At 47.7% G+C, this 1,121,452-nt stretch overlaps 11 protein-coding genes, 1 long non-coding RNA gene and 1 pseudogene across 15 annotated transcripts; 5 read left to right on the top strand and 8 right to left on the bottom strand.

Annotated features, from left to right (window-relative positions):
• Positions 1-135,080: 135,080 nt before the first annotated feature.
• On the bottom strand, positions 135,081-135,199 carry LOC134984243 (5S ribosomal RNA; annotated as a pseudogene).
• Positions 135,200-141,676: 6,477 nt separating this feature from the next.
• Positions 141,677-157,778, bottom strand: LOC134984237 (gastrula zinc finger protein XlCGF17.1-like). Its single transcript, XM_063949862.1, has 2 exons — positions 157,649-157,778; positions 141,677-142,597 (listed from the first exon to the last, which is right to left on the bottom strand). The coding sequence occupies exons 1-2, from the start codon at positions 157,776-157,778 to the stop codon at positions 141,708-141,710; spliced, it is 1,020 nt and encodes a 339-aa protein (XP_063805932.1). The 3' UTR covers positions 141,677-141,707.
• A 5,826-nt stretch (positions 157,779-163,604) lies between these two features.
• LOC134984235 (uncharacterized) lies at positions 163,605-543,266 on the bottom strand. The gene is made up of 3 exons (XR_010191721.1): positions 543,140-543,266; positions 163,819-163,897; positions 163,605-163,700 (listed from the first exon to the last, which is right to left on the bottom strand). It is a non-coding gene; the product is annotated as an uncharacterized LOC134984235 (long non-coding RNA).
• Positions 237,901-368,693, bottom strand: LOC134984229 (oocyte zinc finger protein XlCOF22-like). The gene is made up of 4 exons (XM_063949856.1): positions 368,609-368,693; positions 367,824-368,448; positions 279,848-280,813; positions 237,901-238,689 (listed from the first exon to the last, which is right to left on the bottom strand). Exons 2-4 carry the CDS (start codon positions 368,251-368,253, stop codon positions 237,986-237,988), a joined length of 2,100 nt encoding a protein of 699 aa, XP_063805926.1. The 5' UTR covers positions 368,254-368,448; positions 368,609-368,693; the 3' UTR covers positions 237,901-237,985.
• Positions 301,917-302,859, top strand: LOC134984234 (gastrula zinc finger protein XlCGF17.1-like; the record flags this gene model as incomplete). The annotated part of the gene is made up of 1 exon (XM_063949860.1): positions 301,917-302,859. A coding segment is annotated over one exon (909 nt), but the record flags the coding sequence as incomplete, so codon positions are not given.
• On the bottom strand, positions 349,105-350,586 carry LOC134984231 (gastrula zinc finger protein XlCGF17.1-like; the record flags this gene model as incomplete). The annotated part of the gene is made up of 1 exon (XM_063949858.1): positions 349,105-350,586. A coding segment is annotated over one exon (1,122 nt), but the record flags the coding sequence as incomplete, so codon positions are not given.
• On the top strand, positions 381,498-430,964 carry LOC134984230 (oocyte zinc finger protein XlCOF22-like). Its single transcript, XM_063949857.1, has 6 exons — positions 381,498-381,593; positions 385,249-385,438; positions 385,761-385,839; positions 385,959-386,056; positions 386,199-386,790; positions 429,817-430,964. The coding sequence occupies exons 3-6, from the start codon at positions 385,806-385,808 to the stop codon at positions 430,962-430,964; spliced, it is 1,872 nt and encodes a 623-aa protein (XP_063805927.1). The 5' UTR covers positions 381,498-381,593; positions 385,249-385,438; positions 385,761-385,805.
• LOC134984233 (gastrula zinc finger protein XlCGF71.1-like) lies at positions 430,965-431,576 on the top strand. Its single transcript, XM_063949859.1, has one exon. It carries the CDS (start codon positions 430,965-430,967, stop codon positions 431,355-431,357), a length of 393 nt encoding a protein of 130 aa, XP_063805929.1. The 3' UTR covers positions 431,358-431,576.
• A 4,919-nt stretch (positions 543,267-548,185) lies between the features above and the next one.
• Positions 548,186-684,258, top strand: LOC134984238 (zinc finger protein 260-like). Of its 2 annotated transcripts, none has more exons than XM_063949863.1 (6): positions 548,186-548,267; positions 549,834-549,865; positions 552,114-552,192; positions 552,307-552,408; positions 552,566-553,057; positions 578,048-580,992. In XM_063949863.1, exons 3-6 carry the CDS (start codon positions 552,159-552,161, stop codon positions 579,598-579,600), a joined length of 2,181 nt encoding a protein of 726 aa, XP_063805933.1. In that variant the 5' UTR covers positions 548,186-548,267; positions 549,834-549,865; positions 552,114-552,158; the 3' UTR covers positions 579,601-580,992. The 2 variants fall into 2 exon arrangements, with proteins under 2 accessions (XP_063805933.1, XP_063805934.1); XM_063949864.1 differs by lacking the exon at positions 548,186-548,267 and adding an exon at positions 683,310-684,258 and having other exon boundaries at positions 549,477-549,865; positions 578,048-579,596.
• LOC134984241 (oocyte zinc finger protein XlCOF29-like) lies at positions 596,487-1,056,920 on the bottom strand. Of its 3 annotated transcripts, XM_063949868.1 has the most exons (6): positions 1,056,832-1,056,920; positions 1,053,563-1,053,641; positions 1,048,670-1,048,861; positions 1,048,101-1,048,218; positions 1,047,923-1,048,020; positions 1,047,627-1,047,825 (listed from the first exon to the last, which is right to left on the bottom strand). In XM_063949868.1, exons 2-6 carry the CDS (start codon positions 1,053,638-1,053,640, stop codon positions 1,047,631-1,047,633), a joined length of 681 nt encoding a protein of 226 aa, XP_063805938.1. In that variant the 5' UTR covers position 1,053,641; positions 1,056,832-1,056,920; the 3' UTR covers positions 1,047,627-1,047,630. The 3 variants fall into 3 exon arrangements, with proteins under 3 accessions (XP_063805937.1, XP_063805938.1, XP_063805936.1); XM_063949867.1 differs by lacking the exons at positions 1,047,627-1,047,825; positions 1,056,832-1,056,920 and adding an exon at positions 596,487-596,669 and having other exon boundaries at positions 1,053,563-1,054,023; XM_063949866.1 differs by lacking the exon at positions 1,056,832-1,056,920 and having other exon boundaries at positions 1,053,563-1,054,020.
• Positions 781,351-1,006,981, top strand: LOC134984242 (zinc finger protein 585A-like). The gene is made up of 5 exons (XM_063949869.1): positions 781,351-781,399; positions 781,518-781,619; positions 781,778-782,317; positions 846,048-847,625; positions 1,006,107-1,006,981. The coding sequence occupies exons 1-5, from the start codon at positions 781,366-781,368 to the stop codon at positions 1,006,937-1,006,939; spliced, it is 3,087 nt and encodes a 1,028-aa protein (XP_063805939.1). The 5' UTR covers positions 781,351-781,365; the 3' UTR covers positions 1,006,940-1,006,981.
• Positions 918,422-922,055, bottom strand: LOC134984240 (oocyte zinc finger protein XlCOF7.1-like). The gene has a single exon (XM_063949865.1). The coding sequence runs from the start codon at positions 922,015-922,017 to the stop codon at positions 920,137-920,139; it is 1,881 nt and encodes a 626-aa protein (XP_063805935.1). The 5' UTR covers positions 922,018-922,055; the 3' UTR covers positions 918,422-920,136.
• On the bottom strand, positions 1,042,240-1,047,627 carry LOC134984236 (zinc finger protein OZF-like). Its single transcript, XM_063949861.1, has 2 exons — positions 1,047,186-1,047,627; positions 1,042,240-1,043,570 (listed from the first exon to the last, which is right to left on the bottom strand). Exons 1-2 carry the CDS (start codon positions 1,047,466-1,047,468, stop codon positions 1,042,240-1,042,242), a joined length of 1,614 nt encoding a protein of 537 aa, XP_063805931.1. The 5' UTR covers positions 1,047,469-1,047,627.
• Positions 1,056,921-1,121,452: the final 64,532 nt, after the last annotated feature.

The following is a 1,121,452-nucleotide window of genomic DNA, read 5'->3' as shown; positions in this document are numbered from 1 at the left end:
GCTGGCTGGAATTCTGTCCTAGTACTGCCGGATTCATGAGGACAGAATTTCAAGGACACCCTGGTTTGAGTATCAGATTTAGTTTGTTTTTTGTTTGGTTTTTGGGCCGGTGATAATGTTACGTTCTCTGTGCTCTGAACGTAAGATTCTGAGTGGGTAAGTCCCAGGCACAGGAACGTGATGCTGTACTAAGAGGGAAGTTCAACAGCAACCCCTAGGACCCTAACTCCGTTGTTCCACCCGTGTGGTCAGTCTACGCATGTGAGACTATGTTTTCTTGGGCCCGCGGCAGCCGTGTTTGAAGGGCGGATTAAGTCTGCCCACCTCCGATGCCCCCCGGTCTTAAGGTCTTAATTGGAGACAAGGTGTAAACTGAGAAGGGGTGAGAACAAGGGGACCTCTAACTAAATAAAACACAGAGCTAGGGGCTACTACAGAACTCAAACATAATGTATGTGTGGCACGGCCGCCAATGGAAAAAGAGAACAAAGGTAACTCTGTCCACACCCTACACGGCACCTTCGTGTACCGGGGAGGACAGCTAGGGCGGAAAACATCCGCAAAAGCACCTGCAACAAGCATAACGTAAATACTACGGCCGCTACTCTCAACACCGGGGGGAACTACCGCAGGTGCACGAGAACCCCAACATCACAGACACTGGTTTCTACTGACTGGAGGACTGGAAGGACTCCAACGACAGACTTCTGAACACCAGGACACAGGACCACTGGAACCAGGTAGACCAGATCACAGAACACCGAATAGGGAATTCTCCAGAGCAGGAACAGCTCACAGGAAGCTATCACCAGCGTCTGTATAAGGCACTGAGGGAGAATATAACAGGTATCTGCACCAATCACTGCAGAGAACCTAATTTGATAATGTCGTGCAGCTGCCCTGCTGCACAACCACACGCTGACAGGTGATAATTAATTATATGGCAACGGGGAATGCGGCCCGCCTGTGGCATCCCCATTGCCAAGGGCCCAGCAGCTTAGTGCGCACAGCGTCCTGGCATTGCCAAGCGCCGTGCGGGGAGCAGGAGCTGCCGCGCCTAACACTGTGGTGTACCTATGCTGTGTTAAGAGTGCTGTCCTGGCTGTCACTGGTGTTTCATGTGCTGCAGCTGTACATGGCTGTTGCTGTCCTGGCTGTCACTGTGTTGTACAGGGTATAAGGGCACTGTCCTCCTGTATGCTGGAAAATATAGGGGTGCTGCTGTTCAAATAACATTACACTGGCCCTGTATGCTATAAAATTAAGCGGTACAGTTGTTAAAAATTAAAATCACACTGCTGTATGCTGTAAAATATAGGGGAGCTGCTGGCTATGTATGTTGTTAAACCTCAGGGGTGCAGTTGTTAAAAATTAAAAGCCCACTGCTGTATGCTGTAAAATATAGGGGTGTTGCTGTTCAAATAACAATACACCGGTCCTGTATGTTGTAAAAATTCAGGGGTGTAGTTAAAAATTAAAAGCACACTGCTCCTGTATAATGTAAAATGTAGGGGTGTTGATGTTCAAATAACATTACACTGGTCCTGTATGTCATAAAAATTCAGGGGTGCAGTTGGTAAAATTAAAAGCCCACTTTTGTATGCTGTAAAATATAGGGGTGTTGCTGGTCAAATAACATTACACTGCCTTTCTATGCTGTAAGTATACAGGGGTGCTGTGAAAATAAAGGGGCACTGTTCTGTGTGCTGTAATAATAAAGGGTGCTGTCCTGTGAAATGGAGAACAATTTGGAGTAAAAAATTGTGCAAGATCAGAAACCACTTCCAGTTCCTAATACTAGTGCTGAAGCTGCTGCTGCCACCAGTCATGACATTGCCGATTTAATTCCATCAACTTCATCTGCTAAGGTAGATGCCCAATGTTATAGATGGCGTGTAAAATCCAAGAAGCAAAAATTAATGGCCCTCATTCCGAGTTGTTCGCTCGGTATTTTTCATCGCATCGCAGTGAGAATTCTCTTATTGCGCATGCGTAATGTTCGCACTGCGCATGCGCCAAGTAACTTTACTAAGAAGAAAGTATTTTTACTCACGGCTTTTTCGTCGCTCCGGCGATCGCATTGTGATTGACAGGAAATGGGTGTTACTGGGCGGATGTACGGCGTTTTAGGGGCGTGTGGATGAAAACGCTACCGTTTCCGGAAAAAACGCTGGCGTGTCCGGAGAAACGGTGGGAGTGCTTGGGCGAACGCTGGGTGTGTTTATGACGTCAGCCGGGACCGAAAAGCACTGAACTGATCGCACAGGCAGAGTAAGTCTGGAGTTACTCTAAAACTGCTAACTCGTTAGTGATCGCAATAATGCGCATACATCGGTCGCACATTTAAGATGTTTAGATTCACTCCCAGTAGGCGGCGGCTTAGCGTGTGTAACTCTGCTAAAAACGCCTTGCGAGCGATCAACTCGGAATGAGGGCCAATAATCGGAAGAATAAAAAAAATTATCTGACGAGAAACGTAAAATTGGCAAAATGGGGCGTGGCCTGGCTGGTGTGCTGTGAAGAAGCATTTCTTGTGAGCTCCTGCAGCCCCACATATAAAGTATCTTTCTGCAGGGTTTTGCTGTACCCCACGGGCACACAGACACAGATCCCTGTGCCCTTTACCACCCAGGACGAGGGGCATCGGTTGCGGAGCCGGGGAGCCCTTTTAAGGGTTCCTGCGGGTTGCGGCCTTCCCCTCCAGCAGAAGCCGGGGGCTGGAGTACGGCTTCCCCTCCCCTACTCAGCACGGCCCTGCGGCCTACGGACGGCGTTGCCCGGGAGGCGGCTACTGCTTACCTCGTCGAAGAACACCAGCGGACGGAGAGAGATACCCTCTGAACCGGAGCTCCCTGGGGCCCTCGGCAGGTGGGACGGGAGGACGGAGCTCGGAGCGGCGGACGGAGGCGGCCTCGTACGGCGGGTGAGTCACACGCCGGTATCTCCCGGCATCTCACCGCTGCGATCTCTCCCCGCTGCCCTAACAAACGGGAGAAAGTTGCCCACGGGTCATCACATCGCCGGCCCTTAGGGAGCCTATGTCCTGCCCTGCTCACATCCCCAGCCTGCTAGACGAGACGGAGGGAGCAGCGGCAGCCATTTTGGCAGAGGCATAGCTTAGCAATAGGTTCCCTGGTAGCGCCGCAGGTGCCCTCGCTCAGGACCACACTCTGGGGCCAGTGGGCATAGACACACAACAGAGTCCCACATCGCAGCTGGGGTCAGAGGAGCACGCAGCCCGGAACCTGTGTAACTGTGTGTCCCTTCACCTGCTCTCCCCAGACTCGCAGTACTACACCAAGTCTGAGCTCCATCAGAATAGACCTTTATGGTCCAAGCTCACCCCACAGTCGCCATCCCCCCATCTGGCTGCACTGCCTCCCTCGCACAGACGACGGGGTGCCGCTGCGCTCAGCACCAAAGGGGACACACTGCCCGACGCCTGCTCTCCCCCTCTTATTCATTCGCCACTGCTGGCTGACATACAAGCGGGGGCCCACGAATACGGACGCCCTCAGGGCACCATCTCTTACGCCCATATAGACGACCGACGCGGCCCTTTGGGCGATCCCAGCGGTACCCCCGGGAGATCTTAAACAGGGGGCTTAAGAGTGGACCCCCCCACCACAACATACACGACCGGGCTCTGCGGGTCATCCTCCCGTGAACCGCTCACCATGTGATCTTGTCATACTGCGCTCCAGGTCCCGTGTGCGACCCTAATGCCCTAGGAGCTCCCCCCATACCTGCCTAGGTGTTGACTACCAATTCTTCTCACCCCTCACCACCACGATGCCTAAAGGGGGGAAAAAGACGAACGCCCATAACCTGGTGGGCTACTTCAAGAATTCTACCCCATCCTCCACCCGGAAAATTGCCTCACCCCCACCCACCTCTGACCGGGACTCAGATGATGACTCTTCCTCCACACCCGCCACGAAAGCGGACGTCGCCCTTCTCCTGTCCGAAATGCGCAACATTAAGAAATCAATCCGCGCGGAGGTACAGGAGGCGATATCGGGCCTGAAAAGCGACGTGGATAATCTGGGCTCCAGAGTCGACGCCATCGAGAGAAAACAAGAAGAGCTAATAGCCTTCCAACAAGAATCGGAACAGGAGTTGACCCAAATGCGGACCGACGTTATGCTGATGGCAGATAAACAAGAAGATTTAGACAACAGAGGCCGTCGGAACAATCTTCGAATTCGTAACGTTCCCGAAACGGTGGAGCAATCCCACCTCATGGATTACCTGTCCCGCCTCTTCCGCACTCTCGCCCCCTCCGTCCCAGACGACATGTTACTACTAGATAGAGCTCACAGAGCCCTGCGTCCTAGATCCCAAGATGCAACAACACCGAGAGATGTGATCCTACGATTTCACTACTTTACGACCAAAGACCAAGTCTTCGCCAAAGCTCGGAGGTCTCCGGTTACCTCTTTCGAAGGCTCAGATCTTTTAATCTTCCAGGACCTATCGCCAGTCACGCTGAATAGGAGGCGGGAATTAAAGGACATAACCAAAGCCCTGAGAGACAACAACATCAGATATAGATGGGGCTTCCCCTTTGCCCTCCAGGTCAGGGCGGATGGTAAATTCCTCTCTGCCAGATCACCGGACGAAGCCCTACAACTACTCCGCCAGCTGAACATCTCCGCCCCCCCGGCCGATCCTCAACGACCTCTACCAGTCAACACCTCCCCTTCCCTCACGGCCCCATCTCCAGAATGGAACACAGTTGGTCTGACAACACGTACCTCTTTAGATACATGAGACGTTATGTGTTAGGGGCCTTTCGGGGCCGTGATGCCCAGACGGGCCCTCAGAGTGCCACGGAAGTTCCCGGTGCGCCTCGCTGAGGCTCGCATGGGGTACAGGGCCCTCTATATAACAATTATTCACTGTTCATGTCACTGCTGTATATTTGGCGGGTGGGCCTTCTCGGGCCCCCGGGGCAGGAGCTCCCCGCGGCTGGCCGCGGGGGCTTCTGTCCCGGGCGGCCCGACTGGGCCGCCGCCTCTCTCTTATTACATCATACTACTCTAAGTGTTGTTATTGTTGCTATGCATTTGCCATGCCGTGCTTACCCTTGGTCCCTTTCTGCTCCCCTTCCTCCCTCCCCCGCCCCCCCCTCGCCTCCACTCATCCCCCATTCAATGGCGCGGAGCCCGCTAGATAACTGCTGTTGACCGCTTGTTGCCTTGGTGAATGTGTTTTGGGTGGGCCTCCCCGGGCCCTTGGGACGGGGTCCCGCGCGCCTGGCCGCGCGGGCTCCTGCCGCGGGCGACCGGGGGGGGCCGATCCTCCTTTTCTTAATTCAAACTGATCCCAATACTACTACTGTTGCTTCGTAACAGACATATCGCAAGTACCTTTGGTCTCCGCGAACTTGCTTTTTCTCCCCCCCCCTGTGAGCTTCTTCTGCCTACCAACCGCAATATGCGACTCACCCCCTTCCTCTCCCCACTCCCCTCCCTCCCCCGTTAGCTCCTTTGGCCTATAAGCCGCAATACATATATTTAAATTGAGTTTGTACACACACGGGACCCGGTTCTCTCTTCAACCAACCGGGTTCATCCACCCCCCACTCGACCTCCGAGGTCGACGTCGGACGAACTGGACCTGCGGGTCTCCTTCTTCCTTGGGTCCGACTAGGGAGAATGGAATTTCTCTGTTATCAAGTTATGGATACTAATTTTTGCCTAAGCTCCTTCTGTTCTCTTACTCTTTCTCCCCCTCTTTCTCTGATCTCCTCCCCTTTTCTTTCCCCTCTCTCCCCAGGGGTCCCGCTGATGCGCTCCCATTCGAAATGTGCTCCACCTCAACACCATGGTTCTTAGAATAATAACCCTGAACACGAAGGGATTAAACAGCCCATGTAAACGCTCTTTTTTGTTCCAGTCCCTTAAACAACTCAGTGGTGACATCGTATTCCTACAGGAGACCCACTTCTCGGGTAAGTCGCACCCCGAACTTAGATCAAAATCATTTCCACAATCTTTCCATGCTTGCGACCCCATGCGCAAGAAGAAAGGGGTCTCTATACTATTTGCTAGCCACCTAGACTTTACCCCATCTGAAATACTGCGGGACCCAGAAGGCAGATACTTGCTATTAGTAGGGTGGTTAAACGGTTCCCCCTATACGTTCTTGAACGTATATGCTCCAAACCAGCTTCAGGCCCCTTTCTTTCGCTCCCTGAATAGCCTCTTAGCCTTGCACAGAAACGGCAGTGTGGTGTTGGGGGGTGACTTTAACATAACTCTGGATAGCGACCTGGACAGATCAAAACCCTTGCCCAGTTCCATGCGCTCCTTACACTCGCGCAACGCAGCCGCTTTAAACCACCTGCTATCACAACACCTCCTCTTCGACACCTGGAGAACGAAGGAGTCAAATGCTAGGGATTACACATATTATTCCCCCATTTTCGATGTCTACACAAGATTGGACATGATTTTTTTAAGTGCGGAACCAGCCCAATGCATTCTGGACGCCTCCATCCACCCGAGCACGTGGTCAGACCACGGCCCGGTTTCTGTGGACGTCCCTGGCCCGCACCCCCCCGTTCGGCACCCTGCTTGGAGGCTGAACGACAGACTCCTCCTGAACCCTCAAACAAAAACTCGCATAGCCGCCGAAATTTCACACTACTTTGATGCAAATGTATCCCCATCTATTTCCCCTATGCTATTATGGGACGCCCACAAAGCAGTAATACGCGGAAGCCTGATTAGTGCCTCATCTCATAACAAGAGGACCAGATCCAAACGCATACGGGAGCTCTCGGACTTAGTGACGTCCCTCTCACAAAAACACAAACAAACTGGCTCCGAGGCAGATCGTTCGTCCTTGGCCGCGGCCAGGGGAGAATTAAATATGCTTCTGACGGCGAAGGCAGAGACTAGCCTGAAATGGCTTAATCAGTCCTTTTACGAAAAAGGGGATAAAGCTGACCGACTACTAGCTTCTAGACTTAGGGCTAAACTTGCTAGGAACAATGTCCTATCTATCCAGTCCTCCTCTGGCAAGAAAACAGCTGACCCTAAAGGTATTACTGAAGCTTTCTCTCGCTTCTACGAAAAATTATACAACGCCCATGGGCCCACTCAATCGAAACCGGACTTTCATGAGGCCATCCGCGCCTTCCTGTCCCAATGCCGGCTGCCTTGTCTGAGCCCATCGGACGCCGCAGGATTAAACTCAAAGATTTCCAATGAAGAAATCGCCACCGTGATTAAAGCCCTAAAACTTACCAAGGCGCCGGGCCCAGACGGCTTTACGGCCGCCTATTACAAGACTTTTCTTCCCCAACTTGCACCCCACCTCTCATCCCTCTTCAATGCAGTTTTACAGGGTGCTCCTTTCTCCAAATCGACTCTGGAGGCTAAAATTATAGTTATCCACAAGGACGGCAAAGACGCTTCTAATTGCGCTAACTATAGACCCATTTCGCTACTTAATTCGGATATCAAGATATACGCAAAAATTTTAGCCCTACGATTGAATAGTGTATTACCACACCTCGTCCATAATGATCAGGTAGGATTTATTCCCGGTCGCCAAGCCCGAGACAACACAAGACGCATTATTAGCCTTGCTCACCACATCAACCTCACGCACACTCCTGCTCTTTTGCTTTCTCTGGACGCAGAGAAGGCGTTTGACAGGATAGGGTGGCCCTTTCTATTCGAAACACTCGCCCACTTCGGCTTTCACGGGGAGTTTCTCACAGGAATTCAGGCCTTGTACTCGTGCCCCTCCGCCAGAGTATCTGTGAACGGAGTGCAGGCGGACCCTCTAGTTATCTCCAACGGCACCAGACAGGGCTGCCCACTCTCGCCTCTGATCTTTGCCCTAGTTATAGAGCCTCTAGCAGCCCGCATCCGAGCCTCGCCTGACATCGGGGGACTGAAGGTGGGGGGCTCCACTTACAAAATTTCTCTGTTTGCAGATGATGTTCTCCTTTCGCTTTCCTCGCCACACACTTCCTTACCGAACCTCTTTGACCTCCTCCTTGAATATGGCCAAGTCTCGGGGTACAAAGTAAACTGGTCCAAAACGGAGGCTCTCCCCTTCCACATCCCCCCTCCCCGACTATCCCACATGCAAAGCAACTTTAAATTCACTTGGTGCGCTTCTAAAATCCGTTATCTGGGGATCTTTATTACACGCTGCTACGGAGACCTATATAAGGAAAACTTTTCGCCACTGTTCAAAAACCTCAAAGCCGACCTCCATAAATGGCAATCACTAATTATCTCCTGGCTGGGCCGCATTGTAGCTTTGAAAATGAACATTATTCCCCGTCTACTTTACCTGTTTCAGACACTACCAGTGAAGGTTCCGGAATCTGTTTTAGCGCAAGTCCACTCATGGTTGCTTCGATTTGTATGGAGAAACAAGGTGCCCAGAATAGGCTTCTCAACCTTGCGCAAACCAGTGCAGGAAGGAGGGAGAGGTTTCCCAGACATCCGCCTATACTATTTAGCCTCCCACCTCAGCCAGGCGGTAACCTGGTTCGCCCCTACACAGACCCTGCGCTGGCTCCAGCTGGAGTCGGCACTTAGCCACATCCCATCTTTGTCATCCCTACTCCTATCCCCCCCTAGATCCAGATCTCCCCACCTACAATTGCACCCGGTGCTAGAGTTCACTTGCCAGATATGGGACTATAGCACACGCCGCTTTCACTTACTGTCATCTCCCTCGGCGCTTACCCCCTTATGGGACAACCCCTCATTTGCACCAGGTCAGTCATTGACCCGCTCGGGTCCATGGGTGGAACGGAACATACGCTTTGTTCTGGACATGCTCACCGACGGAAATTGCGCCCCTCTATCGGACATCATGACGAAATTTGACTTCCCGGAGGCAAATCCTTTCACCTATTTCCAGCTGAGACATTTCATCACCTCTTTATCAAACATGTCCCCATTCCAACCTCTCACCACGCTGGAGTCCTACTGCTATCACAAACCACTCGAGCGAGGAATCATCTCTCTGCTATATTCCCTTCTCCAGAATCGGGATCAGAAGACGCCTCCGGCCTTCGTGCTCCAGTGGGAACGGGACCTAGGGCCGGTGCCTGATGACTACGATTGGTCGGACATCTTCGCTGCGGTAGCGAAGTCCTCTATCTCAACCCTGGTAAAAGAGAACGCATACAAAATCTTATACAGGTGGTATCTTGTCCCCTCAAGACTCCACAAAATGTTTCCATCCTCATCACCCATGTGCTGGAGAGAATGCGGGGAGCATGGCTCTTTCCTCCATATTTGGTGGACGTGCCCTAAAATCGCAAAATTTTGGGATGCAATCGCACGCCTGCTGAGTACAGTACTCCAGACTCAAGTACAAAAAACCCCTTGGTCCTTCCTACTAGGACTCCCCATTGCTAACGCACCCCCAAACTCTGGTAAACTACTGACACAGATCCTAAACGCAGCTAGATGCTCAATTGCCCTTCAATGGAAACAGAGGGAGCCCCCCCCTATTAGACAGGTCATCAACAAGATATGGTATCTCGCAAGCATGGAAAAAATCACTGCATATCTCCATAACAGATCTTTCCAGTTTCTTCTGAGCTGGGAACTTTGGTTCGATTCGCAGGCTCCCATAAGTGGATTGCGTTCACCCGGTAGCTCGTTGGCTCTCCTGCTCTGAGTTCGGTGTTCACCTATCCTGACAAGTAGTTACAAACCCGCCCCCAAATGGGACCTCTTCGTGTTCCCCAGGTAACATTTTTACCTTCTTAGACTAACGCCCTACCCATGGTCAGCGGATAGAGGAGACGCACTAGCGGCCCCCCCCCAAACCCGGACCTCCCCCCCCTCCCCCATCTTATTCCCTTCCCGTTTTATCCCGCTCCCTCTTCTCTCTCTTCTCGCTCTCTCTTTCTTTCCCTAGAATTCATCTTTCTAATGCTATATGCTAAGTGCGTAACATCTGGTTCCCACCCGACAGTAGGGTCTTTTCTTTACTCTCACCCAGAGGTATATTCCACAACTGTTTTTCTTTTCAACAAATGTATGATTAACGATTCACATGGTATCCTATTCCTCTCTTTTTACCTCCTTTCTTTCATGTTATAAGATGGGAATCGCATGATTTATGTCCTAGAGCTATATCTCTGTTTTTGGTTGTAATTGTTACATGTTGACAGCTCACCCCACGTGTGGTGGGGAGCTGTAGTGTTATTCATAACCTAAAAATTAAAATAAACAATTTAAAAAAAAAAAAAAAAAAATTGGCAAAATTTGCAATATGCCATTCACGACACAAAGTGGCAAGGTAAGGCTAAGGCCTTGGCCTATGTTCATGACTGGTGGCTCAGCTTCTCATGAGGATGAAAGCCCTCCAGCCTCTCGAATAAAATTAAGCTTGTTAAAGCACAGGAAAACACATCTGTGAGTTCAGAGATATCGCAAATACCCAAGGAGAGTCCAAGTGTGTCCGCGGTTGCGATATCTAGGCCTGACCTTCCCAAGACTGTATGGAAATAGGATACTACCATCATTTGCACGCCCCCTGCAAGTGCTGGGAGGAGCACCACCAGTCCAGTTGCTGATATTGAGATTGAGGATGTCACTGTAGATGTACACCAGGATGAGCAGGATATTGGTGTAGCTGGCACTGAGGAGGAAGTTTATTATAAGGATTCTGATGGAGATGTGGTTGGTTTGAATAAGGCACCAGTGGAGACAGTTGTTGTCCATGGGATGAGAAAGCACATTGACATGCCTGGGAAAAAAACAAGAAAGCCACCTCTTCGGTGTCAAATTATTTCTCCACAAATGTGGACAACAGGTGTCAAGCCATATGTTGCCTTTGTCAATCTGTAATAAGTCGGGGTAAGGATGTTCACCACCTAGGAACATCCTCCCTAATACGTCACCTGCTGCGCATTCATCCGAAGTCATTGTCAAGTTCAGAAACTTTCTGTAATAGCGTAAGCAGTCCACTGACACCTAAATCCCTTCTTCCTGTTGTACCCAAGCTCCTGCAAGTCACACCACCAACTCCCTCAATGTCAATTTCCTCCTCAGTCAGGAACATCAGTAGTCCTGCAGGCCATGTCACTGGCATGACTGACGAGTCCTCTCCTATCTGGTGGTACGCCTACTGCTGCTGCCGCCGCAGCTGTTGTTGCTTTTGGGAGCCGATCGTCAGAAGACCACTTGTACTACTTCAACTAAGCAATTGACTGTCCAACAGTCCTTTGCGAGGAAGATGAAATATGACAGCAGTCACCCTGTTGCAAAGCGGATAACTGAGGCCATAACAACTATGCTGGTGTTAGACGTGCGTCCGGTATCCGCCATTAGTGCAGTGGGATTTAGACAGCTGATGGACATTCTGTGTCCCCGATACCAAATTCCGTCTAGATTCCACTTCACTAGGCAAGCGATTCCCGGACTGTACAGGGACATTAAGAAAAGTGTCCTCAGTGTCCTGAAAAATGAGGTTGTACCCAGTGTCCACTTAACCATGGCCATGTGGACTAGGGCAGACTAAGAACAACATGACTGACAGCCCACTGGGTAGATTTATTGCATACTGCAGCAACAACAGCGGCGGCACCACTAGCAGCATCTCACAAACGCCAACTCGTTCCTAGGCAGGCTATGCTATGTATCACCGACAACCTCTTACGGAAACAGAGGGACATCATCACACAATGGCTTACACCACTTAGAATCTCCTGGGGATTTGTGATATCTGACAACGCCGCCAGTATTGTGCGTGCATTACATCTGGGCAAATACCAGCACATCCCATGTTTTGCACATACAATTAATTTGGTGGTGCAGAATTTTTTTAAAACGACAGGGGCGTGTAGGAGATGCTGTCGGTGGCCCGAAAAATTGCGGGCCACTTTCGACATTCAGCCACTGTGTGCCAAAGACTGGAGCGCCAGCAAACACTGATGCAAGAGGTGGTAAAGAGGGAGAATTCAACACTCTATATGCTTCAGAAGATGGAGGAGCAGCAAAAGGCCATTCAAGCCTATATGTCCACCTACGATACAGGCAAAGGAGAGGGAATACACCTGACTCAAGCGCAATGGAGAATGATTTCCGTATTTTGCAAGTTTCTCAAACCCTTCAAACTTGCCACACGTGAAGCCAGTTCAGACTCTGCCAGCCTAAGTCAGGTCATTCCCCTCATCAGGCTTTTGCAGAAGCAGCTGGAGAAATTGAAGGAGGAGCTAAGATGGAGCGATTCCATTAAGTATGTGGGACTTATGGATGGAGGGTTTATATCTAAAGAAGCCTTAATGTGTGGCACACTCTTTTTTGTTTCATGAATAAATGAAAACCTAACTTTTATTATTTTAATTTAAGATAGATTTTTCAATAGGCATGACATAAGGCAATTGATTGTCAGCCGGGAAAGACAAATTAATGAAAGATATAAAATAATTTATATACCAGCACTACCTATGGGTAAATGGGTAGAGCAATAATTGATATAAGCAAGTGAAATATAAAAGGGATTTAAACACAGGTTTTATTTATCAAATTTATGAGATCCTTTCACAACGGGATTGTGATCTCAGAAAAAAACTCTTTTAAAGCTGCTCCCTGCAGAGCGTTACTACTGCATACAACCTAAGTGCTCCCTGCAGAGCATTACTACTGTATACAACCTAAGTGCTCCCTGCAGAGCGTTACTACTGCATACAACCTAAGTGCTTCCTGCAGAGGGTTACTACTGCATACAACCTAAGTGCTCCCTGCAGAGCGTTACTACTGCATACAACCTAAGTGCTCCCTACAGAGCATTACTACTGCATACAACCTAAGTGCTCCCTGCAGAGCATTACTACTGTATACAACCTAAGTGCTACCTGCAGAGCGTTACTACTGCATACAACCTAAGTGCTTCCTGCAGAGGGTTACTACTGCATACAACCTAAGTGCTCCCTGCAGAGCGTTACTACTGCATACAACCTAAGTGCTCCCTGCAGAGCGGTACTACTGCATACAACCTAAGTGCTCCCTGCAGAGCGTTACTACTGCATACAACCTAAGTGCTCCCTGCAGAGCGTTACTACTGCATACAACCTAAGTGCTCCAGTTGTAAAAGGATCTCATAAATTTGATAATTAAAACCTGTGTTTAAATCCCTTTTATATTTCACTTGCTTATATCAGTTATTGCTCTACCCATATACCCATACATAGGTAGTGTTGGTATATAAATTATTTTATATCTTTCATTAATTTTTTGTCTTTCCAGGCTGACAATCAATTGCCTTATGTCATGTCTATTGAAAAATCTTTCTTAAATAAAAATAAAGTTGTTTTAATTTATTCATGAAACATAAAGAAAAAAGAGTGCGCCACACATTAAGGCTTCTTTAGATATAAGCCTATAAGTTTTTTTCTAAACCCCCTAACCAGTCATTGCAATTTGCTTAATGGCGCACCTCCAACCAGATTAGCTAATCTTTGGTATTAACACTTTCGGATTATTCCCTCTATCGGTTGGTTCATACATAGAAGGATCATAAACAATTATCATTTGGGCATGTGCATAGTCCCTCGGACTTAACGTCTTCCCTGGAAATACTTGTGGATGGAGCCCTTCATTCGCTTTGCCAGGATTCAAGGGTGTTCAATCTGTTCAAATCAGAGCACTACATTTTGGCCACCGTGCTCAATCCTAGGTTTAAAGCCTACGTTGTATCTCTCTTTCCGGACACAAGTCTGCAGAGGTGGAAAGACCTGCTGGTGAGAAAATTGTCTACTCAAGCGGAACGTGACCAGTCAACAGCTCCTCCTTCATTTTCTCCAGCAACTGGGGCTGCGAGGAAAAGGATAACATTTCCGAGCCCACTCGCTAGACACAAAAGTAACACTACAAGTGACACATTAACAGGAAATTGTTTCTGTCACCATAGCGACAATTATCTGGAAATAAGATAATACACAGACACATAAAAAGACTAAAAGGAAATCTTTTGTTTTTAAACAACTTTATTTCATATGTTTAATACACAGATTTTTCTCTATTTTTTAAACTTAAAAAATACTTTACTCTGCACAACATGGATAAAATATCCTTAAAGCACAGAAACAATTCAAGTTACATTGTAGTATTGCAAGTAAGTAAAACAGATGTATATCAGGAGAGCCAAAGGTCTATGCGGGTCATTGAGACCCAGCAACAATAGCGGCCCGCAGCAGTTTGCTGGTGGTGACAAAATTCACATGCGCAGTGGCCGCACAGACACACACATTGCGGTCGCATCCCTGAGGGGTGAATGTGGGTGGGCCGAGACCATTTTCCAGGGGCTGCGTGATGTCACATCTGCGTTCACCTCTGATTATTAACCCCCTATAAGCTTTCAGAGTGCACCTCATATCTCATCTTTTCCAAGTTACTACAAATGATATGAGATCGGTAGCAGCACTACTTTCAGGATTATTACACAGAACACACATAAAGGCTGACACAGCAAATAACAGTAACACATACAAGGGATTCATTAGAAATAAGGAAGTATAATCATCATTAAGTCTAATTATCAACTAGTTCTGTGCGGCACCCATACACCTCTTTACTGCCTCCAGCAGCCCCTGGTACTGCACTGCGGCCATCAGCCTTGTCCCCCCCCCCCCCCTACTGCCACACCTGTCTACTTCCACTACGGCCACCGCCCTGTCTCCCCCCACTACTGACACAACCGTCTCCCCACACAAATGCCACCCTCCCCGTCTCCCCCAACTACAATCACCACCCTGTCTCCTCCCCACTACTGTCACCGTCTCTCCTCACTATTGCCACCATCTCCCCCACTATTGCCACCACCTTATCTCCCCCACTACTGCCACCGCGCCATCTCCAACTAGCCCCCACCTCCTCCCACTACTGCCCCCCACTACTGCCACTACCCAGTCTCCCCCAACTGCATCTGCTGTCTCCCCCCACTACTGCCACCACCGTTTCCCCCAATACTGCCACTGACATGTCTCTCCCCCACAACAGCATCTGCCCTGTCTCCCCCCACTACTCCCACCACTGTCTCCTTCCACTACTGCCACCGCCCTGTCTCCCCTACTACTGCCACCCACCCTGCCTCCACCCACTACTGCCTTGTCTCCCCACTGACACCTCAGCACTACTTGGGGACAATATTACCCACAGACAGCGCCTCCGGCAGCCCCCTCTACAGCAATAGTGCCACCACCCTGTCTCCACCTCTGACATCTCAGCACTGCTTGGGGATTCTTGGTACTGCTGGTAACAATCCATCTGCAGGTGGAAGAAAGCAGGGCAGTAAGGAGGCAGAAGCTGCTTCTGGTACCATGGACTCTGGTCATGTAGGGCTGGGAGAGTCAGTAAGATTATGTAATAGAGTCACCATCTTACAGGCAGCCGGTGAAGGGAGTAGAGAATGGGTGTTATGTGGAAGGAACGGGCTGGTTAGGTAACAGCCTGGCTGCTGCATTCTGTACAAGCTATAAGCGGTGCAATTCTTTTGCTGGGAGACCCAGGTAGAGGACATTGCAGTAGTCTATGCGTGATGATACAAGTGCATGTATGACTGCAGGTAGATCTTCTGAGGGAAATAAGTGCTGGAGTCTGGCTATGTTCCTCAGATGAGGATCCAATTGTGGCAGATACCTGATGTCTAAGTTCCACTCCACCATCCATGACACCAAGATTCCACACAGGATCAGCATTTTGTAACTCTGACCCCCAAGCGTAAGTCTGGTTGGTTTGCAAAGCTGAGCTGTAGCCCTGCCCTTTGTTGGTGAGCTTCTACCATAAGGACCTGTTTCACCAGGACTGAATCACAGCTAACTGGCATCACCCAAACCTGGAGCTCAGCTACACAACTATTTAGGATTGGTATTGGGTTCTCAGTACCCAGAGCGAAAGACAGGTCATCTGCACAGCAGTGGTAGATGATGGCATAACATCTGATTATTTCACCCTGCGGTAGTATGTATATTGCAAAAAGCAACGGAGATAGGATAAGAACCTTGAAGAACACAGGGCAATGATAAGTATACTCCAGAAGATTAAAATGGTTCCTCACCTGAGTGATGTCTATTGTGTGTAACAAGAGCTGATTTATTTCTCAGAGTATAGAAATGGCTTCTCACCTGTGTGGCTTCGCTGATGTCTAACAAGATGTGATTTTTGTGTAAAACATTTCCCGCACACAGAGCAAGAAAACTGCTTCTCACCTGTGTGACTTCTGTGATGTATAACAAGATGTGATTTACTTACACAACATTTCCCACACTCAGAGCAAGAAAATAGCTTCTCACCTGTTTGACTTCTCTGATGTATAACAAGATCTGATTTGTGTGCAAAACATTTCCCACACTCAGAACATGGAAATTCCTTCTCACCTGTGTGACTTCTCTGATGTGTAACAAGTTGTGATTTCTGTGTAAAACATTTCCCGCACTCAGAACATGGAAATGGCTTCTCACCTGTGTGACTTCTGTGATGTCTAACAAGATCTGATTTCAGTGCAAAACATTTCCCGCACTCAGAGCAAGAAAATAGCTTCTCACCTGTGTGACTTCTGTTATGTCTACCAAGAACTGATTTGTGTGCAAAACATTTCCCACACTCAGAACATGGAAATGCCTTCTCACCTGTGTGACTTCTCTGATGTATAACAAGTTGTGATATCTGTGTAAAACATTTCCCACACTCAGAACATGGAAATGGCTTCTCACCTGTGTGACTTCTCTGATGTGTAACAAGTTGTGATTTCCATGTAAAACATTTCCCACACTCAGAGCAAGAAAATGGCTTCTCACCTGTGTGACTTCTGTGATGTATAACAAGATGTGATTTTTCTGCAAAATATTTTCCACACTCAGAACATGGAAATGGTTTCTCACCTGTGTGACTTCTGTTATGTCTGACAAGAACTGATTTGTGTGCAAAACATTTCCCACACTCAGAACATGGAAATGCCTTTTCACTTGTGTGACTTCTCTGATGTGTAACAAGTTGTGATTTCTGTGTAAAACATTTCCCACACTCAGAACATGAAAATGCCTTCTCACCTGTGTGACTTCCCTGATGTGTAACAAGTTGTGATTTCTGTGTAAAATATTTCCCACTCAGAGCAAGAAAATGGCTTCTCACCTGTGTGACTTCTGTTATGTATAACAAGATGTGATTTGTGTGCAAAATATTTTCCACACTCAGAACATGGAAATGGCTTCTCACCTGTGTGACTTCTGTTATGTCTAACAAGAACTGATTTGTGTGCAAAACATTTCCCACGCTTAGAACATGGAAATGGCTTCTCACCTGTGTGACTTCTCTGATATGTAACAAGTTGTGATTTCTGTGTAAAACATTTCCCACACTCAGAACATATCAGTGGCCTTTCACTTAACTTACCTGTGTGTGGGTTAATAGGCTTTGTGTCCTGTGTAAAACATTTGGCATCTATAGAACAGGGAAACACTGGCCCTCATTCCGAGTTGGTCGCTAAGTTTTTCGTTCGCACAACCTATTCGCAAAGTTGCGTTAATGTAGTAAATTAGCGAACATCCGCCCCCAACGTATTTTTGCTCATTCGTACGCAGTATTACACAAAGTGGGCGTACGCCAAATGACATCGCAGCAATGCGAAAACATCGCAGCAATACGAAACCATCGCATTAACACATACTTCATCGTAAAAATACTAAGTTGTAGTAGATTTACACATTCATAATTAAAAGTGCTCACTTTTGCGGCCAAACGCACCACAATGGGTTTTTTTTACTATTAAGTGGAATAACACCTTCCAATTAAAAGTCCACAAGGCCGCCTCAATTACAAATCCAATTAGTGTAATGAATTGTAATGTTCATGATCAATTAAGTCTTTTTAAAATACCTGAAGAACACTTTGTAGCCATAATTGTACCTAAACTTTTTTGAAATTTAAATATAAATAAAGTTGTTTGCAATGTGCTTGGTATAATTTGTTTTATTTTATTTTTTAAGTAGAGTTTTAGTATGTGAATGAAGGTGTTTGCATGTTTATTTAGACAATAACAACATATGTTTTTTTTACATTTTAAACAAACTTACGTTAGATGTATGAAATGTTTTAGGTAATAATTGTCTGTTCGTCAATCTGCTGTTCCTTTATTGCATTAATAAATAATAAACACCCGCTTAACTTTAAAAAAAAAATGTATTATTGTTTTTTTTTAAAAACTTTAAAATATAAACAGTTTTTTTTTGGGGTTAGAAACACAAATTACAACATCGATTGCATTTTGTCAACAAGACCCAGCAAGGCCTGGAGATGTATTCGCATGCTCCCAATAATGGCCGCAAAAGATGTGGGATCTCCAACGGCAACATCTGAAATTAAGAGATAACATAAACATTAATAACTTACTCACATTACTTATTATACAAGCAAGGCACAAAGCACACTTTAATGCAGGCATGTCCAAACTGCATCCCTCAAGCTGGTGTGAAACTACATATACCAGCATGCCTTGACACAATTTTGGGGCCAGGGAATGGCAAAGCTGTATCAGGGCATGCTGGGATGTGTAGTTTCTCAACAGTTGTAGGTCCGCAGTTTGGACAGGCCTGCTTAATGGCAAAGTTACAACATCATGGCTGTTTTATGGTACAATCATTAGCAGAACAACACACAAGCCTGCTCAGCCTTTTTGTTTTTGAAAAAAGTGTACCAGACCATGGGGTACATTTACTACTATGTGAGTTCTATTTAAGATGGAGCGTTGCCCATAGCAATCAAGCAAAAATAGTAATATTATCTTGTAGAAGTGGTTAAACAATTGTAAAGTATATTCTTATTGGTTGCTATGGGCAACATCCCATGTTAAAGATAACTACCATCTTCGTCAATGTTACACCATGTTGGCATTCATTTACATCTGTGTTTTTTACTGTTAAATTTTTATGGGTTTGGTCCTGCCTCATCACACTGCATATCAACATCTTCAGAAGGACAACATATCCTAGCATGCCCACAATCCCTGAAAGCTGCCCTTACTAAATAAGGTCAAACAGGTTTGAATGTATCCAAACATCATTTTCAGAGTGTAACTTTCACACCACAAATCATTGTGTCATTAGGCTGCCTAACAAAGTGAAGCATGTGATTTGTAAGTGCAAATATGAAGACTACACAGGCACAAGTGTAAAAGACCAACAACATACTAAACTCCACTCAGGTCTAACTGTTTCCCTGAAAACCTAACACATATAAACCCTGTTGTCCTGGCAACCCTGTCGACCTAATGAGTGTCGACCTACAGTGGACACACAAAACATTGGCCACATAAACACTGTACATATAATTACACTTTCAAAAATGTAAATGCAACATGTAGACGATGAATAATCACACAAATAGTTGTCCTTGGTACAACAATTCCAACAGTACAACACTGCATGTTTTGTCATTGTAAGTGTAAGTAGGTTTTGTGTTTTTTTTTAACATGTTAAAACACTTACTTTCCTCTGCAACATGATGGTTTGCAGGAAACACATCAGGGGCTTCTTGTGCCCACTCACTGGGTGGGGAAGGCGGCTGGATGGGGGAAGGCGGGTGGATGGGGGAAGGAGGAGGGATTGGGGAAGGAGGAGGGATGGGGGAAGGAGGCTGGATGGGGGAAGGAGGCTGGATTGGGGATATAATTTCAGAGGGTGGGTCTGATTGAGAGGGCGAGGGGTGTGGAGAGAAAGTTAAGCCAATAGAGGGTGAGGGGGGCTGAGAAGGGGATTTTGAAGTTGAAGGAGAAGGGGTATGGGAAGGAGGAGAAGGGGTCACAGAAAGAGACGGAGAGGTGGGGTGAGAAGGGGAGTGGAAAGTGGAGTGGGCCTGGGAAGCTGAGGGGGCGTGGGAAGCTGAGGGGGAGTGGGAAGCTGAGGGGGACTGGGAAGCTGAGGGGGACTGGGAAGCTGAGGGGGACTGGGAAGTTGAGGGGGACTGGGAAGCTGAGGGGGCGTGGGAAGCTGATGTGGCCTGGGAAGGGGAGGGGGATTGAGAAGGGGAGGGGGACTGGGAAGGGGAGGGGGATTGAGAAGGGGAGGGGGACTGGGAAGGGGAAGGGGGCTGCGAGCTCTGCCGTTGTTGTCATCCTATAATGTAAAATAATAAAAAATTTAGTTATCATGTTAAATTACATAGTAAACATTTTGAAATTTCACTGTTCTGTTCCATGTAAAAGACTAATTTTTTTTTTTGGTTCAAAAAATAACATTGTAAAAACCTCTTCATGTTGCCCACATCAAACTAAATGAGTCCAAAGTATTATTTTGAAGCTCATTTCTTAATCTATTCCATTGAGTCATATTGACTGGTCTAGGCAACCTCACCAGATCACTATTCCAGGCACCTTATTATATAGACAGCACTGATATAGATTTTGGGTACAGTTACCTTCCTGGTTATTAATTCTGTAAAACATGCACTTGTTTGGTGGCACTTTGCTACAGTCAGTACTGTTTGCCCTAACCACACACACTGTCCTATTTTCAAAAAATGGACACTCAAGGTTGCAATTAGCCTACCACTTAGTGTAAATTGTGGGTAATTCCAAGGGGATTACAGCAGGAATTTAGTTCGCAATTGGCCAAAACCATGTGCACTGCAGGGGAGGCAGATATAACATGTGCAGATAGAGTTAGATTTGGGTGGGTTATTTTATTCTGTGCAGGGTAAATACTGGCTGCTTTATTTTTACAATGCAAATTAGATTGCAGATTGAACACACCCCACCCAAATCTAACTCTCTCTGCACATGTTAAATATGCATCCCCTGCAGTGCACATGGTTTTTCCCAATTGTTAACTAAATTCCTTCTGCGAGCAACTTGGACTTACCCCCATTAGCACAATTTATGCTAATAATCTTATGTAATGTAACTTACTTCGTGTATGCATAGAACGTATTTGCTGGCGGATCTCCGCCAACAGATCGGGAGTCCTCCTGCGGAGATCACTCCACCTCCTCTCTAGTTGGATGATTGTCCGCCTGCTGCGGACGCGAGTCCGCAGCAGGCGGCGGACCTCCGCGTAGGCCTCGCGCTTAACCCGATTGGGGATGAAGCGCCCAACGCGGCCTACACGGCGGTCCATCACCGCAACCAGGACGCGGAGCTCCCGCCTGGTGAACGGTGCAGCACGCATCATGGCAATGGCGTTTTCCTTATTTGGGCATATATTTATAGTGTCTGTTAGCATGTGATTGGTCCAAAATCTATGTTGTCATTTCTAATAACTTTATTGATCTTTGCAATGCTGTGAAGAGCAGAGTGTTATTTCGCACGAGCGGAAATACGCATTAGCAGAAGCAAATATTTTTTAAAAACAAAATAAAAAAAACCACAAACACAGACACAGAGACACACAGTTTTGTAAAAATTACTATACATATCTGTGTACTCACCACAGTTTGTGTGATCATTCAGCTGGACAGTCACAAAGTGGGCAACATTCAGTATCATTTGTTTGTGTGTTTGTTTACATAATCAGGATTTGAGGATATAAAACAAATAAGGACACTATTTAGCAACATTACAGTATTTTTATTTCTAACTAAACATTGTAAGCTTAACGTGTTTGCGGATTTTGACGATAAGAAATATTACAAATTCCAACACAACAAAAGCATTACACAATCACTTTACAATATCAGACAAAATGTCAACATTTAAAAAAAAAAATAAGCATACTGTGCTTTTAAATATTTAAAAAAAGAAAATATCCAAACACTATACCTGAAATATTCGGCAACAATGCTTGCCCTGACTTGGCTACCCCTCCGTGTAACACTCCCCCCACCGAAGTGTCGAACAACCCCTGGCTCCTCATCAGGCAATTCCTCTGCCTGAGGAAGCTCTACACTACTCCTTACCGCGATATTATGTAGTATTGCGCACAGGACCACTATTTTACTTGCCATCTCCGGCGAATACATGATGTCGCCACCAGTGCGGTGGAGCCCACGAAACCGCCCTTTAAGGACACCAATTGTGCGCTCCACCAGCTGCCTAGTGGCAGTAAGCGCGGTGTTAAATGCCATCTGTGGTCCTGGCCTGGGATTACGGTAAGGAGTCATGAGCCAGGGGGTGCAAGGATATCCACGGTCTCCTGTTGGATGAAAATCCAAAAATTAGAAATAGTATATTTGTAAATTTATTTATTTTTGTAAACCAAAAATTTGCACCAACTCACCCAATAACCACATGTCTGCTCGTTGACTTGATCTTAATCTCTGCCATATCCCTGATTGTCTAATGACATATGCATCATGTGAACTTCCAGTAAACTTGGCATTCAGGGAAAGGATCTGGAGGGATGGCCCACAAACAACCATTACATTCAGAGAATGAAACAGTTTCCTGTTTCTATAAATTTCTTCATTATGTCTTGGTGGCTGAATAGCAACATGTGTGCCATCCACAACCCCAATAACATGTGGGAAGCGACTACCACCTTCCTCAAATTGCCGCTTCACCACATCTAGGGCACCAACATCCAAAGGCATATCAATGAATTGCTTCACCCGCTTTAGGAAAGCCTGGCAGACACGCCGCAGGACCTTACTGAACTGGCCCTGCGACATGCCAACCAGGTCTCCCACAACATGCTGATATGAGGCTGTAGCCAAAAAATGTAACACAGCAAGGAATTGTGTCAATGGTGGTATTGCTGTAGGATACCGAATTTCTGACTCCAGATCACTCTCTATTATGGAGAGAGTGTCTAGGATTAGATGTGGTGGCAGCCTGTATCTACGCACCACCACATCATCTGGCATCCCAAAAAGTAGGACACGGGTTCGGAAAATTGGTGGCCTAGCACGCCTCCGTTGCCTTGGTTGATGAGGAGCCGGTTGTGGTTGTGGGGCTGGCGGTTGGGGTGGGAGTGCTGGCGTGGGTTGGGGAGGTAGGGCTTCGGCTGCGATAAATATAGACATAACACACTTTTTTGAAAAAAAAAAGATAAAATGTTGAATAATACAAAAACAAAGTTTGAAAAATATACAAACAATAAATGTTAAAAAAAAGGTGGTGTCAACTTACTGCAGGAGCGTACGACATTTTTTCTGGGTTCAATTCAGGAACAATATGAAAAATAAAATTTTAGAAACATAATATATTAATAATTGTCTAAAAACTACATATGTTCATTTGTGAAATACAAAAAATGTAAGTTTCAAAATTTCTGAGCATCAAACACATCACAAACACCATAAAAAAAATTTAAAATTTTTTTTTTTAAAGAAATCAAATTACAAAAAAAAACATTTAGTAGCTAGTCCAGGAAAGAAAAACACTACTTTGCAGATCAATCCTGGTAACAAAAAATACATTTATTTTCAAAATGGAAAAAAAACATAATCACAACACTTTGAACAAACACAAACAGGCACCAACACAGGCCAAGGGCACTTACCTGATCCAAAATCAATAAAGAAAGTATTTGTGTTATCTAGCACACAAATAAATCCAAAGATACAAGGGTTACGTCACCCAAAAAAAAACTCCTACAAGAGAACAAAAATGACAGTCAAAAACAACATACAGACCATTAAAACAAACAAGCACCAACACAGGCCAAGGGCACTTGCCTGATCCAAAAACAATAAAGGAAGTCTTTGTGTTATCTAGCACACAAATAAATCCAAAGATACAAGGGTTACGTCACTCAAAAAAAAACTCCTACAAGAGAACAAAAATGACAGTCAAAAACAACATACAGACCATTAAAACAAACAAGCACCAACACAGGCCAAGGGCACTTACCTGATCCAAAAACAATAAAGGAAGTCTTTGTGTTATCTAGCACACAAATAAATCCAAAGATACAAGGGTTACGTCACCCAAAAAAAAAATACTACAAGAGAACAAAAATGACAGTCAAAAACAACATACAGACCATTAAAACAAACAAGCACCAACACAGGCCAAGGGCACTTACCTGATCCAAAATCAATAAAGGAAGTCTTTGTGTTATCTAGCACACAAATAAATCCAAAGATACAAGGGTTACGTCACCCAAAAAAAAAATACTACAAGAGAACAAAAATGACAGTCAAAAACAACATACAGACCATTAAAACAAACAAGCACCAACACAGGCCAAGGGCACTTACCTGATCCAAAAACAATAAAGGAAGTCTTTGTGTTATCTAGCACACAAATAAATCCAAAGATACAAGGGTTACGTCACCCAAAAAAAAAATACTACAAGAGAACAAAAATGACAGTCAAAAACAACATACAGACCATTAAAACAAACAAGCACCAACACAGGCCAAGGGCACTTACCTGATCCAAAAACAATAAAGGAAGTCTTTGTGTTATCTAGCACACAAATAAATCCAAAGATACAAGGGTTACGTCACCCAAAAAAAAACTCCTACAAGAGAACAAAAATGACAGTAAAAGCAATGAAGCACAGGTTTTTTTGCAAAAATGGACTTTCAAAATATATATCTGTATTAAAAAATAACAAACAATCAACATAAAATAAACACTTTTAAAATAAAAAATTAACAAGACGATTTCCAGAATACTCACAAACGAAAAAACGCAAAAAAAATGCTACACTGTCTATATTCTAAACGCAAACGAAGGACAAATGTATGCTTGACAATTACTCACTCTGAAAATTCCTATAGCACCTTCACGCACAAGCCAACAAACTCAAGTGAAAGAAAATCCAAACTACCTACACTCACAGCGTGCAAAGTAGGCCCTTAAATAAGCAGTGCAATCATTAACCAGATTAAGTGTACACCTGTGTGAATTAACGCTACGCACGTAGGTATATAAGCGCACACACCTCGGCGTACACACGTCATCACAAACATGGCTTCTCGTGAGCAAATCGCAGCAGAGATGGACCGCATTGCAGAGCATCAGATGGCATTGCAGCAAAAACGCCTAGAGTGCCAAAGGCGCATGTTGGAATACGCCTCTGCGGATGTTGAGGCAGGACCTAGTACTCTGCAAATGTCTGCTTCTGAACCACAACAATTGAGTGGGGATACCCTGCCACACACACAGAGTGACCAAACTGAGGGAGAATTGGCTTTAGCCACACAAACACAACAGACAGAAGCTGCTAGTGAGGAGGAAGATGGTGATGACCAACAAGAAGAAACCTCACAGGCTACCTCCAGACGGAAAAAAAGACAGCCTGCATTCACTAAGAGGGAGTTGCGTGTCTTGGTCACGCAGGCCATGTCCAAAATACATAGAGGCCCAAAAAACATGGGGGCTGCTTCAAAAGAACGCATCTGGAGAGACATCACAAAATCTGTGAATGAAGTTGGCTCTGTCGTCAGAACATCGCAGGAAGTGAGACGACGGTAAGTGCATCTTGACAATCCTTTTTCTGTGCTAAGTTGACAAAAAAAATGTAGTTACATGTGATGTTATGTCTAGCAAACACAAGCAGAACATGTGTGCTATATATTTACTTCGACCAATAATAATACTCAACTTTGTCCCTCTTTCACAATACATATGTAGGTGGGCCGACTTCAAATCCCGCCTGAAGGCAAAGAGGGCTGCGGAGTGGAATGCCTCAAGGGCTACAGGGGGGGGACCACCTGTCGCTGTGGAGTTTACTGACTTGGAGGAGATGGCGATGGCCTGTGTCAGTTATGAGGAGGGCCAAGGGGTGTCTCATATGGACACGGACCTGCCTGAGATTCTGACGGGACATGACTTGGAAGGTAAGTTTAAACATTTATTTGTCTGTAATTTGAACTGTATTTATAATCTTAAACTAATTTTGTATCCAACTTTTTCCCCACACATTCTTCTATTTGCTTGCCACTAAACACAGCACAGGGGGGTGATCAGTTTGAGTCACAGGACGGTTATGTGGTTGAGGCTGAGGTGGTGGGACCTAGTGGGTCTGGCAGTGTGGGCCAACAAATCCCACCTCTGCAGGTTCCTACTGGCCCCCCCACCCAACCCTCTGCTATCCCGGAGATCCTGCTTGAAATCGCTAGGTATGGTGAGAGCCTAAATACGTTTCAAGACGGGGTCATCCGGGAGGTAAGCCAGATATCTGTCCGGCTCACTGAGCTCCGAACCTGTGTTGAGCAAGGTGTTGCTCAACTCTGCCAAAGTCTGGCAGAGATCAGGCAGGGACAAGAACAACTTGCCACCTCAAACCAAAGCCTTGCAAATACATCTTGCAAGGGCTCCAGGCCATCGCTGTCTCCCTTGCCCACAGTGGCAGAGAGCCAACCACATCGGCTCCCTCCCCTGCCCCTGCCCAGGAAGAACAGCCCACTGGGCAGGCCCAACGAAGGTCACTCCGCAGACCAAGCAAAGAAGATCAGCCTCAGGCGGGAAGAAAAAGAAGAAAGTGATGTCTCTCCAGATGGGCAGCACCCATGTTTTTGATGTTGCCTCTATGTTATTTTGGAGTTGGCTTGTGTGGCCAGAATGGAACACTCCCTCTTAGTGAAATGTCTTCTTTCTGTTTGGAGGAATTGTAGCCTGTGAGTTTTTATTTATAAACACCAGAGCCATCTTCCTCTTACTAGTGTGCTATGTATTGTTGTGTTTGTGTGGTGGATCCTAATTCTTTCTCATTTGGTATAAAATTTTTGTGTGGCAGGGTGTGTAATATATTTAATTTATGCTTTTAAAATATACTTTTGACAGAAGCAGAAATTTGCAGAGTACTGAGTTCTGCTATATAATTATTGTCAGTGCCATCTGCTTGCTGCTTGGTCCATCTCTGCCTGTGAGACTCACGTGGAGCCATGTTGTTTAAATGTTGCGTAATATTATTACAGTAATAAAAAATATCTATACAAAATTCGTGCAATTTCTTCAAGGTAATGCATTAGGTAAATCTTAGTTCCAGAAAGATTAGGTCAGCATATAGACACTTGTAGACCAATCTGCAATTTCTCCTTAAAAATATAATTTAAAAAAAAAACAGGTATGCTTTGCACCACACTTTAATGTCCATAATAAGTAAACAGACACGACAAGTTTATTAAATATCTATGGTCAACAGGACATCATTTAAAACATTGACAGATATTATTAACATATATTATTGTGACTTTTAAGACTAAATAATAGTGTATGCTGCATTATGTGGGTGTTGGTTAATTTTTAACAATGTAGCAGATTTCAATAACTTTAACAAATAATTTCACTTGTTTGTATTTAGTAGTCTAACACACATTAAAACATTTAAAAAAAATGCTTACACACCAACGTGAACCAAAATAACAACCTTATTTGACAGTGTGTGAGATTAATATGTGAGTAGAATAAACATGTAATGTGTGTTCAGACAATTGCTGGTTGGTAACTTTCATCTGCTCATTAATTAACAAGTAATTGGACATCAGATGAATGTGCTCTCCAATTAACTGCTAATTACTGCATACACACTTGTACCAGTACTTCGCAAATGTAGAGTAACTGCAGACCTACTCGGCTGCTGCGTGAATGTTGCTACGGTTTCCTATGTTAGTTTTAACAGCGACAATGTTTATTTGCGAAAAACACGCCCATTGCAAGTTGCATACTCCCACACTGTACGCCCACTTTCACGCCCATGTCGGAGCATTGCGAAGTCTCGCCTCCGCCACGCCCACGCCACTCCTCGTTTTCGTTTGCCAGTTACGGCTTTTTTTTTTCTGAGTAATTTTGCACAGTTGTCGTACGTATGTACTCGCGCATGCGTAATCACGCATTTGCGCATGCGCATATACTTACATTTCGTACATTTGCGTTGCGATGACTCTTAGCGATCAACTCGGAATGAGGGCCAATGGGTATTACGGTGTGTAATAATGTGTAATGGGCATTACAGTGTGTAATAATGTGTAATGGGAATTACGGTGTGTAATAATGTGTAATGAGCATTACGGTGTGTAATAATGTGTAATGGGCATTACGGTGTGTAATAATGTGTAATGGGCATTACGGTGTGTAATAATGTGTAATGGGCATTACAGTGTGTAATAATGTGTAATGGGCATTACGGTGTGTAATAATGTGTAATGGGCATTACGGTGTGTAATAATGTGTAATGGGCATTACGGTGTGTAATAATGTGTAATGGGCATAACAGTGTGTAATAATGTGTAATGGGCATTACGCTGTGTAATTATGAGTAATGGGCATTACGGATGTGTAATAATGTGTAATGGGCATTGCGGATGTGTAATAATGTGTAATGGGCATTACGGTGTGCAATAATGTGTAATGGGCATTACGGATTTGTAATAATGTATAATGGGCATTACGGTGTGTAATAATGTGTAATGGGCATTATGGTGTGTAATAATGTGTAATGGGCATTATGGTGTGTAAGAATGTGTAATGGTCATTACGGTGTGTAATAATGTGTAATGGGCATTACAGTGTATAATAAAGTGTAATGGGCATTACGGTGTGTAATAATGTGTAATGGGCATTACGGTGTGTAATAATGTGTAATGGGCATTACGGTGTGTAATAGTGTGTAATGGGCATTACAGTGTGTAATAATGTGTAATGGGCATTACGGTGTGTAATAATGTGTAATGGGCATTACGGTGTGTAATAATGTGTAATGGGCATTACGGTGTGTAATAATGTGTAATGGGCATAACAGTGTGTAATAATGTGTAATGGGCATTACGCTGTGTAATTATGTGTAATGGGCATTACGGATGTGTAATAATGTGTAATGGGCATTGCGGATGTGTAATAATGTGTAATGGGCATTATGGTGTGTAATAATGTGTAATGGGCATTACGGATTTGTAAGAATGTGTAATGGTCATTACGGTGTGTAATAATGTATAATGGGCATAACAGTGTGTAATAAAGGTGGTCATTCCGAGTTGTTCGCTCGTTATTTTTCTTTCGCAACGGAGCGATTAGTCGCTAATGCGCATGCACAATGTCCGCAGTGCGACTGCGCCAAGTAAATTTGCTATACAGTTAGGTATTTTACTCACGGCATTACCAGGTTTTTTTTCGTTCTGGTGATCGTAATTTGATTGACAGGAAGTGGGTTGGGTTCCCTGAGAGCTGGAACCCCCGAACTTCACGCTCTGAGCCCGGATCCGAGTCTGGCTCATGAATTCCAGCCAGGCTCGGAAACCAGAACAAGGCAAAACGTCATCATCCCACTGTCAGATTCTCGTGGGATTTGGATTCCATATAAACAGCCACGCATCTCCACCATTTTCACTCCAGACTTGGAGAGTGAGGGAGACAGACATCTGTCTCTCTCTGTGGGTGGTGGCGTTGGGTGGGGTTAGCGTGTGCTCTGTAGTGGTGCTGCTGCAGTCACTGTGAGTTACGTTCTCTGTGCTCTGAACGTAAGATACTGAGTGGGTAAGTCCCGAGCACAGGAAAGTGACGCTGTAATAAGAGGGAAGTTCAGCAGCAACCCCTAGGACCCTAACTCCGTTGTTCAACCCGCGTGGTCCGTCTACGCCTGCAAGTCTATGTTTTCTTGGGCCCATGGTAGCTGCATTTAAAGGGCGGATTAAGTCTGCCCAACTCCGATGCCCCCCGGTCTTAATTAGAGACGGGGCGAGAACACCGGGACCTCTAACTAAATAAAACACAGAGCTAGGGGCTACTACAGAACTCAAACAAAATGTATGTGTGGCACGGCCGCCAATGGAAAAAGAGAACAAAGGTAATGCTGTCCACACCCTACACGGCACCGTCGTGTACTGGGAAGGACAGCTAGGGCGGAAAACCTCAGCAAAAGCACCAGCAACAAGTATAACGAGAACCGCAGGTGCACGAGAACCCCGACATCACAGACACTGGTTTCTACCGACTGGAGGACTGGAAGGACTCCAACGACAGACTTCTGAACACCAGGACACAGGACCACTGGAACCAAGTAAACCAGATCACAGAACACCAAACATGGAATTCTCCAGAGCAGGAACAGCTCACAGGAAGCTATCACCAGCGTCTGTGTAAGGCACTGAGGGAGAATATAACAGGTATCTGCACCAATTGCTGCAGTGAACCTAATTTGATAATGTCGTGCAGCTGCCCTGCTGCACAACCACACGTTGACAGGTGATAATTAATTATATGGCAACGGGGAACGCGATCCGTCTGTGGCATCCCCGTTGCCAAGGGCCCGGCGGATCAGTGCGCACAGCGTCCTGGCAGCAGGAGGAGGCATGGCGGACGTGACGTGCCGGCACCGTTGCTTAGCAATGGTCGGGCGCTGGCGAGAGCCGCCGCGCCTAACACTGTGGTGTACCTGTGCTGTGTTAGGAGTGCTGTCCTGGCTGTCACTGGTGTTTCATGTGCTGCAGCTGTACATGGGTGTTGCTGTCCTGGCTGTCACTGCGTTGTAAAGGGTGCAGAGGCACTCTACTCCTGTATGCTGGAAAATATAGGGGTGCTGCTGTTCAAATAACATTACACTGGCCCTGTATGCTATAAAAATTAAGGGGTACAGTTGTTAAAAATTAAAATCACACTGCTGTATGCTGTAAAATATAGGGGTGCTGCTGGCTATGTATGTTGTTAAACTTCAGGGGTGCAGTTGTTAAAATTTAAAGCACACTGCTGTATGCTGTAAAATATAGGGGTGTTGCTGTTCAAATAACAATACACTAGCCCTGTATGTTGTAAAAATTAAGGGGTGTAGTTAAAAATTAAAAGCACACTGCTCCTGTATAATGTAAAATGTAGGGGTGTTGATGTTCAAATAACATTACACTGGTCCTGTATGTCATAAAAATTCAGGGGTGCAGTTGGTAAAATTAAAAGCACACTTCTGTATGCTGTAAATTATAGGGGTGTTGCTGGTCAAATAACATTACACTGCCTTTCTGTGCTGTGAAAATAAAGGGGCACTGTTCTGTGTGCTGTAATAATAAAGGGGTGCTATCCTGTGAAATGGAGAGCAATTTGGAGGGAAAAAATGTGCAAGATCAGGAACCACTTGCAGTTCCTAGTGCTGAAGCTGCTGCTGCCACCAGTCATGACATTGCCGATTTAATTCCATCAACTTCATCTGCTAAGGCCGATGCCCAATGTTATAGATGGTGTGTAAAATCCAAGAAGCAAAAATTAATAATCAGAAGAATAAAAAAATGATCTGACGAGAAACGTAAAATTGGCAAAATTGGCAATATGCTATTCACGACACGAAGTGGCAAGGTAAGGCTAAGGCCTTGGCCTATGTTCATGACTGGTGGCTCAGCTTCTCATGAGGATGGAAGCCCTCCAGTCTCTCAAATTAAATTAAGCTTGTTAAAGCACAGGAAAAAACATCTGTGCGTTCAGAGATATCGCAAATACCCAAGGAGAGTCCAAGTGTGTCCGCGGTTGCGATGTCTAGGCCTGACCTTCCCAAGACTGTATGGAAAGAGGATACTACCACCATTTGCACGCCTCCTGCAAGTGCTGGGAGGAGCACCACCAGTCCAGTTGCTGATATTGAGATTGAGGATGTCACTGTAGAAGTACACCGGGATGAGCAGGATATTGGTGTAGCTGGCACTGAGGAGGAAGTTTATGATGAGGATTCTGATGGAGATGTGGTTGGTTTGAATAAGGCACCAGTGGAGACAGTTGTTGTCCATGGGATGAGAAAGCACATTGACATGCCTGGGAAAAATACAAGAAAGCCACCTCTTCGGTGTCAAATTATTTCTCCACAAATGTGGACAACAGGTGTCAAGCCATGTGTTGCCTTTGTCAATCTGTAATAAGTAGGAGTAAGGACGTTAACCACCTAGGAACATCCTCCCGTATACGTTACCTGCAACACATTCATCAGAAGTCATTGTCAAGTTCAGAAACTTTGGGTTATAGCGTAAGCAGTCCACTGACACCTAAATCCCTTCTTCCTGTTGTACCCAAGCTCCTGCAAGCCACACCACCAACTCCCTCAATGGCAATTTCCTCCTCAGTCAGGAACGTCAGTAGTCCTGCAGGCCATGTCACTGGCATGACTGACGAGTCCTCTCCAATTTTCTCTGGAGGACCCTTCAGTGGTATGCCTACTGCTGCTGCTGCCGCTGCTGTTGTTGCTGCTGGAGTCGATCGTCATCCCAGAGGGGAAGTCAGAAGACCACTTGTACTACTTCAACTAAGCAATTGACTGTCTAACAGTCCTTTGCGAGGAAGATGAAATATGACAGCAGTCACCCTGCTGCAAAGCGGATAACTGAGGCCATAACAACTATGCTGGTGGTAAACGTGTGTACGGTATCCTCCATTAGTGCAGTGGAATTTAGACAGTTGATAGAAACTCTGTGTCCCCGGTACCGAATCCCATCTAGATTCCACTTCACTAGGAAAGCGATTCCCGGACTGTACAGGGACATTAAGAAAAGTGTCTTCAGTGTATTATTATTAGTACCTGGGGTGGGTCGGGGGTGCGGTTCCCCCTGGATTGGTGGGGCTGGGCTGCTCTGGGGTAGCACACTGCGAGATTTTATTTAGCACCCCCTTAACACATTTATTAATCCTTCTGGTCTTTTAATTACACTCTCACTAGCAGGGCCGGATTGGCCATAGAAGTCACCGGGAGTTTCCCCGGGGGGCCGATTGGGCCGTGGGGCCGCCTGTCCTACGCGGACCCGCCCCCTCTGCGTCACCATGCACAATACCTGCATAATGTAATACTGTCTGCGGCCGCTGTCAGGAGAGCCGGCCCCGCAAATCACCATCTTATGCTGGCCCCCCCCCTTCCCCTCAACAGTTTATGCCTGTGTGCAGCCACCCCCCCCCCCGCACGTCACCAGTCAATGCTGAACCCGCCCCGCCAGCAGCTTATTTGTATGTGTGGCCGCGGGCCGCTAGCGAGAGCTGTGTCTGCTGGGCCGCCCCGACCCCCCCGCACGTCATGCTGCCAGACGAGAGCTGTCAGAAGTGCTGGGCCGCCCCGAGACGCCGCTGCCCCGCCCCCCCCCCCCCGCGCGCGCACGTCACCACTTCATGCTGCCAGCTTATTTCTGGGTGTTCTGTGTGCGCGCCCGCGGGCCGCTATCAGGAGAATTGTCAGAAGTGCCTGGCCGGACCCCCGCACGTCACCACTTCATGCTATCACACTCCACCCCCCCTTCCCTCGTCAGCAGCTTATTCCTGTGCGATATCAAGAGAGATGGGCCGCCCCCCCCTCTGCACGTCACCAGTTCATTTTGCCACCCCCACCCACCTGACCTGAAGAGGAGGTCCGCGCGCCAAACGTCTCAGACGTCATCAGCGCGGACCGTGCGGGAAGGGAAGGTGCGGCCGCAGTGGGTTCACATTCTGGAGTAAGAGAGGTGAGGCTTCATGTACTGCAGAAGAGTGATTCCCTAAATGCATGTTCCTCTCATGAGGTGAGGTGCCTCATGTCATGGGGGGGTGAGGTGCACTTTTATGTCTGGGGGGGTGTGAGGTGCACTTTTATGTCTGGGGGGGGTGTGAGGTGCAATTTTATGTTTGGAGGGGTGCGAGGTGTACTTTTATGTTGGGTGTGAGCTGCAATTTTATGTCTGGGGGGAGGTGTAATATTATGTCGAGGGGTGGGGTGTGAGGTGCAAATTTACGTCTGGGGGATGTGTAATTCAATGTCGGCGGGGGGGGTGTGAGGTGTAATTTTATGTCGGGGGGGGGGGGGGGTGTGAGGTATTATTTTATGCCGGGGGTGTGTGAGGTCTAGTTTTATGTCTGGGGGGTGTAAGGTGTACTTTTATGTCTGGGGAGGGGTGTGAGGTGTCATTTTATGTCTCGGGGGCGGGGGGGGAGGCATCATGTTATGTCTGGGGATGGGTGTGAGGTGTAATTTTATGGGTGTGTGGTGTATTTTTATGTCGGGGGGGTGTGAGGTGCAATTTTATGTATGGGGGGGTGTGAGGTGTAATTTTATGTCGTGGGTGGGGTTGGTGTGAGCTGTAATTTAATGTCTGGAGGGAGGTGTAATTTTGTTGGGTGGGGTGTGAGGTGCAATTTTTACGTCTGGGAGAGGTGTAATTTTATGTCTGGGGGTGTGAGGTGTAATTTTATGTCTGGGGACGGGTGTGAGGTGTAATTTTATGTCTGGGGGAGAGGTGTAATTTTATGTTTCGGGGAGAGGCATCATTTTATGTAATTTTTTGGCTGAGGGCGTGGTGTGAGGTGTAATTTTATGTTGAGGGGGTGTTGGGTGTAATTTTATGTCGGGGGGGGGGTGTGAGGTGTAATTTTATGTCGGGGGTGAGGTGTCATTTTATATCGGGGGTGTGTGAGGTGTAATTTTATGTCTGGGGGGTGTGAGGTTTAATTTTATGTCTGGGGAGGGGTGTGAGGTGTCATTTTATGTCTGGGGAGAGGTGTAATTTTATGTTTCGGGGGGGAGGCGTCATTTTATGTCTGGGGGTGTGAGGTGTAATTTTGTGTGAGGTGTAATTTTATGGGTGGGGTGTGAGGGGTAATTTTGTTGTTGTTTTTTGTTGGTGTAACTCAGGCATGTCCAAACTGCGGCCCTCCAGCTGTTGAGAAACTACACATCCCAGCATGCCTTGACACAGCTTTAGCATTCTCTGACAGCAAAACTGTGTCAGGGAATGCTGGGATATGTAGTTTCACAACAGCTGGAGGGCCACAGTTTGGACATGCCTGGACTGTAACTCCATGTACGTTATATTTTGATGTATTAATCCCGCCTACTTTGGTATTGGCTCCACCTACAGTTCATTTGGTGCCGCCCACATGAGGCCACTTTTGGAAATTTTTCCAGGGCCACTTTTGTTTCCCAATCCGCCCCTGCTCACTAGTATATTAATTTTTGTATATAGATTATGTTTTTCTTTTATTAACACCTACTAACACTTTACCTTCTCGCGTTGTGCTGCCCTGGGGTAGCTGGCCTTTGCTGGTTTCGGGGGTCCTGCACCCCGGGCCCAGACCTAGAGTTAGGGACCACCAGCATCAGAGGAGCCTTGTCGGGGCCTGGTGGCTTATCATACATTTGCAAACTGTATGTAACTAAGACCTCTGGATTTCTATTATATGTATATATATATATATATATATATATATATATATATACAGGGCCGTAATTACGTTTGTGCCAAGTGGGCTTGGCACAGAGCGCAGTTGCCCTGAGGGCGCACGGCCAGCGGCATATAATGAGTCAAATTGACTCATTACATGCCTCGGGTGATGTCTGCGCCGTGCGCTGCGCTGTGGAGGAAGAAGTCAGCAGTGCCGGGCAGTAGAGGAGGAGGAGGGAGGGGACCGGAGCCGCAGCAGCGCTATTTTATTGGTAGTAAGCGCCGCTGCAGCAGCCCCCTCTCCTTCCGTATAGGCTGCCCGGCGCTGCTGTGGAAGCTGGTATGCGGTTCCTCCATCCCAGCATCCACAGCAGCACCGGGCAGCCTATACGGAAGGAGATGGGGATGCTGCAGCAGCGCTTACTACCAATGAAATAGCGCTGCTGCGGCTCCAGTCCCCTCCCTCCTCCTCCTTCTCACCTCACTGCCTGCACCGAGGGAGATGCCAGCACGAGGAGCCTGTCAGCGTGGAGAAGGTAAGTATATCCCTCTCTCTCGTTCTCTCTCTCTATCTTTCTTTCTCTCTCTCTCTCTGGGGGACACCGTCTGCCATAATGTGGAAAAAGGGGTCCTGGCTGCTGCAATGTGTAAAAAGGGGGACTGCCTGCCGCAATGTGTAAAAAGGGGTCCTGGCTGCCGCAATGTGTAAAATGGGGTCCTGGCTGCCGCAATGTGTAAAAAGGGGTCCTGGCTGCTGCAATGTGTAAAAAGGGGGACTGCCTGCCGCAATGTGTAAAATGGGGTCCTGGCTGCCGCAATGTGTAAAAAGGGGGACTGGCTGCCGCAATGTGTAAAATGGGGGACTGGCTGCCGCAATGTGTAAAAAGGGGTCCTGGCTGCTGCAATGTGTAAAATGGGGTCCTGGCTGCCGCAATGTATAAAAAGGGGTCCTGGCTGCCGCAATGTGTAAAAAGGGGTCCTGGCTGCCGCATTGTGTAAAATGGGGTCCTGGCTGCTGCAATGTGTAAAAAGGAGGACTGGCTGCCGCAATGTGTAAAAAGGGGGACTGGCTGCCATAATGTGTAAAATGGGGTCCTGGCTGCCGCAATGTGTAAAAAGGGGTCCTGGCTGCCGCATTGTGTAAAATGGGGTCCTGGCTGCTGCAATGTGTAAAAAGGAGGACTGGCTGCCGCAATGTGTAAAAAGGGGGACTGGCTGCCGCAATGTGTAAAATGGGGGACTGGCTGCCGCAATGTGTAAAATGGGGGACTGGCTGCCGCATTGTGTAAAATGGGGTCCTGGCTGCTGCAATGTGTAAAAAGGGGGACTGGCTGCCGCAATGTGTAAAAAGGGTGACTGGCCGCCATAATGTGCAAAATGGGGTCCTGACTGCCGCAATGTGTAAAAAGGGGGACTGGCTGCCGCAATGTGTAAAATGGGGGACTGGCTGCCGCATTGTGTAAAATGGGGTCCTGGCTGCCACAATGTGTAAAATGGGGGACTGGCTGCCGCAATGTGTATAAAAAGGGGTCCCGGCTGCCGCAATGTGTAAAAAGGGGGACTGGCTGCCATAATGTGTAAAATGGGGTCCTGGCTGCCGCAATGTGTAAAAAGGGGGACTGGCTGCCGCAATGTGTAAAATGGGGGACTGGCTGCCGCATTGTGTAAAATGGGGTCCTGGCTGCCACAATGTGTAAAATGGGGGACTGGCTGCCGCAATGTGTATAAAAAGGGGTCCCGGCTGCCGCAATGTGTAAAAAGGGGGACTGGCTGCCATAATGTGTAAAATGGGGTCCTGGCTGCCGCAATGTGTAAAAAGGGGGACTGGCTGCCGCAATGTGTAAAATGGGGGACTGGCTGCCGCAATGTGTAAAAAGGGGGACTGGCTGCCGCAATGTGTAAAAAGGGGGACTGGCTGCCATAATGTGCAAAATGGGGTCCTGGCTGCCGCAATGTGTAAAAAGGGGGACTGGCTGCCGCAATGTGTAAAATGGGGGACTGGCTGCCGCATTGTGTAAAATGGGGTCCTGGCTGCCGCAATGTGTAAAATGGGGGACTGGCTGCCGCAATGTGTATAAAAAGGGGTCCCGGCTGCCGCAATGTGTAAAATGGGGGACTGGCTGCCGCAATGTGTAAAAAGGGGTCCTGGCTGCCGCAATGTGTAAAAAGGGGGACTGGCTGCCGCAATGTGTAAAAAGGGGTCCTGGCTGCCGCAATGTGTAAAAAGGGGGACTGCCTGCCGCAATGTGTAAAAAGGGGTCCTGGCTGCCGCAATGTGTAAAAAGGGGTCCTAGGCTGCCGCAATGTGTAAAATGGGGGACTGCCTGCCGCAATGTGTAAAATGGGGTCCTGGCTGCCGCAATGTGTAAAATGGGGTCCTGGCTGCCGCAATGTGTAAAAAGGGGTCCTGGCTGCCGCAATGTGTAAAATGGGGTCCTGGCTGCCGCAATGTGTAAAAAGGGGGACTGGCTGCCGCAATGTGTAAAAAGGGGGACTGGCTGCCGCAATGTGTAAAAAGGGGTCCTGGCTGCCGCAATGTGTAAAAAGGGGGACTGGCTGCCGCAATGTGTAAAAAGGTGGACTGGCTGCCGCAATGTGTAAAATGGGGGACTGGCTGCCGCAATGTTTAAAATGGGGGACTGGCTGCCGCAATGTGTAAAAAGGGGTCCTGGCTGCCGCAATGTGTAAAAAGGGGTCCTGGCTGCCGCAATGTGTAAAATGGGGGACTGGCTGCCGCAATGTGTAAAAAGGGGTCCTGGCTGCTGCAATGTGTAAAATGGGGTCCTGGTTGCCGCAATGTGTAAAAAGGGGTCCTGGCTGCTGCAATGTGTGAAAAGGGGATCTGGCTGCCGCAATGTGTGAAAAGGGGTCCTGGCTGCCGCAATGTGTAAAATAAGGGACTGGCTGCCGCAATGTGTAAAATGGGGGACTGGCTGCTGCAATGTGTAAAATGGGGGACTGGCTGCCGCAATGTGTAAAAAGGGGTCCTGGCTGCCGCAATGTGTAAAATGGGGGACTGGCTGCCGCAATGTGTAAAAAGGGGTCCTGGCTGCTGCAATGTGTAAAAAGGGGTCCTGGTTGCCGCAATGTGTAAAAAGGGGTCCTGGCTGCTGCAATGTGTGAAAAGGGGATCTGGCTGCCGCAATGTGTAAAAAGGGATCCTGGCTGCCGCAATGTGTAAAAATGGGTCCTGGCTGCCGCAATGTGTAAAAAGGGGTCCTGGCTGCTGCAATGTGTGAAAAGGGGATCTGGCTGCCGCAATGTGTAAAAAGGGGTCCTGGCTGCCGCAATGTGTAAAATGGGGGACTGGCTGCCGCAATGTGTAAAATGGGGGACTGGCTGCTGCAATGTGTAAAATGGGGGACTGGCTGCCGCAATGTGTAAAAAGGGGTCCTGGCTGCCGCAATGTGTAAAAAGGGGGACTGGCTGCCATAATGTTTAAAATGGGGTCCTGGCTGCCGCAATGTGTAAAAAGGGGGACTGGCTGCCGCATTGTGTAAAATGGGGTCCTGGCTGCTGCAATGTGTAAAATGGGGGACTGGCTGCCGCAATGTGTATAAAAAGGGGTCCTGGCTGCCGCAATGTGTAAAATGGGGGACTGGCTGCCGCAATGTGTAAAAAGGGGTCCTGGCTGCCGCAATGTGTAAAAAGGGGGACTGGCTGCCGCAATGTGTAAAAAGGGGTCCTGGCTGCCGCAATGTGTAAAAAGGGGGACTGCCTGCCGCAATGTGTAAAAAGAGGTCCTGGCTGCCGCAATGTGTAAAAAGGGGTCCTGGCTGCCGCAATGTGTAAAAAGGGGGACTGCCTGCCGCAATGTGTAAAAATGGGGTCCTGGCTGCCGCAATGTGTAAAATGGGGTCCTGGCTGCCGCAATGTGTAAAAAGGGGTCCTGGCTGCCGCAATGTGTAAAATGGGGTCCTGGCTGCCGCAATGTGTAAAAAGGGGTCCTGGCTGCCGCAATGTGTAAAAAGGGGTCCTGGCTGCCGCAATGTGTAAAATGGGGGACTTGCTGCCGCATTGTGTAAAATGGGGTCCTGGCTGCCGCAATGTGTAAAATGGGGGACTGGCTGCCGCAATGTGTATAAAAAGGGGTCCTGGCTGCCGCAATGTGTAAAATGGGGGACTGGCTGCCGCAATGTGTAAAAAGGGGCCCTGGCTGCCGCAATGTGTAAAAAGGGGGACTGGCTGCCGCAATGTGTAAAAAGGGGTCCTGGCTGCCGCAATGTGTAAAAAGGGGGACTGCCTGCCGCAATGTGTAAAAAGGGGTCCTGGCTGCCGCAATGTGTAAAAAGGGGTCATGGCTGCCGCAATATGTAAAAAGGGGGACTGCCTGCCGCAATGTGTAAAATGGGGTCCTGGCTGCCGCAATGTGTAAAAAGGGGTCATGGCTGCCGCAATGTGTAAAATGGGGTCCTGGCTGCCGCAATGTGTAAAAAGGGGGATTGGCTGCCGCAATGTGTAAAATGGGGTCCTGGCTGCCGCAATGTGTAAAAAGGGGGACTGGCTGCCGCAATGTGTAAAAAGGGGGACTGGCTGCCACAATGTGTAAAAAGGGGTCCTGGCTGCCGCAATGTGTAAAAAGGGGGACTGGCTGCCGCAATGTGTAAAAAGGGGTCCTGGCTGCCGCAATGTGTAAAAAGGGGTCCTGGCTGCCGCAATGTGTAAAATGGGGGACTGGCTGCCGCAATGTGTAAAAAGGGGACCTGGCTGCCGCAATGTGTAAAAAGGGGTCCTGGCTGCCGCAATGTGTAAAATGGGGTCCTGGCTGCCGCAATGTGTAAAAAGGGGGACTGGCTGCCGCAATGTGTAAAAAGGGGGACTGGCTGCCGCAATGTGTAAAAAGGGGTCCTGGCTGCCGCAATGTGTAAAAAGGGGGACTGGCTGCTGCAATGTGTAAAAAGGGGGACTGGCTGCCGCAATGTGTAAAATGGGGGACTGGCTGCCGCAATGTGTAAAATGGGGGACTGGCTGCCGCAATGTGTAAAAAGGGGTCCTGGCTGCCGCAATGTGTAAAAAGTGGTCCTGGCTGCCGCAATGTGTAAAATGGGGGACTGGCTGCCGCAATGTGTAAAAAGGGGTCCTGGCTGCCGCAATGTGTAAAAAGGGGTCCTGGCTGCCGCAATGTGTAAAAAGGGGTCCTGGCTGCTGCAATGTGTGAAAAGGGGATCTGGCTGCCGCAATGTGTGAAAAGGGGTCCTGGCTGCCGCAATGTGTAAAATGGGGGACTGGCTGCCGCAATGTGTAAAATGGGGGACTGGCTGCTGCAATGTGTAAAATGGGGGACTTGCTGCCGCAATGTGTAAAAAGGGGTCCTGGCTGCCGCAATGTGTAAAAAAGGGTCCTGGCTGCCGCAATGTGTAAAAAGGGGTCCTGGCTGCCGCAATGTGTAAAAAGGGGTCCTGGCTGCTGCAATGTGTGAAAAGGGGATCTGGCTGCCGCAATGATTAAAAAGGGGTCCTGGCTGCCGCAATGTGTAAAATGGGGGACTGGCTGCCGCAATGTGTAAAATGGGGGACTGGCTGCTGCAATGTGTAAAATGGGGGACTGGCTGCCGCAATGTGTAAAAAGGGGTCCTGGCTGCCGCAATGTGTAAAAAGGGGACTGGCTGCTGCAATGTGTAAAAAGGGGAGAAGGTAAGTATATCCCTCTCTCTCGTTCTCTCTCTCTCTCTCTCTTTCTTTCTGTCTCTCTTTCTCTCTCTCTCTCTAGGGGACACCGTCTGCCATAATAACTGGCTGCCGCAATGTGTAAAAAGGGGTCCTGGCTGCCGCAATGTGTAAAATGGGGTCCTGGCTGCCGCAATGTGTAGAAAGGGGTCCTGGCTGCTGCAATGTGTAAAAAGGGGTCCTGGCTGCTGCAATGTGTAAAAAGGGGTCCTGGCTGCCGCAATGTGTAAAATGGGGTCCTGGCTGCCGCAATGTGTAAAAAGGGGTCCTGGCTGCCGCAATGTGTAAAAAGGGGGCTTGGCTGCCGCAATGTGTAAAAAGGGGGCCTGGCTGCCGCAATGTGTAAAATGGGGTCCTGGCTGCCGCAATGTGTAAAAAGGGGTCCTGGCTGCCGCAATGTGTAAAAAGGGGGACTGGCTGCCGCAATGTGTAAAAAGGGGTCCTGGCTGCCGCAATGTGTAAAAAGGGGTCCTGGCTGCCGCAATGTGTAAAATGGGGTCCTGGCTGCCGCAATGTGTAAAAAGGGGTCCTGGCTGCCGCAATGTGTAAAAAGGGGGACTGGCTGCCTCAATGTGTAAAAAGGGGTCCTGGCTGCTGCAATGTGTAAAAAGGGGGACTGGCTGCCGCAATGTGTAAAAAGGGGTCCTGGCTGAGGCAATGTGTAAAAAGGGGGACCGGCTGCCGCAATGTGTAAAAAGGGGGCCTGGCTGCCGCAATGTGTAAAAAGGGGGACTGGCTGCCGCAGTGTGTAAAAAGGGGGACTGGCTGCCGCAGTGTGTAAAAAGGGGGACCGGCTGCCGCAGTGTGTAACAAGGGGAACTGGCTGCCGCAATGTGTAAAAAGGAGGACTAGCTGCCGCAATGTGTAAAAAGGGGTCCTGGCTGCCGCAATGTGTAAAAAGGGGGACTGGCTGCCGCAATGTGTAAAAAGGGAGACTGGCTGCCGCAATGTGTAAAAAGGGGGACTGGCTGCCGCAATGTGTAAAAAGGGGGACTGGCTGCCGCAATGTGTAAAAAGGGGTCCTGGCTGCCGCAATGTGTAAAAAGTGAGCCTGGCTGCCGCAATGTGTAAAAAGGGAGCCTGGCTGCCGCAATGTGTAAAAAGGGGTCCTGGCTGCCGCAATGTGTAAAAAGGGGTCCTGGCTGCCGCAATGTGTAAAAAGGGGTCCTGGCTGCCGCAATGTGTAAAATGGGGTCCTGGCTGCCGCAATGTGTAGAAAGGGGTCCTGGCTGCTGCAATGTGTAAAAAGGGGTCCTGGCTGCTGCAATGTGTAAAAAGGGGTCCTGGCTGCCGCAATGTGTAAAATGGGGTCCTGGCTGCCGCAATGTGTAAAAAGGGGTCCTGGCTGCCGCAATGTGTAAAAAGGGGGCTTGGCTGCCGCAATGTGTAAAAAGGGGGCCTGGCTGCCGCAATGTGTAAAAAGGGGTCCTGGCTGCCGCAATGTGTAAAAAGGGGTCCTGGCTGCCGCAATGTGTAAAAAGGGGTCCTGGCTGCCGCAATGTGTAAAATGGGGTCCTGGCTGCCGCAATGTGTAGAAAGGGGTCCTGGCTGCTGCAATGTGTAAAAAGGGGTCCTGGCTGCTGCAATGTGTAAAAAGGGGTCCTGGCTGCCGCAATGTGTAAAATGGGGTCCTGGCTGCCGCAATGTGTAAAAAGGGGTCCTGGCTGCCGCAATGTGTAAAAAGGGGGCTTGGCTGCCGCAATGTGTAAAAAGGGGGCCTGGCTGCCGCAATGTGTAAAATGGGGTCCTGGCTGCCGCAATGTGTAAAAAGGGGTCCTGGCTGCCGCAATGTGTAAAAAGGGGGACTGGCTGCCGCAATGTGTAAAAAGGGGTCCTGGCTGCCGCAATGTGTAAAAAGGGGTCCTGGCTGCCGCAATGTGTAAAATGGGGTCCTGGCTGCCGCAATGTGTAAAAAGGGGTCCTGGCTGCCGCAATGTGTAAAAAGGGGGACTGGCTGCCTCAATGTGTAAAAAGGGGTCCTGGCTGCTGCAATGTGTAAAAAGGGGGACTGGCTGCCGCAATGTGTAAAAAGGGGTCCTGGCTGAGGCAATGTGTAAAAAGGGGGACTGGCTGCCGCAATGTGTAAAAAGGGGGCCTGGCTGCCGCAATGTGTAAAAAGGGGGACTGGCTGCCGCAGTGTGTAAAAAGGGGGACTGGCTGCCGCAGTGTGTAAAAAGGGGGACCGGCTGCCGCAGTGTGTAACAAGGGGAACTGGCTGCCGCAATGTGTAAAAAGGAGGACTAGCTGCCGCAATGTGTAAAAAGGGGTCCTGGCTGCCGCAATGTGTAAAAAGGGGGACTGGCTGCCGCAATGTGTAAAAAGGGAGACTGGCTGCCGCAATGTGTAAAAAGGGGGACTGGCTGCCGCAATGTGTAAAAAGGGGGACTGGCTGCCGCAATGTGTAAAAAGGGGTCCTGGCTGCCGCAATGTGTAAAAAGTGAGCCTGGCTGCCGCAATGTGTAAAAAGGGAGCCTGGCTGCCGCAATGTGTAAAAAGGGGTCCTGGCTGCCGCAATGTGTAAAAAGGGGTCCTGGCTGCCGCAATGTGTAAAATGGGGGACTGGCTGCCGCAATGTGTATAAAAAGGGGTCCCGGCTGCCGCAATGTGTAAAAAGGGGGACTGGCTGCCATAATGTGTAAAATGGGGTCCTGGCTGCCGCAATGTGTAAAAAGGGGGACTGGCTGCCGCAATATGTAAAAAGGGGGCCTGGCTGCCGCAATGTGTAAAAAGGGGGACTGTCTGCTGTAATGTGCAAAAAGGGGGACGCTGTCTGCTGTAATGTATAAAAGGGGCTCTACCTGGTGTAGTTGCGCTACTGTGCAGCGTAATTTGAATCATGGAGACTACTGTGCACCGTAGTATGAATTGCTATTATTTTGTGGCCATGCCCCTTCCCCATGCAGCCACACCCCTATATATTTTCCACGCGCCTGCGCCGCGCACTGCCCCTATCTTGCATGGGGGGGGGGGCGCCAATGTCGTTTCTTGCACACAGCGCTAAAATGTCTAGTTACGGCACTGTATATATAGTCTTTCATGTCTTGGTACAGGTACAGCTCGGTGTGCTGGGGGACACCAGGGGTTTATCTACAATGTATTTCTAGCCAGACTACCCCCTCCCTTTCATGCACCTGAATTGTACTTCCTAATTGATTTGAGCAACTTACATTTTGTTCTGATTTATATTTATATCAGTCGTCACTCAGTGATTGGCAATAGTATTGTGTAGATACATGTTGGGACAACTTAGCAGGCCTTTGGAATGAAACAGGCAGAAAGCTGTATATTATCTATGCACTAACCCTGGGATAATATAATGTATACCTCGCTCTGTGACAGGGTTTCATATTGTATACCTTGTTACAGGGGATATCCCTTCTCAATAACAATATTGTCACAGAAGTGATACAAATGTGTAGAATTGGATATGCATGCCTTAGAGAACTGTGCTGTGTTACAGGGTTACACATGATATGCTCAGTCACAGGAGAACATCTTTTATTACCAACAATATTGTTTTATTCCATGTGCATATCTTTGTGATGTGGTCAGTTATCAATTTATATATGTACTGAATGGGTAACACATGTGATTGAGGATTCTGATCTCGTACAGGGTTTTACAATGATATACTTGTTATAGGAAAACATTTCCTCTCAATACCAATATTATTACATATGTGCTGAATTGTACATATATGTTTCTTTGTGCCTGTGAGAACGATCCCACTGTTATACATTATAGGGAGTAACACTGTCTTAACGTGTGATATGCTACGGGTAGTAACAAAGTGGTCATTGTAAGACATAGTGGTTACCAGAAAAGGCCACTTAGGTTGTATGCAGTAGTAACGCTCTGCAGGGAGCACTTAGGTTGTATGCAGTAACGCTCTGCAGGGAGCACTTAGGTTGTATGCAGTAACGCTCTGCAGGGAGCACTAAGGCTGTATGCAGTAGTAATGCTCTGCAGGGAGCACTTAGGTTGTATGCAGTAGTAACGCTCTGCAGGGAGCACTTAGGTTGTATGCAGTAGTAACGCTCTGCAGGGAGCACTTAGGTTGTATGCAGTAGTAACGCTCTGCAGGGCGCAGCAGTAAAACTGTTTTTTTCTGAGATCACAATCCTGTTGTGAAAGGATCTCATAAATTTGATTACAAAAACCTGTTTTTTAAATTCCTTTTATATTTCACTTGCTTATATCAATTATTTCTCTACCCATACATAGGTAGTGCTGGTATATAAATTATTTTATATCTTTAATTTTTTTGTCTTTCCAGGCTGACAATCAATTGCCTTATGTCATGTCTATTGAAAAATCTATATTAAATAAAAATAATAAATGTTATGTTTTAATTTATTAATGAAATATAAAGAAAAGAGTGCACAACACATTAAGGCTTCTTTAGATATAAGCCCACTAGCGTTTTTTCTAAACCCCCTAACCAGTCATTGCAATTTGCTTAATGGCGCACCTCCAACCAGATTAGCTAATCTTTGGTATGAACACTTTCGGATTATTCCTTCTATCGGTTGGTTCATACATAGAAGGATCATAAAACAATTATCATTTGGGCCTTTGCATAGTCCCTCAGACTTAACGTCTTCCCTGGAAATACTTGTGGATGGAGCTCTTCATTCGCTTTGCCAGGATTCAAGGGTGGTCAATCTGTTGAAATCAGAGCACTACATTTTGGCCACCGTGCTCAGTTCTAGGTTTAAAGCCTACGTTGTATCTCTCTTTCCGGACACAAGTCTGCAGAGGTGGAAAGATCTGCTGGTGAGAAAATTGTCAGCTCAAGCGTAACGTGACCCGTCACCAGCTCCTCCTTCATTTTCTCCAGCAACTGGGGCTGCGAGGAAAAGATAACATTTCCGAGCCCTCCCACTGGACACAAAAGTAACACTACAAGTGACACATTAACAGGAAATTGTTTCTGTCACCATAGCGATAATTATCTGGAAATAAGATAATACACATAAAAAGACTCAACGGAAATCTTTTGTTTTTTAACAACTTTATTTCATATCTTTAATACACAGATTTTTCTCTATATTTTAAACTTCAAAAATACTTTACTCTGCACAACATGGATAAAATATCCTTTAAAGCACAGAAACAATTCAAGTTACATTATGGTATTGCAGGTAAGTAAAACAGATCAGGAGTCAAAAACCTATGGGGGTCATTCAGACCCAGACGCAATAGCAGCCCGCAGCAGTTTGCTGGTGGTGGCAAAATGCACGTGCGCATCGGCCGCACAGACACACACATTGCGGCCGCATCCCTGAGGGGTGAACACGGGCGGGCCAGGACCATTCTCCGGGGGCTGCGTGATGTCACATCTGCGTTCACCTCTGAGTAACCCCCTATAAGCTTCCAGAGTGCACCTCATATCTCATCTTTTCCAAGTTACTACAAATGATATGAGATCGGTAGCAGCACTACTTTCAGGATTATTACACAGAACACACATAAAGGCTGACACAGCAAATAACATTAACACATACAAGGGATTAATTAAAAATAAGGAAGCATAATCACCATTAAGTCAAATCATCAACTGGTTCTGTTGCGGGACCAATACACCTCGTTACTGCCTCCAGCAGACCCTGGTACTGCACTGCAGCCATCCACCTGTCTCCCCTCCCCCCCCACTACTGCCACCGCCCTGTCTCTCCACACTACTGCTACCGACTTATCTCCCCCCACTATTGCCTCCGCCACATCTCCCCCAACTAGCCCCTCCTACTACTGCCACCCACCCTGCCTCCCACTGCCCTGTCTCCCCCCACTACTGCCACGGCCCTGTCTCCCCCCACTACTGCCACGGCCCTGTCTCCTCCCACTACTGCCATCACCATGTCTACTTCCACTACTGCCACTGCCCTGTCTCCTCCCCGCTACTGTTACCCACCCCACCTCCCCCCACTATTGCCACTCAGGGACGTGCAGTGATCTAAATGGCTCAGGAGGTACTGGCTAGAGCCAGATTTACACACAACATATGAGCCAAAGTGTACATGTGGGCATTATACAGGTGCAGCAGTATATACATCTGGACATTATACACAGGTGCAGCAGTATATACATCTGGACATTATACACAGGTGCAGCAGTATAAACTCCTGGAAATTTGGTGACTTTTGAAAAGAGATGTGCGGAAAAGATACACAGGTGAGGCACTGCCTCCCCTGCCATAGACTTTTTACTCCGGAGTTTTGGTTATAAACATGAATAGAATAATGCAAAGAAGATATTTATAACAGTCTTTGTATTTTTCGTATACAGTAAAAACTCTTGCACAAACATTAGTATAACAGGAAAGGCTCTGCCTCACCTCACTGCACTGCTGCCACTACCCTGTCTCCCCCCACTACTGCCACTGCTCTGTCCCCCCCCCCACAACTGCACTTGCCCTGTCTCCCTCTGACACCTCAGCGCTGCTTGGGGACAATATTTCCCATAGACAGTGCCTCAGGCAGCTCCTGCTACAGCACTAGTGCCACCACCCTGTCAGCCCCTCTGACATTTCAGCACTGCTTGGGGATTCTTGGTACTGCTGGTAACAGTCCTTCATCTCCAGATGGAAGTAAGAAACCAGGGCAGTAAGGAGGCAGAAGCTGCTTCTGGTACCATGGACCCTGGTCATGTACAGCTGGGAGAGTCAGTAAGATTATGTAAGAGTCACCATTTTACAGGCAGCTGGTGAAGGGAGAAGAGAATGGGTGTTATGTGGCAGGAACGGGCTGGTTAGGTAACAAGCTACAAGCGGTGCAATTCTTTTGCTGGGAGACCCAGGTAGAGGACATTGCAGTAGTCTATGTGTGATGATAAAAGTGCATGTATGACTGTAGGTAGATCTTCTGAGGGAAGAAAGTGCTGGAGTCTGGCTATGTTCCTCAGATGAGGATCTGATTGTGGCTGATACCTGATGTGTGTCACTCCACCATCCATGACACCAAGATTCCGCACATGATCAGCATTTTGTAACTCTGAACCCCCAAGTGTAAGTCTGGTTGGTTTACAAAGCTGAGCTGTAGCCCTGCCCTTTGTTGGTGAGCTCCTATCATAAGGACATGTTTCACCAGTCACAGCCAACTGGCATCACCCACACCTGGAGCTCAGCTAGACAACCATTTAGGATTGGTACTGGGTTCTCAGTACCTGGAGAAAAAGACAGGTCATCTGTATAGCAGTGGTAGATGAGGGCATGACATCTGATTATTATACCCAGTGGTAGCATGTATATTGCAAAAAGCATAGGAGATAGGATAAGAACCTTGAAGAACAATGCATGGCAATGATGAGTATACTCCAGAAGATTAAAATGGTTCCTCACCTGAGTGATGTCTAATTTGTGCAACAAGAGCTGATTTATTTCTCAGAGTATATAAATGGCCTCTCACCTGTGTGAGTTCGCTGATGTCTAAGAAGATGTGATTTCCGTGTAAAACATTTCCCGCACTCAGAACATGGAAATGTCTTCTCATCTGTGTGACTTCTGTTATGTCTAACAAGAACTGATTTGTGTGCAAAACATTTCCCACACTTAGTGCAAGAAAATGGCTTCTTGTCTGTGTGACTTCTGTGATGTAAAACAAGATCTGTTTTGTGTGCAAAACATTTCCCACACTCAGAACATGGAAATGCCTTCTCACCTGTGTGACTTCTGTAATGTGTAACAAGATTTGATTTCCGTGTAAAACATTTCCCACACTTAGTGCAAGAAAATGGCTTCTCACTTGTGTGACTTCTCTGATGTATAACAAAGTGGGATTTCCAGGTAAAACTTTTCGTGCACTCAGAGCAAGAAAATACCTTCTCACGTGTGTGACTTCTCTCATGTGTAACAAGATGTGTTTTCCGTGTAACACACTTTCCGCACTCAGAGCAAGAAAATGGCTTCTCACCTGTGTGACTTCTGTGATGTATAACAAGATCTGATTTCCGTGCAAAACATTTCCCAAACTCAGAACATGGAAATGCCTTCTCACCTGTGTGACTTTTGTTATGTATAACAAGATGTGATTTAGTTAAATAAGATTTCCCACACTCAGAGCAAGAAAACGGCTTCTCACCTTTGTGACTTTGCTGATGTGTAACAAGATGTGATTTCCGTGTAAAACATTTCCCACACTCAGAGCAAGAAAATGGTTTCTTACCTGTGTGACTTCTGTGATGTCTAACAAGATGTAATTTTTGTGCAAAACATTTCCCACACTCAGAACATGGAAATGGCTTCTCACCTGTGTGACTTTTCTGATGTGTAACAAGATGTGATTTTTGTGTAAAACATTTCCCGCACTCAGAGCAAGAAAATGGCTTCTCACCTGTGTGACTTCTGTGATGTCTAACAAGATGTGATTTACTTGCACAACATTTCCCGCATTCAGAGCAAGAAAACAGCTTCTCACCTGTGTGACTTCTGTGATGTATAACAAGATCTGATTTGTGTGCAAAACATTTCCCACATTCAGAACATGGAAATGGCTTCTCACCTGTGTGACTTCTGTTATGTTTAACAAGAGCTGATTTGTATGCAAAACATTTCCCACACTCAGAACATGAATATGGCTTCTCACCTGTGTGACTTCTGTTATGTTTAACAAGAACTGATTTATGTGCAAAACATTTCCCACACTCAGAACATGGAAATGGCTTCTCACCTGTGTGACTTCTCTGATGTGCAACAAGTTGTGAATTCTGTGTAAAACATTTCCCACACTCAGAACATGGAAATGGCTTCTCACCTGTGTGACTTCTCTGATGTATAACAAGATCTGATTTGTATGTAAAACATTTCTCACACTCCGGACATACTGGCCTTTCACCTGCCTTACCTGTGTGTGGGTTAATACACTTTGTGTTCTGTGTAAAACATTTGGTATCTATAGAACATGGAAACACTGTATCTGTCAGAGCTATAACAGATGCACCAATATCAGAGTGATTAGGAGAACATTTCCCAGGATCAGAGGGATCAGCTGATAGAGCTGGATGTATAATTGGAGTAATGGGCTTATCTCCTGGAGATTCCTGTCTACTGTCAATATCTCTTATTTCACAATCCGGGGATAACATTACATGTCCTTCTGAGATATTCCTGCTTGTGTGTCCATCTGCTGGAAATAAAATACATTGTGGAAATGTGACATTATCTGTAACAATATTAATCTTGTAAACAATAGGAGAAGACGACTCTCTGGGACACTTAATTGTAAATGTGTGTGTATAATAAAACATAACTTTTACTGAAGGCTTTATAATATTGTGTCTCAGACTATCATTGTGTCCACCCTCCTGAGAACACTCACAATAACAAATGTAATGTTATAATAAGACTTAGATATATCTCTCTCTTGTACTGGCAACTAACCATGAAGTATAAATGGAGATGTAGTCACTCGCCAAGTCCTATGTCAGCACCAATGTAAAACAATGGATGGGGAACATATCATATGAATTGGAGATTCTAGATGAACAATAACATCAGTCATATGAGCTGATGGATCAGAGAAATGTCTCCTAACGTTACTCCTGGAAGCATTGGTAAGGTAGCATTCCTTTATGTCTGTGCTCATACGCTGGTAAGCCTGTACATGTGTTACTCACCCTTATATAAGGTATATTGCTACAGCAGAGTAGGTGTGGAACAAAGTACTTTACATGCAATATACCATATGATACCCTGTAATCATCATCATCTGCTGGGTTATAATCCACTTTCTCTTATGTCCTAGAGGATACTGGGGTCCATTTAGTACCATGGGGTATAGATGGGTCCTTTGGGAGCCACTGGCACTTTAAGAGTTTAATAGTGTGGGCTGGCCCCTCCCTCTATGACTACCAGACTCAGTTTAGAAAATGTGCACGGAGGATCCGGTCACAGCTAGGGGAGCTCCTAGGAGTTTTCTTAGTTTTTTTTTTATTTTCTGGAGTTAGACAGATTACAGGAAGGCTGCTGGCAACAGTCTCCCTGCTTCGTGGGACTTGGGGGGGGGGTTGAGAATAAGAACCAACTTATGAGAGTTAATGGTTCTCTACTCCGCTGACAGGACACTGAGCAGTGTGAGGGTGCTGATCGCAAGCCCACTGCTCACTCCCACAACACGGCCACCACCCCCTAACAAAGACAGAAGAAAGAAAAGTGGTGAGTACAGCGCCGGCATCCCAGTTAGCGGCAGGGTATGGCGGCACAAGGGTGGGAGCGCAGCTCTGACAGGCTGTGCTCCAGGAAGGCTCAGCAACACACAGTGTAGGCGCTTTGAGGGGCGTCCTGAGCCAGCGCGGATAAACCCTACACTGGTCATGCAGATAACAGGGGCTAATCCCCCTGTTATCACGGAAATCCTCAGGCCAGTATAAACAATTAGTGCGGGAAGCCGCTCGACATTACAAGGGGCGGGGCTTCCTCTCAGAGCGGATCCAGCACTCACCAGCGCCATTTTCACCCTGCAGATCATAGGAACTAGGACACTGACAGGGAGCGCTGCCCTCCCTATTAAGGTTAGTTAGTCAGCACCGGGCTTTTATCATAATAACTGTCTACAGGGGCGCTGTGTGGCTGGCTCCTTATACTCTGTGACTCTCTGAAGGTACTCTGGGGAAAACTGTGTCTGACATTTTCCTGTGTGTGTGTGTGTGTGTGTGTGTGTGTGTGTATATCCACATTACCATGTCTAAGGACTCTGTGTCCTATGCTGCAGAGTGTGTATCTTCTCCTGAGGAGTCTATTCCATGTACTCAGGACTGCAATGTGCTGTCTCAGCCTTCTGAATCCGATTCCGCATGGGTGGATTCTTTAAGTGGAATTATATCCCAGATTTCAACAAGGATGTCACATACAGAGAAAGAGACGCAGGTTTTGAGACAATCTGTAGTGGGTTTGAAGTATTCAGCTCCCACTACTTCATCTAAAACCCCACCTACATACCCCAAAAACGTACACTTGCCCAGATAATGCAAGCTGACACTGATACCGACTCTGATACAGGGGACGGTGATGGGGATATGCAGGGGGAGGTGCATCCCTTGCTAAAGGGGTGCAACTAATGATTGAAGCCATTAGGGATGTTTTGCATATTTCTGAGAAAGTTCCAGAACAAGTAGAGGAATCTTATTTTACAATAAATAAGAAGTCCTTGCTTACCTTCCCTGCTTCTAAGGAGTAAAACTCCTTGTTTGAAAAATCCTGGGAAAAAAATTCAAGATCCCTAAAAGAATTCTCATTGCTTTCCCTTTCCCTGAAGAGGATAGGAAGAAGTGGGAAAACCCACCTATAGTAGATGCTTCTGTATCTAGGCTGTCTAAAAAGGTGGTTTTACCTGTGGCTGGTTCAACCGCCTTAAAGGAGCCAGCTGATTGCAAGATTGAAACTACGCTCAAATCACTATACACAGCTACAGGCGTGGCTTTAAGGCCCACTATTGCTTGTGCGTGGATTTCTGAAGCCATAGTAAAGTGGTCAGGCACCTTACTAGAGGACTGAGATACTATGGATAGGAGTGACATTGACTTGTTTTTACGTCACGTACAGGATTCTGCAGGTTTCATAGAGGAGGCCATGAAGGACATTGGCCTGCCCCTTCCATGGCTGTCTCAGCATGCAGAGGACTCTGGCTACACCAATGGACTGCGGATGCAGTATCCAAGAAAAGTGTGGAGAACCTGCCATTCACATGTCAGGCACTATTTGGGGACGCATTGGATGCGTGAATTTCCACGGCAACTGCGGGTAATTCGACCTTTCTTCCCTCCGCAGCAGCCCCAGCTAGGAAATCTTATCCTACACCTACACTGCAGTCCTTTTGGACCGCAAAATTTTAAAAATCCAAACCCCCTCCCACCTTCTTTAGAGGTGGTCGGGGAAGATCTAAAAAAACCTCACCAACAGGTTCCCAGGAATAGAAACCAGGTTCTGCTTCCTCTAAATACTCAAAATGACGGTGGACCTCTTAGCCTGGAGATCAGGCAGGTGGGAGCGAGACTAAAAGATTTCAGTCACGTCTGGGCGTCATCATGCCTAGACCCCTGGGTGAAGGATATTGTTAACCAGGGGTACAGACTGGAGTTTCAGGAACTCCCACCTCACAGATTCTTCAAATCAGGCTTACCAGCTTCGCTGACAGAAAGTGCTATCCTACAGGAAGCCATTCAAAAACTGGTACAAACAAATGTCATTGTTCCAGTTCCACCTCACCCAAAAACCAAGGGTGATTACGCAAACCTGTTTGTGGTACCAAAACCGGACGGTTCGGTAACGCCTATATTGAACCTGAAGTCATTGAACCCCTAACTTGAGGGTTTTCCAATTCAAGATGGAGTCTCAGAGAGCGGTGATCTCAGGTCTGGAGGAGGGGGAAATCCTAGTATCCCTGGATATCAAGACTGCATACCTTCACATTCTGATCTGGCCGCCTCACCAGGCCTATCTACGGTTTGCACTACAGGACTGTCACTATCAGTTCCAGACATTGCCATTTGGCCTCTCCACAGCACCGAGGGTGTTCACCAAGGTCATGGTGGAGATCATGCTCCTCCTTCGCAAACAGGGAGTGAACATAATTCCATATCTGGATTATCTGCTGATAGAGGCATCTTCTAAGGAGAAGCTGGTGCAGAGTATTGCGCTCTCAACTCAACTACTCTGGGATCATGGGTGGATCCTGAACCTTCCAATGTCCTATTTGGAATCGACAAGGAGACTGCCCTTCCTGGGGATGATATATGTACAAAAAAGAAAATAAGATTGCCTAATATTGGTGCACACTACAGTCAATAAAATATAACTTTTAATTCTTATTATTAAAAAACCTTTGCGAAATATTAAATAAAATATAGAAATGAAAAATAGAGAAAGTGTTTAAAACAAATGACTTCCTGCACACGGGTGTCCGCTATGTTGTAAATTCTATGTGTCTCTACGATACCCGACTATCTGTATATAGAGGTTATAGTTATCAGTAAATGTTCTACACTTCTCAGTAAATGTTCGTATCTTATTCCTTATTGTCCTATATACATATTTCGCAAAGGTTTTTTAATAATAAGAATTAAAAGTTATATTTTATTGACAGTAGTGTGCACCAATATTAGGCAATCTTGTTTTCTTTTTTGTACATATATCATCTCATCTTGCCTATGGTAGCACCCCCCAATAAAGAACAGTTATTTAACTAAAATAGATGGTACTCGAGGGGGTCGATTCTAAAAAATAAGCGATTGGTGCGACCTCCTCTTCCTTTTGTTTGAATGCACTTCCTGGGGATGATGCTTGACACAGAAGTGCAGAGGGTGTTTCTACCGGTGGAGAAAGCGTTGGTGATCCAATCAATGGTCAGGGATGTCTTGAAACCTCCCAGGGTATCTGTTCAGTGCCGTCTTTTCGTATGGGCTCAATGGGCTCTTGCCCAAGGGCCCCAGGAGTAAAAGGGCCCTGGGCTGATAGCTGAGGGTCCCCTCTTTCCAAGGTTACCAGATTTTTGAAAATCGGCCCTGGGGAACCGGAGAGATCCAACTTTAAAACAGTGGTCCCCATCCAAGCCATTTAATTGTCCTTCCCAGCCAGATATCTCGGGTTCTGTCTAACTTAGAGTTTTCCTGAGGGTATACGCAAAAAGCTGGGACTCTCCCCTTTTGGTGAACACTGGCAGCTTGTCTCTACTATGCCCAGAACCAGAGATATCAGCCTTCAAGCAGCTTGTCTCTGCTCCAGCTCCACACGCCTGGTATGCAGTTTTATATTTTTGATGGTGGATTGCTCTGGCACCTGAACTCTGATCCCCAAGTCCCCATTACCTCCTGGGACTCTAGTTTTTTGCATCCCATTAAAGTTAAGAAATCTATTTCCAGGAACTGGAGATATCTGCAGTCAAGCAAGCTGCCCTCCGGGCAGAAAATTATTAATATTAAGCCCACTCCACTATCAACCCCTCCCCTACGTATTAAACATTCCCTACCAACCTGAAAGTTATGTACCAGGGCCCCGTCATTCAGCCCAATGTCCCCTTCTACAGTTTAGTGTTCTCCTTCCTGCCCCATCTGTGCAGGAAAGGAGTAATTAGCAGACATTATTTCTCCAGGTCCTGCATGCTGAGCGAAAAATAGAACACCCCCTACCGCCCGCGGGACATCAAAGCTGCCGCTGACAGCACCCCCACCCCTACTGCTGGAGGATGGGTAGGGGCCCCACTGCATTGCTGTGCCGAGGGGTCTACACTGCTGTTAGGATGGCTCTGTATCTGTTCATCAGTGCATTCACCTGGGGAAGATGGTAGCCTCCTACGAGGCTCTACAATATGGAAGATTCCATGCACGGTTCTTCCAGCTGGATCTCCTGGACAAGTGGTCAGGATCGCATCTTCACATGCACCAGCAGATATGCCTGTCGCCGAAAGCCAGAATTTCACTACTCTGGTGACTGCAAACTTCTCACCTGCTCGAGGGCCGCAGGTTCTGGATTCAGAATTGGATTCTTCTAACCACGGATGCAAGCCTCAAAGGTTGGGGAGTAGTCACCCAGGGGAGAAAATTTCCAAGGAAAGTGGTCAAGCCAGGAATCTGTCCTTCCAATAAACATTCTGGAACTAAGGGCCATATACAATGGCCTTCTACAAGTGACTCGTCTTCTGCAAGATCGAGCCATTCAGGTTTAGTCGGACATCACAGCGGTGTCCTACATACACAGGCAGGGTGGAACAAAGAGCAGGGCTGCAATGTCAGAGGTAACAAGAATCCTCCTCTGGGCAGAAAGACACGTGATGGCACTGTTGCGATCTTCATTCCGGGAGTGGACAACTGGGAAGTGGACTTCCTCAGCAGACACGATCTCCGTCCAGTAGAATGGGGCCTCCACCCAGAGGTATTCTCAGAGGTAACACGCCGATGGGGTGTACCTCAGATAGACATGATGGCCTCTCCTCTCAACAAGAAGCTTCGGAGGTACTGTTCCAGGTCACGAGACCCACAGGCAGTGGTGGTGGTCGCCTTGGTGACTCTGTGGGTGTTCCAGTCAGTGTATGTGTTCCGTCCACTTCCACTGATCCCAAGGATTCTCAAACTAATAAAAAGAGCAAGAGTTCCGGCGATCCTCATTGCTCTGGACTGCAGGGGCCGTTTGCCTATCAAGACTTACCGCGGCTACGTTTGACGGCATGGAGGTTGAACGCCATATCTTAGCTCGGAAGGGCATTCCAAAAATGGTTATTCCTACTCTGATCCAAGCTAGGAAGGGAGTAACATCTAATCATTACCATCAGATTTGGAAAAAGTATGTGTCTTGGTGTGAATCCAAGAAGTTTCCTATGGTGGAGTTTCAACTGGGACATTTTCTCTTCTTTCTGCAAGCAGGTGTGGATGTTGGCCTACGCTTAGGCTCCATCAAGGTCCAGATTTCAGCCTTGTCTATTTTCTTCCAGAAACAATTGGCTGCTATCCCTGAGGTTCAGACTTTCTTGAAAGGGGTTCTGCACATCCAACCACCCTTTGTGCCTCCTAGAACACCTTGGGATCTTAATGTGGTGCTGCAGTTCCTGCAATTGGATTGGTTCGAACCTTTACAGGAGGTGGATGTAAAGTTTCTTACTTGGAAGGCGGTCACATTGTTGGCCTTGGCTTCTGCCAGACGTGTGTCAGAATTGGAGGCATTATTGCACAAGAGCCCCTACTTGATTTTCCATGAGGATAGAGCGGAGCTCAGAACGTGTCAGCAATTTCTCCCTAAGGTTGTGTCGGCTTTTCATATCAACCAACCTATTGTGGTGCCAGTGGCTACTGACAACTCAATTACCTCAAAGTCCTTGGATGTCGTGCGGGCTTTGAAAATCTATGTGAAGAGAACTACTCATCACAGGAAGTCGGATGCACTATTTGTCCTTTATGATCCCAACAAGATTGGGTGTCCTGCTTCTAAGAAGCCAATTTCACGCTGGATCAGGCTTACTATCCAGCATGCTTATTCCATGGCAGGATTGCCAATTCCAAAATTTGTTCAGGCCCACTCTACCCGTAAAGTGGGTTCTTCCTGGGCAGCTGCCCGGGGTGTCTCGGCTATTCAGCTTTGCCGAGCAGCTACTTGGTCAGGGTTGAACACGTTTGCTAAGTTTTACAAATTCTATACTTTGGCCTCTGAGGACTTCACCCATTCAGGCTCGTGGTGTGCCGGTAGCGCCACCACATTACATCTCTGTGTCCCCATAATGGCTTCCTCAGGGGAAGAGCTCCCTGCCTCAGACATGCCACACACGTGTACACCACACCATAGACACTCCGGGGCTTATAGGGGACAGACCCACAGTAAAATCTGTCAGAGGGATACAGAAGGAATTGCCAGCTCACAACTCAGCGCCAGTAATAAATTGTCTGTGAAACACAAAATGTCTACAGAGCTGCAGCGCTTTTATAATTACACAATGTACATAGCACCAAATTTCACTGCGCCCCACCTGTTTTGCACCCTGATACTTGTTTCAGCAGTGGAGGAGTACCAGCGGTCTTCTCTGCAGCTTGGAGTGAGAGAAAATGACGCTGAGCAGTGTGCTGGCTGTCTGAGGAAGAAGCCCGGCCCCCGTAATGGCGCGCTTTCACTCAGACTTAGAGAGACTCATGTTTATACTGGCGGGGGTAGGACTGTGCCGCAGCAACTTATGCCCCTAATCTGCCAGTCCTATAAGGGTTCATGCTGCCCAGGGCGCCCCCCCCCCCCCCCCGCGCCCTGCAGTGCCTGTGTGTGTGGGAGCATGGCGCGCAGCATTCCCGCCCGCTGCGCGGTACCTTTCTAGTCGTCCCGATGTTGAAGAGTCTTTTCCTCTTACACTCACCTGTCTTCTGACTTCTGGCGCTGTAAGGGGGGTGACAGCAGGCTGTGGGAGCGAGCACATAGCCGCAGCTAGCGTTCAGTACCCCTCAGGAGCTAACGGTGTCGTGTCAGCTTAGAAACAGAGCCATGAAACTCACAGAAGTTGGTTCTTACTTTTGCCCCCTAGGTCCCACGAAGCAGGGAGACTGTTACCAGCAGACTCCCTGAAAATAAAAAACCTAACAGAAGTCTTTTCAGAGAAACTCAGTAGAGCTCTCCTGGAGTGCATCCAGTCTGCCTGGGCACAGTTCCTATACTGAGGTCTGGAGGAGGGGCATAGAGGGAGGAGCCAGTTCACACTCTGGAAAAGTCTTAAAGTGCCCATGTCTCCTGCGGATCCGTCTATACCCCATGGTTCTGAAGTGACCCCAGCATCCTCTAGGACGTATGAGAAATAAGAAAACTTATGGCTGCTAAAAAACAGCAGCCCTCTGACCATGGTCTGGCTCCTGCCGCACCAAACAAAAAACTGACGTGCACATGCGTGTAGATGGTGACACTAAAGTTACTGGATGATCATTGTGGATGCCTGAGGTATTGATACAATGCAAATTTGTTGAGATATTGTTTCTCTTTCAGATGGAACCATGGGTCATGAACGTGATGCGACTGGCAAAAGGGAGACATTGGTTTTGGCCGAGACCGGCATTTGTTTGTTGGTGATCCCTTGTAGACAGTGAGTAGTATCCATCTACAGTGGAAGAAGCATGGACACCAAGAATCTCAGCGGCGGAACAGTGGGCGAAAGCAGATCATGACAAATCGGGACCACAGGCATTTAGGGCGCCTAGCAACCACCAATCGTTCCAAACGCATCAGGAACTGCTCCAACAGTACAATGCCGGACCCAGCCAAGCAGTCCCACAGTCCCAGATATGGTGAATTGGAGGGCCACGTGATATGTGGTGACACGTCAGACTGGTGCTTGAAAACCAATCCAAGCCTTTCGGCCACTGTTCCGCCGCTGAGAGCATACCTAAAGTTTAACACTAATGCGATAGCTGTTTGTATGGTAATTATTTTGGGCAATAGAGTAGGACCTGCAGTATAGTGGGGTCCCTTGTCAGGAGCTGCAGGCTTAAATGCACTGAGCAATACATGAACTAAAACTCCACTGTTTATTATTGTTAGTTAAAATAGTAATGCAAGACACATTTATGTATGTAGTAAGGCTACTGGGAGACCTTAGATTGAGCAATATTGGATCTGGCCATTACATTCCCTAAAGTCATAACCTCAGAACTGCATAGAGCAGGAACTATTATTCACAAGTAATTAGGAATGTGTTCATCATGAACAAGTCCACAATTACCGTCTGAAGGTTACACAATTATTTCAAGTCTACACAACTGATATTTGAGAATAAAGCCTTTAACAGAAAACTCCCCTGAAGAAGTCACTATTGACGAAACGCGTTGGAAGACACGCAATTTGGATTTAGAGTGAATGTAGTGGATAAGAACAAGCCCGCCCATGCAAGGGTGACAACAAGTGCAAAACGCTTGTCTTATTGTTATGCACACCAGTGTCTGCAGGAATGTACTGGTGTTTGAACTGTTATGCAAAACAAATGGACTCACAGACAAACTGGGGAATATGACATAATGTACACAGAAGGTGATAGGGTAACAAAATACACACAAGGTGAACAGGGAAGCCCAGAGGCTAAGGAACTGGGTATCTCCCTTGTATTAGAACTGCTCAGATGTAAAAAGCAAGATGTTGTGTTTTAATACGTAGAGAACCCGAAATGCTGTTGCTAAGGGCAACAGCAAAACCCTAAAGGGTTACCAACGGGTGTGGCAGTAAACTCCTTGGTCAGAGATGGAATGATAGACACAAGGAGAGTCTCCACAATCCTATTTCTCACTTGCAGTGCACAGGTTTTAGCTTACTGCCACTAAACTGACCCCTGACACCTAGCACAGTGAGACAGGATTAGGACAGGCAAGTCTTAGAATACAGCCGCAAACTTGCTAGGTTCACAGAGTAGTAACAGAACCCCAGCCAGCTAAACGACTGACTCCAGTCTTACTGCTAGGTCTGGATTGGCAGAGTGTAATCCCTCTGGAGCTAATGGTGTCCAGTAGCCTTAGAAGCACAAGCTAGCTGCAAGCAGGTAGGTTTGCATCTCTCCCCTCAATCCCTCGTAGCAGTGAGTCTGTTGCCAGCAGATCTCACTGAAAATAAAAACCCTAACAAATACTTTCTTTTCTAGGAGCTCAGGAGAGCCCACTAGGAGCACCCAGCTCTGGCCGGGCACAGATTCTAACTGAGGTCTGGAGGAGGGGCATAGAGAGAGGAGCCAGTGCACACCAGATAGTACCTAATCTTTCTTTAGAGTGTACAGTCTCCTGCGGAGCCCGTCTATTCCCCATGGTCCTTACGGAGTTCCCAGCATCCACTAGGACGTCAGAGAAATGCATATAAATTAGCACTCCACAAAAAACAATACTAATTATATTATATACATACATACATACATACATATATACACATTTATATATAATCACTAATAATAAACTTCTGCTTGTTATTTTTAATAACATTATACTGTTGTGTGTAATATCTACATGTGATATTTGTCATGGATAGCCTTGTGTTAGAAACACCCAACTGAGAACAGGGCTGATGGCGGAGGAGGGTGTAGTATAAGAGATTGCTGTAGTGACTGAGCAAGGAGAATATGTGACTTCTGTAATAAGTGTTTATTACTCACCTGTGCTGATATCTGTAGGGATCTCCTCCTCCTTACACTGCTGATCACCCCTCACATACATGTCTTCTTCTCCCTCTGTATCTTCTGCCTTTATATCAGTCACACATGTCTCTTCTTCTCCCTCTGTATCTTCTGCCTTTATATCAGTCACATACATCTCTTCTTCTCCCTCTGTATATTCTGCCTTCATATCAGTCACATACCTCTCTTCTTCTCCCTCTATATCTTCTGCCTTTATAACAGTCACATACGTCTCTTCTTCTCCCTCTGTATCTTCTGCCTTTATATCAGTCACATACGTCTCTTCTTCTCCCTCTGTATCTTCTGCCTTTATATCAGTCACATACATCTCTTCTTCTCCCTCTATATCTTCTGCCTTCATATCAGTCACATACGTCTCTTCTTCTCCCTCTATATCTTCTGCCTTTATATCAGTCACATACGTCTCTTCTTCTCCCTCTATATCTTCTGCCTTTATATCAGTCACATACGTCTCTTCTTCTCCCTCTATATCTTCTGCCTTTATATCAGTCACATACGTCTCTTCTTGTCCCTCTATATCTTCTGCTTTTATATCAGTCACATACATCTCTTCTTCTCCCTCTATATCTTCTGCCTTTATATCAGTCACATACGTCTCTTCTTCTCCCTCTATATCTTCTGCCTTTATATCAGTCACATACGTCTCTTCTTCTCCCTCTATATCTTCTGCCTTTATATCAGTCACATACGTCTCTTCTTCTCCCTCTATATCTTCTGCCTTCATATCAGTCACATACGTCTCTTCTTCTCCCTCTATATCTTCTGCCTTTATATCAGTCACATACGTCTCTTCTTCTCCCTCTGTATCGTCTGTTTTAATATCAGACAGATGTTCTTCCTAAATAACCAAAAAATAATACAACGGCATTTGCATAGTGTTAGATTAAACTGAGCTGAAACAGTATAATATCAGTGTATAAGACACACACAGCTCCTCTACAGATCATATAGTGACAGTCACTTTGGAATATTGGTGAGACCCTAAATCCCACCTACCTGATCCTCCTGTGGGATCCTGGGATTCTCTTCTGTACAATCCTGGGAATACCGAGGACGGGAACATCTCTCTGGGGTATCTCTTTTACTGGGCCCATCTGTAGGAGACACGCAGTGACTGAGTACAGTGTATATATGTGATTATCAGATGATGTGTGTATATAGGGGGCCCCCATACCTGCTCTCCCCTGTACAATACATGACAGTCTCCTCTTTCCCAGTGATGTGAGGGGCCGGTGATTCTCCATCATCACGTCCTTGTACAGACCCCTGTGTTCCTCTATATACTCCCCCTCCTGCATGGAGACATAGACAGTGACATCCTGACACCTTATAGGAACCTGACACACACAGTGATACAGTCATCACCCAGACACATCCCCCGGTGTTACTGTATAATGTCCCATTCCCAGCAGTCACCTCTCCAGTCATCACCCAGACACGTCCCCTGGTGTTACTGTATAATGCCCCATTCCCAGCAGTCACCTCTCCAGTCATCACCCGGACACATCCCCCTGTGTTACTGTATAATGCCCCATTCCCAGCAGTCACATCTCCAGTCATCACCCAGACACGTCCCCTGGTGCTACTGTATAATGCCCCATTTCCAGAAGTCACCTCTACAGTCATCATCCAGACACGTCCCCTGGTGTTACTGTATAATGTCCCATTCCCAGCAGCCACCTCTCCAGTCATCACCCAGACACGTCCCCCGGTGTTACTGTATAATGTCCCATTCCCAGCAGTCACCTCTCCAGTCATCACCCAGACACGTCCCCTGGTGTTACTGTATAATGCCCCATTCCCAGCAATCACCTCTCCAGTCATCACCCAGACACGTCCCCTGGTGTTACTGTATAATGTCCCATTCCAGCAGTCACCTCTCCAGTCATCACCCAGACAAGTCCCCCGGTGTCACTGTGTAATGTCAAGGCGTCAGCTTGCTGGGGGTAGCTTGCGTGGAATTTAATAAGTGTGGAATTAAGAAGTGTGTTATCCGAACAGTTAAAAAAACAGTTGAACAAACATTGAGCACTATCAAGGAAAGGTAACTTACTTAAACAACTTATTCCTACACCACTTAACCCAAAATTATCTCACAAACGACCAAAGCATGTTCATCAAACTATTGTTTCTTATTTCAATTCATGGAATTCTCACCAAATTGAACACATTCTACACTCACCCTAAAACTCACCCCTCTGTGCACATTACAGCTTCTATTCTCCACTCCCCTCTTCTAACCACTCATGAGCTTTATACTTACTTCTCTGCAAGTACTTTGACAACCACAATTGGCCACCGGAATAAACACTTGCAAACATCCACCAATATTTATCTCACTCTTCTGTTTTTATTAGCTGGTGCCATATCACCATATCACCAAATCCAGGCCCCAACCACCTGTCCCTCTCACACTCAGCCATCTCAAAACAACATATAAATCCATCTAACCTCATAAGTATCACGTGTCTCCCATTCCCCTCCAAGTCACTAAAATGTGGCTTATGGAACGCACGCTCTGTTTGTAACAAATTACCATCCATCCATGACCTCTTCATATCTAGCAAGCCTCCTCTAACCCGCAGAAATACTAACAATATACATTTTCACCAACTTTCCACTTCTCTGCAACAACTGTTCTCACCAATCTCTACATTTACAACACTGGACACTGTTGTATCCCACCTGCACAAGACCCTAGAGAGTGCCCTTGATGAAGTGGCTCCAGCTACCCATCACACCAACCATGGCACTCCAAATCAACAAGATACCTTCAAAAACTGTCACATAAAGCAGAACGTCAGTGGCTTAAATCTCAGAATCCAAGTGACTTCCTCACATATAAGACCACCTACCACTCCTATCATCAGGCCCTGGACACTGCCAAACAAACATATTTCCAATCTCTCATCTCTTCTCATGCCACCAACCCCAAGTGACTTATTAATACATTGAAATCACTTCTTTACCCTCCCTCACCTCTCCCACTAGCTACTATCAGTGCACAAAAACTTGCCTCCTACTTCAAGGATAAGATTGATAAAATCCGAGATTAAATGGTATGCTCTTCCTCAGCCAGTGACCTGCTCAATTCCCTACCTGAACCCTCTGGCACATTCTCTTCATTTGATCCCACAAGTGAAGATGAAGTATCAACACTCTTTCCATCCTCCTACTACACTACCTCTCCTCTTGATCCTATACCCTCACAGGTCAGTAAAACTTTGTCTCCTGTGCTTATCCCAACCTTAACTAAAATCTGTAATCTCTCTCACTACTGGTATCTTTCCTTCTCTGTTTAAGCATGCAGTGATTACTCCCATTCTGAAAAAACACAACTCTGACCCAAACACACTCTCTAACTACCGTCCCATTTCTCAGCTACCATGTCCCTCCAAGCTACTTGAGAGACTTGCCTACACTCGCCTCACACACTTTCTTAACTCCCACAATTTATTGGACCCACTTCAGTCAGGCTTTCATGCCCAACACTCCACGGAGACGGCACTGACCAAAGTAGTGAATGATCTAGTCACTGCTAGATCAAAAGGCCATTACACACTACTTATTCTTCTAGATCTCTCTGCTGCTTATGACACTGTTGACCACTCTCTTCTTATACAAACACTAAAATCTCTAGGTCTTCAGGACACGACCCTCTCCTGGTTCTCATCCTACCTATCTAATCGCTCTTTCAGTGTTCACTTCTCTGATTCTATCTCTTCTTCTCTACCTTTATCAGTTGGAGTACCACAAGGCTCAGTCTTGGGTCCTCTGCTGTTCTCAATCTATACCTCATCTCATCGCTTGGTGATCATATCATACAACCCATTAAGAACCTAGCAAGCTGGTGGACCATTATGCAACAGGTAGCATCTATCCTTGTGTATCAATGCCTATTTTCTCATAGATTGTAAGCATGCGAGCAGGGCCTTCCTGCCTCTATGTCTGTCTGTTTTTACACAGTTTTGTTCTATTACTGTTGTTCTAATTGTAAAGCGTAACAGAATATGCTGCGCTATATAAAAAACTGCTAATAAATAATAAATACAACACAGGCCGCTCCCCCTGTATACTATGACAGCACAGGAAGCTACCCCTGTATATTATGACAACACATGCCGCTCCCCCTGTATACTATGACAGCCCAGGAAGCTACCCCTGTATATTATGACAACACAGGATGCTGCCCCTGTATATTATGACAGCACAGAAAGCTATCCCTGTATATTATGACAACACAGGCCACTCCTCCTGTATATTATGACAATACAGGCCGCTCCCTCTATATATTATGACAGCAAAGGAAGCTACCCCTGTATACTATGACAATACAGGCCGCTCCCCCTATATACTATGACAGCACAGGAAGCTACCCCTGTATATTATGACAACACAGGAAGCTACCCCTGTATATTATGACAGCACAGGAAGCTACCCCTGTATATTATGACAACACAGGAAGCTACCCCTGTATATTATGACAACACAGGCCGCTCCCCCTGTATACTATGACAGCACAGGTTGTTACCCCTGTATATTATGACAACACAGGCCACTCCTTCTGTATAGAAAGCAAATACATTCCGATCACCCTATATAATAATAGTAATGAGACACCACAGGCCACTTACCCTGTATAAAAGGGCAACACAGGCCACTCCTTCTGTATAGAAAGCAAATACATTCCGATCACCCTATATAATAATAGTAATGAGACACCACAGGCCCCTCTGCTTGTATATTATGACAACACAGGCCACCCCCCCTGTATACTATGACAGTACAAGATGCTACCCCTGTATTATGACAACACAGGTCACTCCTCCTGTATAGAAAAACAATACATGTCGTTCACCCTATATAATAAAAGTAACAAGACACCACAGGCCACTTCCCCTGTATAAAAAGGCAATACAGGCTGCTCCCCCTGAATAGTAGGATGTCATAATCCACTACCCCTGTATAGGAGGATGCCCCAGGTCGCTCCCCCTGAAGAGTAGGACAACACCTGCCACTCCCCTGTATATTAATACAGCTCCCCTGTATTTTAATACAGCTCTTCTGAATATTAATACAACATATGCCGCTCCATCTGTATAGTACAATGCCACAGGACACAACACCTGTAATGTCCCGTTTTTAGAATTTAAGTAACGGCGGGGTCTGCGCTACTTGTATTACGGTAACGGCGGAATGTGCGCCACCTGTATTACGTTAACGGCGGGGTCTGTGCCACCTGTATTATGGTAACGGCGGGGTCTGTGCCACCTGTATTACGTTAACGGCGGGGTCTGTGCCACCTGTATTATGGTAACGGCGGGTTCTGTGTCACCTGTATCGCGGTAACGGCGGGTTCTGTGTCACCTGTATCGCGGTAACGGCGGAGATTGCGCCACCTGTATTACGGTAACGGCGGAGTCTGCACCACCTGTATTATGGTAGCGGCGGGACTGCACCACCTGTATCATGGTAACGGCGGGGGCTTCTCCACTTATATTACGGTAATGGCGGGTTTTCCACCACATTTATTACGGTAATGGCGGGGTCTGTGCCCTCTGTATTATGGTAACGGTGGAGTCTGCGCCCAATGTATTACGGTAACGGCGGGGTCTGCACCACCTGCGTTATGGTAACAGCGGGATCTGCGCCACCTGTATTACGGTAACGGCGGGGTCTGCTCCACCTGTATTATGGTAACGGCGGGATTTGCGCCACCTGTATCACGGTAACGGTGGGGTCTGCGCAACCTGTATTACGGTAACGGCGGGGTGTGCGCCACCTGTATTACGGTAACGGCGGGGTCTGCGCCCCCTGTATTACGGTAACGGCAGGGTCTACGCCACCTGTATCACAGTTACGGCGGGATTTGCGCCACCCGTGTCACCGTCATGGCGGGGTCTGAGCCACATGTATTACGGTAACGGCGGGGTCTGGGTCACCTGTATTATGGTAACAGCGGGGTCTGCGCCACCTGTATTACGGTAACGGCGGGGTCTGCTCCACCTGTATCACAGTAACGGCGGGATTTGCGCCACTTGTGTCACCGTAGCGGCGGGGTCTGAGCCACATGTATTACGGTAACGGCGGGGTCTGCGCCTCCTGTATTACGGTAATAGGACACTAGAGTGTCAGCCACCTGTACAGGGATAATGCAGCACCAGAGGCTGCTCCAGCTGCACTATAACAAGGCACCAGAGGCTGCTCCCCCTGTAGTACAGAACCTGACACCAGAGCTGCTCAGCCTATAGAATAATAATAATAATATCATTACCTGCTGCCAGACACAGCAATGGCTGCTCTCTGCTCCTGCTGCCTTGTGGGAATGATAGAAGGAAGGCGGAGCTCCTGACGTCACTACACGGCCAGGGATCCTATTGCTGCTGCCGGACTGGTCTACAAGAAAATGGCTGCCGGCCTCCTGCACTGAGGACTTTTATGGTTTTAGTATTTACTGGGGGCGGAGCTGCGGGCGGGGTGTAGGAGGGGAGGGGCCAGTAACCAGAAAGCAGCCTTTGCCAATCATGCCCTACTTTCTGCCTGTGCGTTCCACCTTACTTCCGGACTGTGCGTTCCACATACAGGAAAAGAGTTTTCATCGACTGCTGCAGCCTCGCAGTGTCCGTGGAGATCAGGTAATGGCGTCTTACTATACAGGGGGAGCAGCCTGTAGTGTCCTGTTATTATTATTATACAGGAGGAGTAGCCTGTGGTGTCCTGTTATTAGTACTATACAGGGGGAGCAGCCTGTGGTGTCCTGTTATTAATATTATACAGGAGGAGTAGCCTGTGGTGTCCTGATATTATTATTATACAGGGGGAGCAGCCTGTGGTGTCCTGTTATTATTATTATACAGGGGGAGCAGCCTGTGGTGTCCTGTTATTATTAATATTATACAGGGGGAGCAGCCTGTGGTGTCCTCTTATTATTAATATTATACAGGGGGAGCAGCCTGTGGTGTCCTGTTATTGTTATTATTATTATTGTTATTATACAGGGGGAGCAGTCTGTGGTGTCCTGTTAATAATAATAATAATAATAATAATAATAATAATAATATTATTATACAGGGGGAGCAGCCAGTGGTGTCTTGTTATTATTAATATACAGTGGGAGCAGCCTGTGGTGTCCTGTTATTATTATACCGGTGGAGCAGCCTGTGGTGTCCTCTTATTATTAATATTATACAGGGGGAGCAGCCTGTGGTGTCCTGTTATTGTTGTTGTTATTATTATTATTATTATTATTGTTATTATACAGGGGGAGCAATCTGTGGTGTCCTGTTAATAATAATAATAATAATATTATACAGGGGGAGCAGCCAGTGGTGTCTTGTTATTATTAATATACAGTGGGAGCAGCCTGTGGTGTCCTGTTATTATTATACCGGTGGAGCAGCCTGTGGTGTCCTCTTATTATTAATATTATACAGGGGGAGCAGCCTGTGGTGTCCTGTTGTTGTTGTTGTTGTTATTATTATTATTATTATTATTATTATGTCAGCTGCAGAGCATTACTACACCACTGGCAGTGTGACAGCTGCAGAGCATTACTACACCACTGGCAGTGTGACAGCTGCAGAGCATTACTACACCACTGGCAGTGTGACAGCTGCAGAGCATTACTACACCACTGGCAGTGTGACTGCTGCAGGCTGAGCCCCCTCATTGCCGTCCCCCCCAGCAGTCACGTCACTATAATGGTGCAACATGTGAAATGCCCGCTAGGAGGGCGCCACACGTATAACGACGGTCATCTGCTGTAGAGACACCGGGTTGTATTATATAATGCCAGTATCAGAAGAGACTGACGTCACGTATGTAACAAGAGTTTCTGCAGCAGCTGTGCCTGGCGTTTACTATTATTCTATAGGGAACCTATTATTTTGTATACGTGCCGGCAGCCGGGCTGTTACTCTGCCCCATGCTGTGTGCAAATGTGGGGAATACCAGGTAGCGCTCTATCCAAATGATGCAACCAAAACATAAAAACAATATAAACCGTAATATAGACCAACACATATACTAATGGGTGTTACCCTGAGGTATATGATATCTCTGGTATACATGATATACACAATGAGTATACACAAAGGTATCACTGATAAAATCAATGTAAAAGGAAAACGCTGATCCTTCTACATAGGAGACTCTCAGAGGATTTGTCAGTCTCTTATAGTAAATTAGCAGCGCACAGTGTGAGTGAGAAGAAATCCTCCAGCTCTTGAAAAAGCTGCCCGGTGTGCGGAGAAACGCGTTGAGGGCACAGAGAGAGGGATCGCTGATACTTGTAGTGCCCACAGAAGAAGATACGACCTCCAATAGCTGATGGCTCACCAATTGCCGGCAAATGTGAAATGAACATCGTGGAGAGACTGCACCATGTGTTCCTCCCTATTCCGGGTAAGTCCAGACACTGTGCTGCTGATACAAACCTTACCCGTGCTGGGAGTACGAGACAGCGGCTCTGCGCATCCACATTGCACCGCACGACAGGGAACAGCTTATAGCAGACCGCGCCGCCCACAGCTTCTTCACCCGGGCAAAGGGTGATACGGAGCGGGTCTGCAGTATCAACTTTGTGCCGCAAGCATAGGCGTGCGCAGGGGGGGTTCCTGGTGCGCACAGGCACCCCCTAATGTTCAGCACCCCGATCTCACATGCCTGATGCAGCGATCACCGAGCAGGCTGATTACTGTCCCCTCTGCGCTGCACCCTGTCAGGACTGCATTACTGACCGGACGCCTGGGTTAATCAAGGGTGCCACTGCCACCGGCTTTCAAACTCCCGGCTCCACCTCCATGTACCATACCCTCCAACATTTTACACATAAAAATTGGTACAAATTAGAAAAGGGGACGTGGCTACAGCCCTTTTCCTATACTTTCAATGGAAGTTTGGAGAGCCAAAAATTGGTACAGACCTTTAAAAAAAGCTACTGTACCTATTAAAAAGGTCCACCTGGAGGGTATGATGTACAAAAACAGTGTGATGTGACGTGATGACGTCATGCTGCTTGCAAGCCCACCCATCACACGCCCACCTCTCTCCTTCTATTCTATGCCAACACCAGCCACTGATGAGCAGCATGCAGCCAGTGTTCAATACTGGCAGGTGGTTGGCAGCAGCATTAACACGTCACACGTTTTTTCCAGCAGCAGCAGTACTAGTGTGCGACTGTCAGTGTCAGCTTGCAGGGGAAAGCGAGGGGGAGCCAGACCAGGCTGAGGAGGAGCATTGTAATTGCAGTGAGTGCCATCAGGGGTGTTTGTTTGGTGCACATCACAACATCTGACAATGTATCTGCATTATTAGGATTGGTACAAGGGTGGATATTTTATATTGCGTTGACCGTCAATAGATGATGCTAGACACGCACAAAAGGCGGTGCTAGACACACCCCTCCAACAGTGCACCCCCTAATAAAATGTGCTGTGCACGCCTATGGTCGCAAGGACTACCAACACTGGTGCAGTGACTACTGACCACCATCACATCTATACACATGTAACTCACTTTGTTGTTACACCGGAACTAAGAGGATGGACAATTACCATATAAAGGTCATTCTGGTTCAGGACACATTCCTTTATGAACCATATCAGCTGGAGGATTTCTTCTCACTCACACTGTGCGCTGCTAATTTACTATAAGAGACTGACAAAACCTCTGAGAGTCTCCTATGTAGAAGGATCAGCGTTTTCCTTTTACATTGATTTTATCAGTGATACCTTTGTGTATACTCATTGTGTATATTATATATACCAGAGATATCATATACCTCATGGTAACACCCATTAGTATATGTTTTGGTCTATATTACGGTTTATATTGTTTTTATTTTCTTGTGTGTAATAAACAGTGGTTTAATTATTTTTTGTTGCATCATTTGGATAGAGCGCCTACCTGGTATTCCCCACATTTGTCTCTGTTTGAGGAGGCCGGCTACCCCTCTCCAGGTGGCTGCTAATCCTAAGGTGTATTCCATCACAGACCTGCCCAGCACCAACAAACCTTGTGTTTTCATGCTGTGTGCGCTGCCAACATCTGCACCCATGCAGCAAGTAGGGGAGGGCAGCATCTAGAAACAGGCACAGAGAGAGCGGCACTTACTCCTCCAGGCGGCTTCCTCGCTCACCCGCCTCAGGGGGCTCCCAGCAGCTCATTCTTCCTCGGCTGCAGAGGGTGTGGGTAGGAGGCAGGGGGCTGCGGGTCTAGCATGGCAGGAGCCTCTGGTATGGGAGGGCCGGGTTATAGCTTGTAGGCAGCTGGCACTGTACCCCGCTCGTGGCTGCTGCTGCTGACCCCGTCCGAGCCCCATCTCATGTTACTCCATGCAGCTGCTCCTCTGTCTGTCTCCTGCCGCCTTTCCCCTGCCTGTCTCCTGCCGCCTTTCCCCTGCCTGTCTCCTGCCGCCTTTCCCCTGCCTGTCTCCTGCCGCCTTTCCCCTGCCTGTCTCCTGCCGCCTTTCCCCTGCCTGTCTCCAGCCTCCTTCCCCTGCCTGTCTCCTGCCGCCTTTCCCCTGCCTGTCTCCTGCCGCCTTTCCCCTGTCTGTCTCCTGCCGCCTTTCCCCTGCCTGTCTCCTGCCGCCTTTCCCCTGCCTGTCTCCTGCCGCCTTTCCCCTGCCTGTCTCTAGCCTCCTTTCCCTGTCTGTCTCCAGCTGCCTTTCCCCTGTCTGTCTCCTGCCGCCTTTCCCCTGCCTGTCTCCAGCCACCTTTCCCCTGCCTGTCTCCAGCCGCCTTTCCCCTGCCTGTCTCTGGCCGCCTTTCCCCTGCCTGTCTCCAGCCACCTTTCCCCTGTATGTCTCTGCCACCTTTCCCCTGTCTGTCTCCTGTCACCTTTCCCCTGCCTGTCTCCAGCCTCCTTTCCCTGTCTGTCTCCAGCCGCCTTTCCCCTGTCTGTCTCCTGCCGCCTTTCCCCTGTCTGTCTCCTGCCGCCTTTCCCGTGCCTGTCTCCAGCCACCTTTCCCCTGCCTGTCTCTGGCCGCCTTTCCCCTGCCTGTCTCCTGCCGCCTTTCCCCTGCCTGTCTCCTGCCGCCTTTGCCCTGTCTGTCTCCTGCCGCCTTTCCCCTGCCTGTCTCCAGCCCCCTTTCCCCTGTCTGTCTCCTGCCGCCTTTGCCCTGCCTGTCTCCTGCCGCCTTTCCCCTGCCTGTCTCCTGCCGCCTTTCCCCTGCCTGTCTCCTGCCGCCTTTCCCCTGTCTGTCTCCTGCCGCCTTTCCCCTGTCTGTCTCCTGCCGCCTTTCCCCTGTCTGTCTCCTGCCGCCTTTCCCCTGCCTGTCTCCTGCCCCCTTTCCCCTGTCTGTCTCCTGCCGCCTTTGCCCTGCCTGTCTCCTGCCGCCTGTCTCCTGCCGCCTTTCCCCTGCCTGTCTCCTGCCGCCTTTCCCCTGTCTGTCTCCTGCCGCCTTTCCCCTGCCTGTCTCCTGCCGCCTTTCCCCTGTCTGTCTCCTGCTGCCTTTCCCCTGTCTGTCTCCTGCTGTCTTTCCCTTGCCTGTCTCCTACCGCCTTTCCCCTGTCTGTCTCCTGCCGCCTTTCCCCTGTCTGTCTCCTGCTGCCTTTCCCCTGTCTGTCTCCAGCCGCCTTTCCCCTGTCTGTCTCCAGCCGCCTTTCCCCTGTCTGTCTCCTGCTGCCTTTCCCTTGCCTGTCTCCTGCCGCCTTTCCCCTGTCTGTCTCCTGCCGCCTTTGCCCTGCCTGTCTCCTGCCGCCTTTCCCCTGCCTGTCTCCTGCCGCCTTTCCCCTGCCTGTCTCCAGCCCCCTTTCCCCTGCCTGTCTCCTGCCGCCTTTCCCCTGCCTGTCTCCTGCCGCCTTTCCCCTGCCTGTCTCCTGCCGCCTTTCCCCTGCCTGTCTCCAGCCCCCTTTCCCCTGCCTGTCTCCTGCCGCCTTTCCCTTGCCTGTCTCCTGCCGCCTTTCCCCTGTCTGTCTCCTGCCGCCTTTCCCCTGTCTGTCTCCTGCCGCCTTTCCCCTGCCTGTCTCCTGCCGCCTTTCCCCTGCCTGTCTCCTGCCGCCTTTCCCCTGTCTGTCTCCAGCCGCCTTTCCCCTGCCTGTCTCCAGCCGCCTTTCCCCTGCCTGTCTCCAGCCGCCTTTCCCCTGCCTGTCTCCTGCCGCCTTTGCCCTGCCTGTCTCCTGCCGCCTTTCCCCTGCCTGTCTCCTGCCGCCTTTCCCCTGCCTGTCTCCTGCCGCCTTTCCCCTGCCTGTCTCCAGCCCCCTTTCCCCTGCCTGTCTGCAGCCCCCTTTCCCCTGCCTGTCTCCTGCCGCCTTTCCCCTGCCTGTCTCCTGCCGCCTTTCCCCTGTCTGTCTCCAGCCGCCTTTCCCCTGTCTGTCTCCAGCCGCCTTTCCCCTGTCTGTCTCCTGCCGCCTTTCCCCTGCCTGTCTCCTGCCGCCTTTGCCCTGTCTGTCTCCTGCCGCCTTTGCCCTGCCTGTCTCCTGCCGCCTTTGCCCTGCCTGTCTCCTGCCGCCTTTGCCCTGCCTGTCTCCTGCCGCCTTTGCCCTGCCTGTCTCCAGCCCCCTTTCCCCTGCCTGTCTCCTGCCGCCTTTCCCCTGCCTGTCTCCTGCCGCCTTTCCCCTGCCTGTCTCCTGCCGCCTTTCCCCTGTCTGTCTCCTGCTGCCTTTCCCCTGTCTGTCTCCAGCCGCCTTTCCCCTGTCTGTCTCCTGCTGCCTTTCCCCTGCCTGTCTCCTGCCGCCTTTCCCCTGTCTGTCTCCTGCCGCCTTTCCCCTGTCTGTCTCCTGCCGCCTTTCCCCTGTCTGTCTCCTGCTGCCTTTCCCCTGCCTGTCTCCAGCCGCCTTTCCCCTGCCTGTCTCCAGCCGCCTTTCCCCTGCCTGTCTCCTGCCGCCTTTCCCCTGCCTGTCTCCTGCCACCCCCTGCCTGTCTCCTGCCACCACCCACCCTACAGCCTCATGCCAGCTCCATGAATAAGGCCATGAAATTTCCCTCAGGAGACCCTGTCCCTTCACAACCAATTCTCACCCTTACACCACTTCATGGCTGCAGCCATACTCGTCTGACAAATCAGGACACATAGCGCACATGCTCCGTATGGGTCGTGCACATGAGCGGTGTACCGAACATCAGCTCATTGTGACTCCACCCACAATAGCGCTACAGTCTAGATCAGGCCCACTATGCAGTACAGCCTTATGGGGCTGGGTCACAGGAACCTCGGAGACACTGACCAGGACTCTATGGCTGTGGAGAAATAGGAGACTTAATGGCCACTCTATTCCACATTTACTATGTTACATGTGCAATATGTTTTATGTGTTATATTTATTCCAAGGAACTCCAGCTGTGGGGAACGGAGTCTTGATTACACATCACACATTCTGTATTCTCCCTGATTCACCGAGGATGGACATGGACAGGAGTCACAGGACTGAGAGGATAATAAATATCACCCTGGAGATCATCTACCTACTGACTGGGGAGGTGAGTGGATCTGGGAGCATCACAGTGACCTTATATCTATAGTAATAATACAAATCCAACAAAGAACGGCACTCAGAGACAAAGCTTCAGCAAAATTGTATTCCAAATCATCAACGTTTCGGGGAGACAATCCCCGTCGTCAGGACAAATACACAGCACATTAACAAACAAAGACGTTCACTTACCCTCCTAAATACCCAAGCATTGTTCGTTACCGCCAATCACTCCATGCACGCCCGCAGCTCACATTGCTTCCGCCGGCGTCTCTAACCCTTCACTTCCGGAAGCCGCCGTTTCCATGGGAGCCACAGCTTGCGGTTCACCACATCCCCGGCTGCGTTCCAGCAGCGGAGGGGGAGACGCAGAGCATGTAAACAGAGGAGGCAGAGCTGTAACAGGGGAGAGGCGGACACTAAGTGAAACACTAAACATTGATACTGTGTATTGTTTTATTTTTTATGTTTAGTGTTTCACTTAGTGTCCGCCTCTCCCCTGTTACAGCTCTGCCTCCTCTGTTTACATGCTCTGCGTCTCCCCCTCCGCTGCTGGAACGCAGCCGGGGATGTGGTGACCCGCAAACTGTGGCTCCCATGGAAACGGCGGCTTCCGGAAGTGAAGGGTTAGAGACGCCGGCGGAAGCAATGTGAGCTGCGGGCGTGCATGGAGTGATTGGCGGTAACGAACAATGCTTGGGTATTTAGGAGGGTAAGTGAACGTCTTTGTTTGTTAATGTGCTGTGTATTTGTCCTGACGACGGGGATTGTCTCCCCGAAACGTTGATGATTTGGAATACAATTTTGCTGAAGCTTTGTCTCTGAGTGCCGTTCTTTGTTGGATTTGTACGTATACCTTGTTCTGGCACCTGAGCACCAGTGACTTTATTATTGGAGTGCCGGCTGCTGCTGGATTTGTATAGTAATAATACAGGGATATGACTGGGGAGGTGAGGGGATCTGGGAGGATCACTGTGACATCACTTATATCTATAGTAATAATACAGCGACATGACTGGGGAGGTGAGAGGATCTGGGAGCATCACTGTGACCTTATATTTCTAGTAATAATACCGGGACATGACTGTGTAGGTGAGAGGATCTGGGAGCATCATTGTGACCTTATATCTATAGTCATAATACAGGGACATGACTGGGGAGGTGAGGGGATCTGGGAGCATCACTGTGACATCACTTATCTATAGTAATAAAACAGGGACATGACTGGGGGACGTGAGAGGTACTGGGAGTGTCACATTGACATCACTTATATCTATAGTAATAATACAGGGACATGACTGTGGAGGAGAGTGAATCTGAGAGCGCCACTGTGACCTTATATCTATATTAATAATACGTATATGACTGGAGAGGTGAGGGGATCTGGGAGTGTCACACTGACATTACATATATCGCTAGTAATAATACAGGGACATGACTGGGGAGATGAAAGGATCTGGGAGCGTCACAGTGACATCACTAATATCTATAGTCATAATAGAGGGACATGACATGGTAGGTGAGGGAATCTGGGAGGGTCACAGTGACCTAACTTATATTTATAGTAATAATACAGAGACGTGACTGGGGAGGTGATGGAATCTGGGAGCGTCACAGTAACCTAACATATCTATAATAATACGGGGAGGTGAGGGGATATGGAAGCGTCATTGTGATGTCACATATATCTATAGTAATAATTCAGGGACATGACTGGGGAGGTGAGGGAGTCTGGGAGTGTTACAGTGACATCACATATCTATAGTAATAATACAGGGACATGACTGGGGAGGTGAGGGGTTCTGGGAGCACTACAGTTACTTCACTTATATCTATTTTAATAATAATAATAATAATACAGGGACATGACTGGGGAGGTGAGGGGTTCTGGGAGCACTACAGTTACTTCACTTATATCTATAATAATACAGGGACATGACCGGGGAGGTGAAGGGATCTGGGAGCATCACAGTGACTTCTCTTATATCTATAATAATAATACAGGGACATGACCGGGGAGGTGATGGGATCTGGGAGCATCACAGTGACTTCTCTTATATCTATAATAATAATAATAATAATAATAATGCAGGGACATGACTGGGGAGGTGAGAGGATCTGGGAGCATCACAGTGCCTTCACTTGTATCTATAATAATAATACAGGGACATGACTGGGGAGGTGAGGGGATCTCGGAGTGTCACAGTGACATTACTTATATCTGTAGTAATAATACAGGAACATGAATGGGGAGGTGAGGGAATATGGTAGCGTAACTGTAACATCACTTATTTTTAGTAATAATACAGGGACATGACTGGGCAGGGTGAGGGGATCTGGGAGTGTCACAGTGACATCACTTATATCTATTGTAATAATACGAGAACATGACTGGGGAGGTGAGGGGATCTGGGAGAGGTGCAATGATGTCACATATCTATAGTAATAATACAAGGACATGACTGGGGAGGTGAGGGGATCTGGGAGCATCACAATGACCTCACTTATATCTGTAGCGATAATACAGAGACATGACTGGGTGGGGTGAGGGGATCTGGGAGCGTCACAGTTATGTCACTTTTATCTATAGTAATAATACAGGGATATGAATGGGGAGGTGAGGGAATCTGGGAGTGTCACAGTGACATCACTTATATCAATAGTAATAATACAGGGACATGACTGGGGAGGTGAGGGGATCTGGGAGCGTCACAGTGACATCACATATCTATAGTAATAATACAGGGACATGACTGGGGAGGTGAGATGATTTAGAAGCGTCACTGTGAAGTCACTTATATCTATAGTAATAATAAAGTGACATGACTGGGGAGGTGAGGGGGGATCTGGGAGTGTATATATTGATATTTGATGTCTCCTCCATTACTCAGGATTACACAGTAGTGAAGAAGACATCCAATGAGCGTGAGATACTCAACAGCCATCCCCGTGTGTCAGGAGGAATGAGTAGAACCCAGAGCCCCATCCCAGTGCCTCCACCTCTCTCACTAATACATGAGAGACACAATGACCAAAAGATCCTGGAACTCACCAACAAGATCATTCAGCTGCTGACTGGAGAGGTGACTGCTGTGAATGGGGCATTATACAGTAACACCAGGGGATGTGTACAGGTGATGACTAGAGAGGTGACTGCTGGGAATGGGGCATTATACAGTAACACCAGGAGACGTGTCTGGGTGATGACTGGAGAGATGATTGCTGGGAATGGGACATTATACAGTAACACCAGGGGATGTGTCTGGTGATGACTGGAGAGGTGACTGCCGGGAATGGGACATTATACAGTAACACCGGGGTATGTGTCTGGGTGATGACTGGAGAGGTGACTGCCGGGAATGGGGCATTATACAGTAACACCGGGGTATGTGTCTCAGTGATGACTGGAGAGGTGACTGCTGGGAATGGGACGTTATACAGTAACACCAGGTGACGTGTCTGGGTGATGACTGGAGAGGTGACTGCTGGGAATGGGACATTATACAGTAACACCAAGGGTTGTGTCTGGGTGATGACTGGAGAGGTGACTGCTGGGATTGGGGCATTATACAGTAACACCAGGGGATGTGTCTGGGTGATGACTGGAGAGGTGACTGCTGGGAATGGGGCATTATACAGTAACACCAGAGGAAGTGTCTGGGTGGTGACTGGAGAGATGACTGCTGGGAATGGGGCATTATACAGTAACACCAGGGAACGTGTCTGGGTGATGACTGGAGAGGTGACTGCTGGGAATGGGACATTATACAGTAACACCGGGGGATGTGTCTGGTGATGACTGGAGAGGTGACTGCTGGGAATGGGAAGTTATACAGTAACACCAGGAAATGTATCTGGGTGATGACTGGAGAGGTGGCTGCTGGGAATGGGGCATTATACAGTAACACCAGGGGATGTGTCTGGGCGATGACTGGAGAGGTGACTGCTGGGAATAGGACATTATACAGTAACACCAAGGGTTGTGTCTGGGTGATGACTGGAGAGGTGACTGCTGGGAATGGGACGTTATACAGTAACACCAGGAAATGTATCTGGGTGATGACTGGAGTGGTGACTGCTGGAAATGGGGCATTATACAGTAACACCAGGGGATGTGTCTGGGTGATGACTGGAGAGGTGGCTGCTGGGAATGGGGCATTATACAGTAACACCAGAGGAAGTGTCTGGGTGGTGACTGGAGAGATGACTGCTGGGAATGGGAGATTATACAGTAACACCAGGGGATGTGTCTGGGTGATGATTGGAGAGGTGACTGCTGGGAATGGGGCAGTATACAGTAACACCAGTGGATATGTATGGGTGATGACTGCATCACTCTGTGTCAGGTTCCTATAAGGTGTCATGATGTCACTGTCTATGTCTCCATGCAGGAGGTGGAGTGTATAGAGGAACACATGGGTCTGTACAAGGACGTGATGATGGAGAATCACCGGACCCTCATATCGCTGGGTAAGAGGAGACTGTCATGTATTGTACAGGGGAGAGCAGGTATGGGGGCCACCTATATACACACATCATCTGATAATCACATATATACACTGTACTAAGTCACTATGTCTCTCCTACAGATAGACCCAGTAACAGAGATACCCCAGAGAGATGTCCCCGTCCTCTGTATACCCAGGACTGTTCAGAGGAGTATCACAGGATCCCACAGGAGGATCAGGTAGGTGGGCTATAGGGTCTCCCCAATAAACCAAAGTGTCTATCACTATATGTTGTGTAGAGGAGCTGTGTGTCATTATATTTGTCTTGTTTACATAGGGTGAAGCCCAATTAAATAATATTAAAATCAAAGATACAGAGGGAGAAGAAGAGACGTGTGTGACTGATAAGAAGGCAGAAGATACAGAGGGAGAAGAAGAGACGTATGTGAATGATATAAAGGCAGAAGATATAGAGGTTGAAGAAGAGACGTATGTGACTGATATAAAGGCAGAAGATATAGAGGGAGAAGAAGAGACGTATGTGACTGATATGAAGGCAGAAGATATAGAGGGAGAAGAAGAGACGTATGTGAGGGGTGATCAGCAGTGTAAGGAGGAGGAGATCCCTACAGATATCAGCACAGGTGAGTAATAAACATTTATTGCAGAAAAGAGTCCCATATTCTCCTTCCTCAGTCACTACAGCAATCTCTTATCCTACACCCTCCTCTGTCAGTACAAACTAATGAGGAATTTGTTTTTTCCCAGTGTGGAGTCTGGAGCCATCACCTCTATTATACTCCTGCTCTCACCCTCACATCATGTCACTGTGTGTTTCCAGCCCAGAGATCTCCTCCCCACACTCTCTGGTGTATCTCATACATCAGGAGCCATCAGCCCCTATTATACTCCTGCTCTCCTCCTCACATCATGTCACTGTGTTACCAGCCCAGAGATCTGACCAGTCTCCTCCCCACACTCTCTGGTGTATCTCGTACATCAGGAGCCATCAGCCCATATTAATCCCATAGTCTTCTTATCATGTCACTGAGGTCAGGCAGGATTTGTTTTCTGTAACTAATATGGTGTTGAGTCTCAGCAATAAGAGGGCAAGCTGAGAACTGAGCTCTCTGCCCTAGAACGCCAGTCTCCTTTTTCGAGTAGGCCGTGACATTGGTCTTCAGCACACGGATGAGTAATACATAATAGGAGGTCACGGGATTCAGTGGACCATGCTTTAATTAAGAATTGGAACCTCTTAATAGTTCTTATTTTCTAAAGCAGAGTAATGGGAAGTGTATGTGACAGGAAGGTCTTCATTCCTTAATATAGGTACTTCATTCCTAGTATGTCTGCAAGTAGAGACCTCATAGATAGAAATGTTCATACTTCATGAGCAAACAGATTGATTATGGGGAGTGATATTCTGTACAGATGTCCTGGAGAAGGTATCTAGACAATCCCTGTTATACAGAGTGGAGATCATGTAAAGAGGGATAGACACCTGGGTCTGGTTACGCCTCTGGGCTAGAGGATCGGTCTGGTTACCTGCCTTGGCTAGGGGATCGATCTGGTTACGCCCCTTGGCTAGAGGATCGGTCTGGTTACGCCCCTTGGCTAGAGGATTGGTCTGGTTACGCCCCTTGGCTAGAGGATCGGTCTGGTTACGCCCCTTGGCTAGAGGATCGGTCTGGTTACGCCCCTTGGCTAGAGGATTGGTCTGGTTACGCCCCTTGGCTAGAGGATTGGTCTGGTTACGCCCCTTGGCTAGAGGATCGGTCCGGTTTTGCCCCTGGGCTAGAGGATCGGTCCGGTATTGCCCCTGCGCTAGAGGATCGGTCCGGTTTTGCCCCTGCGCTAGAGGATCGGTCCGGTTTTGCCCCTGTGCTAGAGGATTGGTCCGGTGTTGCCCCTGGCTAGAGGAACAGTCCGGTTTTGCCCCTGGCTAGAGGAACGATCCGGTCAGGCCCCTGGGCAGCAGGTGATCACTAAAAAAGCCTAGTTATTCTCCCATTTATAGCGGATCTTTCTTCTGGAGAAAAATGAAATGATACTAAAATTCTCAGGTGAAAATTACTGTGTATTCTCATTATCTCTAATGTCCGCAATTTAAAGACCTAAGAAACTGTAGGTTAGTAAGACAGTACAACAGGAGACTACGTAGAAAGCCCTTTCAAATGTGTTCTTCTAGCACCACACAACTGCACAGTACGCAGACATTTGGCCGCTTTATCAGAAATCAGTGAGAAATGGATAAAGTATTGAATTCCATCAGTATTCAAAGGGAAAAGTCTTTGGTGGTCATTCCGAGTTGTTCGCTCGTTATTTTTCTTTCGCAATGGAGCGATTAGTCGCCAATGCGCATGCGCAATGTCCGCAGTGCGACTGCGCCAAGTAAATTTGCTATGCAGTTAGGTATTTTACTCTCAGCATTACGAGGATTTTTCTTCGTTCTGGTGATCGTAATGTGATTGACAGGAAGTGGGTGTTTCTGGGCGGAAACTGGTCGTTTTATGGGTGTGTGCGAAAAAACGCTACCGTTCCTGGGAAAAACGCGGGAGTGGCTGGAGAAACGGAGGAGTGTCTGGGCGAACGCTGGGTGTGTTTGTGACGTCAAACCAGTAACGACAGTCACTGAACTGATCGCACTGGCAGAGTAAGTCTGGAGCTACTCAGAAACTGCTGAGAAGTGTCTATTCGCAATTTTGCTAATCTTTCATTCACAATTTTACTATGATAAGATTCACTCCCAGTAGGCGGCGGCTTAGCGTGTGCAAAGCTGCTAAAAGCAGCTAGCGAGCGAACAACTCGGAATGGGGGCCTTTATACTGGACGCCATCAATCCTAGATTAGCGTTAAAGTCTATGCACGGTTGTCGACTGAATAAGTCTTCTCTACATCCTACAGATCAGAAAGGCTGAGGCTTTTACTATAGAATATTCTTCTTCCAAAAAATACTCTTTCTCTAGCATCCATAAGAGATATTGGGGAAATAGTATGATGGGGTATAGATGGGGTCCAAAGGAGCCGGTGCACTGTACATTTCTTCAAGTGGGTGTGCTGGCTCCTCCCCTCTATGCCCCGGTATCCGTTCACATGGTCGACCATGTTATAGTCGACAGTCATTAGGTCGACCACTATTGGTCGACATTGACATGGTCGACATGGACACATGGTTGACACATGGAAATGGTCGACACATGAAAGGACGACACATGAAAAGGTCGACATGAGTTTTGTAACTTTTTTTTCTTTTAGGGAACTTTTCCATACTTTACGATCCACGTGGACTACGATTGGAACGGTAATCTGTGCCGAGCGAAGCGGTAGCGGAGCGAAGGCACCATGCCCGAAGCATGGCGAGCGAAGCGAGCCATGCGAGGGGACGCGGTGCACTAATTGGGGTTCCCAGTCACTTTACGCAAAAAACGACACCCAAAAAAGTTTAAAAACTCATGTCGACCTTTCATGTGTCGACTATTTTCATGTGTCCATGTCGACCATGTCAATGTCGACCAACAGTGGTCGACCTAATGACTGTCGACCATAACATGGTCGACCATTCATACCGGAACCCTATGCCCCCTCCTACATGCAGTATAGGTAAAACAGTGCCCGAAGGAGAATGGACATACTTGATAGAAGGAACATAACAATGAGTGGTGAGATTCACACACCAGCACACCATCAACATAAAATGACCGGCAATGGCTGGAAACAAAAACATATCAAAGCTATGGTTAATGTGTGAGATAATTTTCGATATGCGAGGTGCCTCCGCTCTTCTTCAGTATTGAGCCAGAGCAGCTCTTGTGGCTATAAATATATGTCCTATAATATATTTGTTTGATTGAGTTTTGATGTATCACGTTGAACATGAGAAAGGTGCAGACTATCCTAGCCTCAAGCAAAGCTGAATAAATAACAGTATCTTTAGGACGTTTCTTATGGTTGGGCCTCTAATTCCACAACCACTTGAACCTCCTGATCAGTTTGTCTAATCCGTGCCACCGCATGTATAGCATCATCTCTGATAAATACCTCAAGGGGACACCAATGGTTCATAATGGAAGTATCTTCAGGAGCGTTCACCTCTAAGAGAAAGTGACTCTTACAAAATTCTGGTGCCTTCAGCATCCAATAATATGTAATCCTACAATCTCTAAATGAGGAGTGGCTGGAAAAGGCGATCAGGGGGGTTGTGATCAGACCATGTGTTTATCAGTAGTGGTGGATTTATCATGATGAGGACGGGAGCAAGAGTAACATCTCCCATAAGGATAAGTGCAATTTCTTGTAGCTTTTGAAAAAAATATAAAAGAAAATGGGGCTGTCTGGCATTAGGGGCATAGAGAGAAGTGAGGGGGACATATTTATAATGAATTTTCCCAACTAGAATCCAATATCTACCATTGCATTCCACCCACTTGCTTTCCAGGTGAAAGGGGCAGGATCTATTAGAAAGGATGGCTACACCACAGGAGATAGAGCATGCTGGGTAGTTATTGGTAAACTGAGGGGGAGAGTGCAATGGAACATGTGATTCCTGAATGGCTACCACCGCCGCCTTCTGGTCAGCTAAATATGTTAATGCAAGACGTCTCTTACGGGGAGAATTAAGACCTTTTACATTAAGACTTAAAAATGTCACCATGATAGAGAGAGATCAGATCATGGTATGAAACATCTAGGATCATCTGTGTAAAGTCCAATAGAGTCTGTAGGGCGTGTGCATACTTCAAACTATCAAATAACAGAAAAAATAAAATAGGGAACAAAAATGGGAGACAAACAGAAATAGCGTCCATAAAGGAGCTAGAGATTCTGTTACTAGGGAACCGTGACAGAAAGGTGGAAAAAGGTGGCGGTCGGGCCTAAAAGGGAAACCCACCGACTACCCCAAGTAGCCATACGAGAGGGCAAAATCTAGTCATCATAGTAACAATTGTACAAAGAAATATCAAATCTCAATGTAACCAATGTATCCAAAGGAGGTAAAGGCCAGGAACATGGCCTGATATTCAATGTAGGTTCTACCAACACAGTTATAAGGGAAACAGGGTGTTACATGAATCAGTCATGCTTTACCTGAACACCCAAACATTCTAGAAAGGTATTATGAAACGTAACAGTGGAAAGAATATCAGACCATATAGCAATTACATAGCACAGGAAATAAAGATAAAAATATACATTTTATACCCGTAACAAGAGCAAATAAATCTGGCCCAAAAATAGATCCATGCCCAGTAACTTAGTCCCAGTTGGCACATGTTACAGCAGGAAACAAACTCTGAGTGTCTCTAACAGTCTTACTCCTTTAGCATATTACTTAAAGACGGAAGACAACTCCTCCGGGATTGGTTTAGGTAAAGTGTCATGAAGGACTGTCAACAGGAATGTCCCACTTTTTCAGAATAGTAGGGCCATCCTCGGGTGAAGGTATCACTGTGAAGGTGCCGTTTCGCTTAGTAGGAAAGCCCCATTTGTATTGCACATTTCTCTAATGTCCTAGTGGATGCTGGGTACTCCGTAAGGACCATGGCGAATAGACGGGCTCCGCAGGAGACTGGGCACTCTAAGAAAGAATTAGGACTACTGGTGTGCACTGGCTCCTCCCTGTATGCCCCTCCTCCAGACCTCAGTTAGAATCTGTGCCCGGACGGAGCTGGGTGCATTTTAGTGGGCTCTCCTGAGCTTGCTATTAAGAAAGTATTTTAGTTAGGTTTTTTTTATTTTCAGAGAGCTTCTGCTGGCAACAGACTCTCTGCTACGTGGGACTGAGGGGAAAGAAGCAAACCTACTAACTGCGGCTAGGTTGCGCTTCTTAGGCTACTGGACACCATTAGCTCCAGAGGGATCGAACACAGGAACCTAACCTTCGTCGTCCGTTCCCGGAGCCGCGCCGCCTTCCCCCTCGCAGAGCCAGAAGACAGAAGCCGGCGGGTTGAAGCAAGAAGACGTCAAAATCGGCGTCAGAAGACTCCTGTCTTCATATGAGGTAGCGCACAGCATTGCAGCTGTGCACCATTGCTCCCACACTAACCCACACACTCCGGTCACTGTAGGGTGCAGGTCGCAGGGGGGGGCGCCCTGGGCAGCAATTGAGTACCTCCTGGCAAAAAGCAGCATATATACAGCTGGGCACTGTAATATGCATGAGCCCCCGCCATTATTTTTACACAAAATCACGGGACAGAAGCCCGCCGCTGAGGGGGTGGGGCTTCTTCCTCAGCACTCTTAGAGGAACTCCCCAGGCTCTCCCCTGCAGAAGAAGAGGGTGAAAACAGAGGGGGGGGCACATAAATTGGCGTTAAAACAATATATACAGCAGCTACTGGGTTAACACTACGTTACTGTGTGTTTCCTGGGTCATATAGCACTGGGGTGTGCTGGCATACTCTCTCTCTGTCTCTCCAATGGGCCTTGTGGGGGAACTGTCTTCAAATAGAGCATCCCCTGTGTGTGTGGTGTGTCGGTACGTGTGTGTCGACATGTCTGAGGTAAAAGGCTCCCCTAAGGAGGAGATAGAGCAAATATATGTGTGTGAGGGTGTCTCCGTCGACAACGCAGACACCTGTTGGATATGTGTAATTAAGTGCTAAGGTGAATTTATTGCACAAAAGATTAGAGAACAGACAGGGAATCTACCCAGGTCTGTCACTCTGTCGCAGAGACCTTCAGTGTCTCTCAATGCTCACTATCCAAAATAATAAACACTGATGTCGACACGGAGATTGACTCCAGTGTCGACTACGATAATGCAAAGTTACAGCCAAAATGGCAGGAAAGTATTCAATATATGATTGTTGTAATAAAAGATGATTTGCATATCACTGATGACTCATCTGTCCCTGACACGAGGGTACACATGTTAAGGGGAAGAAAGCTGAGGTAAATTTCCCTCCTCATGAGGAAAAAGAGCGGGAATCTCCAGACAAAAGACTGCAGTTTCCCACAAAGAATTCTCAAGGAGTATCCTTTCCCCACTAGGGCCAGGATACGATGGGAATCTTCCCCTAGGGTGTCACGTTTGCCCAAAAGGTAACCTGTCGTAACAGCTGTTCTCAGGGATCCTGCAGATAGCGTGCACATTCTGGTACACTACTCAGACCGGCGATTGTGTCGACATGGGTTTAGAGCGCTGGGGCAGCGTGGACAGTTACCTTATCAGCAGAAATTGAGACCCTAGTATGTAGATATTATAAGGGCACGGTCGTGCCCTTATATTAAGGCTGAATCGAACAAACGGAATTCTCCCATAGGGAACTTCTGAGATGGGGGCATGGTGTTTGAGGGGCTACACCTCAAATCTGATTGGACGTACTGAGCTGAAATTTGGCATGGGCGCGTAGAATCGTCACCCTGTGCTGCATGCCAAATTTCAGGGCAAAATAATAAAAAATGAGGAATTGGGAGTAACCTAAAGTTCCAACTGTCAGTTTTTTTCTGTGACTTCCTTTGTGGCTTTTTGACACCGTTTTCCTATAGAGTGAATGAGGATTTTTTTGGGAAGGCATAACTCAGGACAGAGGACGAATTAAGACTTCGGGTTTGTTTTACTAGATAGAGTATGGCCCAGTGTAGTGCCTTTTGGGGTTGTGGTCTTTCAGAAAGTTATAGGGTTTTTTTAATTAAGAGAAATATGCCCCATTATAGAGATAGGGCTTTTCAATTTGTTGCGGCTGCGCAGTGGCCGCCAGGAGAGCGAGAGTGAGGGAAGGGGTCTCGTGCAGGCTGAGGTTATAAAAGTAACTGCTGGCTGCGGGAGGAGTACAGCGGCTCCTGGGTGTGTGTGCGCGCTGCGGTCCGTTACAGACTGCAGCGACCCATTAGGATTGTGGAGGAGCGGGGTAGCGGCATAGCAGCCGCAGGCATACCGAAAGTGCTCACTACTGAGCAATATTGTCCCCTTACCCGAAGTGGGAGCCGCAGCGGGAGGAATAGCTGGAGCTGCGACGCAGGAGAAAGGAGACATCCGGAGGAGACATCCGGCGCAGCGCTGACTCCTCACTGACAGCGCTTGTCTACTGAGCGATGTGTTACCCCCACACCTGAAGCGGGTGCGGGAGTGGCAGCCGGAGAAGACAGCTGTGCTGCACGGAAGAAGTCAGGCAGCAGCGGCAGCACCAGCGGGCTGAGGTGGGGAGGATTAGTATGGTCCCTTACGTGCGGCTCACATTCAGATCCATCCGGCTCCCTTCCCCTCCTCCCCTGCACCCTTAGTAGCCTGCCCCCACATCTCATTCACCCACCGCCGCAGACTCCTCCCCCACACGGTTATTATAATAAGGCCACCCCCCCCAAACCTGCTGTGTGTCCAGCCCCCCCCCCCTCACCTGCTGTGTGTCCAGCCACCCCCCACCTCACCTGCTGTGTGTCCAGCCACCCCACCCCCCCCCTCACCTGCTGTGTGTCCAGCCTACCCCCCCTCCCCTCCCCTGCTGTTTGTCCGGCCACCCTCCCCTCCCCTGCTGTGTGTCCAGCCCCCCCCTCCCCTGCTGTGTGTCCGGCCTAGCCCCCCCTGCTGTGTGTCCGGCCTACCCCCCCCCCTGCTGTGTGTCCAGCCCCCCCTCACCTGCTGTGTGTCCGGCATACCCCCCCCTCCCTGCTGTGTGTCCAGCCCCCCCCTCACCTGCTGTGTGTCCAGCCCCCCCCTCACCTGCTGTGTGTCCAGCCCCCCCCTCACCTGCTGTGTGTCCGGCCTACCCCCCCCCCTCCCCCTCCCTGCTGTGTGTCCGGCCTACCCCCCCTCCCTGCTGTTTGTCCGGCCACCCTCCCCTCCCCTGCTGTGTGTCCGCCCCCCCCCTCTCTGCTGTGTGTCCAGCCACCCCCCCTCTCTGCTGTGTGTCCGGCCACCCCCCCCCCAGCTGCGCCTGACACACACAGACATGCAACGCCTGACACACGTATACGCATATGCAGCGCCTGACACACACGCACACACACAGCACCTGACACACACACACACACACACACAGCACCTGACACTCACACACACACACAGCACCTGACACTCACACTGACCTGACACACACGCACACACTCACACGCAGCACCTGACACACGCACACGCATATGCAGCGCCTAACACACGCACACACGCAGCACCTGACACGCACACACACAGACGCAGTACCTGACATTCACACGGATCTGACACACACGCACACACTCACACGCAGCGCCTGACACACACAGACACGCAGCGCCTGACACACACAGACACGCAGCGCCTGACACACACAGACACGCAGCGCCTGACACACACAGACACGCAGCGCCTGACACACACAGACACGCAGCGCCTGACACACACACGCACAGGCAGCGCCTGACACACACACGCACAGGCAGCGCCTGACACACACGCAGCGCCTGACACACGCAGCACCTGACACACACACGCACCTGACACTCACACGCACCTGACACACGCACTCACACGCAGCACCTGACATACTCACACGCAGCACCTGACACACACGCAGCATCTGACACACACACACACACGCAGACATGCAGCACCTGGCACACACGCAGCGCCTGACACACACGCAGACACGCAGCACCTGACACACACGCAGACACGCAGCACCTGACACACACGCAGACACGCAGCACCTGACACACACACAGACACGCAGCACCTGACACACACGGACACGCAGCACCTGACACACACACAGACACGCAGCACCTGACACACACGCAGACGCGCAGCACCTGACACACACGCAGACGCGCAACACCTGACACACACGCAGACACGCGGCACCTGACACACACGCGGCACCTGACACACACACGCGGCACCTGACACACACACGCAGCACCTGACACACACACGCAGCACCTGACACACACACGCAGCACCTGACACACACACACGCAGCACCTGACACACACACACACAGCACCTGACACACACACATAGCACCTGACACAGATATGCAGCGCCTGATACACACACAGACACGCTGACATGCAGCACCTGACACACCCACACACACAGACATGCAGCACCTGACACACCCACACACACATACAGACATGCAGTACCTGACATACACACACGCAGCACCTGACACACATATATACATGTGGCATTTAACGCACACACGCACAGCACCTGACACACAATCATATACACTCAGAGCACCTAACACACACATACACTCGCAGCACCTCACACACACTCGTATACACACGCAGCACCTGCCACTCCCACATATATACACATGCAGCACCTGCCACTCACACATACATGAACAGCACCTAACACACACATATATACATGCAGCACCTGACACACACATACACGCTCAACACCTGACACCCACGTGGCAGCTGACGCATACAAATGCAGCACCTGAAATACACACATATACACGTGCAGCACCTGAGACATACACATACACGTACAGCACCTGACATACACACACACACACACACATGTATGTACACGCGCTGCTCCAGGCACACACATACGTACGTACACACGCGGCACTTGACACACACACACGTACACGCGCTGCACCTGACACACACGCACGCACGTATGTACGTACGTACGTACGTACACGTGTGGCACCTGACACACACACGTATGCACACGCGTGGCTCCTGACACACACGCGCGTTGCTCCTGACACACACACATGTACGTACACGCTCGGCTCCTGACACACACACATATGTATGTATACGTGCGGCACCTGACACCTACACGTATGTACGTATACGCGTGGCTCCTGACACCCTCACGCATGTACACGCGCTGCTCCTGGCACACACGCACACACACGTACACGCGCGGCACCTGACACATACACGCGTGTACGTACACACATGCACAGCACCTGACATACACACATGTAGGTACGCGCCACCTGACACACACACACGTGCACGCACGACACCTGACACACACGTACGTACGTGCACGGCACCTGACACACACGTACATGCATGCACGGCACCTGACGCACACGTACATACTAGTGATGAGTGGGTTCGGTTCGTCGGAATCCGGACCCTCCGGACTTCACTCATTTTACATGGGTCCGAGGCAGGTTCGAACCTTCCCGCCTTGCTCGGCTAACCCGAGCGCGCCCGAACGTCATCATCCCACTGTCTGATTCCCGCGAGATTCGGATGTCTGCATTCGTGGAAATGGGTCCCATGTGTAAACATGGGACCCCTTTCAGTCCGTCTGGTCCGGGTGTTCGGTTTGTTGTTTTGCCAAGTACGTGGATTTAATCTGGAACCTGGATCAGGTGAGTATAATTATCTTTTATTTTCAGGTACCCGTGGATTCTTCTTGGAGAAGAGGACCGACTGCTTCGTGTCAACATAGGTAAGTATGTGTGTGTCGGCAGGTGTGAAATAAAGTTATACTTTCACGGTGTCTGTGTCCTGTTTTTATTTGGGTATTTTTTTCCCAGTAGAACTACAGGTACCAGCGGGCCCGTTTTTCTCCCGCATGCTGGTACTTGTGGTTCTCAAAGTACCAGCTTGCGGGGGAGGCTTGCTGGGACTTGTAGTGCTACTGGAAAAAAACAACATTCTTTCAATTTTCTCAAGGCTATCAGCCTCCCATCCGCAGCCCTTGGATGGGGGGGACAGCCTCGGGCTTCACCCCTGGCCCTTGGGTGGCTGGGGGGGGGACCCCCTTGATTGAAGGGGTCCCCACTCCCCCAGGGTACCCCGGCCAGGGGTGACTAGTTGGATATTTAATGCCACGGCCACAGGGCACTGTATAAAAGTGACCCCCGGCTGTGGCATTATCTGTCCAGCTAGTGGAGCCCGATGCTGGTGTAAAAAATATGGGGGACCCTACTCTTTTTGTCCCCCGTATTTTTTGCACCAGCACCAGGCGCAGAGCCCGGCGCTGGTTTTAAAAATACGGGGATCCCCTGTCCGTTTTTCCCCCGGATTTTTAGAACCAGGATCGGCTCGAAGAGCCCGAGGCTGGTTATGCTTTGGAGGGGGGACCCCACTCAATTTTTTTTTCCGGGTTTTTCACATTCCATTAAAAAAAAACCCCCAAATAATAATCTTTTAAAAAATATATAAATAATACTTGTGCCTCCAAAAAAGACAAACCAAGTACCTAATCCCTTCTAATATAAATAGATATGCTATTACCCCCCAAAAAACAGCAAAAAAAACATGTTTTAATTTTTTTTATTAGATTCCGCCAGCAAAGTGTGGCGGATTGAAAATGATGAATTTACTGTTTAAAAGCACTGTTGTCGAATTTACAAACTTCAATTGAATATATTTTTGTCGAATTGGCGCATTTGTACCATTGCAGAAAAGTCGAATTTGTCAAATGTCGAATTTTAAAAAGTCGAATTTTGAGAGCCTGTAAGAATAGGCCCCTCCCCCTTCTTCACATCAGCCGTCCTCTTCTACCCCTGTACCTTGCTCTCTCCTGTCTGTGCTCTCTCCCGTCTGTAGGACTAGGCCCCGCCCCCTTCTTACGCTCCAGTGACTGCTCTCTCCTGACAAGTGGACCAGGCCTGCCCCCTACACGCTGCTGGTGTCTTCATTGTTACTTGGTCTGGAGCTCCGTTGGGGAGAGAACTCACGTGAGCTCATTAAGAATGAGGAATTGGGATGTTTTAATTTTATTGTGAGTAGTGTAGTGTGGTGATGTAGTATGTTGTATGGGGGGTATAGTGTAACTATGAAGTGCAGCATATGGGAAGGCTATAGCATAGTGATGTAGTGTGGCATATGGGGGGTGGTAGCGCATAGGCGTGCGTACAGGGGGTGCCTGGTGCGCACAGGCACTCCCTAATGTCCAGCACCGCTGCACGCCACGCTTGCTGTAGCACAGTGATCGCTGAGTGTGTGATCAGTGGAGCCTAGCCTGCAGCTCATTTCTGTACCTCCCACCACCGCTGCACCCGCCCCCCCCCCCCCCCCCCTCTGCCTGCTGCTAATACTATGCTGAGTGCATTCGTTGGCGGCCTCGCTGGCAGTGTTCCTCTAGGGGGGACTGGGAGCCGCCGGCAGACACATTCTGCTGAGACCTACTTGTCAGTGCGGGTTCCGGACAGCAGGCGGCGGGTGGGAGGGCAGACGGGGAGCAGGTGTCACAAGGAGTGTGTGGGTAACTAATTCACAATACTTCCGCTCAACGTGGCACTGCTGGTCCTTCATCTCCCATGTCTCTTCACCAGGTGGCGGGCGGCCCGGAAATTAAGTGATGTGTTGTGCAGCAGTCAGTGTGAAGTGACTGTGAGTAACACTGGTGGTGCTGATGCTGCTGCTGCAGAATCGGGAAGCAATTAATTCATAAATATAATGTACTCTATCAGTGTATTATACATACATAAACATGTACATACGTGTATTTGTGTATACATGTATATGCATGTATATACATGAGTGTGTGTGCATATATATATATACAGCCAGTTCCCAGGAACAAGAGTCCTCCACCGCTTCCGCTAAGTCCACAGCATGACGCTGGGGCTCCACTGGTGAAGCCAGGTGCGGTGGGGGCCCGTCTCAAGTGCTTCAGTGGTCAGTGGGCTTGCTCACAGGTGGATCCCTGAATTCTACAAGTAGTGTCTCAGGGATACAAGCTGGAATTCGAGACGTCTCCCCCTCGCCGTTTCCTAAAATCTGCCTTGCCAACATCTCCCTTGGACAGGGAGGCTGTGATAGAGGCAAATTCACAAGCTGTATTCGCAGCAGGTGATAGTCAAGGTACCCCTCCTTCAACAAGGAAGGGGTTACTATTCCACAATGTTTGTGGTACCGAAACCGGACGGTTCGGTGAGACCCATTTTAAATTTAAAATCTTTGAACACGTATATAAAACGGTTTAAGTTCAAGATGGAATCGCTCAGGGCGGTTATCTCAAGCCTGGAGGAAGGAGATTACATGGTATCACTGGACATCAAGGATGCTTACCTGCATGTCCCCATTTACACTCCTCACCAGGAGTACCTCAGATTTGTGGTACAGGACTGTCATTACCAATTCCAGGCGCTGCCGTTTGGTCTGTCCACGGCACTGAGGGTGTTTACCAAGGTAATGTCCGAGATGATGATGATACTCCTGCGAAAAAAAAGTTATAATTATCTCGTACTTGGACAATCTCCTGATAAAGGCGAGGTCCAAGGAACAGTTGTTGATCGGAGTAGCTCTTGCTCTAGGCTGGTGCTACAACAGCACGGCTGGATCCTGAATATTCCAAAGTCGCAGCTGGTTCCTGCAACACGTCTATTGTTCCTGGGGATGGTTCTGGACACAGAACAGAAAAGGGTGTTTCTCCCGGAGGAGAAGGCCAATGAGTTGTCATCGCTAGTCAGAGACCTCCTAAGACCAAAACAGGTGTCGGTGCACTACTGCACACGAGTCCTGGGAAAGATGGCAGCTTCTTACGAAGCAATTCCGTTCGGAAGGTTCCATGCACGGATCTTTCAGTGGGATCTGTTGGACAAGGGGTCCGGATCGCATCTTCAGATGCATCAGAGGTTAACCCTGTCTGCAAGGACCAGGGTGTCTCTACTTTGGTGGCTGCAGAGTGCTCATCTTCTGGAGGGCTGCAGATTCGGCATACAGGACTGGGTCCTGGTAACCACGGACGCCAGCCTTCGAAGCTGGGGAGCAGTCACACAGGGAAGAAATTTCCAGGGATTATGGTCAAGCCAGGAAATGTCCCTACACATAAATATTCTGGAACTAAGAGCCATTTACAATGCCCTAAGTCAGGCAAGACCCCTGCTTCAAAGTCAGCTAGTACTGATTCACTCAGACAACATCACGGCGGTCGCCCATGTAAACCGACAGGGCGGCACGAGAAGCAGGATGGCGATGGCAAGAGCCATGAAGATTCTCCGATGGGCGGAAAATCACGTGTTAGCACTGTCTTCAGTGTTTATTCCGGGAGTGGACAACTGGGAAGCAGCTTCCTCAGCAGACACGACCGAATGGGAATGGCCACAGGTGGACATGATGGCGTCCCGCCTCAACAAAAAGCTAGAAAACTATTGCGCCAGGTCAAGGGACCCTCAGGCGATATCGGTGGATGCTCTAGTGACACCGTGGGTGTACCGGTCGGTTAATGTGTTTCCTCCTCTTCCCCTCATACCAAGGGTGCTGAGGATAATAAGAAGGAGAAGAGTAAGAACTATAACCATTGTTCCGGATTGGCCAAGAAGAGCTTGGTACCCAGAACTTCAAGAAATGATCTCAGAGGACCCATGGCCTCTACTGCTCAGACAAGACCTGCTGCAGCAGGGGCCTTCTCTGTTCCAAGACTTACCGCGGGTGCGTTTGACGGCATGGCGGTTGAACACCGGATCCTGAAGTAAAAGGGCATTCCGGAGGAAGTAATTCCTACGCTGATCAAATCCAGGAAGGACGTGACCGCAAAACATTATCACCGCATATGGCGAAAATATGTTGCTTGGTGTGAGGACAGGAAGGCCCCAATGGAGGAATTTCAACTGGGTTGATTCCTGCACTTCCTACAGTCAGGGGTGACTATGGGCCTCAAATTGGGGTCCATTAAGGTCCAGATTTCGGCTCTGTCGATTTTCTTCCAAAAAGAACTGGCTTCCCTGCCGGAAGTTCAGACTTTTGTTAAAGGAGTGCTGCATATTCAGCCTCCTTTTGTGCCTCCAGTGGCACCTTGGGAACTCAACGTGGTGTTGGATTTCCTTAAATCACATTGGTTTGAGCCACTTAAAACCGTGGAGTTAAAATATCTCACGTGGAAAGTGGTCATGCTATTGGCCCTGGCTTCGGCCAGGCGTGTGTCAGAGTTGGCGGCTTTGTCATGTAAAAGCCCTTTTTTCCATATGGATAGGGCGGAATTGAGGACTCGTCCCCAATTTCTGCCTAAGGTGGTTTCAGCGTTTCATTTGAACCAACCTATTGTGGTGCCTGCGGCTACTCGGAACTTGGAGGATTCCAAGTTGCTGGATGTAGTCAGGGCCCTGAAAATTTGCTTCCAGAATGGCTGGAGTCAGGAAAACTGACTCGCTGTTTATCCTCTACGCACCAAACAAGATGGGTGCTCCTGCTTCAAAGCAGACTATTGCTCGCTGGATATGTAGCACAATTCAGCTTGCACATTCTGCGGTGGGACTTCCGCATTCTAGATCAGTAAAAGCCCATTCCACGAGGAAGGTGGGCTCTTCTTGGGCGGCTGCTCGAGGGGTCTCTGCTTTACAACTTTGCCGAGCTGCTACTTGGTCGGGGTCAAACACATTTGCAAGATTTTACAAGTTTGACACCCTGACTGAGGAGGACCTGGAGTTCGCTCATTCGGTGCTGCAGAGTCATCCGCACTCTCCCGCCTGTTTGGGAGCTTTGATATAATCCCCATGGTCCTTACGGAGTCCCAGCATCCACTTAGGACGTCAGAGAAAATAAGATTTTACTCACCGGTAAATCTATTTCTCGTAGTCCGTAGTGGATGCTGGGCACCCATCCCAAGTGCGGATTGTCTGCAATACTTGTACATAGTTATTGTTAACAAAAGGGTTATTGTTGAGAGCCATCTGTGCAGAGGCTCCGTTGTTGTCATACTGTTAACTGGGTATAGTAACACGAGTTGTACAGTGTGATTGGTGTGGCTGGTATGAGTCTTACCCGGGATTCAAAATCCTTGCTTAGTGTCAGCTCTTCCGGGCACAGTATCCTAACTGAGGTCTGGAGGAGGGTCATAGGGGGAGGAGCCAGTGCACACCAGGTAGTCCTAAAGCTCTCTTTAGTTTGCCCAGTCTCCTGCGGAGCCGCTATTCCCCATGGTCCTTACGGAGTCCCAGCATCCACTACGGACTACGTGAAATAGATTTACCGGTGAGTAAAATCTTATTATATATATATATATATATATATATATATATATATATATATATATGAGACTTGGGGTTTGTTTTATTAGATAAAGCATGTCCCTGTGAAGTGCCTTTTGGGGTTGAGGTTTTTCAGAAAGTTACAGGTTTTTTTTAATGAAGAGAAATATGCCCCATTATAGAGATAGGGCATTTCAATTTGTTGCGCCTGCGCAGTGGCCGCCAGCAGGGGGTGTACTAGAGTGCCTTCTCTTGAGAGCCGCAATATGGCCGCCTTCTCCCCGGTTATTCTGTAAATAGGAAAATAACCTCACAGGTTCACATAGGGCAGAGTTGCCACCACTAGTGCAGGGCTTTAACGTACAGTACTAAGGAAAAGCCATATACTAAAGCGGCACGGTGACCTCACCCCTCTCAGAGACACCAGGGCGCAGCACACTGTACGGGGTACACTTGGTACACACACCTGTTAGCTCAGGGCAGCACTATAGGACCCTCCTGTAATGCTGTGCTGGCGGCGTGTAGTGATCAGGGCACTGGGAGACTGGCTGGCTGGTCTCCGTCTCTGCTGCCTATAGAACTTCCACCTCTGTTATATATCAGGGCTGCTCTCCTGTTGTTATGATTCCAATACTCTGGTCTGGGGATATCTTATAGCAAGGACCTGAGTACTGGAACATAATGCTGGGAAGGAGAGTGGGAATGGGAATAGCCCCTGGCGCCCTATCTCCGTTGTCTCGCCCGTGCTGTCAGAAATCTCTTGCGAGACTATGGTTGCTTGGACCCATGGCAGCCACGTTTGAAGGGCGGATTACGTCTGCCCAACTCCGATGGCCCCTCAGGTCTTAATGGGAGACAAAGAGAAATCCGAGACAGGGTGATAACAAGGGGCCCTCTACTAAACAACAAAGCCAGGGGCTCAAAACTAACTTTAAACTAGGGTATGTGCGGAAAACCGCCAGGGAAAAGGACAACTAAAATACCCACTTGTCCACTCTCCTACCCGGCACCGGCGAGTTCCGGAGAGGACTGTGGGAGCGGAAACCTCCGCAAATGCACCAACACAAAATACAAAATAAAGCGGCCTAGGCCGCAGCACGCGGCAGAGCCGCCACTCATGAAAACCACACGAGATCCTCTAGCGACTGTTGCGGGTAAATGAGGACTGGAAGACTCCTTGGGAAGAGATGACAACACCAAGATTCAGGAACTCTGAGGACAGGAATGACCGGACACAGCAGAACTGGAACAGACGTCGGCAAACCAAAGCAGCATGCAGGAAGCTGTTACCGGCGTCTGTGTGAAGCACTGAGAAGGTATTTAGCAGGGAGTCCTCCAATCAGAAGTTCAGAGCCTGATTAGCACAATGCCGTGCAGCTGCCTTGCTGCACGACCAGAAGACAAGTGTGTGTGTAGTTCACTTGATTGACCCTGCAACGGGGAGCGCAGTCCGTCCGTGGCGTCCCCATTGCTAGGGTCCAGGCGGCTCAGCGCGCCCGGCGTCCTAGCGTTGCTAGGGAGCCTGCGGCTAGGACATCACGGACCACGGCGCCTAACACCTGTGTGTTCTCTTCCTCTCCTACCTCACACTGGAACTGGCCGCCCAGAGAACGAGAGGGCAGCGGCTGACATCAGAGAGGGTGCAGCAATCTGTGTGGGCAGAGCCCCTCACAGCAAGGTGTCCTTATGCTGTGCCCCGTGTAATCACTGTGATCCATACAGACTCGCACCCTGGTATGCTCTCTATTTATTATTTATTTTTTTACACTGCGGCATGCTCGAGGGAAGGGAGCAGGCACCACCCCACCGCCACTACTCCTCCGCCAGCATCACTGCCGAGCCTGTCAGTGTTCCGGCGGCAATGAGCAGTAGGCAGCCACCAGCAACAACAGTCAGGAAGCTGTTACTCCCGGCAGCAGTAGCGTCAAGCTGCAATTCAGCCAGCGGCACGATGATCCGGGAGACAGTGGCAGCACAGGGAAGCAGTACCCCCTCCAATCGCAGCACCAACCAGGAGACTGAGGCAGCAGCCCGCCCCCAGCAGCAGCACCACCCTGATGATAGGTAAGATGCATTTTGGTGTCACAAGAAGGTGGCCGGAGTAGTGGCTGGCTGTGGTCACACCCCGGGCAAAAGTGATAGTGATTTCAGTGTTCCCTTGCGCGGGGATTTGATGTGTAGCTGTATGGAGGCTATGTATGTATAGATGTGAGCGGCAGTGTGCGGATGTATGGGGGCGGCAGTGTGCGGATGTATGAGAGCGGCAGTGTGCGGATGTATGAGAGCGGCAGTGTGCGGATGTATGAGAGCGGCAGTGTGCGGATATATGAGAGCGGCAGTGTGCGGATGTATGAGAGCGGCAGTGTGCGGATGGATGAGAGCAGCAATGTACGGCTGTATAACCGCATCGGTGTGCGGCTGTATGAGTGCGATGGTGTGCGTCTGTAAGAGTGCGGCAGTGTGCGTCTGTAAGAGTGCGGCAGTGTGCGTCTGTAAGAGTGCGGGGTTGTACGGATGTATAAGAGCGGTGTGTGGATGTATGAGAGCGGCAGTGTGCGGATATATGACAGCGGCAGTGTGCGGATGTATGAGAGCGGCAGTGTGCGGATATATGAGAGCGGCAGTGTGCGGATGTATGAGAGCGGCAGTGTGCGGATATATGAGAGCGGCAGTGTGCGGATGTATGAGAGCGGCAGTGTGCGGATGTATGAGAGCGGCAGTGTACGGATATATGAGAGCGGCAGTGTATGGATGTATGAGAGCGGCAGTGTGCGGATATATGAGAGCGGCAGTGTATGGATGTATGAGAGCGGCAGTGTGCGGATGGATGAGAGCAGCAATGTACGGCTGTATAACTGCATCGGTGTGCGGCTGTATGAGTGTGATGGTGTGCGTCTGTAAGAGTGCGGCAGTGTGCGTCTGTAAGAGTGCGGCAGTGTGCGTCTGTAAGAGTGCGGCAGTGTGCGTCTGTAAGAGTGCGGGGTTGTACGGATGTATAAGAGCGGTGTGTGGATGTATGAGAGCGGCAGTGTGCGGATATATGACAGCGGCAGTGTGCGGATGTATGAGAGCGGCAGTGTGCGGATATATGAGAGCGGCAGTGTACGGATGTATGAGAGCAGCAGTGTGCGGATGTATGAGAGCGGCAGTGTGCGGATATATGAGAGCGGCAGTGTGCGGATGTATGAGAGCGGCAGTGTGCGGATATATGAGAGCGGCAGTGTGCGGATGTATGAGAGCGGCAGTGTGCGGATATATGAGAGCGGCAGTGTGCGGATGTATGAGAGCGGCAGTGTGCGGATGTATGAGAGCGGCAGTGTGCAGATGTATGAGAGCGGGGTTGTACGGATGTATGAGAGCGGCAGTGTGCGGATGTATGAGAGCGGCAGTGTGCGGATATATGACAGCGGCAGTGTGCGGATGTATGAGAGCGGCAGTGTGCGGATATATGAGAGCGGCAGTGTGCGGATGTATGAGAGCGGCAGTGTGCGGATGGATGAGAGCAGCAATGTACGGCTGTATAACTGCATCGGTGTGCGGCTGTATGAGTGCGATGGTGTGCGTCTGTAAGAGTGCGGCAGTGTGCGTCTGTAAGAGTGCGGGGTTGTACGGATGTATAAGAGCGGTGTGTGGATGTATAAGAGCGGGGTTGTACGGATGTATGAGAGCGGCAGTGTGCGGATGTATGAGAGCGGCAGTGTATGGATGTATGAGAGCGGCAGTGTGCGGATGTATGAGAGCGGGGTTGTACGGATGTATGAGAGCGGCAGTGTGCGGATGTATGAGAGCGGCAGTGTATGGATGTATGAGAGCGGCAGTGTACGGATGTATGAGAGCGGCAGTGTACAGTTGTGTGAGAGCGGCAGTGTGCGGATGTATGAGAGTGGCAGTGTATGGATGTATGAGAGCGGCAGTGTGCGGATGTATGAGAGCGGCAGTGTATGGATGTATGAGAGCGGCAGTGTGCGGATGTATGAGAGCGGCAGTGTATGGATGTATGAGAGCGGCAGTGTGCGGATGTATGAGAGCGGGGTTGTACGGATGTATGAGAGCGGCAGTGTGCGGATGTATGAGAGCGGCAGTGTGCGGATGTATGAGAGCGGCAGTGTACGGATGTATGAGAGCGGCAGTGTACAGTTGTGTGAGAGCGGCAGTGTGCGGATGTATGAGAGTGGCAGTGTATGGATGTATGAGAGCGGCAGTGTGCGGATGTATGAGAGCGGCAGTGTATGGATGTATGAGAGCGGCAGTGTGCGGATGTATGAGAGCGGCAGTGTATGGATGTATGAGAGCGGCAGTGTGCGGATGTATGAGAGCGGGGTTGTACGGATGTATGAGAGCGGCAGTGTGCGGATGTATGAGAGCGGCAGTGTATGGATGTATGAGAGCGGCAGTGTACGGATGTATGAGAGCGGCAGTGTACAGTTGTGTGAGAGCGGCAGTGTGCGGATGTATGAGAGTGGCAGTGTATGGATGTATGAGAGCGGCAGTGTGCGGATGTATGAGAGCGGCAGTGTGTGGATGTATGAGAGCGGCAGTGTGCGGATGTATGAGAGTGGCGGTGTACGGATGTATGAGAGCGGCGGTGTACGGATGTATGAGAGTGGCAGTGTATGGATGGCAGCGTCATAGGGAGGGATGTCGGAATGCTGTTATAGGGTTCCTAATACAAAATGGAATCCGTATAGTGGGCGGGGCTGGCACCATGGCACCACGTTGGGCTTGATGGGCAGGTAGTGTGGCAAGCACAACCAAATTGGCATCTGACGTCGCCCGCAGTCCACACTGTTGTGAGGAGTCAGTTAATTTTGACTGTGTAGTGCACTCACAGAGGACCTACCGCCCATCCCCTCCTCGCATCTGAGCAGCAGGTCAGGCTCTTATTTTCTTTTTAATCAGGAGAGGCCGAGTGAACTGTGAGCAGGGGGGCAGAGCTACATGGGACCCAGAGGGGCTGCTGTGCTGTCAGAGAGGGAGAGAGAGATGAAGCTACTGCAGATCCCCAGCTGATTGTGAGGTGCCGGGTTGAATGGTGATGTGATCACCCTTCTCCCTCGCTGCCGCTGGGGACCACATCTAGGCTTCCTCCATCGAGGGCATGCGGCGCAGCAGTGGGCGGCGTGTAATGAGTTTGTCTGACTCATTATACTGCTGCCTGTTGTGGACACCTCCGTCCGTACGGACTGGTGTACATGCCCAGCACAGAGGTGACAGTGTTGGTAGAAGTGCTGCCCAGCTCTGACCCTGCAGGCCTCCCTGATCTGGCTGCGGTTGCTGCTGCTGCAGCCCGAAACCCCTGCCGGTCCCCTCCATAGACTTCTGCCCGTCCAGCGCTGAGGTGATAGGGGTAGCCCAGCTGCAGGAAGGGTATGTCTCTGGCTTTCTCTCCGGCAGGGGAAGGTGACAGCGGCGGAGGAAGTGCTGCCCACCTCAGACACTGCAGGCCTCCCGGATCCAGCTGCGGCCACAGCTGATGCTGCCAGAACCCCCTGCTGCATACTTGCCGATATTCTGGCTGCTCTCTGCGGGAGAGAGCAGCCAGGTCGGCTCAGCAGGGGGGCAGGGGCAGGCTCTGGCGTGGGGAGGAGGTGGACCGTAGGCGGGGCGGGCCAGGAGCGGAGTTACATGTCACATAGTTTAAGCCACGCCCCCGCTCTGTAATGCCGCGATCCCCGGCATTACACTGCAGGGGGCGTGGCTATGACAAGAATCTTGTCTTCAACTGCCCGGACCACCCACTTTACACAGTAAGTGGGCGGACGGGCAGGGTGACAGCTCGTTCCGGGAGACTTGCCTGCTCTTCCGTGGGGCCGGGAGGGTCACCTGATTTTTGGGAGCCTCCCGGCCATTCCGGGAGAGTAGGCAAGTATGCCCTGCTGGTCTCCTTTGTTGACTGCCACATGGCCAGTGCTGAAGTACTGGGGGTAGGCCAGCTACGGGAAGAGTGTCTCTGCCTCGGGCTCTCTCTCTCTGGCAGGGGAAGGAAGGGCTGATTCTCTGGCACATCAGGGAGGGCTAGGCTGCAGGAACACAGCACTGGAAGAAACAGAAGGCCGAACTCATGACCAAAAAGTGAGCAGTGCAGTGATCAGCCCCCTGGTCTTTCCCTCTCTCTGGGTGCAGAGCTGTATTCTACAGAGAGAGCTGGGATGGGAAGAAGGGGAACGGCACCTGACATACACATACACGCGCAACACCTGACACACACACATATACATGTGCGACACCTGACACACACACGTAGCATCAGACACAATAAAATAAACATGCAGCACCTGACACATGCATATACACACAGCACCTGACACATGCATATACACGCAGCACCTGACACATGCATATACACGCAGCACCTGACACATACATATACACGCAGCACCTGACACATGCATATACACGCAGCACCTGACACATGCATATACACGCAGCACCTGACACATACATATACACGCAGCACCTGACACATGCATATACACGCAGCACCTGACACATACATATACACGCAGCACCTGACACATACATATACACGCAGCACCTGACACATGCATATACACGCAGCACCTGACACATGCATATACACGCAGCACCTGACACATACATATACACGCAGCACCTGACACATGCATATACACGCAGCACCTGACACATGCATATACACGCAGCACCTGACACATGCATATACACGCAGCACCTGACACATGCATATACACGCAGCACCTTACTCACACACACATGTACACGCGCAGCACCTGACGCACACTCATGTACACACGCAGCACCTGACGCACACTCATGTACAAGTGCAGCATCTAATGCACACTCATGTACACACGCAGCACCTGATGCACACTCATGTACACACGCAGCACCTGACGCACACTCATGTACACACGCAGCACCTGACGCACACTCATGTACACGTGCAGCATCTAATGCACACTCATGTACACACGCAGCACCTGATGCACACTCATGTACACACGCAGCACCTGACGCACACTCATGTACACGCGCAGCACCTAATGCACACTCATGTTCACACGCAGCACCTGACGCACACTCATGTACACGCGCGTCACCTAATGCGCACTCATGTACACGCGCAGCACCTAATGCACACTCATGTTCACACGCAGCACCTGACGCACACTCATGTACATGCGCAGCACCTGACGCACACTCATGTACACGCGCAGTACCTGACGCACACTCATGTACACGCGCAGTACCTGACACAGACATACGTATTCATGCACAGCACCAGACATACACTTGTACACACGCGGAGCACCTGATACTCTCACACACATATACACCCGCAACACCTGACACACACACACGTGCGGCAGCTGACGCATACACACGCACCATCAGACACACTCATATATACACGCAGCACCTGACACACACACATATACACGCGCAGCACCTGACACCACGCACTCACACGTACAAGCAATGCATTTCACGCCTACCTCCAGCCTCAGTCACAGGCTGCTGCCGCCTACCCCCCTCCCTGCATCAGCTGCAAATGCAGCAAAATATTTTGACCAAAGTCTAAAGGCCCATACACATTAAACGATGTCGCTCTGTGGGCGACATCGTCTAATGTTTCCCCTCCTGGGCCGGCCGGCGGCCGACTGTACACACTGAGCGATATTACCGCTCATATCGCTCAGTGACGTCACGCCCCCGCCAGCCCTGCATGAAGGTCATGGACGACAGTCCACATCCTTCTTGCATGCACTACCGACAGCGACGATTGTTGCCGACCCGCGGGGCCGCGAATCGTTTGTCGCTGGCTGCATACACACTTAACGATAAAACGAGCGACGTCGCTCAAGGAGGGGGAAAATGAGCGACGTCGCTCATTAAATCGTTAAGTGTGTACGGACCTTAAACAATTTGGTTTGGTTAATAAAATTATTTTGCACAGAACAGTGATGTTATACGAACATTTTCATTAAACATTTAAAAAATCAAATGTTTATTCTTACAGTGAAATTTTACATTTCTGAATAAAAAAAATAAATTTAAAAAAAAACGATGAAATTCCATAGACAAAAAACCTTACGGTTTCACATGTCCCATTAAGGCTTCTTAGACATGATCGAAATTTCAGAAACCTGTTGTAACTCTTCCACTCAAACTCCAAAAAGCAATGAAAAAAGCCTTAATGGACGTGTTCCTTGCGCAATACAGATATGGTATGCCATCACAGCCTGTGGTTAAGTGCAGATTCAGCACTCTCACAGAGTGAGATTGCTGTCACTCACACAATGGTGGAGCTGCTAATTCACAGATAAATAAATCATTATCCCGCTCAACAAAGAGGCTAAAATACAACGAATTGGTATATAGCAGCAGAAAAAGTAATAATGAATATGGAGGAGAGATCCTGTGGCCCCAATGGGCACTTACTGAACCGATATGTTCCCTGTGTGGGGGTGGGCTGCGCAGTCCCACCAACCCACTAACCAAACGGCCCGTTTCACCGATGTAGGCTTGTTCACTGGGATAAGCGGGATAATGATGAGCGGGATAATGATTTATTTATCTTTGTGCTGATACTTAATATCAACACTATAATTGTATCAGAGTGATGTAATGCCAATCTTGTAAAAACCCATACAAAGATATAATCTGACTTAGCAAGTGCCCTTTCGGGCCGCAGCATATTATACTTTATTATATTTTCCTATATACAATAATTTATTTTCCTCTCCTGTTTATCTCTGACTATATATTAATTCTCTTTGCACTACCTCTTTTTTTTTCTTGATTGTACCATTCATTTAATTCATATGTTTTGATTTATGAATTTATGTATAATACCAGCATCACATTACAGTGCTATAATGGTAATCATGTGAACACATTATTTCTGCTAGCTGAAACTTTGTTTTCACTGTAATAGAGACAAATATATTAATGTTATTAGTTTAATATTTGCTATCCACATCAGCAAAAAATATTTACTAGCAGTACTATCAGGGGACTATTAGCATCTATTTAAAAGTGTGCTACTAACCAGATATCAGCCCTATCTTATAAGGGAAAATCGATTCTACTTTATATATATTTTTGGTATAAGCACTTGCACTTTGTATATCTTCAATGCTCTCTCATCCACTAATCTGGACAGCAGAAGCATCTTGGTAGTCATACTCTCTCATTCAGCAGATTACGGCCATACTCCACAGGATACGCCTGATCTCGTCTGATCTTGGAAGCTAATCTGTGGCAGGCCTGGTCAGTAACTGCCTGGGGGACCAGCAGCGAATACCAGGTGCAGTAAACAACCCAGCTGAACAGCAGAAGTAAGACACCCTTCTCTTTACTCCATTTTTTCTCTCTTTTTATTCATAAATTAACGTTACATCAAGTGTTAACCTTGTAGATAAACCAATATATACTCACATTTGACAGTAATTTTGTACTCTCAGTCCTTCTTTGCCTGTTGCAATAAGGCCAAAGACATAACAATCAGTGCAACAAAAGCCTTTTGGTGAACACCACTGCCTCAATCTAGAGCAGTAGGTGCTGAAGGACCTATATAGGCAACATTTCTTGATCATATTACATCTCTTTCGTTTTGGAGCAGCAATATCGCGGAGAAATCCAACCGAAATATTATCCCTCTGGGACTCAAATATAACCTATCTTATAATTCAGATAGGATTCCCAGTTTATGTATAAATTACAAATAATTTTTCACCAAGGCGTTCGTTCCTATATATTAGATCACTATATTTTGAGTCACTATATTTTAATATGCTTATTAAAAGTTAAGTTTTAGTGTCTAATTTTCAAATAAGAGTGCCCCAACATAGAGTCTTTCTTCTCTTTCGTTTTGATGTATAATATTTCCAAGAAAATTCCAAAAGCGAATGGTACTCATAAAAACAAATAGTTCTTTAATCCATTCCAACAAAACAAAAGATTTTTCAAATAGAGTTGAAAAGTCTAAGCAACATACATAAAAAATGTGAAAAAATGATTTCCTGTTAAAAAAATTTTTGTTGGCCGTTAAAAGTACAAATTAAAAAAATGTGGAATCTTGCTACTCACAGTCCAGATAATGTCGACGCGTTTCGGTCGTGTGACCTTTGTCAAGACATATCTGGACTGTGAGGAGACTAGGTATTTATGAGGCCACTAGCCTATCTGTGAGTAGCAGGAAGTGGAACGGTCAATTAGCCCACTTCTTGTTCCTTAATAATCCCGATTACAATAATGTATTCAAAATCCAAAATAAATACATAATGCACTATGATACATACAATGTTGTTAACACAGCATTCATAAAATTCACATATTATATGTAGAACATCCGTTCCCGATCGATCGCGCTGAACGGCGCTTAGCCTTATGGGAATCGTAGTTCTCCTACTCCAATATGCAGTCCATATATGGTGTTTCCGCCGGAAGCGGAAATGACGTATCGGCCGCTCGGACCAGCGGAGATTCCCAAAGGCTTCTGGTAGTTGTAGTTTAATACTCCGGATTCGGTCATGAACTGTATTTCTTAACGATAAACAGAATGAATTTAGCAAGGAGGGCAAAGATCGTACATTGTGATACAGCACCACTCAAATTACTGTGCCATAATAAAGTGCCCTACAATGATACAAGGGTTTTTTTTAAGCGATGGTAACGTCAGTCAGAATGTACATAACAATAACAAAACTAATTGCAATGACCCGTGGAAGCCCCTCCCCTCCGTGATCCTCACTAGTCCCCTTGGTAAACATGAGGTTTTACCTGCCATATGGGACCAGTTAATTCTATTGTTTAAAATAGATACTGATGTACCCATATTCCTGATCACTTAATAGCAATACCAATAAGCAATATAATGATGAGCCTAACCATATGCATACATTGTTTCTGTAATCCTGACTAAGACTACATAGTATCTAAATCAGAGATATTATAATGTATTGGCAAAAAATCAAAGGAACCATTTTAGCTCGAAATCACTGTTGAGCCTAGTTGGAATGAGAGTATTATATGTAAAAATCGCCTTCATTTCAGCTTTTGCAAGTTGGGACATTGTGTCCCTATACCGAATATTATTTTTAATATGTTTAATTCCATAAAAGCCCACAATGTCAGAAACTGCACAATTGTGGACCTTTTTGAAATGTAATGAAAGACAATGGGTCTCCAGACCTTTTTTAATATTTCTTATAAGTAAGGAATCGCCTTCCAAGTAAGAAACTTTACGTCCACCTCCTGTAAAGGTTCGAAGAAATCCGATTGCAGGAACTACAGCACCACATTAAGATCCCAAGGTGCCATAGGAGGCACAAAGGGTGGTTGGATGTGCAGAACTCCTTCAAGAAAGTCTGAACCACAGGGATAGCAGCCAATTGTTTCTGGAAGAAAATAGACAAGGCCAAAATCTGTACCTTGATGGAGCCCAAGCGTAGGCCAACACCTGCTTGCAGAAAGAGGAGAAAATGTCCCAGTTGAAACTCCACCGTAGGAAACTTTTTGGATTCACACCAAGACACTTACTTTTTCCAAATTCGATGGTAATGCTTAGACATTACCCCGTTCCTAGCTTGGATCAGAGTAGGAATAACCTTATTCGGAATGCCCTTCTGAGCTAAGATCTGGCGTTCAACCTCCATGCCGTCAAACGTAGCCGCGGTAAGTCTTGATAGGCAAATGGCCCCTGCAGTAAAAGGTCCTCGCGAAGATGAAGAGGCCTCAGATCCTCCAGCAGTAATGCCAGAAGATCCGCGTACCAAGCCCGCCTTGGCCAGTCCAGAGCAATGAGGATCGCCGGAACTCTTGATCTTTTTATTAGTTTGAGAATCCTTGGGATGAGTGGAAGTGGAGGGAACACATACACTGACTGGAACACCCATGGAGTCACCAGGGTGTCCACCGCCACTGCCTGTAGGTCTCGTGAGCTGGAACAGTACCTCTGAAGCTGCTTGTTGAGGCGAGAGGCCATCATGTCTATCTGAGGTATACCCCATCGGCGTGTTACCTCTGTGAATACTTCCGGGTGGAGGCCCCATTCTCCTGGATGGAGATCATGTCTGCTGAGGAAGTCTGCTTTCCAGTTGTCCTCTCCCGGAATGAAGATCGCCGACAGTGCCAGTGTGTGTCTTTCTGCCCAGAGGAGGATTCTTGTTACCTCTGACATTGCAGCCCTGCTCTTCGCTCCACCCTGCCTGTTTATGTAGTACACCGCTGTGACGTTGTCTGACTAAACCTGAATGTCTCGATCTTGCAGAAGATGAGCCGCTTGTAGAAGGCCATTGTATATGGCCCTTAGTTACAGAATGTATATTGGAAGGACCGATTCCTGGCATGACCACTTTCCTTGGAAGTTTTCCCCTTGGGTGACTACTCCCCAACCTTTGAGGCTTGCATCCGTGGTTAGAAGAATCCAATTCTGAATCCCGAACCTGCGGCCCTTCAGCAGGTGAGAAGTTTGCAGCCACCAGAGTAGTGAAATTCTGGCTTTCGGCAACAGGCATATCAGCTGGTGCATGTGAAGATGCGATCCCGACCACTTGTCCAGGAGATCCAGCTAGAAGAACCGTGCATGGAATCTCCGTATTGTAGAGCCTCGTAGGAGGATACCATCTTCCCCAGAAAGTGAATGCATCAATGAACCCATACCCGGGGAGGTTTCAAGACATCCCGGACCATTGATTGGATCACCAATGCTTTCTCCACCGGTAGAAACACCCTCTGCATTTCTGTGTCGAGTATCATCCCCAGGAAGGGCAGTCTCCCTGTCAGTTCCAAATGTGACTTTGGAAAGTTCAGGATCCACCCATGATCCCAGAGTAGTTGAGTTGAGATGCCTCTATCAGCCTATCATCCAGATATGGAATTATGTTCACTCCCAAATTGCAAAGGAGGAGCATCATCTCCACCATGACCTTAGTGAACACCCTCACTGCTGTGGAGAGGCCAAATGGTAACGTCTGGAACTGATAGTGACAGTCCTGTAGTGCAAATCGTAGATAGGCCTGGTGAGGTGGGATCAGATTGGAATGTGAAGGTACGCATCCTTGATATCAAGGGATACTAGGATTTCTCCCTCCTCCAGACCTGAGATCACCGCTCTCAGAGACTCCATCTTGATTTGGAAAACCCTCAAGTAGGGGTTCAACAACTTCAGGTTCAATATAGGCCTTACCGAACCGTCCGGTTTTGGTACCACAAACAGGTTTGAGTAATAACCCTTGGTTTTTGGGTGAGGTGGAACTGGAACAATAACATTTGTTCGTACCAATTTTTGAATGGCTTCCTGTAGAATAGCACTTTCTGTCAGCGAAGCTGGTAAGCCTGATTTGAAGAAACTGTGAGGTAGGAGTTCCTGAAACTCCAGTCTGTACCCCTTGGTAACAATATCCGTCACCCTGAGGTCTAGGCATGATGACGCCCAGATGTGACTGGAATCTTTTAGTCTCGCTCCCACCTGCCTGATCTCCAGACTGAGAGGTCCACCGTCATTCTGAGTATTTGGAGGAAGCAGAACCTGGTTTCTGTTCCTGGGAACCTGTTGGTGCAGGTTTTTTGGATCTTCCCCGACCTCCTCTAAAGAAGGTGGGAGGGGGTTTGGATTTTTTAAACTTTGCGGTCTGAAAGGACTGCAGTGTGGAAGAAGGATAAGATTTCTTAACTAGGGCTGCTGCGGACGGATGAAATGTCGACTTACCCGCAGTTGCAGTGGAAATCCACGCATCCAATGCGTCCCCAGATAGTGCCTGACCTGTGACTGGCATGTTCTCCACACTTTTCTTGGATTCTGCATCCGCAGTCCATTGGCGTAGCCAGAGTCCTCTGCGTGCCGAGATAGCCATGGAAGTAGCAGGCCAATGTCCTTCATGGCCTCCACCATGAAACCTGCTGAATCTTGTATGTGGCGTAAAAACAAGTCAATGTCACTCCTATCCATAGTATCTAAGTCCTCTAGAAAGGTCTCTGACCACTTTACTATGACTTTAGAAATCCACGTACAAGCAATAGTGGACCTTAAAGCCACGTCTGTAGTAGTGTATAGTGATTTGAGTGTAGTCTCAATCTTGCGGTCAGCCGGCTCCTTTAAAGCGATTGAACCAGGGACAGGTAAAACCACCTTTTTAGAAAGCCTAGATACAGAAGTGTCTACTATAGGTGGGTTTTCCCAATTCTTCCTATCCTATTCAGGGAAAGGGAAAGCAAAGAGAATTCTTTTAGGGATCTGGAATTTTTTTCTCTGGGTTTTCCCAGGATTTTTCAAACAAGGAGTTTAACTCCTTTAGAAGCAGGGAAGGTAAGCGAGGACTTCTTATTTACTGTAAAATAAGATTCCTCTACTTGTTCCGGAACCTTCTCAGAAATATGCAAAACATCCCTATTGGCTTAAGTCATTAGCTGCACCCCTTTAGCAAGGGATGCATCCCCCCCCCCTGCATATCCCCATCACCGTCCCCTGTATCAGAGTCGGTATCAGTGTCAGCTTGCATTATCTGGGCAAGTGTACGTTTTTTGGGGTATGTAGGTGGGGTTTTAGATGAAGTAGTGGGAGCTGAATAACTCATACCCACTACAGATTGTCTCAAAACCTGCGTCTCTTTCTCAGTATGTGACATGCTTGTTGAAATCTGGGATATCATTCCCCTTAAAGAATCCACCCATGGGGGTTCAGATTCAGAAGGCTGAGACAGCACATTGCAGTCCTGAGTACATGGAATAGACTCCTCAGGAGAAGATACACACTCTCCATCACAGGACACAGAGTCCTTAGACATGGTAATGTGGATATACACACTTACACACACACACACACACACACACAGGTAAATGTCAGACACAGTTTCCCCCAGAGTACCTTCAGAGAGTCATAGAGTATAAGGAGCCAGCCACACAGCGCCCCTGTAAGCAGTTATTATGATAAATGCCTGGCGCCGACTAACTAACCTTAATAGGGTAATCACTACTATAATCACATCCCCCCCCCCCTGGTACCGCAGAGGTATGCTGCAGTTATGTGGAGGGCAGCGCTCCCTGTCAGCGTCTCTTCCTATGATCTGCAGGGAGAAAATGGCGCTGGTGAGTGCTCTGAAAAGCCCCGCCCCCTGTAATGGCACGGCTTCCCGCACTGATTGTTTATACTGGCCTGAGGATTTTAGTGGTAACAGCGGGATTAGCCCCTGTTACCTGCGTGACCAGTGTAGGGTTTATCAGCGCTGGCTCAGGACGCCCCTCAAAGCGCCTACACTGTGTGTTGCTGAGCCTTCCTGGAGCGCAGCCTGTCAGAGCTGCGCTCCCACCCTTGTGCCGCCATACCCGCTGGTGACCCGTTAACTGGGCCACCGGCGCTATAATAACCACTCTTCTTTCTTCTGGCTCTGTTAGGGGGTGGCGGCCATGCTGCGGGAGTAAAAGCGGACATCAAAACTTGCGATCAGCACCCTCAGGAGCTCAGTGTCCTGTCAGCGGAGTAGAGAACCATTACCTCTTCAGGAAGTTGGTTCCTATTCACGACCCCCCCTAAGTCCCACGAAGCAGGGAGGCTGTTGCCAGCAGCCTTCCTGTAACCTAACTAACTCTAGAAGATAAACTAAGAAAACTCCTAGGAATTCCCCTAGCTGTGACCGGCTCCTCTGGGCACATTTTCTAAACTGATTCTGGTAGGAGGGGCATAGAGGGAGGGGCCAGCCCACACTATTAAACTCTTAACGTGCCAGTGGCTCCCAAAGGACCCATCTATACCCCATGGTACTAAACGGACCCCAGCATCCTCTAGTACATAAGAGAAAGTAGAGTATAACCTAGCAGATGATGATGATGATGATTACAGGGTATTATATGGTATATTGCATGTAAAGTACCTTGTTCCACACCTACTCTGCTGTAGCAATATACCTTATATAAGGGTGAGTAACACATGTACAGGCTTACCCGCGTATAAGCACACACATAAAGGAATGCTACCTTACCAATGCTTCCAGGAGTAACGTTAGGAGACATTTCTCTGATCCATCAGCTCATATGACTGATGTTATTGTTCATCTAGAATCTCCAATTCATACGATATGTTCCCCATCCATTGTTTTACATTGGTGCTGACATAGGACTTGGTGAGTGACTACATCTCCATTTATACTTCATGGATAGTTACCAGTACAAGAGAGAGATATATCTAAGTCTTATTATAATATTACATTTTGTTATTGTGAGTGTTCTCAGGAGGGTGGACACAATGATAGTCTGAGACACAATATTATAAAGCCTTCATTAGAAGTTATGTTTTATTATACACACACATTTATAATTAAGTGTCCCAGAGAGTCGTCTTCTCCTATTGTTTACAAGATTAATATTGTTACAGAAAATGTCACATTTCCATAATGTATTTTATTTCCAGCAGATGGACACACAAGCAGGAATATCTCAGAAGGACATCTAATGGTATCCCAGGATTATGAAATAACAGATAATGACAGTAGACAGGATTCTCCAGGAGATAACCCCATTACCCCAATTATACATCCAGCTCTATCAGCTGATCCCCCTGATCCTGGGAAATATTCTCCTGATCACTCTGATATTGGTGCATCTGTTACAGCTCTGACAGTAGATACAGTGTTTCCGTGTTCTATAGATGCCAAATGTTTTACACAGAGCACAAAGCATATTAATCCACAGACAGGTAAGGCAGGTGAGAGGCCACTGATATGTTCTGAGTGTGGGAAATGTTTTGCACGCAAATCAGTTCTTGTTAGACATAACAGAAGTCACACAGGTGAGAAGCTGTTTTCTTGCTCTGAGTGTGGAAAATGTTGTGTAAGTAAATCACAACTTGTTATACATCACAGAAGTCACACAGGTGAGAAGCCATTTCCATGTTCTGAGTGTGGGAGATGTTGTGTAAGTAAATCACAACTTGTTATACATCTGCGCATTCACACAGGTGAGAAGCCTTTTCCATGTTCTGAGTGTGGGAAATGTTTTGCATGGAAATCACGTCTTGTTATACATCAGAGAAGTCACACAGGTGAGAAGCCATTTCCATGTTCTGAGTGTGGGAAATGTTTCACACGTAAATCATATCTTGTTACACATCAGAGAATACACACAGGTGATCAGCCATTTTCTTGCTCTGAGTGCGGGAAATGTTTTACACAAAAATCACAACTTGTTACCCATCAGCAAAGTCACACAGGTGAGAATGTATTCACATGTTCTGAGTGTGGGAAAAGTTTTGCACACAAATCAGCTCTTGTTATACATCACAGAAGTCACACAGGTGAGAAGCCATTTCCATGTTCTGAGTGTGGGAAATGTTTTGCACACAAATCAGGTCTTGTTATACATCACAGAAGTCACACAGGTGAGAAGCCATTTCCATGTTCTGAGTGTGGGAAATGTTTTGTACGGAAATCACAACTTGTTACACATCACAGAAGTCACACAGGTGAGAAGCCATTTTCTTGCTCTGAGTGCGGGAAATGTTTTACACACAAATCACAACTTGTTACCCATCAGCAAAGTCACACAGATGAGAAGCCATTTCCATACTCTGAGAAGTAAATCAGCTCTTGTTGCACACAATAGACATCACTCAGGTGAGGAACCATTTTAATCTTCTGGAGTATACTTATCATTGCCATGCGTTGTTCTTCAAGGTTCTTATCCTATCTCCTATGCTCTTTGCAATATACATGCTACCGCAGGGTGAAATAATCAGATATCATGCCCTCATCTACTACTGCTGTACAGATGGCCTGTCTTTTGCTCCAGGTACTGAGAACCCAGTACCAATCCTAAATGGTTGTCTAGCTGAGCTCCAGGTGTGGGTGATGCCAGTTGATTAATTAATTAATTAAGTTTAAAATATAGAGAAAAATCTGTGTATTAAAGATATGAAATAAAGCTGTTTAAAAACAAAAGATTTCCGTTGAGTCTTTTTATGTGTCTGTGTATTATCTTATTTCCAGATAATTGTCGCTATGGTGACAGAAACAATTTCCTGTTAATGTGTCATTGTATTGTTCCTTTTGTGTCCAGTAGGTGGGCTCGGAAATGTTATCCTTGCAGCCCCAGTTGCTGGAGAAAATGAAGGAGGAGCTGTTGACGGGTCACGTTCCGCTTGAGCTGACAATTTTCTCACCAGCAGGTCTTTCCTCCTCTGCAGACTTGTGTCCGGAAAGAGAGATACAACGTAGGCTTTATACCTAGGATCGAGCACGGTGGCCAAAATGTAGTGCTCTGATTTCAACAGATTGACCACCCTTGAATCCTGGCAAAGCGAATGAAGGACTCCATCCACCAGTATTTCCAGGGAAGATGTTAAGTCTGAGGGACTATGCACAGGCCCAAATGATAATTGTTTTATGATCCTTCTATGTATGAACCAACCGATAGAGGGAATAATCCGAAAGTGTTAATACCAAAGATTAGCTAATCTGGTTGGAGGTGCGCCATTAAGCAAATTGCAATGACTGGTTAGGGGGTTTAGAATAAACAGCTAGTGGGCTTATATCTAAAGAAGCCTTAATGTGTGGCGCACTCTTTTTTTCTTTATGTTTCATGAATAAATTAAAACATAACTTTTATTATTTTTATTTAAGATAGATTTTTCAATAGGCATGACATAAGGCAATTGATTGTCAGACTGGAAAGACAAAAAAATTAATGAAAGATATAAAATAATTTATATACCAGCACTAACTATGTATGGGTATATGGGTAGAGCAATAACTGATATAAGCAAGAGAAATATAAAAGAGATTTAAACACAGGTTTTATTTATCACATTTATGAGATCCTTTCACAACGGGATTGTGATCTCAGAAAAATACTGATTTACAGCTGCTCCCTGCAGAGTATTACTACTGCATACAGCCTAAGTGCTCCCTGCAGAGCGTCACTACTGCATACAACCTAAGTACTCCCTGCAAAGTGCTACTACTGCATACAACCCAAGTGCTCCCTGCAGAGCGTTACTACTGCATACAACCCAAGTGCTCCCGGCAGAGCGTTACTACTGCATACAACCCAAGTGCTCCCGGCAGAGCGTTACTACTGCATACAACCTAAGTGCTCCCTGCAGAGCGTTACTACTGCATACAACCCAAGTGCTCCCTGCAGAGCGTTACTACTGCATACAACCCAAGTGCTCCCGGCAGAGCGTTACTACTGCATACAACCCAAGTGCTCCCGGCAGAGCGTTACTACTGCATACAACCCAAGTGCTCCCTGCAGAGCATTACTACTGCATATAACCTAAGTGCTCCCTGCAGAGCATCACTACTCCATACAACCTAAGTGCTCCCTGCAGAGCATTATTACTGCATACAACCTAAGTGCTCCCTGCAGAGCGTTACTACTGCATACAACCTAAGTGCTCCCTGCAGAGCGTTACTACTGCATACAACCTAAGTGGGCTTTTCTGGTAACCACTATGTTTTACAATGACCACTTTGTTACTACCCGTAGCGTATCACACGATAAGACAGTGTTACTACCTATAATGTATTACAGTGGGATCGTTCTCAAAGGCACAAAGAAACATATATGTACAATTCAGCACATATGTAATAATATTGGTATTGAGAGGGAAATGTTTTCCTATAACCAAGTATATCATTTATATATCATTCCCCCTCTTTTGCCTATATCGTTGGTGGATGTGTAGGCTTGAATGGCCTTTTGCTGCTGCTCCATCCTCTAAATTAGTGGTTCTCAAACTCGGTACACAGTGCATGTTCTGCAGGTAACCCAGCAGGTGTACTCATTACTCACTGACACATTTTAAAAGGTCCACAGGTGGAGATAATTATCTTGTGATTCTGTGAGGAGACCTGGAAAACATGCACTGTGTGGGGTCCTGAGGACCGAGTTTGAGAACCTGTGCTCTAAATCATATAGAGCGTATGATTCGAAGAGTGGTTCGCTGTAAGAGAACCCACTCCAGAGATAATTGGTCAACCAATTAACTCTGGAATGGGATCTCTTAGAGCAGGGCTGGCCAAACCGGTCCTCGAGATCTACCAACAGTTCATGTTTTCCAGGCCTCCTGGAGATCTGTAGAATTGTCAGATAGGAATGAATGCAGAACATTAATTAGTAATGACTACACCTGTGCACCAGCTAGGTGGCCTGGAAAATGTGCACTGTTGGTAGATCTCGAGGACCGGTTTGGCCAGCCCTGTCTTAGAGCGAACCTCTCTTCTTTTGTGGATGCTCATTTACAGAAATATGTTATCTCTTTACCTTCACACATTAAAGACACAACTCACTTTTTACTAGAGATGTGCACCGGAAATTTTTCGGGTTTTGGATTCGGTTCTGCGGACGTGTTTTGGATTCAGACGCATTTTGACAAAACCTTCCTGAAAATTTTTTGTCGGATTCGGGTGTATTTTGGATTTGGGTGTTTTTTTTTTACAAACAACCGTCAAAAACCGCTTAAATCATAGAATTTGGGGGTCATTTTGATCCCATAGTATTATTAACCTCAATAACCATAATTTCCACTCATTTCCAGTCTATTCTGAACACCTCACACCTCACAATATTATTTTTAGTCCTAAAATTTGCACCGAGGTCGCTGGATGGGTAAGCTAAGCGACCCAAGTGGCCGACACAAACACCTGGCCCATCTAGGAGTGGCACTACAGTGTCAGACAGGATGGCACTTCAAAAAAATAGCCCCCAAACAGCACATGATGCAAAGAAAAAAAGGCGCAATGAGGTAGCTGTGTGACTAAGCTAAGCGACCCAAGTGGCCTACACAAACACCTGGTCCATCTAGGAGTGGCACTGCAGTGTCAGACAGGATGGCAGATTTAAAAAATAGTCCCCAAACAGCACATGATGCAAAGAAAAATGAAAGAAAAAAGAGGTGCAAGATGGAATTGTCCTTGGGCCCTCCCACCCACCCTTATGTTGTATAAACAGGACATGCACACTTTAACAAACCCATCATTTCAGCCACAGGGTCTGCCACATGACTGTGACTGAAATGACGGGTTGGTTTGGGCCCCCACCAAAAAAGAAGCAATCTATCTCTCCTTGCACAAACTGGGAAGATGTCCACCTTCTCCTCATCCTCCGATTCCTCACCCACTTTTACTATGTACATCCCCCTCCTCACAGATTATTAATTCGTCCCCACTGGAATCCACCATCTCAGGTCCCTGTGTACATTCTGGAGGCAATTGCTGGTGAATATATCTACGGAGGAATTGATTATAATTCATTTTGATGAACATCATCTCCACATTTTCTGGAAGTAATCTCGTTGCTGACAAGGTGAGCGGCTGCACTAAACACTCTTTCGGAGTACACACTGGAGGGGGGGCAACTTAGGCAAAATAAAGCCAGTTTCTGCAAGGGCCTCCAAATTGCCTCTTTTTCCTGCCAGTATATGTACGGACTATCTGACGTGCCTACTTGGATGTGGTCACTCATATAATCCTCCACCATTCTTTCAATGGTGACAGAATCATATGCAGTGACAGTAGACGACATGTCAGTAATCGTTGGCAGGTCCTTCAGTCCGGCCCAGATGTCAGCACTCGCTCCAGACTGCCCTGCATCACCGCCAGCGGGTGGGCTCAGAATTCTTAGCCTTTTCCTCACAGCCTCAGTTGCAGGAGAATGTGAAGGAGGAGCTGTTGACGGGTCACGTTCCGCTTGACTTGACAATTTTCTCACCAGCAAGTCTTTGAACCTCTGCAGACTTGTGTCTGCCGGAAAGAGAGATACAACGTAGGTTTTAAATCTAGGATCGAGCACGGTGGCCAAAATGTAGTGCTCTGATTTCAACAGATTGACCACCCGTGAATCCTGGTTAAGTGAATTAATGGCTCCATCCACAAGTCCCACATGCCTAGCGGAATCGCTCTGTTTTAGCTCCTCCTTCAATCTCTCCAGCTTCTTCTGCAAAAGCCTGATGAGGGGAATGACTTGACTCAGGCTGGCAGTGTCTGAACTGACTTCACGTGTGGCAAGTTCAAAGGGTTGCAGAACCTTGCAAAATGTTGAAATCATTCTCCACTGCGCTTGAGTCAGGTGCATTCCCCCTCCTTTGCCTATATCACAGTTAGCTGTATAGGCTTGAATGGCCTTTTGCTGCTCCTCCATCCTCTGAAGCATATAGAGGGTTCAATTCCACCTCGTTACCACCTCTTGCTTCAGATGATGGCAGGGCAGGTTCGGGAGTGTTTGCTGGTGCTCCAGTCTTCGACACGCGGTGGCTGAATGCCGAAAGTGGCCCGCAATTCTTCGGGACACCGACAGCATCTCTTGCACGCCCCTGTCATTTTTTTAAATGTCTGCACCACCAAATTCAATGTATGTGCAAAACATGGGACGTGCTGGAATTTGCCCACATGTAATGCACGCACAATATTGGTGGCTTTGTCCGATGTCACAAATCCCCAGGAGAGTCCAATTGGGGTAAGCCATTCTACAATGATGTTCCTCAGTTTCCGTAAGAGGTTGTCAGCTGTGTGCCTCTTCTGGAAAGCGGTGATACAAAGCGTAGCCTGCCTAGGAACGAGTTGGCATTTCCAATATGCTGCTACTGGTGCCGCCGCTGCTGTTCTTGCTGCGGGAGGCAATATATCTACCCAGTGGGCTGTCACAGTCATATAGTCCTTAGTCTGCCCTGCTCCACTTGTCCACATGGCCGAGGTTAAGTGGACATTGGGTACAACTAAATTTTTTAGGACACTGGTGACTCTTTTTCTGAGGTCTGTGTACATTCTCGGTATCGCCTGCCTAGAGAAATGGAACCTAGATGGTATTTGGTACCGAGGACCCAGTACCTCAAGCAAGTCTCTAGTTTCCTGTGAATTAACGGTGGATACCGGAAACACGTTTGACACCACCCAGGCTGCCAAGGCCTGAGTTATCCGCTTTGCAGCAGGATGACTGCTGTGATATTTCATCTTCCTCGCAAAGGACTGTTGGACAGTCAATTGCTTACTGGAAGTAGTACAAGTGGTCTTCCGACTTCCCCTCTGGGAGGATGATCGACTCCCAGCAGCAACAACAGCAGCGCCAGCAGCAGTAGGCATTACACTCAAGGATGCATCGGAGGAATCCCAGGCAGGAGAGGACTCGTCAGACTTGACAGTGACATGGCCTGCAGGACTATTGGCTTTCCTGTGTAAGGAGGAAATTGACACTGAGGTAGTTGGTGGTGTGGTTTGCAGGAGCTTGGTTACAAGAGGAAGGGATTTAGTTGTCAGTGGACTACTTCCACTGTCACCTAAAGTTTTTGAACTTGTCAATGACTTCTGATAAATGCGCTCCAGGTGACGTATAAGGGAGGATGTTCCGAGGTGGTTAACGTCCTTACCACTACTTATTACAGCTTGACAAAGAAGAAACACGGCTTGACACCTGTTGTCCGCATTTGTGTTAAAATAATTCCACACCGAAGAGGTGATTGTTTTTGTAATTTGACCAGGCATGTCAATGGCCATATTCGTCCCACGGACAACAGATGTCTCCCCGGGTGCCTGACTTAAACAAACCACCTCACCATCAGAATCCTCCTTGTCAATTTCCTCCTCAGCGCCAGCAACACCCATATCCTCATCCTGGTGTACTTCAACAGTGACATCTTCAATTTGACTATCAGGAACTGGACTGCAAGTGCTCCTTCCAGCACTTGCAGGGGGCGTGCAAATGGTGGAAGGCGCCACCTCTTCCCGTCCAGTGTTGGGAAGGTCAGGCATCGCAGCCGACACAATTGGACTCTGCTTGGGGATTTGTGATTTAGAAGAACGCATAGTTCTTTTCTGTGCTTTTGCCAGCTTAAGTCTTTTCATTTTTCTAGTGAGAGGATGAGTGCTTCCATCCTCATGTGAAGCTTAACCACTAGCCATAAACATAGGCCAAGGCCTCAGCCATTCCTTGCCACTCCGTGTAGTAAATGGCATATTGGCAAGTTTACGCTTCTACTCAGACGCTTTTAATTTTGATTTTTGGGTCATTTTACTGAACTTTTGTTTTTTGGATTTTACATGCTCTCTACTAAGACATTGGGCATCGGCCTTGGCAGACTACGTTGATGGTATTTCATCATCTCGGCCATGACTAGTGGCAGCAGCTTCAGCACGAGGTGGAAGTGGATTTTGATCTTTCCCTATTTTATCCTCCACATTTTTGTTCTCCATTTTTTAATGTGTGGAATATATGCCAGTATCAATAGCAATGGCCTACTATTATATATACTGTGCACAACTGAAATGCACCACAGGTATGGATGGATAGTATACTTGACGACACAGAGGTAGGTAGAGCAGTGGCCTACTGTACCGTACTGCTATATATTATATACTGGTGGTCAGCAAACTGTGCAAAACTGAAATGCACCACAGATATGGATGGATAGTATACTTGATGACACAGAGGTGGGTAGAGCAGTGACCTTCTGTACCGTACTGCTATATATTATATACTGGTGGTCAGCAAACTGTGCAAAACTGAAATGCACCACAGGTATGGATGGATAGTATACTTGACGACACAGAGGTAGGTAGAGCAGTGGCTTACTGTACAGTACTGCTATATATTATATACTGGTGGTCAGCAAACTGTGCAAAACTGAAATGCACCACAGGTATGGATGGATAGTATACTTGACGACACAGAGGTAGGTAAAGCAGTGGCCTTCTGTACCGTACTGCTATATATTATATACTGGTGGTCAGCAAACTGTGCAAAACTGAAATGCACCACAGTTATGGATGGATAGTATACTTGACGACACAGAGGTAGGTAAAGCAGTGGCCTTCTGTACTGTACTGCTATATATTATATAATAGTGGTCAGCAAAATTATGCACTGTACTCCTACTATATATACTACAATGCAGCACAGATAAGGAGCGTTTTTCAGGTAGAGAACGTATAATACTGGTGGCACTGGTCAGCAAAACTCTGCACTGTCCTCCTACTATATAATACTGCTGGTCCCCAGTCCCCACAATAAAGCAGTGTGAGCACAGATATTGGAATGTGAGAGAGAAGAGACAGAAGGAAGTCTGTATTGTTGACGCACTGAAGAGATATGAATTTATTCTAAAATATAACCTTTATTTGATATGCATTAAAATAAAGTTGATTATCGTCCTGAACAACAGTGAAACATAAGAGTTAAAATGACAATACTAACAAATATGTGAAAAGACTGGAAAATTGTGAATAAAGAGTTAAAAATGTGTCCACATGTGTTTCACGTCTGATTCTTAGGAGTTGCTGAAATGACTTATGTATCAACGGTCTTTATCCAATATCACAAGCTAGGATGTTGGAACCCGCTATATTACATCAATGGTCTAGATATTTACTCATTCATGTGTGTGTCTTCTTCACTCCATGAAGATTACCATCTGACAGGTACTCCCCCTTGTCCAGTAGAGATATGTGGACTGTGGGTTCAAATAGATGCACATATATCACCCAATTCTAAATAAGGTAGTCTTTGAGTATATGTAGTTGCTTTAGTCTTAATTTTTTCTATTATTGTAGGTATAATTCTCTGCTGAAATACAGATCTCCAAGCATCAGGAGTCCTACGCACTAACTATACCTTCAAAAGATCTATTGTATGTGTGGGTAGCTTCGGAGGTTATAATAAAACCCCACTTTAACAGAAAACGGCCTACGTGTATATTACACACCGGCTTTGTTTGTCCGGAGTATGACTATAAATTGCTTATATTAGGGGTATAGCAGCCCCAAATGTTCTTAGAAAGCAATCCACCTGTAGACGCAATTCATTTCCTGTGCTTCTATAATGTATTGACACTGAGGATTATTATGTGTGTCCTCAAATAGTTAATGTATTTCTCATTTACATACTGATTTCCCATTGTTCAATGTAAGTCACTGTTGTACCATTAAAGGAATAGACCTTATTTGATTGGTTGATAGTAACAGTGAAGTTAATAGTGGGGTATAACAATCCAAGCTTTAATATAGAGTGACCCACACATATGTTGGTTATGGTAGCCTTAAGGAATAGTTCCTATTTTTTGGCTACCAAAATGTATAGAATAATAACTGATAGGTATAGTGCTTGGTGTCACTTAATTATTCTTAAATTGTCTCAGATATAGGGAAATATATTTATTATTTATGTAGGTTTTATTGCATTCATCAGAAAACCTTAATTTATAAAGCAACTACTAATGGGGAGTCCTGTTATAATTTTAAATCAGTGGTAGTCCTAAAATAAAATTGTGTATCAGTATTGCGGGTATCTCAACAGGTGTGTGTCATGATGTCATATGTCCTAGCTGTCATTTATGCCACAGTCACAGAGATATAACTTTTATTAATGAGAATCACAGTTTTAACATAGATTCTGTTTGCTGGTAGCTACTTCAATAATGTCTTTAGGACACGTAACTGCCCTCTGGCTCCTATATATTGCCAGTTCAGTAACTGCAGTATGTTATATTCTGTGTATAGAATTGAAACATGCAGCTGCTACTGGCTTCTCAATGTTGCCAGTTTATTCCTATGTAACAATATGATGGTATTGCTGTCTCAGATATCTGAATATGTTACAATTATACACGGTTGTACCTGTTTTGTTGCAGCACTGCTGATGTCTATAGCTAGCAGCACAGTATCAAGAATTTGTTACACTCTACTAGCAGTCATTAAATATATCCATTTGAATAGCTGGTGTAAACTTAGCTGCAGCTTAGACAGTCTCCCTCTTCCTAAAGACTGTTAGTGAGGGCTATTGATTGTCACCATATTTGAATATATAGATTTTTAGAGATTTGGCAATCAGTGTCCCTTCATCTAATATGTGTATTCAGCCCTTTATGCTAAGATCCTTGTCATTCACGGCTGACAGCTAGTTTCCTATATCCAAAGAGAGATGTTCTGGATATTCCAACTGAAAACTAGACTCCCCATGGGCTTCAATGAGGGATATGAGATCGCCCCATTCTTATAAGAGAAGTACCCCCTCCAAAACTCTTCTGATTGCAGACAAGCTACTTCTTCCTTTTCCAAGCACGATTCACCTGATCGGATTTATTCTATTCCGATTATCACTATATGTAAAACACTGTATATAGTTGCTAATGATCCTAATAAAAATCTTTAATAGTATGTGCCTGACTAATTTCACTATATGGTACAGTCATACCGCACTGGTCTTACGCCCAATCCTGCCCGATCTTGGAAACTAAGCAGCGTTGGGCCCAACCAGTACCAAGTGGGTAACCACTTGTGAAGATTGGGTACTGTATAAGAGCGAGCCTTGTCAGGCTCCGAATAATATTAATATATGTATACACGTTTAAATCGTCACTGCACAGTAGTTTATTATAATTGTAATTAATTAAGTATATAATCAATCTTCACTATCAGTCATACACAGATGCACTTTCTATATATGTCACTAAGAATTAGTATATGACTGATTAGTCTCACCATTTCACCAGTTTTAATCCTCCTCTATATAATTCCACACTATTTAGCACATATGCACATAACTAATGTCGGATGTCATTTTAAACCTATATATCTTCACCGACTATCACCACTTTTATAACTATCCTCATTTTTATGCCTATATGACGGGTACATTATTTTTTCGCTATACCCTAAACCCAAAATAGGTTTAAAATATTCTGATATATGCTACAAAGCGACTAGTATAAATATAATATTATATGGATTAACTCCACAATTAACCTATATCCTCCACCTCGATATATAAGTAGAAACACCCTGTTTCCGCAGTAATTCCCATCTATATTATTACCAGGCTACCCCAATATAAAGTATTAGACTACAGTATAATAATTAAAAATCCTTTAATAAAATAGACACTAACGTATGCATTTCTTTATTTCTACTTTTATATATGTGCGCTGTTTCCAATACGGAATTCTGCACTGTTATATGCCCTGGATGTTAAAGACTTCAATAAGATGGCCGCCGCAATGATTGATAAACCTGCCTCAATATAAACACAGATGATAATTCCAGCTGTCAAAGAGTGAAATCCAGCACTGCTACACGTCCTAGATATTAAAGACTTCTATAAAATGGCCGCCGCGATGATTGACAAGCCGCCCAGCCTATACACGCTACAGACGAGGATCCTGTCCGTGACCGGAAGTGACGCGACGGCAAGAGCGGAAGCGGTGCAGAGAAATATAAACACATTGATCCGCTGACCGGAAGCGTGACGCTAACGCGCACGCGCAATAAGAAGACTCCTACACAGGAAGTGAGGCGGAAGTGACGTTGAGCCCGTCCCCGGACTGTTTTCACATATATTATACATTCTGAACCTCGTTTTTTTTTTAATAAGTCCTCTGAGGTTGTTATTTATACCGCATTTAGATCGCAAATGCCGGATCCTATCCGGTAAGGGAAACGTGTCCTTACCGGGTGGGATCCGGCATTTGCGCTCTATTGCAGGCTTTCCGACCCGGCAATATACCGGGTCGGTTGCCATAGCAACGGAGCTCAGCAGCAGCAGCAGGGGCGGGGTGGAGGCGGTGTCGGGAGATGAGCTCATCTCCTGCGCCGCCTCTTCCTATCTTGTGAATGGGAACCATGTCGCATCGACACGGCTCCCATTCACACCGCACCTGACCCGGTAATCAACCCGGGTAAAACCCTTCTTTTTTACCGGGTTGATTTACCTTGTCAGGCGACCTGCTAAATCGGCCAGTGTGCTTTCACATCGCACACTGACCCGGGTCGACACGGCAATATGCCGTGTCGATACCGGGTTATTTGTGCGATGTGAAAGGGGTATTAGTGTACTACCACATGCTTATGCCTATGTTAAAAAACTTACATGGAGTAATAGTATCAGTCCTTACAGGAAGTGATGTCACAATTATCCATTCCTAATTACATGTGCTATAAATAAGAGTGCCTGTCCAGTGGTCCCATACCCCTTGATGAAGTCTGAGTGACGAAACGCGTTGGGTGTACCTCCATTGACTCTCCACTTTTTAAAAAGATAAGCAGCACTCTCTTATCCGATATTTTATTATTTATTGCCTTTTATTATATGTAATTTATCGATTTTTTAGCTATCCTTTTACCTGTTATTAGTTAATAGCATACGCCCTCCGGCTTTTAAACCACCCTGATATTAATTATAGTTGGTTTTATATTATATATTTTTTTTTATATTGCATAAATAAATGTATTGTTATTTTACACGTATCCAGTAAGTTTTCTCATATATATCATATTCTACCAGACACCGTTGGTCACTGAAACCCTTATCCCCCCTTTTTTGCATTCTTTAATTAAGGCAGTTTATCCCTGCCTAATACTTAAGGGTTAGCTGACGCCTTGAATCACTTTAGGAGTGTCTGATCTTGTTGCATTTTTTTATTTTCATTATTCTATTTCACACACACCTGTGGCGCCATACTTCCTCTACCCAATATATATATATATATATATATATATATATATATATATATATATATATATGCACTTTAGGTATTATCTGAGAAATAATAATTATATGGATTTTGTTGTATTATGTATATATATTTCTCTATATGTGAGATGAGGATTCCTTATTGCTCTTAGTTTGGTCTATTAAGTGGATGTGAGTAAAATACTACAGCTGCTTGTAATAATTAATCATCCTTCTCCGCTGTTTGTATTAAGTCATTATCCTGGATCCTTAAATATAGCTGGACACAGACTTCACTTTATTCTACCTTTCTCTGATGAAACGACCAGTGCCAAGGTCGAGAAACGCGTTAGTTATGGCTACTTGAGTGACCTTCCATCACAGAGCATCTACCTATTATCCCTGGATGACTTCTTTAAAGGCTGCCCTAGCCGCCAGCAGCCTGATACAAATACCCGTGCACTATCTGAGCCCACAACGGATTCTCCAGCTGCACTGCCTGGGAAGCCCAGACAGTACAAAACACGGCGTCTCACAGCGGCACAGCTTCCGGCAGCGCCTGTATCCAGACGGCGGGCTCATCAGCTCCTGGTGCCCAGACAGTGCAACACACGGCGGCTCACAGCGGCACAGCTTCCGGCAGCACCTGCATCCAGACAGCGGCTCATCAGCTCCTGGTGCCCAGACCGCGGAACATACGACGGTTCATAGTGGCACAGCGTCTGGCAGCGCCTGCATCCAGACGGCGGCTTTTCAACTCTTGGTGCCCTCAGATTATACAATGGTTCAGCCTTGTGGCGAGACCCTGACCTTACAGGACCCTCTAGTCTCACGGCGGGAGACTTACTTACGGGACCCCGCAGTTCTGCAGCACGGCTACTAGTTCCCCTTTGAACATAACAGGTACTTTAATCGGTCCATTTATGACCATTTATTTCCACTGGCTGCTGGATATTAATACATCTTTGGAAACAGAGTGAGTTCAACAGCTTTAAATATCAAATAGGCTGGCCAGCCTGAAAATTGTACTTAATATCAATCAAGTTTCTGTAATATGAAACAACAAATATTTGACATTCTTTTATACAAAGTATCATATCAAGCTACTCTATAGGAGTGTGACACAATCTCTGTTTATCATTCGAGCCTCTTGAAATGAGGTATCGATATGGACATTGGTAGATGTATATTTTAATTGATTGTTCCATTTAATGTTAAACAAAATGTGGTCATTCTGAGGATGTGTTTTATGTTTATTAATTGAAGTATTAAACCTTTTAATTTATATTTAATTTATAGTCATCCTTTTTGCGCACTTATTGGTAATTGTCCAGTTGTTTGTATCTTTATTGAAGGGTTGGCAATTTCCCCTCTTTTCCAATATATGCCGCATTAGGGAATTCCCCAGGATTTAAAGGTACTGGCGCCTTTTTCTTCTTCTCAGGAAGAAATTGTCCAAGGTGAGATGTTCATTGGAAAGGGGGATCGATAGTCTGTTTCTCCCCCTACACAAATTCCAGTAAATAGAAACCAGTTGCTGATAGGGTCCTCATTAGGTACATGGTGGTCACGGAGTGAGTCGTGGTACGTCAGCGGAGAAGGAGTGGGTGTAAGCGCTCGGAGAACTTACACCGTCTGTTCATTGTGCCGTTGAGTATTGTGTTTAAAAAGTCTGCAATGGGATCCAATTGCACAAGCGGAAGACATACAACAGTCAGGGTTCAGGCTGAAGAGGTGCAGCCGAAAGGGTCAGCAAGGTTGATAATGTGTGGGAAATATGGGCCCTCATTCCGAGTTGTTCGCTCGCAAGGCGAATTCAGCAGAGTTACACACGCTAAGCCGCCGCCTACTGGGAGTGAATCTAAACTTCTTAAATGTGCGACCGATGTATGCGCAATATTGCGATCACAAACGAGTTAGCAGTTTCTGAGTAACTCCAGACTTACTCTGCCTGTGCGATCAATTCAGTGCTTTTCGGTCCCGGCTGACGTCATAAACACACCCAGCGTTCGCCCAAGCACTCCCACCGTTTCTCCAGACACGCCTGCGTTTTTTCCGGAAACGGTAGCGTTTTCAGTCACACGCCCCTAAAACGCCGTGTTTCCGCCCAGTAACACCCATTTCCTGTCAATCACAATGCGATCGCCGGAGCGATGAAAAAGCCGTGAGTAAAATTACTTTCTTCATAGTAAAGTTACTTGGCGCGGGGGGCGTGGTTTGGCTGGCAAAGAAGGTGGCTGTGTTTTACTTCAGCTCCTCTGGGAAACACACAAACAGAGCCTTTAAAAATCCCCTACCTAGCCCATACACGGCCGAGAGGCAACCCAGCAAACCCCTTTACCCGGCTGCCACAATCTGGGGAGTCCCGCGGAGTCGGGAAGTGCTTTTAAGCACTTCTGCGGATTGCGGCCTTCTCCCCGGATAGAAGCCGGGGCCTAAAGTTGAAGGAGAGCCCGGATCGCTTCACCCGTTAGTAGACCGCCGCTGCGTGAGGGCGCCCGGCGGTTCCCACCACACCACCTGTACTCACCAAGCCTCGGCTGAGGAACAAAGGACGGGTCCGGCATCAGAGGGTAAGTCCGCTCCACGCACGGAGCTCGGGCTGTGACTGAAGCGACGGTCCTTGACGGCCGCAACCCACGTGACCCCGCTGGTCTATCCACGGCCCTGCAGCGCAGCACTGTGCGCTCTGCTACGCGGACCGCCCGGCGACCCAGTTAGCGGCTGACAGCACCCGCTCCCCCCTACATTCTACAGGCGCTGGAGCTCTCCCCTCGGCCTTGGGCTGCGTCGCCCCGGGAGACCTCTCCCTGCTACACGAGGCGGAGGCCCTGGTGGGGCTGACATCATCTATACGCCAGCTGCTTCCCTCAGCGCCCACTCACGCCCTACTGCCGCATACAGGTACGGCCTATCCCTCCATAGGAGGCCGGGGACAAAAGTGGGGACTCCCCCCTGGAGCAGTGTCGACACTCGGCCGAGTGACACACTCCTGCTTGGGGACCCAGAGACGAAGCCTGCATTTGCCCACAGCGAAAGACAGAGGCAAGAGTAGAGGGAGACCGCGGGACGTGAGGACGCAGGCCCCTCTGATCCTCGCAATAGAGGTGCGACGGCGGTGACGGAGGTCCAGGATACCCGCAGGCCAGACGGAGACGACGGCTGGTAGGTTCTTTACTGGCCTGCCAGTCCCTAGTCCCCCGGCGGCTCAGCGGCATTCATTGTGCCTCCCCCGCCCGCTATATTCACGCCAAAGAGGCGCCCAACTAGAGCTCGTCACCCGAGGCCTCCACTCCCCGCATCCATAGGCAGGGGACTGAAGTTTGGAGGAAGCCCGGCCGCGAGTTCCGGGACCGGAACGAAGACACGGCGGGTCCCCCAAAATATTCGCCTTCAATCACCTTCCGCAGCCGTAGGATCCCTCTCCACCTGTGGCAGACCTAATACCTGATAAATATCAGCAATCAGTATAAATGATATTGTACTTATTGAAGATCAGTGGGCTCAGGGCCTAATTCCCAGAGACAGTGCCTTCTGAGATCCATATCTTGAGCTGGAGCACCCTCTAGTGGCCGATTCATATACAGAGTTATACATAAGTCATTTAAATCCCTTTTACACTTCACTGATAGAGTCTTTAAGGGAAGTGGGTCGCTCCCTGGGAGTCGACAGTGCAGATGCCTTATGTCTACCTCTACATTACCGAAGAAAAGGGATGTGAGGCCCACCATGTGCCTGCTACCGTAACAACGATCACCAACTAATGACGTGCTAGTGCCATTCCATTGGGAGTCATCATACTATAGGCACTTCATAGCGCAACAAGCAATTCTAAATCTATACTCATGACATCTTCTGCAATCAAGTATACATCCAATCATTTATAAGCATGGTGAGATCCGGGAAAAAGAAAGGCAACACCGCACAACCTAAAGAGACCGCGACCCAACCGGGAATGAGATCGTTTCTACAATCTACACCTGCAAGGCTATCTGAAAACCTTTCTCCCTCCAGCCCCTCATCCTGTCATTCTGCTTCCTCTGCTTCCCCGTCAATGATGGAACAACCCACCTCACACACACACAGCGACACCGCTCTTCAAGATATCCTGCAATATATGAAAACACTCCCTACTAAGAAGGATATCCAAGATACCATACGAAAAGAGCTGGCATCAATCAAACAAGATATCTCCCAGCTTTCTGATAGAGTAGACTCCCTGGAGGATCACAGAGCCTCCACTGTTAACTACCTGGGGTCCTTAACAGACGCTATCAAATCCCAATCAGATGAGATCAGATCGCTACGATCCCGTGTATTGGATTTGGATAACAGAGGGAGGAGGAATAACATTCGGGTGAGAGGCATCCCAGAGGAAGTTCCCCAGACGGGCATAGTGGATGCTTTGACGACAATCTTTAACACGATTCTGGGCAAAGATCCAGCTGCCACCATAACATTTGACAGAGCCCATCGCGCTCTAAAACCAAGGGGGCTTCCCTCAGATCGACCCCGAGACATCATATGTCGCCTGCATTACTATTCCCAAAAGGAAGAAATCATGAATAAAGCGCGACATATTGACGACTTGAAACACAACGGTGACCCTATCTCCGTCTTTCAAGATCTCTCCTGGCACACTCTGCAACAAAGGAAGATTCTTCGCCCCCTGACGGAGGAACTCCGCAAGCGACAGCTGAAATACAGATGGGGTTTCCCTTTCAGCTTACAGGTATCCTCCTCAGGCAAGATATATTCACTCCACACTACATCCGACCTTCCCACTTTCTGCTCAGGACTCGGTCTCCCACCCTTAAAGGTCCCAGATTGGGACTTTACCTTCCCGGATCTACAACCACCACAGCCTTCGAGAGGGGGAGAGTCATGGCAAGTGGTCACCAGTCCTCAAAAGAAACCCTCAAAACCACTTTCTGCACACCAGGATCATCCCCCCACCTGAAGAATCCGATTTCCAACACCTTGCTGAGTGATCCTTGCTGTTTTCTCTAGGTGGACTGAATACCCTGACTGTGAGATACCGGGTGAGACACGTTACACGCGGCCTAGGGCCAACTTATCCTCGTTTTACTATGTCCCCCTTTCCTTCTCGCCCCCCCCGGTTTCATTTTCGGTCCCGGAATTCAGCAATGGGACATTGGCAGAAGATAGTTACTTGTTTCTACCGATTTACACTGTTAGTCATTATAAGTTTTACTAAGTTAAAATTGCACTATTACAACATTTAAGCTAAAAATAAGTGCCTGTAAGGGTGACTCCCTTACCCCGATCCCGCACACGGCCATTGTGCCACATGGGGATGCTGGTTAACAAACCTACCTGCTTCTCCATTGCGGATGTTATTATGTTTACGATGTTTCTATTATTTGTAACTTGCTCTTTTCATCACTCTTTTTCTTCTTATAGTTTTTCTATTTCTTTGGGTGAACTGTCCGAGTGCTACGCCTCACTGTGCTATGATACAACGTGATGTCTTTTTCAGGGGTAATCAAACTCACCTCGATTAATGCAAAGGGTCTTAACACCCCCGAGAAAAGATCCCATTTACTTCGGACACTACGATCCGACAAAGTGGATGTGGCTCTAATCCAGGAGACACATTTTAAGATCTCTGCTCGAGGCCCCTCATTGGTGAATCCAAAATATCCCCTGGCTTTCTACTCTAACAACCCTGAAGGTAAATCTAAGGGGGTTGCTATAATTTTCTCCAAGGCCCTCCAGGTATCTAATGTCTCGGTCCATAAACTTATCCCTGGGAGGTTACTGGTAGTCCAATGTAATATATTTTCCCAGACATACACCCTCATATCCCTTTACGCTCCAAATCAAGGACAAATCCCCTTTTTTCGATCTTTTCTTCCCCGGCTTGAAGCCCTAGCGATGGGTATAGTGGTTTTAGGTGGCGACCTCAACTGGTCCATGGACCCCTCCATCGACACCTCTCCCCCAGCCCCTAGATTTTCCGAACACAAGCATCGACAGGTCAGGAAGATTTTCCACGAACTTCAACTTGCTGACACCTGGCGGGTCACACATCCCACTGATAGAGATTTCTCTTTTTTCTCACACCCACATCAGGTTTATTCACGCCTTGACTACATGTTCTTAAGCCATAGACACCTCCCCCTAATCGTAGATGCCTCTATTGGCTCCATCACGTGGTCGGACCATGCCCCAGTATCCTTGTCCCTATCGGCTCCATCTCGTGCCCTCGGCCCTTGGACCTGGCGCCTTAATGAATCGCTCCTATATGATGCATATTGTAAATCAGAATTGGATAGGACATTGTCCGACTACTTTGATATTAATGACACAGGAGAAGTATCCGAAATTACGATTTGGGAAGCACACAAATGTGTTATACGAGGTAAACTGATCCAACTAGGTTCGTTTGTGAAGAAAAACAGTCAGGCCTTGATCACTACATTACTACACAAAATTCACACCTTAGAAACCCGCCACAAATCCTCCCTGACCCCATCGGATTTGATGGAGCTGTCTGCGGCCCGAACACAACTCCGAATAACCCTCAATAACAAAACCCAAGCCTCCCTGCGTAGATGTAATAGTAAATATTATAAGTGGGGAAATAAACCAGGCAGACTCTTAGCCCAGGCACTTAGAACCCAGAGATTGGCCTCCTTCATCCCATCAATGAAAAACAACACGGGCTCCACATACTTTAAATCCCCAGAGATTGCAGCATGCTTTAAAAGCTATTATAATACTCTATATAACCTGGGTAACCCTTCCCAGACCCATGATCCTCTCTCCAATATGTTAAGAGCCAGGAAATATCTAGCCGATGTGGCATTTCCTCAACTATCAAAGTCTGCCCAGAAATCTTTAGAAGCACCTTTTACTTTGGCCGAGATGGACCATGTTATCTCTATCGCTCCCCTACGTAAAAGCCCGGGCCCAGATGGCTTCACAGCCACCTACTATAAGATGTTTAAAGAAATGCTGGCTCCCAAATTACTGCGGGCCTTTAACTCCATATCCGCCGAGACCCACTTCTCTAGACAATCACTTGAGGCCCATATTACAGTGATCCCTAAACAAGGAAAGGACCCCTCAGTATGCTCCAGCTACAGGCCAATCTCCTTGCTTAATTTAGACCTCAAATTCTTCGCGAAGCTAATGGCTCTTAGACTGAATGAATTTCTCCCGTCGCTCATCCACAACGACCAAGTGGGTTTCGTACCCGGTCGGGAAGCGAAGGATAACACGACTAAACTCCTCAGTCTAATCCATTTGGCCTCCAGCAGTAAGATATCTACTGTATTACTGTCCACAGATGCCGAAAAGGCCTTTGACAGGGTAAATTGGGATTTCATGAGAGCGGTGCTGGAGCATATTGGGTTGGGCCCACGAGCTCTCCATAGAATATTATCTTTGTATACACAACCATCAGCTAAGGTACGGGTTAATGGGACTCTCTCTGATAACTTTCTAATTGGTAATGGAACGAGACAGGGCTGCCCCTTATCCCCCCTGATCTTTGTCCTCTGTATTGAAGCCCTAGCCAGAGCAATTAGAGCTAATGACAAGATTAAGGGACTACAAGTAGGGGATATAGATTATAAACTTGCTCTATTTGCAGATGATCTGCTGACGACGGTCACAGACCCCGCACACTCGCTCCCCAACCTGATGAGCGAATTAGACATTTTCAGTTCACTATCAGGTTTTAAAATCAACACATCCAAATCCTATGCCCTTCATATCTCAACCCCCCAGTCGGTGCTAATTGGCTTGAAAGCTATGTTCCCTTTCCAGTGGAGGGACTCCCACATTACATACCTGGGAGTTCAACTATCCAGCGACTCCTCACGTCTACTGTCCTTGAATTTCCACCCCATTCTCCAAGCCATTAGAAACGACTATTGCAGATGGCAATATCATAATCTTTCTTGGCTTGGTAGAATCAATGTTGTAAAGATGAATACACTACCCAAACTGCTTTATCTCCTTCAGACCTTACCGATTCAGATCCCTGACTCCTGGTTCCGGACCGTGAGATCTTTGATCCAGCAATTTATATGGCGTCGTAAGAGACCCAGAATCAAAAGGTCAATCCTGACTCGACCTCCCCAGAAAGGGGGCTTTCTATTACCAGATATTGAAATCTACTACCAAGCAATCCTCCTGAGCAGAGTCTTGGACTGGACCAGGAGCCGGGAGATTAAACAATGGGTGGTCTTGGAAGGTTCATACCTGCAGCTGTTCCCAGAAATCTTCCCATGGCTCCCGACCTTGCCCAAATTAATACGACCTCACCCGACCATTTCTCCTACACTTTCTTTTTGGAAGGGGACACGAAGAAGATCGTGCATCTCTTCTGTTTTTGGCCCCCTAACCTCTTTTCTGAGTAATCAGACCTTCCCACCTGGCCTCTCACTAGGATATTATCAAAACTGGGCATTGGAGGGACTCTTTAGAGTGGGGCAGTTGGTCCACCCATCCGGAGTTAAACAGTTCTCGGAGATACGAGAGAAATGGGAGATTCCACAAAGAGATTTCTGGAAATTCCTACAGATCCGTCACTTCCTACATACAAATAATGCATACCGTGAAGCATCAAGGGAGCTGACCGCGTTTGAAAAAATGTGTGTGGCCCCTATGAATCCAATACACACTATCTCCACCCTGTACAAGCTTCTATGTGCATCTAACTCCCTGATGCCTCCCCATTTTATTCAAAAGTGGGAGAGAGATCTAAACATCTCACTCTCGGATAAGGAATGGGACTCTATCTTTCTTAAAACACATAAGAGCTCCATATGTATCCAAGTCAGAGAAACACAATATAAGATCCTAATGAGGTGGTACAGACACCCCACTCTCTTACACGTCATTTCCCCATCCATCTCACCTACCTGCTGGAGATGTCATAGAGACCTAGGCTCTCTACTACACATCTGGTGGACCTGTCCCCTTATTAAAAATTACTGGGATGATGTAATCTCAACCTCCAAAGCCATTTTACATACCTCCGTCCCGTCTGACCCAGCCTTTTGGCTACTAAATCATTCCACTACCCCAATCTCTACCTACAAGTCATCATTAATACGACACCTGGGCAACGCCGCACGAGCAGTGATCCCCACAATGTGGAAATCTGTCAACCCCCCCACAAGGAATACCTGGTTTTCCAGATTAGATTATTATATGAACATGGAAGATGTATTAATGAGCGCAGGGGACAGGCGTTCCGAATTTACTGCTATATGGTGGCCTTGGATAGATTACAAGACATCCGAACCATATACGACTTACATTTCCTCTACAAAATAGAGTAAAGGACGGGAACTGGCTTTTGACTCAATTGGTAATGGGATCTTAGATGAAAAAGCCTAATGCCTGAATCACTGCACATGTCTTACTCTCCTTGCTTATCATACTCGGTTTAGTCACCCCAATCTTCTGATGTTTTCTTTCCCTTTTTCTTCTTCTTGTTACATATCTATCCATTATTAGTTTCCCTTAAACCAAAATGTTGATGTGGACTACAACTATCCAGAATATGCGATTATCGATCTATATACGCTCATGTTGTCATACCATTTTGCCTTTGATTGATACCCAGATATGTTTGCAATTTGTTGTAAGTCTATATTATTACAATAAAAACAGATTATACAAAAAAAAAAGTTACTTGGCGCATGCGCTGTGCGAACATTACGCATGCGCACTAAGAGAATTCTCACTGCGATGCGATGAAAAATACCGAGCGAACAACTCGGAATGAGGGCCATGGTTCACACGCAGAGGCTTTTTGCAATGAATGGATACGTATGACTGCTGAAGAAAGGGCATCATTCCCTAAGATGGGTACTTTTGAACCAGAGATACTGCTGAGCATAAGAATTAGAATATGTCTGATCAAATCTAGAAAACAGGATCAGACATACCGACTGTTTAAATCTGTGGCAGCAAGAGGGGGAGGTGCAAAGGGAAATGGCTCACACGGCGAGTTCCAAACCTAGCGGGAAAGCGATTGCGAGCGCACCACCACCGCCATATGTCGATGGGGAGAAATTGGCTACAACCAATGGTGCATCGGTAAAGGATAGCAAAATGATGAATCAATGTGTTAACCCTAACCCATGCCAGTTGTAAATAAGGAGAAAAAAAGAAAGACTCTGTGCTGGGGCAGTCTTTATGAAAAAATGAGACAATTAAAATTAACCTTTATTTAGGATCATATAAGATATAGTGTGACAATCAAGATCAAGTATTTTAAATAAAAATATAAATACCAGAATTGTATAAGATTAATTAACAGTAAATACTGCCAAGGTGAAAATGTATTATATATAGTCACAGGAGTGGCTTAACATATGTCCACTGACAATGAGTGGATAGTCAAAGTCTCCTAAAGTGATATCCCGTGAGTTAATCTGAGCACCAATAGATTGAAAGGTTTGTTGCCTAATGTGGTGTGGATCCACCTTCTGTATAGATGTCTAACAGTGGTGTCACCATAGGCATTTTAATGCAGCGGATTAGACAAGAGTGTACAATCTGCTGAATTGATAGGAAATTAGTGATGACCAACATATAGTGGTTTAAGTCATGAAGAGGTGGTGTTGAGACACAGCACGTTTGTGGGAAAGTACACCTGTAAAGCTTGGGAGGGTCGTTCTGTTAGTTCTAATGAAAGAAGAAAAAAGGGAAATAAGGTTGAAGATTAAGGTAATGTTCCTTCTGCTTTCCAACCAAGTTTACTGCACCTGGTGTTCCTTGGCAGTCTCCCAAACAAGTACTGACCAGGCCTTCCAGAGCTTAGCTTCCAAGATCAGACAAGATTAGGCGTCTCCTGTGGAGTATGGCCGTAAACAGGTGGATGAGTGAGTACTTATTCCTAGTAAGCAGAGATGTGCTTCTGCTGTCCATAGCTGGGGCTTCCACAGAAATTGGTCACCACCACCGTGGTGAGAAGAACTGGAGAGCGCACATGGGCACAGATGTGCAGGAGTGTAAGGAAAGAAAATAATAGCAATAAATGCCAATATGGCATGAATTGGGCATATAAGAAAAAGAACGGAGAAGAATGATTGCTTTATAAATCTGTGCACATAGGACAAATACAGCTGATAGGAATCAGTCAAGTACAATTAAGGAGAGAGGAGACAAATGTGTCAAAACCACCTATTATGTCAGGTGTTAATTGTTTATTTGTAGAAATTCAGGCTAAATAGAGTGTCTCAGTTTGTCCTAAGAGCAACTCATCTGTTCAAACACAGTATAGGCATACTTTGCAGTATGACTAGTGTGTCCTTTTTTTGATTATAAATCTTGCTAATAATTGATTATATTTGACTGATTCCTATTAGCTGTATTTGTGGCCTACGTGCACAGATTTATAAAGCAATCATGTACTGTGAAAACCACTCTGGCATTTGACCTGCTCATGAAAAGGCCTCTTAGGCCGCACCCATCTTCTTCATCAATGCAAATCTGATCCGACTCCGGATCCTCAGACCTCTTTCCACAGGAACACACAGAACTTCAACCACTCAGTATCTACTCTGATACCCACCTCCGACATCTGCGTTGTTGGGAATAACAGCCTTCCCCTGTGTTGAAAAACAGTCAGAGAGAAACAACGATTTGCACCACTTGTCTCTTGACCTCGCCTTAAACAGGAGAGCGTCTCAGTACAGAATAACAATGGCTCTTACTATTGAAAGAAACCCATCATACTGCCATCACTCCGGTGAAATGGCAAAGACAATCCTGGACATCAACCCAGGTAAGCCGAATGCGGAGAAAAACGCATTTAACCCCTTTTCTACCTTTACGTGCTGGAGCTCCCTTCGTAAGTAGAAATCTTTTCTTTTTTTCTTCTTTTTTTTAGGGACAGCAGGACAATGTCCTGAACCTGACGCAACTCTGGTATGGTGTCGCGTACTACCTCCCTTTCCAGAGGGGAATCGGTAAGATCTATTCAAAAAATCAGTGAGGGGAATCATCTGTAACTCCAGCATGACCCCCTTTAGAATCCATTATTAACTCACAGGTCCAAGGCCATTCTCAGACTGACTGAAGAGTAGTAGACGAGTTCCACAGGAGTGGCCTCCAGCCAGACAGACCCAGCGACATGCGGTGGATGTGGTAGAAACAGAAAACGACATCTGCTTCTGCGAACCTGACAAGGCTGCAGAACTCTTACCTTTTCACCTTCCACAATCTGCACCGAAAGGGAAAAAAGAACGGTATCAAAACATCCCACAACAGAATGCGTCACCAACCGTTGTGAGGGAATCTAACTCACGAAGTTAGACCCACCAGTGGTATCCACTGAGATTGACTGGACTGAGGCCTCCCCACACAGTGGTACACCGTCCCAGGGAAACACTCCAGTAACTCTCGGAGTCAGCCTCAGCATTTCTTGTGCAGTCACAAGAAACATCCCCTCTCTCTATTTAGGGTAATACTATCGGATGCCTTTCCAAAAATACACACTCCCCCATGTGCATGTAATGCAAATAACCGCTGAGCATAGAAAATAAAATATCACTCAGCTTCCTGTGTCCGATCCTGTGTGACAGAGCCCCGTGTCGACCAGGAGTTGACTTTCACAGTATTCAATCCGCAGCGGGAAAAGAATAAACATTCGGACTCCTTTCAGCTTGTCACGGCCGACCTAGAGCTTTATCAACAGAGTGACCAGCACATGAGAAATAATACTTTTACCTCAGCACTCATTATAAATCATAACGTAATACACAACTACACACACATCCTATATTTTATATATATATATATATATATATATATATATATATATATATATATATCATACATATAAGCGGATTGTCCGGAACCATAGGGTCCCTAGTGACATTAATGTGTTCTGAATGTGTATGATCATGTACTGAAAACCCAGTTGTGGATCTGACAGGACAACGTATGGTCAACAGAAAAACTAATAATCGTTGACAGCAGGGAGTATTAACCAGGCAAAATAACATTCTGGTGATCCCGAGAGGTCCGTGGGAAGTATACATATATAACACTCCCCCACACATACTACCATATCTGTGCTCCAGCTACAGGCCCAAGGAACCATACGATACATATACATATAAATATATATATATAGGTATAAGGCAGTTACAGTATGTTAATTTACACCCAGTAATAAGAGTTGGTGCCGACAGGGTCACCTACATACCACTGTGTCTCCCCTACAGTGATTACTTTTGCAAAGCAAACAACTACCGACCTGCTGACACTGCATCTACTGCAACAAGCAACAACAGGCGTCAGCGACGCCGACAGCGATCCCCTAACTTTGTGACAGAGTACTCATGCCTGTCGACATATGTCGACTAAAAAGCTATAGTGGGAATGTCTGACCAGGGAACACACAGGGATACATTCACAACACACAGTATTACAAGCCCATTTATCTAACAAAGTGTTATATTGTCAATATAGCACTAAACACTGTGCCCCCCCCCACATTTGTACTGTTTTCACTGTTATGGCGGGGACATGGAGAAAAATGGTGCTGAAAGTGTTATGAGGGCTAAGCTTCAGCCCGCTAGTAATACAGCGTTTTTTATGCCAGCAGGGGTCCCTATACAGTGTCCACACACTGTATATCGTGTAGCCACCCTTAAAAAAAGGTATAAACCGCTGCCCAGGGTGCCCCCCCTGCGCCCTGCACCCATGTACAAGCCGTCGGCGTGGGAGTAATGGCGCGCAGTGCGCTGCTTCATACCGGCGGGGGTCTGGGATCCGGCGCCCAGGTATCGAATAAGCTTTTTTATGCCAGATTTAGAACATCAGTAACCTGCTGCCCAGGGTGCTCCCCCCCAGCGCCCTGCACCCTGTGAGTGCCGTTGGTGTGTGGGAGCATGGAGCGCAGCGCTACCGCCGCGCTGTACCTCCGTTACTGAAGTCTTCTGCCGTCACTGAAGTCTTCTGTATACTCACCTGGCTTCTTTCTTCTGGCTTCTGTGAGGGGGATGACGGCGCGGCTCCGGGAACAAGCAGCTAGGCGCACCAAGTGATCGAACCCTCTGGAGCTAATGGTGTCCAGTAGCCTAAGAAGCAGAGCCCTTAACTAAGAAGAAGTAGGTCTGACTTCTCTCCCCTCACTCCCACGATGCAGGGAGCCTGTAGCCAGCAGGTCTCCCTGAAAATAAAAAAGCCTAACATAAAGTCTTTCCAGAGAAACTCAGTAGAGCTCCCGTAGTGTGTGTCCAGTCTCTCCTGGGCACAGAATCTAACTGAGGTCTGGAGGAGGGGCATAGAGGGAGGAGCCAGTTCACACCCAGTAAAAGTCTTATAGTGTGCCCATGTCTCCTGCGGATCCCGTCTATACCCCATGGTCCTTACGGAGTCCCAAGCATCCTCTAGGACGTTTGAGAAATATTGTGGCTACATTTTATCTGGTTATTATTGGCATAACTGTTTTTATTGTGTTGAACTCTAATAAATATTAGAAATATTTTTATTTATATACCATCAGCGCTCTTTTATGTCTCTATTGAAACTTAAACAATCTATATCGTCTAAGGCATCAAGTTGCCGCAAGTTGCCGCATAGGAGCTGCTATCAAATAATCAATATATTTGGTGCTCATTTAATACATGTAACATTGCATTAGTGCCTGATTTAGCTAGGTGATTATATCTTGCATTTTGTCACCTCACTGACGTGACAGGCTCAGCTGTCAGTCATGCAGCCCCACTGCTCCCACTCTCTCCGTACTCATACATACATGCCTTTCTGGGAGTGTCTCATCCTGGTTGTCAGTGAGACAGTGTCTCTGGCACAGCTGTGTAATCATGATGTGAGTGTGTGTGCTGAGTAGTGAGTACTGCTAGCAGCAAGCCTCACAGCTTAACTTCAGTGTAGCAGTGTGGTGGGGGTGGAGGGGAGAAGGGGGTTGCTACACCAATGAGTCAAGGAATGGAGTAGTTGGATGGGACTCACACAGCAGGTGGTGAAAAGCTTAAAAAGGAGGAGTGGTTGGAAGGGGAAGGAACTGGTAGGTTCAGAAGGGATTAGTGAGGGTAAGGACACTCAAGGGAAATTGGAGTGGGATCCCACAGGTTCCAAACTGGGTAAAGAGCAGCTTTTAGGAAGGAAATTGGTGAGCCAGTCCCTGTGGTTGTCCCTTCTTTACCCCATGCGGGGTGGATCCTTGGACTCTCCAGTTCCTCAGGAGGCTGTGGATTCTTCTTGCCCACTACCTGGTGGTTCTGTGGCTATCTCAGGCCACCAACCTCCCAGATTCCTGGCCTCCAGATTAACATGAAATGGTCATGGAGGTGGTCCTGGGCTCTGTGAAGGAGGAGGTGGAACAAGCAAAGGAAAGTTGTGTCCCTTCTGAAGGGGCAATGGTGGACATTGTGAATGGTGAAGGGAAGGTTTTTGTGGGGGTGAAGAGGGAGTTATGCCATATATACCAGAAGTATGGGTCCTCGGCCTATATGATGTGCCACCATTAATGTGGCTTCTGTCTTGTCCGGCCAAGCTTGATTTATGGGCTTTGTAATTTTTATAAGCAGGATAAAGGCTGAGTTTTTTATTTCTGCAGTGGACTGGAATAAGCCCAGACAGTCCACTTCCATTATACCACCGGAATGTGACGGTCACTGACCACCATGCCATCACTTACCTGTATGCTTACACGTAACAGAATGATGGAACACTTACAAGGTTTCTTTACAGATTCTGGGGTCCACTCCGAGATTAGACATTATGGTGTAATTACTCAGACGGGAATATAAAACAGAATAAAAAATAAAAGCTATAATGCAATAATTAGATGCAAACAAAAGCTTTTATTATGAAATACAGGGAAGTATCCGCGCCATATATGTTGTATGTTACATACAACAAACCACCGCAGATGAAACCCGGGTGACTCTAATGCACATGATAATGTACAGGGTATATATGGACAGGATCTTGTATCAGAAAACACTCTGGCACTCCTTATCAAGATGAGTGTATGTAACAAGTTAGGCAAACTAGAAGTGAAAACACGTTCCAATGGCCGCCATATTGTCGTGCAGCAATACATATTGTGGAAACTGGTATTAGACATTCACATTTACACAAAGCACAAGATACAAAATAAACAGCAGAAAAAAGACCTAAGCATTTGGGATATATTATTTAGGAAGTAAATAGAGATACATTAATGAAAAGCGTGAGTAACAGTCATCAGTCTGCTTGTGAAGGTCTCTAGAGTGGAGGCCTCTTGGACTGTGCAAGGCAGTGAGTTCCATGGTCAAAGCTAAACGTTCAACCCATAAATGAATGACAGGAGATTCTTGGTACTGCTGGTAACAGTCCATCTGTAGAAGCAAGCAAGCAGGGCAGTAAGGAGGCAGAAGCTGCTTCTAGTACCTTGGACCATGTAATGTTGGGCTGGGAAGGTCAGTTAGCCAATTATGAAATAGATTTGTCATCTTACAGGCAGCCGGTGAAGGGAGCAGAGAATGGGTGTTATGTGGCAGGAACGGGCAGGTTAGGTAACAGCTTGGCTGCTGCATTCTGTACTAGCTGCAAGCTCTGTCATTCTTTTGCTGGGAGACCCAGGTAGATGGCATTGCAGTAGTCTATGAACTTCTAAGGGAATCAAGTGCCTGATTCTGGCTATGGTCCACAGATGGAAGAACGAGGATTTGTATGTGGCGGATACCTGATGTCTGTGTCAGCCACATACCAGGACAACACAAAGATTCAGCACATGTTCAGTATTTTGCAATTCTGAACACCAAAACATAAATCCAGATGGTTGGTAAAGCTGTAGTCTTGTCCTTTGTTGGTGAGCTTCTATTATGTTTCACAAAGACTGAGTCACAGCTAACTGGCATCATCCACCCCTGGCGCTCAGCTAGACAACCATTTAGGATTGGTATTAGGTTCTCAGTACATGGAGCAAAAAGCAGGTCATCTGCATAGCTGTGGTAGACCAGGCCATGACGTCTGATTATATCACCCAGTGGTAGCATGTATATTTTATAAAGCATAGGAGATAGGATTCCCCCTTGAGGAACATTGCACGACAGTGATAATTATACTCCAGAAGATTTAAATGGTTACGTACTTGGGTAATGTCTAATATGTTCAACAAGAGCGGTTACATTTCTCTCACAGCATGAAAATGCCTTCTCACCTGTGTGACTTTTCTGATGTGTAACAAGATTTGATTTCAGTGCAAAACATTTCCCACACTCAGAACAGGAATATGGCTTCTCACCTGTGTGACTTCTCTGATGTGTAACAAGAGCTGATTTCTGTGCGAAACATTTCCCACACTCAGAACAGGAATATGGCTACTCACCTGTGTGACTTCTCTCATGTCTATCAAGAGTTTATTTCCCACACCCAGAACAGGAATATGGCTTCTCACCTGTGTGACTTTTCTGATGTGTAACAAGATCTGATTTCCGTACAAAACATTTCCCACACGCAGAACAGGAAAATGGCTTCTCACCTGTGTGACTTCTTCTCTGATGTATAACAAGATGTGATTTGTGTGCAAAACATTTCCCACACTCAGAACAGGAATACGGCTTCTCACCTGTGTGACTTCTCTGATGTACAACAAGATGTGATTTCCGTGCAAAACATTTCCGACACTCAGAACAGGAATATGGCTTCTCACCTGTGTGACTTCTCTGATGACTAACAAGATCTGGTTTCGATGAAAAACATTTCCCACACTCAGAACAGGAATACGGCTTCTCACCTGTGTGACTTCTCTGATGTGTAACAAAATGTGATTTGTGTGCAAAACATTTCCCACACTCAGAACAGGAATACGGCTTCTCATCTGTGTGACTTCTCTGATGTATAACAAGAGCTGATTTCCGTGCAAAACATTTCCGACACTCAGAACAGGAATATGGCTTCTCGCCTGTGTGACTTCTCTGATGTGTAACAAGAGCTGATTTCTGTGTGTAACATTTCCCACACTCAGAACAGGAAAATGGCATCTCACCTATGTGACTTCTCTGATGTGTAACAAGAACTGATTTACATGCAAAACATTTCCTACACTCAGAACAGGAATATGGCCTCTCACCTGTGTGACTTCTCTCATGTCTAACAAGATAAGATTTATATGTAAAACATTTCCCACACTCAGAACATGCAAATGGCCTCTCATCTGCTTTAGCTGGCTGATTAGTAATAAGGTTTGTGTTCTGTGTAAAACATATGGCATCTATAGAACAGGGAAACTCTGTATCTACTGTCAGAGCTGTAATAGATGCACCAATATCAGAGTGATCAGGAGAACATTTCCCAGGATCAGAGGGATCAGCTGATAGAGCTGGATGAATAATTTGGGTAATGGGGTTATCTCCTGGAGAATCCTGTCTACTATCAGTATCTGTTATTTCAGAATCCAGAGATAACATTAGATATCCTTCTGAGATATTCCTGCTTGTGTGCCCATCTGCTGGAAATAAAATACATTAATAAATATAATGAGTAGAGTGGACCCAGGGTGTTACAGGATACATTATATAATTCTATAACAGACATTTTTACCAGTAATCATTAATTTTATGTTTATTAAAAAACAAAAAAAGTTAGGATGCTTAGACTGGAGCTTGATCAACACTGAACGCTCATGTGGGATTACTAGAGGTGACATGGACGCTCATGTGGGATTACTAGAGGTGACATGGACGCTCATGTGGGGTTACTAGAGGTGACACGGACGCTCATGTGGGATTACTAGAGGTGACACGGATGCTCATTTGGGATTACTAGAGGAGACATGGACGCTCATGTGGGATTAGTAGAGTTGACATGGACGCTCATGTGGGATTAGTAGAGCTGACATGGACGCTCATGTGGGATTAGTAGAGCTGACATGGACGCTCATGTGGGATTACTAGAGGTGACATGGATGCTCATGTGGGAGTACTAGAGGTGACATGGACGCTCATGTGGGATTAGTAGAGGTGACATGGACGCTCATGTGGGATTACTAGAGGTGACATGGACGCTCATGTGGGATTACTAGAGGCGACATGGACGCTCATGTGGGATTAGTAGAGGTGACATGGACGCTCATGTGGGATTACTAGAGGAGACATGGATGCTCATGTGGGATTACTAGAGGTGACAAGTACGCTCATGTGGGATTACTAGAGGTGACATGGACGCTCATGTGGGATTACTAGGAGGTGACATGGACGCTCATGTGGGATTACTAGAGGTGACACGGACGCTCATGTGGGATTACTAGAGGTGACACGGACGCTCATGTGGGAGTACTAGAGGTGACACGGGCGCTTATGTGGGATTACTGGAGGTGACACGGATGCTCATGTGGGATTACTAGAGGTGACATGGACGCTCATGTGGGATTACTAGAGGTGACATGGACGCTCATGTGGGATTACTAGAGGTGACATGGACGCTCATGTGGGATTACTAGGAGGTGACATGGACGCTCATGTGGGATTACTAGAGGTGACACGGACGCTCATGTGGGATTACTAGAGGTAACACGGACGCTCATGTGGGAGTACTGGAGGTGACACGGGCGCTCATGTGGGATTACTGGAGGTGACATGGGCGCTCATGTGGGATTACTAGAGGTGACACGGACGCTCATGTGGGATTACTAGAGGTGACATGGACGCTCATGTGGGATTACTAGAGGTGACACAGACGCTCATGTGGGATTACTAGAGGTGACACGGACGTTCATGTGGGATTACTAGAGGTGACATGGACGCTCATGTGGGATTACTAGAGGTGACATGGACGCTCATGTGGGATTACTGGAGGTGACACGGACGCTCATGTGGGATTACTGGAGGTGACATGGACGCTCACGTGGGATTACTAGAGGTGACATGGACGCTCATGTGGGATTACTAGAGGTGACATGGATGCTCATGTGGGATTACTAGAGGTGACACGGACGCTCATGTGGGATTACTAGAGGTGACATGGGCACTCATGTGGGATTACTAGAGGTGACATGGGCTTTGCAATAATAAAACACCAAAGAAGAGAAAGTGCTGTCCTGTTTGTGCACTAATAAATAATATATAACCTTTATTAAGTACAGTAAAGTATGTAAGATAAATCAGTGATATATTAAACACAAAGGTAAATGTATAAAGGTGAATAATGTAATAAACAAACAAGTCTATTTGTTGTTAAACATCGGCATGTATATTATATTGGGTGATAACTGATTCAGTGCTAGTAATCCTGTTCAGTAAGAATATATTTATATATTTCACCCATACGAGGACGGGCTAAATTACATTCAATTATATTGTGGCAGAGTTTCCTCCAGCGGTAATCTCAATGTAACATCATACTGTATGTATAAACATTTTATGGGGGGGATTCAGTTCATCGCAAAAACTCCCTATCCAATTAGCCGCAAAAAGTTATTGGTGATAATTCTCCATAGGTTTTTTATTTTGCGCACAAATGTCTGCGCACTGAGCAGTTGTGCGGTGTTAGGAGGAACTCATTTAAAAAGGCTTTTTAGATGTTCCCTACTGTATTGTCTTACTGACCTATAGTTTCCTATCGTATTGTCTTACTGACCTATAGTTTCTTACTTTATTGTCTTACTGACCTTTAGTTTCTGTTAGGCGCCGAGGGTCCGCTCGTCAGTGCGGCCCGGCGCCTAGCAACTAGGGACGCCGCATGCGGACAGCCGCCGGCTCCCTAGCAACGCTGGACGCCGGGCGCACGGAGCCGCACAGACCTTAGCAACGGGGACGCCACTGTCGGACCGCGTTCCCCGTTGCTGGGTCTAAATTAATCACCTCACTGGTTCCTGGCCGTGCAGCATGCAGCTGCACGGCATGTTGTAATTAGCCCTGTCTGGCACCTGATTGGAGGGCTTCCATTTAAAAGCACTCTCAGGACTTCTCACAGACGCCGGTGTTAGCTTCCTGTTTGCTGTGTCAGTTGCAGAGAGTTTTCCAGTCCTGTTCTATCCGGTCGTTCCTGTCCTCAGTGGTCCAGCACTCAGAAGTTTTCATCTTTTCCTGGAGTCCAGACCGAGCACCTTTAACATCCTGTGGTGTTCGTGAGTCGCGGCTTAGCCGTGTGTTGCGGCTTACTTATTATCATTTGGTTATTTTATGTTTCGGAGCTTTTGCGGAGGATTCCGCTCCCACAAATCCACTCTGGTATCCAGCGGTGCTGGATAGGAGTTACGGATCAGTGGATTTTTGGTTGTCCTTTTCCCTGGCGGTTTGTCCGCACATACTTCTGGTTTAAGTTAGTTAGCTTGTAGCCCCTGGCCTGGTTGCTTAGTCAGAGGGCCCCTTGTTATCACCCTGTCTCGGATTTCCCTTTGTCTCCCATTAAGACCTGAGGGGGCATCGGAGTTGGGCAGACGTAATCCGCCCTTCAAACGCGGCTGCCATGGGCTCAAGCAACCATAGTCTCGCAGGGGATTTCTGATAACACGGGCGAGACAACGGAGTTAGGGCGCCAGGGGTTACTAGGCTTTCCTGCTCCCGTAACCAGCATTCCCTTCCAGTACTCTGGCCTTTGTCATAAGATCTCCTCAGGTCAGAAGTACTGGAATCATAACATTATAACCGGCCAGACCAAAACTTAAAATTAAACAGGGTTTGATTTTTTCCTTTATTCAGTTTAGAAGGTTTGTCGGCCTCATGAATCCCACTGGTTTAGGGCCAAATCCTGGCCAGCTTCTAGTTAGCCAGATTCAAGAACTTACTCAGATGGTTCAGGATCTTTCCCTTCGGGTGAGGTCACAGGAAGATCTCTTACGGACTTCCCCGAGGGTCGTTCCTGAACCGAAAATGCATTTGCCTGACCGTTTTTCTGGTGATAGGAAGCAGTTTTTTAATTTTAAAGAGTCTTGTAAACTTTATTTTCGTTTAAGACCAGTCTCCTCAGGTACGGAATCTCAGCGGGTCGGAATTATTATTTCCTTACTTCAGGGGGGTTCCCCAGACCTGGGCTTTTGGTTTAAAAACAGAGGATCCGGCTTTGTTGTCTGTAGACGCCTTTCTGGGGTCTTTAGGGCTATTGTATGATGACCCTGATAGAGAGGCATCCGCCGAGAGTCAGTTACGTGCTCTCAGACAGGGTAGGAATCCCGCAGAGATTTATTGTACGGAGTTTCGCCGTTGGTCGAACGACTGTGGATGGAATGACCCAGCCCTGCGCAGTCAGTTTCGCCTCGGCTTATCTGAGTCTATAAAAGACAGTCTCCTTCAGTATCCCGCTCCTGAGACTCTCGATAAACTCATGGAGCTTTCTATTAAGATTGATCGTCGTCTCAGAGAGCGGAGGGCTGAAAAAGGAGCACCTGTCGGGTCTACCCCTTGTGTTTTTTCCATTCCTATGGACATAGAGGAGCCCATGCAGATGGGTCTCTCCAAGCTGTCTCCTGAAGAAAGAACCAGAAGGCAAAATTCTGGTCTTTGTTTGTACTGTGGGGGTAAAGGACATTTTGCCCGTAATTGTCCGAACAAGTCGGGAAACGCCTCGACCAAGTGAATTGTGAGGGGGTTCACTTTGGTCTGCAGCTTATCTCCTCGAATAATTCCCTGTTAGTCCCAGCTAAAGTTTCCTTTGGCGGCCTCTGTTCTTCGGTGTCGGCTTTCGTTGACAGTGGAGCTGCAGGGAACTTTATGGACTTAACGTGGGCCAAGGCCTTAGGTATTCCTCAGTTAACCTTGGGTAGGCATATCACAATGCATGGTTTGGATGGAAGTCCCTTATCCAATGGGGTTATTTCCCTCTGTACACCCCCTGTTCTACTTTCGGTAGGAGCTCTTCATTCCGAAAAAATTGAATTTTTCCTTACCCATTGCCCAGCAGTTCTAGTGGTTCTGGGTCACCCTTGGCTGGCCTTTCATAATCCCATCATTGATTGGCAGTCGGGGGAGATCTCACAATGGGGTACCATCTGTAATAAGGAATGTATTACGCTTCCCCTCAGAATTGCTGCTGTCATTCCCGCACCCATTCCTGTGGAATACCAGGATTTTGTTGATGTATTTTCCAAGGGCAATGCGGACATTTTGCCTCCCCATCGGCCTTATGATTGTGCTATTGAGCTAATTCCTGGTGCCACATTGCAAAAGGGAAGGTTATATGCATTGTCCGGACCAGAAACTGTGGCCATGAATGAGTATGTTAAAGAGAGCTTAGGGAAAGGATTTATCAGGCCATCTAAATCCCCTTTAAGTGCAGGCTTCTTCTTTGTGGAGAAGAAAGATGGATCACTCAGACCCTGCATTGACTTTAGAGCCTTGAATAAGATCTCAGTAAAGAATACTTACCCTTTGCCGCTGATTTCTGTCCTCTTTGATCAGCTACGTTCGGCTGTGATTTTTTCTAAGATTGACCTGAGAGGAGCGTATAACCTCATCCGAATCAAGTCAGGAGATGAGTGGAAAACGGCATTCAGTACTCAATCGGGTCACTACGAGTATCTGGTTATGCCATTCGGCCTGTCTAACGCTCCGGCAGTTTTCCAGGATCTCATTAACGATGTGCTCCGTGATTTTCTTGGAAGATTCGTAGTCGTCTACTTAGACGATATCTTGATCTATTCTGACTCTATTGAACAACATGTTACCCAGGTGCGTCAGGTTCTTCAAAAATTACGTGAAAATCACCTATATGCCAAGCTGGAGAAGTGTGAATTTCATGTCACGGAGGTATCCTTTTTAGGGTACATTATTTCCCCTCGGGGATTCTGTATGGAACCAAAGAAGCTCCAAGCCATCCTTAGTTGGGCGCAACCCACCGACTTAAAAGCAATTCAGCGCTTTTTAGGGTTTGCGAATTATTATAGAAGGTTTATTCATTCTTTTTCCGACCTGGTTGCTCCCATTGTGGCACTGACTAAGAAGGGAGCGGATCCAACCAACTGGTCACGTGAAGCTGAAGTATCTTTTCAGGCCTTGAAACAAGCCTTCATCTCAGCCCCAGTCCTCAGACATCCCAACCCAGAATTGCCTTTCATTGTTGAGGTTGATGCCTCGGAGGTTGGAGTAGGGGCTATCCTGTCTCAGAAGGATCCGGACTCTCTAGAATTACATCCTTGTGCCTTTATGTCCAGGAAATTCTCTTCTGCTGAAACCAACTACGATGTTGGTAACCGGGAATTACTGGCTATTAAATGGGCTTCCGAGGAGTGGAGGCATTGGCCTGAGGGAGCAACACATACCATTTCAGTTTTGACTGATCACAAAAATCTTCAGTACATCGAATCTGCTAAACGGCTGAATGCCCGGCAGGCTCGTTGGGCTTTATTTTTTACTCGTTTCAAGTTTTTTATCACCTTCAGGCCTGGTTCCAAGAATACCAAGGCGGATGCCCTGTCACGCAGTTTTCTTTCAGTTCATGATAACAGTCCTGTTACTCCCATACTTCCGTCTTCAGTCATTCAGGCAGGTCTCACACAAGATTTATTCACCCAGTTAAAGCAGCTTCAACATCAAGCTCCTGGAAATACTCCTGCTGGTCGTCTTTATGTCCCTGAGTTTTTGAGAGCAACTGTTTTGACTGAGTTTCATGATAGCAAAGTTGCCGGGCATCCAGGGATCTCTAAGACTCTGGAATTAGTCTCCCGCTCAGTATGGTGGCCTGGTCTTTCCAAAGACATTAAGGAGTTTGTTTTTTCTTGTCAAGTCTGTGCACAGCATAAAGTTCCTCGTTCCTTGCCTATCGGTCAACTTATGCCCTTGAATGTTCCTCTCAGGCCATGGTCTCATATTTCCATGGATTTTGTGGTAGACCTCCCTCTGTCAGCCGGATGCCGAGTCATATGGGTAGTAGTGGACCGTTTTAGCAAGATGGCCCATTTCATTGCTCTTCCCCGACTGCCATCTGCCCAGGGATTGGCAGTTTTGTTCCTCCGCCATGTTTTCAGACTCCATGGATTACCCACTGATATTGTTTCTGATCGGGGTCCACAATTCATTGCACAATTTTGGAAGTCTTTTTGTGCCTCATTAAAGATGAAATTGTCATTAACGTCCAGCTACCATCCCCAATCCAACGGGCAGACTGAGCGAGTTAATCAATCATTAAAGCAGTATTTGCGTTTGTACTCGGCCAAACTCCAAAATGATTGGTCCGAGTTTCTTCCTTTGGCGGAGTTTGCTTACAACAATGCCTGTCATTCCTCCACCAATGTGTCTCCATTTTTTACAGTTTTCGGTTTTCACCCCAGGGCTAATTCCTTTTTTCAACATTCCTCTGTCTCCTCGCTGACCTTGACCTCTCATCTCAGACTCATTTGGAGAAAAGTGCACCTTGCTCTCAGAAAAGCGGCATTTCGGGAGAAAAAAATTTCTGACAGGCTCCGGCGGCCTTGCACTTTTAAAGTAGGAGATAGGGTGTGGTTGTCGACTCGCAACATTAAACTTCGACAGATTGGGCCCCAAATTTATTGGACCATTTCATATTATAAAAAAAATCAATCCAGTTGCTTTCCGGTTACGTTTACCAAGAAATCTCCGGATCGGAAATACGTTCCATTGCTCCTTGTTGAAACCATACGTTTCTTCCAGTAGATTTCCTCGAAAGGTCTCTCAGGGGAAATCACCAGTAGATGTACAAGGTCAGCAGGAGTTCTTGGTGGAGAAGGTTCTCGATTCCAAGTTGTCCCGGGGTCGGCTTTATTTTCTGGTACATTGGAGAGGTTATGGTCCAGAAGAAAGGTCTTGGGTCCTGGATAAGGATCTCCATGCCCCGAGGCTCAAGAGGGCATTTTTTCGAGAATTTCCTCAGAAACCTGGCCTTAGGGGTTCCTTGACCCCTCCTCAAGGGGGGGGGGGTACTGTTAGGCGCCGAGGGTCCGCTCGTCAGTGCGGCCCGGCGCCTAGCAACTAGGGACGCCGCATGCGGACAGCCGCCGGCTCCCTAGCAACGCTGGACGCCGGGCGCACGGAGCCGCACAGACCTTAGCAACGGGGACGCCACTGTCGGACCGCGTTCCCCGTTGCTGGGTCTAAATTAATCACCTCACTGGTTCCTGGCCGTGCAGCATGCAGCTGCACGGCATGTTGTAATTAGCCCTGTCTGGCACCTGATTGGAGGGCTTCCATTTAAAAGCACTCTCAGGACTTCTCACAGACGCCGGTTATAGCTTCCTGTTTGCTGTGTCAGTTGCAGAGAGTTTTCCAGTCCTGTTCTATCCGGTCGTTCCTGTCCTCAGTGGTCCAGTACTCGGAAGTTTTCATCTTTTCCTGGAGTCCAGACCGAGCACCTTTAACATCCTGTGGTGTTCGTGAGTCGCGGCTTAGCCGTGTGTTGCGGCTTGACCGCTTACTTATTATCATTTGGTTATTTTATGTTTCGGTGCTTTTGCGGAGGATTCCGCTCCCACAAATCCACTCTGGTATCCAGCGGTGCTGGATAGGAGTTACGGATCAGTGGATTTTTGGTTGTCCTTTTCCCTGGCGGTTTGTCCGCACATACTTCTGGTTTAAGTTAGTTAGCTTGTAGCCCCTGGCCTGGTTGCTTAGTCAGAGGGCCCCTTGTTATCACCCTGTCTCGGATTTCCCTTTGTCTCCCATTAAGACCTGAGGGGGCATCGGAGTTGGGCAGACGTAATCCGCCCTTCAAACGCGGCTGCCATGGGCTCAAGCAACCATAGTCTCGCAGGGGATTTCTGATAACACGGGCGAGACAACGGAGTTAGGGCGCCAGGGGTTACTAGGCTTTCCTGCTCCCGTAACCAGCATTCCCTTCCAGTACTCTGGCCTTTGTCATAAGATCTCCTCAGGTCAGAAGTACTGGAATCATAACAGTTTCCTACTGTATTGTCTTACTGACCTATAGTTTCTTACTCTATTGTCTTACTGACCTATAGTTTCCTAGAGTATTGTCTTACTGACCTATAGTTTACTGTATTGGCTAACTGATCTATAGTTTCTTATTGTATTGTCTTACTGACCTATAGTTTCTTACTGACCTATGGTGTCTTATGCTGCTTTCAGATCGCAAATGCCGGATCCTACCCGGTAAGAGAAACGTGTACTTACCGGGTGGGATCCAGCATTTGCACTCCGTTGCTGGCTTTCCGACCTGGCAATATACCGGGTCGGTTGCCATAGCAGCGGAGGGTGCAACAGCAGCAGGGGCGGAGGTGAATGCGGTGCCGGGAGATGAGCTCATCTCCTGCGCCGCCTATGCTGTGAATGGGAGCCGTGTCGCATCGGAACGGCTCTCATTCATATTGCACCTGACCCGGTAATCAACCCGGTAATAACCCTTCTTTTTTACCGGGTTGAATTATCGGGTCAGGCGATCCGCTAATTCAGAAAAGGACCTTTCACATCACACACTGACCCGATTGGACACGGCAATATGCTGTGTCGATACCGGGTTTTTAGTGCGATGTGAAAGGGGTATTAATGTATTGTTTTACTGACCTAGTTTCCCACTGTATTGTCTTACTGACCTACAGTTTCCTTTTGTATTGTCTTAATGATCTACAGTTTTCTACTGTATTGTCTTACTGACATATAGATTCCTTTTGTATTGTCTTAATGACCTATAGTTTCCCACTATATTGTCTTACTGGCCTACAGTTTTCTACTGTATTGTCTTACTGACCTATAGTTTCCTACTGTATTGTCTTACTGACCTACAGTTTTCTACTGTATTGTCTTACTGACCTGCAGTTTCCTACTGTATTGTCTTACTGACCTATAGTATCTTACTGTATTGTCTAACTGACCTATAGTTTCCTACTGTATTGTCTAACTGACCTACTGTTTCCTATTGTATTGTCTTACTGACCTATAGTTTCCTATTGTATTGTCTTACTGACCTATAGTTTCCCACTATATTGTCTTACTGACCTACACTTTGCCACTGTATTGCCTCAATGACCTACAGTTTTCTACTGTATTGCCTTACTGACCTACTGTTTCCTACTGTATTGTCTTACTGACCTATAGTTTCCTACTGTATTGTCTTACTGACCTATAGTTTCCTTCTGTATTACATAGCAACATAGTATCTAAGGTTTAAAAAATAGGATTTTAATTACCTACCGGTAAATCATTTTCTCGTAGTCCGTAGAGGATGCTGGTCCATATTAGTACCATGGGGGTATAGACGGGTCCACTAGCAGCCATGAGCACTTTAAGAGTTTAATAGTGTGGGCTGGCTCCTCCCTCTATGCCCCTCCTACCAGACTCTAGAAACTGTTCCCGAGGAGACAACATACTTCGAGAGAAGGAAATACACAGATAGTGGCGAGATTCATACCAGACTCACCCAACAGGCAAATCCGGCCAACATGCCGGAAATCTCAGCAACAGCTGAAACAGTAAATAACGCAGAACTTACCTAGGAACCAGGCAGTACTGAACTATAAAACCAAAGCAGGAAAACAAAGCGTTGGCGGGCGCCCAGCATCCTCTACGGATTACGAGAAAAGGATTTACGGGTAGGTAATTAAAATCCTATTTTCTCTTAGAGGATACTGGGGTCCATATAAGTACCATGGGGATGTACCAAAGCTCCCAGAACAGCAGGGAGAGCGCGAAGGCTCCTGCAAAACTGCTTGACCAAACTTGAGGACATCAGAGGCCAAGGTATCGAACTTGTAAAACTTTGCAAACGTGTCCGACCCAGACCAAGTAGCTGCTCAGCAAAGCTATATAGCCGATACACCCCGGGCAGCCACCCAGGAAGAGTCCACCTTACGAGTAGAGTGGACCTTTACAGATTTTGGACACGGCAGTCCTGCCGTAGAATATGCATGCTGGATGGTGAACCTGATCCAGCATGAAATCGACTGCTTAGAAGCAGGACACCCAATTTTCTTGAGATCATAGAAGACAAACAGAGAGTCAGTTTTCCTATGACGAGCCGTACTCTTCACATAAATCTTCAAAGCCCTCACAACATCCAAGGCCTTTGAAGCAATTGAGGTGTCAGTAGCCACTGGCACCACAATAGGTTGGTTGATATGAAAAGCTGATACAACCTTAGGCAGGAACTGCGGACGAGTCCTGAGTTCCGCCCTATCTTCATGGAAGATCAGATAGGGACTTTTAGAGGAGAAAGCCCCAATTCCGACACGCATTGAGCAGAAGCTAAGGCCAACAAAGTGACCGCCTTCCACGTGAGAAACTTGATTTCAGCCTCCTGTAGAGGCGCAAACCAATCCGATTGCAGGAACTGTAATACCACATCAAGATCCCAGGGTGCCATTGGCTCCACAAAGGGAGGATGGATGTGCAGAACCCCTTTCAAAAAGGTCTGAACCTCAGGAAGGACAGCCAATTGCTTCTGGAAGAAAATGGATAAAGCTGAGATCTGAACCTTGATGGAGCCCATTTTCAGGCCCATATCCACACCCGTTTGCAGGAAAAGGAGCAAACGTCCAAGCTGAAACTCCACCACAGTACATTCTTGGAAACACCCCAAGACACACATTTTTTCCAAATTCAATGGTAATATTTAGACGTTACCCCCTTCCTAGCCTGTATCAGGGTAGGAATCACCTCGCTTGGGATACCCTTCCGAGCTATGCCATCAAACGTAGCTGTGGTAAATCTTGATAAGCGAACGGCCCCTGCAGCAGCAGATCCTCCCGAAGAGGTAAGGGCTGTGGATATTGCAGAAGATCCAGCAAATCTGTGTACCAAGCCCTCCTTGGCCAGTCCGGAGCAATGAGGATTGCCAGAACCTTTGTTCTTCTTACAAGTTGAAGAACTCTTGGAATCAGAGTAAGTGGAGGGAACACATACACTGACGTGAACCAGTGCGTCCACCGCCACTGCCTGCGTGTCTCTCGACCTGGAACAGTACCTCCGCAGCTTCTTGTTGAGACTGGAGGCCATCGTGTCTATGTGAGGAACCACCCCACCAACCAGTTACCTCCTCGAACATCTCCTGGTGGAGGCCCCACTCTCCTGGATGGCGATAGTGTCTGCTGAAGAAGTCTGCTTCCCAGCTTTCTAATCCCAGAATGAAGATTGCTGACATCGCCACTGCGTGCCTTTGTGCCCAGAGGATTCTTGACACCTCCGACATTGCAGCCCTGCTCTTCGTTCTGCCTTGTTGATTTATGTAGGCCACTGTGGTCACGTTGTCCGACTGCACCTGAACAGCTCAATCCTGTAGAAGGTGTGCTGCTTGAAGAAGGCGGTTGTACACGGCCCTTAGCTCCAGTACTTGTGGGTACCAGATGCAGGCTTCTGGTCTTGGGAACCTGCGGGAGCAGGCTTTTTTCCGTTAGCACGACCACCTCTGAAGGTGTGAGAAGGCTTGTTCTTTCTAGGCCTCGCGGGCCGAAAGAACTGCGACGTGGCTGGTGTAAAAGGCTTCTTCGTAGCCAGTGCAGCTGAGGGGAGAAAAGGAGACTTACCCGTAGTAGCCGTGGAAATCCACGCATCCAGCGCCTCCCCAAATAAAGAACCTGTGTAGGGTAGGCCCTCAACGCTTTTCCTGGATTCCGCGTCCGCCATCCATTAACGCAGCCAGAGACCCCTTCGAGCCGAGACGGACATGGAGGAGATCCCCGCAGCCATGGAACCCAGGTCCTTCATGGAATCTACCCTGAACCCTGCAGAATCCTGAATGTTACGTAAGAATAAATCAACGTCACCTTTATCCATCGTAGTCAAGTCCTCCTGCAGAGTGATTGACCATCTGGCTATAGCTTTAGAAATCCATGCACAGGCAGTAGTAGACCGCAGTATAGCCCCTGAAGCCGTATATATGGATTTGAGCGTAGCATCCACCTTGCGATCAGCCGGGTCCTTCAACGCGGTAGTTCCCGGGACTGGTAAAACAAGTTATTTTGACAGCCTGGAAAAAGAGATGTCCACTATAGGTGGAGACTCCCATTTAATTTTTTCATCCTCTGGGAATGGAAAAGCAACCAAGACCCTTCTTAGGGATCTATAGATGTAAGACTAACTGGTCTATAATAACCCGGTTCAGCTTTACTTCCCTTTTAGAATATTGGCACTACTTCCGCTATACGCCAGTCTTTGGGAACCATACCTGATATAACTGAATCTTTAAAGATCAAAAATAGCGGTCTTGCAAGTTCAGAGTGAAGCTCCATAAGAACCCTCGGGTGAATTCCATCGGGACTCGGTGACTTATTAATCTTTACATTTATTAATCGGTCACAGACTACATCCTCATTTAAATAAGCACTTAGCAGTGGGGCATTATCTTTGGTGACATTGTGTGTTAGTCCCTGCATTTGGTCTTCTCTTGTACATACAGTTGGAAAAAAACTACATTTAGTTTGTCCGCTATGTCATTATCATTTTTGATTAAGACTCCCAATTTGTCTTTTAAAGGGTCTATATCAGGCATTCCCAAACGCGGTCCTCAAGGCACACCAACAGTGCAGGTTTTAGTGATATCCAGGCATCAGCACACATGGTTAAATCAAAATAACTGAAGTACTAATTAAGTCACCTGTGTTCAAGTCTGGATGTCACTAAAACCAGGACTGTTAGTGTGCCTTGAGGGGGTGGTATTCATGTGACCGCCGGTCAGCTGACCGACAGTCACATGACCTCCTCTAGCAGCCCGACGGGTCATTAAACCGATGGTTGGCATGCTGACCAACAGGGACTATTTCCACTCGGGGGGTGTCCACGGCACCCATAGAGTGGGAATAGAACCCGTGGCGACCGCAGGTCGCCACCGAGCCGCAGCGTGGTGAGCGCAGCGAGCCCGCAAGGGGCTTGTTGCACTCGCTCCTCCCCGCCGGGATCCCGGCGTCGGTAAGCTGACCGACGGTCAGGAGACCACCGGTCAGCCGTACTACACCCCTTTGAGGACCGTGGTTGGGAAGCACTGGTCTATACTCTCCTTTAATCTCTTGCTGTTGATATATATATATTTTTTAAAAACAGGATTTTAATACCTATAATACCGGTAAATCCTTTTCTCGTAGTCCGTAGAGGATGCTGGAGTCCAATTTAGTAACATGGGGTATAGACGGTTCCGCAGGAGCCTTCGGCACTTTAAGACTTTTTAACTAGAGTGAGCTGGCTCCTCCCTCTATGCACCTCCTCCAGACCTCAGTATAGGAACTGTGCCCGAGGAGACGGACAACTTCGAGAGAAAAGTAATATTAAACTAGGGCGAGATTCATACCAGCCCACACTCTACAGATATGCCGCCAAACATTGCCATAACACAACCCATGCCAACGTGCATGTACAACGTAACAGCCAACCGCTGTAACCAATCAAAACACATGAGAACTATGTAAAGAATTATAATAATAATAATACGAGTATGCAGGGTAAAATAGCACAGGGTGGGTGCCCAGCATCCTCTACGGACTATGAGAAAAGGATTTACCAGTAGGTATTAAAATCCTGTTTTCTCTTATGTCCTAGACCTAGAAGATGCTGGGGTCCAATTCAGTACCATGGGGATGTACCAAAGCTCCCAGTACGGGCGGGAGAGTGCTAATGTTCATGCAACACTGACTGACCAAACTGAAGGTCGTCAGACGCCAAGGTGTCAAACTTGTAAAATTTAGCAAACGTGTTTGAACCTGACCAAGTAGCCGCTCGGCAAATCTGCAAAGCCGAGACACCCCGGGCAGCCGCCCAGGACGAACCCACTTTCCTCGTAGAGTGGGCCTTTACCGAAGTCGGTATTGGCAAGCCTGCCTTTGAATGAGCGTACTGAATCGTACCTCTGATCCAGCGAGCAACAGTCTGCTTAGAAGCAGGACACTCAATCTTGTTGGGGTCATAAAGAACAAACAAAGCCTCCGTTTTCCTAAACGGAACTGTCTGTGATACACAAATCCTGAGAGCCCTGACGACATCTAAGGATTTGGAAATGGCTGAAGTGCCAGAAGCCACTGGCACTACCACAGGTTGGTTAATATGGAAAGAAGACACAACCTTAGGAAGAAATTGCTGACGCGTGCGTAGCTCAGCTCTATCCTCATGAAAAACGAGATAAGGGATCTTGTGAGGCAGAGCCGCTAATTCAGACACACGTCTGCCTGATGCCAAGGCCAGCAGCATAACCACTTTCCAAGTGAGAAACTTCAACTGCACCTCTTGTAGAGGCTCAAACCAGTCCGATTTAAGGAACTGCAACACCACATTAAGATCCCAAGGTGCCGCAGGAGGCACAAAAGGAGGTTGGATGCGCAGAACCGGATGGAGATCGTGTCTGCTGAGGAAGTCTGCTTCCCAGTTGTCCCCTCCCAGAATGAAGATTGCTGACAGAGCTTTGGCATGTCTTTCTGCCCAGAGGAGGATTCTGGTCACCTCTGCCATTGCTGCTCTGCTTTTTGTTCCTCCCTGACGGTTTATGTGAGCCACTGTTGTCACATTGTCCGACTGGATCTGTATGAGCAGGTCCTGAAGAAGCTGCGTTGCTTGTTGAAGGCAGTTGTACACGGCTCGTAACTCCAGAATGTTTATGTGAAGAACCATTTCTTGACTTGACCATCTTCCTTGGAAGCTGTGTCCTTGCGTGACTGCTCCCCACCCGCGGAGATTTGCATCCGTGGTCACAAGGACCCAGTTTTGGATCCCGAACCTGCGTCCTTCTAATAGGTGAGATGTTTGCAGCCACCACAGGAGTGAGATCCTGGTCTTTGCTGACAAGATTATCGTCTGATGCATGTGCAGATGCGATCTGGACCACTGGTCCAAAAGGTCCCACTGGAACACTCTGGCATGGAACTGGCCAAATTGAAGAGCCTCGTAGGCCGCCACCATGTTTCCCAGCAGGCGAATACATTGATGAACCGTCACCCGTGTTGGTTTCAGGATTAGTCTCACCATCGCCTGTATCTCCTGAGCTTTTTCCACAAGAAGAAAAACTCTCTGTACTTCTATGTCCAGTATCATTCACAAAAATAATAACCTCCTTGTCGGTTCCAATTGGGATTTCGGAAGGTTTAAAATCCATCCGTGTTGTTGAAGCATCGAAAGGGACAGAGCAATGTCCTGTATTAACTTCTCCCTGGATTTTGCTTTTATAAGGAGATCGTCCAGGTTAGGAATTATCTTGACACCCCTCCTGCGAAGGAGTACCATCATTTCTGCCATCACTTTGGTGAACACCCTCGAGGCCGTGGAGAGCCCGAAGGGTAATGTCTGGAACTGGTAATGGCAGTCCTGCACTGCAAACCTCAGATATGGTTGATGCGGAGGATAAATGGGAACATGCAGGTAAGCATCCTTGATGTCCACCGACACCAGAAACTCTCCTCCCTCCAAGCTGGAGATCATCGCTCTGAGGGATTCCATCTTGAACTTGAATCGTTTTAAGTACATATTCAGGGACTTTAGGTTCAGAATTGGTCTTACCGAGCCATCCTGCTTCGGTACCACAAAGAGGCTGGAATAAAACCCTTTTCCTCTTTGTACTTCCGGAACCAAAGAAATTACCTTGTCGTGACATAATTTTTGTATTGCGGTCAACACTTTTGTCCTGACTGGGACAGAAGCTGGTAAGGCTGATTTGAAAAATCGGCAGGGGGGGAGATCTTGAAATTCCAACCTGTACCTGTCATGCTGGGGATTTTGCAGCGGCAGCTGCTGGTTTTTATTCCTGGGAACTAGCAGGGGTAGCAGGCCTCCTGCCTCTACCTCGACCCCTTCCAGCAAAGAAGGGGTTACCTTTTGTTTTTCTGTACTTGTTGGGCCGAAAGCACTGCATGGTGTGAGAATGATACGGCTTCATAGGGGGGACGTATGCGGAAGGCAAAAATGCAGATTTTCCTGTAGTAGTAGTGGAAATCATAGCATCTAACTTGTCTCCAAAAAAGGCTTCCCCGTTATAAGGGAGAGTCTCAACATTCCTTTTTGATTCCGCATCAGCATTCCAGTGGTGGACCCATAAAGCCCTGCGACCTGAAATGGCCATAGCTGTGGCTCTGGAACCGAGCAGCCCCACATCCTTCATGGCTTCTACCAAATAACCAGCCGCATCCTTGATGTGGCCGAGGGTAATGAGTACCTCGTCCCTATCCACAGTATCAATGTTAACCATTCAATTGTGTGCCCATTTTTCTACCGCGTTACCCACCCACGCCCCTGCGATGGCGGGCCTGAGCAATGTACCATTAGCGGTATAAATCGATTTAAGAGTGGTCTCTAACTTTCGGTCAGCCAGATCTTTTAATGAAGCTGACCCTGGAGCAGGCAAAGTCATTTACTTAGACAGTCTAGAAACTGAGGTGTCTACCACTGGGGACGTCTCCCACTTACGTCTGTCGTCCTCAGGAAAAGGGTACGCAACCCGTAACCTCTTAGGAATAGTAACATTTCTTCTCAGGGTTAGCCCAGGCGCCCTCCAAGAAATTGTTCAGATCCTTAGACGGAGGAAAAGTCATCTCTTGTTACTTATTTATTCTAAAATAATCCTTTTCCTCAGGTGTGGGTACAGTCAGGAAATTCCAACACCTCTGTTATAGCAACAATCACACATTGTATGCTTCTGGCTAATTTGGGGTCTACCCCTCTCAAGTCCCCAGTGTCAGCGTCCGTGTCAGAATCAGTGTCAGTGTCCCCCTTCATAATTTGTGAAAGGGACCTTTTCTGGGAATCGGAGGGGACCCTCGTAGAGGCCCCGAAGGCATCAGTAAATAAAGCATCCGCCACAGACTGTCTCCAATACACAGTCTGTTTCTCTGAGTCTGAGAACATAGTGCCAACATGGAAATATTACATTGCAACTTTCTCACCCACTCAGGCTCCCTCTGTGATGGAAGAGCCATTACACCCCCCTCAGGTGCATCCATTATAGGTTCCTCCGGAGAGGACTCCTCCCCCCTTTCTGACATGTTACACAAGTGTACACCCGCACACACACAGACCCCCTTACACACGGGATCTATAGGGGACAGACCTATAGGGAAGCTGACATGAGAGAGTGTGGGGAGGAGACTGGTCAGAACTCTGGGCTGGTAACACATAGTGACATGATGTGAGGGGGGGAGCAGGAATATAATAGGGGCTGATGGCTCGTGAGGTATGAGATACACCAGAGAGTGTGGGGAAGAGACTGGTCAGATATCTGGGCTGGTAACACACAGTGACATGATGTGAGGGGAGAGCAGAAGTATAATAGGGGCTGATGGCTCCTGATGTATGAGATACACCAGAGAGTGTGGGGAGGAGACTGGTCAGGTCTCTGGGCTGGTAACACACAGTGACATGATGTGAGGGGGAGGCAGGAGTATAATAGGGGCTGATGGCTCCTGATGTATGATATACACCAGAGAGTGTGGGGAGGAGACTGGTCAGATCTCTGGGATGGTAACACACAGTGACATGATGTGAGGGGAGAGCAGGAGTATAATAGGAGCTGATGGCTCCTGATGTATGAGATACACCAGAGAGAGTGGGGAGAAGACTGGTCAGATCTCTGGGCTGGTAATACACAGTGACATGATGTGAGGGGGAGAGCAGGAGTATAATAGGGGCTGATAGCTCCTGATGTATGAGATACACCAGAGAGAGTGGGAGGAGACTGGTCATATCTCAGGGCTGGTAACACACAGTGACATGATGTGAGGGGGAAAGCAGGAGTATAATAGGGGCTGATGGCTCCTAATGTATGAGATACACCAGAGAGTGTGGGGAGGAGACTGGTCAGATCTCTGGGCTGGTAACACACAGTGACATGATGTGAAGGGGAAAGCAGGAATATAATAGGGGCTGATGGCTGCTGATGTATGAGATACACCAGAGAGTGTGGGGAGGAGACTGGTCAGATCTCTGGGCTGGTAACACACAGTGACATGATGTGAGGGGGAAAGCAGGAATATAATAGGGGCTGATGGCTCCTGATGTATGAGATACACCAGAGAGTGTGGGGAAGAGACTGGTCAGATCTCTGGGCTGGTAACACACAGTGACATGATGTGAGGGGAGAGCAGAAGTATAATAGGGGCTGATGGCTCCTGATGTATGAGATACACCAGAGAGTGTGGGGAGGAGACTGGTCAGGTGTCTGGGCTGGTAACACACAGTGACATGATGTGAGGGGGAGAGCAGGAGTATAATAGGGGCTGATGGCTCCTGATGTATGAGATACACCAGAGAGTGTGGGGAGGAGACTGGTCAGATCTGTGGGCTGGTAACACACAGTAACATGATGTGAGGGGTAGAGCAGGAGTATAATAGGGGCTGATGGCTCCTGATGTATGAGATACACCAGAGAGTGTGGGGAGGAGACTGGTCAGATCTCTGGGCTGGTAACACACAGTGACATGATGTGAGTGGGAGAGCAGGAGTATAATAGGAGATGATGGCTCCTGATGTATGAGATACACCAGAGAGTGTGGGGAGGAGACCGGTCAGATATCTGGGCTGGTAACACACAGTGACATGATGTGAGGGAGGAGCAGGAGAATAATAGGTGCTGATGGCTCCTGATGTATGAGATACACTAGAGAGTGTGGGGAGGAGACTGGTCAGAACTATGGTCTGGTAACACATAGTGACATGATGTGAGGGGGGGAGCAGGCATATAATAGGGGCTGATGGCTCCTGATGTATGAGATACACCAGAGAGTGTGGGGAGGAGACTGGTCAGATCTCTGGGATGGTAACACACAGTGACATGATGTGAGGGAGGAGCAGGAGTATAATAGGTGCTGATGGCTCCTGATGTATGAGATACACTAGAGAGTGTGGGGAGGAGACTGGTCAGATCTCTGGGCTGGTAACACACAGTGACATGATGTGAGGGGGAGAGCAGGCATATAATAGGGGCTGATGGATCCTGATGTATGAGATACACCAGAGAGTGTGGGGAGGAGACTGGTCAGATCTCTGGGCTGGTAACACACAGTGACATGATGTGAGGGGGAGAGCAGGAGTATAATAGGGGCTGATGGCTACTGATGTATGAGATACACCAGACAGTGTGGGGAGGAGACTGGGCAGATCTCTGGGCTGGTGACACACAGTGACATGATGTGAGGGGGGAGAGCAGGAGTATAATAGGGGCTGATGTCTCCTGATGTATGAGATACACCAGAGAGTGTGGGGAGGAGACTGGTCAGATCTCTGGGCTGGTAACACAGTGACATGATGTGAGGGGGAGAGCAGGAGTATTATAGGGGCTGATGGCTCCTGAATCCACACTGGGCAAATAAAGTTCCCTAATTTGTACTGACAGAGGAGGGTGTAGTATAAGAGATTGCTGTAGGGACTGAGAAAGGAGAATATGTGACTCTTTTCTGTAATAAGTGTTTATTACTCACCTGTGCTGATATCTGTAGGGATCTCCTCCTCCTTACACTGCTGATCACCCCTCACATACGTCTCTTCTTCTCCCTCTATATCTTCTGCCTTTATATCAGTAACATACATCTCTTCTTCTCCCTCTATAATTTATGCCTTTATATCAGTCACATACGTCTCTTCTTCTCCCTCTATATCTTCTCCCTTCATATCAGTCACATACGTCTCTTCTTCTCCCTCTATATCTTCTGCCTTTATATCAGTAACATACATCTCTTCTTCTCCCTCTATATCTTCTGCCTTTATATCAGTCACATACATCTCTTCTTCTCCCTCTGTATCTTCTGCCTTTATATCAGTCACATACGTCTCTTCTTCTCCCTCTATATCTTCTGCCTTTATATCAGTCACATAAGTCTCTTCTTCTCCCTCTATATCTTCTGCCTTTATATCAGTAACATACATCTCTTCTTCTCCCTCTATATCTTCTGCCTTTATATCAATCACATACGTCTCTTCTTCTCCCTCTATATCTTCTGCCTTTATATCAGTCACATACATATCTTCTTCTCCCTCTATATCTTCTGCCTTTATATCAGTAACATACATCTCTTCTTCTCCCTCTGTATCTTCTGCCTTTATATCAGTCACATACGTCTCTTCTTCTCCCTCTATATCTTCTGCCTTTATATCAGTCACATACGTATCTTCTTCTCCCTCTATATCTTCTCCCTTCATATCAGTCACATACGTCTCTTCTTCTCCCTCTATATCTTCTGCCTTTATATCAGTCACATACGTCTCTTCTTCTCCCTCTGTATCTTCTGCCTTTATATCAGTCACATACGTCTCTTCTTCTCCCTCTGTAGCTTTGACTTTAACATTATTTATTTGGGCTTCACCCTATGTAAACCATCAATAAAAGAAGACTGTAATAATTGTTGATTTCAGTAATAGATTAAACAATACAAATTTATTGACACACACAGCTGCTCTACACATTATATAGTGACAGTCACTTTGGTATATTGGTGAGACCCTAAATCCCACCTACCTGATCCTCCTGTGGGGTCCTGTGATTCTCCTCTGTACAATCCTGGGAATACAGAGGACGGGGACATCTCTCTGGGGTATCTCTGTTACTGGGTCCATCTGTAGGAGACACACAGTGACTGAGTACAGTGTATATATGTGATTATCAGATGATGTGTGTATATAGGGGCCCCCATACCTGCTCTCCCCTGTACAATACATGACAGTCTCCTCTTACCCAGTGATGTGAGGGGCCGGTGATTCTCCATCATCACGTCCTTGTACAGACCCCTGTGTTCCTCTATATACTCCCCCTCCTGTATGGAGACATAGACAGTGACATCCTGACACCTTATAGGAACCTGACACACACAGTGATACAGTCATCACCCAGACACTTCCCCTGGTGTTACTGTATAATGCCCCATTCCCAGCAGTCACCTCTCCAGTCATCACCCAGACACAACCCCTTGTGTTACTGTATAATGTCCCATTCCCAGCAGTCACCTCTCCAGTCATCATCCAGACACATCCCCTGGTGTTACTGTATAATACCCCATTCCCAGCAGTCACCTCTTCAGTCATCACCCAGACACATCCCACGGTGTTACTGTATAATGCCCCATTCCCAGCAGTCACCTCTCCAGTCATCACCCAGACACATCCCCTGGTGTTACTGTATAATGTCCCATTCCCAGCAGTCACCTCTCCAGTCAGCAACTGAATGATTTTGTTGGTGAGTTTCAGGATCTTCTGGTCATTGTGTCTTTCATGTGTCAGTGAGTGAGGTGGAGGCACCGTGATGGGGCTCTGGGTTCTACTCAGTCCTCCAGATACACAGGGATGGCTGCTGGTTATCTCACACTCATTGGATGTCTTCTTCACTATTGTGTAATCCTGTGTAATGGTGGAGACATCAAATATCAATATATACACTCCCAGATCCCCTCACCTCCCCAGTCATGTCCCTGTATTATTACTATAGATATAAATGACATAACAGTGACGCTCCAAGATCTCCTCACCTCCACAGTCATGTCCCTGTATTATTACTATAGATATAAGTGACGTCACTGTGACTTTTCCAGACTCCTTCAACTCCCCAGTCACGTCCCTGTATTATTGATATAGATATAATTGACGTCACTGTGCCGCTTCCAGATCCCCTCCCCAGTCATGTCCCTGTATTATTACTATAGATATAAGCGATTTCACGGTGAAGCTCCCAGATCCCATCACCTCCCCAGTCATGTCCCTGTATTATTACTATAGATATAAGTTATGTCACTGTGACACTCCCAGATCCCCTTACCTCTCCAATCATGTCCCTGTATTATTACTATAGATATAAGTGATGTCACAGTGATGCTCCCAGATCCCCTCACCTCCCCAGTCATGTCCCTGTATAATTACTATAGATATAAGGTCACAGTGATGCTCCCAGATCCCCTCCCCTCCCCAGTCATGTCCCTGTATTATTACTATAGATATAAGATCACTTTGATGCTCTCAGATCCACTCATCTCCCCAGTCATTTCCCTGTATTATTACTATAGATATAAGGTCACTGTGACGCTCCCAGATCCACTCACCTCCCCAGTCATGTCCCTGTATTATTACTATAGATATAAGGTCACTGAGACGCTCCCCGATCCACTCACCTCCCCAGTCAGTAGGTAGATGATCTCCAGGGTGATATTTATTATCTTTTCAGTCCTGTGACTCCTGTCCTTGTCCATCCTTTGTGAATCAGAGAGAATACAGAACGTGTGATGTGTAATAAAGACTCCGTTCCCCACAGCTGGAGTTACTTGGAATAAATATAATACATAAAACATATTGCACATGTAACATAGTAAATATAAAATAGAGTGGTCATTAAGTCTCCTATTTGCTCACAGCCACAGAGTCCTGGTCAGTGTCTCCAAGGTTCCTGTGACCCAGCCCCATAAGGCTGTACTGCATAATGGGACTTATCTAGAATGTAGCGCTATTGTGGGTGGAGTCACAATGAACTGATGTTCGGTACACCGCTCATGTGCAAAACCCGTACGGAGCATGTGCTCTATGTGTCCTGAGTTGTCAGACGAGTATGGCTGCAGCCATGAAGTGGTGTAAGGGTGAGAATTGGTTGTGAAGGGACAGGGTCTCCTGAGGGAAATTTAATTGCCTCATTCATGGAGATGCGGCGTACAGTCTCCGTGACCTCAGGATTCACACATCCAGCCGATGGTGTAGCAAAGGTGGCAGAAGACAGGCAAGAAGGTGGCAGAAGACAGGCAGTGGAAAGGCGGCAGGAGACAGGCAGGGGAAAGGTTGCAGGAGACAGGCAAGGGAAAGGTGGCAGGAGACAGGCAAGGGAAAGGTTGCAGGAGACAGGCAGGGGAAAGGTTGCAGGAGACAGGCAGGGGAAAGGCGGCAGGAGACAGGCAGGGGAAAGGTGGCAGGAGACAGGCAGGGGAAAGGTTGCAGGAGACAGGCAAGGAGGTGGCAGGAGACAGGGAGGGGGTGGCAGGAGACAGGGGAAAGGCGGCAGGAGACCGGCCAGGGGGAGCAGGAGACAGGGAAAAGGCGACAGGCAGGGAAAAGGCGGCAGACGACAGGCAGGGAAAAGGCGGCAGGAGACAGGCAGGTGGGGAGCAGGGTGGGGGTGGCAGGAGACAGGCAGGGGAAAGGCGGCAGGAGACAGGCAGGGGAAAGGCGGCAGGAGACATTATTTGTTCTCAGGAGATTGAATAATTTCTTAATCATTTGTAATAAAAGTTATGTTTTACTCTTTGAGAATATCTAATTATTTCTTCACAAGAGTGCGCCCACAAAGAAGTCTACTTTCTTTCTCTTGTCACTGTGACACTCCCAGGTCCCCCTCACCTCCCCAGTCATGTCCCTGTATTACTATAGATATGTGATGTCACTGTGACGCTCCCAGATCCCCTCACCTCCCCAGTCATGTCCCTGTATTATTACTATAGATATAAGTGACATCACTGTGACACTCCCAGATCCCCTCACCTCCCCAGTCATGTCCCTGTATTATTACTATAGATATAAGTGACATCACTGTGACACTCCCAGATCCCCTTACCTCCCCAGTCATGTACCTTTATTACTATAGATCTAAATGATGTCACTGTGACACTTCCAGGAGTGTGATATACATTTGCTTCATACTGCTTCAATTATCATCTGTTACACATGCCAGGGATATTACGGTCTCTGCTTTAATATATCCGAGAATTTGAGCAATATTTTCAATCCCTACAATTTCATATAATAAAATGAATAATAATAATAACAACGACATTAAAGGCTGCACCCCAGCATAAACATAATAACATATGTCTTTATTAACAGGACACCACAGGTTGCTCCTCCAGTATAATAATAATAAAAGGACACCACAGGCTGCTCCCACTGTATAATAATAATAATAATAATAATAATAAAAATAGGACACCACAGGCTGCTCATCCTGTATAATAATAACAGGACACCACAGGCTGCTCCTCCTGTATAATAATAATAATAATAATAATAATAATAATATCAGGACACCATAGGCTGCTCCCCCTGTATAGTAATAATAACAGGACACCACAGGCTGCTCCCCCTGTATAGTAAGACGCCATTACCTGATGGTTGGTTCTATATCGGAGGGGCTGAAGGGACCTTGTGACGTATTGAGGGGAGGAGCTACGTCACCAGGGGGAGGAGCTACGGGCAAACAGGGTACCCGAAAAGTACCCTCGCGGGCTCGCTTCGCTCGCCACCTAATTACTAAAGGTAATAATTGGTGGCGTGGATAGTAGAGGAACTATCCCGCTGGCCTAGCTCCTCCCCCTTGCGTCGTAACTCCTCCCCCTTACGGAAAAGGTCCCTTAGCCCACTTGATTCTAGCATCTACCATTACCTGATCTCAACGGACACTGGGAGGCTGCAGCAGTCGATGAAAACTCACTTCCTGCATGTGGACCGCACAGTCCGGAAGTCAGGTGGAACGCACAGGCAGGAAGTAGGGCATGATTGGCAAAGGCTGCTTACTGGTTACTGGGTCCTCCCCTACTACACCCCGCCCACAGCCCAGGCCTATGTAATGAATGTTAACACACATGTCCTCAGTTCAGGAGGCCGGCGGCCATCTTCTTGTAGACCAGTCCGGCAGCAGCAATAGCTTCCCTGGCCGTGTAGTGACGGTAGATGCTAGAATCAAGTGGGCTAAGGGACCTTTTCCGTAAGGGGGAGGGGTTACGACGCAAGGGGGAGGAGCTAGGCCAGCGGGATAGTTCCTCTACTATCCACGCCACCAACTATTACCTTTAGTAATTAGGTGGTGAGCGAAGCGGAGCGGAGCGAGCCACCGTGCCCGAAGCGTGGCGAGCGAAGCGAGCCCGCGAGGGTACTTTTCGGGTACCCTGTTCGCCCGTAGCTCCTCCCCCTGGTGACGTAGCTCCTCCCTCAATACGTCACAAGGTCCCTTCAGCCCCTCCGATATAGAACCAACCGTGTAGTGACGTCGGGAGCGGCGGCCATTTTCCCCTGGTCTGAGCTCCGCCTTCCTTCTATCATTCCCACAAGGCAGCAGGAGCAGAGAGCAGCCATTGCTGTGTCTGGCAGCAGGTAATGATATTATTATTATTATTCTATAGGCTGAGCAGCTCTGGTGTCAGGTTCTGTACTACAGGGGGAGCAGCCTCTGGTGCCTTGTTATAGTGCAGCTGGAGCAGCCTCTGGTGCTGCATTATTCCTGTACAGGTGGCTGACACTCTAGTGTCCTATTACTGCAGGCACGTCCAAACTGCTGCCCTCCAGCTATTGTGTAACTACATATCCCAGCATGCCCTGACACAGTTTTGCTGTCAAAGAATGCTAAAGCTGTGTCAGGGCACGCTGGGATGTGTAGTTTCACAACAGCTGGAGGGCAGCAGTTTGGACATGCCTGTATTACCGTAATACAGGTGACGCTGACCCCGCCGTTACCGTTATACAGGGGTCGCAGACCCCGCCGTTACCGTAATTCTATACACGGGACATTACAGGTGTTGTGGCATTGTGCTGTACAGGGGTAGCATCCTGTGTTGTCATAGTATACAGGAGGAGCAGCCTGTGTTGTCATAATATACAGGGGTAACAACTTGTGTTGTCATAGTATACAGGAGGAGCAGCCTGTGTTGCAATAATGTACAGGGGTAGCATCCTGTGTTGTCATAATAGACAGGAGGAGCAGCCTGTGGTGTCCTGTTGTTGTTGTTGTTGTTGTTGTTGTTATTATAATACGGGAGGATCAGCCTGTGGTGTCCTGTTAGTATTATACAGGAGGAGCAGCCTGTGGTGTGCTATTATTAAACAGGCCATTGGTGTCCTATTATTATTATTATGATTATTATTATACAGGGGGAGCAGCCTGTGGTGTCTTGTTATTATACAGTAGGAGCAGCCTGTAGTGTCCTGGTATTATACAGGAGGAGCAGCCTGTGGTGTCCTGTTATTATTATACAGTGGCAGCATTATTATTATTATTATTTTCTCATACGTCCTAGAGGATGCTGGGGTCACCATTAGTACCATGGGGTATAGACGGGATCCACAGGAGACATGGGCACTTTAAGACTTTGAAAGGGTGTGAACTGGCTCCTCCCTCTATGCCCCTCCTCCAGACTCCAGTTTTAGAATTGTGCCCAGTGAGACTGGACGCACTACAGGGAGCTCTACTGAGTTTCCCGGAAAAACTTATGTTAGGTTTTTTATTTTCAGGGAGGACTGCTGGCAATAGTCTCCCTGCATCGTGGGACTGAGGTGAGAGAAGCAGGACCTACTTCTGTGAGTTCAATGGCTCTGCTTCTGGCTGACAGGACGCCATTAGCTCCTGAGGGTCTGATCGCTAGGTACGCCTAGATGCTCGTTCCCAAAGCCGGCCGTCACCCCATTTACAGAGCCAGAAGTCAGAAGACAGGTGAGAAGAAGAAGATCAAGAAGACCTCTGTGACTGCTTCTGAGGTACCGCACAGCGATCGCACGCTGCGCGCCATGCTCCCACACACAGCGACACTACAGGGTGCAGGGGGGAGGGGGGGGGGCAGGGAGTGCGATGGGCAGCAGAAAAGCCTCAAAATAAACTAGCAAAAGGGGACATAAGTGCCTAGGTACTGTCCTAACCCCCGCCAGTATAAATATATATTTAAAAAAAGCGGGACTGAACCGCGTCATTAAGGGGTGGAGCTTCGTCCTCACAGCTCGCTCAGCGCCATTTTCCTCTACACGGGCTGCAGAGACGCTGGTCCTTCCTCACACTTCTGAATAAGTATCAGGGTGCAAAACGGAGGGGGGGCACAGAAATATTGGTGCAATATATGTATATATATCTATTTAATATAAAGCGCTGCAGGTCTGGGGCATTCTTTAGTGTTTCAGAACCGGTGATTTGGCGCTGGGTTGTGAGCTGGCAAATCTCTGTGTCTCTCTGACAGACTCTACTGTGGGTCTGTCCCCTCTATGTCCGGTGTGTCTGAGGGTGTTTGGTGCACGTGCGTCGACATGTCTGAGGCTGAAGGCTCTTCCCTGGAGGAGGCTGTATTAGGGACACAAACGGCTGCGTGGGTGACCCTGTCGGCACCGCCGACTCCTGATTGGGTAAATGTGTTCCTCTTATTAGTAAGAGGCTAGATAAGTCTGAGTCTCAGACCCAGGCATGGAAGAAATCTGTGGGGGATATGTTATTCCAAAGTCCGGTCCCCTCAGGGTCACAAAAAAACCTACGTTGGCCCAGTTGGCAGACACTGATACCGACACGGACACTGATTCCAGTGTTGAGTATAGCGATTCCAGGTTAGACCCAAAATTGGCAAAAAGCATTCAGTACATGATTGTGGTGGTTAAAGATGTATTACATATCACGGAGGACCCGGCTGTCCCTGATAAAAGGGTCTGTATGTATAAACAAAGAAAACCTGAGATATCGTTTCATCCCTCTCATGAACTGAACACGATATTTGAAAAAGTTTGGGAAGGTCCTGACAAAAAGTTTCAGATTCCCAAAAGAATTATGGCAGCTTATCCGTTTCCCTCGACGGATAGGGAAAAGTGGGAGTCACCCCCCCACTGTGGACAATGCCTTGTCTCATTTGTCTGAAAAGGTGGCTCTCCCGTCACCTGACACGGCATCCCTTAAGGATCCTGCGGATCGTAAACAAGAAACTACATTTAAGTCCATTTATGTGACCACAGGTACACTACTCAGACCTGTCATTGAGTCTGCGTGGGTAAGTAGTGCTATCGAAAAGTGGGCAGATAATTTGTCATCTGATATAGATACCCTAGATAGGGATAGTATCCTCTTGACACTGGGTTATATCAAGGACGCTGCAGCATACCTTAAGGAAGCTGCGAGAGTTATTGGTCTTTTGGGATCAAAGGCCAATGCCATGGCTGTCTCAGCTAGGCGTGCGTTGTGGATTCACCAATGGAATGCTGATGCTGACTCAGAGAAAAGTACGGAATCTCTACCATATAAAAAGTAAGGCCTTATTTGGAGACGACCTTGATGATTTGGAGTCTAGGCTACCGCGGGTAATTCATTTACCTTATGTTCCTCCACAACAAAAGAAAACGTACCATTATCAGATGCAATCCTTTCGGCCCAATAAATTCAGAAATGGCCGAGGTTCTTCCTTCCTTGCTACTAGAGGAAGGGGAAGAGGTAAACGATCTCCAGCCTTGTCAGGCTCCCAGGAGCAGAAGTCCTCCCAGGCTTCTGCCAATTCCACCGCATGACGTCGGGGCTCCTATGCGGGAGTCCGCACTGGTGGGGGCCCGTCTCAAATTTTTAAGTCAGTTTTGGGTTCGTTCGAACCTAGACCCTTGGATTTTACAAATAGTATCCCAAGGGTACTAGCTGGAGTTTCAAGATGTCCCCCCTCGCCGTTTTTTCAAATCGGCCTTACCAGCTTTTCTTCCGGACAGGGAGGTAATTTGTGACGCAATACAAAAATTGTGTCAAAATCAAGTTATCATTAAGGTTCCCCAGTCACAACAGGGAGAAGGTTTTTATTCGAGCCTGTTTGTGGTCCCGAAGCCGGACGTCTCGGTCAGACCAATCCTATAACATGAAATCTCTGAATTTCTACCTAATGAGAATCAAATTCAAGATGTCTCACCGAGCAGTGATCACCGAGCAGTGATCTCCAGCCTGGAGGAAGGGGATTTTATGGTGTCGGTGGACATAAAAGATGCCTACTTACATGTTCCCATTTATCCTCCACACCAGGCTTACCTGAGATTTGCAATTCAGGAGTGTCATTACCAATTTCAAACGTTGCCGTTTGGTCCATCCACGGCTCCGAGGATTTTCACCAAATTAATGACGGAGATGATTGTTCTCCTTCGCAAGCAAGGAGTCACAATTATCCCATACTTGAACGATCTCCTGATAAAGGCGAGATCCAGGGACCAGTTGGTCCGGAACGTTGCACTCTCCATGACAGTTCTTCAACAACATGGTTGGCTCCTAAACTTGCCAAAATCACAGTTGATTCCGACGATGCGGTTGTCATTTTTGGGTATGATATTGGACACAGAACTACAGAGAGTCTTTCTTCCTGTGGAAAAGGCTCTGGAACTTCAGAGTCTGGTCAAACAAATTCTGAAACCACCAAGAGTGTCAATCCATCAATGCATTCGGTTGCTGGGGAAGAGGGTTGTGGCCTACGAGGCCATTCAGTTTGGCAGGTTACATGCTAGAGTGTTCCAGCGCGACCTCTTGAACAAGTGGTCCGGGTCCCATCTACACATGCACCAGAAGATAATCCTGTCATCCAAGACGAGGGTATCACTCCTGTGGTGGCTGCACAGCTCTCACCTCCTAGAGAGGCACTGGTTCGGGATACAGGACTGGATCCTAGTGACCACGGATGCAAGCCTCCGAGGCTGGGGGGCAGTCACCATGGGAGAAAACTTCCAAGGAAGATGGTCAAGTCAGGAGACTTGTCTCCACATAAATGTTCTGGAGCTAAGGGAAATTTACAACGGCCTCCTACAAGTGGAACATCTTCTTCGAGATCTACGTGTACTGATCCAGTCAGACAATGTAACAGCAGTAGCGTACATAAACCGTCAGAGCGGAACGAAACGCAGAGCGGCGATGGCAGAAGCCACAAGGATTTTTCGCTGGGCGGAAAAGCATACAAGCGCTCTGTCAGCAATCTTCATTCCAGGAGTGGACATCTGGGAAGCAGACTTCCTCAGCAGACACGATCTCCATCCAGGAGAGTGGGGCCTCCACCAAGAAGTCTTCGCAGAGGTGACAGGTCATTGGGGAACTCCTCAAGTAGACATGATGGCTTCTCGTCTCAACAAGAAGCTTCAGAGATATTGTTCCATGTCAAGGGACCCTCAAGCGATTGCAGTGGATGCTCTCGTGACACCGTGGGTGTTTCAGTCGGTGTATGTATTGCCTTCACTTCCTCTCATTCCAAAAGTTCTAAAGATCATAAGAAGAACAAAGATCCGAGCGATCCTCATAGTTCCAGACTGGCCAAGGAGGGCTTGGTATCCAGATCTTCAGGACTTACTCATCGGAGATCCCTGGCCTCTGTGCGTGTATTAGGACTTACCGCGGCTACGTTTGACGGCGTGGCAGTTGAACGCAAAATCCTAGCACGTAAGGTTATTCTCAGTGAAGTCATTCCCACACTTATTCAGGCCAGAAAAGGGGTAACGTCTATACATTACCACCATATTTGGAGAAAATATGTGTCTTGGTGTGAATCCAAGAAGGCTCCTACGGAAGAGTTTCAGCTAGGAAGGTTTCCCCATTTTCTACAAGCAGGTGTGGGTGCGGGCCTAAAATTGGGCTCAATCAAGGTTCAGATTTCAGCCTTATCGATTTTCTTTCAGAAACAATTGGCCTCCCTTCCAGAAGTTCAGACTTTCCTGAAGGGCGTATTGCACATCCAACCTCCATTGGCACCATGGGATCTTAATGTGGTGTTGCAGTTCCTTCAATCACATTGGTTTGAACCTTTATGGAAGGTAGTGTTGAAATTCCTCACTTGGAAAGTGGTCATCCTGTTGGCCTTGGCATCTGCAAGGTGGGTGTCTGAGTTGGCGGACTTGTCTCACAAGAGCCCTTATTTGATCTTCCATGAAGATAGAGCTGAATTGAGGACACGTCAGCAATTTTTCCCAAAGGTGGTTTCCTCTTTCCACATAACCAACCTATCGTGGTACCTGTGGCTACTGACGCCTTCGCTGAGTCAAAATCTCTGGATGTGGTCAGAGCTTTAAAGATTTATGTCACCAGAACGGCTCACTTCAGAAAAACAGAAGCTCTATTTGTCCTGTATGCTCCCAACAAGGTTGGGTGTCCTGCTTTCAAGCAGACCATTGCGCGCTGTATCTGTAACACGATTCAGCTGGCCCATTCCACTGCTGGATTGCCATAACCGGAATCAGTGAAGGCCCATTCCACTAGGAAGGTGGGCTCATCCTGGGTGGCTACCCGGGGGGTCTCGGCATTGCAACTTTGCCGAGCAGCTACTTGGTCGGGGCCAAACACTTTTGCACAGTTCTATAAGTTTGACACCTTGGCCGATGGAGACCTTAAGTTTGGTCAATCGGTGCTGCAGAGTCGTCCGCACTCTCCCATCCGTTCTAGAGCTTTGGTATAATCCCATGGTTCTAATGGTGACCCCAGCATCCTCTAGGACGTATGAGAAAATAGGATTTTAATACTTACCGGTAAATCCTTTCCTCTTAGTCCGTGGAGGATGCTTGGCGCCCGTCCCAGTGCGTACTGTATCTGCAGTTAATAGTTATGGTTACACATATGCTGTGTTACGTTTCTTAAGGGGGGAACCTGGATTGCACATCCTATTACTAAAGATATCAAGAGGTGCTATCATGCTGAGGCTTCTACTACTATGCTGGGGGAAGAGAGATGCAGATGCACACTCTTAGCACTAAGAACACTGATAATAAAAATAATTTAAATAAACCCTTACAATTAACATGGGTGGTCATTCCGAGTTGTTCGCTCACAAGCTGCTTTTAGCAACTTTGCACAAGCTAAGCCGCCGCCTACTAGGAGTGAATCTTAGCATAGTAGAATTGTGAACGAAAGATTCTCAAAATTGCGAATAGACACTTTTCAGCAGTTTCTGAGTAGCTCCAGACTTACTCGGCATCTGCGATCAGTTCAGTGCTTGTCGTTCCTGGTTTGACGTCACAAACACACCCAGCGTTCGCCCAGACACTTCTCCGTTTCTCCAGCCACTCCCGCGTTTTTCCCAGAAACGGTAGCGTTTTTCCGCACACACCCATAAAACGGCCTGTTTCCGCCCAGAAACACCCACTCACACTCCAATCACCAGAACGAAGAATATACCTCGTAATACCGTGAGTAAAATACCAAACTTCTTAGCAAATTTACTTTTCGCAGTCGCAGTGCTGACATTGCGCATGCGCACTAAGCGGAAAATCGCTGCGATGCGAAGAAATTTACAGAGCGAACAACTCGGAATGACCACCATGGAGTATAATTGAAGTTCTTAGCACACATTTGCGCAAATATGCGGGCCCATGTACCGCGGCCAGGTGACTTCATCACATGGGTCCCTAACATCCCTAATATTATCACATTCTATAAATTTATACAGGACTTACCTCTAAATAGGGCCTTATCAATGTGTGATCTGAGATGCAGGAACCCAGCCAATTAAAACACCTGAGGGTGAATGGGAGGAGTGCCAATCCAGAGGAAGGAAGCCGGCCTTCCAGTGTACAATATATACACAAATATAGTGGAAAAAAGGGGGGAACCTGGATTGCACATCCTATCAATAAAGTGTGCATCTGCACCTCTCTTCCCCCAGCATAGTGTTACGTTTCTTGTCAGCCTGTTGCTGCAATTGTTCATGCCGTTGGCCTGTGTTCTGTTGAATGCCATGTTCTGCGGTATGGTTGAGGTGTGAGCTGGTATGGATCTCACCTTAGTTTAACAATAAATCCTTTCTTCGAAATGTCAGTCTCCCTGGGCACAGTTCCTATAATGGGAGTCTGGAGGAGGGGCACAGAGGGAGGAGCCAGTTCACACCCTTTCAAAGTCTTAAAGTGCCCATATCTCCTGCGGATCCCGTCTATACCCCATGGTTCTAATGATGACCCCAGCATCCTCTACGGACTAAGAGAAAAGGATTTACCTGTAGGTATTAAAATCCTATTATACAGGGGGAGTAGCCTGTGGTGTGCAGTTGTTGTTATTATTTTTAGACAGGGGATCAGCCTGTGGCATGCTGTTCTTATTATTCTTATTATTATTATTATACAGGAGGAGCAGCCTATGTTGTCCTATTATTAATATTATAAAGAAGGAGTAGCTAGTGGTGTCCACTTATTATTATTATTATTATTATTATTATTATTATTATTATTATTATTATTATGCAGGAGCAGCAGCCTGTGGTGTCCTGTCATTATTATTATACAGGGGAAGCAGGCTGTGGTGTCCTGTTCTTATTATTATACAGAAGGTAGTAGCCTGTTGTGTTCTATTATTATTATTTTTTTGCAGAGGGAGCAGCCTGTGGTGTAATTTTATTATAACTATAAATGGAGAGCTGAATGGGGTGTCCTGTTGTTATTATTATAATACGAGGGGAGCAGGTTTTTGTGTATGGTTATTATTATACAGCAGCTTGTGGTGTCTTAATAATAATAATAATAATAATAATAATAGTATTATACATTTGGAGTGGTGGTGATGTCACAGTGATGTCACTTATATCTATAGTAATAATACAGGGACATGACTGGGGAGGTGAGGGGGATCTGGGAGCGTCTCAGTGACATCACTTATATCTATAGTAATAATACAGGAATATGACTGGGAGGTGAGGGGATCTGAGAATGTCACAGTGACATCAATTACATCTATAGTAATAATACAGGGACATGACTGGGGGTGAGGCTGATCTGGGAGCATCACATTTACATCACTTTTAACTATAGTGATAATACAGGGATGTGACTGGGGAGGTGAGGGGATATGGGAGCTTCACAGTGACGCCACTTATATCTATAGTAATAATACAGGGACATGACTGCGGAGGTGAGGGGATATTGGAATGTCACTATGACATTACTTATATCTATAATAATAATACAGGGACATGACTGGAGAGTTGAGGAGATCTGGGAGTATTTACAGTGATATTGATGTCTCCCCCATTTAGCAGGATTACACCATAGTGAAGAAGACATTCGGTGAGCATGAGAACCCCAGCAACCATCCTCGTGTTGCAGGTGGACTAAGCAGGACCTAGAGCCCCATCACGGTGCCTCCACCTCACTTACTGACTCACTGATACATAAGAGACACAATGACCAGAAGATCCTGGAACTCACCAACAAGATCATTCAGCTGCTGACTGTAGAGGTGACTGCTGGGAATGGGGCATTATACAGTAACACCAGGGGACGTGTCTGGGTGATGACTGGAGAGGTGACTGCTGGGAATGGGGCATTATACAGTAACACCAGGGGACGTGTCTGGGTGATGACTGGAGAGGTGACTGCTGGGAATGGGACATTATACAGTAACACCAGGGAATGTGTCTGGGTGATGACCGGAGAGGTGACTGCTGGGAATGGGACATTATACAGTAACACCAGGGGGACGTGTCTGGGTGATGACTGGAGAGGTGACTGCTGGGAATGGGACATTATACAGTAACACCAGGGGAAGTGTCTGGGTGATGACTGGAGAGGTGACTGCTGGGAATGGGACATTATACAGTAACACCAGGGAATGTGTCTGGGTGATGACCGGAGAGGTGACTGCTGGGAATGGGACATTATACAGTAACACCAGGGGGACGTGTCTGGGTGATGACTGGAGAGGTGACTGCTGGGAATGGGACATTATACAGTAACACCAGGGGATGTGTCTAGTTGATGACTGGAGAGGTGACTGCTGGGAATGGGACATTATACAGTAACACCAGGGGACGTGTCTGGGTGATGACTGTAGAGGTGACTGCTGGGAATGGGGCATTATACAGTAACACCAGGGGACGTGTCTGGGTGATGACTGGAGAGGTGACTGCTGGGAATGGGACATTATACAGTAACACCAGGGAATGTGTCTGGGTGATGACTGGAGAGGTGACTGCTGGGAATGGGACATTATACAGTAACACCAGGGGATGTGTCTAGTTGATGACTGGAGAGGTGACTGCTGGGAATGGGACATTATACAGTAACAGCAGGGGGACGTGTCTGGGTGATGACTGGAGAGGTGACTGCTGGGAATGGGACATTATACAGTAACACCAGGGGAAGTGTCTGGGTGATGACTGGAGAGGTGACTGCTGGGAATGGGACATTATACAGTAACACCAGGGGGACGTGTCTGGGTGATGACTGGAGAGGTGACTGCTGGGAATGGGACATTATACAGTAACACCAGGGGATGTGTCTAGTTGATGACTGGAGAGGTGACTGCCGTGAATGGGACATTATACAGTAACACCAGGGGATGTGTCTGGGTGATGACTGGAGAGGTGACTGCTGGGAATGGGGCATTATACAGTAACACCAGGGGGCGTGTCTGGATGATGACTGGAGAGGTTACTGCTGGGAATGGGGCATTATACAGTAACACCAGGGGGCGTGTCTGGGTGATGACTGGAGAGGTGACTGCTGGGAATGGGGCATTATACAGTAACACAGGGGGATGTGTCTGGGTGATGACTGTATCACTGTGTGTGTCAGGTTCCTATAAGGTGTCAGGATGCCACTGTCTATGTCTCCATGCAGGAGGGGGAGTATATAGAGGAACACAGGGGTCTGTACAAGGACGTGATGATGGAGAATCACCAGCCCCTAACATCACTTGGTAAGATGAGACTGTCATGTATTGTACAGGGGAGAGCAGGTATGGGGGCCCCTATATACTCACATCACCTGATAATCACATATATACACTGTACTCAGTCACTGTGTGTCTCCTACAGATGGGCCCAGTAACAGAGATACCCCAGAGAGATGTCCCCGTCCTCTGTATTCCCAGGATTGTACAGAGGAGAATCACAGGATCCCACAGGAGGATCAGGTAAGTGGGATTTAGGGTCTCACCAATATACCAAAGTGACTGTCACTATATGATCTGTAGAGGAGCTGTGTGTCTTATACACTGATATTATACTGTTTCACCTCAGTTTAATCTGTTTGCAAATGTCATTATAGTACATGACTGATATGAAGACAGAAGAAATAGAGGGAGAAGAAGAGACGTATGTGACTGATATAAAGGCAGAAGATATAAAGGGAGAAGAAGAGACGTATGTGACTGATATGAAGGCAGAAGATACAGAGGGAGAAGAAGAGACGTATGTGACTGATATAAAGGCAGAAGATACAGAGGGAGAAGAAGAGACGTATGTGACTGATATAAAGGCAGAAGATATAGCGGGAGAAGAAGAGACGTATGTGACTGATATGAAGGCAGAAGATACAGAGGGAGAAGAAGAGACGTATGTGACTGATATAAAGGCAGAAGATATAGAGGGAGAAGAAGAGACGTATGTGAGGGGTGATCAGCAGTGTAAGGAGGAGGAGATCCCTACAGATATCAGCACAGGTGAGTAATAAACACTTATTACAGAAAAGAGTCACATATTCTCCTTGCTCAATCACTACAGCAATCTCTTATCCTACAGCCTCCTCTGTCAGTACAAACTAATGAGAAAAATGTATTTTCCCAGTGGTGGAGTCAGGAGCCATCAGCCCATATTATACTCCTGCTCTCCCCCTCACATCATGTCACTGTGTGTTACCAGCCCAGAGATCTGACCAGTCTCCTCCCCACACTCTGGTGTATCTCATACATCAGGAGCCATCAGCCCCTATTATACTCCTGCTCTCCACCTCACATCATGTCACTGTGTGTTACCAGCCCAGAGTTCTGACCAGTCTCCTCCCCACACTCTCTGGTGTATCTCATACATCAGGAGCCATCAGCCCCTATTATACTCCTGCTCTCCCCCTCACATCATGTCACTGTGTGTTACCAGCCCAGAGATCTGATCAGTCTCCACCCCACACTCTCTGGTGTATCTCATACATCAGGAGACATCAGCCTCTATTATCCTCCTGCTCTCCCCCTCACATCATGTCACTGTGTGTTACCAGCCCAGTGATCTGACCAGTCTCCTCCCCACACTCTCTGGTGTATCTCATACATCAGGAGCCATCAACCCCTATTATACTCCTGCTCTCCCCCTCACATCATTTCACTGTGTGTTACCAGCCCAGAGATCTGACCAGTCTCCTCCCCACTCTCTCTGGTGTATCTCATACATCAGGATTCATCAGCCCCTATTATACTCCTGCTCCCCCCCTCACATCATGTCACTGTGTGTTACCAGCCCAGAGATCTGACCAGTCTCCTCCCCACACTCAGGTGTATCTCATACATCAGGAGCCATCAGCCCCTATTATACTCCTGCTGTCACCCTCACATCAAGTCACTGTGTGTTACCAGCCCAGAGATTTGAGCAGTCTCCTCCCCACACTCTCTGGTGTATCTCATACATCAGGAGCCATCAGCCCCTATTATACTCCTGCTCTCCCCTCACATCATGCCACTGACCAGCCCAGAGATCTGACCAGTCTCCTCCCCACACTCTCTGGTATATCTCATACATCAGGCGCCATCAGCCCCTATTATACTGCTGCTCTTCCCCTCACATCATGTCACTGTGTTACCAGCCCAGAGATCTGACCAGTCTCCTTCCCACACTCTCTGGTGTATCTCATACATCAGGAGCCATCAGCCCCTATTATACTCCTGCTCTCCCCCTCACATCATGTCACTGTGTCACAAGCCGAGAGATCTGACCAGTCTCCTCCCCACACTCTCTGGTGTATCTCATACATCAGGAGCCATCAGCCCCTATTATACTCCTGCTCTCCCCCTCACATCATGTCACTGTGTGTTACCAGCCCTGAGATCTGACCAGTTTCCTCCCCACACTCTCTGGTGTATCTCATACATCAGGATCCATCAGCCCCTATTATACTCCTGCTCTCCCCCTCACATCATGTCACTGTGTGTTACCAGCCCAGAGATCTGACCAGTCTCCTCCCCACACTCTCTGGTGTATCTCATACATCAGGAGCCATCAGCCCCTATTATACTCCTGCTGTCACCCTCACATCATGTCACTGTGTGTTACCAGCCCAGAGATTTGAGCAGTCTCCTCCCCACACTCTCTGGTGTATCTCATACATCAGGAGCCATCAACCCCTATTATACTCCTGCTCTCCCCTCACATCATGCCACTGACCAGCCCAGAGATCTGACCAGTCTCCTCCCCACACTCTCTGGTATATCTCATACATCAGGAGCCATCAGGCCCTATTATACTTCTGCTCTCCCCCTCACATCATGTCACTGTGTGTTACCAGCCCAGAGATCTGACCAGTCTACTCCCCACACTCTCTGGTGTATCTCATACATCAGGAGCCATCAACCCCTATTATACTCCTGCTCTCCCCCTCACATCATGTCACTGTGTGTTACCAGCCCAGAGATCTGACCAGTCTCCTCCCCACACTCTCTGGTGTATCTCATACATCAGGAGCCATCAGCGCCTATTATACTCCTGCTCTCCCCCTCACATCATGTCACTGTGTGTTACCAGCCCAGAGATTTATTTTTCTCTGACGTCCTAGTGGATGCTGGGACTCCGTAAGGACCATGGGGATATAGCGGCTCTGCAGGAGACAGGGCACAATAATAAAAGCTTTAGGATCAGGTGGGATCTGCTGGGAAAATGGTCTGGATCGCATCTTCAGATGCATCAGCGGATAACCCTGTCTCCAAGGACAAGGGTGTTTCTTCTGCGGTGGCTGCAGAGTGCTCATCTATGAAAGGAGACAGGGCACAAAAAGTAAAAGCTTTAGGACTAGCTGGTGTGCACTGGCTCCTCCCCCTATGACCCTCCTCCAAGCCTCAGTTAGATTTTTGTGCCCGGCCGTGAAGGGTGCAATCTAGGTGGCTCTCCTGAGCTGCTTAGAATAAAAGTTTAAGTTAGGTTTTTTTTATTTTCAGTGAGACCTGCTGGCAACAGGCTCACTGCATCGAGGGACTAAGGGGAGAAGAAGTAAACTCACCTGCTTCTTAGGCTACTGGACACCATTATCTCCAGAGGGATCGAACACAGGCCCAGCCATGGAGTCCGGTCCCGGAGCCGCGCCGCCGACCCCCCTTACAGATGCCGAAGTTGAAGAGGTCCAGAAACAGGCGGCAGAAGACTTTCAGTCTTCATAAGGTAGCGCACAGCACTGCAGCTGTGCGCCATTGTTGTCAGCACACTTCATACCAGCGGTCACTGAGGGTGCAGGGCGCTGGGGGGGGCGCCCTGGGCAGCAATGTATTATACCTTTTTTTATGGCTAAAATACATCACATATAGCCCTTGAGGCTATATGGATGTATTTAACCCCTGCCAGATCTCACAAACTCCGGGAGAAGAGCCCGCCGTTTTAGGGGGCGGGGCCTATTCTCCTCAGCACACGGCGCCATTTTCCTGCTCAGCTCTGCTGTGAGGAAGGCTCCCAGGCTCTCCCCTGCACTGCACTACAGAAACAGGGTTAAAACAGAGAGGGGGGGGGCACTTATTTGGCGATATGATTACATATGTGAAAATGCTATAAGGGAAAACACTTGTATAAGGGGTTGTCCCTGTATAATTATAGCGTTTTTGGTGTGTGCTGGCAAACTCTCCCTCTGTCTCCCCAAAGGGCTAGTGGGGTCCTGTCCTCTATCAGAGCATTCCCTGTGTGTGTGCTGTGTGTCGGTACGTGTGTGTCGACATGTAGGAGGACGATGTTGGTGAGGAGGCGGAGCAAATTGCCTGTATTGGTGATGTCACTCTCTAGGGAGTCGACACCGGAATGGATGGCTTATTTAGGAATTACGTGATAATGTCAACACGCTGCAAGGTCGGTTGACGACATGAGACGGCCGGCAAACAAATTAGTACCTGTCCAGGCGTCTCAGACACCGTCAGGGGCTTGTAAAAACGCCCATTTACCTCAGTTGGTTGACACAGACACAGACACGGACACTGACTCCAGTGTCGACGGTGAAGAAACAAACGTATTTTCCTTTAGGGCCACACGTTACATGTTAAGGGCAATGAAGGAGGTGTTACAAATTTCTGATACTACAAGTACCACAAATAAGGGTATTATGTAGGGTGGGAATAAACTACTTGTAGTTTTTCCGGAATCAGATAAATTAAAGTGTGTGATGATACGTGGGTTTCCTCCGATAGAAAATTATTGGCGGTATACCTTTTCCCGCCAGAAGTGAGGGCGAGTTGGGAAACACACCTTAGGGTGGATAAGGCGCTCACACGCTTATAAAAACAAGTGGCGTTACCGTCTCCAGATACGGCCGCCCTCAAGGAGCCAGCTGATAGGAAGCTGAAAAATATCCTAAAAAGTATATACACATACTGGTGTTATACTACGACCAGCGATCGCCTCAGCCTGGATGTGCAGCGCTGGGGGGGCTTGGTCGGATTTCCTGACTGAAAATATTGATACCCTTGACAGGGACAAGATTTTATTTACTATAGAGCATTTTAAGGATGCATTTCTATATATGCGAGATGCGCAGAGGGATATTTGCATTCTGGCATCAAGAGTAAATGTGATGTCCATATCTGCCAGACGATGTTTATAGACACGACAGTGGTCAGGTGATGCAGATTCCAGACGGCACATGGAAGTATTGCCGTATAAAGGGGCAGTCCATCGGACCTGGTGGCCATGGCAACAAATCCACTTTTGTTACCCCAAGTCACATCTCAGCAGAAAAGGACACAGTCTTTTCAGTCTCAGTCCTTTCGTCCCCATAAAGGCAGGCGGGCAAAAGGCCAGTCATATCTGCCCAGGGGTAGAGGAAAGGGAAGAAGACTGCAGCAGGCAGCCCATTCCCAGGAACAGAAGCCCTCCACAGCTTCTGCCAAGTTCGCAGCATGACGCTGGGGCCATACAAGCGGACTCAGGTGCGGTGGGGGGTCATCTCAAGAGTTTCAGCACGCAGTGGGCTCACTCGCAAGTGGACTCCTGGATCCTACACGTAGTATCCCAGGTGTACATTGGAAATTCGAGACGTCTCCCCCTCACAAGTTCCTGAAGTCTGCTTTACCAACGTCTCCCTCCGACAGGGAGGCAGTATTGGAAAAAATTCACAGGCTGTATTCCCAGCAGGTGATAATCAAAGTACCCCTCCTACAACAAGGGAAGGGGTATTATTCCACACTATATTGTGGCACTGAAGCCAGACGGCTCGGTGAGATCTGAAAGATTTGAACACTTACATACAAGGGTTCAAATCAAGATGGAGTCACTCAGAGTAGTGATAGCGAACCAGGACGATATGGTGTCACTGGATATCAGGGACGCTTACCTACATGTCCAAATTTTGCCCTTCTCACCAAGGGTATCTCAGGTTCGTGGTACAGAACTGTCACTATCAGTTCAGACGCTGCCGTTTGGATTGTCCACGGCACCCCGGGTCTTTACCAAGGTAATGGCCGAAATGATGATTCTTCTTAAAAGAAATATGGACGCTTTCCTGATAAGGGCAAGGTCCAGAGAACAGTTGGCGGTCGGAGTAGCACTATCTCAAGTAGTTCTACGACAGCACGAGTGGATTCTAAATATTCCAAAATCGCAGCTTTTTCCGACGACACGTCTAATGTTCCTAGGGATGATTCTGGACACAGTCCAGAAAAGGATGTTTTCTCCCGGAGAAGAAAGCCAGGGAGTTATCCGAGCTAGTCAGGAACCTCCTAAAACCAGGAAAAGTATCAGTGCATCATTGCACAATGGTCCTGTGAAAAATGGTGGTTTCTTACAAAGCGATCCCATTCGGTAGATTTCACGCAAGAACCTTTCAGTGGGATCTGCTGGGAAAATGGTCTGGATCGCATCTTCAGATGCATCAGCGGATAACCCTGTCTCCAAGGACAAGGGTGTTTCTTCTGCGGTGGCTGCAGAGTGCTCATCTATGAAAGGAGACAGGGCACAAAAAGTAAAAGCTTTAGGACTAGCTGGTGTGCACTGGCTCCTCCCCCTATGACCCTCCTCCAAGCCTCAGTTAGATTTTTGTGCCCGGCCGAGAAGGGTTCAATCTAGGTAGCTCTCCTGAGCTGCTTAGAGTAAAAGTTTAGACTTAGGTTTTTTTTATTTTCAGTGAGTCCTGCTGGCAACAGGCTCACTGCATCGAGGGACTAAGGTGAGAAGAAGCGTACTCACCTGCGTGCAGAGTGGATTTGGCTTCTTAGGCTACTGGACATTAGCTCCAGAGGGATCGATCACAGGCCCAGCCATGGATGGGTCCCGGAGCCGCGCCGCCGGCCCCCTTACAGAGCCAGAAAACAGAAGAGGTCCAGAAATCGGCGGCAGAAGACGTCCTGTCTTCAGTAAAGGTAGCGCACAGCACTGCAGCTGTGCGCCATTGCTCTCAGCACACTTCACATTCCGGTCACTGAGGGTGCAGGGCGCTGGGGGGGGGGGGCGCCCTGAGACGCAATATAAACACTTTTTTTGGCAAAATATACATCACATATAGCTCCGGGGCTATTTAACTCCTGCCAGTTTTTCTGTAAAAAGCGGGAGAAAAGGCCGCCGAGAAGGGGGCGGAGCCTATATCCTCAGCACACAAGCGCCATTTTCCCTCACAGCTCCGCTGGAAGGACGTCTCCCTGACTCTCCCCTGCAGTCCTGCACTACAGACACAGGGTAAAAAAGAGAGGGGGGGGGGGGCACTAATTTGGCATATATAAACTACATAGCAGCTATAAGGGAGAAACACTTATATAAGGTTGTCCCTATACATATTATAGCGCTCTGGTGTGTGCTGGCAAACTCTCCCTCTGTCTCCCCAAAGGGCTAGTGGGGTCCTGTCCTCTATCAGAGCATTCCCTGTGTGTGTGCTGTGTGTCGGTACGTGTGTGTCGACATGTATGAGGAGGAAAATGGTGTGGAGGCGGAGCAATTGCCGGCAATAGTGATGTCACCCCTTAGGGAGTCGACACCTGACTGAATGGTCTTATTTAAGGAATTACGTGATAGCGTCAGCACTTTACAAAAGACTGTTGACGACATGAGACAGCTGGCAAATCAATTAGTGCCTGTTCAGGCGTCTCAAACACCGTCAGGGGCTCTAAAGCGCCCTTTACCTCAGTCGGTCGACACAGACACGAACACTGACTCCAGTGTCGACGGTGAAGAAACAAACGTATTTTCCAGTAGGGCCACACGTTACATGATCACGGCAATGAAGGAGGCGTTGAACATTTCTGATACTACAAGTACCACAAGAAAGGTTATTATGTGGGGTGTGAAAAAACTACATGTAGTTTTTCCTGAATCAGATGAATTAAATGAGGTGTGTGATGAAGCGTGGGTTTCCCCCGATAAAAAACTGCTAATTTCAAAAAAATTATTGGCATTATACCCTTTCCCGCCAGAGGTTAGGGCGCGCTGGGAAACACCCCCTAGGGTAGATAAAGCGCTCACATGCTTATCAAAACAAGTGGCGTTACCGTCTCCTGATACGGCCGGCCTCAAGGAACCAGCTGATAGGAAGCTGGAAAATATCCTGAAAAGTATATACACACATACTGGTGTTATACTGCGACCAGCAATCGCCTCAGCCTGGATGTGCAGTGCGGGGGTAGCTTGGTCGGAGTCCCTGACTGAAAATATTGATACCCTGGACAGGGACAATATATTATTGACTATAGAGCATTTAAAAGATGCATTTCTATATATGCGAGATGCACAGAGGGATATTTACAATCTGGCATCAAGAGTAAGTGCGATGTACATTTCTGCCAGAAGAAGTTTATGGACACGACAGTGGTCAGGTGATGCGGATTCCAAACGGCACATGGAAGTATTGCCGTATAAAGGAGAGGAGTTATTTGGGGTCGGTCTATCGGACCTGGTGGCCACGGCAACAGCTGGGAAATCCACCTTTTTACCCCAGGTCACCTCTCAGCAGAAAAAGACACCGTCTTTTCAACCTCAGTCCTTTCGTCCCCATAAGGGCAAGCGGGCAAAAGGCCACTCATATCTGCCCCGGGATAGAGGAAGGGGGAAAAGACTGCAGCAGGCAGCCTCTTCCCAGGAACAGAAGCCCTCCACAGCTTCTGCCAAGTCCTCAGCATGACGCTGGGGCCTTACAAGCGGACTCAGGTACGGTGGGGGGTCGTCTCAAGAGTTTCAGCGCGCAGTGGGCTCACTCGCAAGTGGACCCCTGGATCCTGCAGGTAGTATCTCAGGGGTACAGATTGGAATTCGAGACATCTCCCCCTCGCCGGTTCCTGAAGTCTGCTTTACCAACGTCTCCCTCCGACAGGGAGGCGGTATTGGAAGCCATTCACAAGCTGTATTCCCAGCAGGTGATAATCAAAGTACCCCTTATACAACAGGGAAAGGGGTATTATTCCACACTGTTTGTGGTACCGAAGCCGGACGGCTCGGTGAGACCTATTCTAAATCTAAAGTCCTTGAACACTTACATACAAAGGTTCAAATTCAAAATGGAGTCACTCAGAGCAGTGATAGCGAACCTGGAAGAAGGGGACTATATGGTGTCTCTGGACATCAAGGATGCTTACCTTCATGTCCCAATTTGCCCTTCTCAAAAATCATGTGATAGCACTGTCAGCAGTGTTCATTCCGGGAGTGGACAACTAGGAAGCAGACTTCCTCAGCAGGCACGACCTCCACCCGGGAGAGTGGGGACTTCATCCGGAAGTCTTCCACATGATTGTGAACCGTTGGGAAAAACCAAAGGTGGACATGATGGCGTCCCGCCTCAACAAAAAACTAGACAGGTATTGCGCCATGTCAAGGGACCCTCAGGCAATAGCTGTGGACGCTCTGGTAACACCTTGAGTGTTCCAGTCAGTGTATGTGTTCCCTCCTCTGCCTCTCATACCCAAGGTACTGAGAATTATAAGACGGAGAGGAGTAAGAACTATTCTCGTGGCTCCGGATTGGCCAAGAAGGACTTGGTACCCGGAACTTCAAGAGATGCTCACAGAGGACCCATGGCCTCTGCCGCTAAGAAGGGACCTGCTTCAGCAAGGACCCTGTCTGTTCCAAGACTTACCGCGGCTGCGTTTGACGGCATGGCGGTTGAAAATCGGCCTTGCCAGCTTCCCCCTCCGAAAGGGGGGTAGTGCTGGCAGCAATTCACAAGCTATACCTCCAGCAGGTGATTGTAAAGGTTCCCATCCTTCAACAAGGAAAGGGTTACTATTCCACGATGTTTGTGGTTCCAAAACCGGACGGTTCGGTCAGGCCCATTCTGAATTTGAAGTCCCTGAACATTTACCTGAGGAAATTCAAGTTCAAAATGGAATCGCTCAGAGCAGTCATTGCAAGCCTGGAGGAGCGGGATTTTATAGTGTCTCTGGACATCAAGGACGCTTACTTGCATGTCCCCATTTACCATCCTCATCAGGAGTACCTCAGGTTTGTGGTACAGGACTGTCATTACCAGTTCCAGACGCTACCGTTTGGCCTATCTACGGCACCGAGAATATTTACCAAGTAATGGCGGAGATGATGGTGCTCCTTCGGAAGCATGGAGTTACAGTTATCCCGTACTTGGACGATCTACTGATAAAGGCGAGGTCCAAGGAGCAGTTACTGCTCAACATAGCACACTCTCAAGAAGTGTTGCGTCAGCACTGCTGGATTCTGAATATCCCAAAGTCGCAGCTGAATCCTACGACGCGTCTGCCCTTCCTAGGCATGATTCTGGACACAGACCAGAAAAAGGTGTTTCTCCCGGAGGAGAAGGCTCAGGAGCTCATGATTCTGGTCAGAGCACTCCTAAAACTAAAACAGGTATCGGTGCATCACTGCATGCAAGTACTGGGAAAAATGGTGGCGTCATACGAAGCCATTCCCTTCGGCAGGTTCCATGCGAGAGTTTTTCAGTGGGATCTGCTGGACAAGTGGTCCGGATCGCATCTTCAGATGCATCAGCTGATCACCCTGTCCCCCAGGGCCAGGGTGTCTCTTCTGTGGTGGCTGCAGAGTGCTCACCTCCTAGAGGGCCGAAGGTTCGGCATACAGGACTGGGTCCTAGTGACCACGGATGCAAGCCTCCGAGGGTGGGGGGCAGTCACTCAGGGAAGAAACTTCCAAGGACTGTGGTCAAGTCAGGAGACTTGTCTGCACATCAATATCCTGGAACTAAGGGCAATATACAACGCCCTGAGTCAAGCGGAGCCTTTGCTCCAAGACCAACCAGTGCTGATCCAGTCAGACAACATCACTGCGGTCGCCCATGTAAACCGCCAGGGCGGCTGTTATGCACACCAGTGCCTGCAGGAATGTACTGGTGTCAGAACTGTTATGCACTCCAGTGCCTGCAGGAATGTACTGGTGTTTGAGCTGTTATGCACACCAGTGCCTGCAGGAATGTACTGGTGTCTGAACGGATAGGTATGCAAAACAAATGAACTCACAGACAGACTGGGGAATATGACATTACGTACACAGAAGGTGATAGGGTAACAAAATACACACAAAGTGAACAGAGAAGCCCAGAGGCTAAGGAACTGGGTGTCTCCCTAGTATTAGTAATGCTCAGATGGGAAAAGCAAGATGTTGTGTTTTAATACGTAGAGAACCCGAAATGCTGTTGCTAAGGGCAACAGCAAAACCCTAAAGGGTTACCAACGGGTGTGGCAGTAAACTCCTTGGTCAGAGATGGAATGATAGACACAAGGAGAGTCTCCACAATCCTAATTCTCACTTGCAGTGCACAGGTTCAGCTTACTGCCACTAAGCTGACACCTGAACACCTTGCACAGTGAGACAGGATTTAAGCAGGCAAGTCTTAGAATACAGCCGCAAACTTGCTAAGTTCACAGAGTAGTAAAAGAACCCCAGCAAGCTAAACGACTGACTCCAGTCTTACTGCTAGGTCTGGATTGGCAGAGTGTAGTACCAAATCCCCAGGCCTATTTGCAGTAAGCAACAACAAATACAAAGCTACACAGTACTGGCTAACTTTCAGGAACTGACTAACCAACAAAGATTCAGCAGCATCTGCTTAACCTGAGAAGAGGCCTTATAAAGCAGGTGCTGTCCACGCCCCACTCAGACCTCACAGACTGTGAGCACAAAAACCAGCACCGGATCCCCTGCCGTGCACAGAGCCTGTAACCACTGCACAGCAAAAGACCCGAACCGGAGTATCAGCTGCGCTCAGGTTACTCTGCTAGCACTTGTCTCCCGGTTGCCATGACGACGTGGCAGCACAGGGCAGGAGACCCTAACAGCGGCACAAGAAGCAGGGTGGCAATGGCGGAAGCCACCAGGATTCTTCGTTGGGCGGAGAATCATGTACAAGCACTGTCAGCAGTGTTCATTCCGGGAGTGGACAACTGGGAAGCAGACTTCCTCAGCAAACACGACCTACACCCGGGAGAGTGGGGTCTTCATCAAGAAGTCTTCTCGCAGATTGTAAATCGATGGGAACTGCCACAGGTGGACATGATGGCGTCCGGTCTCAACAAAAAGCTAAAAAGGTATTGCGCCAGCTCAAGGGACCCTCAGGCAATAGCTGTGGACGCTCTGGTAATGCCGTGGGTGTTCCAGTCGGTCTATGTGTTTCCTCCTCTGCTTCTCATAATCAAGGTTTTGAGAATCGTAAGAAAAAGAGAAGTGAGAACAATACTCATTGTTCCGGATTGGCCAAGAAGAACTTGGTACCCGGAACTGCAAGAGATGCTCACAGAGGACCCATGGCCTCTACCTCTCAGATAGGACCTGTTGCAACAGGGGCCCTGTCTGTTCCAAGACTTACCGCGGCTGCGTTTGACGGCATGGTGGTTGAACGCCGGATCCCAGCAGAAAAGGGCATTCTGGAAGAAGTTATTCCTACGCTAATAAAGGCTAGGAAGGACGTGACAGCAAAGCATTATCACCGGATATGGCGAAAATATGTTGCTTGGTGTGAGGCCACGAAGGCCCCTACAGAGGAATTCCAGCTTGGGCGATTCCTACACTTCCTGCAGTCAGGTGTGACTATGGGCCTAAAATTAGGGCCCATAAAGGTCCAGATTTTGGCCCTATCCATTTTCTTTCAAAAGGAACTGGCTTCACTGCCTGAGGTTCAGACACTGATTTTGTTAAAGGAGTGCTACATATTCAGCCCCCTTTTGTGCCACCAGTGGCACCTTGGGATCTTAACGTTGTGTTGGATTTTCTGAAATCCCACTGGTTTGAGCCACTGAAGACAGTGGAGCTCAAATATCTCACTTGGAAAGTGGTCATGTTGTTGGCCTTGGCTTCGGCTAGGCGTGTGTCAGAATTGGCGGCTTTATCATGTAAAAGCCACTATCTGATTTTCCATGTAGACGGGGCAGAACTGCGGACCCGTCCGCAATTTCTGCCAAAGGTGGTGTCATCTTTTCATCTGAACCAACCTATTGTGGTGCCTGCAGCTACTCGGGACTTGTAGGACTCCAAGTTACTGGACGTAGTCCGGCCTTTGAAGATTTATGTTTCTAGAACGGCTGGAGTCAGAAAGACTGACTCGCTGTTTATACTGTATGCACCCAACAAGCTGGGTGCACTTGCTTCAAAACAAACTATTGCTCGCTGGATCTGTAACACGATTCAGCAGGCTCATTCTGTGGCAGGATTGCCGCATCCAAGATCAGTAAAAGCCCATTCCACAAGGAAGGTGGGCTCTTCTTGGGCGGCTGCCCGAGGGGTCTCGGCGTTACAACTTTGCCGAGCAGCTACTTGGTCGGGTTCAAACACTTTTGCTAAGTTCTACAAGTTTGATACCCTGGCTAAGGAGGACCTTGAATTTGCTCATTCGTTGCTTCAGAGTCATCCGCACTCTCCCGCCCGTTTGGGAGCTTTGATATAATCCCCATGGTCCTAACGGAGTCCCCAGCATCCACTAGGACGTTAGAGAAAATAATTTACTCACCGGTAATTCTATTTCTCGTAGTCCGTAGTGGATGCTGGGCGCCCGTCCCAAGTGCGGACTTTCTGCAATACGTGTATATAGTTATTGCGTAATAAAGGTTTTTTTGTTATGGGCCATCCGTTGAGTGAGGCTCAGTTTATGTTCATACTGTTAACTGGGTAAGTTTATCACAGGTTATATGGTATGATTAGTGTGGCTGGTATGAGTCTTACCCTGGGTTCCAAATCTTTTCCTTGTAATGTCAGCTCTTCCGGGCACAGTTTCCTTAACTAAGGTCTGGAGGAGGGGCATAGAGGGAGGAGCCAGTGCACACCAGATATAGTACCTAATCTTTCTTTAAGAGTGCCCAGTCTCCTGCGGTGCCCGTCTATTCCCCATGGTCCTTACGGAGTCCCCAGCATCCAATACAGACTACGAGAAATAGAATTACCGGTGAGTAAATTCTTATTTATACTCCTGCTCTCCCCCTCACATCATGTCACTGTGTATTAACAGCCCAGAGATATGAGCAGTCTCCTCCCCACACTCTCTGGTGTATCTCATACATCAGGAGCCATCAGCCCCTATTATACTCCTGCTCTCCCCCTCACATCATGTCACTGTGTGTTACCAGCCCAGAGATCTGACCAGTCTTCTCCCCACACTCTCTGGTGTATCTCATACATCAGGAGCCATCAGCCCCTATTATACTCCTGCTCTCCCCCTCACATCATGTCACTGTGTGTTACCAGCCCAGAGATCTGACCAGTCTTCTCCCCACACTCTCTGGTGTTTCTCATACATCAGGAGCCATCAGCCCCTATTATACTCCTGCTCTCCCCCTCACATCATGTCACTGTGTCACAAGCCCAGAGATCTGACCAGTCTCCTCCCCACACTATCTGGTGTATCTCATACATCATGAGCCATCAGCCCCTATTATACTCCTGCTCTCCCCCTCACATCATGTCACTGTGTGTTACCAGCCCAGAGATCTGACCAGTCTCCTCCCCACACTCTCTGGTGTATTTCATACATCAGGAGCCATCAGCCCCTATTATACTCCTGCTCTCCCTCTCACATCATGTCACTGTGTGTTACCAGCCCAGATATCTGACCAGTCTCCTCCCCACACTCTCTGGTGTGTCTCATACATCAGGAGGCATCAGCCCCTATTATACTCCTGCTCTCCTCCTCACATCATGTCACTGTGTGTTACCAGCCCATAGATCTGACCAGTCTCCTCCCCACACTCTCTGGTGTATCTCATACATCAGGAGCCATCAGCCCCTATTATACTTGTGTTTCCCCTCACATCATGTCACTGTGTGTTACCAGCCCAGAGATCTGACCAGTCTACTCCCCACACTCTCTGGTGTATCTCATACATCAGGAGCCATCAGCCCCTATTATACTCCTGCTCTCCCCCCTCACATCATGTCACTGTGTGCTATCAGCACAGATATCTGACCAGTCTCCTCCCCACACTCTCTGGTGTATCTCATTCATCAGGAGCCATCAGCCCCTATTATACTCCTGCTCTCCCCCCTCACATCATGTCACTGTGTGCTATCAGCACAGATATCTGACCAGTCTCCTCCCCACACTCTCTGGTGTATCTCATACATCAGGAGCCATCAGCCTCTATTATACTCCTGCTCTCCACCTCACATCATGTCACTGTGTGTTACCAGCCCAGAGATCTGACCAGACTCCTCCCCACACTCTGGTGTATCTCATACATCAGGAGCCATCAGCCCCTATTATACTCCTGCTCTCCCCCTCACATCATGTCACTGTGTGTTACCAGCCCAGAGATCTGACCAGTCTCCTCCACACTCTCTGGTGTATCTCATACATCAGGAGCCTTCAACTCCTATTATACTCCTACTTTCCCCTTCACATAATGTCACTGTGTGTTACCAGCCCAGAGATCTGACCAGTCTCCTCCCCACACTCTCTGGTGTATCTCATACATCAGGAGCCATCAGCCCCTAATATACTCCTGCTCTCCACCTCACATCAAGTCACTGTGTGTTACCAGCCCAGAGATCTGACCAGTCTCCTCCCCACACTCTCTGGTGTATCTCATACATCAGGAGCCATCAGCCCCTATTATATTCCTGCTCTCCCCTCACATCATGTCACTGTGTGTCACCAGCAGCCATACTGTGTGCTAGCAGTACATCTGTCTATAGTATAACATGCCAGGTATTCAATGAGAGTGTCTCTATTAGCACATGCCGGTCTATATATGAACCACTCCTTTTTCTCTAACATCCATAAGGGATACTGGGGACTTTGTACGATGGGGTATAGATGGTGTCCAAAGGAGCCGGTGCACTTTACATTTCTTCCACTGGGTGTGCTGGCTCCTCCCTTCTATGCCCCCTCCTACATCCAGTTTAGTAAAATGTGCCCTCAGGAGAGGATGCCACTCTGGAGCTCCAGAAGATTTTCTTCAGTTTATTTTAAACGTTGTTGTTGTCGGTATGCTGTTTGGGAGACAGTATAACAGTATACCTGCACTGAGGGAGTTAGGGGGGATGGTCACCGGTCTCTTCAGGCGTCAGAGCCGCTTCCCCGCTGCAGGACCACCGTCCTGAGAGGTTGTTGATACCGCAGGGCATTGTGCCTTACCAAACGCAATCGCAGCACGCCGCACTCCCCTAACAATGCCGGGAGGTGAGAAGAGTGGTGAGTACAAACCAGGGGACCCACAAGGGTGCGATCGCAGGGGCGGCATACGGACGCTCTACGGAGGGATCCGCTATAACCCCCTGTGTACACTGGCAGCGGTGGTGGAAACAGGCATTCATGTTACTTTTTACACCTGTTGGAGACATTGCCAGTAAAAATATCTGTAGAGCTTCAGCGCCATTACAGGGGGCGGAGCTTCCTCAGAGCGGGACCATTGGCGTTTTGGCTCTTTCCTCTGCTTACAGCTGCAGCAGCAAGGACACACAGCTCCTCAAGACACTCAGGATACACAGGAAACTGGTACAGGGGTGTAAATAAGGGGAGAGCCGCTATTATACACACTATAGTGTCCTGAAAAGGACAAGACTCCGGTGTTATACCGTGATACGACATCCTGCAGTCTCACTGAGTCTGCTGGACCTGGGTGTGCTGTTCCTCTCTCTGTGTCTCCTCACATACCAGTGTGGGCAGGCTTGCTATTTAATATACTTGTCTGTTTGTGTGGTTGATTGTTGTCTACTGTAAACATGGTAAAACACCAATTATGCAGTGTATGTCACGCCAGATTCTCTCCCTCTGCGGCTGGTTCCCTCTCATGTGAACAATGCAGCCAATCCTCCCAAGTTAGTTAGACTGGAGGGGGAGGGTCAGGAGCCATCCTGGCTCAGTGCCATAAAACCATGATGATAGACATGTCATCCCAGCTCACTGCTAATAAGCAAAAGACACAACAACTGCAGCAGGCTGTAGCAGACCTAGCTGCAAGGGCAGATGATAAACAGCCCCTTCTCCCTAGTTCAGGGCCACATAAGTGTGGGCTGCCTGATTTACTCTCAGAATCTGAGGCTTTCAGTACACACTGAGGTGTGATCGCGCTGCGGGGCGAGCTGATAGTCACATTACCCAGGACACTGGCAGATACAGCCTTACAAGATTCTTACCCATCGTGTAAGCATAAAAAGTACCTCAGGTCAGTATAAAATGCGGGAAGACCGTGCGCCATTAAGGGGGCGGGGCCTTCACCATGAGCGGATCCAGCAGCTCACCAGCGCCATTTTCTCTCTACAGCTCACACAGAAAACGCTGGCAGGGAAGCGCTGCCTCTCCACATCAACTCCAGACTACCTCAGCGGTACCAGGGGGTTATAGAGGGGGGGGGGGGGGGCAGCAGTAGTTATATCCTTACTAATACCCTACTAAGGGTATTTAGTCTGCACCTGGCTAAGTTATTTGTTAGCTACAGGGGCTCTATGTGGCTGGTGTCCTCATTCCTCTGTGTCTCTCTAAAGGGCTCTGTGTGGAATTGTGCTTACTGCATATTCTCGTGTGTGTGTGTGTGTGTGTGTGTGTGTGTGTCTACCTCACATCACAATGTCCAAGGAGAATGTTTTTCCTCCCCAGGGGGATCCCTACAGTGTACTCAGGACAGTACACATTCTCAGGCTACTGGGTCTGAACCGCCTTGGTTGGACTCCATAAGGAGGATGATTACTAATATTTCTAATAAACTATTGCATACTGAGAAGGAGACGCAGTATTTGAGAGAGTCTGTGGCTGACCTGATGAATAAAGATTCAGCCCCCACACCTGCGCCTCTAACCCCTCCCATTTATCCACAGAAGCGTACACTGGCCCAGATATTGCAGGCTGACACTGATGACGATGCTCAGATACAGGGGACAGTGAGGTGGATCTGGAGGGGGGGGGTGCAGCTCTTGCTCAAGGGGTGCAGGCTCTGACAGAGGCCATTAGGGATGTATTGAAGATTTCAGAAAAAGTAACAGTAGAAGAGGAAGAATCTTATTTTAATGTAAAAAAGATCCTCAGTTACTTTCCCTGTGTCAAAAGAGTTAAGTTCTCTTTTTGCAGAAACTTGGGTAAATCCAGAGAAAACGTTTCAAATCCCTAAAAGATTGCTCACCTCATTTCCTTTCCCTCAGGATGATAGGAAGAAATGGGAAAATCCACCGATAGTGGACGCCTCTGTATCTAGATTGTCACGTAAAATTATTTACCTGTCCCAGGCACAGCCTCCTTAAAGGATACAATAAAACAAAGAAAAAACGGCTGCGCTGTGTGTCAGGAGATGATGTATATGAAGAGAGCCAACATGTAAACAATTATCAATATTTAATACAATTCATATGATTATAAAACCAATAAATAGACTTGTGTGAATCAATCACATAGAATTAAAACACAACTCAAAAACTCAGGGATAAAGTAACTCTGTAAGAGCGTTTATATGCAGACTTAGGACCCGATTTTTTCAAGTGTCCATTATCCATGGGCTAAGTAGCCATATCACAAGTTAGTTGCCAATAAATGGGCACAGAGAGTTCCAGATATACTGTGTGCTTGCAGAAGTTAGGAGTAATCGGTATAAGGTTTTTACCTCTCCAGTGGACTGGGTGAAAGTCTGGCGTCCCCGACTATCCGTCCTGCAGTGCCCACATCCACACGGCGGCGGGGAGGAATAGAGATCTCTGGAAGGAATAATTGGCTGTAGAGACACGATATCCAGCGGTCGGTCTCAGAGTGTTTTGCAGCCAAAACAAGATGCGTTCCTAGTCCGTGCAATCAACACCTGTGGGACGCCCGACTTTCACCCATAGCCCATGGATAATGGACACTTGAAAAAATCGGGTCCTAAGTCTGCATATAAACGCTCTTACAGAGTTACTTTATCCCTGAGTCTTTGAGTTGTGTTTTAATTCTATGTGATTGATTCACACAAGTCTATTTATTGGTTTTATAATCATATGAATTGTATTAAATATTGATAATTGTTTACATGTTGGCTCTCTTCATATACATCATCTCCTGACACACAGCGCAGCCGTTTTTTCTTTGTTTTATTGTTCCTCTTGCACACTCCACATAGTGTTCTCGGCGTGCGCAGTTTCTCAGGAGGTGTACCTAATTAGGAATGTTTTAACTATTCATCTGCCATATCCTATAGGCGCTGTTTAGCAGTTAAGTGTGTTGTTTTGTGGTCCTTAAAGGATACGACTGACCGCGGAATTGAGACCACACTCAAATCTCTGTACACAGCTGCTGGGGTGGCCCAAAGACCCACTATTGCTTGTGCGTGGATATCTAGGGCCACTGCAAAATGGTCAGGTAACCTAATTGATGATTTAGATTCTCTGCATAGGAGTGATATTAAATTACTCTTGCATCACATTCAGGACTCTGCAAACGTTATGGTGGAGGCCATGAAGGAAATTGGCCTGCTCAACGCACGTGTCAGTGTCCGCACGCAGAGGCTTATGGCTACGCTAATAGACTGCGGATTCCAGGAGAAGCGTGGAGAGCCTGCCCTTCACAGGTGAGGCCTTGTTCGGAGATGAACTGGATACCTGGATATTCAAGGCGACTGCGGGTAGGTCGACACATCTTCTTTCCGCAGCAACCCCAGCTAGAAAATCATATTCTGCCCCTACGTTGCAGTCCTTTCGGGCAGCAAAATTTAAAAACATATCCAAAGGTTCCCCCACTGCCTTTAGAGGTGGTCGAGGAAAATCCAGAAAACCTGCAACTACAGGTTCTCAAGAACAGAGCTCAGGTTCTGCTTCCTGAAAGTCTTCAGCATGACGGTGGACCACACTGCCTGAAGAACAGGCAGGTGGGAGAACGTTTAAAGGATTTCAGTCATATCTGGGCAACATCATGCTTAAATCCCTGGGTCAAAGATCTTATTGCCCATGATTACAGACTGAAGTTTCAAGAACTCCCACCTCACAGAATTTTTCAAATCAGGATTACCAGCTCTCAGGAAGCAAGTACAATCCTGCAACAGGCAATTCAAAAGTTGGTACAGACACAGGTCATTGTCCCAGTTCCACCTCAGCTATAGAACAAGGGTTATTTCTCTTACGTCCTAGAGGATGCTGGGGACTCCGTAAGGGCCATAGGGTTTAGACGGGCTCCGCAGGCGATAGGGCACCTAAAAGAACTTTGACTATGGGTGTGCACTGGCTCCTCCCTCTATGCCCCTCCTCCAGACCTCAGTTAGATTCTGTGCCCAGAGGAGAAAGGGTACAATGCAGAGAGCTCTCCTGAGTTTTCTGTTTTGAAGAATTTGTTAGGTTTTTTATTTTCAGGGAGTCCTGTTGGCAACAGGCTCCCTGCATCGTGGGACTGAGGGGAGAGAAGCAGAGCTGGCTTTACGGTTGGGCTCTGTTTCTAGGCTACTGGACACCATAAGCTCCAGAGGGAGTCGGAACACAGGTCTCACCTGGGATTCGTCCCGGAGCCGCGCCGCCGTCCTCCTCACAGATGCCGAAGTTAGAAGCTGGGTGAGTATGAGAAGGCAAAGAAGACATCAGGCGGCAGAAGACATCAGATCTTCATGAGGCGCGCCATTGCTCCCAGTACACACACACAAGCAGGCACTGAAGGGTGCAGAGCGCAGGGGGGGGCGCCCTGGGCAGCAAGTTTCCTCATTTTTTGGCAATATAAAGCAGGATTAGGCTGTGGGACAGTAAATTCTAAAATCCCCCGACATTTTTTATATAGAATTACTGGGACCGAAGCCCGCTGTCGGGTGGGCGGGGCTTGATCCTCAGCACTAACCAGCGCCATTTTCTCCACAGAAACTGCATGAGATACACTGGCTCCCTGATCTCTCCCCTGCTGAACTTCACAGGCTGGAAAAGAGAGGAGGGGGGCACATTGGCGACGCAGTGAGTGGGAATTAAGGTTATATATATCAAAAGCGCTATCTGGTCATATATATTCCAGTGTTTTTTAGCGCTGGGTGTGTGCTGGCATACTCTCTCTCTGTCTCTCCTAAGGGCCTGGTTGGGGTTTTGTCCCCTTATAGGTTAATCCCTGTGTGTGTGGGGTGTCGGTACGTGTGTGTCGACATGTCTGAGGCGGAAGGCTTCTCCAAGAAGGAGGTGGAGTAAATGAGTGGTGTCCCCCCGTCGGTTGTGCTGACTCAGAAATTGGATGGACATGTGGCATATGTTGAATGCAAGTGTGGCATCTTTACATAAAAGGCTTGATAAGGCTGAATTAGGGCGGACAATCCTCGGATTGGACCGACTCACAAGGCCCGTCGGGGTCTCAAAAGCGTCCCTTAACACAAGACACTACTACCGACACGGATTCTGATTCCAGTGGTGACTATGACGAAGTAAAATTGCACCCTAGGGTGACTAAAACCATTCAGTGTATGATTGTGGCAATAACGGATGTGTTGCATATTGAGGATGAACCTTCGGTCCCCGACACAAGGGTGCACATGTTTAAGGAAAAGAAACAGATTATACATTTTCCCACATCTCATGAATTAAATGATTTATTTGGGAAAGCTTGGGAGACTCCGGAAAAGAGACCGCAGATCCCCAAAAGAATTTATATGGCATACCCCTTCCTAAACAGGACAGGGAGATTTGGGAATCACCCCCCACTGTGGACAAGGCCCTGACGCGCTTGTCCAAGAAAGTGGCGCTATCGTCTCCTGACACAGCGGCCCTTAAGGACCCTGCAGATCGCAGGCAAGAAACTACCTTAAAGTGTATTTATTCTCATACGGGTGCTGTGCCAAGACCGACAATTGCGTCGGCTTGGGTGTGTAGCGCAATTGCAGCTTGGACAGATGAGCTGACAGATCACTTTGATAATATGGATAAGAATACTATATTCTTAACTCTAGCCCATATAAAAGACGCAGTCTTATTTATGAGGGATGCTCAAAGGGACATTGGATTGCTAGCTTCTAGGGCCAATGCCATGTCTATCTCTGCGAGAAGATCCTTATGGACTCGCCAATGGACGGGTGATGCAGATTCCAAAAAACATATGGAAGTACTACCCTATAAGGGAGATGTATTGTTTGGGGATGGGCTGACGGACCTGGTTTCCACAGCTACAGCAGATAAATCAAATTTTTTACCATATATTCCCCAACAGCAAAAGAAAGTACAACCCTATCAGATGAAGTCCTTTCGGTCGCACAAGTCCAGAAGAGGTCGGGGATCCTCTTTCCTTGCCAGAGGTAAGGGTAGAGGCAAAAGAGCACCTGCTTCGGCAGGTGCCCAGGAACAAAAGTCCTTCCCGGCTGCTCCAAAACCCACAGCATGACGCTGGGGCTCTCCTGAGGGAGTCCGCACTGGTGGGGGCACGTCTTCGACTTTTCAGTCAGGCCTGGGTCAGATCAGACCAGAATCCCTGGGTGTTGGAAATAGTTTCCCAGGGTTACAAACTGGAATTCGAGGAGGTGCCCCCGCGCCGATTTTTCAAATCGACCCTACCAGCTTCCACATCGGAAAGGGATGTAGTGTTAGCTGCAATTCAAACGCTGTGTATACAGCAAGTGATAATCAAGGTTCCCCTGCACCTGCAGGGAAGAGGTTACTACTCAACCCTATTTGTGGTCCCGAAACCGGACGGTTCAGTCAGACCTATTTTGAATCTGAAATCCCTAAACCTGTACATAAAAAGATTCAAATTCAAAATGGAATCACTCAGAGCGATAATAGCCAACATGGAGGAGGGGGAGTTTATGGTGTCTCTGGAAATAAAGGATGCGTACCTTCATGTCCCCATATATGCCCCCCATCAGGAATACCTGAGATTCGCTGTACAGGATTGTCATTACCAATTTCAGACGTTGCCGTTTGGACTTTCCACGGCCCCGAGGATTTTCACCAAGATAATGGAGGAAATGATGGTGGTCCTGCGCAAGCATGGAGTCACAATTATCCCATACTTGGACGATCTCCTGATAAAAGCGAGATCAAGGGACAAATTGCTGAGCAGTGTGGCGCTCTCTCTGAGAGTGCTCCAGCAGATTCTAAATCTACCGAAGTCGCAGTTGATTCCGACAACTCGACTACCGTTCCTAAGTATGATACTGGATACGGAACAAATTAAAGTCTTCCTTCCAATAGAGAAAGCCCAGGACATCCAGAACATGGTCAGAGAGCTGCTAAAACCAAAAAGGGTGTCAGTTCACCAATGCACTCGAGTTCTGGGAAAAATGGTGGCGGCCTACGAGGCCATTCCCTTCGGAAGGTTCCATGCAAGGACTTTTCAATGGGACCTTCTGGACAAGTGGTCCAGGTCCCATCTGCACTTACATCGGAAAATAACTCTGTCCCCAGGAGCCAGAGTGTCTCTCCTGTGGTGGTTGCAAAGTGCTCACCTGCTGGAGGGTCGCAGGTTCGGAATTCAGGATTGGATCCTGGTTACCACGGACGCGAGCCTCCGAGGATGGGGAGCGGTCACACAAGGAAAACATTTTCAGGGACTTTGGTCAGACCAGGAGTCCTGTCTACACATCAATGTGTTGGAACTCAGGGCCCTTTACAACGGCCGTCGACAAGCGGAGAGTCTTCTTCAAAACCTACCGGTTCTGATTCAATCAGACAATGTCACAGCAGTGGCTCATGTGAACTGCCAAGGCGGGACAAGAAGCAGAGTAGCGATGGTGGAAACCACCAGGATTCTTCGCTGGGCGGAAAATCATTTAAGCGGCTGTCTTCATTCCGGAAGTGGACAACAGGGAAGCAGACTTCCTCAGCAGACACGATCTCCAGCCAGGAGAGTGGGGACTTCATCAAGAAGTCTTTGCAGATATAACACGTCTTTGGGGAACTCCTCAAATAGACATGATGGCGTCACGCCTCAACAAAAAACTTCGGAGGTATTGTGCCAGGTCTTGGGACCGTCAGGCATTGGCTGTAGGCGCTCTAATAACACCGTGGGTGTTCAAATCGGTCTACGTGTTTCCTCTTCCTCTCATCACAAAAGTGTTGAGGATCATAAGGCAAAGAAGAGTACAGACGATACTCGTTGTCCCGGACTGGCCTCGAATTTGACGGCGGTGTCGTACATAAACCGGCAGGGTGGAACAAAGAGCAGAGCTGCAATGTTAGAGGTAACAAGAATTCTCCTCTGGGCAGAAAAACACGCTGTGGCATTGTCGGCAATCTTCATTCTGGGAGTAGATAACTGGAAAGCAGACTTCCTCAGCAGAAGTGACCTCCACCAAGGACGGTGGGGCCTCCACCCAGAGGTGTTCGGTGACGTGACAAGTCGGTGGGGAATTCCTCAGATCGACATGATGGCCTCTCATCTCAGCAAGAAGCTCAGGTGGTATTGTTCCAGGTCGAGAGACCCACAAGCAGTGTCGGTGGACGCGCTGGTGACTCCGTGGGTTTACCAGACAGTGTATGTGTTCCCTCCACTTCTGCTCTTCCCAAAAATTCTCAAAATAATCAAAAAGACATGGATTCAGGAGTTGCTGCTAGAGGATCCGTGGCCTCTTTGCGAGGACCTTCTGCAACAGGGGCCGTTCATCTACCAAGACTTACCACGCACTTTTTTTACCTTACTTCCGGGGAGGGATTCCCCCGTTTTTTAACAATTGTTCAATAAAGTTTTTTATAAATAACAAGATAGGCTAAACCAGTGATATCCTCGATAAAGGGCGTGCAGCCCGAAACGCGTTGGAAGCATTCACACGGTCCGTGCACTCTCAGCCACACAGAGCGCACATAAGAAGACATCCTCCGTCCGTCCCTACAAGCCGGGATCCCGAGCGTCTGCAGCCGCACAGCTCGGCACACAGGAGACGCGGCTAAAACAAACAGCTGTTTGCGGAGAAATAACAGCCAGCCGCCAGGAGTGAAGATCCCGTCTTACCTCCGCCAAGTACAAGGTGGGTAGTATAGGGACAGATAGGGTTTTTCTTGCCATCCTACACAGAGACATTAACGGAGCTACGAGCCGGTAATACAGAAATCCGGCAGGACCAATAAAAAATACAAAAGGGGCTGTAAACATTTACTAATCCTTTTTTTATTACAGGTATTGCACTGCAGTATTGCAACAATTATTTGTTGCAATACACTTTATACACTGTTACAAGCGCCTTGTTCTTAAACACATTACCATTTTCACTCTGCTGTAAACATCTTGCTCTATTGGTGTTGCCACTAGCAATAGGGAACAGTCTTTTTTTAAGACTGGGTGAATAAACATCTGCCTCAAGATGACAGCTTCATGTTGTGATCTGCAGAGCTATGCCAAACATAGTTCCGTTTTCCGGCTGTCCAGGGTGCACTCAGTGTCTCCAAGCTTCGCCTCCCGCCAGCTACTGTGCAGAGGCCTAGTCCAGCGACTAGTGGTGGTTCGTCGACACCACACAGGTGTGGTAAGATAGCGTGTAGACACATACAGAGCAGTACCATGATTACAGACTCCATAGCGACAAGGAGTCTGGTGGTGGCAGTGTAGTACCCGCCCACTATGCAGTGGGTGGAGTCAGTAATAGGCGTTTACTGATGGTAATTGGGAATCCCCTGATTGACCAGATCCCGTGTGACCTAAACATCCATTTTGTGACTGGGGCGGGACGCAAGGCAGGGTGAGGGCTTTCGTGCAGAACCGTCCGGTTCAGCGGCGGCTGAGAGCTATCAGGTAGGGTAGATAAGAAGCCACTTAGTGAGGAGAGCTCCAGAAAGCACGTCTGGATGGACCACTCCCCGCTTATTTATTATTTTATATGCTAGCAGGGGTGACAGGTGTGGTACATCCCTGCAAAGGCAGATCCAATCTCTTTCTCATCAGACTCTGCTGTCTTCCCTGCATTCTCACTCAGATGTTCACTGCTGCCAGTAGCACACGTATGAGAAGCAGAAGTATGGCGGCAGCTGTATAGATTCTGAAATGTAATTCTCTTTATCGTACTTACCATACACACATCATCCTTATTACTATTGAGAATATAGAGGTAAGACACTGATGATGGGGGGTGTAGCAGTGCATTATAAACTAGCAGATGATGATGATGATTGCAGTGTATTATATGGTGTATTGCATGTAAAGTACCTTGTTCCACACCTACTCTGCTGTAGCAATATACCTTATATAAGGGTGATTAACACATGTACAGGCTTACCAGCGTATGAGCACACACATAAAGGAATGCTACCTTACCAATGCTTCCAGGAGTAACGTTAGGAGACATTTCTCTGATCCATCAGCTCATATGACTGATGTTATTGTTCATCTAGAATCTCCAATTCATACGATATGTTCCCCATTCATTGTTTTACATTGGTGCTGACATAGGAGTTGGCGAGTGACTACATCTCCATTTATACTTCATGGTTAGTTACCAGTACAAGAGAGAGAGATATCTAAGTCTTATTATAATATTACATTTGTTAATGTGTGTTCTCATTTTTGTATTTCTATAATGTATTTTATTTCCAGCAGGTGGACACACAAGCATGAATATCTCAGCAGGACATCTAATGTTATCCCCAGATTGTGACATAAAAGATAATGACAGTAGACAGGATTCCCCAGGAGATAACCCCATTACCCCAATTATACATCCAGCTCTATCAGCTGGTCCCTCTGATCCTGGGAAATGTTCTCCTGATCACTCTGATATTGGAGCATCTGTTACAGCTCTGAGAGTAGATACAGTGTTTCCATGTTCTATAGATGCCAAATGTATTACACAGAACACAAAGCCTATTACCCATCAGACAGGTAAGGCAGGTGAGAGGCCATTTCCATGTTCTGAGTGTAGAAAATGTTTTACATACAAATCAGCTCTTGTTACACATCAGGGAAGACACACAGGTGAGAGGCCATTTTCTTGCTCTGCGTGTGGGAAATGTTTTACCCGGAACTCACAACTTGTTACACATCAGCGAAGTCACACAGGTGAGAATCCATTTCCATGTTCTGAGTGCGGGAACTATTTTACATACAAATCACTTCTAATATATAAGAGATTGCATACATGTGAGAAACCATATTCCTGTTCTGAGTGTGGGAAATGTTTTACATACAAATCAACTCTTGATGCACATAAGAGTAGTCACACAGGTACATCACCATTTCCATGTTCTGAGTGTGGGAAACATTTTGCACATAAATCACAACTTGCTAGACATCAGAGAAGTCACACAGGTGAGAGGCCATTTCCATGTTCTGAGTGTGGGAAATGTTTTATCTGGAAATCACAACTTGTTAGACATCAGCTAAGTCACACAGGTGAGAAGCCATTTCCATGTTCTGAGTGTGGGAAATGTTTTGCCCGGAAATCACAACTTGTTAGACATCAGCTAAGTCAGACAGGTGAGAAGCCATTTCCATGTTCTGAGTGTGGGAAATGTTTTGCAGACAAAATAGAGCTTGTTAGACATCAGAGAAGTCACACAGGTGAGAAGCCATTTTCTTGCTCTGAGTGTGAGAAATGTTTTTCACGGAAATCACAACTTGTTAGACATCAGCTAAGTCACACAGGTGAGAGGCCATTTCCATGTTCTGAATGTGGGAAATGTTTTGACCGGAAATCAGATCTTGTTAAACATCAGAGAAGTCACACAGGTGAGAAGCCATTTTCTTGCTCTGAGTGTGGGAAATGTTTTACACAGAAATCATATCTTGTTATACATCACAGAAGTCACACAGGTGAGAAGCCATTTCCATGTTCTGAGTGTGGGAAATATTTTGCAGACAAACCAGATCTTGTTAGACATCAGAGAAGTCACACAGGTGAGAAGCCATTTTCTTGCTCTGAGTGTGGGAAATGTTTTGCCCGGAAATCACAACTTGTTAGACATCAGCTAAGTCACACAGGTGAGAAGCCATTTCCATGTTCTGAGTGTGGGAAATGTTTTGCCCGGAAATCAGATCTTGTTAAACATCAGAGAAGTCACACAGGTGAGAAGCCATATTCTTGCTCTGAGTGTGGGAAATGGTTTACACAGAAATCATATCTTGTTATACATCACAGAAGTCACACAGGTGAGAAGCCATTTCCATGTTCTGAGTGTGGGAAATGTTTTACACGGAAATCATATCTTGTTACACACCAGAGAAGTCACACAGGTGAGAAGCCATTTTAATCTTCTGGAGTATACTTATCATTGCCATGCGTTCTTCAAGGTTCTTATTCTTATCCTATGTCCTGTGCTTTTTGCAATATACATGCTACCACTGGGTGAAATAATCAGATGTCATGCCCTCATCTACCACTGCTATGCAGATCTGTCTTTTGCTCTGGGTACTGAGAACCCAGTACCAATGCTAAATGTCTCACTGAGCTCCAGGTGTGGGTGATGCCAGTTGGCTGTGAACAATCCTGGTGAAACAGGTCCTTATGCTAGTTCGCCAACAAAGGACAGGGCTACAGCTCAGCTTTGTTACCAACCAGACTTACACTTGGGGGTTCAGGTTTACAAAATGCTGGTCATGTGCAGAATCTTAGTGTCCTGGATGGTGGAGGTATCTGCCACAATCAGATCCTCATCTGGGGAACATAGCCAGACTCCAGCACTTTATGCCCTCAGAATATCTACCTACAGTCATACATGCACTTGTACCATCACACATAGACTACTGCAATGTCCTCTACCTGGGTCTCCCAGCAATAGAATTGCACCGCTTGTAGCTTGTACAGAATTCAGCAGCCAGGCTGTTACCTAACCAGCCCGTTCCTGCCACATAACACCCATTCTCTACCTCCTCCGGCTGCCTGTAAGATGGTGACTCTGGGCCTAATTCAGGTTGGACTACAGTGTGTGATCCAAATGGAATTATTGAGAAAAAGTTGCGGACGCATGTGCAGCGCCCGTCCTGCGTATGCACCTTCATTCTCTACGGGGGGCTGTAGGAAATGTGATTGCTTCTTGTTAATCAGGCAGAGGCGGTCACGGGGTGGGGGGTAAAGCTCCGTTTCCAGTGAGAAGATGGAGCGTTGCAAGTGCTGTGTTGCGAGAAAGGGAGGCGGACAAACGGCATGTTCACTGTGGCTGCATGACATCACACGCAGCCATCGCAATCTAGAAGAACGTGGTGGGGATCCTGCGGGTGCAGCTAAGCTGGCAGGATGCTTCACTAGTTTCTAAGATGAAGCAGAAATTGTGGAGCGATCGCAATTTCTGCTTCATATAGGGGGGAGGCGCCGGTCAGCATACTAGGCTGCCTCGCCCTGCGATGGGCGGCCCCCAGCACGCTAGAAAAAGGATTGCTAATTAGCAGCATCTGCCTCCTTACGGACTTACTGTAGGCCCCTATTACAGAATCTTACTGACTCTCCCAGCCCTACATGACCAGGGTCCATGTACCAGAAGCAGCTTCTGCCTCCTTACTGACTTACTGTAGGCCCCTATTACATAATCTTACTGACTCTCCTAGCCCTACATGACCAGGGTCCATGTACCAGAAGCAGCTTCTGCCTCCTTACTGACTTACTGTAGGCCCCTATTACACAATCTTACTGACTCTCCCAGCCCTACATGACCAGGGTCCATGTACCAGAAGCAGCTTCTGCCTCCTTACTGACTTACTGTAGGCCCCTATTACATAATCTTACTGACTCCCAGCCCTACATGACCAGGGTCCATGTACCAGAAGCAGCTTCTGCCTCCTTACTGACTTACTGTAGGCCCCTATTACATAATCTTACTGACTCTCCCAGCCCTACATGACCAGGATCCATGTACTAGAAGCAGCTTCTGCCTCCTTACTGACTTACTGTAGTCACCTATTACATAATCTTACTGACTCTCCCAGCCCTACATGACCAGGGTCCATGTACCAGAAGCAGCTTCTGCCTCCTTACTGACTTACTGTAGTCACCTATTGCATAATCTTACTGACTCTCCCAGCCCTACATGACCTGGGTCCATGTACCAGAAGCAGTTTCTTCCTCCTTACTGACTTACTGTAGGCCCCTATTACATAATCTTACTGACTCTCCCAGCCCTACATGACCAGGGTCCATGTACCAGAAGCAGCTTCTGCCTCCTTACTGACTTACTGTAGGCCCCTATTACATAATCTTACTGACTCCCAGCCCTACATGACCAGGGTCCATGTACCAGAAGCATTGTCTGCCTCCTTACTGACTTACTGTAGGCCCCTATTACACAATCTTACTGACTCTCCCAGCCCTACATGACCAGGGTCCATGTACCAGAAGCAGCTTCTGCCTCCTTACTGACTTAATGTAGGCCCCTATTACACAATCTTACTGACTCTCCCAGCCCTACATGACCAGGGTCCATGTACCAGAAGCAGCTTCTGCCTCCTTACTGACTTAATGTAGGCCCCTATTACACAATCTTACTGACTCTCCCAGCCCTACATGACCAGGGTCCATGTACCAGAAGCAGCTTCTGCCTCCTTACTGACTTACTGTAGGCCCCTATTACAGAATCTTACTGACTCTCCCAGCCCTACATGACCAGGGTACATGTACCAGAAGCAGCTTCTGCCTCCTTACTGACTTACTATAGGCCCCTATTACATAATCTTACTGACTCTCCCAGCCCTACATGACCAGGGTCCATGTACCAGAAGCAGCTTCTGCCTCCTTACTGACTTACTGTAGTTCCCTATTACATAATCTTACTGACTCCCAGCCCTACATGACCAGGGTCCATGTACCAGAAGCATCGTCTGCCTCCTTACTGACTTACTGTAGGCCCCTATTACACAATCTTACTGACTCTCCCAGCCCTACATGACCAGGGTCCATGTACCAGAAGCAGCTTCTGCCTCCTTACTGACTTAATGTAGGCCCCTATTACACAATCTTACTGACTCTCCCAGCCCTACATGACCAGGGTCCATGTACCAGAAGCAGCTTCTGCCTCCTTACTGACTTACTGTAGGCCCCTATTACATAATCTTACTGACTCTCCCAGCCCTACATGACCAGGGTCCATGTACCAGAAGCAGCTTCTGCCTCCTTACTGACTTACTGTAGGCACCTATTACAGAATCTTACTGACTCTCCCAGCCCTACATGACCAGGGTCCATGTACCAGAAGCAGCTTCTGCCTCCTTACTGACTTACTGTAGTCACCTATTACATAATCTTACTGACTCTCCCAGCCCTACATGACCTGGGTCCATGTACCAGAAGCAGTTTCTTCCTCCTTACTGACTTACTGTAGGCCCCTATTACATAATCTTACTGACTCTCCCAGCCCTACATGACCAGGGTCCATGTACCAAAAGCATCGTCTGCCTCCTTACTGACTTACTGTAGGCCCCTATTACACAATCTTACTGACTCTCCCAGCCCTACATGACCAGGGTCCATGTACCAGAAGCAGCTTCTGCCTCCTTACTGACTTAATGTAGGCCCCTATTACACAATCTTACTGACTCTCCCAGCCCTACATGACCAGGGTCCATGTACCAGAAGCAGCTTCTGCCTCCTTACTGACTTAATGTAGGCCCCTATTACATAATCTTACTGACTCTCCCAGCCCTACATGACCAGGGTCCATGTACCAGAAGCAGCTTCTGCCTCCTTACTGACTTACTGTAGGCCCCTATTACAGAATCTTACTGACTCTCCCAGCCCTACATGACCAGGGTCCATGTACCAGAAGCAGCTTCTGCCTCCTTACTGACTTACTGTAGGCCCCTATTACATAATCTTACTGACTCTCCCAGCCCTACATGACCAGGGTCCATGTACCAGAAGCAGCTTCTGCCTCCTTACTGACTTACTGTAGGCACCCTATTACATAATCTTACTGACTCTCCTAGCCCTACATGACCAGGGTCCATGTACCAGAAGCAGCTTCTGCCTCCTTACTGACTTACTGTAGGCCCCTATTACACAATCTTACTGACTCTCCCAGCCCTACGTGACCAGGGTCCATGTACCAGAAGCAGCTTCTGCCTCCTTACTGACTTACTGTAGGCCCCTATTACACAATCTTACTGACTCTCCCAGCCCTACATGACCAGGGTCCATGTACCAGAAGCAGCTTCTGCCTCCTTACTGACTTACTGTAGGCCCCTATTACATAATCTTACTGACTCTCCCAGCCCTACATGACCAGGGTCCATGTACCAGAAGCAGCTTCTGCCTCCTTACTGACTTACTGTAGGCCCCTATTACATAATCTTACTGACTCTCCCAGCCCTACATGACCAGGGTCCATGTACCAGAAGCAGCTTCTGCCTCCTTACTGATTTACTGTAGGCCCCTATTACATAATCTTACTGACTCTCCCAGCCCTACATGACCAGGGTACATGTACCAGAAGCAGCTTCTGCCTCCTTACTGACTTACTGTAGGCCCCTATTACATAATCTTACTGACTCTCCCAGCCCTACATGACCAGGGTCCATGTACCAGAAGCAGCTTCTGCCTCCTTACTGACTTACTGTAGGCACCTATTACACAATCTTACTGACTCTCCCAGCCCTACATGACCAGGGTCCATGTACCAGAAGCAGCTTCTGCCTCCTTATTGACTTACTGTAGGCCCCTATTACACAATCTTACTGACTCTCCCAGCCCTACATGACCAGGGCCCATGTACCAGAAGCAGCTTCTGCCTCCTTACTGACTTACTGTAGGCCCCTATTACAGAATCTTACTGACTTTCCCAGCCCTACATGACCAGGGTCCATGTACCAGAAGCAGCATCTGCTATCCTTACTGACTTACTGTAGGCACCCTATTACATAATCTTACAGACTCTCCCAGCTCTACATGACCAGGGTCCATGTACCAGAAGCAGCTTCTGCCTCCTCACTGATTTACTGTAGGCCCCTATTACATAATCTTACTGACTCTCCCAGCCCTACATGACCAGGGTCCATGTACCAGAAGCAGCTTCTGCCTCCTTACTGATTTACTGTAGGCCCCTATTACATAATCTTACTGACTCTCCCAGCCCTACATGACCAGGATCCATGTACCAGAAGCAGCTTCTTCCTCCTTACTGACTTACTGTAGGCCCCTATTACACAATCTTACTGACTCTCCCAGCCCTACATGGCCAGGGTACATGTACCAGAAGCAGCTTCTGCTTCCTTACTGACTTAATGTAGGCCCCTATTACACAATCTTACTGACTCTCCCAGCCCTACATGACCAGAGTCCATGTACCAGAAGCAGCTTCTGCCTCCTTACTGACTTACTGTAGGCCCCTATTACACAATCTTACTGACTCCCAGCCCTACATGACCAGGGCCCATGTACCAGATGCAGCTTCTGCTTCCTTACTGCCCTGGTTACTTCCTTCTGTTGATGAAGGACTGTTAGTACCATAAATCCCCAACTAGTGCTTGGATGTCAGGGAGACAGGTGGGTGGTAGTGGGGAGAGTCAGGGCGGGTGGCAGTAGTGGGGGAGAGATAGTGGGTGGCAGTAGTGGAATGAGACAGGGTGGTGGCAGTAGTGCGAAGAGACAGGGCGGGTGGCAGTAGTGGAAGGAGATGGTGGGTGGCAGCAGGGGGGGACAGGTATGTGGCAGTTGTGGAAGGAGACAGGATGGGTGGCAGTAGTGGGGGGGTGACAGTAGTGGGGGGAGACAGGCCGAGTTGCAGTAGTGGAAGGAGACAGGGTGGGTGTCAGCAGTGGGGGGGAGACAAAGCAGGTGACAGTAGTGGGGGAGACAGGGTGGGTGGCAACAATGAAGGGAGATGGGGCAGGTGGCAGTAGTGGAGGGAGACAGGGTGGGTGGCAGTAGTGGCGGGGAGATGGTGGATGTCAGTAGGGGGGGCAGGGTGGGTGGCAGTAATGGGGGAGATGGTGGTGGGTGGCAGTTGTGTGGGGAGACAGGTCATTGGCCGTAGGGGGGGGAGACAGGGATGATGGTCACAGTGCAGTACCAGGGGCTGATGGAGGCAGTAAAAAGATGAATGGGTCCTGCACAGAATCAGTTGATAATTTAGACTCAATGATTATTATGCTTCCTTATTTCTAATTAATCCCTTGTATGTGTTACTGTTATTTGCTGTGTCAGCCTTTATGTGTGTTCTGTGTAATAATCCTGAAAGTAGTGCTGCTACCGATCTCATATCATTTGTAGTAACTTGGAAAAGATGAGATATGAGGTGCACTCTGGAAGCTTATAGGGGGTTAATCAGAGATGATCGCAGATGTGACACCACGCAGCCCCTGGAAAATGGTCCCGGCCCGCCCGCGTTCGCCCCTCAGGGATGCCGCCACAATGTGTGTCCACGCGGCCGCTGCGCATGTGCATTCTGCCACCACCAGCAAACTGCTGAGTAAAGTATTTTTTACGTTTAAAATATAGATAGACAAAAATATGTGTATTAAAGATATGAAATAAAGTAGTTTAAAATCAAAAGATTTCCGGTGTGATTTTGGCTATGTCCAATTTTGACAAATTTGAATAGTGGGATGATATTACGGGAGGGAAGGGGGGGTCTCTTTCTGTGTAAAGAAATAGTTTTATTTGTTGGTTTTAAATAAATTATGTCTGTTCAAATGTTGTTTTTTTATTTGTAGGTGAATTAGGGTTGTTGTATTTGGAAAAATAAACTTACCTGACCCTTGCCTGGAGATGTCCATGTATGAAGGTATGGGAGATACATGCTGCAGTCCCTTCTACTTACATTTGGGAGGTCCGGTTGTTTTGGGGGAATTAGCAGCAAATATTAAATGATACATTGGCTCCATCCATAATGTCTCGCTGACCCTCTGATTTTTACAAAAATATGTTACACAAAATGACATTTGCATTAACAACCATTAATTAAACAAGAAAAACACTTTTTTCAAAAAACTTTATATATATATAAAAAATAGAAGAAAATCGCCAATTCTGGTCTGGACTCATTGACTCTATCATGAGAACAAGTGTCTTTTTAGCAAGGACTATGCCAACAGTAACCAGTAGAGGAATCAGACTTATCCCACAGAATATCAGCGCTACCACCATACATTGGGGAGAGAAGATAAAGGGCAGATTTCTGAACAGTGCTTTTAGAAGGAACTTAAGTGCATAGATCACAATGATCAGAAGTCCAGGACAATGAGGTCAAGAAACCAACGCTGTGGTACTAATGACATATTTACATATTCATCACAGATAACGAAATACACACTAACACGTTCAACAAACCAGTGGACGTCCGTAGCTTCATGCTAACCTCCAGCTGCCACCACCCAAACTGGTTGAACAGTATCCCAGTAGGACAATTCAAAAGACTCAGGAGGAACTGCTCCCGAGTCAGCGATTATGAGACACAAGGACAAGAACTAAGGCCCTCATTCCGAGTTGTTCGCTCGGAGATTTTCATCGCATCGCAGTGAGAATTCTCTTAGTGCGCATGCGCAATGTTCGCACTGCGACTGCGCCAAGTAACTTTACTATGAAGAAAGTAAGTTTACTCACGGCTTTTTCATCGCTCCGACGTTCGCATTGTGATTGACAGGAAATGGGTGTTACTGGGCGGATGCACGGCGTTTTAGGGGCGTGTGGCTGGAAACGCTACCGTTTCCGGAGAAAACGCAGGAGTGGCCGGGGAAACGGTGGGTGTGCCTGGGCGAACGCTGGGTGTGTTTATGACGTCAGCCAGGACCGAAAAGCACTGAACTGATCGCACAGGCAGAGTAAGTCTGAAGCTACTCAAAAACTGCTAACTCGTTTGTAATCGCAATATTGCGCATACATCGGTCGCACATTTAAGAAGCTAAGATTCACTCCCAGTAGGCGGCGGCTTAGCGTGTGTAACTCTGCTACATTCGCCTTGCGACCGATCAACTCGGAATGAGGGCCTAAGTTTAAAATTTAGAGAGAAACAGTACGATACAGAAAAGGTACAGATGGCATATACCATGGTTAAGGGAAATGATAGGCCTCCCCTCCTACAATACAAAAAGAGACCAGAACATAAAACAAAGAAGAGATCCCTTTCATTACACAAAACAAGCAAATCAGATTAAAAAGGTCATAAACATTGGCCGATACTTCAAGATGACACACTAGCAGATATCATACCTCCAAAACTAAAAGTAGTGTTCCTGAAAGCACCAGACATTAAGAAGAAGCCGGTACACAGCCACATACCACCAAAAAACAACACAAACTACTATAGATGGAACACCTAAAAAGTGGGCTTCTACCACTAAGGGACCTGCATGGGCTGCAAGATAACAAAAGCTAGAAGCACCACACCTACCCAAACAGTAATGTCTGTTTCACATTCCACAACATGTAACACACAGGATAACTTACCATGCCACAGCAAGGTCACCATATATATGTTAGAATGTCCCTGTCCGCAACAATACATAGGAAGGACTATACGACCACTCAAAATGAGAATAAATGAACACATACGGAATATAAAAAAAAGGTTCAGAAGAACATCCACTTTCCTTACATTACAAAGAACATCATGAATCAGATCCCACACTACTCAAGGTCACAGGGCTGAAGAAGGTTAAGAAAACCTGGAGAGGGGGTGACTACATACACACCATCAACAGGGAGGAACTGCGTATGATAATCCACATGGTGACCCGAACACCCAAAGGCCTCAACCTCATCCATTATTTGTATATGAAGATAATATATTTACATCCTGGGATCAAACACTCTCTATAAGCCCACTAGTATCCAAGTAACTATATATATAACACCCAGGTAACACCTTTCTGATAGGAATAATACATTTATACAGAATACAGGCACAAGATGAGACTATTTTATTCCATTCACACTTATTGGAGGAACATAATATAGTCTTCTGTTACGTAGTCAATGCAATGTTCAACCCAGACTGCAAGAGCACCGGGGATATATGTATAAAATGTGACATCTAGTAGCAAACAGTATAAGTCATTTACTTGTATCAAGAAATTTTACTTTTATCAAGAAATCTACAACATTAGACACCGAGGGGCGATAGCGCAGGGAGGATAATAAACCAACCTTATCCCAAGTGTTATCTCACGCACCTCAACAAGAGATTTGTCATTTGTGAATGAGGTAGCATCAAGAACCAGACGCTTGTAGATCTTCATCCTCCTTCATCAGTCACATTTCCACCACGATGTAATTGCCAAACGATTGCTCCAAGTCCGGGGGCCTGTTAAGAACCTCCTCGGCGAGAGTAAAAAACTGTTGTGAGCTGGGCGGGGCAGAAGTGGGTTTCCGGATGACCTCCGCTGTTTCGGGGGTCATGGCTGTGGGGTTGGGTCGTCCACTTCAGTTGTCTCGCTCATGGAAGGCTTTACTTCCAGCTCCGGTGTAATATCCAGCAATATAAAGCAAAAATTAACTCCATGTAAAAATGTGTGGGTACAATACAATACAAATGTGGATGCACTTACCAGATCCAGAATCTCCGATGCCTCCTCAACAAGAGTGGGAGAATCCGGATCCAGATTACACTGTGACCTTATCCTTGTCTCTTGCTCCAAAGTGGTTTTCATGAGGTCATTGGCTTGTAAACCTCATCCGTCTCCTGAACGTTGTGAATACATGTACTTCTTGTAATCCTACAAAAACACTGTTAGATGTTCCTGACTCTACTGTATCTGATCATCTGGTCATATGCCCGATTCCTCTGTGTCCTCTTGGCATAGTCCACGCTTATTACACACCACAGGCACTCGTTCTCGTGATACAATTCAATTAATCCAGACTAGAATTTGCGATATTTCTCTGCTGATATATTTGTGGGAAAAATATTACACACAAGTTAACTACAAAGTACTAGTGTAATGTACACACCTGTGTCATACAACCTGTATAGTAACGCACTGTTAGGATCTCCTGCTCTGTGCTGCCACGTCGCCATGGCAACCGGGAGGCAAGTGTTAGCAAAGTAACCTGAGCGCAGCTGATACTCCGGTCCGGGTTTTTACTGTGCAGTGGTTACAGGCTCCGTGCACGGCAGGGAATCCGGCGCTGGTTTTGTGCTCACAGTCTGTGAGGTCTGAGTGGGGCGTGGACAGCACCTGCTATATAAACCATCTTCTCAGGCTAGGCAGGTGCTGCTGAATCTTTGTTTGTTAGTCAGTTCCAGAGAGTTCGCTAGTGCTGTGTTACTTTGTATTTACTTGTTGCTTACTACAAATAGGCCTTGGGATTCGGTACATCATTCTGCCAATCCGGACCTAGCAGTAAGACTGGAGTCAGTTGTTTAACCTGCTGGGGTTCTTTTGCTATTCTGTGAACCCAGCAGATTTGCGGCTGTACTCTCACACCTGCCTGCCTCTCTCACTGTGCAGGGCATCTAGGTGTCAGTTTAGTGGCAGTAAGCTGAACCTGTGCCCTGCAAGTGGGGGTTAGGATTGTGGATACTGTCCTTGTGTCTATACTTCTATCTCTGACCAAGGAGTTTATTTCCACACCCGTTGGTAACCCTTTAGGGTTCCTTCTGTTGCTCTTAGCAACATCATTTCGGGTGCTCCACATGTTAAATCACTACATCTCGCCTCATTGTCCGCTCTATTCCATCTGAGCATTCCTGACACTAGGGAGACACCCAATTCCTGAGCCTTCAAGCTTCTTTGTTCACTTTGTGTTTATTAGTTATTCCATCACCTTCTGTGTATGTTATGTTATACTCCCATGTCTGTCTGTGAGTTCGTTTGCTTTGCATCCCTCTCTGTTCATACACCGGTATACTCCTGTCAGCACTGGTGTGCTTAACACGCACAAACAGCAACTTGAATTATGAGCTTCCAGCTGAAAAATAGAAACTTATCTCCAGCACCGTTACACATTATTACACATCATAATGCCCAATATACATTATTACACACCGTTATGCACATTACACATTATAACACACTGTTATGCCCATTACACATTATTACACACATAATGCCCATTACACATTATTACACACATAATGCCCATTACACATTATTACACACTGTTATGCCCATTACACATTATTACACATCATAATGCCCAATATACATTATTACACACCGTTATGCACATTACACATTATTACACACTGTTATGCCCATTTCACATTATTACACACATAATGCCCATTACACATTATTACACACTGTTATGCCCATTACACATTATTACACACCGTAATGACCATTACACATTATTACACACAATAATGCACATTACATATTATTACACACCGTAATGACATTACACATTATTACACACTGTAATGACCATTACACATTATTACAAACTGTAATGCTCATTACACACTATTACACACTGTAATGCCCATTGGGGGTAATTCCAAGTTGATCGCAGCAGGAAATTTTTTAGCAGTTGGGCAAAACCATGTGCACTGCAGGGGGGGGCAGATATCACATTTGCAGAGAGAGTTAGATTTGGGTGGGTTATTTTGTTTCTGTGCAGGGTAAATACTGGCTGCTATCTTTTTACACTGCAATTTAGATTGCAGATTGAACTCACCCCACCCAAATCTAACTCTCTCTGCACATGTTATATCTGCCCCCCCTGCAGAGCACATGGTTTTGCCCAACTGCTAAAAAATTTCCTGCTGCGATCAACTTGGAATTACCCCCATTATACATTATTACACACCATAATGCTCATTACACATTATTACACACGTAACGCCCATTAAACATTATTACACACTTAATGCCCATTACACATTATTACACACCATAATGCTCATTACTCATTATTACACACGTAATGCCCATTACACATTATTACACACCATAATGCCCATTACACAATATTACACACCGTAATGCCCATTACACATTATTACACACCGTTATGTCCATTACACATTATTACACACTGTATTGCCCATTACACATTATTACACACCGTAATGCCCATTACACATTATTACACACCGTTATGCCCTTTACACATTATTACACACCGTTATGCCCATTACACATTATTACACACTGTATTGCCCATTACACATTATTACACACTGTAATGCCCATTACACATTATTGCACACTGTAATGTCCATTACACATTATTACACATCTGTTATGCCCATTACACATTATTACACACTGTAATGCCCATTACACAATATTACACACCGTAATGCCCATTACACATTATTACACACCGTAATGCTTATTACACCTTATTACACACCGTAATGCCCATTACACATTATTACACAGCGTGATGCCCATTACACATTATTGCACACCGTAATGCCCATTACACATTATTACACAGCGTAATGTTTATTACACATTATTATTAGATATAAGCGGGTTCGGTTCCCTGAGAACTGAACCCCCCGAACTTCACGCTCTGAGCCTGGATCCGAGTCTGGCTCGGGACTTCCAGCCAGACTTGGAAACCAGAATGAGGCAAAACATCATCATCCCACTGTCAGATTCTAGCGGGATTTGGATTCCATATAAACATCCACATGTCTCTGCCATTTTCACTCCAGACTTGGAGAGTGAGGGAGACAGACCTCTGTCTCTCTCTGTGGGTGGTGGCATTGGGTGGGGTTAGTGTGTGCTCTGTAGGGGTGCTGCTGCAGTCACTGTGGTGTACCTGTGCTATGTTAGGGGTGCTGTCCTGGCTGTCACTGGTGTTTCATGTGCTGCAGCTGTACATGGGTGTTGCTGTCCTGGCTGTCACTGTGTTGTACAGGGTGCAGGGGCACTGTCCTCCTGTATGCTGGAAAATATAGGGGCGCTGCTGGCCCAGTATAATATTACACCGGCTCTCTATACTGTAAGTATACAGGGGTGCTATAAAAATAAAGGGGCACTGTTCTGTGTGCTGTAATAATAAAGGTGTGCTGTCCTGTGAAATGGAGAACAATTTGGAGGAAAAAATAGTGGAAGATCAGGAACCACTTCCAGTTCCTAGTAATAGTGCTGAAGCTGCTGCTACCATCAGTCATGACATTGACGATTTAATTCCATCAACGTCGTCTGCTAAGGCTGATGCCCAATGTCATAGAGGGTGTGTAAAATCCAAGAAGCAAAAATTAATCAGAAAAAAAAAGAAATTATCTGACGAGAAACATAAAATTGGCAATATGCCAATCACGACACGAAGTGGCAAGGAAAGGCTAAGGCCCTGGCCTATGTTCATGACTGGTGGCTCATCTTCTCATGAGGATGGAAGCCCTCCTCTCTCTTGAAAAATGTAAAAAATTAAGCTTGTTAAAGCACAGGAAAAAACATTTGTGCGTTCAGAGATATCACAAATCCCCAAGGAGAGTCCAAGTGTGTCCGCGGTTGTGATGTCTAGGACTGAACTTCCCAAGACTATATGGAAAGAGGAGGCTCCTACGACCATTTGCACACCCCCTGCAAGTGCTGGTAGGAGCACTGCCAGTCCAGTTGCTGATATTGAGATTGAGGATAACACTGTAGACGTACACCAGGATGAGGAGGATGTAGGTGTAGCTGGCTCTGAAGAGGACCTAGACCAACCGAAGGTGTAGGTGCTGGAGTAAGGTGAAAACAGGGAGGACGATGAAAGTTCAGTTTCATATATTTATTTCAGGAGAATAATTCCAATAATGAGTTAAATGACAATCATGAGCCACCGAATGTAAACTGACGTACTGCAATGAATGGTATAATAATAAGTAGGAACAGTATTATAGATGCATAGAAGAAATGTTCATACAACTGAATTCAAACAGGCTTGAGAATGAATGAAGAATTGTCCAAATGAAGCAATGATTGGTCCCAAACTGTAAGGAGTGTTAACTGGATATTGTAGACATAAATGAATAACTGTAGAGACTTGTACTGAAGCTTAAAGGTTAAACTGGAAGGCTGTGAAGAATTGTCCTTGAATGAAGCAACAATGATGATACAATACTGAAAAGAATACTTGCAGGCTGTGAAGATAATACTTGAAGCACTGTGAAGCTGCAGCAGACGACAATGGTGAAGAATGAGTTAAACTGGATGATGAGAGAACTAGGATCAGGATTAGGTAGAAACTTCCACAGACTGTATGAGTGATGCAGGCAGTCACGGAACAAACAGGGAAACTTCTCACAGGACTCCGGGGATCCACTTGTTGCCACTTGGAGATCGATTTACTGACAGCACAGCAGGGAGCTGGTGGATCTCTTGTGGTGAAGGCTGCAGGCAGACCCCTGGGAGCGGAGGCGATATCAGGACCACTGGTACCACACAGGATATCACAGAGAGAGCACAGAGCTAGGGCATAGAGTACATACAACAAAGCACTGGCTCAGAGTAACATAATCCCAGCCTACTTAAAGGCAGCACAAGCACAGGATTGGCTAACACTTACCCACAGGTGTTTCACAAGTGCTCATAGGTACTCATTTGGTCTCCAACATGGCCACCTCCTATACTGCAGACACACAGTGGAGCATTCGGTCCCCGCACTCCCAGCTCCCAGAACCTGCATCAGCTCTGCTGCTGACCACACCGCATCCCCACACAGCCACACAGCACTGGGAGCAACCGTGCTGGCAACGGACAGACCCCAGAACCCACAGTGGTGAATGATCGGTTCGTGACAGGAGGAAGTTGACGATGAGGATTATGAGGGTGATGTGGTTTGTTTGAATAAGGCACCAGTGGAAACAGTTGTTGTCCGTGGGATGAGAAAACCCATTATCATACCTGGGCAAAATACCAAAAAAGCCACTTCTTCGGTGTGGAATAATTTCTCCACAAATACGGAAAACAGGTGTCATGCCAAGTGTTGCCTTTGTCAATCCGTAATAAGTAGGGGCAAGTATTTTAACCACCTAGGAACACCCGTATACATCACCTGCAGCACATTCATCAGAAGTCATTGTCAAGTTCAGAAACTTTGGGTAAGAGCATAAGTAGTCCACTGACCCCTAAATCCCTTCTTCCTGTTGTACCCAAGCTCCTGCAAGCCACACCACCAACTCACTCAATGTCAATTTCCTCCTTAGTCAGGAACGTCAGTGTTTCTGCAGGCCATGTCATTGGGATGACTGACGAGTCCTCTCCTAATCGGGATTCTTACAGAGGATCCTTGGGTGGTACGCCTACTGCTGCCGCTGCTGCTGGGAGTCGATCGTCATCCCAGAGGGGAAGTCGAAGGACCACTTGTACTGCTTCAACTAAGCAATTGACTGTCCAACAGTCCTTTGCAAGGAAGATTAAATATGACAGCAATCACCCTGTTATAAAGCAGATAACTGAGGTCATAACAACTATGCTGGTGGTAGACATGCATCCAGTATCTGCCATTAGTGAAGTGGGATTTAGACAGTTGATGGACATTCTGTGTCCCCTGTACCAAATCCCGTCTAGATTCCACTTCTCTAGGCAAGCGATTCCCGGACTGTACAGGGACATTAAGAAAAGTGTCCTCAGTGTCCTTAAAAATGAGGTTGCATGGTGGCTTGTGGCCTGAACTGAAAGGAAGTGTCCCAGGGGAGCTCCTGCTGAAAAAGCCCTCTTGGACCCCTTTACGTTGAAGCCGGGGCCTAAATTTGGGAGCCCTCCGCCCGCCCTCCGACGACTGCCATTCGCCGCACAACGCTTTTCGACCTACCCCACTGCAGACATCCTACCTGGGAGCCTTTACTGAGCAAACGAGGTGGCGGTGGGAGCCCCTGGAGCCGTGGTGTGCTGGCTGAGCCGGGCCGAGCCGCGGGGAGCCATTTTGGTTGTGGCGAAGTGTGAAGTGCGGGCGCCGCGCTCGTACGAGCGGCCCGTTAGTGGCCTGTGCTTGCCGGAGGGACCTTGCTGGAGTCGGTGGGGGCATGGGCTGGCCTCTGATCCTGCTGATCGTTGACAGAGGTAGACGGTGCAGGGACTCCGGGAGCTGACGGCGGCCATCTTGGAGGTGGCAGGGCAGGCTCCTTTGAATTGTGCTGCTCCTGAGGTGCTTGCTGGACAGCAGGCTCTATATTACAGTGAGACACTGCATCATCCCTTGAGCTCTCTGCAGATAACCACCTGCAAGCACTGCACTGAGGCTTCCTACCCCATATTTCTCTCTTTTTGCATGTACAGTGCATTCTCTCAGATTTAACCCTCAAAGCCCCCTGCTGTTAACTCTTATATTGCACCTCACCTACTCCCGACACGGTGTGTAGTGATTCAGGACGCTCTCCTGTGGATTCCTTTCTTAGTTTTAACGAAATGTTGGGACCTAGGTCCTTTCGAATGATGTGAAAACACAAATGCCTGACCACCCCCCTACCCAATTCAACTGATGAGCACATAACACCCTGGCAGACCTTTATTGTAATCTATCCCTAAGCTGGCACTTCTATTTCACCAGATATTATGAGCAGAGCGAACACCCTAGCAAAGAAAACAGGAGCCTCGCAAGATATTTCACACTTTTTGCGCCAGGAAAAAAACGGCTGAAAATTTGTCTCTGTCTTCGCTATTGTCCTCCCCTAACATGGATCCGAAAGATTCACCCTCAACCAAAGAGGATATTCAATCCCTTCAGAGTATGATATTGGACCTTAAAAATTCCTTCACCATCGCTCTCCAATCAGCGATCGGTGAGCTGAAGACCGACTTGGCGGCCTTGGACTCTCGCACCAGCTCACTGGAATCACGGGTAGAAAACCAACGGGAATTCCACAAACAAGTGGGCGAGGACATGAGCTACCTATCTGGCGAGTTGGAATTCCTTAAAGATAAAGTTGAGGATAGCGAAAATCGCGAGAGGCGGAATAACTTACGCATTCGCAATGTCCCTGAATCCATTTCGGCCTCCGAACTGGAACCATACCTCAAACGATTGTTTCTGTATTTAGTCCCATCGCTCTCGGAATCTGCCCACCGCGCCCTGCGGCCTAAACCAAGGGACTCTGATCCTCCCCGTGATGTTATTCTTCGGTTTTTGTCATTCAAGACTAAGAACAGCATTACCACGGCATGCAGGAATTCGACTTCAACTCTATTCGAAGAATCACGGATCCAGATTTACCAGGATTTGTCGCCAGTGACTATTGCTAAACGGCGTGACCTACGTTCTGTTACCTCTACACTGCGCGACAACGGTTACAAGTATCGTTGGGGTTTTCCTTTTCGTCTGATTGTGGAGATTGATGGCAAAGCTCATATCGTCCGCTCCCCTGAAGACGGAGACAAACTACAACTGTCTCCTACTACTACTTCTCAGAAGTGAAGACCCTTCTGTTTCAATTTATGTTTACATTTGAGTTTTGATACCGTATAGTTTAACTAATCTTTTTCATATTCTTACTCAAGTGTTGTGCTGCCTCCATTTCAGATGCTGTTTCAGATATGACTGCTCCTTTACTTAACTTCTGCACAGTTCTTATTGGCTGGATATATGTACTTCTTGTGTTGTTGTACTTTTATCTTGCAGTCCTGACCGGTGGACCGGATACACTGCCCTATAAATGGGCCTTAAGATTGATCCCTGCCCCGATACCCAGGGACCCATCTCTAGTTACCGGTCAGCTCAGCGACAATGCCATTGCTCTGATATTATTACTACTTTGAGACTGTCTTATGTCTAATATCTGGTTATCTTTTTTTTTCATCTGGTTCTCTCTGTATTGGACTGTCCTGCCTCTACTATAGGTTCCTCTATGGTGCTGGACGGCCCATTCTCTCTATTTACGATTAGTTTTGGGTGGGGGGTGTCAGTGCCTTGGCTTGACACTTCCTCCCCCAGTCTCTAGGGATTAGAGCTATACCTAAGAATATAGGGCTAATACCCTCCTCTATTTCATTGCATTTGTATCCCACCAGTGAGCTCTTTCCTTTTTTTTTAGAGCTCAATCTTAGTAGTCGGGTATCCTGCCTTTGGGATACTACGTCTACTTTTTTGTCTTTTCTTTCTCGCCTCCTTATCTAGGTTCTTGTTATAGTTCGTATGTACAATGATATACCTGCATTTATAGATAGTTAGATCTATGGCCCTCATTCCGAGTTGTTCGCTCTGTGTTTTTCTTCGCATCGCAGTGAGAATCCGCTTAGTGCGCATGCGCAATGTTCGCACTGCGACTGCGCCAAGTAACTTTGCTATGAAGAAAGTAAGTTTACTCACGGCTTTTTCATCGCTCCGACGTTCGCATTGTGATTGACAGGAAATGGGTGTTACTGGGCGGAAACACAGCGTTTTATGGGCGTGTGGCTGAAAACGCTACCGTTTCCGGAAAAAACGCAGGAGTGGCCGGAGAAACGGTGGGAGTGCCTGGGCGAACGCTGGGTGTGTTTGTGACGTCAGCCAGGAACGAAAAGCACAGAACTGATCGCACAGGCAGAGTAAGTCTGAAGCTACTCAGAAACTGCTAAGTCGTTTGTAATCGCAATATTGCGAATACATCGGTCGCACATTTAAGAAGCTAAGATACACTCCCAGTAGGCGTAGGCTTAGCGTGTGTAACTCTGCTACATTCGCCTTGCGAGCGAACAACTCGGAATGAGGGCCTATATATCTTATATAGTTGTTTGTGTATAGGATTAAACACTTCTATTATTTTTTTCTTTTTCTTCTCTCTTTTTTTTCTTTTTTCTTCTCTCTCTCACCTATTTTAGCAGAGTTCGGGGCCCCATCAGTTTCCTGTGGATTGCCCCCTTCTCTCTCTTTAGCCATGCCGCTAACATGTCTGTCCATCAATGTAAAGGGGCTGAATACACCCCAGAAACATTTTCATCTCCACAGATCTCTCAAAACTTTGAAAGGTGACGTGATTTTTCTACAGGAGACACATTTGAAATCAGCCTCCCATCCCTCACTGATGTCTAAATGATTTCCCATGGCCTGGTACTCCAATAATGCAGCGAAAAGAAATGGGGTTGCTATTTTAATCAGAGGATCCGTTACTTTCCAGTTCCTAGACTGTAAATACAACACTGAAGGCCGTTATGTAATGGTGAGAGGTAAAATTGGACACCAGGAGGTTACATTGGCTAATCTATACTCTCCAAATACGGCCCAATCCAAATTTTTTCGCAAGTTCTTCCAAGACCTCTACTCATATAGACGGGGTAAGACACTTGTTGGTGGAGATTTCAATATGGCTCTCACATATATGGATAATTCCGGCCCCTTGCGCAGTGGACGAACCCCACACTCTTCTGTACTACACAGAGGCATGGCCGAGGCTGGTCTGTTTGATGTCTGGCGCTTTCTTAATCCGACCACTAGGGACTACACTTTTTGCTCCAATCTGCATGTTGAGTATTCTCACATTGATATGTTCCTAAGCTGTGCACCTCTCTCCCAGACGGCACGCGCTTCCTCGATAGTCCCGCTTACTTGGACTGACCACGCGGCTTTGGCTGCGACTTTTGATATATTTGATATCCCTGACGGTAGACCGACATGGAGACTTAACAAAACCCTATTGAAGATCCCTAAATTTCAGGACTTAATTAAAACTAGGATTCAGGAATATTTCGATGTCAATGTAGAGGGCGAATGCGGTTTAGCCACAATATGGGAGGCCCATAAGGCGGTGATTAGAGGATCCATAATCCAATTTGCGTCCCGCCGTAGGAGAAATCAGGAAACGCAAATTGCTTTATTAACCGACACCATTGCAAAACTAGATAGGTAACACAAACGCACACATTCTAAGAAAATACTAGCCGACCTTTCTAAGACCTGTGATGACCTACAATCTCTTTTGGCTGGGAACATTGAGCGCTCACTTCGCTGGGCTAATCAATCATCTTACGACAAAAGCAACAAGGCTCATACTTTGTTGGCTAAACGCCTACGTGCCAAAAAGCTAATCAAGCCATTCATACTATTAGAGAACCCTCGGGTAGCGCTACCTACGACCCTAAGAAAATAATGGTATTTTCTCTGATTATTACAGAGCACTCTATAATCTTGACCCCTTGACCGACCCCTCGGCACTCGCCGATCAGGTTCAACAATATCTAGATTCATGCGCCCTTCCTCGGTTAGATGATGCAGCTAACTCTGCTCCCAATGCTGATATTTCTGCTGAGGAGATTGAAGCGGCACTGAAAACCCAAAAACCTTCTAAGGCTCATGGCCCAGACGGCTAACCGATGGTGCATTACAAAACTTCCGCTCCTCAGCTTATCCCTCATATGGTCTCTTTATTTAATAAGATAATGCAGGGCACCCTTTTTCACACTGATTCCACGACCTCTCGTATTATAGTTATTCCGAAACCCGGTAAGGACCCCTCATATTGCTCAAATTATAGACCCATCTCTTTGATAAATACCGAGCTCAAGCTTTTTGCCAAAGTACTGGCATCTCGCCTGAATACTGTGTTGACGTCATTAATAGACCCTGATCAAGTGGGATTTATTCCCGGCCGCCAGGCCTCAGATAACACCAGATGTATTGTTAACTTAATTCACCAAATTAACGCAACGAAAACACCAGCGATTGCTCTGGCGCTTGACGCCGAGAAGGCGTTTGATCGCATCTCTTGGCCTTTTTGGTTTTCTACATTATCTACGTATGGTCTTCATGGTCATTTCATCACTGCAGTAGCGATCCTTTATTCTAACCCCTCATCTGTGGTCCTGACTAATGGATTAAGCTCACCCCGCTTTAGTTTAAAGAACGAAACCCGCCAGGGATGCCCTCTCTCACCCCTACTTTTCGCTTTATGTATTGAACTTCTTGCAGCCCGTATTAGACTCAATGCTGACATTAAGAGTATTACTGAGGGGCAGAGCTCGTATAAAATATCTGTTTGCAGATGACGTGCTCGTGACTCTTTCTAACCCTTTGATTTCTCTTCCTAACCTACAGAAAGAACTACTTTTGTACGGTTCCCTCTCTGGTTATAAAATAAATCATACCAAATCAGAGGCCCTCGCGTTTAACGTTTCTTCTCATACTAGCTTGACCTTGACCTCTTCTTTCCCTTTTCTCTGGAGGCCCTCGGCTATCAAATACCTTGGCATATGTATCACTAAATCCTATACTAGCCTCTATCAGGCTAATTATGTTCCTATAATGAAAACACTCACACAAGACCTAGATAAATGGGATCGGCTATACATCTCATGGATTGGACGGATTAACACCCTAAAAATGAATTTCCTTCCCCGTATCCTTTATCTGTTCCAAACCGTTCTGACAATGGTGTACCGAGTGACTTTGGCTTCCCTGCAAACACTGTGCCACAAATTCATTTGGGCTTATCGTAAATCTCGATTAAGACGAACCATATTGACCAAGAGTGCAACCTCAGGCGGTTTGGGATATCCTAATCTTCAGGCTTATTTTAATGCCTGTCAACTTAACCACGTAGTGTCCTGGCATTCCCCCTGAGGGATCAGAAAATGGGTCGATATTGAGAACTCAATATATCAGGGTATCCCCCTTGACTCCCTTCTGTGGCTCCCCAGGTCCTGCAGACCAGCCTCGGCCTATTCAGTCCCCACGATTAAATTCACCCTCGGATTGTGGGACAAACTCCACACCACTTATAATCTTTCCTCATACCCCTCACCTCTGTCACCTATCTGGGGGTCACCCCGCCTTCCCCCCAGGCAGTGAACGACATATGGCAGCCCCATGGCAATCTCAAGGGGTTACGAGATTTATCCACGTTAAGGGCCATTCTGCACCGACCTCTTTTGGAGATTTTCAAGAACGCCTCGGTATTCCATCCTCGTGTCATTACCATTATATTCAAATTCTTAACTTCCTTAAATCACAACTTAAAACTACTCCTTTGAGATCACCCACCGCCTTTGAACATATGTGTCTGCTTTCAATTGGCAAAAAGGGGAATATTTCCACAATTTATAACTCTGTTTTGGCTCCAGATCCGCCTCCCTATGAACCCCATGAATTAGCCTGGGAATCAGATCTCTCCTATCCGTTGGATGACGATCAATGGGGAGACATTAGATTGCGCATTGCTAAAGCTTCTATTAGTGTGGCACTTAGGGAGACATGTTATAAAGTTTATACCAGATGGTATCTAGTCCCCTCCAGACTTCATTCCATTTTCCCTGTGACCTCGAATTTATGCTGGAGACTTTGTGGAGAGGCGCGGGCACTTTTTTCCACGTCTGGTGGACCAGCTCCTCTGTCTGCCCCTTCTGGAACACAGTTGGAGCGCTCATCGCTCAAACTTGCGGACATAACAGATCTCTCTCCTGAAATTGCTTTACTTCATGCCCCCATACCGTCACTGCCCAAATCCCATGATAAGCTTGTTATGCAATTCTGCATGGCGGCTAAATCCCTGATTGCTAAATGCTGGAAGGATCACAAACCCCCCTCCAAGGCATTACTGATGACTAAAATTAATTATATAACCAATGTGGAATATATCACTAGCCTGCGGAATAACACTGTGGCCCAATTCCACAACATTTGGTCCCCGTGGTACCTCGCACATTCTCTATTAATACCCGGACTCTGCTATTTCCTCTTCTGTTATCTTTGTTTGGACTTACAGCCAACCTCCCGTTTCCTTATCTGTAACTTTCCCCTTTTTGTTTTTACATTTCCTCTTTCTCTTTCCTTATTTGTTTATTTTTTTTAATTTTACTTCTAACAAGTTTTTTCTCAGTTTTGGTATAGGATCTATATTATAAATGAAAAATAAAAAGATTGATCACGTACACGTTTCAATCTACCAGGTTGTATGCTGCTATCATTTCATAGCCTATATTTTCATGGAACTGTATATTTCACTCTAACATTGTTTGAACACTTTTTTATGTTGTAATTCTATGACACTATGCGGACAAGTCTTTTATCTGCATGTTCCGCATCTTTACCTGGATTTGTACGACATTGTTTTGGTTATTGATCACTCTCAATAAAAACTTTAACTTTAAAAAAAAAAAGATTAATGGGCAGAAAAATACTAAGACATGGGCTGTCTGTAACAAGGGCTATGTCCTGATTTTTCATCGCATTACTGTACCAAGGATAATGAGACTGATTTCATCATCTGACTATAATTCCTTTATTCGATTCCGGGATAATGAATGGGTAACTGTCTATTTATTAGCGATATGATCCCCTAACAGTACAGCCAATGCGCTCTCTGCATCAGCTCTAAATACCATCCTTACCCTGACAGCGTCACTGATGTGACCAAGCTAATGCGAAACGTACGTCATCAGCGGGAGCGAGGACGCGTATGACATCCGGAGGTGCAGGAGTAACACCCGGCCCAGCGTCCAGCACCCCAGCGGCTCCCGGCAATATACGGAGACCCTCCAGTGTTATCTCACCAGCACACCGGAGACTGCAACACAATAGGTATTCAGAGCCTCGCGGCTGAAGCCCCCCCTGCAATGTGCACACACAACAGGGGAGAGGGGATGTGCAGCGGGGACAGCAGAAGCTGCTCGCACTGTTTCTTCTGTCCCGAGGTGGACGGTAATTCCCCTCTCTCATTGTTTCCATTCACCGCCTAGGTTTTAACCCCGGCACACGGAACAGCAGCCGAAGGAGAGGCCGTCGTTTCACACCGGGACCCTTTTCCTATCTATAGAAACAAATCATTCCAAATCATTAACGATATATGTGTGCGTGCTATACAATCTGGTATAGATGATCATATGTGTGCTATACAATCTGGGGTAGATGATCATATGTGTGCGCTATACAATCTGGGGTAGATGATCATATGTGTGCTATACAATCTGTTATAGATGATCATATGTGTGCTATACAATCTGGGGTAGATGATCATATGTGTGCGCTATACAATCTGGGGTAGATGATCATATGTGTGCGCCATACAATCTGGGATAGATGATCATATGTGTGCGCTATACAATCTGGGATAGATGATCATATGTGTGCGCCATACAATCTGGGATAGATGATCATATGTGTGCGCCATACAATCTGGGATAGATGATCATATGTGTGCTATACAATCTGGGATAGATGATCATATGTGTGTGCCATACAATCTGGGATAGATGATCATATGTGTGTGCCATACAATCTGGGATAGATGATCAAATGTGTGCGCCATACAATCTGGGATAGATGATAATATGTGTGCGCCATACAATCTGGGATAGATGATCATATGTGCGCGCCATACAATCTGGGATAGATGATCATATGTGTGCGCCATACAATCTGGGATAGATGATCATATGTGTGCGCCATACAATCTGGGATAGATGATCATATATGTGCGCAATACAATCTGGGATAGATGATCACATGTGTGCGCCATACAATCTGGGATAGATGATCATATGTGTGCGCCATACAATCTGGGATAGATGATCATATGTGTGCGCCATACAATCTGGGATAGATGATCATATGTGTGCGCCATACAATCTGGGATAGATGATCATATGTGTGCGCCATACAATCTGGGATAGATGATCATATATGTGCGCCATACAATCTGTGATAGATGATCATATGTGTGCGCCATGCAATCTGGGACAGATGATCATATGTGTGCGACATACAATCTGGGGTAGATGATCATATGTGTGCGCCATACAATCTGGGACAGATGATCATATGTGTGCGCCATACAATCTGGGATAGATGATCATATGTGTGCGCCATACAATCTGGGATAGATGATCATATGTGTGCACCATACAATCTGGGATAGATGATCATATGTGTGCTATACAATCTGGGATAGATGATCATATGTGTGCGCCATACAATCTGGGATAGATGATCATATGTATGCGCCATACAATCTGGGATAGATGATCATATGTGTGCGCCATACAATCTGGGACAGATGATCATATGTGTGCGCCATACAATCTGGGGTAGATGATCATATGTGTGCGCCATACAATGTGGGATAGATGATCATATGTGTGCGCCATACAATCTGGGATAGATGATCATATGTGTGCGCCATGCAATCTGGGATAGATGATCATATGTGTGCGCCATGCAATCTGGGATAGATGATCATATGTGTGCGCCATGCAATCTGGGATAGATGATCATATGTGTGGCCATGCAATCTGGGATAGATGATCATATGTGTGCTATACAATCTGGGATAGATGATCATATGTGTGCGCCATACAATCTGGGATAGATGATCATATGTGTGCTATACAATCCTGGGTAGATGATCATATGTGTGCGCCATACAATCTGGGATAGATGATCATATGTGTGCGCCATACAATGTGGGATAGATGATCATATGTGTGCGCCATACAATCTGGTATAGATGATCATATGTGTGTGCCATACAATGTGGGATAGATGATCATATGTGTGCGCCATACAATGTGGGATAGATGATCATATGTGTGCGCCATACAATCTGGTATAGATGATCATATGTGTGTGCCATACAATCTGGGATAGATGATCATATGTGTGCGCCATACAATCTGGGATAGATGATCATATGTGTGCGCCATACAATCTGGGATAGATGATCATATGTGTGCACCATACAATCTGGGATAGATGATCATATGTGCGCCATACAATCTGGGATAGATGATCATATGTGTGCGCCATACAATCTGGGATAGATGATCATATGTGTGCGCCATACAATCTGGGATAGATGATCATATGTGTGCGCCATACAATCTGGGATAGATGATCATATGTGTGCGCCATACAATCTGGGGTAGATGATCATATGTGTGTGCCATACAATCTGGGATAGATGATCATATGTGTGCTATACAATCTGGGATAGATGATCATATGTGTGCGCCATACAATCTGGGGTAGATGATCATATGTGTGCGCCATACAATCTGGGGTAGATGATCATATGTGTGTGCCATACAATCTGGGATAGATGATCATATGTGTGCTATACAATCTGGGATAGATGATCATATGTGTGCGCCATACAATCTGGGATAGATGATCATATGTGTGCGCCATACAATCTGGGATAGATGATCATATGTGTGCTATACAATCTGGGATAGATGATCATATGTGTGCCATACAATCTGGGATAGATGATCATATGTGTGTGCCATACAATCTGGGGTATATGATCATATGTGTGCACCATACAATCTGGGGTAGATGATCATATGTGTGTGCCATACAATCTGGGATAGATGATCATATGTGTGCTATACAATCTGGGATAGATGATCATATGTGTGCGCCATACAATCTGGGATAGATGATCATATGTGTGCGCCATACAATCTGGGATAGATGATCATATGTGTGCGCCATACAATCTGGGATAGATGATCATATGTGTGCGCCATACAATCTGGGATAGATGATCATATGTGTGCGCCATACAATCTGGGATAGATGATCATATGTGTGCTATACATTCTGGGATAGATGATCATATGTGTGCGCCATACAATCTGGGATAGATGATCATATGTGTGCTATACAATCTGGGATAGATGATCATATGTGTGCTATACAATCTGGGATAGATGATCATATGTGTGCTATACAATCTGGGATAGATGATCATATGTGTGCGCTATACAATCTGGGGTAGATGATCATCTGTGTGCGCCATACAATCTGGGATAGATGATCATATGTGTGCGCCATACAATCTGGGATAGATGATCATCTGTGTGCTATACAATCTGGGATAGATGATCATATGTGTGCGCCATACAATCTGGGATAGATGATCATCTGTGTGCTATACAATCTGGGATAGATGATCATATGTGTGCTATACATTCTGGGATAGATGATCATATGTGTGCGCCATACAATCTGGGATAGATGATCATATGTGTGCTATACAATCTGGGGTAGATGATCATCTGTGTGCTATACAATCTGGGATAGATGATCATATGTGTGCGCCATACAATCTGGGATAGATGATCATCTGTGTGCTATACAATCTGGGATAGATGATCATATGTGTGCTATACATTCTGGGATAGATGATCATATGTGTGCGCCATACAATCTGGGATAGATGATCATATGTGTGCTATACAATCTGGGATAGATGATCATATGTGTGCTATACAATCTGGGATAGATGATCATATGTGTGCGCTATACAATCTGGGGTAGATGATCATCTGTGTGCTATACAATCTGGGATAGATGATCATATGTGTGCGCCATACAATCTGGGATAGATGATCATATGTGTGCGCCATACAATCTGGGATAGATGATCATATGTGTGCGCCATACAATGTGGGATAGATGATCATATGTGTGCGCCATATAATTTGGGGTAGATGATCATATGTGTGCGCCATACAATCTGGGGTAGATGATCATATGTGTGCGCCATACAATCTGGGATAGATGATCATATGTGTGTGCCATACAATCTGGGATAGATGATCATATGTGTGCGCCATACAATCTGGGATAGATGTTTAGATGATCATATGAACATGGAATATAACTAAGGGTCTTATTGTGCCGCTAACAGTGTTCATATTATAATAGGTGAATCCTATTTTTTCTCAGAATATTATACCACTATCTGCATGTGGTTTTGGATAAATAACAATTGCAGTCTGATTTAAATTGTTGATTAATGATTAACTGATTATTTCTGCATACAACAAAGGAAAAGTGCATGTCCGAGCTTCTGACACACTTCATTGTGCAACTTTTTTCCTTGGAAGGGAGAAACATATTGTTAGGTGCCGCGGTCCACGGCGCCGCTCGGTCTGTTTCCGAGCAACGCTCACGACCACCGCACCTCCTTCCCTGACCGCCCGGTGCCTAGCAACTAGGGGACGCCGTGCGCGCTGAGCCGCCGGGTCCCTAGCAACGCTAGGACTCCGTGCGCGCTGAGCCGCCAGGTCCCTAGCAACGCTAGGATGCCGTGCGTGCTGAGCCGCCGGGCCCTTAGCAACGGGGACGCCTCTGTCTAACCGCGTTCCCCGTTGCTTCCTGTCTATCATCACACCTGTTAGCTCTGGTCGTGCAGCAGGGCAGCTGCACGACATTACTAATCAAGCTTCACTGCAGCTATTGGAGGGTTCCCTGTTATATCCTCCCTCACTACCTGGCACAGACGCCGGTGATAGCTTCCTGCATGCTGTTCCTGCCTGGTAACGTCTGTTCCTGGTTTAGCTGTATCTGGTCGATCCTGCTCCCTGTGCTCCCGTGTCCTGGAGTTCTGAAGCCGGTCCTGGGAATCCTTCCTGTCCAAAACGAACCTGTTACAGTCATCCGAGGGTTCTCATTACTTGGGGTTCTCTCCCGGTTTCGTGAGTAGCGGCTTCTGCCGTGAGTTGCGGCCTAGGCCGCTCAAACTTTGTATTACTTTTGTGTTGGTGGTTATTGCGCAGGTTTCCGCCTTTTACTGTCCTCCCCGGAACTCGGCGGTGCCGTGTGGGGGAACGGACAGTGGTATCTTTTGTTGTTCTTTTTCCTTGGCAGCGTGCCACACATACCTTTAGTTTTAGGGTAGTTAGTAGCCCCTAGCTTCTGTTTGTTTTAGTTAGAGGTCCCCTTGTTATTACCCTGTCTCGTTTCACGCTTTGTCTCTATCTAAGACAAGGGGGCATCGGAGTTGGGCAGACCTAATCCGCCCTTCAAACGCGGCTGCCGTGGGCCCAAGAAACCATAGTCATTCAGGTGTGAGTCGACCACACGGGTAAGACACGGGAGGTAGGGTGCTCGGGGCTATTCCTGTACCTCTCCTTAGTTCAGCGTCACGTTCTGGTGCTCTGAACTCGCATCACTACATCTCTCCAGTTCTGAGAATCAGGAACGTAACATATATATCTGTGAATGTGTTATAAGGAGTGATTTCTGAGAGGATACAGTATCTCTTATTACATGTACTCTTATATCTGATTGATTGTACTTTCCTCTGTATTAGACACTGTATATCTATCACATTCATTTCTTGTAAACAGGCTTCTAGTAATACACTGTCTCCATGATGTATTATATTGTATCTAATAGCTGACTGCACAGGTTTATATAGCTCTGATTAATAGACTGGTAAAAGGATACAGTATACATTTGGACACTGAAGCCCTCAGTGGCATGGGAGAATTTTTTTTTCCAATGTTTATATTTTCAATTAATGTCAACCCTACTATCACTGATTATTATTTCATCATACGCTGGAGGTGATACTCTACATGGAGCAGCTAATATCAGACTCTTATAAGAGACCACTAATTAAATTGAAGAAGGTTCTCATATATTGACAAATCAGAGCTGATACGATAGAATTCTAACAAAGTTATTAGGCTTAACACAGTTGAAATTGCCCCAACTTAATTGAGGAGTTTGATTCAAACTGATATTATTCCATTTTAGGGCAACACATCACGATTCATATACTCTCAGGCTAGGAAAAGGGTACCATGCCCGATTAAGAGATTTATTTTCAGATATTAGTAAAAGTACATTTTTTACTTTGTCATTAACAAAATCATTACAAAAGAGTGCGCCACACACTAAGCTCTCTTTTTAGTGATAAACCCACTAGTGGTTTACGCTAATAACTCCCAAAGAAATGCTTTTGTCAGTAGTCACATTATCAATAAATACAAGGGAACCAGTTCCATTGGCAGCCATACATGCCCACGCCATGACACTACCACCACCATGCTTCACTGATGAGGTGGTATGTTTTGGATCATGAGCAGTTCCTTTCCTTCTGCATGCTCTTCTCTTCCCATCACTCTGGTACAAGTTGATCTTTGTCTCATCTGTCCATAGGATGTTGTTCTAGAACTGTAAAAGGCTTTATTAGATGTTGTATGGCAATCTCTAATCTGGACTTCCTGTTTTTGTGGTGAACCCTCTATAGTCACTCTTGTGAAGTCTTCTCTTGATTGTGGACACATATACACCTACCTCCTGTGGGGTTTATTTACTAAAGTCCCGATGTTGTCAGTTTTTTTTCTAAGTGGCAACACGGGAATTTACTAATCACAAATCGCGGCAGTGTTGGGGCTATTCATAATGGGTGACCCCAATTAACTTTGCTGTTAACCGCAGACCACAAAGTTCCCATCACTGGTTACAATGGAGCTCCGCACCGCTACATTGTAACCAGTGCGCTCCTCCTGATTAACAGTGCAGGAGCGCACAGCCAATCAGGAGAGTGCCATGACGTGGTGCTCCCTGATTGGCTGGCGGGACCTTCACTGACAGAGTCACGGGGGGTCCCGCCAGTCGAGGAAAGGGGTTCCATTGTATACATGGGACCCCATTCAGTTGGTGGTTCGGGTTGTTCGTTTTGTTATTTTAACAAGTACGTGGATTACAAAGATAAAGAAGAGGACCGATCTACACAGGATTGTTTGTAAGTATATTTTTTATTTACAGGTACCCCGTGGATTTTACTGGGGAAGAGGTCCGAGGGGCTCTGTGTCAACATAGGTAAGTATGTATGTGTGTAAGTGTGCATGTATGTAAATTAAAGTTGTACTTTCATGGTGTGTGTCTTGTGTATTTTTTGGGGTATTTTTTGGTAGAACTACACATACCAGCGGGCCCATTATTTTCCAGCATGCTGGTACTTGTGGTACTCCAAGTACCAGCTTGCAGGGAGGCTTGCTGGGACTTGTAGTTCTAAAAAAAATTATTCTTTTATTTTAAACTATGGCTATCAGCCTCCCATCCACCGATCACGGATGGGTGGACAGTCTCAGGCTTCACCCCTGGCCCTTGGGTGGCTGGAGAGGGAGAACCCTTTATTTAAGGGGTCCCCACTCCTCCAGGGTACCCCGGCCAGGGTTGACTAGTTGGGGGTGATGCCATGGCTGCAGGGACTAGTATAACAGTGTCCCCCGGCTGTGGCATTATCTCACTGGCTAGTGGAGCCCGGTGCTGGTTTAAAAAATATGGGGGACCCCTATGTCTTTTGTCCCCTGTATTTTTTTGAACCAGGACCAGGCGCAGAGCCCAGTGCTGGTTTTTTAAATATGGGGGAACCCTACACATTTTTCCCCCTGTATTTTTACAAACAGGACCGGCTCAAAGAGCCCGAGGCTGGTTATGCATAGGAGGGGGGGACCCCACGCAATTTTTTAAATCTAATTTTAACCCTTTCATCACTTCTCAGAACGTACACAATGAAGCCCTGCACGGATCTCACAGATCCGGCCGGGATTCATTGTGTTATGTCAGGCAGTGTTTTACTAATCACTCCCGTAACACACTGCCCGACAATACGAATCACATCGACATCGGAAAATACGAAACTAGAAAACTCGGCAGCTTAGTAAATTACCGTATATTGATTCAAAAAGTTGCAGTAAATTAAGTCCGATAAAATTTGAGCTCAAACTCCCATAAAAATGGCACAAACACGAATATTAGTAAATAAACCGCCTGGAGAGTGTTCTTGATCTGGGCAACTGTTGTGAAGGGGTTTTTCTTCACCAGGGAAATAATTCTTCTTTCATCCACCACAGTTGTTTTCCGTGGTCTTCCGGGTCTTTTGGTGTTGCCGAGCTCTCCGGTGCGTTCTTTCTTTTTAAGAATGTTCCAAACAGTTGATTTGGCCACACCTAATGTTTTTGCTATCTCTCTGATGGGTTTGTTTTGATTTTTCAGCCTAAGGATGACTTGCTTCACTGATAGTGGCAGCTCTTTGGATCTCATATTGAGAGTCGACAGCAACAGATTTCAAATGCAAATGTCACATCTGGAATCTACTCGACCTTTTACCTGCTTAATTGATGATGAAATAACGAGGGAATAGCCCACTCCTGTCCATGAAATACCTTTTGAGTCGATTGTCCCATTACTTTTGGTCCCTTAAAAATTGGGAGGCATGTATAGAAATCATTGTAATTCCTACACCGTTCACCTGATTTGGATGTAAATACACTCAAACTAAAGCGGAAAGTCTGCAGTTAAAGCACATCTTGTTTGTTTCATCTCAAATCCATTGTGGTGGTGTATAGCGCCCAAAATACGAGACTTGTATCGATGTTTCAATATTTATGGACCTAACTGTATACTGCAAAAAGTATAGGAGATAGGATAAGAACCTTGAAGAACAACGCATGGCAATGATGAGTATACTCCAGAATATTAAAATGGTTCCTCACCTGAGTGATGTCTATTTTGTGCAACAAGATATTTATTTCTCAGAGTATGGAAATGGCCTCTCACCTGTGTGACTTCTCTGATGTATAACAAGATCTGATTTCTGTGTAAAACATTTCCCACACTCAGAGCAAGAAAATGGCTTCTCACCTGTGTGACTTCTCTGATGTCTAGGAACATCTGATTTCTGTGTAAAACATTTCCCACACTCACAGCAAGAAAATGGCTTCTCACCTGTGTGACTTCTCTGATGTCTAAGAACATCTGATTTGTGTGCAAAACATTTCCCACACTCAGAACATAAAAATGGCTTCTCACCTGTGTGACTTCTTTGATGTCTAAGAAGATTTGATTTGTTTGCAAAACATTTCTCACACTCAGAACATGGAAATGGCTTCTCACCTGTGTGACTTTGCTGATGTGTAACAAGATCTGATTTGTATGCAAAACATTTCTCACACTCAGAACATGGAAATGGCTTCTCACCTGTGTGACTTTGCTGATGTGTAAGAAGATGTGATTTCAGGGAAAAACATTTCCCACACTCAGAGCAAGAAAATGGCTTCTCACCTGTGTGATATCTCTGATGTCTAAGAAGATCTGATTTGAGTGCAAAACATTTCCCACACTCAGAACATGGAAATGGCTTCTCACCTGTGTGACTTCTGTAATGTTTAACAAGATCTGATTTCTGCGCAAAACATTTCCCACACTCAGAACATGGAAATGGCTTCTCATCTGTGTGACTTCTTTGGTGTGTAGCAAGTTGTGATTTCCGGGAAAAATATTTCCCGCACTCAGAGCAAGAAAACGGCTTCTCACCTGTGTGACTTCTCTGATGTTCAACAAGATCTGATTTCCGTGCAAAACATTTCCCACACTCAGCACATGGAAATGGCTTCTCACCTGTGTGACTTCTGTAATGTTTAACAAAATCTGATTTATGCGCAAAACATTTCCCACACTCAGAACATGGAAATGGCTTCTCGCCTGTGTGACTTCTTTGGTGTGTAGCAAGTTGTGATTTCCGGGTAAAACATTTCCTGCACTCATAGCAAGAAAATGGATTTTCACCTGTGTGACTTTTCTGATGTATAACAAGAAGTGATTTCTGTGCAAAACATTTCCCACACTCATAACATGGAAATGGCTTCTCACCTGTGTGACTTTGCTGATGTCTAACAAGATCTGATTTCTGTGCAAAACATTTCCCACACTCAGAACATGGAAATGGCCTCTCACCTGTGTGACTTCTCTGATGTCTATGAAGAAACGATTTGTATTTAAAACATTTCCCACAATCAGAGCATGGAAATGGCCTCTCACCTGCCTTACCTGTGTGTGGGTTAATAAGCTTTGTGTTCTGTGTAAAACATTTGGCATCTATAGAACATGGAAACACTGTATCTTCTGTCAGAGCTGTAACAGATGCACCAATATCAGAGTGATCAGGAGAACATTTCCCAGGATCAGGGGGATCAGCTGATAGAGCTGGATGTATAATTGGGGTAATGGGATTATCTCCTGGAGAATCCTGTATACTGTCATTATATCTTATTTCACAATCCGGGGATAACTTTAGATGTCCTTTTGTGATATTCCTGCTTTTGTGTCCATCTGCTGGAAATAAAATACATTATGGAAATGTGACATTTTCTGTAACAATATTAATCTTGTAAACAGTAGAAGACGACTCTCTGGGACACTTAATTGTAAATGTGTGTATAATAAAACATAACTTTTAATGAAGGCTTTATAATATTGTGTCTCAGACTATCATTGTGTCCACCTTCCTGAGAACACTCACAATAACAAATGTAATATAATAAGACTTAGATATATCTCTCTCTTGTACTGGTAACTAACCATGAAGTATAAATGGAGATGTAGTCACTCGCCAAGTCCTATGTCAGCACCAATGTAAAACAATGGATGGGGAACATATCGTATGAATTGGAGATTCTAGATGAACAATAACATCAGTCATATGAGCTGATGGATCAGAGAAATGTCTCCTAACGTTACTCCTGGAAGCATTGGTAAGGTAGCATTCCTTTATGTGTGTGCTCATACGCTGGTAAGCCTGTACATGTGTTACTCACCCTTATATAAGGTATATTGCTACAGCAGAGTAGGTGTGGAACAAGGTACTTTACATGCAATACACCATATAATACCCTGCAATCATCATCATCTGCTAGGTTACAATCCACTCTTACACCCCCATCATCAGTGTCTTACCTCTATTCTCTCAATAGTAATAAGGATGATGTGTGTACGGTAAATATGATACAGAGAATTACATATCAGAATCTATACAGCTGCCGCCATACTTCTGCTTCTCATACGTGTGCTACTGGCTGCAGTGAACATCTGAGTGAGAGTGCAGGGAAGACAGCAGAGTCTGATGAGAAAGAGATTGGATCTGCATTTGCAGGGCTGTACCACACCTGTCATCCGTTATTATATAAAATAATAAATAAGTGGGGCGAGGTCCATCCAGACGTGCTTCCTGGAGCTCTCCTCACTAAGTGGCTTCTTATCTACCCTACCTGATAGCTCTCAGCCGCCACTGGGACCAAGACCCAATCTATTAAGTCCCCCGCTCCTCCTGCCCTAAAGTCACTCGCTCCGCTCACTCTGGGCACCATTCACTGCTGCAGCCTAGTGACGCCTATGAAGCCATGGGCTGTATTCTGGGGCTAAGTGCGCCCAGTCTTTCCTGCACACTCTGGCCACCTGACTTGGAGGCGCTTTTGCCTCAGGTGGATGCACTTGCTCTTCCTCCACTGATGGGGACAGAACGGGCTGCCAACAGTCACCGGAGCCCGGTGGTGATATTAAGAAGTGAGCTGGCTGCGATCTTGGATCCTGGTACCCGGCCATCGCATGCTTTGCGTTCAATAGGTGTAAAATTGATATAAGCTGCTAAATAAGTGTCCTGACGGCTGGATCGGGGTCACTACACTACATTGAGGTATTTGCCTGGAGGTGAAATTACCTTCTATTCATATGGTACCACTATCATCTACTTCCTCTCAGTCTACATGCAGAGCCCAGTATCAAGTATCGTCTGAGTACAGCTCATTACACTCTGATTACAACCTCACAGTATATTATTTTGTGGATTTATCCACTGAATATATTTTGCCATTTGTGTCTCTCTGTGCTGAGTACTTCACATCTGTGATCACGCTGACCTCTAGTAGAATTTCTCGGTCATTACTGTGTTATTTGAGTTGCATTACATCATGTTTACTTGAAATTTTGGCCCGGATACCCCTGTCACCCCGACTGAGAATGTCATTTTGAATGGAGTCATCTTGATGTAACCTCCCGACAGCGTTCTACTGCTCCTTTTTTTTTTTTTTTTAATTCGACAATTTTTATTATAGATTTTTGTTTAGGTTACAATACAAAAAGAAAACACAAACTAAAACTAAAAGCATTATGGACGACAACAATATCAAACCACATATAGCCCACCGTACAGTAGTAAATAAACATAATCGGGTGTTATCTGTGAATAGACCTATAAGACACACCACTGTAATCCTATAGATATATACAACGACTTCCAATGGCATTATGTGGTCCTGTCGTCATTCACAAAACTGTTGTATACATTCATATCAGATATAGAAAGTAGTAACTTGGGTGAGAAACATAGGAAATAATAAGATTTTAAACCTACCGGTAAATCTTTTTCTCCTAGTCCGTAGAGGATGCTGGGGACTCCGTAAGGACCATGGGGTATAGATGGCTCCGCAGGAGACATGGGCACTGTAAAGCTTTAGAATGGGTGTGCACTGGCTCCTCCCTCTATGCTCCTCCTCCAGACCTCAGTTAGGACTGTGCCCAGAGGAGACTGACAGTACGAGGAAAAGGATTTTGTTATCCAAGGGCGAGATACATACCAGCCCACACCATACATATATAATAAACCAGTTAACAGCATAAACAAAAACAGTAACAGTCAGAGACTGAACTCAACTGTAACATAACCCTTATGTATGCAACAACTATATACAAGCCTTGCCGAAAGTAGTCCGCACTGGGACGGACGCCCAGCATCCTCTACGGACTAGGAGAAAAAGATTTACCGGTAGGTTTAAAATCTTATTTTCTCTTACGTCCTAGAGGATGCTGGGGACTCCGTAAGGACTATGGGGTTTATACCAAAGCTCCAGACCAGGCGGGAGAGTGTGGATGACTCTGCAGCACCGACTGAGCAAACACGAGGTCCTCATCAGCCAGGGAATCAAACTTGTAGAACTTGGCAAAAGTGTTTGACCCCGACCAAGTAGCTGCACGGTAAAGCTGTAATGCCGAGACGCCTCGGGCAGCCGCCCAAGAAGAGCCCACCTTCCTAGTGGAATGGGCCTTTGCTGAAATTGGTACTGGCAATCCAGCCGTAGAATGAGCCTGCTGAATCATGTTACAGATCCAGCGAGCAATAGTCTGCTTAGATGCAGGAGGGCCAACCCTGGTGGCTGCATATAGGATAAACAGTGCATCTGTTTTCCGAACCCTAGCCGTTCTGGCTAAATAATTCTTTAAGGCCCTGACTACATCAAGGGACTTGGACTCCTCCAAGGCCCCCGTAGCCACAGGCACCACAATAGTCTGGTTCATATGAAATGACGAAACCACCTTAGACAGAAATTGAGGACGAGTTCTCAACTCTGCTCGATCCGCATGGAAAATCAGATAGGGGCCAATTCGGACACCCGCCTAGCAGATGCCAAGGCCAATAACATGATGACTTTCCAAGTAAGAAACTTCAATTCAACCGTCTGAAGCGGTTCAAACCAGTGTGATTTAAGGAACTGTAACACCACGTTAAGGTCCCAAGGTGGGAGGCACAAAAGGAGGTTGGATGTGCAACACACCTTTTACAAAAGTCTGGACTTCTGGAAGAAAGGCCAATTCCTTCTGAAAGAATATGGATAAGGCAGAAATCTGCACCTTAATGGAGCCTAACTTAAGGCCCATATCCACGCGATCCGCCGCCCAGCCAGCCGAAGCCACGCCTCTCCTGTCTGCCGCCCTGCCTCCTTGGCTTGAGGAGCATCCTTGGCTTCACACCAAGACACATATTTTCTCCAGAGACGGTGATAGTGTCTCGTCGTAACAGCCTTCCTAGCTTTAATAAGAGTAGGGATGACCTCCTCAGGAATACCCTTCTTAGCTAGGATTTGGTGTTCAACCGCCATGCCGTCAAACGTAACCGCGGTAAGTCTTGGAACATGCAGGGCCCCTGTAGGAGCAGGTCCTCCCTGACAGGAAGGGGCCACGGATCTTCTGAGAGCAATCCCTGAAGATCTGCATACCAGGCCCTTCGAGGCCAATCTGGAACAATGAGTATTGTCTGCACACTTGTTCATCTTATGATTCTCAGTATTTTTGAGATGAGAGGAAGTGGAGGGAACATATAGACCGACTGAAACACCCACGGTGTCACCAGGGCGTCCACCGCCGCTGCCTGAGGGTCCCTCGACCTGGAACAATACGTCCGAAGCTTCCTGTTGAGGCGTGACGTCATCATGTCTATTTGAGGAAGTCCCCAACAACTTGTCACCTCTGCAAAGACTTCTTGATGAAGTCCCCACTCTCCCGGGTGGAGATCGTGTCTGCTGAGGAAGTCTGCTTCCCAGTTGTCTACTCCCGGAATGAAGACCGCTGACAGAGCGCTTACATGATTTTCCGCCCAGCGAAGAATCCTGGTGGCTTCTGCCATTGCTGCTCTGCTTTTTGTCCCACCCTGGCGGTTTACATGCGCCACGGCTGTGACGTTGTGTGATTGTATCAGAACCGGTAGGTTTTGAAGAAGATTCTCCGCCTGTCGGAGGCCGTTGTATATGGCCCTTAATTCCAGCACATTGATGGGTAGACAAGCCTCCTGGCTTGACCATATTCCCTGAAAATTGTTTCCCTGTGTGACTGCTGCCCACCCTCGGAGGCTCGCGTCCGTGGTCACAAGAACCCAATCTTGAATGCCGAATCTGCGACCATCTAGAAGGTGAGTACTCTGGAGCCACCACAGGAGAATGACCCTGGCCCTGGGGGACAAGCTTATCTTCCGATGCATGTGCAGATGGGAGCCTGACCACTTGTCCAGGAGATCCCACTGAAAAGTCCTTGCATGGAACCTGCCGAATGGAATGGCCTCGTAGGCCGCCACCATCTTTCCTAATACACGAGTGCACTGATGAACTGACACTCTTCCTGGTTTTAACAGGTCTCTGACCATGTTCTGGAGTTCTTGGGCTTTTTCCGTTGGGAGAAAAACCCTCTTCTTTTCTGTGTCCAAAATCATGCCCAAAAATGACAGCCGAGTCGTTGGAATCAACTGCGACTTTGGTAGCTGGCAAGGCTGATTTGAAAAATCGTCGAGGAGGCACATGTTCGAATTCCAGTTTGTAGCCCTGGGACACAATTTCTACCGCCCAAGGATCCAAGTCCGACTGAACCCAGACTTGGCTGAAGAGTCGAAGACGTGCCCCCACCGGCGCGTACTCCCTCAGCGGAGCCCCAGCGTCATGCGGTGGATTTTGTAGAGGCTGGGGAGGAGTTTTGCTCCTGGGAACTAGTTGTAGCAGGCGCTCTTTTCCCTATACCTCTGGTGAGGAAGGCAGAGCCCCGACCCTTTCTGAACTTATGCGACCGAAAGGACTGCATCTGATATTGAGGTGTTTTCTTTTGCTGTGGGGGAACATAAGGCAAAAAAGATTTACCCTCAGTAGCTGTGGTAACCAGGTCCGCGAGGCCCTCCCCAAATAAAACTTCACCTTTGTAAGGCAAAGTCTCCATATGTCTTTTTGAATCAGCATCACCTGTCCATTGGCGGGTCCACAGGGACAGTCTAGCAGAAATTGCCATGGCATTGGCTTTTGAACTCAACAGCCCAATATCTCTCACAGCTTCCCTCATATATAATGCTGCGTCTTTAATGTGACCCAAGGTCAACAAAATGGTATCTTTATCTAGGGTGTCAATGTCAGACGACAAGGAATCTGCCCACGCTGCAATTGCGCTACCCACCCATGCCGACGCTACCGCCGGTCTTAGTAGGGCACCCGTATGTGTATAAATTGATTTTAAGGTAGTTTCCTGCCTGCAATCAGCAGGATCCTTGAGGGCTGCCGTATCAGGGGACGGTAGGTCCACCATTTGGACAAGTGCGTTAAAGCCTTGTCCACCGTGGGCGAGGATTCCCATCGTAACCTGTCCTGTGAGGGGAAAGGATACGCCATAATAATTCTCTTGGGAATTTGCAGTTTCTTATCTGTAGTTTCCCAAGCTTTTTCAAATAACTCGTTCAGTTCATGAGATGGAGGAAACGTTACCTCAGGTTTCTTTCCCTTAAACATGCAGACTCTCGTGTCGGGGACAGAGGGGTCCTCTGTGATATGCAAAACATCTTTTATTGCAACAATCATATATTGAATACTCTTGGCCACCCTTGGGTGCAGCCTAGCATCCTCATAGTCGACACTGGAGTCGGAATCCGTGTCAGTATCAGTATCTACCACCTGGGAAAAGAGATGTTTTTGAGACCCCGAAGGGTCCTGTGACACAGTCAAAGCCATGGAATGACTCCCTGCTTTCTCCCTGGACTCTGCTTTGTCCAATCTTTTATGTAATAAAGTCACATTAGCATTTAAAACATTCCACATATCCTTCCAATCAGGTGTCGGCGGCGCCGACAGAGACACCACAATCATCTGCTCTGCCTTCTTTCTAGATGAGCCTTCCACTTCAGACATGCCGACACACGTACTGACGCCCCCACACACACTGTGATATATATTATTATGGGGACTGACCCACAATAAGGCCCTTTGGACAGACAGAGAGAGATTATGCCAGCACACACCCAGCGCCAACTGACGCTGGAACAAAGTCCCAGCCTGTCAGCGCTTTTTATATATATATATATGTGTGTATACACCAATATTGTGCCAATTAAATGTGCCCCCCCCCCCTCATTTTTGCCCCCTGTTACTGTGTTCAGCAGGGGAGAGTCCGGGAGCAGCTTCTCTGCAGCATGCTGTGGAGAAAATGGCGCTGGTTAGTGCTGGAGGATCAAGCCCCGCCCCCTCGATGGCGGGCTGCGGTCCCGCTCTATTTATTTATACTGGTGGGGAATTTGAAAATATACTGCCTCTGCAGTATCTGTACTCTGCCAGCTCTATTTGAGGTATTATAATGCTGCCCAGGGCGCCCCCCCTGCGCCCTGCACCCTTACTGTGGCGCCTGTGTGTGTGATCGTGGGAGCAATGGCGCACAGCGTTACCGCTGCGCGCTTACCTCAGGGAAGTCTTCTTTCTTCTTATACTCACCCGGCTTCTATCTTCCGGCTCTGTGAGGAGGCGCGGCTCCGAGACGAACAGCGAGGACACCTGTGTTCCGACTCCCTCTGGAGCTAATGGTGTTCAGTAGCCTAAGAAGGAGAGCCCATCAGTTAAGTAGGTCTGTTTCTCTCCCCTCAGTTCCACGATGCGGGGAGCCTGTTGCCAGCAGTGCTCCCTGAAAATAATAAACCTAACACAAGTCTTTTCAGAGAAACTCAGGAGAGCTCCCCTGCAGTGCACCCAGTCTCCTCTGGGCACAGGATCTAACTGAGGTCTGGAGGAGGGGCATAGAGGGAGGAGCCAGTGTACACCCATCTAAAGTCTTTAGAGTGCCCATGTCTCCTGCGGAGCCGTCTATACCCCATGGTCCTTACGGAGTCCCCAGCATCCTTTAGGACAGGGATGGCCAAACAGTCGATCGCGATCGACTGCCACCCAGACACCCGAAGCCGCGCCACTCCTGCCTGCCGCCCTGCCTCCTCAGTCTGGTATCCAGCAGTGACGGTGGAGTGTATAGCTCAAATCAGGTGCCGGTTCGTTAGCCAATGAGAGCTAGCGGACCGGCGCCAGATTTGAGATATACACGCTGCAGTCACCGCCGGAGATCAGACTAAGAAGCAGGGCGGCAGGCAGGAGAAGCGCGCGCTGTGCTCTCCACTCCGGTGAGCTCTACTATGGGGGCATATCTGGCATTGTGGGGACATGGCTCAGTGGGGCATATCTGGCAATGTGGGGCATATCTGGCAATGTGGGGGCACATCTGGCTTTCCGGGCACATGGCACTGTGGGGGCATATCTGGCACTGTGGGAGCATATCTGGCACTGTGGGCACATGGCACTGTGGGGGCATATCTGTAATCTGGCACTGTGGTGGTATATCTAGCACTGTGGGCACATGGCACTGTGGGGGCATATCTGTATCTGGCACTGTGGGCACATGGCACTGTGGGGGCATATCTGTATCTGGCACTGTGGGGGCATATCTGTATCTGGCACTGTGGGCACATGGCACTGTGGGGGCATAGCTGTATATGGCACTGTGGGGACATATCTGGCACTGTGGGCACATGGCACTGTGGGGGCATATCTGTATCTGGCACTGTGGGGGCATATCTGTATCTGGCACTGTGGGCACATGGCACTGTGGGGGCATATCTGTATATGGCACTGTGGGGACATATCTGGCACTGTGGGCACATGGCACTGTGGGGGCATATCTGTATCTGGCACTGTGGGGGCATATCTGTATCTGGCACTGTGCGGGCATATCTGTATATGGCACTGTGAGGACATATCTGGCACTGTGGGCACATGGCACTGTGGGGGAATATCTGTATCTGGCAGTGTGGGGGCATATCTGGCACTGTGGGCACATGGCACTGTGGGGGCATATCTGTATCTGGCACTGTGGGGTCATGTCTGGCACTGTGGGGGCATGTCTGGCACTGTGGGCACATGGCACTGGGGGGGCATATCTGTAATCTAGCACTGTGGGCACATGGCACTGGAGGGGCATATCTGTATCTGGCACTGTGGGGGCATATCTGTATCTGGCAGTGTGGGGGCATATCTGGCAGTGTGGGGGCATATCTGTAATCTGGCACTGTGGGGGCATATCTGTATCTGGCAGTGTGGGGGCATATCTGGCACTGTGGAGGCATATCTATAATCTGGCACTGTGGGGGCATATCTGGCACTGTGGGCACATGGCACTGTGGGGGCATATCTGTATCTGGCACTGTGAGGGCATATGTGTTTGAGGTTTTTACCTGTGGGGGCCAATGTGTTATTTCATGTGAGGGAGTCATTACACTCTGTGCAGCAAGGCTACGTCACTTTTTTTGTTATACCACGCCCACTTTTTGTTATACCATGCCCACTTTTTGGTTATGCCACGCCTCTTTTTGAGTGTGCACCTGCGGCGCACGCTATTATTCCTCCTAGGTAGATCACAAAAGCTTTTTAGCTTTCAAAGTAGATCGCCGACTCCAAGTCTGGCCACCTCTGCTCTAGGACCTAAGAGAAAACAATATGGTGCAAACAGTACAATTTCCCAGCCTCTACAGGTAGCATCGGGAGATATTATGCTGAAGCTAATCTCTCATCTGCAGATGTAGCAATGTGAGCACCCCTAACATATGGCGATGCCAGCCACCTATCCCATATCGCATAGTATTTAGTAATGACTTTCCTGGACATGTAGACACATTTTTCATGTGCCACCGTAGTATTCACTGGGGCAATCCAGGAATCAATATCTGGACCAGTAGGTGCCATCCACGACCGGGCTATAGAAACCTGTGCAAGAGCACACAGGCTGATAACATAACGTCTGGAGGGGGCATCCAGCAACTCCCCATCCACCACCGCCAGTATACACACAGGAGGGGTCAGCACATCAGCAGGTATACCAGTGGAAACCATAATCTTAAGTACTTCCTGCCAGAAGGTCTGAACCATCCTACATGACCAAATCATGTGCCAGAAAGTGCCCCCATCCAGAGTACATTTGGGACATCTAGAATCCATTCTTCCTCCAAATCTCATTAACCTCTCAGGAGTAATATAGACTCTGTGTAAAACAAAAAGATGCACCTGTTGGTAACGGACCGCTGTGGTCGCCACCCTAGAGGCACCCAGTGCATCCTCCCAGGTATCATTAGATATGGGCCCTAGATCACATTCCCATCTAGATGTAAGAGAGAGAAGGGCCTCACCATGATAAGAACATAGTAGAGCCGAGTAAAATATGGAAATGGTGCAATTTTGGAGATGAACAAATAGTTCCCGAACTGGCGTGTCCCGGAGCACCAGGGGAGTGTCCGCAAATTGAGTTTGACTCGCATGGCGGAGTTGTAGATATCGATAAAAATAGAAGGTAGGAATATTATACTCCTCCTGTAATATTTGGAAACAGCTCGTTAAGAGTATGTGCGTAAGCCAGAGGCGTTTCCGGGTCCCAACCCTCTCCCTGGAGCAATCTCCATACCATAATTGCTTGTTTGACAACGGGGAGATTAAGTAGCGATACATGGTCACTCAACAGTAGTCGTAGTGGGGGGCAATTCTGATCAGTTACATAGAGAATTCGGGAGATCAATTCATCTCTAGCAGGATCATGTGACCACTTACTGATATGTACCATTTGTGCCGCTAGATAATATAAACTGAATTTAGGGAGGGCTAGGCCCCCAGAATCACGTGGGCGTGTAAGGGTGTCTAATTTTATTCTCACCCGGCGGTTAGACCACACGATAGAGGACAGAAGACCATCTATTTTCCGAAAGGTTTTTAATGGGAGATAAACAGGGGAGTGCTGTAGCGCATACAGCAACTTAGGCAGGGCCACCATTTTCACTAAATTAATTCTACCCGTTATAGTTAGAGGTAGAGTCCCCCACACCGCAATACGGGAGTGCAAATAATCCATATGAGGTTTTATATTCAAGGAAAAGTATTGAGAAGGATTATTTGTGACCCAGATTCCCAAGTACTTAAATGAGTCCACCCAGCGAAGAGGGAGGGCCACGGGCGGGACACCAGGACAAGTACCACGGAAGGGCAGTATGCAGGACTTATACCAGTTAATGGATAAACCAGAGTACCCGCCATAGGTGTCAATAACACGCAGCACGTGTGGCATGGTATTGCAGTAGTCTGATATAAACAGCAGAATATCATCCGCGTATAGAGCTATTTTGTCCATCATGGGGCACACCCGGAACCCCCCCCCCCCCACCCGGAACCCCCCCACCCGAGAGTCAGAACGCACCAGACACGCTAAGGGCTCCACCGCCAGAGCAAAAAGAATAGGGGACATTGAGCAGCCCTGCCTTGTACATCTGGCTAGAGGAAATGCAGATGAGATGAATCCATTTATCGAGACCCTGGCTAATGGTGTGGAGTATAATAGCTTGACCCACCGTATAAAGCGTGGTCCAATGCCGAAGCGGGCCATAGACCCCCACAAGAACACCCAATCCACTGAATCAAAAGCTTTAGCAGCATCAAGGAACACCATAACAGAAGCGTCGGTGTCCTCGCGAGGGCCCTGTAAGTGTGTGAACAAACGCCTAAGGTTAGTTAGAGTGGACCACCCCGGCACGAAACCAGTCTGATCTGTGTGAATAATTTAGGTAATAACAGAGTTTAGTCTAAGTGCCAGGATCTTTGCTAGGACTTTGACTTTGCTGTCATAGAATCTGGCAGTGAACCGAATTCATTGAACAGAGTAAGCAATTTAGGGCCATAAAAGTCAATATTCTTCTTATAGAGCTCAACAGGAATTCTATCTAGCCCTTACTACTGCTCCTTTTATTTATAGATCATTTGTATTTTCCTATCTCTGAGAGGTCAGTCTCTTTGTAGCCGGCTTACCATGCCTCCAAAAAGGTTAAAAGGTACCAAATCGGCCCCACCTGTCCATCTCTTTAGTATCTCAAATTCAGCATCTGAGACTGCTACAACATCATCTGCTTCTTCTTGTCAGACGCACAACCCAGCTGCAATGGCTGAAGACATCTTAAGACACTCTAGATGGTCCTGTTACTCAGATGTGACCATGCCTGCAAGTGCTCTATCTGACCTGGGAGCACAGGATGCGACCAGTCAGACAAACTGTATTAGCAGCGGCAGAGAAGAGAAACTTCCCTCTGCTGCTTCTGTCAGAGGGGCCGGAAGGTCTCTCTGCCTCTCTGCACTCTCCCCTACTGATTGCCGTGCTGCCGACTGGATCCCCCCAATCTAGCGGCTGCAGACAATGGCAGCCGTTGGGGAGTGTATATTAACCCTCCCAAGCCACCCCCAGACCTCCCCTGTATAACTGGAGGCTGTGATGGTCACGATGTTTCCGATGGTCATGTTCCCGATCAATGTTTCGATGTTTGAACAATATATTTTTTTGAAAATTCAACAACAAAAAAAACAAATATATATATATATATATATATATATATATATTTATTTATTTTTTACTAAAATCATTTTGGATAGGGTTAAATTCATGTTTCTCACCTAATTCACTCATAAAAAACCCGACAATTTCGGAGCAGTTTTTTGCAAAATAAATCGTCAGTTAAGTGGTTAAGGACTGAAATAACCTCAGAACTTAACTCTAATATTCAAGCTTTGAGGTCCGGTATCAGTGAGATTGGCATTCGTACAGACTAAGATGAAAGAGATTGTTGCGTCTCACAAAGATCTGATTTCAGCACATGACACTCTTCAGGAAGACATAGGGCCCTCATTCCGAGTTGTTCGCTCGCAAGCTGCTTTTAGCAGCTTTGCACACGCTAAGCCGCCGCCTACTGGGAGTGAATCTTAGCATAGTAAAATTGCGAACGAAAGATTAGCAAAATTGCGAATAGACACTTCTTAGCAGTTTCTGAGTAGCTCCACACTTACTCGGCATCTGCGATCAGTTCAGTGCTTGTCGTTCCTGGTTTGACGTCACAAACACACCCAGCGTTCGCTTAGACACTCCCCCGTTTCTCCAGCCACTCCCGCGTTTTTCCCAGGAACGGCAGCATTTTTTCGCACACACCCATAAAACGGCCAGTTTCCGCCCAGAAATACCCACTTCCTGTCAATCACATTACAATCACCAGAACGAAGAATAAACCTCATAATGCCGTGAGTAAAATACCTAACTGCATAGCAAATTTACTTGGCGCAGTCGCACTGCGGACATTGCGCATGCGCATTAGCGACTAATCGCTCCGTTGCGAAAGAAAAATAACGAGCGAACAACTCGGAATGACCACCATGGTCTCTATTCGTGATAAAGTCATTGATTTAGAAGACAGGTCTCGGAGAAATAATATCAGAATAATGGGCGTTCTGGATTCTGTTACAAATGCTGAGCTTTATGATTATGCCACAGTTCTCTTTTCAGAAACTTCCACAGAAGGCTTCTGCCGCGGACCTTCTTATTGATAGGATCCATAGACTCCCAAAGTCCAACCAGGCCCTATCCAAGCACCGAGGGACACTCTGCTCAGGGTCCACTTTTTTCATATTAAATAACGCATTCTACAGGCTGCTTTGTATTCCTCGTCCACAACTGATTGCCTGGATAATCTGCAGATATTTCCAGATATTTCTCCTGTGACGCTGGCCAAAAGGCATCTATTCCACCCAAAAAAATAATGTACAATACAAATGGGTATTTCCTACTAAGCTTATTGTAACGTGAAACAGCGCCTTCACAGTGATACCTTCACCCGAGGATGGCCCTGCTATTCTGAAAAAATAGGATTTTAATACCTACCGGAAAATCCTTTTCTCGTAGTCCGTAGGGGATACTGGGATGGTTTTAGTATCATGGGGTATAGATGGAGTCCATTGGATCCTGGCACTTCTTCAGAGTGTACTGGCTCCTCCACTCTATGCCCCTCCTGCAGACTCAGTCTAGGAAAACTGTACCCGAGAAGATGGACATACTTTGAGAGGAGGAAGAGAGACAAGAAAGTGGTGAGAGAACGAACCAGCACACAACATAACAAGATGATAGTAACACTAACCACAACTTGAAAATAGGGACAGCAAAAGCAGACCCAAACTACAACACACAAGAACAACTCTCGCAGGAAAATATCGAAGCAGAGGCGGACACCCAGCATCCCCTATGGACTACGAGATTTACCGTAAGGTATTAAAATCCTATAAACTCTAAATTCCTAGGGGATACTGGGATGGTCTTAGTACCATGGGGAAGTTCCAAAACTCCCAGACCAGGTGGGAGAGTGCTGAGACCCCTGCAAAACTGACTGACCAAACTGAAGGTCCTCAGTAGCCAAGGTGTGGAACCTTTAAAACAGGCCTGGCCAACCTGTGGCTCTCCAGCTGTTGTAAAACAACAGGTCCCATCATGCCTTGCAACAGTTCTGCGATTAGGAAATGCTAAAAACTGTGGCAGGGCATGTGTAGTTTCACAACATTTGGAGAGCCACAGGTTGGACAGGCCTGATTTAAAACTTAATGTGCTCGAACCCGACCAAGTAGCTGCCCGGCATAACTGCAAAGCCGGGACACCCTGGGCAGCTGCCTAGGAAGAACCAAATTGACCATGTGGAGTGGGCCTGAACAGACCTCGGCAGCGGCAAAGCCGTCGAAGAGTGAGCCTGTTGGATCATAAGCCTGATCCAACATGCAATAGACTGCTTCGGAGCAGGACAACCAATCTTTGAAGCATCATAGAGAACAAAAAGCAAGTCTGATTTTCTGAGACGAGCCGGCCTCTTGACATAAATCTCCAAAGCCCGAACCACATCCAAGGACATTGTTGTAACAGACGTGCCAGTGACAACCGGAACCACCACTGACCAATTGATATGAAATGCTGACACCACCTTAGGCAAGAATTTCTAGTGAGTTCTGAGCACCGCTCTATCCTCATGAAACACCAGAGAAGGACTCTTACAGGATAAGGGCCCTAATTCCAAAACATGCCTCCCTGAGGCCAAGGCCAACAACATGATATCCTGCCACGTCAAATACTCCATGTCCACCTTGTGGAAAGGTTCAATCAAACAGATTGGAGAAAGGCCAGAACCAAATAGAGAACTCACGGTGCTGTGGGAGGCACAAAGGGTGGTCGAATATGAAGAACACCCATCAAGAACATCTGGACCACTGGGAGAACAGCCAATTGTTCCCTGGAAGAAAAAGACAAGGCTGAGATTTGAACATTTATGGAACCTAAACGTTGTCCCACATCCACAACAGCCTGCAGGAAGTGCAAGAAACGTCCCAGATGAAAATCCACAGCAGAATACTGTTGACCCTCACATCAAGAGACACATTTCTTCCATATGCGAGGGTAATGTTTCGATACGACCATCTGCCCTGCTTGGAGCATAGTCGAGATAACACGGCCGGGAATCTCTTTCCTGGCAAAAATCCTCACAATCTACTTCCATTGCATCAAACGTAGCCGTGGTAAGTCGGATATACGAACGGCCCTTGTGTAAGATGATCATCCTGAATTGGCAGAGGCCAGGGGTCTTAGAGTAATAAGGCTAGAATGTCTGCATACCAAGCCCAGCGGGGACAGTCTGGGGCAATCAGAACTGCCTGAACCCTATCCCTTTAAGTCCTTTGAGAGCTCTGGGAATTAGAGGAAATGGAGGAAACAAGTACACCAACCGGTAAATCCACGGTGTCGCCAGAGCATCCACTGCTGCGACCTGTAGATCCCTCGTCCCAGAACAGAAACGCAGAAGCTTCTTGGTGAGCCGAGAAGCCAACAAGTCGATTTGCGGGTAGCCCCACCGGTGAAATATTTGCTGAAACACTTGCGGGTAGAGGAGCTATTGCCCCAAGTGCAGATCGTGTCTGCTGAGGAAGTCTGCTCCCCAATTGTCTACTCCCAGAATTAATATGGCGGAAATGGCCTTGGGATTCTGCTCCACCCAGAGGAGTATCTGGGACACCTCCCTTATTGCAGCTCTGCTGTTTGGGCCTTCTTGTCGGTTTATGTACGCCACAGTTGGTGCGTTTTCCAACCATACCTGTATGGCCTGATACTGAAGGATATAAAAGAGGTCAGCAGAAGGACATTGTAAATTGCCCTGAGTTCCATAACATTTATCGGAAGGGAAGCCTCTTGATCAGACCACCTTCAATGGAAATGAGCGCCTAGGGTCACTGCACCCCAACCATGGAGGCTTGCATCCGTTGTCAACAGAATCCAATTCTGAATTTCGAAGTGTTGACCCTCCAGGAGGGAGATCAGCAACCACCATAAGAGGGAAATCCTGGCGTTTGGTGAAAGGCATATCATCTGGCGCATGTGCAGATGTGACTCAGACCATTTGTCCATCAGATCCAGCTGGAATGGTCGTGCATGGAATCTTCCATACCGAATTGCATCGTAGGAGGCCATCATCTTTCCCAGTAAGCGTATGCAAAGATGTACCGAGATTTTGTTCAGCTTCAAAATGGAATGTACCATCGTATGAATTGTCTTTGCCTTGTCCATAGGAAGGAACACCTTCTGAGACACCATGTCCAGTATCATTACCAGTAACTGAAGCCTCTGTGTAGGTTCAAGGCGGGATTGCTGCAGATTGAGAATCTACCCATGATCCGTGAGTAGTCGTGTTGAAAGGCTGATCTTTTCCATCAACTGTGCTCTGAATATATCCATTATGAGGAGATCGGCCAAGTATGGAACAATGTTCACTTCCTGCTTGCGGAGTTGTAGCAACATCTCTGTCATCACCCCTGATTACACCCTCAGTGCCGTTGATAGACCGAAAGTCAAGGCCTGGACCTGGTAGTGACTGTCCTGCAGTGCAAACCTGAGGTAAGCCTGAAGAGGCGGCCATATTGGGATGTGAAGATATGCATCTTTACTATTCAGAGATACCAGGAATTCCCCTTCTTCCATGTCACGCTTGGCTTGAGTTGGGGATCTGATGACTGATAATTGACTGAGGGAGCAGCTATCGGCAAAGGAAGGAAATGAGGTGGCTGAATGTAGTTCTTACTCATGGATTGAAGCCTTAGGCCCGAAGATGTAGAGGGGTAGGCAATGAGGACAATGACCGAGAATGATACACTGACAAAAGATTAATTCTGTTTTAATGAGACCACAATCATACACAACGACTAGGAAAGAAGTCTGAGTGAATTCTGAAAGACGAAAGGTTCATGACTTGTAAACGATGCTGAAGAATACTGAATGAAGTGACTTGTGATTTGTAAACGATGCTGAAGAACACTGAATGAAGATATGACTTGTGATTTGTAAATTACACTGAAGAACACGGAATGAAGAGAAGGCTTGTGATTTTTAAACAATGCTGAAGAGAGGATCGCTATGAGCACCATCAGCAAACGGAGACCTTCTACCTGATAGAGGACCCAGCGGTTAAACCGCAAGAGCAGGTGGACTAGGAGCAAAGGACTGCAATAACAGAACTGACCACCGGGCGGCCACAACAGAACCAGCATACCAGGGGTTAACCCGGCAGCGCAGAGCTTGAGCACCTTACAGCAGCAAGTAACTTGTAGCACTGGCACCATAGCTAAGCATCAACCCCTTTTAATAAGGAAAGACTGCATCGGATTGGCTGGACGTGAACTGGGATACCTATTGGCTTGGCTTGGTCTCCAACATGGTGGCTCCCTGCACAGAGGACACATGTGGAACCAGCACACAGCCACTACCGCTGGCCTCAGCCACCAAGATGCTGCACTCTATCAACAGGACACTTGGAACCAGACACCTCCGGATGCCATTCTCCGCTCCCCAGGACCCGGACCCCAGTCTCCAGATGCCCGGCAGCCACACCGGAGGATCTTGCTGCTGTAGCTCCTATCCATCACAGTGACACCAGCCAACTAACAGGAAGGCCACAGGGAACAAAACCAGATGTAGGACTCCAGATGCTGACAGTATCCCCCTTTTTAGTATGGTCTCCGAACACCCACGCTGCTTAGTGGGATTCTTGGCATGAAAGGCACAAATCAGTCTTGGAGCATGAACATCCTCTGCAGCCACCCAAGATCTTTCCTCCGGACCATATCCTCTCCACTCTATGAGATACTGGAGACGACCATACCTCTTGCGGAAGTCAAGAATCTTATGAACCTCGAATTCCTCATTTTGAGTAGCTTGCACCTTGGGAGGTTTAGGGAAAGCTGCTCGAAAATGATTTAGTACAAGAGGCTTTAGCAGAGACATGTGAAAGGTATTGGAAATTTTCAAATAGGGAAGCAGTTTCACATTGTAAGTAACAGGATTCAACACTCTTTTAATAGGATACAGACCGATGAATCTTGGAGCAAACTTTTTGGTAGGAACGTTGAGTCTGAGGTTTCTGGTGGATACCCAAACACGATCTCCCACTTTGAGACTAGGAACAGCCCTCCGTTTCCGATTGGCGTAGTTTGTTTATTCCTGGGAAGTCTTAAGTAGCGACTTATGAATTTTTCCCCACATCTTAGTGAACTGACGAAGAGCGGATTCAGCAGCAGGAACCTCAAGAGCTGGGAGAGATTCGAAGGAAGGAACTTGTGGATGAAAACCATAGTTAATGAAGAAAGGAGTGGAATTGGTAGAAGAATGATATGGGTTATTGTGGGAAAACTCAGCAAATGGGAGGCAATCCATCCAGTCATCCTGAGCAGGGGACATGAACATCCGTAAGAAAGTTTCCAGATCTTTTTAGGACAGAGCTGAGAGCTTTCCAGAATTTGGCGATGAATTGAGGACCCTGATCAGAAACTATTTCCTGTGGAAGGCCATGCAAATGAAAATTGTATGAGAAAAACAATTTGGATAGCTGAGGAGCAGAGGAAAGACCGGTGAGGGGTATGAAGTGAGCCATCTTCGAAAATCATTCCACAATGACCTAAATGGTGTTGTGCCCTCTGGAGACTGGCAAATCGGTTATGAAATCCATAGAGGTGTGAGTCCAAGGCTTTTCAGGTGTTGGAAGTGGATGAAGATGACCTGAGGGAGATGTTCGTGGACTTTTATGTTGAGCACACTAGGAAAAGGCTGCTACAAATTCAAAGACATCCGTTTTAAGATGAGGCCACCAGTAGAATCGCTGAATGAACTTGAGAGTCTTAAGACCGCCGGCATGACCCATGAAATATGAAGAATGAGCAATTTCCTGCGAAGTTTTGGTGCTACAAAAGTTCTCCCCGAAGGAGGAAGAGGAACAGTATGAGTTGAAGCAAATGAAGCCGGATTCAGAATAAATTGTTTCAGAGGAGTTGAGTGAATCGTCTGTTTGAAAAGAATGAGAAAGTGCATCTGCTCTTCGATATAAGGTTCCTGGGTGGTTAAAGAGTTTGAAGGAGAACCAAGAGAAGAAGAGAGCCCACCTGGCTAGCCATGGGTTTAAACAACGAGCTGTCTGGAGGTACAGAAGATTCTTGTGATTCGTGATAACAGAGATAGGGTGTTGAGCTATCGCTAATAAATATTGCCACTCTTCAATTTTATGGCCAACAGTTCTTGTTCCCCAATAGGATAATTTTGCTCTGCTTGGGAGAATCTATGAGAAAAATATGCACAAGGATGACTTTTCTTATCTTCAAAGAGCTGAGAAAGAACCGCCCCGACTTCCACTGAAAAAGCATCTACTTCCACCTGAAAGGGGCGACTGAGAGCAGGTTGGCAAAGAATTAAAGCGGACATGAAGGCCTCTTTTAAGAACGTGAAGGCTTTCAGAGCCTCGGGTGGCCAGATCGAAGGATTGACTCCTTTCCTGGTTAACATGGTAATTGGGGCGATGATAGTAGAGTAGTTCTTGATACATTATCTGTAAAAGTTGGCAAAGCCAATAAATCGTTGGATCCCTTTTAGAGTGGTAGGAAGAGTCCAATCATGAATTGCTTGGACCTTGGTTGAATCCATCTGTAGCTCCTGGGTAATATTTGAAAAGAAAATAGTATTAAAACCCCCTTTTCAGAGGGGCGTAGCCTGGATGCTGCTCTGAGTGGATGTGCTGACACAGAGCTCTGTCCACCACGGGGTTAATATCACCAATTGCTACCTGCCCCGGTGTCTCTGTCTACCAGCTCAGCCTTACCCACTGCTGGGGATGTTGCCCTGTGCTCGGGGCTGCCGCCGGGTGCTTTTTACAGCTGTTCACTGCCTGAGGCCTACTTTTTGCTGTGAAGCCGGGGCCTCGAGTTTAGAGCCTGCCCAGAAACGAGCTCCAGGACTGGATTGCAGCCAAAACGGGACCTGCAGCTGCTCCCCCTCCTGCCTGAACTCACCCACACTGAGTCTTCTGCCTACGTAAGACCCTCAGGTACCTTTGGAAGTGGGGAAGCACCCTCCCTGTCTGCTGTGGCTGTAGTTAGTGAATGAAATCCCCTGCCTGTGCTCCCGGCGGCGTCCATCTTGGTACACCCTGGTGCAGTGCTCCTGAGGCTCTCTAGATGTCACTGTCACTGTCACACGCTGCAAGTCACACTCTCCCTTCTGCTGCCTGGACCTGCTATCATATCCACCTCACCTGCAGCATCTTCTACAGGGGGTCTCTGTGTTTAACCCTTGGGAAATTGACACAACAACTCTTGCCTGCTGCTCCCCCCTGATGTGAATTACTCACCGCATGTCTGCCTCACCTACTCCTTCTATGCTATGACATGACACTTTGCCTTCCACGTGGAGCCCTCTCTGTTTGATTTCTTGGATATCTCTCTAGCACGTACCGTTTTATTCCGCATAGTACCCGTCATGCCTCCTAAACGCAATAAAGGGGACAAGGCGGTCTCCCAGATAGCGTTTTTCAGACAGTCTCCTATGGCTTCTAAATCCAAGGACGAAAAAAGCAAGGCCCCCAAGGATACCAGCCTCATATCTTCGCCACCTTTACAGCCACCCCCTCCTGCTGCAACCGGCAGCCCGGCCGGCTCCCTCGGGGACACTGTCTCTCTTACGGTGGATGTGTTGAAAAGTGTACTGGCGCAGTTTAAAGACGAAATGGCTGCAGAATTTAGGGCCACTATGAGAGAATGCCAGAAGTCGATAGATGATATTGGGGGGCGCACTGACACCCTGGAAACAAAAATGAGCTGTTACAGGCCGAAGTTTCTGCCCTTAAAGATAAAATCTCTGAAGCAGAAGACAGATCGAGACGGAACAATTTGAAACTACGCGGTGTTCCGGAGAATGTCTCCAACAGTGCTTTGAATGATTTTGCAGTGTCACTTTTCGGCAAGCTTCTCCCATTATACAAACAGGCAGACTTCCTTATCGACCGTATTCATAGACTCCCCAAGGCAAGGAACGCTCCGGACGGAGCTTCCCGAGACGTGCTCATGAGGATGCACTATTACCACGTGAAGGAGGCCCTCTTAAAGGCTGCCAGGCCCTCGGAAGATTCTTCAGAAGTCCTAGGAGAGTTACAGCTGTTTGGAGACCTGTCCCGTGACACTTTGGCTAAAAGACGCTCTCTACACCCCATTACTTCCATTCTACGTAAAGAGAACATTATGTATCGATGGGGCTTCCCTACAAAATTGCTGATTTCCCGAGAGGGCTCCACTGTGGCAATTACGAATGTCGAGGATGGTAAAAGGATCCTCGCGAAATGGAACATTGCAAGCCTTCCCCCACAAGCATCTTCTGACGGTGGCCTCCAGCGGGACTGGGCCTAGTCGGTGGCGATTGTTTGAGTATACTTTCTATCTCCTGTTTGCACTGTTCTTGTTCATGTTTACCTTAGTCATGTCTTACTAGTAGCTCTACAATGTTGGATGTACTTATTGTGGGATCTCATTTTGTTTCAGCACCGGGCTCCAATAATGTTTAGGAAGTTTTGAGGTCCTCATGGGTGTCCTCTAGGTGTCTCTCCTGCCCATCCTGGGTGCCCTCAGTCCCATCTCTCTGTTTCACTCGATCCTCATGTGGAGGGTACCTTGACTGGGAGCGGGGGAGGCCCGAGGGTACGGATATGGAATATGGTAGAGCTACGTCTTAAAATGTTTGTTTCTTTAAAGGTGAGGGCAGTTAGGCCACTAACCCCCCAGTCTAGTTTAGAGACGCCATGGTTAGGCGTCCAAATGTTCCCCCGAGAGGGGCGAATTTTTCTTTCCTTCTGTTTTGTCTACTCTTTCTTCTCTTCTGTCGCCCCCCTCTGTTAGATAGTCCCCCCGGGTTCTCGAGTCATACTGTCAAAGTTGTAATGATTGGTCTGGTTGCATACGTCTTTATTTTATCTTTTGTAATACTACAATAGTTAACATAGTATCTATGAATTTGAAGGGGCTTAACTCCCCCCATAAAAGGAAGTTGGCCCTCAATTACTTTCACAAACTTAAAGCGCACATAGTTGCCCTCCAAGAGACACATTTTATTAAGTCTGCACCCCCGCAGTTCTCTAATACGCGATTCCCACACTGTTACTTCGCGAATGGCCCGGCAAGAAGGCCGGGGTTGCAATTCTGTTTTCTAAGCACTGTCCGTTCTCTTTCACCTCGCAATATAGTGACCCCGAAAGGAGATATCTAATTGTGTCAGGTCAACTTGAAAATAAGGAGGTGACTTTAGTGTCCTGCTACGCCCCTAATACTAAACAGCTGACGTTTTGTAGAAAACTCTGCGCCAAGGTACGACAACTGTCCAAAGGCGCGTTGCTCCTGCTAGGCGACTTTAACCTCACTGCTGACCCTGAAATTGACAACTCCCGCAGACAGTCTCCGTGTCCCGGTCAGCTTCGTAGAAATGCGCAGGGATTCTGCCAACTGCTGGCGGAACATGACTTGCTGGACGTCTGGCGCGTTAAACACCCGACCGTCCGAAATTACACATACTATTCACATGTACACTCCACCTACTCCAGAATTGATTTTGCTTTAGCAGACAAATGGACCTCCCAGTCCATTAGCGCCATATCTATTCTCCCCATGTCATGGTCCGATCACTCCCCATTGTTTATTAAGTGGCACATAGCCAATAGACTCGTCTCTCCTGGTCCCTGGCGCTTGGGTAAACAAAGTCTTCTCAACCCAGAAACTAAGCAGGCTATCCAATCTACTATAACCCATTATCTCTCTGAGAACTGCCCTCGAGACACATCAGTCTTTAACTTTTGGTGCGCCCTTAAGGCAGTGCTTCGGGGTACTGCAATACAAATAGCGGCGAGACTCAAACGGGAATACCGAAAAAACCTTGCCTCTGCTGTACGCAAAGTTTCCTCTTTGGAAGTCTCCCATAAAAGAGGCCCGCATAAGCGGACTCTCTTGAAACAGCTGCAGACTGCTAGAGATGTGGTAAACTCCTTCTATTTGGCGGAGGTCCACCGTAACATACACAGGTTAAATCAAAAGTTCTATGTACATGGGAACCGAGCCAGTAGACTACTGGCAAGCAAACTACGAGGTAGAAAGGCTAGGGGTAAGATACATACTATTTACTCGGATAAGGGTGCTAGAGTCCATGATCCGGACGAAATTGCGACAGTGTTTGCGACTTACTACTCTAAACTTTACAATTTAAAAGACGACAGTTCTACCTTTCAGCCCACTAGGGGTGCCATCCGGGACTTTCTTGATAGTCTCGAGCTCCCCTCGTTGTCCCCAGAAATGTGTAGAGATATTGGTTCCCCCTGGACCTTAACCGAGATAGAAGTAGCTATAGATTCTCTACCTAAAGATAAGACACCGGGCCCGGATGGCTATCCCTCAGCTTTTTATAAATCCTTCAGAGACTGTCTGGCCCCGGTTTTGCTTTCAGTGTTCAATGAGGCCTCAGAGAGGGGTAGTTTCCCCAAAGAAATGTTGGAAGCTCAAATTGTAGCCATCCCTAAACCAGGGAAGTCCCATACCTCTGTACAAAACTTCAGACCAATTGCTCTGCTGAACTCAGATCTTAAGATATACACCAAAATGGTTGCTAATCGTATTAGTCCTCTTCTCCCTTCCCTAATTCACCCTGACCAGGTTGGCTTTGTGCCGAACCGCCAAGCCCCGGACAATACACGGAAGGTAATAGACATCATTGAGCACTGCTCAGCAAAACGGGAACCTCTTCTAGTTCTCTCATTGGACGCCGAGAAGGCGTTCGATAGACTAAATTCGGATTTCATGCAGCTGACACTGGAGAAGATTGGCTTCGCCGGACGGATCATGGACTCTATCCTAGCATTATACTCCTTGCCCTCGGCAAGGGTTTATGCGAACGGATGCACCTCTCCGAGTTTTGATATTACTAACAGCACCCGACAGGGGTGCCCTCTATCCCCTCTTATTTTTATTTTGGCAGTTGAACCCCTGGCTACTAGGATCAGATCTCACGATTCGATTAAGGGACCAATTATAGGAGGTGTAGCGCATAAAGTCAGCCTATTTGCAGACGATGTCTTACTATGCTTAACAGATCCCGAAGACTCCCTCCTGACCCTACACTCTGTCCTTCAACAATACTCAGACGTTTCATATTATAGACTCAACACCTCTAAAACGGAAGCCCTTCCATTCCACATTTCTTTAAACGCGATCTCTAGAATGAAAGACCTATACAGATATGCCTGGCAGACCCATTCCTTGAAGTACTTAGGGATTCATTTGGCTGGAGAGGAGGAGCGGATTAATCGTAATTTTGACCTTTTATTAAAAGCTTTTGCGGAGCTGACTGGGGAATGGATGATGCATGAGGTCTCTTGGCTAGGTTGGATTGCCGCGGCTAAAATGGTGCTCCTCCCCAAACTTATGTACTTGTTTCGTGCCATACCGAGGCTCCTCCCCAAGCTGTTATATATTAAATTTAATCAAATCATAACCAAGTATGTGTGGAGAGGCTCCCGGCCAAGAGTTGCTAAAAAGACCCTGGTTTTGCCCAAAAGTGCGGGTGGCGTTGCTTTTCCAGATTTGGAACTATACCATATGGCCTGTATCTTGAACCAAACTAGGGATTGGTTCACCGTCGAGAATCCGAAATCATGGGTGATGGTGGAGGCCACTTGCATGCACCCGGTTGCTCTCCCTGATCTCTTGTGGATGCCTCCTTCCGCTGCGAAAGCCAAGGGAAGGTCCTGTAAGTCAGTTGAAACTACTCTGGGTGCGTGGCACAAGTTGGTATTGTCTTCAGATGAGATTACTTTGCCATGCTCCCTTCTATCACTAGACTCCTTCTCTACCATGATTTTTAATATAGACCTCAGCGACTGGAGGAGGAAAGACCTCTCCTTCCTAAGTGACTTGTATGTGGCAGACTCCCTTCTCTCCTTCTCCCGACTACAGGAGCTATATGGCATACGGTCTCAAGATTTTTTTAAATACCTACAGCTGAGCAGTTGGATACACTCCTTCCCTAATCTTGCTGGCTCTAGACCCTCTCTCCCGGCATATATTAAGCTCCATTTGATGTCACCGAGGTATAGGGGCGGGATCTCCTGGTGGTATAAACTCCAATTAGCAAACTCCACACATACCAAATTGAGGGCCCAGACTCTATGGGAGAGGGACTTAAACAGAGCCCTCTCGAATGAGGACTGGGACGGAATATTTAGATCCTGTTTCACAATTTCAAAATGCATAAATCACTCTGAAATGTTCTTTAAGCTCATACAGAGGGCTTACTTTACCCCAGAAAAGCAACACAGAATCTGGCCCTCACAATCCAAATTCTGCTGGAGAAACTGCGGATATACAGGAGACATCTTTCATGTCTTCTGGAAATGCCCTTTACTCAACCGCCTATGGAGTGATGTGTTCCAACTGATTAATACGGTTTTGGGCTCCTCTATCCCTATGTATGGACCCCGCTTTAGCGCTCTTCCACCTTCATACAGACCACCTCCCTCCAGGCGACAGATACGTCTTGGGCCAGATCTTAGTTGCCACTAAAGCTGCTATAGCTCAATTATGGAAAACAGATAATGTCCCGTCCCTGGTAGTTATACAACAAAAAGTCCATAGGCATTTTGTTTACGAAACAGCTGAAGCCAGATACTTGCCCTCTTCTTCCTTTATTCTCATGAAATGGTCCAAATGGTCTACATATAATACCGAACTAGATTCTTCATTTGTAGTTGCCCCGCTATTTGCTGTGACAGAGTTAAATGAGCTCAATGTCCCCTGACCGCCTATTTCTCTCTGTATCCTGTGCATTAGCCTATTTATGCATATGTGCCTATCGTAGATCTTTACAGTATATTTTTGTACACTTCACCAAAAGTATGTAACCATGTATTGTAGTGTATTTCACTTTATGTCTGACTCTGAACCCTCCCCCAATGTTTTCCCTACTTCTTTTTTTTCTGTTCCCCTGACTTATTTGTACAAAAAAGAGAGAGGAGGATTCCTTTTTTTCTTCCCTCTCACCTTTCAATAAAAATGTAATGTTTAAAAAAAAAAAAAATCCCTTTTCAGCGTCAGCGCCAGTGTGGGCTTGCATAGAGGGAACCCAGCAGCACTTAAGCTGTGTGCCCTCTGTCCTAACGCTGCCATCTGTACCGGGGACCCCGGTAGTGTACTCACCACTCAATGAGGGGGGGTGGCATGTTGTGAGGAAGAGCGCACACCGCTGTGGGTGAGCGAAACAACCCCCTTCAGGAGCTATGCCCTGTCAGCGGGGACCCGAAATATTAACCCTTCAAGAGGTTGGTACCGGTCCCCCCCTAAGTCTCACGATGCAGGCAGACTGGTGCCAACCCGTACTGCCTGAAAACATCAAACTAAAATACATTCTGAAGAAAACTCTCTGGAGCTCCAGAGAATGCACTAAACTGAGTCTGCAGGAGGGACACAGAGGGGAGGAGCCAGTACACACTAATGATTTCTTAAAGTGCTAGGCTCCAATAGACCCGATCCATACCCCATAGTACTAAGACCATCCCAGTATCCCCTAGGATGTTAGAGAAAGTGGGACATCCCTATTGACAATCCTTCATGACACTTTACCTAAACCAATCCCGGAGGAGTTGACTTCCGTCTCGAAATAATAAGATTTTAAACCTACCGGTAAATCTATTTCTCCTAGTCCGTAGAGGATGCTGGGGACTCCATAAGGACCATGGGGTATAGACGGACTCCGCAGGAGACATTGGCACCTATAAAGAACTTATAGTATGGGTGTGCACTGGCTCCTCCCTCTATGCCCCTCCTCCAGACCTGTTAGAGAACTGTGCCCAGAGGAGATGGACAATACGAGGAAAGGATTTTGTAAATCTAAGGGCAAGATTCATACCAGAATTACAAAAATTAAAACCGAGGTTTTAATAGGAAGCGCTGTCCAGTCATATCAAATTAAACATATATATATTTATTATTTAAAAAAGAAGCATATATGGCCATATATTACACATAAATAACCAAAAAATATGATATAATTAACAGTATAATAATCAGTATTAAAATAGCATAAAAAGTCCGATTTGTTAATCAGTTAGTAAGGGCATGCAATCTTGTTATAGTCATCCATTAGTATTTATCATGTTAGTCCATTTAGTAATTGGATCCAATCTATTCAATTGTTAGTTTTGCAGAAAATCACTGGTAAGTTTAACTCCTACCTCCCGTGTATAGCAATTTTCGGGGGCTGTTGCAAATTAGAGACCAATGTTCAAATTAATGCAAAATGGATCCAATAGGACTTACAAGCCGGGGGAGCGCTCCCTCTCTCTCTTTTCAGCAGTGTGGGTACGCAAGTAATACACTTGTTTCCAGCGTGAGATACGGCTTCTAGGAGCGGCAGTTCACAGCTCACACAGAGATTGCAGCCCGATCACGTGACGCGTTTCTCCGCCTCTCCACTTCCAGGTACTCGGCGGCTTCCTCAGATGTGTGATACACGTCTGAGGAAGCCGCCGAGTACCCGGAAGTGGAGAGGCGGAGAAACGCGTCACGTGATTGGGCTGCAATCTCTGTGTGAGCTGTGAACTCTAATTTGCAACAGCCCCCAAAAATTGCTATACACGGGAGGTAGGAGTTAAACTTACCAGTGATTTTCTGCAAAACTAACAATTGAATAGATTGGATCCAATTACTAAATGGACTAACATGATAAATACTAATGGATGACTATAACAAGATTGCATGCCCTTACTAACTGATTAACAAATCTGACTTTTTATGCTATTTTAATACTGATTATTATACTGTTAATTATATCATATTTTTTGGTTATTTATGTGTAATGTATGGCCATATATGCTTCTTTTTAAATAATAAATATATATATATATATGTTTAATTTGATGTGACTGGACAGCGCTTCCTATTAAAACCTCGGTTTTAATTTTTGTGATTCTGCTTGCTGAAGGGGTCTATGCAATAAGCCCTTATTAGGAAGCTGCATCCCAGTCCCAGATCTACGTCTGCCAACGAAAGAAGGATCAGGCGCCGAGTATATTTTGTGTTGTGTTAAGATTCATACCAGCTCACACCAATCATACCATATAACCTGGAATACACATAACCAGTTAACAGTATGAACAAACAACAGTAACGGTCCAAGACCGATTTCAACTGTAACATAACCCTTATGTAAGCAACAACTATATACAAGTCTTGCAGAGTTTCCGCACTGAGACGGGCGCCCAGCATCCTCTACGGACTAGGAGAAATAGATTTACCGGTAGGTTTAAAATCTTATTTTCTCTTACGTCCTAGAGGATGCTGGGAACTCCGTAAGGACCATGGGGTTTATACCAAAGCTCCCAATCGGGCGGGAGAGTGCGGATGACTCTGCAACACTGATTGAGCAAACGCTAGGTCCTCATCAGCCAGGGTATCAAACTTGTAGAATTTAGCAAAAGTGTTTGAACCCGACCAAGTCGCTGCTCGGCAAAGCTGTAAAGCTGAGATGCCCCGGGCAGCCGCCCAAGAAGAGCTCACCTTCCTAGTGGAATGGGCCTTTACTGAATTTGGTACCGGCAATCCAGCCATAACATAAGCCTGCTGAATCGTGTTACAGATCCAGCGAGCAATAGTCTGCTTCGAAGAAGGCGCGCCAAGCTTGTTGGCTGCATACAGGACAAACAGTGCTTCTGTTTTCCTAATTCTAGCCGTCCTGGCTACATAAATCTTTAAGGCCCTGACTACATCCAGGGACATAGAATTCTCCAAGTCACTCGTAGCCACAGGCACCACTATAGGTTGGTTCATATGAAATGAAGACACCACCTTAGGTAAAAATTGAGGACGAGGCCTCAATTCCACTCTATCAACATGAAAAATCAAGTAGGGGCTCTTGTGAGACAAGGCCACCAATTCTGACACACGCCTTGCAGATGCCAAGGCCAATAACATGACCACCTTCCAGGTGAGAAATTTCAACTCAACCGTTTTAAGGGGTTCAAACCAGTGTGATTTTAGGAACTGCAACACCACGTTAAGGTCCCATGGTGCCACTGGGGGCACAAAAGGAGGCTGGATGTGCAGCACTCCCTTTACAATAGTCTGGACTTCTAGAAGAGAAGCTAATTCCTTCTGAAGAATATTGACAGGGCCGAAATTTGTACTTTAACAGAGCCTAACTTTAGGCCAATATCCACTCCTGTCTGTAGGAAGTGGAGAATACGACCCAGATGGAAATCTTCCATAGGGGCATTCTTGGTTTCACACCAAGAGACATATTTCCGCCAGATACGGTGATAATGTTTCGCCGTCACCTCCTTCCTAGCCTTTATTAGAGTAGGTATGACCTCCTCCGGAATACCCTTCTCAGCTAGGATCTGGCGTTCAACCGCCATGCCGTCAAACGTAACCGCGGTAAGTCTTGGAACATGCAGGGCCCCTGCTGTAACAGGTCCTCCCTTAGAGGAAGAGGCCAAGGAAGAGGCCATCTTCAGGAGATGCTTCTGTGAGCATCTCCTGAAGATCTGAGTACCAGGCCCTTTGAGGCCAGTCTGGAACAATGAGTATTGTCTGTACTCTTTTTTGCCTTATTATCCTCAACACCTTTGTGATGAGAGGAAGAGGAGAAAACACGTAGACCGATTGTAACACCCATGGCGTTACCAGAGCGTCTACTGCTATTGCCTGAGGGTCCCGGGACCTGGCACAATACCTCCGAAGCTTCTTGTTGAGGCGTGACGCCATCATGTCTATTTGAGGAACTCCCCAAAGACCCGTTATCTCTGCAAAGACTTCTTGATGAAGTTTCCACTCTCCTGGATGGAGATCGTGTCTGCTGAGGAAGTCTGCTTCTCACTTGTCCACACCCGGAAAGAAGACAGCTGACAGAGCGCTTACGTGATTTTCCGCCCAGCGAAGAATCCTGGTGGTTTCTGCCATCGCGACTCTGCTCCTTGTCCCGCCTTGGCGGTTCACATGAGCCACTGCTGTGACATTGTCTGATTGAATCAGCACCGGTAGGTTGCGAAGAAGACTCTCCGCTTGTCGAAGGCCATTGTATATGGCCCTTAATTCCAACACGTTGATGTGCAGGCAGGACTCCTGGCTCGACCATAGTCCTTGAAAATTTCTTCCTTGGGTGACTGCTCCCCATCCTCGGAGGCTAGCATCCGTGGTTACCAGAACCCAGTCCTGAAAGCCGAATCTGTGACCCTCTAGAAGGTGAGCACTTTACAGCCACCATAGAAGAGACCCCCTGGCCTTGGGGGACAGTATTATCTTTTGAAGTAATTGTAGATGGGACCCGGACCATTTGTCCAGAAGGTCCCATTGAAACGTCCTCGCATGGAACTTGCCGAAGGGAATGGCCTCGTAGGCTGCCACCATTTTTCCCAGAACACGAGTGCATTGATGAACTGAAACTCTTTTTGGCCTTAGCAGGTCTCTGACCATGTTTTGGAGGTCCTGGGCTTTCTCCAAGGGGAGAAAAACCTTCATTTGTTCCGTGTCCAGTATCATACCGAGGAAGGCTAGTCGATTTGTTGGAACCAACTGCGACTTTGGTAAATTGAGAATCCAACCGTGTTGCTGGAGCACTCTCAGAGAGAGTGACACGTTTTTCAGTAATTGATCTATTGATCTCGCCTTTATCAGGAGATCGTACAAGTATGGGATAATTGTGACTCCTTGCTTGCGCAGGTCCACCATCATTTCCACCATTATCTTTGTGAAAATCCTCGGGGCCGTGGAAAGCCCAAACAGCAACGTCTGAAACTGGTAATGACAATCCTGTACAGCGAATCTCAGGTACTCCTGATGAGAGGGATATATGGGGACATGAAGGTAAGCATCCTTTATGTCCAGTGACACCATAAAATCCCCCCCCCCCCTCCAGGCTGGCTATCATCGCTCGGAGTGATTCCATCTTGAATTTGAATCTTTTCAAGTACAGGTTTAGGGATTTTAGATTTAAAATGGGCCTGACCGAACCATCCGGCTTCGGGACCACAAAGAGGGTCGAATAGTACCCTTTTCCCTGTTGGTTCAGGGGAACCCTGATAATTACCTGCTGTTGACACAGAGTTTGAATTGCAGCTAACACTACATCCAGCTCTGGGGTGGAAGCTGGTAAGGCCGACTTGAAAAATCAACGTGGGGCACCTTTTCGAATTCCAGCTTGTAGCCTTGGGAAACTATTTCCAACGCCCAAGGGTCCACGTCTGACTGAACCCAGACTTGGCTAAAGATTTGAAGGCGTGCCCCACCGGTGCGGACTCCCGCAGGGGTGCCCCAGCGTCATGCAGTGGACTTAGCGGAAGCCGGGGAGGACTTCTGCTCTTGGGAACTAGCCGAAGCAGGTGTTCTCTTGCCTCTACCCTTACCTCTGGCGAGAAAAGAGGAGCCCCGAACTCTTCTGGACTTATGCGACCGAAAGGACTGCATCTGATATTGTGGAGGTTTCTTTTGCTGTTGGGGAACAAAAGATAAAAAGGTAGACTTACCCGCGGTAGCTGTGGAATCCAGGTCCGCGAGACCATCCCCAAACAATACATCACCCTTGTAAGGTAAAACCTCCACATGCTTTTTTGAGTCCGCATCACCCGTCCATTGGCGGATCCATAAGGCTCTTCTCGCCGCAATAGCCATAGCATTGGCTCTTGAAACCCAGTAATCCAATGTCTCTTTAAGCGTCCCTCATATATAAGACTGCGTCCTTAATATGAGCTAATGTTAACAAAATGGTATCCCTATCTAGGGTATCAAGGTCAGCTGACAGGGTAGCTGTCCAAGCTGCGACTGCACTACATACCCACACCGATGCAATTGCCGGTCTAAGTAAAGTACCAGTATGTGTGTAAATAGACTTTAATGTAGTCTCCTGCCTGCGGTCCGCAGGATCCTTGAGGGTCGCCGTATCAGGAGACGGCAGCGCCACCTTCTTGGACAGGCGTGTTAAAGCCTTGTCCACTCTGGGAGGGGATTCCCAACGCACCCTGTCCTTTGTAGGGAAAGGGTATGCCATAAGAATCCTTTTGAGAATCTGCAGCTTCTTATCTGAAGTCTCCCAAGCTTTTTCACATAACTCATTAAGTTCATGAAATGGGGGAAAGTTTACTACCTGTTTCTTCTCCTTAAACATGTGCACCCTCGTGTCGGGCACCGAGGGCTCATCAGTGATATGCAAAACATCTTTTATTGTAATAATCATGTACTGAATACTTTTTGTCACCCTAGGGTGCAATCTCGCTTCATCATAGTCGACACTGGAATCAGAGTCCGTGTCGGTATCTGTGTCCCCCATTTGAGAAGGGACGTTCTGCGACCCCAACGGGCCCTGTGTGTCGGTGCAATCCGTAGATTGACCTCCTGTCGACACCCTGGACTCTGCTTTGTCCAGCCTCTTACGTAGTGAAGCTACACTTGCATTTAACATATGCCACATATCCATCCAATCCTGAGTCGGCACCGCCGACTGGGACACACCACCTCCTCTTTGGATAAGCCTTCCGCTTCAGACATGCCGACACACACGTTCCAACACCCCACACACACCGGGATATAACTATAAGGGGACAATTCCCTAAAGCAGGCCCTTTGGAGAGACAGAGAGAGAGTATGCCAGCACACACCCAGCGCCAAACTGACACTTTCTGTTGAAATCAGAGCACTACATTTTGGCCACCGTGCTGGATTCTAGGTTTAAAGCCTAGGTTGTATCCCTCTTTCCGGACACAAGTCTGCAGAGGTGGAAAGACCTGCTGGTGAGAAAATTGTCAACTCAAGTGGAACGTGACCCATCAACAGCTCCTCCTTCATTTTCTCCAGCAACTGGGGCTGCGAGGAAAAGGATAACATTTCTGAGCCCACCTACTGGACACAAAGGTAACAATACAAGTGACACATTAACAGGAAATTGTTTCAGTCATCATAGCGACAATTATCTGGAAATAAGATAATACACAGACACATAAAAAGACTCAATGGAAATATTTTTGTTTTAAACAACTTTATTTAATATCTTTAATACACATATTTTTCTCTATAAACTTAAAAAATAAGAATTTACTTACCGATAATTCTATTTCTCGTAGTCCGTAGTGGATGCTGGGGACTCCGTCAGGACCATGGGGAATAGCGGGCTCCGCAGGAGACAGGGCACATCTAAAAAAGCTTTAAGGTCACATGGTGCGTACTGGCTCCTCCCCCTATGACCCTCCTCCAAGCCTCAGTTAGGTACTGTGCCCGGACGAGCGTACACAATAAGGAAGGATCTTGAATCCCGGGTAAGACTCATACCAGCCACACCAATCACACCGTACAACTTGTGATCTGAACCCAGTTAACAGTATGATAACAAAACGAAGTAGCCTCTGAAAAGATGGCTCACAACAAGAATAACCCGATTTTTGTAACAATAACTATGTACAAGCATTGCAGACAATCCGCACTTGGGATGGGCGCCCAGCATCCACTACGGACTACGAGAAATAGAATTATCGGTAAGTAAATTCTTATTTTCTCTAACGTCCTAGTGGATGCTGGGGACTCCGTCAGGACCATGGGGATTATACCAAAGCTCCCAAACGGGCGGGAGAGTGCGGATGACTCTGCAGCACCGAATGAGAGAACTCCAGGTCCTCCTTAGCCAGAGTATCAAATTTGTAAAATTTTACAAACGTGTTCTCCCCTGACCACGTAGCTGCTCGGCAAAGTTGTAATGCCGAGACCCCTCGGGCAGCCGCCCAAGATGCGCCCACTTTCCTAGTGGAGTGGGCCTTTACAGATTTAGGCTGTGGCACGCCTGCCACAGAATGTGCAAGTTGGATTGTGCTACAGATCCAACGTGCAATCGTCTGTTTAGACGCAGGAGCACCCATCTTGTTGGGTGCATACAATATAAACAGCAAGTCAGACTTTCTGACTCCAGCCGTCCTAAACTATATATATATATATATATATATATATTTTTAGGATCCTGACAACGTCTAGTAACTTGGAGTCCCCCAAGTCCCTAGTAGCCGCAGGCACCATAATAGGTTGTTTCAGGTGAAAACCTGACACCCCCTTAGGAAGAAAAACTGGAGACGAGTCCCAGTTCTGCCCTGTCCGAATGGAAAATTAAATCTGGGCTTTTGTAAGACAAAGCCGCCCATTCTGACAATCGCCTGGCCGAGGCCAGGACCAACAGCATGGTCACTGTCCATGTGAGATATTGGTCAACAGCATGTTCACTTTCCATGTGAGATATTTCAAATCCACAGATTTGAGCGGTTCAAACCAATATGATTTTAAGGAATCCCAACACTATGTTGAGATCCCACGGTGCCACTAGAGGCACAAAAAGGGGTGTATATGCAATACTCCCTTGACAATCTGGACTTCAGGAACTGAAGTCAATTCTTTCCGGAAGAAATTCTACAGGGCCGAAACTTAAACCTTAAAGAACCCCAATTTTAGGCTCAAAACACTCCTGTTTTCAGGAAGTGTAGAAATCGACCTAGTTGAATTTTCTTCGTGGGGCCTTCCTGGTCTCACCCACGCAACATATTTTCACCACATGTGGTGATGACGTTGTGCGGTCACCTCCTTCCTGGCTTTGACCAGGGTAGGTATGACCTCTTATGGAATGCCTTTTTCCTTCAGGATCCGGCATTCAACCGCCATGCCGTCAAACGCAGCCGCGGTAAGTCTTGGAATAGACATGGTACCTGCTGAAGCATGTCCCTTCTTAGCTCCCCAGGCCCTTAGTCCTCTGTGAGCATCTCTTGAAGTTCCGGGTACCAAGTCCCTCTTGGCCAATCCGGAGTCACGAGTATAGTTCATACTCCTCTATTCTTATAATTCTCAATACCTTGGTTATGAGAAGCAGAGGAGGGAACACATACACCGACTGTTACACCCACGGTGTTACCAGGACCTCCACAGCTATCGCCTGAAGGTCTCATGACCTGGCGCAATACCTGTCCCGTTTTTTATTCGGGCGGGACGCCATCATTTCCACCTTTGGTCTTTTCCAATGGTTCACAATCATGCGGAAAAACTTCCCTATGAAGTTCCCACTCTCCCAGGTGGAGGTCATGCCTGCTGAGGAAGTCTGCTTCCCAGTCGTCCACTCCCGGAGAGAACACTGCTGACAGTGCTATCACATGATTTTCCGCCTAGCGAAAAATCCTTGCAGTTTTTTTCACTGCCCTCCAGCTTCTTGTGTCGCCCTTTCTGTTTACGTGGGCGACTGCCGTGATGTTATCCCACTGGATCAATACCTGGCTGACCTTGAAGCAGAGGTCTTGCTAAGTTTAGAGCATTATAATTTTGCTCTTAGCTCCATCTATGTGGAGAGAATTCTCCAGACTTGATCACACTTTCCTGGAAATTTTTTCCCTGTGTGACTGCTCCCCAGCCTCTCAGGCTGGCCTCCGTGGTCACCAGCATCCACTCCTGAATGCTGAATCTGTGGCCCTCTAGAAGATGAGTACTCTGTAATCACCACAGGAGAGACACCCTTGTCCTTGGATATAGGGTTATCCGCTGATGCATCTGAAGATGCGATCCGGACCATTTGTCCAGCAGATCCCACTGAAGAGTTCTTGCGTGAAATCTGCCGAATGGAATTGCTTCGTAATAAGCCACCATTTTTACCAGGACTCTTGTGCAATGATGCACTGACACTTTTCCTGGTTTTAGGAGGATCCCGATTAGCTCGGATAACTCCCTGGCTTTCTCCTCCGGGAGAAACACCTTTTTCTGGACTGTGTCCAGAATCATCCCTAGGAACAGTAGACGTGTCCTCGGAAAAGCTGCGATTTTGGAATATTTAGAATCCACTCGTGCTGTCGTAGAACTATTAAAGATAGTGCTACTCCGACCTCCAACTGTTCTCTGGACCTTGCCCTTATCAGGAAAGCGTCCAAGTTTCTTTTAAGAAGAATCATCATTTCGGCCATTACCTTGGTAAAGACCCGGGGCGCCGTGGACAATCCAAACGGCAGCGTCTGAACTGATAGTGACAGTTCTGTACCACGAACCTGAGGTACCCTTGGTGAGAAGGGCAAATTTGGACCTGTAGGTAAGTGTCCCTGATATCCAGTGACACCATATCGTCCCCTTCTTCCTGGTTCGCTATCACTGCTCTGAGTGACTCCATCTTGATTTGAACGCTTGTATGTAAGTGTTCAAATATTTCAGATCTCACCGAGCCGTTTGGCTTCAGTACCACAATATAGTGTGGAATAATACCCCCTCCCTTGTTGTAGGAGGGGTACTTTGATTATCACCTGCTGGGAATACAGCCTGTGAATTGTTTCCAATACTGCCTCCCTGTCGGAGGTAGACGTTGGTAAAACAGACTTCCGGAACTTGTGAGGAGGAGACGTCTCGAATTTCCAATGTACACCTGGGATACTACATGTAGGATCCAGGAGTCCCCTTGCGAGTGAGCCCACTGCGTGCTGAAACTCTTGAGATGACCCCCTACCGCACCTGAGTCCGCTTGTACTGCCCCAGCGTCATGCTGCGGACTTGGCAGAAGCTGTGAAGAGCTTCTGTTCCTGGGAATGGGCTGCTTGCTGCAGTCTTCTTCCCTTTCCTCTACCCCTGGGCAGATATGACTGGCCTTTGCCCGCCTGCCCGTATGGGGACGAAAGGACTGAGACTGAAAAGACTGTGTCCTTTTCTGCTGAGATGTGACTCGGGGTAACAAAAGGTGGATTTTTCAGCTGTTGCCATGGCCACCAGGTCCGATGGACCGCCCCTTTATACGGCAATACTTCCATGTGCCGTCTGGAATCTGCCTCACCTGACCCCTGTCGTGTCTTCGTCTGGCAGATATGGACATCACATTTACTCTTGATGCCAGAATGCAAATATCCCTCTGCGCATCACGCATATATAGAAATGCATCCTTAAAATGCTCTATAGACAATAAAATCTTGTCCCTGTCAAGGGTATCAAAATTTTCAGTCAGGAAATCCGACCAAGCCCCCTCAGCGCTGCACATCCAGTCTGAGGCGATTGCTGGTCGTAGTATAACACCAGTATGTGTGTATATACTTCTTAGGCTATTTTTCAGCTTCCTATCAGCTGGCTCCTTGAGGGCGGCCGTATCTGGAGACGGTAACGCCACTTGTTTTTATAAGCGTGTGAGCGCCTTATCCACCCTAAGGTGTGTTTCCTTACTTCTGGCGGGAAAGGGTATACCGCCATAACTTTCTATCGGAGGAACCCCACGTATCATCACACACTTCATTTAATTTATCTGATTCAGGCAAAACTACAAGTAGTTTATTCACACCCTACAAAATACCCTTATTTGTGGTACTTGTAGTATCAGAAATATGTAACACCTCCTTCATGCCCTTAACATGTAACGTGTGGCCCTAAAGGAAAATACGTTTGTTTCTTCACCGTCGACACTGGAGTCAGTGTCCGTGAGGTAAATGGGCGTTTTTACAAGCCCCTGACGGTGTCTGAGACGCCTGGACAGGTACTAATTTGTTTGCCTGTCGTCTCATGTCGTCAACCGGCTTGCAGCGTGTTGACATGATCACGTACTTCCACAAGTAAGCCATCCATTCCGGTGTCGACTCCCTAGAGAGTGACATCACCATTACAGGCAATTTGCTCCGCCTCCTCACCAAAATTTTCCTCATACATGTCGACACACACGTACCGACATACAGCACACACACAGGGAATGCTCTGATAGAGGACAGGACCCACTAGCCCTTTGGGGAGACAGAGGGAGAGTTTGCCAGCACACACCAAAATGCTATAATTATACAGGGACAACCTTTATATAAGTGTTCCTCCCTTATAGCATTTAATATATATTTATATCGCCAAATCAGTGCCCCCCCTCTCTGTTTTAACCCTGTTTCTGTAGTGCAGTGCAGGGGAGAGCATGGGAGCCTTCCCCTCAGCCTTTCTGTGAGGGAAAATGGCGCTGTGTGCTGAGGAGAATAAGCTCCGCCCCCTTTTCAGCGGGCTTTTTCTCCCGGTTTTTAAGAACTGGCCTGGGTTAAAATACATACATATAGCCTTAATGGCTATATGTGATGTATTTATTTTGCCAATAAGGTACTTATATTGCTGCCCAGGGCGCCCCCAGCAGCGCCCTGCACCCTCCGTGACCAGGTCAGTGAGCCGTGTGACAACAATGGCGCACAGCTGCAGTGCTGTGCGCTACCTTCATGAAGACTGTGAAGTCTTCTGCCGCCTGTTTCCGGACCTCCGTTCTGCCGTCTTCTTCAGCGTCTGTAAGGGGGATCGGCGGCGCGGCTCCGGGACGAACCCCAGGCTGACCTGTGTTCCGACTCCCTCTGGAGCTCAGTGTCCAGTAGCCTAAGATCCCAATCCATCCTGCACGCAGGTGAGTTGGAGATCTCTCCCCTAAGTCCCTCGTTGCAGTGATCCTGTTGCCAGCAGGAATCACTGAATGAAACCTAAAAAAAAAAACTTTTCTAAACAGCTCTTTAAGAGAGCCATCCAGATTGCACCCTTCTCGGACGGGCACAAAAACCTAACTGAGGCTTGGAGGAGGGTCATAGGGGGAGGAGCCAGTACGCACCATGTGACCTTAAAGCTTTTTTAGATGTGCCCTGTCTCCTGCGGAGCCCGCTATTCCCCATGGTCCTGACGGAGTCCCCAGCATCCACTAGGACGTTAGAGAAAATACTTTACTCTGCACAACATGGATAAAATATCCTTTAAAGCACAGAAACAATTCAAGTTACATTATAGTATTGCAGGTAAGTAAAACAGATGCATATCAGGAAAGCCAAAACCCTATGGGGGTCATTCAGAACCAGCTGCAATAGCGGCCCGCAGAAGTTTGCTGGTGGTGACAAAATGCACATGCGCAGCGGCCGCGCAGACACACTCATTGTTGCCGCATCCCTGAGGGGTGAACGCAGGCGGGCCAGGACCATTTTCCAGGAGCTGCATGATGTCACATCTGCGTTCATCTCTGATTAACCACCTATAAGCTTCCAGAGTGCACCTCATATCTCATCTTTTCCAAGTTACTACAATTGATATGAGATCGGTAGCAGCACTACTTTCAGGATTATTACACAGAACACACATAAAGGCTGACACAGCAAATAACAGTAACACATACAAGGGATTAATTAGAAATAAGGAAGCATGATCATCATTAAGTCTAATTATCAACTGGTTCTGTGCGGGACCCATACACCTCTTTACTTCCTCCAGCAGCCCTTGGTACTGTACTGCGGCCATCCACCCTATCTCCCACCACCCTGTCTCCCCCACTACTGCCACCTACCTTATCTCCCCCACTACCACCGCCCTGTCTCCCCAACTACTGCCACCCACTCTGTCTCCCCCCACTACTGCCACCCACCCTGTATACCCCCACTACTTTCACTCGCCCTGTCTCCTTCCACTACTGCTACCACCCTGTCTCCCCACACAACTGCCACCCGCCCCGTCTCCCCCACTTCTACCACCCTGTCTCCCCCCCACTACTGCCACCCACCCTATCTCCTCCCCACTACTGTCACCACCATGTCTCTCCCCACTATTGCCACATATCCCCAACTAGCCCCCACCCCCTCCTGCCACTCGCCCTGTCTCCTTCCACTACTGCTACCACCGTCTCCCCACACAACTGCCACCCGCCCCGTCTCCCCCCACTACTGCCACCCACCCTGTCTCCTCCCCACTACTGTCAACACCCTGTCTCTCCCCACTACTGCCACCGCCTTAACTCCCCCCACTACTGCCACATCTCCAACTAGTGTCTAAGTGTCACTCCACCATCCAGGACACCAAGATTCCGCACAGGATCAGTATTTTGTAACTCTGAACCCCCAAACTGTCTGGTTGGTTTGTAAAGCTGAGCTGTAGCCCTGCCCTTTGTTGGTGAGCTTCTATCATAAGGAACTGTTTCGCCAGGACTGACACACAGTCACAGCCAACTGGCATCACCCACACCTGGAGCTCAGCTAGACAACCATTTAGGATTGGTACTGGGTTATCAGGACTTGTAGCAAAAGACAGGTCATCTGCATAGCAGTGGTAGATGATGGCATGACATCTGATTATTTCACCCAGTGGTAACATGTATATTGCAAAAAGCATAGGAGATAGGATAAGAACGCATGGCAATGATGAGTATACTCCAGAAGATTAAAATGGTTCCTCACCTGAGTGATGTCTATTGTGTGCAGCAAGCGCTGATTTTTTTCCCAGAGTATAGAAATGGCTTCTCACCTGTGTGAGTTCACTGATGTTTAACAAGAGGTGATTTTTGTATAAAACATTTTCCACACTCAGAACATGGAAATAGCTTCTCACCTGTGTGAATTCTATTAGGTCCAACAAGAACCTGTGTGATTTCAGTGATGTATACCAAGATGTGATTTACTTAAACAACATTTCCCACACTCAGCAAGAAAACAGCTACTGACCTGTGTGACTTCTGTGATGTATAACAAGATCTGATTTGTGTGCAAAACATTTCCCACACTCAGAACATGGAAATGACTTCTCATCTGTGTGACTTTGCTGATGTCTAACAAGATTTGATTTCCGTGTAAAACATTTTCCACACTCAGAACACGGAAATGACTTCTCACCTGTGTGACTTTGCTGATGTCTAACAAGATGTGATTTCTGTGTAAACCATTTCCCACACTCAGAACATGGAAATGCCTTCTTACCTGTGTGACTTCTCTGATGTATAACAAGGTGGGATTTCAAGGTAAAACTTTTCCCGCACTCAGAGCAAGAAAATAGCTTCTCACGTGTGTGAATTCTCTGATGTGTAACAAGATCTGATTTCTTTGTAAAACATTTCCCACACTCAGAACATGGAAATGGCCTCTCACCTGTGTGACTTCTGTGGTGCATAACAAGATCTGATTTCCATGTAAAACATTTCCCACACTCAGAACATGAAAATGGCTTCTCACCTGTGTGACTTCTCTGATGTTTAACAAGATCTGATTTCCGTGCAAAACATTTCCCACACTCAGAACATCGAAATGGCTTCTCACCTGTGTGACTTTGCTGATGTCTAACAAAATGTGATTTCCGTGTAAAGCATTTCCCACACTCAGAGCAAGAAAACAGCTTCTCACCTGTGTGACTTCTGTGATGTATAACAAGATCTGATTTGTTTGCAAAACATTTCCCACACTCAGAACATGGAAATGGCTTCTCACCTGTGTGACTTTGTTGATGTGTAACAAGTTGTGATTTTTGTGCAAAACATTTCCCACACTCAGAACATGGAAATGGCTTCTCACCGGTGTGACTTTGTTGATGTGTAACAAGTTGTGATTTTTGTGTAAAACATTTCCCGCACTCACAGCAAGAGAATGGCTTCTCACCTGTGTGACTTCTCTGATGTCTAACAAGATGCGATTTGTATGTAAAACATTTCCCACACTCAGAACATATCAGTGGCCTCTCACCTACCTTACCTGTATGTGGGTTATTAGGTTTTGAGTTCTGTGTAAAACATTTGGCATCTATAGAACGTAGAAACACTGTGTCTACAGTCAGAGCTGTAACAGATGCACCAATATCAGAGTGATCAGGAGAACATTTCCCAGGATTAGAGGGATCAGCTGATAGAGCTGGATGTATAATTGGGGTAATGGGGTTAGCTCCTGGAGAATCCGGTCTACTGTCATTTTCTTTTATTTCACAATCTGGGGATAACATTAGATGTCCTTCTGAGATATTCCTGCTTGTGTGTCCATCTGCTGGAAATAAAATACATTATGGAAATGTGACATTTTCTGTAACAATATTAATCTTGCAAAAAATAGGAGAAAACGATTTTCTAATTGTAAATGTGTGTATATATTTTTTATGAAGGCTTTATAATATTGTGTCTCAGACTATCGTTGTGTCCACCCTCCTGAGAACACTCACAATAACAAATGTAATATTATAATAAGACTTAAATATATCTCTCTCTTGTACTGGTAACTAACCATGAAGTATATATGGAGATGTAGTCACTCACCAAGTCCTATGTCAGCACCAATGTAAAACAATGGATGGGGAACATATCGTATGAATTGGAGATTCTAGATGAACAATAACATCAGTCATATGAGCTGATGGATCAGAGAAATGTCTCCTAACGTTACTCCTGGAAGCATTGGTAAGGTAGCATTCCTTTATGTGTGTGCTCATACGCTGGTAAGCCTATACATGTGTTACTCACCCTTATATAAGGTATATTGCTACAGCAGAGTAGGTATGGAACAAAGTACTTTACATGCAATACACCATATGATACCCTGTAATCATCATCATCATCTGCTAGGTTATAATCTACTTTCTCTTACGTACTAGAGGATGCTGGTATCCATTTAGTACCATGGGGTATAGACGGGTCCTTTTAAAGTGCCAGTGACTCCCAGAGTTTAATAGTGTGGGCTGCCACCTCCCCCTATGCCCCTCTTACCAGACTCAGTTTAGAAAATGTGCCCGGAGGAGCCGGTCACAGCTAGGAGTTTTCTTAGTTTTTTATTTTCTAGAGTTAGTTAGGTTACAGGAAGGCTGCTGGCAACAGCCTCCCTGCTTTGTGGGACTTAGGGGGGGAGAAGGAACCAACTTCCAGAAGAGTTAATGGTTCTCTACTCCGCTGACAGGACACTGAGCTCCCAAGGGTGCTGATCGCAAGCCCACAAGGCGACTGCTCACTCACGCAGCACAGCTGCCACCCCCTAACAGAGCCAGAAGAAAGAAAAGTGGTGAGTACAGCGTCGGTGGCCCGGTTAGCGGGTCGCCGGCGGGTATGGCGGCACAAAGGTGGAAGCGCAGCTCTGACTGGCTGCCCTCCAGGAAGGCTCAGCAACACACAGTGTAGGCGCTTTGAGGGGCGTCCTGAGCCAGCGCGGATAAACCCTCCACAGGTCACGTAGCTAACAGGGGCTAATCCCCCTGTTATCACTAAAACCCTCAGGCCAGTATAAACAATTAGTACGGGAAGCCGGGCGCCATTACAAGGGGCGGTGCTTCCTCTCAGAGCGGATCCAGCACTCACCAGCGCCATTTTCTCCCTGCAGATCATAGGAACTAGGACACTGACAGGGAGCGCTGCCCTCCCTATTAAGGTCAGTCAGTCAGCGCCGGGCTTTTATCATAATAACTGCCTACAGGGGCGCTGTGTGGCTGGCTCCTTATACTCTGTGACTCTCTGAAGGTACTCTGGGGGAAACTGTGTCTGACATTTTCCTGTGTGTGTGTGTAAGTGTGTGTGTGTGTGTATATCCACATTACCATGTCTAAGGACTCTATGTTCTGTGCTGCAGAGTGTGTATCTTCTCCTGTGGAGTCTATTCCATGTACTCAGGACTGCAATGTGCTGTCTCAGCCTTCTGAATCCGAACCCCCATGGGTGGATTCTTTAAGGGGAATGATATCCCAGATTTCAACAAGGATGTCACATACTGAGAAAGAGACAGTTTTTGAGACAATCTGTAGTGGGTTTGAAGTATTCAGCTCTCACTACTTCATCTAAAACCCCACCTACATACCCCCAAAAATGTACACTTGCCCAGATAATGCAAGCTGACACTGATACCGACTCTGATACAGGGGACGGTGATGGCGATATGCAGGGGGGGATGCATCCATTGCTAAAGAGGTGCAGCTAATGATTGAAGCCATTAGGGATGTTTTGCATATTTCTGAGAAGGTTCCGGAACAAGTAGAGGAATCTTATTTTACAGTAAATAAGAAGTCCTCGTTTACCTTCCCTGATTCTAAGGAGTTAAACTCCTTGTTTGAAAAATCCTGGGAAAACCCAGAGAAAAAAATCCAGATCCCTAAAATAATTCTCATTGCTTTCCCTTTCCCTGAAGAGAATAGGAAGAAGTGGGAAAACTCACCTATAGTAGACGCTTCTGTATCTAGGCTGTCTACAAAGGTGGTTTTACCTGTCCCTGGTTCAACTGCCTTAATGGAGCCAGCTGATCGCAAGATTGAGACTACGCTCAAATCACTATATACTGCTACAGGCGTGGCTTTAAGGCCCAGTATTGCTTGTGCGTGGATTTCTAAAGCCATAGTAAAGTGGTCAGGCCCCTTACTAGAGGGCTTAGATACTATGGATAGGAGTGACATTGACTTGTTTTTACGTCACATACAGGATTCTGCAGGTTTCATGGTGGAGGCCATGAAGGACATTGGCCTGCTACTTCCATGGCTGTCTCGGCATGCAGAGGACTGCGGATGCAGAATCCAAGAAAACTGTGGAGAACCTGCCAATCACAGGTTAGGCACTATTTGGGGACGCATTGGATGCGTGGATTTCCACGGTGACTGCGGGTAAGTCAACATTTCTTACCTCCGCAGCAGCCCCGGCTAGGAAATCTTATCCTACACCTACACTGCAGTCCTTTCGAACCGCAAAATCTAAAAAATACAAACCCCCTCCCACCTTCTTTAGAGGAGGTCGGGGAAGATCTAAAAAACCTGCACCAACAGGTTCCCAGGAACAAACCAGGTACTGCTTCCTCCAAATATTCAGCATGATGGTGGACCTCTCAGCCTGGAGAGCACGCAGGTGGGAGCGAGACTAAAAGATTTCAGTCACGTCTGGGTGTCATCATGCCTAGACCCCTGGGTGACGCATATTGTTATCCAGGGGTACAGACTGGAGTTTAAGGAACTCCCACCTCACAGATTCTTCAAATCAGGCATACCAGCTTCGCAGACAGAAAGTGCTATTCTAGAGGAAGCCATTCAAAAATTGGTACGAACAAATGTCATTGTTCCAGTTCCACCTCACCCAAAAACCAAGGGTTATTGCTCAAACCTGTTTGTGGTACCGAAACCAGACAGTTCGGTAAGGCCTATATTGAACCTGAAGTCGTTGAACTCCTACTTCAGGGTTTTCCAATTCAAGATGGAGTCTCTGAGAGCGGTGATCTCAGGTCTGGAGAAGGGGGTATTCCTAGTATCCCTGGATATCAATGATGCATACCTTCACATTCCGATCTGGCCGCCTCACCAGGCCTATCTACGGTTTGCACTACAGGACTGTCACTATCCGTTCCAGACGTTGCCATTTGGCCTCTCCACAGCACCGAGGGTGTTCACCAAGGTCATGGCGGTGATGATGCTCCTCCTACGCAAACAGGGAGTGAACATAATTCCATATCTGGATGATCTGCTGATAAAGGCATCTTCCAAGGAGAAGCTGATGCAGAGTATTGCGCTCTCAACTCAACTACTTTGGGATCATGGGTGGATCCTGAACCTTCCAAAGTCACATTTGGAACAGACAAGGAGACTGCCCTTCCTGGGGATGATACTCGACATGGAAGTGCAGAGGGTGTTTATACCAGTGTAGAAAGCGTTGGTGATCCAATCAATGGTCCAGGATGTCTTGAAACCTCCCCGGGTATCGGTTCATCGGTGCATTTGCCTTCTGGGGAAGATGGTAGCCTCCTACGAGGCTCTACAATACAGAAGATTCCATGCACGGTTCTTCCAGCTGGATCTCATGGACAAGTGGTCGGGATCGCATCTTCACATGCACCAGCGGATATGCCTGTCGCCGAAAGCCAGAATTTCACTACTCTGGTGGCTGCAAACTTCTCACCTGCTCGAGGGTTGCAGGTTCCGGATTCAGAATTGGATTCTTCTAACCACGGATGCAAGCCTCAAAGGTTGGGGAGTAGTCACCCAGGGGGAAAACTTCCAGGGAAAGTGGTCAAGCCGGGAATCTGTCCTTCCAATAAACATTCTGGAACTAAGGGCCATATACAATGGCCTTCTACAAGCGGCTCATCTTCTGCAAGATCGAGCCTTCAGGTTGTCGGACAACGTCACAGCGGTGTCCTACATAAATAGGCAGGGTGGAACGAAGAGTAGAGCTGCAATGTCAGAGGTAACAATAATCCTCCTCTGGGCAGAAAGACACATGCTGGCGCTGTCGGCGATCTTCATTCTGGGAGTGGACAACTGGGAAGTGGACTTCCTCAGCAGACAAGATCTCCATCCAGGAGAATGGGGCCTCCACCCAGAGGTATTCGCAGAGGTAACACACCGATGGGGTGTACCTCAGATACACATGATGGCCTCTCGCCTCAACAAGAAGCTTCGGAGGTACTGTTCCAGGTCACTAGACCCACAGGCAGTGGCGGTGTACGCCCTGGTGACTCCGTGGGTGTTCCAGTCAGTGTATGTGTTCCCTTCACTTCCACTCATCCCAAGGATTCTAAAACTAATAAAAAGATCAAGAGTTCCGGCGATCCTCATTGCTCTGGACTGGCCAAGGCTGGCTTGGTACGTGGATCTTCTGGCTTTACTGCTGGAGGATCCGAGGCCACTTCCTCTTTGCGAGGACCTTCAACTGCAGGGGCCGTTCGCCTATCAAGATTTACCGCGGCTACGTTTGACGGCATGGAAGTTGAACGCCAGATCTTACCTCGGAAGGGCACTCTGAATAAGGTTATTCCTACTCTGATCCAAGCTAGGAAGGGGGTAACGTCTAAGCATTACCATCGGATTTGGAAAAAGTATGTGTCTTGGTGTGAATACAAGAAGTTTCCACCGGTGGAGTTTCAACTGGGATATTTTCTCCTCTTTCTGCAAGCAGGTGTGGATGTTGGCCTACGCTTGGGCTCCATCAAGGTCCAGATTTCGGCCTATTTTCTTCCAGAAACAATTGGCTGCTATCCCTGAGGTTCAGACTTTCTTGAAAAGAGTTCTGCACATCCAACCACTCTTTGTGCCTCCTATGGCACCTTGGGATCTTAATGTGGTGCTGCAGTTCCTGCAATCGGATTGGTTCGAACCTTTACAGGAGGTGGACGTAAAGTTTCTTACTTGGAAGGTGGTCATGTTGTTGACCTTGGCTTCTGCCAGATGTGTGTCAGAATTGGGAGCATTGTCGCACAAGAGCCCCTACTTGATTTTTCTATGAGGATAGAGCTGAGCTCAGAATGGTCAGCAATTTCTCCCTAAGGTTGTGTCGGCTTTTCATATCAACCAACCTATTGTGGTGCCAGTGGCTAGTGACACCTCAATTACCTCAAAGTCCTTGGATGTTGTGCGGGCTGAGAAAATCTATGTGAAGAGAACTACTCGTCACAGAAAGTCAGACGCACTATTTGTCCTTTATAATCCCAACAAGATTGGGTGTCCTGCTTCTAAACAAACAATTTCACGCTGGATCAGGCTTACTATCCAGCATGCTTATTCCATGGCAGGATTGCCAATTCCAAAATCTGTTTAGGCCCACTGTACATGTAAAGTGTGTTCTTCCTGGGCAGCTGCCCGGAGTGTGTTGGTCTATTCAGCTTTGCCGAGCAGCTACTTGGTCAGGGTCGAACACGTTTGCTAAGTTTTACATGTTCGATACTTTGACCAAACTTGAGGTCCTCAGAGGCCAATCAGTTCTGCAGGAACCTCAGCACTCTCCCTCCCGTACTGAGAGCTTTGCTACATCCCCATGGTACTAAATGGAACCCCAGCATCCTCTAGGACGAAAGAGAAAATAGGATTTTAATTACCTACCGGTAAATCCTTTTCTCGTAGTCCGTAGAGGATGCTGGGTGCCCGCCCTGTGCTTTGTATTACTGCATTGTTACTTGGTTCAGTATTGTTGGTTTAGCCGTTGCTGAATTGTTCCAGGTTGGTTGGTTTGGCTTTCCTTTTTCTTATGTGTGAGCTGGTGTGAATCTCACCACTATCTGTGTATTTCCTTCTCTCGAAGTATGTCCATCTCCTTGGGCACAGTTTCTAGACTGAGTCTGGTAGGAGGGACATAGAGGGAAGGGTCATCCTACACTATTAAACTCTTAAAGTGCCAGTGGCTCCCAAAGGACCAATCTATACCCCATGGTACTAATTGGACCCCCTACATCCTCTACACACTACGAGAAAAGGATTTACCAGTAGGTAATTAAAATCCCATTTTTACATCCCCATCATCAGTGTCTTACATCTATACCCTCAATAGTAATAAGGAAGATGTGTGTATGGTATGATATACAGAATTACATATCAGAATCTATACAGCTGCCGCCATACTTCTGCTTCTCATACGTGTGCTACTGGCAGCAGTGAACATCTGAGTGAGAGTGCAGGGAAGACAGCAGAGTCTGATGAGAAAGAGACTGGATCTGCCTTTGCAGGGATGTACCACACCTGTCACCCCTGGGAGTATATAAAATAATAAATAAGAGGAGCGTGGTCCATCCAGACGTACTTTCTGGAGATCTCCTCACTAAGTGGCTTCTTATCTACCTGATAGCTCGCAGCCGCCGCTGGGACCAAGACACAATCTATTAAGTCCCCCACTCCTCCTGCCTTATAGCCGCTCGCTCTGCTCACTCCGGGCACTGTTCCCTGCCGCAGCCAAGTGACACCGCTGAAGCCATGGGCTGTATTCTCCGGACACCTGACTTGGAGGCGCTTTTGGCTCAGTCGGGATCACTTGTTCTCCCATTCACATGGGTGCACAGCTTCCACTACTGATGGGGACAGAACGGGCAGCCCACAGTCACCGGAGCCCGGCGGTGGTATTGGGAAGTGAGATGGCTGCCATTTTGGATCCTGGTACTCGGCCATCACATGCTTTGCCTTCAATAAGGTGTAAAATTGATATAAGCTACTAAATAAGTGTCCTGATGGCTGGATTGGGGTCACTGCACTAAATTGAAGCATTTGCCTGGAGGTGAAACTACCCTCTATTTATATGGTACCACTATCATCTACTTCCTCTCAGTCTACATGCAGAGCCCAGTATCAAGTATCGTCTGAGTACAGCTCATTACACTCTGATTACAACCTCACAGTATATTATTTTGTGGATTTATCCACTGAATATATTTTGCCATTTGTGTCTCTCTGTGCTGAGTACCTCACATCTGTGATCACGCTGACCTCTAGTGGAATTTCTCGGTCATTAATGTGTTATTTGAGTTGCATTACATCATGTTTACTTGAAATTTTGGCTCAGATACCCCTGTCACCCCGACTAAGAATGTCATTTTGAATGGAGTCATCTTGATGTAACCTCCTGACAGCGTTCTACTGCTACTTTTATTTATAGATTGTTTGTATTTTCCTATCTCTGAGAGGTCAGTCTCTTTGTAGCCGGTATACCATGCCTCCAAAAAAGGTTAAAAGGTACCAAATTGGCCCCGCCTGTCCATCTCTTTAGTACCTCGAATTCAGGTGGTCCTTCTGAGACCACTACAATATCAGCTGCTTCTTCTTGTCAGACGCACAGCCCAGCTGTAACGGCTGAAGACGTCTTAAGACTCTCTAGATGATCCTGTTACTCTACGATCTATACATTCTATGTTATCTGCATTTAAGGACTGAAATAACCTCAGAACTTAACTCTAATATTCAAGCTTTGAGGTCAGATATCAGTGAGATTGGCACTCGTACAGACTAAGATGAGATTGTTGCGTCTCACAAAGGTCTGATTTCAGCACGACACCCTTCAGGAAGACATGGGGGTACATTTACTAAGATTCGTATTTTCCAGAATCATGTCCAAGTTCAATCACGAATGACATCGACAGTGTAAAATTGCAACTTTTTGAATTGATTACGACTAATTTACTAAGCTGTCGTATTCGGGTTTTTCTTTTCTTCCGATGTCGATGTCATTCGTGTTTTTTTTTTAGTTTTTTACGGCAGTGATTAGCAAAACACTGCCGACTTTTTTTACAATCAATCTCGGCCGGATCTGTGTGATCCGTGCTGGGGTTCATTTTTTTTTTTTTTTATTAAACACTGTAAAATAAAAAAAAATAAAAAAATGCGTGGGGTCCCCCCTCCTAAGCATAACCAGCCTCGGGCTCTTTGAGCCGATCCTGGTTGCAAAAATATGGGGGGAAAAATGACAGGGGTTCCCCCATATTTAAGCAACCAGCATCGGGCTCTGCGCCTGGTCCTGGTCCCAAAAATACGGGGGACAAAAAGAGTAGGGGTCCCCCGTATTTTTAAAACCAGCACCGGGCTCCACTAGCTGGACAGATAATGCCACAGCCGGGGGTCACTTTTATATAGTGCCCTGCGGCCGTGGCATCAAAAATCCAACTAGTCACCCCTGGCCGGGGTACCCTGGGGGAGTGGGGACCCCTTCAATCAAGGGGTCCCCCCCCCCCCAGCAACCCAAGGGCCAGGGGTGAAGCCCGAGGCTGTCCCCCCCATCCAATGCGCTGCGGATGGGGGGGCTGATAGCCTTTGTTGTCAAAGAAAAGATATTGTTTTTAGTAGCAGTACTACAAGTCCCAGCAAGCCTCCCCCGCATGCTGGTACTTGGAGAACCACAAGTACCAGCATGCGGCGGAAAAACTGGCCCGCTGGTACCTGTAGTACTACTACTAAAAAAATACCCAAAAAAACACAAGACACACACACCGTGAAAGTATAATTTTATTACATACATACACACATACATACATACTTACCTTATGTTCCCACGCAGGTCGGTCCTCTTCTCCAGTAGAATCCAAGGGGTACCTGTTGAAGAAATTATACTCACGAGATCCAGGGGTCCAGGCTCCTCGGGAAATCCAGGGTTAATCCACGTACTTGACAAAAATAACAAAACGGTGTCCCGACCACGAACTGAAAGGGGACCCATGTTTGCACATGGGTCACCTTTCCACGAATGCCAGAAACCCACTTTGACTTCTGTCTAAGTGGGTTTCTTCAGCCAATCAGGGAGCGCCACGTTGTAGCACTCTCCTGATCAGCTGTGTGCTGCTGTCCTCACTGACAGGCGGCACACGGCAGTGTTACAATGTAGCGCCTATGCGCTACATTGTAACCAATGATGGGAACTTTCTGCCCTGCGGTTGACCTAAAGTGACGTCACCGCTGAGCAGAAAGTTCCCTGTGTGTGTGGGTATTTTTTTAGTAGTAGTACTACAGGTACCAGCAGGCCCGTTTTTCCGCCGTATGCTGGTACTTGTGGTTCTCCAAGTACCAGCATGCGGGGGAGGCTTGCTGGGACTTGTAGTACTGCTACTAAAAACAATATCTTTTCTTTTACAACAAAGGCTATCAGCCCCCCCATCCGCAGCCCATTGGATGGGGGGGACAGCCTCGGGCTTCACCCCTGGCCCTTGGGTGGCTGGGGGGGGGGACCCCTTGATTGAAGGGGTCCCCACTCCCCCAGGGTACCCCGGCCAGGGGTGACTAGTTGGATTTTTGATGCCACGGCCGCAGGGCACTATATAAAAGTGACCCCCGGCTGTGGCATTATCTGTCCAGCTAGTGGAGCCCGGTGCTGGTTTTAAAAATACGGGGGACCCCTACTCTTTTGTCCCCCGTATTTTTGGGACCAGGACCAGGCGCAGAGCCCGATGCTGGTTGCTTAAATATGGGGGAACCCCTGTAATTTTTTTCCCCATATTTTTGCAACCAGGATCGGCTCAAAGAGCCCGAGGCTGGTTATGCTTAGGAGGGGGGACCCCACGCAATTTTTTTTGAGAAAATAAGCACTTTCCCACCCCTTCCCATTGATATACATGCACGGATCTCATGGATCCGTGCATGCCTATCTAATCACGGGGGGAAAAAAAAGGTCTGTTTTTTTTTAGCACTTTTTTACGAGTTGTAATTTTTCACGGCAGTGTTTGTTCTTTTTTTGCTTTGCACTTCTTAGTAAATGACCGAGATTCATACTTAAACAGCCGCGTTTTGACCGATGGTGTATTCATTCGTAATTTTTTACTTGGACTTGCAAAAAATTACGAATGCCCTCATCACTGCCGTGATTAGTGCTTAGTAAATTACCGAGATGACACTTTGATGAAAAAACGGCATCTCGGACAAAATCGGGAGCTTAGTAAATTTCCCCCATGGTCTCTATTCATGATAAAGTCATTGATTTAGAAGACAGGTCTCAGAGAAATAATATCAATAATGGGCATTCTGGATTCTTTTACAAATGCTGAGCTTTAAGTTTATGCCATGGTCCTCTTTCAGAAACTTCCACCGAAGGCTTCTGCCGCGGACTTTCTTATTACTGACAGGATCCATAGACTCCCAAAGTCCAAACAGACCCCTATCCAAGCACCGAGGGACACTCTGCTCAGGGTGCACTTTTTCACCTTAAAGAACGCATTCTATGAGCCACTGTCTTCCTGATCCACAGCTGAGTGCCTGGATAATCTGCGCTATTTCCAGAAACTTCTCCTGCGACGCTGGGCAAAAGGCATCTGTTCCACCCAAGGAAATGTGCAATACAAATGGGGCTTTCCTACTATGGTTATTGTAATGAGAAATGGTGCCTTCACAGTGATACCTTCACCTGAGGATGGCCCTGCTATTCTGAAAAAGTGGGACATTCCTGTTGACAGTCCTTCATGACACTTTACCTAAACCAATCCCGGAGGCGTTGTTTTCCGTCTTCAAGTAATATGATAAAGGAGTAAGACTGTTAGAGACACTCAGAGTTTGTTTCCTACTGTAACATGTGCCAACTGGGACTAAGTTACTGGGCATGGATCTATTTTTGGGCCAGATTTATTTGTTCTTGTTATGTGCTATTTAATTGGTATATGGTCTGATATTCTTTCTACTCTTACGTTTCGTTATACCTTTCTAGAATGTTTGGGTGTTCAGGTAAAGCATGACTGATTCATGTAACATCCTGTTGCCCTTATAACTGTGTTGGTAGAACCTAAATTGGATAACAGGCCATGTTCCTGGCCTTTACCTCCTTTGGATACATTGGTTACATTGAGATTTGATATTTCTTTTTACAATTGTTACTATGATGACTAGATTTTGCCCTCTCGTATGGCTACTTGGGGTAGTCGGTGGGTTTCCCTTTTAGGTCCGACCGCCACCTTTTTCTACCTTTCTGTCACGGTACCCTAGTGACGGATTCTATAGCTCCTTTATGGACGCTATTTCTGTTTGTCTCCCATATTTGTTCCCTATTTTATATTTTCTGTGATTTGATAGTTTGAAGTATGCACACGCCCTACAGACTCTGTTGGACTTTGCACAGATGATCCTAGATGTTTCATACCATGATCTGATCTCTATCACGGTGAAGTTTTTAAGTCTTAATGTAAAAGGTCTCAATTCTCCCCGTAAGGGAGGCCTTGCATTAAAATATTTCACTGACCAGAAGGTGGCGGTGGTAGCCATTCAGGAATCTCATGTTCCATTGCACTCTCCCCCTCAGTTTACCAATAACTACCCAACCTGCTCTATCTCCTGTGGTGTAGCCATCCTTTCCCATAGATCCTGCCCATTTCACCTGGAAAGCAAGTGAGTGGAATGCAGTGGTAGATTTTGGATTCTAGTTGGGAAAATTCATTATAAATATGTCCCCCTCACTTCTCTCTATGCCCCTCATGCCAGACAGCCCCAATTTATTAAATATTTTTTTTTTCAAAAGCTACAACTAATTGCACTTCTACTTATGGGAGATGTTACTCTTCTCCAGACCCTCATCTTGATAGATCCTCCACTACTGATGAACAGACCAGTAATGCCGCCCGTTCCTCAGCTTCCTCATGCCCCCATTTATTAGCTGAATCTGACCTCTATAACACTTGGAGAATTAGACATCAGGTGTGCGTGATTATACTTATTACTCTGCTGTACACAGGTCATATTAGAGAATAGACCTTCTAGGTCGTTACAATTGATCCCTTACATTGATATATTTCTGTATGGGGTGATATTTGTAACTACTTTTTAGATGCCATTTTGTTCATGTATAACTCCATTTTGTATATGTATGACCTCATTGCTCTATATATGTACATTTTATTAGGATTAATGCTTTAGACACTAGTTAGAAATATAGATCCACAGCTGTCTCTTACCTTTGACCTAGTGTGAAGGACATAGTGAGTGGGAAGCTTTTAGGCTGGCTGATTATAATAGATATATGTTCCTGTTATCAGCATCTCAGATGGAAACTGTCTAGTAAGATGTTTGGGGTATTGTTTTCATAAGTAGGTGAAAGGGGACAGTTGTCCAGGATAAGATACATTATGTTATACTGAATGACTACTGCACCCAGCATCACAGACCTGAATGTAATATCTGGTAAGACAATGTTAGCGTATCCTTGCAGGGTATAAAGCCTAGAGACTTACACATAGCAGGTTAGTTCTGATTGAAGCTAGTTCTGTCTGCAGCGGATATAGACTTCTATAAACCCACCTCAGTTTAATACATTCAGACAGAGTTATTAAAGAGGGATCCTGAGGGCGACTGAGCTATATTGTTTAAACTACTTAATGGATGACCATCATCTGGGACAGATCATGAAACATCTGAGATAAGAGCTGAGTATTCTAATTTGTTCCTGCTATTACTGTAACTGAGTGTGGCCGGAGAGACCAACCAGCCACACGTGTAATGGCGGCTGCGGCACTGAAGGTGTTAATCCTCGTGCCCGGCGCCATATTAAGGGACAATGGGCGCTTGGCGCCACTTTAAAACTGTGCACTGGTGCTAAGCACCATCTTTAAATGTAGTGTGGGTGCTAGGCACCGGGTATTTAAAAATATATTTAATACTGTGTTTTCACCAATGTTATATTTAAGGCAATAGGCACAGTTGTAAGACTGCACATTTACATTGCAGCAAATGCCAGCACTTAGAAGGAATGTGTAAGCTGTGTTGGTTTTAAAATGCATTTACGTTTGTGGACAAATGGCTTGGAAGCTTCTCACCTAGGAATTGAGATGCTGATGACCCTGGCACCTGGAAAGGGGTGTATGGACAAGCCATTTGTTTGAGATTGAGATGCGTCTGTGTAACTTTATAGACACATGCAGGTGAAAGGATTTGTTGCTGTCTTCTCTGAATATTGTGTGAACTGGGTTTGCATGGAGATGTTAGAGGAGACAGGAACATGTTGATCAGATTGTTTTACAAATGCAAACTAGTGGGTTTTGTGTAACAACAGTTTGATGTAAGATTTCTTAGGCTGCATTATGTGTGATGCAGATTATGTTTAATTTACAGTATAAGAACGTTGTCTATGTGTGAGAGGGTGAATGCAATTGAAATGCAAGTTACATTTACATTTGTGAAAGAGACAGGAACATGATAATCAGATTGTGTTTGGGAAAGCCACTGGTTTGGTTATATATGAAGAGGAGCAGGAATGTGCTTTATCTAAGTCTTAACTTTTGAAATGTAAACTTGTATTTCTTTATATTTTCTGCGATAACCTGATTGGTTGGAGAAGACAGGGAGGGCTTACCCCCCTGTGGTACTGTGTGTAGAACTGAGATAAAAAGAGGATGCCTGTGAGCCTCCAGGGTATTGTAACATCTTCTTCTGCTGAAAACATCTTGATTGTATGCTGTTGCCCCTAGCAATAGGGAGGAGCCTTTTTAAAGGTTATTTGAGCAAATAAACATCTTTGCCTCAAGAAGACTGCTTCATCTTGTGACCTACAGGGTTAGGACAAACCTAGCCCCGTTCTCCGGCTGTCCAGGGAAGCACCTGACGTCTCCAAGCTCCGCCTTCCGCCAGCTACCGGTAGAGGCCTAGCAAGTGGCTAGTGGGGATTCGTCGACACCACACAGGTGTGGTAAAGCAGTGCGCGGCACATACAGAGCAGAACCGTGGTTCCAAACGCCACGGCAGGTTAGGAGTTTGGTGGTGGCAGCAAGAACCCGCCCACAACGCAGTGGGTGGAGTCAGTAACAGGCGGTTACTGACGGTAAGCGGGAATCCCCTATGTGGTCAGGCCTCGTGCGGCTTGACCTTCCATTCTGTGCGCAGTCGACGGGACGCGGCAAGCGGCGAGTGCTTCCGTACGGTATCGTCCTGTCACACATGCGGATGCTTGTCCGCATGTCAATCTGTGTAAAGTCAGTGGCGCCACTGCGAGGCGCCCTCTTCAGGTCAGGAGCCCGGCGGCAGCCGACTCCGCTGCCTCCCGGAGTTCCGCCTCTGCAGAAAGCTACCCCTGTATACTATGACGGCACAGGATGCTACCCCTGTATATTATGACAATACAGGCTGCTCCCCCTGTATACTATGACAGTACAGGATGCTACCCCTGTATATTATGACAACACAGGCCACTCCTTCTGTATAGAAAGAAAATACATTCCGATCACCCTATATAATAATAATAACAAGACACCAAAGGCCCCTTCCGCCTGTATATTATGACAACACAGGCCACTCCCCCTGTATACTATGACAGTACAGGATGATACCCCTGTATTATGACAACATAGGCCACTCCTCCTGTATAGAAAGACAATACATGTCGTTCACCCTATATAATAATAGTAACAAGACACCACAGGCCACTTTCCCTGTATAAAAAGGAAACACCGGCTGCTGCCCCTGTATAGTAGGATGTCATAATCCACTACCTGTTAGGCGCCGAGGGTCCGCTCGTCAGTGCGGCCGGCGCCTAGCAACGGGGACGCCACTGTCGGATCGTGTTCCCCGTTGCTGGGTCTAAGTTTATATCATCACTGGTTTCCTGGCTGTGTAGCATGCAGCTGCACGGTATGTTGTAATTATCACTCATCTGTTTCCCTGGCCATGCAGCTTGTCAGCTGCATGGCATTTAATCCAATCAGCCTCCAAACAGCTGATTGGAAGACTCTCTGTTAAAAGCACTCCCAGGACTCCTCACAGACGCCGGTGATAGCTTCCTGTTTGCCTGTGTCTGCTGCAGAGAGAGTTCCCAGTCCCGGTCTATTCGAGTGTTCCTGTTCTCAGTGATCCTGTACTCGGAAGTTACCATCTGTTCCTGGAGTCTGACCGAGCACCTTAACATCTGGTGGCGTTCGTGAGTCGCGGCGCAGCCGTGTGTTGCGGCTTGTCCGCTACTGTTTATTATTTTGCTTTATTTTATTCTGGAGCTTTTGCGGAGGATTCCGCTTCCATAAGATCCACTCTGGTGTCCGGCGGTGCTGGATAGGAGTGTCGGATCAGTGGATCTTTGGTTGTCCTTTTCCCTGGCGGCTTGTCCGCACATACCTTTTGAATTTGTTAGTTAGCTTGTAACCCCTGGCCTGGTTGTTTAGTCAGAGGGCCCCTTGTTATCACCCTGTCTCGGACTTCCCCTTGTCTCCCATTAAGACCTGCGGGGGCATCGGGGTTGGGCAGACATAATCCGCCCTTCGAACGCGGCTGCCATGGGCTCAAGCAACCATAGTCTCGCAGGGGATTTCTGATAACACGGGCGAGACAACGGAGTTAGGGCGCCAGGGGTTACTAGGCTCTCCAGCTCCCACAACCAGTATATTGTTCCTGTACTCAGATCCCTGTCATAAGATCTTCTCCGGTCTGGAGTACAGGAATCATAACATTATCACCGGCCTGACAAAAGAAAAAATTTTAACAAGAGTTAATTTTTTCACTTATTCAGTTGGGAGAATTTTGTCGGCCTCATGAATCCCACCGGTGTTGGGCCAAATCCTGGCCAGTTTCTAGTTAGTCAGATTCAAGAACTTACTCAGATGGTTCAGGATCTGTCCCTCCGGGTGAGCTCACAGGAAGATCTGTTACGGACTTCCTCGAGGGTCATCCCTGAACCAAAAATGCATCTGCCTGACCGTTTTTTTGGGGATAGAAAACAGTTTTTTAATTTTAAAGAGTCTTGTAAACTTTATTTTCGGTTAAGACCAGTCTCCTCAGGTACGGAGGCTCAGCGGGTTGGAATTGTAATTTCTCTGCTTCAGGGGGATCCTCAGACCTGGGCTTTTGGTTTAAAGACAGACGATCCGGCCTTATCGTCTGTAGACGCCTTTTTGGGATCTTTAGGGCTATTGTATGACGACCCTGATAGAGAGGCGTCCGCAGAAAGTCAGTTGCGTGCTCTTAGACAGGGTGGGAGTCCTGCAGAGAATTATTGTACGGAGTTTCGCCGTTGGTCGAACGACTGTGGCTGGAATGACCCTGCCCTGCGCAGTCAGTTTCGCCTCGGCTTATCTGAATCTATAAAAGACAGTCTCCTTCAGTATCCCGCTCCTGAGACCCTTGATAAACTCATGGAACTCTCTATTAAAATAGATCGTCGGCTAAGAGAGCGGAGGGCTGAAAAAGGGGCATCTGTAGTTTCTTTTCCCTGTGTTCCTTCCGTTCCTGTAGACATGGAGGAGCCTATGCAGATTGGTCTCTCCAAATTGTCTCCGGAAGAAAGAACCAGGAGGCAAAATTCTGGTCTGTGTTTATACTGCGGAGGTAAGGGACATTTTGCCCGTAGTTGTCCAAACAAGTCGGGAAACTTCCTGACCAAGTGAATTGTGAGGGGGTTCACTTTGGTCTACAGCTCATCTCCTCAAATAATTCACTGTTGGTTCCTGCTAAAGTTTCTTATGACAGCCTCTGTTCCTCGGTCTCTGCTTTTGTGGACAGTGGAGCTGCAGGAAACTTTATGGACTTAACATGGGCCAAGGCCTTAGGTATTCCTCAGCTAACCTTAGGTAGGTGTATCACCATGCATGGTTTAGATGGGAGTCCCTTATCCAATGGGGTTATTTCTCTATGTACACCTCCTGTTTTGCTCTCGGTGGGAGCTCTGCATTCTGAAAAGATTGAGTTTTTTCTTACCCATTGTCCAGCAGTTCCTGTGGTTCTGGGTCACCCTTGGCTGGCCTTTCATAATCCCATCATAGATTGGCAGTCTGGGGAGATCCTACAATGGGGTACCATCTGTGATAAAGAATGTATTACGCTTCCTATCCGAGTAGCTGCTGCCGGGTCCGCACATATTCCTGGAGAATACCAGGATTTTTTGGATGTGTTTTCCAAGGGCAATGCGGATATTTTGCCTCCCCATAGGCCTTATGATTGTACCATAGAGTTAATTCCTGGTGCCACGTTGCCTAAAGGAAGGTTATATGCATTGTCTGGTCCTGAAACTGTGGCCATGAATGAGTATGTGAAAGAAAGTCTTGAGAAAGGGTTTATCAGGCCATCTAAATCCCCTTTAAGTGCAGGTTTCTTCTTCGTAGAGAAGAAGGATGGTTCCCTCAGACCCTGCATTGACTTTAGAGCGCTGAATAAGATCTCAGTAAAGAATACTTACCCCCTGCCGCTGATCTCTGTCCTCTTTGATCAGCTACGTTCGGCTGTTATTTTTTCTAAGATTGACCTGAGAGGAGCATATAACCTCATTAGAATCAGGTCAGGGGATGAGTGGAAAACGGCATTCAGTACTCAGTCAGGCCACTATGAGTATCTGGTCATGCCATTCGGCCTATCTAACGCTCCGGCAGTTTTTCAGGATCTCATTAATGATGTGCTCCGTGAGTTTCTGGGAAGATTCGTCGTGGTCTATTTAGACGACATTTTGATATATTCTGACTCTGTAGAACAACATGTTACCCAGGTGCGTCAGGTGCTAAAGAAATTACGTGAAAATCACTTATATGCCAAGCTGGAGAAATGTGAATTTCATGTCACGGAGGTATCCTTTTTAGGGTACATTATTTCCCCTCGGGGATTCCGAATGGAACCAAAGAAGCTCCAAGCCATCCTTAGTTGGGCGCAACCCACCAACTTAAAAGCAATTCAGCGCTTTTTAGGGTTTGCAAACTACTATAGAAGGTTTATTCACTCTTTCTCTGACCTAGTTGCTCCCATTGTGGCACTTACTAAGAAGGGAGCAGATCCTACCAATTGGTCATGTGAAGCTAAAGTATCTTTTCAGGCCTTGAAACAAGCCTTTGTCTCAGCACCTGTCCTTAGACATCCCAACCCAGAATTGCCTTTCATTGTTGAGGTTGATGCCTCGGAGGTTGGAGTAGGGGCTATCCTTTCTCAGAAGGATCCAGATTCCCTTGAGTTACATCCTTGTGCCTTTATGTCCAGGAAATTCTCATCTGCAGAATCCAACTACGATGTTGGTAACCGGGAGTTGCTGGCTATTAAATGGGCTTTTGAGGAGTGGAGACATTGGCTTGAAGGAGCGACCCATACCATTTCAGTTTTGACTGATCACAAAAATCTTCAATACATTGAATCAGCTAAGCGACTGAATGCCCGACAGGCTCGTTGGGCTTTATTTTTTACTCGTTTCAAATTCATTATCACCTTCAGACCTGGTTCCAAGAATACCAAGGCTGATGCCCTCTCACGCAGTTTTCTTCCCGTTCAAGACAACAGTCCTGTTACTCCCATACTTCCGCCTTCATTCATTCAGGCAGGTCTCACACAGGATGTTTTTTCCCAATTGAAGCTGCTTCAACATCAAGCTCCGGGAAATACTCCTGCTGGTCGTCTTTTTGTTCCTGAGTTTTTGAGAGCAACTGTTTTGGAGGAATTTCATGATAGCAAAGTTGCAGGGCATCTGGGAGTCGCTAAAACTTTGGAATTGGTATCCCGCTCAGTGTGGTGGCCTGGTCTTTCTAAAGACATTAAAGAGTTTGTTTTTTCGTGTCAGGTCTGTGCACAGCATAAAGTTCCCCGTTCTTTGCCTATTGGTCAACTTATGCCCTTGAATGTTCCTCTTAGGCCATGGTCGCATATCTCCATGGATTTTGTGGTGGATCTCCCTCTGTCAGCTGGATGCCGAGTCATATGGGTGGTAGTGGACCGTTTTAGTAAGATGGCCCATTTTATTGCTCTTCCCCGATTGCCATCTGCCCAGGGATTGGCAGTCTTGTTCCTCCGTCATGTTTTCAGACTCCATGGGTTACCCACTGATATTGTTTCTGACAGGGGTCCACAATTCATTGCACAATTTTGGAAGTCTTTTTGTGCTTCGTTAAAAATGAAATTGTCATTAACCTCCGGTTATCATCCGCAATCCAATGGACAGACTGAGCGAGTGAACCAATCCCTAAAACAATATTTGCGTTTGTACTCGGCCAAACTCCAAAATGACTGGTCTGAGTTTCTTCCATTGGCGGAGTTTGCTTATAATAATGCCTGTCATTCCTCCACCAATGTGTCCCCATTTTTTGCAGTTTTTGGTTTCCACCCCAGAGCTAATTCATTTTTTCAACATTCCTCTGTCTCCTCTCTGGCCCTGACCTCTCATCTTAAACTTATTTGGAAAAAAGTGCACCTGGCTCTCAGAAAAGCAGCTTTCAGGGAAAAAAAAATTTCTGACAGGCTCCGGCGGCCGTGCACTTTTAAAGTAGGAGACAGGGTGTGGTTGTCGACTCGCAATATCAAACTTCGACAAACCTCAGCCAGATTGGGTCCTAGATTTATTGGACCATTTCTCATTATCAAAAAAGTCAATCCAGTTGCTTTCCGGTTACAGTTACCAAAAACTTTACGGATCGGAAATACCTTCCATTGCTCTTTGCTCAAACCATATGTTTCTTCTAGCAGATTTCCTCGTAAAAAATCTCAGGGGAGATCACCAGTTAATGTACAGGGTCAGCAGGAGTTCTTGGTTGAGAAGGTTCTCGATTCCAAGTTATCCCGGGGTCGGCTTTATTTTTTGGTGCATTGGAGAGGTTATGGTCCTGAGGAAAGGTCGTGGGTCCTAGATGAGGACCTTCATGCCCCAAGGCTCAAAAGGGCATTTTTTCAAGAATTTCCTCAGAAACCCGGATTTAGGGGTTCCTTGACCCCTCCTCAAGGGGGGGGTACTGTTAGGCGCCGAGGGTCCGCTCGTCAGTGCGGCCGGCGCCTAGCAACGGGGACGCCACTGTCGGATCGTGTTCCCCGTTGCTGGGTCTAAGTTTATATCATCACTGGTTTCCTGGCTGTGTAGGTAGGTAAGAAGCCACTTAGTGAGGAGAGCTCCAGAAAGTACGTCTGGATGGACCACGCCCCTCTTATTTATTAATTTATATACTAACAGGGGTGACAGGTGTGGTACAGCCCTGCAAAGGCAGATCCAATCTCTTTCTCATCAGACTCTGCTGTCTTCCCTGCACTCTCTCTCAGATGTTCACTGCTGCCAGTAGCTTGCGGATGAGAAGCAAAAGTATGGCGGCCGCAGTATAGATTCTGATATGTAATTCTCTATATCATACTTACCGTACACACATCATCCTTATTACTATTGAGACTATAGAGGTAAGACACTGATGATGGGGGTGTAAGAGTGGATTATAGCCTAGTAGATGATGATGATTACAGGGTATCATATGGTGTATTGCATGTAAAGTACCTTGTTCCACACCTACTCTGCTGTAGCAATATACCTTATATAAGGGTGAGTAACACATGTACAGGCTTACCAGCGTATGAGCACATACATAAAGGAATGCTACCTTACCAATGCTTCCAGGAGTAACGTTAGGAGACATTTCTCTGATCCATCAGCTCATATGACTGATGTTATTGTTCATCTAGAATCTCCAATTCATACGATATGTTCCCCATCCATTGTTTTACATTGGTGCTGACATAGGACTTGGCGAGTGACTACATCTCTCCATTTATACTTCATGGTTAGTTACCAGTACAAGAGAGAGATATATCTAAGTCTTATTATAATATTACATATGTTATTGTGAGTGTTCTCAGGAGGGTGGACACAATGATAGTCTGAGACACAATATTGTAAAGCCTTCATTAAAAGTTATGTCTTATTATACACACACATTTACAATTAAGTGTCCCAGAGAGTCGTCTTCTCCTATTGTTTACAAGATTAATATTGTTACAGAAAATGTCACATTTCCATAATGTATTTTATTTCCAGCAGATGGACACACAAGCAGGAATATCACAGAAGGACATCTAATGTTATCCCCGGATTGTGACATAAAAGATAATGACAGTAGACAGGATATAACCCCAGGAGATAACCCCATTACCCCAATTATACATCCAGCTCTATCAGCTAATCCCCCTGATCCTGGGAAATGTTCTTCTGATCACTCTGATATTGGTGCATCTGTTACAGCTCTGAGCGTAGATACAGAGTTTCCATGTTCTATAGATGCCAAATGTTTTACACAGAACACAAAGCGTATTAACCCACACACAGGTAAGGAAGGTGAGAGGCCACTGATATGTTCAGAGTATGGGAAATCTTTTGCACATAAATCAGATCTTGTTATACATCAGAAAAGTCACACAGGTGAGAAGCCATTTCCATGTTCTGAGTGTGGGAAATGTTTTGCACGGAAATCGCATCTTGTTATACATCAGAGAAGTCACACAGGTGAGAAGCCGTTTTCTTGCTCTGAGTGTGGGAAATGTTTTTCCCAGAAATCACATCTTGTTCTACATCAGAGAAGTCACACAGGTGAGAGGCCGTTTTCTTGCTCTGAGTGTGGGATATGTTTTTCCCAGAAATCACATCTTGTTCTACATCAGAGAAGTCACACAGGTGAGAAGCCATTTTCTTGCTCTGAGTGCGGGAAATGTTTTTCCCAGAAATCACCACTTGTTACACATCAGCGAAGTCACACAGGTGAGAAGCCATTTTCTTGCTCTGAGTGTGGAAAATGTGTTAGATGGAAATCACAACTTCTTACTCATTACAGAAGTCACACAGGTGAGAATATATTTCCATGTTCTGAGTGTGGGAAATGTTTTTCCCAGAAATCACATCTTGTTCTACATCAGAGAAGTCACACAGGTGAGAGGCCGTTTTCTTGCTCTGAGTGTGGGAAATGTTTTTCCCAGAAATCACATCTTGTTCTACATCAGAGAAGTCACACAGGTGAGAAGCCATTTTCTTGCTCTGAGTGTGGGAAATGTGTTAGATGGAAATCACAACTTGTTACTCATTACAGAAGTCACACAGGTGAGAATATATTTCCATGTTCTGAGTGTGGGAAATGTTCTGCACACAAATCAGATCTTAGAAACCATGAGAGAAGTCACACAGGTGAGAAGCCATTTCTCTAACGTCCTAAGTGGATGCTGGGGAGTCCGTAAGGACCATGGGGAATAGGCGGGCTCCGCAGGAGATAGGGCACTGTAGAAAAGAATTAGGACTACTGGTGTGCACTGGCTCCTCCCTCTATGTCCCTCCTCCAGACCTCAGTTAGCATCTGTGCCAGAACGAGAAGGGTGCAACTTAGTGGGCTCTCCTGAGCTTGCTGAGAAGAAAAGTATTTTGTTAGGTTTTATTATTTTCAGAGAGCATTCTGCTGGCAACAGACTCTCTGCTACGTGGGACTGAGGGGAGATAAACAAACCTTACCAACTGCTGGATAGATTGCGCTTCTTAGGCTACTGGACACCATTAGCTCCAGAGGGATCGAACACAGGTACTGACCATTGGCGGTCCGATCCCGGAGCCGCGCCGCCGCCCCCCTCGCAGAGCCAGAAGCAAGAAGCACGGCGTGGAGTTGAAATCGGTGGCAGAAGACTCCTGTCTTCAGATAAGGTAGCGCACAGCACTGCAGCTGTGCGCCATTGCTCCCACAGCACACCACACACTCCGGTCACTGTAGGGTGCAGGGCGCAGGGGGGGCGCCCTGGGCAGCAATAAGGTACCTTTGAAAATAGTTTTGTAGACATACAGGTAGGCACTGTATGTCTGCATGAGCCCCCGCCATTTTTTACACACAAAAACGCGGGACAGAAAGCCGCCAGAAAGTGGCGGGGCTTCTTCCTCAGTACTCACCAGCGCCATTTTCTCTTCAAAGCTCCGCTGGAAGGAAGCTCTCCAGACTCTCCCCTGTAGAATCACGGTAGAGGGGTGAAAAAGAGGGGGGGGGGCACACAAATTTAGGCGCAAAACAGATATTACAGCAGCTACTGGGTAAACACTGAGGTACTGTGTTTGTTCCTGGGTTATATAGCGCTGGGGTGTGTACTGGCAAACTCTCTCTCTGTTTCCCCAAAGGGCCTGGTGGGGGAATTGTCTTCAAAAGAGCTTTCCCTGTGTGTATGGTGTGTCGGTACGCGTGTGTCGACATGTTTGACGAGGAAGGCTATGTGGAGGCGGAGCAAGAGGAAACGAGTGTGGTGTTGCCGACACCGGATTGGATGGATATGTGGAAGGTTTTAAATGAGAATGTTAATTCCTTACACAAAAGGCTGGATAAAGCAGAAGCCTTGGGACAGTCTGGGTCTCAGCCCTTGCCTGATCCTACTACGCAGGGGCCGTCAGGGTCTCAAAAGCATCCACTATCCCAGGTTGTTGACACAGATATCGACACGGAGTCCGACTCCAGCGTCGATGATGAGGAGGCCAGGTTACAACCTAAAATGGCCAAAGCTATACGTTATATGATTATAGCTATGAAGGAGGTGTTACACATCTCCGAGGAGAGCCCTGTCCCTGACAAGAGGGTTAATATGTTTGGGGAAAAGAGACAAGTGGTGACCTTTCCCCCGTCTCATGAATTAAATGAGCTACGTGAGAGAGCTTGGGAATCACCAGATAAGAAACTGCTGATCCCTAAAAGGATGCTAATGGCGTACCCCTTCCCGCCAACGGACAGGTTACGCTGGGAATCCGCCCCAAGGGTAGACAAAGCGCTGACATGCTTGTCAAAAAAGGTGGCCCTACTGTCACAGGATACGGCAGCCTTAAAAGATGCTGCAGATAGAAAGCAGGAAGCTATCCTTAGGTCCATATACACACATTCTGGTACCGTTCTTAGACCGGCCATTGCGTTGGCATGGATGTGTAGTGCAGTAGCAGCATGGGCTGACATGTTATCCGAAGAAATGGATACACTGGACAAGGATACTATAATACTGACATTGGGGCATATCAAAGACACTGTCCTGTATATGAGAGATGCTCAGAGGAATATTGCCATGCTGAGCTCTAGAATAAATGCTATGTCGATTTCAGCCAGAAGGGGCCTATGGACTCGACAGTGGACAGGTGATGCCGACTCTAAGCGGCACATGGAGGTTTTACCTTACAAGGGTGTGGAATTATTTGGGGAAGGTCTGTCGGACCTAGTGGCCACAGCTACGGCTGGGAAGTCAAATTTTTTAACATTTATTCCATCACAACATAAGAAAGCACCGTATTATCAGATGCAGTCCTTTCGTTCACAGAAGGGTAAGAAAGTCCGAGGTGCATCCTTTCTTGCCAGAAGCAAGGGTAGAGGAAGGAAGCTGCATAACACAGCTAGTTCCCAGGAACAGAAGTCCTCCCCGGCTTCAACTAAGTCCCCCGCATGACGCTGGGGCTCCACAGGTGGAGCCAGGGTCGGTTGGGGCGCGTCTCCGAAATTTCAGCCACCAGTGGGTTTGCTCACAAGCAGATCCCTGGGTTTTACAGATAGTATCTCAGGGGTACAGGCTGGAATTCGAGGAGACGCCTCCTCGCCGCTTCCTAACATCGGCTCTGCCGACATCCCCCATAGAAAGGGAGTTGGTACTAGCGGCGATCCAGAAATTGTACATCCAGCAGGTGGTGGTGGAGGTCCCCCCCCCCTGCAACGGGGGAGAGGGTATTATTCCACGTTATTTGTGGTACCGAAGCCAGACGGATCGGTCAGGCCCATTCTGAACTTAAAATCCCTGAACGTTTACCTGAAACGGTTCAAGTTCAAGGTGGAATCGATAAGAGCGGTCATTGCGAGCCTGGAAGAAGGGGATTTTATGGTGTAGCTGGACATAAAGGATGCTTACCTGCATGTCCCGATTTATCCACCTCATCAAGAGTACCTCAGATTTGTGGTACAAGATTGTCACTACCAATTCCAGACGCTGCTGTTTGGTCTCTCGACGGCACCGAGGATATTTACCAAGGTAATGGCAAAAATGATGGTGATCCTGCGGAAGCAGGGAATCACAATTATCCCATACTTGGACGATCTCCTTATAAAGGCGAGGTCCAGGGAACAGTTGCTGATCAGTGTAGCACGCTCTCAGGAAGTGTTGCAGCAACACGGCTGGGTTCTAAATCTCCCAAAGTCGCAGTTGATCCCTATGACTTGTCTGCCTTTCCTGGGCATGATTCTGGACACAGACCAGAAGAGGGTGTATCTCCCGACGGAGAAGGCACAGGAACTCATGACCCTGGTCAGAGAATTATTGAAGCCAAGACAGGTGTCTGTGCATCAGTGCACGCGAGTCCTAGGAAAGATGGTGGCGTCATACGAGGCCATTCCCTTTGGAAGGTTCCATGCAAGGACCTTTCAATGGGATCTGTTGGACAAGTGGTCCGGATCACATCTACAGATGCATCGGTTGATCACCCTATCCCCAAGGGCAAGGGTGTCTCTTCTGTGGTGGCTGCAGAGTGCTCACCTTCTCGAGGGCCGAAGATTCGGCATTCAGGACTGGTTCCTGGTGACCACCGATGCAAGCCTCCGAGGGTGGGGAGCAGTCACACAGGGAAGAAATTTCCAAGGCCCGTGGTCAAGTCAGGAGACTTGTCTGCACATAAACATTCTGGAAATAAGGGCCATATACAACGCCCTAAGTCAGGCAGTAAACCTGCTTCAAGACAAATCGGTGCTGATTCAATCAGACAACATCACCGCAGTGGCTCATATAAACCGTCAAGATGCGGCACAAGGAGCAGGGTGGCGATGACAGAAGCCACCAGGATTCTTCGTTGGGCGGAGGATCGCGTAAAAGCACTATCAGCAGTGTTCATCCCGGGAGTGGACAACTGGGAGGCAGACTTCCTCAGCAGACACGACCTCCACCCGGGAGAATGGGGACTTCATCCAGAAGTCTTCACACAGGTCATAGACCGGTGGGAACTGCCACAAGTGGACATGATGGCGTCCCGACTGAACAAAAAAACGACAGCGGTACTGCGCCAGGTCAAGAGACCCTCAGGCGATTGCTGTGGACGCACTAGTAACACCGTGGGTGTTCCAGTCGGTTTATGTATTTCCCCCTCTTCCTCTCATACCCAAGGTATTGAGAATCATAAGAAAAAGAGGAGTGAGAACAATTCTCATTGTTCCGGATTGGCCAAGAAGGGTTTGGTATCCGGATCTGCAAGAAATGCTCACAGAGGACCCATGGCCTCTGCCCTTAAGACAGGATCTGTTACAACAGGGGCCCTGTTTGTTCCAAGACTTACCGAGGCTGCGTTTGACGGCATGGCGGTTGAACGCCGGATCCTAGCAGAAAAGGGGATTCCGGATGAGGTTATTCCTACGCTTATTAAGGCTAGGAAGGATGTAACATCTAAGCATTATCACCGTATATGGCGAAAATATGTTGCTTGGTGTGAAGCCCGGAAGGCTCCTACAGAGGAATTCCAGCTGGGCCGATTCCTTCACTTCCTACAATCGGGAGTGTCTTTGGGCCTAAAATTGGGATCCATTAAGGTCCAGATTTCAGCCCTATCCATTTTCTTTCAAAAAGAACTGGCAGCTCTTCCTGAAGTTCAGACCTTTGTGAAGGGAGTGCTTGCATATACAGCCCCCGTTTGTGCCTCCAGTGGCACCTTGGGATCTTAACGTGGTGTTGAGTTTCCTAAAATCACACTGGTTTGAACCACTAAGAACAGTGGAGTTAAAATATCTCACGTGGAAGGTGGTTATGCTGCTAGCTCTGGCTTCAGCCAGGCGTGTATCGGAATTGGCTGCTTTGTCACATAAAAGCCCCTATCTGGTTTTTCATATGGACAGGGCAGAATTGCGGACGCGTCCACAATTTCTGCCCAAGGTGGTGTCATCTTTTCATATGAACCTACCCATTGTGGTGCCTGTGGCTACAAGGGACTTGGAGAATTCCGAGTTACTAGATGTAGTGCGGGCTTTGAAGATTTATGTGGCCAGAACGGCTAAGGTCAGGAAAACGGAGTCGCTGTTTGTCCTGTATGCATCCAACAAGTTGGGTGCTCCTGCTTCAAAGCAGACTATTGCTCGCTGGATCTGTAACACGATTCAGCTGGCTCATTCTGCGGCTGGATTGCCGCTGCCAAAATCAGTAAAGGCCAATTCCACAAGGAAGGTGGGCTCTTCTTGGGCGGCTGCCCGAGGTGTCTCTGCATTACAACTTTGCTGAGCAGCTACTTGGTCGGGATCAAACACATTTGCAAAGTTCTACAGGTTTGATACCCTGGCTGAGGGGACCTTGAGTTGGCTCACTCGGTGCTGCAGAGTCATCCGCACTCTCCCGCCCGTTTGGGTGCTTTGGTATAATCCCCATGGTCCTTATGGAGTCCCCAGCATCCACTTAGGACGTTAGAGAAAATAAGATTTTACTCACCGGTAAATCTATTTCTCCTAGTCAGCAGTGGATGCTGGGCGCCCGTCCCAAGTGCGGACTTCTTCTGCAATACTTGTATATAGTTATTGCTTAATAAAGGGTTATGTTATGTTACATCTGGTTGTCTGATGGTTGTAATTGTTTCATACTGTTAACTGGGTTTGCGTATCACGAGTTATACGGTGTGATTGGTGTGGCTGGTATGAGTCTTATCCTGGGTTCCAAATCCTTTCCTTATAATGTCAGCTCTTCCGGGCACAGTTTCCTTAACTGAGGTCTGGAGGAGGGGCATAGAGGGAGGAGCCAGTGCACACCAGTAGTCCTAATTCTTTTCTAGAATGCCCTATCTCCTGCGGAGCTCGTCTATTCCCCATGGTCCTTACGGAGTCCCCAGCATCCACTACGGACTACGAGAAATAGATTTACTGGTGAGTAAAATCTTATTTTTCTTGCTCACAGTGCGGGAAATGTTTTACACAGAAATCACAACTTATTACACATCACACAAGTCACACAGGTGAGAAGCCATTTCCATACTCTGAGAAATAAATCAGCGCTTGTTGCACACAATAGACATCACTCAGGTGAGGAACCATTTTAATCTTCTGGAGTATACTTCTCATTGCCATGCGTTGTTCTTCAAGGTTCTTATCCTATCTCCTATGCTTTTTGCAATATACATGCAACCGCAGGGTGAAATAATCAGATGTCATGCCATCATCTACCACTGCTGTGCAGATGACCTGTCTTTTACTGCGGGTACTGAGAAGCCAGTACCAATCCTAAATGGTTGTCTAGCTGAGCTCCAGGTATGGGTGATGCCAGTTGGCTGTGACTCAGTCCTGGTGAAACAGGTCCTTATGATAGAAGCTCACCAATAAACGGCAGGGCTACAACTCAGCTTTACTACCAACCAGACGCCACATAACACCCATTCTCTGTTCCCTCCACCGGCTGCCTGTAAGATGGTGACTCCATTACATAATCTGACTGACTCTCCCAGCCCTACATGACCAGGGTCCATGGTACCAGAAGCAGCTTCTGCCTCCTTACTGTCCTACTTGCTTCCATCTGCAGATGGACTGTTACCAGCAATACCAAGAAACCCCAAGCAGTGCTGAGATGTCAGAGGGGAGACAGGGTGGGTGGCACTATTGCTGTATCGGTGGCACTGTCTGGGTAATATTATCCCCAAGCAGAGCTGAGGGGGTACTCAGGGTGGCTGGCAGTAGTGGGGACTGCAGGAGGCAGTGTCTGTGTGAGAATCTTTTCCTCAAGCAGAGTTAAGGTGTCAGAGGGGGAGACAAGGTGGTGGAAGTAGTGGAAAGGAGACAGGGCGGGTGGCAGTAGTGGGGAGGGGACGGGGTGGGTGGCAGTAGTGGGGGTGAGGCAGGGTGAGTGGCATTAGTGGAGGGAGGCAGGGCGGTGGCAGTAGTGTGGGGGGAGACAGGGTGGGTAGCAGTAGTGGGGGGAGACAGGGCAAATGGAATTAGTGGAGGGAGACAGGGCGGTGGCATTTGTGGAGGGTGGCAGTAGTGGGGATAGACAGGGTGGGTGGCAGTAGTGGGGGGAGACAGGGTAGGTGGCAGTAGTGGGGGGAGCCAGGGTGGTTGACAGCAGTGGGGATAGACAGGACGGGTGACAGTAGTGGGGGGAGACAGGGCGGTGACAGTAGTGGGGGGAGACAGGGTGGGTGGCCGCAGTGCAGTACCAGGGGCTGCTGGAGGCAGTAACGAGGTGTATGGGTCCCGCACAGAACCAGTTGATAATTAGACATAATGATGATTATGCTTCCTTATTTCTAATTAATCCCTTGTGTGTGTTACTGTTATTTGCTGTGTCAGCCTTTATGTGTTTTCTGTGTAATAATCCTGAAAGTAGTGCTGCTACCAATCTCATATCATTTGTAGTAACTTGGAAAAGATGAGATATGAGGTGCACTCTGGAAGCTTATAGGGGGTTAATCAGAGATGAATGCAGATGTGACATCACGCAGCCCCCACAAAATGGTTCCGGCCCACCCGCGTTCACCCCTCAGGGATGCAACCGCAATGTGTGTGTCTGCGTGGCCGCTGGGCATGCATATTTTTCCATCACCAGCAAACTGCTGCGGGCCACTATTGCGGTTGGGTCTGAATGACCCCCATAGGCTGTTGTGCAGAGTAAAGTATATTTTAAGTTTAAAATATAGAGAAAAATCTGTGTATTAAAGATATGAAATAAAGTCATGTAAAAAGAAGATTTCCGTTGAGTCTTTTTATGTGTCTGTGTATTATATTATTATCAGATAATTGTCGCTATGGTGATGGATATAATTTCCTGTTAATGTGTCACTTGTAGTGTTACTTTTGTGTCCACATAATATCCGTGTTGCTGTGTATAAATATCCCGTCTGGTGTGTACACACGCTGTAATTTTGGCTATGTCCAATGTGACAGCTCATGTGAATAGTGGGTGATATTACGGGGGGGGGGGGGGGTCTCTTTCTGTGTAAATAAATAGTGGCAGACGTTTTATATCAGTGCGTTTCTGTGGAATGGGGGCAGTGGCCTGGCAGGAAGCTGCAATTACATCATGTGACTTCCTCTTATTTCTTAATTCGTGTGTGTATATTTTTTTTAATTATTATTTATGTCTGTTCAAATGTTTTTTTAGTTTTTTTATTGTAGGGGAATTAGGGTTGTTGTATTTTTTTTTTTTAAATAAAGTATTTTTATTTCAAAGGAGAGTAGTTTGCATACAGACATTGCATAACAGGAACACATTAAACACGTAATGACATGTCCTCATCGGGGAACAGCATTCACTTTCGACTTATTTTCAAACTGTAATTTGCTCATAGGCGCATAGGAATGTACAGTTATATATACCATTATTTTGCATAATCCGTACACTCTAGTATTCATGAAATCACATTATACTTTATTTTGTCCCCCCCCCCCCCCCCCCCCCTCAAATATAACACTTACGGACAACCCGTCCGAGTAAAACCCTTTAAAAAAGAAGAAAACAATCAGAAACCAAACACAGAGAACCCCAGAAATAAAAATATAAAAAAACAAAGAGACAAAAAACATTATGGGGAAGAGGACGCATTGGGGGATACTAGCACTCTAACTCCTACCCTGTCCAGCTGGGCACAGAGCCACTCTCTCATTCACAACCCATTGGGTGAGAAGGAAGCCTATGGCCCTAGAAGATCATAACTTGGCAAATCCAGGACCTGTTAGTAACCCTATCACCATTAAGTTGTAGGGTCTGGGACGGAGTATATGGATTCCAGCCATGGAGACCAAATTCTTTCAAATTTAGCGGAGGCATTATGTTTCATATAAATGTAACGTTCCTTAAAAACAGTGTTGTTTATTCGTGCCTTAAGAGCGGGGAGTGTAGGGCCCTTAGGGGCCATCCATAGCCTCGCAATGCTCACCTTCGCCAATGCACATATGTTGCGAGAATATAGGCCCTCTGGACTAGACACAAAGTCAGAACCACCCATTCCCAGGATGCAAAATTGCGGAGTAAGCATGGCCTCGTCCACCCCTGTGTTCCCCAGAATGGATCCGACCCCCGCCCAGAAAGCCCGCAACACCGGACAATCCCAAATGAGGTGCCAAAAAGTACCTGCAGTCATCCCACACTTAGGGCAGTCACCCACACGACCCGTCCCGAATTTGGCCAGTCTGGCCGGGGTCATATATATTCTATGCAAAAGGAAGTAATGTATCTGTTGATACCTGATGGATTTGGTAACCGTGCACGGAGTTTCCAAAGCAAGGGCCCAGTTCTCTTCATCTATGGGGCCCAGATCCTGCTCCCATTTGACACGGAGACGTGTCAAAGGATCTATATGGAGTTTGGCGAGTAGATAACCATAAGCACGGGAAATCATCTTAACTCGACCCAGCATACTTACAAAGGTCTTAATGGGAAATTGTATAATTTTAGGGGGGGAATTGGCGAATTGGGACTGCAAGGCATGTCTGAGCTGGAGGTATCTAAAAAAATAGGAATTAGGCAAATGAAACTCATCTTTTAGTTGTTGGAAGGATTTGAGCGTATTATCCGTATAAAGGTGATTTATGGAAATCACTGATTTAGGGGCTCAAACTTCCCTCCCCTCGAGCGCATACAGTTCAGGGAGCCATTTAGAATACCAGAGGGGGGTGTCCGGGTCCAATCCATCAAATTTCAAAATTATTTTTAGTGCCTGCCACACCTTCATGGCTTGGTAGATAAGAGGAGGGAGGAACCGGGCCAAGCTCCCACTCAGCAACACCTGCAGGGGGGATAAGTCGGGGAAGTAGCATTGTATAAATACCCAGTGTAGAGAAGTGACGCCAGTATCCTGCACCCATGCACTAATATGAGACAGCTGAGCGGCATAGTAGTACATCTGAAAGTTTGGCAAGGCCAGACCTCCGTCGCTGCGCAGCCTGGTGAGAGTGTTCAGCTGTATTCTAGGACGTTTGTTAGCCCATATTAAAGAAGACAGGACACTATTCAATTTTCTAAAGAAGGCTAGATGAATATATACAGGGGATTGCAGAACCACATATAGAATCTTAGGTAGTATTATCATTTTTACGAGGCTGACCCTGCCAGATACAGTCAATTGAAGCTTACACCAAGTCTTGGATTTACGAGTAATTTGTTGCATGATCGGATCAAGGTTCAAAGGTGTAAAGTCAGAGGGGTCATTGGTTATCTGAATCCCAAGATATTTAAATTTCGCCGTCCAACATAGCGGTAGGGAGATTTTAGGAGCAGCGGGGGGGAGCCAATCACAGGCATAATAGAGGACTTAGACCAGTTAATATGAAGGCCTGAATATACACCGAACTCCTCAATCAATTGCAACACTGTAGGCATAGACCTGGTGTAATCCTGCAGAAACAACAGCATGTCGTCAGCGTAAAGGGCAATCCTATCCTCACGAGGGCCAGTATGAATGCCCACCACGCCTGGGTGGGACCTTATTAGACAGGCCAAGGGTTCGATGGCCAGGGCAAACAAGGTTGGGGACAGAGGACATCCCTGCCTGGTCCCGCGAAACAGGCGGAACGAGGGAGAGATATAGCCATTCACTAAGATTCTGGCAGTCGGGTGCTGATAAAGCAATTTAATCCATTTTATAAAATTAGGCCCGAAACCCATAGCTGTCATGACCTCCCATAGATAGGACCACTCGATACTGTCAAATGCCTTGGCGTCATCCAGCGAGACCACTACCGAGTCAGAGGGGAAGTCATATGGGATTTGTAAGATGGTATATAATCTACGTAGGTTAATAGAAGTGGACATCCCTGGCATAAAGCCGGTCTGGTCGGAGTGGATAATGGAAGTAATTACGGTGTTGAGTCGAACTGCTAAAATCTTTGCCAGGATCTTAGCATCAGTGGGAATCAATGATATCGGTCTATAGGATTCTGGGGATCTAGGGTCTTTTCCGGGCTTCGGGATAACTATAATAATCGCCTCCGCCATAGAGGGGGGAAGTTGATCAGTAACAAAAATATCAGAATACAGGGCGTGAAGCCTAGGACCGAAGAAATCAATGTGGGTCTTGTATACCTCTGAGGGGATGCCGTCATAGCCCGGTGCCTTGCCGCTGGGAGACAAGCCAATAGCCGCTGTTACCTCTTCCAGAGTTAAGGGTGCCTCCAGCATCTCAGAGGCCTCCGGTGGGAGTGTGGGTAGGGGAATATTACTTAAGTAAGCGGAGAGGTCTGATGTCGAGTCTACCAGTTGTGAACTGTAGACCTCAGCATAGTAGGAGCGGAATAGCTGCGCAATTTCCAGCGTGGTGTTCACAAGGGCGCCATCGCTACCGGTCATCTGAGCAATTTTAGAACCTGGGCGGTCACTGTGCACCAATCGAGCCAACAGGCCACCTGGCCTATCGCCCTGCATGTAAATATTAGTAGCCTGAAATAGAAGTGAGCGCAAGTTTTTATCAGACAGATGAGCCACCCATGCCGACTGGGCCGCCAGCCAGCGTACCTTCAGCGCAGGGGTGCCATCCACCAAGTACCTAGATTCCAAATCCCTGGCGTCACTCTCAAGGGCTCTCTCTCCCCCTGCAGGACATTTTGAGGGCAGAAATACGTCTAATATACGTTCCCCTTAAGAATGCCTTAAATGAATCCCAAACCACTGTTCCGGGGGCCGAGCCTACATTGTCAGTAAAGTATCCCTCCCACTGAGTCACCTGGTCAGAGCAGTCACCTATTTGCAGCAGCCAGGATGGATGCAGTTTCCAATAAGATTGACCCCTCTGGCTCACCATAGCGAGAGTCAACACCATAGGGGAGGGATCAGATATACCCCGGGCCTCGTACTGGACGTCAACCACCCTAGGGAGAAGAACGGGGGAGAGTAGGGTCAGATCGATCCTGGAGAACGAACCATGCGTGCCAGAGAAGCATGAAAACTGTCTAGTCGTAGGGTGCCGAGCTCTCCACACATCCACCCACTGCAAATTATTCAGAAAATCAGCAAATTTAGTAGGACTAGAGCGGACCCCAGCAGCCTGCGGAGAGCGCCATCTGTCTAAAGCTAAATTCATGACATTGTTAAAGTCACCCAAGCAGATTACCGGGGTGTCCGGAGAGGAGGCTATGAATGAAGCGGCTTGCTGTAGTATATCGTACGAGAATGGGGGGGGGGGGGATATAAACCGCCAGTATGTAGTAGGGTTGGGAACTTAGTCTACATTCAAGGAACACAAATCGACCGTAGTTATCAGTCTTGACCGATACCAGCTCAAATTGGACCGATTTCTTTATCAGGATTGACACACCCCTGGAGGAAGAGGAGTGAGAAGCGTGATAGGCCCAGCCCACCCAGGGTCTTCTAAGTGACAGTAACCTATTCCCCTCCAAGTGAGTCTCGCAGAGACATGCAACATCCGGGCCATATTTCCGAAGTGTAGTTAATACTAAGGAACGCTTTATCTTATTTAAACCTCGAACATTCCATGTCAGAAATTTCAAATTAGCCATAGATCTGGTAATATTCTATGTAGTAACCTAAAGATACAGTCCAGCGAATATTCCTGGAAATTGTTAGTGAGGGTAATAACAGTGTTATACTACTCAATCCCTGATTCTTAATCGACAGTATCCAATGCATCAGACATACTTCCCACATCAAAATGAATGTACTCCAAAACAAATTTAAGCATGAGAAAAATAAACTATAGAAAGAAAAAAACTTGTGTAAGGCACAACAACAAGCTGTTCGCTGAACTCTCCCCCCCTCCCCGTATACCACCCCTAACTTCGGCATACTTAAATCCCAAACTACCGTTTCTATCTCCCAAGGGCTAAATACTAAACAAAACCCTTAACCAAAGTCAAGCGATCAAGAGAAAGAAAAGTCCTGAGCCACCAACGCCAAGGGGGGGCTCCCTGGACAATGGGTAGATGCCTCTGGTGGTCCCAACCGATCATTAGACAGTGTAGGGCCTCAATCCAGGGCCATTGGGCCGCCTCTCTGGGGGAATTGAAGAATTTGGTTTCCCCGTCCGCTACCACCCGGAGTCGGGAGGGGAAGAGCATAGAATAGGAGAGATTCAGGTCTCTGAGGCGCCTCTTGATAGGCATAAACTGGGCTCGATCCTTCTGGACGTCCACGGCAAAATCAGGAAAAGCAGACATGGTAACCCCGTTCCTGGTAAGGGGGCCTTTTGTGCGTCCCAACCGGAGGACCGAGTCACGGTCCTTATAATGCAGAAATTTGGCGAAGGTGCGCGGAGGGGCACCAGGAGGTAGAGGACGAGATGGTATCCGGTGTGCACGCTCCACTGTAAACTGTGCCGTGAAGGATTCAGCGCCATACAGTTCCTTAAGCCATGACTCCAGGAAGACCTTAGGCTGGGAGCCCTCCTCCTTCTCCGGCAGGCCCACAAATCGCATATTATTTCTACGCAGCCGACCCTCCATGTCTAGTAATTTGGATTGAAGGGATGTTACTTGCTGGGTTACCGTGGAAATAGATTGTTTCATAGGACCGCACATATCCTCCAGATTCGAGACACGGGTTTCTGCCTCTCCCACTCTCTCTCGTATGCGCTGGACGTCCTGCCGAAGCAGTGAAAGATCACACTGCACTTTCTCCATCTTATCTGAAAGACGCTGTTCCGATCCAGCTATTGCCTCCAGCACTTGTTGAAGGGATGGAGCTGCGGGTGTGTTAGGGTATTCAGCAGCTGTTGCAGATGGGGAGTAGGAGTGGGACGGAGAGGCCCCCTGCGAAGCGGCCTGCGAGGCCCGTTGGTTTAGTGGGTTAGGTTGTCTGGCAAATTTCTCCAGCTTCGCCGCAGCCGTGCGCTGGCCGTCCCGAACCATGACGGACAATAGGTAGTAACAGACACTCCGGTATAATCTCAGGTCAAAAGCGTAGAAGGAGACTTCAGCAATGAGTGAATTTTAGGGTTGTAATAAGCAGAAACACATCCGCAGCTGGTCTCCAAAGTAGTAGGCAAATGTAAAAGAAAGTATTGGCAGCGTCCCAGAATATAGGTAAGAGCAGGAGCGATGCAGTTATTTAGTATGTAAAATAAGACAGCAACTGAAGTCAAAGTGTAATTTGATCCCAGGAGGTAGAAGTCACTCACCAGTTACATACCAGGCAGCCTTTAAGTGAGAGTGTTCCCTCTATGACTGGAAGCAGCAGTCCAGAGCAGTGGGGCCGTACATGCAGCTATCCACGAAATGGCCGCCACACACAGTGCCCTTTTCATCCCTCCAGGATTTGCTGGGTACGTTCCGAAGGGTCAGGGCTCCGATCTGCAGCCCACAGGTAGGAGGGTGACCAGCCGTCGTCCCCACACTGCCCCGCGGCGTCCAGCAGCGACATCGGCCCGTCTCTGAGGCCCCGTGCACAGCGCGGCCGGGAATCTCCAAAATTGAGGCCGGGGATCCGGAGGAGGTATAGGCCTCAATTCCGGAAGTATGTCTCCTCGGCTGTACAGACCCCGGGGAGAGCGGGGAAATTGCCTGCCGGTGCCCTGCAGCGTAGGGAAGAAAAGCAGGGTATTCAGGCACACCAAAGGGGCCAGGTTATTACAGGAGGATGTTTAATCCAGGGAGCTCCCGGGATCTGCTTCCTACTCCTGGGCTGCCGTGGCCACGCCCCCAGGGTTGTTGTATTTTAAATAAACATACCTGACCCTTTCCTGGAAATGTCCATGTATGAAGGTATGGGAGATACCTACTGCAGTCCCTTCTACTTACATTTGGGAGGTCCAGTTGTATTGGGGGAATTAGCAGCAAATATTATATAATACATTGGCTCCATAACGTCTCTCTGACCCTCTGATTCTTACAAAAATACACTCCTATAAGCGCTCTTATTAAATAAGATGATATACATTCCTTATCTATTGAGCAGTAATGTCCTTCATCTCCGGACTTTCCTTGTATTCACACAAAGTTTCAGAGATGGACTCCCAGTTTCATTATGTATGGAAAAAAATAGGATTTTAATTACCTACCGTTAAATCCTTTTCTCGTAGTCTCTAGAGGATGCTGGGGTCCATTTAGTACCATGGGGCATAGGCGGGTTCGCTAGGAGCCACTGGCACTTTAAGAGTTTGGGCTGGCCCCTCCCTCTATGCCCCTCCTACCAGACTCAGTCTAGAAACTGTGCCCAAGGAGACGGACATACTTTGAGAGTAGGAAATACACAGATAGTGGTGAGATTCACACCAGCTCACACAGAATAAAAGGAAAGCCAAACTAACCAACTTGAAATGATTCAGCAACCAACAATACATTACCAAGTAACAAAGCAGGAATACGAAGCACTGGGCGGGCACCCAGCATCCTCTACGGACTACGAGAAAAGGATTTACCGGTAGGTAATTAAAATCCTATTTTCTGCTGCGGGTACACTGGGTTCCACAGGGAATAACATTGGGTGTAGAGTGGGATCTTGATTCGAGGCACCAACAGGCTAAAAGCTGTGACTGTTCCCAGAATGCATAGCGCCGCTTCCTCTATAACCCCGCCTCTGTGCACAGGAGCTCAGTTTTGTAGTTGGTGCCATGCAGTGCAGTCATACAACAGGAAGGGGGGCTGCTCCAGCAGCCATCACAAGAGCTTTCTTAAGTGAAATTTGAAGACATCAACGGCTGCAGCAGAAACACTGAGTGTCAGATGTCAGTTAGTCTCCTGCTGCAGCTCCATCACCTCCTCCAGCGGCGCTGTATACTGCCGTGCTCCCTGGTCGCTGGGTACTTACAGCGGAGGCTCTGGTTTGCTTCAGTCACACACCCCACCGCAGCTCTCCAGGATCGCGTGACCGCACTTAGGGAGGAGGTAAGAGGGTCCCCCAGGCGGGACCCGCTGGAAACCGCGATCTCGCGCAGCCGGTGGGAAGTGGGCCACATGAGCTGGCATGGACACTGTGGTAGTACAGGGCCCCCACTAGACCACCAGGGCAAGGGCACAGGTCGGTTTTACAAAAAAAACATTTGATGCATGGCCTGCAGTACCCGGTGGTGAAGTCCAGCAAGGGGGATAAGACTTTGACCTGTAGCCCCTCCCTCAGCCCAAGGGCACCATTTAGATAAAATGTTCCCACCCTGGAGCTGCATCTCTCTCTCTCCCTCACCCCCTGTCAGCGTCTGGGCGCCATTTCCACGTGCTATGCTGATCCTGGGACTGTTTGGGCAAATCCTCCTCTGTAAAGCCGCCTGCATGTCAGCACTGTGCATTTTACAGGCCATCATTTAAGTGTTCTACATGTTTGCTGACAGTGTTAGTTAAGAAACAGTTAGTCGGGGTTATTTAGCACAATTACCATGTGATATACATCCAGTATTTACTGAGCATTGATATATCTATTGATTGTATAGCTGTACTTAGTATTACTTTGTATTGCTGGTCCAGTGCAGTTTTATTGCATGTCATAAATTCTGCATTGTACATATGACTGTGTGTGCATATAGCTGCTGTGTGGTACCTACTCTGTGTATCTCACTCATACTGCTATCCCTATATTCTGTGTCCTGAGGGGGCTAAGTGCGTCAGGGTTATTGTTTAATATAGGTGTTTCACAGAATATACTCATTGTGGGTTTTTTCTCTGATTTTCAGTCACCATATACCTCTTGAGTTCTCTGTTGGTGTTAATGCACTGCACAGGGGGTTCTTGTTAAGGTATTAGATTGCTGATATTGTACTAGGTTGCCCGTAAATTGAGCTTTCAGATATGTCACCTACACAGGGTGACGGAGCTGGGGCTGATCACACATTGCGTGGTGGTGATGCTGCAGACACATTGGTGGAAAATATAGCAGCAGAGGGTTCAGGTTCTTCTTAGTTACAGCAATTGAACCACTCATTGACTAAACAAAAATCTACCTCTTGCCCGCCTAAGACCAAGGGGTCCTCTAAGCAGGCCATTACTTCCTCGCAATCCACCCAGGTCCCAGACACCTCGTTGGATCAGGATGGCGTGTATACTGACCCCACAGACACTGATCCAGATAATTCTGATGGGGAATCTGTCTCACAGGTGGATGTTCCTGACTTATTGGATGCTATCAGACTAATTCTTCAAGTTACTGATGACCCAGAGCCTGACGCTGCCTCTAAGAAACCGGACAGATTTAAACGTCAGAAGGTTGTTACATAAGTTTTACCTTACTCTGACCATTTAGTTGACATACGTCAGGAATCCTGGGAAAATTTGAGTAAGCAGTTAACACCTCACAAGAAAATGCTGGCTCGCTATCCCCTCGCTGCTGAGCGAAGTAAAAATTAGGCATCACCCCCGCCGGTGGATTCGCAGGTGGCACGGATAGTGGTATCCTCAGTTCTGCCTGTAACTACCGTCACTTCTCTAAAAGAGCCGATGGATAGCGTGTGGAGGGTTGCTTAAAGGCAATTTACACCCTAGCAGGAGCTGTGCATTTGGCCCACTATTGCAGCGACATGGGCATCTGAAGCTATTGAAGCGTGGGCTCAGGAGGTGGAAGCGGAGCTGCCTTCCAACTTTTCTGATAATACTAGACAATGTATATCGTATATTGTCACAGCTTCTCATTACATTAATGAGGCGGCTTCTGATGCCGGTATTTTGGTGGCCAAGGCTTCTACTACGTCCATTTTGGCTCGCCGGATTCTCTGGTTACAGTCCTGGTCTGTGGATCTGGATTCAAAGAAAACCCTGGAGTAGCTCCCTTTTAAGGGAGATATTCTTTTTGGAGAGGACCTCAACAAGATAGTGGCTGACTTAGCTTCTGCTAAAACAGTGTGTCTACCAAGTACTGCCCCTTCGGTGCCGAAGGTTAAGAGTACTTCCTTTCGTCCTTCAGGTAAAGCAAAAGGTCAGGCATACCCAAAACAGGTCCGCACTTTCAAAACCCCTAAGCCCAAACCTAAACATGCCTGGGCTGCCCGTCAGCCTGCTTCCAAAACCGACAAGCCTGCCGCATGACGGGACGGGCCTCCCTCTGGGGGGATCCCAGGGTGGGAGGCCGACATCTAGGGTTTACCCAGGAATGGTTGGAGACCACTTCCGATGCCTGGGTATGGGAAGTCGTCACTCACTGTTATGCCATATCCTTCAAGAATTGTCCCCCTCATCGATTTTGCCTGACAGACGTTCGTTTGGATCAGGTGAAGGCAAAAACTCTGCATTCCGTGGTATAGTCCCTCCTGGACACATGACTGGTGGTACAGATGCTTCTGGCTCAGAGAGGCAAGGGGTACTATTCACCGCTGTTCCTAGTCCTGAAACCGAATGGGTCCTCTCAGCTCATTCTCAACCTCAAGTCCTTAAACAAATTTGTGAGAGTCTCTAAGTTTCGTATGGAAACTCTTCGCTCTATTGTTCTGGCCTTGGATCCCGGGGATTATATGGTCTCCCTGGGCATACAGGATGGTTACCTGCTTATTACTATTGCAATGTCACATCAACAATACCTGAGGTTTGCTTTAGGCAACCTCCATTATCAATTTCGGGCTTTACCTTTTGGTTTGACCACGGCTCCGCGAGTCTTCACAAAGGTCATGGCGGTAATGACGGCTGTACTCCACCATCAAGGGGTCAGGATCCTCCCGTATCTGGATGACTTATTGATCCTGGCAAATTCCCCAGATGTTCTCCTTCGTCATCTGGACTTGACGCTCCAGTTTACGCAAGCCTGTTATGATTCCTGTACTCCAGACCGGAGAAGATCTTATGACAGGGATCTGAGTACAGGAACAATATACTGGTTGTGGGAGCTGGAGAGCCTAGTAACCCCTGGCGCCCTAACTCCGTTGTCTCGCCCGTGTTATCAGAAATCCCCTGCGAGACTATGGTTGCTTGAGCCCATGGCAGCCGCGTTCGAAGGGCGGATTATGTCTGCCCAACCCCGATGCCCCCGCAGGTCTTAATGGGAGACAAGGGGAAGTCCGAGACAGGGTGATAACAAGGGGCCCTCTGACTAAACAACCAGGCCAGGGGTTACAAGCTAACTAACAAATTCAAAAGGTATGTGCGGACAAGCCGCCAGGGAAAAGGACAACCAAAGATCCACTGATCCGACACTCCTATCCAGCACCGCCGGACACCAGAGTGGATCTTGTGGAAGCGGAATCCTCCGCAAAAGCTCCAGAACAAAATAAAGCAAAATAATAAACAGTAGCGGACAAGCCGCAACACACGGCTGCGCCGCGACTCACGAACGCCACCAGATGTTAAGGTGCTCGGTCAGACTCCAGGAACAGATGGTAACTTCCGAGTACAGGATCACTGAGAACAGGAACACTCGAATAGACCGGGACTGGGAACTCTCTCTGCAGCTGACACAGGCAAACAGGAAGCTATCACCGGCGTCTGTGAGGAGTCCTGGGAGTGCTTTTAACAGAGAGTCTTCCAATCAGCTGTTTGGAGGCTGATTGGATTAAATGCCATGCAGCTGACAAGCTGCATGGCCAGGGAAACAGATGAGTGATAATTACAACATGCCGTGCAGCTGCATGCTACACAGCCAGGAAACCAGTGATGATATAAACTTAGACCCGGCAACGGGGAACACGATCCGACAGTGGCGTCCCCGTTGCTAGGCGCCGGCCGCACTGACGAGCGGACCCTCGGCGCCTAACAAAGCCCACGGGTGTCTCATGAACTGGAAGAAATCTAGCCTGGTCCCTGCTCAGAGCATGGTGTATCTGGGGGAATTGTTGGACACTCACAACCAGCGGTTGTTCTTGTCTCAGGAAAAGGTCCTGAAACTTCAGGACAGGATTCGATGCTTCCTATCTTTTCCACAAGTGTCGATACACTCGGCAATGCAAGTGCTAGGTCTCATGGTGTCGGCTTTCATTTAATTCCATTCTCGCCCTCTGCAGAAACTGATTCTTGCCAAATGGGATGGCCTGCCTCACTGGATCAGGTCTCACATGATCTTGTCGTCGGAGGTCCGTTTGTCACTATGTTGGTGGCTGCAGGACCAACGTTTGAGCAGGGGTCATCCCTTCTGGATCTCCAATTGGGCCCTTCTGACGACGGATGCCAGTCTGCGAGGTTGGGGCGCAGTGTTGAAGCAACACTCCCTTCAGGGTCGGTGGACCAGGGAGGAGTCTCTCCTCCCGATAAACATTCTGGAACTTCGGGCGGTGTTCAATGCACTGAATTTGGCCCAGCATTTAGTACTGAACAGACCTGTTCAAGTATAGTTGTACAACGCCACCACAGTGGCGTACATAAATCATCAAGGCGGCACTCGAAGTTGCATGGCAATGAGGGGAATATCAAGGATTCTTCAGTGGGCGGAACGCCATCTACCAGCCATATCGGCAGTGTTCATTCCGGGGGTCCTAAACTGGGAAGCGGAATTCCTCAGTCATCAGGACGTATGTGCCGGAGAGTGGAGCCCCTAGTGGACAAGTGGGGCCTACCAGATGTGGATCTGATGGCATCTCGACACAGTCACAAGGTTCTGGTATTCAGAGGGGTCCTCAAGCAGCATTCGTAGATGCACTGGCAATTCCATGGAACTTTTGGCTGCCATACGTGTTCCCTCCGGTGTCACTCCTGCCCAGAGTAATAAGGAAGTTCAAGCAAGAAGGAGGAATCCTCCTTATGATCGCTCCAGCGTGGCCCAGACGGCATTGGTTCTCCGGTCTTCACGGTCTCTCAATAGAGCGTCCCCTTCTACTTCTGCAGTGCCCAGATCTCCTCGTTCAGGGCCCCTGTGTGTATCAGTATTTGGCCTAGTTGGCTTTGACGGCGTGGCTCTTGAAGCTTCGGTTCTGAGGGCCAAAGGATTTTCTGAGGCGGCCATTCAAACCATGTTGAAGGTGCGTAAACCGGCTTCTGCTCGGATTTATCATAGGGTCTGGATTTCTTACTCTGCTTGGTGCGCCACTAACAATCATGACACTTACAAGTTTAGTACGGCCAAACTTTTGGTTTTTCTACAACAGGACCTGGACTTTCATCTGGCCTCCCTCAAGGTTCAAATTTCTGCCTTCTTGGTTTGGTTTCAGAGAAAAATTGCGACTCTTCCTGATGTTCATACCTTCACTCAGGGTGTGTTGCAGATTCAACCTCCTTACATCCCGCCTGTGGCTCCTTGGGATTTATCGGTGGTTCTGGAGGCATTACAGGAGTCTCCATTTGAGCCTCTTGAATCTGCTAACCTTAAGTGGCTTTCTCTTAAGGTGTTGTTTCTACTGGCTATTGCCTCTGCTAGACAGGTGTCGAATTTGGGTGCCTTGTCATGTAGGTCCCCCTATCTGATTATTCACAGTGACCGGGCGGGTCTTAGAACACGTCCCGGGTACCTACCTAAGGTGGTTTCTTCTTTCCACCTTAATCAGGAGATTGTGGTTCCGGCCTTTGTCTCTCCTGAATTGTTTTCCAAAGAGCGGTCTTTGGATGTGGTACGGGCTCTCCATGTGAAGAGGACAGCTCCCATCAGGAATACTGATTCTCTCTTTGTACTGTTTGGTTTTCGCAAATGTGGCTGGCCTGCTCATAAGCAGACCCTGGCCAGATGGATTAGAATGGTTATTGCACATGTTTATGTACAGGCTGGTCGTCCAGCTCCTGCAACTATCAAGGCCCATTCTACTCGGTCTGTTGGACCTTCTTGGGTGGCCCGCTGTGGTGCCACCCTTGAACAATTGTGCAAGGCAGCTACGTGGTACTCAGTGAACACGTTCATAAGGTTCTATGCCTTTGATACATCCGCCTCCCAGGATGCTTCCTTTGGACGCCGGGTTCTTGTGCCTGCTACAGTGCATCCCCTCCCATGCTTTAGGACATCCCCAATGTTTTACCCTGTGGATCCCAGTGTACCCCGCAGCAGAAAACGAGATTTATGGTAAGAACTTACCATTGTTAAATCTCTTTCTGTGAGGTACACTGGGTTCCACAGGGCATCCACCCTGACGCACTTAGCTTCTTTGGGTTGGTATGGCATTAGCTGCTGACACCTTCTCCTGTCTTGAGAATGTGGTGTATGTGGCTTCTAACGGTTGTTGTCTCTTTTACCTGCTACTGCATTGTACTGGTTAACAAAACTGAGCTCCTGTGCATGGAGGCAGGGTTATAGAGGAGGCGGTGCTATGCATTCTGGGAACAGTCAAAGCTTTTAGCCTGTTGGTGCCTCAGATCAAGATCCTACTCTACACCCGATGTTATTCCCTGTGGAACCCAGTGTACCTCGCAGAAAGAGATATAACGGTAAGTTCTTACCATAAATCTTGATTTCTCTTACGTCCTAGACGATGTTGGGGTCCAATTTAGTACAATGTGGATGTACCAAAGCTCCCAGTACAGGAGAGTGAGTGCTGAGGTTCCTGCAGAACTGATTGACCATACTTGAGGTCCTCAGAGGCCAAAGTATTGAACGTGTAGAACTTAGCAATCGTGTTTGACCCTGACCAAGTAGCTGCTCGGCAAAGCTGAAGAGCCGAGACACCCCGGGCAGCCGCCCAGGAAAAACCCACTTTACGGGTAGAGTGGGCCTGAACAGATTTTGGAATCGACAATCCCGCCGTAGAATAAGCATGCTGGATAGTAAGTCTGATCCAGCGTGAAATGGTCTGCTTAGAAGCAGGACACCCAATCTTGTTGGGATCGTAAAAGGACAAATAATGCGTCTGACTTCCTGTGACGAGCAGTTTGTTTCACATACATTATCAAAGCCCGTACAACATCCAAGGACTTTGAGATAATCGAGTTGTCAGTAGCCACTGGCACCATAATAGATTGGTTGATATGAAAAGCCAACACAACCTTTGAAAGAAACTGCTGACACGTTCTGAGCACAGCTCTACCCTCATGGAAAATCAAGTAGGGGCTCTTGTGCAACAATGCCCCCGATTCTGACACCCCTTGTGCAGATGCCAATGCCAACAGAGTGACTGCCTTCCAAGTAAGAAACTTTAAGCCTACTTCCTATAAAGGTTCGAACCAATCCGAATGCAGGAACTGCAGCACCACATTAAGATCCCAAGGTGCGGTAGGAGGCACAAAGAGTGGTTGAAAGTGGAGAACTCCTTTCAAGAATGTCTGAACCTCAGGAAGAGCAGTCAATTGTTTCTGGAAGAAAATGGACAAGGCCAAAATCTGGACCTTAATGGTTCCCAAGTGTAGGCCCACATCCACACCTGCTTGCAAAAAGAGGAGAAAACATCCTAGTTGAAACTCCACTGTTGGAAACTTCCTGGATTCACATCAAGGCACATATATTTTTTACAAATCCGATGGTAATGCTTAGACGTTACCCCCTTCCTAGCTTGGATCAGAGTAGGAATGACCTTGTTCGGAATGCCCTTCCAAGCTAATATCTGGCGTTCAACCTCCATGCCGTCAAATGTAGCACCGGTAAGTCTTGATAGGTTAACAGCCCCTGTTGTATAAGGTCCTCGCAAAGAGGAAGAGGCCTTGGGTCCTCCAGCAGTAATTCCAGAAGATCTGCATACCAAACCCGCCTTGGCCAGTCCGGAGCAATGAGGATTGCCTTTACTCTTGTTCTTTTTATCAGTCTGAGAATCCTTGGGATGAGTGGAAGTGGAGGGAACACAAACACTGTTACCAGGGTGTCTACCGCCACTGCTTGTGGGTCTCTTGACCTGGAACAGTACCTCTGAAGCTTCTTGTTTAGGCGAGAGACCATCATGTCTATGTGAGGTACACCCCGCCGGCTTGTTACCTCTGCGAATACCTCCGGGTGGGGGCCCCATTCTCCTGGATGGAGATTGTGTCTGCCAAGGAAATATGCTTCCCAGTTGTCCACTCCCGGAATGAAGACCGCCGACAGTGCCACTGCATGCCTTTCCGCCCAGAGGAGGATTCTTGTTACCTCTGACATTGCGGCTCTGCTCTCCGTTCCGCCCTGCCTGTTTATGTAGGATACTGCTGTGATGTTGTCTGACTGAACCTGAAGGGCAAATCTTGCAGAAGATGTGCCGCTTGTAGAAGGCCGTTTATATGGCCCTTAGTTCCAGAAAGTTTATCGGAAGGACAGATTCCTGAATTGACCAGCTTCCTTGGAAGTTTTCCCCCGGGTGACTGCTCCCCAACCTCTGAGGCTTGCATCTGTGGTTAGAAGAATCCAGTTCTGAATCCTGAACTTGCAGCCCTCAAGCAGGTGAGAAGTTTGCAGCCACCATAGGAGTGAAATCCTGGCTTTCGGTGACAGGCATATCCGCTGGCGCATGTGAAGATGTAATCCCGACCACTTGTCCAGGTGATCCAGCTGGAAGAACTGTGCATGGAATCTTCCGTACTGTAGAGCCTCGTAGGAGGCCACCATTTTTCCCAGAAGGCGAATGCACTGATGAACTGATACCCGGGTTGGCTTCAGGACATCCCAGACCATTGATTGTATCACCAATGCTTTCTCCACTGGCAGAAACACCCTCTGCACTTCCGTGTCAAATGTCATCCCTAGGAAGGGCAGTTTCCTTGTCACCTCCAAATGTGACTTTGGAAGGTTCAGGATCCACCCATGATCCCGGAGTAGTTGAGTTGAGAGAGAAATACTCTGCAACAGCTTCACCCTGGAAGATGCCTTTATCAGCAGATTGTCCAGATATGGAATTATGTTCACTCCCTGATTGCGGAGAAGGAGCATCATCTCTGCCATGACCTTGATAAACACCCTTGGTGCTGTTGAGAGGACAAATGGTAATGTCTGGAACTGATAGTGACAGTCCTGTAGTGCAAACCGTAGATAGGCCTGGTGAGGCGGCCAGATAGGAATGTGAAGGTACGCATCCTTGATATCCAGGGATACTAGGAATTCCCCCTCTTCCAGACCTGAGATCACCGCTCTCAGAGACTCCATCTTGAATTGGGAGACCCTTAAGTAGGGGTTCCATGACTTCAGGTTCAGTACAGGCCTCACCGAACCAGCCGGTTTTGGTACCACAAACAGGTTTGAGTAATGACCCTTGTTTTTTTGGTGAGGTGGAACTGGAACAATGACATTTGTTCATACCAATTTTTGAATGGCTTCCTGTAGGACAGCACTTTCTGTCAGCGAAGCTGGTAAGCCTGATTTGAAGAATCTGTGAGGTGGGAGTTCCTGAAACTCCAGTCTGTACCCCTGGGCAACAATATCTGTCACATAGGGGTCCAGGCACAATGACGCCCAGATGTGACTGAAATCTTTTAGTCTCGTTCCCACCTGCCCGATCTCCAGGTTGGGAGGTCCACCGTAATGCTGAAGATTTGAAGGAAGCAGAGCCTGACTTCTGTTCCTGGGAACCTGTTGGTGTAGGTTTACTGGATTTCCTCTTCTAAAGGTGGGGTCGGTTTGGATTTTTTAAATTTTGCAGTGTAGGCGTAGGATAAGATTTCCTAGCCTGTGTTGGTGCAGAGTGAAGAAATGACGACTTCCCCGCAGTCGCTGTGGAAATCCAAGCATCCAATGCGTCCCCAAATAGTGCCTGACCTGTGAAGGGCAGGTTCTCCACACTTTTCTTGGATTTTGCATCCACAGACCATTGGCATAGCCAGAGTCCACTGCGCGCGGACACTGCCATGGAAGTAGCCCTTGCATTAAGCAGGCCAATGTCCTTCATGGCCTCCACCATGAAATTTGCAGAATCCTGTTTGTGACGTAAAAACAAGTCATAGTATCTAAGTCCTCTAGTAAGGTGCCTGACCACTTTACTATGGCTTTAGAAATCCATGTACAAGCAATAGTGGGCCTTGATGGTGTAGGAGCTTCCTTTAAATGGCAAATATATATTGATTCAAGCTTTTTCACATTAACTAAGATATTTACTGCTCCTCACAAATTTAGGTTCGTGTTTCCTTAAAAGCTTCACAGATATATTATAAGCAACATTGTATTTCAAAGCATGAATTACTCATTGTTATAACGCCAGATGTATCCAAGGCCAGTCAAGCATATCGCCAAAAGTTCTGAACATCGAGGAGGATTTTGACCTGTCCTGACCTCCAGAAAGGATGTTCCGGGAAAGCTGATAATCGCAAAGCAATAAATATATTTTAATTGCAAATTATTATCTTGTTTGACAAATGACGTGTTTCAGTTTTCCAGACATACATGGTGTATTCTGATTGGCTAATTGTATTGGCACACATGAATCCTTTGTTCTTTCACTATAAAATAAAGCTTATATGGCCCCTAAGACAGATCAACTATGAACTGCTTAGGTTACACAATGATCCTGTGTCACCTATTCATTCACTCATCTCCAACCGGTTGCTAAGGGGAACAGCATTCTGACTGATGACTGAAGAGAGTTTATAATCAGACCTGAATAGGTTAACATACCCTATCATTTTGGGATCTCGTCCGGGATATTCCAGCATCTCCTCCACTGGCAATAAATCCTCTGATCTTTCAGGAACCGCTGATAACAAAAAAAAAAACGGTAAGTGAGATTTATTGTGTAGATTTCTACCTGCTCACTTGAACTCAGCGCTTCCTGTGTAAATCAAGGGGAAGTCCAGTCGGGAAGGTCAGAGAATATTTTAAAGAGCCCAGTGTCAGTCAGAAGACATTTTTTTAAGGTACCATACATGTATGTTATATTGTTGAATTATGTTATATTGTTGAATTGTGGGTAAATAATTTCAGATAATTTGTCACAAGTGCACAGGGGGAATTAATCAAGTATGCAGAAAACTTTTAAATTGTGCAAGTACTAATGCATGTTTGTTAAGAAAATAGAGCCGTTTTATAAAGGTGGCGCATGGCCAAGATATGTTCTAATGCTGATAACCAGTTTGAATTGATAAATAACCAAAGAGGTGTATGCAAATCTTGTACCTGTGTTGTTGTGTTAAGAAAATATAAAGGGTCTGTAGCACCAAGATTGCTGGCAATTACAGGCACTGAAGTCTCATTTGGTTATGTGGAAAATGATGATGAATTTTATTGTACAAAAGGTTGTCAATTTAAAAAGAGAATTGTTGGAACATTACATTAAGAATGATTGATTTAACATCATAACCTATTGGCCTAGGAACCACATAATCCCAGGTCTAAGACCCATGTGCCCGTGCAGCCTCAAACAGCTGCGTGCACGCAGATAACGGATATAGGATTTACTGTCATCCTTGTTTTTGTATCCTTGCACTGTTATATGTACTCTGTCAAAATGCTTTTGAAAAGGTGGGGGGGAGTCGGGTTGTCTGCTGAATAATGAAACCAGTGTAACTAGATTTTGCTGCACACATTGTACTGTATATATTGTATGTCCCTATGCAAGACAGTTAAGGGGTAGAATTGGGTCAGTAATATAGAACAGCTACTGTCTGAAAGAGACACATGGTGAACATATTCCAAGTATAGTGGGGAGTTTACCAAGAACACAAGGTACAAACAGGAGTCTATATAGGCAGGGGGATAGACCCTTGGAGTAACTTAACAATAATATTAGGGACGCATCTCAGTGATCCAGAAGAAATAATCTATTATGCAGGTCTCACTTGGGGAGCAGTACTAACAGATTTTCCACAAAAGCAGGGAGGAAGGGGCAACACTACAATCCCAGTCGTTTGTCCACAGACGGATTTAAGAAGCTCTTTAGGTACAAGGATAGAAGAGATTCTTCAGAGTCAGCGTCTCACAAGGAGATTTTAATTCCCTCGTAAGGAGTTACTAAAATACCACATCAGGATGGGTTCAAACCCGTGGATATTGTTAATAACAAGGAGGGAAGAAAAGCTTTAAAAGGAGATTTTAAGTCCCTCATAAGGAGTTATTAAAATACCACATCAGGAGGGGTTCAAACCCGTGGATAGAGTTAGTAACAAGGAGGGAAGAAAAGCTTTGAAAGGAGATTTTAAGTCCCTCAAAAGGAGTTATTAAAATACCACATCAGGAGGGGTTCCGCGCACGTTCACCCAGGCATGGGAGCGCGGTCTGTAAAGATGTCAGGGCCCGACAAACCCGTGGATATTGTTAATGACAGGGAGGGTAATAAATCTCTGAAAGGAATTTCAAAAGAGCAGGCTTCCCGTCAGAAGGGACACTTGACCTAGAGAAATGGGAAAAATTTGCCTCCTGTAACAAAAGTTGGATAATTAAGCATAATAGTAGAGATCAAGCATCCATCTGGATCACTGTAGCAAAAGAATTAGGAGCAGAGAATAGAAGAAGAGATGAGGAAAATTATTTCCCCATTGTACCAGAGTACTCAATAGCACCACAACCAGCGTTAAACTCACTGCCTGTAATTGCAGCAACAGCACCTGCACACTATACCCCACCCCTATACCCAGACATGCATGCACACCAAGGTACCCATAGTATGAACAGAATGAAATCATCTGCAAGCTCACTAACAGTAAAAATTGAAAAAAAAAAAAGATGAAGAAAGGAAAAGAGTGACGAATAATCAGCCCTATCTTAGAAGGATCTGTGGTTGAAAATCCGAATGATTTACCTGAGCTATGTGTACAGAGTATGCCCCAGTGTCCTGATACTTTATCACAAGAAACCCCAACAAGACCAACCAAAGAAACTACCCACCTAATGCTTCCCTCATGTTTAAACGAGTGGTAGACACCTGGAATCAAGCTGAGTCCAGTAAACAATTGTCCACAATCAGGAACTATAGGCGAAAGGGTGCAAATCAGGTGAAGAGGAGAAGCAAGGGGTCAAGACACAGCCTCTACAGCTTTTCATGCCCAGGTGCATAATGTACATAATAAACTGACATATTTTCCAGAAAGATTGTGTCCGGTATGTCAGTTTTGCGTTCCAGAAGGATATGAACATTGCCCAAATTGTGGAAACTGGATTTCACACCATGAACCACCATGCCAAGATATCTATGCGACTAGAAATACTGAAAGACGGTCATCATTGCCTGTTTCTCTGTATCCAGCATAAGTACAGAGAATACGCAACCCAGATAATGCAGCCAGGACGAACGAACCATACATCGTACAGAGCCAACACCACAAACCATGGTATGGCAATGACCTCGCAAATATAGTTGCAGAGTCCCCAGATCCTAGAAAAAAACAAAACACCCCAACAGCAGTTTATGCCTATATGGAAAGAATTCAAACCATATGGACACCGGCATGGGTCGACTACCACCAGTTGTGTGAGGCTATACTAGGACCAGCAACTGCCCAAACAGTAAGCACCATGTTAAAAGCAGATGCAGTAGATGATTGCCCAGCCATAACGGATGTTCCGACAGAGAAAAATAGAACAACGTTTGAAAGTGGAAAGATGTACATGACAAGACTTAAGAGATGGTGTCATGCACAGACACTCAGGGCACCAGCAGCCCCAGATTTGAAACAGGAAAAGACTGAGTCCATCAGAATTTACTATGATAAAGTCACTATACGACACACAAGATGATAGAATATGAAAGTGCGCAACTCCTGTGTCGGCAACAGTGTACTCAGTCACCACTGGCAGTTCGATAAAAGTGACTTAACCCACAGGAGACCCAAGGGTTTCAAGAGCTGTTTTTATGCACAACCAGATTCCTCTACGTTTACTTACAGATCAAGCCATTGCAACGACTGGATTGGGAGGTTAAGCCCTACCCTTGCAAGAAAGCAAAGATGTAACCTGAAATACAAACTGCTATACAAGACTATCTCTCACAGGAAAAGTAAGACAAAGAGGAACAACAACTCCCAGCATAAACATCATTATGTTAAACACCAGCCTGGGTGGACTTGGACTAAGAAAATGACATGCCAGCAGCAGTGAGAAAGAATATGCAAGTGAAGAAAGGACAAAGTATGAAGAATAATGAATGAATCATAAAGAGAGGTGATTGGAAAAAGAAAAGTTGAGAAACAATATGAAGGTTGCATGAAAGTTTGGAGACTAAAGGAAGTCTGCTTTAAGAAGGACAAAGAAAGACATCTGACAAGTGGTCAGTACTACCTGGCAAGATTACAGAGATAATGCCATGATTTAAAGCAACAGAAGCTCCGGGGTTTAAAGCAAATAATAAGGAACAAGACAGAAAATGTTCCAGAAAACAAATGAATGATGCTTCTTCTGCCAATATGAAGTACAAGCTTCTTCAGGTACTCCCCAGTGAACATAATGTCTCCAGAAGAAACAGCAGAAGGTATGATTACAGTCACCTTGCCCACTGGAGAAATACGTTTGTGCCTAATGAATGCTGGAGCCGGCACACGCAGAAGACAGCAGAGGGAGATACCACAAGAACTGGTGATATCAGAAATTCTTAAGGGGACAGGAGATGAGAGAAATGCAGTCACCAATACCAGCCCAATTCTTGACCTTGGAGTACATGTCCAGTGACTTTGCTGAAGCACAATGTACTAAAGCTTATCCAAGGAGAATACAGTACACACCAGCAGAAGTTTAACTTTCCAGCAACTTATCAAAGGAAAGAACAAAAAGCCATTTAGAAGCAAGTTAAAACAGAAGTTCAGTATTGGCTCATTCCCGCAGTACCAGTTGTAGAAGAAAGGAAGCAATACTACTGGACCAGGATAGCTTTGTGGAGGGGCTATATCACCAAGTGATTTATCCACAAAACACACAGCTAAATACAGGATGTGAATGAACTGTTGATTGCCACCACCACCAAAAGAAGTACCAAGAAGGGGCAGTGTCCTTAGTGAAGTTTCTGGAAGAACAAGACTGCAGAGCCTCAGAAGGAGAAATTGCAGCTAGTCAAGCAAGAGTTAATCTTCCTAGGACACTCAAGGTACCAGACATCTAACAAAAGTGAAAAGGAAAAGATTCAGACTGCAAGCTAAGATGCCAACTAGTGTCAAGCAAGTCAGATGATCATTCCTGGGCCTAGTAGGACACTACAGAACACGGATACCTCTAGCACCAGTCTACATGCAAGCATTGTATGACAACACTGAAAGGGAGGAGGGTCCGCATCCTACATACAGCAACAGATGAATTAGGCCATTGAACAGTTGGAAACAGCAGTTGCCTCATCTCAAGCCCTAGAACTACCTGACTATTAAAGAAGGAGGCCATATATAGAAGTCCTTATGCAAAATCATGGACTGAGGTGAAGACCAGTGGCCTACAACTTAAGCAAACTTGACAGCGGTAATCAAAGAGCACCTACCGGCATCAGAGCAGTAATAGCAGCAACAGTCCTAGAAGAGGACAAGAGCACAGGCATAGTGCTGAATCATGAACTTATCATCCAGGGTCCACATGCAGGTACAGAGAAGCTTCAACAAGCAAGAACCAAACACCTGTCAGTGGCAAGGCTGACCATGTATGAAGTAGCACTGCCAAAGTGCGACAAGTAACCATCAGAAGATGTATTACCCTCAACGCAGCAACCCTTTTCCAACATTAATCAATAAAGGTGTTGAATCTCAAGATTCAAAAGCAGGGAAACACAGATTATTTACTGATTGATGGGAAAGCCAGAAGTTTCTAATATTCACTCACGAAGGTAAACAATATGGTTGGACACGATTACCCCAAGGGGGAGCCACCAGTCCATCAGATTTCTCAGAGGCAATGGCATTAATCCTGCAGAAATGGAGACCACACTTTACAGACACCCAGTTAGTTCAATATGTCGATGATCTGCTTATTGCTGCACAGACAGAAGAGAAGTGCAAAAAGGAAACAGTATCACTACTCATCTTTTTGGCAGAAGAAGATTGCAGAGTGTCAAAAGACAAGCTTCAGCTAGTACAGAAAAAAGTTGTCTTCTTAGGACACTGCATATCTCAAGGAACAAGGCATCTTACTGATGAAAGAACAAAAGCAATAACTCAAGAAAAAACCCCAAGAACATTAAAAGAAATCAGAGCTTTCCTGGGCCTTATTGGTTATTGCAGAGAATGGATACCCTCAGCCTCATTACTGATGCAACCCCTATATGAATTAATAAAAAAGGAGGCGTCAGCAGAAAACAGGGACACCATTGAAGAAGCAGTAAGACAACTAAAGCAAACCAGAATAACAGCCCCAGCATTGGGATTGCCTGATTACACTGTGTATACAAGTACCTCACGCTGTAACAGAAATATTAAGTCAAGAAAATAGCAAGCATCTTTCTGCAGCCAGACTTACCAAATATGAAGTGATTGCCTAGCCTTCATGGAATTAGAGACTTTACCTCTTCCTAATGTCCAAGATACACCATTGGACAATCCAGACATGAACCTGTTCGTCGATGGATCAAGATATTATGATAATGGATCCCCAAAGACAGGATATGCAGTAACAACTGAAACTGAAGTCATAGACTCTGGAGCATTGCTACCAAGTATGTCAGCACAAGAAGCAGAACTCATAGCAATGACCAAAGCCTGCATACATGCTGAGAATATGACAGCCAACATCTATACGGATTCACGCTATGCTTGGGGGGTGTCCCAAGATTACGCTGTTATTTGGAAAAGTAGGGACTTCAAAGGTGCAAATGGAAAACCCATCAAACAGGCCAGTTTGATTATGGAACTCTTCAGAGCATTGGAACTACCTAAAAGAATTGGAATAATCAAGGTACAAACACATACTAAGAGCCAAACCATGGAAGCTAAAGGAAATGCATTTGCAGATGCAGAAGCCAAGAGAATTGCCTTACAATCAAAAGAACTTGAGCAAGTCTTCGTAGCTCAAGATGTGAAGCAAATGCCTAGTGAACAGGAGCTGATCAAAATTCAACAACAAGCATCACAAGGAGAAAAAGAAAAATGGACACGACTGGGGGCAGAAGAAGATGAACATGGACTTTGGAAGTCAAGAGAATTGAAGTACTGTCTACCAGCAGCTCTATTTCCACCTATGTTACAAGTAGCTCATGGACAAGTACACCATTCAAAGGAAGCCATGGTGAATAGAGTACAAGAGCATTGGATAGCTCCAGGCTTCAATAAAGCTGCAACAAACTTTGTAGCAGGATGCTGGATCTGTGGAATCAGCAATCCACGACAAAGAACCAAGACACCTCTAGGAACTATACCCAAAGCCTTTTACCCATTTGAAAGACTACAAATTGACTATATACAGTGGCCACGAAGCAGTCCATATGAATATGTACTAGTAGCAACGGACATGTTTAGTCACTGGGCCGAAGCCTGGCCAGTAAGCAAAGCCACAGCAAAAACCACTGCAAAGAAACTGATAGCAGAAGTAGTATGTAGATTTGGGATACCTGCGGTTATAGAATCAGATAGAGGTACACATTTCACAGGAGAAGTCATGCAGCATATAATGAAAGATTTGGGGGTACAGCAGGCCTTCCATGTGCCTTACCAGCCCCAGGCGAGTGGGAGGGGGGACATCTGAACTTTGACCTTAAGCTAAAACTACAGAAAATGACAGAAACCAAAAGAACTTGTCCAGAATGCCTACCTATAGTCTTGTTTAATATTAGGACCACACCCATGAAACCTAGTAAACTGACTCCATATGAAATATTGTTTGGGTCAGCTCTAAGAACAGGTTGTTATTATCCACAACAATTACAACATAATCATGGTGATTTAACAGGTTATGTACAGGAGGTCTGTAAAACGTTGACTAACCTCCATTGCCAAGTGTTGTCTTCCATTCCAGACCCAGAGGGATCAGCTACGCATAAGCTACATCCAGGAGATTGGGTCTATTTAAAGAGACATGTGAGAAAGACCTTTGAACCAAGATATGATAGTCCATATCAAGTGCTGCTAACCATGTCTACCTTAAATTAAGGTGAAAGGTCGTGACATTTGGATACACGCCTCGCACTCAAAGAAGTTGACAGTGACTCTCCAGCCAGAAGAATGAAGTCGCTTATCCTTTGATTGTTGTTAGGGGTAATCCCCAAGGTTTGGACTATAAGTCCAGGGGACTGGTTTACTGAAAGAGAATAGTTCAGGCCTAGATAGTGTAGGTAAAATAGGGAGAAAAAGTGGAATCAAAAAGAGGGAAAATGATGGTGTAGGAGCTTCCTTTAAATGGCAAATATATATTGATTCAAGCTTTTTCACATTAACTAAGATATTTACTGCTCCTCACAAATTTAGGTTCGTGTTTCCTTAAAAGCTTCACAGATATATTATAAGCAACATTGTATTTCAAAGCATGAATTACTCATTGTTATAACGCCAGATGTATCCAAGGCCAGTCAAGCATATCGCCAAAAGTTCTGAACATCGAGGAGGATTTTGACCTGTCCTGACCTCCAGAAAGGATGTTCCGGGAAAGCTGATAATCGCAAAGCAATAAATATATTTTAATTGCAAATTATTATCTTGTTTGACAAATGACGTGTTTCAGTTTTCCAGACATACATGGTGTATTCTGATTGGCTAACTGTATTGGCACACATGAATCCTTTGTTCTTTCACTATAAAATAAAGCTTATATGGCCCCTAAGACAGATCAACTATGAACTGCTTAGGTTACACAATGATCCTGTGTCACCTATTCATTCACTGATCTCCAACCGGTTGCTAAGGGGAACAGCATTCTGACTGATGACTGAAGAGAGTTTATAATCAGACCTGAATAGGTTAACATACCCTATCAGCCTTAAAGCCACGCCTGTAGCAGGGTATAGTGATTTGAGCGTAGTTTCAATCTTGCGGTCAGCCAGCTCCTTTAAGGCGGTTCAACCAGGGACAGGTAAAACCACCTTTTTAGACAGACTAGATACAGAAGCGTCTACTACAGGTGGGTTTTCCCACTTCTTTCTATCCTCTTCAGGGAAAGGGCAAGCAATGAGAATTCTTTTAGGGAACTGGAATTTTTTCTCTGGGTTTTCCCAGGATTTTTCAAACAAGGAGTTTAACTCCTTAGAAGCAGGGAAGGTAAGCAAGGATTTCTTATTTACTGTAAAATAAGATTCCTCTACTTGTTCTGGAACCTTCTCAGAAATATGCAAAACATCCCTAATGGCTTCAGTCATTAGCTGCACCCCTTTAGCAGGGGATGCATCCCCCTTCCTCCCCGCATATCCCCATCACCGTCCCCTGTATCAGAGTCGGTGTCAGTGTCAGCTTGCATTATCTGGACAAGTGTACATTTTTGGGGTATGTAGGTGGGGTTTTAGATGAAGTAGTGGGAGCTGAATACTTCAAACCCACTACAGATTGTCTCAAAACCTGCGTCTCTTTCTCAGTATGTGACATCCTTGTTGAAATCTGGGATATCATTCCCCTTAAAGAATCCACCCATGGGGGTTTGGATTCAGAAGGCTGAGACAGCACATTGCAGTCCTGAGTACATAGAATAGACTCCTCAGGAGAAGATACACACTCTGCAGCACAGGACACAGAGTCCTTAGACATGGTAATGTGGATACACACACTTACACACACCGGAAAATGTCAGACACAGTTTCCCCCAGAGTACCTTCAGAGAGACACAGAGTATAAGGAGCCAGCCACACAGCGCCCCTGTAGGCAGTTATTATGATAAAAGCCCGGCGCTGACTAACTAAATAGGGTAACTAGTACTATAATCATACTCCCCCTCCCCCCTGTCTATAACACCCTAGTACCGTAGAGGATATCTGGAGTTAAGTGGAGGGCAGCGCTCCCCATCAGAATTATGTTCCTATGATCTGCAGGGAGAAAATGACGCTGGTGAGTGCTGGATCCGCTCTGAGGAAGCCCCGCCCCCTGTAATGGCGCACGGCTTCCCGCACTTATTGTTTATACTGGCCTGAGGATTTGTGTGTGTTAACAGTGGGATTAGGCCCTGTTAACTATGTGACCAGTGTAGGGTTAACGTGCTGGCTCAGGAGCCTTCCAGGAGCACAGCTTTGTCAGAGCTGCACTCTAACCCTTGTGCCGCCATACCCGCCTGCGACCCACTAACCGGGACACCGGCACTATAATCACCACTCTTCTTTCTTCTGGCTCTGTTAGGGGGTGGCGGACGTGCTGCGGGAGTGAGCGGTCACCTCGTGGGCTTGTGATCAGCACCCTCAGGAGCTCAGTGTCCTGTCAGCGGAGTGGAGAACCATTATCTCTCCATTAAGTTGGTTCCTACTCCCCCACTAGGTCCCACGAAGCAGCGAGGCTGTTGCCAGCAGCCTTCCTGTAAAACAACAAACTCTAAACTTTAATAAAAGAATAAAACTAAGAACACTCGTAGGAGCTCCCCTAGCTGTGACCGGCTCCTCCAGGCACATTTTCTAAACTGAGTCTGCCAGTGGCTCCTTGTGGACCCGTCTATACCCCATGGTAAAAAATTGGACCCCAGCATCCGCTAGGATGTAAGAGAAAAATGAAACAAACAATGTGTAGAATTGTCTGCAAGTAGATGGTCTTGGCTCAGCCCACTGAATCCCCAGAAGGAGAAGGATGGTGTGTGTAAAAAACAGCGTACCCCAGCTCACAGATAAGTCACACCAGCTGTGTGCATAAAGGTATCTTTGTCTTCATTAACCACTTAACTGACGATTTATTTCGCCGAAAACCGCTCTGAAATTGTCGGGTTTTTTATGAGTGAATTAGGTGAAGAACATGAATTTAACCATATTCCAAAAGATTTTAGTAAAATAAAAAAAAAAAAAAGGAAATAAAATATTTATTTTTACATTTTTTTCCAAACATCGAAACATTGATCGGGAACATCACGACCATCGGAACATTGCGGCTTTCATTTTGAAAGTCGGTACAGCCTGCAGGTATACAGGGTGGGTCTGGGGGTGGTTTTGGGGGGGGGGGGGGGGAGGGGTAATTTCGACTCCCAGCGGCTGCCGTTGTCTGCAGCCACTGGAGGGGGAGATCCTGCCATGCTGACCAATCACTAGTGATCGGCAGCATGGTAGACACAGGGGGAGAGTGCAGGAAGGCAGAGGGACCTTCCGGTACCTCTGACTGTTACATTCTTGGTGCTCTGAACAAAGAGGTGTAGTGTAGCAACTCCAAAGCACCAGAACATGACGCTGAAATAATGGCCAGGTGTGATGGTAACCCCTAGCAACCTACCTCCGTTGTTTCACCCACGTGGTCAGTTTACGCCTGTGAGACTGTGGTTTCTTGGGCCTACGGCAGCCTCGTTTGGAGGGCGGATTAGGTCAGCCCAACTCCGATGCCCCCAGGTCTTAATGTGAGACAAGTCGTGAACCGAGACGGGATGATAACAAGGGGACCTCTAACTAAAGCAAACAGAAGCCTAGGGGCTACTAAGAAACCTAAAACTAAATATATGTGCAGCACGCCACCAAAGAAGAAGAACAACAAAGGTTCCACTGTCCACACCCTACACGGCACCGTCATGTACCGGGAGGAAAGTGAGAGCGGAAACCTCCACAAAAACACCAGTAACAAATGAACACAAGGACTCAGCGACCAAGGCCGCAAGACGCGTCAGAAGCCGCTACTCACGAAGCCGGGAGAGAACCCCGCGATGACTGTTACAGGTACACTCAACTAGAGAACTGGAAAGATTCCCACGACCGGCTTCTGAACTCCTGGACTCAGGACCACAGGGAGCTGGATCAACCAGATAACAGCACGCTGGACAATGAACTCTGCAGGGCAGGAACAGCATACAGGAAGCTATCACCGGCGAGGCTGCAATGTGCTGGTTCCAATAAAAAGGCCCTGCTGACCAATAACAGAAGAGCCAGCAAGACCAGCCCCCAGACCCTAATTGATAGTTGTCGTGCAGCTGCCCTGCTGCACGAACAACTAATCAGGTACAATCAGTATCTGGCAACGGGGAACGCGGTCCGCCAGCGGCGTCCCCGTTGCCATGGTCCCGGCGGCTGTGGACGCCTGGCGTCCTAGCGTTTCCAGGGAACCGGTGGCTACAGCACGCACGGCGCCCTGGCATTGCTAGGTGCCAGTCGGGCGAAGAGGGAGGTGCGGCGGCCGTGACCATCGCTCGGCAACCGTCGGAGGGGCGCCACGGACCGCCGCGCCTAACAAGATGTACACCAGGATGGGCAGGATATTGGTGTAGCTGGCGCTGAGGAGGAAGTTGACCATGAGGATTCTGATGATGATGTGTTGGTTTGAATAAGGCACCAGTGGAGACAGTTGTTGTCCATGGGATGAGAAAGCCCATTGACATGCCTGGGCAAAATACAAAAAAGCCACCTCTTCGGTTTGGAATTTTTTCTCCACAAATCTGTAAAACAGGTGTCAAGCCGTGTGTTGCCTTTGTCAATCTGTAATAAGTAGGGGTAAGGATGTTAACCACCTAGGAACATCCTCCCTTAAATGTCACCTGCAGCTCTTTCATCAGAAGTCATTGTCAAGTTCAGAAACTTTGGGTGAGAGCGTAAGCAGTCCACTGACACCTAAATCCCTTCTTCCTGTTGTACCCAAGCTTCTGCAAGCCACACCACCAACTCCCTCAACGTCAATTTCCTACTCAGTCAGGAACGTCAGTAGTCCTGCAGGCCATGTCACTGGCATGACTGACGAGTCCTCTCCAAACCGGGATTCCTCTGGAGGATCCTTCAGTGGTATGCCTACTGCTGCTGCTTCCACTGCTGTTGTTGCTGCTGGGAGTCGATCGTCTTCCCAGGGGCGAAGTTAGAAGACCACTTGTACTTCTTAAACTTAGCAATTGACTGTCCAGCAGTCATTTGTGAGGAAAATGAAATATGACAGAAGTCACCTGTTGCAAAGCAGATAACTGAGGCCATAACAACTATGCTGGTGGTAGACGTGCGTCCGGTATCTGCCATTAGGGCACTGTGATTTCAGACAGTTGATGGACATTCTGTGTCCCCGTACCAAATCCCGTCTAGATTCCACTTCACTAGGCAAGCGATTCCCAGACTGTACAGGGACATTTATAAAAGTTGTCCTCCGTGTCCTTAAAAATGCGGATGTACCCAATGTCCACTTAACCACGGACAAACTAAGGACTACATGACTGTGACAGCCCACTGGGTAGATTTTTTGCCTCCCCCAGCAAAAACAGCAGCGGCACCAGTAGCAGCATCTTGCAAATGCCAACTCATTCATAGGCAGGCTACGCTGTGTATCACCAGTTTCCGTTAGAGGCACACCTCTGACAACCTCTTACGGAAACTGAGGAACATCATCGCACAACGGCTTACCCCACTTTCCTACGACTCCCCTGGGGATTTGTGATATCGGACAACGCCGCCAATTTTGTGCATGCATTACATCTTGGCAAATTCCAGCACATCCCATGTTTTGCACATACAATTAATTTGGTGGTGCAGAATTTTTTTAAAAATGACAGGGGCGTGTTGGAGATGCTGTCGATGGCCCGAAAAATTGCATGCCACTTTTGACATTCAGCCACTGTGTGCCAAAGACTGGAGTGCCAGCAAACACTCCTGAACCTGCCCTGCCATCACCTGAAACAAGAGGTGGCAACGAGGGGGAATTCAACCCTCTATATGCTTCAGAGGATGGAGGAGCAGCAAAAGGCCATTATAGCCTATACGTCCACCTACGATACAGGCAGTGGCGTAACTAGAATTATTTTCCCCCCAAACCAAAATATTCTCTGGCACCCCTTCCCCCACCCCCCATAATTGGCTCTAGCAAAGACGCGCACCACAAAAAGGGGCATGGCTTTGCATAAAGGGGTGTGTCATTGCAGGAAAAGACTACCTTATACCCCAGTTTTGCAACCTGCACGCCCAGACATTGACTACCACAGGAAAACATTACTCCTGATTCATGCCCCTTACATTATTTGCCATTTTTCCTCCATATAGTAATGCCCAGGATACATTATGCCACATACTGCAATGGCCCTTAGACATTATGCCACACACAATAATGCCCATGACACAATATGCCACATACCATAATGCCCCCGACACATTATGCCACACACCGTAATGCCTGTGACACATTATGACAGGCATCGCAATGCCCGTTATACATTATGCTACACACTGCAATGCCCCTGATACATTATGCCACACACTGCAATGTCCATGATACATTATGCCACACACTGCAATGACTCCGAGACATTATACCACAATGCCCATGATATAGTATACCACACACCGTAATTCCTGTGACACATACCGCATGCCCATTATACCCTATGCCACACACCGCAATGCCCATTATACATTATGCCACACTCTGCAATGCCCCTGAGAAATTATACCACAGTGCCCGTGATATAGTATGCCACACACCGTAATGCCTGTTGACACATTATGACACACACCGCAATGTCCGTGATACATTATGCCACACACCGTAATGCCCATTACACATTAAGTCATAAAGTAAGGCTTCTAATTACTTTTAAATTACCTGCTCATTGCCAGGGGTTTCATGCTCAGGGTCTCATGCTCGTTGCCAGGGATTTCATGCGGTAGGTGTTATGTTTGTTGCCAGATGTATCATATGCTGGGTTTCAAGCTTTTTGCCAGGTAATAATATTTGTTGCAAGGGGTTTCATGCACTGGGTGTCATGCTCGTTGCTAGGGGGTAATGTTTGTTGCCTGGGATTTAACGAGCTGGGTGTTGTGCTTGTAACCAGGGGGTAATGATTTTTGCTAGGGCTGTGCTTCCAGTGCCACATATGCCTCCAGTGCCAGATATTCCCCCACAGTGCCAGGTACACATATACCCCCGCTGCCAAATATGCCCACCCCAGTGCTAGGTACACATATACCACCAGTGCCAAATATGCTCCCCCAAGTGCCAAATATGCCCCCTAGTGACAAATATGCTCCCCCCGTGCCATGGACCCCCTTATCCCCTCTGGCCTACCCCGCTGCCGTGCTGTGAGTTTTGGGAAGGAGGACACAGAGGGCACAGCCGCGCCTCTCCTGAGTCCTTCCTGCGTTTTCGGCGGCAGTGGTGTGTCTGTCAAATGAAGTGCTAGTTTGTAAGCCAATCAGAGCTCACAAATAGGCACTTCATTAAACATACACGCCGCTGCCGCCGGAGATCCAGGAGGAACACAGGAAAGACACGCACTGTGCCCTCCATGTCCTTCCCAGCAAAAATGAGTGGTGGGAGCTAGGGCGCCCAGCAGCCCTGCGCACTTCCAAGCGATCGCAGTGGCTGTGGACCCCTAGTTACGCCACTGGATACAGGCAAAGGAGGAAGAATACACCTGACTCAAGCGCAATGGAGAATGATTCCCGTGTTTTGCAAAGTTCTCAAACCCTTCAAACTTGTCACACGTGAAGTCAATTCAGACACTGCCAGCTTGAGTCAGGTCATTCCCCTCATCAGGATTTTGCAGAAGCAGCTGGAGAAATTGAAGGAGTATCTAAGACAGAGCAATTCCGGTAAGTATGTGGGACTTGTTGATGGAGAGTTTATATCTAAAGAAGCCTTAATGTGTGGCGCACTCTTTTTTGTTTGTTTCATGAATAAATGAAGACATAACTTTTATTATTTTTATTTAAGATAGATTTTTCAATAGGCATGACATAAGGCAATTCATTGTCACCCTGGAAAGACAAAAAATTAATGAAAGATATAAAATAATTTATATACCAGCACTACCTGTGTATGGGTATATGGGTAGAGCAATAATTGATATAAGCAAGTGAAATATAAAAGGAATTTAAACACAGGTTTTATTTATCAAATTTAACAGGATTGTGACCTCAGAAAAAAAACTCTTACAGCTGCGCCCTGCAGAGCATTACTACTGCATACAACCTCAGTGCTCCCTGCAGAGTGTTACTACTGCATGCAACCTAAGTTACCCTTTTTGGTAACCACAATGTTTTACAATGACCACTTTGTTACTACCCGTAGCGTATCACACGTTAAGACAGTGTTACTCCCTATAATGTATAACAGTGGGATCGTTCTCAGGGGCACAAAGAAACATATATGTACAATTCAGCACATATGTAATAATATTGGTATTGAGAGGAAATGTTTTCCTATAACAAGTATATCATTGTAAAACCCAGGCACCGATGTGATCAAGCAAACATGAAACGTACGTCATCGGAAGCTCAGACGTACACTGTCTCCGGGTGTGTGGCTTTCAAACCAGACCCGGCGTCTGTGCTCTCGAGCGGCTCCCAGCGCAGCATTACAGGTCTCCTAGCGGTACTGACACCGCTCTCTTCACAGCGCTACAGATTTCCCAGCGGCATTGACACTGCAGCCACCATTTCAGGCAGGTACTCAGAGCGCCTCTCTCATTCCCGGGACACCGCTCACCTCCTCTGCAATGTGTACCCGCAACAGGGGAGGAAGCGACTGATCCCGGGGACAGCAGAAGCTGCTGCACTTTATCTTTCCTTCTGCTCTGGTGCTGGTGCTTTCCCTGCTCATTGTTCCCAGTCACTGCCCCACGGCACATGGGATAAAAGTAGAAGGGGGATTCAGCCTATATACACCAGAGCTTCTTTATATCTATCAGAGGAAGGATCTCTACCAGAAGAATGGTTATAGCACTGTTTATATAACAGCATATATTATCATTATTACAGGCTGCTACTCTCTCCCCAGCCTCATTCATTCTTCAGATGTTATATTTCTGTAGCGGGTGCTGGAGATACAGAAAGGTGGTTCTCCTGATTTGTGGAGTCATTGCATACAGACGTCATTACTAGTCACTGGTTACTACTCGTTATCTGACTGATTTATATTTATATCAGGCGTCACTCAGTGATTGGCAATAGTATTGTGTAGATGCATGTTGGGACAACTTAGCAGGCCTTTGGAATGAAACAGGCAGAAAGCTGTATATTATCTATGTACTAACCTTGGGATAATATCATGTATACCTCGCTCTGTGACAGGATTTCATAGTGTATACCTTGTTACAGGGAATATCCCTTCTCAATAACAATATTGTCACAGAATTGATACAAATGTGTAGAATTGGATATGCATGCCTTAGAGAACTGTGCTCTGTTACAGGGTTACACATGATATGCTCAGTCACAGGAGAACATCTTTTATTACCAACAATCTTGTTTTATTCCATGAGCATATCTTTGTGATGTGGTCAGTTATCAATTTATATATGTACTGAATGGGTAACACACGTGATTGAGGATTCTGATCTGGTACAGGGTTTTACAATGATATACTTGTTATAGGAAAACATTTCCTCTCAATACCAATATTATTACATATGTGCTGAATTGTACATATATGTTTCTTTGTGCCTGTGAGAACGATCCCACTGTTATACATTATAGGGAGTAACACTGTCTTATCGTGTGATACGCTACGGGTAGTAACAAAGTGGTCATTGTAAGACATAGCGGTTACCAGAAAAGGCCACTTAGGTTGTATGCAGTAGTAACGCTCTGCAGGGAACACTTAGGTTGTATGCAGTAGTAACGCTCTGCAGGGAGCACTTAGGTTGTGTGCAGTAGTAATGCTCTGCAGGGAGCACTTAGGTTGTATGCAGTAGTAACGCTCTGCAGGGAGCACTTAGGTTGTATGCAGTAGTAACGCTCTGCAGGGAGCGCTAAGGTTGTATGCAGTAGTAATGCTCTGCAGGGAGCACTTAGATTGTATGCAGTAGTAACGCTCTGCAGGGAGCACTTAGGTTGTATGCAGTAGTAACGCTCTGCAGGGAGCACTTAGGTTGTATGCAGTAGTAACGCTCTGCAGGGAGCACTTAGGTTGTATGTAGTAGTGATGCTCTGCAGGGAGCACTTAGGTTGTATGCAGCAGTGATGCTCTGCAGGGAGCACTTAGGTTGTATGCAGTAGTAATGCTCTGCAGGGAGCACTTAGGTTGTATGCAGTAGTAACGCTCTGCAGGGAGCACTAAGGTTGTATGCAGTAGTAACGCTCTGTAGGGAGCACTTAGGTTGTATGCAGTAGTAACGCTCTGCAGGGAGCACTTAGGTTGTATGCAGTAGTAACACTCTGCAGGTCGCTTGCTGTAAAACATTTTTCTGAGATCACAATCCCATTGTGAGAGGATTCAATAAATTTGATAAATAAAACCTGTGTTTAAATCCGTTTTATATTTCACTTGCTTATATCAGTTATTGCTCTACCCATATACCCATACATAGGTAGTGTTGGTATATAAATTATTTTATATCTTTCATTCATTTTTTGTCTCTCCAGGCTGACAATCAATTGCCTTATGTCATGCCTATTGAAAATTCTATCTTAAATAAAAATAATAAAAGTTATGTTTTAATTTATTCATGAAACATAAAGAAAAAAGTGTGCCACACATTAAGGCTTCTTTAGATATAAGCCCACTAGCGTTTTTTTCTAAACCCCCTAACCAGTCATTGCAATTTGCTTAATGACGCACCTCCAACCAGATTAGCTAATCTTTGGTATTAACACTATAGGATTATTCCATCTATCGGTTGGTTCATACATAGAAGGATCATAAAACAATTATCACTTGGGCCTGTGCATAGTCCTTCAGACTTAACGTCTTCCCTGGAAATACTTGTGGATGGAGCCCTTCATTCGCTTTGCCAGGATTCAAGGGTGGTCAATCTGTTGAAATCAGAGCACTACATTTTGGCCACTGTGCTCGATCCTAGGTTTAAAGCCTACGTTGTATCTCTCTTTCCGGACACAAGTCTGCAGAGGTGGAAAGACCTGCTGGTGAGAAAATTGTCAACTCAAGCGGAACGTGACCCGTCAACAGCTCCTCCTTCATTTTCTCCAGCAACTGGGGCTGCGAGGAAAAGGATAACATTTCCGAGCCCACCCGCTGGACACAAAAGTAACAATACAAGTGACACATTAACAGGAAATTGTTTCTGTCACCATAGCGACAATTATCTGGAAATAAGATAATACACAGACACATAAAAAGACCCAACGGAAATCTTTTGTTTTTAAACAACTTTATTTCATATCTTTGATACACAGATTTTTCTCTATATTTTACACTTAAAAAATACTTTACTCTGCACAACATGGATAAAATGTCCTTTAAATCACAGAAACAATTCCAGTTACATTATAGTATTGCAGGTAAGTAAAACAGATACATATCAGGAGAGACAAAACTCTATGGGGGTTATTCAGCCCCAGCTGCAATAGCGGCCCGCAGCAGTTTGCTGGTGGTGACAAAATGCACGTGCGCAGCGGCCGCGCAGACACACATTGTGGCCGCATCCCTGAGGGGTGAACGCGGGCAGGTGAGGACCATTTTCCAGGGGCTGCGTGATGTCACATCTGCGTTCATCTCTGATTAACCCCCTATAAGCTTCCAGAGTGCACCTCATATCTCATCTTTTCCAAGTTACTACAAATGATATGAGATCGGTAGCAGCACTACTTTCAGGATTATTACACAGAACACACATAAAGGCTGACACAGCAAATAACCGTAACACATACAAGGGATTAATTAGAAATAAGGAAGAATATTTATTAAGTCTAATTATCAACTGGTTCTGTGCGGAACACATACACCTCTTTACTGCCTCCAGCAGCCCCTGGTACTGCACTGCGGCCATCTGCCCTGTCTCCCACTACTGCCACCCACCCTGTCTCCCCCCCCACTACTGCCATCCACCCCGTCTCCTCCCAGTACTGACACCACCCTGTCTCCCCCCACTACTGTCACTGCCGTCTCCCCCACTACTGCCACCGCCCCATCTCCCTCCCCAAATGCCACCCACCCTGTCCTCCCCCACTACTGCCAGTGCCCTGTCTCCCCCCACTACTGCCACCCACCCTGTCCTTCCCCACTACTACCACTGCCCTGTCTCCCCTCTGACACCTTAGCGCTGCTTGGGGATAATATTACCCATAGACAGTGCCTCTGGCAGCCCCCGCTACAGCACTAGTGCCACCACCCTGTCTTCCCCGTGACATCTCAGAACTTCTTGGGGATTCTTGGTACTGCTGGTAAGAGTCCTTCATCTGCAGGTGGAAGTAAGCAGGTGGACCCTGGTCATGTAGGGCTGGGAGAGTCAGTAAGATTATGTAATAGAGTCACCATCTTACAGGCAGCCGGTGAATGGAGCAGAGAATGGGTGTTATGTGGCAGGAACGGGCTGGTTAGGTAACAGCCTGGCTGCTGCATTCTGTACAAGCTACAAGCGGTGCAATTATTTTGCTGGGAGACCCAGGTAGAGGACATTGCAGTAGTCTATGGGGTATATGCAATTCCGGGCGAATTGCGGCACATTTTCACCCATTTTTAAATTCGACACAATTCGACCGTCATATTCAATAAAAAATGAATTTGACAGTCCCGCTGTCAAAAAACGGGCGATTTGACGGATTTTGATTAGATTTTTAAAAATGTTTAAAAAACGGGGAAAAACCCGGTAAAAAATTGCGTGGGGTCCCCCCTCCTAAGCATAACCAGCTTTGGGCTCTTTGGGCCGGTCCTGGTTGCCAAAATACGGTGAAAAAAATGACAGGGGATCCCCCGTATTTTAACAACCAGCACCGGGCTCTGCGCCTGGTCCTGGTGCAAAAAATACAGGTCACACGTATTTTTTGTACCAGCACCGGGCTCCACTAGCTGGACAGATAATGCCACAGCCGGGGGTCACTTTTATACAGCGCCCTGTGGCCGTGGCATTGTATGTATGACTGTAGGTAGATCTTCTGAGAGAAATAAGTGCTGGAGTCTGGCTATGTTCCTCAGATGAGGATCTGATTGTGGCTGATACCTGATGTCTAAGTGTCACTCCACCATCCAGGACACCAAGATTCCGCACATGATCAGCATTTTGTAAATCTGAACCCCCAAGCGTAAGTCTGGTTAGTTTGCAAAGCTGAGCTGTAGCCCTGCTCTTTGTTGGTGAGCTTTTACCATATAGACCTGTTTCACCAGGACTGAGTCACAGCCAACTGGCATCACCCACACCTGGAGCTCAGCTAGACAACCATTTAGGATTGGTACTGGGTTCTCAGTACCTGGAGCAAAAGACAGGTCATCTGTATAGCAGTGGTAGATGAGGACATGACATCTGATTTTTTCACCCAGTGGTAACATGTATATTGCAAAAAGCATAGGAGATAGGATAAGAACCTTGAAGAACAACGCATGGCAATGATGAGTATACTCCAGAAGATTAAAATGGTTCCTCAACTGAGTGATGTCTATTGTGTGCAACAAGAGCTGATTTATTTCTCAGAGTATGGAAATGGTTTCTCACCTGTGTGAGTTCGCTGATGTCTAACAAGATGTGATTTTTGTGTATAACATTTCCCACACTCAGAGCAAGAAAATGGCTTCTCACCTGTGTGACTTCTCTGGTGTTTAACAAGATGTGATTTGTGTGCAAAACCTTTCCCACACTCAGAACATGGAAATGGGTTCTCACCTGTGTGAGTTCGCTGATGTGTAACAAGATATGATTTCTGTGTAAAACATTTCCCACACTCAGAACATGGAAATGGGTTCTCACCTGTGTGACTTCTGTGATGTATAACAAGATGTGATTTTTGTGTATAACATTTCCCACACTCAGAGCAAGAAAATGGCTTCTCACCTGTGTGACTTCTCTGGTGTTTAACAAGATGTGATTTGTGTGCAAAACCTTTCCCACACTCAGAACATGGAAATGGGTTCTCACCTGTGTGAGTTCGCTGATGTGTAACAAGATATGATTTCTGTGTAAAACATTTCCCACACTCAGAACATGGAAATGGGTTCTCACCTGTGTGACTTCTGTGATGTATAACAAGATGTGGTTTTTGTGTAAAACATTTCCCACACTCAGAGCAAGAAAACAGCTTCTCACCTGTGTGACTTCTGTGATGTATAACAAGATTTGATTTGTTTGCAAAACATTTCCCACACTCAGAGCATAGAAATGGCTTCTCACCTGTGTGAGTTTGCTGGTGTGTACCAAGATATGATTTCCGTGTAAAACATTTCCCACACTCAGAACATGGAAATGGCTTCTCACCTGTGTGACTTCTCTGATGTTTAACAAGATCTGATTTGTTTGCAAAACCTTTCCCACACTCAGAGCAAAGAAATGGCTTCTCACCTGTGTGAGTTCGCTGATGTGTAACAAGATATGATTTCCGTGTAAAACATTTCCCACACTCAGAACATGAAAATGGCTTCTCACCTGTATGACTTCTCTGATGTTTAATAAGATCTGATTTGCTTGCAAAACATTTTCCACACTCAGAACATGGAAATGGCTTCTCACCTGTGTGACTTCTCTGATGTATAACAAGATCTGATTTGTATGTAAAACATTTCCCACACTCAGAACATATCAGTGGCCTTCCACCTGCCTTACCTGTGTGTGGGTTAATAGGCTTTGTGTTCTGTGTAAAACATTTTGCATCTATAGAACAGGGAAACTCTATATCTACTGTCAGAGCTGGAACAGATGCACCAATATCAGAGTGATCAGGAGAACATTTCCCAGGATCAGAGGGATCAGCTGATAGAGCTGGATGTATAATTGGGGTGATGGGATTAGCTCCTGGAGAATCCTGTCTACTGTCATTATCTTTTATGTCACAATCCGGGGATAACATTAGATGTCCTTCTGAGATATTCCTGCTTGTGTGTCCATCTGCTGGAAATAAAATACATTATGGAAATGTGACATTTTCTGTAACAATATTAATCTTGTAAACAATAGGAGAAGACAACTCGCTGGGACACTTAATTGTAAATGTGTGTGTATAAAACATAACTTTTAATGAAGGCTTTATAATACTGTGTCTAAGACTATCATTGTGTCCACCCTCCTGAGAACACTCACAATAACAAATGTAATATTATAATAAGACTTAGATATATCTCTCTCTTGTACTGGTAACTAACCATGAAGTATAAATGGAGATGTAGTCACTCGCCAAGTCCTATCTCAGCACCAATGTAAAACAATGGATGGGGAACATATCGTATGAATTGGAGATTCTAGATGAACAATAACATCAGTCATATGAGCTGATGGATCAGAGAAATGTCTCCTAACGTTACTCCTGGAAGCATTGGTAAGGTAGCATTCCTTTATGTGTGTGCTCATACGCTGGTAAGCCTGTATATGTGTTACTCACCCTTATATAAGGTATATTGCTACAGCAGAGTAGGTGTGGAACAAGGTACTTTACATGCAATACACCATATGATACCTTGCAATTATCATCATCTGCTAGGTAATAATCTACTTTCTCTTACGTCCTAGGGGATGCTGGGGTCCATTTAATACCATGGGGTATAGACGGGTCCTTTGGGAGCCACTGGCACTTTAAGAGTTTAATAGTGTGGGCTGGCCCCTCCCTCTATGACCCTCCTACCAGACTCAGTTTAGAAAATGTGCCCGGAGGAGCCGGACACAGCTAGGGGAACTCCTAGGAGTTGTTTATTTTCTAGAGTTAGTTAGGTTTCAGGAAGGCTGCTGGCAACAGCCTCCCTGCTTCGTGGGAGTAGGAACCAACTTTCTGAAGAGTTAATGGTTCTCTAGTGGTTCTCTAGTCTGCTGACAGGACACTGAGCTCCTGAGGGTGCTGATCGCAAGCCCACGAGGTGACTGCTCACTCCCGCAGCATGGCCGCCACCCCCTAACAAAGCCAGAGTGGTGAGTACAGCGCCAGCATCCCGGTTAGCGGGTCACCGGTGGGTAAACAGGCCCCGATCCAAGCACCGAGGGACACTCTGCTCAGGGTCCACTTTTTTTCATATTAAAGAACGCATTCTACAGGCTGCTTTGTATTCCTCATCCACAGGTGAGTGCCTGGATAATCTGTAGAAATTTCTCCTGTGACACTGGCCAAAAGGCGTCTATTCCACCCAAGGAAATGTACAATACAAATGGGTATTTCCTACTAAGGTTATTGTAATGTGAAACGGCGTCTTTGCAGTGATACCTTCACCCGAGGATGGCCCTGCTATTCTGAAAACATAGGATTTTAATACCTGCCGGTAAATCCCTTTCTCGTAGTTAATAGGGGATACTGGGATGGTCTTAGTACCATGGGGTATAGATGGGGTCCATTGGAGCCTGGCACTTTAAAACTTCTTCAGAGTGTGATGGCTCCTCCCCTCTATGTCCCTCCTGCAGACTCAGTCTAGGAAAACTGTGCCCGAGGAGACGGACATACTTTGAAAGGCGGAAAAGAGACAGGAAAGTGGTGAGAGAACGAACTAGCACACAACATAACAAGAGGATAGCAACACTAACCACAACTTGAAAATAGGGACAGCAAAACCACAAAACTACAACCCACAAGAACAACTCTTGCTGGAAAATATGAAAGCACAGAGACGGGCGCCCAGTATCCTCTATGGACTATGAGAAAAGGATTTACAGGTAGATATTAAAATCCTGTTTTCTCTAATGTCCAAGGGGATACTGGGTTGGTCTTAGTACCATGGGGAAGTTCCAAAACTCCAAACTGGGTGGGAGAGTGCTGAGACCCCATCAAAACTGATTGACCAAACTGAAGGCCCTCAGTAGCCAAGGTGTTGAACCTTTAAAACTTTACAGCATGTTCGAACCCAACCAAGTAGCTGCCCAGCATAACTACAAAGCCGAAACACCCCGGGCAGCCACCTAGGAAGAACCCACTGTCCGTGTGGAGTGGGCCTGAACAGACCTTGGCAGCTGCAAAGCCGCCGAAGAGTGAGCCTGTTGGATCGTAAGCCTGATCCAACACGCAATAGACTGCTTCGAAGCAGGACAACCAATCTTTGAAGCATCATAGAGAACAAAGAGCGAGTCTGATTTTCTGAGAATAGCTGACCTCTTGGCATAAATCTCCAAAGCCCGAACCACGTCCAAGGACATTGGTGTAACAGACGTGCCAGTGACAACCAGAACCACCACCGGCCAATTGATATGAAATGCTGGCACCACCTTAGGTAAGAATGTCTAGCGAGTTTTAAGCACCGCTCTATCCTCATGAAACACCAGAGAAGGACTCTTACAGGATAAGGTCCCTAATTCCAAAACACACCTCACTGAGGCCAAGGCTAACAACATGATAGCCTGCCATGTCAAATACTCCATGTCCACCTTGTGGAAAGGTTCAATCAAACCGATTGGAGAAAGGCCAGAACCAAATTGAGAACTCACGGTGCTGTGGGAGGCACAAAGGGTGGTCGAATATGAAGGACCACTGGGGGAACGGCCAATTGTTCCCTGGAAGAAAAAGACAAGGCTGAGATTTTTCACTTTTATGGAGCCTAAACGTAGGCCCACATCCACAACAGCCTGCAGGAAGTGCAAGAAATGTACCAGATGAAAATCCACAGCAGAATACGGTTGACCTTCACACCAAGAGACACATTTCTTCCATATGCGATGGTAATATTTCGATGCGACTTTCAGCATAGTCGAGATAACCTTGCTCGGAATCTCTTTACCTGGAAAAATCCTCCCAATATATTTCCATTGCATCAAACGTAGCCGTGGTAAGTCTGGATAGACGAATGGCCCTTGTGTAAGATGATCATCCTGAATTGGCAGAGGCCAGAGGCCTACGAGTAATAAGGCTAAAATGTGTACATACCAGGCCCTGTGGGGCTAAGTCTGGGGCAATCAGAATTGCCTTTTGAGAACTCTTGGAATTAGAGGAACTGGAGGCAACAAGTACACCAACCAGTAAATCCACGGTTTCGCCAAAGCGTCCACTGCTGTGGCCTGTGGATCCCTCATCCCAGAACAGTAATGCAGAAGCTTCTTGGTGAGCTGAGAAACCAACAAGTTGATTTGCGGGTAGCCCCACCGATGAAATATCTGCTGAAACACTTGCGGGTAGAGGCCCCATTCCCCCAGGTGCAGATCATGTCTACTGAGGAAGTCTGCTCCCCAATTGTCTACTCCCGGAATTAATATGTCAGAAATGGCCTTGGGATTCCGCTCCACCCAGAGGAATATCTGTGACACCTCCCTCATTGCAGCTCTGCTGTTTGGACCTCCTTGTTAGTTTATGTACGCCACAGTTGGTGTGTTTTCTGACCATACCTGTATGGCCTGATACTGAAGGATATAAAGAGGTCAGCAGAAAGGCACTGTAAATCGCCCTGAGTTCCAAAACATTTATCAGAAGGGAAGCTTCTTGATCAGACCACCTTCATTGGAACCGAGCCCCTAGGGTCACTGCACCCCAATTATGGAGGCTTGCATCCTTTGTCAGCAGAATCCAATGATGAATTCCGAAGTGTTAACCCTCTGAAAGGGAGATCAGCAACCACCATAAGAGGGAAATCCTGGCGTTTCGTGTAAGGCATATCATCTGGCGTATGTGCAGATGTGACCCAGACCATTTGTCCAGCAGATCCAGCTGGAATGGTCATGCATGAAATCTTCTGTACCGAATTGCATCGTTGGAGGCCATCATCTTTCCCAGTAAGCGTATGCAAAGATGTACCGAGATTTTGTTCCGCTTCAAAATGGAACATACCATCGTCTGAATTATCTTTGCCTTGTCCATAGGAAGGAACACCTTCTGAGACACTGTGTCCAGTATCATTATCAGGAACTGAAGCCTCTGCGAAGGTTCTAGGTGGGATTTCTGCAGATTGAGAATCCACCCATGATCCGTGAGTAGTCGTGTTGGAAGGCTGATCTTTTCCATCAACTGTGCTCTGAATATAGCCATTATGAGGAGATCATCCAAGTATAGAACGATGTTCACGTCCTGCTTGCGGAGTTGTAGCAACATCTCTGCCATCACCCCTGATAACACCCTCAGTGCCGTTGATAGGCCGAAAGGCAAGGCCTGGACCTGGTAGTGACTGTCCTGCAGTGCAAACCTGAGGTAAGCCTGAAGAGGCGGCCATATTGGGATACGCATCCTTAATATCCAGAGAAACCAGGAATTCCCCTTCTTCCACGTCACGCTTGGCTTGAGTTGGGGATCTGACGACTGATAATTGACTGAGGGAGCAGCTAATCGGCAAAGGAAGGAAACAAGGTGGCTGAATGCAGTTCTTACTCATGGATTGAAGACTTAGGCCCGAAGATGTAGAGCGGTAGGCAATGAGGACAATGACCCGGAATGATACACTGAAGAAAGAGGAATTCAGTTTTAATGAGACCTCAATCATACACAACGACTAGGAGAGAAGTCTGAGTGAATTCTGAAAGACGAAAGGTTAGTGATTTGTAAACGATGCTGAAGAATACTAAATGAAGAAGTGACTTGTGATTTGTAAACGATGCTGAAGAGAGGATCGCTGTGAGCACCATCAGCAAATGGAGACCCTCTTCCAGATAGAGGGCCCAGTGGTTAAACCACAAGAGCAGGTGGACTGGGAGCAAAGGACTGCAATAACAAAACTGACCACCAGGTGGAAACAACAGAACCAGGATACCGGGGGTTAACCTGGGAGCACAGAGTTCAGGGCACCTTACAGCAGCAAGTAACTTGAAGTACTGGCAACATAGCTAAGCATCAACCCTTTTTTATAAGTGAAGGCTGTACCAGATTGGCTGGACGTGAACTGGGATACCTATTGTCTTGGATTGGTCTTCAACATGGTGGCTCCCCGCACAGAGGACACATGTGGAACCAGCACACTGCCACTACCTCTGGCCTGAGCCTCCCAGATGCTGCACTCCAGCAACAGGACACTCGGAAACAGACACCTCCGGCTGCCATGCTCCGCTCCCCAGGACCCGGACCTCCAGACACCCGGCAGCCGCACCGGAGGACCTTCCTATCCATCGCAGCGACACAAGCCAGCTAAGAGGAAGGCCGCAGGGACCATAACCGGTGGTAAGACTCCAGATGCTGACAGTACCCCCCTTTTTAGGGTGGTCTCCGAACACCCACGCTGCTTAGTGGGATTCTTGGCATAACTCAGTCTTGGACCATGAACATTCTCTGCAGCCACCCAAGATCTTTCCTCCCGACCATATCCCCTCCAATCTATGAGACACTGGAGATAACCATACCTCTTGCGGAAGTCAAGAAACTTATGAACCTCGAATTCCTCATTTTGAGCAGCTTGAACCTTCGGAGGTTAAGGGAAAGCTGCCCAAAAATGATTTAGTACAGGAGACTTTAGCAGAGAAATGTGAAAGGCATTGGGAATTTTCAAATAGGGAGGCAGTTTCACCCTGTAAGAAACAGGATTCAACACTCTTAATAGGATACGGACCGATGAATCTTGGAGCAAACTTTTTGTAGGAACTTTGAGTCTGAGGTTTCTGGTGGATATCCAAACACGATCTCCCACTTTGAGACTAGGAACAGCCCTATGTTTCCGATCAGTGCAGGTCTTTTATTTCTGGGAAGTCTTAAGTAGCGCCTTATGAATTTGTCTCCAAATCTTAGTGAACTGACGAAGAGCGGATTCACCAGCAGGAACCTCAAGAGGTGTTTGAGATTAGAAGGAAGGAACTCATGGATGAAAACTATAGTTAATGAAGAAATGAGTGGAATTGGTAGAAGAATGATATAGGTTATAGTATGCAAACTCAGCAAATGGGAGGTAATCCATCCAGTCTTCCTGAGCAGGGGACATGAACATCCGTAAGAAAGTTTCCAGATCTTGGTTGACTCTTTCAGTCTGTCTGTCAGTCTGGGGATGGTAGGCTGAAGAGAAGTTCAACTTGATTCCTAGGACAGAACTGAGAGCTTGGCGACGAATTAAGGACCCTAATCAGAAACTATTTCCTGTGGAAGGCCATGCAAATGAAAATCTATGAGAAAAACAATTTGGATAGCTGAGGAGCAGAGGGAAGACCGGTGAGGGGTATGAAGTGAGCCATCTTCGAACACCATTCCACAATGACCCAAATGGTGGTATGCCCTCTGGAGACCGGCAAATCGGTTATGAAATCCATAGAGATGCGAGTCCAAGGCTTTTGAGGTGTTGGAAGTGGATGAAGAAGACCTGAGGGAGATGCTTGTGGACTTTTATGTTGAACACATTTAGAAAAGGCTGCTACAAATTCAAAGACATCCGTTTTAAGATGATGCCACCAGTAGAATCGCTGAATGAACTGGAGAGTCTTAAGACCACCGGCATGACCCATGAAAGATGAAGAATGAGCCCACGTAAGCTATTTCCTGCAAAATTTTGGTGCTACAAAAGTTCTCCCTGGCGGAGGTAGAGGAACAGTACGAGTTGAAGCAAATGAAGCCGGAATCAGAATAAACTGTTTCTCAGAGGAGTTGAGTGAATCATCTGTTTGAAAAGAATGAGAAAGTGGATCTACTCTTCAATTTAAGGTTCCTGGGCGGTTAAAGAGTTTGAAGGAGAGCCGAGAGAAGAAGAAAGCCCACCTGGCTTGCCATGGGTTTAAACAACGAGTTTAAACAATGGGTTTAAGCCATCATGGAAGGACTTGGAGGAGAAGACAGAATGGGAGAAGATTCTGAATGATCAGGACTGGGGCTCAATGTTAGCTGATTAGGAAGAAGAAAAGGTCTCAAGTCAGTTTGAGAGGTTTCCTGTTGAGGACGAGGTTTAGCTTTCTTATGAGATGATTTTCCAGTTCTGCCCATTCTTCAGCATAACATTACGGAGATTAGAGAACAAGGTCAGGAGGCCAGTAGCGAAATAGCAGAAGTATTGAAGTGTGGAAATAGGGAGACATCAGTGAGCATAGACCCTCAGTGGCCATCTGTTACAGAAACATTGTGAGGTCAGTTGTTTATGGGTAATAGCAAGAAGATGCCATCCTTGAGCGGTAAAGTAATTTATAGGAGCCAGCAACTGGAGCCTGCTACTGTCTTGGACACATGGACTGTTGCGCCGTAGCTATACTGAAGCCCCAAGAGCTCTAATTGGATCTTACGGTGATTGAGGGGAGCAGGAGGAAAAAAAACCCCAGCAGCAAACAGTACGGAGGATGTAGTCAGCACAGTCTGCCACCAGAGGGAGTCGACATAGCAGGAGTGGAGGCCAGGCAATAATAATAATAATAAAAGCAGTTCAGGCGACCACTTACTGCCCAGGTAGGGCCGCAGCGGCAGAAGTCCCTGCCGGAAATCACCGAGACTGTAGTGAAGGGCACTGATCATGGGCTGTCAGTGTCTGTAGCTCCCAGGGAAGCGGCTGGTTTCAGGAGGGCATGTGGCTATATTGCCAGTTTTCAAGATGACCACTTCTGGCAGGGAAGTCCAAATAAAAAAAAACTGGGTGGGTGAACCAGGTCAGTAATAAGGCAGGAGAGGGTACTAGGATGCAGTGGCACAGGGTAGTGTATCTGGCTGCACAGGAACCCCACGTGTATGTCCTCTATAATTCACAGCTCTGCCAGATTCCCCCGTAGCACCATGGGTTAGGAGGAGAGGAGGGAGATGCCGGAACACTGCTGGAGAGATGACAGGCAATCGCTGCGTGTATTCCCCGCTGCCACGACTCAGGGCTTCAACGGCCAGACAGTAGGAGAAGGCAGGCTGCAGGCGGGTGAGCTGACTAACGTGTCCCTGCTGAGGCCACCAATCCCCGTAGTATGTGCCGCATCAGATGCCGGGAAAGCAGCTCCGCTCAGTGTCTCCCGCCGCGGTCACCGCTGATTCCCAGTCAGCCTCTCCACACGACTCCAACAGCACGGCTAGGCACAAAAGTGGACAGGGCGCACAACCCATGGTGAGTAGCAGTGCTACCTCGCTGAGGTCCAGTCTGTGGTGGGATCACTGCACAACTTCAGTCCGCAGCTTCGGATCCGGGTGTAGGCCGCAACCTGCAAAAGCCAAATGAATGGCTCCCCGGTGCCGCAACCTACACACCGGGGTGTCAAAACACACAGAGGGGCAAGAAAGGGCCTGGAAGAACCCGTATGACAGCTGTAAAAGGCAGAAAGGACCTATATAAGCAGGTGCTCCTTTATCCTGCTTTCTGCTGCTTTTCCAGTCAGACCACACCCCCCGTGACATCTTTTATTGATGTTGAAAACAAAAGTAATGTAGATTTTCGGACCAATCTAAGACATGCGAATCTACTTTGGAAGCCACCTCCCTTTTTTTTTTTTAAAGAGTGCCCAACTGGACGAGGATAATTGGAATTCCATTTCTTGGAATTCTAACTTCCTACTGGGCGTAACCCAAAATTTCCATCAGCTGTTTTGGGATGTTTAAACACAGTTGTCTTAGTTTTTATAGTTTTTAACACAGGCTCCGCTGCCTTTTCTAAAGATGGAATGGCTTACATAGAACTAATTAGCTCAGGTATGTCAGGTATGTCCAGACCTTCTGAAGTGCAATGAGTCCTCATCCTCCAACGAATCCTCATCTAAAACATGTGTAGACTGTGAAGATGTTGTATCATGTCTATGTGATTTACTTACCACCAGCCTTTCAGCCTGCTGTTTTGAGAGGCTGACAATTCCCTAGGTGTATAAACCTCAGAATGAATGTTGCATGTATGGGTTAATAGGGAATAGCTACATTGGATAATGTCTGTGCAAAGTAGCCCATGAAGGTTTACCAGAACCTGTGCCTGCCTCACTTGTACACGTGGGTAAGCGTTGTCGCGATCCGGCGAGGAGTTGTTGGAGCGACTCTATGGTGCGTATAAGATGCTTTTTTAGAAAGATCACTCAAAAAAATTAGTAATACTATAAAAATAAAATAAGAAAACTTATGGCTCCTGCCGCACCAAACAAAATAGACGTTATGCTAAGAACTTACCGTTGATAAAGTGATTTCTCCTATGTCCACAGGTATCCACAGGATAACATTGGGATATGCCGAAGCGACAGCGGAAATAGCACCAAACAGTCACAAGCTTTCTGGCCTCCCAGGATGCATTGGGGCTCTTGCATATAATCCCGCCCACTGACTCAGTCAAATAAGTTGTTTCCACAGCAATTTAGGCAGGAACATCATGTAGAACCCTGTTCATGCGATAAGAACACACATGCACACCCTTCCATACAAGATGGAAGAGGTTTAGTGATTGTAAAGATCCTCAAATCAGGTGCTTCAGGGTGGGATTCCTGTGGACATAGGAGAAATCACGTTATCAACGGTAAGTTCTTACCATAACGTCTACTTCTCCGGCTGGGTCCACAGGTTATGCACAGGATAACAGTGGGATTCCCAAAGCCATTTTTAGTGGTGGGTACGCTCCTGATTAGACAGGAGAACCTATCGTCCGAATTTAGCGTCATGAGAGGCAAAAGTATCCAAGGCGTAATGTCTAATGAAAGTGTTAATGGAAGACCATGTGGTTGCCTTACAAATCTGTTCTGCTGAAGCACCATGTTGTGCCGCCCAAGAAGGACCTACCTTATGTGTAGTGTGCAGAGACATTGGCCGGAACAGGGAGATCAGCACGAGAATAAGCTTCTGAAATTACCATTCGGAGCCATCTTGCCAGCGTCTGTTTACTAGCAGGCCATCCTCTTCTGTGAAATCCGTAGAGAATGAAGAGAGAATCTGTCTTTCTGATGGCACTAGTACGATCCACGTAGATTCTTAACGCACGGACCACGTCCAGCGACGCTTCTCCCGCAGAAAGTCTCGATACCTGAAAAGCCGGGACTACAATCTCTTCGCTAAGGTTCAATTTTGAGACCACCTTCGGAAGATAACCAGATCTATTTCTGAGAACTGCTTTATCTGGAAAAAAGATCAGAAAAGGAGACCTACACAATAGTGCTCCTAAATCTGACACTCTTCTAGCTGACCCATTGTCAGTAGAAAGAGAACTTTAGCCGTCAACCATTTAAGATCTGCTCTCTTAAGAGATCCTCAAACGGAGGTCCCTGTAAGAATTTTAAGAACCAGATTCAAATCCCAGGGAACTGCAGGAGGAACAAAAGGTGGTTGAATGTGTATCACTCCCTGAAAAGAAAGTACGCACATCCTGTAAGTCAGCAATCTTTTTCTGAAACCATAAAGTTAATGCTGATACCTGAACTCTCAAGGAAGCCATCCAAAATCCTGGATACTTTAAAAGATCTTGGATCCAAACTTCTTTCGCTACATCAATGAGTATAGGCTTGCCATATTCGATGATAAATACGAGCTGAAAAAGGTTTTCTTGCTCTAAGCATAGTTTAAATTACTTGTTTTGAAAATCCTCTTGCTTCTAATATAGAGGTCTCAACAGCCATGCCGTCAAAGACAGACAATCCAGATGACTGTGATAACAAGGACCCTGCATTAGTAGATCTGGACGTTGAGGGAGCAGTATTGGAGCTTCCACGGACATCCTTAGCAGATCTGTGTACCAATGCCTTCTGGGCCAAGCTATTACAATTATGGCTCCCTTTGCTTGCTTTATTTTCCTCACTACCCTGGGTAACAGGGAGACTGGAGGAAACAGATATGCAAAACAAAACTCCCAATTCACTGACAGTGCGTCTACAAGGATTGCTCCGGGATCCTTTGTTTTTGATCCGTATATCGGAACTTTGTTGTTCAGATGGGATGCCATGAGATCTATCTCTGGCAACCCCCATCTGTTTACTATGGTCTGAAACACTTCTGGGTATAATGCCCATTCGGTTTCCTGAATGGTTGTCGACTGAGAAAATCCGCTTCCCAGTTCAGCACTCCTGGAACAAACACTGCTGACAATGCTGGGAGATGGAGCTCTGCCCACCTTAGTATGTGAGTTACTTCCTCCATCAATCTTTTGCTGTGAGTTCCTCCCTGATGATTGAGGTACGCTACCGCTGTAGCATTGTCTGAACGGATCTGGACTGGTCTTCCTTGCAGACTGTCCTTTGCCTGAACTAGAGCCATGTATATGGCCCTTATTTCCAACAGATTTATTGGCAGGCGACTTTCCCTTATGGTCCATTTTCCCTGGAACCAGAGGCTTTCGAACATCGCTCCCCAGCCCTGAAGACTGGCATCTGTTGTCAGGATTTGCCAATCTGTTACCCAAAAAAGGTCTCCCCTTGCTTAGATGGTCTGTCTGTAGCCACCAAGCTAGAGACCTTCTTACGTCTACTGGAATATTAATCATCTGTCTTTTTATTGTCTGATGTCTTCCGTTCCATCGGGTCAGAATGAGATGCTGTAGAGGTCTGGAGTGGAATTGTGCATATTCCACCATGTCGAAGGTAGACACCATCAGACTCATCAGTCACATTGCTGCATGGACTGATATAGTCTGACTGCAGCAACTCCAGAGTCATTACTTGCACCTTCGATATCTTTTTCCATGGTAACAAAATTCTCTCTAGACCTGAATCCAATATGGCCCCCAAATGAACCATCCGTTGTGACGGACTCAGACGACTTTTCCCAGTTTATGAGCCACCCGTGTCTTTGTAGACAAACTATTGTCTGTTGAAGATGGCTCAAAAGTAATTCCTGAGATTGTGCTAGGATTAAAAGATTGTCAAGGTATGGAAATATTCTTATCCCCTGCTTGAGGAGATAAGCTGCCATAACCACCATAATTTTGGTTAACACCCTGGGGGCTGTTGCTAGCCCGAAGGGCAAAGCCTGGAACTGAAAATGTTGCTGGAGGATGGCAAACCGGAGGTAACACTGATGAGACTGTGCTATAGGCACATGTAGGTAAGCATCCTGTATATCCAGAGATACCATGTAATCTCCCGGTTCCATGGCCAAAACTATGGAGCATAATGTCTCCATGTGGAACCTTGGAAACCAAATGTATTTGTTTAACATTTTGAGATTGAGAATGGGTCGGAATGACCCATTTGGCTTCTGCATCAAAAATAGATTGGAGTAAAACCCCTGTCCCCATTGTGTCGGGGGTACTGGGATAATTACACCAGACTGAAGCAATTTCTGAACCGCTTCCTGCAGGGCACTGCCTTCGAATCTATTCGAGACGGACTGGTGCAAAAAAACCTTTGAGGAGGCTGCCTCTTGAAGGGGAAACCATAACCGAGAGATACCACCTTCTGCACCCAAGCATCTGTCGTCGACTGCTGCCATATATGTGCAAATTGAAGGAGTCGGCCCCCAACCCTGGAATCCTCCAGCTGGAGGCCAGTACCCTCAGACTGATGGCTTCTGTTCTGGCTTGGAAACCGGCCGTCTATTGGCCCACTGCTTCCTACCCCTAGTTGACTTATTGAACTGGGGCTGCTTAGGTTCCTCTTTCCCTTTTGCTCTGCCTTGTCATCGAAATGGCAGAAATTTCAAACCCCTAGTCTTAGGGTTATAATAACTAACCGGAAGTCTGACCTTCTTGGATTCAGCTTCCGATTCTAGAATATCTGTCAATTGTTTTCCAAACAGAATATCACCAGCGAAAGGCAGAGCTTCCAGAACCTTCTTGGATTCTGCATCCGCTTTCCAAGTACGTAGCCAAACTGCTCTGCGAGCAGCTACTGTCAAGGCTGATGCGTTAGAAGCAATTGTACCCATATCAAGTGCTGCTTCTTCCAAATATTGCGCAGCTTGTTTTATACGGCCTAAAAGAGATTCCGCCTCCCCTGTGGAAGGGGAGAGGCCTTTTTCTAGTTTCTCCACCCATTCTACCATCGCTCTCGTCATCCAGGCTGAAGCCATAGCTGGCCTTACTACAGCCCCCGAGAGAGAAAAAAATATTTTTCAATAAACCATCTATTCTTCTATCTGTAACATCAGTCAGTGAAGTAGACGGCAATGGTAAAACAGATTTACGCACAAGTCGCACAACATGTGCATCTACTTTAGGAGGAACTTCTCTTTTTGAACAATCCGCAGCTGTAAAAGGATAATAAGAATCCCATTTTTTCGGAATCTTATATTTTTTACCAGGTGTAGCCCAAGGTTCTTCCATCATTTCCGTCAGATCTTCTGATACTGGAAATTCAGTCCTAACTGTCTTTGTTTGTTTAAACACAGGTGCTTTAGATTTTGACACTGTCTTGGCTGATTCCTCCAAAGAGAGAATAGCCTTCATTGCATCAATAAGCTCAGCTATATCCTCTGAGCTAAAACTCTCCGACTGATCATCATATGGGGTATTAGAATACACTGTATCCTCATCTGTTGTATCATCTTGTGTAGTCTGCAACATGGATGTATCTACCCTGGTCCTAACAGCCTGGCTACTTGTAGAAGCTACTGGAACCAAACCATAAGGAGGGAGCTGCATGTATGGGTTAATAGTGTAACCTATTCCCTGGGGTGGAACTGCAGGAGTTAATCTGTCCAATATTGCAGACAAGGTCTGCGCGAACATACTCCATGATGGCTCTACTGGTTGTTGAACCGGAGCCTGCTTTTTACTTTGCCGATGTGCATAACAGTTTGTACATAACCCATCATAAGTAATAAACTGTTCCATTCCTTCTAAAATCCCCGTTTTACAAGATAAACATGTTAAGGATGTAGGAGTGCCTGATAAATTATCCTCGTCACTTTTGCCGCTCACAGACAGTCAATTTTTCAGCGTTTACCAACTACACAATTTGTGACTGAGAATCACACACACACACACACACACACACACACACACACACACACAAATATATATAAGTGAAATCAATCTGACCACAACCGTGCACCTGAATTGAGGTTCAGAATAAAACTGACAACATATAAAAAGTCAGCAATCATACTAGCAGTCAGTCACATGTTAAATATTAAACTTTGTCATATGAGAATATAATCAACCACAAACAATTACTTTACAAGTAAGTAGGAGTACAATTAGTGTATTTATGTTTTAACAGCTCTTATAACAAGTTTTTCAGACATTTTAGTAGAAAACAACAGTACTGTACAGGCCTCATATGCAATATGTACCAAAATGAACAATTCATACTAACAAGTAGATAGAATCTTATTACTGTATAACCCTTACTCAGTAGAGTGGGATACAGGGAGACACACCCCACTTCCATGATCTATCAATACGCTCGAAAGACGCTGAGTAGATTCAGACGCTACTAGTGTACACTACCGCTCCGGTAACTGATGAGAGACACAGACGCTCAATAACGGACACAGACGCTCAGTGAACGATACGTATATGCAGACGATCCTGTCTGCGATCCGGTCTAGGCGGAAACTCTAGTGTACACCATCGCAGCGGCCCAAGCTGCGACCGAGTACCCTCGTTGTAGCGTCTGAGAGGGAAGTGAGGTCATCAGTTCATGGACGGGAGATGCACGGAAACTGGTCATGAACTGGTGGGAGGGGCAACCAGGAGAGCGTCTGACTCCCCTTGTTGACATAAACTCTAGGGATCGCAGCCTCAACCTAGTCCTGGCGCCTATGGTCCCTAAAGCGTAGCGCTGTTGCACTTAAGAGTGGCGGCGCATCAACCACTGTTTGTAGTCTCCTCCAATATGTCCGGAAACCCCTAGTAAAAGGAAACCGATGCCTTACCTTCTCCCCATGCTCCGGCCACAGCCTGGTTACGTCTGCTGGACCTGCTAGAACATCCGTCACAGACGCCCGCCAAGACAGCACTGTACCGCAAAGGTAAGCATTGTTGCGACCCGGTGGAGAGTTGTTGGAGCGACTCTTTCTAGCATGCGTTTAAGATGCTGTTAAGAAAGATCACTCAAAACATAGTAAGACTATAAAAATAAAATAATAAAAGCTTAGGGCTGCCCTAACAGCAGCCCTGTGACCATGGTCCGGCTCTTGCCGCACCAAACAAAAAACTGATTTGACTGAGTCAGTGGGCGGGATTATATGGAAGAGCCCCGATGCATCATGGGAGGCCAGAAAGCTCGTGACTGTTTGGTGCTATTTCCGCTGTCCCCCCGGCATATCCCAATGTTATCCTGTGGATAACCTGTGGAACCAGCCGGAGAAAAACTGATTTGCCTGAGCCAGGAGGCAGAGATATATGGACAGGCCCGTTGCATACTGGGAGGCTGAAAGCTTTGACCGTTTGTTGCAAATCCGCTGTCACGTCATCATATCCCAATGTTATCCTGTGGATAACCTGTGGATCCTGCCACAGGAACATATATATATATATCTAAGAGGATAGAATTTGACCGGTGTTACACTGTTTTGTTGGCAGGTTACTTGATACTTTTGTCCCCATTGATTACTATAGGTCACGTGGACGAGGTTCTCTCCGTGTCCCCGGATGTAGCGTGTGTCAGATGACGTCACTTTGATGTACTGGAGTGAGCGACGGATGGCGACATGGGCGGTTCCACCGGGTATATTAATGACACGGGACGTGCACAAGCGTGTAGATGGTGACACTAAAACTACTGGATGCTCATTGTGAATGCCAGAGGTATTGATACAATGCAAATTTGTTGAGACATTGTTTCATTTTCAGATGGAACCATGGGTCGTGCACGTGTTGCAACTGGCAAAAGGGAGCCATTGATTGTGGCCGAGACCGGCATTTGTTTGTTGGTGATCCCTTGTAGACAGTGAGTAGTATCCATCTACAGTGGAAGAAGCCTGGACACCAAGAATCTCAGCGGCGGAACAGTGGGCGAAAGTAGATCATGACAAATCGGGACCACAGGCATTTAGGGCGCCTAGCAACCACCAATCATTCCAAACGCATCAGGAACTGCAGCAACAGTACAATGCCGGACCCAGCCAAGCAGTCCCAGATCTGGTGAATTGGAGGGCCACGTGAGTTGTGGTGGCACGTCAGACTGGTGCTCTGAAAATCTATCCAAGCCTTTCAGCCACTGTTCCGCCGCTGAGAGCAAACCTAAAGTTTAACACTAATGTGATAGCTGTTTTTATGGTAATTATTTTGAGCAATAGAGTAGCACCTGCTGTATAGTGAGGTCCCTTGTCAGGCGCTGCAGGCTTAAATGCACTGAGCAATACATGAACTAAAACTCCACTGTTTATTATTGTTAGTTATTATAGTGAGTGCAAGACACATTTATGTATGTAGTAAGGCTACTGGGAGACCTTAGATTGAGCAATACTGTATCTGGCCATTACATTCCCTAAAGTCATAACCTCAGAACTGCACAGAGCAGGAACTATTATTCACAAGTAATTAGGAATGTGTTCATCATGAACAAGTCCACAATTACCGTCTGAAGGTTACACAATTATTTAAAATCTACACAATTGATATTTGAGGATAAAGCCTTTAACAGAAAACACCCCTGAAGAAGTCACTATTGACAAAACGCGTTGGTGTACGCAATTTGTATTTAGAGTGAATTGGCAGTGGATAAGAACAAGTCCGCCCATGCAAGGGTGACAAACAAGTGCAAAATGCTTGTCTTATGATTATACAGATATGTACTTGTGATAAGCTCTTAATCTGTTTTACTTGAAGTTCTAGATTCAAATTTAATTTTATTTCTGAATCTTATACGAATTGTATTTGGTGATCTCAGGTCTACTGTATAGCAGAAAATGTTTCATACCTGCATCATCTAACAAAATGCATATAAATTAGACACTCCACAAAAAACAATACTAATTATATTATATACATACATATATACACATTTATATATAATCACTAATAATAAACTTCTGCTTGTTACTTTTAATAACATTATAGTGTTGTATGTAATAACTCTCTACATGTGATGTTTGTCATTGATAGCCTTGTGTTATAAACACCTAACTGAGAACAGGGCTGATGGCGGAGGAGGGTGTAGAATAAGAGATTGCTGTAGTGACTGAGCAATGAGAATATGTGACTTCTGTAATAAGTGTTTATTACTCACCTGTGCTGATATCTGTAGGGATCTCCTCCTCCTTACACTGCTGATCACCCCTCACATACGTCTCTTCTTCTCCCTCTATATCTTCTGCCTTTATATCAGTCACATACGTCTCTTCTTCTCCCTCTGTATCTTCTGCCTTTATATCAGTCACATACGTCTCTTCTTCTCCCTCTATATCTTCTGCCTTTATATCAGTCACATACGTCTCTTCTTCTCCATCTATATCTTCTGCCTTCATATCAGTCACATACGTCTCTTCTTCTCCCTTCATATCAGTCACATACGTCTCTTCTTCTCCCTCTATATCTTCTGCCTTTATATCAGTCACATACGTCTCTTCTTCTCCCTCTATATCTTCTGCCTTTATATCAGTCACATACGTCTCTTCTTCTCCCTCTATATCTTCTGCCTTTATATCAGTCACATACATCTCTTCTTCTCCCTCTATATCTTCTGCCTTTATATCAGTCACATACGTCTCTTCTTCTCCCTCTATATCTTCTGCCTTTATATCAGTCACATACGTCTCTTCTTCTCCCTCTATATCTTCTGCCTTTATATCAGTCACATACGTCTCTTCTTCTCCCTCTATATCTTCTGTTTTAATATCAGACAGACGTTGTACCTTAAAAAAAAACCAAGAAACACTATAATGACATTTGCATACAGTCAGATTAGACTGAGGTGAAATAGTATAATATCAGTGTATAAAACACACAGCTTCTCTACATATCATATAGTGACAGTCACTTTGGTATATTGGGGAGACCCTAAATCCCACCTACCTGATCCTCCTGTGGGATCCTGTGATTCTCCTCTGTACAATCCTGGGAATACAGAGGACGGGGACACCTCTCTGGGGTATCTCTGTTACTGGGCCCATCTGTAGGAGACACACAGTGACTGAGTACAGTGTATATATGCGATTATCAGATGATGTGTGTATATAGGGGGCCCCCATACCTGCTCTCCCCTGTACATTACATGACAGTCTACTCTTACCCAGTGATGTGGGCCGGTGATTCTCCATTATCACGTCGTTGTACAGACCCATGTGTTCCTCTATATACTCCCCCTCCTGCATGGAGACATAGACAGTGACATCATGACACCTTATAGGAACCTGACACACACAGTGATACAGTCATCACCCAGACACATCCCCTGGTGTTACTGTATAATGCCCCATTCCCAGCAGTCACCTCTCCAGTCATCACCCAGACACATCCCCTGGTGTTACTGTATAATGTCCCATTCCCAGCAGTCACCTCTCTAGTCATCACCCAGACACATCCCCGATGTTACTGTATAATGCCCCATTCCCAGCAGTCACCTCTCCGGTCATCACCCAGACACGTCCCTTGGTGTTACTGTAAAATGTCCCATTCCCAACAGTCAACTCTCCAGTCATCACCCACACACGTCACCTGGTGTTACTGTATAATTTCCCATTCCCAGCAGTCACCTCTCCAGTCATCACCCAGACACATCCCCTGGTGTTACTGTATAATGCCCCTTTCCCAGCAGTCACCTCTCCAGTCATCACCCAGACACGTCCCCCTGGTGTTACTGTATAATGCTCCATTCCCAGCAGTCACCTCTCCAGTCATCACCCAGACACATCCCCTGGTGTTACTGTATAATGTCTCATTCCCAGCAGTTACCTCTCCAGTCAGCAGCTGAATGATCTTGTTGGTGAGTTCCAGGATCTTCTTGTCACTGTGTCTCTCATCAGTGAGTGAGATGGAGGCACCGTAATGGGGCTCTGTGTCCTTCTCAGTCCTACTAACACACAGGGACGGCTGCTGGGTGTCTCACACTCACTGGATGTCTTCCTTACTACTGTGTAAGCCTGCGAAATGGGGGAGACATCAATATCACTGAAAATACTCCCAGATCCCCTCACCTCCCCAGTCATGTCCCTGTACTATGACTATAGATATGTGATGTCATTGTGACACTCCCAGATCCCCTCACCTCCCCAGTTATGTCCCTGGACTATGACTATAGATATACGTGATGCCACTGTGACACACCCAGATCCCCTCACCTTCCCAGTCATGTCCCTATATTATTATTATAGATATAAGTGACTTCACAGTGACACTCCCAGGAGTGTGATATACATTTGCTTCATTCTGCTCCAATTATCATCTGTTACACATGCCATGGATATTTTGGTCTCTGCTTTAATATATCCTAGAATTTGAGCAATATTTTCAATCCCCACAACTACATATAATAAAATTAATAATAGTAATAATGGGATTTTAATTACCTACCGGTAAATCCTTTTCTCTTAGTCCGTAGAGGATGCCGGGGTCCACATTAGTACCATGGGGTATAGACGGGTCCCTTGGGAGCCATGGACACTTTAAGAGTTTATTGGTGTGGGCTGGCTCCTTCCTCTAGGCCCCTCCTACCAGATCCAGTCTAGAAACTGTGCCCGAGGAGACGGACATACTTTGAGAAAAGGAAATATATATAGTAGTGGCAGTGGTGAGATTCACACCAGCTCACACATAACAACAGAAAAACCAAGCTAACCAGCTTAAAACAAGCCAGCAACGGCTGAACCAACAATACTGAACCAATACGAAGCACAGGATCCTCTACAGACTACGAGAAAAGGATTTACCGGTAGGTAATTAAAATCCTATTTTCTCTTACGTCCTAGAAGATGCTGGGGTCCACATTAGTACCATGGGGATGTACCAAAGCTCCCAGTACAGGAGGGAGAGGGCTGAGGTTCCTCCAGAACCGCTTGACCAAACTTTAGTTCCCCAGAGGCCAAAGTATCGAAACTGTAGAACTTAGTAAACGTGTTCGACCCAGAACAAGTAGCTGCTCTGCAAAGTTGTTAAGCCGAGACACCCCGGGCAGCCGCCCAGGAAGAACCCACTTTACGAGTAGAGTGGGACTTAACAGATTTTGGACACTGTAAGCCTGCCATAGAATAAGCATACTGGATAGTAAACCTGATCCAGCGAGAAATCGTCTGCTTAGAAGCAGGACACTCAATCTTGTTGGGATCATACAGGACAAACAGAGCGTCCGACTTTCTGTGACGAGAAGTTCTCTTCACATAAATCTTCAAAGCCCTCACAACATCCAAGGATTTTGAAGTAATTGAGGAGTCAGTAGCCACTGGCACCACAATAGGTTGGTTGATATGAAAAGCCGACACAACCTTCGGCAGAAATTGCTGACGCATCCTGAGCTCAGCTCTATCTTCCTGAAAAATCAAGTAGGCGCTCTTGCAGGACAATGCCCCCAATTCCGACACACGTCTAGCAGATGCCAATGCCAAAAGTGTGACTGCCTTCCAAGTGAGAAATTTGACTTCAACCTCCTGTAAAGGTTCGAACCAATCCGACTGGAGGAACTGCAACACCACATTAAGATCCCAAGGTGCCGTAGGAGGCACAAAGGGAGGCTGGATGAGCAGAACCCCTTTTAAGAAAGTCTGAACCTCAGGGAGGACAGCCAATTGTTTATGGAAGAAAATGGACAAAGCCGAAATCTGGACTTTAATGTAGCCCAAACGCAGGCCCACATCCACACCTGCTTGCAGAAAGAGGAGAAAACGCCCTAGTTGAAACTCCACCGTAGGAAACTACTTGGATTCACACCAAGACATGTACTTTTTGCAAATTCGATGGTAATGTTTAGACGTTACTCTTTTCCTAGCCTGTTTCAGGGTAGGAATAACCTTGTTCGGAATGCCCTTCCGAGCTAAGATCTGGCGTTCAATTTCTATGCCGTCAAACGTAGCCGCGGTAAGTCTTGATAAGCGAACCGCCCCTGTTGTAGAAGGTCCTCTCAAAGAGGAAGAGGCCTTGGATCTTCCAGCAGTAACTCCAGAAGATCCACGTACCAAGCCCTTCTTGGCCAGTCCAGAGCAATGAGGATTGCCTGAACTCTTGTTCTTTTTATTAGTTTGAGAATCCTTCGGTTGAGTGGAAGTGGAGGGAACACATACACTGACTGGAACACCCACGGAGTTACCAGGGCGTCCACTGCCACTGCTTGTGGGTCTCTCGACCCGGAACAGTACCTCCCTAGCTTCTTATTGAGGCGGGAGGCCATTTTGTCTATTTGAGGTATGCCTCAAAGACTTGTCACCTCTGCGAACACCTCTGGGTGGAGGCCCCACTCTCCTGGATGAAGATCGCTGACAGCGCCACTTCGTGCTTTTCCGCACAGAGGATGATTCTTGTTACCTCTGACATTGCAGCTCTGCTCTTCGTTCCGCCTTGTTGGTTTATGTAGGCCACAGTCGTTACATTGTCCGACTGAACCTGAATGGCCTGATCTTTCAGAAGATGTGCCGCTTGTAGAAGACCGTTGTACACAGCCCTTAGTTCCAGAATGTTTATTGGGAGGATGGATTCCAGACTTGACCACTTTCCTTGGAAGTTTTCCCCTTGGGTGACTGCTCCCCAACCTCTGAGACTTGCATCCGTGGTTAGGAGGATCCAATTCTGAATCCCGAACCTGCGGCCCTCTAGTAGGTGAGCGGTCTGCAGCCACCCTGGGCACAGTTCCTATAACTGAGGTCTGGAGGAGGGATATAGAGGGAGGAGCCAGTTCACGCCCCTTAAAAGTCTTAAAGTGCCCATGTCTCCTGCGGATCCCGTCTATACCCCATGGTTCTATGGTTCTTTGAATGTCCCCAGCATCCTCTACGGACTAAGAGAAAAGGATTTACCGGTAGGTATTAAAATCCTATTTTTTCCTTGAAACAGATTTCCCATTCAATGTCCCTCAATGCTTCCTTCATCATGTCAAAGTTGGCTTTGCTGAAGTTTAGAGTCCTAGTTGAGCCAGTACAGGACATGAGGTGGAACCGGATAACGACATTTGTTTGTAAAATGTTTGAATATCTACCAGCAATATCGTACCCTTCGCCTGAGAAGCTAGTAATCCCGAAGAATCCGTGAGGCGGGAAAACTAGAAACTCTAGTCCACTCCCTTGGCAACCTAACTCATTCTAGCGGCCTAGGCATGATATCACCGGGATGTTTGAGTGAAACCATTTCCCCCACCTGCCTGATCCCCAGGGCAGCGAGGTCCACCATCAAACCGAAGGCTTTGAGAAGGCAGAACCCGAATCTGTCCCTGGGAACCTGGCGGTGCAGGTTTTCTGGATTTTCCCCAATGTCCTCTAAAGGAAGTGGAGGAACCCTTGGATTTATGTGTAACCCTTGCGGTTCAAATGTGTTGCAGTGTATGCGGAGGATACAATATTCTGGTTAGTACTGAAGGAAGACATGTCGACTTACCCACAGTCGGCTGGGATAGTTAGGTATACAGCACGTCCCCACCAGGGTCTCACCTGTGAAGGACAGACTCGCCATACCTTACTCTGTATCCGCAGTCCATTGGTGTCGCCACCGTCCCCTGCATGTCTAAGCCGCCAGGACAGAAGACCCTGCGTCATGCAGGCCAAACTCCATCACGGCCACCAGCCGAGAAGTCTGTAGAATCCTGTATGTGACATAGAAACAAGGAAATGTCACAGTCATACCTAGAACCTAAATCATCAAGTAAGGAGCCTGACCAAGTTACTGAGTTACACCTGTATGTACAGTATTAGAGTGTAGTCTCAATCTGCGATCAGCCCAATCCCTTATGGAGGTTGTACCTTATGGATAGGTAACACAACCCTCTTTGACAATTTAGACACTCTTTAGGGATATGAAATATGGGTGTATTCAATTGGTGTCGAATCCTTCGTATTGTCGAAACCGGGGCTCTTTCGACGAAAAAACATTGTTAAATTGGATTCGACAATTCAACACGTTTTCGACAAAAAAACGTTGGATCCGTTTCGACATTTGACAATTCGACAGTCAAATTATTTTTAATAAGATTCCTCATCCCTAATAGCCTCAATCTTATGTTACACCCCTCATATGCATTATTTGGGCAAGGCTACGCTTTCTAGGGTACAGAGTTGGGGTGAGAGGCACAGCTGTGGCTCCTTCCCAGTATGGGATATATGTGTATAAAAATACGGTATAGTACACCTTGCTGAGGCCACCCCTGGGGGTTCTGCCCCAGAAGCCTGATCAGTACAGTTTTGAGGATAGTATAGACTATAGACTCCCCGGTAGAAGATACACACTCTGCAGCACAAGACTCAGAGTCCCTAGATATGATTATGTGAGATATACATATTTACACACAGAGACAGAGAGTCACAGAGTATAAGGAGCCAGCCACACAGCGCCCCTGTAGGTAGTTATTATGATAAAGGCCCGGGGCTGACTAACTGCCCTTAATAGGGTACTCAGTACTATAATCACCCCCCCCCCCCCCTTCCCTGTCTATAACACCCTGGTACCGCAGAGGTATGCTGGATTTATGTGGAGGGCAGCGTTCTGTTCCTATGATCTGCAGGGAGAAAATGGCGCTGGTGAGTGCTGGATCCGCTATGAGGAGAAGCTCCGCCCCCTGTAATGGCGCGTCTTCCCGCACTTAGAAATTATACTGGTCTGAGATATTTCTGCAGCAAACAGTGGATTAGACCTTGAAAGTTATTTTGACCAGTGTAGGGTATATGGCTGGCCCAGGACGCCCCTCACTGCGCCTAACACCGTGTGTCCGCTGAGCCTTCCGGAGAACAGCCTGTCAGAGCTGTGCTCCCACCCTTGTGCCGCCATTCTCACGGCGACCCGTTTCCCGGGGCACCGGCGTTATAATCACCACTCTTCTTTCTTCTGGCTCTGTTAGGGGGTGGCGGCCGTGCTGCGGGAGAGAGCGGTCACCTCGTGGGCTTGCGATCAGCACCCTCAGGAGCTCAGTGTCCTGTCAGCGGAGATAGAGAACCATTAACTTCTAGAGTTGGTTCCTACCCCCCCTCCTAAGTCCCACGAAGCAGAGAGACTGTTGTCAGCAGCCTGCCTGTACCTAACAAACTCTTAGAAAATACTAAAACTAGAAAAACTCCTAGGAGCTCCCCTAGCTGTGACCGGCTCCTCCGGGCACATTTTCTAAACTGAGTCTGGTAGGAGGGGCATAGAGGGAGGGGCCAGTACACACTATTAAACTCTTAAAGTGCCAGTGGCTCCCAAAGGACCCGTCTATACCCCATGGTACTAAATGGACCCCAGCATCCTCTAGGACGTAAGAGAAACATAATATAAATACCTGTTTCCACTACTGCTTGCCAGTGTACACAGGCGGCTATAGTGGGTCTGCCCCAGGAGGGTCCCATATGACACCCCTGCGTGTTTGCAGCACCATGAACCGGGAGACCCCCCTAGTGGGGCCGCGGTTTGTAATCACCACATTCGTCACATTCAGGCTACTATTAGGGGTGTGCGGCGATTGTGACCGCTAAGGCGCAGTGCCTCCTGTACAACAACCTCTCAGGATGGTGGTCCTGCAGCGGGGAAGCGACTCTGACACCTCGCAAGGCCGGTGACCACTCCCCCCCTCCTAACTCCCACGGTTCAGGTATACTGTTACCCATCTCCGGTATACAGTATACAGAAAATAACAAAGATTGAAAAGAAACTAAAGAAAACTCTCTGGATCCCCAGAGTGGCATCCTCTCCTGAGGGCACATTTTCTACACTGCCTGTGGGAGGGGCATAGAGGGGAGGAGCCAGCACACCCAGTGGAAGAAATTTAAAGTGTACTGGCTCCTTTGGATCCCATCTATACCCCATCGTACTAGATTACCCCAATATCCCTTATGGATGCTAGAGAAACAATAATAATAGTACACCACAGGCTGCTCCCCCTGTATAATAATAATAACAGGACACCACAGGCTGCTCCCCCTGTATAATAATAATAATAATAATAATAATAACAGGAAACCACAAGCCGCTCCATCTGTATAATAACAACATTACACTACAGGCCGCTCCCCCTGTATAAAAATAACAACAGGACACCACAGGATACTTCTCCTGTATAATAAAAATAATAATAATAATAATAATAAATAATAACTGGACACCACAGGCTGCTCCTCCTGTAGAATAATAATAATTGGACACCACAAGTCGCTCCCCCTGTATAATAAAAATAACTGGATGCCACAGGCTGCTCCTCTTGTATAACAATAATAACAGGACACCACAGGCTGCTCCTCCTGTATAATAATAATAATAACAACAGGATGCCACAGGCTGCTCCTCCTGTATAATAATAACAGCACACCACAGGCTGATCACCCTGTATAATAATAATAATAACAGGACGTAAGAGAAACATAATATAAATACCTGTTTCCACTACTGCTTGCCAGTGTACACAGGCGGCTATAGTGGGTCTGCCCCAGGAGGGTCCCATATGACACCCCTGCGTGTTTGCAGCACCATGAACCGGGAGACCCCCCTAGCGGGGCCGCGGTTTGTAATCACCACATTCGTCACCTTCAGGCTACTATTAGGGGTGTGCGGCGATTGTGACCGCTAAGGCGCAGTGCCTCCTGTACAACAACCTCTCAGGATGGTGGTCCTGCAGCGGGGAAGCGGCCCTGACACCTCGCAAGGCCGGTGACCGCACCCGCCCCCCTCCTAACTCCCACGGTGCAGGTATACTGTTACCCATCTCCGGTATACAGTATACAGAAAATAACAAAGATTGAAAAGAAACTAAAGAAAACTCTCTGGATCCCCAGAGTGGCATCCTCTCCTGAGGGCACATTTTCTACACTGCCTGTGGGAGGGGCATAGAGGGGAGGAGCCAGCACACCCAGTGGAAAAAATTTAAAGTGTACTGGCTCCTTTGGATCCCATCTATACCCCATCGTACTAGATTACCCCAATATCCCTTATGGATGCTAGAGAAACAATAATAATAGTACACCACAGGCTGCTCCCCCTGTATAATAATAATAACAGGACACCACAGGCTGCTCCCCCTGTATAATAATAATAATAATAATAATAATAACAGGAAACCACAAGCCGCTCCATCTGTATAATAACAACATGACACTACAGGCCGCTCCCCCTGTATAAAAATAACAACAGGACACCACAGGATACTTCTCCTGTATAATAAAAATAATAATAATAATAATAATAATAATAATAACTGGACACCACAGGCTGCTCCTCCTGTAGAATAATAATAATTGGACACCACAAGTCGCTCCCCCTGTATAATAAAAATAACTGGATGCCACAGGCTGCTCCTCTTGTATAACAATAATAACAGGACACCACAGGCTGCTCCTCCTGTATAATAATAATAATAATATCAACAGGATGCCACAGGCTGCTCCTCCTGTATAATAATAACAGCACACCACAGGCTGATCACCCTGTATAATAATAATAATAACAGGACACCACAGGCTGCTCCCTCTGTATATTATGACAGCACAGGATGCTACCCCTGTATATTATGACAACACAGGCCGCTCCACCTGTATACTATGACAGCACAGGATGATACCCCTGTATATTATGACACCACAGGATGCTACAACTGTATATTATGACAACACAGGCCGCCCCACCTGTACACTATGACAGCACAAGATTCTACCCCTGTATATTATGACAAAACAGGCCGCTCCTCCTGTATACCATGACAGCACAGGATGCTACAACTGTATATTATGACAACACAGGCTGCTCCTCCTGTATACTATAATAGCACAGGATGCTACCCCTGTATTACGGTAACACCGGGGTCTGCACCACCTGTATTACAGTAACGACGGGGTCTGCGCCACCTGTATTACGGTAACAGCGGGGTCTACACCACCTGTATTACAGTAACGGCGGGGTCTGCTCCCCCTGTATTACGGTAATGGCGGGGTCTGCGCCACCTGTATCATGGTAACGGCGGGGTCTGCTTCACCTGCATTACGGTATCGGCGGGGTCTGCGCCACCTGTATTACGGTAACGGTGGGGTCTGCACCACCTGCGTTACGGTCAGTGGCGTAACTAGAAAATTTTTCTCCCCCAAGCCAAAAAATTCTTTGGCGCCCCCCCCCCCAACTCGCCGCATAATTGGGAGCAAGAAAGGGATAAATATGCGCGCGCCGAAGGCGTCCGCTGCAAAAAAGGGGCGTGGTTTTGTTGGAATGGGCGTGGTTTCTCATAAAGGGGCGTGGTATTGCAGGAAAAGACTACCTTATACCCCAGTTTTGCATCCTGCATGCCCAGACATTAGCCACCACAGGAAAGAAAAATAATCCTGATTCATGCCCCTTACATTATTTGTCATTTTTCCTCATTATAGTAATGCCCAGTATACATTATGCCACATACTGCAATGGCCCTTAGACATTATTCCACACACAATAATGCACATGACACATTATGCCACACACCATAATGCCCCCGACACATTATGCCACACACCGTAATGCCTGTGACACATTATGCCACACACCGTAATGCCTGTGACACATTATGCCACACACCGTAATGCCCCCGACACATTATGACAGGAATCGCAATGCCCGTTATACATTATGCTACACACTGCAATGCCCCTGATACATTATAGCACATACAATGCCTGTGACACATTATGACACACACCGCAATGACCTTGAGACATTATACCACAATGCCCGTGATATAGTATACCATACACCGTAATGCCTGTGACACATACCGCAATGCCCTGCCCGTTATACCCTATGCCACACACCGCAATGCCCGTTATGTATTATGCCACACTGCAATGACCCTGAGACATTATACCACATACCACAATGCCCGTGATATAGTATACCACACACCGTAATGCCTGACACATTATGACACACACCGCAATGTCCGTGATACATTATGCCACACACTGCAATGACCCTGAGACATTATACCACATATCACAATGCCCGTGATATAGTATACCATACACCGTAATGCCTGTGACACATTATGACACACACCGCAATGTCCGTGATACATTATGCCACACACCGTAATGCCCATTACACATTAAGTCCTACAGTAAGGCTTCTAATTACTTTTCAATTACCTTCTCGTTGTCAGGGGTTTCATGCTCGTTGCCAGGTGTTTCATGCACTGGGTGTCATGCTCGTTGTCAGGTGTTTCATGCACTGGGTGTCATGCTCGTTGCTAGGAGGTAGTCCTTGTTGCTAGGGCTGTGCTCCCAGTGCCACATATGTCCCCAGTGCCAGATATTCCCCCACGGTGCCAGGTACTCACATGCCCCCGATGCCAAATATAGCCCCCCCCATGTGCCAGGTACACATATACCCCCCCCCCAGTGCCACATATGCCCCCAGTGCCAGATATTCCCCCCAGTGCCACATATGCCCCCAGTGCCAGATATTCCCCCCGTGCCAGATATGCCGCCAGTGCCATATATTCCCCCCCAGTGCCAGATATTCCCCCAGTGCCAGATATTCCCCGTGCCAGATATTCCCCCAGTGCCAGATATCCCCCCTAGTGCCAGACATCCCCCCCCAGTGCCAGACATCCCCCCCCAGTGCCATATATGCCCCAGTGCCAGACACCCCCCCCCAGTGCCAGATATCCCCCCCAGTGCCAGACATCCCCCCCCAGTGCCATATATGCCCCAGTGCCAGACATCCCCCCCCAGTGCCATATATGCCCCAGTGCCAGACATCCCCCCCCAGTGCCAGATATCCCCCCCAGTGCCAGACATCCCCCCCCCAGTGCCAGATATCCCCCCCCCAGTGCCATATATGCCCCAGTGCCAGATATCCCCCCTAGTGCCAGACATCTCCCCCCCAGTGCCATATATGCCACAGTGCCAGACATCCCCCCCCCAGTGCCAGATATCCCCCCCAGTGCCAGACATCCCCCCCAGTGCCATATATGCCCCAGTGCCAGATATCCCCCCTAGTGCCAGACATCTCCCCCCCAGTGCCATATATGCCACAGTGCCAGACATCCCCCCCAGTGCCAGATATCCCCCCCAGTGCCAGACATCCCCCCCAGTGCCAGATACCCCCCCCCCAGTGCCATATATGCCCCAGTGCCAGATATCCCCCCTAGTGCCAGACATCTCCCCCCCAGTGCCATATATGCCCCAGTGCCAGACATCCCCCCCCAGTGCCAGATATCCCCCCCAGTGCCAGATATCCCCCCCCCAGTGCCATATATGCCCCAGTGCCAGATATCCCCCCTAGTGCCAGACATCTCCCCCCCAGTGCCATATATGCCACAGTGCCAGACATCCCCCCCCCAGTGCCAGATATCCCCCCCAGTGCCAGACATCCCCCCCCAGTGCCAGATATCCCCCCCCAGTGCCATATATGCCCCAGTGCCAGATATCCCCCCTAGTGCCAGACATCTCCCCCAGTGCCATATATGCCACAGTGCCAGACACCCCCCCCCCCAGTGCCAGATATCCCCCCCAGTGCCAGACATCCCCCCCAGTGCCATATATGCCCCAGTGCCAGATATCCCCCCTAGTGCCAGACATCTCCCCCCCAGTGCCATATATGCCCCAGTGCCAGACATCCCCCCCCCAGTGCCAGATATCCCCCCCAGTGCCAGACATCCCCCCCCAGTGCCATATATGCCCCAGTGCCAGATATCCCCCCTAGTGCCAGACATCTCCCCCCCAGTGCCATATATGCCCCAGTGCCAGACATCCCCCCCCCCAGTGCCAGATATCCCCCCCCCCAGTGCCATATATGCCCCAGTGCCAGATATCCCCCCAGTGCCATATATGCCCCAGTGCCAGACATCCCCCCCCCCAGTGCCAGATATTCCCCCCAGTGCCGCCGCCGCTTTTTGGAGGGACACGGAGGGCACAGCTCGCCTCTCCTGTGTCCCTCCTGCTGCATCATCTCCGGCGGCCGCGGGTCTAATAGGGGGAAGTGCCGTCCGTGAGCCAATTAGAGCTCACGGACGGCACTTCCCCCTATTAGACCCGCGGCCGCCGGAGATGATGCAGGAGGGACACAGGGAGGCACACGCTGTGCCGTCCGTGTCCCTCCAACAAGCGGCGGCGGGAAGCAGAAAGCAGACTGACATGCGGGCGCTCGTCCGCATGTCAGTCTGCTGTAATCAGTGGCGCCCCCGCAGCCCCTCGCCCCCAAGCCACCGCGAGGACTGCGGGGGCAGTAGTTACGCCACTGGTTACGGTAACAGTGGGGTCTGCGTCACATGTATTACGGTAACAGTGGAGTCTGCGCCACCTGTATTACGGTAACGGCGGGGTCTGCGTCACCTGTATTACGGTAACGGCGGGGTCTGAGCCACCTGTATTACAGTAATAGGACACTAGAGTGTCAGCCACCTGTACAGGGATAATGCAGCACCAGAGGCTGCTCCAGCTGCACTATAACAAGGCACCAGAGGCTGCTCCCCCTGTAGTACAGAACCTGACACCAGAGCTGCTCAGCCTATAGAATAATAATAATAATAACATCATTACCTGCTGCCAGACACAGCAATGGCTGCTCTCTGCTCCTGCTGCCTTGTGGGAATGATAGAAGGAAGGCGGAGCTCAGACCAGGGGAAAATGGCCGCCGCTCCTGACGTCACTACACGGCCAGGGAACCTATAGTTGCTGCTGAAGCTGACGCAGGCCTTGTCTACAAGAAAATGGCCGCCGGCCTCCTGTACTGAGGACATGTACGGTAATAGTGATTACATAGGGCGGAGTTGAGGGCGGGGCATGGGATGGGAGGGCCAAACGCTAGGAAGCAGCCTGTGCCAATCATTCCCTACTTCCGGCCTGTGCGGTCCACCTTACTTCCGGTCACTGCATTCCGTTCCACACACAGGAAGATCAGGTGATGGTTGGTTCTAAATCGCGGTTCTAGCAGCTACCATCAGGTAATGGCGTCAGAGGGAGCAGCCTGTGGTGTCCTGTTATTATTATAATACAGGTGGAGCAGCCTGTGGCGTCCAGTTGTTATTATTATACAGGAGTAGTTGCCTGTGGTGTCCTGTTGTTGTTATTAGTATACAGGACGAGCAGCCTGTAGTGTCCCTTTGTTGTTATTGTTATTATTATTATTATTATTATTATTATTATTATTATTATTATACAGGGGGAGCAGCCTATGGTGTCCTGTTATTATTGTTATAAAGGGGGAGTGGCCTGTGGTGTACCTGTTGTTGTTGTTGTTGTTATTATGATTCAGGGATAGCGACCTGTGGTATCTTATTATTATTGTTATTATAATACAGAGGGAGTGGTCTGTGAGGTCCTGCTATTATTGTTATACAGGAGGAGCAGCCAGTGGTGTCCTATTATTATTATTATAATACAGGAGGAGCAGCCTGTGGTGCCCTGTTGTTATTGTTATACAGGGGGAGCAGCCTGTGGTGTCCTATTATACAGCGGGAGCAGTCTATGTTGTCCTGTTGTTGTTGTTGTTGTTGTTGTTATACAGGAGGAGCAGCCTGTGGTGGCCTTTTAATATTGTTATACAGGGAGAGCGGCCTGTGGTGTCCTGTTGTTATTATTCTACAAAAGGAGCGTCCTGTGGTGTCCTGTTGTTATTATTATTATATAGGGGGAGCAGCCTTTGGTGTCATGTCATTATTAATATACAGGAGGAGCGGCCTGTGGTTTCCTGTTTTATTGTTTTACAGGGCAGCGGTCTGTGGTGTCCTGTTGTTATTATTATTTAAGAGGAGCAGCCTGTGGTGTCCTGTTGTTGTTGTTGTTATTATACAGGAGGAGGAGCCTGTGGTGTCCAGTTATTATTATTTTTATACAGCAGGAGCAGCCTGTAGTGTCCTGTTGTTATTATTATACAGGAATAGTGGCCTGTGGTGTCCTGGTATTATTATTATACAAGAGGAGCAGCCTGTGGTGTCCTGTTGTTGTTGTTGTTATTATTATACAAGGGGAGCGGCCTGTGGTGTCTTTAATATTATTATTATTATTATAATAATAATACAGGAATAGCGGCGTGTGGTGTCTTGTTGTTATTATATAGGAGGAGCAACCTGTGGTGTCCTATTATTATTATTATAACGGATGAGCAGCCTGTGGTGGTTATTATAATGAGGGAGCAGCCTGTGGTGTCCTGTTGTTGTTGTTGTTGTTATATAGGAGGAGCAACCTGTGGTGTCCTATTATTATTATAACGGATGAGCAGCCTGTGGTGTTTATTATACTGAGGGAGCAGCCTGTGGTGTCCTGTAGTTGTTGTTGTTGTTGTTATTATTATATAGGAGGAGCAGCCTGTGGTGTCCTATTATTATTATAACGGATGAGCAGCCTGTGGTGGTTATTATACTGAGGGAGCAGCCTGTGGTGTCCTGTTGTTGTTGTTGTTATTATTATACAGGGGGAGCCGCCTGCGGTGTCCTGTTATTGTTATTATTATTATACATGAGGAGCAGCCTGTGGTGTCCTGGTATTATTTTTATACAGGAGGAATAGCCTGTGATGTTCTGTTAATATTATTATACATGGGGAGTAGCCTGTGGTGTCCTGTTATTATTTTACAGGGGTAGCAGCCTGTTGTGTCCTGTTACTATTGTTGTACAGGGGGAGCAGCCTGTAGTCTGTTAATATTATTGTACAGGGGGAGCAGCCTGTTGTCTGTTAATATTATTGTACAGGGGGAGCAACCTGTGGTGTCCTGTTATTATTGTTATACAGGGGGGGGGGGGGGGGCTGTGGTGTCCTGTTGTTGTTGTTGTTGTTGTTGTTGTTGTTATTATTATTATACAAAAGTAGCGGCCTGTGATGTCTTGTTGTTATTATTATTGTACAGGAGGAGCAGCCTGTGGTGTCCTGTTATTATACAGGGGAGCAGCCTGTGGTGCACTGTTGTTGTTATTATACAGGGGGAGCAGCCTGTGGTGTCCTGTTATTATTATTATTATTATTATTATTATTATACAGGGGGAGCAGCCTGTGGTGTCCTATTATTATTATACAGGGGAAGTGGCCTGTGTTCTCTTGTTGTTGTTATTATTACTATTATTATTATTATACAAGTGGAGCAGCCTGTGGTGTCCTATTATTATTATACAGGGGAAGTGGCCTGTGGTCTCCTTTTGTTGTTGTTGTTATTATACAGCGGGATCAGCCTATGGTGTCCTCTTATTATTGTTATACAAGAGGAGCAGCCTGTGGTGTCCTGTTATTTTCATTATACAGGGGGAGCTACCTGTGGTGTCCTGTTGTTGTTGTTGTTGTTATACAGCGGGAGCAGTCTATGTTGTCCTGTTATTATTATTATACAGGAGGAGCAGTCTGGGGTTTCCTGTTATTGTTTTACAGGTGGAGCGGCCTGTACTGTACTGTACTGTTGTTGTTATAATTATACAGGGATAGTGGCCAGTGGTGTACTGTTATTATACAGACGGAGCTGCCTGTGGTGTCCCGTTACTATTATTATACAGTGTGAGCTATCTGTTGTGTCCTGTTATTATTATACAGGGGGAGCTGCCTGTTGTTGTTGTTATTATTATTATTTAGGAGCAACAGCCTTTGGTGTCCTGTTATTATTATACAGTATGAGCAGACTGTGATGTCCTGTAATTATTATACAGGAAGAGCAGCCTTAAGTATCGTGTTATTATACAAAGGGAGCGGCCTGTGGTGTCCTGTTGTTGTTGTTATTATTATACAAGGGGAGCAGCCTGCAGTGTCTTGTTGTTGTTGTTGTTGTTGTTGTTGTTGTTGTTGTTGTTGTTGTTGTTGTTATTATTATTATTATTATTATTATTATTATTATACAGAGGGAGCGGCCTGTAGTGTCCTGTTGTTATTATTATACAGGGGGAGCATCCTGTAATGTCATTTTATTATTACTATAAAGGAGAGCAGAATGGGGAGTCCTGTCGTTATTAGTGCTGTACAGGGGGAGCAGTTTTTTTTTGTACGGTTATTATACAGGGACAGCAGCTTGTGGAGTCCTGGTATTATTATTATACATTGGGACTGGTGGTAATGTCCTACAATACAGGAGGAATGGTCTGAGGTGTCCTGCTTTTAAAGACACGTTATTATTTGTATACTGGGTGCAGCCATTAGTGTCACTATTATTATTAATTTATTATGTAATTGTAGGGATTGAAAATATTGCTAAAATTCTAGATTATATTAAAGCAGAGACCATAATATCCCTGGCATGTGTAACAGATGATAATTGGAGCAGCATGAAGCAAATGTATATCACACTCCTGGGAGTGTCACTGTGACGTCATTTATATCTATAGTAATAATACAGGGACATGACTGGGGAGGGTGAGGGGAGTCTGGGAGTGTCACAGCGACGTCACTTATATCTATAGTAATAATACAGGGATATGACTAGGAAGGTGAGGGGATCTGGGAGTGTCACAGCGACGTCACTTATATCTATAGTAATAATACAGGGATATGACTAGGAAGGTGAGGGGATCTGGGAGTGTCACAGTGACATTACTAATATCTACAGTAATATTACAGGGACATGACTGGGGAGGTGAGGGATCTCGGAGCATTTACATTAATATTCATGTCTCCTCCATTTTGCAGGTTAACACAGTAGTGAAGAAGACTTCCGGTGAGTGTGAGACACCCAGCAGCCATCACATTGTGTGTAGGACTGAGCAGGACCCAGAGCCCCATCACGGTGCCTCCATCTCAGTCACTGACACATGAGAGACACAATGATCAGAAGATCCTGGAACTCACCAACAAGATCATTCAGCTGCTGACTGGAGAGGTGACTGCCGGGAATGGGGCATTATACAGTTACACCAGGGGACGTGTCTGGGTGATTACTGGAAAGGTGACTGCTGGGAATGGGACATTATACAGTAACACCAGGGAATGTGTCTGGGTGATGACTGGAGAGGTGACTGACGGGAATGGGGCATTATACAGTAACACCAGGGGATGTGTCTGGGTGATGACTGCAGAGGTGACTGCTGGGAATGGGGCATTATACAGTAACACCAGGGGACGTGTCTGGGTGATGACTGTATCACTGTGTGTGTCAGGTGCCTATAAGGTGTCAGGATGTCACTGTCTATGTCTCCATGCAGGAGGAGGAGTATACAGAGGAACACAGGGGTCTGTACAAGGACGTGATGATGGAGAATCACCGGCCCCTCACATCACTGGGTAAGAGGAGACTGTCATGTATTGTACAGGGGAGAGCAGGTATGGGGGCCCCCTATATACACACATCAACTGATAATCACATATATACACTGTACTCAGTCACTATGTGTCTCCTACAGATGGGCCCAGTAACAGAGATACCCCAGAGAGATGTCCCCGTCCTCTGTATTCCCTGGACTGTACAGAAGAGAATCACAGGACCCCACAGGAGGATCAGGTAGGTGGGATCTAGGGTCTCCCCAATATACCAAAGTGACTGTCACAATATGATCTGTAGAGAAGCTGTGTGTTTTATACACTGATATTACACTATCTGAAATCAGATATTATTAATGGATATTGTTTTGTGGGCTATTTAGGATGACTGCCTGACTGATATAAAGGCAGAAGATATAGAGGGAGAAGAAGAGACGTATGTGACTGATATAAAGGCAGAAGATATAGAGGGAGAAGAAGAGACGTATGTGACTGATATAAAGGCAGAAGATATAGAGGGAGAAGAAGAGACGTATGTGACTGATATGAAGGCAGAAGATATAGAGGGAGAAGAAGAGACGTATGTGACTGATAAAAAGGCAGAAGATATAGAGGGAGAAGAAGAGACGTATGTGACTGATATAAAGGCAGAAGATATAGAGGGAGAAGAAGAGACGTATGTGACTGATATAAAGGCAGAAGATATAGAGGGAGAAGAAGAAACGTATGTGACTGATATAAAGGCAGAAGATATAGAGGGAGAAGAAGCGACGTATGTGACTGATATAAAGGCAGAAGATATAGAGGGAGAAGAAGAGACGTATGTGACTGATATAAAGGCAGAAGATACAGAGGGAGAAGAAGAGACGTATGTGACTGATATAAAGGCAGAAGATATAGAGGAAGAAGAAGAGACGTATGTGAGGGGTGATCAGCAGTGTAAGGAGGAGGAGATCCCTACAGATATCAGCACAGGTGAGTAATAAACACTTATTACAGAAGTCACATATTCTCATTGCTCAGTCACTACAGCAATCTCTTATCCTACACCCTCCTCTCTTATTACAGACTAATGATGGAAATGTATCTGCCCAGTGATGTAGTCTAGGACCATCAGCCCTGTTCTCAGTTGGGTGTTTATAACACAAGGGGCGATATTCAATTGTAATATCGCGCCCGATCTCCCGTCTACAGTGACAGGAGTTTTCGGGGCAATATTCAATTGTCCCCCATTTTTGGTCATATCGTGCCCATAGCAGTCTGGATTAGCTTTGTAAAGCTACTTAACCCAACTAACATCATGGGCGCAATCACAAAATGTTTTGCGCATTTCAGCTCGCCTCCCCCGGGGGTGGTGATCTGAAATGCTGATATTGCGCCCGTCAGCAGCAACATTTGTATCGGGTGTTTTCTGTTAAAGGCGTTTTCTTCTTTAGGGTCCATAGTGATCCACAGTCCTTACATCGGGGTGTAGGTGGTAGGAGACGACCGGGCATCACACAGTTAAGCTTTTATTTCCCAGGATGCTCCGGACCTCCTCCCCATGTACCCCGCCCCTGGCCAGTGGGCAGTTTTAGTGTTGGTGCTGGCAGAAGCCGGAGCACCGGTCACACAGCGGAGAGGAATGAATGAGCAGCGCTGGGAGTCTCTCTGAGCGCCACCGCTGCTGCTCCAACAATCCCCCGCTGGTGCCGCAACGTCAGTGAGGCTAAGAGACTGATGATTCCGGCGTGGTTACTTCCTGATCGCCGCGCTAGTACAGCGTCCAGGGCCCCGGACTGCAGCCGGAGGACAGGTAAGGCATTCTCCGGCTCGTGAGACTCACAATACATGTAGTCCGTGCTTCCGCAGGCTCTGATGTGATCCCTGGCTGCTGCTACGGGTTACACTAGACCACCAGGGCATGCATATAATACATATATAGGATAATGGAGGCCAGGGTACCTGGTGGGTGATGTCAGCCAGGGGAGGTAGGTCCTCTCCCAGAGCCAGATTCCACAGCTGGGATTCCCTCTCGGCTGCCCCTCCCCCACATGCTTCCCTTATAAGAGTCTCTGAGTGACATTCCAATGGGAATGAGTGTGATGCCGGGCTCTGGGAATCCTGGGTTCTGTCTCCAGAAGTGGCCAGGTTATACATGCACTAGTCCTACCTACCACTGTGGTGTGAGGAGATGACGTCAGTGCCCATTGTAATTGTTATGTACTTGTATTGTGTGTGACTGGTGCTAGCTCTGTGTGTGACTGCATTGTATCTATCCCTTACATGTGAGTGCGGGTGTTCCGGTCTGTGTGACTGCATTGTATCTGTCCCTTACATGTGAGTGCAGGTGTTCCGGGCTGTGTGACTGCATTGTATCTATCCCTTACATGTGACTGCAGGTGTTCCGGGATGTGTGACTGCATTGTATCTATCCCTTACATGTGAGTGCGGGTGTTCCGGGCTGTGTGACTGCATTGTATCTATCCCTTACATGTGAGTGCAGGTGTTCCGGGCTGTGTGACTGCATTGTATCTATCCCTTACATGTAAGTGCAGGTGTTCCGGGCTGTGTGACTGCATTGTATCAGTCCCTTACATGTGAGTACAGGTGTTCCGGGCTGTGTGACTGCATTGTATCTATCCCTTACATGTGAGTGCAGGTGTTCCGGGCTGTGTGACTGCATTGTATCTATCCCTTACATGTGAGTACAGGTGTTCCGGGCTGTGTGACTGCATTGTATCTATCTCTTACATGTGAGTGCAGGTGTTCCGGGCTGTGTGACTGCATTGTATCTGTCCCTTACATGTGAGTGCAGGTGTTCCGGGCTGTGTGACTGCATTGTATCTATCCCTTACATGTGAGTACAGGTGTTCCGGGCTGTGTGACTGCATTGTATCTATCCCTTACATGTAAGTGCAGGTGTTCCGGGCTGTGTGACTGCATTGTATCTATCCCTTACATGTGAGTGCAGGTGTTCCGGGCTGTGTGACTGCATTGTATCTATCCCTTACATGTGAGTGCAGGTGTTCCGGGCTGTGTGACTGCATTGTATCTGTCCCTTACATGTGAGTAAAGGTGTTCCGGGCTGTGTGACTGCATTGTATCTATCCCTTACATGTGAGTAAAGGTGTTCCGGGCTGTGTGACTGCATTGTATCTATCCCTTACATGTGAGTGCAGGTGTTCCGGGCTGTGTGACTGCATTGTATCTATCCCTTACATGTGAGTGCAGGTGTTCCGGGCTGTGGTACTTCACAATGACTTTGTGGTTTGTGAAGGCCGTCACATTTGCAATTGCTTAAGCTGGACATTGTGTGTGCTTAGCTTCTGGTCTTCCAAAGTGTAAGAAATAGGATATAGCACCTGTGCTGGTTCCATGTAAGGCCTGTGCGGCAGCATTATCTTCACAGGACCTTGTGCAGGAACATTTGTGATAAATGCTATGTGCCAAACCTACAACGGCTGCTCCAACCAGTCCCTGTGCAGGAACCACCCTGGGTGGCTTCTTTTGCACAGGTGGAGCGATTGGTGCCTCCTGCTTTGCTGCCTAATGTGGGGTTTCTGCAGCAATTGCCCCATGCATTGCATTACCCGGGGTATCCTCCATGGATGAACTTATTGACCTACTCACACCACACATCGGCCACCTCTCAGCAGTTGCTGCAGCAGACCGTCCTCAGATGAGTGTGGCACATAAGCGCTCTCTGTTATCCTTACAGTCTAGACAGTGGTCAGACTCTGGAGTCCTCAGAGGAAGAGTTGGACACCTCTCTCTCTCTCTCTCTCTCTCTCTCTCTCTCTCTCTCTCTCTCTGTTATCCTTACAGTCTACACAGTGGTCAGACTCTGGAGTCCTCAGAGGAAGAGTTGGACACCTCTCTCTCTCTGGCTCTTTGTCGGGTGAGGAGGATCATCTTTAAGCGTCAGAAGGTGGTTAAGGCTGAGTTCCCTCACTGAGTATCATGCTGAACTCCTTCAGGAAGCTTGGAATGCTCCTAGTAAGAAGGTCCTGGTGCCTAAGAGCATCTCGTTACCCTTTACCACAAGGAGAGTGTGCTAAATGGGAAATTCCCCCTCGTGTGGATGTTCACGTGGCACGCCTGGTGCACTCCTCCACATTAATTGGGCTGAGGCACTAGAGGACAGTCTGAAGTTAGATGGTTCCATAGACCACCTGTCTCTTATTGCTAACCTCAAGCAATCAGCCCGATATATAGAAGAGGCATCCTGGGATACGAGTCTGTTGGCTTCCAGGGCCTCGACTACTTCAGTGGTAGCTCGCTGTGTACTCTGGCAACACTCCTGGATGGCGGATTCAGAGTCTGAAAGGGCGTTGGAAGTTCTGCCTTTCGCTGGAAACATTCTGTTTGGTGCAGAATTGGATAATATTGTGTCTACACTGTCAGCTTCTAAATCTGCTTTTTTGCCGTCAGCATCTAACCCGAAGACTGGGAAGTCTTTCTTTTGGAATTTTCGGTTTCAAGGCAAAGTGAAAGGGCAGGCTTTTCCATGGTAGGTTGTCTCCAGCAAGGCAGCTAAGTCGCAGACTAAGTAAACCTGGATGGCCAGATTCCCCGAACCCCAAGCAGAGGGATAAGCCCTCCACCTGACAAGGCGGGCCTACTCCTGTGTGACCCCAGGGTGGCAGGCAGACTTCTGCGATTCGCAGTCTCATAGCTCCAGTCAACTATAGACACCTGGGTGCGAGAAGTGGCCTCACGGGTATCCCCTCTCATTTGTGAGTCCGCCACCCCAGCAGTTTTTTTGCACGACTCCTCCATTGGATCAAGGCATAGCCATGGCGCTCCAAGGAGCTGTTAATTTTTTACTGAACATAGGGGTTATTATCCCTGTTTCTCAAGAACAACAGAGGAAGGGTTTTCACTACCCCCTTTTCCTGATTCAGTAACCCAATGGGACCTATCGGCCTATCCTCAATCTGAAATCTCTTAACAAGCTTTTACGGGTGCCCAGATTCTGTATTTAAACAATACGGTCTATTGCTCTGATGTCAGAGCCAGGGGACTTTATGGTATCCCTGGATACTCAGGATGCCTACCTACATGTTCCTATAGAACCTACTCATCAGAGATTCCTCCGCTTTGCTGTTCTGCCACAGTATTACCAGTTTCAGGCACTACCCTTTGGGCTGGCTACGGCTCCATGGGTATTTACCAAGCTGATGGCGGTGATTGGTGCTCAGCTGCGTCGTCAAGGGATCAGTGTGCTCCCATATTTGGACGAATTGCTGCTCCTGGCACAATCTGAGGAAGTTTTGCACTGCTATCTTCAAATAACCATTGCCTTTCTACAGACCCACGGGTGGCTGATCAATTGGCAAAAGCCCTTCCTTGTCCCTTCACAACAGATGTTGCATCTAGGGGCTCTCCTGGATTTGTGGGAACAGAGGCTCTTCTTGCCAGTGGACAAAGTTACCAAACTGCAGTCAATGGTCCACAACTTACTGCACAATCTCCGGGTGTCCATACATTCCGCAATGCAGGTTCTGGGGTCCTTGGTCTCCACCTTCGATATGGTGGAGTATGCTCAGTTTCACTCCAGGCTCCTACAACATATGATCCTTTCCAGGTGGAACAGGCAGTATCGTTGGATCAGGGCTGAGAAGATGGTACTATCTCTGGAGGTACATCTGTCTCTCACCTGGTGGCTAGAGATGTCACACTTGGACAAAGGATGTCCTTTTATGGATTCTAAATTGGGTGGTCCTCACGTCTTTCCGGGTCGGTGGTCTCCAGACGAAAGTTGCTTGCCAATCAATGTCCTGGAACTTCGGGCAGTCTACAGAGCTTTCGTTCAGGCTCAGGATTTCCTCCAAGGCAGGCCTGTTCAGATTTAGTCCGACAATGCCACTGCAGTTGCCTATCTAAACCACCAAGGGGGCACTCACAGCCATCTGGCTATGGCAGTGGTGGAGCGCATGCTCCAGTGGGCCGAAACTCGCCTTCCGGCCATCTCAGCTGTGTTTCTGCCAGGAATCCTCAACTGGGGAGCAGACTTCCTCAGTCGGCAGGATGTCCACAGCGGCGAATGGTCTCTGCACCCTGAAGTGTTCCAGAACCTGGTAAACAGATGGGGTCTGCCGGATGTAGACCTGATGGACTCGCGTCACAATCACAAGGTCCAAATCTATAGATCCAGGACCAAAGATCCGCAGGCAGCTTTCGTGGACATTTTAGCAGTACGGTGGACCTTCCTTCAGAGATACCTGTTTTCTCCAGTATCTCTGTTACCCAGATTTCTTCGCAAGTTTAAACAGGAAGGAGGCCCCATTATACTGATTACTCTGTATGGCCCAGGCACCATTGGTTCGCCGATCTCCAAAATCTATCCATAGACATGCCATTCCTACTGCCACAGCGAGCAGACTTGTTGTCTCTGGGTCCCTGTCTGCATTGGAACCTGGCTCCACTGTCTTTGACGGCTTTGCTCTTGAGTCATCAGTTTTTAGAGCGAAGGGGTTCTCGGATGCAGTGATATAGAAAATCTGTGTCTTCAACCCACATCTATTACCAGATTTGGCACGCTGATTTTCAGAGGTGTGCGCCTAGGCGCTATGTCCCTCCTACCTTCTTAGGGTCTCCAGGGTACTGGCCTTTCTACAAGCAGGGTTAGACCTTGGTCTTTGCCTAGCATTCCTGAAAGTACACGTTTCTGCACGATCAGTGTGGTTTCAATGACAGATCGCTCCACTACAAGATGGGCGTACCTTTTTTCAATGAATACTCCATATCCAGCCTCCCTTTGTACATCCAGTGGCTCCTGGGATATATCCCTAGTCCTGCAAGCTCTTAAGACTTCCCCATTTGAGCCTTTAGAGTCAGTGGACCTTAAGTGGCTGGCTGTAAAGGTGTTATTTCTCCTGGCTATTACCTCTGCGAGAAGAGTGTCTGATTTAGGAGTGCTTTCCTGTCCTCCTTCGTTTCTGACCTTCCATCAAGATAGGGCAGTTCTCCGGACCAAGGTGGGTCACCTTCCTAAGATGGTGTCCAAGTTTCATCTAAATACAGAGATATTGGTTCCAGCCTTTTAGTCCTGTTATTGGTGAGGCCTTATTGGATGAGGTTCGTGCACTAAGGATTTTTGTGGAAAGTACCAGAGTGATCAGGAAAACGGATTCTCTATCTGTCCTGTATGGATTCTATAAGCAAGGCTGGCCAGCTAGTAAACAAACGCTGTCCAGGTGGCTTTGCATGACTATTGCAGAGGCTTACATTCAAGCTGATCTTCCTGTTCTGGTCTCTGCTCATTCGATACGTTCAGCAGGTCCCTCATGGGTGGCTCTCTGAGGTGCTACTGCTGAACAACTCTGCAAGGCAGCTACGTTGTCTTCTATTAACACGTTCCTGAGGTTTTTATGCCTTTTGATACCTTTACCTCTCGGGAAGCTTCCTTAGGACGTTGGATTCTCCTTTCTACTCAGGAGCGTCCCCACCCTTAGGGGAAACTGCTTTAGGACATCCCCTATGTAAGGACTGTGGATCACCATGGATCTTGATGAAGAAAATAATTATGTTAGACTTATCATGGTGAACTCTTTTTCTTTAAGGTCCATAGGATCTAGAGGGTGCCCACCAAGACACACCTGTCTTGGGGAAATACTTTTCTCTTACGTCCTAGAGGATGCTGGGGTCCACATTAGTACCATGGGGGTATAGATGGGTCCACTAGGAGCCATGGGCATTTTAAGAAACTAATAGTGTGGGCTGGCTCCTCCCTCTATGCCCCTCCTACCGGACTCAGTTTAGAAAATGTGCCTGGAGGAGCCGGTCACGCTTTGGAGAGCTCCTGAAGAGATTTCCATTTTTTTTATTTAATGTTTATTTTCAGTCAGGTCTGTTTAGGCAGCAGACTGACTTCTTCGTGGCACTTAGGGGGGAGAACGGCCCAAATTCCTAGAGAGTTAATGGTCCCGTTTCTCAGCTGTCAGGACACTGAGCTCCCGAGGGAGCCATTCGCAAGCCCCACCACGGCACAGCGTACCCTCCCGCAGCATTCCGCCACGCCCTAACAGAGCCTGAAGACAGAAGAGTGGTGAGTACAGCGCCGGCGTCCCGGTTAGTTGGTCGCCGGTAGGAATGGCGGCACAAGGGTAGGAGCGCAGCTCTTCATGCAGGCTGTGCTCCAGGGAGGCTCAGAAGGACGCACGCTGCAGCGGGTCCCACTGAGAGGGGCGCACTGAGACTCCTATAATGGCCACACTGTGCTAACAGGGATTTGAATCACTTGGTTAGACATTTAGTTCCTTAGGCCAGTATAAAAAATGCGGGAAGCTGTCGCCATTACAGGGGGCGGGGCTTCACCCAGAGCGGATCCTACAGCTCTCCAGCACCATTTTCCCTCTGCAGCTCATACAGGAAGCATTCACAGGGAAGCGCTGCTCCTCCACAAGGACTCCAGGTCCCCTCAGTGGTACCAGGGGGTCTTAGTGAAAGGGAAGGGGGGTGTAAATTTATAAAGCTCTACTAAAGTGCTTGTTATTGCGACCCAGCTCAGTTTAACTTTGCTAAAGGGGCACTGTGTGGCTGGCTCTGATTTCTGAGGACCCTGCCTACATATAGTGTGTGTGTGTGTGTGTGTGTGTGTGTGTGTGTCCCCCTTTCACAATCATGTCCATGGACTGTATCTCTTGTACTGCAGAATGTCTCTAATCCCCTGGGGACTCACTACCCTGCACCCAAGATAGTGCTCCCTCTCCAGCTAGTGGGGCTGAACCCGCGTGGTTGGCTTCCATTAAAGGGATGATTTCTAATATTTGCACTAAGCTATCTCATAATGAAAGGGAGACACAATTCTTAAGGCAGTCTATGGATGACCTGATCAACAAAGATTCAGCTCCTATACCTGTGTCTCAATCCCTCGCCATTTGCCCACAAAAGCGTACTCTGGCCCAACTCATGCAGGGTGACACTGATCCGGATCCGGATGATATGGATGCCAGTGGGGGGTGTGTGCTGTCCTGGCACAGAGTATCCAGGCCCACATAGGGGCGGTTAGAACTGTCTTACATATTCCTGTCAGGGCAGAGGAAGTAATTGAGGAATCTTACTTTAATACAAAAAAGAAATCCTCAGCTACTTTTCCGGCTTCAAATGAGTTAAATGTCCTCTTTGAAGAAGCTTGGGTGAACCCTGACCAAAAATGTCAGATCCCAAAAAGGTTAATTTCTTCCTTCCCCTTTACTTTGGAGGATAGTAAAAAATGGGAAAACCCGCCGATAGTGGACGCATCTGTGTCCAGGATGTCACGTAAGATAGTCTTACCGGTTCCCGGGGCGGTGTCCTTAAAGGACGCGGCTGACTGTAAGAGTGAGACCACTCTCAAATCTATGTACTTGTCGGCTGGGCTAGCCCAGAGACCCAATATTGCTTGTGCATGGATCACTAGGGCAATTGCAAGATTGTCTGATAATCTAATTGAAGATTTAGATTCACTAACCAGGGATGACATTAACTCCTACAGCACCTCCAAGATGCTGCTAACTTTATGGTGGAGGCCATAAAAGAAATTGGTTTACTCAACGCATGCACCACTGCCATGGTAGTGTCAGCACGCAGGGGCTTGTGGCTACACTAGTGGACTGCGGATGCAGATTCCAGAAAAGGCGTGGAGAGCCTACCATTCACGGGCGCGGCTCTGTTTGGAGATTAACTAGATACTTGGATATCTAAGGTCACTGCGTGTAAGTCTACATACCTTCCTTCTGCAGCGACCCTCTGCTCTGACTTTGCAGTCCTTTCGGACAGCTAAATTTAAAAACAAGTCCAAGGATTCTTCTATAGCATTCAGAGGCGGTAAAGGTAAACCCAGAATAGCCGTAGCTGCAGGTTCTCAGGAACAGACCTCTGGTTCTGCTTCCTCAAAGCCTTCAGCATCACAGTGGACCACACTGCCTAGAAGAGAGGCAGGTGGGAGCCCGGATACGTTATTTCATTCACATCTGGGCAACGTCATGCCTAGATACCTAGGTGAAATATCTTATCGCACAGGGATAAAGACTGGAATTTCAAGAACTCCCACCTCCCAGATTCTTCAAATCCGGTTTACCAGCTTCTGCAGAAGCAACCTTGACTTTACAGGCAGCAATTCAACAACTGGTACAGGCTCAGGCCATTGTTCCAGTTCCACCTCACCTACAAAATAAGGGTTATGATTCCAAACTGTTTGTAGTGCCGAAACCGGACGGTTTGGTATGACCTATTTTAAACCTCAAGTCTCTGAACCCATATTTAAAGGTGTTTAAATTGAAGATGGAGTCTCTAAGAGCGGTGATCTCAGGTCTGGAGGATGGGGATTTCCGGATGTCTCTGGACATCAAGGATGCGTACCTTCATGTCCCGACTTGGCCGCCTCATCAGGCTTATCTCAGGTTTGCGTTACAGGAATGCCACTACCAGTTCCAGGCACTGCCATTTGGACTCTCCACGGGTGTTAACCAAGGTAATAGCAGAGTTGATGTTGCTCCTCCGCTTGCGGGGAGTGAACATAATACCGTACCTTGATGACCTACTAATCAAAGCACCGTCCAGGGAGAAGTTGTTACACAGCATTGCCCTCTCAACGATGTTACTCCAGGATCACGGGTGGATTCTAAGCCTGCCTAAATCTCACCTGGAACCAACACGGAGGCTTTCGTTCCTGGGAATGATACTGGATACGGAGGCGCGGAGTGTATTCCTCCCAATGGAAAAGGCATTGGTGATCCAGTTGATGGTACGGGATGTTCTAAAGCCGACCCGAATTTGGGTGCACCTGTGCATTCGCCTCTTGGGGAAAATGGTGGCCTCTTACTGATCTCTGCAATATGGAATGTTTCATGCAAGGCCCTTCCAGCTGGATCTGTTGGACAAATGGTCCGGATCGCATCTCCACATGCACCAGAGGATACGTCTGTCGCCAAGAGCCAGGATTTCTCTTCTGTGGTGGCTTCAGACTTCTCACCTAACCGAAGGCCGAAGGTTCGGGATTCAAAATTGGATTCTGCTACCCACAGACGCAAGCCTCAGTTGGGTAGCAGTCACCCAAGGGGAACAGTTCCAAGGAAAATGGTCAAGTCAAGAATCTATTCTTCCGATCAACATTCTGGAACTCAGAGCCATATACAACGCCCTTCTACAGGCATCCCATCTTCTTCAAGATCAGGCCATACAAGTTCAGTCGGACAATGTGACGGCAGTAGCGTACATAACCCGACAAGGCGGAACGAAAAGCAGAGCGGCAATTTTGGAGGTAAAAAGGATTCTCCTCTGGGCATAAAGACATGCGGTGGCGTTGTTGGCAATCTTCATTCCGGAAGTGGACAACTGGGAAGCGAACTCCCTCGGCAGACACAACGTCCATCCAGGAGAGTGGGACCTTCACCCACAGGTGTTTGAGTCCCTGGCACGTCGGGACTTCCCCAAATCGACATGAGGGCCTCTCGTCTCAACAAGAAGCTCAAGCCATATTGTTCCAGGTCGAGAGACCCGCAAGCAGTGGAGGCGGACTCTCTGGTGACTCCGTGGGTCTACCAGATGGTCTACGTGTTTTCACCACTTCCGTTAATCCCAAGGATTCTCAGAAGAATAAAAAGGGAAAAGGTTCAAGCATTTCTCATTGCTCTGGACTGGCTAAGAAGGGCCTGATACGCGGATCTACTGGAGTTGCTCCTGGAGGACCTGTGGCCTCTTCCTCTTCGAGAGGATCTTCTGCAACAGGGGCCGTTCGTCTATCAAGACTTACCTCGGCTAAGTTTGACGGCATGGAGGTTGAACGTCAAATTCTAGCCCAGAAAGGGATTCCGGATAAGGTTATTTCAACCTTGATCCAAGCCAGAAAGGGGGTAACGTCTAAACATTACCGCCGTATTTGGAAGCAATAAGTCTCTTAGTGTGAGAACAGGAAAATTTCTGCGACGGAATTTAAGCTGGGACAGTTTCTCCTTTTTCTGCAGGCAGGAGTGGATGTGGGCCTCCGTTTGGGCTCCTTGAAAGTCCAGATTTCGGCCTTGTCCATTTTCCTCCAGAAGCAATTGGCGTTTCTTCCTGAGGTTCATACTTTTTTGAAGGGTGTTCTGCACATCCAACTGCCCTTTGGGCCTCCTATGGCACCTTGGGATCTCAACGTGGTGTTGCAGTTCTTCCAATCGGATTGGTTTGAGCATTTACAGGCAGTGGACGTAAAGTTTCTTATGTGGCAGACATTTACACTGTTGGCCCTGGCTTCAGCCAGGCGCGTGTCGGAACTGGGGGGCATTGTCTCACAAGAGCCCCTACTTGATTTTTCATGAGGATCACGCTGAGCTCAGAACTCGTCAGCAGTTTCTTCCTAAGGCGGTGTCTGCATTTCACATCAACCAACCTATTGTGGTTCCGGTGATTACCGACACCTCTGCTTCTTCAAAGTCCTCAGATGTTGTGAGGGCTTTGAAAATGTATGTGAAGCGGACGGCTTGTCACAGAAAATCTGACTCGCTGTTTGTTTTCTATGATCCCAATAAAATTGGGTGCCCGGCTTCAAAGCAGTCTATTGCTCGCTGGATCAGGCTTACTATCCAGCATGCTTATTCTACGGCAGGCTTGCCGGTTCCAAAATCGGTTCAGGCCCACTCTACTCGGTTAGTGGTTTCTTCCTGGGCAGCTGCCCGGGGTGTCTCGGCTTTACAGCTTTGACGAGCGGCTACTTGGTCAGGGTCGAACACGTTTGCTAAGTTCTACAAGTTCGATACTTTGGCCGCTGAGGACCTTCAGTTTGATCAATCAGTTCTGCAGGAACCTCCGCACTCTCCCACCCGTTTTGGGAGCTTTGGTGCATCCCCATGGTACTAAATGGACCCCAGTATCCTCTATGATGTAAGAGAAAATAGGATTTTAATTACCTACCAGTAAATCCTTTTCTCGTAGTGCGTAGAGGATGCTGGGCACCCGCCCGGTGCTTCATTTTTCTGCACTGTTACTTGGTTAAGTATTTTTATAGTTGGTTCAGCCATTCCTGTTCGTTTTCAAGTTTGGTCAGCATGGCTTTCCTCTTGGTTGTGTGTGCTGGTTCGAATCTCACTACTGTTCAGTTAAATCCTTCTCTTGAAGTATGTCCGTCTCCTCGGGCACAGTTTCTAGACTGAGTCTGGTAGACTGAGCATAGAGGGAGGAGCCAGCCCACATTATTAATTTCTTAAAGTGCCCATGGCTCCTAGTGGACCCGTCTATACCCTATGGAACTAATGTGGACCCAAGTATCCTCTACGGACTACGAGAAAGGGATTTACCGGCAGTTAATTAAATTCCAATTTTTTCCCCCCTTTGATTTTTTCTACTCTGCAGGATAGTGTGTCTTGTATGTTCAAGTCTTCCTTTTCTCCTGAAATCCAGCTCCTGCCTTTTGACTTGTTAACAAAACTAGCTTCCCTAGGCCGGAGGCGGGGTATATGAGAAGGAGGTCTGGTGCATCATGGGAGCTAAAATCTTAACTGTGTGGTCCTCGGTTAACTCCTACCACCTACACCCCAATACAAGGACTGTGGATCCTGTGGACCTCAAAGAAAAAGATGTCCTTCTATATATATTTTCACATCATTTGGATATCCATCATTGATATTACATTGTTTGTACATCATTCACTGTATCATTTATGTATTGTGGCCCTCATTCCGAGTTGATCGCTCGCAAGGCGAATTTAGCAGAGTTGCTCACGCTAAGCCGCCGCCTACTGGGAGTGTATCTTAGCTTCTTAAAATTGCGAACGAAGTATTCGCAATATTGCGATTTCAAACTACTTAGCAGTTTCAGAGTAGCTCCACACTTACTCGGCATCTGCGATCAGTTCAGTGCTTGTCGTTCCTGGTTTGACGTCACAAACACACCCAGCGTTCGCCCAGACACTCCCCCGTTTCTCCGGCCACTCCTGCGTTTTTTCCGGAAACGGTAGCGTTTTTATCCACACGCCCATAAAACGCCGTGTTTCCGCCCAGTAACACCCATTTCCTGTCAATCACACTACGATCGCCGGAGCGATGAAAAAGCCGTGAGTAAAAAACCTATCTTCATAGCAAAATTACTTGGCGCAGTCGCAGTGCGAACATTGCGCATGCGTACTAAGCAGAAAAACGCTGCGATGCGAAGAAATTTACCGAGCGATCAACTCGGAATGAGGGCCTGTATTGGATAGCGCGTATAGGTGGTAGTACCTTTTTTCTCAAAGAAAAAGAGTTAACCCTGGTAAGTCGACCATAAGTCTTGTTATCTTCAAATATCAATTGTGTAGACTTGAAATGATTGTGTAACCTTCAGACGGTAATTGTGGACTTGTTCATGATGAACACATTCCTAATTACTTGTGAATAATAGTTACTGCTCTGTGCAGATCTGAGGTTATGACTTTAGAGAATGTAATGGCCAGATCCAATATTGCTCAATTCAAGGTCTCCCAGTAGCCTTACCACATACATAAATGTCTATCTCCTGGTGTGTGCAGATCTACAGGTTACATAGGAGAATGAATATATATATATATATATATATATATATATATATATATATATATATTCTTTTTGTTTATTAGATTAGTTTTTCATTAATCTTTTTGTGGTCACCTTCTCTCATGCACTCTGATTTAAGTTAAGTATAGATTGTGTCCGCTGTTCTCCTGGGTGCTTTACATTAGGTGTGTAGGTATTTGTCTCACCTATATAAGGTAAGTATAGATTGTGTCTGCTGTTCTCCTGGGTGCTTTACATTAGGTGTGTAGGTAACGGTCTCACCTATATAAGGTAAGTATAGATTGTGTCTGCTGTTCTCCTGGGTGCTTTACATTAGGTGTGTAGGTAACGGTCTCACCTATATAAGGTAAGTTGATGTGAGCTTTACACCAGGTAGCAGCATACCTAAAGTGTAACACTAATGTGATAGCTGTTTTTCTGGTAATTATTTTGAGCAATAGAGCAGAGCCTGCAGTATAGTGGGGTCCCTTGTCGGGGGCTGCAGGCTTAAATGCATTGGTCAGTAGGTGAACTAAATCTCCCCTGTTTATTATTGTTAGTTATTATAGTGAGTGCAGAGCCCAAGTGAGATAGATATAGGGCCATATGCAATTGCGGTCGAATTGCCGCAAATGTCGAAAAACTGGGCATTTTCGACAAATCTGATTCAACATTGCAATACAGTACTTTTCGACAAAAAAACGTCCGTTTCAGATTCGACTTTTTGCAATTCGACATGTCTGCAATGGTTAAATTGCGGCTTTTCGACAAAAGTATATTCAAATTTTAAAAACATTTTTTTTTTGGTGTTTTTTTTTTATTGGTAATAGCATATCTATTTATATTAGAAGGGATTATCTACTTGGTTTGTCTATTTAGGAGCCACAAGTATTATTTAATATATTTTTTTAAATATTTTTAGTTTTTAAACTGACTAAAATATTATGGAGAGATCTGAGCATGTTTTTCTGTTGGAATGGGTTAGTCCTGGTGCCAAAAATATGGGGGACAAAAGACGTAGGTCCCCCGTATTTCTCTAACGTCCTAGTGGATGCTGGGGACTCCGTAAAGAAGACAGGGCACTTTAAGAAAGAATTTGGATACTAGTGTGCTCTGGCTCCTCCCTCTATGTCCCTCCTCCAGACCTCAGTTTGAATCTGTGCCCAGACGAGCTGGGTGCTGTTTAGTGAGTTCTCCTGAGCTTGCTATAAGAAAGTATTTTGTTAGGTTTTTTTTATTTTCAGAGAGATCTGCTGGCAACAGACTCTCTGCATCGTGGGACTGAGAGGAGAGAAGCAGCCCTACTCACTGAAGATAGGTCCTGCTTCTTAGGCTACTGGACACCATTAGCTCCAGAGGGATCGTACACAGGATCTCACCCTTTGTCGTCCGATCCCGAAGCCGTGCCGACGTCCCCTTCGCAGAGCCGGAAGACAGAAGCCGGGTGAAAGAAGCAAGAAGACTTCAAAATCGGCGGCAGAAGACTCCAGTCTTCAAACTGAGGTAGCGCACAGCACTGCAGCTGTGCGCCATTGCTCCCACACTACACCCACATACTCCGGTCATTGTAGGGTGCAGGGGAGGGGCGCCCTGGGTAGCAATTAGGACCTCTTGGCAAAAGTTGGGCATATATACAGTTGGGCACTGTGTATATGCATGAGCCCCCGCCATAATTGTGTACAGAAACGCGGGACAGAAGCCCGCCGCTGAGGGGGCGGGGCTTCTTCCTCAGCACTCACCAGCGCCATTTTCTCTCCACAGCTCCGCTGAGAGGAAGCTCCCCAGGCTCTGCCCTGCAGTATCCAGGTAGAAAAAGGGTAAAAAGAGAGGGGGGGCACATAAATTAGGCGCAAAAACATATTATACAGCAGCTACTGGGTTAACACTAAGTTACTGTGTGATTCCTGGGACATATAGCGCTGGGGTGTGTGCTGGCATACTCTCTCTCTGTCTCTCCAAAAGGCCTTGTGGGGGAACTGTCTTCAAAAAGAGCATCCCCTGTGTATGTGGTGTCGGTACGCTTGTGTCGACATGTTTGACGAAGGCTATGTGGAAGCAGAGCAGGAGCAAATGAATGTGGGGTCGCCGCCGACGGCGCCGACACCTGATTGGATGGATATGTGGAAGGTTTTAAATGATAATGTTAATTCCTTGCATAAAATGTTAGATAAAGCTGAAACCTTAGGACAGTCGGGGTCTCAGCCCATGCCTGATCCTATGTCGCAGAGGCCGTCAGGGTCTCAGAAGCGCCCACTATCCCAAATTGTTGACACAGATACCGACATGGATTCGGACTCCAGTGTTGATTGCGATGATGCAAAGTTACAGCCTAAATTGGCTAAAGCCATCCGTTATATGATTATAGCAATGAAGGATGTGTTGCACATCACAGAGGAAACCCCAGTCCCTGACAAGAGGGTTCATATGTATGGGGAAAAAAGGCAGGTGGTGACCTTTCCCCCTTCACATGAACTAAAAGAGTTATGTGAAAAGGCTTTGGAATTTCCAGATAAAAAACTGCAGATTTCCAAACAGATGCTTATGGCGTATCCTTTCCCGCCAACGGACAGGTTACGCTGGGAATCCTCTCCTAGGGTGGACAAAGCTCTAACACGCTTATCCAAGAGGGTAGCCCTGCCGTCACAGGATACGGCCACCCTAAAAGATGCTGCGGATAGAAAACAAGAGGGTACCCTGAAGTCCATTTATACACATTCAGGTACCTTACTAAGGCCTGCAATTGCGTCGGCCTGTGTGTGTAGTGCTGTAGCAGCATGGACGGATACCTTATCTGAGGAACTTGATACCTTGGACAAGGATACTATATTAATGACCCTGGGGCATATAAAAGACGCTGTCCTATATACGAGAGATGCTCAAAGAGACATTAGCCTTCTGGGCTCTAGAATAAATGCAATGTCGATTTCTGCCAGAAGGGTCCTGTGGACTCGGCAATGGACAGGCGATGCTGACTCAAAAAGGCACATGGAGGTTTTACCTTACAAGGGTGATGAGTTGTTTGGGGAGGGTCTCTCAGACCTGGTCTCCACAGCTACTGCTGGAAAGTCAAACTTTTTGCCATATGTTCCCTCACAACCTAAGAAAGCACCGTATTACCAAATGCAGTCCTTTCGATCACAAAAACACAAGAAAGTCCGAGGTGCGTCCTTTCTTGCCAGAGGCAAGGGCAGAGGAAAGAAGCTGCACAACACAGCTAGTTCCCAGGAACAGAAGTCCTCCCCGGCTTCCACTAAATCCACCGCATGACGCTGGGGCTCCACAGGCGGAGCTAGGCCCGGTGGGGGTGCATCTCCGAAATTTCAGCCACAAGTGGGTTTACTCCCAGGTGGATCCATGGGCAATAGAGATTGTGTCTCAGGGATACAAGCTGGAATTCGAAGAGAGGCCCCCTCATCGATACCTCATCGGCCCTGCCAGCTTCCCCCTTAGAGAGGGAAATAGTGTTAGCTGCAATTCACAAATTGTATCTTCAGCAGGTGGTGGTCAAGGTTCCCCTCCTTCAACAAGGGAAGGGTTATTATTCGACCATGTTTGTGGTACCGAAACCGGACGGTTCGGTCAGACCCATATTGAATTTAAAATCCCTGAACATATACCTAAAAAGGTTCAAGTTCAAAATGGAATCGCTCAGAGCGGTCATCGCAAGCCTGGAAGGGGGGGATTTTATGGTGTCTCTGGACATAAAGGATGCATACCTTCATGTCCCCATTTATCCACCTCATCAGGCGTACCTCAGATTTTGGGTACAGGATTGTCATTACCAATTCCAGACGTTGCCGTTTGGTCTCTCCACGGCACCGAGAATATTTACCAAGGTGATGTCGGAAATGGTGGTGCTCCTGCGAAAGCAAGGGGTCACAATTATCCCATACTTGGACGATCTCCTTATAAAGGCGAGGTCCAGAGAGCAGTTGCTGATCAGCGTAGCATGCTCTCGGGAAGTGTTACAACAGCACGGCTGGATTCTAAATATTCCAAAGTCGCAGTTGATTCCTACGACTCGTCTGCCCTTCCTGGGCATGATTCTGGACACAGACCAGAAGAGGGTTTATCTCCCGATGGAGAAGGCTCAGGAGCTCATGACACTGGTCAGAGACCTATTAAAACCAAAACAGGTGTCTGTGCATCACTGCACGCGAGTCCTGGGAAAGATGGTGGCATCATATGAGGCCATTCCCTTTGGCAGGTTCCATGCGAGGACCTTTCAATGGGATCTGTTGGACAAGTGGTCCGGATCACATCTACAGATGCATCGGCTGATCACCCTATCCCCCAGGGCCAGGGTGTCTCTCCTGTGGTGGCTGCAGAGTGCTCACCTTCTCGAGGGCCGCAGATTCGGCATTCAGGACTGGGTCCTGGTGACCACCGATGCAAGCCTCCGAGGGTGGGGGCCAGTCACACAGGGAAGAAATTTCCAAGGTCTGTGGTCAAGTCAGGAGACTTGCCTTCACATCAATATCCTGGAACTAAGGGCCATATACAACGCCCTACGTCAAGCGGAGACTCTGCTTCGCGACCAATCGTGCTGATTCAGTCGGACAACATCACCGCAGTGGCTCATGTAAACCGCCAAGGTGGCACAAGGCGCAGGGTGGCAATGGCGGAAGCCACCAGAATTCTTCGCTGGGCAGAGAATCACGTAAGAGCACTGTCAGCAGTGTTCATTCCGGGGGTGGACAACTGGGAAGCAGACTTCCTCAGCAGGCACGACCTCCACCCGGGAGAGTGGGGACTTCATCAAGAAGTCTTCACGCAGATTGCAAGTCGGTGGGAACTGCCACAGGTGGACATGATGGCATTCCGCCTCAACAAAAAGCTACAAAGGTATTGCACCAGGTCAAGAGACCCTCAGGCAATAGCTGTAGACGCACTAGTGACACCGTGGGTGTTCCAGTTGGTTTATGTATTCCCTCCTCTTCCTCTCATACCCAAGGTGCTGAGAATCATAAGAAAAAGAGGAGTGAGAACAATACTCATTGTTCCGGATTGGCCAAGATGGACTTGGTATCCAGACCTGCAAGAAATGCTCTCAGAGGACCCATGGCCTCTGCCTCTAAGACAGGACTTGTTGCAACAGGGGCCCTGTCTGTTCCAAGACTTGCCGCGGCTGCGTTTGACGGCATGGCGGTTGAACGCTGGATCCTAGCAGAAAAAGGCATTCCGGATGAGGTCATTCCTACGTTGATAAAGGCTAGGAAGGACGTGACGGCTAAACATTATCACCGTATATGGCGAAAATATGTTGCTTGGTGTGAGGCCAGGAATGCCCCCATGGAGGAATTCCAGCTGGGCCGTTTCCTTCACTTCCTACAGGAGGGACTAAAATTGGGTTCCATTAAGGTCCAGATTTTGGCCCTGTCTCTATTTTCTTTCAAAAAGAACTGGCTTCTCTGCCTGAAGTTCAGACGTTTGTAAAGGGAGTGCTGCATATTCAGCCCCCTTTTGTGCCTCCATTGGCACCTTGGGATCTTAACGTGGTGTTGAGTTTCCTGAAGTCACACTGGTTTGAGCCACTTAAAACCGTGGAGTAAAAATTTCTCACGTGGAAGGTGGTCATGCTATTAGCCTTAGCTTCAGCTAGGCGTGTGTCAGAATTAGCGGCCTTGTCATAAAAGCCCCTATCTGGTTTTCCATATGGACAGGGCAGAATTGCGGACCCGTCCACAATTTCTGCCAAAAGTGGTGTCATCTTTCCATATAAACCAACCTATTGTGGTGCCTGTGGCTACTCGTGACTTGGAGGATTCCGAGTTACTAGGTGTGGTCAGGGCTTTGAAGATTTGGGCACTGCTTCTAAGGCTACTGGACACCATTAGCTCCAGAGGGAGTCGGAACACAGGTCTCACCTGGGGTTCGTCCCGGAGCCGCCCCGCCGTCCTCCTCACAGATGCCGAAGATAGAAGCCGGGTGAGTATTGAGGAAAATACTTTAGGCGACAGAAGACATCAGATCTTCATGAGGTAAGCGCGCAGCGGTAAGCTGCGCGCCATTGCTCCCAGTCACACACACACACACAAGAGGCACTGTAGGGTGCAGGGGGGGGGGGGGGGCGCGCCCTGGGCAGCAATAAACCTCAATTTGGGCATAAATATGTTGGATTAGGCTGTGGGACAGTAAATCCACAGACCCCTTCCATTTTCTTACAATATCATGAGGGGACCAAAGCCCGCCGCCGGCACTAATCAGCGCCATTTTCTCCGCAGAGGCTGCATGAGAAAACGCTGGCTCCCTGTTCTCTCCCCTGCTGAGCTTCACAGGCTGGAAAAAAGAGGAGGGGGCACATTGGCGACGCAGTGAGTGGAGATTAACATTATAAATATATAAAAGCGCTGTCTGGTCATATATTCCAGTGTTTGGGCGCTGGGTGTGTGCTGGCATTCTCTCTCTCTGTCTCCCGTAAGGGCCTGGTTGGGGATTTATACCCTTATAGGTAACCCCCTGTGTGTGTGGGGTGTCGGTAAGTGTGTCGACATGTCTGAAGCGGTAGGCTTCTCCAAGGAGGAGGTGGAGCAAATGAGTGGTGTGTCCCCATCGCTGGTGCCGACTCAGGATTGGATGAGCATGTGGCATAGGTTAAATGCAAGTGTGACATCTTTACATGAAAGGCTTGATAAGGCTGAATTAAGGGGAACATCAGGGGGTCAATCCTCGGATTGGACCGATTCACAGGGCCTGTCGGGGTCTCAAAAACGTCCCTTAACACGACACTACTACCGACACGGGCTCTGATTCCAGTGTCGACTATGACGAAGTAAAATTGCACCCTAGGGTGACTAAAACCATTCAGTGTATGATTGTGGCTATTAGGGATGTCTTGCATATTGAGGATGAACCCTCGGTCCCCGACACAAGGGTACACATGTTTAAGAAAAAGAAACAGATTATTCATTTTCCCACATCTCATGAATTACATGAATTCTTTATAAAAGCTTGGGAGACTCCGTAGAAGTGGCTGCAGATCCCCAAAAGAATTTATATGGCATACCCCTTCCCTAAACAGGACAGGGAGATTTGGGAATCACCTCCCACTGTGGACAAGTCCCTGGCGTGCTTGTCCAAGAAGGTGGCGCTACCGTCTCGTGACACAGCTGCCCTTAAGGACCCTGCAGATCGCAGGCAAGAAACTACCTTTAAAGTGTATTTATTCTCATATGGGTGCTGTACTACGACCGACGATTGCGTCGGCATGGGTGTGTAGCGCAATTGCAGCTTGGACAGATGAGCTGACAGATAATTTTGAAAATATGGATAAGGATACTATATTCTTAACTCTAGCCCATATAAAAGATGCAGTCTTATTTATGAGGGATGCTCAAAGGGACATTGGATTGCTGGCTTCTAAGGCCAATGCCATGTCGATCTCAGCGAGACGATCCTTATGGACTCGCCAATGGACGGGTGATGCGGATTCCAAAAAGCATATGGAAGTACTACCCTATAAGGGTGATATATTGTTTGGGGATGGGCTGACGGACCTGGTTTCCACAGCTACAGCAGGTAAATCAAATTTTTTACCATATATTCCCCAACAGCAAAAGAAAATGCCACCCTATCAGATGCAGTCCTTTCGGTCGCACAAGTCCAGAAGAGGTCGGGGATCCTCCTTCCTTGCCAGAGGTAAGGGCAGAGGCAAAAGAGCACCTGCTTCGGCAGGGGCCCAGGAACAAAAGTCCTCCCCGGCTACTCCAAAACCCACAGCATGACGCCGGGACTCCCCTGAGGGAGTTCGCGCCGGTGGGCGCATGTCTTCAACTTTTCAGCCAGGTCTGGGTCAGCTCAGGCCTGAATCCCTGGGTGTTAGAAATAGTTTCCCAGAGTTACAAACTGGAATTCAAAGAGGTGCCCCCGCGCCGATTTTTCAAGTCGGTTCTACCAGTTTCCACGTCGGAACGGGATGTAGTGTTAGCTGCAATTCAAACGCTGTGTATACAGCAAGTGATAATCGGGGTTCCCATGAACCAGCAGGGAAGAGGTTACTACTCAACCCTCTTTGTGGTCTCGAAACCAGAAGGTTCGGTCAGACCTATATTGAATCTGAAATCCCTAAACCTGTACATAAAAAGATTAAAATTCAAAATGGAATCGCTCAGTGCGATAATAGCCAACATGGAGGAGGGGGAGTTTATGGTGTCTCTGGACATAAAGGATGCGTACCTTCATGTCCCCATATATGCCCCCCATCAAGAATTCCTGAGATTTGCTGTACAGGATTGTCATTATCAGTTTCAGACGTTGTCGTTTGGACTTCCATGGCCCGAGGATTTTCACCAAGATAATGGCGGAAATGATGGTGGTCCTGCGCAAGCATGGAGTCACAATTATCCCATACTTGGACGATCTCCTGATAAAAGCGAGATCAAGAGACAAATTGCTGAGCAGTGTGGCGCTCTCTCTGAGAGTGCTCCCAGCAACACGGTTGGATTCTAAATCTACCGAAGTCACAGTTGATTCCGACAACTCGACTACCGTTCCTAGGTGTGATACTGGATACGGAACAAATGAAGGTCTTCCTTCCAATGGAGAAAGCCCAGGACATCCAGAACATGGTCAGAGACCTGCTGAAACCGAAAAGGGTATCTGTTCACCAGTGCACTCGAGTTCTGGGAAAAATGGTGGCGGCCAACGAGGCCATTCCATTCGGAAGGTTCCATGCAAGGACTTTTCAATGGGACCTTCTGGACAAGTGATCCGGGTCTCATCTACACTTACATCGAAAAATTATTCTGTCACCATGGGCCAGGGTGTCTCTCCTGTGGTGGTTGCAAAGTGCTCATCTACTGGAGGGTCGCAGATTCGGAATTCAGGATTGGATCCTGGTTACCACGGACGCGAGCCTCCGAGGATGGGGAGCAGTCACACAAGGAAGAAATTTTCAGGGACTTTGGTCAGACCAGGAGTCATGTCTACACATCAATGTGTTGGAACTCAGGGCCATATACAACGGCCTTCGACAAGCGGAGAGTCTTCTTCAAAACCTACCGGTTATGATTCCGTCAGACAATCCCACCACAGTGGCTCATGTGAACTGCCAAGGCGCGACAAGAAGCAGAGTCGCGATGGCGGAAGCCACCAGGATTCTTCGCTGGGCGGAAAATCACGTGAGCGCTCTGTCGGCTGTCTTCATTCCGGGAGTGGACAACTGGGAAGCAGATTTCCTCAGCAGACACGATCTCCATCCAGGAGAGTGGGGACTTCATCAAGAAGTCTTTGCAGACATAATACATCTTTGGGGAACTCCTCAATTAGACATGATGGCGTCACGCCTCAACAAAAAACTTCGGAGGTATTGTGCCAGGTCTCGGGACCCTCAGGCAGTAGCAGTAGACGCTCTGTTAACACCGTGGGTGCTCAAATTGGTCTACGTGTTTCCTCCTCTTCCTCTCATCACAAAAGTGTTGAGGATCATAAGACAAAGAAGAGTACAGACGATACTCGTTGTCCCAGACTGGCCACGAATGGCCTGGTACTCAGATCTACAAGAGATGCTCACAGGAGATCCCTGGCCTCTTCTGCTGAGGGAAGACCTGTTGCAACAGGGGCCCTGTCTATTTCAAGACTCACCGCGGTTACGTTTGATGGCATGGCGGTTGAACGCCGAATCCTAGCAAAAAAGGGGATTCCGGAAGAGGTCATCCATACTTTAATAAAGGCTAGGAAGGAGGTGACGGTAAAACATTATCACCGTATCTGGCGAAAGTATGTGTCTTGGTGTGAGACCAAGAATGCACCTACGGAAGATTTTCATCTGGGTCATTTTCTCCACATTCTACAAACAGGAGTGGATATGGGCCGGAAATTAGGCTCTGTTAAGGTTCAGATTTCGGCCCTCTCGATTTTCTTTCAGAAGGAATTGGCTTCTCTTCCAGATGTTTGTAAAGGGAGTGCTGCACATCCAGCCCCCTTTTGTGCCTCCACCATGGGACCTCAACGTAGTGTTGCAGTTCCTAAAATCACACTGGTTTGAACCGCTAAACAAGGTTGAGTTGAAATTTCTTACTTGGAAGGTGGTCATGTTGTTGGCCTTGGCATCAGCAAGGCGAGTATCAGAATTGGCGGCTTTGTCACACAAAAGCCCCTACTTGATTTTTCATGTGGATCGAGCTGAATTGAGGACACGACCGCAATTTTTGCCTAAGGTGGTTTTTTCATTCCATGTGAATCAACCTATTGTGGTGCCTGTGGCTACAAGTGACCTGGAGGATTCCAGATCCCTGGACGTAGTCAGGGCCTTAAAGATTTATGTAGCCAGGGCGGTTAGTATTAGGAAAACAGAGGCCCTGTTTGTCCTGTATGTGGCCAATAAGATTGGCACACCTGCTTCGAAGCAGACTATTGCTCGCTGGATCTGTGACACGATTCAGCAGGCTCACTCTACGGCTGGATTGCCGGTACCAAATTCGGTTAAGGCCCATTCCACTAGGAAGGTGGGCTCTTCTTGGGCGGCTGCCCGAGGCGTCTCGGCATTACAACTTTGCCGAGCGGCGACTTGGTCGGGGTCAAACACTTTTGCTAAATTCTACAAGTTTGATACCCTGGCTGATGAGGACCTAGCGTTTGCTCAGCCGGTGCTGCAGAGTCATACGCACTCTCCCGCCCGATTGGATGCTTTGGTATAATCCCCATGGTCCTTACAGAGTCCCTCTAGGATGTAAGAGAAAATAAGATTTTAAACCTACCGGTAAATCTATTTCTTGTCAAAGTCGAAAAATATTGTGATTCACAATGCCTTGTACTAACCCCAATGCACATGCCCGCTGCTCGTGCACCCACTCCCCCGTGCGTACGCATCCCCTCAGGTTGCGTAGGGGACGCTCCTACGTCTCCTGCACATTGAGATGTGTATTTACGGTGGAGTTTGTGAGCGTCTAGCGAGCGACTTGATCGCTACATATTTAACCAATATAGTGTGTTTTGTAGATAATATTCCCCTAAATAATGTCTGCGAGTATGTATAGTGTAAATGGTTCGTGGACATGGGGATTCCTCTTTGCATGATACGAAGGGTCAGACAAAGGTTGAACTATGGTGTTTAGTATCAATCTGCAGAGTATTTTATTAGAAACATTCCGCTGTTGGTTAGGAAGAGATTGTTCGCTGCTGCGTATAGTTATGTATAAAAGTAGTTTACAGACATTTACTGTATGTGCAGTTCATTATCCATGCGGCGGGAAGCCTGAGGATACCTCCCACCTGAGCAGTTTGTAATAGTCACAGCCCACCTGTTCGAATCCACCTATGACCTTTTGTTATAATGCAAGACACATTCCTGTGTCCAATGGACAATGAGATTGTAGGGACCATTGTATTGTACTGTAGGGTGTGTATATAAAGGCCACTGTTCCCTGACCGGCCAGTACTCTCTCTCATCAACGATCATCTGCTTGATATCGGAGGTCTGGGTCCAGGTTGCGCATGCGAGTATTCCCACGTATGGTATGTTCTCTGTAGCCACTTTGTTACCTTTTGTGTATGCCATTCATTCTCACTCTGTGTACTTGTGTTTACGATCGTTCGCTATTGTTTATATTTGTTTCATGTTGTTCTGTTTTTCTCTGACGTCCTAGTGGATGCTGGGAACTTTGAAAGGACCATGGGGAATAGCGGCTCCGCAGGAGACTGGGCACAACTAAAAGAAAGCTTTTAGACTACCTGGTGTGCACTGGCTCCTCCCACTATGACCCTCCTCCAAGCCTCAGTTAGATTTTTGTGCCCGGCCGAGCTGGATGCACACTAGGGGCTCTCCTGAGCTCCTAGAAAGAAAGTATATTTTAGGTTTTTTATTTTACAGTGAGACCTGCTGGCAACAGGCTCACTGCAACGAGGGACTAAGGGGAGAAGAAGCGAACCTACCTGCTTGCAGCTAGCTTGGGCTTCTTAGGCTACTGGACACCATTAGCTCCAGAGGGATCGACCGCAGGACCCGTCCTTGATGTTCGGTCCCGGAACCGCGCCGCCGTCCTCCTTACAGAGCCAGAAGCAAGAAGAGGTCCGGAAAATCGGCGGCAGAAGACTTCAGTCTTCACCAAGGTAGCCAAAGTAGCCATTGCTCCTCATGCACACCTCACACTCCGGTCACTGGTGGGTGCAGGGCGCTGGGGGGGGGGGGGGGGGCGCCCTGAGCAGCAATAAAAACACCTTGGCTGGCTAAATAATCACAATATATAGCCCCAGAGGCTATATATGTGATAATTACCCCTGCCATAATCCATAAAAAAGCGGGAGAAAAGTCTGCCGAAAAAGGGGCGGAGCTATCTCCCTCAGCACACTGGCGCCATTTCTCCCTCACAGCTCCGCTGGAAGGAAGCTCCCTGGCTCTCCCCTGCAGTCTGCACTACAGAAGGGTAAAAAAGAGAGGGGGGGCACTAAATTTAGGCGCAGTATAAAGATTATAGCAGCTATAGGGGATATAATTCAGTTAGTCCCTGTATTATATAGCGCTCTGGTGTGTGCTGGCATACTCTCTCTCTGTCTCCCCAAAGGGCTTTGTGAGGTCCTGTCCTCTGTTAGAGCATTCCCTGTGTGTGTACGGTGTGTCGGTACGGCTGTGTCGACATGTTTGATGAGGAACATGTGGAGGCGGAGCAGTTGCCTATAAATGTGATGTCACCCCCTGCGGGGCAGACACCTGAGTGGATGGACTTATGGAAGGAATTACGTGCAAGTGTAGACTCCTTACATAAAAAATTTGACGACATGCCAAATGCGGGACAGCCGGCTTCTCAGCTCGTGCCTGCCCAGGCGTCTCAAAGGCCATCAGGGGCTCTAAAGCGCCCGCTACCTCAGATGGCAGACACAGATGTCAACACGGATACTGATACCAGTGTCGACGATGAGGAGTCAAATTTAATGTCCACTAGGGCCATTCATTGCATGATTGAGGCAATGAAAGAGGTATTACACATTTCTGATATAAACCCAGGTACCACAAAAAAGGGTATTATGTTTCGGGAGAAAAAACTACCAATAGTTTTTCCCCCATCTGAAGAATTAAATGAAGTGTAAAGAAGCGTGGGCTTCCCCCGATAAAAAATTGGTAATTTCTAAAAAGTTACTAATGGCGTACCCTTTCCCGCCAGAGGATAGGTCACATTGGGAAACACCCCCTAGGGTGGATAAAGCGCTCACACGTTTGTCAAAAAAGGTGGCACTACCGTCCCAGGATACGGCCACCCTGAAGGAGCCTGCTGATAGAAAGCAGGAGGCGATCCTGAAGTCTGTATATACACACTCAGGCATTATACTTAGACCAGCTATTGCTTCGGCATGGATGTGCAGCGCTGCAGCTGCGTGGTCAGATTCCCTGTCGGAAAATATTGACACCCTAGACAGGGACACTATTCTGCTAACCATAGAGCATATAAAAGACTTAGTCTTATACATGAGAGATGCACAGAGGGAGATCTGCCGGCTGGCATCTAAGATAAGTGCATTGTGCATTGTCCATTTCTGCTAGGAGAGACTTATGGACTCGGCAGTGGACAGGGGATGCAGATTCGAAAAGGCACATAGAAGTTTTTCCTTATAAGGGTGAGGAGTTATTCGGGGATGGTCTCTCAGACCTAGTTTCCACAGCAACAGCTGGGAAGTCAGCTTTTTTGCCCCATGTTCCCTCACAGCCTAAGAAAGCGCCGTTTTATCAGGTACAGTCCTTTCGACCCCAGAAAAACTGGCGGGGAAAAGGCGGGTAGGGGAAAAAGGCTGCAACAAACAGCAGGTTCCCTGGAACAAAAGTCCTCCCCCGCTTCTACCAAGTCCGCCGCATGACGGTGGGGCTTCACAGGCGGAGCCAGGTACGGTGGGGGGCCGCCTCAAAAATTTCAGCGATCAGTGGGCTCGCTCACAGGTGGATCCCTGGATCCTCCAAGTAGTATCTCAGGGGTACAAGCTGGAATTCGAGGCGCCTCCCCCCTGCCGTTTCCACAAATCTGCCTTGCCGATTACTCCCTCAGGCAGGGAGGCTGTGCTAGCGGCAATTCACAAGCTGTATTCCCAGCAGGTGATAGTCAAGGTGCCCCTACTTCAACAAGGACGGGGTTACTATTCCACACTGTTTGTGGTACCGAAACCGGACGGTTCGGTGAGACCCATTTTAAATTTGAAATCCTTGAACACATACATAAAAAAAATTCAAGTTCAAGATGGAATCGCTCAGGGCGGTTATTGCAAGCCTGGACGTGGGGGATTACATGGTATCTCTGGACATCAAGGATGCTTACCTGCATGTCCCCATTTACCATCCTCCACCAGGAGTACCTCAGATTTGTGGTACAGGATTGCCATTACCAATTCCAGACGCTGCTGTTTGGACTGTCCATGGCACCGAGGGTGTTTACCAAGGTAATGGCAGAAATGATGATACTCCTTCGAAAAAAGGGAGTTTTAATTATCCCGTACTTGGACGATATCCTTATAAAGGCGAGGTCCAAGGAGCAGTTGTTGGTCAGGGTAGCACTACCTCGGGAAGTGCTATAACAGCACGGATGGATTCTAAACATTCCAAAGTCACAGCTGGTTCCTACCACACGCCTACTGTTCTTGGGGATGGTTCTGGACACAGAACAGAAAAAAGTGTTTCTCCCGATGGAGAAGGACAAGGAGCTGTCATCTCTAGTCAAAGTCCTCCTGAAACCAAAACAGGTATCGGTGCATCACTGCACACGAGTCCTGGGAAAAATGGTAGCTTCCTACGAAGCAATTCCATTCGGCAGGTTCCATGCAAGAACCTTTCAGTGGGACCTCTTGGACCAGTGATCAGGATCGCATCTTCAGATGCATCGGCTGATAACCCTGTCTCCAAGGACTAGGGTATCTCTGCTGTGGTGGCTGCAGACGGCTCATCTTATAGAGGGCCGCAGATTCGGCATACAGGACTGGGTCCTGGTGACCACGGATGCCAGCCTACGAGGCTGGGGGCCAGTCACACAGGGAAGAAATTTCCAAGGACTTTGGTCAAGTCAGGAGTCGTCCCTACACATAAATATTCTGGAACTGAGGGCCATTTATAATGCCCTAAGTCAGGCAAGGCCCCTGCTTCAAAACCAGCCGGTTCTGTTCCAATCAGACAACATCACGGCAGTCGCCCATGTAAACCGACAGGGCGGCACAAGAAGCAGGATGGCGATGGCAGAAGCCACAAAGATTCTCAGATGGGCGGAAAATCACGTCTTAGCACTGTCAGCAGTGTTCATTCTGGGAGTGGACAGATGGGAAGCAGACTTTCTCAGCAGACACGACCTACACCCGGGAGAGTGGGGACTTCATCCAGAAGTCTTCCAACTGATGGTAAACCGTTGGGAAAGGCCACAGGTGGACATGATGACGTCTCGCCTAAACAAAAAACTAGAGAGATATTGCGCAATGTCAAGGAACCCTCAGGCGATAGCTGTGGACGCCCTAGGTACACCGTGGGTGTACCAGTCGGTTTATGTGTTCCCTCCTCTGCCTCTCATACCAAAGGTACTGAGAATAATAAGAAGACGAGGAGTAAGAACGATACTCGTGGTTCCGGATTGGCCAAGAAGAGCTTGGTACCCAGAACTTCAAGAAATGATATCAGAGGACCCATGGCCTCTACCGCTCAGACAGGATCTGCTACAGCAGGGGCCCTGTCTGTTCCAAGACTTACCGCGGCTGCGTTTGACGGCATGGCGGTTGAATACCGGATCCTAAAGGAAAAGGGCATTCCGGATGAAGTCATTCCTACGCTGATAAAAGCCAGGAAAGAAGTAACTGCAAACAATTATCACCGTATTTGGCGAAAATATGTTGCGTGGTGTAAGGCCAGGAAGGCCCCAACAGAGGAATTTCACCTGGGTCGATTTCTGCACTTCCTAAGTAAGCTAAGCAGATCCAAAGCCCCTTCTATACCTACTGGGAACATCCCTGCCAGAACCGCGGAATCGGGGAGCACCTCCCGGAGCTCCCGCGGATTGCGGCCTGCAGGCACCCATTAGACCGGGGCCTCAATTTACACCTCAGGCCTTCCGGGACCGGAGTGGCTGTGCCGCGGATCGCCCCACTGTCTCTGAGAGACGGAACAGACGCTGGAACTGACCTGAGGTGGACACTGAAGAGCGGCGGCTGTGCTCGCGATCCGGCCGGCCAGGGCCGTCGGCGGTGGACCGGAACTGTGCGGCGCCCGGCAGACATACGGGAGGAGAGCCTCGCTCCAGGCTTGGAGCTTAGACCCGCACTCACCTTGACGACGCACGCTGCCCGCGGACCTACGGAGGCGGATCGCACACATCGTGCAGAATTACACCACCGGGCAGGGGGTCAGCGTGTCGGAGCTGCTTCTCTGGGAAGCTCACCCCGGTAAGATTGTGCAAGAGCGTTGCTTCAGCACCCTAGTACCCACACGGGTCTGGGACTCAGGGTCGACACACTTTAGGTCGACACCAATTGGTCGACACACATTAGGTCGACAGGGTCAAAAGGTCGATAGGGTCAAAAGGTCGACAAGAACAAGGTCGACATGGAAAAAGGTCGACATGAGTTTTTTATGTTTTTTTGGTGTCGTTTTCTTCGTAGAGTGACCGGGAACCCGAATTAGTGCACCGCGTCCCCTCGCATGGCTCGCTTCGCTCGCCATGCTTCGGGCATGGTGCCTTCGCTCGGCACACTTTACCGTTCCAATCGTAGTCCACGTGGATCGTTAAGTATGAAAAGGTTCAAAAAAAGAAAAAAATCGTGAAAAAACTCATGTCGACCTTTTTCCATGCCAACCTTGTTCCTGTCGACATTTTGACCCTGTCGACCCTTTGACCCTGTCGACCTAATGTGTGTCGACCAATTGGCGTCGACCTAAAGTGTGTCAACCTTTGTGCTGTCGACCTGGAGTCCGGATACCTACCCACACATAGCTACTGGCCCCAGCGGACCCTGGTGACTCACGGGCTCCTAAATATAAAACGTATTTACGGGACTGCAATACTTCACCCAGCTCCGGGTGCTGTTAATCAACCCCCCAGCTGCTTCCGACTAGAGCCGGCCATCTTGTTGACATAACCTATACCTCCCCTCGAGAGGCCGCTGCACTCATAAGTCGCAACTCCACGCATAAATATGTGAAACCTCAGATAGTTGCTCGGCTGATGTGACTGCTGGCCTGATGTTTCCTTAGAGCCATGTGGGGGGGCTACTGCACGGCGACGGCCCAAATAATTCTACATCACCTGGGATAAGTAAATGTGACACATCATACCACCTTTCTTTCTAATCCGATGTCATGGTGAGAGGCAAGAAGAAAAATAAGGCGAAGACCAGGCCAGATGAGACTCCAAACTCGACGGCCCGCCGTTCCTCAGATCTACGTCAATTCTTGACTACACCCATAACAAGCCCGACCTCTACCCACGCCCTCCCGGACTCTCCAATCATTAATACGCAAACGGAAGTCATGTCGACTCCTTCGACCCCACAACCGCCACTGTCCGCATCCTTGACAACTGATATTGGTGAGATACTTTCACATGTTAAGTCACTTCCTACGAAACAGGATTTCTCAGCTTTAGAGACCCGTTTACTGTCTACCATCAAACGGGAAGTGACCGCGCTGCAACAAGATATGTCGCAGATAGCGACCCGTGTCGATGTCTTGGAACGCCATGAGACAGCTAGCTTATCCTCTTTAATTGGTTTTCAGGAGGTGATTTCCCAACAGAGGAGAGATATAGCCTTCCTTAAGTCAAGAGTCGAAGATTTGGATAATCGTGGGAGGCGGAAAAATATCAGGGTTAGGGGGCTCTCGGAAAGTATCCAACAGGCTGATCTGGCGAATGCGCTGACAAAGATATTTGGAGAGCTTATCGACTTGGATTTGAGTGAGGACATTATGATTGACAGAGCGCACCGGGCTCTCCGACCTCGGAGTATACCATCGGACAGGCCCAGAGATGTGATTTGTAGGCTCCATTACTATGCGCAAAAGGAAGAGATAATGAGAAAGGCCCGTCAACTGGATAACATAGATTTCCAAGGCGATAAGGTTCAGTTGTTCCCAGACCTGGCGTGGTCAACACTACAACAACGCAGAACCCTGAAACCCCTTACAGATTCCCTTCGGAAACTTCAGCTAAAGTACAGATGGGTTTTCCCTTTTTCTCTTCAGGTCTCCCACAATGGCAAGATAGCAATGCTCTCCAAACCACCTGATCTACCGGCCTTTTTCGCAACTCTGGGCGTCCCACCAATCCAATTACCTGAGTGGGACTCTTACCATCACCAGCCCACTATACCAATCATGACTCCTCCAGATGACGCGTGGCAACAAGTACGATCCCAGCGTGGACGGGAGACTCCGCCTACAAGTTCACGTTCTTCAAAGCCTCCATGAGTAGGACACCTTACCTGCATTGAGATGATAGTTCCTATATCTACTGACACATATGTCGTTCTTTAAATACGTGATATACCATGTTTCTAAAATGCGCGGCCTGAAATGTTTAATGTTTAAAGTTCCTTCAGTTAGGTGGTTTCTTTCTTTTCACCATTGCTACTGCAATGGAAACGTGTTCAGATTACTTCTTATAGGTTCTTTGTCACGTTTTCTCGCAACATTTAGCTCTCACGGTTTAGTGTTTTGAATGATGCTTGTAATTTTCCCTAGGTGATTATTATTATTGTCTATTCGTATTTGTGTTTCTCTTTTTTTCTTCCTTAAAGAATACATTTGTGATTCAAGGGCGGTCGCTGCCCTTGGCCCCCCCGTAAGACCCCCACCATGCTGCATCCCCTTTTCTCCAGGGTTGGGAGTCGGCGGTCTACCGCTTCCACCCCATTTGCAGCATTTTTCATTTTCATGATGTTACTCACAATGTTTAATACTAATGCATCTCGCAATGTATCTTTCCACATTGCTTCTCTTTTCTCCACTTTTCACGGTTTCCTTTCCAAACTAACAAACGTTCTTAATACCCTTACCTATTCCCTCTGTATCCCTGTGGTAGGAAGGTTTATTGTCAATGTGATACAACTTCAATCACAATGGGTCCAGACACAATACGGGTAACTACCCTTAATGTAAAGGGCCTGAATATTCCTGAAAAAAGATCTAAACTCCTTAAGTGGCTCAGAGACGAGAGATTGGATGTTGCCCTGCTGCAAGAAACACACTTTAGGATTGGTTGCGTCCCATCACTTAAAAGTCACTATTACCCCCATGTTTTCATGGCTAACAATCCCAATGGGAAGACGTTGGGTGTAGCTATTCTCTTGGCCCGTCACTTACCTGTCCTAAATGTTTCCTCCCATAGACTGGTAGAGGGTAGGGGTTTGTTGGTTAAGTGTGAAATTCATGGCCAACGCTTTTCCTTTTTAAATGTTTACGCTCCCAACTCTAAACAACCCTCTTTCTTGACTTCGGTGTTGGAAACTGCTGAGCCTCTTCTTGAGGGAGTGGTGGTGATGGGAGGAGATTTAAATTGGACGCTTGATCCCCTTCATGACACCTCTAGGAAGATTGCCCTCCGACCAGAGAAGGAGTATAGGAGAGTGCGACGTGCCCTGCTCGACCACCAGCTGATTGACTCATGGAGACTGACACATCCCTCTGAGGTAGATTTTTCTTTTTATTCACATCCCCATCAAACATTCCAGAATCGACTATCTATTTCTAAGTCATCGCCACCTACATTTGATTTCAGAATCCTCGATAGGACAAATTGTCTGGTCAGACCATGCCCCGGTTAATCTTACTATTCGTCTCCCATCATATACGAGACGTCAATGGTTATGGCGTTTTAATGATACTCTGTTGCAAGACGTAGTATGTCGTTCGCAACTGGAATTGGCCCTAGACTCCTATATTGACACTAACGACATGGAGGATATCTCTAAAATCTCAGTATGGGAGGCACAAAAATGTGTCCTGCGGGGGGGGTGTATCCAACTAGGCTCAGTACGTAAAAAACAGAGGGAAAAACTTCGAGAAGACTTGCTATCCAAGATAAAATCTCTAGAACTCCTTCATAAAAAATCTCAAACTCCCCAACACTACTATGACCTTGAGGTCGCCCGAGCCGACTTGAATAAATTGCTCTCTGACAGGGTTAAATTTTCCTATAGGAAGTGCCGCAGCAGATATTACCAATGGGGCAATAAACCGGGGAAATTGTTAGCTAAGGCCCTCCGCGAGCAACGTGCACTCACCTTTATTCACCTAATTAAGGATAACAAGGGTCGCCCCCAACATGAGACTATTAAAATTGCTAAAGCCTTTCAGGAATACTATTCCACATTATATAACCTTTCGGGGCCATCTGGGCGGGCAGATAAGATATCCCATCAGGCAGCCATATCTTCTTATTTGAGATCCCTAGACTTCCCGACATTGTCCAAGGCAGATGCCGATGACCTGGACGTGCCCTTTTCGGCAGAGGAGGTCATGAAAGCTATTGATTCCTCGCCCAATGGTAAAAGCCCAGGCCCAGATGGATTTACTATTGCCTATTACAAGGCTTTCAGGGAGAGGCTAGTGCCTCTCCTTGTGAGAGCCTTCAACACTATCTCTGATACGTCCCATTTCTCCTCTCAGTCCCTCGAAGCACACATTACAGTGCTACCCAAAGAGGGCAAAGATCCCAGTCTTTGTGCTAGTTACCGACCGATTTCGCTGCTGAATATTGATATAAAACTTTTTGCTAAATTAGTAGCTAACCGTCTTAAGCATCTGTTGCCGGCGTTGATTCATGGAGACCAGACGGGTTTTGTTTTGGGCCGTGAAGCCAGGGATAACACATCCAAAGTACTAAATATGATACACTACGCTAACCAGTCCGCGTCCCCCTCGATCCTGTTATCCACTGATGCAGAAAAGGCATTTGATAGGGTGGGCTGGGATTTTTTGTTTGGTATTTTGAAACACCTGGGGCTGGGCAACGCATGTCTTCATAGGATCCTATCACTATACACTACCCCATCTGCTAGAATAAAGATCAATGGCTCCTTATCAGATTCCTTCACTATCTCGAATGGCACAAGACAGGGCTGTCCACTATCCCCATTACTTTTTGTTTTGTGCATGGAAGCTTTAGCTAGAAGTATACGGGCAAACCAAAATATTTCTGGTCTGCTGGTGAGAGGGAGGGAATATAAATTGGCCCTCTATGCAGATGATTTATTAGCTTTGATTTCGAACCCGGTTACCTCGCTCCCTAACCTGATGATGGAATTTGATAGGTTCGGAGCCCTTTCTAATTTCAAGATTAATTACTCCAAATCTATAGCACTACATTTGACTACCTCCCCTACTGTGGTAACGGGCTTGAAGTGCTCGTTCCCCTTCACTTGGCATGACCATAAGTTGAAATACTTAGGGGTTATATTATCTAATGACATGTCCAAATGTTTTTCCCTAAATTTTGACCCCTTGTTGAAAAAACTCTGCATAGATTTTCAAAAATGGAGGAAATTGCGACTATCCTGGTTTGGTAGAATTTAACGTAGTTAAAATGAATGCCTTACCTAGGATATTGTTTTTTCTCCAAACCCTCCCCATATACATTCCCCCCCAATGGTTTAGGGACATCCAAGGTCTTATTCGAGCTTTTGTCTGGGGTAGCAATACACCTAGATTTAAGCACGATATATTATTTCGGAGAAAACATCAGGGAGGACAACAACTTCCACACGTCCCCAGTTATTATCATGCAATACACCTGAATAGAGTCCTGGAATGGACACGGGCAAAAGACTGTAGACAATGGGTGCTCCTAGAGGAAGGCTGCCTCCCACACTATATAGAAATCACGCCATGGCTACCAGTCCTCCCAAAGGTGTCCCATCCCACAGTATCCCCCACACTTAAAGTGTGGAGCTCACTTAGGTTGAGAGGTCACATATCTTCCAAATGGTCACCATTGACTTCTTTCATCTCTAATTCTGAGTTTACTCCGGGTCTCCAAGGAACGGCCTTCGCCTCATGGGCAGAGAAGGGGCTTTTCAGGGTCGGTCAGCTGGTGAGTTCGAGTAGGGTACGTTCGTTTTCAGATATTCAATCCCTCTGGACAATAACGAAATCTGATTTTTGGAAATTCTCCAGGTTCATCACTTTGTAACATCCTCCAAACATCTCTCTGATATGACCAGAGAACTCACCGCTTTTGAAAAGATGTGCGTTTCCCCTCAAGCTCCCACACACACCATTTCCCAGATTTATGTGATCATTATAGAGGACCTCTTTCCTCAACCCCCTACTTTCATGAGTGCCTGGGAGAAAGTAATGCCGATGCTGGCTTCACAATCTAATTGGGAATTGATATTTCGCAACACCCAGGCAAGTGCGCTATGTTTGTCGACAATGGAAACTCTTTATAAACTGATTTATAGGTGGTACAGGACTCCTTTGGCGCTTAATAAGATGTTTCCGACCCTTTCAGGCCTTTGCTGGCGATGTAGAGGAGCCCCAGGAAGCTTTCTGCATATATGGTGGGAATGTCCTCTCATAATGCACTTTTGGAGGGAAGTTTTTAAATGCTCAGAATTGATACTAGGAGGTACCGTCCCCAGAGACCCGGAGTTTTGGCTCCTCAACCTCACTCCCAGAGGTTCATATTCCTATAAGGGTTCACTATTACGCCATCTTAATAATGCAGCCAAAGCCGTCATACCAATCCTATGGAGATCATCCTCATCTTCTTCAATTAAACAATGGTTCAATAAGATTGATTATTTTCTAGACATGGAGGATCTAGTTTCCTTCTCATTGGGAAGATCAGTAGACTTCACAGCCACTTGGTTCCCATGGTATGAGTTTAAGGAATCATCCGTATATAGGACATACATATCAACCTAAACTATATACTTAAAGGAGTGATCCCGAAATCCTCCCGTCTCATCTCTCATCTCAGGCCCCTAGACGATTACGCTCCTTGCCTTTCTTATTCTAGGACTCATTTATGTTTTTTACGTTTTTAAACAATTACCTCTATTCTAAACATACGACTTGCTACCTTCTTTCCCCCTCCCCCCCTCTCTCTCCACCTCTTCCTTCTTTTCCCCCCCTTTTTTTTTCTTACATTAACCTCTTATGCTACGCTGTTTTACCATATCCTTATTTCTATGTTTGTTTGAGACTAAAAATAGACAATGTTTTCATGTATGTTAGAGGACTTAATTGTGATTGATTGCTGTTTGATTGGCAAGGATTTTGTCTTCTAAGGTCATTCTTTTGTTGTTTAACCTGTATAACCATTGTCGCAATAAAAAACAGTTTACGTAAAAAAAAAAAAAGAGAGGGGGGGCACTAAATTTAGGCGCAGTATACATAATGTAAGCAGCTATAAGGGAAAAAACACTCAGTTATAGTGGGATCCCTATGTTATATAGCACTCTGGTGTGTGCTGGCATACTCTCTCTCTGTCTCCCCAAAGGGCTTTGTGGGGTCCTGTCCTCAGTCAGAGCATTCCCTGTGTGTGTGCGGTGTGTCGATACGGCTGTGTCGACATGTTTGATGAGGAGGCTTATGTGGAGGCGGAGCAGATGCCGATAAATGTGATGTCACCCCCTGCGGGGCCGACACCTGAGTGGATGGACTTGTGGAAGGAATTACGTGAAAGTGTTAACTCCTTACATAAAAGGTTTGACGACATACCAAATATGGGACAGCCGGCTTCTCAGCTCGTGCCTGCCCAGCCGTCTCAAAGGCCATCAGGGGCTCTGAAACGCCCGCTACCTCAGATGGCAGACACAGATGTCGACACGGATACTGATACCAGTGTCGACGATGAGGAGAATGTAATGTCCAATAGGGCCACTCGTTACATGATTGAGGCAATGAAAAATGTGTTGCACATTTCTGATCTTACCCCGGGTACCACAAAAAGGGGTATTATGTTTGGGGAGAAAAACTACCAGTAGTTTTTCCCCCAGCTGAGTAATTAAATGAAGTGTGTGAAGAAGCATGGGCTTCCCCCGATAAGAAACTGGTAATTTCTAAAAGGTTACTAATGACGTACCCTTTCCCGCCAGAGGATAGGTCACGTTGGGAAACACCCCCTAGGGTGGATAAAGCGCTCACACGCTTGTCAAAAAAGGTGGTATTACCGTCTCCGGATACGGCCGCCCTAAAGGAACCTGCTGATAGAAAGCAGGAGGCTATCCTGAAGTTTGTGTATACACACTCAGGCATTATACTGAGACCAGCTATTGCTTCAGCATGGATGTGCAGTGCTGCAGCTGCATGGTCAGATTCCCTGTCGGGAAATATTGATACCCTAGACAGGGACACTATATTGCTAACCATAGAGCATATTAAAGACGCAGTCTTATACATGAGAGATGCACAGAGGGATATTTGCCGGCTGGCATCTAAAATAAGTGCAATGTCCATTTCTGCCAGGAGAGGGTTATGGACTCGGCAGTGGACAGGGGATGCAGATTCTAAAAGGCACATGGAAGTTTTGCCTTATAAGGGTGAGGAGTTGTTCGGGGATGGTCTCTCAGACCTCGTTTCCACAGCAACAGCTGGGAAGTCAACGTTTTTGCTCCATGTTCCCTCACAGCCAAAGAAAGCACCGTATTATCAGGTACAGAAAAGGTGCGTCCTTTCTGCCCAGAGGCAGAGGTAGGGGAAAAAAGCTGCAGCATACAGCCAGTTCCCAGGAGCAAAAGTCCTCCCCCGCTTCCTCCAAGTCCACCGCATGACGGTGGGGCTCCACAGGCGGAGCCAGGTACGGTGGGGGGCTGACTCAAAAATTTCAGCGATCTGCGGGCTCGCTCACAGGTGGATCCCCCCCGCCGTTTCCTCAAATCTGCCTTGCCGACAACTCCCTCAGGCAGGGAGGCTGTGCTAGAGGCAATTCACAAGCTGTATTCTCAGCAGGTGATAATCAAGGTACCCCTACTTCAACAAGGATGGGGTTACTATTCCACACTGTTTGTGGTACCGAAACCGGACGGTTCGGTGAGACCCATTTTAAATTTAAAATCCTTGGGCACATATATAAAAAAATTCAAGTTCAAGATGGAATCGCTCAGGGCGGTTATTGCAAGCCTGGATGTGGGGGATTACATGGTATCTCTGGACATCAAGGATGCTTACCTGCATGTCCCCATTTACCATCCTCACCAGGAGTACCTCAGATTTGTGGTACAGGACTGTCATTACCAATTCCAGACGCTGCCGTTCGGTCTCTCCACAGCACCGAGGGTATTTACCAAGGTAATGGCCGAAATTATGATACTCCTTCGAAAAAAGGGAGTTTTAATTATCCCGTACTTGGACGATCTCCTGATAAATCGAGGTCCAAGGTGCAGTTGTTGGTCGGGGTAGCACTACCTCGGGAAGTGCTACAACAGCACGGTTGGATTCTAAACATTCCAAAGTCACAGCTGGTTCCTACCACACGCCTACTGTTCTTGGGGATAGTTCTGGACACAGACCAGAAAAAAGTGTTTCTCCCGGAGGAGAAAGCCAAGGAGCTGTCATCTCTAGTCAGAGGCCTCCTAAAACCAAAACAGGTGTCGGTGCATCACTGCACGCGAGTCCTGGGAAAAATGGTAGCTTCATACGAAGCAATTCCATTCGGCAGGTTCCATGCAAGAACGTTTCAGTGGGACCTGTTGGACAAGTGGTCCGGATCGCATCTTCAGATGCATCGGCTGATAACCCTGTCTCCGAGGACCAGGGTGTCTCTATTATGTTGGCTGCAGAGTGCTCATCTTCAAGAGGGCCGCAGATTCGGCATACAGGACTGGGTCCTGGTGACCACGGATGCCAGCCTTCGAGGCTGGGGGGCAGTCACACAGGGAAGAAACTTCCAGGGACTATGGTCAAACCAGGAGATCTCCCTACACATAAATGTTCTGGAGCTGAGGGCCATTTGCAATGCCCTAAGTCAAGCAAGACCACTGCTTCAAAACCAGCCGGTACTGATTCAGTCAGACAACATCACGGCGGTCACCCATGTAAACCGACAGGGCGGCACAAGAAGCAGGATGGCGATGGCAGAAGCCACAAAGATTCTCAGATGAGCGGAAAATCACGTGTTAGCACTGTCAGCAGTGTTCATTCCGGGAGTGGACAACTGGGAAGCAGACTTCCTCAGCAGGCACGACCTCCACCCGGGAGAGTGGGGACTTCATCCAGAAGTTTTCCAAATGATTGTAAACCGTTGGGAAAGGCCACAGGTAGACATGATGGCGTCCCGCCTAAACAAAAAGCTAAAAAGATATTGCGCCAGGTCAAGGGACCCTCAGGCGATAGCTGTGGACGCTCTAGTGACACCGTGAGTGTACCAGTCGGTTTATGTGTTCCCTCCTCTACCTCTCATACCCAGGGTACTGAGAATAATAAGAAGACGAGGAGTAAGGACTATACTTGTGGTTCCGGATTGGCCAAGAAGAGCTTGGTATCCGAAACTTCAAGAAATGATCTCAGAGGACCCATGGCCTCTGCCGCTCAGACAGGACCTGCTGCAGCAGGGGCCCTGTCTGTTCCAAGACTTACCGCGTCTGCGTTTGACGGCATGGCGGTTGAACACCGGATCCTAAAAGAAAAGGGCATTACGGAGGAAGTCATTCCTACGCTGATTAAAGCCAGGAAAGATGTCACTGCAAAACATTATCACCGCATATGGTGGAAATATGTTGCTTGGTGTGAGGCCAGGAAGGCCCCAACAGAGGAATTTCAGCTGGGTCGATTTCTGCACTTTCTACAGTCAGGAGTGACTATGGGCCTAAAATGGGTTTCATTAAGGTCCAGATCTCGGCTCTGTCGATTTTCTTTCAGAAAGAACTGGCTTCACTGCCTGAAGTTCAGTCATTTGTTAAAGGAGTGCTGCGTATTCAGCCCCCTTTTGTGCCTCCAGTGGCACCTTGGGATCTCAACGTGGTGTTGGGTTTCCTAAAGTCACATTGGTTTGAGCCACTAAAAACCGTGGATTTGAAATATCTCACGTGGAAAGTGGTCATGCTGTTGGCCTTGGCTTCGGCCAGGCGTGTGTCAGAATTGGCGGCTTTGTCATGTAGAAGCCCTTATCTGATTTTCCATATGGATAGGGCAGAATTGAGGACTCGTCCTCAGTTTCTCCCTAAGGTGATATCTGCTTTTCATTTGAACCAACCTAATGTGGTGCCTGCGGCTACTAGGGACTTGGAGTATTCCAAGTTACTGGACGTAGTCAGGGCCTTGAAAATCTATGTTTCCAGGACGGCTGGAGTCAGGAAAACTGACTCGCTGTTTATTCTGTATGCACCCAACAAGCTGGGTACTCCTGCTTCAAAACAGACTATTGCTCGCTGGATCTGTAGCACAATTCAGCTTGCGCATTCTGCGGCTGGACTGCCGCATCCTAAATCTGTAAAAGCCCATTCCACGAGGAAGGTGGGCTCTTCTTGGGCGGCTGCCCGAGGGGTCTCGGCTTTACAACTTTGCCGAGCTGCTACTTGGTCAGGGTCTAACACTTTTGCAAAATTCTACAAATTTGATACCCTGGCTAAGGAGGACCTTGAGTTCTCTCATTCGGTGCTGTAGTGTCATCCGCACTCTCCCGCCCGTTTGGGAGCTTTGGTATAATCATGGTCCTTACGAAGTCCCAGCATCCACTTAGGACGTCAGAGAAAATAAGATTTTACTCACCGGTAAATCTATTTCTCGTAGTCCGTAGTGGATGCTGGGCGCCCATCCCAAGTGCGGATTGTCTGCAATACTTGTATATAGTTATTGTTAACTAAAGGGTTATTGTTGAGCCATCTGTTACGAGGCTCCGTTAATATTTCATACTGTTAACTGGGTATAATATAACGAATTATACGGTGTGATTGGTGTGGCTGATATGAGTCTTACCCGGGATTCAAAATCCTTCCTTATTGTGTCAGCTCTTCAGGGCACAGTATCCTAACTGAGGTCTGGAGGAGGGTCATAGTGGAAGGAGCCAGTGCACACCAGGTAGTCCTAAAGCTTTCTTTAGATGTGCCCAGTCTCCTGCGGAGCCGCTATACCCCATGGTCCTTACGGAGTCCCAGCATCCACTACGGACTACGAGAAATAGATTTATCGGTGAGTAAAATCTTATATTTATTACTTTATTCAGCTCTTTATACACTTAACTTTGTGTTTAATATTTCAACGATTTATCTTACATACTTTACTGTACTTAATAAAGGTTATATATTATTTATTAGTGCGCAAACAGGACAGCACTTTCTCTTCTTTGGTGTTTTTTTATAGCAATGTCCATGTCACCTCTAGTAATCCCACATGAGCATCCATGTCACCTCTAGTAATCTCACATGAGCGCCCGTGTCACCTCTAATAATCCCACATGAGCGCCCGTGTCACCTCTAGTAATCCCACATGAGCGCCCGTGTCACCTCTAGTAATCCCACATGAGCGCCCACGTCACCTCCTAGTAATCCCACATGAGCGCCCACGTCACCTCTAGCAATCCCACATGAGCGCCCACGTCACCTCTAGTAATCCCACATGAGCGCCCATGTCACCTCTAGTAATCCCAAATGAGCGTCCATGTCACCTCTAATAATCCCCCATGAGCGTCCATGTCACCTCCTAGTAATCCCCCAAGAGCATCCATGTCACCTCTAGTAATCCCACATGAGCGCCCGTGTCACCTCTAGTAATCCCACATGAGCGTCCGTGTCACCTCTAGTAATCCCACATGAGCGTCCGTGTCACCTCTAGTAATCCCACATGAGCGTCCATGTCACCTACTAGTAATCCCACATGAGCGTCCATGTCACTTCTAATAATCCCCTATGAGCGTCCATGTCACCTCTAGTAATCCCACATGAGCGTCCGTGTCACCTCTAGTAATCCCACATGAGTGCCTGTGTCACCTCTAGTAATCCCACATGAGCGCCCATGTCACCTAGTAATCCCACATGAGCGTCCATGTCACCTCCTAGTAATCCCACATGAGCGTCCATGTCACCTCTAATAATCCCACATGAGTGCCCATGTCACCTAGTAATCCCACATGAGCGTCCATGTCACCTCTAATAATCCCCATGAGCATCCATGTCACCTCTAGTAATCCCACATGAGTCCCTGTGTCACCTCTAATAATCCCACATGAGCGCCAATGTCTCCTCTAGTAATCCCAAATGATCGTCCATCTCACCTCTAATAATCCCCCATGAGTGTCCATGTCACCACCTAGTAATCCCACATGAGCGTCCATGTCACCTCTAATAATCCCACATGAGCGTCCATGTCACCTCTAGTTATCCCACATGAGCGCCCACGTCACCTCTAGTAATCCCACATGAGCGCCCACGTCACCTCTAGTAATCCCACATGAGCGTCCGTGTCACCTCTAGTAATCCCATATGAGCGTCTGTGTCACCTCTAGTAATCCCACTTGAGCGTCCAGGTCACCTCTAGTAATCCCACTTGAGCCTTCCATGTTGATCAAGATCCAGTCTAAGCATCCTAGCTTTTTTGTTTTTTTAATAAACATAAAAGCAACGATTACAGGTAAAAGAAAATGGCAGTTATAGAATTATATATTGTATCCTGTAACATCCTGGGTCTTGTCTGCTCATTTTATATATTAATGTATTTTATTTCCAGCAGATGGACCCACAAGCAGGAATATCTCAGAAGTACATCTAATGTTATCCCTGGATTGTGAAATAACAGATAATGACAGTAGACAGGATTCTCCAGGAGATAATACCATTACCCCAATTATACATCAAGCTCTATCAGCTGATCCCCCTGATCCTGGGAAATGTTCTCCTGATCACTCTATTACAGCTCTGAGATTAGATACAGAGTTTCCCTGTTCTACAGATGCCAAATGTTTTACACAGAACACAAACCGTATTACTCATCAGCCAGCTAAGGCAGGTGAGAGGCCATTTCCATGTTCTGAGTGTGGGAAATGTTTTACATATAATTCAGATCTTGTTAGACATCAGAGAAGTCACACTGGTGAGAAGCCATTTCCATGTTCTGAGTGTGGGAAATTTTTTACAAATAAATCAAATCTTGTTACACATCAGAGAAGTCACACAGGTGAGAAGCCGTATTCCTGTTCTGAGTGTGGGAAATGTTTTGCACAGAAATCGGATCTTTTTATACATCAGAGAAGTCACACAGGTGAGAAGCCGTATTCCTGTTCTGAGTGTGGGAAATGTTTTGCATCGAAATCATATCTTGTTACACATCAGAGAAGTCACACAGGTGAGAAGCCGTATTCCTGTTCTGAGTGTATGAAATGTTTTCCACAGAAATCAGATCTTGTTACACATCAGAGAAGTCACACTGGTGAGGAGCCATTTCCATGTTCTGAGTGTGGGAAATTTTTTACAAAAAAATCAAATCTTGTTACACATCAAAGAAGTCACACAGGTGAGAAGCCGTATTCCTGTTCTGAGTGTGGGAAATGTTTTGCATCGAAATCAAATCTTGTTACACATCAGAGAAGTCACACAGGTGAGAAGCCGTATTCCTGTTCTGAGTGTGGGAAATGTTTTACATATAAATCAGATCTTGTTAGACATCAGAGAAGTCACACTGGTGAGAAGCCATTTCCATGTTCTGAGTGTGGGAAATTTTTTACAAATAAATCAAATCTTGTTACACATCAGAGAAGTCACACAGGTGAGAAGCCGTATTCCTGTTCTGAGTGTGGGAAATGTTTTGCATCGAAATCATATCTTGTTACACATCAGAGAAGTCACACAGGTGAGAAGCCGTATTCCTGTTCTGAGTGAATGAAATGTTTTCCACAGAAATCAGATCTTGTTACACATCAGAGAAGTCACACTGGTGAGGAGCCATTTCCATGTTCTGAGTGTGGGAAATGTTTTGCATCGAAATCAAATCTTGTTACACATCAGAGAAGTCACACAGGTGAGAAGCCGTATTCCTGTTCTAACTGTTGGAAATGTTTTAGACAGAAATCAGATCTTGTTACACATCAGAGAAGTCACACAGGTGAGAAGCCGTATTCCTGTTCTGAGTGTATGAAATGTTTTCCACAGAAATCAGATCTTGTTACACATCAGAGAAGTCACACTGGTGAGGAGCCATTTCCATGTTCTGAGTGTGTGAAATGTTTTAGACAGAAATCAGGTCTTGTTACACATCAGCGGTTTCACAGGTGAGAAGCCGTTTTCATGCTGTGAGAGAAATAAATCCGCTCTTGTTGAACATATTAGACATTACCCAAGCACGGAACCATTTAAATCTTCTGGAGTATAATTATCACTGTCATGCAATGTTCCTCAAGGGTCAATCCTATCTCCTATGCTTCATGCAATATACAGTCTGGTCCATATATATTGGGACATCAACACAATTCTCATATTTTGGGCTCTATACACCACCACAATGGATTTGAAATGAAACAAACAAGATGTGCTTTAACTGCAGACTTTCCGCTTTAATTTGAGGGTATATACATCAAAATCAGGTGAATGGTGTAGGAATTAAAAGGTTTTTATATGTGCCTCCCACTTTTTAAGGGACCAAAAGTAATGGTACAAACTAAACAATCCTAAATCAAATATTGTAAATCAGTAGATCAGTGCGCTCGTCCAGTTCAACAAAAAGTACTTTACTACTTAATGTGGTCGCAGCCCGGATCAGTGTTTCGTGAATTGGAGCTTTGACATATTTTCCAAGGGCGATCTGATTACCATCTCCTAGATGAAGACCTGGATACAATATCCATACTGATATGCAAATATTTATTTATCTGGTACGCATATAAATTTTGTGTGATAACTGAATTTAATCCCAGATACGGAAATATACTACGCTATATAGCGATTCTTTGTGTCTCCTAGCAGCATTTAGATCCCAGTAGTAACCTGGACTAAAGAATGGGGGACTGATATGCCATGTGTCAAGCCGTAATCCGTACGCTATAATATTCTTGCGTGTGACAAAACTAGTGATGAGCGGATTCGGTTTTACTCTGTTCTCAAAACGGCATCTTATTGGCTTACAGATGTCATGTGTTTTGGATAGCCAATAAGATTCTGTTTTGAGATCTGAGTAAAACCGAATCCGCTCATCACTAGACAAAACTGATTGAAAAATACTACACCATAGTCGCTCTCTTGTTTCTTCCTTTGTTTCCAGAATCCTTAATTAAACTTTTACTTTTTAATACTTTGTTGCAAATCCTTTTGTCAGTTACAGCCTGAAGTCTGGAAAGCATAGACATCACCAGATGCTGGGTTTCATCCCTGGTGATGCTATGCCAGGCCTCTACTGCAAATGTCTTCAGTTTCTGCTTATTCTTGTGGCATTTTCTCTTCCGTTTTGTCTTCATGAAGTGAAATGCATGCTCAATCGGATTCAGGTCAGGTGATTGACTTGGCCATTGCATAACATTCCACTTATTTGCCTTAAAAAACCGCTTTGGTTGCTTTCGCAGTATGCGTCGGGTCATTGTCCATCTGCACTGTGAAGCACCTTCCAGTGAGTTCCGAAGCATTTGACTGAATATGAGCAGATAAAATTGCCCAAAACACTTCAGCATTCATCCTGCTGCTTTTATCAGCAGTCACATTATCAATAAATACAAGGGAACCAGTTCCATTGGCATCCATACATGCCCAGGCCATGACACTACCACCACCATGCTTCACTGATGAGCTGGTAGGTTTTGGATCATGAGCAGTTCCTTTCCTTCTCCATACTCTTTTCTTCCCATCACTCTGGTACAAGTTGATATTTGTCTCATCTGTCCACAGGATGTTGTTCCAGAACTGTAAAGGCTTTTTTAGATGTTGTTTGCAAACTCTAATCTGGTCTTCCTGTTTTATTGCTCACCAATGGTTTACATCTTGTGGTGAACCCTCTATATTCACTCTTGTGAAGTCTTCTCTTGATTGTTTACTTTGACACATATACACCTATCTCCTGGAGAGTGTTCTTGATCTGGGCAACTGTTGTGATGGGTTTCGTGCTATTTAGTACACTAGTAGTGTACTAAATAGCACGAACAGCTTGTAACGTAGAGTGGCAAGTTTAATCTTTCTATGTATAATGGAGAGAAATAAAAGCTCCTCCCTAAGTTCCTGGATGCCAAATCACTGTCCTTAGTATCTCTGTACAGTTTTTTCTATTAGAGTACTAATTAGCAGGAACAGCTTATAATGTACAACACAGATTCTCTAACGCCGACGATCTACAGTACTGTGTTGCTCGAACAGTTAGTTGCGTCAGAATACACTAATTTATATTTACTGGTATGCCTATACGTGCTCATTACCGCTGTGTATTTTAGATAGTGAATGAGTCACTCCTGCAGATTTACCCCGATTTGTGTGAAACCTGTGTGTACCCTTCTGTTGAATGTTTTACAATGGATTACACAGAAAAAATAATAAAGTAAATGTCACTGGAACACAAAAAAAATTGACACTTTGGGAATCGAACCCGGTACTCAGCGTGGCAGACCGGAGCCTTCATCGCTAGCCCACAGCACTGCATGGAAGATTCTCAAGTTCATGTGTAAAAGTACTGCCAAGAGCGATTCCTCCCCATTGGTGTTTGTTTATGCCGTTAGGGGACTCGGACGCTCATTTTGTGCACTGTACATACTGTAAAGTCAATGAGCTACATTATTCCTTTCACACATTAGTTGTGTCTGCATACACAAGTGTTTTAACACTTTCATTTGCATCTGTATAAACTATACACACAGGGATTTGGCATCCAGAAACTTAGGGAGGAGCTTTTATCTCTCCCCATTATACTTAATACTACGGAATTTGGACACTCGCATATCCCTAACATCAATAGACCATACTGTATCTGTAACACGTTAATTTGCATCTGTATATGCTGTACTATTTGCACCTGTACTGTATATACTGTCATAGACTTTGACATACTGTAGCATAATGTAGAGTAATGAGATGCACCAGTAAAGTAGTTCTTACGCTGTAGTTTAGTATTGTATTTTAATGGAGACCACACGCTTGGGCATTGGTGATTTATAAAAGCGACATCTGGTGGATGATCTTAGGTATTACACTCAAAGGTAACGCCAAACGCTCTGTGTGCCTTCCTACGACTAGGTGCGCCTCCTTGCGCCCAGGTACGCTGCGTATGCCTGATCGCGACTAATGCCTCAGCCAGCCAAGATAACGGAGGACCCGTCTGTATATTTACTTCCTAAATAATACATCCCAAATGCTTAGGTCTTTTTTCTGCTGTTTATTTTGTATCTTGTGCTTTGTGTAAATGTGAATGTCTAATACCAGTTTGCACAATCTGTATTGCTGCACGACAATATGGCGGCCATAGGAATGTGTTTTCACTTCTAGTTTGCCTAACTTGTTGCAGACACTCATCTTGATCAGGAGTGCCGAGTGTTTTCTGATACAAGATCCTGTCCATATATACCCTGTACATTACCATGTGCATTAGAGTCACCCGGGTTCCATCTGCGGTGGTTTGTTGTATGTTACATCTATATGGTGCGGATACTCCCCTGTATTTCATAATAAAAGCTTTTGTTTGCATCTACTTATTACATTAAAGCTTTTATTTTTTATTCTGTTTTATATTCCCGTCTGAGTAATTACACCATAATAAAAAGGATGGATAGGAATAAGATACCACCGGGTGCCACAAATTTAATAAATAGAATAAGATGGGTATACAATACGTCCCTTATGTAGCTGGATTCAATTTCAGATGACCAGACTTGTCTCCTCATTTATTAATATATTCACATGTGAAATATAAAACAGAAAATACCATCCTGTGCAGACAGTATAAAATTTAATAAACATCATGCAAGATGTAAACATGTAATAAGAATAAAAAACGGATGACAGCTACAGTGGAAACACGAAATAATTACCAGATGGTCTGAGAACCCAATAGAAGTTCTCAGACAAGCTCTTAAATCACCAACGACCACCCGGATCAGGAAGCTGGGAACAGGAATCTGGTCCTTATTAAGCAGGATCGACTGGCTGGTGAGATGTGCAGAGGTTATTCTCAGACCATCTGGTAATTATTTCGTGTTTCCACTGTAGCTGTCATCCGTTTTTTATTCTTATTACATGTTTACATCTTGCATGATGTTATTAAATTTTATACTGTCTGCACATGATGGTATTTTCTGTTTTATATTTCACATGTGAATATATTAATAAATGAGGAGACAAGTCTGGTCATCTGAAATTGAATCCAGCTATATAAGGGACGTATTGTATACCCATCTTATTCTGTTTATCAAATTTGTGGCGCCTGGTGGTATCTTATTCCTATCCATCCTTTTTATTTGTAACTTTGGTGTCTGGGGAGAGGCATCTACATTGGTGTAATTGACCCTAGGGCCGCCCTCCATTGTCTGCTTGTTGCGCTGGGTGTGGTGCACAGAAATTATCTTTTTCCAATTACGCCATAATGTCTAATCTCGGAGTGGACCCCAGAAGATGTAAAGAAACCTTGTAACTGTTCCATCATTCTGTTTTGTGTAAGCATACAGGTAAGTGATGGCACGGTGGTCCCTGACTGTCACATTCAGGTGGTATAATGGAAGTGGACTATCTGGGCTTATTCTAGTCTACTGCAGAAATAAAAAAAACTCAGCCTTTATCCTGCTTAAAAAAATGACAAAGCCCATAAATCAAGCTTGGTCGGACAAGACAGTGTCCACATTAATGGTGGCACATCATATAGGCTGAGGACCCATGCTTCTGCTATATATGGCATAACCCTCTTTGTCGACAAAAACCTTCCCTTCACCATTCACAATGTCCACCATTGCCCTTTCAGAAGGGACACAACTTTGCTTGTTCCACCTACTTCACAGAGCCCAGGCCCATCTCCATGACCATGTCATGTTTATCTGGGAGGTTCATGGCCTGAGATGACCACAGAACCACCAGGTAGTTGCCAAGGAGAGAGAGGGGCAGCGCTGTCAATAGCAGCTGGTAAGAGGGGTGGTAAATCCCCTGGTGGATAAATATACAGCAAAAGAAAAGAATTACCAGCGCTGGCTGATCATGTATGATTAATAGGTACTATACATCCGAAAGGCTTATTGAATTAAAAACCACAGTTATTCCACATGTAAAAACACACACACAAAAAAAAAAAAAAATAACATTGAGAAATAAATTATTAAAAATTAGAACATGCCACAATATGCCTGTGTTGATGATTTAGATGTCCACATGAACTGCTAGTGATGGACATTTCCAGTGACATTGGTCCTCTGAGTGTCATTAGCCGTTGATGTGGACATCTAAATCATCAACTCAGGCATATTGTGGCATATTCTAACTTTTAATAATTTATTTCCCAATTTTTTTAATTTTTTTTAATGTGTTTTTACATGTGGAATAAATGTGGTTTTTAATTCACTAAGCCTTTCGGATGTATAGTACCTATTAATCATACATAATCAGCCAGCGCTGGTAATTCTTTTCTTTTGCAGTGGCCAAGAAGAACCCAGACTCCCCAGGAAGTGGAGAGTCCAAAGATCCACCCCGCATGAGGTAAAGAAGGGACAACCACAGGGTCTGGCTCACCTATTTCCTTCCTAAAAGCTGCTCTTTACCCAGTTTGGTACCTGTGGGATCCCACTCCAATTTCCCTTGAGAGTCCTTACCCTCACTAATCCCTTCTGAACCTACCAGTTCCTTCCCCTTCCAACCACTCCTCATTTTTAAGCTTTTCACCACCTGCTGTGTGAGTCCCATCCAACTACTCCATTCCTTGACTCATTGGTGTAGCAACCCCCTTCTCCCCACCACCACCACACTGCTACACTGCAGTTAAGCTGTGAGACTTGCTGCTAGCAGTACTCACTATTCAGCACACACACTCACATCATGATTACACAGCTGTGCCAGAGACTCTGTCTCACTGACAACCAGGACGAGACACTCCCAGAAAGGCATGTATGTATGAGTACGGAGAGAGTGGGCGCAGTGGGGCTGCATGACTGACAGCTGAGCCTGTCACATCAGTGAGGTGGATGGGGCATCCCATTCCCAGCTGGAACAGCACACTATTTGTAAGAGCCGGAGCGGAGCAGGGCTACTGGCTGACAGCCTAGCATCTCGGTGCAGCGGCAGAAGTCTGTAAATGATGGGAAATAACATCTGGCCCATGGCTACTGTGAGGAAATAAGAGGTCTGTGACAATATAGCTCTGCCTCATTTCTTATGTCAGATATGTACTTTTTATCCCCATATCCCTATACATTCATCTGTTTCCTCATTCTCCATAACATGTCCATTACTGCTCACCCAATATTGTGTTTAAATCAACCTTAATATTGTTAATATATGCAATTGTGTTATGTAATCTGTTACCCTTTAGATAATGTATTCAAGTTAGACCTAGTTTTCTATTGTTTACTACCACCACAGTGGACACTCAAAGGGTGAGTCATATAAGGTACCATTGTCCCTTCTTATTTACTCCCTATTGTCCAACAGTGAGCTGACCAGACATGGTTGCTCTCTGGCTGATGTAATCACCTTGATTAGAATATGTATTGTATTCCAATGCTGTAAGATCCTTAGACAAAGAAGTCACACACACTCCATGTAATATGAAGCTTCTGGGGGTATAAGTAGAGCTAACCAGAGAGCTGAACGAGATTCTATGCTCCTTGACTAAGAAATTATATTGTGTCAGGAGTTTGTGGTGGGAATTGTCATGTAGAATTGGATTACAGAGGTGTGCTGAGCGGTTTATAGCCCATTCTGTTCAATAAACCACTGTTGGTTTTTCATCTACCACTGTGCTTGAGTGATTTGGAACCCAGTATCTTCACAGCTACTATCGATGGCGGATAACTACCTGGCTCTCTGCCTTTGATGGTAAAACTAGTTATCATCAGATATGAACCATCAATGATTCCTGATCATGAATAGTTGATGGCCAATCCTAGACCAGACCCTGAGAGACCACAGCCACCACCAGATCCCCAATGTGTACCTAGAAGCTTCCACATCTGGCACTTGTTCACCCACCATCAGATCTACCTTCTCCTAGAGAGCCACCTCCACAGCTTTCCACATCTAAGCTGCAGCTGCTGTATAGTTCCTGTGATATCCTCGAGCTCATTAACCAGCTGCACCAGCTCCTCATTTCATGTAACTCTCCCAGCTGCTGTAACAGTTTTTTCTCCTGCAGGGTCCACAGGTTATCCACAGGATAACATTGGGATATGATGATGCGACAGTGGATTTGCACCAAATGGTCAAAGCTTTTGGCCTCCCAGCATGCAGTGGGCCCGTCCACCTCCTGGCTCAGGCAAATCAGTTTTTGTTTGGTGTGGCAGGAGCCAGTCCATGGTCAAGAGGGCTTCTAGTTTTTAGCAGCTATAAGCTTTCTTATTTTTTTTTTTATAGTCTTTTTCTTGAGTGATCTTTCTAAAAAGCGTCTTACACCTACCTTAGAGAGAGTAGCTCCAACAATGCCCCGCCGAGTCATGACAACGCTTACCCACATGTACAGTGCTGTTTTGGCGGGAGTCTGCATCGGATATACTAGCAAGTCCAGCAGAAGTTACTTGGCTGTGACCGGAGCATGGGGAGAAGGTAAGACATCGGTTCTGCTTAGAGGGGGAACACGGACACAGCCGCACTGTTTTGGAGGAGACTACCAGTCACTGATGCTGCTGCCACCTAGGGTGCACCGTGCTAGGCTCCAGAGGTAGTATGAGGCCACCATCCCTGGGATTGATGTCAGCTGTGGGGAGTCAGACGCTCCCCTGCTCACCCCTCCCATGAACCATTTTCGGCTTCCATCTGAGACACTGTGTATCTAAAAGGACCCAGGCGCAGCATAGGCAGCTGTGTGACTTGTGCAGCTTTGTTCACTTGGGCATCTGTGTTCACTGTAGGTTCACGGGGCGAGTGTGTACACTATTAGTGTCTGGATCCACTCAGCGGTCGCTAACGTATTGATCGGTCCTGGAAGTGAGGTGAGTCTCGTCGTATCCCACTCTCCTGAGCTGGGTAATACAGCACTAAGAATCTAACTACCTTTTGAGTATGAATAGTTGGATATGTGCCTAATGCATACGAGTCTAATAATTATTACTGTTGTTTCTTTTGCTATGCGTCTGAATACGGCTAAACTCCTATATAAGGTAATAGTCACATAGTTACATAATTAGTGAGGTTGAAAAGAGGCAAAATGCCCATCGGGTTCAACCTGTATTCTGTGATCATATTATAATGTACCTGCTGATGTAATGCTTAGTACCAATTGACAACAATGACTCTTACCACTCCCAGATTAATGTCACTGTGTTAAATGCTATAACCCTGGATACTCTTTCCAGTTAGAAATTTGTCTAATCGGTTTTCAAATGCATTTACAGAGTCTGCCATTACTATCTTCTCCGGCAGGAAGTTCCAAATTTTTATTGCCCTTACCGTGAAGAACCCTTCCCTACGCTGTATACGGAAGCCTTTCCTCGTACTCCAGTGTCTCTAACCATTTAATCAGTTTAGTAGCCCGCCTTTGAACCCTTTCTAGTTCTCCTATATCTGTTTTATAATATGGTGCCCAGAACTGAACACAATATGCCAGATACAGACGTACCAATGATTTGTACAGTGGCAGGATTACATCCTTGTCCTTGGTCTCAATGCCCCGTTTTATGCATGCGAGCACTTTACTTGCCTTTTTTGCAGCATTTTGACATTGTGTACTGTAAGCCTATTATCCATGAGCACCCCCAAATCTTTTTCCACCACAGTCACCCCTATTTCTCTAACGTCCATGGGGAATAGACGAGACTGGGCACATCTAAAGAAAGATTTAGGACTACCTGGTGTGCACTGGCTCCTCCCTCTATTCCCTTCCTCCAGACCGCAGTTAGAATCTGTGCTCGGCCGAGCTGGATGCACACTAGGGGCTCTCCTGAGCTCCTAGAAAGAAAGTATATATAGGTTTTTTATTTTACAGTGAGATCTGCTGGCAACAGGCTCACTGCACCGAGGGACTAAGGGGAGAAGAAGCGAACCTACCTGCTTGCAGCTAGCTTGGGCTTCTTAGGCTACTGGACACCATTAGCTCCAGAGGGATCGCACACAGGACCCGACCTCGTCGTTCGTTCTCGGAGCTGCGCCGCCGTCCCCCTTACAGAGCCAGAAGCAAGAAGGTCCGGAAAATCGGCGGCTGAAGGCTTCTGTCTTCTCCAAGGTAGCGCACAGCACTGCAGCTGTGCACCATTGCTCCTCATGCACACCACACACTCCGGTCACTGATGGGTGCAGGGCGCTGGGGGTGGCGCCCTGAGCAGCAATATTAACACCTTGGCTGGCAAACTTACACCATATATAACCCCAGAGGCTATATAGGTGTATATTAACCCCTGCCAGATATATTAAAATAGCGGGAGAAAGCCCGCCAAAAAAGGGGCGGAGCCATCTCCCTCAGCACACTGACACCATTTTCCCTCACAGCTCCGCTGGAAGGATTGCTCCCTGGCTCTCCCCTGCAGTCCTGCACTACAGAAAGGGTAAAAAACAGAGGGGGGGGGGGGGGGCACAAATTTAGGCGCAGTATTATATATATATGCAGCTATAAGGGGAAAACACTCTTTATAGGTGATATCCCTGTGGTATATAGCGCTCTGGTGTGTGCTAGCATACTCTCCCTCTGTCTCCCCAAAGGGCTTTGTGGGGTCCTGTCCTCTGTCAGAGCATTCCCTGCGTGTCTGCTGTGTGTCGGTACGGCTGTGTCGACATGTATGAAGAGGAAAATGATGTGGAGGCGGAGCAAATGCCTGTGAATGTGATGTCACCCCCTGCGGGGTCGACACCTGTGTGGATGGACTTATGGAAGGAATTACGTGACAGTGTCAACTCCTTACACAAAAGGTTTGACGACATAGGACAGCCGGCTACTCAGCTTGTGCCTGTTCCAGCGTCTCAAATGTCATCAGGGGCTTTAAAACGCCCGCTACCTCAGGTGACAGACACAGATGTCGACATGGATACTGACTCCAGTGTCGACGACGATGAGACTAGTGTACCCTCCAATAGGTCCACCCGTTACATGATTGAGGCAATGAAAAATGTATTACACATTTCTGATAATACCCCAGGTACCACAAAAAAAAAAGGTTATTATGTTTGGTGAGAAAAAACTACCTGTAGTTTTTCCTGCATCTGAGGAATTAAATGAGGTGTGTGAGGAAGCGTGGACTTCCCCCAATAAGAAATTAATAATTTCTAAACGGTTATTGGCAGCGTACCCTTTCCCGCCAGAGGATAGGTCACGTTGGGAAATACCCCCTAGGGTAGATAAAGCGCTGACACGCTTATCAAAAAAGGTGGCACTACCGTCTCCGGATACGGCCGCCCTAAAGGAACCTGCTGATAGAAAGCAGGAAACTACCCTTAAAGCTATATACACACACACAGGCATTATATTACGACCAGCGATTGCATCAGCTTGGATGTGCAGTGCTGCTGCTGCGTGGTCAGATTCCCTGTTGGATAATATTGATACTATAAATATAGGGACAATATTTTGCTGACAATAGAGCATATAAAAGATGCTGTCTTATACATGCGTGATGCACAGAGGGATATTTGCCGGCTGGCATCAAAAATAAGCGCTATGTCCATTGCCGCCAGAAGGGGGTTATGGACTCGGCAATGGTCAGGCGATGCCGACTCGAAACGGCACATGGAAGTTTTGCCCTATAAGGGGGTATAACTGTTTGGGGAGGGTCTTTCGGACCTTGTGTCCACAGCTACTGCTGGGAAATCGACCTTTTTGCCACAGGCTACCCCACAGCAAAAGAAAGCACCGTATTATCAGGTACAGTCCTTTCGGCCCCAGAAAAGCAAGAGGGCTAGAGGCTCATCCTTTCTGCCGAGAGGCAAAGGTAGAGGGAAAAAGCTGCAGCACACAGCCAGTTCCCAAGAGCAGAAGTCCTCCCCCGCGTCCGGTAAGTCCACAGCATGACGCTGGGGCTTCACAGGCGGACCCGGGTACGGTGGGGGCCCGTCTCAGGAATTTCAGCGCACAGTGGGCTCTCTCACAGGTGGATCCCTGGGTCCTTCAAGTAGTATCTCAGGGATACAGGCTGGAATTCGAGACGTCTCCCCCCTGCCGTTTCCTAAAATCTGCCTTACCGGCAACTCCCTCTGCCAGGGAGGCGGTGTTGGTGGCTATTCAAAAACTGCATTCACAGCAAGTGATTGTCAAGGTACTCCTCCTTCAGCAAGGAAAGGGTTACTATTCCACAATGTTTGTGGTACCGAAACCGGACGCTTCGGTGAGACCCATCTTAAATTTAAAATCCTTGAACACTTATATCAAAAGGTTCAAGTTCAAGATGGAATCGCTCAGGGCGATTATCGCGAGCCTGGACGAGGGGGATTACATGGTCTCCCTGGACATCAAGGATGCGTACCTACATGTCCCCATTTACCCTCCTCACCAGGAGTACCTCAGATTTGTGGTACAGGACTGTCACTATCAGTTCCAGACGCTGCCGTTTGGGTTATCCATGGCACCGAGGGTCTTTACCAAGGTAATGGCCGAAATGATGATACTCCTTCGCAAGAAGGGAGTTTTAATTATCCCGTACTTGGACGATCTCCTGATAAAGGCGAGGTCCAAGGAACAGTTGGTAGTGGGGGCAGCACTTTCTCAGGAAGTGCTGCAACAGCACGGCTGGATTCTCAATATTCCAAAATCACAGCTGGTCCCGACGACACGTCTTCTGTTCCTGGGAATGATTCTGGACACAGACCAGAAAAAAGTGTTTCTTCCAGTGGAAAAAGCCGAGGAGTTGTCATCTCTAGTCAGAAACCTCCTAAAACCGGGACAGGTGTCGGTCCATCAATGCACTCGAGTCCTGGGAAAAATGGTAGCTTCCTACGAAGCAATTCCATTCGGAATGTTCCACGCAAGGACTTTCCAGTGGGACCTGTTGGACAAGTGGTCCGGGTCCCATCTCCAGATGCAACAGCGGATAACCCTGTCGGCAAGAACCAGGGTGTCGCTGCTGTGGTGGCTGCAGACGGCTCATTACTAGAGGGCCGCAGATTCAGAATACAGGACTGGGTCCTGGTGACCACGGATGCCAGCCTTCGGGGCTGGGGGGCAGTAACACAGGGAAGAAATTTCCAAGGGCTGTGGTCAAATCAGGAGATTTCGCTTCACATAAATATTCTGGAGCTAAGGGCCATTTACAATGCCCTAAGCCAAGCAAGGCCCCTGCTTCAGAACCAGCCGGTACTGATCCAATCAGACAACATCACGGCGGTCGCCCATGTAAACAGACAGGGCGGCACAAGAAGCAGGAGGGCAATGGCAGAAGCCACAAAGATTCTCCGTTGGGCAGAGAATCATGTGTTAGCACTGACAGCAGTGTTCATTCCGGGAGTGGATAACTGGGAAGCAGACTTCCTCAGCAGGCACGACCTCCACCCGGGTGAAGGGGGACTTCATCCAGAAGTCTTCCACATGCTGGTAAACCGTTGGGAAAGACCACAGGTGGACTTGATGGCGTCCCGCCTCAACAAAAAGCTATAAAGATATTGCACCAGGTCAAGAGACCCTCAGGCGATCGCTGTGGACGCTCTAGTAACACCGTGGGTGTACCAGTCGGTTTATGTGTTTCCTCCTCTGCCTCTCATTCCCAAGGTACTGAGAATAATAAGGCGAGGAGTGAAAACTATTCTCGTGGTTTCCGGATTGGCCAAGAAGAGCTTGGTACCCGGAACTTCAAGATATGCTTGCAGAGGACCCTTGGCCTCTGCCGCTCAGACAAGACCTGCTGCAGTAGGGACCCTGTCTGTTCCAAGACTTACCGCGGCTGCGTTTGACGGCATGGCGGTTGAACGCGGGATCCTAAAGGAAAAGGGCATTCCGGAAGAAGTCATCCCTACCCTGATCAAAGCCAGGAAGGATGTCACCGCAAAACATTATCACCGCATTTGGCGAAAATATGTTGCTTGGTGTGAGGCCAAGAAGGCCCCAACGAAGGAATTTCAACTGGGTCGATTCCTACATTTCCTGCAAGCAGGAGTGAAGTTGGGCTTCAAATTGGGGTCCATTAAGGTCCAGATTTCGGCCCTGTCGATTTTCTTCCAGAAAGACCTGGCTTCACTGCCTGAAGTTCAGACATTTGTCAAAGGAGTTCTGCATATTCAGCCCCCTTTTGTGCCCCCAGTGGCACCTTTGGATCTCAATGTGGTTTTGGTGTTCCTGAAATCACATTGGTTTGAGCCACTTAAGACTGTGGATTTGAAATATCTCACGTGGAAAGTGGTTATGCTGTTTGCTCTGGCTTCGGCCAGGCGCGTGTCAGAATTGGCGGCTTTGTCCTGTAAAAGCCCTTATCTGATTTTCCATATGGATAGGGCAGAGTTGAGGACTCGTCCTCAGTTTCTCCCGAAGGTGGTATCAGCTTTTCACTTGAACCAACCTATTGTGGTGCCTGCGGCTACTAGGGATTTGGAGGATTCCAAGTTACTGGACATAGTCAGGGCCCTGAAAATGTATATTTCCAGGACGGCTGGAGTCAGGAAAACCGACTCTCTATTTATTCTATATGCACCCAACAAGCTGGGTGCACCTGCTTCTAAGCAAACTATCGCGCGCTGGATTTGTAGCACTATTTAGCTGGCGCATTCTGCGGTGGGACTACCGCAGCCTAAATCTGTAAAAGCCCATTCCACAAGGAAGGTGGACTCATCTTGGGCGGCTGCCCGAGGAGTCTCGGCTTTACAACTTTGCCGAGCTGCTACTTGGTCAGGGGCAAACACGTTTGCAAAATTTTATAAATTTGATACCCTGGCTGAGGAGGACCTGGAGTTCTCTCATTCGGTGCTGCAGAGTCATCCGCACTCTCCCGCCCGTTTGGGAGCTTTGGTATAATCCCCATGGTCCTTACGGAGTCCCCAGCATCCACTAGGACGTTAGAGAAAATAAGAATTTACTCACTGGTAATTCTATTTCTCGTAGTCCGTAGTGGATGCTGGGCACCCATCCCAAGTGCGAATTGTCTGCAATACTCGTAAATAGTTATTGTTACACAAATCGGGTTGTTATTGCGAACCATCTATTCAGAGGTTCCTCTGTTATCATACTGTTAACCGGGGTTCCTATCACGAGTTATATGGTGTGATTGGTGTGGCTGGTATGAGTCTTACCCGGGATTCAAAATCCTTCCTTATTGTGTCAGCTCTTCCGGGCACAGTGTCCTAACTGAGGCTTGGAGGAGGGTCATAGGGGGAGGAGCCAGTGCACACCAGATAGTCCTAAAGCTTTCTTTAGATGTGCCCAGTCTCCTGCGGAGCCGTCTATTCCCCATGGTCCTTACGGAGTCCCCAGCATCCACTACGGACTACGAGAAATAGAATTACCGGTGAGTATATTCTTATTTATTTCCCCATTTTGAGTGTACGCTGCTTGTGTGTTTTTTTTGTCCCAAAATGCATAAGTTTGCATTTTTCTATATTGAACCTCATTCCCCATTTAGACACCCAGGCTTCAAGTTTAAATAAGTCATTTTGTAGAGACTCCAAATCGCTATCTGAATTACCTTACACATCTTAGTATCCTCCACAAAGATTGACACTGTGCTTTCCAAGCGTATTCCTAGATCGTTGATAAATATATTGAACAGTTGCACGCCAAGTACGGACCCTTGTGGTATTCCACTAACTACTGGTGCCCAGCTGGAGAACATCCTGTTGACCATTTCTCGTTGTACTCTGTTATCCAGCCAATTACTTATCCATGTACAAATAGTATATCCTAGACCAAGATCCATTAATTTGATGATCAGTCTCCTGTGAGGCACTGTATCGAAGGCTTTTGCAAAATCTAAATACACCACATCCACTGCTTTTCCCTGATCAAGATTCTCGCTCACTTCCTCGTAGAAGCTAATTAAGTTAGTTTGACATGATCTGTCCCTTACAAACCCATGCTGACTTTTGCTAATAATCTTATTAACCTGCAGATAATCCTTTATGCTATCCCTCAAGAAACTTTCCAATATTTTGCCCACTATAGAGGTTAAGCTAACTGGTCTATAGTTACAAGGATTATTTTTAGTTTCCTTTTTTAATAATGGCACTACCTCCACTATGCACCAATCCTTAGGTACTTTGCCTGTTTGAACTGTGGATTATCAAGTATAGGGATTTTGCTAGCTATGACCTAAGCTCCGTAATAACCCTCTGATGAAAACCATCTGGGCCTGGTGATTTATTAATCTTTATTTTGCTTAGTCTCTCAAGGACAACAAGTATTCAGCCAAGAGTCATTACCATCACTATCTTTATGCACTACTTTCTCCGACTGATCCTCCCTGGTGAATACTGAGGAAAAAAATTGTTCAGTATTTCCGCTTTTATTTTATTGTCGTTTATCAAAGCTCCCAATTCATCTTTTAACGGGCCTACATTCTCCTTCTTTAACCTTTTACTGTTTATGTATTTATAAAACTGTTTAGGATTGCTTTTACTCTCTATAGCGATTTGCTTTTCGTTTACAACTTTTGCTGCGATTATTACTTTATTGCATTTTTTTTGCATTCCTTGTAATGCTGGAATGACTCCTCCCCTCCATTAGATTTAAATGTTTTGAAAGCACGCCTCTTTTTAGCCATTGCTTCTTTGACCTCCGTATTAAGCCATATTGGTTTGTTTTTAGTACTCCTGCGTTTACTGTTCATAGGAATTAATTTGTGAATATTGCTATCAAGCAACCCTTTTAAAGCATCCCACATTTCCGTTGTGTCTTTACCATGAAACAAAACTTCCCAATCAATCTCGTTTAGTGCCTGTCTCAGCATATTGAAGTTAGCTTTTCTAAAGTTAAATGTTTTAGTTGTTCCCTTATAGCTGTTTCTTGAAACTGATGTCAAATGTGTTCATATAGTGATCACTGTTTCCCAAAGTCTCCCCAACTTTAGTGTTTGATATAATGTCCACAATATTGGTAATAACTAGGTCCAGAATAGTTTTACCTCTAGTTGGGTCCTAGACTAATTGAGTTAAGTATTGATCCTTTAATGTATTTAAGAACCTGCTGCTCCTAGTTTTTACACATGAATCGTTACTCCAATTCATATCAGGATAGTTAAAATCCCCTAACACTAGGATGTCCCCCATTCCCGCAGCTTTTTCAATTTGGTGTAAGAGTTGTTCCTCATCATGTACACTAATATCTGGTTGCTTGTAGCACGTGCCAATGACTAGTTTCTTTGCCTCTGTGCCCCCACTTGTGATCTCAACCCATAGTGACTCCACGTTATCTCCAGCCTCCCTGAAAATACCCTCTATTAAGTTTGGTTTTAGAGATGGTGTAACAAAGAGACATACCCCTCCTCCCCTTTTGGTAGCCCTATCCCTCCTGAAAAGAGAATATCCCTCCAAATTCACAACCCAGTCATGAGAGTCGTCCCACCATGTTTCCGTAATACCTATAATATCATACTGAGACTTTGATACAAGCCATTCCAATTCCCCCATTTTACCCGATAGGCTTCTTGTGTTCACAAGCATACATCTTAGCTTAGCCTCTCCATTGCCCGTTTGTTTTAGTGGTATCTTATCTATATTTACAAGAGCCTTTCTAGACTTACCCTTACTGACTGTTATTCTTCTCCATCCCTTTCCACCCCATCATGCTTAATACAGCCTTCCTCACTACTATCTCTATCTGACCTATAAGACTTTGTAAACCCCCTCCCTGATGTTAGTATCCTCCCTTATGCTAAGCACATTACTTTCTATATACCGTATTGCTGAGCCATATCCGTCATTAGGTAATAAATTGGGAATATTTTGGGCAATACCTGTGTCAGTATTTCCGGTGTCAATACCCATGCAAATATCCTTGCATCTGATCTTACGCTCCCCCCTTCTCCACACCCAAATTGTTCACTACCCCTATCCTTACTGCTCTCACTAATTAACCCGCAGATTCTAGCTAAACCCTCCCCCCTGGCTCCTAGTTTAAAAGCTCCTCCAACCTTCTAATCCATCATGACAAAGATGCCGCCTGACTGAGAAGTCCACCCAGGGTTCCAGGAACACAAACCCCTCCTTCCTACACCAGTCTCTAAGCCACACATTTACCTCCCTGATCTCCCTCTGCCTCCCTGGGCTAGTGCATGGCACTGGTAATATTTCGGAGAATATTACCCTAGATATCCTTGCCTTAAGTTTCTTGCCTAAGTCCCTATAGTCTTTCTTAAGGACTTCCAACCTACCACTAACTTTGTCATTGGTGCCAACATGCACCAAGATCTCCGGGTCTTTACCAGCCCCTCCCAACAATCTACCCTGTCCGCGATGTACTGTACCCGAGCACCCGGAAGACAACAGACTATGACGATCATGGTCCCTGTAGCAGATTGCCCTGTCGTCCTGATAATAGAATCCCCTACCACCACAATCTGACTAGATACCCATCTTTTTTCCTCCGGTTACATCATTTCCTCACTGCCATCCTCAGAACCTTCATCAAATTGGGCAAATTTATTGGGGTTTGGGGGATCGGAGATGTCCTATCTTCCCCTCCCCCTCTTCTTCCTTCTAACCATGACCCAGCTGTCTACCTGATCTTCCTCATCTACCAATGATCCCCTCTGCAACTCCTCCACCATTCTATCTAAACTTTGCTTGAGATTGTGAATGCTCCTTAGTCTCGTAACGGTCCGTTCTAGATCAGTTACCTGGGCTTCCAGGGCGGCCGTACGCTCACATTGCGCACAGATGTACCCGCAATCAGACTGTTGTGTCAGGTGCGCATACATCATGCACGACATGCATTGAATGAGATTCCCAATCTCAGCCACCCCGATTTTTTAATTTGTGCTAACTCCCTGCTACCTTCAGAAAATCAAAAAGAGGGGGACAATCAATATACAAGGAATATATAAGGAACAATAAACAAATAAAATAAAGGAATAAGGGACAATAAATAAATAAAAATATATATAAATAAAGGGATAGGATAAGTATACATTTAGTACAAAGACAGGGACTCAACAATAAAATGCAGTAATGGACAAAGGAAGACAATCAGTTATACAACACAGTGGGAAAAGCTAATAGGGAAAGTTACTACTCATCTGCTCCACTGATCTGTGCACAGAAGTTGTAAAGAAAAGTTTTTCAAACCAGCAGTGCTGCAACGTCCGCTGAAGTGGTCACCGCCACTTCCAAAAAACCACCAAACAATGCACAAGATGCAGATGTGCGCACCCACCGGGGTAATACGGGATTAATGCTTGAATATTAACTCCGTAGGAAATAGTCAATTACTTTAATCCTTCCTTAAAAATTAGAACAGAATTCCTCTTTTTTCCCTCAAAAGAACAGAAAATGAAGGAATATATAGTGAAGTACAGTTTTATTAAAAAAAACTGCCTACAATTTAAAATAGTATTAAAAACAATTCCACCAACATTTGATGGGGTAAATGTGCATACCAGAATAAGTGGGGTCCCCAGTGATGGTTACCCTATAACGATTGTGAGATAGTGAATAAGTACCTCCCAGGAACTCAGCACTGTTCCTCCTCTGGCTATGGCAGTCCTGGGTACCTTCACAGATTCTTTATTCTGCTGCAGTCTGTCCCACAATACCAGCGCGTTTCTGCTCACAAGGAGCCTTTATCAAGGTATGGTGGAATAGAGAAATGGGGATATTTAAACCCAGTGCTGTGGTGTGATTGGTTTAGACTGCGCAGTGCAAGAAAACATCTCCCTCTATATGTTACCTCATAGGGCTTATTTTAGAGGGTCTTATGTAGATATTTCACAACCCCTTTGGTGGTAAATTCATCAAATAATTATTTTTAAATGCTTGAAAATATTAAAAAGAACTGTAATTGGGTGTGCTTTCCAACTTGTGGAACGCACACCTGACTTCCGCTTTCGTCCGCTACTCGTTCCTATTTGTGGCGCGAGCTTCTCAGTTTGTGTTACTCCTCCCGCGGTCTGGAACGCACACGATTTCCGTTTCCACGCGGACCCTGTGCTATTGGCCGCGGTGATGTAGTGTACCTGCATCTAGGATTTCCATTCACGGAGGCCCTGATCGTGGAACGCATTTGGTTATTATGCGTTCCACAGACCTGCATTTAGGACGTAATACAAACAAACTTGCTAAAAAGATATAAAATGTCCCCTTATAGCAATATAATCATGAGTAGTATGAAAAAAATTTTTAGGTACAAAAAAAGGTTATATGAAAATAACACCATAAATAGTGCCGGAAAGTATTTTTGAGAATGTCTTCGTAACCCCATGCTTATTGATAATATGTGTACAAATACAGCATTATGAAGGCAGGGGTGGAAATGAAAAGTAACCTTAAAGGAACATATAATTAGATTTTCATAAAATATATATATATATATATATATATATATCAATAAATTATTATAAAAACCATTTGAGTCCAAAGTCCAGGTGTAGTCCTTTTGGAGCTAGAGTGCCCATATTATAAACCCACCTCATTTCAGTCTGTGCAAGATTCTCCTCCGGCCACTGGCTCTCCCCGACCGCTGGCTTCCCCCTTGCTGCCGGCTTCTGGCTCTAGCACCTTGCCGCTCCATCCTTGTGTGCGCCTTCATGTGTGCGCGCCCAATGTCACTTCTGGTTCCGGTCACTCGATGCTCTGTCTCAGTAATAGGTTTCTCCTACATACTTGAAATGTATTTGTAGTTGATTATGTGCTCATATTGCTTATTATACTAATGTATAACCTGTGACTGAGGAATTTATAATAATTCTATCAGTTTTTTTCTGTCTATTCCGATCTTCAATGCTGGTGCAAAGCAGGGTAGGGTCGGCTTTTATGTCACTTTAACAAAATTTTAAGTGATTACAGTCACAAATTGTGTAGTACACTGTGCAAGTGTCTGATTATTTATCATGTCTAAGGGGGTAATTCCAAGTTGATCGCAGCAGGAAAATTTTTAGCAGTTGGGCAAAACCATGTGCACTGCAGGGGAGGCAGATTTAACATGTGCAGAGAGAGTTAGATTTGGGTGGGGTGTGTTAAATCTGCAATCTCTTTTGCAGTGTAAAAATAAAGCAGCCAGTATTTTCCCTGCACAGAAACAAAATAACCCAACCAAATCTAACTCTTTCTGCACATGTTATATCTGCCTCCCCTGCAGTACACATGGTTTTGCCCAACTGTTAACAAAATTCCTGCTGCAATTAACTTGGAATTACCCCCTAAGAGCGACAAGGGTGAGGAAAAAACACTCAAAGCAGCACTAACACTCATATCCTGTTAGTCAAAGCTGAGCTAACCTCTCAGGATCTGGTTCAGAAAAATTGTTTTAGCTTTCACCAAAGTCTCTTGAAAAATCCAAGGAGGACACAGGAGCAAGTCGAACCCCCATGGGCTACCTTTGTACAGACATTATCCAGTATAGCTCAGTGGATAATTCCAACTTCTGTACCAGGGATAGGTTACACTATTAACCCTTACATGCAGCATTCCTCCTGAGGTTTATCAGCAGGGGAAGCAGCAACCTCTCAACAAAAACAGGCTGAAAGGCTAGTGGTAAGTAAAGCACATAGACATGAAAAAACATCTTTACAGTCTACACATGCTTCAGATGAGGATTCGTTGGAGAATGAAGACTCATTACACTCTGGTTCTGCATATGAAGATGAGGCGGAAGGTCTTAGCTCAGTGGACATATCTGAGTAAATTAATGTGATAAAAGCCATTCCATCCTTAGAAGAATCAGCAGAGCCTGTGTTAAAATCCAAGACATCTGTGTTTAAATGTCCCAAAACAGGACTGTGTTTTCTGGGTCAGAACAGCTGAAGGAAATTATGAAAGAGGCTTGGGTTACACCCAGTAAGAAATTAAGAATTCCAGTGAAATGGAATTCCAATTATCCTCTTCCAGCTGAGGACTTTAAAGAGGGAGGTGTCCCCTAAAGTACATACGCATGTCATTCGATTAGTGGGAATATCTATATTACCTCTGCCTTCAACATCATTAAATGTCATGGATAGGAGAGTGGATGGTTTTTTCCCTGTCTGGGGCAATCGTAAGACCAGTCATGGCTTCAGCCTGGCTGGCAAAAGCAGTGGCAACCTGGGCTGATGCATTGGAAGGGGATCTTTCAATTGAATCTAGAGAGCAAAACTCTCATGTAGCACATATCAAACAGGCTGCAATGTTTATGGAAGAAGCAGCCTTGAATATGGGTACTATTGCCTCTCAGGCATCAGCTTCAGCAGTAGCCGCTCGCAGAGTGGTTTGGCTTTGTACATGGAAAGCTGATTCAGAATCCAAAAAGGTTTTGGAGTCTTTACCTTTTACTGGAGATATTCTTTTTGGTAAAGAATTAATCAGTATCTTGGAGTCAGAAGCAGACTCCAAAAATGTGAAGTTTCCTTCCACATACAAATTCAAGCCTAAAATTCCAGCTTTTCAGCCCTTCTGTCTCAAGGGAAAACAAAAGGAAAAGGAGATGGCAAACAGTCCCAATACAACAAGTATGGTGTTAAAGATGAATTATAAAAATAATTGAGAGTTCTCCGTTGTGATGATATTCAGCATATGGAATTTATTATCAAAGAGGGAACCGCTCCCAATATTCTGCGCAGAGGAGCGTGGACCAAGACGGAATTCATCAATGAGCTAGTGTCTTTAGAACACTGACTGTACATTATTTATACCATAACATTATACAATTATTCAGAGCTTATTTACAAACAAGGCGTACATATAGATTAAATCATGGAGATATATTGGTTGATGAACAATTAGGGGAAATGCCAAATATGGTCATATTAGCTAATTAAAGAGAGTGGTTTTATCCATAAGATGGCAGACTTGTCCATGAATCTTGAATCTCCTATATATAACAATTAGGTTCTCTGATAGGCTTCGTTGTCATAAAGGTCATTTTTGTTCATAATAACGTGTTGTCTAAAGTGAAGGTCCATCAGATATTCCATGATATGTTCTTGTTCTGCCACAAAGTCTCATACAATATCATTGAGCACTCGTTATCTACACAAAGGCCTTGCTACTAGCCACATAAACACCTAATCAAATGATGCTCAAGGGTTGAGGGAGAATATTACTCTGTGCATATTAACTCTATACTAAAAGAAGACACTGTTTAAGGGAACATTAGAATACCAAGAATCATAGCACAATTAATGAGACAATACAGGATATTTGATTGAACTTCAACATTCCACCGTTTTGTTTAATCTCTAAACAACTATCATATAATAAATCAAATACTCACCATGTGTAAATGATTTGTCTGGTGATGAGTGGAGTAGTGTGAGATGTGAGATAGAATAAGGAAAACCCGTTCTCTGGATACAATCGCTGGCACTAGTCCACTGAGTATCGATGCGAAAAGCCTCAATCCTCCCGAAAACTTGGATAGATAAGAGAAATGGAAGAGGTAGCGACAGAACATGTGGTTTCTTTACCCTGGCTATAGGTTGAGGTTCTTCTTGCTATGTGTGTGTATGAAGCAAAAGCATGTAAGCACCTATTAAGTGTATATTTCTGTTAGTGTGATCATGTGTGGGCTACCGCAGTGTAGGTAACCGGGGTCATCACCATAAGATTAGTTTTTGGCTTTCTTTGGGTTGTTAGTATTTTGCCACACTGTCGACCAAGGGCCGGCAGACATTTGATGCTTACATAGATTATGAGAATTATAAGAATTATCATCATGACATAATGTAACACTTGATATAGCCACTTAGAAATACTAGCTCCCATCCATCCAAAAAGATCCCAATCAGCCGATTGGTTCATGTGTTCCTGTAAATCTTGTAGTAATTTAAGCTTCTGTTCAATGGGATTGTAATTATCTGAGATATTAAAACACATTCCTTAAATTGTTCCTATCCGCTACCTTCTCTGAGCAGTAACTAATCGATGTCTACTCGATTTTGAATCACACCTTCTCTAATGTCTCTCATTTCTTCATTAATGAGTCCCATAGAGGTGCTTGTAGCCTTTATATTTTTAGCTAGTACATAAAAGTAAAACTTCCTAGGTCTATCACAAGTCTATATAGTAAGCCAAAAGGCATATCAGTAAGGGAATTTTTTATAGTAAATTAATTGTAAATCATAGTATTTTAGCTCTATAACCACGAGATATAAATAGATACTTTTGGTAAGCGTGTCTCAATTGATAAGTGATATATTTCTTCTTCTGCTCAAGTACATATTCATCAGTATCTTATCAAAACATCATTTTGTACATATTCCTAGTGTCATTATATCTTCCTATGCCATGGACAGTGTGGGGAACATACTATATGTTTATGTTATTTTCCTTAAGCCATTATGGCTCATGGTGTAGGGAAAGGTAAGAAAGAGAAGATTGTCTCTGTGTTGGCGCACTAAGATAGAGAGAAAATTATTAATTTGTATAAAATATAACTTTTAATGTTAATCATCCCCAATCGTAGTATATCAACTATCTCAGGTAATACCACCTATACAATTCTAGGTCCAACACATTACTGTGGGATAGATCACAATATTGAGCAAGTTATTCGGATCCCACAATATGTCCTAAATCCCTTACAGTATGTCTGTAATCATTGTTATAAACCTCTAGTCGTATTAATGTACTGTAAGTCCAAACCCCTTGAGTAATGATCCCACAATCCCACACTTAATATATGAATTGACACAAGTAGAACCACCTATGCAGTTCTATGTTCAATAGAATATTGTGGGATGTGTCACAATATTACATTTACTGTTATATCTCTTCCCTTAGTATTGGATTATAATATATCATTAGTCCCTTGTGGTATACCTGTGGTCATTGTTTTATATATACCAAGGGGTGACAGTCACATTCATGTATGGTGTTTTACAGTATTGAGTGATTAATCCAGCCAAGGAGTTATCTATAATCTCTTAATATTGGGGTATATTACCATTTCTCATTATGGGGTTCTCGACCTAATTGGTTGTCTGAACTGTTTAAATAAACAGCTCATAAGTCATTCTTAACATATCATTTAATTTGTGGATGACTCAAATCGTGAGATAGTGTAAATATAAATGAAGTGGACTTCCGGTTCCGGGACGCATGGAGTAGGAAGCTCACCGCAGGAGCTCCGTCCCCGCCGCCCGCTTTTAAACACCGTTTCAAGGCTATTATAGCCTCTACACCGCCCGTGACACCCCGCCGGCATTCGCGATCACAATGGACCGCTTTGTGACAGCCGTGACAGCAGCCCCACAGGCTCCCGTAGCCGCGCCGAACAGGCAGGAGAAGCGCCGCGCGACAAGTGTCATGGCGCCGGACCTGAGGTGATTTCCCCAGCTTCCAAAAAAGCTGCAGCAGAGGGTGCAGACAACACAGGCTCCCAGGTATGCCGTGACCCCACAGCCCCTGTCACATACAGAGATGTAGTGGCTGCAATCACTGCTACAATGGCACCTCTCCTGTCCCAAGCAGTAAGTGACATATCCAAACAATTGCAGCACCTGACACAGAGGGTTACCCGCACTGAAACACAACTTCAAGCAGCTACCCATGACATAGAAGGGCTTCACCATTCAGTAAAAAAATCTCACTACAGAAAATTACCAAATATGGAATAAATTAGACGATATTGAAAATCGTTCGAGAAGAAACAATATAAGATTAGTGGGACAGCCAGAATCTATTACAGGCACGGCACTGGCACATTTTGTATGCACTACTCTTCCCTCTCTATTGGGAATTGATCGGGACTGTAGTGATCTCGTGATCGAGAGAGTCCACCGAGTAGGACCAGTTCCCACCCCCAACAGACCGCACCACCCTTCGTGTGACTTTGTTCCGATGTCTGAACTACCTTCATAAAATAATATTTTGGTCTGCTTCCCGTAAAGTGAAAGATTTACAATGGGAGGGTAACAAGCTTTACATATTTCAGGATTACTCAGTGGAACTGACCCGGGCCCGCAAGGCTTTTTCACCAATTTGCACGCAACTCGTGTCTGAGGGATGCAAGTTTGGTCTGCTCTACCCCGCACGCTTGCGCATTTATGAGGGTACCTCCCACAAGGACTTTTTGTCACCCGCTGATGCAGCAGCATATCTACGCAATGTTGCAAAAGAGGATAGCGTGGACATCACAGATCGCCCTTCACCGGCATTGTAATCTCATGATCTCACTCGGATACTCTCAAGCACCCCCCTCATGGGTAGTGCTCTCTTGACCCTGTCTGCAGACCGTTCAGTGACTGCCACTGCTGAACTCTGATCATACATATTCTCAGTTATATGCACCCATTTCTCTGTATTTTCTTCACACGATTGCATCTAGGAATATAGATAACTCAGCTCACTTAGATATGAGATTATCTCATACAGAGTGATGTACAATTTAGCTGGACATATTTCTAGTCTGCAGCGATAGCTGAAGTTATCTTTTGGTAATCCCCACTCCCTGATTGCCACTCATGACATATTGCTCCTCACAGATTAGTTTATATATGGGGACTCTTCACTTTTCTTCTCGGGCGGGCATAGATACTTATGAGCGGACGGTGGGGGGGAAATCCTACCTCACTATTGCTTTCATGTCCTCTAACGCTCATACACGTGGCCACTGTTATTGGTCCTTGTATATGACCGTTAGCCGGAGGTCGCTGGTCAATGCTAAAATGGTTATTAGTACAGTAATGTTTATCATATTGTACGACCTGTTGTTTACTTTTTTCTTTTCTAATGCTTCTCCCCCCCTTATATTGTCTCTATCCTCCCCCCTCTCACCTACCCCCCTCCCAGGATGTGACTGTCATTATCTGGATAAAGCTGATAGTGGTTGGTGCATATGTTTAATCTTTGACACGACAACATGCCTGACTTAGTAGTGGGAACTTGGAATGTAGGGGGATTTAACTCCCCAGCGAAGAGACGGAAAATACTCCTTTATCTCAACAAACAACGGATAGATCTGGCTTTCCTGCAGGAAACGCACCTCACACAGGAGGAGACGGTGAAATTGAACACCTTAAACTGGCAGGTACTGGGTTTAAGCTCATATAATTCTAAATCTAGGGGTGTTGTCGTATTGGTAAAAAGTCATATTCTCACGGAGGTGGTTTCCACTTTAACTGACCCAGATGGTCGTTATGTTATATTATCTGCAAAGATTAATGGTAAAATGTACACTATATGCAACGTTTACGCTCCTAATGTTTATAACAAGATGTTTTTTCAGTCTCTACTAGCTAAATTTACCCCCTTTTTAACAGAACCTTTGCTCCTAGGTGGTGATTTTAACCTTATCTCTTCCTCCTATCTATATAGGTCTCATCTTCCCGCGAGACATCTCACACTGCCTAAACTTGGAGTTCCCTTTTTAGCAGAAAGATTGCAAGCAGTAGATATCTGGAGGGCTCTGCACCCCACGGAAAAAGAATACACATGCCTCTCCGCTGCACATCACACACTATCCAGGATAGATTACATTTTATTATCCCATTCTTTACTTCCTCATGTGTCTGACTCCAAAATTGAGACCATAGCCCTCTCGGATCATGCCCTGGTAACTGCGACCCTTTCCAAATGTCTCCTCCCCATCTCCTAAATTATGGCGGTTCCCGTCATATCTCGCAAACTCCCTAAAATTCCAACAGAAATTGGAATCCTCCTGGGAATCTTTTCTGACTAATAATGTATCCCATCTAGAAGAAGATCCTATATTGTTCTGGATGACTGCGAAATCAGTTCTCCGGGGTGATATCATATCATACGTCTCAGCTAATATCAGGATTTTGGTACTTACCGATAAATCCCTTTCTCCGATTCCACAGGGGCCACTGGAGCGTAGTTACAATGGGGAAATAGTAGGCAGTAATTGGGAGCTGGCACTTTAAAAATTCTCACACTGTGGCTATTTCCTCCCCTACTATCTCCCCTCCAAGCCAGTCTACGTAAAACTGTGCCCGAGGAGAGCTGGAAAAAACAAACCGTAAGGTAGAGGAGGTTAATGAGGCCCTGTAAACCAGGATAACCCAGACCACACCTGGAACAGAACCTGACAAAAACCAGGCTAGCCTGAACTCAACAAGCAGTCATATGGTGATCTGCAAACCGTTAAGCAAAAAACAAGGAGGAACAGCGCTGGGCGGGCGTCCAGTGGCCCCTGTGGATTCGGAGAAAGGGATTTATCGGTAAGTACCAAAATCCTGATTTCTCCTTCATCCACTAGGGGCCACTGGAGCGTAGTTACAATGGGGACGTCCCAGAGCTCCCAAATCGGGTGGGAGAGCGCTGAGAGTCCTGTAAAGCCGCTCGGCCAAACTGTGATGCAGAGGCCGCAAAAGTGTCAAACTTGTAGAATTTGGTCCGACCAAGTAGCCGCCCGACATAAAGTCTTCATGGCGACCCCACGGGCAGCTGCCCACGAAGGTCCCACAACGCGCGTAAAGTGCGCTGAAATGGAAAACGGAGGCTCCTGAGCAATCGCTGGGACCCCGGCTATTTAGTACAGGAGCATCGTACAGAACAAAGAAGAAAAACCCTTTGTTGAATAGCCTAAGACCGCTGTAGAGAGAGTCGGTGAGCCCTGACAACAGTCAAAGAGGACTGAAAAACACTAGTGTCAAATTTATATGAAAAACGGACATCCCCTTTGGAAGAAACGACCGCTGAGGCCGAAGCTCAGCCGGGGGAGTTGCCAATAGAGAACTCCCTGAAGGAGAGCCCGAACTTACAGCCGCCAGGCTAATCTCTTTTGGAAGAGTACCGAAAAAGGCAGAGACCTAAAATTTAGGTCCCTGTGGTTTGAAGCGCAGCGGAGCAAAACCTCCCAGAGAAACCAAGGATGACGGCTGAATGGTAACTGAAAGAAGGGGAAAAACCCCTTTTATCCTTAGTATGTCCCATACAGTTTTCCAAAAGTGGCAAAAGTGAGAAGAGGTAACAGACTTCTGAAATCGGGGCCCAGTAGGCCTAACCGAACTAGGGAACTCCTCTTCTGAGGTCTCGTGAACAGTCACACGGTTAAATGAAACCAGTGTAGGATTGAACAAAGAAAAGGACCCTGTTGAAGTAGACAGTCCAGTCGAGATAGGAGCCAAGGCTCCTCTACTGACAACAGGTGTAGCCGTATCTTCAAGTCATGGGTGGCCCAACCCGAGCCACCGAGAGGACTAGCACGCATATTCCCCTCCTTTGTTACCGAAAGTAAGGTAGAAATAGAAAAGGAGGCAGGATAGAATAACCAGAAAATCCCAGGAGCCCTGAGGGCATCCTCGGCTACTGCCGCCAGAGCGCACGTCCGAGAGTAGTAAAGGGTTAAAGAGTCAGTCAGAACGCCCTGAGGTCGATTCGAAATCTCCACCCACAGCAGACCAGCTGACAAAACTCCGGGGAATGTTCCTTCACCCAGGAGTCTGACCTGGTGGCTTGTGGAAAGAAGATTGTTGTCTCCCGCTCAGAGGGGAACTTAGGCGACCACTCATTGCGTCGCAACTTGTGAAGAAATAAAGTACCTGGTGCCGAGGGAGGAAAAATCCTCTGACGGACCGAGTTGAGAAAACATCTATGAGGAGCATAAATTGGATCTGTGTCGAACCAGAAGCTCCTGGATCCTTTGGATAATTAGAAGCCACCCAATGTACAGAGTGGGATAGTAGCAGAAGTTTGTCCCATTAGGGAACCAACGTCACCTCCTGCCCCTGAAAAATAGTTATTCTGTGATCTTCCTGAACCCTGTGGGAGCGGAAGAGAGACCGAAAGGAAAGGACCGACAGTGAAAATGAGAATCCTGTAATGCGAATCTGAGAAAAACCCGATGAGGAAACCCAACGGAAATGAGTAAACAGGCATCCCTGAAGACAAGGGACGCGTAAAACTCCCTTTCTTGTTAAAACTAGCAATCACAGACCGAAAGGATTCTAAGGCCAGAATAGGCCTGGCCGAGTCAACTGGCTTCGGAACGTGAAAAGAAACAAAGGCCTGAGAACTGTCCCGATTCAAATGATATGTGAAACAGGGATCAACCCCCCTTTGCGGTTAGAAGCATATGGAGCGCCGCCTGCAGTATGACTCTCTTTTCATAGTAAATCGTCCGACCCCTGCCGAGGGACTCCCGAGACGGTTGTACTCCAAAATCTAGTCTGTAATCGCCCAAGCCTTCTCCCACCGACCTGCGCCTACCCTGGGACCCTCCAGGTGGTAGGAAAGTCTGACCTGTAGTGTGAGTATAGGATGATATAAAATCAGCCTGGACCGAGGAGGATGAACCTCTGCTTCAGCTTTTTTTTTTTTTTTTAAATCCCCTGGCGACGGAGATATCGCCCGTGTTGGGTCGAAAGCTTGAAAGGGCAGGGAAAAAAAACTAAAGGAAAGACCGGTAAAGGTCTGTTTTGGAGCTTGGGCAGTAGTAGGAGAAAGCAAAGTGGACTTACCTCCAATGGTTCAAGAAATCCTGCAGAAAGTTCCTTCACCTGAACCATCTGTCCTGTAGGATTTCATGTTCACCTGTCACTGTCGCAGCCTCAGAGGTAGTCAGGTTAAGACAGCCCAAGCGAAAATGCAGGTTCGGAGTCTGCAGACGTGAAGACCTCCAAAAAACATAAAGCAGAATCGTGATTCTGACCTGTACCAAAGTATCAATTGATCCTGATGCAAAACATCCTGTAACCTATAAGACAATTGTTCCACAACCTACCTGCTCCGGACAAGGTAGAACCCCGCTGCCGTATATGTGCGTTCGATGGTTCCCTGAGCAAGGTTGCCTCAGGAAAAAAAACTGCAGCTTGTTGGACCGGCGATACATCGAGGGGTATACCCTGGAGAGGTACTTATACTATTTCCTGCCGTCTGCGGGAAAAGGATAGGAAAATAAACATTGTTTGATACCTGAAATTATGTATTCGGGTGTCTACCGGAGCCTGCCCAGCTCATTCGATGCTGGACCAGTCGCTGTCATTCCGTCATTGGCGTCGAACCCTGATGGACTTGACGTGTCCGCCTCCTTTACCTGCAGTCTCAGACGAACTGCTGTATAATGCACCTGGATATTCTGAGACCTTGGTTCAGACTCCACAGAAAACAGACATCATCAGTATTGTAACATGGAAGGTTAGCAAGGATCCTTTAGAAACCTTGGAGAGGTGAAATGACCTATAAGGTCTCTGGTTACCAGTGACATTACCTGCATAATCTGAGCTGTTCAAACAGGAGCGTCCTGCAGGTGCGTGGAGGGTTAAGCAGATGGCTCCACCGCATACGTCACACCTAAGAGGGAATTCTTTGACTATCCCAGGTGAGACAAACGAAAGGAGAAAAAGTGGTTAAATAAACACAGCCCTATGCAAGGTCTGCACTATAATGTGTGACCGACACGATTCAAATAAACTTTCTGGAGCAGCGGAGACCTGAACCAGTAGTGCTGCGCTGTGGGACAGGAGTCTTAGCCCTAGGCTATAGGAGGTCCCCTTAAAGTTTTTTTTTTTTTTTTTTGATTTAAACCTCTGTTCAGATACCCGTTACTAGTATACAGAGCCACAGTGCTATTTGTCGGATGCCTTAGACACATTCCCCAATTACAAATAGCATTAGTAACTAGTGACACCAAGGAATAATAAAGGGAAGGCAACACCCCGCCCTGCGTTGAGGGCTGAAGAGATGGCTGCCCCGCTCAATCCCCACCTAACGGGCATTTCTCTGACTGTCCAGGTGATATGAACGAATTAAAGATGCGTAGCCCTATGTAATGTCTGCAGTATAACCTGCAGTGACAGAATAGGAGCTTTAAAGTAGGTTTTTGTTGGGGTCCCAACCTTGGTCCCTGTGTTCAGATGTACCCGCTACTCGTGTACTTGTCTGATGCTACACACATTCCCCATTACAAGTGAAATAAAGGAATAATAAAAGGAAAACCCGGATGGTCACCCAAAATGGCAGTTAGCCAGTGATAAAAGCTGGGGAGAAATGTTATGTGGCAAGGCGGAGAATGGCCGCCAGATTGAAACTCCCCTGTCTATATAGTGCTGAGCCACTGTGACTGCATAGTGTATATTAACTCTTATAACTGAACATCCAATATACATGGGACTTTATCTATTTGTGTATGCAAGATTAGCCCCCTATGGAAACACTGCAAATATGAAGCCAGGTCTGTACCTGGATATGGCAGAGGTTTCCCCTGCAGGGAGGATTAAACTCTCACCAGCACCACCTGTCTGAGTTGTGCATTAAACTCAGATAAATGGCCACTACACTATAACAGTGGCCGGGGAGCGGAGAGCGCTGAGCCCGCTGTACAGAGCGGGAGTTAGCTCCGCCCCCCGGTTATGGCGCCTTATTGAAAACCTATAGCTACCGAAGCGGGAAGCGGAGGGCTGGACCTGCGAGTCACCGCGGGGAGCGGGGAGCGTTGAGCCCGCTATACAGAGGTAGTAGAGCCCTGTATCTGCGAGCCGCTGCCGGGGAGTGTTGCGCTGTACAGAGCGCGAGTCGCCGCCGGGGAGCCGGGAGCGCTGAGCCCGCTCTACAGAGCTGGACTTAGCTCCGCCCCCTCCGTTCAAGGCGCCAAATTTAAAAATTGCTTTGCGCTCCAGCGGGATCCCTGTGCCGGCTCTGTGAGTCGCGCTGAGCGGGGATCCGTGCGGGGGGAGCGGGGAGGTGTAATGAGGTTCACTACAGATTAGAACCTGTGATCTCAGTTCCATAAAACTCCTCTCTGGCGGAGGGGGGGGGGGGGGGGGCCGCAGCAACTTACATGTATAATCATCTACACAGCCTCCCCCATACATCCTGTCTGTTTCTCCCTGAGGAGGAACAGGTAAGGATACATGAAACACCCAGTACATTACAGCCCCAGAGAGCCCTTCTGGAGTGGGTTGTACAACACTAAACAGTGCATTGTTCTAAAAACATAAATAGCCACCACAAATAAAGTACAGCTCACTCACCACTGCTGCTGTTCTTGGTGGAGCGGCCCCGACACGCGCCGCACGCAGCGGTGTCCGGCCGTATATACTTACTCCAGCTGCCGGAATCTTCTGCCGGATGGAGCGGCCCCGACACGCGCCGCACGCAGCGGTGTCCGGCCATTTTTGATACTCACCGCTGCCATGCTGCCGGAATCTTCTGCTGGATGGAGTGGCCCCGACACACGCAGCGGTGTCCGCCAGCTCAGGAGAGCTCAGTGTCTCCCTCAGCCGGGGCCCATCCCGAGCCGCACGCAGCTGCGATGGGACCCCGCCGGCAGCTCCCACGGTGCAGACTGGCAGTGGCAGAGCTGCCAGTCTGTGCATGTGTGTAAAGAAAAATAAAATAATAAAGAAAAAATTCTTCAGCTAAACCCAAGTGAACCAGCTCACCTCGGGCACTAACTAAGACTGGCTTGGAGGGAAGATAGTAGGGGAGGAGCTAGCCACAGTGTGAGAATTTTTAAAGTGCCAGCTCCCAATTACTGCCTACTATTTCCCCATTGTAACTACGCTCCAGTGGCCCCTAGTGGATGAAGGAGAAAATAAAAAATATGCCACTCAATATTTAGAGTTTCAGAGGCCCCTGTCAACAGCCTACCAGCAATACAAATCCTCCCCTACCCCACAAAACCGCCTCATTTATCTTAACGCTAAAACTCATTTTGACGAATTCATGTCATCTATGGGCAGTAGATTCTCCTTTTCGGTAAATTATAAATTCTTTAAATTTGGCAATAGAACTGGAAAATTATTGACGACTTTACTAAATGGTTCACGCACCCACTTCGCACATCCACTGGTGCGCTAACCACTACTAACCAAGAAATCTCTGACATTTTGAGATCCTTTTATGAAGGCCTATACTCCCCAACTCCACCTCCTTTGCCCGAATCTCCCCCTACAGTCTCCCCATGGCCCTCTACCTTTTGGGACACACTTCCTGTTCCACGATTACTCCCCAATATGGTTCAATCATTGCTAGATCCCATCACACTTGAAGAAGTCAGAAATGTCATTTTGGTGAGACTTTGGTGTCGGTCCTGAATGTGGTTTTGACCACTGACACTCTTCCCAGACATTTTAATACAGCGATTCTCAAGGTTCTTCCTAAACCCGGGAAGGACCTCTCTCAGCCGGGATCATACCGCCCAATCTCTTTACTGAATCTCGATTACAAGTTACTTACCAAAATATTAGCGGATCGGATTAAACATTTACTCCCTCATATTATACATAAGGACCAAACAGGATTTATTTGGCGAAGACACTCTGAGGTCAACGTACGACGGGTCCTGTCAGCTATCTATGCTTCCTCCTCCTCTTTTTCTCTCGCCACTCACCCAGTTATCCTATCTCTTGACGCAGAAAAAGCGTTCGATCTGGGTGACTGGGATCACCTTTTCTCTTCTCTTTCACTTTTTGGCTTTCCTGCCCCTTTTGTAAATCTCCTGAAACTCCTTTACACTACTCCTCGGACGCAGGTCTGGTGTAATGGAGTTCTATCCCCAGCTTTTGAGATACATAGAGGAACCAGACAGGGATGCCCCCTGTCACCCTTACTCTTCGCCATAGCGCTGGAGCCTCTGGCGATAGCCTTACGACAATCCCCAAGATTTAAAGGAATCATAATAGGGGACGTGGATCTCCGCCTGGCCCTTTTTGCCGATGACATTGTCTCAGACCCAGTGACCTCCATCCCAGAGCTCCTGGACCTGATTCAGATATTTGGAAATAGGGCAGGATATAGGATTAATGTAGCTGAATCAGACATGTTACTCTTAGGCCCCACTACAAATGTCCTATCAGATCTCCTTTCATCGCTTTCTTTCAAAATTGCCCCCACAAAAATCACATACCTAGGGATCCAAATCCCGGCGATCGGTCTAGATTGTACGAGGAGAATTACTCCCCTAGCCTGGCACGAGTAACAAGACTTTTGGATAGTTGGAAATGACTTCCCTTGTCACTGTTGGGGAGGATAGCAGTGTTACAAAACATCATCTTCCCCAAACTGTTTTACCTTATGCAAATGCTCCCAATCCGACTTAATAATCGAGACATCCAATACCTACGGAAAATGATGTCAAAATTCTTGTGGAAAGGAAAAAAATCATTCATAGCTTTAGACAAGCTGATGGCTCCTAAGTTGGAGGGTGGGTTCGGGGTCCCTGATTACGTGTCTTATTCAATGGCTTCGCTGTTTCGTTTCGCTGCTGACTGGCTGTTTGATAGGGAACTCTTCACTGACTCCGCACTGGATGAGGCCTTGTTCGCTCCTTATTCCCCGGGAGCTCTGATACTTTGAAACATAGAAACATAGAATTTGTCGGCAGATAAGAACCACTTGGCCCATCTAGTCTGCCCCTTATTTTTATTTTTTTTATATTATTTTTTATCACTAACCTTATTTGATCCTTATTTCTTTGTAAGGATATCCTTATGTCTATCCCATGCATGTTTAAATTGCTCTACTGTCTTAGCCTCTACCATCTCTGATGGGAGGCTATTCCACTTGTCCACTACCCTTTCTGTAAAATAATTTTTCCGCAAATTTCCCCTGAACCTCCCCCCCTCCAGTCTCAGTGCATGTCCTCGTGTCCTATTGCTTCTCTTCATTTGGAGAATGTTTCCCTCCTGGACTTTGTTAATACCCTTCATATATTTGAAAATTTCTATCATGTCCCCCCTTTCCCTTCTCTGCTCCAAACTATACATATTGAGATTTCTTAGTCTTTCTGGGTAAGTTGTGTGATGTAGGCCATGCACCATTTTAGTTGCCCTCCTTTGTACAGTTTCTAATGTATTAATAACCTTTTGAAGATATGGCCTCCAGAACTGAATACAGTATTCTAGATGAGGCCGTACCAATGACCTATACAGTGGCATTACTTCTTTCTTTTTGCTGCTGATTCCTCTCCCAATGCAGCCAAGCATCTGACTAGCCTTCCTCATTGCCTTGTTACATTGCTTACCTGCTTTTATGTCATCTGAAATAGTGACTCCTAGATCCCTTTCCTCCTCAGTAGTTTCCAGTATAGTGCCATTAATACTGTATTTAGCTTTAGGATTTTTGAGACCCAAGTGCATGATTTTGCATTTTTTGGCATTAAACTGTAACTGCCAGACTCTTGACCATTCCTCTAGTCTACCTAGATCCTCAATCATTTGTTTTACCCCACCTGGTGTGTCTACCTTACCTTACTTTGTAAACCTTCTTTGATCCCCTCATCGATTCGCAATAATCCCCTTTTCCATGATATCTATTATAACTGGCGCTCCCTACACAAAAAATTCAGGAGTAATCCAGAAATCTCACCATGCATCCCACTATGGGGCAACCCTGCATTTCCACCATCTCTTATTAATCCTAATTACCGACTCTGGAAAGAGAAGGGTCTCTCTAACTCCTCCGGGTCTTTGATCCGGGAGGCTCAATGCGGTCTTTTTCCTTCCTCCAAGAGAAGTTCAACCTACCTCACACCCACTTTTACATGTACCTACAAGTCAGACACTATTTAAACCCCACAAATCCCAAACATAACCACCCCCAAGACAACTCTTCTCTTTCCACCCCACTGTCACTTTCACTTGCTGCACACAGAGTTGGACCCACACGCATCAGACAGATATATAACATCCTGACTTCTAGATCAACAGAACACAGATGGAATAGATTATTAGACCAATGGCGAAAAGATATACCCAGTCTAACTTCCCATCAGCAACTCAGTGAGCACTATATCTCCTCTCTGAAAGCCTTAGCCTCCCCGTACTTACAGGAGGTACATCTTCGCACCCTACAGAGGGCATATATTTCCCCCACACAACATGCCCGATTTAATCCCACGGAATCTGGGGAATGTCCCAAATGTCATGTCAGTGTAGCCTCGTTTTATCACATGTTTTGGGAGTGTGGTCTGATCCGCTGCTTCTGGCATAAAGTAATGGCCTTTATTAACCAGCTATTACACATCCATGTGGAAGCGACGCCGCTATCTTGCCTGTGTGCAAACTTCTCAGAATGGGACTTAGGACCAGGGAGACAGAAAATACAACCATTTCTAACCATCCTAGTAACGGTATCAAAAAAAATTATCCTGTCTCACTGGCTCTTGTCCACATCCCCGACTCTGACGGAGGTGCACAGTAAACTTTTGCAGATCTTATACTATGACAGAAAATCGGCCCAAATTAATATCGAATCAGGGATTAAAACCTTTTATAAAAAATGGGGTCTATATATTGATTCACGGGATCAGACCACACAGACTCAAACATTTAAGGTTTTTGAACACACAAAATGGTTCTTGCATAGGAAATTATTGGAAGACACCTTGCCGTGACACTCCACACTAATATCTACTAGTACCTTTGGGACAAGAACACCATGTTTCCTATAATTGTGCTACTGCATCAATTGCGATTCTTCTCACTATATATTTCTAGATAGGACATCCTTATATTCCCCAATCATTCACCCTCATGTGTTACCCTCCTCTTCCCCTTCCCTCCCCTCCCCTTTTGAGCACTCACTTTTTACTTCTCTTTCTTTTCTCTTTCCTCTGTTTAGTGTTATATATATGTCAGGATACCGAATTCCAAAAGAATCGAACCTCATTATTATGTTTATTGTTATTTACGAAAAGGTAATCTGGTTATAGAGGTGTATACACCTTTCTTTATGATTCTGATGATAAAGCGTTGATGGAGACCCCTACGGTTTTGACCCCACAGTTTTGATGTACAAGACAGATTCGCATAAACACTATATCCCTTGGTTAATGTTAGTTCAATAATCTTGTGACAAAATACGGATTATGGTTTGGAGTCCACAAGTCTAGATTCTACGGATCTGAACTTTCCCCCTCTTAACAGACTATAATGTATTTGTCAACTTTAGCCTTAACTTCATAATCTCCATTGTCTGCTACTTCGTTGTTTCATATTGAATTTATATTATGTGAAAATCCTAATAAACAGATTAAAAAAAAAATATATATATAAATGAAGTAGTAGAAGCACATATCATGTAAAAGCCTGTTATTGAAAGGTGGATTGAAAAGAACCTCACTCTAGAAGATTTCTTTATACATTGGTGCTTATCCAATTGCTACCTACTGTGACATTGATTGTAGCTGATACGGCTTAAATCCTTCCCTTCACAGGGAGAGCAGGCTGCGGTGTAACACATTTGTTACAGTGTTGCTATGCAGTTCTCCTGCTGGCAGTACTGTAATGATGGGGTATATGTAATTGCGGTCGAATTGCCGCAAATGTCGAAAAACGGGGCATTTTAAATTCGACATTGCAATACAGTACTTTTCGACAAAGAAACGGACGTTTCAGATTCGACTTTTGGAAATTTGACAGTTGTTAAATTCGACATGTCTGCAGTGGTAAAAATGTGGCTTTTCGACAAAAGTATATTCAATTGAAGAAAGTCGATTCGACAACAGTCCTTTTCAACAGTAATTTTGTCAATTTCATTCCGCCTCACTTTGCTGGTGGAATCTAATAAAAAATGTAAAAACATGTTTTTTTTGTGTTTTTTTTTTATTGCTAATAGCATATCTATTTATATTAGAATGGATTATGTACCTGGTTTGTCTATTAGGAGCCACAAGTATTATTTATATATTTTTTTAACTGACTAAACTAGAGAGAGCATGGTTTTCAGTGGGAAGGGGTGGGAATGGGTTAAAACCAAGAAAAAAAATGTGTGGGGTCCCCCCTCCTAAGCATAACCAGCCTCGGGCTCTTTTAGTTGGTCCTGGTTGTAAAAATACGGGGGGGGAAATTGACAGGGGATCCCCCGTATTTTTAGAACCAGCACCGGGCTCTGCGTCCGGTCCTGGTGCAAAAAATACAGGGGACAAAAGATGTAGGGGCCCCCCGTATTTTTAACACCAGCACCGGGCTCCACTAGCTGGAGAGATAATGCCACAGCCAGGGGACACTTTTATATAGGTCCCTGCGGCCGTGGCATTAAATCCCCAACTAGTCACCCCTGGCTGGGGTACCCTGGAGGGTAAATCAAAGGTTCCCCCCTCCACCCGAGGGCCAGGGGTAGCCTGAGGCTGTTCCCCCCATCCATGGGCTGTGGATGGGAGGCTGATAGCCAACTGACACAAAGAAAGAATATTGGTTTTTGTAGTAGAACTACAAGTCCTGGCAAGCCTCCCCCGCAAGCTGGTACTTGGAGAACCACAAGTACCAGCATGCGGGGGGGGGGGGGGGGGATGGGCCCGCTGGTACCGGTAGTTCTACTACAAAAAAAATACCCAAATAAAACAGTACACTCACACCGTTAAAGTAAAACTTTATTACATACATGCTGACACACACATATACTTACCTATGTTCACACGAGGCTCGGTCCACTTCTCCAAGTAGAATCCTCGGTGTACCTGAAAATAAAATTATATTCACCAAAATTCAGTGTAGCATCTCTCCTCTTCTTTTTTGTAATCCACATACTTGGCAAAAAAACAAACCACATTTACCCGGACCACGCACTGAAAGGGGTCCCATGTTTACACATGGGACCCCTTTCCCCGAATTCTGAGACCCGCTCCATTATCCTCAATGGTGGGAACTTTGCGGTCAGCAGTGAGGTTACTCGCGCCTTCGATACAGTGCCTCACAGGAGACTGATCAAATTAATGGATCTTGGTCTAGGATATACTATTTGTACATGGATAAGTAATTGGCTGGATAACAGAGTACAACGAGTAATGGTGAACGGGATGTTCTCCAGCTGGGCACCAGTAGTCAGCGGAATACCACAAGGGTCCGTACTTGGCCCACTACTGTTCAATATATTTATCAACGATCTAGGAATAGTCCTGGAAAGCACAGTGTCAATCTTTGTGGATGATACTAAACTGTGTAAGGTAATTCAGATAGCGATGTGGAGTCTCTACAGAATGACTTATTTAAACTTGAAGCCTGGGCGTCTAAATGGGGAATGAGGTTCAATATAGAAAAATGCAAAATTGTGCATTTTGGAACAAAAAACACACGAGCATCGTACACTCTAAATGGGGAAATTATAGGGGTAACTGTGGTGGAAAAAGATTTGGGGTTGCTCATGGATAATAGGCTTACAGTACACAATGTCAAAATGCTGCAAAAAGGCAAGTAAAGTGCTCGCATGCATAAAACGGGGCATTGAGACAAGGGACGAGGATGTAATCCTGCCACTGTACAAATCATTGGTGTGTCCGCACCTGGAATATTGTGTTCAGTTCTGGGCACCATATTATAAAACAGATATAGGAGAACTAGAAAGGGTTCAAAGGCGGGCTACTAAACTGATTAACGGGTTAGAGACACTGGAGTACAAGGAAAGGCTTGCTAAGTTACATATGTATACACTAGAAAAGCGGAGACTTAGAGGAGACATTATTAATATCTTCAAATATGTAAAGGGTCATTAGAAGGAGCTAGCAGCGGATTTATTTATTAAAATAACCCTGTATGGGACACGTGGGCTCTCGCTGAGGCTAGAGGAGATAAAATTCCATATACAACGTAGGAAAGGGTTATTCACGGTAAGAGCATTAAAAATTTGGAACTCCCTGCTGAAGCAGGTAGTAATGGCAGACTCTGTAAATGTATTTAAAAACTGATTAGACAAATTTCTAACTAGAAAGGGTATCCAGGGTTATAGCATTTAACACAGTGACATTAAACTGAGAGTGGTAAGAATCATTGTTGTCAATTGGTACTAAACCATTACATCAGCAGGTACATTATAATATGATCAGCTGATCACAGAATACAGGTTGAACCCGATGGGCATATTGCCTCTTTTCAACCTCACTAATTATGTAACTATTACCTTATATAGGAGTTTAACCGTATTCAGACGCATAGCAAAAGAAACAACAGTAATAATTATTAGACTCGTATGCATCCGGCACTTATCCAACTATTCATACTCAAAAGGTAGATAGAGACTTAGTACTGTGTTACCTGGCTCAATAGAGTGGGATACAGGGAGACTCACCCCGCTTCCAGGACCGATAAATACGTTAGCAAATGCTGAGTGGATCCAGACGCTAATAGTGTAAACACTCGCCCCATGAACCTGCAGTGATCAGACTGCTGCGACTGGGTCCTTTTAGATACACAGCGTCTCAGACAGAAGCGGGAACACGGTTCATGGTGGGAGACTTGGAAGAAACTGGTCATGAATCAGGGGGAGGGGCGGCCAGGGGCGCCTCTGACTCCCCACTACCGATACCAATCCCAGGGATTGTGGCCTCATACTACTTCTGGAGCCTATGATCCCTAAGGCCTTGCGCTGGTGCACCCTAGGTGGCAGCCGCGTCAGTGACTGGTAGTCTCCTCCAAAACAGTGCGGCTGTGTCAGTGTTCCCCCGCTAAGAAGAACCCATGCCTTACCTTCTCCTCGTGCTCCGGCCACAGCCTGGTAACTTCTGCTGGACTTGCTAGTATATTCGACACAGACGCTCCCCAACAGTGCTGTAACTAGACATTTTAGTGCTGTGTGCAAGAAACGGCATCGGCACCCCACCCCTTAATGCAAACCAGCGGCAGTGTGTGTCGTAGGCATGCGCAAAAAATATAGGGGCTGGGCTTCACGGGAAAGGGGTGTGGCCACAAAATACCACCAATTCATACACTGGTCTCCATTATTCAAATGACGCTGCACAGTAGTGCCCCTTTTTCACATTACGGCAGACAGATTCCCCTTTTTACACAATACGGCAGACAGCGTCCCCTTTTTTTTTTACACATTACGGCAGACAGCGTCCCCTTTTTAGCACATTACGGCAGACAGCGTCCCCTTTTTTACACATTACGGCAGCCAGCGTCCTCTTTTTTTAAACATTACGGCAGACAGCGTCCCCCTCTTTTACACATTGCGGCAGACAGTGTCCCCTTTTTCACATTACAGCAGACAGCGCCCCCTTTTTTACACAGTACGGCAGACAGCGTCCTCCTTTTTACACACTATGGCAGCCAGTCCCCCTTTTTACACATTACGGCAGACAGCGTCCACCTTTTTAACACATTACGGCAACCAGTCCCCCTTTTTACACATTACGGCAGAAAGGATAGAGAAAGAAAGAGAGAGATACTTACCATCTCCCCGCTGGCAGTCAGGCTCCTCGTGCTGGCAGCTTCCTCGGTGCAGGCAGGGGAGAAGGAGGAGGAGGGAGGGGGACTGGAGCCGCAGCAGCGCTATGTAATTGGTAGTAGCGCCGCTGCAGCACCCCCCTCTCCTTCTGTAATTGCTGCCCAGCGCCGCTTTGAATGCTGGGATGGAGGAACCGCATCCCAGCATTCACAGCAGCGCCAGGCAGCCAATACGGAAGGAGAGGGGGCTGCTGCAGCGGCACAACTACCAATTACATAGCGCTGCTGCGGCTCCAGTCCCCCTCCCTCCTCCTCCTTCTCCACTGCCCGACGCTGCTCTCTCCTCTCCAGTGCGGCGTACGGCACACAGCAGAGGCGGCATGTAATGAGTCAATTTGACTCATTACATGCCGCTGAGCCCTCAGGCAACTGCGCTGTGTGCCAGGCACACCTGGCACACACGTAATTACACTCCTGCTCCCCAAAACAGCGCTGTACATGTGGGTAAGCGTTGTCACAACCCGGCAGGGAATTGTTGGAGCTACTCTTTCTAAGGTGCGTATAAGATGCTTTTTAGAAAGATCACTCAAGAAAAATGGTCTATAAAAATAAAATAAGAACGCTTATAGCTGCTAAAAACCAGCAGCCCTCCTCACATGGACTGGCTCCTGCCACACACCAAACAAAAAACTGATTTGCGTGAGCCAGGAGGTGGGGCTATAGGGACGGGCCCACTGCATGCTGGGAGGCCAAAAGCTTTGACCGTTTGGTGCAAATCCGCTGTCGGGTCATCATATCCCAATGTTATCCTGTGGATAACCTGTGGACCCTGCAGGAGAATAAACTGTTGCAGCAGCTGGGAGAGTTGCATGAAATGAGGAGCTGGTGCAGCTGGTTAATAAGCTGGAGGAAATCACAGGAACTATACAGCAGCTGCAGCAAATAGAGAGTCAAAACTTATCATAATGCTGATTCCATGGACCTGTGTGTGGCTGGCCGGGATGCTGATGCAAAGGAGATCAAAGCTGGTGGTGAAGGAAACCTGCAGAATTCCAGCTTAGATGTGGAAAGCTGTGGAGGTGGCTCTCTAGAAGGTAGATCTGATGGCGGGTAACAAAGTGCCAGATGTGGCAGCTTCTAGGTACACATTGTGGATCTGGTGATGGCTGTGGTCTCTCAGGGTCTGGTCTAGGATTGGCCATCAACCATTGATGACCAGGAATCTTTGATGGTCTATACCTGATGATAACTAGATTTACCATCAAAGGAAGAGAGCCAGGTAGTTACCCACCATCGATAGTAGCTGTGAAGATACTGGGTTCCAAATCACTCAGGCACAGTGGTAGATGAAAAACCAACAGTGGTTTATTGAACAGAATGTATTATAAACAGCTCAGCACACCTCTGTAATCCAATTCCACATGACAATTCCCACCACAAACTCCTGACAGAACATCACTTCTTAGTCAAGGAGCACAGAATCTCTTTCAGCTCTCTGGTTAGGTCTACTTATACCCCCAGAAGCTTCATATTACCTATGAGTGTGTGTGACTTCTTTGTCTAAGGATCTTACAGCATTGGAATACAATACATATTCTAATCAAGGTGATTACATCAGCCAGAGAGCAACCATGGCCCTCATTCCGAGTTGTTCGCTCCTAAGCTGCTTTTAGCAGCTTTGCACAAGCTAAGCTGCCGCCTACTGGGAGTGAATCTTAGCTTCTTAGATTTGCGAACGACGGATTCGCAATATTGCGATTAGCACACTTCTTAGGAGTTTCTGAGTAGCTCGAGACTTACTCTGCCATTGCGATCAGTTCAGTCAGTATCGTTCCTGTTTGACGTCACAAATACGCCCAGCGTTCGCCCAGGCACTCCCCCGTTTCTCCAGCCACTCCCGCATTTTTCCAAAATACGTCAGCGTTTTTTCACACACCCATAAAACGCTCAGTTTCCGCCCAGTAACACCCACTTCCTGTCAATCACATTCTGATCACCAGAACGAAGAAAAACCCTCGCAATGCCGTGAGTAAAATACCTAACTGCATAGCAAATTTACTTGGCGCAGTCGCACTGCGGACATTGTGCATGCGCAGTAAGCGGTAAATCGCAAAATAACGAAAATCGGCAACGAGCGAACAACTCGGAATGACCACCCATGTCTGGTCAGCTCACTGTTGGACAATAGGGAGTAAACAAAAATGGGCAATGGTACCTTATATGACTCAACCTTTGAGTGTCCACTGTGGTGGTAGTAAACAATAGAAAACTAGGTCTAACATGAATACATTATCCAGAGGGTAACAGATAACGTAACACAATTGCATATATTAACAATAATAAGGTTGATTTAAACACAATATTGGGTGAGCAGTAATGGACATGTTATGGAGAATGAGGAAACAGATGAATGTATAGGGATATGGGGATAAAAAGTACATATCTGACATGAGAAATGAGGCATAGCTATATTGTCACAGACCTCTCATTTCCTCACAGTAGCCATGGGCCAGATGTTATTTCCCATCATTTACAGACTTCTCCCGCTGCACCGAGATGCTAGGCTGTCAGCCAGTAGCCCTGCACCGCTCCGGCTCTTACAAATAGTGTGCTGTTCCTGCGGGGAATGGGATGCCCCATCCACCTCACCGACGATCATAATTCTTATCATATAGAACTAAAGAATACTTCGATATAGTGGGCAATATAAACTGCCAGACAACATTTGTGGTTTATGTAATCTCCTGCATTTGCGGTTGCCAATATGTCGGTAGAACAATACGCTCTCTAGGGTTTTAGAACATAGAAGATTCATTCTTAAAAAGTCAACTAAACACAGTGTACCTAGACATGTTTGCTCACTCCATGGAGGTGATTGTGGGGTTCTGTCCATACAGGGAGTTGAACATATAAAACAGACATTCCCAGGTGGGGATAGATATAACCTCCTCTGTAAGAGGGAAGCATACTGGATTTGTATGATAGATACTTTGTTCCCTCTAGGTCTCAACGAAAACATTGAGCTGAATAATATATGAATCAATATCTGTATGTTATTCTATTTTATCCCATAGCTTCCTTTTTTTCCCTGGCTGTTTTCTTATCCTTCTGTTAAGAAACTTAGGGGCAGATTTATTAAGCTTGGTGAAGTGATAAAGTGGAAGGTGATAAAGAACCAGCCAATCAGATCCTAGCTGTCATGTCACAGGCTGGCTTTTATTATTGGCATAACTGTTTTTATTGTGTTGAACTTTAATAAATATTAGAAATATTTTTATTTATATACCATCAGCGCTCTTTTATGTCTCTATTGAAACTTAAATCATTTATATCGTCTAAGGCATCCAGTTGCCGCATAGGAGCTGCTATCTAATAATCAATATATTTGCTGCTCATTTAATACATGTAACATTGCATTAGTGCCTGATTTAGCTAGGTGATTATGGGCCAGATGTACTAAGCCTTGAAAAGTGATAAATATCACGGTTATAAAGTACCAGCCAATCGACTCCTAACTGTCATTTTTCAAACACAGCCAGTGACATGGTAGTTAGGAGCTGATTGGCTGGTAGTTTATCACTGTGAAATTTATCACTTTTCAGGCTTAGTACATTTCCCCCTATATCTTGCATTTAGTCACCTCACTGATGTGACAGGCTCAGCTGTCAGTCATGCAGCCCCACTGCTCCCACTCTCTCCGTACTCATACATACATGCCTTTCTGGGAGTGTCTCGTCCTGGGTGTCAGTCATGCAGCCCCACTGCGCCCACTCTCTCCGTACTCATACATACATGTCTTTCTGGGAGTGTCTCATCCTGGTTGTCAGTGATGCAGCCCCACTGCTCTCACTCTCTCTGTACTCATACATACATGCCTTTCTGGGAGTGTCTCGTCCTGGCTGTCAGTCATGCAGCCCCACTGCTCCCACTCTCTCCGTACTCATACATACATGTCTTTCTGGGAGTGTCTCGTCCTGGTTGTCAGTCATGCAGCCCCACTGCGCCCACTCTCTCCGTACTCATACATACATGCCTTTCTGGGAGTGTCTCGTCCTGGGTGTCAGTCATGCAGCCTCACTGCTCCCACTCTCTCCGTACTCATACATACATGTCTTTCTGGGAGTGTCTAGTCCTGGTTGTCAGTGATGCAGCCCCACTGCTCCCAGTCTCTCAGTACTCATACATACATGCCTTTCTGGGAGTGTCTCGTCCTGGCTGTCAGTGATGCAGCCCCACTGCGCCCACTCTCTCCGTACTCATACATACATGCCTTTCTGGGAGTGTCTCGTCCTGGTCAGTGATGCAGCCCCACTGCTCCCACTCTCTCCGTACTCATACATACATGCCTTTCTGGGAGTGTCTCGTCCTGGCTGTCAGTGATGCAGCCCCACTGCTCCCACTCTCTCCGTACTCATACATACATGCCTTTCTGGGAGTGTCTCGTCCTGGCTGTCAGTGATGCAGCCCCACTGCGCCCACTCTCTCCGTACTCATACATACATGCCTTTCTGGGAGTGTCTCGTCCTGGTTGTCAGTGATGCAGCCCCACTGCTCCCAGTCTCTCCGTACTCATACATACATGCCTTTCTGGGAGTGTCTCGTCCTGGTCAGTGATGCAGCCCCACTGCACCCACTCTCTCCGTACTCATACATACATGCCTTTCTGGGAGTGTCTCGTCCTGGTTGTCAGTGATGCAGCCCCACTGCGCCCACTCTCTCCGTACTCATACATACATGCCTTTCTGGGAGTGTCTCGTCCTGGCTGTCAGTGATGCAGCCCCACTGCTCCCACTCTCTCTGTACTCATACATACATGTCTTTCTGGGAGTGTCTCATCCTGGTTGTCAGTGATGCAGCCCCACTGCTCCCAGTCTCTCCGTACTCATACATACATGCCTTTCTGGGAGTGTCTCGTCCTGGTCAGTGATGCAGCCCCACTGCGCCCACTCTCTCCGTACTCATACATACATGTCTTTCTGGGAGTGTCTCGTCCTGGGTGTCAGTGATGCAGCCCCACTGCGCCCACTCTCTCCGTACTCATACATACATGTCTTTCTGGGAGTGTCTCGTCCTGGTTGTCAGTGATGCAGCCCCACTGCGCCCACTCTCTCCGTACTCATACATACATGCCTTTCTGGGAGTGTCTCGTCCTGGTCAGTGATGCAGCCCCACTGCGCCCACTCTCTCCGTACTCATACATACATGCCTTTCTGGGAGTGTCTCATCCTGGTTGTCAGTGATGCAGCCCCACTGCTCCCAGTCTCTCCGTACTCATACATACATGCCTTTCTGGGAGTGTCTCGTCCTGGCTGTCAGTGATGCAGCCCCACTGCGCCCACTCTCTCCGTACTCATACATACATGCCTTTCTGGGAGTGTCTCGTCCTGGTTGTCAGTGATGCAGCCCCACTGCTCCCAGTCTCTCCGTACTCATACATACATGCCTTTCTGGGAGTGTCTCGTCCTGGTCAGTGATGCAGCCCCACTGCACCCACTCTCTCCGTACTCATACATACATGCCTTTCTGGGAGTGTCTCGTCCTGGTTGTCAGTGATGCAGCCCCACTGCGCCCACTCTCTCCGTACTCATACATACATGTCTTTCTGGGAGTGTCTCATCCTGGTTGTCAGTGATGCAGCCCCACTGCTCCCAGTCTCTCCGTACTCATACATACATGCCTTTCTGGGAGTGTCTCGTCCTGGTCAGTGATGCAGCCCCACTGCGCCCACTCTCTCCGTACTCATACATACATGTCTTTCTGGGAGTGTCTCGTCCTGGGTGTCAGTGATGCAGCCCCACTGCGCCCACTCTCTCCGTACTCATACATACATGTCTTTCTGGGAGTGTCTCGTCCTGGTTGTCAGTGATGCAGCCCCACTGCGCCCACTCTCTCCGTACTCATACATACATGCCTTTCTGGGAGTGTCTCGTCCTGGTCAGTGATGCAGCCCCACTGCGCCCACTCTCTCCGTACTCATACATACATGCCTTTCTGGGAGTGTCTCATCCTGGTTGTCAGTGATGCAGCCCCACTGCTCCCACTCTCTCCGTACTCATACATACATGTCTTTCTGGGAGTGTCTCGTCCTGGCTGTCAGTGATGCAGCCCCACTGCTCTCACTCTCTCCGTACTCATACATACATGCCTTTCTGGGAGTGTCTCATCCTGGTTGTCAGTCATGCAGCCCCACTGCTCCCACTCTCTCCGTACTCATACATACATGTCTTTCTGGGAGTGTCTCGTCCTGGCTGTCAGTGATGCAGCCCCACTGCTCTCACTCTCTCCGTACTCATACATACATGCCTTTCTGGGAGTGTCTCATCCTGGTTGTCAGTCATGCAGCCCCACTGCGCCCACTCTCTCTGTACTCATACATACATGCCTTTCTGGGAGTGTCTCATCCTGGGTGTCAGTCATGCAGCCCCACTGCGCCCACTCTCTCCGTACTCATACATACATGTCTTTCTGGGAGTGTCTCGTCCTGGCTGTCAGTGATGCAGCCCCACTGCGCCCACTCTCTCCGTACTCATACATACATGCCTTTCTGGGAGTGTCTCATCCTGGTTGTCAGTCATGCAGCCCCACTGCGCCCACTCTCTCCATACTCATACATACATGCCTTTCTGGGAGTGTCTCGTCCTGGCTGTCAGTGATGCAGCCCCACTGCGCCCACTCTCTCCGTACTCATACATACATGTCTTTCTGGGAGTGTCTCATCCTGGTTGTCAGTGATGCAGCCCCACTGCTCCCAGTCTCTCCGTACTCATACATACATGCCTTTCTGGGAGTGTCTCGTCCTGGTCAGTGATGCAGCCCCACTGCGCCCACTCTCTCCGTACTCATACATACATGCCTTTCTGGGAGTGTCTCGTCCTGGTTGTCAGTGATGCAGCCCCACTGCGCCCACTCTCTCCGTACTCATACATACATGTCTTTCTGGGAGTGTCTCATCCTGGTTGTCAGTGATGCAGCCCCACTGCTCCCAGTCTCTCCGTACTCATACATACATGCCTTTCTGGGAGTGTCTCGTCCTGGTCAGTGATGCAGCCCCACTGCGCCCACTCTCTCCGTACTCATACATACATGTCTTTCTGGGAGTGTCTCGTCCTGGGTATCAGTGATGCAGCCCCACTGCGCCCACTCTCTCCGTACTCATACATACATACATGTCTTTCTGGGAGTGTCTCGTCCTGGTTGTCAGTGATGCAGCCCCACTGCGCCCACTCTCTCCGTACTCATACATACATGCCTTTCTGGGAGTGTCTCGTCCTGGTTGTCAGTGAGACAGTATCTCTGGCACAGCTGTGTAATCATGATGTGAGTGTGTGTGCTGAGTAGTGAGTACTGCTAGCAGCAAGTCTCACAGCTTGACTGCAGTGTAGCAGTGTGGTGGGGGTGGGGAGAAGGGGGTTGCTACACCAATGAGACAAGGAGAGGAGGAGTGGTTGGATGGGACTCACACAGCAGGTGGTGAAAAGCTTAAAAAGGAGGAGTGGTTGGAAGGGGAAGGAACTGGTAGGTGTAGAAGGGATTAGTGAGGGTAAGGACTCTCAAGGGAAATTGGAGTGGGAGCCCACAGGTACCAAACTGGGTAAAGAGCAGCTTTTAGGAAGGAAATTGGTGAGCCAGACCCTGTGGTTGACCCTTCTTTGCCTCATGTGGGGTGGATCCTTGGACTCTCCAGTTCCTGGGGAGTCTGTGGATTCTTCTTGCCCACTACCTGGTGGTTCTGTGGACATCTCAGGCCATGAACCTCCCAGATGCCTGGCCTCCAGATAAACATGTAATGGTCATGGAGGTGGTCCTGGGCTCTGTACAGGAGGAGGTAGAAAAAGCAAAGGAAAGTTGTGTCCCTTCTGAAGGGGCAATGGTGGACATTGTGAATGGTGAAGGGAAGGTTTTTGTGGGTGAAGAGAGAGTTATGCCATATATACCAGAAGCATGGGTCCTCAGCCTATATGATGTGCCACCATTAATGTGGCTTCTGTCTTGTCCAACCAAGCTTGATTTATGGGCTTTGTCATTTTTTTAAGCAGGATAAAGGCTGAGTTTTTTATTTCTGCAGTAGACTAGAATAAGCCCAGACAGTCAACTTCCATTATACCACCGGAATGTGACGGTCAGTGACCACCGTGCCATCACTTACCTGTATGCTTACACGTAACAGAATGATGGAACACTTACACGGTTTCTTTACATCTTCTGGGGTCCACTCCGAGATTAGACATTATGGCGTAATTACTCAGACGGGAATATAAAACAGAATAAAAATAAAAGATTTAATGCAATAATTAGATGCAAACAAAAGCTTTTATTATGAGATCATACAGGGGAGTATCCGCACCCTATAGATGTAACATACAACAAACCACCGCAGATGGAACCTGGGTGACTCTAATGCACATGATAATGTACAGGGTATATATGGATAGGATCTTGTATCAGAAAACACTCAGCACTCCTGATCAAGATGAGTGTCTGCAACAAGTTAGGCAAACTAGAAGTGAAAACACGTTCCAATGGCCGCCATACTGTCGTGCAGCAATACAGATTGTGGAAACTGGTATTAGACATTCACATTTACACAAAGCACAAGATACAAAATAAACAGCAGAAAAAAGACCTAAGCATTTGGGATGTATTATTTAGGAAGTAAAATAGGATTTTGGTACCTACCGGTAAATCCTTTTCTCTTAGTCCGTAGAGGATGCTGGGGATTCCAAAAGGACCATGGGGTATAGACGGATTCGCAGGAGCTTGGGCACACTGTAAAGACTTAAACTGGGTGTGAACTGGCTCCTCCCTCTATGCCCCTCCTCCAGACCTCAGTTAGAAAACTGTGCCCAGGAGAGATGGACAATTTCGAGGAAAGAATTTATTGTTATAAACACGGTGAGTGTCATACCAGCTCACACCTCAAACACACCGTAGAACGTGGCACTCAGTAGAATACCAGTCAACGGCATGAACAAAACCCTGAGAGAATATGTAACACAACCCGTGTGTCCACAGAAACAAAAATAGGACCCTGCATGCTATGTCATGAACAACGGTAGCAACCACCAGATAGAAAAGACACACCACCAGGGTGTAACCAAAAAGCAATAACTGTAGACACAGTACACACTGGGACGGGCGCCCAGCATCCTCTACGGACCAAGAGAAAAGGATTTACCAGTAGGTACCAAAATCCTATTTTCTCATACGTCCTGGAGGATGCTGGGGATTCCAAAAGGACCATGGGGTTTATACCAAAGCTCCAAAACGGGCGGGAGAGTGCGGACGACTCTGCAGCACCGAATGAGCAAACATAAGGTCCTCAACAATCCGGGTATCAAACTTGTAAAGCATGGCAAAAACTTTTGACCCCGACCAAGAATCCGCTCGGCAAAGTTAAACCGCCGAGACTCCTCGGGCATTCGCCCAAGAAAATCCCATCTTCCCAAAAGAAGGAACCTCCACCGACTTCGGTGACGGCAAAGCAGCCGTAGAACAAACATGCCAGACCGCATCACAGATTCAGCATGTAACAAACTGCATAACACAGTCTCCCAAAGTAAGCTGGGAACATACCACATAAACAGGGTCTCTGTTACTCCAAACTAAGCCAAATAGATGACTTGCATACTCAAAACCCTGGCTAGAGCAAGGGGGTTTGAACTAGCTAATGCCTAAGTAACCCCCGGCATCAACAAAAGCCTGATTTCTGCGAAACCCCTCTTGGTAGAACTATCAACCGAGTACTCAATTCCTCTCTATCCACCTGAAAGATCAAACAAGGCTCTTGTGGGACAAGACCACCACTTCCGACACCCGCCTTGCGGACGTCGAAGTAACAAACCTGACCACTTTCCAAACGAGAATTTCCGCAAAGAAACTTAATATAGTCTTGCCTTCACATCGGCTTGTAACGTATGGATAAGCAGGACCTAGCTGAAAGTCCTCCATAGGAGCCTTCCTGGATACACACCGAGACACATAATTACTCCAACAACGGTTGTAACGCTGTGCCGTGAGTTCTTTCCAAGCCGGAAGAATTGAAGAAACGACTTCACTGGGAACACCCATTGAGCTTAGGATACGACCTTCAACCGCCCCACCATTAGACGCAGCCGCGGTAAGTCCTGATACACGCCCTGATCCTGTTGTAACATTACCTCACGTAAAGGAAGAGGGCAGTAATTTTCTATGAGTAAACCATGAAAACTGGATAGCCAACCCTCTCTGGTTAGACCGGAGTTCAGAGGATCATCGATCATCTTACGCTTACCACTGCCAAAAATGTGAAAGCGAAGAGGCCACCTCGACCGACTAAAAACACCCACGGTGTCACAGGGATGTCCGTTGCTATATCCCGAGTGTCTCTTAACCTGGAACCCTCTCCTCGAGGTCTCACGTTGAGGCAAAACGCCAACATGTCCAATTGCGACACTCCACAAAGACTTGGCACGTCTGGGAAAGCTTCTCAATAATGACAGTATTTTTCCCGGCTGAATATCATGTCGCAAAGGAAATCTATGTCTCCGTCGTTTACCTCCGGAATGAAGACTGCTAACATAGCGTTTACCAGACTTCCCCCTCAACTGCAAACAGCGCATCTTCTGCCATTTTCATTTTTTTTTTTGTCCCGCCCTAGCGGCTTACTTACGCCATTTCTGACAAGGCTTCTGGCAGAATTAACACGGCAGAGCATGAAGAACACGTTCGTCTAAAATAGCTCTTAATTCCAAAACTTACAGCAGACAAGTTTCCCAACCTGACCTCATCCTCTGGAAATACGTCCCTTGCAAAGGACTGCTCCCCAGCTTCGGAGATTTATATGCACGGACACCAAGATCTAAACCTGGATCCCTAACCTTTATTCCTCTAGAAGGAAAAAATCGAGCAGACACCACAGGAGCGATGTCCTGGCCGTTTTGATTATATTCCGGTGGATGCGCAGGTGTGACCCGGACCACATTTCCAACTGGTCCCATGAAAATCACTCTGGTATTAGACCTGCTCTCCGAAAAAAAAACTCTCATGCAGCATCTTCTTAATGGAACCTATTGATGAGGTGTCACCTCAAAGTCGATCCAACTCTGGAACCTCAGAACTCTTTCCACAGGAAAACACCAAACCATAACCGGTCAGTATCCACTCTGAAAACCACTTCTGACATCTGCGTCGTTGGGAACAACAGGCCCATTTCTGCGCCGAAGAACCGTCAGAGATAAACAAGGATATGCACCTTTTTACAGGGACAACCAGACAATGTCCTGAACGTGACGCACCTCTGTAAGGCGTTGCGTGTTACCTCCCCTTCCATAGGGGAGAGGCAAAATCTATTAGAAAAAACAGTAAGGGGAAACAACCGTAACTCAGAATGTTCCCCTTTGGCTTCTATAAATAACTCACATGTCGTAGTCTATTCCTAGACTAACTGAAAATTAGTGGACAAGTGGTCACCGAAGTGGGGACCAGCCAGATAGACTCAGCGACAAGTGGTGTATGTAGTGGAAACAGAAACTACGTCCACTTCTGCGAACCTAACAAGGCTGCAGAACACTTACCTTTTCACCTTCCACTGTCTACACAGAAAAGGAAAAAGAAAAAGAACGGTCTCGAACCGGTTATAGACTGCATCCCACAAAAGAATGCGTCATCCACCGTTGTGAAGGAGGTTAACTCTCGAATTCAGCCTTATCAGTGGATACCGCCGAGATTAACTGAAGAGAGGCCACACCAAACAGCTGTATACCTCCCACCAGCATCTCCCGGAGACTTCCTCCGCATTTTTCTGGTCACACCACCTACTGTCACGTGGCAGCCTGCTGTAATGTTATAAGGAAAAATAAACATAGGCAAGCCCTACCCACTCTGAGTAGGATAATTCTATCGGATGCTTACCCGACTACCACACTCCCTCAAGTGCATACATTGCAAATAAGGTCAAAGTATAGAAATAAAATTTCACTTAGCTGCCTGTGTATGATCCTTTGCGACCGGGCTCTGCGTCGACCAGGAGTTGACTGTCATAGATTTCTCTCCGCGTTGTGAAGAGATTAATATTCGGACTCCTTGAGAGCATCGAAACCAACTCGTCCCGGCCAATCTAGAGCTTAATCAACAGAGCGACCAGCCCATGAGAAGAATACCATTATTTCAGCGTTCATGTATATACATCATGTAATACACAATATAACACATATATCGTAATCATGCATATATAAAGTCATATCTACACATAAATACATATAGACATAACCTATACGCAAGTGGATTGTCCAGACCCGTCAGGTCCCTAGTGACAGTAATGTGTATGACCATGTACTGACATGCCCCCGATGTGGATCTACCAGGAACTTTACAGCCGACAGAAACTGAGGAAATGTCGACAGCCCGGAATAGTAAGCGGCAGAATAATCACAATCTTGGAAACCCCAAGGGGTCTGAGGGAAGCATACCTCTACAATTGTAATAACACTCCCCCTACTTATATATAAACAAAATATATAAATACCAATACAGGCACCAGGCAATAACAACTTGTTAATTCTTTTAGCCAGGCATTACCGTTGATGCCGACAGGGCATCGACCGACCGCCGTGTCTCCCCTAGTGTGTTTACTTGTTTTTTTAAGCACACAAAAGTAACCTGTCAATACTTAGTTGTTTGAATCAAGTACCGGCAAGCGTCGGCGAAACCGACAGTTATCCCCACAGGCGCCTTTGACAAAGCCCTCACACCTGTCGACACACGTCGACTAACCAATAGTGGGTAAATAAAACAGGGAAACAGTGTATTTATGTATTACAACAAGGATTCTGAGTCCATTTATCAATCCTAATGCTGTATGACACCCATACAGCATTAAAACACTCTGTGTCCCCCTTCCTTCTTAGTATACAGCAAGTCCCGGTGGGGAACTTTGGAAAATGGCGCTGACCCCTCTGTGAGGTCTAAGCTCCGCCCCTTCCCGGCGCACTTAAGCCCGCTCGACAAAAAATAATAATAATAATAATAATATATATATATATATATATATATATAACCCTATATTGAGCCGGGGACCCTATACACAGGGAGATTACACCTCTGGGAGGGCAACACAGTCCAAACATTGCGTTCCCCACTGTTGGTTCTTGGCGGGGACAGCAGGGAAAAATGGCGCTGACTCAGTGTGTGAGGCTAAGCTCCGCCCCTCTCGGCACGCTATAGCCCCCCTGGATCTGAAAACCAAATAGGCCGAGTACTAAATATAGGGTATATATATATATATACTCAGCACCATGCTGCTCAGGGCGCCCCCCTGCGCGCCGTGCACCCCAGACAACGTTTGGGAAGCGGGAGTTCCGGCGCATCGCGCACCTGCCGCTCTCAGGTGGGTCCCCTTATGCGGCGCCCGGGAGCTCTAACTATCTATGCTGCCCCGGGCGCCACCACATCCCGGCGCCCTGTACCCCATGGCGGCCGACGGGGTCTGTATATGGAGCCCCCGGCAGCGAGAGTAAGAACTGTTAAAACTGACTCGCTGCCCAGGGCGCTCCCCCCCGCGCGCCCTGCACCCGTATAAGTGGTGGCGGGGAAATAATTAAAGTATACTGGCGGGGGGATGAAACACGGCACCTAAATGCTTTTTTTTTTTGCCAGTTGTTCACATTAAGCAGACCAGTAACATGCGCCCAGGGCGCTCCCCCCCCCCCCTCACCAGCGCCCTGCACCCTGTGAGTGCCGTTGGTGTGTGGGAGCATGAAGAGCAGCACTACCACTGTACCTCCGTTACTGAAGTCTTCTGCCGTCTGAAGTCTTCTTTTCTTCCAATACTCACCCGACTTCTTTCTTCTGGCTTCTGTGAGGGGATTGACGCCGTGGCTCCGGGAACAAGAAGCTAGGCGCATCAAGTGATCGAACCCTCTGGAGCTAATGGTGTCCAGTAGCCGAGAAGCAGAGCCTTGAAACTCACAGAAGTAGGTCCTGCTTCTCTCCCCTCAGTCCCACGCTGCAGGAGCCTGTAGCCAGCAGGTCTCCCTGAAAATAAAAAACCTAACATAAAGTCTTTCAGAGAAACTCAGTAGAGCTCCCCTAGTGTGTGACCCATCACTCCTGGGCACAAAGGCTAACTGAGGTCTGGAGGAGGGGCATAGAGGGAGGAGCCAGTTCACACCCAGTTTAAGTCTTTACAGTGTGCCCAAGCTCCTGCGGATGCGTCTATACCCCATGGTCCTTTTGGAATCCCCAGCATCCTCTAGGACGTATGAGAAATAGAGGTACATTAATGAAAAGCGTGAGTAACAGTCACCAGTCTGCTTGTGAAGGTCTCTAGAGTGCAGGCCTCTTGGACTGTGCAAGGCAGTGAGTTCCATGGTCAGGGCTACAAAGCTAAACATTCAACCCATAAATGAATGACAGGAGATTCTTGGTACTGTCGGTAACAGTCCTTCATCTGTAGAAGCCAGCAAGCAGGGCAGTAAGGAGGCAGAAGCTGCTTCTAGTACCTTGGACCATGTAATGTTGAGCTGGGAAAGTCAGTTAGCCAATTATGAAATAGATTTGTCATCTTACAGGCAGCCAGTGAAGGGACTAGAGAATGGGTGTTATGAGGCAGGAACGGGCTGGTTAGGTAACAGCTTTGCTGCTGCATTCTGTACTAGCTGCAAGCTCTGTAATTCTTTTGCTGGGAGACCCAGGTAGATGGCATTGCAGTAGTCTATGAACTTCTGAGGGAATCAAGTGCTTGATTCTGGCTATGGTCCACAGATGGAAGAATGAGGATTTGTATGTGGCAGATACCTGATGTCTGTGTCAGCCACATACCAGGACAACACAAAGATTCAGCACATGTTCAGTATTTTAAATTCTGTACACCAAAGCATAAATCCAGATGGTTGGTAAAGTCTTGTCCTTTGTTGGTGAGCTTCTATTATGTTTCACAAAGACTGAGTCACAGCCAACTGGCATCATCCACCCATGGCGCTCAGCTAGACAACCATTTAGGATTGGTATTAGGTTCTCAGTACATGGAGCAAAAAGCAGGTCATCTGCATAGCAGTGGTAGACCAGGCCAAGACGTCTGATTATATCACCCAGTGGTAGCATTTATATTGCATAAAGCATAGGAGATAAGGTTGACCCTTGAGGAACATTGCATGACAGTGATAATTATACTCCAGAAGATGTAAATGGTTCCGTATTTGGGTAATGTCTAATATGTTCAACAAGAGCGGATTTATTTCTCTCACAGCATGAAAATGGCTTTTCACCTGTGTGACTCCTCTGATGTGTAACAAGATTTGATTTACATGCAAAACATTTCCCACACACAGAACAGGAATACGGCTTCTCACCTGTATGACTTCTCTGATGTAGAACAAGATGTGATTTCCGTGCAAAACATTTCCCACACTCAGAACAGAAGTATGGCTTCTCACCTGTGTGACTTCTCTGATGTCTAACAAGAGCTGATTTATGTGTAAAACATTTCCCACACTCATAACATGGAAATGGCCTCTCACCTGTGTGACTTCTCTGATGTGCAACAAGCTCTGATTTCCGTGCAAAACATTTCCTACACTCAGAACAGGAAAATGGCTTCTCACCTGTGTGACTACTCTGATGTGTAACAAGAACTGATTTCTGTGTAAAACATTTCCCACACTCAGAACAGGAATACGGCTTCTCACCTGTGTGACTTCTCTGATGTTTAACAAGATCTGATTTCCCTGCAAAACATTTCCCACACTCAGAACATGGAAATGGCTTCTCACCTGTGTGAGTATGCTGATGAATAACAAAATGTGATTTGAATGCAAAACATTTCCCACACTCAGAACAGGAAAACGGCTTCTCACCTGTGTGACTTCTCTGATGTGTAACAAGATCTGATTTCCGTGCAAAACATTTCCTACACTCAGAACAGGAAAATGGCTTCTCACCTGTGTGACTACTCTGATGTGTAACAAGAACTGATTTCTGTGTAAAACATTTCCCACACTCAGAACAGGAATACGGCTTCTCACCTGTGTGACTTCTCTGATGTTTAACAAGATCTGATTTCCCTGCAAAACATTTCCCACACTCAGAACATGGAAATGGCTTCTCACCTGTGTGAGTATGCTGATGAATAACAAAATGTGATTTGAATGCAAAACATTTCCCACACTCAGAACAGGAAAACGGCTTCTCACCTGTGTGACTTCTCTGATGTGTAACAAGATCTGATTTCCGTGCAAAACATTTCCTACTCTCAGAACAGGAAAACGGCTTCTCACCTGTGTGACTTCTCTGATGTGTAACAAGATCTGATTTCCGTGCAAAACATTTCCTACACTCAGAACAGGAATACAGCTTCTCATCTGTGTGAGTATGCTGATGAATATCAAAATGTGATTTGAATGCAAAACATTTCCCACACTCAGAACAGGAATACGGCTTCTCACCTGTGTGACTTCTCTGATGTCTAACAAGAACTGATTTAAATGCGAAACATTTCCCACACTCAGTACAGGAAAACGGCTTCTCACCTGTGTGACTTCTCTGATGTGTAACAAGATCTGATTTCCGTGCAAAACATTTCCTACACTCAGAACAGGAAAACGGCTTCTCACCTGTGTGACTTCTCTGATGTGTAACAAGATCTGATTTCCGTGCAAAACATTTCCTACACTCAGAACAGGAAAACGGCTTCTCACCTGTGTGACTACTCTGATGTGTAACAAGAGCTGATTTCTGTGTAAAACATTTCCCACACTCAGAACAGGAAAACGGCCTCTCACCTGTGTGACTTCTCTGATGTGTAACAAGAACTGATTTAAATGTAAAACATTTCCCACACTCAGAACATGGAAATGACCTCTCACCTGCCTTAGCTGGATGATGGGTAATAAGCTTTGTGTTCTGTGTAAAACATTTGGCATCTACAGAACAGGGAAACACTGTATCTACTCTCAGAGCTGTAACAGATGCACCAATATCAGAGTGATCAGGAGAACATTTCCCAGGATCAGGGGGACCAGCTGATAGAGCTGGATGTATAATTGGGGTAATGGGGTTATCTCCTGGAGAATCCTGTCTACTGTCATTATCTTTTATGTCACAATCCGGGGATAACATTAGATGTCCTTCTGAGATGTTCCTGCTTGTGTGTCCATCTGCTGGAAATAAAATACATTATGGAAATATAAAATGAGTAGACAAGACCCAGGGTGTTACAGGATAAAATATATAATTCTATAACTGACATGTTTTACCTGTAATCATTGCTTTTATGTGTATTAAAAAAAAAAGAAGATAGGATGCTTAGACTGGAGCTTGATCAACACTGAACGCTCATGTGGGATTCCTAGAGGTGACATGGACGCTCATGTGGGATTACTAGAGGTGACATGGACGCTCATGTGGGATTACTAGAGGCGGCATGGACGCTCATGTGGGATTACTGGAGGTGACATGGACGCTCATGTGGGATTACTAGAGGTGACACTGATGCTCATGTGGGATTACTAGAGGTGACAAGGACGCTCGTGTGGGATTACTGGAGGAGACATGGCCGCTCATGTGGGATTAGTAGAGGTGACATGGACGCTCGTGTGGGATTACTGGAGGAGACATGGACGCTCGTGTGGGATTACTAGAGGTGACATGGACGCTCGTGTGGGATTACTGGAGGAGACATGGACGCTCATGTGGGATTACTGGAAGAGACATGGACGCTCATGTGGGATTACTAGAGGTGACATGGACGCTCATGTGGGATTACTAGAGGTGACATGGACGCTCGTGTGGGATTACTGGAGGAGACATGGACTCTCGTGTGGGATTACTGGAGGAGACATGGACGCTCGTGTGGGATTACTAGAGGAGACATGGAAGCTCGTGTGGGATTACTAGAGGTGACATGGTTGTAATAATAAAACACCAAAGAAGAGAAAATGCTGTCCTGCTTGCGCACTAATAAATAATAGGATTTTAATACCTACCAGTAAATCCTTTTCTCTGAGTCCGTAGAGGATGCTGGGGTCATCAATAGAACCATGGGGTATAGACAGGATCCGTAGGAGAAATGGGCACTTTAAGACTTTAATAAGGGCGTGAACTGGCTCCTCCCTCTATGCCCCTCCTCCAGACCTCAGTTATAGGAACTGTGCCGAGGGAGACGGACATTAGGTTGGTTTATATGAAAAGAAGAAACCACCTTCGGCAGAAACTGTTGACGAGTTCTCAACTCTGCTCTATCTTCATGGAAGATCAAATAAGGGCTCTTGTGAGACTAGGCCGCCAATTCGGACACCCGCCGTGCAGATGCCAAGGCCAATAAAATGACCACTTTCCAAGTGAGGAATTTGAAATCCACCTTTTGAAAAAGGTTCAAACCAGTGAGATTGAAGGAACTGTAACATCACGTTAAGGTCCCAAGGTGCCACAGAAGGCACAAAAGGAGGTTGGATGTGTAACACCCCTTTTGCAAACGTTTGCACCTCAGGAAGTGAGGCCAATTGTTTCTGAAAGAAAACTGACAATGCAGAAATCTGTACTTAAATGGATCCTAATTTAAGGCCCGCATCCACTCCAGCTTGTAAAAAGTGGAGAAAACGTCCAAGTTAAAAAATATCCGCAGGAGCCTTCTTGGACTCGCACCAGGAAATATATTTCCTCCAAATGTGGTGATAGTGTTTTGCCGTAACATCCTTTCTAGCCTGAATAAGAGTGGGAATGACTTCACTGGGAATTCCCTTCTGGGCTAGAATCTGGCGTTCAACCGCCATGCCGTCAAACGTAGCCGCAGTAAATCTTGTAGGTAGGCATCCTTTATGTCTAAGGAGACCATAAAGTCCCCTTCCTCCAGACTGGAGATCACTGCTCTAAGAGACTCCATCTTGAATTTGAATTTCTGCAGAAAGAAATTTAGGTCTTTAAGGTTGAGGATCGGTCTGACCGAGCCGTCCGGCTTCGGAACCACGAATAAGCTGGAATAAAAGCCTTGTCCCTGTTGCGCAGGGGAACCGTGATAATGACCTGGTTCTGACACAATTTTTGTATTGTGTCGCACACTACCTCTCTGCCGGTCAGAGAAGCTGGCAAGGCTGATTTTAAAAATCGGCGAGGGGGAACGTCTTAAAATTCTAGTTTGTACCCTTCTGACACAATTTTTAAAATCCAAGGTTCCAGGCCCGAGCAAACCCAGACCTGGCTGAAGAGCTTGAGACGTGCCCCAACCGGCGAGGACTCCCGCAGGGAAACCCCAGCGTCATGCGGTGGACTTGGCAGAAGCCGGGGAGGACTTCTGTTCTTGGGAGGCAGAGAAGCCTGGGTTTCTTTTACCTCTTTGCCTGCCTCTAGCAGCAAGGAAGGCAGAGCATCTTCCTCTTCGGTATCTATTGGGCCGAAAGGACTGCATTTGATGATGCGTTTTCTTATGTTTTGGGGGAACATAAGGTAAAAATGACGATTTTCCAGCAGTAGCTGTAGAGACTGAGTCTGTAACCGGTAGGTATTAAAAATAAGATTTTACTCACCGGTAAATCTATTTCTCGTAGTCCGTAGTGGATGCTGGGACTCCGTAAGGACCATGGGGATTAGCGGCTCCGCAGGAGACTGGGCACAAACTAAAGAAAGCTTTAGGACTAACTGGTGTGCACTGGCTCCTCCCACTATGACCCTCCTCCAGACCCCAGTTAGGATACTGTGCCCGGAAGAGCTGACACAATTTAGGAAGGATTTTGAATCCCGGGTAAGACTCATACTAGCCACACCAATCACACCATACAACTCGTGATACTATACCCAGTTAACAGTATGAAAACAACGAAGCCTCTCAACAGATGGCTTCTCAACAATAACCCGTTAGTTTAACAATAACTATAAACAAGTATTGCAGACAATCCGCACTTGGGATGGGCGCCCAGTATCCACTACGGACTACGAGAAAATAGGATTTTGGTACTTACCAGGTAAATCCTTTTCTTTGAATCCATAGGGGGCACTGGAGTACTCTTGGGATATGGACGGCTTCCACCGGAAGAAGGCACTGAATAAATTAATTTTGAGACTACTCCTCCCCTCCATATCCTGCAGCACTTCAGTGTTTTTTACTGAGCCGAACAGGATCGATAGAGAGATTGACAAAAGGAGAATTACATATAGTCTCACAGACAACAATAAAGTTGACACAACGTAACAGACAACTAAACAGTTGACACCATAACTGATTAACCCTTGTTAAATTTAAACCAGTCGTGAAAGTGTGTTACCATAAGAACCACTGAACTCCTAAAACAGGTAAACTGCTCTGGGTGGGCGTCCAGTGCCCCCTATGGATTCAAAGAAAAGGATTTACCTGGTAAGTACCAAAATCCTATTTTCTTTTTCATCCACTAGGGGTCACTGGAGTACTCTTGGGATGTACCAAAGTCTCCTCCGTGGCGGGAGAGCTGTTTGGCACTTGTAACACTAAACGGCCAAAGCTAGATGCTGATGCCGCGAACGTATCAAACTTGTAAAAGCGCACAAACGTGTGCACTGACGACCAAGTAGCCGCACGGCAAAGCTGTGTCGTAGAAGCCCCACGACTCGCTGCCCATGACGTCCCCACAGAACGTGTGGAATGAGCTGTTACTGAAGTAGGTGGTTGTAACCTACCATGAAGGTAAGCCTGACGTATAGTCAGTTTGATCCATCTGGATAAGGTCTGCTTAGAGGCTGGCCAACCCCTCTTAGCTGCGTCATAGAGAACAAACAACGTATCTGTCTTACGCACAGTAGACGTTCGGGAAACATAGATGCGCAATGCGCGAACCACATCCAACGTTCCAGAATCTCCTGTTAACACAGGAACTACTATTGGTTGATTGATGTGAAAAGACGACACTACCTTTGGTAGAAAAACGGGATTCGTCCGAAGTTCCGCTCTGTCATCATGAAAAATTAAATACGGTGACTTGCATGACAAGGCACCCAAATCTGAAACACGCTTAGCCGAAGCTAAGGCTAAAAGAAAAATCGTTTTCCAAGTGAGAAATTTAATATCCACTTGTTGTAAGGGTTCAAAGTAATCGGACTGTAAGAAATCTAAAACCAGATTCAAGTCCCATGGTGCTGTAGGTGGAATGAAAGGAGGCTGTATCCTCTTTACACCCTGTAGAAACGTATGTATTGACTGCAACGAGGCCAATTTCCTTTGAAAATAAATTGACAACGCAGATACCTGCACCTTTAGTGTGGAAAGACGTAGTCCTCCATCTAACCCCATTTGTAAAAATAACAAAAGACGGGATAATTTAAAAGACGATGTCGGAAATTTCCGAGCTTCACACCAACCTATATAAGTACGCCAAATTCTATAATAATGAGCTGCCGTAACCGGCTTCCTAGCTCGTACCATGGTTGGTATAACAGACTCAGGAATGCCCTCTTTCCTTAAGATGGCCTTTTCAACAGCCACCCCGTCAAACGCAGCCGCGCTAAATCGGGGTAAAGGAACGGACCCTGTTGTAATAGGTCCGGACGTAGTGGGAGTGGCCACGGATCGTCTGCGAGTAACCCGAGGAGATCCGAGAACCAAGCCCTCCGAGGCCAATGAGGCGCTATTAGAATGACTGTGACGAACCCTCTTTTGATCCGTTTTAGCACCAGCGGGAGCAGCGGAAACGGTGGAAACAGATACACAAGGCTGTATGGCCACGTGGCTGTGAGAGCATCCACCGCCACTGCCCTTGGATCTCTTGTTCTGGACACATATCTTGACACCTGATGATTGTGGCGGGATGCCATTAGATCCACCTGAGGGTAACCCCACTTCTGGATCAACATCTGAAATACTTCTGGATTTAATGCCCACTCTCCTGGATGAAAATCCCGACGACTGAGAAAATCTGCCTCCCAGTTGTCCACTCCAGGAATGAACACTGCCGATAATATCACCTGGTGATATTCGGCCCATCTGAGGATCCGAGCTACTTCCCGCATAGCCATGCGGCTTCTCGTTCCTCCTTGTTTGTTTATGTATGCGACTGCCGTCGCATTGTCTGACTGCACCTGAACAGTCTGAAACCGAAACATGTACACCGCTTGTCTTAGAGCATTGTAAATCGCCCTGAGTTCCAGAACATTTATGGATAGCGATCTTTCGTGATCCGCCCAGAGGCCCTGGAGCCGATACTCTGAACTACAGCTCCCCAACCTCTGAGACTTGCGTCTGTTGTCAGAATTATCCAATTCGCGACGCCGAATCGTCTCCCTGCAGATAGATTGTGTATTTTTAACCACCAGAGAAGAGACACCCTGACTTGTGGTGACAACCTCACCCTGTGGTGCAGCTGCAGATGTGATCCCGACCACTGTGCTAACACCTCCAGTTGAAACGGACGTGAGTGAAATCTTCCGAACTGAAGTGCTTCGAAAGCCGCCACCATTGTGCCTAAAAGGCGAATGCACAAATGTACTGAGACTGTGCGTGGCTTGAGCACTAATTGCACCAGATGACGAATGCCCTGTACTTTCTGTTGTGGCAGGTAAACCCTTTGTTTTACTGTATCGAGAATCATCCCTAGGAATTGAAGTCGTTGACACGGAATTAGATGAGATTTCTTTAAACTGACTATCCAACCGTGCTGAACTAGTACATTGTACGTTAGCAAGGCATGTTGGAGAAGCAATTGTTGAGACGGAGCTTTTATGAGTAGATCGTCTAAATACGGAACAATTATTACCCCTAGGGACCTGAGATGAGCTGTCATCACGGACATTACCTTGGTGAATACCCGAGGCGCTGATGAGAGGCCAAACGGTAGAGCCTGAAATTGGTAATGGTCTCGCCTTATCGCAAACCTTAAAAACCTCTGGTGAGGTGGCCAAATCGGAATGTGCAAATACGCATCCTTGAGATCTAGTGCAATCATGAATTCCTGTGGCTCTAACCCTGCAATTACTGACCTGAGAGATTCCATCTTGAATCTGTGGTAAGTGACGTAATGATTGAGACCTTTTAGGTTCAATATTGGCCTGACTGAGCCATCTGGTTTTGGTACCAGAAACAGACTGGAATAATAGCCCAGCCCCTGTTCCTGCACAGGGACCGGAATTATCACTGCAGCATTCAGCAGAGACTGAATGGCAACCTGCAGAACTGCTTTCTTGTCGTCCGACACAGGCAGTCCTGTCGTGAAAAATCTTCCTGTCGGAAGATAATCGAACTCTATTTTGTAACCCTCTAATACTAAATTGCGGATCCACCCATCTGTGGACGTTTGCAGCCACGCCCCCTGAAAGCTCTGAAGGCGTGCTCCCACAATTGGAGATCCGAGATGGGCTGGGAGCCCGTCATGCCACTGGTTTGTTAGTGGTCTTGGTGTCTTGACGACGTGCATTGGATTGTCGGGCACTACGTCCCCGACCTCTTCTGCCCGGCGCGACTGCTCCTCCCTGCCCACGAAAGGGCTGAGTTCTAAAGGATTTGAACGCCGGACCAGAATATTTCCGTTTAGGTATAGTTGTAGGCGATGGAAGAAAAACAGACTTCCCTCCAGTAGCCTCAGAAATCCATTTGTCCAATTCAGGACCAAAAAGTTTCTCGCCATCATAAGGCAATGCCTCTATACCTTTTTTAACCTCCGTCTCTGCCTGCCACGAACGCAGCCAAAGTGCTCGTCGTACTATGACTAGCGATGAGGAAAGGCGAGAAGTAAGCTGACAGACGTCAGTAGAAGCTGTACATAGATATTCAGCAGCTTCCCAGATTTGATCCGCGAGAAGTATAAGATGATCATCTTGCAGAGCCGATTTGAGTTCTTTTATCCATACCATTAAAGCTTTAGTAACCCAAATGCCAACCAACCCAGGTCTTAACAGCACTCCAGTTGCTGTATACATGGACCTTAGCATAGCCTCTATTTTACGATCTGCAGGGTCTTTAAGCGTAGTAGCAGTTGGTACTGGTATGGTTAACTTCCTCGTAAGTTTAGATACGGATGAATCCACCAATGGTGGGTTCTCCCATGTAGCTGTCATGGCCTCTGGAAACGGGTAACTCGATTTAAATCTACGAGGAATAGAAAACCGTTTGTCCGGATTTTTCCGTGACTCCAGTAACATTTTATTAAGAGATTCCGAGATAGGGAAACACATCGGAGATCTCTGTCGTTTAGTAAAGACTACTTCATCATTCGTCAGTGGCTCCTCAGTTTCTGTAAACTCCAGCGACTGACGAACTGCTCTGATGAGATTGTCAATACCTGGGCTGTCAAAGTCGTCACCTTCTGACTGTTGTTCTATTTCGCCCTCCTCATACTCCTGTTCAGTGAGATCTAGTATCCCAGGGACAGGAAAATTAGTAGGAAAAGGAAACTTATCTTTTCCACTCAAGGTGTACTTAGGACCAGTTTGAGACTCCCCAGGTAACTCAAATGGTCTCATTTTAAACTCAGATCTTGCCGCCTCTCTTTCTTCACGAGAGGCGGCCAGCTCTGATTGTAAACCAACTAATACATCTGCAAGTAAAGCCCATGGAGGGTCCTGAGATGCTGGCTTTACTTCTGGAATGGAAATCGTATTTATGGCTGTATTAACAACACATGCTGTACATGTGGTGGATCCATCAGGCAACACACTCTTACAGACATGACATGACAAATGTTTCTTAGATTTTGCTGGTGTCTTACTCATTATGACAGACAATACAAACTCCACACAGACAGACTGCACGACTCAGTAATAACACCAAAGTTCCTGGTATATATCTAGGCAAGTGCAGTGCCTGCCAATACGAAAACTGACCCCAAAATTCCCCTAGTACCACTCTTAGCCGAGATGTAAAATAGGAAACCTGGAACAGATAGGAGAACATTAACATACTAAGCACCAAGTGTTTTCTTAAAGCTTGACACTGCCATACTGTTAAAGTCTCCCCTCCCCCACTCCCACGACCTCCGTGTACAGCACCGGGTCTGGGCCTGTGGAAGTTTTGCAAAGGGCCGTGTGAGCGGCCTGTCCTGTAGGCCCCGGACAACGGAACTCCTCGGCTGCTGCGGGCGGATGGCGGAAGCAGAGAGCGTGCTGCATAGAGCCGTGGAGCGGCCTATGCACACGTGCTCCCGCCCGCCACACACAGCATGGCGGCGTGTCTGTGTAGCCAAGCAGCGCTGCTGCTGCGCAGGGAGCAGCGGTCTCCTAGGATGCTGGGAGCCGGAGAGTGAGAGCGCGCCGCATGGACCGTGAAGCGGCCCCTGTACACGCGCTCCGGGCAGCGGTGAGTACCCAACAATCCCCAACAGTGGAGCGGCAGCAAACGCTGACCGCCCCAACCCAACATACCTGGACCGTGACAGAAGTCTATGACGGGGCTTTCATCCAAGCTCCGTCCAGCTTTCCTGCAGGCAGCCTGCAAGTGGAGTGAGGGAGCTCTTTACAGAGAGGTCCGACACTCACGGCTACTCAGCCGCATCCACTGTCCCTGACCCACGCCTGTTAGAAGGGGGGAAAGGACGTGGAAATTGAAGAAAAAAAAAAAAAAACTTAGAAAAAATTCCAATACTTTGTGGACGAGCTCCACTATGCCTTCTAACTGTGTCGAGCACAGAAAAAACACTGAAGTGCTGCAGGATATGGAGGGGAGGAGTAGTCTCAAAATTAATTTATTCAGTGCCTTCTTCCGGTGGAAGCCGTCCATATCCCAAGAGTACTCCAGTGACCCCTAGTGGATGAAAAATAAATAGATTTACCGGTGAGTAAAATCTTATTTTCTCTGACGTCCTAAGTGGATGCTGGGACTCCGTAAGGACCATGGGGATTATACCAAAGCTCCCAAACGGGCGGGAGAGTGCGGATGACTCTGCAGCACCGAATGAGCGAACTCTAGGTCCTCCTCAGCCAGGGTGTCAAACTTGTAGAATCTTGCAAACGTATTTGACCCCAACCAAGTAGCTGCTCCGCAAAGTTGCAAAGCCGAGACCCCTCGGGCAGCCGCCCAAGAAGAGCCCACCTTCCTCGTGGAATGGGCTTTCACAGATTTAGGATGCGGCAGTCCAGCCGCAGAATGCGCAAGCTGAATTGTGTTACATATCCAGCGAGCAATAGTCTGCTTCGAAGCAGGAGCACCCAGCTTGTTGGGTGCATACAGGATAAATAGCGAGTCAGTTTTCCTGACTCCAGCCGTCCTGGAAACATATATTTTCAAGACCCTGACTACGTCCAGTAACTTGGAGTCCTCCAAGTCCCTAGTAGCCGCAGGCACCACAATAGGTTGGTTCATGTGAAACGCAGATACCACCTTAGGGAGAAACTGGGGACGAGTCCTCAATTCTTCCCTATCCATATGGAAAATCAGATAAGGGCTTTTACACGACAAAGCCGCCAATTCTGACACACGCCTGGCCGAGGCAAGGCCAACAGCATGACCACTTTCCACGTGACTCGAACCAATGTGACTTCAGAAAACTCAACACCACGTTGAGATCCCAAGGTGCCACAGGGGGCACAAAAGGGGGCTGAATATGCAGCACTCCCTTAACAAAAGTCTGAACTTCAGGCAGTGAAGCCAGTTCTTTCTGGAAGAAAATCGACAGAGCCGAAATTTGGACCTTAATGGAACCCAATTTTAGGCCCATAGTCACCCCTGACTAAGAAGTGCAGCAATCGACCCAGGTGAAATTCCTCCGTTGGGGCCTTCCTGGCCTCACACCAAGCCACATATTTTCGCCATATGCGGTGATAATGTTTTACTGTAACATCCTTCCTAGCTTTAATCAGCGTAGGAATGACTTCCTCCGGAATGCCTTCCTCCGGAATGCCCTTTTTCCTTTAGGATCCGGTGTTCAAACGCCATGCCGTCAAACGCAGCCGCGGTAAGTCTTGGAACAGACAGGGCCCCTGCTGCAGCAGGTCCTGTCTGAGCGGCAGAGGCCAAGGGTCCTCTGATATCATCTCTTGCAGTTCTGGGTACCAAGCTCTTCTTGGCCAATCCGGAACCACGAGTATAGTTCTTACTCCTCTCCTTCGTATTATTCTCAGTACCTTGGGTATGAGGGGGAGAGGAAGGAACACATAAACCGACTGGTACACCCACGGTGTCACTAGAGCGTCCACAGCTATCGCCTGAGGGTCCCTTGACCTGGCGCAATATCTTTTTAGCTTTTTGTTGAGGCGGGACGCCATCATGTCCACCTGTGGCCGTTTTCAACGGTTCACAATCAGCTGGAAGACTTCTGGATGAAGCCCCCACTCTCCCGGGTGGAGGTCGTGCCTGCTGAGGAAGTCTGCTTCCCAGTTGTCCACTCCTGGAATGAACACTGCTGACAGTGCTATCACGTGATTCTCCGCCCATCGAAGAATCCTTGTGGCTTCTGCCATTGCCACCCTGCTTCTTGTGCCGCCCTGGCGGTTTACATGGGCGACCGCTGTGATGTTGTCTGACTGAATCAGAACCGGTTGATTTTGAAGCAGGGGTTCTGCTTGACTCAGGGTGTTGGAAACGGCACTTAGTTCCAGAATATTTATGTGTAGGGAAGTTTCCTGACTCAACCATTGTCCTTGGAAGTTTCTTCCCTGGGTGACTGCCCCCCCAACCTCGGAGGCTTGCATCCGTGGTCACCAGGACCAAGTCCTGTATGCCGAATCTGCGGCCTTCGAGCAGAGGAGCACTCTGCAGCCACCACAGCAGAGACACCCTGGCCCTCGGGAACAGGGTGATTAACCCATGCATCTGGAGATGCGATCCGGACCACTTGTCCAACAGATCCCACTGGAAGATCCTTGCATGGAATCTGCCGAAGGGAATTGCTTCGTAAGAAGCTACCATCTTTCCCAGGACTCGCGTGCAGTGATGCACCGACACCTGCTTTGGTTTCAGGAGGTCCCTGACCAGAGATGATAATTCCTGGGCCTTCTCCACCAGGAGAAATATCTTCTTCTGTTCTGTGTCCAGAATCATGCCCAAGAACAGCAGACGCATCGCAGGAATCAGCTGCGACTTTGGGATATTCAGAATCCAGCCGTGCTGATGTAGCACTTCCTGAGATAGGTCTACGCTGACTAGCAACTGCTCTTTGGACCTCGCCTTTATAAGGAGATCGTCCAAGTACGGAATAATCATGACTCCCTTCTTTCGGAGGAGCATCATCATTTCGGCCATTACCTTGGTAAATACCCTCGGTGCCTTGGACATACCAAACGGCAGCGTCTGGAATTGGTAATGACATTCCTGTACCACAAACCTGAGGTACTCCTGGTGGGGTGGATAATTGGGGACATGCAGGTAAGCATCCTTGATGTCCAATGACACCATAAAATCCCCCTCTTCCAGGCTTGCAATAACCGCTCTGAGCGATTCCATCTTGAACTTGAACTTTTTTATATAAATGTTCAAGGATTTTAAATTTAGAAAGAGTCTCACCGAACCCTCTGGTTTCGGTACCACAAACATTGTGGCATAGTAACCCCGTCCCTGTTGAAGGAGGGGTACCTTGATTATCACCTGCTGAAGATACAGCTTGTGAATTGCCGCCAGTACTACCTCCCTTTCTCCGAGGGCAGCAGGTAAGGCTGATTTGAGGTAACGGTGAGAGGGAGTCGCCTCGAACTCCAGCTTGTATCCCTGTGATACTACTTGCAGAACCCAGGGATCCACCTCTTCCCTTGCCTCTGTGCAGAAAGGAAGCGCCTTTGACCCGCTTGCTTTTCTGTGGCCAAAAAGACTGTTTCTGATAATACGGTGCTTTCTTAGGCTGTGAGGGAACTGAGGTAAAACTTTTTACTTCCCAGCTGTTGCTGTGGATACGAGGTCCGAGAGACCATCCCCAAACAATTCCTCACCCTTATAAGGCAGAATCTCCATGTGCCTTTTAGAATCAGCATCACCTGTCCACTGCCGGGTCCCTAATACCCTCCTGGCAGAAATGGACATTGCATTAAATCTGGATGCCAGCCGGCAAATATCCCTCTGTGCATCTCTCATATATAAGACGACGTCTTTAATATGCTCTATGGTTAGCAAAATAATATCCCTGTCGAGGGTAACAATATTATCTTACAGGGTATCAGACCACCCATACTGAGGCAATTGCAGGTCTCAGTATAGTACCTGAGTATGTATATACAGACTTCAGGATAGCCTCCTGCTTTCTATCAGCAGGCTCCTTCAAGGTGGCCGTATCCCGAGACGGCAGTGCCACCTTTTTTGACAAACGTGTGAGCGCCTTATCCACCCTAGGGATATCTCCCAACGTGACCTATCCTCTGGCGGGAAAGGGTACTCCATCAGTAACTTTTTAGAAATTACCAGTTTCTTATCGGGGGAACCCCACGCTTCTTCACACACTCCATTCAACTCATCTGATGGGGGAACAAAACACTGGCTGCTTTTTCTCCCCAAACATAAAACCCCTTTTTAGTGGTACTTGGGTTAATGTCAGAAATGTGTAACACATTTTTCATTGCCGAAATCATGCAACGGATGCCCCTAGTGGATTGTGTATATGTCTCAACCTCGTCGACACTGGAGTCAGACTCCGTGTCGACATCTGTGTCTGCCATCTGAGGTAGCGGGCGTTTTTGAGCCCCTGATGGCCTTTGAGACGCCTGGGCAGGCGCGGGCTGAGAAGCCGGCTGTCCCACGGCTGTTACGTCATCCAGCCTTTTATGTAAGGAGTTGACACTGTCGGTTAATACCTTCCACATATACACCCACTCTGGTGTCGGCCCTGCAGGGGGTGACATCACATTTATCGGCACCTGCTCCGCCTCCACATAAGTCTCCTCATCAAACAAGTCGACACAGCCGTACCGACACACCGCACACACACAGGGAATGCTCTGACTGAGGACAGGACCCCACAAAGTCCTTTGGGGAGACAAAGAGAGAGTATGCCAGCACACACCACAGCGCTATTTAATCAGGGAGTTACACTAACAGAAGGTGATTTATCCCTATAGCTGCTTTTTATATAGTTTGCGCATAAATTTAGTGCCCCCCCTCTCTTTTTAACCCTTTGAGCCTGGAAGCTGCAGGGGAGAGCCTGGAGAGCTGTCTTCCAGCTGCACTGTAAAGAGAAAATGGCGCCAGTGTGCTGAGGGAGATAGGCCCGCCCCTTTTTCGGCTGACTTCTCCCGCTCTTATAAGTGTATTATGGCAGGGGATTTTTACACATATATAGCTTATTAGGCTATATTATGTGTTGTTTGCCAAAGTCAAAGTACTCTAATTGCAGCCCAGGGCGGCCCCCCCCCCCCCCCCAGCGCCCTGCACCCATCAGTGACCGGAGTATGTGGTGTGCATAGGGAGCAATGGCGCACAGCTGCAGTGCTGTGCGCTACCTTAATGAAGACTGGAGTCTTTAGCCGCCGATTTCCAGGACGTTCTTCTTGCTTCTGGCTCTGCAAGGGGGACGGCGGCGCGGCTCCGGGACCGGACGACCGAGGCTGGGCCTGTGTTCGATCCCTCTGGAGCTAATGGTGTCCAGTAGCCTAGAAGCCCAAGCTAGCTGCAAGCAGGTAGGTTCGCTTCTCTCCCCTAAGTCCCTCGTAGCAGTAAGTCTGTTGTCAGCAAATCTCACTGAAAATAAAAAAACCTAATAAATACTTTCTTTACTAGAAGCTCAGGAGAGCCCCTAGTGTGCAACCAGCTCGAGCCGGGCACAGATTCTAACTGAGGTCTGGAGGAGGGTCATAGGGGGAGGAGCCAGTGCACACCAGATAGTACCTAATCTTTCTTTTAGAGTGCCCAGTCTCCTGCGGAGTCCGCTATTCCCCATGGTCCTTACGGAGTTCCCAGCATCCACTAGGACGTTAGAGAAAATAAGAATTTACTTACCGATAATTCTATTTCTCGTAGTCCATAGTGGATGCTGGGATTCCGTAAGGACCAAGGGAATAGCGGCTCCGCAGGAGACAGGGCACAAAAAGTAAAAGCTTTAAGACTAGCTGGTGTGCACTGGCTCCTCCCCCTATGACCCTCCTCCAAGCCTCAGTTAGGATACTGTGCCCGGACGAGCGTACACAATAAGGAAGGATTTTGAATCCCAGGTAAGACTCATACCAGCCACACCAATCACACTGTTCAACCTGTGATCTGAACCCAGTTAACAGCATGATAACAGAGGAGCCTCTGCAAAGATGGCTCTCAACAATACAAAACCCGATTTTTGTAACAATAACTATGTACAAGTATTGCAGACAATCCGCACTTGGGATGGGCGCCCAGCATCCACTACGGACTACGAGAAATACAATTATCGGTAAGTAAATTCTTATTTTCTCTGACGTCCTAAGTGGATGCTGGGACTCCGTAAGGACCATGGGGATTATACCAAAGCTCCCAAACGGGCGGGAGAGTGCGGATGACTCTGCAGCACCGAATGAGAGAACTCCAGGTCCTCCTCAGCCAGGGTATCAAATTTGTAGAATTTTGCAAACGTGTTTGCCCTTGACCAAGTAGCTGCTCGGCAAAGTTGTAAAGCCGAGACCCCTCGGGCAGCCGCCCAAGATGAGCCCCCCTTCCTTGTGGAGTGGGCATTTACAGATTTTGGCTGTGGCAGGCCTGCCACAGAATGTGCAAGCTGAATTGTACTACAAATCCAACGAGCAATCGTCTGCTTAGAAGCAGGAGCACCCAGCTTGTTGGGTGCATACAGTATAAACAGCGAGTCAGACTTTGACTCCAGCCGTCCTTGAATATATATTTTTAGGGCTCTGACAACGTCTAGCAACTTGGAGTCCTCCAAGTCCCTAGTAGCCGCAGGCACCACAATAGGTTGGTTCAGGTGAAACGCTGACACCACCTTAGGGAGAAACTGGGGACGGGTCCGCAGTTCTGCCCTGTCCGAATGGAAAATCAGATATGGGCTTTTGTAAGATAAAGCCGCCAATTCTGACACTCGCCTGGCCGAGGCCAGGGCCAGCAGCATGGTCACTTTCCATGTGAGATATTTTAAATACACAGATTTGAGCGGTTCAAACCAATGTGATTTGAGGAATCCCAGAACTACATTGAGATCCCACGTTGCCACTGGAGGCACAAAGGGGGGCTGTATATGCAGTACTCCCTTGACAAATGTCTGGACTTCAGGAACTGAAGCCAATTCTTTCTGGAAGAAAATTGACAGGGCCGAAAGTTGAACCTTAATGGACCCCAATTTGAGGCCCATAGATACTCCTGTTTGCAGGAATCGACCCAGTTGAAATTCCTCCGTCGGGGCCCTCCTGGCCTCACACCAAGCAACATATTTTTGCCAAATACGGTGATAATGTTGTGCGGTCACCTCCTTCCTGGCTTTGATCAGGGTAGGGATGACTTCCTCCGGAATGCCTTTTTCCTTCAGGATCCGGCGTTCAACCGCCATGCCGTCAAACGCAGCCGCGGTAAGTCTTGGAACAGACAGGGTCCTTGCTGAAGCAGGTCCCTTCTTAGTGGCAGAGGCCATGGGTCCTCTGTGAGCATCTCTTGAAGTTCCGGGTACCAAGTCCTTCTTGGCCAATCCGGAGCCACGAGTATAGTTCTTACTCCTCTCCGTCTTATAATTCTCAGTACCTTGGGTATGAGAGGCAGAGGAGGGAACACATACACTGACTGGAACACCCAAGGTGTTACCAGAGCGTCCACAGCTATTGCCTGAGGGACCCTTGACCTGGCGCAATACCTGTCTAGTTTTTTGTTGAGGCGGGACGCCATCATGTCCACCTTTGGTTTTTCCCAACGGTTCACAAACATGTGGAAGACTTCCGGATGAAGTCCCCACTCTCCCGGGTGGAGGTCGTGCCTGCTGAGGAAGTCTGCTTCCCACTTGTCCACTCCCGGAATGAACACTGCTGACAGTGCCATCACATGATTTTCCGCCCAGCGAAGAATCCTTGCAGCTTCCGCCATTGCCCTCCTGCTTCTTGTGCCACCCTGTCTGTTTATGTGGGCGACTGCCGTGATGTTGTCCGACTGGATCAACACCGGCTGACCTTGAAGCAGAGGACTTGCTAGGCTTAGAGCATTGTAAATTGCCCTTAGCTCCAGTATATTTATGTGAAATGAAGTCTCTAGGCTTGACCACACTCCCTGGAAATTTCTTCCCTGTGTGACTGCTCCCCAGCCTCGAAGGCTGGCATCCGTGGTCACCAGGACCCAGTCCTGAATGCCAAATCTGCGGCCCTCTAGAAGATGAGCACTCTACAACCACCACAGAAGAGACACCCTTGTCCTTGGAGACAGGGTTATCCGCTGATGCATCTGAAGATGCGATCCGGACCATTTGTCCAGCAGATCCCACTGAAAAGTTCTTGCGTGGAATCTGCCGAATGGAATCGCTTCGTAAGAAGCCACCATTTTTCCCAGTACCCTTGTGCATTGATGCACTGACACTTGGCCTGGTTTTAGGAGGTTCCCGACTAGCTCGGATAACTCCCTGGCTTTTTCCTCCGGGAGAAACACTTTTTTCTGGACTGTGTCCAGAATCATCCCTAGGAACAGCAGACGTGTCGTCAGACTCAGCTGCGATTTTGGAATATTTAGAATCCACCCGTGCGGTCGTAGTACTACTTGAGATAGTGCTACTCCGACCTCTAACTGTTCTCTGGACCTTGCCCTTATCAGGAGATCGTCCAAGTAAGGGATAATTAAGACGCCTTTTCTTCGAAGAAGAATCACCATTTCGGCCATTACCTTGGTAAAGACCCGGGGTGCCGTGGACAATCCAAACGGCAGCGTTTGAAACTGATAGTGACAGTTCTGTACCACGAACCTGAGGTACCCTTGGTGAGAAGGGCAAATTGGGACATGGAGGTAAGCATCCTTGATGTCCAGAGACACCATATAGTCCCCTTCTTCCAGGTTCGCTATCACTGCTCTGAGTGACTCCATTTTGAATTTGAACCTTTGTATGTAAGTGTTCAAGGACTTTAGATTTAGAATAGGTCACACCGAGCCGTCCGGCTTCGGTACCACAAACAGTGTGGAATAATACCCCTTTCCCTGTTGTAGGAGGGGTACTTTGATTATCACCTGCTGGGAATACAGCTTGTGAATGGCTTCCAATACCGCCTCCCTGTCGGAGGGAGACGTTGGTAAAGCAGACTTCAGGAACCAGCGAGGGGGAGATGTCTCTAATTCCAATCTGTACCCCTGAGATACTACCTGCAGGATCCAGGGGTCCACTTGCGAGTGAGCCCACTGCGCGCTGAAACTCTTGAGACGACCCCCCACCGTGCCTGAGTCCGCTTGTAAGGCCCCAGCGTCATGCTGAGGACTTGGCAGAAGCGGGGGAGGGCTTCTATTCCTGGGAAGAGGCTGCCTGCTGCAGTCTTTTCCCCCTTCCTCTACCCCGGGGCAGATATGAGTGGCCTTTTACCCGCTTGCCCTTATGGGGACTAAAGGACTGAGGTTGAAAAGACGGTGTCTTTTTCTGCTGAGAGGTGACCTGGGGTAAAAAGGTGGATTTCCCAGCTGTTGCCGTGGCCACCAGGTCCGATAGACCGACCCCAAATAACTCCTCTCCTTTATACGGCAATACTTCCATGTGCCGTTTGGAATCCGCATCACCTGACCACTGTCGTGTCCATAAACTACTTCTGGCAGAAATGGACAGCGCACTTACTCTTGATGCCAGAGTGCAAATATCCCTCTGTGCATCACGCATATATAGAAATGCATCTTTTAAATGCTCTATAGTCAATAATATATTGTCCCTGTCCAGGGTATCAATATTTTCAGTCAGGGACTCCGACCAAGCTACCCCCGCACTGCACATCCAGGCTGAGGCGATTGCTGGTCGCAGTATAACACCAGTATGTGTGTATATACTTTTCAGGATATTTTCCAGCTTTCTATCAGCTGGTTCCTTGAGGGCGGCCGTATCAGGAGACGGTAACGCCACTTGTTTTGATAAGCGTGTGAGCGCTTTATCTACCCTAGGGGGCGTTTCCCAGCGCGCCCTAACCTCTGGCGGGAAAGGGTATAATGCCAATAATTTTTTAGAAATTAGCAGTTTTTTATCGGGGGAAACCCACGCTTCATCACACACCTCATTTAATTCATCTGATTCAGGAAAAACTACAGGTAGTTTTTTCACACCCCACAAAATACCCCTTTTTGTGGTACTTATAGTATCAGAAATATGCAAAACCTCCTTCATTGCCGTGATCATGTAACGTGTGGCCCTACTGGAAAATACGTTTGTTTCTTCACCGTCGACACTGGAGTCAGTGTCCGTGTCTGTGTCGACCGACTGAGGTAACGGGCGCTTTAGAGCCCCTGACGGTGTTTGAGACGCCTGAACAGGCACTAATTGATTTGCCGGCTGTCTCATGTCGTCAACAGTCTTTTGCAAAGTGCTGACGCTATCACGTAATTCCTTAAATAAGACCATCCAGTCAGGTGTCGACTCCCTAAGGGGTGACATCACTATTACCGGCAATTGCTCCGCCTCCACACCATTTTCCGCCTCATACATGTCGACACACACGTACCGACACACAGCACACACACAGGGAATGCTCTGATAGAGGACAGGACCCCACTAGCCCTTTGGGGAGACAGAGGGAGAGTTTGCCAGCACACACCAGAGCGCTATAATATGTATAGGGACAACCTTATATAAGTGTTTCTCCCTTATAGCTGCTATGTAGTTTATATATGCCAAATTAGTGCCCCCCCCCCCCTCTCTTTTTTACCCTGTTTCTGTAGTGCAGGACTGCAGGGGAGAGTCAGGGAGACGTCCTTCCAGCGGAGCTGTGAGGGAAAATGGCGCTTGTGTGCTGAGGAGATAGGCTCCGCCCCCTTCTCGGCGGCCTTTTCTCCCGCTTTTTACAGAAAAACTGGCAGGAGTTAAATACATCCATATAGCCCAGGAGCTATATGTGATGTATATTTTGCCAAAAAAAGTGTTTATATTGCGTCTCAGGGCGCCCCCCCCCCCAGCGCCCTGCACCCTCAGTGACCGGAGTGTGAAGTGTGCTGAGAGCAATGGCGCACAGCTGCAGTGCTGTGCGCTACCTTTACTGAAGACAGGACGTCTTCTGCCGCCGATTTATGGACCTCTTCTGTCTTCTGGCTCTGTAAGGGGGCCGGCGGCGCGGCTCCGGGACCCATCCATGGCTGGGCCTGTGATCGATCCTTCTGGAGCTGATGTCCAGTAGCCTAAGAAGCCCAATCAACTCTGCACGCAGGTGAGTTCGCTTCTTCTCCCCTTAGTCCCTCGATGCAGTGAGCCTGTTGCCAGCAGGACTCACTGAAAATAAAAAACCTAAGTCTAAACTTTTACTCTAAGCAGCTCAGGAGAGCCACCTAGTGTGCACCCTTCTCGGCCGGGCACAAAATTCTAACTGAGGCTTGGAGGAGGGTCATAGGGGGAGGAGCCAGTGCACACCAGCTAGTCTTAAAGCTTTTACTTTTTGTGCCGTGTCTCCTGCGGAGCCGCTATTCCCCATGGTCCTTACGGAGTCCCAGCATCCACTTAGGACGTCAGAGAAAAGTGTTTATTACTCACCTGTGCTGATATCTGTAGGAATCTCCTCCTCCTTACACTGCTGATCACCGCTCACATACGTCTCTTCTTCTCCCTCTATATCTTCTGCCTTCATATCAGTCACATACGTCTCTTCTTCTCCCTCTATATCTTCTGCCTTTATATCAGTCACATACGTCTCTTCTTCTTCCTCTATATCTTCTGCCTTTATATCAGTCACATACGTATCTTCTTCTCCCTCTATATCTTCTGCATTCATATCAGTCACATACGTCTCTTCTTCTCCCTCTATATCTTCTGCCTTTATATCAGTCACATACATCTCTTCTTCTCCCTCTATATCTTCTGCCTTTATATCAGTCACATATGTCTCTTCTTCTCCCTCTATATCTTCTGCCTTTATATCAGTCACATACGTCTCTTCTTCTCCCTCTATATCTTCTGCCTTTATATCAGTCACATACGTCTCTTCTTCTGCCTCTATATCTTCTGCCTTTATATCAGTCACATACGTCTCTTCTTCTCCCTCTATATCTTCTGCCTTTATATCAGTCACATATGTCTCTTCTTCTCCCTCTATATCTTCTGCCTTTATATCAGTCACATACGTCTTTTCTTCTCCCTCTATATCTTCTGCCTTTATATCAGTCACATACGTCTCTTCTTCTTCCTCTATATCTTCTGCATTTATATCAGTCACATACGTCTCTTCTTCTCCCTCTGTATCTTCTATTTTAATATCAGATAGACGTTGTGCCTAAAAAGCAAACAAACAAACACTCTAATGACATTTGCATACAGTCAGATTAAACTGAGGTGAAACAGTATAATATCAGTGTATAAGACACACATCTCCTCTACAGATCATATAGTGACAGTCACTTTGGTATATTGGTGAGACCCTAAATCCCACCTACCTGATCCTCCTGTGGGATCCTGTGATTCTCCTCTGTACAATCCTGGGAATACAGAGGACGGGGACATCTCTCTGGGATATCTCTGTTACTGGGCCCATCTGTAGGAGACACACAGTGACTGAGTATAGTGTATATATGTGATTATCAGGTGATGTGTGTATATAGGGGGCCCCCATACCTGCTCTCCCCTGTACAATACATGACAGTCTTCTCTTACCCAGTGATGTGAGGGGCAGGTGATTCTCCATCATCACGTCCTTGTACAGACCCCTGTGTTCCTTTATATACTCCCCCTCCTGCATAGAGACATAGACAGTGACATCCTGACACCTTATAGGAACCTGACACACACACAGTGATACAGTCATCACCCAGACACATCCCCTGGTGTTACTGTATAATGTCCCATTCCCAGCAGTCACCTCTCCAGTCATCACCCAGACACGTCCCCTGGTGTTACTGTATAATGCCCCATTCCCAGCAGTCACGTCTCCAGTCATCACACAGACACATCCCACAGTGTTACTGTATAATGTCCCATTCCCAGCAGCCACCTCTCCAGTCATCACCCAGACACATCCCCTGGTGTTACTGTATAATGACCCATTCCCAGCAGTCACCTCTCCAGTCATCACCCAGACACATCCCCTGGTGTTACTGTATAATGACCCATTCCCAGCAGTCACCTCTACAGTCATCACCCAGACACATCCCCTGGTGTTACTGTATAATGTCCCATTCCCAGCAGTCACCTCTCCAGTCATCACCCAGACACATCCCCTGGTGTTACTGTATAATGCCCCATTCCCAGCAGTCACCTCTCCAGTCATCACCCAGACACATCCCCTGGTGTTACTGTATAATGCCCCATTCCCAGCAGTCACCTCTCCAGTCATCACCCAGACACATCCCTTGGTGTTTCTGTATAATGTGCAATTCCCAACAGGCACCTCTCCAGTTATCACCCAGACACATTCCCCGATGTTACTGTATAATGTCCCATTCCCAGCAGTCACGTCTCCAGTCAACGCCCAGACATGTCCCCTGGTGTTACTGTATAATATCCAATTCCAAGAAGTCACCTCTCCAGTCATCAACCAGACACGTCCCCTGGTGTTACTGTATAATGCCCCATTCCCAGCAGTCACCTCTCCAGTCATCACCCAGACACGTCCCCTGGTGTTACTGTATAATGCCCCATTCCCAGCAGTCACGTCTCCAGTCATCACACAGACACATCCCACAGTGTTACTGTATAATGTCCCATTCCCAGCAGCCACCTCTCCAGTCATCACCCAGACACATCCCCTGGTGTTACTGTATAATGACCCATTCCCAGCAGTCACCTCTCCAGTCATCACCCAGACACATCCCCTGGTGTTACTGTATAATGTTCCATACCCAGCAGTCACCTCTCCAGTCATCACCCAGACACATGCCCTGGCGTTACTGTGTAATGCCCCATTCCCGGCAGTCACCTCTCTAGTCATCACCCAGACACATGCCCTGGTGTTACTGTATAATGTCCCATTCCCAGAATTCACCTCTCCAGTCAGCAGCTGAATGATCTTGTTGGTGAGTTCCAGGATCTTCTGGTCACTGTGTCTCTCATGTATCAGTGAGTGAGGTGGAGGCACCGTAATGGGGCTCTGGGTTCTGCTTAGTCCTTCTGACAAACAGGGACGGCTGCTGGGTGTCTCACACTCATTGGATGTCTTCTTCACTACTGTGCAATCCTGCAAAATTGGGAAGGCATCAATATCACTATAAATACTGCCAGATCCCCTCACCTCCCCAGTCATGTCCCTGTATTATCACTATAGATATAAGTGATGTCACAGTGACACTCCCAGATCCCCTCACCTCCCCAGTCATGTACCTGTATTATCACTATAGATATAAGTGATGTCACTGTGATGCTCCCGCATCCCCTCACCTCCCCAGTCATGTCCCTGTATTACTATAGATATAAGTGATGTCACTGTGACGCTCCCAGATCCCCTCACCGCCCCAGTCATGTCCCCGTATTACTATAGATATAAGTGATGTCACTGTGACACTCCCAGATCCCCTCACCTCCCCAGTCATGTCCCTGTATTATTACTATAGCTATAAGTGTAGCTCCCTAGTATGATGCTATGATTTGTATGAGTGTAAATAAATGAAATTTATATGGTAGTTATATGCCCTTGAGGGTGATCCTATTTCAATGCACCCTGTACTATGGGATCAGCGGGACAGTGGGACTAGATGGGCATGAGGGGACTGGAGAAAATTCTTCTAGAAGCCCCCGCGCCAGGACAAAGTGGTGTTCGCGTGCTGGTGGAGGAAGATACAGCGTCCGAGGAGAGAGACCATTACCTGGAAAAAGGACTGACCGGTAAACGGAGTTTAGAGGCTGTGTGGTGCAGAGAGCGGAGAACGGGTGGTAGCGGGTGAGGTCCTGAGTCCCTGAGCCTGGCCTGAACTGGTGGTGTGACGGCGGCCTGACTACGAGCAGGGGCAGCTCAGCAGAAGAAACGGGGAGTGACCTGACCATGGAGACAGGAGATTTGGTCGTGCTGCACCGACCGAGCGTACCAGCGTACCGCTAGTTAGCGACAGAAAGTGACGGCTCCTCTAGGGTCACTGGGTGTCCCATTATACATAAGCAGCGGTGGCGGACAGTGAAAGACGTGCCCATCAGGTGGGTGGTCCTACGCAGTACAAGAGGAAAGAGTCGCAGCCTACGAAACGGGAGATGTGATACAGGAGGCGGCCAGCGTTGCTCAGTAAGGAGGAGACAGAAGATATAGGGGGAGTAACGGGTGGACATCCAATTCGCATGAGTCGTAAGTGAAATTCCACCCCAGCACTCCGTACATGCCCAAGGAATGTTAATGGGATTTGGAGCAGCCCTAGGTGTAATATAGGGACGAACGCTGTGCACACACCCCTTACTCCCGCTGCTGCGGAACCCGTAGTGAGACTGCTATTCATATACAGATAGGCCGGCACCATCTACGGTATCTGCGGAACCCGTAGTGAGACTGCTATTCATATACAGATAGGCCGACACCATCTATGGTATCTGCGGAACCCGTAGTGAGACTGCTATCCATATACAGATAGGCCGGCACCAACTAAGGACACACTTGTGCGCGCGGGGGCAGGACACAGTTGTGCACACGCGCGTGGGGGCAGGACACAGTTATATACACACGCACGCGGGGGCAGGACACAGTTATATACACACGCACGCGGGGGCAGGACACAGTTATATACACACGCACGCGGGGGCAGGACACAGTTATATACACACGCACGCGGGGGCAGGTCACAGTCATATACACATGCGGGGGCAGGACACAGTCATATACACACGCGGGGGCAGGACACAGTTATATACACACGCGGGGGCAGGACACAGTTATATACACACGCGGGGGCAGGACACAGTTATATACACACGCGGGGGCAGGACACAGTTATATACACACGCGGGGGCAGGGGGCAGTTATATAAACACACGGGGCAGGACACGGATATATACACACGCGGGGGCAGGACACGCGGGGGCAGGACACTGATATATACACACGCAGGGGCAGGACACTGTTATATACACACGCGGGGGCAGGACACTGTTATATACACACGCGGGGGCAGGACACTGTTATATACACACGCGGGGCAGGACACAGTTATACACAGGCGGGGCAGGACACAGTTATACACACGCGGGGCAGGACACAGTTATATATACACGCGGGGCAGGACACAGTTATACACACACGCGGGGCAGGACACAGTTATACACATGCGGGGCAGGACACAGTTATATACACACGCGGGGCAGGACACTTATATACACACGCGGGGGCAGGACACTGTTATATACACACGCGGGGGCAGGACACTGTTATATACACACGCGAGGGCAGGACACTGTTATATACACACGCGGGGGCAGGACACTGTTACAAGCACACGCGGGGGCAGGACACTTACATACACACGCGGGGGCAGGACACTGTTACATACACACGAGGGGGCAGGACACTGTTATATACGGTATCCGGACTCCAGGTCGACAGCACAAATGTCGACACACTTTAGGTCGACACCAATTGGTCGACACACATTAGGTCGACAGGGTCAAAAGGTCGACAGGGTCAAAAGGTCGACAGGAACAAGGTCGACATGGAAAAAGGTCGACATGAGTTTTTCATGATTTTTTTCTTTTTTTGAACCTTTTCATACTTAACGATCCACGTGGAGTACGATAGGAACGGTAAAGTGTGCCGAGCGAAGCGGTAGCGGAGCGAAGGCACCATGCCCGAAGCATGGCGAGCGAAGCGAGCCATGCGAGGGGACGCGGTGCACTAATTCGGGTTCCCGGTCACTCTACGAAGAAAACGACACCAAAAAAACATAAAAAACTCATGTCGACCTTTTTCCATGTCGACCTTGTTCCTGTCGACCTTTTGACCCTGTCGACCTATTGACCCTGTCGACCTAATGTGTGTCGACCAATTGGGTCGACCTAAAGTGTGTCGACCTTTGTGCTGTCGACCCTGAGTCCCAGACCCGTTATATACACATGCGAGGGCAGGACACTGTTATATACACACGCGAGGGCATGACACTGTTACATACACACGCAGGGGCAGGACACTGTTACAAACACACGCGGGGGCAGGACACTTACATACACACGCGGGGGCAGGACACTGTTACATACACACGCGGGGGCAGGACACTGTTACATACACACGCGGGGGCAGGACACTGTTACATACACACGCGGGGGCAGGATACTGTTACATACACATGCGGGGGCAGGACACTGTTAAATACACACGCGGGGGCAACACACGCGGGGGCAGGACACTGTTACATACACACGCAGGGGCAGGACACTGTTACATACACACGCGGGGGCAGGACACTGTTACATACACACGCGGGGGCAGGACACTGTTACATACACACGCGGGGGCAGGGCACGGTTACATACACACACGGGGGCAGGACACTGTTACATACACACGCAGGGGCAGGACACTGTTACATACACACGCAGGGGCAGGACACTGTTACATACACACGCAGGGGCAGGACACTGTTACATACACACGCAGGGGCAGGACACTGTTACATACACACGCGGGGGCAGGACACTGTTACATACACAAGCGGGGCAGGACACAGTTAAATATACACGCGAGGCAGGACACAGTTATACACACGTGGGGCAGGACACAGTTATATACACGCGGGGCAGGCCACAGTTATACACACGCGGGGCAGGACACAGTTATATATACACGTGGGGCAGGACACCGTTATACACACGCGTGGCAGGACACAGTTATATACACACGCTGGGGCAGGACAAAGTTATATACACACGCAGGGGCAGGACACAGTTATACACAGGCGGGACAGGACACAGTTATACACACGCGGGGCAGGACACAGTTATATACACACGCGGGGCAGGACACAGTTATATACACACGCGGGACAGGACACAGTTATACACACACGCGGGGCAGGACACAGTTATACACATGCGGGGCAGGACACAGTTATATACACACGCGGGGCAGGACACAGTTATATACACACGCGGGGCAGGACACAGTTATATACACACGCGGGGCAGGACACAGTTATTTATACACGCGGGGCAGGACACAGTTATATATACACGCGGGGCAGGACACAGTTATATATACACGCGGGGCAGGACACAGTTATATATACACGCGGGGCAGGACACAGTTATATACACGCGGGAAGGACACAGTTATATACACGCGGGAAGGACACAGTTATATACACGCGGGAAGGACAGTTATATATACACGCGGGGCAGGACACAGTTATACACACGCGGGGCAGGACACAGTTATACACACGCAGGGGCAGGACACAGTTATATACACACGCGGGGCAGGACACAGTTATACACACGCAGGGGCAGGACACAGTTATATACACACGCGGGGGCAGGACACAGTTATATACACACGCGGGGGCAGGACACCGTTATATACACACGCGGGCAGGACACAGTCATATACACACGCGGGGAGGACACAGTTATATACACACGCGGGGCAGGACACAGTTATATACACACGCGGGGGCAGGACACAGTTATATACACGCGGGTAGGAAACAGTTATATACACACGCGGGCAGGAAACAGTTATATACACATGCGGGGGCAGGACACAGTTATATACACACGCGGGGGCAGGACACAGTTATACACACACGCGGGGCAGGACACAGTTATATATACACGCGGGGCAGGACACAGTTATATACACGCGGGAAGGACACAGTTATATACACACGCGGGGGCAGGACACAGTTATATACACACGCGGGGGCAGGACACAGTTATATATACACTCGGGGCAGGACAGTTATATATACACGCGGGGCAGGACACAGTTATACACAGGCGGGGCAGGACACAGTTATATACACACGCGGGGCAGGACACAGTTATATACACACGCGGGGGCAGGACACGGTTATATACACACGCGGGGGCAGGACACCGTTATACACACACGCGGGCAGGACACAGTCATATACACACGCGGGCAGGACACAGTCATATACACACGCGGGCAGGACACAGTTATATACACACGCGGGGCAGGACACAGTTATATACACGCGGGCAGGAAACAGTTATATACACACGCGGGGCAGGAAACAGTTATATACACATGCGGGGGCAGGACAGTTATATACACACGCGGGGGCAGGACACAGTTATATACACAAGCGGGGGCAGGACACAGTTATACACAGGGGGGCGGCAGGACACAGTTATACACAGGCGGGGCAGGACACAGTTATATACACACGCGGGGCAGGGGGCAGTTATATAAACACACGGGGGCAGGACACGGATATAGAAACACGCGGGGGCAGGACACTGATATATACAAACGCGGGGGCAGGACACGCGGGGGCAGGACACTGATATATACACACGCAGGGGCAGGACACTGTTATATACACACGCGGGGGCAGGACACTGTTATATACACACGCGGGGGCAGGACACTGTTATATACACACGCGGGGGCAGGACACTTATATACACACGCGGGGGCAGGACACTTATATACACACGCGGGGCAGGACACAGGTACACACACGCGGGGCAGGACACAGTTATATATACACGCGGGGCAGGACACCGTTATACACACGGGGGGTAGGACAAAGTTATACACACGCGGGGGCAGGACACAGTTATATACACACGCGGGGGCAGGACACCGTTATATACACACGCGGGCAGGACACAGTCATATACACACGCGGGCAGGACACAGTTATATACACACGCGGGGCAGGACACAGTTATATACACACGCGGGGGCAGGACACAGTTATATACACGCGGGCAGGAAACAGTTATATACACACGCGGGGGCAGGAAACAGTTATATACACACGCGGGGGCAGGACACAGTTATATACACACGCGGGGGCAGGACACAGTTATATACACAAGCGGGGGCAGGACACAGTTATACACAGGGGGGGGCAGGACACAGTTATACACAGGGGGGGGCAGGACACAGTTATACACAGGCGGGGCAGGACACAGTTATATACACACGCGGGGCAGGACACAGTTATATACACACGCGGGGCAGGACACAGTTATATATACACGCAGGGCAGGACACAGTTATATATACAAGTGGGGCAGGACACAGTTATATATACACGCGGGGCAGGACACAGTTATATATACACGCGGGGCAGGACACAGTTATATACACACGGGCAGGACACAGTTACATACACACGCGGGGGCAGGACACAGTTATATACACGCGAGAAGGACACAGTCATATACACGCGGGAAGGACACAGTTATATACACGCGGGAAGGACACAGTTATATACACACGTGGGGGCAGGACACAGTTATATACACACGCGGAGACAGGACACAGTTATATATACACTCGGGGCAGGACAGTTATATATACACGCGGGGCAGGACACATGTTATATACACACGCGGGGGCAGGACACAGATATATACACACGCGGGGGCAGGACACTGTTATATACACACGCGGGGGCAGGACACTGTTATATACACACGCGGGGGCAGGACACTGTTATATACACACGCGAGGGCAGGACACTGTTATATACACACGCGAGGGCAGGACACTTATATACACACGCGGGGGCAGGACACTGTTACAAACACACGCGGGGGCAGGACACTGTTACATACACACGCGGGGGCAGGACACTGTTACATACACACGCGCGGCCAGGACACTGTTACATACACACGCGGGGGCAGGACACTGTTACATACACACGCGGGGCAGGACACTGTTACATACACATGCGGGGGCAGGACACTTACATACACACGCGGGGGCAGGACACTGTTACATACACACGCAGGGGCAGGACACTGTTACATACACACGCGGGGGCAACACACGCGGGGGCAGGACACTGTTACATACACACGCAGGGGCAGGACACCGTTATATACACACGCGGGGGCAGGACACTGTTATATACACACGCGGGGGCAGGACACTGTTATATACACACGCGAGGGCAGAACACTGTTATATACACACGCGAGGGCAGGACACTATTATATACACACGCGGGGGCAGGACACTGTTATATACACACGCGGGGGCAGGACACTGTTATATACACACGCGGGGGCAGGACACTGTTACAAACACACGCGGGGGCAGGACACTGTTACATACACACGCGGGGGCAGGACACTGTTACATACACACGCGGGGGCAGGACACTGTTACATACACACGCGGGGGCAGGACACTGTTACATACACACGCGGGGGCAGGACACTGTTACATACACACGCGGGGGCAGGACACTGTTACATACACACGCGGGGCAGGACACTGTTACATACACACGCGGGGCAGGACACTGTTACATACACACGCGGGGCAGGACACAGTTATATATACACGCGGGGCAGGACACAGTTATATATACACGCGGAGCAGGACACAGTTATATATACACGCGGGGCAGGACACAGTTATATATACACGCGGGGCAGGACACAGTTACACACACGTGGAGCAGGACACAGTTATACACACGCGGGGCAGGACACAGTTATATATACACGCGGGGCAGGACACAGTTATATATACACGGGGGGGCAGGACACAGTTATACACACGCGGGGCAGGACAGTTATATACACACGCGGGGGCAGGACACAGTTATATACACACGCGGGGGCAGGACACAGTTATATACACACGCGGGGGCAGGACACAGTTATATACACACGCGGGGCAGGACACAGTTATATACACACGCGGGGCAGGACACAGTTATATACACACGCGGGGCAGGACACAGTTATATACACACGCGGGGCAGGACACAGTTATATACACACGCGGGGCAGGACACAGTTACATATACACGCGGGGCAGGACACAGTTATATACACACGGGGGGCAGGACACAGTTATACACACGCGGGCAGGACACAGTTATATAAACACGCGGGGGCAGGACACAGTTATATACACACGCGGGGGCAGAACACAGTTATATTCACGCGGGTAGGACACAGTTATATACACACGCGGGGGCAGGACACAGTTATATACCCACGCAAGTAGGACACAGTTATATACACACGCGGGGGCAGGACACAGTTATATACAAACGCGGGGGCAGGACACAGTTATATACACACGCAGGGGCAGGACACTTATATACACACGCGGGGGCAGGACACTGTTATATATACACGCGGGGCAGGACACGGTTATACACACGGGGGGCAGGACACAGTTATATACACACGCACGCGGGGGCAGGACACAGTTATATACACACGCACGCGGGGGCAGGACACAGTTATATACACACGCACGAGGGGCAGGACACAGTTATATACACACGCACGCGGGGGCAGGACACAGTTATATACACACGCACGCGGGGGCAGGACACAGTTATATACACACGCACGCGGGGGCAGGACACAGTTATATACACACGCACGCGGGGCAGGACACAGTTATATATAAACGCGGGGCAGGACACAGTTATACACACAGGGGGCAGGACACTGTTATATATACACGTGGGGCAGGACACAGTTATATATAAACGCGGGGCAGGACACAGTTATACACACAGGGGGCAGGACACAGTTATATATACACGCGGGGCAGGACACAGTTATATTTATACACGCGGGGCAAGACACAGTTATACACATGGGGGGCAGGACACAGTTATACACACGCGGGGCAGGACACAGTTATACACACGCAGGGCAGGACACAGTTATACACAAGCGGGGCAGGACACAGTTATACACACGGGGGGCAGGACACAGTTATACACACGGGGGGCAGGACACAGTTATATATACACGCGGGCAGGACACAGTTATACACACGCAGGGCAGGACACAGTTATACACACGGGGGGCAGGACACAGTTATACACACGGGGGGCAGGACACAGTTATATACACACGCGGGGGCAGGACACAGTTATACACACACGCGGGGCAGGACACAGTTATATATACACGCGGGGCAGGACACAGTTATATACACGCGGGGCAGGACACAGTTATATACACACGCGGGGGCAGGACACAGTTATATACACACGCGGGGGCAGGACACAGTTATATATACACTCGGGGCAGGACAGTTATATATACACGCGGGGCAGGACACAGTTATACACAGGCGGGGCAGGACACAGTTATATACACACGCGGGGCAGGACACAGTTATATACACACGCGGGGGCAGGACACAGTTATATACACACGCGGGGGCAGGACACCGTTATATACACACGCGGGCAGGACACAGTCATATACACACGCGGGCAGGACACAGTCATATACACACGCGGGCAGGACACAGTTATATACACACGCGGGGCAGGACACAGTTATATACACACGCGGGGGCAGGACACAGTTATATACACGCGGGCAGGAAACAGTTATATACACACGCGGGGCAGGAAACAGTTATATACACATGCGGGGGCAGGACAGTTATATACACACGCGGGGGCAGGACACAGTTATATACACAAGCGGGGGCAGGACACAGTTATACACAGGGGGGCGGCAGGACACAGTTATACACAGGCGGGGCAGGACACAGTTATATACACACGCGGGGTAGGGGGCAGTTATATAAACACACGGGGGCAGGACACGGATATAGAAACACGCGGGGGCAGGACACTGATATATACAAACGCGGGGGCAGGACACTGATATATACACACGCAGGGGCAGGACACTGTTATATACACACGCGGGGGCAGGACACTGTTATATACACACGCGGGGGCAGGACACTTATATACACACGCGGGGGCAGGACACTTATATACACACGCGGGGCAGGACACAGGTACACACACGCGGGGCAGGACACAGTTATATATACACGCGGGGCAGGACACCGTTATACACACGGGGGGTAGGACAAAGTTATACACACGCGGGGGCAGGACACAGTTATATACACACGCGGGGGCAGGACACCGTTATATACACACGCGGGCAGGACACAGTCATATACACACGCGGGCAGGACACAGTTATATACACACGCGGGGCAGGACACAGTTATATACACACGCGGGGGCAGGACACAGTTATATACACGCGGGCAGGAAACAGTTATATACACACGCGGGGGCAGGAAACAGTTATATACACACGCGGGGGCAGGACACAGTTATATACACACGCGGGGGCAGGACACAGTTATATACACAAGCGGGGGCAGGACACAGTTATACACAGGGGGGGGCAGGACACAGTTATACACAGGCGGGGCAGGACACAGTTATATACACACGCGGGGCAGGACACAGTTATATACACACGCGGGGCAGGACACAGTTATATATACACGCAGGGCAGGACACAGTTATATATACAAGTGGGGCAGGACACAGTTATATATACACGCGGGGCAGGACACAGTTATATATACACGCGGGGCAGGACACAGTTATATACACACGGGCAGGACACAGTTACATACACACGCGGGGGCAGGACACAGTTATATACACGCGAGAAGGACACAGTCATATACACGCGGGAAGGACACAGTTATATACACGCGGGAAGGACACAGTTATATACACACGTGGGGGCAGGACACAGTTATATACACACGCGGAGACAGGACACAGTTATATATACACTCGGGGCAGGACAGTTATATATACACGCGGGGCAGGACACATGTTATATACACACGCGGGGGCAGGACACAGATATATACACACGCGGGGGCAGGACACTGTTATATACACACGCGGGGGCAGGACACTGTTATATACACACGCGGGGGCAGGACACTGTTATATACACACGCGGGGGCAGGACACTGTTATATACACACGCGAGGGCAGGACACTGTTATATACACACGCGAGGGCAGGACACTTATATACACACGCGGGGGCAGGACACTGTTACAAACACACGCGGGGGCAGGACACTGTTACATACACACGCGGGGGCAGGACACTGTTACATACACACGCGCGGCCAGGACACTGTTACATACACACGCGGGGGCAGGACACTGTTACATACACACGCGGGGCAGGACACTGTTACATACACACGCGGGGGCAGGACACTTACATACACACGCGGGGGCAGGACACTGTTACATACACACGCAGGGGCAGGACACTGTTACATACACACGCGGGGGCAGGACACTGTTACATACACACGCGGGGGCAGGACACTGTTACATACACACGCAGGGGCAGGACACTGTTACATACACACGCAGGGGCAGGACACCGTTATATACACACGCGGGGGCAGGACACCGTTATATACACACGCGGGGGCAGGACACTGTTATATACACACGCGGGGGCAGGACACTGTTACATACACACGCGGGGGCAGGACACTGTTACATACACACGCGGGGCAGGACACTGTTACATACACACGCGGGGCAGGACACTGTTACATACACACGCGGGGCAGGACACTGTTACATACACACGCGGGGCAGGACACAGTTATATATACACGCGGGGCAGGACACAGTTATATATACACGCGGAGCAGGACACAGTTATATATACACGCGGGGCAGGACACAGTTATATATACACGCGGGGCAGGACACAGTTACACACACGTGGAGCAGGACACAGTTATACACACGCGGGGCAGGACACAGTTATATATACACGCGGGGCAGGACACAGTTATATATACACGGGGGGGCAGGACACAGTTGTACACACGCGGGGCAGGACAGTTATATACACACGCGGGGGCAGGACACAGTTATATACACACGCGGGGGCAGGACACAGTTATATACACACGCGGGGGCAGGACACAGTTATATACACACGCGGGGCAGGACACAGTTATATACACACGCGGGGCAGGACACAGTTATATACACACGCGGGGCAGGACACAGTTATATACACACGCGGGGCAGGACACAGTTATATACACACGCGGGGCAGGACACAGTTATATACACACGCGGGGCAGGACACAGTTACATATACACGCGGGGCAGGACACAGTTATATACACACGGGGGGCAGGACACAGTTATACACACGCGGGCAGGACACAGTTATATAAACACGCGGGGGCAGGACACAGTTATATACACACGCGGGGGCAGAACACAGTTATATACACGCGGGCAGGACACAGTTATATACACACGCGGGGGCAGGACACAGTTATATACCCACGCAAGTAGGACACAGTTATATACACACGCGGGGGCAGGACACAGTTATATACAAACGCGGGGGCAGGACACAGTTATATACACACGCAGGGGCAGGACACTTTTATACACACGCGGGGGCAGGACACTGTTATATATACACGTGGGGCAGGACACGGTTATATATACACGCGGGGCAGGACACGGTTATACACACGGGGGGCAGGACACAGTTATATACACACGCACGCGGGGGCAGGACACAGTTATATACACACGCACGCGGGGGCAGGACACAGTTATATACACACGCACGAGGGGCAGGACACAGTTATATACACACGCACGCGGGGGCAGGACACAGTTATATACACACGCACGCGGGGGCAGGACACAGTTATATACACACGCACGCGGGGGCAGGACACAGTTATATACACACGCACGCGGGGCAGGACACAGTTATATATAAACGCGGGGCAGGACACAGTTATACACACAGGGGGCAGGACACTGTTATATATACACGTGGGGCAGGACACAGTTATATATAAACGCGGGGCAGGACACAGTTATACACACAGGGGGCAGGACACAGTTATATATACACGCGGGGCAGGACACAGTTATATATACACGCGGGGCAAGACACAGTTATACACATGGGGGGCAGGACACAGTTATACACACGCGGGGCAGGACACAGTTATACACACGCAGGGCAGGACACAGTTATACACACGGGGGGCAGGACACAGTTATACACACGGGGGGCAGGACACAGTTATATATACACGCGGGCAGGACACAGTTATACACACGCAGGGCAGGACACAGTTATACACACGGGGGGCAGGACACAGTTATACACACGGGGGGCAGGACACAGTTATACACACGGGGGGCAGGACACAGTTATACACACGGGGGGCAGGACACAGTTATGTACACACGTGGGTGCAGGACACAGTTATATACACGCGGGAAGGACACAGTTATATACACACGCGGGGGCAGGACACAGTTATATACACACGCGGGGGCAGGACACAGTTATATACACATGCAGGGGCAGGACACAGTTATATACACGCGGGGCAAGACACAGTTATATATACACGCGGGGCAGGACACAGTTATACACACGCGGGGCAGGACACAGTTATATACACACGCGGGGCAGGACACAGTTATATACACACGCGGGGCAGGACACAGTTATACACACACGCGGGGCAGGACACAGTTATATACACACGCGGGGCAAGACACAGTTATATACACACGCGGGGCAGGACACAGTTATATACACACGCGGGGCAGGACACAGTTATATACACACGCGGGGGCAGGACACAGTTATATACACACGCGGGGGCAGGACACAGTTACATATACACGGGGGGCAGGACACAGTTATATACACGGGGGGCAGGACACAGTTATATACACACGCGGGGGAAGGACACAGTTATATACACACGCGGGGGCAGGACACAGTTATATACACACGCGGGGGCAGGACACAGTTATATACACACGCGGGGGCAGGACACAGTTATATACACACGCGGGGGCAGGACACAGTTATATACACACGCGGGGGCAGGACACAGTTATATACACACGCGGGGGCAGGACACAGTTATATACACACGCGGGGGCAGGACACAGTTATATACACACGCGGGGGCAGGACACAGTTATATACACACGCGGGGGCAGGACACAGTTATATACACACGCGGGGGCAGGACACAGTTATATACACACGCGGGGGCAGGACACAGTTATATACACACGCGGGGGCAGGACACAGTTATATACACACGCGAGGCAGGACACAGTTATATACACACGTGGGGCAGGACACAGTTATATACACACGTGGGGCAGGACACAGTTATATACACACGCGGGGCAGGACACAGTTATATACACACGCGGGGCAGGACACAGTTACATATACACGGGAGGCAGGACACAGTTATACACACGGGGGGCAGGACACAGTTATACACACGCGGGCAGGACACAGTTATATAAACACGCGGGGGCAGGACACAGTTATATAAACACGCGGGGGCAGGACACAGTTATATACACACGCGGGGGCAGGACACAGTTATATACCCACGCAAGTAGGACACAGTTATATACACACGCGGGGGCAGGACACAGTTATATACAAAAGCGGGGGCAGGACACAGTTATATACACACGCGGGGGCAGGACACTGTTATATACACACGCGGGGGCAGGACACTGTTATATACACACGCGGGGGCAGGACACTGTTATATATACACGTGGGGCAGGACACAGTTATATATACATGCGGGGCAGGACACGGTTATACACACGGGGGCAGGACACAGTTATATACCCACGCGGGGGCAGGACACCGTTATATACACACGCACGCGGGGGCAGGACACAGTTATATACACACGCACGCGGGGGCAGGACACAGTTATATACACACGCACGCGGGGGCAGGACACAGTTATATACACACGCACGCGGGGGCAGGACACAGTTATATACACACGCACGCGGGGGCAGGACACAGTTATATACACACGCACGCGGGGGCAGGACACAGTTATATACGCACGCGGGGCAGGACACAGTTATATAAACACGCGGGGCAGGACACAGTTATATACACACGCGGGGCAGGACACAGTTATATACACACGCGGGGCAGGACACAGTTATATACACACGCGGGGCAGGACACAGTTACATATACACGGGGGGCAGGACACAGTTATATACACACGCGGGGGCAGGACACAGTTATATACACACGCGGGGGCAGGACACAGTTATATACACGCGGGCAGGACACAGTTATATACACACGCGGGGGCAGGACACAGTTATATACCCACGCAAGTAGGACACAGTTATATATACATGCGGGGCAGGACACAGTTATACACACGGGGGGCAGGACACAGTTATATACGCACGCGGGGGCAGGACACAGTTATATACACACGCACGCGGGGGCAGGACACAGTTATAAACACACGCACGCGGGGGCAGGACACAGTTATAAACACACGCACGCGGGGGCAGGACACCGTTATATACACACGCACGCGGGGGCAGGACACAGTTATATACACATGCACGCGGGGGCAGGACACAGTTATATACACACGCACGCGGGGGCAGGACACAGTTATATACACATGCACGCGGGGCAGGACACAGTTATATACACACGCACGCGGGGGCAGGACACAGTTGTATACACACGCGGGGGCAGGACACAGTTATATACACACGCGGGGGCAGGACATAGTTATATACACACGCGGGGGCAGGACACAGTTATATACACACGCAGGGCAGGACACAGTTATATACACACGCGGGGCAGGACACAGTTATATACACACGCGGGGCAGGACACAGTTATATATACACGCAGGGCAGGACACAGTTATATACACACGCGGGGCAGGACACAGTTATATACACATAGGCAGGACACAGTTATAAAAACACACGGGGGTTAGGACACAGTTATATACACGCTGGCAGGACACAGTTATATATACACGCGGGGCAGGACACAGTTATATACACACGCGGGGGCAGGACACAGTTATATATACACGCGGGGGCAGGACACAGTTATATATACACGCGGGGCAGGACACAGTTATATACACACGCGGGGCAGGACACAGTTATATACACACGCGGGGGCAGGACACGCAGGGAAGGACACAGTTATACACACGCGGGGCAGGACACAGTTATACACACGCGGGGCAGGACACAGTTATACACACGCGGGGCAGGACACAGTTATACACACGCGGGCAGGACACAGTTATACACACGCGGGCAGGACACAGTTATACACACGCGGGGCAGGACACAGTTATATATACACGCGGGGCAGGACACAGTTATATACACACGCGGGGCAGGACACAGTTATATACACACGCGGGGCAGGACACAGTTATATACACACGCGGGGCAGGACACAGTTATATACACACGCGGGGCAGGACACAGTTATATACATGTGGGGCAGGACACAGTTATATATAAACGCGGGGCAGGACACAGTTATACACACAGGGGGCAGGACACAGTTATATATACACGCGGGGCAGGACACAGTTATATATACACGCGGGGCAGGACACAGTTATACACATGAGGGGCAGGACACAGTTATACACACGCGGGGCAGGACACAGTTATATATAAACGCGGGGCAGGACACAGTTATATATACACGCGGGCAGGACACAGTTATACACACGCAGGGCAGGACACAGTTATACACACGCGGGGCAGGACACAGTTATATATACACGCGGGCAGGACACAGTTATACACACGCAGGGCAGGACACAGTTATACACACGCGGGGCAGGACACAGTTATATACACACGCGGGGGAGGACATAGTTATACATACGCGGGGTAGGACACAGTTATATATACACGCGGGGCAGGACACAGTTATATACACACGCGGGGGCAGGACAGTTATATACACGTGGGGCAGGACACAGTTATATATAAACGCGGGGCAGGACACAGTTATACACACGGGGGGCAGGACACAGTTATACACACGGGGGGCAGGACACAGTTATACACACGGGGGGCAGGACACAGTTATACACACGGGGGGCAGGACACAGTTATATACACACACGGGTGCAGGACACAGTTATATACACGCGGGAAGGACACAGTTATATACACACGCGGGGGCAGGACACAGTTATATACACACGCACGCGGGGGCAGGACACAGTTATATATACACGCGGGGCAGGACACAGTTATATACACACGCGGGGCAGGACACAGTTATATACACACGCGGGGCAGGACACAGTTATATACACACGCGGGGCAGGACACAGTTATATACACGTGGGGCAGGACACAGTTATACACACAGGGGGCAGGACACAGTTATATATACACGCGGGGCAGGACACAGTTATATATACACGCGGGGCAGGACACAGTTATACACATGGGGGGCAGGACACAGTCATACACACGCGGGGCAGGACACAGTTATACACATGCGGGGCAGGACACAGTTATATATACACGCGGGGCAGGACACAGTTATACACACGCTGGGGCAGGACACAGTTATACACACGCGGGGCAGGACACAGTTATATATACACACGCGGGGGCAGGACACAGTTATATATACACACGCGGGGGCAGGACACAGTTATATATACACACGCGGGGCAGGACACAGTTATATATACACACGCGGGGCAGGACACAGTTATATATACACACGCGGGGGCAGGACACAGTTATATATACACACGCGGGGCAGGACACAGTTATACACACGCGGGGCAGGACACAGTTATATATACACACGCGGGGGCAGGACACAGTTATATATACACACGCGGGGCAGGACACAGTTATATATACACACGCGGGGCAGGACACAGTTATATATACACACGCGGGGGCAGGACACAGTTATATATACACACGCGGGGGCAGGACACAGTTATATACACACGCGGGGCAGGACACAGTTATACACACGCGGGGCAGGACACAGTTATATACACACGCGGGGGAGGACATAGTTATACATACGCGGGGTAGGACACAGTTATATATACACGCGGGGCAGGACACAGTTATACACACGGGGGGCAGGACACAGTTATACACACGGGGGCAGGACACAGTTATACACACGGGGGGCAGGACACAGTTATATACACAGGCGGGTGCAGGACACAGTTATATACACGCGGGAAGGACACAGTTATATACACACGCGGGGGCAGGACACAGTTATATACACACGCGGGGGCAGGACACAGTTATATACACACGCGGGGGCAGGACACAGTTATATACACGCGGGGCAAGACACAGTTATATATACACGCAGGGCAGGACACAGTTATACACACGGGGGACAGGACATAGTTATACACGCGGGGCAGAACACAAGTTATATATAAACGCGGGGCAGGACACAGTTATACACACGCGGGGCAGGACACAGTTATACACACGCGGGGCAGGACACAGTTATATATACACGCGGGGTAGGACACAGTTATATACACACGGGGCAGGACACAGTTATACACACGCGGGGCAGGACACAGTTATATATCCACGCGGGGCAGGACACAGTTATATATACACGCGGGGCAGGACACAGTTATATATACACGCGGGGCAGGACACAGTTATATATACACGCGGGGCAGGACACAGTTATATATACACGCGGGGCAGGACACAGTTATATACACATGGGCAGGACACAGTTATACACACGCGGGCAGGACACAGTTATATATACACGCGGGGCAGGACACAGTTATATATACACGGGGGCAGGACAGTTATACACACGCGGGGCAGGACACAGTTATACACACGCGGGGCAGGACACAGTTATATACACACGCGGGGCAAGACACAGTTATATACACACGCGGGGCAGGACACAGTTATATACACACGCACGCGGGGGCAGGACACAATTATATACACACGCACGCGGGGGCAGGACAATTATATACACACGCACGCGGGGGCAGGACACAGTTATATACACACGCACGCGGGGGCAGGACACAGTTATATACACACGCACGCGGGGGCAGGACACAGTTATAAACACACGCACGCGGGGGCAGGACACAGTTATACACACACGCACGCGGGGGCAGGACACCGTTATATACACACGCGGGGGCAGGACACAGTTATATACACACGCGGGGGCAGGACACAGTTATATACACACGCGGGGCAGGACACAGTTATATACACACGTGGGGCAGGACACAGTTATATATACACGCGGGGGCAGGACACAGTTATATACACACGCGGGGGCAGGACACAGTTATATACACACGCGGGGGCAGGACACAGTTATATACACACGCGGGGGCAGGACACAGTTATATACACACGCGGGGGAAGGACACAGTTATATACACACGCAGGGCAGGACACAGTTATATACACACGCGGGGCAGGTCACAGTTATATACACATAGGCAGGACACAGTTATATACACATAGGCAGGACACAGTTATATACACATAGGCAGGACACAGTTATAAAAACACGCGGGGGCAGGACACAGTTATATACACACGGGTGGGCAGGACACAGTTATACACACGTGGGGGCAGGACACAGTTATACACACACGGGGCAGGACACAGTTATATATACACGCGGGGCAGGACACAGTTATATATACACGCGGGGCAGGACACAGTTATATACACATGGGCAGGACACAGTTATATACACACGCGGGGGCAGGACACAGTTATATACACACGCGGGGGCAGGACACGCGGGGCAGGACACAGTTATACACATGAGGGGCAGGACACAGTTATACACACGCGGGCAGGACACAGTTATACACACGCGGGCAGGACACAGTTATACACACGCGGGGCAGGACACAGTTATATATACACACGCGGGGGCAGGACACCGTTACATACACACGCGGGGCAGGACACAGTTATACACACGCGGGGCAGGACACAGTTATATACACACGCGGGGCAGGACACAGTTATATACACACGCGGGGCAGGACACAGTTATATACACACGCGGGGCAGGACACAGTTATATACACACGCGGGGCAGGACACAGTTATATACACACGCGGGGCAGGACACAGTTATATACACACGCGGGGCAGGACACAGTTATATACACACGCGGGGCAGGACACAGTTATATACACACGCGGGGCAGGACACAGTTATATACACACGCGGGGGCAGGACACAGTTATATACACACGCGGGGGCAGGACACGCGGGGCAGGACACAGTTATACATATGAGGGGCAGGACACAGTTATATACACACGCGGGGCAGGACACAGTTATATACTCGTGGGGCAGGACACAGTTATATATAAACGCGGGGCAGGACACAGTTATACACACAGGGGGCAGGACACAGTTATACACACAGGTGGCAGGACACAGTTATATATACACGCGGGGCAGGACACAGTTATACACATGGGGGGCAGGACACAGTTATACACACGCGGGGCAGGACACAGTTATACACACGCGTGGGCAGGACATAGTTATATATACACGCGGGCAGGACACAGTTATATATACACACGGGCAGGACACAGTTATACACACGCAGGGCAGGACACAGTTATACACACGCGGGGCAGGACACAGTTATATACACACGCGGGGGAGGACATAGTTATACATACGCGGGGCAGGACACAGTTATACACACGGGGGGCAGGACACAGTTATACACACGGGGGGCAGGACACAGTTATACACACGGGCAGGACACATTTATATACACACGCGGGGCAGGACACAGTTATATACACACGCGGGGGCAGGACACATTTATATACACACGCGGGGGCAGGACACATTTATATACACGCGGGGCAGGACACAGTTATATATAAACGCGGGGCAGGACACAGTTATATATACACGCAGGGCAGGACACAGTTATACACACGGGGGGCAGGACACAGTTATACACACGCGGGGGCAGGACACGCGGGGCAGGACACAGTTATACACATGAGGGGCAGGACACAGTTATACACACGCGGGCAGGACACAGTTATACACACGCGGGCAGGACACAGTTATACACACGCGGGCAGGACACAGTTATACACACGCGGGCAGGACACAGTTATACACACGCGGGCAGGACACAGTTATATATACACGCGGGGCAGGACACAGTTATATATACACGCGGGGCAGGACACAGTTATATATACACGCGGGGCAGGACACAGTTATATATACACGCGGGGCAGGACACAGTTATATATACACGCGGGGCAGGACACAGTTATATATACACGCGGGGCAGAACACAGTTATACACACGCGGGGCAGGACACATTTATATACACACGCGGGGCAGGACACATTTATATACACACGCGGGGCAGGACACAGTTATATACACACGCGGGGCAGGACACAGTTATATACACACGCAGGGCAGGACACAGTTATATACACACGCGGGGCAGGACACAGTTATATACACGTGGGGCAGGACACAGTTATATATACACGCGGGGCAGGACACAGTTATATACACACGCGGGGCAGGACACAGTTATATATACACGCGGGGCAGGACACAGTTATATATACACGCGGGGCAGGACACAGTTATATATACACGCGGGGCAGGACACAGTTATATATACACGCGGGGCAGGACACAGTTATACACACGCGGGGCAGAACACAGTTATACACACGTGGGGCAGGACACATTTATATACACACACGCGGGGCAGGACACAGTTATATACACACGCGGGGCAGGACACAGTTATATACACACGCAGGGCAGGACACAGTTATATACACATGCGGGGCAGGACACAGTTATATACACACGCGGGGCAGGACACAGTTATATACACGTGGGGCAGGACACAGTTATATATAAACGCGGGGCAGGACACAGTTATACACAGGGGGCAGGACACAGTTATATATACACGCGGGGCAGGACACAGTTATATACACACGCGGGGCAGGACACAGTTATATACACACGCGGGGCAGGACACAGTTATATACACACGCGGGGCAGGACACAGTTATACACACACTCGGGGCAGGACACAGTTATATACACGTGGGGCAGGACACAGTTATACACACAGGGGGCAGGACACAGTTATATATACACGCGGGGCAGGACACAGTTATATATACACGCGGGGCAGGACACAGTTATACACATGGGGGGCAGGACACAGTTATACACACGCGGGGCAGGACACAGTTATACACATGCGGGGCAGGACACAGTTATATATACACGCGGGGCAGGACACAGTTATACACACGCTGGGGCAGGACACAGTTATACACACGCGGGGCAGGACACAGTTATATATACACACGCGGGGGCAGGACACAGTTATATATACACACGCGGGGGCAGGACACAGTTATATATATACACACGCGGGGCAGGACACAGTTATATATACACACGCGGGGCAGGACACAGTTATATATACACACGCGGGGGCAGGACACAGTTATATATACACACGCGGGGCAGGACACAGTTATACACACGCGGGGCAGGACACAGTTATATATACACACGTGGGGGCAGGACACAGTTATATATACACACGCGGGGCAGGACACAGTTATATATACACACGCGGGGCAGGACACAGTTATATATACACACGCGGGGCAGGACACAGTTATATATACACACGCGGGGGCAGGACACAGTTATATATACACACGCGGGGGCAGGACACAGTTATATACACACGCGGGGCAGGACACAGTTATACACACGCGGGGCAGGACACAGTTATATACACACGCGGGGGAGGACACAGTTATATATACACGCGGGGCAGGACACAGTTATACACACGGGGGGCAGGACACAGTTATACACACGGGGGCAGGACACAGTTATACACACGGGGGGCAGGACACAGTTATATACACAGGCGGGTGCAGGACACAGTTATATACACGCGGGAAGGACACAGTTATATACACACGCGGGGGCAGGACACAGTTATATACACACGCGGGGGCAGGACACAGTTATATACACACGCGGGGGCAGGACACAGTTATATACACGCGGGGCAAGACACAGTTATATATACACGCAGGGCAGGACACAGTTATACACACGGGGGACAGGACATAGTTATACACGCGGGGCAGAACACAAGTTATATATAAACGCGGGGCAGGACACAGTTATACACACGCGGGGCAGGACACAGTTATACACACGCGGGGCAGGACACAGTTATATATACACGCGGGGTAGGACACAGTTATATACACACGGGGCAGGACACAGTTATACACACGCGGGGCAGGACACAGTTATATATCCACGCGGGGCAGGACACAGTTATATATACACGCGGGGCAGGACACAGTTATATATACACGCGGGGCAGGACACAGTTATATATACACGCGGGGCAGGACACAGTTATATATACACGCGGGGCAGGACACAGTTATATATACACGCGGGGCAGGACACAGTTATACACACATGGGCAGGACACAGTTATACACACATGGGCAGGACACAGTTATACACACGCGGGCAGGACCCAGTTTTACACACGCGGGCAGGACACAGTTATACACACGCGGGCAGGACACAGTTATATATACACGCGGGGCAGGACACAGTTATATATACACGGGGGCAGGACAGTTATACACACGCGGGGCAGGACACAGTTATACACACGCGGGGCAGGACACATTTATATACACACGCGGGGCAAGACACAGTTATATACACACGCGGGGCAGGACACAGTTATATACACACGCACGCGGGGGCAGGACACAATTATATACACACGCACGCGGGGGCAGGACACAATTATATACACACGCACGCGGGGGCAGGACACAGTTATATACACACGCACGCGGGGGCAGGACACAGTTATATACACACGCACGCGGGGGCAGGACACAGTTATATACACACGCGGGGGCAGGACACAGTTATATACACACGCGGGGGCAGGACACAGTTATATACACACGCGGGGCAGGACACAGTTATATACACACGTGGGGCAGGACACAGTTATATATACACGCGGGGGCAGGACACAGTTATATACACACGCGGGGGCAGGACACAGTTATATACACACGCGGGGGCAGGACACAGTTATATACACACGCGGGGGCAGGACACAGTTATATACACACGCGGGGGAAGGACACAGTTATATACACACGCAGGGCAGGACACAGTTATATACACACGCGGGGCAGGACACAGTTATATACACATAGGCAGGACACAGTTATATACACATAGGCAGGACACAGTTATATACACATAGGCAGGACACAGTTATAAAAACACGCGGGGGCAGGACACAGTTATATACACACGGGTGGGCAGGACACAGTTATACACACGTGGGGGCAGGACACAGTTATACACACACGGGGCAGGACACAGTTATATATACACGCGGGGCAGGACACAGTTATATATACACGCGGGGCAGGACACAGTTATATACACATGGGCAGGACACAGTTATATACACACGCGGGGGCAGGACACAGTTATATACACACGCGGGGGCAGGACACGCGGGGCAGGACACAGTTATACACATGAGGGGCAGGACACAGTTATACACACGCGGGCAGGACACAGTTATACACACGCGGGCAGGACACAGTTATACACACGCGGGGCAGGACACAGTTATATATACACACGCGGGGGCAGGACACCGTTACATACACACGCGGGGCAGGACACAGTTATACACACGCGGGGCAGGACACAGTTATACACACACGCGGGGCAGGACACAGTTATATACACACGCGGGGCAGGACACAGTTATATACACACGCGGGGCAGGACACAGTTATATACACACGCGGGGCAGGACACAGTTATATACACACGCGGGGCAGGACACAGTTATATACACACGCGGGGCAGGACACAGTTATATACACACGCGGGGGCAGGACACAGTTATATACACACGCGGGGGCAGGACACGCGGGGCAGGACACAGTTATACATATGAGGGGCAGGACACAGTTATATACACACGCGGGGCAGGACACAGTTATATACTCGTGGGGCAGGACACAGTTATATATAAACGCGGGGCAGGACACAGTTATACACACAGGGGGCAGGACACAGTTATACACACAGGTGGCAGGACACAGTTATATATACACGCGGGGCAGGACACAGTTATACACATGGGGGGCAGGACACAGTTATACACACGCGGGGCAGGACACAGTTATACACACGCGTGGGCAGGACATAGTTATATATACACGCGGGCAGGACACAGTTATATATACACACGGGCAGGACACAGTTATACACACGCAGGGCAGGACACAGTTATACACACGCGGGGCAGGACACAGTTATATACACACGCGGGGGAGGACATAGTTATACATACGCGGGGCAGGACACAGTTATACACACGGGGGGCAGGACACAGTTATACACACGGGGGGCAGGACACAGTTATACACACGGGCAGGACACATTTATATACACACGCGGGGCAGGACACAGTTATATACACACGCGGGGGCAGGACACATTTATATACACACGCGGGGGCAGGACACATTTATATACACGCGGGGCAGGACACAGTTATATATAAACGCGGGGCAGGACACAGTTATATATACACGCAGGGCAGGACACAGTTATACACACGGGGGGCAGGACACAGTTATACACACGCGGGGGCAGGACACAGTTATACACACGCGGGCAGGACACAGTTATACACACGCGGGCAGGACACAGTTATACACACGCGGGCAGGACACAGTTATATATACACGCGGGGCAGGACACAGTTATATATACACGCGGGGCAGGACACAGTTATATATACACGCGGGGCAGGACACAGTTATATATACACGCGGGGCAGGACACAGTTATATATACACGCGGGGCAGAACACAGTTATACACACGCGGGGCAGGACACATTTATATACACACGCGGGGCAGGACACATTTATATACACACGCGGGGCAGGACACAGTTATATACACACGCGGGGCAGGACACAGTTATATACACACGCAGGGCAGGACACAGTTATATACACACGCGGGGCAGGACACAGTTATATACACGTGGGGCAGGACACAGTTATATATACACGCGGGGCAGGACACAGTTATATACACACGCGGGGCAGGACACAGTTATATATACACGCGGGGCAGGACACAGTTATATATACACGCGGGGCAGGACACAGTTATATATACACGCGGGGCAGGACACAGTTATATATACACGCGGGGCAGGACACAGTTATACACACGCGGGGCAGAACACAGTTATACACACGCGGGGCAGGACACATTTATATACACACACGCGGGGCAGGACACAGTTATATACACACGCGGGGCAGGACACAGTTATATACACACGCAGGGCAGGACACAGTTATATACACATGCGGGGCAGGACACAGTTATATACACACGCGGGGCAGGACACAGTTATATACACGTGGGGCAGGACACAGTTATATATAAACGCGGGGCAGGACACAGTTATACACAGGGGGCAGGACACAGTTATATATACACGCGGGGCAGGACACAGTTATATATACACGCGGGGCAGGACACAGTTATACACCCGGGGGGCAGGACACAGTTATACACACGGGGGGCAGGACACAGTTATATATAAACGCGGGGCAGGACACAGTTATATATACACGCAGGGCAGGACACAGTTATATACACACGGGCAGGACACAGTTATATACACACGCGGGGGCAGGACACAGTTATATACACACGCGGGGGCAGGACACAGTTATATACACACGCGGGGCAAGACACAGGTACACACACGCGCGGGGCAGGACACAGTTATACACATGGGCAGGACACAGTTATACACACGCGGGGCAGGACACAGTTATACACATGGGCAGGACACAGTTATACACACGCAGGGCAGGACACAGTTATACACACGCGGGGCAGGACACAGTTATATACACACGCGGGGGAGGACATAGTTATACATACGCGGGGTAGGACACAGTTATATATACACGCGGGGCAGGACACAGTTATACACACGGGGGGCAGGGGCAGGACACAGTTATACACACGGGCAGGACACACTAGGAGATATCTCCCAGCGTAACTTATCCTCTGGCGGGAAAGGGTACGCCATCAGTAACTTTTTAGAAATTACCAGTTTCTTATCGGGGGAACCCACGCTTTTTCACACTTCATTCACTCATTTGATGGGGGAACAAAACACTGCCTGCTTTTTCTCCCCAAACAAAAAACCCTTTTTTTTTTGTGGTACTTGGGTTAATGTCAGAAATGTGTAACACATTTTTTATTGCCGGGATCATGTAACGGATGTTCCTAGTGGATTGTGTATATGTCTCAACCTCGCCGACACTGGAGTCAGACTCCGTGTCGACATCTGTGTCTGCCATCTGAGGGAGCGGGCGTTTTTGAGCCCATGATGGCCTTTGAGACGCCTGGACAGGCACAAGCTGAGTAGCCGGCTGTCCCACAGCTGTTATGTCATCCAGCCTTTTATGTAAGGAGTTGACACTGTCGGTTTATACCTTCCACCTATCCATCCACTCTGGTGTCGGCCCCACAGGGGGCGACATCACATTTATCAGCATCTGCTCTGCCATCACATAAGCCTCCTCATCAAACGTGTCGACACAGCCGTACCGACACACACACACAGGGAATGCTCTGACTGAGGACAGGACTCCAAACAGCCCTTTGGGGAGACAGAGAGAGAGTATGCCAGCACACACCAGAGCGCTATATAATTTTGGGATTAACACTATATTGAGCGAATTTTTCCCAATAGCTGCTTGTATATACAATATTGCGCATACATTTTGTGCCCCCCCTCTCTTTTTAACCCTTTGAGCCTGAAAACTACAGGGGAGAGCCTGGGGAGCTGTCTTCCAGCTGCACTGTGAAGAGAAAATGGCGCCAGTGTGCTGAGGGAGATAGCTCCGCCCCTTTTTCGCAGACTTTTCTGCCGCTTTTTTATGGAATCTGGCAGGGGTATTTATCACATATATAGCCTCTAGGACTATATGTGATGTATTTTTGCCAGCCAAGGTGTTAATATTGCTGCTCAGGGCACCCCCCTACCCAGCGCCCTGCACCCTCAGTGACCGGAGTGTGAAGTGTGCATGAGGAGCAATGGCGCACAGCTGCAGTGCTGTGCGCTACCTTGGTGAAGATCTAAGTCTTCTGCCGCCGATTTTCCGGACCCTCTTCATGCTTCTGGCTCTGTAAGGGGGACGGCGGCGCGGCTCCGGGAACGAACACCAAGGCCAGTTCCATGCGGTCGATCCCTCTGGAGCTAATGGCATCCAGTAGCCTAAGAAGCCCAAGCTAAATGCAAGCAGGTAGGTTCGCTTCTTCTCCCCTTAGTCCCTCGATGCAGTGAGTTTGTTGCCAGCAGATCTCACTGTAAAATAAAAAACCTAAACTATACTTTCTTTCTAGGAGCTCAGGAGAACCCCTAGTGTGCATCCAGCTCGGCCGGGCACAGAAATCTAACTGAGGTCTGGAGGAGGGTCATAGTGGGAGGAGCCAGTGCACACCAGGTGACCTAAAGCTTTCTTTTAGAGTGCCCAGTCTCCTGCGGAGCCCGTCTATTCCCCATGGTCCTTACGGAGTACCCAGCATCCACTAAGACGTCAGAGAAATGCGGGGGCAGGGCACAGTTACACGCGCGGGGGCAGGACACAGTTACATACGCACGCGCGGGGGCAGGACAGTTATATATACACGCGGGGCAGGACAGTTATATATACACGCGGGGCAGGACAGTTATATATACACGCGGGGCAGGACAGTTATATATACACGCGGGGCAGGACAGTTATATATACACGCGGGGCAGGACACAGTTATATATACACGCGGGGCAGGACACAGTTATATATACACGCGGGGCAGGACACAGTTATATATACATGCGGGGCAGGACACAGTTATATATACACGCGGGGCAGCACACAGTTATATATACACGCGGGGCAGGACACAGTTATATATACACGCGGGGCAGGACACAGTTATATATACACGCGGGGCAGGACACAGTTATATATACACGCGGGGCAGGACACAGTTATATATACACGCGGGGCAGGACACAGTTATATATACACGCGGGGCAGGACACAGTTATATATACACGCGGGGCAGGACACAGTAATATATACACGCGGGGCAGGACACAGTTATATATACACGCGGGGCAGGACACAGTTATATATACACGCGGGGCAGGACACAGTTATATATACACGCGGGGCAGGACACAGTTATATACACACGCGGGGCAGGACACAGTTATATATACACGCGGGGCAGGACACAGTTATATATACATGCGGGGCAGGACACAGTTATATATACACACGCGGGGGCAGGACACAGTTATATACACACGCGGGGCAGGACACAGTTATATATACACGCGGGGCAGGACACAGTTATATATACACGCGGGGCAGGACACAGTTATATATACACGCGGGGCAGGACACAGTTATATATACACGCGGGGCAGGACACAGTTATATATACACGCGGGGCAGGACACAGTTATATATACACGCGGGGCAGGACACAGTTATATATACACGCGGGCAGGACACAGTTATATATACACGCGGGGCAGGACACAGTTATATATACACGCGGGGCAGGACACAGTTATATACACACGCGGGGCAGGACACAGTTATATACACACGCGGGGCAGGACACAGTTATATACACACGCGGGGCAGGACACAGTTATATACACACGCGGGGCAGGACACTGTTATATACACACGCGGGGGCAGGACACAGTTATATATACACGCGGGGCAGGACACTGTTATATACACACGCGGGGGCAGGACACAGTTATATATACACGCGGGGCAGGACACAGTTATATACACACGCGGGGCAGGACACAGTTATATACACACGCGGGGCAGGACACAGTTATATACACACGCGGGGCAGGACACTGTTATATACACACGCGGGGGCAGGACACAGTTATATACACACGCGGGGCAGGACACAGTTATATACACACGCGGGGCAGGACACAGTTATATATACACGCGGGGCAGGACACAGTTATATACACACGCGGGGCAGGACACAGTTATACACACACGCGGGGCAGGACACAGTTATATATACACGCGGGGCAGGACACAGTTATATACACACGCGGGGCAGGACACAGTTATATACACACGCGGGGCAGGACACAGTTATATATACACGCGGGGGGCAGGACACAGTTATATACACACGCGGGGCAGGACACAGTTATATATACACGCGGGGCAGGACACAGTTATATACACACGCGGGGCAGGACACAGTTATATACACACGCGGGGCAGGACACAGTTATATATACACGCGGGGGGCAGGACACAGTTATATATACACACGCGGGGCAGGACACAGTTATATACACACGCGGGGCAGGACACAGTTATATACACACGCGGGGCAGGACACAGTTATATATACACACGAGGGGGCAGGACACAGTTATATACACACGAGGGGGCAGGACACAGTTATACACACGCGGGGCAGGACACAGTTATATACACACGCGGGGCAGGACACAGTTATATACACACGCGGGGCAGGACACAGTTATATACACACGCGGGGCAGGACACTGTTATATACACACGCGGGGGCAGGACACAGTTATATACACACGCGGGGCAGGACACAGTTATATACACACGCGGGGCAGGACACAGTTATATATACACGCGGGGCAGGACACAGTTATATACACACGCGGGGCAGGACACAGTTATACACACACGCGGGGCAGGACACAGTTATATATACACGCGGGGCAGGACACAGTTATATATACACACGCGGGGCAGGACACAGTTATATACACACGCGGGGGCAGGACACAGTTATATATACACACGAGGGGGCAGGACACAGTTATATACACACGAGGGGGCAGGACACAGTTATACACACGCGGGGCAGGACACAGTTATATACACACGCGGGGCAGGACACAGTTATATACACACGCGGGGCAGGACACAGTTATATACACACGCGGGGCAGGACACTGTTATATACACACGCGGGGGCAGGACACAGTTATATACACACGCGGGGCAGGACACAGTTATATACACACGCGGGGCAGGACACAGTTATATATACACGCGGGGCAGGACACAGTTATATACACACGCGGGGCAGGACACAGTTATACACACACGCGGGGCAGGACACAGTTATATATACACGCGGGGCAGGACACAGTTATATACACACGCGGGGCAGGACACAGTTATATACACACGCGGGGCAGGACACAGTTATATATACACGCGGGGGGCAGGACACAGTTATATATACACGCGGGGCAGGACACAGTTATATACACACGCGGGGCAGGACACAGTTATATACACACGCGGGGCAGGACACAGTTATATATACACGCGGGGGGCAGGACACAGTTATATATACACACGCGGGGCAGGACACAGTTATATACACACGCGGGGCAGGACACAGTTATATACACACGCGGGGCAGGACACAGTTATATACACACGCGGGGCAGGACACAGTTATATACACACGCGGGGCAGGACACAGTTATATATACACACGAGGGGGCAGGACACAGTTATATACACACGAGGGGGCAGGACACATTCTGGTGCTCGCAGATTTTGGTAAAATAGTAAAATCTGCGACAAACTCTGAATAATCTCCTCACCCTGCAGAACAGCGCTCCATCACTATCATCATCTCACTGTCACGTCACAGCGACACAATGTAACACCCCAATTATTCTATTCATCCGCAGCTTCTCACCCGTGTCTGATGGGCGGTGCCAGTAATAACATTAAAAAAATAAAAAATATAAAAAAAGCCCAAAAACAAGCAACCACCAAAGAGAAATAATATAAATGTATATATAGATATAGATATAGATATATATATAAATATAAATAAAGCAACTTGGGAAAAACTATGTTACTGACCTGTATATACTGGAGGGGAGCGCATGGGATTATGGGTAGGCACAGCCGCAGTCACTAAGCAACCAGTAGCTCTCCCGCTCATAGGCCGTAGTAACCCGTCACTCATCTTCTGGCCCCGCCCACTCCTTATTTCATACACCAAGGAGTCCATCATACAGCCCCACCCCCTCTACTCGCCATTGGTCGGACTGTCCCGTCACTCATCGTGACATGTGTAAGAGGGAGAGGGGGCGGGGCTGGCACAGAAAGGTGACTGAGTGACTGGTCCCTGTGACCAATAGCTAGAGACAGGGGCGGGGCTGGCTGAGTGACGGGTTGCTACAGCCTATGAGAGAGTGGGCGGGGCTGGTGGCTGATCCCATGCTCTATACGGTGACCCGGAAACAGTTTCCCGCCCCTTCCTGTACACAGAGCTCCGCCCCCGGTCTCCTCCAGGTAATGGCCGCCGCCCCCTCTCCTGCCGGACAGGGTGTATGTGCTGCAGTGTGTGGTGCATGGAGTGTATATTACCAGTGTCATACACACACAGCACTGCACACACTGATCTCACTGGTGATACAAGGTTGTTACACATAGGGGGCGCTATACACACATAGGGGGGAGTTATACACACATAGGGGGCGGTATATACACATGGGGTATAAACACATTGGGGCAGTATACACACATACATAGGGGGCGGTATACACACATAGGGGGCAGTATACACACATAGGTGGCAGTATACACACAGAGGACAGTATACACACAGAGGATGGTATACGCACATAGGGGGTGGTATACACACATAGGGGGTGGTATACACACATAGGGGGTGGTATACACACATAGGGGGTGGTATACACACATAGGGGGGAGTTATACACACATAGGGGGCGGTATATACACATGGGGTATAAACACATTGGGGCAGTATACATACATACATAGGGGGCGGTATACACACATAGGGGGCAGTATACACACATAGGTGGCAGTATACACACAGAGGACAGTATACACACATAGAGGATGGTATACGCACATAGGGGGTGGTATACACACATAGGGGGTGGTATACACACATAGGGGGTGGTATACACACATAGGGGGCGGTATATACACATAAGGGGCCGGAATATACACATATGGGGGCGGTATATACACATAGGGGGCGGTATATACACACAGGGGGCACTATACACACATAGGGGGTGGTAAACACAGAGGGCAGTGTACACACAGAGGGCAGTATACACACAGAGGGCAGTATACACACAGAGGGCGGTGTGCACACAGAGGGCGGTGTGCACACAGAGGGCGGTGTGCACACAGAGGGCGGTATGCACACAGAGGGCGGTATGCACACAGAGGGGGCGGTATACACACATGGAGGGCGGTATACACACATAGGGGGACGGTATACACACATAGGGGGACGGTATACACACATAGGGGGACGGTATACACACATAGGGGGACGGTATACACACATGGAGGGCGGTATACACACATAGGGGGACGGTATACACACAGGGCAGTATGTACACAGAGGGGGCGGTATACACACATTGGGGGGAAGTATACACACATAGGGGGACGGTATACACACATGGAGGTCGGTATACACACATAGGGGGACGGTATACACACACAGGGGGGCGGTATACACACACAGGGGGGCGGTATACACACACAGGGGGGCGGTATACACACACAGGGAGGCAGTATACACACACAGGGAGGCAGTATACACACATAGGGTGACGGTATACACATGGGGCAATATAATCACACGGGTGGGGTGATATACACACCGGAACGCAGAAGTTAGCCGCAGCCTGGCGAGGGGACGTCGTCCGGCACGGCTTTTCAGCCTACGCAGTCAATACGGAGACTTATCTTCCGATGTATCTGTGGGGGTTGGTGCCGACTTCCTGCTCATTCAGTGTGCTATAATGTGAATTTCGGCTCATTCAGTGTGCTATAATGTGAATTTTGGCTCAGTGTGCTACAATGTGTCTGCTTATTCAGTGTGCTACAATGTGAATTTCGGCTCATTCAGTGTGCTACAATGTGAATGTCGGCTCATTCAGTGTGCTATAATGTGAATTGCGGCTCATTCAGTGTGCTATAATGTGAATTTCGGCTCATTCAGTGTGCTACAATGTGAATTTCGGCTCATTCAGTGTGCTACAATGTGAATTTCGGCTCATTCAGTGTGCTATAATGTGAATTTCGGCTCATTCAGTGTGCTACAAGGTGAATTTCGGCTCATTCAGTGTGCTATAATGTGAATTTCGGCTCATTCAGTGTGCTACAATGTGAATTTCGGCTCATTCAGTGTGCTACAATGTGAATTTCGGCTCATTCAGTGTGCTACAATGTGAATTTCGGCTCATTCAGTGTGCTACAATGTGAGTTTCGGCTCATTCAGTGTGCTACAATGTGAATTTCGGCTCATTCAGTGTGCTACAATGTGAATTTCGGCTCATTCGGTGTGCTACAATGTGAGTTTCGGCTCATTCAGTGTGCTACAATGTGAATTTCGTCTCATTCAGTATGCTACAATGTGAATTTCGGATCGGATCGGATTTAAGTGATCACGCCCCCTTTTCTGGAGCACACGCGCATGATTGAGTCCTTGACTTTTGCTTACCCCCACTTTAAAATTTCCACTTCGACCACTGATGCTACCCCTGTATATTATGACAACACAGGCCACTCCTACTGTACACTATAACAGCACAGGATGCTACATTTGTATTTTATGACAACACAGGCCGCTCCTCCTGTATATTATGACAACACAGGCTGCTCCCCCTGTATACTATGACAACACAGGTCACTCCCCCTGTAAACTATGACAACACAGGCCACTCCCCCTGTATACTATGACAACACAGGCCACTCCCCCTGTATATTATGACAAAACGGGATGCTACCCCTGTATATTATGACACCACAGGCCGCTCCTCATGTATACTATAACAGCACAGGATGCTACCCCTGTATACTATAACAGCACAGGATGCTACCCCTGTATACTATATCAGCACAGGATGCTACCCCCTGTATTTTATGACAACACAGGCTGCTCCCCCGGTATAGTATGACAACACAGGCAGCTCCCCCTGTATACTATGACAACATAGGATGCTACCCCTTTATATTATGACAACACAGGCCGCTCCTCCCGTATACTATGACAGCACAGGATGCTACCGCTGTATTGTATACTATGACAACACAGGCTGCTCCCCCTGTATACTATGACAACACAGGCCGCTCCCCCTGTATACTATGACAACACAGGCCGCTCCTCCCGTATACTATGACAGCACAGGATGCTACCGCTGTATTTTATGACAACACAGGCTGCTCCCCCTGTATACTATGACAACACAGGCTGCTCCCCCTGTATACTATGACAACACAGGCTGCTCCCCCTGTATACTATGACAACACAGGATGCTCCTCCAGTATACTATGACAACACAGGATGCTACCCCTGTATATTATGACAACATGGGCTGCTCCTGTCGGGTTCACTACGATCTGCCGGTGACCAGCATACGGGTGCCGGGAGGCCGCCCGCCGGCTTGCCAACAGTGTGGCGAGCGCAAATGAGCCCCTTGCGGGCTCGCTGCGCTCGCCACGCTACGGGCACGGTGGCACGCTACGCGCGCCACACTATTTTATTCTCCCTCCAGGGGGGTCGTGGATCCCCACGAGGGAGAATAAGTGTCGGTATGCTGGCTATTGGGCTCCCGGCGCTGGTATGCTGGTCGCCGGGAGCCCGACCGCCGGCATACTGAAGACCACCCCTCCTGTCTATCATAACAACACAGGCCACTTCCCCTGTATACTTTGACAGCACAGGATGCTACCACTGTATATTATGACAACACAGGCCGCTCTACCTGTATATTATGACAACACAGGCTGCTCCTCCTGTATACTATGACAGCACAGGTGGTTACCACTGTATATTATGACAACACAGGCTGCTCCTCCTGTATACTATGACAGCACAGGATGCTACCCCTGTATATTATGACAACACAGGCCACTCCCCCTGTATACTATGACAGCACAGGATGCTACCCCTGTATATTATGACAACACATGCCACTCCTTCTGTATAGGAAGACAATACATGCCGCTTACCCTATATAATAATAGTAACACGACACCACAGGCACCTCCCCCTGTATAAAAGGGAAACACAGGTTGCTCCCCCTGTAGAGTAGGACAACACATAGTGCTCCCCTGTATAGTACAATGCCATTATATGTACAGAATAGCGGTAACGGCGGGGTCTGCGCCACCTGTATTACGGTAACGGCGGGGTCTGCACCACCTGTATTACGGTAACGGCGGGGTCTGCGCCACCTGTATTACGGTAACGGCGGGGTCTGCGCCACCTGTATTTAGATAACGGCAGGGTCTGCTTCACCTGTATTACGGTAACGGCGGGGTCTGCGCCACCTGTATTACGGTACCGGCAGGGTCTGCGCCTCCTGTATTACGGTAACGGCGGGGTGTGCGCCCTCTGTATTACGATACCTGCGGGGTCTGCGCCCCCTGTATTACAGTAATAGGACACTAGAGTGTCAGCCACCTGTACAGGGATAATGCAGCACCAGAGGCTGCTCCAGCTGCACTATAACAAGGCACCAGAGGCTGCTCCCCCTGTAGTACAGAACCTGACACCAGAGCTGCTCAGCCTATAGAATAATAATAATAATAATATCATTACCTGCTGCCAGACACAGCAATGGCTGCTCTCTGCTCCTGCTGCCTTGTGGGAATGATAGAAGGAAGGCGGAGCTCAGACCAGGGGAAAATGGCCGCCGCTCCTGACGTCACAACACGGCCAGGGAACCTATTGCTGCTGCCGGACTGGTCTACAAGAAAATGGCCGCCGGCCTCCTGCACTGAGGACATATATGACAATAGTATTTACAGAGGGCGGGGCTGTTGGCAGGGTGAAGGAGGGGAGGGGCCAGTAACCAGTAAGCAGCCTTTGCCAATCATGCCCTACTTCCTGTCTGTGCGTTCCACCTTATTTCCGGACTCTGCGTTCCACATACAGGAAGTGAGTTTTCGTCGACTGCTGCAGCCTCGCATTGTCCGTGGAGATCAGGTAATGGCGTCTTACTATACAGGGGGAGCAGCCTGTGGTGTCCTGTTATTATTATTATACAGGGGGAGCAGCCTGTGGTGTCGTTATTATTATTATACAGGGGGAGCAGCCTGTGGTGTCTCATTTTTAAAACTATACAGGGGGAGCAGCCTGTGGTGTCCTGTTATTAATACTATACAAGGGGAGCAGCCTATGTTGTCTTGTTGTTACATACAGGGGGAGCAGCCTATGGTGTCCAGTTATTATTATACAGGGGGAGCGGCCTGTGGTGTCCAGTTATTATTATTGTTATTATACAGGGGGAGCGGTCTGTGGTGTCCTGTTATTATTATTATTACTATACAGGGGGAGCAGCCTGTGGTGTCCTGTTATTATTATTATTATACAGGGGGAGCAGCCTGTGGTGTCCTGTTATTATTATAATACAGGGGGAGCAGCCTGTGGTGTCTCATTTTTAAAACTATACAGGGGGAGCAGCCTGTGGTGTCCTGTTATTAATACTATACTGGGGGAGCAGCCTGTGTTGTCCTGTTTATACAGGGGGAGCAGCCTATGGTGTCCAGTTATTATTATACAGAGGGAGCGGCCTGTGGTGTCCTGTTGTTATTATTATTATACAGGGGGAGCGGCCTGTGGTGTCCAGTATACAGGTTGAGCGGTCTGTGGTGTCCTGTAATTATTATTATTGTTTTTATTATTATTATTATTATTATACAGGTGGAGCAGCTTGTGGTGTCCTGGTATTATTATTATTATACATTGGGAGTGGTGGTGATGTCCTACAATACTGGAGGAATGGTCTGAGGTGTCCTGCTTTTAAAGACATCTGTTATTATTTTTATACTGGGGTGCAGCCTTTTGTGTCTTTATTATTATTATTTTTATTATTATTGTTATTATTATAAATTTTATTATATGTAATTGTTGGGATTGAATATATTGCTCAGTATGAAGCAAATGTATATCACACACCTGGGAGTGTCACTGTGACATCACTTATATCTATAGTAATAAAACAGGGACATGACTGGGGAGGTGAGGGGATCTGAGAGCGTCACAGTGGCATCACTTATATCTCTAGTAATAATTCAGGGACATGACTGGTGAGGTGAGGGGAACTGGGAGTGTCACAGTGAGATCACTTATATATATATATATATATATATATAGTAATAATACAGGGACATGACTGGGGAGGTGATGGGAGCTGGGAATGTCACAGTGACATCACATATCTATAGTAATAATACAGTGATATGACTGGGGAGGTGAGGGGAGCTGGGAGTGTCACAGTGACATGACATATCTATAGTAATATTACAGGGACATGACTGGGGAGGTGAGGGGATCTGGGAGTGTCACAGTGACATCACATATCTATAGTAATGTAACCCCTCTTTTTCCTGGGGGTACAGTGTATATGTGCAATGTGCCTCCACCCAAGCTATTTAGAGCCCAATACTCTAATCGCTTAAGAAATACCCTACCCCTGTAGTGGTCGGTATGTGATGTAACCAGATAGGACTATGCACATTTACCTATCGTACCTTTCCTTTGTGATTTCAGGCTCTTCCACAGATACGGAGACAGTTCCACCGGTAAATATACTAGTTTTAATATGCAAGAAGTTATAGGCCACCTTATACAGTTATATCATATAATACTCAAACCATGAACCGTTCTACTAATACCCCACCTATACATAATAATCTACCCCACCTATACATAATAATATACCCCACCTATACATAATAATATACCCCACCTATACATAATAATATACCCCACCTATACATAATAATATACCCCACCTATACATAATAATATACCTCACCTATACATAATAATATACCCCACCTATACATAATAATATACCCCACCTATACATAATAATATACCCACCTATATATAAGGTAATGCATACAATACATAAAATATGATTCCCACCCGGGTTCTCTTACTATAATCGTGCACGGTTGGGGCCCTTTCGTGTCTGTGTATAAGAAGTACTCTTGGTTATATGGGTATCCACTTGGAGCAATTGTCCTCATGATTGTTGAGCAATCCCTACTTCACGGCAATGAATAGCATGGTTTCCATGGAAGATCTAATTGTAGCGCTCCTAGACAACCTGAAACAGGAAGGTAGTACGTGGAGCTCTACACCCTGGAATCCCTGACACCCGTGGTCTACTCGTTACATATAGTGGGGTGATGATCTGTGTTACCTGTCCCAGTATAAGCATAGCCCCACTGTAGATCCATGGGGGTGGCTCCAGAATATACAGAAGTCCCGGTTATTGGCACCTGTCTCTGATAGGCGAGGGGTGCTTAGTCTCCCTATTGTATAATTTCCAAGTTTAGGCGACCCTGCGCCCTCCGCACTCTTTATGACTGCTACCCGGCTGGTCATTATCTAATGGATATAGAGTCTCTAGAGGTGCTATTTGTACTCCTCAGATCCACCGATGCTGCTGGTCCCTGTGTTACTGTGCTGGGGGCTGGTACTTTAATAGTTAAAGGCTGATAGGGGAGTATGCAGATTAGCAGGATTTATATGGGGGCATCCTGCACTTACAATGATAGTGTGCCCGGTCTGGACCTCCCCCCGACTCCGCCTCCACCAACAACCGGGCTCTCCCTGCGGGTTGTATGGGATGAGGGACACAGCTCTGCCTCGGGGATAAACTGTCTGCTACTGCTGGACTCCTGGTAGCTGCTGCCCGAACTGCTGTCTCCTTCCATGTACTAGCCTGCCCCGCCAGCGCTCCGCCTCCCAGCACTCTCCATGACAACCAGCCACCGGGACGTCCCTGCTCGGCGTCCACCAGGGGAAATTAACACAGCGCTTCTCACCCGCAGCGGAAGACATCCAATTCCTTTCCCCCACAGGGGCTCTCTCACTCGCAGGGAACCGCCTTCCTGTAAGCTCCCTTGTCTCAGCCGCCAGCCTTTTTCTCTCCCCTTAGTCACCCCACCAACAAAACCGCCACTACACGCGCCCAGCCACCTCTCTCAGCACACGGGACCTCTGGAAGCTTCTCCGTGATCTCCCCCGCACGCTGCACGCTTACCAGAGTCCCCTCACCTTCAGCAGGCACAGAATAATAACATGCATAAACACACTATACATTATTGGATCACTAGAAAGATCCAAGTTATTATCACATATATGGTATATATCAGTTGGCAGCATCTCTATTACCTTATAGAGCTACACATTTATTAATTGATTTGCCCCCTCATAGTGTCCCAAGGCCTTCAGATCACTAAAGTACTACAGTAATAATACAGGGACATGACTGGGGAGGTGAGGGGATCTGGGAGCGTCACAATAACGTCACTTCTATCTATAGTAATAATACAGGGACATAACTGGGGAGGTGAGGGGATCTGGGAGCGTCACAATAACGTCACTTCTATCTATAGTAATAATACAGGGACATGACTGGGGACGTGAGGGGATCTGGAAGTGTCACAATAACGTCACTTATATCTATAGTAATAATACAGGGACATGACTGGGGAGATGAGGGGATCGGGAGTGTCACAGTGACATCACTTATATCTATAGTAATAATACAGGGACATGACTGGGGTCTGAGGAGACTTGGGAGTACAGTAACACCGGGGGATGTGTCTGGGTGATGACTGGAGAGGTGACTGCTGGGAATGGGACATTATACAGTAGCACCGGGGGATTTGTCTGGGTGATGACTGGAGAGGTGACTGCTGGGAATGGGACATTATACAGTAACACCAGGGGACGTGTCTGGGTGATGACTGTATCACTGTGTGTCAGGTGTCTATAAGGTGTCAGGATGTCACTGTCTATGTCTCCATGCAGGAGGGGGAGTATATAGAAGAGCACAGGGGTCTGTACAAGGACGTGATGATGGAGAATCACCGCCCCCTCACATCACTGGGTAAGACTGTCATGTATTGTACAAGGGAGAGCAGGTATGGGGGCCCCCTATATACACACATCATCTGATAATCACATATAAACACTGTACTCAGTCACTGTGTGTCTCCTACAGATGGGCACAGTAACAGAGATACACCAGAGAGATGTCCCCATCCTCTGTATTCCCAGGACTGTACAGAGGAGAATCACAGGACCCCACAGGAGGATCAGGTAGGTGGGATTTAGGGTCTCATCCAATACACCAAAGTGACTGTCACTATATGATGTTCAGAGAAGCTGTGTGCGTATAGTACAGTAATATTATACTGTTTCACCTCAATTTAATCAAACAATATGCAAATGCCATTGTATTTTTTGGGTTATTTAGGTAGAACATCTTTCTCGTATAAAGGCAGAAGCTATAAGGAGAAAAGAAGAGACGGATGTGAGAGATATGAAGGCAGAAGATACAGAAGGAGAAGAAGAGACGGATGTGAGAGATATGAAGGCAGAAGATCTAGAGGGAGAAGAAGAGACGTATGTGACTGATATAAAGGCAGAATATATAGATGGAGAAGAAGAGACATATGTGACTGATATAAAGGCAGAAGATATAGAGGGAGAAGAAGAGACGTATGTGATTGATATGAAGGTAGAAGATACAGAGGGAGAAGAAGAGACGTATGTGACTGATATGAAGGCAGAAGATATAGAGGGAGAAGAAGAGACGTATGTGACTGATATGAAGGCAGAATATACAGAGGGAGAAGAAGAGACATATGTGACTGATATGAAGGAAGAAGATACAGAGGGAGAAGAAGACACGTATGTGAGGGGTGATCAGCAGTGTAAGGAGGAGGAGATCCCTACAGATATCAGCACAGGTGAGTAATAAACACTTATTACAGAAGTCACATATTCTCATTGCTCAGTCACTACAGCAATCTTTTATTCTACGCCCTCCTCCGCCATCAGCCCTGTTCTCAGTTGGGTGTTTTTAACACAAGGCTATCCATGACAAACATCAGATGAAGAGAGTTATTACACACATCACTATAGTGTTATTAAAAGTAACAAGCAGAAGTTTATTTTTAGGGATCATATATAAGTAGTATTGTGTTTTTTGTGTAGCGTCTAATTTGTATGGGATCTAAATTTCTCAGTTTAGCAACCTTTTATTAAATAACCTTCATTTTGTTAGATGATGCACGTATTAAATAACTCCTTGTATATAGTAGACCTATTTGGCCATTTGTGGTCAGGTTTACTATATCTTTACATTTAGCGAGGTGTAGTCGTGGTGTAAAGGACAGAGTGTGATTCCTGATTAGTTAAAAAAACAAATACCAAATACAGAGCAACATCACGAAACAGGTAATTTCAACTTTAAACTTGTCATTTATTTTGTACTGTCTGGACATGGCTACTAATAACAGATGCACAAACATAATTCTTATAGCTATGTGTGTAAATGCTAGAAGCTTAGGAGACAAAATTCCAGAGCTAATTGTGATAATGACCAAGGATAACCTGGATATTGTGTCAATTACAGTCATGGTGCAATGAGAATCATGACTGGGCCATAGCTATACCAGGATACAATTTATTTAGGAAGGATAGAATAGTCAGTATAGGAGGAAGGGTAGCAATGTATGTGGGAAAAAAGCATAAATGCTACTTCAATTGACACAAAACATTGAAGAAAATCTGAGGCCCTTTGGGTCACCACAGAAACCGTGGAGAAGGACATTATTCGCATTGGGGTGATCTGTAGACCACCTGGCCAGGGGCAGGATTTGGATAGGAATCTATTGTTGGACATCACTAAAATGGCTTTAAAGGGAGAAGTCATAATCATGGGAGACTTTAATTTAACTGATGCAAATTGGGAGGGGTCTTTTGCAAGTTCAGCTACAAGTGGCAAATTTCTATATTCCTTACAGGGAGCATCTCTCAATAAACAGCAGATATTTCCCTTCTGCATAGAAAAGCGGTTGGGAAAGAAAGAAGTAAACATCCTTTCTCTTTCATCCACTAGGGGACACTGGAGTCTTATACAGTAGGGGTGTGAAGCTTTCAACCGGAGGTGTGGCACAATCTAAAAATTAGTATTGTCTGCACAGCCGGCTCCTCCCCCTTCACATCCCTCAGTTTGAAAAATTGTGCCAAGGAGGTACAAGCACAAGAAGGGAGCTCCTCCTCCATTTCAGTACTGAGACTGAGTTAACCTAATGTAAAGGGGGACGAAAGTCTTAAGAATAGAGAGACAATGATCCTTACTAAATGGGATCTGCATCTCTCCTCAGAAAATCCGGAGCACAGAGTCAGCAGTGAGTACTGGTTGTAAAGGGGCCCTAGTTACAGTTAAACTTACGGTAACCATAGCTTCTTCATGGATCCAGGAGGCAGTTTGACAGACTTCCTCCCACGGACCGCACACAACGCTGCTACCTTCTGGCTCTTAGCCCTGGGACTCAGCAGCGCAGCTTCCCCGCTGCCCCCTCCTTCCGCTGCCGCTGTGACAGAACAATCGGTCTGAAACACTCCCTGGCCGTCTATACACTCCCGCTTCATGTCAGCTCCCCCGCCCTCCTTCCTCTACCGACAGAGGGCTGAGGGAGAAGCAGCGCGGCTGTCAGCGGCAGCGTATACCGCCGCCTCTTAAACACACAGCGGGGCGCTTGAAAAGAGCGCCGCCGCCCACTGAAACGACATATCTCTCATGGCTGCAGCCGCAGCTTCTCCTGCACTCGCCGGGACCCGGGCTATATCCCCCGCACACTTCCTCCCACCGTCGGCGCTAGTACGAGGGCGCGGAGGGCTGGAAAAGATGACGGGGGAACAAGCAGCAGCGGCTTCTCATACGCTGCTGCCTTATAACTTAAGACCTGGTAGGCTAGCAGCGCAGCTCCTCCGCCGCTCCCCTTTTATAGAGAGTAGAGGCTATTCCATTTGGGGGTTAGATGATGTTTGATGAGTTAGACAAGTGGATTTCACAAGCAACTGCAGTGACATCTACCTTTCTACCTACTTCTTACTCGAGCACCACGTCACACGTTAGAGGAGGTTGCTCGGGACCAGTGTTTAAATTCATTTGATCGCTGTCGTACCGAGCCAGAAGAGGTTTTGGAGCAACAGACTCGTGGAACCAGAGGTAGAGGTCATTCACAGTCGACACCAGAAAAGCAGGGCAGACCTGCTGACAAACCCGTGGTATGATGGTTTTCCTGCTCACCTGGGGTCCCCCTTGGGGGGCGCAGAGTTGGAAGGTTTTCGGGACGCCTGGACCAAAACATCACCAGACGTCTGGATCATCCAGATATTTCCCAGGGTTATAGGATAGTTTACAAGAGCGTCCACACGGTCCATTTATTTGCAGCGCGAGGGCCTAGGTGCCCGTTGTGAGCAGGAGCGTTACAGGAGGCAACTTCAAAGACTCCTGCATACAAAGGGTTAAGTCGCCAGTCCCATATCCTCAATGAGGAACAGGATTTTATTCAAAACTTTTGGTAGTGCAAAATACCTTCATATCCCGATTTGGACGTCTCACCAAGCTTACTTAAGATTTGCACCGGTGTGGGATCACTACCGAATCAGGGCTCTGCCATTCGGTCTATCATCAGCTCCAAGAATCTTTATAAAGATCAAAGCAATAGTGGTGACAGGATTGAGACAGGGGTCACGATCATACCTTATCTAGACAATCTACTGATCAAGGCCTCATCTCAGAAACAGCTGATAAAGGATGCTCAGGCATCTCATCAATTTCTCATTCAACATGGGTGGATTGTGAACCTCCAGAAATCCAACCACATGCCAACTCCACAGATTCATTTCCTCGATTTCATCTTGGACACGATACAATTAAGAGTATTCCTACCAGAGAACTAGATCTAGGACCCACAGAGGTTAGTGGCTCAGGTACTAAGGACACAGACGGGTTCTCTACACCTCTGTGCTACTTCTCGAGAAGAGGGTGGCGCCGTTCGCAGCTCTCCGGTACGGCGGACTTCATTCCTGACCATTCCAGATGAAACTCATTGCTCAGGGAGCAGGTTCGCACTGGCTTCTACATCGAAGAATCCAGCTTCCACCACACATACGAACCTACTTGATTTGGTGGTCGTTGCACAAGAATCTCGCAGCAGGCAAGAGATTCGGCATTTGGGATTGGAGGATCCTGACAACGGACGCCACTCTCAGAGGTTGCGGTGCCGTCCTAGTGGAACAAATTCCTAATGGTTTGCAGATTCAAGATGGAATAAATCCAGTCAGTTATTGTGGGTTTAGAACATGGAGGGGTCATGGTATCCATGGACATAAAGGATGGACGTTACAGGAGAGCAGCCTACCCATAGACATTCTCGAACTGAGAGCAGTTTACAATGTGTTTCTCTTAGCCGCAGACCTAGTCATGGGTCAACACTTAAAGATACAGTCGGACAATGTCACGATGACGTCTTACATAAACCATCAAGGAGGAACAAAGAGCAGGATGGCGTTAAAGGAAGCCACAAAGATCTTTTTGTGGGCAAAAAGGCGAAACATCATCCTCTCAGCAGTGTTCATTCCAGGTGTAGAAAACTGTGAAGCAGATTATCTCAGCCGCCAGGACATGCATCCGGGAGAGTGGTGCCTACATCCACGGATTTTCGAAATGGTGTTGAGGAGATGGGGTCTATCTCAAGTCGATCTAATGGCGTCTTGGCAAAACCATCAGCTGCCTAGATATGTGTCCAGGACAAAAGATCCAGCAGCAGAAGGAGTGGACGCATTAACACTTCCTTGGTGTTACAGGAGGGTTTACATTTTTCCACCTTTCCCACTCATACCCAGGGTTCTGAAACGGTTGAAACGAGAACGAGTGTGGGCATTTCTAATCGCACTAGATTAGCCCCGCAAGAGTTGGTACTCAGACCTGCGAGGGTTACTAGTGGAAGATCCTTGGCGGTTACCTCAGAGGGAGGACCTGCTATCTCAGGGACTGTTCCAACACCCACACCTGCACAGGCTGCGTTTAACGGCGTGGCTATTGAAACCCGGATCTTAAGAAACGGAAGGATACCAAGAACGGCCATTCCTACAATGTTTGCCGCTAGGAAGCCGGTCACAGCCATGCACTACTACAGGATTTGGAAGAGGTACATGGACTTATGTCAAGAATGTGGGTGGAATTCAACGATCTTCCACTTATCCAGACTTCTACTTTTCCTTCAGGCCGGTCTAGATGTAGGACTGAGGCTAGGCCCTCTGAAGGTTCAAATTTCGTTTCTCTCTATACTATTTCAACAAGCGGTTAGCATTCTTGCCAGAGGTTCAAACCTTTTTACAGGGGGTTCTGAGGATACAACCCCCTTTTAGTCCTACCACTGCGCCATGGGACTTAAATTTGGTGTTGGAATTTTTGAGATCTCCAACTTTTGAGCCGTTAGCAAGAACAGACCTGAAATATCTCTTTTGGAAGGTCACATTATTGATTGCCTTGGTTTCGGCCAGGCGGGTTTCTGAGTTGGGAGCCTTATCGTGTAAGAGTCCTATGAATGTTTCATGAGGATAGGGCAGAACTCCGTACAAGAGCAGGTTTCCTTCCTAAGGTTTGTTTCACGTAAACCAGCCAATTGTGGTCCCATCTTTTCAGGGTCTCGCAGATGGGGAAGTGTCCTTGGATGTTGTCTGAGCTTTAAGGGTATATGTACAAGTTACGTCGTCCTTCAGAAAGTCGGACCATTGTTTGTTCTTTATGATGGGCCAAAGAAGGGGTGCCAGCATCTAAGCAGCCTTTGTCTAGATGGATTCGACTTGCCATTCGGCAAGCTTATATTTCCTGTGGCAAACAGGTTACGGTTCAGACGGGTGCTCATACCACCAGATCAGTGGGTGCCTCATGGGCGGCTGCCAGATGTGTTTCCACTACTCAACAGACAATGAGGAGTGGGTGCAAATCCACTCCCCCAAATTCCCTTCCGCACGCTGAAAATGACCCTGTAACCATACCTGAACCTATCTGGTAATAAAATTCAGAGAATTAGTCACAAATGTTTGCAAACACATGTTTAGCTGCTGAGCCACGTCACGCCTTCTCTGATACAGCAGTCCTAACCTACATAATAGCAGTGCCCACATAGGGCCATGTAATTTGTCACAGTAGGCCTCATGATAAAGGCTATTACTAAAACACTTCCAGACAGACAGCTAACTTACCCTGGAGTCACCCCCAGGATCTCCCATTGGCACTACAAGGAACAGCATGCCTTCCAAATGCTGCTCCCATTCAATTCCACTACTCAACTTTGCAGAGCGGCGACGTGGTCCTCAGCCCACACGTTCGTGAAATTTGACAAGTTTGATACCTTTGGGTCCGTAGACTGTAAGTTCGGACGTTTTTTTGGGAGCACTCTTGTTAATTTAATTGCAATTAAAATATAACCTTTAGGAAATATACACTAAAAATTCATATAAATTGATCCTACTTAATTAAAAGAAAGATTACTATTGACTGAATTGTCTTACTATCAGTATTATATCAATCAGGGTGAAAAATATTTTATTTAGAAGAAATATATTCATATGTGTAATACTTTACCATCTAGAACAATGCCAGACAGCCGTGGGCTCTCCCTATTGTTTCCTGTAAATAGAATCAGTTACATGTGCATGGTATCCACACATACACCTTATTCGTTATCATTTTCAGAAGGGAGACGCTGAGTCTTATATATACTGTCTATGTATGGTAGGTATCCCTTCCATAACTACCATACATAGACAGGAAAACTATGTATATAGGAAACTATAGGTCTGTAAGACAATACAGAAGAAACTATAGGTCAGCAAGACAATAGAGAAGGAAACTATAGGTCAGTAAAACAATACAGAATAAACTATAGGTCAGCAAGACAATACAGAAGGAAACTATAGGTCAGAAAGACTACAGTAAGCCACTATACGTCAGTAAGACAAACTATAGGTCATTAAGACAATACAGAAGAAACTATAGGTCAGTAAGACAATACAGAAGAAACTAGGTCAGTAAGTCAATACAGTAGGAAACTATAGGTCAGTAAGACAATACAGTAGGAAACTATAGGTCAGTAAGACAATACACTAAGAAACTAGGTCAGTAAGACAATACAGTAGGAAACTAGGTCAGTAAAACAATACAGAAGAAACTAGGTCAGCAAGACAATACAGTAGGAAACTATAGGTCAGTAAGACAATACAGTAGGAAACTATAGGTCAGTAAGACAATACAGTAAGAAATAATATGTCAGTTAGACAATACAGTAAGAAACTATAGGTCAGTAAGACATTACAGAAGGAAACTAAGTCAATAAAACAATACAGAAGAAACTATAGGTCAGTAAAACAATACAGAAGAAACTATAGGTCAGTAAGACAATACAGTAGTAAACTATAGGTCAGTAAGACAATATGGAAGGAAACTATAGGTCAGTAAGACAATACAGAAGGAAACTATAGATCAGTAAGACAATGCAGAAGGAAACTATAGGTCACTAAGACAATACTGAAGGAAACTATAGGTCAGTAAGACAATACTGTAGGAAACTATAGGTCACTAAGACAATACTGAAGGAAACTATAGGTCAGTAAGACAATACTGTAGGAAACTATAGGTCAGTAAGACAATGCAGTGAGAATACTGGGGATGGCAGTAGTGAATGAAAGGGGGAAGGAGTAGGGGGTAGGGAAAGAGCAGCCGGCAAGAGTATTAACATGGGTATTAAAGTTTTTACCAAAACACTAGCTAATAATGATTATGGGTCACCGTTGCTGCATAAAGAGAATGATGCCCCTAGCACAGGGGGAAATACTGATCTTAATTGTATGTATGTAAACGCTAGAAGCCTTACAGGAAAAAGGGGGAACTAGAAATCCTCGCAGCAAGCAAACAGTATGATACTATAGGCATTACTGAAACTTTGGTGGGACGAATCTCATTATTGGACAGTCAATCTAGAGGGTTATACGCTGTTCAGGAGAGACCGCTTAAATAAACGGGGTGGAGGGGTATGTCTTTATGTAAAGCCGTTATTAAAACCTCATATACGGGAAGATATTCAAGAGGGGACTGTAAATACTGTTGAGACGTTATGGGTAGAAATTGCATGCGAGGGTAAAGCAATAAAAAAAGTTATTGGGGTTATGCTACAGGCCGCCTGGTATTAATGTGTCTGATGAGGAATTGTTGCTGAAGCAAATTGAAAGAGCAGCAGGAGTAGGAGACATAGTAGTGATGGGAGACTTTAACTATCCAGAGATAAACTGGAAAATCCATTCATGTGATACTGCTAGGGGTAATATGTTTTTACACACACTAATGATATCTACTTCATTCAATTAATCGAGGAACCAACTGGTACAATGCAATCTTAGTCCTGGTATTAACAAACAATGAGGAATTGGTATCAAATATTATAGTAGGGGAGCCCATAGGAAACAGCGACCACGATATGGTCTCATTCAATATCAGCGTTCATAAGCAGTCCTATACTGGCTCAAGGATTGTAACAAAATATGCAAAAAAGAAATAAGAGCGGCTAAAGTAGAAACTGAAAAACTAGTAGCGAAGGAAAGCAAAGCAAATCCCATTTTTTTTTTAAGTATATCAACAGCAAGATATTAAAGGAGAGTATAGACCAGTGTTTCCCAACCACGTCCTCAAGGCACACTAAAGGTGGGTACACACTAATAGATATATCTGCAGATCAGTTGATCTGCAGATATATCTATGGACGGATCGGGCAGTGTGTTCAGCATACACACTGCCCGATCCGTTGGGGACTGACGTCATGAACTGGGCGGGCATGTACACACACCCGCCCAGTCCAGCTGTCAATCACCGCCGGCCGCCGCAGCATGTGTACGGGCGGTCGGCCAACCGCCCCGTACACACACAGCGACGCGTCAATATATCGGTAGATATATTGGCTGTCGGCTGTGCTGCGCGGCCGACGCGATACGTCTGTGAACGACGGAGTTCACAGGCGTATCGGCCGTACACACTGGCCGACGGTCCCGCGATATATCGGCCATTCAAAACAACGGCCGATATATCGACCAGTGTGTACGTGCCTTAACAGTCCTGGTTTTAGTGACATCCAGGCTTGAACACAGGTGACATAATTAGTACCTCAGTTATTTTGATGTAACCATCTGTGCTGAAGCCTGGATATCACTAAAACCTGCACTGTTGGTGTGCCTTGAGGACCGCGTTTGGCAATTCCTGCTATAGACCCTTTAAAAGACAAATTGGGAGTCTTAATCAAAAATGATAATGACATAGCGGACAAACTAAATTCGTTTTTTTTCAACTGTATGTACAAGAGAAGACCAAATGCAGGGACTAACACACAATGTCAACAAAGATAATGTCCCACTGCTAAGTGCTTATTTATGTGAGGAGGTAGTCTGTGACCGATTAATAAATGTAAAGATTAATAAGTCACCGGGTCCCGATGGAATTCACCCAAGAGTTCTTATGGAGCTTCACTCTGAACTTGCAAGGCCGCTATTTTTGATCTTTAAAGATTCAGTTATATCAGGTATGGTTCCCAAAGACTGGCGTATAGCGGAAGTACAGATGGGTCTACTGTTATATTGACTAGTTTTCTGCACCTAGGCACAACATGACTTATTAGCATAAACCCTTCATCTATTGTTCTCAGCAGCAATACAATACAGAGAACAATACAGCAGGGGATTAAGTCCGACTGGCCAGTCTCAGTTAATCCTATTAAAGGTCAAGATAAACGTGGACCCATCTGTAGTGCCAATATTCAAAAAGGGGAGTAAAGCTAAACCAGGTAATTATAGACCAGTTAGTCTTACATCTATAGTGGGGAAAGTATTGGAAGGTATTCTAAGGGATTCAGAAGTTCAATAAGGTCATTAAAAGGAACCAACATGGATTTGTGAAGGACAGATCATGTCAAACCAATTTACTTGGCTTTTATGAAACAGTAAGTGCGATCTTTGATCAAGGTAAGGTGGTGGATGTCATCTTTTTAGACTTTGCCAAAGCTTTCGACACAGTACCACACATGCGTCTTATCTATAAGCTTCAAGGAATAGGGCTAGGGAGCACAATATGCACTTGGGTCAGTAATTGGTTAGATAATAGGGAGCAGCGCTTTGTGGTTAATGGATCATTTTCAAATTGGACTGAAGTGCTAAGTGGTGTGCCACAAGGGTCTGTACCAGGACCACTATTGTTCACGACCTGTCAGAAGGTCTATGGAGCATGGTGTAAATTTTTGCAGACGATACCAAATTGTGTAAGGTTATAAATAACGGAGGGGGGTGCTGAGTCTTCAGAACGACTTGGTTAAACTAGAAGCATGGGCAGCCAAATCGAGAATGAGCTTCAACACAGACAAGTGTAAGTTAATGCACTGTGATAGCAAGAACAAAAATTACACCTACCTACTAAATGGGGTAATATTAGGGGATTCTGTACTGGAAAAGGACTTAGGTGTCCTCGTAGATAGCAAGCTAAGCAGCAGTACCCAAAGTAGGAGTGCAGCAAAGAAGGCTAATAAGATATTAGCATGCATAAAACGGGGAATTGATGCTAGGGACGAGCGTATTATACTCCCGTTATATAAATCACTAGTGAGGACACATCTTGAATACTGTAACAATAGTTTCAGGGAAAAAAATTGTGCGCAATCTAGCTGCTGGAAGAGACACACTTTCCTGAAGGATTCTTCTCCCTTAACCATAAGTGCCACAATAAAAGAAAAAATGGAAAGCGTAACTTATCCTGCGCTCGTCTTTGTTTCCATCGACAGTATAAAATTCATAAAATACACTTATAAAATCCATACACATATTCATAGCAGCAAAAATTGAATGAAATAGATTGCACAGAAATCCTCATGGGCAGAAAAAAGACTGGTGGATAATTACCAATGTGTATAGAACTGTGAAAACAGTTCTAAACCTGCATGCAGGTTTTTGTTTTGGAGGATCCCGGGAATCCCTGGAACAGAATGGCAAGTCCTCCAGTAAAATGTCCCACGGCTCCTGTGCGTTCCACCGACGCGTTTCTACTCCAGACCGGAGTGTTTTTCAGGTGTGATGTTCAGTGATTCAGGAACTCTGCTGCCAGACACAGCAATGGCTACTCTCTGCTCCTGCTGCCTTGTACTGATTTAGAACTGTTTTCACAGTTCTATACACATTGGTAATTATCCACCAGTCTCTTTTCTGCCCATGAGGATTTCTGTGCAATCTATTTAATGAAAGTTTTGCTGCTATGAATATGTGTATGGATTTTATAAGTGTATTTTATGAATTTTATATGTATTAAATTGTGATTCACTATATCGATTTCTTTAAAGTTTTTTATGCACCAATATAATTTGCACTGAGCATCTGAATACTGTCGATGGAAACAAAGACGAGCGCAGGATAAGTTACGCTTTCCATTTTTTCTTTTATTGTGGCACATCTTGAATACTGTGTGCAGTTGTGGGCACCATACTACAAAAAGGATATCCTGGAGCTAGAAAAGGTTCAGAGGCGGGCGACCAAACTAATTAAGGGCATGGAGACTCTGGAATACGAGGAAAGGCTTGCTAGGCTAGGCATGTTTATACTGGAAAAGAGGAGACTAAGAGGGGATATGATCAACATCTACAATTATATAAGGGGACAATACACAGAGCTTGCGCGTGACCTGTTTTTGGTAAGATCAGCACAGAGGACTCGTGGACACTTTCTTAGGTTAGAGGAGAGAAGATTCCGCATAAAGCGGGGAAATGTTTTTTTTTCACAGTAAGGACAATACGTGTTTGGAATTCCCTGCCTGAGAGTTGTAATGGCGGACTCAGTCAACACCTTTAAGAATGGGTTGGATAAATTCCTAATGGATAAGGATATCCAGGATTATGGTGCGTAGTCAGGCACTATAGTTATTAGAAAAAAAGGAATAAACACAACGGCTGACATCAGCATCAGACAAAATTTAGTCCAAAAATAATACTGCACAGGAAACCACAAATAGGTTGAACTCGATGGACAAATTGTCTTTTCTCTTACGTCCTAGAGGATGCTGGGGTCCATATTAGTACCATGGGGTATAGACGGGTCCACCAGGAGCCATTGGCACTTAAAGAGTTTAATAGAGTGGGCTGGCTCCTCCCTCTGCCCCTCCGTTTAGAAAATGTGCCCGGAGGAGTTGGTCACAGCTAGGGGAGCTCTACAAAGCGTTCTTAGTAAAAGTTTTTCTTAGAGTTTTTATATTACAGGGAGGCTGCTGGCAACAGTCTCCCTGCATCGAGGGACTGAGGGGGGAGCAGTGTCCGCCCTGCGGGGTCTGAGCCACTGTCTCCGCTGACTGGACACTGAGCTCCAGAGGGGATAGATTGCTCCCGGCCACAGGGGAACGCTCACCCCAGCAGCATGCCGCCACCCCCTTGCAGAGCTGAAGTGTGGCGCTGAGTCACCGTCCCCCCCTAACAAGCAGGGGGTCGGTGTGAAGATGGCTACAGGGTAGGAGCGCAGTATTAACTGTGCTCCCGGACGGCTCAGCGGTACCTAGGTGCGGCGCTGTGAGGGGCACCCCGAGTCAGCGCCTGACCCTACACTGACCATTCCAGCCTGTCGGGGTCTGCGGATCTCAGCCAGCACACACAACCTCAGGCCAAGTGGAAGATCAGTCCCTCCAGTGCAACTCCAGCTATCTGTACGGTACCGGGGGGGGGGGGGAGGCTGTGTAAGACTGTGTCACCTATTAAGGGACACAGTCAGCGTTGGTTTGGGGTCTCCCTATACCTAAAATAGCGCTGTGTGTGGGTTGGCTCCAATCTCTGTGTCTTTGCCATTTTTGGGGGGAGAACTCTGTCTGCCAGTACCCTGTGTGTATGTGAGGTGAGTAGTGTGTAACAGCAAACATGTCTATAGACTCTTTCATATGCTGCAGAGGATTTATCTTCTCGGGAAGATCCCATCCCATGTAGTCAGGATTGCACTGTTGTAGCGCAGATCCCAGCTAGAGAACTGGAGTGGTTAGCCTCTCTTAGGGAGACTATTTCTCAGATTTCTGAGAGGGTTACAAGAACTGAGCATGCAACTCAGGTACTGCAATCCTCTATGGTTGTATGGTCTGATACTGCTCCCTCGGGGTCCCCTGCGGTTCATTCTCACAAACGTGCGCTTGCCAAGATTACGCAGGATGACACGGACACCGATTCTGACACTGCAGACGGTGACGGGGATGTGTCGTGGGGGACGGCGTCATTTGCTAAGGGGGTACAGTTGATGATTGAGGCCATACGGGATGTGTTGCGTATTTTGGACACTCCTCCTGAGCAGGTAGAGGAGGCCTTTTTCACGGACAGTAAGAAGCCCCTCTCACCTCTACAGCATCTAAGGAATTAAATGCTATATTTGAAAAGGCCTGGGAAAATCCAGTGAAAAAATTACAGATCCCTAAGAAGGTCTTGGTTGCTTTTCCATTCCCAGAGGATGATAGAATGAAATGGGAGTCTCCACCTATAGTGGTCGCCTCTGTTTCCAGGCTGTCAAAATAAGTGGTTTTACCAGTCCCGGGATCTACCACGTTGAAGGACCCGGCTGATCGCAAGGTGGATGCTACGCTCAAATCCATATATACGGCTTCAGGGGCTATACTGCAGCCTACTATTGCCTGTGCATGGATTTCTAAAGCTGCAGCCAGGTGGTCAATCACTCTGCAGGAGGACTTGACTACAATGGATAAAGGTGACAATGATTTATTCTTACGTAACATTCAGGATTCTGCAGCGTTCCTGGTAGATTCCAAGAAGGACCTGGGTTCCACGGCTACGGGGATCTCCTCCATGTCTGTCTCGGCTCGCAGGGGTCCTAGGCTGCGCCAATGATCTGCAGACGCAGAATCCAGGAAAAGCGTGGAGGGCCTACCCTACACAGGTCAGGCTTTATTTGGGGAGGCGCTGGATGCGTGGATTGCCATGGCTACCGAGGGTAAGTCTCCTTTTCTCCCCTCAGCTGCACCGGCTACGAAGAAGCCTTTTACACCAGTCACGTCACAGGCCTTTCGGCCCGCGAGGCCTAGAAAGAACAAGCCTTCTCACACCTTCTTCAGAGGTGGTTGTGCTAAAGGAAAAAAGCCTGCTCCTGCAGGTTCCCAGGACCAGAAGCCTGCTTCTGGTACCCCCAAGTTCTCCGCATGACGGTGGACCGCACAGCCTGGAGGAAGGTCAGGTGGAAGCAAGATTCCGGCATTTCAGTCATGTCTGGGTGTCATCTGGCCTGGACCCTTTGATATAGGATATAGTGTCCAGGGGGTACAGACAGGCGTTTCAAACTCTCCCACCTCACCGTTTCTTCAAATCAGGCTTACCGGCTTTGCCGGCAGACAGAGCTATTCTTCTGGAAGCTATCCGAAAATTGGTAGTGTCCGAGGTTATTGTTCCAGTTCCGCCTCATCGGTGGAACAAGGGTTACTATTCGAACCTTTTCGTGGTACCGACGCCGGAAGGTTCTGTATGGCCAATTCTGAACTTGGGGAGGTGGATGTCCTTGTCCACCTAGGGACAAATAAATCTGGCAAATACTGAACTCATTGCCGTAAAAGATGAATTTAGAAAGTTAGGGACTGCTCTGAAGCAGGTGCAACCACTGTATCTTTTTCAGAAGTATTGCCAGTACACAGAGGGGAAGACAGAACTCATCGCATCAGAAAATTCAATGTTTGGCTGAGGACATGGTGCAATGAGGAGAGATTTGGATTTATAGGCCAAAGTCACACCATCTGGCAAGATAGCAGCTTATACAAAAGTGACGGCCTGCACCCATCTTCAAGGGGAACGAGAATACTAACTGAACAGTTTGGATGCTTCATCAAGAACTATTTAAATTAACAGAGGGGGGCAGTGAACCAAACAGGAATAACACAGAGGTATTGTTTCTGCAGGCAAAGGGAATAGGAAGCATATCCACAGCAACAGAAGATAATGCAGATCAAAACCAAATAAAAATAGGTAGAGAGAAGAACATAGCTAGGAAAAGAAAAAGCACAAACAAAACTCTAAAAGCTATGTGTGCAAATGCTAGGTGCTTAGGAAATAAAATCCCAGAACTAATTGCAATAATGACAAGGGATGATCTAGACATTGTGGCAATTACAGAGTCATGGTACAATGAAAATCATGACTGGGACATAGCTATATGTTATGCACACCAGTGCCTGAAGGAAAGTACTGGTGTCAGAACTGTTATGCACTCCAGTGTCTGCAGGAATGTACTGGTGTTTGAACTGTTATGCAAAACAAATGGACTCACAGACAAACTGGAGAATATGACATAACGTACACAGAAGGTGATAGGGTAACAAAAATACACACAAAGTGAACAGAGAAGCCCAGAGGCTAAGGAACTGGGTATCTCCCTTGTATTAGAACTGCTCAGATGGAAAAAGCAAGATGTTGTGTTTTAATACGTAGAGAACCCGAAATGCTGTTGCTAAGGGCAACAGCAAAACCCTAAAGGGTTACCAACGGGTGTGGCAGTAAACTCCTTGGTCAGAGATGGAATGATAGACACAAGGAGAGTCTCCACAATCCTAATTCTCACTTGCAGTGCACAGGTTTTAGCTTACTGCCACTAAACTGACCCCTGACACCTAGCACAGTGAGACAGGATTAGACAGGCAAGTCTTAGAATACAGCCGCAAACTTGCTAAGTTCACAGAGTAGTAACAGAACCCCAGCAAGCTAAACGACTAACTCCAGTCTTACTGCTAGGTCTGGATTGGCAGAGTGTAATACCAAATCCCCAGGCCTATTTGCAGTAAGCAACAAACAAATACAAAGCTACACAGTACTGGCTAACTTTCATGAACTGACTAACCAGCAAAGATTCAGCAGCATCTGCTTACTCTGAAAAGAGGCCTTATAAAGCAGGTGCTGGCCACGCCCCACTCAGACCTCACAGACTGTGAGCACAAAAACCAGCACCGGATCCCCTGCCGTGCACAGAGCCTATAACCACTGCACAGCAAAAGACCCGAACCGGAGTATCAGCTGCGCTCAGGTTACTCCACTAGCACTTGTCTCCCGGTTGCCATGACGACGTGGCAGCACAGGGCAGGAGACCCTAACACTATACTGGGATATACTTTATTTAGGAAGGACAGAATTGGAAAAATCGGAGGAGGGGTAGCAATGTATGTAAAAAAAAAAGCATAAATACTACATAAATACAAAGTATTGAAGAAAAAACGGTGCCCTTTGGGTGACCATAGGAGCAGGGGAAAAGTCGATTATTCGTATTAGCGTGATATACAGGCCACCAGGTCAGGAAGAGGAACTCGACAAGAACCTATTGCAGGACATAACTAAAATGGCATTAAAAGGAGAGGTAATAATCATGGGAGACTTTAATCTTCCTGATTTAAACTGGGAGGTGTCTGTTGCTAGTTCCACTAGAAGTAGGAACATTTTAAATTCCCTTCAGGGAGCATCCCTCCACCAATTGGTGAGAGGCCCACTCGGAAAGACGCAATATTAGACTTGATACTTAAATGGAGACAGAATATCGGACGTAAAAGTGGGTGAAAACCTGGGATCCAGTGATCATCAAGCAGTATGGTTCAGCATAAAGACAGAGAATGACTCAAACCATACAAAAACAAAGGTGTTGAATTTTAGGAAGGCTGATTTTGTAGGGATGGGAAAATGTGTAAGCGATTCTTTGGCAGAGTGGAGGAACTTGGAAACAGTGCAGGAGAGGTGATAAACATTAGAATGTGCAATATTAAAGGCAACAGACCATTGTATCAAAAGTGTTAGGAAAAACACAAGGAAAAGGAAGCCAGTGTGGTTTGCGAAAGAAATAGCAAATATTGTGAAAGAAAAAGATGGCTTTTAGGAAATATAAGCAGACACAAAATAATGAAGACAAAGATATATCTTGTTAGACAGAAGGAGACAAAGAAGGTAATCAGATGTGCAAAGGCACAAGCTGAGGAGAAAATGGCCCAGTCAGTGGGTAAAGGAGGCAAAACTTTTTTTAGGTATATAAGCGAAAGGAGAAAAACAAAAGGTGGAATTATAAAACTAAAGACAGAGACTGGGAGTCTTGTTGAAGGAGACAATTTAATAGCAGATCATCTTAATAATTATTTTTGCTCAGTATTCACTACTGAAAGAGAGGGGAAGGGCCACAGTTAAGTTGCAGTGATATTTAGGAAAATGAAACAAGTACATTTACAGAGGAGAAGGTCCAAATAGAACTCTCAAAGCTGAAAGTGGACACATCTATGGGGCCAGATGGGATACATCCAAGGATACTAAAAGAACTTAGAGGTGCGGGTAGCACCATTGACATAATTATTCAACCAGTCATTAGCTACAGGAGTAATTCCTGAGGACTGGAAAAGAGCAAACGTAGTCCCACTGCACAAAAGTGGAAGCAAGGAAGAGGCAAACAACTACAGACCAGTGAGTCTTACATTCAGTAGTAGGGACATTGATGGAAACACTCTTAAAAGGAAAACTTGTAGGTTATCTCAAATCTGGCAATTTACAGGATCCCAAACAATGGATTCACTGGGGGGAGATCATGTCAAACAAATCTTATTGACTTTTTTGACTGTGTGACTAAAGTGATGGATAAGGGTGGAGCCATGGATATAGTTTATCTAGACTTTAGTAAGGATTTTGACACTGTTCCACATCGCAGACTGCTAAATAAACTTGAAAGTTTGGGATTGGATATTAGGATTATTGAATGTATAAGATCTTGGTTGAAGGATAGAAAACAGAGAGTTGTGGTAAATGGAGTGCATTCAGAGGAGGGAAATGTTACCAGTGGAGTACCCCAGGGATCTGTACTTGGGCCAGTGCTTTTTAATATCTTTATTGGTGACATTGCATATGGCATTAAAGGGAAAGTATGCCTTTTTGCAGATGACACAAAGGTATGCAACAGGGTAGACACACCAGGTGGGGCAAAACAAATGATTGAGGATCTAGGTAGAATAGAGGAATGGTCAAGAGTGTGGCAATTACAGTTTAATGCCAAAAAATGCAAAATCATGCACTTGAGTCTCAAAAATCCATGGGCTAAATACAGTATTAATAGCACTATACTGGAAACTACTGAGGAGGAAAGGGATCTAGGAGTCACTATTTCAGATGACTTAAAGGCAGGTAAGCAATGTAACAAGGCAATGAGGAAGGCTAGTCAGATACTTGGCTGCATTGGGAGAGGAATCAGCAGCAGAAAGAAAGAAGTAATAATGCCACTGTATAGGTCATTGGTACGGCCTCATCTAGAATACTGTATTCAGTTCTGGAGGCCATATCTTCAAAAGGATATTAATACATTAGAAACTGTACAAAGAAGGGCAACTAAAATGGTGTATGGCCTACATCACAAAACATACCCAGAAAGACTAAGAAATCTCAATATGTATAGTTTGGAGCAGAGAAGGGAAAGGGGAGACATGATAGAAACTTTCAAATATATCAAGGGTTTTAACAAAGTCCAGGAGAGAAACATTCTCCAAATGAAGAGAAGCAATAGGACACGAGGACATGCACTGAGACTGGAGGGGGGGAGGTTCAGGGGAAATTTGCGGAAAAATTACTTCACAGAAAGGGTAGTGGACAATTGGAATAGCCTCCTATCAGAGGTGGTAGAGGCTAAGACAGTAGAGCAATTTAAACATGCATGGTATAGACATAAGGATATACTTACAAAGAAATAAGGATCAAATAAGGTTAGAGATAAAAATAATGTAATACAAAATGGGACAGACTGATGGGCCAAGTGGTTCTTATCTGCCGACAAATTCTATGTTTAAAGTCTTTGACCCTTTATCTCAGGGAGTTCAAGCTCAAGATGGAGTCTCTGAGAGCTGTCATCTCTGGACTGACGGAGGGGGAATTCCTGGTGTCCCTGGACATCAAGGATGCATACCTCCACATTCCCATTTGGTCGCCGCATCAGGCTTATCTCAGGTTTGCACTGTTAAACGATCACTATCTGTTTCAACCGAGGGTCTTCACCAAGATGATGGCAGAGATGATGGTTCTCCTCAGCAAGCAGGGGGTGAACATAATTCCATATCTGGACGATCTCCTGATCAAGGTTTCATCCAGGGAGAAGTTATTAAGATCCATTGTTCTCACGACACTCTGCTCAAGGAGCACGGTTGGATACTGAAACTTCCAAAGTCTCACCTGGAGCCAACAAGGAGCCTGTCTTTCCTGGGAATGATCCTCGACACGGAGGTGCAGAGGGTGTTTCTACCGGTGGAAAAAGCATTGGTGATTCAAACAATGGTCCGGGGTGTCTTGAAGCCTTCCCGGGTATCGGTTCATCAGTGCATCTGCTTTCTGGGGAAGATGGTTGCCTCCTACGAGGCTCTGCAGCATGGAAGGTTTCATGCTCGATGCTTTCAGATGGATCTCTTGGACCAGTGGTCGGGATTTCACCTACATATGCACCAGAGGATACGTCTGTCACCATGAGCCAGGATTTTGCTCCTCTGGTGGCTACAACTACCACACCTTCTGGAAGGCCGAAGGTTCGGGGTTCAGGACTGGATTTTTCTAACCACGGATGCAAGTCTAAGAGGTTGGGGAGCGGTCGCTCAGGGAGAAACCTTCCAAGGAAGGTGTTCGTATCAAGAATCTCTTCTCCCAATAAACATCCTGGAGCTAAGGGCCGTGTACAATGGCCTTCTTCAAGCAGCACACCACTTACAGGATCGAGCTGTTCAGGTGCAGTTGGACAATGTGACAACAGTGGCCTACATAAACCAACAAGGTGGAACAAAGAGCAGGGCTGCAATGTCAGAGGTGTCAAGAATCCTCCTCTGGGCAGAAAGGCACGCAGTGGCGATGTCTGCAATCTTTATTCCGGGAGTAGACAACTGGGAAGCAGACTTCCTCAGCAGACACCATCTCTATCCAGGAGAGAGGGGCCTCCACTTTGAGGTGTTCGATGAGGTAACCTGAATGGTGGCGGTACCTCACATAGACATGATGGCCTCCCATCTCAACAAGAAGCTGTGGAGGTACTGTTCCAGGTCGAGAGACCCGCAGGCATTGGCAGTGGACACACTGGTAACACCGTGGGTGTTCACGTCAGTGTATGTGTTCCCCCCCACTTCCTCTGATTCCAACAGTTCTTCAACTTGTAAGAAGAACAAAGGTTCTGGCAATCCTCATTGCTCGGGACAGACCAAGGAGGGGTTGGTATGCGTATCTGCTGGATCTTCTGCTGGAAGATCCATGGCCCTTACTTCTTCGGGAGGATCGGTCCCGCGAGCTCTGATTGGCTCACGGGCAGTGCTGACTTGAACAAAGGCACCTGTACCCGCCGGAGACTAAGGGGAAGGAGAGGCGCAGGCTGCACTCTCCTCCCCTCACATCAGCGGTGGTGCGGGGAGCAGCAGAGGCAGGGAGGGAAGAGGAGCGGCGGCCCGTCGGTGTGGGTACGGCATACCCACGGCTAAATTCTTAAGGGTACGCCGTTCCTGCCCGTACCCGCATACTTGCACCGCTGCTCATAACTCACTGGTAACAGGGTGTTATAAGTATAGGGGGATGTATTTTGGGATGATGTTAATGTATTACTTAATTCAGTAGAAGGTTATAAAAAAAGTTTCTAGTAGCGCTGGTATGTGGCTGGTTCATACTTCTGTATTTATCTGATTATTCTCTGAGGTAAATGTTGCAGACCATCTTGGTATGAGGGTGAAAGTTCACATTATCAGTCTAAAGAGTATATCAGAGGATGTGGACTGTATGAATTCCTGTCCTATTAATCTGATAAATCAGTATACAAACTGTGTATCTGTGTATGTGTAACATTACAGTATATCATGTCTATAAGGAACATATATATATACATCAGTCAATGCAGAATGTAATTCAGCTATTGCTTCATGTCAGTAAGACAGGACGGTGTCATGTCTCCTGGTCCCCATGATGAGGATTTAGAGAAGTTAAGTTTATAATTTCTCAGTTGAATTATATATTTATACAGTCTGAAAACTTCTTCAGACCCTTCATGTCCCTCGAAGCATGCTTTTACACGTATAATGCAAGTCGTCAGATGTCGACACGGGGACGTGAGAGGGGATCTGTAGACAGAATGCTATCCTAGCAAAGTGTATTCAAACTATGATGCAAACTTCGGGGAAGAGTTAGAAATCGCTGTTACACTCCTGTACAGGAGATAAGAGATTATTTTACTATAAATACGAAGCCTGTGATAACATCCCCTATTTCTGATGCTATGTTTGAACACACCTGGAAAATCCCAGGCACATAAGTCCTGATTCTTAAGGGTATTTTCACGGCTTAGCCGTGTCCTGAAAAGCATAAGACATATTGGGAGATTTCTCCTGTGGTGCACACCGCTGTGTCCAGATTATCAGATTACTATTACCTGACCCGTCCCCGGTTCAGCTTCACTGAAAGAACAGGCTGGCTGCATACTTGAGCCTACACTCCCATTTATATACTCGGCCAGTAAAACTGTCTTCAGGCCACCTATTGTGGGTGCATGGGTTTCCAGTACTATTGGAAAGTATGCAGGACCTCTGTTAGAATTTTATATATGTATATAAATGTTCGATTGGTAGGGATGCTCTTTTCTTGACCCTAGGGGCTGGATAACGGTAAGGTCCCGAGGTCCCCGCCTTTTTTTCGGGAAAGGAGGGGCAGGAACAGAATATGACATCTGTTCCACCTACTATTTTCGCATGACGCTTCCCCCTGGAAGTCCACTCAGGTGGGAGACAGGGATCCGCTACGGGTATGCATTACCTACAGTCGCAAGTCAATGACTTAACTGGCTCCCACCTGGCGGAATTATCAAAAGAAATTTGGAAACTAAATCTCTGATTTCCATTTGGAAAGGCAGTCTCTACGACTGGCGGGGCTAGGCCCGCTTCCCACTTGACCTTTGCTTCATACCTACATATGGTTGGCAATGCGACACTGTTAGATCAGTTCCGGAGGTTCTTAGGCCTCTCGTAGTTGCAGAGGATCCTTGTCCAGATGTTAACATCTTCCCTAATCCCGTAATATCTCACAGCACTGCTGTGGCGTTATTTAACGATTCCAGAACGAGTTCTTCTAGTGAAATCTCTAGGACAAGTGTTCAGAGCACATCTTGGGATGTAACAGTGAGCACGCCGTTGAGCTTCCACCTAGATTTCATTCCCTGAAAAGGGGTAAAATGGTTCCATCTACTCGAGGAACGCAGGTTCAGAAGTCGGACCTGGATCCTCCTCTCTCAGGAGAAAGTTTGACAGACATTCGCGCAAGGGGAGAACTTCCACGACTTGTCTGACTTCTTCGCACAAGCATTCTGTAACGAAGGTCGGACTGACATAGTTTACGTCAAAAAACTAAAACATTTGGTACGTTCCTCTGTAGGGTGGAACGAATGTTTTATCTCAAAATAAAGTTTTGAACACTGGGTTCCAGAACAAACCCACATTCAGTGGCAGTCAGCCCTCTGTTGGTTCCAGGGGCGTTTAGTCAGTGGAGGTGTTCTCTCCAGTTACACTTAATGGAACATAAAATCTGGCGTCCCTCATTGCCCTGGGACGGCCAAGGAGAGCTTGTTTTCAGGCTCTCAGGTTACTTTCAAAGGTTTGAAGGCTTCCGCATCGTCAAAAGGACCTGCGTATGCAGGGGTCAGTTCTTAATAAACACTTACCGCATATCAGTTTGATGATATGGAAGTTGTGCGGCTGATATTAGCTCGGAATGGTATTCCGAGCAAAGTCATCCCTATGCTATTCAGGCAGGGGATGGAGTCACGTCAAGACTTTACCATAGTTATTGGAGGAAAGATGTCTTGGTGTACGTCCAAGAAACTTCCTTTAGTGGGGTTCCACTTAGGTCTTTTCCTTCTCTTTCCACAGTCCCGTGTGGTTGTGGGCCTATGATTAGGCTTGCTCAAGGTTCAGTTTTCGGCCTTGTTTGTTTTTTCTTCCGGAAACCATTGGCTGCGTTTCCTGCGGTGCAGACGTTCTTGAAAGGGATTCTGTGGATACAGCCTCTTTTTTTTTTGTGTGCCTCCTACGGAGCCATAGGATGTTGCTGTTATGTTACAAGTCCTGCATTCAGATTCATTGAACCTTTATGAGAGGCAGAATTTCAGTTTCTTACATGAAAGCTGATCACTTTGTTAGCATTGATATCCGCAAGGCGGGTGTTGGAATGTGGGACCTTATCTCACAAGAGCCCTCTTTGTTTTTTCATGAGTTTTGAGTTGCGCTAAAGACGCGTCAATTCCTTCCAAGGGTTGTGTCGGTTTCTCATATCAACCAACCTGTTGTGGTGTCAGTGGCTACTGACATTTCTACTTCAGTAAGTCCTTGGACGTGGTCCGGGCTTTGAAGGTATATGTGAAGAGGACTGCTCCTCTTATAAAGTCGGAAGCATTGTTTGTACTTCATGATCCCGATTAAAATTGGGTGTGCTGCTTCTAAGCAGACTATTTCTCGCTGGATCAAATGTACTATTCAGCATGTTTTCTGCGGTAGGTTTGCCAGAACCTAAATCGGTAAAGCATCACTCAACTCGTATAGTGGGCTCTTTCTGGACATCTGCCCGAGGTGTCTCGGCACTACAAATTTGCTGAGCAGTTGCGTGGGCAGGATCAAACGCATTTGCTAAGTTCTACAAGTTTGATACTTTGGCCTCTGATGACCTCCAGTTGGGTCAATTAGTTTGCAGGGTACATCAGCACTTTCCCTCCCCTAGTGGGAGCTTTGGTATAGGCCCCATGGTCTTTGATGCATCCCCAACATCCTCTAGGAAATAAGAGAAAATAGGATTTTAATATACCTACCGGTAAATCCTTTTCTCGTAGTCCATAGAGGATGTTGGGCGCCCGCCCAGTGCTGATGTTTTCCTGTACGGTTGTTACTTGTTCAGTAATGGCAGCATTTGTTGCCACTCTTTGGTCATGTATACTGACATGTTTTCATTGAGTTACATGTGGTTGCATGTTATAAATTCAGTGTGATTTGGTGAAATCTCACCACACAATTTTGTAGTATCCTCTCTCGAGGTTGTCCATCTCCTCGGGCACAGTTCCTAAACTGAGGTCTGGAGGAGTGGCATAGAGGGAGGAGCCAACCTACACTATTCAAATTTTATAGTGCCCAAGGCTCCACAGGACCCGTCTATACCCCATGGTCTTTGATGCATCCCCAACATCCTCTACGGACTACGAAAAAAGGATTTACCGGTAGGTATATTAAAATCCTATTATTATTGCGCAAACAGGACAGCACTTTCTCTTCTTTGCTGTTTTATTATTGCAAAGCCCATGTCACCTGTAGTAATCCCACATGAGCATCCATGTCCACTCTAGCAATCCCACATGAGCGTCCGTGTCACCTCTAGTAATCCCACATGAGCGTCCGTGTCACCTCTAGTAATCCCACATGAGCGTCCGTGTCACCTCTAGTAATCCCACATGAGCGTCCATGTCACCTCTAGTAATCCCACATGAGCGTCCAAGTCACCTCTAGTAATCCCACATGAGCGTCCATGTCACCTCTAGTAATCCCACATGAGCGCCCATGTCACCTCTAGTAAACCTACGAGCGCCCATGTCACCTCTAGTAATCCCACATGAGCGTCCATGTCACCTCTAGTAATCCCACATGAGCGTCCATGTCACCTCTAGTAGTCCCACATGAGCGTCCATGTCATAGAAACATAGAATTTGACGGCAGATAAGAACCACTTGGCCCATCTAGTCTGCCCCCTTTTTTTTTTTTACGTTATTTTTATCTCTAACCTTGTTTGATCCTTATTTCTTTGTAAGGATATCCTTTGTCTATCCCATGCATGTTTAAATTGCTCTACTGTCTTAGCCTTTACCACCTCCGATGGGAGGCTATTCCACTTGTCCACTACCGTTTCTGTGAAGTAATTTTCCCGCAAATTTCCACTGAACCCCCCCCCCTCCAGTCTCAGTGCATGTCCCCGTGTCCTATTGCTTCTCTTCATTTGGAGAATGTTTCCCTCTTGGATTTTGTTAAAACCCTTGGTATATTTGAAAGTTTTCTATCAAGTCCCCCCTTTCCCTTCTCTGCTCCAAACTATACATATTGAGATTTCTTAGTCTTTCTGGGTATGTTTTGTGATGTAGGCTATGCACCATTTTAGTTGCCCTTCTTTGTACAGTTTCTAATGTATTAATATCCTTTTGAAGATATGGCCTCCAGAATTGAACACTGTATTCTAGATGAGGCCGTAGCAATGACCTATACAATGGCATTATTACTTATTTATTTCTGCTGCTGATTCCTCTCCCAATGCAGCCAAGCATCTGACTAGCCTTCCTCATTGCTTTGTTACATTGCTTACCTACCTTTAAGTCATCTGAAATAGTGACTCCTAGATCCCTTTCCTCCTCAGTAGTTTCCAGTATAGTGCCATTAATACTATATTTAGCCTTTGGATTTTTGAGACCCAAGTGCATGATTTTGCATTTGTCACCTCTAGTACTCCCACATGAGCGTCCATGTCACCTCTAGTAATCCCACATGAGCGTCCATGTCACCTCTAGTAATCCCACATGAGCGTCCATGTCACCTCTAGTAATCCCACATGAGCGTCCATGTCACCTCTAGTAATCCCACATGAGCGTCCGTGTCACCTCTAGTAATCCCACATGAGCGTTCAGTGTTGATCAAGCTCCAGTCTAAGCATCCTAGTTTTTTTTTTGTTTTTTAATAAACATAAAAGCAATGATTTCAGGTAAAAAATGTCAGTTATAGAATTATATATTGTGTCCTGTAACACCCTGTGTATTGTCTATTCATTTTATATATTAATGTATTTTATTTCCAGCAGATGGGCACACAAGCAGGAACATCTCAGAAGGACATCTAATGTTATCCCTGGATTCTGAAATAACCGATAACGACAGTAGACAGGATTCTCCAGGAGCTAACCCCATTACCCCAATTATACATCCAGCTCTATCAGCTGGTCTCTCTGATCCTGGGAAATGTTCTCCTGATCACTCTGATATTGGTGCATCTGTTACAGCTCTGACAGTAGATACAGTGTTTCCCTGTTCTATAGATGCCAAATGTTTTACACAGAACACAAAGCGTATTACCAATCAGCCAGCTAAGGCAGGTGAGAGTCCATTTCCATGTTCTGAGTGTGGGAAATGTTTTACATATAAATCATATCTTGTTAGACATGAGAGAAGTCACACAGGTGAGAAGCCGTATTCCTGTTCTGAGTGTGGAAAATGTTTTCCACAGAAATCAGATCTTGTTCCACATCAGAGAAGTCACACAGGTGAGAAGCCATTTTCCTGTTCTGAGTGTGGGAAATGTTTTTCATCGACATCACATCTTGTTATACATCAGAGAAGTCACACAGGTGAGAAGCCATTTTCCTGTTCTGAGTGTGGGAAATGTTTTACATGGAAATCAGTTCTTGTTATACATCAGAGAAGTCACACAGGTGAGAAGCCGTTTTCCTGTTCTGGGTGTGGGAAATGTTTTACACGGAAATCAGTTCTTGTTATACATCAGAGAAGTCACAAAGGTGAGAAGCCATTTTCCTGTTCTGAGTGTGGGAAATGTTTTGCACTGAAATCACATCTTGTTCCACATCAGAGAAGTCACACAGGTGAGAAGCCATTTTCCTGTTCTGAGTGTGGGAAATGTTTTTCATCGACATCACATCTTGTTATACATCAGAGAAGTCACACAGGTGAGATGCCATTTTCCTGTTCTGAGTGTGGGAAATGTTTTTCATCGACATCACATCTTGTTAAACATCAGAGGAGTCACACAGGTGAGAAGCCATTTTCCTGTTCTGAGTGTGGGGAATGTTTTTCATGGACATCAGATCTTGTTAGACATGAGAGAAGTCACACAGGTGAGAAGCCATATTCCTGTTCTGAGTGTGGGATATGTTTTACACAGAAATCAGCTCTTGTTATACATCAGAGAAGTCACACAGGTGAGAAGCCATATTCCTGTTCTGAGTGTGGGATATGTTTTACACAGAAATCAGCTCTTGTTAGACATGAGAGAAGTCACACAGGTGAGAAGCCGTATTCCTGTTCTGAGTGTGGGAAATGTTTTTCATCGACATCACATCTTGTTATACATCAGAGAAGTCACACAGGTGAGAAGCCATTTTCCTGTTCTGAGTGTGGGAAATGTTTTTCATCGACATCACATCTTGTTATACATCAGAGAAGTCACACAGGTGAGATGCCATTTTCCTGTTCTGAGTGTGGGAAATGTTTTTCATCGACATCACATCTTGTTAGACATCAGAGGAGTCACACAGGTGAGAAGCCATTTTCCTGTTCTCAGTGTGGGAAATGTTTTGCACGGAAATCAGTTCTTGTTAAACATCAGCGATTTCACAGATGAGAAGCCATTTTCATGCTGTGAGAGAAATAAATCTGCTCTTGTTGAACATATTAGACATTACCCAAGTACGGAACCATTTACATCTTCTGGAGTATAATTATCACTGCCGTCCAATGTTCCTCAAGGGTGAATCCGATCTCTTATGCTTTATAAAATATACATGCTACCACTGGGTGATATAATCAGACGTCATGGCCTGGTATACCACTGCTATGCAGATTGCCTGCTTTTTGCACCATGTACTGAGAACGTAATACCAATCCTAAATGGTTGTCTAGCTGAGTGCCAGGGTTGATGATGCCAGTTGGCTGTGACTCAGTCTTTGTGAAACATAATAGAAGCTCACCAACAAAGGACAAGACTACAGCTTTACCAACCATCTGGATTTTTGCTTTGGTGTTCAGAATTGCAAAATACTAAACATGTGCTGAATCTTTGTGTTGTCCTGGTATGTGGCTGACACAGACATCAGGTATCTGCCACATACTAATCCTAATTCTTCCATCTGTGGACCATAGCCAGAATCAAGCACTTGATTCCCTCAGAAGTTCATAGACTACTGCAATGCCATCTACCTGGGTCACCCAGCAAAAGAATTACAGAGCTTGCAGCTAGTACAGAATGCAGCAGCAAAGCTGTTACCTAACCAGCTCATTCCTGCCACATAACACCCATTCTCTACTCCCTTCACTGGCTGCCTGTAAGATGACAAATCTATTTCATAATTGGCTAACTGACCTTCCCAGCCCAACATTACATGGTCCAAGGTACTAGAAGCAGCTTCTGCCTCCTTACTGCCCTGCTTGCTTGCTTGCTTCTACAGATGGACTGTTACCAGCAGTACCAAGAATCTCCTGTCATTCATTTATGGGTTGAACGTTTAGCTTTGACCATGGAACTCACTGCCTTGCACAGTCCAAGAGGCCTCCACTCTAGAGACCTTCACAAACAGACTGATGACTGTTACTCACGCTTTTCATTAATGTACCTCTATTTACTTCCTAAATAATACATCCCAAATGCTTAGGTCTTTTTTCTGCTGTTTATTTTGTATCTTGTGCTTTATGTAAATGTGAATGTCTAATACCAGTTTGCACAATCTGTATTGCTGCACGACAATATGGCGGCCATTGGAACGTGTTTTCACTTCTTCTAGTTTGCCTAACTTGTTGCAGACACTCATCTTGATAAGGAGTGTCTGAGTGTTTTCAGATACAAGATCCTGTCCATATATACCCTGTACATTATCATGTGCATTAGAGTCACCCGGGTTCCATCTGCGGTGGTTTGTTGTATGTTACATCTATATGGTGCGGATACTCCCCTGTGTTTCATAATAAAAGCTTTTGTTTGCATCTAATTATTACATTAAAGCTTTTATTTTTTATTCTGTTTTATATTCCCGTCTGAGTAATTACGCCATAATGTCTAATCTCGGAGTGGACCCCAGAAGATGTAAAGAAACCGTGTAAGTGTTCCATCATTCTGTTTTGTGTAAGCATACAGGTAAGTGATGGCATGGTGGTCACTGACCGTCACATTCAGGTGGTATAATGGAAGTGGGACTGTCTGGGCTTATTCTAGTCTACTGCAGAAATAAAAAAACTCAGCCTTTATCCTGCTTATAAAAATTACAAAGCCCATAAATCAAGCTTGGTCAGACAAGACAGAAGCCACATTAATGGTGGCACATCATATAGGCTGAGGACCCATGCTTCTGGGATATATGGCATAACTCCCTCTTCACCCACAAAAACCTTCCCTTCACCATTCACAATGTCCACCATTGCCCCTTCAGAAGGGTCACAACTTTCCTTTGCTTTTTCCACCTCCTCCTTCACAGCGCCCAGGACCACCTCCATGACCATTTCATGTTTCTCTGGAGGCCTGGCATCTGGGAGGTTCATGGCCTGAGATGACCACAGAACTGCCAGGTAGTGGGCAAAAAGGATCCACAGCCCCCTGAGGAACTGGAGAGTCCAAAGATCGACCCTGCATGAGGTAAAGAAGGGTCAAACACAGGGTCTGTCTTACCTATTTCCTTCCTAAAAGCTGCTCTTTACCCAGTTTGGTACCTGTGGGATCCCACTCCAATTTCCCTTGAGAGTCCCTACCCTCACTAATCCCTTCTGAACCTACCAGATCCTTCCCCTTCCACCCACTCCTCATTTTTAAGCTTTTCACCACCTGCTGTGTGAGTCCCATCCAACTACTCCATTCCTTAACTCATTGGTGTAGCAACCCCCTTCTCCCCACCACACTGCTACACTGCAGTTAAGCTGTGAGGCTTGCTGCTAGCAGTACTCACTAAGCATACACACTCGCATCATGATTACACAGCTGTGCCATGTCACAACTGAGGGCCTGAGCTGACGGGAGGAAGCCTCAGTTGTAGGGGCTGAGATGTAGTGGAACCTGGGAGGTTGAATCAGACCCCTGGACTGTACATGTAGGAAGATTGCCCGAAGGCGTGACCACAACAACCAAAGTAAAAGTCAATAATCATTTATTAAACAAGCTCCATGTGTCACAGCAGTGATAAAATAAATACTATAATCAACAGTAAGTATATCACAGTTCCTGGGTACTATGGGTTGGCAATGGCCACAGGGCTCTGGTAGAATTAGGTACAGTTCTTATTAACCTTGAGATGGAAAGTCATTACCAGGCCCGACTGTAGTAGTGAGAATAGCCCAGGAACACACCAGCTGATGTTCCTTGGAAAGCTGGTCCGCTGTTGATGAAGTAGCTGCTGTGGGTACTGGTTGGAACCAGTCAGGTGTTAACACGGAGTGGATGCTGGATGGTACCAGCCAAATGATCGTATGAAGCTTGGGAGCGATGAAATACTGGTACCGGTGGTTTGTGGAAATCTGCAGGAAAAGCACCGGCACTTTAAGAGAAGCTGATCTCTGCTGGAAGCAGATGGATCTGTAGCTGGAAACTGGAGTAGTCACGGAGGACTGCAGAGTCAGGCTGCACCGCAGGTGGTAGGCTGGTGCGGGTCTCTTAGTGGAGGCTGGAGACAGGAGCTGGAAACCTGGAAAAACAACCACAGGAGAGAGAGACTGGAAACAAGGTTTGACAACCAAAGCACTGACGATTTCCTGGTTCAGGCACAGGATATTTATACCTGCAGCAAGGCAGGCATTGGCTGAACAATTATGCAGATTCCAGTAGAGCAGCGGATTGGTGGAAACTGATGCATATGATAGAAACCAACATGGCTGTGCCCATGTTAGCACTTGGAGGGAAAGCTAGTTTGAGAAACCATGTGGAGATTCAGCAGTAATGGCGGCGCAGGCCGAGGAGGGCAGGAGACGCCACACTGACAACTTGCATACTGGAACCACATGGATGACAGCGGAGGCCGCTGCAGGCATGAGACGCCACACTGATGAATCTGTATACTGGAAACACAGGAACGGCGGCAGAGGCCACGGAGGGCTGGAGATGCCATTCTAAGACTTAACATGAAGCTCTTGTGAGAGGCGTGCATTATAAAGTGAGGCTTGGCTTATTAAGTGAGTTTGTAACAGCAGCAGGTGAGTATTCTCTATCTATCCATATAGGGATTGTAATATTGTGGGAAAAAGGAGTGAGAATTTGGCTGTGTTTGTCTCTGTGCTTTCACTTGTGCTGTCTTAGAGTGTGAAGAGAAACTAGGAGGAGGAGTGGCTGAATCTAGGTGTGAAGTGATTAGGAGGAGGGGCTGAATAGAACAGCTACCTGAGGAGAAACTATATAAACAGTGACCAGACTCTGTGAGCTGTGCTCTTGTGAGAGGCGTGCATTATAAAGTGAGGCTTGGCTTATTAAGTGAGTTTGTAACAGCAGCAGGTGAGTTAGAATACAGCAACAGGTGAGTTTTAAAATACACCAAGTAACACACAAATTTGCAATACCATTCACATCTGATACAATGTTTGGCCTTGTGCAGTGCAATGGATGTAAAGCATTTGTTTGGAAAGAGGCAGCGTGGAGACTCAGCTGCTGTCCAATCTGTGAGCAATTTTCTCTGCTGAAGGAGGAGATAGCAAAACTGCACGCTGAGATTTGTAAGATGTCTGTGTCTTTGAAGCCTCCACTGCCTCAGAGAGCCACCAGAAGACATTCTGCCTGGACTACTGTGGGCTCTCAAGGGCAGAGGTTTCCAGAGGGACACAGACACCTCCCGCAAGCGGTGACACTGCAAAACTCGTATGCTACTCTTGCAGGGCTGGAAGATACAACTAATAGAGGCACTACAGAACAGGAGGATATGGGGACATCTACCAACCATAGGAACAGGAAATGGAACAGGAAAATTGAATCTCCAAAAAGGACTGCACTTCTTTTGGGAGATTCCATTATTAGAGGAATACATCTGGGAAATGCAAATGAAGTAGAGAAACAAGTAAGGTGCTTACCTGGAGCCACAGCTCCAAGGGATAAAGAGCGCATGCTAAGAATTGTGAAGGCAGCAAGAAAAGATGGGGAGGTGGATGTCATTGTCCACCTAGGGACAAATGACCTGGCAAATGCAGAACTCATTGCTGTAAAAGATGAATTTAGGAAGTTAGGGACTGCTCTGAAGCAGGTGGCAACCACTGTATCTTTTTCAGAAGTATTGCCAGTACACAGAGGGGAAGACAGAACTCATTGCATCAGAAACTTCAATGTTTGGCTAAGGACATGGTGCAATGAGGAGAGATTTGGATTTATAGGCCATAGTCACACCATCTGGCAAGATAGGAGCTTATACAAAAGTGACGGCCTGCACCCATCTTCAACGGGAACGAAAATACTAACTGAACAGTTTGGATGCTTCATCAAGAGCTATTGAAACTAACAAAGGGGGGCAGTGAACCAAATAGGAATAAAGAAATCTGCTCCCCCAACACAGAGGTATTGTTTCTGCAGGCAAAGGGAATAGGAAGCATATCCACAGCAACAGAAGATAATTCAGATCAAAACCAAATAAAAATAGGCAGAGAGAATAACATAGCTAGGAACAGAAAAAGCACAAACAAAACTCTAAAAGCTATGTGTGCAAATGCTAGGAGCTTAGGAAATAAAATCCCAGAACTAACTGCAATAATGACAAGGGATGATCTAGACATTGTGGCAATTACAGAGTCATGGTACAATGAAAATCATGACTGGGACATAGCTATACCGGGATATACTTTGTTTAGGAAGGACAGAATTGGAAAAATTGGGGGAGGGGTAGCAATGTATGTAAAAAATGCCATAAATACTACATTAATACAAAGTATTGAAGAAAAAACTGAGGCCCTTTGGGTGACCATAGAAACAGGGGAAAAGTTGATTATTCGTATTGGCGTGATATACAGGCCACCAGGTCAGGAAGAGGAACTTGACAAGAACCTATTGCAGGACATAACTAAAATGGCATTAAAAGGAGAGGTAATAATCATGGGAGACTTTAATCTTCCTGATGTAAACTGGGAGGTGTCTGTTGCTAGTTCCACTAGAAGTAGGAACATTTTAAATTCCCTTCAGGGAGCATCCCTCCACCAATTGGTGAGGGAGCCCACTCGGAAAGACGCAATATTAGACTTAATACTTACAAATGGAGACAGATTATCAGACGTAAAAGTGGGTGAAAACCTCGGATCCAGTGATCATCAAGCAGTATGGTTCAGCATTAAGACAGAGACTGACTCGTCCCATACAAAAACAAAGGTGTTGGATTTTAGGAAGGCTGATTTTGTAGGGATGGGAAAATGTGTAAGCGATTCTTTGGCAGAGTGGAGGAACTTGGAAACAGTGCAGGAGAGGTGGAAAACATTCAAATGTGCAATATTGAAGGCAACAGACCTTTGTATCAAAACTGTTAGGAAAAACACAAGGAAAAGGAAGCCAGTGTGGTTTGCAAAAGAAGTAGCAAATATTGTGAGAGCAAAAAAGATGGCTTTTAGGAAATATAAGCAGACACAAAATAATGAAGACAAAAAGATATATCTTGTTAGACAGAAGGAGACAAAGAAGGTAATCAGATGTGCAAAGGCACAAGCTGAGGAGAAAATGGCCCAGTCAGTGGGTAAAGGAGGCAAAACTTTTTTTAGGTATATAAGCGAAAAAAGAAAAACAAAAGGCGGAATTATAAAACTAAAGACGGACACTGGGAATCTTGTTGAGGGAGACAATTTAATAGCAGATCATCTTAATGATTATTTTTGCTCAGTATTTACTACTGAAAGAGAGGGGAAGGGGCCACAGTTAAGTTGCAGGGATATTCAGGAAAATGAAACAAGTACATTTACAGAGGAGAAGGTCCTAACAGAACTCTCAAAGCTGAAAGTGGACAAATCTATGGGGCCAGATGGGATACATCCAAGGATACTAAAAGAACTTAAAGAGGTGCTGGTAGCACCATTGACAGAATTATTCAACCAGTCATTAGCTACAGGAGAAATTCCAGGGGACTGGAAAAGAGCAAACGTAGTCCCACTGCACAAAAGTGGAAGCAAGGAAGAGGCAAACAACTACAGACCAGTGAGTCTTACATCAGTAGTAGGGAAATTGATGGAAACACTCTTAAAAGAAAGAGTTGTAGATCATCTCAAATCCGGCAATTTACTGGATCCCAAACAGCATGGATTCACTGGGGGAAGATCATGTCAAACAAATCTTATTGACTTTTTTGATTGTGTGACTAAAGTGATGGATAAAGGTGGAGCCATGGATATAGCTTATCTTGACTTTAGTAAGGCTTTTGACACAGTTCCACATCGCAGACTGCTAAATAAACTTGAAAGTTTGGGATTGGATATTAGGATTATTGAATGGATAAGATCTTGGTTGAAGGATAGAAAACAGAGAGTTGTGGTAAATGGAGTGCATTCACAGGAGGGAAATGTTACCAGTGGAGTACCCCAGGGATCTGTACTTGGACCAGTGCTTTTCAATATCTTTATTGGTGACATTGCAAATGGGATTAAAGGGAAAGTATGCCTTTTTGCAGATGACACAAAGGTATGCAACAGGGTAGACACACCAGGTGGGGTAAAACAAATGATTGAGGATCTAGGTAGACTAGAGGAATGGTCAAGAGTCTGGCAATTACAGTTTAATGCCAAAAAATGCAAAATCATGCACTTGGGTCTCAAAAATCCTAAAGCTAAATACAGTATTAATGGCACTATACTGGAAACTACTGAGGAGGAAAGGGATCTAGGAGTCACTATTTCAGATGACTTAAAGGCAGGTAAGCAATGTAACAAGGCAATGAGGAAGGCTAGTCAGATGCTTGGCTGCATTGGGAGAGGAATCAGCAGCAGAAAGAAAGAAGTAATAATGCCACTGTATAGGTCATTGGTACGGCCTCATCTAGAATACTGTATTCAGTTCTGGAGGCCATATCTTCAAAAGGATATTAATACATTAGAAACTGTACAAAGGAGGGCAACTAAAATGGTGCATGGCCTACATCACAAAACATACCCAGAAAGACTAAGAAATCTCAATATGTATAGTTTGGAGCAGAGAAGGGAAAGGGGGGACATGATAGAAACTTTCAAATATATGAAGGGTTTTAACAAAGTCCAGGAGGGAAACATTCTCCAAATGAAGAGAAGCAATAGGACACGAGGACATGCACTGAGACTGGAGGGGGGGAGGTTCAGGGGAAATTTGCGGAAAAATTATTTCACAGAAAGGGTAGTGGACAAGTGGAATAGCCTCCCATCAGAGGTGGTAGAGGCTAAGACAGTAGAGCAATTTAAACATGCATGGGATAGACATAAGGATATCCTTACAAAGAAATAAGGATCAAATAAGGTTAGTGATAAAAATAAAAAAAAAGGGGCAGACTAGATGGGCCAAGTGGTTCTTATCTGCCGACAAATTCTATGTTTCTATGTATTATTACATATCTTCATGAGACCGTCTGTAGAATAGAAGAGTCATCTGCATCATCACGAGAGGAGACGTACTGAATTGGGATCCTCTCCTTTTAATACATAAGGACATTTAAGTATCATTTGTTTATGAAACAGCACTGCGCGCCTTGTTCTTGAGTATTTTTGTGTATTGAATTCCCTGAGGCCGGCTGCTACAGGAGCGTGTGGATACATGACAGGGGCTGCGCCAGATATTTCCTAAGCATTACGAGGCATGAGGAACCCCGAGCCTGCGCCCCAGCAAGCAGCCGCACCCGCACCATGCCAAATAACACACATCCATAGCGTACATAATATAGCATGTAAAATAGTTATGGTAGACTTACCGTCGATAACTATTTTTCCTAAGTCCACAGTATCCACAGGATATACATTGGGATAGGAGGTAGCGTCAGTGGATTGGCACCAATGATCAAAAGCTTTCGGCCTCCCAGAATGCAACGGGCCAGTCTCCTATATCCTAGCCTCCTGGCTCAGGCAATTCAGTCCTTTTCCAAAGCTCAAGGCAAGAGCATCATAAAGAGCCCTAATCAGGTGAGAAGAACACACATGCACACCCTTCCGTACAAGAGGAGGTTAGTAGGTGTAAGGATTCTCAAATCAGGTGCGTCAGGGTGGGATTCCTGTGGATACTGTGGACTTAGGAGAAATAGAGTTAAAATGATCAATGGTAAATCTACAATAACTACCTATGGGGTATATGCAATTGCGGTCGAATTCGCGGCAATTATCGCCGTTTTTTAATTCGACCAAATTCGCCAGGTGAATCCCGGCAGGTGCCTGCCGGGATTCACCATATTCAATGAAAAACGGATTCGCCAGAATCGCGGGCGAAAATCGGCCGATTTGGCGGATTTTGCTGCGATTTTAAAAAACGGGAAAAAACGTGAAAAATCCGGGAAAAAAAATGGCGTGGGGTCCCCCCTCCAAAGCATAACCAGCCTCGGGCTCTTTGAGCTGGTCCTGGTTCTAAAAATGCAGGGGAAAAATTGGCCAGGGATCCCCCGTATTTTTAAAACCAGCACCGGGCTCTGCGCCTGATGCTGGTGCCAAAAATACGGGGGACAAAAAGAGTAGGAGTCCCCCGTATTTTTAACACCAGCATCGGGCTCCACTAGCTGGACAGATAATGCCACAGCCGGGGGTCACTTTTATGCCGTGCCCTGCGGCCGTGGCATTAAATATCCAACTAGTCACCCCTGGCCGGGGTACCCTGGGGGAGTGGGGACCCCTTCAATCAAGGGCCCCCCCCCCCCCAGCCACCCAAGGGCCAGGGGTGAAGCCCGAGGCTGTTGTCCCCCCATCCAATGGGCTGCGGATGGGGGGGCTGATAGCCTTTGTGAAAATTAAAAGATATTGTTTTTTCCAGTAGTACTACAAGTCCCAGCAAGCCTCCCCCGCAAGCTGGAACTTGGAGAACCACAAGTACCAGCATGCGGGAGAAAAACGGGCCCGCTGGTACCTGTAGTACTACTGGGAAAAAAATACCCAAATAAAAACAGGACACAGACACCTTGACAGTAAAACTTTATTACACACTACCGACACACACATACTTACCTATGTTGACACGCCGACTGCCACGGTCTCCGTCGATCCGAGGGTACCTGTGAAAAAAAGATACTCACCTTCCAGCGTCCAGAGAGATAAATCCACGTACTTGTTTAAAATAAGAAAACGCAAAAACCCGAGCCATACCGGACTAGAAAGGGGTCCAATGTTTTCACATCAGACCCCTTTCTCCCGAATGCCGGGACATCACGTGACTCCTGTCACTGATGTCCCTTCAGCCAATCAGGAAGCGCTACTGCCGTGGCGCTCACCTGATTGGCTGAGCGCTGTCTGTACTGTGACAGCGCCTCGCAAAGCCGCTCCATTACTTTCAATGGTGGGAACTTTGCGGGTAGCGGTGGGGTCACCCGCCGGTCAGCCGCTGACCGGCGGGTGACCTTACCGCTAGCCGCTAAGTTCCCACCATTGAATATAATGGAGGGAGCTGTGCGATGCGCTGTCACAGTACAGACAGCGCTCAGCCAATCAGGTGAGCGCAACGAAGTTGCGCTTCCTGATTGGCTTAGAGACCTGCCTGTGACAGCTGTCACTGACAGGTCTCATTCGTGGAAAGGTGTCCCATGTGTCAGCATGGGACCCCTTTCAGTCCGGTGGACGGGTATTTGCGTTTTTTTTTTTTGCCAAGTACGTGGATTTATCTCTGGACCATGGCTGCGGTGAGTATATTGAACTTTTCTTTTCAGGTATCCGTGGATTCTACATGGAGAAGAGGACCGATGTCGGCGTGTGAACATAGGTAAGTATGTGTGTGTCGACGTATGAAATAAAGTTTTACTGTCGACGGTGTGTGTGTCCTGTTTTTATTTGGGTATTTTTTCCCCAGTAGTACTACAGGTACCAGCGGGCCCGTTTTTCTCCCGCATGCTGGTACTTGTGGTTCTCCAAGTACCAGCTTGCGGGGGAGGCTTGCTGGGACTTGTAGTACTAATGGAAAAAACAATATCTTTCTATTATCACAAAAGGCTATCAGCCCTCCCATCCGCAGCCCATTGGATGGGGGGGGACAGCCTCGGGCTTCACCCCTGGCCCTTGGGTGGCTGGGGGGGGGGACCCCTTGATTGAAGGGGTCCCCACTCCCCCAGGGTACCCCGGCCAGGGGTGACTAGTTGGATATTTAATGCCACGGCCGCAGGGCACGGCATAAAAGTGACCCCCGGCTGTGGCATTATCTGTCCAGCTAGTGGAGCCCGATGCTGGTGTTAAAAATACGGGGGACCCCTACTCTTTTTGTCCCCCGTATTTTTGGCACCAGCACCAGGCGCAGAGCCCGGTGCTGGTTTTAAAAATACGGGGGATCCCCTGTCAATTTTTTCCCCGCATTTTTAGAACCAGGACCAGCTCAATGAGCCCGAGGCTGGTTATGCTTTGGAGGGGGGACCCCACGCCATTTTTTTTTATGATTTTACCATTCCAGCATAAAAAAAAACAAACAAAAAAAAAAATATTTTAAAAAATATATAAATAATATTTGTGCCTCCCCCCCCCCCCAAAAAAAAAGTACCTAATCCCTTCTAATATAAATAGATCTGCTATTCCCCAAAAAAAACCACCAAAAAAAACATGTTTAAATTTTTTTTATTTGTTTTCACCCTCCAAAGTGTGGCGGATTGAAAATGACGAATTTGCTGTCAAAAAGCACTGCTGTCGAATTTCCAAACTTGAATTGAATATGCTTTGGTCGAATTGCAGCACTTGTATCATTGCAGAAAAGTCGAATTTGCAAAAATTCGAATTTCAAAAAGTCGAATTTTGAAAGTCCGTTTTTTGGTCGGAAAGCACTGGATTGCATAGGTGATTTTTTTTTTTGGTCGAAAATGACCCGAAATTCGACAATTTCGGGAATTCGACCGCAATTGCATATACCCCTATGTCTTCTGCAGGGTCCACAGTAGTATCCACTGGATAATAGGATTTTAATTACTTACTGTGACAGGACGGTTCCGTACGAAAGCACTCGCCGCTTTCGCGTCCCGTTGGCTGTGCACAGAATGGAATGTCAAGTCACACGAGGCCTGACCACATAGGGGATTCCCGCTTACCGTCAGTAACCGCCTGTTACTGACTCCACCCACTGCGTTGTGGGCGGGTTTATGCTGCCACCACCAAACTCCTAACCTGCCGTGGCGTTTGGAACCACGGTTCTGCTCTGTATGTGCCGACGCACTGCCTTACCACAGCTGTGTGGTGCTGACGAATCCCCACTAGCCACTTGCTTGGCCTCTACCAGTAGCTGGCGGAAGGCGGAACTTGGAGACGTTAGGTGCTTCCCTGGACAGCCGGAGGACGGGGCTAGGTTTGGCATAACCCTGTAGGTCACAAGATGACGCGGTCTTCTTGAGGCAAATTATATTTATTTGCTCAAATATAGTTCTAAAGAGAACTCTTCCCTATTGCTAGGGGCAACAGCATACAGCAAGATGTTCCAGCAGAATAAGATGGTACAATTACAACCTGGAGGCTTACAGGCATCCTCTTTTTATCTCAGTTCTACACACAGTACCACAGGGGGGTAAGCCCTCCCTGTCTTCTCCAACCAATCAGGTTATCGCTCAAAATATAAATAAATTACATTTTACAAGGATATAAGTGCAATAAAACAATATCCTCCTTCCTGTGACACAGACATTTGGTAGCAGATTAACATTCACTATTGATAAATTTATCACATAGCTTCAAAATACAAATGTTTCTGTCTCATTCACATCTCCAGGCAAACCCAGATCCCCTGTGATTAGCACCTCTCTCTAAGGAACTTACACATCAAAGGGTATTGTCATTCACACCTCTCTGCTAGGACAGGGCCATTAGCATGCCACTTCCTACTGACAGGAGATGATTATTCAGACATTTATAGTAAGTGCATTTTCCCCCTTAAGATACAGCTGACCATATCTTGAATATAAAATAGATACAGTTAAACATGCATTCCTGTAATTGTGCACAGAGCACTACATATGACATGTTAAAACACATCATTAAACAAACTTTTAAACAGTCCACGCCCCACGCCAAGCGCCCATTGTCCCGATAATGGCGGCGGGCACTAGGGGTTAACCCCTTCAGTGCGGCGGTGGCCATTTTCCCTGTGGGCTGGAGCCTCTCCGGCCACACATACCGGTAAATCCTTTTCTCGTAGTCCGTAGAGGATACTGGGGTCCATTTAGTACCATGGGGTATAGACGGGTCCACTATGAGGCATGGGCAATTTAAGAAGTTTGATTGGGTGTGCTGGCTCCTCCTGCTATACCCCTCCTTCCAGACTCAGTCTAGGAGATGGACATACTTTGAGAGAAGGATATAAAAGAACAGTGGTGAGATTCTAACCAGGACACACGCAACAACAGGAAAGCCATGCTAACCAAACTTGAAACAGGAACAGCAACAGCTGAACCAAAGAACAATACTTAACCAAGTAACAGTGCAGGAAGTACGAAGCACAGTAACCTATACGTACTACGAGAAAAGGATTTACCGGTAGCTAATTAAAATCCTATTTTCTTTTACATCCTAGAAGATGCTGGGGACTGAGTCAGTGGGCGGGATTATATGGTGAAGCCTCTATGCATCCTGGGAGGGCAGAAAGCTTGTGACAGTTTGGTGCCATTTCCGCTGTCGCTCCGGCATATCCCAATGTTATCCTGTGGACCCAGCCAGAGAAAAAGCTTTGTCTACCGTGGGGATTGATTCCCACCTTTCCCTGTCCCCAGAAGGAAACGGATATGCCATTGGAATTCTTTTGGGAACATGTATCTTTTTGTCAGGATTTTCCCAAGCCTTTTCACAAAGCGCGTTCAGTTCATGAGAGGGAGGAAACGTTACCTCAGGTTTCTTTCCTTTATACATACAGACCCTTTTATCAGGAACAGCAGGGTCCTCAGTGATATGTAACACCTCTTTTATCAATCATGTACTCGATGCCCTTAGCCAGTTTTGGATGTAATCTGGTATCACTATAGTCGACACTGGAATCAGAGTCCGTGTCGGTATCTGTCTCTGCTATCTGGGTAACTGCACGTTTCTGTGACCCCGAAGGGGTCTGAGCTTGTGACAAAGCATCTTCCATGGATTTCCTCCATGTCTGCTTCTTAGACTCAGATTTATCAAATCTCTTAGTCAACTTAGTCACGTTTGCATTTAAAACACTTAACATATTGACCCAATCATCTGTCGGCGGTGCCGACACTGTCACTCTCACAGAACTGTCCGTCCCCACGCCAGCCTCCTCCTGGTAAGAGCATTCAGCCTCAGACATGTCGACACACACGTACCGACAGCCACAACCACACTGGGGCTATAGGAGACAGACCCACAATAAAGCCTGTAAGAGAGACACAGAGAGCGTTCTGCCAGCTCACACCCAGCGCCTATCCCGGTACTGAGGCCAGTGAAATGACTGCCCAGACCTGTTAGCGCTTTTTACATATATAATAAATCACCAATCACTAGTGCCCCCCCCCCCCCCCATCCCGGCCTGTTTTGCACCCTGTTACTTGCACAGCAGTGTGGAGGTCAGGGCCAGCTTCTCTGCAGCTTCTGTGAAGGGAAAAATGGCGCTGGTCAGAGCTGTGCGGGCTAAGCCCCGCCCACTAGATGGCACGCTACAGTCCCGCTAAAAGAATCTTTATACTGGCGGGGGTCCCTTAACAAGTGCCTGAGCACTGTTATATCCTATGCCAATGCTGTTTGAGGTCCCCCATGCTGCCCAAGGCGTCCCCCCTGCGCTCTGCACCCTGCAGTGCCATGATCAGTGTGGAAGCATGGCGCGCAACGCGGTACCTCAAACGCCGTCTTCTGCCGTCACTGAAGTCTTCTGATCTTCTCATACTCACCCGGCTTCTTTCTTCTGGCTCTGTGAGGGGGGGGGGGGGGTGACGGCGTGCCTCCGCAAACAAGCAGCTAGGCGTACCAAGTGATCGAATCCTCTGGAGCTAATGGTGTCTAGTAGCCTAAGAAGCAGAGCCCTTGAACTCACAGAAGTAGGTCTGCTTCTCTCCCCTCACTCCCACGATGCAGGGAGCCTGTAGCCAGCAGGTCTCCCTGAAAATAATAAACCTAATAAAGTCTTTTCCCTGAGAAACTAGAGAGCTCCCCAGTGTGCATCCAGTCTCGCTGGGCACAGAATCTAACTAGAGTCTGGAGGAGGGGCATAGAGGGAGTAGCCAGTTCACACCCATTCAAAGTCTTATAGTGTGCCCATGTCTCCTGCGGATCCCGTCTATACCCCATGTTCTTGGAGCATCCCCAGCATCCTCTAAGACGTATGAGAAATTAGGTTTAGACTTGTAAGTAGAAGGAAACTTCACTTTCTTCAGAGTCTGCCTCTGACTCCAAAATTCTTTACCAAAAAGAATATCTCAAGTAAAGGGCAAAGACTCTAGAACCTTCTTGTACTCTGTATCAGCTTTCCATGTACGTAGCCAAACCGCCATGTGAGCGGCTACTGCTGAGGCTGATGCTTGAGAGGCAATAGTACCCATGTCCAAGGCTGCTTCTTCCATAAACATAGCCGCATGTTTAATATGTGCAATATGGGATTTTTGCTCTCTAGATCCCAATGAAAGATCATCCTCCAATGCATCAGCCCAGGACACCACTGCTTTTGCCATTCAGGCTGAAGCCATGGCTGGTCTTACAATTGCCCCAGACAAGGAGAAATTTATTTTTTTTAAAAACACCTGTTTTTCAGTAACATAACTTAATGATGTTGAAGGCAGAGGTAATGTATATTTTCCCACCAATCGAATGACGTGCGTATCTACTATGGGAGCCACCTCCCTTTTTAAACAGTCCCCAGCTGGAAGAGGATAATGGGAATTCCATTTCTTTGGAATTCTAAACTTCTTACTGGATGTGACCCAAGCCTCTTGCATAATCTCCGTCAGCTGTTCTGACCCCAGAAATTCAGATCTGACTGTTTTGGGATGTTTAAACACAGGAGCCTTGGATTTAACAAAGGCTCTGTTGCCTCCACTAAGGGTAGAATGGCTTTCACAGCACTAATTAGCTCAGGTATATCCACAGAGCTGGGACCTTCATCCTCGTCTCTGTATGCAGACCCAGAATGCGAGGAATCCTCATCCTCCCAAGTGTCCCCATCTGAAACATGTGTAGACTGTGAGGATGTAGTTTCATGTCTGTGACTTACTTTCCACAGGCCTTTCAGCCTGTTTCTCTTGAAAGGCTGCAGATTCCTGGACTGGATGTGATGTTGTGACCCAGCAAGAAGTTGTAGAAGTGACTCTTACTAAGATGGTGTGTAAGACGCTTTTTAGAAAACTCGCTCAAAAAACCTAAGACTACAAAAATAAATGAAATAACAAGCTTAAGGCTGCCAAAATCAGCCGCCCAAAGATCGTGGTCCGGCTCCTGCCATACAAACAAAAAAACTGAATTCCGTGAGCCAGGAGGCGGGGATATAGGAAACTGGCCTGTTGCATTCTTGGAGGCTAAAAGCTTTTGATCGTTGATGCCAATCCGCTGACGCTACCTCATATTCCAGTGTATATCCTATGGATACTACTGTGGAACCTGCAAGAGAAAACATAGGTACCACACAGTGAGGGGGAGAGCAGGTATAATAGGGGCTGATGGCTCCTGATGTATGAGATACACCAGAGAGTGTGGGAGGAGACTGGTCAGATCTCTGGGCTGGTAACACACAGTGACATGATGTGAGGAGGAGAGCAGGAGTATAATAGGGGCTGATGGCTCCTGATGTATGAGATACACCAGAGAGTGTGGGGAGGAGACTGGTCAGATCTCTGGGCTGGTAACACAGTGACATGATGTGAGGAGGAGAGCAGGAGTATAATAGGGGCTGATGGCTCCTGATGTATGAGATACACCAGAGAGTGTGGGGAGGAGACTGGTCAGATCTCTGGGCTGGTAACACAGTGACATGATGTGAGGAGGAGAGCAGGAGTATAATAGGGGCTGATGGCTCCTGATGTAAGAGATAAACCAGAGAGTGTGGAGAGGAGACTGGTCAGATCTCTGGGCTGGTAATACAGTGACATGATGTAAGGGGAGAGCAGGAGTATAATAGGGGCTGATGGCTCCTGATGTATGAGATACACCAGAGAGTGTGGGGAGGAGACTAGTCAGATCTCTGGGCTGGTAACACACAGTGACATGATGTGAGGGGGAGAGCAGGAGTATAATAGGGGCTGATGGCTCCTGATGTATGAGATACACCAGAGAGTGTGGGGAGGAGACTGGTCAGATCTCTGGGCTGGTAACACACAGTGACATGATGTGAGGGGGAGAGCAGGAGTATAATAGGGGCTGATGGTTTCTGACTCCCTCACTGAGAAAATAAATATTCCTCATTAGTTTGTACTGACAGAGGAGGGTGTAGGATAAGAGATTGCTGTAGTGACTGAGCAGGGAGAATATGTGACTCTTTTCTCTAATAATTGTTTATTACTCACCTGTGCTGATATCTGTAGGGATCTCCTCCTCCTTACACTGCTGATCACCCCTCACATACGTCTCTTCTTCTCCCTCTATATCTTCTACCTTTATATCATTCACATACGTCTCTTCTTCTTCCTCTATATCGTCTGTTTTAATATCATACAGACGTTCTACCTAAAAAACAAACACTATAATGACATTTGCATACAGTCAGATTAAACTGAGGTGAAACAGTATAATATCAGTATATAAGACACACACAGCTCCTCTACAGATCATATAGTGACAGTCACTTACCTGATCCTCCTGTGGGATCCTGTGATTCTCCTCTGTACAATACTGGGTATACAGAGGACGGGGACATCTCTCTGAGGTATCTCTGTTACTGGGTCCATCTGTAGGAGACACACAGTGACTGAGTACAGTGTATATATGTGATTATCAGATGATGTTTGTATATAGGGGGCCCCCATACCTGCTCTCCCCTGTACAATACATGACAGTCTCCTCTTACCCAGTGATGTGAGGGGCCGGTGATTCTCCATCATCACGTCCTTGTACAGACCCCTGTGTTCCTCTATATACTCCTCCTCCTGCATGGAGACATAGACAGTGACATCCTGACACCTTATAGACACCTGACACACACAGTGATACAGTCATCACCCAGACACATCCCCTGGTGTTACTGTATAATGTCCCATTCCAAGCAGTCCCCTCTCCGTGCATCACCCTGACACGTCCCCTGGTGTTACTGTATAATGTCCCATTCCCAGCAGTCACCCCTCCAGTCATCACCCAGACACGTCCCCTGGTGTTACTGTATAATGTCCCATTCCCAGCAGTCACCTCTCCAGTCATCACCCGGACACGTCCCCTGGCGTTACTGTATAATGTCCCATTCCCAGCAGTCACCTCTCCAGTCATCACCCAGACACATCCCCTGGTGTTACTGTATAATGTCCCATTCCCAGCAGTCACCTCTCCAGTCATCACCCAGACACTTCCCCTGGTGTTACTGTATAATGTCCAGTCACCTCTCCAGTCATCACCCAGACACATCCCCTGGTGTTACTGTATAATGCCCCATTCCCAGCAGTCACCTCTCCAATCATCACCCAGACACGTCCCCTGGTGTTACTGTATAATGTCCCATTCCCAGCAGTCACCTCTCCAGTCATCACCCAGACACGTCCCCTGGTGTTACTGTATAATGTCCCATTCCCAGCAGTCACCTCTCCAGTCATCACCCAAACACATCCCCTGGTGTTACTGTATAATGCCCCATTCTCAGCAGTCACCTCTCCAGTCATCACCCAGACACATCCCCTGGTGTTACTGTATAATGCCCCATTCCCAGCAGTCACCTCTCCAGTCATCACACAGACACATCCCCTGGTGTTACTGTATAATGTCCCATTCCCAGCAGTCACCTCTCCAGTCATCACACAGACACATCCCCTGGTGTTACTGTATAATGTCCCATTCCCAGCAGTCACCTCTCCAGTCATCACCCAGACACATCCCCTGGTGTTACTGTATAATGTCCCATTCCCAGCAGTCACCTCTCCAGTCATCACCCAGACACATCCCCTGGTGTTACTGTATAATGCCCCATTCCCAGCAATCACCTCTCCAGTCATCACCCAGACACATCCCCTGGTGTTACTGTATAATGCCCCATTCCCAGCAATCACCTCTCCAGTCATCACCCAGACACATCCCCTGCTGTTACTGTATAATGCTCCCTTACCAGCAGTCACCTCTCCAGTCATCACCCAGACACTTCCCCTGGTGTTACTGTATAATGTCCCATTCCCAGCAGTCACCTCTCCAGTCATCACCCAGACACGTTCCCCGGTGTTACTGTATAAGGTCCCATACCCACCAGTCACCTCTCCAGTCATCACCCAGACACATCACCTGGTGTTACTGTATAATGTCCCATTCACAGCAGTCACCTCTCCAGTCATCACCCAGACACATCCCCTGGTGTTACTGTATAATGTCCCATTCCCAGCAGTCACCTCTCCAGTCATCACCCAGACACATCACCTGGTGTTACTGTATAATGTCCCATTCCCAGCAGTCACCTCTCCAGTCATCACCCAGACACATCCCCTGGTGTTACTGTATAATATCCCATTCCCAGCAGTCAGCTCTCCAGTCATCACCCAGACACGCCCCCTGGTGTTACTGTATAATGTCCCATTCCCAGCAGTCACCTCTCCATTCATCACCCAGACACGCCCCCTGGTGTTACTGTATAAGGTCCCATACCCACCAGTCACCTCTCCAGTCATCACCCAGACACGCCCCCTGGTGTTACTGTATAATGTCCCATTCCCAGCAGTCACCTCTCCAGTCATCACCCAGACACGCCCCCTGGTGTTACTGTATAATGCCCCATTCCCAGCAGTCACCTCTCCAGTCATCACCCAGACACATCCCCTGGTGTTACTGTATAATGTCCCATTCCCAGCAGTCACCTCTCCAGTCATCACACAGACACGTCCCCTGGTGTTACTGTATAATGTCCCATTCCCAGCTGTCACCTCTCCAGTCATCACCCAGACACATCTTTTGGTGTTACTGTATAATGTCCCATTCCCAGCAGTCACATCTCCAGTCATCACCCAGACACATCCCCTGGTGTTACTGTATAATGTCCCATTCCCAGCAGTCACCTCTCCAGTCATCACCCAGACACGTCCCCTGGTGTTACTGTATAATACCCCATTCCCAGCAGTTACCTCTCCAGTCATCACCCAGACACATCCCCTGGTGTTACTGTATAACGCTCCATTCCCAGCAGTCACCTCTCCAGTCATCACCTGGACACATCCCCTGAGAGGTCCAGAACAGAAGCTTGGGGACATTGACTGCTAGAGGAAGTTGGGATGGGGGGGGGGGAGAGATGGAATGAACCGTCTAAAACGTAGGAGGACAGCCAGGAGAGGGCAGTATCACGCAGACCAAGGGAGTATATAGGATTTAATAAACCTACCGGTAAATCCTTTTCTTGTAGTCCATAAGGGATATTGGGGACAGAATTAGTACAATGGGATATAGACGGGTAAAAATTCTTCACTGGGTGTGCTGGCTCCTCCCCTCTATGCCTCCTCCTACAGCTCAGTTATAGGTAAAACAGTTCCCAAAGGAGAATTACATACTTGAGAGAAGGAACTTAACAATAAAAGATGTGGTGAGAATTAAACACCAGCACACCAATACAAACATAGCCAGCAAGGTCTGGTAACATTAACATAAGCTCAGCCAGCAAAGTCTGGCAACATTAACAGCTGAACAGGTAACACATAACAGAGAAACTGCAGAAAGTCACCGCACAGAGGCGGGCGCCCAATATCCCTTATGGACTACGAGAAAAGGATTTACCGGCAGGTATATAAAATCCTATTTTCTCTAGCATCCATAAGGGATATTGGGGACAGAATTAGTACGATGGGGATGTCCCAAAGCTTCCAGAACGGGCGGGAACGTGCGGAGACAACTGCAACACCGCCTGCCCAAACTGGGTATTCTCTTTGGTCAGGGAATCAAATTTGTAGAACTTCACAAAGGTGTTAGTCCCCGACCAGGTAGCAGCTCAGCATAGTTGTAGGGCCGAGACTCCACGGGTAGCCGCCCGGGAAGAACCCACCGATCTAGTAGAGTGGGCCTTCAGAGACTGTGGAACCGGTAAGTCTGCCGATACATAAGCCTGTTGGATAGTAAGCTTAATCCAATGAGCAATGGATGCTTTGAAGCAGGGCAACCCTTTTTACGTGCATCATACAGCAGGAACAAGGAATCCGTCTTCCTGATGTGAGCCGTCCTTTTGACATAGACCTGTAAGGCTCATATAGCATCCAATGCTTCCGAAAAAGAATCAGTGCCAGAACCTGACAGAATCACAGTAGGTTGATTCAAGTGAAATGCGGAAACCACCTTCAGCAGGAACTGCTGTCGAGTCCTGAGCTCCGCTCTGTTCTCGTAAAAGACCAAGTATGGACTTTTGCACGACAAGGCCCCCAATTCTGAGACATGCCTAGCAGAAGCCAGGGTCAGTAACATTACTGTCTTCCACATGAGGTACTTGTCTTCTACCATCATCAGAGGTTCAAACCAGGAGGACTGTAGAAAACGTAACATAACATCTAGATCCCAAGGTGCCATAGGGGGCACAAAGGAAGGTTGTATATGAAGCACCCCTTGCAAGAAGGTCTGAATTTCCGGCAAGAGAGCCAACTTCTTCTGGAAGAAGATGGAAAGAACTGAAATCTGGACCTTAATGGATCCCAGACATAAGCCCTTATCCACTCCAGCCTGCAGGAAATGCAGGAACCTTCCTCAGTGGAATTGCGCAGAGGGATATGTGCGTATTTCGCACCAAGAGACATATCTCCGCCAAATATAATGATAGTGTTTTGACATCACAGGTTTTCTGGCTTGTACCATAGTGGCAATGACTTTTTGCAAAGCCCTTTGTGAGCTAGGATGTTCCCCTCAACTTCCATGCCATCAAACTAAGCCGCCGTAAGTCCGGGTAGACAAAAGGTCCTTGTTGAAGAAGATCCCTTCTTAGTGGTAGAGGCCAAGGGTCCTCAGTGGCAAACGCAGGATTTAGCGAGGGGGTTTCCGTGGGTGGGTGTGTATGTATATGTGCAGGTATGTGTAATAAAATAAGAATTTACTTACCGATAATTCTATTTCTCGTAGTCCGTAGTGGATGCTGGGAACTCCGTAAGGACCATGGGGAATAGCGGCTCCGCAGGAGACTGGGCACAAAAGTAAAAGCTTTAGGACTACCTGGTGTGCACTGGCTCCTGCCCCTATGACCCTCCTCCAAGCCTCAGTTAGGATACTGTGCCCGGACGAGCGTACACAATAAGGAAGGATTTTGAATCCCGGGTAAGACTCATACCAGCCACACCAATCACACCGTATAACTTGTGATCTAAACCCAGTTAACAGCATGATAACAGAGGAGCCTCTAGAAATGATGGCTCACTACAGCAATAACCCGATTTTTGGTAACAATAACTATGTACCAGTATTGCAGACAATCCGCACTTGGGATGGATGCCCAGCATCCACTACGGACTACGAGAAATAGAATTATCGGTAAGTAAATTCTTATTTTCTCTGACGTCCTAGTGGATGCTGGGAACTCCGTAAGGACCATGGGGATTATACCAAAGCTCCCAAACGGGCGGGAGAGTACGGATGACTCTGCAGCACCAAATGAGAGAACTCCATGTCCTCCTCAGCCAGGGTATCAAATTTGTATTTGCTCCTGACCAAGTAGCTGCTCGGCAAAGTTGTAAAGCCGAGACCCCTCGGGCAGCCGCCCAAGATGAGCCCACCTTCCTTGTGGAGTGGGCATTACATATTTTTGGCTGTGGCAGGCCTGCCACAGAATGTGCAAGCTGAATTGTACTACAAATCCAACGAGCAATAGTCTGCTTAGAAGCAGGAGCACCCAGCTTGTTGGGTGCATACAGGATAAACAGCGAGTCAGATTTTCTGACTCCAGCCGTCCTGGAAACATATATTTTCAGGACCCTGACTATGTCCAATAACTTGGAGTCCTCCAAGTCACTAGTAGCCGCAGGTACCACAATAGGTTGGTTCAGATGAAACACTGAAACCACCTTGGGGAGAAAATGAGGACGAGTCCTCAATTCCACCCTGTCTGAATGGAAGATCAGACAAGGGCTTTTCAAGGATAAAGCCGCCTATTCTGACACGCGCCTGGCCAAGGCCAGGGCCAACAGCATGACCACTTTCCATGTGAGATATTTTAACTCCACAGATTCAAGTGGTTCAAACCATTGTGACTTTAGGAACCCCAAAACTACATTGAGATCCCAATGGTGCCACAGGAGGCACAAAAAGGAGGCTGTATATGCAGTACCCCTTTTACAACCGTCTGAACTTCAGGAACTGAAGCTAGTTCTTTCTGGAAGAAAATTGACAGGGCGGAAATTTGAACCTTAATGGACCTCAATTTTAGGCCCATAGACACTCCTGTTTGCAGGAAATGCAGGAATCGACCTAGTTGAAATTCCTCCATCGGGCCTTACTGGCCTCGTACCACGCAACATATTTTCGCCAAATGCGGTGATAATGTTTTGCGATTTCATCCTTCCTGGCTTTGATCAGGGTAGGGATGACTTCATCCGGAATGCCCTTTTCCTTCAGGATCCGGCGTTCAACCGCCCTGCCGTCAACGCAGCCGCGGTAAGTCTTGGAACAGACAGGGTCCTTGCTGGAGCAGGTCCCTTCTTAGAGGTAGAGACCACGGTTCCTCCGTGAGCATCTCTTGAAGTTCCGGGTACCAAGTCCATCTTGGCCAATCCGGAGCCACGAGTATAGTTCTTACTCCCCTCCGTCTTATAATTCTCAGTACTTTTGATAAGAGAGGAAGAGGAGGGAAACACATACACTGACTGGTACACCCACGGTGTTACCAGAGCGTCCACAGCTATTGCCTGAGGGTCCCTTGACCTGGCGCAATACCTGTCCAATTTTATGTTTAGGCGGGACGCCATCATGTCCACCTTTGGTTTTTCCCAACGGTTTACAATTATGTGGAAGACTTCTGCTGAGGAAGTCTGCTTCCCAGTTGTTCACTCCCGGAATAAACACTGCTGACAGTGTTATCACATGATTTTCCGCCCAGCGAAAAATCCTTGCAGCTTCTGCCATTGCCCTCCTGCTTCTTGTGCCGCCCTGTCTGTTTACGTGGGCGACTGCCGTGATGTTGTTCGACTGGATCAACACCGGCTGACCTTGAAGCAGAGGTCTTGCTAAGCTTAGAGCATTGTAAATGGCCCTTAGCTCCAGGATATTTATGTGAAGTGATGTCTCCAGGCTTGACCATAAGCCCTGGAAATTCCTTCCCTGTGTGACTGCTCCCCAGCCTCGCAGGCTGGCATCCGTGGTCACCAGGACCCAGTCCTGAATGCCGAATCTGCGGCCCTCTAGAAGATGAGCACTCTGCAACCACCACAGGAGAAACACCCTTGTCCTTGGTGATAGGGTTATCCGCTGATGCATCTGAAGATGCGACCCGGATCATTTGTCAAGCAGGTCCCACAGGAAAGTTTTTGCGTGGAATCTGCCGAATGGGATTGCTTCATAGGAAGCCACCATTTTTCCCAGAACCCTTGTGCATTGATGCACTGAGACTTGGCTCGGTTTTAGGAGGTTCCTGACTAGCTCGGATAACTCCCTGGCTTTCTCCTCCGGGAGAAGCACCTTTTTCTGGACTGTGTCCAGGGTCATCCCTAGGAACAGAAGACGAGTCGTCGGAATCAGCTGCGATTTTGGAATATTGAGAATCCAATCGTGCTGCCGCAACACTACCTGAGATAGTGCTACACCAACCTCCAACTGTTCCCTGGATCTTACCCTTATCAGGATATCGTCCAAGTAAGAGATAACTAAAACTCCTTTCCTTCGAAGGAGTATCATCATTTCGGCCATTACCTTGGTAAAGACCCGGGGTGCCGTGGACCATCCCTACGGCAGCGTCTGAAACTGATAGTGACAGTTCTGTACCACAAACCAGAGGTACCCTTGTTGAGAAGGGTAATTTTGGACATGAAGGTAAGCATCCTTGATGTCCCGAGACATCATGTAGTCCCCTTCTTCCAGGTTCGCAATCACTGCTCTGAGTGACTCAATCTTGAATTTGAACCTCCGTATGTAAGTGTTCAAGATTTTAGATTTAGAATCGGTCTCACCGAGCCGTCCGGCTTCGGTACCACAACAGTGTGGAATAATACCCCATTCCCTGTTGCAGGAGGGGTACCTTGATTATCACCTGCTGGGAATACAGCTTGTGAATGGCTTCCAAAACTGCCTCCCTGTCAGAGGGAGACGTCGGTAAAGCCGACTTTAGGAAACGGCGAGGGGGAGACGTCTCAAATTCCAATTTGTACCCCTGAGATATCACCTGAAGGATCCAGGGGTCTACTTGCGAGTGAGCCCACTGCGCGCTGAAATTCATTGAGACGGGCCCCCACCGTGCCTGAGCTTGTAAAGCCCTAGCGTCATACTGAGGGCTTGACAGAGGTGGGAGAGGGCTTCTGTTCCTGGGAACTGGCTGATCTCTGCAGCCTTTTTCCTCTCCCTCTGTCACGGGGCAGAAATGAGGAACACTTTGCCCGCTTGCCAGCGAAGAACTGCGCCTGATAATACGGCGTCTTCTTATTTTGAGAGGCGACCTGGGGTACAAACGTGGATTTCCCAGCTGTTGCCGTGGCCACCAGGTCTGAAAGACCGACCCCAAATGACTCCTCCCCTTTATAAGGCAATACTTCCAAATGCCGTTTGGAATCCGCATCACCTGACCACTGTCGTGTCCATAATCTACTGGCAGAAATGGACAACGCACTTATACTTGATGCCAGTCGGCAAATATTCCGCTGTGCATCATGCATATATATAAATGCATCTTTTAAATGCTCTATAGGCAATAATATACTGTCCTTATCTAGGATATCAATATTTTCAGTCAGGGAATCCGACCACGCCAACCCAGCACTGCACATCCAGGCTGAGGCGATTTCTGGTCGCAGTATAACACCAGTATGTGTGTAAATATATTTTAGGATACCCTCCTGCTTTCTATCAGCAGGATCCTTAAGGGCGGCCATCTCAGGAGAGGGTAGAGCCCTTGTTCTTACAAGCGTGTGAGCGCTTTATCCACCCTAGGGGGTGTTTCCCAACGCACCCTAACCTCTGGCGGGAAAGGATATACTGCCAATAACTTTTTAGAAATTATCAATTGTTATCGGGGGAAACCCACGCATCATCACACACCTCATTTAATTTCTCAGATTCAGGAAAACTACAGGTAGTTTTTCCTCACCGAACATAATACCCCTTTTTGGTGGTACTCGTATTATCAGAAATGTGTAAAACATTTTCCATTGCCTCGATCATGTAACGTGTGGCCCTACTGGAAATCACGTTTGTCTCTTCACCGTCGACACAGGAGTCAGTATCCGTGTCGGCGTCTGTATCTGCCATCTGAGGTAACGGGCGTTTTAGAGCCCCTGACGGCCTATGAGACATCTGGACAGGCACAAGCTGAGTAGCCGGCTGTCTCATGTCAACCACTGTCTTTTATACAGAGCTGACACTGTCACGTAATTTTCAACAGTACATCCACTCAGGTGTCGACCCCCTAGGGGGTGACATCACTATTACCGACAATCTGCTCCGTCTCCACATCATTTTTCTCCTCATACATGTCGACACAAACGTACCGACACACAGCACACACACAGGGAATGCTCTGATAGAGGACAGGACCCCACTAGCCCTTTGGGGAGACAGAGGGAGAGTATGCCAGCACACACCAGAGCGCTATATATATATACAGGGATTATCTTATATAAGTGTTTTTCCCCTTATAGCTGCTGTATGTTTAATACTGCGCCAAATTAGTGCCCCCTCTCTTTTTTTAACCCTTTCTGTAGTGTAGTGACTGCAGGGGAGAGCCAGGGAGCTTCCCTCCAACGGAGCTGTGAGGGAAAATGGCGCCAGTGTGCTGAGGAGATAGGCTCCGCCCCCTTCTAGGCGGCCTTATCTCCCGTTTTTCTGTGTATTCTGGCAGGGGTTAAATGCATCCATATAGCCCAGGAGCTATATGTGATGTATTTTTTTGCCATCTAAGGTGTTTTTATTGCGTCTCAGGGCGCCCCCCCAACGCCCTGCACCCTTAGTGACCGGAGTGTGAAGTGTGCTGAGAGCAATGGCGCACAGCTGCGGTGCTGTGCGCTACCTTATTGAAGACAGGACGTCTTCTGCCGCCGATTTCCCGGACCTCTTCAGTCTTCTGGCTCTGTAAGTGGGCCAGCGGCGCGGCTCTGGGACCCATCCAGGCTGGGCCTGTGATCGTCCCTCTGGAGCTAATGTTCAGTAGCCAAGAAGCCCAATCCACTCTGCACGCAGGTGAGTTCGCTTCTTCTCCCCTTAGTCCCACGATGCAGTGAGCCTGTTGCCAGCAGGACTCACTGAAAATAAAAAACCTAATTTAAACTTTTACTCTAAGCAGCTCAGGAGAGCTACCTAGTATGCACCCTTCTCGTTCGGGCACAAAAATCTAACTGAGGCTTGGAGGAGGGTCATAGGGGGAGGAGCCAGTGCACACCAGGTAGTCCTAAAGCTTTTACTTTTGTGCCCAGTCTCCTGCAGAGCCGCTATTCCCCATGGTCCTTACGGAGTTCCCAGCATCCACTAGGACGTCAGAGAAATATATATATATATATATATATATATATATATACAGAAAGATCAAATTGGAATCATGTGTAAAATTAAGATAACAGCTGAAAGGGCCGAAAACAGACTAAGTGGTGGCTGATCAGATATGTTTCTTGGACATATAAAATGTTTTAAGACATGTTACTAGTATCAAAGTTATTGTTGTAAAATACTGCTGCTTATGTAAATTATGAGTTTCTGTGAAAGAAGTATGAATTTTTTAAAGATAAAGGGTTTTTAGTGTTAAAAAACAATCTGAAGCAATTAACCTATTGAAGCTGAAAGCATGGGTTAAAAGGTGAACTTTGAGCATCCAATAACACAGCTCCTGACGAAGTCCCGTAGTGACGAAACGCGTTGGACGTGGCTTGCATCTGCAGACGAAGTCGGTCTCCCGTCTGGAACAGAGCAGACGACTTCTCCGTGAAAAATACTCCGCCAGCAGAAGGTTCAGCCCGAGGCGGCAGTTATCGGAGAACTGGCTAAGTGCATCAATTTTAACTTTCATGTACGTGGATATTTACATAGTAAAGTGTTACCGTTTATTATTATTCACTGGTGCGCTCTCCTTATTTTTGATATTATTTAGAAATCCCCGACTCCTGGCAGGCGTGGATGAGCAGGCACCACATGAGCTAACAAACTCTGGACTAAATGCAGTGTGCGCGGATCTAAATTCTACATATATATATATATATATACACACACACAAACATACATACATATGTATGTACGGAGGCAGGACGGCACTCATTGAGACTGGTAAACCATAGAAAATCAGCACAGGACGCTGAAGCAGTTTGTCAACGTTTCAGAGTTAGACTCCTTTAAAAGAGTCTAACTCTGAAACGTTGACATACAGCTACAGCGTCCTGTGCTGATTTTCTATGGTTTACCAGTCTCTATGAGTGCCGTCCTGTTTCCATACATATTATCTGATTCTGACCGGCTGCGGAGCATGTTGTGTGGTACTAGTAAGGAGTGCCATTCATCATTTGCAGATACATATATATATATATATATATATATATATGTATGTATATTTGTGTGGTCGTCTGGCACTCTGGATGATAAAAAGCAAAGGTGCCAGGGTGCCGTCATGAAATTAATATAACCGGTAATTCTCCTTGGGTCCTGTGATAGGACCTCTATTGAAGAAAAATAGGCGGCACTCCAAGGACTTAAATAAAGTCAAACTGTATTAAAAAAAAAAATGTAATGGCGCAAAAAAACATTTCAAGGCTCAACGGCCTTTCCATCAGGTTATGTATTATAGGTGAGGTGAAAAAAACAGAGGTATTTTGTTTAGTTTCTGACCTCACCTATAATGCATAAACAGATGAAGAGGCCGTAGAGCCTTACATTTTTGTATTTTTTTAATACAGTTTGACTTTATTTAAGTCCCTGGAGTGCTGCCTATTTTTCTTCAATAGAGGTCCTATCACAGGACCCAAGGAGAATTACCGGTTTTATATATATATATATATATATATATTCACAAACTCACACATGTAAACACACATGCATACACTCACACATGTAAACATACATACATACATACATACATACTATACATACACAATCACACACACAAACCCACATACATACATACATGCATTCAAACAGGTGCTGTGTGCAAAAACACACTTAAACAATGATGTAAAACTTCCATACAGAGGGGCGGCAGCGGCAGGGTGAGGACAGAAGGAGCTGCTGTGGCTGAGCATGCGCAGCCAGCAGCTCCCCCGGCACCCGGGACATTCTCTAAGCAGAGAGCTGCATAGTTCTCTGCTCTTGCTACAGCTCCGTCCGCGATCGCGGTTGCGGCTTTTGCTTTTGTTGAGATGGAGACAGCTGTGTCTCCATCTCAAAACATTTTTGGGGGTCATCAAGGGGGGTTTCCAGGTACTCAGAACCCCTCCCCTGTGTGCGCCACTGAGGGTCCTGTACAGACATGTCCAGAAGAGCCGTGTACCACGCTCTTCGGGGCCAATCCAGGGCAATCAAGATTGCTTCCACTCTTTGATGCCTGATCTGCTTGAGGAAACAGGTAGACCAGCTGGTAAGGCCAAAGCGAAGTCAGCGCATCCACTGCGTTCGCCTGAGGGTCCCTGGTCCGTGAGCAATAGCAGCGAAGCTTCTTGTTGAGATGAGAGGCCATCAAGTCGATCTGTGGGCAACCCCACCTGTCGATGATCAGTTGGAACACCTGAGGGTATAGTCCCCATCCCCCGGGTGGAGGTTGTAGCGGCTTAGGAAGTCCACCTCTCAGTTGTCCACTCCCGGAATGAAGATTGTGGACAGCGCTCTTGCATGTTTTTCTGCCCAGAGGAGTATTCTTGACACTTCTCGCATGCAGGCCCTGCTTTTTGTCCCTCCTTGTCGATTGATGTACGCTACCGCCGTGGCATTGTCTGACTGCACCTGGATCGCCTGATCCCTTAGTAGAGAAGACGCCTGAAGCAGAGCATTGTGGATAGCCCGAAGTTCCAGAATGTTGATTGGAAGCAGGGCCTCCTGGGCAGACCACCTGCCCTGGAACTGCGCCCCTTGGGCGACAGCTCCCCATCCTCGTAGACTCGCTTCTGTCGTAAGGAGGATCCAGTCCTGAATCCCGAAGTTCCGGAATTCCAAGAGGTTGAAAAACTGTATCCACCAAAGGAGTGAAATCCTGGCCCGGGGTGACGGCCGAATCATCCGGTGCATCTGAAGATGGGAACCGGACCATTTGTTCCGGATGACCAATTGGAAGGGTCTGGCATGGAACCTTCCGTACTGTATCGCCTCGTAGGAGGCCATCATCTTTCCCAACAATTTATGCAAAGATGGACAGAGACTCGAGCAGGTCTGAGGACTATGCGTACCATTTCTTGGCGTGTTCTCGCCTTGTCCTCTGGGAGGAATACTTTCTGTGCTACAGTATCCAGTAGCATGCCCAGAAACAGGAGCCGCGGAGACGGTTCAAGGTGGGACTTCTGTAGATTTAGTGTACACCCGTGATGAGACAGGAGTTGGATAGTGCGTTCTATGTGGAGCAATAGAAGCTCCAATGATCTTGCTTTTATCAGGAGATCGTCCAGGTATGGGATCACATTGACCCCCTGGACCCTGAGTTGAAACATCCTTTCCACCATCACTTTCGTGAACACCCTTGGAGCTGTAGAAACACCTGAAATTGGTAAGGATCGTTCAGCAGGGCAAACCTCAGAAAGGCCTGATGTGGTGGCCAAACTGGTATATATAGATAAGCATCCTTGATATCCAGGGATACTAGGAACTCCTGTGGTTCCAGGCCTGCGATCACTGCCCTCAGAGATTCCATCTTGAATTTGAAAACCTTCAGGTAAGGATTCAAGGACTTCAGATTCAGAATGGATCTCACAGACCCGTCTGGTTTCGGTACTACAAACAGACTGGAGTAGTAATCCTGTCCTTGTTGCAACAGTGGTACTGGGACAATGACCTGGGACTGAACCAACTTCTCTATGGCCAGTAGTAGAGTACCACACATACTTTCCAAAACTGGTAAGCCTGTTTTGAAAAATCGTTGGGGAGAAGAACCGTCAAACTCCAGCATGTAGCCCTGAGAAATAAGGTCCCTTACCCAAGCATCTTGGCAAGAACCGTCCCAGATGTGGCTGAAGTGACGTAACTGAGCTCCCACCACAAGATCCCCCTGGGGCGGGTATGCACCGTCATGCTGAAGTGTTTGCGGGAGCAGAACTGGTGTTCTGGTTCTGAGATCCAGCAACTGCTGGTTTTAAAGGTTTTCCCCTGGAGCCTCCAGCTGCGTTGGAGGCTCCTTTGGCTGTGGATCGAAATCTGGAGGACCGAGAGGACTGAGTAGATGGTCCCAGATAGGAACGTCTAGGAGGAGGGGCCCCCAAAGGGAGAAACGTGGAATTTCCAGGCCGTAGCCTTCGAAATCTAGGTCACCTCCAAAGAGCCACTCACATGTGAAGGGAAGAGATTCCACATTACGTTTTGAGTCAGCATCAGCGATCCACTGACGTACCCATATGGCTCTGCGCGCAGACACAGCCATAGCCGTAGTTCTAGCACTAACAGTGCAAATCTCTTTTAAGGTGTCGCAGAGGACTCTTGCCGTCTCCTGAATGTGAGTCAGTAAGGCAACAGTGTCGACTAAGGTCATATTACCCGAGAGACCTTCCTTTATTTGACTAGTCCAGGAATGGATTGCATGTGTCATCCAGCAACCTGCAATGACCGGCCTTTGTGCTACGCCTGCAGCAACGTAAATAGATTTTAGAGTGGTCTCTATTTTCCTATCTGCGGGGTCCTTCCCCGTAAGGGAGCCCGGAGTAGGAAGCACTGCCTTTTTAGAAAGGCGAGAGGCTGATACCCCTTTTCCACTAGCATAGCACGGGTCGCAGCCGTGTCGACCGACACGGCTGCGACCCCTTGCTACAGCCCCCTGCAGACAGCGCTCACCAACCCGGCAATTGCCGGGTTGGTAACGCGCTAGTGTCATGGCAGGGGCGGCGCAGGGAGATCACATGATATCCCAGCGCCACGATCCCTATGCACTGTGAACGGGAGCCGTGTCACCTCGACACGGCTCCTGTTCACAGTAGACAGCTAGCCGGGTTGAACACATCACTTGATCTGGGAATTTGCCGGGGGACCCGTTTCCACTAGGGAAAAACATGGGTAAATGCGCGCCCCCGCGTATTTACCCGTGTTTAAAAAACCTAGTGGAAAAGGGGTATGAGACATCTACAGCTGAGGATTCTTCCCAGAATTTTCTGCCTTCAGGGGCAAAGGGGAATGTATTCAGAAACATGATATTTTTTTATCTGGATTCTTCCAGGCTAGTTTAAATAAATCATACAATTCCGTGGAATCGGGAATGTGACTTTTGGTTCCTTTTGAGGGAGTAAAAATGACTGCTGAGTAGTTGCATCCCCCAGGGGGAGCTTTAACACCTCCCTAATAGCCAATATGAGGGGTTCGATACCCTGGATCAGGGTGGGATACCCACTTATGGGGACCACATCATCCCTAGTATAGCATCATCAGTATCCGATAGGAGTGCAGGTAGAGCAGGTTACTGTGAAGCAGGCAGGGAGGGACGCTTAGCAGTCAGGCTAGCCACTGCTTGTTGCAGTTCTTGTGTCTTGTTTGCAGTTGCAGTGAGCTGAGATGACATATCAGACATCATAGTTTTTATAGCCCTCAACCAGGGGGGCTCTGCATTCTCCCCCACATTAGTATCAGCATGAGATGACTGACTACACTGCTCACATGATACTGAGCTGGATGTGCTAGGAGAGAACCTGGCATTACACACACTGCAAGACTTCTGTTTTACCATAGTGTAGTAGAAAACAGTACAATATACACACACAATACAGCCTGATATGATATATGACAAGCCTGCCCTATTGCATGTGAGAGGAGACAGAGAAGAGAGGACGCCAGCGCACCCAATGGTGACCGGCCCCAGTGAGGCTGTCAGCGGTTGTTACATCTGTGTAACCACAGTGAGATTCTTTATAAAACCCCACAGGGGATTATTGTGCACAATGATAGCGGCTCCCCCCACCCCTATACCCGGTACCAGTGTATACAGGGGCAGTTCTGGAGGAGCTGTGGAGGCTGCTGCAGCTCATGCAGAGGAAGGCGCCAATATGCTGCTGAGACAGCTCTAATGTAGCTCCGCCCCCCGCTATGGCGCTGGAGCTACTGTTTAATATTTATACTGGCCATGTCTCACATAAATGCTTGGTTCACCTGTGTTTAGCCAGTCTCACGCAGGGGCTATAGCGGGTCCTCCCCAGGAAGGACCCGTACGCCGCGCTTCAGCCGCACATTTGACCGGGGGACCCTGGTTGGTACTCACCACCGACGATCATCTTCAGGCAGTGTTAGGGTGTGTACACACGGTGAGATTCGGGCTATGCCCGATCCTCACTAAGCCAGTATCGCACATAATGAGTGTGCTTGCGATACTTGCTATGTGCGATTTTGGCTAAGTCCCGATTTTGACTATCTCTTCTATAGAGATAGTCAAAATTGACTTTCCTGCACGGTCTATTTTTTCTTTCAATGCAGACCGCGTGGGAACGCGCATCGGCATTGAATCGGGATCGCAAGGTGACTGTCACCTTGCGATCTGCACTAACTTTTCTTCCGATACTGACTATATCGTCAGGATCGGAAGAAAAAATCTCACCGTGTGTACACACCCTTTGGGGTGTGCGGCATGCTGTGGCAGCCAAGGCTTCATGCCCCGCAGAACAAACAGACGGTGGTCCTGCAGCGGAGAAGAGGCTCTGCACCTCAGGAGGCCGGTGACCCCCCCCCCCCCCCCCCCTAACTCCCACGGAGCAGGTATACTGTTACCCAAACTGCATACCGAAATAATAAATAAAACTGATGGAAACTCTGGAGCTGCAGAGTGAGCATCCTCTCCTGAGGGCAATTTATCTAAACTGAGCTGTAGGAGGGGCATAGAGGGGAGGAGCCAGCAAAACCAGTGGAAGAATTTTTAAAGTGCACTTGCTCCTTTGGTTCCGTCTATACCCCATTGTACTAATTCTGTCTCCAATATCCCTTATGAATGCTAGAGAAAAGTAATTGCAGCAGAGGGTGGTCCACAGTGTCCAATGCAGCAGAGAGGTGAAGGAGAATAAGCAGAGAGTAGTGACCATTGGATCTGGCAGCATGGAGGTCTTTGCAGACTTTAGCGAGGGCAGTATCAGTGGAGTGGAGAGGACGGAAGCCAGGCTGGAATGGATCAAGCAGTGAGTGTGAGGAAAGACAGGCGGATGTAGACTATACGCTCAAGGAGTTAGGAGGAGATAGATGGTCGATAGTTGGAGAGAGTGGTTGAATGAAGGGTAGGGTTTATAAGAATAGGGGAGACAAGAGCATGATGGAAGGCCGAGGGGACAGTGTCTGATGAGAGGGAGAGAATGAGATGGGCAAGATGGGAACAGGCAGAAGAAGAGAGGTAGCGGAGGAGGTGATAGGGTCAAATGGGGAGGTGGAGGGGTGAGGAACGGCTGAGGGCCATGACTTCCACACTAGATACAGAGAAGAGAGATGTCAGAGTTGGTAGGAGGTAAGGAGAGGAGGGGGGGGGTCAGGAAATGGAGGAGGGCGTTGCTCAGGGTCTGGTGGGATGTGATATCTTGCCATAGGGAGTGAATTCTGGATGGGAAGTAGGTGGCAAAGTCAAGAGCAGAGAGTGAGCTGTAGCGGATCTTGCCACGGGCAAGCAGGACTTTTGCACCAGGGCAAGATCCGCTGCTGCTGTGCCCCCCGCTGGCCGCTGTGAAGGGAAACTAGTTTCCCTTCGTAGAGAGGTCCTTTACTGTGCGGTGCGCAATTACGTCATCGCGCAACGCACATTAAAGGACCTCTCCACGAAGGGCTTCACAGCGGCCAACGGCAGCAGGGGGCACATTTCAGAGCGCTACAGTAGTCTGTACAGGGGGCGTAAATGACCACGTCCCCTGTACGAAGCCACGCCCCCATTGCCACCTGGGGCGCGCAAAGCCCCAGAACCGGCCCTGAGAGTGAGGGGGCGGGGGTGTGTAGAGGAGCGAGTTGACAGTGGAATAGGGGCACCGGGGTTTGATGACTGGGAGGAGATGAGGTTCTTGACCGAAAGTGTACGGTAGGAATGCATGTGAAGTACCAGGGTTGCGGTGTCACATCAGGTGAGGGGGATAGAAGGGGACAGGCAGGGGACAGCAGGTGGGGGGATAGAAGGGGACAGGCAGGGGACAGCAGGTGGGGGGATAGAAGAGGACAGGCAGGGGACAGCAGGTGGGGGGATAGAAGGGGACAGGCAGGGGGCGGCAGGTGAGGGGGATAGAAGAGGACAGGCAGGGGGCGGCAGGTGAGGGGGATAGAAGGGGACAGGAAGGGGGTGACAGGTGAGGGGGATAGAAGGGGACAGGCAGGGGACAGCAGGTGGGGGGATAGAAGGGGACAGGCAGGGGACGGCAGGTGAGGGGGATAGAAGGGGACAGGAAGGGGGTGACAGGTGAGGGGGATAGAAGGGGACAGGCAGGGGACAGCAGGTGGGGGGATAGAAGGGGACAGGCAGGGGACAGCAGGTGGGGGGATAGAAGAGGACAGGCAGGGGACAGCAGGTGGGGGGATAGAAGGGGACAGGCAGGGGGCGGCAGGTGAGGGGGATAGAAGAGGACAGGCAGGGGGCGGCAGGTGAGGGGGATAGAAGGGGACAGGAAGGGGGTGACAGGTGAGGGAGATAGAAGGGGACAGGCAGGGGACAGCAGGTGGGGGGATAGAAGGGGACAGGCAGGGGACGGCAGGTGAGGGGGATAGAAGGGGACAGGAAGGGGGTGACAGGTGAGGGGGATAGAAGGGGACAGGCAGGGGACAGCAGGTGGGGGGATAGAAGGGGACAGGCAGGGGACGGCAGGTGAGGAGGATAGAAGGGGACAGGAAGGGGGTGGCAGGTGAGGGGGATAGAAGGGGACAGGCAGGGGATGGCAGGTGAGGGGGATAGAAGGGGACAGGAAGGGGTTGACAGGTGAGGGGGATAGAAGGGGACAGGCAGGGGATGGCAGGTGAGGGGGATAGAAGGGGACAGGAAGGGGGTGACAGGTGAGGGGGATAGAAGGGGACAGGAAGGGGGTGACAGGTGAGGGGGATAGAAGGGGACAGGCAGGGGACAGCAGGTGGGGGGATAGAAGGGGACAGGAAGGGGCTGAAAGGATTTGTCCTTATATCTTAACCCTCGATGTGATGGCCTCTTAGACGTCTGGAGTGTAAACCTTTACGCTATCAGTTACATGCACAACACAAGCAGTAAAAGTTCACACTGTTTATTAGGAGGTTAACAAAGGTATATAAGACAATGCATATGGGTGTAACTGACATGTCGTTATACTCCCATTGGCTCGTTGGTAGTTACCAGGCAGAACAGAAAAAGGCGGATGTTCATATATGGGTTTTCTACAAGTTTCTCAAAACATTTAACAAAAGTCTGTAACAGGTTTCATCTGGTATAGAACTGACCTTGAGAAACAGACACACACAAGCCTGGTATTGTATGAGCAGATAAAGGTATCCAGCACAAGGTAGCACGCATCTATGCAAACACATAACAGTTCATATAGCATGTTTTAACCCTTCATTAGGGAAGTAGAAATATTCACTTTTACACTGTAACTATTATAAGGAAATTGATCATATAAAAAGTAATATTTACAAAGACAGAAGAGCTAACCCTTCAATCCCCTCTTAGAATCATGATTATTATATGACATGATTCTTGAGTGAGGCTCCTTTCTTGTACCTCCAGTTCTTGAGATATTGGACATAATCGTCGGGTCCCTTACTATCAGAGGAGGTGACAGGACTGGTGATTATATCATAGTACATCAGGGCCTTATCAATGCCTTTGGAGGTAAGTTTCTTTCCACAGGGAATTACACAATAAACTATAATGCCTACAAGAATTAAAGTTACAAGTATGAATATGCTTATTTGCACAATACCCTGGTGGGAAGGTTTTTAAATTTCTCCCTGTGGTGGTGTTAGATGTATAACAAGTGTAGTTTCCAGGATATATAGTTATGGTGCTTCCTGGGTTGGGATTTTTTGACAATATGGGATATTCCCTTTTCCACATTTCGCACTGACTGTCATTTGTTTTGGTGTCATTAAAAAGGCTGAAAAAAACAATTTTCTTGTTCTAGGGGTATATTAAGGGGCACTGTACCTAGGTGGGGCCTAGATTTGCCACAGACATAACAGTTGCTTTTATTGTGTTTGTTAGCACTATACTTCATCCATTCCAACCAAAAATTAATGTCAGAGAAACCAGTTTCAATAGCTAGGGTGTCTTCAAAGGTAGGGTTAGTAATAGCCACCATATCTTTAAAAGTGGCAATATGGGGCTTTAAAGGTTTGTTTTGGGGAGCAATTTTAGGCTGGTATTTTGGGTTTTTATACATGTCCCACAAATAAAACATTTGCCTTGCACTATAGTACCCTGCTTGCCACCATATACCAAGTACATAAGTCTCATTGTCGCTTCTGCTAGGGTTCACTATGTTTAGTCTAAACCTGTATGAATTTGGGCCTTCTTCCATTTTATGAATGGATAGTCTAGAAAGTAGGGGTACTCCATATTTGCTCCATCTATTCTTTGCAAACGATGGGCCATATTTCCAATCTACTCCTGTATTCCACCCCACAGCTTCCCAGGAATTACAATTAGATCCATAATATCTAATGTCATAGTACCATTCGTCAGTAACACAAATATATACTGTCTCAGACATTCCTGATTTCCTCCTTTGTTGTATATAATATTTGTCATCAGCAATTTTGGGGAACATAAAATAGTCAAGGATATATGTGGCTACGTGTGTGTTAGAGGAATTATACCACAAGGTGGGGATCCCATTAGTGTGTGTAATATCAACCTCACATATTGTGTGGTGAGTGAGTGAGGGCCAGTAGGGCTATCAAGGTAGTCCCCAGGATAGAGATAGGGGGCAGGTTCTTCATCTTCTTCTGTTCTTCTTTCTTCGCTAGGTGGGAGGTCAGGGCTGTCTGCCCCGGTTCGTACCTCACTGGAATCACTTGCTTCCATCTCTAGGTCTGGTCTAGGAACCTTTTTTACTCGGGATGCATGGATCCAGGTAGGACTTTCCTCTGTCAGGACTGCTATTTGGGTAACTGCTACGACCTCTGTCTCTGGACCATAGGTGAAGTCTCCTGGGCTCTTGTTCCTGGGGAGCACCTTCACCACGACTCTGTCTCTGACTTTAAAGGGGTGTGTAGGTTCCTGTGGATTCAAAGGGTTTTTACAAACAACCTCATGTTCAATTTCATTCAGTTTTGTTATCAGGGACCTGACATACTCTTCCCTTATAAGTTCTAGATCTCCTTCCTGTATTACTAGTGGTTTCTTAGCCCAGGGTGTAGGAAAAGGGTCTACCCATTAGTATTTCAAAGGGTGAGTAACCTAGAGTTTTCTGTGGGGTATTCAAGATGCTGGTGTTTAGCTTTATTAGGGTTGTTCCTGAGGCAAGTGATGCATCTGCTAACATACTGGTCCACAAGTGATTTGGCATTAGTAACATAAAAATCATTGGTTAGTAGGAGGAGTGTTGTGGCTTCACCACGGTGACCAACACCACGGCACTGGGCAATGAGCAAAGGGGCACTGGACTGGGGTATACAGGGTTTCCCCTCTTTGCAGATTAATCCTGATTTAGGATTTTTTCTGCAGAATTGGGTAAGTCCAGTCGGAGAGATCAGTATTAGTCGCAGCAGCTTGAAGTTGAGTGAGCAGATGGACGTTGTCAAGGGAGGGACATGCTCTAGTGAGTGCAATGAGTTCTGCAGCTTGCGCGGACTGATAAGGTATTGGTAGGGTTTCCAACACAGTATCAGGGAGGGTGACAATGGCATAGCCAGCCTGGTATGTATTGTCATTGGGCCTACTACAGGAGCCGTCAACAAAAACAATGTCTGCGCCTGGTATGGGAACGGGAGACATGTCAAGTCTGGGAGAAGTTTCAGCTTCAATGGAAGCAGCACAGTCATGTAGGTCGGGTGGTTCATCCTCAGGACCTTTCAAGCCTAAAAGGGCATTGAGAATGGGTGCAGGGCCAGAAGAACCAGCAGTGTACTTAATGGTAAGGGTAGGGTTACTCAAAAGGAGTACTTCATATCCACTAAGGCGTTGTGCTGACATGTGCTGTGTGTAAGCCTTTAAGTATTGCCAGGACATCATGTGTGGTGTGGAGTACTGTGATGTGGCCTAAAGTGAGGGTAGTGGCCATTTCTGCAACCATTGCACAGGCTGCCAAAGCCCTGAGGCAGGCAGGCACACCTTGCACAGACACTGGCATGACTTTGGGGAAAAAATGCCACGGGGCGCAACTTCCCTCCATGAAACTGTGTGAGCACCCCCGCCATGGTTTTACAATTGTCCCTTGCATATAGATGGAAAGGTAGTACATAATTGGGGAGGCCAAGTGCCGGACTTTTTATCAACATACATTTTAAACTTTCATATGCAGTTAACATTTCTTGTGACCATTGTACAGTTTTAGGTTTGTCCTTCAGTGTGGCTTGTCTCAAAATGTTATCATAATAAGAGCAATCAGATATCCACTGTCTGCAGTAATTTACCATACCCAGGAAGGACAGTAGTTCCTTCTGGGTAGTTGGGGTGACCAGGCCCAATACAGACTGTATGCGTTGTGGACTGACTTTCCTCTCTCCCTGAGTGAGCACAAAACCTAAGTAATCAACATGCTTTTTACACCATTGCATTTTTATTTTGGACACCTTGTGTCCACATTCACAAAGCCAGTTTAGTAATGAAACACCATCCTCTCGGCAGGCCTCCTCAGTTTTACTACAGAGCAGCAGATCATCTGCATACTGTAGCAGGACTGAACCATGGTGAGGTTGCCAGGGCCTAAATGTGGCCTGGAGACAACAGGTGCGTCAATAATCTGCACCAGGTAAGTTGTTTACCCTCAAAAGAAAAGGCAAAAAGTAATTGTGTCTGTGAATCTACAGGTATGCTGAAAAAAGGCATTCTTCAAATCAAATACAGAGAAGAACGCAGCATCTGCAGGGATTGCAGAAATGAGTGAGTTTACATCTGGAACAATTGGTGCAATTGGGACAATTAGCTGATTGATCGCTCTGAGATTCTGTACAAATCTTATACTGCCATCAGCTTTGGCAACAGGGTTCACAGGAGTACAGTATGGTGATACAATATGTCTGAGAATACCCTGTTGTAAGAATTGCTGTATCATGGGGCGGAGACCTTCTATCTTTTCTGGTGAGAGGGGATACTGCATAAGTCAGAACACAAAACACTGGTTGTTGCACCGCTGTCCACTAAAAAGGGAATTTTACTTCCATTTATAATAAGTGGCAGCAGAGGTGAATCTTTACTATGACGGGTGAGTTGAATAAAGGCTGGGATACCCTCCTCCGGGCCCCGTCAGTGCGCGGGGTCTTTGGAATCTTCCCTGACTGCGGGGTTGGTTCTGTCTGTCAAAGCGTCTGGAGTTCTGATAGTTATGAGTGAGTGGGGAAGTGAGTAAGCTTTCTGAGTTAAGCAAAGGTAAGCCAGCGTCATCTGTCCAGCAGTCCTTAAACCTTTTCCAAAACGCAGTAACAGACTATGAAGGTTTCTGTTTACAAGCTACAGCGACAGGCAAAAAAGACTTCCTTCATATGTGTATAGCTGCGTCCTTTGCAAGCTTTGCGCAAATAAGATATACAGCCATCGAGGGTAATAGTGGGCTTGGGACAGTGTTTTACTATTATCTAAACTCTGGGTTATTGGTGCTAGGGATAGAGCTAGTGGACGCACCCTCCAGCAGTGGAGCTGGAGGCAATCCCATCTAGTGTGAAAGGGTTACTGCTGCCAAGAGATTTGTGTCTCTGAGCGCAGGATACATTGGAATGCAAAGGGGGGAGGCGAGAGGGATTTTCAAAGATTTACAGTTCTCTGCAGCTTCGCTTCTGTGCTATTGGGAACTGACATTTGTAATCCTCCATATAGAAAGGGTAATTACTGCCTTCCCGTAGGAATGGGTCCTGTCCTGCTTTCTCTGTCCATCCCGCTAAATTATCCACCCATGGGTTAACTAAGTAATACTCTGAGGTAGAGTTACGGGCAACATACATCTTGCATGTCTCACCAGGGAGGGGCGGGGGATATGCAGTTTTTTACTCTGACTAGAGCCCATTGTCAGACAGTAATATAAATCAACAATACAACTTTTAAAAGAAAATTATCTAAAATATACAACACTCTACTTACTATACATGCATCAGCTAACCAGTTAATTAGTCATTGACAATATCACAATATTATCTGTACAGTGAGAACATGAAATCTTTTGACGGGTACGCTTACCATTCGTACAAGATGTCAGAAAAATACAGCGTTTTAAACAGGAAGCAAGAAAAGTGTTTGAGTAAAGATATCTGGCAGACGAAAACTTACCAGCCGTCTGGACCAAATATAAGAACTTATCTCACTACAAACATACAAGAATATATAGGCGATCAAATCGGGGTATTCTCTACGTTACGTATAGACCCCAGGTCTATATTTTTTTTAAGTATCCCAGATACTAACGTCTTTGGAGAATTGCGCTTGGACGCCTGGTCCTTTCTCAGACGTATCTTTAAGTCCCAGACATTAAAGATTCTATGGTATCCCTGATACCTGTTTTATGCTTTTACATAAAACTTCGTAATATTAAGTCCCGGACTTAAATATTACCTTGTCACGTGTTCCCGGAACACTGACACGGATTCAGCTTCAGTGTATGACCGCAATCCTGTATGGCAAAGACAGACAATAAATTCTCTATTTTTACCATTCAGGGACGATCACTGAATTCCGGACATAGCCCCCAGCTGAAAGGATTTGTCCTTATATCTTAACCCTCGATGTGATGGCCTCTTAGACGTCTGGAGTGTAAACCTTTACGCTATCAGTTACATGCACAACACAAGCAGTAAAAGTTCACACTGTTTATTAGGAGGTTAACAAAGGTATATAAGACAATGCATATGGGTGTAACTGACATGTCGTTATACTCCCATTGGCTCGTTGGTAGTTACCAGGCAGAACAGAAAAAGGCGGATGTTCATATATGGGTTTTCTACAAGTTTCTCAAAACATTTAACAAAAGTCTGTAACAGGTTTCATCTGGTATAGAACTGACCTTGAGAAACAGACACACACAAGCCTGGTATTGTATGAGCAGATAAAGGTATCCAGCACAAGGTAGCACGCATCTATGCAAACACATAACAGTTCATATAGCATGTTTTAACCCTTCATTAGGGAAGTAGAAATATTCACTTTTACACTGTAACTATTATAAGGAAATTGATCATATAAAAAGTAATATTTACAAAGACAGAAGAGCTAACCCTTCAGGGGGTGGCAGGTGAGGGGGATAGAAGGGGACAGGAAGGGGGTGACAGGTGAGGGGGATAGAAGAGGACAGGCAGGGGGCGGCAGGTGAGGGGGATAGAAGGGGACAGGCAGGGGGCGGCAGGTGAGGGGGATAGAAGAGGACAGGCAGGGGACGGCAGGTGAGGGGGATAGAAGGGGATAGGCAGGGGGTGGCAGGGGGGTGTGGGAGGCAGGCAAGGGGGTATGGGAGGCTGACAGGGGAAGCAGGGGAGGGGGGTTATGGGAGAAAGGCAGGGGGCAGGAGGGGAGGGGGGTCTGGGAGGTAGGGGCTGCAGGGGAGGGGGAGTCAGGCAGGAGGGGAGAGGGGTATGGGAGGAGGGCGGGGGGGTATGGAAGGCAGGGGCAGCAGGGGACGGGGATATGGGAGGCTGGCAGGGGCAGCAGGGATGGGGGGTTATGGGAGGCAGGCAGGAGGGGGTTATGGGAGGCAGGCAGGCAGGGGAGGGGGGTATGAGAGGCAGTTAGGGTGCAACTGGGAAGGGACAGGAGACAAGGGGCAACCGTATTCACCCCCTATATGTGTATACCGCCCCCTATGTGTGTATACCTCCCCCCTATGTGTGTATACCACCCCCTATGTGTATATAGCGCCCCCTATGTGTATATACCTCCCCCCTATGTGTAACACGCATTAACATAACAACATAGCAGTGCTGTGTGTGTGTGACACGGGTAATATACTCTCCATGCACCACACACTGCAGCACATACACCCTGCCCGGCAGGAGAAGGGGCGGCGGCCATTACCTGGAGGAGACCGGGGGCGGAGCTCTGTGTACAGGAAGGGGCGGGGCTCTGTTTCCGGGTCACCGTCTAGAGCATGGGATCAGCCACCAGCCCCGCCCACTGTCTCATAGGCTGTAGCAACCCGTCACTCAGCCAGCCCCGCCCCTGTCTCTAGCTATTGGTCGCAGGGTCCAGTCACTCAGTCACCTTTCTCCCGCCCATAGGTCGCAGCCCCGCCCCCTCTCCCTCCCAAACACGTCACGATGAGTGACGGGACTCTCCGACCAATGGCGAGTAGAGTGGGCGGGGCTGTATGACGGACTCCTTGGTGTATGAAATAAGGAGTGGGCGGGGCTATAAGATGAGTGACGGGTTACTACGGCCTATGAGCGGGAGAGCTACTGGTTGCTTAGTGACTGCGGCTGTGCCTACCCATAATCCCATGCGCTCCCCTCCAGTATATACAGGTCAGTAGCATAGTTTTTCCCCCAAGTTGCTTTATTTATATTTATATATATCTATATATATACATTTATATTACAGGTTGAGTATCCCTTATCCAAAATGCTTGGGACCAGAGGTATTTTGGATATCGGATTTTTCCGTATTTTGGAATAATTGCATACCATAATGAGATATCATGGTGATGGGACCTAAATCTAAGCACATAATGCATTTATGTTACATATACACCTTATGCACACAGCCTGAAGGTCATTTTAGACAATATTTTTTATAACTGTGCATTAAACAAAGTGTGTGTACATACACACAATTCATTTATGTTTCATATACACCTTATACACACAGCCTAAAGGTAATTTAATACAATTTTTTTAATAACTTTGTGTATTAAACAAAGCTTGTGTACATTGAGCCATCAAAAAACAAAGGTCTCACTATCTCAGTCTCACTCAAAAAAGTCCGTATTTCGGAATATTCCGTATTTCGGAATATTTGGATATGGGATACTCAACCTGTATTTCTCTTTGGTGGTTGCTTGTGTTTGGGCTTTTTTTATATTTGTTATTTTATGAATGTTATTACTGGCACCGCCCATCAGAGGTGTCTTTCATACAGTCACTCCTCACACAGACACGGGGGAGACGCTGCGGATGAATAGATGGGGGGGTTACATTGTGTCACATGGCTGTCACGTGACATGATGATAGTGACCGGCGCCTCTCTGCACGCTATGGACATTATTCAGAGTTTTATCAAAATCTGCGACCACCAGAATGGCGCGCTGGGGGCGCCCAGAACAGTGTGGTGCTGCCCCGCCATGCCATCGCAACTCACATAGTGACTGACCCCGGCCTATGCATAAGCACCGCCGCCGCCATGTTTCCAATGCCATGACACGTCTTACTGTGACACTCCCCGCCAATGTCACAACACTGCCCACGGACACCCGTCGCCTGTCCATTATGATAGGAATGCATCCTTCCAGCACGCCATCGCATCATCATAGCCTGCGCAGGTTGCTGAGAATCAGTCTGTGTCAGGGTCTGAATAAGGCCCATAATGTCTACAGGGAGAGATCAGTGTGTAAGCAGGGATCTGCCGTGTGTTCCCCCACAGCGATAGTGATGCACCACCTGCATGCAGACTCAATCTAGTGGGCCGCTGTGTGAAGTGAGCGGCCCCCCGTCGTCATCCCCCCTCGCATCGCACTGCGCTGAGCAGGGGGAGAGATGTGTGCTGAGCGGTCTATGTTAAGATCGCCCCCGTCAGTATCCCCCTTAGCACCGACTGGACGGGATGTAGTTACCCAGCTGTCGTGATCCCGGCATTAAGGATCCTGAAGCCGAAATCCTGACAGACGGGAATGCTGTCAGCGCTCGCCGCGGGTTTTCCCACTCGTGTGTCTACAACACCCATAGAGAGACAATAAAACCTGTGGTGAGTGCAGTGAGCCGCCGTGCCGTGGTGACCGCACTCTTTGCGCTTGCCCCGCTGCCAGTATTCTTGCGGCCAGGATGCCGCTGTTGGTATATTGACCCCTGGCACCCCGTCTGCCGGGATATCATTACCATCCCGACTGGAGAACCAGATACCAGAAGAAAAAGTTCAAAAACTGAAACTATCCACCTGACTTCAAGATCCAGAACGTATCTTCAGTCCATCCAGCAGCCAGACATAGCACTAATAATCACACTATATATATTCTAATTAGGAAACCAAAAACTTAAGTTGGGCTTTTTTGGCAGCTTTTTAGTAACGGTTTGTGCTTGTTTTTGGGCTTACTTTTTAGTGATCAGTTACTTGTTTTTCATTTAATAACACTGGTCAGTAGTTATTGCATATATACTTACACTGGTATGTATATATATATATATATATATATATATATACACACACACACCGGGTACTGTGACGTCACTGTGCACAGTGCAGACCCCAATACCCCAACTCACTGTATACACTGTGTCCTGCCCTGCGTGTATATATATAACTGTGTCCTGCCCTGCGTGTATATATAACTGTGTCCTGCCCCGCGTGTATATATAACTGTGTCCTGCCCCGCGAGTGTGTATAACTGTGTCCTGCCCCGCGTGTGTATATAACGGTGTCCTGCCCCCGCGTGTGTATATAATGGTGTCCTGCCCCCGCGTGTGTATATAATGGTGTCCTGCCCCCGCGTGTGTATATAACGGTGTCCTGCCCCCGCGTGTGTATATAACTGTGTCCTGCCCGTAGGACCGTAGATGGTGCCGGCCTATCTGTATATGAATAGCAGTCTCACTATGTGTTCCGCAGATACCGTAGATGGTGCCGGCCTATCTGCATATGAATAGCAGTCTCACTACGTGTTCCGCAGATACCGTAGATGGTGCCGGCCTATCTGCATATGAATAGAAGTCTCACTACGGGTTCCTCAGGTACCGTAGATGGTGCAGGCCTATCTGTATATGAATAGCAGTCTCACTACGTATTCCGCAGATACCGTAGATGGTGCCAGCCTATCTGTATATGAATAGCTGTCTCAATAAGGGTTCCGCAGCTACCGTAGATGGTGCAGGTCTGTCTGTATATGAATAGCAGTCTCCCTACGGGTTCCGCAGATACCGTAGATGGTGCCGGCCTATCTGTATATGAATAGCAGTCTCACTACGGGTTCCGCAGATACCGTAGATGGTGCCGGCCTATCTGTATATGAATAGCAGTCTCACTACAGGTTCCGCAGATACCGTAGATGTGCCGGCCTATCTGTATATGAATAGCAGTCTCACTACGGGTTCCTAAGATACCGTAGATGGTGCAGGCCTATCTGTATATGAATAGCAGTCTCACTACGTGTTCCGCAGGTACCGTAGATGGTGCCGACCTATCTGTATATGAATAGCAGTCTCACTACGGGTTCCGCAGATACTGTAGATGGTGCCAGCCTATCTGTATATGAATAGCAGTCTCACTACGGGTTCCGCAGATACCGTAGATGGTGCCGGCCTATCTGTATATGAATAGCAGTCTCACTACGGGTTCCGCAGGTACCGTAGATGGTGCAGGCCTATCTGTATATGAATAGCAGTCTCACTACGGGTTCCGCAGATACCGTAGATGGTGCAGGCCTATCTGTATATGAATAGCAGTCTCACTACGGGTTCCGCAGATACCGTAGATGGTGCCGGCCTATCTGTATATGAATAGCAGTCTCACTACAGGTTCCTCAGATACCGTAGATGGTGCCGGCCTACATGTATATGAATAGCAGTCTCACTACGTGTTCCGCAGATACCGTAGAGGGTGCCGGCCTATCTGTACATGAATAGCAGTCTCACTACGTATTCCGCAGATACCGTAGAGGGTGCCGGCCTATCTGTACGTGAATAGCAGTCTCACTACGTATTCCGTAGATACCGTAGATGGTGCCGGCCTATCTGTACGTGAATAGCAGTCTCACTACGTATTCCGTAGATACCGTAGAGGGTGCAGGCCTATCTGTATATGAATAGCAGTCTCACTACGGGTTCCGCAGGTACCGTAGATGGTGCCGGCCTATCTGTATATGAATAGCAGTCTCACTACGTGTTCCGCAGGTACCGTAGATGGTGCAGGCCTATCTGTATATGAATAGCAGTCTCACTACGGGTTCCGCAGGTACCGTAGATGGTGCCGGCCTATCTGTATATGAATAGCAGTCTCACTACGGGTTCCGCAGATACCGTAGATGGTGCAGGCCTATCTGTATATGAATAGCAGTCTCACTACGGGTTCCGCAGATACCGTAGATGGTGCCGGCCTATCTGTACATGAATAGCAGTCTCACTACGTATTCCGCAGATACCGTAGATGGTGCAGGCCTATCTGCATATGAATAGCAGTCTCACTACGTGTTCCGCAGGTACCGTAGATGGTGCCGGCCTATCTGTATATGAATAGTAGTCTCACTACGGGTTCCGCAGGTACCGTAGATGGTGCAGGCCTATCTGTATATGAATAGCAGTCTCACTACGGGTTCCTCAGATACCGTAGATGGTGCAGGCCTGTCTGTATATGAATAGCAGTCTCACTACGGGTTCCTCAGATACCGTAGATGGTGCAGGCCTATCTGTATATGAATAGCAGTCTCACTACGGGTTCCTCAGATACCGTAGATGGTGCCGGCCTATCTGTATATGAATAGCAGTCTCACTACGTGTTCCGCAGATACCGTAGATGGTGCAGGCCTATCTGTATATGAATAGCAGTCTCACTACGTGTTCCGCAGGTACCGTAGATGGTGCCGGCCTATCTGTATATGAATAGCAGTCTCCCTACAGGTTCCGCAGATACCGTAGATGGTGGCAGCCTATCTGTATATGAATAGCAGTCTCACTACGTGTTCCGCAGATACCGTAGATGGTGCAGGCCTACATGTATATGAATAGCAGTCTCACTACGGGTTCCGCAGATACCGTAGAGGGTGCCGGCCTATCTGTATATGAATAACAGGTTCACTACGGGTTCCGCAGATACCGTAGATGGTGCAGGCCTATCTGTATATGAATCGCAGTCTCACTACGGGTTCCGCAGATACCGTAGATGGTGCCGGCCTATCTGTATATGAATAGCAGTCTCACTACGGGTTCCGCAGATACCGTAGATGGTGCAGGCCTACATGTATATGAATAGCAGTCTCACTACGGGTTCCTCAGATACCGTAGAGGGTGCCGGCCTATCTGTATATGAATAACAGGTTCACTACGGGTTCCGCAGATACCGTAGATGGTGCCGGCCTACATGTATATGAATAGCAGTCTCACTACGGGTTCCGCAGATACCGTAGATGGTGCAGGCCTACATGTATATGAATAGCAGTCTCACTACGGGTTCCTCAGATACCGTAGAGGGTGCCGGCCTATCTGTATATGAATAACAGGTTCACTACGGGTTCCGCAGATACCGTAGATGGTGCAGGCCTATCTGTATATGAATCGCAGTCTCACTACGGGTTCCGCAGATACCGTAGATGGTGCCGGCCTATCTGTATATGAATAGCAGTCTCACTACGGGTTCCGCAGATACCGTAGAGGGTGCCGGCCTATCTGTATATGAATAGCAGTCTCACTACTCGTTCCACAGATACCGTAGATGGTGCCGGCCTATCTGTATATGAATAGCAGTCTCACTACGGGTTCCGCAGATACCGTAGATGGTGCCGGCCTATCTGTATATGAATAGCAGTCTCACTACGGGTTCCGCAGATACCGTAGAGGGTGCCGGCCTATCTGTACGTGAATAGCAGTCTCACTACGTATTCCGCAGATACCGTAGATGGTGCAGGCCTATCTGTATATGAATAGCAGTCTCACTACGTATTCCGCAGATACCGTAGATGGTGCCGGCCTATCTGTATATGAATAGCAGTCTCACTACGTGTTCCGCAGGTACCGTAGATGGTGGCAGCCTATCTGTACGTGAATAGCAGTCTCACTACGTATTCCGTAGATACCGTAGAGGGTGCCGGCCTATCTGTATATGAATAGCAGTCTCACTACGGGTTCCGCAGGTACCGTAGAGGGTGCCGGCCTATCTGTACGTGAATAGCAGTCTCACTACGGGTTCCGCAGATACCGTAGAGGGTGCCGGCCTATTTGTATATGAATAGCAGTCTCACTACGTGTTCCGCAGGTACCGTAGAGGGTGCCGGCCTATCTGTACGTGAATAGCAGTCTCACTACGGGTTCCGCAGATACCGTAGAGGGTGCCGGCCTATTTGTATATGAATAGCAGTCTCACTACGGGTTCCGAAGATACCGTAGAGGGTGCCGGCCTATCTGTACGTGAATAGCAGTCTCACTACGTATTCCGTAGATACCGTAGATGGTGCAGGCCTATCTGTACATGAATAGCAGTCTCACTACGTATTCCGCAGATACCGTAGATGGTGCCGGCCTATCTGTATATGAATAGCAGTCTCACTACGTGTTCCGCAGGTACCGTAGATGGTGGCAGCCTATCTGTATATGAATAGCAGTCTCACTACGGGTTCCGCAGATAACGTAGATGGCGCCGGCCTATCAGTATATGAATAGCAGTCTCACTACGGGTTCCGCAGATACCGTAGATGGTGCCGGCCTATCTGTATATGAATAGCAGTCTCACTACGGGTTCCGCAGATACCGTAGATGGTGCAGGCCTATCTGTATATGAATAACAGTCTCACTACGGGTTCCGCAGATACCGTAGATGGTGCCGGCCTATCAGTATATGAATAGCAGTCTCACTACGGGTTCCGCAGATACCGTAGATGGTGCCGGCCTATCTGTATATGAATAGCAGTCTCACTACGGGTTCCGCAGATACCGTAGATGGTGCAGGCCTATCTGTATATGAATAACAGTCTCACTACGGGTTCCGCAGATACCGTAGATGGTGCCGGCCTATCTGTATATGAATAACAGTCTCACTATGTGTTCCGCAGATACCGTAGATGGTGCCGGCCTATCTGTATATGAATAGCAGTCTCATTACAGGTTCCGCAGGTACCGTAGATGGTGCAGGCCTATCTGTATATGAATAGCAGTCTCACTACGGGTTCCGCAGATACCGTAGATGGTACAGGCCTATCTGTATATGAATAGTCTCACTACGGGTTCCTAAGATACCGTAGATGGTGCCGGCCTATCTGTATATGAATAGCAGTCTCACTACGGGTTCCGCAGATACCGTAGATGGTGCAGGCCTATCTGTATATGAATAGCAGTCTCACTACGGGTTCCGCAGATACCGTAGATGGTGCAGGCCTATCTGTATATGAATAGCAGTCTCACTACGGGTTCCGCAGATAACGTAGATGGTGCCGGCCTATCTGTATATGAATAGCAGTCTCACTACTGGTTCCGCAGATACCGTAGATGGTGCCGGCCTATCTGTATATGAATAGCAGTCTCACTACGGGTTCCGCAGATAACGTAGATGGTGCCGGCCTATCTGTATATGAATAGCAGTGTCACTACGGGTTCCGCAGATACCGTAGATGGTGCCGGCCTATCTGTATATGAATAGCAGTCTCACTACGTGTTCCGCAGATACCGTAGATGGTGCAGACCTATCTGTATATGAATAGCAGTCTCACTACGGGTTCCGCAGATACCGTAGATGGTGCCGGCCTATCTGTATATGAATAGCAGTCTCACTACGGGTTCCGCAGATACCGTAGATGGCGCCGGCCTATCTGTATATGAATAGCAGTCTCACTACGGGTTCCGCAGATACCGTAGATGGTGGCAGCCTATCTGTATATGAATAGCAGTCTCACTACGGGTTCCGCAGATAACGTAGATGGTGTCAGCCTATCTGTATATGAATAGCAGTCTCACTACGTGTTGCGCAGATACCGTAGATGGTGCAGGTCTGTCTGTTTATGAATAGCAGTCTCACTACGGGTTCCGCAGGAACCGTAGATGGTGCCGGCCTATCTGTATATGAATAGCAGTCTCACTACGGGTTCCGCAGATACCGTAGATGGTGCAGGCCTATCTGTATATGAATAGCTGTCTCAATAAGGGTTCCGCAGATACCGTAGATGGTGCAGGCCTATCTGTATATGAATAGCTGTCTCAATAAGGGTTCCGCAGCTACCGTAGATGGTGCAGGTCTGTCTGTATATGAATAGCTGTCTCACTACGTATTCCGCAGATACCGTAGATGGTGCAGGCCTATCTGTATATGAATAGCTGTCTCAATAAGGGTTCCGCAGCTACCGTAGATGGTGCAGGTCTGTCTGTATATGAATAGCAGTCTCACTACGTATTCCGCAGATACCGTAGATGGTGCCAGCCTATCTGTATATGAATAGCTGTCTCAATAAGGGTTCCGCAGCTACCGTAGATGGTGCAGGTCTGTCTGTATATGAATAGCAGTCTCCCTACGGGTTCCGCAGATACCGTAGATGGTGCCGGCCTATCTGTATATGAATAGCAGTCTCACTACTCGTTCCACAGATACCGTAGATGGTGCCGGCCTATCTGTATATGAATAGCAGTCTCACTACGGGTTCCGCAGATACCGTAGATGGTGCCGGCCTATCTGTATATGAATAGCAGTCTCACTACGGGTTCCGCAGATACCGTAGAGGGTGCCGGCCTATCTGTACGTGAATAGCAGTCTCACTACGTATTCCGCAGATACCGTAGATGGTGCCGGCCTATCTGTATATGAATAGCAGTCTCACTACGTGTTCCGCAGATACCGAAGATGGTGCAGGCCTATCTGTATATGAATAGCAGTCTCACTACGTGTTCCGCAGGTACCGTAGATGGTGCCGGCCTATCTGTATATGAATAGCAGTCTCACTACAGGTTCCGCAGATACCGTAGAGGGTGCCGGCCTATCTGTATATGAATAGCAGTCTCACTACGGGTTCCTCAGATACCGTAGATGGTGCCGGCCTATCTGCATATGAATAGCAGTCTCACTACGGGTTCCTCAGATACCGTATATGGTGCAGGCCTATCTGTATATGAATAGCAGTCTCACTACGTATTCCACAGATACCGTAGATGGTGCCGGCCTATCTGTACATGAATAGCAGTCTCACTACGGGTTCCGCAGATACCGTAGATGGTGGCAGCCTATCTGTATATGAATAGCTGTCTCAATAAGGGTTCCGCAGATACCGTAGATGGTGCAGGCCTATCTGTATATGAATAGCAGTCTCACTACGGGTTCCGCAGATACCGTAGATGGTGCAGGCCTATCTGTATATGAATAGCAGTCTCACTACAGGTTCCGCAGATACCGTAGAGGGTGCCGGCCTATCTGTATATGAATAGCAGTCTCACTACGGGTTCCTCAGATAACGTAGATGGTGTCAGCCTATCTGTATATGAATAGCAGTCTCACTACGTGTTGCGCAGATACCGTAGATGGTGCAGGTCTGTCTGTTTATGAATAGCAGTCTCACTACGGGTTCCGCAGGAACCGTAGATGGTGCCGGCCTATCTGTATATGAATAGCAGTCTCACTACGGGTTCCGCAGATACCGTAGATGGTGCAGGCCTATCTGTATATGAATAGCTGTCTCAATAAGGGTTCCGCAGATACCGTAGATGGTGCAGGCCTATCTGTATATGAATAGCTGTCTCAATAAGGGTTCCGCAGCTACCGTAGATGGTGCAGGTCTGTCTGTATATGAATAGCTGTCTCACTACGTATTCCGCAGATACCGTAGATGGTGCAGGCCTATCTGTATATGAATAGCTGTCTCAATAAGGGTTCCGCAGCTACCGTAGATGGTGCAGGTCTGTCTGTATATGAATAGCAGTCTCACTACGTATTCCGCAGATACCGTAGATGGTGCCAGCCTATCTGTATATGAATAGCTGTCTCAATAAGGGTTCCGCAGCTACCGTAGATGGTGCAGGTCTGTCTGTATATGAATAGCAGTCTCCCTACGGGTTCCGCAGAAACCGTAGATGGTGCCGGCCTATCTGTATATGAATAGCAGTCTCACTACGGGTTCCTCAGATACCGTAGATGGTGCCGGCCTATCTGTATATGAATAGCAGTCTCACTACGGGTTCCGCAGATACCGTAGATGGTGCCGGCCTATCTGTATATGAATAGCAGTCTCACTACGGGTTCCGCAGATACCGTAGAGGGTGCCGGCCTATCTGTACGTGAATAGCAGTCTCACTACGTATTCCGCAGATACCGTAGATGGTGCCGGCCTATCTGTATATGAATAGCAGTCTCACTACGTGTTCCGCAGATACCGAAGATGGTGCAGGCCTATCTGTATATGAATAGCAGTCTCACTACGTGTTCCGCAGGTACCGTAGATGGTGCCGGCCTATCTGTATATGAATAGCAGTCTCACTACAGGTTCCGCAGATACCGTAGAGGGTGCCGGCCTATCTGTATATGAATAGCAGTCTCACTACGGGTTCCTCAGATACCGTAGATGGTGCCGGCCTATCTGCATATGAATAGCAGTCTCACTACGGGTTCCTCAGATACCGTATATGGTGCAGGCCTATCTGTATATGAATAGCAGTCTCACTACGTATTCCACAGATACCGTAGATGGTGCCGGCCTATCTGTACATGAATAGCAGTCTCACTACGGGTTCCGCAGATACCGTAGATGGTGGCAGCCTATCTGTATATGAATAGCTGTCTCAATAAGGGTTCCGCAGATACCGTAGATGGTGCAGGCCTATCTGTATATGAATAGCAGTCTCACTACGGGTTCCGCAGATACCGTAGATGGTGCAGGCCTATCTGTATATGAATAGCAGTCTCACTACAGGTTCCGCAGATACCGTAGAGGGTGCCGGCCTATCTGTATATGAATAGCAGTCTCACTACGGGTTCCTCAGATACCGTAGATGGTGCCGGCCTATCTGCATATGAATAGCAGTCTCACTACGGGTTCCTCAGATACCGTATATGGTGCAGGCCTATCTGTACATGAATAGCTGTCTCAATAAGGGTTCCGCAGATACCGTAGATGGTGCCGGCCTATCTGTACATGAATAGCAGTCTCACTACGGGTTCCGCAGATACCGTAGATGGTGCAGGCCTATCTGTATATGAATAGCAGTCTCACTACGGGTTCCGCAGATACCGTAGATGGTGCCGGCCTATCTGTATATGAATAGCAGTCTCACTACGTGTTCCGCAGATACCGTAGATGGTGCAGGCCTATCTGTATATGAATAGCAGTCTCACTACAGGTTCCGCAGATAACGTAGATGGTGCAGGCCTATCTGTATATGAATAGCAGTCTCACTACGGGTTCCGCAGATACCGTAGATGGTGCCGGCCTATCTGTATATGAATAGCAGTCTCACTACGTGTTCCGCAGATACCGTAGATGGTGCAGGCCTATCTGTATATGAATAGCAGTCTCACTACGGGTTCCGCAGATACCGTAGATGGTGCCGGCCTATCTGTATATGAATAGCAGTCTCACTACGGGTTCCGCAGGTACCGTAGATGGTGCCGGCCTATCTGTATATGAATAGCAGTCTCACTATGTGTTCCGCAGGTACCGTATATGGTGCCGGCCTATCTGTATATGAATAGCAGTCTCACTACAGGTTCCGCAGATACCGTAGATGGTGCAGGCCTATCTGTATATGAATAGCAGTCTCACTACGTGTTCCGCAGATACCGTAGATGGTGCAGGCCTATCTGTATATGAATAGCAGTCTCACTACGGGTTCCTAAGATACCGTAGATGGTGCAGGCCTATCTGTATATGAATAGCAGTCTCACTACGGGTTCCGCAGATACCGTAGATGGTGCCGGCCTATCTGTATATGAATAGCAGTCTCACTACGTGTTCCGCAGATACCGTAGATGGTGCAGGCCTATCTGTATATGAATAGCAGTCTCACTACGGGTTCCGCAGATACCGTAGATGGTGTCGGCCTATCTGTATATGAATAGCAGTCTCACTACGCGTTCCGCAGATACCGTAGATGGTGCCGGCCTATCTGTATATGAATAGCAGTGTCACTACGGGTTCCGCAGATACCGTAGATGGTGCTGGCCTATCTGTATATGAATAGCAGTCTCACTACAGGTTCCGCAGATACCGTAGAGGGTGCCGGCCTATCTGTATATGAATAGCAGTCTCACTACGGGTTCCGCAGATACCGTAGATGGTTCCGGCCTATCTGTATATGAATAGCAGTCTCACTACGGGTTCCTCAGATACCGTAGATGGTGCCGGCCTATCTGTATATGAATAGCAGTCTCACTACGGGTTCCGCAGATACCGTAGATGGTTCCGGCCTATCTGTATATGAATAGCAGTCTGACTACGGGTTCCTCAGATACCGTAGATGGTGCCGGCCTATCTGTATATGAATAGCAGTCTCACTACGGGTTCCTCAGATACCGTAGATGGTGCCGGCCTATCTGCATATGAATAGCAGTCTCACTACGGGTTCCTCAGATACCGTATATGGTGCAGGCCTATCTGTATATGAATAGCAGTCTCACTACGTATTCCACAGATACCGTAGATGGTGCCGGCCTATCTGTACATGAATAGCAGTCTCACTACGGGTTCCGCAGATACCGTAGATGGTGGCAGCCTATCTGTATATGAATAGCTGTCTCAATAAGGGTTCCGCAGATACCGTAGATGGTGCAGGCCTATCTGTATATGAATAGCAGTCTCACTACGGGTTCCTAAGATACCGTAGATGGTGCAGGCCTATCTGTATATGAATAGCAGTCTCACTACGGGTTCCGCAGATACCGTAGATGGTGCCGGCCTATCTGTATATGAATAGCAGTCTCACTACGTGTTCCGCAGATACCGTAGATGGTGCCGGCCTATCTGTATATGAATAGCAGTCTCACTACGGGTTCCGCAGATACCGTAGATGGTGCAGGCCTATCTGTATATGAATAGCAGTCTCACTACGTGTTCCGCAGATACCGTAGATGGTGCCGGCCTATCTGTATATGAATAGCAGTCTCACTACGGGTTCCTCAGATACCGTAGATGGTGCCGGCCTATCTGTATATGAATAGCAGTCTCACTACAGGTTCCGCAGATACCGTAGATGGTGCCGGCCTATCTGTATATGAATAGCAGTCTCACTACGGGTTCCGCAGGTACCGTAGATGGTGCAGGCCTATCTGTATATGAATAGCAGTCTCACTACGGGTTCCTCAGATACCGTAGATGGTGCCGGCCTATCTGTATATGAATAGCAGTCTCACTACGGGTTCCGCAGATACCGTAGGTGGTGCCGGCCTATCTGTATATGAATAGCAGTCTCACTACGGGTTCCGCAGATACCGTAGATGGTGCCGGCCTATCTGTATATGAATAGCAGTCTCACTACAGGTTCCGCAGATACCGTAGATGGTGCCGGCCTATCTGTATATGAATAGCAGTCTCACTACGGGTTCCGCAGGTACCGTAGATGGTGCCGGCCTATCTGTATATGAATAGCAGTCTCACTACGGGTTCCTCAGATACCGTAGATGGTGCCGGCCTATCTGTATATGAATAGCAGTCTCACTACGGGTTCCGCAGATACCGTAGGTGGTGCCGGCCTATCTGTATATGAATAGCAGTCTCACTACGGGTTCCGCAGGTACCGTAGATGGTGCCGGCCTATCTGTATATGAATAGCAGTCTCACTACGGGTTCCGCAGATACCGTAGATGGTGCCGGCCTATCTGTATATGAATAGCAGTCTCACTACGGGTTCCTCAGATACCGTAGATGGTGCCGGCCTATCTGTATATGAATAGCAGTCTCACTACGGGTTCCGCAGGTACCGTAGATGGTGCCGGCCTATCTGTATATGAATAGCAGTCTCACTACGGGTTCCGCAGGTACCGTAGATGGTGCCGGCCTATCTGTATATGAATAGCAGTCTCACTACGGGTTCCTCAGATACCGTAGATGGTGCCGGCCTATCTGTATATGAATAGCAGTCTCACTACGGGTTCCGCAGATACCGTAGGTGGTGCCGGCCTATCTGTATATGAATAGCAGTCTCACTACGGGTTCCGCAGGTACCGTAGATGGTGCCGGCCTATCTGTATATGAATAGCAGTCTCACTACGGGTTCCTCAGATACCGTAGATGGTGCCGGCCTATCTGTATATGAATAGCAGTCTCACTACGGGTTCCGCAGATACCGTAGATGGTGCCGGCCTATCTGTATATGAATAGCAGTCTCATTACAGGTTCCGCAGATACCGTAGATGGTGCAGGCCTATCTGTATATGAATAGCAGTCTCACTATGGGTTCTGCAGATACCGTAGATGGTGCAGGCCTATCTGTATATGAATAGCAGTCTCACTACGGGTTCCTCAGATACCGTAGATGGTGCAGGCCTATCTGTATATAAATAGCAGTCTCACTACAGGTTCCGCAGATACCGTAGATGGTGCAGGCCTCTCTGTATATGAATAGCAGTCTCACTACGGGTTCCGCAGATACCGTAGATGGTGCAGGCCTATGTGTATATGAATAGCAGTCTCACTACGTGTTCCGCAGATACCGTAGATGGTGCCGGCCTATCTGTATATGAATAGCAGTCTCACTACGGGTTCCGCAGATAGCGTAGATGGTGCAGGCCTATATGTATATGAATAGCAGTCTCACTACGGGTTCCGCAGGTACCGTAGATGGTGCCGGCCTATCTGTATATGAATAGCAGTCTCACTACAGGTTCCTCAGATACTGTAGATGGTGCCGGCCTATCTGCATATGAATAGCAGTCTCACTACGGGTTCCGCAGATACCGTAGATGGTGCCGGCCTATCTGTATATGAATAGCAGTCTCACTACGGGTTCCGCAGATACCGTAGATGGTGCCAGCCTATCTGTATATGAATAGCAGTCTCACTACGGTTCCGCAGATACTGTAGATGGTGCCGGCCTATCTGTATATGAATAGCAGTCTCACTACGGTTTCCGCAGATACTGTAGATGGTGCCGGCCTATCTGCATATGAATAGCAGTCTCACTACGGGTTCCTCAGATACCGTAGATGGTGCCGGCCTATCTGTACATGAATAGCAGTCTCACTACGTATTCCACAGATACCGTAGATGGTGCAGGCCTATCTGTATATGAATAGCAGTCTCACTACGGGTTCCGCAGATACCGTAGATGGTGCCGGCCTTTCTGCATATGAATAGCAGTCTCACTACGGGTTCCTCAGATACCGTAGATGGTGCAGGCCTATCTGCATATGAATAGCAGTCTCACTACCGGTTCCTCAGATACCGTAGAGGGTGCCGGCCTATCTGTACATGAATAGCAGTCTCACTACGTATTCCACAGATACCGTACATGGTGCAGGCCTATCTGTATATGAATAGCAGTCTCACTACGGGTTCCTAAGATACCGTAGATGGTGCCGGCCTATCTGTATATGAATAGCAGTCTCACTACGTGTTCCGCAGATACCGTAGATGGTGCAGGCCTATCTGTATATGAATAGCAGTCTCACTACGGGTTCCGCAGATACCGTAGAGGGTGCCGGCCTATCTGTATATGAATAGCAGTCTCACTACAGGTTCCGCAGCAGCCGGACTAAGGGGTGTGTGCACAGCGTTCGTCCCTATATTACACCTAGTGTTATGATTCCCGTACTCCTGACCAGATGAGATCTTATGGCAGAGGTCTGAGTACTGGAAAGATATGCTGGTTACTGGAGCAGGAAAGCCTAGTAACCCCTGGCGCCCTAACTCCGTTGTCTCGCCCGTGTTATCAGAAATCCCCTGCGAGACTATGGTTGCTTGAGCCCATGGCAGCCGCGTTCGAAGGGCGGATTATGTCTGCCCAACCCCGATGCCCCCTCAGGTCTTAATGAGAGACAAAGGGAAATCCGAGACAGGGTGATAACAAGGGGCCCTCTGACTAAGCAACCAGGCCAGGGGTTACAAGCTATCTAACTTAACCAAAAGTATGTGCGGACAAACCGCCAGGGAAAAGGACAACAAATGATCCACAGATCCGTTACTCCTATCCAGCACCGCTGGATACCAGAGTGGACTTGTGGGAGCGGAATCCTCCGCAAAAGCTCCGGAACACAATAAAACTAAATAATAAATAGTAAGCGGTCAAGCCGCAACACACGGCTACGCCGCGACTCACGAACACCACAGGATGTTAAAGGTGCTCGGTAGGACTCCAGGAATAGATGACAAATTCCGAGTACTGGATCACTGAGGTCAGGGACAACCGGATAGAGCAGGACTGGAAACTCTCTGTAACTGACACAGCAAACAGGAAGCTAACACCGGCGTCTGTGAGAAGTCCTGAGAGTGCTTTTATTTGAAAACCCCCCAATCAGGATCCAGACAGGATAATGATATCATGCCGTGCAGCTGCATGCTGCACGGCCAGGAACAATTAGAACTGATTGATTAGACCCAGCAACGGGGAACGCGGTCCGACAGTGGCGTCCCCGTTGCTATGGTCTGAGCGGCTCCGTGCGCCCGGCGTCTAGCGTTGCTAGGGAGCCGGCGGCTGTCTGCCTGCGGCGTCCCTAGTTGCTAGGCGCCGGGCCGCACTGACGGGCGGACCCTCTGCGCCTAACAGTACCCCCCCCCTTGAGGAGGGGTCAAGGAACCCCTAAGGCCAGGTTTCTGAGGAAATTCTCGAAAAAATTCCCTTTTGAGCCTCGGGGCATGGAGATCCTCATCCCGGACCCAAGACCTTTCTTCTGGACCATAACCTCTCCAATGTACCAAAAAATAAAGCCGACCCCGGGACAACTTGGAATCAAGAACCTTCTCAACTAAGAACTCCTGCTGACCCTGTACATCTATTGGTGATTTCCCCTGAGAGATCTTGCGAGGAAATCTACTGGACGAAACATATGGTTTTAACAAGGAGCAATGGAAGGTATTTCCGATCCGTAACGTTTTTGGTAACCGTAACCGGAAAGCCACTGGATTGACTTTTTTGATAATATGAAATGGTCCAATAAATTTAGGACCCAATCTGGCTGAGGTTTGTCGAAGTTTAATGTTGCGAGTCGACAACCATACCCTATCTCCAACTTTAAAAGTGCACGGCCGCCGGAGCCTGTCAGAAAAATTTTTCTCCCGAAATGCCGCTTTTCTGAGAGCCAGGTGCACTTTTCTCCAAATGAGTTTGAGATGAGAGGTCAAGGTCAGCGAGGAGACAGAGGAATGTTGAAAAAAGGAATTAGCTCTGGGGTGAAAACCAAAAACTGTAAAAAATGGAGATACATTGGTGGAGGAATGACAGGCATTGTTGTAAGCAAACTCTGCAAACGGAAGAAACTCAGACCAGTCATTTTGGAGTTTGGCCGAGTACAAACGCAAATATTGTTTTAATGACTGATTAACTCGCTCAGTCTGCCCGTTGGATTGGGGATGATAGCCAGACGTTAAAGATAATTTCATCTTTAATGAGGCACAAAAAGACTTCCAAAATTGTGCAATGAATTGTGGACCCCGATCAGAAACAATATCAGTGGGTAACCCATGGAGTCTGAAAACATGGCGGAGGAACAAGACTGCCAATCCTTGGGCAGATGGCAATCGGGGAAGAGCAATGAAATGGGCCATTTTGCTAAAACGGTCCACTACCACCCATATGACTCGGCATCCGGCTGACAGAGGGAGGTCCACCACAAAATCCATGGAAATATGAGACCATGGCCTAAGAGGGACATTCAAGGGCATAAGTTGACCGATAGGCAAGGAACGGGGAACCTTATGCTGTGCACAGACCTGACAAGAAAAAACAAATTCCTTAATGTCTTTGGAAAGACCAGGCCACCATACCGAGCGGGAGACTAATTCAAAGGTTTTAGCGATCCCCGGATGCCCGGCAACTTTGCTATCGTGAAACTCCGTCAAAACTGTTGCTCTCAAAAACTCGGGGACGTAAAGACGACCAGCAGGAGTATTTCCAGGAGCTTGATGTTGAAGCTGCTTTAACTGGGTAAATAAATCTTGTGTGAGGCCTGCCCGAATGACTGAAGACGGAAGTATGGGAGTAACAGGACTGTTGTCTTGAACTGGAAGAAAACTGCGTGACAGGGCATCTGCCTTGGTATTCTTGGAACCTGGCCTGAAGGTGATAATGAACTTGAAACGAGTAAAAAATAAAGCCCAACGAGCTTGCCGGGCATTCAGCCGTTTAGCTGATTCAATGTATTGAAGATTTTTGTGATCAGTCAAAACTGAAATGGTATGAGTGGCTCCTTCAAGCCAATGCCTCCACTCCTCAAAAGCCCATTTAGTAGCCAGTAGTTCCCGGTTACCAACATCGTAGTTGGATTCGGCAGATGAAAATTTCCTGGACATAAAGGCACAAGGATGTAATTCTAGGGAATCTGGATCCTTCTGAGATAGGATAGCCCCTACTCCAACCTCCGAGGCATCGACCTCAACAATGAAAGGCAATTCTGGGTTGGGATGTCTGAGGACAGGGGCTGAGACAAAGGCTTGTTTCAAGGCCTGAAAAGATAACTCCGCTTCACGTGACCAGTTGGTAGGATCTGCTCCCTTTTTAGTCAGTGCCACAATGGGAGCAACTAGGTCAGAGAAGGAGTGAATAAATCTTCTATAGTAATTCGCAAACCCTAAAAAGCGCTGAATTGCTTTTAAATTGGTGGGTTGCGCCCAACTAAGGATGGCTTGGAGCTTCTTTGGTTCCATACAGAATCCCCGAGGGGAAATAATGTACCCTAAAAAGGATACCTCCGTGACATGAAATTCACACTTCTCCAGCTTGGCATAAAGGTGATTTTCACGTAATTTTTTCAGAACCTGACGCACCTGGGTAACATGTTGTTCAATGGAGTCAGAATATATCAAAATATCGTCTAAGTAGACTACAACGAATTTTCCAAGAAATTCACGGAGCACATCATTAATGAGATCCTGGAAAACTGCCGGAGCGTTGGACAGGCCGAATGGCATAACCAGATACTCATAGTGGCCTGATTGAGTACTGAATGCCGTTTTCCATTCATCCCCTGACTTGATTCTGATGAGGTTATATGCTCCTCTCAGGTCAATCTTAGAAAAAATCACAGCCGAACGTAGCTGATCAAAGAGGACAGAAATCAGCGGCAAAGGGTAAGTATTCTTCACCGAGATTTTATTCAAGGCTCTAAAGTCAATGTAAGGTCTGAGTGATCCATCCTTCTTTTCCACGAAGAAGAAGCCAGCACTTAAAGGGGATTTAGATGGCCTGATAAATCCTTTCCCTAGGCTTTCTTTAACATACTCATTCATGGCCACAGTTTCAGGTCCGGACAATGCATATAACCTTCCCTTAGGCAAAGTGGCACCAGGAATTAACTCGATGGCACAATCATAAGGCCTATGGGGAGGCAGAATATCCGCATTGCCCTTGGAAAATACATCAACAAAATCCTGGTATTCCACAGGAATGGGTGTGGGAATGACAGCAGCTATTCTGATGGGAAGCGTAATACATTCTTTATTACAGATGGTACCCCATTGTAAGATCTCCCCCGACTGCCAATCAATGATGGGATTATGAAAGGCCAGCCAAGGGTGACCCAGAACCACAGGAACTGCTGGGCAATGGGTAAGGAAAAACTCAATCTTTTCAGAATGCAGGGCTCCTACTGAAAGTAGAACAGGAGGGGTACAGAGAGAAATTACCCCATTGGACAAGGGACTCCCATCTAAACCATGCATGGTGATATGCCTACCCAAGGCTACCTGAGGAATACCTAAGGCCTTAGCCCATGTTAAATCCATAAAGTTCCCTGCAGCTCCACTGTCCACAAAAGCCGAGACCGAGGAACAGAGGCTGCCAAAGGAAACTTTAGCTGGAACCAACAATGAATTACTTGAGGAGATAAGCTGTAGACCAAAGTGAACCCCCTCACAACTCACTTGGTCGAGGCGTTTCCCGACTTGTTCGGACAACTACGGGCAAAATGTCCCTTACCCCCACAGTATAAACAAAGACCAGAATTTTGCCTTCTGGTTCTTTCTTCAGGAGACAGTTTGGAGAGGCCTATCTGCATGGGCTCCTCTATGTCCACAGGAATGGAAAAAACATAAGGAGTAGACCCGACAGATGCTCCTTTTTCAGCCTTCCGCTCTCTGAGACGACGATCAATCTTAATAGAGAGCTCCATGAGTTTATCGAGAGTCTCAGGAGCGGGATACTGAAGGAGACTGTCTTTTATAGACTCGGATAAGCCGAGGCGAAACTGACTGCGCAAGGCTGGGTCATTCCATCCACAGTCGTTCGACCAACGGCGAAACTCTGTACAATAAATCTCTGCGGGATTCCTACCCTGTCTGAGAGCACGCAACTGACTCTCAGCGGATGCCTCTCTATCAGGGTCGTCATACAATAGCCCTAAAGACCCTAGAAAGGCGTCTACAGACAATAAGGCCGGATCGTCTGTCTTTAAACCAAAAGCCCAGGTCTGAGGATCCCCCTGTAGCAAAGAAATAATAATTCCTACCCGCTGAGATTCCGTGCCTGAGGAGACTGGTCTTAAACGAAAATACAGTTTACAAGACTCTTTAAAATTAAAAAACTGCTTTCTATCCCCAGAAAAACGGTCAGGCAGATGCATTTTTGGTTCAGGAATGACCCTCGGGGAAGTCCGTAACAGATCTTCCTGTGACCTCACCCGAAGAGACAGATCCTGAACCATCTGAGTAAGCTCTTGAATCTGGCTAACCAAAAGCTGGCCAGGATTTGGCCCAACACCGGTGGGATTCATGAGGCTGACAAATCTCCCAACTGAATAAGGGAAAAAATTAACTCCAGTTAATTTTAATTTTTAGTTTGGCCGGTGTTAATGTTATGATTCCCGTACTCCTGACCAGATGAGATCTTATGGCAGAGGTCTGAGTACTGGAAAGATATGCTGGTTACGGGAGCAGGAAAGCCTAGTAACCCCTGGCGCCCTAACTCCGTTGTCTCGCCCGTGTTATCAGAAATCCCCTGCGAGACTATGGTTGCTTGAGCCCATGGCAGCCGCGTTCGAAGGGCGGATTATGTCTGCCCAACCCCGATGCCCCCTCAGGTCTTAATGAGAGACAAAGGGAAATCCGAGACAGGGTGATAACAAGGGGCCCTCTGACTAAGCAACCAGGCCAGGGGTTACAAGCTATCTAACTTAACCAAAAGTATGTGCGGACAAACCGCCAGGGAAAAGGACAACAAATGATCCACAGATCCGTTACTCCTATCCAGCACCGCTGGATACCAGAGTGGACTTGTGGGAGCGGAATCCTCCGCAAAAGCTCCGGAACACAATAAAACTAAATAATAAATAGTAAGCGGTCAAGCCGCAACACACGGCTACGCCGCGACTCACGAACACCACAGGATGTTAAAGGTGCTCGGTAGGACTCCAGGAATAGATGACAAATTCCGAGTACTGGATCACTGAGGTCAGGGACAACCGGATAGAGCAGGACTGGAAACTCTCTGTAACTGACACAGCAAACCGGAAGCTAACACCGGCGTCTGTGAGAAGTCCTGAGAGTGCTTTTATTTGAAAACCCCCCAATCAGGATCCAGACAGGGTAATGATATCATGCCGTGCAGCTGCATGCTGCACGGCCAGGAACAATTAGAACTGATTGATTAGACCCAGCAACGGGGAACACGGTCCGACAGTGGCGTCCCCGTTGCTATGGTCTGAGCGGCTCCGTGCGCCCGGCGTCTAGCGTTGCTAGGGAGCCGGCGGCTGTCTGCCTGCGGCGTCCCTAGTTGCTAGGCGCCGGGCCGCACTGACGGGCGGACCCTCTGCGCCTAACACCTAGGGCTGCTCCAAATCCCATTAACATTCCTTGGGCATGTACGGAGTGCTGGGGTGGAGCTTCACTTACGACTCATGCGAATTGGATGTCCAGCCGTTACTCCCCCCATACCTTCTGCCTCCTCCTTACTGAGCAACGCTGGCCGCCTCCTGTATCACATCCCCCATTTCGTAGGATGCGACTCTTTCCTCTTGTACTGCGTAGGACCACCCACCTGATGGGCACGTCTTTCACTGTCCGCCACCGCTGCTTATGTATAAAGGGACACCCAGTGACCCTAGAGGAGCCGTCACTTGCCGTCGCTAACTAGCGGTACGCCCGGTCGGTGCAGCGCGACCGAATCTCCTGTCTCCGCGGTCAGGTCACTCCCCGTTTCTTCTGCCGAGCTGCCCCTGCTTGTATCCAGGCCGCCGTCACACCACCAGTTCAGGCTCAGGGACTCAGGACTTCACCCGCTGCCACCCGTCCACTCTCCGCCCTCTGCACCACACCGCCTCTAAACTCCGTTTACCGGTCAGTCCTTTTTCCAGTTAACGGTCGCTCTCCTCGGACGCTGTATCCTCCTCCCCCAGCACGCGAACACCACTTTGTCCTGGCGCGTGGGCTTCTAGAAGAATTTTCTCCAGTCCCCTCGTGCCCATCTAGTCCCATTGTCCCGCTGATCCCATAGTACAGGGTGCATTGAAATAGGATCACCCTCAAGGGCATATAACTACCATATAAATTTCATTTATTTACACTCATACAAATCATAGCATCATACTAGGGAGCTACACTTATAGCTATAGTAATAATACAGGGAAATGACTGGGGAGGTGAGGGGATGCGGGAGCATCACAGTGACATCACTTATATCTATAGTGATAATACAGGTACATGACTGGGGAGGTGAGGGGATCTGGGAGTGTCACAGTGACATCACTTATATCTATAGTAATAATACGGGGACATGACTGGAGGTGAGGGGGGATCTGGGAGCGTCACAGTGACATCACTTATATCTATAGTAATAATACAGAGACATGACTGGGGAGGTGAGGGGATCTGGGAGCGTCACAGTGACATCACATATCTATAGTAATAATACAGGGACATGACTGGGGAGGTGAGGGAATCTGGGAGCATCACACTGACATCACATATCTATAGTAATAATACAGGGACATGACTGGAGAGGTGAGGGGTTCTGGGAGCGTTACAGTGACATCACTTACATCTATAGTAATAATACAGGGACATGATTGGGGAGGTGAGGGGGATCTGGGTGTGTCACTGTGACATCACATATCTATAGTGATAATACAGGGACATGACTGGGGAGGTGAGGGGATCTGGCAGTATTTACAGGGATATTGATGCCTCCCCCATTTCACAGGATTGCACAGTAGTGAAGAAGACATCCCATGAGTGTGAGACACCCAGCAGCCATCCCCGTTTGTCAGAAGGACTAAGCAGAACCCAGAGCTCCATTACGGTGCCTCCACCTCACTCACTGATACATGAGAGACACAGTGACCAGAAGATCCTTGAACTCACCAACCAGATAATTCATCTGCTGACTGGAGAGGTGACTGCTGGGAATGGGGCATTATACAGTAACACCAGGGGATGTGTCTGGGTGATGACTGGAGAGGTGACTGCTGGGAATGGGGCATTATACAGTAACACCAGGGGATGTGTCTGGGTGATGACTAGAGAGGTGACTGCCGGGAATGGGGCATTATACAGTAACACCAGGGGATGTGTCTGGGTGATGACCGGAGAGGTGACTGCTGGGAATGGGGCATTATACAGTAACACCAGGGGACGTGTCTGGGTGATGACCGGAGAGGTTATTGCTGGGAATGGGGCATTATACAGTAACACCAGGGGAAAGTAACACCAGGGGATGTGTCTGGGTGATGACCGGAGAGGTGATTGCTGGGAATGGGGCATTATACAGTAACACCAGGAGACGTGTCTGGGTGATGACTGGAGAGGTGACTGCTGGGAATGGGACATTATACAGTAACACCGGGGGATGTGTCTGGGTGATGACTGGAGAGGTGACTGCTGGGAATGGGACATTATACAGTAACACCAGGGGATGTGTCTGGGTGATGACCGGAGAGGTGATTGCTGGGAATGGGACATTATACAGTAACACCAGGGGATGTGTCTGGGTGATGACTGTAGAGGTGACTGTTGGGAATTGCACTTTATACAGTAACACCAGGGAACATGTCTGGGTGATGACTGGAGAGGTGACTGCTGGGAATGGGGCATTATACAGTAACACCAGGGGATGTGTCTGGGTGATGACTGGAGAGGTGACTGCTGGGAATGGGACATTATACAGTAACACCAGGGAATGTGTCTGGTTGATGACTGGAGAGGTGACTGCTGGAAATTGCACATTATACAGTAACACCAGGGGATGTGTCTGGGTGATGACTGGAGAGGTGACTGCTGGGAATGGGGCATTATACAGTAACACCAGGGGACGTGTCTGGGTGATGACTGTATCACTGTGTGTGTGTGTGTGTCAGGTTCCTATAAGGTGTCAGGATGTCACTGTCTATGTCTCCATGCAGGAGGGGGAGTATATAGAGGAGCACAGGTGTCTGTACAAGGACGTGATGATGGAGAATCACTGGCCCCTCACATCACTGGGTAAGAGGAGACTCATGTATTGTACAGGGGAGAGCAGGTATGGGGGCTCCTATATATACACATCACCTGATAATCACATATATACAATGTACTCAGTCTCTGTGTGTCTCCTACAGATGGGCCCAGTAACAGAGATACCCCAGAGAGATGTCCCCGTCCTCTGTATTCCCAGGATTGTACAGAGGAGCATCACAGGATCCCACAGGAGGATCAGGTAGGTGGGATTTAGGGTCTCCCCAATATACAAAAGTGACTGTCACTATATGATCTGTAGAGGAGCTGTGTGTCTTATACACTGATGTTATGCTGAATAATCTCACTGTATGCAAATGTCAATATAGTGGTTTTTGTTTCTCATACGTCCTAGAGGATACTTCGGTCCACTTCATGACTATGGGATATAGACGGTTCCGCAGGAGACATGGGCACTTTAAGACTTTTCAAGGGTGTGAACTGGCTCCTCCCTCTATACCCCTCCTCCAGACCTCAGTTTTAGAAATGTGCCCAGGCAGACTGGATGCACTCTGAGGAGCTCTACTGAGTTTCTCTGAAAAGACTTATGTTAGGTTTTTTATTTTCAGGGAGGACTGCTGGCATCATACACAGGCACTGCAGGGTGCAGGGCGCTGGGGGGGGGGGCACCCTGGGCAGCATATAACCTACAAAACTGGCAGAAATAGGACATAAGATGCCGAGGCACAGTCCTACCCCCGCCAGTATAATAAATTTACCTCATAAATGCTGAGGAGAGATGCGCCATTGCGGGGGCGGAGCTTCCTCCTCAGTCAGCCAGCACACTGCTCAGCGCCATTTTCTCTCTCTCCTCAGGCTGCAGAGACAACGCTGGTCCTCCTCCACTACTGAATACAAGTATCATGGTGCAAAACGGGGGGACACAGTGAAATTGGTGCTTTAAAGCTATATACATCATAAAAAGCGCTGCATGTGAGTGGGCATTTTGTGTTTTCACAGACATTGTGTTACTGATGCTGGGTTTGTGAACTGGCTGCTCCTTTCTGTGTCCCTCTGACAGATTGTACTGTGGGTCTGTCCCCTATAAGCCCCGGAGTGTCTGTGGTGTGGTTGTGCACGTGTTTGACATGTCTGAGGCAGGGAGCTCTCCCCTGAGGGAGCCATTTTAGGGACACAGAGTTGTAATGTGGTGGCGCTGCCAGCACACCATGGTGGTCATTCCGAGTTGTTCGCTCGTTGCCGATTTTCGTTATTTTGCGATTATCCGCTTACTGCGCATGCGCAATGTCCGCAGTGCGACTGCGCCAAGTAAATTTGCTATGCAGTTAGGTATGTTACTCACGGCATTACGAGGGTTTTTCTTCGTTCTGGCGATCGTAATGTGATTGACAGGAAGTGGGTGTTCCTGGGCGGAAACTGACCGTTTTATGGGTGTGTGAGAAAAAACGCTGACGTATTTTTGAAAAACTCGGGAGTGGCTGGAGAAACGGGGGAGTGCCTGGGCGAACGCTGGGCGTATTTGGGACGTCAAACAGGAACGATACTGACTGAAATGATCGCACTGGCAGAGTAAGTCTCGTGCAACTCAGAAATTGCTAAGAAGTGTGCTAATCGCAATATTGCGAATCCGTCGTTCGCAATGTTGAGAAGCTAAGAGTCACTCCCAGTTTGCGGCGGCTTAGCGTGTGCAAAGCTGCTAAAAGCAGCTAGCGAGCGAACAACTCGGAATGACCACCCATGAGCCTGAATGGGTGAAAGAGTTACGTCATAGTGTGAATCATATCAGTAAGAGATTGGATAAGTCTGAGTCTCATGCAGAAAGCTGGAGAAAATCAGTGGAAGATGTGATTTTTTTATGGTTCTGCCTTTTCATCCACAGGGGACCCCTCTGGGTCACATAAGAGATCATTTGTTAAAATAATACATACTGATACCGACACGGACTCTGATCCCTGTGTCGACGATAGTGATTCCAGGGGGATAGATCCTAATTTGGCAAAAAGCATTCTATACATAATTGTTGCTATAAAAGTTACGGAAGCCCCTCCTGTACCTCAGGAGACGGCTTAGTTTTATAAAGAAAAGAAAATGAATGTAACTTTCCCTCCTTCTCAGGAGCTAAATAGTCTATTTGGGTGAGTTTGGGTAAACCCTGAAACCAAATTTCAGATTCCCAAAAAGATTCAGGTTGCTTATCCTTTCCCGGCAGAGGACAGGAAAAGATGGGAGTCACCCCCCGTGTTAGACAGTACCCTGTCAAGGTTATCTAAAAGGTGATTCTCCCTGCACCTGGGACGGCTTCACTAATGGAGCCGGCAGACTGCAAGTTAGAGACTACGTTAAAATCTATTTATGTGGCCAATGATACGCTGCTCAGGCCTACCATTGCATTGCGCATGGGTGAGTAGTGCTATTAATGGTCAGATTACCTGTCATCGGAAATTGACACAATAGATAGAGACGAGATTCTCCTAACGTTAGGTCATATCAATAGACGCTGCTGCATACATGCGAGAGGCCATGAAAGATATTAAGCTCTTGGGTACAAAAGCCGCTAACATGGCAGTCTCAGCTCAGAGGGCGTTGTGGATTCACCAGTGGAATGCTGATGCAGATTCCAAAAGAAATATGGAGGCTCTCCCGTATAAAGGTGAGGCCTTGTTTGCCGTTGGGCTGGATGCGTTAGTCTCTGCGACTACCGCAGGTAAGTCGACATTCTTGCCTTGTGCTCCTGCGCAGGCGAAAAAGAAATATCACTCTCAGATGCAGTCCTTTCGGCTAAAAAAAAAAAAAAAAAAGCCTGCAGCGTCTCCAGGATAGAAAGAGCAGAATTCAACCCCTGCTTCTGCCAAATCTGCAGCATGACGCTGGGGCTCCCTTGCGGGAGTCCGCTCGGATGGAAGCACGTCTGAAATTTTTCAGTCAGATCTGGCTTCTATTCTGGCCTGGACCCATGGGTCTTACAAATAGTGTCCCATGGATACAAACTGGAGTTTCAAGAGGTCCCCCCATGCCGTTTTTTCAAATCGACCTTGCCAGCTTCTCTTCCAGACAGAGAAGTAGTAACAGCTGCAATTCAAAAATGATGTCCGGATCAGGTCATTGTCCTGGTATCCTTGTCACAGCAAGGAGAAGAGTTTTATTCAAGCCTCTTCGCAGTTCCAAAGACGGAGACTCGGTCAGACCAAATTTAAATCTGAAAAATCTGAATCTCTACCTGAAAAGGTTCAAGTCAACATGGAATCTCTGAGAGCAGTGATTTACAGTCTGGAGGAAGGGGACTTCATGGTGTCAGTAGACATTACATGTTCCCATTTATCCTCCTCACCAAGCTTATCTGAGAGTCGCAGTACAGGATTGCCGTTACCAGTTCTAGACGTTGCCGTTCGGACTCTCCGCGGCACCGAGGGTATTCACCAAGGTGATGGCAGAGATGATGGTCCTCATTCGACAACAAGGCGTCAATATAATTCCTTAACTGGACGATCTCCTGATAAAAGCGAGATCCAGGGAACAGTTGGTGCAGAACATTGCACTCTCCCTGTCAATACTCCAACAACACGGTTGGATCATGTATTTTCAAAAGTCGCAATTGGACGACGACAAGATTGTCCTTTCTGAGGATAATACTGGACACAGAAGTACAGAGGGTATTTCTTCCAGTAGAAAAGGCTCTGGAAATCCAGAGAATGGTCAAACATATTCTAAAACCATCAATGCATTCGGTTGTTGGGGAAAATGGTAGCGGCCTACGAGGCCATACAGTTTGGCCGATTCCATGCCAGAGTATTCCAGTGGGACCTGTTGGACAAGTGGTCCGGATCCCACCTACACATGCACCGGAAAATAATCCTGTCCTCCAAAGCCAGGATTTTGCTCATGTGGGGGTTACACAGTTCTCACCTGCTAGAGGGACACAGGTGCGGGATTCAGGACTGGGTCCTAGTAACCACGGATGGAAGTCTCCGAGGCTGGGGAGCTGTCACACAGGGGGAAAGTTTCCAAGGAAAATGATCAAGTCAGAAAACCTGCCTTCACATAAACGTGCTGGAATTGAGAGCCATTTACAACGGCCTTCTACAAGTGGTACATCTTCAAGCTCAACCCGTGCAAATCCAGTCGGACAATGTAACAGCAGTCGCGTACATAAACCATCAGGGTGGAATGAAAAGCAGAGCGGCAATGGCAGAGGTGACAAAGTTCCTCCTCTGGGCAGAAAGACATGCAAGAGCTCTGTCAGCAAGTTTCATTCCGGGAGTGGACAACTGGGAAGCAGACTTCCTCAGCAGACACGATCTCCATCCAGGAGAGTGGGGCCTCCACCAAGAAGTCTTCGCAGAGGTGACAAGTCTTTGGGGAATTCCTCAAGTAGACATAATGGCTTCTCGTCTCAACAGTTCGTGAAAGACGTTCGTGAAAGGGGTTCTGCACATCCAGCCTCCATTTGTGCCTCCTGTGGCACCATGAGACCTTACTGTGGAATTGCAGTTCCTTCAATCAAATTGGTTTGAACCTCTACAGGAGATAGAGTTGAAGTTTCTCACTTGGAAAGTGGTGATGCTTTTGGCCTTGGCATTCGCAACGCGGGTGTCTGAGTTGGGGGCCTTGTCTCACAAGAGCCCTTACCTGATCTTCCATGAAGATAGGGCAGAGTTGAGAACTCGCCAGCAATTTCTTCCAAAGGTGGTTTTCTTCTTTCCACATAACCCAACCTATTGTGGTGCCAGTAGTTACTGACACGTTCACTGAATCAAAGTCTCTAGATGTGGTTAGAGCTTTGAAGATTTATGTCGCTAGAACAGCTAGGTTATGGAAAACAGAGACTCTGTTGTTCCTGTATACTCCCAACAAGATTGGGGGTCCTGCTTCTAAGCAGACTTTTGCGCGCTGGATCAGAGGAACGATTCAACACGCTCATTCCACGGCAGGATTGCCGATGCCGAAGTCGGTAAATGCCCATTCTACTAGAAAGATAGGCTCGTCCTGGGCGGCTGCCCGGGGGGGTCTCGACATTACAACTTTGCCGAGCGGATACTTGGTTAGGGTCAAACCCGTTTGCTAAAATGTACAAGTTTGATACCTTGGCCGATGAGGACCTCAAGTTTGGTCAATCTGTGCTGCAGGGTCATCCGCACTCTCCCGCCCGTACTGGAGCTTTGGTATAACCCCATGGTACTGAAGTGGACCCCAGCATCCTCTAGGACATATGAGAAAATAGGATTTTAATACCTACCAGTAAATCCTTTTCTCCTAGTCCGTAGAGGATGCTGGTCACCCGACCCAGTGCGTACTTTACCTGCAGTTGTTAATTTTGTAGTTACACAATAAGTCACCATTAACTTGAAAGTAAATCCTTTCCTCGAAATGTCAGTCTCCCTGGGCACAGTTCCTATACTGAGGTCTGGAGGAGGGGCATAGAGGGAGGAGCCAGTTCACACCCTTTGAAAAGTCCTAAAGTGCCCATGGCTCCTGCAGAACCGTTATACCCCCTGGTACTGAAGTGGACCCCAGCATCCTCTACGGACTAGGAGAAAAGGATTTACCGGTAGGTATTAAAATCCTATTTCTCTAACGTCCTAGTGGATGCTGGGAACTCCGAAAGGACCATGGGGAATAGCGGCTCCGCAAGAGACTGGGCACAACTAAAGAAAGCTTTAGGTCACCTGGTGTGCACTGGCTCCTCCCACCATGACCCTCCTCCAAGCCTCAGTTAGATTTTTGTGCCCGGCCGAGCTGGAGGCACACTAGGGGCTCTCCTGAGCTTTTAGAAAGAAAGTATATGTTAGGTTGCAGCTAGATTGGGCTTCTTAGGCTACTGGACACCATTAGCTCCAGAGGGATCGACCGCATGGAACTGGCCTTGGTGTTCGTTCCCGGAGCCGCGCCGCCGTCCCCCTTACAGAGCCAGAAGCAAGAAGAGGTCCAGAAAATCGGCGGCAGAAGACATCAGTCTTCACCAAGGTAGCGCACAGCACTGCAGCTGTGCGCCATTGCTCCTCATACACACTTTACACTCCGGTCACTGAGGGTGCAGGGCGCTGGGGAGGGGCGCCCTGAGAAGCAATAAAAACACCTTGGCTGGCAAATATATCACAATATATAGCCCCAGAGGCTATATATGTGATAAATACCCCTGCCAGAATCCATTAAAAAGCGGGGGGAAAGTCTGCGAAAAAGGGGCGGAGCTATCTCCCTCAGCACACTGGCGCCATTTCTCCCTCACAGCTCCGCTGGAAGGAAGCTCCCTGGCTCTCCCCTGCAGTCTGCACTACAGAAAAGGGTTAAAAAGAGAGGGGGGGCACTAAATTTAGGCGCAGTAAATATAATAGCAGCTATAGGGGACATAATTCAGTTAGTCCCTGCATTATATAGCGCTCTGGTGTGTGCTGGCATACTCTCACTTTGTCTCCCCAAAGGGCTTTTGTGGGGTCCTGTCCTCTGTTAGAGCATTCCCTGTGTGTATGCGGTGTGTCGGTTCGGTTGTGTCGACATGTTTGAGGAGGAAAATTATGTGGAGGCGGAGCAGATGCCTATAGAAGTGATGTCACCCCCTGCGGGGCAGACACCTGAGTGGATGGTTTTATGGAAGGAATTACGTGCACGTGTCGACTCCTTACACAAAAAATTTGACGACATGCCAAATGCGGGACAGCCGGCTTCTCAGCTCGTGCCTGCCCAGGCGTCTCAAAGGCCATCAGGGGCTCTAAAACGCCCGCTACCTCAGATGGCAGACGCAGATGTCGACACGGATACTGATACCAGTGTCGACGACGATGAGTCAAATCTAATGTCCACTAAGGCCATTCGTTGCATGATTGAGGCAATGAAAGAGGTGTTACACATTTCTGATATAAACCCAGGTACCACTAAAAAGGGTATTATGTTTGGGGAGAAAAAACTACCCGTAGTTTTTCCCCCATCGGAAGAATTAAATGAAGTGTGTGAAGAAGCGTGGGCTTTCCCCGATAAAAGATTGGTAATCTCTAAAAAGTTACTAATGGCGTTCCCTTTCCCGCCAGAGGGTAGGGCACGTTGGGAAACACCTCCTAGGGTGGATAAAGCGCTCATATGTTTGTCAAAAAAGGTGGCACTACCGTCTCCGGATACGGCCTCCCTCAAGGAGCCTGCAGATAGGAAGCAGGAGGCGATCCTGAAGTCTGTATACACACACTCAGGCATTATACTTAGACCAGCTATTGCGTCAGCATGGATGTGCAGTGCTGCCGCTGCGTGGTCAGATTCCCTGTCAGAAAATATTGACACCCTAGACAGGGACACTATTCTGCTAACCATAGAGCATATAAAAGACTCAGTCTTATATATGAGAGATGCACAGAGGGAAATCTGCCGGCGGGCATCTAAAATAAGTGCATTGTCCAATTCTGCTAGAGAGGCTTATGGACTCGGCAGTGGACAGGGGATGCAGATTCTAAAAGGCACATGGAAGTTTTGCCTTATAAGGGTGAGGAGTTATTCGGGGATGGTCTCTCGGACCTAGTTTCCACAGCAACAGCTGGGAAGTCAGCATTTTTCCCCCATGTTCCCTCACAGCCTAAGAAGGCGCCATTTTATCAGGTACAGTCCTTTCTGACCCAGAAAAACAGGCGAGGAAAAGGCGGGTCCTTTCTGTCCAGAGGCAGAGGTAGGGGAAAAAGGCTGCAACAAACAGCAGGTTCCCAGGAGCAAAAGTACTCCCCCGCTTCTTCCAAGTCCGCCGCATGACGGTGGGGCTCCACAGGCGGAGCCAGGTACGGTGGGGGGCCGCCTCAAAAATTTCAGCGATCAGTGGGCTCGCTCACAGGTGGATCCCTGGATCCTTCAAATAGTATCTCAGGGGTACAAACTGGAATTCGAGGCGTCGTCACCCCACCGGTTCCTAAAATCTGCCTTGCCAATTACTCCCTCAGACAGGGAGGCTGTGCTAGCGGCAATTCACAAGCTGTATTCCCAGCAGGTGATAATCAAGGTGCCCCTACTTCAACAAGGACGGGGTTACTATTCCACACTGTTTGTGGTACCGAAACCAGACGGTTGGGTGAGACCCAATTTAAATTTGAAATCCTTGAACACATATATAAAAAAATTCAAGTTCAAGATGGAATCGCTCAGGGCGGTTATTGCAAGCCTGGACGAGGGGGATTACATGGTATCCCTGGACATCAAGGATGCTTACCTGCATGTCCCCATTTACCATCCTCACCAGGAGTACCTCAGATTTGTGGTACAGGATTGCCATTATCAATTTCAGACGCTGCCGTTTGGACTCTCCACGGCACCGAGTGTGTTTACCAAGGTAATGGCGGAAATGATGATACTCCTTCGAAAAAAGGGAGTTTTAATTATCCCGTATTTGGACGATCTCCTAATGAAGGCGAGATCCAGGGAGCAGTTGTTGGTAGGAGTAGCATTATCTCAGGAGGTGCTACACCAGCACGGTTGGATTCTGAATATTCCAAAATCACAGCTGGTTCCGATGACACGTCTACTGTTCCTGGGTATGATTCTGGACACAGTCCAGAAAAAAGTGTTTCTCCCAGAGGAGAAAGCCAAGGAGTTGTCATCTCTAGTCAGAGACCTCCTGAAACCAAAACAGGTCTCGGTGCATCACTGCACGCGAGTCCTGGGAAAGATGGTGGCTTCTTACGAAGCAATTCCTTTCGGCAGGTTCCATACCAGAATCTTTCAGTGGGACCTGTTGGACCAATGGTCCGGATCGCATCTTCAGATGCATCGCCTAATAACCCTGTCTCCAAGAATCAGGGTGTCTCTGCTGTGGTGGCTGCAGGGTGCTCATCTTCTAGAAGGCCGCAGATTCGGCATACAGGACTGGGTCCTGATGACCACGGATGCCAGCCTTCGAGGCTGGGGGGCAGTCACACAGGGAAGAAACTTCCAAGGACTATGGTCGAGTCAGGAGACTTCCCTACACATAAATATTCTGGAACTAAGGGCCATTTACAATGCCCTAAGTCAGGCAAAACCCCTGCTTCTACACCAGCCGGTACTGATCCAGTCAGACAACATCACGGCAGTCGCCCATGTAAACCGACAGGGCGGCACAAGAAGCAGGATGGCAATGGCAGAAGCCACAAGGATTCTCCGATGGGCGGAAAATCACGTACTAGCACTGTCAGCAGTGTTCATTCCGGGAGTGGACAACTGGGAAGCAGACTTTCTCAGCAGGCACGACCTCCACCCGGGAGAGTGGGGACTTCATCCAGAAGTCTTCACACTGATTGTAAATCGTTGGGAACGGCCACAGGTGGACATGATGGCGTCCCGCCAAAACAAAAAACTAGAGAGATATTGCGCCAGGTCAAGGGACCCTCAGGCGATACCTGTGGACGCTCTAGTGACACCGTGGGTGTACCAGTCAGTTTATGTGTTCCCTCCTTAGCCTCTCATACCAAAGGTACTGAGAATAATAAGAAAACGAGGAGTAAGAACAATACTCGTGGTTCCGGATTGGCCAAGACGAGCGTGGTACCCGGAACTTCAAGAGATGATCTCAGAGGACCCATGGCCTCTGCCGCTCAGACAGGACCTGCTGCAGCAGGGGCCCTGTCTGTTCCAAGACTTACCGCGGCTGCGTTTGATGGCATGACGGTTGAACGCCAAATCCTAAAGCAAAAGGGCATTCCAGAGGAAGTCATTCCTACGCTGATTAAAGCCAGGAAAGATGTAACTGCAAAACATTATCACCGCATATGGCGGAAATATGTTGCTTGGTGTGAGGCCAGAAAGGCCCCAACAGCGGAATTTCAGCTGGGTCGATTTCTGCACTTCCTACAGTCAGGAGTGACTATGGGCCTAAAATTAGGCTCCTTTAAAGTACAGATATCGGCTCTGTCGATTTTCTTCCAAAAAGAACTGGCTTCACTGCCTGAAGTTCAGACATTTGTAAAAGGAGTGCTGCATATTCAGCCCCCTTTTGTGCCTCCAGTGGCACCTTGGGATCTCAACGTGGTGTTGAGTTTCCTAAAATCACATTGGTTTGAGCCACTAAAAACCGTGGATCTAAAATATCTCACGTGGAAAGTGGTCATGTTATTGGCCTTGGCTTCGGCCAGGCGTGTATCAGAATTGGCGGCTTTGTCATGTAAAAGCCCTTATCTGATTTTCCATATGGATAGGGCAGAATTGAGGACTCGTCCCCAGTTTCTCTCTAAGGTGGTATCAGCCTTTCACTTGAACCAACCTATTGTAGTGCCTGCGGCTACAAGGGACTTGGAGGATTCCAAGTTACTGGACGTAGTCAGGGCCTTGAAAATGTATGTTTCCAGGACGGCTAGAGTCAGGAAAACTGACTCGCTATTTATCCTGTATGCACCCAACAAACTGGGTGCTCCTGCTTCTAAGCAGACTATTGCTCGCTGGATTTGCAGCACAATTCAGCTTGCGCATTCTGCGGCTGGACTGCCGCATCCTAAATCAGTAAAAGCCCATTCCACAAGGAAGGTGGGCTCATCTTGGGCGCTGCCCGAGGGGTCTCGGCTTTACAACTTTGCCGAGCTGCTACTTGGTCAGGGGCAAACACGTTTGCAAAATTCTACAAATTTGATACCCTGGCTGAGGAGGACCTTGAGTTCTCTCATTCGGTGCTGCAGAGTCATCCGCACTCTCCCGCCCGTTTGGGAGCTTTGGTATAATCCCCATGGTCCTTTCGGAGTTCCCAGCATCCACTAGGACGTTAGAGAAAATAAGATTTTACTCACCTGTAAATCTATTTCTCGTAGTCCGTAGTGGATGCTGGGCGCCCATCCCAAGTGCGGATTGTCTGCAATACTTGTACATAGTTATTGTTAACAAAAGGGTTATTGTTGAGCCATCTGTTGAGAGGCTCAGGTTATAGTTCATACTGTTAACTGGGTATAGTATCACGAGTTATACGGTGTGATTTGTGTGGCTGGTGTGAGTCTTACCCAGGATTCAAAATCCTTCCTTATTGTGTCAGCTCTTCCGGGCACAGTATCCTAACTGAGGCTTGGAGGAGGGTCATGGTGGGAGGAGCCAGTGCACACCAGGTGACCTAAAGCTTTCTTTAGTTGTGCCCAGTCTCCTGCGGAGCCGCTATTCCCCATGGTCCTTTCGGAGTTCCCAGCATCCACTACGGACTACGAGAAATAGATTTACCGGTGAGTAAAATCTTATTTTTTATTTCGTCCTAGAGGATGCTGGGGACACCAAAAGAACCAAGGGGTATAGACGGGATCCGCAGGAGACATGGGCACTTTAAGACTTTGAAAGGGGCGTGACCTGGCTCCTCCCTCTATATCCCTCCCCAGATTCAGTTTTAGAAATGTGGATGCACTCGGGGAGCGCTACTGAGTTTCTCTGAAAAGACTTCATGTTAGGTTTTTATTTTCAGGGAGCACTGCTGGCAGCAGCCTCCCTGCTTCGTGGGACTGAGGGGAGAGAAGTTAGACCTACTTCGGATGAGTTCCAGGGCTCTGCTTCTGCTGACAGGAGCCTCTGCACGTGAGGGGAGATGAACGCTGGGTACGCTCGGATGCTCGCTCCCACAGCCTGCCGTCACCCCCTTTCAGAGCCAGAAGACAGGTGAGTAGAAGAAGAAAGAAGACATCTCTTCATACCGATGGCATTCGGAGGTACCGCACAGCGAGGAAAGCACAGTGCGCGCCATGCTCCCACACAGACACCACCGCTGGGTGCAGGACGTGGGGGGGGCCGCGCCCTGGGGAGCATATACCTCACTATACTGGCCAGAGGGGACATTAAGTGCCTGGGGCACTGTCCTAACCCCCGCCAGGATAAATAAATGATTAAATAAAGCGGGACAGTAGCGCGCCATTACGGGGCGGGGCTTCGTCCTCACTGCTCACTATACTCGACGCCATTTCCTCCCTCCTCAAGCAGCAGCCAGGCTGATCCTTTCTCCTGCTCAGTAAGTACCAGGGGACTAAAAAACAGGGGGGCACATTTATTAATATATATAATAGTGCTGCAGCTCTCAGGCACTCACGGGTGTTTACAGACCTGTGATTTAGCGCTGGGGTGTGAGCTGGCTATTTCCCTCTGTGTTCCCTACAGGCTTATATTTGTGTATCTGTCCCCTATAGGCGACATGTCTGAGGCAGATTATTCCTCTCAGGGGGATAATATGTTAGGGACACCAAGTATTATGGGGGTGGCCCTGTCGGCACTTCCGACTGCTGATTGGTTGACTACTTTGAATGCTAATGTCTCCCTTCTTAATCAGAAGTTTGAACAGACGGAATCTCAAAACCTAGCGTGGAAGAGATCTATGGAGGACGCTTTATTGCAGGTCCAAGACCCCTCAGGGTCGCACAAACGTGGTAGTGACCAGTTAGTTGACACAGGCACTGACACGGACTCGGATACCGATGTCGACTATGCTGATTCTAGATTAGATCCAAAATTAGCAAAGAGTATTCAGTATATGATTGTTGCAGTGAAGGACATTTTACATGTCACAGAGGAGCCTATTACTCCTGAAACAAGGTTCCTTATGTATAAAGAAAAGAAGCGGTCCGTTATATTCCCACCTTCTTTTGAACTCAACGCTCTCTTTGATAAAATCTGGGAATGCCCTGATAAGAAATTTCAGGTTCCTAAACGGATCACGGTGGCGTACCCCTTTCCCCTTGCTGATAGGGAAAAATGGGAGACTGCCCCCACAGTAGACAAAGCCCTAGCGCGCTTATCTAAACAGGTAGCTCTCCCGGCCTCTCAGTCAACGGCCCTGAAAGAACCGTCCAATCATAAGCAGGAGGCTACCTTAAAAGCTATTTACACAACCAGAGGTACACAGCTAAGGCCTATCATTGCCTCAGCGTGGGTAAGTAACGCTATTGAAAAGTGGGCAGACAGTTTATCTTCTGACTTAGATACGCTTGATAAAGATAGCATCCTAGTGACGCTTGGTTATATCAGAGACGCGGCTGCGTACTTAAAGGAGGCTTCAAGAGATTCTGGCCTTCTGTGTGCTAAAGCCAATGCTATGTCGGTAGCAGCTAGGCGAACGCTTTGGACTCACCAGTGGAATGCTGATGCTGACTCCAAGAGAAATATGGAGTCTCTTCCATACAAAGGTGGTGAGCTATTTGGGGATGGCCTGACTGATCTGGTGTCTACGGCCACTGCGGGTAAGTCGTCTTTTCTGCCTTATGTTCCTACGTAACAAAAGAAGACACCACTATCAAATGCAGTCCTTTCGGCCCAATAAACATAGGAGAGGCTGTGGTAATTCCCTCCTTGCTACCAGAGGTAGGGGAACCCAGGAGCAGAAGTCCTCCCCGGCTTCTGCCACTTCCACCGCATGACGCCAGGTCTTCCCAACAGGAGACCACGCCGGTGGGGGCACGTCTAAAGCTCTTCAGTCAGGTCTGGGCTCGCTCGGGCCTCGACCCTTGGGTTTTGCAAATTCTGTCCCAAGTGTACAAACTGGAGTTTCAAGACGTTCCCCCTCGACGGTTTTTCAAATCAACCTTACCAGTTTTGCTTCCAGACAGGGCTCTCGTCTGTGGAGCGATACAAAAATACTGTCACAATCAGGTGATGGTCCCGGTCCCCCTGGCACAACAGGGGGAAGGGGTTTTATTCAAGCCTGTTTGTGGTACCGAAGCCGTATGGCTTGGTCAGACCTATCCTAAATCTAAAATCTCTCAATTTCTACCTGAAGAAATTCAAATTCAAGATGGAGTCTCTCAGAGCGGTGATCTCCAGTCTAGAGGAGGGAGACTTTATGGTGTAATTGGACATAAAGGATGCATACCTACATGTCCCCATCTATCCCCCTCATCACAGTTACCTGAGATTTGCAATCCAGGACTGTCATTACCAATTTCAGACGTTGCCGTTTGGCCTGTCCACGGCTCCGAGGATTTTCACCAAAGTGATGGTGGAAATGATGGTTCTCCTTCGCAAGCAAGGAGTCACAATTATCCCGTACTTGGACGATCTCCTGATAAAAGCGAGATCCCAGGACCGGTTGCTACAGGATATTTCACTGTCCCTGGCGATCCTTCAACAGCATGGTTGACTCCTAAACTTGCCAAAATCACAGTTGGTCCTGACGACGCTGTTGGCGTTCTTGGGTATGATACTGGACACGGACCAGCAGCGAGTGTTCCTTCCCATGGAGAAAGCTCTGGAAATTCAGAGTTTGCTAAAACTCATCCTGAAACCAGCAACGGCCTCTATCCATCAATGCATTCGGTTGCTGGGATAAAAGGTGGCGGCATACAAGGCCCTCCAGTTTGGGAGGTTCCATGCCAGAGTATTTCAGTGGGACCTGTTGGACAAGTGGGCACCCTGCCTCACCTTCATATGCACCGGAGAATAGTTTTGTCTCCACACACCAGAATATCACTTCTGTGGTGGCTTCAAAGCTCTCACCTCTTGGAGGGACGCAGGTTCGGGATCCAGGACTGGATCCTAGTAACCACGGATGCAAGTCTCCGAGGTTGGGGAGCAGTCACACAGGGGGAAAACTTCCAAGGAAGATGGCCAAATCAGGAAACTCATCTTCACATAAACGTTCTGTAGTTGAGGGCCATTTACAACGGCCTTCTACAAGCGAAACATCTTCTTCAAAATCTGCCTGTCCTAATCCAATCGGACAATGTCACGGCTGTAGCGTACATAAACCGTCAGGGCGGTACAAAAAGCAGAGCAGCAATGGCAGAAACCACAAAGATTCTCCGCTGGGCGGAAAAACACACAGTCCCAGTTGGCCGTGTTCCTTCCAGGAGTGGACAACTGGGAAGCAGACTTCCTCAGCAGACACGATCTCCATCCAGGGGAGTGGGGCCTCCATAAAGAGGTCTTCACACAAATGACAAGTCTTTGGGGGGGTTCCCCATATAGACATGATGGCATCTCTCCTCAACAAGATACTTCTGAGGTATTGTTCCAGGTCCAGGGACCCTCAGGCTGCGGCAGTGGATGCACTGGCGACACCATGGGTGTTTTCGTTGGTGTACATATTCCCTCCGCTTCCTCTCATACCAAAGGTTCTGAGGATCTTGAAAATAACAAAGGTTCCAGCACTCCTTGTGGTTCCAGACTGGCCAAGGAGAATGTGGTACCCGGATCTTCGGGCATTACTAATAGAAGAGGCTTGGTCTCTTCCTCTTCGCGAGGACCTGCTACAGCAGGGGCCGTTCGTCTATCACGAGTTACAGCGGCTATGTTTGATGGTATGGCGATTGAACGCCAGATTTTTGCTAAAAAGGGTATTCCCGATGAAGTCATACCTACCCTGATCCTTGCTAGGAAGGATGTAACGTCGAAGCACTATCACCGTATTTGGAGGAAATATATTTCCTGTTGCGAGTCCAAGAAAGGTCCAGTGGCGAAATTTGACCTTGGACGTTTTCTCCATTTTCTACAAAATAGAGTTGATGCGGGCCTGAAATTAGGCTCCATAAAGGTGCAGATTTCTGCATTGTCAATTTTCTTTCAGAAACAGTTGGCCTCACTTCCTGAGGTCCAGACTTTTGTAAAAGGGGTGTTGCACATTCAACCTCCCTTTGTGCCTCCGGTGGCACCTTGGGACCTTAACGTGGTGTTAACGTTCCTTCAATCACATTGGTACGTAAGGTGGAGTTGAAATTCCTCACTTGGAAAGTGGTCATTTTATACGCTAGGCAAGTGTCTGAGTTGGCGGCCTTGTCTCACAAGAGCTCTTATTTGATTTTCCATGAGGATAGAACAGAATTGAGGACTCGGCAACAATTCCTGCCAAAGGTGGTTTCCTCTTTTCATATCAACCAGCCTATTGTGGTGCCAGTGGCTACTGGCTGTTTGGCTGAGTCTAGGTCTCTGGATGTGGTCAGGGCCTTGAAGATTTATGTCGCCAGGACGGCTCCTATTAGGAAAACAGAGGCTCTGTTGGTCCTATATGCTCCCAATAAGATTGGGTGTCCTGCTTCTAAGCAGACCATTGCCCGCTGGATATGTCAAATTATTCAGCGGGCTCATTTTACGGCAGGATTGCCATTGCCTAATTCGGTTAAGGCCCACTCCACTAGGAAAGTGGGCTCATCCTGGGCGGTTGCCCGTGGTGTCTCGTCTTTACAGCTTTGCCGAGCTGCTACTTGGTGGGGTCAAACACGTTTGCTAAGTTTTACAAGATTGATACCTTGGCCGATGAGGACCTAAAGTTTGCTCATTCGGTGCTGCAGAGTCATCCGCACTCTCCCGCCCGCTATAGATCTTTGGTATAACCCATTGTTTCTTTTGGTGTTCCCCGCATCCTCTAGGACGAAATAGAAAATAGGATTTTAATACCTACCGGTAAATCCTTTTCTATGAGTCCATAGAGGATGCTGGGCGCCCGTCCCAGTGCGTATTGTATCTGCAGTTTCGTTTTGGTTGCACACAGGTTGTGTTGGAGTTCTTCAGCTAGTCGCTGAACTTTTTTGGTTCATGTCTGTTGACGTGTTCAGTTGAATTCCATGTTATACAGCATGTTTATGGCATGAGCTGGTATTATGCTCACCTTGTTGTTGTAAATTCCTTTCCTCGAAATGTCCGTCTCTCTGGGCACAGTTCCAAACTGAGTCTGGACAGGGATATAGAGGAACGAGCCAGGTCACGCCCCTTTGAAAGTTTTAAAGTGCCCATGTCTCCTGCGGATCCCATCTATACCCCTTAGTTCTTTTGGTGTCCCCAGCATCCTCTATGGACTCATAGAAAAGGATTTACCGGTAGGTATTAAAATCCTATTTTTTTTTTTTTAGGTAGAACGTCTATCTGATATTAAAACAGAAGATATAGAGGGAGAAGAAGAGACGTATGTGACTGATATAAAGGCAGAAGATATAGAGGGAGAAGAAGAGACGTATGTGACTGATATAAAGGCAGAATATATAGAGGGAGAAGAAGAGACGTATGTGACTGATATAAAGGCAGAAGATGTAGAGGGAGAAGAAGAGACGTATGTGACTGATATAAAGGCAGAAGATATAGAGGGAGAAGAAGAGACGTATGTGAGTGATATAAAGGCAGAAGATATAGAGGGAGAAGAAGAGACGTATGTGACTGATATAAAGGCAGAAGATACAGAGGATGAAGAAGAGACGTATGTGACTGATATAAAGGCAGAAGATATAGAGGGAGAAGAAGAGACGTATGCGACTGATACGAAGGCAGAAGATATAAAGGGAGAAGATGAGACGTATGTCACTGATATAAAGACAGAAGATGTAGAGGGAGAAGAAGAGACGTATGTGACTGATATAAAGGCAGAAGATATATAGAGAGAAGAAGAGACGTATGTGACTGATATAAAGGCAGAAGATATAGAGGAAGAAGAAGAGACGTATGTGACTGATATAAAGGCAGAAGATATAGAGGGAGAAGAAGAGACGTATGTGACTGATATGAAGGCAGAAGATATAGAGGGAGAAGAAGAGACGTATGTGACTGATATGAAGGCAGAAGATATAGAGGGAGAAGAAGAGACGTATGTGACTGTTATAAAGGCAGAAGATATAGAAGGAGAAGAAGAGACGGATGTGACTGATATAAAGGTAGAAGATATAGAGGGAGAAGAAGCGAAGTATGTGACTGATATGAAGGCAGAAGATATAGAGGGAGAAGAAGAGACGTATGTGAGGGGTGATCAGCAGTGTAAGGAGGAGGAGATCCCTACAGATATCGGCACAGGTGAGTAATAAACAATTATTACAGAAAAGAGTCATATATTCTCCTTGCTCAGTCACTACAGCAATCTCTTATCCTACACCATCCTCTGTCAGTACAAACTAATGAGGAAAATGTATTTCCCAGTGGGAAGTCAGGAGCCATCAGGCCCTATTATACTCCTGCTCTCCCCCTCACATCATATCACTGTGTGTGTTACCAGCCCAGAGATCTGAGTTTCCTCCCCACTCTCTGGTGTATCTCATACATCAGGATCCATCAGCCCCTATTATACTCCTGCTCTCCCCCCTCACATCATGTCACTGTCTGTTACCAGCCCAGAGATCTGACCAGTCTCCTCCCCACACTCTCTGGTGTATCTCATACATCAGGATCCATCAGCCTCTATTATACTCCTGCTCTCCCCCTTACATCATGTCACTGTCTGTTACCAGCCCAGAGATCTGACCAGTCTCCTCCCCACACTCTCTGGTGTATCTCATACATCAGGAGCCATCAGCCCCTATTATGCTCCTGCTCTCCCCCTCACATAATATCACTGTGTGTGTTACCAGCCCAGAGATCTGAGTTTCCTCCCCACTCTCTGGTGTATCTCATACATCAGGAGCCATCAGCCCCTATTATACTCCTGCTCTCCCCCTCACATCATGTCACTGTGTGTTACCAGCCCAGAGATCTGACCAGTCTCCTCCCCACACTCTCTGGTGTATATCATACATCAGGAGCCATCATCCCCTATTATACTCCTGCTCTCCCGCTCGCATCATGTCACTGTGTGTTACCAGCCCAGAGATCTGACCAGTCTCCTCCCCACACTGTCTGGTGTATCTCATACATCAGGAGCCATCAGCCCCTATTATACTCCTGCTCTCCCCCTCACATCATGTCACTGTGTGTTACCAGCCCAGAGATCTGACCAGTCTCCTCCCCACACTCTCTGGTGTATATCATACATCAGGAGCCATCAGCCCCTATTATACTCCTGCTCTCCCCCTCACATCATGTCACTGTGTGTTACCAGCCCAGAGATCTGACCAGTCTCCTCCCCACACTCTCTGGTGTATATCATACATCAGGAGCCATCAGCCCCTATTATACTCCTGCTCTCCCCCTCACATCATGTCACTGTGTGTCTCCAGCAGCCATACTGTGTGTTAGCAGTACCTCTGCCTATGGTATTACATGCCCTGAGAGTGTCACTATTAGCACACGCCGGTCTGTATTTAAACCACTTTTCTCTTACGTTCTAGAGGATGCTGGGGTCCATATTAGTACCATGGGGCATAGACTGGCCCACCAGAAGCCACCGGCACCCCAAGAGTCCAACAGTGTGGGCTGGCTCCTCCCTCCACGCCCCCCCACCAGACCCAGTTTAGAAAATGTGCCCGGAGGAGCCGGTCACAGCTAGGGGAGCTCTACTGAGCTTCTTTAGTAAAAGTTTTTTTAGATTTTGTTTTTTTACAGCGAGGCTGCTGGCAACAGCCTCCCTGCATCGAGGGACTGAGGGGAGGAGCAGTGTCCGCCCTGCGGGGTCTGAGCCACTGTCTCCGCTGCCTGGACACTGAGCTCCACAGGGGATAGATCGCTCCCAGCCGCAGGGGACCGCTCGCCCCAGCAGCATGCCGCCAACCCCTTACAGAGCTGAAAAGTCATCGGCCCCTGGAGCCGCCCGTGGAGCCGATGTGAAGATGGCGGCAACAGGGTAGGGAGCGCAGTAATAACTGCGCTCCGGGGCTCAGCAGCACTTGGTGCGGCGTTGTGTGGGACGCCCTGAGCCAACGCCTACACCCTATACTGGCCACACAGCCTGTCGGTGTCCCTGGATCTCAGCCAGCACCAAAAATCCTTTGGCCAGTATAATCTTCAGGTGCGGGAAGACAGCGCCATTACGGTGGCGGAGCTTCTCAGAGCGGACCTAGCAGCGTTCAGCGCCATTTTCCTGTCTGCATCCACGCTGCCTGTGAAGAGCAGTCCCTCCAGAGCAACTCCAGCTATCTGTACGGTAGAAGGGGGGGAGGCTGTATATAGGCAGTGTGAGGATACTGGGTTCAAAATCACTAAGTCACGGTGGTAGATGAAAAACCAACAGTGGTTTATTGAACAGAATGGGTTATAAACAGCTCAGCACACTTCTGTGATCCAATTCTACACGACAATTCCCTCCTGGAACTCCTGACAGAACATTACTTCTTAGTCAGTCTCCTGCCACTCTCTCACCTTCTGTCCAGATCTCTCCCAACCGCCCATGTTTGCTATTATCAAACCTTTGTCTTTCCTACAATAAGGTGACACCCCCAGAACAGTTTCAGAGCAAACCTACTTTCACATGTCCAGGCATGTCCCCTAGACCACAATAGATGTTAACTAAAGTAACCTTACTTAATCTGATTGTGTGGCCTGGAATCCATTGTGAGGGGGGGTTGAATGGCCTAACATCTGAGACTGGCTGTATCTACACAACAGCAAACACACAGGTTATCTGCGCAGTCACATTGGGGGGAACATTATTTTACAAACTATAACACAATAACCAATACATTCATATATATATATACATCGAAAACATAACTGTACCCTTGTAACAATAACATCATACAATATAATACAATATTGCCTAGTACATAGCCAAAATACAAATCAACAATCAGTGTAGTCCATGGGTCAGACCAGGGCTAGGGAAGTAGCTGCGTGTCTGTTACCACTGTGCGACACAACGCGCTGGCTGTGTTGTCACAGGCAGGGTCACCTATTAATGGACACAGTCAGCGCTGGTTTGGGGTCTCCCTATACCTGTAATAGCGCTGTGTGTGGGTTGGCTCCAATCTCTGCGTATCTCTGCCATTCTTGGGGGGGGGGGGGGGGGAGACTGTCTTCCCTTTACCCTGTGTGTATGTGGGGTGTACAAGCAAACATGTCTAGAGACTCTGTCTCCTATGCTGCAGAGGATATCTCTTCTCAGGAAGATCCCATCCCATGTAATCAGGATTGCACTGTTGTAGCGCAGATCCCGGCTAGGGAACAGGAGTGGTTAGCCTCTCTTAGGGGGGTTATTTCTCAGATTTCTGAAAGGGTTGCTAGGACTGAAACTGCCACTCAGGTATTACAGTCCTCTATGGCTGTATGACCCGGTCCTGTTCCCTCGGGGTCCCCTGCGGTACATTCTCACAAACGTGATCTTGCCCACATTACGCAGGGTGACACGGATACCGATTCTGACATGGCGGACGGTGATGGGTCGAGGGGGACGGCATCACTTGCCAAGGGGGTGCAGTAGATGATTGAGGCCATGCGGGATGTGTTGAGTTGAGGAGGCCTTTTTCACGGACAGTAAGCTAACCTTCCCGGCATCTAAGGAATTAAATGCTATATTTGAAAAATCCTGGGAAAACCCGTAGAAAATATTCCAGATTCCTAAAAGGGTTCTGGTTGCTTGTCCCTTTCCTGAGGAAGATAGAAAAAAATGGGAGACCCCGCCTATAGTTGACGCGTCTGTCTCCATGCTGTCAAAGCAGGTGGTCTTACCTGTCCCGGGATCCACCGCGTTGAAAGACCAAGCAGATCGCAAGGTTGATGCTACGCTCAAATCCATTTACACGGCGACGGGGGTGATCCTGCGGACTACTATTGCCTGTGCATGGATTTGAAAAGCAATAGCAAAGTGGTCAATCACTCTGCAGGAGGACTGGACTACGATGGATAGAGGTGACGTTGATTTGTTTTTACGTAACATACAGGATTCTGCAGGGTCCCTAGTAGAATCCAAGACGGATCTGGGTCCCATGGCTGCGGGGATCTCCGCCATGTCCGTCTCGGCTGACAGGGGTCTCTGGCTGCGCCAGTGGTCTGCGGACGCGGAATCCAGGAAAAGTGTGGAGAACCTACCCTACACAAGTCAGGCTCTTTTTGGGGAGGCGCTGGATGTGTAGATTGCCACGGCTACCGCGGGTAAGTCTCCTTTTCTTCCATCCGCTGCACCGGCTATGAAGAAACCTCACGTCACAGTCCTTTCAAACCGCTAGTACTAGAAAGAACAAACCCTCTCACACCTTCTTTAGAGGTGGTCGAGCCAAATTCAAGAAACCTGCACCTGCAGGTTCCCAGGACCAGAAGCCTGCTTCTGGTGCCTCAAAATCTTCAGCATGATGGTGGACCGCCCAGCCTGGAAGTCGGTCAGGAGGGAGCGAGACTCCGACATTTCAGCCACATCTGGATGTCATCCGGCCTAGATCCCTGGGTTCTGGATATTGTGTACCGGGTGTACAGGCTGGAGTTTCAAACTCTTCCACCTCACCGATTCTTCAAGTCAGGCTTGCCGGCTGACAGGGAAATCCTTCTGGAAGCCATAAAAAATTGGTAATGTCAGAAGTCATTGTTCCAGTTCAGCCTCATCAGCTGAACAAGGGTTACTATTCAAACCTTTTTGTGGTACCGAAACCGGATAGTTCGGTCAGGCCAATTTTGAACTTGAAATTGTTAAACCCTTCTCTAAGGGAGTTCAAGTTCAAAATGGAGCCTCTGAGAGCGGTGATCTCAGGTCTGGCGGAGGGGGAGTTCCTGGTGTCCCTGGACATCAAGGATGCATACCTCCACATTCCGATTTGGTCGCCGCATCAGGCTTATCTCAGGTTTGCACTGTTAGACGATCACTATCAGTTTCATGCACTGCCATTCGGTCTCTCCACAGCACCGTGGGTCTTCACCAAGGTGATGGCAGAGATGATGGTTCTCCTCCGCAAGCAGGGGGTGAACATAATTCTATATCTGGACAACCTGCTGATCAAGGCATCATCCAGGGAGAAGTTGTTAAGGTCCATTGATCTCACGACGCATCTGCTCTGTTAGCACGGTTGGATCCTGAACCTTCCCAAGTCTCATCTGGAGCCGACAAGGAGGCTGTCTTTCTTGGGGATGATCCTCGACATGGAGGTGCAGAGGGTGTTTCTCCCGGTGGAGAAAACGTTGGTACAGTCAATGGTCCGGGATGTCTTGAAGCCTACCCAGGTATTGGTTCATCAGTGTGTCTGCCTTCTGGGGAAGATGGTTGCCTTATACGAGGCTCAGCAGTACGGAAGGTTTCATGCTTGGTCCTTTCAACTGGATGTCCCGGACCAGTGGTCGGGATCTCACCTACACATGCACCAGAGGATACGTCTGTCGCCGAAAGCAAGGATTTCACTCTCTGGTGGCTGCAACTGCCTCACCTTCCGGAGGACCGAAGGTTCGGGGTTCAGGACTGGATCCATCCAACCATGGATGCAAGTCTCAGAGGTTTGGGAGCAGTCGCTCAAGGGGAGACCTTCCAAGGAAGGTGGTCAAGTCATGAATCCTTTCCAATAAACATCCTGGAGCTAAGAGCCGTGTACAACGGCCTTCTGCAAGCAGCACTCCTTCTACAGGATCGGGCTGTTCAGGTGCAGTCGGACAACGTGACCACCATGGCCTACATAAACCGACAAGGCGGAACGAAGAGCAGGGCTGCAATGTCAGAGGTGAAAAGAATCCTCCTCTGGGCAGAAAGACACGCGGTGGCAATGTCAGCAATCTTCATTCAGGGATTGGACAACTGGGAAGCAGACTTCCTCTGCAGACACCATCTCCATCCAGGACAATGGGACTTCCACCCGGAGGTGTTCGAGGAGGCATCCGGTTGGTGGGGGGTTCCCGACATAGACATGATGGCCTCCTGCCTCAACAAGAAGCTGCAGAAGTACTGTTCCAGGTCGAGAGACCCACAAGCAGTGGCGGTGGATGCACCAGTAACACCGTGGGTATTCCCGTCAGTGTATGTGTTCCCTCTACTTCCTCTCATTCCAAGAGTTCTACAGCTTGTAAGAAGAACAAAGGTTCTGGCAATCCTCATTGCTCCAGACTGGCCAAGAAGGGCTTGGTATGTGGATCTGCTGGATCTACTGCTGGAAGATCCAGTGCCTCTGCCTCTTCGGGAGTATCTTCTAATACAGGGGCCGTTCGCTTATCAGGACTTACCACGGCTACGTTTGACGGCATGGCGGTTGAGCGCCAGATCTTAGCTCGAAAGGGTATTCCGATTGCAGTTATTCCTACCCTGATACAGGTTAGGAAGGGGTAACGTTTAAACATTACCATCGCATTTGGATAAAATGTGTATCTTAGTGTGAATCCATGAAGTTTCCTGCGGTGGAGTTTCAACTTGGACGGTTTCTCCTATTCCTGCAAACAGGAGTGGATATGGGCCTGAGATTGGGATCCCTCAAGGTACAGATTTCGGCTTTATCCATTTTCTTCCAGAAACAATTGGCTGCCCTCTCTGAGGTTCAGACCTTTTTGAAGGGGTTCTGCACATCCAGCCTCCCTGTGTGGCGCCGACGGCACCCTGGGATTTGGACATGGTGTTGCATTTCCTGCAATCAGATTGGTTTGAGCCTCTACAGGAGGTTGAGGTCAAGTTTCTCACGTGGAAAGCTGTCACTTTGCTGGCATTAGCTTCTGTGCAACGTGTGTCTGAATTGGGGGCTTTGTCCTGTAAAAGTACGTAGGGCGGAACTCAGGACACGTCAACAGTTCCTTCCTAAGGTTGTGTCGGCTTTTCATATCAACCAACCTATTGTGGTGCCAGTGGCTACTGACTCCTCAATTGCTTCAAAGGCCTTGGATGTTGTGAGGGCTTTGAAGATCTATGTGAAGAGGTCTGCTCGTCACAGAAAGTCGGACTCTCTATTTGTCCTGTATGATCCCAAGAAAATTGGGTGTCCTGCTACTAAGCAGAATATTTCTCGCTGGATCAGGTTCACCATCCAGCATGCATGTTCTACGGCAGGATTGCCGTGTCCAAAATCTGTTAAGGCCCACTCCACTCGTAAAGTGGGTTCTTCCTGGCCGGCTCTCCGGGGTGTCTCAGCTTTACCGAGCGGCTACTTGGTCTGGGTCGAACACGTTTGCTAAGTTTTACAAGTTAGATACTTTGGCCTCTGATGACCTCAAGTTTGGTCAAGCACAGTGCTGCAGGAGCCTGTGCGCTATCCCGCCCATTCTGGGTGCTTTGGTACATCCCCATGGTACTAATATGGACCCCAGCATCCTCTAGGACGTAAGAGAAAATAGGATTTTAATTACCTACAGGTAAATCCTTTTCTCGTAGTCCGTAGAGGATGCTGGCCGCTCGCCCAGTGCTTCTTTATCCTGCAGTGGTTTTTTGGTTCAGTACTGCCTGGTTCCTAGGTGTTAGGCGCCGAGGGTCCGCTCGTCAGTGCGGCCGGCGCCTAGCAACGGGCCACTGTCGGATCGTGTTCCCCGTTGCTGGGTCTAAGTTTATATCATCACTGGTTTCCTGGCTGTGTAGCATGCAGCTGCATGGCATGTTGTAATTATCACTCATCTGTTTCCCTGGCCATGCAGCTTGTCAGCTGCATGGCATTTAATCCAATCAGCCTCCAAACAGCTGATTGGAAGACTCTCTGTTAAAAGCACTCCCAGGACTCCTCACAGACGCCGGTGATAGCTTCCTGTTTGCCTGTGTCTGCTGCAGAGAAAGTTCCCAGTCCCGGTCTATCCGTTTGTTCCTGTTCTCAGTGATCCTGTACTCGGAAGTTACCATCTGTTCCTGGAGTCTGATCGAGCACCTTTAACATCTGGTGGTGTTCGTGAGTCGCGGCGCAGCCGTTTGTTGCGGCTTGTCCGCTATTATTTATTATTTTGTTTATATTGTGTTCTGGAGCTTTGCGGAGGATTCCGCTTCCACAAGATCCACTCTGGTGTCCAGTGGTGCCGGATAGGAGTGTCGGATCAGTGGATCTTTGGTTGTCCTTTTCCCTGGCGGCTAGTCCGCACATACCTTTTGATTTAGTTAAGTTAGCTTGTAACCCCTGGCTTGGTTGCTTAGTCAGAGGGCCCCTTGTTATCACCCTGTCTCGGACTTCCCCTTGTCTCCCATTAAGACCTGCGGGGGCATCGGGGTTGGGCAGACATAATCCGCCCTTCGAACGCGGCTGCCATGGGCTCAAGCAACCATAGTCTCGCAGGGGATTTCTGATAACACGGGCGAGACAACGGAGTTAGGGTGCCAGGGGTTACTAGGCTTTCCAGCTCCCACAACCTGTATATGGTTCCTGTGCTCAGATCCCTGCCATAAGATCTTCTCCAGTCTGGGGTACAGGAATCGTAACATTATCACCGGCCACAAAAGAAAAAATTTCAACAGGAGTTAATTTTTTCACTGATCCAGTTGGGAGAATTTTTGTCGGCCTCATGAATCCCACCGGTGTTGGGCCAAATCCTGGCCAGTTCCTAGTTAGTCAGATTCAGGAACTTACCCAGATGGTTCAGGATCTGTCCCTCCGGGTGAGCTCACAGGAAGATCTGTTACGGACTTCCCCGAGGGTCATCCCTGAACCAAAAATGCATCTGCCTGACCGTTTTTCTGGGGATAGAAAACAGTTTTTTAATTTTAAAGAGTCTTGTAAACTGTATTTTCGTTTGAGACCAGTCTCCTCAGGTACGGAGGCTCAGCGGGTTGGGATTATAATTTCTCTGCTTCAGGGGGATCCTCAGACCTGGGCTTTTGGTTTGAAGACAGACGATCCGGCCTTATCGTCTGTAGACGCCTTTTTTAAATCTTTGGGGCTATTGTATGACGACCCTGATAGAGAGGCGTCCGCAGAAAGTCAGTTGCGTGCTCTGAGACAGGGTAGGAATCCTGCAGAGAATTATTGTACGGAGTTTCGCCGTTGGTCGAACGACTGTGGCTGGAATGACTCTGCCCTGCGCAGTCAGTTTCGCCTCGGCTTATCTGAATCTATAAAAGACAGCCTCCTTCAGTATCCCGCTCCTGAGACCCTTGATAAACTCATGGAGCTCTCTATTAAAATAGATCGTCGGCTCAGAGAGCGGAGGACTGAAAAAGGGGCATCTGTAGTTTCTTTTCCCTGTGTTCCTTCCGTTCCTGTAGACATGGGAGAGCCTATGCAGATTGGTCTCTCCAAATTGTCACCGGAAGAAAGAATCAGGAGGCAAAATTCTGGTCTGTGTTTGTACTGCGGAGGTAAGGGACATTTTGCCCGTAGTTGCCCAAATAAGTCGGGAAACTTCCTGACCAAGTGAATAGTGAGGGGGTTCACTTTGGTCTACAGCTCATCTCCTCGAATAATTCACTGTTGGTTCCTGCTAAAGTTTCTTATGACAGCCTCTGTTCCTCGGTCTCTGCTTTTGTGGACAGTGGAGCTGCAGGAAACTTTATGGACTTAACATGGGCCAAGGCCTTAGGTATTCCTCAGCTAACCTTAGGTAGGTGTGTCACCATGCATGGTTTAGATGGGAGTCCCTTATCCAATGGGGTTATTTCTCTATGTACACCTCCAGTTTTGCTCTCGGTGGGAGCTCTACATTCAGAAAAGATTGAGTTTTTTCTTACCCATTGTCCAGCAGTTCCTGTGGTTCTGGGTCACCCTTGGCTGGCCTTCCATAATCCCATCATAGATTGGCAGTCTGGGGAGATCCTACAATGGGGTACCATCTGTGATAAAGAATGTATTACACTTCCTATCCGAGTAGCTGCTGCCAGGTCCGCACATATTCCTGGAGAATACCAGGATTTTTTGGATGTGTTTTCCAAGGGCAATGCTGATATTTTGCCTCCCCATAGGCCTTATGATTGTACCATTGAGTTAATTCCTGGTGCCACGTTGCCTAAAGGAAGGTTATATGCTTTGTCTGGTCCTGAAACGGTGGCCATGAATGAGTATGTGAAAGAAAGTCTTGAGAAAGGGTTTATCAGGCCATCTAAATCCCCTTTAAGTGCAGGTTTCTTCTTCGTAGAGAAGAAGGATGGTTCCCTCAGACCCTGCATTGACTTTCGAGCCTTGAATAAGATCTCAGTAAAGAATACTTACCCCCTGCCACTGATCTCTGTCCTCTTTGATCAGCTACGTTCGGCTGTTATTTTTTCTAAGATTGACCTGAGAGGAGCATATAATCTCATTAGAATCAGGTCAGGGGATGAGTGGAAAACGGCATTCAGTACTCAATCAGGCCACTATGAGTATCTGGTCATGCCATTCGGCCTATCTAACGCTCCGGCAGTCTTTCAGGATCTCATTAATGATGTGCTCCGTGAGTTTCTGGGAAGATTCGTCGTAGTCTATTTAGACGACATTTTGATATATTCTGACTCTGTAGAACAACATGTTACCCAGGTGCGTCAGGTGCTTAAGAAATTACGTGAAAATCACTTGTATGCCAAACCGGAGAAGTGTGAATTTCACGTCACGGAGGTATCCTTTTTAGGGTACATTATTTCCCCTCGGGGATTCCGAATGGAACCTAAGAAGCTCCAAGCCATCCTGAGTTGGGCGCAACCCACTAACTTAAAAGCTATTCAGCGCTTTTTAGGGTTTGCAAACTACTATAGAAGGTTTATTCACTCTTTCTCTGACCTAGTTGCTCCCATTGTGGCACTCACTAAGAAGGGAGCAGATCCTACCAATTGGTCATGTGAAGCTAAAGCATCTTTTCAGGCCTTGAAACAAGCCTTTGTCTCAGCCCCTGTCCTTAGACATCCCAACCCAGAATTGCATTTCATCGTTGAGGTAGATGCCTTGGAGGTTGGTGTAGGGGCTATCCTTTCTCAGAAGGATCCAGATTCCCTTGAGTTACATCCTTGTGCCTTTATGTCCAGGAAGTTCTCGTCTGCTGAATCCAACTACGATGTTGGTAATCGGGAGTTGCTGGCTATTAAATGGGCTTTTGAGGAGTGGAGACATTGGCTTGAAGGAGCGAGCCATACCATTTCTGTTTTGATGGATCACAAAAATCTTCAATACATTGAATCAGCTAAGCGACTGAATGCCCGACAGGCTCGTTGGGCTTTATTTTTTACTCGTTTCAAATTCATTATCACCTTCAGACCTGGTTCCAAGAATACCAAGGCAGATGCCCTCTCACGCAGTTTTCTTCCCGTTCAAGACAACAGTCCTGTTACTCCCATACTTCCGCCTTCAGTCATTCAGGCAGGTCTCACACAGGATGTTTTTTCTCAATTGAAGCTGCTTCAACATCAAGCTCCGGGAAATACTCCTGCTGGTCGTCTTTTTGTTCCTGAGTCTTTGAGAGCAACTGTTTTGGAGGAATTTCATGATAGCAAAGTTGCAGGGCATCTGGGAGTCGCTAAAACTTTGGAATTGGTATCCCGCTCAGTGTGGTGGCCTGGTCTTTCTAAAGACATTAAAGAATTTGTTTTTTCATGTCAGGTCTGTGCACAGCATAAAGTTCCTCGCTCTTTGCCTATTGGTCAACTCATGCCATTGAATGTTCCTCTTAGACCATGGTCGCATATCTCCATGGATTTTGTGGTGGATCTCCCTCTGTCAGCTGGATGCACAGTCATATGGGTGGTAGTGGACCGTTTTAGTAAGATGGCTCATTTTGTTGGTCTTCCCCGATTGCCATCTGCCCAGGGATTGGCAGTCTTGTTCCTCCGTCATGTTTTCAGACTCCATGGGTTACCCACTGATATTGTTTCTGACAGGGGTCCACAATTCATTGCACAATTTTGGAAATCTTTTTGTGCTTCATTAAAGATGAAATTATCATTAACCTCCGGTTATCATCCACAATCAAATGGACAGACTGAGCGAGTGAATCAATCCCTGAAACAATATTTACGTTTGTACTCGGCCAAACTCCAAAATGACTGGTCTGAGTTTCTTCCATTAGCAGAGTTTGCTTATAATAATGCCTGTCATTCCTCCACCAATGTATCTCCATTTTTTGCAGTTTTTGGTTTCCATCCCAGAGCTAATTCATTTTTTCAACATTCCTCTGTCTCCTCTCTGGCCCTGACCTCTCATCTTAAACTTATTTGGAAAAGAGTGCACATTGCTCTCAGAAAAGCAGCTTTCAGGGAAAAAATATTTTCTGACAAGCTCCGGCGGCCGTGCACTTTTAAAGTAGGAGACAGGGTGTGGCTGTCGACTCGCAATATCAAACTTCGACAAACCTCAGCCAGATTGTGTCCTAGATTTATTGGACCATTTCTCATTATCAAAAAAGTCAATCCAGTTGCTTTCCGGTTACAGCTACCAAAAACTTTACGGATCGGAAATACCTTCCATTGCTCTTTGCTCAAACCATATGTTTCATCTAGCAGATTTCCTCGTAAAAAACCTCAGGGGAGATCACCAGTTAATGTACAGGGTCAGCAGGAGTTCGTGGTTGAGAAGGTTCTCGATTCCAAGTTGTCCCGGGGTCGGCTCTATTTTTTGGTCCATTGGAGAGGTTATGGTCCTGAGGAAAGGTCGTGGGTCCTAGATGAGGATCTTCATGCCCCAAGACTCAAAAGGGCATTTTTTCAAGAATTTCCTCAGAAACCCGGATTTAGGGGTTCCTTGACCCCTCCTCAAGGGGGGGGTACTGTTAGGCGCCGAGGGTCCGCTCGTCAGTGCGGCCGGCGCCTAGCAACGGGGACGCCACTGTCGGATCGTGTTCCCCGTTGCTGGGTCTAAGTTTATATCATCACTGGTTTCCTGGCTGTGTAGCATGCAGCTGCATGGCATGTTGTAATTATCACTCATCTGTTTCCCTGGCCATGCAGCTTGTCAGCTGCATGGCATTTAATCCAATCAGCCTCCAAACAGCTGATTGGAAGACTCTCTGTTAAAAGCACTCCCAGGACTCCTCACAGACGCCGGTGATAGCTTCCTGTTTGCCTGTGTCTGCTGCAGAGAAAGTTCCCAGTCCCGGTCTATCCGTTTGTTCCTGTTCTCAGTGATCCTGTACTCGGAAGTTACCATCTGTTCCTGGAGTCTGATCGAGCACCTTTAACATCTGGTGGTGTTCGTGAGTCGCGGCGCAGCCGTGTGTTGCGGCTTGTCCGCTATTATTTATTATTTTGTTTATATTGTGTTCTGGAGCTTTGCGGAGGATTCCGCTTCCACAAGATCCACTCTGGTGTCCAGCGGTGCCGGATAGGAGTGTCGGATCAGTGGATCTTTGGTTGTCCTTTTCCCTGGCGGCTAGTCCGCACATACCTTTTGATTTAGTTAAGTTAGCTTGTAACCCCTGGCTTGGTTGCTTAGTCAGAGGGCCCCTTGTTATCACCCTGTCTCGGACTTCCCCTTGTCTCCCATTAAGACCTGCGGGGGCATCGGGGTTGGGCAGACATAATCCGCCCTTCGAACGCGGCTGCCATGGGCTCAAGCAACCATAGTCTCGCAGGGGATTTCTGATAACACGGGCGAGACAACGGAGTTAGGGTGCCAGGGGTTACTAGGCTTTCCAGCTCCCACAACCTGTATATGGTTCCTGTGCTCAGATCCCTGCCATAAGATCTTCTCCAGTCTGGGGTACAGGAATCGTAACACTAGGTAAGTTCTGCGTTCTTTACTGTTTCAGTACTGTTTCAGCTGTTGCTGAGTTTTCCGGCATGTTAGCCGGATTTGCCTTGTTGTGTGAGCTGGTATGAATCTCACCACTATCTGTGTATTTCCTTCTCTCGAAGTATGTAGTCTTCTCGGGCACAGTTTCTAGACTGAGTCTCGTAGGAGGGGCATAGAGGGTGGAGTCAGACCACACTATTAAACTCTTAAAGTGCCAATGGCTCCTGGTGGACCCATCTATACCCCATGGTACTAATATGGACCCCAGCATCCTCTACAGACTACGAGAAAAGTATTTACCGGTAGGTAACCAAAATCCTATTATTTCTCTAAGAAATCGGGGATGTCTGGTGTTAGGGGGACATATATATTATGAATCTTCCCAACTAGAATCAAAGATCTGCTGTTGCAATCCACCCACTTGCTTTCCAGGTGAAAGGGGCAGGATCTATTAGAAAGGATGGATACACCACAGGAGATATAGCATGTTGGGTAGTTATTGGTAAACTGAGGGGGAGAGTGCAATGGAACATGTGATTCCTGAGTGGCTACCACCTCCGCCTTCTGGTCAGCAAAATATTTTATTGCGAGACGTCTCTTACGGGGAGAATGAGGACCTTTTACATTAAGACTTAAAAACGTCATCGTGATAGAGAGATCAGATCATGGAATGAAACATCTAGGATCATCTGTGTAAAGTCCAATAGAGTCTGTAGGGCGTGTGCATATTTCAATCTATCAAATCACTGAAAATATAAAATAGGGAACAAAAATGGGAGACAAACAAAAATAGCGTCCATAAAGAAGCTAGAGGTTCCGTCACTAGGGTACCGTGACAGAAAGGTGGATAAAGGTGGGAAACCCACCGACTACCCCAGGTAGCCATACGAGAGTGCAAAATCTAGTCATCATAGAAACAATTGTACAAAGAAATATCAAATATAGCATAACATACTACTATTCTTAATCTCAATGTAACCAAAGGAGGTAAAGGCCAAGAACATGTCCTGTTATCCAGTTTATGTACTACCAATACTGTTATAAGAGCAACAAGATGTTAAAGACGAATCAGTCATGCTTTGCCTGAACACCTAAGCATTCTAGAAAGGTATTATGAAACGTAACAGTGGAAAGAATATAAGACCATATAGCAATTTAATAGCACAGGAAATAAAGAGTAAAAAATATATGTTTAAAACTAATAACAGGATCAAATACATCTGGCCCAAAAATATATCCATGCCAAGTAACTTGGGAGTTGGCACATGTTACAGTAGGAAACAAACTCTGAGTGTCTGCAAAAGTCTTACTACTTTAGCATATTACTTCGAGACGGAAGACAACTCCTACGGGATTGGTTTAGGTTAAGTATCATGAAGGACTGTCAACAGGAATATCCCACTTTTTCAGAATAGCAGGAGAAATATCTGGAAATATCTGCAGATAATCCAGGCACTCAGCTGTGGATGAGGAAGACAAAGCGGCTCGTAGAATGCGTTCTTTAATATGAAAAAAGTTGACTCTGAGCAGAGTGTCCCTCGATGCTTGGATAGGGGCCTGTTTGGACTTTGGGAGTCTATGTATCCTATCAATAAGAAGGTCCGCGGCAGAAGCCTTCAGTGAAAGTTTCTGAAAAGAGAACCGTGGCATAATCATAGAGCTCAGCATTTGTAACAGAATCCGGAACGCCCATTATTCTGATATTATTTCTCCGAGACCTGTCTTCTAAATCAATGACTTTATCACGAATAGAGACCAGGTCTTCCTGAAGGGTGTCATGTGTTGAAATCAGATCTTTGTGAGACGCAACAATCTCTTTCATCTTAGTCTGTACGAGTGCCAATCTCACTGATATCAGACCTCAAAGCTTGAATATTAGAGTTAAGTTCTGAGGTTAGTTCAGTCCTTAAATGTAGATAACATAGAATGTATAGAGTGTAGAATAACAGGATCCTCTAGAGTGTCTTAAGACGTCTCCAGCCATTACAGCTGGGCTGTGCATCTGACAAGAAGAAGCACATGATGTTGTAGCGGTCTCAGATGGATCACCTGAATTCGAGGTACCAAAGACATGGACAGGCGGGGCCGATTTGGTACCTTTTAACCTTTTTTGGAGGAATGGTAAGCTGACTACAAAGAGACTGACCTCTCTGAGATAGGAAAATACAAACTATCTATAAATAAAAGGAGCAGTAGTACGCTGTCAGGAGGTTACATCAAGATGACTCCGTTCAAAATGACATTCTTAGTCGGGGTGACAGGGGTGTCCAAGCCAAAATTTCAAGTAAACCTGATGTAATGCAACTCAAATAACACAGTAATGACTGAGAAATTCCACTAGAGGTCAGCGTGATACAGACGTGAAGTACTCAGCACAGAGAGACACAAATGGCAAAATATATTCAGTGGATAAATCCACAAACTAATATACTGTGAGGGTGTAATCAGAGTGTAATGAGCTGTACTCAGACGATACTTGATACTGGGCTCTGCATGTAGACTGAGAGGAAGTAGATTATAGTGGTACCATATAAATAGAAGGTAGTTTCACCTCCAGGCAAATGCTGCAATTTAGTGTAGTGACCCCGGTCCAGCCGCCAGGACATTTATTTAGTAGCTTATATTAATTTTACTCCTTATTGAAAGCAGAAGGCAAAGCATGTGATGGTCGGGCGCCATGATCCAAAATGGCAGCCACCGCACTTCCTAATATCACCACCGGGCTCCAGTGACTATGGGCAGCCCGTTCTGTCCCCAGCAGTAGTGGGAGCTGTGCACCTGTGTGATCGGGAGAGCAAGTGCTCCCTCCTGAGCCAAAAGCTCCTCCAAGTTAGGGGTCCGGAGCGTGCAGGAAAGACTGGGCACACTTAGCCCCAGACTACAGCCCATGACTTCAGCAGCGTCGCTAGGCTGCGGCAGTGAACAGTGCCCGGAGTGAGCGGAGCGAGTGGCTTTTGCACAGTAGGAGTAGGGGACTTAATAGATTGGGACTTGGTCCCAGCGGCGGCTGAGAGCTATCAGGTAGGGTAGATAAGAAGCCACTTAGTGAGGAGAACTCCAGAAAGCATGTCTGGATGGACCTCTCCCCTCTTATTTATTATTTTATATGCTAACGGGTGACAGGTGTGAGCGGTGCAAGCGGATTTTGGACAGAAGGAGTGGGGGACTTAATAGATTGAGTCTTGGTCCCAGTGGTGGCTGAGAGCTATCAGATAGGGTAGATAAGAAGCCACTTAGTGAGGAGAGCTCCAGAAAGCACGTCTGGATGGACCACGCTCCTCTTATTTATTATTTTATATACTCACAGGGGTGACAGGTGTGGTACATCCCTGCAAAGGCAGATCCAATCTCTTTCTCATCAGACTCTGCTGTCTTCCCTGCACTCTCACTCAGATGTTCACTGCTGCCAGTAGCACACGTATGAGAAGCAGAAGTATGGCGGCAGCTGTATAGATTCTGATATGTATTTCTCTGAATCATACTTACCATACACACATCATCCTTATTACTATTGAGAGTATAGAGGTAAGACACTGATGATGGGGATGTAAGAGTGGATTATAACCTAGCAGATGATGATTGCAGTGTATTATATGGTGTATTGCATGTAAAGTACCTTGTTCCACACTTACTCTGCTGTAGCAATGGCCCTCATTCCGAGTTGTTCGCTCGGTATTTTTCATCGCATCGCAGTGAGAATTCTCTTAGTGCGCATGCGTAATGTTCGCACTGCGCATGCGCCAAGTAACTTTACTAAGAAGATAGTATTTTTACTCACGGCTTTTTCATCGCTCCGGCGATCGCATTGTGATTGACAGGAAATGGGTGTTACTGGGCGGATGTACGGCGTTTTAGGGGCGTGTGGCTGGAAACGCTACCGTTTCCGGAAAAAACGCAGGCGTGTCTGGAGAAACGGTGGGAGTGCTTGGGCGAACGCTGGGTGTGTTTATGACGTCAGCCGGGAACGAAAAGCACTGAATTGATCGCACAGGCAGAGTAAGTCTGGAGTTACTCTAAAACTGCTAACTCGGTTTTGATCGCAATATTGCGCATACATCGGTCGCACATTTAAGAAGTTTAGATTCACTCCCAGTAGGCGGCGGCTTAGCGTGTGTAACTCTGCTGAAATCGCCTTGCGAGCGAACAACTCGGAATGAGGGCCAATATACCTTATATAAGGGAGAGTAACACATGTACAGGCTTACCAGCATATGAGCACACACATAAAGGAATGCTACCTTACCAATGCTTCCAGGAGTAACGTTAGGAGGCTTTTCTCTGATCCATCAGCTCATATGACTGATGTTATTGTTCATCTAGAATCTCCAATTCATACGATATGTTCCCCATCCATTGTTTTACATTGGTGCTGACATAGGACTTGACGAGTGACTACATCTCCATTTATACTTCATGGTTAGTTACCAGTACAAGAGAGAGAGAGATATCTAAGTCTTATTATAATATTACATTTGTTATTGTGAGTGTTCTCAGAAGGGTGGACACAATGATAGTCTGAGACACAATATTATAAAGCCTTCATTAAAAGTTATGTTTTATTATACACACACATTTACAATTAAGTGTCCCAGAGAGTCGTCTTCTCCTATTGTTTACAAGATTAATATTGTTACAGGAAAATTAATATTTCCATAATGTATTTTATTTCCAGCAGATGGACACGCAAGCAGGAATATCTCAGAAGGACATCTAATGTTATCCCCGGATTGTGACATAAAAGATAATGACAGCAGACAGGATTCTCCAGGAGATAACCCCATTACCCCAATTATAGATCCAGCTCTATTAGCTGATCCCTCTGATCCTGGGAAATGTTCTCCTGATCACTCTGATATTGGTGCATCTGTTACAGCTCTGAGAGTAGATACAGTGTTTCCCTGTTCTATAGATGCCAAATGTTTTACACAGAACACAAAGCTTATCACCCATCAGGCAGCTAAGGCAGGTGAGAAGCCTTTTCCATGTTCTGAATGTGGGAAATGTTTTACATACAAATCATATCTTGTTAGACATCAGAAAAGTCACACAGGTGAGAATACATTTCCATGTTCTGAGTGTGGGAAATGTTTTGCACATAAATCATATCTTATTAAACATCAGAGAAGTCACACAGGTGAGAAGCCATTTTCTTGCTCTGAGTGCGGGAAATGTGTTACACGAAAATCACAACTTGTTGCACATCTTAAAAGACACACAGGTGAGAAGCCATTTTCTTGCTCTGAGTGTGGGAAGTGTTTTACACGGAAATCAAATCTTGTTAAACATCAGCAAAGTCACACAGGTGAGAATACATTTCCATGTTCTGAGTGTGGGAAATGTTTTACACATAAATCATATCTTATTGAACATCAGATAAGTCACACAGGTGAGAGGCCATTCCCATGTTCTGAGTGTGTAAAATGTTTTGGACACAAAGCAGATCTTATTAAACATCAAAGAAGTCACACAGGTGAGAAGCCATTTTCTTGCTCTGAGTGCGGGAAATGTGTTACACGAAAATCACAACTTGTTGCACATCTTAAAAGACACACAGGTGAGAGGCCATTTCCATGTTCTGAGTGTGGGAAATCTTTTATACGGAAATCACATCTTGTTAAACATCAGCGAAGTCACACAGGTGAGAATACATTTCCATGTTCTGAGTGTGGGAAATGTTTTACACCCAAATCGTGTCTTATTATACATCAGAGAAGTCACACAGGTGAGAAGCCATTTTCTTGCTCTGAGTGTGGGAAGTGTTTTACACGGAAATCAAATCTTGTTAAACATCAGCAAAGTCACACAGGTGAGAATAAATTTCCATGTTCTGAGTGTGGGAAATGTTTTACACATAAATCATATCTTATTGAACATCAGAGAAGTCACACAGGTGAGAGGCCATTCCCATGTTCTGAGTGTGTAAAATGTTTTGGACACAAAGCAGATCTTATTAAACATCAAAGAAGTCACACAGGTGAGAAGCCATTTTCTTGCTCTGAGTGCGGGAAATGTGTTACACGAAAATCACAACTTGTTGCACATCTTAAAAGACACACAGGTGAGAGGCCATTTCCATGTTCTGAGTGTGGGAAATCTTTTATACAGAAATCACATCTTGTTAAACATCAGCGAAGTCACACAGGTGAGAATACATTTCCATGTTCTGAGTGTGGGAAATGTTTTACACCCAAATCGTGTCTTATTATACATCAGAGAAGTCACACAGGTGAGAAGCCATTTCCATGTTCTGAGTGTGGGAAATGTTTTACACAGAAATCGCATCTTTTTAGACATCAGAAAAGTCACAGGAGAGAATCCATTTTTTTGCTCTGAGTGCGGGAAATGTTTTACACATAAATCACATCTTGTTAAACATCAGCGAAGTCACACAGGTGAGAATGTATTCCCATGTTCTGAGTGTGGGAAATGTTTTGGACACAAATCAGATCTTATTAAACATTATAGAAGTCACACAGGTGAGAAGCAATTCCTATGTTCTGAGTGTGGGCAATGTTTTAAACAGAAATCACATCTGGTTAGACATCAGAAAAGTCACACATGTGAGAATCCATTTTCTTGCTCTGAGTGCGGGAAATGTTTTACACGTAAATCATATCTTGTTATACATCAGCGAACTCACACAGGTGAGAATCCATTTCCATGTTCTGAGTGTGGAAAATGTTTTGGACACAAATCAGATCTTATTAAACATTATAGAAGTCACACAGGTGAGAAGCCATTTTCTTGCTCTTAGTGGGAAATGGTGTTTAAGTAAATCAGATCTTGTTATATATCAGAGAAGTCACACAGATGAGAAGCCATTTCCATACCCTGAGAAGTAAATCAGCTCTTTTTGCACACAATAGACATCACTCAGGTGAGGAACCATTTAATCTTCTGGAGTATACTTATCATTGCCCTGTGTTCTTCAAGGTTCTTATCCTATCTCCTATGCTATTTGCAATATACATGCAACCGCAGGGTGAAATAATCAGATGTCATGCCCTCATCTACTACTGCTATACAGATGACCTGTCTTTTGCTCCGGGTACTGAGAACCCAGTACCAATCCTAAATGGTTGTATAGTTGAGCTCCAGGTATGGGTGATGCCAGTTGACTGTGACTCAGTCCTGGTGAAACAGGTACACATGATAGAAGCTCACCGTCAAAGGGCAGGGCTACAACTCAGCTTTGCAAACCAATGCTTGGGGGTTCAGAGTTACAAAATGCTGATCCTGTGTGGAATCTTGGTGTCCTGGATTGTGGAGTGAGACTTAGACATCAGGTATCAGCCACAATCAGATCCTCATCCGAAGAACATAGCCAGACTCCAGCACTTATTTCCCTCAGAAGATCTACCTACAGTCATACATGTACTTGTATCATCACGCATAGACTACTGCAATGTCCTCTACCTGGGTCTCCCAGCAAAATAATTGCACCGTTTGTGGCTTGTACTGAATGTAGCAGCCAGGCTTTTTCCTAACCAGCCCGTTCCTGCCACATCACACCCATTCTCTGCTCCCTTCACCGGCTGCCTGTAAGATGGTGACTCTATTACATAATCTTACTGACTCAGCCCACCATGACCAGGGTCCATGGTACCAGAAGCAGCTTCTGCCTCTTTACTGCCCTGCTTTCTAACTTCCACCTGCAGATGAAGGACTGTTAACGGTACTACCAAGAATCCCCAAGCAGTGCTGAGATGTCAGGGGGGAGACAGGGTGGGTGGCAGTAGTGGGGAGGGGAGACAGGGCGTGCGACAGTTCGCAGCCACCAGGAGAATAAAATTCTGGCTTTCTTGACTGGGTGGGTGGCAGTAGTTGGGGGAGACAGGACTAAGTAGTGGGGGGAGACAGGGTGGGTGGCAGTAGTGGGGGAGACAGGACGGTGGCAGTAGGGGGAGGCAGGTGGATGGCAGTAGTGGGGGGAGAGACGGTGAGTGGCAGTAGTGGGGGAGAAAGGTTGGTACTAGTGAGGGCAGGTGGCAGTAGTGGGGTGAGACATGGCGGATGGAAGTAGTAGGGGGGGGGACAGGGCGGATGGTCGCAGTGCAGTACCAGGGGGTGCTGGAGACAGTAAAGAGGTGTATGGGTCCAGTACAAAATCCGTTGATAATTAGACTTAATGATTATTTTGCTTCCTTATATCTATTCCCTTGTATACGTTACTGTTATTTGCTGTGTCAGCCTTTATGTGTGTTCTGTGTAATAATCCTGAAAGTAGTGCTGCTACCGATCTCATATCATTTGTAGTAACTTGGAAAAGATGAGATATGAGGTGCACTCTGGAAGCTTATAGGGGGTTAATAAGAGATGAGCGCAGATGTGACATCACGCAGCCCCCCGTAAAATGGTCCTGGCCCCCCGTGTTCACGCCTCAGGGATGTGGCCACAATGTGTGTCTGCGCGGCCGCTGCGCACTTGCATTTTGTCACCACCAGCAAACCGCTGCAGGACGCTATTGCGGCTGGGTCTGAATGACCCCCATAGGGTTTTGGCTGTTTTACTTACCTGCAATACTATAATGTTACTTGAATTGTTTCTGTGCTTTAAAGGATATTTTATCCATGCTGTGCAGAGTAAAGTATTTTATAATTTTAAAATATAGAGAAAAATCTGTGTATTAAGGATATGAAATAAAGTTGTTTAAAAACAAAAGATTTCCGTTGAGTCTTTTTATGTGTCTGTGTATTATCTTATTTCCAGATAATTGTCGCTATGGTGACAGAAACAATTTCCTGTTAATGTGTCACTTGTATTGTTACTTTTGTGTCCAGCGGGTGGGCTCGGAAATGTTATCCTTTTCCTCGCAGCCCCAGTTGCTGGAGAAAATGAAGGAGGAGCTATTGATGGGTCACGTTCCGCTTGAGTTGACAATTTTCTCACCAGCAGGTCTTTCCACCTCTGCAGACTTGTGTCCGGAAAGAGAGATACAACGTAGGCTATGTTAAACACCAAGAGAATGATTATTATGCTTCCTTATGTCTAATCCCTTGTATGTGTTACTGTTATTTGCTGTGTCAGCCTTTATGTGTGTTCTGTGTAATAATCCTGAAAGTAGTGCTGCTACCGATCTCATATCATTTGTAGTAACTTGGAAAAGATGAGATATGAGCTGCACTCTGGAAGCTTATAGCGGGTTAATCAGAGATGAACCCAGATGTGACATCACGCAGCCCCCCGGAAAATGGTCCTGGCCCGCCCGCATTTACCCCTAGGGATGCGACCACAATGTGTGTCTGCGCAGCCGCTGTGCACGTGCATTTTGCCACCACCAGCAAACTGCTGCGCGGCGCTATTGCGGCTTGGTCTGAATGACCCCCATAGGCTTTTGGCTCCTGATATGTATTTGTTTTACTTATCTGCAAAACTGAAACATAACCTGAATTGTTTCTGCTTTAAAGGATATTTCTCTTATGTCATAGAGGTCCACTAGGAGCCATGGGCACTTTAAAAGTTTCACAATGTGGGCTGGCTCCTCCCTCTGTACCCCTCCTACCAGACTCCGTCTAGAAACTGTGCCCGGAGGAGCCGGTCACAGCTAGGGGAGCTCCTAGGAGTTTTCTTAGTTTTATTGTTTTCTAGAGTCTAATTTTTTACAGGAGGCTGTTTGGCACCAGTCTGCCGGCTTCGTGGGACTTAGGGGGGAGAATGGCCGAATTAATACACAGTTACTGGCTCCATTACTCCGCTGATAGGACACTGAGCTCCTGAGGGATATGTCCGCAAGCCCCACCATGGCGACCGCACACTCCAGCAGCACGCCGCCACCCCTACAGAGCCAGAAGACTGAAGAGTAGTGGGTCGCCGGTGGGTATGGCGGCACAATGGTGGGAGCGCAGCTCTGGTTTCAGGCTGCACTCCAGGAAGGCTCAGCAACATATTAACTGTATGTCAGCGCTATGAGGGGCGTTCTGAGCCAGCAAGACTACCCTACGTTGGTCTGACTGGGGCTGTGTCCCGCTGTCAGACATAATACCACAAGGCCAGTATAAACAAAAGGGCGGGGCTTCCACTCAGGGCAGACCCAGCAGCTCACCAGCGCCATTTTCTCCCTGCAGATCTCACTACAGGATGCTGACAGAGAAGCGCTGCCCCTCCAGACAACTCCAGCTTACCTCTGCGGTACCAGGGGGTTATAGAGGGGGGGAGTGTAATTAAATGGTACTAGCTACCCTATTAAGGGTAATTAGTCAGTGCCGGGCTTTTATACTATTAGCCAGATAGGGTGCTGTGTGGCTGGTTCCTCATACTCTGTGACTCTCTGAAGGTACTCTGGGGGAAGCTGACATTTTCCTGTGTGTGTGTGCGCATATATCTCACATTACCATGTCAGGGGACTGTGGGGGTCATTCTGAGCACAGCTACGATCAATCACACTGACATGCGGGGGGACGCACAGGGCTAGTCCGCCCTGCATGTCAGTGCCGGCCCCCCACAGAAGTGCAAAGGCATCGCTCCCGGCCAGCACAGCTTTAGCCGAGAGCTTGTCATCGCTCCCCGGCTCGCTGCGGCCTACCACCCGTTCGGTCCAGCAATGCCTGCGTTGGCCGGACCGCTCCCACAAAACGGCGACCAAATGCCGCCGTTCCGCCCCCTCCCGCCTAGCGACTGCCTCTGCCTGTCAATCAGGCAGAGGCAATTGTATCCCTGATACGGCCTTCAGCTGCCTGGCCGGCGCATGCGCAGTAGGGACCCGTTCACTCGGCTGTGACAAAAAGCAGCGAGCGAACGGGTCACAATGACCCCCTGTGTGTCTTGTACTGCAGAGTGTTATCTTCTCCAGGGAAGTCCCTGCTTTATACTCAAAACAGTACACCTCAGGCTTCTGGGTCTGAACCCGTTTGGGTGGACTCCATAAGGGGTATGATATCAAATATCTCTACCAGATTATCCCATACTGCGAGACGCAGTTTTTGAGAAAGTCTGTGGAGGATCTGATGAATAGGGATTCAGCCCCCACAACTGCGCCTCTCACCCCACCCACGTATCCACAAAAGTGTACACTGGCCCAGATAATGCATGCTGACACTGATACCGACGCCTAATATACAGGGGATGGTGAGGTGGATCTGGGGGGGTGATGCAGCTCCTGCCCGAGGGGTACAAGCTATGATTGAGGCCATTAGGGATATTTTGCAGATAACTGAGAAGGTTCCTGTTCAGGAAGAGGAATCTTATTTTAATACAAAAAAAGAAATCCTCGGTTACCTTCCCTGCATCAAAAGGAGTTAAACTCCCTATATGAAGGAACCTGGGAAAACCCAGAGGAAAAATTCCAAATCCCTAAAAGGCTGCTCATTTCTTTCCCTTTCCCTCAGGAGTATAGGAAGAATTGGGAAAAAAACATCTATTGTGGACGCATCTGTGTCTAGATTGTCAAAAAAGGTTGTTTTACCTGTCCCTGGTACAGCCTCCTTATAGGATCCGGCTGACCGCAAGATTGAGACTACGCTCAAATCACTATACACTGCTACAGGAGTGGCTCACAGACCCACTATTGCTTGTGCGTGGATTTCTAGGGCCGTAGTAAAGTGGTCAGGCACCTTACTAGATGATTTAGATTCCATGAATAGGAGGGACATTGACATCTTTTTACATCACATACAGGATTCTGCAGGCTTCATGGTGGAGGCCATGAAGGAAATTGGCCTGCTTAATGCAAGGGCCACAACTGTGGCAGTTTCGGCAGGCAGGGGACTGTGGCTTCACCAATGGACTTGTTAACACAGAATCCAAGAAAAGTGGAGATCCTGCTCTTCACAGGTGAGTCCCTGTTACATGGATATCCAAGGCAGCTGCAGGTAAGTCGACGTATCTTTCGCAACTACACCGGCTAGGAAATCATATCCTACACCTACACTGCAATCCTTTTGGGCTGCAAAGCTTAAAAAGAAGTCCAAGGGTTCCTCCACATCCTTTAGAGGAGGTTGAGGAAAATCCAGAAAACCTGCAGTGACAGGTTCCCAGGAACAGACCAGGTTCTGCTTCCTCAAAACCTTCGGCATGACGGTGAACCTCACTGCCTGGAGACCAGGCAGGTGGGAGCAAGGTTAAAAGATTTCAGTCACATCTAGGCGACATCATGCCTAGACCCCTGGGTAAAAGCTATTGCCCAGGGATACAGACGGGAGTTTCAATAACTCCCACCTCACAGATTCATGAAATCAGGTTTACCAGCTTCTCAGGAAGACAGTACAATCCTGCAGGAGGCTATTCAAAAATTGGTGCAAACACAAGTCATTGTTCCAGTTCCACCTCAACTACAGAACAGGGGTTATTACTCCAATCTGTTTGTGGTACCGAAACAGGGCGGTTCGGTGAGACCGATATTGAACCTAAAATCCTTGAACCCTTGAGGGTATTCAAATTCAAGATTCAGTCTCTGAGAGCAGTAATCTCAGGTCTGGAGGAAGGGGAATTCCTGGTATTCCTTAATATCAAGGATGCGTACCTTCACATTCCGATCTGGCCGCCTCACCAGGCTTATCTAAGGTTTGCACTACAGGACTGTCACTATCAGTTCCAGGCAGTGCCATTTGGCCTCTACAGCACCGAGGGTGTTCACCAAGGTCATGGCAGAGATGATGCTCCTCCACAAGCAGGGATTGAACATAATTCCATATCTGGACGATTTACTGATAAAAGCATTTTCCAGGGAGAGGTTGTTGCAGAGTACTACTCTCTCAACTCATCTACTTCACGATCATGGATGGATTCTGAACCTTCCAAAATCACATTTAGAGCTGACAAGGAGACTTCCCTTCTTGGGGATGATACTCGACATGGAAGTTCATAGAGTGTTTCTTCCATTGGAAAAAGTGTTGGAGATCCAGTCAATGGTCCTGGATGTCCTGAAGCCAGCCCGGGTATCGGTTCATCAGTGCATTCGCCTTCTGGGGAAGATGGTAGCCTCCTACGAGGCACTGCAGTACGGAAGATTCCATGCAAGATTCTACCAGCTGGATCTCCTGGACAAGTGGTTCAGATCACATTTTCACATGCACCAGCGGATACGCCTGTCGCCAAAAGCCAGAGTTTCACTTCTCTGGTGGCTGCAGACTTCTCACCTGATCGTAGGCCACAGGTTCGGGATTGAAAATTGGATTCTTCTAACCACAAATGCAAACCTTAGAGGTTGTGGAGCAGTCACCCCATGGGGAAAACTTCCAAGGAAAGTGGTCAAGTCAGGAAGCCATCCTTCCAATAAACATTCTGGAACTAAGGGCCGTATACAATGCCCTTCTACAAGCGGCACAGCTTCTAAGAGATAAAGCCATTCAGGTTCAGTCGGACAATGTAACGGCGGTGTCCTACATAAACTGACAGGGCAGAACGAAGAGCAGAGCTGCACTGTCAGAGGTAACAAGAATTATTCTCTGGGCAGAAAGACATGTATTAGCACTGTTGTCAATCTTCATTCCAGAAGTGGAATACTGGGAAGCAGACTTCCTCAGCAGACACAATCTCCATCTAGGAGAGTGGGGCCTCCACATAGAGGTGTTCGAGGAGGTTACAAGCCAGTGGGGAGTACCTCAGATAGACATGATGGCCTCTCGTCTCAACAAGAAGCTTAGGCGGTACTGTTCCAGGTCTAGATACCTGCAAGCAGTGGCCGTAGATGCGCTGATAACTCTGGGTGTTCCAGTCAGTATATGTGTTCCCTCCACTTCCACTCATCCCAAGGATTCTCAGTAGAATCAAAAGAACAAGGCTTCAGGCAATCCTCATTGCTCTGGACTAGCCAAGAAGGGCTTGGTACGTGGATTTTCTGGAATTACTCATAGAAGGTCCGAGGCCTCATCTCTTTGTGAGGACCTGCTGCAACAGGGGCTATTTGTTTATCAAGACTTACCACAGCTAAGTTTGATGGCATGGAAGTTGAGCGCCAGATCTTAGCTCGGAAGGGGATTCTGAACAGGGTGATTCCTACTCTGATCCAAGCTAGGAAGGGAGTAACGTCTAAGCATTACCATCGGATTTGGAAAAAAACATGTATCTTGGTGTGAATCCAAGAAGTTTCTTGCAGTAGAGTTTAAAGTGGGGCGTTTCCTCCTCTTTCTGCAAGCTAGTGTGGATGTGGGCCTACACCTAGGCACCATAACGGTCTAGATTTCGGCCTTGTCAGACATTCTTGAAAGGGGTTCTGCACATCCAACCGCCCTATGGCACCTTGGGATCTTAATGTGTTGTTACAGTTCTTGCAATCGTATTTTCTTGAGCCTTTACAGGAGCTAGATGTAAAGTGTCTTACATGGAAGGCTGTCATACTGTTGGCCTTGGCATCAGCAAGACGTGTGTCAGAATTCGGGGCATTGTCACACAAGAGCCCCTACTTGGTTTTTCATGAGGATAGAGCTGAGATCAGAATGCGCCATCAGTTTCTTCCTAAGGTTGTGTCTACATTTTATATCGACCAACCTATTGTGGTGCCAGTGGCTACTGACACCTCGGCTTCTTCAAAGTCCTTGGACGTTGTGAGAGCTTTGAAGATATATGTGAAGCGGACAGCTAGTCACAGGAAATCGGATGCGCTGTTTGTCCTTTATGATCCCAATAAGATTGGGTGTCCTGCTTCTAAGCAGACTATTGCTCACTGGATCAGGTTTACTATCCAGCATGCTTATTCCATGGCAGGATTGCCGGTTCCAATATCTGTACAGGCCCACTCTACTCGTTCATTGGGTTCTTCCTTGGTGGCTGCCCGGGGTATCTCGGCTCTACAGCTTTGCCGAGCAGCTACTTGGTCAGATTCAAATACATTTGCAAAGTTCTACAAGTTCGATACTTTGGCCTCTGAGGACCTCAAGTTTGGTCACTCAGTTCTGCAGGAACCTCAGCACTCTCCAGTATCCACTAGGACATAAAAGAAAATAGGATTTTAATTACCTACCGGTAAATCCTTTTCTCGTAGTCCGTAGAGGATGCTGGGCGCCCGCCCTGTGCTTCGTATTCCTGCATAGTTAGCTGTTGCTGTTCATGTTTCATGATTTGTTGGCATGGTTTTCCTTTGATTATGTGAGTGCTGGTTCAAATCTCACTACTGTCTGTGTATTTCCTTCTCTTGAAGTATGTCCGTCTCCTTGGGCACAATTTCTAGACTGAGTCTGGTAGGAGGGGCATAGAGGGAGGAGCCAGCCCACACTATTAAACTCTTAAAGTGCCCATGGCTCCTAGTGGACCCGTCTATACACCATGGTACTAAATAGAACCCCAGTATTCTCTACGGACTACGACTATTTTTATCCATGTTGTCCATAGTAAAGTATTTAAATATAGAGAAAAATCTGTGTATTAAAGATATGAAATAAAGTTTAAAAACAAAAGATTTCCGTTGAGTCTTTTTATTTGTGTATTATCTTATTTTCAGATGTTTTTGTACTTTTGCAGTGGGGGGGTCGGGCCTGACATGCGGGGTGGACTAGCCCTGTGTTGGGCGTCCCCTGCATGTCAGTGTGCCTGATCGTAGTCCTGTGCTGAGCATCCCCCCACATGTCAGTGTGCCTGATCGTAGCCCTGTGCTGAGCATCCCCCCACATGTCAGTGTGCCTGATCGTAGCCCTGTGCTGAGCATCCACCCCACATGTCAGTGTGCCTGATCGTAGCCCTGTGCTGAGCATCCCCCCACATGTCAGTGTGTCTGATCGTAGCTCAGTGTAGCCCTGTGCTGAGCATCGCCCCCGCATGTCAGTGTGTATCCCCCCCACATGTCAGTGTGCCTGATCATAGCCCTGTGCTGAGCATCCCCCCACATGTCAGTTTGCCTGATCGTAGCCCTGTGCTGAGCATCCCCCCCGCATGTCAGTGTGCCTGATCATAGCCCTGTGCTGAGCGTCCCCCACATGTCAGTGTGCCTGATCGTAGCCCTGTGCTGAGCATCCCCCCCACATGTCAGTGTGCCTGATCGTAGCCCTGTGCTGAGCATCCCCCCCACATGTCAGTGTGTATCCCCCCACATGTCAGTGTGCCTGATCATAGCCCTGTGCTGAGCATCCCCCCCCCCCGCATGTCAGTGTGCCTGATCGTAGCCCTGTGCTGAGCATCCCCCCACATGTCAGTGTGCCTGATCGTAGCCCTGTGCTGAGCATCCCCCCCACATGTCAGTGTGCCTGATCGTAGTCCTGTGCTGAGCATCCCCCCCCGCATGTCAGTGTGCCTGATCGTAGCCCTGTGCTGAGCATCCCCCCCACATGTCAGTGTGCCTGATCGTAGCCCTGTGCTGAGCATCCCCCCACATGTCAGTGTGCCTGATCGTAGCCCTGTGCTGAGCATCCCCCCCACATGTCAGTGTACCTGATCGTAGCCCTGTGCTGAGCATCCCCCACGCATGTCAGTGTGCCTGATCGTAGCCCTGTGCTGAGCATCCCCCCCGCATGTCAGAGTGCCTGATCGTAGCCCTGTGCTGAGCATCCCCCCACATGTCAGTGTGCCTGATCGTAGCCCTGTGCTGAGCATCCCCCCCACATGTCAGTGTGCCTGATCGTAGCCCTGTGCTGAGCATCCCCCCCACATGTCAGTGTGCCTGATCGTAGCCCTGTGCTGAGCATCCCCCCGCATGTCAGTGTGCCTGATCGTAGCCCTGTGCTGAGCATCCCCCCGCATGTCAGTGTGCCTGATCGTAGCCCTGTGCTGAGCATCCCCCCGCATGTCAGTGTGCCTGATCGTAGCCCTGTGCTGAGCATCCCCCCATGTCAGTGTGCCTGATCGTAGCCCTGTGCTGAGCATCCCCCCCACATGTCAGTGTGCCTGATCGTAGTCCTGTGCTGAGCGTTCCCCCACATGTCAGTGTGTATCCCCCCCACATTTCAGTGTGCCTGATCATAGCCCTGTGCTGAGCATCCCCCCCCCCCGCATGTCAGTGTGCCTGATCGTAGCCCTGTGCTGAGCATCCCCCCACATGTCAGTGTGCCTGATCGTAGCCCTGTGCTGAGCATCCCCCCCCACATGTCAGTGTGCCTGATCATAGCCCTGTGCTGAGCATCCCCCCACATGTCAGTGTGCCTGATCGTAGCCCTGTGCTGAGCATGCCCCCCACATGTCAGTGTGCCTGATCGTAGCCCTGTGCTGAGCATCCCCCCCACATGTCAGTGTGCCTGATCGTAGCCCTGTGCTGAGCATCCCCCCCACATGTCAGTGTGCCTGATCGTAGCCCTGTGCTGAGCATCCCCCCGCATGTCAGTGTGCCTGATCGTAGCCCTGTGCTGAGCATCCCCCCCACATGTCAGTGTGCCTGATCGTAGCCCTGTGCTGAGCATCCCCCCCACATGTCAGTGTGCCTGATCGTAGTCCTGTGCTGAGCGTCCCCCCCGCATGTCAGTGTGCCTGATCGTAGCCCTGTGCTGAGCGTCCCCCCGCATGTCAGTGTGCCTGATCGTAGCCCTGTGCTGAGCATCCCCCCACATGTCAGTGTGCCTGATCGTAGCCCTGTGCTGAGCATCCCCCCACATGTCAGTGTGCCTGATCGTAGCCCTGTGCTGAGCATCCCCCCCACATGTCAGTGTGCCTGATCGTAGCCCTGTGCTGAGCATCCCCCCACATGTCAGTGTGCCTGATCGTAGCCCTGTGCTGAGCATCCCCCCACATGTCAGTGTGCCTGATCGTAGTCCTGTGCTGAGCATGCCCCCCACATGTCAGTGTGCCTGATCGTAGCCCTGTGCTGAGCATCCCCCCCACATGTCAGTGTGCCTTATCGTAGCCCTGTGCTGAGCATCCCCCCGCATGTCAGTGTGCCTGATCGTAGCCCTGTGCTGAGCGTCCCCCCGCATGTCAGTGTGCCTGATCGTAGCCCTGTGCTGAGCATCCCCCCCACATGTCAGTGTGCCTGATCGTAGTCCTGTGCTGAGCATCCCCCCACATGTCAGTGTGCCTGATCGTAGCCCTGTGCTGAGCATCCCCCCACATATCAGTGTGCATGATCGTAGCCCTGTGCTGAGCATCCCCCCCACATGTCAGTGTGCCTGATCGTAGCCCTGTGCTGAGCATCCCCCCACATGTCAGTGTGCCTGATTGTAGCCCTGTGCTGAGCATCCCCCCCCCCGCATGTCAGTGTGTATCCCCCCCACATGTCAGTGTGCCTGATCATAGCCCTGTGCTGAGCATCCCCCCCGCATGTCAGTGTGCCTGATCGTAGTCCTGTGCTGAGCATCCCCCCCACATGTCAGTGTGCCTGATCATAGCCCTGTGCTGAGCGTCCCCCACATGTCAGTGTGCCTGATCGTAGCCCTGTGCTGAGCATCCCCCCCGCATGTCAGTGTTCCTGATCGTAGTCCTGTGCTGAGCATCCCCCCCCCGCATGTCAGTGTGCCTGATCGTAGCCCTGTGCTGAGCATCCCCCCCCCGCATGTCAGTGTGCCTGATCGTAGCCCTGTGCTGAGCATCCCCCCACATGTCAGTGTGCCTGATCGTAGCCCTGTGCTGAGCATCCCCCCCACATGTCAGTGTGCCTGATCGTAGCCCTGTGCTGAGCATCCCCCCACATGTCAGTGTGCCTGATCGTAGTCCTGTGCTGAGCATGCCCCCCCCACATGTCAGTGTGCCTGATCGTAGCCCTGTGCTGAGCATCCCCCCCACATGTCAGTGTGCCTGATCGTAGCCCTGTGCTGAGCATCCCCCCACATGTCAGTGTGCCTGATCGTAGCCCTGTGCTGAGCATCCCCCCCACATATCAGTGTGCATGATCGTAGCCCTGTGCTGAGCATCCCCCCCACATGTCAGTGTGCCTGATCGTAGCCCTGTGCTGAGCATCCCCCCCACATGTCAGTGTGCCTGATTGTAGCCCTGTGCTGAGCATCCCCCCCCCGCATGTCAGTGTGCCTGATCGTAGCCCTGTGCTGAGCATCCCCCCCACATGTCAGTGTGCCTGATTGTAGCCCTGTGCTGAGCATCCCCCCCCCCGCATGTCAGTGTGCCTGATCGTAGCCCTGTGCTGAGCATCCCCCCCACATGTCAGTGTGCCTGATCGTAGCCCTGTGCTGAGCATCCCCCCCACATGTCAGTGTGCCTGATCGTAGCCCTGTGCTGAGCATCCCCCCCACATGTCAGTGTGCCTGATCGTAGCCCTGTGCTGAGCATCCCCCCCACATGTCAGTGTGCCTGATCGTAGCCCTGTGCTGAGCATCCCCCCACATGTCAGTGTGCCTGATCGTAGCCCTGTGCTGAGCATCCCCCCCACATGTCAGTGTGCCTGATCATAGCCCTGTGCTGAGCATCCCCCCCACATGTCAGTGTGCCTGATCGTAGCCCTGTGCTGAGCATCCCCCCCACATGTCAGTGTGCCTGATTGTAGCCCTGTGCTGAGCATCCCCCCCACATGTCAGTGTGCCTGATCGTAGCCCTGTGCTGAGCATCCCCCCCACATGTCAGTGTGCCTGATCGTAGCCCTGTGCTGAGCATCCCCCCCACATGTCAGTGTGCCTGATCGTAGCCCTGTGCTGAGCATCCCCCCACATGTCAGTGTGCCTGATCGTAGCCCTGTGCTGAGCATCCCCCCCACATGTCAGTGTGCCTGATCATAGCCCTGTGCTGAGCATCCCCCCCACATGTCAGTGTGCCTGATCGTAGCCCTGTGCTGAGCATCCCCCCACATGTCAGTGTGCCTGATCGTAGCCCTGTGCTGAGCATCCCCCCCACATGTCAGTGTGCCTGATCATAGCCCTGTGCTGAGCATCCCCCCCACATGTCAGTGTGCCTGATCGTAGCCCTGTGCTGAGCATCCCCCCCGCATGTCAGTGTGCCTGATCGTAGCCCTGTGCTGAGCATCCCCCCCACATGTCAGTGTGCCTGATCGTAGCCCTGTGCTGAGCATCCCCCCCACATGTCAGTGTGCCTGATCGTAGCCCTGTGCTGAGCATCCCCCCCACATGTCAGTGTGCCTGATCGTAGCCCTGTGCTGAGCATCCCCCCACATGTCAGTGTGCCTGATCGTAGCCCTGTGCTGAGCATCCCCCCCACATGTCAGTGTGCCTGATCATAGCCCTGTGCTGAGCATCCCCCCCACATGTCAGTGTGCCTGATCGTAGCCCTGTGCTGAGCATCCCCCCACATGTCAGTGTGCCTGATATTAGCTCAGTGTAGCCCTGTGCTGAGCATCCCCCCCGCATGTCAGTGTGTATCCCCCCACATGTCAGTGTGCCTGATCGTAGTCCTGTGCTGAGCATCCCCCCACATGTCAGTGTGCCTGATCGTAGCCCTGTGCTGAGCATCCCCCCCACATGTCAGTGTGCCTGATCATAGCCCTGTGCTGAGCATCCCCCCACATGTCAGTGTGCCTGATCGTAGCCCTGTGCTGAGCGTCCCCCCCACATGTCAGTGTGCCTGATCGTAGCCCTGTGCTGAGCATCCCCCCACATGTCAGTGTGCCTGATCGTAGCCCTGTGCTGAGCATCCCCCCGCATGTCAGTGTGCCTGATCGTAGCCCTGTGCTGAGCGTCCCCCCCACATGTCAGTGTGCCTGATCGTAGCCCTGTGCTGAGCACCCCCCCCCACATGTCAGTGTGCCTGATCGTAGCCCTGTGCTGAGCATCCCCCCCGCATGTCAGTGTGCCTGATCCTAGCCCTGTGCTGAGCATCCCCCCCGCATGTCAGTGTGCCTGATCGTAGCCCTGTGCTGAGCATCCCCCCCACATGTCAGTGTGCCTGATCGTAGCCCTGTGCTGAGCATCCCCCCACATGTCAGTGTGCCTGATCGTAGCCCTGTGCTGAGCATGCCCCCCACATGTCAGTGTGCCTGATCGTAGCCCTGTGCTGAGCTTCCCCCCACATGTCAGTGTGCCTGATCGTAGCCCTGTGCTGAGCATCCCCCCCACATGTCAGTGTGCCTGATCGTAGTCCTGTGCTGAGCATCCCCCCCGCATGTCAGTGTGACTGATCGTAGCCCTGTGCTGAGCATCCCCCCCGCATGTCAGTGTGCCTGATCGTAGCCCTGTGCTGAGCATCCCCCCACATGTCAGTGCGCCTGATCGTAGCCCTGTGCTGAGCATCCCCCCCCACATGTCAGTGTGCCTGATCGTAGCCCTGTGCTGAGCATCCCCCCCACATGTCAGTGTGCCTGATCGTAGCCCTGCGTTGAGCGTCCCCCACATGTCAGTGTGCCTGATCGTAGCCCTGTGCTGAGCATCCCCCCCACATGTCAGTGTGCCTGATCGTAGCCCTGTGCTGAGCATCCCCCCCACATGTCAGTGTGCCTGATCGTAGTCCTGTGCTGAGCATCCCCCCCACATGTCAGTGTGCCTGATCGTAGTCCTGTGCTGAGCATTCCCCCCCGCATGTCAGTGTGCCTGATCGTAGCCCTGTGCTGAGCATCCCCCCACATGTCAGTGTGCCTGATCGTAGCCCTGTGCTGAGCATCCCCCCCACATGTCAGTGTGCCTGATCGTAGCCCTGTGCTGAGCATCCCCCCCACATGTCAGTGTGCCTGATCGTAGCCCTGTGTTGAGCATCCCCCCGCATGTCAGTGTGCCTGATCGTAGTCCTGTGCTGAGTATCCCCCCGCATGTCAGTGTGCATGATCGTAGCCCTGTGCTGAGCATCCCCCCACATGTCAGTGTGCCTGATCGTAGCCCTGTGCTGAGCATCCCCCCACATGTCAGTGTGCCTGATCGTAGTCCTGTGCTGAGCATCCCCCCCCGCATGTCAGTGTGCCTGATCGTAGTCCTGTGCTGAGCATCCCCCCCCGCATGTCAGTGTGCCTCATCGTAGCCCTGTGCTGAGCATCCCCCCACATGTCAGTGTGCCTGATCGTAGCCCTGTGCTGAGCATCCCCCCCACATGTCAGTGTGCCTGATCGTAGCCCTGTGCTGAGCATCCCCCCCACATGTCAGTGTGCCTGATCGTAGCCCTGTGTTGAGCATCCCCCCCCACATGTCAGTGTGCCTGATCGTAGCCCTGTGCTGAGCATCCCCCCCACATGTCAGTGTGCCTGATCGTAGCCCTGTGCTGAGCATCCCCCCCACATGTCAGTGTGCCTGATCGTAGCCCTGTGCTGAGCATCCCCCCCACATGTCAGTGTGCCTGATCGTAGCCCTGTGCTGAGCATCCCCCCACATGTCAGTGTGCCTGATCGTAGCCCTGTGCTGAGCATCCCCCCCACATGTCAGTGTGCCTGATCATAGCCCTGTGCTGAGCATCCCCCCCACATGTCAGTGTGCCTGATCGTAGCCCTGTGCTGAGCATCCCCCCACATGTCAGTGTGCCTGATATTAGCTCAGTGTAGCCCTGTGCTGAGCATCCCCCCCGCATGTCAGTGTGTATCCCCCCACATGTCAGTGTGCCTGATCGTAGTCCTGTGCTGAGCATCCCCCACATGTCAGTGTGCCTGATCGTAGCCCTGTGCTGAGCATCCCCCCCACATGTCAGTGTGCCTGATCATAGCCCTGTGCTGAGCATCCCCCCACATGTCAGTGTGCCTGATCGTAGCCCTGTGCTGAGCGTCCCCCCCACATGTCAGTGTGCCTGATCGTAGCCCTGTGCTGAGCATCCCCCCACATGTCAGTGTGCCTGATCGTAGCCCTGTGCTGAGCATCCCCCCGCATGTCAGTGTGCCTGATCGTAGCCCTGTGCTGAGCGTCCCCCCCACATGTCAGTGTGCCTGATCGTAGCCCTGTGCTGAGCACCCCCCCCCACATGTCAGTGTGCCTGATCGTAGCCCTGTGCTGAGCATCCCCCCCGCATGTCAGTGTGCCTGATCGTAGCCCTGTGCTGAGCACCCCCCCCCACATGTCAGTGTGCCTGATCGTAGCCCTGTGCTGAGCATCCCCCCACATGTCAGTGTGCCTGATCGTAGCCCTGTGCTGAGCATCCCCCCGCATGTCAGTGTGCCTGATCGTAGCCCTGTGCTGAGCATCCCCCCACATGTCAGTGTGCCTGATCGTAGCCCTGTGCTGAGCATCCCCCCCCACATGTCAGTGTGCCTGATCGTAGCCCTGTGCTGAGCATCCCCCCCCACATGTCAGTGTGCCTGATCGTAGCCCTGTGCTGAGCATCCCCCCCACATGTCAGTGTGCCTGATCGTAGCCCTGCGTTGAGCGTCCCCCACATGTCAGTGTGCCTGATCGTAGCCCTGTGCTGAGCATCCCCCCCACATGTCAGTGTGCCTGATCATAGCCCTGTGCTGAGCATCCCCCCCACATGTCAGTGTGCCTGATCGTAGTCCTGTGCTGAGCATCCCCCCCACATGTCAGTGTGCCTGATCGTAGTCCTGTGCTGAGCATTCCCCCCCGCATGTCAGTGTGCCTGATCGTAGCCCTGTGCTGAGCATCCCCCAACATGTCAGTGTGCCTGATCGTAGCCCTGTGCTGAGCATCCCCCCCACATGTCAGTGTGCCTGATCGTAGCCCTGTGCTGAGCATCCCCCCCACATGTCAGTGTGCCTGATCGTAGCCCTGTGTTGAGCATCCCCCCGCATGTCAGTGTGCCTGATCGTAGTCCTGTGCTGAGTATCCCCCCGCATGTCAGTGTGCATGATCGTAGCCCTGTGCTGAGCATCCCCCCACATGTCAGTGTGCCTGATCGTAGCCCTGTGCTGAGCATCCCCCCACATGTCAGTGTGCCTGATCGTAGTCCTGTGCTGAGCATCCCCCCCCCGCATGTCAGTGTGCCTGATCGTAGTCCTGTGCTGAGCATCCCCCCCCGCATGTCAGTGTGCCTGATCGTAGCCCTGTGCTGAGCATCCCCCCACATGTCAGTGTGCCTGATCGTAGCCCTGTGCTGAGCATCCCCCCCACATGTCAGTGTGCCTGATCGTAGCCCTGTGCTGAGCATCCCCCCCACATGTCAGTGTGCCTGATCGTAGCCCTGTGTTGAGCATCCCCCCCCACATGTCAGTGTGCCTGATCGTAGCCCTGTGCTGAGCATCCCCCCCACATGTCAGTGTGCCTGATCGTAGCCCTGTGCTGAGCATCCCCCCCACATGTCAGTGTGCCTGATCGTAGCCCTGTGCTGAGCATCCCCCCACATGTCAGTGTGCCTGATCGTAGCCCTGTGCTGAGCATCCCCCCGCATGTCAGTGTGCCTGATCGTAGCCCTGTGCTGAGCATCCCCCCACATGTCAGTGTGCCTGATCGTAGCCCTGTGCTGAGTATCCCCCCGCATGTCAGTGTGTCTGATCGTAGTCCTGTGCTGAGCATCCACCCAACATGTCAGTGTGCCTGATCATAGTCCTGTGCTGAGCATGCCCCACCACATGTCAGTGTGCCTGATCGTAGCACTGTGCTGAGCATCCCCCCCACATGTCAGTGTGCCTGATCATAGCCCTGTGCTGAGCATCCCCCCCACATGTCAGTGTGCCTGATCGTAGCCCTGTGCTGAGCATCCCCCCCGCATGTCAGTGTGCCTGATCGTAGCCCTGTGCTGAGCATCCCCCCACATGTCAGTGTGCCTGATCGTAGCCCTGTGCTGAGCATCCCCCCACATGTCAGTGTGCCTGATCGTAGCCCTGTGCTGAGCATCCCCCCACATGTCAGTGTGCCTGATCGTAGCCCTGTGCTGAGCATCCCCCCACATGTCAGTGTGCCTGATCGTAGCCCTGTGCTGAGCATCCCCCCACATGTCAGTGTGCCTGATCATATCCCTGTGCTGAGCATCCCCCCCGCATGTCAGTGTGCCTGATCGTAGTCCTGTGCTGAGCATCCCCCCCACATGTCAGTGTGCCTGATCGTAGCCCTGTGCTGAGCATCCCCCCCACATGTCAGTGTGCCTGATCGTAGCCCTGTGCTGAGCATCCCCCCCACATGTCAGTGTGTCTGATCGTAGCCCTGTGCTGAGCATCCCCCCCACATGTCAGTGTGTCTGATCGTAGCCCTGTGCTGAGCATCCCCCCCACATGTCAGTGTGCCTGATCGTAGCCCTGTGCTGAGCATCCCCCCGCATGTCAGTGTGCCTGATCGTAGTCCTGTGCTGAGCATCCCCCCCACATGTCAGTGTGCCTAATCGTAGTCCTGTGCTGAGCATGCCCCCCCACATGTCAGTGTGCCTGATCGTAGTCCTGTGCTGAGCATCCCCCCCACATGTCAGTGTGCCTGATCGTAGCCCTGTGCTGAGCATCCCCCCCGCATGTCAGTGTGCCTGATCGTAGCCCTGTGCTGAGCATCCCCCCCGCATGTCAGTGTGCCTGATCGTAGCCCTGTGCTGAGCATCCCCCACATGTCAGTGTGCCTGATCGTAGCCCTGTGCTGAGCATCCCCCCGCATGTCAGTGTGCCTGATCGTAGTCCTGTGCTGAGCGTCCCCCACATGTCAGTGTGCCTGATCGTAGTCCTGTGCTGAGCGTCCCCCCGCATGTCAGTGTGCCTGATCGTAGCCCTGTGCTGAGCATCCCCCCCACATGTCAGTGTGCCTGATCGTAGCCCTGTGCTGAGCATCCCCCCACATATCAGTGTGCATGATCGTAGCCCTGTGCTGAGCATCCCCCCCACATGTCAGTGTGCCTGATCGTAGCCCTGTGCTGAGCATCCTCCCACATGTCAGTGTGCCTGATCGTAGCCCTGTGCTGAGCATCCCCCCCACATGTCAGTGTGCCTAATCGTAGCCTTGTGCTGAGCATCCCCCCCACATGTCAGTGTGCCTGATCGTAGCCCTGTGCTGAGCATCCCCCCACATGTCAGTGTGCCTGATCGTAGCCCTGTGCTGAGCATCCCCCCCCGCATGTCAGTGTGCCTGATCGTAGCCCTGTGCTGAGCATCCCCCCCACATGTCAGTGTGCCTGATCGTAGTCCTGTGCTGAGCATCCCCCCCGCATGTCAGTGTGCCTGATCGTAGCCCTGTGCTGAGCATCCCCCCCACATGTCAGTATGCCTGATCGTAGCCCTGTGCTGAGCATCCCCCCCGCATGTCAGTGTGCCTGATCGTAGCCCTGTGCTGAGCATCCCCCCACATGTTAGTGTGCCTGATCGTAGCCCTGTGCTGAGCATCCCCCACATGTCAGTGTGCCTGATCGTAGCCCTGTGCTGAGCATCCCCCCCACATGTCAGTGTGCCTGATCGTAGCCCTGTGCTGAGCATCCCCCCCGCATGTCAGTGTGCCTGATCGTAGCCCTGTGCTGAGCATCCCCCCCGCATGTCAGTGTGCCTGATCGTAGCCCTGTGCTGAGCATCCCCCCCACATGTCAGTGTGCCTGATAGTAGCCCTGTGCTGAGCATCCCCCCACATGTCAGTGTGCCTGATCGTAGCCCTGTGCTGAGCATCCCCCCACATGTCAGTGTGCCTGATCGTAGTCCTGTGCTGAGCATCCCCCCCACATGTCAGTGTGCCTGATCGTAGCCCTGTGCTGAGCGTCCCCCACATGTCAGTGTGCCTGATCGTAGCCCTGTGCTGAGCATCCCCCCACATGTCAGTGTGCCTGATCGTAGCCCTGTGCTGAGCATCCCCCCCACATGTCAGTGTGCCTGATCGTAGTCCTGTGCTGAGCATCCCCCCCACATGTCAGTGTGCCTGATCGTAGCCCTGTGCTGAGCATCCCCCCCACATGTCAGTGTGCCTGATCGTAGTCCTGTGCTGAGCATCCCCCCCACATGTCAGTGTGCCTGATCGTAGCCCTGTGCTGAGCATCCCCCCACATGTCAGTGTGCCTGATCGTAGCCCTGTGCTGAGCATCCCCCCCCACATGTCAGTGTGCCTGATCGTAGTCCTGTGCTGAGCATCCCCCCACATGTCAGTGTGCCTGATCGTAGCCCTGTGCTGAGCATCCCCCCCACATGTCAGTGTGCCTGCTAGTAGCCCTGTGCTGAGCATCCCCCCCACATGTCAGTGTGCCTGCTAGTAGCCCTGTGCTGAGCATCCCCCCCACATGTCAGTGTGCCTGAACGTAGCCCTGTGCTGAGCATCCCCCCCCCCGCTTGTCAGTGTGCCTGATCGTAGCCCTGTGCTGAGCATCCCCCCCACATGTCAGTGTGCCTGATAGTAGCCCTGTGCTGAGCATCCCCCACATGTCAGTGTGCCTGATCGTAGTCCTGTGCTGAGCACCCCCCCACATGTCAGTGTGCCTGATCGTAGCCCTGTGCTGAGCATCCCCCCCACATGTCAGTGTGCCTGATCGTAGCCCTGTGCTGAGCGTCCCCCACATGTCAGTGTGCCTGATCGTAGCCCTGTGCTGAGCGTCCCCCCCACATGTCAGTGTGCCTGATCATAGTCCTGTGCTGAGCATCCCCCCCACATGTCAGTGTGCCTGATCGTAGTCCTGTGCTGAGCGTCCCCCCCGCATGTCAGTGTGCCTGATCATAGCCCTGTGCTGAGCATCCCCCCCGCATGTCAGTGTGCCTGATCGTAGCCCTGTTCTGAGCATCCCCCCCACATGTCAGTGTGCCTGATCGTAGCCCTCTGCTGAGCATCCCCCCACATGTCAGTGTGCCTGATCGTAGCCCTGTGCTGAGCATCCCCCCCACATGTCAGTGTGCCTGATCGTAGTCCTGTGCTGAGCATCCCCCCCACATGTCAGTGTGCCTGATCGTAGCCCTGTGCTGAGCATCCCCCCCGCATGTCAGTGTGCCTGATCGTAGCCCTGTGCTGAGCATCCCCCCCACATGTCAGTGTGCCTGATCATATCCCTGTGCTGAGCATCCCCCCCACATGTCAGTGTGCCTGATCGTAGCCCTGTGCTGAGCATCCCCCCCGCATGTCAGTGTGCCTGATCGTAGCCCTGTGCTGAGCGTCCCCCCACATGTCAGTGTGCCTGATCGTAGCCCTGTGCTGAGTATCCCCCCCCACATGTCAGTGTGCCTGATCGTAGTCCTGTGCTGAGCATCCCTCCCGCATGTCAGTGTGCCTGATCGTAGTCCTGTGCTGAGCATCCCCCCCGCATGTCAGTGTGCCTGATCGTAGCCCTGTGCTGAGCATCCCCCCCACATGTCAGTGTGCCTGATCGTAGCCCTGTGCTGAGCATCCCCCCCACATGTCAGTGTGCCTGATCGTAGCCCTGTGCTGAGCATCCCCCCACATGTCAGTGTGCCTGATCGTAGTCCTGTGCTGAGCATCCCCCCCACATGTCAGTGTGCCTGATCGTAGCCCTGTGCTGAGCATCCCCCCCACATGTCAGTGTGCCTGATCGTAGCCCTGTGCTGAGCATCCCCCCACATGTCAGTGTGCCTGATCGTAGCCCTGTGCTGAGCATCCCCCCGCATGTCAGTGTGCCTGATCGTAGCCCTGTGCTGAGCATCCCCCCACATGTCAGTGTGCCTGATCGTAGTCCTGTGCTGAGCATCCCCCCCACATGTCAGTGTGCCTGATCGTAGTCCTGTGCTGAGCATCCCCCCCACATGTCAGTGTGCCTGATCGTAGTCCTGTGCTGAGCATCCCCCCCCGCATGTCAGTGTGCCTGATCGTAGCCCTGTGCTGAGCATCCCCCCACATGTCAGTGTGCCTGATCGTAGCCCTGTGCTGAGCATCCCCCCCACATGTCAGTGTGCCTGATCGTAGCCCTGTGCTGAGCATCCCCCCCACATGTCAGTGTGCCTGATCGTAGCCCTGTGCTGAGCATCCCCCCCGCATGTCAGTGTGCCTGATCGTAGCCCTGTGCTGAGCATCCCCCCCGCATGTCAGTGTGCCTGATCGTAGTCCTGTGCTGAGCATCCCCCCGCATGTCAGTGTGCCTGATCGTAGCCCTGTGTTGAGCATCCCCCCACATGTCAGTGTGCCTGATCGTAGTCCTGTGCTGAGTATCCCCCCGCATGTCAGTGTGCCTGATCGTAGCCCTGTGCTGAGCATCCCCCCGCATGTCAGTGTGCCTGATCGTAGCCCTGTGCTGAGCATCCCCCCGCATTTCAGTGTGCCTGATCGTAGCCCTGTGCTGAGCATCCCCCCCACATGTCAGTGTGCTTGATCGTAGCCCTGTGCTGAGCATCCCCCCCACATGTCAGTGTGCCTGATCGTAGCCCTCTGCTGAGCATCCCCCCACATGTCAGTGTGCCTGATCGTAGTCCTGTGCTGAGCATCCCCCCCACATGTCAGTGTGCCTGATCGTAGCCCTGTGCTGAGCATCCCCCCCACATGTCAGTGTGCCTGATAGTAGCCCTGTGCTGAGCACCCCCCCCGCATGTCAGTGTGCCTGATCGTAGCCCTGTGCTGAGCATCCCCCCCGCATGTCAGTGTGCCTGATCGTAGTCCTGTGCTGAGCATCCCCCCCACATGTCAGTGTGCCTGATCGTAGTCCTGTGCTGAGCATCCCCCCCACATGTCAGTGTGCCTGATCGTAGCCCTGTGCTGAGCATCCCCCCCGCATGTCAGTGTGCCTGATCGTAGCCCTGTGCTGAGCATCCCCCCACATGTCAGTGTGCCTGATCGTAGTCCTGTGCTGAGCATCCCCCCACATGTCAGTGTGCCTGATCGTAGCCCTGTGCTGAGCATCCCCCCCACATGTCAGTGTGCCTGATCGTAGCCCTGTGCTGAGCATCCCCCCACATGTCAGTGTGCCTGATCGTAGCCCTGTGCTGAGCATCCCCCCCGCATGTCAGTGTGCCTGATCGTAGCCCTGTGCTGAGCATCCCCCCCACATGTCAGTGTGCCTGATCGTAGTCCTGTGCTGAGCATCCCCCCACATGTCAGTGTGCCTGATCGTAGTCCTGTGCTGAGCATCCCCCCACATGTCAGTGTGCCTGATCGTAGCCTTGTGCTGAGCATCCCCCCCACATGTCAGTGTGCCTGATCGTAGCCCTGTGCTGAGCATCCCCCCCACATGTCAGTGTGCCTGATCGTAGTCCTGTGCTGAGCATCCCCCCACATGTCAGTGTGCCTGATCGTAGCCCTGTGCTGAGCATCCCCCCACATGTCAGTGTGCCTGATCATATCCCTGTGCTGAGCATCCCCCCCACATGTCAGTGTGCCTGATCGTAGCCCTGTGCTGAGCATCCCCCCACATGTCAGTGTGCCTGATCGTAGCCCTGTGCTGAGCATCCCCCCCACATGTCAGTGTGCCTGATCGTAGCCCTGTGCTGAGCATCCCCCCCACATGTCAGTGTGCCTGATCGTAGCCCTGTGCTGAGCATCCCCCCCGCATGTCAGTGTGCTTGATCGTAGCCCTGTGCTGAGCATCCCCCCCGCATGTCAGTGTGCCTGATCGTAGCCCTGTGCTGAGCATCCCCCCCGCATGTCAGTGTGCCTGATCGTAGTCCTGTGCTGAGCATCCCCCCCGCATGTCAGTGTGCCTGATCGTAGTCCTGTGCTGAGCATCCCCCCCGCATGTCAGTGTGCCTGATCGTAGCCCTGTGCTGAGCACCCCCCCCACATGTCAGTGTGCCTGATCGTAGCCCTGTGCTGAGCATCCCCCCGCATGTCAGTGTACCTGATCGTAGCCCTGTGCTGAGCGTCCCCCCACATGTCAGTGTGCCTGATCGTAGCCCTGTGCTGAGCGTCCCCCCACATGTCAGTGTGCCTGATCGTAGCCCTGTGCTGAGCTTCCCCCCCACATGTCAGTGTGCCTGATCGTAGTCCTGTGCTGAGCATCCCCCCCACATGTCAGTGTGCCTGATCGTAGCCCTGTGCTGAGCATCTCCCCACATGTCAGTGTGCCTGATCGTAGCCCTGTGCTGAGCATCCCCCCCACATGTCAGTGTTCCTGATCGTAGCCCTGTGCTGAGCATCCCCCCCACATGTCAGTGTGCCTGATCGTAGCCCTGTGCTGAGCATCCCCCCCACATGTCAGTGTGCCTGATCGTAGCCCTGTGCTGAGCATCCCCCCCACATGTCAGTGTGCCTGATCATAGCCCTGTGCTGAGCATCCCCCCCACATGTCAGTGTGCCTGATCATAGCCCTGTGCTGAGCATCCCCCCCACATGTCAGTGTGCCTGATCATAGCCCTGTGCTGAGCATCCCCCCCACATGTCAGTGTGCCTGATCATAGCCCTGTGCTGAGCATCCCCCCCGCATGTCAGTGTGCCTGATCGTAGCCCTGTGCTGAGCATCCCCCCCGCATGTCAGTGTGCCTGATCGTAGCCCTGTGCTGAGCATCCCCCCCGCATGTCAGTGTGCTTGATCGTAGCCCTGTGCTGAGCATCCCCCCCGCATGTCAGTGTGCCTGATCGTAGCCCTGTGCTGAGCATCCCCCCCGCATGTCAGTGTGCCTGATCGTAGTCCTGTGCTGAGCATCCCCCCCGCATGTCAGTGTGCCTGATCGTAGTCCTGTGCTGAGCATCCCCCCCGCATGTCAGTGTGCCTGATCGTAGCCCTGTGCTGAGCACCCCCCCCACATGTCAGTGTGCCTGATCGTAGCCCTGTGCTGAGCATCCCCCCCGCATGTCAGTGTACCTGATCGTAGCCCTGTGCTGAGCGTCCCCCCACATGTCAGTGTGCCTGATCGTAGCCCTGTGCTGAGCACCCCCCCCACATGTCAGTGTGCCTGATCGTAGCCCTGTGCTGAGCATCCCCCCACATGTCAGTGTGCCTGATCGTAGCCCTGTGCTGAGCATCCCCCCCACATGTCAGTGTGCCTGATCGTAGCCCTGTGCTGAGCATCCCCCCCACATGTCAGTGTGCCTGATCGTAGCCCTGTGCTGAGCATCCCCCCACATGTCAGTGTGCCTGATCGTAGCCCTGTGCTGAGCATCCCCCCCACATGTCAGTGTGCCTGATCGTAGCCCTGTGCTGAGCATCCCCCCCGCATGTCAGTGTGCCTGATCGTAGCCCTGTGCTGAGCGTCCCCCCACATGTCAGTGTGCCTGATCGTAGTCCTGTGCTGAGCATCCCCCCACATGTCAGTGTGCCTGATCGTAGTCCTGTGCTGAGCATCCCCCCACATGTCAGTGTGCCTGATCGTAGCCTTGTGCTGAGCATCCCCCCCACATGTCAGTGAGCCTGATCGTAGCCCTGTGCTGAGCATCCCCCCCACATGTCAGTGTGCCTGATCGTAGCCCTGTGCTGAGCATCCCCCCCGCATGTCAGTGTGCCTGATCGTAGCCCTGTGCTGAGCATCCCCCCACATGTCAGTGTGCCTGATCGTAGCCCTGTGCTGAGCATCCCCCCACATGTCAGTGTGCCTGATCGTAGCCCTGTGCTGAGCATCCCCCCCACCTGTCAGTGTGCCTGATCGTAGCCCTGTGCTGAGCATCCCCCCCACATGTCAGTGTGCCTGATCGTAGTCCTGTGCTGAGCATCCCCCCCACATGTCAGTGTGCCTGATCGTAGTCCTGTGCTGAGCATCCCCCCACATGTCAGTGTGCCTGATCGTAGCCCTGTGCTGAGCATCCCCCCACATGTCAGTGTGCCTGATCGTAGCCCTGTGCCGAGCATCCCCCCCGCATGTCAGTGTGCCTGATCGTAGCCCTGTGCTGAGCATCCCCCCCGCATGTCAGTGTGCCTGATCGTAGCCCTGTGCTGAGCATCCCCCCCGCATGTCAGTGTGCCTGATCGTAGTCCTGTGCTGAGCATCACCCCCGCATGTCAGTGTGCCTGATCGTAGTCCTGTGCTGAGCATCCCCCCCACATGTCAGTGTGCCTGATCGTAGCCCTGTGCTGAGCATCCCCCCCACATGTCAGTGTGCCTGATCGTAGCCCTGTGCTGAGCATCCCCCCGCATGTCAGTGTGCCTGATCGTAGCCCTGTGCTGAGCATCCCCCCACATGTCAGTGTGCCTGATCGTAGTCCTGTGCTGAGCATCCCCCCCACATGTCAGTGTGCCTGATCGTAGTCCTGTGCTGAGCATCCCCCCCACATGTCAGTGTGCCTGATCGTAGCCCTGTGCTGAGCATCCCCCCCACATGTCAGTGTGCCTGATCGTAGCCCTGTGCTGAGCATCCCCCCCACATGTCAGTGTGCCTGATCGTAGCCCTGTGCTGAGCATCCCCCCCACATGTCAGTGTGCCTGATCGTAGCCCTGTGCTGAGCATCCCCCCACATGTCAGTGTGCCTGATCGTAGCCCTGTGCTGAGCATCCCCCCCACATGTCAGTGTGCCTGATCGTAGCCCTGTGCTGAGCATCCCCCCACATGTCAGTGTGCCTGATCGTAGCCCTTTGCTGAGCATCCCCCCACATGTCAGTGTGCCTGATCGTAGTCCTGTGCTGAGCGTCCCCCCACATGTCAGTGTGCCTGATCGTAGCCCTGTGCTGAGCACCCCCCCCGCATGTCAGTGTGCCTGATCGTAGTCCTGTGCTGAGCATCCCCCCCACATGTCAGTGTGCCTGATCATAGCCCTGTGCTGAGCATCCCCCCCACATGTCAGTGTGCCTGATCGTAGTCCTGTGCTGAGCGTCCCCCCCACATGTCAGGGTGCCTGATCGTAGCCCTGTGCTGAGCATCCCCCCCACATGTCAGTGTGCCTGATCGTAGCCCTGTGCTGAGCATCCCCCCGCATGTCAGTGTGCCTGATCGTAGCCCTGTGCTGAGCATCCCCCCCGCATGTCAGTGTGCCTGATCGTATCCCTGTGCTGAGCATCCCCCCCGCATGTCAGTGTGCCTGATCGTATCCCTGTGCTGAGCACCCCCCCCACATGTCAGTGTGCCTGATCGTATCCCTGTGCTGAGCATCCCCCCCGCATGTCAGTGTGCCTGATCGTAGTCCTGTGCTGAGCATCCCCCCCGCATGTCAGTGTGCCTGATCGTAGCCCTGTGCTGAGCATCCCCCCCACATGTCAGTGTGCCTGATAGTAGCCCTGTGCTGAGCATCCCCCCACATGTCAGTGTGCCTGATCGTAGCCCTGTGCTGAGCATCCCCCCCACATGTCAGTGCGCCTGATCGTAGCCCTGTGCTGAGCATCCCCCCACATGTCAGTGTGCCTGATCGTAGTCCTGTGCTGAGCATCCCCCCCACATGTCAGTGTGCCTGATCGTAGCCCTGTGTTGAGCGTCCCCCACATGTCAGTGTGCCTGATCGTAGCCCTGTGCTGAGCATCCCCCCCACATGTCAGTGTGCCTGATCGTAGCCCTGTGCTGAGCATCCCCCCACATGTCAGTGTGCCTGATCGTAGCCCTGTGCTGAGCATCCCCCCCACATGTCAGTGTGCCTGATCGTAGCCCTGTGCTGAGCATCCCCCCACATGTCAGTGTGCCTGATCGTAGCCCTTTGCTGAGCATCCCCCCACATGTCAGTGTGCCTGATCGTAGTCCTGTGCTGAGCGTCCCCCCACATGTCAGTGTGCCTGATCGTAGCCCTGTGCTGAGCACCCCCCCCGCATGTCAGTGTGCCTGATCGTAGTCCTGTGCTGAGCACCCCCCCCGCACGTCAGTGTGCCTGATCGTAGTCCTGTGCTGAGCATCCCCCCCGCATGTCAGTGTGCCTGATCGTAGCTTTACCACATACATAACAATTGCTCACATTATGCTTCTTTACATTATATCTCATCCATTCCAACCAAAAATTAATATCAGAAAATCCAGTCTCAATGGCCATAGTGTCTTCAAATGTGTCTTCAAATGTGGGGTTATCTATGGCTATTATATCCTTGAATGTAGTTATGTGAGGCATGATGGGGTTGGGCTGTGGTTTGTTAGATTTGAGCAGGGCGTATTCCCCGTTATTATACATGTCTTTTAGGTGAAATGTTTGTCTTTTGACTATAATGTCCACTTCCCCACCATTAAGGACTTGTTATTTTTATCCTTCTTGCTTAAAGCCTCGCTGGGTTTGTAACCCCAATCAATACCAGTGTTCCATCCCACGGCTCCCCAATGATCACAGTTCTTTCCCCAATTCTTGCTGGTTACACAAACATAAACAATTTCTGTTCCTATACCTAATCTATTTGCTCTAATTTTCCACATATAGTTTGAAAGAAAATCTTTATATTCTACAGTATATGTGGCCACATGAGTGCTGGATGAATTATACCATAGGGAGGTTTGTCCATTTGTTTGTGTAATATCTACTTCAGTTCTGGATATGGGTGTCTGATAGGCAAGTATAAGTAGGGTAATCAGAGTCCATATTTGAGTAGAATTCTGGGTTTGTTTTGTCAGCAAAAGGGTCCTCTTCTCCATGTTGGAGGTCAGGGCTGTCTGTCCCCGTTAGTACCTCTCTGGAATCTCCCTCACGGTCTGGTCTGGGTACCTTCTTTACTCGGGATGCATGGATCCAGGTGGGCCCCTCCTCAGTAAGGACAGCTGTTCTGGTTACCGCAACAACTTCTGTCTCTGGACCGTAGGTGAAGTCTCCTGGACTCTTATTCCTTGGGAGCACCTTCACAACGACTCTGTCTCCAACCTGGAAAGGGTGTGTTGATTCCTGTGGGTTAGAAGGATTTTTACAAACAACCTTGTGTTCAATTTCATCTAATTTGCTGATGAGGGACCTCACATATTCTTCCTTTATCAATTCTAGGTCTCCTTCCTGGACTACTAATGGTTTCTTAGCCCAAGGTGTAGGGAAGGGCCTACCCATAAGTATTTCAAAGGGTGAATAACCTAGGGTCTTTTGAGGAGTCATTCTGATTTCAGCTAGGATAATAGGGAGGACTTGCGTCCATTTATGAAAGGTGCCTCCTGTGGCCTTTCTTAGTTTGTCCTACCCCATGGTAATGAGCAATGAACAAAGGGGCACTTGTTTGGGGTATACAAGGTTTCCCCTCTTTGCAGATTAATCCTGATTTGGGATTTTTCTGCAATACAGGATATATCCAGTCATCCAAATCCTTGTTGGAGGCTGTGGCCTGTAGTTCCGTGATAAGATATTGATCATTAATGGCAGGGGGGGTCATGACAGTCATATGGGACTGGGCAATGGGTTGTAGAGCTGCTTCTTTGGCAGTTCTGTCAGCAAGGGCATTTCCTTCTGATATGTCGTCCTTGCCACCAGTATGGGCCCTGCAGTGCAAAATTGCAATGTCAGAGGGCAGTGTGATGGCATGGAGGAGGTTTGTGATAAGTTGTGCATGGGAAATGCCTTTTCCATCGGCTCCTACAAAGCCTCTTCTTGCCCAAATAACTCCATGGTCGTGGACAACGCCATGGGCATATTTGGAGTCTGTGTAAATTGTAACGGGTTTGTTTTGGTACATTTGGCAGGCTCTGGTAAGGGCTATGAGCTCTGCAGCCTGTGCCGATTGGTAAGGTATGGGCTTTGCTTCAAGAATGTCATTGGGCAGGCGCACAACGGCATAACCTGCTTGGTATGTGGAGTCATTTGGTCTGCTACAGGAGCCATCAACAAAGACATTGTCCGAACCGGGTATTGGCACAGGGGACATGTCTAATCTCGGGGAGGTCTCTGATTCTATTGATGCTGAGCAGTCATGGTTGTCAGGTATGTCATCTTGGGGACCCTTTAGTCCTAGGAGTGCATTAAGAATGGGTGCTGGGCCTGATGACGTGTTTGCATATTTGATGATGAGGGATGGGTTGCTTTGCAATAGGACTTCATACCCACTAAGGCGTTGGGCTGACATATGCTGTGTATGCAAGCCGTTAAGTATTGCTACGACATCATGTGTTGTGTGTAGAATTGTTGTGTGACCTAAGGTGAGTGTAGTTGCCATCTCAGCCACCATTGCACAAGCTGCCAGTGCTCTGAGGCAGGCAGGCATACCTTGGACCGGAACAGGCATTACTTTGGAAAAAAATGCCACGGGGCGCAGTTTGCTTCCATGTGATTGAGTTAGTACCCCCGCCATGGTTTTACAATTGTCCCTTGCATATAAATGAAATGGTTGTACATAGTTAGGGAGGCCCAGTGCCGGACTTTTTACCAACATACATTTTAGACTTTCATATGCAGTTAACATTTCTTGTGATCATTGAATCTGTTTAGGTTTGTCATTGAGAGTGGCTTGTCTCAAGATATTGTCATAGTAGGAACAATCAGATATCCACTGTCTGCAGTAGTTTATCATTCCCAGAAAGGATAGCATTTCCTTCTGAGTAGTTGGGGTGACCAGGCCCAATACAGACTGAATGCGTTGTGGACTGATTTTTCTTTCTCCCTCTGTGAGTACAAAACCCAGATAATCAACTTGCTTTTTACACCATTGCATTTTAGTTTTTGACACTTTGTGTCCACATTCACAGAGCCAGTTTAACAGTTTGACTACAGAGAAGCAGATCATCTGCATACTGTAGCAGGACAGAACCATAGGGGGGGTGCCAGGGAGCCAATGTGGCTTGGAGTACAATGAATCTGCACCATGTTAACTGCTTGCCCTCAAAAGAAAAAGCAAAAAGTAACTGTGTTTAGGGGTCCACTGGTATGCTGAAAAATGCATTTTTTTAAATCAATCACTGAAAAAAATGCAGCATTTACAGGGATGGCTGAGAGGAGTGAGTTTACATCAGGTACAATTGGTGCAATGGGAACAATTAGTTGGTTGATTGCTCTGAGATCCTGTACAAATCTTACAGACCCATCTGCTTTTGCTACGGGGTTGACTGGTGTGCAGTAGGGAGAGACTACAGGTCTGAGTATGCCTTGCTGCAGGAATTGCTCTATCATGGGCTTTAGACCATCCATTTTTTCTTTAGACAATGGATATTGTTTCTGGTAAACGGGGTGTACATCAGGTTTCAGTGTGGCCTTGTAGGGGGTACAAGATATCAGGCCTGTGTCGAGGGGCCCATCTGCCCATACATGGGGGTCTATGGTGTCTAGTTCAGAATGTCCCCGTGGTGTGTCAATAGGGATAGGTACAGTGGAATAAGCTTTTGTGGGTATCCCATTGATTCCCATTGAAGGAGCGGACTTTCTTAAGGGTCCATGGTACTGGTCCCTACACAAGACACTGGTGGTGGCTTCACTGTCCTTCCAGTGACCTGTGAGCTGCATGAAAGTCGGGACACTCTCCTCCTGGCCCCGTCAGCGGGGCTGTCCCTGCCAGTCAATTTGGAACCTTGGGGCGTCTCTGGGAGTATTGTTAGTGTGGGCAGGTTCAGGCAGCAGTGGTTGTTTAAGTTTGCTAAGGGGGTAAGGACAGTCCCTAGCCCAATGTCCATCCTTGCCGCAATTAAAGCAGGATGTATGTCGTCTGCTCGGAGGTGCAGGGGGCCCCCTATTCTGTGGGATGTCCCGCTGGGGGTGAGGGTTCCTGTACTGCCTCCGGGGGTTCTGAAAACTGTGGGTTGGTACACTTTGGGTAATCTTTTTGATGTCAAAACAGCATGCTGCTTCCTTTTCATATAAATGTTTTTCAAAATCTTTAAAATTATCAGAGGTCCAACTGGAAACACTCTGTTTTTCAGTTAATGTCACGGATGGCAACAAGTTGTTTATAAATGTAGAAATGAGTAAGTTGTCGGTATTAACTAGGGTGAGACCTGCCTCCTCTGACCAACACTTTTTAAATCTCTTCCAGAATTCAGTCACATTCTCACTAGGTTTCTGTTTGCAAGCTACTGCTGCTGGGAGAGACGAGCAACACATTCCTTGCAGGTCTCCCCCGGGAGGGGAGGGGGGTATTCAGTCTCTCTTTACTCTGGTCTGATCCCATATTATCAACAAGTAACTAACGTATTTTAAGGTGAAGCAACAACAATCCTATCATAAAAACATAGACTGTTCCGAACACACTGTCATATAATGCGTGTACACTTACCACCCACGCAATATATTTCTAAAAGAATTTACAAATAACAGGGAAGGGGAACAATAGTCTATGTGTGCATTCAGCTGATCTGATCATAGATCATTGGTAACATGTGGAATTACATATTCCCTACACAAACTACCGGGAACAGAAAACAACAACAGTACAATATGTGACACCAAATGTACGTACACTTACCACCCGTACAATTAATGTTATGTAAAATAAAGTACAATTTTCTTGCATAAAATAACTGTAAATAGCAATGTTATACAATTTTCTTGCACAAAATAACTGTAAATAGCAATGTCATATAATTTTCTTGCACAAAATAACTGTAAATAGCAATGTCATATGACATTCAGTGTCCGTACACTTACCACCCGTACACTGAGTGTCCTTAATAGAAAAATTACAATATAAGTACTTATAAGACAAACATACAAATATTTAGGTGATCAAATCGAGGAGGTGTTGTTATTTGGACTCCTGGTCCATCTTATGGTATCCCGGATACCTGTGCCTTTTAAAGATTTCGTGGACCCCTGGTCCTCTTTATTGGTATCCCTGATACCTTTACGTGGCGCCCGGCGCCTTTAAGAAAACAAGTTTCTTTTCTGCCAAGTCCCGGACTTGGATTGTATTTTTGGTCACGTGTTCCCGGAACACGGAATGAGTTCAGATCTAGTAGTAATCGCAATCCCTGAACGGAAAAGACAGACAATAAAATTCTCTATCTTACCGGGCAGGGGACGATCGCCTAGATTCCGGACTTTGAGCCCCCAGCTGTAAGGGATAAACCCTTTGTGTGCCCCCTCGATGTGATCATCTCTTTGGTACCAGTGAGAGCAAAACTTAACGTAATATGAAACACACGAGTCAATGGTTAAGAATTACTCTGCTTTATTATAAGGTTAACAAAGGTTTATAAAGACAACGTACATGGGTGTAACTGACATGTGTTACACTCTTATTGGCTCGTTAGTAGTTACTGGGCAGAATACAAAAGATAGTGCATCAGGCGGATATCCATATATGGGTTTTCTTCAAACGTCTTAAACCTCAAAGAAAGTTGGTAACACAAACAGAAATAGAGATAACAGGTTTGGTCTGGAATGTAACTGTCCTTGAAAAGGAGACACAGACAAGCCTTGTATTGTATGAACAGATAAGGGTACCCTGTAGAGAGTGGTACGTGTCTATTCAAGCACATAACAGTTCATATAGCATATTTAACCCTTCACCGCCTACCTCCCATAACCCCCTCCCCTGCTGCCCCCTGCCTCCCATACCAACCTCCCCTGCCTCCCATACCCCCCTCCCCTGCTGCCCACTGCCTCCCATACCCCCCTCCCCTGCTGCCCCCTGCCTGCCTCCCATACCCCCCTTCCCTGCTGCCCCCTGCCTGCCTCCCATACCCCCCTCCCCTGCTGCCCCCTGCCTCCCATACCCCCCTCCTGTTAGGCGCCGAGGGTCCGCTCGTCAGTGCGGCCGGCGCCTAGCAACGGGGACGCCACTGTCGGATCGTGTTCCCCGTTGCTGGGTCTAAGTTTTTATCATCACTGGTTTCCTGGCTGTGTAGCATGCAGCTGCACGGCATGTTGTAATTATCACTCATCTGTTTCCCTGGCCATGCAGCTTGTCAGCTGCATTGCATTTAATCCAATCAGCCTCCAAACAGCTGATTGGAAGACTCTCTGTTAAAAGCACTCCCAGGACTCCTCACAGACGCCGGTGATAGCTTCCTGTTTGCCTGATTCTGCTGCAGAGAGAGTTCCCAGTCCCGGTCTGTTCGTTTGTTCCTGTTCTCAGTGATCCTGTACTCGGAAGTTACCATCTGTTCCTGGAGTCTGATCGAGCACCTTTAACATCTGGTGGCGTTCGTGAGTCGCGGCGCAGCCGTGTGTTGCGGCTTGTCCGCTACTATTTATTATTGTGTTTATTTTGAGTTCTGGAGCTTTGCGGAGGATTCCGCTTCCACAAGATCCACTCTGGTGTCCAGCGGTGCCGGATAGGAGTGTCGGATCCGTGGATCTTTGGTTGTCCTTTTCCCTGGCGGCTAGTCCGCACATACCTTTTGATTTAGTTTAGTTAGCTTGTAACCCCTGGCTTGGTTGCTTAGTCAGAGGGCCCCTTGTTATCACCCTGTCTCGGACTTCCCCTTGTCTCCCATTAAGACCTGCGGGGGCATCGGGGTTGGGCAGACATAATCCGCCCTTCGAACGCGGCTGCCATGGGCTCAAGCAACCATAGTCTCGCAGGGGATTTCTGATAACACGGGCGAGACAACGGAGTTAGGGCGCCAGGGGTTACTAGGCTCTCCAGCTCCCACAACCTGTATTTCATTCCTGTACTCAGATCTCTGCCATAAGATCTTCTCCAGTCTGGAGTACAGGAATCGTAACATTATCACCGGCCAGACAAAAGAAAAAAATTTCAACAGGAGTTAATTTTTTCACTTATCCAGTTGGGAGAATTTTGTCGGCCTCATGAATCCCACCGGTGTTGGGCCAAATCCTGGCCAGTTTTTGGTTAGTCAGATTCAGGAACTTACCCAGATGGTTCAGGATCTGTCCCTCCGGGTAAGCTCACAGGAAGATCTGTTACGGACTTCCCCGAGGGTCATCCCTGAACCAAAAATGCATCTGCCTGACCGTTTTTCTGGGGATAGAAAACAGTTTTTTAATTTTAAAGAGTCTTGTAAACTGTATTTTCGTTTAAGACCAGTTTCCTCAGGTACGGAGGCTCAGCGGGTTGGAATTATAATTTCTCTGCTTCAGGGGGATCCTCAGACCTGGGCTTTTGGTTTAAAGACAGACGATCCGGCCTTATCGTCTGTAGACGCCTTTTTGAAATCTTTAGGGCTATTGTATGACGACCCTGATAGAGAGGCATCCGCAGAAAGTCAGTTGCGTGCTCTAAGACAGGGTAGGAATCCTGCAGAGAATTATTGTACAGAGTTTCGCCGTTGGTCGAACGACTGTGGCTGGAATGATCCTGCCCTGCGCAGTCAGTTTCGCCTCGGCTTATCTGAATCTATAAAAGACAGCCTCCTTCAGTATCCCGCTCCTGAGAACCTTGATAAACTCATGGAGCTCTCTATTAAAATAGATCGTAGGCTCAGAGAGCGGAGGACTGAGAAAGGGGCATCTGTAGTTTCTTTTCCCTGTGTTTCTTCCGTTCCGGTAGACATGGAGGAGCCTATGCAGATTGGTCTCTCCAAATTGTCTCCGGAAGAAAGAACCAGGAGGCAAAATTCTGGTCTGTGTTTGTACTGCGGAGGTAAGGGACATTTTGCCCGTAGTTGCCCAAACAAGTCGGGAAACTTCCTGACCAAGTGAATAGTGAGGGGGTTCACTTTGGTCTACAGCTCATCTCCTCAAATAATTCACTATTGGTTCCTGCTAAAGTTTCTTATGACAGCCTCTGTTCCTCGGTCTCTGCTTTTGTGGACAGTGGAGCTGCAGGAAACTTTATGGACTTAACATGGGCCAAGGCCTTAGGTATTCCTCAGTTAACCTTAAGTAGGTGTATCACCATGCATGGTTTAGATGGGAGTCCCTTATCCAATGGGGTTATTTCTCTATGTACACCTCCTGTTTTGCTCTCGGTGGGAGCTCTACATTCTGAAAAGATTGAGTTTTTTCTTACCCATTGTCCAGCAGTTCCTGTGGTTCTGGGTCACCCTTGGCTGGCCTTTCTTAATCCCATCATAGATTGGCAGTCTGGGGAGATCCTACAATGGAGTACCATCTGTGATAAAGAATGTATTACACTTCCTATCCGAGTAGCTGCTGCCAGGTCCGCACATATTCCTGGAGAATACCAAGATTTTTTGGATGTGTTTTCCAAGGGCAATGCGGATATTTTGCCTCCCCATAGGCCTTATGATTGTACCATTGAGTTAATTCCTGGTGCCAAGTTGCCTAAAGGAAGGTTATATGCATTGTCTGGTCCTGAAACTGTGGCCATGAATGAGTATGTGAAAGAAAGTCTTGGGAAAGGGTTTATCAGGCCATCTAAATCCCCTTTAAGTGCAGGTTTTTTCTTCGTAGAGAAGAAGGATGGTTCCCTCAGACCCTGCATTGACTTTCGAGCCCTGAATAAAATCTCAGTAAAGAATACTTACCCTCTGCCTCTGATCTCTGTCCTCTTTGATCAGCTATGTTCGGCTGTTATTTTTTCTAAGATTGACCTGAGAGGAGCATATAATCTCATTAGAATTAGATCAGGGGATGAGTGGAAAACGGCATTCAGTACTCAATCAGGTCAATATGAGTATCTGGTCATGCCATTCGGCCTATCTAACGCTCCGGCAGTCTTTCAGGATCTCATTAATGATGTGCTCCGTGAGTTTCTGGGAAGATTCGTGGTGGTCTATTTAGACGACATTTTGATTTATTCTGACTCTATAGAACAACATGTTACCCAGGTGCGTCAGGTACTTAAGAAATTACGTGAAAATCACTTGTATGCCAAACCGGAGAAGTGTGAATTTCACGTCACGGAGGTATCCTTTTTAGGGTACATTATTTCCCCTCGGGGATTCCGAATGGAACCTAAGAAGCTCCAAGCCATCCTGAGTTGGGCGCAACCCACCAACTTAAAAGCAATTCAGCGCTTTTTAGGGTTTGCAAACTACTATAGAAGGTTTATTCACTCTTTCTCTGACATAGTTGCTCCCATTGTGGCACTCACTAAGAAGGGAGCAGATCCTACCAATTGGTCATGTGAAGCTAAAGTATCTTTTCAGGCCTTGAAACAAGCCTTTGTCTCAGCCCCTGTCCTTAGACATCCCAACCCAGAATTGCCTTTCATCGTTGAGGTAGATGCCTCGGAGGTTGGTGTAGGGGCTATCCTTTCTCAGAAGGATCCAGATTCCCTTGAGTTACATCCTTGTGCCTTTATGTCCAGGAAATTCTCATCTGCTGAATCCAACTACGATGTTGGTAATCGGGAGTTGCTGGCTATTAAATGGGCTTTTGAGGAGTGGAGACATTGGCTTGAAGGAGCGACCCATACCATTTCTGTTTTGACGGATCACAAAAATCTTCAATACATTGAATCAGCTAAGCGACTGAATGCCCGACAGGCTCGTTGGGCTTTATTTTTCACTCGTTTCAAATTCATTATCACCTTCAGACCTGGTTCCAAGAATACCAAGGCAGATGCCCTCTCACGCAGTTTTCTTCCCGTTCAAGACAACAGTCCGGTTACTCTCATACTTCCGCCTTCAGTCATTCAGGCAGGTCTCACACAGGATGTTTTTTCTCAATTGAAGCTGCTTCAACATCAAGCTCCGGGAAATACTCCTGCTGGCCGTCTTTTTGTTCCTGAGTTTTTGAGAGCAACTGTTTTGGAGGAATTTCATGATAGCAAAGTTGCAGGGCATCTGGGAGTCGCTAAAACTTTTGAATTGGTATCCCGCTCAGTGTGGTGGCCTGGTCTTTCTAAAGACATTAAAGAGTTTGTTGTTTCGTGTCAGGTCTGTGCACAGCATAAAGTTCCCCGTTCTTTGCCTATTGGTCAACTTATGCCATTGAATGTTCCCCTTAGACCATGGTCGCATATCTCCATGGATTTTGTGGTGGATCTCCCTCTGTCAGCTGGATGCACAGTCATATGGGTGGTAGTGGACCGTTTTAGTAAGATGGCTCATTTTATTGGTCTTCCCCGATTGCCATCTGCCCAGGGATTGGCAGTCTTGTTCCTCCGTCATGTTTTCAGACTCCATGGGTTACCCACTGATATTGTTTCTGACAGGGGTCCACAATTCATTGCACAGTTTTGGAAGTCTTTTTGTGCTTCGTTAAAAATGAAATTATCATTAACCTCCGGTTATCATCCACAATCAAATGGACAGACTGAGCGAGTGAACCAATCCTTAAAACAATATTTGCGTTTGTACTCGGCCAAACTCCAAAATGACTGGTCTGAGTTTCTTCCATTGGCAGAGTTTGCTTATAATAATGCCTGTCATTCCTCCACCAATGTGTCTCCATTTTTTGCAGTTTTTGGTTTCCACCCCAGAGCTAATTCATTTTTCCAACATTCCTCTGTCTCCTCTCTGGCCCTGACCTCTCATCTTAAACTTATTTGGAAAAAAGTGCACATAGCTCTCAGAAAAGCAGCTTTCAGGGAAAAAGATTTTTCGGACAGGTTCCGGCGGCCGTGCACTTTTAGAGTAGGAGACAGGGTGTGGCTGTCGACTCGCAATATCAAACTTCGACAAACCTCAGCCAGATTGGGTCCTAGATTTATTGGACCATTTCTCATTATCAAAAAAGTCAATCCAGTTGCTTTCCGGTTACAGCTACCAAAAACGTTACGGATCGGAAATACCTTCCATTGCTCGTTGCTCAAACCATATGTTTCATCTAGCAGATTTCCTCGTAAAAAACCTCAGGGGAGATCACCAGTTAATGTACAGGGTCAGCAGGAGTTCGTGGTTGAGAAGGTTCTCGATTCCAAGTTGTCCCGGGGTCGGCTTTATTTTTTGGTGCATTGGAGAGGTTATGGTCCTGAGGAAAGGTCGTGGGTCCTAGATGAGGACCTTCATGCCCCAAGGCTCAAAAGGGCATTTTTTCAAGAATTTCCTCAGAAACCCGGATTTAGGGGTTCCTTGACCCCTCCTCAAGGGGGGGGTACTGTTAGGCGCCGAGGGTCCGCTCGTCAGTGCGGCCGGCGCCTAGCAACGGGGACGCCACTGTCGGATCGTGTTCCCCGTTGCTGGGTCTAAGTTTTTATCATCACTGGTTTCCTGGCTGTGTAGCATGCAGCTGCACGGCATGTTGTAATTATCACTCATCTGTTTCCCTGGCCATGCAGCTTGTCAGCTGCATTGCATTTAATCCAATCAGCCTCCAAACAGCTGATTGGAAGACTCTCTGTTAAAAGCACTCCCAGGACTCCTCACAGACGCCGGTGATAGCTTCCTGTTTGCCTGATTCTGCTGCAGAGAGAGTTCCCAGTCCCGGTCTGTTCGTTTGTTCCTGTTCTCAGTGATCCTGTACTCGGAAGTTACCATCTGTTCCTGGAGTCTGATCGAGCACCTTTAACATCTGGTGGCGTTCGTGAGTCGCGGCGCAGCCGTGTGTTGCGGCTTGTCCGCTACTATTTATTATTGTGTTTATTTTGAGTTCTGGAGCTTTGCGGAGGATTCCGCTTCCACAAGATCCACTCTGGTGTCCAGCGGTGCCGGATAGGAGTGTCGGATCCGTGGATCTTTGGTTGTCCTTTTCCCTGGCGGCTAGTCCGCACATACCTTTTGATTTAGTTTAGTTAGCTTGTAACCCCTGGCTTGGTTGCTTAGTCAGAGGGCCCCTTGTTATCACCCTGTCTCGGACTTCCCCTTGTCTCCCATTAAGACCTGCGGGGGCATCGGGGTTGGGCAGACATAATCCGCCCTTCGAACGCGGCTGCCATGGGCTCAAGCAACCATAGTCTCGCAGGGGATTTCTGATAACACGGGCGAGACAACGGAGTTAGGGCGCCAGGGGTTACTAGGCTCTCCAGCTCCCACAACCTGTATTTCATTCCTGTACTCAGATCTCTGCCATAAGATCTTCTCCAGTCTGGAGTACAGGAATCGTAATAACCTCCCCTGACGCCCCCTGCCTCCCATACCCCCCCTCCCCTGCTGCCCCCGGCCTCCTATACCCCCTCCCCTGCCGCCCCCTGCCTCCCATACCCCCCTCCCCTGCCACCCCCTGTCTCCCATACCCCCCTCACCTGCTGCCTCCTGCCTCCCATACCCCCTCCCCTGCTGCCCCCTGCCTCCCATACCCCCCTCCCCTGCTGCCCCCTGCCAGCCATACCCCCCTCCCCTGCTGCCCCCTCCCCTGCTGCCCGCTGCCTCCCATACATCCCTCCCCTGCCTGCCTCCCATACCCCCCCTCCCCTGCTGCCCCGGCCTAACATACCTCCCTCACCTCCTGCCTCCCAAACCCCCCTCCCCTGCTTGCCTCCCATACCCCCTCCCCTGCTGCCGCCTGCCTCCGATAACCCCCTCCCCTGCTGCCCCCTGCCTCCCATACCAACCTCCCCTGCTGCCCCCTGCCTCCCATACCCCCCTCCCCTGCTGCCCCCTGCCTCCCATACCCCCCTCCCCTGCTGCCCCCTGCCTCCCATACCCCCCTCCCCTGCTGCCCCCTGTCTCCCATACCCCCCTCCCCTGCTGCCCCCTGCCTCCCATACCCCCCTTCCCTGCTGCCCCCTGCCTGCCTCCCATACCCCCCTTCCCTGCTGCCCCCTGCCTGCCTCCCATACCCCCCTTCCCTGCTGCCCCCTGCCTGCCTCCCATACCCCCCTCCCCTGCTGCCCCCTGCCTCCCATACCCCCCTCCCCTGCCGCCCCCTGCCTCCCATACCCCCCTCCCCTGCCGCACCCGGCCTCCTATACCCCCTCCCCTGCCGCCCCCTGCCTCCCATACCCCCCTCCCCTGCCACCCCCTGTCTCCCATACCCCCCTTCCCTGCTGCCCCCTGCCTCCCATACCCCCCGTCCCTGCTACCCCCTGCCTGCCTCCCGTTCCCTGCTGCCCCCTGCCTCCCATACCTCCCTCCCCTGCTGCCCCCTGCCTCCCATACCCCCCTCCCCTGCTGCCGCCTGCCTCCCATACCCCCCTCCCCTGCTACCCCCTGCCTCCCATACCCCCCTCCCCTGCTACCCCCTGCCTCCCATACCCCCCTCCCCTGCTACCCCCTGCCTCCCATACCCCCCTCCCCTGCTGCCCCCTGCCTCTCATACCCCCCTCCCCTGCTGCCCCCTGCCAGCCATACCCCCCTCCCCTGCTGCCCCCTGCCTCCCATACCTCCCTCCCCTGCTTGCCTCCCATACCCCCCTCCCTTGCTGCCCCGGCCTAACATACCTCCCTCACCTCCTGCCTCCCAAACCCCCCTCCCCTGCTTGCCTCCCATACCCCCCTCCCCTGCTGCCGCCTGCCTCCCATAACCCCCTCCCCTGCTGCCCCCTGCCTCCCATACCAACCTCCCCTGCTGCCCCCTGCCTCCTATACCCCCCTCCCCTGCTGCCCCCTGCCTCCCATACCCCCCTCCCCTGCTGCCCCCTGCCTCCCATACCCCCCTCCCCTGCTGCCCCCTGTCTCCCATACCCCCCTCCCCTGCTGCCCCCTGCCTCCCATACCCCCCTCCCCTGCTGCCCCCTGCCTCCCATACCCCCCGTCCCTGCTACCCCCTGCCTGCCTCCCGTTCCCTGCTGCCCCCTGCCTCCCGTACCCCCCTCCCCTGCTGCCCCCTGCCTCCCATACCCCCCTCCCCTGCTGCCCCCTGCCTCCCATACCCCCCTCCCCTGCTGCCCCCTGTCTCCCATACCCCCCTCCCCTGCTGCCCCCTGCCTCCCATACCCCCCTTCCCTGCTGCCCCCTGCCTCCCATACCCCCCGTCCCTGCTACCCCCTGCCTGCCTCCCGTTCCCTGCTGCCCCCTGCCTCCCGTACCCCCCTCCCCTGCTGCCCCCTGCCTCCCATACCCCCCTCCCCTGCTGCCGCCTGCCTCCCATACCCCCCTCCCCTGCTACCCCCTGCCTCCCATACCCCCCTCCCCTGCTACCCCCTGCCTCCCATACCCCCCTCCCCTGCTACCCCCTGCCTCCCATACCCCCCTCCCCTGCTGCCCCCTGCCTCTCATACCCCCCTCCCCTGCTGCCCCCTGCCAGCCATACCCCCCTCCCCTGCTGCCCCCTGCCTCCCATACCTCCCTCCCCTGCCTGCCTCCCATACCCCCCTCCCTTGCTGCCCCGGCCTAACATACCTCCCTCACCTCCTGCCTCCCAAACCCCCCTCCCCTGCTTGCCTCCCATACCCCCCTCCCCTGCTGCCGCCTGCCTCCCATAACCCCCTCCCCTGCTGCCCCCTGCCTCCCATACCTCCCTCCCCTGCCTGCCTCCCATACCCCCCTCCCTTGCTGCCCCGGCCTAACATACCTCCCTCACCTCCTGCCTCCCAAACCCCCCTCCCCTGCTTGCCTCCCATACCCCCCTCCCCTGCTGCCGCCTGCCTCCCATAACCCCCTCCCCTGCTGCCCCCTGCCTCCCATACCAACCTCCCCTGCTGCCCCCTGCCTCCTATACCCCCCCTCCCCTGCTGCCCCCTGCCTCCCATACCCCCCTCCCCTGCTGCCCCCTGCCTCCCATACCCCCCTCCCCTGCTGCCCCCTGTCTCCCATACCCCCCTCCCCTGCTGCCCCCTGCCTCCCATACCCCCCTCCCCTGCTGCCCCCTGCCTCCCATACCCCCCGTCCCTGCTACCCCCTGCCTGCCTCCCGTTCCCTGCTGCCCCCTGCCTCCCGTACCCCCCTCCCCTGCTGCCCCCTGCCTCCCATACCCCCCTCCCCTGCTGCCCCCTGCCTCCCATACCCCCTCCCCTGCTGCCCCCTGCCTCCCATACCCCCCTTCCCTGCTGCCCCCTGCCTCCCATACCCCCCGTCCCTGCTACCCCCTGCCTGCCTCCCGTTCCCTGCTGCCCCCTGCCTCCCGTACCCCCCTCCCCTGCTGCCCCCTGCCTCCCATACCCCCCTCCCCTGCTGCCGCCTGCCTCCCATACCCCCCTCCCCTGCTACCCCCTGCCTCCCATACCCCCCTCCCCTGCTACCCCCTGCCTCCCATACCCCCCTCCCCTGCTACCCCCTGCCTCCCATACCCCCCTCCCCTGCTGCCCCCTGCCTCTCATACCCCCCTCCCCTGCTGCCCCCTGCCAGCCATACCCCCCTCCCCTGCTGCCCCCTGCCTCCCATACCTCCCTCCCCTGCCTGCCTCCCATACCCCCCTCCCTTGCTGCCCCGGCCTAACATACCTCCCTCACCTCCTGCCTCCCAAACCCCCCTCCCCTGCTTGCCTCCCATACCCCCCTCCCCTGCTGCCGCCTGCCTCCCATAACCCCCTCCCCTGCTGCCCCCTGCCTCCTATACCCCCCTCCCCTGCTGCCTCCCATACCCCCCTCCCCTGCTGCCCCCTGCCTCCCATACCCCCCTCCCCTGCTGCCCCCTGTCTCCCATACCCCCCTCCCCTGCTGCCCCCTGCCTCCCATACCCCCCTTCCCTGCTGCCCCCTGCCTGCCTCCCATACCCCCCTTCCCTGCTGCCTCCTGCCTGCCTCCCATACCCGCCTTCCCTGCTGCCCCCTGCCTGCCTCCCATACCCCCCTTCCCTGCTGCCCCCTGCCTGCCTCCCATACCCCCCTCCCCTGCTGCCCCCTGCCTCCCATACCCCCCTCCCCTGCCGCCCCCTGCCTCCCATACCCCCCCTCCCCTGCCGCCCCTGGCCTCCTATACCCCCTCCCCTGCCGCCCCCTGCCTCCCATACCCCCCTCCCCTGCCACCCCCTGTCTCCCATACCCCCCTCCCCTGCTGCCCCCTGCCTCCCATACCCCCTCCCCTGCTGCCCCCTGCCTGCCTCCCATACCCCCCTCCCCTGCTGCCCCCTGCCTGCCTCCCATACCCCCCTCCCCTGCTGCCCCCTGCCTGCCTCCCATACCCCCCTCCCATGCTGCCTCGGCCTAACATACCTCCCTCACCTGCTGCCTCCCAAACCCCCCTCCCCTGCTTGCCTCCCATACCCCCCTCCCCTGCTGCCGCCTGCCTCCCATAACCCCCTCCCCTGCTGCCCCCTGCCTCCCATACCAACCTCCCCTGCTGCCCCCTGCCTCCCATACCCCCCTCCCCTGCTACCCCCTGCCTCCCATACCCCCCTCCCCTGCTGCCCCCTGCCTCCCATACCCCCCTCCCCTGCTGCCCCCTGTCTCCCATAACCCCCTCCCCTGCTGCCCCCTGCCTCCCATACCCCCCTTCCCTGCTGCCCCCTGCCTGCCTCCCATACCCCCCTTCCCTGCTGCCTCCTGCCTGCCTCCCATACCCCCCTTCCCTGCTGCCCCCTGCCTGCCTCCCATACCCCCCTTCCCTGCTGCCCCCTGCCTGCCTCCCATACCCCCCTCCCCTGCCGCCCCCTGCCTCCCATACCCCCCTCCCCTGCCGCCCCCTGCCTCCCATACTCCCCCTCCCCTGCCGCCCCTGGCCTCCTATACCCCCTCCCCTGCCGCCCCCTGCCTCCCATACCCCCCTCCCCTGCTGCCCCCTGCCTCCCATACCCCCCTCCCCTGCTGCCCCCGGTCTCCCATACCCCCCTCCCCTGCTGACACCTGCCTCCCATACCCCCCTTCCCTGCTGCCCCCTGCCTGCCTCCCATACCCCCCTTCCCTGCTGCCTCCTGCCTGCCTCCCATACCCCCCTTCCCTGCTGCCCCCTGCCTGCCTCCCATACCCCCCTTCCCTGCTGCCCCCCGCCTGCCTCCCATACCCCCCTCCCCTGCTGCCCCCTGCCACCCATACCCCCCTCCCCTGCCGCCCCCTGCCTCCCATACCCCCCCTCTGCTGCCGCCCCTGGCCTCCTATACCCCCTCCCCTGCCGCCCCCTGCCTCCCATACCCCCCTCCCCTGCCACCCCCTGCCTCCCATACCCCCTCCCCTGCTGCCCCCTGCCTGCCTCCCATACCCCCCTCCCCTGCTGCCCCCTGCCTGCCTCCCATACCCCTCTCCCCTGCTGCCCCCTGCCTGCCTCCCATACCCCCCTCCCATGCTGCCTCGGCCTAACATACCTCCCTCACCTGCTGCCTCCCAAACCCCCCTCCCCTGCTTGCCTCCCATACCCCCCTCCCCTGCTGCCGCCTGCCTCCCATAACCCCCTCCCCTGCTGCCCCCTGCCTCCCATACCACCCTCCCCTGCTACCCCCTGCCTCCCATACCCCCCTCCCCTGCTGCCCCCTGTCTCCCATACCCCCCTCCCCTGCTGCCCCCTGCCTCCCATACCCCCCTCCTCTGCTGCCCCCTGCCTCCCATACCCCCTCCCCTGCTGCCCCCTGCCTGCCTCCCATACACCCCTCCCCTGCTGCCCCCTGCCTGCCTCCCATACCCCCTCCCCTGCTGCCCCCTGCCTGCCTCCCATACCCCCCTCCCATGCTGCCTCGGCCTAACATACCTCCCTCACCTGCTGCCTCCCAAACCCCTCCCCTGCCTGCCTCCCATACCCCCTCCCCTGCTGCCCCCTGCCTCGATACCCCCTCCCCTGCTGCCCCCTACCTCCCATACCCCCCTCCCTTGCTGCCCCTGCCTCCCATACCCCCTGCCTGCCTCCCATACCCCCTCCCCTGCTGCCCCCTGCCTCCCATACCCCCTCCCCTATTGCCCCCTGCCTAATATACCCCCCTCCCCTGCTGCCCCCTGCCTTCCATACCCCCTCCCCTGCCTGCCTCCCATACCCCCCTCCCCTGCTGCCACCTGCCTCCCATACCCCCCTCCCCTGCTGCCCCCTGCCTCCCATACCCCCCTCCCCTGCTGCCCCCACCTCCCATACCCCCCTCCCGTGCTGCCCTGCCTCCCATACCCCCTGCCTGCCTCCCATACCCCCTCCCCTGCCTCCCATACCCCCTCCCCTGCTGCCCCCTGCCTCCCATACCCTCTCCCCTGCTGCCCTCTGCCTCCCATACCCCCTGTCTGCCTCCCATACCCCCCTCCCCTGCTGCCCTCTGCCACCCATACCCTTTCCCCTGCTGCCCCCTGCCTCCCATACTCCCCTGCCTGCCTCCCATACCCCCCTCCCCTGCTGCCTCCCATACCCCCCTCCTCTGCCTGCCTCCCATACCCCCTCCCCTGCCTGCCTCCCATACCCCCCTCCCCTGCCGCCCCCTGCCTCCCATACCCCCTGCCTGCCTCCAATATCCCTTCCCCTGCTGCCCCCTGCCTCCCATACCCCCTCCCCTGCTGCCCAGTGCCTCCCATTCCCCCCTCCCCTGCTGCCCCCTGACTCCCATACCCCCTCCCCTGCTGCCTCCCATACCCCCTCCCCTGCTGCCTCCCATACCCCGCTCCCCTGCTGCCTCCCATACCCCCCTCCCCTCTTGCCCCAGCCACCCATACCCCCCTCCCCAGCTGACCCCTATACCTGCTGCTCCCTGTCATACCCCTCTCCCCTGCTGCCCCCTGCCTCCCATACCCCTCTCCCCTGCCTCCCATACCCCCCTCCCCTGCCTGCCTCTCATACCCCCTCTCCTGCTGCCCCTGACCTGTCTCCCATACCCCCCTCTCCTGCTGCTCCCTGCCTCCCATACCCCCCTCTCCTGCTGCTCCCTGCCTCCCATGCCCCCCTGCCCTGCTGCTCCGGCCTCCCATACCGCCCTGCCCTGCTGCTCCCTATACCCCCCTGCCCTGCTGCTTCCTGTCTGGCATACCCCCTCCCATGCTGCCCTCTGCCTCCCATACCACCCTCTCCTGCTGCCGTGGCCTCCCATACCCCCCCCTGCTGCCCCCTATACCCCCCTCCCCTGCTGCTCCCTGCCTCCCATACCCCCCTTCCCTGCTGCCCCCTATACCACCCTCTCCTGCTGCTGCCTGCCTCCCATACCCCTCTCCTGCTGCCCTGACCTCCCATACCCCCCTCCCCTGCTGCCCCCTGCCTTCCTGTTTGTCACCTGCTGTGGTAAGAGGGGGCGTATCCATGTCTGTGTGTAAGTGATGTCACTGTGACTGCTGGGAATGGGGTATTATACAGTTACTCCAGGGGACGTGTGTGGGTGATGACTGGAGAGGTGACTGCCGGGAATGGAACATTATACAGTAACACCAGGGGATGTGTCTGGGTGATGACTGGAGAGGTGACTGCTGGGAATGGGACATTATACAGTAACACCAGGAGATGTGTCTGGGTGGTGACTGCTGGGAATGAGACATTATAGAGTAACACCAGGGGATGTGTCTGGGTGGTGACTGGAGAGGTGACTGCTGGGAATGGGACATTATACAGTAACACCAGGGGATGTGTCTGGGTGATGACTGGAGAGGTGACTGCTGGGAATGGGGCATTATACAGTAACACCGGGGGATGTGTCTGGGTGATGACTGGAGAGGTGACTGCTGGGAATGGGACATTATACAGTAACACCAGGGTGTGTGTCTGGGTGATGACTGGAGTGGTGACTGCTGGGAATGGGACATTATACAGTAACACCAGGGGATGTGTCTGGGTGATGACTGGAGAGGTGACTGCTGGGAATGGGACATTATACAGTAACACCGGGGGATGTGTCTGGGTGATGACTGGAGAGGTGACTGCTGGGAATGGGACATTATACAGTAACACCAGGGGACGTGTCTGGGTGATGACTGGAGAGGTGACTGCTGGGAATGGGGCATTATACAGTAACACCAGGGGCCGTGTCTGGGTGATGACTGGAGAGGTGACTGCTGGGAATGGGACATTATACAGTAACACCAGGAGATGTGTCTGGGTGATAACTGGAGTGGTGACTGCTGGGAATGGGACATTATACAGTAACACCGGGGGATGTGTCTGGGTGATGACTGGAGAGGTGACTGCTGGGAATGGGACATTATACAGTAACACCAGGGGACGTGTCTGGGTGATGACTGGAGAGGTGACTGTTGGGACTGGGGCATTATACAGTAACACCAGGGGCCGTGTCTGGGTGATGACTGGAGAGGTGACTGCTGGGAATGGGACATTATACAGTAACACCAGGAGATGTGTTTGGGTGATAACTGGAGTGGTGACTGCTGGGAATGGGACATTATACAGTAACACCGGGGGATGTGTCTGGGTGATGACTGAAGAGGTGACTGCTGGGAATTAGACATTATACAGTAACACCAGGGGACGTGTCTGGGTGATGACTGGAGAAGTGACTGCTGGGAATGAGACATTATACAGTAACACCAGGAGATGTGTCTGGGTGATAACTGGAGAGGTGACTGCTGGGAATAGGACATTATACAGTAACACCAGGGGATGTGCCTGGGTGATGACTGGAGAGGTGACTGCTGGGAATGGGGCATTATACAGTAACATCATTGGATGTGTCTGGGTGGTGACTGCTGGGAATGGGACATTATACATAACACCAGGGGATGTGTCTGGGTGATAACTGGAGAGGTCACTGCTGGTAATGGGACATTATACAGTAACACCAGGGGATGTGCCTGGGTGATGACTGGAGAGGTGACTGCTGGGAATGGGACATTATACAGTAACACCAGGGGATGTGTCTGGGTGATGACTGCTGGGAATGGGACATTATACAGTAACACTAGGAATGTGTCTGGGTGATGACTGGAGAGGTGACTGCTGGGAATGGGACATAATACAGTAACACCAGGGGATGTGTCTGGGTGATGACTGGAGAGGTGAATGCTGGGAATGGGGCATTATACAGTAACACCATGGGATGTATCTGGGTGATGACTGGAGAGGTGACTGCTGGAAATGGGACATTATACAGTAACACCAGGGGGTGTGTCTGGGTGATGACTGGAGAGGTGACTGCTGGGAATGGGACATTATACAGTAACACCAGGGGACGTGTCTGGGTGATAACTGGAGAGGTGACTGCTGGGAATGGGACATTATACAGTAACACCAGGGGATGTGCCTGGGTGATGACTGGAGAGGTGACTGCTGGGAATGGGACATTATACAGTAACACCGGGGGATGTGTTTGGGTGATGACTGGAGATGTGACTGCTGGGAATGGGGCATTATACAGTAACACTAGGGGACGTGTCTGGGTGATGACTGGAGAGGTGACTGCTGGGAATGGGGCATTATACAGTAACACCAGGGGATGTGTCTGTGTAATGACTGGAGAGTTGACTGCTAGGAATGGGGCATTATACAGTAACATCATTGGATGTGTCTGGGTGATGACTGGAGAGGTGACTGCTGGGAATGGGACATTATACAGTAACACCGGGGGATGTGTTTGGGTGATGACTGGAGATGTGACTGCTGGGAATGGGACATTATACAGTAACACCAGGGGACGTGTCTGGGTGATGACTGGAGAGGTGACTGCTGGGAATGGGGCATTATACAGTAACACCAGGGGATGTGTCTGTGTAATGACTGGAGAGGTGACTGCTAGGAATGGGACATTATACAGTAACACCAGGGGATGTGTCAGGGTGATGACTGTAGAGGTGACTGCTGGGAATGGGGCATTATACAGTAACACCAGGGGATGTGTCTGGGTGATGACTGGAGAGGTGACTGCTGGGAATGGGACATTATACAGTAACACCAGGTGTTGTGTCTGGGTGAAGACTGGAGAGGTGACTGCTGGGAATGGGACATTATACAGTAACACCAGGGGATGTGTCTGGGTGATGACTGGAGAGGTGACTGCTGGGAATGGGACATTATACAGTAACACCAGGGGATGTGTCTGGGTGATGACTGGAGAGGTGACTGCTGGGAATGGGACATTATACAGTAACACCAGGGGGTGTGTCTGGGTGATGACTGGAGAGGTGATTGCTGGGAATGGGACATTATACAGTAACACCAGGGGACGTGTCTGGGTGATGACTGGAGAGGTGACTGCTGGGAATGGGGCATTATACAGTAACACCAGGGGATGTGTCTGGGTGATGACTGGAGAGGTGACTGCTGGGAATGGGACATTATACAGTAACACCGGGGGACATGTCTCGGTGATGGCTGGAGAGGTGACTGCTGGGAATGGGACATTATACAGTAACACCAGGGGATGTGTCTGGGTGATGACTGGAGAGGTGACTGCTGGGAATGGGGCATTATACAGTAACACCAGGGGATGTGTCTTGGTGATGACTGGAGAGGTGACTGCTGGGAATGGGACATTATACAGTAACACCAGGGGATGTATCTTGGTGATGACTGGAGAGGTGGCTGCTGGGAATGGGACATTATACAGTAACACCGGGGGATGTGTTTGGGTGATGACTGGAGATGTGACTGCTGGGAATGGGGCATTATACAGTAACACTAGGGGACGTGTCTGGGTGATGACTGGAGAGGTGACTGCTGGGAATGGGGCATTATACAGTAACACCAGGGGATGTGTCTGTGTAATGACTGGAGAGTTGACTGCTAGGAATGGGGCATTATACAGTAACATCATTGGATGTGTCTGGGTGATGACTGGAGAGGTGACTGCTGGGAATGGGACATTATACAGTAACACCGGGGGATGTGTTTGGGTGATGACTGGAGATGTGACTGCTGGGAATGGGACATTATACAGTAACACCAGGGGACGTGTCTGGGTGATGACTGGAGAGGTGACTGCTGGGAATGGGGCATTATACAGTAACACCAGGGGATGTGTCTGTGTAATGACTGGAGAGGTGACTGCTAGGAATGGGACATTATACAGTAACACCAGGGGATGTGTCAGGGTGATGACTGTAGAGGTGACTGCTGGGAATGGGACATTATACAGTAACACCAGGGGGTGTGTCTGGGTGATGACTGGAGAGGTGATTGCTGGGAATGGGACATTATACAGTAACACCAGGGGACGTGTCTGGGTGATGACTGGAGAGGTGACTGCTGGGAATGGGGCATTATACAGTAACACCAGGGGATGTGTCTGGGTGATGACTGGAGAGGTGACTGCTGGGAATGGGACATTATACAGTAACACCGGGGGACATGTCTCGGTGATGGCTGGAGAGGTGACTGCTGGGAATGGGACATTATACAGTAACACCAGGGGATGTGTCTGGGTGATGACTGGAGAGGTGACTGCTGGGAATGGGGCATTATACAGTAACACCAGGGGATGTGTCTTGGTGATGACTGGAGAGGTGACTGCTGGGAATGGGACATTATACATAACACCAGGGGATGTGTCTGGGTGATAACTGGAGAGGTCACTGCTGGTAATGGGACATTATACAGTAACACCAGGGGATGTGCCTGGGTGATGACTGGAGAGGTGACTGCTGGGAATGGGACATTATACAGTAACACCAGGGGATGTGTCTGGGTGATGACTGCTGGGAATGGGACATTATACAGTAACACTAGGAATGTGTCTGGGTGATGACTGGAGAGGTGACTGCTGGGAATGGGACATAATACAGTAACACCAGGGGATGTGTCTGGGTGATGACTGGAGAGGTGAATGCTGGGAATGGGGCATTATACAGTAACACCATGGGATGTATCTGGGTGATGACTGGAGAGGTGACTGCTGGAAATGGGACATTATACAGTAACACCAGGGGGTGTGTCTGGGTGATGACTGGAGAGGTGACTGCTGGGAATGGGACATTATACAGTAACACCAGGGGACGTGTCTGGGTGATAACTGGAGAGGTGACTGCTGGGAATGGGACATTATACAGTAACACCAGGGGATGTGCCTGGGTGATGACTGGAGAGGTGACTGCTGGGAATGGGACATTATACAGTAACACCGGGGGATGTGTTTGGGTGATGACTGGAGATGTGACTGCTGGGAATGGGGCATTATACAGTAACACTAGGGGACGTGTCTGGGTGATGACTGGAGAGGTGACTGCTGGGAATGGGGCATTATACAGTAACACCAGGGGATGTGTCTGTGTAATGACTGGAGAGTTGACTGCTAGGAATGGGGCATTATACAGTAACATCATTGGATGTGTCTGGGTGATGACTGGAGAGGTGACTGCTGGGAATGGGACATTATACAGTAACACCGGGGGATGTGTTTGGGTGATGACTGGAGATGTGACTGCTGGGAATGGGACATTATACAGTAACACCAGGGGACGTGTCTGGGTGATGACTGGAGAGGTGACTGCTGGGAATGGGGCATTATACAGTAACACCAGGGGATGTGTCTGTGTAATGACTGGAGAGGTGACTGCTAGGAATGGGACATTATACAGTAACACCAGGGGATGTGTCAGGGTGATGACTGTAGAGGTGACTGCTGGGAATGGGGCATTATACAGTAACACCAGGGGATGTGTCTGGGTGATGACTGGAGAGGTGACTGCTGGGAATGGGACATTATACAGTAACACCAGGTGTTGTGTCTGGGTGAAGACTGGAGAGGTGACTGCTGGGAATGGGACATTATACAGTAACACCAGGGGATGTGTCTGGGTGATGACTGGAGAGGTGACTGCTGGGAATGGGACATTATACAGTAACACCAGGGGATGTGTCTGGGTGATGACTGGAGAGGTGACTGCTGGGAATGGGACATTATACAGTAACACCAGGGGGTGTGTCTGGGTGATGACTGGAGAGGTGATTGCTGGGAATGGGACATTATACAGTAACACCAGGGGACGTGTCTGGGTGATGACTGGAGAGGTGACTGCTGGGAATGGGGCATTATACAGTAACACCAGGGGATGTGTCTGGGTGATGACTGGAGAGGTGACTGCTGGGAATGGGACATTATACAGTAACACCGGGGGACATGTCTCGGTGATGGCTGGAGAGGTGACTGCTGGGAATGGGACATTATACAGTAACACCAGGGGATGTGTCTGGGTGATGACTGGAGAGGTGACTGCTGGGAATGGGGCATTATACAGTAACACCAGGGGATGTGTCTTGGTGATGACTGGAGAGGTGACTGCTGGGAATGGGACATTATACAGTAACACCAGGGGATGTATCTTGGTGATGACTGGAGAGGTGGCTGCTGGGAATGGGACATTATACAGTAACACCGGGGGATGTGTTTGGGTGATGACTGGAGATGTGACTGCTGGGAATGGGGCATTATACAGTAACACTAGGGGACGTGTCTGGGTGATGACTGGAGAGGTGACTGCTGGGAATGGGGCATTATACAGTAACACCAGGGGATGTGTCTGTGTAATGACTGGAGAGTTGACTGCTAGGAATGGGGCATTATACAGTAACATCATTGGATGTGTCTGGGTGATGACTGGAGAGGTGACTGCTGGGAATGGGACATTATACAGTAACACCGGGGGATGTGTTTGGGTGATGACTGGAGATGTGACTGCTGGGAATGGGACATTATACAGTAACACCAGGGGACGTGTCTGGGTGATGACTGGAGAGGTGACTGCTGGGAATGGGGCATTATACAGTAACACCAGGGGATGTGTCTGTGTAATGACTGGAGAGGTGACTGCTAGGAATGGGACATTATACAGTAACACCAGGGGATGTGTCAGGGTGATGACTGTAGAGGTGACTGCTGGGAATGGGACATTATACAGTAACACCAGGGGATGTGTCTGGGTGATGACTGGAGAGGTGACTGCTGGGAATGGGACATTATACAGTAACACCAGGTGTTGTGTCTGGGTGAAGACTGGAGAGGTGACTGCTGGGAATGGGACATTATACAGTAACACCAGGGGATGTGTCTGGGTGATGACTGGAGAGGTGACTGCTGGGAATGGGACATTATACAGTAACACCAGGGGATGTGTCTGGGTGATGACTGGAGAGGTGACTGCTGGGAATGGGACATTATACAGTAACACCAGGGGGTGTGTCTGGGTGATGACTGGAGAGGTGATTGCTGGGAATGGGACATTATACAGTAACACCAGGGGACGTGTCTGGGTGATGACTGGAGAGGTGACTGCTGGGAATGGGGCATTATACAGTAACACCAGGGGATGTGTCTGGGTGATGACTGGAGAGGTGACTGCTGGGAATGGGACATTATACAGTAACACCGGGGGACATGTCTCGGTGATGGCTGGAGAGGTGACTGCTGGGAATGGGACATTATACAGTAACACCAGGGGATGTGTCTGGGTGATGACTGGAGAGGTGACTGCTGGTAATGGGGCATTATACAGTAACACCAGGGGATGTGTCTTGGTGATGACTGGAGAGGTGACTGCTGGGAATGGGACATTATACAGTAACACCAGGGGATGTATCTTGGTGATGACTGGAGAGGTGGCTGCTGGGAATGGGACATTATACAGTAACACCGGGGGATGTGTCTGGGTGATGACTGTATCACTGTGTGTGTCAGGATCCTATAAGGTGTCAGGATGTCACTGTCTATGTCTCCATGCAGGAGGAGGAGTATATAGAGGAACACAGGGGTCTGTACAAGGACGTGATGATGGAGAATCACCGGCCCCTCACATCACTGGGTAAGAGGAGACTGTCATGTATTGTACAGGGGAGAGCAGGTATGGGGGACCCCTATATATACACATCACCTGATAATCACATATATACACTGTACTCAGTCACTGTGTGTCTCCTACAGATGGGCCCAGTAACAGAGATACCCCAGAGAGATGTCCCCGTCCTCTGTATTCCCAGGACTGTACAGAGGAGAATCACAGGACCCCACAGGAGGATCAGGTAGGTGGGATTTAGGGTCTCCCCAATATACCAAAGTGTCTGTCACTATATGATCTGTAGAGGAGCTGTGTGTCTTATACACTGATATTATACTGTTTCACCTCAGTCTAACCTGAATGTATGCAAATGTCATTATAGTGTTGTGTTTTTTCTTCTGCTGCAGGGTACACTGGGTTCCACAGGGAATAACATCGGGGTGTAGAGTAGGATCTTGATCCAAAGCACTAACAGGCTAAAAGCTGTGACTGTTCCCAGAATGCATAGCACCGCCTCCTCTATAACCCCGCCTCTGTGCACAGGAGCTCAGTTTTGTAGTTGGTGCCATGCAGTGCAGGCATACAACAGGGGGGCTGCTCCCTCCCTCAGAAGAGCTTTTTTAAGTGAAAAATGAAGACTTCAACGGCTGCAGCAGAGACACTGAGTGTCAGATGTCCGCTACTTTCTCCACGTTATAAAGTACGCTGGTAACTAAATTTATGCTACCTATGGGACCTCATGTGCCGGTACAACCGTTTATGGTCCCTGCGGTTAATCCGCCATGGGCAGATCACCTGTCTCAGTTACTCAGTTATAGCAATTGAACCAATCACTAAACAGAAATCTAATCCTTGCCCGCCTAAGACCAAGAGGTCTTCTAAGCGGGCCATTACTTCCTCACAATCCACCCACGTCCCAGACACCTCGTCTGATGAGGATGGCGTGTATACCGCACAGACGCTGATCCAGATAATTCTGATGGGGAATCTGTCACACAGGTGGATGTTCCTGACTTGTTGGAGGCTATCAGGCTAATTCTTCAAATTACTGATGACCCAGAGCCTGACGCTGCCCCTAAGAAACCGGACAGGTTTAAATGTCAGAAAGTCATTGAACAAGTTTTACCTCATTCTGACCATTTAGTTGACATACGTCAGGAATCCTGGGGAAATCCAGGAAAGAAATTCACGCCTCACAATAAGATGCTGGCTCGCTATCCCCTCGCTGCTGAGCTAAGTAAGAATTGGGAAACACCCCCGCCAGTGGATTCGCAGGTGGTGCGGCTGGTGGTATCCTTAGCTCTGCTTGTAACTACCGTATCGTCTCTGAAAGAACCGACGGATAAGCGTGTGGAGGGTTGTTTAAAGACGATTTACACCCTAGCAGGAGCTGTGCATAGGCCCACTCTTGCAACGACATGGGCTGGAGAGGCTATTGAAGCGTGGGCTCAGGAGGTGGAAGCGGAGCTGCCTTCCAACTTTTCTGATAATGCTAGACAATGTCTATCGTATATTGGCCCTCATTCCGAGTTGTTCGCTCGGTATTTTTCATCGCATCGCAGTGAAATTCCGCTTAGTGCGCATGCGCAATCTTCGCACTGCGACTGCGCCAAGTATCTTTGCTATGAAGATAGTATTTTTACTCACGGCTTTTTCATCGCTCTGGCGAACGTAATGTGATTGACAGGAAATGGGTGTTACTGGGCGGAAACACAGCGTTTTATGGGCGTGTGGCTGAAAACGCTACCGTTTCCGGGAAAAACGCAGGAGTGGCCGGAGAAACGGTGGAAGTGCCTGGGCGAACGCTGGGTGTGTTTGTGACGTCAACCAGGAACGACAAGCACTGAACTGATCGCACAGGCAGGAGTAAGTCTGAAGCTACTCTAAAACTGCTACGAGGTTTGTGATCGCAATATTGCGATTACTTCGGTCGCACTTTTAAGAAGCTAAGATACACTCCCAGTAGGCGGCGGCTTAGCGTGTGTAACTCTGCTACATTCGCATTGCGACCGATCAACTCGGAATGAGGGCCATTGTCACAGCTTCTTATTACATTAAGTGGGCGGCTTCTGATGCCGGTATTCTGGCGGCCAAGGCTTCTACTACGTCCATTTTGGCTCACCGAATTCTTTGATTACGATCCTGGTCTGTGGATCTGGATTCTAAGAAAACCCTGGATGTGCTCCCTTTTATGAGAGACATTCTTTTTGGAGAAGACCTCAACAAGATAGTGGCTGGCTTAGCTTTTGCTAAAACAGCGTGTCTACCTAGTACTGCTCCTTTGGTACCGAAGGCTAAGAGTACTTCATTTTGTCCTTCAGGGAAAGAAAAAAGTCAGGCGTACCCGAAACAGGCTCGCACTTCCAAACCCACTAACCCAAACCTTAATGGGCCTGGGCTGCCCGTCGCCTGCTTCCAAAACTGACAAGCCTGCTGCATGACGGGGCGGGCCTCCCTCTGGGGGATCCCAGAGTGGGGGGCTGACTTCTAGGGCTTACCCAGGAATGGTTGAAGACCACTTCCGATGCCTTGATACAGGAAGTCGTCACTCGAGGTTACGCCGTATCCTTCAAAAATCGTCCCCCCTCATCGATTTTGCCTGACAGACGTCCCTTCGGATCAGGTTAAGGCAAAAACTCTTCTTTCGGGGGTACAGTCCCTCCTGGACAGGTGCATTTCGTTCAGAGAGGCAAGGGGTACTATTCACCCCTGTTCCTAGTCCTCAACATCAAGTCCTTAAACAAATATGTGAGAGTCTCCAAGTTTCGTATGGAAACTCTCCGCTCTATTGTTCTGGCCTTGGAGCCCGTGGATTATATTGTCTCCCTGGACATACAGGATGCTTACCTGCATATTCGTATCGCAATGTCGCATCAGCAGTACCTGAGGTTTGCTGTTGGCAACCTCCATTACCAATTTTGTGCGTTATCTTTTGGTTTGACCACGGCCCCGCGAGTCTTCACCAAGGTCATGGCGGTAATGACGGCTGTACTCCGCCGTCAAGGGGTCAGGATCCTACCGTATCTGGACAACTTGTTGATCCTGGCGAAATCCCCAGAAATTCTCCTACGTCACATAGATATGACGCTCCAGTTTCTGCAAGCCCACGGGTGGCTCATCAACTGGAAGAAATCTTCCCTGGTCCCTGCTCAGAGCATGGTGCACCTGGGGACGTTGATGGACACTCACAACCAGCAGTTGTTCTTGTCTCAGGAGAATGTCCTGAAGCTTTAGGACAGGATTCAATGCTTTCTATCTCGTCCGCAAGTGTCGATACATTCGGCGATGCAAGTGCTAGGTCTCATGGTGTCTGCGTTCGACATGGTGGAGTACGCTCAATTCCATTTCCGCCCTCTGCAGAAATTGATACTTGCCAAGTGGGATGGCCTGCCTCACCGGATCAGGTCTCATATGATCTCCTTGTCTCCGGAGGTCCATCTGTCACTAAGCTGGTGGCTGCAGGACCAACGATTGAGCAGGGGTCATCCCTTCTGGATCTCCAACTGGGTCCTTCTGACGATGGATGCCAGTCTGAGAGGTTGGGGCGTGGTGTTGGAGCAACACTTCCTTCAGGGTCGTTGGACCAAGGAGGAGTCTCTCCTCCCGATAAACATTCTGGAACTGCAGGTGGTTGTCAATGCACTGAACTTGGCCAAGCAGTTGATACAGAACACACCTGTTCAAGTACAGTCGGACAACGCCACCATGGTGGCGTACATAAATCATCAAGGTGGCACTCGAAGCCGCATGGCAATGAGGGAAGTATCAATGATTCTTCAGTGGGTGGAACGCCATCTGCCAGCCATATTGGCAGTGTTCATTCCGGGGGTCCTCAACTGGGAAGCGGATTTCCTCAGTCGTCAATACGTACACGCCGGAGAGTGGAGCCTCCATCCAGAAGTATTTCAACTCCTCGTTGACAAATAGGGCCTTGATGGCATCTCGACTCAATCGCAACTTTCCGGTCTTCGGGACAAGGGATCCTCAAGCAGCGTTCGTTTTGACGGCGTGGCTCTTGGAGCTTCCATTCTGAGGGCCAAAGGATTTTCTGAGGCGCTCATTCAAACCATGTTGAAGGCCTGGAAACCAGCTTCTGCTCTGGTTTATCATAGGGTCTAGAATTCTTACTTTGCTTGGTGCACCACTAACAATCATGATGCTTACAAGTTTAGTACGGCCAAACTTTTGGCCTTTTTACAACAGGGCCTGAGCTTGGGCCTTCGTCTGGCCTCCATCAAGGTTCATATTTCTGCCTTGTCGGTTTGGTTGCAGAGGAAAATTGCGACTCTACCTGATGTTCATACATTCACTCAGGGTGTGTTGCAGATTCAACCTCCTTACGTCCCGCCTGTGGCTCCTTGGGACTTGTTGGTGGTTTGGGAGGTGTTACAAGGGTCTATGTTTGAGCCTCTTGAATTTGCAGACCTTAAGTGGCTTTCTCTTAAGGTATTGTTTTTGCTGGCTATTGCCTCTGCTAGACGGGTGTCGGATTTGGGTGCCTTGTCTTGTAGGTCCCCATATCTGATTTTTCACCGTGAACGGGCGGTTCTTAGAACACGTTCTGGGTACCTACCTAAGGTGGTTTCTTCTTTCCACCTTAATCAGGAGATTGTGGTTCCGGCCTTTGCCTCTCCTGAATTGTCTTCTAAAGTGCGGTCTTTGGATGTGGTACGTATCTATGTGAAGAGAACTGCCTCCATTCGGAAGTCTGATTCTCTCTTTGTACTATTTGGTTTCACAAATGTGGCTGTCCTGCTCACAAGCAAACCTTGGCCAGATGGATTAGAATGGTGAATGCATATTCTTATGTACAGGCTGGTCGTCCAGCTCCTGCGACTATCAAGGCCCATTCTACTCGGTCTGTTAGACCTTCTTGGGTGGCCCGCTGTGGTGCAACCGTTGAACAATTGTGCAAGGTGGCTACTTGGTCCTCAGTGAACACATTCATAAGGTTCTATGCCTTCGATACTTCCGCCTCCCAGGATGCTTCCTTTGGACATCTGGTTCTTGTGCCTGCTACAGTGCATCCCCTCCCATTAGGAACTGCTTTAGGACATCCCCGATGTTATTCCCTGTGGAACCCAGTGTACCCAGCAGCAGAAAACAAGATTTATGGTAAGAACTTACAGTTGTTAAATCTCTTTCTGGGAGGTACAAAGGATTCCACAGGGCGCCCACCCTGACGCACTTGGCTTCTTTTGGTTGGTATGGCATTAGCCGCTGACACCGTCTCCTGTCATGAGAATGTGGTGTATGTGGCTACTAATGATTGTCGTCTCTTTTACCTGATACTGCATTGCACTGGTTTAATAAAGTAATTTTTATTCAATAATATGTAGATTGAGTTACAGACATTGCATTGCATATCAACGGCATATCTCATCATGACATTAATCACATCTTCGTTTACATACATTTTGTCAGCCCGTCTGAGTTTGCAACATCTGCAACCAGTATATAAATCAACATGTCTGTTTTTTAATTTTTTGCCCTTAAACTAACCCACAGAGGGGGTACATAAAAAGAAACTAAAAGAAATAAAAAACATAGGAAGAACATAATAAAAAAATAGTCATCTGAACTAGGACCTTATCAGTCGCATATGTATTAAGGCAAGCCCGCAGAGCTGAGCTGTCAGCCCTCTAAACATACATCATTATAAATTAGATCGGTGGCACAATAGCTCTTCAATATCCACTATGATTAAGGGACTAGGTGGGAGTGGGGAGATTCCAGCCAGCGAGACCAAATTCTTTCAAACTTGGCCGATGCGTTCTGTTTCATGTAAATATATCTTTCCTTGAGTATTGTGTCGTTAACCAAGGTCTTGAGCGCAGAGATTAAAGGACCGCCAGGGGCCATCCAGAGTCTTGCTGTGCAAACCTTAGCCAAGGCACATACATTGCGAGCATATAGATCTACCGGGCCAGTCTCAGAAGTAGAGCCTCCTATCCCCAAAATACAAAATTGTGGGGTAAGCAGTCCGCCAGTCACTCCCGTACTCTCCAGCACCGATCTAACCCCCGACCAGAACACCCGTAGTCTTGGGCAATCCCACACCATATGCCAAAATGTTCCCATATCCGCCTCGCACTTAGGGCAGAGACCAGATCTGCCAGTCCCAAAAGAGGCCAGTCTAGCTGGTGTCATATATGTTCTATGTAGAATGAAGAATTGGATTTGTTGGTATCTGAGGGACTTGGTGAGCGTGGCGGGGTATTCCAGAGCAAGAGCCCAGTCCTCCTCACCCATGAGACCTACATCCTCCTCCCATTTTCCACGGAGACGTGTCAGAGGGTCCGCATGGATTTTGGTGAGAAGATATCCATACGCAAGGGAAACCATCTTAGTTCGACCCAGTGTAGTTACAAAGGTCTTGATGGGAAATGGGAGGATTCGCGGGGGGGAGTCCGCAAACTGGGACTGGAGGGCATGTCGAAGTTGAAGGTATCTGAAAAAATATGAGTTAGGTAAGCCAAACTCATCTTTCAGTTGCTGAAAGGATTTGAGTGAGTCATTTAGGTAGAGTTGGGAAATAGAGACCACCGATCTAGGGGCCCACACCTCCCGTCCCTCAAGTGCATGCAACTCAGGAAGCCAGTCAGAGTACCAAAGGGGGGTGTCTGGGTCCAGGTCGACGTACCCTAAGAGGTCTCTCAGGGCCCGCCATATTTTTAAGGCCTGAAAAATAATAGGGGGAAGAAACCGGGCCCCGCTCTCACTCAGCAGCAGCTGTACAGGAGAAAGGTGAGGAAAATAACAGCGGATAAACTCACATTGCAAGGTGTCATCACCAGAATCCCGCACCCATTCACTAATATGAGTCAGCTGGGCAGCGTAGTAATACATCTGGAAATTGGGCAAGGCTAGGCCGCCATCCGAGCGCAGCCTAGTAAGAGTATTTAATTGTATCCTAGGTCATTTGTTAGCCCAAACAAGCGAGGATAGGACACTATTTAGTTTCCTAAAGAATGTTGGATAGATATATACGGGGGATTGAAGTATAATGTATAGGAGTTTGGGCAGTATGATCATTTTAATAAGATTTACCCTGCCAGACACCTTCAGTGGAAGCCTACACCAGGTTTTGGATTTGCACACGATCTGCTGCATGGTCGGGTCCAGATTCAGAGGGATGAAATCAGAAGGGTCATTAGTTATTTGGATTCCAAGGTATTTAAATTGTGTTGTCCAGCATAATGGTAGGGAAATTTTTGGAACAGTAGGAGGGAGGCCTATGACTGGCATAATATAAGATTTAGTCCAGTTGATCAGAAGACCCGAGTGAGCACCAAAGTCCCCAATCACACGCAGCAGAACGGGCATTGACCTGGCGTAGTCTTGCAAAAATAATAACATGTCGTCGGCATAAAGTGCTATCCTATCCTCGCGTGAGCCCGTGCAAATTCCCACAATATCTGGGTGTGATCGTATCAAACAGGCCAAGGGCTCGATGGCCAAGGCAAACAGTGCGGGGGATAGGGGACAGCCCTGTCTGGTACCCCGGGACAATTGAAAGGAGGGGGATACATAACCATTCACCAAGATCCTGGCACTCGGATGCTGGTACAGTAATTTAGTCCATCTGATATAGTTGGGCCCAAAGCCCATACAAGACATCACCTCCCATAAATAAGCCCATTCAATACTGTCAAAGGCCTTGGCCGCGTCCAGCGAGACCACAGCCGAGTCAGAAGGGAAGTCACGTGGGAGTTGTAAAATGGTATACAGTCTACGTAGGTTGATAGATGTGGACTTCCCAGGCATGAAGCCAGTCTGATCTGGATGAACGAGGGAGGTGATCACTGTATTAAGTCGTACTGCCAATATCTTTGCCAGGATCTTGGCGTCGGTGGGGATTAGGGATATCGGTCTATAGGAATCCGGAGACCTAGGGTCTTTACCGGGCTTTGGGATCACTATTATAATTGCCTCTGACATAGTGGGGGGAAGTTCGTTATTGGTAAATATATCTAGGAATAAGGCATGGAGCCTGGGCCCGAAAAAATCAACGTGAGTTTTGTATACTTCTGAGGGAATTCCGTCACACCCCGGGGCCTTGCCATTGGGAGACATACCAATAGCCGCAGTCACCTCCGCGAGCGTCAAGGGTGCTTCCAGTGCCTCACGGGCCTCGGGGGGGAGCACGGGTAGCGAGATACCCGCCAAATAGTAGGAGAGATCCATAGTGGAGAACGTCAATTGTGAACTGTAAACTTTGGTGTAGTAGGATCGGAATAACTGCGCAATGTCCGGTGTGATGTCAACAAAGGACCCATCCCCATCGGACATTTGTGTAATTACAGTCCCAGGACGATCCTGATGTATCAGCCGGGCCAGGAGGCCACCCGTCCTATCAGCCTGCATATAAATATTAGTGGCCCTAAAGAGGAGGGACCGTGAGTTTTTATCGGACAGGTGGGCAAGCCACGCCGACTGGGCCACCAGCCAACGTGTTTTCGTCGTGGGGGTACCATCTAGCAAATATTGAGACTCTAAATCCCTGGCGTCACTCTCCAGGGCCTTCTCCCTTTCTCTAGAGGACACTTTATGAGCTGCTATGCATCCTATATAAGAGCCCCTCAGAAAAGCCTTGAATGAATCCCATACCATAGTTCCCGGGGCAGATCCTGTGTTGTCGCTAAAGTAACCCTCCCACTGAGTCTCCAGGTCACCACAGTCACCCAGCTGAGTCAGCCAAGATGGGTGCAACTTCCAATAAGAGTGTCCCCTCTGACCCTTCACAGCTAGAGTCATCAGCAAGGGGGAATGGTCAGAGATCCCTCGGGCCTCATAACGGACGTCTGTGATCGCAGGGATAAGGGCGGGGGACACCAGTACCAGGTCTATTCTAGAAAAGGAGCCATGTGTGCTGGAGAAACAGGAGAACTGACGGACTGCAGGGTGGCGAAGCCTCCACACATCAACCCATTGTAGATTATTCAAAAAATCAGCAAATTTGGTATAACCACTACCCACCATCACATCATTCGGAGACCGCCATCGGTCCACAGAGACATCTAATATATTATTAAAGTCGCCCAGACATATCACCGGAGTGGTAGGGGAGGAAGCTATAAAAGATGCAGCTTGCTGCAGTACAGCGTATGAAAAAGGAGGGGGGACATACACTGCTAAAATGTAATATGGCTGGGAACTTAGTTTGCATTCCAGAAACACAAATCTGCCATACGTGTCAGTTTTGACCGATATTAACTCAAATTGCACCGTTTTTTTAATCAGAACAGACACACCCCTGGAGAAGGAGGAATGAGAGGCATGGTAAGCCCATCCCACCCAGGCCCGTCTTAGAGATAACAACCTATTTCCCTGCAAGTGGGTCTCGCTAAGGCATGCAATGTCCGGGTCATATTTCTTAATCATATTTAGAACCAAAGAACGTTTGATTTTGTTATTTAGTCCCCGGACATTCCATGGCAGGAATTTCAAGTTACTCATGACCCCAGGTATACTCTATGTACCACACGGATAGACATCGCACAATATATATCCAAAAATCAGCACCATTAGCCATAGCGACATATATCTCATAGGAGCTCTGCGTTATAAGCCATAATATCTGGTATATCAAACATCCCAGTTTCAGAAAAAACATAGATATGAAAAATAATAAACTAAAGAAAAGAAACCAAAAACAACAAGAAGAGCCGCAACTAGCAGCTTCCCAACCATCCCTCCCCTCCCCGTACACCACCCCGAACTCCGGCATACTTATATCCCAAAACGCCAAATCCAACTACCAAATGCTAAGAAGGCCCAGATTCTCAACTTAACCTAAACCCTCTAAACCAGTAGCACCTGAACTTGGAAAAGTCTTGAGCCACCAATGCAAAAGGTGGGGGGCTCCCCGAATTGTGGTCGTCTCCTCCGGTGGTCAAGATCCCGGCATCTTCAGCGCAGGGAATCAGTCCGGAGCTAGCTGACGAGCACCCGGCGCATATCCGTCCAGCCACTGGGCCGCCTCTCTAGGAGAATTAAAAAACTTGGTCTCCCCATCCGCCACCACTCGGAGCCGAGAGGGAAACAGCATGGAATATGAGAGGTTGAGGTCCCGCAGGCGTCGTTTGATAGGCATAAACTGGGCCCTGTCCTTCTGGACGTCCGCGGCAAAGTCCGGGAAGGCCGACACTCTGACTCCGTTGCGGACCAATGGGCCCTTTGTACGGCCAAGGCGGAGGACCGAGTCCCGATCCTTATAGTGCAGGAATTTGGCGATGAAGGTGCGAGGAGGGGCACCAGGAGGTAGTGGCCGAGATGGTATCCTGTGCGCTCGCTCCACCGTGAATTGTGCCGTAAAGGACTCAGCCCCATATATCTCTTTGAGCCAGGATTCGAGGAAGTCCTCCGGCTGCGAGCCCTCCCCTTTCTCCGGCAGACCCACAAATCGGACATTGTTTCTGCGCAGTCGACCCTCCATGTCTAGGAGCTTGGTTTGGAGAGATGAGACCTGCTGGGTCACTGTGGACACGGATTGCTTAAGGGGGCCACACACATCCTCCAAGTTGGAAACACGCGTCTCCGCCTCACCCACTCTCTCACGTATACGCTGAACATCTTGTCGTAGTAAGGAGAGGTCGCACTGCACCTTTTCCATCTTATCGGAGAGACGCTGCTCACTGCCTGCTATAGCTTCCAACACCTGCTGGATAGACGGCGCCTCCGCTGTCATTGGGGAGTTGGTGATAGACGCTGGAGGGGAGCTTGAGTGTATTGGAGAGGCACCCTGAGGTGGAGCCGATGACCCCCTGGGGTTGGGTTGCCTAGTAAATCTTTCTAGTTTGGCCGCGGCCGCACTCCGGCCTCCCCCAACCATATTGACAGATGTCGGTCACCCACTCCTCCGAGCAGAGTTGTAGTATAAAGTATAATTAGAAGACAGCAGGCTGTATGCTTTTGAAGCCGGGAAGGATCTTTGGTTCCAAATATCAATGGATAAGAGCACAGGCTTTGTGTAAAAATAAAAAATAGTATATGGTATTGATGTTATTGAGGGGAGAATGTCCTGCAGCAACTTCCAGGTAGAAGCAGAGTATTGGTGTGTATTACACTATGAATTATTAGTGTAACACAAGAGTGCATTGAGTTGCAGTGTGCATGCAGTCCTTGCAGGGTAGGCAGGGATGTCTGTGTGTTGAGACTGTCTATTGAACTGCACCCAAAATGGCCACCGGGCTTTTAATCACTTCACCCCTTCACTGGAGTACCTGTGCCTTATTGTGCAGCCAGGAGTCTCAGGTCCTCATCAGCCAGGTATAGGAGGGCAGGAGGGCTTTCAGTGTCCCCTGCAGTGTGCCCAGCGTCAGCCAGCGCCGCCCGCCCGTCCGTCCGTCCGTCAAGAGGGTCCTGGAGCCGCGCGGCCGGGAGCGCCAAACTCGAGGCCGGGGGATCCGGAGGAGTCACAGGCCTCAATGCCGGAAGTCGTCCGCCACGGCCAGACAGCACCCAGAGACCCCGGACAAAGGTGCCCGCCGCTGCTCGGAGGTGAGGGGGGACCAGCACCGGGGGGTAGACGCTCCGGAGGGACACAGGATGGGTGCAGGAGATATAAAATCGGGGAGCTCCCGGGATCCGCTGCTTACTCCCTCACCGCCGTGGCCACGCCCCCCCACTGGGGCATATCTTTCACTGGGGGATGTGTATCTGGCACTGGGGCCATATCTGGCACTGGGGGGACATGTGTATCTGGCACTGGGGGCATATCTGGCACTGGGGGGACATGTGTATCTGTCACTGGGGGCATATCTGGCACTGGGGGGACATGTGTATCTGTCACTGGGGGCATATCTGGCACTGGGGGGACATGTGTATCTGGCACTGGGGCCATATCTGGCACTGGGGGGACATGTGTATCTGGCACTGGGGGAATATCTGGCACTGGGGCCATATCTGGCACTGGGGGGACATGTGTATCTGGCACTGGGGGAATATCTGGCACTGGGGCCATATCTGGCACTGGGGGGACATGTGTATCTGTCACTGGGGGCATATCTTGCACTGGGGCCATATCTGGCACTGGGGGCATATCTGGCACTGGGAGGACATGTGTATCTGGCACTGGGAGCATATCTGGCACTGGGAGCATATCTGGCACTGGGGGGACATGTATATCTGTCGCTGGGGGCATATCTGGCACTGGGGAGACATGTGTATCTGTCACTGGGGGCATATCTTGCACTGGGGCCATATCTGGCACTGGGGGCATATCTGGCACTGGGAGGACATGTATATCTGTCGCTGGGGGCATATCTGGCACTGGGGGGACATGTATATCTGTCGCTTGGGGCATATCTGGCACTGGGGAGACATGTGTATCTGGCACTGGGAGCATATCTGGCACTGGGGAGACATGTGTATCTGTCACTGGGGGCATATCTGGCACTGGGGGGACATGTGTATCTGGTACTGGGAGCATATCTGGCACTGGGGAGACATGTGTATCTGTCACTGGGGGCATATCTGGCACTGGGGAGACATGTGTATCTGTCACTGGGGGCATATCTGGCACTGGGGAGACATGTGTATCTGTCGCTGGGGGCATATCTGGCACTGGGGAGACATGTGTATCTGTCACTGGGGGCATATCTGGCACTGGGGAGACATGTGTATCTGGCACTGGGAGCATATCTGGCACTGGGGGATGTGTATCTGTCGCTGGGGGCATATCTGGCACTGGGGAGACATGTGTATCTGTCGCTGGGGGCATATCTGGCACTGGGGGGACATGTGTATCTGGCACTGGGGCCATATCTGGCACTGGGGGGACATGTGTATCTGTCACTGGGGGCATATCTGGCACTGGGGGGACATGTGTATCTGGCACTGGGGCCATATCTGGCACTGGGGGGACATGTGTATCTGGCACTGGGGGAATATCTGGCACTGGGGGGACATGTATATCTGTCGCTGGGGGCATATCTGGCACTGGGGAGACATGTGTATCTGTCACTGGGGGCATATCTTGCACTGGGGCCATATCTGGCACTGGGGGCATATCTGGCACTGGGAGGACATGTGTATCTGGCACTGGGAGCATATCTGGCACTGGGAGCATATCTGGCACTGGGGGGACATGTATATCTGTCGCTGGGGGCATATCTGGCACTGGGGAGACATGTGTATCTGTCACTGGGGGCATATCTTGCACTGGGGCCATATCTGGCACTGGGGGCATATCTGGCACTGGGAGGACATGTATATCTGTCGCTGGGGGCATATCTGGCACTGGGGGGACATGTATATCTGTCGCTGGGGGCATATCTGGCACTGGGGAGACATGTGTATCTGGCACTGGGAGCATATCTGGCACTGGGGAGACATGTGTATCTGTCACTGGGGGCATATCTGGCACTGGGGGGACATGTGTATCTGGTACTGGGAGCATGTCTGGCACTGGGGAGACATGTGTATCTGTCACTGGGGGCATATCTGGCACTGGGGAGACATGTGTATCTGTCACTGGGGGCATATCTGGCACTGGGGAGACATGTGTATCTGTCGCTGGGGGCATATCTGGCACTGGGGAGACATGTGTATCTGTCACTGGGGGCATATCTGGCACTGGGGAGACATGTGTATCTGGCACTGGGAGCATATCTGGCACTGGGGGATGTGTATCTGTCGCTGGGGGCATATCTGGCACTGGGGAGACATGTGTATCTGTCACTGGGGGCATATCTGGCACTGGGGAGACATGTGTATCTGTCGCTGGGGGCATATCTGGCACTGGGGAGACATGTGTATCTGTCACTGGGGCCATATCTGGCACTGGGGAGACATGTGTATCTGTCACTGGGGGCATATCTTGCACTGGGGCCATATCTGGCACTGGGGGCATATCTGGCACTGGGAGGACATGTGTATCTGTCGCTGGGGGCATAGCTGGCACTAGGAGCATATCTGGCACTGGGGGGACATGTGTATCTGGCACTGGGAGCATATCTGGCACTGGGGGGACATGTATATCTGTCGCTGGGGGCATATCTGGCACTGGGAGGACATGTATATCTGTCGCTGGGGGCATATCTGGCACTGGGGGGACATGTATATCTGTCGCTGGGGGCATATCTGGCACTGGGGAGACATGTGTATCTGGCACTGGGAGCATATCTGGCACTGGGGAGACATGTGTATCTGTCACTGGGGGCATATCTGGCACTGGGGGGACATGTGTATCTGGTACTGGGAGCATATCTGGCACTGGGGAGACATGTGTATCTGTCACTGGGGGCATATCTGGCACTGGGGAGACATGTGTATCTGTCACTGGGGGCATATCTGGCACTGGGGAGACATGTGTATCTGTCGCTGGGGGCATATCTGGCACTGGGGAGACATGTGTATCTGTCACTGGGGGCATATCTGGCACTGGGGAGACATGTGTATCTGGCACTGGGAGCATATCTGGCACTGGGGGATGTGTATCTGTCGCTGGGGGCATATCTGGCACTGGGGGGACATGTGTATCTGGCACTGGGGCCATATCTGGCACTGGGGGGACATGTGTATCTGGCACTGGGGGCATATCTGGCACTGGGGGGACATGTGTATCTGGCACTGGGGCCATATCTGGCACTGGGGGGACATGTGTATCTGGCCCTGGGGGCATATCTGGTACTGGGAGGACATGTGTATCTGGCACTGGGGGAATATCTGGCACTGGGGGGACATGTATATCTGTCGCTGGGGGCATATCTGGCACTGGGGAGACATGTGTATCTGTCACTGGGGGCATATCTTGCACTGGGGCCATATCTGGCACTGGGGGCATATCTGGCACTGGGAGGACATGTGTATCTGGCACTGGGAGCATATCTGGCACTGGGAGCATATCTGGCACTGGGGGGACATGTATATCTGTCGCTGGGGGCATATCTGGCACTGGGGAGACATGTGTATCTGTCACTGGGGGCATATCTTGCACTGGGGCCATATCTGGCACTGGGGGCATATCTGGCACTGGGAGGACATGTATATCTGTCGCTGGGGGCATATCTGGCACTGGGGGGACATGTATATCTGTCGCTGGGGGCATATCTGGCACTGGGGAGACATGTGTATCTGGCACTGGGAGCATATCTGGCACTGGGGAGACATGTGTATCTGTCACTGGGGGCATATCTGGCACTGGGGGGACATGTGTATCTGGTACTGGGAGCATATCTGGCACTGGGGAGACATGTGTATCTGTCACTGGGGGCATATCTGGCACTGGGGAGACATGTGTATCTGTCACTGGGGGCATATCTGGCACTGGGGAGACATGTGTATCTGTCGCTGGGGGCATATCTGGCACTGGGGAGACATGTGTATCTGTCACTGGGGGCATATCTGGCACTGGGGAGACATGTGTATCTGGCACTGGGAGCATATCTGGCACTGGGGGATGTGTATCTGTCGCTGGGGGCATATCTGGCACTGGGGGGACATGTGTATCTGTCGCTGGGGGCATATCTGGCACTGGGGAGACATGTGTATCTGTCACTGGGGCCATATCTGGCACTGGGGAGACATGTGTATCTGTCACTGGGGGCATATCTTGCACTGGGGCCATATCTGGCACTGGGGGCATATCTGGCACTGGGAGGACATGTGTATCTGTCGCTGGGGGCATAGCTGGCACTAGGAGCATATCTGGCACTGGGGGGACATGTGTATCTGGCACTGGGAGCATATCTGGCACTGGGGGGACATGTATATCTGTCGCTGGGGGCATATCTGGCACTGGGGAGACATGTGTATCTGTCACTGGGGCATATCTGGAACTGGGGGATGTGTATCTGTCACTGGGGCATATCTTGCACTGGGAGCATGTGTATCTGTCACTGGGGGCATATCTTGCACTGGGGCCATATCTGGCACTGGGGGGACATGTATATCTGTCGCTGGGGGCATATCTGGCACTGGGGGGACATGTATATCTGTCGCTGGGGGCATATCTGGCACTGGGGGGACATGTGTATCTGGCACTGGGGGCATATCTGGCACTGGGGAGACATGTGTATCTGTCACTGGGGGCATATCTGGCACTGGGGGGACATGTGTATCTGGCACTGGGGGCATATCTGGCACTGGGGAGACATGTGTATCTGTCACTGGGGGCATATCTGGCACTGGGGGGACATGTGTATCTGGCACTGGGAGCATATCTGGCACTGGGGGGACATGTGTATCTTGCACTGGGGGCATATCTGGCACTGGGGGGACATGTGTATCTTGCACTGGGGGCATATCTGGCACTGGGGAGACATGTGTATCTGTCACTGGGGGCATATCTGGCACTGGGGAGACATGTGTATCTGTCACTGGGGGCATATCTGGCACTGGGGAGACATGTGTATCTGTCACTTAGGGCATATCTGGCACTGGGGGGACATGTGTATCTGGTACTGGGAGCATATCTGGCACTGGGGAGACATGTGTATCTGTCGCTGGGGGCATATCTGGCACTGGGGGGACATGTATATCTGGCACTGGGGGCATATCTGGCACTGGGGAGACATGTGTATCTGTCGCTGGGGGCATATCTGGCACTGGGGAGACATGTGTATCTGTCACTGGGGGCATATCTGGCACTGGGGAGACATGTGTATCTGGCACTGGGAGCATATCTGGCACTGGGGGATGTGTATCTGTCGCTGGGGGCATATCTGGCACTGGGGAGACATGTGTATCTGTCACTGGGGGCATATCTGGCACTGGGGAGACATGTGTATCTGTCGCTGGGGGCATATCTGGCACTGGGGAGACATGTGTATCTGTCACTGGGGCCATATCTGGCACTGGGGAGACATGTGTATCTGTCACTGGGGGCATATCTTGCACTGGGGCCATATCTGGCACTGGGGGCATATCTGGCACTGGGAGGACATGTGTATCTGTCGCTGGGGGCATAGCTGGCACTAGGAGCATATCTGGCACTGGGGGGACATGTGTATCTGGCACTGGGAGCATATCTGGCACTGGGGGGACATGTATATCTGTCGCTGGGGGCATATCTGGCACTGGGAGGACATGTATATCTGTCGCTGGGGGCATATCTGGCACTGGGGGGACATGTATATCTGTCGCTGGGGGCATATCTGGCACTGGGGAGACATGTGTATCTGTCACTGGGGGCATATCTGGCACTGGGGAGACATGTGTATCTGTCGCTGGGGGCATATCTGGCACTGGGGAGACATGTGTATCTGTCACTGGGGGCATATCTGGCACTGGGGAGACATGTGTATCTGGCACTGGGAGCATATCTGGCACTGGGGGATGTGTATCTGTCGCTGGGGGCATATCTGGCACTGGGGGGACATGTGTATCTGGCACTGGGGCCATATCTGGCACTGGGGGGACATGTGTATCTGTCACTGGGGGCATATCTGGCACTGGGGGGACATGTGTATCTGGCACTGGGGCCATATCTGGCACTGGGGGGACATGTGTATCTGGCCCTGGGGGCATATCTGGTACTGGGAGGACATGTGTATCTGGCACTGGGGGAATATCTGGCACTGGGGGGACATGTATATCTGTCGCTGGGGGCATATCTGGCACTGGGGAGACATGTGTATCTGTCACTGGGGGCATATCTTGCACTGGGGCCATATCTGGCACTGGGGGCATATCTGGCACTGGGAGGACATGTGTATCTGGCACTGGGAGCATATCTGGCACTGGGAGCATATCTGGCACTGGGGGGACATGTATATCTGTCGCTGGGGGCATATCTGGCACTGGGGAGACATGTGTATCTGTCACTGGGGGCATATCTTGCACTGGGGCCATATCTGGCACTGGGGGCATATCTGGCACTGGGAGGACATGTATATCTGTCGCTGGGGGCATATCTGGCACTGGGGGGACATGTATATCTGTCGCTGGGGGCATATCTGGCACTGGGGAGACATGTGTATCTGGCACTGGGAGCATATCTGGCACTGGGGAGACATGTGTATCTGTCACTGGGGGCATATCTGGCACTGGGGGGACATGTGTATCTGGTACTGGGAGCATATCTGGCACTGGGGAGACATGTGTATCTGTCACTGGGGGCATATCTGGCACTGGGGAGACATGTGTATCTGTCACTGGGGGCATATCTGGCACTGGGGAGACATGTGTATCTGTCGCTGGGGGCATATCTGGCACTGGGGAGACATGTGTATCTGTCACTGGGGGCATATCTGGCACTGGGGAGACATGTGTATCTGGCACTGGGAGCATATCTGGCACTGGGGGATGTGTATCTGTCGCTGGGGGCATATCTGGCACTGGGGGGACATGTGTATCTGTCGCTGGGGGCATATCTGGCACTGGGGAGACATGTGTATCTGTCACTGGGGCCATATCTGGCACTGGGGAGACATGTGTATCTGTCACTGGGGGCATATCTTGCACTGGGGCCATATCTGGCACTGGGGGCATATCTGGCACTGGGAGGACATGTGTATCTGTCGCTGGGGGCATAGCTGGCACTAGGAGCATATCTGGCACTGGGGGGACATGTGTATCTGGCACTGGGAGCATATCTGGCACTGGGGGGACATGTATATCTGTCGCTGGGGGCATATCTGGCACTGGGGAGACATGTGTATCTGTCACTGGGGCATATCTGGAACTGGGGGATGTGTATCTGTCACTGGGGCATATCTTGCACTGGGAGCATGTGTATCTGTCACTGGGGGCATATCTTGCACTGGGGCCATATCTGGCACTGGGGGGACATGTATATCTGTCGCTGGGGGCATATCTGGCACTGGGGGGACATGTATATCTGTCGCTGGGGGCATATCTGGCACTGGGGGGACATGTGTATCTGGCACTGGGGGCATATCTGGCACTGGGGAGACATGTGTATCTGTCACTGGGGGCATATCTGGCACTGGGGGGACATGTGTATCTGGCACTGGGGGCATATCTGGCACTGGGGAGACATGTGTATCTGTCACTGGGGGCATATCTGGCACTGGGGGGACATGTGTATCTGGCACTGGGAGCATATCTGGCACTGGGGGGACATGTGTATCTTGCACTGGGGGCATATCTGGCACTGGGGAGACATGTGTATCTGTCACTGGGGGCATATCTGGCACTGGGGAGACATGTGTATCTGTCACTGGGGGCATATCTGGCACTGGGGAGACATGTGTATCTGTCACTTAGGGCATATCTGGCACTGGGGGGACATGTGTATCTGGCACTGGGAGCATATCTGGCACTGGGGGGACATGTGTATCTTGCACTGGGGGCATATCTGGCACTGGGGGGACATGTGTATCTTGCACTGGGGGCATATCTGGCACTGGGGGGACATGTGTATCTGTTGCTGGGGGCATAGCTGGCACTGGGAGCATATCTGGCACTGGGAGCATATCTGGCACTGGGGGGCATGTGTATCTGTCACTGGGGGCATATCTTGCACTGGGGCCATATCTGGCACTGGGAGGACATGTGTATCTGTCGCTGGGGGCATAGCTGGCACTAGGAGCATATCTGGCACTGGGGGACATGTATATCTGTCGCTGGGGGCATATCTGGCACTGGGGGGACATGTATATCTGTCGCTGGGGGCATAGCTGGCACTGGGGAGACATGTGTATCTGGCACTGGGGGCATATCTGGAACTGGGGGATGTGTATCTGTCACTGGGGCATATCTTGCACTGGGAGCATGTGTATCTGTCACTGGGGGCATATCTTGCACTGGGGCCATATCTGGCACTGGGGGGACATGTATATCTGTCGCTGGGGGCATATCTGGCACTGGGGGGACATGTATATCTGTCGCTGGGGGCATATCTGGCACTGGGGAGACATATGTATCTGTCGCTGGGGGCATAGCTGGCACTGGGGGGCATGTGTATCTGTCACTGGGGGCATATCTTGCACTGGGGCCATATCTGGCACTGGGGGCATATCTGGCACTGGGAGGACATGTGTATCTGTCGCTGGGGGCATAGCTGGCACTGGGGGCATATCTGGCACTGGGGGGACATGTGTATCTTGCACTGGGGGCATATCTGGCACTGGGGGGACATGTGTATCTGTTGCTGGGGGCATAGCTGGCACTGGGAGCATATCTGGCACTGGGAGCATATCTGGCACTGGGGGGACATGTGTATCTGGCACTGGGGGCATATCTGGCACTTGGAGCATATCTGGCACTGGGGGGACATGTGTATCTGGCACTGGGGGCATATATGGAACTGGGGGGACATTTGTATCTGGCACTGGGGGCATATCTGTCGCTGGGAGCATATCTGGCATTGTGGGACATTTCTGTATCTGGCACGGGGGGCATATCTGGCACTGGGGGCATATCTGGCACTGGGAGGACATGTGTATCTGTCGCTGGGGGCATAGCTGGCACTAGGAGCATATCTGGCACTGGGGAGACATGTGTATCTGGCACTGGGAGCATATCTGGCACTGGGGGGACATGTATATCTGTCGCTGGGGGCATATCTGGCACTGGGGAGACATGTGTATCTGTCACTGGGGGCATATCTGGCACTGGGGGGCATGTGTATCTGTCACTGGGGGCATATCTTGCACTGGGGCCATATCTGGCACTGGGAGGACATGTGTATCTGTCACTGGGGGCATATCTGGCACTGGGGGGACATGTGTATCTGTCACTGGGGGCATATCTTGCACTGGGGCCATATCTGGCACTGGGGCCATATCTGGCACTGGGAGGACATGTGTATCTGTCGCTGGGGGCATAGCTGGCACTGGGAGCATATCTGGCACTGGGGGGACATGTATATCTGTCGCTGGGGGCATATCTGGCACTGGGGAGACATGTGTATCTGTCACTGGGGGCATATCTGGCACTGGGGAGACATGTGTATCTGTCACTGGGGCCATATCTGGCACTGGGGGCATATCTGGCACTGGGAGGACATGTGTATCTGTCGCTGGGGGCATAGCTGGCACTGGGGCATATCTGGCTCTGGGAGACATGTGTATCTGTCACTGGGGGCATATCTGGCACTGGGGAGACATGTGTATCTGTCACTGGGGCCATATCTGGCACTGGGGGCATATCTGGCACTGGGAGGACATGTGTATCTGTCGCTGGGGGCATATCTGGCACTGGGGGGCATGTGTATCTGTCACTGGGGCCATTTCTGGCACTGGGGGCATATCTGGCACTGGGAGGACATGTGTATCTGTCGCTGGGGGCATATCTGGCACTGGGAGGACATGTATATCTGTCGCTGGGGGCATAGCTGGCACTAGGAGCATATCTGGCACTGGGGGGACATGTATATCTGTCGCTGGGGGCATAGCTGGCACTGGGGAGACATGTGTATCTGGCACTGGGGGCATATCTGGAACTGGGGGATGTGTATCTGTCACTGGGGCATATCTTGCACTGGGAGCATGTGTATCTGTCACTGGGGGCATATCTTGCACTGGGGCCATATCTGGCACTGGGGGGACATGTATATCTGTCGCTGGGGGCATATCTGGCACTGGGGGGACATGTATATCTGTCGCTGGGGGCATATCTGGCACTGGGGGGACATGTATATCTGTCGCTGGGGGCATATCTGGCACTGGGGAGACATGTGTATCTGTCACTGGGGGCATATCTTGCACTGGGGCCATATCTGGCACTGGGAGGACATGTGTATCTGGCACTGGGAGCATATCTGGCACTGGGGGGACATGTGTATCTTGCACTGGGGGCATATCTGGCACTGGGGGGACATGTGTATCTGTTGCTGGGGGCATAGCTGGCACTGGGAGCATATCTGGCACTGGGAGCATATCTGGCACTGGGGGGACATGTGTATCTGGCACTGGGGGCATATCTTGCACTGGGGCCATATCTGGCACTGGGGGGACATTTGTATCTGGCACTGGGGGCATATCTGTCGCTGGGAGCATATCTGGCATTGTGGGACATTTCTGTATCTGGCACGGGGGGCATATCTGGCACTGGGAACAAATCTGGCACTGGGGGGACATATGTATCTGGCACTGGGGGCATATCTGGCACTGGGGGGATGTGTATCTGGCACTGGGGCATATCTGTCACTGGGGGATGTGTATCTGGCACTGGGGCCATATCTGGCACTGGGGGGACGAATGTATCTGGCACTGGGGGCATATCTTGCACTGGGGGATGTGTATCTGGCACTGGGGCCATATCTGGCACTGGGGGGACATGTGTAACTGGCACTGGGGGCATATCTTGCACTGGGGGATGTGTATCTGGCACTGGGGGCATATCTTGCACTGGGGCCATATCTGGCACTGGGGGGACATGTGTATCTGGCACTGGGGGCATATCTGGCACTGTGGGACATGTGTATCTGGCACTGGGGGCATATCTGGTACTGGGAGGACATGTGTATCTGGCACTGGGGGCATATCTGGTACTGGGAGGACATGTGTATCTGGCACTGGGTCCATATCTGGCACTGGGGGGACATGTGTATCTGGCACTGGGGGCATAGCTGGCACTGGGAGCATATCTGGCACTGTGGGACATGTGTATCTGGCACTGGGGGCATATCTGGCTCTGGGAGACATGTGTATCTGGCACTGGGGGCATATCTTGCATTGGGGGATGTGTATCTGGCACTGGGGGCATATCTTGCACTGGGGCATATCTGGCTCTGGGAGACATGTGTATCTGGCACTGGGGGCATATCTGGCACTGGGGGGACATGTGTATCTGGCACTGGGGGCATATCTGGCTCTGGGAGACATGTGTATCTGGCACTGGGGGCATATCTTGCACTGGGGGATGTGTATCTGGCACTGGGGGCATATCTTGCACTGGGGCATATCTGGCTCTGGGAGACATGTGTATCTGGCACTGGGGGCATATCTGGCACTGGGGGGACATGTGTATCTGGCACTGGGGGCATATCTGGAACTGGGGGACGTGTATCTGTCACTGGGGCATATCTTGCACTGGGAGCATATCTGGCACTGGGGGGACATGTGTATCTGGCACTAGGGGCATATCTGGCCCTGGGAGACGTGTATCAGGCACTGGGGCCATATCTGGCACTGGAAGGACATGTGTATCTGTTGCTGGGGGCATAGCTGGCACTGGGAGCATATCTGGCACTGTGGGACATGTGTATCTGGCACTGGGGGCATATCTGGCACTGGGGAGACATGTGTATCTGGCACTGGGGGCATATCTGGAACTGGGGGATGTGTATCTGGCACTGGGGGCATATGTATCTGTCACTGGGGGCATATCTGGCACTGGGCATATCTGGCACTGGGGGCATATCTGGCACTGGGGGCATATCTGGCACTGGGGGGACATTTGTATCTGGCACTGGGGGAATATCTGGCACTGGGGGGACATGTGTATCTGTCGCTGGGGGCATATCCGACACTGGGAGCATATATGGCATTGTGGGACATTTCTGTATGTGGCACTGGGGGCATATCTGGCCCTGGGAGACGTGTATCTTGCACTGGGGACATATCTGGCACTGGGGGGGATGTGTATCTGGCACTGAGGGCATATCTGGCAATGGGGGGACATGTGTATCTGGCAGTGGGGCATATCTGTCACTGTGGGGACATGTGTATCTGGCACTGGGGGGCATATGTGGCACTGGGGGGCATGTGTATCTGTCACTGGGAGCATATCTGGCACTGGGAGCATATCTGGCACTGGGGGGACGTGTGTATCTGGCACTGGGGGGACGTGTGTATCTGGCACTGGGGGCATATCTTGCACTGGGGGATGTGTATCTGGCACTGGGGGCATATCTTGCACTGGGGGCATACCTGGCACTGGGGGGACATGTGTATCTGGCACTGGGGGCATATCTTGCACTGGGGGATATGTATCTGGCACTGGGGGCATATCTTGCACTGGGGGATATGTATCTGGCACTGGGGGCATATCTTGCACTGGGGCATATCTGGCCCTGGGAGACATGTGTATCTGGCACTGGGGGCATATCTGGCACTGGGGGGACATGTGTATCTGTCGCTGGAGGCATAGCTGGCACTGGGAGCATATCTGGCACTGGGGAGACGTGTATCTGTCACTGGGGGCATAGCTGGCACTGGGAGCATATCTGGCACTGTGGGACATGTGTATCTGGCACTGGGAGACATGTGTATCTGGCACTGGGGGCATATCTGGCACTGGGAACATATCATGGCACTGGGGGCATATCTGGAACTGGGGGGACATATGTATCTGCCACTGGGGGCATATCCTGCACTGAGGGCAGATCTGGCACTGGGGGATGTGTATCTGGCACTGAGGGCATATCTGGCACTGGGGGGACATGTGTATCTGGCACTGGGGGGCATATCTGGCACTGTGGGGACATGTGTATCTGGCACTGGGGGGCATATCTGGCACTGTGGGGACATGTGTATCTGGCACTGGGGGGCATGTGTATCTGTCACTGGGAGCATATCTGGCACTGTGGGACATTTCTGTATCTGGCACTTGGGGCATATCTGGCACTGGGGGGACATGTGTATCTGGCACTGGGGACATATCTGGCACTGGAGGTACATGTGTTTCTGGCACTGGGGACATATCTGGCACTGGGAGACATGTGTATCTGGCACTGGGAGCATATCTGGCACTGTGGGCATATCTGGCACTGGGGGACGTGTATCTGGCACTGGGGGCATATCTGGCACTGTGGGACATTTCTATATCTGGCACTGGGGGCATATCTGGCCCTGTGAGACATGTGCATCTGGCACTGGGGGCATATCTGGCACTGGGGGCATATTTGGAACTGGGGGGACATGTGTATCTGGCATTGGGGACATATCTGGCACTGAGGGCATATCTGGCCCTGGGAGACATGTGTATCTGGCACTGGGGACATATCTGGTACTGGGGGGACATGTGTATCTGTCACTGGGGGCATATCTGGCACTGGGGGCATATCAGGCCCTGGGAGACATGTGTATCTGGCACTGAGGGCATATCTGGCACTGTGGGGGCATGTGTATCTGGCACTGGGGGCATATCTGGCACTGGGAGCATATCTGGCACTGGGAGCATATCTGGCACTGTGGGACATTTCTGTATCTGGCACTGGGGCATGTCTGGAACTGGGGGACATGTGTATCTGGCACTGGGGACATATTTGGCACTGGGGGACATATGTATCTGGCACTGGGGGCATATCTTGCACTGGGGGCATACCTGGCACTGGGGGTACATGTGTTCCTGGCACTGAGGGCATATCTGGCACTGTGGGGTCATGTGTATCTGGCAGTGGGGCATATCTGGCACTGTGGGGACATGTGTATCTGGCAGTGGGGCATATCTGGTACTGGGGGGACATGTGTATCTGGTGCTGGGGGCATATCTGGCACTGGGGGGATATGTGTATCTGGCACTGGGGGCATATCAGGCACTGGGGGCATATCTGGCACTGTGGGACATTTCTGTATCTGGCACTGGGGGCATATCTGGCACTGGGGGGACATGTGTATCTGGAACTGAAGGGCATATCTGGCACTGGGGGACATGTGTATCTGGCACTGGGAGCATATCTGGCACTGTGGTACATGTGTATCTGGCAGTGGGGACATTTCTGGCACTGTGGGGGCATTTCTGTATCTGGCACTGGGGGGGCAATGTACACCTGACAGTGGGGGCATTTGTGTATCTGGCACTGTGGGGCAATGTGTATTTGGCACTGTGAGGCAAATGTATATCTGGCACTCTGGGGGCATTTGTGTATCTGGCACAGTGAGGCAATGTGTATCTGGCACTGTGTGGCAATTTGTAACTGGAACTGTGAGGCAATGTGTATCTGGCACTGTGGGGCAATGTGTATCTGGTACTGTGGGGCAATGTGTATCTGGCACTGTGAGGCAATGTGTATCTGGCACTGTGGGGCAATGTGTATCTGGCACTGTGGGGCAATGTGTAACTGGAACTGTGAGGCAATGTGTATCTGGCACTGTGGGGCAATGTGTATCTGGTACTGTGGGGCAATGTGTATCTGGCACTGTGGGGCAATGTGTAACTGGAACTGTGAGGCAATGTGTATCTGGTACTGTGGGGCAATGTGTATCTGGTACTGTGGGGCAATGTGTATCTGGCACTGTGGGGCAATGTGTAACTGGAACTGTGAGGCAATGTGTATCTGGCACTGTGGGGCAATGTGTATCTGGTACTGTGGGGCAATGTGTATCTGGCACTGTGAGGCAATGTGTATCTGGCACTGTGGGGCAATGTGTATCTGGCACTGTGGGGCAATGTGTATCTGGCACTGTGGGGCAAAGTGTATCTGGCACTGTGGGGCAACGTGTATCTGGCACTGTGAGGCAATGTGTATCTGGCACTGTGGGGCAATGTGTATCTGGCACTGTGGGAGGCAATGTGTATCTGGCACTGTGGGGCAATGTGTATCTGGCACTGTGGGAGGCAATGTGTATCTGGCACTGTGGGGCAATGTGTATCTGGTACTGTGGGGCAATGTGTATCTGGCACTGTGGGGCAATGTGTAACTGGAACTGTGAGGCAATGTGTATCTGGCACTGTGGGGCAATGTGTATCTGGTACTGTGGGGCAATGTGTATCTGGCACTGTGAGGCAATGTGTATCTGGCACTGTGGGGCAATGTGTATCTGGCACTGTGGGGCAAAGTGTATCTGGCACTGTGGGGCAACGTGTATCTGGCACTGTGGGGCAACGTGTATCTGGCACTGTGGGGCAACGTGTATCTGGCACTGTGGGGCAATGTGTATCTGGCACTGTGGGGCAATGTGTATCTGGCACTGTGGGGCAATGTGTATCTGGCACTGTGGGGCAATGTGTATCTGGCACTGTGGGGCAATGTGTATCTGGCACTGTGGGGCAATGTGTATCTGGCACTGTGGGGCAATGTGTATCTGGCACTGTGGGGCAAAGTGTATCTGGCACTGTGGGGCAATGTGTATCTGGCACTGTGGGGCAATGTGTATCTGGCACTGTGGGGCAAAGTGTATCTGGCACTGTGGGGCAACGTGTATCTGGCACTATTGGGGTCATATGTGTAACCGCCCCTCCCCCCATATGTGTATCACCCCCCCATGTGGCATTTGGCCACACCCATTTTTTGGGCGTGCGCACACAGTACTTATAAGACATGTTTTCTACTTGCACCGCTGGACACTACACTAAGTATTCACTAGTGAACCCTCTGGGGAACAGGAGACACAGAGATTATGGAACCAGCACACGGCGCCCTTATCTCTGATGTCAATCTTAGCCGGGTCGCAGACTAATAACCTAGATCACAGGTTCTCAAACTCGGTCCTCAGGAACCCACACAGTGCATGTTTTCCAGGTCTCCTCACAGAATCACAAGAGAGATAATTATTTTCACCTGTGAACCTTTTAAAATGTGTCAGTGAGTAATGAATACACCTGTGCACCTGCTGGGTTACCTGCAAAACATGCACTGTGTGGGGTCCTGAGGACCGAGTTTGAGAATCCCTGACCTAGATTAAGGACTTCGTACACTAATAATCGCTCTCCCCTGCTATGACCCCCTGGTACAGCTGAAGTAATCTGGAGCCTCTCCGGAGGAGCTGCGCATCCCTGTCAGTCAGCGTCTGTATAGGTGCAGTAGGGAAAATGGGGCGGTGAGCTGCTGGATCCGCTCATAATGAAACCACGCCCCTTCAATGGCACGCGGCCTTCCCGCTCTTCTTTATACTGGATGTATGTGTCTCTGTGCATAAAATGGAGACAGACTCCTTTTATGGATCTGGGTACTGTGTCCGCTATTCAGCGTCTGTACACTGCGGGAGACGCAGTCAGCCCCATTTAGAAGCCGCATAGCTCCGTACCCTCATGTCGCCATAATGGCCGGCGACTTGCTAACCTGGACGTCGGCTTAGTACTCTTCATTCTTCTGTCTCTGTTAGGGGTGGCGGCCAGGGACGTGCAGGCAGGGGAGGTAGGTGGCAGTGCCTCCCCTGTAATACATGATTAAAATAATACAAAGAACATTCTTATGACACATATTCTGTCATAAGTATCTGTTTTAGCCTCTATATTATTTTAATAATTTTTAGCTTTAAATAGATAGTTTAAATAGTGTTTTGGAGGCACCGAGAGCGGTGCCTCCCGCTGTCAGTAGTAAAGGAGCGGACGCGGGGGGCGGGGCCTAGCATCGGGGCAGAAAGAGCCCATTCAAAAAATCAATGAAAGCGGCACCTTTGACAGGGGCGTGCTTTCATCCCATAGTAAAGCACGCGCCTGTCAATAAGAAAGAAGTGATTGGGCAGTGGCGGCTCTGGGGGGGACACCGAGGCAGGTGTCCGCCCTGTCATCTTGGTTTTTTTTTTCTTACCATATGGAAGAGCCGTCCCCGCCGGCCAGCCATCCAGTCCATTCCACAGCCCGCCCCCGGCACCGTGGTTAGAGGAGGGCGCCGCCGGCCAGACAAGTAGCCGCTTAGAAATCTCCCTGCGTGCAGCCAGAGCGCATCCAGTCCCGGAGGCGGCCCGGCCACTATGCCGATATGCGGACCTTCAGAAAGGTGAGCGGGGAAGGGGACGGGGAGGAGACCCGCTGTACCTGTGCCGCTGGGATGCTTCCCCTGATTCCCCTGCGATGGGAGGGGGACTGCCTGTGCCTCATCTGTGACTGCGGGGGAAGGGAATCTGCCTGAGTAGTGTGAGGCATCACCTGTGGCTTGTGGGGGCAGTAGGCTACCTGTGCAGCAGGGATGCCCCCTGTGATGAGATGGGGGGATTGTTTGAGGAGCCTGGCTGTAGTGTACCCTGTCACCCACTACCTCCATCACCCACTGTGTCACCGGGTGTCGTACGGTATGCCGGCGACCAGCATACCGGCGCTGGGGGCCCGACCACCGGCATACTGACACCGTGGCGAGCGCAAAGTAGCCACTATTTTATTCTCCCTCCAGGGGGGTCGTGGACCCTCACGAGGGAGAATGGTTGCCAGTATACCGTGCGCCGGGATCCCGACATTCGGCATACAGAAGACCACCCGTGTCACCCACTATCTTCCTGTCACCCTGACCATGTCACCCTCTATCTCCCTGTCACCCTAACCATGTCACCCGTTATCTTCCTGCCACCCAAAGTCTCCGTCACCCTCTATCTCCCTGTCACCCTAACCATGTCACCCTCTATCTCCCTGTCACCCTAACCATGTCACCCACTGTCACCCTCTATCTCCCTGTCACCCTAACCATGTCACCCGCTATCTTCCTGTCACCCAATGTCTCCCTGTCACCCTCTATCTCCCTGTCACCCTCTATCTCCCTGTCACCCTAACCATGTCACCCTCTATCTCCCTGTCACCCTCTATCTCCCTGTCACCCTAACCATGTCACCCTTTATCTCCCTGTCACCCTAACCATGTCACCCTCTATCTCCCTGTCACCCTAACCATGTCACCCACTGTCACCCTCTATCTCCCTGTCACCCTAACCATGTCACCCGCTATCTTCCTGCCACCCAATGTCTCCCTGTCACCCTATATCTCCCTGTCACCCTCTAGCTCCCTGTCACCCTAACCATGTCACCCTTTATCTCCCTATCACCCTCTATTTCCCTGTCACCCTCTATCTCCCTGTCACCCTAATCATGTCACCCTCTATCTACCTGTCACCCTAACCATGTCACCCATTATCTCCCTGTCACCCTAACCATGTCACCCTCTATCTCCCTGTCACCCTAATCATGTCACCCACTGTCACCCTCTATCTCCCTGTCACCCTAACCATGTCACCCGCTATCTTCCTGCCACCCAAAGTCTCCCTGTCACACTATATCTCCCTGTCACCCTAACCATGTCACCCTCTATCTCCCTGTCACCCTCTATCTCCCTGTCACCCTAACCATGTCACCCTCTATCTCCCGGTCACCCTAACCATGTCACCCTCTATCTCCCGGTCACCCTAACCATGTCACCCTCTATCTCCCTGTCACCCTAACCATGTCACCCTCTATCTCCCTGTCACCCTTACCATGTCACCCTCTATCTCCCTGTCACCCACTACCTCCATCCCCCACTATCTCCCTGTCACCCTAACCATGTCACCCTCTATCTCCCTGTCACCCTAATCATGTCACCCTCACCATGTCACCCCCTATCTCCCTGTCACCCCTTATTACCCTGTCACCCTAAACATGTCTCCATGTCACCCTCACCATGTCACCCTCTATCTCCCTGTCACCATCTATCTCCCTGTCACCCACTACCTCCATTACCCACTATCTCCCTGGCACCCTCACCATGTCACCTGCTATCTCCCTGTCACCCTAACCATGTCACCCTCTATCTCCCTGTCACCCACTACCTCCATCACCCACTATCTCCCTGTCACCCTAACCATGTCACCTGCTTTCTCCCTGTCACCCAATGTCACCCTCTATCTCCCCGTCACCCTCACCATGTCACCCTCTATCTCCCTGTCACCCACTACCTCCATCACCCACTATCTCCCTGTCACCCTAACCATGTCACCTGCTATCTCCCTGTCACCCAATGTCTCCCTGGCACCCTCACCATGTCACCCTCTATCTCCCTGTCACCCCCTATCTCCCTGTCACCCCTTATCTCCCTGTCACCCTAACATGTCTCCATGTCACCCTCACCATGTCACCCTCTATCTCCCTGTCACCCACTACCTCCATTACCCACTATCTCCCTGGCACCCTCACCATGTCACCTGCTATCTCCCTGTCACCCTCTTTCTCCTTGTCACCCTAACCATGTCACCCTCTATCTCCCTGTCACCCTAACCATGTCACCCTCTATCTCCCTGTCACCCACTACCTCCATCACTTACTATCTCCCTGTCACCCTAACCATGTCACCCGCTATCTTCCTGCCACCCAAAGTCTCCCTGTCACCCAATGTCTCCCTGGCACCCTCACCATGTCACCCTCTATCTCCCTGTCATCCACTATCTCCATGTCACCCTGTCCCAGTCACCCACTATCTCCGGGGGGGGATCACCAGCAAGAATATTGCCTAGGGCATCAAAATAGTCGGGCCGACTCTACCCTGTTCTGTACCTTGTGGCCACCTCATTTTCACTGCCCATCTCTGGCCTACTCTGCCAGACTCCGTGGAAGCACTGTACAACACAATTGCATTCATGACTTTCTTCCACTCCCTCCCCAGTCCCAAAAACTAGTTTTTATTTTATTTTGTAAAAATGTACAATATATTAGCCACCTGCTCATCACAAGTTTGATGAGCAGGCAGGCTGCGGGCATTAGTGGAGGTGGCATCAGTCTTTGACTGTATGCAAATTAGTGGGGGGGTTCCGAGGCATTTGATGGTGGGTGATTTTGTAATCAAATGGCAGGGGTGTCGGCCATTAGTGGCGGGGGTAGCGGGCATCAGGGAAGGTGACAGCAGTAGACATCGGCTCAGGGGAAGTAGTGAGCATTGGCTCGGCGGCGGTATTATCGGCGGGACTCGGCGGACATTATTGCTGTAGTGTCTCACCAGCCACTGCCATCCCCGCTGCCAATGGTGGCGGCGTGCTGCGGGAATGTACGCCCACTGTGGTGGAGCTTGCAAAGAGTTCCCCCAGGAGCCCAGTGTCATGTCAGCGGGGAATGGGACCATTAACACTGAGAGAGGTTGGGCCATTCACCCCCTAAGTCCCAAGAAGCAGACTGGCTGGTGCCAACCAGTCCTGCCTGAAAATAACAAATTCAGAAAATAAATGCATAAAACTCCTAGGAGTTCCCCTAGCAGTGACCAGTTCCTCTGGGCACATTTTCTAAACAGAGTCTGGTAGGAGGGGCATAGAGGGAGGAGCCAGTACACACTATCAATTTCTTAAAGTGCCAATGGCTCCTAGTGGACCCGTCAGTACCCCATGGTACTAAATGGATTCCCAGTATCCCCTAGGACATAAGAGAAATGAGTGTATTTATTAGTTTGGCCCATCCAGTCCATAGCAAAGAGATAATTGGCCGCTAATGAGTATCTCCGCAGACAAGGTAAATTCACGCCCCCCAGATCTGTGACCTGTTGTAGCTTCAAAATAAAGAAAAAATGCTCTGCGCTCCAGAATTCACTAAGAATTCATTAATTGATTCACTGAGTGCAGTCTAGCAAGGAGAATAATTGACTCAATGAGGCTTGACCTTTTTTGTAAGGAAAATATTTTATCAGACATTTATTAACACAAACACACATAAAACAAACAATACATAAATATATAGCAGTTTAAAAATCAGGTTTCCACCTCTTGCATGTGTAAACAGAAACACTATCTATCTTTGTGAACGTGTTGTTTAAACAGCATACAATGTATCTAAAGTGCAACCCAGATATCTTAAATAAAAAGCTCTCTATAGAGAATGTCAATTGATTCTGACACTGGCGTCCCAGTGAGAAATTATATGAATGTCCACAGAAGGCTCCACAGTAACCAACTTATAATTAATAGAGACAAAACAAGCAGTAATAATTACCCCCGTGCTGATTCCTGGGATTAAATGCAGAGTCCTGTATGCATGTGCACGAGGTGAATGTATAGATTTGTAGTTAATGCCACGATGATAATTAGAACACGGACTTGCTGAAATACTTATTATACCCCTTTCACATCGCAGCTTGTACCCGGTATTTTGCCGATTTAACTGGCTTCCTAAACGGGTCAAGCTGCGATGTGAAAGGGTCCCCTTCAATTTACCGTTTTCAAAATACCTGTATTTTGAAACGGTAAAAAAGAAGGGTTCTACCCGTTTCAGTCCCATTTCACTGTGCAGTGTGAAAGGGTCTGAAACGGTATTTGCAATCTGAAAGGTCTGTATAGCCAATCAGGAAGCGCAACTTCGTTGCGCTTATCTGATTGGCTCTGCGCGTCTGAGCAGACAGCGCATCGCACAGCTCCCTCCATTATATTCAATGGTGGGAACTTAGCGGCTAGCGGTGAGGTCACCCGCCGGTCAGCGGCTGACCGGCGGGTGACCCCACCGCTAGCCGCTAAGTTCCCACCATTGAAAGTTAATGGAGCGGCTTTGCGATGCGCTGTCTGACAGCTCAGACAGTGCACAGCCAATCAGGTGAGCGCCACGGAAGTAGCGCTTCCTGATTGGCTGAAGGGACTTCAGTGACAGGAGTCACGTGATGTCCCGGCATTCGGGGAGAGGGGTCCCATGTGTCAGCATGGGACCCCTTTCGGTCCGCAGGTCCGGTTGTTCGTTTTCTTTTTTTGCCAAGTCCCTGGATTTATCTCTGGAGCCTGGTTGAGGTGAGTATATTGATCTTTTATTTTCAGGTACCCCTGGATTCTACATGGAGAAGAGGACCGATGTCGGCGTGTGAACATAGGTAAGTATGTGTGTGTCGGCAGTGTGTAATAAAGTTTTACTGTCGACGGTGTCTGTGTCCTGTTTTTATTTGGGTATTTTTTTTCCATTAGAACTACAGGTACCAGCGGGCCCGTTTTTCTCCCGCATGCTGGTACTTGTGGTTCTCCAAGTACCAGCTTGCGGGGGAGGCTTGCTGGGACTTGTAGTACTACTGGAAAAAACAATATCTTTTCTTTTACAACAAAGGCTATCAGCCCCCCCATCCGCAGCCCATTGGATGGGGGGGGACAGCCTCGGGCTTCACCCCTGGCCCTTGGGTGGCTGGGGGGGGGGGGACCCTTTGATTTAAGGGGTCCCCACTCCCCCAGGGTACCCCGGCCAGGGGTGACTAGTTGGATATTTAATGCCACGGCCGCAGGGCACGGCATAAAAGTGACCCCCGGCTGTGGCATTATCTGTCCAGCTAGTGGAGCCTGATGCTGGTGTGAAAAATACGGGGGACCCCTACTCGTTTTGTCCCCCGTATTTTTTGCACCAGCACCAGGCGCAGAGCCCGGTGCTGGTTTTAAAAATACGGGGGATCCCCTGTCAATTTTTCCCCCGCATTTTTAGAACCAGGATCAGCTCGAAGAGCCCGAGGCTGGTTATGCTTTGGAGGGGGGACCCCACGCCATTTTTTTCAGGGATTTAACCATTCCATCTAAAAAAAATAATAATAATTTAAAAAAAATAATAATAATATAATATATAATTAAAATGAATTAATTAATAATAATGTGTGGGCCAGAAAAGTCCATTTATAATGACAACCACTGTTTTCTATGGGTGAAACGGGTTCAGTGTGAAAGGTACCAAAACGGGATTGAAATGGTAATTTACTGGTTACAACATGAGATGTGAAAGGGGTTTAAGTGCTCAGACCCGTTTTAAGAACCATTTCAAATACCATTTCAAAAGCAGGTTTTGCGATGTGAAAGCAGCATTATTCTCCGTTGAAGTAGTCGTCAGTTGACCATACGATGGTGATGTGTAGGGGATTTCCCAGCAAGGGACGTGTACCGTTCGGCTAGCAGTAACAGCATAAGACGGCAAAGCCGCTGAAGACTGGTGCTGTAATGGTCTCACGGCAGAGATCCGTTTGTATCTAGCTGGCCGCTTTCGTAAAGTGTTTTACATATATGGGGATAATTCTGAGCCAAACCCCTGGAATTGAAAAATGCGTAACAGATGCGACCAACTGACCCATCACAGCGTACTACAATATTCTGTGTTGCTTTGGCGTGATGGGTGTGCGTCATAGCTGACTACAATATTCTGTGTTGCTTTGGAGTGGTGGGTGTGCGTCGTAGCTGACTACAATATTCTGTGTTGCTTTGGAGTGGTGGGTGTGCGTCATAGCTGACGACAATATTCTGTGTTGCTTTGGCGTGGTGGGTGTGCGTCGTAGCTGACTACAATATTCTGTGTTGCTTTGGAGTGGTGGGTGTGCGTCATAGCTGACGACAATATTCTGTGTTGCTTTGGCATGGTGGGTGTGCGTCATAGCCGACTACAATATTCTGTGTTGCTTTGGCGTGGTGGGTGTGCGTCATAGCTGACTACAATATTCTGTGTTGCTTTGGCGTGGTGGGTGTGCGTCATAGCTGACTACGATATTCTGTGTTGCTTTGGCGTGGTGGGTGTGCATCATAGTTGACTACAATATTCTGTGTTGCTTTGGCGTGGTGGGTCTGTGTCATAGCCGACTACAATATTCTGTGTTGCTTTGGCGTGGTGGGTGTGCGTCATAGCTGACTACAATATTCTGTGTTGCTTTGGCGTGGTGGGTGTGCGTCATAGCTGACTACAATATTCTGTGTTGCTTTGGCGTGGTGGGTGTGTGTCATAGCTGACTACAATATTCTGTGTTGCTTTGGCGTGGTGGGTCTGTGTCATAGCTGACTACAATATTCTGTGTTGCTTTGGCGTGGTGGGTGTGTGTCATAGCTGACTACAATATTCTGTGTTGCTTTGGCGTGGTGGGTGTGCGTCATAGCTGACTACAATATTCTGTGTTGCTTTGGCGTGGTGGGTGTGCGTCATAGCTGACTACAATATTCTGTGTTGCTTTGGCGTGGTGGGTCTGTGTCATAGCCGACTACAATATTCTGTGTTGCTTTGGCGTGGTGGGTGTGCGTCATAGCTGACTACAATATTCTGTGTTGCTTTGGCGTGGTGGGTGTGCGTCATAGCTGACTACAATATTCTGTGTTGCTTTGGCGTGGTGGGTGTGCGTCATAGCTGCCATATGGGTATGTATATTCAGAACAGAGTGCCTGCGTCTGATAAAACCAGTTTGTGATGAGTGGATTAGGCGGAATAAAATTAGTTGTAGGCTTTGTGCCATCAGTTTGGAAAAAATGTTTAGATCCTGATTAAGTATTGAAATAGGACGATATGAAGTTACTAACGCAGGATCTCTGCCAGGTGTGTAAAGGATAATTATCCGAGATGTGTTGAAATTTGCAGAAGCAACATGGCCGGATAGAATAAAATGATATAGTGAGAATAGGTGGGGAGTTACTAAGGGAAGCAGCAGCTTATAATAATCAGCACTTCTGAGCCAGGTGACTTACCAAGAGGTAAAGATTTAATAATTCCTCAATTCCTATGATTTCTTCTTCATTGGGTTAATCAATTGATCATGTTCCTCTTCTGTAAGGTGCTGAAGCTCCGCCTGATTAAGAAAGTCTACACCTAAGTTAGGGTTATCCTCAGTTTCAAGCTGGAGGAGCGACTACAACGCAGTAATATAGAATGTGGTACGAGGCAATATAATATATACTATGGGCGCCGCCATGTTGGCTTAGTCTGAGCTAGCGCTGATTATGACGTCACAGGGAGCCAGGCTAGAGAGTAGGCGGGGCTAATGATGGCTGAAAGAAGGGAGGCAGCATGCTGGGGGCGGAGCTGGAAGTAGTTGAGTGACGGGGCATTGCGGCCTATGAGAGGGTGAGAGGGCGGGACTGGGTGTAACTGTGACGGGAAGCCGCGGCCTATGAGCAGGAGAGTGGGCTTGGCCTCCGGCAATTGGCAGGATACGGCAGCCAATGGGCGGGATAGTGGGCGGGGCAGTGTGGTTCTGTGACGAGCCGATGCGTCCTATGGGCAGTGAGTGGACGAGGCTGGAGGTAAATGAGTGACGGGGCATTGCGGCCTATGAGACTGAGAGAGGGCGGGGCTGGCTGTAACAGTTACTGAAAGCTGTGGCCTATGAGCAGGAGAGTTGGCGTGCCCGCGGCCATTAGGGAGGAGAGTGACAGGATACATCGGCCAATGGGCGGGAGAGTGGGCGGTGCAGGACGGGTTGGTGAGTGACGAGCAGCTAAGTCCTATGGGCAGTGAGTGGGCGGGAGGTAAATGAGTGACGGATCATTGCGGCCTATGAGAGGGCAGGGCAGTGACTGGAGGCTGCGGCCAATGGGCAGTAAGTGGGCGGGGCTACTCCTGGTTGCTGAGTTACCGTGGTAGTCACTACCCATAATCCCATGCGCTATGCAGGCGATGGCTCGGAAATACCGCCCCGCCCACTTCCGGTACACAATCCTCCGTCCACGGTGTGATCTCTCCTGCCGCCTCATCCTCCCGGTAATGTTCCCTCATCCCACCTGTCTCCTGCCCCAACCTCTCCTAATACCCCCTCTCCTGCCCCCACCTCTCCTAATACCCCCTCTCCTGCCCCAACCTCTCCTAATACCCTCTCTCCTGCCCTAACCTCTCCTAATACCCCCTCTCCTGCCCCATCCTCTCCCAATACCCCTCTCCTGCCCCATCCTCTCCCAATACCCCTCTCCTGCCCCCACCTCTCCTAATACCCCCTCTCCTGCCCCTATCCTCTCCTAATACCCCCTCTCCTGCCCCAACCTCTCCTAATACCCTCTCTCCTGCCCTAACCTCTCCTAATACCCCCTCTCCTGCCCCATCCTCTCCCAATACCCCTCTCCTGCCCCATCCTCTCCCAATACCCCTCTCCTGCCCCCACCTCTCCTAATACCCGCTCTCCTGCCCCCAACCTCTCCTAATACCCCCTCTCCTGCCCCCATCCTCTCCTAATACTCCATCTCCTGCACCAACCTCTCCTAATACTCCATCTCCTGCACCAACCTCTCCTAATACCCCCTCTCCTGCCCTAACCTCTCCTAATACCCCCTCTCCTGCCCTAACCTCTCCTAATACCCCGTCTCCAGCCCCCATCCTCTCTTAATACCTCCATCCGGCCCCAGCCTCACCTAATACCCCCTCTCCTGCCCCCAATCCCTCCTAATGCCCCCTCACCTGCTGCCTCTGACATTCTCCTAATGGCCCCTCACCTGCTGCCCCTGGCATTCTCCTAATGGGCCCACACCTGCTGCCCCTGCATTCTCCTAATGGCCCCTCACCTGCTGCCCCTGCATTCTACTAATGCCCCCTCACCTGCTGCCCCTGACATTCTCCTAATGCCTCCTCATCTGCTACCCCTATATTCTCCTAATACCCCCTCACCTGCTACCCCTGACGTCCTAATACCCCCGTACCAGCTGTTCCTGATATTCTCCTAATGCCCCCTCCCCTGCTGCCCCTCTATTCTCCTAATACCCCCACTCCTACCCCTAACATTCTCTTAATACTTCCTCACCTGCTGCCCCTATATTCTCCTATTACCCCCACCTGCCCCTATTGCCTCCTTATGCCCCCTCACCTGCTGCCCCTGACATTCTCCTAATGCGCCCCCACCTGCTGCCCCTGAAATTCTCCTAATGCCCCCTCATCTGCCCCATATTCTCCTAATACCCCCTCTCCTGCCCTCAACCTTTCCTAATCCCCCCTCTCCTTCCCCTGACATTCTCCTAATGCCCTCTCACCAACCCCTATATTCTCCTAATGGCCCCTCACCAACCCCTATATTCTCCTAATGCCCCCTCACCAACCCCTATATTCTCCTAATGCCCCCTCACCAACCCCTATATTCTCCTAATTCCCTCTCACCAACCCCTATATTCTCCTAATGCCCCCTCACCTGCTGCCCCTATATTCTCCTAATGCCCCCTCACCTGCTGCCCCTGACATTCTCCTAATACCCCCTGCTCATCACCTGCTGCCCCTGCCATTCTCCTTATACACCCTCACCTGCTGCCCTTATATTCTCCTAATACCCCCTCACTTGCTGCCCCTGACATTCTCCTAATGCCCCCACACCTGCCCATTCATTCTCCTAATGCCCTCTCACCTACTGTTCCTATATTCTTCTATTGCCCCCTCTCCTGCCACTGACATTCTCCTAGTACCCCCTCACCTGCTGCCCTTATATTCTCCTAATACCCCCTCACCTGCTGCCCTTATATTCTCATAATGCCCCCTCTCCTGCTGCCCCTGACATTCTCCTAATGCCCCCTCTCCTGCTGCCCCTGACATTCTCCTAATGCCCCCTCTCCTGCTGCCCCTGACATTCTCCTAATGCCCCCTCACCTGCTGCCCCTGACATTCTCCTAATGCCCCCCTCACCTGCTGCCCCTGACATTCTCCTAATGCCCCCTCACCTGCTGCCCCTGACATTTTCCTAATGCCCCCTCACCTGCTGCCCCTGACATTCTCCTAATGCCCCCTCATCTCCTAATACCCCCTCACCTGCTGCCCCTGACATTCTCCTAATGCCCCCTCACCTGCTGCCCCTGACATTCTCCTAATGCCCCCTCACCTGCTGCCCCTGACATTCTCCTAATGCCCCCTCACCTGCTGCCCCTGACATTCTCCTAATGCCCCCTCACCTGCTGCCCCTGACATTCTCCTAATGCCCTCTCACCTGCTGCCCCTGACATTCTCCTAATGCCCTCTCACCTGCTGCCCCTGACATTCTCCTAATGCCTCCTGCTCATCACCTGCCGCCCCCTGCCTGTACCCTTCCACCCGCTGCCTGTACCCTGTCACCCAGTGACCGGTGGCTGCATGGGGGAGGGGTGCGTGAATGGTGGCAGCATTGGGGGTAGGATGTGTGACTGATAGGTGCACACATCACAGGTTGTGGTGGGATAAGTGTGCACAGCAGAAGTGAGGGTAGGATGCGCACACATCACAGTTAGGTTGTGGTGGGATAAGTGTGCACAGAAGTGAGGGTAGGATGCGCACACGTCACAGTTAGGTTGTGTTGGGAGAAATGTGCACAGCAGAAGTGAGGGTAGAACGCTCCACACATTCGGGGTTGGGTGTACCTATGTATCAGTGACTTGCGGGGAGACAGAGCTTTTCCTGTCATACTAACGTATACACCACAGTTTTCACTTTATACAGTATATGTAAAATACAAAGAACATATAAATATAATCTTTGTATTATTCTAATCATTTCTGTAGTCAGAAGTAAAAATTCTATGGTAGGGGAGGCAGTGCCCCCCCCCCTCCACCTACCTTACCCGCACTCACCAAATTTATACTACTCCCCCTGTGTATAATGCCCACATGTGTATACCGCTGCCTCTGTGTGTAATGCCCACGTGTATACCGCTGCACCTGTGTATAATGTCCACATGTGTATACCGCTGCACCTGTGTATAATGTCCACATGTGTATACCGCTGCATCTGTGTATAATGCCCACATGTGTATACCGCTGAACATGTGTATAATGCCCACATGTGTATACCGCTGCCCCTGTGTGTAATGGCCACGTGTGTATACCGCTGCCCCTGTGTGTAATGGCCACGTGTGTATACCGCTGCCCCTGTGTGTAATGGCCACGTGTGTATACCGCTGCCCCTGTGTGTAATGGCCACGTGTATATACCGCTGCCCCTGTGTGTAATGGCCACGTGTGTATACCGCTGACCCTGTGTGTAATGGCCACGTGTGTATACCGCTGCCCCTGTGTGTAATGGCCACGTGTGTATACCGCTGCCCCTGTGTGTAATGGCCACGTGTGTATACCGCTGCCCCTGTGTGTAATGGCCACGTGTGTATACCGCTGCCCCTGTGTGTAATGGCCACGTGTGTATACCGCTGACCCTGTGTGTAATGGCCACGTGTGTATACCGCTGACCCTGTGTGTAATGGCCATGTGTGTATACCGCTGCCCCTGTGTGTAATGGCCACGTGTGTATACCGCTGCCCCTGTGTGTAATGGCCACGTGTGTATACCGCTGCCCACGTGTGTAATGGCCACGTGTGTATACCGCTGCCCACGTGTGTAATGGCCACGTGTGTATACCGCTGCCCACGTGTGTAATGGCCACGTGTGTATACCGCTGCCCACGTGTGTAATGGCCACGTGTGTATACCGCTGCCCACGTGTGTAATGGCCACGTGTGTATACCGCTGCCCCTGTGTGTAATGGCCACTTGTGTATACCGCTGCCCCTGTGTGTAATGGCCATGTGTGTATACCGCTGCCCCTGTGTGTAATGGCCATGTGTGTATACCGCTGCCCCTGTGTGTAATGGCCACGTGTGTATACCGCTGCCCCTGTGTGTAATGGCCACGTGTGTATACCGCTGCCCCTGTGTGTAATGGCCACGTGTGTATACCGCTGCCCCTGTGTGTAATGGCCACGTGTGTATACCGCTGACCCTGTGTGTAATGGCCACGTGTGTATACCGCTGCCCCTGTGTGTAATGGCCACGTGTGTATACCGCTGCCCCTGTGTGTAATGGCCACGTGTGTATACCGCTGCCCACGTGTGTAATGGCCACGTGTGTATACCGCTGCCCCTGTGTGTAATGGCCACGTGTGTATACCGCTGCCCCTGTGTGTAATGGCCACGTGTGTATACCGCTGCCCCTGTGTGTAATGGCCACGTGTGTATACCGCTGCCCCTGTGTGTAATGGCCACGTGTGTATACCGCTGCCCCTGTGTGTAATGGCCACGTGTGTATACCGCTGCCCCTGTGTGTAATGGCCACGTGTGTATACCGCTGCCCCTGTGTGTAATGGCCACGTGTGTATACCGCTGCCCACGTGTGTAATGGCCACGTGTGTATACCGCTGCCCACGTGTGTAATGGCCACGTGTGTATACCGCTGGCCACGTGTGTATACCGCTGCCCTCGTGTGTAATGGCCACGTGTGTATACCGCTGCCCACGTGTGTAAATGCCACGTGTGTATACCGCTGGCCACGTGTGTATACCGCTGCCCACGTGTGTAATGCCAGCGTGTGTATACCGCTGCCCACGTGTGTAATGGCCACGTGTGTATACCGCTGCCCCTGTGTGTAATGGCCACTTGTGTATACCGCTGCCCCTGTGTGTAATGGCCACGTGTGTATACCGCTGCCCCTGTGTGTAATGGCCACGTGTGTATACCGCTGCCCCTGTGTGTAATGGCCACGTGTGTATACCGCTGCCCCTGTGTGTAATGGCCACGTGTGTATACCGCTGCCCCTGTGTGTAATGGCCACGTGTGTATACCGCTGCCCCTGTGTGTAATGGCCACGTGTGTATACCGCTGCCCCTGTGTGTAATGGCCACGTGTGTATACCGCTGCCCACGTGTGTAATGGCCACGTGTGTATACCGCTGCCCACGTGTGTATACCGCTGCCCCTGTGTGTAATGGCCACGTGTGTATACCGCTGCCCCTGTGTGTAATGGCCACGTGTGTATACCGCTGCCCACGTGTGTAATGCCCACATGTATATACTGCTGCACCTATGTATAATCCTTGGACTCGTATATTGTGTGTAAATCTGGCTCTGGTACTAGCCAGTGCCTCTTGAGAAATGTACCTCACCGCACGTCCCTGGTGTGCATGTTTAGTAGGTACATTGAGTAGAAAGGAGGTAACCATAATGCAGAGGTAAGTGTGCCCATTACAGGACAGGTGCACTGTATGTTTGTGTTGGGATGAGCGTGTCCATTGGCACGATAGTAATAATACAGGGACATAACTGGGGAGGTGAGGGGATCTGGAAGCGTCACAGTGACATCACATATCTATAGTAATAATACAGGAACATGACTGGGGAGGAGAGGAGGTCTGGGAGCGTCACAGTGACATCACTTTTATCCATTGTGATCATACAGGGACATGACTGGGGAGGTGAGGGGATCTGGGAGTGTCACAGTGACGTCTCCCCCATTTCGCAGGGTTACACAGTAGTGAAGAAGACATCTGTTGAGGGTGAGACACCGAGCAGCCCTCCCCGTGTGTCAGGAAGAAGAAGTACCCAGAGCCTCATCCCGGTGCCTCCACCTCACTCACTGACACGTGAGACACATTGAAAAGAAAATCCTGGAACTCGCCAACAAGATCAGTCAGCTGCTGACTGGAGAGGTGACTGCTGGGAATGGGACATTATACAGTAACACCGGGGGATGTGTCTGGGTGATGACTGGAGAGGTGACTGCTGGGAATGGGACATTATACAGTAACACCAGGGAATGTGTCTGGGTGATGTCTGGAGAGGTGACTGCTGAGAATGGGGCATTATACAGTAACACCAATGGATGTGTCTGGGTGATGACTGGAGAGGTGACTGCTGGGAATGGGACATTATACAGTAACACCAGGGAATGTGTCTGGGTGATGTCTGGAGAGGTGACTGCTGAGAATGGGGCATTATACAGTAACACCAATGGATGTGTCTGGGTGATGACTGGAGAGGTGACTGCTGGGAATGGGACATTATACAGTAACACCAATGGATGTGTCTGGGTGATGACTGGAGAGGTGACTGCTGGGAATGGGACATTATACAGTAACACCAGGGGATGTGTCTGGGTGATGACTGGAGAGGTGACTGCTGGGAATGGGACATTATACAGTAACACTAGGGGACGTGTCTGGGTGATGACTCTATCACTGTGTGTGTCAGGTTCCTATAAGGTGTCAAGATGTCACTGTCTATGTCTCCATGCAGGAGGGGGAGTATATAGAGGAACACAGGGGTCTGTACAAGGACGTGATGATGGAGAATCACCGGCCCCTCACATCACTGGGTAAGAGGAGACTGTCCTGTATTGTACAGGGGAGAGCATGTATGGGGGCCCCTTTATACACACATCACCTTATAATCACATATATACACTGTACTCAGTCACTGTGTGTCTCCTACAGATGGGCCCAGTAACAGAGATACCCCAGAGAGATGTCCCCATCCTCTGTATTCCCAGAATTGTACAGAGGAGAATCACAGGATCCCACAGGAGGATCAGGTAGGTGGGATTTAGGGTCTCACCAATATACCAAAGTGACTGTCACTGTATGATCTGTAGAGGAGCTGTGTGTGTCTTATACACTGATACTATACTGTTTCACCTCAGTCTAATCTGACTGTGCAGATGTCATTATAGTGTTTTTTGTTTTTTTTTAGGTAGAACGTCTGTATGATATTAAAATAGAAGATACAGAGGGAGATGAAGAGACATATGTGACTGATATAAAGGCAGAAGATACAGAGGGAGATGAAGAGACGTATGTGACTGATATAAAGGCAGAAGATATAGAGGGAGAAGAAGAGACGTATGTGACTGATATGAAGGCAGAAGATATAGAGGGAGAAGAAGAGACATATGTGACTGATATAAAGGCAGAAGATATAGAGGGAGAAGAAGAGACGTATGTGACTGATATGAAGGCAGAAGATATAGAGGGAGAAGAAGAGACGTATGTGATTGATATAAAGGCAGAAGATATAGAGGGAGAAGAAGAGACGCATGTGACTGATATAAAGGCAGAAGATATAGAGGGAGAAGAAGAGACGTATGTGACTGATATGAAGGCAGAAGATATAGAGGGAGAAGAAGAGACGTATGTGACTGATATAAAGGCAGAAGATATAGAGGGAGAAGAAGAGACGTATGTGAGGGGAGATCAGCAGCGTAAGGAGGAGGAGATCCCTACAGATATCAGCACAGGTGAGTAATAAACACTTATTACACAAGTCACATTTTCTCATTGCTCAGTCACTACAGCAATCTCTTATCCTACACCCTCCTCCGCCATCAGCCTTGTTCTCAGTTGGGTGTTTCTAACACAAGTCTATCCATGACAAATATCACATGTAGAGAGTTTTCTCATACGTCCTAGAGGATGCTGGTAACGCTTCGAGAACCATGGGGTATAGACTGGATCCGCAGGAGACATGGGCACTTTAAGACTTTTAAAAGGGGTGTGAACTGGTTCCTCCCTCTATATCGCTCCTCCAGACTCCAGTTTAGAATCTGTGCCCAGTGAGACTGGATGCACACTGAGGAGCTCTCCAGAGTTTCTCAGAAAAAGACTTATGTTAGGTTTATTATTTCCAGGGAAACCTGCTGGCTACAGGCTCCCTGCTTCATGGGACTTAGGGGAGAGAAGCAGACCTACTTCTGTGAGTTTCAAGGCTCTGCTTCTTAGGCTACAGGACACCATTAGCTCGTTCCCGGAGCCCACCGTCACCCCCCTTGCAGAGTCAGAAGACAGGTGAGTAGAAGATGATCAGAAGACTTCAGTGACGGCTTTGATGTACAGCACAGCGGCCGTGCTGCGCGCCATGCTCCCACACTCAGTGGCACTACAGGGTGCAGGGCGCTGGGGGGGGGGGCACCCTGGGCAGCATGTAAACCCTCAATATGACTGGGAAAAGTGGTTTTCAGGTGCCTAGGCACTGAATCCGGTCCCCTGCCAGTGTAAAAATGTAAAAAGATAGCGGGGCTGAAGCGCACCATAGAGGGGGCGTGGCTTAGACCTCCCAGCTCTCACCAGCACCATTTTCTCTCCACAGAGCTGCAGAGATGCTGGCCTTCCTCTTCACTGCTGTACAAGTAACGGTGCAAAACAGGGGGGGGGGGGGGGGGGCACAGTTATTTTGGTGCTATTTAATATAATATAAAAGCGCTACTAGGTCTGGGGCTTTATATAAAGATGTTCAGAACCGGGCTAGGCGCTGGGTTGTGAGCTGCAAACTCCCTGTGTTCCTCTGACAGGCTTTACTGTGGGTCTGTCCCCTATATGCCCAGTGTGTTTGTGGGTGTCGGTGCACGTGTGTCGGCATGTCTGAGGCTGAGTGCTCTTCTCAGGAGGAGGCTGGAAAGAAACGGCTGTGGGAGTGACCCTGTCAGCACCGCCGACTCCTGATTGGGTAAATGTTTTGAGTGCTTTGAATGCGAATGTGGCTCTCAGAACCAGGCATGGAAAAAATCCGTAGAGGATGTGTTGTCCCAGGTTCAGACTCTCTGGGGTTCACAAAAGCGTTCATTTACCCAGAGAGCAGATACAGATACCGACACGGACTCTGACTTCAGTGTCGACTATAGTGATGCCAGACGAAATCCAAAACTGGCCAAGAGCATTCAGTACATGATTGTGGCGATAAAAGACGTGTTACATATCACTGAGGACCCTGCTGTACCTGATACAAGGGTCTGTATGTATAAAGGAAAGAGACCTGAGGTAATGTTTCTTCCCTCTCATGAACTGAACGCTCTTTGTGAAAAGGTTTGGAAAACTCCTGACAAGAAGTTTCAAATTCCCAAGAGAATTCCAGCGGTATATCTATTCCTCTCGGGGGATAGGGAAAAGTGGGAGTCACCCCCCACTGTGGACAAAGCTCTGTCACGGCTGTCCAAAAAGGTGGCGCTGCCGTCCCCCGAAACGGCAGCCCTAAAGGAACCTGCGGATCGTAAGCAGGAAAATACATTAAAATCCATTTATGTCACTACGGGTACGCTGCTCAGACCTGCTGTGGCATCGGCATGGGTGAGTAGCACTATTGAAAAATGGGCAGATAACTTGTCATCTGATATAGATACTCTGGATATGGATAGCGTTCTTTTGACACTAGGTCATATCAGGGATGCTGCAGCCTACCCAAAGGAAGCTGCAACGGATATTGGCCTCTTGGGATCGAGGGCCAATGCCATGGCAGTCTCAGCCAGGTGAGCATTGTGGATTCATCAATGGAATGCTGATGCTCACTCTAAGGAGGCTATGGAGTCTTTGCCGTATAAAGGTGGTGTCTTGTTTGGTGACTGTCTCACTGACCTGGTATCTACGGCTACCGCGGGTAAGTCGTAATTTTTACCTTATGTTCCTGCGTAACAAAAGAAAACGCACCACTATCAGGTGCAGTCCTTTCGTCCCAGTAAGTACAAAAAAGGCAGAGAGACTTCCTTCCTTCAAGGGGAAGAGGAAGGGGAAAAAGGTCGCCGGCTGCGGCAAGTTCCCAAGAGCAGACTTCCTCCCCGGCTTCTACCAAATCCACCGCATGACGCTGGGGCTCCTCTGGAGGAGTCGGCACCGGTGGGGGCACGTCTCAAACTCTTCAGTCCGTTCTGGGCTCGTTCGGCCCTAGACCCATGGGTTTTGGAAATAGTGTCCCAGCTAGAGTTTCAAGACGTTCCCCCCCCCCCCCCCCTCACCAATTTTTCAAATCGGCCTTACCAGCTTCTCTTCAGGACAGGGAGGTGGTATGCGATGCAATACAAAAATTGTGTCTAAATCAGGTCATTGTCAGGTTTCCCCTGTCGCAACAGGGCGAAGGCTTTTATTCCAGCCTGTTTGTGGTCCCGAAGCCAGACAGCTCAGTCAGGCCTATCCTGAACCTCAAATACCTCAATTTCTACCTAAGGAAATTCAAGATGGAATCTCTCCGGGCAGTGATCTCCAGTCTGGAGGAGGGGGATTTTATGGTGTCGGTAGATATAAAGGATGCCTACTTGCGTGTTCCCATTTATCTGAGTTTTGAAATGCAGGATTTCCATTATCAGTTTCAGACGTTGCCGTTTGGTCTGTCCACGGCTCCTAGAATTTTCACCAAAGTAATGGCGGAAATTATGGTAGTCCTGCGCAAGCAGGGAGTCACAATTATCCCGTACTTGGACGATCTCCTGATAAAGGCGAGATTTAAGGAGCAATTACTGCAGAACATGACGCTCTCCCTGACAATTCTGCAACAATATGGTTGGCTCCTAAACATGCCAAAGTCACAGTTGGTTCCGACAACACGGCTGTCATTCCTGGGTATGATTCTGGATACACAATTGCAGAGAGTCTTTCTTCCAGTGGAAAAGGCTCTGGAAATTCAGAACATGGTCAAACAGATTCTGAAACCGGCAAGAGGGTCGATTCATCAATGCACTCGGTTGCTGGGGAAGATGGTGGCGGCCTACGAGGCCATTCAGTTTAGCAGATTCCATGCCAGGGTGTTTCAGTGGGATCTGTTGGACAAGTGGTCCGCGTCTCACCTACACATGCACCGGAAAATAATCCTGTCCTCCAGGACCAGAATCTCCCTTCTGTGGTTGCTGCACAGCTCTCATCTCCTAGAGGGTCACAGGTTCGGGATTCAGGATTGGATCCTGGTGACCACGGATGCAAGTCTCCGAGGCTGGGGAGCAGTCACACGGGGAAAATTTCCAGGGAAAATGGTCAATCCAGGAAGCTTGTCTGCACATAAACATTCTGGAATTAAGGGCCATCTACAACGGGCTTCTGCAAGCGGAACATCTTCTGCGCGGTCTGCCCGTCTTGATTCAGTCGGACAACATAACAACAGTGGCGCATATAAACCGCCAGGGCGAAACAAAGAGCAGAACGGAAATGGCAGAGGCCATAAAAGTTCTCCGCTGGGCAGAAAGACATGCAAGCGCTCTGTCAGTGGTCTTCATTCCAGGCGTGTACAACTGGGAATCAGACTTCCTCAGCAGACACGATCTCCATCCAGGAGAGTGGGGTCTTCATCAAGAGGTCTTTGCAGAAGTGACAAGTCGTTGGGGAATTCCTCAAATAGACATGATGGCGTCTCGCCTCAACAAGAAGCTTCAGAGATATTGTTTCAGGTCGAGGGACCCTCAAGCAATAGCGGTGGACACCGTGGGTGTTTCAACCGTTCTATGTGTTCCTTCCACTTCCACTCATTCCAAAAGTGTGAAAGGTCATAAGAAGAGCAAGGGTTCATGCAATACTCATTGTTCCAGACTGGCCAAGGAGGGCCTGGTATCCGGATCTTCAGGAATTACTCATAGGAGATCTCTGGCCTCTTCCTCTACGAGAGGACCTGTTACAGCAAGGGCCGTGCGTGTATCAAGATTTACCGCGGCTGCGTTTGACGGCATGGCAGTTGAACGCCAAATCCTAGCCCGAAAAGGTATTCCCAGTGAAGTCATTCCCACACTTTTTCAGGCTAGAAAAGAAGTGAAGGCGAAACATTATCACCGTATTTGGAAAAAATGTGTGTCTTGGTGTGAATCCAAGAAGGCTCCTATAGAGGAATTCCAGCTGGGGCGTTTTCTCCATTTTCTGCAAGCAGGTGTGGATGCGGGCCTAAAGTTAGGCTTCATTAAAGTACAAATTTTGGCCTTATCCATTTTCTTTCAAAAATAATTGGCCTCCTTCCAGAAGTTCAGACTCTCGTGAAAGGCGTGCTGCACATCCAACCTCCCTTTGTGCCCCCAGTGACACCATGGGATCTTAATGTGGTGTTGCAATTCCTGCAATCTCATTGGTTTTAACCTTTACGTAAGGTTGAGTTGAAATTATTTACTTGGAAAGTAGTCATGCTGTTGGCCTTGGCATACGCAAGGCGAGTGTCTGAGTTAGCGGCTTTGTCTCACTAAAAAGCCCCTATTTAATCTTCCATGTAGATAGAGCGGAGTTGAGAACTCGTCAGCAATTTCTGCCAAAAGTGGTTTCATCGTTTCACGTAAACCAGCCTATTGTGGTGCCAGTGGCTACTGATGCCTTGGCGGAATCGACGTCTCTCGATGTGGTCAGAGCTTTGAAAATCTATGTCGCCAGAACGGCTCAGATTAGGAAAACAGAGGCTCTGTTTGTCCTGTATGCTCCCACCAAGATTGGGGGCTCCTGCTTCCAAGCAGACTATTGCACGCTGGAACTGTAATATGGTTCAGCAGGCTCATTCTACAGCAGGATTGCTGTTACCAAAATCGGTTAAGGCCCACTCTACCAGAAAGGTGGGCGCATCCTGGGTGGCTGCCCGAGGGGTCTCGGCATTACAGCTTTGCCGAGCAGCTACTTGGTCAGGATCAAACACCTTTGCGAAGTTTTACAAGTTTGATACCCTGGCTGAGGAGGACCTCTTATTTGGTCAATCGGTGCTGCAGAGTCATCCGCACTCTCCCGCCCGTTCTAGAGCTTTGGTATAAACCCCATGGTTCTTGAAGCATCCCCAGCATCCTCTAGGACGTATGAGAAAATAGGATTTTAATACCTACCGGTAAATCCTTTTCTCTTAGTCCGTAGAGGATGCTGGGCGCCCGTGCCAGTGCGTACTGTCCTGCAGTTATTGGTTATGGTTACTCTCATGTTGAGTTAAGTACAGTCAGTCTGTGGCTGAGGTTGGTCATGCCGTTGCATGCGTTGTTGTTGACTGCCATGTTGTACGGCGTGTTTGAGGTGTGAGCTGGTGTGTATCTCACCTTAGTTTAAAATTAAATAAATCCTTTTCCTCTAAATGTCCGTCTCCCTGGGCACAGTTCCTATAACTGGAGTCTGGAGGAGGGGCATAGAGGGAGGAGTCAGTTAACACCCCTTTTAAAGTCTTAAAGTGCCCATGTCTCCTGCGGATCCCGTCTATACTCCATGGTTCTTGAAGCATCCTCTACGGACTAAGAGAAAAGGATTTACCGGTAGGTATTAAAATCCCATTTTTGCACATGTGCACTATGGGTGAGACACATGAGCACTATGGGTGAGACGCATGCTTACTATGGGTGAGACACATGCTTACTATGGGTGAGACGCATGCTTACTATGGGTGAGACGCATGCTTACTATGGGTGAGACACATGAGCACTATGGGTGAGACACATGAGCACTATGGGTGAGACACATGAGCACTATGGGTGAGACACGAGCACTATGGGTGAGACACTTTTGTTTGTTTTTTCATATTTCTCTGACGTCCTTGTGGATGCTGGGACTCCGTCAGGACCATGGGGATTAGCGGCTCCGCAGGAGACAGGGCACAAAAATAAAAGCTTTAGGATCAGGTGGTGTGCACTGGCTCCTCCCCCTATGACCCTCCTCCAAGCCTCAGTTAGGTTTTTGTGCCCGTCCGAGCAGGGTGCAATCTAGGTGGCTCTCTTAAAGAGATGCTTAGAAAAAGTTATTAGGTTTTTTATTTTCAGTGAGTCCTGCTGGCAACAGGCTCACTGCATCGAGGGACTTAGGGGAGAGAAGTGAACTCACCTGCGTGCAGGATGGATTGGCTTCTTAGGCTACTGGACACCATTAGCTCCAGAGGGATCGAACACAGGCCCAGCCATGGAGTCCGGTCCCGGAGCCGCGCCGCCGACCCCCCTTGCAGATGCCGAAGACGAAGAGGTCCAGAGGTCCAGAAACAGGCGGCAGAAGACTTTTCAGTCTTCATGAGGTAGCGCACAGCACTGCAGCTGTGCGCCATTGTTGTCAGCACACTTCACACCAGCGGTCACTGAGGGTGCAGGGCGCTGGGGGGGGCGCCCTGGGCAGCAATGTATAATACCTTTTTTATGGCTAAAATACATCACATATAGCCCTTGAGGCTATATGGATGTATTTAACCCCTGCCATATATCACAATCTCCGGGAGAAGAGCCCGCCGTTATAGGGGGCGTGGCCTATTCTCCTCAGCACACTGCACCATTTTCCTGCTCAGCTCCGCTGTGAGGAAGGCTCCCAGGACTCTCCCCTGCACTGCACTACAGAAACAGGGTAAAATAGAGAGGGGGGGGCACATTTTTTGGCGATATTACTATATTTAAGCAGCTATAAGGATACAACACTTCTATAGGGTTGTTCCCATATATATTATAGCGCTTGGGTGTGTGCTGGCAAACTCTCCCTCTGTCTCCCCAAAGGGCTAGTGGGGTCCTGTCTTCATTAGAGCATTCCCTGTGTGTCTGCTGTGTGTCGATACGTGTGTGTCGACATGTATGAGGACGAAGTTGGTGTGGAGGCGGAGCAATTGCCGGTAATGGTGATGTCACCCCCCAGGGAGTCGACACCGGAATGGATGGCTTTGTTTATGGAATTACGGGATAATGTCAGCACATTACAAAAATCTGTTGACGACATGAGACGGCCGGAAAACCAGTTAGTACCTGTACAGGCGTCTCAGACACCGTCAGGGGCTGTAAAACGCCCTTTACCTCAGTCGGTCGACACAGACCCAGACACGGACACTGAATCTAGTGTCGACGGTGAAGAAACAAACGTATTTTCCAGTAGGACCACACGTTATATGATCACGGCAATGAAGGAGGCTTTACATATCTCTGATACTGCAAGTACCACAAAAAGGGGTATTATGTGGGGTGTGAAAAAACTACCTGTAGTTTTTCCTGAATCAGAGGAATTGAATGATGTATGTGATGTAGTGTGGGTTAACCCAGATAGAAAATTGCTAATTTCAAAGAAGTTATTGGCATTATACCCTTTCCCGCCAGAGGTTAGGGCGCGCTGGGAAACACCCCCTAGGGTGGATAAGGCTGTTTTGATAAGACACGCTTATCAAAACAAGTGGCGTTACCGTCTCCTGAAACGGCCGCCCTCAAGGTTCCAGCTGATAGGAGGCTGGAAACTACCCTAAAAAGTATATACACACATACTGGTGTTTTACTGCGACCAGCCATCGCCTCAGCATGGATGTGCATTGCTGGGGTGGTCTGGTCGGATTCCCTGACTGAAAATATTGATACCCTGGATAGGGACAGTATTTTATTAACTATAGAGCAATTAAAGGATGCTTTCCTTTATATGCGAGATGCTCAGAGGGATATTTGCACTCTGGCATCGAGGGTAAGTGCGATGTCCATATCTGCCAGAAGAAGTTTATGGACGCGACAGTGGTCAGGTGATGCGGATTCCAAACGGCATATGGAAGTATTGCCGTATAAAGGGGAGGAATTATTTGGGGTCGGTCTATCGGATTTGGTGGCCATGGCAACAGCCGGGAAATCCACCTTTTTACCTCAGGTCTCCTCCCAACAGAAAAAGACACCGTCTTTTCAGCCGCAGTCCTTTCGGTCCTATAAGAACAAGCGGGCAAAAGGACAGTCATATCTGCCCCGAGGCAAAGGAAAGGGTAAGAGAGTGCAGCAAGCAGCTCCTTCCCAGGAACAGAAGCCCTCCCCGGGTTCTGCAAAGCCCTCAGCATGACGCTGGGGCTTTACAAGCGGACTCAGGAGCGGTGGGGGGTCGACTCAAGAATTTCAGCGCGCAGTGGGCTCACTCACAAGTGGACCCCTGGATCCTGCAGGTAGTATCTCAGGGTTACAGGTTGGAATTCGAGAAGTCTCCCCCTCGCCGGTTCCTAAAGTCTGCTTTGCCAACGTCTCCCTCAGACAGGGCGACGGTATTGGAAGCCATTCACAAGCTGTATTCTCAGCAGGTGATAGTCAAGGTACCCCTTCTACAACAGGGAAAGGGGTATTATTCCACACTATTTGTGGTACCGAAGCCGGACGGCTCGGTAAGACCTATTCTAAATCTGAAATCTTTGAACCTGTACATACAAAAATTCAAGTTCAAGATGGAATCACTCAGAGCAGTGATAGCGAATCTGGAAGAAGGGGACTTTCTGGTGTCCCTGGACATAAAGGATGCTTACCTGCATGTCCCAATTTGCCCTTCACATCAAGGGTACCTCAGGTTCGTGGTGCAAAACTGTCATTATCAGTTTCAGACGCTGCCGTTTGGATTGTCCACGGCACCTCGGGTCTTTACCAAGGTAATGGCCGAAATGATGATTCTTCTGCGAAGAAGAGGCGTATTAATTATCCCTTACTTGGACGATCTCCTGATAAGGGCAAGGTCCAGAGAACAGCTGGAAGTCGGAGTAGGACTAACCTAAGTAGTGCTTCAGCAACACGGCTGGATTCTGAATTTTCCAAAATCTCAATTGACCCCGACGACACGTCTGCTGTTCCTGGGAATGATTCTGGACACTGTCCAGAAAAAGGTGTTTCTTCCGGAAGAGAAAGCCAGGGAGTTATCCGAACTTGTCAGGAACCTCCTAAAACCAGGAAAAGTATCTGTGCATCAATGCACAAGAGTCCTGGGGAAGATGGTGGCTTCTTACGAAGCGATTTCTTTCGGCAGATTCCACGCAAGAATTTTTCAGTGGGATCTGCTGGACAAATGGTCCGGATCGCATCTGCAGATGCATCAGCGGATAACCTTGTCTCCAAGGACAAGGGTGTCTCTGCTGTGGTGGTTGCAGAGTGCTCATCTGTTAGAGGGCCGCAGATTCGGCATACAGGACTGGGTCCTGGTGACCACGGATGCCAGCCTGAGAGGCTGGGGAGCAGTCACACAGGGAAGAAACTTCCAGGGAGTGTGGTCAAACCTGGAAATGTCTCTTCACATAAATATACTGGAGCTAAGAGCGATTTACAATGCTCTAAGCCTGGCAAAACCTCTGCTTCAGGGTCAGCCGGTGTTGATCCAGTCGGACAACATCACAGCAGTCGCCCACGTAAACAGACAGGGCGGCACAAGAAGCAGGAGTGCAATGACAGAAGCCGCAAGGATTCTTCGCTGGGCGGAAAATCACGTGATAGCACTGTCAGCAGTGTTCATTCCGGGAGTGGACAACTGGGAAGCGGACTTCCTCAGCAGACACGACTTACACCCGGGAGAGTGGGGACTTCATCCAGAAGTTTTCCACATGATTGTGAACCGTTGGGAAAAACCCAAGGTGGATATGATGGCGTCCCGCCTAAACAAAAAACTGGACAGGTATTGCGCCAGGTCAAGAGACCCTCAGGCAATAGCTGTGGACGCTCTGGTAACACCGTTGGTGTACCAGTCAGTGTATGTGTTTCCTCCTCTGCCTCTCATACCAAAGGTACTGAGAATTATACGGCAAAGGGGAGTAAGAACAATACTCGTGGCTCCGGATTGGCCAAGAAGGACTTGGTACCCGGAACTTCAAGAGATGCTCACGGAAGATCCGTGGCCTCTACCTCTCAGAGGGGACCTGCTTCAGCAGGGACCTTGTCTATTCCAGGACTTACCGGGGCTGCGTTTGACGGCATGGCGGTTGAACGCCGGATTCTAAAGGAAAAAGGCATTCCAGAGGAAGTTATTCCTACCCTAATTAAGGCCAGGAAGGAAGTGACCGCACAACATTATCACCGCATTTGGAGAAAATATGTTGCGTGGTGTGAGGCCAGGAGGGCCCCGACGGAGGAATTTCAACTGGGTCGATTCCTACATTTCCTGCAAACAGGATTGTCTATGGGCCTCAAATTGGGGTCCATTAAGGTTCAAATTTCGGCCCTGTCGATTTTCTTCCAGAAAGAATTGGCTTCAGTGCCTGAAGTCCAAACTTTTGTCAAAGGAGTACTACATATACAGCCCCCGGTTGTGCCTCCAGTGGCACCGTGGGATCTCAATGTAGTTTGGGATTTTCTCAAATCCCATTGGTTTGAGACACTCAAATCGGTGGATTTGAAATACCTTACATGGAAAGTCACCATGCTACTGGCCCTGGCTTCAGCCAGGAGAGTATCAGAATTGGCGGCTTTATCGTACAAAAGCCCATATCTGATTTTCCATTCGGATAGGGCAGAACTGAGGACGCGTCCTCATTTTCTCCCTAAGGTGGTTTCAGCATTTCATTTGAACCAGCCTATTGTGGTGCCTGCGGCTACTAGCGATTTGGAGGATTCCAAGTTGCTGGACGTTGTCAGAGCATTAAAAATATATATCTCAAGGACGGCTGGAGTCAGGAAATCTGACTCGCTGTTTGTACTGTATGCGCCCAATAAGTTGGGTGCTCCTGCGTCTAAGCAGACGATTGCTCGTTGGATTTGTAGCACAATCCAACTTGCACATTCTGTGGCAGGCCTGCCACAGCCTAAATCTGTAAATGCCCATTCCACCAGGAAGGTGGGCTCATCTTGGGCGGCTGCCCGAGGGGTCTCGGCATTACAACTTTGCCGAGCAGCTACGTGGTCAGGGGAGAACACGTTTGTAAAATTCTACAAATTTGATACCCAGGCTAAGGAGGACCTGGAGTTCTCTCATTCGGTGTTGCAGAGTCATCCGCACTCTCCCGCCCGTTTGGGAGCTTTGGTATAATCCCCATGGTCCTGACGGAGTCCCAGCATCCACAAGGACGTCATAGAAAATAAGAATTTACTCACCGGTAATTCTATTTCTCGTAGTCCGTAGTGGATGCTGGGCGCCCATCCCAAGTGCGGATTGTCTGCAATACTTGTATATAGTTATTGTTACAAAATCGGGTTGTTATTGTTGGGAGCCATCTGTTCAGAGGCTCCGATGTTATCATACTGTTAACTGGGTTCAGATCACAGGTTGTACGGTGTGATTGGTGTGGCTGGTATGAGTCTTACCTGGGATTCATAAATCCTTCCTTATTGTGTACGCTCGTCCGGGCACAGTATCCTAACTGAGGCTTGGAGGAGGGTCATAGGGGGAGGAGCCAGTGCACACCACCTGATCCTAAAGCTTTTATTTTTGTGCCCTGTCTCCTGCGGAGCCGCTAATCCCCATGGTCCTGACTGAGTCCCAGCATCCACTACGGACTACGAGAAATAGAATTACCGGTGAGTAAATTCTTATTTTTTGCTCTGCCGGCCAGCGTGTTACAAATTGAATTTGTCTAGTGATCTTGTTGCTTGGGACCCCTTGGCACTTTGAGGTCCAGTACAGGGGTTCCCTTTGTACCCTTGCCAGGCATGCATATGGATATTGGAAATGGTTTCCGCAAGCTTGGAGACAGCAGTGTTTTCCCTCTTCATCCTCCATGTCAGCCATTGCAATGGGTAACTTCCCTGTATGGAGAATTTACAAAGGGAACTCTCTTCATGCTCCTTACATCCCTGCCGCTCTAGTCCATATACTGATGGTTCCATCATCCATCAGAAACAGGATACATATGGCAATAATATAACCCTCCAAGCACTGGGAACTCAGTCCTTTTACTATAAATCACTTTTCCATGGAGCGTAATCTGCATCAGCAGGCCCGTATCCAGAAACCTGGCAGTGGTAGGCAACGGTTGAGGACCTTCGTCTGCAGTTACCAACAGCACAAGTTGGCTGCAAGGGGTATCTGCAGATCTTCTTATGCTATCCCCTCAACAGCCCCTACCCCATCCTTTGGGCCTTACATCACTGTTGCCCCCTCAGTGATTATTGCTGGATGTCACCTGGGGGATCCTCCATCTTCCCCAGATCGCTCACCTCTCCCAGCCTGACCGGCTGAGGGCCTGGCTGAATGCTATTCTTAGTCTTGCTGGCATCTCCTTCATGACCCCAGGTGCATTATCCCTTTCTCTCCTCTGTGCTATGCTGGCTAGACTTGAGTCTTCTACATCACAGAGAAGACTGGGGTGCAAGTGTTGTCTCCTAACATCCACTGTATCAGCATTTGCTTGGATGTCTCCTAGTGCTGACATAGTTACAGTCCACAAAACTTTTATGGGGCTTACAGTAGCGCAACATATCCCCATCTAGTTCCTGCTCTGATCTTGGGTTATCAGCCTCTGATACACGTGTCCTTTCTAATCCACAAGGTACAGACCAGCTCTCAGATTTCAGCTCCTCACTCTCTAAATTGCTAAGTGGGAACAATAATTCATAATTGTCTTGTCAGCTGAATATACTGGTCAGCCTGGGGCATGATGCCACCCTCCACTGGTGGTCAGGAAGTAGGACAATAATACCCCATCCATGGTTATCTCCTCTTGGACACAGTCCTCATAGATCCCCTGCCAGCTGGTTAATAGGTGTCCATCTTCCATATCGGCAAATGGGAAGGTGTAGTTGTGCAATACCCACTGCTTGCCACCAAATGTGAAGGTCCTAGGTCTATGTATGTGCCAAACTAACACCTGGTTCCTTCTCCAAGTCCTACAGATCACACAGGACACACAATAGCAAAGATACAAACGATACCTCTATATTACACACACAGGATATACATGTAACATCAGTAAATACAATCTATATACACTACATACAGAATGGCCAGCAGTATTAACCACACTCTGAGAACCTTACCATGTCCAAACCACTTTGGCCTGAGGAGTACCCTGGACAGGAACCAAGACTCCACAGTTCCAGTATCTCAGGTTTCAGGAAGTGATCTGAGATAACATATAAAGTCCTCGGTTTGCCATTATAAGACCTCTGCTTTTACCTGATGGGTGACACCGTTGAGGCCTAGCTTTGGGTGATATGAATGAAGGGACTGGCTACAGAACAGTCTGTTTTTCCCCACTTACCCCTGCAGATTTTGGTGCCTGGCTGTCTGACAAAGACAAGGTTAGAATAAAGCCGACTCCATCACATTGACAGGGGTTTTGCATCTCGGGGCAATAAAACTGGTCGCTATTAACCCCTTGCAGTCATTTGTGATGTCAGAGCCCCTTCAGCTGTTCATGGCCTCCAGTGAGAGAGGGGGCAGTGTGGGGTGTCAGCCTTGGGACTTCCTGTAGGTCACACAGCAACACTGCCAAAGAGACACAGGATAGCTTACCTGGCTGGGCAGTCACCATGGTGACCAAGTCATTACACCCTATAATACAATAATCAATATCTTCATGTATAAACAGGTCATACATCTGGATACCTTTTAAGGTTAATTGGATAGGGAGTTTTTGTAATTAACTGAATCCCCCCCATAAAGTGTTTATACATACAGTATGATGTTACATTGAGATTACCGCTGGAGGAAACTCTGCCACAATATAATTGAATGTAATTTATCCCATCCTCATATGGGTGTAATATATTAATATATTCTTACTGAACAGGATTACCAGCACTGAATCAATTATCACCCAATATAATATACATGCCAATGTGTAACAACAAATACACTTGTTTCTTTATTACTTTATTCACCTTTATACATTTACCTTTGTGTTTAATATATCACTGATTTATCTTACATACTTTACTGTACTTAATAAAGGTTATATATTATTTATTAGTGCACAAACAGGACAGCACTTTCTCTTCTTTGCTGTTTTATTATTGCAAAGCCCATGTCACCTCCAGTAATCCCACATGAGCGTCATGTCACCTCTAGTAATCCCACATGAGTGTCCATGTCACCTCTAGTAATCCCACATGAGCGTCCGTGTCACCTCTACTAATCCCACATGAGTGTCCATGTCACCTCTACTAATCCCACATGAGTGTCCATGTCACCTCTACTAATCCCACATGAGCGTCCATGTCACCTCTACTAATCCCACATGAGCGTCCGTGTCACCTCTAGTAATCCCACATGAGCGTCCGTGTCACCTCTAGTAATCCCACATGAGCGTCCGTGTCACCTCTAGTAATCCCACATGAGCGTCCGTGTCACCTCTAGTAATCCCACATGAGCGTCCGTGTCACCTCCTAGTAATCCCACATGAGCATCCATGTTGGTCACTAAGACGATACAGAAGGAAACTATAGGTCAGTAAGACAATACAGTAAGAAACTATAGGTCAGTAAGACAATACAGTAAGAAACTATAGGTCAGTAAGACAATACAGTAGGAAACTATAAGTCATTAGGACAAAGTAAGAAGCTGTAGGTTAATAAGACAATACAGTAGTAAACTAGGTCAGTAAGACAATACAGTAGGAAACTATACATCAGTAAGACAATACAGGAATGAAAGTATAGGTCAGTAAGACAATACAGTAGGAAATTATAGGTCAGTTAGACAATACATTAAGAAACTATAGGTCAGTAAGACAATACAGTAGGAAACTGTAGGTCAGTAAGACAATACAGTAGGAAACTATAGGTCAGTAAGACAATACTGTAAAAACTATACGTCAGTAAGACAATACAGTAAGAAACTATAGGTCAGTAAGACAATACAGTAGGAAACTATAGGTCAGTTAGACAATACATTAAGAAACTATAGGTCAATAAGACAATACAGAAGAAACTATAGGTAATTAAGACAATACAAAAGGAAACTTTAGGTCAGTAATACAATACAGTAGGAAACTATAGGTCACTAAGACGATACAGTAGGAAACTATAGGTCACTAAGACAATACAGAAGAAACTATAGGTCAGTAAGACAATACAGTAGGAAACTATAGGTAATTAAGACAATACAGTAGGAAACTATAGGTCAGTAAGACAATACAGTAGAAAACTATAGGTCACTAAGACAATACAGTAGGAAACTATAGGTCACTAAGACAATACAGTAGGAAACTATACATCAGTAAGACAATACAGGAATGAAAGTATAGGTCAGTAAGACAATACAGTAGGAAATTATAGGTCAGTTAGACAATACATTAAGAAACTATAGGTCAGTAAGACAATACAGTAGGAAACTGTAGGTCAGTAAGACAATACAGTAGGAAACTATAGGTCAGTAAGACAATACTGTAAAAACTATACGTCAGTAAGACAATACAGTAAGAAACTATAGGTCAGTAAGACAATACAGTAGGAAACTATAGGTCAGTTAGACAATACATTAAGAAACTATAGGTCAATAAGACAATACAGAAGAAACTATAGGTAATTAAGACAATACAAAAGGAAACTTTAGGTCAGTAATACAATACAGTAGGAAACTATAGGTCACTAAGACGATACAGTAGGAAACTATAGGTCACTAAGACAATACAGAAGAAACTATAGGTCAGTAAGACAATACAGTAGGAAACTATAGGTAATTAAGACAATACAGTAGGAAACTATAGGTCAGTAAGACAATACAGTAGAAAACTATAGGTCACTAAGACAATACAGTAGGAAACTATAGGTCACTAAGACAATACAGTAGGAAACTATAGGTCACTAAGACAATACAGTAGGAAACTATAGGTCACTAAGACAATACAGAAGAAACTATAGGTCATTAAGACAATACAGTAGAATTAGGAAATGATAGATCAGTTATACAATACAATAAGAAACTATAGGTCACTAAGACAATACAGAAGAAACTATAGGTCATTAAGACAATACAGTAGAATTAGGAAATGATAGATCAGTTATACAATACAATAAGAAACTATAGGTCAGTAAGACAATACAGTAAGAAACTATTGGTCAGTAAGACAGTGCAGAAGAAACTATAGGTCACTAAGACAATACAGTAGAATCCTATAAGTCAGTAAGACAATATATTAGGAAACTAGTACAGTAAGATAATACAGTAAGAAACTGTAGGTCAGTAAGACAATACAGTAGGAATCTGTAGGTCAGTAAAACAATACAAAAGGAAACTATACGTCAGTAAGACAATACAGTAGGAAACTGTAGGTCAGTAAGACAACACAGTAGGAAACTATGTCAGTAAGACAATACAGAAGGAAACTGTAGGTCAGTAAGACAATACAGTAGGAAACTATAGGTCAGTAAGACAATACAGTAGGAAACTATAGGTCAGTAAGACAATACAGAAGGAAACTATAGGTAGGTAAGACAATACAGAAGGAAACTATAGGTAGGTAAGATATTACAGTAAAACTATAGGTCATTAAGAGAATCCAGTAGGAAATTATAGGTCAGTAAGACAATACAGTAGGAAACTTTAGGTCACTAAGACAAAACCACAGGAGACTATAGGTTAGTTAGACAATACAGAAGAAACAAAGTCTGTAAGACAATACAGTAGGAAACTATAGGTCAGTAAGACAATACAGTAAGAAACTGTAGGTCAGTAAAACTACATTAAGAAACTATGGGTCAGTATTACAATACAGAAGGAGATTAGGTCAGTAAAACAATACATAAGGAAACTATAGTTAAGTAAGACAACACAGTAGGAAACTAGGTCAGTAAGTCAATACAGTAGGATTAGGAAATGATAGGTCATTAAGACAATACAGTAGGAAACTTTAGGTCATTAAGACAATACAGTAGGAAACTATACATCAGTAAGACAATACAGGAAAGAAAGTATAGGTCAGTAAGACAATACAGTAGGAAACTAAAAGTAAGACAATACAGTAGGAAACTATATGCCATTAAGACAATATGGAAGGAAACACAGTAGGAAACTATAGGTCAGTAAGGCAATACATTAGAAAAATATAGGTCAATTATCAATACAGTAAGAAACTATAGATCAGAAACACAATACAGTAAGAAACTGTAGGTCAGTAAGACAATACAGAAGAAACTAAGTCAGTAAGACAATGCAGAAGGAAACTGTAGGTCAGTAAGACAATGCAGTAGGAAACTATAGGTCAGTAAGACAATACAGTAGGAAACTATAGGTCAGTAAGACAATACAGTAGGAAACTAGGTCAGTAAGACAATACAGTAGGAATCTGTACGTCAGTAAGACAATACAGTAGGAAACTAGGTCAGTAAAACAATACTGTAAAAACTGTACGTCAGTAAGACAATACAGTAAAACTATAGGTCAGTAAGACAATATGGAAGGAAACTATAGTTCAAGTTAGACAATACAGTATGAAACTATAGGTCAGTAAGACAATACAGTAGGAAACTATAGCTCAGTTAGACAATACATTAAGAAACTATAGGTCAATAAGACAATACAGAAGAAACTATAGGTAATTAAGACAATACAAAAGGAAACTTTAGGTCAGTAATACAATACAGTAGGAAACTATAGGTCACTAAGACAATACAGTAGGAAACTATAGGTCACTAAGACAATACAGAAGAAACTATAGGTCATTAAGACAATACAGTAGAATTGGGAAATGATAGATCAGTTAGACAATACAATAAGAAACTATAGGTCAGAAAGACAATATGGAAGGAAACTATAAATAAGTAAGACATTACAGTTTGAAACTATAGGTCATTTATAGGTCAGTAAGATAATGGTTAATTTATAGGTCGGTAAGATAATGAAGTAGGAAACTATAGGTCAGTAAGACAATACAGTAAAACTGTAGGTCAGTAAGACAATATAGTAAGAAACTATTGGTCAGTAAGACAGTGCAGAAGAAACTATAGGTCACTAAGACAATACAGTAGAAACCTATAAGTCAGTAAGACAATATATTAGGAAACTATAGTACAGTAAGATAATACAGTAAGAAACTATAGATCAGAAAGGCAATACATTAAGAAACTATAGGTCAGTAAGACAATACAGTAGGAAACTGTAGGTCAGTAAGACAATACAGCAGGAATCTGTAGGTCAGTAAAACAATACAAAAGGAAACTATAGGTCAGTAAGACAATACAGTAAGAAACTATAGGTCAGTAAGACAATACAGTCGGAAACTATAGGTCAGTAAGACAATACAGTAGGAAACTATAGGTCACTAAGACAATACAGTAGGAAACTATAGGTCAGTAAGACAATACAGTAGGAAACTAGGTCAGTAAGACAATACAGAAGAAACTATAAGTCAGTAAAAAAATGCAGTAGTAATTTATAGGTCAATAAGATAATGAAGTAGGAAACTATAGGTCAGTAAGACAATACAGTAAAACTGTATGTCAGTAAAACTACATTAAAAACTATGGGTCAGTATTACAATACAGAAGGAGATTAGGTCAGTAAAACAATACATAAGGAAACTATAGTTAAGTAAGACAACACAGTAGGAAACTAGGTCAGTAAGACAATACAGTAGGATTAGGAAATGATAGGTCATTAAGACAATACAGTAGGAAACTATAGGTAAGTAAGACAATACAGTAAGAAACTATAGGTCAGTTAGACAATACATTAAGAAACTATAGGTCATTAAGACAATACAGAAGGAAACTATAGATAATTAAGACAATACAAAAGCAAACTTTAGGTCAGTAAGACAATGTGGAAGGAAACTAGTTCAGTAAGATAATACAGTATGAAACTATAGGTAAGTAAGACAATACAGTAGGAAACTATAGGTCAGTAAGACAATACAGTATGAAACTATAGGTCAGTAAGACAATACAGTAGGAAACTATGGGTCAGTAATACAATACTGTAGGAAACTATAGGCCACTAAGACAATACAGTAAGGAACTATAGGTAATTAAGACAACACAAAAGAAAACTTTAGGTCAGTAAATACAATACTGTAGGAAACTATAGGTCACTAAGACAATACAGTAAGAAACTATAGGTCATTAAGACAATACAGTAGGAAACTATAGGTCAGTTAGACAATACATTAAGAAACTATAGGTCAATAAGACAATATAGTAAGAAACTATAGGTCAGTAGGACAATACATTAATAAAGTATATGTCAGAAAGACAATACAATAAGAAACTATAGGTCATTAAGACAATACAGAAGGAAACTATAGATAATTAAGACAATACAAAAGCAAACTTTAGGTCAGTAAGACAATGTGGAAGGAAACTAGTTCAGTAAGATAATACAGTGTGAAACTATAGGTAAGTAAGACAATACAGTAGGAAACTATAGGTCAGTAAGACAATACAGTATGAAACTATAGGTCAGTAAGACAATACAGTAGGAAACTATGGGTCAGTAATACAATACTGTAGGAAACTATAGGTCACTAAGACAATACAGTAAGGAACTATAGGTAATTAAGACAACACAAAAGAAAACTTTAGGTCAGTAATACAATACTGTAGGAAACTATAGGTCACTAAGACAATACAGTAAGAAACTATAGGTCATTAAGACAATACAGTAGGAAACTAGGTCAGTAAGACAATACAGTAGGATTAGGAAATGATAGGTCAGAAAGAGAATACAGTAGGAAACTAGGTCAGTAAGACAATACAGTAGGAAACTGTAGGTCAGTAAGACAATACAGTCGGAAACTAGGTCATTAAAACAATACAGTAAAAAAACTATGTCAGTAAGACAATACAGTAAGCAACTATAGGTAATTAAGACAATATGGAAGGAAACTATAAATGAGTAAGACAATACAGTAGGAAACTATAGGTCAGTAAGACAATACAGTAGGAAACTATAGGTCAGTAAGACAATACAGTAGGAAACTATAGGTCAGTAAGACAATACTGTCAAACTATAGGTCAGTAAGACAATACTATAGGAAACTATAGGTCATAAAATAATACAGTAAAACTATTGGTCAATAAGACAATAGAGTAGGAATCTATTGGTCAATAAGACAGTACAGTAAGAAACTATATGCCAGTAAGACAATATGGGAGGAAACTATAGGTTAATAAGACAACACAGTAGAAAACTAACTCAGGAAGACAATACAGTAAGAAACTATAGGTCAGTAAGACAATACAGTAAGAAACTATAGGTCAGTAAGACAATATAGAAGGAGACTAGGTCAGTAAGACAATACAGAAGGAAATTATAGGTAAGTAAGATAATACCTTAAGAAACTATAGGTCAGGAAGACAATACAGTAGTAATATATAGGTCAGTAATATAATGAAGTAGGAAACTATAGGTCAATAAAACAATGCAGTAAGAAACTGTAGGTCAGATAGATAATACAGTAAGAAACTATAGGTCAGTAAGACAATATAGAAGGAGACTAGGTCAGTAAGACAATACAGAAGAAAATTATAGGTAAGTAAGCTAATACCTTAATAAACTATAGGCCAGTAAGACAATACAGTAGGAAACTATAGGTCAGTAAGACAATACATTAAGAAACTATAGGTCAGTAAGACAATACAGAAGGAAACTATAGGTCAGTAAGGCAATACAGAAGGAAACTATAGGTCAGTAAGACAATACAGTTGGAAACGATATGTCAGTAAGACAATACAGTATGAAACTAGGTCAGTAAGACAATACATTAAGGAACTATAGGTCAGTAAGACAATACAGAAGGAAACTAGGTCAGTAAGACAATACAGTAGGAAACTATAGGTCAGTAAGACAATACAGTAAGATACTGTAGGTTAGAAAGACAATACAGTAAGAAACTATAGGTCAGTAAGACAATACAGTATGAAACTATAGGTCAGTAAGAAACTATAGGTCAGTAAGACAATACAGTAAGATACTGTAGGTTAGAAAGACAATACAGTAAGAAACTATAGGTCAGTAAGACAATACAGTATGAAACTATAGGTCAGTAAGAAACTATAGGTCAGTAAGACAATACATTAAGGAACTATAGGTCAGTAAGACAATACATTAAGGAACTATATGTCAGTAAGACAATACAGAAGGAAACTATAGGTAGGTAAGATATTACAGTAAAACTGTAGGTCGTTAAGAGAATCCAGTAGGAAATTATAGCTCAGTAAGATAATACAGTAGGAAACTTTAGGTCACTAAGACAATACCACAGGAGACTATAGGTTAGTTAGACAATACAGAAGAAACAAAGTCTGTAAGACAATACAGTAGGAATCTATAGGTCAGTAAGACAATACAGTAGTAATCTATAGGTCAATTAGATAATGAAGTAGGAAACTATAGGTCAGTAAGACAATACAGTAAGAAACTGTAGGTCAGTAAGACTACTATGGGTCAGTATTACAATACAGAAGGAGACTAGGTCAGTAAGACAATACAGTGGGATTAGGAAATTATAGGTCATTAATACAAAACTGTAAAACTATAGGTCAGTAAGACAATACAGTAGGAATCTTTAGGTCATTAAGACAATACAGTAGGAAACTATACATCAGTAAGACAATACAGGAATAAAAGTATAGGTCAGTAAGACAATACAGTAGGAAACTATAAGTAAGACAATACAGTAAGAAACTATAGGCCAGTAAGACAATACAGTAGGAAACTATAGGCCATTAAGACAATATGGAAGGAAACTATAGGTCAATAATCAATACAGTAAGAAACTATAGGTCAGAAACACAATACAGTAAGAAACTATAGGTAGGTAAGACAATACAGTAAGAAACTATAGGTCATTAAGACAATACAGTAGGATTATGAAATGATAGATCAGTTAGACAATACAGTAAGAAACTATAGGTCAGAAAGACAATACAGTAGGAAACTGTAGGTCAGTAAGACAATACAGTAGGAAACTAGGTCAGTAAAACAATACAGTAATAAACTTTACGTCAGAAACAATACAGTAAGAAACTGTAGGTCAGTAAGACAATACAGTAAGAAACTATAGGTCAGTAAGACAATATGGAAGAAGACTAGTTCAGTAAGACAATACAGTATGAAACTATCGGTCAATAAGACAATATAGTAAGAAACTACAGGTCAGAAAGACAATACAATAAGAAACTATAGGTCATTAATACAATACAGAAGGAAACTATAGGTAATTAAGACAATACAAAAGCAAACTTTAGGTCAGTAATACAATACAGTAGGAAACTAGAGATCACTAAGACAATACAGAAGAAACTATAAGTCTGTAAGACAATACAGTAAAAACTATAGGTCATTAAGACAATACAGTAGGAAACTAGGTCAGTAAGACAATACAGTAGGATTAGGAAATGATAGGTCAGTTAGACAATACAGTAAGAAACTATAGGTCAGAAAGACAATGCAGTAGGAAACTAGGTCAGTAAGACAATACAGTAGGAAACTAGGTCATTAAAACAATACAGTAAAAAACTATGTCAGTAAGACAATACAGTAAGAAACTATAGGTAATTAAGACAATATGGAAGGAAACTATAAATCAGTAAGACAATACAGTTTGAAACTATAGGTCAGTAAGACAATACAGTAGGAAACTATAGGTCAGTAAGACAATACTGTAAAAAACTATAGGTCAGTAAGACAATACTATAGGAAACTATAGGTCATAAAATAATACAGTAAAACTATTGGTCAATAAGACAATAGATTAGGAATCTATAGGTCAATAAGACAGTACAGTAAGAAACTATATGTCAGTAAGACAATATGGGAGGAAACTATAGGTTAATAAGACAACACAGTAGAAAACTAACGCAGTAAGACAATACAGTAAGAAACTATAGGTCAGTAAGACAATATAGAAGGAGACTAGGTCAGTAAGACAATACAGAAGGAAATTATAGGTAAGTAAGATAATACCTTAAGAAACTATAGGTCAGGAAGACAATACAGTAGTAATATATAGGTCAGTAATATAATGAAGTAGGAAACTATAGGTCAGTAAAACAATGCAGTAAGAAACTGTAGGTCAGATAGATAATACAGTAAGAAACTATAGGTCAGTAAGACAATATAGAAGGAGACTAGGTCAGTAAGACAATACAGAAGAAAATTATAGGTAAGTAAGCTAATACCTTAATAAACTATAGGCCAGTAAGACAATACAGTAGGAAACTATAGGTCAGTAAGACAATACATTAAGAAACTATAGGTCAGTAAGACAATACAGAAGGAAACTATAGGTCAGTAAGACAATACAGTTGGAAACTATATGTCAGTAAGACAATACAGTATGAAACTAGGTCAATAAGACAATACATTAAGGAACTATAGGTCAGTAAGACAATACAAAAGGAAACTAGGTCAGTAAGACAATACAGTAGGAAACTATAGGTCAGTAAGACAATACAGTAAGATACTGTAGGTTAGAAAGACAATACAGTAAGAAACTATAGGTCAGTAAGACAATACAGTATGAAACTATAGGTCAGTAAGAAACTATAGGTCAGTAAGACAATACATTTAGGAACTATAGGTCAGTAAGACAATACATTAAGGAACTATATGTCAGTAAGACAATACAGAAGGAAACTATAGGTAGGTAAGATATTACAGTAAAACTGTAGGTCGTTAAGAGAATCCAGTAGGAAATTATAGCTCAGTAAGACAATACAGTAGGAAACTTTAGGTCACTAAGACAATACCACAGGAGACTATAGGTTAGTTAGACAATACAGAAGAAACAAAGTCTGTAAGACAATACAGTAGGAATCTATAGGTCAGTAAGACAATACAGTAGTAATCTATAGGTCAATTAGATAATGAAGTAGGAAACTATAGGTCAGTAAGACAATACAGTAAGAAACTGTAGGTCAGTAAGACTACATTAAGAAACTATGGGTCAGTATTACAATACAGAAGGAGACTAGGTCAGTAAGACAATACAGTGGGATTAGGAAATTATAGGTCATTAATACAAAACTGTAAAACTATAGGTCAGTAAGACAATACAGTTGGAATCTTTAGGTCATTAAGACAATACAGTAGGAAACTATACATCAGTAAGACAATACAGGAATAAAAGTATAGGTCAGTAAGACAATACAGTAGGAAACTATAAGTAAGACAATACAGTAAGAAACTATAGGCCAGTAAGACAATACAGTAGGAAACTATAGGCCATTAAGACAATATGGAAGGAAACTATAGGTCAATAATCAATACAGTAAGAAACTATAGGTCAGAAACACAATACAGTAAGAAACTATAGGTAGGTAAGACAATACAGTAAGAAACTATAGGTCATTAAGACAATACAGTAGGATTATGAAATGATAGATCAGTTAGACAATACAGTAAGAAACTATAGGTCAGAAAGACAATACAGTAGGAAACTGTAGGTCAGTAAGACAATACAGTAGGAAACTAGGTCAGTAAAACAATACAGTAATAAACTTTACGTCAGAAACAATACAGTAAGAAACTGTAGGTCAGTAAGACAATACAGTAAGAAACTATAGGTCAGTAAGACAATATGGAAGAAGACTAGTTCAGTAAGACAATACAGTATGAAACTATCGGTCAATAAGACAATATAGTAAGAAACTACAGGTCAGAAAGACAATACAATAAGAAACTATAGGTCATTAATAAAATACAGAAGGAAACTATAGGTAATTAAGACAATACAAAAGCAAACTTTAGGTCAGTAATACAATACAGTAGGAAACTAGAGATCACTAAGACAATACAGAAGAAACTATAAGTCTGTAAGACAATACAGTAAAAACTATAGGTCATTAAGACAATACAGTAGGAAACTAGGTCAGTAAGACAATACAGTAGGATTAGGAAATGATAGGTCAGTTAGACAATACAGTAAGAAACTATAGGTCAGAAAGACAATGCAGTAGGAAACTAGGTCAGTAAGACAATACAGTAGGAAACTAGGTCATTAAAACAATACAGTAAAAAACTATGTCAGTAAGACAATACAGTAAGAAACTATAGGTAATTAAGACAATATGGAAGGAAACTATAAATCAGTAAGACAATACAGTTTGAAACTATAGGTCAGTAAGACAATACAGTAGGAAACTATAGGTCAGTAAGACAATACTGTAAAAAACTATAGGTCAGTAAGACAATACTATAGGAAACTATAGGTCATAAAATAATACAGTAAAACTATTGGTCAATAAGACAATAGAGTAGGAATCTATAGGTCAATAAGACAGTACAGTAAGAAACTATATGTCAGTAAGACAATATGGGAGGAAACTATAGGTTAATAAGACAACACAGTAGAAAACTAACTCAGTAAGACAATACAGTAAGAAACTATAGGTCAGTAAGACAATATAGAAGGAGACTAGGTCAGTAAGACAATACAGAAGGAAATTATAGGTAAGTAAAATAATACCTTAAGAAACTATAGGTCAGGAAGACAATACAGTAGTAATATATAGGTCAGTAAGATAATGAAGTAGGAAACTATAGGTCAATAAAACAATGCAGTAAGAAACTGTAGGTCAGATAGATAATACAGTAAGAAACTATAGGTCAGTAAGACAATATAGAAGGAGAATAGGTCAGTAAGGCAATACAGGAGAAAATTCTAGGTAGGTAAGCTAATACCTTAATAAACTATAGGCCAGTAAGACAATACAGTAGGAAACTATAGGTCAGTAAGACAATACATTAAGAAACTATAGGTCAGTAAGACAATACAGAAGGAAACTATAGGTCAGTAAGGCAATACAGAAGGAAACTATAGGTCAGTAAGACAATACAGTAGGAAACTATGTCAGTAAGACAATACAGTATGAAACTAGGCCAGTAAGACAATACATTAAGGAACTATAGGTCAGTAAGACAATACAGAAGGAAACTAGGTCAGTTAGACAATACAGTAGGAACCTATAGGTCCGTAAGACAATACAGTATGAAACTATAGGTCAGTAAGACAATACAGAAGGAAACTAGGTCAGTAAGACAGTACAGTAGGAAACTATAGTACAGTAAGACAATACAGTAAGATACTGTAGGTTAGAAAGACAATACAGTAAGAAACTATAGGTCAGTAAGACAATACAGTATGAAACTATAGGTCAATTAGATAATGAAGTAGGAAACTATAGGTCAGTAAGACAATACAGTAAGAAACTGTAGGTCAGTAAGACTACATTAAGAAACTATGGGTCAGTATTACAATACAGAAGGAAACTATAGGTAGGTAAGATATTACAGTAAAACTGTAGGTCGTTAAGAGAATCCAGTAGGAAATTATAGCTCAGTAAGACAATACAGTAGGAAACTTTAGGTCACTAAGACAATACCACAGGAGACTATAGGTTAGTTAGACAATACAGAAGAAACAAAGTCTGTAAGACAATACAGTAGGAATCTATAGGTCAGTAAGACAATACAGTAGTAATCTATAGGTCAATTAGATAATGAAGTAGGAAACTATAGGTCAGTAAGACAATACAGTAAGAAACTGTAGGTCAGTAAGACTACATTAAGAAACTATGGGTCAGTATTACAATACAGAAGGAGACTAGGTCAGTAAGACAATACAGTAGGATTAGGAAATTATAGGTCATTAATACAAAACTGTAAAACTGTAGGTCAGTAAGACAATACAGTAGGAATCTTTAGGTCATTAAGACAATACAGTAGGAAACTATACATCAGTAAGACAATACAGGAATAAAAGTATAGGTCAGTAAGACAATACAGTAGGAAACTATAAGTAAGACAATACAGTAAGAAACTATAGGCCAGTAAGACAATACAGTAAGAAACTTTAGGCCAGTAAGACAATACAGTAGGAAACTATAGGCCATTAAGACAATATGGAAGGAAACTATAGGTCAATAATCAATACAGTAAGAAACTATAGGTCAGAAACACAATACAGTAAGAAACTATAGGTAGGTAAGACAATACAGTAAGAAACTATAGGTCATTAAGACAATACAGTAGGATTTTGAAATGATAGATCAGTTAGACAATACAGTAAGAAACTATAGATCAGAAAGACAATACAGTAGGAAACTGTAGGTCAGTAAGACAATACAGTAGGAAACTAGGTCAGTAAAACAATACAGTAATAAACTTTACGTCAGTAAAACAATACAGTAAGAAACTGTAGGTCAGTAAGACAATACAGTAAGAAACTATAGGTCAGTAAGACAATATGGAAGAAGACTAGTTCAGTAAGACAATACAGTATGAAACTTTAGGTCACTAAGACAATACCACAGGAGACTATAGGTTAGTTAGACAATACAGAAGAAACAAAGTCTGTAAGACAATACAGTAGGAATCTATAGGTCAGTAAGACAATACAGTCGTAATCTATAGGTCAACTAGATAATGAAGTAGGAAACTATAGGTCAGTAAGACAATACAGTAAGAAACTGTAGGTCAGTAAGACTACATTAAGAAACAATGGGTAAGTATTACAATACAGAAGGAGACTAGGTCAGTAAAACAATACAGTAGGATTAGGAAATGATAGGTCATTAATACAAAACTGTAAGAAACTATAGGTCAGTAAGACAATACAGTAGGAAACTTTAGGTCATTAAGACAATACAGTAGGAAACTATACATCAGTAAGACAATACAGGAATAAAAGTATAGGTCAGTAAGACAATACAGTAGGAAACTAGGTCAGTAAAACAATACAGTAATAAACTATACGTCAGACATTACAGTAAGAAACTGTAGGTCAGTAAAACAATACAGTAAAACTATAGGTCAGTAAGACAATATGGAAGAAGACTAGTTCAGTAAGACAATACAGTATGAAACTATAGGTCAGTTAGACAATACATTAAGAAACTATCGGTCAATAAGACAATACATTAAGAAACTATAGGTCAGTAAGACAATAGAGTAAGAAACTATAGGTCAGAAAGACAATACAATAAGAACTATAGGTCATTAAGACAATACAGAAGGAAACTATAGGTAATTAAGACAATACAAAAGCAAACTTTAGGTCAGTAATACAATACAGAAGGAAACTATAGGTCAGTAAGACAATACAGAAGAAACTATAAGTCTGTAAGACAATACAGTAAAAACTATAGGTCATTAAGACAATACAGTAGGAAACTAGGTCAGTAAGACAATACAGTAGGATTAGGAAATGATAGGTCAGTTAGACAATACAGTAATAAACTATAGGTCAGAAACACAATACAGTAATAAACTATAGGTCAGAAAGACAATACAGTAGGAAACTGTAGGTCAGTAAGACAATACAGTAGGAAACTGTAGGTCAGTAAGACAATACAGTAGGAAACTAGGTCAGTAAGACAATACAGTAGGAAACTAGGTCAGTAAAACAATACAGTAATAAACTATACGTCAGTCAGACAATACAGTATGAAACTGTAGGTCAGTAAGACAATACAGTAAGAAACTATAAATCAGTAAGACAATATGGAAGGAAACTAGTTCAGTAAGACAATACAGTAGGAAACTATAGGTCAGTTAGACAATACATTAAGAAACTATAGGTCAATAAGACAATATAGTAAGAAACTATAGGTAATTAAGACAACACAAAAGGAAACTTTAGGTCATTAATACAATACAGTAGGAAACTATAGGTCACTAAGACAATACAGAAGAAACTATAAGACTGTAAGACAATACAGTAAGAAACTAGGTCATTAAGACAATACAGTAGGAAACTAGGTCAGTAAGACAATACAGTAGGATTAGGAAATTATAGGTCAGTTAGACAATACAGTAAAAAACTATAGGTCAGTTAGACAATACAGTAAGAAACTATAGGTCAGAAAGACAATGCAGTAGGAAACTAGGTCAGTAAGACAATACAGTAAAAAACTATGTCAGTAAGACAATACAGTAAGAAACTATAGGTAATTAAGACAATATGGAAGGAAACTATAAATCAGTAAGACAATACAGTTTGAAACTATAGGTCAGTAAGACAATACAGTAGGAAACTATAGGTCAGTAAGACAATACTGTAAAAAACTATAGGTCAGTAAGACAATACTGTCAAACTATAGGTCAGTAAGACAATACTATAGGAAACTATAGGTCATAAAATAATACAGTAAAACTATTGGTCAATAAGACAATAGAGTAGGAATCTATAGGTCAATAAGACAGTACAGTAAGAAACTATATGCCAGTAAGACAATATGGGAGGAAACTATAGGTTAATAAGACAACACAGTAGAAAACTAACTCAGTAAGACAATACAGTAAGAAACTATAGGTCAGTAAGACAATATAGAAGGAGACTAGGTCAGTAAGACAATACAGAAGGAAATTATAGGTAAGTAAGATAATACCTTAAGAAACTATAGGTCAGGAAGACCATACAGTAGTAATATATAGGTCAGTAATATAATGAAGTAGGAAACTATAGGTCAGTAAAACAATGCAGTAAGAAACTGTAGGTCAGATAGATAATACAGTAAGAAACTATAGGTCAGTAAGACAATATAGAAGGAGACTAGGTCAGTAAGACAATACAGAAGAAAATTATAGGTAAGTAAGCTAATACCTTAATAAACTATAGGCCAGTAAGACAATACAGTAGGAAACTATAGGTCAGTAAGACAATACATTAAGAAACTATAGGTCAGTAAGACAATACAGAAGGAAACTATAGGTCAGTAAGGCAATACAGAAGGAAACTATAGGTCAGTAAGACAATACAGTTGGAAACTATATGTCAGTAAGACAATACAGTATGAAACTAGGTCAGTAAGACAATACATTAAGGAACTATAGGTCAGTAAGACAATACAGAAGGAAACTAGGTCAGTAAGACAATACAGTAGGAAACTATAGGTCAGTAAGACAATACAGTAAGATACTGTAGGTTAGAAAGACAATACAGTAAGAAACTATAGGTCAGTAAGACAATACAGTATGAAACTATAGGTCAGTAAGAAACTATAGGTCAGTAAGACAATACATTAAGGAACTATAGGTCAGTAAGACAATACATTAAGGAACTATATGTCAGTAAGACAATACAGAAGGAAACTATAGGTCACTAAGACAATACCACAGGAGACTATAGGTTAGTTAGACAATACAGAAGAAACAAAGTCTGTAAGACAATACAGTAGGAATCTATAGGTCAGTAAGACAATACAGTAGTAATCTATAGGTCAATTAGATAATGAAGTAGGAAACTATAGGTCAGTAAGACAATACAGTAAGAAACTGTAGGTCAGTAAGACTACATTAAGAAACTATGGGTCAGTATTACAATACAGAAGGAGACTAGGTCAGTAAGACAATACAGTAGGATTAGGAAATTATAGGTCATTAATACAAAACTGTAAAACTATAGGTCAGTAAGACAATACAGTAGGAATCTTTAGGTCATTAAGACAATACAGTAGGAAACTATACATCAGTAAGACAATACAGGAATAAAAGTATAGGTCAGTAAGACAATACAGTAGGAAACTATAAGTAAGACAATACAGTAAAACTATAGGCCAGTAAGACAATACAGTAGGAAACTATAGGCCATTAAGACAATATGGAAGGAAACTATAGGTCAATAATCAATACAGTAAGAAACTATAGGTCAGAAACACAATACAGTAATTAACTATAGGTAGGTAAGACAATACAGTAAGAAACTATAGGTCATTAAGACAATACAGTAGGAAACTGTAGGTCAGTAAGACAATACAGTAGGAAACTAGGTCAGTAAAACAATACAGTAATAAACTTTACGTCAGAAACAATACAGTAAGAAACTGTAGGTCAGTAAGACAATACAGTAAGAAACTATAGGTCAGTAAGACAATATGGAAGAAGACTAGTTCAGTAAGACAATACAGTATGAAACTATCGGTCAATAAGACAATATAGTAAGAAACTATAGGTCAGAAAGACAATACAATAAGAAACTATAGGTCATTAATACAATACAGAAGGAAACTATAGGTAATTAAGACAATACAAAAGCAAACTTTAGGTAAGTAATACAATACAGTAGGAAACTATAGGTCACTAAGACAATACAGAAGAAACTATAAGTCTGTAAGACAATACAGTAAGAAACTGTAGGTCATTAAGACAATACAGTAGGAAACTAGGTCAGTAAGACAATACAGTAGGATTAGGAAATGATAGGTCAGTTAGACAATACAGTAAGAAACTATAGGTCAGAAAGACAATGCAGTAGGAAACTAGGTCAGTAAGACAATACAGTAGGAAACTAGGTCATTAAAACAATACAGTAAAAAACGATGTCAGTAAGACAATACAGTAAGAAACTATAGGTAATTAAGACAATATGGAAGGAAACTATAAATCAGCAAGACAATACAGTTTGAAACTATAGGTCAGTAAGACAATACAGTAGGAAACTATAGGTCAGTAAGACAATACTGTAAAAAACTATAGGTCAGTAAGACAATACTGTCAAACTATAGGTCAGTAAGACAATACTATAGGAAACTATAGGTCATAAAATAATACAGTAAAACTATTGGTCAGTAAGACAATAGAGTAGGAATCTATAGGTCAATAAGACAGTACAGTAAGAAACTATATGTCAGTAAGACAATATGGGAGGAAACTTTAGGTTAATAAGACAACACAGTAGAAAACTAACTCAGTAAGACAATACAGTAAGAAACTATAGGTCAGTAAGACAATATAGAAGGAGACTAGGTCAGTAAGACAATACAGAAGGAAATTATAGGTAAGTAAGATAATACCTTAAGAAACTATAGGTCAGGAAGACAATACAGTAGTAATATATAGGTCAGTAAGATAATGAAGTAGGAAACTATAGGTCAGTAAAACAATACAGTAAAACTGTAGGTCAGATAGATAATACAGTAAGAAACTATAGGTCAGTAAGACAATATAGAAGGAGAATAGGTCAGTAAGACAATACAGAGGAAATTATAGGTAAGTAAGCTAATACCTTAATAAACTATAGGCCAGTAAGACAATACAGTAGGAAACTATAGGTCAGTAAGACAATACATTAAGAAACTATAGGTCAGTAAGACAATACAGAAGGAAACTATAGGTCAGTAAGGCAATACAGAAGGAAACTATAGGTCAGTAAGACAATACAGTAGGAAACTATGTCAGTAAGACAATACAGTATGAAACTAGGTCAGTAAGACAATACATTAAGGAACTATAGGTCAGTAAGACAATACAGAAGGAAACTAGGTCAGTTAGACAATACAGTAGGAAACTATAGGTCAGTAAGACAATACAGTATGAAACTATAGGTCAGTAAGACAATACAGAAGGAAACTAGGTCAGTAAGACAGTACAGTAGGAAACTATAGTACAGTAAGACAATACAGTAAGATACTGTAGGTTAGAAAGACAATACAGTAAGAAACTATAGGTCAGTAAGACAATACAGTATGAAACTATAGGTCAGTAAGAAACTATAGGTCAGTAAGACAATACAGAAGGAAACTATAGGTAGGTAAGATATTACAGTAAAACTGTAGGTCGTTAAGAGAATCCAGTAGGAAATTATAGCTCAGTAAGACAATACAGTAGGAAACTTTAGGTCACTAAGACAATACCACAGGAGACTATAGGTTAGTTAGACAATACAGAAGAAACAAAGTCTGTAAGACAATACAGTAGGAATCTATAGGTCAGTAAGACAATACAGTAGGAATCTATAGGTCAGTAAGACAATACAGTAGTAATCTATAGGTCAATTAGATAATGAAGTAGGAAACTATAGGTCAGTAAGACAATACAGTAAGAAACTGTAGGTCAGTAAGACTACATTAAGAAACTATGGGTCAGTATTACAATACAGAAGGAGACTAGGTCAGTAAGACAATACAGTAGGATTAGGAAATTATAGGTCATTAATACAAAACTGTAAAACTGTAGGTCAGTAAGACAATACAGTAGGAATCTTTAGGTCATTAAGACAATACAGTAGGAAACTATACATCAGTAAGACAATACAGGAATAAAAGTATAGGTCAGTAAGACAATACAGTAGGAAACTATAAGTAAGACAATACAGTAAGAAACTATAGGCCAGTAAGACAATACAGTAAGAAACTTTAGGCCAGTAAGACAATACAGTAGGAAACTATAGGCCATTAAGACAATATGGAAGGAAACTATAGGTCAATAATCAATACAGTAAGAAACTATAGGTCAGAAACACAATACAGTAAGAAACTATAGGTAGGTAAGACAATACAGTAAGAAACTATAGGTCATTAAGACAATACAGTAGGATTATGAAATGATAGATCAGTTAGACAATACAGTAAGAAACTATAGGTCAGAAAGACAATACAGTAGGAAACTGTAGGTCAGTAAGACAATACAGTAGGAAACTAGGTCAGTAAAACAATACAGTAATAAACTTTACGTCAGTAAAACAATACAGTAAGAAACTGTAGGTCAGTAAGACAATACAGTAAGAAACTATAGGTCAGTAAGACAATATGGAAGAAGACTAGTTCAGTAAGACAATACAGTATGAAACTTTAGGTCACTAAGACAATACCACAGGAGACTATAGGTTAGTTAGACAATACAGAAGAAACAAAGTCTGTAAGACAATACAGTAGGAATCTATAGGTCAATTAGATAATGAAGTAGGAAACTATAGGTCAGTAAGACAATACAGTAAGAAACTGTAGGTCAGTAAGACTACATTAAGAAACTATAGGTCAGTATTACAATACAGAAGGAGACTAGGTCAGTAAAACAATACAGTAGGAAACTAGGTCAGTAAGACAATACAGTAGGATTAGGAAATTATAGGTCATTAATACAAAACTGTAAGAAACTATAGGTCAGTAAGACAATACAGTAGGAAACTTTAGGTCATTAAGACAATACAGTAGGAAACTAAACATCAGTAAGACCATACAGGAATAAAAGTATAGGTCAGTAAGACAATACAGTAGGAAACTAGGTCAGTAAAACAATACAGTAATAAACTATACGTCAGACAATACAGTAAGAAACTGGTGGTCAGTAAAACAATACAGTATGAAACTATAGGTCAGTAAGACAATACAGTAGGAAACTATAGGTCAGTTAGACAATACATTAAGAAACTATCGGTCAATAAGACAATACATTAAGAAACTATAGGTCAGTAAGACAATAGAGTAAGAAACTATAGGTCAGAAAGACAATACAATAAGAAACTATAGGTCATTAAGACAATACAGAAGGAAACTATAGGTAATTAAGACAATACAAAAGCAAACTTTAGGTCAGTAATACAATACAGTAGGAAACTATAGATCACTAAGACAATACAGAAGAAACTATAAGTCTAAGACAATACAGTAAAAACTATAGGTCATTAAGACAATACAGTAGGATTAGGAAATTATAGGTCAGTTAGACAATACAGTAAGAAACTATAGGTCAGAAAGACAATACAGTAGGAAACTATAAGTAAGACAATACAGTAAGAAACTATAGGCCAGTAAGACAATACAGTAGGCAACTATAGGTCAGTAAGACAATGCAGTAGTAATATATAGGTCAGTAAGAAAATGAAGTAGGAAACTGTAGGTCAGTAAGACATTACAATAGGAAACTATAGTACAGTAAGACAATACAGTAAGATACTGTAGGTTAGAAAGACAATACAGTAAGAAACTATAGGTCAGTAAGACATTACAGTATGAAACTATAGGTCAGTAATAAACTATAGGTCAGTAAGACAATACATTAAGGAACTATAGGTCAGTAAGACAATACATTAAGGAACTATGTCAGTAAGACAATACAGAAGGAATCTATAGGTAGGTAAGATATTACAGTAAAACTATAGGTCGTTAAGAGAATCCAGTAGGAAATTATAGGTCAGTAAGACAATACAGTAGGAAACTTTAGGTCACTAAGACAATACCACAGGAGACTATAGGTTAGTTAGACAATACAGAAGAAACAAAGTCTGTAAGACAATACAGTAGGAATCTATAGGTCAGTAAGACAATACAGTCGTAATCTATAGGTCAACTAGATAATGAAGTAGGAAACTATAGGTCAGTAAGACAATACAGTAAGAAACTGTAGGTCAGTAAGACTACATTAAGAAACAATGGGTAAGTATTACAATACAGAAGGAGACTAGGTCAGTAAGACAATACAGTAGGATTAGGAAATTATAGGTCATTAATACAAAACTGTAAGAAACTATAGGTCAGTAAGACAATACAGTAGGAAACTTTTAGGTCATTAAGACAATACAGTAGGAAACTATACATCAGTAAGACAATACAGGAATAAAAGTATAGGTCAGTAAGACAATACAGTAGGAAACTAGGTCAGTAAAACAATACAGTAATAAACTATACGTCAGACATTACAGTAAGAAACTGTAGGTCAGTAAAACAATACAGTAAAACTATAGGTCAGTAAGACAATATGGAAGAAGACTAGTTCAGTAAGACAATACAGTATGAAACTATAGGTCAGTTAGACAATACATTAAGAAACTATCGGTCAATAAGACAATACATTAATAAACTATAGGTCAGTAAGACAATAGAGTAAGAAACTATAGGTCAGAAAGACAATACAATAAAACTATAGGTCATTAAGACAATACAGAAGGAAACTATAGGTAATTAAGACAATACGAAAGCAAACTTTAGGTCAGTAATACAATACAGAAGAAAACTATAGGTCAGTAAGACAATACAGAAGAAACTATAAGTCTGTAAGACAATACAGTAAAAACTATAGGTCATTAAGACAATACAGTAGGAAATTAGGTCAGTAAGACAATACAGTAGGATTAGGAAATGATAGGTCAGTTAGACAATACAGTAATAAACTATAGGTCAGAAACACAATACAGTAATAAACTATAGGTCAGAAAGACAATACAGTAGGAAACTGTAGGTCAGTAAGACAATACAGTAGGAAACTGTAGGTCAGTAAGACAATACAGTAGGAAACTGTAGGTCAGTAAGACAATACAGTAGGAAACTAGGTCAGTAAGACAATACAGTAGGAAACTAGGTCATTAAAACAATACAGTAAAAAACTATGTCAGTAAGACAATACAGTAAGAAACTTTAGGTAATTAAGACAATATGGAAGGAAACTATAAATCAGTAAGACAATACAGTTTGAAACTATAGGTCAGTAAGACAATACAGTAGGAAACTATAGGTCAGTAAGACAATACTGTAAAAAACTATAGGTCAGTAAGACAATACTGTCAAACTATAGGTCAGTAAGACTATACTATAGGAAACTATAGGTCATAAAATAATACAGTAAAACTATTGGTCAATAAGACAATAGAGTAGGAATCTATAGGTCAATAAGACAGTACAGTAAGAAACTATATGCCAGTAAGACAATATGGGAGGAAACTATAGGTTAATAAGACAACACAGTAGAAAACTAACTCAGTAAGACAATACAGTAAGAAACTATAGGTCAGTAAGACAATATAGAAGGAGACTAGGTCAGTAAGACAATACAGAAGAAAATTATAGGTAAGTAAGATAATACCTTAAGAAACTATAGGTCAGGAAGACAATACAGTAGTAATATATAGGTCAGTAATATAATGAAGTAGGAAACTATAGGTCAGTAAAACAATGCAGTAAGAAACTGTAGGTCAGATAGATAATACAGTAAGAAACTATAGGTCAGTAAGACAATATAGAAGGAGACTAGGTCAGTAAGACAATACAGAAGAAAATTATAGGTAAGTAAGCTAATACCTTAATAAACTATAGGCCAGTAAGACAATACAGTAGGAAACTATAGGTCAGTAAGACAATACATTAAGAAACTATAGGTCAGTAAGACAATACAGAAGGAAACTATAGGTCAGTAAGGCAATACAGAAGGAAACTATAGGTCAGTAAGACAATACAGTTGGAAACTATATGTCAGTAAGACAATACAGTATAAAACTAGGTCAGTAAGACAATACATTAAGGAACTATAGGTCAGTAAGACAATACAGAAGGAAACTAGGTCAGTAAGACAATACAGTAGGAAACTATAGGTCAGTAAGACAATACAGTAAGATACTGTAGGTTAGAAAGACAATACAGTAAGAAACTATAGGTCAGTAAGACAATACAGTATGAAACTATAGGTCAGTAAGAAACTATAGGTCAGTAAGACAATACATTAAGGAACTATAGGTCAGTAAGACAATACATTAAGGAACTATATGTCAGTAAGACAATACAGAAGGAAACTATAGGTAGGTAAGATATTACAGTAAAACTGTAGGTCGTTAAGAGAATCCAGTAGGAAATTATAGCTCAGTAAGACAATACAGTAGGAAACTTTAGGTCACTAAGACAATACCACAGGAGACTATAGGTTAGTTAGACAATACAGAAGAAACAAAGTCTGTAAGACAATACAGTAGGAATCTATAGGTCAGTAAGACAATACAGTAGTAATCTATAGGTCAATTAGATAATGAAGTAGGAAACTATAGGTCAGTAAGACAATACAGTAAGAAACTGTAGGTCAGTAAGACTACATTAAGAAACTATGGGTCAGTATTACAATACAGAAGGAGACTAGGTCAGTAAGACAATACAGTAGGATTAGGAAATTATAGGTCATTAATACAAAACTGTAAAACTATAGGTCAGTAAGACAATACAGTAGGAATCTTTAGGTCATTAAGACAATACAGTAGGAAACTATACATCAGTAAGACAATACAGGAATAAAAGTATAGGTCAGTAAGACAATACAGTAGGAAACTATAAGTAAGACAATACAGTAAGAAACTATAGGCCAGTAAGACAATACAGTAGGAAACTATAGACCATTAAGACAATATGGAAGGAAACTATAGGTCAATAATCAATACAGTAAGAAACTATAGGTCAGAAACACAATACAGTAAGAAACTATAGGTAGGTAAGACAATACAGTAAGAAACTATAGGTCATTAAGACAATACAGTAGGAAACTGTAGGTCAGTAAGACAATACAGTAGGAAACTAGGTCAGTAAAACAATACAGTAATAAACTTTACGTCAGAAACAATACAGTAAGAAACTGTAGGTCAGTAAGACAATACAGTAAGAAACTATAGGTCAGTAAGACAATATGGAAGAAGACTAGTTCAGTAAGACAATACAGTATGAAACTATCGGTCAATAAGACAATATAGTAAGAAACTATAGGTCAGAAAGACAATACAATAAGAAACTATAGGTCATTAATACAATACAGAAGGAAACTATAGGTAATTAAGACAATACAAAAGCAAACTTTAGGTCAGTAATACAATACAGTAGGAAACTAGAGATCACTAAGACAATACAGAAGAAACTATAAGTCTGTAAGACAATACAGTAAAAACTATAGGTCATTAAGACAATACAGTAGGAAACTAGGTCAGTAAGACAATACAGTAGGATTAGGAAATGATAGGTCAGTTAGACAATACAGTAAGAAACTATAGGTCAGAAAGACAATGCAGTAGGAAACTAGGTCAATAAGACAATACAGTAGGAAACTAGGTCATTAAAACAATACAGTAAAAAACTATGTCAGTAAGACAATACAGTAAGAAACTATAGGTAATTAAGACAATATGGAAGGAAACTATAAATCAGTAAGACAATACAGTTTGAAACTATAGGTCAGTAAGACAATACAGTAGGAAACTATAGGTCAGTAAGACAATACTGTAAAAAACTATAGGTCAGTAAGACAATACTATAGGAAACTATAGGTCATAAAATAATACAGTAAAACTATTGGTCAATAAGACAATAGAGTAGGAATCTATAGGTCAATAAGACAGTACAGTAAGAAACTATATGTCAGTAAGACAATATGGGAGGAAACTTTAGGTTAATAAGACAACACAGTAGAAAACTAACTCAGTAAGACAATACAGTAAGAAACTATAGGTCAGTAAGACAATATAGAAGGAGACTAGGTCAGTAAGACAATACAGAAGGAAATTATAGGTAAGTAAGATAATACCTTAAGAAACTATAGGTCAGGAAGACAATACAGTAGTAATATATAGGTCAGTAAGATAATGAAGTAGGAAACTATAGGTCAGTAAAACAATACAGTAAAACTGTAGGTCAGATAGATAATACAGTAAGAAACTATAGGTCAGTAAGACAATATAGAAGGAGAATAGGTCAGTAAGACAATACAGAGGAAATTATAGGTAAGTAAGCTAATACCTTAATAAACTATAGGCCAGTAAGACAATACAGTAGGAAACTATAGGTCAGTAAGACAATACATTAAGAAACTATAGGTCAGTAAGACAATACAGAAGGAAACTATAGGTCAGTAAGGCAATACAGAAGGAAACTATAGGTCAGTAAGACAATACAGTAGGAAACTATGTCAGTAAGACAATACAGTATGAAACTAGGTCAGTAAGACAATACATTAAGGAACTATAGGTCAGTAAGACAATACAGAAGGAAACTAGGTCAGTTAGACAATACAGTAGGAAACTATAGGTCAGTAAGACAATACAGTATGAAACTATAGGTCAGTAAGACAATACAGAAGGAAACTAGGTCAGTAAGACAGTACAGTAGGAAACTATAGTACAGTAAGACAATACAGTAAGATACTGTAGGTTAGAAAGACAATACAGTAAGAAACTATAGGTCAGTAAGACAATACAGTATGAAACTATAGGTCAGTAAGAAACTATAGGTCAGTAAGACAATACAGAAGGAAACTATAGGTAGGTAAGATATTACAGTAAAACTGTAGGTCGTTAAGAGAATCCAGTAGGAAATTATAGCTCAGTAAGACAATACAGTAGGAAACTTTAGGTCACTAAGACAATACCACAGGAGACTATAGGTTAGTTAGACAATACAGAAGAAACAAAGTCTGTAAGACAATACAGTAGGAATCTATAGGTCAGTAAGACAATACAGTAGGAATCTATAGGTCAGTAAGACAATACAGTAGTAATCTATAGGTCAATTAGATAATGAAGTAGGAAACTATAGGTCAGTAAGACAATACAGTAAGAAACTGTAGGTCAGTAAGACTACATTAAGAAACTATGGGTCAGTATTACAATACAGAAGGAGACTAGGTCAGTAAGACAATACAGTAGGATTAGGAAATTATAGGTCATTAATACAAAACTGTAAAACTGTAGGTCAGTAAGACAATACAGTAGGAATCTTTAGGTCATTAAGACAATACAGTAGGAAACTATACATCAGTAAGACAATACAGGAATAAAAGTATAGGTCAGTAAGACAATACAGTAGGAAACTATAAGTAAGACAATACAGTAAGAAACTATAGGCCAGTAAGACAATACAGTAAGAAACTTTAGGCCAGTAAGACAATACAGTAGGAAACTATAGGCCATTAAGACAATATGGAAGGAAACTATAGGTCAATAATCAATACAGTAAGAAACTATAGGTCAGAAACACAATACAGTAAGAAACTATAGGTAGGTAAGACAATACAGTAAGAAACTATAGGTCATTAAGACAATACAGTAGGATTATGAAATGATAGATCAGTTAGACAATACAGTAAGAAACTATAGGTCAGAAAGACAATACAGTAGGAAACTGTAGGTCAGTAAGACAATACAGTAGGAAACTAGGTCAGTAAAACAATACAGTAAGAAACTGTAGGTCAGTAAGACAATACAGTAAGAAACTATAGGTCAGTAAGACAATATGGAAGAAGACTAGTTCAGTAAGACAATACAGTATGAAACTTTAGGTCACTAAGACAATACCACAGGAGACTATAGGTTAGTTAGACAATACAGAAGAAACAAAGTCTGTAAGACAATACAGTAGGAATCTATAGGTCAGTAAGACAATACAGTAGTAATCTATAGGTCAATTAGATAATGAAGTAGGAAACTATAGGTCAGTAAGACAATACAGTAAGAAACTGTAGGTCAGTAAGACTACATTAAGAAACTATGGGTCAGTATTACAATACAGAAGGAGACTAGGTCAGTAAAACAATACAGTAGGAAACTAGGTCAGTAAGACAATACAGTAGGATTAGGAAATTATAGGTCATTAATACAAAACTGTAAGAAACTATAGGTCAGTAAGACAATACAGTAGGAAACTTTAGGTCATTAAGACAATACAGTAGGAAACTATACATCAGTAAGACAATACAGGAATAAAACTATAGGTCAGTAAGACAATACAGTAGGAAACTATAAGTCAGTAAGAAACTATAGGCCAGTAAGACAATACAGTAAGAAACTATAGGCCAGTAAGACAATACAGTAAGAAACTTTAGGCCAGTTAGACAATACAGTAGGAAACTATAGGCCATTAAGACAATATGGAAGGAAACTATAGGTCAATAATCAATACAGTAAGAAACTATAGGTCAGAAACACAATACAGTAAGAAACTATAGGTAGGTAAGACAATACAGTAAGAAACTATAGGTCATTAAGACAATACAGTAGGATTATGAAATGATAGATCAGTTAGACAATACAGTAAGAAACTATAGGTCAGAAAGACAATACAGTAGGAAACTGTAGGTCAGTAAGACAATACAGTAGGAAACTAGGTCAGTAAGACAATACAGTAGGAAACTAGGTCAGTAAAACAATACAGTAATAAACTTTATGTCAGAAACAATACAGTAAGAAACTGTAGGTCAGTAAGACAATACAGTAAGAAACTATAGGTCAGTAAGACAATATGGAAGAAGACTAGTTCAGTAAGACAATACAGTAATAAACTATCGGTCAATAAGACAATATAGTAAGAAACTATAGGTCAGTAGGACAATACATTAAGAAACTATAGGTCATTAATACAATACAGAAGGAAACTATAGGTAATTAAGACAATACAAAAGCAAACTTTAGGTCAGTAATACAATACAGTATGAAACTATAGATCACTAAGACAATACAGAAGAAACTATAAGTCTGTAAGACAATACAGTAAAAACTATAGGTCATTAAGACAATACAGTAGGAAACTAGGTCAGTAAGACAATACAGTAGGATTAGGAAATGATAGGTCAGTTAGACAATACAGTAAGAAACTATAGGTCAGAAAGACTATACAGTAGGAAACCATAAGTAAGACAATACAGTAAGAAACTATAGGTCAGTAAGACAATACAGTAGGAAACTAGGCCATTAAGACAATATGGAAGGAAACTATAGGTCAGTAAGACAACACAGTAGATTACTATAGGGCAGTAAGGTAATACATTAGAAAAATATAGGTCAATAAGACAATACAGTAAGAAACTATAGGTCATAAACACAATACAGTAATAAACTATAGGTCTGTAAGACAATACAGTAAGAAACTATAGGTCATTAAGACAATACAGTAGAATTAGGAAATGATAGATCAGTTAGACAATACAGTAATAAACTATAGGTCAGAAAGACAATACAGTAGGAAACTGTAGGTCAGTAAGACAATACAGTAGAAAACTAGGTCAGTAAGACAATACAGTAGGAAACTAGGTCAGTAAAACAAAACAGTAAGAAACTATACGTCAGTCAGACAATACAGTATGAAACTGTAGGTCAGTAAGACAATACAGTAAGAAACTATAAATCAGTAAGACAATATGGAAGGAAACTAGTTCAGTAAGACAATACAGTATGAAACTAGGTCATTAAAACAATACAGTAAAAAACTATGTCAGTAAGACAATACAGTAAGAAACTACGTAATTAAGACAATATGGAAGGAAACTATAAATCAGTAAGACAATACAGTTTGAAACTATAGGTCGGTAAGACAATACTGTAAAAAAAACTATAGGTCAGTAAGACAATACAGTTGGAAACTATAGGTCAGTAAGACAATAAAGTTGGAAACTATAGGTCATAAAATAATACAGTAAGAAACTATTGGTCAATAAGACAATAGAGTAGGAATCTATAGGTCAATATGACAATACAGTAAGAAACTATATGTCAGTAAGACAATATGGGAGGAAACTATAGGTTAATAAAGACAACACAGTAGAAAACTAACTCAGTAAGACAATACATTAGGAAACTATAGTTCAGTACGACAATATGGAAGGAAACTATAGGTCAGTAAGACAATACAGTAGGAAACTATAGGACAGTAAGACAATACAGTAGGAAACTATAGGTCACTAAGACAATACAGTAAGAAACTATAGGTCAGATAGACAATACAGTAAGAAACTATAGGTCAGTAAGACAATATAGAAGGAGACTAGGTCAGTAAGACAATACAGAAGGAAATTATAGGTAAGTAAGATAATACCTTAAGAAACTATAGGTCAGTAAGACAATACAGTAGGAAACTATAGGTCAGTAAGACAATACAGTAAGAAACTATAGGTCAGTAAGACAATACAGTAGGAATCTATAGGTCAGTGAAACAATACAAAAGGAAACTATAGGTCAGTAAGACAATACAGTAGGAAACTATAGGTCACTAAGACAATGCAGTAAGAAGCTATAGGTCATTAAGTCAATACAGAAGGAAATTATAGGTAAGTAAGATAATACATTAATAAACTATAGGTCAGTAACACAATACAGAAGGAGACTAGGTCAGTAAGACAATACAGTAGGCATCAATAGGTCAGTAAGACAATACAGTAAGAAACTATAGGTCAGTAAGACAATACAGTAAGAAACTATAGGTCAGTAAGACAATACAGTAAGAAACTATAGGTCAGTAAGACAATACAGTAAGAAACTATAGGCCTGTAAGACAATATGGAAGGAAACTATAGGTCAGTAAGACAATACAGTAAGAAACTATAGGTCAGTAAGACAATACAGTAAGAAACTATAGGCCTGTAAGACAATATGGAAGGAAACTATAGGTCAGTAAGACAATACAGTAAGAAACTATAGGTCAGTAAGACAATACAGTTGGAAACTATAGGTCAGTAAGACAATAAAGTTGGAAACTATAGGTCATAAAATAATACAGTAAGAAACTATTGGTCAATAAGACAATAGAGTAGGAATCTATAGGTCAATATGACAATACAGTAAGAAACTATATGTCAGTAAGACAATATGGGAGGAAACTATAGGTTAATAAAGACAACACAGTAGAAAACTAACTCAGTAAGACAATACATTAGGAAACTATAGTTCAGTACGACAATATGGAAGGAAACTATAGGTCAGTAAGACAATACAGTAGGAAACTATAGGACAGTAAGACAATACAGTAGGAAACTATAGGTCACTAAGACAATACAGTAAGAAACTATAGGTCAGATAGACAATACAGTAAGAAACTATAGGTCAGTAAGACAATATAGAAGGAGACTAGGTCAGTAAGACAATACAGAAGGAAATTATAGGTAAGTAAGATAATACCTTAAGAAACTATAGGTCAGTAAGACAATACAGTAGGAAACTATAGGTCAGTAAGACAATACAGTAAGAAACTATATGTCAGTAAGACAATACAGTAGGAATCTATAGGTCAGTGAAACAATACAAAAGGAAACTATAGGTCAGTAAGACAATACAGTAGGAAACTATAGGTCACTAAGACAATGCAGTAAGAAGCTATAGGTCATTAAGTCAATACAGAAGGAAATTATAGGTAAGTAAGATAATACATTAATAAACTATAGGTCAGTAACACAATACAGAAGGAGACTAGGTCAGTAAGACAATACAGTAGGCATCAATAGGTCAGTAAGACAATACAGTAAGAAACTATAGGTCAGTAAGACAATACAGTAAGAAACTATAGGTCAGTAAGACAATACAGTAAGAAACTATAGGTCAGTAAGACAATACAGTAAGAAACTATAGGCCTGTAAGACAATATGGAAGGAAACTATAGGTCAGTAAGACAATACAGTAAGAAACTATAGGTCAGTAAGACAATACAGTAAGAAACTATAGGCCTGTAAGACAATATGGAAGGAAACTATAGGTCAGTAAGACAATACAGTAAGAAACTATAGGTCATTAAGACAATACAGTAAGAAACTATAAGTCAGACAATTCAGAAGAAAACTATAGGTAGGTAAGATATTACAGTAAGAAACTATAGGTCGTTAAGAGAATCCAGTCGGAAATTATAGGTCAGTAAGACAATACAGTAGGAAACTTTAGGTCACTAAGACAATACCACAGGAGACTATAGGTAAGTAAGACAATACAGAAGAAACAATAAGTCTGTAAGACAATACAGTAGGAATCTATAGGACAGTAAGACAATACAGTAGGAAACTATAGGTCAGTAAGACAATACATAAGAAACTATAGGTCAGTAAGACAATACAGTAGGAAACTATAGGTCAGTAAGAACACAGTAGGAAACTGTACGTCAGTAAGACAATACAGTAGGATTAGGAAATGATAGGTCAGTAAGACAATACAGTAAAACTATAGGTCGTTAAGAGAATCCAATAGGAAATTATAGGTCAGTAAGCCAATACAGTAGGAAACTTTAGGTCACTAAGACAATACCACAGGAGACTATAGGTTAGTAAGACAACACAGTAGGATTAGGAAATGATGGGTCAGTAAGACGATACAGTAGGATTAGGAAATGATAGGTCAGTAAGACGATACAGTAGGAAATGATAGGTCAGTAAGACAATACAGTAGGAAACTATAGGTCAGTAAGACAATACCACAGGAGACTATAGGTCAGTAAGACAATACAGTAGGAAACTAGGTCAGTAAGACAATACAGTAGGAAACTATAGGTCATTAAGACAATACAGTAAGAAGCTATAGGTCATTAAGACAATACAGTAAGAAGCTATAGGTCATTAAGTCAATACAGAAGGAAATTATAGGTAAGTAAGATAATACATTAATAAACTATAGGTCAGTAACACAATACAGAAGGAGACTAGGTCAGTAAGACAATACAGTAGGCATCAATAGGTCAGTAAGACAATACAGTAAGAAACTATAGGTCAGTAAGACAATACAGTAAGAAACTATAGGTCAGTAAGACAATACAGTAAGAAACTATAGGTCAGTAAGACAATACAGTAAGAAACTATAGGCCTGTAAGACAATATGGAAGGAAACTATAGGTCAGTAAGACAATACAGTAAGAAACTATAGGTCAGTAAGACAATACAGTAAGAAACTATAGGCCTGTAAGACAATATGGAAGGAAACTATAGGTCAGTAAGACAATACAGTAAGAAACTATAGGTCATTAAGACAATACAGTAAGAAACTATAAGTCAGACAATTCAGAAGAAAACTATAGGTAGGTAAGATATTACAGTAAGAAACTATAGGTCGTTAAGAGAATCCAGTCGGAAATTATAGGTCAGTAAGACAATACAGTAGGAAACTTTAGGTCACTAAGACAATACCACAGGAGACTATAGGTAAGTAAGACAATACAGAAGAAACAATAAGTCTGTAAGACAATACAGTAGGAATCTATAGGACAGTAAGACAATACAGTAGGAAACTATAGGTCAGTAAGACAATACATAAGAAACTATAGGTCAGTAAGACAATACAGTAGGAAACTATAGGTCAGTAAGAACACAGTAGGAAACTGTACGTCAGTAAGACAATACAGTAGGATTAGGAAATGATAGGTCAGTAAGACAATACAGTAAAACTATAGGTCGTTAAGAGAATCCAATAGGAAATTATAGGTCAGTAAGCCAATACAGTAGGAAACTTTAGGTCACTAAGACAATACCACAGGAGACTATAGGTTAGTAAGACAACACAGTAGGATTAGGAAATGATGGGTCAGTAAGACGATACAGTAGGATTAGGAAATGATAGGTCAGTAAGACGATACAGTAGGAAATGATAGGTCAGTAAGACAATACAGTAGGAAACTATAGGTCAGTAAGACAATACCACAGGAGACTATAGGTCAGTAAGACAATACAGTAGGAAACTAGGTCAGTAAGACAATACAGTAGGAAACTAGGTCAGTAAGACAATACAGTAGGAAACTAGGTCAGTAAGACAATACAGTAGGAAACTTTAGGTCAGTAAGACAATACCACAGGAGACTATAGGTCAGTAAGACAATACAGTAGGAAACTAGGTCAGTAAGACAATACAGTAGGAAACTAGGTCAGTAAGACAATACAGTAGGAAACTAGGTCAGTATTGAAAGCAAACAACATAGTCAGCTGCTAACATAATGCCTTACTGTGCAAGAAAATACCATGTGTAATGAACCATACTGAACCTTATATTTAAGGCTGTACACCAAAGTTCTGATCCATATGGTCATTAGACGTTTAATGTGTCTATATGTCTATATCAGAAATAATTTATTTTGAAAGTGTCTCAATCCAGGCAAAGTGTGGAAACTGCACAATCAGACGCTGATAAAATAATTCACTGTGCCGAAATAACACTGTGTATTATGAATGGTATTAAATGGTGTTCACAAGGCTGGATAATAAAGCCCTGATAAGCATACTAAAATATATTTAATGTGTATATAAATCTATATCAGAAATGATTCTATAAAAAGCTGGATGTGTGTCAGGACACTAGTGACATGTTTCACATTTACAACAACTCTATAGTGATCATAGATCCATTTACAGCAAGTGTTATATATTCACTGAATATATGTAACCCTCCTAAATAAAAGGGCAGCAGACGGCACCTAATATATGTAGGTACCAGGTGTAAGATTCACTATTACACACACCCTGAAGGCATAACATGATACATTAATGAACTATGTTTAAATTAATATTTTAAGCCTACATTCATATAAGAATATGAAGAGCCCTCAACATTTCTATTATAACATAGAGGAATAAACTACTCTTATGATCTTAGATCATTAACATATATCTGAGTATAAGGAACGTAAGGGAATGAATATGGTGTACAGCAATATCCTGTTATAAGATTTCTGACCACTTATTGTCACTAATTGTTACAGCTCTCAATGAGCCATAGTGATGCTATGATAAAACCTTGTGACAACTGAAAGATTGGATACTGTCAGAGCTGAACAATTGTTTCTCTTTAGTGGATACATTTGTATCTGAATGTTTCTTATGCTCCTATTTCAGTGGATACAACACTGCTCATGAAGCCTGAGAGAGCACACCAGGGACGTGCAGTCAGGGGAGGCAGTGCCTCCCCTGTCATTCTCCCCTGTCATTAATGATTTTGTTACAATAATATAAAGAAGATACTTCTGACACATATTCTGTGTCCTAAGTATATGCTTTATATTATTTTAGTCATTTCTACATTTTCAAACTGTTTAATTTGTTTTTAGAGGCATCGAGAGCGGTGCCTCCTGTAGATAATGACAAAGGTCCGGAAGCGGGGGGCGGGGGCCAAGGAGAGGGCTGTAAAAGCCCATTAAAAAAAACAGGAACAGCGGCACCAGTGTGAGTGCCTCAGTGACAGGGGCGTGCCTTCTGCCCATATGAAAGCACGCCCCTTCCTCTGAGACAGATATGATTGGGTACTGTCTGATCCTCCTTCCTCCGGCCAGACCCGCATCACCCACACAGTCACACCGCCGGCGCCGCTCATCACCCCCGCACCCTCCCCCCGCTCGTTGGTGCTGACCTCTCCTGACCAGGCGGCCGCGTAGAGTGCCCTGCGCCGCTAATCACCCGCACACCACCGGCGCCGCTCATTCCCCCCTCCCGCTCACCTGGTGCTGCTCATCCAAACCCCCCACCCCCCCCACCCGCTCACCGTCATTGCTACCCTCCCCTGCAACCACCGCTGGTGGCTCTCATCTCATGGCGTGCTGCTTATCCCCCCCCCCCTCACTGTCAGTGCTGTTCATCTCTTCCCCCCCCCCCCGCCCCCCCTCACCGTCGGTGCTGCACATCTACCCCCCCCCCCTCAGTGCCAGTGCTGCCCATCTCTCCCCCTCTAACTCCCCGCTGGTGCTGCTCATCTCGCCCCATCCCCCTGCTCACCTGGTGCTGCTCATCATCTTTTCCCTCCCCCTCCACTCACCTGATGCTGCTCATCTCCCCCCCACCATCAGTGCAGCTCATCTCTCCCCCCCCAAAACCATCGCTGGTGCTTCTCATCTTCCACCACCCCCCCCCCCTCCCCTCTGCTCAGTGCTGCTCATCTCTCTCCCCCCCCCTGCTCAGCTGGTGCTGCTCATCATCTTCTCCCCCCCCCCCACTCACCTAGTGCTGCTCATCTCTCCCCCCCAACCACCGCAGGTGCTTCTCGTCTCCCCCCCGCTTGGTGCTAGTGCTGCCCGTCTCCCCCCCCCGCCCCCCCGCTCACCTGGTGCTGCTCATCTCCCCCTCACCGCCCGCTCACCAACAATGCAGCTCATCTCTCTGCTCATCTCCCCCCTCCCCCTGCTCAGTGCCAGTGCTGCTCATCTCTCCCCCCCCCCAACCACCGCTGGTGCATCTCATCTCCCCCCCGCTCTCATGGTGCTGATCATCATCTTCTCTCCCCCCCCCTCTGCTCAGTGCCAGTGCTGCTCATCATCTCCCCCCCCCCCCCCACTCATCTGGTGCTGCTCACCCCCCACTCACCATCAGTGCTGCTCATCTCCCAACCCCCCCCCAGCCCCCAAACAAACGCTGGTGCTGCACATCCCCCCCCCCTCAGTGCCAATGCTGCTCATCTCTCCCTCCTCACTCACCGCCAGTGCTCATCACCCCCCCCCCCCTGCTCACCGCCAGTGCTGGTCATCCCCCCGCTCTCTGCCAGTGCTGCTCATCTTCCCCACAGCCCCCACCTCTCCCTCCGCTCACCACCAGTGCTTACACTTCCCACCCCGCTCACCACCAGTGCTTCTCACTTCCCACCCCGCTCACTGCCAGTGCTGTTCATCTTCCCCACAGCCCCTCCCCGCTCACTGCCAGTGCTGCTCATCTCCCCCCGCTCACTGCCAGCGCTGCTCATCTTCCCCAAGGACTCCCACCCCTCCCCCCGCTCACTGCCAGTGCTGCTCATCTCCCCCCTCCACCTCACTACCGCCCGCCGTTTGCTTGCCAGCTGAGCTGAGCTGGGCTATCACCTGGAGGGAGCGCAGGAGAAGTTGCCGAGGCTTGACCGCAGCATCTGGGAATATGTGAGAGACCACAGCCGCTATTGACAGACACCGGTGACTGGTGAGTAGCTTGTAAATTCCCAAACTCCCCCCACCCAGTGGCGCCAATCTGTCTTTTTGCTGGTGGGTGCCTTGACATAATTATGTCGCCGTGGTTGCACACGCAACAGACCAGGAGGCTGACTGTGAGCTGGGGGTGGAGCCGCGGGTTGAGGAATTTACTGCCCATGGCTCCACCCCCAGCTCACAGTCAGCCTCCTGGTTTCTGGGGTATTGGGCGGCTGGGGGAAGCTGTAGTGCCAGCCCGTGCCCGGGGCTTCACTGACACTATCCTGCGCTCACCCCCCGCTGGTGGCTCATTGAGTGTCGGCCGGGAGAAGCTGCAGTGCTGTGCCTAGGGCTCCGCTGAGACTGCTGGGCTCACCCCCGCTGACGACTCATGTGATGTATGTATAGACCACATGAGCCACCAGCGGGGGTGATCGCAGCCTAGTCATACACCAGATGTGAATTTTGCCTCAGTCAGTGTGCTACAATGTGAGTTTCGGCTCATTCAGTGTGCTACAATGTGACTGTCAGCTCATTCAGTGTGCTACAATGTGAGTTTCGGCTCATTCTCTGCTATAATGTGAATTTCGGCTCATACTGTGTGCTACAATGTGACTGTCAGCTCATTCAGTGTGCTATAATGTGAGTTTCGGCTCATTCAGTGTGCTACAATGTGAATGTCGGCTCATACTGTGTGCTATAATGTGAATGTCGGCTCATTCAGTGTGCTACAATGTGAATATTGGATCATTCAGTGTGCTACAATGTGAATGTCGGCTCATTCAGTGTGCTAAATTGTGAATTTCGGCTCATTCAGTGTGTACAATGTGAATTTCGGCTCATTCAGTGTGCTACAATGTGAATTTCAGCTCAGTCAGTGTGCTACAATGTGAATGTTGGCTCATTCAGTGTGCTACAATGTGAATATTGGATCATTCAGTGTGCTACAATGTGAATTTCAGCTCATTCAGTGTGCTAAATTGTGAATTTCGGCTCATTCAGTGTGTACAATGTGAATTTCGGCTCATTCAGTGTGTACAATGTGAATTTCGGCTCATTCAGTGTGCTACAATGTGAATTTCAGCTCAGTCAGTGTGCTACAATGTGAATTTCGGCTCATTCAGTGTGCTACAATGTGAATTTTGGCTCATTCAGTGTGCTACAATGTGAATTTCGGCTCATTCAGTGTGTACAATGTGAATATTGGATCATTCAGTGTGCTACATTGTGAATTTCAGCTCAGTCAGTGTGCTATAATGTGAATATTGGATCATTCAGTGTGCTACAATGTGAATGTCGGATCATTCAGTGTGCTACAATGTGAATTTCAGCTCAGTCAGTGTGCTACAATGTGAATATTGGATCATTCAATGTGCTACAATGTGAGTTTCGGCTCATTCTCTGTGCTATAATGTGAATTTCGGCTCATACAGTGTGCTACAATGTGACTGTCAGCTCATTCAGTGTGCTATAATGTGAGTTTCGGCTCATTCAGTGTGCTACAATGTGAATGTCGGCTCATTCAGTGTGCTACAATGTGAATTTCAGCTCATTCAGTGTGCTACAATGTGAATTTCGGCTCATACTGTGTGCTATAATGTGAATATTGGATCATTCAGTGTGCTACAATGTGAATGTCGGCTCATTCAGTGTGCTACAATGTGAATATTGGATCATTCAGTGTGCTACAATGTGAATTTCAGCTCATTCAGTGTGCTAAATTGTGAATTTCGGCTCATTCAGTGTGTACAATGTGAATTTCGGCTCATTCAGTGTGCTACAATGTGAATTTCTGCTCAGTCAGTGTGCTACAATGTGAATTTTGGCTCATTCAGTGTGCTACAATGTGAATTTTGGCTCATTCAGTGTGCTACAATGTGAATTTCGGCTCATTCAGTGTGTACAATGTGAATTTCGGCTCATTCAGTGTGCTACATTGTGAATTTCAGCTCAGTCAGTGTGCTATAATGTGAATATTGGATCATTCAGTGTGCTACAATGTGAATGTCGGATCATTCAGTGTGCTACAATGTGAATTTCAGCTCAGTCAGTGTGCTACAATGTGAATATTGGATCATTCAGTGTGTATGTGAATTTCAGCTCAGTCAGTGTGCTATAATGTGAATTTCGGCTCATTCAGTGTGCTATAATGTGAATTTCAGCTCATTCAGTGTGCTACAATGTGAATATTGGATCATTCAGTGTGCTACAATGTGAATTTCGGCTCATTCAGTGTGCTACAATGTGAATTTCGGCTCATTCAGTGTGTACAATGTGAATATTGTATCATTCAGTGTGTACAATGTGAATATTGGATCAGTCAGTGTGCTACAATGTGAATATTGGATCAGTCAGTGTGCTACAATGTGAATATTGGATCAGTCAGTGTGTACAATGTGAATTTCGGCTCATTCAGTGTGCTACAATGTGAATATTGGATCATTCAGTGTGCTACAATGTGAATGTCGGATCATTCAGTGTGTACAATGTGAATATTGGATCATTCAGTGTGTACAATGTGAATATTGTATCATTAAGTGTGTACAATGTGAATATTGGATCAGTCAGTGTGCTACAATGTGAATATTGGATCAGTCAGTGTGCTACAATGTGAATATTGGATCAGTCAGTGTGTACAATGTGAATTTCGGCTCATTCAGTGTGCTACAATGTGAATATTGGATCATTCAGTGTGCTACAATGTGAATTTCGGCTCAGTCAGTGTGCTACAATGTGAATATTGGATCATTCAGTGTGCTACAATGTGAATTTCGGCTCAGTCAGTGTGCTACAATGTGAATATTGGATCAGTCAGTGTGCTACAATGTGAATATTGGATCAGTCAGTGTGCTATAATGTGAATATTGGATCAGTCAGTGTGCTACAATGTGAATATTGGATCAGTCAGTGTGCTACAATGTGAATATTGGATCAGTCAGTGTGCTATAATGTGAATATTGGATCAGTCAGTGTGCTACAATGTGAATATTGGATCAGTCAGTGTGCTACAATGTGAATATTGGATCAGTCAGTGTGTACAATGTGAATTTCGGCTCATTCAGTGTGCTACAATGTGAATATTGGATCATTCAGTGTGCTACAATGTGAATTTCGGCTCAGTCAGTGTGCTACAATGTGAATATTGGATCAGTCAGTGTGCTACAATGTGAATATTGGATCAGTCAGTGTGCTATAATGTGAATATTGGATCAGTCAGTGTGCTACAATGTGAATATTGGATCAGTCAGTGTGCTACAATGTGAATATTGGATCAGTCAGTGTGCTATAATGTGAATATTGGATCAGTCAGTGTGCTACAATGTGAATATTGGATCAGTCAGTGTGCTACAATGTGAATATTGGATCAGTCAGTGTGTACAATGTGAATTTCGGCTCATTCTGTGTGCTGCAATAAGAATTTCGTCTCATTCTGTGTGCTACAATGTAAATTTCCGCATATACTGTGTGGTATAATGTGAAATGGGCACCAGTACTAGACAGTATAAGGGGTTCTACTATTGTGGGGTATATGGTGTGGTAAACTACATGGAAGGACACGCGCCCTTTGTGAGTGGCCACGCCGCCTTATCCGGAGCGCATGCGCCTTCGGCGCGCACATAATTGCAACCTTCACTTTTCCATATCCCAACTTCAAAATTCCACTTCGACCACTGTGAGGGATGGTATCAGAATCCTGGCACTTGAGATAACGACGGTCAGAATACCGACAGCGTCATCCTGATGTGCAGGATCCCAACAAACCCCCCAACCCTCCCTGCCTGCAGCCTGTTCTTAAACTGCACCAGGTAGAGCCCATTCCTAGACTGGTACTGCTGGCCAGGGATGACTGCTTGTCTCCAGCCTCCAACTCAAGCAGCAGCGCAGCTGTTGGGAGACCTGCTGCTGCTGGAGGAGAATGGAGGTGAGCAGAGTCTGTCCCCATGCAGTCCGAGAGGAGGCTCCAGAATCTGCCCCCTACTGCTGTAGTGCAGGAAGGAGACACAAGCACAGCAGGCACAGCCAGGGGCTGTGATTACATGATATAGTGCTATGGATTGTACGAGGAAGGGGGCCCCAAATCCGTGTGTTGCTTAGGGCTCCACGAGGTCTAATCTCGCCTCTGGCAGCGGCCATAGCGGTGGCTTTAGTGGGCATGCCTCACCAGCCACTGACCTCACTGCACGCCACTGGAACACACAGGTGTTATTGAGACCTTATAACAGAGCTTGTATATTAACTGTGAGATATAGAGAGACACAGTACACATTTAGTATTTTGATTAGTCTATTGAGAGATATTTCAGCATGACATATAGCAAACCATTAGCGTTCTATATGGTGACATCTGGAATCTGGCTTCAACGCTCCTATATTTGGAATCCTGGGAAGGAATATATATAATTGTGGGACACCTATTCTTGGAGCCTTCTTAGTTGTCTAATATATGAAATATAACACATATGAAATATTTCTGATACACTCTTGACCAGAGGTTCTCAAACTCGGTCCTCGGGGGCCCACACAGTGCATGTTTTCCAGGTCTCCTCACAGCATCACAAGTGAAATATTACCTCCACCTGTGGACCTTTAAAAATGTGTCAGTGAGTAATAAATACACCTGTGCACCTGCTGGGTTACCTGCAAAACATGCACTGTGTGGGGTCCTGAGGACCGAGTTTGAGAACTCTACTCTTGACCATTTATAGATTTTGTTAGCAATATATGAGCGAATCTGGTGACCTCTAGTGCGCAGCATTTTCATTTTAAAACACGATTTCTTCTCTATTTACACTATGCAACTTTCCTTTTAATATTCGCTGGTCTTAATATATATTTCAATAAAAGTTATATTTTAGTATAAGATTCTGTGCACCACTATAGGGCATTTCACATTCTTCTTTTTTTCTCCTGGAAACTATAGGTCAGTAAGACAATACAGAAGGAAACTATAGGTCAGTAAGACAATACATTAAGAAACTATAGGTCAGTAAAGAAGGAAACTAGGTCAATAAAGAAGGAAACTAGGTCAGTAAGACAATACAGTAAGAAACTATAGGTCAGTAAAACAATACAGTATGAAACTATAGGTCAGTAAGACAATATAGTAGGAAGCTGTAGGTCAGTAAGACAATACAGTCAGAAACTAGGTCAGTAAGACAATACAGTAGGAAACTATAGGTCAGTAAGACAATTCAGTAAGAAGCTATAGGTCAGTAAGACAAAACAGTAAGAAACTATAGGTCAGTAAGACAATATGGAAGGAAACTATAGGTCAGTAAGACAATATGGAAGGAAACTATAGGTCAGTTAGATAATACATTAGGAAACTAGGTCAATACGACAATACAGTAAGAAACTATAGGTCAGAAACACAATATAGTAAGAAACTATAGGCCGGTAAGACAATACAGTAGGAAACTATAGGTCAGTAAAACAATACAGTAGTAAACTATAGGTCAGTAAGACAATACAGTAAGAAACTATAGGTCAGTAAGACAATACAGTAAGAAACTATAGGTCAGTAAGACAATACAGTAGGAAACTATAGGTCAGTAAGAGAATACAGTAAGAAACTATAGGTCAGTAAGACAATACAGTAGGAAACATTTAAAAAGGCTTTTTATACGAGTTCCTCCTAACACCGCACAACTGCTCAGTGCGCAGACATTTGTGCGCAAAATAAAAAAACTTGCAGTAAAACCTATGGAGAATTTTCACCACTATTAGCGGCTAAATGGATAGGGAATTTTTTGCGATTAACTGATCCCCCCCATAAAGTGTTTACACATACAGTATGATGTTACATTGAGATTTCCGCTGGAGCAAACGCTGCCACAATATTATTGAATGTGTAATTTAGCCCGTCCTCGTATGGGTGTAATATATTAATATATTCTTACTGAACAGGATTACCAGCACTGAATCAGTTATCACCCAATATAATATACATGCCAATGTTTAATAACAAATACACTTGTTTTTTTTATTACTTTATTCACCTTTATACATTTACTTTTGTGTTTTATATATCACTGATTTATCTTACATACTTTACTGTACTTAATAAAGGTTATATATTATTTTAGTGCGCAAACAGGACAGCACTTTCTCTTCTTTGCTGTTTAATTATTGCAAAGCCCATGTCACCTCTAGTAATCCCACATGAGCGTCCATGTCACCTCCAGTAATCCCACATGAGCGTCCATGTCACCTCTAGTAATCCCACATGAGCGTCCATGTCACCTCTAGTAATCCCACATGAGCGTCCATGTCACCTCTAGTAATTCCACATGATTGTCCATGTCACCTCTAGTAATCCCACATAAACGTCCATGTCACTTCTAGTAATCCCACATGAGCGTCCATATCACCTCTAGTAATCCCACATGAGCGTCCATGTCACCTCTAGTCATCCCACACAAGCGTCCGTGTCACCTCTAGTAATCCCACATGACAGTCCATGTCCTCTCTAGTAATCCCACATGAGCATCCATGTCACCTCTAGTAATCCCACATGAGCGTCCATGTCACCTCTAGTAATCCCACATGAGCGTCCATGTCACCTCTAGTAATCCCAAATGAGCGTCCATGTCACCTCTAATAATCTCACATGAGCATCCATGTCACCTCTAGTAATCCCACATGAGCGTCCATGTCACCTCTAGTAATCCCTCATGAGCATCCATGTCACATCTAGTAATCAGACATGAGCGTCCATGTCACCTCTAGTAATCCCACATGAGCATCCATGTCACCTCTAGTAATCAGACATGAGCGTCCATGTCACCTCTAGTAATCCCACATGAGCGTCCATGTCACATCTAGTAATCAGACATGAGCGTCCATGTCGCCTCTAGTAATCCCACATGAGTGCCCATGTCACCTCTAGTAATCCCACATGAGCGTCCGTGTCACCTATTTATTTATTTATTTATTTATTAACAGTTTCTTATATAGCGCAGCAAATCCCGTTCACCTTTACAATTTGAAATAATAACAAACTGGGTGATAACAGTCATAGAGGTAGGAAGGCCCTGCTCGCAAGCTTACAATCTATAGGGAAATAGGCATATGTACACAAGGAAAGGTGCTATCTATTGCATAGAATGAGAAGACATGTGAGGATATGTGTGGACTGTACAGAGTGGATGTAATTTGATAGGAAGGTTTAGGAAAGTTATCTGGGCGGTTCAGGAATTTGATACGCTTGCCTAAAGAGGTGAGTTTTGAGGGAACGCTTGGAGACTAGAGGAGAGTCTTATTGTACGTGGTAGGGCATTCCACAGAGTGGGTGCAGCCCGATGAAAGTCCTGCAGTCGTGAGTGGGAGCGAGTAATGAGTGTGGATGAGAGACACAGGTCTTGTGAAGAGCGCAGAGGTCGGGTTGGGAGATATTTTGTGATAAGCGAAGTGATGTACGTTGGTGTAGTTTGGTTAATGGCCTTGTGTGTGAGTAAAAGTATTTCTCTGACGTCCTAAGTGGATGCTGGGGACTCCGTCAGGACCATGGGGATAGCGGCTCCGCAGGAGACAGGGCACAAAAATTAAAAGTTTGACCACTAGGTGGTGTGCACTGGCTCCTCCCCCTATGACCCTCCTCCAAGCCTCAGTTAGGTTTTTGTGCCCGACCGAGCAGGGTGCAATCTAGGTGGCTCTCCTATGTTAGGTTTTTTATTTTCAGTGAGTCCTGCTGGCAACGGGCTCACTGCAACGCGGGACTTAGGGGAGAAGAAGTGAACTCACCTGCGTGCAGGATGGATTGGCTTCTTAGGCTACTGGACACTAGCTCCAGAGGGACGATCACAGGTACAGCCTGGATGGTCACAGGAGCCGCGCCGCCGGCCCCCTTGCAGATGCTGAAGACAGAAGAGGTCCAGGAATCGGCGGCTGAAGACTTCCCAGTCTTCTTAAGGTAGCGCACAGCACTGCAGCTGTGCGCCATTGCTCTCAGCACACTTCACACCAGCGGTCACTGAGGGTGCAGGGCGCTGGGGGGGGGGGCGCCCTGGGCAGCAATGTAGATACCTAAGCTGGCTAAAAATACATCGCATATAGCCCCTGGGCTATATGGATGTATTTAACCCCTGCCAGGAATCCAGAAAAAACCGGGAGAAGAGCCCGCCGAAAAGGGGGCGGGACCTATCTCCTCAGCACACAGCGCCATTTTTCCCACACAGCTCCGCTGGTAGGAAGGCTCCCAGGCTCTCCCCTGCACTGCACTACAGAAACAGGGTAAAATCAGAGAGGGGGGGCACTTTTGGCGATAATTATAATATTTAAGCAGCTATAAAGGGAACACACTTATATTAAGGTTGTCCCTGTATATTATAGCGCTTGGGTGTGTGCTGGCAAACTCTCCCTCTGTCTCCCCAAAGGGCTAGTGGGGTCCTGTCTTCTATCAGAGCATTCCCTGTGTGTCTGCTGTGTGTCGGTACGTGTGTGTCGACATGTATGAGGACGATGTTGGCGTGGAGGCGGAGCAATTGCCTGTAATGGTGATGTCACCCCCTAGGGAGTCGACACCGGAATGGATGGCTTTGTTTATGGAATTACGTGATAGTGTCAGCACGCTGCAAAAGTCGGTTGACGACATGAGACGGCCGGCAAACCAATTGGTGCCTGTCCAGGCGTCTCAAACACCGTCAGGGGCTGTAAAACGCCCATTACCTCAGTTGGTCGACACAGACACCGACACGGACACTGACTCCAGTGTCGACGGTGAAGAAACAAACGTATTTTCCAGTAGGGCCACACGTTATATGATCACGGCAATGAAGGAGGCTTTGCATATATCTGATGCTGCAAGTACCACAAAAAGGGGTATTATGTGGGGTGTGAAAAAACTACCTGTAGTTTTTCCTGAATCAGATGAATTGAATGAAGTGTGTGATGAAGCGTGGGTTACCCCCGAAAAAAACTGCTAATTTCAAAGAAGTTATTGGCATTATACCCTTTCCCGCCAGAGGTTAGGGCGCGCTGGGAAACACCCCCTAGGGTAGATAAGGCGCTCACACGCTCATCAAAACAAGTGGCGTTACCGTCTCCAGAAACGGCCGCCCTCAAATACCCAGCTGATAGGAGGCTGGAAAATACCCTAAAAAGTATATACACACATACTGGTGTTTTACTGCGACCAGCTATCGAATCAGCATGGATGTGCAGTGCTGGGGTGGCTTGGTCGGAGTCACTGACTGAAAATATTGATACCCTGGATAGGGACAATATTTTATTGACTATAGAGCATTTAAAGGATGCATTTCTTTATATGCGAGATGCACAGAGGGATATTTGCACTCTGGCATCAAGGGTAAGTGCGCTGTCCATTTCTGCCAGAAGAAGTTTATGGACGCGACAGTGGTCAGGCGATGCGGATTCCAAACGGCATATGGAAGTATTGCCGTATAAAGGGGAGGAGTTATTTGGGGTCGGTCTATCGGACTTGGTGGCCACGGCAACAGCCGGAAAATCCACCTTTTTACCTCAGGTCACCTCCCAGCAGAAAAAGACACCGTCTTTTCAGCCGCAGTCCTTTCGTTCCCATAAGAATAAGCGGGCAAAAGGACATTCATATCTGCCACGAGGCAAAGGAAAGGGTAAGAGACTGCAGCAAGCAGCTCCCTCCCAGGAGCAGAAGCCCTCCACCGCTTCTGCAAAGTCCTCAGCATGACGCTGGGACTTTACAAGCGGACTCAGGTGCGGTGGGGGTCGCCTCAAGAATTTCAGCGCGCAGTGGGCTCACTCGCAAGTGGACCCTTGGATCCTGCAGGTAGTATCTCAGGGTTACAGGTTGGAATTCGAGACGTCTCCCCTCGCCGGTTCCTGAAGTCTGCTTTACCAACGTCTCCCTCCGACAGGGCGACGGTATTGGAATCCATTCACAAGCTGCATTCTCAGCAGGTGATAGTCAAGGTACCCCTTTTATAACAGGGAAAGAGGTATTATTCCACACTGTTTGTGGTACCGAAGCCGGACGGCTCGGTAAGACCTATTCTAAATCTGAAGTCTTTGAACATGTACATACAAAAGTTCAAGTTCAAGATGGAGTCACTCAGAGCAGTGATAGCGAATCTGGAAGAAGGGGACTTTATGGTGTCCTTGGACATCAAGGATGCTTACCTCCATGTCCCAATTTGCCCTTCACACCAAGGGTACCTCAGGTTCGTGGTACAAAACTGTCATTATCAGTTTCAGACGCTGCCGTTTGGATTGTCCACGGCACCCCGGGTCTTTACCAAGGTAATGGCCGAAATGATGATTCTTCTTCGAAGAAAAGGCGTATTAATTATTCCTTACTTGGACGATCTCCTGATAAGGGCAAGGTCCAGAGAACAGCTAGAGGTCGGTGTAGCACTAACCCAAGTAGTGCTACAACAGCACGGGTGGATTCTGAATTTTCCAAAATCCCAGCTGATCCCGACGACACGTCTGCTGTTCCTAGGGATGATTCTGGACACTGTTCAGAAAAAGGTGTTTCTTCCGGAGGAGAAAGCCAGGGAGTTATCCGAACTTGTCAGGAAACTCCTAAAACCAGGAAAAGTGTCTGTGCATCAATGCACAAGAGTCCTGGGGAAAATGGTGACTTCTTACGAAGAAATTCCATTCGGCAGATTCCACGCACAAATTTCTCAGTGGGATCTGCTGGACAAATGGTCCGGGTCGCATCTGCAAATGCATCAGCGGATAACCCTGTCTCCAAGGACAAGGGTGTCTCTGCTATGGTGGTTGCAGAGTGCTCATCTGTTAGAGGGCCGCAGATTCGGCATACAGGACTGGGTCCTGGTGACCACGGATGCCAGCCTGAGAGGCTGGGGAGCGGTCACACAGGGAATAAACTTCCAGGGCGTGTGGTCAAGCCTGGAGACGTTTCTTCACATAAATATAGGAGGAGTAAGAACGATACTCGTGGCTCCGGATTGGCCAAGAAGGACTTGGTACCCCGAACTTCAGGAGATGCTCACGGAAGATCCATGGCCCCTACCTCTAAGAAGGGACCTGCTTCAGCAGGGACCTTGTCTATTCCAAGACTTACCGCGGCTGCGTTTGACGGCATGGCGGTTGAACGCCGGATCCTGAAGGAAAAAGGCATTCCAGAGGAAGTCATCCCTACCCTGATTAAAGCCAGGAAGGAAGTGACCGCACAGCATTATCACCGCATTTGGAGAAAATATGTTGCGTGGTGTGAGGCCAGGAGGTCTCCGACGGAGGAATTTCAACTGGGTCGATTCCTACATTTCCTGCAAACAGGATTGTCTATGGGCCTCAAATTGGGGTCCATTAGGGTTCAAATTTCGGCCCTGTCGATTTTCTTCCAGAAAGAATTGGCTTCAGTTCCTGAAGTCCAAACTTTTGTCAAAGGAGTACTACATATACAGCCCCCGGTTATGCCTCCAGTGGCACCGTGGGATCTCAACGTAGTTTTAGAATTCCTCAAATCCCATTGGTTTGAACCACTCAAATCGGTGGATTTGAAATATCTTACATGGAAAGTGACCATGCTACTGGCCCTGGCTTCGGCCAGGAGAGTGTCAGAGTTGGCGGCTTTATCGTACAAAAGCCCATATCTGATTTTCCATTCGGACAGGGCAGAACTGCGGACGCGTCCTCCGTTTCTCCCTAAGGTGGTTTCAACGTTTCACCTGAACCAACCTATTGTGGTGCCTGCGGCTACTAGCGACTTGGAGGACTCCAAGTTGTTGGACGTTGTCAGAGCCTTAAAAATATATATTTCAAGGACGGCTGGAGTCAGAAAGTCTGACTCGCTGTTTATACTGTGTGCACCCAACAAGCTGGGTGCTCCTGCGTCTAAGCAGACGATTGCTCGTTGGATTTGTAGCACAATTCAACTTGCGCATTCTGTGGCAGGCCTGCCACAGCCTAAATCTGTAAATGCCCACTCCACAAGGAAGGTGGGCTCATCTTGGGCGGCTGCCCGAGGGGTCTCGGCATTACAACTCTGCCGAGCAGCTACGTGGTCAGGGGAGAACACGTTTGTAAAATTCTACAAATTTGATACCCTGGCTAAGGAGGACGTGGAGTTCTCTCATTCGGTGCTGCAGAGTCATCCGCACTCTCCCGCCCGTTTGGGAGCTTTGGTATAATCCCCATGGTCCTGACGGAGTCCCCAGCATCCACTTAGGACATCAGAGAAAATAAGAATTTACTCACCGGTAATTCTATTTCTCATAGTCCGTAGTGGATGCTGGGCACCCATCCCAAGTGCGGATTGCCTGCAATACTTGTACATAGTTATTGTTACAAAAATCGGGTTATTATTGTTGTGAGCCATCTTTTCAGAGGCTCCTCTGTTATCATGCTGTTAACTGGGTTCAGATCACAAGTTGTACAGTGTGATTGGTGTGGCTGGTATGAGTCTTACCCGGGATTCAAAATCCTTCCTTATTGTGTACGCTCGTCCGGGCACAGTATCCTAACTGAGGCTTGGAGGAGGGTCATAGGGGGAGGAGCCAGTGCACACCACCTAGTGGTCAAACTTTTAATTTTTGTGCCCTGTCTCCTGCGGAGTCGCTATCCCCATGGTCCTGACGGAGTCCCCAGCATCCACTACGGACTACGAGAAATAGAATTACCGGTGAGTAAATTCTTATTTTTATATTGAATGTGGTAGAGTACAGGTAACCAATGGAGGGACTGACAGAGTGGATCTGCAGACGATGAACGTCTAGCGAGGAAGATAAGCCTCGCCGCTGTATTCAGAATGGATTGTAGTGGTGAGAGTCTTGTTTTGGGAAGACCAGTTAGGAGACTATTGCAATAATCAATGCGGGAGATAATGAGAGCGTGGATTAGAGTTTTAGCAGTGTCTTGTGTAAGGTATGGTCGTATTTTGGATATGTTTTTTAGATGCATGTAACATGATCTTGAGACAGATTGAATGTGGGGAACAAAGGACAGATCAGAGTCAAGGATGACACCTAGGCAGCGAGCTTGTGGGGTAGGGTAGATAGTCAAGTTTTCAACAGTGATAGAGATATCAGGTTGGTACCTACTATTGGCCGGTGGAAATATAATTAACTCTGTCTTTGAAATATTAAGTTTGAGGTGGCGAGATGTCATCCAGGATGAGATGTCAGAAAGGCATTCAGTGACACGGTCCAGTACAGATAGGGACAAGTCAGGGGAGGATAGGTAGATTTGAGTATCATCTGCGTACAGATGATACTGAAAACCAAAAGAGCTGATTAGTTTGCCAAGAGATGAGGTATAGATAGAGAAAAGCAGAGGACCCAAGACTGAGCCTTGCGGTACTCCAACTGAAAGAGGTAGCGAAGAGGAGGTAGATTCAGAGAAGCGTCACCTCTAGTAATCCCACATGAGCGTCCGTGTCACCTCTAGTAATCCCACGTGAGCGTCCATGTCACCTCTAGTAATCCCACGTGAGCGTCCATGTCACCTCTAGTTATCCCACACAAGCGTCCGTGTCACCTCTAGTAATCCCACACAAGCGTCTGTGTCACCTCTAGTAATCCCACATGATCAAGGTCCAGTCTAAGCATCCTAGCTTTTTTGTTTTTTAATGATTACAGGTAAAAAAATGTCAGTTATAGAATTATATATTGTAATCTGTAACACCCTGGGTCATTTTATATTTTAATGTATTTTATTTCCAGCAGATGGACACACAAGGAGGAATATCACAGAAGGACATCTAATGTTATCCCCGGATTGTGACATAAAAGATGACAGTAGACAGGATTCTCCAGGAGCTAACCCCATTACCGCAATTAAACATCCAGCTCTATCAGCTGATCCCCCTGATCCTGGGAAATATTCTCCTGATCACTCTGATATTGGTGCATCTGTTACAGCTCTGAGAGTAGATACAGTGTTTCCCTGTTCTATAGATGCCAAATGTTTTACACAGAACACAAAGCGTATTACCCATCAGCCAGCTAAGGCAGGTGAGAGGCCATTTCCATGTTCTGAGTGTGGGAAATGTTTTACACACAAATCAGCTCTTGTTACACATCAGAGAAGTCACACAGGTGAAAAGTCATATTCCTGTTCTGAGTGTAGGAAATGTTTTCCACGGAAATCAGAACTTGTTACACATCAGAGAAGTCACACAGGTGAGAAGCCATATTCCTGTTCTGAGTGTGGGAAATGTTTTGCATGGAAATCAAATCTTGTTAAACATCAGAGAAGTCACACAGGTGAGAAGCCGTACTTCTGTTCTGAGTGTGGGAAATGTTTTGCATCGAAATCAAATCTTGTTACACATCAGAGGAATCACACAGGTGAGAAGCCATATTCCTGTTCTCAGTGTGGGAAATGTTTTGCATCGAAATCATATCTTGTTATACATCAGAAAAGTCACAGAGGTGAGAAGCCATATTCCTGTTCTGAGTGTGGGAAATGTTTTGCATCGAAATCATATCTTGTTACACATCAGAAGAGTCACACAGGTGAGGAGCCATATTCCTGTTCTGAGTGTGGGAAATGTTTTGCATATAAATCAAATCTTGTTACACATCAGAAGAGTCACACAGGTGAGGAGCCATATTCCTGTTCTGAGTGTGGGAAATGTTTTGCATCGAAATCACATCTTGTTATACATCAGAGAAGTCACACAGGTGAGAAGCCATATTCCTGTGCTGAGTGTGGGAAATGTTTTGCATTGAAATCAGGTCTTGTTATACATCAGAAAAGTCACACAGGTGAGAAGCCATATACCTGTGCTGAGTGTGGGAAATGTTTTCCACGTAAATCAGATCTTGTTACACATCAGAGAAGTCACACAGGTGAGAAGCCATATTCCTGTTCTGAGTGTGGGAAATGTTTCACACAGAAATCACATCTTGTTCCACATCAGAAAAGTCACACAGGTGAGAAGCCGTACTTCTGTTCTGAGTGTGGGAAATGTTTTGCATTGAAATCAAATCTTGTTACACATCAGAGGAATCACACAGGTGAGAAGCCATATTCCTGTTCTCAGTGTGGGAAATGTTTTGCATCGAAATCATATCTTGTTACACATCAGAAAAGTCACACAGGTGAGAAGCCATATTCCTGTTCTGAGTGTGGGAAATGTTTTGCATCGAAATCATATCTTGTTACACATCAGAGAAGTCACACAGGTGAGAAGCCGTATTCCTGTTCTGAGTGTGGGAAATGTTTTGCACAGAAATCAGATCTTGTTACACATCACAGAAGTCACACAGGTGAGAAGCCGTACTCCTGTTCTGAGTGTGGGAAATGTTTTGCATGGAAATCAGTTCTTGTTAAACATCAGCGATTTCACAAGTGAGAATCCATTTTCATGCTGAGAGATAAATAAATCTGCTCTTGTTGAACATATTAGACATTACCCAAGCACGGAACCATTTAAATCTTCTGGAGTATAATTATCACTGTCGTGCATGTTCCTCAAGGGTCAATCCTATCTCCTATGCTTTATAAAATATACATGCTACCATGGGTTATATAATCAGACATCATGGCCTGGTCTACCACTGCTATGCAGATGACCTGCTTTTTGCTCCATGTACTGAGAACCTAATACCAATCCTAAATGGTTGTCTAGCTGAGCGCCAGGGGTTGATGATGCCAGCCCAGCATTACATGGTCCAAGGTACTAGAAGCAGCTTCTGCCTCCTTACTGCCCCGCTTGCTTACTTCTAAAGATGAAGGACTGTTACCAGCAGTACCAAGAATCCTCTGTCATTCATTTAAGGGTTGAACGTTTAGCTTTGCAGCCCTGACCATGGAACTCACTGCCTTGCACAGTCCAAGAGGCCTCCAATCTAGAGACCTTCACAAGCAGACTGATGACTGTTACTCACGCTTTTCATTAATGTACCTCTATTTAGTTCCTAAATAAAACATTCCAAATGCTTAGGTCTTTTTTCTGCTGTTTATTTTGTATCTTGTGCTTTGTGTAAATGTGAATGTCTAATGCCAGTTTCCACAATCTGTATTGCTGCATGACAGTATGGCGGCCATTGGAACGTGTTGTCACTTCTAGTTTGCCTAACTTGTTGCAGACACTCATCTTGATAAGGAGTGTTGAGTGTTTTCTGATACAAGATCCTGTCCATATATACCCTGTACATTATCATGTGCATTAGTCACCCGGGTTCCATCTGCAGTGGTTTGTTGTATGTTACATCTATATGGTGCAGATACTCCCCTGTATGATTTCATAATAAAAGCTTTTGTTTGCATCTAATTATAGATGTATAGCTTTTATTTCTCTTACGTCCTAGAGGATGCTGGGGACTCTGTAAGGACCATGGGGTATAGACGGGCTCCGCAGGAGATATGTGCACCCTAAAGAACTTTTAGTATGGGTGTGCACTGGCTCCTCCCTCTATGCCCCTCCTCCAGACCTCAGGTAGATTCTGTGCCCAGAGGAGAATGGGTGCATTACAGGAGCTCCACTGAGTTTCTCTGATAAAAGAATTTTGTTAGGTTTTTTATTTTCAGGGAGCACTGCTGGCAACAGGCTCCCTGCATCGTGGGACTGAGGAGAGAGAAACAGACCTACTTAAATGATAGGCTCTGCTTCTTAGGCTACTGGACACCATTAGCTCCAGAGGGATCGGAACGCAGGTCTCCCCCTGCCGTTCGTCTCAGAGCCGCGCCGCCGTCCTCGCAGAGCCGGAAGATAGAAGCCGGGTGAGTATAAGAAAAAAGAAGACGTCTCAGGCGTCAGAAGACTTCTGAGCTTCACTGAGGTAAGCGCGCAGCGGTAACGCTGCGTGCCATTGCTCCCGCATGTTACACACAAGGCAGGCACTGATGGGTGCAGGGCGCCCTGGCCAGCAATATATACTTTCTCTGACGTCCTAGTGGATACTGGGAACTCTGTAAGGACCATGGGGAATAGCGGCTCCGCAGGAGACTGGGCACAACTACAGAAAGCTTTAGGACTACCTAGTGTGCACTGGCTCCTCCCACTATGACCCTCCTCCAGACCTCTGTTAGAATCTTGTGCCCGGCTGAGCTGGATGCACACTAGGGGCTCTCCTGAGCTCCTAGAAAGAAAGTATATTTTAGTTTTTTTATTTTACAGTGAGACCTGCTGGCAACAGACTCACTGCTACGAGGAACTAAGGGGAAAGAAGCGAACCTACCTGCTTGCAGCTAGCTTGGGCTTCTTAGGCTACTGGACACCATTAGCTCTAGAGGGATCGAACACAGGACCCGACCTCGATCGTTCGGTCCCGGAGCCGCGCCGCCGTCCCCCTTACAGAGCCAGAAGCAAGAAGAGTCTGGAAAATCGGGGCAGAAGACTTCTTCAAGGTAGCGCACAGCACTGCAGCTGTGCGCCATTGCTCCTCATGCACACCTCACACTCTGTTCACTGATGGGTGCATGGCGCCGGGGGGGGCGCCCTGAGGTCAATATTAGACACCTTGACTGGCAAATCTACACCATATATAGTCCCAGAGGCTATATAGGTGTAAAAATACCCCTGCCAGGGTTACAGAAAAAGTTGGAGAAGTCCGCCGAAAAAGGGGTGGGGCTATCTCCCTCAGCACACTGGAGCCATTTCTCCCTCACAGCTCTGCTGGAAGGATCGCTCCCAGGCTCTCCCCCGCAGTTACAACTACATAAGGGTAAAAAAAAGAGAGGGGGGGCACTAAATTTAGGCGCAGTATAACTATATAGCAGCTATAAGGGGATATAATTGTTAGTCCCTGTATTGTATAGCGCTCTGGTGTGTGTTGGCATACTCTCTCTGTCTCCCCAGAGTCATTTGTGGGGTCCTGTCCTCAGAGCATTCCCTGTGTGTGCGGTGTGTCGGTACGGCTGTGTCGACATGTTTGACGAGGAGGCTTATGTGGAGGCGGAGCAGATGCCTATAAATGTGATGTCACCCCCTGCGGGGCAGACACCTGAGTGGATGGATTTGTGGAAGGAATTACGTGAAAGTGTCAACGCCTTACATATAAAATTTGACGACATGCCAAATGCGGGACAGCCGGCTTCTCAGCTCGTGCCTGCCCAGGCGTCTCAAAGGCCATCAGGGGCTCTAAAACGCCCGCTACCTCAGATGGCAGACACAGATGTCGACACGGATACTGATACCAGTGTCGACGACGATGAGACTAATCTAATGTCCAATAGGGCCACTCGTTACATGATTGAGGCAATGAAAAATGTGTTGCACATTTCTGATCTTACCCCAGGTACCACTAAAAAGGGTATTATGTTTGGGGAGAAAAAGCTACCAGTGGTTTTTTCCCCTTCTGATGAATTAAATGAAGTGTGTGAAGAAGCGTGGGCTTCCCCTGATAAGAAACTGGTAATTTCTAAAATATTACTAATGGCGTACCCTTTCCCGCCAGAGGATAGGTCACGTTGTGAAACACCCCCTAGGGTGGATAAAGCGCTCACACGCTTGTCAAAGAAGGTGGCACTACCGTCTCCGGATACGACCGCCCTAAAGGAACCTGCTGATAGGAAGCAGGAGGCTGTCCTGAAGTCTGTATATACACACTCAGCTATTATACTGAGACCAGCTATTGCTTCTGCATGGATGTGCAGTGCTGCAGCTGCGTGGTCAGATTCCCTATGGAAAATATTGACACCCTTGACAGGGACACCATATTGCTAACCGTAGAGCATATAAAAGACGCAGTCTTATACATGAGAGATGCACAGAGGGATATTTGCTGGCTGGCATCTAAAATAAGTGCAATGTCCATTTCTGCCAGGAGAGGGTTATGGACTCGGCAGTGGACAGGGGATGCAGATTCTAAAAGGCACAAGGAAGTATTGCCTTACAAGGGTGATGAGTTATTTGGGGACGGTCTCTCGGACCTAGTTTCCACAGCAACAGCTGGGAAGTCAGCATTTTTACCCCATATTCACTCACAGCCAAAGAAAGCACCATATTATCAGGCGCAGTCCTTTCGGCCCCAGAAGAGCAAGCGGGGAAAAGGAGCTTCCTTTCTGCCCAGAGGTAGGGGGAAAAAGCTGCAGCATACAGCCAGTTCCCAGGAACAAAAGTCCTCTCCCGCTTCCTCCAAAACCACCACATGACGGTGGGGCTCCACAGGCAGAGATAGGTACGGTGCGGGGCCGGCTCAAAAATTTCAGCAATCAGTGGGCTCGCTCACAGGTGGATCCCTGGATTCTACAAGTAGTATCTCACGGGTACAAGCTGGAATTCGAAACGTCTCCCCCCCCCCCCCCCCCCCCCTGCCGTTTCCTCAAATCTGCCTTGCCAACAACTCCCTCAGGCAGGGAGGCTGTGCTAGAGGCAATTCACAAGCTGTATTCCCAGCAGGTGATAGTCAAGGTGCCCCTCCTTCAGCAAGGACGGGGTTACTATTCCACAATGTTTGTGGTACCGAAACCGGACGGTTCGGTGAGACCCATTTTAAATTTGAAATCCTTGAACACATATATAAAAAAATTCAAGTTCAAGATGGAATCGCTCAGGGCGGTTATTGCAAGCCTGGACGAGGGGGATTACATGGTATCGCTGGACATCTAGGATGCTTACCTGCATGTCCCCATTTACCATCCTCACCAGGAGTACCTCAGATTTGTGGTACAGGATTGTCATTACCAATTCCAGACGTTGCCGTTCGGGCTGTCCACGGCACTGAGGATATTTACCAAGGTAATGGCCGAAATTATGATACTCCTTCAAAAAAAGGGAGTTTTAATTATCCCATACTTGGACGTTCTCCTAATAAAGGCGAGATCCAGAGAGCAGTTGTTGGTCGGGGTAGCACTATCTCAGGAAGTGCTACAACAGCACGGTTGGATTCTAAATATTCCAAAGTCACAGCTGGTCCCTACGACGCGTCTACTGTTCCTGGGGATGGTTTTGGACACAGACCAGAAAAAAGTGTTTCTCCCGGAGGAGAAAGCCAAGGAGCTGTCATCTCTAGTCAGAGGCCTCCTGAAATCGAAACAGGTCTCAGTGCATCACTGCACGCGAGTCCTGGGAAAGATGGGAGTTTCTTACGAAGCAATTCCATTCGGCAGGTTCCACGCAAGAACTTTTCAGTGGGACCTGTTGGACAAGTGGTCCGGATCGCATCTTCAGATGCATCGGCTGATAACCCTGTCTCCAAGGACCAGGGTGTCTTTGCTGTGGTGGCTGCAGAGTGCTCATCTCCAAGAGGGCCACAGATTCGGCATACAGGACTGGGTCCTGTTGACTACGGATGCCAGCTTTCGAGGCTGGGGGGCAGTCACACAGGGAAGAAACTTCCAAGGACTTTGGTCAAGTCAGGAGACTTCCCTACACATAAATATTCTGGAACTGAGGGCCATTTACAATGCCCTAAGTCAGGCAAGAGCCCTGCTTCAAAACCAGCGGGTACTGATCCAATCAGACAACATCACGGCAGTCGCCCATGTAAACCGACAGGGTGGCACAAGAAGCAGGATGGCGATGGCAGAAGCCACAAGGATTCTCCGATGGCCGGAAAATTACGTGTTAGCACTGTCAGCAGTGTTCATTCCGGGAGTGGACAACTGGGAGGCAGACTTTCTCAGGAGACACGACCTACACCCGGGAGAGTGGGGACTTCATCCAGAAGTCTTCCAACTGATTGTAAACCGTTGGGAAAGGCCACAGGTGGACATGATGATGTCCTGCCTAAACAAAAAGCTAGAAAGATATTGCGCCAGGTCGAGAGACCCTCAGGCAATAGCTGTGGACGCTCTAGTGACACCGTGGGTGTACCAGTTGGTTTATGTGTTCCCTCCTCTTCCTCTCATACTCAAGGTACTGAGGATAATAAGGAAAAGAGGAGTAAGAACTATACTCATTGTTCCGGATTGGCCAAGAAGAACTTGGTGCCCAGAACTTCAAGAAATGATCTCAGAGGACCCATGGCATCTACCGCTCAGACAGGATCTGCTGCAGCAGGGCCCCTGTCTGTTCCAAGACTTGCTGCGTTTGACGGCATGGCGGTTGAATGCCGGATTCTGAAGGAAAAGGGCATTCCGGAGGAAGTCATTCCTACGCTGATTAAAGCTAGGAAAGAAGTAACCGCAAACCATTATCACCGCATTTGGCGAAAATATGTTGCGTGGTGTGAGGCCAGGTAGGCCCCAACAGAAGAATTTCAGCTGGGTCGATTTCTGCACTTCCTACAGTCAGGAGTGACTATAGGCTTAAAATTGGGTTCCATTAAGGTCCAGATTTCGGCTCTGTCGATTTTCTTCCAGAAAGAACTGGCTTCACTGCCTGAAGTTCAGACATTTGTAAAGGGAGTGCTGCATATTCAGCCCTCTTTTGTGCCTCCAGTGGCACCTTGGGATCTCAACGTGCTGTTGGATTTTCTAAAATCACATTGGTTTGAACCACTTAAAACCGTGGATTTAAAATATCTCACGTGGAAGGTGGTCATGCTATTAGCCTTGGCTTCGGCCAGGCGTGTGTCAGAATTGGCGGCTTTGTCGTGTAATAGCCCTTATCTGATTTTCCATATGGATAGGGCAGAATTGAGAACTCGTCCCCAGTTTCTCCCTAAGGTGGTATCAGCTTTTCACTTGAACCAACCTATTGTGGTGCCTGCGGCTACTAGGGACTTGGAGGATTCCAAGTTACTTGACGTATTCAGGGCCTTGAAAATTTATGTTTCCAGGACGGCTGGAGTCAGGAAAACTGACTCGCTATTTATCCTGTATGCACCCAACAAGCTGGGTGCTCCTGCTTCTAAGCAGACTATTGCTCGCTGGATTTGTAGCACAATTCAGCTTGCGCATTCTGCGGCTGGACTGCCGCATCCTAAATCTGTAAAAGCCCATTCCACAAGGAAGGTGGGCGCTTCTTGGGTGGCTGCCCGATGGGTCTCGGCTTTACAACTTTGCCGAGCTGCTACTTGGTCAGGGTCAAACACGTTTGCAAAATTCTACAAATTTGATACCCTGGCTGAGGAGGACCTTGAGTTCTCTCATTCGGTGCTGCAGAGTCATCCGCACTCTCCCGCCCGTTTGGGAGCTTTGGTATAATCCCCATGGTCGTTACGGAGTTCCCAGCATCCACTAAGACGTCAGAGAAAATAAGATTTTACTCACCGGTAAATCTATTTCTCGTAGTCCGTAGTGGATGCTGGGCGCCCATCCCAATTGCGGATTGTCTGCAATACTTGTATATAGTTATTGCCTAACTAAAGGGTTATTGTTATGAGCCATCTGTTGAGAGGCTCAGTTATATTTCATACTGTTAACTGGGTATAGTATCACGAGTTATACGGTGTGATTGGTGTGGCTGGTATGAGTCTTACCCGGGATTCAAAATCCTTCCTTATTGTGTCAGCTCTTCCGGGCACAGTATCCTAACTGAGGTCTGGAGGAGGGTCATAGTGGGAGGAGCCAGTGCACACCAGGTAGTCCTAAAGCTTTCTTTAGTTGTGCCCAGTCTCCTGCGAAGCCGCTATTCCCCATGTTCCTTACGGAGTTCCCAGCATCCACTACGGACTACGAGAAAAAGATTTACCGGTGAGTAAAATCTTATTTTTTTTGGCATATTAGACACATATAGGCTGCGGAGTCAGTGAATATGTTTTTCCCCGCCATTAATTGTAAATTTGAGCGGGACCGAAGACCGCCACTAGAGGGGGCGGAGCTTGGTCGCACAGCACTAACCAGCTGAAGAGAAGCTGTTTCCCCAGACTCTCCCCTGCAGAACGGTGATAAAGGGGTGAAAAAGAGGGGGGGGGGCACATTTTGGCGTAGTGAGTGTATTACACGGTTGACATAATATAAAAGTGCTATATCTGGGAATTGTTTCCAGTGTCCAGTGGCGCTGGGTGTCCCTCTGTCTCTCCAAAGGGCCTTGTTGGGGACCTGTCCTCTTATAGATAGATCCCTGTGTGTGTGTGAGTGTCGGTATGCGTGTGTCAACATGTCTGAAGCGGAAGGCTCATCTAAGGAGGAGGTGGAGCAGATGATTGTGGTGTCTCCGTCGGCAATGCCGACACATTATTGGTATGATATGTGGAATATTTTAAATGCTAATGTGACCTTATTACATAAGAGAATGGACAAAGCTGAGTCCAAGGAAACAGCAGGGAGTCAATCCGCGGATTTGGCTGAGTCACAGGGCCCGTCAGGGTCTCAAAAGCATCCCTTATCACAAATAGTAGACACTGATACCGACATGGATTCTGATTCCAGTGTCGTCTATGATGAGGCAAGGTTGCACCCTAAGGTGACCAAGAGTATTCATTATATGATTGTGGCAATAAAAGATGTTTTGCATATTACAGATGACCCCTCTGTTCCTGACACAAGGTACACATGTTTAAGGGGAAGAAACCTGAGGTAATGTTTCCTCCATCTCATGAACTGAACAAATTATTTGAAAAAGCTTGGGAAACTCCAGACAAAAAACTGCAGATTCCCAAGAGGATCCTTATGGCGTATCCTTTCCCTGCAAAGGACAGGGTACGTTGGGAATCCTCGCCCAGGGTGGACAAGGCATTAATGCGTCTGTCCAAGAAAGTGGTGCTACCGTCTCCAGACACCGCGGCCCTTAAGGATCCTGCTGATCGTAGACAGGAGACTACCTTAAAATCTATTTATGCACATACACGGGCTTTACTCAGGCCGGCAATAGCATCGGCATGGGTCTGTAGCGCTGTTGCAGCATGGACAGATATCTTGTTGGCTGACATGGATACCCTGGACAAGGATATTGTTGTCCTGACTTTAGGCCACATTAAGGACGCAGTCTTGTATATGAGAGACGCTCAAAGAGACGTGGGGCTGCTTGGTTCCAGGGCCAATGCCATGGCAATTTCGGCAAGGCGAGCTCTGTGGACCTGCCAATGGTCGGGTGATGCTAACTCAAAAAAGCATATGGAGGTTTTACCTTACAAGGGTGAGGTTTTGTTTGGGGATTGTCTAGTGGACCTGGTTTCCACAGCTACCGCTGGTAAATCTACATTTTTGCCTTTTCCCCCACAGCACAAGAAAACCCCACAATATTAGATGCAGTCCTTTCGGTCGCATAAGTCCAGAAGAGGTCGGGGTTCCTCTTTCCTCGCCAGAGGTAAGGGTAGAGGTAAGAGAACACCTGCTTCGGCGAATTCCCAGGAGCAGAAGTCCTCCCTGGCCTCTGCTAAATCCACCGCATGACGCTGGGGCTCCACGGAGGGAGTCCGCACCGGTGGGGGCACGTCTTCGACTCTTCAGCTAAGTATGGGTCCTATCGGGTATGGATCCTTGGGCGTTAGAAATTGTATCCCAAGGTTATAAACTGGAGTTCGAAGAGGTGCCCCCTCACCAATTTCTCAAGTCGGCCTTGCCATCTTCTTCCCCAGAGAGGGGAGTGGTATTAGATGCAATTCAAAAGCTGTGTCAACAGCAAGTGATTGTCAAGGTTCCCCTAGGCCAACAGCGAAAAGGGTACTATTCACCTTCATCAAAAGATAAGCCTGTCCCCCAGGGCCAGGGTGTCTCTCCTGTGGTGGCTGCAGAGTGCTCACCTTCTAGAGCAGGCATGTCCAAACTGCGGCCCTCCAGCTGTTGTGAAACTACATATCCCAGCACGCCCTGACACAGTTTTGCTGTCAGAGAATGCTAAAGCTGTGTCAGAGCATGCTGGGATGTGTAGTTTCTCAACAGCTGGAGGGCCGCAGTTTGGATATGCCTGTTCTAGAGGGTCGCAGGTTCGGCGTTCAAGACTGGGTTCTGGTGACCACGGACGCGAGACTCCGAGGATGGGGAGCAGTCGCAAAAGGAAGAAATTTTCAGGGGATATGGTCAAGCCAGGGGGCTTGTCTACACATCAACAATGTTTGTGTTCCCGAAGCCGGATGGTTCGGTCAGACCAATTTTGAATCTAAAGTCACTAAACCTATACTTGAAAAAGTTCAAATTCAAGATGGAATCACTCCGGACGGTGATATCCAGTCTGGAAGCAGGGGATTTTATGGTGTCGCTGGACGTGAAGGATGCCTGCCTTCATGTCCCCATATTTCCTCTTCATCAAGGTAACCTATGTGTCGTAGTACAGGACTGTCATTACCAGTTTCAGACGTTGCCGTTTGGGCTTTCCACGGCCCCGAGGATTTTCACCAAGGTAATGGCAGAAATGATGGTGCTCCTGCGCAAGCAGGGTGTCACAATTATCCCGTACTTGGACGATCTCCTGATAAAGGCGAGATCAAGGGATCAATTGCTGAAAAACGTGTCCCTCTCCCTGAGAGTGTTACATCAACACGGTTGGATTCTCAATCTGCCAAACTCACAGTTGCTTCCAACGACTCGACTATCCTTCCTAGGCATGATTCTGGACACGGAACAGAAAATGGGTTTTCTACCAATAGAAAAAGCCCAGGACATCCAGAACATGGTCAGGGACCTGCTAAGACCAAAAAGAGTGTTGGTGCATCAATGCACTTGAGTTCTGGTAAAGATGGTGGCAGCCTACAAGGCCATTCCCTTCGGCAGGTTCCATGCGAGGACGTTTCAGTGGGACCTACTCGACAAATGGTCGGGGTCCCATCTACAGAATAAAGGGCCATATACAATGGCCTACGACAAGCAAAGTGTCTTCTTCGCGACCTACCGGTTCTGATTCAATCAGACAACATCACAGCAGTGGCTCATGTAAACCACCAAGGCGGGACAAGGAGCAGAGTGGCATTGGCGGAAGCCACAAGAATTCTGCGCTGGGCAGAAAACCATGTAAGTGTTCTGTCAGCAGTCTTCATACCGGGAGTAGACAACTGGGAAGCAGACTTCCTCAGCAGACACGATCTCCACCCGGGAGAGTCGGGACTTCATCAAGAGGTCTTTGCAGAGATTGCAAGTCTTTGGGGACTTCCTCAAACAGATATGATGGCATCATGCCTCAACAAAAAGCTTCAGAGGTATTGTACCAGGTCAAGGGACCCATAGGCAGTAGCGGTAGACGCCCTAGTGACACCATGGGTGTTTCAGTCGGTCTATGTGTTCCCTCCTCTTCCTCTCATCTCAAAAGTGTTGAGAATCAGAGTGCAAGCAATACTTGAAGGGCCTGGTATTCGGATCTTCAGGAAATGCTCACGGAAGTCCAGTTACAACAGGGGCCTTGCATGTTCCAAGACTTACCGTGGTTACGTTTGATGGCATGGCGGTTGAACACCGAATCCTAGCAGAGAGACGTATTCCAGAGGAAGTTATCCCTACTCTTGATAAAGGCTAGAAATTAGGTAACGGCGAAGCATTATCACTGTATCTGGAGAAAGTATGTATCTTGGTGTGAAACCAAGAATGCTCCTACGGAAGATTTCCATCTGGGCCGGTTTCTCCACTTCCTACAGATGGGAGTGGATTTGGGCCTAAAATTAGACTCTATTAAGGTGCAGATTTTGGCCCTATCTGTATTTTTTCAAAAAGAATTGGCTTCTCTCCCAGAAGTCCAAACTTTCGTGGAGGGAGTGCTGCACATCCAGCCTCCTTTTGTGCCACCAGTGGCGCCATGGGACCTTTAACGTGGTGTTACAGTTCCTTAAGTCACGCTGGTTTGAACATCTTCAAACTGTGGAATTAAAATTTCTCACCTGGAAGGTGGTTATGTTATTAGCCTTGGCATCTGCAAGGCGGGTGTCGGAGTTGGCGGCCTTGTCTCACAAGAGCCCCTACTTGATTTTTCATGTGGATAGGGCAGAGTTGAGGACTCGTCCTCAATTTCTGCCTAAGGTGGTGTCTTCGTTTCATTTGAACCAACCTATTGTGGTGCCTGTGGCTACGCCTGACTTGGAGGATTCCAAGTCCTTGGATGTGGTCAGGGCCTTGAAAATTTACATAGCCAGGACGGCTAGGCTTAGGAAAACAGAGGCTCTGTTTTTCCTGTATGCAGCCAAGATAGGCGCACCTGCTTCTAAGCAGACTATTGCTCGCTGGATCTGTAACACGATTCAGCAGGCTCATGCTACGGCTGGATTGCCGGTAACTAATTCGTTAAAGGCCCATTCCACTAGGAAGGTGGGCTCTTCTTGGGTGTCTGCCCAAGGCATCTCGGCATTGCAGTTGTGCCGAGCTGCTACTTGATCGGGTTCAAACACTTTTGCTAAATTCTACAAGTATACCCTGGCTGATGAGGACCTCGCATTTGCTCAATCGGTGCTGCAGAGTCATCCGCACTCTCCCTCCTGGTTTGGAGCTTTGGTATAAACCCCATGGTCCTTACGGAGTCCCCAGCATCCTCTAGGACGTAAGAGAAAATAAGATTCTAAACCTACCGGTAAATCTTTTTTTCCTAGTCCGTAGAGCAGTGGTTCCCAAACTGTGTGCCTAGGCACCCTGGGGTGCCTCGGGACACTTGCAGGGGTGCCTTGGATTGGTGGTCAAGAACCAATTCAAATATTTATGGTCAATGTAATAGGCAAAACTAGTGCTGGTATCTTCCAAACAAATTATTTGGACAACCAGAAGTGGATCCTGTCCCTCACCACATAATTGAACCTAAGGATGACATATAAGTACATTTTACTTAATTCAATATTTTTTTCAAAATTTCTCAATAAGAAACTTTTGGCCTAGGGGTGCCGTGAAAAAAATACTGATACTCTAGGGCGCCGTGACTCAAAATGTTTGGGAACCACTGCCGTAGAGGATGCTGGGCGCCCGTCCCAGTGCGGACTAAATCTGCAAGACTTGTATATAGTTGTTGCTTACATAAGGGTTATGTTACAGTTGGAATCGGTCTTTGACTGATACTGTTTTTTTCGTTCATACTGTTAACTGGTTGCGTATATTCTATGTTATATGGTATGATTGGTGTGGGCTGGTATGAATCTTGCCCTTAGATTTACAAAATCCTGTCCTCGTATTGTCCATCTCCTCTGGGCACAGTTTCTCTAACTGAAGTCTGGAGGAGGGGCATAGAGGGAGGAGCCAGTGCACACCCATACTAAAAGTTCTTTAGAGTGCCCATATCTCCTGCGGAACCCGTCTATACCCCATGGTCCTTACGGAGTCCCCAGCATCCTCTACGGACTAGGAGAAAAAGATTTACTGGTAGGTTTAAAATCTTATTTTTTCATTCTGTTTTACATTCCCGTCTGAGTAATTACGCCATAATGTTTAATCTCGGAGTGGACACCAGAAGATGTAAAGAAACCGTGTAAGTGTTCCATCATTCTGTTTCGTGTAAGAATACATGTAAGTGATGGCACGGTGGTCACTGTCACATTTCAGTGGTATAATGAAAGTGGTACTTCTGGACTTATTCTAGTCTACTGCAGAAATAAAAAAAAACAGCCTTAATCCTGCTTAAAAAAATTACAAAGCCCATAAATCAAGCTTGGTCGGACAAGACAGAAGCCACATTAATGGTGGCACATCATATAAGCTGAGGACCCATACTTCTGGGATGTATGGCATAACTCCCTCTTCGCCCACAAAACCTTCCCTTCACCATTCACAATGTCCACCATTGCCCCTTCAGAAGGGACACAACTTTCCTTTGCTTGTTCCAGAGCCCAGGACCACCTGCATGACCATTTCATGTTTATCTGGAGGCCTGGTATCTGAGAGATTCATGGCCTGAGATGACCACAGAACCACCAGGTAGTGGGCAAGAAGAATCCACAGACTCCCTAGGAACTGGAGAGTCCAATGATCCACCCACATGAGGCAAAGAAGGGTCAACCACAGGGTCTGGCTTACCTATTTCCTTCCTAAGAGCTGCTGTTTACCCAGTTTGGTACCTGTGGGATCCCACTCCAATTTTCCTTGAGAGTCCCTACCCTCACTGATCCCTTCTAGGTCCCACCACCTGGTGTGTGGTGTTTAATGACTTTATTTTCATTTTACTTCACTTTGACTGCAGCGGCCAGAGTCCCATCCAACTACTCCATTCCTTCACTCATTGATTTCGCAACCCCTTCCCCCCTCCCACCCCATCACACTGCTCTACTGCAGCGGAGCTGTGAGCACAAACATTACACAGCTGTGCCAGAGACACTCACTAACAACCATGACGAGACGAGGAGACACACTCCCAGGAAGGCATGTATGGAGAAGAATGGACAGAGTGGATGCAGTGGGGCTGCATGACTAACAGCTGAGCCTGTCACTTCAGTGAGGTGGATGGGGCATCTTATTCCCAGCTGGTACAGCACACTATTTGTAAGAGGTAGGGCTGCTGGCTGACAGCTTAGCTCTGTACAGCGGCAGCAGTCTGCAAATGATGGGAAAAAACATCTGGCCCATGTCTACTATTGATGGCGGGGAACTAACTGACTCTCCACCTTTCATTGTAAAACTAGTTAACGTCAGGTATAGACCATCAATTATTCCTGAACGTCAATGGTTGATTGCCAATCCTAGACCAGACCCTGGGAGACCACAGCCACCAGCGGATCCACATTTGTCACCCACCAGCAGATCTACTTTCTCCTGGAGAGCCACCTCTCCATGGCTTTCCACGACTAAGCTGGAACTCTCCAGGTCTCCTTCATCCCCAGCTTGGATCTCCTCTGCATCAACATTCCGACCGGTCTCAGACAGCTCCATGGAAGCAGCATTTGGGAAAACTTTTTACTCTTTACTTGCTGCAGCTCCAGTATAGTTCCTGTGATTTCCTCCAGGTCATCCCAGCTGCACCAGCTCCTCATTTCATGTAACTCTCTCCCAGCTGCACCAGCTCCTCATTCCATGTAACTCTCTCCCAGCTGCACCAGCTCCTCATTCCATGTAACTCTCTCCCAGCTGCACCAGCTCCTCATTCCATGTAACTCTCCCAGCTGCACCAGCTCCTCATTCCATGTAACTCTCTCCCAGCTGCACCAGCTCCTCATTCCATGTAACTCTCTCCCAGCTGCACCAGCTCCTCATTCCATGTAACTCTCTCCCAGCTGCACCAGCTCCTCATTCCATGTAACTCTCCCAGCTGCACCAGCTCCTCATTCCATGTAACTCTCCCAGCTGCACCAGCTCCTCATTCCATGTAACTCTCTCCCAGCTGCACCAGCTCCTCATTCCATGTAACTCTCTCCCAGCTGCACCAGCTCCTCATTCCATGTAACTCTCCCAGCTGCACCAGCTCCTCATTCCATGTAACTCTCCCAGCTGCACCAGCTCCTCATTCCATGTAACTCTCTCCCAGCTGCACCAGCTCCTCATTCCATGCAACTCCCAGCTGCACCAGCTCCTCAGTTCATGTAACTCTCTCCCAGCTGCACCAATTCCTCATTCCATGTAACTCTCTCCCAGCTGCACCAGACCCTCATTCCATGTAACTCTCCCAGCTGCACCAGCTCCTCATTCCATGCAACTCCCAGCTGCACCAGCTCCTCAGTTCATGTAACTCTCTCCCATCTGCACCAGCTCCTCATTCCATGTAACTCCCAGCTGCACCAGCTCCTCATTCCATGTAACTCTCTCCCAGCTGCACCAATTCCTCATTCCATGTAACTCTCTCCCAGCTGCACCAGACCCTCATTCCATGTAACTCTCCCAGCTGCACCAGCTCCTCATTCCATGCAACTCCCAGCTGCACCAGCTCCTCATTCCATGTAACTCTCTCCCAGCTGCAACAGCTCCTCATTCCATGTAACTCTCTCCCAGCTGCACCAGCTCCTCATTCCATGTAACTCTCTCCCAGCTGCACCAGCTCCTCATTCAATGTAACTCCCAGCTGCGCCAGCTCCTCATTTCATGTAACTCTCCCAGCTGCACCAGCTCCTCATTCCATGTAACTCTCCCAGCTGCAGCAGCTCCTCATTCCATGTCACTCTCTCCCAGCTGCACCAGCTCCTCATTCCATGTAACTCTCTCCCAGCTGCACCAGCTCCTCATTCCATGTAACTCTCTCCCAGCTGCACCAGCTCCTCATTCCATGTAACTCTCTCCCAGCTGCACCAGCTCCTCATTCCATGTAACTCTATCTCAGCTGCACCAGCTCCTCATTCCATGTAACTCTCTCCCAGCTGCACCAGCTCCTCATTCCATGTAACTCTCTCCCAGCTGCACCAGCTCCTCATTTCATGTAACTCTCTCCCAGCTGCACCAGCTCCTCATTTCATGTAACTCTCCCAGCTGCACCAGCTCCTCATTCCATGTAACTCTCTCCCAGCTGGACCAGCTCCTCATTCCATATAACTCTCCCAGCTGCATCAGCTCCTCACTTCATGTAACTCTCTCCCAGCTGCACCAGCTCCTCATTCCATGTAACTCTCTCCCAGCTGCACCAGCTCCTCATTCCATGTAACTCTCTCCCAGCTGCACCAGCTCCTCATTCCATGTAACTCTCTCCCAGCTGCACCAGCTCCTGATTCCATGTAACTCTCTCCCAGCTGCACTAGCTCCTCATTTCATGTAACTCTCTCCCAGATGCACCAGCTCCTCATTTCATGTAACTCTCCCAGCTGCACCAGCTCCTCATTCCATGTAACTCTCCCAGCTGCACCAGCTCCTCATTCCATGTAACTCTCCCAGCTGCACCAGCTCCTCAGTTCATGTAACTCTCTCCCAGCTGTACCAGCTCCTCATTACATGTAACTCTCTCCCAGCTGCACCAGCTCCTCATTTCATGGAACTCTCTCCCAGTTGCAGCAACAGTTTATCTTCCTTCTAAACTGTATTTTTGCTTGTAAATCTTTTTTCTTCATTCTGCATCTCCTCTATACTCCACTGTTCAGTAACCTGGTCACCCTCCAAGGTTTCTTTGGGCATCTCAGAGTGGTTTTTAAAGACTATCTTCTGCCTCCATGCCAGGGCTTGATAACAATCTAATTAATCATCAAAGAACCTTATGTCCACCGTATTTCCAGGTATTATAACCATGCCACGTTTCGAATAAATCCTTTCTCAAAGTGTCTTTCAATGGTCACTGATAGATCATCACAGCAGGATGAGGTCAGATCACGCAATGTTTCCTGGTGGGATATGCGCGTTCTGGGTTAGGTCACTTTCATCCGCGGTCACCTGGCACCATTCAAAACAGAACGCATCATATGTGATTACCAAAATTAAATTTGCTTGGTGGTAATGTAACATCATATGTAAACCCAAAACACTATTGTCACTTCATTCATACACTGTTCTGGGAACTAGACTAGGGACTCCCCGGTTGGCGCGCGGGTGTTGGGGGGGTCTCCCCTGGTCCACCGGTCCCCCCCTCCCTTGGCTTAATACTCAGCCTGTACCCTTGCTCTCCTGCTTAATAGTTGCAGGGGGGGATGTTTTTTTAAGGGGGTGTGTGTTATGTTATTGCCCCAGGCACAACAGTGGCAGATTGGGATACTGCTTAACCCCACTGCCAGCCCATGCATTTTTCCCATACTGTTTATTTTTCTTACGTCCTAGAGGATGCTGGGGTCCATATTAGTACCATGGGGGTATAGACAGGTCCACCAGGAGCCATGGGCACTTTAAGAGTTTAACAGTGTGGGCTGGCTCCGCCCTCTATGCCCCTCGTACCAGACTCAGTTTAGAAAATGTGCCAGAAGGAGCCGGTCACAGCTAGGGGAGCTCTACAGAGCTTTCTTAGAAAAAGTTTATTTTAGAGTTTTTATTTTACAGGGAGGCTGCTGGCAACAGCCTCGCTGCATCAAGGGACTGAGGGGGGGAGCAGTGTCCACCCTGTGGGGTCTGAGCCACTGTCTCCGCTGACTGGACACTGAGCTCCAGAGGGGACAGATCGCTCCCCACCGCAGGGGAACGCTCACCCCAGCAGCATGCCGCCACCCCCTTGCAGATCTGAAGTGTGGCGAGTGAGTCACCGTCCCCCCTAACAAGTGGGGGGGTCGGTGTGAAGATGACAGCATCAGGGTAGGAGCACAGTTTTAACTGCACTCCTGGACGGCTCAGCGGTACCTGGGCACGGCGCTGTGAGGGACATCCTGAGCCAGCGCCTGAACCCTACACTGACCAAAAAAGCCTGTTTGGGGTCTGCGGATCTCAGCTAGCACAAAATCCTCAGGCCAGTAAAATCTAAGAAGAGCGGGAAGATAGCGCCATTAAGGGGGCGGAGCTTCTCAGAGTGGACCCAGCAGAGTTTTAGCGCCATTTTCCTGCCTGCAGTCAGATGCAAGTGGAAGAACAGTCCCTTCAGTGCAACTCCAGCTATCTGTACGGTACCAGGGGGGTGTAGAAGGGAGGGGAGGCTGTGTAAGACTGTCACCTATTATTGGACACAGTCAGCGCTGGTTTAGGGTCTCCCTATACCTATAATAGCGCTGTGTGTGGGTTGGCTCCAATCTCTGTGTCTCTCTGCCATTCTTGGGGAGGAAACTCTGTCTGCCCTGTACCCTGTGTGTATGTGGGGTGTATTAGCAAACATGTCTACAGACTCTGTTTCATATGCTGCAGAGGCTTTATCTTCTCAGGAAGATCCCATCCCATATAATCAGGATTGCACTGTTGTAGCGCAGATCCCAGCTAGAGAACTGGAGTGGTTAGCCTCTCTTAGGGGGACTTTTTCTCAGATTTCTGAAAGGGTTACAAGAACTGAGCATGTCACTCAGGTATTGCAATCCTCTATGGTTGTATGGTCTGATACTGCTCTCTCAGGGTCCCCTGCGGTACATTCTCAGAAATGTGCTCTTGCCCAAATTTTGCAGGATGACACGGATACTGACTCTGACACAACAGACGGTGATGGGTCGAGGGGGACGGCATCACTTGCTAAGGGGGTGCAGGAGATGATTGAGGCCATGTGGGATGTGTTGCATATTTCTGACAAACCTGAACAGGTAGAGGAGGCCTTTTTCACGGACAGTAAGAAGGCCTCACTCACCTTCCCAGCATCTAAGGAATTAAATGTTATATTTAAAAAAGCCTGGGAAAACCCTGAGAAAAAATTCCAGATGCCTAAAAGGGTTCTGGTTGCTTTTCCCTTCCCGGAAGATGATAGAAAAAAATTGGAGTCTCCACCTATGTTGACGCCTCTGTCTCCAGGCTGTCAAAACAGGTAGTTTTACCAGTCCTGGGATCTCCCGCGTTGAAGGACCCGGCAGATCGCAAGGTGGATGCTACGCTCGAATCCATATACACAGCTTCAGGGGCTATACTACGGCCTACTATTGCCTGTGCATGGATTTCTAAAGCTATTGCCAAGTGGTCAATCACTCTGCAAGAGGACTTGACTACGATGGATAGAGGTGACCTTGATTTGTTTTTACGTAACATACAGGATTCTGCGGGGTTCCTGGTAGAATCCATGAAGGATCTGGGTTCCATGGCTGTGGTGATCTCCATGTCCGTCTCGGCTCGCAGGGGTCTCTGGCTGTGCCAGTGGTCTGCAGACGCGGAATCCAGGAAGAGTGTGGAGAAACTACCCTATACAGGTCAGGATCTATTTTGGGAGGCACTGGATGCGTGGATTGCCACGGCTACCGCGGTTAAGTCTCCTTTTCTCCCCTCAGCTACACCGGCTACTAAGAAGCCTTTTACGGCCGCCACGTCACAGCTCTTTCGGCCTGCAAGCCCTACAAAGAACAAGCCTCCTCACACCTTCAGAGGTGGTTGTGCTAAAGCCAAAAAGCCTGCTCCCGCAGGTTCCCAAGACCAGAAGCCTGCTTCTGATGCCCCCAAGGCCTCCGCATGACGGTGGATCATACAGTCTGGAGGAAGGTCAGGTGGGAGCAAGATCCGTCAATTCAGCCACGTCTGGCCTGGACCCTTGGATAAAAGATAGCGTGTCCAGGGGGTACATGCTGGAGTTTCAAACTCTTCCGCCTCACCGTTTCTTTAAATCAGGCTTGCCAGCTTTGCCGTCAGACAGAGCAATTCTGGATGCAATCCGATAATTGGTAGTGTCCGAGGTCATTGTTCCAGTTCCGCCTCATCAGTGGAACAAAGGTTACTATTCAAACCTTTTTGTGGTACCAATGCTGGATGGTTCAGTAAGGCCAATTCTGAACTTCAAAAATCTTTGAACCCTTATCTCACAGAGTTCAAATTCAAGATGGAGTCTCTGAGAGCTGTCATCTCAGGACTGATGGAGGGGGAGATCCTGGTGTCCATGGACATCAAGGATGCGTTCCTCCGCATTCCCAATTAGTCGCCGCATCAGGCATATCTCAGGTTTGCACTGTTAGACGATCATTATCAGTTTCAGGCACTGCCGTTCAGTCTCTCCACGGCACATAGGGTCTTCACCAAGGTGATGGCAGAGATGATGGTTCTCTGCAAGCAAGGGGTGAACATAATTCCGTATCTGGATGATCTTCTGATCAAGGCGTCTTCCAAGGAGAAGTTGTTAAGATCCATTGCTCTCACGACACATCTGCTCAAAGAGCAAGATTGAATCCTGAACCTTCCAAAGTCTCAATAAAGACTGTCCGGGTATCGGTTCATCAGTGCATCCGCCTTCTGGTGAAGATGGTTGCCTCCTACGAGGCTCTACAGTACGGAAGGTTTAATGCTCAATCCTTTCAGCTGGATCTCTTGGACCAGTGGTCGGGATCTCACCTACATAGGCACCAGAGGATACGTCTGTCACCGAAAGCCAGGATTTTGCTCCTCTGGTGGCTACAACTACCACACCTTCCGAAGGTTCGGAGTTCAGGACTGGATCCTTCTAACCACGGATGCAAGTCTAAGAGGTTGGGGAGCAGTCGCTCAGGGGAAAACCTTCCAAGGAAGGTTGTCGGATCAAGCATCCCTTCTCCCAAGAAACATCCTGGAGCTAAGGGCCATATACAATGGCCTTCTTCATGCAGCACACCTTCTACAGGATTGGGCTGTTCAGGTGCAGTCGGACAACGTGGCCTACATAAACCGACAAGGCGGAACTAAGAGCAGGGCTGCAATGTCAGAGGTGTCAAGAATCCTCCTCTGGGTGGAAAGACACGCAGCGGTGGTGTCGGCAACCTTCATTCCCGGGAGTAGACAACTGGGAAGCAGACTTCCTCAGCAGACACGATCTCCATCCAGGAGAGGTGGGGCCTCCATCCGGAGGTGTTCGAGGAGGTAACCGGTTGGTGGGGGGGTTCCTCACATAGCCATGATGGCCTCCCACCTAAACAAGAAGTTGCGGAGGTACTGTTCCAGGTCGAGAGATCCGCAGGCAGTGGCGGTGGACACACTGGTAACACCGTGGGTGTTCACGTCCGTGTAGGTGTTCCCTCTCCTTCCTCTGATTCCAAAAGTTTTTTAACTTGTAAACAGAACAAATGTTCTGTTAATCCTCATTGCTCCAGACTGGCCAAGGAGGACTTGGTACGCGGATCTGCTGGATCTTCTGCTGGAAGATCCAAGGCCCTTAACTCTTCGGAAGGATCTGCTGCTGCAGGGGCCATTCGCTTATCAAGACTTACCACGGCTATGTTTGACGGCATGGCGGTTGAGTACCATATCTTAGCTCGAAAGGGTATTCTGAGCGAGGTTATTCCTACCCTGATACAGTTTAGGAAGGGGCTAACGTCTAAACATTACCATCAAATTTGGAAAAAAATGTGTGTCTTGGAGTGAATCCAAGAAATTTCCTGCGGTGGAGTTTCAACTTGGATGTTTTATCCTTTTCCTGCAGGCGGGTATGGATATGGGTCTGAGATTGTGCTCCATCAAGGTCCAGATCTCAGCTTTGTCCATTTTCTTCCATAAACAATTGGCTGTCATCCCTGAGGTTCAGACCTTTTTGAAAGGGGTTCTGCACATCCAGCCTCCCTTTGTGGCACCAACGGCACCCTGGGATCTTGATGTGGTATTACAGTTCCTGCAATTGGATTGGTTTGAGCCTCTAGAGGAGGCTGAAATCAAATTTCTCACGTGGAAGGCGGTCACTTTGTTGGCCTCAGCTTCTGCTCAACGCGTGTCGGAATTGGGGGCTTTGTCCTGTAAAAGTCCCTATCTGGTCTTACATGAAGATAGGGCGGAACTCAGGAATCGTCCGCAGTTCCTGCCTAAGGTTTTGTCAGCTTTTCATATCAACCAACCTATTGTGGTGCCAGTGGCTACTGACTCCTCATTTGATTCAAAGGCCTTGGATGTTGTGAGGACATTGAAGATTTATGTGAAGAGGACAGCTCGTCATAGAAAATCTGACTCTGTTCGTCCTCTATGATCCCAAGAAAATTGGGTTTCCTGCTTCTAAGCAGTTGATTGCATGCTGGATCAGGTTCACCATCCAGCATGCATATTCTGCCATGTCCAAAATCTGTAAAGGCCTACTCTACTTGTAAGATGGGCTCTTCCTGGGCGGCTGCCCGGGGTGTCGTGTCTCAGCTATACAACTTTGCCGAGCAGCTACTTGGTCTGGGTCGAACACATTTGCTAAGTTTTACAAGTTCAATACTTTGGCCTCTGATGACTCAAGTTTGGTCAAGCAGTTTTACAGAAGCCTCCGCGCTCTCCCTCCCATTCTGGGAGCTTTGGTACATCCCCATGGTACTAATATGGACCCCAGCATCCTCTAGGTCGTAAGAGAAAATAGGATTTTAATTACCTACCATTAAATCCTTTTCTCGTAGTCCGTAGAGGATGCTGGGAGCCCGCCCAGCGCTTTGTTTTCCTGCATTGGTTATTTAGTTCAGTACTGCCTGGTTCCTAGGTAAGTTCTGCATTCTTTACTGTTTCAGCTGTTGCTGAGTTTTTCGGCATGTTGGATGGATTTGCCTGTTGGGTGAGCCTGGTATGAATCTCGCCACTATCTGTGTATTTCCTTCTCTCGAAGTATGTCGTCTCCTTGGGCACAGTTTCTAGACTGAGTTTGGTAGGAGGGGCATAGAGGGAGGAGCCAGCCCACATTCTCAAACTCTTAAAGTGCAAATGGCTCCTGGTGGACTCATCTATACCCCATGGTATAAATATGGTCCCCAGCATCCTCTATGGACTACGAGAAAAGGATTTACCGATAGGTAATTAAAATCCTATATTTTGGGGTTAATTTTTTGGGGGTTAGTTTTATTTTTTGAAGGGAAGGTTCATTTTTGTTTTTTTATTTTGTTTTTTCCTCTTGGTGCTGCAGCAGCGGATGGGGATACTGGACAGTTGAGCAGTTCAGATGACAGCAGCGGGGAAGAAACATCTTGTCACGGGACACAGTCACTGGAAGAGGCAACGGCTTCCTCCAGAGGGGGCAGCCTGAACCGACAGACGCATCACGGCATGTCAGTCCAGGTTCTTAACCGAAAAGGGGAAGGTTCCAGAACATATAGTAAGAAGAAAAACTGTGAGATGCCATACTCAAAAATTGCAAAGCATGTGGAAATTGTCCACCGCAGTGAGTCGGAGGTAGCAATGGCACTGAGCTTTGACAAAAATTGTGCAGCTGGACCTGATTCTCCACCGGGGGGAACTTTGCACATAATATCGGTGTTCTCTGAGAAGGCAGCGGTGTCTTACTACCATACAAGCAGCCGGATAAAGCAGCAGCTCCGCAAGATTTCATGCACTGAGCAGACTGCCAAGGTCTGTTCTCCAGGCGACACCTGTGGTAACATGTGAAGAGGTGCCTGCTTCGCAACAGGGGTGGCCATCCCAAACCCGGTAGAGTCCAGTCCCTGTGCACTTACAACACCCCCATTCCACCAGGTGTTGGCACCAGCCCGTGGAAGTTGTTGATCCAAATGAATTAAGATAATGTCGTACCCGGGATCAAGGAGGAACACTGCATCATGCAGTTTGGGCAGCACCTCTACAACCGACTGGGGTCTGATGTCAGCAAGCACGAGTACATCCGCGATAAGCTCCGGGAGGTGGGGTGGCTCCTGATGCATGTGATGAAGGTCACTCCATTGTGGAGCATGGAAGATTCCATTCACCCATACAACTTCTTAAATGTGGTGCATGCCATCAGGAGCCTGGCCGGCTACAGTATTACCATCTTCAAGAAGGTACCCTGCAGTTGGCCAAGTTAAGCAAGCTCTGTGACCCTCGTGCAAGGGAGAATGGTTGAATTCAGAGGTCGGAGTCTGGAGGAGATCTCCATTTATTTATTATTTATTTATTAACAGTTTCTTATACAGTGCAGCAAATTCCGTTGCACTTTACAATTGGAAATAACAATGATATAACAAAACTGGGTAATAACAAACAGTCATAGAGGTAGGAAGGCCCTGCTCGCAAGCTTACACTCTATAGGGAAATAGGCATGTATATACAAGGATAGGAGCTATCTATTACATAGTTGTCTGCCAGATTGCACAGGTTCTTGGAGAGCTGTATGATATGGTCATACAGCAATGATGAACCGGGTTTGAGAGGAAGGGAAAGTGAAGAATGAGAAGACATGTGAGAATGTTTGGACTGTGCAGAATGGATGCAGTTTGATAGGAAGGTTTAGGAAAGTTATGTGGGCGGTTCTGGAATTTGATATGCTTGCCTAAAGAGGTGAGTTTTCAGGGAACCTTGAAGGTTTCGAGACTAGAGGAGAGTCTTATTGTGCGTGGTAGGGCATTCCACAGAGTGGGCGCAGCCCGATGAAAGTCCTGCAATCGTGAGTGGGAGCGAGTAATGAGTGTGGATGAGAGACGTAGGTCTTGTGAAGAGCGAAGAGATTGGGTTGGGAGATATTTTGAGATAAGCAAAGTGATGTCATTTGGTGTAGTTTGGTTAATGGCCTTGTGTGTGAGTAAAAGTATTTTATATTGAATACGGTAGAATACAGTAAACCAGTGGAGGGGCTAACAGAGTGGATCAGCAGACGATGAACGTCTAGCGAGGAAGATTAGCGTGGATTAGAGTTTTAGCAGTGTCTTGTGTAAGGTATGGCCGTATATTGGATATGTTTTTTAGATGCATGTAACATGATTTTGAGACAGATTAAATGTGGGAACAAAGGACAGATCAGAGTCAAGGATGACACCTAGGCAGCGGGCTTGTGGGGTAGGGTAGATAGTCGAGTTTTCAACAGTGATGGAGATATCAGGTTCATACCTACTATTGGCCGGTGGAAATATAATTAACGCTGTCTTTGAAATATTAAGTGTGAGGTGGCGAGATGTCATTCAGGCAGAAAGGCATTCAGTGACACTGCCCAGTACAGATAGGGACAAGTCAGGAGAGGATAGGTAGATTTGAGTATCATCTGCATACAGATGATACTGAAATCTAAAAGCTGATGAGTTTACCAAGAGATGAGGTATAGATAGAGAAAAGCAGAGGACCCAAGACTGAGCCTTGCGGTACTCCAGATGAAAGAGGTAGCGAAGAGGATGTAGATTCAGAGAAGAGAGCACTGAAGGAGCGATTAGATAGGTAGGTAACCTATTTCAATTACCATAAATAATTTGAATTGGTGATGGACCACCAACCCGAGGCACCCCTGCTAGTGTCCTGAGGCACCCAGGGTGCCACGGCACACAGTTTGAGAGCCACTGCCCTACCCTCATCATCCAGACAATAGTTTAAAGAAGCCTGGACCTCTAGGCTTGGCAGACAATATGTGTGTATAGGCAGTCCTTTCGTCTGGTATATAGAAAGAATAATGCCAGACAATGACTACTACTGCCCTCTTCCAGTAGGAGCAAGGCTTCAGAAATTTGCAGAAAGGTGGAAGACATTTGGGTTTTAAATAATGTATCAAACGGTTACCATATAGAGTTTTTTGGGGATTCCAAGAGGAAATGGATTTGTAGAATCAAAAATGCCAAGCCTACCTTTACAGGTGACAGTGTTGAAACAAAGTTTAGGACACCTGTCAGATTTCCAGGCTGTGGAACCAGTGCCAGTTTTTCAAAAAAAGAGAACAAAAAGCTTTTATTTCCTTTAAAGAAAAAATACAGAAGGTTTCAGGACAATTCTGAACCTCAAGGAATTGAATTAGTTCAGGAAAGAAAACCGTTCTGCTTTGAAACATTAAAATTGATCCTTGCAGGTTTCAGAAGAAAACATTTCCTAGCCTCAATCAATTTAAGAGATGCTTAATTTCACGTGCCAGTCAATCAGCAAAGCTGAAAGTTTCTCAGATTCTGTCTTCAGGGCATACACTTCCAATGTACCTGCCTGCCATTTGTCCTATCAACATCACCCTAAATATATTCACATAGGATCTTATAAACATTGATGGCTTATGTGAGGAAACCCGACATGGCCGATCTTCTGTAATGACTTATTGGAAGGAGAGTGTAAAAGATTCTTTATGAAATGAGAGCCTCTAGGTCTAACCTGTAACTTCTGGTTACCAGAGCCTTTAAACATTGATCTGGGCTGGATTGCATCCAGGTATCCCTGAACCTGAGTAAAGGAGCTCCCACCAGAGGCCAGGTCCCTGTTCCTATATAGTCAAGTGGATTGTAAAGTGACTTTTTCAGCAGGACAATGGCTGTTGAGAGCCCCTCACCCTCTGAAGGCACTTCTATGGAAACTTCTGGGCATACCCTGAAAGGTCTGGAATCTTCCCCTGCCTTGGGGACAACAGGAACTGAACCTGGGACTTTTTTGTTTTGATACCAGTAAATCCACAATCTTCCCACCTGTAATCTGGGAAATAGTCTATATCAATTCAGGTCCAAATAGATTTACATATTGAATACAGATTGAACTGCTGAAATAACTGTATTCCTCACCAACCTAGCAATCGGTGCATCCACCATACGTGGATTTTTCCAAAGGCTAGTATCTTCTTCTGAAACAGGGCTAAAGATATTTGATCCTTTTTGGAATATTCCATTTTGAATCTGGTGTTAACCGTGCTTCACCTAGAATTTCACCAAAGTGAGGGAAACCTGGAAACACAGATACCTGCTTCTTCCGTTTGAAGAAAGAATTTGAACTGGCCACTGGCACACTGGATTTCTTTAAATTCAAGCTCTCCCGGACCAAATCTACCAAAAGAGACACCCCTGAATTGGGGTGAGAATCATCCTCCTAATTTGAGGAATCCTCCCATTCCCAATCCAGTTCCCCTTCTTACTGAGGAGTTGCCAAAACTTCCTCTTCATGGAACTCAAAAGGTGATCTAACTTTAGAATATATATTTTGTAACGCTGTAAGGGTACAAGGTGCCATTTCCTGGGGTAACTGGCAGCACGCAGCAGCTGAGGAACCAGACAAGTCCAGTTTCTGGTACAACTGGCCCCAGCCAGTTTTATTATACAGAAAATAAAACAAACACCAAAAGAAAATACCTTGCCTGTCCGGCACTAACTAAACACAAGATGTTCCTAACTATCACTAAACAAAAAACACAGAGTTCTCCAGCAATCACTGTATAGCTCACTTGTATCAGGAAGCATGTTTCTCTCACAGAAATCCTGCAGTCTTACCAGGCAGTCTGCACACATTAATCAGGCTAGAAGCCCTATAAGGCTCTTGCACAGCTGAAACCCTGATTAGCCCTCTGTGAGGCCAAAAACCCGAACTGGGCCCAATGTCTGGAACTCGCCCTATCTCTCTCAGGGCCCTTATCCAGCTTTTCCAGCAAACTGAAAAGGTTCTAACAAAACAAAAGCATTTTCCTAGAAAAGACAAGAACCTGGGACAAACATACCTGCCCTCAAACACTATCCCAGTGTTCTTGTCACATATCCCCCTCCCCTGTTTCGACCTAGGGGTCGGAACACTTGTAGCCCCGAAACAGAAGATGCGGGACAATGCATCTGCGTTGGCCAATTGTGTTCCCGGTCTATGTTCGACAGTAAACTTTAAGTCCTGCAACGCTAGAAACCATCTAGTTACACGAGCAGTCTTCTCTCTATTTACATACATCCATTTTAAAGGGGCATGATCTGTCACTAGTCTGAATTGTCTACCCAAGAGGTAATATCTCAAGGTATCTAGTGCCCACTTAATGGCCAAAGCCTCCTTTTCCACAATGGCATACCTTTTTTCATATTCATTGAGTTTCCTACTCAAATAAATGATAGGGTGTTCCTCCCCATCTCTGGTTTGGGACAGCACAGCCCCAATCCCTACCTCTGAGGCATCTGTCTGTACCACAAATTCTTTTGAAAAATCTGGTGTTATCAATACCGGTTGTGAACACAAAGCCACTTTTAACGCTTGGAATGCTTTTTCTGCATCAGGGTTCCATTTCACCATATTTGACTGCTTCCCTTTGGTAAGGTCTGACAACGGCACCGCCGTGGTCGCAAAATTGGGAATAAACCGTCTATAGTACCCAGTGATTCCCAAAAAAGCCCTTACCTGTTTTTTATTCACTGGACGAGGCCAGTTTTGAATAGCATAAATTTTATTCAATTAGGGCCTAATTAGACCTCTGCCTATGGTGAAGCCCAAGTATTTGACCTCCTCCATTGCGAGGCAGCACTTCTTTGGGTTAGCAGTTAACCCTGCCTCTCTGATTGAGTCCAGTACTGCTTGTACTTTAACCAAATGGGACCCCCAGTCTGTACTGTGAATTACCACATCATCCAAATAGGCAGCTGCATATTTTCTATGAGGCCTCAAAATTTTATCCATCGCCCGTTGAAAGGTTGCTGGAACCCCATGCAACCCAAAGGGGTAACAACTTATACTGGTACAGCCCCTCCGGAACCGAAAAGGCTGTTTTTTTTTGCGCTATCAGATAAAGGTATTTGCCAGTAACCTTTGGTCAGGTCCAACGTGGTGAGAAACCTGGCTGTTCCCCCAGCCTTTCTATAAGCTCATCCACACAGGACATGGGGTATGCATCAAACGTGGACACCTCATTTAACGTACGAAAGTCATTACAGAAGCGTATGCTACCTTCGGGCTTTGGGATGAGAACTATGGGACTGGACCACTCATTGTTAGATTCCTCTATGACTCCAAGTTCTAACATGGTTTTAACTTCTTTAGAAACAGCTTCTCGCGGAGCTTCAAGAATCCTATATGGCTTTAAATGAACCCTGACCCCTGGTTCTGTGACAATGTCATGTTTTATTATGGTCGTTCGGCCAGGCAGCTCTGAAAATATCTCCCTATTTTGGATGAGAAATTCTTTAACCTGATTGTTCTGATCAGTTAACGTCTCTGACACCTTTACTGCGGGAAGCAACCGAGGTGAAGACACCGAAGGGCAAGGCTCTGCTGACAGAACAACCTATCTTTCCGGGGTTTGATTAAGTTAACATGGTAGATTTGTTCGGGTTTTCTCTTTCCCGGCTGGTATACTTTGTAATTAACCTTATTCACTTTTTCCCTAATCTCAAATGGAACCTGCCATTTAGCTAGGAATTTGCTTTCCACAGTGGGTACCAAAACAAGAACTCTATCTCCAGGAGCAAATTCCCGTATCTTGGCACTCCGGTTATATACCCTCTGTTGAGCACTTTGGGCCTGTTCCATGTGCTCTCTGACAATAGGTACCACGGCTGCAATCCTATCCTGCATTTGCTTTACATGTTCAATAACGCTTCTATAAGGAGTGGGCTGTCCTTCCCACGTCTTTTTGGCAATGTCCAACAGCCATCTGGGGTGTCTACCATACAACAAATCTAATGGAGAAAACCCTGTAGAGGACTGAGGAACTTCTCTGATGACCATTAACAAGTAGGGCAACAAACAATCCCAGTTTTTCCCATCTCTCTCAACAACCTTTTTTAACATACTTTTTAATGTTTTATTAAACCTTTCCACCAACCCGTCAGTTTGGGGATGGTAGATGGACGTCCTGTGGTGAGTGACCTTAAACAATTTGCACAATTCCTTCATGATCCTTGACATAAATGGAGTACCTTGGTCAGTCAAAATTTCTTTTGGTATTCCCACTCTACTGAAAACTGCACCAGCTCCCTAGCTATCGCCTTGGTTGTGATAGTGCGTAAAGGGACAGCCTCAGGATATCGAGTGGCATAGTCCATAATTACCAGGATATACTGATGGCCCCGAGCAGACTTTAACAAGGGCCCCACAAGATTCTTGGCTATTCTGTCAAACGGGACCTCTATAATAGGCATGGGAACTAGTGGGCTCCTGAAATGGGGTCTAGGGGCATGATACTGGCATTCAGGACAGGAAGAACAATATTCAGACACTTCTTTATAAACCCCTGGCCAAAAGAACCTTTGTAAAACTCTTTCAGTGTTTTTTTCTGCCCCTAAATGTCCTGCGGTAACGTGACTATGAGCTAAATCTAGTACCGTTCTCCGATAAGGCTGGGGAACTACCAGCTGTTCCACCACATCCTCACCTTTTTTGACAATGTGGTAGAAGAGCTCATTACAGATGGCCATGTGGGGATACGTTACCCTGTCACCTGGTACCACAGGTTCCCCATTAACAATCTTAACATTCTCTTTAGCCTTTATCAAGGTAGGATCCTTTAACTGTTCAGATGCAAACAGATCCTTCTTTACCTCCAGGTCAAGAACGCTTTCATTTCTAACTACTATGTCTCTGTTCCCAGCAAGAGGGTCCTCACTGGACTCCCCATCTGTCACTTCCCCAGCCAAACTGGCAAAAGGCAAGGGGTGAGAAAGTTCCGAAGACACACCTACATCCATACAATCACCGGTATTATCAACTGGCTCTTTACTTCTCACATCTGTTGATAAACGTGATTCCCACAGTTTCCCAAAATGAGGAAAATCCCTCCCTATTATGGCCTCGTGCACCAAGGTGGGGACCAGTCCTACTTTAACCATTGCTGACCCACAACAAGTTTCTATATTCACTTCAGCAGTGACATAATACTGGGTATCCCCATGTATGCACGTTACCCCAATAGGTATTTGCTGGACCTTTAAGGGGTTCACTAACCCAGCTTTCACGAGGGTAACTAAACTTCCTGAATCTAGCAAGGCCTCCACCCGGTTACCCTCTAAGAACACATCACACATTTGTTTTTCCAGCACAGGTGAAGGTACCACAATACAGGCTAACCTAGCAAAGAAAGACATTCTGCGACATTCAAAGGCAGCATCACATTGCATGCGTTCTTGCGTGACTAGGCAATTGGCAATAACATGACCTGGCATACCACACTTAAAACATTTAACCACACGATTATCAACCCGTTTGGGCAGCAGAGACCGTTCTAGCCCCATTGGCCTGTCTCCCGGGCCAGTGTTTACAGTCTCTCCAGCCTTGCGTTCTCTTAACCACCCAGCAACGTGTTCCCATGGAACAGTCTTACCAGTTTTTACTGAAGGGCGCTGGTGAGGATCTATGGCAGGGGTGGGGAACCTTTTTTTCTACCGAGGGCCATTTGGATATTTATAAAATCCTTCGGGGGCCATACAAAAATTCTCGACTTAAAAAATTACCCTGCCCCCCAGTAGGTCTGCCCCTTAGAGGTACTGTGTGTGCGCGCCAGAGGCGCGCACGCGCCAAAAAAATGGGTGTGGCCAGTTAAAATGGGACGTGATACACATATGCCCCATATAGTGCGGTGCCAGATCCACAATTGCCCCCACAGTGCCAGGTATACAAATGCCCCCACAGTGCCAGGTATACAAATGCCCCCCACAGTGCCAGGTATACAGATGCCCCCACAGTGCAAGGTGTACAAATGCCCCCCACAGTGCCAGGTGTACAAATGCCCCCACAGTGCCAGGTATGCAGATGCCCCCACAGTGCCAGGTATGCAGATGCCCCCACAGTGCCAGGTATGCAGATGCCCCCATAGTGCCAGGTATACAAATGCCCTCACAGTGCCAGGTATACAGATGCCCTCACAGTGCCAGGTGTACAAATGCCCCCACAGTGCCAGGTATACAGATGCCCCCCACAGTGCCAGGTATACAAATGCCCCCCACAGTGCCAGGTATACAGATGCCCCCACAGTGCCAGGTGTACAAATGCCCCCCACAGTGCCAGGTATACAAATGCCCCCCACAGTGCCAGGTATACAAATGCCCCCACAGTGCCAGGTGTACAAATGCCCCCCACAGTGCCAGGTATACAAATGCCCCCACAGTGCCAGGTATACAAATACCCCCACAGTGCCAGGTATGCAAATGCCCTCACAGTGCCAGGTATAAAGATGCCCCCCACAGTGCCAGGTATACAGATGCCCCCACAGTGCCAGGTGTACAAATGCCCTCCACAGTGCCAGGTATGCAGATGCCCCCACAGTGCCAGGTATACAAATGCCCTCACAGTGCCAGGTATACAGATGCCCCCACAGTGCCAGGTGTACAAATGCCCCCCACAGTGCCAGGTGTACAAATGCCCCCCACAGTGCCAGGTATACAGATGCCCCCCACAGTGCCAGGTATACAGATGCCCCCCACAGTGCCAGGTATACAAATGCCCCCACAGTGCCAGGTGTACAAATGCCCCCCACAGTGCCAGGTATACAAATGCCCCCACAGTGCCAGGTATACAAATACCCCCACAGTGCCAGGTATGCAAATGCCCCCACAGTGCCAGGTGTACAAATGCCCCCCACAGTGCCAGGTGTACAAATGCCCCCACAGTGCCAGGTATGCAGATGCCCCCACAGTGCCAGGTATGCAGATGCCCCCACAGTGCCAGGTGTACAAATGCCCCCCACAGTGCCAGGTGTACAAATGCCCCCACAGTGCCAGGTATGCAGATGCCCCCACAGTGCCAGGTATGCAGATGCCCCCACAGTGCCAGGTATAAAGATGCCCCCCACAGTGCCAGGTATACAGATGCCCCCACAGTGCCAGGTGTACAAATGCCCCCCACAGTGCCAGGTGTACAAATGCCCCCACAGTGCCAGGTATGCAGATGCCCCCACGGTGCCAGGTATGCAGATGCCCCCACAGTGCCAGGTATGCAGATGCCCCCACAGTGCCAGGTAAGCAGATGCCCCCACGGTGCAAGGTATGCAGATGCCCCCACGGTGCCAGGTATACAGATGCCCCCCATGGTGCCAGGTATGCAGTTGCCCTCCCCCCTCCCCTCCGTGCTGCTTACCTGAGAGACGGAGAAGAGCGCGGCTGTCGGTTGGGAGCGGAGGCGCCGTGTAGTACTTCAAACCAGCCGCCGGTTCGAGAGCCAATCAGAGCTCGTGGACCGGCAGCCGCGGCTCCTGATTGGCTGCCGGTCCGCGAGCTCTGATTGGCTCACAGACCGGCGGCTGGTTTGAAGTTCTACACGCCGCTGGTCCCACTCGACACAGCCGCGCTATCCTCCGTCTCCCTGTGCTGACAGCTGAGACACGCTGCCGCCCGACTGAGCGGCAGCGTGTCTCACTGACAAGCTGGTGGGCCGGACCAAACGGCTTCGCGGGCCGTATACGGCCCGCGGGCCGGAGGTTCCCCACCCCTGATCTATGGGTTGCTGGGTGGTCATCAGTAATTCCTCTGCTGCCATATACCTCTCTACCATGTCCACTAATTTTCCATGGCTCACCCACTTGCGCAGGACTATGGGCAAAGATCTCAAGTAGCGGTCCATGACGACTCTTTCAACCTTCTGGGGACCAGTTAATGTCTCTGGCTGTAGCCATTTTTTTGTTAGCTGAATAAGGTCGTGCATCTGGGAGCGCTGAGGCTTCTCCATGGCGTACACCCAATGGTGCACCCGTTGTGCTTGTGCTGACAGCGTGACTCCCAGGCGGGTCAGGATCTCAGTCTTTAGTTTATCCTAGTCCCGAGCCTCAGCAGGGCTTAAATCAAAGTACGCTTTTTGGGGCTCACCTGACAAAAAAGGTGCCAGCAGAATGGCCCACTGTGCTTTCGGCCAGTTCTCACGATCGGCAGTCCTTTCAAACGTGGTCAGGTAGGCCTACACATCATCAGCCTCTGTCATTTTCTGCAGGATGTGACTGGCCCGTATAGATTTAGAGCTGGTCGGAGCACTGACGGCCACATCTCCAATCCAGGCTACAAGTCTCTGCACCACTTCTGCTAAGGCCTCTCTATCCTGATACTGTTGCCTCCAATTTTCCTCCATTGCCACCTGCCGCTGTCTGTTGGCCTCCTGCTGTAGTCTCCAATTTTCCGCCATAGCCACCTGCTGCTGTCTGTTGGCCTCTTGCTGAGCCGCTGTAGCTTGCAGCAGGGCTTTAAGCAGTTCCTCCATGTCGACAGATTTTTCAGGCGGCTTTGTAGCTGCTTTCACCCAGGACATATATCAAACCCTCGGGGTGAGTCTCAGCAACTTCACACTGGGCTGTATCTGCATAAACCACCGTTTTCTGCAGGCCTCATAAAGCTGCTGCTTTCACTTATGCGCAGAGTGGCATACTCGCATTCTCCACCAAGTTGTAACACTGTAAGGGAACAAGGTGCCGTTTCGTGGGGTAAATAGCAGCTGAGGAATCACACAAGTCCAGTGTGGGGTGTAACTGGCCACAACCAGTTTTATTGAACAGAAAACAAAACAAACATCAAAAGAAAATACCTTTCCTGTCCGGCACTAACTAAACATTAGACGTTCCTAACTATCACTAAACAAAAACACAGAGTTCTCCAGTAAACACTGTATAGCTCACTTGTATAAGGAAGCTCCTCTCACAGAGATTCTGCAGTCTCTCCCCAGGCAATCTCCCCCACACTAATCAGGCTAGCAGCCCTAAAAGGCTCTTACACAGCTGAAAGCCCTGATTAGCCCTCTGTGAGGCAAAAGACCCGAACTGGGCCCAATGTCTGGAACAGTGCCGTTTCTAGTGGCGGGCGAGCCGTGCAACCGCACGGGGCGCCCGCCGCAGCACTTTGTGACTACTCCTCTCCCTCTCTCTCCCCCCGAGCGCTCCTGCTCGGGGGGCGGGGCTTCGCGGAATGATGCGTTTGTGTCGTGACGTCACGATGCAAACGCGTCATTCCGCGAAGCCCTGCCCCCCGAGCATGAGCGCTCGGGGGAAGAGAGAGGGAGGAGAGTACTGGAGATAACTATCGAAGGAGGAGGCGGCCGGCGCGAGGGACGTGAGTCGGCGGGACACGAAGAGCGGTAAGTTGTAAGTATTCTCTCTCCCCCTCAACCTCCCCCCCACTTGACACCTGCCTGCAGCACTGTGTAAAATGTGGATACCTACCGCACTGTGTAAAATAGGGATACCTGCCGCACTGTGTAAAATGGGGATACCTGCCGCACTGTGTAAAATGGGGACACATGCCTGCGTACTGTGTAAAATGGGGATACCTGCCGCACTGTGTAAAATGGGGATACCTGCCGCACTGTGTAAAATGGGGATACCTGCCGCACTGTGTAAAATGGGGACACATGCCTGCGTACTGTGTAAAATGGGGATACCTGCCGCACTGTGTAAAATGGGGATACCTGCCGCACTGTGTAAAATGGGGATACCTGCCGCATTGTGTAAAATGGGGACACATGCCTGCGTACTGTGTAAAATAGGGATACCTGTTGCACTGTGTAAAATGGGGACACCTGCCTGCGTACTGTGTAAAATGGGGATATCTGCCTGCGTACTGTGTAAAATGGGGATATCTGCCTGCGTACTGTGTAAAATGGGGATATCTGCCTGCGTACTGTGTAAAATGGGGATATCTGCCTGCGTACTGTGTAAAATGGGGATATCTGCCTACCGTTCTGTGTAAAATGGGGACACCTGCCTGCCGCACGTTGTAAAATGGGAACACCTGCCTGCCGCACTTTGTAAATGGGGACACCTGCCTGCCGCGCTGTGTAATATGGTGACACTTGCCTGGTGTAATGTGTAAAAAGGGGACTTTTTTATTTTTATTTTTTCCCCTGTGGTGGGTGTGATATCAGACGAGGCCACGCCCACTATAATGAGACCACGCCCATTTTAATCAGGCCACACAGCCTTGTCGGGAGCGGGCACGCCTTCGGCGCGCACATGCTTTTTTTTCTGGCTATATGGGGGCACGCAACTTTTTTATAGCAATGGGGGGGGGGCGCATTTTGAAATCTCGCACTGGGAGCCAAATTGTCTAGAAACGACCCTGGTCTGGAACTTGCCCTCTCTCTTTCAGGGCCCTTATCCATCTTTTCCAATACACTGAAAAGGTTCTGACAAAACAGAACATTTTCCTAGAAGTTTTCTAATACATGTAAGTCAAGAACTTGGGACAAACATACCTGCCCTCAAACACTACCTCAGTGTTCTTGTCACAGTGTGTATGTGTCTTGTCCAGATTCCAAGGTGTAAAATCTGCTAATAGTAAAGCTCTAATACCATAAGTACACTTAATATATTGAACTATTTTGTTCCAGAATTTCTTTATAACTCCACACTCCCAGAAGTTGTGAAAGAATGTAGCTGAAGAGTGAGAACACTTCAAGCATCTTCCAGATTCTTCCGGAACAAAATGTTTCCTCTGAGCTTGTAAGATGTTTGCTCTGTAACTTGTTTTAATGTGTACCTCCTGTAAAGAGGAAGCTTGTAATAATCGTAACGTCCTGTCAGACTGATCAAATATACCTGTTGAGTCACCTATAGTGGGAATAAACTGTGTCCATGACAGCACGACCTGACTTTGTATTTTTTCATTATTCGTAGCAACCAGCTTATGATATAACAGTCTTGTTTTGTATGGTGGAGTCCCTGCTACTTGCAGTGTAGAGAACAAAGGGTCTGAGCGTGACAAATTAGTCATATCTACTGACAGTGATAAAATATAATGCCTAATCTGTAAGTATGCGTATAGAGAGGATCTATGTACGCCATACCGTTCCTGTACACCTATAAAGGAAAGCATAACACCTCCTGGATCAAACACGTCTGTTATCTTTTTAATACCTTTTAGTTGTAGACGGTAAAAGACCGCATCACCCAATCCAGGCAGAAACATAGGATTACCCCACAAGGGTAACAAATGAGAATACTTAGGATTTCTATTTAATCTCTTGTTTAGAGTCTTCCAGGAAGTGTTTGTGTCCCGGAACAGCAAATGGTTGCGGGCGGTAAGGGGGATTTTAGATTCGGGCATATGCAGTAAAGCCCCTGGGGAAAATGGAGCCATCACAGCGCAATCCCCGGGATACAACGTGTAAACACTTCTCTGTAATATGTATGGATAATGTACAGAGTGTGAAAATGGCAGAACACCTGGCAAGCCGATCCCCCCTATTGCACGTGGTCATTTCAGATGCGCATTAGAAATCCTACTCTTTCCTCCCTTCCAGATACATTTACTAAATCATTTCTGGACGAGGATGACATCCGCTCTGGACAGACGCATCGGTAACATCTGAATCAGATATGATAGCTGGGGGAAGAGTACCGATTCAATCACTGCGTTCCGTCCTAACATTGACAATGGCAGAAATCTCCATGTGTGAATTTCTCTGGACATGGAAGTATTGTAGGGGTATAGTTGAGTCTATATAAGTCATGTATATTACAGGGATCTGAATGCCCAAGTATTTTATTGCTGTAGGGGCTACTCTTAGATTGTGGAGTGGACCCCGTGAGGCCAGATATGTGGGTTCTCCATTTAAAGGGATGAGTTCAGATTTTTGAATATTTACTTTATAACCCTAGAATTTACCAAAGTCAGTAATCAAACTAAATACCACAGGCAATGTTTCATGAGGATTCCAGGCGAATAGTAACAGTGGCATCATGAGGGGGAAGCGGGGGGTGCGGCCCGCACCCGGGTGTCACCCTTCCATGGGGTGACACCAAATAGAGCAGCGCAGCGCACTCAAACCCGCACCCCCATCACATCTACTGGGACACGTCCGCGGCAGCGGCACAATCACGCCCGCAGCCCCGCCGACTGTACACACCTGCAATCACCATCGCGGCCGGGTTCGTCCGATGGCCACACAGCCAAAAGCAGTGGCTCTTCCTGCTTCAGCGCTGCGTGCTGAGAGACAGAATGAAGGGGTGTGTGGGGAGGGGGGGGGAATGCAGGCTGAGAGACAGAATGAAGGGGTTGGGGGAGAATGCAGGCTGAGAGACAGAATGAAGGGGTGTGGGGGGGGGGAGAATGCAGGCTGAGAGACAGAATGAAGGGGTTGGGGGAGAATGCAGGCTGAGAGACAGAATGAAGGGGTGGGGGGGAGAATGCAGGCTGAAAGACAGAATTAAGGGGGGGGAATGCAGGCTAAGAGACTGAATGAAGGGGTGGGGGGAGAATGCAGGCTGAGAGACAGAATTAAGGGGGGGGGGAGAATGCAGGCTGAGAGACAGAATGAAGGGGTGGGGGGAGAATGCAGGCTGAGAGACAGAATGAAGGGGTGGGGGGAGAATGCAGGCTGAGAGACAGAATTAAGGAGGGGGGATGAGACTGAGAGACAGAATTAAGGGGGGTGGATGAGACTGAGAGACAGAATGAAGGGGGGGACGCTGAGAATAAGGGAGTGGGATGGTAATGCAGGCTGAGAGATGGAATGAAGGGGGGGAGGGAATGCAGGCTGAGAGACTGAATGAAGGGGGGGAGGGAACGCAGGCTGAGAGACAGAATGAAGGGGGGGATACGCAGGCTGAGAGACAGAATGAAGGGGGGATGGACGCAGGCTGAGAGAGACAGAATGAAGAGGGGGGAAGCAGGCTGAGAGACAGAATTAAAAGGGGGACGCAGACGGAGAGACAGAATGAAGAGGGGGACGCAGACTGAGAGACACACAGAATAAAGGAGGGGAACGCAGACTCAGACACAGAATGAAGGAGGGGAGGAACACAGGCTCAGAGACACAAAATGAAGGAGGGGGAATGCACACTGGGAGACAGAATGAAGGAGTAGAGGAATGAAGGCTGAGAGACGCTGGGGGGAGATAATGGTGTGGCTGAGAGTATCGGTGGAGAAGACGATGTGGCTGAGAAATGCAGGGGGGAGATGATGGTGTTGCTAGGAGACGCAGGGGGGAAGATAATGGTGTAGCTGAGAGACACAGGGTGTAGAAGGGGACATAGCTGGCATGTATCTGGCTGAACCTCTGTTATATTCCTACACAAACAGGCATCTTGCGGACCATATGATTTCCTAAAGACAATGGTGTTCATTCCGAGTTGTTCGCTCGTTATTTTTTTATCGCAACGGAGCGATTAGTCGCTAGTACGCATGCGCAATGTCCGCAGTGCGACTGCGCTAAGTAAATTGCTATGAACTTAGGTATTTTACTCACGGCATTCGAGGATTTTTCTTCGTTCTGGTGATCGTAATGTGATTGACAGGAAGTGGGTGTTTCTGGGCGGAAACTGGTCGTTTTATGGGTGTGTGTGAAAAAACGCTACCGTTTCTGGGAAAAACGCGGGAGTGGCTGGAGAAACGGAGGAGTGCCTGGGCGAACGCTGGGAGTGTTTGTGACGTCAAACCAGGAACGACACTGACTGAACTGATCGCAATGGCAGAGTAAGTCTCGAGCTACTCAGAAACTGCTAAGAGATGTCTTATCGCAATATTGCGAATCTGTCGTTCGCAATTTTGCTATGCTAAGATTCACTCCCAGTAGGCGGCGGCTTAGCGTGTGCAATGCTGCTAAAAGCAGCTTGCGAGTGAACAACTCGGAATGAGGGCCAATGTCTGACCAGGGAGGATACACTTCTTCAGAGGGTCCCCATTTCAGAGAAACCACCATAAAGGTAAGATGCATATGGAATGTAAATTAATGTTCCCAGAGTGACGAGAAATGGAGGCGTGTCAAATGTTATATCTGCCCCACATGCAGTGCACATTGGCCCTCATTCCGAGTTGATCGCTCGCTAGCTAAAAGCAGCAGTGCACACGCTAGGCCGCCGCCCTCTGGGAGTGTACCTTAGCTTAGCAGAAGTGCGACCGAAAGGTTAGCAGTTCTGCTACTTAAAAATGTCATGCAGTTTCAGAGTGGCTCAAGACTTACTCCTACCTTGCGATGGCTGCAGTCTGTTTAGTTCCTGGTTTGACGTCACAAACACGCCCTGCGTTCAGCCAGCCACTCTCGTTTCTCCAGCCACTCCTGCGTTTTTACCTGAGGCCTGCGTTTTTTAGCACACTCCCTGAAAACGCTGAGTTGCCGCCCAGAAACACCCACTTCCTGTCAAACAAACAACGAACACTCGAGCGACTGAAAGGCGTCGCTCGAGCTTGTGTAAAACTACAAAGTTTTGTGTGAAAGTTCTTAGCGCATGCGCGCTGCATACCATGCGCGTGCGCAGAATTGCCGTTTTTCCACCTGAACGCTGCGCTGCGAAAATCGGCAGCTAGCGATCAACTCGGAATGAGGGCCATAGTTTTGCCCGTTAGAGAAAAATTTTGCTGTTGCGATCAGGTCTGAATTAGGCCCTTTGTTAGCAGCGGGAGGCTACGGCAGCAAGAATGTTAGAGGACACATCTGCAAATGCATTTTTTTTGTAATGAAACAGACTTCCGCATGAATGTGCATACCTGAAGGTGGCCATACATCAGAAAGATGAATCGCATGTGATAATCGCATGCCATTTCTCTTGAACTCCCCAGAAGCTCCCCGGCAGTCCTGGACTCACAATATCGTACACAAATGCTCTAAAACTAGTACAAAAAGATTACTAAGGGTTCCGCATGGTGTGATACGGAAGGAGGTCCATGGGGGTGACACCATGAGTTACCATACCAGGTGACACCAACCCTAGTGACGCCTCTGGTAACATGTCATCTGCGAACAATGAGATGTGAAGATCCACTTCCCTAATCTTTATACGCTGGTATAAGGGTGTCTGCCGGATGGCAATAGCTAGGGGCTCCAAGACCAGCGCGAACAGGAGAGGTGAGAGTGGACATCCCTGTCTGGTGCCCCGATAAATAGAGAACGCTGGTGACAGATAACCATTGCATAAAACATGAGTATTAGAGTTGGTATACAATGTTTTGATAAAATGGGGATGCCAAATCGTTGTATTGTGTCATACAGGTGTTCCCAATGCACCATGTCAAAGGCTTTTTCCGCGTCCAATGACAAAATCACTGCAGGAATCTTTGGCACTCACGCTGGGATATATCTATTAACACTTTCCTGATGTTGACCACAGAGAATCTGCCCGCTATAAAGCCTGTCTGATCACAGTGGATCAAAGTGGGTAATACTGATTTAAGCCTTTCCGCTAATATTTTGGTTAGAAGTTTATAATCAAAGTTGAGCAAGGAGATTGGTCTATACGACCCCGGATCAGATAAGTTTCTTCGCACTTTGGGAAGGACATTAAGCACTGCCGAATTAAAGTATAGTGGCATATTCCCAGTGGTCAAGATACTGCTACACTTTAGTAAGTAGAGGGATCAGCCTAGGGGCCAGTCATTTATAGTATTCAGATGTAAGGCCGTCCGAGCCCGGTGCTTTGCTGGTTTTAAGCTTCGCGATGGCCTTGGTTACCTCTGCCTCAGAGATGGCCAGGATCAGCTGATCCCTATGTCCATCTGATAACTGGGGGACTGGTAAGTTCTCCCAAAATAATTTAGCATCTGGGTTTGGCGGTGGGGGTTCTGAATATAAGTCTGCGTAAAATGTTTGCATTATCTGGGAAATCTGAACACTATCCATTGTAACCGAACCCATGCTAGTCTTAAGAGGATGTACAAGCATAGGTGACCTTTGTCCTCTCAGTAAACTGGAGAGGAGTTTCCCTGATTTATTGACAAAACGGGCGTCTTTTTTAAAAGTATGATGGGATTCCATTTTGGCAAACAAACTCTCAAACTCCACCCTCGCCTTTGAGTAATTATCCCTGTTCACTGCTGTTGGGGAAGTTTTATAAGCCTGAAAGTTGTCTGTCAATGATTGCTGGGCTTGGAGAAAGCCATTCTGCAATTTTTTATAAACTTGAGAGGTATAGGAAATAATTTCACCTCGTAAGACTGTTTAGAAGCCTGCCAGAATAACTGTTGTGATTCTATTATAGTACTCTCATTATTAGCCAAGTAAGAGTCCCAGGCCTCAATAAGCATTCCTCTAACATCAAGAGATAATGCCATTGACGATGGGAATCTCCAAGATCGGAAAGGACCGCTATCTGTCTGTAATGTCATGTCCAACCACACTACTGCATGATCGGATATTGTGATGGGCTCAATACCTACTGTCGTTATATTGGGCATTAATGTTATGGAGGGCAGCAAGTAGTCAATCCTAGATAGCGTGTTATGCGCCGCCGAGACGTACGTATATGCCTTATCCGTCGGATTAAGAGTTCTCCATATATCTATCAAGTTCATTGATCTTGTAAACCAGGGAAAACCTTTTGTGGGTAGTGATAAAGCTAAATATTTATCTTACTTAAAACCCTTTAAGAGGTCTAAGAACACTGGCCCTCATTCCGAGTCGTTCGCTCGGTATTTTTCATCGCATCGCAATGAAAATCCGCTTAGAACGCATGCGCAATAATCGCACTGCGACTGCGCCAAGTTATTTTGCTATGAAGATAGTATTTTTACTCACGGCTTTTTCTTCGCTCCGGCGATCGTAGTGTGATTGACAGGAAATGGGTGTTACTGGGCGGAAACACAGCGTTTTATGGGCGTGTGGTTGAAAACGCTACCATTTCCGGAAAAAACGCAGGAGTGGCCGGAGAAACGGGGGAGTGTCTGAGCGAACGCTGGGTGTATTTATGACGTCAAACCAGGAACGACAAGCACTGAACTGATCGCAGATGCCGAGTAAGTGTGGAGTTACTCTGAAACTGCTAAGAAGTTTGTAATCGCAATATTGCGAATACATCGGTCGCAATTTTAATATGCTAAGATACACTCCCAGTAGGCGGCGGCTTAGCGTGTGCAACTCTGCTAAATTCGCCTTGCGACCGATCAACTCGGAATGAGGGCCACTGTACGCTATTGACGTATGGAATACCGTAAGGGTACGCACGTTGCGTAACAATCGCTTAGCCGTAGTCGAGACGCTCAAAGCGTCACGTTCGCTCACGGCCAAGAGATCACAGGCAGGCACGCTATTGGCTGCCGACTAACGTAATGGTTCGCTATTAGCGTAACGGACGCTCGGGACCACGAGGAGATCACCAGCGGCGCAGACGCTCACAATGTTAAACCTTTATAACTATACCATAAAACAGTGTTTTATTCAGTAAACCTTGGTGTAGTGATAGGGTGTAAATGTACCACAGTGTAACCTTATTAACTTAAAAGCTGTTCGAGCGTCTCCGACGCTCTGAGAATACTTAGAAATATAAGAAATACACAGATACCGACCTTAGGTTCTAACACCTTATATGAACGTTATATTTGCAAAGGAATAATACAATACAAGTCATACACTACCAATATAACATAGACTAACTAACCAGATAACTACACATGAAATACAATAACAGTACAATAACACTTCAAGAGGAAAAGAGAGAGAAAAGGGAGAAGAGAGAGAGAGAGATATGGCTCACAATAACAATAAAGACAATATGATTGCGGAGAAAAGTTATGCACAAAGGGAACGATCGCATGCGCCTTTATGAATATCCAGCTCCCGATTATCAGTGATGAGAACCGTTGAAGAGAGTGACCTGGATCAGATCGGCTTGTCTATTTATGCCCCACACACAATACAATACAATGGTCCCTACAATCTCATTGTTCATTGGACACAGGAATTCGTCTTCGCATTATAACAAAAGGTCATAGGTTGATTCATACAGGTGGGCTGTGACTATTTCCAACTGCTCAGGTGGGTGGGAAACTAGGTTTCCCGCCGCATGGATAAGTGAGTGCAAATAATAGTAAAAGTACATAAACTTCTTATGTCCATAACTATTCGCACGAGCGATTAATCCGCTTCAAACCAACACCGGAATATTGCTAATTAAATACTCTTCCGATGGATACTAAACACCACTGTATAACCCTTGTCTGACCCTTCGTATCAAACAAAGAGGGATCTCTTTGTCTATGAACATGCTACATTAACTAAACTTTCAGATTCTATCAAAGGGACCATAATCTACAAAATACATTATATGGTTAAAATATGTAACGATTGAGTCGCACGCTAGGAGCACATAAACTCTACCGTAAATGCGCATACCGTGCGCCTGCGGGTGCACGCGACTGCGAGTATGCGTACGCACGGGAGAGCACATGTACGCGCAGCGGGGACACGCATGAGGTGCAAATATGGTAGTGTGCATCGTGATATTTTTCTGACTTTGACAGTCCACCCTTTGGCAGTCACCAATAACTGCCACTTCCTAAAACATTTCAAAAAGAGAAAAATATGTCATGTGTAAATACATTTCCATGGTCGGGTAAGGGAGGAGAGAGGAAGGTGTGAAAAGGGTATGACCTAGTGAGATAGCAGAAGCATGTGTGTATGAATCTGTTATGATTCCTGTACTCCAGACCGGAGAAGATCTTATGACAGGGATCTGAGTACAGGAACAATATACCGGTTGTGGGAGCTGGAGAGCCTAGTAACCCCTGACGCCCTAACTCCGTTGTCTCGCCCGTGTTATCAGAAATCCCCTGCGAGACTATGGTTGCTTGAGCCCATGGCAGCCGCGTTCGAAGGGCGGATTATGTCTGCCCAACCCCGATGCCCCCGCAGGTCTTAATGGGAGACAAGGGGAAGTCCGAGACAGGGTGATAACAAGGGGCCCTCTGACTAAACAACCAGGCCAGGGGTTACAAGCTAACTAACAAATTCAAAAGGTATGTGCGGACAAGCCGCCAGGGAAAAGGACAACCAAAGATCCACTGATCCGACACTCCTATCCAGCACCGCCGGACACCAGAGTGGATCTTGTGGAAGCGGAATCCTCCGCAAAAGCTCCAGAACACAATAAAGCAAAATAATAAACAGTAGCGGACAAGCCGCAACACACGGCTGCGCCGCGACTCACGAACGCCACCAGATGTTAAGGTGCTCGGTCAGACTCCAGGAACAGATGGTAACTTCCGAGTACAGGATCACTGAGAACAGGAACAATCGAATAGACCGGGACTGGGAACTCTCTCTGCAGCAGACACAGGCAAACAGGAAGCTATCACCGGCGTCTGTGAGAAGTCCTGGGAGTGCTTATATTTGAGAGCCCTCCAATCCTGATCCAGACAGGGTAATTACATAATGATGCCGTGCAGCTGCATGCTGCACGGCCAAAACACACAAGCACTGATTTAATTAAGACCCAGCAACAGGGAACGCGGTCTGACCGTGGCGTCCCTGTTGCTAGGGTCTGAGCGGCTCCGTGCGCCCGGCGACTAGGCGTTGCCAGGGAGCCGGCGGCTGAACGCGCCCGGCGTCCCTGGTTGCTAGGCGCCGGGCCGCACGGCCGAGCGGACCCCGGCGCCTAACAGTACCCCCCCCTTGAGGAGGGGTCAAGGAACCCCTAAATCCGGGTTTCTGAGGAAATTCTTGAAAAAATGCCCTTTTGAGCCTTGGGGCATGAAGGTCCTCATCTAGGACCCACGACCTTTCCTCAGGACCATAACCTCTCCAATGCACCAAAAAATAAAGCCGACCCCGGGACAACTTGGAATCGAGAACCTTCTCAACCAAGAACTCCTGCTGACCCTGTACATTAACTGGTGATCTCCCCTGAGATTTTTTACGAGGAAATCTGCTAGAAGAAACATATGGTTTGAGCAAAGAGCAATGGAAGGTATTTCCGATCCGTAAAGTTCTTGGTAACTGTAACCGGAAAGCAACTGGATTGACTCTTTTGATAATGAGAAATGGTCCAATAAATCTAGGACCCAATCTGGCTGAGGTTTGTCGAAGTTTGATATTGCGAGTCGACAACCACACCCTGTCTCCTACTTTAAAAGTGCACGGCCGCCGGAGCCTGTCAGAAAATCTTTTTTCCCTGAAAGCTGCTTTTCTGAGAGCCAGGTGCACTTTTTTCCAAATAAGTTTAAGATGAGAGGTCAGGGCCAGAGAGGAGACAGAGGAATGTTGAAAAAATGAATTAGCTCTGGGGTGGAAACCAAAAACTGCAAAAAATGGGGACACATTGGTGGAGGAATGACAGGCATTATTATAAGCAAACTCCGCCAATGGAAGAAACTCAGACCAGTCATTTTGGAGTTTGGCCGAGTACAAACGCAAATATTGTTTTAGGGATTGGTTCACTCGCTCAGTCTGTCCATTGGATTGTGGATGATAACCGGAGGTTAATGATAATTTCATCTTAAACGAAGCACAAAAAGACTTCCAAAATTGTGCAATGAATTGTGGACCCCTGTCAGAAACAATATCAGTGGGTAACCCATGGAGTCTGAAAACATGACGGAGGAACAAGACTGCCAATCCCTGGGCAGATGGCAATCGGGGAAGAGCAATAAAATGGGCCATCTTACTAAAACGGTCCACTACCACCCATATGACTCGGCATCCAGCTGAGAGAGGGAGATCCACCACAAAATCCATGGAGATATGCGACCATGGCCTAAGAGGAACATTCAAGGGCATAAGTTGACCAATAGGCAAAGAACGGGGAACTTTATGCTGTGCACAGACCTGACACGAAAAAACAAACTCTTTAATGTCTTTAGAAAGACCAGGCCACCACACTGAGCGGGATACCAATTCCAAAGTTTTAGCGACTCCCAGATGCCCTGCAACTTTGCTATCATGAAATTCCTCCAAAACAGTTGCTCTCAAAAACTCAGGAACAAAAAGACGACCAGCAGGAGTATTTCCCGGAGCTTGATGTTGAAGCAGCTTCAATTGGGAAAAAACATCCTGTGTGAGACCTGCCTGAATGAATGAAGGCGGAAGTATGGGAGTAACAGGACTGTTGTCTTGAACGGGAAGAAAACTGCGTGAGAGGGCATCTGCCTTGGTATTCTTGGAACCAGGTCTGAAGGTGATAATGAATTTGAAACGAGTAAAAAATAAAGCCCAACGAGCCTGTCGGGCATTCAGTCGCTTAGCTGATTCAATGTATTGAAGATTTTTGTGATCAGTCAAAACTGAAATGGTATGGGTCGCTCCTTCAAGCCAATGTCTCCACTCCTCAAAAGCCCATTTAATAGCCAGCAACTCCCGGTTACCAACATCGTAGTTGGATTCTGCAGATGAGAATTTCCTGGACATAAAGGCACAAGGATGTAACTCAAGGGAATCTGGATCCTTCTGAGAAAGGATAGCCCCTACTCCAACCTCCGAGGCATCAACCTCAACAATGAAAGGCAATTCTGGGTTGGGATGTCTAAGGACAGGGGCTGAGACAAAGGCTTGTTTCAAGGCCTGAAAAGATACTTTAGCTTCACATGACCAATTGGTAGGATCTGCTCCCTTCTTAGTAAGTGCCACAATGGGAGCAACTAGGTCAGAGAAAGAGTGAATAAACCTTCTATAGTAGTTTGCAAACCCTAAAAAGCGCTGAATTGCTTTTAAGTTGGTGGGTTGCGCCCAACTAAGGATGGCTTGGAGCTTCTTTGGTTCCATTCGGAATCCCCGAGGGGAAATAATGTACCCTAAAAAGGATACCTCCGTGACATGAAATTCACACTTCTCCAGCTTGGCATATAAGTGATTTTCACGTAATTTCTTTAGCACCTGACGCACCTGGGTAACATGTTGTTCTACAGAGTCAGAATATATCAAAATGTCGTCTAAATAGACCACAACGAATCTTCCCAGAAACTCACGGAGCACATCATTAATGAGATCCTGAAAAACTGCCGGAGCGTTAGATAGGCCGAATGGCATGACCAGATACTCATAGTGGCCTGACTGAGTACTGAATGCCGTTTTCCACTCATCCCCTGACCTGATTCTAATGAGGTTATATGCTCCTCTCAGGTCAATCTTAGAAAAAATAACAGCCGAACGTAACTGATCAAAGAGGACAGAGATCAGCGGCAGGGGGTAAGTATTCTTTACTGAGATCTTATTCAACGCTCTAAAGTCAATGCAGGGTCTGAGGGAACCATCTTTCTTCTCTACGAAGAAGAAACCTGCACTTAAAGGGGATTTAGATGGCCTGATAAACCCTTTCTCAAGACTTTCTTTCACATACTCATTCATGGCCACAGTTTCAGGACCAGACAATGCATATAACCTTCCTTTAGGCAACGTGGCACCAGGAATTAACTCTATGGTACAATCATAAGGCCTATGGGGAGGCAAAATATCCGCATTGCCCTTGGAAAACACATCCAAAAAATCCTGGTATTCTCCAGGAATATGTGCGGACCCGGCAGCAGCTACTCGGATAGGAAGCGTAATACATTCTTTATCACAGATGGTACCCCATTGTAGGATCTCCCCAGACTGCCAATCTATGATGGGATTATGAAAGGCCAGCCAAGGGTGTCCCAGAACCACAGGAACTGCTGGACAATGGGTAAGAAAAAACTCAATCTTTTCAGAATGCAGAGCTCCCACCGAGAGCAAAACAGGAGGAGTACATAGAGAAATAACCCCATTGGATAAGGGACTCCCATCTAAACCATGCATGGTGATACACCTACCTAAGGTTAGCTGAGGAATACCTAAGGCCTTGGCCCATGTTAAGTCCATAAAGTTTCCTGCAGCTCCACTGTCCACAAAAGCAGAGACCGAGGAACAGAGGCTGTCATAAGAAACTTTAGCTGGAACCAACAGTTAATTATTTGAGGAGATGAGCTGTAGACCAAAGTGAACCCCCTCACTATTCACTTGGTCAGGAAGTTTCCCGACTTGTTTGGACAACTACGGGCAAAATGTCCCTTACCTCCGCAGTATAAACACAGACCAGAATTTTGCCTCCTGGTTCTTTCTTCCGGAGACAATTTGGAGAGACCAATCTGCATAGGTTCCTCCATGTCTACAGGAACGGAAGGAACACAGGGAAAAGAAACTACAGATGCCCCTTTTTCAGCCCTCCGCTCTCTGAGCCGACGATCTATTTTAATAGAGAGCTCCATGAGTTTATCAAGGGTCTCAGGAGCGGGATACTGAAGGAGACTGTCTTTTATAGATTCAGATAAGCCGAGGCGAAACTGACTGCGCAGGGCAGGGTCATTCCAGCCACAGTCGTTCGACCAACGGCGAAACTCCGTACAATAATTCTCTGCAGGATTCCTACCCTGTCTAAGAGCACGCAACTGACTTTCTGCGGACGCCTCTCTATCAGGGTCGTCATACAATAGCCCTAAAGATTTTAAAAAGGCGTCTACAGACTATAAGGCCGGATCGTCTGTCTTTAAACCAAAAGCCCAGGTCTGAGGATCCCCCTGAAGCAGAGAAATTATAATTCCAACCCGCTGAGCCTCCGTACCTGAGGAGACTGGTCTTAACCGAAAATAAAGTTTACAAGACTCTTTAAAATTAAAAAACTGTTTTCTATCCACAGAAAAACGGTCAGGCAGATGCATTTTTGGTTCAGGGATGACCCTCGGGGAAGTCCGTAACAGATCTTCCTGTGAGCTCACCCGGAGGGACAGATCCTGAACCATCTGAGTAAGTTCTTGAATCTGACTAACTAGAAACTGCCCAGGATTTGGCCCAACACCGGTGGGATTCATGAGGCCGACAAAATTCTCCCAACTGAATAAGTGAAAAAATTAACTCTTGTTAAAAAATTTTCTTTTGTCGGGCCGGTGATAATGTTATGATTCCTGTACTCCAGACCGGAGAAGATCTTATGACAGGGATCTGAGTACAGGAACAATATACCGGTTGTGGGAGCTGGAGAGCCTAGTAACCCCTGACGCCCTAACTCCGTTGTCTCGCCCGTGTTATCAGAAATCCCCTGCGAGACTATGGTTGCTTGAGCCCATGGCAGCCGCGTTCGAAGGGCGGATTATGTCTGCCCAACCCCGATGCCCCCGCAGGTCTTAATGGGAGACAAGGGGAAATCCGAGACAGGGTGATAACAAGGGGCCCTCTGACTAAACAACCAGGCCAGGGGTTACAAGCTAACTAACAAATTCAAAAGGTATGTGCGGACAAGCCGCCAGGGAAAAGGACAACCAAAGATCCACTGATCCGACACTCCTATCCAGCACCGCCGGACACCAGAGTGGATCTTGTGGAAGCGGAATCCTCCGCAAAAGCTCCAGAACACAATAAAGCAAAATAATAAACAGTAGCGGACAAGCCGCAACACACGGCTGCGCCGCGACTCACGAATGCCACCAGATGTTAAGGTGCTCGGTCAGACTCCAGGAACAGATGGTAACTTCCGAGTACAGGATCACTGAGAACAGGAACAACCGAATAGACCGGGACTGGGAACTCTCTCTGCAGCAGACACAGGCAAACAGGAAGCTATCACCGGCGTCTGTGAGAAGTCCTGGGAGTGCTTATATTTGAGAGCCCTCCAATCCTGATCCAGACAGGGTAATTACATAATGATGCCGTGCAGCTGCATGCTGCACAGCCAAAACACACAAGCACTGATTTAATTAAGACCCAGCAACAGGGAACGCGGTCTGACCGTGGCGTCCCTGTTGCTAGGGTCTGAGCGGCTCCGTGCGCCCGGCGTCTAGGCGTTGCCAGGGAGCCGGCGGCTGAACGCGCCCGGCGTCCCTGGTTGCTAGGCGCCGGGCCGCACGGCCGAGCGGACCCCGGCGCCTAACAGAATCCATGTTTGGGGGGTCATGTATCATCGTGCCGTACGTGTTGTAAATCAAGCTTCGAGGTATTGCGAAGTATACATTTGAATTCCTTCTTATCCCGTATTAAGGGTCTGTGGATGGGCTGTCAAACTTCACCGAGCTCTTTTCGGCTTTTAGTTGTAACAAAATGGGGGAGCACATTTTAGTTGATGATACATGAATGGGGGAATATGTGATTGCTGATATCTGTGCCTGTATTCCCTATCGACTATGTGTGTCATTACCTGAAGGTTGTAGAAATGAAGATAAAGAACAATTATGGTAAATGCAGTGGTATTCTATGTCAGGTTAATGAACATTTGTCGGTTGAAGTCTTGTCTGGTGTCTGCTGAATGCAGTCTTCTTTGGGCTTTTGCCAAAAAGTGCGGGCAAAAAGCTTTGTCAATGTCCATAGACTTACAAAAGTGTTGGGCTAGCGTAAATTTAAAATTTCTAGGGAAACTGGGGGTCTATGGCATAGTTCATCAATTATCTGTGTACAAGGTTGTCAAAACTTCTTCTTTAATCCATCTGTTGTCTGTATACAGGATCATCAAATTCCTCGTCCAAGTGGGTATTTTTACCTTGGAGAAAATGGAGAAACAGGTGAAAGAAACGGACCGTATAATTCGCATTTTCATCACATCATTGTCTCTACTGTTGGGTCATAAATCAAATCCATTGGAATTACAATTTCCTCACTCCTTAGACTCATTACCCTGGTACTACGTTTGCACTTCATTAAAGCCTGACCGCATCTAAATATCAAGCCAATCGATATGACAACACCCAAGATACATAGGAGAAACTTCCCTACATCCATTATGACTCCTTGAGCCCATTCTCCTAAACCAGAGAACCAATTTCGCAGGTTCAACCATGACACCCAACCAGTCAGCTCATTACCCACAGCAGCTGTTAGGCGCCGGGGTCCGCTCGTCGGTGCGGCCCGGCGCCTAGCAACCAGGGACGCCTTGCGCGGTCAGCCGCCGGCTCCCTGGCAACGCTGGACGCCGGGCGCACGGAGCCGCTCAGACCCTAGCAACGGGGACGCCACGTTCGGGCCGCGTTCCCCGTTGCTGGGTCTTTTCTAATTGTATAATGGTGTGCTGGCCGTGCAGCATGCAAGCTGCACGGCATTACTTGTGATTACCCAGTCTGGTTCCTGATTGGGGAGCTCACAGTTATAAGCTCCCTTTGGACTTCTCACAGACGCCGGTGATAGCTTCCTGTTTGCTGAATCTGTTACAGAGAGTTTCCAGTCCTGCTCTATCCGGTTGTTCCTGTCCTCAGTGATCCTGTACTCGGAATTTGTCATCTATTCCTGGAGTCCGACCGAGCACCTTTAACATCCTGTGGTGTTCGTGAGTCGCGGCGTAGCCGTGTGTTGCGGCTTGACCGCTGATTATTTATTATTTATTATTTAGTACCTTTGTGTTTCGGAGTATTGCGGAGGATTCCGCTCCCACAGATCCACTCTGGTATCCAGCGGTGCTGGATAGGAGTAACGGATCAGGGGATCTTTTGGTTGTCCTTTTCCCTGGCGGTTTGTCCGCACATACTTTTGGTTCAGTTAGATAGCTTGTAACTCCTGACCTGGTTGCTTAGTCAGAGGGCCCCTTGTTATCACCCTGTCTCGGATTTCCCTTTGTCTCCCATTAAGACCTGAGGGGGCATCGGGGTTGGGCAGACATAATCCGCCCTTCGAACGCGGCTGCCATGGGCTCAAGCAACCATAGTCTTGCAGGGGATTTCTGACAACACGGGCGAGACAACAGAGTTAGGGCGCCAGGGGTTACTATGCCTTCTTGCTCCCGTTACCAGCATATCTTTCCTGTACCCAGACCTCTGCCATACGATCTCCTCTGGTCTGGAGTACGGGAATCATAACATTATCACCGGCCAGACTAAAATTTAAAATTAACAGGAGTTAATTTTTCCCTTATTCTGTTGGGAGATTAGTCAGTCTCATGAATCCCTCCGGTGTTGGGCCAAATCCTGGCCAATTTTTAGTTAGCCAGATTCAAGAGCTTACTCAGATGGTTCAAGATCTGTCCCTTCGGGTGAAGTCACAGGAAGATCTGTTACAGACTTCCCCGAGGGTCATTCCTGAACCAAAAATGCATCTGCCTGACCGTTTTTCTGGGGATAGAAAGCAGTTTTTTTAATTTTAAAGAGTCCTGTAAACTGTATTTTCGTTTAAGACCAGTCTCCTCAGGTACGGAATCTCAGCGGGTAGGAATTATTATTTCTTTGCTACAGGGGGATCCTCAGACCTGGGCTTTTGGCTTAAAGACAGACGATCCGGCTTTATTATCTGTAGATGCCTTTCTGGGATCTTTAGGGTTATTGTATGACGACCCTGATAGAGAGGCATCCGCTGAGAGTCAGTTGCGTGCTCTCAGACAGGGTAGGAATCCTGCAGAGATTTATTGTACGGAGTTTCGCCGTTGGTCGAACGACTGTGGATGGAATGACCCAGCCCTGCGCAGTCAGTTTCGCCTCGGCTTATCCGAGTCTATAAAAGACAGTCTCCTTCAGTATCCCGCTCCTGAGACGCTCGATAAACTCATGGAGCTCTCTATTAAAATAGATCGTCGTCTCAGAGAGCGGAGGGCTGAAAAAGGAACATCTGTCGGGTCTACTCCTTGTGTTTTTTCCATTCCTATGGACATAGAGGAGCCCATGCAGATAGGCCTCTCCAAACTGTCTCCTGAAGAAAGAACCAGAAGACAAAATTCTGGTCTTTGTTTATACTGTGGGGGTAAGGGACATTTTGCCCGTAGTTGTCCGAACAAGTCGGGAAACGCCTCGACCAAGTGAATTGTGAGGGGGTTCACTTTGGTCTGCAGCTTATCTCCTCAAATAATTCACTGTTAGTTCCAGCTAAGGTTTCCTTTGGCAGCCTCTGTTCCTCGGTCTCGGTTTTTGTGGACAGTGGAGCTGCAGGGAACTTTATGGATTTAACATGGGCCAAGGCCTTAGGTATTCCTCAGTTAGCCTTGGGTAGGTGTATTACCATGCATGGTTTAGATGGGAGTCCCTTGTCCAATGGGGTTATTTCTCTCTGTACACCTCCTGTTCTTCTTTCGGTAGGAGCTCTGCATTCTGAAAAGATTGAGTTTTTCCTTACCCATTGCCCAGCAGTTCCTGTGGTTCTGGGTCACCCTTGGCTGGCCTTTCATAATCCCATCATTGATTGGCAGTCGGGGGAGATCTTACAATGGGGTACCATCTGTAATAAGGAATGTATCACGCTTCCCATCAGAATAGCTGCTGTCATTCCCGCACCCATTCCTGAGGAATACCAGGATTTTGTTGATGTATTTTCCAAGGGCAATGCGGATATTCTGCCTCCCCATAGGCCTTATGATTGTGCGATTGAGTTAATTCCTGGGGCCACTTTGCCTAAGGGAAGGTTATATGCATTGTCCGGACCTGAGACTGTGGCCATGAATGAGTACGTTAAAGAAAGCCTGGGGAAAGGATTTATCAGGCCATCTAAATCCCCTTTAAGTGCAGGCTTCTTCTTCGTGGAGAAGAAGGATGGATCACTCAGACCTTGCATTGACTTTAGAGCCTTGAATAAAATCTCAGTAAAGAATACTTACCCTCTGCCGCTGATTTCTGTCCTCTTTGATCAGCTACGCTCGGCTGTGAATTTTTCTAAGATTGACTTGAGAGGAGCATATAACCTAATCAGAATCAAGTCAGGGGATGAGTGGAAAACGGCATTCAGTACTCAGTCAGGCCACTATGAGTATCTGGTTATGCCATTCGGCCTGTCCAACGCTCCGGCAGTTTTCCAGGATCTCATTAACGATGTGCTCCGTGAGTTTCTTGGAAAATTCGTTGTAGTCTACTTAGACGATATTTTGATTTATTCTGACTCTGTAGAACAACATGTTACCCAGGTGCGTCAGGTTCTAAAAAAATTACGTGAAAATCACCTATATGCCAAGCTGGAGAAGTGTGAATTTCATGTCACGGAGGTATCCTTTTTAGGGTACATCATTTCCCCTCGGTTATTCCGTATGGAACCAAAGAAGCTCCAAGCCATCCTTAGTTGGACGCAACCCACTAACTTAAAAGCAATTCAGCGCTTTTTAGGGTTTGCGAACTACTATAGAAGATTTATTCACTCTTTCTCTGACCTAGTTGCTCCCATTGTGGCACTGACTAAGAAGGGAGCGGATCCTACCAATTGGTCACGTGAAGCCGAGCTATCTTTTCAGGCCTTGAAACAAGCCTTTGTCTCAGCCCCTGTCCTCAGACACCCCAACCCAGAATTGCCTTTCATTGTTGAGGTTGATGCCTCAGAGGTTGGAGTAGGGGCTATCCTATCTCAGAAGGATCCGGATTCCCTTGAATTACACCCTTGTGCCTTTATGTCCAGGAAATTCTCTTCTGCTGAATCCAACTACGATGTTGGTAACCGGGAATTGCTGGCTATTAAATGGGCTTTCGAAGAGTGGAGGCATTGGCTTGAGGGAGCGACTCATATCATTTCAGTTTTGACTGATCACAAAAATCTTCAATACATTGAATCAGCTAAACGACTGAATGCCCGGCAGGCTCGTTGGGCTTTATTTTTTACTCGTTTCAAATTCATTATCACCTTCAGGCCAGGTTCCAAGAATACCAAGGCAGATGCCCTGTCTCGCAGTTTTCTTCCAGTTCAAGACAACAGTCCTGTTACTCCCATACTTCCGTCTTCAGTCATTCGGGCAGGCCTCACACAGGATTTATGTACCCAGTTAAAGCTGCTTCAACATCAAGCTCCTGGAAATACTCCTGCTGGTCGTCTTTTTGTCCCTGAGTTTTTGAGAGCAACTGTTTTGACTGAGTTTCATGATAGCAAAGTTGCCGGGCATCCGGGAATCGCTAAGACTTTGGAATTAGTCTCCCGCTCAGTATGGTGGCCTGGTCTTTCCAAAGACATTAAGGAGTTTGTTTTTTCTTGTCAGGTCTGTGCACAGCATAACGTTCCCCGTTCTTTGCCTATCGGTCAGCTTATGCCCTTGAATGTTCCTCTTAGGCCATGGTCTCATATCTCCATGGATTTTGTGGTGGACCTCCCTCTGTCAGCCGGATGCCGAGTCATATGGGTGGTAGTGGACCGTTTTAGCAAAATGGCCCATTTCATTGCTCTTCCCCGATTGCCATCTGCCCAGGGATTGGCAGTCTTGTTCCTCCGCCATGTTTTCAGACTCCATGGGTTACCCACTGATATTGTTTCTGATCGGGGTCCACAATTCATTGCACAGTTTTGGAAATCTTTTTGTGTCTCATTGAAGATGAAATTATCTTTAACGTCAGGCTACCATCCCCAATCCAACGGGCAGACTGAGCGAGTTAATCAATCACTGAAACAATATTTGCGTTTGTACTCGGCCAAACTCCAAAATGACTGGTCTGAGTTTCTTCCATTGGCGGAGTTTGCTTACAATAATGCCTGTCATTCCTCCACCAATGTGTCTCCATTTTTTGCAGTTTTTGGTTTTCACCCCAGAGCTAATTCCTTTTTTCAACATTCCTCTGTCTCCTCAATGACCTTGACCTCTCATCTTAGGCTCATTTGGAGAAAAGTGCACCTGGCTCTTAGAAAAGCGGCATTTCAGGAAAAGAGATTTTCTGACAGGCTCCGGCGGCCGTGCACTTTTAAAGTAGGAGATAGGGTATGGTTGTCGACTCGCAACATTAAACTTCGACAAACCTCAGCCAGATTTGGTCCTAAATTTATTGGACCATTTCACATTATCAAAAAAGTCAATCCAGTTGCCTTCCGGTTACGTTTACCAAAAACTTTACGGATCGGAAATACTTTCCATTGCTCATTGCTGAAACCATATGTTTCGTCCAGTAGATTTCCTCGTAAGATATCTCAGGGGAGATCACCAATAGATGTACAGGGTCAGCAGGAGTTCTTGGTGGAGAAGGTTCTCGATTCCAAGTTGTCCCGGGGTCGGCTTTATTTTTTGGTGCATTGGAAAGGTTATGGTCCAGAAGAAAGGTCTTGGGTCCTGGATAAGGATCTCCATGCCCCGAGGCTCAAGAGGGCATTTTTTCGAGAATTTCCTCGGAAACCTGGCTTTAGGGGTTCCTTGACCCCTCCTCAAGGGGGGGTACTGTTAGGCGCCGGGGTCCGCTCGTCGGTGCGGCCCGGCGCCTAGCAACCAGGGACGCCGTGCGCGGTCAGCCGCCGGCTCCCTGGCAACGCTGGACGCCGGGCGCACGGAGCCGCTCAGACCCTAGCAACGGGGACGCCACGTTCGGGCCGCGTTCCCCGTTGCTGGGTCTTTTCTAATTGTATAATGGTGTGCTGGCCGTGCAGCATGCAAGCTGCACGGCATTACTTGTGATTACCCAGTCTGGTTCCTGATTGGGGAGCTCACAGTTATAAGCTCCCTTTGGACTTCTCACAGACGCCGGTGATAGCTTCCTGTTTGCTGAATCTGTTACAGAGAGTTTCCAGTCCTGCTCTATCCGGTTGTTCCTGTCCTCAGTGATCCTGTACTCGGAATTTGTCATCTATTCCTGGAGTCCGACCGAGCACCTTTAACATCCTGTGGTGTTCGTGAGTCGCGGCGTAGCCGTGTGTTGCGGCTTGACCGCTGATTATTTATTATTTATTATTTAGTACCTTTCTGTTTCGGAGTATTGCGGAGGATTCCGCTCCCACAGATCCACTCTGGTATCCAGCGGTGCTGGATAGGAGTAACGGATCAGTGGATCTTTGGTTGTCCTTTTCCCTGGCGGTTTGTCCGCACATACTTTTGGTTCAGTTAGATAGCTTGTAACTCCTGACCTGGGCCCTCATTCCGAGTTGTTCGCTCGCAAGGCGATTATAGCAGAGTTACACACGCTAAGCCACCGCCTACTGGGAGTGAATCTTAGCTTCTTAAATGTGCGACCGATGTAGGCGCAATATTGCGATCACAAACGAGTTAGCAGTTTTAGAGTAGCTTCAGACTTACTCTGCCTGTGCGATCAGTTCTGTGCTTTTCGGTCCCGGCTGACGTCATAAACACACCCAGCGTTCGCCCAAGCACTCCCACCGTTTCTCCAGACACGCCTGCGTTTTTTCCGGAAACGGTAGCGTTTCCAGCCACACGCCCCTAAAACGCTGTACATCCGCCCAGTAACACCCATTTCCTGTCAATCACAATGCGATCGCCGGAGCGATGAAAAAGCCGTGAGTAAAAATACTATCTTCATAGTAAAGTTACTTGGCGCATGCGCAGTGCGAACATTACGCATGCGCACTAAGAGAATTCTCACTGCGATGCGATGAAAATCTCCGAGCGAACAACTCGGAATGAGGGCCCTGGTTGCTTAGTCAGAGGGCCCCTTGTTATCACCCTGTCTCGGATTTCCCTTTGTCTCCCATTAAGACCTGAGGGGGCATCGAAGTTGGGCAGACATAATCCGCCCTTCAAACGCGGCTGCCATGGGCTCAAGCAACCATAGTCTCGCAGGGGATTTCTGATAACACGGGCGAGACAACGGATTTAGGGCGCCAGGGGTTACTAGGCCTTCTTGCTCCCGTTACCAGCATATCTTCCCAGCACTCAGACCTCTGCCATAAAGATCTCCTCTGGTCTGGAGTACGGGAATCATAACAGCAGCAAGGGTGAGATTGTGTCTCCTGCGAAATTCCCACTTTAATTGGAGAATATCGTCCATCTTTTGGTCTATAGCTTTTCACAAATTTTCACAACTGCGCCTGTGTTAAGATGTTATGGGTGTAGTGTGAAAAAAAACAAAAGTGGAGAACAACAATCTGATTAATGGTATTTATTAAACTAACATAAGATGATATGAAATTAATTCTAATTTTGCACTTAGACCTTGGTTACCAAAAAAGAAAAAAATATATATATGGTTGCACGAAAAGAAAAATATACATAAAAATTGAAAAATAAAAATGTATGAAATAAAAAATGATAAGAATGAAAAACTTCTACAAAAAAATAGTCTCTATTGTTTAAAGATAAAATTTTGCTATTCAGAAAAAGGGAAGAAAAAATAAAATATATAATAATGGATATATAATGGATTGTTTATTGGTGAGAATAGAGTGTGGCGTCCCACCTCTTTCACACCTATGGTGTAATCCTATACTCGTTTACAATGAAGCTGAAGATTCTGAGCTGATACAGAGGTTTGCGGAGTGAAGAGTCTATTGCTGATATTAAATAAGCCTTTTATCAGCGGCTGGTGTAATCTTGAATGTGGTTACTTTGATATGGGGTACCCCAAGTGGATAGCGGAGGGACAAGGTGGATAGGGGGACAGGGTGACTAGAAGACTCCGGACTCCCCGCTTGTCACCTCTGTCACGGATGGCGGAAGGCGCCCGTGTCCACGGGCGATCACCGCCTACCGAGACCGGGGGATGCGGTCGCGTCTGTGGGGGGAAGGTGTCACAGGCTTCGAGACTCACAAAGGGACTGTCCGCCTTGAACCCTTCCTCCTACGGAGTAAGTTACCTTGATTCCTATGCTTGATCCCGTCGACCGCTTCCACGTCGTTCGCTCGGTCTTCTCTGCATCTGGTGGTCGATGATCCGCTGGTCTGGTCTGTTTCCCCTCTCGGCAGCGCTGTTTGGATTTCCTCCGCAACGTTTGGATTTTCCTCCCTGAGGAAGACCCAGACGGGTCGATACGCGTTGGAGAGGAGAGAGACATTCACACAGACAGCAATAACTTTTCAAAACAAGATTCTGACCAAACATCTATAAGATACAATTAACCGTTGCGGAGGAAATCCAAACAGCGCTGCCGAGAGGGGAAACAGACCAGACGTATAAGCTCTGTATCTGTAGGCATTCTATCTGCTCTATATGAAAAGGTCATGGTTTGGTTACTCCATGACACTTCCCAATTTCCCGGCTTTCGGGGATTGGAAATGTTAAAACATATTAGGGATCTATCCACATGATATTGGTGGAGCTTCAAACTAGGAGGACTGGAGATATTAAACCTCCTGTCCACCGGTCTCCCACCCTTTAGCTCAAGTACCTCCCCTACCGTTAAAGGAAATGGTACTAGCCCTGATTTGCTATGACCCTGAGGTACTTGAGAGCATACCCAACAATCTGTCTGATTTAACACATTACCCACTAAGGAGTGATAGTCACTCAATGGATGCCGGTCCATGTGGATATTAAAACTGGACTGACATTTCTTGATGCACCCATCCTCTACTACATTGTCACAGAGTCTACAGATACAGTTCTCTTCAGCTAACAATCCTTCACAATTCCTTCTATTGTCAATGCTATCGGATCGTTTTCTGATACTCGCCTTTACTTGTTGGTTAAGTTGTTCTTGGAAAACTACGCCTCCATCTTTCTCATCAGAACCCATTCCAGAACCTCTCTCGACCTCCATGGTACTCTCGCCGGAACAGACTGCTCTGGTCAACATCATGGTCAACAGGAAAATCCAGATCACAGTCTCTTGGGGCAAGTCGATCTTATAGGAGGAAACGGAGAAGAATGAGAAGGGGGGAAAAATTATTGAGGGAGATGGGATGGGAAGTGGAGAAAACAATAAAAGGGAACAGGGAATCGACAACTGCTTCCGATCTTATGATTTTCAATGCTCAGGTGCCGCCTCAGTCCTCCTGAAACAGACACTCCAGTGATACAACTTCCTCTACCGTCTGTTCTTTATCACGGGACCTCTCTGGATCAGCAACCTTCTTACAATGGGACGAATGAACCCAAGTCTCTCTCTCGGCAACCTTCAATGCTGTCGTGCTAATCAATAAGACTTGGTACGGTCCTTCCCATCTGTCAATAAGGCAACCTGAGCGTAGAAAATTCCGTATCATTACATAATCCCCAGGTTCAATGTCATGACAATTACTATCTGGCAGGTCAGGAATCACCAACTTCAGATTATCATTTTGATTCCTTAGCTGTTTACTCATGTTAACCAGGTATTTTACAGTTACTTCATTGTTACACTTCAAATCATCCTGAGGGTTAATCATAACATGCGGTTGTCGACCAAACAAGATTTCAAAGGGGGACAGATTAAGAGGGGACCTGGGAGTGGTTCTGATGCTGTATAGTACAATGGGTAAAGCTTCTGGCCATGTCAATCCTGTTTCTGCCATAACTTTGCTCAGTTTATTTTTAATAGTGCTGTTCACTCTTTCCACCTTCGCACTCGCCTGGGGGCGGTATGGAGTGTGCAGCTTACTATCAATTCCCATCAACTTACACATTCCTTGAAAGACATCACCTGAAAAATGGGTACCCCTATCACTTTCAATTATTCTAGGGATACCATATCTACACACAAATTCCTGCACAATTTTCTTAGCAGTAAACATAGCTGTATTTGTGGCCGCAGGAAATGCTTCGACCCAATTTGAGAAAACATCTATACAAACAAGTACATATTTCAAATTTCGACAAGGGGGTAATTGTATAAAGTCAATCTGTATTACCTGAAAAGGGCCGCCTGTAGGTGGGATATGAGATGGTTCTGTTGGTATTGCCTTTCCGACATTCTTCCTCAAGCAGGTAAGGCACGACATAGCTCTCTTACCTGCACGGGATGAAAATCCTGTGGCGCACCAATATGCTCTTACCAACTTGCACATTCCTTCCTTACCCAAATGAGTCAGCCCATGTGCTGCCTCAGCTAAACATGGAAGATATGCTCTGGGGGCCACTGGTTTACCCTGTCCATCTGTCCAGAGTACTCCTGGTCATATCCTTTTGCCTTCCAGACTGCCTTTTCTTGTGTGGAACACAAATTTTGCATTTCACACAACTTCTGTGTGTTGATGGTATTAAATACCATCAGTTGTGTGGTGTCTGTCTGTCTGGGGGTACCAGCTGCTAACTTAGCAGCTTCGTCTGCTCAGCTGTTACCAAGTGATACTGGGTCCTGGCTATATGTGTGTGCTTTACACTTGATAACAGCCACTCTGTCGGGTTCCTGTATCGCTGTTAGAAGCCTTTTGATGTGAGCTGCATGCGCTATCGGTGTACCAGCTGCCGTCATGAAGTTTCTGAGGCGCCATAGGGCTCCGAAATCATGGACTACCCCGAAGGTGTAGATATTGGCTGACTTGCCCTTAGCCAATTCACATGCTCTGGTTAGGGCAACCAGTTCAGCAACCTGGGCTGAGTGAGGTGGGCCTAGCGGTTCTGCTTCTATGGTGCCTTGATCATCAACAACTGCGTATCCAGTACACAAGTCTCCCGAGTCCGTCTGTCTGTGACAACTACCGTCAATGTAGAAAGTAAAATCTACATCTTCCAGTGGGTTGTCACTGATGTCAGGCCTTGCCGTGAAATTTTGGGTCAAATATTCCATACAATCATGCATGTCATCCCTTGTATTAAATCCTCCTTCACTATTACTCTCATCCTCCACCCTTTGTGCCTGTCCAGGCACACCTGGGAGATATGTTGCAGGATTTAATGCACTGCATCTCCTTATGGTGATGTTTACGGGGGCCATTAATGCCAATTCCCATCTTGTAAACCGCGCTGATGAGATGTGCCTGGTTTGGGCAGAATTTAGCAAGGCTGACACTGCATGTGGTGTATGAATTGTGAGGTTGTGACCTAGCACTACATCTTCGCTTTTCGTTACTAGCAATGCTATGGCAGCAACACTTCGCAAGCATGTGGGGAGGGATCGCGCTACCGTATCTAGCTGAGCGCTGTAGTATGCTACCGGCCTGCTGTCATCACCGTGCTTCTGGGTTAGGACGCCTGCCGCGCAACCAGCACTTTCTGTTCCGTACAGCTCAAAGGGTTTCCCATAGTCTGGCATACCTAATGCTGGCGCCTGCGTTAGGCACTGTTTAAGTCTCTCAAATGCCATCTCGGATTCGTCTGTATGCGAAATCCGATCAGGTTTGTTTGATGAGACCATCTCCTGCAAAGGTAATGCTAGAATGGAAAACCCTGGGATCCAGTTACGGCAATACCCACACATTCCTAAAAACGTTCTGATCTGTTGCTGGGTTTGTGGCAGAGTCATATCTCTAATTGCTTGGATTCTATCAGCGGTCAGGTGTCTTAGTCCTTGTGTTAGACAGTGTCCCAGATATTTCACTTTAGTTTGGCATAATTACCTTTGGAAACCTTGTTCCTGTGTCTGAAAGATGAAACAGGAGCTGTTTCGTATCCTTCAGGGACGCTTCCAATGAATCTGAACACAGTAGTAAAAAATCCACGTACTGTATCAATATTGATCCACTCTCTGGTTGGAAAGACTGTAAACAATCATGCAAAGCCTGGGAAAATATACTTGGACTGTCTATGAAACCTTGTGGTAATCGAGTCCATGTGTATTGGACTCCTCTGTATGTGAATGCAAACAAATATTGTCTGTCAGGGTGCAGAGGTACCGAGAAGAAAGCGGAGCAGAGGTCAATAACAGTGAGAAATTTTGCAGTGGGAGGGATCTGCATAAGGATGACAGCTGGATTTGGCACTACAGGGAACTGACTCTCAACTATTTTGTTAATCCCCCTTAGATCCTGCACTAGTCTGTAACCCCTCCCCCCACTCTTTTTAACAGGGAAGATGGGACTATTGGCAGTGCTGGATGTTCTTACCAGAATGCCCTGTTGTAGCAAGCGCTCTATTACGGGGTACACTCCTAACTCCACCTCTGGCTTCAGAGGGTATTGTGGGATTTTTGGAGCTATCCTACCATCTTTTACTTGCGCAACTACTGGAGCTACATTTGCCATTAATCCAGTGTCTTGTCCATCTTTAGTCCAAAGTGACTCTGGTATTTGGGATGTCATTTCTGCTACCTGGGATGGATTCCTATTTATCATAACAGTATGTGACATTAATTTTGATGGGGAGTCTAACATGTCTCGCACTTCCTAAGCGTGATTCTCAGGTATGTCCAAGAATACACCTTCAGGAGTACAATAAATGACGCACCCCATTTTACACAATAAATCTATTCCCAGGAGATTAGTCGGTGCCGTTGCAACCAGCAAAAACGAATGCTTGGTGTATAAAGGCCCTACTGTAACATCTGCTGGTTTGCTAACAGGGTAGTGCTGGACTACTCCCGTTACTCCCATGGCTGGAATTGTCTTACCAGTGGTTCTCATGCCCACTGTAGAATTTATCACTGATTTGGCCGCCCCCGTATCTACAAGGAAGTTTAATGATTTACCAGCTACATCAATTGCAATTTCGGGTTCACTTCCAAGACTTGCAATCAATTTTACTGGCTGCAGATTACAGGTGTGGCCACACCCCTTTGGGTATGGTGACCTCCCTGAAGCCCGCTGGCAGCAACTACTTGAGAAGGGGTTAAATGGGAACTACCAGAGACTTGCCAGTCTCTTTTTGGGGGATACCTTTTTGTTTCCCCTGTATGTGGCTCATAACTCCGTTTCTGCGGACCCTGATCCCAATTTCGTGTGTCATGTCGTTGTCTAGGGGGTTGATATGATTTTTGTGTATTTTTCACTTTACAGTCTCGTGCAAAATGTCCCTCTGTATGACAGGAATAACAAGTTACCACATTTGACTTACCCACAGGGTTTGGAGATTTATACAAAGGTTGCCTTGTGGTCAGGGCCTGTATACTTACGGCCATTAACTTATCACTTTGTTACTCCCTGTGTCTGGTGATATTTCAATCGTGAGCAATAGCAGCCTCTCTCAAAGTAGCCACCGACAGACCTCGCCAACATGGTTGCGTGGTCTGTACCCTTATCTTCATTACCTCCTTTAAACCATCCATTAACACAGATACTGCTACTTCTCTATGATTTGCATTGGTCTTAATGTCTTCTATGCCTGTGTATTTAGCCATTTCTAGTAGTGCCCGATGAAAATACTCAGCAGCTGTTTCTGATTCCTTTTGTTTAATGGAGAAAATTCTGTTCCATTTGGCTACAGCTGGAAAATACTCTTTTAACTGTAAATGTATTCTCTTTACATTGTCTTGGTTGTACACATCCGTAAGGGGTACATCTCCATCTAATTTACAGTCAGCTAAAAACCTTTTTGGGTCGACATTGGAGGGTAAACATGCCCTCAGCAATATCTGCCAGTCTTTGTTATTGGGCTCTACAGTATTCCCTAGGTCTCTGATGTATTTCTGACTAGCAACTAGATCTTTCCTAGGATCAGGGAATTCAGACACTATTGCTCTTAATTCCATTCGGGTAAACGGGCAGTGCATGGCAATGTTTCTGACAGGAGTGACTCCTGAAGTGTCCGTTTTCCCATTTGGCACTGCTTTTACCCTAACGGGATTAAGTTTAATAACATCATTCTGAGTAGATTCTACAGCCTGTGGTGATATGGTTTCAGCATAGTGTATGGTGCCGTACTTACCCGTTGATACGACCTCACCTGTCCCTCCGCTAGGGGCCTTTGATACTAATCTCGGGGGTTGGGACGTGCCTACTGCTGTTTCTGATATGGTGGCTGCGAGAGAGAGCGCCGATATTGTTGCCGATTCGTCCTCTTGATCACACTCCTGGGGAAAGTTTAAAACAGGGTACAACTTGCACGGGTTAATATTTGCATTGATTATCTTATTCACATTATCCTTAACATTTATACAGTTACTAAGTGCCTGTTTATTACACACTAGTGCGTCATTCTCCGCAACCAACTTCTCTCCTGATATATATGGTGGCGGTGGTGCCGTGGCTATCAGTTTCCTGATAGGGTTGGATCCAGCCGCCTGAGCCAATCCTCTCTGTATTTCACCCTCCTGTTGCCATAACTGTAAATAATCATAATGTTTGATCCGTCTCTTTGTTGATTTAATGAGACATATCCTTCTCCTTAGATTTAGTAACACTTCTGGGCTGAAGCTACCTACTCTTGGGAACTTCTCCCCGTCATGTACAGTCATTCTTTCCCATTCATCACATAAAACATCTGTGTGTGAACCTTATTTTTCACACATTACATACCTTGCCGACCCGATTGGTCGGTTTACTGAATCAACCCGAACCGAGGTTGATCGCCCCCTACCTGAACAACTGGCCCCCATAACTTGCAGGTGTTGCTTTCACTACTTCTGACCTTCAAATCAGGGTCTTCAGCGAACCCTTACAAAAACCAAGATGTTCAAGATAGGCCGACGGTGGCAGTTTACCGAGTACCCCACTCACTCACCCACGCCGACCAATACGCCCACACACTGCCTTAGCGCTGGCGTACTCGACCCAGGGCCCCTGCGACCTGAACCGCTATTTACTGGAAGATGCAAGTGTGATCCGCAGAGCACTTAACCCTTTCCAGTAACAATTGGTTGCTGGATAGTCCCTGAGTGACCAGCGAACCTCCCTTAAAATAAAAAAAATTACACAAATCACGTTAGAATGTACAAATAGCGTTTATGACCCCTTTCGTACACAAATGGCACTGGGTCAGATTACTAACTAATGCACACAATTACGTGCGGTACAATCGTTCGGCACATAAGCAACTAATCTTATGTGCGGAGCGACCAGTGGAATCGAAAATTACTGCTGCGAATTCCTTCAGCCAGAGCTTTAATGGCCTATATGGGTTCTGCACCAACCCCCTGGGTTGTGCTCTTTTCTCTCTTTATAGCGGACTTTTTTGTCTGCTGTACCTGGACCTCCTGGTCAGTTCTGGACCTCCTGGTCTGTGCTACAGTAGATCTCCTGGTCTGCTATACTCTAATGCTCAAATTTTGTTTAACAAGGGATGCCTCCCAAGCCACCATGCACGTCACTTACATGTATGTACCTCACGAGAACTTGACTTCTTGTGGTTCAACCCAAATATTGTAGGAACTTATATATATATATATATATATATATAAACACTCACTCACCACATGTACACTTTACTTTTGTTTCTATTTCTGCGCAGAAATTTCTTTCCTTTAGACCAGATGAGTCGCAAATTGGAGAAGGATCTATTAGCTTAAATTTCGGACACTAAAATTGACTTGCGCTATGTATCGCGTTGCCTCCTTTTCGCCTGTTAAAATAATACTATTGTGTGATTTGAGTTACGTGGGCGTACCCAGACGCTCCGTTGCGTAATATACGCTGCGTGCGTCGGCCTTTGTTTAGCGTACGCTTGTCTCACCCTTTTGTTAGAGACACGTGTACGCCAGCCAGATATGTCCACCGAAATACAATTAACACGTTTATCAATGTAGATGATCCTCAATCAACAACCGAGCACCACACAGATCTCTCCTTGTATCTTAGGCAAAGCTGTGTGCGTGCTTTACAAATTACCCCTTAAATGTATTGCTTTTACTCTTTAACTACTTATGGCAACAAATCTTTCTTAGCACGTTATCAATTGTGAAATGGCAAACAGGAGAGTGATATATGAAAATACACGAATGGAAAGAAATGCAGATATATGCGTGCGTGCGTACGCAAGACAGAAATAAACAGTTTTAAAAGACACTAGCGTGTTGTTCTTACCTCCGGTTCCGGATTCATTCAGCACCCTTTACTAAGCGAAGCAGACGCTTTTCCGGTCAGCACTACGAGGAATATGACCTCCCGCCCTTTGCTGATGGATAATGTCTGCTGAAATTACCTAGTACAGATATGTAAAGGACGGACGAGCCGCCAATTGATAAAGCCTAATATTTATCTTACTTAAAACACTCTAAAAGGTCAAAGAACACAGTACGCTATTGGCGTATGGAATACCGCAAGGGTACGCACATTGCGTAACAATCGCTTAGCCGTGGTCGAGACGCTCGAGCGTCACATTCGCTCACGGCCAAGAGAGCACAGGCAGGCATGCTATAGGCTGCCGACTAACGTAATGATACGCTATTAGCGTAGCGGACGCTCGGGACCACGAGAAGATCACAAGCGGTGCTGACGCTCACAGTGTTAAACCTTTGTAACTATACCATAAAACAATGTACTTATAATGTAAATCCTTGTGCAGTGATAAGGTGTAAATGCAACACAGTGTAACCTTGTTAACTTGAAAGCTGTACGAGCGTCTCCGACGCTCTGAGAATACTTAGAAATATAATGAATACACAGATACCGGTCTTAGGTTCTAACACCTTAAATGAATGTTCTATTTCAAAAGAATATACAATACAAGTTATACACTACCAAAATAACACAGATCACCTAACCGAATAACTACACATAAAATACAATAGCAGTACAATAACACTTAAGAGAAAAGAGAGAGAAAGGGGAGAGGAGAGAGATATGGCTCACAATAACAATAAAGGCAATATGGTAGCGGAGAAACTTACGCACAAGGGAAACAATCGCATGCGCCTCTGGATATCCAGCTCCCGATTATCAGTGATGAGAACCGTTGAAGAGAATAGTAGAATGGGAGCTGGATCAGATCGGCTTGTCTATATATACGCTACACACAATACAGTACAATGGTCCCTACAATCACATTGTTCATTGGACACAGGAATTCGTCTTCGCATTATAACAAAAGGTCATAGGTTGGTTCATACAGGTGGGCTGTGACTATTTCCAACTGCAGGTTTCCCGCCGCATGGATAATAAAGTGCAAATAATAGTAAAAGTCCATAAACTTCTTATGTCCATAACTATTCGCACGAGCGATTAATCCGCTTCAAACCAACACCGGAATATTGCTAATTAAATACTCTTCTGATGGATACTAAACACCACTGTGTAACCCCTGTCTGACCCTTCGTATCAAACAAAGAGGGATCTCTTTGTCTATGAACATGCTACCTTAACTAAACTTTCAGATTCTATCAAAGGGACCATAATCTACAAAATACATTATATGGTAAAAATATGTAATGATTGAGTCGCCCGCTAGACGCGCATAAACTCTACCGTAAATGCGCATACCGTGCGCCTGCGGGTGCACACAAAGGCGAGTATGCGCACGCACGGCGGAGCTCGTGAACGTGCAGCGGGGACATGCATGATGTGCAAATATGGCAACGTGTGGAGTGATATTTTTCTGACTTTGACAATGCTCATGCTCCTAATACACACACATAGTGAGAAGAAAGAACCTCAACTTATAGCCAGGTTGTAGAAGAATAGAACACATTCTGTCGCTACCTCTTTCATTTCCCTTATCTGTCCAAGGTTTCTGGAGAGTTGAGACTTTTCACATCGATACTCAATGGACTTGTGCCGGCGATTGCATCCAGAGAACGGGTTTTCCTTTTCCTATCTCATATCTAACACTACTACACTCACTTGGGGAAAATTAAGTCGAATACAATGAATATTTGATTAATTATATGTTGTGTTTAGAGATTAAACAAAAGGCAGGAATGATGAAGAAAAATCAAATATACATCTGTATTGCCTCAGAAGTTGTGCTTTTATACATATAGCATTTTAGCATCGGTAATTAATATCTCAATTCTCATATAGAGGTAATTCTCCTGACAGTAATGTTTTCTTCTCGACCTTTGTGTTCTATCACCTGACAGAGAGTTCGTATCTATCAATAGAGACCCTTGTATTTAGATATCCAGAACTTAATGACATTTTATGAGGGTTTTATGTCAGGAGAAAGAGGACATGATAATGAATATCTGATGGACCTTTGCTTTGGACAAACAACATGCCATGATGAACAAGAATGACCTCTTTGCTGACAAGGCCTATTGAGAAGCCCAATTGATGTGAATGGGAGATCCAAGACTCATGGAGCCAGGTGCTTTCCCTGCTCTCATTGTTCCCAGTCACTGCCCCACGTCACATGGGATAAAGGTAGAAGGGGATTCAGCCTATATACACCAGAGCTTCTTTATATATATCAGAGGAAGGATCTCTATCAGAAGAATGGTTATAGCACTGTTTATATAACAGCATATATTATCATTATTACAGGCTGCTACTCTCTCCCCAGCCTCATTCATTCTTCAGATGTTATATTTCTGTAGCGGGTGCTGGAGATACAGAAAGGTGGTTCTCCTGATTTGTGGACTCATTACATACAGACGTCATTACTAGTCACTGGTTACTACTCATTATCTGACTGATTTATATTTATATCAGGCGTCACTCAGTGATTGGTAATAGTATTGTGTAGATACATGTTGGGACAACTTAGCAGGCCTTTGGAATGAAACAGGCAGAAAGCTGGATATTATCTATGTACTAACCTTGGAATAATATAATGTATACCTCACTCTGTGACAGGGTTTCATATTGTATACCTTGTTACAGGGAATATCCCTTAGAGAACTGTGCTGTGTTACAGGGTTACACATGATATGCTCAGTCACAGGAGAACACCTGTTATTACCAACAATATTGTTTTATTCAATGTGCATATCTTTGTGATGTGGTCAGTTATCAATTTATATATGTACCGAATGGGTAACACATGTGATTGAGGATTCTGCTCTGGTACAGGGTTTTACAATGATATACTTGGTTGGTACTTATTTCATGCCTATTGAAAAATCTATCTTAAATAAAAATAAAAGTTATGTTTTAATTTATTCATGAAACAAAGAAAAAAGAGTGCGCCACACATCAAGGCTTCTTTAGATATAAGCCCACTAGCGTTTTTTTCTAAACCCCCTAACCAGTCATTGCAATTTGCTTAATGGCGCACCTCCAACCAGATTAGCTAATCTTTGGTATTAACACTTTCGGATTATTCCCTCTATCGGTTGGTTCATACATAGAAGGATCATAAAACAATTATCATTTGGGCCTGTGCATAGTCCCTCGGTCTTAACGTCTTCCCTGGAAATACTTGTGGATGGAGCCCTTCATTCGCTTTGCCAGGATTCAAGGGTGGTCAATCTGTTGAAATCAGATCACTACATTTTGGCCACCGTGCTCGATCCTAGGTTTAAAGCCTACGTTGTATCTCTCTTTCCGGACACAAGTCTGTAGAGGTGGAAAGACCTGCTGGTGAGAAAATGGTCAACTCAAGCGGAACGTGACCCGTCACCAGCTCCTCCTTCATTTTCTCCAGCAACTGGGGCTGCGAGGAAAAGGATAACATTCCCGAGCCCACCCGCTGGACACAAAAGTAACACTACAAGTGACACATTAACAGGAAATTGTTTCTGCCATCATAGCGACAATTATCTGGAAATAAGATAATACACAGACACATAAAAAGACTCAACGGAAATCTTTTGTTTTTAAACGACTTTATTTCATATCTTTAATACACAGATTTTTGTCTATATTTTAAACTTAAAAAATACTTTACTCTGCACAACATGGATAAAATATCCTTTAAATCACAGAAACAATTCAAGTTACATTATAGTATTGCAGGTAAGTAAAACAGATACATATCAGGAGAGCCAAAGGTCTATGGGGGTCATTCAGACCCAGCCGCAATAGCGGCCCGCAGCAGTTTGCTGGTGGTGGCAAAATGCACGTGGGCAGTGGCCGCACAGACACACACATTGCGGTCGCATCCCTGAGGGGTGAACGCGGGCGGGCCGGGACCATTTTCCGGGGGGCTGCGTGATGTCACATCTGCGTTCATCTCTGAGTAACCCCCTATAAGCTTCCAGAGTGCACCTCATATCTCATCTTTTCCAAGTTACTACAAATGATATGAGATCTGTAGCAGCACTACTTTCAGGAATATTACACAGAACACACAAAGGCTGACACAGCAAATAACAGTAACACATACAAGGGATTAATTAGAAATAATAATCATTGAGTCTAATTATTAACTGGTTCTGTGCGGGAATCATACACCTCTTTACTGCCTCCAGCAGCCCCTGGTACTGCACTGTGACCACCCGCCCTGTCTCCCCCCACTGCTGTCACCTGCCCTGTCTCCTCCCACTACTGCCACCCGCCCTGCCTCTCCCACTACTGTCACCGTCTCCCCCCACTACTACCACCGCTATTATTGCCACCCCCCATCTCCCCCCGCTACTGCCCCATCTCCCCCAACTGCCACCCGCCCTGCCTCCCCCCACACCTCAGTGCTGCTTGGGGACAATATTACCCACTGACAGTGCCTCCGGCAGCCCCCGCTACAGCACTAGTGCCACCACCATGTCTTCCCCCTGACCTCTCAGCATTGCTTGGGGATTCTTGGTACTGCTGGTAACAGTCCTTCATGTGCAGGTGGAAGTAAGAAAGCAGGGCAGTAAGGAGGCAGAAGCTGGTTCTGGTACCATGGGCCCAGGTCATGTAGGGCTGGGAGAGTCAGTAAGATTATGTAATAGAGTCACCATCTTACAGGCAGCCGGTGAAGGGAGCAGAGAATGGGTGTTATGTGGCAGGAACGGGCTGGTTAGGTAACAGCCTGGCTGCTGCATTCTGTACAAGCTACAAGCGGTGCAATTCTTTTGCTGGGAGACCCAGGTAGAGGACATTGCAGTAATCTATGTGTGATGATACAAGTGCATGTATGACTGTAGGTAGATCTTCTGAGAGAAATAAGTGCTGGAGTCTGGTTATGTTCCTCAGATGAGGATCTGATTGTGGCAGATACCGATGTGTAAGTGTCACTCCACCATCCAGAACACCAAGATTCCGCACATGATCAGCATTTTGTAACTCTGAACCCCCAAGCGTATGTCTGGTTGGTAGTAAAGCTGAGCTGTAGCCCTGCCCTTTGTTGGTGAGCTTCTATCATAAGGACCTGTTTCACCAGGACTGAGTCACAGCCAACTGGCATCACCCACACCTGGAGCTCAGCTAGACAACCATTTAGGATTGGTACTGGGCTCTCAATCTAAACCTCAGCAAAATATCTATTCTAAATGTATGTTCAAATCTCACCCTGTTATCTGCTATTGCAATCTAAACCTCAGCAAAACATCTATTCTAAATGTATGTTCAAATCTCATGTTAGTTTTGTGATTTCTGGTTTTCTTTGTAATTTAAAATACCTGTGTTTCAAAGTCTGGTCAGTGCCGCATATTTAATCAAGGCAGACTGGGCTGGTGTCTGCTTAGTCAAACACTGGGTAATTTAGCTCCTTTGATTAGTGAGACATTTGTCTCAGCTGTAGTTGTGTCAATTTACCATAGTATATCTGTAGCTTCAGCCATGCACAGCTGTGCGTTAAAATACTCAAAGCGTTCTTATCTCTAAGCGTTTTGAAAATTAACAGTTAAAAAAACAGTTGAACAAACATTGATGAACATCAAGAAAGAAATCCAAAACATTATGTGGACTCATCAAACCTCGAAAACGAAATTACCAGGACTATGCCCACTAACCCTCTGGCAGAGAACATCAGTAGTACCTTACAGGCCTACCCCTCAAGGATGGACTACTCCACCGAGGGTAATCCTACACAGTGCGCCGCACCTGGTACCCTGTGAGGGTGGAATACACAGCCCATGGTAGTTATTACCCAAAATGTATATTTTTTTTATTTTTGTCTGTGTGGTTTATCTTTTGATGTGTAATACTTAATTCTTCTGTATTATGTGCATTGTTTGAGTTCTAGTTGGCGCCTCAGTGCTGCTCTGCCAAGCAGCCTTCGTTTTTAGTCTTACATGTATAATATGTCGAGTCTATTGTACAGTTGCAATGTGCAGTATGAACTCATATGTGTAATGTATGCTATGTTTTTCCCCCTTCTTATGCTATGCATTCCCCTTTCATGTTGCTGCTTGGCGATGCATTGTACAACAAACAATTCCTAGTGTACGTGAGTACACCTGGCCAATAAAGCTGATTCTGATGATTTATTTCTCAGAGTATAGAAATGGCTTCTCACCTGTGTGACTTCGCTGATGTCTAACAAGAACTGATTTGTGTGCAAAACATTTCCCACACTCAGAACATGGAAATGGCTTCTCACCTGTGTGACTTTGCTGATGGATAACAAGTTGTGATTTCTGTGTAAAACATTTCCCGCACTCAGAGCAAGAAAATGGCTTCTCACCTGTGTGATTTCTCTGATGTCTAACAAGATGTGATTTAAGTGCAAAACATTTTCCACACTCAGAACATGGAAATGACTTCTCACCTGTGTGACTTACGTGATGTTCAACAAGACTTGATTTCTGTGTAAAACATTTCCCACACTCAGAGCAAGAAAATGGCTTCTCACCTGTGTGACTTCTGTTATGTCTAACAAGAACTGATTTGTGTGCAAAACATTTCCCACACTCAGAACATGGAAATGGCTTCTCACCTGTGTGACTTCTCTGATGTGTAACAAGAACTGATTTGTGTGCAAAACATTTCCCACACTCAGAACATGGGAATGCCTTCTCACCTGTGTGACTTTGCTGATGGATAACAAGTTGTGATTTCTGTGTAAAACATTTCCCGCACTCAGAGCAAGAAAATGGCTTCTCACCTGTGTGACTTCTGTGATGTATAACAAGATCTGATTTCCATGCAAAACATTTCCTACACTCAGAACATGGAAAAGGCTTTTCACCTGTGTGACTGCGCAGATGTGCAACAAGTTGTGATTTACTTACACAACATTTCCCACACTCAGAGCAAGAAAACAGCTTCTCACCTGTGTGACTTCTGTGATGTATAACAAGAGCTGATTTGTGTGCAAAACATTTCCCACACTCAGAACATGGGAATGCCTTCTCACCTGTGTGACTTTGCTGATGTGTAACAAGTTGTGATTTCCATGTAAAACATTTCACACACTCAGAACATGGGAATGCCTTCTCACTTGTGTGACTTTGCTGATGGGTAACAAGTTGTGATTTTTGTGTAAAACATTTCCTGCACTCAGAGCAAGAAAATGGCTTCTCACCTGTGTGACTTCTCTGATGTATAACAAGTTGTGATTTCCAGGTAAAACATTTCACACACTCAGAACATGGAAATGCCTTCTCACCTGTGTGACTTTGCTGATGGGTAACAAGATGTGATTTTTGTGTAAAACATTTCCCGCACTCAGAGCAAGAAAATGGCTTCTCACCTGTGTGACTTCTCTGATGTCTAACAAGATGTGATTTAAGTGCAAAACATTTTCCACACTCAGAACATGGAAATGACTTCTCACCTGTGTGACTTACGTGATGTTTAACAAGACTTGATTTCTGTGTAAAACATTTCCCACACTCAGAGCAAGAAAATGGCTTCTCACCTGTGTGACTTCTGTTATGTCTAACAAGAACTGATTTGTGTGCAAAACATTTCCCACACTCAGAACATGGAAATGCCTTCTCACCTCTGTGACTTCTGTTATGTATAACAAGATGTGATTTAGAATAATAAGATTTCCCACACTCAGAGCAAGAAAATGGCTTCTCACTTGTGTGACTTCGCTGATGTATAACAAGATCTGATTTGCATGTAAAACATTTCTCACACTCAGAACATATCAGTGGCCTCTCACCTGCCTTACCTGTGTGTAGGTTAATAGGCTTTGTGTTCTGTGTAAAACATTTGGCATCTACAGAACAGGGAAACACTGTATCTACTGTCAGAGCTGTAACAGATGCACCAATATCAGAGTGATCAGGAGAACATTTCCCAGGATCAGAGGGATCAGCTGACGAAGCTGGATGTATAATTGGGGTAATGGGGTTATCTCCTGGAGAATCCTGTCTACTGTCATTATCTTTTATGTCACAATCCGGGGATAACATTAGATGTCCTTCTGAGATATTCCTGCTTGTGTGACCATCTGCTGGAAATAAAATACATTATGGAAATGTGACATTTTCTGTAACAATATTAATCTTGTAAACAATAGGAGAAGACGACTTTCTGGGACACTTAATTGTAAATGTGTGTGTATAATAAAACATAACTTTTAATGAATGCTTTATAATATTGTGTCTCAGACTATCATTGTGTCCATCCTCCTGAGAACACTCACAATAACAAATGTAATATTATAAGACTTAGATATATCTCTCTCTTGTACTGGTAACTAACCATGAAGTATAAGTGGAGATGTAGTCACTCGCCAAGTCCTATGTCAGCACCAATGTAAAACAATGGATGGGGAACATATCGTATGAATTGGAGATTCTAGATGAACAATAATATCAGTCATATGAGCTGATGGATCAGAGAAATGTCTCCTAACGTTACTCCTGGAAGCATTGGTAAGGTAGCATTCCTTTATGTGTGTGCTCATACGCTGGTAAGCCTGTAAATGTGTTACTCACCCTTATATAAGGTATATTGCTACAGCAGAGTAGGTGTGGAACAAGGTACTTTACATGCAATACACCTTATAATACACTGCAATCGTCATCATCATCTGCTAGGTTATAATCTACATTCCGTTACGTCCTAGAGGATACGGGTCTGGGACTCCAGGTCGACAGCAAAAAGGTCGACACACCTTAAGTTGACGCCAATTGGTCGACATGGACAAAAAGGTCGTCAGGAACAAGGTCGACATGAATTTTTATGTTTTTTTTTGTGTCATTTTCTTCGTAGAGTGACCGGGAACCCCAATTAGTGCCCCCACACCTGGCTTCGCTCGCCATGCTTTGGGCATGGTGCCATCGCTCCGCTCCGTTTGGCACAGATTACCGTTCCAATCATAGTCCACGTGGATCGTTAGGTATGAAAAGGTTCCAAAAAAGAAAAGAATTGTGAAAAACCCATGTCGACCTTGTTCCTGTCGACCTTTTGTCAACATCGACCTTTTGTCCATGTTGACTTAAGGTGTGTTAACCAATTGGCGTTGACCTAAGGTGTGGCGACCTTTTTGTTGTCGACCTGGAGTCCGGATACCGAGGATGCTGGGGTCCATTTAGTACCATGGGGTATAGACTGGTCCTTTGGGAGCCACTGGCACTTTAAGAGTTTAATAGTGTGGGCTGGCTCCTCCCTCTATGCCCCTCCTACCAGACTCAGTTTAGAAAATGTGCCCGGAGGAGCCGGTCACAGCTAGGGGAGTTCCTAGGAGTTTTCTTAGCTTTTTATTTTCTAGAGATAGTTAGGTTACAGGAAGGCTGCTGGCAACAGCCTCCCTGCTTCGTGGGACTTAGGGGGAGGGGATAGAAACCAACTTCCTGAAGAGTTAATGGTTCTCTACTCCGATGACAGGACACTGAGCTCCTGTGGGTGCTAATCTCAAGTCCACGAGGCAACTGCTCTCTCCCGCAGCATGGCCACCACCCCCTAACAGAGCCAGAAGAAAGTGGTGAGTACAGCACCGGCGTTCCGGTTAGCGTGTCGCCGGCGGGTATGGTGGCACAAGGGTGGCTGCGCAGCTCTGACAGGCTGCACTCCAGGAAGGCTCAGCAAAACACAGTGTAGGCGCTTCGAGGGGCGTCCTGAGCCAGTGCGGATAAACCCTACACTGGTCACGCAGCTAACAGGCGCTAATCCCCCTGTTATCACTAAAATCCTCAGGCCAGTATAAACAATTAGTGCGGGAAGCCGCGCGCCATTACAAGGGGCGGGGCTTCCTCTCAGAGTGGATCCAGCACTCACCAGCGCCATTTTCTCCCTGCAGATCATAGGAACTAGGACACTGACAGGGAGCGCTGCCCTCCCTATTAAGGTTAGTCAGCGCCGGGCTTTTATCATAATAACTGCCTACAGGGGCGCTGTGTGGCTGGCTCCTTATACTCTGTGACTCTCTGACGGTACTCTGGGGGGAACTGTGTCTGACATTTTCCTCTGTGTGTGTGTGTGTAAGTGTGTGTGTGTAAGTGTGTATATCCACATTACCATGTCTAAGGACTCTGTGTCCTGTGCTGCAGAGTGTGTATCTTCTCCTGAGGAGTCTATTCCATGTACTTAGGACTGCAATGTGCTGTCTCAGCCTTCTGAATCCGAACCCCCATGGGTGGATACTTTAAGGGGAATGATATCCCAGATTTCAACAAGGATGTCACATACTGAGAAAGAGACGCAGATTTTGAGACAATCTTTAGTGGGTATGAATTATTCAGCTCCCACTACTTCATCTAAACCCCACCTACATACCCCCAAAAACGTACACTTGCCCAGATAATGCAAGCTGACACTGATACAGACTCTGATACAGGGGGACGGTGATGGGGATATGCAGGGGGGGATGCATCCATTGCTAAAGGGGTGCAGCTAATGATTGAAGCCATTAGGGATGTTTTGCATATTTCTGAGAAGGTTCCAGAACAAGTAGAGGAATCTTATATTACAGTAAATAAGAAGTCCTCGCTTACCTTCCCTGCTTCTAAGGAGTTAAACTCCTTGTTTAAAAAATCCTGGGAAAACCCAGAGAAAATTCCAGATCCCTAAAAGAATTCTCATTGCTTTCCCTTTCCCTGAAGAGAATAGGAAGAAGTGAGAAAACCCACCTATAGTAGACGCTTCTGTATCTAGGCTGTCTAAAAAGATGGTTTTACCTGTCCCTGGTTCAACCGCCATAAAGGAGCCGGCTGACCGCAAGATTAAGACTGCGCTCAAATCACTATACACTACTACAGGCGTGGCTTTAAGGCCAACTATTGCTTGTGCGTGGATTTCTAAAGCCATAGTAAAGTGGTCAGGCACCTTACTAGAGGACTTAGATACTATGGATAGGAGTGACATTGACTTGTTTTTACGTCACATACAGGATTCTGCAGGTTTCATGGTGGAGGCCATGAAGGACATTGGCCTGCTACTTCCATGGCTGTCTCGGCACGCAGAGGACTCTGGCTACGTCAAAGGACTGTGGATGCAGAATCCAAGAAAAGTGTGGAGAACATGCCATTCACAGGTCAGCCACTATTTGGGGACGCATTGGATGTGTGGATTTCCACGGCGACTGCGGGTAAGACAACATTTCTTCCCTCCGCAGCAGCCCCAGGTAGAAAATCTTATCGTACACCTACACTGCAGTCCTTTCGGACTGCAAAATGTAAAAAATCCAAACCCCCTCCCATCTTCTTTAGAGGAGGTCGGGGAAGATCTAAAAAACCTGCACCAACAGGCTCTCAGGGACAGAATCCAGGTTCAGCTTCCTCCAAATATTCAGCATGATGGTGGACCTCTCAGCCTGGAGATCAGGCAGGTGGTAGCGAGACTAAGAAATTTCAGTCATGTCTGGGCATCATCATGCCTAGACCCCTGGGTGACGGATATTGTTACCCAGGGGTACAGACTGGAGTTTCAGCAACTCCCACCTCACAGATTCTTCAAATCAGGCTTACCAGGTTCGCAGACAGAAAGTGCTATTCTACAGGAAGCCATTCAAAAACTGGTACAAACAAATGTCATTGTTCCAGTTCCACCTCACCCAAAAACCAAGGGTTATTACTCAAACCTGTTTGTGGTACCAAAACTGGACGGTTAGGTAAGGCCTATATTGAACCTGAAGGCGTTAAACTCCTACTTGAGGGTTTTCCAATTCAAGATGGAGTCTCGGAGAGCGGTAATCTCAGGTCTGGAGGAGGGGGAATTCCTAGTATCCCTGGATATCAAGGATGCGTACCTTCACATTCCGATCTGGCCGCCTCACCAGGCCTATCTAAGGTTTGCACTACAGGACTGTCACTATCCGTTCCAAACATTGCCATTTGGCCTCTCCACAGCAACGAGGGTGTTCACTAAGGTCCTAGCGGAGATGATGCTCCTCCTACACAAACAAGGAGTGAACATAATTCCATATCTGGATGATCTGCTAATAAAAGCATCTTCCAAGGAGAAGCTGTTGCAGAATATTTCGCTCTCAACTACTCTGGGATCATGGGTGGATCCTGAACCTTCCAAAGTCACATTTGGAACAGACAAGGAGACTGCCCTTTCTGGGGATGATACTCGACACGGAAGTGCAGAGGGTGTTTCTACCGGTGGAGAAAACTTTGGTGATCCAATCAATGGTCAGGGATGTCTTGAAACCTCCCTGGGTATTGGTTCATCGGATCATTTGCCTTCTGGGGAAGATGGTATCCTCCTACGAGGCTCTACAATACGGAAGATTCCATGCACACTTTATCCAGCTGGATCTCCTGGACAAGTGGTCGGGATCGCATCTTCACATGCACCAACGGATATGCCTGTCGCTGAATGCCAGAATTTCACTACTCTGGTGGCTGCAAACTTCTCACCTGCTCGAGGGCCGCAGGTTCGGGATTCAGAATTGGATTCTTCTAACCACAGATGCAAGCCTGAAAGGTTGGGGAGCAGTCACCCAGCGGGAATACTTCCAAGGAAAGTGGTCAAGCCAGGAATCGGTCCTTCCAATAAACATTCTGGAACTAAGAGCCATATACAATGGCCTTCTAAAAGTGGCTCATCTTCTGTAATATCGAGCCATGCAGGTTCAGTCAGTCAACGTCACAGCGGTGTCCTACATAAACAGGCAGGGTGGAATGAAGAGCAGGGCTGCAATGTCAGAGGTAACAAGAATCCTCCTCTGGGAAGAAAGACACGCGCTGGCACTGTAGGCGATCTTCATTCCTCAGTAGACACGATCTCCTTCCAGGAAGTAACACGCCGATGGGGTGTACCTCAGATAGAAATGATGGCCTCTCGCCTCAACAAGGCGCTTCGGAGGTACTTTTCCAGGTCACAAGACTCACAGGTAGTGCCGGTGGACGCCCTGGTGACTCCATGGGTGATTCAGTCAGTATATGTGTTCCCTCCACTTCCACTCATCCCAAGGATTCTCAAACTAATAAAAAGATAAACAGTTCCGGCGATCCTTATTGCTCTGGACTGGCCAAGGCAGGCTTGGCACGCGAATATTCCGAGGCCTCTTCCTCTTCGCGAGGACCTTCTACTGCAGGGGCCGTTCGCCTATTACGACTTATCGCGGCTACGTTTGACGGCATGGAGGTTGAATGCCAGATCTTAGCTTGGAAGGGCATTCCGAATAAAGTTATTCCTACTCTGATCCAAGCTAGGAATGGGGGTAACGTCTAAGCATTACCACCGGATTTGGAAAAAGTATGTGTTTTGGTGTGAATCCAAGAAGTTTCCTACGGTGGAGTTTCAACTGGGACATTTTCTCCTCTTTCTGAAAGCGGGTGTGGATGTTGGTCTACGCTTGGGCTCCATCAAGTTCCAGATTTCGGCCTTGTCTATTTTCTTCCAGAAACAATTGGCTGCTATCCCTGAGGTTCAGACTTTCTTGAAAGGAATTCTGCACATCCAACCACCCTTTGTGCCTCTTATGGCACCTTGGAATCTTAATGTGGTGCTGCAGTTCTTGCAATCGGATTGGTTCAAACATTTACAGGAGGTGGACGTAAAATTTCTTACTTGGAAGGCGGTCACGTTGTTGGCCTTGGCTTCTGCCAGACGTCTGTCAGAATTGGGGGCATTTTTGCACAAGAGCCCCTACTTGATTTTCCATGAGGATAGAGCTGAGTTCAGAATGCGTCAGCAATTTCTCCCTAAGGTTGTGTCGGCTTTTCATATCAACCAACCTATTGTGGTGCCAGTGGCTACTGACACCTCAATTACCTCAAAGTCCATGGATGTCGTGCGGCCTTTAAAAATCTATGTGAAGAGAACTACTCATCACAGGAAGTCGTACGCACTATTTGTACTTTATGTTCCCAACAAGATTGGGTGTCCTGCTTCTAAGCAGACAATTTCACGCTGGATCAGGCTTACTATCCAGCATGCTTATTCCACGGCAGGATTGCCAATTCCAAAATCTGTTCAGGCCCACTCTACCCGTAAAGTGGGGTTTTCCTGGTCAGCTGCCCAGGGTGTCTCGGCTATTCAGCTTTGCCGAGCAGCTACTTGGTCACGGTTGAACGTGTTTGCTAGGTTTTACAAGTTCTATACTTTGGCCTCTGAGGACCTCAAGTTTGGTCAATCAGTTCTGTAGGAACCTCATCACTCTCACTCCTGTACTGGGAGCTTTGGTACATCCCCATGGTACTAAATGGATCCCAGCATCCTCTAGGACGTAAGAGAAAATAGGATTTTAATTACCTACCGATAAATCCTTTTCTCGTAGTCCATAGAGGATGCTGGGTGCCCGCCCTGTGCTTCGTATTACTGCATTGTTACTTGGTTCAGTATTGTTGGATCAGCCGTTGCTGAATTATTCCAAGTTGGTTAGTTTGGATTTTTGTTATGTGTAAGCTGGTGTGAATCTCACCACTATCTGTGTATTTCCTTCTCTTGAAGTATGTCCGTCTCCTCGGGCACAGTTTCTAGACTGAGTCTGGTAGGAGGGGCATACAGGGAGGGGCAAGCCTACACTATTAAACTCTTAAAGTGCCAGTGGGTCCCAAAGGACCTGTCTAGACCCCATGGTACTAAATGGACCCCAGCATCCCCAACAGACTACGAGAAAAGGATATACCGGTAGGTAATTAAAATCCTATTTTTACATCCCCATCATCAATGTCTTACCTCTATATTCTCAATAGTAATAAGGATGATGTGTGTACAGTAAGTATGATATAGAGAATTACATATCAGAATCTATACTGCTGCCGCCATACTTCTGCTTCTCATACGTGTGCTACTGGCAGCAGTGAACATCTGAGTGAGAGTGCAGGGAAGACAGCAGAGTCTGATGAGAAAGAGATTGGATCTGCCTTTGCAGGGATGTACCACACCTGTCACCCCTGTTAGTTTATAAAATAAAAAATAAGAGGGACGTGGTCCATCCAGACCTGCTTTCTGAGCTCTCCTCACTAAGTGGCTTCTTATCTACCCTAACTGATAGCTCTCAGCCGCCGCTGGGACCAAGACACAATCTATAAAGTCCCCCACTCCTACTGCCCTAAAGCCGCTCGCTCCGCTCACTCTGGGCACCGTTCACTACCGCAGCCTAGTGACGCCTATGAAGCCATGGGCTGTATTCTGGGGCTATGTGCGCCCAGACTTTCCTGCACGCTCCGGATAGCTGACTTGAAGGTGCTTTTGGCTCAGACGGGAGTACTTGCTCTCCAGGTAACACAGGTGCGTAGCTCCCGCTACTGCTGGGGACAGAATGGGCTACCCACAGTCACTGGAGCCCAGTGGTGATATTGGGGAGGGAGATGACTGCCATTTTGGATCCTGGTGCGTGGCCATTGCATGCTTTGCCTTCTGCCTTCAATAAGTTTTAATATAAATAAGTGTCCTGACAGCTGGACCAGGGTCACTACACTAAATTGAAGCATTTGCCTGGAGGTGAAACTACCTTCTATTTCTATAGTACCACTATAATCTACTTCCCTGGAAGAAAAAAAGACAAGGCTGAGATTTGAACTTTTATGGAGCCTAAACTTAGGCCCACATCCACAACAGCCTGCAGGAAGTGCAAGGAATGTCCCAGATGAAAATCCACAGCAGAATACTGTTGACCCTCACACCAAGAGACACATTTATTCCATATGCGATGGTAATGTTTTGATGCGACCATCTGACCGGCTTGGAGCATAGTCGAGATAACCTTGCCCGGTATCACTTTCCTGGCAAAAATCCTCCCAATATACTTCCATTGCATCAAACGTAGCCGTGGTAAGTCTGGATAGACGAACGGCCCTGGTGTAAGATGATCATCCTCAATTGGCAGAGACCAGGGGCCTACGAGTAATAAGGCTAGAATGTCTACATACCAGGCCCTGCGGGGCCAGTCTGGGGCAATCAGAATTGCCTGAACCCTGTCCCTTTAAATCCTTTGAGAACTCTTGGAATTACAGGAACTGGAGGAAACAAGTACACCAACCGGTAAATCCACGGTGTCGCCAGAGCGTCCACTGCTGCGGCCTGTGGATCCCTCGTCCTAGAACAATAACGCAGAAGCTTCTTGGTAAGCTGAGAAACCAACAAGTCGATTTGCGGGTAGCCACACCGATGAAATATCTGCTGAAACACTTGCGGGTAGAGGCCCCATTCCCCCAGGTGCAGATCGTGTCTACTGAGGAAGTCTGCTCCCCAATTGTCTACTCCCAGAATTAATATGGCGGGAATGGCCTTGGGATTCCGCTACACTAAGAGGAGTATCTGTGACACCTCCCTCATTGCAGCTCTGCTGTTTGGACCTCCTTGTTGGTTTATGTATGCCACAGTTGGTGCATTTTCCGACCATACCTGTATGGCCTGATACTGAAGGATATAAAAGAGGTCAGCAGAAGGGCATTGTAAATCGCCCTGAGTTCCAAAACTTTTATCGGAAGGGAAGCCTCTTGATCAGACAACCTTCATTGGAACCGAGCCCCTAGGGTCACTGCACCCCAACCATGGAGGCTTGCATCCGTTGTCAACAGAATCCAATCCTGAATTCCGAAGTGTTGACCCTCCAGGAGGGAGATCAGCAACCACCATAAGAGGGAAATCCTGGCGTTTGGTGAAAGGCATATCATCTGGCGTATGTGCAGATGTGACCCAGACCATTTGTCCAGCAGATCCAGCTGGAATGGTCATGCATGGAATCTTCCTTAACGAAATACATCGTAGGAGGCCATTATCTTTCCCAGTAAGCGTATGCAAAGATGTACAGAGATTTTGTTCAGCTTCAAAATGGAACATACCATCGTCTGAATTATCTTTGCCTTGTCCATAGGAAGGAACACCTTCTGAGATACCATGTCCAATATCATTACCAGGAACTGAAGCCTCTGTGTAGGTTCTAGGTGGGATTTCTGCAGATTTAGAATATACCTATGATCCGTGAGTAGTTGTGTTTAAAGGATGATCTTTTCCATCAAGTGCTCTGAATATAGCCATTATGAGATTGTCCAAGTATGGAACGATGTTCACTTCTTGCTTGTGGAGTTGTAGCAACATCTCTGCCATCACCCCTGATAACAACCTTGTTATGATTCCTGTACTCCAGACCGGAGAAGATCTTATGGCAGGGATCTGAGTACAGGAACAATATGCTGGTTGTGGGAGCTGGAGAGCCTAGTAACCCCTGGCGCCCTAACTCCGTTGTCTCGCCCGTGTTATCAGAAATCCCCTGCGAGACTATGGTTGCTTGAGCCCATGGCAGCCGCGTTCGAAGGGCGGATTATGTCTGCCCAACCCCGATGCCCCCGCAGGTCTTAATGGGAGACAAGGGGAAGTCCGAGACAGGGTGATAACAAGGGGCCCTCTGACTAAGCAACCAAGCCAGGGGTTACAAGCTAACTTAACTAAATCAAAAGGTATGTGCGGACTAGCCGCCAGGGAAAAGGACAACCAAAGATCCACTGATCCGACACTCCTATCCGGCACCGTTGGACACCAGAGTGGATCTTGTGGAAGCGGAATCCTCCGCAAAGCTCCAGAACACAATATAAACAAAATAATAAACTGTAGCGGACAAGCCGCAACACACGGCTGCGCCGCGACTCACGACACCACCAGATGTTAAAGGTGCTCGGTCAGACTCCAGGAACAGATGGTAACTTCCGAGTACAGGATCTCTGAGGACAGGAACAACCGAATAGACCGGGACTGGGAACTCTCTGTAGCAGACTCAGGCAAACAGGAAGCTATCACCGGCGTCTGTGAGAAGCCCAGGAAGTGTTCTTAACAGAGAGTCCTCCAATCAGCTGTTTGGAGGCTGATTGGATTAAATGCCATGCAGCTGCCAAACTGCCTGGCCAGGGAAACAGATGAGTGATTAATTACAACATGCCGTGCAGCTGCATGCTACACAGCCAGGAAACCAATGAGGTGATTAACTTAGACCCAGCAACGGGGAACGCGGTCCGACAGTGGCTTCCCCGTTGTTAGGCGCCGGGCCGCACTGACGAGCGGACCCTCGGCGCCTAACAGTACCCCCCCCTTGAGGAGGGGTCAAGGAACCCCTAAGGCCGGGTTTCTGAGGAAATTCTCGAAAAAATTCCTTTTTGAGCCTTGGGGCATGGAGATCCTCATCCAGGACCCAAGACCTTTCCTCTGGCCCATAACCTCTCCAATGTACCAAAAAATAAAGCCGACCCCGGGACAACTTGGAATCGAGAACCTTCTCCACCAAGAACTCCTGCTGACCCTGTACATTAACTGGTGATCTCCCCTGAGATATTTTACGAGGAAATCTGCTGGACGAAACATATGGTTTAAGCAATGAGCAATGGAAGGTATTTCCGATCCGTAAAGTTTTTGGTAAACGTAACCGGAAAGCAACTGGATTGACTTTTTTGATAATGAGAAATGGTCCAATAAATCTAGGACCCAATCTGGCTGAGGTTTGTCGAAGTTTAATGTTGCGAGTCGACAACCACACCCTGTCTCCTACTTTAAAAGTGCACGGCCGCCGGAGCCTGTCAGAAATTTTTTTTTCCCGGAAAGCTGCTTTTCTGAGAGCCAGGTGCACTTTTTTCCAAATAAGTTTAAGATGAGAGGTCAGGGCCAGAGAGGAGACAGAGGAATGTTGAAAAAATGAATTAGCTCTGGGGTGAAAACCAAAAACTGCAAAAAATGGAGACACATTGGTGGAGGAATGACAGGCATTATTATAAGCAAACTCCGCCAATGGAAGAAACTCAGACCAGTCATTTTGGAGTTTGGCCGAGTACAAACGCAAATATTGTTTTAGAGATTGGTTAACTCGCTCAGTCTGTCCATTGGATTGTGGATGATAGCCGGAGGTTAATGATAATTTCATCTTTAACGAAGCACAAAAAGACTTCCAAAATTGTGCAATGAATTGTGGACCCCTGTCAGAAACAATGTCAGTGGGTAAGCCATGGAGTCTGAAAACATGGCGGAGGAACAAGACAGCCAATCCCTGGGCAGATGGCAATCGGGGAAGAGCAATGAAATGGGCCATCTTGCTAAAACGGTCCACTACCACCCATATGACTCGGCATCCGGCTGACAGAGGGAGGTCCACCACAAAATCCATGGAGATATGCGACCATGGCCTAAGAGGAACATTCAAGGGCATAAGTTGACCTATAGGCAAAGAACGGGGAACTTTATGCTGTGCACAGACTTGACATGAAAAAACAAACTCTTTAATGTCTTTGGAAAGACCAGGCCACCATACTGAGCGGGAGACTAATTCCAAAGTCTTAGCGATTCCCGGATGCCCGGCAACTTTGCTATCATGAAACTCCGTCAAAACAGTTGCTCTCAAAAACTCAGGGACAAAAAGACGACCAGCAGGAGTATTTCCAGGAGCTTGATGTTGAAGCAGCTTTAACTGGGAAAATACATCCTGTGTGAGGCCTGCCTGAATGACTGAAGACGGAAGTATGGGAGTAGCAGGACTGTTGTCTTGAACCGGAAGAAAACTGCATGACAGGGCATCTGCCTTGGTATTCTTGGAACCTGGCCTGAAGGTGATAATGAATTTGAAACGAGTAAAAAATAAAGCCCAACGAGGCTGCCGGGCATTCAGTCGTTTAGCTGATTCTATGTATTGAAGATTTTTGTGATCAGTCAAAACTGAAATGGTATGGGTCGCTCCTTCAAGCCAATGCCTCCACTCCTCGAAAGCCCATTTAATAGCCAGCAATTCCCGGTTACCAACATCGTAGTTGGATTCTGCAGATGAGAATTTTCTGGACATGAAGGCACAAGGATGTAATTCAAGGGAATCAGGATCCTTCTGAGAAAGGATAGCCCCTACTCCAACCTCCGAGGCATCAACCTCAACAATGAAAGGCAATTCTGGGTTGGGATGTCTGAGGACAGGGGCTGAGACAAAGGCTTGTTTCAAGGCCTGAAAAGATAACTCAGCTTCACGTGACCAATTGGTAGGATCTGCTCCCTTCTTAGTTAGTGCCACAATGGGAGCAACTAGGTCAGAGAAAGAGTGAATAAATCTCCTATAGTAGTTCGCAAACCCTAAAAAGCGCTGAATTGCTTTTAAGTTGGTGGGTTGCGCCCAACTAAGGATGGCTTGGAGCTTCTTTGGTTCCATACAGAATCCCTGAGGGGAAATAATGTACCCTAAAAAGGATACCTCCGTGACATGAAATTCACACTTCTCCAGCTTGGCATATAAGTGATTTTCACGTAATTTCTTTAGCACCTGACGCACCTGGGTAACATGTTGTTCTACAGAGTCAGAATATATCAAAATATCATCTAAATAGACCACAACGAATCTTCCCAGAAACTCACGGAGCACATCATTAATGAGATCCTGGAAAACTGCCGGAGCGTTAGATAGGCCGAATGGCATGACCAGATACTCATAATGGCCTGACTGAGTACTGAATGCTGTTTTCCACTCATCCCCTGACCTGATTCTGATGAGGTTATATGCTCCTCTCAGGTCAATCTTAGAAAAAATAACAGCCGAACGCAGCTGATCAAAGAGGACAGAGATCAGCGGCAGAGGGTAAGTATTCTTTACTGAGATCTTATTCAAAGCTCTAAAGTCAATGCAGGGTCTGAGTGAACCATCCTTCTTCTCTACGAAGAAGAAACCTGCACTTAAAGGGGATTTAGATGGCCTGATAAATCCTTTCTCAAGGCTTTCTTTCACATACTCATTCATGGCCACAGTTTCAGGACCAGACAATGCATATAACCTTCCTTTAGGCAACGTGGCACCAGGAATTAACTCAATGGTACAATCATAAGGCCTATGGGGAGGCAAAATATCCGCATTGCCCTTGGAAAACACATCAACAAAATCCTGGTATTCCCCAGGAATATGTGCGGAAGCGGCGGCAGCTACTCGGATAGGAAGCGTAATACATTCTTTATCACAGATGGTACCCCATTGTAGGATCTCCCCAGACTGCCAATCTATGATGGGATTATGAAAGGCCAGCCAAGGGTGACCCAGAACCACAGGAACTGCTGGACAATGGGTAAGGAAAAACTCAATCTTTTCAGAATGCAGAGCTCCCACCGAGAGCAAAACAGGAGGTGTACATAGAGAAATAACCCCATTGGATAAGGGACTCCCATCTAAACAATGCATGGTGACACATCTACCCAAGGTTAGCTGAGGAATACCTAAGGCCTTGGCCCATGTTAAATCCATAAAGTTTCCTGCAGCTCCACTGTCCACAAAAGCAGAGACCGAGGAACAGAGGCTGCCATAGGAAACTTCAGCAGGAACCAACAGTGAATTATTTGAGGAGATGAGCTGTAGACCAAAGTGAACCCCCTCACAACTCACTTGGTCAGGAAGTTTCCCGACTTATTTGGACAACTACGGGCAAAATGTCCCTTACCTCCGCAGTATAAACACAGACCAGAATTTTGCCTCCTGGTTCTTTCTTCCGGAGACAATTTGGAGAGACCAATCTGCATAGGCTCCTCTATGTCAACAGGAATGGAAGGAACCCAGGGAGAGGACCCGACAGATGCCCCTTTTTCAGCCCTCCGCTCTCTGAGCCGACGATCTATTTTAATAGAGAGCTCCATGAGGTTATCGAGGGTCTCAGGAGCGGGATACTGGAGGAGACTGTCTTTTATAGATTCAGATAAGCCGAGGCAAAACTGACTGCGCAGGGCTGGGTCATTCCAGCCACAGTCGTTCGACCAACGGTGAAACTCCGTACAATAATTCTCTGCGGGATTCCTACCCTGTCTAAGAGCACGTAAGTGACTTTCTGCGGACGCCTCTCTATCAGGGTCGTCATATAATAGCCCTAAAGATTTTAAAAAGGCGTCTACAGACGATAAGGCCGGATCGTCTGTCTTTAAACCAAAAGCCCAGGTCTGAGGATCCCCCTGAAGCAGAGAAATAATAATCCCAACCCGCTGAGCCTCTGTACCTGAGGTAACTGGTCTTAAACGAAAATACAGTTTGCAAGATTCTTTAAAATTAAAAAACTGTTTTCTATCCCCAGAAAAACGGTCAGGCAGATGCATTTTTGGTTCAGGGATGACCCTCGGGGAAGTCCGTAACAGATCTTCCTGTGACCTCACCCGGAGGGACAGATCCTGAACCATCTGAGTAAGTTCCTGAATCTGACTAACAAGAAGCTGGCCATGATTTGGCCCAACACCGGCGGGATTCATAAGGCCGACAAATTCTCCCAACTAAAAAATGAAAAAATGTACTGTAAGTTAAATCTTTTCTTTTGTTTGGCCGGTGATAATGTTATGATTCCTGTACTCCAGACCGGAGAAGATCTTATGGCAGGGATCTGAGTACAGGAACAATATGCTGGTTGTGGGAGCTGGAGAGCCTAGTAACCCCTGGCGCCCTAACTCCGTTGTCTCGCCCGTGTTATCAGAAATCCCCTGCGAGACTATGGTTGCTTGAGCCCATGGCAGCCGCGTTCGAAGGGCGGATTATGTCTGCCCAACCCCGATGCCCCCGCAGGTCTTAATGGGAGACAAGGGGAAGTCCGAGACAGGGTGATAACAAGGGGCCCTCTGACTAAGCAACCAAGCCAGGGGTTACAAGCTAACTTAACTAAATCAAAAGGTATGTGCGGACTAGCCGCCAGGGAAAAGGACAACCAAAGATCCACTGATCCGACACTCCTATCCGGCACCGCTGGACACCAGAGTGGATCTTGTGGAAGCGGAATCCTCCGCAAAGCTCCAGAACACAATATAAACAAAATAATAAACTGTAGCGGACAAGCCGCAACACACGGCTGCGCCGCGACTCACGACACCACCAGATGTTAAAGGTGCTCGGTCAGACTCCAGGAACAGATGGTAACTTCCGAGTACAGGATCTCTGAGGACAGGAACAACCGAATAGACCGGGACTGGGAACTCTCTGTAGCAGACTCAGGCAAACAGGAAGCTATCACCGGCGTCTGTGAGAAGCCCAGGAAGTGTTCTTAACAGAGAATCCTCCAATCAGCTGTTTGGAGGCTGATTGGATTAAATGCCATGCAGCTGCCAAACTGCCTGGCCAGGGAAACAGATGAGTGATTAATTACAACATGCCGTGCAGCTGCATGCTACACAGCCAGGAAACCAATGAGGTGATTAACTTAGACCCAGCAACGGGGAACGCGGTCCGACAGTGGCTTCCCTGTTGCTAGGCGCCGGGCCGCACTGACGAGCGGACCCTCGGCGCCTAACAAACCTCAGTGCCATTGAGAGACCGCAAGGCAAGGCCTGGACCTGGTAGTGACTTTGCTGCAGTGCAAACCTGAGGTAAGCCTGAAGAGGCGGTCATATTGGGATGTGAAGATACGCATCCTTAATAGCCAGACAAACCAGGAATTCCCCTTCTTCCATGTCACGCTTGGCTTGAGTTGGGGATCTGACGACTGATAATTGACTGAGGGAGCAGCTATCGGCAAAGGAAGAAAATGAGGTGGCTGAATGTAGTTCTTACTCATGGATTGAAGACTTAGGCCTGAAGATGTAGAGGGGTAGGCAATGAGGACAATGACCGAGAATGATACACTGAAGAAAGAGGAATTCAGTTTTAATGAGACCTCAATTATACACAACGACTAGGAGAGAAGTCTGAGTGAATTCTGAAAGACGAAAGGTTCATGACTTGATGCTGAAGAATACTGAATGAAGAGATGACTTGCGATTTGAAAGCGATGCTGAAGAATACTGAATGAAGAAGTGACTTGCAATTTGTAAATGATGCTAAAGAACACTGAATGAAGAGATGACTTGCGATTTGAAAGCGATGCTGAAGAATACTGAATGAAGAAGTGACTTGTGATTTGTAAATGATGCTGAAGAACACTGAATGAAGAGATGACTTGTGCTTTTTAAACAATGCTGAAGAGAGGATCGCTGTGAGCACCATCAGCAAATGGAGACCCTCTACCAGATAGGCCAGTGGTTAAACCACAAGAGCAGGTGGACTGGGAGCAAAGGACTGCAATAACAGAACTGACCACCAGGCGGACAAAACAGAACCAGGATACCAGGGGTTAACCTGGGAGCGCAGAGCACCTTACAGCAGCAAGTAACTTGAAGTACTGGCAACATAGCTAAGCATCAACCCCTTTTTATAAGGGAAGCCTGTACCGGACTGGCTGGACGCGAACTGGGATACCTATTCACTTGGATTGGTCTCCAACATGGTGGCTCCCTGCACAGAGGACACATGTGGTACCAGCACACAGCCACTACCTCTGGCCTCAGCCTCCCAGACTCCGCACTCCAGCAACAGGACCCTTGGAAACAGACACCTCCGGCTGCCATGCTCCGCTCCCCAGGACCCGGACCCCTTGCTGCTGTAGCTCCTATCCATCGCAGCGACACCAGCCAGCTAAGAGGAAGGCCGCAGGGACCAGAACCGGTGGTAAGACTCCGGATGCTGACCGTGCCCCCTTTTTAGGGTGGTCTGCGAACACCCATGCTGCTTAGTGGGATTCTTGGCATGAAAGGCACAACTCAGTCTTGGAGCATTAACATCCTCTGCAGCCACCCAAGGTATTTCCTCCGGACCATATCCTCTCCAATCTATGAGATACTGGAGACGACCATACCTCTTGCGGAAGTCAAGAAACTTATGAACCTCGAATTCCTCATTTTGAGCAGCTTGAACCTTGGGAGGTTAAAGGAAAGATGCCCGAAAATGATTTAGTACAAGAGGTTTTAGCAGAGAAATGTGAAAGGCATCGGGAATTTTCAAATAGGGAGGCAGTTTCACCTTGTAAGAAACAGGATTCAACACTCTTAATAGGATACGGACCGGTGAATCTTGGAGCAAACTTTTTGGTAGGAACTTTGAGTCTGAGGTCTCTGGTGGTTATCCAAACACGATCTCCCACTTTGAGACTAGGAACAGCCCTATGTTTCCGATCAGCGTAGGTCTTTTATTTCTGGGAAGTCTTAAGTAGCGCCTTATAAATTTGTCTCCAAATCTTAGTGAACTAACGAAGAGTGGATTCAGCTGCAGGAACCTTAAGAAGTGGGAGAGATTAGAAGGAAGGAACTCGTGGATGAAAACTATAATTAATGAAGAAAGGAGTGGAATTGGTAGAAGAATGATATAGGTTATTGTATGCAAACTCAGCAAATGGGAGGTAATCCATCCAGTCTTCCTGAGCAGGGGACATGAACGTCTGTAAGAAAGTTTCCAGATCTTGGTCAACTCTTTCAGTCTGTCCGTCAGTCTGAGGATGGTAGGCTGAAGAGAAGTTCAACTTGATTCCTAGGACAGAGCCGAGAGCTTTCCAGAACTTGGCAAGGAATTGAGGACCCCGATCAGAAACTATTTCCTGTGGAAGGCCATGCAAATTAAAAATCTATGAGAAAAACAATTTGGATAGCTGAGGAGCAGAGGGAAGACCGGTGAGGGGTATGAAGTGAGCCATCTTTGAAAATCATTCCACAATGACCCAAATGGTGTTGTGCCTTCTGGAGACTGGCAAATCGGTTATGAAATCCATAGAAATGCGAGCCCAAGGCTTTTGAGGTGTTGGAAGTGGATGAAGAAGACCTGAGGAAGATGTGCGTGGACTTTTATGTTGAACACACTTGGAACAGGCTGCTACAAATTCAAAGACATCCGTTTTAAGATGAGGCCAACAGTAAAATTGCTGAATGAACTTGAGAGTCTTAAGACCACCGGCATGACCCATGAAAGATGAAGAATGAGCCCACGTAAGCAATTTCCTGTGAAATTTTGGTGCTACAAAAGTTCTCCCCGGAGCAGGTAGAGGAACAGTACGAGTTGAAGCAAATGAAGCCGGATTCAGAATAATAAGATTTTACTTACCGATAAATCTATTTCTCGTAGTCCGTAGTGGATGCTGGGACTCCGTCGGGACCATGGGGATTAGCGGCTCCGCAGGAGACAGGGCACAAAAATAAAGCTTTAGGATCAGGTGGTGTGCACTGGCTCCTCCCCCTATGACCCTCCTCCAAGCCTCAGTTAGGATACTGTGCCCGGACGAGCGTACACAATAAGGAAGGATTTTGAATCCCGGGTAAGACTCATACCAGCCACACCAATCACACCGTACAACTTGTGATCTGAACCCAGTTAACAGTATGACCAACGTAGGAGCCTCTGAAAAGACGGCTCACAACAATAACAACCCGATTTTTTTGTAACAATAACTATGTACAAGTATTGCAGACAATCCGCACTTGGGATGGGCGCCCAGCATCCACTACGGACTACGAGAAATAGATTTATCGGTAAGTAAAATCTTATTTTCTCTGACATCCTAGTGGATGCTGGGACTCCGTCAGGACCATGGGGATTATACCAAAGCTCCCAAACGGGCGGGAGAGTGCGGATGACTCTGCAGCACCGAATGAGAGAACTCCAGGTCCTCTTTAGCCAGGGTATCAAATTTGTAGAATTTTACAAACGTGTTCTCCCCCGACCACGTAGCTGCTCGGCAGAGTTGTAATGCCGAGACCCCTCGGGCAGCCGCCCAGGATGAGCCCACCTTCCTTGTGGAATGGGCCTTGACAGATTTAGGCTGTGGCAGGCCTGCCACAGAATGTGCAAGTTGAATTGTGCTACAAATCCAACGAGCAATCGTCTGCTTAGAAGCAGGAGCACCCAACTTGTTTGGTGCATACAGTATAAACAGCGAGTCAGATTTTCTGACTCCAGCCGTCCTTGAAATATATATTTTCAATGCCCTGACAACGTCCAGCAACTTGGAATCCTCCAAATCGCTAGTAGCCGCAGGCACCACAATAGGCTGGTTCAGGTGAAACGCTGACACCACCTTAGGCAAAAACTGTGGACGCGTCCGCAGTTCTGCCCTGTCCGAATGGAAAATCAGATATGGGCTTTTATACGATAAAGCCGCCAATTCTGACACTCTCCTGGCTGAAGCCAGGGCCAGTAGCATGGTTACTTTCCATGTAAGATATTTCAAATCTACCGATTTCAGTGGCTCAAACCAATGGGATTTGAGAAAATCCAAAACTACATTAAGGTCCCACGGCGCCACTGGGGGCACAACCGGGGGCTGTATATGTAGTACTCCTTTTACAAAAGTCTGGACTTCAGGAACTGAAGCCAATTCTTTCTGGAAGAAAATCGACAGGGCCGAAATTTGAACCTTAATGGACCCCAATTTGAGGCCCATAGACAATCCTGTTTGCAGGAAATGTAGGAATCGACCCAGTTGAAATTCCTCCGTGGGGGCCTTCCTGGCCTCACACCACGCAACATATTTTCTCCAAATGCAGTGATAATGTTGTGCAGTCACCTCCTTCCTGGCTTTTACCAGTGTAGGAATGACCTCTTCCGGAATGCCCTTTTCCCTTAGAATTCGGCGTTCAACCGCCATGCCGTCAAACGCAGCCGCGGTAAGTCTTGGAATAGACACGGTCCCTGCTGAAGCAGGTCCCGTCTTAGAGGTAGAGGCCACGGATCTTCCGTGAGCATCTCCTGAAGTTCCGGGTACCAAGTTCTTCTTGGCCAATCCGGAGCCACGAGTATCGTTCTTACTCCCCTTTGCCGTATAATTCTCAGTACTTTTGGTATGAGAGGCAGAGGAGGAAACACATACACTGACTGGAACACCCACGGTGTTACCAGAGCGTCCACAGCTATTGCCTGAGGGTCTCTTGACCTGGCGCAATACCTGTCCAGTTTTTTGTTGAGGCGAGACGCCATCATATCCACCTTTGGTTTTTCCCAACGGTTTACAATCATGTGGAAGACTTCTGGATGAAGTCCCCACTCTCCCGGGTGTAGATCGTGTCTGCTGAGGAAGTCTGCTTCCCACTTGTCCACTCCCGGAATGAACACTGCTGACAGTGCTATCACATGATCTTCCGCCCAGCGAAGAATCCTTGCAGCTTCTGCCATTGCTCTCCTGCTTCTTGTGCTGCCCTCTCTGTTTACGTGGGCGACTGCCGTGATGTTGTCCGACTGGATCAACACCGGCTGACCCTGAAGCAGGGGTTTTGCCAGACTTAGAGCATTGTAAATCGCTCTTAGCTCCAGTATATTTATGTGAAGGGACATCTCCAGGCTTGACCAAACTCCCTGGAAGTTTCTTCCCTGTGTGACCGCTCCCCAGCCTCTCAGACTGGCATCCGTGGTCACCAGGACCCAGTCCTGTATGCCGAATCTGCGGCCCTCTAACAGATGAGCACTCTGCAACCACCACAGAAGACACCCTTGCCCGTGGCGATAAGGTTATCCGCTGATGCATCTGCAGATGCGATCCGGACCATTTGTCCAGCAGATCCCACTGAAAAGTTCGTGCGTGGAATCTGCCGAATGGAATCGCTTCGTAAGAAGCCACCATCTTTCCCAGTACTCTTGTGCATTGATGCACAGACACTTTTCCTGGTTTTAGGAGGTTCCTGACAAGTTCGGATAACTCCCTGGCTTTCTCCTCCGGAAGAAACACATTTTTCTGAACCGTGTCCAGAATCATTCCCAGAAACAGCAGACGAGTCGTTGGGTTCAATTGAGATTTTGGAAAATTCAGAATCCACCCGTGCTGTTGCAGCACTACTTGAGTTAGTGCTACTACGTCCTCCAGCTGTTCTCTGGACCTCGCCCTTATCAGGAGATCGTCCAAGTAAGGGATAATTAATACGCCTTTTCTTCGCAGAAGAAACATCATTTCGGCCATTACCTTGGTAAAGACCCGAGGTGCCGTGGACAATCCAAACGGCAGCGTCTGAAACTGATAATGACAGTTTTGCACCACGAACCTGAGGTACCCTTGGTGTGAAGGGCAAATTGGGACATGCAGGTAAGCATCCTTGATGTCCAGGGACACCATAAAGTCCCCTTCTTCCAGATTCGCTATCACTACTCTGAGTGACTCCATCTTGAACTTGAATTTTTTTATGTACAGGTTCAAAGATTTCAGATTTAGAATAGGTCTTACCGAGCCGTCCGGCTTCGGTACCACAAATAGAGTGGAATAATACCCCTTTCCCTGTTGTAGGAGGGGTACCTTGACTATCACCTGCTGAGAATACAGCTTGTGAATGGCTTCCAATACCGTCGCCCTGTCTGAGGGAGACGTTGGCAGAGCAGACTCTAGGAACCGGCGAGGGGGAGACTTCTCGAATTCCAACCTGTAACCCTGAGATACTATCTGCAGGATCCAGGGGTCCACCTGTGAGTGAGCCCACTGTGCGCTGAAATTCTTGAGTCGACCCCCCACCGCCCCTGAGTCCGCTTGTAAAGCCCCAACGTCATGCTGAGGGCTTTGCAGAAGCCGGGGAGGGCTTCTGCTCCTGGGAAGAAGTGACTTGGTGCACTCTCTTACCCTTTCCTTTGCCTCGGGGCAGATAAGACTGTCCTTTCGCCCGCTTGTTCCTAAAGGAACGAAAGGACTGTGGCTGAAAAGACTGTGTCATTTTCTGTTGGGAGGAGACCTGAGGTAAAAAAGTGGATTTACCGGCTGTTGCCGTGGCCACCAAATCCGATAGACCGACCCCAAATAATTCCTCCCCCTTATACGGCAATACTTCCATATGCCGTTTGGAATCCGCATCACCTGACCATTGACGCGTCCATAAACTTCTTCTGGCAGATATGGACATCGCACTTACTCTCGATGCCAGAGTGCAAATATCCCTCTGAGCATCTCGCATATAAAGAAAAGCATCCTTTAATTGCTCTAAAGTCAATAAAATACTGTCCCTATCCAGGGTATCAATATTTTCAGTCAGGGAATCCAACCAAACCACCCCAGCACTGCACATCCATGCAGAGGCGATGGCTGGTCGCAGTATAACACCAGTATGAGTGTATATACTTTTCAGGGTAGTTTCCAGCCTCCTATCCGCTGGATCCTTGAGGGCGGCCGTATCTGGAGACGGTAACGCCACTTGTTTTGATAAGCGTGTGAGCGCCTTATCCACCCTAGGGGGTGTTTCCCAGCGCGCCCTAACCTCTGGCGGGAAAGGATATAATGCTAATAACTTCTTTGAAATTAGCAGTTTTCTATCGGGGGTAACCCACGCTTCATCACACACTTCATTCAATTTGTCTGATTCAGGAAAAACTACAGGTAGTTTTTTCAGACCCCACATAATACCCCTTTTTGTGGTACATGCAGTATCAGAGATATGCAAAGCCTCCTTCATTGCCGTGATCATATAACGTGTGGCCCTACTGGAAAATACGTTTGTTTCTTCACCGTCGACACTAGATTCAGTGTCCGTGTCTGGGTCTGTGTCGACCGACTGAGGTAAAGGGCGTTTTACAGCCCCTGATGGTGTCTGAGACGCCTGTACAGGTACTAACTGGTTTGCCGGCCGTCTCATGTCGTCAACTGATTTTTGTAATGTGCTGACATTATCACGTAATTCCATAAACAGCGCCATCCATTCCGGTGTCGACTCCTTAGGGGGTGACATCACCATTACAGGCAATTGCTCCGCCTCCACACCGACATCGTCCTCATACATGTCGACACACACGTACCGACACACAGCAGACACACAGGGAATGCTCTTATCGAAGACAGGACCCCACTAGCCCTTTGGGGAGACAGAGGGAGAGTTTGCCAGCACACACCCAAGCGCTATAAATATATAGGAACAACCCTATAGAAGTGTTGTCTCCTTTATAGCAGCTTATTTATATATAAATCGCCAAAAAAGTGCCCCGCCTCTCTGTTTTACCCTGTTTCTGTAGTGCAGTGCAGGGGAGAGTCCTGGGAGCCTTCCTCGCAGCGGAGCTGAGCAGGAAAATGGCGCTGTGTGCTGAGGAGATAGGCTCCGCCCCCTATTTCGGCGGGCTCTTGTCTGGTGTTTGTGAGACCTGGCAGGGGTTAAATACATCCATATAGCCCCAGGGACTATATGTGATGTATTTTTTAGCCAGAACGAGGTATTATCATTGCTGCCCAGGGCGCCCCCCCCCAGCGCCCTGCACCCTCAGTGACCGCTGGTGTGAAGTGTGCTGACAACAATGGCGCACAGCTGCAGTGCTGTGCGCTACCTCATGAAGACTGAAAAGTCTTCTGCCGCCGGTTTCTGGACCTCTTCATTTTTCGGCATCTGCAAGGGGGTCGGCGGCGCGGCTACGGGACCGGACTCCATGGCTGGGCCTGTGTTCGATCCCTCTGGAGCTAATGGTGTCCAGTAGCCTAAGAAGCCAATCCATCCTGCACGCAGGTGAGTTCACTTCTCTCCCCTAAGTCCCTCGATGCAGTGAGCCTGTTGCCAGCAGGACTCACTGAAAATAAAAAACCTAATAACTTTTTCTAAGCAGCTCTTTAGGAGAGCCACCTAGATTGCACCCTGCTCGGACGGGCACAAAAACCTAACTGAGGCTTGGAGGAGGGTCATAGGGGGAGGAGCCAGTGCACACCACCTGATCCTAAAGCTTTATTTTTGTGCCCTGTCTCCTGCGGAGCCGCTAATCCCCATGGTCCTGACGGAGTCCCAGCATCCACTAGGACGTCAGAGAAAAATTGTTTCTCAGAGGAGTTGAGTGAATCATCCATTTGAAAAGAACGAGAAAGTGCATCTGCTCTTTAATTTAAGGTTCCTGGACGGTTAAAGAGTTTGAAGGAGAACCGAGAGAAGAAGAGAGCCCACCTGGCTTGCCTTGGGTTTAAACAATGAGTTTAAGCCATCATGGAAGGACTTGGAGGAGAAGACGGAATGGGAGAAGATTCTGAATGATCAGGACTGGGGCTCAATGTTAGTTGATTAGGAAGAAGAAAAGGTCTCAAGTCAGTTTGAGAGGTTTCCTGTTGAGGACGAGGTTTAGCTTTCTTATGAGATGATTTTCCAGTTCTGCCCATTCTTCAGCATAACATTACGGAGATTAGAGAACAAGGTCAGGAGGCCAGTAGCAACATAGCAGAAGTATTAAAGTGTGGAAATAGGGAGACATCAGTGAGCATAGACCCCCAGTGGCCATCGGTTACAGAAACATCGTGAGGTCAGTTGTTTATGGGTAATAGTAAGAAGATGCCATCCTTGAGCGGTAAAGTAATTTATAGGAGCCAGCAACTGGAGCTTGCTACTGTCCTGGACACATGGACTGTTACGCCGTAGCTATACTGATGCCTCAAGAGCTCTAATTGGATTTTACGGGGATTGAGGGGAGCAGGAGGGGAAAAAAACAGCAGCAGTCAAATAGTACGGAGGATGCAGTCAGCACAGTCTGCCACCAGAGGGAGACAGAGCAGGAGTGGAGGCCAGGCAATAATAATAATAATAATAAAAGCAGTTCAGGCGACCACTTACTGCCCAGGTAGGGCCGCAGCGGCAGAAGTCCCTGCCGGAAATCACTGAGGCTGTAGTGAAGGGCACTGATCATGGGCTGGCAGTGTCTGTAGCTCCCAGAGAAGCGGCTGGTTTCAGGAGGGCATGTGGCTATATTGCCAGTTTTCAAGATGGCACTTCTGGCAGGGAAGCCCAGATGAGAAGAAACTGGCCGGCTATGGTGGGTGAACCAGGTCAGTAATAAGGCAGGAGAGCAGAGGGTACTAGGGTGCAGTGGCACAGGGTAGCGTATCTGGCTGCACAGGAACCCCACATGTATGTCCTCTATAATTCACAGCTCCACCAGATTCCCCCGTAGCACCATGGGTTAGGAGGAGAGGGGGACATGCCGGGACACTGCTGGAGTGATGACAGGTAAGCGCTCAATGTATTTCCCGCTACCACGACTCAGGGCTTCAATGGCCGGACAGTAGGAGAAGGCAGGCTGCAGGCGGGTGAGCTGACTAACCTGACGCGTCCCTGCTGAAGCCAACAATCTCCGTAGTATGCGCCCCATCAGATGCCGGGAGAGGAGCTCTGCTCCGTGTCTCCCGCTGTGGTCACTACTGATCCCCAGTCAGCCTCTCCACATGACTCCAACAGCACGGCTAGGCACAAGAGTGGACAGGGCGCACAGCCCTCGGTGAAACAAAAGTTATGTAGATTTTCGCACCAATCTAAGACCTGCGAATCTACTTTGGGAGCCACCTCGCTTTTTGTTTTTTTAAACAGTCCCCAGCTGGACGAGGATAAATGGGATTTTAATACCTACCGGTAAATCCTTTTCTCCTAGTCCATAGAGGATGCTGGGGTCCACTTCAGTACCAGGGGGTATAACGGTTCTGCAGGAGCCATGGGCACTTTAGGACTTTTCAAAGGGTGTGAACTGGCACCTCCCTCTATACCCCTCCTCCAGACCTCAGTTTAGAAAATGTGCCCAGGCAGACTGGTCGCACTCTAGTGGAGCTCTACTGAGTTTCACTAAAAAGACTTTGTTAGGTTTTTTATTTTCATGGAGGCTGCTGGCAACAGTCTCCCTGCTTCGTGGGACTTAGGGGGTAACTGTGTGAACTGGCTCCTCCCTCTATGCCCCTCCTCCAGACCTCAGTATAGGAACTGTGCCCAGGACATTTTGAGGAAAGGATTTACTTTTTTAGTTAATGGTGAGATTCATACCAGCTCACACTTCAACCATGCTGCACACATGGCATTTAACAAAATACATGCCAACGGGCATGAACATTACAGCAACCGTGCTGAAAACATTTTTAACAAATTAACAACTGCAGGAAAAGTACACACTGGGCTGGGTACTCAGCATCCTCTACGGACTAGGAGAAAAGGATATACCGGTAGGTATTAAAATCCTGTTTTCTCATACGTCCTAGAGGATGCTGGGGTCCACTTTAGTACCATGGGTTTATACCAAAGTTCCAGTACAGGTGGGAGAGTGCAGATGACCCTGCAGCACCGACTGACCAAACTTGAGGTCCTCATCGACCAAGGTGTCAAACTTGTAAATCTTAGCAAACGTGTTTGCCCCTGAACAAGTAGCTGCTCGGCAAAGTTGTAATGCCGAGAACCCCCGGGCAGCCGCCCAGGACGAGCCCACCTTTCTAGTAGAATGGGCAGTCACCGAATTCGGTACCGGCAATCCTGCCGTGGAATGAGCGTGCTGAATCGTACCTCTGACCCAGTACTCAATCATCTGCTTTGAAGCAGGACACCCAATCTTGTTGGAAGCATACAGGACAAACAGTGCCTCTGTTTTTCTTATCCGAGCCGTTCTGACGACATAGATTTTCAAAGCCCTGACCACGTCCAGTGCCACTGGCACCACAATTGGTTGGGTTATATGGAAAAAAGAAACCACCTTTGGAAGAAATTGCTGACGAGTTCGTAACTGTATTTGGAGAAAATATGTGTCTTAGTGTGAAACCAAGAAGGCTACAATGGAAGAGTTTCAGTTAGGACGTTTTCTACATTTTCTCCAGGCTGGTGTGGATGCAGGCCTACGATTGGGTTCAATCAAGGTCCAGATTTTGGCTTTGTCCATTTTCTTTCAGAAACAATTGGCCTTCCTTCCAGAAGTTCAGACATTCGTGAAAGGGGTGCTACACATACAATCTCCGTTTGTGCCTCCTGTGGCACCATGGGATCTTAACGTGATGTTACGATTCCTTCAAATCAAATTGGTTTGAACCTCTCCAGGAGATAGAGTTAAAATTTCTCACTTGGAAAGTGGTCATGCTGTTGGCCTTGGCATCCGCAAGACGGGTGTCTGAGTTAGGGGCCTTGTCTCACAAGAGCCCTTACTTGGTTTTCCATGAAGATAGGGCTGAGTTACGAACTCGTCAGCAATTTCTTCCAAAGGTGGTTTCTTTTTTCCATATAAACCAACCAATTGTGGTGCCAGTGGCACTGGACGTGGTCAGGGCTTTGAAAATCTATGTCGTCAGAACGGCTCGGATAAGAAAAACAGAGGCACTGTTTGTCCTGTATGCTTCCAACAAGATTGGGTGTCCTGCTTCAAAGCAGATGATTGAGCACTGGGTCAGAGGTACGATTCAGCACGCTCATTCCACGGCAGGATTGCCGGTACCGAATTCGGTGACTGCCCATTCTACTAGAAAGGTGGGCTCGTCCTGGGCGGCTGCCCGGGGGTTCTCGGCATTACAACTTTGCCGAGCAGCTACTTGGTCAGGGGCAAACACGTTTGCTAAGTTTTACAAGTTTGACACCTTGGTCGATGAGGACCTCAAGTTTGGTCAGTCGGTGCTGCAGGGTCATCTGCACTCTCCCACCTGTACTGGAACTTTGGTATAAACCCATGGTACTAAAGTGGACCCCAGCATCCTCTAGGACGTATGAGAAAACAGGATTTTAATACCTACCGGTAAATCCTTTTCTCCTAGTCCGTAGAGGATGCTGAGTACCCAGCCCAGTGTGTACTTTTCCTGCAGTTGTTAATTTGTTAAAAATGTTTTCAGCACGGTTGCTGTAATGTTCATGCCCGTTGGCATGTATTTTGTTAAATGCCATGTGTGCAGCATGGTTGAAGTGTGAGCTGGTATGAATCTCACCATTAACTAAAAAAGTAAATCCTTTCCTCAAAATGTCCTGGGCACAGTTCCTATACTGAGGTCTGGAGGAGGGGCATAGAGGGAGGAGCCAGTTCACACAGTTACCCCCTAAGTCCCACGAAGCAGGGAGACTGTTGCCAGCAGCCTCCATGAAAATAAAAAACCTAACAAAGTCTTTTTAGTGAAACTCAGTAGAGCTCCACTAGAGTGCGACCAGTCTGCCTGGGCACATTTTCTAAACTGAGGTCTGGAGGAGGGGTATAGAGGGAGAAGCCAGTTCACACTCTGAAAAAGTCTTAAAGTGCCCATGGCTCCTGCGGAACCGTCTATACCCCATGGTACGGAAGTGGACCCCAGCATCCTCTAGGACGTATGAGAAATTGGAATTCCATTTCTTGGAATTCTAACTTCCTACTGGGCATAACCCAAAAATTCAATCAGCTGTTTTGGGATGTTTAAACACAGTTGCCTTAGTTTTTAACACAGGCTCTGCTGCCTCTTCTAAGGATAGAATGGCTTACATAGCACTAATTAGCTCAGATATGTCCACTAAACTGAGAACTTCCGAAATGCAATGAGTCCTCATCCTCCAACGACTCCTCATCTAAAACATGTGTAGACTGTGAAGATGTTGTATCATGTCTATGTGATTTACTTACCACCAGCATTTCAGCCTGCTTTTTTGAGAGGCTGACAATTCCCTAGGTGTATAAACCTCAGAATGAATGTTGCATGTAAGGGTTAATAGGGAAACCTATCACTGGTATAGGAGCTGGTATAAACTGCTCAGCTACATTGGATAATGTCTGTGCAAAGTAGCCCATGAAGGTTTACCAGGACCTGTGCCTGACTCACTGTACACGTGGGTAAGCGTTGTCGTGACCCAGCGGGGAGATGTTGGAGCGACTCTAAGGTGTGTATAAGATACTTAAAAAGATCACTCAAAAAAAATAGTAATACTAGAAAATTAGAATTTACTCACCGGTAATTCTATTTCTCGAAGTCCGTAGTGGATGTTGGGGACTCCGTAAGGACCATGGGGAATAGACGGGCTCCGCAGGAGACTGGGCACTTTAAAGAAAGATTTAGTACTACCTGGTGTGCACTGGCTCCTCCCTCTATGCCCCTCCTCCAGACCTCAGTTAAGGAAACCTTACCCAGTTAACAGTATGAACAACAACTGAGCATCACTCAACGGATGCCACATAACAATAACCCTTTATCAAGCAATAACTATATACACGTACTACAGAAAATCCGCACTTGGGACGGGCGCCCAGCATCCACTACGGACTACGAGAAATAGAATTACCGGTGAGTAAATTCTTATTTTCTCTAACGTCCTAGTGGATGCTGGGGACTCCGTAAGGACCATGGGGATTATACCAAAGCTCCCAAACGGGCGGGAGAGTGCGGATGACTCTGCAGCACGGAATGGGCAAACACAAGGTCCTCTTCAGCCAGGGTATCAAACCTGTGGAATTTTGCAAAAGTGTTTGAACCCGACCAAGTAGCAGCTCGGCAAAGCTGTAATGCCGAGACCCCTCGGGCAGCCGCCCAAGAAGAGCCCACTTTCCTTGTGGAATGGGCTTTTACTGATTTTGGATGCGGCAATCCCGCCGCAGAATGAGCCTGCTGAATCATGTTACAGATCCAGCGAGCAATAGTTTGCTTTGAAGCAGTAGCACCCAGCTTGTTGGGTGCATACAGGATAAACAGCGAATCAGTCTTCCTGACTCCAGCCGTTCTGGTTACATATATCTTCAAAGCCCGGACTATGTCCAGCAACTTGGAGTCCTCCAAGTCACGAGTAGCCGCAGGCCCCACAATAGGTTTGTTCAAATGAAAAGAGTCCGCAATTCTGCCCTGTCCATATGGAAAACCAGATCTGGACCTTTATGGACCCTAATTTTAGGCCCATAGTCACACCAGACTGTAGGAAGTGTAGGAATCGACCCAGCTGGAATTCCTCTGTAGGGGCCTTCCTGGCCTCACACCAAGCAACATATTTTCGCCATATCCGGTGATAATGCTTTGCTGTCACGTCCTTCCTAGCCTTTATCAGCGTAGGAATAAATTCATCCGGAATGCCCTTTTCTGCTAGGATACAGCGTTCAACCGCCATGCTGTCAAACGCAGCTGCGGTAAGTCTTGGAATAGACAGGGCCCCTGTTGCAACAGGTCCTGTCTGAGAGGTAGAGGCCATGGGTCCTCTGTAAGCATTTCTTGCAGTTCCGGGTACCAAGTCCTTCTTGGCCAATCTGGAACAATGAGTATTGTTCTCACTCCTCTTTTTCTTAAGATTTTCAACACCTTGGGATAGAGAGGAAGAGGAGGAAACACATAGACCAACTGGAACACCCACGCCGGTGTTACCAGTGCATCCACAGCTATAGCCTGAGGGTCCCTTCACCTGGCGCAATACCTTTTTAGCTTTTTCTTGAGGCGGGACGCCATCATGTCCACCTGTGTTCCCATCGATTTACAATCTGCGTGAAGACTTCTTGATGAAGTCCCCACTCTCACGGGTGGAGGTCGTGTCTGCTGAGGAAGTCTGCTTCCCAGTTGTCCACTCCCGGAATGAACACTGCTGACAGTGCTTGCACGTGATTCTCTGCCCAACGAAGAATCCTGGTGGCTTCCGCCATTGCCACCCTGCTTCTTGTGCCGCCCTGTCGGTTTACATGGGCGACTGCAGTGATGTTGTCTGACTGAATCAGCACTGGTTGGTTTCGAAGCAGAGGCTCTGCTCGACTCAGGGCGTTGTATATGGCCCGTAGCTCCAGGACATTGATGTGCAGACAAGTCTCCTGACTTGACCACAGCCCTTAGAAGTTTCTTCCCTGAGTAACTGCCCCCCATCCTCGGAGCCTTGCATCCGTGGTCACCAGGACCCAGTCCTGTATGCCCTCGAGGAGGTGAGCACTTTGCAGCCACCACAGAAGAGACACCCTGGCCCTGGGGGACAGGGTGATCAGCCGATGCATCTGAAGATGCGATCCGGACCACTTGTCCAGCAGATCCCACTGAAAGATCCTTGCATGGAACCTGCCGAAGGGAATGGCTTCGTATGACGCCACCATCTTTCCCAGGACTCGCGTGCAGTGATGGACCGATACCTGTTTTGGTTTTAGGAGGTCTCTGACCAGAGTCACGAGCTCCTGAGCCTTCTCTTCCAGGACAAACACCTTCTTCTGGTCTGTGTCCAGAATCATGCCCAGGAAGGGCAGACGCGTCGTAGGAATCAGCTGCGACTTTGGAATATTCAGAATCCAGCCATGTTGTCGCAAAACTTCCTGAGAGTGTGCTACGTTGATCAGCAACTGCTCCCTGGATCTCGCATTTATGAGGAGATCGTCCAAGTATGGGATAATTGTAACTCCTTGCTTCCGAAGAAGCACCATCATCTCCGCCATCACCTTGGTAAATATTCTCGGTGCCGTGGACAGGCCAAACGGCAACGTCTGGAATTGGTAATGACAGTCCTGTACCACAAACCTGAGGTACTCCTGATGAGAAGGTAAGCATCCTTGATGTCCAGAGACACCATAAAATCCCCCTCTTCCAGGCTTGCAATGACCGCTATGAGCGATTCCATTTTGAACTTGAATTTCTTCAGATAAATGTTCAGGGATTTTAAATTCAAAATGGGTCTGACCGAACCGTCCGGTTTCGGTACCACAAACATGGTGGAATAGTAGCCCCTTCCCTGTTGAAGTAGGGGAACCTTTACCACCACCTACTGAAGATATAGTTTGTGAATTGCCGCCAACACTACCTCCCCCTCCATGGGGGAAGCTGGCAAGGCCGATTTCAGGTAACGGTGAGGGGGCGTCACTTCGAATTCCAGCTTGTATCCCTGAGACACAATTTATATCGCCCAAGGATCCACCTGTGAACAAACCCACTGGTGGCTGAAATTTTTGAGACGCGCCCCCACTGCTTCTGGCTCCGCCTGTGAAGCCCCAGCGTCATGCGGTGGATTTAGTGGAAGCCAGGGAGGACATTTGTTCCTGGGAACTGGCTGTATGATGCGGCTTTTTTCCTTTACCCCTGGCTCTGGCAAGAAAGGATGCACCCCTGACCTTCTTGCTTTTCTGAGGACGAAAGGACTGCATTTGGTAATACGGTGCTTTCTTAGGCTGTGAGGGAACATAAGGCAAGAAATTTGACTTCCCAGCTGTAGCTGTGGAAACGAGGTCCGAGAGACCGTCCCCAAATAATTTCTCACCCTTATAAGGCAAAACCTCCATAAGTTTTTTAGAGTCGGCATCCCCTGTCAATTTCCGAGTCCATAAGACCCTTCTTGCAGAAATCGACATTGCGTTTACTCTAGATCCCAGCAGGCAAATGTCCCTCTGGGCATCCCGCATATATAGGACAGTGTATTTAATATGTCCCAGGGTCAGTAGAACCGTATCCCTGTCCAGGGTATCTAACTCCTCAGACAGAGTATCCGTCCAGGCTGCTACCGCACTACACATCCAGGTCGAAGCAATTGCTGGCCTCAGTAGAGTACCAGAATGTGTATAAACAGACTTCAGGATACCTTCCTGCTTTCTATCCGCAGGATCCTTTTCGGGCGGCCGTATCCTGAGACGGCAGGGCCACCTTCTTAGACAAGCGTGTTAATGCCTTGTCTACCCTAGGAGAGGATTCCCAGCGTAACCTGTCCGATGGCGGGAAAGGATACGCCATAAGTAATCTCTTGGAAATTATTACCTTCCTATCAGGGGAATCCCACGCTTTTTCACATAATTCATTTAATTCATGTGAAGGGGGAAAAGTCACTTTTTGTTTTTTCTCCCCAAACATATAAATCCTCTTGTCAGGGACAGGATTTTCCTCAGATATGTGCAATACATCCTTCATTGCTATAATCATGTAGCTGGTGGCTCTAGTCATTTTAGGCTGCAACTTAGCCTCATCGTCATTGACACTGGAGTCAGACTCCGTGTCGACATCTGTGTCAACTAACTGAGATAGTGGGCGCTTATGAGACCCTGACGGCCTCTGAGCTGTAGGATCAGACACGGGCTTCAGCTTTATCCAACCTTTTATGCAAGGAGCTTACATTCTCATTTAACACCTTCCACATATCTATCCAATCAGGTGTCGGCACCGTCGGCGGTGACGCCACATTCAACTGCACTTGTTCTGCCTCCACGTATCCTTCCTCATCAAACATGTCGAGACTGACGTACCGACACACTGTACACACACAGGGAATGCTCTGACTGAGGACAGGACCCCACAAAGGCTTTTGGGGAGACAGAGAGAGAGTATGCCAGCACACACCCCAGCGCTATATAACCCAGGGATTACACAGTAATATAGTGTCTACCCAGTAGCTGCTGTATATAATAATTTGCGCCTAAATTTATGTGCCCCCCCCCCCTCTCTTTTTTACCCTTTTTGCACCTGGATACTGCAGGGGAGAGCCTGGGGAGCGTCCTTCCAGCGGAGCTGTGAAGAGAAAACGGCGCTGGTGTGCTGAGGAAGAAGGCCCCGCCCCCTCAGCGGCGGGCTTCTGTCCCGCTTCTATGTGTAAAAAATGGCGGGGGCGCCCTGCACCCTACAGTGACCGGAGTGTGAAGGTGTGCTGTGGGAGCAATGGCGCACAGCTGCGGTGCTGTGCGCTACCTTAAGTGAAGACAGGAGTCTTTTGCCGCCGATTTCGATGTCTTCATGCTTCTGTTCTTCTGGCTCTGCGAGGGGGACGGCGGCGCGGCTCCGGGAACGGACGATCGAGGTTAGGTACCTGTGTTCGATCCCTCTGGAGCTAATGGTGTCCAGTAGCCTAAGAAGCGCAACCTAGCTGCAGTTAGGTAGGTTTGCTTCTCTCCCCTCAGTCCCACGTAGCAGAGAGTCTGTTGCCAGCAGAAGCTCACTGAAAATAAAAAACCTATACTAAAATACTTTCTTCTTAGTAAGCTCAGGATAGCCTACTAAAAGCACCCAGCTCTGGCCGGGCACAGATTCTAACTGAGATCTGGAGGAGGGGCATAGAGGGAGGAGCCAATGCACACCAGGTAGTACTAAATCTTTCATTAAAGTGCCCAGTCTCCTGCGGAGCCAGTCTATTCCCCATGGTCCTTACGGAGTCCCCAGCATCCACTAGGACGTTAGAGAAAAATAAAATAAGAAAACTTATGGCTGCTAAAAAACAACAGCCCTCTGACCATGGTCCGGCTCCTGCTGCACCAAACAAAAACTGATTTGCCTGAGCCAGGAATATATGGACAAGCCCGTTGCATGCTGGGAGGCTGAAAGCTTTGACCGTTTGGTGCAAATCCGCTGTCACGTCATCATATCCCAATGTTATCCTGTGGATAACCTGTGGACCCTGCCGGAGAAAGATATATATATATATATATCTAAGAGGATAGAATTTGATCGGTAGGTTACTTGATACTTTTGTCCTCATTGGTTACTATAGGTCACGTGGACAAGGTTCTCTCCATGTCCCCGTACATAGCATGTGTCAGATGACGTCACTTTGATGCGCTGGAGTGTGTGACAGATGGCGACATGGACTGTTCCACCGGGTATATTAACGACATGGAACGTGCACATGGGTGTAGATGGTGACACTAAAACTACTGATTGATCATTGTGAATGTCTGAGGTATTGATACAATGCAAATTTGTTGAGATATTGTTTCTTTTTCAGATGGAACCATGGGTCGTGCACGTGATGCGACTGGCAAAAGGGAGCCATTGGTTTTGCCCGAGACCGGCTTTTGTTTGTTGGTGATCCCTTGTAGACAGTGAGTAGTATCCATCTACAGTGGAAGAAGCATGGACACCAAGAATCTCAGCGGCGGAACAGTGGGCGAAAGTAGATCATGACAAATCGGGACCACAGGCATTTAGGGCGTCTAGCAACCACCAATCATTCCAAACACATCAGGAACTGCACCAACAGTACAATGCCGGACCCAGCCAAACAGTCCCAGATCTGGTGAATTGGAGGGCCACGTGAGATGTGGTGGCATGTCAGACTGGTGCTCTGAAAACCAATCCAAGCCTTTCAGCCACTGTTCCGCCGCTGAGAGCAAACCTAAAGTTTAACACTAATGTGATAGCTGTTTTTATGGTAATTATTTTGAGCCATAGAGTAGCACCTGCAGTATAGTGGGGTCCCTTGTCGGGGGCTGCAGGCTTAAATGCACTGAGCAATACATGAACTAAAACTCCACTGTTTATTATTGTTAGTTAATATAGTGAGTACAAGACACATTTATGTATGTAGTAAGGCTACTGGGAGACCTTAGATTGAGCAATATTGGATCTGGCCATTACATTCCCTAAAGTCATAACCTCAGAACTGCACAGAGCAGGAACTATTATTCACAAGTAATTAGGAATGTGTTCATCATGAACAAGTCCACAATTACCGTCTGAAGATTAAACAATTATTTCAAGTCTACACAACTGATATTTGAGATTAAAGCCTTTAACAGAAAACTCCCCTGAAGAAGTCACTATTGACGAAACGCGTTGGAAGACACGCAATTTGGATTTAGAGTGAATTGGAGTAGATAAGAACAAGCCCGCCCATGCAAGGGTGACGACAAGTGCTAAACGCTTGTCTTATGATTATACAGTTATGTACTTGTGATAAGCTTTTAAACTGTTTTACTTGAAGTTCTAGATTCAAATTTCATTTTGTTTCTGAATCTTATACGAATTGTATTTGGTGAGCTCAGGTCTACTGTATAGCAGGAAATATTTCATACCTGCATCATCTAACAAAATGCATATAAATTAGGCACTCCACAAAAAACAATACTAATTATATGATATACATACATATATACACATTTATATATAATCACTAATAATAAACTTCTGCTTGTTATTTTTAATAACATTATAGTGTTGTGTGTAATAACTCTCTACATGTGATATTTGTCATGGATAGCCTTGTGTTATAAACACCCAACTGAGAACAGGGCTGATGGCGGAGGAGGGTGTAGAATAAGAGATTGCTGTAGTGACTGAGCAATGAGAATATGTGACTTCTGTAATAAGTGTTTATTACTCACCTGTGCTGATATCTGTAGGGATCTCCTCCTCCTTACACTGCTGATCACCCCTCACATACGTCTCTTCTTCTCCCTCTATATCTTCTGCCTTTATATCAGTCACATACGTCTCTTCTTCTCCCTCTATATCTTCTGCCTTTATATCAGTCACATACGTCTCTTCTTCTCCCTCTATATCTTCTGCCTTTATATCAGTCACATACGTCTCTTCTTCTCCCTCTATATCTTCTGCCTTTATATCAGTCACATACGTCTCTTCTTCTCCCTCTATATCTTCTGCCTTTATATCAGTCACATACGTCTCTTCTTCTCCCTCTATATCTTCTGCCTTCATATCAGTCACATACGTCTCTTCTTCTCCCTCTATATCTTCTGCCTTCATATCAGTCACATACATCTCTTCTTCTCCCTCTGAATCTTCTGCCTTTATATCAGTCACATACGTCTCTTCTTCTCCCTCTATATCTTCTGCCTTTATATCAGTCACATACGTCTCTTCTTCTCCCTTCATATCAGTCACATACGTCTCTTCTGCTCCCTCTATATCTTCTGACTTTATATCAGACAAACGTTCTACCTAAATAACCCAAAAAATAATACAATGGCATTTGCATAGTGTCAGATTAAACTGAGGTAAAACAGTATAATATCAGTGTATAAGACACACAGCTCCTCTACAGATCATATAGTGACAGTCACTTTGGTATATTCGGGAGACCCTAAATCCCACCTACCTGATCCTCCTGTGGGGTCCTGTGATTCTCCTCTGTACAATCCTGGGAATACAGAGGACGGGGCCATCTCTCTGGGGTATCTCTGTTACTGGGCCCATCTGTAGGAGACAAACAGTTACTGAGTACAGTGTATATATGTGATTATCAGATGATGTGTGTATATAGGGGGCCCCCATACCTGCTCTCCCCTGTACAATACATGACAGTGTCCTCTTACCCAGTGATGTGAGGGGCCGGTGATTCTCCATCATCACGTCCTTGTACAGACCCCTGTGTTCCTCTATATACTCCCCCTCCTGCATGGAGACATAGACAGTGACATCCTGACACCTTATAGGAACCTGACACACACAGTGATACAGTCATCACCCAGACACATCCCCTGGTGTTACTGTATAATGTCCCATTCCCGGCAGTCACCTCTCCAGTCATCACCCATAAACTTCCTATGGTGTTACTGTATAATGTCCCATTCCCAGCAGTCACCTTTCCAGTCATCACCCAGACACGTCCCCCGATGTTACTGTATAATGTCCCATTCCCAGCAGTCACCTTTCCAGTCATCACCCAGACACGTCCCCCGATGTTACTGTATAATGTCCCATTCCCAGCAGTCACCTCTCCAGTCATCACCCAGACACATCCCCTGGTGTTACTGTATAATGTCCCATTCCCAGCAGTCACCTCTCCAGTCATCACCCAGACACGTCCCCTAGTGTTACTGTATAATGTCCCATTCCCAGCAGTCACCTCTCTAGTCATCACCCAGACACATTCCTAGTGTTACTGTATAATGCCCCATTCCCAGCAGTCACCTCTCCAGTCATCACCCAGACACGTCCCCCGATGTTACTGTATAATGTCCCATTCCCAGCAGTCACCTTTCCAGTCATCACCCAGATACGTCCCCCGATGTTACTGTATAATGCCCCATTCCCAGCAGTCACCTCTCCAGTCATCACCCAGACACGTCCCCTGGTGTTACTGTATAATGTCCCAATTCCCAGCAGTCACCTCTCCAGTCATCACCCAGACACGTCCCCTGGTGTTACTGTATAATGTCCCAATTCCCAGCAGTCACCTCTCCAGTCATCACCCAGACACGTCCCCTGGTGTTACTGTATAATGTCCCATTCCCAGCAGTCACCTCTCCAGTCATCACCCAGACAAGTCCCCCGGTGTCACTGTGTAATGTGAAGGGGTCAGCTTGCTGGGGGTAGCTTGCGTAGAATTTAATAAGTGTAGAATTAAGAAGTGTGTTATCCGAACAGTTAAAAAAACAGTTGAACAAACATTGAGCACCATCAAGGAAAGGTAACTTACTTAAACCACTTATTCCTACACCACTTAACCCCAAATTATCTCACAAACGACCACAGCATGTTCATCAAACTACTGTTTCTTATTTCAATTCATGGAATTCTCACCAAATGTAACACATTCTACACTCACCCTAAAACTCACCCCTCTGTGTACATTACAGTTTCTATTCTCCACTCCCCTCTTCTAACCACTCATGAGCTTTATACTTACTTCTCTACAAGTACTTTGACAACCACAATTGGCCACCAGAATAAACACTCGCAAACATCCACCAATATTTATGTCACTCTTCTGCTTTTATTAGCTGGTGCTATATCACCAAATCCTGGCCCCAACCACCTGTCCCTCTCACACTCAGCTATCTCAAAACAATATAGAAATCCATCTAATCTCATAAATATCACGTCTCCCATCCCCCTCCAAGTCACTAAAATGTGGCTTATGGAATGCACGCTCTGTTTGTAACAAATTACCATCCATCCATGACCTCTTCATATCTCACAACTTTAATCTGCCGACTATAACAGAAACCTGGCTCACACAATCAGACACGGCCTCCCCTGCAGCACTGTCACACGGTGGCTTCCACTTCACCCCCCCCCCCCCGCCCCTCCCCCCCCAGGCCTGGTAATAGTAAAGGTGGTGGGGTTGGAATCTTACTGTCCCAATTTTTCACATACACTGTTCTAACTCAGGTTCCATCACTCGCATTCACATCATTTGAAGATCACTCTATCAGGAATTTAACCCCTTCTCTCTGCGTGTTGCAGCTATCTATCGCCCTCCTGGGCAACCCAAACAACAATTTCTAGAAGATTTTTCTGCCTGGCTCCCACACATCTTATCCTCTGACATCTCCACCATCATTATGGGTCGTTATCAATATAGCTCTTGACACTCCACAAACTGTTCATGCCTCCAAACTCCTCTCTCTAACCTCCTCTCTTGGCCTCGCCCAATGGTCTGACACCTCTACTCACCAGGAAGGCCACTGCATTGATCTTGTGTTCACCAGGCTCTGCTCAGTTTCTGAATTCATTAACACTCCTTTCCCTCTCTCTGATCACAACCTGATCACCTTCACAATCTCTTCTATTACTCTAAATTCTATGACACTAAAACCTAGCAAGCCTCCTCTAACTTGCAGAACAAAATACATTTTCAACAACTTTCCACTTCCCTGCAACAACTGCTCTCACCAATCTCTACATTCACCACACCTGACACTGCTGTATCCCACCTGCACAAGACCCTAGAGAGTGCCCTTGATGAAGTGGCTCCAGCTACCCATCACACTCCACGTAGGCTTAGATGCCAACCATGGCACTCTAAATCAACAAGACACCTACAAAAACTGTCACGTAAAGTAGAACGTCAGTGGCGTAAATCTCAGAATCCAAGTGACTTTCTCACATATAAGACTACCTACCACTGCTATCATCAGGCCCTGGACACTGCCAAAAAAACATATTTCCAATCTCTCATCTCTTCTCATGCCACCAACCCCAAGCGACTTTTTAATACATTTAAATCACTTCTTTACCCTCCCACACCTCCCCCACTAGCTACTATCAGTGCACAAGAACTTGCCTCCTACTTCAAGGATAAGGTTGATAAAATCTGAGATGAAATGGTATGCTCTTCCTCAGCCAGTGACCTGCTCAATTCCCTACCTGAACCCTCTGGCACTTTCTCTTCATTTGATCCCACAAGTGAAGATGAACTATCAACGCTCTTTCCATCCTCCTACTCCACTACCTCTCCTCTTGATCCTATACCCTCACAGGTCAGTAAAACTTTGTCTCCTGTGCTTATCCCAACCTTAACTAAAATCTGTAATCTCTCTCTCTCTACTGGTATCTTTCATCTCTGTTTAAGCATGCAGTGATTACTCCCATTCTAAAAAAACACAACTCTGACCCAAACACACTCTCTAACTACCGTCCCATTTCTCAGCTACCATATCCCTCCAAGCTACTTGAGAGACTTGCCTACACTCGCCTAACACACTTTCTTAACTCCCACAATTTATTGGACCCACTTAGGTCAGGCTTTCATGCCCAACACTCCACAGAGACTGCATTGACCAAAGTAGTGAATGATCTGGTCACTGCTAGATCTAAAGGCCATTACTCACTACTCATTCTTCTAGATCTCTCTGCTGCGTTTGACACTGTTACCACTGTCTTCAGGACACGGCCCTCTCCTGGTTCTCATCCTACCTATCTAATCGCTCTTTCAGTGTTCACTTCTCTGATTCTACCTCTTCTTTTCTACCTCTATCAGTTGGAGTACTGCAAGGCTCCTGCTGTTCTCAATCTATACCTCATCTCATCGCTGGGTGATCATATCATACAACCCATTAAGAACCTAGCAAGCTGGTGGACCATTATGCAACAGGTAGCATCTATCCTTGTGTATCAATGCCTATTCCCCCATAGATTGTAAGCTTGCGAGCAGGGCCTTCCTACCTCTATGTCTGTCTGTTTTTACCCAGTTTTGTTCTATTACTGCTGTTCTAATTGTAAAGTGCAACGGAATATGCTGCGCTATATAAGAAACTGCTAATAAATAATAAATACAACACAGGCCGCTCCCCCTGTATACTATGACAGCACAGAAAGCTACCCCTGTATATTATGACAACACAGGATGCTGCCCCTGTATATAATGACAGCACAGAAAGCTACCCCTATATATTATGACAACACAGGCAGCTCCCCCTGTATATTATGACAGCACAGAAAGCTACCCCTGTATATTATGACAACATAGGCCACTCCTCCTGTATATTATGACAATACAGGCCGCTCCCTCTATATACTATGACAGCACAGGAAGCTACCCCTGTATACTATGACAATACAGGCCGCTCCACCTATATACTATGACAACACAGAAAGCCAGTGGCGTAAGTTCGTCCTAGACGCCCGGAGGCAATATAAATACAGGTGCCCCCCTATATAGAGGCAAAAAAAATAAAATTTTATATATATATATATATATATATATATATATAAAAAAGTTCCAAGGATAACCACCAGAGCGATTAGACCCAGATAAACCAGCACACTGCTTGAATGCAAAGAAGTGTTTTACTTGTTCAGCAAAAAAATTAAGGTTTTTCTTAAAAAAGAAGGCAGCAAGCATATGGCACACATGATGATAGCAGCATGTAAATAAATCAATGAATACTTAACATTCCGACAGCTGTTTCGACTATCTTCTTCATGGGAATGAATAAAGTGACATAGTGCTGCACACTGCCAACCGCAGTGTCAGTTTCCAAAGTGACATGTGCCTGGGGTCTAGGCTTGGTGGATAAGTAGTAAGCCGCCAAACCTCTGAAAACTGCATTTTTGGAGGTTTGGCTGCATTTTTAACCTTGTGCTAATGATACATCCCAGCAGACCAGTGCCAGTTTAGGGTCCACATGGGCCTGGAGCTGAAAGAGAGTCTATTATGTGACCGATACTGCGGGAGGGGAGGCAATCATTTTGCTGGCTGTCGGGATTCCTAGCGGTCAAGATACCGACACCAGAATACCGTCTCACAGGTCTTATTCCCATTCGTGGGTGTCCACAACACCAATAGAGTGGGATGGGAACCACCGAGACCACTGCGTTGCGAGCGCAACAAGCAAGGGACTTCATTGCGCACGCCCCCTGCCAGCATTCTGACGGACGGGATGCTGCTGTCAGGATGCTGCGGGAGGACAATTAATTATGGGAGGAAGATGGGGAGGGATGGTCGTGGGCGGGCAGAAGGACTTGGCAAATGGGGGGGGGGGCAGATGGAGTAACAGAGGTCTGGAGGACGGGATGAGGCAGGATGGGGGTCATTGTATATATGACAAAAATGCAGATTCATTAAACGTGCATTGAAACGTTGCACTACTTCAATTGGTGTCAGTGTGCAAATCATTGGAGTGCCGCACCACCTCTATTTTGCTAAAACTACTTTGCTGTGAGGGCACCCAATGTATTAGTCTATTATGTGGCTGTGCCAGACCCCTACCTCTATCTATATATACAAACATACATACAGTATACTGGCAGTGCACTTATACAGGGAGAAAGGGAGCATAGATGGATACCTTGTGTAGTGAAAGAAGGCTCTTCTCTCCTCCCCAATTACCGGAGGCAGAGCGCAATTAGGAAGTGGAATTCAAGGCAAGCGTGGTACCAGCTCTTAAACTCCGCCTCGCACGTGTGTCCATCCGTCCCGTCCCCCCCTTCCCCACAGCAGCGGGGCAACGGTAGCAGCAGCTCCTCTCCTACCTCCCACAGCAGGCGCGCACCAGCGTACTCTCCTGGGGTTTGCGCTGTAGTGGCGGCTTACAGGAATGAGTCAGTTCAGTGACGTAACTAGAAATTTTTCTCCCCAAAGCCAAAAAATAATCCTGATTCATGCCCCTTACATTATTTGTAATTTTTCCTCCTTATAGTAATGCCCAGTATACATTATGCCACATACTGCAGTGGCCCTTAGACATTATGCCACATTAGCGCATAGAGCATAGAGCGTCTCTCCTGTGTCCCTCCCTGGCTCTCTCCCCCGGCCGGTCTAATACAGGAAGTGCCGGTTCGTGAGCCAATCAGAGCCAGGGAGGGACACAGGAGAGACGCGCGATGCGCTCCGTGTCCCTCCAACACAGCAGGGAGGGAGAACGCTTGTCCGCATGTCAATCTGTGTAAAGTCAGTGGCGCCACTGCGAGGCGCCCTCTTCAGGTCAGGAGTTCCGCCTCTGCAGAAAGCTACCCCTGTATATTATGACAACACAGGAGGCTACCCCTGTATATTATGACAGCACAGGATGCTCCCCCTGTATATTATGACAACACAGGTCGCTACCCCTGTATATTATGACAACACAGGCTGCTCCCCCTGTATATTATGACAACACAGGCCACTCCTTCTGTATAGAAAGAAAATACATTCCGATCACCCTATATAATAATAGTAACAAGACACCAAAGGCCCCTCTGCTTGTTTATTATGACAACACAGGCCACTCCCCCTGTATACTATGACAGTACAGGATGCTACCCCTGTATTATGACAACATAGGCCGCTGCCCCTGTATACTATGACAACACAGGCCACTCCTCCTGTATAGAAAGACAATACATGTCGTTCACCCTATATAATAATAGTAACAAGACACCACAGGCCACTTTCCCTGTATAAAAAGGAAACACCGGCTGCTGCCCCTGTATAGTAGGAAGTCATAATCCACTACCCCTGTATAGGAGGATGCCCCAGGTCGCTCCCCCTGTTGAGTAGGACAACACCTGCCGCTCCCCTGTATATATATATATATATACAGCTCTACTGAATATTAATACAACATATGCCGCTCCACCTGTATAGTACAATGCCACAGGACACAACACCTGTAATGTCCCGTTTATAGAATTACAGTAACGGCGGGGTCTGCGCCACCTGTATTACGGTAATGGCGGGGTCTGCGCCCCCTGTATTATGGTAACGGTGGAGTCTGCGCCACCTGTATTACGGTAATGGCAGGGGGTATTGCGGTAACGGCGGGGTCTGCACCACCTGCGTTACGGTAACAGCGGGGTCTGCGCCCCCTGTATTACGGTAACGGCGGGGTCTGCGCCCCCTGTATTACAGTAATAGGACACTAGAGTGTTAGCCACCTGTACAGGGATAATGCAGCACCAGAGGCTGCTCCAGCTGCACTATAACATGGCACCAGAGGCTGCTCCCCCTGTAGTACAGAACCTGACACCAGAGCTGCTCAGCCTATAGAATAATAATAATAATATCATTACCTGCTGCCAGACACAGCAATGGCTGCTCTCTGCTCCTGCTGCCTTGTGGGAATGATAGAAGGAAGGCGGAGCTCAGACCAGGGGAAAATGGCCGCCGCTCCTGACGTCACTAGACGGCCAGGGAACCTATTGCTGCTGCCGGACTGGTCTACAAGAAAATGGCCGCCGGCATCCTGCATTGAGGACATGTATGGCAATTGTAAATACAGAATGTGGGGCTGTAGGCGGGGTGAAGGAGGGGAGAGGCGAGTAACCAGTAAGCAGCCTTTGTCAATCATGCCCTACTTCCTGACTGTGCGTTCCACCTTCCGGATTGTGCGTTCCATGATGAGAGTGGCCGCGGCCAATGGACAGGAGAGTGGACGGGGCTAGAGGTAAATGAGCGACGGAGTATTGCGACCTATAAGAAGAGGGAGTAAGGGCGGGGCTGTGTTTAACTGTGACTGGAAGCTGCGGCCTATGAGCAGTGAGTAGGCGGGGCTGCTCCTGGTTGCCGAGTTACCGTGGTAGTCACTACCCATAATCCCATGCGTTATGCTGACGATCCCACGAAAATTCTGTCCCGCCCACTTCCGGTACACATTCCTCCGTCCAGGCCAGGGTGACGGTGTGAGCTGCTGCTTCCGCCTCATCCTCCAGGTAATGTTCCCTCATCCTCTCCTAATACCCCCTCTCCTGCCCCCATCCTCTCCTAATACCCCCTCTCCTGCCCCCATCCTCTCCTAATACCCCCTCTCCTGCCCCATCCTCTCCTAATACCCCCTCTCCTGCCCCCAATCTCTCCTAATACCCCCTCTCCTAATACCCCCTCTCCTGCCCCCATCCTCTCCTAATACCCCCTCTCCTGCCCCCATCCTCTCCTAATACCCCCTCTCCTGCCCCCATCCTCTCCTAATACCCCCTCTCCTGCCCCCAACCTCTCCTAATACCCCCTCTCCTGCCCCCAACCTCTCCTAATACCCCCTCCCCTGCCCCAACCTCTCCTAATACCCCCTCTCCTGCCCCAACCTCTCCTAATACCCCCTCTCCTGCCCCCAACCTCTCCTAATACCCCCTCTCCTGCCCCCAACCTCTCCTAATACCCCCTCTCCTGCCCCATCCTCTCCTAATACCCCCTCTCCTGCCCCCACCTCTCCTAATACCCCCTCTCCTGCCCCATCCTCTCCTAATACCCCCTCTCCTGCCCCCACCTCTCCTAATACCCCCTCTCCTGCCCCCACCTCTCCTAATACCCCCTCTCCTGCCCCACCTCTCCTAATACCCCCTCTCCTGCCCCCACCTCTCCTAATACCCCCTCTCCTGCCCCCACCTCTCCTAATACCCCCTCTCCTGCCCCACCTCTCCTAATACCCCCTCTCCTGCCCCATCCTCTCCTAATACCCCCTCTCCTGCCCCCAATCTCTCCTAATACCCCCTCTCCTGCCCCCAATCTCTCCTAATACCCCCTCTCCTAATACCCCCTCTCCTGCCCCCATCCTCTCCTAATACCCCCTCTCCTGCCCCCATCCTCTCCTAATACCCCCTCTCCTGCCCCCAACCTCTCCTAATACCCCCTCTCCTGCCCCCAACCTCTCCTAATACCCCCTCTCCTGCCCCCATCCTCTCCTAATACCCCATCTCCTCCCCCCACCTCTCCTAATACCCCCTCTCCTGCCCCAACCTCTCCTAATACCTCCTCTCCTGCCCCCACCTCTCCTAATACCCCCTCTCCTGCCCCAACCTCTCCTAATACCTCCTCTCCTGCCCCAACCTCTCCTAATACCTCCTCTCCTGCCCCCAACCTCTCCTAATACCTCCTCTCCTGCCCCCACCTCTCCTAATACCCCCCTCTCCTGCCCCAACCTCTCCTAATACCCCCTCTCCTGCCCCCACCTCTCCTAATACCCCCTCTCCTGCCCCCAACCTCTCCTAATACCCCCCTCTCCTGTCCCCAACCTCTCCTAATACCCCCTCTCCTGCCCCATCCTCTCCTAATACCCCCTCTCCTGCCCCCACCTCTCCTAATACCCCCTCTCCTGCCCCCACCTCTCCTAATACCCCCTCTCCTGCCCCCACCTCTCCTAATACCCCCTCTCCTGCCCCCAATCTCTCCTAATACCCCCTCTCCTGCCCCCAATCTCTCCTAATACCCCCTCTCCTGCCCCCAATCTCTCCTAATACCCCCTCTCCTAATACCCACTCTCCTGCCCCCATCCTCTCCTAATACCCCCTCTCCTGCCCCCATCCTCTCCTAATACCCCCTCTCCTGCCCCCAACCTCTCCTAATACCCCCTCTCCTGCCCCCATCCTCTCCTAATACCCCATCTCCTCCCCCCACCTCTCCTAATACCCCCTCTCCTGCCCCAACCTCTCCTAATACCTCCTCTCCTGCCCCCCACCTCTCCTAATACCCCCTCTCCTGCCCCAACCTCTCCTAATACCTCCTCTCCTGCCCCAACCTCTCCTAATACCTCCTCTCCTGCCCCCAACCTCTCCTAATACCTCCTCTCCTGCCCCCACCTCTCCTAATACCCCCTCTCCTGCCCCAACCTCTCCTAATACCTCCTCTCCTGCCCCAACCTCTCCTAATACCTCCTCTCCTGCCCCCAACCTCTCCTAATACCCCCTCTCCTGCCCCCAACCTCTCCTAATACCCCCTCTCCTGCCCCCAACCTCTCCTAATACCCCCTCTCCTGCCCCCAACCTCTCCTAATACCCCCTCCCCTGCCCCAACCTCTCCTAATACCCCCTCTCCTGCCCCCAACCTCTCCTAATACCCCCTCTCCTGTCCCCAACCTCTCCTAATACCCCCTCTCCTGTCCCCAACCTCTCCTAATACCCCCTCTCCTGCCCCATCCTCTCCTAATACCCCCTCTCCTGCCCCCACCTCTCCTAATACCCCCTCTCCTGCCCCCACCTCTCCTAATACCCCCTCTCCTGCCCCCACCTCTCCTAATACCCCCTCTCCTGCCCCCACCTCTCCTAATACCCCCTCTCCTGCCCCACCTCTCCTAATACCCCCTATCCTGCCCCACCTCTCCTAATACCCCTCAGCTGCTGCCCCTGCATTCTCCTAATACCCCTCAGCTGCTGCCCCTGCATTCTCCTAATGCCCCCTCAGCTGCTGCCCCTGCATTCTCCTAATGCCCCCTCAGCTGCTGCCCCTGCATTCTCCTAATGCCCCCTCAGCTGCTGCCCCTGCATTCTCCTAATGCCCCCTCAGCTGCTGCCCCTGCATTCTCCTAATGCCCCCTCAGCTGCTGACCCTGCATTCTCCTAATGCCCCCTCAGCTGCTGCCCCTCACATTCTCCTAATGCCCCCTCAGCTGCTACCCCTGCATTCTCCTAATGCCCCCTCACCTGCTGCCCCTCACATTCTCCTAATGCCCTCTCACCTGCTGCCCCCTGCTTGTCACCTGCTACCGACTGCCTGTACCTTACCACCCCGTCTGTCACCCGCCTCTCCTGCCACCCCCCTGCCTCTACACTGCCACTCCTGCCTGTCACCCACCTCTCATGCCATCCCCTGCCTGTCATCTGTTACTCCCTGTATGTCACTCCCCTCTGCTGCCACCCCTGCCAGCCCCTGCCTGTCACCCACCTCTCATGCCACCCCCTGCATGTCATCTGCCTCCCCCTGCCACCCACTGCCTGTCACCCACCGCTCCTGCCAACCCCTGCCTGTACCCTGCCACCCCATCTGCCACCTGCCTCTCTTGCTGCCCCCAGTCTATACCCTACCACCCCGTCCTGTACCTTACCACCCCCTGTCTGTCACCCACTTCTCATGCCATCCACTGCCTGTCATCTGCCACTCCCTGTATGTCACCTGCCTCTCCTGCAACCCCCTGCATGTCACCCACCTCTCATGCCATCCGTTGCATGTCATCTGCCACTCCCTGTATGTCACCCACCTCTCCTGCCACACCTTGCCTCTACCCTGCCACCCGCTGCCTGTCACCCACTCTCCTTCCACCCACTGCCTGTACCCTGCCACCCACTGCCTGTCACCCACCGCTCCTGCCACCCCGTCTGTCACCTGCCGTCCTCAGTCTATACCCTACCAACCTGTCCTGAACCCTGCCGCCCTCTTCCTGTACCCTGCCAGTCGCCTGGCACTCCTGCTGCCCCCTGCCTCTCCTACCACCCTGTCGGTCACCTGCCACGACTTGCCTCTCCTACCACCCCCCTGCCCATCACCTGCCACTTTCCTGCCTGTAACCTGCCTCTACTACCACCCCCTGTCTGTCACCTGCCACCACCTGCCTCTACCACACCCCTGCCACCCCGTCTATCACCCACCTCTCTTGCCACCACATACCACCCTGTCCTGTACCCTGCCAGTCGTCTGCATCCGCTTGCCAGTTGCCTGACACTCCTGCTGCCCCCTGCCTCTCCTACCACCCCCTGTCTGTCACCTGCCACCACCTGCCTCTCCTACCACCCCCTGCCCATCACCTGCCCCTACCTGCCTCTCCTACCACCCCCTGCCCATCACCTGCCACCACCTGCCTCTCCTACCACCCCCTGCCCATCACCTGCCACCACCTGCCTCTCCTACCACCCCCTGCCCATCACCTGCCACCACCTGCCTCTCCTACCACCCCCCTGCCCATCACCTGCCACTTTCCTGCCTGTAACCTGCCTCTACTACCACCCGCTGTCTTTCACCTGCCACCGCCTGTCTTACCTGTGCCTCTCTGCCTGTACCTTTCCTCCATTGCCTCTTCTACCACCCCCTGCCCATCATCCTCCACCACCTGCATCTCCTGCCACCCACATGTCCGTCACCTGGCTCTCCTGCTTGCACCCTGCTGCCTCACCTGCAGCCCCCTACTCATCACCTGCCTCTCCTGCATCTGCCTGGCTGTACCCTGACACATCTTCCTCTCCTGCCACCCCCTTTTCATCACCTGCCGTGTCACCTGGCGCCCCCCCCCCCCCCCCCCCGACCGTCACCTGTCGTCGTCCCCAGCTGTCACCTGTCGTCGTCCGTCCCCCCTGGCCGTCACCTGTCGCCCCCCTCCCCTGGCCGTCACCTGTCGGCGTGACCGACAGCTGCATGGGGGAGGAGTTGCGTGACCGGTGGCTGCATGGGGGTGAGGTTGCGTGACCTGTGGCTGCATGGGGGTGAGGTTGCGTGACCTGTGGCTGCATGGGGGTGAGGTTGCGTGACCGGTGGCTGCATTGGGGTATAACCAGCAGGAACAGCATAGTGAGGGTGGGATGTGTGATTGTAGCTACATGGGGGTGGGGTGTGTGACCAGTGGGCACATCAGTGAGGGTGGGATGTGTGACCGGTGGCTGCATGGGGGAGGGTGGTGTGACCGGTGGCTGCATGGGGGAGGGGTGCCTGACCGGTGGCTGCATGGTGGAGGGGGGCGTGACCAGTGGATGCATGGTGGAGGGGGGCGTGACCGGTGGCTGCATGGGGGAGGGGGGCGTGACCGGTGGCTGCATGGGGGAGGGGGGCGTGACCGGTGGCTGCATGGGGGAGGGGGGCGTGACCGGTGGCTGCATGGGGGAGGGGGGCGTGACCGGTGGCTGCATGGGGGAGGGGGGCGTGACCGGTGGCTGCATGGGGGAGGGGGGCGTGACCGGTGGCTGCATGGGGGAGGGGGGGCGTGACCGGTGGCTGCATGGGGGAGGTCGGCGTGACCGGTGGCTGCATGGGGGAGGTCGGCGTGACCGGTGGCTGCATGGGGGAGGTCGGCGTGACCGGTGGCTGCATGGGGGAGGGGGGCGTGACCGGTGGCTGCATGGGGGAGGGGGCGTGACCGGTGGCTGCATGGGGGAGGGGGCGTGACCAGTAGGCACATCAGTGAGGGTGGGATGTGTGACCGGTGGCTGCATGGGGGAGGGTTGCGTGTCAGGTGGCTACATGGGTGCGGGGTAGGTGACCAGTAGGCACATCAGTGAGGGTGAGATGTGTGACCGGTGGCTGCATGGGGGAGGGTTGCGTGTCAGGTAGCTACATGGGTGCCGGGTAGGTGACCAGTAGGCACATCAGTGAGGGTGAGATGTGTGACCGGTGGCTGCATGGGGGAGGGGTGCGTGTCAGGTGGCTACATGGGTGCCGGGTAGGTGACCAGTAGGCACATCAGTGAGGGTGGATGTGTGACCGGTGGTTGCATGGGGGAGGGGTGCGTGTCAGGTGGCTACATGGGTGCGGGGTAGGTGACCAGTAGGCACATCAGTGAGGGTGGGATGTGTGACCGGTGGTTGCATGGGGGAGGGGTGCGTGTCAGGTGGCTACATGGGTGCGGGGTAGGTGACCAGTAGGCACATCAGTGAGGGTGGGATGTGTGACCGGTGGCTGCATGGGGGAGGGGTGCGTGTCAGGTGGCTACATGGGTGCGGGGTAGGTGACCAGTAGGCACATCAGTGAGGGTGGAATGTGTGACCGGTGGTTGCATGGGGGAGGGGTGCGTGTCAGGTGGCTACATGGGTGCGGGGTAGGTGACCAGTAGGCACATCAGTGAGGGTGGGATGTGTGACCGGTGGCTGCATGGGGGAGGGGTGCGTGTCAGGTGGCTACATGGGTGCGGGGTAGGTGACCAGTAGGCACATCAGTGAGGGTGAGATGTGTGACCGGTGGCTGCATGGGGAAGGGGTGCGTGTCAGGTGGCTACATGGGTGCCGGGTAGGTGACCAGTAGGCACATCAGTGAGGGTGGGATGTGTGACCGGTGGTTGCATGGGGGAGGGGTGCGTGTCAGGTGGCTACATGGGTGCGGGGTAGGTGACCAGTAGGCACATCAGTGAGGGTGGGATGTGTGACCGGTGGCTGCATGGGGGAGGGGTGCGTGTCAGGTGGCTACATGGGTGCGGGGTAGGTGACCAGTAGGCACATCAGTGAGGGTTAGATGTGTGACCGGTGGCTGCATGGGGAAGGGGTGCGTGTCAGGTGGCTACATGGGTGCGGGGTAGGTGACCAGTAGGCACATCAGTGAGGGTTAGATGTGTGACCGGTGGCTGCATGGGGGAGGGGTGCGTGTCAGGTGGCTACATGGGTGCGGGGTAGGTGACCAGTAGGCACATCAGTGAGGGTTAGATGTGTGACCGGTGGCTGCATGGGGGAGGGGTGCGTGTCAGGTGGCTACATGGGTGCGGGGTAGGTGACCAGTAGGCACATCAGTGAGGGTTAGATGTGTGACCGGTGGCTGCATGGGGGAGGGGGGTGTGTCAGGTGGCTACATGGGTGCCGGGTAGGTGACCAGTAGGCACATCAGTGAGGGTGAGATGTGTGACCGGTGGCTGCATGGGGAAGGGGTGCGTGTCAGGTGGCTACATGGGTGCAGGGTAGGTGACCAGTAGGCACATCAGTGAGGGTGGGATGTGTGACCGGTGGCTGCATGGGGAAGGGGTGCGTGTCAGGTGGCTACATGGGTGCAGGGTAGGTGACCAGTAGGCACATCAGTGAGGGTGGGATGTGTGACCGGTGGCTGCATGGGGAAGGGGTGCGTGTCAGGTGGCTACATGGGTGCAGGGTAGGTGACCAGTAGGCACATCAGTGAGGGTGGGATGTGTGACCGGTGGCTGCATGGGGAAGGGGTGCGTGTCAGGTGGCTACATGGGTGCAGGGTAGGTGACCAGTAGGCACATCAGTGAGGGTGGGATGTGTGACCGGTGGCTGCATGGGGAAGGGGTGCGTGTCAGGTGGCTACATGGGTGCAGGGTAGGTGACCAGTAGGCACATCAGTGAGGGTGGGATGCGCACATCACAGTTAGGTTGTGGTGGGAGAAGTGTGCACAGCAGAAGTGAGGGTAGAACGCTCCGCACACATGGGGTTGGGTGTACCTGTGTATCAGTGACGTGCGGGGAGACAGAGCTTTTCCTGTCATACTAACATATACGCCATAGTTTTGACTGTATCCAGTATATAAAAAATACAAAGAACATATAAATATCATCTTTGTATTATTCTAATAATTTCTGTAGTCAAAAGTCTGAAGTAAAAATTCTATGGTAGGTGAGGCAGTGCCCCCCCCCCCCTCCACCTACCTTACCCGCACTTACCAAATTTATACTACTCCTCCTGTGTATAATGCCCAGATGTGTATATACTGCTGCACCTGTGTATAATGCCCACATGTGTATATACTGCTGCACCTGTGTATAATGCCCAAATGTGTGTAAACTGCTGCACCTGTGTATAGTGTCCACATGTATATACCACTGCACCTGTGTCTAATGCCCACGTGTATATACCTCTGCACCTGTGTATAATGCCCACGTGTGTATACCTCTGCACCTGTGTCTAATGCCCACGTGTATATACCTCTGCACCTGTGTATAATGCCCACGTGTGTATACCTCTGCACCTGTGTATAATGCCCACGTGTATATACCTCTGCACCTGTGTATAATGCCCACGTGTATATACCTCTGCACCTGTGTATAATGCTCACGTGTATATACTACTGCACCTGTGTATAATGCCCACGTGTGTATACCACTGCACCTGTGTCTAATGCCCACGTGTATATACCACTGCACCTGTGTATAATGCCCACGTGTATATACCTCTGCACCTGTGTATAATGCCCACGTGTATATACTACTGCACCTGTGTATAATGCCCACGTGTGTATACCTCTGCACCTGTGTATAATGCCCACGTGTGTATACCTCTGCACCTGTGTATAATGCCCACGTGTGTATACCTCTGCACCTGTGTATAATGCCCACGTGTGTATACCTCTGCACCTGTGTATAATGCCCACGTGTGTATACCTCTGCACCTGTGTATAACGCCCACGTGTATATACCTCTGCACCTGTGTACAATGCCCACGTGTATATACCTCTGCACCTGTGTACAATGCCCACGTGTATATACCTCTGCACCTGTGTCTAATGCCCACGTGTATATACTACTGCACCTGTGTATAATGCCCACGTGTATATACCTCTGCACCTGTGTCTAATGCCCACGTGTGTATACCTCTGCACCTGTGTATAATGCCCACGTGTGTATACCTCTGCACCTGTGTATAGTGCCCACGTGTATATACCTCTGCACCTGTGTCTAATGCCCACGTGTGTATACCTCTGCACCTGTGTATATAGCCCACGTGTATATACCTCTGCACCTGTGTCTAATGCCCACGTGTGTATACCTCTGCACCTGTGTATATAGCCCACGTGTGTATACCTCTGCACCTGTGTACAATGCCCACGTGTGTATACCTCTGCACCTGTGTATAGTGCCCACGTGTATATACCACTGCACCTGTGTACAATGCCCACGTGTGTATACCGCTGCACCTGTGTCTAATGCCCACGTGTGTATACCACTGCACCTGTGTCTAATGCCCACGTGTGTATACCTCTGCACCTGTGTATATAGCCCACGTGTGTATACCTCTGCACCTGTGTCTAATGCCCACGTGTGTGTGTATACCTCTGCACCTGTGTCTAATGCCCACGTGTATATACCTCTGCACCTGTGTACAATGCCCACGTGTGTATACCTCTGCACCTGTGTATAATGCCCACGTGTATATACCTCTGCACCTGTGTATAATGCCCACGTGTGTATACCTCTGCACCTGTGTATAATGCCCACGTGTATATACCGCTGCACCTGTGTGTAACGCCCACGTGTGCGTACCTCTGCCCCTGTGTGTAACGCCCACGTGTGCGTACCTCTGCCCCTGTGTGTAACGCCCACGTGTGCGTACCTCTGCCCCTGTGTGTAACGCCCACGTGTGCGTACCGCTGCCCCTGTGTGTAACGCCCACGTGTGCGTACCGCTGCCCCTGTGTGTAACGCCCACGTGTGCGTACCGCTGCCCCTGTGTGTAATGCCCACGTGTGTAATGCCCACGTGTGCGTACCGCTGCCCCTGTGTGTAATGCCCACGTGTGCGTACCGCTGCCCCTGTGTGTAATGCCCACGTGTGCGTACCGCTGCCCCTGTGTGTAATGCCCACGTGTGCGTACCGCTGCCCCTGTGTGTAATGCCCACGTGTGCGTACCGCTGCCCCTGTGTGTAATGCCCACGTGTGCGTACCGCTGCCCCTGTGTGTAATGCCCACGTGTGCATACCGCTGCCCCTGTGTGTAATGCCCACGTGTGCATACTGCTGCACCTGTGTGTAATCCTTGGGCTCATATATTGTGTGGAAATCTGGCACTGGTACTAGCCATTGCCTCCTGATAAATGTACCTCATCGCACATCCCTGGTGTGTATGTCTGGTAGGTACATTGAGTAGAAAGGAGGTAACCATAATGCAGAGGTAAGTGTGCCCGTTACAGGACAGGTGCACTGTGTGGGTTGGGATGAGTGTGTCTATTAGCACAGTAGTAATACAGAGACATGACTGGGGACGTGAGGGGAACTGGGAGTGGCACAGTGACATCACATATCTATATTAATAATACAGGGACATGACTGGGGAGGTGAGGGGATCTGTGAGTATTTACAGTGATGTCTCCCCCATTTCGCAGGGTTACACAGTAGTGAAGAAGACATCCGGTGAGTGTGAGACACCGAGCAGCCATCCCTGTGTGTCAGGAGGACTGCGCAGGACCCAGAGCCCCAACACGGTGCCTCCACCTCACTCACTGACACATGAGACACATTGACCAGAAGATCCTGGAACTCCCTAAAAAGATCATTCAGCTGCTGACTGGAGAGGTGACTGCTGGGAATGGGACATTATACAGTAACACCAGGGAACATGTCTGGGTGATGACTGGAGAGGTGACTGCTGGGAATGGGACATTATACAGTAACACCAGGGGACGTGTCTAGGTGATGACTGGAGAGGTGACTGCTGGGAATGGAGCATTATACAGTAACACCAGGGGACGTGTCTGGGTCATGACTGGAGAGGTGACTTCTGGGAATGGGGCATTATACAGTATCACCAGGGGATGTGTCTGGGTGATGACTGGAGAGGTGACTGCTGGGTATTGGACATTATACAGTAACACCAGGGGATGTGTCTGGGTGATGACTGCTGGGAATGGGACATTATACAGTAACACCAGGGGACGTGTCTGGGTGATGACTGGAGAGGTGACTGCTGGGAATGGGGCATTATACAGTAACACCAGGGGACGTGTCTGGGCGATGACTGGAGAGGTGACTGCTGGGAATGGGACATTATACAGTAACACCAGTGGATGTGTCTGGGTGATGACTGGAGAGGGTGACTGCTGGGAATGGGGCATTATACAGTAACACCAGTGGATGTGTCTGGGTGATGACTGGAGAGGTGACTGCTGGGAATGGGACATTATATAGTAACACCAGGGGATGTGTCTGGGTGATGACTGGATAGGTGACTGCTGGGAATGGGACATTATACAGTAACACCAGTGGATGTGTCTGGGTGATGACTGGATAGGTGACTGCTGGGAATGGGACATTATACAGTAACACCAGTGGATGTGTCTGGGTGATGACTGGAGAGGTGACTGCTGGGAATGGGACATTATACAGTAACACCAGGGGATGTGTCTGGGAAATGACTGGAGAGGTGACTGCTGGTAATGGGGCATTATACAGTAACGCCAGGGGGACGTGTCTGGGTGATGACTGGAGAGGTGACTGCTGGGAATGGGACATTATACAGTAACACCAGGGGATGTGTCTGGGTGATGACTGGAGAGATGACTGCTGGGAATGGGACATTATACAGTAACACCAGGGAACGTGTCTGTGTGATGACTGGAGAGGTGACTGCTGGGAATGGGACATTATACAGTAACACCAGGGGATGTGTCTTGGTGATGACTGGAGAGGTGACTGCTGGGAATGGGACATTATACAGTAACACCAGGGGATGTGTCTTGGTGATGACTGGAGAGGTGACTGCTGGGAATGGGACATTATACAGTAACACCAGGGATGTGTCTGGGTGATGACTGTATCACTGTGTGTGTCAGGTTCCTATAAGGTGTCAGGATGTCACTGTCTATGTCTCCATGCAGGAGGGGGAGTATATAGAGGAACACAGGGGTCTGTACAAGGACGTGATGATGGAGAATCACCGGCCCCTCACATCACTGGGTAAGAGGAGACTGTCATGTATTGTACAGGGGAGAGCAGGTATGGGGGCCCCCTATATACACACATCACCTGATAATCACATATATACACTGTACTCAGTCACTGTGTGTCTCCTACAGATGTACCCAGTAACAGAGATACCCCAGAGAGATGTCCCCGTCCTCTGTATTCCCAGGATTGTACAGAGGAGAACCACAGGATCCCACAGGAGGATCAGGTAGGTGGGCTATAGGGTCTCCCCAATAAACCAAAGTGACTGTCACTATATGATCTGTAGAGGAGCTGTGTGTCTTATACACTGATATTATACTGTTTCACCTCCGTTTAATCTGACTGTATTGAAATATCATTACATGTTGAGTATCCCATATCCAAATATTCCGAAATACGGAATATTCCGAAATACGGACTTTTTTGAGTGAGATAGTGAAACCTTTGTTTTTTGATGGCTAAATGTACGCAAACTTTGTTTAATGCACAAAGTTATTAAACATATTGTATTAAATGACCTTCAGGCTGTGTGTGTATAAGGTGTATATGAAACATAAATGCATTCTGTGCTTAGATTTAGGTCCCATCGCCATGATATCTTATTATGGTATGCAATTATTCCAAAATACAGAAAAATCCCATATGCAAAATACCTCTGGTCCCAAGCATTTTGGATAAGGGATACTCAACCTGTATAGTGTTTTTTGTTTTTCTCGAACGTCCTAAGTGGATGCTGGGGACTCCGTAAGGACCATGGGGAATAGACGGACTCTGCAGGAGACTGGGCACTTTAAGAAAGATTTAGTACTACATCTGGTGTGCACTGGCTCCTCCCTCTATGCCCCTCCTCCAGACCTCAGTTAGAATCTGTGCCCGGCCAGAGCTGGTTGCACTCTAGGGGGTCTCCTGAGCTTCCTAGATAAAGAAAGTATTTGTAAGGTTTTTTTATTTCTCTATCGTCCTAGTGGATGCTGGGGTTCCTGAAAGGACCATGGGGAATAGCGGCTCCGCAGGAGACAGGGCACAAAAAGTAAAGCTTTTCCAGATCAGGTGGTGTGCACTGGCTCCTCCCCCTATGACCCTCCTCCAGACTCCAGTTAGATTTTTGTGCCCGGCCGAGAAGGGTGCAATCTAGGTGGCTCTCCTAAAGAGCTGCTTAGAGAAAGTTTAGCTTAGGTTTTTTATTTTACAGTGAGTCCTGCTGGCAACAGGATCACTGCAACGAGGGACTTAGGGGAGAAGAAGTGAACTCACCTGCGTGCAGGATGGATTGGCTTCTTTGGCTACTGGACATTAGCTCCAGAGGGACGGTCACAGGTACAGCCTGGATGGTCACCGGAGCCTCGCCGCCGGCCCCCTTGCAGATGCTGAAACGAGAAGAGGTCCAGAATCGGCGGCAGAAGACTCCTCCGTCTTCTTAAGGTAGCGCACAGCACTGCAGCTGTGCGCCATTTCCTCTCAGCACACTTCACACGGCAGTCACTGAGGGTGCAGGGCGCTGGGAGGGGGGCGCCCTGGGAGGCAAATGAAAACCTTTTTTTGGCTAAAAATTCCTCACATATAGCCTCCGGGGGCTATATGGAGATATTTAACCCCTGCTAGAATCCATTAAAGAGCGGGAGACGAGCCCGCCGAAAAAGGGGCGGGGCCTATCTCCTCAGCACACCGCCATTTTCCCTCACAGAAAGGCTGGAGGGAAGGCTCCCAGGCTCTCCCCTGCACTGCACTACAGAAACAGGGTTAAAACAGAGAGGGGGGGGCACTAATTTGGCGTTAGAAATATATAAAAGATGCTATAAGGGAAAACACTTATATAAGGTTGTCCCTATATAATTATAGCGTTTTTGGTGTGTGCTGGCAAACTCTCCCTCTGTCTCTCCAAAGGGCTAGTGGGTCCTGTCCTCTATCAGAGCATTCCCTGTGTGTGTGCTGTGTGTCGGTACGTGTGTGTCGACATGTATGAGGACGATGTTGGTGAGGAGGCGGAGCAATTGCCTGTAATGGTGATGTCACTCTCTAGGGAGTCGACACCGGAATGGATGGCTTATTTAGGGAATTACGTGATAATGTCAACACGCTGCAAGGTCGGTTGACGACATGAGACGGCCGACAAACAATTAGTACCGGTCCAGACGTCTCAGAAACACCGTCAGGGGTTTTAAAACGCCCGTTTACTTTAGTCGGTCGACACAGACACGGACACTGAATCCAGTGTCGACGGTGAATAAACAAACGTATTCCTTATTAGGGCCACACGTTAAGGGCAATGAAGGAGGTGTTACATATTTCTGATACTACAAGTACCACAAAAGAGGGTATTATGTGGGATGTGAAAAAACTACCGTAGTTTTTCCTGAATCAGATAAATTAAATGAAGTGTGTGATGATGCGTGGGTTCCCCCCGATAGAAAATTATGGGCGGTATACCCTTTCCCGCCAGAAGTTAGGGCGCGTTGGGAAACACCCCTTAGGGTGGATAAGGCGCTCACACGCTTATCAAATCAAGTGGCGGTACCGTCTATAGATAGGGCCGTCCTCAAGGAGCCAGCTGACAGGAGGCTGGAAAATATCATAAAAAGTATATACACACATACTGGTGTTATACTGCGACCAGCGATCGCCTCAGCCTGGATGTGCAGAGCTGGGGTGGCTTGGTCGGATTCCCTGACTAAAAATATTGATACCCTTGACAGGGACAGTATTTTATTGACTATAGAGCATTTAAAGGATGCATTTTCTATATATGCGAGATGCACAGAGGGATATTTGCACTCTGGCATCAAGAGTAAGTGCGATGTCCATATCTGCCAGAAGATGTTTATGGACACGACAGTGGTCAGGTGATGCAGATTCCAAACGGCACAAAGGTGTATTGCCGTATAAAGGAAGAGGAGTTATTTGGGGTCGGTCCATCGGACCTGGTGGCCATGGCAACTGCTGGAAAATCCACCGTTTTTACCCTAAGTCACATCTCTGCAGAAAAAGACACCGTCTTTTCAGCCTCAGTCCTTTTCGTCCCTATAAGAGTCATATCTGCCCAGGGATAGAGGAAAGGGAAGAAGACTGCAGCAGGCAGCCCATTCCCAGGAACAGAAGCGTTCCACCGCTTCTGCCAAGCTCTCGGCATGACGCTGGGACCGTACAGGACCCCTGGATCCTACATGTAGTATCCCAGGGGTACAGATTGGAATGTCGAGACGTTTCCCCTTCGCAGGCTCCTGAAGTCTGGTTTACCAAGGTCTCCCTCCGACAAGGAGGCAGTATGGGAAACAATTCACAAGCTGTATTCCCAGCAGGTGATAATCAAATTACCCCTCCTACAACAAGAAAAGGGGTATTATTCCACATTATATTGTGGTACTGAAGCCAGAAGGCTAGGTGAGACCTATTCTAAATCTAAAAAAATTTGAACACTTACAAAGGTTCAAATCAAGATGGAGTCACTCAGAGCAGTGATAACGAACCAGGAAGAAGGGGACTATATAGTGTCCCGAGACACCAGGGATGCTTACCTCCATGTCCCAAATTTGCCCTTCTCACCAAGGGTACCTCAGGTTCGTGGTACAGAACTGTCACTATCAGTTTCAGACGCTGCCGTTTGGATTGTCCACGGCACCCCGGGTCTTTACCAAGGTAATGGCCGAAATGATGATTCTTCTTCGAAGAAAAGGCGTCTTAATTATCCCTTACTTGGACAATCTCCTGATAAGGGCAAAGTCCAGGGAACAGTTGGAGGTCGGAGTAGCACTATCTCGGATACTGCTACAACAGCACGGGTGGACTCTAAATATTCCAAAATCGCAGCTGATCCCGACGACAAGTCTGCTGTGCCTAGGGATGATTCTGGACACAGTCCAGAAAAAGGTGTTTCTCCCGGAAGAGAAAGCCAGGGAGTTATCCGAGCTAGTCAGGAACCTCCTAAAATCAGTGCATCATTGCACAAGGGTCCTGGTAAAAATGGTGACTTCCTACGAAGCAATTCCATTCGGCAGATTTCACGCAAGAATTTTTCAGTGGGATCTGCTGGACAAATGGTCCGGATCGCATCTTCAGATGCATCAGCGGATAACCCTATATCCAAGGACAAGGGTGTCTCTCCTGTGGTGGTTACAGAGTGCTCATCTTCTAGAGGGCCGCAGATTCGGCATTCAGGATTGGATGCTGGTGACTACGGAGGCCAGCCCGAGAGGCTGGGGAGCAGTCACACAAGGAAAAAATTTCCAGGGAGTGTGATCAAGTCTGGAGACTTTTCTCCACATAAATATACTGGAGCTAAGGGTAAATTTATAATACTCTAAGCTTAGCAAGACCTCTGCTTCAAGGTCAGCCGGTATTGATCCAGTGGGAAAAACATCACGGCAGTCGCCCACGTAAATAGACAGGGGCGGCACAAGAAGCAGGAGGGCAATGGCAAAAACTGCAAGGACTTTTCGCTGGGCGGAAAATCATGTGATAGCACTGTCAGCAGTGTTTCATTCCGGGAATGGAAACTGGGAAGCAGACTTCCTCAGCAGGCACGACCTCCACCCGGCAGAGTGGAAACTTCATCGGGAAGTTTTCCACATGATTGTAAACCGTTGGGAAATACCAAAGGTGGACATAATGGCGTCCCGTCTGAACAAAAAACGGGACAGGTATTGCGCCAGGTTAAGAGACCCTCAGGCAATAGCTGTGGACGTTCTGGTAACACCGTGGATGTACCAGTCGGTGTATGTGTTCCATCCTCTGCTTCTCATACCTAAGGTACTGAGAATTATAAGACGTAGAGGAGTAAGAACTATACTCATGGCTCCGGATTGGCCAAGAAGGACTTGGTACCCGGAACTTCAAGAGATGCTCACAGAGGACTTATGGCCTCTGCCGCTAAGAAGGGACTTGTTTCAGCAAGTACCATGTCTGTTCCAAGACTTACCGCAGCTGCGTTTGACGGCATGGCGGTGGAACGCCGGATCCTAAGGGAAAAAGGCATTCCGGAAGAGGTCATTCCTACCCTGGTCAAAGCCAGAAAGGAGGTGACCGCACAACATTATCACCACATGTGGCAAAAATATGTTGCGTGGTGTGAGGCCAGAAAGGCCCCACTAAGAAATTTCAACTCGGTCGATTCCTGCATTTCCTGCAAACAGGAGTGTCTATGGGCCTCAAATTGGGGTCCATTAAGGTTCAAATGTCGGCCCTGTCGATTTTCTTCCAGAAAGAATTGGCTTCAGTTCCTGAAGTCCAGAAGTTTGTCAAGGGAGTATTGCATATACAACCCCCTTTTGTGCCTCCAGTGGCACTGTGGGATCTCAACGTAGTTCTGGGATTCCTCAAATCACATTGGTTTAAAACCAGTCAAATCTGTGGATTTGAAGCATCTCACATGAAAAGTGACCATGCTCTTGGCCCTGGCCTGGAACAGGCGAGTGTCAAATTGGTGTTTTTTTCTCAAAAAAGCCCATATCTGTTTGTCCATTCGGACAGGGCAGAGCTGCGGACTCGTCCCCAGTTCTCTCCCTAAGGTGGTGTCAGTGTTTCACCTGAACCAGCTTATTGTGGTGCCTTGCACCTACTAGGGACCTGGAGGACTCCAAGTTGCTAGATGTTGTCAGGGCCCTGAAAATATGTTTCCAGGACGGCTGGAGTCAGAAAATCTGACTCGCTGTTATCCTGTATGCACCCAACAAACTGGGTGCTCTTGCTTCTAAGCAGACTATTGCTCGCTGGATTTGTAGTACAATTCAGCTTGCACATTCTGTGGCAGGCCTGCCACAGCCAAAAATATGTAAATGCCCATTCCACAAGGAAGGTGGGCTCATCTTGGGCGGCTGCCCGAGGGGTCTCGGCTTTACAACTTTGCCGAGCGGCTATTTAGTCAGGGGCAAACACGTTTGTAAAATCCTACAAATTTGATACCCTGGCTAAGGAGGACCTGGAGTTCTCTCATTCGGTGCTGCAGAGTCATCCGCACTCTCCCGCCCGTTTGGGAGCTTTGGTATAATCCCCATGGTCCTTTCAGGAACCCCAGCATCCACTAGGACGATAGAGAAAATAAGAATTTACTTACCGATAATTCTATTTCTCGGAGTCCGTAGTGGATGCTGGGCGCCCATCCCAAGTGCGGATTATCTGCAATACTTGTACATAGTTACAAAAATCGGGTTATTATTGTTGTGAGCCATCTTTTCAGAGGCTCCGCTGTTATCATACTGTTAACTGGGTTTAGATCACAGGTTGTACGGTGTGATTGGTGTGGCTGGTATGAGTCTTACCCGGGATTCAAAATCCTTCCTTATTGTGTACGCTCGTCCGGGCACAGTATCCTAACTGAGGCTTGGAGGAGGGTCATAGGGGGAGGGGCCAGTGCACACCACCTGATCCTAAAGCTTTACTTTTTGTGCCCTGTCTCCTGCGGAGCCGCTATTCCCCATGGTCCTTTCAGGAACCCCAGCATCCACTACGGACTCCGAGAAATAGAATTATCGGTAAGTAAATTCTTATTTTTCAGTGAGATCTGCTGGCAACAGACTCACTGCTACGAGGGACTGAGGGGAGAGAAGCAAACCTGCCTGCTTGCAGCCGGGTTGCGCTTCTAGGCTACTGGACACCATTAGCTCCAGAGGGATCGAACACAGGCGGTCCGTTCCCGGAGCCACGCCGCCGTCCCACTCAGAGCCAGAAGCACTGAAGTCCAGGAGAAGCAAGAAGACTTTGAAATCGGCAGCATGAAGACTTCTGTCTTCACTAACGTAGCGCACAGCACTGCAGCTGTGCGCCATTGCTCCCCAGCACACTTACACACTCCGGTCACTGTAGGGTGCAAGGTGCTGGGGGGGGTGCCCTGGGCAGCAATAATGTACCTTTTGGCAAAAAGCACCCATATATACAGTCCTAGACTGTATATAGGGATACCCCCGCCATTTTTCCTCACAGTTTAAGTGAGACAGAAGCCCGCCGCTGAGAGGGGCGGGACCTTCTTCCTCAGCACACCAGCGCCATTATTCCTTCACAAGCAGGAAGCAGCTCCCCAGGCTCTCCCCTGCAGTATCCAGGTACTCCAAGGGCAAAAAGAGAGGTGGGGGCACACAAATTTAGGCGCAAAACGGTATAAATCAGCAGCTACTGGGTAAACACATATTATAGTGGGATCCCTGTGTTATATAGCGCTCTGGTGTGTGCTGGCATACTCCCTCTCTGTCTCCCCAAAGGACTTGGTGGGGTCCTGTCCTCAGTCAGAGCATTCCCAGTGTGTGTGCGGTGTGTCGGTACGTCAGTGTCGACATGTTTGATGAGGAAGGGTATGTGGAGGCGGAGCAGGTGCAGATGGATGTGGTGTCGACACTGCCGGTGCCGACACAAAGTTGGTTGGATATGTGGAAGGTGCTAAATGATAATGTGAACTCCTTACATAAGAGGTTGGACAAAGCTGAAGCCTTGGGACAGTCAGGGTCTCACCCAGTGCCTGATCCCACAGTGCAGGGGCCGTCAGGGTCTCACAAGCGTCCACTGTCTGTTAATCGACACGGAGTCTGACTCCAGTGTCGACGACGATGAGGCTAAATTGCAGCCTAAAATGACTAAAGCCATCCGCTACATGATTATAGCAATGAAAGATGTGTTGCACATTGCTGAGGAAAACCCTGTCCCTGACAATAGGGTTTATATGTTTGGGGAGAAAAAACAAGAGGTAACTTTCCCCCCTTCACATGAGTTAAATGAATTATGTGAAAAAGCCTGGGAATCCCCTGAAAAGAAGGTCATAATTCCCAGGAGGCTACTTATGGCGTATCCTTTCCCGACAACGGATAGGTCACGCTGGGAATCTCCTCCCAGGGTAGACAAGGCGTTGACACGCTTATCCAAGAAGGTGGCCCTACCGTCTCCGGATGCGGCCGCCCTCAAGGATCCTGCAGATAGAAAGCAGGAATCAGAGGCGTGGCCTGGATGCAGAGAACGGCAGACGTGCTGCACATGGGCTCCTGCTGCTGAAAGCTTAAAAATACTATCATAAGGTTCTTTCCTGCCACCTCTACTAAATAAAAAGAACCTAAGCCCCTTATATCTCCGCTGGTGCACCCCTGTTAGAACCGCGGAACCGGGGAGCACCTTTCAGAGCTCCCGCGGATTGCGGCCTACAGGCACCTCTCAGACCGGGGCCTCAATTTCCGCACAGGCCTGGAGGGCCTCCCGGGACCGGAGTGACTTTACCCCAGATCCTTCCCCTACAGCTGAGGAACGGAGCTGACGCCGAACACAGCCTGAGGCAGACACCGGAACACTGCGGCTGAGCCCTGGACCCGGTCGGCTGGAGACATCGGAGGAGAGCCGGAGCTGTGCGGCCGGACGGGAGGAGGACACCGCTCCAGGCCTAGAGCTTAGACCCGCGCACCGCTGAGGAGACGGATCGCGCACACAGCACGGAGCTGTGCCGCCCGGCGGGAAATCGTCTCCTGGAAGATCACCCCGCTGCCCTGAGCCTACCCTCCGTCCGGAAGCCGGGACCTAAAGCCAGCAGGTGAGCCCCAGCGCTGTGGTGCACCCCTCTCTCTGAATCTCCTGCACCGTCCCTCCTGCACGCTCCTACCTTCCCTAGTGCTCTCAGGAGGCCCCCTCTGCTTCTACTGTGACCAGTACTCCGGTGCCCATCGATCCTCCCTCACTGCCACCTGGCCCTGGGGGTGCCCTGGTCGCCGGCTAGACCTTGGCCGGACCTCACCTTGCGGGTGGGCTCCCGGTATCGATCCTGGAGGGGGATAAGCAAGCCAGGCACCACACTGTATTCTTAGCACCTGTCGTCCCTGCTTGTCTGGCTCCCCCTGGTGGAGATTAGGTCTCATTGCATGAAATTGGGTGCACGCCATTAAAACTCCCACCTGCATGCCTCTTTATACCATCCAAGACCCTAACAGTATCGTGGCTCTCTGATGCTGTCTCTCCCTCAGCTCTCTATTGACGCTCTCATAACTCCACCCTGAACCTGCTATTCCACTCCCCCTGGCTCTGAGACAAACGGCTGGAGCTCCCTTTCTACCTCCTATCTTGCCGACTACCCCTGTTTCCACCCCCACAGGATTCTTGGAGGTGGCAACAACTCCACACATAGTAACATCCTGGGCTCTGAACACCCCTGGATCATCGAAGAGAAGGAGTCGCCGCTGGCCGGGGCTCAGGCTCACTCTGTGTAGCCCCTCCGTGATGTCCATGTGAAACACCTCTCTGCAAGGCACTGGGCTCTACCCCACTCCTCTCACAGTTTTCTCTATACATCTATACATTACCGCCCTGAAATATTGTGGTCATGTCTAACAGAAACCGTAAAGCTCCTCCTGGAGACTCATCGTCTTTCTTTGGCCCTAAAAGGGGCAAAAATGCGAATCAACACCCGGCTTCGCCTGGGACTCTACAGGATGCGGGATCCTCTCCGTCCAGATCCGACTCAGCTCTCACTGTTGACTCTGACCCCTATGATTCCTTGGTACAGAGGATTGCGACCACATTCAGAGTTGAACTACGTGCGGCCATTCAGGAACTTAAAACGGAGATATCCTCCCTGGGCTCGCGTACTGACGCTTTAGAACGTAAGACTGATGATATCTGCAACTACCAAGATGTGGTCACTCAGGAAGTCTCGGAACTGCGGTCGGAAGTTGACCTCATGCGCGAACAAGTCGAGGACCTGGAGAATCGCTCGCGCAGAAACAATTTGCGAATACGCAACGTGCCAGAGTCGATAGATACACCTGCGCTACCTGAGTATCTCCTAGGTCTCTTTCAACAACTACTCCCGGATCACTCGGAGGAACAATTTCTGCCGGATAGAGCACAAAGAGCTCTCCGTGCACAACCCCCCCGGACCAACCTCCGAGAGATATTGTCCTCCGCATGCACTATTTTCACATCAAAACTAAGGTACTCAACGCCTGCCGAGGCACTCCTGCTATCCCATACCAGGGATCTAACCTCCTCATTTACCAGGAACTGGCCCCCTCCACGCTCAAAAAGCGAAGAGAGGTGTTACCCGTCACTAAGGCCCTACGCAACCGTCAGATCCTATATAGATGGGGATTTCCGTTTGCTCTTCAGTTCACCTTCAACGGTCGGAATCACTCGGTGAAGAACCCTGACGATGGCTTGTCGGTCCTGTGGAGACTGGGGCTCTTCTAGACGTCTCCTCCTGCACCATCCTCAGATTCTCCTGGGAACCCGAGGTCGAGATCCCCTCCGCGTGCTGAATGGTCGACCGCCCGCTGAGTACACTACTCGACCTCAGGACTCTCAGGTTTTTGTTACATGGACTTTCAAAATATCTTTCTCTGACGTCCTAGTGGATGCTGGGGACTCCGTAAGGACCATGGGGAATAGCGGCTCCGCAGGAGACTGTGCACAAAAGTAAAGCTTTAGGACTAGCTGGTGTGCACTGGCTCCTCCCCCTATGACCCTCCTCCAAGCCTCAGTTAGATTTTTGTGCCCGAACGAGAAGGGTGCACACTAGGGGCTCTCCTGAGCTTCTTAGTGAAAGTTTAGTTTTAGGTTTTTTATTTTCAGTGAGACCTGCTGGCAACAGGCTCACTGCATCGAGGGACTAAGGGGAGAAGAAGCGAACTCACCTGCGTGCAGCCAGCTTGGGCTTCTTAGGCTACTGGACACCATTAGCTCCAGAGGGACCGAACACAGGCCCAGCCATGGAGTCCGGTCCCAGAGCCGCGCCGCCGGCCCCCTTACAGAGCCAGAAGCAAGAAGAGGTCCGGCAAATCGGCGGCAGAAGACATCAGTCTTCACCAAGGTAGCGCACAGAGCTGCAGCTGTGCGCCATTGCTCCTCAGGCACACTTCACACTCCGGTCACTGAGGGTGCAGGGCGCTGGGGGGGGGCGCCCTGAGCAGCAATAGAAACACCTTGGATGGCTAAACAATCACAATATATAGCCCCAGAGGCTATATATGTGATAATTACCCCTGCCAGAATCCATAAATCGGCGGCAGAAGACTTTCCTGTCTTCATAAGGTAGCGCACAGCACTGCAGCTGTGCGCCATTGCTCCTCATACACACTTCACACTCCGGTCACTGAGGGTGCAGGGCGCTGGGGGGGGGGGCCCTGAGACGCAATAGAAACACCTTGGATGGCAAAAAATGCATCACATATAGCCCCTGGGCTATATGGATGAATTTAACCCCTGCCAGAATACACAGAAAAATGGGAGATAGGCTCCGCCCCCTTCTCGGCGGCCTTATCTCCTCAGCACACCGGCGCCATTTTCCCTCACAGCTCCATTGGAGGAAAGCTCCCTGGCTCTCCCCTGCAGTCACTACACTACAGAAAGGGTTAAAAAAGAGAGGGGGGCACTAATTACGCGCAGTATTAAAAATACAGCAGCTATAAGGGGAAAAACACTTATATAAGGTTATCCCTGTATGTATATGTATATGTATATATATATATATATATATATATATATATATATATATATATATATATATATATATATATATATATATATATAGCGCTCTGGTGTGTGCTGGCAAACTCTCCCTCTGTCTCCCCAAAGGGCTAGTGGGGTCCTGTCCTCTATCAGAGCATTCCCTGTGTGTCGGTACGTTTGTGTCGACATGTATGAGTAGAAAAATGATGTGGAGACGGAGCAGATTGCCTGTAATAGTGATGTCACCCCCTAGGGGGTCGACACCTGAGTGGATGAACTTATGGAAGGAATTACGTGACAGTGTCAGCTCTGTATAATAGACAGTGGTTGACATGAGACAGCCGGCTACTCAGCTTGTGCCTGTCCAGACGTCTCGTCAGGGGCTCTAAAGCGCCCGTTACCTCAGATGGCAGATATAGACGCCGACGCGGATACTGACTCCAGTGTCGACGGTGAAGAGACAAATGTGACTTCCAGTAGGGCCACACATTACATGATTGAGGCAATGAAAAATCTTTTACACATTTCTGATAATACGAGTACCACCAAAAAGGGGTATTATGTTTGGTGAGGAAAAACTACCTGTAGTTTTCCTGAATCTGAGAAATTAAATGAGGGTGTGATGATGCGTGGGTTTCCCCCGATAACAACTGATAATTTCTAAAATGTTATTGGCATTATATCCTTTCCCGCCAGAGGTTAGGGTGCGTTGGGAAACACCCCCTAGGGTAGATAAACCGCTCACACACTTGTAAGAACAAGGGCTCTACCCTCTCCTGAGATGGCCGCCCTTACGGATCCTGCTGATAGAAAGCAGGAGGGTATCCGAAAATGTATTTACACACATACTGGTGTTATACTGCGACCAGCAATCGCCTCAGCCTGGATGTGCAGTGCTGGGTGGGCGTGGTCGGATTCCCTGACTGAAAATATTGATACCCTAGATAGGGACAGTATATTATTGCCTATAGAGCATTTAAAAAATGCATTTCTATATATGCGTGATGCACAGCGGAATATTTGCCGACTGGCATCAAGTCTAAGTGCGTTGTCCATTTCTGCCAGTAGAGGGTTATGGACACGACAGTGGTCAGGTGATGCGGATTCCAAACGGCATTTGGAAGTATTGCCTTATTAAGGGGAGGAGTTATTTGGGGTCGGTCTTTCAGACCTGGTGGCCACGGCAACAGCTGGGAAATCCACGTTTGTACCCCAGGTCGCCTCTCAACATAAGAAGACGCCGTATTATCAGGCGTAGTCCTTTCGTGGGCAAGCGGGCAAAAGGTTCCTCATTTCTGCCCCGTGACAGAGGGAGAGGAAAAAGGCTGCAGAAATCAGCCAGTTCCCAGGAACAAAAGCCCTCTCCCGCCTCTGCCAAGCCCTCAGTATGACGCTGGGGCTTTACAAGCAGAATCGGGCACGGTGGGGGCCCGTCTCAATGAATTTCAGCGCGCAGTGGGCTCACTCGCAAGTAGACCCCTGGATCCTTCAGGTGATAACTCAGGGGTACAAATTGGAATTCGAGACGTCTCCCCCTCGCCGTTTCCTAAAGTCGGCTTTACCGATGTCTCCCTCTGACAGGGAGGCAGTTTTGGAAGCCATTCACAAGCTGTATTCCCAGCAGGTGATAATCAAGGTACCCCTCCTGCAACAGGGAACGGGGTATTATTCCACACTGTTGTGGTACCGAAGCCGGACGGCTCGGTGAGACCGATTCTAAATCTAAAATCTTGAACACTTACATACGGAGGTTCAAATTCAAGATTGAGTCACTCAGAGCAGTGATTGCGAACCTGGAAGAAGGGGACTACATGATGCCTCGGGACATCAAGGATGCTTACCTTCATGTCCCAATTTACCCTTCTCACCAAGGGTACCTCAGGTTTGTGGTACAGAACTGTCACTATCAGTTTCAGACGCTGCCGTATGGATGGTCCACGGCACCCCGGGTCTTTACCAAGGTAATGGCCGAAATTATGATACTCCTTCGAAGGAAGGGAATTTTAGTTATCCCTTACTTGGACGATTCCCTGATAAGGGTAAGATCCAGGGAACAGTTGGAGGTCGGTGTAGCACTATCTCAGGTAGTGTTGCGGCAGCACGATTGGATTCTCAATATTCCAAAAATCGCAGCTGATTCCGACGACTCGTCTTCTGTTCCTAGGGATGATCCTGGACACAGTCCAGAAAAAGGTGTTTCTCCCGGAGGAAAAAGTCAGGGAGTTATCCGAGCTAGTCGGGAACCTCCTATAACCGAGCCAAGTCTCAGTACATCAATGAAAGGGTTCTGGGAAAAATGGTGGCTTCCTACGAAGCAATCCCATTGGGCAGATTCCACGCAAGAACTTTCCAGTGGGACCTGCTAGACAAATGGTCCAGGTCGCATCTTCAGATGCATCAGCGGATAACCCTGTCACCAAGGACAAGGGTGTCTCTCCTGTGGTGGTTGCAGAGTGCTCATCTTCTAGAGGGCCGCAGATTCGACATTCAGTACTGGGTCCTGGTGACCACGGATGCCAGCCTGCGAGGCTGGGGAGCAGTCACACAGGGAAGGAATTTCCAGAGCTTATGGTCAAGCCTGGAGACATCACTTCACATAAATATCCTGAAGCTAAGGGCCATTTACAATGCTCTAAGCTCAGCAAGACCTCTGCTTCAAGGTCACCCGGAGTTGATCCATTCGGACAACATCACGGCAGTCACCCACGTAAACAGACAGGGTGGCACAAGAAGCAGGAGGGCAATGGCAGAAGCTGCAAGGATTCTTCGCTGGGCGGAAAATCATGTGATAGCACTGTCAGCAGTATTCATTCCGGGAGTGGACAACTGGGAAGCAGACTTCCTCAGCAGACACGACCTCCACCCGGGAGAGTGGGGACTTCACCCAGAAGTCTTCCACATGTTTATAAAACTCGACAAGTATTGCGCCAGGTCAAGGGACCCTCAGGCAATAGCTGTAGACGCTCTGGTAACACAGTGGGTGTACCGGTCAGTGTATGTGTTCCCTCCTCTGCCTCTCATACCCAAGGTACTGAGAATTATAAGATGGAGAGGAGTAAGCACTATATTCGTGGCTCCGGATTGGCCAAGAAGGACTTGGTAACCGGAACTTCAAGAGATGCTCACGGAGGATCCGTGGCCTCTACCTCTAAGAAGGGACCTGCTCCAGCAAGGACCCTGTCTGTTCCAAGATTTACCGCGGCTGCGTTTGACCGCAAAACATTATCACCGCATTTGGCGAAAATATGTTGCGTGGTGCGAGGCCAGTAAGGCCCCGACGGAGGAATTTTCAACTAGGTCGATTCCTACATTTCCTGCAAACAGGAGTGTCTATGGGCCTGAAATTGGGGTCCATTAAGGTACAAATTTCGGCCCTGTCTATTTTCTTCCAAAAAGAACTAGCTTCAGTCCCTGAAGTTCAGACGTTTGTAAAAGGGGTACTGTATATACAGCCTCCTTTTGTGCCTCCAGTGGCACCTTGGGATCTCAATGTAGTTTTTGGGTTCCAAAAGTCACATTGGTTTGAACCACTTAAATATGTGGAGTTAAAATATCTCACATGGAAAGTGGTCATGCTGTTGGCCCTGGCCTGGGCCAGGTGCGTGTCAGAATTGGCGGCTTTATCCTGTAAAAGCCCTCATCTGATTTTCCATTCGGACAGGGCGGAATTGAGGACTCGTCCTCCGTTTCTCCCTAAGGTGGTTTTCAGCGTTTTCACCTGAATCAACCTATTGTGGTGCCTGCGGCTACTAGGGACTTGGAGGACTCCAAGTTGCTAGACGTTGTCAGGGCCCTGGAAATATAGGTTTCCAGGACGGCTGGAGTCAGAAAAATCTGACTCGTTGTTTATTCTGTATGCACCCAACAAGCTGGGTGCTCCTGCTTCTAAGCAGACTATTGCTCGTTGGATTTGTAGTACAATTCAGCTTGCACATTCTGTGGCAGGCCTGCCACAGCCAAAAATCTGTAAATGCCCACTCCACTAGGAAGGTGGGCTCATCTTGGGCGGCTGCCCGAGGGGTCTCAGCTTTACAACTTTGCCGAGCAGCTACTTGGTCAGGAGCAAATACGTTTGTAAAATTCTACAAATTTGATACCCTGGCTGAGGAGGACCTGGAGTTCTCTCATTGGTGCTGCAGAGTCATCCGCACTCTCCCGCCCGTTTGGGAGCTTTGGTATAATCCCCATGGTCCTTACGGAGTCCCCAGCATCCACTAGGACGTTAGAGAAAATAAGAATTTACTTACCGATAATTCTATTTCTCGTAGTCCGTAGTGGATGCTGGGCGCCCATCCCAAGTGCGGATTGTCTGCAATACTGGTACATAGTTATTGTTACCAAAAATTCGGGTTATTATTGTTGTGAGCCATCTTTTCAGAGGCTCCTCTGTTATCATGCTGTTAACTGGGTTTAGATCACAAGTTATATGGTGTGATTGGTGTGGCTGGTATGAGTCTTACACGGGATTCAAAATCCTTCCTTATTGTGTACGCTCGTCCGGGCACAGTATCCTAACTGAGGCTTGGAGGAGGGTCATAGGGGGAGGAGCCAGTGCACACCAGGTAGTTCTAAAGCTTTACTTTTGTGCCCAGTCTCCTGCGGAGCCGCTATTCCCCATGGTCCTTACAGAGTCCCCAGCATCCACTACGGACTACGAGAAATAGAATTATCGGTAAGTAAATTCTTATTTTTTCTAATCTAAGGTTGTAGAGATGTTGTTTATGTCTTTGTTTATACTGCATTTGTGCCTAGGGCCCATCCTTCCTGCGCAGCGGCATGTGGCTCCCCTTATACACCCTCACATCCTGCCTCCCCGGCCCACTATCAAACTGACTCTGTGATATTACCATATGACAACCCCGGGGTCGCCCCATGCCGCTGATCGGTGATGTTATGATTGTCTTTGTTGATGATAATTACCTATCTCTCTTAGCTGTTATACGTTTAAATCCTATTATATTCGTATGTTATAATGTGATACTCTAACCTGACACAATAGGGTATAGTCTGCCCCTCTGCTAGGATCATTCCATCACTGGAATGGACCCTCCCTAGTTGGAGTACACTCAGAACCTGTCAACAAGTTACTGGGGTATCCCCCTCCCCCTTTTTTGCCTTGCAGACCACCCTCCCCCCATGCCCTCGTTAATGGTCCACGTTCTACTGTTACTCTGGTTGGTGGACAGTTGGTATGCCTCTGTTCTCCTCCCGGCCTCACCCCCACAACACCAGGTCCCCCTCCTGTGCGGATCGGGCCCTATAGTGGTGTTGTACGTCGTGTCCTTCAGACTGCGACTTTTTCTGGATACTCGGTTGGCCGCATGGCCTCCAATCCCCTTGTTTCTTGTCCCTAATTTCTCCCGTCCCCCTTATACCCTCCCTACGCAGCTTTGCACTACACCCTGGGTGGTTAGACCCCCCTCGCGCGGTGTTTCGCCCTGGAACCCCCCATGACTCTTAACATTATATCACTGAATGTCAACGGACTCAACTCCCCCCAAAAACGTACTATGGCCATTCAATTTTTTAAAAAACAGAAAGCGGACATAATTCTTTTACAAGAAACTCACTTTAAAACTGAACACCCATCCTTGGCCTCGAAGGCTTACCCTCAGGCCTTCTACTCCACAACCCCCCAAAAACGTAAAGGTACTGCTATCCTGCTTCATGCCTCCCTTCAGTACACTATTGAGAGCTCCTTCTCGGATCCCAAGGGTCGTTTTACTATTGTTGTCCTACAGCTTGGAGGCTCCTTTTTAACTATAGCCTAGATTTATTCCCCTAATATGGAGCCGGGTGCCTTCCACAACGATTTCCGTAGCCAACTCGATATACTATCGAGGGGACGGGTGATCATTGGTGGAGACTTTAATGCCGTACCAGATCTAGTGTGGGACCGTACTCAGTCTCGTAACCCTAGTCCGTCGACAGTTAGGGAATCCAGACGATTAGCTGAATACATAACGTCCTCGGGGTATTACGACGCTTGGAGGGTACTATACCCATGTGAATGAACGTACACTCATTACTCTGTCCCCCATGACCTCCACTTTAGACTTGACCTTTTCCTAGTAGACTCTTCCACTGTACAAGGCCTGATTAAGGCCACGGTCTCCCCTGTAGTGTGGTCAGATCATCTGGCAGTTTTCTTGACTATTGATTCCTCCCCTACACCCCCCACAACCTTCCGTTGGAGATTAAACTCTGCTCTCCTTCTGAAAAAAGATTATATCGTACAGACTACTGAAGTCCTGAGGGAATTCTTCTCCTTGAATGCCACGGACGAGATATCTCCCGCAATAGTCTGGGAAGCACACAAAGCTACCATCCGGGGACACTTTATTTCTTTAACTAAAGCCCAAAAATTAAAGGATCGCAGGGCAGTTGCGGATCTTGAGAGCCAAATCAAAGAGCTAACGACCCGACACCAACAGATGCCCAGACGCTCTATATATAGCAAACTCCTGGCTCTCAAAGGCCAATTATACCAAATATTATCGGCCAAAGCAGCTAAGCCCATGCGATGGTTACAACATAAGTTCTATTCCAAGGGTGACAAAGCTGACTCCCTCTTAGCCTCCCGCCTACGCGCCCGTAAACAGAGGAATAGAATCCTCTCACTGAAGGACCAACGCCACAAGCTGACCTATGATCCTCAACAAATTGCCCACTGTTTCAAGGAATACTACCAGTCCTTGTATAACCTACCCACTCTTGATGACCCTGTTAGTTTGCAAGAGCGCATAGACCACTTCCTCTCTTCCTGCCCCCTTCCGACACTCTCTAAACAACAGATGGACTTACTCAACACAGAGATATCCGCAGAGGAAGTGGATATCGCAATCAAATCATTGAGGAATGCCTCCGCTCCGGGTCCGGATGGACTGCCGGCTTTATACTATAAGAAATTTAATGGTACGCTGACCCCGGCCCTGACTGTATTGTTCAATGCGATTCTAGCTGGTACTCCCTTCGATAGCTCCACTACTAGAGCAGAAATAGTCATCATACCTAAACCCGGACGTGATCCCACAGACTGTAGCAGCTATCGCCCAATATCCCTGCTAAATTCTGACCTGAAATTATTTGCGAAAATACTTGCTAACCGGCTTGCGGGTATGATCGCTTCCCTGGTCACCCGGACCAGGTCGGTTTCATCCCCGGCAGACAGGCCTTTGACAACATTAGAAGGGCAATCGATACCCTGCACTTTGCTGACTCTTCTGGGATCCCCTCCCTGGTGATGGGGTTGGACGCTGAAAAAGCGTTCGACCGCATATCATGGATATACATGGATTGCACCCTTCAACGCTTTGGTCTTTCGGGCTGTTTCCTCAAGGGCATTGAATCTCTCTACGCCTCCCCGTCAGCTTGTGTCCTAGTGAACGGTCTACTATCCCCTCCATTCTCAATTGCGAATGGCACGAGACAGGGCTGTCCTTTGTCACCCTTAATTTTCGCTCTAATGATGGAGCCTCTGGCGTCAAGAATCCACAGCTGCCCGGATATCTCGGGGATCACAGTGGGCTCTTCTCAGTTCAAGATCTCTCTATATGCGGATGATATTTTGCTTACTCTCTCGAATCCACATATCTCTCTCCCAAACCTTTTCAAAATGATACAGGAGTTTGGTGTTATTTCCAATTTCAAAGTTAACGCATCTAAGACAGAGGTATTAGACTTCCACCTACAAACCCCGTTGAAAGCCACCCTATGTAACAATTTCAAATTTGACTGGAAAAAATCCCGACTGAAATACCTGGGCGTATATCTCACCAGACAATATTCCCAACTATATGCAGCTAACTACCCTGAGTTGATTCACAGTATTACTGGTGATCTCCAGAGATGGTCTGGCCAATTCATTTCTGGGTCTGGCCGAGCTAACGCTCTGAAAATGAATATCCTACCTTGCCTCTTGTACCTCTTTCAGTCGCTTCCGGTGCGGATTCCCTCACAAGTGTTAGATTTACAGAAGAAATTCTCACACTTTCTATGGTCAGGCAAAAGGCCCCGAGTTAGATTCAAGACGCTCTATAACAGGGCCAGGGAGGGTGGACTTGGAGTGCCCAACATTAAATTGTACTATTATGCGGCCCATCTATCACAGGCCGTTCTCTGGCACTCGCACATATCTTCTCGTAGATGTGTTCAATTGGAATCCGAACTTGTTCGTGTGCGCTCCGTCTCCACCCTTCTATGGATCCCACGTTCTCACAGACCCCCTGATTATACTAATTTCCCATCCATAACATTCACCATCTCACTATGGGATAGGCTCACTAAGACCTTTGCTCTATTATCCTCCCCTCCTGCTATTGCCCCCCTTTGGGACAATCCACTGTTCGCCGAAGGACGGTCCTCACATGCCTTCCAGCACTGGTCGGCTCATAACCTTCTGTTTATCAACGATATTGCACTGTCTCGCTCTTTCCCAGCATTCGCAGATTTACAGAATTGATATGGACTCCCTCCGCAATGCTTCTTCCAATACCTGCAGTTACGTAGCTTTCACATAGCATTTCTCCAATCACACACTCTCTGTCCCGATCCCCTCTGGGATCGTTATGCTACTGCGCTCTCCCTCTAAGGGCCTACTGTCATCAATATATCGCCTCATGCTTACACATAACCTACCCACATTGGCCTCTCACAAAATAGCTTGGGAAGCTGACTTACAGGAACACATAGAGACGGACACCTGGGAGCAGATTAAGCAGAATCTGGTTTCCTCTGCGACCTCTATTAGACACAGAGAGAACTCGTTTAAATTATATGTCCGTTGGTACCTGGTCCCGACGTGACTGAGTAGAATATTCCCTTCCGCATCAGATAGATGTTGGAGGGGCTGCGGATCGGAGGGTACCCTGCTCCATATATTTTGGGATTGTCCCGGGATAGCATCACTCTGGAAGGTCACCCGGAGATTGATCTTGCGAATCACCGGAGTGAATATGCCCTTTTCCCCGTCCTTCCTTTTCCCGAGACCTATTCCCGGAACACCGAAACCCTCACAAAAGCTCATCTGGCACATCGCGACCGCACTGAGATGTAAAATCGCTTTCCACTGGAAATCGCACACACTCCCATCCATAGCGGCTGTGATTGCTGCTGTCTGGGATACATACCATATGGAGTTCCTCTCTAGTGTGATCGAGAGCGATGCAGTTACATTTTCTGAGATTTGGTCCCCATGGCTGGCGTACTACAAATGCCCCCCTCCCTTGACATACGGTTTTTGATATATTTGTCTATTTGATATCATATGTTTGCATTGCTGTACCCCATTCTCTTTCCCTCCCCTCCCATTTTTCCTTCTGTCTTCCCCTCCGCCCACCCTTATGTACATTGCGTTTTGTACTTTAGTAAAAACTTTCAATAAACAGTACTTAAAAAAAAAAAAAGGAAAGAAAGCAGGAATCAATCCTGAAAGCTGTGTATACACATTCAGGTACTATCCTGATGCCTGCCATTGCGTCGGCATGGATGTGCAACGCAGTAGCAGCCTGGACAGATTCTCTGTCTGAGGAGTTAGACACCCTGGATAGAGATAATATCTTACTGACCCTGGGGCATATCAAAGAGGCGGTTCTGTATATGCGGGATGCTCAGAGGGACATTTGTTCTCTCAGCTCTAAAGTAAATCCAATGTCCATCTCTGCCAGAAGGGTCTTATGGACTAGGCAGTGGACAGGGAATGCTGATTCGAAAAGACATATGGAAGTTTTACCATATAAGGGTGAAGAATTATTTGGGGACTGTCTCTCAGACCTGATTTCCACGGCGACCGATGGGAAGTCAAAATTCTTGCCGTATGTTTCCTCACAGCCTAAGAAAGCACCGTATTATCAAATGCAGTCCTTTCGTCCCCCAAAGACCAAAAAGGTCAGAGGTGCATCTTTCCTTGCCAGAGGTAAGGGAAAAGGAAAAAAGCTGCATCAGGCAGCCAGTTCCCAGGAGCAGAAGTCCTCCCCGGCCTCCTCTAAATCTGCCGTATGACGCTGGGGCTCCACAGGCAGAGCCAGGAGCGGTGGGGGCACGTCTCAAGAATTTCAGCCACCAGTGGGTGTGTTCACAGGTGGATCCTTGGGCGATACAAATTGTGTCTCAGGGATACAAGCTGGAATTCGAAGAGACGCCCCCTCTACGTTTCCTAAAATCTGCCTTGCCGCTTCCCCCATGGAGAGGGAAGTAGTGCTGGCGGCAATTCAGAAACTATATCTCCAGCAGGTGGTGGTGAAGGTTCCCCTACTTCAGCAGGGAAGGGGTTACTACTCCACCACGTTTGTGGTACTGAAAACAGACGGTTCGGTCAGGCCCTTTTTGAATTTAAAGTCCCTGAACATATATCTAAAGAAATTCAAAATGGAATCGCACAGAGCGGTCATTGCAAGCCTGGAAGAGGGGGATTACATGGTGTCGCTGGACATCAAGGATGCTTACTTGCATAGCCCCATTTTTCCTCCTCATCAGGAGTACCTCAGGTTTGTGGTACAGGACTGTCATTACCAATTCCAGACGTTGCCGTTTGGCCTGTCCACGGCACCGAGAATATTTACCAAGGTGATGGCGGAGATGATGATACTCCTTCGGAAGCAAGGAGTTACAATTATCCCATACTTGGACGATCTCCTCATAAAGGCGAGGTCCAGAGAGCAGTTGCTGATCAACGTGGCACACTCTCAGGAAGTGTTGAGACAGCACGGCTGGATCCTGAATATTCCAAAGTCGCAGCTGATTCCTACGACACGTCTGCCCTTCCTGGGCATGATTCTGGACATAGACCAGAAGAAAGTGTTTCTCCCGGAGGAGAAGGCTCAGGAGCTTGTGACTCTGGTCAGAGGGCTCCTAAAACCAAAACAGGTATTGGTGCATCATTGCACGCGAGTACTGGGAAAGATGGTGGCGTCTTACGAGGCCATTCTATTCGGCAGGTTCCATGCAAGGATATTTCAGTGGGACCTGTTGGACAAGTGGTCCGGATCGCATCTTCAGATGCACCGGCTAATCTCCCTGTCCTCCAGGACCAGGGTGTCTCTTCTGTGGTGGCTGCAGAGTGCTCACCTACTAGAGGGTCGCAGTTTCGGCATACAGGATTGGGTCCTGGTGACCACGGATGCAAGCCTCCGAGGGTGGGGGGCAGTCACTCAGGGAAAAAACTTCCAAGGACTGTGGTCAAGTCAAGAGACTTGTCTGCACATCAATATCCTGGAACGAAGGGCAATATACAACGCCCTGACTGAAGCGGAGCCTCTACTCCGAGACAAACCAGTGCTGATCCAGTCAGACAACATCACTGCAGTCGCTCATGTAAACCTAAAGAAGCAGGGTGGCAATGGCGGAAGCCACCAGGATTCTTCGTTGGGCGGAGAATCACGTACAAGCACTGTCAGCAGTGTTCATTCCGGGAGTGGACAACTAGGAAGCCGATTTCCTCAGCAGACACGACCTACACCCGGGAGAGTGGGGACTTCATCCAGAAGTCTTCTCGCAGATTGTAAATCGATGGGAACTGCCACAGGTGGACATGATGGCGTCCCGTCTCAACAAAAAGCTAAAAAGGTATTGCGCCAGGTCAAGGGACCCTCAGGCAATAGCTGTGGACGCTCTGATAACACCGTGGGTGTTCCAGTTAGTCTGTGTTTCCTCCAGTTGGTTTATGTATTCCCTCCTCTTCCTCTCATACCCAAGGTGTTGAGGATCATAAGGAAAAGAGGAGTAAGAACAATACTCATTGTTCCGGATTGGCCAAGAAGAACTTGGTACCCAGAACTGCAAGAGTTGCTCTCAGAGGACCCGTGGCCTCTGCCTCTCAGACAGGACCTGTTGCAACAGGGGCCCTGTCTGTTCCAAGACTTACCGCGGCTGCGTTTGACGGCATGACGGTTGAATGCCGGATCCTAGCAGAAAAGGGAATTCCGGAGGAAGTTATCCCTACGCTAATAAAGGCTAGGAAGGACGTGACAGCAAAGCATTATCACCGGATATGGCGAAAATATGTTGCTTGGTGTAGGGCAGGAAGGCCCCTACAGAGGAATGCCAGCTTGGGAGATTCCTACATTTTCTGCAGGCAGATGTAACTATGGGCCTTAAACTGGGATCCATAAAGGTCCAGATTTCGGCCCTATCCATTTTCTTTCAAAAAGAACTTGCTTCACTGCACTGCCTGGGGATCAGACATTTGTTAAAGGAGTGCTGCATATTCAGCCCCCTTTTGTGCCACCAGTGGCACCGTGGGATCTCAATGTAGTTTTGGATTTTCTGAAATCCCACTGGTTTGAGCCTCTTAAGACTGTGGAGCTGAAGTATCTCACTTGGAAGGTGGTCATGCTGTTGGCTTTGGCTTCGGCTAGGCGTGTGTCAGAATTGGCGGCTTTGTCCTGTAAAAGCCCCTACCTGATTTTCCATGAAGATAGGGCAGAATTGCGTACCCGCCCGCAGTTTCTTTTCACCTAAACCAACCTATTGTGGTACCTGCGGCTACTCGTGACCTGGAGTACTCCAAGTTACTCGACGTAGTCCGGGCTTTGAAGATGTATGTTTCTAGAACGGCTGGAGTCAGAAAAACTGATGCGCTGTTCATTCTGTATGCACCCAACAAACTGGGTGCACCTGCTTCAAAGCAAACTATTGCTCGCTGGATCTGTAACACGATTCAGCAAGCTCATTCTGCGGCAGGATTGCCGCATCCAAGATCAGTAAAGGCCCATTCCACAAGGAAGGTGGGCTCTTCTTGGGCGGCTGCCCGAGGGGTCTCGGCATTACAACTTTGCCGAGCAGCTACTTGGTCGGGTTCAAACACTTTTGCTAAGTTTTACAAGTTTGATACCCTGGCTGAGGAGGACCTTGAGTTTGCTCATTTGGTGCTGCAGAGTCATCCGCACTCTCCCGCCCGTTTGGGAGCTTTGGTATAATCCCCATGGTCCTTACGGAGTCCCCAGCATCCACTTAGGACGTTAGAGAAAATAAGATTTTACTCACCGGTAATTCTATTTCTCGTAGTCCGTAGTGGATGCTGGGCGCCCGTCCCAAGTGCGGACTTTCTGCAATACGTGTATATAGTTATTGCGTAATACAGGGTTTTTGGTTATGAGCCATCTGTTCAGTTAGGCTCAGTTTATGTTCATACTGTTAACTGGGTAAGTTTATCACAAGTTGTACAGTGTGGCTGGAATGAGTCTTATCCTGGGTTCCAAATCCTTTCCTTATAATGTCAGCTCTTCCGGGCACAGTTTCCGTAACTGAGGTCTGGAGGAGGGGCATAGAGGGAGGAGCCAGTGCACACCAGATATAGTATCAAATCTTTTTTAAAGTGCCCAGTCTCCTGCGGAGCCCGTCTATTCCCCATGGTCCTTACGGAGTCCCCAGCATCCACTACGGACTACGAGAAATAGATTTACCGGTGAGTAAAATCTTTTTTTTTTTTTTTTAGGTAGAACGTCTGTTTAATATTAAAACAGAAGATATAGAAGGAGAAGAAGAGACGTATGTGACTGATATAAAGGCAGAAGATACAGAGGGAGAAGAAGAGACGTATGTGAGGGGTGATCAGCAGTGTAAGGAGGAGGAGATCCCTACAGATATCAGCACAGGTGAGTAATAAACACTTATTACAGAACAGAGTCACATGGTGACATATTCTCCTTGCTCAGTCACTACAGCAATCTCTTATACTACAGCCTCTGTTAGTACAAACTAATGAGGAATATGTATTTTCCCCGTTGGGGAGTCAGGAGACATCAGCCCCTATTATACTCCTGCTCTTCTCCTTACATCATGTCTTTGTGTGTTTTACCAGCCCAGACGTCTGACCAGTCCCAACTCCACACTCTCTAAGGGCAGCAGGATCTTAGACAAATCAGTCATGCTTTGCCTGAACACCCAAACATTCTAGAAAGGTATAATGAAACGTAACAGTGGAAAGAATGTCAGGCCATATACCACATAGCAATTAAATAGCAAAGGAAATAAATCAAAAAATATACTGTGTGCTTTATACCCATAACAAGAACAAATAAATCTGGCCCAAAAATAGATCCATGCCCAGTAACTTAGTCCCAGTTGGCACATGTTACAATGGGAAACAAACCCTCAGAGTGTCTGCAGCAGTCTTACTCCTTTAGCATATTACTTTGAGACGGAAGACAACTCCTCCGGGATTGGTTTAGGTGACAACTCCTCCGGGATTGGTTTAGGTAAAGTGTCATGAAGGACTGTCAACAGGAATATCCCACTTTTTCAGAATAGCAGGGCCATCCTCGGGTGAAGGTATCACTGTGAAGGCATTGTTTCGCATCACAATAATCTTAGTAAGAAAGCCCCATATGTATTGCACATTTCCTTGGGTGGAATAGACGTCTTTTGGCCATCGTCACAGGAGAAATATCCAGATATAGCTGCACATTATCCAGGCACTCAGCCGTGGATGAGGAAGACAAAGCGACTTGTAGAATGCATTCTTTAATATGAAAAATGGACCCTGAGCAGAGTGTCCCTTGGTTCCTGGATAGGGGCCTGTTTGGACTTTGGGAGCCTATGGATCATATCAGTAAGAAGGTCAGTGGCAGAAACCTTTGGAAGCTTCTGAAAAGAGAGCCGTGGCATAATCATAAAGCTCAGCATTTGTAACAGAAAATCAGAATGCCCATTATTCTGATATTATTTCTCCGAGACCTGTCTTCTAAATCAATGACTTTATCACGAATAGAGACCGTGTCTTCCTGAAGGGTGTCATGTGCTGAAATCAGATCTTTATGAGACACAACAATCTCTTTCATTTTAGTCTGTACGAGTGCCAATCTCACTTATACTGGACCTTAAAGCTTGAATATTAGAGCTAAGTTCTGAATATATTTCAGTCCCTAAATGTAGATAACACAGAATGTATAGAGCGTAGAGTAACAGGACCATCTAGTGTGTCTTAAGATGTCTTCAGCCATTACAGCTGGGCTGTGCATCTGACAAGAAGAAGCAGATGATGTTTTAGCGGTCTCAGATGGACCACCTGAATTCGAGATACCAAAGAGGGGTGGTATTCATGTGACCGCCGGTCAGCTGACCGACAGTCACATGACCTCCTCCACGAGCCCGACTGCTCACTTTCCCGATGGTCGGCATACCTTCCAACAGGGACTATTTCCACTCGTGGGTGTCCACGACACCCATAGAGTGGAAATAGAACCCGTGGCGATCGCAGGTCGCCACCGAGCCCGCAATGGGCTTGCTGCACTCGCCCCTCCCCACCGGGATTCTGGTGTCGGTATGCTGCCGGGTTCCCGGCGTCGGTAAGCTGACCGGCGGTCAGGAGACCGCCGGTCAGCCATACTACACCCCCAAAGAGATGGACAGGTGGGGCCGATTGGGTATCTTTTAACCTTTCTTGGAGGTATGGAAAGCCGGCTACAAAGAGACTGACCTCTCGGAGATAGAAAAATACAAACAATCTATAAATAAAAGGAGCAGTAGTACGCTGTCAGGAGGTTACATCAAGATGACTCTGTTCACAATGACATTCTTGGGGAGACGGGGGTTTTTGAGCCAAAATTTCAAGTAAACATGATGTAATGCAACTCAAATAACACAGTAATGAGCGAGATATTCCATTAGAGGTCAGCGTGATCACAGACGTACAGTACTCAGCACAGAGAGACACAAATGGCAAAATATATTCAGTGAATAAATCCACAAAATAATATACTGTGAGGTTGTAATCAGTGTAATGTGCTGTACTCAGACGATACTTGATACTGGGCTCTGCTTGTAGACTGAGAGGAAGTAGATTATAATGGAACCATATAAATAGAAGGTAGTGTCACCTCCAGGCAAATGCTTCAATTTAGTGTAGTGACCCCGGTCCAGCCATCAGGACACTTATTTAGCAGCTTATATCAATTTTAAACCTTATTGAAGGCAAAGCATGCGATGGGCGGGTGCCAGGATTCAAAATGGCAGCCACCTCACTTCCCAATATGATTGCCGGGCTCGGTGACTGTGGGCAGACCGTTCTGTCCCCAGTAATAGTGGGAGCTGCGCTCCCATGTGAGTGGGAGAGCATTTGCTCCCACCTGAGGAAAAATTGCCCCCAAGTCAGGTGTTTGGAGCGTGCAGGAAAGACTGGGCGCACTTATCCCCAAAATTCAGCCAGTGGCTTCAGCGGCGTCGCTAGGCTGCGACAGTGAACAGTGCTCGGAGTGAGCAGAGCGAGCGGCTTTAGGGCAGAAGGAGTGGGGGACTTAATAGAGTGGGTCTTGGTCCCAGCGGTGGCCGAGAGCTATCAGGTAGATAAGAAGCCACTTACTGAGGAGAGCTCCAGAAAGCACGTCTGGATGGACTCAGGCCACGCCGCTCTTATTTATTATTTTATATACTAACAGGGGTGACAGGTGTGGTACATCCCTGCAAAGGCAGATCCAATCTCTTTCTCATCAGACTCTGCTGTCTTCCCTGCACTCTCACTCAGATGTTCACTGCTGCCAGTAGCACACGTATGAGAAGCAGAAGTATGGCGGCAGCTGTATAGATCCTGATATGTAATTCTCTATATCATATGTATGGTAAATACACACATCATCCTTATTACTATTGAGAGAATAGAGGTAAGACACTGATGATGGGGGTGTAAGACTGGATTATAACCTAGCAGATGATGATTACAGGGTATTATATGGTGTATTGCATGTAAAGTACCTTGTGCCACACCTACTCTGCTGTAGCAATATACCTTATATAAGGGTGAGTAACAAATGTACAGGCTTACCAGCATATGGGCACACACATAAAGGAATGCTACCTTACCAATGCTTCCAGGAGTAACGTTAGAAGACATTTCTCTGATCCATCAGCTCATATGACTGATGTTATTGTTCAGCTAGAATCTCCAATTCATACGATATGTTCCCCATCCATTGTTTTACATTGCTGCTGACGTAGGACTTGGCGAGTGACTACATCTCCATTTATACTTCATGGTTAGTTACCAGTACAAGAGAGAGATATATCTAAGTCTTATTATAATATTACATTTGTTATTGTGAGTGTTCTCAGGAGGGTGGATACAATGATAGTCTGAGACACAATATTATAAAGCCTTCATTAAAAGTTATGTTTTATTATACACACACATTTACAATTAAGTGTCCCAGAGAGTCGTCTTCTCCTATTGTTTACAAGATTAATATTGTTCCAGAAAATGTCACATTTCCATAATGTATTTTATTTCCAGCAGATGGACACACAAGCAGGAATATCTCAGAAGGACATCTAATGTTATCCCCGGATTGTGACATAAATGATAATGACAGTAGACAGGATTCTCCAGGAGATAACGCCATTACCCCAATTATACATCCAGCTCTATCAGCTGATCCCTCTGATCCTGGGAAATGTTCTGCTGATAACTCTGATATTGGTGCATCTGTTACAGCTCAGAGAGTAGATACAGTGTTTCCCTGTTCTATAGATACCAAATGTTTTACACAGAAAACAAAGCTTATTACCCATCAGGCAGCTAAGGCAGGTGAGAGGCCATTTCCATGTTCTGAGTGTGGGAAATGTTTTGCACGGAAATCGCATCTTGTTATACATCAGAGAAGTCATACAGGTGAGAGGCCATATTCTTGCTCTGAGTGTGGGAAATGTTTTTCCCAGAAATCACATCTTGTTCTACATCAGAGAAGTCACACAGGTGAGAGGCCGTTTTCTTGCTCTGAGTGTGGGAAATGTTTTTCCCAGAAATCACATCTTGTTCTACATCGGAGAAGTCACACAGGTGAGAAGCCATTTTCTTGCTCTGAGTGCGGGAAATGTTTTTCCCAGAAATCACCACTTGTTACACATCAGCGAAGTCACACAGGTGAGAAGCCATTTTCTTGCTCTGAGTGTGGGAAATGTGTTAGATGGAAATCACAACTTGTTACTCATTACAGAAGTCACACAGGTGAGAATATATTTCCATGTTCTGAGTGTGGGAAATGTTTTTCCCAGAAATCACATCTTGTTCTACATCAGAGAAGTCACACAGGTGAGAGGCCGTTTACTTGCTCTGAGTGTGGGAAATGTTTTCCCCAGAAATCACATCTTGTTCTACATCAGAGAAGTCACACAGGTGAGAAGCCATTTTCTTGCTCTGAGTGTGGGAAATGTGTTAGATGGAAATCACAACTTGTTACTCATTACAGAAGTCACACATGTGAGAATATATTTCCATGTTCTGAGTGTGGGAAATGTTCTGCACACAAATCAGATCTTAGAAACCATGAGAGAAGTCACACAGGTGAGAAGCCATTTCTCTAACGTCCTAAGTGGATGCTGGGGACTCCGTAATGACCATGGGGAATAGACGGGCTCCGCAGGAGATAGGGCACTCTAGAAAAGAATTAGGACTACTGGTGTGCACTGGCTCCTCCCTCCTATGTCCCTCCTCCAGACCTCAGTTAGAATCTGTGCCCGAACGAGAAGGGTCCAACTTAGTGGGCTCTCCTGAGCTTGCTGAGAAGAAAAGTATTTTGTTAGGTTTTATTATTTTCAGAGAGCATTCTGCTGGCAACAGACTCTCTGCTACGTGGGACTGAGGGGAGAGAAACAAACCTTACCAACTGCTGGATAGATTGCGCTTCTTAGGCTACTGGACACCATTAGCTCCAGAGGGATCGAACACAGGTACTGACCATTGGCGGTCCGATCCCGGAGCCGCGCCGCCGTCCCCCTCGCAGAGCCAGAAGCAAGAAGCACGGCGTGGAGTTGAAATTGGCGGCAGAAGACTCCTGTCTTCAGATAAGGTAGCGCACAGCACTGCAGCTGTGCGCCATTGCTCCCACAGCACACTACACACTCCTGTCACTGTAGGGTGCAGGGCGGGCGCCCTGGGCAGCAATAAGGTACCTTTGGCAAAAGTTTTGCAGACGTACAGGTAGGCACTGTATGTCTGCATGAGCCCCCGCCATTTTTTACACACAAAAACGCGGGACAGAAAGCCGCCAGAAAGTGGCGGGGCTTCTTCCTCAGTACTCACCAGCGCCATTTTCTCTTCAAAGCTCCGCTGGAAGGAAGCTCCCCAGACTCTCCCCTGCAGAATCACGGTAGGGGGGTGAAAAAAGAGGGGGGGCACACAAATTTAGGCGCAAAACAGATATTACAGCAGCTACTGGGTAAACACTGAGGTACTGTGTTTGTTCCTGGGTTATATAGCGCTGGGGTGTGTACTGGCAAACTCTCTCTCGGTTTCCCCAAAAGGCCTGGTGGGGGAATTGTCTTCAAAAGAGCTTTAGCTGTGTGTATGGTGTGTCGGTACGCGTGTGTCGACATATTTGACGAGGAAGGCTATGTGGAGGCGGAGCGAGAGGAAACAATTGTGGTGTCGCCGACACCGGATTGGATGGATATGTGGAAGGTTTTTAAATGAGAATGTTAATTCCTTACATAAAAGGCTGGATAAAGCAGAAGCCTTGGGACAGTCTGGGTCTCAGCCCATGCCTGATCCTGCTACGCAGGGGCCGTCAGGGTCTCAAAAGCGTCCACTATCCCAGGTTGCTGACACAGATATCGACACGGAGTCCGACTCCAGCGTCGATGATGAGGAGGCCAGGTTACAACCTAAAATGGCCAAAGCTATACGTTATATGATTATAGCTATGAAGGAGGTGTTACACATCTCCGCGCAAAGCCCTGTCCCTGACAAGAGGGTTAATATGTTTGGGGAAAAGAGACAAGTGGTGACCTTTCCCCCGTCTCATGAATTAAATGAGTTATGTGAGAAAGCCTGGGAATCACCAGATAAGAAACTGCTGATCCCTAAAAGGATGCTAATGGCGTACCCCTTCCCGCCAACGGACAGGTTACGCTGGGAATCCGCTCCAAGGGTAGACAAAGCGCTGACATGCTTGTCAAAAAAGGGGGCCCTAACGTCACAGGATACGGCAGCCTTAAAAGATCCTGCAGATAGAAAGCAGGAAGCTATCCTTAGGTCCATATACACACATTCTGGTACCATTCTTAGACCGGCCATTGCGTTGGCATGGATGTGTAGTGCAGTAGCAGCATGGGCTGATATGTTATCTGAAGAGATTGATACACTGGACAAGGATACTATAGTACTGACATTGGGGCATATAAAAGACACTGTCCTCTATATGAGAGATGCTCAGAGGAATATTGCCATGCTGAGCTCTAGAATAAATGCTATGTCGATTTCAGCGAGAAGGGGCCTATGGACTCGACAGTGGACAGGTGATGCCGACTCTAAGCGGCACATGGAGGTTTTACCTTACAAGGGTGTGGAATTATTTGGGGAAGGTCTGTCGGACCTAGTGGCCACAGCTACGGCTGGGAAGTTAAATTTTTTACCGTTTATTCCATCACAACCTAAGAAAGCACCGTATTCTCAGATGCAGTCCTTTCGTTCACAGGAGGGTAAGAAAGTCCGAGGTGCGTCCTTTCTTGCCAGAGGCAAGGGTAGAGGAAGGAAGCTGCATAACACAGCTAGTTCCCAGGAACAGAAGTCCTCCCCGGCTTCAACTAAGTCCACCGCATGACGCTGGGGCTCCACAGGTGGAGCCAGGGTCAGTTGGGGCGCATATCTGAAGTTTCAGCCACCAGTGGGTTCGCTCACAAGCAGATCCCTGGGTTTTGCAGATAGTATCTCAGGGGTACAGGCTGGAATTCGAGGAGACGCCTCCTCACCGCTTCCTAAAATCGGCTCTGCCGACATCCCCCATAGAAAGGGAGTTGGTACTAGCGGCGATCCAGAAATTGTACATCCAGCAGGTGGTGGTGGAGGTCCCCCCCCCCCTGCAACGGGGGAGAGGGTATTATTCCACGTTATTTGTGGTACCGAAACCGGACGGTTCGGTCAGGCCCATTCTGAACTTAAAATCCTTGAACGTTTACCTGAAACGGTTCAAGTTCAAGATGGAATCGCTAAGAGCGGTCATTGCGAGCCTGGAAGAAGGGGATTTTATGGTGTCGCTGGACATAAAGGATGCTTACCTGCATGTCCCGATTTATCCACCTCATCAAGAGTACCTCAGATTTGTGGTACAAGATTGTCACTACCAATTCCAGACGTTGCCGTTTGGTCTCTCGACGGCACCGAGGATATTTACCAAGGTAATGGCAAAAATGATGGTGATCCTGCGGAAGCAGGGAATCACAATTATCCCATACTTGGACGATCTCCTTATAAAGGCGAGGTCCAGGGAACAGTTGCTGATCAGTGTAGCACGCTCTCAGGAAGTGTTGCAGCAACACGGCTGGGTTCTAAATCTCCCAAAGTCGCAGTTGATCCCTATGACTTGTCTGCCTTTCCTGGGCATGATTCTGGACACAGACCAGAAGAGGGTGTATCTCCCAACGGAGAAGGCACAGGAACTCATGACCCTGGTCAGAGAATTATTGAAGACAAGACAGGTGTCGGTGCATCAGTGCACGCGAGTCCTAGGAAAGATGGTGGCATCATACGAGGCCATTCCCTTTGGAAGGTTCCATGCAAGGACCTTTCAATGGGATCTGTTGGACAAGTGGTCCGGATCACATCTACAGATGCATCGGCTGATCACCCTATCCCCCAGGGCAAGGGTGTCTCTGCTGTGGTGGCTGCAGAGTGCTCACCTTCTCGAGGGCCGAAGATTCGGCATTCAGGACTGGTTCCTGGTGACCACGGATGCGAGCCTCCGGGGGTAGGGAGCAGTCACACAGGGAAGAAATTTCCAAGGCCTGTGGTCAAGTCAGGAGACTTGTCTGCACATAAACATTCTGGAAATAAGGGCCATATACAACGCCCTAAGTCAAGCAGTAAACCTGCTTCAAGACAAATCGGTGCTGATTCAATCAGACAACATCACCGCAGTGGCTCATGGAAACCGTCAAGGCGGCACAAGGAGCAGGGTGGCGATGACAGAAGCCACCAGGATTCTTCGTTGGGCGGAGAATCGCGTAAAAGCACTATCAGCAGTGTTCATCCCGGGAGTGGACAACTTGGAGGCAGACTTCCTCAGCAGACACGACCTCCACCCGGGAGAATGGGGACTTCATCCAGAAGTCTTCACACAGGTCACAGACCGGTGGGAACTGCCACAAGTGGACATGATGGCATCCCGACTGAACAAAAAACTACAGCGGTACTGCGCCAGGTCAAGAGACCCTCAGGCGATTGCTGTGGACGCACTAGTAACACCGTGGGTGTTCCAGTCGGTTTATGTGTTTCCCCCTCTTCCTCTCATACCCAAAGTACTGAGAATAGTAAGAAAAAGAGGAGTGAGAACAATACTCATTGTTCTGGATTGGCCAAGAAGGGTTTGGTATCCGGATCTGCAAGAAATGCTCACAGAGGACCCATGGCCTCTGCCCTTAAGACAGGATCTGTTACAACAGGGGCCCTGTTTGTTCCAAGACTTACCGAGGCTGCGTTTGACGGCATGGCGGTTGAACGCCGGATCCTAGCAGAAAAGGGGATTCCGGATGAGGTTATTCCTACGCTTATTAAGGCTAGGAAGGATGTAACATCTAAGCATTATCACCGTATATGGCGAAAATATGTTGCTTGGTGTGAAGCCCGGAAGGCTCCTACAGAGGAATTCCAGCTGGGCCGATTCCTTCACTTCCTACAATCGGGAGTGTCTTTGGGCCTAAAATTGGGATCCATTAAGGTCCAGATTTCGGCCCTATCCATTTTCTTTCAAAAAGAACTGGCAGCTCTTCCTGAAGTTCAGACCTTTGTGAAGGGAGTGCTTGCATATACAGCCCCCGTTTGTGCCTCCAGTGGCACCTTGGGATCTTAACGTGGTGTTGAGTTTCCTAAAATCACACTGGTTTGAACCACTAAGAACAGTGGAGTTAAAATATCTCACGTGGAACGTGGTTATGCTGCTAGCTCTGGCTTCAGCCAGGCGTGTATCGGAATTGGCGGCTTTGTCACATAAAAGCCCCTATCTGGTTTTTCATATGGACAGGGCAGAATTGCGGACGCGTCCACAATTTCTGCCCAAGGTGGTGTCATCTTTTCATATGAACCAACCCATTGTGGTGCCGGCGGCTACAAGGGACTTGGAGGATTCCGAGTTACTAGATGTAGTGCGGGCTTTGAAGATTTATGTGGCCAGAACGGCTAAGGTCAGGAAAACGGAGTCGCTGTTTGTCCTGTATGCATCCAACAAGCTGGGTGCTCCTGCTTCAAAGCAAACTATTGCTCGCTGGATCTGTAACACGATTCAGCAGGCTCATTCTGCGGCTGGATTGCCGCTGCCAAAATCAGTAAAGGCCCACTCCACGAGGAAGGTGGGCTGTTCTTGGGCGGCTGCCTGAGGGGTCTCGGCTTTACAACTTTGCCGAGCAGCTACTTGGTCGGGGGCAAACACATTTGCAAAGTTCTACAAGTTTGATACCCTAGCTGAGGGGACCTTGAGTTTGCTCATTTGGTGCTGCAGAGTCATCCGCACTCTCCCACCCGTTTGGGTGCTTTGGTATAATCACCATGGTCCTTACGGAGTCCCCAGCATCCACTAGGACGTTAGAGAAAATAAGATTTTACTCACCGGTAAATCTATTTCTCCTAGTCCGCAGTGGATGCTGGGCGCCCATCCCTAGTGCGGACTTCTTCTGCAATACGTGTATATAGTTATTGCTTAATAAAGGGTTATGTTATGGTTGCATCAGGTTGTCTGATGGTTGTAATTGTTCATACTGTTAACTGGGTTTGAGTATCACGAGTTATACGGTATGATTGGTGTGGCTGGTATGAGTCTTGCCCTGGATTCCAAAATCCTTTCCTTGTAATGTTGGCTCGTCCGGGCACAGTTTCCTTAACTGAGGTCTGGAGGAGGGACATAGAGGGAGGAGCCAGTGCACACCAGTAGTCCTAATTCTTTTCTAGAGTGCCCGATCTCCTGCGGAGCCCGTCTATTCCCCATGGTCCTTACGGAGTCCCCAGTATCCACTACGGACTACGAGAAATAGATTTACCGGTGAGTAAAATCTTATTTTTCTTGCTCACAGTGCGGGAAATGTTTTACACAGAAATCACAACTTGTTATACATCACAGAAGTCACACAGGTGAGAAGCCATTTCTATACTCTGAGAAATAAATCATCTCTTGTTGCACACAATAGACATCACTCAGGTGAGAAACCATTTAATCTTCTGGAGTATACTCATCATTGCCATGCGTTGTTCTTCAAGGTTCTTATCCTATCTCCTATGCATTTTGCAATATACATGTTACCACTGGGTGAAATAATCAGATGTCATGCCCTCATCTACCACTGCTATACAGATGACCTGTCTTTGCTCCAGGTACTGAGAACCCAGTACCAATCCTAAATGGTTGTCTAGCTGAGCTCCAGGTGTGGGTGATGCCAGTTGGCTGTGACTCAGTCCTGGTGAAACAGGTCCTTATGATAGAAGCTCACCAATAAACGGCAGGGCTACAGCTCAGCTTTACTACCAACCAGACGCCACATAACACCCATTCTCTGTTCCCTTCACCGGCTGCCTGTAAGATGGTGACTGTTACATAATCTTACTGACTCTCCCAGTCCTACATGACCAGGGTCCAAGGTACCAGAAGCAGCTTCTGCCTCCTTACTGTCCTACTTGCTTCCATCTGCAGATGGACTGTTACCAGCAATACCAAGAAACCCCAAGTAGTGCTGAGATGTCAGAGGGGAGACAGGGTGGGTGGCACTATTGCTTTATCGGTGGCACTGTCTGGGTAATATCCCCAAGCAGAGCTGAGGGGGTACTCGGGGTGGCTGGCAGTAGTGGGGACTGCAGGAGGCAGTGTCTGTGTGAGAATCTTGTCCTCAAGCAGAGTTAAGGTGTCAGAGGGGGAGACAAGGTGGTGGCAGAAGCGGAAAGGAGACAGGGCGGGTGGCAGTAGTGGGGAGGGGACGGGGTGGGTGGCAGTAGTGGGGGTGAGGCAGGGTGAGTGGCATTAGTGGAGGGAGGCAGGGCGGTGGCAGTAGTGTGGGGGGAGACGGTGGGTAGCAGTAGTGGGGGAGACAGCGGTAGCAGTAGTGGGGGGAGACGGGGTGGGTAGCAGTAGTGGGGGGAGACAGGGCGAATGGAATTAGTGGAGGGAGACAGGGTGGTGGCATTTGTGGAGGGTGGCAGTAGTGGGGGGAGACAGGGTGGGTGGCAGTACTGGGGGGAGATGGTGGGTGGCAGTAGTGGGGACTGCAGGAGGCAGTGTCTGTGTGAGAATCTTGTCCTCAAGCAGAGTTAAGGTGTCAGAGGGGGAGACAAGGTGGTGGCAGAAGCGGAAAGGAGACAGGGCGGGTGGCAGTAGTGGGGAGGGGACGGGGTGGGTGGCAGTAGTGGGGGTGAGGCAGGGTGAGTGGCATTAGTGGAGGGAGGCAGGGCGGTGGCAGTAGTGTGGGGGGAGACGGTGGGTAGCAGTAGTGGGGGAGACAGCGGTAGCAGTAGTGGGGGGAGACGGGGTGGGTAGCAGTAGTGGGGGGAGACAGGGCGAATGGAATTAGTGGAGGGAGACAGGGTGGTGGCATTTGTGGAGGGTGGCAGTAGTGGGGGGAGACAGGGTGGGTGGCAGTACTGGGGGGGGATGGTGGGTGGCAGTAGTGGGGGGAGACAGGGTGGTTGACAGCAGTGGGGATAGACAGGGCAGGTGACAGCAATGGGGGGGAGACAGGGTGGGTGGCCGCAGTGCAGTACCAGGGGCTGCTGGAGGCAGTAACGAGGTGTATGGGTCCTACACAGAACCAGTTGATAAGGAAGCATAATCATCATTATGTCTAATTATTTCTAATTAATCCCTTGTACGTGTTACTGTTATTTGCTGTGTCAGCCTTTATGTGTGTTCTGTGTAATAATCCTGAAAGTAGTGCTGCTACCGATCTCATATCATTTGTAGTAACTTGGAAAAGATGAGATATGAGGTGCACTCTGGAAGCTTATAGGGGGTTAATCAGAGATGAACGCAGATGAGACATCACGCAACCCCCTGGAAAATGGTCCCGGCCCACCCGCGTTCACCCCTCAGGGATGCAACCGCAATGTGTGTGTCTGCGTGGCCGCTGGGCATGTGCATATTGCCACCACCAGCAAACTGCTGCAGGCCACTATTGCGTCTGGGTCTGAATGACCCCCATAGGCTGTTGTGCAGAGTAAAGTATTTTTTAAGTTTAAAATATAGAGAAAAATCTGTGTATTAAAGATATGAAATAAAGTTGTGTAAAAAGAAGATTTCCGTTGAGTCTTTTTATGTGTCTGTGTATTATATTATTATCAGATAATTGTCGCTATGGTGATGGATATAATTTCCTGTTAATGTGTCACTTGTAGTGTTACTTTTGTGTCCACATAATATCAGTGTTGCTGTGTATAAATATCCCGTCTGGTGTGTAAAGGTGGGTACACACGCTGCCATTTTGGCTATGTCCAATGTGACAGCTCATGTGAATAGTGGGTGACATTACAGGGGGGGGTCGGGGTCTCTTTCTGTGTAAATAAATAGTGGGAGACGTTTTATATCAGTGCGTTTCTGTGGAGTGGGGGCAGTGGCCTGTCAGGAAGCTGCAATTACATCATGTGACTTCCTCTTATTTCTTGATTCGTGTGTGTATATTTTTTTTATTTAATTATTGTTTGTCTGTTCAAAGGTTTTTTTGTTTTTTTTATTGTAGGGGAATTAGGGTTGTTGTATTTTTTTTTTTTTTTAAATAAAGTATTTTTATTTCGAAGGAGAGTAGTTTGCATACAGACATTGCATAACAGGAACACATTAAACACGTAATGACATGTCCTCATCGGGGAACAGCATTCACTTTCGACTTATTTTCAAACTGTAATTTGCTCATAGGCGCATAGGAATGTACAGTTTATATATACCATTATTTTGCATAATCCGTACACTCTAGTATTCATGAAATCACATTAAACTTTGTTTTGTCCCCCCCCCTCAAATATAACACTTACGGACAACCTGTCCGAGTAAAACCCTTTAAAAAAGAAGAAAAAAATCAGAAACCAAACACAAAGAACCCCTGAAATAAAAAAACAAAGAGACAAAAAACATTATGGGGAAGAGGACGCTTTGGGGGATACTAGCACTCTAAATCCTACCCTGTCCAGCTGGGCACAGAGCCACTCTCTCATTCACAACCCATTGGGTGAGAGGGAAGCCTATGGACCTAGAAGATCATAACTTGGCAAATCCAGGACCTGTTAGTAACCCTATCACCATTAAGTTGTAGGGTCTGGGACAGAGTATATGGATTGCAGCCATGGAGACCAAATTCTTTCAAATTTAGCGGAGGCATTATGTTTCATATAAATGTATCGTTCCTTAAAAACAGTGTCGTTTATTAGTGCCTTAAGAGCGGGGAGTGTAGGGCCCTTAGAGGCCATCCTTAGCCTCGTAATGCTCACCTTCGCCATTGCACATATGTTGCGAGCATATAGGCCCTCTGGACCAGACACAAAGTGAGAGCTACCCATTCCCAGGATGCAAAATTGCGGAGTAAGCATGGCCTTGTCCACCCCTGTGTTCCCCAGAATGGATCCGACCCCGCCCAGAAAGCCCGCAACACCGGACAATCCCAAATGAGGTGCCAAAAAGTACCTGCAGTCATCCCACACTTAGGGCAGTCACCCACACGACCCGTCCCGAATTTGGCCAGTCTGGCCGGGGTCATATATATTCTATGCAAAAGGAAGTAATGTATCTGTTGATACCTGATGGATTTGGTAACCGTGCACGGAGTTTCCAAAGCAAGGGCCCAGTTCTCTTCATCTATGGGGCCCAGATCCTGCTCCCATTTGACACGGAGACGTGTCAAAGGATCTATATGGAGTTTGGCGAGTAGATAACCATAAGCATGGGAAATCATCTTAACTCGACCCAGCATACTTACAAAGGTCTTAATGGGAAATTGTATAATTTTAGGGGGGGAATTGGCGAATTGGGACTGTAAGGCATGTCTGAGCTGGAGGTATCTAAAAAAATAGGAGTTAGGCAAATGAAACTCATCTTTTAGTTGTTGGAAGGATTTGAGCGTATTATCCGTATAAAGGTGATTTATGGAAATCACTGATTTAGGGGCTCAAACTTCCCTCCCCTCGAGCGCGTACAGTTCAGGGAGCCATTTAGAATACCAGAGGGGGGTGTCCAGGTCCAATCCATCAAATTTCAAAAGAATTTTTAGTGCCTGCCACACCTTCATGGCTTGGTATATAAGAGGAGGGAGGAACCGGGCCAAGCTCCCACTCAGCAACACCTGCAGGGGGGATAAGTCGGGGAAGTAGCATTGTACAAATACCCAGTGTAGAGAAGTGACGCCAGTATCCTGCACCCATGCACTAATATGAGACAGCTGAGCGGCATAGTAGTACATCTGAAAGTTTGGCAAGGCCAGACCTCCGTCGCTGCGCAGCCTGGAGAGAGTGTTCAGCTGTATTCTAGGACGTTTGCTAGCCCATATTAAAGAAGACAGGACACTATTCAATTTTCTAAAGAAGGATGGATGAATATATACAGGGGATTGCAGAACCACATATAGAATCTTGGGTAGTATTATCATTTTTACGAGTCTGACCCTGCCAGATACAGTCAATGGAAGCTTACACCAAGTCTTGGATTTACGAGTAATTTGTTGCATGATCGGATCAAGGTTCAAAGGTGTAAAGTCAGAGGGGTCATTGGTTATCTGAATCCCAAGATATTTAAATTTCGCCGTCCAACATAGCGGTAGGGAGATTTTAGGAACAGCAGGGGGGGAGCCAATCACAGGCATAATAGAGGACTTAGACCAGTTAATATGAAGGCCTGAATATACACTGAACTCCTCAATCAATTGCAACACTGTAGGCATAGACCTGGTGTAATCCTGCAGAAACAACAGCATGTCGTCAGCGTAAAAGGGCAATCCTATCCTCACGAGGGCCGGTATGAATGCCCACCACGCCTGGGTGGGACCTTATTAGACAGGCCAAGGGTTCGATGGCCAGGGCAAACAAGGTTGGGGACAGAGGACATCCCTGCCTGGTCCCGCGAAACAGGCGGAACGAGGGAGAGATACAGCCATTCACTGAGATTTTGGCAGTCGGGTGCTGATAAAGCAATTTAATCCATTTTATAAAATTAGTCCCGAAACCCATAGCTGTCATGACCTCCCATAGATAGGACCACTCAATACTGTCAAATGCCTTGGCGGCATCCAGCGAGACCACTACCGAGTCAGAGGGGAAGTCATATGGGATTTGTAAGATGGTATATAATCTATGTAGGTTAATAGAAGTGGACATCCCTGGCATAAAGCCGGTCTGGTCGGAGTGGATAATGGAAGTAATTACGGTGTTGAGTCGAACTGCTAAAATCTTTGCCAGGATCTTAGCGTCAGTGGGAATCAATGATATCGGTCTATAGGATTCTGGGGATCTAGGGTCTTTTCCGGGCTTTGGGATAACTATAATAATCGCCTCCGCCATAGAGGTGGGAAGTTGATCATTAACAAAAATATCAGAATACAGGGCGTGAAGCCTAGGACCGAAGAAATCAATGCGGGTCTTGTATATCTCTGAGGGGATGCCGTCATAGCCCGGTGCCTTGCCGCTGGGAGACAAGCCAATAGCCGCTGTTACCTCTTCCAGAGTTAAGGGTGCCTCCAGCATCTCAGAGGCCTCCGGTGGGAGTGTGGGTAGGGGAATATTACTTAAGTAAGCTGAGAGGTCTGATGTCGAGTCTACCAGTTGTGAACTGTAGACCTCAGCATAGTAGGAGCGGAATAGCTGCGCAATTTCCGTCGTGGTATTCACAAGGGCGCCATCGCTACCGGTCATCTGAGCAATTGTAGAACCTGGGCGGTCACTGTGCACCAATCGAGCCAACAGGCCACCTGGCCTATCGCCCTGCATGTAAATATTAGTAGCCTGAAATAGAAGCGAGCGCAAGTTTTTATCAGACAGATGAGCCACCCATGCCGACTGGGCCGCCAGCCAGCCTACCTTCAGCGCAGGGGTGCCATCCACCAAGTATCTAGATTACAAATCCCTGGCGTCACTCTCAAGGGCTCTCTCTCTCCCCCTGCAGGACATTTTGAGGGCAGAAATCCGTCTAATATACGTTCCCCTTAAGAATGCCTTAAATGAATCCCAAACCACTGTTCCGGGGGCTGAGCCTACATTGTCAGTAAAGTATCCCTCCCACTGAGTCACCTGGTCAGAGCAGTCACCTATTTGCAGCAGCCAGGATGGATGCAGTTTCCAATAAGATTGACCCCTCTGGCTCACCATAGCGAGAGTCAACACCATAGGGGAGTGATCAGATATACCCCGGGGCCTCGTACTGGACGTCAACCACCCTAGGGAGAAGAACGGGGGAGAGTAGGGTCAGATCGATCCTGGAGAACGAACCATGCGTGCCAGAGAAGCATGAAAACTGTCTAGTCGTAGGGTGCCGAGCTCTCCACACATCCACCCACTGCAAATTATTCAGAAAATCAGCAAATTTAGTAGGACTAGAGCGGACCCCAGCAGCCTGCGGAGAGCGCCATCTGTCTAAAGCTAAATTCATGACATTGTTAAAGTCACCCAAGCAGATTACCGGGGTGTCCGGAGAGGAGGCTATGAATGAAGCGGCTTGCTGTAGTACATCGTACGAGAATGGGGGGGGGGGATATAAACCGCCAGTATGTAGTAGGGTTGGGAACTTAGTCTACATTCAAGGAACACAAATCGACCGTATTTGTCAGGCTTGACCGATACCAGCTCAAATTGGACCGATTTCTTTATCAGGATTGACACACCCCTGGAGGAAGAGGAGTGAGAAGCGTGATAGGCCCAGCCCACCCAGGGTCTTCTAAGTGACAGTAACCTATTCCCCTCCAAGTGAGTCTCGCAGAGACATGCAACATCCGGGCCATATTTCCGAAGTGTAGTTAATACTAAGGAACGCTTTATCTTATTATTTAAACCTCAAACATTCCATGTCAGAAATGTCAAATTAGCCATAGATCTGGTAATATTCTATGTAGTAACCTGAAGATACAGTCCAGCGAATATTCCTGGAAATTGTTAGTGAGGGTAATAACAGTGTTATACTACTCAATCCCTGATTCTTAATCGACAGTATCCAATGCATCAGACATACTTCCCACATCAAAATGAATGTACTCCAAAAAAAATGTAAGCATGAGAAAAATAGCAAACTATAGAAAGAAAAAAACTTGTGTAAGGCACAGCAACAAGCTGTTCGCTGAACTCTCCCCCCCCCTCCCCGTATACCACCCCTAACTTCGGCATACTTAAATCCCAAACTACCGTTTCTATCAAGGGCTAAATACTAAACAAAACCCTTAACCAAAATCAAGCGATCAAGAGAGAGAAAAGAAAAGTCCTGAGCCACCAACGCCAAGGGTGGGCTACCTGGAAAATGGGTAGATGCCTCTGGTGGTCCCAAATGATCATTAGATAGTGCAGGGCCTCAATCCGGGGCCATCTGGTACGCTCCCGGTGCATATCTGTCCAGCCATTGGGCCGCCTCTCTAGGGGAATTGAAGAATTTGGTTTCCCCGTCCGCTACCACCCGGAGTCGGGAGGGGAATAGCATAGAGTAGGAGAGGTTCAGGTCTCTGAGGCGCCTCTTGATAGGCATAAACTGGGCTCGATCCTTCTGGACTTCCGCGGCAAAATCAGGAAAAGCAGATACGGTAACCCCGTTCCTGGTAAGGGGGCCTTTTGTGCGTCCCAACCGGAGGACCGAGTCACGATCCTTATAATGCAAAAATTTGGCGATGAAGGTGCGCGGAGGGGCGCCAGGAGGTAGAGGACGAGATGGTATCCGGTGTGCACGCTCCACCGTAAATTGTGCCGTGAAGGATTCAGCGCCGTACAGTTCCTTAAGCCATGACTCCAGGAAGACCTCAGGCTGGGAGCCCTCCTCCTCCGGCAGGCCCACAAATCGCATATTATTTCTACGCAGCCGACCCTCCATGTCTAGTAATTTGGATTGAAAGGATGTTACTTGCTGGGTTACAGTGGAAATAGATTGTTTCATAGGACCGCACGTATCCTCCAGATTCGAGACACGGGTTTCTGCCTCTCCCACTCTCTCGTATGCGCTGGACGTCCTGCCGAAGCAGTGAAAGATCACACTGCACTTTCTCCATCTTATCTGAAAGACGCTGTTCCGATCCAGCTATTGCCTCCAGCACTTGTTGAAGAGATGGAGCTACGGGTGTGTTAGGGGATTCAGCAGCTGTTGCAGATGGGGAGTAGGAGTGGGACGCAGAGGCCCCCTGCGAAGTGGCCTGCGAGGCCCGTTGGTTTAGTGGGTTAGGTTGTCTGGCAAATTTCTCCAGCTTCGCCGCAGCCGTGCGCTGGCCGTCCCGAACCATGACGGACAATAGATAGTAACAGACACTCCGGTATAATCTCAGGTCAAAAGCGTAGAAGGAGACTTCAGCAATGAGTGAATTTTAGGGTTGTAATAAGCAGAAACACATCCGCAGCTGGTCTCCAAAGTAGTAGGCAAATGTAAAAGAAAGTACTGGCAGCGTCTCAGAATATAGGTGAGAGCAGGAGCGAGGCAGTTATTTAGTATGTAAAATAAGACAGCAACTGAAGTCAAAGTTTGATCCCAGGAGGTAGAAGTCACTCACCAGTTACATATCAGTCAGCCTTTAAGTGAGAGTGTTCCCTCTATGACTGGAAGCAGCAGTCCAGAGCAGTGGGGCCGTACATGCAGCTATCCACAAAATGGCCGCCACACACAGTGCCCTTTTCATCCCTCCAGGATTTGCCTGGTACGTTCCGAAGGGTCAGGCCTCCGATCTGCAGCCCACAAGTAGGAGGGTGAGCAGCCGTCGTCCCCACACTGCCCCGCGGCGTCCAGCAGCGACATCGGCCCGTCTCTGAGGCCCCGTGCACAGCGCGGCCGGGAATCTCCAAAATTGAGGCCGGGGATCCGGAGGAGGTATAGGCCTCAAATCCGGAAGTATGTCTCCTCGGCTGTACAGACCCCGGGGAGAGCGGGGAAATTGCCTGCCGGTGCCCTGGAGCGTAGGGAAGAAAAGCAGGGTATTCAGGCACACCAAAGGGGCCAGGATATTACAGGGGGATGTTTAATCCAGGGAGCTCCCGGGATCTGCTTCCTACTCCTGGGCTGCCGTGGCCACGCCCCCAGGGTTGTTGTATTTTAAATAAACATACCTGACCCTGGCCTGGAACTGTCCATGTATGAAGGTATGGGAGATACCTGCTGCAGTCCCTTCTACTTACATTTGGGAGGTCCAGTTGTATTGGGGGAATTAGAAGCAAATAGTAAATAATACATTGGCTCCATAACGTCTCGCTGACCCTCTGATTCTTACAAAAATACACTCCTATAAGCGCTCTTATTAAATAAGATGATATACATTCCTTATATATTGAGCAGTAATGTCCTTCATCTCCGGACTTTCCTTGTATTCACACAAAGTTTCAGAGATGGACTCCCAGTTTCATTATGTATGGAAAATATAGGATTTTAATTACCTACCGTTAAATCCTTTTCTCGTAGTCTGTAGAGGATGCTGGGGTCCATTTAGTACCATGGGGCATAGGCGGGTTCACTAGGAGCCACTGGCACTTTAAGAGTTTGTGCTGGCCCCTCCCTCAATGCCCCTCCTACCAGACTCAGTCTAGAAACTGTGCCCGAGGAGACGGACATACTTTGAGAGAAGGAAATACACAGATAGTGGTGAGATTCACACCAGCTCACACAGAATAAAAGGAAAGCCAAACTAACCAACTTGAAACGATTCAGCAACCAACAATACATTACCAAGTAACAAAGCAGGAATACGAAGCACTGGGCAGGCACCCAGCATCCTCTACGGACTACGAGAAAAGGATTTACCGGTAGGTAATTAAAATCCTATTTTCTGCTGTGGGTACACTGGGTTCCACAGGGAATAACATTGGGTGTAGAGTGGGATCTTGATCCGAGGCACCAACAGGCTAAAAGCTGTGACTGTTCCCAGAATGCATAGCGCCGCTTCCTCTATAACCCCGCCTCTGTGCACAGGAGCTCAGTTTTGTAGTTGGTGCCATGCAGTGCAGGCATAAAAACGGGGGGGGCTGCTCCAGCCCTCAGAAGAGCTTTCTTAAGTGAAATTTGAAGACTTCAACGGCTGCAGCAGAAACACTGAGTGTTAGATGTCAGTTAGACATCTCCTACTGCAGCTCCATCACCTCCTCCAGCGGCGCTGTATACTCCCGCGCCCTGGTCGCCGGGTACTTACAGCGGAGGCTCTGGTTTGCTTCAGTCACACATCCCACCGCAGCTCTCCAGGATCACGTGACCGCACTTTGGGAGGAGGTAAGAGGGTCCCCCAGGCGGGACCCGCTGGAAACCGCGATCTGGCGCGGCCGGTGGGAGGTGGGCCACACGCGCTGGCGTGGGCACTGTTTGTAGTACAGGGACCCCACTAGACCACCAGGGCAGGGGCACAGGTCGGTTTTACAAAAAAACATTTGATACATGGCCTGCAGTACCCGGTGGTGAAGTCCAGCAAGGGGGATAAGGCTTTGACCTGTAGCCCCTCCCCCAGCCCAAGGGCACCATTTAGATGAAATGTTCCCACCCTGGAGCTGCATCTCTCTCTCTCCCTCACCCCCTGTCAGCGTCTGGGCGCCATTTCCACATGCTATGCTGATCCTGGGACTGTTTGGGCAAATCCTCCTCTGTAAAGCCGCCTGCATGTCAGTGCTGTGCATTTTACAGGACACTTACGTATTCTACATGTCTGCTGACAGTGTTAGTTAAGAAACAGTTAGTCGGGGTTATTTAGTACAAGTACCATGTGATATACATCCAGTATTTACTGTGCATTGATATATCTTTTGATTGTATAGCTGTACTTAGTATTACTTTGTATTGCTAGTCCAGTGCAGTTTTATTGCATGTCATAAATTCTGTATTGTACATATGACTGTGTGTGCATATAGCTGCTGTGTGATTTCTACTCTGTGTATCTCACTCGTACTGCTATCCCTATATTCTGTACCCTGAGGGGGCTAAGTGCGTCAGGGTTATTGTTTAATATAGGTGTTTCACAGAATATACTCATTGTGTGTTTTTTCTCTGTGATTTTCAGTCACCATATACCTCTTGAGTTCTCTGTTGGTGTTAATGCACTGCACAGGGGGTTCTTGTTAAGGTATTAGATTGCTGATATTGTACTAGGTTGCCCGTAAATTGAGCTTTCAGATATGTCACCTACACAGGGTGACGGAGCTGGGGCTGATCACACATTGCATTGTGGTGATGCTGCAGACACATTGGTGGAAAATATAGCAGCAGAGGTTTCAGGTTCTTCTTAGTTACAGCAATTGAACCACTCATTGACTAAACAAAAATCTACCTCTTGCCGGCCTAAGACCAAGGGGTCCTCTAAGCAGGCCATTACTTCCTCGCAATCCACCCAGGTCCCAGACACCTCGTTGGATCAGGATGGCGTGTCTACTGACCCCACAGACACTGATCCAGATAATTCTGATGGGGAATCTGTCTCACAGGTGGATGCTCCTGACTTATTGGAGGCTATCCGACTAATTCTTCAAGTTACTGATGACCCAGAGCCTGACGCTGCCTCTAAGAAACCGGACCGATTTAAACGTCAGAAGGTTGTTAAACAAGTTTTACCTCATTCTGACCATTTAGTTGACATACGTCAGGAATCCTGGGAAAATTTGAGTAAGCAGTTCACACCTCATAAACCTAATTTAGAGAAGTATTGTATAATTAAATTATATAGTGGAGTGGAAAACAACAGGATTAAAATGAAATATGATAATGGTATTAGTGGAAAAATGTGGAAAAATATTAACGAAAAAATATTAATGAAAAAATATGAATGCAGAATGAAAATAAAAATGTTAATAATGGGAAATAAAAATGATGAAAAATCTGACAAATATATGTAATAAAAAATATCAAATATATGATAAGATGGGGTATGTGAAAAGAATTGGGAATGAGCAACAAATAATGAAATTGGAATATCTAAATATGGAAATGGATGAGGTGGAAAAGTGTTTGGATATAAAATAATAATAAGGGTCGAGATCTTATGGAATTGGAATGGTTGATGGAGGTAAAGAGAGATGAGAATAATTATATATTTATATGAGGCAATGTACGACTATTATTGATATTTGTGTGTGAAAATGAAACTCGGGGGGGGGGGGGCAGATGTAGTGTGACTGTAGAGTGAGTGGGTGATAGAGCGATGTGTGGTGTGAAAAATCCTGTAGCAACCGTGAAGATGATAAGTGGGAAGTGTTATGGGATATTGGGAAGGGAACTCTGATTGATGTTGAATGTGTGAATGGTGTGAAGGGTGACGTGAGGAATGGGTGACAAGGAAAGGGTGGATAAAGCAGGGAAGTGAGAGGGGAAGAGAGAGAATAAATAAGAGGAGCTAGCCTGGGTGAAGGGGGAGCTGACAGTGTTGACAGTGAGGAGGGAAAATGGGGAGGGGCACAGAATTTGAGAAGGACATCTATAATGATGAATTGAGGTAAATAATATTCAAAGTGGTGTGAAAATTGGTTTATTGGTGTTGTAAATGGGAGATTGTGTCAACAACTAGTGAATTGGGCATGTGTATGAGGAGAAAAGGGGAGGGGAGGAGAATGGTGAGAGACCGTGGGGCTTCCAAAGGATTGGAATGGCTTGGGGGAGAGTGGGACCTGTGGTGAATGTATCGTTTGGGCCCTAAAACGGTTCTTTACACTTTGTATTGGGATATGAAGGCATTATAAAAAGACACTGTAGCTGATATATTCATTGAGACCATTCAGGGCTAAGGTATTCAAATTTGAAAGTCCATTCGCTTTCTTTTTTGAGGAGTGTAGCCATAATGTCTCCACCTCTGATTCCCATTTTGACTTGTTCTAAACCGCATATTTTTAAATCCTGCGGGGAGCAGGAATGTTTTTGCAGAAAGTGTCTGGAGACAGTAGTCAGTTGCTTCATCCGTTGTTGGTCTCTACTGGCATTCCTGATGTTACTCATATGTTCGAGTGCCCTGTGCTTCAACATGTGTGTGGTGATTCCTATATATTTGAGATTGCATGGGCACGAGATGCAATAGACTACATTGGTATTCTTGCAGTTAAAGAAATCCTTGATTTTAATGGTGTCCCCATATCTGTCCATTGTTGTTTGCAGATTGACTATATGCTCACAGATTTTACAATTTCCACATGGATAGCTTCCTATTATGACGGGGTCTCGTGCTGATCTTGATATAGAGTGACTTTTGAGAAAATGGTCTCTCAAATTTGGAGAGCGTCTCCAACTGAGATCTATTGTGTTGTTGAGTTTCTGTGACAAGTCATTATCAGACAGCAAAATAGACCAATGTCGTTGTAAGATGGATTTAATTTCTTTCCATTCGTCACAGAAGTCACCCACGAATCGAATTGTCGTGTTGACATTAGTGGACTTAGACTCCTGGAAAATTAATGACTCTCTTGGGGTGTGAAAGCAGATCTTTTTAGCTTTTTTAATGGACCTGGAACTGTACCCTCGTTCTTTTAATCTGTGTGCCAGTTCTTTGCTGCGGGTAGCAAATATTTAATCATTGGAACAGTTTCTTCGTAGGCGTAGGACTTCCCCTTTGGGGATGTTGGTAATTGTGGGGGGGGGGGGGTGGGAACTGGTTTGTTGTAATAGAGTATTGGTAGAGGTACACTTGCGGAAGATTTCAGTTGAAAGGAGGTGACGGTCGTCTCTGTAGATTCGAAGATCCAGGAAGGATATGCTGTTTGAGTTACATTCAAAGGTAAACCTGAGGTTTAAATTGTTATTATTCAGATGATTTATGAAAATACCAAGTTCCTCAGGTGTTCCACTCCAAATCAAAAGAGTGTCGTCAATATAACGAGTCCACAGAACGACATGTTTAGTATGTTCCTCCATGCTATCCGTGAATACAAACTCCCTCTCCCACCACCCCAGGAAGAGGTTCGCATATGTGGGGGCACAGGCTGCCCCCATTGCTGTACCCCTTACCTGGGTGTAGAAGAGGTTGTTAAATCAGGATTTTGGTACTTACAGATAAATCCCTTTCTCCGATTCCACAGGGGCCACTGGAGCGTAGTTACAATGGGGAAATAGTAGGCAGTAATTGGGAGCTGGCACTTTAAAACTCTCACACTGTGGCTAGCTCCTCCCCTACTATCTTCCCTCCAAGCCAGTCTACGTAAAACTGTGCCCGAGGAGAGCTGGAATAAACAAAACCTTAAGGTAGAGGAGGTAAATGACGCCCTGTAAACCAGGATAACACAACCCAAACCTGGAACAGAACCTAACAAACAACAGGCTAGCCCAAACTCAACCAGCAGTCATATGGTGATCTGCAAATTGTTAAGCAAAAAATAAGGAGGAACAGCGCTGGGCGGGCGTCCAGTGGCCCCTGTGGAATCGGAGAAAGGGATTTATTGGTAAGTACCAAAATCCTGATTTCTCCTTCATCCACTAGGGGCCACTGGAGTGTAGTTACAATGGGGACGTCCCAGAGCTCCCAAAATGGGTGGGTGAGTGCTGAGAGTCCTGTAAAATTCGCTCGACCAAACTGTGATGCAGAGGCCGCAAACGTGTCAAACTAATAGAATTTGACAAAACAAATGTCGGTCCGATCAAGTAGCCGCCCGACAAAGTATTCATGGAGACCCCACGGGCAGCCGCCCACGAAAGTTCCACAATGCGCGTAGAGTGCACTGAAATGGAAAACAGAGGCTCCCGAGCAACCGCCAAGAAGACTGTCTGATGGTTAGATGTATCCAATGGCCCAGGGTATGCTGGGACCCTGGCTATTTAGTACTGGAGCATCATACAGAAGAGGGAAGAAAAACTTTGTCCAATAGCCTAAGATCTCTGTAGAGAGAGTCGGCGAGCCCTGACAACCTTCAAAGAGGGCCGAAAACACTGGGGTCAGATTTATAGGAAAAACGGACATCCCCTCTGGAAGAAACGACCACTGAGTCTGAAGCTCAGCCGGGGGAGTTGCCAATAGAGTACTCCCTGAAAGAGAGCCCAAACTTACGGCCGGCAGGCTGATCTCTTTTGGAAGAAAACCGAAAGGGCAGAGACCTAGATTTCAGGTCAATGTATTTTGAAGCGCAGCCAAGCAAAACTTCCCAGAGAAACCAAAGATGACAGCTGAATGGTAACTGAAAGAAGGGGAAAACCCCTGTTATCCTCACTATGCCCTATAAAGTTTTCCAAAAGTGGCAAAAGCGAGAAGAGGTAACAGACTTCTGAAATCGGGGCCCAGTAGGCATAACCGAACTAGGGAACTCCTCCCTTCTGAGGTTTGGTGAACAGTCACACGGTTAAACGAAACCAGTTTGAGATGAACAAAGAAAAGGACCCTGTTGAAGTAGACAGTCTAGTCGAGGTAGGAGCCAAGGCTCCTGTACTGACAACAGGTGTAGCTGTATCTTCAAGTCATGCGCGGCCCAACCGGAGCCACCGAGAGGACTAGCGCGCATATTCCCGTCCTGTGTTATCGAAGTGAGGTAGGAACAAACAAAGGAGGCAGGATAGAAAAACCCAAAACTCCAAGGAGCCCTGAGGGTATCCTCGGCTACTACCGCTAGAGCTCACGTCCGAGAGCAGTAAAGGGTTAAAGAGTCAGACAGAACGCCCTGAGGTCGATCCGAAATCTCCACCAACAGCGGACCAGCTGAGAAAACTCTGGGAAATGAACCCTCACCCGGGAGTCTGACCTGGCGGCTTGACCTGGAAAGAAGATTGTTGTCCTTTGCTCAGAGGGGAGTGTAGGCGACCACTCATTGCATCGCAACCTAACTTAAGAAATAGAGTACCTGGTGCCGAGGAAGGAAAAATCCTCTGACGGACCGTGTTGAGAAAAGTCTACGAGGAGCAGAAAGTGGATCCGTGTCGAACCAGAAGCTCCTGGATCCTCTGGAAATTCAGAAGCCACCTAATGTACAGAGTTGGATTGTAGCAGTAGATTGTCCCATTAGGGAACAAACCTCACTTCCTGCCCCTGAAAAAGAGTTATTCTGTGATCTTCCTGAACCCTGTGGGAGCGGAAGAGAGACCGAAAGGAAAGGACCGACAGTGAAAATGAGAATCCTGTAATGTGAATCTGAGAAAAGCCCGATGAGGAAACCCAACGGAAATCAGTAAACAGGCATCCCTGAAGACAAGGGATGCGTAAAACCCCCTTTTTTCTGTTTAAAACTAGCAATCACAGACTGAAAGGATTCTAAGGACAGAATAGGCGTGGCCAAGCCATCTGGCTTCGGAACGTGAAAAGAAAACAAAGGCCTGAGAACTGTCCTGATTCAAATGATATGTGAAAAACAGGGATCAACACCCTTTGCGGTTAGAAGCATATGGAGCGCCGCCTGTATTATGACTCTCTTGTCCTTGTAAATCGGCCGACCCATGCCGAAGGACTCCTGAGATGGCTGTACTCCAAAATCTAATCTGTAACCGCCCAAGCCTTCTCAGTTCTCCCCGTAGGACCACGACCTGCGCCTACCCTGGGACCCTACAGGTGGTAGGAAGGTCTAACCTGTAGTGGGTGTATAGGATGACCTAAAATCAGACTGGACCGAGGATGCTGAGCCTCTGCTTCAGCCTGTTACCCTGAGATCCCCTGGTGACGGAGATATCGCCCGTGTGGAGTGGAAGCCTGAAAGGGCACGGAAAGATCTAAAGGAAAGAACGGTAAAGGTCCGTCTTGGAGCTGAGGCTAGTAGTAGGAGAAAGAAAAGTGGACTTACCTCCGATGGTTCAAGAAATCCTGCAGAAAGTTTCTTCCCCTGAACCATCTGCCCCGTAGGATTTCATGTTCACCTGTCACTGTCGCAGCCCCAGCGGTCTTTGGGTTAAGTCAGCCCAAGCGAAAATGCAGGTTCCGAGTCTGCAGACCTCAAAAGAACATAAAAGCAGAATCCTGATTCTGATCTGTCCCAAAGTATCAATTGATCCTGATGCGAAATATCCTGTAACCTAGAGGACAATTGTTCCACAACCTACCTGCTCCGGACAAGGTAGAACCCCGCTGCCATATATGTGTCTTCGATGGATACCTGAGCAATGTTGCCTCAGGAAAATGGCAGCTTGTTGGACCGGTGATACATTGAGGGGTATACCTGGAGATATGTACAAAAAATTGGCGCTCTACAGTACACATACTGTCCAATTAGATTCAGACAGCTGCTCACCAGTTGTGGGCGGGCTGCCCCAACAATAGATCAAAGTTGATGTGAAAAAAAGAGAGGAATTGGGAGCGCTGGATAAATCTAGTATATATTTTTTATTAAAATATTGTTATATTAAACACATAAAAGAATAATACATAAACTATCCTAAAAATGATGAAAAATTAATATTGTATAAATATATATAAGACTGCCATATCTCCTGAACCGATATGAGTAAGGAAAACTCTAATAAACCTTAATTAAAATCTGCACTGGTGCTTCATAGAAATCAGCCGTGCGTCCACAAGCTGAAATACATATAGGAAGGAGACTAATGAGAGGTACCTCTGTTATAGATCACTGTTGAAATGTACAGTCTCTCTTCTCCTTACACACAAAAGAGCCTCATTGGCAAATAGTGTCCCAGTTCTGAGAATGCGGACACCGGCGCTGTATTAATGTGTGACAAGTAGATGGTGATAGTCAAATTCACTTGTAGTATATCACCTGATGTGAGAGCCTCTCCGTCAAAGGTGCTGTACTAAGCCGGGTTTGCAGCGGCTCTGTGCAATGAAGTACAGCTGATCCCGTCGCCAGTGAACCATCCACTCGAACGCTGAAGGGTACTAACCAGTTTGAATGTGCAGCGGTGCAGTAGAATTAAAGCAGCAGATTCTCCAGCCGCTGGTGAAGAGTCCGTTTAGATTGCGGCTATGATCCACTCAATAGTTACGGTTCGCAGAGTGTCAGGAGAATACAGCAGTCAGAAGAAGTCCTTCAATGGAATACCTTAACGCGTTTCTCGGCCTACAACACTGGCCGTTTCATCATTTCCTTCTGATGAAACGGCCAGTGTTGTAGGCCGAGAAACGCGTTAAGGTATTCCATTGAAGGACTTCTTCTGACTGCTGTATTCTCCTGACACTCTGCGAACCGTATCTATTGAGTGGATCATAGCCGCAATCTAAACGGACTCTTCACCAGCGGCTGGAGAATCTGCTGCTTTAATTCTACTGCACCGCTGCACATTCAAACTGGTTAGTACCCTTCAGCGTTCGAGTGGATGGTTCACTGGCGACGGGATCAGCTGTACTTCATTGCACAGAGCCGCTGCAAACCCGGCTTAGTACAGCGCCTTTGACGGAGAGGCTCTCACATCAGGTGATATACTACAAGTGAATTTGACTATCACCATCTACTTGTCACACATTAATACAGCGCCGGTGTCCGCATTCTCAATACTGGGACACTATTTGCCAATGAGGCTCTTTTGTGTGTAAGGAGAAGAGAGACTGTACATTTCAACAGTGATCTATAACAGAGGTACCTCTCATTAGTCTCCTTCCTATATGTATTTCAGCTTGTGGACGCACGGCTGATTTCTATGAAGCACCAGTGCAGATTTTAATTAAGGTTTATTAGAGTTTTCCTTACTCATATCGGTTCGGGAGATATGGCAGTCTTATATATATTTATACAATATTAATTTTTCATCATTTTTAGGATAGTTTATGTATTATTCTTTTATGTGTTTAATATAACAATATTTTAATAAAAAATATATACTAGATTTATCCAGCGCTCCCAATTCCTCTCTTTTTTTCACATCAACTTTGATCTATTGTTGGGGCAGCCCGCCCACAACTGGTGAGCAGCTGTCTGACTCTAATTTGACAGTATGTGTACTGTAGAGCGCCAATTTTTTGTACATATCTCCAGGTATACCCCTCAATGTATCACCGGTCCAACAAGCTGCCATTTTCCTGAGGCAACATTGCTCAGGTATCCATCGAAGACACATATATGGCAGCGGGGTTCTACCTTGTCCGGAGCAGGTAGGTTGTGGAACAATTGTCCTCTAGGTTACAGGATATTTCGCATCAGGATCAATTGATACTTTGGGACAGATCAGAATCAGGATTCTGCTTTTATGTTCTTTTGAGGTCTGCAGACTCGGAACCTGCATTTTCGCTTGGGCTGTCTTAACCCAAAGACCGCTGGGGCTGCGACAGTAACAGGTGAACATGTAATCCTACGGGGCAGATGGTTCAGGGGAAGAAACTTTCTGCAGGATTTCTTGAACCATCGGAGGTAAGTCCACTTTTCTTTCTCCTACTACTAGCCTCAGCTCCAAGACGGACCTTTACCGTTCTTTCCTTTAGATCTTTCCGTGCCCTTTCAGGCTTCCACTCCACACGGGCGATATCTCCGTCACCAGGGGATCTCAGGGTAACAGGCTGAAGCAGAGGCTCAGCATCCTCGGTCCAGTCTGATTTTAGGTCATCCTATACACCCACTACAGGTTAGACCTTCCTACCACCTGTAGGGTCCCAGGGTAGGCGCAGGTCGTGGTCCTACGGGGAGAACTGAGAAGGCTTGGGCGGTTACAGATTAGATTTTGGAGTACAGCCATCTCAGGAGTCCTTCGGCATGGGTCGGCCGATTTACAAGGACAAGAGAGTCATAATACAGGCGGCGCTCCATATGCTTCTAACCGCAAAGGGTGTTGATCCCTGTTTTTCACATATCATTTGAATCGGGACAGTTCTCAGGCCTTTGTTTTCTTTTCACGTTCCGAAGCCAGATGGCTTGGCCACGCCTATTCTGTCCTTAGAATCCTTTCAGTCTGTGATTGCTAGTTTTAAACAGAAAAAAGGGGGTTTTACGCATCCCTTGTCTTCAGGGATGCCTGTTTACTGATTTCCGTTGGGTTTCCTCATCGGGCTTTTCTCAGATTCACATTACAGGATTCTCATTTTCACTGTCGGTCCTTTCCTTTCGGTCTCTCTTCCGCTCCCACAGGGTTCAGGAAGATCACAGAATAACTCTTTTTCAGGGGCAGGAAGTGAGGTTTGTTCCCTAATGGGACAATCTACTGCTACAATCCAACTCTGTACATTAGGTGGCTTCTGAATTTCCAGAGGATCCAGGAGCTTCTGGTTCGACACGGATCCACTTTATGCTCCTCGTAGACTTTTCTCAACACGGTCCGTCAGAGGATTTTTCCTTCCTCGGCACCAGGTACTCTATTTCTTAAGTTAGGTTGCGATGCAATGAGTGGTCGCCTACACTCCCCTCTGAGCAAAGGACAACAATCTTCTTTCCAGGTCAAGCCGCCAGGTCAGACTCCCGGGTGAGGGTTCATTTCCCAGAGTTTTCTCAGCTGGTCTGCTGTTGGTGGAGATTTCGGATCGACCTCAGGGCGTTCTGTCTGACTCTTTAACCCTTTACTGCTCTCGGACGTGAGCTCTAGCGGTAGTAGCCGAGGATACCCTCAGGGCTCCTTGGAGTTTTGGGTTTTTGTATCCTGCCTCCTTTGTTTGTTCCTACCTCACTTCGATAACACAGGACGGGAATATGCGCGCTAGTCCTCTCGGTGGCTCCGGTTGGGCCGCGCATGACTTGAAGATACAGCTACACCTGTTGTCAGTACAGGAGCCTTGGCTCCTACCCCAACTAGACTGTCTACTTCAACAGGGTCCTTTTCTTTGTTCATCTCAAACTGGTTTCGTTTAACCGTGTGACTGTTCACCAAACCTCAGAAGGGAGGAGTTCCCTAGTTCGGTTATGCCTACTGGGCCCCGATTTCAGAAGTCTGTTACCTCTTCTCGCTTTTGCCACTTTTGGAAAACTTTATAGGGCATAGTGAGGATAACAGGGGTTTTCCCCTTCTTTCAGTTACCATTCAGCTGTCATCTTTGGTTTCTCTGGGAAGTTTTGCTTGGCTGCGCTTCAAAATACATTGACCTGAAATCTAGGTCTCTGCCCTTTCGGTTTTCTTCCAAAAGAGATCAGCCTGCCGGCCGTAAGTTTGGGCTCTCTTTCAGGGAGTACTCTATTGGCAACTCCCCCGGCTGAGCTTCAGACTCAGCGGTCGTTTCTTCCAGAGGGGATGTCCGTTTTTCCTATAAATCTGACCCCAGTGTTTTCGGCCCTCTTTGAAGGTTGTCAGGGCTCGCCGACTCTCTCTACAGAGATCTTAGGCTATTGGACAAAGTTTTTCTTCCCTCTTCTGTATGATGCTCCAGTACTAAATAGCCGGGGTCCCTGCATACCCTGGGCCGTTGGATACATCTAACCATCAGACAGTCTTCTTGGCGGTTGCTCGGGAGCCTCTGTTTTCCATTTCAGTGCACTCTACGCGCATTGTGGAACTTTCGTGGGCGGCTGCCCGTGGGGTCTCCATGAATACTTTGTCGGGCGGCTACTTGATCGGACCGACATTTGTTTTGTCAAATTCTATTAGTTTGACACGTTTGCGGCCTCTGCATCACAGTTTGGTCGAGCGAATTTTACAGGACTCTCAGCACTCACCCACCCATTTTGGGAGCTCTGGGACGTCCCCATTGTAACTACACTCCAGTGGCCCCTAGTGGATGAAGGAGAAATCAGGATTTTGGTACTTACCAACCAATAAATCCCTTTCTCCGATTCCACAGGGGCCACTGGACGCCCGCCCAGCGCTGTTCCTCCTTGTTTTTTGCTTAACAATTTGCAGATCACCATATGACTGCTGGTTGAGTTTGGGCTAGCCTGTTGTTTGTTAGGTTCTGTTCCAGGTTTGGGTTGTGTTATCCTGGTTTACAGGGCGTCATTTACCTCCTCTACCTTAAGGTTTTGTTTATTCCAGCTCTCCTCGGGCACAGTTTTACGTAGACTGGCTTGAAGGGAAGATAGTAGGGGAGGAGCTAGCCACAGTGTGAGAGTTTTAAAGTGCCAGCTCCCAATTACTGCCTACTATTTCCCCATTGTAACTACGCTCCAGTGGCCCCTGTGGAATCGGAGAAAGGGATTTATCTGTAAGTACCAAAATCCTGATTTAACAACCTCTTCTACACCCAGGTAAGGGGTACAGCAATGGGGGCAGCCTGTGCCCCCACATATGCGAACCTCTTCCTGGGGTGGTGGGAGAGGGAGTTTGTATTCACGGATAGCATGGAGGAACATACTAAACATGTCGTTCTGTGGACTCGTTATATTGACGACACTCTTTTGATTTGGAGTGGAACACCTGAGGAACTTGGTATTTTCATAAATCATCTGAATAATAACAATTTAAACCTCAGGTTTACCTTTGAATGTAACTCAAACAGCATATCCTTCCTGGATCTTCGAATCTACAGAGACGACCGTCACCTCCTTTCAACTGAAATCTTCCGCAAGTGTACCTCTACCAATACTCTATTACAACAAACCAGTTCCCACTCCCCCCCCCCCCCACAATTACCAACATCCCCAAAGGGGAATTCCTACGCCTACGAAGAAACTGTTCCAATGATTAAATATTTGCTACCCGCAGCAAAGAACTGGCACACAGATTAAAAGAACGAGGGTACAGTTCCAGGTCCATTAAAAAAGCTAAAAAGATCTGCTTTCACACCCCAAGAGAGTCATTAATTTTCCAGGAGTCTAAGTCCACTAATGTCAACACGACAATTCAATTCGTGGGTGACTTCTGTGACGAATGGAAAGAAATTAAATCCATCTTACAACGACATTGGTCTATTTTGCTGTCTGATAATGACTTGTCACAGAAACTCAACAACACAATAGATCTCAGTTGGAGACGCTCTCCAAATTTGAGAGACCATTTTCTCAAAAGTCACTCTATATCAAGACCAGCACGAGACCCCGTCATAATAGGAAGCTATCCATGTGGAAATTGTAAAATCTGTGAGCATATAGTCAATCTGCAAACAACAATGGACAGATATGGGGACACCATTAAAATCAAGGATTTCTTTAACTGCAAGAATACCAATGTAGTCTATTGCATCTCGTGCCCATGCAATCTCAAATATATAGGAATCACCACACACATGTTGAAGCACAGGGCCCTCGAACATATGAGTAACATCAGGAATGCCAGTAGAGACCAACAACGGATGAAGCAACTGACTACTGTCTCCAGACACTTTCTGCAAAAACATTTCTGCTCCCCGCAGGATTTAAAAATATGCGGTTTAGAACAAGTCAAAATGGGAATCAGAGGTGGAGACATTATGGCTACACTCCTCAAAAAAGAAAGCGAATGGACTTTCAAATTTGAATACCTTAGCCCTGAATGGTCTCAATGAATATATCAGCTACAGTGTCTTTTTATAATGCCTTCATATCCCAATACAAAGTGTAAAGAACCGTTTTAGGGCCCAAACGATACATTCACCACAGGTCCCACTCTCCCCCAAGCCATTCCAATCCTTTGGAAGCCCCACGGTCTCTCACCATTCTCCTCCCCTCCCCTTTTCTCCTCATACACATGCCCAATTCACTAGTTGTTGACACAATCTCCCATTTACAACACCAATAAACCAATTTTCACACCACTTTGAATATTATTTACCTCAAATCATCATTATAGATGTCCTTCTCAAATTCTGTGCCCCTCCCCATTTTCCCTCCTCACTGTCAACACTGTCAGCTCCCCCTTCACCCAGGCTAGCTCCTCTTATTTATTCTCTCTCTTCCCCTCTCACTTCCCTGCTTTATCCACCCTTTCCTTGTCACCCATTCCTCACGTCACCCTTCACACCATTCACACATTCAACATCAATCAGAGTTCCCTTCCCAATATCCCATAACACTTCCCACTTATCATCTTCACGGTTGCTACAGGATTTTTCACACCACACATCGCTCTATCACCCACTCACTCTACAGTCACACTACATCTGCCCCCCCCCCCCCCCGAGTTTCATTTTCACACACAAATATCAATAATAGTCGTACATTGCCTCATATAAATATATAATTATTCTCATCTCTCTTTACCTCCATCAACCATTCCAATTCCATAAGATCTCGACCCTTATTATTATTTTATATCCAAACACTTTTCCACCTCATCCATTTCCATATTTAGATATTCCAATTTCATTATTTGTTGCTCATTCCCAATTCTTTTCACATACCCCATCTTATCATATATTTGATATTTTTTATTACATATATTTGTCATATTTTTCATCATTTTTATTTCCCATTATTAACATTTTTATTTTCATTCTGCATTCATATTTTTTCATTAATATTTTTTCGTTAATATTTTTCCACATTTTTCCACTAATACCATTATCATATTTCATTTTAATCCTGTTGTTTTCCACTCCACTATATAATTTAATTATACAATACTTCTCTAAATTAGGTTTATGAGGTGTGAACTGCTTACTCAAATTTTCCCAGGATTCCTGATGTATGTCAACTAAATGGTCAGAATGAGGTAAAACTTGTTTAACAACCTTCTGACGTTTAAATCTGTCCGGTTTCTTAGAGGCAGCGTCAGGCTCTGGGTCATCAGTAACTTGAAGAATTAGTCTGATAGCCTCCAATAAGTCAGGAGCATCCACCTGTGAGACAGATTCCCCATCAGAATTATCTGGATCAGTGTCTGTGGGGTCAGTATACACGCCATCCTGATCCAACGAGGTGTCTGGGACCTGGGTGGATTGCGAGGAAGTAATGGCCTGCTTAGAGGACCCCTTGGTCTTAGGCGGGCAAGAGGTAGATTTTTGTTTAGTCAATGAGTGGTTCAATTGCTGTAACTAAGTAGAACCTGAACCCTCTGCTGCTATATTTTCCACCAATGTGTCTGCAGCATCACCACCACGCAATGTGTGATCAGCCCCAGCTCCGTCACCCTGTGTAGGTGACATATCTGAAAGCTCAATTTACGGGCAACCTAGTACAATATCAGCAATCTAATACCTTAACAAGAACCCCCTGTGCAGTGCATTAACACCAACAGAGAACTCAAGAGGTATATGGTGACTGAAAATCACAGAGAAAAAACACACAATGAGTATATTCTGTGAAACACCTATATTAAACAATAACCCTGACGCACTTAGCCCCCTCAGGGTACAGAATATAGAGATAGCAGTATGAGTGAGATACACAGAGTAGGTACCACACAGCAGCTATATGCACACACAGTCATATGTACAATGCAGAATTTATGACATGCAATAAAACTGCACTGGACTAGCAATACAAAGTAATACTAAGTACAGCTATACAATCAATAGATATATCAATGCACAGTAAATACTGGATGTATATCACATGGTACTTGTACTAAATAACCCCGACTAACCGTTTCTTAACTAACACTGTCAGCAGACATGTAGAATACGTAAGTGTCCTGTAAAATGCACAGTGCTGACATGCAGGCGGCTTTACAGAGGAGGATTTGCCCAAACAGTCCCAGGATCAGCACAGCATGTGGAAATGGCGCCCAGACGCTGACAGGGGGTGAGGGAGAGAGAGATGCAGCTCCAGGGTGGGAACATTTAATCTAAATGGTGCCCTTGGGCTGAGGGAGGGGCTACAGGTCAAAGCCTTATCCCCCTTGCTGGACTTCACCACCGGGTACTGCAGGCCATGTATCAAATGTTTTTTTGTAAAACCGACCTGTGCCCCTGCCCTGGTGGTCTAGTGGGGTCCCTGTACTACCACAGTGTCCACACCAGCTCATGTGGCCCACTTCCCACTGGCCGCGCCAGATTGCGGTTTCCAGCGGGTCCCGCCTGGGGGACCCTCTTACCTCCTCCCAAAGTGCGGTCACGCGATCCTGGAGAGCTGCGGTGGGGTGTGTGACTGAAGCAAACCAGAGCCTCCGCTGTAAGTACCCGGCGACCAGGGCGCTGGAGTATACAGTGACGCTGGAGGTGATGGAGCTGCAGTAGGAGATGTCTAACTGACATCTAACACTCAGTTGTTCTGCTACAGCCGTTGAAGTCTTCAAATTTCACTTAATAAAAGCTCTTCTGAGGGAGGGAGCAGCCCCCCTGTTGTATGCCTGCACTGCATGGCACCAACTACAAAACTGAGCAACTGTACACAGAGGCGGGGTTATAGAGGAGGAGGCGCTATGCATTCTGGGAACAGTCACAGCTTATAGCCTGTTGGTGCCTCGAATCAAGATCCTACTCTACACCCCAATGTTATTCCCTGTGGAACCCAGTGTACCCGCAGCAGAAAATAGGATTTTAATTACCTACCGGTAAATCCTTTTCTCGTAGTCCGTAGAGGATGCTGGGTGCCCGCCCAGTGCTTCGTATTCCTGCTTTGTTACTTGGTAATGTATTGTTGGTTGCTGAATCCTTTCAAGTTGGTTAGTTTGGCTTTCCTTTTATTCTGTGTGAGCTGGTGTGAATCTCACCACTATCTGTGTATTTCCTTCTCTCAAAGTATGTCCGTCTCCTCGGGCACAGTTTCTAGACTGAGTCTGGTAGGAGGGGCATAGAGGGAGGGGCCAGCCCACACTATTAAACTCTTAAAGTGCCAGTGGCTCCTAGTGAACCCGCCTATGCCCCATGGTACTAAATGGATCCCAGCATCCTCTACAGACTATCAGAAAAGGATTTACCGGTAGGTAATTAAAATCCTATTTTTCCATACATAATGAAACTGGGAGTCCATCTCTGAAACTTTGTGTGAATACAAGGAAAGTCCGGAGATGAAGGACATTACTGCTCAATAGATAAGGAAAGTATATCATCTTATTTAATAAGAGCGCTTATAGGAGTGTATTTTTTTTTTAAATCACAGGTCAGCGAGACGTTATGGAGCCAATGTATCATATAATATGTGCTGCTAATTCCCCCAATACAACTGGACCTCCCAAATGTAAGTAGAAGGGACTGCAGCAGGTATCTCCCATACCTTCATACATGGACATTTCCAGGCCAAGGTCAGGTAAGTTTATTTAAAATACAACAACCCTAATTCCCCTACAGGTAAAAAAAAAAAAAAACAAAAAAAAAAAAACTTTGAACAGACATAAATAATAATTAAATAAAAAAAATATATACACACGAATTTGGAAATGAGAGGAAATCACATGATGTAATTGCAGCTTCCTGACAGGCCACTGCCCCCACTCCACATAATGCACTGATATAAAATGTCTGCCACTATTTATTTACACAGAAAGAGACCCCCCCCCTGTAATGTTACCTCAATATTCACATGAGCTGTCAAATTGGACATAGCCAAAATGGCAGCGTGTGTACCCACCTTTACACACCAGACGGCATATTTATACACAGCAACACTGATATTATGTGGACACAAAAGTAACACTACAAGTGACACAGTAACAGGAAATTATATCCATCACCATAGCGACAATTATCTGATAATATAATACACAGACACATAAAAAGACTCAACGGAAATCTTGTTTTTACACGACTTTATTTGATATCTTTAATACACAGATTTTTCTCTATATTTTAAACTGAAATACTTTACTCTGCACAACAGCCTACGGGGGTCATTCAGACCCAACCGCAATAGCGGCCTGCAGCAGTTTGCTGGTGTTGGAAAAATATGCATGCGCAGCTGCCACGCAGACAAACACATTGCGGTCGCATCCCTGAGGGGTGAACGTGGGTGGGCCGGAACCATTTTCCAGGGGCTACGTGATGTCACATCTGCGTTCATCTCAGATTAACCCCCTATAAGCTTCCAGAGTGCACCTCCTATCTCATCTTTTCCAAGTTACTACAAACGATATGAGATTGGTAGCAGCACTACTTTCAGGATTATTACACAGAACACACATAAAGGCTGACACAGCAAATAACAGTAACACATACAAGGGATTAATTAGAAATAAGGAAGCATAATCATCAAGTCTAATTATCAACTGGTTCTGTGCAGGACCCATACACCTCGTTACTGTCTCCAGCAGCCCCTGGTACTGTACTGCGACCATCCGCCCAGTCACCCCCCACTACTGCCACTGCCCTGTCTCCTCCAACTACTGTCACCTGCCCTGTCTACCCCCACTACTGCCACCCGCCCTGTCTCCCCCCACTACTGCCACCCACCCCGCCTACCCCCACTACTACCACTGCCCTGTCTCCCCCCACTACTGCTACCCATCTTGTTTAAACACCTATTCCCACCCATCCTGTCTCCCCCCCACTACTGCCATCCACCACGTGTCTCCCCCACCACTGCCACCTGCCCTGTCTCCCCCATTACTGCCACCCGCCCTATCTCCCCCCCACTACTGCCACCGCCTTGTCTTCCCCCACTACTACCACCACCCTGCCTTCCTCCACAAATGCCACTCGCCCTGTCTCCCCCCACTACTGCTACCCACCCTGTATTTCCCCACTACTGCCACCGCCCTGTCTTCCCCCACTACTGCTACCCACCCTGTCTGCCCCCACTACTGCCACCGCCCTGTCTTCCCCCACTACTGCCACCGCCCTGTCTCCCCCACTACTGCTACCCACCCTGTCTCCCCCCACTACTGCTACCGCTCTGACTCCCCCACACTACTGCCACCGCCTTGTCTTCCCCCACTACTGCCACTGCTCTGTCTCCCCCACTACTGCTACCCACCATCTCCCCCCACACTACTGCCACCGCCCTGTCTACACCCACTACTGCCACCGCCCTGCCTCCCTCCACTAATGCCATTCGCCCTGCCTCCCCCACACTGCTACCCACCCTCTCCCCCCACTACTGCCACTGCCCTGTCTCCCCCACTACTGTCACCGCCCTGTCTCCTTCCACTACTGCCACTCACCCTGTCTCCCCCACTACTGCCACCACCCTGTCTCCCCCAACTACTGCCACCCACCCTGTCTCCGCTCACTACTGCCATCCGCCCTGTCTCCTTTCCACTACTTTCACCACCTTGTCTCCCCCTCTGACACCTTAACTCTGCTTGAGGACAAGATTCTCACACATACACTGCCTCCTGCAGTCCCCACTACTGCCAGCCACCCTGAGTACCCCCTCAGCTCTGCTTGGGGATAATATTACCCAGACAGTGCCACCGATACAGCAATAGTGCCACCCACCCTGTCTCCCCTCTGACATCTCAGCACTGCTTGGGGTTTCTTGGTATTGCTGGTAACAGTCCATCTGCAGATGGAAGCAAGTAGGACAGTAAGGAGTCAGAAGCTGCTTCTGGTACCTTGGACCCTGGTCATGTAGGGCTGGGAGAGTCAGTAAGATTATGTAACAGTCACCATCTTACAGGCAGCCGGTGGAGGGAACAGAGAATGGGTGTTATGTGGCGTCTGGTTGGTAGTAAAGCTGAGTTGTAGCCCTGCCGTTTATTGGTGAGCTTCTATCATAAGGACCTGTTTCACCAGGACTGAGTCACAGCCAACTGGCATCACCCACACCTGGAGCTCAGCTAGACAACCATTTAGGATTGGTACTGGTTTCTCAGTACCTGGATCAAAAGACAGGTCATCTGCATAGCAGTGGTAGATGAGGGCATGACACCTGATTATTTCACCCAGTGGTAACATGTATATTGCAAAAAGCATAGGAGATAGGATAAGAACTTTGAAGAACAATGCATGGCAATGAGGAGTATACTCCAGAAGATTAAAATGGTTCCTCACCTGAGTGATGTCTAATGTGTGCAACAAGTGCCGATTTATTTCTCAGAGTATGGAAATGGCATCTCACCTGTGTGACTTCTGTGATGTATAACAAGATGTGATTTATTTAAACAATGTTTCCCACACTCAGAGCAAGAAAATGGCTTCTCACCTGTGTGACTTCTGTGATGTGTAACAAGTTGTGATTTCCATCTAAAACATTTCCCACACTCAGAGCAAGAAAATGGCTTCTCACCTGTGTGACTTCCCTGATGTATAACAAGATATGATTTCTGGGAAAAATATTTCCCGCACTCAGAGCAAGAAAATGGCTTCTCACCTGTGTGACTTCGCTGATGTGTAACAAGTGGTGAATTCTGGGAAAAACATTTACCGCATTCAGAGCAAGAAAATGGCTTCTCACCCGTGTGACTTCTCTGATGTATAACAAGATGTGATTTATTTAAACAATGTTTCCCACACTCAGAGCAAGAAAATGGCTTCTCACCTGTGTGACTTCTGTGATGTGTAACAAGTTGTGATTTCCATCTAAAACATTTCCCACACTCGGAGCAAGAAAATGGCTTCTCACCTGTGTGACTTCTCTGATGTATAACAAGATATGATTTCTGGGAAAAACATTTCCCGCATTCAGAGCAAGAAAATGGCTTCTCACCTATGTGACTTCTCTGATGTATAACAAGATGTGATTTATTTAAACAATGTTTCCCACACTCAGAGCAAGAAAATGGCTTCTCACCTGTGTGACTTCTGTGATGTGTAACAAGTTGTGATTTCCATCTAAAACATTTCCCACACTCAGAGCAAGAAAACGGCCTCTCATCTGTGTGACTTCTCTGATGTAGAACAAGATGTGATTTCTGGGAAAAACATTTCCCACACTCAGAGCAAGAAAACGGCCTCTCATCTGTGTGACTTCTCTGATGTAGAACAAGATGTGATTTCTGGGAAAAACATTTCCCACACTCAGAGCAAGAATATGGCCTCTCACCAGTGTGACTTCTCTGATGTATAACAAGATGCGATTTCCGTGCAAAACATTTCCCACACTCAGAACATGGAAATGGCTTCTCACCTGCCTTAGCTGCCTGATGGGTAATAAGCTTTGTGTTCTGTGTAAAACATTTGGCATCTATAGAACATGGAAACACTGTATCTACTGTCAGAGCTGTAACAGATGCACCAATATCAGAGTGATCAGGAGAACATTTCCCAGGATCAGAGGGACCAGCTGATCGAGCTGGATGTATAATTGGGGTAATGGGGTTATCTCCTGGAGAATCCTGTCTACTGTCATTATCATTTATGTCACAATCCGGGGATAACATTAGATGTCCTTCTGAGATATTCCTGCTTGTGTGTCCATCTGCTGGTAATAAAGTACATTATGGAAATGTGACATTTTCTGTAACAATATTAATCTTGTAAACAATAGGAAAAGACGACTCTCTGAGACACTTAATTGTAAATGTGTGTGTATAATAAAACATAACTTTTAATGAAGGCTTTATAATATTGTGTCTCAATCATTGTGTCCACCCTCCTGAGAATACTCACAATAACAAATATAATATTATAATAAGACTTAGATATACCTCTCTCTCTTGTACTGGTAACTAACCATGAAGTATAAATGGAGATGTAGTCACTTGCCAAGTCCTATGTCAGCACCAATATAAAACAATGGATGGGGAACATATCGTATGAATTGGAGATTCTAGATGAACAATAACATCAGTCATATGAGCTGATGGATCAGAGAAATGTCTCCTAACGTTACTCCTGGAAGCATTAGTAAGGTAGTATTCCTTTATGTGTGTGCTCATATGCTGGTAAGCCTGAACATGTGTTACTCACCCTTATATAAGGTATATTGCTACAGCAGAGTAGGTGTGGAACAAGGTACTTTACATGCAATACACCATATAATACCCTGTAATCATCATCATCATCTGCTAGGTTATAATACACTGTTACACCCCATCATCAGTGTCTTACCTCTATTCTCTCAATAGTAATAAGGACGATGTGTGTATGGTAAGTATGATACAGAGAATTACATATCAGAATCTATACAGCTGCCGCCATACTTCTGCTTCTCATACGTGTGCTACTGGCAGCAGTGAACATCTGAGTGAGAGTGCAGGGAAGACAGCAGAGTCTGATGAGAAAGAGATTGGATCTGCCTTTGCAGGGATGTACCACACCTGTCACCCCTGTTAGTATATAAAATAATAAATAATAGGGGTGTGGTCCATCCAGACGTGCTTTCTGGAGCTCTCCTCACTAAGTGGCTATTTATCTACCCTACCTGAGAGCTCTCAGCCGCCGCTGGGACCAAGACCCAATCCATTAAGTCACCCCACTCCTACTGCCCTAAAGCCGCTGGCTACGCTTACTCCGGGCAGCGTTTACTGCCGCAGCCTAGCAATGCTGCTGAAGCCACAGGCTGTATTCTGGTCACCTGACTTGGAGGTGCTTTTGGCTGCAGGGGTGAGATGGTTAGGGTTAGGCTGTGGGTAGGTGGGGATTTAGAGTTAGGCATCCCCAGAGAGGGATAGGGTTAGGCTGCTAGGGTGGGGGGGCTAGGCTGTGGGGGAGGGAGGGTTAGGCTGCAGAGAGAAGGGTAAGGCTTAGCACCACTGGGGAGGGTTAGGGACAGGTTGTGGGGGAGGGAGGGCTAGGTTTAGACTGCAGGAAGAAGGGTTAGTACCACTGGGGAGGGTTAGGGACAGGCTGTTGGGGAGGGAGGATTAGGCTGCAGGTAGGGGGTGTTAGGCATCCCCAGGGGAGGGTTAGGCTGTGAGGGAGATAGGCTGCGGATAGGGGGGGTTAGGCACCCCCCGGGGAGGGTTATGCTATGGGGGAGGGCGGGTTCGGTTGTGGGGGAGGGAGAGTTAGGGTTAGGCTTCAGGGAGAAGGGTTAGCACCGCTGGGTAGGGATAGGAACAGGCTGTGGGGGAGGAATGGTTAGGCAGCGTGTAGGGGGGGTTAGGCATCCCCCAGGGAGGGTTAGGCTGTGGGGGAGGGAGGGTTAGACCAGAGAGTGTTGGGAGGAGACTGGTCAGATCTCTGGGCTGGTAACACAGTGACATGATGTGAAGGAGAGAGCAGGAGTATAATAGTGGTTGAAGGCTCCTGATGTATGAGATACACCAGAGAGTGTGGGGAGGACAAAACGAATTGAAACAGCGCTTAGCATTTAATTAAAGCTTTTTTTTATATTATTTTACTATAAAATTGAATAAAAATAAAAATAAAAGAATTATATAATTTATACAATTACCGGCCGGATTTCTTGTTTTTAGCAATCAATACATGACACAATTAATATATATAAAATACATAACTGTTGTACACAGCGAGAAAATTCCTCCTGAAGATATATATTTTTGTGCACAACAGGATATACTCCACTAATTAAGAGAAAAACTACTTTAATGACAGTTATGACTTGGCAGGCGTCCCTGCACTTATGATTTGCCCAATACTGTCCGTTTGGTTTAAGGAAAAGGATTTGGTAAATTACCTCCTTAATTACCAAATCGTTCCAGGCTGTCCTGAAAATGCAGATGGCAGCACAATGTTTGGAAAGATATTGTCCACTTTGTCCTTCCTTTAAACAGCAGAATATAAAGGCAGTCTCTGTGTAAAATGTGGGGGAGTTCAAATAACGGACTGTCCATGTATCAGCATAACGACATATCTCACAGCTATTTGTATTAAGCTGAAGAGAGTATCTTAATTTCAGCTTAATACAAATAGCTGTGAGATATGTCGTTATGCTGATACATGGACAGTCCGTTATTTGAACTCCCCCACATTTTACACAGAGACTGCCTTTATATTCTGCTGTTTAAAGGAAGGACAAAGTGGACAATATCTTTCCAAATCCTTTTCCTTAAACCAAACGGACAGTATTGGGCAAATCATAAGTGCAGGGACGCCTGCCAAGTCATAACTGTCATTAAAGTAGTTTTTCTCTTAATTAGTGGAGTATATCCTGTTGTGCACAAAAATATATATCTTCAGGAGGAATTTTCTCGCTGTGTACAACAGTTATGTATTTTATATATATTAATTGTGTCATGTATTGATTGCTAAAAACAAGAAATCCGGCCGGTAATTGTATAAATTATATAATTCTTTTATTTTTATTTTTATTCAATTTTATAGTAAAATAATATAAAAAAAAAAGCTTTAATTAAATGCTAAGCGCTGTTCCAATTCGTTTTGTCTTGTTATAATCAATTGGTGGCTTACGAACCAGGCCCCAGGAACGTGCAGCTAGCATTTGATTTAAACATTAGCGCCCAATTTTGAGTGTGGGGAGGAGACTGGTCAGATCTCTGGGCTGGTATAACACAGTGACATGATGTGAGAAGGAGAGCAGGAGTATAATAGGGGCTGATGGCTCCTGATGTATGAGATACACCAGAGAGTGTGGGGAGGAGACTGGTCAGATCTCTGGGCTGGTAACACACAGTGACATGATGTGAGTGGGAGAGCAGAAGTATAATAGGGGCTGATGGCTCCTGATGTATGAGATATACCAGAGAGTGTGGGGAGGAGACTGGTCAGATCTCTGGGCTGGTAACACACAGTGACATGATGTGAGGGGGAGAGCAGGAGTATAATAGGGGCTGATGGCTCCTGATGTATGATACACCTAACACACAGTGACATGATGTGAGGCGGAGAGCTGGAGTATAATAGGGGCTGATGGCTCCTGATGTACAATATACCCTAGAGAGTGTGGGGAAGAGACTGGTCAGATCTCTGGGATGGTAACACACAGTGACATGATGTGAGGGTGAGAGCAGGAGTATAATAGAGGTGATGGCTCCTGACTCCATACTGGGAAAAAACAAATTCCTCATTAATTTGTACTGACAGAGGAGGGTGTAGGATAAGAGATTGATGTAGTGACTGAGGAAGGAGAATATGTGACTCTCTTCTATAATAAGTGTTTATTACTCACCTGTGCTGATATCTGTAGGGATCTCCTCCTCCTTACACTGCTGATCACCCCTCACATACGTCTCTTCTTCTACCTCTGTATCTTCTGTCTCTATATCAGTCACATATGTCTCTTCTTCTCCCTCTGTATCTTCTGCCTTCATATCAGTCACGTACATCTCTTCTCCTTCTATATCTTCTGCCTTTATATCAGTCACATACGTCTCTTCTTCTCCCTCTGTATCTTCTGCCTTCATATCAGTCACATACGTCTCTTCTTCTCCATCTATATCTTCTGCTTTCATATCAGTCACATACGTCTCTTCTTCTCCATCTATATCTTCTGCCTTTATATCAGTCACATACGTCTCTTCTTCTCCCTCTATATCTTCTGCCTTTATATCAGTCACATACGTCTCTTCTTCTCCCTCTATATCTTCTGCCTTTATATCAGTCACATACGTCTCTTATTCTCCCTCTATATCTTCTGCCTTTATATCAGTCACATATGTCTCTTCTTCTCCATCTATGTCTTTTGCCTTTATATCAGTCACATACGTCTCTTCTTCTCCCTCTATATCTTCTGCCTTTATATCAGTCACATACGTCTCTTCTTCTCCCTCTGTATCTTTGATTTTAATATTATTTAATTGGGCTTCACCCTATGTAAACAAGACAAATATAATGACACACAGCTCCTCTACACAAATATAGTGACAGTCACTTTGGTTTATTGGGGAGACCCTATAGCCCACCTACCTGATCCTCCTGTGGGATCCTGTGATACTCCTCTGTACAGTCCTGGGTATACAGAGGACGGGGACATCTCTCTGAGATATCTCGGTTACTGGGTCCTTCTGTAGGAGACACACAGTGACTGAGTACAGTGTATATATGTGATTATCAGATGATGTGTGTATATAGGGGGCCCCCATACCTGCTCTCCCCTGTACAATACATGACAGTCTCCTCTTATCCAGAGATGTGAGGGGCCGGTGATTCTCCATCATCACGTCCTTGTACAGACCCCTGTGTTCCTCTATATACTCCCCCTCCTGCATGGAGACATAGACAGTGACATCATGACACCTTATAGGAACCTGACACAGAGTGATACAGTCATCACCCAGACACGTCCTCTGGTGTTACTGTATAAGGTACCATTCCCAGGAGTCACCTCTCCAGTCATCACCCAGACACATCCCCTGGTGTTACTGAAAAATGCCCCATTCCCAGCAGTCATCTCTCCAGTCATCACCCAGACACATCCCCTGGTGTTACTGTATAATGTCCCATTCCCAGCAGTCACCTCTCCAGTCATCACCCAGACACATCCCCCGGTGTTACTGTATAATGTCCCATTCCCAGCAGTCACCTCTCCAGTCATCACCCAGACACATCCCCTGGTGTTACTGTATAATGCCCCATTCCCAGCAGTCACCTCTCCAGTCATCACCCAGACACATTCCTGGTGTTACTGCATAATGCCCCATTCCCAGCAGTCACCTCTCCAGTCAGCAGCTGAATGATCTTGTTGGTGAGTTCCAGGATCTTTTGGTCATTGGGTCTCTCATGTATTAGTGAGTCAGGTGGAGGCACTGGGATGTGGCTCTGGGTTCTACTCAGACCTCCTGACACACAGGGATGGCTGTTGAGTATCTCACACTCATTGGATGTCTTCTTCACTACTGTGTAATCCTGAGTAAGGGAGGAGACATCAAATATCAATATATACACTCCCAGACCCCCCCCCTCACCTCCCCAGGCATGTCCCTTTATTATTACTATAGGTATAAGTGACTTCACAGTGATGCTTCTAAATCATCTCACCTCCCCAGTCATGTCCCTGTATTATTTCTATAGATATGAGTGACGTCACTATGAAGCTCCAAAATCCCTTCACCTCCCCAGTCATGTCCCTGTATTATGACTATAGATATTAGTGACGTCACTGTAATGCTCTCGGATCCCCTCACCTTCTCAGTCATGTCCCTGTATTACTACTATAGATAAAAGCAATGTCACTGTATAGCTCCCAGATCCGCTAACCTCCCCAGTCATGGCCCTGTATAATTACTATAGATATGTGATGTCACATTGACGCTCCCAGATCCCCTCACCTCCCCAGTCATGTCCCTGTATTATTACTATTGATAGAAGTGATGTCACTTTGACACTCACAGATTCCCTCACCACCCCAGTCATATCCCTGTATTATTACTATAGATAAAAGTGACATTACTGTGACGCTCCCAGATCCCCTCACCCCACCAAGTCACATCTCTGTATTATTGCTACAGATATAAGTGAGGTCATTGTGACGCTCCCAGATCCCCTCACCTCCCCAGTCATGTCATTGTATTATTACTATAGATATGTGACTTCACAGTGATGCTTCCAGATCCCCCCACCTCCCCAGTCATGTCCCTGTATTACTATAGATATGAGTGACGTCACTGTGACACTCCCAGATCCCCTCACCTCCCCAGTCATGTCCCTGTATTATTACTATAGATATGTGAAGTCACTGTGAAACTCCCAGATTCCCTCACCTCCCCAGTCATGTCCCTGTATTATTACTATAGATATAAGTGAAGTCACTGTGAAACTCCCAGATTCCCTCACCTCCCCAGTCATCTCCCTGTATTATTGCTATAGATATAAGTGACATCACTGTGCCACACCCAGATCACCTTACCTCCCCAGTCATGTCCTTGTATTATTACTATAGATATGTGACATAATTGCGCCTCTCCCAGATCCCCTCACCTCCCCAGTCATGTCCCTGTATTATTACTAAAGATATGTGACTTCACAGTGACGCTCCCAGATCCCCTCACCTTCCCAGTCATGTTCTCGTATTACAATAGATATAATTGGTGTCACAGTGACAATCCCAGATCCCCTCAACTCCCCAGTCATGTCCCTGTATTATTACTATAGATGTGAGTCACAGTGACGCTCCCAGATCCCCCTCACCTCCCCAGTCATGTCCCTGTATTATTACTATAGATATAAGTGATGTCACAGTGACTCTCCCAGATCCCCTCACCTCCCCAGTCATGTCCCTGTATTACTAAAAATAAGTGATGTTAGTTATGCTACTATACTCCCTCACCTCCCCATTAATGTCCCTGTATTATTACTATAGATATAAGTGACTTCACAGTGACGCTTCTAAATCATCTCACCTCCCCAGTCATGTCCCTGTATTATGACTATGGATATTAGTGACGTCACTGTAATGCTCTCGGATCCCCACACCTTCTCAGTCATGTCCCTGTATTACTAATATAGATAAAAGTCATGTCACTGTATAGCTCCCAGATCCGCTAACCTCCCCAGTCATGTCCCTGTATTATTGCTATTGATATAAGTGATGTCACTGTGACACTCACAGATTCCCTCACCTCCCCAGTCATATCCCTGTATTATAACTAAAGATAAAAGTGACATTACTGTGACACTCAGAGATCCCCTCGCCCCTCCCAGTCACATCTCTGTATTATTGCTACAGATATAAGTGAGGTCATTGTGACGCTCCAAGATCTCACCTCCCCAGTCATGTCCCTGTATTATTACTATAGATATGAGTGACGTCACTGTGACGCTCCCAGATCCTCTCACCTCCCCAGTCACATCTCTGTATTATTACAATAGATAAAAGTGACATCACTGTGCCACTCCCAGGTCACCTTACCTCCCCAGTCATGTCCTTGTATTATTACTATAGATATGTGACATCATTGCGCCTCTCCCAGATCCCCTCACCTCCCCAGTCATGTTTCTGTATTATTACTATAGATATGTGACTTCACAGTGACGCTCCCAGATCCCCTCACCTCCCCAGTCATGTTCTCATATTATTACAATAGACTAGGTGCTTCATCGCGCCCTACGGGCGCTCTTCACACCGTCGCAAGGGGCTACGCCCCCTTAACAGGTCTGTGGTGTTACAGGGAGGCAGCTGCGTGTCGGCAGGTATGTGGTGGTGCAGGGAGGCTGCTGCGTGTCGGCATGTCTGTGGTGGTGCATGGAGGCTGCTGCGTGTCGGCAGGTCTGTGGTGGTGCAGGGAGGCTGCTGCGTGTCGGCAGGTCAGTGGTGTTGGAGGGAGGCTGCTGCGTGTCGGCAGGTCTGTGGTGTTGGAGGGAGGCTGCTGCGTGTCGGCAGGTCTGTGGTGTTGGAGGGAGGCTGCTGCGTGTCGGCAGGTCTGTGGTGTTGGAGGGAGGCTGCTGCGTGTCGGCAGGTCTGTGGTGTTGGAGGGAGGCTGCTACGTGTCGGCAGGTCTGTGGTGTTGGAGGGAGGCTGCTGCGTGTCGGCAGGTCTGTGGTGTTGCAGGGAGGCAGCAGTCTCCCTGCTTTCTTCTGCCTGTGCGGGTGTGTAGGGGGGAGCGACCACCTCCTCTGGATTTACCTCTAGCTGAGGGGCCAAAATCCCATAAAAAAAAAAAAAATGCCTGGAATTTGCATAAGGGGGCGTGGCTTCGTGGGCGTGATTAGGCCACGCCCCAATCCCACAGCAGGCTCAGCAATGAGATAGGGCCCCTTGTCTTAAGTGCCCTGGGCCCCCCAGACTCATAATCTGCCCCTGGGGGCATGCCAGCAGCTCACAGAGCGCTGGGCATGCCCCCTCACTGACGAAAACAGGGACCCTCCCGTGAAGCCACGCCCCTTTCGTTGACCACGCCCCCTTTTCGCGTGTGGTGTTTTGTGTGTGTGTGTGTGTGTGTGGTGTTTTGTGTGTGTGTGTGTGCGCGTGTGTGTGTGTCCCTCCTGTCTGAAGAAAGCTGGGAGGTATGCACCCCTGCCTGTGACATGCCCATACCATCTGCTTCTGCTGCTGCTCTCCTATAGATTTGCCCAGTTCTGTGACTCATTTGAATAACTCCACCCACCACTGTAACTCCGCCCAGCGTTACAGCACAGAGTCACAGATTAAGACAAATATATAGGAGATATAAGTGATGTCACAGTGACAATCCCAGATCCCCTCAACTCCCCAGTCATGTCCCTGTATTATTACTATAGATGTGTGTCACTATGACACTCCCAGATCCCCTCACCCTCCCCAGTCATGTCCCTGTATTATTACTATAGATATAAGTTAGGTCACTGAGACACTCCCAGATTCCCTCACCTCCCAAGTCACGTCCCTCTATTATGACTACAGATATTAGTGATGTCACTGTGACGCTCCCAGATCCCCTCACCTCCCCAGTCATGTCCCTGTATTAGTACGATAGATATGTGATGTCACAGTGACGCTCCCAGATCTCCTCACCTTCCCAGTCATGTCCCTGTATTATTAGTTTAGATATAAGTGATGTCACAGTGACACTCCCAGATCCCCTCACCTCCCCAGTCATGTCCCTGTATTATTACTATATATGTCGCGTCACTGTGCGTCTCCTAGATCCCCTCACCTCCCCAGTCATGTCCCTGTATTGCTATAGATATTAGTGATGTCACTGTGACACTCCCAGATCCACTCACCTCTCTAGTCATATACGTATTATTAATATAGATATAAGGTCACAGTGGTGCTCCCAGATTCACTCACCTCCACAGTCATGTCCCTTTATTATTACTATAGATATAAGTGATGTCAATGTGACACTCCCAGATCCCCTCACCTCCCCAGTCATATACCTGTATTATTACTATAGACATAAGTGATGTCACAGTGATGCTTCCAGATCCCCTCACCTCCCCAGTCATGTCCCTGTATTATTACTATAGCTATAAGATCACAATGATGCTCCCAGATCCTCTCACCTACCCAGTCATGTCCCGGTATTATTACTAGAAATATAAGGTCACAGTGATGCTCCCAGATCCTGTCACCTCCCTAGTCATGTCCCTGTATTATTACTATAGATATAAGTGATGTCACTGTGACACTCCCAGATCCTCTCACCTCCCCAGTCATGTCCCTGTATTACTATAGACATAAGTGATGTTACTGTGACACTCCCAGATCCTCTCACCTCCCCAGGCATGTCCCTGTATTATTACTATAGATATGAGTTCACTGTGATGCTCCCAGATACACTCACCTCCCCAGTCATGTCCCTGTATTATTGCTATAGATAAAAGGTCACAGTGATGTTCCCAGATCCTCTCACCTCCCCAGTCATGTCCCTGTATTATTACTATAGATATAAGTGATGTCATTACCCTCACCTACCCAGTCATGTCCTTTATTATTACTATAGATATAAAAGTGATGTCACTGTGACACTCCCAGATCCTCTCGCCTCCCCAGTCATGTCCCTGTATTATTACTATAGATATTAGTGATTTCACTGTGACACTCCCAGATCCTCTCACCTCCCCAGTCATGTCCCTGTATTATTACTATAGATTTGAGTTCACTGTGACGCTCCCAGATCCACTCACCTCCCCAGTCAGCAGGTAAATGATCTCCAGGGTGATATTTATTATCCTCTCAGTCCTGTGACTCCTGTCTTTGTCCATCCTTGATGAATTAGAGAGAATACAGAAGGTGTGATGTGTAATAAAGACTCCGTTCCTCACAGCTGGAGTTCTTTGGAATAAATATAATACATAAAACATATTGCACATGTAACATAGTAAATATGGAATAGAGTGGTCATTAAGTCTCCTATTTCCCCACAGCCATAGAGTCCTGGTCAGTGTCTCCGAGGTTCCTGTGACCCAGCCCCATAAGGCTGTACTGCATAGTGGGCCTGATCTAGAGTGTAGCGCTATTGTGGGTGGAGTCACAATTAGCTGATGTTCAGTACACTGTGAAGGGACAGGGTCTCCTGGAAAAGCGGCAGGAGCCAAGCAGGGGAAAGGTTGCAGGAGAAAGGCGGCAGGAGACAGGCAAGGGAATGTCGGCCGGAGACAGTCAAGGGGTGGCAGGAGACAGGCAGGGGGAAGGCGGCTGGAGACAGGCAGGGGGAAGGCGGCTGGAGACAGGCAGGGGGGGGCGGCAGGGTGGGGGTGGCAGTAAACTGGCATGAGGCTGTAGGGTGGGTGGTGGCAGGAGACATGCACGGGAAAGGAGGCAGGAGACAGGCAGGGGAAAGGCAGCCAGAGACAGACAGGGGAAAGGCAGCCGGAGACAGACAGGGGAAAGGCGGACGGAGACAGACAGGGGAAAGGCGGCCGGAGACAGACAGGGGAAAGGCGGCCAGAGACAGACAGGGGAAAGGCGGCCAGAGACAGACAGGGGAAAGGCGGCCGGAGACAGACAGGGGAAAGGCGGCCGGAGACAGACAGGGAAAGGCGGCAGGAGACAGACAGGGAAAGGCAGCAAGACACAGATAGGGGAAAGGCAGCCGGAGACAGACAGGGGAAAGGCAGCCGGAGACAGACAGGGGAAAGGCGGCAGGAGACAGAAAGGGGAGCAGCCGCATGGAGTAACATGAGATGGGGCTCGGACGGGATCAGCAGCAGCAGCCACGAGCGGGGTACAGTGCCAGCTGCCTGCAGGCTATAACCCAGCCCTCCCATACCAGAGGCTCCTGCCATGCTAGACCCGCAGCCCCCTGCCTCCTACCCACACCCTCTGCAGCCTAGGAAGGATGAGCTGCTGCGAGCCCCCTGGAGGAGTAAGTGCCGCTCTGTGCCTGCTTCTAGATGCTGCCCTCCCCTACTTGCTGCATGGGTGCAGATGTTGGCAGCGCACACAGCATGAAAACACAAGGTCTGTTGGCGCTGGGCAGGTCTGTGATGGTATACACCTTAGGATTAGCAGCCACCTGGAGAGGGGTAGCCGGCCTCCTCAAACAGAGACAAATGTGGGGAATAGCAGGTAGGCGCTCTATCTAAATGATGCAGCCATAACATAATTAAAAACACTGTTTATTACACACAAGAAAATAAAAACAATATAAACAGTAATATAGACCAAAACATATACTAATGGGTGTTACCCTGAGGTATATGATATCTCTGGTATAAATGATATACACAATGAGTATACACAAAGGTATCACTGATAAAATCAATGTAAAAGGAAAACGCTGATCCTTCTACATAGGAGACTCTCAGAGGATTTGTCAGTCTCTTATAGTAAATTAGCAGCGCACAGTGTGAGTGAGAAGAAATCCTGCAGCTGATATGGTCCATACAGGAATGTGTCCTGAACCAGAATGACCTTTATATGGTAATTGTCCATCCGCTTAGTTCCGGTGTAACAACAAAGTGAGTTACATGTGTATAGATGTGATGGTGGTCAGTAGTCACTGCACCAGTGTTGGTAGTCCTTGCGACACAAAGTTGATACTGCAGACCCGCTCCGTATCACCCTTTGCCCGGGTGAAGAAGCTGCGGGCGGCGCGGTCTGCTATGAGCTGTTCCCTGTCGTGCGGTGCAATGTGGATGCGCAGAGCCGCTGTCTCGTACTCCCAGCACGGGTGAGGTTTGTATCAGCAGCACAGTGTCTGGACTTACCCGGAATAGGGAGGAACACATGGTGCAGTCTCTCCACGATGTTCATTTCATATTTGCCGGCAATTGGTGAACCATCAGCTATTGGAGGTTGTATCTTCTTCTGTGGGCACTACAAGTATCAGCGATCCCTCTCTCTGTGCCCTCAACGCGTTTCTCCGCACACCGGGCAGCTTTTTCAAGAGCTGGAGGATTTCTTCTCACTCACACTGTGCGCTGCTAATTTACTATAAGAGACTGACAAAACCTCTGAGAGTCTCCGATGTAGAAGGATCAGCGTTTTCCTTTTACATTGATTTTATCAGTGATACCTTTGTGTATACTCATTGTGTATATCATGTATACCAGAGATATCATATACCTCAGGGTAACACCCATTAGTATATGTTTTGATCTATATTACTGTTTATATTGTTTTTATGTTTTGGTTGCATCATTTGGATAGAGCGCCTACCTGGTATTCCCCAATTATTAGTAATGCTCTGCAGCTGTCACACTGCCAGTGGTGGAGTAATGCTCTGCAGCTGTCACACTGCCAGTGGTGGAGTAATGCTCTGCAGTGGTCACACTGCCAGTGGTGTAGTAATGCTCTGCAGCTGACATAATAATAATAACAGGACACCACAGGCTGCTCCTCCTGTATAATAACAATAACAGGACACCACAGGCTGCTCCCCTTGTATAATAACAATAACAGGACACCACAGGCTGCTCCCACTGTATATTATTAATAACAAGACACCACAAGCTGCTCCCCCTGTATAATAATAACAGGACACCACAGGCTGCTCCTTCTGTATAATAATAATAACAGGACACCACAGGCTGCTCCTCCTGTATAATAATAACATGAAACCACAGACTGCTCCGCTCCGCCTGTATAATAATAATAACAGGACACCACAGGCTGCTCCTCCTGTATAATAACAATAACAGGACACCACAGGCTGCTCCCACTGTATAATAACAATAACAGGACACCACAGGCTGCTCCCACTGTATAATAACAATAACAGGACACCACAGGCTGCTCCCCCTGTATATTAATAATAACAAGACACCACAGGCTGCTCCCCCGTATAACAACAGGACACCACAGGCTGCTCCCCCGTATAACAATAACAGGACACTACAGGCTGCTCCCCCTGTATAATAAAAATATCAGGAGTGGACACCACAGGTTGCTCCCCCTGTATAGTAATAATAACAGGACACCACAGGCTAGTAGTATAGTAAGACGCCATTACCTGATCTCCACGGACACTGGGAGGCTGCAGCTGTCGATGAAAACTCACTTCCTGTATGTGGAACGCACAGCCCGGAAGTAAGGTGGAACGCACAGGCCGGAAGTAAAGAGTGATTGGCACAAGCTGATTCCTAGTGACTGGTTCCTCCCCTCCCACACTCCCGCCCTCTGTAATGACTATTACTATACATGTCCTGAGTGCAGGAGGCCGGCGGCCATTTTCTTGTAGACCAGTCCGGCAGCAACAATAGGTTCCCTGGCCGTGTAGTGACGTCAGGAGCGGCGGCCATTTTCCCCTGGTCTGAGCTCCGCCTACCTTCTATCATTCCCACAAGGCAGCAGGAGCAGAGAGCAGCCATTGCTGTGTCTGGCAGCAGGTAATGATATTATTATTATTATTCTATAGGCTGAGCAGCTCTGGTGTCAGGTTCTGTACTACAAGGGGAGCAGCCTCTGGTGCCTTGTTATAGTGCAGCTGGAGCAGCCTCTGGTGCTGCATTATCCCTGTACAGGTGGCTGACACTCTAGTGTCCTCTTACTGTAATACAGGTGGCACAGACCTCAGCGTTACCGTAATACAGGTGGCGCAGACCCCGCCATTACCGTAATACAGGGGACGCAGACCCCGCCGTCACCGTAATACAGGTGGCGCAGACCCCGCCGTTACTGTAAGACAGGTGGCACAAGACCCCGCCGTTACCGTAATACAGGTGGCTCAGACCCCGCCGTTACCGTAATACAGGTGTCGCAGACCCCGCCGTTACCGTAATACAGGTGGCGCAGACCCCCCATTACCGTAATAAAGGTAGCGCAGACCCCCCATTACCGTAATACTGGTGGCTCAGACCCCGCCGTTACCGTAATACAGGTGGTGCAGACCCCGCCGATACCGTAATACAGGTGGCGCAGACCCCACCGTTACCGTAATACAGGTGGCACAAGACCCAGCCGTTACCGTAATACAGGTGGCGCAGACCCCACCGTTACCGTAATACAGGTGGTGCAGACTCCGCCGTTACTGTAATACAGGTGGTGCAGACCCCGCCGATACCGTAATACAGGTGGTGCAGACCCCCCCATTACCGTAATAAAGGTAGAGCAGACCCCCTATTACCGTAATACTGGTGGCTCAGACCCCGCCGTTACCGTAATACAGGTGGTGCAGACCCCGCCGTTGCCGTAATACAGGTGGCGCAGACCCCGTCGTTACCGTAATACAGGTGGCACAAGACCCAGCCGTTACCGTAATACAGGTGGCGCAGACCCCACAGTTACCATAATAGAGGTAGCGCAGACCCCACCATTGCCGTAATACAGGTTGCGCAAGACCCCGCCGTTACCGTAATACAGGTGGCTCAGACCCCGCCGTTATCGTAATACAGGTGGCGCAGACAACGTTGTTACCGTAATACAGGTGGCGCAAGACCCAGCCGTTATCGCAATACAGGTGGTGCAGACCCCACCGTTACCGTAATACAGGTGGCGCAGTCCCCGCTGTTACCGTAATACAGGTGGCGCAGTCCCCGCCATTACCGTGATTCAGGTGGCGCAGAACCCGCCGTTACTGTAATTCTATAAACGGGACATTACAGGTGTTGTGTCCTGTGGCATTGTACTATACAGGTGGAGCGGCATATGTTGTATTAATATTCAGGGGAGCTGTATTAAAATACAGGGGAGTGGCATGTGTTGTCCTACTGTACAGGGGGAGCGACCTGGGGCATCCTCCTATACAGGGTGTCACAACTGAGGGCCTGAGCTGACGGGAGGCAGCCTCAGTTGTAGGGGCTGAGATGTAACGGAACCTGGGAGGTTGTATCAGACCCCTAGACATGTAAGTAACATGTAGAATAAGTGCCCGAAGGCGTGACCACGACAACCAGGATAAAAGTCAATGATGTTTATTATGACAAACTCCGTAACACAGCTGCAGTAAAAGGAAACATAAAAGTCAACAGAGGATAAATACAATTCCTGGGTACTACAGGGTGGCAAGGGCCACAGGCACTGGTAGTGTGAGACAGTTCTTATAATCTTCTAGTTGGAAAGTCCTTACCAGGCCTGACTGTAGCAATGGAGAGAACCCAGGATCGTACCAGCCGGTGTTCCAGGAAAGGCTGGACTGCTGAAGATAAAACGGCTGCTGTGGATACTGGCTGGAACCAGACTGTTGTTGATACGGAGTGGATACTGGCTGGGACCAGTTAAATAATAAACAAACTTGAGAGCGATGAAATAATAATGAAGTTTGGAGTTTGAGAGCGGTGAAATAATAATACCGGTGGAGAGTGGTAAACCGCAGAAAAGGACACCGGCCCTTTAAGAGAAGCTGTACACTGCTGGAAGCTGGGCTGGAAGCAGGTGATTGTTTGAGCTGGAAACAGGTGAGTCCAGAATGGATCGGAGAGTCAGGCTACACCGCAGATGGAATGCTGGTGCGGGTCTCTGTAGCAGAAGTCTGGAGACAGGATCTGGAACCTGGAAGACAACCACAGGAGAGAGACAAACTGGAACTAGGTTAGACAGCCAAAGCACTGACGCCTTCCTTGCTCAGGCACAGCTTACTTATACCTGCAGCAAGGAAGGGGTTGGCTAGGCAATTATGCAAGTCAACAATACAGACAGCAGATTGGTGGAAATGATCAGATGACAAAATCCAAGATGGCTGCGCCCATGCAGACACTTGGAGGGAAGTTTGGTTTGTAATCCATGTGAGAATTGAAACAGTAATGGCGACGCCGGCCACAGGAGACAGGGGACGCCAGACTGACAAGCGCACATTTAACCACGCGGGCACAGCGGAGGCCGCGGCTGATGAAATCACCACTCTGACATTCTGCATGTGGAAACTCAGGAACAGCGGGATCCGGTCCTGGAACGCTGAGCCAGCCTTAGGAGGCATCTGAAGGGTAAGTAATGGCGTCCAGATACCCGGATCGTGACAGCACCCCCCCCTTTAGGAGTGGCCCCAGGACACTTCTTAGGCTTTAAAGGAAACTTTGCGTGGAAATTTCGGACCAAGGCAGGAGCATGGACGTCTGAGGCATTGGTCCAAGAGCGTTCTTCAGGACCATAGCCCTTCCAGTCAATGAGGTATTGTAACTGACCGTAACGGAAACGTGAGTCCAAAATCTTGGCCACCTCGTACTCGACTCCCCGTTGAGTCTGAACTTTGGGAGCTGGAGGAAGTGCGGAATGAAACCGATTCAGGATCAGCGGTTTCAACAAAGAAACATGAAATGTCCTGGGTATTTTCAAGAAGGATGGTAACTGTAACCTGTAGGCAACAGGATTGATGACTTGTTCAATCTTGAAGGGTCCGATGTAGCGAGGTGCAAATTTCATGCTGGGAACTCTCAACCTCAAATTCTTCGTGGACAACCACACACGATCATCCACCTTGAGAGCAGGAACCGCTCTACGCTTCCTATCGGCAAACTACTTATACCTGAATGAGGCTTTAAGCAGGGCTGCGCGGACGTTCCTCCAGTTATTTGAAAACTGACGCAAGGTGACATCCACTGCTGGAACAGAAGTTGCGGGAAGCGGTTGGAATTCTGGGACTTTAGGGTGGAATCCATAATTAATGAAGAATGGTGTAGAAGAAGATGAGGAATGGTATTGATTGTTGTGGCTGAACTCGGCCCAAGGAAGGAGTTGAACCCAGTCATCTTGAGAGGAAGACACATATATACGGAGGAAGGCCTCCAAGTCCTGATTCACCCTCTCGGTTTGACCATTGGTCTGAGGATGGTAAGCCGTGGAAAACTTTAACTTGACTTGGAGGGCTTGACACAAACTTCGCCAAAATTTGGCTACAAATTGTACTCCACGATCCGAGATGATCTCTTCAGGAAGACCGTGAAGTCGGAAGATCTCTTGTATAAACACTTGAGCCAACTTGGAAGCTGACGGAAGACCGGTGAGAGGAATGAAATGTGCCATCTTGGTGAACCGGTCAACTACCACCCAGATGGTATTAAACTTGTTGCAGATAGGTAGATCGGAAACAAAGTCCATCGACAAATGGGTCCATGGTCGACGGGGAACAGATAATGGAACCAGTTGCCCCGCAGGCGACTGGCGGGAGACTTTGTGTTGGGCACACTTTGGGCAGGAGGCAATAAATTCCATAACGTCCTTCTTCAGAGTTGGCCACCAGTAGGACCTAGAAATAAATTCAAGGGTTTTCTGAATGCCTGTATGTCCAGCAAAACGGGAAGCATGGGCCCAATGCATGAGCTTCTTCCTTAGAACTGGCTTAACAAAACTTTTCCCTGGTGGAGGCGTAGAGTCCATCCCTACCGTGGAGAATGCCAACAGATTAATAATAGGATGCTTGTCTGCAGACTCGGACTCATTTTCTTGCTCCCATGAGCATCGGCCTTACGATTCTGAGAACCCGGACAGAACTGGAGTTTAAAGTCAAACCTAGAGAAGAAAAGTGCCCATCTGGCCTGACGAGGATTCAGACATTGTGCGCCTTTGAGATATAAAAGATTTTTGTGGTCAGTGAGTATGGTGATTGAGTGGGAAGCTCCCTCCAACAGGTATCTCCACTCCTCCAGAGCGAGCTTGATGGCTAGCAACTCCTGATCACCAATGGCATAGTTGCGCTCAGCTGGAGAGAACTTCCGGGAGAAGAAACTGCAAGGATGTAGATGTCCATCTTTGGCCCTCTGGGATAACACTGCTCCTACTCCAACGGAGGAGGCGTCTACCTCTAAGATAAAAGGAGAGTCGGTGTCGGGCTGTTTCAGAACTGGTGCAGAGATGAACCGTTGCTTCAGAAGGTGAAAGGCTTGTGTAGCTTCCTCGGACCACTTGGACGGATTAGCACCTTTCTTGGTTAATGCAGTGATAGGCGCCACAATGGTGGAAAAGTCTCGTATAAATTTTCTATAATAATTGGCGAACCCTAAGAACCTCTGGATCCCTTTGAGGCTTAAGGGTATAGGCCAATTCTGGATTGCTTGGAGTTTCTCAGGATCCATCTCTAGTCCGGAACCGGACACAATGTAACCTAGAAACGGAATGGTTTTAACTTCAAACACACACTTCTCCAATTTACAATAGAGGTGATTGACACGGAGACGGGAAAGAACCTCTTTTACCCAGAAACGATGATCTTCGAGATTATTAGCAAAGATGAGGATGTTGTCTAGATAAACCACGACATGGCGGTACAAGATGTCCCTGAAGATCTCATTCACAAAGTGCTGGAAGACTGCTGGAGCGTTGCTCAATCTGAAGGGCATGACGAGGTACTCATAATGTCCGTCACGGGTGTTAAAGGCGGTCTTCCACTCGTCACCCTCACGGATTCGGATGAGATTGTAGGCACCCCTCAAGTCCAGCTTTGTGAAAATGGTTGCACCACTAACTCTATCAAAGAGCTCGGTAATCAGGGGTAAAGGGTATCGGTTCTTGACGGTAATGTCGTTCAGACCTCTGTAGTCGATGCACGGACGCAGACCACCGTCTTTCTTCTTAACGAAGAAGAAGCCTGCGCCGGCTGGAGAAGAAGATGGTCGGATGAAACCCTTCGCCAGGTTCTCTTTGATGTACTCTTCCATGGAGTGTGTCTCGGGCAGAGACAACGGATAAGTTCGGCCTCGCGGTGGAACCTTCCCTGGAATGAGGTCGATTGGGCAGTCCCATTCTCTATGAGGAGGAAGGATATCAGCAGAGGCTTTACTGAACACATCCGTGAAGTCTTGATATGGAGGAGGCGGAACATCAGTTGACCTGGGGAAGGAAGAACAAACAGGAAGAACTTTGGCTAAACAAGTCTCAGCACAGGAGGGACCCCATGCCAGTATTTGCGTAGTCGTCCAGTCAATTGATGGGTTGTGGAGACGGAGCCATGGAAGGCCTAAAACCACTGGATGTGTGGCTCTTGGAATCACTAAAAAAGAAATATACTCAGAATGAAGAACTCCCACTCTCAGACGAACTGGAAGAGTCCTTAAGGAAATGACTGCGTCAAAAATCTTGCTGCCATCCACGGCAGTCAAAGAGATGGACGAGGACAGTCTCTCGGTGGGTAGGGACCACCGTTTAACATAAGCTTCGGTTATGAAATTCCCAGCTGCTCCGGAATCAAGGAGGGCAATGACGTTCCTGTAACGTTGAGCAATTTGGAGCGACACTGGGAGGTTACAGTCATGAGGAGATGGAGAGGAGATCATTACTCCTAGCCGGCCCTCTCCTTGGCGAGCTAGGATCTGGAGTTTCCCGGACGTTTGGGACAGGCATTGATAGTGTGCGACGGAGCTGCACAGTAGAGACAGAGAGACTCAGAGAGACGTCTTCGGCGCTCAGCGGGAGATAGACGGGAACGACTAATTTGCATAGGCTCATCCTTGGATGGAGATGGTTGACGAGGAGGAGGAGCAGAAGATTTAGGAGTAGATGATCTTCCTCGCTCGGTTGCTCTCTCTCTAAAACGTAGATCAACCTTCGTGCAAAGAGAAATGAGCTCATCCAACTTAGAGGGCAAGTCTCTGGTAGCTAACTCATCCTTGATGCGTTCTGATAAGCCATGCCAGAATGCAGCATACAGGGCCTCGTCGTTCCATGCCAGTTCGGATGCCAGGATTTTAAACTGTATAAGATACTGTCCCACAGTACGTGTTCCCTGGCGTAAACGGAGAATCTCAAATGAAGCAGATGTTATCCGGCCTGGCTCGTCGAAGATGCGCCTGAATGTAGCTACAAAGTCAGTATAGGAGGATAGCAGGGGATCAGACTTCTCCCATAAAGGTGATGCCCAGTCAAGGGCTGAGCCACTGAGAAGGGAGATGATATAGGCAATTTTGGTACGGTCACTGAAGAAATTGCCAGGTAGAAGCTCAAAGTGGATTTCACATTGATTGAGAAATCCCCTGCAGAACCTTGGAGAGCCATCAAATTTTGCTGGCGTTGGAAGATGAAGATGTGGACTGGAAATGGGTAAGGTGGGTGGGGTTACAGCTGGTGTCACTGTAGTGGACGCACCGGACGTGCCAGGTCCACGGAGGGTCGTTTGAATCCCATCCAGCCGTGTAGAGAGATCCTGGAGACAGCGGATGATGTGGCCCTGTGCAGCCTCCTGATGTTCAAGTCGGGCTGCCAGTTCTTGCATCGGCCTGGCTGCTTGATCCTGGTCTCCGGCTGGATTCATTAGGTCAGTGCTTACTGTCACAACTGAGGGCCTGAGCTGACGGGAGGCAGCCTCAGTTGTAGGGTCTGAGATGTAACGGAACCTGGGAGGTTGTATCAGACCCCTAGACATGTAAGTAACATGTAGAATAAGTGCCCGAAGGCGTGACCACGACAACCAGGATAAAAGTCAATGATGTTTATTATGACAAACTCCGTAACACAGCAGCAGTAAAAGGAAACATAAAAGTCAACAGAGGATAAATACAATTCCTGGGTACTACAAGGTGGCAAGGGCCACAGGCACTGGTAGTGTGAGACAGTTCTTATAATCTTTTAGTTGGAAAGTCCTTACCAGGCCTGACTGTAGCAATGGAGAGAACCCAGGATCGTACCAGCCGGTGTTCCAGGAAAGGCTGGGCTGCTGAAGATAAAACGGCTGCTGTGGATACTGGCTGGAACCAGACTGTTGTTGATACGGAGTGGATACTGGCTGGGACCAGTTAAATAATAAACGAACTTGAGAGCGATTAAATAATAATGAAGTTTGGAGTTTGAGAGCGGTGAAATAATAATACCGGTGGAGAGTGGTAAACTGCAGAAAAGGACACCGGCCCTTTAAGAGAAGCTGTACACTGCTGGAAGCTGGGCTGGAAGCAGGTGATTGTTTGAGCTGGAAACAGGTGAGTCCAGAATGGATCGGAGAGTCAGGCTACACCGCAGATGGAATGCTGGTGCGGGTCTCTGTAGCAGAAGTCTGGAGACAGGAGCTGGAACCTGGAAGACAACCACAGGAGAGAGACAAACTGGAACTAGGTTAGACAACCAAAGCACTGACGCCTTCCTTGCTCAGGCACAGCTTACTTATACCTGCAGCAAGGAAGGGGTTGGCTAGGCAATTATGCAAATCAACAATACAGACAGCAGATTGGTGGAAATGATCAGATGACAAAATCCAAGATGGCTGCGCCCATGCAGACACTTGGAGGGAAGTTTGGTTTGTAATCCATGTGAGAATTGAAACAGTAATGGCGACGCCGGCCACAGGAGACAGGGGACGCCAGACTGACAAGCGCACATTTAACCACGCGGGCACAGCGGAGGCCGCGGCTGATGAAATCACCATGCTGACATTCTGCATGTGGAAACTCAGGAACAGCGGGATCCGGTCCTGGAACGCTGAGCCAGCCTTAGGAGGCATCTGAAGGGTAAGTAATGGCGTCCAGATACCCGGATCGTGACACAGGGGTAGTGGATTATGACATCCTACTATACAGGGGGAGCAGCCTGTGTTGCCCTTTTATACAGGGTAAGTGGCCTGTGGTGTTTTGTTACTTTTATTATATAGGGCGAGCGACATGTATTGTCTTTCTATACAGAAGGAGTGGCCTGTGTTGTCATATTACAGGGGTAGCATCCTGTACTGTCATAGTATACAGGGGGAGTGGCCTGTGTTGTCATAATATACAAGTGGAGGGACCTGTGGTGTCTTGTTACTATTATTATATAGGGTGAGCGGAATGTATTTTCTTTCTGTACAGAAGGAGTGGCCTGTGTTGTCATAATATACAGGGGCAGCGGCCTGTGTTGTCATAATATACAGGGGTAGCTTCCTGTGCTGTCATAGTATACAGGGGGAGCGGCCTGTGTTGTTATAATATACAGGGGTAGCTTTCTGTGCTGTCATAGTATACAGGGGGAGCGGCCTGTGTTGTCATAATATACAGGGGTAGCTTCCTGTGCTGTCATAGTATACAGGGGGAGCGGCATGTGTTGTCATAATATACAGGGGTAGCTTCCTGTGCTGTCATAGTATACAGGGGGAGCGGCATGTGTTGTCATAATATACAGGGGTATCTTTCTGTGCTGTCATAGTATACAGGGGGAGCGGCATGTGTTGTCATAATATACAGGGGTAGCTTCCTGTGCTGTCATAGTATACAGGGGGAGCGGCATGTGTTGTCATAATATACAGGGGTAGCTTCCTGTGCTGTCATAGTATACAGGGGGAGCGGCATGTGTTGTCATAATATACAGGGGTATCTTTCTGTGCTGTCATAGTATACAGGGGGAGCGGCATGTGTTGTCATAATATACAGGGGTAGCTTCCTGTGCTGTCATAGTATACAGGGGGAGCGGCATGTGTTGTCATAATATACAGGGGTAGCTTCCTGTGCTGTCATAGTATACAGGGGGAGCGGCATGTGTTGTCATAATATACAGGGGTAGCATCCTGTGCCGTCATAGTATACAGGGGGAGCATCCTGTGTTGTCATAATATACAGGGGTAGCTTCCTGTGTTGTTATAGTATACAGGGGGAGCGGCCTGTGTTGTATTTATTATTTATTAGCAGTTTCTTATATAGCGCAGCATATTCTGTTGCGCTTTACAATTAGAACAGCAGTAATAGAACGAAACAGGGTAAAAACAGACAGACATAGAGGTAGGACGGCCCTGCTTGCAAGTTTACAATCTATGGGAAAATAGGCATTGATACACAAGGATAGATGCTACCTGTTGCATAATGGTCCACCAGATTGCTAGGTTCTTAATGGGTTGTATGATATGATCACCCAGCGATGAGATGAGGTACAGACTGAGAACAGCAGAGGACCCAAGACTGAGCCTTGCAGTACTCCAACTGATAGAGGTAGAGAAGAAGAGATAGAATCAGAGAAGTGAACACTGAAAGAGCGATTAGATAGGTAGGATGAAAACCAGGAGAGGGCCGTGTCCTGAAGACCTAGAGATTGTAGTATTTGTATGATAAGAGAGTGGTCAACAGTGTCAAAAGCAGCAGAGAGATCTAGAAGAATGTGTAGTGTGCAGTGGGCTTTAGATCTAGCAGTGACTGGATCATTCACTACTTTGGTCAGTGCCATCTCTGTGGAGTGTTGGGCATGAAAGCCTGACTGAAGTGGGTCCAATAAGTTGTGGGAGTTAAGAAAGTGTGTGAGGCGAGTGTAGGCAAGTCTCTCAAGTAGCTTGGAGGGATATGGTAGCTGAGAAATGGACAGTAGTTAGAGAGTGTGTTTGAGTCAGAGTTGTGTTTGTTTAGTAATGGGAGTAATCACTGAATGCTTAAACAGAGAAGGAAAGACACCAGTAGAGAGAGAGAGAGAGAGATTACAGATTTTAGTTAAGGTTGGGATAAGCAAAGGAGACAAAGTTTTACTGACTTGTGAGGGTATAGGATCAAGAGGAGAGGTAGTGTAATAGGAGGATGGAAAGACTGATGATACTTCATCTTCACTTGTGGGATCAAATGAAGAGAAAGGGCCAGAGGGTTCAGGTAGGGAATTGAGCAGGTCACTGGCTGAGGAAGAGCATACCATTTCATCTCGGATTTATCAATCTTATCCTTGAAGTAGGAGGCAAGTTCTTGTGCACTGATACACAAAACACTAATATTTGCAGCGCCTGCATCAATTAAATAAAATCAGAAAAAATATTTAAAAAAATTCAATGGTGGGGACAATGCTTGGTATACGTTCACCAATATATAGGAGTTGTGTATTGCTCCTATTAGGAATAACTAGACGAAAGAAATATAATAGGGGCGCTCATATATCAAAACACTGTACCCAACAAGATAACAACCATGGAGTCCCAATAGGTATTAAAATTACTTTATTATAAATAACAAATACTTTTGTATCTGTATATATTGCTATTAAATATTAACTATTCTTGTACAATTGTGTAGCAATTTCATAACACTTGTATAATTAATTAACAGTACTTACAGAGTCATATAAAAAGCAGCTAGAAACCAAATACATATATTAATGTAATTGTTCAGTGGTAATATGACCAATATATCCAACCGGGCGTCCCCGGAAAGAAAATATTGGTTGTGGCTTAAAGACAACTGCTGGAAGATAAAAAAACATTTATATGCCAAGCCCAGGTGGGTGCCGGCACGGAACTGATGAGAAGAGAACCGTCAAGTCCAGTGGTGGAAAATCCGTTATACGCTTGATGTATATTCTCCTCCAGGATTAAATCACCTCTTCCACTATAGCTGGATTGTATGGGTAACGGTCCCAAGATGTTAACACTGTTGATAGAAGCGGCGTGTGGACCGTGTCCACAGCGGGGATGGAATTGCCGCTAAATAGTGAAGATCCCGTGGTGGATATATAAAACATAGTAAATTTTTCAGACTGGGGGCAGTTTGTATTCCCGTCTCTTATACTGGATTTGAGGTGACTCGTACCTTGTTTGTGCTGCCACTACAGCTTTATCATTGGGCTAATTGACCCTGCGATATGGGCGCTGTTGGTATTGTCGGCATGTGAACCGCTGTTGCGGCGAGATCGATAAGGCCGCTGTATAAGGCCGTATGGTGAGAGTCCCGTGCTGGATGATATAAGCTGCAGTCAATTGTTCAAGCTGGAGGGGGATTAGCTTCCCGACTCCCGTGCAGGGCTTGAGATGGATTGATCGGTAATGTTCAAACAGGGCCGGTATATGGAGTAACCACCTGGACTGGTTTGTGCTGTTGTAGGCACTGATAGTAGCTAGTGGGGGAGGTGAGGGAGGGTAAAGAAGTGATTTAAATGTATTAAAAAGTTGCTTGGGGTTGGTGGCATGAGAAGAGATGAGAGATTGGAAGTATGTTTGTTTGGCAGTGTCTAGAGCCTGATGATAGGAGTGGTAGGTGGTCTTATATCTGAGGATTCTGAGATTTACGCCACTGACACTCTACTTTACGTGACAGTTTTTGTAGGTGTCTTGTTGCTTTAGAGTGCCATGGTTGACATCTAAGCCTACGTGGAGTGTGATGGGTAGCTGGAGCCACTTCATCAAGGGCACTCTCTAGGGTCTTGTGCAGGTGGGATACAGCAGTGTCAGGTGTGGTGAATGTAGAGATTGGTGAGACCAGTTGTTGCAGAGAAGTGAAAAGTTGTAGAAAATGTATATTGTTAGTATTTCTGCGGGTTAGAGGAGGCTTGCTAGGTTTTAGTGTCATAGAATTTAGAGTAATAGAAGAGATTGTGAAGGTGATCAGGTTGTGATCAGAGAGAGGGAAAGGAGTGTTAATGAATTCAGAAACTGAGCAGAGCCTGGTGAACACAAGATCAAGGCAGTGGCCTTCCTGGTGTGTAGAGGTGTCAGACCATGGGTGTGGCCAAGAGAGAAGGTTAGAGAGAGAAGTTTGGAGGCATGAACAGATTGTGGACTGTCAAGAGCTATATTGATATCGACCCATAATGATGGTGGAGATGTCAGAGGATAAGATGTGTGGGAGCCAGGCAGAAAAATCTTCTAGAAATTGTTCGGGTTACCCAGGAGGGCGATAAATAGCTGCAACACGCAGAGAGAAGGGGGTGAAAATCCTGATAGAGTGAACTTCAAATGATGTGAATGTGAGTGATGGAACCTGAGGTAGAAAAGTGTAGGTGGAAAATTGGGACAGTAAGATTCCAACCCCACCACCTTTACTATTACCAGGCCTGGGGGTGTGTGTGAAGTGGAAACCACCGTGTGACAGTGCTGCAGGGGAGGCCGTGTCTGATTGTGTGAGCCAGGTTTCTGTTATAGCCAGCAGATAAAAGTTGTGAGATATGAAGCGGTCATGGATGGATGTTAATTAGTTACAAACAGAGCGTGCGTTCCATAAGCCACATTTTAGTGACTTGGAGGGGGATGGTAGACACGTGATATTTATGAGGTTAGATGGCGTTCTATGTTGTTTTAAGATAGCTGAGTGTGAGAGGGACAGGTGGTTGGGGCATGGATTTGGTGATATGGCACCAGCTAATAAAAGCAGAAGAGTGAGATAAATATTGGATGTCTGCGAGTGTTTATTCTGGTGGCCAATTGTGGTTGTCAAAGTACTTGCACAGAAGTAAGTATAAAGCTCATGAGTGGTTAGAAGAGGGGAGTGGAGAATAGAAGCTGTAATGTGCACAGAGGGGTGAGTTTTAGGGTGAGTGTAGAATGTGATACATTTGATGAGAATTCCATGAATTGAAATAAGAAACAGTAGTTTGATGAACATGCTGTGGTCGTTTGTGAGATCATTTTGGGTTAAGTGGTTTAAGTAAGTTACCTTTCCTTGATGGTGCTCAAAGTTTGTTCAGCTGTTTAACTGTTCTGATAACACACTTCTTAATTCCACGCAAGCAGAGGTGACTGCCGGGAATGGGGCATTATACAGTAACACCAGGGGATGTGTCTGGGTGATGACTGGAGAGGTGACTGCTGGGAATGGGACATTATACAGTAACACCAGGGGATGTGTCTGGATGATGACTGGAGAGGTGACTGCTGGGAATGGGACATTATACAGTAACACCAGGGGAGGTGTCTGGGTGATGACTGGAGAGGTGACTGCTGGGAATGGGACATTATACAGTAACACCATGGAATGTGTCCGGGTGATGACTGGAGAGGTGACTGCTGGGAATGGGGCATTATACAGTAACACCAGGGGATGTGTCTGGGTGATGACTGGAGAGGTGACTGCTGGGAATGGGACATTATACAGTAACACCAGGGGATGTGTCTGGGTGATGACTGGAGAGGTGACTGCTGGGAATGGGGCATTATGCAGTAACACCAGGAGACGTGTCTGGAAGATGACTGGAGAGGTGACTGCTGGGAATGGGACATTATACAGTAACACCAGGGGATGTGTCTGGGTGATGACTGGAAATGTGACTGCTGGGAATGGGACATTATACAGTAACACCAGGGGATGTGTCTGGGTGATGACTGGAGAGGTGACTGCTGGGAATGTGGCATTATACAGTAACACCAGGGGATGTGTCTGGGTGATGACTGGAGACGTGACGGCTGGGAATGGGACATTATACAGTAACACCAGGGGATGTGTCTGGGTGATGACTGGAGAGGTGACTGCTGGGAATGGGGCATTATACAGTAACACCAGGGGATGTGTCTGGATGATGACTGGAGAGGTGACTGCTGGGAATGGGGCATAATACAGTAACACCAGGGGATGTGTCTAGGTGATGACTGGAGATGTGACTGCTGGGAATGGGACATTATACAGTAACACCATGGAATGTGTCCGGGTGATGACTGGAGAGGTGACTGCTGGGAATGGGGCATTATACAGTAACACCAGGGGATGTGTCCGGGTGATGAACTGGAGAGGTGACTGCTGGGAATGGGGCATTATACAGTAACACCAGGGGATGTGTCTGGGTGATGACTGGAGAGGTGACTGCTGGGAATGGGACATCATACAGTAACACCGGGGATGTGTCTGGGTGATGACTGGAGAGGTGACTGCTGGGAATGGGGCATTATGCAGTAACACCAGGAGACGTGTCTGGAAGATGACTGGAGAGGTGACTGCTGGGAATGGGACATTATACAGTAACACCAGGGGATGTGTCTGGGTGATGACTGGAGATGTGACTGCTGGGAATGGGACATTATACAGTAACACCAGGGGATGTGTCTGGGTGATGACTGGAGAGGTGACTGCTGGGAATGGGGCATTATACAGTAACACCAGGGGATGTGTCTGGGTGATGACTGGAGAGGTGACTGCTGGGAATGGGACATTATACAGTAACACCAGGGGATGTGTCTGGATGATGACTGGAGAGGTGACTGCTGGGAATGGGACATTATACAGTAACACCAGGGGATGTATCCGGGTGATGAACTGGAGAGGTGACTGCTGGGAATGGGGCATTATACAGTAACACCAGGGGATGTGTCTGGGTGATGACTGGAGAGGTGACTGCTGGGAATGGGACATTATACAGTAACACCAGGGGATGTGTCTGGATGATGACTGGAGAGGTGACTGCTGGGAATGGGACATTATACAGTAACACCAGGGGATGTATCCGGGTGATGAACTGGAGAGGTGACTGCTGGGAATGGGGCATTATACAGTAACACCAGGGGATGTGTCCGGGTGATGACTGGAGAGGTGACTGCTGGGAATGGGACATTATACAGTAACACCAGGGGATGTGTCTGGGTGATGACTGGAGAGGTGACTGCTGGGAATGGGGCATTATGCAGTAACACCAGGAGACGTGTCTGGAAGATGACTGGAGAGGTGACTGCTGGGAATGGGACATTATACAGTAACACCAGGGGATGTGTCTGGGTGATGACTGGAGATGTGACTGCTGGGAATGGGACATTATACAGTAACACCAGGGGATGTGTCTGGGTGATGACTGGAGAGGTGACTGCTGGGAATGGGGCATTATACAGTAACACCAGGGGACGTGTCTGGGTGATGACTGGAGACGTGACGGCTGGGAATGGGGCATTATACAGTAACACCAGGGGATGTGTCTGGATGATGACTGGAGAGGTGACTGCTGGGAATGGGGCATAATACAGTAACACCAGGGGACGTGTCTGGGTGATGACTGGAGAGGTGACTGCAGGGAATTGGGCATTATACAGTAACACCAGGGGACGTGTCTGGGTGATGACTGGAGAGGTGACTGCTGGGAATGGGACATTATACAGTAACACCAAGGGGATGTGTCTGGGTGATGACTGTATCTCTGTGTGTGTGTCAGGTTCCTATAAGGTGTCAGGATGTCACTGACTATGTCTCCATGCAGGAGGGGGAGTATATAGAGGAACACAGGGGTCTGTACAAGGACGTGATGATGGAGAATCACCGGCCCCTCACATCACTGGGTAAGAGGAGACTGTCGTGTAATGTACAGGGGAGAGCAGGTATGGGGGCCCCTATATACACACATCATCTGATAATCACATATATACACTGTACTCAGTCACTGTGTGTCTCCTACAGATGGGCCCAGTAACAGAGATACCCCAGAGAGATGTCCCCGTCCTCTGTATTCCCAGGATTGTACAGAGGAGAATCACAGGATCCCACAGGAGGATCAGGTAGGTGGGATTTAGGGTCTCCCCAATATACCAAAGTGACTGTCACTATATGATCTGTAGAGAAGCTGTGTGTTTTATACACTGATATTAATCTGTTTCACCTCAGTTTAAGCTAATACTATGCAAATGCCATTGTATTATTTTATCATACGTTCTAGAGGATGCTGGGGTCACATCAAGAACCATGGGGTATAGACGGGATCCACAGGAAGCATGGGCACTTTAAGACTTTCAAAGGGGTGTGAACTGGCTCCTCCCTCTATGCCCCTCCTCCAGACTTCAGTTTAGAATCTGTGCCCAGGCAGACTGGATGCACACTGTGGAGCTCTACTGAGTTTCTCTGAAAATACTTTAAATGTTAGGGTTATTATTCTCAGGGAGGACTGCTGGCTACAGGCTCCCTGCATCGTGGGACTTGGGGGAGAGAAGTCAGACCTACTTCTGTGAGTTTCAAGGCTCTGCTTCTTTGGCTACAGGACACCATTAGCTCCTGAGGGTCTGATCGCTAGGTACGCCTAGATGCTCGTTCCCAGAGCCCGCCATCACCCCCCTTGCAGAGCCAGAAGTCAGAAGACAGGCGAGTAGAAGATGATCAGAAGACTTCAGTGACGGCTTTGAGGTACAGCACAGCAGCCGCGCTGCACACCATGCTCCCACACTCAGAGGCACTACAGGGTGCTGGGCGCGGGGGGGGGCCTCCCTGGGCAGCATTTTAACCTCAAAACAACTGACTGGCAAGAGCGGACATAGTGCCAGGCCACTGTCCGGACCCCCGCCATTATAAAAAAGTTTAAAAAAGAGCGGGTCTGAAGCGCACCATTACGGGGGCGGAGCTTAGCCCACACAGCCCGACGCCATTTTCTCTACACAGGCTGCAGAGACACTGGTCCTTCCTCACACTGCTGTACAAGTAACGGTGCAAAACGGGGGAGGGGGGGGGGCACAGTGATTTTGGTGCATTGTATGTAATTTATAAAAGCGCTGCAGGTCTGAGACATTTTCTGTAGTGTTTTCAGACCGAGTTTGGGCGCTGAGGTGTGAGTTGGCAATATCTCCCTCTGTGGCTCTCTGACAGGCTTTACTGTGGGTCTGTCCCCTATAGGCCCAGTGTATCTGCGTGTGGTGGGTGCACGTGTGTCGGCATGTCTGAGGCAGAGTGCTCTTCCCAGGAGGAGACTATGTTAGGGACACAAACGGCTGTGGGAGTGACCCTATCGGCACCGCCGACACCTGATGGGGTGAATGTTTTGAGTTCTTTGAATGATAAATAAAAGATTGGATAAATCTGAGTCTCAGAACCAGGCTTGGAAGAAATCCGTAGAGGATGTGCTGTTACAAGTTCAGACCCCCTCGGGGTCACAAAAACATTCATTTGCTCAGCTGACAGACACGGATACCGATACGGACACTGACTCAAGTGTCGACTATAGTGATGCCAGATTAGATCCAAAACTGGCAAAGTGCATTCAGTACATGATTGTGGCTATAAAAGACGTATTACATATCACTGAGGACCCGGCTGTTCCTGATGCTAGGGTCTGTATGTATAAAGGAAAGAAACCTGAGGTAACGTTTCCTCCCTCTCATGAACTGAACACGCTTTGTGAAAAGGTTTGGGAAAGTCCTGACAAAAAGTTTCAGATTCCCAAAAGGATTGTTATGGCATATCTGTTTCCCTCTGGGGATAGGGAAAAATGTGAGCCACCCCCCATTGTGGACAAAGCTCTGTCACGGCTGTCCAAAAAGGTGGCTCTCCCGTCCCCTGACACGGCAGCCCTAAAGGATCCCGCGGATCGTAGGCAGGAAAATACACTGAAATCCATTTATGTCACCACGGATACGCTACTCAGACCAGCCATTGCTTCTGCGTGGGTGAGTAGTGCTGTCAAAAAATGGGCAGATAACCTGTCGTCTGAATTGGATACCCTAGATAGGAATAGCATTCTTCTGACACTGGGTCATATCAGGGACGCTGCAGTCTACCTAAAAGAAGCTGCGAGAGATATTGGCCTCTTGGGATCACGAGCCAATGCCATGGCTGTCTCATCTAGGAGAGCATTGTGGATTCATCAATGGAATGCTGATGCTAACTCTAAGAAAGCTATGGAGTCTCTACCGTATAATGGTGGTGTGTTGTTTGGTGACGGCTTCGCTGATTTAGTATCTACGGCTACCGCGGGTAAATTATAATTTTTACCTCATGTGCCTGCACCACAAAAGAAAGCACACCACTATCAGATGCAGTCCTTTCGGCCCAATAAATACAGAAGGGTCCGAGGGTCTTCCTTCCTTGCTATGAGAGGAAAGGGAAAAGGTAAACGATCACCGGCTGTTGCCGGTTCCCAGGAGCAGAAGTCCTCCCGGCTTCTGCCAAGTCCACCGCATGACGCTGGGACTCCTCTGCGGCAGTCCGCACCGGTGGGGTCATGTCTCAGGCTCTTCAGTCAGTTCTGGGCTCGTTCGGCCATAGACCCATGGGTTTTAGAAATAGTGTCCTAAGGGTACAAACTGGAGTTTCAAGACGTCTCCCCTCACCGATTTTTCAAATCAGCCTAACCAGCTTCTCTTCCAGACAGGGAGGTGGTATGCGCCGCAATACAAAAAAGGCTTTTATTCGAGCCTGTTCGTGGTCCCGAAGCCAGACGGCTCAGTCATACCAATCCTGAACCTCAAATCCCTCAATTTCTACCTAAAAAAATTCAAATTCAAGATGGAATCTCTCCGGGCAGTGATCTCCAGTCTGGAGGAAGGGGATTTTATTGTGTCGGTAGACCTAAAGGATGCCTACTTGCATGTTCCCATTTATTCCCCACATCAGGCTTACCTGAGGTTTGCAGTTCGGGATTGTCATTACCAATTTTAGATGTTGCCGTTTGGTCTGTCCATGGCTCCGAGGGTTTTCACCAAAGTAATGGCCAAAATGATGGTTCTCCTACACAAACAAGGAGTCACGATTATCCCGTACTTGGACGATCTCCTGATAAAGGCGAGATCCAGGGACCAATTGATGCAGAACATTATCCTCTCCCTGACAATTCTGCAGCAACATGGTTGGCTCCTAAACTTGCCAAAATCACAGTTGGTTCCGACGAGACGGCTGTAGTTTTTGGGAATGATTCTGTACACAGAATTACAGAGAGTCCATCAATGCACTCGGCTGCTGGGAAAGATAGTGGCGGCCTATGAGGCCATTCAGTTTGGCAGATTCCATGCCAGAGTGTTTCAGTGGGACCTGTTGGACAAGTGGTCCGGGTCCCATCTGCACATGCACCGAAGGATAACCCTGTCTTCCAAGACCAGAATCTCACTCCTGTGGTGGCTGCACAGTTCTCACCTCCTAGAGGTACGCAGGTTTGGGATCCAGGACTGGATCTTAGTGACCACGGATGCGAGTCTCCGAGGCTGGGCAGCAGTCACGCAGGGGGAAAGCTTCCAGGGAAGATGGTCAAGCCAGGAAATGTGTCTACACATAAACGTTCTGGAGTTAAGGGCCATTCACAACGGCCTTCTGCAAGAGGAACATCTTCGTAATCGGCCCGTCTTAATTCAGTTGGACAACATAACAGCAGTAGCGTGCATAAACCGCCAGGGCGGAACAAAGAGCAGAACGGCAATAGCAGAGGCCACAAAGGTGCTCTGTTGGGCGGAAAGGCATACAAGCGCTCTGTCAGCGATCTTTATTCCAGGAGTGGATAACTGGGAAGCAGACTTCCTCAGCAGACACGATCTCCATCCAGGAGAGTGGGGTCTTCATCAAGAGGTCTTTGCAGAAGTGACAAGTCTTTGGGGAATTCCTCAAATAGACATGATGGCGTCTCGCCTCAACAAGAAACCTCAGGATATTGTTCCAGGTCAAGAGACCCTCAAGCAATAGCAGTGAATGCCCTAGTGACACTGTGGGTGTTTCAGTCGGTGTACGTGTTTCCTCCGCTTCCACTCATTCCAAAAGTGATAAAGATCATAAGAAGAACAAAGGTTCGAGCGATCCTCATTGTTCGAGACTGGCCAAGAAGGGTTTGGTATCCGGATCTTCTGGAATTACTCGTAGGAGATCCCTGGCCTCTTCCTCTGAGGGAGGATCTGTTACAGCAGGGGCCGTGCGTGTTCCAAGACTTACCGCGACTTCGTTTGACGGCTTGGAGGTTGAACGCCGGATCCTAACCCAGAAGGGTATTCCCGAGGAAGTTATCCCCACTCTTATTCATGCCAGGAAGGAAGTAACGATCAAACATTACCACCATATTTGGAAAAAATATGTGTCTTGGTGTGAATCCAGGAAGGCTCCTACGGAAGAATTTCAGTTAGGACGTTTTCTCCATTTTCTACAAGCCGGTGTGGATGCGGGCCTAAAGTTGGGCTCAATTAAAGTTCAAATTTCAGCCTTATCGGTTTTCTTCCAAAAACAATTGGCCTCTCTTCCAGAAGTTCAGACCTTCGTGAAAGGCGTGTTGCACATCCAACCTCCCTTTGTGCACCCTGTGGCACCGTGGGATCTTAACGTGGTGTTGCAATTCCTTCAATCTCATTGGTTTGAACCTTTGCAGAAGGTAGAGTTAAAATGTCTTACTTGGAAAGTGGTCATGCAGTTGGTGGCCTTGTCTCACAAGACCCCTTATTTGATCTTCCATGAAGATAGAGCAGAATTGAGGACTCGTCAGCAGTTTCTGACGAAAGTGGTTTTGTCGTTCCACTTGAACCAACCTATTGTGGTGCCGGTGGCTACTGACGCCTTGCTGGAATCGAAGTTTTTCGATGTAGTAAGAGATGTGAAAATTTATGTCACCAGAACGGCTCAGTTTAGGAAAACGGAGGCTCTGTTTGTCCTGTATGCTCACAATAAAATTGGGGCTCCTGCTTCCAAGCAAACTATTGCGCGCTGGATCTGTCATACAATTCAGCAGGCTCATTCTATGGGTGGATTGCCGTTACCGAAATCGGTGAAGGCCCATTCTACCAGAAAGGTGGGCTCATCCTGGGCGGCTGCCCGGGGGGTCTCGGCATTACAACTTTGCCAAGCAGCTGCTTGGTCGGGTTCAAACACCTTTGCGAAGTTCTACACGTTTGATACCCTGGCTAATGAGGACCTCATGTTTGGTCATTCGGTGCTGCATCCGCACTCTCCTGCCCATTCTAGAGCTTAGGTATAACCCCATGGTTCTTGATGTGACCCCAGCATCCTCTAGGACGTATGAGAAAATAGTATTTTAATACCTACCGGTAAATCCTTTTCTCTTAGTCCGTAGAGGATGCTGGGCGCCCGTGCGTACTGTATCTTCAGTTATTATTTGTGGTTACACACATGTTGTGTTACGTTTATAGTCAGCCTCTTGCTGATGATGTTCATGCCGTTGACTTGCGTTGTGTTAAATGCCATGTTGTACGGCGTGCTTGAGGTGTGAGCTGGTATGTATCTCACCTTAGTTTAACTATAAATCCTTTTCCTCGAAATGTTCGTCTCCCTGGGCACAGTTCCTATAACTGGAGTCTGGAGGAGGGGCATAGAGAGGGGAGCCCGTTCACACCCCTTTGAAAGTCTTAAAGTGCCCATGTCTCCTGTGGATCCCGTCTATACCCCATGGTTCTTGATGTGACCCCAGCATCCTCTACGGACTAAGAGAAAATGATTTACCGGTAGGTATTAAAATCCTATTTTTTGGGTTATTTAGGAAGAACGTCTGTCTGATATAAAGGCAGAAGATATAGAGGTAGAAGAAAAGACGTATGTGACTGATATAAAGGCAGAAGATATAGAGGGAGAAGAAAAGACGTATGTGACTGATATAAAGGCAGAAGATATAGAAGGAGAAGAAGAGACGTATGTGACTGATATAAAGGCAGAAGATATAGAGGGAGAAGAAGAGACGTATGTGACTGATATAAAGGCAGAAGATATAGAGGGAGAAGAAGAGACGTATGTGACTGATATGAAGGCAGAAGATATAGAGGGAGAAGAAGAGACGTATGTGACTGATATAAAGGCAGAAGATACAGAGGGAGAAGAAGAGACGTATGTGACTGATATAAAGGCAGAAGATATAGAGGGAGAAGAAGAGACGTATGTGACTGATATAAAGGCAGAAGATATAGAGGGAGAAGAAGAGACATATGTGACTGATATAAAGGCAGAAGATACAGAGGGAGAAGAAGAGACGTATGTGACTGATATGAAGGCAGAAGATATAGAGGGAGAAGAAGAGACGTATGTGACTGATATAAAGGCAGAAGATACAGAGGGAGAAGAAGAGACGTATGTGACTGATATGAAGGCAGAAGATATAGAGGGAGAAGAAGAGACGTATGTGACTGATATAAAGGCAGAAGATATAGAGGGAGAAGAAGAGACGTATGTGACTGATATGAAGGAAGAAGATTCAGAGGGAGAAGAAGACACGTATGTGAGGGGTGATCAGCAGTGTAAGGAGGAGGAGATCCCTACAGATATCAGCACAGGTGAGTAATAAACACTTTTATCTAACGTCCTAAGTGGATGCTGGGACTCCGTAAGGACCAAGGGGAATAGCGGCTCCGCAGGAGACTGGGCACAACTATAAAGAATGCTTTAGGTCTAACTGGTGTGCACTGGCTCCTCCCACTATGACCCTCCTCCAGACCTCAGTTAGAATTCTGTGCCCGGCCGAGCTGGATGCACACTAGGGGCTCTCCTGAGCTCCTAGAAGAAAGTATATTTAGGTTTTTTATTTTACAGTGAGATCTGCTGGCAACAGACTCACTGCAGCGAGGGACTAAGGGGAGAAGAAGCGAACCTACCTAACTGGTGGTAGCTTGGGCTTCTTAGGCTACTGGACACCAATAGCTCCAGAGGGATCGACCGCATGGAACCGGCCATTGATGTTCGGTCCCGGAGCCGCGCCGCCGGCCCCCTTACAGAGCCAGAAGCATGAAGAGAACCGGAAAATCGGCGGCAGAAGACTTCAGTCTTCACCAAGGTAGCGCACAGCACTGCAGCTGTGCGCCATTGCTCCTCATGTACACCTCACACTTCGGTCACTGATGGGTGCAGGGCGCTGGGGGGGGGGCGCCCTGAGGGCAATATATGACACCTTGGCTGGCAAATCTACATCATATATAGTCCTAGAGGCTATATAGATGTAAAAATACCCCTGCCAGTATTTTAGAAAAAGCGGGAGAAGTCCACCGAAAAAGGGGCGGGGCTATCTCCCTCAGCACACTGGCGCCATTTTCCCCTCACAGCTCCGCTGGAAGGAAGCTCCCTGGCTCTCCCCTGCAGTCTGAACGCTACAGAAGGGTAAAAAAGAGAGGGGGGGCACTAAATTTAGGCGCAGGATAGTTACATATATATATTATATATATAAAAAAGCAGCTATAAGGGAAAACACTCATTATAGTGGGATCCCTGTGTTATATAGCGCTCTGGTGTGTGCTGGCATACTCTCTCTCTGTCTCCCCAAAGGGCTTTGTGGGGTCTTGTCCTCTGTCAGAGCATTCCCTGTGTGGTTGCGGTGTGTCGGTACGGCTGTGTCGACATGTTTGATGAGGAAGCATATGTGGAGGCGGAGCAGATGCCTGTGGATGTGATGTCACCCCCTGCGGGGTCGACACCTGAGTGGATGGTGCTGTGGAAGGAATTACGTGATAGTGTCGACTCCTTGCATAAAAGGTTTGACGACATACCTAACGTTGGACAGCCGGCTTCTCAGCCTGTGCTTGCCCAGGCGTCTCAAAAGCCATCAGGGGTTCTAAAACACCCGCTACCTCAGATGGCAGACACAGATGTCGACACGGATACTGACTCCAGTGTCGACGACGATGAGACTAATGTAACTTCCAGTAGGGCCACACGTTACATGATTGAGGCAATGAAAAATGTGTTGCACATTTCTGATGTTGCCCCTGGTACCACAAAAAAGGGTATTATGTTTGGAGAGAAAAACTACCAGTAGTTTCTCTATCGTCCTAGTGGATGCTGGGGTTCCTGAAAGGACCATGGGGAATAGCGGCTCCGCAGGAGACAGGGCACAAAAGTAAAGCTTTCCGATCAGGTGGTGTGCACTGGCTCCTCCCCCTATGACCCTCCTCCAGACTCCAGTTAGATTTTTGTGCCCGGCCGAGAAGGGTGCAATCTAGGTGGCTCTCCTAAAGAGCTGCTTAGAAAAGTTTAGCTTAGGTTTTTTATTTTACAGTGAATCCTGCTGGCAACAGGATCACTGCAACGAGGGACTTAGGGGAGAAGAAGTGAACTCACCTGCGTGCAGGATGGATTGGCTTCTTGGCTACTGGACATCAGCTCCAGAGGGACGATCACAGGTACAGCCTGGATGGTCACCGGAGCCTTGCCGCCGGCCCCCTTGCAGATGCTGAAGTAAGAAGAGGTCCAGAATCGGCGGCAGAAGACTCTTCAGTCTTCTAAAGGTAGCGCACAGCACTGCAGCTGTGCGCCATTTTCCTCTCAGCACACTTCACACGGCAGTCACTGAGGGTGCAGGGCGCTGGGGGGGGGCGCCCTGGGAGGCAAGATGAAAACCTTTGTTGGCTAAAAATACCTCACATATAGCCTCCGGAGGCTATATGGAGATATTTAACCCCTGCCAGAATCTACTAAAGAGCGGGAGACGAGCCCGCCGAAAAAGGGGCGGGGCCTATCTCCTCAGCACACAGCGCCATTTTCCTTACACAGCTCCGCTGGTCAGGACGGCTCCCAGGTCTCTCCCCTGCACTGCACTACAGAAACAGGGTAAAACAGAGAGGGGGGGCAAAAATAGTGGCAAAATTTATATTATAAAGCAGCTATACAGGGAGCACTTATAATAAGGCTATCCCTGTCACATATAGCGCTTTTGGTGTGTGCTGGCAGACTCTCCCTCTGTCTCCCCAAAGGGCTAGTTGGGTCCTGTCTTCCTTAAGAGCATTCCCTGTGTGTCTGCTGTGTGTCGGTACGTGTGTGTCGACATGTATGAGGACGATATTGGTGTGGAGGCGGAGCAATTGCCAAATATGGGGATGTCACCTCCTAGGGGGTCGACACCAGAATGGATGCCTTTATTTATGGAATTACGGGATAGTGTCAACACGCTAAAGCAGTCGTTTGACGACATGAGGCGGCCGGACAATCAGTTAGTGCCTGTCCAGGCGCCTCAAACACCGTCAGGGGCTGTAAAACGCCCTTTGCCTCAGTCGGTCGACACAGACCCAGACACAGGCACTGATTCCAGTGGCGACGGTGACGAATCAACCGTATTTTCCAGTAGGGCCACACGTTATATGATTTTGGCAATGAAGGAGGCGTTACATTTAGCTGATACTACAGGTACCACTAAACAGGGTATTATGTGGGGTGTGAAAAAACTACCTATAGTTTTTCCTGAATCAGAAGAATTAAATGACGTGTGTGATGAAGCGTGGGTTGCCCCCGATAAAAAGATGCTAATTTCAAAGAAGTTATTGGCCTTATACCCTTTCCCGCCAGAGGTTAGGGCGCGCTGGGAAACACCTCCTAGGGTGGACAAGGCGCTCACACGCTTATCTAAACAAGTGGCGTTACCCTCTCCTGAGATGGCCGCACTTAAAGATCCAGCAGATAGGAGGATGGAAAATATCCAAAAAAGTATATACACACATACAGGTGTTATACTACGACCAGCTATAGCGACAGCCTGGATGTGCAGTGCTGGAGTAGTTTGGTCAGAGTCCCTGATTGAAAATATTGATACCCTGGATAGGGACAATGTTTTACTGTCGTTAGAGCAAATAAAGGATGCATTTCTTTATATGCGTGATGCACAGAGGGATATCTGCACACTGGCATCACGGGTAAGTGCTATGTCCATTTCGGCCAGAAGAAGTTTATGGACGCGACAGTGGACAGGCGATGCGGACTCAAAACGGCATATGGAAGTTTTGCCGTATAAAGGGGAGGAGTTATTTGGAGTCGGTCTATCAGATTTGGTGGCCACGGCTACAGCCGGGAAATCCACCTTTTTACCTCAAGTCACTCCCCAACAGAAAAAGACACCGACTTTTCAACCGCAGCCCTTTCGTTCCTTTAAAAACAAGAGAGCAAAGGGCTATTCATATCTGCCACGAGGCAGAGGAAGGGGGAAGAGACAGCAACAGGCAGCTCCTTCCCAGGAACAGAAGCCCTCCCCGGCTTCTACAAAAGCCTCAGCATGACGCTGGGGCTTCTCAAGCGGACTCGGGGGCGGTGGGCGGTCGTCTCAAGAATTTCAGCACGCAGTGGGCTCACTCGCAGGTAGATCCCTGGATCCTGCAGATAATATCTCAGGGGTACAGGTTGGAATTAGAGACAGATCCACCTCGCCGTTTCCTGAAGTCTGCTTTACCAACGTCCCCCTCCGAAAGGGAGACGGTCTTGGAAGCCATTCACAAGCTGTACTCTCAGCAGGTGATAGTCAAGGTACCTCTTCTACAACAAGGGAAGGGGTATTATTCCACTCTATTTGTGGTACCGAAGCCGGATGGCTCGGTAAGGCCTATTCTAAATCTGAAGTCCTTGAACCTGTACATAAAGAGGTTCAAGTTCAAGATGGAGTCACTCAGAGCAGTGATAGCGAACCTGGAAGAAGGGGACTTTATGGTATCCTTGGACATCAAGGATGCGTATCTCCACGTTCCAATTTACCCCTCACACCAGGGGTACCTCAGGTTCGTTGTACAAAACTGTCACTATCAGTTTCAGACGCTGCCGTTTGGTTTGTCCACGGCACCTCGGGTCTTTACAAAGGTAATGGCCGAGATGATGATTCTTCTTCGAAGAAAAGGCGTATTAATTATCCCATACTTGGACGATCTCCTAATAAGGGCAAGGTCCAGAGAACAGCTAGAGATGGGATTAGCACTGTCTCAAGAAGTGCTAAAACAGCACGGATGGATTCTGAATATTCCAAAATCCCAGTTAAAGCCGACAACTCGTCTGCTGTTCCTAGGGATGATTCTGGACACGGTTCAGAAAAAGGTTTTTCTTCCGGAGGAAAAAGCCAAGGAGTTATCCGAGCTTGTCAGGAACCTCCTAAAGCCAGGATAGGTGTCTGTACATCAATGCACAAGAGTCCTGGGAAAAATGGTGGCTTCTTACGAAGCAATTCCATTCGGCAGATTCCACGCAAGAATTTTCCAAAGGGATCTGTTGGACAAATGGTCAGGGTCGCATCTTCAGATGCACCTGCGGATAACTCTGTCTCCAAGGACAAGGGTATCTCTTCTGTGGTGGTTGCAGAGTGCTCATCTATTGGAGGGCCGCAGATTCGGCATACAGGATTGGATCCTGGTGACCACGGACGCCAGCCTGAGAGGCTGGGGAGCAGTCACACAAGGAAGAAACTTCCAGGGAGTGTGGACGAGCCTGGAAACGTCTCTTCACATAAACATTCTGGAACTAAGAGCAATTTACAATGCTCTAAGTCAGGCAGAACCTCTGCTTCAGGGAAAACCGGTGTTGATCCAGTCGGACAACATCACGGCAGTCGCCCATGTGAACAGACAGGGCGGCACAAGAAGCAGGAGTGCAATGGCAGAAGCGGCAAGGATTCTTCGCTGGGCAGAGAATCATGTGATAGCACTGTCAGCAGTGTTCATCCCGGGAGTGGACAACTGGGAAGCAGATTTCCTCAGCAGGCACGACCTTCACCCGGGAGAGTGGGGACTTCATCCAGAAGTATTCCACATGCTAGTAAACCGTTGGGAAAGACCAATGGTGGACATGATGGCATCTCGCCTCAACAAAAAACTGGACAGGTATTGCGCCAGGCCAAGAGATCCGCAGGCAATAGCTGTGGACGCGCTGGTAACACCTTGGGTGTACCAGTCGGTGTATGTGTTTCCTCCTCTGCCTCTCATACCAAAAGTATTGAGAATTATACGGCAAAGAGGAGTAAGAACGATACTAGTGGCTCCGGATTGGCCAAGAAGGACTTGGTACCCGGAACTTCAAGAGATGGTCACGGACGATCCGTGGCCTCTACCTCTGAGAAGGGACCTGCTTCAGCAGGGCCCCTGTCTATTTCAAGACTTACCGCGGCTGCGTTTGACGGCATGGCGGTTGAACGCCAGATCCTAAAGGGAAAAGGCATTCCGGAAGAAGTCATTCCTACCTTGATTAAAGCAAGGAAGGAAGTCACCGCGAAACATTATCACCGCATTTGGCGAAAATATGTTGCGTGGTGCGAGGATCGGAGTGCTCCGATGGAGGAATTTCAACTGGGTCGATTCCTACATTTCCTGCAATCAGGATTGTCTATGGGTCTCAAATTGGGATCTATTAAGGTTCAAATTTCGGCCCTGTCAATATTCTTCCAAAAAGAATTGGCCTCAGTTCCTGAGGTCCAGACTTTTGTTAAGGGAGTACTGCATATACAGCCCCCGGTGGTGCCTCCGGTGGCACCGTGGGATCTAAATGTAGTTTTAGATTTCCTCAAATCCCATTGGTTTGAACCACTAAAAAATGTGGATTTGAAATATCTCACATGGAAAGTGACCATGCTACTAGCCCTGGCTTCAGCCAGGAGAGTGTCAGAACTGGCGGCTTTATCTTATAAAAGCCCATATCTAATTTTCCATTCGGATAGGGCAGAACTGCGGACGCGTCCGTATTTTCTCCCTAAGGTGGTATCAGCGTTTCACCTGAACCAGCCTATTGTAGTGCCTGCGGCTACAAGCGACTTGGAGGACTCCAAGTTGTTGGACGTTGTCAGAGCTTTAAAAATATACATTTCAAGGACGGCTGGAGTCAGAAAATCTGACTCGCTGTTTATACTGTATGCACCCAACAAGTTGGGTGCTCCTGCTTCTAAGCAGTCGATTGCTCGTTGGATTTGTAGCACAATTCAACTTGCACATTCTGTGGCAGGCCTGCCACAGCCTAAATCTGTTAAGGCCCATTCCACAAGGAAGGTGGGCTCATCTTGGGCGGCTGCCCGAGGGGTCTCGGCATTACAACTTTGCCGAGCAGCTACGTGGTCGGGGGAGAACACGTTTGTAAAATTCTACAAATTTGATACCCTGGCAAAAGAGGACCTGGAGTTCTCTCATTCGGTGCTGCAGAGTCATCCGCACTCTCCCGCCCGTTTGGGAGCTTTGGTATAATCCCCATGGTCCTTTCAGGAACCCCAGCATCCACTAGGACGATAGAGAAAATAAGAATTTACTTACCGATAATTCTATTTCTCGGAGTCCGTAGTGGATGCTGGGCGCCCATCCCAAGTGCAGATTATTCTGCAATACTTGTACATAGTTATTGTTACAAAAATCGGGTTATTGTTGTAGGAAGCCGTCTTTCAGAGGCTCCTTTGTTATCATACTGTTAACTGGGTTTAGATCACAAGTTGTACGGTGTGATTGGTGTGGCTGGTATGAGTCTTACCCGGGATTCAAAATTCCTCCCTTATTGTGTACGCTCGTCCGGGCACAGTACCTAACTGGAGTCTGGAGGAGGGTCATAGGGGGAGGAGCCAGTGCACACCACCTGATCGGAAAGCTTTACTTTTGTGCCCTGTCTCCTGCGGAGCCGCTATTCCCCATGGTCCTTTCAGGAACCCCAGCATCCACTACGGACTCCGAGAAATAGAATTATCGGTAAGTAAATTCTTATTTTTTCCTCCATCTGAGGAGTTAAATGAAGTGTGTGAAGAAGCGTGGGCTTCTCCCGATAAGAAACTGGTAATTTCTAAGAGGTTACTAATGGCGTACCCTTTCCCGCCAGAGGATAGGTCACGCTGGGAAACATCCCCTGGGGTGGATAAAGCGCTCACACGCTTGTCAAAAAAGTTGGTACTACCCTCTCCGGATACGGCCGCCCTGAAGGAATCTGCTGATAGAAAACAGGAGGCTATCCTGAAATGTATATATACACACACAGGTGTCATACTGAGACCGGCTATTGCTTCAGCCTGGATGTGCAGTGCTGCTGCTGCTGCGTGGTCAGATTCCCTATCAGAAAATATAGATACCCTAGATAGGGACACTATATTGCTAACCGTAGACCATATAAAAGACGCAGTCTTATACATGAGGGATCCACAGAGGGATATTTGCCGGCTGGCATCTAAAATAAGTGCAATGTCCATTTCTGCCAGGATGGGTTTATGGACTCGGCAGTGGACAGGAGATGCAGATTCCAAAAGACACATGGAAGTTCTGCCTTATAAGGGTGAGGAGTTGTTCGGGGATGGTCTCTCGGACCTCGTTTCCACAGCGACAGCTGGGAAGTCTACATTTTTACCCCATGTTCCCTCACAACCAAAGAAAGCACCGTATTATCAGGTACAGTCCTTTCGGTCCAATAAGGGCAAGTGGGTTAAAGGTACGTCCTTTCTGCCCAGGGGCAGAGGTAGGGGCAAGAAGCTGCACCATGCAGCCAGTTCCCAGGAGCAAAAGTCCTCCCCCGCTTCCTCTAAGTCCACAGCATGACGCTGGGGCTCCACAGGCGGAGCCAGGTACGGTGGGGGCCCGTCTCAAATTTTTCAGCAATCAGTGGGCTCGCTCACAGGTGGACCCCTGGATTTTTCCAATAATATCTCAGGGGTACATGCTGGAATTCGAGACGTCTCCTCCCCACCGTTTCCTCAAATCTGCCTTGCCAACCGCTCCCTCAGACAGGGAGGCAGTGTTACAGGCAATTCACAAGCTGTATTCACAACAGGTGATAGTAAAGGTACCCCTACTTCAACAAGGAAGGGGTTACTATTCCACAATGTTTGTGGTACCGAAACCGGACGGTTCGGTGAGACCCATTTTAAATTTGAAATCCTTGAACACATATATCAAAAAATTCAAGTTCAAGATGGAATCGCTCAGGGCGGTTATTGCAAGCCTGGACGAGGGGGATTACATGGTATCACTGGACATCAAGGATGCTTACCTGCATGTCCCCATTTACCATCCTCACCAGGAGTACCTCAGATTTGTGGTACAGGATTGTCATTATCAATTCCAGACGTTGCCGTTCGGTCTATCCACGGCTCCGAGGGTCTTTACCAAAATAATGGCCGAAATGATGATACTCCTGCGAAAGAAAGGAGTTTTAATTATCCCATACTTGGACGATCTCCTGATAAAGGCGAGGTCCAGAGAGCAGTTGTTGGTCAGGGTAGCACTATCTCGGGAAGTGCTACAACAGCACTGTTGGATTCTAAACATTCCAAAGTCACAGCTGGTTCCTACGACACGTCTACTGTTCCTAGGGATGGTTCTGGACACAGAACAGAAAAAAAGTGTTTCTCCCGGAGGAGAAGGCCAAGGAGCTGTCATCTCTAGTCAGAGGCCTCCTAAAACCAAAACAGGTGTCGGTGCATCACTGCACGCGGATCCTGGGAAAAATGGTAGCTTCTTACGAAGCGATTCCATTCGGCAGGTTCCATGCAAGAACTTTTCAGTGGGACCTGTTGGACAAGTGGTCCGGATCGCATCTTCAGATGCATCGTCTGATAACCCTGTCTCCAAGGACAAGGGTGTCCCTGCTGTGGTGGCTGCAGAGTGCTCGTCTTCAAGAGGGCCGCAGATTCGGCATACAGGACTGGGTCCAGGTGACCACGGATGCCGCCTTCGAGGCTGGGGGGCAGTCACACAGGGAAGAAACTTCCAAGGACTATGGTCAAGTCAGGAGACTTCCCTGCACATAAATATTCTCGAACTGAGGGCCTTTTACAATGCCCTAAGTCAGGCAAAACCACTGCTTCAAAACCAGCCGGTGCTGATCCAGTCAGACAACATCATGGCGGTCGCCCATGTAAGCCGACAGGGCGGCACGAGAAGCAGGACGGCGATGGCAGAAGCCACAAAGATTCTCCAATGGGCGGAAAATCGCGTCTTAGCACTGTCAGCAGTGTTCATTCCGGGAGTGGACAACTGGGAAGCAGACTTCCTCAGCAGACACGACCTACACCCGGGAGAGTGGGGACTTTATCCAGAAGTCTTCCAACTGATTGTAAGCCATTGGGAAAGGCCACAGGTGGACATGATGGCGTCCCGCCTAAACAAAAAACTAGAGAGATATTGCGCCAGGTCAAGAGACCCTCAGGCGATAGCTGTGGACGCTCTAGTGACACCGTGGGTGTACCAGTCGGTTTATGTGTTCCCTCCTCTGCCTCTCATACCAAAGGTACTGAGAATAATAAGAAGACGAGGAGTAAGAACGATACTCGTGGTTCCGGATTGGCCAAGAAGAGCTTGGTACCCAGAACTTCAAGAAATGATCTCAGAGGACCCATGGCCTCTACCGCTCAGACGGGATCTGCTACAGCAGGGGCCCTGTCTGTTCCAAGACTTACCGCGGCTGCGTTTGACGGCATGGCGGTTGAACACCGGATCCTAAAAGAAAAAGGCATTCCGGAGGAAGTCATTCCTACGCTGATTAAAGCTAGGAAAAAAGTAACCGCAAACCATTATCACCGTATTTGGCGGAAATATGTTGCGTGGTGTGAGGCCAGGAAGGCCCCAACAGAGGAATTTCAGCTGGGTCGATTTCTGCACTTCCTACAGTCAGGAGTGACTATGGGCCTAAAATTGGGTTCCATTAAGGTCCAGATTTCGGCTCTGTCTATTTTCTTCCAGAAAGAACTGGCTTCACTGCCTGAAGTTCAGACATTTGTAAAGGGAGTGCTGCATATTCATCCCCTTTTGTGCCTCCAGTGGCACCTTGGGACCTCAACGTGGTGTTGAGTTTCCTAAAATCACATTGGTTTGAGCCACTTAAGACCGTGGATCTGAAATATGTCACGTGGAAAGTGGTCATGTTATTTGCCTTGGCTTCGGCCAGGCGTGTGTCAGAATTGGCGGCTTTGTCATGTAAAAGCCCTTATCTGATTTTCCATATGGATAGGGCGAAATTGAGGACTCGTCCTCAGTTTCTCCCTAAGGTGGTATCAGCTTTTCACTTGAACCAACCTATTGTAGTGCCTGCGGCTACTAGGGACTTGGAGGATTCCAAGTTACTGGACGTAGTCAGGGCCCTGAAAATATATGTTTCCAGGACGGCTAGAGTCAGGAAAACTGACTCGCTATTTATCCTGTATGCACCCAACAAGCTGGGTGCTCCTGCTTCTAAGCAGACGATTGCTCGCTGGATCTGTAGCACAATTCAGTTGGCGCATTCTGCGGCTGGACTGCCACAGCCAAAATCAGTAAAAGCCCATTCCACGAGGAAAGTGGGCTCATCTTGGGCAGCTGCCCGGGGGGTCTCGGCTTTACAACTTTGCCGAGCTGCTACTTGGTCAGGGGCAAACATGTTTGCTAGATTCTACAAATTTGATACCCTTCCTGAGGAGGACCTGGAGTTCTCTCATTCGGTGCTGCAGAGTCATCCGCACTCTCCCGCCCGTTTGGGAGCTTTGGTATAATCCCCATGGTCCTTACGGAGTCCCAGCATCCACTTAGGACGTTAGAGAAAATAAGATTTTACTCACCGGTAAATCTATTTCTCGTAGTCCGTAGTGGATGCTGGGCGCCCATCCCAAGTGTGGATTGTCTGCAATACTTGTACAAAGTTATTGTTGTTAAAGGGTTATCGTTGAGCCATTTGTTAAGAGGCTCAGTTGTTTTTCATACTGTAAACTGGGTATAGTATCACGAGTTATACGGTGTGACTGGTATGAGTCTTACCCGGGATTCAAAATCCTTCTTTATTGTGTCAGCTCTTCCGGGCACAGTGTCCTAACTGAGGTCTTGAGGAGGGTCATAGTGGGAGGAGCCAGTGCACACCAGTTAGACCTAAAGCTTTCTTTATAGTTGTGCCCAGTCTCCTGCGGAGCCGCTATTCCCCATGGTCCTTACGGAGTCCCAGCATCCACTACGGACTACGAGAAATAGATTTACCGGTGAGTAAAATCTTATTATTACAGAAGTCACATATTCTCCTTGCTCAGTCACTACAGCAATCTCTTATCCTACACCCTCCTCCGCCATCAGCCCTGTTCTCAGTTGGGTGTTTCTAACACAAGGCTATCCATGACAAATATCACATGTAGAGAGTTATTACACACAACACTATAATGTTATTAAAAGTAACAATTAGAAGTTTATTATTAGTGATATCCTATATATTTGCCCAACTCTGTGATTCCATACCTGGCCGTAACGCTGGGCGGAGTCACTGGCACAGATCTGGCCAGGAACAGTCCCCTCCCCATCTCCGCCCAGTCCCCTCCCCATCTCCGCCCAGTCCCCTGTCTCCCTTCTCCCCGTACTCTCTTTGGTGACAGAGCAGCCGCTGACTGTGAGCGGAACTCACGCTCGCTCCCTCTTCCACACGCGGCAACCACCCGCATCTGTGCCCCACCCGCGGCACTCCCGCCCTCTCCCCCTCCCGCAGCACCAACATCCGCGGCACTCCCGCTCAGAGGCGTCACTTACTGTTATAACACCCGTTGCGGTCGCGGGTGAAAAGGGGGCGTGGACTCACGTAAGGGGCGTGGCTTTGCATAAGGGGCGTGTCTTCGCGTCCCGACCCCCGTTTTCGGCACATTGTGGGTCAGGGGATACTGCCTTCACCCGGACACTGCTGAATCTGCCACTGAGCAGGAGCCGGCACTTTGGTGTCACCCCTCAGAGGGTAACACCCGGGTGCGGCCTGCACCCCCGCACCCACGTTGTGGCGCCACTGCTCCTGCCCCCTCCCCCACCCGTAGCACAAACACCTGCGGCATCCACCAATCACCCACGGCACTCCCGCTCCCTCCCCCACCCAGAGCACCAACACCCGCAGCAACCAACCGCATTTTCCCCCCACCCGCGGCACTCCCACCCTCTCCCCCACCCACAGCACCAACACCCGCGCCACCTACCCACGGCACCCACCGCATCTACCCACCACCCATGGCAATCCACCCCCTCACCCACCCGCAGCACCAACACCCGCACCACCCGTGGCACTCTGCCCCCACCCACGGCACCAACACCCACTGCCCCCCCCTGCGGCACCCAACGCATCCCCCACATCCGCTCCCACCCGCGGCACTCCCGCCCCCACCCGTAGCTCCCACACCTGCAGCACCCCCCACCCCTCCCCCACCCGCTGCAACCCTGCCCCTCCCCCATACCCACCCTCACCCCCACCCGCAGCACCAACACCCACGCCACCTACCCGCGGCACCCACCGCATCCACCCACCACCCGTGGCACTCCACCCCCACCCGCAGCACCAACACCCGCGCCACCTACCCGCGGCACCCACCGCATCCACCCACCACCCGTGGCACTCAAAGCCCTCCCCCACCCGCAGCACCAACACCCGCACCACCCGTGGTACTCTGCCCCCACCCACAGCACCAACACCCGCTGCCCCCCCGCAACACCCAACGCATCCCCCACATCAGCTCCCACCCGCGGCACTCCCGCCCCCACCCATAGCTCCCACACCTGCAGCACCCTCCGCACCTCCTCCACCCGCTGCAACCCTGCCCCTCCCCAATACCCACCTCTCCCCCCCCCGCTGCACCCTTCACCCAACTCACACCACCACCGCATCTGCCCCTACTGCACCCCTGCTCCCAACTCTCCACCCATGGCACCCCGACCCTCCACTACGCACAGCACCCCTGCTCCCGCACCCCCACCCCTCCCCTACCTGCAGCACCCCCCCACCCGCCCCTGCAACCATAGCACCCTCACACCCACCCCCAACCGCACCACTCCGGCTAACTGCCCCCTCCCCCACTCCACCCCCATACCCACCTCTCCCCCGCTACACCCCTCCACCTCACCCGCACCATCACCACCGCATTTGCCCCTCCTGCACCCTCCCCTCCCCCATCCGCAACACCCCTGCTCCCGCACCCCCTCCCCCACCCGCGCCAACCCTCGGAAACCCCCGCAGCCGCCTACCACACCCCAACCGTAGCACTACTGCACCAGTCCCTGCCCCCCGCACCTGTCCCCACACCCATGGCACCACACTCCCACCCGCAGCCCCCCACTCCCCCACCCACGGCACTCCCACACCAGCTTCTCCCACAATCCCTCCCACACCCATATCACCCCTGCTCCCAAATCTCCACCCATGGCACCCCGCCCCTACCCTACGCACAGGACCCCTGCTCCCCCACTCCCATCCCTCCCCTTCCTGCAGCACCACCCGCCCCCGCAACCGTGGCACCCTCACTCCCACCCAACCGCACCACCCCGCCAAATATCTACCGCCCTGCGTATGTTCAAAGCCGTGCAGAGGTTAACGGGGTGTAGCCCCTAACGACGGTGTGAAGAGCGCCCGTAGGGCGCGATGAATCACCTAGTTATATATAAATGTGTATGTATGTATATAATATAATTAGTATGCATTTTGTTAGATAATGCAGGTGTGAAATATTTGCTGCTATACAGTAGACCTGAGCTCACCAAATACAATTCGTATAAGATTCAGAAATAAAATGAAATTTGAATCTAGAACTTTAAGTAAAACAGATTAAAATCTTATACAAATACATATCTGTATAATCATAAGACAAGCGTTTAGCACTTGTTGTCACCCTTGCATGGGCGGGCTTGTTCTTATCCACTCCAATTTTACTCTAAATCCAAATTGCGTGTCTTCCAACGCGTTTCGTCAATAGTGACTTCTTCAGGGGAGTTTTCTGTTAAAGGCTTTATCCTCAAATATCAGTTGTGTAGACCTGAAATAGTTGTGTAACCTTCAGACGGTATTTGTGGACTTGTTCATGATGAACACATTCCTAATTACTTGTGAATAATAGTTCCTGCTCTGTGCAGTTCTGAGGTTATGACTTTAGGGAATGTAATGGCCTGATCCAATATTGCTCAATCTAAGGTCTCCCAGTAGCCTTACTACATACATAAATGTGTCTTGCACTCAGTATTTTAACTAACAATAATAAACAGTGGAGTTTTAGTTCATGTATTGCTCAGTGCATTTAAGCCTGCAGCCCCCGACAAGGGACCCCACTATACTGCAGGTGCTACTCTATTACTCAAAATAATTACTATAAAAACAGCTATCACATTAGTGTTAGACTTTAGGTATGCTCTCAGCGGCGGAACAGTGGCCGAAAGGCTTGGATTGGTTTTCAGAGCACCAGTCTGACGTGCCACCACATCTCACGTGGCCCTCCTATTCACCAGATCTGGGACTGTGGGACTGCTTGGCTGGGTCCAACATTGTACTGTTGGTGCAGTTCCTGATGCGTTTGGAACTATTGGTGGTTGCTAGGGGTCCTAAATGTCTGTGGTCCCGATTAGTCATGATCTACTTTCACCACCACTGTTCTGCCGCTGAGATTCTTGGTGTCCATGCTTCTTCCACTGTAGATGGATACTACTCACAGTCTACAAGGGATCACCAACAAACAAATGCCGGTCTCGGCCAAAACCAATGGCTCCCTTTTGCCAGTCGCATCACGTGCACGACCCATGGTTCCATCTGAAAAAGAAACAATATCTCAACAAATGTGCATTGTATCAATACCTCGGACATTCACAATGATCATCCAGTAGTTTTAGTGTCACCATCTACACGAATGTGCACATCCCGTGTCATTAATATACCCGGTGGAACCGTCCATGTTGCTGTCCGTCGCGTGCTCCAGCGCATCAAAGTGACGTCATCTGACACACGCTACGCCCGGGGACACGGAGAAAACTTCATCCACGTGACCTATAGTAACCAATGAGGACAAAAGTATCAAGTAACTTGCCAACAAAACAGTGTAACAACACCGATCAAATTCTATCCTCTTAGATATATATATCTTTCTCCGGCAGGGTCCACAGGTTATCCACAGGATAACATTGGGATATGATGACGTGACAGCGGATTAGCAACAAACGGTCAAAGCTTTCGGCCTCCCAGCATGCAACGGTCCTGTCCATATATCCCCGACTCCTGGCTCAGGCAAATCAGTTTTTTGTTTGGTGCGGCAGGAGCCGGACCATGGTCAGAGGGCTGCTGTTTTTTAGCAGCCGTAAGTTTTCTTATTTTATTTTTATAGTACAGGTTGAGTCTCCCTTATCCAAAATGCTTGGGACCAGAGAAATTTTGGATATGGGATTTTTCCGTATTTTGGAATAATTGCATACCATAATGAGATATCATGGCAATGGGACCTAAGTCTAAGCACAGAATGCATTTATGTTACATATACACCTTATATACACAGCCTGAAGATCATTTTAGCCAATATTTTTAATAACTTTGTGCATTAAACAAAGTGTGTGTACATTCACAAAATTCATTTATGTTTCATATACACCTTATGCACACAGCCTGAAGGTAATTTAGTCTAATATGTTTAATAACTCTGTGTATTAAACAAAGTTTGTGTACATTGAGCCATCAGAAAACAAAGTTTCACTATCTCGCTCTCACTCAAAAAATTCCATATTTCGGAATATTCCGCATTTCGGAATATATGTATATGGGATACTCAACCTGTATTACTATTTTTTTTGAGTGATCTTTCTAAGCATCTTATACGCACCTCAGAGTCGCTCCAACAACTCCCTGCCGGGTCGCGACAACGCTTACCCACGTGTACAGTGAGGCAGGCAGAGGTTCTGGTGAACCTTCATGGGCTACTTTGCACAGACATTATCCAATGTAGCTGAGCAGTTTATACCAGTGATAGGATTCCCTATTAACCCATACATGCAACATTCATTCTGAGGTTTATACACCTAGGGAATTGTCAGCCTCTCATAAAATCAGGCTGAAAGGCTGGTGGTAAGTAAATCACATAGACATGATACAACATCGTCACAGTCTATACATGTTTTAGATGAGGATTCGTTGGAGGATGAGGACTCATTGCACTTCGGAAGGTCTCAGCTCAGTGGACATACCTGAGCTAATTAGTGCTATGTAATCCATTCTATCCTTAGAAGAGGCAGCAGAGCCTGTGTTAAAAACTAAGGCAACTGTGTTTAAACATCCCAAAACAGCTGATGGAAATTTTGGGTTACGCCCAGTAGGAAGTTAGAATTCCAAGAAATGGAATTCCAATTATCCTCGTCCAGCTGGGGACTGTTTAAAAAAAACAAAAAGGGAGGTGGCTCCCAAAGTAGATTCGCAGGTCTTAGATTGGTGCGAAAATCTACATTACTTTTGTTTTCAACATCAATAAATGATGTCACGGGGGTGTGGCCTGACTGGAAAGGCAGCAGGAAGCAGGATAAAGGAGCTCCTGCTTCATATAGGTCCTTTATGCCTTTTACAGCTGTCCTACGGGCTCTTTCAGGCCCTTTCTTGCCCCTCTTTGTGTTTTGACCCCCCGGTGTGTAGGTTGCAGAGCCGGGGAGCTATTCATTTGGCTTTTGCAGGTTGTGGCCTACACCTGGATCCGAAGCTGCGGACAGAAGTTGTGCAGTGATCCCACCACAGCCTGGACCTCAGCGAGGTAGCGCTGCTACTCATCGAGGGCTGTCCACTCTTGTGCCTAGCTGTTCTAGCTGTTCTGTTGGAGTCGTGTGGAGAGGCTGACTGGGGATCAGCGGTGACTGCAGCTGGAGACACTGAGCGGAGCTGATCTCCTGGCATCTGATGCGGCGCATACTACAGGGATTGGTGGCCTCAGCAGGGACGCGTCAGGTTTGTCAGCTCACTCGCCCGCAGCCTGCCTTCTCCTACTGTCCGACCGTTGAAGCCCTGAGTCTTAGCAGCAGGGAATACACGGAGCGCTTGCCTGTCATCACTCCAACAATGTCCCAGCATCTGCCCCTCTCCTCCTAACACATGGTGCTACGGGGGAATCTGGTGGAGCTGTGAATTATAGAGGACATAGAATGTATAGAGCGTTGAGTAACAGGACCATCTAGAGTGTCTTAAAACGTCTTCAACCATTACAGCTGGGTTGTGCGTCTGACAAGAAGAAGCAAATGATGTTGTAGTGGTCTCAGAAGGACCACCTGAATTCGAGGTACCAAAGAGATGGACAGGTGGGGCCGATTTGGTACCTTTTTAACCTTTTTTGGAGGCATGATAAGCCGGCTACAAAGAGACTGACCTCTCAGAGATAGGAAAATACAAATGATCTATAAATAAAAGGAGCAGTAGTACGCTGTCAGGAGGTTACATCAAGATGACCCGTTCAAAAGTAAACCTGATGTAATGCAACTCAAATAACACAATAATGACCAAGAAATTCCACTAGAAATGCTTCAATTTAGGGTAGTGATCCCGGTCCAGCTGTCAGGACACTTATTTATATTAAACCTTATTGAAGGCAGAAGACAGAGCATGCGATGGCCGGGCACCAGGATCCAAAATGGCAGCCATCTCACTTCCCAGTATCACCGCTGGGCTCCGGTGACTGTGGGCATCCCGTTCTGTCCCCAGCAGTAGCGGAATCTGCGCACCCGTGTGAGCGGGAGAGCAAGTGATCCCGCCTGAGCCAAAAGCGCCTCCAAGTCAGGTGTCTGGAGCGTGCAGGAAAGACCAGGCGTGCACAGCCCCAGAATACAGCTCTTAGCTTCATAGGCGTCACTAGGCTGCAGCAGTGAACAGTGCCCGGAGTGAGCGGAGCGAGCGGCTTTAGGGCAGTAGTAGTGGGGGACTTAATAAATAGGGTCTTGGTTCCAGCGGCGGCTGAGAGCTATTAGGTAGGGTAGATAAGAAGCCACTTAGTGAGGAGAGCTCCAGAAAGCACGTCTGGATGGACCACACCCCTCTTATTTATTATTTTATATACTAACAGGGGTGACAGGTGTGGTATATCCCTGCAAAGGCAGATCCAATCTCTTTCTCATCAGACTCTGCTGTCTTCCCTGCACTCTCACTCAGATGTTCACTGCTGCCAGTAGCACACGTATGAGAAGCAGAAGTATGGCGGCAGCTGTATAGATTCTGATATGTAATTCTCTGAATCATACTTACCGTACACACATCATCCTTATTACTATTGAGACTATAGAGGTAAGACACTGATGATGGGGATGTAAAAATAGGATTTTAATTACTTACCGAAAATACTTTTCACGTAGTCTGTAGAGGATGCTGGGGTCCATTTAGTACCATGGGGTATAGACAGATCCTTTGGGAGCCACTGGCACTTTAAGAGTTTAATAGTGTGGGCTGGTTTCCCTCTATGCCCCTCCTACCAGACTCAGTCTAGAAACTGCCAGAAGAGACGGACATACTTTGAGAGAAGGAAATACACAGATAGTGGTGAGATTCACACCAGCTCACACATAACAAAAAGGAAAGCCAAACTAACCAACTTGGAACAATTCAGTAACGGCTAAACCAACAATACTGAACCAAGTAATAATGCAGTAATACGAAGCACAGGGCGGGCGCCCAGCATCCTCTATGGACTATCAGAAAAGGATTTACCGGTAGGTAATTAAAATCCTATTTTCACTTACGTCCTAGAGGATGCTGGAGTCCATTTAGTACCATGGGGATGTACATAAGCTCCCAGTACAGGAGGGAGAGTGCTGAGGTTCCTGCAGAACTGATTGACCGAACTTAAGGTCCTCAGAGGTCAAAGTATAGAACCTGTAAAACTTAGCAAACGTGTTCAACCTTGACAAGTAGCTGCTCGGCAAAGCTGAATAGCCGAGACACCCCAGGCAGCTGCCCAGGAAGAACCCACTTTACGGGTAGAGTGGGCCTGAACAGATTTTGGAATTGCTAATCCTGCCGTGGAATAAGCATTCTGGATAGTAAGCCTGATCCAGTGTGAAATTGTCTGCTTAGAAACAGGACACCCAATCTTGTTAGGATCATAAAGTACAAATAGTGCATCCGACTTCCTGTGACGAGTAGTTCTCTTCACATAGATTTTCAAAGCCTGCACGACATCCAAGGACTTTGAGGTAATTGAGGTGTCAGTAGCCACTGGCACCACAATAGGTTGGTTGATATGAAAAGCTGACACAACCTTAGGGAGAAATTGCTGATGCATTCTGAGCTCAGCTCTATCCTCATGGAAAATCAAGTAGGGGCTCTTGTGCGACAATGCCCCCAAATTCTGACACACGTCTGGCAGAAGCCAAGGCCAACAATGTGACCGCCTTCCAAGTAAGAAACTTTACGTCCACCTCCTGTAAAGGTTCGAACCAATCCGATTGCAGGAACTGCAGCACCACATTAAGATCCCAAGGTGCCATAGGAGGCACAAAGGGTGGTTGGATGTGCAGAACTCCTTTCAAGAAAGTCTGAACCTCAGGGATAACAGCCAATTGTTTCTGGAAGAAAATAGACATTGCCAAAATCTAGACCTTGATGGAGCCCAAGCGTAGGCCAACATCCACAGCTGCTTGCAGAAAGAGGAGAAAATGTCCCAGTTGAAACTCCACCGTAGGAAACTTCTTGGATTCACACCAAGACACATACTTTTTCCAAATCCGATGGTAATGCTTAGACGTTACCCCCTTCCTAACTTGGATCAGAGTAGGTATAACCTTATTCGGAATGCCCTTCCAAGCTAAGATCTGGCGTTCAACCTCCATGCCGTCAAACGTAGCCCCGGTAAGTCTTGATAGGCGAACAGCCCCTGCAGTAGAAGGTCCTCACGAAGAGGAAGAGGCCTCGGATCCTCCAGCAAAAGATCCGAGTACCAAGCCCGCCTTGGCCAGTCCAGAGCAATGAGGATTGCCGGAACTCTTGATCTTTTTATTAGTTTGAGAATCCTTGGGATGAGTGGAAGTGGAGGGAACACATACACTGACTGGAACACCCACGGAGTCACCAGGGCGTCCACTGCCTGTGGGTCTCGTGACCTGGGATAGTACCTCTGAAGCTTCTTGTTGAGGCGAGAGGCCATCATGTCTATCTGAGGTATACCTCATCGGTGTGTTACTTCTGTGAATACCTCCGGGTGGAGTCCCCATTCTCCTGAATGGAGATCTTGTCTGCTGAAGAAGTCCGCTTCCCAGTTGTCCACTCCTGGAATGAAGATCGCCGACAGCGCCTGTCTTTCTGCCCAGAGGAGGATTCTTGTTACCTCTGTCATTGCAGCCCTGCTCTTCATTTCACCCTGCCTGTTTATGTAGGACACGGCTTGTGACATTGTCCGACTAAACCTGAATGGCTCGATCTTGCAAAAGATGAGCCGCTTGTAGAACCGTGCATCCGTGGTTAGAAGAATCCAATTCTGAATCCCGAACCTGCAACCCTCGAGCAGGTGAGAAGTTTGCAGCCACCAAAGTAGTGAAATTCTGGCTTTCGGCAACAGGCATATCCATTGGTTCATGTGAAGATGTGATCCCGACCACTTGTCCAGGAGATCCAGCTGGAAGAACTGTGCATGGAATCTTCCATATTGTAGAGCCTCATAGGAGGCTACCATCTTCCCCAGAAGGCGAATGCACCGATGAACCGATACCCAGGGAGGTTTCAAGACATCCCGGACCATTGATTGGATCACCAACGCTTTCTCCACTGGTAGAAACACCCTCTGCACTACCGTGTCGAGTATCATCCCCAGGAAGGGCAGTCTCCTTGTCCGTTACAAATGTAACTTTGTAAGGTTCAGGATTCACCCATGATCCCAGAGTAGTTGAGTTGAGAGCGCATTACTCAGAGGCATCTTCCAAGGAGAAGCTGTTGCAATCAGCAGATCATCCAGATATGGAATTATGTTTGCGTAGGAGGAGCATCATCTCCGCCATGACCTTGGTGAACACCCTTGGTGCTGTGGAGAGGCCAATGGCAACATATGGAACTGATAGTGACAGTCCTGTAGTGCAAACCGTAGATAGGCCTAGTGAGGTGGCCAGATCGGAATGTGAAGGTACGCATCCTTGATGGGATACTAGGAATTCTCCCTCCTCCAGACCTTTGATCACCACTCTCAGAGACTCCATCTTGAATTGGAAAACCCTCAAGTAGGGGTTCAACGACTTCAGGTTCAATATAGGCCTTACCGAACTGTCCGGTTTTGCTACCACAAACAGGTTTGAGTAATAACCCTTGGTTTTTGGGTGAGGTGGAACTGGAACAATGACATTTGTTTGTACCAATTTTTTAATTGCTTCCTGTAGGACAGCACTTACTGTCAGCAAAGCTGGTAAGCCTGATTTGAAGAATCTGTGAGGTGAGAGTTCCTGAAACTCCAATCTGTACCCCTAGGTAACAATATCCTTCACCCAGGGGTCTAGGCATGATGACACCCAGACGTAACTGAAATCTTTTAGTCTCGATCCCACCTTCCTAATCTCCAGGCTGAGAGGTTCACCGTCATGCTGAATATTTGTAGGAAATAGAACCTGGTTTCTGTTCCTGGGAACCTGTTGGTGCAGGTTTTTTAGATCTTCCCCGACCTCCTCTAAAGAAGGTTGGAGGGGGTTTGGATTTTTTTTAATTTTGCAGTCCAAAAGGGCTGCAGTGTATGTGTAGGATAATATTTCCTAGCTGGGGCTGCTGCGGAGGGAAGAAATGTTGACTTACCCGCAGTCGCCGTGGAAATCCACGCATCCAATGCGTCCCCAAATAGTGCCTAACCTGTGAATGGCAGGTTCTCCACACTTTTCTTGGATACTGCATCCGCAGTCCATTGGCGTAGCCAGAGTCCTCTGCATGCCGAGACAGCCATGGAAGTGGCAGGCCAATGTCCTTCATGGCCTCCACCATGAAACCTGCAGAATCCTGTATGTGATGTAAAAACAAGTCAATGTCACTCCTATCCATAGTATCTAAGTCCTCTAGTAAGGTGCCTGACCACTTTACTATGGCTTTAGAAATCCACGCACAAGCAATAGTGGGCTTTAGAGCCACGCCTGTAGCAGTTTATAGTGATTTGAGCGTAATCTCAATCTTGCGATCAGCCTGCTCCTTTAAGGCGGTTGAACCAGCGACAGGTAAAACCACCTTTTTAGACAGCCTAGATACAGAAGCATCTAGTATAGGTGGGTTTTCCCACTTCTTCCTATCCTCTTCAGGGAAAGGGAAAGCAATGAGAATTCTTTTAGGGATCTGGATTTTTTTCTCTGGGTTTTCCCAGGATTTTTCAAACAAGGAGTTTAACTCCATGGAAGCAGGGAAGGTAAGCGAGGACTTCTTATTTACTGTAAAATAAGATTCCTCTACTTGTTCCGGAACTTTCTCAGAAATATGCAAAACATCCCTAATGGCTTCAGTCATTAGCTGCACCCCTTTAGCAAGGGCTACATCCTCCCCTGCATATCCCCATCACCGTCCTCTGTCGGTATCAGTGTCAGCTTGCATTATCTGGGCAAGTGTACGTTTTTGTGGGTATGTAGGTGGGGTTTTAGATGAAGTAGTGGGAGCTGAATACTTCAAACCCACCACAGATTGTCTCAAAAACTGCGTCTCTTTCTCAGTATGTGACATCCTTGTTGAAATCTGGGATATCATTCCCCTTAAAGAATCCACCCATGGTGGTTTGGATTCAGAAGGCTGAGACAGCACATTGCAGTCCTAAGTACATGGAATAGACTCCTCAGGAGAAGATAAACACTCTGCAGCACAGGACACAGAGTCCTTAGACATGGTAATGTGGATATACACACTTACACACACAGGAAAATGTCAGACACAGTTCCCCCAGAGTACCTTCAGAGAGTCACAGAGTATAAGGAGCCAGCCACACAGCGCCCCTGTAGGCAGTTATGATAAAAGCCCGGCGCTAACTAACTGACCTTAATAGGGAGGGCAGCGCTCCCTGTCAGTGTCCTAGTTCCTATGATCTGCCGGGAGAAAATGGCGCTGGTGAGTGCTGGATCCGCTCTGAGAGGAAGCACCGCCCCTTGTAATGGCGAGCGGCTTCCTGCACTAATTGTTTATACTGGCCTGAGGATTTTAGTGCTAACAGGGGGATTAGCCCCTGTTAGCTGTGTGACCAGTGTAGGGTTTATCCGCGCTGGCTTAGGACGCCCCTCAAAGCGCCTACACTGTGTGTTGCTGAGCCTTCCTGGAGCGCAGCCTGTCAGAGCTGCGCTCCCACCCTTGTGCCGCCATATCCGCCGGCGACCCGCTAACTGGGATGCCGGCGCTGTACTCCCCACTCTTCTTTCTTCTGGCTCTGTTACGGGGTGGCGGCCGTGCTGCGGGAGTGAGCAGTCGCCTCGTGGGCTTGTGATCAGCACCCTCAGGAGCTCAGTGTCCTGTCAGAGGAGTAGAGAACCATTAACTCTTCAGGAAGTTGGTTCCTACTCCCCCCTAAGTCCCAGGAAGCAGAGAGACTGTTGCCAGCAGCCTTCCTGTAACCTAACTAACTCTAGAAAATAAAAAACTAAGAAAACTCCTAGGAGCTCCCCTAGCTGTGACCGGCTCCTCCGGGCACATTTTCTAAACTGAGTCTGGTAGGAGGGGCATAGAGGGAGGGGCCAGCCCACACTATTAAACTCGTAAAGTGCCAGTGGCTCCCAAAGGACCCGTCTATACCCCATGGTATTAAATGGACCCCAGCATCCTCTAGGACGTAAAAGAAAATAGATTATAACCTAGCAGATGATGATGATGATGATGATGATTACAGGGTATCATATGGTGTATTGCATGTAAAGTACCTTGTTCCACACCTACTATGCTGTAAAAATATACCTTATATAAGGGTGAGTAACACATGTACAGGCTTACCAGCGTATGAGCACACACATAAAGAAATGCTACCTTACCAATGCTTCCAGGAGTAACATTAGGAGACATTTCTCTGATCCATCAGCTCATACGACTGATGTTATTGTTCATCTAAAATCTCCAATTCATACGATATGTTCCCCATCCATTGTTTTACATTGGTGCTGACATAGGACTTGGCGAGTGACTACATCTCCATTTATACTTCATGGTTAGTTACCAGTACAAGAGAGAGATATATCTAAGTCTTATTATAATATTACATTTGTTATTGTGAGTGTTCTCAGGAGGGTGGACACAATGATAGTCTGAGACACAATATTATAAAGCCTTCATTAAAAGTTATGTTTTATTATACACACACATTTACAATTAAGTGTCCCAGAGAGTCGTCTTTTCCTATTGTTTACAAGATTAATATTGTTACAGAAAATGTCACATTTCCATAATGTACTTTATTACCAGCAGATGGACACACAAGCAGGAATATCTCAGAAGGACATCTAGTGTTATCCCCGGATTGTGACATTAGAGATAATGACAGTATACAGGAATCTCCAGGAGATAACCCCATTACCCCAATTATACATCCAGCTCTATCAGCTGATCCCTCTGATCCTGGGAAATGTTCTCCTGATCACTCTGATATTGGTGCATCTGTTACAGCTCTGACAGTAGATACAGTGTTTCCCTGTTCTATAGATGCCATATGTTTTACAAAGAACACAAAGCCTATTAACGCACACACAGGTAAGGCAGGTGAGAGGCCACTGATATGTACTGAGTGTGAGAAATGTTTTACATACAAATCAGATCTTTTTATACATCAGAGAAGTCACACAGGTGAGAATCCATTTTCTTGCTCTGAGTGCGGGAAATGTTTTACACAAAAATCACAACTTGTTACACATCAGCAAAGTCACACAGCTGAGAAGGCATTTCCATGTTCTGAGTGTGGAAAATGTTTTGCATACAAATCAGATCTTGTTATACATCACAGAAGTCACACAGGTGAGAAGCCATTTTCTTGCTCTGAGTGCGGGAAATGTTTTACAAAGAAATCACATCTTATTACACATCAGAGAAGTCACACAGGTGAGAAGTCATTTCCATGTTCTGGGTGTGGGAAATGTTTCGCACAGAAATCAGATCTTGTTATACATCACAGAAGTCACACAGGTGAGAAGCCATTTTCTTGCTCTGAGTGCGGGAAATGTTTTACACGGAAATCACATCTTTTTAGACATCAGCAAAGTCACACAGGTGAGAAGCCATTTCCATGTTCTGAGTGTGGGAAATGTTTTGCACACAGCTTAAATCTTGTTAGACATCATAGAAGTCACACAGGTGAGAAACCATTTTCTTGCTCTGAGTGTGGGAAATGTTTTACAAGGAAATCAAATCTTGTTATACATCACAGAAGTCACACAGGTGAGAAGGCATTTCCATGTTCTGAGTGTGGGAAATGTTTTGCACACAAATCAGATCTTGTTTTACATCACAGAAGTCACACAGGTGAGAAGCTGTTTTCTTGCTCTGAGTGTGGGAAATGTTGTGTAAGTAAATCACATCTTGTTATACATCACAGAAGTCACACAGGTGAGAAGCCATATTCTTGCTCTGAGTGCGGGAAATGTTTTACACAAAAATCACATCTTGTTACACATCAGCAAAGTCACACAGGTGAGAAGCCATTTCCATGTTCTGAGTGTGGGAAATGTTTTGCACACAAATCACATCTTGTTAGACATAACAGAAGTCACACAGGTGAGAAACCATTCTCTTGCTCTGAGTGTGGGAAATGTTTCACACGGAAATCACAACTTGTTACACATCAGCAAAGTCACACAGGTGAGAAGACATTTCCATGTTCTGTGTGTGGGAAATGTTTTGCACGGAAATCAGATCTTGTTATACATCACAGAAGTCACACAGGTGAGAAGGCATTTCCATGTTCTGAATGTGGGAAATGTTTTGCACGGAAATGAGATCTTGTTATACACCACAGAAGTCACACAGGTGAGAAGCCATATTCTTGCTCTGAGTGCGGGAAATGTTTTGCACAGAAATCAGATCTTGTTATACATCACAGAAGTCACGCAGTTGAGAAGCCATTTTCTTGCTCTGAGTGTGGGAAATGTTTTACCTGGAAATCACATCTTGTTAGACATCAGCGAACTCACAGAGGTGTGAGGCCATTTCTATACTCTGAGAAATAAATCAGCTCTTGTTGAACACAATAGAAATCTCTGAGGTGAGGAACCATTTTAATCTTCTGGGGTATACTCATCATTGCCATGCATTGTTCTTCAAGGTTCTTATCCTATCACCTATGCTTTTTGAAATACACATGTTACCGCAGGGTGAAATAATCAGATGTCATGTCCTCATCTACCACTGCTATGCAAATGACCTGCCTTTTGCTCCAGGTACTGAGAACCCAGTACCAATCCTAAATGGTTGTCTAGCTGAGCTCCAGGTGTGGGTGATGCCAGTTGGCTGTGATTCAGTCCTGGTGAGACAGGCCCTTATGATAGAAGCTCACCAACAAAGGGCAGGGCTACAGCTCAGCTTTGCAAACCAACCAGACTTACACTTGGGGGTTTAGAGTTACAAAATGCTGATCCTGTGTGGAATCTTGGTGTCCTGGATGGTGGAGTGACACTTAGACATCAGTATCTGCCACAATCAGATCCTCATCTGAGGAACATAGCCAGACTCCAGCACTTATTTCCCTCAGACGATCTACCTACAGTCATACATGTACTTGTATCATCACACATAGACTACTGCAATGTCCTCTACCTGGGTCTCCCAGCAAAAGAATTGCATCGGTTGTACCTTGTACAGAATGCAGCAGCCAGGCTGTTACCCAACCATCCTGTTCCTGCCACATAACACCCATTCTCTGCTATCTTCACCGGCTGCCTGTAAGATGGTGACTCTTACATAATCTTACTGACTTTCCCAGCCCTACATGACCAGGGTCCATGGTACCAGAAGCAGCTTCTGCCTCCTTACTGCCCTGCTTTCTTCCACCTGCAGATGAAGGACTGTTACCAGCAGTACCAAGATTCCCCAATAAGTTCTGAGATGTCAAACGGGGAGACAGGGTGGTGGCACTAGTGCTGTAGCGGGGGCTGCCGGAGGCACTGTCTGTGGGTAATATCCCCAAGCAGTGCTAAGGTGTCAGAGGGGAGACAGGGCAGTGGCAGTAGTGGGGGGAGGCAGGGTGGGTGGCAGTAGCTGGAGGGGTAGGTGACATTTGGGAAGTCTGGGCGGTAGCAGTAGTGGGGGGAGACAGGGTGGTGACAGTAGTGGGGGAGACAGGGCGAATGCAGTTGTGGGGGTGAGACATGGCAGTTGCAGTAGTGTGGGGAGGTGGGGTGGGTGGCAGTAGTGTGAGGGGCGGGGGGCTAGTTGGGGGAGATGGGGTAGTGGGGGGAGATAAGGCGATGGCAGTAGTGGGGAGAGATGGTGGTGACAGTGGAGAGGAGACAGGGTGGGTGGCAGTAGTTGGGGGAGACAGAGCGGTGGCAGTAGTAGAAGGAGACGGTGGTAGTGGGGGGAGATGGGGCGGGTGGCAGTTGTGTGTGGAGACAGGGTGGTGGCAGTAGTGGAAGGAGACAGGGCAGTGGCAGTAGTGGGGGAGACGGTGGGAGGCAGTAGTGGGGAATACAGGGCGGATGGTCGCAGTGCAGTACCAGGGGCTGCTGGAGGCAGTAAATAGGTGTATGGGTCCCGCACAGAACCAGTTGATAATTAGACTTAATGATGATTCTGCTTCCTTAGTTCTAATTAATCCCTTGTATGTGTTACTGTTATTTGCTGTGTCAGCCTTTATGTGTGTTCTGTATAATAATCCTGAAAGTAGTGCTGCTACCGATCTCATATCATTTGTAGTAACTTGGAAAAGATGAGATATGAGGTGCACTCTGGAAGCTTATAGGGGGTTAATAAGAGATGAACGCAGATGTGACATCACGCAGCCCCCCCAGAAAATGGTCCCGCCCTGCCCACGTTCACCCCTCAGGGATGCGGCCACAATGAATGTGTCTGTGCGGCCACTGCGCACGTGCATTTTGTCACCACCATCAAACTGCTGCGGGCCGCTATTGCTGCTGGGTCTGAATGACCCCCATAGGGTTTTGGCTCTCCTGATATGAATCTGTTTTATTTACCTGCAATACTATAATGTAACTTGAATTGTTTCTGTGCTTTAAGGATATTTTATCCATGTTGTGCAGAGTAAAGTATTTTTTAAGTTTAGATTTAGAGAAAAATCTGTGTATTAAAGATAAGAAATATAGTTGTTTAAAAACAAAAGATTTCCGTTGTGTCTTTTTGTGTGTCTGTGTATTATCTTATTTCCAGATAATTGTCGCTATGGTGACAGAAACAATTTCCTGTTAATGTGTCACTTGTATTGTTACTTTTGTGTTTAGTAGGTGGGCTCGGAAATGTTATCCTTTTCCTCGCAGCCCCAGTTGCTGGAGAAAATGAAGGAGGAGCTGTTGACGGTTTACGTTCCGCTTCAGTTGTATGAGCCAACCGATAGAGGGAATAAACCGAAAGTGTTAATACCAAAGATTAGCTAATCTGGTTGGAGGTGCGCCATTAAGCAAATTGCAATGACTGGTTAGGGGGTTTAGAAAAAAATGCTAGTGGGCTTATATCTAAAGAAGTCTTAATGTGTGGTGCACTCTTTTTTTCTTTATGTTTCATGAATAAATTAAAACATAACTTTTATTTCTCATACATCCTAGAGGATGCTGGGGACACTTCAAGAACGATGGGGTATAGATGGCATCCGCAGGAGACATGGGCACTGTAAGACTTTTAATTGGTGTGACCTGGCTCCTCCCTCTATGCCCCTCCTCCAGACTCCAGATTAGATCTGTGCCCAGGCAGACTGGATGCACTCTGAGGAGCTCTGAAAATTCTTTATGTTAGGTTTTTTATTTTCAGGGAGGCTGCTGGCAACAGTCTCCCTGCTTCATGGGACTTAGGGGAGAGAAGTCAGACCTACTTCTAGTGAGTTTAAAGGCTCTGCTTCTTTGGCTACAGGACACCATTAGCTCCTGAGGGTCTGATCGCTAGGTACGCCTAGATGCTCGTTCCCAGAGCCGGCCGTCACCCCCCTTGCAGAGCCAGAAGTCAGAAGACAGGCGAGTAGAAGAAGAAAAGAAGACTTCAGTGACGGCTTCTGATTTACCGCACAGCGATCGCGCTGCACACCATGCTCCCACACACAGAGGCACTGTAGGGTGCAGGGCTCGGGGGAGGGGGGGGTGTTACCCTATAAATCCTCAAAAAGGCACTGGCACCCCGCCAGTGTAAACATTCGTTGGAAAATAGCGGGATTAAGCGTGCCATTGAGGGGCCGGAGCTTCCTCACAGCCACACAATACACTGCTAGACATAGGCAGGGTGCCCTGGGCAGTTAATACACTCATTTTTGGCAAAAGGGGCATAAACACACTCTGTCCTACCCCCGCCAATTACATTAATTATTTAAGTAAGAGCGGGAGAAGTGTGCCATTATGGGGCGGGGCTTCTTCCTCACTAAGCCAGCACACTTCTCAGTGCCATTAAGAGAAACGCTTGTCCTCCCTTCACTACTGATTTGTATCAGGGTGCATATAAAAAGGGGGGGGTGTATATGTTATATTATAGAGCGCTGCAGGTCTGTTTATGTTATATTTCACATATTTGTGTGTTTACACTGGGGTGCGAGCTGGCTAATCCTTTTTGTGTCCCTCTGACAGAGGTCTGTCCCCTATCAGTCCCAGTGTGTCTGTAGGTGTGTGTGATACACGTGGGTGACATATCGGAGGCAGGGAGTTCATTCACGGAGGAAACCGTTTGGGGACACAGAGTTGTAAGGTGGTGACGCTACCGGCACACCAAGAGCCTGCATGGGTGCATGAAATACGTGGTGGTTTGCATCATATCAATAAGAGATTAGATAAGTCTGTATCTAATGCTGCATGCTGAATATGTAGAAGATATGTTGGTCAGCTTTCCGTTCTTTCATCTGCAGGCGACCCTCTCTGGGTCACATGAAGTCCATTTAAATGTTATGGCTACTGCTACCGACACAGACTCTGACAGACTCTGACTCCTGAGTCGACGAGGGGGACTCCAGGGAAATAGATCAACTCCCTCCCACGTGCGTAATATATTCTTTCCCGGCAGTCACCCCCTGTGTTAGATTAGTGCATGGTCCAGGTTGACAAAGAAGGTAATTCTCCCTGCACCTGGCACGGCTTCACTAAAAGAGCCGGCGGACCGAAAGATGGAAATGACATTGAAATCCATTTATGTTACCAATGGTACGCTGATCAGGCCCACTATTGCCTGCTCGTGGGTGAGTCACACTATTGAAAAAGGGTCAGACAGCGTGTCATCAGAAATTGACACGATTGATAAAGATGAGATACTCCTTAAGTTAGGGATTATCAAAGACGCAAAGAAGCAATGAAAGATATTGGACTCTTGAGTTCACAGGCCGCTACCATAGCAGTATCGGCTCAGCGGATGCAGATTCCAAAGAGAAATATGGAGGCTCTTCCATATAAGGGGACGCCTTATTTGGCGATGGACTGGATGCATTAGTCTCAGCGGCTACCAAAGGAAAGTCAGCATTTTTGCCCTCTGAACCTGCACTGGCAATAAAGATCACCCTCACATGCAGTCCTTTTTTGGCCCAGTAAGTACAGAGAGACGTTTCCCCTTTTTCGCAGGACGGGGAAGAGATGAAAAGATGTCTACAACGGCTTCAGATTCCAAGAACAGAAGTCTACCCCTGCTTCTGTCAAGTCTACAGAATGACGCTGGGGATCCCTCATGGGAGGTAGCTTGGATGGGGGCACATCTAAAAACTGCTCAGTCAGGATTGGAGTCAATCTGACCTGGATCCCTGGGTGTTACAAATGGGTGGTCTTCGGTATGCCGACTGACAGGATCCCGGCGCACAGTATACCAGCACCGGAATCCCGACAGCCGGCATACCGACACTAATTCTTCCTCGTGGGGGTCCACAACCCCCCTGGAGGGAGAATAAAATAGCGTGGCGAGCGCAGCGAGCCTGCAAGGGGCTCATTTGCGCTCGCCACACTGTCGGTAAGCCGGTAGTCAGGCTCCCGACGCCGGTATGCTGGTCAACGGGAGCTCGACCGCTGGCATACCATACTGAACCCATTACAAATAGTGTCCCAGGAATACAGACTGGGGTTTCAAGACGTTTCCCCATGCCGATTTTTAAAACAGACCTTGCCAACGTCTCAGAGAGAGAAGCACTTATAACAGTAATTCACATTTTATGTCAGAACCAGGACATAATCCTGGTGCCTGGGTCACAACAAAGGGAGGGGTTTATTCAAGCCTCTTTGTAGTTCCGAAACTGGACGGCTCGGTCTGACTGATCTTGAACCTAAAATCTGAATCTCTACTTGAAATGTTTCAAGTTCAAGATGGAACACTGGGGGCAGTGTTTTCCAGTCTAGAGGAGGGGGATTACAGGGGGTCAGTTGATGTAAAGGATGCTTACCTGCATGTTCCCATTTATCCTCCTTACCAGACTTAGCTGAGTTTCGCGGTTCAGGATTGCCATTACCATTCCAGACGTTACCTTTCGTTTTCTCCACGGCGCAGAGGGTTGTCACCAAGGTGTTGGTGGAGACGATGGTTCTCCGGCCTCAAGAAGGGGTCAATATAATTCCGTATCTAGAAGATCTCCTGATGAAGGCGAGATTTAGTGAGCATGTGGTACAAAACATTGCGCTCTCCCTGACCATACCAACAACACGGTTGGATTATAAATTTTCCAGGAAAGATTATTTTATCTTTCGGGACGATTATGAACAGGGTAGTTCAGAGAGTTTTTCTTCTGGTGGAAAAGGCTCTGGAAATCCAGAAAATGGTAATACTAGTTTTGAAACTATCGACAGTGTCGATCCATCAGTGCAAATATTGTGACGGCCTACAAGGCCATACAGGTTGGCAGGTTCCATGCCAGGGTATTCCAGGGGGACCTGTTGGTAAAGTGGATCCCACCTACACATGCACCAGAAGATAGTCCTGTTGTCAAAAGCCAGGAGTTCACTCCTGTGGTGGCTACACAGCTCGCACCTATTAGAGGGACGCAAGTTTGGAATTCAGGACTGGGTCCTGGTAACCACGGATACAAGTCTCCAGGGCTGAGGAGCTGTCACTCAAGGAAACTTTCATGGAAAATGCTAAAGTCAGGAAGCCTGCCTTCAAATGAACATGCTGGTATTGAGAGACATTTACAAATGTCTTCAACAAACGGTACATCTTCAAGATCATCGTAATGCCCATTACACATTATTATACACTGTAATGCCCATTACACATTATTACACACCGTAATGCCCATTACACATTATTATACACCGTAATGCCCATTACACATTATTATACACCGTAATGCCCATTACACATTATTACACACCATAATGCCCATTATACATTGGCCCTCATTCCGAGTTGTTCGCTCGGTATTTTTCATCGCATCGCAGTGAAAATCCGCCTAGTACGCATGCGCAATGTTCGCACTGCGACTGCGCCAAGTAACTTTGCTATGAAGATAGTATTTTTACTCACGGCTTTTTCTTCGCTCCGGCGAACGTAGTGTGATTGACAGGAAATGGGTGTTACTGGGCGGAAACACAGCGTTTTAGGGGCGTGTGGCTGAAAATGCTACCGTTTCCGGGAAAAACGCAGGAGTGGCCGGGGAAACGGTGGGAGTGCCAGGCCGAACGCTGGGTGTGTTTGTGACGTCAACCTGGAACGAAAAGCACTGAACTGATCGCACAGGCACAGTAAGTCTGAAGCTACTCAGAAACTACGACGAGGTTTGTGATCGCAATATTGCGAATACTTCGGTCGCACTTTTAAGAAGCTAAGATTCACTCCCAGTAGGCGGCGGCTTAGCGTGTGTAACTCTGCTACATTCGGCTTGCGTGCGATCAACTCGGAATGAGGGCCATTATTACACACCGTAATGCCCGTTACACATTATTACACAGTGTTATGTGGATTATGGGAACTATGGGCAGAATTGCGTTTATAGAAGATGGCGCTTAGAGCTCCTCTCCTTTTTTATTTGCTGTGTTTTGTGTATAATTGTATTTTTATTGAGTGTTTTATGTGTGCAATATAGGTATATGGGATCGTGGCCGGTGTTTTCTAGTCAGGCATCCATGCTTCTTTGTGTGTTTACAGCCGGATGTGCAGGTCACGTCCGCGTGATGTGAGGTGGTATATAAGTACAGACGGCACATTTGGTGACCTTACGGACCACTCACCAGGCCAGCAATGGGGGGTACAAAGGGATCCCCCGTCACGGGCCTAGTGGGTCAGAGGGTCCCAGTGATCCAGTAGGACAAAAAACAGTGCTGTATCACATAGATGAGAAATACAGACACCTGCCACAGATCTGACGTTGCTTAAGTAAGAAAAATACAACCAGGCAAGCGAAGAGAACACCCCCTCCTTCCCGGTTACCTCCGTCACCAGGTCTGTGGACTTCATTATACTGTACCCATGCCGGCAGATACTCTCCCCTGCTCCCCACTGATGATGCAGCACAAGCTGCAGCACTGCTTGCACTACACAGCAGATACTCTCCCCTCCTCCCCACTGATGATGCAGCACAAGCTGCAGCACTGCTGGCTCCACACAGCAGATACTCTCCCCTGCTCCCCACTGATGATGCAGCACTGCTGGCACCACACAGCAGATACTCTCCCCTGCTCCCTGCTGATGATGCAGCACTGCTGGCACCACACAGCAGATACTCTCCCCTGCTCCCCACTGATGATGCAGCACTGCTGGCACCACACAGCAGATACTCTCCCCTGCTCCCTGCTGATGATGCAGCACAAGCTGCAGCACTGCTGGCTCCACAAAGCAGATACTCTCCCCTGCTCCCCACTGATGATGCAGCACAAGCTGCAACACTGCTGGCTCCACACAACAGATATTCTCCCCCCGCTGCTCACTGATGATACAGCACAAGCTGCAGCACTGCTGGCTCCACACAGCAGATACTCTCCCCTGCTCCCTGCTAATGATGCAGCACTGCTGGCACTACACAGCAGATACTCTCCCCTTCTCCTCACTGATGATGCAGCACAAGCTGCAGAACTGCCGGCTCCACACAGCAGATACTCTCCCCTGCTCCCCACTGATGATGCAGCACACGCTGCAGCACTGCTGGCTCCACACAGCAGATACTCTCCCCTGCTCCTCACTGATGATGCAGCACGAGCTGCAGCGCTGCTGGCTCCACACAGCAGATACTCTCCCCTGCTCCCCACTGATGATGCAGCACGAGCTGCAGCACTACTGGCTCCACACAGCAGATACTCTCCCCTTCTCCCCACTGATGATGCAGCACAAGCTGCAGCGCTGCTGGCTCCACACAGCAGATACTTTCCCCTGCTCCCCACTGATGATGCAGCACAAGCTGCAGCCCTGCTGGCTCCACACAGCAGATACTCTCCCCTGCTCCCCACTGATGATGCAGCACAAGCTGCAGCACTGCCGGCTCCACACAGCAGATACTCTCCCCTGCTCCCCACTAATGATGCAGCATGAGCTGCAGCACTGCTGGCACCACACAGCAGATACTCTCCCCTGCTCCTCACTGATGATGCAGCACAAGCTGCAGCACTGCTTGCATCACACAGCAGATACTCTCCCCTGCTCCTTACTGATGATGCAGCACTGCCGGCTCCACACAGCAGATACTCTCCCCTGCTCCCCACTGATGATGCAGCACAAGCTGCAGCACTGCTGGCTCCACACAGCAGATACTTTCCCCTGCTCCTCACTGATGATGCAGCACAAGCTGCAGCACTGCTGGCACCACACAGCAGATACTCTCCCCTGCTCCTCACTGATGATGCAGCACAAGCTGCAGCACTGCTGGTTCCACACAGCAGATACTCTCCCCTGCTCCTCACTGATGATGCAGCACAAGCTGCTGCACTGCCGGCTCCACACAGCAGATACTCTCCCCTTCTCCACACTGATGATGCAGCACAAGCTGCAGCACTGCTGGCACCACACAGCAGATACTCTCCCCTGCTCCCCACTGATGATGAAGTACAAGCTGCAGCACTGCTGGCACCACACAGCAGATACTCTCCCCTGCTCCCCACTGATGATGCAGCACTGCTGGCTCCACACAGCAGGTACTCTCCCCTGCTCCCCACTGATGATGCAGCACTGCTGGCTCCACACAGCAGATACTCTCCCCTGCTCTCCACTGATGATGCAGCACAAGCTGCAGCACTGCTGGCACCACACAGCAGATACTCTCCCCTGCTCCCCACTGATGATGCAGCACAAGCTGCAGCACTGCTGGCACCACACAGCAGATACTCTCCCCTGCTCCCCACTGATGATGCAGCACAAGCTGCAGCACTGCCGGCTCCACACAGCAGATACTCTCCCCTGCTCCCCACTGATGATGCAGCACTGCTGGCACCACATAGCAGATACTCTCCCCTGCTCTCCACTGATGATGCAGCACAAGCTGCAGCCCTGCTGGCACCACACAGCAGATACTCTCCCCTGCTCCCCACTGATGATGCAGCACAAGCTGCAGCACTGCTGGCTCCACACAGCAGATACTCTCCCCTGCTCCCCACTGATGATGCAGCACTGCTGGCTCCACACAGCAGATACTCTCCCCTGCTCTCCACTGATGATGCAGCACAAGCTGCAGCACCGCCGGCTCCACACAGCAGATACTCTCCCCTGTTCCCCACTGATGATGCAGCACAATCTGCAGCACTGCTGGCACCACACAGCAGATACTCTCCCCTGCTCTTTACTGATGATGCAGCACAAGCTGCAGCACTGCTAGCACCACACAGCAGATACTCTCCCCTGCTCCTCACTGATGATGCAGCAATCAGGAAGACTGCAGGACACTGACTGTCAGCAGCCAGCACCGTCAGTGACAGAGAAACAGTGTGTGGTAAGTGACAGTGCAATGTTACTGCTAGATTTCCATTCTCTTTCTATCTCTCCCTCTCTCTCTCTTCTTTTTCTTGATTTTTTATTTCAGTTCAGTCAATGTTTGTATAGATATTGTCACTTTTTCACTGGTATCAAATGTATAATGTGTTGATTTTAAGGTACATTGGGGCAGATGTGTTATCCTGGAGAAGGTATAAGGAAGTGATAAACCAGTGATAAGTGCAAGGTGATAACGCACCAGCCAATCAGCTCCAATATGTATATTAGATTAGGTTTAGGCACAAAGGGGAGGGTTAGGCTGCAGGAAGGGAGGGTTAGGCACTAAGGGGAGGGTCAGGCTGCAGAGCTTGGGGTAGGTTAGGTTTAGGCACTATGGGGAGGTTAGGGTTAGTCTGTGGGGCTGGAGAGAGGTTAGGTTTAGGCTGCAGGAAGGGAGGGATACAGTTAGGAGATAAAGAAGGAGGGTTAGGCACTAGGGAGGGAGGGTTAGGCTGTGGGGGTGGTGGTTAGGGTTAGGCTACTGGTAGGTAGGGTTAGGGGGGTAGAAGGGAAGGGTTTAGAATACTTAGCAGCTGTCAGGATTCTGCACATCAGGATACAGTTGTTGGTCTTCGGACCACTGGGATCCCAATACCATCCTACTGTGTCCATGGCATTGCAGACAGGAACCCCTGACCCTGGTAAGGGTGTAATGTAGTGGGACATGTCATATATCAGTGACGTTGCAGCCCCAGTGACTGGTGAGCCACGATGTCTGGTCACTTTACATTGATAGGGATCTGGTATATAAGGGATGGTTTTGATGATTATTTTATGTTGATAAAGTGTTTCCCAGGACTCAAACGTTGGACATTGGCACAGCTTATTGTGTGACATCTTCTGTACTTGTACGGAACAATGACAGTATTAGAATGTCTTATATGTGGTGATACATGTTCTGGCACAGGTATGGAATGTGTATGTGCAGTGGTGGTGATATGGTGGGTGCGTGGGCGAGGGGGTGATCAGGGGGAGGGCCCCCAGAGAAGTCAGTGTACCGGGCCCTGTGATTTCTGCTGCTGGCCCTGCCACTCACTTCCGGGTTGGTGGCCATGATTACTCTGGTTGTTAGACCATTATATGTTCACAATAACGGAGCGTCATTTCCGCTTCCGGTTTTCCCGAGATTCGGATTACCACAAAAATATGAATAATAATATTATTATGTGCAGTATATACCATTATTATGTTAAAGAGGCATTTCTATACACATATCACCCTGAGAGGGTTGGTTACATTGTCTGTAAATTGGGTTTAGGTATAAGTTAACAGAAGAGATATACCTTATTCATACTACAGGATATCCTGTGTTGGCCATATTGGAATCATTAACTATGCTAATTGTTAGCCCTATATAAACCCTGTCTGGCACGAGGCCAGTCATTACCCCTGAGGAAGTCTGGAGGTGAGGACACTTGCTCCACCTGGATGAAACGCGTTGGCTGAATGCTGAGACTCAGATAAGCGATATATCTTTCTAACTAATGTACCAGCAGCTACTAGCAGTCCTGTAGTGCTCTGAGCTTGACCTGTGGTTTTACACTATGTGGGTTTTTATTATTTTATGTCTTTTGGATCTTCATGAAACTATTGAAAAAGTCCTGGTGGTGTCAACAACTCTGTGTGGATCTCAAGATAAAGAGTATGAGATCAGCCATTTTCTGATTGCTATATGGTCCGGGCTCACTTATACCCCTTTTTCACAATTGAGCTGATCTACATCACGCTATTTAATATATATATATATATATATATAGTCACCTATTTTAACTTAGCTATGTATATTCACATATATTTTTTAAGCTAAGCATACTAATATATATATATTTAAACAAAAAGGGGTACCCTTAGGCGCTAAGTGGAAAGAAACTGAGCTGCAGCTTAGACGAACCCCGTTAGATGAGGCTCAATGATACACAACAAACAAAACAGGTCTAAGTGCGCTTGTAAATAGTACTGTATATCGCATTAAAACAAATTAAAAATTTCAGTTTTAGTATTTAATACATAAAAGCCACGAAAAATGTCTGTGAGCATATCAACATCTTTTTACAGAAAGTATAGGCAGTGTATACAAACAATTTCTGTCAGATGAAAAGTCCAGATGACACTTAAGGTTGGTGACAAATCTTCCTTGGTAGCATAGATACAGATGGAATACAGAACTTGAACACAACCCAACGCGTTTCGTCCCTAACTGGGACTTCCTCAGGGGTAGTCTCAAGTGGCAGATGTTTTAAAGATAATCCAAAAGTATGTGAAAAGCTCCCTGAATAAATCAATAAAAGCAGGTACAAAACCAATATGACTAGGGAAAGGATTCAATACTATAAAAACCCCAGTCACAAGGGATCTGAAAAGCAATTAATGGTCAACCAGGTGACCCAAATAAAGCGTGGTTTATAGTATTATAATTATTCCAATAACTCTCTGTGCATTCAGCAACACCGTCATTCAATAGATATGAACCAGCTTCATGGTATTGGTCACTCACATTAGCATCTCACTGCAGGGAACGTTTTTATCATCTAGATCAGGGGTGGCCCCAAAAATGTGTTAGGTACGTCAGAGCGCCGACATTGCAAAAATGGGGTGTGGCCTTGCGCCTGCTAGGTCATGCCCCTGGTATAAAATACACTGAAAAATCCAGATCCAACTTAAAATACATTGAAAAAGCTGCTTCCACATAAAATAATTGTAAAAGCCAGATTCACATAATACACTTCAGCTCCCCCATGTGTCACTTCAGCCAGCACCCTCCTGTCACTCCAACCAGCACCCTCCTGTCACTTCAGCCAGCACCCTCCTGTCACTCCAACCAGCACCCTCCTGTCACTTCAGCCAGCACCCTCCTGTCACTCCAACCAGCACCCTTCTGTCACTTCAGCCAGCTCCCCCATATGTCACTCCAACCATCACCCTTCTGTCACTCCAACCAGCACCCTCCTGTCACTTCAGCCAGCTCCCCCATATGTCACTCCAACCAGCACCCTCCTGCTCCAACCATCACTCTCCTGTCACTCCAACCAGCACCCTCCTGTCACTTCAGCCAGCTCCCCCATATGTCACTCCAACCATCACCCTTCTGTCACTCCAACCAGCACCCTCCTGTCACTTCAGCCAGCTCCCCCATATGTCACTCCAACCATCACCCTTCTGTCACTCCAACCAGCACCCTCCTGTCACTTCAGCTAGCTCCCCCATATGTCACTCCAACCAGCACCCTCCTGTCACTTCAGCCAGCTCCCTCATGTCACTCCAACCAGCACCTTTCTGTTACTCCAACCAGCACCCTCCTGTCACTTCAGCCAGCTCCCCTATGTCACTCCAACCATCACCCTTCTGTCACTCCAACCAGCACCCTCCTGTCACTTCAGCCAGCTCCCTCATGTCACTCCAACCATCACCTTTCTGTTACTCCAACCAGCACCCTCCTGTCACTTCAGCCAGCACCCTGATGTGTCACTTCAGCCAGCACCCTTGTTACTCCCACCAGCACCCTGCTGTCACTTCAGCCAGCACCCTGATGTGTCACTTCAGCCAGCACCCTTCTGTTACTCCAACCAGCACCCTCCTGTCACTTCAGCCAGCACCCTGATATGTCACTCCAGCCACCACCCTGTCACTTCAGCTAGCACCCTTGTTACTCCAACCAGCACCCTCCTGTCACTTCAGCCAGCTCCCCCATATGTCACTCCATCACCCTTCTGTCACTCCAACCAGCACCCTCCTGTCACTTCAGCCAGCTCCCCCATATGTCACTCCAACCATCACCCTTCTGTCACTCCAACCAGCACCCTCCTGTCACTTCAGCTAGCTCCCCCATATGTCACTCCAACCATCACCCTTGTCACTCCAACCAGCACCCTCCTGTCACTTCAGCCAGCTCCCTCATGTCACTCCAACCAGCACCTTTCTGTTACTCCAACCAGCACCCTCCTGTCACTTCAGCCAGCTCCCCTATGTCACTCCAACCATCACCCTTCTGTCACTCCAACCAGCACCTTCCTGTCACTTCAGCCAGCTCCCTCATGTCACTCCAACCATCACCTTTCTGTTACTCCAACCAGCACCCTCCTGTCACTTCAGCCAGCACCCTGATGTGTCACTTCAGCCAGCACCCTTCTGTTACTCCAACCAGCACCCTGATGTGTCACTCCAGCCACCACCCTGTCACTTCAGCTAGCACCCTTCTGTTACTCCAACCAGCACCCTCCTGTCACTTCAGCCAGCACCCTGCTGTGTCACTCCAGCCACCACCCTGTCACTTCAGCCAGCACCCTGCTGTGTCACTCCAGCCACCACCCTGTCACTTCAGCCAGCACCCTGCTGTGTCACTCCAGCCACCACCCTGTCACTTCAGCCAGCACCCTGCTGTGTCACTCCAGCCACCACCCTGTCACCTCAACCAGCACCCTGCTGTGTCACTCCAGCCAGATCCCCCATATGTCACGTCAGCTTCCCCCAACTTGCTGGTGGGTGTCTCATCTCTAGTATCTGGCTCCCTCAGTTCTAAGTCCCAGTAGTGCTGCTGCGTGTCTTTCTGGAGTGCAGTGGTTACCGAATCTGTTGTGGTCATGTGACTTTGTGTTTTAGGAGCCACATTTGAAGAAAGAGCCGCATGTGGCTCAGGACCCACTGGTTGGCCACCACTGATCTAGGGACTAAGAGCTGCAGTGGGATAATAGCGTAGATGGACTGTAGACACAATCCCTCTTGTAGTTTTAATACATTGTGTGTTGTTATTAACTGACAGTTAGTGCAACTCGTAAGGAGCTATAGCCCATCCGTCCCTATACTTAGACCGTTCTTTGCATGTAATGCATTATTTTAAATTGTGTAGAAGGCAACAGCCAATAGGTGATGTTAGATACAGAGTCCTGTTGTATTTTGACGGTCTACCCTTCTGCTGTTGCCCCATGTGCCAGGGTGTTACGCTGGCAGTGAATGGGGTCAATAAGAGCGGTGAGAAGCCGTGCACACCAGGACTGAAAGAGATAAAGAACGAGCGGCTTCTGCTTTCCCCGATTCACATCCAACATCCCCTGTTGTGCACGGACATTGCAGGGGGGGGGGGCAGACATAAAGCGGTGGATGAGAGAGCCGCTCTGAATACCTATTTGCGGTGTGCGGTCTGTATATTGCTGATGGATCTCTGTTGCTTTCCAGGAACCATAAAGAGAGCCGGGTGCCGGGTCAGGTGTATTCCCAGCACCTCCGGAAGTGATGCACGTCCAAGCTCTCATAAACTGAGACGTATGTTTCGCATCAGCTTGGTCGCTCCTAATTAGAAATGAGGAAGTATAATCATCATTAAGTCTAATTATCAACTGATTCTGTGTAGGACCCATACACCTCTTTACTGCCTCCAGCATCCCCTGGTACTGAACTGCGGCCACCCGCCCAGTCTCCCTCCACTACTGCCACCCGCCCTGTCTCCTCCCACTACTGCCACACGCCCTGTCTCCTTCCACTACTGCCACCCGCCCTGTCTCCTTCCACTACTGCCATCCGCCCTGTCTCCTTCCACTACTGCCACCCACCCTGCCTCCTTCCACTACTGCCACCGCTGTCTCCCCCACTACCACCCGCCCTGTCTCCTTCCACTACTGCCACCTGCCCTGTCTCCTTCCACTACTGCCACCCGCCCTGCCTCCTTCCACTACTGCCATCCGCCCTGTCTCCTTCCACTACTGCCACCCACCCTGCCTCCTTCCACTACTGCCACCGCTGTCTCCCCCACTACCACCCGCCCTGTCTCCTTCCACTACTGCCACCTGCCCTGTCTCCTTCCACTACTGCCACCCGCCCTGTCTCCTTCCACTGCTGCCACCCGCCCTGCCTCCTTCCACTACTGACACCCGCCCTGTCTCCTTCCACTACTGCCACCCACCCTGTCTCCTTCCACTACTGCCACCCGCCCTGTCTCCTTCCACTACTGCCACCGCCGTCTCCCCCCCTACTGCCACCTGCCGTCTCCCTCCACTACTGCCACTGCCCTGTCTCCCTCTACTACTGCCACCCACCCTGTCTCCCCCCCACTACTGCCACCGGCCCTGTCACCCCCCCACTACT

This window comes from Pseudophryne corroboree (genome assembly GCF_028390025.1).
Source record: "Pseudophryne corroboree isolate aPseCor3 chromosome 3 unlocalized genomic scaffold, aPseCor3.hap2 SUPER_3_unloc_41, whole genome shotgun sequence".
Lineage (NCBI taxonomy): Eukaryota > Metazoa > Chordata > Amphibia > Anura > Myobatrachidae > Pseudophryne > Pseudophryne corroboree.
Note: the sequence above shows the minus strand (reverse complement) of the source record. Positions and strands in the feature narration are given on the sequence as shown.

Excerpts from the sequence above, each read along its gene's own strand:
- LOC134984237 (XM_063949862.1), bottom strand. The coding sequence starts at position 157,778 with ATGGTTCTTCACATAAACATTCTGGAGTTACGAGCCGTGTACAACTGC. Across the intron at positions 142,598-157,648 it reads AACAGTGGCTCACATAAACC|CTCTGACAGTAGATACAGAG; the intron begins GTCAGGGAGGAA and ends CATCTATTACAG.
- LOC134984229 (XM_063949856.1), bottom strand. The coding sequence starts at position 368,253 with ATGTATGTGACTGATATAAAGGCAGAAGATATAGAGGGAGAAGAAGAG. Across the intron at positions 280,814-367,823 it reads CCCTACAGATATCAGCACAG|CAGATGGACACACAAGCAGG; the intron begins GTGAGTAATAAA and ends TTTTATTTCCAG. Across the intron at positions 238,690-279,847 it reads ACATCAGAGAATTCACACAC|ATGAGAAGCCATTTCCATGT; the intron begins GTGAGAAGCTAT and ends GAAGTCACACAG.
- LOC134984230 (XM_063949857.1), top strand. The coding sequence starts at position 385,806 with ATGATGGAGAATCACCGGCCCCTCACATCACTGG. Across the intron at positions 386,057-386,198 it reads GGACCCCACAGGAGGATCAG|GATGACTGCCTGACTGATAT; the intron begins GTAGGTGGGATC and ends TGGGCTATTTAG. Across the intron at positions 386,791-429,816 it reads CCCTACAGATATCAGCACAG|CAGATGGACCCACAAGCAGG; the intron begins GTGAGTAATAAA and ends TTTTATTTCCAG.
- LOC134984233 (XM_063949859.1), top strand. The coding sequence starts at position 430,965 with ATGAAATGTTTTCCACAGAAATCAGATCTTGTTACACATCAGAGAAGT.
- LOC134984238 (XM_063949864.1), top strand. The coding sequence starts at position 549,794 with ATGCACATTTACCTATCGTACCTTTCCTTTGTGATTTCAGGCTCTTCC. Across the intron at positions 552,409-552,565 it reads CCCACAGGAGGATCAGGTAG|AACATCTTTCTCGTATAAAG; the intron begins GTGGGATTTAGG and ends TTATTTAGGTAG. Across the intron at positions 553,058-578,047 it reads CCCTACAGATATCAGCACAG|ATGGGCACACAAGCAGGAAC; the intron begins GTGAGTAATAAA and ends TATTTCCAGCAG.
- LOC134984242 (XM_063949869.1), top strand. The coding sequence starts at position 781,366 with ATGATGGAGAATCACCGGCCCCTCACATCACTGG. Across the intron at positions 781,620-781,777 it reads CCCACAGGAGGATCAGGTAG|AACGTCTGTATGATATTAAA; the intron begins GTGGGATTTAGG and ends TTTTTTAGGTAG. Across the intron at positions 782,318-846,047 it reads CCCTACAGATATCAGCACAG|CAGATGGACACACAAGGAGG; the intron begins GTGAGTAATAAA and ends TTTTATTTCCAG.
- LOC134984240 (XM_063949865.1), bottom strand. The coding sequence starts at position 922,017 with ATGTTATCCCCGGATTGTGACATAAAAGATAATGACAGTAGACAGGAT.
- LOC134984236 (XM_063949861.1), bottom strand. The coding sequence starts at position 1,047,468 with ATGAAAGCAGAAGATATAGATGGAGAAGAAGAGACGTATGTGACTGAT. Across the intron at positions 1,043,571-1,047,185 it reads CCCTACAGATATCAGCACAG|ATGGACACACAAGCAGGAAT; the intron begins GTGAGTAATAAA and ends TATTACCAGCAG.
- LOC134984241 (XM_063949866.1), bottom strand. The coding sequence starts at position 1,053,748 with ATGTGCAATATGTTTTATGTATTATATTTATTCCAAAGAACTCCAGCT. Across the intron at positions 1,048,219-1,048,669 it reads TTCAGCTGCTGACTGGAGAG|GAGGGGGAGTATATAGAGGA; the intron begins GTGACTGCTGGG and ends GTCTCCATGCAG. Across the intron at positions 1,048,021-1,048,100 it reads TATTGTACAGGGGAGAGCAG|AAGGACCCAGTAACCGAGAT; the intron begins GTATGGGGGCCC and ends TGTCTCCTACAG.